At 30.6% G+C, this 1,153,433-nt stretch overlaps 10 protein-coding genes across 16 annotated transcripts; all 10 read right to left on the bottom strand.

The window, feature by feature from the left end:
• Nucleotides 1-700: 700 nt before the first annotated feature.
• Nucleotides 701-32,429, bottom strand: LOC129984172 (endoplasmic reticulum metallopeptidase 1-like). The gene is made up of 14 exons (XM_056093976.1): nt 31,740-32,429; nt 30,393-30,520; nt 28,960-29,065; nt 26,445-26,591; nt 23,638-23,730; nt 21,813-22,016; nt 20,167-20,393; nt 19,518-19,704; nt 17,019-17,209; nt 10,888-11,043; nt 8,846-9,045; nt 7,493-7,608; nt 4,715-4,890; nt 701-3,683 (listed from the first exon to the last, which is right to left on the bottom strand). The coding sequence occupies exons 1-14, from the start codon at nt 32,323-32,325 to the stop codon at nt 3,513-3,515; spliced, it is 2,688 nt and encodes an 895-aa protein (XP_055949951.1). The 5' UTR covers nt 32,326-32,429; the 3' UTR covers nt 701-3,512.
• A 189,335-nt stretch (nt 32,430-221,764) lies between these two features.
• On the bottom strand, nt 221,765-255,533 carry LOC129984343 (inhibitor of Bruton tyrosine kinase-like). Its single transcript, XM_056094206.1, has 25 exons — nt 255,265-255,533; nt 252,700-253,082; nt 249,480-249,690; nt 247,963-248,059; nt 246,079-246,203; nt 243,244-243,447; nt 241,212-241,407; nt 240,177-240,348; nt 239,360-239,483; nt 237,527-237,891; nt 236,470-236,575; nt 235,448-235,660; nt 234,389-234,495; nt 232,757-232,843; nt 232,551-232,671; nt 232,236-232,335; nt 231,965-232,066; nt 231,355-231,472; nt 230,511-230,571; nt 230,117-230,395; nt 228,534-228,724; nt 226,989-227,114; nt 225,742-225,828; nt 224,077-224,269; nt 221,765-221,968 (listed from the first exon to the last, which is right to left on the bottom strand). The coding sequence occupies exons 2-25, from the start codon at nt 252,813-252,815 to the stop codon at nt 221,837-221,839; spliced, it is 3,633 nt and encodes a 1,210-aa protein (XP_055950181.1). The 5' UTR covers nt 252,816-253,082; nt 255,265-255,533; the 3' UTR covers nt 221,765-221,836.
• A 16,981-nt stretch (nt 255,534-272,514) lies between these two features.
• On the bottom strand, nt 272,515-891,125 carry LOC129984733 (diacylglycerol kinase 1-like). Its single transcript, XM_056094680.1, has 29 exons — nt 890,818-891,125; nt 791,808-791,878; nt 731,581-731,649; nt 519,757-519,981; nt 497,146-497,222; nt 454,635-454,784; nt 430,925-431,135; nt 409,713-409,850; nt 407,541-407,666; nt 379,544-379,593; nt 356,765-356,839; nt 355,656-355,775; nt 343,131-343,248; nt 340,707-340,795; nt 334,993-335,109; nt 326,535-326,633; nt 320,626-320,739; nt 308,538-308,632; nt 304,483-304,557; nt 302,443-302,528; nt 299,215-299,304; nt 295,568-295,731; nt 295,262-295,326; nt 293,259-293,349; nt 290,878-291,076; nt 287,131-287,251; nt 283,856-283,916; nt 280,746-280,864; nt 272,515-273,379 (listed from the first exon to the last, which is right to left on the bottom strand). Exons 4-28 carry the CDS (start codon nt 519,857-519,859, stop codon nt 280,766-280,768), a joined length of 2,733 nt encoding a protein of 910 aa, XP_055950655.1. The 5' UTR covers nt 519,860-519,981; nt 731,581-731,649; nt 791,808-791,878; nt 890,818-891,125; the 3' UTR covers nt 272,515-273,379; nt 280,746-280,765.
• A 57,965-nt stretch (nt 891,126-949,090) lies between these two features.
• Nucleotides 949,091-974,973, bottom strand: LOC129984805 (uncharacterized). Of its 3 annotated transcripts, XM_056094762.1 has the most exons (6): nt 974,907-974,966; nt 970,672-970,833; nt 961,312-961,450; nt 956,245-956,381; nt 953,593-953,740; nt 949,091-949,348 (listed from the first exon to the last, which is right to left on the bottom strand). In XM_056094762.1, exons 2-6 carry the CDS (start codon nt 970,751-970,753, stop codon nt 949,105-949,107), a joined length of 750 nt encoding a protein of 249 aa, XP_055950737.1. In that variant the 5' UTR covers nt 970,754-970,833; nt 974,907-974,966; the 3' UTR covers nt 949,091-949,104. The 3 variants fall into 3 exon arrangements, with proteins under 3 accessions (XP_055950737.1, XP_055950739.1, XP_055950738.1); XM_056094764.1 differs by lacking the exon at nt 970,672-970,833 and having other exon boundaries at nt 974,907-974,973; XM_056094763.1 differs by lacking the exons at nt 970,672-970,833; nt 974,907-974,966 and adding an exon at nt 965,248-965,319.
• Nucleotides 974,974-979,997: 5,024 nt separating this feature from the next.
• On the bottom strand, nt 979,998-1,003,344 carry LOC129984471 (uncharacterized). The gene is made up of 5 exons (XM_056094357.1): nt 1,003,214-1,003,344; nt 999,569-999,695; nt 990,429-990,568; nt 981,503-981,650; nt 979,998-980,360 (listed from the first exon to the last, which is right to left on the bottom strand). The coding sequence occupies exons 1-5, from the start codon at nt 1,003,251-1,003,253 to the stop codon at nt 980,111-980,113; spliced, it is 705 nt and encodes a 234-aa protein (XP_055950332.1). The 5' UTR covers nt 1,003,254-1,003,344; the 3' UTR covers nt 979,998-980,110.
• Nucleotides 1,003,345-1,005,988: 2,644 nt separating this feature from the next.
• Nucleotides 1,005,989-1,023,570, bottom strand: LOC129984520 (uncharacterized). Of its 2 annotated transcripts, none has more exons than XM_056094414.1 (5): nt 1,023,439-1,023,570; nt 1,020,989-1,021,115; nt 1,012,000-1,012,142; nt 1,010,189-1,010,336; nt 1,005,989-1,006,356 (listed from the first exon to the last, which is right to left on the bottom strand). In XM_056094414.1, exons 1-5 carry the CDS (start codon nt 1,023,476-1,023,478, stop codon nt 1,006,095-1,006,097), a joined length of 720 nt encoding a protein of 239 aa, XP_055950389.1. In that variant the 5' UTR covers nt 1,023,479-1,023,570; the 3' UTR covers nt 1,005,989-1,006,094. The 2 variants fall into 2 exon arrangements, with proteins under 2 accessions (XP_055950389.1, XP_055950388.1); XM_056094413.1 differs by having other exon boundaries at nt 1,010,189-1,010,429.
• A 10,150-nt stretch (nt 1,023,571-1,033,720) lies between these two features.
• Nucleotides 1,033,721-1,054,753, bottom strand: LOC129984791 (uncharacterized). Its single transcript, XM_056094747.1, has 5 exons — nt 1,054,626-1,054,753; nt 1,051,164-1,051,290; nt 1,043,600-1,043,742; nt 1,040,708-1,040,867; nt 1,033,721-1,033,972 (listed from the first exon to the last, which is right to left on the bottom strand). Exons 1-5 carry the CDS (start codon nt 1,054,672-1,054,674, stop codon nt 1,033,756-1,033,758), a joined length of 696 nt encoding a protein of 231 aa, XP_055950722.1. The 5' UTR covers nt 1,054,675-1,054,753; the 3' UTR covers nt 1,033,721-1,033,755.
• A 2,723-nt stretch (nt 1,054,754-1,057,476) lies between these two features.
• On the bottom strand, nt 1,057,477-1,068,720 carry LOC129984849 (uncharacterized). The gene is made up of 4 exons (XM_056094813.1): nt 1,068,596-1,068,720; nt 1,063,830-1,063,972; nt 1,060,778-1,060,916; nt 1,057,477-1,057,695 (listed from the first exon to the last, which is right to left on the bottom strand). The coding sequence occupies exons 1-4, from the start codon at nt 1,068,718-1,068,720 to the stop codon at nt 1,057,554-1,057,556; spliced, it is 549 nt and encodes a 182-aa protein (XP_055950788.1). The 3' UTR covers nt 1,057,477-1,057,553.
• Nucleotides 1,068,721-1,081,116: 12,396 nt separating this feature from the next.
• On the bottom strand, nt 1,081,117-1,091,198 carry LOC129984687 (uncharacterized). Of its 2 annotated transcripts, none has more exons than XM_056094624.1 (6): nt 1,091,174-1,091,198; nt 1,091,001-1,091,055; nt 1,089,727-1,089,880; nt 1,085,345-1,085,487; nt 1,084,111-1,084,255; nt 1,081,117-1,081,369 (listed from the first exon to the last, which is right to left on the bottom strand). In XM_056094624.1, exons 2-6 carry the CDS (start codon nt 1,091,038-1,091,040, stop codon nt 1,081,237-1,081,239), a joined length of 615 nt encoding a protein of 204 aa, XP_055950599.1. In that variant the 5' UTR covers nt 1,091,041-1,091,055; nt 1,091,174-1,091,198; the 3' UTR covers nt 1,081,117-1,081,236. The 2 variants fall into 2 exon arrangements, with proteins under 2 accessions (XP_055950599.1, XP_055950600.1); XM_056094625.1 differs by having other exon boundaries at nt 1,089,727-1,089,841; nt 1,091,174-1,091,188.
• Nucleotides 1,091,199-1,101,732: 10,534 nt separating this feature from the next.
• LOC129984694 (uncharacterized) lies at nt 1,101,733-1,118,544 on the bottom strand. Of its 3 annotated transcripts, none has more exons than XM_056094632.1 (5): nt 1,118,417-1,118,544; nt 1,113,109-1,113,235; nt 1,110,783-1,110,925; nt 1,107,332-1,107,473; nt 1,101,733-1,102,333 (listed from the first exon to the last, which is right to left on the bottom strand). In XM_056094632.1, exons 1-5 carry the CDS (start codon nt 1,118,454-1,118,456, stop codon nt 1,102,126-1,102,128), a joined length of 660 nt encoding a protein of 219 aa, XP_055950607.1. In that variant the 5' UTR covers nt 1,118,457-1,118,544; the 3' UTR covers nt 1,101,733-1,102,125. The 3 variants fall into 3 exon arrangements, with proteins under 3 accessions (XP_055950607.1, XP_055950608.1, XP_055950609.1); XM_056094633.1 differs by lacking the exon at nt 1,118,417-1,118,544 and adding an exon at nt 1,115,514-1,115,622; XM_056094634.1 differs by lacking the exon at nt 1,107,332-1,107,473.
• Nucleotides 1,118,545-1,153,433: the final 34,889 nt, after the last annotated feature.

The following is a 1,153,433-nucleotide window of genomic DNA, read 5'->3' on the forward strand; positions in this document are numbered from 1 at the left end:
TAAAAGTGAATGTATACCTTATTCTATGATGCTTAATAGCACAGAGTGTTGCACTTAGAACTATTCAACTTAGTACAAAGATAAAAATATGTAAATCAGAATGTTTTTAAATTTTTAATTAATTAAAATCAATCAAAATTATATTGTAACTTGGAGATAAATTCCGAAAATGTTATCAAACAAATATACTTTTAAATTTATTTTGAAATTCAAAAATTATATTTCTTATGTTAACAATTCAATCATCATTCATCCCTCCTCTTCTTAATTAGAAGAAATTTTTTATGCACACTTTGCAATAATAATTTCTATTGTTGTATTGAATAAAAACTTAAGAATGAACTAAAAAACTACTATTTAGAGGGGTTTTTTTTTTATATATGCCACAAAAAGGAAAATTCATTATGATATTACCAAATATGAAAAATTACGTCTAAGATATAGGCAAAATAGGAAATATATCCATAAATTGAAAAATTATGATTGATATTCTTTAACTCTTTTTATCAATATCTTTTAATCCAGTATCATGTTGTTGGTTGTAAACTATTTTACTATTGGAATCCATTGCATGAGAAATAAGAAAATGAAGTTGGGATTAACGATATAAAATTAGATGGCATTGGACAATTGTAGCATGTGACCTGATCTACTAGAGATGTTCATGTACAATGTAAGAACATTTATTAACATTACAATATTAACAATTAACATAAACAATTTATTAACAATGCAAAATTATTACAGTAACATATATAAGCATTTCGAGAATCTGAAATTTTAAAATACCTTATTAATAGAGCTGATAATATCAAACAATAACAAGACTTAAATTGCACATGTGCAACTCTGCTCATTTTCCTTTCATAGTATTTTACTTACATGAAAAGAACTGTTGAAGATCATCCTATATTTCATTAAACAAACCAATGATTATATGTCAATATATGGTCTTTTCTTTTTATAAACTATGGATAAAATACTAAAACTACATTCTGCATGAGATTAATCTTAGGATTGGCATACATTTCTGCCTTTCACTTTTATGACAGTTAATGAGTGCTGTGGCAATCATGATAAATCAGGGCTTCTTTAAATGCAAGTCCTGTTTTCCATAGAAATAAAGCCAAGAAATAGATCATGAAATTTGTTCAGGCTTTTCAATACTTGTAATCAAAGGTAGTCAAAATATTCAAAATTAAGACTTTCATTAAATATTGTCTAAATTATTTAAAATTTAATTATAATTTCATAAAACTAATTAATATTTCCTTTTCTTATTTATTTTCTAATTTTAAGAAGGCACCACCTGTTGGATTAATTTCTCTAAGAAGGTAACCTTCTCATCACTTATTAAAGCTCAGTCAGATTTCTACGCTAGGAGATCCAAGGCCAGTTCAACTAACAGAAGATGCCGTACTATTCCTTTATGAGCAATTGACTCGTGGTCTAGAACCATTCAGAATAATGAGTTGAAAAAAGAATTCTTAGCAAAAATTTACCATTGTAGGATAAGCAGATAAGATTATTTTTTGATGATTATTAATCAAAATAATCATTAATTAAAAAAAGATAGTCACATTTGTAACACATCAGAATTTCCTTTTTAATATGAATACTCAAAATCCCTAAAAAAAAAACAAATATACTGCTATGTTAATTTCAAGTTACAAAGATGACTATTTTAAGTTGAAATATCAACATACTGGTGGATAATATAAGTATTTCTAAGCTAGAAGATCAATGCTCTACTGTACTAACTACATTTATTTATACTGGAACAGATATTCATTTGTAGTTTACATGCATGAATGAAGTTATGATATTGAGTTTTCTTGCATCGCAATGCAGAGATTCTGTTACAAATTTGAGCTTTCAAGGCAATATACAGGCAAACATTGCTTTAAGAATTAAAAATTAAAGAAAATGGAATAATCACAAAGCACAACAATGATATGCCATCAATGACAGATGATTATAACAAATTTAAATGACAAGAATAATAAAGCATTACACAAACAAATCTGCTCTTTCAGCAAATATAAATATGAAGAAAAAAAAAGATAGTTATTTTACAATATTTTAATCATCATGTTTTTTTTAAAAGAAATATACTACGTAAATAAACATAGCGATATGAGACAGAAGTTCATGTAAATCCTCAGAAATCTAACAAGTTGACTAGTTAAAATTATAACATTAAAATTTAGATAAGATAAGAGTTATAAACTTTCAAACATAATTGGGTATTTAAAATAAAACCAAAAATAATACAATATTTGCACTAGACAGAATTTAAAATTCTTATTCAAATATTTTTGGAATTCTATCACATTTTGATGCTATATCATGCAACATTTAATTCTGCGATAACAAAAATGTGTAATATTTTCCACATTTTGCTTCAATACTTCCATTCTATAATTTCAGATACACACAATGAAAACAATAACAAAAAAGAAAGTTCATCGATATAAATTAAATACTAAAATAAATAAACCTGATAGATAAAAATTAGTACTTACAGAAAAAAAAAAATACTTTGATTTTATACACACAAATCTTCTAACATGGTATTTCTATACCTATACAATAACGCAGCACACTATCAGAACAGTATTTAATAAATAAAATACTTTTAAAAATCATAACAATTGGTTCCTAATTGAGACCTGAAACAATCCTGAAATTAGAATGCATTTACTTCAATAGTAAAGCATAGATAACAGCTGCCATTATCACCAAAATAATGTCTTAATCAGTATCTAACAGTTGTAACAAATTTTCTTTGAAATAAACCAATAAGGGCAGTGACATATTATTCAAAACATTGATTTTGTTTATAAGTGTAAAAAATTTCAAATCTGAAGGAGATAGGCAATATTTTTACATAGAACTCTAAGAAAGTAAGATATATTAAATCACAGTGTCAGTGAAAGGATATATTTAACAAGAGTTAGAAATGGTTTTATAATGGAAGTGAAAACATTTGTTTATATTCATTCTCTTGTTGTATACAGTGAATTTCAACAGTATTTAATATTTTAAGGGTCTTAATAATAGATTTAAGTATATATTTAAAACAATGCACACATTTATTCAGTCACAATCAGAATGATATACTCATTTCTCTGTAGATGAAACCTGAAAGCTCTGACAAAGAAATTCTATATATTCTCTAATTTCAACAGTCTTCAAATAAATAAAAAATAAGATTGTTCCATTAGTTGAAAAATATGTATATTATTTTTTAAACAGTGAACAGTGTAATAGTTAATTACATAAATAAGAAGAGTATTAAAATATTTTTCCCTTGAAAATTAGGTACAATAAACAATTAGAGGATTTAATAAAAATAACATGTATATAATATTTTTCTAAACAAAAATTTACATAAAATAGTAAAAAATAATGCCACTTCATTTTCATCATGAGCTGAACATTTTTAATAATTTAAATAATTTAGGATAAAAATCGAATCTACAAGCAATTTAAGTACAAAGAGATAACCGTTAAAATTCGAGCATGTCTAATGTGCATGTCCATGGTGTTGCATGCACCCAATCGGGTACCTGTTTCAATAAAGATGGAAAATCTCCAGTGATTAAGTCATGGCCATGAAGATAATGGGTGATAAAGCTTATATCAATAAGAGGAGAGCCTTGCACATGTTCTTTGGATATCTGTAAAAGAGGAAAAATATCTTTACAAATCTAATATTATAGATTGATATAAGTGCAATAATCTCCAATTAAAGAATTATTAAACACAATTTTCTACAAAATGTTACATTCAATGATCTTTGCATGTTATTTAATCTCCATATCATGAAAATTTCAATGTAACAAACTAGTCATCTTTTGGTGAATGTAAAACCTATTTTATTAATTTTCCCCGTGTTCATGAAATTATTGTGATAGTTGAATATACTATAAAACATGTAATATTGCAAAGTGTTATGATATATAATTAAGATACTACGGTGAATGATGATGCTAGTGAACAGAGTATTAAAAATTTCTTAAGAAAAAAGCCTTATGGCATATGATACATCATGGAAAGAATTAAAGCTTTAAGAAAATATTCTCAATTACTTGTTCCATTTTTACAGAAGTAAGAAAATTTCTTGTAAAAAATGTGTTATAAATCTTTTTATATATTGGGAAAAGTATTGGAATTTATTTAATTATTAAGTAGTCATTTCATAAACTAATTAATTGGAGAAAAAAGGTGTCAGAAAATTCTCAAAATTGTTATGCATGATATACATGTAAAATAGCTAATTCTATATTAATTATTCTATTTTATTTGATATGCATATAAGTAACAATATCTGTTCAAATTCATGTAGAATGATGGAAAAAAAATACCAGATAGCAATCCAAGCCTGTCTGTTAATTCAAGGGTTTATTGAAAGATTTTCTTCAGCATCAATCTCTATCTCAATATCTGATTAAAATTGTAACTATTTCATTTATATTTAATTTTTAATTTGAAGCATAAAATGAAAGCAAAACTACCAATTATTTACAATATATTGTAAAAACTTCTAATAAATTTACAATTTTTTTATAATTTTTGAAAGATAAGTTAATTTATTCATATGAATTTTTCAAAAATTACTGGTCGCTTAAAGGTTAGTAAAAATCTATGAATAAAATAACCTAGGCATTAAGCTCATAACTTATAAAAAATAAAAACAAGATTTTCTTACAACTAAATCTATGGAAAATGTCCAGGGTTCAGTATACTCTGCATATGAATAATATAGGAAGTAAGTTGGTCTGCCAACCCAATCTAAACTTCTAAGTGGCTGCTTATCAGTCAAAGACCAGTTAATTAGATAAACACCTCTACGAGGTGATAATATAGCAGTCATATGATCTGGACCTATAATAAAGATAAATTTATTAGATATAAGATAGCATTATTTCATATTAATTAAAATAATTGAATTCATTAATTACAAAATTGGTATAAAATGTTGATGTCATCTTTGCATCTCTAGAATCTGTTAACAGAATGTTAATATTGGGTGGGAACTGATGAAAATGGAATGGGAGTCATAGATTGAACTATCATAGTTAATTAAAAAAAATAATCATCCAAACTACATAAGCATTTTCTCCACTTGTTTGTGCAAGTTATTTGAAACTGAACCCAATTCCAAGTAATATCTGTGACTTTGCTGCCCAAATTTTAAAAAAAAAAAAAAAAAAAAAAAATGGATTTTTAAGCAGAACAAACATTGAAAGATTTTTGGAATACCCATTATAGAATTTCAACTTTAATGTCCACTAAAACTACACCAACTTATTTAAGTGTGTGACTGGCTATGCACATATCATGGAACAAAAGCCCTCCAGAAAATACAAAGAGGCTTGTACTGTTTTGCACTTGAGTCAATGACAATGAGTGTTCTCTGTGGAGAGGTGAGGGACGCGGTAGGATAGAACCTGGGACCTTTGGGTTAGCAGTCCAGTAACTTAACAATTATACCAAAACGATCGTTCGGGTAGAAGAGTTGTTACTGGCTTATATGCGATTCACCACATCTGTACACTTCTTATTTCACTGGTGTATTCTCAAAATTCAACATCTTCTGCCGCTAAAAACAAATAGCATCACATTTCTCTTCTTTAGTTGTGCACTTGATGCAGATATGGATGAAACAGTAATCAACTGACCAATGATACTTTTAACTGACCGTGAATGCGGATATGATTAAATGGTAACCAATTGTCATTGATATGATACTGTTGGCTGATCACAAGTGAATACCGCATGGTTTCATGCAATTACCCAGAACAAGTCTATTCTTTACCACTACACACTTTTTTGTTACATAAAAATACACCAAATTATATCCCATTTTCATTTGCACCACCCTTATATATTAGTCTCCACTTAATGAAATATTCTACAGAGCTTTGACTCTGAATGATATTTATTATTATTATTCAATAAATGTTCATAGCACAGAATGTAGTTTCAATTTTATGAAACTTTAGTAACCTCTCATCTGCTGAAATTCTAACTAAATCAGCTGCCATGAAAAATGTCAGCATATGAAGGACATGGGAATTACTGAAGAAGGCAAGAGATATCTCATTTCTTGCAGGTTAATGAAAACATTGTGATAACTATATATCCTATGCAGTGAGATACATTGCAAGATGTAATGAAGGGATTATAAAAAAAAAAAAAAAACTTTACAGTAACTTAACTAAATACAGATGATTACAATTTTAAGAAAATGTTACAGGCAATATGTTTCAATCTTACTTTACCAAAGTATTGAAATTGTTATGAGAAACTGTCTTCATCTGTTTTTTCTCATTCTTATAATTTGATTTACAAATATTTTTATAGCAAAGTCTTTAAGTGAAATGAAGAAACTATCATTATATACATAGAGCCTTGGCTGTAATAGTTTTCTTGCCTAAAAGTTTTGAACAGTAATAAACTGAAAATTTATCAATAACGATTTAGCTTTGAATATCCATAGTAAGTGCCTATGTTTGTTTGTTTTTTTCCTTTGACAAACATGCAGTAATTATATTAATTTAGAATGAGTAGATATTTTGTCCAAAAATCTGAATTACACAGATTTTTTGAGAACATGTTCATGCACTACATCAAAAAACTTGATAATTTATCAATTCATTATTAAAATCCAGATATAATTTATTTTTCAAACAAAAAAATTAAAATTAAAATTCTACCATTTCTGTATTTAAAGTAGCTAATTGAATAAAAAATGCTGATAAATAATTCAAACCAGAGTAAAAAAGCAAAAATATTAAAATTAAAAATGCAATAGTCCTCTGTATTAAAGTAGATGTTTTCTCGGTATATGTATAGATTCACAAGTAAACATATTTTGACATTTCATTCATAATTAAGTTATGGGAATGCTATAGTTATAGATTATTCCAAATAATGGATTCTAATAATTTCATTAATTAACAGATCAATACTTATTTAGATGGTTACATGCTGCAATATCCCATAACAGTACAAGGCATTATGAAATAACCTGTTGTTCATAAGCTGAGCAGTTCCTAAAGTTTGGTTAGAATAGAGCTGTTTATCTGTCCGATTTACACATAGCAAGAAACAATATTTATATTTGGCACAAATTGACACTTTTATATTAAAAGTGCAATTATTAATTTTTTGTCAGATATGATTCTGATTAAACAGTTGAGGATCAGATATCAAGTGATATGATTAATTTAGAAGAAAATTAATATTCTCTTTTTCAACTTCTACATCAAAAAAAAAAAAAAAATCATATTTTACAATAAGTGAAGAAATCACAAGCATGAATTTAGAAATGAAATTAAGTTATTTCAAACTGATTAGAAAATATTACACTTCTCAAGTCTTACGCAAAACTGTAAACTTAACAGATTATAGATAAATTAGTTTTAATAAACTCATTATTACAAGGAATGAAATACTAAGGGCAGGAAAAAAAAACGCTTACCAAGAGCAAGAAATGACAATCTGTAAGTAAATCTGTTAAGAGGTACTTTTGAAACCAGTTCAAATTTATGACTTCCATGAATTTTTGGCTTTGGAGCTCGCAAGTAATAACTGGTCCTATAACAGAATAAAAAACGATTTTATATGTATGTTTTATGGTTAAAAAGAACATAGTAAAAATTTCAGATTCCACAGATTTATTGGGTTTTACAGGCAGAAATAATAATTACAGAAAACGACTTTATAATATAATTACATTAATAGTAACTTTGTTCATATTTAATTTCTCTAGAAAACTTAAAAGAAAGCAAGTTTTTTTTTTTTTGTTTGTCACTATGGATGAAACCTTTCCCCATCCATTAGGTGAATAAGCAGTATGACGTGGGTTAAAGAAATGTGGCAGAATGCACTTCATATTGAATAGTTCAACACTTTAGTATTTTTGGTTTTCCACATGATAACCAGTAAAAAAATGTGTGTAAAGATCATACTGCTACTTTGTTATTTTATCATTAATTTCATTAAGTTTGCATTTATCATGTATTTGAAGCTAGTGTAAGTAAGTGTATTTGTGTGCAGTTTAGTTTTTTTAGTTTAGTTATATTAACGTCTTTTTTTTTTTTAAAGCAACACTAGGGTTATTTTGGGACAGATCTTGTAATTTTGAACCAGATGACAAGGATGACACCTGAGCTAGTCTCTCCTTCTCCAAACTTCCACACTTAACCAGCGGGAGGATGTTTTGCCCGACGAATTCAATGTGCCCCAGACCCATTTACATGACGGTTCTTCGATGGAATCGAGTTTTGAACCTGAAATCTTCCAGTTTCAAAGCCGAGACCTTACTACCAGGCCACCACAGCCATATTTTTGTTCAGAAAAAACAGAAAAGTAAAATTTTCTGTAACCAATTATATATTTATAAATTCAAATATTATATATTTATATTTGTGATGCCATGTACGGTAATGTGCTTATTATGCGCATTTTAAAATTTGACTAGTTTAGTAATCTATTTATAAAAATCTAAATTTTACTAAATTTAGATTTGTTTTAAAATCTATTAATCTTATAACCAATTAGATTCAATATATTTGATTAACTGAAAATTGGTATTAACTGCTTTCACAATATATATATATTAATTTTAAGAAGCTGAAAAAGTTTTTCAAGGAGAGGGCAGGAGTAACTACAAAGAGTTATTCTTAATGCTGATGTAAGAACTGGGGTGTATTGCATGATTGAGTCATAACAAATAGCATTGAAACTGTATGGTTGGTGTAAAATAGCCCCCCTTGCAAGCTATCAAATTAATTATACAAAAATATCTTTAAAAATAATAAATGCATAATACCTGAGTAAAGAAATCACAGGCATGTAGAAAGGCATTCCACATGCTAATTCAGCATCACAGTTAACAGGTTTAAGCCCATGCATTTGTTCAAAAAATGTTCCAAGTAGCTTTGGTCCGTTGTAATCTAGAGGTACAATCCAGTAACCAGAATCTTTAGATTTCACATTCCCAGTTCTGTCGTAAAATGTGCGTTCAGTATGCTGCAATGTAAACAAGATGTCTATTAAATAAAACAAAAAACTTATTATCCAACAAACAAAGTTTTATAGATTTTTTTAATTTAATTACTCTGGAATCTTATATATGGTGGGATAAAGTAAGATGAAATTTGAATAGTAAAAAATGATACACGGATGAACTACCAAATATCTAAAATATCTTTTCTATAAAAAATTATATCTAGTTCTATAAAAAAAACTATGCATTTTTATTCCGTCAAAAAAAATGCCCATGGATTTTGTTCATAACAAAGTATATGACATGAAAAAGAAAAATTATTTCAATTATTTTTATTGCAATAAAAATTTAAAAATGGAAGTATATTACAAAGTAATAAACATTAGCTTGCGAGTCAATCCTACCTTCTGCACAATTCCTTTTTCGTTATCTAATTTTTTATTTTGTATTCAATTTTAACTTTAGATTTTTTTTTATGGTGGACATAATCTCCAAATGGAAAAAATATTTTATTAAAAAGTGAAAGGAAAATTCAGCTTAATGAAATTAATGTGATAAAAAATTTAACAGAATATACCATTTTCACAAATCATGATTTAATTATTTGCTATCTTTTAATGATTTTTTACATTGCAAACATAGTTTTAGTACTTTGTAGATAAATCAGTAAGTGACATAAATATTTACATATTTTTAAAAATAATTTCTTAACTATTAAAAAACTAAACACTTGGGGGGGGGGAGGATAAAGGAGACTTAAAACTGTGGAAACCCTTTTGCTTCACTTAATGACACTTCTCAATTTGCCCTAAAGTGACAAATAATCTGCAATAGCACCTTTCACTTTGCCAGGAGCCGGGTGGAAAATACCAATCTTTATGATTTCTTTAAATAAACCAAGCATCTGCAAACATCTTCACAGTGCATTGAGCATTGGTAGACGCTTGAATATCCTGGTGTATACGAATACAAGCACCAAGTAAGATCCTTAACACACTAGAGAAATTTAGAAAGCAATCTCTAAATTTCCTCGCAAAAAACTGATCATCAACAGGTAAATTTAGAGATTGCTTTTTGCTTGCTCTTCGTAATTTTCTCAATGTTCTAAAGCCCTAATGCTGCCTCAGAAAGCTGTGTATGTTCCCATCTGGAATCCCATGGTGGATCAGCAATTCCGGTTCATCATCCAGTGCCAATCATATGCGTACATCTCCTTTACCAACTAACAGTTGCCAGGATGCCTAATTAATTAACCCTTAATAAACCTCCTAGAATTGTATGGTAATTACGATGCAGGGTGTATCACTATAGATAACAATATCAGCAGATGTACGTTTTTTGTTAAACTGTTGATTTTTTTTAAAACATGAAATAAGTATCTGTGCAGAAAAAAACCTTATAAAAATATTTATTATTCCAATGCTTATCTGCCAGGAATTATTTGCTATCAACTATTGACTGAATCAAAAATGTGAGTTAGGCCTTAACATATAAACTCAAAAAATTAACTTAGAAAAATTGTATTTACTCAGATTTGAATATATATTTTTGTGCACTGAAATTTCTATGCTCGCAGCAATTGAACACAATAATGTCTGACTATCATTCTTACTTATTTCACAAACAAGACAAATTAATTGAAATTTTAAAAAAATGTGCAAAATTGTAATACAAGAAATTTATTATACGATTTGAATGAAAATATATTACCATATACAATGGTGAGCTTTTAATAAATATTACTTATTGTTATTTCAGTCAAGTCGGATCATTCTTAACCATTCAATTTTGGCTCATTTCAGCAATAGCTTAATGTACGTACATGTTAAACATTTTTTTAAAAAATTAAAATGTTATTTGCTTACTAATATGTATAACCGCATAGGAGCAGGAGATTCCTTGTCACCAGAATAGGGAAAACCGATAGGTGTCAGACAAACTAGAGTTACAGTTGTAGCCACAATACACAGCAAAATCATTATCACTTCCTTTGGAGGTGACATCACCTGAATCAGGGAAAACTGTAACAGAATAAAAGAATTGTTAATATTTATGGATCTTTAAAAAAAATTCAATTAATAATGATAAAAAAAATCATAAAACAATGCAATGGAAATTTATCTCAAAGGAATCTATCAAATAAAATTCATATTCATAGTTTTCTTTTAATACTTTTCATATAAGTAAAATAATTTAAAATTTCTTTTAATCTGTAATTAAAGCTGTGAAGCCTGCTACTGTAATTTAGATGTCAAATTCATAATATTTGAAGCTCACTCTTGCATAATATGTAATTCCTTCACCTCCAAAACAACTAAATGAATGGCTTATATTTAACAGACAATAATGAAAATATAGATTAGGTTAGTTAAAAACATTATTGCCCCCTTATTTTAAAGCAACACTAGGGCTATTTTGGGATGGACCTCGTAATCTTGAATGAAAGTCAGATGATTAAATGACACCTGAGCTGGCATCCCCCTCTCCAAACTTCCACACCAGACCACATCAGTGGGAGGACGTTTGGCCCTGATGGATTTAACATGCACCAGACCCACTTACACAATGGTTCCTTGGTGGAGTTGGGTCTCGAACCTGAAACCCTCTGGTTCCAAAGCCGAGACTTTACCACCAGACCACCGCGGAAATGAATGAAAATACAGAATTAATACCAAAATATAGAAAGACTTCTTACTTTTGCGGTATATAAAAGTGTTAAGAAAAAGATAATTTAATCGTAATTATTATTACCTTTTTCGGTTAGTTTTCCTAGCCAAAGTTCGAAATGTACGCGAAAATGCCTACATAAACAAAAGCATAGTTTGCTTCTGTTCTTTCTTGAGAAATTGTTTCTTTTAATCTCGTAAATAATAAATTATCATAATCTCGTGCTAATTTAATATTGTCTAAGATTAAACTATTTAGATGCAATCATCTGACTAATTAGCATAAGATTTCGGTATTTCTGATTCGAGTCGTAACTACTGTGCAATATGCAAATGTAAATCTGTATGTACATGTAAATCAATCACGTGATCGCCATGAGATCGTATAAAAGCGGATGCCAGCTTTTGTAAGGATATATCCGAATCCATTCTCCCGCTCTCTGGTTTGCTTTTCGCTCTAGCGACGTTTGTTTACTACGAGTTTCAGAAATGTCTGAGAATAGACAATATAATACTTTCTGTGCTTTTAAAATTTTGTTAAAGTAACTTCTTGATTTTATATTTTCTGTTGAACCTTAATGAATAAATCCCGTTGATGTTTTTAAAAGGATGTTGATCTCCAGTCAATAAACTTTTGAATCCTTTGCATCGTAAGTAGTATTAGTATGCGATTAGATGAACTTTTAGACCACTGCGTGATATTAGAGTTTCTTCATAATTAGATGCAGCCAATGCTACTCGTCATTTCATAAGAAGAAATTTTAACAAAAAGTTATTGGTTTGTTCAGAAAAAAATTATATATTTTTAAAATATAATGAAACAATATTACTTAAAATACAGAATGTCCATAAATTAAACTGAAACACAGTTTTATAAAATAAGAGAAAATTATCTGTTTAATCTTTAGTTCAGAGAATTTCATTTTTATTAACTACAACAGGAGAGCTTGATTGTTTACAGACAAAATAAGGTCATAGAATGAAAAAAAATGATGTATCTCTGCTCATGGGAAACAAAATTCTCAAAAATGATTTAGAGTTGTTTCAGATGTGAATTTAATAAACCTAGACCAGAAGAACAATCGATTAAAATATGATTGAAACAATTTCGAGAGACCAAATATGCTTAGTAGCAAGAAGGTGCAATTTCCTGGATTAAACACTTCTAGATAAATGGAAGTGTAAATATGTATCACTTTTATAACCTAGATATTCTTCTAATATTGTACCACTTGGCTTCTTTTTCTAAGAAAATGTGAAAAACCAAGTTTATGTTATACAGGTTTGCAACATCAAAGTACTGAGAAATTGAATCCTCACAGAATTAGATACCATGACTCTGCAAATGGTCAACAAAATCTTGAAGAAAATTAAAAACAGTTCCCCAAGCAATTAACGGTGGTCATGTTGAGATATGTTAATATACAGGGTTAGCAAGAAATAAGTTACCCACTTCAGAGGGCTCTAAACTGCATTCTATTGATCCAAATGACATAAAATTTGAATTACAGATTATTGAGATAATGTGTTTTACATTTATTAAATAAAAAAAAATTAGTACAAATATTCACTGTTGGGTGGCATTGTAATACACATAAGACCATTTAATATAGTTTATAATTGTTAAATAAAGTAAAATTAAAATTGCTCAATATGTCCTCCTTCATTTTCAACAACATGCTCCAATCGGAGAACCATATTCTCTATAGATGACCGGAGTGAGTCTGTCGGAATATTAAGAATATGGTGCCGAATGTTGTCCATCAGATCTGGTAGAGACAATGGTCTTTCACAGTAGATATTGTCCTTCAAATAACCCCACAATCAAAAGTCGCAAGGGGGTAATGTCTGGCGAGCAAGAAGACCATGCTATTGCGTGAAATGCTGTATTAACAATTGCTTTACACGATGCTCAATATGAGGTGGAGCACCATCCTGCATGAAAATGATGTCCTAAAGGCATCCACGCTGTAGAAGAGTTGGCATTACAAAATCCTTCAGCATATCATAATACTGTTGTCCTGTGACAGAATAGAAGTTATCTCTTCAAAGAAATACGGTCCAATGATAAAGGTAGCTGTAAAACCACACCATACTGTCACTTTTCCAGGATGCAAGGGTTGTTCCTGGATAACGTGAGACTTTTCCTCTGCCAAATTCGACATTTGTGGGTGTTAACTTGCCCACTTAGGCAAAAATGGGCCTAATCACTCCATAGAATGTTCCATGGCCAAGTTGTGCCAACCACCATTCGAGCAAGAAACTGAAGTGCAAAAGTTTTACGGACCTCTAAGTCTCCGTCCTGCAGCAGCTGCACAGACTTGATTTTGTATGGATAAAAATGCAAAATATGCCATATGATTTTTCATACATATACAGTTAAATTATGGCATATCCAGAACACGGGAAACAACTGGCAAACTCACACTGTTATGCGGCGACTAACTGCTGGCTTCAACAAGCGCTGTCGCAACATTTTCGATGCTGGAAGACCGGATTTTTTTTTCCATTCTCTACAGGAAAGAATGCCAAATTGCCCAGTTTTTTCAAATTTCTGCATCATCTTGCGTAGGGCACCTGGAGACATTGGACCTCTTCGTACCTGCTTCATGTGATGAAATTCCTTTAGAGCTGCAACTGAGTTTTGTTGGTTCTGGTAGAACAATATCACCAGTAGCGCTTTGTCTTGCAACATAGGCATGATGAACAGAGAAGAAACTAATGTTCATGCAGAATCAGCCTTCTTTTTATCCAAAGAAAAATGGTAATAGACATGTGCTGTAGCGCAAATTATGTTTCATATTTTCAATATATGCAAATAAAGGCCAGTTTTGTTACAGCACCATTTATTGGTGAATTTTTGTACTAAATTTTTATAATTAATAAATGTAAAGTGCATTATTTGAATAATCTGTAGTTCAAATTTTATCTTATTTAGACCAATAGAATGCATTTTAGAGCTCTCTGAAGTGGGTAACTTATTTTTTGCTAACCCTGTATGTAAAAAAAATTCTTAATTTCTTAAAAAATTCAGTAAATCTATTTTTACCATCCATTATTCTGTATATTAATTATTACAAATCTTTATAAAGAGAATAATTTATGGATATTCTGTAGCATGTGTAATATAAGAAGGTTTATATTTAGTTTGCTTTGATATAATGAATTCATAAAATATGCAAAATATTTATCACAGTATTAGCCTTATTAATCCGTTCAGGGCCATGATCATGCGATTCTCTCTTCATGGTTCACAGTATTATACATGAGACGAACCTTTTCCACTCCAGGAGCCCATTATCACTAATATGTGATTTCAATTTGGAACGTTTTATTTAACTTTTTATATAGCACTAGATGGCGGTTGGAAATCCGTTATATTTTCAAATAATGTTCAATATGCTCATTTGGTTCCAAATTTTTTTATTTGATCCAGGTATTTAAACATATAAACAACTGCACTTTTTCGGCTCTCTCTCAAGAGGATTGGGCTTTTAAAGAACCTTGACTGACGGTGCTCTGGATTTACTTTTATATTTTGACCAAGTTGAATAGAAGATTGATCATTTATTGATTTATATGGGTGTAGATTTATCGCTTTCATTTGGGGTCTACTAGATAAATAAATAAATAAAATCTATTTATTTATTTATTTGTATATTTGGGCCAGTTTTATTTTAGTCGTTATGGCAAAAAGAACCAAATATTTAAGTGAAAGTGTGATTTCTAAATTGATAAATAAATCAGATAGTAAAATAGAGGAAAGTGATTTTTCGAATATAAGCGGTAGTGAATCTGACTATTAAGATGAAATTGAAATAAATGATTATGGGGATAATAGTGTGGATAATTTAAATACATAAGATTGGCAAAAAGACATCAAAGAAATGCCATCCATGGAGTTTTCTGGAAATAGTGGTATATACTTAAATAGTAAAGAGCCAGTTGAAGAATAGAAAGTATATATTATACATAACTTTTTTTTATTACAATGTTAGTTTAATAAAAACTTTAATTTGTTTCATTTTTTTAAATTGTGCAATTGCTTTTTAAATATCGTAACAATTTTATTGCAATATATTCAGACACTATCAATGATAATAAGATGTAAATTTCAGCGTATTTAATTGCAGCAATGATTTTATATGAATTTTTAATTAAAATTAGGCTTAGCAGGAAAAATTGCCCCAGTCTGGGGGAATGCTTCCTTTCTCCTTTCGGCGGTCCTGAATCGGTTGAGACACAGCAGTACATTTCACAATCATTAACCACTTTTTCTCTTAACATAAAAGAAAAAATGATTATATCAGCCAACATTAGTCATTCAACCATAAGATATCTTAGATCCTGGAGCGAGAATGAAAAAAATATGAAGAAACAATACATAAAAATGGCTTATATGCTAGCAAACGATCCTGAAATGCTAAATTGTAATTTAAATATTAAAATATTCGGCGGTCCTGAATGGGTTGAGACACAGCAGTACATTTCACAATCATTAACCACTTTTTCTCTTAACATAAAAGAAAAAATGATTATATCAGCCAACATTAGTCATTCAACCATAAGATATCTTAGATCCTGGAGCGAGAATGAAAAAAATATGAAGAAACAATACATAAAAATGGCTTATATGCTAGCAAACGATCCTGAAATGCTAAATTGTAATTTAAATATTAAAATATTCGGCGGTCCTGAATGGGTTGAGACACAGCAGTACATTTCACAATCATTAACCACTTTTTCTCTTAACATAAAAGAAAAAATGATTATATCAGCCAACATTAGTCATTCAACCATAAGATATCTTAGATCCTGGAGCGAGAATGAAAAAAATATGAAGAAACAATACATAAAAATGGCTTATATGCTAGCAAACGATCCTGAAATGCTAAATTGTAATTTAAATATTAAAATATTCGGCGGTCCTGAATGGGTTGAGACACAGCAGTACATTTCACAATCATTAACCACTTTTTCTCTTAACATAAAAGAAAAGGTGATTATATCAGCCAACATTAGTCATTCAACCATAAGATATCTTAGATCCTGGAGCGAGAATGAAAAAAATATGAAGAAACAATATATAAAAATGGCTTATATGCTAGCAAACGATCCTGAAATGCTAAAATGTAATTTAAATATTAAAACACATTTTCCTATAAACGATTAATTATGATGCCATCCTGAACCTACCCTATAATCAATTTTCCATTTTTATCTCTCACTCCAAATGTGATTATAAATAAAAAAACGGTTGTTAATTTAAAACTAAGAAGCATATTTCATAATTTCTAATAATGCCATTTGCTCTAAATAAAATATCTTACCATATAAGAAGTGCAGAGGAAAACCAGGAGTGTTGTAAATAAACAAACCAAGATATCTGGATTAATCATTGCTCCAATCCGGCCCATTATTGGAATGAAGACGGTATACATGGACCAAACACAGTACAGCAACAAAGACAAAGGAATAATATGCATGGCAATGTGTACAGCTAGGTGAGATGCATGCGTGCCTGAAAATAAAATGTAAAATGAGGGAAAAAGAGATATACTATGAACATAAAAAATGATTGTTGTTGTTGCTTATGGCACTAGGCATAGACAAGCCCGCTGATGAAGTCAATGATTTTTACGCCGAATTTTAGCATATCTTGTTTCAGTAGCACCATTTAGGGCCAAGAATACGTCTTAGCTACTCATGGGTTACAGCTCTATTCACGGGGTGGACTTCATTCATACATTTCAATCACTTATTCACAGATTGTAATTTAGACCTGCATCAGAGAACGATCACCTGTGATCTAGTATCCCCAGTGGTACTGTCTCAACATGAAGGACTTTGTAACTTTGACAGATTTAAACGTGCACCAGCCACCATGTACATGGGGAATCCACCATGTACAGCGAGCTTCAAACTCACAAACCAAGGCATGCGAATCCAACACCCAACCAACCAGGCTATCTAGACTTTAAAATACAACTGTCTTGTAATAAATGAATGGTATTTATATAGAAGAAATTAATCCTTACAATGTATAAAATAATCTTTGAAAGGTGCATTATAAGATTTAATTCAAATTATAGTTTGGTTTACTTAAAAAAATATAATTAAATTACACTAATCTAAAAACAGCAAAAGTTATTAATTTCCTCACTTGAATATTGAAAAACAAACTAGATATTAAAAATTAAATATAATGAATTCTGAAATTAGATTTAGATAAATTTTTACATAAAGAGGTATACAATTATTTTAAGTAATCAGGATAAAAAAAAAATTATTTGAATTTCAACTGCAGGAAATAAAATAAGTATCCCCTTATTAAGTTAAAAATAGTGGTCACTAAAGCCTCCAGTAATCTGGAGTTCTCAAAAGGTTAAGTGGGTAATATCACAAGAAAAATAAGTCACTATGTGTGACCTAAGTAGTAATTTTGGTGTCATGTAAACAATAGATGGCTTCTCACAAAATATTTAATTAATAGTTTAACTTATAAAGATTATTAAACAAAGCTCAAAAGAAATAAACAACTATGTTGTTTAGATTACACTGTTGTTGTACTCCCCAGGGGGGACACCTCGAAATGAGGATGAGATGCTTCTGGCATTATGGTTGGATCTCACCACTCTGGAGGGTACATGAAAAGGTGGGGTTCCAGTTCCTCCCATCAATGATGGGACATATTTCCTTACGGAAGGGTTGTACCATGGCCGGTGATGGCCCTTAGGACTCTATCACAATTCCCACCAGTGTTGCTTTTGCAGCAGTTCGGTCATTCGTTATTATTTATTCATGTGCCTTCCAGTAGATTGGAAAGTCAGTGATATGACTTACACTATTGTTGTTGTGTAGAAGTGAAAGCTTTTTTTCAAGTAGAGGATGATTTTTTTCTAGTAAACAGAAGATGCATTAGAATAAAAAAAGATGTAAACTTTAAAATTGGTCAGGTTTACAAATCAGTTTCACATTAGAAAATATAAGTGGAAATGCTATTTATGCCTGGTAGACGGCACTTTTCAGCCCAAAGGTAAATGGGTAGTTCCACTTTTTTCTAGTCAAAGTTTAAACAGCACAAAAGTATTTAACATAACTAATGAAACAAGGCAAGAGTAATGAGTGCATAACTTTGAAAGTATTCAAAGCATGCATGTTGCAACTATAAACTGTTACTCTCTTCCAAAACCCATAACAGCTTTTAAGTAAGTATATTTTAACTTTATTGATAAATTACGAAATTAAAGCAAATCATAGGTAGTGTTAATTTTTAAAAACAAAATCCTCAGCATGTTTGCCCCTCCATTAATCAACTACTGATTTATCAAAAATAGAGGGAAGATACAAGTTGTGATGTTTACTTTTAGTAAAATTCATTATATAAAAACCATTTACTGGTTGTTGGTATTTTAAATTTGAAGAATTATTTAAAGTAATCATCCTCCAGAAGAATAAAATTTTCAAAAAGCAATAGGTATGACTTTCAGAAATGAGAACATATAACAAAAGTATTCCATTAAAAACTACATTATCAAACATAAATCTTGAAATTAACAGGTAATGAAATACAATTTAATGTATAGTGAGCTAGAATGTGATTAATATATATGAAAAATTTACATGTAACTTAACAGATAAAACAATTTTCCACTACTGCTAAAATAGAAATTTGCTTAATAACTACTTCATGAAGGTCTATTTTTTTTTATTCTATATTTTAAATTATCCAAAATTACGAAAAGTTTTTTTAAACAAATTTCACCAAATGTTTCTTGTACTTTATTTGATACATCTAAATTTTAAAATTATATTTCATAATCTATTACCTTTTGGGCCAACAAGATTAAACATATGTCCAATAACACCACGAATAAGAGTAGGAAATAAAACCCAAGCGCAGAAAATGAATGACGAGTTGATTTCTGCCATCTCAAGGATAATAAGACAGATAATCCAAACAAGGCGAGCAGCATCAAAATAGATATCCTCTTTGATCCATTTTTCACGTAAACTCTGGAAAAATAATAGTTAATTGTTTAAAAAAAATAACTATCTAATTATTATATTCTATTTAATTATGGTTACTGCCATGGAATTCTATTTCAATAACAAATTATACTAAATTATATTTAAGTTGATTTCGAATTTTTGCCCCCCCTCCCAAAAAAAGCAACTTATAGGAAATGAGCAAGCAATTACTAGTAACATTAAAGTAAAATTTGTTCATTAAAATAGAATTAAAACATAACTGTTTTAAAATATAGAAAAGGACAATTCACTTGAAAAATATTTCAAATAGCGCAATACTTACCTATTATCATAAAATAAAGCCTTAACTACCCGTTTAACCCATTACTATACAAAGTCTATTTATAGCATTGTCATATTCCACTTGCAGCTCTGCAGCCTTAATGCACGAGTTGCAACAGATGTTAATAAAAAGAAAAAAGTTTTTAAGAACTGATTTTAACTAACCTCTTCTCTCTTAGTTGTTAAACAGTGGATGAAAATCATTCCAGCCAATGTGGAACACCCATATAAGCCAGCAATAAGAAAAGGTGAGCGATACCATGACATAGTTACATCAAAGACATCAAGTTTCATAGCAATTGATGCGCCAAATCCATATGATCCTACTAAGCTAAGTAACATAACCCCAAATGCTTTGGCAATTGAATACATTCTCCTTGTGAAAGACATACCTAAAAAAATAAATAAGAGTTTTAAAACTATTACTTAATATATATTTCTTTAATAAATAGATTTAAAAATTTTCAAATTGTTTAGAAGTAAATTTTGAAAGAACAAAAATTATTCACAAAAATCGTACAGGCAATTTTCTTAAATAAAATATTTATGCTGATAATCTATTATTTTGAAATGAAAATATCAAGTTAATCACTTGATGAATAGTTGATTTAAGGAATACAATTCAAAAATCCATTCTAAAGAATAACTGAACAAATTTGCTGAAAAAGAAAACATTAAAATGTTCATTAATTTTATACTTTTATTACAGAAGCAGGAATCATTGTTTGGCTTCTGATGTTGATGTGAAAGTAATATCATATCAACAGTTTACTTTTAAAAAAAATGGGATGCATATAAAAACTGAACATTATTCAGATTTTTTAAAGATTTTTATAATTATTTTTTATTGTAATTTAAATAGCTATGAAATTTTTTTTACAGAAAACTAAAAAAAAAAAGTTTTTGCATGCATTATAACATCTAAGCTACAAATTTAAAAAAGAATCAGAATAAAATTTTCTCGAACCATAGTTATTTCTTGATTTTTCTAGGATTTAAATAATGCATGTATTTATAAAATGAATCAAATATTGACCACCAAACATAAAAAAGATTTTAAACAAATAGAAAAATATTTCTACTTTCACTTTGATTTATTTCCTGATCTAAAAAAAAAAAAAAATGATAAAAGAGTAGTATAAAAAATATAAAGGGTAAATGCATTAAATTTTCAACAAAATAATTTTCTCCACTTCCACTTTTATTACAAGGAATAATAAAATATTTTTTCAAGCAATCTCTCTAAAAAATATTATTGTTGAACTAAAGCAATCTTTATGATGTACTGCTAAATATGCATATGAATTGAAAAAGTGAAATATTAATTATTCATAATTTAATCCTTAAATTGCAACAATTTTATACATTTAAATATAAAACATCATTCATGAATTCATAACATAAGTTCTCAGGTCATTAAGGGGGGGGGGGGGATTGGAAAACTGCCATACAGGAGCATCAAGCAATTTGGCTCCTAGCCAAAAAAGAACTTGGCACTCATTTCGAACACATAATGCTTTTAATTCTTGTCATTAACCAGGCAGGATACAAGATACAAAGAAGAGGAACAAAAAATAGAAGAACATTTTTTTAATCAGTGTTTGTTACACAAAAACAATATTTTCTATTTTTAGTTTAATCACAATTTATTTATTTAATTAAAAAAATTTAAGAAAAATTATTAAAATTGAATCAATTGAAAACTGGGCAAAATAAATAAAGACATTTGTCTATGTAGAGAGAAATTGAAAAAAAAGAAAAGAAGAATGCTATAACCAGATAATTATACATAATTAAAAATTAATAATAACCTGACTTCTTGCATTTCAGAAACATATCCACAAAAGAGATTACTACAACAAGGGCATTAATTGCAGTTGCCACACTTATACGATAGACAACCATAAAGATGCCCATGAAATCAAAAAATACTAGATGTAGTTTCTTCTGTTTTTCCACATTCTTCATGTCAGAAGATATCATGGCATTATTTATGAGATTGAGGAGATTCAAACCTGAAAAATAAGATTTAAAAAATTTATTCACAAGATAATTTAATATTCAGACAATAAAAAACATGAATAATTTCATTTGATTCACATCTTGTCACTCATAAACAAGATTATGCATATAATATAGACAACTAGGCTCAAAATTTATCAAATAAAAAAACTTCATCAGACATTTAAAGTAACTTATTGATAACTTCCATGAACTTAATTACGAAAAAAATATGATTAATGATTTGATATTAAATAAGAAGTATACAAGTAACTGAAAATGAATAACTTAAGAAAAGAAAGTGCAAAATAATTAATAGCTAGTGAGAAGAAACAAAATCACATCAGAAAAGATTGAGACAGAATTTGTATACAGAACACTTTGCTTATCAAAAATTTTATTGTTACAGAAATTAACTCATTAAAATTACAGAATGATAAAGCTCATTTCTGAGTTGTTAAAATTCATACTGCAATGAAGGAATTTAAAATCACTCAGTTATACATTGAGGAAAATAATGATAAAAAAATATTAAGTAAAAATATGTTTTCAGTCAATTTAATAATTGGCTCATTTGCTTCAGCAACAAAGTCAAATTTACACTGTCTTGGTAAGAAATTTGCAGTATCACATCAGAATTGTTCGAATTTAAATACAGCACATATTTTTATGGAGAAAAATATTTTTACAGAAACAAAAAGATTCCATTTTCATTCTGCAGGGCAGTTTCTTATAATCAAGATTTTATTCGAAGAGGAAAACTTTTCTATAAATTTTAAAAGCAAAAGTTTTGATCAGTGAAAGAAAAAGGGATCAATGTCATGTTGCCATAAAGACAACATTCTTTATATTGAGGAATGTAAATGGACAATTGATAATAATTAGCTTTTTACATAAATTATTGCGACACATTATCTGAATAATTTTGATGAATTATAAAAATGTCTCACAAATTTGCAATATAGTTAAAATTCAATACATTTTCTCTAATCTGATAGATGTTTGTGAGAGCCAGAAATAGTAAGATCCCAAGCTCACAAATATTGAAGAATATAGTGAATCTGAAGCAGATATTTTTTAACAATTTCCAAAATATCTTTACTTATTAAAAAAAATGTTAAATAGAAGTAGAAAAATATGTACTAAATAAACGTAAAATTGTTTGATCAGCTATTCTTCCAAATTAACAATCTACATGGTTAAACAATTTTTCTGCTCCCTATATCCCGTTTTGAAATAGGTCTTTCCATATTTATATATTCATTTATTTTCATAAAACAACACATGCAAAAAAAAAAAAGATATATTTATATATTAAAAGATAATTCCATTTATATATTATAAGCAGTTCAAAAACACATTCTCAAGAATTGCAAATAATTAAATCAAAATAACTGGTCACTTGAAGTTTGATCAGACATACAAAATTAGTTTTATGTGAAATGGTGAGATAGGGTAAATATCTTTCTTCAATAATATTCCCAAATAAAATGCATATAAAAGAATAAAAAATTTTGATACTATGAACTTCTTACTGATTATTAGGATAAAAAAAAATTTAATATTGATATTGACATTTCAATATTTTCATAACTAACTTCTATGATATGGAATTTAGAAAAAATAAGAAATTACCAGCTTGTTGTATGGCACCTTCCGTTATCGCTTCAGGAACATCATATTTTGTATGATATACATATCCATTCTTTACATAAGCAAAATCCAATCCTAGATATTATGGAAGAACATTTATAAAACAATATCCAAAAAGCAGTAATATCTTTATGAAGTCTCAATATAGGTATTATAAAAAGCAATTATAGTAAACTAAAAAAAGATTTAAGAACATTTTACAACAAAGGAACACAACAATTTAATATGCAATTTTATATGAAAAAAAATATTTCTTTTCCCAATAATAAATAAATAAAAGTTAAATTTTCTGAATGCAAATACATAAAGATATATGTAAAGTCTAAACAGAGCTTCTTTCAGCACAAATATTGGTCATTTTGTATAGGAAGCCATCAACAATTTCATTCTTGATTATGCATGAAAATTAAGTCGCATAAAGTAAAAATAATTCATAAAATTAAAAGAACTAAAAAAATTTCTTAGTTAATTGGAAGACAAAAGAAGATAGATTCCTTTACATCTGAGTTACTATCTGGTAACATAAATTGTTGATGTTAGAAACAATCAAAATCAGAGCGTAAAAATCACTTTTCAGCTTCTAATTTCTTAAAATTGCAGTTATTAAAAAACTTTAAATACAAAAATTGTTTGTCTTAATGAGACACTAATGTAGCAAATTGGATTGGTTTGTATATCTTCAATATTAAGAAAGTTATAGCATAATGAAAATTTCAAACCCCCACCATTTCCACCCTTTTTGAGCTAAATGGGCTATTTACAAACTTGTCCAAGATTTTTACATTTCTAACAACATATTCAATCGAGTTAAAATTGAAACAAAACTACTCTAGTTCACATGATATCATGGGAAAACTGTTAAATTCATATTATATATAGTATCAGGGAGACCAAACTTAGCTAGACAGGTTTTTGTGTGTGTGTGTGTGTGTGTGTGTGTGTAAAGTATATTTACATACGAATTACATCCTGATCACATACTAATATTTTTCAATCATATCTACATCTGAACATGTCCGTTAAATAAAAAAAATCATGCATGCACTTAGTTTAACATGTTATTCTGAAAATATACTATATTACAGTATTCATTTCATAGTTTACACACATTTGTATTTTTGAACTTATACATTCACTTTTACCATAGTGAAATTGCGTCCGGGGGTACTATATGGCATTGTCAGTATCAGAGCAGATAGAAAAAGACTATAAGTTAGTTATAAAAAATGGTTTTTGTTTGCGTAAAACCACATTTTTCCCAGGAAAGACACCTATGTAGATAAACTTAAAAAGCAAAAATATTAAATAGAAATACATAAATTTTACTTATGTATTTATTTTTTAAACAGAGCAAAAAGACGACTCGAACCCGAAGATCTTCAACACCCCACAGCCATGTTATTCTGACTTCATATCAAAAGTTGAATAAACTTATTCTAATCGTTATAAAAAAAAATTGTGTGTAAAATCGATTTTTTTTTCAAGAAAGACAACTATATAAACAAACTTTAAAAGTTAAACCTTATTTAAATATAAAATTTGTTCCAAATCACTACAGCCATACAAGAATTGCTTGATTAAAGTTATAAGATTTTTACTGAAGCTCGGATGTTTACTTCGGTTTGTTTATATTCTGCTTAGACTGAATGTGCCATCTCCTGGACTCTAATACTTAGATATGAATATTTTTTTTCTGTCTGTGTGTGTGTGTGTGTGTGTATATATATATATAAATAAGGTTTTTCAAGGAAGGCACCTATGTAGATAAACTTAAAAAGCAAAACCTTATCTAAATATAAAATTTGATCCAAATCATTAGAACCATTTCTGAGATACACAATATTAATATATATACAAGAATTGCTCATTTAAGTATATATATTCATATATAAACTTTTGAATGAAGGATAGTTTTTGGTTCTATCGAACAAGATCGGTGAAGAACTGAAGAAATTTTCCCGAGGTCTTGTCACGAGAACTATTGCAATAGATAGTCTTCATATAGGAATCTGCTTAATAGCTCACTTGAATTGAATTAGAAAACTGATTAATTTAATATTAAAAATTGATTTTAATAATTTTTCAAATATTGTAAATAAAGACAGTTATAATTGTGGCTTCCACATTTTTATTTATTTATTTATTATTATTATTATTTCAGAAAATGAAGTAAGTATATGAAAATTTTGGTTACATTATCAACTCTCAAAAAATTTGTCATAATTTAACGATCAAGAAATTTCACACAGGAATTAAAAAAATTTGGATTAAAACCACGTTTTTATTCAGTGGTTTGAGGTAATGAAAAATATTTAGATGAATTTTATTTAATCATTTAGAAAGATAATATTTTGAATGAGTCAAGTTGACAGTAGAGAAGTTTTCCAAAATATGTAATAGTATTGTTTATCTAATTCTTAAAAATTAAGTTATATATATGGCATGCAAATTGTTCCCTAAACAGCTAGTGTTAAAGGCAATATTCATATCATATCCACATACTAAAAAATTTACTTTGGAAATAAATAAAACTTAGAACATGAAAACTATATTATGTTTTAAAGTTTGTTAAAAAATGTTTTAATGGTTTAGACTTTAAAAAAATTATAATTCACTACTTTAAAAATTAAAATATGATGCCCAAAAAAGACATGCATCAATATTTCAAAAATAATTACATTTTAAATGATAAATTCTTGCTTAAAAATATATTCAATTTCAAACAACTGCCAGAATTGAAGTGTAGGATAAAATCAATACACTAACTAAACATATTTTTAAATACTTACCAGGAATATCACCAAAATGATCAAATATTCTATAATCAGTATCTGATGGAACAAGCCCATTCTGAAAAATATCTTGAGCCACAACAGAACCTTGAGGAAATGGTGTACCATTGGCATATGCTAAAAGAAGCCAAGTTCTTTCTCGATCTAAAATATTATTAAATAATATATAAGCCATATTTATACCAAAAAATTCAAAAATTAAACAATTTCTTATCTAAATTTCTAAAGTAATAACTGTTTCCAAAATGAAGCAAACCAGAATTAGGACAATATGCACAATTTTATACATAATTAAAATACGGAACAAACTTTGTAACCAAGAGAAAAGATTCTAAAAGAAATTAAAAACTACACATTATTTTCAAATAATAACCACATTAAAGTCTATATAAATTGCAAAAGCTAAACTTCTTAAATTTGAGTCTTACACTGTTATTTTAAATGAACAGCATATTGAAATGAAAATTAAGATCCAAAATTAACACATAATTAAAAATAGTTTGAATAATGTCAGAGATTAATTAATGCTATATATAAATAGAAATAATAATTTTACAGAGATATTAACGTATACACTTTTATCTAAAATAAAAATATTTCATAATATAATTTTCACAAAATTCTTTTTTAATACTTAAAAAATGAAATTAACTTTTAAAAGACCTCAGATTACAAGAATAATAAAAACTTATATTTTAAGTGTTATATATACTAAGCATATTTTAATTCTGAAAACAAATATCACAATGTCAGTTCCTGTTGGCACTGACATATAAGTCCACTTAGTATCAAATAAGTAAATTGTCTATCTATCATAAAACAAGATCAAAATTTTGTTGATTGGTTAAATGAATCAATATTTATTTCCACAGATCTGTCAATGGTAAGAAAAAATATTCAATATCTACAGAAAGGATAACAGATTATCCTTCATCAGAAATATTTTATTAGAATCGATTGTTATTTAGATTGATTATAAGAATTGATTTGTAATTGGAGCAATTTAACTTCAAGGAACAAAAACTAATTAAAAACTAGCATTTATTTTAAATACTTGATTAGGCAAAGTTCCAGTTAATTAAGTCATAACAAATGCATTCCCAAATAATGTTTAGTAACCAAAAATTTTTTAAAAACATTTTTACTCCACAATTTCATTTACAGAAAAAGTGAATGTAGCCATCAAATGCTACTAAAACATCAAAATGTTATACTTACTAGTAAAATAATGTTGATGAGAAAATTAAAAATTAGCTATCTAATATAAATAGAGTATAAAGCATGAATATCAACATAATTTGTCCGTAACTTTTATTTTTGCTTCAGAAGTTATTGATAAATTCATGGGAAACTGTTTATTATTCAACTTCATGTGGCATTCACCAGGTTGGGATAAAATGGATAAAATATTCAAATCCCAATGAAAAAAAAAATAGACAGCAGTTTCAAATTTTGTTGAACTTTTATATATTGGAAATAAATTATTTTTATTTAAAAAGTTATTGTTTCTAAATCATTTCATTCTCTTACTACATCAATTCTTAAAATATTCAATACATCTTTACAGAAGTTAAATGTGTTTTTTTTTTGTCAGTCATTGATAAAATTGAATTATTTTGGATAAAATATATATACTAAAATACTCTTATATGCAGATATTTTAATTCATAAAATATCTGCATAGGAATAATCTATGAATATTTCAGTTTTTTTAACACATTTATTTGAAAATAACTTAAGATATTTAAAAAACAGCATGCATTATTTAATTGATAATATAAAAATAATTGAATTATTAAGCATTTGCCAACAATGATTTACTTTTGATGAATAACTGTATTTTTAACATATCAGGAGACAAAATTTTGTCTTTCCGCTTTTATAAAAAAAATTAATTAAATTAAAAGCATTTTATCAACAAATTTTAAAACTTTTTTCACAAAGCAGCTTAAAAATTCAAAATTTTAATGCATATTAAAAAAAATCTTGAATTTAAAAAAAATATTAAATTTTGTATTAAAATCTTGAATTTTATTTATTTATTTTTATCTCATTTATTATTATGATATCTTATTGGTAAAAAAAAATATTGTATTGATTGTATTATTGTATATATTGTATTATATTATATTATATTGTATATATATTATTGTATTATATTGTATATATTGTATTATATTATATTATATTGTATATATTGTATTATATTGTATATATTGTATTATATTGTATATATTGTATTGTTATTGATTGTATTATTTTTAAAAAATAGTGCAACCAATAAGATATTTTTCTATTAAGTTTCTAATAGCTATATATGCTTGAGAATTATATTTGGAAATAGGAGAGAGATTTCATTTCTAAAAATAAAGTAAGATGTGAAAACTCAAATTAAAATTGCAAACTTTTTCTTTGTCTTATTTTAGAAACCTTCTCCTTTAGTTAAATTAGAAATTAAATATTAAATTAGTTGTATCATAATATAGATTATATTCCAATGAAAGGTGTTTACCTGCTTGAAAGAGCATTTGTTTTCCACCAGCTCCACATGCTTCCATATTAACGAATCCAACAGCTGTTTTAGCCCAAGGATGTTGTGTAATGAAACCATGAGCAGCCTTTACAAAAATATTAAAAATTTTGATACAAAATAGAATACATTACCAACATCAATAAAAAATTGTTTTCTTTGTTTTAAATTTGAAATTAAAATTTTTAATTAAGATAAAATATTTTAAATTATTGGCCAAATATTTAAATGAAAACAATAACTATGCTGAATGTAAATATATGCAAAATGAAAATAAAGTAACAACAAAATGTATGAAATATATCAAGCATAACAATTTTATATAAAGAAGTTAATACAAAATTTATTTCACTATTCATTTATTTTATTATCATTTAAAAATAGAAAATCGACTCAAAAATTTCTTACTGTAGGATTCGATGGGAAAAAAAGGAACATATATTTAACTCTTTTTAAGCAAAAATGTAGGATCTAAAACTTCTTTGACTGCCTGTGAACTATGCTTGTTTTCCTCATTAGCTATTATACTATTATTATTATTACACATTCTCATAATTTTTTCATTGCTAATGATTAATTACACAAAAAGTGACAAAGTAATTAAATATACTATAATAATAAAGTAAATGATTTAAGAAGAGACAGATCAGTTTAAAAAAAGGAGAATGAAATCCTAATCATTTATTAGTACTGCAATTAGATCAGGCCAAAAGAGGAACGCTAAAAATTTTTATAAGTATCAGTATTTTTTGCAACCAAAAAGAATTGCCTTTACTATGCTACAGAACCCTGAATGAAGAAATGATAGAGTTGTACTGAATATTATTTTAAGCTCTGGTCATTTCATAACAGCTCCAATAATAAGCAGTATTTCTATTGACTTCTCACACAAAGATATAAAGGAAAGAAAAATACCACTATCAATATTATAATTGCAATTATCCATCTTCACAACTTTGGTGTTCCCCTCCCATGGTGGAATTATACAGCAAAAAAAAAAAAAAAAAAAAAAAAACAGAATTTATTATTATTATTTTTTTTTTATTTTTCAAAAAAAAATTATTATGAAAATCTATTCAGCAGAAATCCTAATACCAAATTCTTAGAAAATATATGGTGAAATCAAATATTCAAGAACAGCAAATAGGGAACACAGAAAAAATATTCCAAGCATGATTATAAAAAGCAAGTCATAACAGATGACTTATCTTCCTGGTAGGTTTTCTAATAAATATGCATATTTCATTTAATAGTCAGTACTTTCACTAAAAGAAAAAAATCTTATCAAAGATTCCATTATGATAAAATAAGCTTTACAATACCTAAAGACAAATCTTTAAAAAAATTAAACAAATATATTAATATATATATATTTTTTAAAATATACAAATGAACTAGGAAGGAAATCAAATAACCTGCAGAATATTTTCTTCAGCTCCATTAAAAAGGAATATCACTTCATGTGGAAGAGCCTGATCATATTGAGATAACGTAATAAGGATTTCAAGCATCACAGCACAGCTAACGAGATCATCACTTGCACCTGAAACATCAGAATATTTTTTATTTTTCTCCAAAACATATACATCACTTTTAAGAAATGCAATGTTAACATTCCATAATTTTAAGTTAGATAATTGAATAAAATATAAGTTTAACATTTTAAAGAAAATTATATATAATGTTTTAAAAACTATAGAAAAAAGTGAGGGAAAAAAACATTCGAGAGAATAAAATCATTATAAGTAGAATACCATTATCAATTTTAATATCTTAATTAATATTAATAAAATAATCTGTTTTTAAAGTAAAATACTTTACTTTTAAAGTTAATAAAAAAAATATATTTCTAAACAACGGGAAAAAAAAATTTGAAAACTCAAGTAAAAAATCAAACAAAAAACACATTACAAAAAAAAAAAAATTCTATCTTTTAAATACTCCTTTTCTTAAATACTTCTTACAAAAATCAATAACTTTTATTTTATTTCATCTTTATAATTTGGAACAGGATAAGGCTTTAAAACAACAAACTTCAAAAGGATATCGTGAATTTATAATTATGAAAACAAATACAAGTTAAATTATCTATGTCTATACACCAAATCCAAAACTTACTTATAGATAAAATGTTTTTGATTAAAGCAATATAATATTCTCTATGGCTAGAAAATAGTTTTATGTAAATTCAATTCAAATTTCAGAATATATGGATGGAATTTCATGCAGATTAAGTACTCAATTCTAAAAAGTAACAAAGTGAGGAACAAAATAAATTATAAAATAATGAACAGATAATTCTCCATTATTTAATGATAAGCTTCTTTAAGATATAATTCATTTAACTCTATTTAAAGAAAACTGATAAAATATATATTATATTGACTTTTATTAGTTTAAATTGTTATTCACACAAAAGGGAAATAATATTAAAACTATTTAGAAAAATAAAGCAATTAAATAAAATACCTTTAGAATTCCTTTAAAATTTTTATAAATATTTAAAGAAGTATTTAATAATTCTTTTAAATTAAAATTTAAATATAACTATGAAAAATATAATTATTTTTTGTATGTTACAATAATTCCTACAAAAAAGAAAAGAAGAAGAAGAGGATCAGTCAACAGTTCTAAGATTAATACAACTGAACTGTATTAAGATATTTGGTACAAGTCAATGCTTTATAATTTAATTCTTTAACAATACATTATATTTTAACACACATTATTCACAATAACTAAAGTAGATGTAAAATGCTTGCCTGGACTTGTAGGTACAGAGTCAAAGTGGCAATTAATTATAATGCTTCTGTTAGTAGATTGTTGGGGACCTATTCTGGCTATGATGTTTTTGACATTTTTATAGCAAGATGTCATGCCATCCTTAAAAGTTAAATCAAAACAACCACTGGTCTTCTGAAGATCAATATCAATTTTATTTACAGGCTTTGTATGACTCTTTATATATTCTAATTGTTTGGTGATATAAGCCACAGCAATCACTTCATTTTCATAACTTCCAGTTGGTTTTGGTCCAATGCTACTTAATTCAACAACGAAATTCCTGGCTCTTTCTTCGCTGAATCTCAGACCTTTTGCTCCCGGTGACTTTTTTAGGGAGTCAACAGATACCGGTGTAGGAAATCTTATGAGATCACAGTAGAGAACAAAAAGAAATATTATAAAATAAGTTGCAAATATTATAAACCAAATCTGGTGTTTATAGAGTGGAAGATATCTCTTTCTGCCATAATCTTCCTCAGGAAATTCAGAATTTTCAGAAGAAACATCAGCAGATAATACAGGTCTAGTTCTTTGTCTCAAGTTATTATTGTTGTTGTTGCTCATTTCTAAAATTTAGAAAAACAAAGAGTCGAGAGAAGAGTGAGAAGCGCAACTTCTCCGCAGCATCCGAACAGTAGAGCCAGCATCCAACAATATAATGAGGATAAATAAAGCGAAAAGCATTCAAGAAGCGGATATCAACGGTTACGAGTAAATGGCCTCTTTAAATCATAACATCTGGGAAACAGGTGTGAACAGAAGAATAAATAACTATTTACATGATCATAGAAAGGGAAAACAAAAGGATTTAAATATTATAAAAAAGCGAATATTAGGAAATAAATATTTTCGATTTCTATTTTCAACATCATCCAAAGTAAATTTCTGTACGCAGAGTTTGCATTTGCCAATAGAGTGCAGGAGGAATTCTAAACTTTTTTTTAGCTCATCTGATTTTTTAAACATAATGAAAAAAGAAATGAATAAAAGATTATTCTACATATGTTTTTATTAGAACTATAAAAATTTCTGTCTATGTTACTTCCAAATAACTCATTAAATTTTAAATTTATATCGTAAGAAAAATAAGGAAATTTATTTAGTTATTTAGTTTTACTCTGGGTTCGAAATAAGATTAATCAAAGAAACTGTTTTTATGGCGAAATAATAATTTAAATCGATCCTTACATTTTCTATATAGGAAGAGTAAAAAGCAGAAATGTTTTTCATTGGTCTTTGATGAATACGCCTACACAATATTCTATAAATATTAGCGATTACCCAAAAAATTGCCTGTTTAGAATCACTGTGACAAAGTAAAATTTTAAGAAAAATCCAAGTTCAGAAACCTAAATGCCATTTAAATCAATCTTATATAATAATATGCAAATTTCTTAAGGGGCTCACTTTTTTTCAGTAAGTACAGATGTCCCACTTCCTACATATCCAATGATATTTCATCCCTTCAAGTCTATTCTTCCCTGTTCCTCATCTTCCAAAAGATTCTGTTTTTTTTTTTGCTTTTTATTTTCATCCATTGACAGCAGGCGAAGGCACTCTCTTTTATTCTTGCTTCTCACAGACAATAAAATACACATATGCTGACCGAATTAGCCACTTGAGAGGTTAATCTGCTAGAGATCAAGAAAAAAATTCACTTTCTTGGATTTCTCGTAGGGATTAACGTCCTCAAGATAGATCCCAAGCATACGAGTTCCAATTAGCCTTATGGTAAATGCTGAGGTTAAAAATTCCCTTGCCTTTTTTTGCCTATTAGCAAACACATAAGAACCAATTATTAAGATGGGAATATTGTGGATTGATGGATGGAGGCATATGATTACAACCTTCGGCATATTGTGTACTTGGAAGAGAAAATCAGTGAAGGATTGAACTTACAGAACGGTAACTTTATGAACAGAAAAAAAAATCATTCCCTTTTCTATACCTTCTTAAATCATTTCATATGAACTAGGGAGAATTGAATAAGTAAAAGTAGCTCATTTTCAATAGATGATTTCTTGGCAATCAATGAATAGTTGGATTGTGAACAAATTCCGTCATGTAATGGACTCGAGATACGGCGAGCTTGAAACTCATGCACTATCGTCTGACCGTCAAAGAAAATTTTCCTTCAGAAAGCATCACTTTTTATCAGTCTTTCGAACTTTCACATTTTTTGTTATTAAACAAATATCAAATAAAAATTATTCTTTTCACACAATTCCACCTTTTCTCGCACAGAAACCCATCCCAAAGCCATCCATGTATATTTCATCCACCCGTGAAATTCTTTATACTGAGGTGATTCTGTGCTCTATATTTTTTTAATTTTCGAAATCTTGAATTTCGGGATTTACTTATTTTTACTGAGGTTCTCTAATTTTCTTGAGTAATGTCTGATTAAACTAATATTTAATTATGATCGCCAAATATGACAATTCAGACATTTTCAACTGCAACTCTAAAACATAATTATGGAATGATTCTTTAGAGAGATTTCACGTTTGTTTTTCACAAATCAAGATGACGATCATTTGGCGAACATTTCCTGAATTTGGATTATTAATAATCGCTTAATTCTATTTGGAACAAATATATCATTATAATGTTAATGATGCATGCAATAAAAAAGCTGATTACATGTGGCATTTAACGCATTTTGTAAATTTGTGTTTGGAATTTCGGGAATCAGCCACCTCATAATTTAATCTTTATTCAACTTATTTGAATAAATATATCTATGGTGAATATATTTATAAAATTTATTAGAAATTTTGGCTTCATTTTATCAGGAAAATTGCATCTTTATAGAGGTATGTAATAAATGAACTGAATATTTACTGAAAAACGTTACAGCTAAAAAATATCTTAATATATCAAGTTTAATAGCTCCATTTCTACTCTAAATGGTGAAGTTATAACTTTCATCGCTGTGATAAAATTGATAGATAATTTGTTAATTATAATTTCAACTGACAAAAAAATCAAGAAATCAAAAACTATTACATATTTGTTAAATTATCTTAAACAAGATTTGAAAATATTGACGTTAACTTTTAGGTTGAAGTACTCAGATTGAAAGAAGATTGAAAAGTCAATTACCTAGTCTTGACAAACAAGTTAAATCTGTTTTACTTTTTTTCATGAATTCATTTTTGCGTGGCAATTTAATTATTTGGGTAATATTATGATAAATGATGAAAACTTCTGGGATGGAAAATATGCTGCGCAGACTGTAAGCTATTATTTAGTGAAGTTTTGGGGTGAGACAATTCTAAAAAATTTCTTTGGTCAAAATCTTATGGAACATTTGTTGAAACGTTTATCCATGACTTTTTATCAAAATTTCTTTGCCCCCCCCTTGTACCTTTCTCTACATGTCAGTACCTGTCCAATGCCTGCTAATAGGAATAATTTAAGAATACAGTGTAATAGTGTCAAGTATAATAGTCCAAGACCTTTAAATTTTTAATAAAAATATCGGTATGTATAATCGTATATGAAGTAGGCCACGATTACATTACATTAGCCACGCTTTTAAGTGCTATATCATACCTTACATCACTGTTGCGTAAATGATTCTGTAGCAGTTGCATTATCTCTTATCTTATCTTTTGGATACTAGATGGTGATGCCTGATTAGGCTATCCCATATGCTATCCCATAGTGGATTGCGATTGTAATTAGAATGAGATGATGCCGTTCTGTTAAGGTGGGAGCGTGAATGTCTTGTCTTGTCCGTGTTTGTTAAGTGTGAATGGGATTATTAAAGAAATGTTCCGGAAAACATACGTTTTGTTATTCCCTACACAGATCATAATAATCTACATTTCACCACATTGGCGCCCAACGAAAAAGAATTTCTGATGAAAATTATGAAACGAAAGTGAAGCTGTCCCAATGATCACAAGAAAATCTTCCCGCCACCACAACTGACATGTCATCCTGACACAGAATGATTTTTCCCGGGAATGGTTCATCATTGTGCTCCAGTGAAATGATAAAACGGAAGTGAAATCGTCCCAATGACGGCAAGAATATTTTATCGTCCCGAGAACGTGTAGTCCTGACACATGTCACCATTTTTCTCATTCCGAGAACGGTCCATCATTGTGTTCCAGATATCAGTCCTCAAAAATGAATTAGCGTCTGCAATCTTCGCTTCCTTGATATCCTAAGAAGTATTACAGTATTCAATTTTAAATCCTAACTCGTACGAGACGTCGACCCCTGTACCGAGTATAATTTATTTGTGCATCTCCAGCAAAAATCTGCATTTCAATCCTGTGAAGAAAGTGTGTATGTGTGTTTCAAATTTACAGCACGGAAAAATTCATCAGTTTTGTTTTGGTGGTTCCAGTCCGTACCTGTTCTCAGACAAGTGCCATAACACTTGTGCATTTTTTTGGTTTTATTTTTTTGTAATTGTTTAACTTTAATGGCATCCAGAATTTGTTTTGTTAAAATACAACATTCATTTATGTTTGAATATATCAAGATTCTTCGTCTTCTGTGAATTGTTTTTGTATTATTTAATATTTAATAATTTACTAATTAATTTACTTCTGTTTTAATTAAGTTACTTCTGTTTTCATAGCATATTCATCGTTGCTAGTTTAGATATTGAAATATCTTTGTTTTGTCCCATAATGCATTGCGTTGTAATTAGAGTGAAATGATGCCGTTCTGTTAAGCTGAGCGTGTGAATGTCTTGTATTTGTTAAGTGTGAAATGTGATTACTAAAGAAATGTTCCCGAAAACATTCTTGTTGCTCCCTGCACAGATCATAATCTACATTTCACCACAATTTACATTTTTACACTTTGACATTTGGATTTCGTATACATTCCATGTTTTAATTTTATTGTAAATCAGTACAAGAATTTTAATATCATGACTGTTTTACAGCTTATCAAAGGTGGCTTTTGTGCCATAAAACACATGCAAACTCAAACTTTTAAAAGCTATTGGTGTAATCCATTGTACATCATGCCAATGCTAATAAATCCACGAATTTCGCAAATATATTTTGAAGTTTCGCAAATGTTTTAAACCTGTCATATGAAAAATCCAAATCCTCTAAAATCAGTTAAATCTTTTTGATAATCCATTTTTTTCCAATAGTTCAAAATGTATTAAAAAAAAAAAACTTTCGAAAATATTTGGATTATAATAGCACTCCGTGAGGACAAGGAAAACTGGTAAACTTGAACAAATTGATGAGCCTTACTCCGTTTGCAGTTGAGTAACCCGTATTAATCTTTTATTTCTAGAAAAGCTGGAAAATACTCTGTAAGAATATTAATATTGTCGCATTCCAGATGATCTGTGTTACCGAGGATAATAATTAAAAAGTCCATATCACTTGATTTAATTAGTACATTTGTAATAGACTCATTTTTTTTATTTGACACAAATGAATTATTCGCGAGATTACTAACTTGAGAGTAATTTTTTATTCTCAAATGCGAGTTTCACTACACGTGTTTTACCCAGCTCCTGCTGTTCTTATGATTTCAAATTACATTTTTATTGATCCATATATCTCACATGATTCGCTGACGTTTGACACCTAAGCGTACTAATGTTTGTTGTTTTCCTTGTTACTTATACCACATTTGAAGTGTCAGAAAAGCAAGACGCTTTGTATTCGTTCTCATGGGCAATACTTCCTCAGATCTGTCAATTATTTTAAACCATCGTTTTTGTTTGGCTCTTTGTCGATATTCTTAAATATATTCGATAAATACACCATTTAAATTCCGGTCTAAAATACTCTTTGGGACATTTTTGAAATAAAAATTCGGGGTCTTCTGACCTTAATTTTAGACCATTTTAAATGTCTCCGACTTTTATTTTCATGTTTTTCAACATATCTAGATTCAGATTATTCAAATCTCATAGAAACGAAAATGTTTTTTCTGGGCATAATTTTTTGCAATAGAGACGAGATTCGATACGACCAACCAGATTTTCCGTTTTTCACTTGAATGGCATGCAAGAACTTCGTACCCAAAATTTCGAATGGGATGCAGTATCTGCTCAAATTTCATTATGAGCTTTCATCCTGCAGGTAAAAGGTACAGAGTGGTTATAATTAAAGTGCAAGTGTTTGAAGTACTGTAAACGAAAAACTACTTGGAGTATTTGAAGAAATTCGGTATATGTATATTTACAACATGGTAAAATGAATTACACAATAAAAAAAATAGTTCACCTTTTTTTGTCATAGGTAGCTCTTTTTAATGACAATATTTTATACATAGTAATTATAACATTTTTCTTTTTTAAAATATGAAATTCGTAATTATTACAATATTTCTTCGATATGGGGACCTTCAAGTCGTATCAAATGCTATAGATGCAAGGCGTGATCCACAGTGGCACCTAATGTTTCCTGCGGAATTTCTAGGACATGTCTAGTAATGCTGTTTTTTAAAGCAACAACAGAGTTAGGTTGTCCTTGTAAACACGATTCTTTAAATATCCACACAACCAGAAATCGCAAGAATTCAAATCAGGTGAACAAGGTGGCCACGCATTTTTGAAACATCTGCTAACTATACGATCCTCACTAAAAGTTTGGTGAAGTAGTTGTGTTACACAATGGGCAATACGAGTTGGTGCTTCATCTAGCATGGTTATTTTTGAATCGAGGCCGTTTCTGTCTTGCAAAGAAGGGATCACATTACTTTCTTAAATTTGAGTGTAACTAGTGCCTGTTACGGTGCAGCAAACTAACCCTGTTTGTGTAAGATTTTCGAGAAAAAAAAAAGAACGACTTATAAAGTTAGCAGTTATACCACACCAAACTGTAACAAACGTTGAATGCAAGGGTTTCCCCAAAACAGTATGCGGGTTGGATGAGCCCCATATTCTACAGTTTTGGGTATTGACTTGTCCGGATAAATTAAATTGCGCTTCATCAGTCCACAAAATCTTTTGAATCCATAATTTATCTTCATCAATTTTGGCAAGAACGAAGTTGGCCAAATCAGTTCTTTGTTCTGGATCGCCTGGTTGCAAGTGCTGCAAAATTTTAATTTTGTACTTATAGCGTCTTAAAATGTAGCTCAAAACTTTGCGTACTGTCGCCCAGGGTTTTGATAAAGTCCTTGATAGACTTCTAGCGCTTACAGGTCGCTTATCTACTAACCCTGAATCAATTGCTTCCCTAATCTCTTTCACAGCTTCTTGATTCACAAATCTTCTTCCTCTATTTCTAGGGAGCACTCCGAATACTCCTGTAGCTTCAAATTTATTAATCATTTTCTTTAAGCCATTCACAGACATCCGTCCTTTTCTCAAATATTTAAGACGGCGATATTCTTTCAAAGCAGCACTATAATTGCAATTTTTTTTGTTACTAACATTTTACTAACAGAGCACGTTCTAGCTTTGACAAAGTCATGGCTATAGCTTAAAGATGAATGACTTTTATCATCATAATAATTTTAAAATTGAAGTGGTATTCATTTTGACATAGTACAGCAAAATCAACGTTTTAATAATCTATAGCAAAAAAATGAACAAATTTTTTCACTTGTTTAATTAATTTCGCCTTGTTGTAAATATAACATATAGCAAATTTCTTCAGTGTACCCCAAGTAGTTTTTCTTTTACGGTCCTTCAAACACTTGCACTTTAATTATAATCACCCTGTATATTCGAATAGCCGGACAGATAAACTTCCCCTGAACAGATTTTGCTCAAATTGACAGAAATCTGCAAATTTGGTATAAAGACCGTATACTAAATTTCATCCAACTGAAAACGTTTTTTAATTATCTTTGTCACAGACAGGCATTTTCCTAAAATGAGTTTTTGTAATTCAGAGAGGTCTAAAGTGTGGAGATTCGTCAAAATCCCGCGTTCGAATTTTTTTTGACGATTACGTATACGAGAATAAGACAAATTTCGGAAAAGTTTCTTTGGAAAATTTTGCATTTTGTATTTTATTTTTAGTCTAGGATCTTCAATTTTTTTCAACAATTAAAAGAAGATTGATTGCAATGTATCTTTAAACTGTAGTATTTTACAAACTTTGTTAATTTGAAGGTGCATGAAAACTTGCCAATTCGCAAACTCCTGCCATAAAATCCTGCCATCCTGCAGGTAAATAAGTAATCTTTGGATTCAAAATATATTCCAATTGATATTCTGCAAAATGTTTGCCATTTTATTGCATCAGTGAAATACCTACAACTTAAACATTAAGATAATTATATATATAACAATCTCAAAATAAACGCCGTCAAAAATATATGATTTTATTATGGTTCTTCAAATAGACATAAAAAATAAAAACTAATAAAATCTTTATTTATTTAAAATTCCAAAATTTAATTCTGTCGCCTTTTTCTATTTTAACGAAATTGGAACAATTGTTTTTTCCAAGGAACAACAATATCTTTCAGCAATGCCTTGATCAGACGCTGAATAATTTCGCCAGCAATAGTTTCCTCCAAACCTGTGTTTCGCAAACCAGAGAAGAAAACGTTTAGAATCCTGAGTTTACCAAGTCCAGAAAAACTTCTGGCGACACTGGAACTAACTCTGAAATCCTGATTATTTTGATTAGCTGGAGATTGGAAGTTAGAACCGCTTTGCCATTGGCCAGCATTCCATTGCGACATCATTGGATTCCCCCAAGATTGCGCTGCAGCTGGATTCATCCAAGCTTGTGCTGTAGCTGGATTCCATTGAGGAATCGTTGTTTGAGGCTGAAAACGGACGGGAATCCTGTTAGCTTGAAACTGGTTCCGAGCTTGTTCCCTTGCTATCGATTGCCTTGTTGAGATAAAAAGAATACAGATTTGCAGAAAGGTGATTACCCATGTGTTTGATGGCATCGTAATCAACATATTCAAACCAGATGCATTCAATCTAAAAGAAATATATAAATATTAATCAAAATACTTATACTAATCTTAATAGAATACTTTCAGAACTTAGCCTTATACGTTTTATAGGACATCAGTTTTAATGTTGATATCCGTTAATAAATTGATAATAGGAAGAAAAAAATATTATTTCTATATGAGCTTATACGAATTGACCTGGAACATTAAAAAAGAAAGTATTGTTTCAGAATCGAATTTAAGATCGGGTACTGAGGTGGAAACTTCTTAATGAAAATGAAAGACAACTAGCCAAGTTTTAAAGCTAAGATAATATAGAAAGAATAACTAGATAAGAAATGCCATTCTACTTTATGATGGCTTTAGACGTGATAAATCATTTGCGGTAGAAAAACGCGCCACGCATGTCGAGGTGATTTTGACACGGAATCACCAACGATGAGGTACACACGTCAGCAGCAAATACCACAGAAGTAAAAATGATGTTCGTGGTCCGTCGACTGAGATTGTTTGCCGGAACACACTTTGCAGGAGCATAATCTTAGGTCGAAATTTAATTCGTTTAGAAGGTATATTTTTCTGATTTCTATGAAGTATCGAAACTTTAAGTGGCCACGCTGCAAGTTACAATGGACCGTTTTGGCTCGTGCCACTCAAAACTGCTCCTGTTAGCCATTAGCACTGTCTTTGGCAGTGCTAATGGCTAACAGGAGCAGTTTTATATTATACTGGTGTCATACTGTCGACTAATTTTTTTCTCATTGTTCTTATGTTTTTCATTCAATAGTAGCGATACATAGAGCCACATCTCTATAGTAATAAAAAAAGAATATCTGTTGCGATCACCAGATTAGACCACTGAATTTAGAGTTACTGATAAACTCTTTCGTCAACAGAATGACTCTTGCATAAAAAGTAATAGCCTGACAACAGTCTGTTGAGTTTAACATTACCGAATTTGGCACAGGTATATTTTGAATGCTGCAAATGCTAACAACGCGATACTTGGTGCAATTTTTTTCCCAAAATGTTTCGCCAAATTTTGATTAATTAAAATCTAAGCTAAATTTCCTTGTTTTCAGCCATTAGCCCAGTCAATTTCTTCCGAAAAATTCTTACAATAATATTTTTATATCATTTTCAAAAGCAAATAGTTACTTTTCCAACGATATTAATATAAAATTTGTAAGATTTTTAGTCCTATTTCAATAATTTTTTTTCCTTGTATATGCGTTATTGAGATTCAAGCTCGAAAATTCAAGCTCAGATTTTGACAAATATCCACGTTATGGACTTCCACGAGTTCAAAAAACAAATTATCAGAAAATGTCCGTCTATCTGTGACAAAGATAATTCAAAAACGCTTGGAGCTTGATAGTCAAAAATCGGTGTACGATCTTTGCAACAAATTTGCAGATTTCTATCAAAGTTTGGGTAAAATATGTTCAAAGGAAGTCCGTATGTCCGGCTGTTCGAATATAAATTAACACAATAACAACAAAACGAAGAGAGCTAGATATCTAATATTCTGTACATAGATTTATCATCTATAATTTATTCACCTGTCAAAATTTGAGCCAACTCCAACAAAGGGTTGATTGTCTGTCTGTCTACTTTCAGAAACATGTAAACGCGATAACTCGAAAACACAATGACTTACATACTATATCGAATTTATCATGGGATTTTGTAACTGCAACTGCAGTTTTGTATCAAATCTTTGTATGAATTGGTTGAGAAAAAAGGCGTCTATAACATACGTTATAATAACATTATAACAACATACACATAAATAACATTGGAACAATTTTTTTCGTTAAATCATATGTTTATGGCCATGATCCTAACTTGACTCATGAAGGTGAAGCCAAATATCACTCGAGAAGCACTTACCAGGAAGATAAAAACTTTTCTGTCGCTCTCAAGGTATTCCTACAAATAAAATATTAAACTATGGTCTTTTTATATTAGAAATATGTCAGCAAATGATTCTGTACTTGAAGAGAAACTTTTGTAGTGAAACATTGATGGGGACGTAAACTCAGTTATACAGAAGACTAAAAAGACTGATAACAGCAGAGCCATTTTCCCTCATCATTAAAAATGTGAACTTTTTTTTTTTACTTAATCGTAAATGTAATATACAGAAAACAGAGTGAAAATTCGAACTTGAGGTTGATTTGATGAATCTCCAAGTTTTAGACTCCCCTGAGTCCGAAAAACACTTTTTGAACTCAAAAATGCTTAGAGCTAGATGGATGCAATTTGGTATACGGTCTTTACACCAAATTTGTAGATTTATATCAAATTTTGAGCAAATTCTGTTCAAACGGAGTCTGACTGTCCGGATATAAGTTAACATAACTACAAAACGAAAAGAGATAAAATTCTATACACAGAATTAACATGTGTAACCTAGAAACCCATCACATTTTCAGCCAAATCCAACAAGGGACTGACCGTCTGTTGGTCTGTCATTTTAGAAACATGTAAACACGATAACTCAAAGACGCAATGACTTAAATATATCAAATCTGGTATGAGATTTTGTGTCTACAGATATAGTTTTGTATCAAATTTTTGTTTCAGTCGATTGGGAAAAAATAGGGTTTATACAAAAACCGACTTTTTGAAAAACCAATTTTCGAATTTGTCAAAAAAAAAAAAAAAAAAAAAAAAAAAAAAAAATAGGGAAAAATATTTAATTTATATAAAATAAAAACAAAATCATTATCAAAGTCAAAATATATATAAAAAATAATTAAGGATTCATATACATATTACTTACATAAAATAACGAAAACTCAAACAAAAATTTCAAATAATATTTATATTATTTTCACTCATTTTAATTTCTCCTAAGAAAATAGGATTTTAATAAACATAAAATATCCACTGAACGGTGGGTAAGTCTTGTGCTTATTTTGGAGACAATATTGCCTGAAATTGAAAATACTCGTTCACTAGTTACTGAGCTTGATTTGATAGATTTGTTGTCTGATGCCATGAAAACTAAGTTTTTTTTTGTTCTTTTATTCCTTGCCTCAAATAATGAAATAAGAATCGTTTGCTTTCAGTGTCTCTGGATTTGTAAGTTTTCCTTCAGGATCTTGAAGAAACTTATGAATTGATTTTTCCATGGCTTCCTTTAGAAAAGCATCACTCGGATGATTAGTTTCTTCGATTTGCTCTTCATCACAATAGGTTTCCACGTAAGAATTCGGAAATATTCCAGACAATATCTTTCCAGATAACTTGATGATTTTGATTTTTGAAGCCAAAGAAAGTACACTAGATTTCTTCGCTGATCTAGAAATGTTTTGTGGATTTTGCAAATACAGCAAAAGAGTTGCTGATTCTACTTGTCTTCTTTTTTGAATTCGTTCTTCTAAAGCATATAATAATTTGAAACTTATTTCAGTGATTAAAATTTTTTAGTTCATTTAACAGAAATTTAAATATACTTTCACTTATCAATAAATTGGTATCTCGTCGCCCTAAGCCTTCAGCTGCTAGACGAATCGGTCCCAACCGATAAAATTCAAAATATTTTTTTATTTTTATTGAAGAAGAGGAATATCCAGGCGTTCCGGAAAACCGGTTTTCTTAATTTAAAAACCGGTTTTCAAACGTAACAAATTTACTTTAAAAAACCGGTTTTTAAAACCGGGTTTGAAAAATCGTTAAACCCTAGGAAAAACGCATCTTAAACAAAATCATGAAATCTTTTAAAGAAATTTATCACTGAGCTTAGTAAATCAAACCCAACACACTTCACAGAAATAAGAAATAATTATTTCACAAAAAGGTTTCAAAACTAGTTAATTTCATTACACTAAAAAGAGATCAAAGAGTTCAAAGATAATTGATCGAATAGAACCATCAAAGATTTCAGAATAAAACTTGACCAGGAAAAATGATTAAGTGATCGTTTGCACATCATATTTCGTGAGTTAAACTTTGGAAATAATGAAAAATTTCCTCTTTTTTTTTTTTTTCTTTCTTTTGGTTAAACGCCATTATATGCATTGTCCCATTTGTATTTAATGATACCGAATAAGTCACTGTATATTTAAACAGAAAAACAATAAGTTATGCGATATGCAAAAATGATATATGACATTTCCTCATTAATTTAAAATTCGTGTGCTCTTGTAACATCAGAATTAGTTCAAAAAGTAAGAGAGCTATCTAATCATTAATTCCTGTTCAGCGACCGGTTATAAACTCAAGAGGAAAAATTTTTAAAATTTATAAAAAATAAATAACGAATGGTGTATAAAAGTTGTGCTTATTCAATTTAAATACATGAACATTCAAATAAGAAAACATAAGGTCTTAAATATATATAAATATAAGTCTACTCTTCTGTTAATCGAATTTATTGATTAAAATCTCGCGTTATTGTAGAGGTCTTAAATCTGGAACTATAAGGAATAATATTTGCAACAAAATTAAACTTAAAAATCAACAAGTGAACTATTAATGCTTTTTCATAGTCAGCCATAACTTAATTTTTCTGAATAAATTTTTAATTTTACATAAACACAATAAATCTGAATTCTTAATGCATCATGAACAAGAACACAAATAAAGACATCTGAATTCTAGACGAACAAGCAAATGTATTGTTAGTTTTGCAGACGATTTTTTTTTTTTTGAAAATCGGCGGGATAAAAATAATATAAAAAAAAAAGAAGGAAATGGAAAAAATAGTAAAATTTAACTTCTGTCCTTAAATTAATTCCGATGACATAAGACAACGCAGAGTATTTAATTGCAAACTAATTGATCCGATGCTGGGATGTTAAGTCTTTATCTTCTGCAAGGGTTCAGTTGATAAAAAAATTTAACTGAGGTAATATATTTGATGCCACGAACTTTTATTTTTGAAACAGTTCATAGATTATTTTAAAAAGGGGGAAAAAAATTTTGCAACTTTTATGTCAAAATATAAATATGACAAAACCTTCTTGAGATATTAGCAGATGCAAATTTCTATTTTGTGCAATGATATTTCTTTCCAGGTATTTATGTTATGGATAAATTTTGATGCAAAGTAGGGTTTTTTTTTCTTAATACAAAAGAAAAAGCAATCAAATTTGTTATTACTTTGATGCCAATCGATATATTTTACGAATGTTTAATCATAATTTTTATAATAAGATATTCAAAAACATTTTGTTTTATTTTTGAAAATGAGTACTTATAAAACTTTGCCTCTATAATAATAATTTAAGAAAATTTTCTTTCTTTGCGAAAGCAACCTTTCCCATTTAAATCGTTACAAGAATCCCGAGGATCGAACCGAGGACCTGTGCGAGCGCTACCACTAAGCCACCGGGTTTCACCATGAGAACTACCTGCTGTCTTTCTCATCTATCACTGACAAAGACGTCGTAAGTGGTGGAGGACGACAATGGCGAAAAAACGCGTCTTTTCCGATTTCGAAGGCAAAATCCAAAGTAGGAATAAATCGTTTGCACCCGTCCTGAAGACAGCAGAAGAGGGCGAAATAAGACGTTTCCGCCCATTTGGAAGCGGATTTGATTTGCAGAAAAACACATCTCCGGCGCTTGGAGGGTTAAGGCGAGGCCGTGCGCGAAAAAGACAAGAGCGCTACCTTGCTACTTCTGTTTATCTTTTTCGCGCACGGCCTCGGTTAAGGGAAGAATAAGCAGTCTTTCGGCTAGGACAGTTGAGCTTAGAAAAGTTGCATTTAAGTTGATTTAAAAAAAATGCTTTTAGTCTAATTGCCAAATAAGTTATTTAAAAATACAAATTCTCCAAATTCTAGAATAATAGGAAATATTAAGACTTTTTCAAATATAAATGGTCATATTCGTACATGTTTCATTAATTTCAGTGCATATAAAATCATGTACCTATTTGAAATAATTGTATGCAAATGTGGAGGGCGCGTTATCATAATTTATATTATGAATCAGAAAATACATTTTCTATCTGTATGTAAATCTGACCTAGGTACTACTAAATTATGAACATAAATGTATGAAATATTCTTATACTATTCTGTAGTTCATTTGTAAATTAACTGTGATATTTTCACTTTTCAAAATTATTTATGTTGTTTAATACACTGTTGACAGTTCACTAACTAACCCCTTCGCATACAATGACGTGTCTGACGCACATCGAATTACTGAATTCTTGATTTGCAATTAAGTGAAAGTATCAAGTAATTTAAAATGCAAAAATCACTCAGAAACGCTTCAATATCTGAAAGGTACTTATATTTTTATAAGTAATTAGGAAGTTAATAAATTTGCATGTCAAAGGTTTTCATAAATGTCATTTTCATACTCAAATGAAAAAATAGCAGGGGATGCGAGGAAGCTTTTCACTTTGCCAATCAACAATATTTCAGTTACAATTTTTCAAATTTGTAAATTCTGTCTGATTGAACATCTGAGTTTGACAAAATATTAATAAAATTTGCAACATTTAACATCAGCAAATTTAAAGCCTATTGAAAAAATAATATTTAAACCAGTTTAATATTGTCACGAAGATGCAAAGAATAACAAGTCACAAAGTAACACTATATCAAGTTTATTAGCTTTAAGCAACTCGTAGCATGCAGGCGAAGAATTGATTCCACTGCTTGTGGAACTCAGAATTTATATCTTTATAGAATAAACTAGAATTACAAAGAAGGTTCTAGTAGCATCTAGAACATTAACAAATGAATAATAAGAAATTCAAATTTAAGTTCAACCTTTAAATGAATACGACTTGGCTGGGATTCGAACCCCCGACTTTGTGCTTTCCAAGCGCGTTCTTTACCTCTGAGTCACACCGACTAAGCGCAGATCTTCCTTTTGCAATTATTTATAAAATAGTTTATTTGTATGCACCAATCTCGGTTATAAGATTTTTTTCTCCATTTTCAATAAATTTTTTAAAAATTTCTAATTATGTTTTCAACAACACTTTTCACCGTTTTGATTATCAGATTTATATCCAGGCGAAATTGCGACCATATCAAATACATTTTCTTTGTGTGTGTCGTGTTATAATTAAGAGCAAATTTTAAGACTAAAATAATAGAGGAATCAAGTCTAAAACAATATCAAGACGCCAGATTTTGATCTAAAGATTCGCATATTTTAAAAAAATTTTAATAAATCACAAGATGTTTACTTTGTTTTCTTATATAGAAATTTGCAACTTAAGTGCAAAACCTCACAGCATTCTCAATACCTCATTTTCATTATCTCAATGAAAAAATACCTCAACATCTCAATAATCATTATTTTTGGCTATTTTATTATTTTTGTAATACTTAAGTTTGAAATAGTTTATATTATTTTGCAAAAGTTTATTATCACGTGAGAACATGATATTGTTTTGGTTTGAGGTTTTTGAAGCCTCAAAATGCGTAGGCAACAAATTGGCTATTTATCGTTTTAGAGGCATCCATTTTTCACTTTTAGGGTTATTAGAAAATAATGCAGAAGGTTATCACATTTGGCGATTTATCGCCAACTAAAGTTACGACTTGATTTCCAAATTATTAATTCTCTTAATTCTTACGAATTGTCTTAATTTAAATCCTTAACCAGTTTAAAACAATCACGAGACTATCAGATTACGCATGCGTCGATATTTAGAAAAACGATTTTTTTTTTTTTTTTTTTTTTCCATCTCAAAATCGGTCAAACTCCAAAACTTTGTTTGCCAGTTAGAAAAATTGAAAATAAAAGGTAAAAATTATATTATATAAGATAGATAGATAGAGAGAGAGAGACAGATAGAGAAGTCTCGTAATTGTTTATATAGAGAAGTCTCGTAATTGTTTATATAGAGAAGTCTCGTAATTGTTTATATAGAGAAGTCTCGTAATTGTTTATATAGAGAAGTCTCGTAATTGTTTATATAGAGAAGTCTCGTAATTGTTTATATAGAGAAGTCTCGTAATTGTTTATATAGAGAAGTCTCGTAATTGTTTATATAGAGAAGTCTCGTAATTGTTTCAAACCCGTTTAAACTGATTAATGATTTAAATTAAGACAAATAATGGCTTAAAAAATAATGTTCTCACATGATAATTCGTAGATTTCATGTTTTAACCTGATTTGATTAATATTTACAAGGATGGGATTTTATTATCGAGTTTCCAAGCATATCCTCGTGGATTAGAATTACAGTTGGTTTGATAAATATGGTTGCTTTTATGAAAGATATTGTATTAAAATATTTGCAGAGTTTTTGTACAATCAATTAAAATTTCGTTTCCCTTCTAAAGACGAGAACTTGAGAAAAAAAAGACTTTAATAATTCGTAATTTTTATTACTGTTGCAAATAATTGATTAAAAAATAAACATTAAAATAAGAATGCTTCCTAACTGTTCAGGAAGCTAATAAATATATTTAAAAAAAGCTTCTATTTGCTTAGATTAAAAGTGGTGTGTACTTAATTTTTTTTCGAATCACTGTATTTTTCTGCATTTTTACTTTGCGACTGAAACTGCATTCGAATTATTTCAGTCATTAAATCCAAACATTTAAGTATTTTTTTTTCTGAAAAAATTATTAACTTTATAAGTTTTACTAGTAACCTTGGGCAACCAGTTCGCTCGCAGGGAATATTGGTTATATATAATTCCATTTAAATCGTTTAGATATAGCTTTATATCTGTGACTCCATCAAATTATAAGTTGTTCAAGCCACGTTATTTTCATTGTGTTATATTTACATATATATATATATGTTCTCATCGCTTTTTACCTACCTCATAAAACTTTCAAACAGAGACCAATCCCATGACACCATCGCGCTATTAAAATATAAATGTGCGGTTTCATCTATCTTAATTTTCCAGCATTGTAATTTCTGTTTTTTAATCGTTTTCTAAACAACAGATTTTAAATATAATCCTTCTTTAGCTTTCAATGATGGAAAAAAGTCACGTGATTAAATATTTTACGAAACAATGAAAACTGTTTGAATTTCAAGGCAACAATATAATAAATTGTTAAAAATTGGGCCTCTTTTTTAAATTGCCAAAATCCAGGAAAAATTTGCATAACTGTTAAACTGGCATAGTTAAAAAGACAATTTAAAATTTTAAATAGCTGTAAAATTAATTTTTGCTCAATATTTTTTTGGAAGTTACTGCAAGAAAAAGCCGAAACTCAGTATAGTTATTAATTAGATAAATTCTAATTTGAAAAAATTTCTCTCACTAAGCTAGAAGACAAAGGCAGATTCCTTTATATCTAAATCACTATTTTTAAATCCCTTTCAATCTTTAGACAAAAACCAATGGGAATGGTCTGGAGTCCAAGACTTAAAATCCAAACAAATTTACTCTAGTCATCTTGTTCTTAAGATTACATGGGCAAATCATATTATATATAGAACATTTTTAAAACAGTTTCATGGCCGAAAAGAAGATTTTTTGAATTTTTAAACTCGATTTATTCCATCCCGGAAGGCAATTTATGTACAAAAAAGAAATAACGAGATATCTCAGTCCACGACGCAAGAGAAGAGCAAAAAGAGACCGAAATACTTTCCCCAATGATTTTATACTGTGCGATTCCGACAGGGATTTCTTTGATACGTATCGATTTCGGCAAGGGAATTTAGGCACCTCTAAAAGCATGATTAAGCATTTTTATCCCTTTACTCTGAGCTGATTCTGATTTTAGCATTTTTACAGAGCTCGGGTAGAATTAATTAAATAACAGTGGTGGAATTGTATCAGGAAATAAGAGACCATTTTAGAATGAAGTTAATATGGGTTAAATTAAGATAAAAATTAGGAATTTAAGATTTAAATTAGATTTTAAGGTATTTTTATACAGTTTTTTGAACGGAGGGTGGTTTTGGGCTTTAGGGACCACGATCGGCTAAGAACTGCTGCAATTTTCCCGAAGTCTTGTTACCATTCACGAGAACCATTGCAATAGATACTCTTCCTATAGGAAGCTACCTAAAACTCGCTCCGAGGTGAGCATTAACCCTTGAACTGTTATTTTCTTTACTATCTAATTAGATGACACCTATTTATATCATATTTTCTTATTTTGATTCAAATGGAAATCCATTGGATATTTGACTTATCTTTGTATTCGAAGTAATTTTAATATTGAATTATAATTGTCATGAATGGTTTATTTTTTGCTTACAACTATCAAAATTCGATAAATCGATGCATGTATGGCATACGGGCAAAACAGTTAAGCGGTTAATACCATCCAAGGCATATATGTGGCAGATGTGATAGCTGTAAATCAAACTGTCTGGTGTACACACGCACACGCACCTTTATTATTAGTTAGTAGTGATTGATAGCAACTAATAACTACCTTATAGAGCTACAATTACAAAACAATTTTTACATTTAGATATTTGTTACAAAAATCCTCGATAGTAACATTTGTTTCTTAGTTACCTTTTGATATGTAAATAGACTCGTTGTCAGATAAGAATACAAAGGAAAGATTGCAGTATATTAAAGATATTTTTAAAATGCATAAAGATCATAAAAAGCAGATAAAATACTACTTATGTAAAATATTTGCATATCAAAAAGATTTGAACATTAATCCCTTTTTTTCAGTTCTATTAATAACGTGGAGATAATTATTAAAAGTGGTTAGAGTTTGCAGTCCGCCCAATGACCCAAGAATAATGAAAAATAGATAAATCAGTTTGTCAGATGATTATTTAATCTTCTTAGAAGAAAAGAGATTGTTAAATGCTCTTAAAACGTGGGTTAAGTGATAACTACAAAAAATGATTTAAGAGAGCACTTCATATTAGATTGATTTTTTTTAACCACTCAATTGTTTTGTGTTTTATATAATCTATTAGATTACACCTTCCAAATCGGGATGGCACAGTCTTGCCAATACAGTTAACCTGTTAACTGGATATGACGAAGTATTTCAATGTAAAATGCGGAATAAAAGTTAATTACCAATTAACATGTTAAAAACCCATAAGATATGTAGTGCTTGTGGACACTGCAATTTTTGTATCGAATTATAGAATCTTTGAATGATTTGATTTCAGTTTGCAAGTTTTGAGAAGTGATAATTTTGATACACGTATGAATCGTGACGATTAAAGGGTTAATATACAAACAAAAATTATGCATATTTAATTTTTTTAGTAATGCATTATAAAAAAGAGCATAATTTTATATTCAAGACAGAACAAGTTTTGAAACTACACAACTGCAAGGAAATAGATGCAAGCTAATTTACAAGGCATTATAAAAAATATATGGATATTTGAGAGGAAAATATAAATAAATAGACAAGCTAATTTACAAGAAAATATAAAAAATATATGGATATTTGAGAGGAAAATATAAATAGACAAGCTAATTTACAAGAAAATATAGAAAATATATGGATATTTGAGAGGAAAATATAAATAGACAAGCTAATTTACAAGAAATTATTAAAAAATATATGGATATATGAGAGGAAAATATAAATAGACAAGCTAATTTACAAGAAATTATTAAAAAAATATGGATATTTGAGAGGAAAATACAAATAGACAAGCTAATTTACAAGAAATTATAAACAATATGGATATTTGTGATGAAATGTGTAAATCAGCAATACTGTATTATCCGACTTCTTGCAATATTTGTTTTAATCATCTAACAATAACACTTTAGTAGTCATAATGATCGATAACCGGGTCAAGTGGGTTAAAGTACGTATTTCAAAAAAAAAAATTGGACTCGAAAGTTTCAAGTTCTCTTAAAAATTTTTTCTCTAAATTCTAAAATTTTTTTTCTTTAAAATTTTTTCGGTTCCTTTCTTAGTTTGATTAATAAATTTTTAAAGCTATTTGAGAATGAATTCACTTTCCCATTATTGAAATAGAGCCAATTTAATACATTAAAGCCATGCTTTTAGAAGCAATATGAGCTATTTCTAATATAGGTCTTAAAATTTGAAGCCTGGTTAAACGTTGCGGGCGGATAAACATTGTTTCTGTTCGTTCTCGGGAAACTTTTTTTCCTTGCCAGTGTTTGCAAAGCATTCAGAGTCTTCTTCATTCAGAGACCCTATCTTTCAAGATGTTTCAACTGCAGATAAATTGTATAAACAAAAACACGAACACTCGTCATGTCCACAAGAGAGTCTCCGGAAATCTTTTTGAGCGATATTTTGATGTAACGATGCAATTCTTGTTGCGAAAATGCGATTATCTTCACCATTTATACTTATAATCAATAGGAGTAGTCACCCCAAACCTTTCTCGCATATTCTCTAATAAAGGGTGGTATTTCAGAGAATGGAGTACAATAGTTACGAAATATTAACCTTTGGCGGGAATTTATCAGTTCTTGGCCATTCTTGGCGAGTTTTTTGACGATTGATCCCTGGCTGGTTAATAATATCAGAAAATTGAATTTGTGCTTTAGATGCGTTTTCCCCAACCTACTGGAAAAAGATTTGATACAAAACACCTGTAATCACGAAATCCCATACCAAGTTTGATATATTTAAGTCAATGAGTCTTTGAATTATCGCGTTTGCATGTTTCTGAAAGTACAGAACGTGAGACGGTCAAACCCTTGTCGGATGTGGCTGCAAATTTTAAAAGGCGTCTAGACTATAGATGCTAAATCAGTGTACCAAATCTTATCTATCTAGCTTTCTTCGCTTTGTAGTAATCGTGTTACATCATATTCAAACAGTCGGGCTAACCGATTTTCTTCTGAACGGTTTTTGTTCAAAATTTGATAGAAATCTGCAATCTGAGTACCAAATTTCATCCGTCTAGCCCAAAGCGGTTTTGAGTTATCTTTGAGAAGGATAGCAAAGGGATTTTCCCCCAAAAATGTGTTTATCGAACTCAGCGTGGCATAAAATGTGGAGATTCGTCAAAGTCGCGAATTCGAATTTTGGGACGATTATAATACTTTCTCAATATTACGTATACGAGAGATTACAAACTGATGAATAAAATTCTGAAATATTTTTAAAAAAATAAAATCGATTTTATTACATTCATTAACAATATTAAATTTAAAAAAAATCCAGTTTTACCTTTTCTTTACTACTAAATCAAATCTGATTCGCCACTATGAAGGGAGCTTCATTTTGACATATTTGTTAGATAGTAATCATTATAAAAATCAAATAGTAAAAACACATTAATTTTTTGGAATTATAACAAACCTATATCTATTTTCGGTTTCCTGAGCTCTAAAAAAAAATTCTTACACTCATGTTTATATAATTAGGCATCTTATTACTTTTCGTAGTAAAAAGGGTTAAAGAGGCGGGATTTAGTTATTTAGTTTAAAATACAAAAGCTATATTTCTTTGCAATGCAACATGTATAAAAATGCATTGCCTTAACAGGCAATTTCTGAAACTACATTATATGCTTGTTAAATTATTATATTTTAAAGCAACTACCATTTATGACCCGCTGATTAATCATTGGTAAAATATTTCAAAAATTTTATTAAAAGCACACTTAAAGCAAAACCTACTCAGCATAGAAAAGCAAGCTCGTACCTTTATACCTTTATTAACAACAATAAATACTTATAGCAACAATAAAGGTGATTTTATGACAATTAAGCTTATTTTAAGGAAATTTCAAAATATTAAAAGAAAATAATTAAAAATAGATAACGATTGCAGATGGCAAAATTTATATCACTAAGAAGATTATATTTTGGATTTTAAGATGATAAAATTTATATTTGTGAAATAATTCGTAGTTATGGTGGAAAAATATGAACATTTATCTTAATTTTTAATTAAATTTTGAAAGAAAACGTTCTGAGCAGCACATTCTCACTCTCGAAAGTATATCTGTGCCAGATTGGTAGCTCCAGTCAAATGGTCTGTCTTGTAAAGCGACACACACCCACACTAATATTCGAAGAAATAGAGATATATCCAGAGACAGAAAGTTTCTTGTACCTTTAACATAAAAATACGAATTCTTCATGCCATTTTTATAATGAGAAGGTTTTATTTAAAAATGCTTGTACTAAAAATTGTTTGCGCGGAAAATTTTTAATTTAGTAAGTCTGAATTTCTATTTCGGAGCTATGTGAAAGCCATTGCAAAATAAAAATTTAAAAAAAATCTCGTAATTATGAACCATAGTCAGATGACAAGTCCTCGGCGACCTGTATTTATTGAAGGAAGTTTCTATTTATCCATACCATACAATAAAGTTCCTAACCATATACTAAACTTACCAATATTACAGGAAAATAAGAAAATATACGCTTCGGTAATTATGAATTCATAAATACAAAATAATAAAATGGGAATTGTAAGATGCCTATGATAAAAATTATTGCTTACACAATAAATATTATAAAGGATATTATTCAAATAGTTAAATAATTCAGAAAATAGTTATTGGATTTTAACATAAAAGACAAGATCTGACTAGTAAGTTATTTGACCAGGAAATAATAAGACCAATAATATTAATATCAGATTAATAAATCAGTTTCAATCGAGCCATGATTTGTTGGAAATAATTATTTCTTTTATTTAGTTAGCTAAGACAAATTCTTGCATATAATGCAAGATGAAGAGATATGCAAATAAGAAATATTTGAAATTGTATTTATTAATGGCTTCTGTTAAAAGTAATTTAATAATTTAATTCAGAAAATGAAAATTCTAGAAAAAACTCTCCGCATATTAATAAGACTTCCTTTCTAACAAAATACATATTTCAGACCTGTTTCTATTTGACCACAAAAATTGATAATAAATGCTCGTGCATTATTTGATATTGTAAAAAATAGAGTTTCGAAGCACTAATAAGCTAATGATATGGATACATTTAACATAGCAATCTAAACAAATAAAAATGAAATTACCTGTAAGCCTTCCTCGGATGCAAGACTGTAAAGAAAATCTGGCTTAAAATTGCATGAAAAGTTAAAGATTGCGCGCTTTACTAATGTCTTCTAAACTCAACCACGGTTCACGTCACGTGGCGAATTTAAAAAGCTCATAGATCAGAGAAAATTAGAAATAATTGATATCTTGTTTGTTTTTATGAACTCCCAGATGTCAAAGTAGTTACAGTAGCGTATTCATAAATATAGTAAATCTTGTTTAGAATTTAAAAAATATTACAGCTGTTTGTTCTTTTTCAGAGTTGATTCCATATGGTTTTTCAAACCACAATGATTTGTTGGAAAAGTGTTTCAGAATCGGAAGATGGTTCATTAGAGATTTGTTGTCATCAAAAATCTATTGTGTTTCACCCATTGGCTTGGTGTCAATGGGTGGAAATAATTTGGTATATAGACTGTATATCAAATTTGAAGATTTTGGTCCAATTTAAAAAAAAAAATTCTTTCCCTGGAAATTTGTCTGTCTGTCCGAATGAAATTGAATACAATAACATCAAAATGAAATAGCTAATTTGAGAACAGTTCTAGGTTCTAAAATATGTGCTGCTGCTGATGATGTCGTGTCCGCTTTACCACGGAAAGGGGGTGCAGTAGCTTCTAAGGGTAAAGACCTCTGAGCACCTGAGGACAGAAGTCTGACTTCTAGCTCATATGAAGATGACACACACACATTCGCTTGCACAACCCCTTTTTACGGGGGGCACATTCACACTCCTCAAAGATGGAACACAGATGAAGAACAACCATGCCCGTCCCGGGATTTGAACCCGGAAAGCCCAGATCACGGAGAAGATGCGCTACCCCTATGCAAGGACTCCGATTCTAAAATATATATTCGCATCAAATGAAATTGAACCAAATCTGTCAAGGGATTGATCGTTAGTATGGTCTGTATATTTGTATACATATAAATACTGTTACTCAAAAAAAAATCAGTTTAGATAAATTAAATTTGGTGTCTAATCGTGCAACTAAAATTCTATTTTTGTGCCGAATTCTGATTTCAATCCGTCGAAAAAAGAAAAAAAAGAAAAAAAAAAAAGGCAGCAAAACTGTAGTGTTTTCTACGAAGTACAAATTTTCATGTGCAGGATTCTGTAAATAAAAATCGGAGCACTCTTGACCAAGGTTCCTACAGGTGTCGTCCTCGTCATCTGACAGCGGTTCAAAACTATGTGGTCCGTCCCTAAATAGCCCTAGTGTTGCTTCAAAGTGAGACGTTAATATAATTAAACTAAAACAAGCTTCCTGATTTTTATGCTGGTGAGAGTAGTGATGACACCTCTATTAGGGACTATACGAGAAAGTTTCGAGGAGGCTAATTCCACTGGTTTCGTTTTCAAATAAGTAAAGTTACTTTGCACTATTCTAAAGTATTAAAAGCATTCTGAACGCATGATATTAGTAATCTTAGTGTGATTGAAGCAATTTTGTATTACATTTTTGTGTTCATCTAAAAAAGTTATACAAATTTACATATTGTTGAGACACATATTTTGAATGGGGATCGTTAATCCTAAGGATATTATGCAAATTGCTACCAATATTTGTTTTCAATAGTAGAAATGTATATGCTATATTTCTCCTTGCTAATTGCAGGGAATTCAATTTTTCAGCTCCAGAACAATTTATACATATTTCATTTTCATTATATATTATTTCTATTCTCCATTTCATATTTCAAAATTCCACATAAATTCATGAATATGATGCTGTAATCCATTTTTTCCAGATAATTGCTATTGCATTTAAGCTATTCGAATTCTCTTTAATCTCAGTTTCGAAACAATTATAAGAGACTCGTTTGGACACTATTTAGCAATTTCCAAATTCTCCTTTTCACTTTCTCGTATACGAAATACAGTGAAAAACATTGTTATCGTCAAAAAAAATTCGAAATCGACATTTTGATGTATCTCTACATTTCTGAGTACGAGATGTACAGTTTTGAAATTAATTTTGTCTGTCTGTATGCATGTGAATACTGTGGCTGTTTGGGATGAGCGGGGATAAAACCTGGGACCTTGTGGCTCGCAGCCCAGTAACATAACCACAATACAAAAGCAATTGCTCGGGTAGCGTAGCTGTTAACTGGCTTATAAGCTATTCACTACAGACTCTCTCTCCAGTGAGTCGGAGGTGATACGAACGATATGACTGTTGATGAAGCTGTTGATTTTAATGCGCCTGTACTCATTTGAATAGCGCCAAGCGTTATGGCGAGCGTGTGTGGTTGAGTGGTTACTGATGCTGTTGCTGCGTCAAATTGAGTCTGACGACTTTGGTTGCGGGTAGATAGTGCCCCAACAGCTGTACGAAGGTTGAAGGTTCATCGTCCGAGGTCATCAATGTGGCTGTTTGGGATGAATGAGGATAGAATCTGGGACCTTGTGGTTCGCAGCCCAGTAACACGACCACAATACAAAAGCAATTGCTCTGGTAGCGTAGCTGTTAACTGGCTTATAAACTATTCACTACAATACTATGACTGAAAAACGCCTTATGCTAGATGGATGAAATTTGATATATGAAATTATGATCAAATTTGTAGATTTCTGTCAAATTTTGAACGAAATCTGTTTGGCAGTTCGAGTATAAGTGAACTCGATGGCTACAAAATGCAAAGATCTCGGAAAGTAAAATTTAATACACAGATTTATCATCTAAAATGTATATTCTTATCAAATTGTGAGCTAAACCTGTTGACCACGGGTTGACCGTCAATGGCTTAAGTAAACGAAATTTGATATGTTATCTTGGGATTACAATTGTAGCTGATTTCCATTGGTCAGCAACAAGTTGCCCAAAGTACAGTTTCTCATGATAGATTCAGTAAAAATGCTCAATTTATGCCAAGCATCTATAATTATAGTTCCAATCTCTACAATAATACAGCATAATCGTATCTATTCGTACCAATGTCATGCAATGAATTCATGTCCTTACCCAAAGTCCACAATTTTAACCAGCAGGATTAGAGTGGTCTCTCCAACACTTTCTCGCATGCACTCTAATAAAGGTGTCAACCCAGAGAACATCTTGCACTGCATTGGTGTACAATAGTTACGAAATATTGACTTCTGGCTTGAATTTAGTATTTTCTCTGAATCCATCTTGTAATCCTTGGCGAGATTTTTGGCGATTAACTCCTGGCTTGCTGCTTGTAGTATCCGAAAATCGAATGTGTATTTAAGACGAGTTTATCTCAACCGCTTGAAACAAAATTTGATACAAAACTATATTTGTAATCACAAAATCACATTGTAAATTTGTCATATTTAAGTCATTCCGTTTTTGATTAATCGCGTTTACGTGTTTCTGAAAAACACACACCGACAGACGGTCAATTCCTTGTTGGATTTGACTCAAAATTTCATAGGTGTTTGCATTATATTTTCCAGATGTTAAATATGTATACAGAATGTTATCTATATAGCTCACTTCCTTTTGTATTTATTGTGTTAACTTATATTCGAACAGCTGGACTGATGAAATTCCTCTGAACAGATTTTACTCCAATTTTGATAGAAATATGCTAATGTCGTGTAAACACTGTATACCAAATTTCAACCGTCTAGCTCAAAGCGTTTTTGAGTTATCTTTGTCACAGACAGATGGACATTTTCCAAAAATGTGTTTTTCGAACACAGGGATGTCTAAAACGTGGAGATTCGTCAAAATCTCGAGTTGGAATTTTTTGAAGATTGTTATACTTTTTTCTCTATTACACATACCAGAAAGTAAAAATGTCGCAGAGGAAGGGAATGTGATTTTTTCGGGGGACATTACTTCCGGTGCTTTTTTTTTATTGCTAATATTGTTGTTATTTTATTGTTGTTAAAACTAAATAAAGTTTTTTATGCAGCACATAATATATATTTAAATCATCAGATTTTTCATACAATCTATGAATTTTTAACTGTACTCATTTTTTCGATTAAACTGCGCGTCCATAAACACCCAATTTATAATAGTAATTATAGTAGCATTTGATTGGTACTGTAGAATATTGAATGTAGATTACTAAATGGAATGTATGCATTACTTTTTCTATAAATTTTCGACGAGTGCTGGTTCGTTTTTTAAATGATGAAACTAATTTGTAATCAACAATATTTAATTAACAGTTCCATATTATTCATGACTGAACGCTCACCATAGAACGCCAACCACGAAACGAGGTCAACAATAATCATAAAGAACAAAAATCAGAATCTATAGAGAAGAATGGTTGCCACAATTGGCGCCCTATCATTTGACATGGTGATATTAACAATATTTTTGATTGATATTTAACAGGTACAATTGCACTTTTTTCAGTATATTCATAAGGAGTCCATCAGTACTTCTCGATTTTCTTTTTCTTCACATTTTTGGTGTTATGTTTGGTTTTCTGTGAATATTATAATAAAAAAATGCTTTGAACTACACAGATGAAAATTGGCGTATGAACTTTAGATCAAATGCTATTCTAAATAAGATTTCCATCAAATTTTGAACGACATTCATTCAGAGGAAGTCTGTCTGTCTTGTTGTTCGAGTACCAGTGAGTTTGATAATTTCAAAACACAGAGATAACAAGATAAAAATTTGATAAATAGGTTTAGCATATAAAGCGTAGATTCTTATCAAATTTTTGGAACAAATCTGACAAAATATTGACCTTTTATCCGTGTATATTTTCAAATATAAGTTAACGATGACTCATTAATGTTATTGTTTAAATCAATGACATTCGGTGTATCTTGTAACAGTTTCGTATCAATCGAGAGGATAAAAGGCATCCAAAATACACATTGATAGATGCAGTAAAAATATAAGAGTTCTATAATTCTATTAGATTCTGTTTAATTATTTATTTCATAATTATTATTCGCCAATGCTATGCAGATTACTTGCGGCCTTACACAAGATTCACAATTCTATATGGCAATAAGTGCCAGATGTACAGATTAACAAATAGCGCTTGGTTTTTGGAATCTACATCAAGTTATTACAATTCTACATCAATTTACTTTAAGATGAAAATTTTTATGGATATATCATTAAAAATAAAATAAATTATAACACTTTCTAAGTAATCTCAATATCATATTAATAACTCATATAATCTATTTAGTCAGGTGGTTAAACACCTTGACTACAAAAACTCTGTGATACATACCTCAAATCAGAAATTTAAATATGATAGCACAAATTTAATATACGATATTATTTCGTCATTCTGAATTCTACTTAGCATTATTGTTACCACAGATCGGTTGCTTCACAGATAAATGAAAACAAATACAATCACAGACGATATTAAAAGTGGCAGGAAGTTTATTCTGAAATGAATTCATTTCTATTGGTAGTAGACTTTTCAGAGAAAAAAGGAGCAAAAAGTAAAGAATTTATATTTTTTCTGTCTCTTTATATCTAAAAAATCACAATCGCTTTCAAATCAATAGTTACAAAAAATTGGAAGTGATAACATCTGTAACAAACAAATGAAAGAAAATCGTTTTCAGAAATTGGAAAAAAAATGGAAGTAATAACAGCTGTAACAAACAAATGAAAGAAAATCGTTTTCAGAAATTGCAAAAAAAAAAAAAAAAAAAAAAAAATGGAAGTGATAACAGCTGTAACAAACAAATGAAAGAAAATCGTTTTCAGAAATTGTAAAAAAAAAAAAAAAAATGGAAGTGATAACAGCTGTAACAAACAAATGAAAAAAAATCGTTTTCAGAAATTGTAAAAAAAAAAATGGAAGTGATAACAGCTGAAACAAAAAAATGAAAGAAAATCGTTTTCAGAAATTGCAAAAAAAAGAAAGAAAAAAAGAAAAAGGATAAAAAAATTAAGAAAAAAACAACTCTAATAATAACATACTATTTAACCCTTTAAAGACCATTTTTTCCTAATAATACAGTATTAAAATATTTTTGTGACAGTAATTGATTTTAGAAAAGTCAATTTAACTGATTAGAAAAAAAAGTAGCTTATTTCGCAAATCAATGAAAAAATCAAGATATTTCATTATGCATTGAGTTAAAAAACTGAAAAATTTATGTTTTTGCTTCATTGAAAAATTTGAGAATTTACAACAGTCTTCTTTTCAGTTTCAGGTGTTGATATATTTGCATCTCAAAATAATAATAATAATATTGAATTGATAATTAATTTAATTTGTTTTAAAAATTACATTATAGCAATAGATAGCAGGGTTAATTTATGGCAGTAAAATAGTTTACCATGGACAAATTTCAACCGTCTCACTCAAAACATTTGAGTTATCTTTGTCACAGAGAGATGGACATTTTTCAAAAAAGTGTTTTTCAAACTTAATGAGTCTAAAAAGTGGAGATTTGTCGAAGTTTCGAGTTCGAATTTTTTGAAGATTACTGTGCTTTCTCTTATACTACGTATACTAGAAAGTAAAAATAGACTTCTAACTCAATTTCTGCATTCTATTGTTGACATTAAAGTGTAGTCAGTTTTTTTTTTATTTGATTAACGCCACTCAAATTTTTTGTTTTTGTTGTTTTGTTAATGTTAAAGTTATGATAAAAATATTGCTTTCATCAGAAATTAACAGAAAAATGGAATTTTTACTTCCGCTTTTATTTCTTAACTTGCAGATTTTTTTAATCTAAACGCACAACAATCTAATCATATTTGATTAATTATTGTCTCTACGCAACATTTTGTTTAATTTTATGAACTTTTAAACATTCCTAATCAATGTGGAAAATCATTCAAGATGGTTGAGTCCCAAAAGAAGAGGACCAACAAAGGAAAAGAAGCAGTACTATACTATGCTAACCGATCAGGCAGGCACACAAACATCAAAATGAAGAGAATAGTATTTCAGGACATGGATGAACCATGATATGAAGAAACTTCTGCTCACCTAAGTGTGAGACGACACGGAAGTAAGAGAATGAAAATCGTTTAAAGACCCTGCAGTGAAAATTTATTTTATTAAGATTTAAGAGTTAAAATTGCTCAAGATTGGGAAATATTATCGCTTCGGTCGACGTATAGCATTTTGGTTAAGGATATTTGTAAATAAATTACATATTTAAATGCGTCGACAAACCATTTGCATCCCATTAGTTAAATTTATCCCAGGAAGTTTTATATAAATGTTCTTTCTCTGAAATAATCAAGTTTTGATCCATTGATTTCTATCATTTTAAATATTTCCTTTTAAATATAATATATGCAAGATAAAATAATTGATGATGAAAGTTTCTAATTTGGTAATTTTATTCTTTCTTAAGAGTAATGTGGTCACTCATTCAAAGTGGCTTTGATTTTTTTCTGGAAATATTAACAATTTTAGGCGACGGTGCAATCCTCTCTCAACATTAATTCTTTTATTTTGATTTCCTCACTCTCTAAGTTGTTCAGCTTTCTAATCTTAAAAGTTGTTCAGCTTTCTAATCATGTCTGGAATTCGTATAAGTGTATGCGCCAGCTGAAGAAGTAGGCGATGCAAAAAAGCTTAGCTGCGGATTATATCTCGAAGATATAATGAGGTTGAAATATTAAATGTCATTCGGCTCAGTTTTAATAAAATACCATTGAATACGATTGTATTGCAATCAATAATCAATACAATATCAAAACGAAATTTTATGGAATTTCAAACAAAAATGCAATTGGATAGAGAAAAAGGAATATTCATCCTGCTTCTCGAATTATCTACAGGCAGATATTTTGAAAAGGCAAATTTCAAACCTATTATTTTAATGTTCATCACCGGTTCAGATTTCATTTAAAATTATCAAATGAATAAGAATAAAATTATCAAGTGAGCAGTAATATATCCGAAATGTGTGTTAAAAAAATTACCAAATGTATATTAATAAATCCAAAAGGAGTGTTCATAAAATATTGGAATCAGTATAAATAAATCTCAAATGTGTGTTAGTAAAATTATCAAATACATGTTAACAATTCCAAATTAACATTAGTAAAATTATTAATTATGTGTTTATAAAATTATCAAATACATGTTAATAATTCCAAATTAGTATTAGTAAAATTATTAATTATATGCTTATAAAATTATCAAATGAGTGTTATTAAAATTATCAGATGAACATTAATAAAACTATCAAATAAATAATAATAAAATCTAAATAAGTGTTTATAAATATTAGAACCAGTATTGATAAGTCCAAAAAGTGTACTAGTGAAATTATCAAATGATAATAAATTCCAAATTAGTGTTAATAAAATTATTAAATATGCTTTTATATAATTATTAAATGAGTGTTAATAAGATAATTAAATATGTGTTTGTAAAATAATCAAATAAAAAAATTTCAGCTCAATGTTAATAAAATTATGTAAGATTATTAGATGTGTGTTTATAAAACGATCAATTGATCGTTAATAAATTTCAATTTAGTGTTAATAAAATGATTAAATGTGTATTTATAAAATAATCAAAGGATTATTAATTAATTCCAAATTAGTGTTAATTAAATTATTAAAAGTGTATTTATAAAACAATAAATGAAAGCAAAACTATCAAATGAGTGTTAATAAAATTGACAAATAAGCATCAATAAAATTATCAAATGGATACCATTAAATTCCAAATGTACTAAAACTAAATTTTCAAATTAGTATTAATAAATTCCTGATGAATATTAATAAAATTATCAAATGAGAATTAATGGAATATCAAAATAGAATAATCAAATGAGTGTCAGTATCTAAAGTATATACAAGGTAACACATAATAATTTGAGGGCTTTATATATATATATATATATATATATATATATATATATATATATATATATATATATATATATATATATATATATATATATATATATATATATCTAACAACGTTATCCTCCAAATTATTTTAAATTTTAAATACAACTTCCAAAAAGAAAAATGGAGTATGAAATATTTTATGAAATTTAAAGAAATTTTTATTTTATTCGTTAAATTAAATAATAATACAATAGCAATCCGTTAACCTATACTTATAATAAAGCTCAGTGTGTGTGTGTGTGTGTGTATGTGCGTGTGTGTTGGCGCTCTACAGGCCAGACCATTCAACCTACAGCTACCAAATTTGGCACGTGTATACCTTGGAGGCCGTGAATGTGCGCCTGGAGGTTATTTTTTCGAATTTTTACTTAGAATTTTATTTATATAAAAATTAAGCGAAATTTTGGCGTGTTTCTGCTATAACTTCCGAAAATATTACCGCACAAAAAAGATTTTTACATGAAGTTAAAGATCAAACATTTATCTTTTAAATGATACCAATGTTTTAGCCTTAAAATTAAATTTCTATTTTTAATGAATTTTTAAATAAATATTTTAACTATATTTTTCAACAATTTTTTACGTACAAAATAAAAATAAAATTTAAGCTGCACGAGCACGTTTCGCATTCATGGGGAAAAAATTAGCTTTTTTCAAAGTGTTGCGATCACATTTAATAAAGCTCCAATTAAAAATAAATTAAATCTTTTTGGAAATGAAATCTGCAAAAATATAATTTTCGACACGTGTCTGTAGGAAATAAAACAAATATGAAATATTATTTTTTCTAAAAAATAAATTCAAGAAAAATTATTTTATGATCTTTTACACTCTTTATATTATTAATCCAATAAATCAGTTTTATTTTAAGGCAAGTTTTGTTTAATATGAATAGTATATCCATTCAAATCAGGGCCACACAGCTAATTTGTAAACCTTTAGTAAGATACAGATCTGCTAAAATGATCTAAATGGAAAATGATAATATTTTATGTAACTTGATTCAATAAATGCTCTAATAAATAACGAATTTTTGATTTTACATAAAGCTTCTGCTGTGGAAATCACGATTAACAAAATGTTCTTGAAACACTAATATTTTAAATAAAAAGAGTTAATTTCCAATCAACTAAATCAATCACTTAAACTGAATGATTTATGAAAATTTGAATATCCCTATTCAATAAAAAAAGGATAATTTTAGATTTTCTATCGATCGTTTTAAAAAAAATACGCCAATCAGCGCGCAGGTTTCTCAAGATTAATTGGTCTAAGATTATGAAAATGTTGAGTTTTTCTAAATTTTTAACATTCAAAACTTCATAAATCAGTCTTAGTTAATCGGGGAAAATAAAAACATTCATTCATTTATTTAAAATTTGGTGTGTCCAGAATATTTCTCAGAATATGATACCTTACTGCATAAAATTTAGACTTCATAATTTTTGAAATATATCTATAGGCCGGAACAAAATATTATTATTGATTTCATTTCAATCCTTTTGAAAGCAAAACTAAAAACTGAATTTTATGCTGAATCTGAGAAATTTTTATTGAATTATTCTTTGAGATATTACATAAATTATGAAAAATATTTTGTAGTTCACATAAGACTTATATACCGAGCGATTCTGTTTGTAATACTCATATTCAATAATAATAATAATAAATAAATAACAATAAAGATGATAAATAAAATAAAACGCTTGGTTTTATTAAAAAATATCTTTATATTAATTGCAATTTCATCATTTCCACTTTAAATTAAAGTTGAAGTTTTACCGGGAATGACAACAAATTAGCAAAATATATATATAGTAAATTGAACGAAACGATCTAAACAACAGTATAAATTTGGTATGACTATCAAAATTTGAAGATTAAAATGTTTTATTTGAGAATCTATTAAGAGACCAGTTACTTAAAATATTTAATCGAAAATTGTAGCGAGCGGTAATACTGGTGAACCGGCTGGTCGCCAAAGGCGGCTAGTACAATAATAAAATATTTCTTTCAGACATCAGCAAACGATTCGCTAAAGAATGAAATGAGAACTACTTTTCATTTTAAATCGAAGCTTTCGAAGACATTTTCGAAAACGACATTCTATTTTTATCCAATTCAAACAGCATAAAAACCGCTGTCGTCATTTCCTTTAAAAAAATTTAACTTCCTTTAACAGGTTATTCTTTAAAATGGCCAGACTTGTTCAACTTTATTTTTCCTTCAAAGTTTCCTTCAGGAAATTTGTTCTTAAAAAGAAGAAAAAAATGTTTTCGTTTTTTGTTTTTTTGTAACTAATTTTCTGTTTTCAACTAACACGCTATGTCATTTTATAACATCTCAACTATAAAAATGATAGAATAATATAACAACTAAAAGTTGATAATTTTTTCCTCTTTATTCCTTTTTGATAATTCTTCCTTTTTATTTTTGCACTTGAAAAAATCATATTAAATCGAACAGAAATCGTCTGGTAGAAACAGGTTTATATAAGCAAGAAAAGAAAATATATATATATATAGATGGAATTTTCTTTTGTGAAAAGAATTTTTGTACAAGTTCTGCGAATTCGTAATACTTGTTCCTCGAAATTCTTTTTTTTCATTTGAAATTCGTTTGATTTTTGCTGTTTTCAAAGATTTATTACAGCAAAAAACAGCAATAAATGAAGTCTTTGAACTGATCTCAGAAGAAAAATAACCATAAAGCATCCATTATTTTACCATGCGATTATATTATTGATTTGAAATAGATAACATAAATTTTATTTATATCTTAAATGAAATCTCTATAAACTCTATAAATTCGTTCTAAAATTAGATCTTTCAGTTTAAAGAACGCAAATAAAAGCTGTTTCAAATACTGTTAGGAACAAAAATCTGAACTCACGATTTATGCTTCTCACATCACAAGAATTTTATTAAATATTTGTATATGGGTCAAAAGCACGGATAATGAAAGTAAATAAAGAAGTTCGGTCATCTTTACTCTTTAACTTTAAATCCAATTAGGGTAGTAAAATCGATGTTCCGTTAAAGCTTTACCATGGCATTCTGAGACAGACTTGCAAATTTGGGTACTTGTCAGTTTTAAAGATGACCAAAAAATGCCAAGATTTTTTTTTGTTGCCAAATTATAAAAATATACTAAAGTGCATAAATATATATATATATATATATAATAAATATATGCATATATATATATATATATATATATATATATATATATATTAAATATATGCATAAATAAATATATATATATAATAAATATATGCATAAATATATATATCTATACTTATAATAAAGCTCAATGTGTGTGTGTGTGTGTGTGTGTTGGCGCTCTACAGGTCAGGTCATTTGACATACAGCTATCAAATTTGGTACATATATACCTTAGAGGTCGGGAATGTGCACCTGGGGTCCCTTTTTTTGAAATTTTAATTATTAGTTAAAAACTAACTTTTCCGCCAAAAAAAATCTTCCATTTTCCCCACCGCCAACTTTCAGTTATTTTTTTCTCCTAACAGAATTGAGGCTAGGGTTAACATTTTTCGGCGGATTATTTCAAACGATTCTGTTTATTTTCTTAATGTTTTATGCATTTAAAATTAAACATTGTTAATTAATCCATGCTTCAGATTCATTCTGAAGTACTTTTGAATTAAAATAACACAGAATAAAGGAAATTAAAAATGTATAATCTGCATAGCGTTACCCCTACTGGCGTAGAAAAATTCACGCACTTGCGTTAACGTAACTGGCGAAGAAAATTCACGCATGCGCATTGTTTTCTGACTGTTGACATGGCAACCAACGGATGATTTAAATTATTTTTAGGTTAGTTGCGTGCTTTTGTAAGTAAATTGTATTTATGTTAGTTATATATTGTTTGTAAATGCTTATAGTTTTAAGTACATCGGTTTTTAAGAAGTTTTTTTTAACCTATTTTCAATGATTTAAATTATTTTTAGGTTAATTGGATGCTTTTGTAATTAAATTGTATTTATGTTAGTTATATACTTTTTTGTATATGCTTATAGTTTTAAGTACATCGTTTTTTAAGTATTTTTTTAAACCTGTTTTCGACTGATTATTTTAAACGATTCATTTTATTTTTTTAGTGTTTGATGCATTTAAAATTAAACATTGTTAATGAGTCGATCTGTTCATGATGAATGAGAAATTTTTGTTGACAAATTCTTGAGATATTACATAAATTAAAAAGATATTCTTTAGTGCCCATAAAGTCTAAACGCTCAGTGACTCTATTATCAGTAATCATAGTATTAAAAAAATGCTTTTCAGTAAAAAATATTATTATATTAATTGCAGATTAATCATTTACACTTTAATTTAAAGCATAATTTCTACGAGCGGTAACAGAAAATTAGAGAGATACATATCAGGCTATGACTGAAGGCCCTTATAATATTATGAGTGAATTATACGACTATCAAAATTTGAAGTTTTAAAATATTTTGCTGAAGAATCTATTAAAATTGGAATTGCGTAAAATATTTAATGGTACGACCGGAGTTTAACCTCCTGCTTGGAGCAATTTTTAAAAATCGCCAACAACGACCCTGCGAAATGTTCAAAAGCAAAGGAGCAGATGTTCAATTATAGTGCATAATAAAGATTGCCAGCTTTGGAGCGTTATCGCAACTTGGCGAAGAAGGGGGTTAAACTCAGGTACAACCTATTTAATTATTAAAATTTAAACGAACATTAAGATTGGTGAACCGGCTGGTCGCCAAAGGCGGCTAGTAATAAATATATGCATAAATATAGATCAAATCACTTACGAATCACATGCTATACAATTTGACATTTGAAATCGCCATATTGGCAAAATTTTTTCTTGGCGCTTTTTCGTCACCGTTATAACCGACAAGTTCCCAAATTTGAATAAATTATTTTTGATGGCACAAGGACCAATACTACAATTTTATACATGTTCAGATTCATTATTGCAAATTTACCGCATTTTTCATGCTACTGCTAATTTGATAAAATTTTCGAGTAAAACCACAGTAACTCCTTTTTTTCATTTTATCTAACTTATTTTAAGAAATACAGCATTCTCCTTTTAAGGTATCCGAACACGTTTGGAGCACTTTATTAAAAAAACATGGTGTAGACATACTTGAACCATATTCCTGGGTTTAATACTATTCAAAATTAGTAATTGGATGTCAATATTTTAAATAAACATTAAAACCTTTTGAAAGTTGGCATTTAATAGCATAAATTTAAGCAAATTCTTTAAAACTTCAAATTGGCTACACCAAAAATTACTCTCATCCTAACAAAACTTATACCAAAAAGAAGCTACATAGTTTTCTTTAGGGAATGAATTACAATCGTATGGTTATAATAATAAATAAAATTTTTAGAATTAGTTGAATATTTTATCATGGAATTTTTAGTAAATTTATGACTTTATTGTTCAAACAATAGGCTGTAAATTAAAAAGTATTTCCTCAATATAAATTCTTTTTGTTCATTCCCTAGAAAATAGTATAAAGACAAAGTCCACCAAATTTCATAGTAATATGATAATTATATTTTGAGTTATTTGATTTGAGTTGAGCAAAAAATAAGAAAAAATCAATTTTGAGAAAAATGCATTTAAAGTATACACTAACATGTTTTAATAATCAATTATGTGTGTACATATTTAAAATTCACCACCTTTATAAGTTATACCTTTTTCCACCTCAGCATTTAATAATTTTTTTTAATCATTTTATTTTTTTCTGGCAATTTTTTAGTTTGGCAATGAATGCCGCATAGATTCGTATATTCTGTTTTTGTCGAGCTCAGCAAATGCTCTAACTGCATTTGCACTATTATACACTCCAATAACCTTAAGAACATTCAGTATCCATCCTATAAAAGTTTCGTTAAAATGTATTACAGACATAAATGCCCCCAATCTGAGGGTTCGGAGCTCAACAAAGACATCTTTAGGTACAAATTTCCACAAAACACCGTTAAAACTCTCATTGGCATTTTTCATTTTGAAGCGCAAAAAATGTCCCGTATTTAAAACCAAATTTAAGTTTATACAAATTTTTAACATGTTTTTGGTCCTTTCAATCGGTTACTTCCGGTTATTTAAATATCCACTTCCGATTTGCCTATCATTACGAAAATGTTAATATCTTGTCTTCTAATTAACGTAGATATTAAAGTAAACCTGATTTGGATAGCTTAAAGACTGGTCTATCCAATAAAAGATTTTTTTAAATGCCATTTTTGGCGAAAATCGACCTATTCAACGCGTTCGGATACCTTCATTAACCGTTAAATACTGAGTGTTGCCTTTGCAACCTATTCAATTTTGTTTTCTAAATTTTTATAAGAATAATATTGAAGTTCTAATACCTGTCGTTAGTAGTAAGATACACTTTGGAAACGTTATTAAATCAATTTAAAACATGTATATGACATCACGAGTGCTGATGGGAAAACCATCGGGAAGGGTCTCTTCAAAATTTTCCCGCTTGCTCTGTAATAACTTTGTTATACCTTGCGTGACATTAGTGTGCAATAGTTAAAAACATTAACTTTTGGTGTGAATTAAGCATTTTTACTGAATCTGTTGCGTCCTTCTTGGCGACTTTTACGGCTATTAATTAATCGCATGTATGTGGTTAACAGTATCTGAAAATCGAATTTGACACGTTTTTCTCAATCGATTAAAAAAAATTGTCACAGAACTGTACTGTAGTCACAAAATCTCATATCTAATTTGATATTTTAAATTTGTGCTTTTTTGAATTATCGCTTTTACATACTACTGAAGACGGCGTCCTTGCATAGGGGTAGCGCATCTTCCTCGTGATCTGGACGTCCCGGGTTCGAATCCAGGTTCGGGCATGATTGTTCTTCATCTGTGTTCTATTTGTGAGGTGTGTGAATGTTCCCCCTGTAAAAAGGGGTTGTACAAGCGAATGTGTGAGTTTCATCTTCATATCAGCTAGAAGTCAGACTTCTGCCCTCGGGTGCTCAGGGGTCTTTACCCTCAGAAGGTACTGCACACCCCCTTTCCGTGGCAACGCGGACACGACATTATCATCATCACATGTTTCTGAAAGTACCGACCGTTAGACTGTAAACTCCTTGTTAATTTTGGCCCAAACTTTGACAGGTGTCTACACTATAGATGTTAAATGTGTGTGCCAAATTTTATCTATCTAGCTCCTTTCGTTTTGGAGCTACCATGTTAACTTATATACGAACAGCCGGATGGACTTCCTCAGAACCGAATTTCATCAAAATTTGCTAAAATTCTACAAATTTGGTATAAATACAGTATACCAAATTTCATCTGTATAGCTCAAAGTGGTTTTGAGTTATCTTGGTTAGACAGACAGACATTTCCAAAAATATGTTTTTCGAACTTGTGGGGGTCTAAAATGTGGAGATACGTCAAAATCTCGAGTTCGAATTCTTCGAAGATTGCTATACTTTCCTTATACTACGTATCTGAAAATGTAATAAATGATACGTTTCGCTTGTAATTCTTCGTTATTTTTGTTTATTTGTACGATTGAGAATATTTTATTTACATATTTTACATCATATTATCTTCCACGATGATGAATTAAAAATTCACTTCTTAGTAAATAAGATATTTAAGTCTAAATTTATTAATATTCAAGAATTCTTTTATTCGAACTGAAAGTTCAGCGTTGCCGACTGCCCAAAATCTATTTCTCATTTGTAAATCAAATTTAAAAGCTTCATCAAACATTTATTCACGTGATTTTCTTCTATTGTTGAAACCTAAAAAAGAAGAATTATGTTTAAAATCTATGCAATTTGCAATATAAATAAAAAAAAGTGAATTAATATACTACAAAGAAGATAGATTATCTGAATTAATACTTTTTTGATTGTGCTATAATGTCATAAAATACAGATATCCATTAGGAAGGTTTATGTACATAATGAATAGAATATGTGCAAGACTACTGAATGGACATGACTTTGATGTCTATGGCAATTTGATATTAAAAAATAGTTTGTTGGAGGAAAATTAATAAGGAAATTAAATAAACTGATACCAAGGACAGCTGGTTGACAAAGACGACTAGTTTAAAGAATGGAACAAATCTTATTTATACATAATGTGTACATTGATTAAACTACTGCAACTTTCAATCCGAGAAAAGATAGAGACATAAAAATAAATAATTAAACTCAGAAGAGAAAATACATCAGCTAGAAAAGAAGTCGAAGTACTTTTTGTTTGTTTTAAACTTTGTCTACTAGCAACAATTTTGATACGAGATATGATTTGACAGAAGTCAAAATAGTCTATTTTTGTAAGGAAGGAGATAGGTAGATAATTGTGAAAATTGATAATAAAATCTTAAACTATAGAAGAATGAATTATGATGAGAAACAATTCGATAAATATTAGATAATCTTATAATAAAAATGAAGGATAAATGTATCACATACAGTTTATTTCTTGCTTCCATAGGTTATTGTTCAGGTTATCTTTCAAGTTAAATGACTTTGTCATAGATAACAAATAATGCAGTTCCTTGAAAAAATGTTGAGGTTAACGAAATATTAGAATATGAATTTATTCATATTTGTAAACATTCTTTATTTAAAAATTTTGTTAACTTTTCACTGTGTTTAGAAATAACATCTTATTTAATTCTGATGTTAATTCATATGATTCTTAGGATGGCATTCTGTTTTTGTCTTACAGACGTTCACTTTGTTTGTTTTAATTCCATCAATTAGGTTTCTTTATATCCTTGAATTCACCCTCCTCTTTTACTTTCTGTCCAGCGAGTTACATGAAAAGAGAGTATTAAAATCATAAAATAATAATAATAAATAAATAAATAAAAATCGAACTCAAAATTTCGACAAATTTCTATGTTTCAGAGTTTGAGACCGTTTCTAATAAGTTTCGCTCACTCCGTGAAACAAAACCTCTTTTCTGGAATAAAAATTCTTTAAACTTTTGAATAAGAGATCTTTGAGAATAATGTTATATTTTTGAAAATCAAAAGTTCGAAATACACATTTTTTTAATTATATCTATTTGTCTAAGATTAGTTTATTTTATTTATACCTTGGTCAGATTACGAGGACGACACCTATTGCGGATTTGATGTTCTTTAATTACTACTGATCAACAAAAAAGAATCCACATACCTTTCTGCTGAACAAAGTTCGAACCAAAGTGTCGGGGATAGAGCTTGCCTACACTAAAAATATCCAATAACTTCTCTACTGACCACATGACAAAAGCACTGAGGACGTTTTCTTTAACATTTTTAATGCAGATTATTAAAATACAAGCACTCCTTTAAGGTGGGTTCACACGAGACTAACAGTTGCGCGCAGTTGTTGTCCCGAAGTAGGCGTGACCTTCTATTGCGCGCAATAGTTGGCTTTGTGTGAACCCACCTTTAGGAGTTCTAACCGACAACTCGTAAATTACAAAAAACCCAATATAAATAATAATCCCTTCTGGCGCCACCAGACCGGAAATGAACAGATGCATCACATATATATATATATATATATATATATATATATATATATATATATATATATATATATATATATATATATATATATATATATATATATAAAGCAAATAAAAAAAAGGAATTGCAGGAAACTACGAAAAAAAAATCAACTTTGTTCGTTTCCCGTTGCAACAACACCTGAGCCAGAACATCTCCTCTCCAAACTGCTGAGTTCTGGACACAGTTAAGAATAAATGCCTTTTTACAGTAGTCAACAAAAAATGGAACGCCTTTGTAACTTTTTTATTTATTACTGCATTTTCAGAAAACTGGTGTCGATAGAAATGGCTTAAAGAGACAGGTTTGTTGAGATAGACAAACTTATTAATCAAGTTAATTAGTTAATTAACTACTACCTAGAAAGTTTCCCATTACGGAAATCGAGAGTTTTAATAATTTTAATGACGCAGCAAACCTATTTATGTATATGTATCAATTTTCTTTCTGGAATTCTCAGTAGTTCTGGAGATATACTTAATTTTATTTGTTGAAAACTCTACGCCAAAAGTGCCAACACACTAGAGACATTATATTAAGTAATCGCAGCTTTTCCGTTTTTATTCACAGGAATTTAGTAAGAATTGTGGTGAATCGCATATAAGCCAGTAACAGCGCTTCTGCCCGAACAGCTGTTTTAGCAAAATCGGTATGTTACTGGACTGCCAACCTAAAGGTCCCAGGTTCTATCCTTGCGCGTTCCTTACCTCTTCAGAATAAACACGATTCAATTTTTTTCATAATATAGATAAGGATTTTCAAAACAAAAATATTTTTGTTTTGATTTAATTGTTGAAGCATTTCCATTACTTTTAAAATCAACTCATCATTCAGCTTTTTTACCAGATCCCGCCTTAAGAAACTGAAAGCTGTCTTTACTTTTATGGCGAATGAAAAACGTTACTTCACCAATTTATTTTAAACCAATGATTGGTGCGATACAAATACCATAAAGACATTTTGAGTGAATGAAATGATAGGTGTTTATTAAAAGTGGGAAATTTTATTTTCAAGTTGAAGCAATTGTCAATCGGATAGAATATTTATTAAGTTTCAGAGGAGTATTTTGTTATAATAAAAATATTCCGCGTATGATTTTTACATAAAGTTAAGCTATACTTTAATTATTTCATGATCTAAACAAATGTTAAATGTTTATCTGTTAATTATAATAGTTAATTTTTAAGTTACTAAAATATTACGGAAGTGGAAGTTAATTAGCGGGGTGAAATTCCAATATACCTGATTATGGAACTGCATGAGGTTAATAATAATTGGGATAAATAAACAATAATTGGGTAAACAATAAAATAAACAATAATGAAATAAAAAAATAATTGGGATAAATATTTTTCACTTGTCCATATACAAATTAAAGAGGACAAAGAATTTGCAGATTTCAAATAAATTTACCAATAGATTGCAGCTGAATCTTCGCATTTAAAGTAACTCCTGAGTTAAAAAAAAGAATTACAACCGTCTGTTTACAACCACTCTAACTCAAAAATGTAACATTTTAAGAGGATGACATTTGTTATATATTTTTATATCAAAATCAATAATTTGAATGAAATTTATAATGAATTCGTCAAAAAGAAGTTTATCTTGCCATCTAATGTGTGCGAACATCATTAGTCGCTTTGGACCAAGGAAGAGAATGCTTGTATACACAAACAGTTTATTTTTGACATTCAAGACGAGGACGGCACATAAATAGAATACAGAAAACTCTGCCTGCAACACAATGCGGCTATGGATCTCTAATTCATTTTAAACAACGTTGCCATTCACAAACAAACAAATTTGACGGCATGAAAAATAAAACTGGTTGCCACACAAAATATAATAAAAGTAAATATACACAAAAAATAAAAATATACACAAAATATAATGAAGTAAATATTATTAAAATAAAAAAATGTCAAAATAGAAACAAATCCAAACAATCTATACTTATATAAAGCTCAATGTGTGTGTGTTGGCTCTTTACAGGCCAGACCATTTGACATACAGCTACCAAATTTGGTACATGTATACCTTACAGGTCGGGAATGTGCACCTGGGGTCCCTTTTTTAAAATTTTTAATTATAATTTTAATTATTAATTAAAAACTAACTTTCTCGCCAAAAAATCTTCCATTTTCCCCACTGTCAAATGAGTAAGGTTTCAGTTTCCCCCCCCCCCCAACAGTAATGAGGCTAGGGTTAACATTTTTGGGCCGATTATTTCAAACGACTCTGTTTATTTTCTTAATGTTTCATGCATTTAAAATGAAACATTGTTAATGAATCGATCTTTCAGATTCATTTTGAAGTACTTTTGAATTAAAATAACACAGAATAAAGGAAATAAAAAATGTCTAATCTGCATAGCGTTACCCCAATTGGCGTAGAAAAATTCACGCATTTGCGTTACCGTAACCGGCGTTGAAAATTCACGCATGCGCATTGTGTTCTGATTGTTGACATTATTATCAACGGATGATTCTTGATTTAAATTATTTTTAGGTTAGTTGAATGCTTTTGTAATTAAATTGTATTTATGTTAGTTATATATTTTTTGTATATGCTTATAGTTTTAAGTACATCGCTTTTTAAGTAGTTTTTTTAAACCTGTTTCCGACCGATTATTTTAAACGATTCATTTTATTTTCTTAGTGATTGATGCATTTAAAATGAAACATTGTTAATTAACCGATCTGCTCATGATGAATCTGAGAAAATTTTGTTGACAAATTCTTGAGATATTACATAAATTAAGAAAGATATTCTTTAGCGGCCATAAAGTTTAAACGCTCAGTGACTCTGTTATCAGTAATCATATTATTAAAAAAATGCTTTGTTTCAGTAAAAAGTATTATTATATTAATTGCAGATTCATTCTTTCCACTTTAATTTAAAGCATAAATTCTACGAGGGGTAACAGAAAATTAGAGAGATACATATCACGTTATGACTGAAGGCTTTTATAATATTATGAGTGAATTATATGACTATCAAAATTTGAAGTTTTAAAATATTTCGATGAAGAATCTATTAAAGTAGGAATTGCGTAAAATGTTTAATTATTAAAATTTAAACGAACATTAAGATTGGCGAACCAGCTGGTCGCCAAAGGCGGTTAGTAATAAATAAATAAAAAGAAGAAATAGAAGAAATTTTGTGCAGACTTGTATATCTGTGTGAATTTTAAAATTTCAATTCTATTAAAGGATGATTAGATTAGTTATGTCACCCAAACTGCTTTTCATCGTACTTTCGATTCAATCAGTCGAAGAGATGAGATTTAAAAGGTATACTGAAAGCAATAAAACTTAGAAAGAAGCTTAACAGAAACATACAGAAAAATCGTGAGATCTCTGAAAATTCTTGATGAACTACATGATAATGTTGTCTATTTCAACATGTTATAATTCATAAATTAGTTTGTTGTCTATAAATTGCGTTATGAGGATTGGAAAAAAATACTCATTGAAACAAAAGGGGAAAAAATCACACTAAAAAAAGCTACTGTAAGAATGACAGAGTGTTAGACATTCTTCCTGTAATTCAACGTCTGATGCAATCAAGACAAATAAATATAAACGAATCGAGTCAAGATCATTATTATGTAAGGTGACCATTTTTTTAACCTGAAACCAGGACAACAGGAATTTTGACCAGCCACGCCCAAATTTTATAAATTTTTATCAAAAATTCACCCAACGGCCAATCTGTATACCTAAGTAAATAAAAAACTTTTAGATATCAAAAAATGTTGCGTTTATTTAAACACAAGAAATGTGAAAACTAAAATATGATTTTACAATACAAAAATAAAACATAATAAACATAACATAACATAACATGATAAGTCATACCTAATATAATAAAACATAAGGAGTTATTTAATTTAGTTTGTTTTTTTATATTTTTCTGAGGAATGAATTGCTTTTAACAAATTTTTGTTTTACTGTATATTTTCATAGAATTCCATACAGGTTGCATTTAAATTATTTTTGACAATCAACAAGGATTTCAAAGTTTCCACTTTCAATTGGGTTTTCTCGCTAGTCCAGATGTTGTTTAATAAAGAAAAATCCCGTTCGGTCGGTGCATTAGTTCCTGGCATACAGAGGCAATACTCTACCAATTTGCCAATATTATTGGACACATCATTTTCTTTAAAGGCTTTAAAAATTTCAATCCACCTATCTCGTGGTGGTCCTGCTCATGCGACACCTGACGATATCACATGGAATTATCAGGGTTGCCAGTTCTAATTTTATTATTTTTATTTTATGACTTTTTTTGTTTTAATGTTTTGTAATCTAAAACCAGCACTTTTCGTGTACTGGTTTTGTTTAATGACTAACCAGGACTTATGCCCTGAAAACCAGTACTGTACTGGTAAAATCAGTACGAATGGTCACCTTATTATTATGCTACCATTTCTCAAACGAGTGGTTCGAAACTATGCTTTTTTATAAACACAATCGCAAAGAGGAGAATATTTCGTAACTCTGAGAGAATTTCTTTAAGGATATTTCGAAAATGTCCTCCACCATCTAATTAAAAAAAAACTGATGAATGAGTGTTCAACATTAAGCTATTGAGTACACAAATTAAAGATGCTAATTAATTTCCTTAATTTAGCACTAATTTACTGAATGGTAATAAATGGCTGTGATTTCCTTGATCTCTATTTCATTTACTTGCAAACGATAACTGCTGGTAAAGGACAAAAATTAATTAAACACTCCTACTGTCAATCTGTCCTGCAATCAAATTTCATATCGTCTGAGTTACCCCCCCCCTCCTTATTATTATTATTATTATTATTTCAAAAAGGAAGCAAAATTCATGTTAAATCAAAATCGTCTGATCTGCATATAAGTTTTATATTTAATTGACTGATATATAAAAACCTATGAACGAATGCAAAATTGTTCTACATATTTGTAAATATTTAAATTAGGTTCTTTTCTCGCGTTTAAATACATTACATATACTCTAATATTTTTACATATAAAGCCCTTGTGATGTATGTAGTGAGAAAAGACGTAAACTGTTGTTTAAAATAAGGCTAAGATATTAATAGAACGCCTGTTACCGTCATTAATTTTAATCAATAACAATAATTTCATAGATTTATAATTTGACGGTCGAATCCTATACCTGTGCTTTAATTGAGCCCAAATAAAATTTAAATTAGCTTTAATTAGGGTAAATGAGTTACGTTATTTGAGATCAACTTTATCAGAGGTTGGGATCATTATTTTTCCTGAAGTGAGTACAAGCAGAATCATAAGCTCCAAAGAAAAAAAAATAATTTCTTTAGATTTTAACAATATTATAATATCCTACGGTTATTCAGGAAATAAATAAAGATCTAGCAGACATTTGAGATGGTAATCATTATAGCCATTCTCCCTGTTCCAGCAGCTCATGCGCCACCATCGAGCTAACCTTACCCTTCCCTTTTCCCATCTTAAAGACTCTAACGTCACTCCTGCCAAATAAGGAAAGTATTTCACATATTTATTTTTGAATATATATATATATATATATATATATATATATATATATATATATATATATATATATATATATATATATATATATATATATATACTAAGGGTTTATTAAAAATTAAATAACGGTGTTTCTTTACTTACAGCTATATTTGCTTTATCGTAAATATATTAATTATGGTTTTGGTATTCTTCTTCTACTACTTACATTCAATGAAATAAAATATTCTAAAAATAGTTCTGAAAGGCTACTTTTGTGCTCAGACTTCATAAAAGTTTTGAAAATAATCTATTCATTTCAACACGACTATTTGTGTAAGACGCTGTATTTTTCTGAGACGTAAATAGAATTTATTATGTGGAGCAAAAAAGAAATAAACAAACGGAATATATATATATATATATTGAAAGTAAAATAGATATTTTCATCGAAATTAAAATGTGAATTTCAGAATAACTATAGGAAAAAACTAAAATAAGTGAATAAATGTTTCAAAATACTTTTTTTTTTGTTCAAATTTCCTAAAAGTTTTCAATTTATTCTGTCCCATATAAAAGAAATAAACGAACATTTTTTTTAAAAAAATTCTAAACTTTAATTTCTATTTCAAAAACCTTATTCAAATATAAATATTAGAATAATGTGTTAATTTCAACACGACTATGTTCGTTTCAGTATTCTGAGACAACCACTTTTCGACGATTCTATCTCATTAAGGGGAGAGACGCGAAAAGATGAGCGCATTTCGAGAATTCTTCGTCATTCTTTGACCTTGATTTTCGCTCTATTAGATACTTTTTTGTTCAATTTTTTTTCCGTGCGTATGTGAGTATCTTGTCGTTTCTGACCGTATTATTTTAATTCTGTCCGCGAGTGATCCGAGTTTCTTTTATTGTTAAACTAGCCGCCTTTAGCGACCAGCCGGTTCCCCAATCTTAATGCTCGTTAAAATTTTAATAATTAAATATTTTATACAATTCCTACTTTAATAGCTTCTTCATCAAAATATTTTAAAACTTCAAATTTTGATTGTCATATAATTCACTCATAATATTATAAAGGCCTTCAGACATAACATAATATGTATCTCTCTCATTTTCTGTTAGCTCCCGTAGAATTTATATTTCAAATTAAACTGAAAAGGATTAATCTGCAATTAATATAATAATATTTTTTGCTGAACCAAAGCATTTTTTTTCTTCTGAAAATAAAGCCACTGAGCATTTAAACCTTATGGGCACTAAAGAATATCTTTCTTAATTTATGTAATATCTCAAGAATTTGTCAACAATTCTAATTTGTTTCTCAGATTCATCATGAGCAGATCGATTAAATAATAATGTTTAATTTTAAATGCATCAAACACTAAGAAAATAAAACGAATCGTTTAAATCGGTTGAAAAGGTTTAAAAAAACTACTTAAAAAACGATGTACTTAAAACTATAAGCATATACAAAAATATATAACCAACATAATTACATTTCAATTACAAAAGCATACAACTAACCTAAAAATAATTTAAATCAATTCCTTATCCGTTGATAATAATTGTCAGCAATCAGAGTACAATGTGCATGCGTGAATTTTCAACGCCAGTTACGGTAACACAAATGCACGAATTTTTCTACGCCAGTTGGGATAACGCAATGCGGATTAGAAACTTTTTAATTTCCTTTATTCTGTTTTATTTTAATTCAAAAGTACTTCAGAATGAATCTGAAAGATCGATTCATTAACAATGTTTCATTTTAAATGCATCAAACATTAAGAAAATAAACAGAATCGTTTGAAATAATCGGCCGAAAAATGTTAACCCTAGCCTCATTACTGTTGGGAGAAAAAAAAACTGAAGCCTTACTCAATTGGCGGTGGGGAAAAATGAAAGATTTTTTTTGGCGGCAAAGTTAGTTTTTAATTAATAATTAAAATTCTAATTAAAAAATCAAAAAAGGGACCCCCAGGTGTACATTCCTGATCTCTAAGGTATACATGCACCAAATTTGGTAGCTGTAAATCAAACGGTCTGGCCTGTAGAGCGCCAACGCACACACACACACACACACATTGAGCTTTATATAAGTATAGATGTAAACATCTCCTCTTTTCATCTTTCCTCACACCCTTATTTTACGAATTAAACCCATCCTAACACATGCGCAAAAGCGCTTACGGTTTTAGAATCCGTTGTCAAACAATATTTGTGTAAGACGCTACCTTTTCTGACTACGTAAATAGAATTTATTCTGTCATGCAAAAAAGAAATGAATAAACAGAATATATTTTGGAAGAATATATGAATTATTTTTATCAAAACTTAAACGTGAATTTCAGAATAATTTCAGAAAAACTAAAATAAGTGAAAAAAATTTCCAAAATATAATTTTTTCCCCCCAATTTCTTAAGTTTTCTATTTATTCTGTCCCACATAAGATAAATAAAAGAACATTTTTAAAGAAAATTCTAAACTTTAATTTGAATTTCAAAACCTTAATATAAATATTAGAACTTTAACAAAACAAACATGTGATTTTCATCTTTTAGCACACTAATAATGCGAACTTCAGAATTTTAACAAGAATTTAATGTGAATTTTTTAAATTAAAAAAAACAATATTTATTGTTATGGACGAACATTGTTAGGTATTTTTATTTCTTATTTTGTATAACATCATTGTATTTTAATCTGTTGTCTCATACATTACAAGTATTCTGATTTCACTATTTCCATTTTTTTTCTGATCCTCTTAAATTATCTATAAAGTTAAAATTTAAGTCCTTAAATATCTTTGCTTATCAATACTTTAGGTAAGAGACCGATGATATGTCGAAATTATCTTAGAATTTTAAAACTCAAAATAAAAACAATAGTACAACAATTTTCACTTGACAGATGAAAAGTAAAAGTAAGTTTCCAAACAATTGATTATGTGACCGATAAGACTTTGCTAAGTTTACCGAAACTGAAAAGAAGAGATAGCAGAAATTGGTTGGAGTATATTTATCTTTATTGTGTAGCAACATGAATTATGATGGATTAATACTTTGATTTGCAAGGTTATTTAGTACAATGGTAGTTCAAAAATACAACGAAACATGACATCTGCTGAAAGATAATCAACCAACCACCGAACTAAAATTTATCTCTACATGTTTACCTATCATTGAACCAGAGGCAGGAGTTAAACCAGAGGCCGAAACACTCGCACACTCTCTAATAAAGATGTTGTCTTCCTTTTCCCTGAATAAAATTGTTAATCTAGGCCATAGGTTCCCAAAGTGGTCCAGGTGGACCCCCAGGGGTCCATAGGAGACCACACGGGGGTCCACGTAGACGTGAAAAGAAAACAGGGGTCCATAGGAGACCACACGGGGTTCACGTAGACGTGAAAAGAAAACAGGGGTTCACACGTTGTAAGTGGGAGTCCACGAAAAATTTTCTGGTTTTCATAATAAAGAACAAAAATTTTGGCTTGGATTTACCTATCAACGTAGGCAGGTAGCATCATTCACTAGGTAGGTACTCAAAAATATTCGAGACTCAGTTCAAACACAGAATTGAATAAAACAATAGATAATAGTACAAGTGGGGAACAGTGGGAAATTGCGAGAAAATTTTTGATAGCGTTTCCCTCGTCATAACTTGTCAAAAGAAGTTTTAGTGCCGTTACCAACCTGTTAACAAAGAAAAGGAGCAGATTGAACATCACAGAATGGGGAGATTTGAGATTACTTCTTACAAAACTGAAGCCAAATATTGATAATTTGCTGTCAATTCATCAAGTACATCCGTCTCATTAAAAGTATGACTATTTTTTATTGTTGATTTACATTTCAGAGTTCATTGTTGATTTTTTTGTCTATTGTTGATTGTTTGAAATAATAAATGTTTATAATTTTGTATAACCACAAGTATTATTTTAATAAATAGGACACAAGAAAATGTGCTACTTTTTTTTTCTTTTTAACAGCCCCAATTTAGGGTGATATTTTTTAGGCGTTTTGGGAATACAGTAGAAATGTAGCAGCAGGGGGCCTACCGAAAATAGTAAAACTTTGACAGTGGTCCACGAGAAAAAAAAGTTTGGGAACCTCTGATCTAGGCATACCCATGAACGCCACAAGTACTTAGATTTTTATTTTCAGAGTGTAGTGAAGAGATTTAGTTTCGAAATCATTTTTCAGCCATTTGAAACTGAAATCTTATACAGAACTAAAATTTAAGCAATAAGATCACATAACAAATTATATTTATCTTATCATCTAATTATATAATACTATTGTGGATGTGTTTTTAGTTATCGCGTTCAATGCATGCAGATGTAAAGACCGACAGACAGTCAGCACTTAGGCGTTATTTGTTCAAAATTGGATAGGAATGTGTGCTTCAGTTGCTGAATCTGCGCACCAAATTTTAATTATCTAACTCTGTTTACGTTTTGTAATTGTCAGTTTTATAGTATTCAGACAGATTTCCTCTGAATGGATCCAATTCAAAACTTTATAGAAATCTATACGTTTGGAGTTAGAGACCATAAAGTATTTTTGAGTCATCATGTTCATACGGACAGACAAACATAATTCTAAAAATGTGTTTTTCGGGATCAGAAAGATCTGAAAAATGGAGATTCATCAAAAACTCATGTGCGGATTTCTTGTCGATTGCAATACTATCTCTTTGTACACTTTGCAGACCAGAAAGAGAAAAGTATCAAAGCTTTATAAAGAGCCTTTTTTTGAGAGATTCTATTGTGTTTAAATTGAAACTTTGTCTAAATCAAATGTATCCATTATGAAGAGAAATTGCATATTCATAAACGTCGAGTATGTAGTTGTTTTTTAAAAATGGACATTCACAATCATTGCACGGCACAAGAAAGGAATTGCGGTATTCTGAAAACAATCGTCAATAGGGAAACCTGTCAGAGATGGGATGGTGTGGAAAAGAAGGTTGGATAAGCAACTAGTCCGAAATTTCTTTAGCCCATGTTCATTACTCTGTTTCTAACCGGTATTCAGTGAATGCAGATTTGGAGTAAAAAGCTTGAGATGCATAAAGACGGAGGGGAAAGTGGGCTTGTGGTGGCAGACGCTATCAAGGTGTTTATCGGGGAAATTGGAATGACACAAGCATGAAGTGCACTTGAGTGACTTGTTCATCACTCTGTTTCTAACCGGTATTCAGTGAATGCAGATTTGGAGTAAAACGCTTGAGATGCATAAAGGCGGAGGGGAAAGTGGGCTTGTGATGGCAGACGCTATCAAGGTGTTTATCGGGGAAATTGGAATGACACAAGCATGAAGTGCACTTGAGTAACTTGTTCATCACTCTGTTTCTAACCGGTATTCAGTGAATGCAGATTTGGAGTAAAACGCTTGAGATGCATAAAGGCGGAGGGGAAAGTGGGCTTGTGATGGCAGACGCTATCAAGGTGTTTATCGGGGAAATTGGAATGACACAAGCATGAAGTGCACTTGAGTAACTTGTTCATCACTCTGTTTCTAACCGGTATTCAGTGAATGCAGATTTGGAGTAAAACGCTTGAGATGCATAAAGGCGGAGGGGAAAGTGGGCTTGTGATGGCAGACGCTATCAAGGTGTTTATCGGAGAAATTGGAATGACACAAGCATGAAGTGCACTTGAGTAACTTGTTCATCACTCTGTTTCTAACCGGTATTCAGTGAATGCAGATTTGGAGTAAAACGCTTGAGATGCATAAAGGCGGAGGGGAAAGTGGGCTTGTGATGGCAGACGCTATCAAGGTGTTTATCGGGGAAATTGGAATGACACAAGCATGAAGTGCACTTGAGTAACTTGTTCATCACTCTGTTTCTAACCGGTATTCAGTGAATGCAGATTTGGAGTAAAACGCTTGAGATGCATAAAGGCGGAGGGGAAAGTGGGCTTGTGATGGCAGACGCTATCAAGGTGTTTATCGGGGAAATTGGAATGACACAAGCATGAAGTGCACTTGAGTAACTTGTTCATCACTCTGTTTCTAACCGGTATTCAGTGAATGCAGATTTGGAGTAAAACGCTTGAGATGCATAAAGGCGGAGGGGAAAGTGGGCTTGTGATGGCAGACGCTATCAAGGTGTTTATCGGGGAAATTGGAATGACACAAGCATGAAGTGCACTTGAGTAACTTGTTCATCACTCTGTTTCTAACCGGTATTCAGTGAATGCAGATTTGGAGTAAAACGCTTGAGATGCATAAAGGCGGAGGGGAAAGTGGGCTTGTGATGGCAGACGCTATCAAGGTGTTTATCGGGGAAATTGGAATGACACAAGCATGAAGTGCACTTGAGTAACTTGTTCATCACTCTGTTTCTAACCGGTATTCAGTTAATGCAGATTTGGAGTAAAACGCTTGAGATGCATAAAGGCGGAGGGGAAAGTGGGCTTGTGATGGCAGACGCTATCAAGGTGTTTATCGGGGAAATTGGAATGACACAAGCATGAAGTGCACTTGAGTAACTTGTTCATCACTCTGTTTCTAACCGGTATTCAGTGAATGCAGATTTGGAGTAAAACGCTTGAGATGCATAAAGGCGGAGGGGAAAGTGGGCTTGTGATGGCAGACGCTATCAAGGTGTTTATCGGGGAAATTGGAATGACACAAGCATGAAGTGCACTTGAGTAACTTGTTCATCACTCTGTTTCTAACCGGTATTCAGTGAATGCAGATTTGGAGTAAAACGCTTGAGATGCATAAAGGCGGAGGGGAAAGTGGGCTTGTGGTGGCAGACGCTATCAAGGTGTTTATCGGGGAAATTGGAATGACACAAGCATGAAGAGCACTTGAGTAACTTGTTCATCACTCTGTTTCTAACCGGTATTCAGTGAATGCAGATTTGGAGTAAAACGCTTGAGATGCATAAAGGCGGAGGGGAAAGTGGGCTTGTGATGGCAGACGCTATCAAGGTGTTTATCGGGGAAATTGGAATGACACAAGCATGAAGTGCACTTGAGTGACTTGTTCATCACTCTGTTTCTAACCGGTATTCAGTGAATGCAGATTTGGAGTAAAACGCTTGAGATGCATAAAGGCGGAGGGGAAAGTGGGCTTGTGGTGGCAGACGCTATCAAGGTGTTTATCGGGGAAATTGGAATGACACAAGCATGAAGTGCACTTGAGTAACTTGTTCATCACTCTGTTTCTAACCGGTATTCAGTGAATGCAGATTTGGAGTAAAACGCTTGAGATGCATAAAGACGGAGGGGAAAGTGGGCTTGTGATGGCAGACGCTATCAAGGTGTTTATCGGGGAAATTGGAATGACACAAGCATGAAGTGCACTTGAGTGACTTGTTCATCACTCTGTTTCTAACCGGTATTCAGTGAATGCAGATTTGGAGTAAAACGCTTGAGATGCATAAAGGCGGAGGGGAAAGTGGGCTTGTGATGGCAGACGCTATCAAGGTGTTTATCGGGGAAATTGGAATGACACAAGCATGAAGTGCACTTGAGTGACTTGTTCATCACTCTGTTTCTAACCGGTATTCAGTGAATGCAGATTTGGAGTAAAACGCTTGAGATGCATAAAGACGGAGGGGAAAGTGGGCTTGTGATGGCAGACGCTATCAAGGTGTTTATCGGGGAAATTGGAATGACACAAGCATGAAGTGCACTTGAGTAACTTGTTCATCACTCTGTTTCTAACCGGTATTCAGTGAACGCAGATTTGGAGTAAAACGCTTGAGATGCATAAAGGCGGAGGGGAAAGTCGGCTTGTGATGGCAGACGCTATCAAGGTGTTTATCGGGGAAATTGGAATGACACAAGCATGAAGTGCACTTGAGTAACTTGTTCATCACTCTGTTTCTAACCTGTATTCAGTGAATGCAGATTTGGAGTAAAACGCTTGAGATGCATAAAGGCGGAGGGGAAAGTGGGCTTGTGATGGCAGACGCTATCAAGGTGTTTATCGGGGAAATTGGAATGACACAAGCATGAAGTGCACTTGAGTAACTTGTTCATCACTCTGTTTCTAACCGGTATTCAGTGAATGCAGATTTGGAGTAAAACGCTTGAGATGCATAAAGGCGGAGGGGAAAGTGGGCTTGTGATGGCAGACGCTATCAAGGTATTTATCGGGGAAATTGGAATGACACAAGCATGAAGTGCACTTGAGTAACTTGTTCATCACTCTGTTTCTAACCGGTATTCAGTGAATGCAGATTTGGAGTAAAACGCTTGAGATGCATAAAGGCGGAGGGGAAAGTGGGCTTGTGACGGCAGACGCTATCAAGGTGTTTATCGGGGAAATTGGAATGACACAAGCATGAAGTGCACTTGAGTGACTTGTTCATCACTCTGTTTCTAACCGGTATTCAGTGAATGCAGATTTGGAGTAAAACGCTTGAGATGCATAAAGACGGAGGGGAAAGTGGGCTTGTGGTGGCAGACGCTATCAAGGTGTTTATCGGGGAAATTGGAATGACACAAGCATGAAGTGCACTTGAGTGACTTGTTCATCACTCTGTTTCTAACCGGTATTCAGTGAATGCAGATTTGGAGTAAAACGCTTGAGATGCATAAAGGCGGAGGGGAAAGTGGGGGCTTGTGACGGCAGACGCTATCAAGGTGTTTATCGGGGAAATTGGAATGACACAAGCATGAAGTGCACTTGAGTGACTTGTTCATCACTCTGTTTCTAACCGGTATTCAGTGAATGCAGATTTGGAGTAAAACGCTTGAGATGCATAAAGGCGGAGGGGAAAGTGGGCTTGTGACGGCAGACGCTATCAAGGTGTTTATCGGGGAAATTGGAATGACACAAGCATGAAGTGCACTTGAGTGACTTGTTCATCACTCTGTTTCTAACCGGTATTCAGTGAATGCAGATTTGGAGTAAAACGCTTGAGATGCATAAAGGCGGAGGGGAAAGTGGGCTTGTGACGGCAGACGCTATCAAGGTGTTTATCGGGGAAATTGGAATGACACAAGCATGAAGTGCACTTGAGTGACTTGTTCATCACTCTGTTTCTAACCGGTATTCAGTGAATGCAGATTTGGAGTAAAACGCTTGAGATGCATAAAGGCGGAGGGGAAAGTGGGCTTGTGACGGCAGACGCTATCAAGGTGTTTATCGGGGAAATTGGAATGACACAAGCATGAAGTGCACTTGAGTGACTTGTTCATCACTCTGTTTCTAACCGGTATTCAGTGAATGCAGATTTGGAGTAAAACGCTTGAGATGCATAAAGGCGGAGGGGAAAGTGGGCTTGTGACGGCAGACGCTATCAAGGTGTTTATCGGGGAAATTGGAATGACACAAGCTTGAAGTGCACTTGAGTGACTTGTTCATCACTCTGTTTCTAACCGGTATTCAGTGAATGCAGATTTGGAGTAAAACGCTTGAGATGCATAAAGGCGGAGGGGAAAGTGGGCTTGTGACGGCAGACGCTATCAAGGTGTTTATCGGGGAAATTGGAATGACACAAGCATGAAGTGCACTTGAGTGACTTGTTCATCACTCTGTTTCTAACCGGTATTCAGTGAATGCAGATTTGGAGTAAAACGCTTGAGATGCATAAAGACGGAGGGGAAAGTGGGCTTGTGATGGCAGACGCTATCAAGGTGTTTATCGGGGAAATTGGAATGACACAAGCATGAAGTGCACTTGAGTGACTTGTTCATCACTCTGTTTCTAACCGGTATTCAGTGAATGCAGATTTGGAGTAAAACGCTTGAGATGCATAAAGACGGAGGGGAAAGTGGGCTTGTGATGGCAGACGCTATCAAGGTGTTTATCGGGGAAATTGGAATGACACAAGCATGAAGTGCACTTGAGTGACTTGTTCATCACTCTGTTTCTAACCGGTATTCAGTGAATGCAGATTTGGAGTAAAACGCTTGAGATGCATAAAGACGGAGGGGAAAGTGGGCTTGTGATGGCAGACGCTATCAAGGTGTTTATCGGGGAAATTGGAATGACACAAGCATGAAGTGCACTTGAGTAACTTGTTCATCACTCTGTTTCTAACCGGTATTCAGTGAACGCAGATTTGGAGTAAAACGCTTGAGATGCATAAAGGCGGAGGGGAAAGTCGGCTTGTGATGGCAGACGCTATCAAGGTGTTTATCGGGGAAATTGGAATGACACAAGCATGAAGTGCACTTGAGTAACTTGTTCATCACTCTGTTTCTAACCTGTATTCAGTGAATGCAGATTTGGAGTAAAACGCTTGAGATGCATAAAGGCGGAGGGGAAAGTGGGCTTGTGATGGCAGACGCTATCAAGGTGTTTATCGGGGAAATTGGAATGACACAAGCATGAAGTGCACTTGAGTAACTTGTTCATCACTCTGTTTCTAACCGGTATTCAGTGAATGCAGATTTGGAGTAAAACGCTTGAGATGCATAAAGGCGGAGGGGAAAGTGGGCTTGTGATGGCAGACGCTATCAAGGTATTTATCGGGGAAATTGGAATGACACAAGCATGAAGTGCACTTGAGTAACTTGTTCATCACTCTGTTTCTAACCGGTATTCAGTGAATGCAGATTTGGAGTAAAACGCTTGAGATGCATAAAGGCGGAGGGGAAAGTGGGCTTGTGACGGCAGACGCTATCAAGGTGTTTATCGGGGAAATTGGAATGACACAAGCATGAAGTGCACTTGAGTGACTTGTTCATCACTCTGTTTCTAACCGGTATTCAGTGAATGCAGATTTGGAGTAAAACGCTTGAGATGCATAAAGACGGAGGGGAAAGTGGGCTTGTGGTGGCAGACGCTATCAAGGTGTTTATCGGGGAAATTGGAATGACACAAGCATGAAGTGCACTTGAGTGACTTGTTCATCACTCTGTTTCTAACCGGTATTCAGTGAATGCAGATTTGGAGTAAAACGCTTGAGATGCATAAAGGCGGAGGGGAAAGTGGGGGCTTGTGACGGCAGACGCTATCAAGGTGTTTATCGGGGAAATTGGAATGACACAAGCATGAAGTGCACTTGAGTGACTTGTTCATCACTCTGTTTCTAACCGGTATTCAGTGAATGCAGATTTGGAGTAAAACGCTTGAGATGCATAAAGGCGGAGGGGAAAGTGGGCTTGTGACGGCAGACGCTATCAAGGTGTTTATCGGGGAAATTGGAATGACACAAGCATGAAGTGCACTTGAGTGACTTGTTCATCACTCTGTTTCTAACCGGTATTCAGTGAATGCAGATTTGGAGTAAAACGCTTGAGATGCATAAAGGCGGAGGGGAAAGTGGGCTTGTGACGGCAGACGCTATCAAGGTGTTTATCGGGGAAATTGGAATGACACAAGCATGAAGTGCACTTGAGTGACTTGTTCATCACTCTGTTTCTAACCGGTATTCAGTGAATGCAGATTTGGAGTAAAACGCTTGAGATGCATAAAGGCGGAGGGGAAAGTGGGCTTGTGACGGCAGACGCTATCAAGGTGTTTATCGGGGAAATTGGAATGACACAAGCATGAAGTGCACTTGAGTGACTTGTTCATCACTCTGTTTCTAACCGGTATTCAGTGAATGCAGATTTGGAGTAAAACGCTTGAGATGCATAAAGGCGGAGGGGAAAGTGGGCTTGTGACGGCAGACGCTATCAAGGTGTTTATCGGGGAAATTGGAATGACACAAGCTTGAAGTGCACTTGAGTGACTTGTTCATCACTCTGTTTCTAACCGGTATTCAGTGAATGCAGATTTGGAGTAAAACGCTTGAGATGCATAAAGGCGGAGGGGAAAGTGGGCTTGTGACGGCAGACGCTATCAAGGTGTTTATCGGGGAAATTGGAATGACACAAGCATGAAGTGCACTTGAGTGACTTGTTCATCACTCTGTTTCTAACCGGTATTCAGTGAATGCAGATTTGGAGTAAAACGCTTGAGATGCATAAAGGCGGAGGGGAAAGTGGGCTTGTGACGGCAGACGCTATCAAGGTGTTTATCGGGGAAATTGGAATGACACAAGCATGAAGTGCACTTGAGTGACTTGTTCATCACTCTGTTTCTAACCGGTATTCAGTGAATGCAGATTTGGAGTAAAACGCTTGAGATGCATAAAGGCGGAGGGGAAAGTGGGCTTGTGATGGCAGACGCTATCAAGGTGTTTATCGGGGAAATTGGAATGACACAAGCATGAAGTGCCCTTGAGTGACTTGTTCATCACTCTGTTTCTAACCGGTATTCAGTGAATGCAGATTTGGAGTAAAACGCTTGAGATGCATAAAGACGGAGGGGAAAGTGGGCTTGTGGTGGCAGACGCTATCAAGGTGTTTATCGGGGAAATTGGAATGACACAAGCATGAAGTGCACTTGAGTGACTTGTTCATCACTCTGTTTCTAACCGGTATTCAGTGAATGCAGATTTGGAGTAAAACGCTTGAGATGCATAAAGGCGGAGGGGAAAGTGGGCTTGTGACGGCAGACGCTATCAAGGTGTTTATCGGGGAAATTGGAATGACACAAGCATGAAGTGCACTTGAGTGACTTGTTCATCACTCTGTTTCTAACCGGTATTCAGTGAATGCAGATTTGGAGTAAAACGCTTGAGATGCATAAAGGCGGAGGGGAAAGTGGGCTTGTGATGGCAGACGCTATCAAGGTGTTTATCGGGGAAATTGGAATGACACAAGCATGAAGTGCACTTGAGTGACTTGTTCATCACTCTGTTTCTAACCGGTATTCAGTGAATGCAGATTTGGAGTAAAACGCTTGAGATGCATAAAGACGGAGGGGAAAGTGGGCTTGTGATGGCAGACGCTATCAAGGTGTTTATCGGGGAAATTGGAATGACACAAGCATGAAGTGCACTTGAGTGACTTGTTCATCACTCTGTTTCTAACCGGTATTCAGTGAATGCAGATTTGGAGTAAAACGCTTGAGATGCATAAAGACGGAGGGGAAAGTGGGCTTGTGATGGCAGACGCTATCAAGGTGTTTATCGGGGAAATTGGAATGACACAAGCATGAAGTGCACTTGAGTAACTTGTTCATCACTCTGTTTCTAACCGGTATTCAGTGAACGCAGATTTGGAGTAAAACGCTTGAGATGCATAAAGGCGGAGGGGAAAGTGGGCTTGTGATGGCAGACGCTATCAAGGTGTTTATCGGGGAAATTGGAATGACACAAGCATGAAGTGCACTTGAGTAACTTGTTCATCACTCTGTTTCTAACCGGTATTCAGTGAATGCAGATTTGGAGTAAAACGCTTGAGATGCATAAAGGCGGAGGGGAAAGTGGGCTTGTGATGGCAGACGCTATCAAGGTGTTTATCGGGGAAATTGGAATGACACAAGCATGAAGTGCACTTGAGTAACTTGTTCATCACTCTGTTTCTAACCGGTATTCAGTGAATGCAGATTTGGAGTAAAACGCTTGAGATGCATAAAGGCGGAGGGGAAAGTGGGCTTGTGATGGCAGACGCTATCAAGGTGTTTATCGGGGAAATTGGAATGACACAAGCATGAAGTGCACTTGAGTAACTTGTTCATCACTCTGTTTCTAACCGGTATTCAGTGAATGCAGATTTGGAGTAAAACGCTTGAGATGCATAAAGACGGAGGGGAAAGTGGGCTTGTGGTGGCAGACGCTATCAAGGTGTTTATCGGGGAAATTGGAATGACACAAGCATGAAGTGCACTTGAGTGACTTGTTCATCACTCTGTTTCTAACCGGTATTCAGTGAATGCAGATTTGGAGTAAAACGCTTGAGATGCATAAAGGCGGAGGGGAAAGTGGGCTTGTGACGGCAGACGCTATCAAGGTGTTTATCGGGGAAATTGGAATGACACAAGCATGAAGTGCACTTGAGTGACTTGTTCATCACTCTGTTTCTAACCGGTATTCAGTGAATGCAGATTTGGAGTAAAACGCTTGAGATGCATAAAGGCGGAGGGGAAAGTGGGCTTGTGATGGCAGACGCTATCAAGGTGTTTATCGGGGAAATTGGAATGACACAAGCATGAAGTGCACTTGAGTGACTTGTTCATCACTCTGTTTCTAACCGGTATTCAGTGAATGCAGATTTGGAGTAAAACGCTTGAGATGCATAAAGACGGAGGGGAAAGTGGGCTTGTGATGGCAGACGCTATCAAGGTGTTTATCGGGGAAATTGGAATGACACAAGCATGAAGTGCACTTGAGTGACTTGTTCATCACTCTGTTTCTAACCGGTATTCAGTGAATGCAGATTTGGAGTAAAACGCTTGAGATGCATAAAGACGGAGGGGAAAGTGGGCTTGTGATGGCAGACGCTATCAAGGTGTTTATCGGGGAAATTGGAATGACACAAGCATGAAGTGCACTTGAGTAACTTGTTCATCACTCTGTTTCTAACCGGTATTCAGTGAACGCAGATTTGGAGTAAAACGCTTGAGATGCATAAAGGCGGAGGGGAAAGTGGGCTTGTGATGGCAGACGCTATCAAGGTGTTTATCGGGGAAATTGGAATGACACAAGCATGAAGTGCACTTGAGTAACTTGTTCATCACTCTGTTTCTAACCGGTATTCAGTGAATGCAGATTTGGAGTAAAACGCTTGAGATGCATAAAGGCGGAGGGGAAAGTGGGCTTGTGATGGCAGACGCTATCAAGGTGTTTATCGGGGAAATTGGAATGACACAAGCATGAAGTGCACTTGAGTAACTTGTTCATCACTCTGTTTCTAACCGGTATTCAGTGAATGCAGATTTGGAGTAAAACGCTTGAGATGCATAAAGGCGGAGGGGAAAGTGGGCTTGTGATGGCAGACGCTATCAAGGTGTTTATCGGGGAAATTGGAATGACACAAGCATGAAGTGCACTTGAGTAACTTGTTCATCACTCTGTTTCTAACCGGTATTCAGTGAATGCAGATTTGGAGTAAAACGCTTGAGATGCATAAAGACGGAGGGGAAAGTGGGCTTGTGATGGCAGACGCTATCAAGGTGTTTATCGGGGAAATTGGAATGACACAAGCATGAAGTGCACTTGAGTGACTTGTTCATCACTCTGTTTCTAACCGGTATTCAGTGAATGCAGATTTGGAGTAAAACGCTTGAGATGCATAAAGACGGAGGGGAAAGTGGGCTTGTGGTGGCAGACGCTATCAAGGTGTTTATCGGGGAAATTGGAATGACACAAGCATGAAGTGCACTTGAGTGACTTGTTCATCACTCTGTTTCTAACCGGTATTCAGTGAATGCAGATTTGGAGTAAAACGCTTGAGATGCATAAAGGCGGAGGGGAAAGTGGGGGCTTGTGACGGCAGACGCTATCAAGGTGTTTATCGGGGAAATTGGAATGACACAAGCATGAAGTGCACTTGAGTGACTTGTTCATCACTCTGTTTCTAACCGGTATTCAGTGAATGCAGATTTGGAGTAAAACGCTTGAGATGCATAAAGGCGGAGGGGAAAGTGGGCTTGTGACGGCAGACGCTATCAAGGTGTTTATCGGGGAAATTGGAATGACACAAGCATGAAGTGCACTTGAGTGACTTGTTCATCACTCTGTTTCTAACCGGTATTCAGTGAATGCAGATTTGGAGTAAAACGCTTGAGATGCATAAAGGCGGAGGGGAAAGTGGGCTTGTGACGGCAGACGCTATCAAGGTGTTTATCGGGGAAATTGGAATGACACAAGCATGAAGTGCACTTGAGTGACTTGTTCATCACTCTGTTTCTAACCGGTATTCAGTGAATGCAGATTTGGAGTAAAACGCTTGAGATGCATAAAGGCGGAGGGGAAAGTGGGCTTGTGACGGCAGACGCTATCAAGGTGTTTATCGGGGAAATTGGAATGACACAAGCATGAAGTGCACTTGAGTGACTTGTTCATCACTCTGTTTCTAACCGGTATTCAGTGAATGCAGATTTGGAGTAAAACGCTTGAGATGCATAAAGGCGGAGGGGAAAGTGGGGGCTTGTGACGGCAGACGCTATCAAGGTGTTTATCGGGGAAATTGGAATGACACAAGCATGAAGTGCACTTGAGTGACTTGTTCATCACTCTGTTTCTAACCGGTATTCAGTGAATGCAGATTTGGAGTAAAACGCTTGAGATGCATAAAGGCGGAGGGGAAAGTGGGCTTGTGACGGCAGACGCTATCAAGGTGTTTATCGGGGAAATTGGAATGACACAAGCATGAAGTGCACTTGAGTGACTTGTTCATCACTCTGTTTCTAACCGGTATTCAGTGAATGCAGATTTGGAGTAAAACGCTTGAGATGCATAAAGGCGGAGGGGAAAGTGGGCTTGTGACGGCAGACGCTATCAAGGTGTTTATCGGGGAAATTGGAATGACACAAGCATGAAGTGCACTTGAGTGACTTGTTCATCACTCTGTTTCTAACCGGTATTCAGTGAATGCAGATTTGGAGTAAAACGCTTGAGATGCATAAAGGCGGAGGGGAAAGTGGGCTTGTGACGGCAGACGCTATCAAGGTGTTTATCGGGGAAATTGGAATGACACAAGCATGAAGTGCACTTGAGTGACTTGTTCATCACTCTGTTTCTAACCGGTATTCAGTGAATGCAGATTTGGAGTAAAACGCTTGAGATGCATAAAGGCGGAGGGGAAAGTGGGCTTGTGACGGCAGACGCTATCAAGGTGTTTATCGGGGAAATTGGAATGACACAAGCATGAAGTGCACTTGAGTGACTTGTTCATCACTCTGTTTCTAACCGGTATTCAGTGAATGCAGATTTGGAGTAAAACGCTTGAGATGCATAAAGGCGGAGGGGAAAGTGGGCTTGTGACGGCAGACGCTATCAAGGTGTTTATCGGGGAAATTGGAATGACACACGCTTGAAGTGCACTTGAGTGACTTGTTCATCACTCTGTTTCTAACCGGTATTCAGTGAATGCAGATTTGGAGTAAAACGCTTGAGATGCATAAAGGCGGAGGGGAAAGTGGGCTTGTGACGGCAGACGCTATCAAGGTGTTTATCGGGGAAATTGGAATGACACAAGCATGAAGTGCACTTGAGTGACTTGTTCATCACTCTGTTTCTAACCGGTATTCAGTGAATGCAGATTTGGAGTAAAACGCTTGAGATGCATAAAGGCGGAGGGGAAAGTGGGCTTGTGACGGCAGACGCTATCAAGGTGTTTATCGGGGAAATTGGAATGACACAAGCATGAAGTGCACTTGAGTGACTTGTTCATCACTCTGTTTCTAACCGGTATTCAGTGAATGCAGATTTGGAGTAAAACGCTTGAGATGCATAAAGGCGGAGGGGAAAGTGGGCTTGTGACGGCAGACGCTATCAAGGTGTTTATCGGGGAAATTGGAATGACACAAGCATGAAGTGCACTTGAGTGACTTGTTCATCACTCTGTTTCTAACCGGTATTCAGTGAATGCAGATTTGGAGTAAAACGCTTGAGATGCATAAAGGCGGAGGGGAAAGTGGGCTTGTGACGGCAGACGCTATCAAGGTGTTTATCGGGGAAATTGGAATGACACAAGCATGAAGTGCACTTGAGTGACTTGTTCATCACTCTGTTTCTAACCGGTATTCAGTGAATGCAGATTTGGAGTAAAACGCTTGAGATGCATAAAGGCGGAGGGGAAAGTGGGCTTGTGATGGCAGACGCTATCAAGGTGTTTATCGGGGAAATTGGAATGACACAAGCATGAAGTGCCCTTGAGTGACTTGTTCATCACTCTGTTTCTAACCGGTATTCAGTGAATGCAGATTTGGAGTAAAACGCTTGAGATGCATAAAGACGGAGGGGAAAGTGGGCTTGTGGTGGCAGACGGTATCAAGGTGTTTATCGGGGAAATTGGAATGACACAAGCATGAAGTGCACTTGAGTGACTTGTTCATCACTCTGTTTCTAACCGGTATTCAGTGAATGCAGATTTGGAGTAAAACGCTTGAGATGCATAAAGGCGGAGGGGAAAGTGGGCTTGTGATGGCAGACGCTATCAAGGTGTTTATCGGGGAAATTGGAATGACACAAGCATGAAGTGCACTTGAGTGACTTGTTCATCACTCTGTTTCTAACCGGTATTCAGTGAATGCAGATTTGGAGTAAAACGCTTGAGATGCATAAAGACGGAGGGGAAAGTGGGCTTGTGGTGGCAGACGCTATCAAGGTGTTTATCGGGGAAATTGGAATGACACAAGCATGAAGTGCCCTTGAGTGACTTGTTCATCACTCTGTTTCTAACCGGTATTCAGTGAATGCAGATTTGGAGTAAAACGCTTGAGATGCATAAAGGCGGAGGGGAAAGTGGGCTTGTGATGGCAGACGCTATCAAGGTGTTTATCGGGGAAATTGGAATGACACAAGCATGAAGTGCCCTTGAGTGACTTGTTCATCACTCTGTTTCTAACCGGTATTCAGTGAATGCAGATTTGGAGTAAAACGCTTGAGATGCATAAAGGCGGAGGGGAAAGTGGGCTTGTGATGGCAGACGCTATCAAGGTGTTTATCGGGGAAATTGGAATGACACAAGCTTGAAGTGCACTTGAGTGACTTGTTCATCACTCTGTTTCTAACCGGTATTCAGTGAATGCAGATATGGAGTAAAACGCTTGAGATGCATAAAGACGGAGGGGAAAGTGGGCTTGTGGTGGCAGACGCTATCAAGGTGTTTATCGGGGAAATTGGAATGACACAAGCATGAAGTGCACTTGAGTGACTTGTTCATCACTCTGTTTCTAACCGGTATTCAGTGAATGCAGATTTGGAGTAAAAAGCTTGAGATGCATAAAGGCGGAGGGGAAAGTGGGCTTGTGATGGCAGACGCTATCAAGGTGTTTATCGGGGAAATTGGAATGACACAAGCTTGAAGTGCACTTGAGTGACTTGTTCATCACTCTGTTTCTAACCGGTATTCAGTGAATGCAGATTTGGAGTAAAACGCTTGAGATGCATAAAGGCGGAGGGGAAAGTGGGCTTGTGATGGCAGACGCTATCAAGGTGTTTATCGGGGAAATTGGAATGACACAAGCTTGAAGTGCACTTGAGTGACTTGTTCATCACTCTGTTTCTAACCGGTATTCAGTGAATGCAGATTTGGAGTAAAAAGCTTGAGATGCATAAAGGCGGAGGGGAAAGTGGGCTTGTGATGGCAGACGCTATCAAGGTGTTTATCGGGGAAATTGGAATGACACAAGCTTGAAGTGCACTTGAGTGACTTGTTCATCACTCTGTTTCTAACCGGTATTCAGTGAATGCAGATTTGGAGTAAAACGCTTGAGATGCATAAAGGCGGAGGGGAAAGTGGGCTTGTGATGGCAGACGCTATCAAGGTGTTTATCGGGGAAATTGGAATGACACAAGCATGAAGTGCCCTTGAGTGACTTGTTCATCACTCTGTTTCTAACCGGTATTCAGTGAATGCAGATTTGGAGTAAAACGCTTGAGATGCATAAAGACGGAGGGGAAAGTGGGCTTGTGGTGGCAGACGCTATCAAGGTGTTTATCGGGGAAATTGGAATGACACAAGCATGAAGTGCACTTGAGTGACTTGTTCATCACTCTGTTTCTAACCGGTATTCAGTGAATGCAGATTTGGAGTAAAACGCTTGAGATGCATAAAGGCGGAGGGGAAAGTGGGCTTGTGGTGGCAGACGCTATCAAGGTGTTTATCGGGGAAATTGGAATGACACAAGCATGAAGTGCACTTGAGTGACTTGTTCATCACTCTGTTTCTAACCGGTATTCAGTGAATGCAGATTTGGAGTAAAACGCTTGAGATGCATAAAGACGGAGGGGAAAGTGGGCTTGTGGTGGCAGACGCTATCAAGGTGTTTATCGGGGAAATTGGAATGACACAAGCATGAAGTGCACTTGAGTGACTTGTTCATCACTCTGTTTCTAACCGGTATTCAGTGAATGCAGATTTGGAGTAAAACGCTTGAGATGCATAAAGACGGAGGGGAAAGTGGGCTTGTGGTGGCAGACGCTATCAAGGTGTTTATCGGGGAAATTGGAATGACACAAGCATGAAGTGCCCTTGAGTGACTTGTTCATCACTCTGTTTCTAACCGGTATTCAGTGAATGCAGATTTGGAGTAAAACGCTTGAGATGCATAAAGACGGAGGGGAAAGTGGGCTTGTGGTGGCAGACGCTATCAAGGTGTTTATCGGGGAAATTGGAATGACACAAGCATGAAGTGCACTTGAGTGACTTGTTCATCACTCTGTTTCTAACCGGTATTCAGTGAATGCAGATTTGGAGTAAAACGCTTGAGATGCATAAAGGCGGAGGGGAAAGTGGGCTTGTGATGGAAGACGCTATCAAGGTGTTTATCGGGGAAATTGGAATGACACAAGCATGAAGTGCACTTGAGTGACTTGTTCATCACTCTGTTTCTAACCGGTATTCAGTGAATGCAGATTTGGAGTAAAACGCTTGAGATGCATAAAGACGGAGGGGAAAGTGGGCTTGTGGTGGCAGACGCTATCAAGGTGTTTATCGGGGAAATTGGAATGACACAAGCATGAAGTGCACTTGAGTGACTTGTTCATCACTCTGTTTCTAACCGGTATTCAGTGAATGCAGATTTGGAGTAAAACGCTTGAGATGCATAAAGATGGAGGGGAAAGTGGGCTTGTGGTGGCAGACGCTATCAAGGTGTTTATCGGGGAAATTGGAATGACACAAGCATGAAGTGCACTTGAGTGACTTGTTCATCACTCTGTTTCTAACCGGTATTCAGTGAATGCAGATTTGGAGTAAAACGCTTGAGATGCATAAAGGCGGAGGGGAAAGTGGGCTTGTGCTGGCAGACGCTATCAAGGTGTTTATCGGGGAAATTGGAATGACACAAGCATGAAGTGCACTTGAGTGACTTGTTCATCACTCTGTTTCTAACCGGTATTCAGTGAATGCAGATTTGGAGTAAAACGCTTGAGATGCATAAAGACGGAGGGGAAAGTGGGCTTGTGGTGGCAGACGCTATCAAGGTGTTTATCGGGGAAATTGGAATGACACAAGCATGAAGTGCACTTGAGTGACTTGTTCATCACTCTGTTTCTAACCGGTATTCAGTGAATGCAGATTTGGAGTAAAACGCTTGAGATGCATAAAGACGGAGGGGAAAGTGGGCTTGTGGTGGCAGACGCTATCAAGGTGTTTATCGGGGAAATTGGAATGACACAAGCATGAAGTGCACTTGAGTGACTTGTTCATCACTCTGTTTCTAACCGGTATTCAGTGAATGCAGATTTGGAGTAAAACGCTTGAGATGCATAAAGATGGAGGGGAAAGTGGGCTTGTGGTGGCAGACGCTATCAAGGTGTTTATCGGGGAAATTGGAATGACACAAGCATGAAGTGCACTTGAGTGACTTGTTCATCACTCTGTTTCTAACCGGTATTCAGTGAATGCAGATTTGGAGTAAAACGCTTGAGATGCATAAAGGCGGAGGGGAAAGTGGGCTTGTGCTGGCAGACGCTATCAAGGTGTTTATCGGGGAAATTGGAATGACACAAGCATGAAGTGCACTTGAGTGACTTGTTCATCACTCTGTTTCTAACCGGTATTCAGTGAATGCAGATTTGGAGTAAAACGCTTGAGATGCATAAAGGCGGAGGGGAAAGTGGGCTTGTGATGGCAGACGCTATCAAGGTGTTTATCGGGGAAATTGGAATGACACAAGCATGAAGTGCACTTGAGTGACTTGTTCATCACTCTGTTTCTAACCGGTATTCAGTGAATGCAGATTTGGAGTAAAACGCTTGAGATGCATAAAGACGGAGGGGAAAGTGGGCTTGTGGTGGCAGACGCTATCAAGGTGTTTATCGGGGAAATTGGAATGACACAAGCATGAAGTGCCCTTGAGTGACTTGTTCATCACTCTGTTTCTAACCGGTATTCAGTGAATGCAGATTTGGAGTAAAACGCTTGAGATGCATAAAGACGGAGGGGAAAGTGGGCTTGTGGTGGCAGACGCTATCAAGGTGTTTATCGGGGAAATTGGAATGACACAAGCATGAAGTGCACTTGAGTGACTTGTTCATCACTCTGTTTCTAACCGGTATTCAGTGAATGCAGATTTGGAGTAAAACGCTTGAGATGCATAAAGACGGAGGGGAAAGTGGGCTTGTGGTGGCAGACGCTATCAAGGTGTTTATCGGGGAAATTGGAATGACACAAGCATGAAGTGCACTTGAGTGACTTGTTCATCACTCTGTTTCTAACCGGTATTCAGTGAATGCAGATTTGGAGTAAAACGCTTGAGATGCATAAAGACGGAGGGGAAAGTGGGCTTGTGGTGGCAGACGCTATCAAGGTGTTTATCGGGGAAATTGGAATGACACAAGCATGAAGTGCACTTGAGTGACTTGTTCATCACTCTTTTTCTAACCGGTATTCAGTGAATGCAGATTTGGAGTAAAACGCTTGAGATGCATAAAGACGGAGGGGAAAGTGGGCTTGTGGTGGCAGACGCTATCAAGGTGTTTATCGGGGAAATTGGAATGACACAAGCATGAAGTGCACTTGAGTGACTTGTTCATCACTCTGTTTCTAACCGGTATTCAGTGAATGCAGATTTGGAGTAAAACGCTTGAGATGCATAAAGACGGAGGGGAAAGTGGGCTTGTGGTGGCAGACGCTATCAAGGTGTTTATCGGGGAAATTGGAATGACACAAGCATGAAGTGCCCTTGAGTGACTTGTTCATCACTCTGTTTCTAACCGGTATTCAGTGAATGCAGATTTGGAGTAAAACGCTTGAGATGCATAAAGGCGGAGGGGAAAGTGGGCTTGTGATGGCAGACGCTATCAAGGTGTTTATCGGGGAAATTGGAATGACACAAGCATGAAGTGCACTTGAGTGACTTGTTCATCACTCTGTTTCTAACCGGTATTCAGTGAATGCAGATTTGGAGTAAAACGCTTGAGATGCATAAAGACGGAGGGGAAAGTGGGCTTGTGGTGGCAGACGCTATCAAGGTGTTTATCGGGGAAATTGGAATGACACAAGCATGAAGTGCCCTTGAGTGACTTGTTCATCACTCTGTTTCTAACCGGTATTCAGTGAATGCAGATTTGGAGTAAAACGCTTGAGATGCATAAAGGCGGAGGGGAAAGTGGGCTTGTGATGGCAGACGCTATCAAGGTGTTTATCGGGGAAATTGGAATGACACAAGCATGAAGTGCCCTTGAGTGACTTGTTCATTACTCTGTTTCTAACCGGTATTCAGTGAATGCAGATTTGGAGTAAAACGCTTGAGATGCATAAAGGCGGAGGGGAAAGTGGGCTTGTGATGGCAGACGCTATCCAGGTGTTTATCGGGGAAATTGGAATGACACAAGCTTGAAGTGCACTTGAGTGACTTGTTCATCACTCTGTTTCTAACCGGTATTCAGTGAATGCAGATTTGGAGTAAAACGCTTGAGATGCATAAAGGCGGAGGGGAAAGTGGGCTTGTGATGGCAGACGCTATCAAGGTGTTTATCGGGGAAATTGGAATGACACAAGCATGAAGTGCCCTTGAGTGACTTGTTCATCACTCTGTTTCTAACCGGTATTCAGTGAATGCAGATTTGGAGTAAAACGCTTGAGATGCATAAAGGCGGAGGGGAAAGTGGGCTTGTGGTGGCAGACGCTATCAAGGTGTTTATCGGGGAAATTGGAATGACACAAGCTTGAAGTGCACTTGAGTGACTTGTTCATCACTCTGTTTCTAACCGGTATTCAGTGAATGCAGATTTGGAGTAAAAAGCTTGAGATGCATAAAGGCGGAGGGGAAAGTGGGCTTGTGATGGCAGACGCTATCAAGGTGTTTATCGGGGAAATTGGAATGACACAAGCATGAAGTGCCCTTGAGTGACTTGTTCATCACTCTGTTTCTAACCGGTATTCAGTGAATGCAGATTTGGAGTAAAACGCTTGAGATGCATAAAGGCGAAGGGGAAAGTGGGCTTGTGGTGGCAGACGCTATCAAGGTGTTTATCGGGGAAATTGGAATGACACAAGCTTGAAGTGCACTTGAGTGACTTGTTCATCACTCTGTTTCTAACCGGTATTCAGTGAATGCAGATTTGGAGTAAAACGCTTGAGATGCATAAAGGCGGAGGGGAAAGTGGGCTTGTGATGGCAGACGCTATCAAGGTGTTTATCGGGGAAATTGGAATGACACAAGCTTGAAGTGCACTTGAGTGACTTGTTCATCACTCTGTTTCTAACCGGTGTTCAGTGAATGCAGATTTGGAGTAAAAAGCTTGAGATGCATAAAGGCGGAGGGGAAAGTGGGCTTGTGATGGCAGACGCTATCAAGGTGTTTATCGGGGAAATTGGAATGACACAAGCATGAAGTGCCCTTGAGTGACTTGTTCATCACTCTGTTTCTAACCGGTATTCAGTGAATGCAGATTTGGAGTAAAACGCTTGAGATGCATAAAGGCGGAGGGGAAAGTGGGCTTGTGGTGGCAGACGCTATCAAGGTGTTTATCGGGGAAATTGGAATGACACAAGCATGAAGTGCACTTGAGTGACTTGTTCATCACTCTGTTTCTAACCGGTATTCAGTGAATGCAGATTTGGAGTAAAACGCTTGAGATGCATAAAGGAGAAGGGGAAAGTGGGCTTGTGGTGGCAGACGCTATCAAGGTGTTTATCGATGAAATTGGAATGACACAAGCATGAAGTGCACTTGAGTGACTTGTTCATCACTCTGTTTCTAACCGGTATTCAGTGAATGCAGATTTGGAGCAAAAAGCTTAAGATGCATAAAGGCGAAGGGGAAAGTGGGCTTGTGGTGGCAGACGCTATCAAGGTGTTTATCGGGGAAATTGGAATGACACAAGCATGAAGTGCACTTGAGTGACTTGTTCATCACTCTGTTTCTAACCGGTATTCAGTGAATGCAGATTTGGAGTAAAACGCTTGAGATGCATAAAGGCGGAGGGGAAAGTGGGCTTGTGGTGGCAGACGCTATCAAGGTGTTTATCGGGGAAATTGGAATGACACAAGCTTGAAGTGCACTTGAGTGACTTGTTCATCACTCTGTTTCTAACCGGTATTCAGTGAATGCAGATTTGGAGTAAAAAGCTTGAGATGCATAAAGGCGGAGGGGAAAGTGGGCTTGTGATGGCAGACGCTATCAAGGTGTTTATCGGGGAAATTGGAATGACACAAGCATGAAGTGCCCTTGAGTGACTTGTTCATCACTCTGTTTCTAACCGGTATTCAGTGAATGCAGATTTGGAGTAAAACGCTTGAGATGCATAAAGGCGGAGGGGAAAGTGGGCTTGTGGTGGCAGACGCTATCAAGGTGTTTATCGGGGAAATTGGAATGACACAAGCTTGAAGTGCACTTGAGTGACTTGTTCATCACTCTGTTTCTAACCGGTATTCAGTGAATGCAGATTTGGAGTAAAACGCTTGAGATGCATAAAGGCGGAGGGGAAAGTGGGTTTGTGATGGCAGACGCTATCAAGGTGTTTATCGGGGAAATTGGAATGACACAAGCTTGAAGTGCACTTGAGTGACTTGTTCATCACTCTGTTTCTAACCGGTATTCAGTGAATGCAGATTTGGAGTAAAACGCTTGAGATGCATAAAGGCGGAGGGGAAAGTGGGCTTGTGATGGCAGACGCTATCAAGGTGTTTATCAGGGAAATTGGAATGACACAAGCTTGAAGTGCACTTGAGTGACTTGTTCATCACTCTGTTTCTAACCGGTATTCAGTGAATGCAGATTTGGAGTAAAAAGCTTGAGATGCATAAAGGCGGAGGGGAAAGTGGGCTTGTGATGGCAGACGCTATCAAAGGTGTTTATCGGGGAAATTGGAATGACACAAGCATGAAGTGCACTTGAGTGACTTGTTCATCACTCTGTTTCTAACCGATATTCAGTGAATGCAGATTTGGAGCAAAAAGCTTAAGATGCATAAAGGCGAAGGGGAAAGTGGGCTTGTGATGGCAGACGCTATCAAGGTGTTTATCGGGGAAATTGGAATGACACAAGCATGAAGTGCACTTGAGTGACTTGTTCATCACTCTGTTTCTAACCGGTATTCAGTGAATGCAGATTTAGAGCAAAAAGCTTAAGATGCATAAAGGCGAAGGGGAAAGTGGGCTTGTGGTGGCAGACGCTATCAAGGTGTTTATCGGGGAAATTGGAATGACACAAGCATGAAGTGCACTTGAGTGACTTGTTCATCACTCTGTTTCTAACCGGTATTCAGTGAATGCAGATTTGGAGCAAAAAGCTTAAGATGCATAAAGGCGAAGGGGAAAGTGGGCTTGTGATGGCAGACGCTATCAAGGTGTTTATCGGGGAAATTGGAATGACACAAGCATGAAGTGCACTTGAGTGACTTGTTCATCACTCTGTTTCTAACCGGTATTCAGTGAATGCAGATTTGGAGCAAAAAGCTTAAGATGCATAAAGGCGAAGGGGAAAGTGGGCTTGTGGTGGCAGACGCTATCAAGGTGTTTATCGGGGAAATTGGAATGATACAAGCATGAAGTGCACTTGAGTGACTTGTTCATCACTCTGTTTCTAACCGGTATTCAGTGAATGCAGATTTGGAGCAAAAAGCTTAAGATGCATAAAGGCGAAGGGGAAAGTGGGCTTGTGGTGGCAGACGCTATCAAGGTGTTTATCGGGGAAATTGGAATGACACAAGCATGAAGTGCACTTGAGTGACTTGTTCATCACTCTGTTTCTAACCGGTATTCAGTGAATGCAGATTTGGAGCAAAACGCTTAAGATGCATAAAGGCGAAGGGGAAAGTGGGCTTGTGGTGGCAGACGCTATCAAGGTGTTTATCGGGGAAATTGGAATGACACAAGCATGAAGTGCACTTGAGTGACTTGTTCATCACTCTGTTTCTAACCGGTATTCAGTGAATGCAGATTTGGAGCAAAAAGCTTAAGATGCATAAAGGCGAAGGGGAAAGTGGGCTTGTGATGGCAGACGCTATCAAGGTGTTTATCGGGGAAATTGGAATGACACAAGCATGAAGTGCACTTGAGTGACTTGTTCATCACTCTGTTTCTAACCGGTATTCAGTGAATGCAGATTTGGATTAAAAAGCTTAAGATGCATAAAGGCGAAGGGGAAAGTGGGCTTGTGATGGCAGACGCTATCAAGGTGTTTATCGGGGAAATTGGAATGACACAAGCATGAAGTGCACTTGAGTGACTTGTTCATCACTCTGTTTCTAACCGGTATTCAGTGAATGCAGATTTGGAGCAAAAAGCTTAAGATGCATAAAGGCGAAGGGGAAAGTGGGCTTGTGGTGGCAGACGCTATCAAGGTGTTTATCGGGGAAATTGGAATGACACAAGCATGAAGTGCACTTGAGTGACTTGTTCATCACTCTGTTTCTAACCGGTATTCAGTGAATGCAGATTTGGAGCAAAAAGCTTAAGATGCATAAAGGCGAAGGGGAAAGTGGGCTTGTGATGGCAGACGCTATCAAGGTGTTTATCGGGGAAATTGGAATGACACAAGCATGAAGTGCACTTGAGTGACTTGTTCATCACTCTGTTTCTAACCGGTATTCAGTGAATGCAGATTTGGAGCAAAAAGCTTAAGATGCATAAAGGCGAAGGGGAAAGTGGGCTTGTGATGGCAGACGCTATCAAGGTGTTTATCGGGGAAATTGGAATGACACAAGCATGAAGTGCACTTGAGTGACTCTTTCATCACTCTGTTTCTAACCGATATTCAGTGAATGCAGATTTGGAGCAAAAAGCCTAAGATGCATAAAGGCGAAGGGGAAAGTGGGCTTGTGATGGCAGACGCTATCAAGGTGTTTATCGGGGAAATTGGAATGACACAAGCATGAAGTGCACTTGAGTGACTCTTTCATCACTCTGTTTCTAACCGGTATTCAGTGAATGCAGATTTGGAGCAAAAAGCCTAAGATGCATAAAGGCGAAGGGGAAAGTGGGCTTGTGATGGCAGACGCTATCAAGGTGTTTATCGGGGAAATTGGAATGACACAAGCATGAAGTGCACTTGAGTGACTCTTTCATCACTCTGTTTCTAACCGGTATTCAGTGAATGCAGATTTGGAGCAAAAAGCTTAAGATGCATAAAGGCGAAGGGGAAAGTGGGCTTGTGATGGCAGACGCTATCAAGGTGTTTATCGGGGAAATTGGAATGACACAAGCATGAAGTGCACTTGAGTGACTCTTTCATCACTCTGTTTCTAACCGGTATTCAGTGAATGCAGATTTGGAGCAAAAAGCTTAAGATGCATAAAGGCGAAGGGGAAAGTGGGCTTGTGATGGCAGACGCTATCAAGGTGTTTATCGGGGAAATTGGAATGACACAAGCATGAAGTGCACTTGAGTGACTCTTTCATCACTCTGTTTCTAACCGATATTCAGTGAATGCAGATTTGGAGCAAAAAGCTTAAGATGCATAAAGGCGAAGGGGAAAGTGGGCTTGTGATGGCAGACGCTGTCAAGGTGTTTATCGGGGAAATTGGAATGACACAAGCATGAAGTGCACTTGAGTGACTCTTTCATCACTCTGTTTCTAACCGATATTCAGTGAATGCAGATTTGGAGCAAAAAGCTTAAGATGCATAAAGGCGAAGGGGAAAGTGGGCTTGTGGTGGCAGACGCTATCAAGGTGTTTATCGGGGAAATTGGAATGACACAAGCATGAAGTGCACTTGAGTGACTTGTTCATCACTCTGTTTCTAACCGATATTCAGTGAATGCAGATTTGGAGCAAAAAGCTTAAGATGCATAAAGGCGAAGGGGAAAGTGGGCTTGTGATGGCAGACGCTATCAAGGTGTTTATCGGGGAAATTGGAATGACACAAGCATGAAGTGCACTTGAGTGACTTGTTCATCACTCTGTTTCTAACCGGTATTCAGTGAATGCAGATTTGGAGCAAAAAGCTTAAGATGCATAAAGGCGAAGGGGAAAGTGGGCTTGTGATGGCAGACGCTATCAAGGTGTTTATCGGGGAAATTGGAATGACACAAGCATGAAGTGCACTTGAGTGACTTGTTCATCACTCTGTTTCTAACCGGTATTCAGTGAATGCAGATTTGGAGCAAAAAGCTTAAGATGCATAAAGGCGAAGGGGAAAGTGGGCTTGTGGTGGCAGACGCTATCAAGGTGTTTATCGGGGAAATTGGAATGACACAAGCATGAAGTGCACTTGAGTGACTTGTTCATCACTCTGTTTCTAACCGGTATTCAGTGAATGCAGATTTGGAGCAAAAAGCTTAAGATGCATAAAGGCGAAGGGGAAAGTGGGCTTGTGGTGGCAGACGCTATCAAGGTGTTTATCGGGGAAATTGGAATGACACAAGCATGAAGTGCACTTGAGTGACTTGTTCATCACTCTGTTTCTAACCGGTATTCAGTGAATGCAGATTTGGAGCAAAAAGCTTAAGATGCATAAAGGCGAAGGGGAAAGTGGGCTTGTGATGGCAGACGCTATCAAGGTGTTTATCGGGGAAATTGGAATGACACAAGCATGAAGTGCACTTGAGTGACTTGTTCATCACTCTGTTTCTAACCGGTATTCAGTGAATGCAGATTTGGAGCAAAAAGCTTAAGATGCATAAAGGCGAAGGGGAAAGTGGGCTTGTGATGGCAGACGCTATCAAGGTGTTTATCGGGGAAATTGGAATGACACAAGCATGAAGTGCACTTGAGTGACTTGTTCATCACTCTGTTTCTAACCGGTATTCAGTGAATGCAGATTTGGAGCAAAAAGCTTAAGATGCATAAAGGCGAAGGGGAAAGTGGGCTTGTGATGGCAGACGCTATCAAGGTGTTTATCGGGGAAATTGGAATGACACAAGCATGAAGTGCACTTGAGTGACTCTTTCATCACTCTGTTTCTAACCGATATTCAGTGAATGCAGATTTGGAGCAAAAAGCCTAAGATGCATAAAGGCGAAGGGGAAAGTGGGCTTGTGATGGCAGACGCTATCAAGGTGTTTATCGGGGAAATTGGAATGACACAAGCATGAAGTGCACTTGAGTGACTCTTTCATCACTCTGTTTCTAACCGGTATTCAGTGAATGCAGATTTGGAGCAAAAAGCCTAAGATGCATAAAGGCGAAGGGGAAAGTGGGCTTGTGATGGCAGACGCTATCAAGGTGTTTATCGGGGAAATTGGAATGACACAAGCATGAAGTGCACTTGAGTGACTCTTTCATCACTCTGTTTCTAACCGGTATTCAGTGAATGCAGATTTGGAGCAAAAAGCTTAAGATGCATAAAGGCGAAGGGGAAAGTGGGCTTGTGATGGCAGACGCTATCAAGGTGTTTATCGGGGAAATTGGAATGACACAAGCATGAAGTGCACTTGAGTGACTCTTTCATCACTCTGTTTCTAACCGGTATTCAGTGAATGCAGATTTGGAGCAAAAAGCTTAAGATGCATAAAGGCGAAGGGGAAAGTGGGCTTGTGATGGCAGACGCTATCAAGGTGTTTATCGGGGAAATTGGAATGACACAAGCATGAAGTGCACTTGAGTGACTCTTTCATCACTCTGTTTCTAACCGATATTCAGTGAATGCAGATTTGGAGCAAAAAGCTTAAGATGCATAAAGGCGAAGGGGAAAGTGGGCTTGTGATGGCAGACGCTGTCAAGGTGTTTATCGGGGAAATTGGAATGACACAAGCATGAAGTGCACTTGAGTGACTCTTTCATCACTCTGTTTCTAACCGATATTCAGTGAATGCAGATTTGGAGCAAAAAGCTTAAGATGCATAAAGGCGAAGGGGAAAGTGGGCTTGTGGTGGCAGACGCTATCAAGGTGTTTATCGGGGAAATTGGAATGACACAAGCATGAAGTGCACTTGAGTGACTTGTTCATCACTCTGTTTCTAACCGATATTCAGTGAATGCAGATTTGGAGCAAAAAGCTTAAGATGCATAAAGGCGAAGGGGAAAGTGGGCTTGTGATGGCAGACGCTATCAAGGTGTTTATCGGGGAAATTGGAATGACACAAGCATGAAGTGCACTTGAGTGACTTGTTCATCACTCTGTTTCTAACCGGTATTCAGTGAATGCAGATTTGGAGCAAAAAGCTTAAGATGCATAAAGGCGAAGGGGAAAGTGGGCTTGTGATGGCAGACGCTATCAAGGTGTTTATCGGGGAAATTGGAATGACACAAGCATGAAGTGCACTTGAGTGACTTGTTCATCACTCTGTTTCTAACCGGTATTCAGTGAATGCAGATTTGGAGCAAAAAGCTTAAGATGCATAAAGGCGAAGGGGAAAGTGGGCTTGTGGTGGCAGACGCTATCAAGGTGTTTATCGGGGAAATTGGAATGACACAAGCATGAAGTGCACTTGAGTGACTTGTTCATCACTCTGTTTCTAACCGGTATTCAGTGAATGCAGATTTGGAGCAAAAAGCTTAAGATGCATAAAGGCGAAGGGGAAAGTGGGCTTGTGGTGGCAGACGCTATCAAGGTGTTTATCGGGGAAATTGGAATGACACAAGCATGAAGTGCACTTGAGTGACTTGTTCATCACTCTGTTTCTAACCGGTATTCAGTGAATGCAGATTTGGAGCAAAAAGCTTAAGATGCATAAAGGCGAAGGGGAAAGTGGGCTTGTGATGGCAGACGCTATCAAGGTGTTTATCGGGGAAATTGGAATGACACAAGCATGAAGTGCACTTGAGTGACTTGTTCATCACTCTGTTTCTAACCGGTATTCAGTGAATGCAGATTTGGAGCAAAAAGCTTAAGATGCATAAAGGCGAAGGGGAAAGTGGGCTTGTGATGGCAGACGCTATCAAGGTGTTTATCGGGGAAATTGGAATGACACAAGCATGAAGTGCACTTGAGTGACTCTTTCATCACTCTGTTTCTAACCGATATTCAGTGAATGCAGATTTGGAGCAAAAAGCCTAAGATGCATAAAGGCGAAGGGGAAAGTGGGCTTGTGATGGCAGACGCTATCAAGGTGTTTATCGGGGAAATTGGAATGACACAAGCATGAAGTGCACTTGAGTGACTCTTTCATCACTCTGTTTCTAACCGGTATTCAGTGAATGCAGATTTGGAGCAAAAAGCCTAAGATGCATAAAGGCGAAGGGGAAAGTGGGCTTGTGATGGCAGACGCTATCAAGGTGTTTATCGGGGAAATTGGAATGACACAAGCATGAAGTGCACTTGAGTGACTCTTTCATCACTCTGTTTCTAACCGGTATTCAGTGAATGCAGATTTGGAGCAAAAAGCTTAAGATGCATAAAGGCGAAGGGGAAAGTGGGCTTGTGATGGCAGACGCTATCAAGGTGTTTATCGGGGAAATTGGAATGACACAAGCATGAAGTGCACTTGAGTGACTCTTTCATCACTCTGTTTCTAACCGGTATTCAGTGAATGCAGATTTGGAGCAAAAAGCTTAAGATGCATAAAGGCGAAGGGGAAAGTGGGCTTGTGATGGCAGACGCTATCAAGGTGTTTATCGGGGAAATTGGAATGACACAAGCATGAAGTGCACTTGAGTGACTCTTTCATCACTCTGTTTCTAACCGATATTCAGTGAATGCAGATTTGGAGCAAAAAGCTTAAGATGCATAAAGGCGAAGGGGAAAGTGGGCTTGTGATGGCAGACGCTGTCAAGGTGTTTATCGGGGAAATTGGAATGACACAAGCATGAAGTGCACTTGAGTGACTCTTTCATCACTCTGTTTCTAACCGATATTCAGTGAATGCAGATTTGGAGCAAAAAGCTTAAGATGCATAAAGGCGAAGGGGAAAGTGGGCTTGTGGTGGCAGACGCTATCAAGGTGTTTATCGGGGAAATTGGAATGACACAAGCATGAAGTGCACTTGAGTGACTTGTTCATCACTCTGTTTCTAACCGATATTCAGTGAATGCAGATTTGGAGCAAAAAGCTTAAGATGCATAAAGGCGAAGGGGAAAGTGGGCTTGTGATGGCAGACGCTATCAAGGTGTTTATCGGGGAAATTGGAATGACACAAGCATGAAGTGCACTTGAGTGACTTGTTCATCACTCTGTTTCTAACCGGTATTCAGTGAATGCAGATTTGGAGCAAAAAGCTTAAGATGCATAAAGGCGAAGGGGAAAGTGGGCTTGTGATGGCAGACGCTATCAAGGTGTTTATCGGGGAAATTGGAATGACACAAGCATGAAGTGCACTTGAGTGACTTGTTCATCACTCTGTTTCTAACCGGTATTCAGTGAATGCAGATTTGGAGCAAAAAGCTTAAGATGCATAAAGGCGAAGGGGAAAGTGGGCTTGTGGTGGCAGACGCTATCAAGGTGTTTATCGGGGAAATTGGAATGACACAAGCATGAAGTGCACTTGAGTGACTTGTTCATCACTCTGTTTCTAACCGGTATTCAGTGAATGCAGATTTGGAGCAAAAAGCTTAAGATGCATAAAGGCGAAGGGGAAAGTGGGCTTGTGATGGCAGACGCTATCAAGGTGTTTATCGGGGAAATTGGAATGACACAAGCATGAAGTGCACTTGAGTGACTTGTTCATCACTCTGTTTCTAACCGGTATTCAGTGAATGCAGATTTGGAGCAAAAAGCTTAAGATGCATAAAGGCGAAGGGGAAAGTGGGCTTGTGATGGCAGACGCTATCAAGGTGTTTATCGGGGAAATTGGAATGACACAAGCATGAAGTGCACTTGAGTGACTCTTTCATCACTCTGTTTCTAACCGATATTCAGTGAATGCAGATTTGGAGAAAAAGCCTAAGATGCATAAAGGCGAAGGGGAAAGTGGGCTTGTGATGGCAGACGCTATCAAGGTGTTTATCGGGGAAATTGGAATGACACAAGCATGAAGTGCACTTGAGTGACTCTTTCATCACTCTGTTTCTAACCGGTATTCAGTGAATGCAGATTTGGAGCAAAAAGCCTAAGATGCATAAAGGCGAAGGGGAAAGTGGGCTTGTGATGGCAGACGCTATCAAGGTGTTTATCGGGGAAATTGGAATGACACAAGCATGAAGTGCACTTGAGTGACTCTTTCATCACTCTGTTTCTAACCGGTATTCAGTGAATGCAGATTTGGAGCAAAAAGCTTAAGATGCATAAAGGCGAAGGGGAAAGTGGGCTTGTGATGGCAGACGCTATCAAGGTGTTTATCGGGGAAATTGGAATGACACAAGCATGAAGTGCACTTGAGTGACTCTTTCATCACTCTGTTTCTAACCGGTATTCAGTGAATGCAGATTTGGAGCAAAAAGCTTAAGATGCATAAAGGCGAAGGGGAAAGTGGGCTTGTGATGGCAGACGCTATCAAGGTGTTTATCGGGGAAATTGGAATGACACAAGCATGAAGTGCACTTGAGTGACTCTTTCATCACTCTGTTTCTAACCGATATTCAGTGAATGCAGATTTGGAGCAAAAAGCTTAAGATGCATAAAGGCGAAGGGGAAAGTGGGCTTGTGATGGCAGACGCTGTCAAGGTGTTTATCGGGGAAATTGGAATGACACAAGCATGAAGTGCACTTGAGTGACTCTTTCATCACTCTGTTTCTAACCGATATTCAGTGAATGCAGATTTGGAGCAAAACGCTTAAGATGCATAAAGGCGAAGGGGAAAGTGGGCTTGTGATGGCAGACGCTATCAAGGTGTTTATCGGGGAAATTGGAATGACACAAGCATGAAGTGCACTTGAGTGACTTGTTCATCACTCTGTTTCTAACCGGTATTCAGTGAATGCAGATTTGGAGCAAAAATCCTAAGATGCATAAAGGCGAAGGGGAAAGTGGGCTTGTGATGGCAGACGCTATCAAGGTGTTTATCGGGGAAATTGGAATGACACAAGCATGAAGTGCACTTGAGTGACTCTTTCATCACTCTGTTTCTAACCGGTATTCAGTGAATGCAGATTTGGAGCAAAAAGCTTAAGATGCATAAAGGCGAAGGGGAAAGTGGGCTTGTGATGGCAGACGCTATCAAGGTGTTTATCGGGGAAATTGGAATGACACAAGCATGAAGTGCACTTGAGTGACTCTTTCATCACTCTGTTTCTAACCGGTATTCAGTGAATGCAGATTTGGAGCAAAAAGCTTAAGATGCATAAAGGCGAAGGGGAAAGTGGGCTTGTGATGGCAGACGCTATCAAGGTGTTTATCGGGGAAATTGGAATGACACAAGCATGAAGTGCACTTGAGTGACTTGTTCATCACTCTGTTTCTAACCGGTATTCAGTGAATGCAGATTTGGAGCAAAAAGCTTAAGATGCATAAAGGCGAAGGGGAAAGTGGGCTTGTGGTGGCAGACGCTATCAAGGTGTTTATCGGGGAAATTGGAATGACACAAGCATGAAGTGCACTTGAGTGACTTGTTCATCACTCTGTTTCTAACCGATATTCAGTGAATGCAGATTTGGAGCAAAAAGCTTAAGATGCATAAAGGCGAAGGGGAAAGTGGGCTTGTGATGGCAGACGCTATCAAGGTGTTTATCGGGGAAATTGGAATGACACAAGCATGAAGTGCACTTGAGTGACTTGTTCATCACTCTGTTTCTAACCGGTATTCAGTGAATGCAGATTTAGAGCAAAAAGCTTAAGATGCATAAAGGCGAAGGGGAAAGTGGGCTTGTGGTGGCAGACGCTATCAAGGTGTTTATCGGGGAAATTGGAATGACACAAGCATGAAGTGCACTTGAGTGACTTGTTCATCACTCTGTTTCTAACCGGTATTCAGTGAATGCAGATTTGGAGCAAAAAGCTTAAGATGCATAAAGGCGAAGGGGAAAGTGGGCTTGTGATGGCAGACGCTATCAAGGTGTTTATCGGGGAAATTGGAATGACACAAGCATGAAGTGCACTTGAGTGACTTGTTCATCACTCTGTTTCTAACCGGTATTCAGTGAATGCAGATTTGGAGCAAAAAGCTTAAGATGCATAAAGGCGAAGGGGAAAGTGGGCTTGTGATGGCAGACGCTATCAAGGTGTTTATCGGGGAAATTGGAATGACACAAGCATGAAGTGCACTTGAGTGACTCTTTCATCACTCTGTTTCTAACCGATATTCAGTGAATGCAGATTTGGAGCAAAAAGCCTAAGATGCATAAAGGCGAAGGGGAAAGTGGGCTTGTGATGGCAGACGCTATCAAGGTGTTTATCGGGGAAATTGGAATGACACAAGCATGAAGTGCACTTGAGTGACTCTTTCATCACTCTGTTTCTAACCGGTATTCAGTGAATGCAGATTTGGAGCAAAAAGCCTAAGATGCATAAAGGCGAAGGGGAAAGTGGGCTTGTGATGGCAGACGCTATCAAGGTGTTTATCGGGGAAATTGGAATGACACAAGCATGAAGTGCACTTGAGTGACTCTTTCATCACTCTGTTTCTAACCGGTATTCAGTGAATGCAGATTTGGAGCAAAAAGCTTAAGATGCATAAAGGCGAAGGGGAAAGTGGGCTTGTGATGGCAGACGCTATCAAGGTGTTTATCGGGGAAATTGGAATGACACAAGCATGAAGTGCACTTGAGTGACTCTTTCATCACTCTGTTTCTAACCGGTATTCAGTGAATGCAGATTTGGAGCAAAAAGCTTAAGATGCATAAAGGCGAAGGGGAAAGTGGGCTTGTGATGGCAGACGCTATCAAGGTGTTTATCGGGGAAATTGGAATGACACAAGCATGAAGTGCACTTGAGTGACTCTTTCATCACTCTGTTTCTAACCGATATTCAGTGAATGCAGATTTGGAGCAAAAAGCTTAAGATGCATAAAGGCGAAGGGGAAAGTGGGCTTGTGATGGCAGACGCTGTCAAGGTGTTTATCGGGGAAATTGGAATGACACAAGCATGAAGTGCACTTGAGTGACTCTTTCATCACTCTGTTTCTAACCGATATTCAGTGAATGCAGATTTGGAGCAAAAAGCTTAAGATGCATAAAGGCAAAGGGGAAAGTGGGCTTGTGGTGGCAGACGCTATCAAGGTGTTTATCGGGGAAATTGAAATGACACAAGCATGAAGTGCACTTGAGTGACTTGTTCATCACTCTGTTTCTAACCGGTATTCAGTGAATGCAGATTTGGAGCAAAAAGCTTAAGATGCATAAAGGCGAAGGGGAAAGTGGGCTTGTGGTGGCAGACGCTATCAAGGTGTTTATCGGGGAAATTGGAATGACACAAGCATGAAGTGCACTTGAGTGACTTGTTCATCATTCTGTTTCTAACCGGTATTCAGTGAATGCAGATTTGGAGCAAAAAGCTTAAGATGCATAAAGGCGAAGGGGAAAGTGGGCTTGTGGTGGCAGACGCTATCAAGGTGTTTTTCGGGGAAATTGGAATGACACAAGCATGAAGTGCACTTGAGTGACTTGTTCATCATTCTGTTTCTAACCGGTATTCAGTGAATGCAGATTTGGAGCAAAAAGCTTAAGATGCATAAAGGCGAAGGGGAAAGTGGGCTTGTGGTGGCAGACGCTATCAAGGTGTTTATCGGGGAAATTGGAATGACACAAGCATGAAGTGTACTTGAGTGACTTGTTCATCATTCTGTTTCTAACCGGTATTCAGTGAATGCAGATTTGGAGCAAAAAGCTTAAGATGCATAAAGGCGAAGGGGAAAGTGGGCTTGTGATGGCAGACGCTATCAAGGTGTTTATCGGGGAAATTGGAATGACACAAGCATGAAGTGCACTTGAGTGACTTGTTCATCACTCTGTTTCTAACCGGTATTCAGTGAATGCAGATTTGGAGCAAAAAGCTTAAGATGCATAAAGGCGAAGGGGAAAGTGGGCTTGTGGTGGCAGACGCTATCAAGGTGTTTATCGGGGAAATTGGAATGACACAAGCATGAAGTGCACTTGAGTGACTTGTTCATCACTCTGTTTCTAATCGGTATTCAGTGAATGCAGATTTGGAGCAAAAAGCTTAAGATGCATAAAGGCGAAGGGGAAAGTGGGCTTGTGGTGGCAGACGCTATCAAGGTGTTTATCGGGGAAATTGGAATGACACAAGCATGAAGTGCACTTGAGTGACTTGTTCATCATTCTGTTTCTAACCGGTATTCAGTGAATGCAGATTTGGAGCAAAAAGCTTAAGATGCATAAAGGCGAAGGGGAAAGTGGGCTTGTGGTGGCAGACGCTATCAAGGTGTTTATCGGGGAAATTGGAATGACACAAGCATGAAGTGCACTTGAGTGACTTGTTCATCACTCTGTTTCTAACCGGTATTCAGTGAATGCAGATTTGGAGCAAAAAGCTTAAGATGCATAAAGGCGAAGGGGAAAGTGGGCTTGTGGTGGCAGACGCTATCAAGGTGTTTATCGGGGAAATTGGAATGACACAAGCATGAAGTGCACTTGAGTGACTTGTTCATCATTCTGTTTCTAACCGGTATTCAGTGAATGCAGATTTGGAGAAAAAGCTTAAGATGCATAAAGGCGAAGGGGAAAGTGGGATTGTGGTGGCAGACGCTATCAAGGTGTTTATCGGGGAAATTGGAATGACACAAGCATGAAGTGCACTTGAGTGACTTGTTCATCATTCTGTTTCTAACCGGTATTCAGTGAATGCAGATTTGGAGCAAAAAGCTTAAGATGCATAAAGGCGAAGGGGAAAGTGGGCTTGTGATGGCAGACGCTATCAAGGTGTTTATCGGGGAAATTGGAATGACACAAGCATGAAGTGCACTTGAGTGACTTGTTCATCACTCTGTTTCTAACCGGTATTCAGTGAATGCAGATTTGGAGCAAAAAGCTTAAGATGCATAAAGGCGAAGGGGAAAGTGGGCTTGTGGTGGCAGACGCTATCAAGGTGTTTATCGGAGAAATTGGAATGACACAAGCATGAAGTGCACTTGAGTGACTTGTTCATCACTCTGTTTCTAACCGGTATTCAGTGAATGCAGATTTGGAGCAAAAAGCTTAAGATGCATAAAGGCGAAGGGGAAAGTGGGCTTGTGGTGGCAGACGCTATCAAGGTGTTTATCGGGGAAATTGGAATGACACAAGCATGAAGTGCACTTGAGTGACTTGTTCATCACTCTGTTTCTAACCGGTATTCAGTGAATGCAGATTTGGAGCAAAAAGCTTAAGATGCATAAAGGCGAAGGGGAAAGTGGGCTTGTGGTGGCAGACGCTATCAAGGTGTTTATCGGGGAAATTGGAATGACACAAGCATGAAGTGCACTTGAGTGACGTTCATCACTCTGTTTCTAACCGGTATTCAGTGAATGCAGATTTGGAGCAAAAAGCTTAAGATGCATAAAGGCGAAGGGGAAAGTGGGCTTGTGGTGGCAGACGCTATCAAGGTGTTTATCGGGGAAATTGGAATGACACAAGCATGAAGTGCACTTGAGTGACTTGTTCATCACTCTGTTTCTAACCGATATTCAGTGAATGCAGATTTGGTGCAAAAAGCTTAAGATGCATAAAGGCAAAGGGGAAAGTGGGCTTGTGGTGGCAGACGCTATCAAGGTGTTTATCGGGGAAATTGGAATGACACAAGCATGAAGTGCACTTGAGTGACTTGTTCATCACTCTGTTTCTAACCGATATTCAGTGAATGCAGATTTGGAGCAAAAAGCTTAAGATGCATAAAGGCAAAGGGGAAAGTGGGCTTGTGATGGCAGACGCTATCAAGGTGTTTATCGGGGAAATTGGAATGATACAAGCATGAAGTGCACTTGAGTGACTTGTTCATCACTCTGTTTCTAACCGATATTCAGTGAATGCAGATTTGGAGCAAAAAGCTTAAGATGCATAAAGGCAAAGGGGAAAGTGGGCTTGTGATGGCAGACGCTATCAAGGTGTTTATCGGGGAAATTGGAATGACACAAGCATGAAGTGCACTTGAGTGACTTGTTCATCACTCTGTTTCTAACCGATATTCAGTGAATGCAGATTTGGAGCAAAACGCTTAAGATGCATAAAGGCAAAGGGGAAAGTGGGCTTGTGATGGCAGACTCTATCAATATGTTTATCGGGGAAATTGGAATGAAACAAGCATGAAGTGCACTTGAGTGACTTGTTCATCACTCTGTTTCTAACCGATATTCAGTGAATGCAGATTTGGAGCAAAAAGCTTAAGATGCATAAAGGCAAAGGGGAAAGTGGGCTTGTGATGGCAGACGCTATCAAGATGTTTATCGGGGAAATTGGAATGATACAAGCATGAAGTGCACTTGAGTGACTTGTTCATCACTCTGTTTCTAACCGATATTCAGTGAATGCAGATTTGGAGCAAAAAGCGTAAGATGCATAAAGGCGAAGGGGAAAGTGGGCTTGTGATGGCAGACGCTATCAAGATGTTTATCGGGGAAATTGGAATGACACAAGCATGAAGTGCACTTGAGTGACTTGTTCATCACTCTGTTTCTAACCGGTATTCAGTGAATGCAGATTTGGAGCAAAAAGCTTGAGATGCATAAAGGCGAAGGGGAAAGTGGGCTTGTGATGGCAGACGCTATCAAGGTGTTTATCGGGGAAATTGGAATGACACAAGCATGAAGTGCACTTGAGTGACTTGTTCATCACTCTGTTTCTAACCGGTATTCAGTGAATGCAGATTTGGAGCAAAAAGCTTGAGATGCATAAAGGCGGAGGGGAAAGTGGGCTTGTGATGGCAGACGCTATCAAGGTGTTTATCGGGGAAATTGGAATGACACAAGCATGAAGTGCACTTGAGTGACTTGTTCATCACTCTGTTTCTAACCGACATTCAGTGAATGCAGATTTGGAGTAAAACGCTTGAGATGCATAAAGGCGAAGGGGAAAGTGGGCTTGTGATGGCAGACGCTATCAAGATGTTTATCGGGGAAATTGGAATGACACAAGCATGAAGTGCACTTGAGTGACTTGTTCATCACTCTGTTTCTAACCGGTATTCAGTGAATGCAGATTTGGAGCAAAAAGCTTAAGATGCATAAAGGCGAAGGGGAAAGTGGGCTTGTGATTGAAGACGCTATCAAGGTGTTTATCGGGGAAATTGGAATGATACAAGCATGAAGTGCACTTGAGTGACTTGTTCATCACTCTGTTTCTAACCGGTATTCAGTGAATGCAGATTTGGAGCAAAAAGCTTAAGATGCATAAAGGCGAAGGGGAAAGTGGGCTTGTGATGGCAGACGCTATCAAGATGTTTATCGGGGAAATTGGAATGATACAAGCATGAAGTGCACTTGAGTGACTTGTTCATCACTCTGTTTCTAACCGGTATTCAGTGAATGCAGATTTGGAGCAAAAAGCTTAAGATGCATAAAGGCGAAGGGGAAAGTGGGCTTGTGATGGCAGACGCTATCAAGGTGTTTATCGGGGAAATTGGAATGATACGAGCATGAAGTGCACTTGAGTGACTTGTTCATCACTCTGTTTCTAACCGGTATTCAGTGAATGCAGATTTGGAGTAAAACGCTTAAGATGCATAAAGGCGAAGGGGAAAGTGGGCTTGTGATGGCAGACGCTATCAAGGTGTTTATCGGGGAAATTGGAATGACACAAGCATGAAGTGCACTTGAGTGACTTGTTCATCACTCTGTTTCTAACCGGTATTCAGTGAATGCAGATTTGGAGCAAAAAGCTTAAGATGCATAAAGGCGAAGGGGAAAGTGGGCTTGTGATGGCAGACGCTATCAAGGTGTTTATCGGGGAAATTGGAATGATACAAGCATGAAGTGCACTTGAGTGACTTGTTCATCACTCTGTTTCTAACCGGTATTCAGTGAATGCAGATTTGGAGCAAAAAGCTTAAGATGCATAAAGGCGAAGGGGAAAGTGGGCTTGTGGTGGCAGACGCTATCAAGGTGTTTATCGGGGAAATTGGAATGACACAAGCATGAAGTGCACTTGAGTGACTTGTTCATCACTCTGTTTCTAACCGATATTCAGTGAATGCAGATTTGGTGCAAAAGGCTTAAGATGCATAAAGGCAAAGGGGAAAGTGGGCTTGTGATGGCAGACGCTATCAAGATGTTTATCGGGGAAATTGGAATGACACAAGCATGAAGTGCACTTGAGTGACTTGTTCATCACTCTGTTTCTAACCGATATTCAGTGAATGCAGATTTGGAGCAAAAAGCTTAAGATGCATAAAGGCAAAGGGGAAAGTGGGCTTGTGATGGCAGACGCTATCAAGATGTTTATCGGGGAAATTGGAATGATACAAACATGAAGTGCACTTGAGTGACTTGTTCATCACTCTGTTTCTAACCGGTATTCAGTGAATGCAGATTTGGAGCAAAAAGCTTAAGATGCATAAAGGCGAAGGGGAAAGTGGGCTTGTGATGGCAGACGCTATCAAGGTGTTTATCGGGGAAATTGGAATGACACAAGCATGAAGTGCACTTGAGTGACTTGTTCATCACTCTGTTTCTAACCGGTATTCAGTGAATGCAGATTTGGAGCAAAAAGCTTAAGATGCATAAAGGCGAAGGGGAAAGTGGGCTTGTGATGGCAGACGCTATCAAGGTGTTTATCGGGGAAATTGGAATGACACAAGCATGAAGTGCACTTGAGTGACTTGTTCATCACTCTGTTTCTAACCGGTATTCAGTGAATGCAGATTTGGAGCAAAAAGCTTGAGATGCATAAAGGCGAAGGGGAAAGTGGGCTTGTGATGGCAGACGCTATCAAGGTGTTTATCGGGGAAATTGGAATGACACAAGCATGAAGTGCACTTGAGTGACTTGTTCATCACTCTGTTTCTAACCGGTATTCAGTGAATGCAGATTTGGAGCAAAAAGCTTAAGATGCATAAAGGCGAAGGGGAAAGTGGGCTTGTGATGGCAGACGCTATCAAGGTGTTTATCGGGGAAATTGGAATGACACAAGCATGAAGTGCACTTGAGTGACTTGTTCATCACTCTGTTTCTAACCGGTATTCAGTGAATGCAGATTTGGAGCAAAAAGCTTGAGATGCATAAAGGCGAAGGGGAAAGTGGGCTTGTGATGGCAGACGCTATCAAGGTGTTTATCGGGGAAATTGGAATGACACAAGCATGAAGTGCACTTGAGTGACTTGTTCATCACTCTGTTTCTAACCGGTATTCAGTGAATGCAGATTTGGAGCAAAAAGCTAGAGATGCATAAAGGCGAAGGGGAAAGTGGGCTTGTGATGGCAGACGCTATCAAGGTGTTTATCGGGGAAATTGGAATGACACAAGCATGAAGGGCACTTGAGTGACTTGTTCATCACTCTGTTTCTAACCGGTATTCAGTGAATGCAGATTTGGAGCAAAAAGCTTGAGATGCATAAAGGCGGAGGGGAAAGTGGGCTTGTGATGGCAGACGATATCAAGGTGTTTATCGGGGAAATTGGAATGACACAAGCATGAAGTGCACTTGAGTGACTTGTTCATCACTCTGTTTCTAACCGACATTCAGTGAATGCAGATTTGGAGTAAAACGCTTGAGATGCATAAAGGCGAAGGGGAAAGTGGGCTTGTGATGGCAGACGCTATCAAGATGTTTATCGGGGAAATTGGAATGACACAAGCATGAAGTGCACTTGAGTGACTTGTTCATCACTCTGTTTCTAACCGGTATTCAGTGAATGCAGATTTGGAGCAAAAAGCTTAAGATGCATAAAGGCGAAGGGGAAAGTGGGCTTGTGATGGAAGACGCTATCAAGGTGTTTATCGGGGAAATTGGAATGATACAAGCATGAAGTGCACTTGAGTGACTTGTTCATCACTCTGTTTCTAACCGGTATTCAGTGAATGCAGATTTGGAGCAAAAAGCTTAAGATGCATAAAGGCGAAGGGGAAAGTGGGCTTGTGATGGCAGACGCTATCAAGATGTTTATCGGGGAAATTGGAATGATACAAGCATGAAGTGCACTTGAGTGACTTGTTCATCACTCTGTTTCTAACCGGTATTCAGTGAATGCAGATTTGGAGCAAAAAGCTTAAGATGCATAAAGGCGAAGGGGAAAGTGGGCTTGTGATGGCAGACGCTATCAAGATGTTTATCGGGGAAATTGGAATGATACAAGCATGAAGTGCACTTGAGTGACTTGTTCATCACTCTGTTTCTAACCGGTATTCAGTGAATGCAGATTTGGAGCAAAAAGCTTAAGATGCATAAAGGCGAAGGGGAAAGTGGGCTTGTGATGGCAGACGCTATCAAGATGTTTATCGGGGAAATTGGAATGATACAAGCATGAAGTGCACTTGAGTGACTTGTTCATCACTCTGTTTCTAACCGGTATTCAGTGAATGCAGATTTGGAGCAAAAAGCTTAAGATGCATAAAGGCGAAGGGGAAAGTGGGCTTGTGATGGCAGACGCTATCAAGGTGTTTATCGGGGAAATTGGAATGATACAAGCATGAAGTGCACTTGAGTGACTTGTTCATCACTCTGTTTCTAACCGGTATTCAGTGAATGCAGATTTGGAGTAAAACGCTTAAGATGCATAAAGGCGAAGGGGAAAGTGGGCTTGTGGTGGCAGACGCTATCAAGGTGTTTATCGGGGAAATTGGAATGACACAAGCATGAAGTGCACTTGAGTGACTTGTTCATCACTCTGTTTCTAACCGGTATTCAGTGAATGCAGATTTGGAGTAAAACGCTTGAGATGCATAAAGGCGAAGGGGAAAGTGGGCTTGTGGTGGCAGACGCTATCAAGGTGTTTATCGGGGAAATTGGAATGATACAAGCATGAAGTGCCTTTGAGTGACTTGTTCATCACTCTGTTTCTAACCGGTATTCAGTGAATGCAGATTTGGAGTAAAACGCTTGAGATGCATAAAGGCGAAGGGGAAAGTGGGCTTGTGGTGGCAGACGCTATCAAGGTGTTTATCGGGGAAATTGGAATGACACAAGCATGAAGTGCACTTGAGTGACTTGTTCATCACTCTGTTTCTAAACGGTATTCAGTGAATGCAGATTTGGAGTAAAACGCTTGAGATGCATAAAGGCGAAGGGGAAAGTGGGCTTGTGGTGGCAGACGCTATCAAGGTGTTTATCGGGGAAATTGGAATGACACAAGCATGAAGTGCACTTGAGTGACTTGTTCATCACTCTGTTTCTAACCGGTATTCAGTGAATGCAGATTTGGAGTAAAACGCTTGAGATGCATAAAGGCGAAGGGGAAAGTGGGCTTGTGGTGGCAGACGCTATCAAGGTGTTTATCGGGGAAATTGGAATGATACAAGCATGAAGTGCCTTTGAGTGACTTGTTCATCACTCTGTTTCTAACCGGTATTCAGTGAATGCAGATTTGGAGTAAAACGCTTGAGATGCATAAAGGCGGAGGGGAAAGTGGGCTTGTGGTGGCAGACGCTATCAAGGTGTTTATCGGGGAAATTGGAATGACACAAGCATGAAGTGCACTTGAGTGACTTGTTCATCACTCTGTTTCTAACCGGTATTCAGTGAATGCAGATTTGGAGTAAAACGCTTGAGATGCATAAAGGCGAAGGGGAAAGTGGGCTTGTGGTGGCAGACGCTATCAAGGTGTTTATCGGGGAAATTGGAATGACACAAGCATGAAGTGCACTTGAGTGACTTGTTCATCACTCTGTTTCTTACCGGTATTCAGTGAATGCAGATTTGGAGTAAAACGCTTGAGATGCATAAAGGCGAAGGGGAAAGTGGGCTTGTGGTGGCAGACGCTATCAAGGTGTTTATCGGGGAAATTGGAATGACACAAGCATGAAGTGCCTTTGAGTGACTCTTTCATCACTCTGTTTCTAACCGGTATTCAGTGAATGCAGATTTGGAGTAAAACGCTTGAGATGCATAAAGGCGGAGGGGAAAGTGGGCTTGTGGTGGCAGACGCTATCAAGGTGTTTATCGGGGAAATTGGAATGATACAAGCATGAAGTGCACTTGAGTGACTTGTTCATCACTCTGTTTCTAACCGGTATTCAGTGAATGCAGATTTGGAGTAAAACGCTTGAGATGCATAAAGGCGAAGGGGATAGTGGGCTTGTGGTGGCAGACGCTATCAAGATGTTTATCGGGGAAATTGGAATGACACAAGCATGAAGTGCACTTGAGTGACTTGTTCATCACTCTGTTTCTAACCGGTATTCAGTGAATGCAGATTTGGAGTAAAACGCTTGAGATGCATAAAGGCGAAGGGGAAAGTGGGCTTGTGGTGGCAGACGCTATCAAGATGTTTATCGGGGAAATTGGAATGACACAAGCATGAAGTGCACTTGAGTGACTTGTTCATCACTCTGTTTCTAACCGGTATTCAGTGAATGCAGATTTGGAGTAAAACGCTTGAGATGCATAAAGGCGAAGGGGAAAGTGGGCTTGTGGTGGCAGACGCTATCAAGGTGTTTATCGGGGAAATTGGAATGACACAAGCATGAAGTGCACTTGAGTGACTTGTTCATCACTCTGTTTCTAACCGGTATTCAGTGAATGCAGATTTGGAGCAAAAAGCTTAAGATGCATAAAGGCGAAGGGGAAAGTGGGCTTGTGATGGCAGACGCTATCAAGGTGTTTATCGGGGAAATTGGAATGACACAAGCATGAAGTGCACTTGAGTGACTTGTTCATCACTCTGTTTCTAACCGGTATTCAGTGAATGCAGATTTGGAGCAAAAAGCTTAAGATGCATAAAGGCGAAGGGGAAAGTGGGCTTGTGGTGGCAGACGCTATCAAGGTGTTTATCGGGGAAATTGGAATGACACAAGCATGAAGTGCACTTGAGTGACTTGTTCATCACTCTGTTTCTAACCGGTATTCAGTGAATGCAGATTTGGAGCAAAAAGCTTAAGATGCATAAAGGCGAAGGGGAAAGTGGGCTTGTGGTGGCAGACGCTATGAAGGTGTTTATCGGGGAAATTGGAATGATACAAGCATGAAGTGCACTTGAGTGACTTGTTCATCACTCTGTTTCTAACCGGTATTCAGTGAATGCAGATTTGGAGCAAAAAGCTTAAGATGCATAAAGGCGAAGGGGAAAGTGGGCTTGTGATGGCAGACGCTATCAAGGTGTTTATCGGGGAAATTGGAATGATACAAGCATGAAGTGCACTTGAGTGACTTGTTCATCACTCTGTTTCTAACCGGTATTCAGTGAATGCAGATTTGGAGTAAAAAGCTTAAGATGCATAAAGGCGAAGGGGAAAGTGGGCTTGTGGTGGCAGACGCTATCAAGGTGTTTATCGGGGAAATTCGAATGATACAAGCATGAAGTGCCTTTGAGTGACTTGTTCATCACTCTGTTTCTAACCGACATTCAGTGAATGCAGATTTGGAGCAAAAAGCTTAAGATGCATAAAGGCGAAGGGGAAAGTGGGCTTGTGATGGCAGACGCTATCAAGGTGTTTATCGGGGAAATTGGAATGATACAAGCATGAAGTGCACTTGAGTGACTTGTTCATCACTCTGTTTCTAACCGACATTCAGTGAATGCAGATTTGGAGCAAAACGCTTAAGATGCATAAAGGCGAAGGGGAAAGTGGGCTTGTGGTGGCGGACGCTATCAAGGTGTTTATCGGGGAAATTGGAATGATACAAGCATGAAGTGCCTTTGAGAGACTTGTTCATCACTCTGTTTCTAACCGACATTCAGTGAATGCAGATTTGGAGCAAAAAGCTTAAGATGCATAAAGGCGAAGGGGAAAGTGGGCTTGTGGTGGCAGACGCTATCAAGGTGTTTATCGGGGAAATTGGAATGATACAAGCATGAAGTGCCTTTGAGTGACTTGTTCATCACTCTGTTTCTAACCGACATTCAGTGAATGCAGATTTGGAGCAAAAAGCTTAAGATGCATAAAGGCGAAGGGGAAAGTGGGCTTGTGGTGGCAGACGCTATCAAGGTGTTTATCGGGGAAATTGGAATGATACAAGCATGAAGTGCACTTGAGTGACTTGTTCATCACTCTGTTTCTAACCGACATTCAGTGAATGCAGATTTGGAGCAAAACGCTTAAGATGCATAAAGGCGAAGGGGAAAGTGGGCTTGTGATGGCAGACGCTATCAAGGTGTTTATCGGGGAAATTGGAATGATACAAGCATGAAGTGCACTTGAGTGACTTGTTCATCACTCTGTTTCTAACCGGTATTCAGTGAATGCAGATTTGGAGCAAAAAGCTTAAGATGCATAAAGGCGAAGGGGAAAGTGGGCTTGTGGTGGCAGACGCTATCAAGGTGTTTATCGGGGAAATTGGAATGATACAAGCATGAAGTGCCTTTGAGTGACTTGTTCATCACTCTGTTTCTAACCGACATTCAGTGAATGCAGATTTGGAGCAAAAAGCTTAAGATGCATAAAGGCGAAGGGGAAAGTGGGCTTGTGGTGGCAGACGCTATCAAGGTGTTTATCGGGGAAATTGGAATGATACAAGCATGAAGTGCCTTTGAGTGACTTGTTCATCACTCTGTTTCTAACCGACATTCAGTGAATGCAGATTTGGAGCAAAAAGCTTAAGATGCATAAAGGCGAAGGGGAAAGTGGGCTTGTGATGGCAGACGCTATCAAGGTGTTTATCGGGGAAATTGGAATGACACAAGCATGAAGTGCACTTGAGTGACTTGTTCATCACTCTGTTTCTAACCGGTATTCAGTGAATGCAGATTTGGAGCAAAAAGCTTAAGATGCATAAAGGCGAAGGGGAAAGTGGGCTTGTGATGGCAGACGCTATCAAGGTGTTTATCGGGGAAATTGGAATGACACAAGCATGAAGTGCACTTGAGTGACTTGTTCATCACTCTGTTTCTAACCGGTATTCAGTGAATGCAGATTTGGAGCAAAAAGCTTAAGATGCATAAAGGCGAAGGGGAAAGTGGGCTTGTGGTGGCAGACGCTATCAAGGTGTTTATCGTGTAAATTGGAATGACACAAGCATGAAGTGCACTTGAGTGACTTGTTCATCACTCTCTTTCTAACCGGTATTCAGTGAATGCAGATTTGGAGCAAAAAGCTTAAGATGCATAAAGGCGAAGGGGAAAGTGGGCTTGTGATGGCAGACGCTATCAAGGTGTTTATCGAGGAAATTGGAATGACACAAGCATGAAGTGCACTTGAGTGACTTGTTCATCACTCTGTTTCTAACCGGTATTCAGTGAATGCAGATTTGGAGCAAAAAGCTTAAGATGCATAAAGGCGAAGGGGAAAGTGGGCTTGTGGTGGCAGACGCTATGAAGGTGTTTATCGGGGAAATTGGAATGATACAAGCATGAAGTGCACTTGAGTGACTTGTTCATCACTCTGTTTCTAACCGGTATTCAGTGAATGCAGATTTGGAGCAAAAAGCTTAAGATGCATAAAGGCGAAGGGGAAAGTGGGCTTGTGATGGCAGACGCTATCAAGGTGTTTATCGGGGAAATTGGAATGATACAAGCATGAAGTGCACTTGAGTGACTTGTTCATCACTCTGTTTCTAACCGGTATTCAGTGAATGCAGATTTGGAGTAAAAAGCTTAAGATGCATAAAGGCGAAGGGGAAAGTGGGCTTGTGGTGGCAGACGCTATCAAGGTGTTTATCGGGGAAATTGGAATGATACAAGCATGAAGTGCCTTTGAGTGACTTGTTCATCACTCTGTTTCTAACCGACATTCAGTGAATGCAGATTTGGAGCAAAAAGCTTAAGATGCATAAAGGCGAAGGGGAAAGTGGGCTTGTGATGGCAGACGCTATCAAGGTGTTTATCGGGGAAATTGGAATGATACAAGCATGAAGTGCACTTGAGTGACTTGTTCATCACTCTGTTTCTAACTGACATTCAGTGAATGCAGATTTGGAGCAAAACGCTTAAGATGCATAAAGGCGAAGGGGAAAGTGGGCTTGTGGTGGCGGACGCTATCAAGGTGTTTATCGGGGAAATTGGAATGATACAAGCATGAAGTGCCTTTGAGAGACTTGTTCATCACTCTGTTTCTAACCGACATTCAGTGAATGCAGATTTGGAGCAAAAAGCTTAAGATGCATAAAGGCGAAGGGGAAAGTGGGCTTGTGGTGGCAGACGCTATCAAGGTGTTTATCGGGGAAATTGGAATGATACAAGCATGAAGTGCCTTTGAGTGACTTGTTCATCACTCTGTTTCTAACCGACATTCAGTGAATGCAGATTTGGAGCAAAAAGCTTAAGATGCATAAAGGCGAAGGGGAAAGTGGGCTTGTGGTGGCAGACGCTATCAAGGTGTTTATCGGGGAAATTGGAATGATACAAGCATGAAGTGCACTTGAGTGACTTGTTCATCACTCTGTTTCTAACCGACATTCAGTGAATGCAGATTTGGAGCAAAACGCTTAAGATGCATAAAGGCGAAGGGGAAAGTGGGCTTGTGATGGCAGACGCTATCAAGGTGTTTATCGGGGAAATTGGAATGATACAAGCATGAAGTGCACTTGAGTGACTTGTTCATCACTCTGTTTCTAACCGGTATTCAGTGAATGCAGATTTGGAGCAAAAAGCTTAAGATGCATAAAGGCGAAGGGGAAAGTGGGCTTGTGGTGGCAGACGCTATCAAGGTGTTTATCGGGGAAATTGGAATGATACAAGCATGAAGTGCCTTTGAGTGACTTGTTCATCACTCTGTTTCTAACCGACATTCAGTGAATGCAGATTTGGAGCAAAAAGCTTAAGATGCATAAAGGCGAAGGGGAAAGTGGGCTTGTGGTGGCAGACGCTATCAAGGTGTTTATCGGGGAAATTGGAATGATACAAGCATGAAGTGCCTTTGAGTGACTTGTTCATCACTCTGTTTCTAACCGACATTCAGTGAATGCAGATTTGGAGCAAAAAGCTTAAGATGCATAAAGGCGAAGGGGAAAGTGGGCTTGTGATGGCAGACGCTATCAAGGTGTTTATCGGGGAAATTGGAATGACACAAGCATGAAGTGCACTTGAGTGACTTGTTCATCACTCTGTTTCTAACCGGTATTCAGTGAATGCAGATTTGGAGCAAAAAGCTTAAGATGCATAAAGGCGAAGGGGAAAGTGGGCTTGTGATGGCAGACGCTATCAAGGTGTTTATCGGGGAAATTGGAATGACACAAGCATGAAGTGCACTTGAGTGACTTGTTCATCACTCTGTTTCTAACCGGTATTCAGTGAATGCAGATTTGGAGCAAAAAGCTTAAGATGCATAAAGGCGAAGGGGAAAGTGGGCTTGTGGTGGCAGACGCTATCAAGGTGTTTATCGTGTAAATTGGAATGACACAAGCATGAAGTGCACTTGAGTGACTTGTTCATCACTCTCTTTCTAACCGGTATTCAGTGAATGCAGATTTGGAGCAAAAAGCTTAAGATGCATAAAGGCGAAGGGGAAAGTGGGCTTGTGATGGCAGACGCTATCAAGGTGTTTATCGAGGAAATTGGAATGACACAAGCATGAAGTGCACTTGAGTGACTTGTTCATCACTCTGTTTCTAACCGGTATTCAGTGAATGCAGATTTGGAGCAAAAAGCTTAAGATGCATAAAGGCGAAGGGGAAAGTGGGCTTGTGATGGCAGACGCTATCAAGGTGTTTATCGGGGAAATTGGAATGACACAAGCATGAAGTGCAATTGAGTGACTTGTTCATCACTCTGTTTCTAACCGGTATTCAGTGAATGCAGATTTGGAGCAAAAAGCTTAAGATGCATAAAGGCGAAGGGGAAAGTGGGCTTGTGATGGCAGACGCTATCAAGGTGTTTATCGGGGAAATTGGAATGACACAAGCATGAAGTGCACTTGAGTGACTTGTTCATCACTCTGTTTCTAACCGGTATTCAGTGAATGCAGATTTGGAGCAAAAAGCTTAAGATGCATAAAGGCGAAGGGGAAAGTGGGCTTGTGATGGCAGACGCTATCAAGGTGTTTATCGGGGAAATTGGAATGACACAAGCATGAAGTGCACTTGAGTGACTTGTTCATCACTCTGTTTCTAACCGGTATTCAGTGAATGCAGATTTGGAGTAAAACGCTTGAGATGCATAAAGGCGGAGGGGAAAGTGGGCTTGTGATGGCAGACGCTATCAAGGTGTTTATCGGGGAAATTGGAATGACACAAGCATGAAGTGCACTTGAGTGACTTGTTCATCACTCTGTTTCTAACCGGTATTCAGTGAATGCAGATTTGGAGCAAAAAGCTTAAGATGCATAAAGGCGAAGGGGAAAGTGGGCTTGTGATGGCAGACGCTATCAAGGTGTTTATCGGCTAAATTGGAATGACACAAGCATGAAGTGCACTTGAGTGACTTGTTCATCACTCTGTTTCTAACCGGTATTCAGTGAATGCAGATTTGGAGCAAAAAGCTTGAGATGCATAAAGGCGAAGGGGAAAGTGGGCTTGTGATGGCAGACGCTATCAAGGTGTTTATCGGGGAAATTGGAATGACACAAGCATGAAGTGCACTTGAGTGACTTGTTCATCACTCTGTTTCTAACCGGTATTCAGTGAATGCAGATTTGGAGCAAAAAGCTTAAGATGCATAAAGGCGAAGGGGAAAGTGGGCTTGTGGTGGCAGACGCTATCAAGGTGTTTATCGGGGAAATTGGAATGATACAAGCATGAAGTGCACTTGAGTGACTTGTTCATCACTCTGTTTCTAACCGGTATTCAGTGAATGCAGATTTGGAGCAAAAAGCTTGAGATGCATAAAGGCGAAGGGGAAAGTGGGCTTGTGATGGCAGACGCTATCAAGGTGTTTATCGGGGAAATTGGAATGACACAAGCATGAAGTGCACTTGAGTGACTTGTTCATCACTCTGTTTCTAACCGGTATTCAGTGAATGCAGATTTGGAGCAAAAAGCTTAAGATGCATAAAGGCGAAGGGGAAAGTGGGCTTGTGATGGCAGACGCTATCAAGGTGTTTATCGGGGAAATTGGAATGACACAAGCATGAAGTGCACTTGAGTGACTTGTTCATCACTCTGTTTCTAACCGGTATTCAGTGAATGCAGATTTGGAGCAAAAAGCTTGAGATGCATAAAGGCGAAGGGGAAAGTGGGCTTGTGATGGCAGACGTTATCAAGGTGTTTATCGGGGAAATTGGAATGACACAAGCATGAAGTGCACTTGAGTGACTTGTTCATCACTCTATTTCTAACCGGTATTCAGTAAATGCAGATTTGGAGCAAAACGCTTGAGATGCATAAAGGCGGAGGGGAAAGTGGGCTTGTGATGGCAGACGCTATCAAGGTGTTTATCGGGGAAATTGGAATGACACAAGCATGAAGTGCACTTGAGTGACTTGTTCATCACTCTGTTTCTAACCGGTATTCAGTGAATGCAGATTTGGAGCAAAAAGCTTAAGATGCATAAAGGCGGAGGGGAAAGTGGGCTTGTGATGGCAGACGCTATCAAGGTGTTTATCGGCTAAATTGGAATGACACAAGCATGAAGTGCACTTGAGTGACTTGTTCATCACTCTGTTTCTAACCGGTATTCAGTGAATGCAGATTTGGAGCAAAAAGCTTGAGATGCATAAAGGCGAAGGGGAAAGTGGGCTTGTGATGGCAGACGCTATCAAGGTGTTTATCGGGGAAATTGGAATGACACAAGCATGAAGTGCACTTGAGTGACTTGTTCATCACTCTGTTTCTAACCGGTATTCAGTGAATGCAGATTTGGAGTAAAACGCTTGAGATGCATAAAGGCGAAGGGGAAAGTGGGCTTGTGATGGCAGACGCTATCAAGGTGTTTATCGGGGAAATTGGAATGACACAAGCATGAAGTGCACTTGAGTGACTTGTTCATCACTCTGTTTCTAACCGGTATTCAGTGAATGCAGATTTGGAGCAAAAAGCTTGAGATGCATAAAGGCGAACGGGAAAGTGGGCTTGTGATGGCAGACGCTATCAAGGTGTTTATCGGGGAAATTGGAATGACACAAGCATGAAGTGCACTTGAGTGACTTGTTCATCACTCTGTTTCTAACCGGTATTCAGTGAATGCAGATTTGGAGCAAAAAGCGTGAGATGCATAAAGGCGAAGGGGAAAGTGGGCTTGTGATGGCAGACGCTATCAAGGTGTTTATCGGGGAAATTGGAATGACACAAGCATGAAGTGCACTTGAGTGACTTGTTCATCACTCTGTTTCTAACCGGTATTCAGTGAATGCAGATTTGGAGTAAAACGCTTGAGATGCATAAAGGCGGAGGGGAAAGTGGGCTTGTGATGGCAGACGCTATCAAGGTGTTTATCGGGGAAATTGGAATGACACAAGCATGAAGTGCACTTGAGTGACTTGTTCATCACTCTGTTTCTAACCGGTATTCAGTGAATGCAGATTTGGAGCAAAAAGCTTAAGATGCATAAAGGCGAAGGGGAAAGTGGGCTTGTGGTGGCAGACGTTATCAAGGTGTTTATCGGGGAAATTGGAATGACACAAGCATGAAGTGCACTTGAGTGACTTGTTCATCACTCTGTTTCTAACCGATATTCAGTGAATGCAGATTTGGAGCAAAAAGCTTAAGATGCATAAAGGCGAAGGGGAAAGTGGGCTTGTGGTGGCACACGTTATCAAGGTGTTTATCGGGGAAATTGGAATGACACAAGCATGAAGTGCACTTGAGTGAATTGTTCATCACTCTGTTTCTAACCGGTATTCAGTGAATGCAGATTTGGAGCAAAAAGCTTAAGATGCATAAAGGCGAAGGGGAAAGTGGGCTTGTGGTGGCAGACGTTATCAAGGTGTTTATCGGGGAAATTGGAATGATACAAGCATGAAGTGCACTTGAGTGACTTGTTCATCACTCTGTTTCTAACCGGTATTCAGTGAATGCAGATTTGGAGCAAAAAGCTTAAGATGCATAAAGGCGAAGGGGAAAGTGGGCTTGTGGTGGCAGACGTTATCAAGGTGTTTATCGGGGAAATTGGAATGACACAAGCATGAAGTGCACTTGAGTGACTTGTTCATCACTCTGTTTCTAACCGGTATTCAGTGAATGCAGATTTGGAGCAAAAAGCTTAAGATGCATAAAGGCGAAGGGGAAAGTGGGCTTGTGGTGGCAGACGTTATCAAGGTGTTTATCGGGGAAATTGGAATGATACAAGCATGAAGTGCACTTGAGTGACTTGTTCATCACTCTGTTTCTAACCGGTATTCAGTGAATGCAGATTTGGAGCAAAAAGCTTAAGATGCATAAAGGCGAAGGGGAAAGTGGGCTTGTGGTGGCAGACGTTATCAAGGTGTTTATCGGGGAAATTGGAATGACACAAGCATGAAGTGCACTTGAGTGACATGTTCATCACTCTGTTTCTAACCGGTATTCAGTGAATGCAGATTTGGAGCAATAAGCTTAAGATGCATAAAGGCGAAGGGGAAAGTGGGCTTGTGATGGCAGACGCTATCAAGGTGTTTATCGGGGAAATTGGAATGACACAAGCATGAAGTGCACTTGAGTGACTTGTTCATCACTCTGTTTCTAACCGGTATTCAGTGAATGCAGATTTGGAGCAAAAAGCTTAAGATGCATAAAGGCGAAGGGGAAAGTGGGCTTGTGATGGCAGACGCTATCAAGGTGTTTATCGGGGAAATTGGAATGACACAAGCATGAAGTGCACTTGAGTGACTTGTTCATCACTCTGTTTCTAACCGGTATTCAGTGAATGCAGATTTGGAGCAAAAAGCTTAAGATGCATAAAGGCGAAGGGGAAAGTGGGCTTGTGATGGCAGACGCTATCAAGGTGTTTATCGGGGAAATTGGAATGACACAAGCATGAAGTGCACTTGAGTGACTTGTTCATCACTCTGTTTCTAGCCGGTATTCAGTGAATGCAGATTTGGAGCAAAAAGCTTAAGATGCATAAAGGCGAAGGGGAAAGTGGGCTTGTGATGGCAGACGCTATCAAGGTGTTTATCGGGGAAATTGGAATGACACAAGCATGAAGTGCACTTGAGTGACTTGTTCATCACTCTGTTTCTAACCGGTATTCAGTGAATGCAGATTTGGAGAAAAAAGCTTAAGATGCATAAAGGCGAAGGGGAAAGTGGGCTTGTGATGGCAGACGCTATCAAGGTGTTTATCGGGGAAATTGGAATGACACAAGCATGAAGTGCACTTGAGTGACTTGTTCATCACTCTGTTTCTAACCGGTATTCAGTGAATGCAGATTTGGAGTAAAACGCTTGAGATGCATAAAGGCGAAGGGGAAAGTGGGCTTGTGGTGGCAGACGCTATCAAGGTGTTTATCGGGGAAATTGGAATGACACAAGCATGAAGTGCACTTGAGTGACTTGTTCATCACTCTGTTTCTAACCGGTATTCAGTGAATGCAGATTTGGAGCAAAAAGCTTAAGATGCATAAAGGCGAAGGGGAAAGTGGGCTTGTGGTGGCAGACGTTATCAAGGTGTTTATCGGGGAAATTGGAATGATACAAGCATGAAGTGCACTTGAGTGACTTGTTCATCACTCTGTTTCTAACCGGTATTCAGTGAATGCAGATTTGGAGCAAAAAGCTTAAGATGCATAAAGGCGAAGGGGAAAGTGGGCTTGTGGTGGCAGACGTTATCAAGGTGTTTATCGGGGAAATTGGAATGATACAAGCATGAAGTGCACTTGAGTGACTTGTTCATCACTCTGTTTCTTACCGGTATTCAGTGAATGCAGATTTGGAGCAAAAAGCTTAAGATGCATAAAGGCGAAGGGGAAAGTGGGATTGTGATGGCAGACGCTATCAAGGTGTTTATCGGGGAAATTGGAATGACACAAGCATGAAGTGCACTTGAGTGACTTGTTCATCACTCTGTTTCTAACCGGTATTCAGTGAATGCAGATTTGGAGCAAAAAGCTTAAGATGCATAAAGGCGAAGGGGAAAGTGGGCTTGTGATGGCAGACGCTATCAAGGTGTTTATCGGGGAAATTGGAATGACACAAGCATGAAGTGCACTTGAGTGACTTGTTCATCACTCTGTTTCTAACCGGTATTCAGTGAATGCAGATTTGGAGCAAAAAGCTTAAGATGCATAAAGGCGAAGGGGAAAGTGGGCTTGTGATGGCAGACGCTATCAAGGTGTTTATCGGGGAAATTGGAATGACACAAGCATGAAGTGCACTTGAGTGACTTGTTCATCACTCTGTTTCTAACCGGTATTCAGTGAATGCAGATTTGGAGCAAAAAGCTTAAGATGCATAAAGGCGAAGGGGAAAGTGGGCTTGTGATGGCAGACGCTATCAAGGTGTTTATCGGGGAAATTGGAATGACACAAGCATGAAGTGCACTTGAGTGACTTGTTCATCACTCTGTTTCTAGCCGGTATTCAGTGAATGCAGATTTGGAGCAAAAAGCTTAAGATGCATAAAGGCGAAGGGGAAAGTGGGCTTGTGATGGCAGACGCTATCAAGGTGTTTATCGGGGAAATTGGAATGACACAAGCATGAAGTGCACTTGAGTGACTTGTTCATCACTCTGTTTCTAACCGGTATTCAGTGAATGCAGATTTGGAGAAAAAAGCTTAAGATGCATAAAGGCGAAGGGGAAAGTGGGCTTGTGATGGCAGACGCTATCAAGGTGTTTATCGGGGAAATTGGAATGACACAAGCATGAAGTGCACTTGAGTGACTTGTTCATCACTCTGTTTCTAACCGGTATTCAGTGAATGCAGATTTGGAGTAAAACGCTTGAGATGCATAAAGGCGAAGGGGAAAGTGGGCTTGTGGTGGCAGACGCTATCAAGGTGTTTATCGGGGAAATTGGAATGACACAAGCATGAAGTGCACTTGAGTGACTTGTTCATCACTCTGTTTCTAACCGGTATTCAGTGAATGCAGATTTGGAGCAAAAAGCTTAAGATGCATAAAGGCGAAGGGGAAAGTGGGCTTGTGGTGGCAGACGTTATCAAGGTGTTTATCGGGGAAATTGGAATGATACAAGCATGAAGTGCACTTGAGTGACTTGTTCATCACTCTGTTTCTAACCGGTATTCAGTGAATGCAGATTTGGAGCAAAAAGCTTAAGATGCATAAAGGCGAAGGGGAAAGTGGGCTTGTGGTGGCAGACGTTATCAAGGTGTTTATCGGGGAAATTGGAATGATACAAGCATGAAGTGCACTTGAGTGACTTGTTCATCACTCTGTTTCTTACCGGTATTCAGTGAATGCAGATTTGGAGCAAAAAGCTTAAGATGCATAAAGGCGAAGGGGAAAGTGGGATTGTGATGGCAGACGCTATCAAGGTGTTTATCGGGGAAATTGGAATGACACAAGCATGAAGTGCACTTGAGTGACTTGTTCATCACTCTGTTTCTAACCGGTATTCAGTGAATGCAGATTTGGAGCAAAAAGCTTAAGATGCATAAAGGCGAAGGGGAAAGTGGGCTTGTGATGGCAGACGCTATCAAGGTGTTTATCGGGGAAATTGGAATGACACAAGCATGAAGTGCACTTGAGTGACTTGTTCATCACTCTGTTTCTAACCGGTATTCAGTGAATGCAGATTTGGAGCAAAAAGCTTAAGATGCATAAAGGCGAAGGGGAAAGTGGGCTTGTGATGGCAGACGCTATCAAGGTGTTTATCGGGGAAATTGGAATGACACAAGCATGAAGTGCACTTGAGTGACTTGTTCATCACTCTGTTTCTAACCGGTATTCAGTGAATGCAGATTTGGAGCAAAAAGCTTAAGATGCATAAAGGCGAAGGGGAAAGTGGGCTTGTGATGGCAGACGCTATCAAGGTGTTTATCGGGGAAATTGGAATGACACAAGCATGAAGTGCACTTGAGTGACTTGTTCATCACTCTGTTTCTAACCGGTATTCAGTGAATGCAGATTTGGAGCAAAAAGCTTAAGATGCATAAAGGCGAAGGGGAAAGTGGGCTTGTGATGGCAGACGCTATCAAGGTGTTTATCGGGGAAATTGGAATGACACAAGCATGAAGTGCACTTGAGTGACTTGTTCATCACTCTGTTTCTAACCGGTATTCAGTGAATGCAGATTTGGAGCAAAAAGCTTAAGATGCATAAAGGCGAAGGGGAAAGTGGGCTTGTGGTGGCAGACGCTATCAAGGTGTTTATCGGGGAAATTGGAATGACACAAGCATGAAGTGCACTTGAGTGACTTGATCATCACTCTGTTTCTAACCGGTATTCAGTGAATGCAGATTTGGAGCAAAAAGCTTAAGATGCATAAAGGCGAAGGGGAAAGTGGGCTTGTGGTGGCAGACGCTATCAAGGTGTTTATCGGGGAAATTGGAATGACACAAGCATGAAGTGCACTTGAGTGACTTGTTCATCACTCTGTTTCTAACCGGTATTCAGTGAATGCAGATTTGGAGCAAAAAGCTTAAGATGCATAAAGGCGAAGGGGAAAGTGGGCTTGTGGTGGCAGACGTTATCAAGGTGTTTATCGGGGAAATTGGAATGACACAAGCATGAAGTGCACTTGAGTGACTTGTTCATCACTCTGTTTCTAACCGGTATTCAGTGAATGCAGATTTGGAGCAAAAAGCTTAAGATGCATAAAGGCGAAGGGGAAAGTGGGCTTGTGGTGGCAGACGTTATCAAGGTGTTTATCGGGGAAATTGGAATGATACAAGCATGAAGTGCACTTGAGTGACTTGTTCATCACTCTGTTTCTAACCGGTATTCAGTGAATGCAGATTTGGAGCAAAAAGCTTAAGATGCATAAAGGCGAAGGGGAAAGTGGGCTTGTGGTGGCAGACGTTATCAAGGTGTTTATCGGGGAAATTGGAATGACACAAGCATGAAGTGCACTTGAGTGACTTGTTCATCACTCTGTTTCTAACCGGTATTCAGTGAATGCAGATTTGGAGCAAAAAGCTTAAGATGCATAAAGGCGAAGGGGAAAGTGGGCTTGTGGTGGCAGACGCTATCAAGGTGTTTATCGGGGAAATTGGAATGACACAAGCATGAAGTGCACTTGAGTGACTTGTTCATCACTCTGTTTCTAACCGGTATTCAGTGAATGCAGATTTGGAGCAAAAAGCTTAAGATGCATAAAGGCGAAGGGGAAAGTGGGCTTGTGGTGGCAGACGTTATCAAGGTGTTTATCGGGGAAATTGGAATGACACAAGCATGAAGTGCACTTGAGTGACTTGTTCATCACTCTGTTTCTAACCGGTATTCAGTGAATGCAGATTTCGAGCAAAAAGCTTAAGATGCATAAAGGCGAAGGGGAAAGTGGGCTTGTGGTGGCAGACGTTATCAAGGTGTTTATCGGGGAAATTGGAATGACACAAGCATGAAGTGCACTTGAGTGACTTGTTCATCACTCTGTTTCTAACCGGTATTCAGTGAATGCAGATTTGGAGCAAAAAGCTTAAGATGCATAAAGGCGAAGGGGAAAGTGGGCTTGTGGTGGCAGACGTTATCAAGGTGTTTATCGGGGAAATTGGAATGATACAAGCATGAAGTGCACTTGAGTGACTTGTTCATCACTCTGTTTCTAACCGGTATTCAGTGAATGCAGATTTGGAGCAAAAAGCTTAAGATGCATAAAGGCGAAGGGGAAAGTGGGCTTGTGGTGGCAGACGCTATCAAGGTGTTTATCGGGGAAATTGGAATGATACAAGCATGAAGTGCACTTGAGTGACTTGTTCATCACTCTGTTTCTAACCGGTATTCAGTGAATGCAGATTTGGAGCAAAAAGCTTAAGATGCATAAAGGCGAAGGGGAAAGTGGGCTTGTGGTGGCAGACGCTATCAAGGTGTTTATCGGGGAAATTGGAATGAAACAAGCATGAAGTGCACTTGAGTGACTTGTTCATCACTCTGTTTCTAACCGGTATTCAGTGAATGCAGATTTGGAGCAAAAAGCTTAAGATGCATAAAGGCGAAGGGGAAAGTGGGCTTGTGGTGGCAGACGCTATCAAGGTGTTTATCGGGGAAATTGGAATGATACAAGCATGAAGTGCACTTGAGTGACTTGTTCATCACTCTGTTTCTAACCGGTATTCAGTGAATGCAGATTTGGAGCAAAAAGCTTAAGATGCATAAAGGCGAAGGGGAAAGTGGGCTTGTGGTGGCAGACGCTATCAAGGTGTTTATCGGGGAAATTGGAATGATACAAGCATGAAGTGCACTTGAGTGACTTGTTCATCACTCTGTTTCTAACCGGTATTCAGTGAATGCAGATTTGGAGCAAAAAGCTTAAGATGCATAAAGGCGAAGGGGAAAGTGGGCTTGTGGTGGCAGACGCTATCAAGGTGTTTATCGGGGAAATTGGAATGATACAAGCATGAAGTGCACTTGAGTGACTTGTTCATCACTCTGTTTCTAACCGGTATTCAGTGAATGCAGATTTTGAGCAAAAAGCTTAAGATGCATAAAGGCGAAGGGGAAAGTGGGCTTGTGGTGGCAGACGCTATCAAGGTGTTTATCGGGGAAATTGGAATGATACAAGCATGAAGTGCACTTGAGTGACTTGTTCATCACTCTGTTTCTAACCGGTATTCAGTGAATGCAGATTTGGAGCAAAAAGCTTAAGATGCATAAAGGCGAAGGGGAAAGTGGGCTTGTGGTGGCAGACGCTATCAAGGTGTTTATCGGGGAAATTGGAATGATACAAGCATGAAGTGCACTTGAGTGACTTGTTCATCACTCTGTTTCTAACCGGTATTCAGTGAATGCAGATTTGGAGCAAAAAGCTTAAGATGCATAAAGGCGAAGGGGAAAGTGGGCTTGTGGTGGCAGACGCTATCAAGGTGTTTATCGGGGAAATTGGAATGATACAAGCATGAAGTGCACTTGAGTGACTTGTTCATCACTCTGTTTCTAACCGGTATTCAGTGAATGCAGATTTTGAGCAAAAAGCTTAAGATGCATAAAGGCGAAGGGGAAAGTGGGCTTGTGGTGGCAGACGTTATCAAGGTGTTTATCGGGGAAATTGGAATGACACAAGCATGAAGTGCACTTGAGTGACTTGTTCATCACTCTGTTTCTAACCGACATTCAGTGAATGCAGATTTGGAGCAAAAAGCTTAAGATGCATAAAGGCGAAGGGGAAAGTGGGCTTGTGGTGGCAGACGTTATCAAGGTGTTTATCGGGGAAATTGGAATGATACAAGCATGAAGTGCACTTGAGTGACTTGTTCATCACTCTGTTTCTAACCGGTATTCAGTGAATGCAGATTTGGAGCAAAAAGCTTAAGATGCATAAAGGCGAAGGGGAAAGTGGGCTTGTGGTGGCAGACGCTATCAAGGTGTTTATCGGGGAAATTGGAATGATACAAGCATGAAGTGCACTTGAGTGACTTGTTCATCACTCTGTTTCTAACCGGTATTCAGTGAATGCAGATTTGGAGCAAAAAGCTTAAGATGCATAAAGGCGAAGGGGAAAGTGGGCTTGTGGTGGCAGACGTTATCAAGGTGTTTATCGGGGAAATTGGAATGATAAAAGCATGAAGTGCACTTGAGTGACTTGTTCATCACTCTGTTTCTAACCGGTATTCAGTGAATGCAGATTTGGAGCAAAAAGCTTAAGATGCATAAAGGCGAAGGGGAAAGTGGGCTTGTGGTGGCAGACGCTATCAAGGTGTTTATCGGGGAAATTGGAATGATACAAGCATGAAGTGCACTTGAGTGACTTGTTCATCACTCTGTTTCTAACCGGTATTCAGTGAATGCAGATTTGGAGCAAAAAGCTTAAGATGCATAAAGGCGAAGGGGAAAGTGGGCTTGTGGTGGAAGACGTTATCAAGGTGTTTATCGGGGAAATTGGAATGACACAAGCATGAAGTGCACTTGAGTGACTTGTTCATCACTCTGTTTCTAACCGGTATTCAGTGAATGCAGATTTGGAGCAAAAAGCTTAAGATGCATAAAGGCGAAGGGGAAAGTGGGCTTGTGGTGGCAGACGCTATCAAGGTGTTTATCGGGGAAATTGGAATGACACAAGCATGAAGTGCACTTGAGTGACTTGTTCATCACTCTGTTTCTAACCGGTATTCAGTGAATGCAGATTTGGAGCAAAAAGCTTAAGATGCATAAAGGCGAAGGGGAAAGTGGGCTTGTGGTGGCAGACGTTATCAAGGTGTTTATCGGGGAAATTGGAATGACACAAGCATGAAGTGCACTTGAGTGACTTGTTCATCACTCTGTTTCTAACCAGTATTCAGTGAATGCAGATTTGGAGCAAAAAGCTTAAGATGCATAAAGGCGAAGGGGAAAGTGGGCTTGTGGTGGCAGACGTTATCAAGGTGTTTATCGGGGAAATTGGAATGACACAAGCATGAAGTGCACTTGAGTGACTTGTTCATCACTCTGTTTCTAACCGGTATTCAGTGAATGCAGATTTGGAGCAAAAAGCTTAAGATGCATAAAGGCGAAGGGGAAAGTGGGCTTGTGGTGGCAGACGTTATCAAGGTGTTTATCGGGGAAATTGGAATGATACAAGCATGAAGTGCACTTGAGTGACTTGTTCATCACTCTGTTTCTAACCGGTATTCAGTGAATGCAGATTTGGAGCAAAAAGCTTAAGATGCATAAAGGCGAAGGGGAAAGTGGGCTTGTGGTGGCAGACGCTATCAAGGTGTTTATCGGGGAAATTGGAATGATACAAGCATGAAGTGCACTTGAGTGACTTGTTCATCACTCTGTTTCTAACCGGTATTCAGTGAATGCAGATTTGGAGCAAAAAGCTTAAGATGCATAAAGGCGAAGGGGAAAGTGGGCTTGTGGTGGCAGACGCTATCAAGGTGTTTATCGGGGAAATTGGAATGATACAAGCATGAAGTGCACTTGAGTGACTTGTTCATCACTCTGTTTCTAACCGGTATTCAGTGAATGCAGATTTGGAGCAAAAAGCTTAAGATGCATAAAGGCGAAGGGGAAAGTGGGCTTGTGGTGGCAGACGCTATCAAGGTGTTTATCGGGGAAATTGGAATGATACAAGCATGAAGTGCACTTGAGTGACTTGTTCATCACTCTGTTTCTAACCGGTATTCAGTGAATGCAGATTTGGAGCAAAAAGCTTAAGATGCATAAAGGCGAAGGGGAAAGTGGGCTTGTGGTGGCAGACGCTATCAAGGTGTTTCTCGGGGAAATTGGAATGATACAAGCATGAAGTGCACTTGAGTGACTTGTTCATCACTCTGTTTCTAACCGGTATTCAGTGAATGCAGATTTGGAGCAAAAAGCTTAAGATGCATAAAGGCGAAGGGGAAAGTGGGCTTGTGGTGGCAGACGCTATCAAGGTGTTTATCGGGGAAATTGGAATGATACAAGCATGAAGTGCACTTGAGTGACTTGTTCATCACTCTGTTTCTACCGGTAGTGAATGCAGATTTGGAGCAAAAAGCTTAAGATGCATAAAGGCGAAGGGGAAAGTGGGCTTGTGGTGGCAGACGCTATCAAGGTGTTTATCGGGGAAATTGGAATGATACAAGCATGAAGTGCACTTGAGTGACTTGTTCATCACTCTGTTTATAACCGATATTCAGTGAAATCAGATTTGGAGTAAAAAGCTTAAGATGCATAAAGGCGAAGGGGAAAGTGGGCTTGTGGTGGCAGACGCTATCAAGGTGTTTATCGGGGAAATTGGAATGATACAAGCATGAAGTGCACTTGAGTGACTTGTTCATCACTCTGTTTCTAACCGGTATTCAGTGAATGCAGATTTGGAGCAAAAAGCTTAAGATGCATAAAGGCGAAGGGGAAAGTGGGCTTGTGATGGCAGACGCTATCAAGGTGTTTATCGGGGAAATTGGAATGACACAAGCATGAAGTGCACTTGAGTGACTTGTTCATCACTCTGTTTCTAACCGGTATTCAGTGAATGCAGATTTGGAGCAAAAAGCTTAAGATGCATAAAGGCGAAGGGGAAAGTGGGCTTGTGGTGGCAGACGTTATCAAGGTGTTTATCGGGGAAATTGGAATGATACAAGCATGAAGTGCACTTGAGTGACTTGTTCATCACTCTGTTTCTAACCGGTATTCAGTGAATGCAGATTTGGAGCAAAAAGCTTAAGATGCATAAAGGCGAAGGGGAAAGTGGGCTTGTGGTGGCAGACGTTATCAAGGTGTTTATCGGGGAAATTGGAATGATACAAGCATGAAGTGCACTTGAGTGACTTGTTCATCACTCTGTTTCTTACCGGTATTCAGTGAATGCAGATTTGGAGCAAAAAGCTTAAGATGCATAAAGGCGAAGGGGAAAGTGGGCTTGTGATGGCAGACGCTATCAAGGTGTTTATCGGGGAAATTGGAATGACACAAGCATGAAGTGCACTTGAGTGACTTGTTCATCACTCTGTTTCTAACCGGTATTCAGTGAATGCAGATTTGGAGCAAAAAGCTTAAGATGCATAAAGGCGAAGGGGAAAGTGGGCTTGTGATGGCAGACGCTATCAAGGTGTTTATCGGGGAAATTGGAATGACACAAGCATGAAGTGCACTTGAGTGACTTGTTCATCACTCTGTTTCTTACCGGTATTCAGTGAATGCAGATTTGGAGCAAAAAGCTTAAGATGCATAAAGGCGAAGGGGAAAGTGGGCTTGTGATGGCAGACGCTATCAAGGTGTTTATCGGGGAAATTGGAATGATACAAGCATGAAGTGCACTTGAGTGACTTGTTCATCACTCTGTTTCTAACCGGTATTCAGTGAATGCAGATTTGGAGCAAAAAGCTTAAGATGCATAAAGGCGAAGGGGAAAGTGGGCTTGTGGTGGCAGACGCTATCAAGGTGTTTATCGGGGAAATTGGAATGATACAAGCATGAAGTGCACTTGAGTGACTTGTTCATCACTCTGTTTCTAACCGGTATTCAGTGAATGCAGATTTGGAGCAAAAAGCTTAAGATGCATAAAGGCGAAGGGGAAAGTGGGCTTGTGGTGGAAGACGTTATCAAGGTGTTTATCGGGGAAATTGGAATGACACAAGCATGAAGTGCACTTGAGTGACTTGTTCATCACTCTGTTTCTAACCGGTATTCAGTGAATGCAGATTTGGAGCAAAAAGCTTAAGATGCATAAAGGCGAAGGGGAAAGTGGGCTTGTGGTGGCAGACGTTATCAAGGTTTTTATCGGGGAAATTGGAATGACACAAGCATGAAGTGCACTTGAGTGACTTGTTCATCACTCTGTTTCTAACCGACATTCAGTGAATGCAGATTTGGAGCAAAAAGCTTAAGATGCATAAAGGCGAAGGGGAAAGTGGGCTTGTGGTGGCAGACGCTATCAAGGTGTTTATCGTGGAAATTGGAATGATACATGCATGAAGTGCACTTGAGTGACTTGTTCATCACTCTGTTTCTAACCGGTATTCAGTGAATGCAGATTTGGAGCAAAAAGCTTAAGATGCATAAAGGCGAAGGGGAAAGTGGGCTTGTGGTGGCAGACGCTATCAAGGTGTTTATCGGGGAAATTGGAATGATACAAGCATGAAGTGCACTTGAGTGACTTGTTCATCACTCTGTTTCTAACCGGTATTCAGTGAATGCAGATTTGGAGCAAAAAGCTTAAGATGCATAAAGGCGAAGGGGAAAGTGGGCTTGTGATGGCAGACGCTATCAAGGTGTTTATCGGGGAAATTGGAATGACACAAGCATGAAGTGCACTTGAGTGACTTGTTCATCACTCTGTTTCTAACCGGTATTCAGTGAATGCAGATTTGGAGCAAAAAGCTTAAGATGCATAAAGGCGAAGGGGAAAGTGGGCTTGTGGTGGCAGACGTTATCAAGGTGTTTATCGGGGAAATTGGAATGATACAAGCATGAAGTGCACTTGAGTGACTTGTTCATCACTCTGTTTCTAACCGGTATTCAGTGAATGCAGATTTGGAGCAAAAAGCTTAAGATGCATAAAGGCGAAGGGGAAAGTGGGCTTGTGGTGGCAGACGTTATCAAGGTGTTTATCGGGGAAATTGGAATGATACAAGCATGAAGTGCACTTGAGTGACTTGTTCATCACTCTGTTTCTTACCGGTATTCAGTGAATGCAGATTTGGAGCAAAAAGCTTAAGATGCATAAAGGCGAAGGGGAAAGTGGGCTTGTGATGGCAGACGCTATCAAGGTGTTTATCGGGGAAATTGGAATGACACAAGCATGAAGTGCACTTGAGTGACTTGTTCATCACTCTGTTTCTAACCGGTATTCAGTGAATGCAGATTTGGAGCAAAAAGCTTAAGATGCATAAAGGCGAAGGGGAAAGTGGGCTTGTGATGGCAGACGCTATCAAGGTGTTTATCGGGGAAATTGGAATGACACAAGCATGAAGTGCACTTGAGTGACTTGTTCATCACTCTGTTTCTTACCGGTATTCAGTGAATGCAGATTTGGAGCAAAAAGCTTAAGATGCATAAAGGCGAAGGGGAAAGTGGGCTTGTGATGGCAGACGCTATCAAGGTGTTTATCGGGGAAATTGGAATGATACAAGCATGAAGTGCACTTGAGTGACTTGTTCATCACTCTGTTTCTAACCGGTATTCAGTGAATGCAGATTTGGAGCAAAAAGCTTAAGATGCATAAAGGCGAAGGGGAAAGTGGGCTTGTGGTGGCAGACGCTATCAAGGTGTTTATCGGGGAAATTGGAATGATACAAGCATGAAGTGCACTTGAGTGACTTGTTCATCACTCTGTTTCTAACCGGTATTCAGTGAATGCAGATTTGGAGCAAAAAGCTTAAGATGCATAAAGGCGAAGGGGAAAGTGGGCTTGTGGTGGAAGACGTTATCAAGGTGTTTATCGGGGAAATTGGAATGACACAAGCATGAAGTGCACTTGAGTGACTTGTTCATCACTCTGTTTCTAACCGGTATTCAGTGAATGCAGATTTGGAGCAAAAAGCTTAAGATGCATAAAGGCGAAGGGGAAAGTGGGCTTGTGGTGGCAGACGTTATCAAGGTGTTTATCGGGGAAATTGGAATGACACAAGCATGAAGTGCACTTGAGTGACTTGTTCATCACTCTGTTTCTAACCGACATTCAGTGAATGCAGATTTGGAGCAAAAAGCTTAAGATGCATAAAGGCGAAGGGGAAAGTGGGCTTGTGGTGGCAGACGCTATCAAGGTGTTTATCGTGGAAATTGGAATGATACATGCATGAAGTGCACTTGAGTGACTTGTTCATCACTCTGTTTCTAACCGGTATTCAGTGAATGCAGATTTGGAGCAAAAAGCTTAAGATGCATAAAGGCGAAGGGGAAAGTGGGCTTGTGGTGGCAGACGCTATCAAGGTGTTTATCGGGGAAATTGGAATGATACAAGCATGAAGTGCACTTGAGTGACTTGTTCATCACTCTGTTTCTAACCGGTATTCAGTGAATGCAGATTTGGAGCAAAAAGCTTAAGATGCATAAAGGCGGAGGGGAAAGTGGGCTTGTGGTGGCAGACGCTATCAAGGTGTTTATCGGGGAAATTTTAATGATAAAAGCATGAAGTGCACTTGAGTGACTTGTTCATCACTCTGTTTCTAACCGGTATTCAGTGAATGCAGATTTGGAGCAAAAAGCTTAAGATGCATAAAGGCGAAGGGGAAAGTGGGCTTGTGGTGGCAGACGCTATCAAGGTGTTTATCGGGGAAATTGGAATGATACAAGCATGAAGTGCACTTGAGTGACTTGTTCATCACTCTGTTTCTAACCGGTATTCAGTGAATGCAGATTTGGAGCAAAAAGCTTAAGATGCATAAAGGCGAAGGGGAAAGTGGGCTTGTGGTGGCAGACGCTATCAAGGTGTTTATCGGGGAAATTTTAATGATAAAAGCATGAAGTGCACTTGAGTGACTTGTTCATCACTCTGTTTCTAACCGGTATTCAGTGAATGCAGATTTGGAGCAAAAAGCTTAAGATGCATAAAGGCGAAGGGGAAAGTGGGCTTGTGGTGGCAGACGCTATCAAGGTGTTTATCGGGGAAATTGGAATGATACAAGCATGAAGTGCACTTGAGTGACTTGTTCATCACTCTGTTTCTAACCGGTATTCAGTGAATGCAGATTTGGAGCAAAATGCTTAAGATGCATAAAGGCGAAGGGGAAAGTGGGCTTGTGGTGGCAGACGCTATCAAGGTGTTTATCGGGGAAATTGGAATGATACAAGCATGAAGTGCACTTGAGTGACTTGTTCATCACTCTGTTTCTAACCGATATTCAGTGAATGCAGATTTGGAGCAAAAAGCTTAAGATGCATAAAGGCGAAGGGGAAAGTGGGCTTGTGGTGGCAGACGCTATCAAGGTGTTTATCGGGGAAATTGGAATGATACAAGCATGAAGTGCACTTGAGTGACTTGTTCATCACTCTGTTTCTAACCGGTATTCAGTGAATGCAGATTTGGAGCAAAAAGCTTAAGATGCATAAAGGCGAAGGGGAAAGTGGGCTTGTGGTGGCAGACGCTATCAAGGTGTTTATCGGGGAAATTGGAATGATACAAGCATGAAGTGCACTTGAGTGACTTGTTCATCACTCTGTTTCTAACCGGTATTCAGTGAATGCAGATTTGGAGCAAAAAGCTTAAGATGCATAAAGGCGAAGGGGAAAGTGGGCTTGTGGTGGCAGACGCTATCAAGGTGTTTATCGGGGAAATTGGAATGATACAAGCATGAAGTGCACTTGAGTGACTTGTTCATCACTCTGTTTCTAACCGGTATTCAGTGAATGCAGATTTTGAGCAAAAAGCTTAAGATGCATAAAGGCGAAGGGGAAAGTGGGCTTGTGGTGGCAGACGTTATCAAGGTGTTTATCGGGGAAATTGGAATGATACAAGCATGAAGTGCACTTGAGTGACTTGTTCATCACTCTGTTTCTAACCGGTATTCAGTGAATGCAGATTTGGAGCAAAAAGCTTAAGATGCATAAAGGCGAAGGGGAAAGTGGGCTTGTGGTGGCAGACGTTATCAAGGTGTTTATCGGGGAAATTGGAATGACACAAGCATGAAGTGCACTTGAGTGACTTGTTCATCACTCTGTTTCTAACCGGTATTCAGTGAATGCAGATTTGGAGCAAAAAGCTTAAGATGCATAAAGGCGAAGGGGAAAGTGGACTTGTGGTGGCAGACGTTATCAAGGTGTTTATCGGGGAAATTGGAATGATACAAGCATGAAGTGCACTTGAGTGACTTGTTCATCACTCTGTTTCTAACCGGTATTCAGTGAATGCAGATTTGGAGCAAAAAGCTTAAGATGCATAAAGGCGAAGGGGAAAGTGGGCTTGTGATGGCAGACGCTATCAAGGTGTTTATCGGGGAAATTGGAATGACACAAGCATGAAGTGCACTTGATTGACTTGTTCATCACTCTGTTTCTAACCGGTATTCAGTGAATGCAGATTTGGAGCAAAAAGCTTAAGATGCATAAAGGCGAAGGGGAAAGTGGGCTTGTGGTGGCAGACGCTATCAAGGTGTATCGGGGAAATTGGAATGACACAAGCATGAAGTGCACTTGAGTGACTTGTTCATCACTCTGTTTCTAACCGGTATTCAGTGAATGCAGATTTGGAGCAAAAAGCTTAAGATGCATAAAGGCGAAGGGGAAAGTGGGCTTGTGGTGGCAGACGCTATCAAGGTGTTTATTGGGGAAATTGGAATGATACAAGCATGAAGTGCACTTGAGTGACTTGTTCATCACTCTGTTTCTAACCGGTATTCAGTGAATGCAGATTTTGAGCAAAAAGCTTAAGATGCATAAAGGCGAAGGGGAAAGTGGGCTTGTGGTGGCAGACGTTATCAAGGTGTTTATCGGGGAAATTGGAATGATACAAGCATGAAGTGCACTTGAGTGACTTGTTCATCACTCTGTTTCTAACCGGTATTCAGTGAATGCAGATTTGGAGTAAAACGCTTAAGATGCATAAAGGCGAAGGGGAAAGTGGGCTTGTGATGGCAGACGCTATCAAGGTGTTTATCGGGGAAATTGGAATGACACAAGCATGAAGTGCACTTGAGTGACTTGTTCATCACTCTGTTTCTAACCGGTATTCAGTGAATGCAGATTTGGAGCAAAAAGCTTAAGATGCATAAAGCGAAGGGGAAAGTGGGCTTGTGATGGCAGACGCTATCAAGGTGTTTATCGGGGAAATTGGAATGACACAAGCATGAAGTGCACTTGAGTGACTTGTTCATCACTCTGTTTCTAACCGGTATTCAGTGAATGCAGATTTGGAGCAAAAAGCTTAAGATGCATAAAGGCGAAGGGGAAAGTGGGCTTGTGGTGGCAGACGCTATCAAGGTGTATCGGGGAAATTGGAATGACACAAGCATGAAGTGCACTTGAGTGACTTGTTCATCACTCTGTTTCTAACCGGTATTCAGTGAATGCAGATTTGGAGCAAAAAGCTTAAGATGCATAAAGGCGAAGGGGAAAGTGGGCTTGTGGTGGCAGACGCTATCAAGGTGTTTATTGGGGAAATTGGAATGATACAAGCATGAAGTGCACTTGAGTGACTTGTTCATCACTCTGTTTCTAACCGGTATTCAGTGAATGCAGATTTTGAGCAAAAAGCTTAAGATGCATAAAGGCGAAGGGGAAAGTGGGCTTGTGGTGGCAGACGTTATCAAGGTGTTTATCGGGGAAATTGGAATGATACAAGCATGAAGTGCACTTGAGTGACTTGTTCATCACTCTGTTTCTAACCGGTATTCAGTGAATGCAGATTTGGAGCAAAAAGCTTAAGATGCATAAAGGCGAAGGGGAAAGTGGGCTTGTGGTGGCAGACGTTATCAAGGTGTTTATCGGGGAAATTGGAATGACACAAGCATGAAGTGCACTTGAGTGACTTGTTCATCACTCTGTTTCTAACCGGTATTCAGTGAATGCAGATTTGGAGCAAAAAGCTTAAGATGCATAAAGGCGAAGGGGAAAGTGGGCTTGTGGTGGCAGACGTTATCAAGGTGTTTATCGGGGAAATTGGAATGATACAAGCATGAAGTGCACTTGAGTGACTTGTTCATCACTCTGTTTCTAACCGGTATTCAGTGAATGCAGATTTGGAGCAAAAAGCTTAAGATGCATAAAGGCGAAGGGGAAAGTGGGCTTGTGATGGCAGACGCTATCAAGGTGTTTATCGGGGAAATTGGAATGACACAAGCATGAAGTGCACTTGATTGACTTGTTCATCACTCTGTTTCTAACCGGTATTCAGTGAATGCAGATATGGAGCAAAAAGCTTAAGATGCATAAAGGCGAAGGGGAAAGTGGGCTTGTGATGGCAGACGCTATCAAGGTGTTTATCGGGGAAATTGGAATGACACAAGCATGAAGTGCACTTGAGTGACTTGTTCATCACTCTGTTTCTAACCGGTATTCAGTGAATGCAGATTTGGAGCAAAAAGCTTAAGATGCATAAAGGCGAAGGGGAAAGTGGGCTTGTGATGGCAGACGCTATCAAGGTGTTTATCGGGGAAATTGAAATGACACAAGCATGAAGTGCACTTGAGTGACTTGTTCATCACTCTGTTTCTAACCGGTATTCAGTGAATGCAGATTTGGAGCAAAAAGCTTAAGATGCATAAAGGCGAAGGGGAAAGTGGGCTTGTGATGGCAGACGCTATCAAGGTGTTTATCGGGGAAATTGGAATGACACAAGCATGAAGTGCACTTGAGTGACTTGTTCATCACTCTGTTTCTAACCGGTATTCAGTGAATGCAGATTTGGAGCAAAAAGCTTAAGATGCATAAAGGCGAAGGGGAAAGTGGGCTTGTGATGGCAGACGCTATCAAGGTGTTTATCGGGGAAATTGGAATGACACAAGCATGAAGTGCACTTGAGTGACTTGTTCATCACTCTGTTTCTAACCGGTATTCAGTGAATGCAGATTTGGAGCAAAAAGCTTAAGATGCATAAAGGCGAAGGGGAAAGTGGGCTTGTGGTGGCAGACGCTATCAAGGTGTTTATCGGGGAAATTGGAATGACACAAGCATGAAGTGCACTTGAGTGACTTGTTCATCACTCTGTTTCTAACCGGTATTCAGTGAATGCAGATTTGGAGCAAAAAGCTTAAGATGCATAAAGCGAAGGGGAAAGTGGGCTTGTGATGGCAGACGCTATCAAGGTGTTTATCGGGGAAATTGGAATGACACAAGCATGAAGTGCACTTGAGTGACTTGTTCATCACTCTGTTTCTAACCGGTATTCAGTGAATGCAGATTTGGAGCAAAAAGCTTAAGATGCATAAAGGCGAAGGGGAAAGTGGGCTTGTGGTGGCAGACGCTATCAAGGTGTTTATCGGGGAAATTGGAATGACACAAGCATGAAGTGCACTTGAGTGACTTGTTCATCACTCTGTTTCTAACCGGTATTCAGTGAATGCAGATTTGGAGCAAAAAGCTTAAGATGCATAAAGGCGAAGGGGAAAGTGGGCTTGTGATGGCAGACGCTATCAAGGTGTTTATCGGGGAAATTGGAATGACACAAGCATGAAGTGCACTTGAGTGACTTGTTCATCACTCTGTTTCTAACCGGTATTCAGTGAATGCAGATTTGGAGCAAAAAGCTTAAGATGCATAAAGGCGAAGGGGAAAGTGGGCTTGTGATGGCAGACGCTATCAAGGTGTTTATCGGGGAAATTGGAATGACACAAGCATGAAGTGCACTTGAGTGACTTGTTCATCACTCTGTTTCTAACCGGTATTCAGTGAATGCAGATTTGGAGCAAAAAGCTTAAGATGCATAAAGGCGAAGGGGAAAGTGGGCTTGTGATGGGAGACGCTATCAAGGTGTTTATCGGGGAAATTGGAATGACACAAGCATGAAGTGCACTTGAGTGACTTGTTCATCACTCTGTTTCTAACCGGTATTCAGTGAATGCAGATTTGGAGCAAAAAGCTTAAGATGCATAAAGGCGAAGGGGAAAGTGGGCTTGTGATGGCAGACGCTATCAAGGTGTTTATCGGGGAAATTGGAATGACACAAGCATGAAGTGCACTTGAGTGACTTGTTCATCACTCTGTTTCTAACCGGTATTCAGTGAATGCAGATTTGGAGCAAAAAGCTTAAGATGCATAAAGGCGAAGGGGAAAGTGGGCTTGTGATGGCAGACGCTATCAAGGTGTTTATCGGGGAAATTGGAATGACACAAGCATGAAGTGCACTTGAGTGACTTGTTCATCACTCTGTTTCTAACCGGTATTCAGTGAATGCAGATTTGGAGCAAAAAGCTTAAGATGCATAAAGGCGAAGGGGAAAGTGGGCTTGTGATGGCAGACGCTATCAAGGTGTTTATCGGGGAAATTGGAATGATACAAGCATGAAGTGCACTTGAGTGACTTGTTCATCACTCTGTTTCTAACCGGTATTCAGTGAATGCAGATTTGGAGCAAAAAGCTTAAGATGCATAAAGGCGAAGGGGAAAGTGGGCTTGTGATGGCAGACGCTATCAAGGTGTTTATCGGGGAAATTGGAATGACACAAGCATGAAGTGCACTTGAGTGACTTGTTCATCACTCTGTTTCTAACCGGTATTCAGTGAATGCAGATTTGGAGCAAAAAGCTTAAGATGCATAAAGGCGAAGGGGAAAGTGGGCTTGTGATGGCAGACGCTATCAAGGTGTTTATCGGGGAAATTGGAATGATACAAGCATGAAGTGCACTTGAGTGACTTGTTCATCACTCTGTTTCTAACCGGTATTCAGTGAATGCAGATTTGGAGCAAAAAGCTTAAGATGCATAAAGGCGAAGGGGAAAGTGGGCTTGTGATGGCAGACGCTATCAAGGTGTTTATCGGGGAAATTGGAATGACACAAGCATGAAGTGCACTTGAGTGACTTGTTCATCACTCTGTTTCTAACCGGTATTCAGTGAATGCAGATTTGGAGCAAAAAGCTTAAGATGCATAAAGGCGAAGGGGAAAGTGGGCTTGTGATGGCAGACGCTATCAAGGTGTTTATCGGGGAAATTGGAATGACACAAGCATGAAGTGCACTTGAGTGACTTGTTCATCACTCTGTTTCTAACCGGTATTCAGTGAATGCAGATTTGGAGCAAAAAGCTTAAGATGCATAAAGGCGAAGGGGAAAGTGGGCTTGTGATGGCAGACGCTATCAAGGTGTTTATCGGGGAAATTGTAATGACACAAGCATGAAGTGCACTTGAGTGACTTGTTCATCACTCTGTTTCTAACCGGTATTCAGTGAATGCAGATTTGGAGTAAAACGCTTAAGATGCATAAAGGCGAAGGGGAAAGTGGGCTTGTGATGGCAGACGCTATCAAGGTGTTTATCGGGGAAATTGGAATGACACAAGCATGAAGTGCACTTGAGTGACTTGTTCATCACTCTGTTTCTAACCGGTATTCAGTGAATGCAGATTTGGAGCAAAAAGCTTAAGATGCATAAAGGCGAAGGGGAAAGTGGGCTTGTGGTGGCAGACGTTATCAAGGTGTTTATCGGGGAAATTGGAATGATACAAGCATGAAGTGCACAAGTCCAAAAGGTCGAACTAAATATTGAAATGAGACGAAGCGTCGTCACTCTTTTGGCGCTACATGAAGTATTCGTGAATGGTTGGTTAAGAATTGGATAATAGACATTTCAGATCAGGCATTCGAGAGTTATTATTTTTTTAATTGGCTCAGTAAAACATCGATGTAAAACCTCTGAAAATACAATTTTTTCAGAAAGGTAAATTCTGTCTCTGTGCGTGCTATGAATCGCTGGGTAAAAAAGAATCTTCTCTTCGTTGAATAAGTTTTTTCCTGGAGGAAAAAGCTACATTAGAAGTCATAAAAAAGCGTTTTGCCTCTCTAAGATTCAAATCATTTTTCAAAATTGGCATAAGACATGTTCTCAGAGTCTCTGTAGAATAATAAATATAAGATTATAACTTGCTTTATACTTCATAAACATACATGCAGCAAATATAAATATGAGAAAGTAAAAAAAAATTAAATAGGTTTCTGTTTATAGAAAAATGTAGTTTCTGAATAATTTTGTTCCATTACTATTATTTTGCTCAATATCTAGTAACATTAATATGAAGAATGTGGGAGACTTAACCCGAAAAGAAAATTTGTAAAAGAGGTGTTATTAAAATTTATATTTTCTCTTCTAGCTTTTTTGAGTTTTTTTAAAATTAATAATTATTTCTGTTTCTGATTACCTTGAAGTTATTTATTTGCATATTAGCATGGCAACGTTTATAAACCATGATAATGTTTATGAAAATATTTATTTGCTTATTAGATATGTCAATGTTTATAAACCATGATAAAGCTTATTTAAAGCTTATGATTGGTTTAAGCCTTGGCATCTTTTTGGCAATGTTTTGCCAAAAAGATGCCATACCGAAATATATTTTTATAAAAATAAATAAAATTTGTGAAGTTATAGGGTTTACATATTTTTACGGTTTACATGTAATATTAATCTGGAACAAATATACAGCAGAAAAGATGAAATCCTGAAACCTAAATTCAAGAAATATAAAAATTACAATTTATTAAAAATATTTTTTTGTGTGTGTTTCTTCTTAATATTATTTTGAGAAAACTAAAAAAAAAAGCTACAAAATCACATATTCCATTAAATCTTACATATTTATACGTTTTGGGCAGTAAGTAATCATCTCCCCATATGTAGTTGATAGGAAAGTAGCAAACGTTCAGCAATAAGTTTCAATGACTGCATAAATTATCTAATAAAGGCACGAAAATCATCGAAAAATAAGAATGCTGCATCATATGTTGAGTAATTACTTTCATTTAATTTTTATACTTATGTGCATAAACAATATTAGTTACTTGTATTATTAGTAATATTTATTATTATTATTAATAATTAGTATTAGTAGTATTACTAGTAATATTTAGAGGAAACAATTATATTAATAAAAATTAGATCGTGTTGATATTCACTCGTATCTTCCATAAAACTAATGAAAGGTACAAGGTTTGAGCCAAATAAGCGAAAACTACACTATTATGAGTGAAAAACATTGCCAAAAAAATTCCAAGGCTTAAACCAATCAAAGCACGTCGGTATCCTTTGCCATAGACTTAGTCTGTACAATTTGCGAACTCGCTTATGAAAATATTTATTAGTTTATTAACATGGCAATGTTTATAAACTATGATAATGTTCATAAAAATATCTATTTGCTTATTAGATGTGGCAATGTTTATAAACCATGATAATGTTTATAAAAATATTTGTTTGCTTATTAGCATGGCAATATTTTTAAACCATGATAATGTTTATAAAATTTTATTTGCTTATTAACGTGATAATATAATAAAGTTTGACATATTATTTATAAATTGCATCATTATGACTCGCTTTCAAGAAATTTAACCAATCGCTTGGGCTTCGAAATATTTTAGTTCAGATCAGATTTAAAAAGGACATCAGATCAAAGTTGTTTTTTTTCTTCAAATCAACTGAATTTTTATTCTACAAAAATTATTCATTCACAAAAGTCGTTGCCAAAAACAACGAGGTAAATAAATGAAAAAAAATTTAAAAGCTCTATTACGTCTGCTTTATTTCTTTTTCCTTTTAATACAATTGTTTTATTGTACGCGCATGATCAAAAATTATGCAAATCGATCTTTAGAACAGATTGTCGAATCTAGAGCTATCAAAATAGGTTGATAATTATTTTTTGGTTTTTGTGTACTTACTATACTCTGTTTCACCCTAACTTGGCAGTATTGTAAAAGGTAGAAAATGTGACGCTCCGCGTTGGGAAAGAGTTCCCCATCAATTCCGACTTTAAAATAGTTAAAATGCGCAGAAATTTATCAAATAATATCATAAATTACAGAAATCCTTTTTTTATCAATATGTATTTAAAATTATTCTCAAGTTAGAAGTGCTTATATGTTAAGTATTTTGTAAATAAAGCGAACGAATAAAACTAAAAAATTGACATAATGAATTCCACTTTGGCTAGAACCGGTCTTCAAGGTCAAATATTTGGCGCACTTTTCTTTTACATCTCCGCCAAACATTCAGGTCTTGTAAAATATGATGATTTTACATTATTCGGTATTTGACGAAAAATCCATGCATATTTTCGTAGAAATGAAATCCCAACATTAGATAAAGTTTTAAAAGATGTGAATGATTATACAGATATCTTTTCGAAAAACATTAGCCGAACTACGCTTTACCGAATATTGAAAGATTTAGGGTTTTCTTTTGAGAAACGATGAAACGAAATGAAATAACATTAATGATTTATTAAAATAATGTATCAATAATATTAAAAAAATAATGAAAATAAGGAAACAATTAATTCTCCGATAAAGTGATAATATAATAAAGTAAATAAATATTTACTATTTGGCGAAAAATTTGCGAGATAAAGTTTCGCCAGTGATTTGCATTTCTAGTAACTTTGTACTTTAAAGTAACCCAGTTCCCCTGATAACGACTGCGATTCGGCATCCCTAGAATATACACTACTGCCAAGTTAGGGTGAAACAGAGTATAATAAAAGTTTTTTTTTTTTTTTTTTTTGACAATTCTAATGAGATTTTGTTCAAAAATTAATTTAATCTTTTTTTTAATATTATCGGGGAATATTATTTCATAGAATTAATTTTGCACTATTTCAAAATTTAAAAAATAAATTTTTTATTGACGAAAATTTTATTTCTGTATAGTTTTTTTTCTTTTTTTTTCTAATTTAAATACATTTTTAGAAATAGTTTTTAGAGTATTTTACATTAATAATTTATATTTTTAGTTACTGGATTTATATTCAAGACTATAAATATATTTTTATTGTATGAATGCTTTTACTGCTCTATAATTAACCAAAAATTTAAATCCTTTGCATTTGGATGGCTTTTCTCAGACACCATTCCAGACGGTGAGACATTGCTTTATTTATTTATTTTTTTAAATTTTGGTTGTTAAAAATATCTACAGAGTGGTAAGAAGATTATTTTGGGGGGAAGTTAATTAATTAATTTTCATATTTCATTTTAAAATTAATTATTTAATTAATTTTTCGGGGAAATTTAATTTAAACAATTTAAATATATATTTATTTTGGGGGTAAAAAGTGTAAAGGGTTAAAACTAAAATAGGGTATTAAAGTAGGTATTTATTGACTTTAAAACATTATCATATTACGATATTTCGCATTAAAAATTTGATTCTTCTTTAATTTTATTAATTTATTTTTTGTATCTTGCTCAATATCATATTCTCTACTCCAAGACTTAAATTCCGAAAATCCCATTCTTTTAAATAAATCAAATTCGAAACTGATAACAATCAGATCTTTTTTAAAAGAAAAAGCACTGACATGAAACGGAATCTACACTCATGTTTCCTTCATATTTTGCATTTTTATTGACTTCCAGGGATGCAACATTTATGGAACTTGTTCTTCTTCCTGCACGTCATTTCAACCCTTAATAAATAATGTTTTCGGGCATTCTTCCGACATCCTGATTGTATGAAAAGCTACCTGTACGCATGAGCACTTTTAATGTTTCTCACAAAAATACGGACGAAACTGCGGAACAATGAGAACAATGCTGGCGGGTGTTTGGTCCACAATACCAGCATTTGCAGAAATGCATAAATAAACTCATAAAATATTTCATATTCGCTGTTTCATATCATTAGGTGCAGATGGCTCTTTCTAATTTTAGTTTATTGCTTACTAGCCGCCTTTGGCGATCAGCTGGCAGCTTCAGATTACTTGTTGCGGAAAATTTCAGATGTATTTTTTTAAAGTAATTTATTCTTAATTTATAATCATGTAATTCGCATAAGTTCGGGAGCCTAACACAGTTTTGCATTTTTTATATATGCCTCTCTAGTTGTCTGATATTTCATCTAGAATTTAAAGTTCAATTTTAAATGAGAAGAGATTAAATTTCAACTCACCTAATAATATGTTTGCTGGACCAAATCACATTCGTAAAGATTATGAGTCTAGAAAGAAGAATCATTTCAACATGGAAGTTTTGAACTTAGCACCCAATATATTTTAGGATATACATAATGAGTGTATTAGAAAATAATTCAATAAAAATATCACGGATTCAGTAAAAGAATTCTTGTATAACAATAAGAAAGCAAAACATTAAGCTAGAAGAATGAAAAAACATTTTTAAACATCTGTTTAAGAAAATCTAGTGTTTAAAAAATTCTTGTATAACAATAAGAAAGCAAAACATTAAGCTAGAAGAATGAGAAAACATTTTTAAACATCTGTTTAAGAAAATCAAGTGCTTAAAAAATTCTTGTATAACAATAAGAAAGCAAAACATTAAGCTAGAATAATGAAAAAACATTTTTAAACATTTGTTTAAGAAAATCAAGTGCTTAAAAAATTCTTGTATAACAATAAGAAAGCAAAACATTAAGCTAGAAGAATGAAAAAACATTTTTAAACATCTGTTTAAGAAAATCATGTGCTTAAAAAATTCTTGTATAACAATAAGAAAGCAAAACATTAAGCTAGAAGAATGAAAAAACATTTTTAAACATCCATTTAAGAAAATCAAGTGCTTAAAAAGTGCGAAATTAAATATTTTTCGTCATTATTTAATTCTGAAATCAAACGTTTGCATTAATTACCTTAGTAATTAAAAATGTTCTTAAAAACGTTCTTTAAACAAGCAAAAAAAAACCCTATTCAATATGGAAAAATAAATAGAATCTTTTGGCCAAAATTGAAAGAAAAAAAATAGCGATAAAATACTATTAGTAAAAATGAAATCAATTTTAGTTTCATTACAATAATAAAAATATTATGGTAAAATATTAGGTAAATATAAGGTAAAATAAACCACAAAACCTTTTTAAAAAATAATTAAAATTAGACAATAAATTTATGGAATTTAAACTGATATTAAAAAGCTATTCTTTTTAATTTTAGGACACTGCATAAAAAATGGTAACATTGGTAACCTGTAGAGCCACACACGCACGTACACGCACATATAAGCGCTGACATGCACACACATCTTTATTGTTATTAGAGATAAGAGATTCTTGATTGCATAGTTGGAAATAAAATTGGCCAAATATTATCCAAGAAAATTGGATAATATTTGCCTAAAAGCAATTACGCTAAAATATATGTGCAATAAAAAATTATTATTATGCAAAGAAGAAAACTATCTTCAACATATCTTTTCATAGTTGTTTTCCAACAGTCTCATTATAATCCAGAGAGTGAGAGATATTCATACAAATTCTTCTCTTTAATTAATACAAATAAAATATTACCTTTAAAATTAAAGTTAAGATGGATGATGCATTAAGTTTTAGTTTGAATGTATATTTTTTGATGCATTAAGTTTTTTTATCGATGCATTAAGTTTTTTTATCGATGCATTAAATTTTTTTATTGATGCATTAAGTTTTAGTTTGAATATATATTTTTCTAAAAAGAATTAATTAGATCTCATTTCACATTTCTTTTCCTGCCTCCAGAAATATCAATTTCTATTCTTCTTTTAAATATCTTTGTTTTTTAATTCAATAACCTTTTTGTCTAGGTTGAAGTCAATCAGTTGTTTACATTTCTTAAACAAGAATAATTGAATAGTTTAATATCTATCTATCTATACTAATATAAAGCTCAATGTGTGTGTGTGTGTGTGTGTTGGCGCTCTACAGGCCAGACCGTTTGATCTACAGCTACCGAATTTGGTACATGTATATTTTGGAGGTCGGGAATGTGCACCTGGGATCCCTTTTTTGAATTTTTAATTAGAATTTTAATTATTAATTAAAAACTAAATTTCCCGCCAAAAAAATCTTTTAATTTCACTACTGCCAAATGAGTACGGATTCAGTTTTTTGTCCCAAGCTAAAGAGGATAGGCTTAACAAATTTTCGGCTGCTTATTTCAAAAGATTCTGTTTATTTTCTTAATGTTTTATGCACTTAAATTTAAACATTGTTAATGAATCGATCTTTCAGATTCATTCTGAAGTACTTTTGAATTAAAATAAAACAGAATAAAGGAAATTAAAATTTTCAAATCTGCATAGTGTTACCCCAACTGGAGTAGAAAATTTACGCATTTGTGTTACCACAATTGGCGTTGAAAATTCGCGCATGCACATTGTGTTCTGATTGTTGACAATTATTTTTAACGGATGCGGACTTGGTTTTGGAGGCTTATGTTTTCGACAGATTATTTCAAACGATTCTGTTTATTTTTTTAGTGTTTGATGCATTTAAAACTAAACATTGTTAATTAATCGATCTGTTCATGATGAATGTGAGAAAATCTTGTTGAAAATTTCTTGAGATATTATATCAATTAAGAAAAATATTCTTTAATGCCCATAAGGTTTAAATACTCAGCGACTCTGTTTTCAGTACTCATATTTAAAAAAAAAAAAAAAAAAAAAACTTCGTTTCAGTAAAAAAAAAAAAAAAAAAATATTTTATTGACTGCAGATTCATCCTTTCCACTTTAATTTAAAGCATAAATTCTACGGGAGCTAAGAAAATGAGAGAGATACATATTACGTTATGGCTGAAGGCCTTCATAATATTATGAGTGAATTATATGACTATTAAAATTTGAAATTTTAAAATATTTTAATGAAGAAGCAATTAAAATAGGAATTACATAAAATATTTAATTATTAAAATTTTAACGAGCATTCAGATTGGCGAACCGGCTGGTCGCCAAAGGTGGCTAGTAATAAATATAAGCATGTATTTTAAAAGAATATATGTTTTTCTTTTTATTAATATGTATGTGCTAATCAATCAGATTCATTTGCTAAATTAATTGTAGAAAGATGCACCTTTGAGTTGCCGTTCATTTTTCCTTAGTGCAACCTTTCATGCCATGTGCTACTTAAAATAATCAATATTGGTAATGTATTTTTTATTTATACGAATAAAATGTGAATGCAGATATGATTTCATAAATATCATGTCCTGTTCAGAATATCCAGTTTCATTTTCACATAACAAATTCTTATTTATTTAAAATATCGCTCACATTTTTGTTTAATTAGTAAATGGAAGTCATAAGCTAGCTTACGAAACAACTATGATAATACTAAAAGAAGAAATAAAACTTAACTTATTATTTGAGGTTCAAACGTCTTTTATAATGATTCATTACTTTTTTTTAGATTTCGAAAAGTGAAATTGCTGAATGAAATATAAAACAATTTTTAAAAGGTTTCATTTTATCCCTTTCTTCCAGAAACCTAAAATTCCTTTACGTAGGAAAGGATCTCAAATTCGCAGTCATAGAAATTTTCACTCATCAGATTAGATATTTAAAAAAAAGTAGTGGAAATTATTTTAAGCATAATTGAATGCGTGCGGAGTTCTAATTATTTTTTATCAAAAAACGAACTAATTATCTAGATGAGAGATGGAGCTCTGTTCTCCCCTGAAATTGATATTCTGGAACCTTCTTTTGTTATTCCCTGCTGCTTTTAATTTTCTGTAGATATATGTTTATCGCTGTTTAAGATTAGTATTACATCTCACTTAAAAAAATTATTATAATATTGTCACGAATCTGTGATGCGGCTTCCCAGCATAGTTGGTTCCATAGAGGTCCCAGAGCTTGGCGACCATTTGGCGACTTGATGATGAATTTGGCGACTTTGGTGCCAAAATAGATTATACCCAAAACATCGAGAATTTTCCCGATCCGTCCATTAGGAATCGAGATACGCCTCGAACGTTCCTGATTAGTTGAGAGGTTTCTAGCCCCGCCTCCTGAGACATATAAAAGTAACTGCAGCTGCCGGAGAGTAGTCGTGAACCAGAGAGTAGTCGAAGGTAGTCGGAAGCGACAGATGAGAGTAGTCGGAATCGACGGTAAAGAACTGGCCTTCCAGAAATAAGCGGAGCAGCGATGGAGTGAAGCTAGTGCTGAACTAAGCTGTGCGCTACTGTCTGCAGTAGAGTCTTGTTATATGCTGCTGTGTATGCTGTGTATGCTGCACGTCTCGGCTGAAGATAATCGTCTTCTGTGCTGTATATAGTTGTCGTCTTTGTGCTGTCCTGTGTGTCTTCGTGTAAATAAACGTCGTTGTTTTATTTTCTACTGCCGCCTGGTGATTGAGCGTTCTTCACACCATATAACTTCCACTATCCAAACGAACCCCGGAAATATCGTAACAATATCAAAACAGAGTCATTCTTGTTCTAGATTACTTTCAACAATGATAAAACTTTAAAGGATAGAAAACAAATAATAAAATGTGTAGGTTGTTTGACATACAAACGGATCAGATATCGTTATGCATTATTAATAAAAGCACGAATTTATAAAAAATGATTTAGAGGATGATAGCAATTTTTAGTAAGTAAGCTTGTTTATCTACTTCTTAGATAAACTATCACTTTCAAAAATGACACTCATTTCGAAAAGAGTCGTATCATTTTAAAATCGATCCATATTTGATCTGCATGCAGAAAATAGAGCGACAACAAAATGTTGTAGGAAAATATGTTTTCCTTTAACATCAACATCCATTATCCTATCTTTGGTTTGGTTTGGTTTGGTTATATTAACGTCCCGTTTGAAGCAACACTAGGGCTATTTCGGGACTGACTTCGTAATTTTGAACCGCTGTCAGATGACGAGGACGACACCTGAGCTAGCGCCCCCTCTCCACACCACACCACACCAGCAGGAGGACGTTTGGTCATGACGGATTTAACGTGCAACAGACCCCCTTACACGACGGTTCTTCGGTGGAATTGGGTCACGAACCTGGATCCCTCCGGTTCCGAAGCCGAGACCTTACCACCAGGTCACCGCAGCCCGCCATTATTTTATCATTTGTTATAGTTGTAAGATAAATAAACATTTTTACTAATATTTTGCTGAGAAATTTTGAAGTGATTGTAACGGAATCGATTCCTTCAGATATTACCTCTTTTTCCGTAAAAAATTCTAAAAATATAGCAGTTGCATTACTCTTATCTTCTCTTTTGGATACTAGATGGCGATGCCTGATTAGATATGCATCCCATATGTCATCCCATAGTGCATTGCGATTCTAATTAAAATGAGATGTGATGATGAAGCCGCGCTCGTGAATGTCTTGTCTTTGTGTTTGTGCGTGTTTAGTGTGTGAATGTGATTATTAAAAGAAATGTTACTAAAAACATTCATCCTGTTGCTTCCTGCATGTATCATAATAATCTACATACCACCACAAAAATGATTTTTTTTAAGAAACAGAAAGCAAGATTGAGGTTGCCTCAAGGTTACCACATGTTGCCTGCAATACTGTTTCAAAAATATTTCTTGAATGAATACTCCACATATGGAAATAGCGATACATTTCCGAATTATTATAAAAGCTTACCCTTGTATTATAAACCCCTTGTATTCTCCACATTTTTTCACTTTCTCGAGTACAAAGTATAGAGAAAGTATTGTAATCGTCCAAAAATACGAATTCAAGATTTTAACAAATATCCATGTTTCAGATATCCCTGAATTCGAAAAACACATTTTTGGCAATGCGTCTGTCTGTCTTTGAACACGATAACTTAAAAATGCTTTGATGTAGATTTGGTACATGAACTTTACACCAAATTTATAGATTTATATCAATTTTTTTTAAATCCATTCAGAGGAAATCTATCTCTCAGGTTGTTGTTGTATTAAAAGTGAATTCGATAATTACCCAGGAGCCGCGGTGGCCTGGTGGCAAGGTCTCGGCTTCGGAACTGGAGGGTTTCAGTTTCGAGACCCATTTCCACCGAAGAACCGCCGTGTAAGGGGGTCTGTTGCACGTTAAATCCGTCCGGACCAAACGTCCTCCCGCTGGGGTGGGGTGGTGTGGAGAGGGGGATGCCAGCTCAAGTGTCGTTTTCTTATGTAAATTTTTTTATGTAAAAATAAGAGATAGATACCACCAAAATTCGCTGGGAACTTATTTCTGCACTTACAGACATTTCATACTCCAGCTGGTGTGGTGTGGAGAGGGGCGGGAGGGGAGTGCCAGCTCGGATGTCGTCCTCGTCATCTGACCACGGTTCAAAATGACGAGGTCCGTCCCAAAATAGCCTTAGTGTTGCTTCAAACGGGATGTTAATATATCTAAACTAAACTCGATAATTACCAAATCTAAGAGCTACATAGATAAGATTTGGTACACATCTAAAATGTAGATCCTTATTAAATTTTGAATCAAAACTGTCAAAGAGTCCGGTGGTCTATACTGGTGGCATACTTATAAATGCAAAAATGCATAAACGCAATGATTTAAATTAATTAAATTATAAATATAATCTAGTGACTACAACTGTAGTTCAGTGTGAAATTTTGGTTTTGATTGATCATAAAAAGGAAGTGAAAAATATATATTCGCTCTGTAGATTCAGTAAAAATGCTTGATTCTCGCCAAAGATTGATATTTTATTATCAGAAAAAAGGCGTCCAAAATATATACTATTACTACAGATTCAGTAAAAATACTTGATTTTCGCCAAATTTTTCATTACTATTATTTGCTAACATCATGTAAGGCATTTGCGGTCCATTTGCCATTTACGCTGGTTAAAATCTATGCTTATTTGCGCGATATATTCATCAGTTTTTTTCCCCTTGTATGTACTTGAATAACTGTTTTTGGTTCATTGCTCGTCATATAATACGTCTGTGTTTTATTTTCACTCTTATTCAGATTCTATTCATTTTCACCCTTATTCATTTTCTTTTGATTTATAGTTTCGTTTTTGCCCTGATAATCACTTCATGCATAAACTGAACACTTTTAAATAAGCTTATGCTCTTTCTTAAGGTTAAAAAATATACTTTATAGTGAAACATTATTTTAAATTTTTTGAAAACTTATCCGTTAAGAAGAGTTAAATTTTGTTTTTAGAATAGGCGGGAACCTTTTTAGGGCAGAATATAGGAAGTACAACTGCATTTCATAACGTTAAATATATGATACATCTTGTTTTCCGAATGGAAAATGACACTCAAATTATTGCACTGAAATCTCCAGAGCTTATGATTATGGTAAACCAATTAGGCAACTGTTATATTAAGGAAAATTATATTATAGAATAACTGATATTAAAGAAAATTTGTTTAAAAAAATAACATTATCTGTTTTTTTTAGGTCTGGCATTTTAGTACATCAATATATTTTTATTAAATGACTTAGAAGTTTCAAGTATTCAGGTTTTTCATACATATAATACTTTCCTGATGTAAAAACATGCTGTCTTCTATAATTATTTTCATTGTGACACACAAACCAAATTCAGGAGTTTAAGAAATGAAGCAGTCTTTTTTGCATCTCTTAATAAAGGTTAAGAGAAGAACTTTCATTGTTCTACTCCCTACAGGGCCTTTCGAAATCGTCTGAAGAATTTTAATACCATTGGATTCGCAGACATTGAGGTACGGAGTTACCACCCCAACACCGAGCGCGAAGCACATCGTTGGTGTGAATGGTGGAACCCGAATAATTATCTACATGAAGCTACCACGAAGGTTTTCACCAAGGGACACACCCAACCCACCCGTTTGGCAGAGAAAACAGCGGCGGCTAATTAGAGCCTAGGAATGTAGTCGTTAACCCACGCGATGATTTGGTGGATTATGTGTAAGTTAGAAGGATCATGGATCAGTTGATCTCTTTCTTCAGCATTTTTTAGTTTAATTCTTAGAGATTGAGTGTGGGTACACTCAAAAACGTAGTGATCAGGAGTACCGACTTCACCACAGTCGCAGAGTGAGTTGTTGGTGATGCCGAATTTGTTAAAGTAGTGCGGAAATCTACCATGACCTGAGAGGAATTGAATTATGAAGGGATGATAAGATTTCCTTTTGGTGGAGACATTTGGTAAATATTTGTGGGTCTGAGGACCTTTGGTGCTAGACGCCCATTCATTTTGCCATTCAGCTAAAATATTTTGGCGAATGTCAGCTTTCATGGTGTTATGTGAGTCGATTGTATTTTTCTCTGTGCCATGTTTGGCTTGTTTATCGGCTTCTTCATTGCCTACCACACCGAGAAAAGAAGGGATTTAACATTACAGCCAGATAGCTTTAAATATTTCTTGTTTTCAATATGAAGCTCAAAAACGTCAAATAAAAACAGCAGTTTTCTCCTTTCAAAATCGTTGCATGCACCTACCCATCCAATAAAAAGAATTCAATAAAGTTACAAATCTCATTTATAATGTCTAAAAATGGGCAAGCTCATTAGGAGTTAATGAATAAATTTATATTTCCCTTAAATGCAGTCAAAATCAGGTATTTTAATTCCTCAAATTTATTAAGGAAACATAATTTTAAAATATTTAAAAAGTATATATATTTATAATCAAAGCAAAATGGAGCCTATATTTTATTATCAAATTATTCATTGACATTTTCCAGTCAAGAAAAACATATTTCCACATTTAAAAAAAAATAAAATTCCTCTCCTTACTTATAAAATTAAATGCACGTGCACCAGAAATTACTGTACTTTTAATAATTAGTTTTTTTTTTAATCTGTGAAAGATTTATTGGCAACTTTCTGTAAAATGATTTGTTTTAGAAATTTTAGAAGCTTCTGCGTTATATATAAATAATTTAAAACAGTGCGTTTGTTCCTTTGGATATATTTTATTATGTATGTTCTTTGAAACGAGAGTGCGGGTTTTTGATTTTCTCTTAACATTGCAGTTTCAAAATAATAATAATAATAATTTCTAAAACTATCTTTTTTCCGAGATAATATTTTTAAGAAACAAAGAATTTTTGCTAAATTTTCTGTAGAACATACCATGCTGGATATAAATTTAAACAATATAATTGAACAAAGGAAAGAATTTTTTTAGACTTAAGGCGAGAGATAAAAATTATAACGATGATGTTACAACTATATGATATTGGATTCCTGAAAACAGAAACTGTACATTATTTTTGTTCAAAAATGATTAAGAAAATTTCAATTAAATATCTACCATCAAGTAAACTGCAGCCTGTTCTCCTCCATCCAGGTGTTGGATAAAAATCCAAGTGTCTAGCTGGTTGCAACATTCCTGCGACTAAACAAAGGAACAAAAAATTATACCTTGGAGGTCGGGAATGTGCATCTGGGGTCCTTTTTTTGAAATTTAAACTAGGATTTTAATTATTAATTAAAAACTAACATTTCCGCCAAAAGATCATTTCATTTCCCCACTGCCAAATGAGTAAGGCTTCAGTTTTTTTTTTCCCACGGTAAAGAGGTTAAGCTTAAAAATTTTTCGGCCGATTATTTCAATCGATTCTGTTTATTTTCTTAATATTTGATGCATTTAAAATTAAACATTGTTAATGAATCGATCTTTCAGATTCATTCTGAAGTACTTTTGAATTAAAATAAAACAGAATAAAGACAATTAAAAAATTCTAATCTGCATTGCGTTACCCCAACTAGCGTAGAAAATTCACGCATTTGTGTTACCATAATTGGCGTAGAAAATTCACGCATGCGCATTGTATTCTGATTGTTGACAACTATTTTCAACAGATACGGACTTGGTTTTGAAGGCTTAACAAGTTTTCGACAGATTATTTCAAACGATTCTAGTTATTTTCTTAGTGTTTGTTGCATTTAAAATAAACATTGTTATTTAATAGATCTGTTCACGATGAATATCAGAAAATTTTGTTGAAAACTTATTATATAAATTAAGAAAGATATTCTTTAGTGTCCATAAGGTTTAAATACTCAGCGACTCTGTTTTCAGTACTCATATTTAAAAAAAATGCTTCGTTTTAGTAAAAAGTATGTTCTTATATCAATTGCAGTTTAATCATTTCCACTTTACCTTAAAACATAAATTCTACGGGAACTAACAGAAAATTAGAGAGATACATATTACGTTACGGCTAAAGGTCTTTATAATATTATGAGTGAATTATATGACAATGAAAATTTGTAGTTTTAAAATATTTTGATGCAGAATCTATTAAAATAGGAGTTACATAAAATATTTAATTATTAAAATTTTAACGAGCATTAAGATTGGCAAACCGGCTGGTCGCCAAAGGCTTCTAGTTATTAATAAATATACCCTTAGACACGCGTTCATGAACTTTAAATTTATAATTTAGTATTAATTGAAAGTTAGATATAAACTTAAATATTATTTTAAAGTATAAGGAATTTATATGTTCCGACAAACAAATTACGTTTATAGGATGTCATTAAATTTTCCATCATACTTGTATAATCATTTTTTTTTTTTATTTTACTTGCATAAAGGAAATGACAAATTTTTCGAACCCCCCCCCCGAACATTATGGATGTGATAATTTTTTTTTTATGTCTCAAGTGAATAAATATAAAAAAAATACTTTGGAGGAAAAACGAATAGTTATTTTAAATAATTGCTGAAGGCGCACATCCTCGCGATTCTAAAAGTTGAGGCGCCGATGGATGGCTGTTAATTATAATTCAGTATGGCAGATAACAAGTCATTGTGAAGAAGCAGCGTTATCACCAACTCTTATTTGTTTAAGCTTGACTGCTGTTCTGATTAATTTCATCACGGCAGCTGATTCTACAATCTCAGTACATTTGTAGAACGTAAAACGTATAAAGTGGATATGATGATCGCTATTAACGACATAAATTTCTTATGTGTGTGTCGACATTATTTCTTTTGTTATAAATCTATTCTCTTACACTACTGTAATAAAATGCATTAAAAATTCTATTCATTACTGCAGATAATTCTGATTTTATTGATATTGCGTGATCATTATAATTTTTTTTACGGAAAAGACTGGATTTTAGTGCCCATTGTATCTTGTATCGTATAATTTTAAACGAGCAATTCTTGTATGTATTAAAATTTATTTCGTATATCTCGGAAACGGCTCTAACGATTTGAATCAAATTTTATATTTAGATAAAGTTTTACTTTTTAAGTTTATCTCTATAGGTTCTTTCTTGGAAAAACTCTATTTTACACTAAAAAAAACTTAATAATTAATAATTTAATAATTAACTGTTAGAATAAGTGCATTCAACTTCTCCTTTGAAGTGTGGATAGTGCAGTATGGTGGTCAGATAAAATGCGATTTTACACACAAAAAACACACACGCCATTTTTTATAACTATTACTAGCCGCCTTTGGCGACCAGCCGGTTCGCCAATCTTAATGTTCATTAAAATTTTAATAATTAAATATTTTATGCAATTATAACTTTAATAGATTCTTCAGCAAAATATTTTAAAACTACAAATTTTGATAGTCATATAATTCACTCATAATATTATAAAGGCCTTCAGTCATAACATGATATGTATCTCTCTCATTTTCTGTTACCCCTCGTAGAATTTATGCTTTAAATTAAAGTGTAAAGGATTAATCTGAAAATAATATAATATTATTTTTTACTGAAACAAAGCATTTTTTTTAACAATATGATTACTGATAACAGAGTCACTGAGCGTTTAAACTTTATGGGCACTAAAGAATATCTTTCTTAAGTTATGTAATATCTCAAGAATTTGTCAACAAAATTTTCTCAGGTTCATCATGAACAGATCGATTAATTAACAAAGTTTAATTTTAAATGCATCAAACTTTAAGAAAATAAAATGAATCGTTTAAAATAATTGGTCGAAAACAGATTTAAAAAAATACTTAAAAAACGATGTACTTAAAACTATAAGCATATACAAAAAAATATATAACTAACATAAATACAATTTAATTGCAAAAGCATGCAACGAAAATAAAAATAATTGAAATAATTGAAAACAGGTTAAAAAAATCTACTTTAAAAACGATGTACTTAAAACTATAAGCATATACAAAAAATATATAACTAACATAAATACAATTTCCTTACAAAAGCATGCAAATAACCTAAAAACAATTTAAATCATCCGTTCATAACGGTTGTCATGGCAACAATCAGAATGCGCATGCGTGAAATTTCTTCGCCAGCTCCGGTAACGCAAGTGCAGGAATTTTTCTACGCCAGTTGGGGTAACGCTATGCAGATTATACATTTTTAATTTACTTTATTCTGTGTTATTTTAATTCAAAAGTACTTCAGAATGAATCTGAAACATGGATTAATTAACAACGTTTAATTTTAAATGCATAAAACCTTAAGAAAATGAACAGAATCGTTTGAAATAATCCGCCGAAAAATGTTAACCCTAGCCTCATTGCTGTTGGGAGAAAAAAAAATTTAAGCCTTACTCATTTGGCGGTGTGAAAAATGGAAGATTTTTTTGGCGGAAAAGTTGGCTGTGGAGAAAATGGAAGATTTTTTTGGCGGGAAAGTTAGTTTTTAATTAATAATTAAAATTCTAATTAAAATTTCAAAAAAAGTGACCCCAGGTGCACATTCCCGACCTCTAAGGTATACATGTACCAAATTTGATAGCTGTATGTCAAATGACCTGGCCTGTAGAGCACCAACACACACACACACACACACACACACACACACACACACACACACACACACACACACACACACACACACATTGAGCTTTATTATAAGTACTAGCCGCCTTTGGCGACCAGCCGGTTCGCCAATCTTAATGTTCGTTTAAATTTTAATAATTAAATAGGTTGAACCGGAGTTTAACTACCTTCTTCGCCAAGTTGCGATAACGACCCAAAGCTGGCAATCTTTATTATGCACTATAATTGAACATCTGCTCCTTTGCTTTTGAACATTTCGCAAGGCCGTTTTCGGCGATTTTTAAAAATTGCGCAAGCAGGAGGTTAAACTCCGGTCGTACCATTAAATATTTTACGCAATTCCAACTTTAATAGATTCTTCAGCAAAATATTTTAAAACTTCAAATTTTGATAGTCATATAATTCACTCATAATATTATAAAGGCCTTCAGTTATAGCGTGATATGTATCTCTCTAATGTTCTGTTACCCCTCGTAGAAATTATGCTTTAAATTAAAGTGTAAATGATTAATGTGCAATTAACATAATAATATTTTTTACTGAAACAAAGCATTTTTTTAATAATATGATTACTGATAATAGAGTCACTGAGCGTTTAAACTTTATGGTCACTAAAGAATATCTTTCTTAACTTATGTAATATCTCAAGAATTTGTCAACAAAAATTTCTCAGATTCATCATGAACAGATCGATTCATTAACAATGTTTCATTTTAAATGCATCAAACACTAAGAAAATAAAATGAATCGTTTAAAATAATCGGTCGAAAACAGGTTTAAAAAAAAACTACTTAAAAAACGATGTACTTAAAACTATAAGCATATACAAAAAATATATAACTAACATAAATACACTTTACTTACAAAAGCATGCAACTAACCTAAAAATAATTTAAATCGTCCGTTGGTTGTCATGCCAACAATCAGAACAATGCGCATGCGTGGATTTTCTTCGCCAGTTACGTTAACGCAAATGCGTAAATTTTTCTACGCCAGTTGGGGTAACGCTATGCAGATTAGACATTTTTAATTTCCTTTATTCTGTGTTATTTTAATTCAAAAGTACTTCAGAATGAATCTGAAACATGGATTAATTAACAATGTTTCATTTTAAATGCATAAAACATTAAGAAAATAAACAGAATCGTTTGAAATAATCCGTCGAAAAATTTTAACCCTAGCCTCACTGTTGGGAGAAAAAAACACTGATGCCTTACTTATTTGGCGGTGGGGAAAATGGAAGATTTTTTTTGGCGGAAAAGTTGGCGGTGGGGAAAATGGAAGATTTTTTTGGCGGGAAAGTTTGTTTTTAATTAATAATTAAAATTCTAATGAAAATTTCAAAAAAAGGGACCCCAGGTGCACATTCCCGACCTCTTAGGTATACATGTACCAAATTTGATAGCTGTATGTCAAATGACCTGGCCTGTAGAGCGCCAACACACACACACACACACACACATTGAGCTTTATTATAAGTATAGATAGATTAACGCTACATTTTAAACCGCTGTATATTGTCAAAAATTTTGCCAAGAAAAGAAAGAAAGAAAGAAAGAAAAAAAAAAAAACCCCGAAGAATTTAAAAATAAAAAATTGCATATTTAGTGTTTTGGATGAATATTAAATATTTTGCATAATATACAAAACATCATTAAAAAAATGAAATAAATATTTTGAGAGCACAAGATTAAAATGCAGAAGAAATTCTAATGATGAAATTATAACTACATTCTATACCAATAGCAACAGACAATCTATAATCTAATTTCTGAATCAATCTTCTGGCATTGGCAAAATATTATTCGAAGAATTAATAATTGAGATATTAAGAACAAAAGAATAAGATTTTCATTTTCATTATCCAGAATTTAAGTAAAAAAATTTTTTTGTTCTTATTACAACCAAAATACGAATCTAAAATAATCATTGAAAAATATTTTTATATTCTACAATTTCTGATTACAAAAGTTTTCCTGGGAATGATTTTTCTTTTGAAGCATTTTTTTTTATGATGCAAAGATTTAAATGTAATTACTTTACATTTATTGTGATGTGAACCATTGCTGTGCAAATTTTACTAAAACAAAATTTATAACGAACATCTACATTTGTGAATAATCAAATCAAAATTTTACAATCAGTGAGAAAGAAATGGCAACACTTGTTTAAATTCGTTCTTTTTATAATTTGTTTACATTGGGATAAAGAACGTCCGTTTTTTCATCTGAGTGGGATGAGTAATCTAAACCAGACTGGGAAAGGGGGTGAAGGGAGGGTTCTTACCAGACAGCGAAAAGTTTCAGTTCGTAAAACCATTTCGTCAGATGATCTTTCCCAAATGTTAAGTTACTAGTGTGCATGCATTGCATTGGATAATAATTTGGACCCTAAATTTTGGTAATTATGATTTTAATCTTTTTTAATTAGTGTTTATGATCTTGTTTAGTAAATGTGTCATTGTCAGTGCTTCACGTGTTTTTTATGTTTAGTAATGATTTCATTTTCAAAGGCTGTCAGATGAGTATTTCTAATCGGATATAAAAAGGCTTGAGTGGTAGAATATAATTAAAATTATTTTTAGGGTTAACATGTTACATTAATAAAATTTGAATTATAAGTATCGCGTAAATTAGGAGAGACCTTCTTTCAGATTTAAATCACTTCTTTAATCCTTTTTTCGATAAACATCTTGTTAAAAACGCAGAGATTAAAATAAACGTAAAGTCAAATTAAATTTCGAAAAATATTCTTTTGAATTTATTTCTTTATTATTTTCTCAACGAATTATGAACCAGAAAGCAGTATAAAACATCAAAAAAATAAATATTACTTTCAAATTTCCTTCATTATCTCGAATAATAATTTAATCAAGTCGAAAACTTTGGAGTTGATGTCATTTAAATTTCAAATTCAAATGCTTCTTATAAACCTAATTATCAAAATTTAGATCGTTTAGGATTTTAGGAATGTTTATTAACTTGTTAGACAAAGCAAAACAGAAGCTATAAAATGCTTTCGTTTTAGCTAATAAAGTAAAATGCAACTTTTTTTATTTGATTTTTTTTTCCATTGAAATACTACTTATCTAAACCTGTTTCGTTGATAAAAAGTTTTATTTACTTAGATTCACTATCACTTCCGATATTTCATTAAAATCGGAGAAAAAATTTAATATGCAAAATCGCGGGAAAAAAGAGGAGGGAGACATAAGACATGTGAAAAGTCACAACGTCAGGAATCATAACAATAAGAAAAGATAGTTTATTGATGTTGAACAGATACGTTGAGATTTCCTGCGCTTGGATAGTAAACATCATCTCTTATTAGGATGGTTGCTTGTAATAAATAAAATGTAATAAATAAAATGCTTGTAATAATGATGTAAAATAAAAACCCATCTATGTTGAAACAGTTCAGCAGAACGATTTTTATATAGTATTTATAAATCATCTTTATTCTCTGATGTCAGCTAAAATTCAAGCTGATAGGAAACGATAGGCGACAGTATCAAATACCAATGGCATAATAAATTATCTTACTTTTTTTTAGAAGTAAGACCTACAAGCAGTTCAGTCTTTTTCGTTCAGTTAACTCAGTTTACAGTTTCACTAATGGTTTTCTAAGAAATTTGATTTTGAAATCACTATACCTATTGGAAACGTGTTCCATCGAAGTATGGCTTGGAAGCAAATAAGCATTTTCAATGCTGTCAGGGGTAGAGCTGTGCTTATATTCGATTTATCGAAAAAAAAAAGATATTTTTGAAAAATTGTTTTTATGATGCCAGTTTTCGAAAAATATCGATCTATCAATATCATGAACTTGAATAATAACAATAAATCGACATCCACAATTAATTTGCATTTTCAATTTCGTTTTAGTTGTCGGTTAGTGTTTATTTTTGTTGCTCTTCGTTCTTTTTCACCTTCATGCATAATTTGTGTTAACATCCTTACAAATACTGTCATATTCTAATATATAAAAGTAATTGTTTTAAGCATGTTATTTTGGAATAAACTGTTTTCTGTTCCTTAACTGAATGATACCATTATGGAAAAATAATTGCGGTTATCAGATGGTTGTAAGCTGCTCTTTGTTTAATCACTAAATTTTCATCTTCAGAAATAAATCAAAAAGAAAAAATTCATATTAAATTTACAATTTTATTCGCATCTTCTCACTTAGGCGTACTCGCATAAAAAAAAATCGTTATACTTGCGCTTTCGCTTAGCGGCTCACGATAAATCGCCATACAATAAATTGATATTGACAATTAATTTACGTTTTTGATTTCCTTTTGGTTACCGGTTAGTGTTTATTTTTGTTGCTCTTCATTCTTACTGTCCTTCTTACAGAATTTTTGTTTATATTTCTATATATAGTGTCATATTCTAATATATAAAAATATTGGTTTTAAACGCAATGTTATAAATTGTAACGTGTACATTGATTTGGCATTGACACACTTTTTTAAAGGTGTTTTAACAAAATTATTTTCTATTTTTATTTAAAAGGAAACAAATATTTTCATTATATAAATTGAAATTTCCTTTTATTTGGAGTCATTCTGATCCGCCAATATGTTAAGAGATGCTACTTATAATTTATAATAGCTATAAATAAATTATGATGTCACTATATATCGAAAAATATCGATATGTGTGGACGATATATCGCGATGAAGAAGTTCCATAATAGCCCAGCCCTAAAAGCCAGTAATACGAAAAGGATCACGGACAGATGAACTCGCACTTTTTTGAGAAATAGACGAAAGAAAAATTGATCCCTAATTTGCCAGTAAATGCTGTGATTGTAATTGACAACACGCCATTGTCATACTGTACAGATTAATAAAGTTCCATATTCGAACGAAAAAAGAGAAATTTTAGATTGGCTGGCAGCGCATTCTATCATTCATTCACCTGATTCCTTAAAAACAGAATTATTACAATTTACAAAATTAAATGCTCCCAAATTTAAGACTTATGAATTTATTGTTATATTACAAGAACATGATTTTCAGTTACTTCACCTGCCACCATACCATTGCGACATCAATGCAGTCGAATACAATTGGGTATATATATATATAAAGACAAATTAGAGATAGCAACCCCACAGCCGACATGGAAATAAATAAATTACTCCGAGAGATGGAAGAGGCCATACAAAAACATCCAACGATAGACGGCAGAAATGTAATATTGGGAACACGACACTATTGTTGAAGAAATGTGCGAAACCCATCAAATTTCTTTAAAGAAGAAAGTGATAGCGAGTATGATAGTGAAGCCATCCTTTCAGCAGCAAGTGAGGAAAACGATATTTAAAAGTAAAATTTTGCTGTTTCATGTAATATATTAAAAATAATAATATTCTTAAGTAGAAAAATCATTAATGTTTTTTTTATAAATATCGAAATAGATAAAATATCGTATGTTTTATAAATAAAATTTATATTTTTAATAAATTCCATATTTACAGCAATTTCTTAAATGAAAATAAAATGTTTTAATTAGAATAAACTTTCGATTATCCATTGTTCTTCTTAAAATATTGTCAAAAAATTCAATCATATAAAAGAAAAGCATTTTAATGTAAAAAATATCATTATTATTTTATAAAAAAGTAATTACCAAATTTTAAGAACAGAAAATTTTTATTTACTCTTCATAATTTACTGTTAATGTCCCTTTGCATTAAATAAAAATTGCTCTGAAATATTTTACTGTGCATTAATTTCTTTTTCCGCCAGTATTATTAATTATCTGCAATGTTTACGTCTCATAAATCCGCGAGTAATCCGAGTTTATTATTAAACCTGCCGATTTTAGCGACCAACCGGCTCTCCAGTATTAATTCTCTCTAAAATAATCAATTAATATTTTATGTAACTGAGTCTCGTAATAGTATTTTCAGCAAAATATTTTTAAGCTTCAAATTTTGATAGTCATATAATTAATTCACTTATACTATTATGTACGCCTTAAGCCTTTCTGTTCATTGTACTGCTTAACTCCCATTTCTTATCAGCTTCCGTAAAATTCAATTTCAAATTAAAGTAGAAATGATGAAACGGCAATTAATATAAAGACGTTTATTACTGAATCCAAACATGTCTTTAAAAAAAAGTATGAAATCAAAGTCGCTCGGCATTGAAGGCTTATGTATATTACAGAATAATTTTCATAATTTATAAAATCTCAAAGAATTATTCAACAAAGTTTTCACAAATCCATTGTTTTTAGTTTTGTTTTTAAAAGGATATAAATGACGCCAATAATAATATTTTATTCTTATTCGGTTTGATGAAGTTAAAAATTATGGATAAAATTTAGACAGTCCTTAAGTTCTAAAGAATCATATTCTGCAAAATATTCTTGAATCTCCAGCTTTCAAATAAATAAACGTTTCTATCTTCTGCCATAAAATCTGACTGATTTATTAAGTTTTGAATATTACAATATTAGAACAATCAACATTATCATTATCTTACACCAGTCAGTTTTGAGAAACCCTGAGAGATAATTGGGGTATTATCTTTGAGAAGGCCGATAAAATGGTCGAAAATCGTTGTTTTTTAATTGAATGATGATATTCAAATATTCATAAATCGGCACTGTTAGTGATATATTTCTGAATATTACATAAATTATGAGAGAGATAAGATTCTCAGAACAGGCCATCTGGATAAACGCTAAATAATCGTAATTTATTTGAGTATTTATTGACTTGCGTTACAAAAAATATAATTATTTACTTCATTTAACTACTATTAAAGGTTTAGAAATTAGCCATTGGACCATAAATTGAAAAGATATATATTAAACCATATTTGTCTTAAATAAAGCTGATTTATTGAATTAATAATGTAGATATTGTAAAAGATCATAAAAAAACTTTGTCTTGCATTTATTTTTTAGAAAGTATTATATTTTTTTTATTTATTTCATTACATACAGACACATGCTGAAAATTACACTTTTCTACACGTTTGCCGTAATATTTAACTTATTTTATAATTTGAGCTTTTGTCAATATGATGGCAACTCGTTGATAAAAATTTTTTATTGTGCATGTACAAGTTAAATTTAATTTTTATTTTGAGCGAAATGAATTGTTGAAAAATATGATTAAATTATTTTTTAAAAAAATTCGTTATAAATGGAAATTAAACCTTTTGGCTAAAAGATTAGTATCACTGGAAAGATTATTTTTAGAACTTCAATATGATGTAAAATTAAATTTTATGTTGTAATATTTTCAGCAGTTATAGCAGAAAAACACTAAAATTTCATTTAATTTTTAATTAATTAAAATTATAATTAAAAATTCCACAAAATTGCCACGAGGTGCACATACCCAACGCCCAAAGTATGCATATGCCATATCTGGTAGCTGTATGTCAAACAGTCCGTCCTGTAGAGCGCCAACACACACACACACACACATTGAGCTTTATATTTTATGTAAAGCTATAGATAGATAAATTATCACTGCTGCGTTATATTTGTATACAATATTATTTACGCAGACTTTCGGTTTATATAAATATGGAAATAAGATGTAATTAATGAAACAAAGAGAAACTTGAGATCAGTGATACTTAACAAAGCGTTAATATTATCCTTATATTATTTTATAATTCATAGAATTAGTATGATTATTGTAATTTGTAACAGAGCTAGATGGATTAAATTTGGAATAAAATTAAAGTGTTAATATTATCCTAATATATTTTTGTAATTCAGAGAATTACCATCATTATTATTGTTGTAATTTGTAACAGGACTAACTGGATAAAATTTGGTGTAAAATTTAAGTGTTAATATTATCCTAATATTTCTTAGAATTTATATGATTACTGTAATTTACAACAGAGATACATGGATAAAATTGAGTGCATATTTGGCAACTAATGTATCGATCCGCATCGAATTTTGAACTAAATCCGTCTAGGGGTTGACCATCTGTTGATCTATACAATCGCATACATGTGGACGTGCTAATTCAGAAATATAGCGATTTCAATAAATGAGATTTTGTATGTGTTTACAGTTGTAATTCTGTTAAGAAGAAGTGTTTAACGTGCATATTCGTTTCCTTCATTATGATTTCGAAGCACAAAAAGCTCATGCTCCAAAACGCTGAAAACAAAAAACTGAGCACTCGGGGCGTTCGCAGCTTGCCCAAGCTCCTCAATATTTATGTAGAGAGGGTTGATAACATATTATTACAGATTATGCCAGAAAGTTGCATAAATTACTCCCAAAGTTTATTTATTTTTTTATTTATTTTTTTTGTTTTCGTTTTTTAACTTTTTTTGCAGATTAACCTCATCGGTTAATAATGACGATGACCATATTGAGTACAAGTAAGGGCAAATAATCTTACTCTTTTTAATACTCCTTTTAATCTTTAAAAGATTAAAATGAGCACTTATTTTATCTCATATTAAAAAAAATTATTATAAATTATTTACTTATGAATAAAAACTGAAACATTTTATTTAAAATTGAGGGAAATGCGAATATTTTTTTTTTCAGTTAGCCAAATATTTGGAAAATGGAAATTTTCCGAGGCGTCTTGTTACCTTAATTTAAGCCATTTTGAAAGTGCCCTTTCTTAACTTTCTCATATCAGAAGTACAGAAAGAGAAAGTATTGTGATAATCTAAAAATTCGACATTGAAATTTTGATGTTTCCATATTATGAACCATCTTGAATTCAAAGCAAATAATTTTATTATTTCTTACGTATATTGTGCTATCTGTATCAGAATTCTTTAACATAGAAATGAAACGAGCCAGAGAGACGCAAGTGGGTAAGTGGTCTTAGATCAAAATGTTGAAAAATAACCAAAAAATTTTTTAAGAATTTTATTTGGATCAAATTCTTCTAAATATTTTATTTGTCTATCCTTGTAAAACATTCGAAAATCGTTTTGGAATAAGGGCTCTAAACCTGAAACGCATAAGAATCAGATAATGGATAAAATCAATCAACAGAAAGAGGTATTGTATAGAAATGTATACCATTTTTTATAGTTTTATTCAGTTTGAGGTGCTAGACCGTGAACTTCATGAGGGTACCTCTTTTAATGACTTATTTAGTTTCATATTTCAATACATATTTGACATAATCAAAGCTTATGATTTATTGGAAGGTGTTTTTTTTATTAACTTCGTTTGTAACGTCGAGAAATATGTACGCTTTTCTTTTTTAATATGTCAGGGAAAAAATGAATATTATAATAAAATACTGGAATTGTAGTTATTTGTTTCATATAATTATTAGTTTTGTGGCATAATTATTAGCTGCTGGTTTTCTTATTTACAAAATAGAGCTTTTATTGTGATAAATCATTAAGAAATAATAAATTTTAAGCAAATATAATGTAAAAAATTATTTTACTGTACTTATCCAAGTGGAATAAACATATCAGTTTTAATAAATGAATTTCTACTACTAATAAAGATTAATGGGTATGTATGAATGTATGCGCCATACACGCCAAATCGCTTGATCTAGAGTGAACAAAATAATTGCTTTGGAGAATGGGAATAAAGGATTCGGAGCATTTTTTTTGTTGAGATTTTTTTAATTAGAATTTTAATTTTTTTGGTACTTTTCAACGATAACTTATAGAAAATATTAGAGAATTAAAACTGGTTTTACATTATCTTAAAGTTAACAAAAAAAACATTTTTTAACGATGCCAATATTTTGCTGTGTAAGTTTTTAAATCTGTTTTTTATCTGCATTTTATGTCAGGAGCATCATCGCCTTACAGGCAGTGACTGTGCGCGCTACAAAATCATTTAATTATAAACCTATACCTAATTATCCCTAAATTTTGAAGCGTAGCGAGAGACAAATGTTTTCAAACATTTTTTTTGTATAGAAAATTATGCATTATAAATAATTTATTACATTATTATAAATTTGTTGCTATTTTTTTTACGGAAAAGAATGAATGCCCCTATTTTCTATGGATTCCTATGGAAAAAAATTATTTACTGTTTGAAAATCGTTTCTCTTATTGTTGAAAAAAATTGTGTCGCATTGCGAGTGAGATTTGGGAGCAAATTATAGTCGTTAAGTGAGGTTTCACTGTATCTCATAAATCGAGGTCTCCAAAATGTCCGCTACTTCTTTTAGACATTTCTCCTACCGTGTACTCCACACAATCTCTAGGGTACTCCATCAGTAATCAGAAAGTGACAAATGGATTGTTGGACATTTTCGAATTGGTTGGCGACAGAAAATGACTCTGACCTTTATAGTATGTAGTATGTGGGATCTTATATCACTCAGCTAAATTTATTTCTACTATTGCATTTAATTTGCTTTAAAATGAATATCGTTTGTTTTACCAATACTTCGTTCACTTTTTTTTTTTTTTTTTGCTTTTTGTAATCCAGACGATGAAAAAAAAAGAGTTAGGTCTCAAAATGTAGTTACCATTACTAAGTTGTGTTTATGTAATTGATGCTTATTCACTTTTTCTTTAAGAGAATATAAATTTTTAACGTGCAGGGCAAATATTAGTCAAACTTTGTTGATTCGTTAGAGTTTAATTTCCGGTGCCAACAGTATGTATTTGTACAACACAGTTGGCATAGCAGTGTACAATATGCATTTAATAATAATTTCGCAACTGAAGCTTAATTTAATAACAATTCTGATAATATATTCTGATTATAAGTCGCATTTAAGCTTTTATTTGACCCAAACGCTGAACTCTGACTAAGCCCTGTTACAACTAAGAAAATAACAGAAAAGAAAATGGCAATTAAAGACAAAAGAGAAAAGAAAGTAACAATATATAAGAAAATAACAACATATAACAAATAATAAATACCAAAAAACAAAAAATATAGCAACAGAATAACACATAACAAAAAATATAGCAACAAAAATAACAAAGTAAAAACCAATAAAATAATGAAAACGTAAAAAATAAAAGCGCATAAAACGTATGAAAAAAAGAGGAGGGGGGGGATATAAAACATATACGAAGCGAATTCGCAAAATATTGCAATTCAAGGAACGCCATGGAAATAAATTCCCTTTCGCAATCTACATTTATTGCATCTCCTGAAGAGCAAATGAATGCGTCATCCACCAGATTTCATAATACATATAAAGCAGTTCTTAAGTAACAGATTTAAGATAAACTGAATTAAACGAGCAAACTAGATAATTTTAGTATATCGTCTGCAAAAAAAAAAAAAGATAAAATGCTGAAAAAATAATGCAATCTTAATACTCTTATAAAAAATGTAGAAATATTGATTTGTGAGTCATTGAGCTAATTACTTAAAACACTAAATTGATCCGCAAAAATTGGCGGCATGAGAAATTCCTAAAAATAATGTTTTGAAATTAACCGGTTTAAGATATGTTTTTACTTATTATGTTGGGACACTCCTAAGTAGTTTTCGACTTTCTTGTATGATAAACCAGCCTTGATGACAGTTTTTGAATGATTTTGTCATGAACGATTTGCCTGAATCCCTGCTACAAAGAAAGAATCGATAATTTCTCAGAAAACATGGCCATCTTGACCATTTCATTGACTATTAAAGCAAAATGATCGAAGAAAATTAAAATCTTTATAATATTTTGAACTTTGACACCAAATTAGCTATTATAAAAATCTTTCAAGTTTATTATGTCGCAAAATACAGATGTATACATTTGTATTAATTTTTTACGTTGATTTTTAACTATTAACAAGTTTTTTTTTAGTGGATGCACTCCCTTCTTTACGTCATCGCTTGGACTGAATTTTCCAGTTTGAAACTTCCATCCAAAGGTGATGCTATTCTTAGTAGGCACGTGCAGTTGACGCAGTGCTTGGGGAAGGAAGAAGGGTATTATTTAGAATTGTTTTCAGGCGATAATTCACCAAATATGAGGTTTTACGCAATTGCAGTTACAACACTAAAATATAAAAATTGAATGTTTTTTAGTGAAACTTAACTTTTTTTTTTCTCATTATCCAAGATGATGGCCGGTTGGCGATAAAGACAATTCTATCTGGAAAAAATATATAATTGACATTTAACTTAAGTTGAAAGATTTATGATCGGAAATTCTTGAATAATTTTTTTGATAATTTCATTTAAAAAAATGTATTCGGGTAAGTTTATTTATGTTTATTAAACTTATTGATAATCTTGACTAGATCAGTTTATTATGAAAAGAAATCAAATGAATTCTCAAACAGACGCGCATTAAATGAATCGATTTCATGCCAAAAAAATGACCTCTAAAACATTTTTTTTTTATAAAAGTTTATCAGTTTGAATCATGGTCTACAGTGTGTAGCAAAAACTTTCATTGCTTTGATGAATTTGATAATAATTTGTTATATATGATTTTAATTGATGAAAAATTGTTAGACTAAGAGTTAAAAAATAAACCAATAGTTGTTCCAATAAATAATCCAATACTAGTATTTTTATTTCTTTAAACTGGAAATGAAAATGCTTATGCTGTGAACTTCTGGGTTGAAGTATTCAAATTCAAAGAAAGTACAGAAATAAATTACCTAATCTCAGCAAAACGGATTGAATCTGTTTTACTTCATTTCATGAAAACATTTTAGAAAGTTCATATAAAGGATGCCTTAAAATTAATGTAAGATTTGAATTTATCGCCATACGTGAAATAAAGTGCTGGCAACCCTATTAAAAACCATTTGACAGTTAATAGTTAAAATAGAGCGTTGCACGATAGAACAACTTGTTTATACAAGATTTAAATTAAATAGTTATAAAAAAACCCCATAGTTTTTTTTCTGTAAATTTTCATATTATCATCGAATCGTAAAGGGTACAGGATAGGGTTATGTATGGAATAACACATAAGACAAATGACCTCCACTGCTTTGCAGGCACTTACACACTCTTTAGTCGAAATTTTCAATGACCATTTGGCATAAATGTGGCTGAATTTCGCCGATGCAGCGTTCAATGTCTTCCTTTAATGCAGGCGTTCTTGTGGGATTGTTGGCGTAGACCACTGACTTCAAACAACCCCATAAAAAGAAATCCAGTGGTGTTAAATCATGCGATCTAAGGGGCCCTGTGGCCGCCAGACTTTCATTGTTTTTTTAAATATTTTTCAACAATGAAAACACGTTGTTCTATCGTGTAACGTTCCATTTTTACTAACTGTAAACTATCGGCTGTCAAATGGTTTTTTAATAGGGCTGCCAACCCTTAACTGCACGAATAGTGGCAAATTCAAATGTTACGTTCATTTTCGGACACCCTTTATATGTCTAATAACGATGAATATCTTTGAGAAAGGATAGCCTTATATTATACATACTATAAAATATTATTTATTTTCTTTGAAATAAATTTGTATGTGAAGTTTTGGGTTCACAAAATTCTTCAAAGCTCTTTAGTCCAAGGTTTTATTGAAATTTTATTAAATCTTTCATCCATAATATGTTACTAAAATTTCCTACTTTCCATTAACTTTCCTGTTTTTGTTTTCAGTTTTCCTGTAATGCTTGTTAATATGGATACTTAATTTGACATTTTAGATTTTAATTATGTTTAGGAGGGGTTATGCGAAAAGCCTTGGCTTTATCAAACTGAATTTTCATATGTTAGACAAGGAAAATATAAACGTAGTAATTCTTAGAATGGACTGCCTTGCCGAAAAGTAATTAGCAATTACTTAAGAAATGTCGGGAAAACAAAATATTGAGTAATAATTTGAAATGTTGTTGTGCATAGTTATTTTTAAAATTATCTTTTTTTTGCCGAATGAAATTATTTCAAAATATGAACATTACAAAGTTATTTACCATTTTGCTCATTTAACCGGTTTGAAGCAATCACGTGACCATCAGATTATGCACGCGTCGATAATTAGAACAAAGATGGTTTTTTTTAAAAAAACAAATAGTATGTATTTGTTACTTGTCTATTTAATTTTAATTTTAAACCGGTTTGCTAGTAAAACCATTATGGCCAATTTCGATTAAATATTTAACTATACGAAATTTTAAATATATTACGAAAATTTTAGCAATGAACCAACTAGGCACGAAAGGCGGCTGCGAAGTGATTATGTGTCTGTGTGTGATGGTGGTCTATAGGAGAGACCATTTGACTTTAATTTCCAAATTTAGCACATTATATTTACAGAGGAAGAATTCGTGCTTAGGAGCGATGTTTAATAAAAATTTTAATTTAAAAATTAAGCTTTTGACCCTTTTTTTACGATAGCCTCCGAAAATATTAATGTACAAATGGATTATTTACACCATTTTAATATTCAAAAAATTGTTTTCTTTTTTAAATTATACCGGATTAGTTGTTCTGCAATTTCCCCCTGGATTTTGTTAAATTGTAACCCCTTTTTTTGTATTATTATCAACTATAAATTTCACTGTTGCCATAAAATTGATACCGTTTTTGTTTGTTTCCTTAAATATTTAATCGCGTGATTTTCTACTACCGCCTTAAAGCTGAGGAAAAAAATATTCTGCTAATTATCTGCACAGTTTACATAAGGAATCGCGAAAGTAAAAGCGTAATTGTAGAAGATTCAATTCGAAATAGATTATCGAGGCAGTTACGTTTTTAATGAACGCTATGATATCATAGAAGCAGGGGTGTTTGTGCTCCGGGGAAACCCCGGAATTCCGGGGATTTTGAACTTCGATACCCGGAAATTCCGGGGATCGTCCTTCAAAAGGAAGTAGGAATAATAATGAATTATGTATTTTGATCTGGGTAATTTTGTTTGCTTTGAAAGCAGAAAACGCAAGGTCAGCGTGTGTGGTGAAAACTTTTCCTTTCTTTCTCCAAAGGCAGTGATAATGCGTGAAAAGGGGGAAAAAACTTCTTTTTTGTTCTTTCCTTATTGCGAGTTATGACTCATTCCCCCGGTTCTCGGACATTCTCTTCTGGATTCTTTTCGGCAAGTAGGCGCGGCAGAAAAAAAAGGGAGAGACTTCGTTCGACCAGATGTGCGATCACGTGACCTGGGTTCAAAGGTCTTAATTTTGCAAAATTAATGGTTATTAATTTTGCAAAAAAAGTAATTAATTGAACTTTTATAATTAGGTCATTCAATACTTCATAATCGTAATTTTTCATTTCTCCCCCCCCCCCTTCTCGAAACTCCAAAATGTCGGTAGTAAGTCCGTAAAAGTTTCAGGGGATTTTTTGGGGTCCCACAAACACCCCTGTAGAAGTTGACTTCAATAGGGAAGTGCCTGAATACAGTAATGCAAAACTATTAAAGTAACGCAGGCTTTAATATTTGTCAGTCCCAAAGTAATTTTAAAAACTTAAAATTACTTTTTTGAAAGAATTACAAAATGAATATCAGTTTTGCATAAGAGTTTTAATTGATGTTAAACATAATCAATATTACTGCCTATTAATTAAACAATTTTAAACTTAATTAAATCATTTTTAATTAGCGTGCAAAAATTATTTAACTCAAAATTGTATTATAAGTTATAACATTAGTTATGTTAAATGGACATTTTTAAATGAAAAACTATTATTACAAAATTTAATACAACAAATTCACTCTTATGCAAAGAAAAATGTCCCTTTAAACGGTTTTTTTAAAAAAAATGATAGATATTTACAAATTTAGCGTAAAGGTCACATACAAATATTCAAGCTTCTATTTCTATATATAATTCATGTGGATGCAAAATCTGGGTGAATTTGTTAATCCTCAGTAGGCAGCATTTTGCACAATCGGTTTGTTTATATGTTTACCTTGGCAGAAAAATGCGAGACATTTTTTGGGGGAGAGGGCGGACGGGAATTGGATAGTACGAAAAAATCAGTGTAGTCGATGCTAAATAACAAATAGAAATAGTCGAAAATGAGAAGTTAAAGTAAATAAAAAGTATTGAAAAATGACCCATATGAAGATCCAATCGGAACGAACGGAATGCAATTTTACAAAATACATTTTGGGAATCATGTCTGTGTGCCCCTTCCATCTGTCATCACGATAACATACAAAAGTACATTCTTGACAGATGAAATTTGGTATGTGGTCTTTATACCGAATTTGTAGATTTCTGTCAAATTTTGAACTAAATCCATTCACAGAAAATCAGAAGAAACTGCGCAAATATTCTATAACTACTATTGAATTGATGTTGTGTGTCAAATTATGCGTTTAATCGATCGAAAAAAGGCTCCTAAAATGGGTACTCAATTTTATTATATTACGAAGTACAAAACTCTCGGAATAAAAATACGAATACGTATGATGTTGAAGGTCTTGCCCAAATTTTTCTTGCTACAATTTTATACTGGTGAGTAATACATTATTAGAGAATATATGAGAAAGTTTCAAAGAAAAACATTATCGTTGATTTTTACTTTCTGGTATACGTAAAGTATAGGTAAAGTATTTGAATCGTCAAAAACTAGAACTAGAAATTTTGACGAAATTTCAAGTTTTAGACCTTCCCAAATTCGAAAAACACGCTATTGGAAATGTTTGTCTGTGACAAAGATAATTCATTTTTTTTAACTAGAATTTGGTATGTAGTCTTTACACCATATTTGTAGGTTTCTATCTGATATTGAGCAAAATCCGTTAACAAGAAGTCTGTCTGGTTGTTCGAATATAAGTTAATATGATGTCTCCAAAACGTAGAGAGCTACATGGATAAAATTCGGCACACACGTTTAATGGCTATATTGTAGGTATCTAACACGTTTTGAGTAAACTCCAAGAAGGGGTTGACCGTCAGAAGCATATAAACACGATGCGCAGGAACATACTGAGTTAAATATATTAAATTTGTTGCGGGTTTTTATGACAAACAAGTATCACTAAGAAAATTTTGTTTCAGTCGAGTGGGAAAAATGCATTTAAAATACAGGTTTGATTTCCGGATTTTATTTCCCAAATGTCACGGCTTAATCGCCGAGGATGACACGATAGATTCAGTAAAAATGCTAAATTCGCGCCAAAGGTTAATATTTTGTAATTAATGTGCATTAATTCTGGGTTTACACTCGACCAGTAGGCCATGCATCTTCAGAAAGGAGCTGATTTATGTTTGCCACAATTTCATAAGATAGATATAGGCATTCTATTCTTGACTATAAATTGCCGTTTTGGCGTCGCTGAATTTTTCTTTTTCGCTGCATGTCATATTAAAATTATGGATATTTACACAAAGAAATGGTAAAATAAAAAAAAAAGTCAATATACCAGAGAAGAACTAAGAGCCATCAGAAAGAACTAAGAGCAAAAAATTTCGGAATTAATCTAAAGTGATCAATTTTTTATTCTCGCCAAAAAAAAAAAAAAAAAAAAAAAACCCGCCTAATTTTACAAACGTATGCGCAGTAAGAAAAAAAAATACAATACGGCGACATATTATCCTGCCGTCACAATACTTGCCATCGACCGAACAGCATTTTTCAGCCTTTCTACGCATGCGCTGCCTACTGGCCGAATGTAAACCCAGCGTAATGCTACGTGAGGTGTACTTTGTTGTAACACCTACAATAGAGAGTAGGCGAGAAAGTTTTTTGGAGACCACTCCCACTGGTTGCTCCTTACTCGTCTTTCTGAAAATATCAAACTATAATAATCGGCCAGATGCCGTCTATTGCCGAATTCCTGAAAATCTACGGTGTTTATTAAGTTTAGTTGCCCTTTATTCTGTAATTATTTATTTTTCTTCATTGCAGGTTGTTTTAATACTGGATAAAAACTATTGCTGATATCTGCCAGTGACGCATTACAGCTACTGCACTAAGTTGTAATAATGCCCTTACGCGAGCATGATCAGAATCCATCCTACTTTCTGAGAAGAAAATCATTTGTGCATCTCAAAATTGGCGTAACCGTGTCATTCTTCCTGTGCTTGATGCGAGCGATGTCTAAGGAATGTGGGTATCCTTACAATAAAGATGCCCTCATACTATCACTGGTATATTACATTGCTAGTCTGATCGCTGCCGATAGAGATCTGATAACATATATTTTATTCCATTTGGGAATCAGACTAAGAAATAATCATTCTAGAATTACATTTAGTTTCACTATTTACTGTTGTGCTGTATGTTTTCAATATGTTCTGTGGAGTTATTTGAAAAAAATGACCTTCAGAAAATATTTTGCTGTGTAAGCTTATATATTTTGATGGATTTTGAAATATTTTTGTAATTTATTTCTAATAAAGAAAATATAGCCAATTAAATGACTTCTCCTTTTTTTACACTTATTATCTTTTGAGAACATGATGTTGTTTTGATTTGGATTTTTTTGAAGCCTCAAAATAAATATACGCGTGCAGAAAATAAAGGGCAAGCTCGTAAGAAGTTATCGTCCGAATAAGCATTAAGAAAAAAACGGGAATCGGCACGAAACAGCGAGGAGAAATATCGAAATGTAAATCTATATATATTATATGTACATTATTTTGGCTGAAGCAGAATGCAGGTTCGAAGACAGACGACGAGACGTTGTATTTTTAATTTCGTTTTACTCTCTTCCAGGTGGCAGGCATGATTATTTTACAAGAAGGCGCAGTACGGCACAAAAGCAGAAGTAAGAAAGGGACGAAACAAATTATCACTTGCCTTATATAACATGGGATTTCCGGCCACGCGCGATTTCAACACACGTGGTGACCTTTGACACCTTGGAAAGGGCACCGAAGGTATCACTTTCAATTGATACGTAGATTGATTGCGCAGTAATTTTTATGCAGCTTCATACATGGAATGAGATCAAGAAATAAAATTACTATGGACTAAATTAAGATAAAAGTTTTGGAAATTAATTTGGTTAAATTGAGAGTTTAAGATATCGTTATCATTACACACACACACACACACACACACACACACATATATATATATATATATATATATATATATATATATATATATATATATATACATAGAACTAATTTTCAATTTTTCTAGCTTGCAAAAAAAAGTTTTGGAGCTCGGACGATTTTGAGATTGGGTGGGTGGGGAGGGAGAGAGATTATTGTCTAAATATCAACGCATGCTTAATCTGATACTCACATGATTATTTAAAGCCGTTTTAAACTGGTTTTTCACGAAAAATAATTTTGACCTTGAGAAAATTATTTTAGAACTCGATTGATTTTGAGATTGTAAAAAAATCATCGTTTTTCAAAATGTTGGTGATTAAGAAATATGAGTCATGTGACAACATGATGTTTTCTATCGGATTGATACCACGTGACTTAAAGAAATAATTTTCTCATGTGATTTTTGCGACAGCAAGATATCAATTTTTTTATTTTATTCAATATGATTTGTTTCATGTTTTTGAAGAGGGATTCATATAATGAATTTTTTACTCGTTTCATGAGCTGTAGTTTAAAAATATCATATCTCGGTGTCAGTACTCTAATTTAATAATTCCAGAACATAATTATCAGTGTTATTAAATATTATCAGTGATTGATTAAAATATATTCTGGTTTCATCTGTGTATTCTTGTGAAATTTGTAGAAAATGGGTTTCAAAATTCCATAACATACAGAAGAATGAATTATAAATTAAAAACTAAAATGTAGAAAATGATTAAAATAAAAATTTTCTTTTTTAATAAAGTTGTTTTTTTTAAAAAACTATCGTAATTCAATTTATTGTGCGAATAAATTTCAGTCATTCTCAAGCAATAACAAAAATTAAAGATAGAGAAAAATAAAAAGATATTTTGCTTTACGTCTGTTCAAAGCACCATTTTTCTTTCTATGATATATTTTTTCATCTTTAATGGAAACCACTATTTTTATTCAATTTAAAGCAATGTCATGGAACAATTGATGCTTATTGAAGAATGTCGATGTCAGTAATCCTCGCTTTATGAAAAAATTTTTGTAATGATACTTGGAAGACATTTGCAATTCTTGCATAATACTACATTATTTTACAGCTGCGTTTTTGAAAAGAAATTGCAATTTTTATACCTGTTTATATCAAAATTATATTTTCAAAATGTCTTGCTATGTTTTATATGAAATTATCAACCGTGATCAGAGGATAAGAGAGACACAGAGGCTGGATGAACTCACGTATATTTTAACTGAATTTAAAATCAAGAAACAGTTTTTGTTGTCCATATGCAGGGATTTTCAAAATTTAATCGTTTATACATTAAGAGAAGTGTTGGAATACACCTAGACAAGCTCAAAACACACTGCAGTATATAATCGAAACTTAATTTATGAAGCGTTTTTAACAGGCCTGTTCCTTTTATCTAATTAACAAGTTAATTAAAATCATTTTAATTGGATATGTTTGAGAGGTTGAAAAATTCGGTCGAATTCTTTGCTGGAATTAACCTGGAAGATAAAAAGATGTGAAAATAATAATAATAATAAAAAAAAAAAAACTGAAATTTTTATTTCAAACTCCCTTACGATTAAAAATATAATTCAGATTAGGCGTAATATTGCTTCTTGTATTGAAAGTGTTTCGTTAGCTGCAATTGTTTATAACATTGTTTCTGACCTTTATTTTCCTACCTATCATCACTACTCCACGTGTCCCAATCCCATTCCATTATTATACACTGGTGGACAATTGCTAAAGACGGACAACAACCGGCTATATAGTGCATGAAAAAATAAGCACTGTTGGATGCAAAGTAAAATAAAATAATGCCAGAATGTTAGGATAGGACATTACAGTAACGATCATTTATTGTCCTCTGAAATCCAGGAACAAAGTGGTCATGAATATGTAAAAGTGAGAAACAAAATGCAATTACCGTCTGCAAGTATTCTGGCTGAAGATATCAATACAGGATGTAGCCGCTATGAAAGGCAGTGCAAGATTCCACACGTTGCGGCATGCGTTCCATAATGTTATCCAACAGCTGTTGGGGTAATGTGTAGGGATTGCAATACCGGACCAAAATTTCAATACCGGTATTCGGTATTTTTTAAATCTCAATACCGGTTTTAATACCGGTATTAGAAATTTAAGAAAAAGAAAGAAAACACAGGTGTTTCTTTGTTTTATTTGCCAGTTTTGTTAGAGAGTGTAAATATCACAAAAAATAATTTGTAACTTACAAATTATAACCATATATAATCACAAAAATATAAAGGAACATCTTATTTATTTAAATCACAAAAAAAGTGTAAATATCACTATTCACTCTGTGATACTATTACAAATTTTTGAAATGTGATCTTAAAAAACATAATGCATCAATTGTACTGTCAATAAGCCTGAAAAGTAATTTTGTGAAAAAAATTACCAGCTGTCGAAAACGCTTTTTCGGCATCTACGCTAATTGGTGGTACTGTTAGCAATCCGCGATATACTTTTTCCAAGTATTTACCTCTAATTCCCTCATCTTCAAATAAATCGATTTCTGAATGTGGATAGGTTTGTGGGTAAAATTTTTTAGAAAATTTACTCGAAACTTAATCAGATTTGAATCGGTTATTTTCTTTTTTTCATTTTCATTTTTAAAATCCTTATAATTATGTAAATACCATTAGACACTTTCTATTTCGGTATGCCTTTCTTTTGTGCGAGTTTTCAATGTAATATACAATTCTTCAGATATTGATGTCTGCTGTTCTTTCAGTGACTGCAACATGAAATTTATTATTGCATTAGCTGTTAATAAATGAGAATCTCCCCGACATAATGCCTCAATAGTCAGTTTTATTGGAAGTAGATTTGATATAGTTCTGGATATTAAGTCGAATTCACTATCTGAAAAATTAATTTACAGTTTTGAGTCGATTATTGCTTTTTGGATTGGATTTTTCAGTTTCAAAAATCGTTCCATCATTAGGAGTAAACTGTTCCAACGTGTTTTAGAATCTAATATTAACATATATTGTTTTATTTTCAGATATTATATATTTTAGTAATATATCCTTTTTTTTATAGGGGAGCGTTTAAATATCTTAACAATTTTTCGAACTTTATAAATTATAGGAAGCAATTCTTGATAGGTTAATATTTCATCCTCATTAGCAATATCTTCAACAATTACATTGTCATTATCTTCATTGTCAATATATCTCTCTCTCTCTTACTCTCTTCAAAATTGGAATCCGAAGTTTCTATATCCACAGTATTTGGATTCTTCTGTTCTTTATTTTTTTGGTATAATACATCTATCAATCTTAATTGAATTCCATGTGCACAGCACAACTGCTGATTAGCACCCATCAACTTTCCAACTTTTTTTATAATTGTTGCTACATCAGTCGTTATGGATACAATATTTTCTTTCACGGATAATCCATGCTTTGCTCATTTAGATTTAAGCAATTAATTAAGCCATTAATTTGCTAATTAATTTCGTCAGTTAGGGAGACATGAAAACAAAAACGTATTACTATTTTGCTATGTTCGCGATCCCTGAACATATAGTGGAGGCAATTTTAAAAAATTCTAGTAAATACCGAAAAACCGGTATTTAAACTTGTGAATACCGGTATTACAAAATTGTACAAATGGCTCAAAATACCGGTATTCGGTATCCCGGTATACCGGTATTGCAATCCCTAGTAATGTGAACCATTCCTTTTTCAGTACACAGATAAGGGTGCCTTTGTTCATATAAGGGCATTGTCAACCAGCAAGATTCCACCTCAAAGTATCCCAAACATTTTCAGTGGGATTCAGTTCAGGAAAACATGCTAGCTATTTGAGACGCTGAATATCTTCATTCTTCATACACTCCTGGACAGTGACTGTTCGATGACATGCTGCATTGTCGTCCATGAAAACAAATTTATCACCGAAAGCACTATGGAACATGCTAACACGAGATGCCAAGATATCATTAATGTATCGTTTGCCTGTCATAAGATTATTTAGAAGAATATATAAGCTCTTACGGAAATTAAGCATGGTGCTGATATGTCATGACATTGCATGTAGAAAATCTTAGCCTTTTCTGTTCATTTCCCGTACTATATGCTGTAGCGCTCTCACGTTAGATCAGTTGTCGACAGTCAGACGAGAGATTGAACCCACTTCCATCTGAGAATACTATGAATAAAATAAGATAACCCAACCCCGACCAAGCCAAAGGCCAAACACGGGTACTAGATGACATTACCACAAAGCAACTGCAACTAGCAGAAAAATAAAAACGACACTTGTCGATTCCAAAAATTGGAAACCGAGATAAAATTCTAAAGCCTTCTTGGAGAACGTACCAAATGTCTCAAGTAGAGTAACAACCACCCTCTTTTTTGTTTAATAGTTAGACAAACTCAACAATAGTAACAGTGGCTCAACAATAGTAACAGTGCCTTAATAATACAACAATAATAGCTATACAATAAAGATTACATTACAATAATGGTTATACAGCACACTAAAAAGTTTCACAAAAATAAAGTAATGCAATAAAGTCATTAAATTTCAGTTGATAAATGTTCAGCAATAATATCGATGCATGGTTTTTTTGCAAGATGCCGAATAAGATTTTTCAAATTTTGCTGTTGTCAGCCAAGAATAATTTGTGAGCTCAAGTCTTCTTCCCTCTAATTGCGATGCTGACATTATTGTAAACGGAAGGTAAAGTGACATCTGCACAATGGGATACGCAGAATAGAACATCTGCGGTATTGTCCTTTTTGTTGCAAATGTCTGCCCCACCGGGAGACAAATCATAATTGAGGATGAGAAGCTTCCAGTATGGTGATTGATTCTCTCCATCCTAATGGGTACTTGAAAAGGTGGGGGTCTGGCTCAAATTAGCTCATGTTAACTACATTCTATTATGTTCTCTTATTTCCGGATCCAATTTTGACTTTTCTATTTAACTATTTTTAATACACGCTTAACAAAATTGCTATCTTCGACGTTCCCTCGCCATGAACAAAGAGATAAAAATCTGTAACACCTGTATATTTTTTTTAAAAAGTATTTAAGATTCTCTTAAGTCGACATCCCCTCCCCGGGGGGCACCTCGAAAAGAGGATGAGATGCATGCTTCTGGTATGGTGGTCGAATCTCGCCATCCTGGAGGGTACATAAAAAGTTGGAGGAGGGGGGGGGGGTCTGGCTCCTCCCATCGATGGCGGGACGTACTTCCCAAGGAAAGGGTTGTACCCTGGCCAGTGATGGCCCTTAGGACTCAACCATAGTTCCCACCAATGTTGTTGCGGCGGTCCGGTAATTCAGTTTTTATTATCCGCGGGCCTTCAGGCGGCTCGGAGAATGAGTGATATGACTTACCTAAGTCGACCTCCTCCCCGGTTGCATCTCGTAATTGAGGATGAGAAGCTTCCGGCATGTGGTTGGTTCTCACCATCCTGATGGGTACAAAAAAAATGTGCGGAGCTAGCTCCTCCATGACGAGACGTACTTCCCAAGGGACGGGTTGTACCGTGGCCGGCGATGGCTCTTTGGACTCAACCCTCAGTTCCCGCGTGTTGTTGTCGCAGCTGTCCGATCGTTCAGTTTTTTTCCGTGAGCCTTCTGGTGAGTTGGCACACGGAAGTAATTGTAGTAGCCAGTTTGTGGTTGTGGTTTGGTTGTTGCAAATGTCTGGCCTTAGTTTTTCGAGAGATTCGCTTGCCTCTTGCAGCAAGAAGTTGATTCGATACTTGACTAGCTGTTCAGCGCCTGTTCATTTTTGTCGATAGCGCTATGTGTCTTATCTTCTACTAGCGCCGTACTGCGAACACGATGTGTCGTTTGTTTGAAATGGTTTGCTAAGCTTTGAAACAACACTGTGGCCTGATATCGAACTCCTTGGTAACATCTGTTACTTTTCACCCTTCTTCAATCTCGCCTTTAATACAATTACACGTAAAATCATCTGAGTGAAGATATACGGAAAATTGCAATTTTGTCAATTGATTCTTTCCTGTTAAACTTTGCGTTTGAAGAAAGGTCGATATACGCCAATTCCTTTGTATTTCTTATCAGCGCTATCGTATGGTAAATACATTCGGCAATCTAAAATGTGCATAAGCGCATCATGTCTTACTATACCCCACACTTATGTTAATATCCACATTTGTCTTGTCTTCCATTTTGTGGTTGCTATCATTGCTATTATCATCCGTCCTTTGCTGTTGTCCACAAGTGTATAATTACTAAGATCTGCGTACAAAGATAGTAATAACATCATAATACAGATACACTTTTAGTTTATCCGGTTAGACAAATATGGTTATATTGGTAAGCATACACATTTAATTGAACAAAAAATGCATTGATATATATTAGCACATCTAAGGATCTTGAAGCTGTTGGATGGTATTCTAATTTCAAGTCCCGATCGGTAGATGAAATGAAATATAATTTGGATTAGACCTGTCAGTTACTGTATCTGCTTTTTTTCTTCTTTTCTCTTATGCTTAATCTATGAACGATCGCTACGTCATCTTTTCCGCTTACCCACTCAGACCAGTTCGCGTTTACCTGAGAGTATACGTACCGCAGAGTGAGAAATGCAAACTTGGAGATTAGCTGATGAGAAATGAGGAAATCTGACTGCGTATGTGCGTCGTAGCTGAAAAAGAATGAATTTAATGATAAAAAAAAGGATATTTTGCATATATATAAAGTAGTTTTGCATCTATATAAAAGTTACATTTTTATATATATCTATTGGGTATCCGAAAAAAAAAGGACACACGTGTATTTCCCTAACTATTGCGAATGGACATGTGCTTTTAATTGCAAAGTTTCATCAAATGAGATATTAAAAATCTGTGAAAACACTTTGATTTCTGTAAAGGTTGAAAATAAAAAAGAGTAACGAAAAAATTTCAGATGACCCCCTCCTCTAAAGCGGAAAAGTGGCAATGATCGAAACAATGCTGTTGTTTTTTTTAATTGACGTGTACTTGGACACAGTGTTTCAGGCTTCGCTGAGATATTAAGAGGTAAATTTACTAACGTAAACCCTTTTTTTCTTACCGGTGTTAGAGCGAGTTTTTCGTTGTAACTTTCAAGAATGATATACGTATCACGCAAACTTATTAAAAGGACAGAATCATAAAACAATAACAAATTTATTAACTAGCATTACATTTTTGTTTTTAAATTGTCTCAGATAATAAGTTTATCGAAGTGCTTAAAAGTTTGTTCAAAATGAGCACCTTCGCTGTCTGTACAATTCCATACTTTTAGGAATGCTTGCGATTCATTATCTGATCGAGTTCATCACTTGTGACATAAAGACAGGCTTTTTGAATTCGTCGTCTTAAGGTCTACAAAGCGTGGACGCGCTTCAGCCCTCAGTTCTAATATAATGGCAATCAAAACGCTTAAATATATTGATCTCCATTGAACATAATGTTGCACAAAACTTGATCAACCAGCGATTTTCTAGAAATGTCAATCTACTCATTTATAGAAAATTATCACTGATGATACGCCTCTTGGATGAAGAATGGATTTCCACCTTTTAAAACGGGATTCCTTTGAAGATGAATGTGTCTATCTTTATAAAAGCGACACTCATCTGTCTAAATAACTTTTGACAGAAAAGTAGCCTTTGATTTTATTTAAAGCAGAGCGCATTTATAAAATGATAGGTTTCGGATCATGGTTGTCTCTATAACTATTGTAAGAATCCACGAATGCTAGATAGACGCCAGTTATTGCATTGAAATAATCTCTACACTGTTTAGGAATGTTGAGTTCTGAATTGGCTATCCGTATACAAACTGAAGGACAATTTGAAAAATAAAAAAAATGTCAATTTCTGTATTGCCTGTATAATGCTACTCCTGGAAAGTAAAGATCCTGTGATTTGTAATCGCTAAATCGTTCAGTTAACATACTTCTTTGAAAGATGCCGGTATTCGGAAAACGGTGATTTCTTCAAATAGGTCAGCATCACGATTATATGCAGCATAAATCGCAAGCATTCCCAAACGTCCCCCCTACTGAAATATCTCATTATTTTAGAAAACATATCATTGCTAATTTTATTTTCTTCCCTGTCATTCCAGCGCATCTCAGAGATATCTTAATTGTTTAGTTTTACAACTTTCTCTTCTCTTCTTCATAAAGTTGATGTTGCAACTGTCGACAACTTTTTTTTTTTTTCAAGTTATGAAGATTGAATTATCTACTAGTTGATATACTTTTACATAAATAAACTTCTACATATTTTTCTGTATTGAATATGTTTACTTTCTCGTATGCGTAATACAGAGAAAGTAATATAGTGATCATCAAAAATATTCATATTCGAGATTTTGACGATTCTCCATGTTTTAGACATCACAGAATTCGAAAAAAAAACACACACACATTTTTGGAAAATCCCGTCTATCTGTGACAAAGATAACTTTGAGCTAGACGGTTGAAATTTGGTATACTGCTTTTACACCAAATTTGTAGATTTCTGCCGAATTATGAATAAAATCTATTCAATGTAAGTTCTTTTGTCTGGTTGTTCAAATATAACTTAACTCGATAATTACAAAACAAAGAGAGCTAGAGATATAAAGTTCATTACACGGATTTAGCACCTACAGTATAGATATGTATCAAATTTTGAGCGAAATCCAACAAGGAGTTGACTGTCTGTTTGTACTTTGAGAAACATGTAAATGCGGTAATTCAAAAACGCAATTACTTAAATACATCAAATTTGGTATGGGATTTTGTGGCTAGTAGTGCAGTTTTTGTGTCAAATTTTTGTTTCAATCGGTCGAGAGAAACAGTGTCTAAAACACAAATTCGATTTTTGGATACTATTCACCCCATGCTAGGGATTCATCGCCAAATAACTCGCCAAACATGACACGATAGATTCCGTCAAAATACGTAATTCCTGCCAAATGTTAATAATTTGTAACTCCTGTACGCCAACGCCATATAAGGCGTTCTCTGGCATGACACGTTTATTAGAAAGTATGCGAGAAAATGTTGAGGTGGCCCTCTCATCTTTTTTTTAATAACTCGGGATGTATAAAAACATGCAGATTCATCAAAATCTTGAGATAAAAAAAAAATTGTGTCCATTACAGCACTTTCCCTTTGTGTTACGCCGTTCAAAAGATAACAAAACAAAAGCATTTATCTTAAATTTCTGAATTCAATTTTTTACCTCTGATAATTGTGTCCAGTCCACGTGCTTTCTTTTTGCACTGTAGATACGCTGCTAAACGAAGCATTTGGGCGCGGGGCCTTATTTGGAGCAAATGACTTAGAATGCTAAAGGTCAGCCTCGCATGCAAATCACTCATTCATGTACGGTATTGTGACATTTTTTTTATTTATATTTTAATAAATTTAATACAAATAGTTTTTAAAGCATTTATTAATATGGTAAGATTTTCTTTTCTTTTAATTATTATTTTTTTACTTTTTAGTTTTTAATTATTAATTCTTTACTATCCCTATTACTACAGTATTTCCACGATGATGTTCGATATTCCGAATGCCTCTCGTGAAAATATGGCAATGGCATCTTGTGCTAATTGAGATAATATTGTAGAATAATGAAGTAAATATTTCTCATATTTACTTCCAGATAGCATCAATGGTATGGAATTGAAATTTAATAAAAAAGAAATCAACAAACTTAATGATTAGTTTCGAAAAAGCCAAAATAATATACTTTTCACTGATAATATATAAAAGAATGCATTTGCATATTTCATATTATGCATATGCATTATATTTCACATAAATATGCAAAGAACGCATTCTTTGCATATTTCACTGATAATATGCAAAGAATGCATTGTCAAAAATCTTGACAAATCAGGTAGCGAATGTAAAATCGTATAACAGAGTTTCATCTTTATTATCATGAAATAAATCAAGTTAAATAAAGGTATTATAAAATAGGAGCATTCTATATCGGTTTTCTTGCGCTTATTACCTACTTAGTAGAAAGTATGATAAAGAGTATAAGGTTGCAAAAATTGGAAAAAGCTTTTATTAGTGTACTAAAGAATTTTTTTTTGTCAAAATGCAATCCTGAATTCGAGAGGCTCTGAAAAGACTCTTAAGCTAATGGGAATTGGAATCACATTTATTTTATATTCTAATTTATAATGAATATTTAGGAAATTTTCTTATTCTTTTTCTGATATTCATTGTCACTTAATTTCTCTATAGTTCCTGACGATTTTGCTTTTTTGTTTTTATTATTTGGTATTTGGACCTCCATAATTTATATATATTTTTTATTACTATTGTATTATTGTTTATTACTATTGTAATAAACGCGTGTTTTTAAAGAATTTTATATTGTTCATACTTTTTTTTTAAATTTTCGATATTATTACAATCACATCTTAATTGAATTTGAGTGAAAATTAGACTAAAATCAATTTTTCACTCAAATTCAAAAGATGGCGTCATATATATATACAATAAAATTAAGCTATTAACTAATAATTTATTTCTGAAAATATTAAAGTGTGGTATTGTCAATCAGGAACACACAAATATTTAAAAGTTCAAAGATCTAGTACATCAAGAAGTGATTGAAAAATCTTATAAAAAGTTACAGCTTCATAAACATGAAACTCCATTTTAACAAGATGTTACTTTATATCCTGAAATAGCCACCTTTAGCGACCAGCTTGCTTTCCCAGACTATTGATTTTTTTTAGACATGAAAGTGAATAATATGGAATGTATTTTTTTAAAGTTTTGCTTTGTTATTTGAATCGACTGAAAGACATGAATTTAACTGAATCAATTTACTAAAAATTAATGTTCAAATTTTTCAAAAATGTATATACTACAAAATAAAAGCGAGAATGAAAATCCCACTTCAGAGGAATATCAAAAGAAGATCATTGTTTTATTCTTAATTTTATTTTCTGGCAAAAGCATGCGATTGAGTATTTCGATAGATGAGCTTTTATTTCATTATAGGATTCATTATGTTTCAGACTGAAGCCAAACAAATTAAAAGATTTATATGTGTTAAAAGATGTATGGAAATCAAATTGATATCATTAAAAAGATATATTTTTTAAATTTTAAAATAATGCGAAAATTACTTTGTGAGATAATGTGGAAAGATGTGACAACAGTTTTCCTAGGCAAGTCATACCGATTATCCATCTACGACTGTTAAGCCTACTTTCGCGCTCGATTAAACTTTTTTGATATCTGTTTCTGTCATTTTGAATTCTTTTACATTTTCTTTCCTCTGACTGAATGGAGTTTTTAGTGAGATGACAAACCTACATTCCAGAAATTTTAATAATATTTTGCAACTCCATTAATTATTATGCGAAGCGTTGAATCCCATTCCACTGTAAAAACATTCAGTGAATCAATCTGTGTTTACATTTGACTGTTGCCATTCGGCAATAAGTAATAAGAGTGATTTCTGTGCCACGAACGTTAGCGTTATATATATATATATATATATATATATATAGGATAGATATTTTACAATATCCTGAACATATCGGCATTTTGAGTTCATAGTAAAATAAATCAAATTAAACAAAAAAAATGTAATACACAGAGCAATAACGAACTCAGATTTGTGTGTGTAATTATATATTATAATTAAAAAAAAAATACTTTTCCATGTTTTTTTGCAGGTTAGTTCAAGATCCATGGAATCCTAGAAACAGTAAGCTTCAATATTCTCTGCACATCAATAATCTATAGGAAAATCTCCAAGCAGAGCTTATCATGGCAAAAGATACTCTATTTTTGAAACTAAGATTTTTTGCTACTATTACATTTGTGATATCATTGTCCATAGGACTAATTGAATACCTCAGTTCTCGTGACTTCAGAGACGATTTAATTCGGATATTAATACTATATTTACTGAGTATATTCTTCGCGGACAAAGACTTTATGCTGTACTTGCAGAAGGAGAAACCCACGAACTGCTTCGCAAAATTCATGTTTGATTTGGGAAACTTCTCTTCTTGCTGCACTGCAATATTGTTGCAATGGATTTTTAACATTGTTTACCTGTATCAAGTGTCATCAAAAATGAATCCTGATCTGTTCTGATAATACCTAATGGTTCATATTTTATCGTCGGCTTATTTTTAATTAATGTTTAGAATCTAAATTTGCAAAACGATCCCAATATTTTTTTCAGTGAATTGTTTTTAACCTTTCTTTGTATGATTTTTTTCTTTTTTTTTATGAAATAAATCAGGGCGATATAATTCATGCTCTAGATTAAAGGAAAAATGTTTTAAAAAATTCTTGTATAAATATGTAATATCAAATAATTAAAAAAAACATTATGGTGGAAATATCCATCATCATGCAAATTTGCATGATAAGCTCAGTACAAAATCTTCAATGTCCCTTTCTTCTAAATTTCTCTAGAAAAATAACAAAATAAACATATAGAAAGAAAATATTTTCGTCATACATTAGAAGTGAAACAAGTCACAAGTGCATAGTGATGTAAATTTCTATCACAAGGTGTTGGGAAGATTAGTTGGAGTATGCACTGAAAATAAAAGAAAACATGCAAAAAACAAACCTTTTTTCCACTCATTATCGCTTTTAGCAATATGATTGAACTAATTTTTATTTATATTCATTATAAAATTTCAAAAATTGGTAAAAAATACTTTTGCATAAAATATATATTAAAAATAGGAAAACAAAACTAATTGTTGTTCATATGAAATGCTATAATTGTATTATATAAATTCAAAAATTGATTTAAAACACCTTTGCATAAAATGAATATTTGTAACTAAGGAACAAATTACTATTTATATGCGATGCTATAATTGTATTACACATTTCCAAAAACTGGTTAAAATACATTTGCATCAAATTGATATTCATAACGAATGAACTAATTGCTATTTATATGTAATGTTATTATTACATTATATAATTCCAAAAACTGATTAAAATCTTTTTGTTCTAAATGAATATTAATATTTAATGAAGAATCGTTATTTATATGCAATGCTGTAATATATTATATAATTCCATAAATTAGTTAAAAATATTTTTACACCAAGTGGATATTAATAATGAATATTAATTACTTCTTTGAGTAAAAATAATTGCTGTTTATTTACAAAATTATATTTTTATAATATAATTCCACTATTGGTTTTTAAAAAGTTGCAGGAAAAACGAATATTAATTACTAACTTCTACGAACGAAATAAATTGCTTTTTATCTGCTAGAATTTTAAATTAGTTCTCTTTGTTTTTAAAGGAAGTGTTTATTTTTATTTTATTCTACGAATTCTGATACAAGTAATTTTCTTAGTTTATTCAAACTTGCATAAAAAATGTTTGATTCATTCTTATATTATTCTACTAGCCGATTTTGGCGACCAGCCGGTTTACCAATCTTAATGTTCGTTAAAATTTTAATAATTAAATATTTTATTTAATTCCTACTTTCATAGCTTCTGCATCAAAATATTTTAAAACTTCAAATTTTGATAGTCATATAATTCACTCATAATATTATAAAGGCCTACAGTCATAACGTAATATGTATCTCTCTCATTTTTTGTTAGCTCCCGTAGAAATTATGCTTTAAATTAAAGTTGAAAGGATTAATCTGCAATTAATATAATAATATTTTTTACTGAAATAAAGCATTTTTTTATAATATGATTACTAAAAACAGAGTTACTGAGCGTTTAAACTTTATGGGCACTAAAGAATATCTTTTTTAATTTATGTAATATCTCAAGAATTTGTGAACCACATTTTCTCAGATTCATCATGAGCAGATCGATTAATTAACAATATTTAATTTTAAATGTATCAAACACTAAGAAAACAAACAGAATCGTTTAAAATAATCGGTAGAAAACAGGTTAAACAAAACTACTTAAGAAACGATGTAAAAATTATAAGCATATACAAGAAATATATAACTAACATAAATACAATTTAATTACAAAAGCATACAACTCACTTAAAAATAATTTAAATCAAGTCCGCATCCGTTGAAAATAGTTTTCAACAATCAGAACACAATGCGCATGCGTGAATTTTTCTACGCCAGTTGTGGTAACGCTGTGCAGATTAGAAATTTTTAATTTCCTTTATTCTGTTTTATTTTAATTCAAAAGTTCTTCAGAATGAATCTGAAAGATCGATTCATTAACGATGTTTAATTTTAAATGCATCAAACATTAAGAAAATAAACAGAATCGTTTGAAATAATCGGCCGAAAAATGTTAACCCTAGCCTCATGACTGTTGGGAGAAAAAAAAAACTGAAGCTCTAGTCATTTGGCAGTGGGGAAAAAAGGAAGATTTTTTTTTGCGGGAAAGTTAGTTTTTAATTAATAATTAAAATTCTAATTAAAAATTCAAAAAACGGACCCCAGGTACACATTCTCGACCTCCAAGGTATACGTGTACCAAATTTGGTAGCTGTAGTTCAAACACTCTGGCCTGTAGAGCGCCAACAGACACACATTGAGCTTTACATAAGTATAGGTGAAAGAAAAAAAATGCAGAAATCTGATTGTTGCTCAGAAAATTTTATCTGTATGTAGTTGTAAAATAAAAACTCGATAAAACTGAAATTGATTTAAATAAATGAGTTCATTTACATTCAGTAAGCATTTCTTAATTATTATTTTCAGCAGATTGTAACTACAGTCGTATTTCACTATTTCTCTTCTATTCTTTGACATAAAAAGATTCGTTAAAGAGACATTTTTTTAATTACAAAGTCAACAAAACAAAGGCTGAATCTTATATATCCACTTTTTTTTTTACTTTAATAGAAGTTTTAAACTACTATGATACTATAATCTCGTTGTGTATAGGTTTATTATATAGAACACATTTTTCATGAAAATGTCTACTCGTTTGTATGTATTGAAACAGACCATCTATAATATTTTAAAAAAATTTATCTCTTTTGTAGTATATCAAATGCTTTTAGGATTTCTTGTGAAGAATTAAAAAAAAAAAACTTTTCATTATTATAGTCTTTACTTACTGTATTGACTTCATCGCATTTTGCAATCTGTCATGTTAAGTAGAATATTCAGCAACCACAATGTCTTTAACAACGTGGAGAAAATTACCTCTTGCCTTCTTCAACAACTTATGTCTTTCGGATGCTGCTATTTGTCATGGTACCCGATTTTGTTGAATTTGTGTATGAAACTTCGGCAAATATATTTATATGTATAAATAAATTGGTAATTTGCAAAATATAAAAAAATCGGAAAAACTATATCACCATTCGTAATATGTAAGAAAATAACATGTTGATGTTCAATATCAAGATTACGTCGGAAATTTCATATGGAACTTTCTTCACTAAGTTTGTAAAGTCAACGGGTTCGCTTGTAGTGGTGTATCACAATCAACAGGCCTCAGCAACACAAGACGATATTTATTAACTCGAATACACAGACGACAAAACACAACTGATGACGTGCATAAGCAACACACAGCAGTACACTTAGAACAAACAGCAGTCCACAAGTAATTATCGGTAGCTAACAACAATCACTGCACACAAAGCGGCCAGATAGAATTCAGCAAAAGGAGGGAATCTACGCATTTTCACTTTACGGCCTCTCTATAAGCCTACAATTCTCCACTGTCTTCTCGCTTTAGCTGTATCCAACTGCCAACTCACTATTAAACTACTGGCTACTCCACATACGACTCGATGCTGCTTCTACAATAAACTCCAAGTTTCGGCATAGAGCTCAATTCACCAATCTCTTGAGCTCCACTCAACGCGTACGCTTCGCTAGACTAATTCAACTAATTCGTCATTGACTCACTATACGACTGTAAATTTCTCAACAACTGTCTTCGGCTTGGACTGCCGGCCATTTATAGTTTCCGGAGCAGGGCAGAGAAGGTTCGCGAATAAGCAAGCATATTTCAGCTCATATTGCTTCTATCACCAAAATATTCGAAAATTCTAGTATAATCCATTTTTTAAAAACTAATCGTGATGGGAAGAAACATTACAGATTCGTAACACAGCTTCACAATGTAAAATAGACTTGCATTATGGTGTATCCCCTGCAAAGGGCCCCATGTATCAACGAATCTTATGATCCCAAAAAGGAATCATTAATCTGTTACTCCTATTTAATATCTTGCCTAGATGCCAGCAATTCATACAACTATGTCTTAAAAACGAGATGGTTCATAATGATGTATGTCACATTCAATCTAGTTTCCAAAGCTGATGTCGAGGATTCACGGAGTACTTGAACTCGATGTTTCTTAATCTCCAGCCATTGCTATTGTTTGGAGAAAGTGGAATTGCCAATTAAAAATATAAATGGGTACATAAAAAGGAGATAGTCACATATTGAGTACTCCGACCCGCCCTGACGCACACGGATAAACCTAAATGACCGGATTGCTGCGACGGCATTGGCAGGAATTGAGGTTGAGTCCTAAGGGCCGTCACTGGTCACGGTATAACCCTTACCATGGGAAGCACGTCCCGTCATCAATAGGGGGTAATGGATCCCTCACATTTCGGTACCATACAGCAAGAACCAACCACCATGCGAAGAGCTTCTCATCCTCATATACGAAGTGTCCCTCCCCCGGTGGGAAATCAAAAAAAGATAAGAAAAGTCTGACTCCTATATCAAATTATTGAATACTTAAATTTAAATATGCAATAAAGCAAATGTATTAAGTAATTTAAAATATAGAAATCACTTAAATTATCTCAGTTTCTGCCTATTATTGTAGGAATTGAAATATGATGAATGTACCAAATAGGATATCTCATCTAATTTGGAAGTTAAGTAAATTCATAGATCAAGGAGTTAAACTACAATTTAGCAATTCTTTCTAATCACTTTCAAAAGGAAGGAATCCTCGACTTATCTGATGCAAGCATAAACTGACACATTTATTTCTTTATTTTTTTAAAACTTCATCTGCGAATTTTGCACGCTGCATTTCAAAATAATTGGTCATAGATTGGTTCTTATAATTGGTTATAGATTGGTTCTAAATCGTAATAAAAGAACAACATTAATTTGTGTCCTCTATCATGTAACATATCTAGTCTTATAATAAAGTTCTTTCTAGATTTAAATGACTGTCAATTCTTTTTTTGATAAATGTTGTACTCAGTATAATCATATTATTGTATTTCAAATATTAACTACATTGAATTAAAAAAAAAGTAGATAAAGAAGTCAATTTTATTTTCTAAACATATAAATTCTTCTGTCTTTGTCCTCCCGCTGGTGTGGTGTGGAGAGGGGGGTGCCAGCTCAGGTGTCGTCCTCGTCATTTGACTGCGGTTCCAAATGACGAGGAACGGGACGTTAATATAACTAAACTAAACTAAACTAAACTCTTCTGTTTTTGAAAGCAAAGCAACTGTCGTCTTTGTTTTTACATGTAAAGCTATCAGATGCCCTGGATTATCAAATACAACTACTCATGAATAAACCAGCACGAATGGTCTCTCCGTAACTTTCTCGCATATTCTCTAGTTAAAGTTTAATCCCTTCCCTTAGCACAAATTGATGGGCTTTGGGTAAAACCGAAAATGCCTTGCGTAGCATTACCAAACAATAGTTAAGGAATATAGATCTTCAGCTTGAATGTAACATTTTTACTGAATCTGTCATGCTCATTGAACACTTCATTTTGAACATCTTCTTGTCAACCAAACGAATTTCAAATGTTACAGACGGACGGATGATCAATCTCATGAAGAATATGGTTCTAAATTCGTTATAGATTTAGAATTTGGAAGCTAAATTGGCGCACGAAATTTTACTCATTTAGCTCTTGCACTCAGACAGACAGACTTCTTGAGAATAGGATTGGATTTCGTTCAAAATTTGATGGAAATATGAAAATTCATCTTAACCCTTTAAAGGGCCATTTTTTTTCTAGTCATATTATGTTAAAATATTTTTAGACGAAATTAGAATGAGAAAAGGGATTCATTTAGCTTATTAGATAAATTTAATTTGATTAATTAATAATTAAGTAACAAATCAAGACACATCATTTTGTGTAAGATAAAGAACTGAAGCATCTAAGTTTCTGTCTTTCTAAAAAAATGTGTCAGAACTGATGCCAACCTACATAAATTCATACAAAGATTGATAAATTTGGTGGGAAGCATACTTCACACGGCCCTAGAAAGCGTCAAAGAGCCGCACACCACATTTCAACCATCTAGTTCAATGTGTTTTTGAGTTTATCATATTTGCAGACAGGCCGACAGAGGAAGAGACAAATATAATACCATAAATGTGTTTTTGGACTCCATAAATCGGGAGATTCGTCAAAATCCCGAGTCTTGAGTTGGAAAATTTTTTTGTCGACTACAGAGGCACTTATTCTTTGTATACTTCATATACGAGAAAATAAAAACCAAATAGTTTAAGGGTTCCTTTTAAAGTTTTAAAACTGAGAAAATCAATCTAATTTTAGCTTTTTCTATTATTTTTGCGAACGATGCGAGGAAATTCAAACCTCAAATTCGGAACATCACATCATGATAATATTTTCGTCTGTCTTGCCATCACCTGACAAAATGCAAAAGACATGACATTCTGTGTTTCGCATATCAAACAATTTATAGAATTACTTTATGCTATACTTGAAAAAAAAAATACAGAAAGAACGGTCTCCTGAAAACTTTCTCGCATTCTCTCTTATAAAAAGTGTCATCCTGAAAACATCTTGCATTGCATTGGCGTACAATAGTTACGAAACATTAACATTTGGCTAGAATTTAGCATTTTTACAGAATCTGTCGTGTCGAATTATATGGCGATTCATCCTTGGCTTGCGATTAATGGTATTCGAAAATCAAATTTGTGTTTTAGATGCGTTATTTTCTCACCTGAATGAAACAAAAATGTGACACAAAACGACACTTTTAGTCACAAATCTGTATTTAGTTAATTCCGTTTTGGAGTTATCGTGTTTACATTTTTCTAAAGGTATAGACAGACAGACAATCAACCTCTTGTTGGATTTGGAGCAAAATTCAACAGGTGTCTAGACTATAGATGTTAATTCTGTTTCCAAATTTTATCTATCTAGCTCTCTTCGTTTTGTTGTTATTGTGTTAACTTATATTCGATCATATTAATAGATAGACTCCCTCTTAACAAATCTGCAAGTTTGGTTTAAAGACCGTATACCAAATTTCATCCGTCTAGCTCAGAGCGTTTTTTAGTTATCTTTGTCACAGATATTCAGACGAACATTTTCCAAAAATATGTTTTTCGAATTCAGATAGCTCTACATTATTTTATCTATACTACTTATACGAGAAAGTCAAAAACATTCAGTATCTTAAAATATATGTAAAAATTTTGTTTGTAATGAATCGAAAAAATATGACATGTTTATCGTTGCTGTTAATATGTTATATTTATATCACTCGCATGAGTTATTAAAATATTCGTGTTGATTATTTATAGTCTTGATATTTTATTGCACGTGGTTATAAAAATGAAAAACATTGCTTAAAAAATAATAACTTTTCAGCAGGTGCGCCCTCTATACTAGCATGAAAGGTCACGCGTGTTTTAGATACACTGTAATAAAATTTAAAAAAAATTAAAAGTGATTATTAAAATTAGATTGTGATTGGTTTTTTTTTTAAAGATGACATTTTGTTCGCTTTTTCAAAACCTATTTCTGCTTTTCTTATCAGCAATTGTTTTTCCTCCTTTGTAAAAAAGTAAGTTGTTATTCGCTCAGCGTATTCTTTCTTAAAAGCATTTGTCAGCTTTCGTAGGTATTTTCTTTTAAATAATTTTTCTTTATTGTTTTTCGAAGGATTAACTGTAATTGTTGATTTCAGCTATAACACTTTTAAAGAAACAAAGAAAAGAAGATACAACAAAGACTTAAGTCAGCGGTCGCGCGCATTTCTTAAATACAAATAGCAAATTCGCAGAGTTCTATTAACAAAAACACAAATTCTAATATTTAACTAAAAGTTTGTTGAAAGGAATTGCAAGAATAGTTATGCTTTCGTGGCATCCTGTGGCAAAAAGATATAAAACGAAATTATTCTTAATATTCGGACAGACAGACATCCCTGAACGGATTTTGCTCGAAATTTGATAGAAATCTGAAAGAGAAAGAGAAAGAAAAAAACATTTCATGTCTTGAAATAAAAATTAAAAAAAATTATGTTTTAAGATGTCTTGAAATATGTAAAAAATATCTATGTATGTAATTAAATGTATCTGTCACATACACTCGCTAGCTAGGGAGGTAAAACTACTTATCATTCATTAAATTTTTTAAAAAAAATGTATAGAAATTAAATTGGCATAACTGGAAAGTTAATTTTTTTTTAATTTTAAAATGGTGTAAAAATGATTTTTACGCTAAAATTTGCAGCAAAAATTAAAAATTTCGATTCATTGAAAATCTTATTAAAATGATGAAAAACCCTGTTATACTGAACACCTCTTACCCAAGTATTATGTAACTACGTCCAAAATTTCATAATTCTAGATCCACACATAGAGTAGAAACGTCCCTAGTAGAGTGCCATGAAAGAGTTTTTGTTATAAAACAGTTCATAATATGCCAGCCTATAAATATTATCAAAAAGATTTGCGGTTAAGGAAAATTTTGGATTGGACTCGCACGCACAAAAACAAAACACGAGAGAATTAAAAAAAACTTTGTTTCATTTCAGCTGACAGCTGCGTTACTCGATTTCAAGGTCACTTACTCAGTTCTAACAAGGAAGTTTTGACTTGAAACGATGTTACATAATGAGCGAAATTACGCATAGGAGTAATAATAAAAGGGGTTATTTTGAGGCGAATGACAAAAGTTAAGGTTTATTAAAGGAGCAAAAGAGAGTCCATCCAGATCAATTTAAGATTTTAAGTACAGGTTTTCAATCTGTGTCGGTTAATACGTCACGGCAAATGCGGTTTGACGTGACAGGATTCGCATAAGGCATATAATCTGTTGAAAATGAAGTGACTAGCCATTACGGTTCAGCATGGATGTCCAAAATCTCGGATTTCAATACTTTTGTCTTTATTTCTGTTTTATGACCTCTTCTGGATATAGGCGAGCGGATAGAAGCGTACACATAAGACGGAACCAAGCAAACGCTGACTTGTCCATACAAGTAGAGCATTTATTCTCTCTAAACATGATGGACATTATATTTTTAAAAACGAACATAATGATTCATTAAAAGTACTTTTTGCATAGAAATGAAACAATTTTTAAGTATATGACAATAAATATAATATTTTCAAACATGATTAAAAAAATTAATTAAAAGTACTTGATAATTATTAGCAAAAAAGTAAATATATATATATATATATAGTGCATTTTATTATGATCGCTACTATTTAAAGTAACACCAGATTATTGATGCAAAATATAAGAAAAATAAATATTTACAATTAATTTTTTAAGGGGCTATAGTACCTTTAAACTTTTAGATTTTTGAAATCTTTTTATTTCATTTGATAGCCCAAACCCTTCTGAACTTTTTTTGATATTGCATTGCAAATGTGTGTACGTTAATTAGTTTTAAAAATATAGTCAAAAACGTAAAGCTCACTGTTGACTTTACGCTTTAGAAACATGAAGATCAGTGGTATCTTATTATGGCATTTGTGAATAGAGAAGTTTAATAAAGAATTTTTTTTTATTTTAAAATCTTTTATCTAAATACTACATTTTTAGAGATTACACGCAGGATTAAACAAAAATGGTTCATCGTATCAATATGAAATTTTTCAGGTACACTTATACACACGTAATAAAGAAAATCATGCAAAATCAAAGCATTATTATGTATACATTTTTTTCAGTGCTGCATTGCTAATATGCCAAAATTGTGTTTTTTTTAAAAATCGTTTTCATGTTTTAACGACATAAAAAGTGAAATAACTCCAGCGAATCTATTAAAATATTTATCTCTTTGGATGATTATCAGGTTATGTTCTTTGAGAGTAAATCGATGTAACATTTGTTAATATCAGTCGCTTGGTTTCTGAAAAACTCTACAGGCAAGAAAATTCTGTCTTCGACAACTTGCACGAACATGTTTTTTTTGGACATATATTTTAATTAATGAAAATTATTTCACTGACTTAAAAATTCATAACTATAAGGTTAAATGTCTTATAAAACTGTGGGAAAATATCTGTTAAAGATTTTTTCTTACTTTAGGAAAAGTCGCATCTGATCAACTTTCGAGGTCTGTTTTAGCTCTCCCTTAAATTATATAATAAAATTTTTTATAACAGTATGAAAGATCTCAAAACACAAATCAAATCAAAGTAGAGACCTGCATTACACACAATTATATATATTCATAGGCAGTGTCTCGTTTTATATTTTGTTTTGAGCAAACTATGCATCTTCTGTGTTTTTAATCATCTATTATACGATAAATAATTTAATATTTTATTACTGTCATCATAAAAATCCATAGATTGATTATTCATAAGTTTACATGATATTCAGGTAAATTTAAGAATGATCGTAAGTTTACACTCTCTCCTTCAACAGACAGATAAGTAGTCTTGAAGGCCATGAGTACATAAATGAAACACAGAGGAATTATAACCCTTGTTAGAATAATATCCCATCCCAAATAAGAATATAAATTATAATAGCCACTTCAGAATGAGCGTGTGTTTTCTTTCACATCAGCAAACTCGTATTTCTGTTTATATTTGTAAAAATCTAATGATTCACAGACACTTACTCAACCCCTATTCTGACCTTGGAGAGAGAAATACTCATATATCGAACTAACTGTTTGATAAAACCATGGATTAGTAGCGCCATCTGAGAGGAGGGATGTAATTAAAATGGCCATTCATCATCTTCTAATGCGCGCCAGGTTCAATATCGGAGAATACGTCCGATTAAACTAAGTCAATTAATTTGACTACCTCAGTAACAAACCGTAAGTACTGTAGACTTTTCTACAATTCGTATTTCAAGTGGTTAAGAAGAATTAAATGCTCTCAAGACGTATTCTGTAAAAATAAATGAAAGTTTTAGAAGTTGAAGAAGGAAAAAATGTGTATTGAAACACTGTTTAGTTTTGGTTTCAAAAATTTTTAAATCTCTATTGCTTTGATTTTTTAATGCTGAAGTGTGGATTCATTCTGCCTTGAGCTGCATTTTTTTTTGGTGATTAATTGCTGCATGCACTTTTTCTGTCGATTGTTTTCTTGATATATTTATTGCAAGTTACAGATGTTATGAAATGGTAATTTTGAATGCATCAGCGTAGTTCTATTTCATTACTAGTGTTATATTTAAAGGTTTAATTATTGTTACTTGTTCTTTATGAGGTTAAGAATGCGTTATTTTATTTTTGGATATATCATTGAAAACTCTTGCGGTTAGACGTAATAAATCTTTTTTTAGGTATAATATTGTTACGAATCTGTGATGCGGCTTCCCAGCATAGTCGGTTCCATAGGATGTCCCAGAGCTTGGCGACAAACTTGGCGACTTTGGCGCCAAAATAGATTATACCCGAAACATCGAGAATTTTCCCGATCTGTTCATTAGGAACCGAGATAAGCCTCGAACGTTCCTGATTAGTTTAGAAGTTTCTATCTCCGCCTCCTGAGACCTATAAAAGGAGCGGCCTGCAGCTGCCGAGGAGTGGTGGTGAATTGAGTAGTCGAAGAGTAATCGGAAGCGACAGAGGGGTCGTAGTCGGAACCGACGGTAAAGAACTGGCCTTCCAGAGGGAAGCGGAGCAGCGACGGAGTGAAGCTAGTGCTGAACTAAGCTGTGTGCTACTGTATGCAGTAGAGTCTGTTGTATGCTGCTGTTTTGTATGCTGCACGTCTCGGTTGAAGATAATCGTTTTCTGTGCTGTATATAGTTGTCGTCTTTGTGCTGTCCTGTGTGTCTTCGTGTAAATAAACGTCGTTGTTTTATTTTCTACTGCCGCCTGGTGATTGAGCGTTCTTCACACCATATAAGCCCCACTATCCTAACTAACCCCGGAAATTTCGTAACAATATACTTATGTTGGTATTAAAAATAAAGTGTATGATACGAACCTTCTTTTTTTTATTTTGTTAAAAAAACGCCTCGTTATACGTAATTTACATGTATTTTTCCCCTTTTGAACTCTTATATATATATATTTTTGCAAACTTATTATTTCTTACAAGTATTATATCTAATTTTGATTTGAATTATTGCAAGGCAATTCGACATTAATTTAGTAAGGAAAATGTCTTCCTTAAATAAAAGTAAAAAGGCAGACTTAAATCTGTCTAGCATAAGATTTTGGTGAGTCACCAGACGAAACCATGTCTAAAATAAATCTGAAAGAATTAATTTTAGCTAGTAAGAATTATGAAGAGGAAGAGGCAAAAGAACATTTAGAGGTTATAGTAGCTGAAAGGTCAGCTCGGGAACAAAAACTGGAAAACGAAAATAAACTAAGACAAGAAAGTGAATTTTAGCTACAGGCAGAAAGGGGAAAAGGAAGAATTTGCGCTCGAAAAACTTCGACTAGAAGTAGAATTATCCAAAAGCAATTAGAATTTGGTTCAAAATAATGATCAGGTCGTGAGTGTAAAATCATTAGATGAAATAGTTAGGACAGTTAGGCTCTTAACAGTTAAGGATGGTTAGGCTATTAACAGTAGGTCAGACGGATGGGACTATTTTTTTTTCAAGTTTAGAAAAGGCATTTGTAAATGAAAATGTTAGTGATGAATTTAAACCAAAAGTGTTGCTTTGTTTATTAGGGGATAAAGTATCTACTTTGCTAGTTAACATAGAAAAAGGCGAATTAAAAAATTATTAGTCTTTGAAGAAAATAATATTACAGGAGTATGAGCCTTTTCTAAAATTGTGTTTAGAAAATTTTCGCAAAGCGAAACCTTACCACGATAAAACATTTTCTCAATTTGCTTCTCGGTTAACATCAATGTGGATGTATTATTGCAAATCAGAGGGGGTGCAAGTGATTTTGAGTCGGTGAATCAACTCTTTGTGGGGGATAAAATGTTCCAAATATTGGATTCCGAAACGGCAACCCATATAAGTGTGCTTCAGGGGGAAAATTGATTTAAGACAAAAGAAATGGGCAAGCATTGAGAAAGAGGCTTGGGCAGTAGGGATGACGAATATTTTCAGAGCGGTTATTACGTAACCAATATCAAAAAGTCACAAATACAAGTGATCACTACTTTTCAAAGAGGGGTGTGATTCAAATCCTTCATACGATCTTACTGATGATATTTCGATTACAGGTTTTGGATCCCGATAGAAACTAACAATCGATACGATATCACTGAAATTTGCTGGAGCGGTGACGATACGATCTGTCCAATGGAAGCTCTCGACAGAAATCTGTGATTGGATGAAAAGTGAACGGACCGGTTATTGGAATTATCGTATCGTATCATTGAATTGCATATCACTGAAATTTATCGCAGCGGTGATTTCACCGGAAAGTGCGAGGCTTCACTGGAAAGTGCGAAGTCACCGATATTCCTATTTGATGATGCACTATTCCATACAGATCATTTTTTATTGCTCGTGACATGATTGACTTTGATTACATGTACTCTGTTTACTGCTGGCGCCATCTGTTGGTAGAATATAGGACTAAAGTAAACATTTTAAAGAAGTGACATATATTTTTAACTCATCTTTTCCAGAAAATGGTTCACTCTAATAAATAAATTAAATAAATAGTTTTGAGAAAAAAATAAAATTTAAGAAGTAAGCTGAAACAGATAAATTAATTCAATCACACGTTACTTAAATTAGTAAATTAAGTATTAATTACAATTCATAAATTTTATATTTAATATTAAGTAATAATTTTTAATTAATAATATGGTTGAAATAACAGATATTTGGAACGCATATTTAAAAATAACAATAGCAATATTATTTGTTATTCAAAAAATCGTGGATTATGCATCTCTATTGGGCAGTGTAATATGGATTGAATAAATTTGATCGGTGGATTTATGGTGCTAAGGTGGAGATCGTATCTGATCATAATCCCCTTAAATATCTGAACCAAAGCACTCCTAAAAGTCCAAAGCTAACCGTTGGGCTCTAGCGTTACAAAGGTGGAATCACTCCGTTACACATAGACCAGGTGTACAGCATCGAGGTGCGGTCGCTATCGCCATTGGAATTCTATCACGATTGGAATAATGCATCACCAAAGCCGGCCTTCTATAAAGAGGCCCGGGTGCAAGAAGCCATTTGGGGCCCAAATTTTTTTATGAAGTTAAAAAAAAAATAGAAATACCAATCCGAACATATATTATTAATGCATGTTTATTTAATGCGTGATTTTGTTTTTGCTAATACATTAAATATTTCAGAAAAATTACAATTTTTTGCAATTTCTTTTTCGATGCTTAATACAGCAAGTGCATGTAAGCGTTCTGAACACATGCCTGACCGAAGATAATTATTAATTTTAATTTGCTGAAAGAGCGGTCAGCACTTGCTGTAGTAACTGGCAACGTAAAGAAAATTTTTATCACAGTTAATATATTTAGAAGTAACTCCTTATAATGATTATTTAGTATGTATTGCAATATGTCTTGTGCGTTATTTACATCTCTTTCATTCAAAATCAATTACCGTAGCAAACAAACTTCCTGGATTATATTTTCATCTATATCTTTGTTATAAAACTTTACAAAGTTTTTGGAGCATTTCTCTGGAGCAAATCTGAAATCATAAATAAAATTTGGTATACTTTTAAATTTATCTTCTATTTGTACAATAACAGTATCAATTACAGTGTTAAAAAAAATCCACTTTTTGGTTTGTCATAACTTCGTCTTCTGCTAATTCGGAGTATAATCTTTTCCATTTTCAAATTTGTTTTTCAGGAAAATGTTCTGAAAGGTTCAAATACGTGCTAGCACTTTTGCTTCACCTAAAAATGTGTTGAATTTAGTTCTTAAAATTTTGGATTACAGTTTTAATTTTATTGATTAAGTTAAAAGCCGAATAAGGAACAGTTGTTTTTGCTTGAAATAGTTTATTGATAGTGTTTATTTCGGACAATATTGTAAACCATACTATTAAACATAAAATAAATGGCATTTCTTGTATTGCATCCAATAAACTTATACACTGCTTTAACCTAATCTATTTTGGCTTCCCAACCAGTGTCACATAATAGTTTAAGAGTAATGTTTAAATGCTTTGCAGAATTTCCCATTGCAGAAAATAAGTGATATAAATGTTGTAATATACCTAAACATTTTTTTACTATATATACTGCTGGAAGCGGCATCACAAATTAATAAATAAAAGGAGTGTGATAGGCAAGGCACATAAATTGCAAGAAGGTTTAGAGAAAATATTCTAGATTGTACACCTTTATATTTCCCTTTCATGTTAAAACGGTTGTCATATGCTTGCCCTCTACAATTCATAATATCTAAATCAATCTCAGTAAATCTTTTCAATAGAGTTTTTGTTAGTCCTTCTCCAATGACATCAGTTACTTAAATAAACCCTAAAAATGGCTCGTTTATAGTTAACCTTTTCTCTTCAAATTTTACAAACTTAATAATGATTGAAGTTTGTTCCTTATGGAATTATCAGGAGTACAATCCCTTTGAATACTATAGTACATGGCTGCTTTTATATCATATTTAATTTTGTTAAAGACTTCATTTCCTAATGCAGAGATAATTTGTTCTTTTGAATTATGTGCTAAATGATGCACAGTTCTATTTTTCGAATTTATTATTTTGTTATATGATCCGTTAGCACAGGGTCGTACTTACTTAATAATTCGATCAAACATAAAAAATTTCCATTATTAGGCTATCCTTTAATTTCGCGATTTCCTCAAAGTGAAAGATAAGAAAATCGAGTCATTTAACTTGATTTGTTTTACCAATTGTTGAACGTAAATTTAGCCATTTTAGTAATTCCTCCTAAGCAATAAACGAATTAAAATGACAACTAGAACGCTCATGATCTTCGATTACAGTTGACAGCTTCCTCCAGTTATTATAGCCACCTATAAATCGTGTAGTTGGTCATATCTTCTTTTGAAAACAGTATACAACAAAAACAAAACACGGAGTCTTGCGTTTTTTGAATAAATTAACCATCTACGAAGTTGGGTTTCACCTTATGACATTTTTTTAAAGTAGTACGCAGTGGAAAATGATCTACCTTCAGCAATTTTAGCAAAAAATCCCTTGTGTTGTACAGGTATGCTTTAACACAAAACATTCTAAGTTTATCAGTTACTTGGCCATAAATCAGGATCATTTATACTCTCTTGATCGTATTTGTTGTCATTTCCATCATTATTTTCTTATTCGGCCATATTTGAATAAACACACGGTTCTTCAACAAATTTAACCATTTTCATTGCAAGACTGCGTAGTTGGAGCAGAAATTTCTCCTCCAGTTGAAGTTTGAATTGCAATTTCTGAATTTGAAGAAATTTCTTTTCCAAAATTACTTCAAAGCCAAGAAAAGTGATCTACTTGTGGCTTCTTCTGAAGTTTAGCTTTTCTACTTTTTTTCTTTTCTGATAATTTTCTTTTTTTGACACCCAGAGCGATATTTAATTGGCATGAACGTGGTTATATATAACAGTATTAAGCAGTTTACAGAATGAATTATCAAATTAATATATGTTATTACCTTGTAAGTGAGATAAGTGGGTGTAAATCCGCTTACCTTATATTAATAATATTTTGCACACTTGCGCTAGACTAATATATATACCGTAAACATCGTATATTTACAAATCCGTCGACTGCTCCATTTAAACTTCTTCCTTAATTCTTCTTATTGCGGTTGTATCCGGTGAAAAAGTAATGCAGTGTTCATTGCTAGGAGTTGATCGTTTCATTTATCTTCGTTTTACTTTTTGTTTCAACAAATTAATAGAAACAAATATGCACAGATGCAAACATAAAATATATTACATTAGAAGTAGAAAAAAAGTAGATAGTTGATGATTTACAAGTCCATTTGAACTCAGCCTCATCCTCGGATTCTGGGAGCCGCATGCGCCCAGAAGTCGCGCCGCTCTGTCTTAACATGTCTGAAAGGGATCTCCTTATTCATAAATGAACAGCCCTCTCCCCTTTTATAGGTATCACTGCGATCGTTGCCCAATAACAGCTTAAGTCGAAGCTCAGCCAGCCACGTGGAAACAAACTTATATACTTTCAGTACGTGTAAACGCTATTATTGTTCAGAACACTATATTAATTCTTAATCACGGTGGGACCCCCCCCCTAGTCACGGGGGCGGGGTGCATGGCATCCGCCAGATGGCCGGCCCTGAGCATTTCAGTGAAGAGCGAAAATGAGTAAAATCTCCAGAATTTGAATTAAAGAAACACTACAATATACCTATGTTGCAGATTTAGCATGATCCATGGTGCATCATGAGGAGGCATGCTCAGATTCGCTATTGGAGGGTCATTTTTGAAGCCTTTTTAGTGTTTTAAAAAGATCAGTTGATATCTTTGCACCATTTTCAATGCAATTCAATTTACAAAAAACAAATACAGCTATATATCTAAATTAATTTCCTAATTTTTATCTTAATTTAGCCCATATTAACTTCATTCTAAAGTGGTCTTTAATTTCCTGATCCAATTCCAATTTTTTTTGCTTAATTAATGCTACAGAAGCTCTATAAAAGTGCTTAAATCAGCGGTTCCCACATTCCGAGTGAATTATTAAAATCTGTCAAGCTAAGCGAATTCTTTTAAAAGATCACTATATTCCCCTTACCTAAAACGACACGTGTCAAAGAATCCCTATCAGAATTCTACAGTATATAATCATCTGGAAAAATATTTCAGTCGCTCTTTTTTCGCTTTTGTGTCGTGCTGTTGATTGACGTACCTCGTCGCTTCTTGGTTGTACATTAACAATGCCTCCAGGGATGGAATAAAAGCGAAGTTTAAAAATTCAAAGTGTCTTCTCTCTCTTCGGCCACGAAACTGCTTCAAAAAATACACCGTGTTTACATTATGTATATTAAAAATATTTACATTATTATATAAAACGAACGTTAGTAATACTCAAAATAAAGAGTAAAACACTTCGTGCAGTTGTAAACAAAGAAGATCAAAGCTACCGATTAAAAAAAGAAAGTAAAACTAAAACACTAAACTTCAGGCCATTACCAAGAATTCAAACCCTCCCAAACACTATTCCTTGAATTCAGTTCATTTTTCACGAAAAAGAGAGATGAGCCGGAAATAAAGACACAGGTGTTCTCTTTTCTGCATAGCATTTAGCCGAGTAACATGACCTGCGAAGTGTTCCAGCTGATGGAACACCGAATTTTATCCAACGATTATACGTACTCTTTCTCTATAAAAATTTAAAAATATATAGAATAAATAGTTTAACATGCAACCAACAAAATAATATTGAAGTTATTTTACTAACAATTATTTTTAACCAGAAAAAAATGTAACAAAATTCCTTAAAAAATAGGCTTATACATATCGCGCTATAGCTGAAAATTTGGAATCAATTTGATTTTAATTGCCATCTATAATTATTAGAAGGTTAAAAGTGAATCTTAAACATATATATATATAAATATTCATTTATAGTTGAATTTAACGTTCTAGAAGCGAAAGAAATTAGATATTCCATGTAGTGGTACACTGCACCGCAAAGGGTTAATTGAATACAAAAACTGAATTTGTGTTTTAGACGCATTTTCACCAACTAAATGAAACAAAAATTGTGGCTCAAAGCTACATTTGTAATCGCAAGATCCCATATTAAATTGAATACATTTAAGTTTTTGAGTTGCATTTATGTTTCTGAAAGTATAGATCAACCAGTTAGCCAACCCCTTGCTGAATTTGGCTTAAAATTTGATAGGTGCCTACACTACAGATGATAAATATGTGTACCGAATATAATTTATCTGGCTCTATTCGTTTTATAGTTATCGTGTTAACTACATTTAAACAGACGGACAGACAGATTTCCTTTTAACAGATTTTGCCTATAATTTGATAGAAATCTAAATATTTGGTTTAAAGACCGTATACCAAATTTCATCCGTCCAGCTCAAAGCGTCTTTGTCACAGACAGATGTACATTTTTCAAAAATGTTTTTGTTCGAACTTGGGAGGTTTAAAACGTGGAGATTAGTGAAAAGCTCAGGTTCAAATTTTTGACGATTATAATAATTCTTCTATACTATGTATACCAAAAAGTAAAAAAACAAATTCATTTTTGAAAATTTGTTTGTCTGTAAGAATTTTTTGACAATAATATTTTCGTATATGAGAAAAAAAAAACAAAACCAAAAGCAGCAAATAACAGCAATAAATTGAATAAAAATTACCATTTACATTATCTTTAAACAGTGACCCAGTTTAATTCCCACATATCTCCTAACTATAATGATATAAAACAAATATTTGTACTTCACTTAATTCCCCTGAATAATAAAGCTAGTAATTACAACTTCTAGAGGACAGTATGCAAGTTTTATTTGGACTAAAACAATAAATAAAACTATAAACAAAACATAACTACATTAATGGCCTTTCCGCTTCCAAACTGGGCTGACAATCTCTTCAGGTAGCACTCTTGAAACTATTATTTTTTCCTTAGGATTATCTTCAGCATTGTACAAAGCGAGCAGTTCTTCAATAGCTTGGTCTTCAATCTGTAAAAATCAATTGAAGAAGATAATTTTTATCAAATATATTTTTTCTCCAAAGTATTTTATCTTGCACTTGTTTAATAATTTAACTTTCAAATTTTTACTTTTTTTTTTCAAAGTTTTACTTGCTAATTTAAAAATCAATACCTGCAAATAAAATAAGAAAACTATTCATACTTGTCTTAAGATTGCTCTTTAAAAAGGTTTTTCATTTTTTAAAAATAAGTGTAAATTTTTATAACATTTTTATATTATATATTTTCTAATTTTTTTGTAACTTTTATAAATAATTGCCAATACACATGGCCAAACAATGCTAAATAAATACAGATGGCTGTATGCTAAGCTACACACATAGCCGGACGATGCTACACACGTGGCCATACAATGTTATACGCTATACACATGTCCAAACAAAGCTATATACTACACACATGGCCGGACAATGTTATACACATTTTTATATAGACTTGAAATGAATTATTAGTGTTAGTAATTTTAGTAATTTACCGTGAACTCTATCTTAAAAGAAAAAAAAAAAAAAAAAAGACAGTGATCAATTAGAAAATTTGTTAAAATTCATTAAGAAATATTCTTTGTGAAATCACACTAGATACTTTCTAGTGAACTGAAATATGCTATATACATACATTATTCGATTATTAAAACTTCATATTTCAGTGATTTTAGGTATAGAAAATTGATGGCCATAATGATGCATTTGTAGAATGAATGGGGATTTCCTCCAAACAGAACATGCAGAATTATTGATGGCAAATAATATAAATAATATGCTGACTTCCCAATTACTTCTTTGCTTACAATTGTGATATTTTGTTTAAAATGACTTGAAATCTATATATTATTAATCAAGAATTTACTGTTCATCTAATTATGCATCTTTATGATTTACATGACATAAATAAGTAATCAAGTAAGTAATAAGATCAAGTAATAAATCTTTAGCTTAAAACCAAAGAATATATTTAAGTAGTATTTTTTAGTGTATCAAAATTCATTAGTAAGCATTTGATAAATAAATAATCATCTTAAAATCTTAAAAAGTAATATATATATGTAAGGATATTTTTAAATCTAATTTAAATACTAATTAATTTTGAATTTTTATCTTAAATTAGTCCATGTTAATTTCATTCTAAAATGTTCCCTTATTTCCTGCTCCAATTCTCATTTTTTTTATTTCATTATTTCATTCACACACTTAATAAAATTGCAGACTCCATGGTTCCAACGCTGGGAACCAAGAGATAAAAATCCTTAACACCTGCACATCTTTTTAAAAGATACTTAAAATTCCTTTGCTTAAAGTTGACATGAGTCAAAGAAACCCCTATCAGAATCTCACAGTAAAATCACTGAAGGGAAAAATTTCTGTCGCTTTTACTCTCATATTGCAACATAAACATATGTCTTTTTTATCATTGCCTCTTCCCTGTATAAATTATGACTCAGTGTAAAATAAATTAATAGGGAATTCAAATGTTTCTTCTTTTTGCCCAAGCACCGGCAGAGTCATATTTATTTATATATATAACATAGATTTGCAGATGAATGGCTGAAGAGAAAAAAAATTGGGAATTCAATTCAATTCAATTTATTTTTCCATGGAAGGGCATGATTTATACATGGCAACAAATGTGAGATATATATGTTCACACCAAAATATAAGAGTCAAAGTATGAGAAATTCTTCTGTCAGTGCTTTTTACTGACAGATTTATATTGAGATTTTTTTTATATATGTGTCGATCGGAGAAAGGGACTCTTATGTAGCTTTGAAAAAAATACGGAGAGCCTTGGAGATTTTTATCTCTACTTGCAGCATGAGAATTACAAATTTAGACATTCTTTAGAGTACATGTTAGAAATACTTAAATGAAAAGGTGGAATTTGAATCAGAAAATAAGAGGAAATTTTAGAATAAAGTAATATGAGCTAAGATAAAAAATAGGAATTTAATTAAAGATTTAAATTTAATTCTAATTGAAAAGATTTAAATTAGATTATGAGATATCGCTACACACACACAATTTTTTTTAATGGAAAGTTCAACAATATCTTTAATTGAATGAAAGATTAAAATTTCCTTACATTCAAAATATGGAGTGGCTTAATCTTGGGGTTAGCAGCTCTGCGTAGCTTCTGTTCTTCAGCAAGTTGAATATCATGCAAACTTATCACAATATCTTTCGAACTTTCTACAGATGAGCTAAGAATATCAGTTGAAGGTTTAGGTTTCTTTTCTTCTGTTACGGAGAAACTTCTCAGTGGAGTGGAAAACTCTCTGAAAATTAAAAATAATATATTTGTGTACCAATTTTATATCAATGTGACTAATTAGTTAGATCTACATCTAATGATTGTATTTTAATTTTAATGTATCAATGAATAATATTAATGAAATAGAATATTTAACTGAAATATAAAAAAATGATATTTAAACTTCATTAGCTGTTTGATATAGATTTATTACCAATCAGGAATCAAACCTGGTGACAGGTAAAATTAATTAGACAAATTAATTTTCTTTGATTAATTCCTGATTAGACACACAGGTAGTTTATCAGTGACTTAATCCACTTTGATGCCCAAATTTTGAAATTTAGAGTAGAAAATCTTATATTTAGTATTTTATGCTTTTGTTAATGATTTTTTTTGTATTAATTTCTTGGAACTATGACTTCTGTGGATCCCAGGAAAAATATCTTTGCACAGATTTTAAAAAAAACAACAATTGTTGTTCTAAAGAAATTTGTTTTGGACCTCTGACATAATTTACTGTATTTAAAAATTAGTTCACTTTCCCAAAGAATTTTAAAAACTAAAACTAAAATTTCTGCACCTGACATTCTATTTCCATTAATTTTTAAAAAAATATTTTTCAGGTAATTATAAAAACATTTTTCTCTTATGTAGAACAAGAACAATTAAAATACTGTCATTTATTGATTATTAATTAACTGTTTTACAGATGAGTTCAAATTTTTTTTTAGCCACTCCACTCCAATCAGTGAAAAATTAACCCTCCCCATAGAAATTTGGCATGTTGCAAATTAATCGTGAAAATTTATGTGTGAAAAACGTTTTTGTGGACGAAAAATCTTACTGAATTTGTGAATGGCCGTTTGGCAATAGCTCACAACTTTGGATACTATATATGTTTCAATTCACAGAAAATTTAGAACAACATTTTTTTGGGCATAGTTTGAAAAAAATGAGTTTAATTAATGCAGTTTTAATTACAAATTGGATTTAAAGTCGGGATGCATCAATATATTATTTGTGAAATTCAATTCCAACAAATGGTCTGTGCAAAAGAATTTACTTAACTGTAGCCAAATTGCAATGACAATACAGAATCGAAAAACATGGTTCTACAAATCATGAGAGATCTTTTATGCAATGCATCTCTCTCCTGAGGAAAATAGTAGAAATAAGGTAGTTGAGGATCATAAACGTTGATAAGAAACAAAGAATTTTCGAATCAGTAGGATGACTATTAAGAACTCAATAGTAGACTATTAAGAAAGTCGATATTTTTTCCACCCAGAAAATGTAAAAGGAAGAATAGTTTTCTCAATTTCTCAATCGGGAATCAGAAATCAGGAATGTAATCTAATTAAACAGTAGGAAAAACAATGTTGTATGATTAAAGAGCACAATTAAATAGAAGAATATGATGAAATAATATAAAAATCATATATATGCTAATATACTGAGATTATAAAAAAGTATATATATATATATATGCCTTACCTTGTTAAGGATGAAGGCTGAAAATCCTTCTTAGCAACAGCTTCCCAAAATGAAGGGGATGGTGGTGACTGCTCGGGCAATTTGGCCCTAAAATTTTTTGCATAGATTAAGCATTCAAGTAATCATAAAAAATTTCATATAATAATCAAATTAATCATATAATAATAAATTGAGTTTGTGGTTTTTAAAATACTTCAGCTCAATAAAATAGTTATTTTTCAAACAAATGGTGAGTTCAAACAGGAATTAGTTATATTTGAATAATATATACAACTGCATATGTTGGTCTGTTACAGCACACACACAAAAAAATCTTTGCCTGAGAAGTTTGACCAGAAATGCAACCAAATGGCACTACAGTCACATGTGTGTGTGTGGGGGGGACTTGCAAAGAAACAGAGCAGATAGCTGTGTGGAACATGTGCTTTATTGATAGCCCATTACAGAAATTGCACAACTGGAAACTTACTTTATATGTTCAAAAACCTTTTATTTTCTACAATAAAGGCATCACAAACCGAACAGTTGGATTTATTCAGATTTAAATAGATATATTGCAAATTCATGTTGCTGTTTCAGAAATCCTGGGGTTGAGATCAAAGATTAATAATTCTTTGTATACCAGGGACTTGATGTATTTTAACAGGAAAAAATCCCAAAAAATGTGAAAATTGACAAATATTTTTACACAAAAGTTTGCATATGCATACCGTGCCTCATTCATTACCAGATGCTTAATAAGTAATCACATATTACTATATTATGCATTTTTCGCTTGCAATAGCTTTGTCTGAACCAATTCAATTCTGTTCTTTCTAATATCTACTAAAAATAATCATCCTGTAGAATTCGCTAATTATGCTTCCAGGCATAACATTTTACGAGGAAATTATTTACTAAGGCCTAATGGACACTTGAAGTTCATACACAACATTTTAATACAGCCTGTATACTATAATACATATGAGCATTTTACACATTGATAATAAATTTATAAATAAGGAACATTTTGTAAATCTATTCTTTACTCTTTTGGATTATTTTTTTAAACACTTTGATTTGGCAAATACTATCTGTTCTTTCACTTTTTTATTCAAAAAACACAGCCGAAAAATAATTTGAGTGATAATTTCTAATAAAAATAAAAGAAAGTTAAAATAAGAAAAATTAATGCTGCAATAAAAAAATTCTGCAAATAGTACCATAAAAAATCTAATCTGGGCAATATAAAGAACATTATTACATACCAAGGACATGCACTCTGACTAGGTGAGTTATTTGGGATTGGTATTTCAGGACTCTGAATTTTGTTGGCTTTCATCATTTTCTTCTGCTTTTGTGACAAGTGGGGTAAGGGTTTCTTATCTGGAAAGCTGAAATAAATTTAAAATTAAAACACTACAAAAATATCAAACAAAATCATAAGCAAGTTAGTTTGTAATTTAAAATTAAATACATCTTGGAGGAATAAATTTAAGGTATCTGTCTACCTTCGGAGACAAATTTTTGAAAAATCCCTCTGATAAGCTATTTCAGTTCATTTTCTGGATCAGTGTGATTTCAAATAATGAAAAATATTGATCAGGAAATTCTATGTCAATTGAGATTCTGTAAAATATGTCAATTTGGGTAAAAAAAATAGTGAAAATTGCAACAAAAAGCAAAACACTCCACAAAACAATTCTATTGTACATATTCCAATTATTTTTATACACTACATATTTACAGCTATAGTGATGGGAATGAAATAGAATGTGAGAAATATGCGCACTTACAAAAAAAGTTATAGGTAATTGAATATTTCTGTATTTAAAAGTTTTCAAAATTCATTGTTGAAAATTATATTAAGTAGCTCTAAACCAAAAACTATTGAATTCAAAGTTATATCCCTAGTTCATTGCCTTTGGAACACTTAAGGTAACATGAATGCAAAATTTTAAAGTAATATATTAAAAAGATTTTAAGATATTATGTTTTGCATCTGAACATTTTTATGAAATCCAAGTTTTTCAAAAGAAAATCATTTAAAATTTTCATTTGTCTTGTACTAAAAATGCTTTGTAAACATAAACAATGTTCAAAAGCATATATAATTGCCAATCTTTTTGGCATAAAAACTATTCAAAACATTTTCTAATACACATGGCTTGCTGATAAAAAATATCATAAAATAAATTATAATTCAGAGAGGTGTGTATTTGATAAAATATTGGAAAATATTCAATTTCCGGTTTAATTTCCAAACTTCTGGTTTCGTTTTCAGCTACAATTGTTTCTAAAAAAATTACATATCTCAGTTTCTACAGATTTAGAAACCCAAATAAATAAGTTTAAGTTAAAACAATAAATAAAAAAAAATTGTGAATTTTGACCAAAAACTGCCTTTTAAATGTGCACAGACACTTTAAATTAAGCCATTTAGAGAATTTAAAAAGAGAAGTGATTACAAATGCTTCTTATTTCATAGCTGCATAAGCAAGCCACCCCAGCCCTGTTATAATATCCAGGGTCTAAAAATGATCAAACTGACACAACATTTAATTTGGGTATCGAGATAGAAGCAAAATAGTTCCCATTATGGTACAACCCATTCACACACCTCTGCCATTTAAGTAAGAAACATGACCTACCATAGGAATGGAATTGATTTAACCCCATAGAATAATTATATACAAACAAAAAACGAGAATCTCCTTTCTTATATGCAATTTCTCTTCTCCCATATCTGTGAGTATGTCTAAAGGTGCCAATTGGTGGGATTTTATTTTATGGTAAAGGAGAAAAATATTTACTTTGCTTTTTTTTGCAGAGGTGTATAGTTTAATTCTTCTGTTAGCATTATCTGGTCTAAAGTTAACAATTGATCTTTATTTGGACACTTCATAGTCCATTGTCCTTGTTTTTTCACTTCTGATTTATCAGGCACTTCATTTGTTTCTGGAATAGACGATTTCTTCTCTTTAGGTGGAGCATTAATAACATTCTGAAACAAACAAAAAAATTACTAAACTATTTTAAAATAATGAACCTCTAATCAAACAATATCGAAGACAATAGGAAGGTAATAAATTGACAAAGATTTGAAGTCCAAAATAGCGATTTTAATAGAAAAAGATTTATACATATCAACCATGAATATCATAAGAAGTCATTTTTAATATTATGTATTAAAATAAGAGAAAAATCTGTTATTTGCACCAGAGTAAGACTGATTATGTATGATTTATTTATTTTTATATTTAAAATAAGTACATGACCTAGCGTGACTCTTAATCTTCCAATTAATCAGTAGTGTAATAAAGGTACATGGTGCTTGAGACATGATTTTTTTTTTTTTTTTTTGCCATAATTATATTTGCCTTTGAAAGGAATGTCATGAAAAATATTTATATCTAATTTCTTTATTTTGTGAAGTCAGAGATAAAAAATGCAAGAACTTCATAGGCAGAAGTGAGAATTTTTCTTCTAGGAGGCAATACATCTGTCTCGAATTAAATGACTAAATTAGGGTTGCTCCTTGGTCCTATCGGAGAAGTGGTATATTTTGGCAAGAAAGCGAAGAGGAAAATGATTGCACAGGGAAGTGAGAGGAGTTTTTCTGACAAGTGAGTAGGCAGAACATCTGGCAAAGATGGAGCAAATGGGAAATGGGTATCTGAAGACGTTTAGAGCACAGTGATCTTGTTGAGTATATATTTTTAACTGGAAGAAACTAGAAGGAATTTTGTGTAATTTCCTATGACTTAGCTGAACCATAGATAAATTTAAATTCCTTTTATTTTGTAACCTGGGTAATCAAGGCATAAATCAGAGGCAGAGACTTTAAATCTTTGTTAATAATTAATGTTAGGTTGTAATTTTTATCATCAAGAACATTACTTTACCTTCAATAATATTAACTGACAATTGTGTATACTTTGTAAATACAAATTTTATTTTTTTGGAATCAGATTACATAGTTTTAATTACATAGTTTTAATACTTTCAGTAAAGAGTTATTATCATCACAATTTCAGTCTAACCTTAATGGAAATTCTAGATCTAAAAGTATTGAATTAATAACAAGTCATATAAATTCTTTAACGCTTTGTTCTCAAAAACCTTTAAGCATTTACTTCTCTTTTTGAGCTACCCTTTCTTTCAACTGGCTATACCATTACAGAAAGTGCAAAATAAATTCTAAAAAAAGGTTTGTATTTGTTAAAAAAAACAAAAAAACAAAAAACAATAAAAGAATCACTATTCATTCCTTTGGATTATAATGTTAAAATCTTCAAAATGATATTCTGAATTCAAAATAAATTATAAAGTCATTAGCAAATACCAAAGAATTTATCTTAATTTAAAAAGAATAAAAATGTTTTCATGAACTAACCTTCTCATTAACATCAGGTATTACAATATCAATAACAATATCTTTTTCAGGAGTTTTAATGTCACTTTCTATCTTTTCTGTTACTAATGATGTATCTTTAGACTCAGAACGCCAGGAAGTACATCGACGTCTGCTTTTACTTTTACTATCGTGAGAATCCATTTTATTTTTTTCAAATGTACTTGTATCACTGATGGGAAATTCTTTTTCAAGTAATTCAAGATCTTTTTCAAAATCACTTCTATTAAGAGAGATTCTTCTACTGTACATCCAAGGAACCTACAAGGATAAACAGATGATATAATATAATTATTGAAATTTGAAGATGGACAATTATAGATAAATGTGAAGATAAGTACAAATTTAAAAAATACAAAAAATCCATATCACTTACTAAATTTCTATAATATGTGCTCAATTCTTCCATTGCTTCTTTATTAACAATCTCAAGAACTCTAAAAATTTAAAATATATTAATTAGTTTCGTATGATCTTCAATAATAATTTTTTATTTAAATGTGTTTATAGTTACAAAATTCACATTTTTTATGATTCTAAAGATGACACTTAACAAAAATATTAATAAAAAAACAACCCTAAAATGTTTTTGAAATATTTTTAAAAGATGTATGGTATGCATATTCAAATTACTATTAATAAATAATGATTATTTATAAATAACTAATAATATTTTCTTTTCTATGAGAAATGTGTGTATATCAAAATTATTATTTATAAATAGAATGAAAAAGACTGGCAAAATTAAAATAAAGCCTGGCAATTGTTTGCTATTAACATTTAGAATAAATAGAATATTGTACCTTTTCTCCCACTCAAATGGGAGTTAAAGAACTAATAAAAAAACAGCATATCAAATTTTATGGTCTAAAACTGTGATCTGAATTCATAAAGGAAATAATAATAATAATAAAAAAAGCTTTTAAACCGTACAATTTAGCCAGCCATATTCAACTAAAAATAAATAATAAAGCCACAAATAAAAAAATAGACTTGAACATCCAATAATATGTGGCATTCAAACAATCCTCTTTTTTTATGTGGTTGTATTTAATGCTTTATTTATTTTATTGTAAAGAAATTCTGAAGAGCAATAACGTGAAAACTAAAGATATAATGCAACAATACAAATTAAATATAAAACTTGAATGAAATATCTTAAATTTTCTTTCCCACTATATTACTATGAGATATATATTATATAAAAAAAGATTGCTTACTTTAATTCAACAACTGCAGGCAAATTGATGCATATGAAATGCATGCAGGATCTTTTTAGCTGCTCAGAATTATAAAAAGAAGCAAACTCCAAAAGATCACCTGCATTTTTCAAGGTAACTAAGGAAAGAAAGGATAAGAAAAACAATCAATACTTAATAATTACTTTTGTTCTTTCATAAAAATTAATTTAATTAAGAATTATATTTTTAATTGGGGAAGTCTTATCATTTTATCATTATCTATCTCCTTATTTATTATAGTCTTTACTACATACATACATATATACTACAAGAATTCTAAATTAAATTACTGAAAATAAACATATAAAATAGAATTGCTTAAATAAAATTAGCAATTATTAAAAAAGTATATAGAATTCATCAATTTGCTGCTATACTGTAATATATATTTATATGTATATAAATACACATTTAGGGATAAAAGATTTATTAATACTCATAAGAAAGCACAAAAATATTAAAGGCTAATAATACTAATAAAGTGATTAATGAATTTTTTCTGAACACTGAAATGTGCAATCTAATGCAATATAAAAAAGGATACCTGTATTTATTCTTAGAATTAAAATAATTGAATTTATAAACTTACGCAGTCTAATTAAGGCAAATTCACAAGTTTCTTTCAAACGTGGAACCAAAAATTTATCAGCAGTTGCCAGAACACTGCACAAGAAATCAACATCATCAGAATCTAAAGAAAGAAAAAACTAGAAATTTATTTATTCCAAAAAAAAAAAAAAAATCCACATCACAAAACAATTTATTATATTAAATGGAACACAAATAAACATTAAAGGAAGAATTTAACCCATCATAAAGTATCAAGAATGTAAATAAGATTTTATAAAATATAAGCTCACCTGTTAACTTTCCAGCATCATCAGTATACAAGTATTCAATCAAAATTTCCATGACTTTAGATGATGTGTCTTCTAGTGTCAAACTATCTAGTTGAAAATTCTGAAGAAAAAAAAAAAAAAAAAAAACAGTTTTTAATTAAAACATGATACCGACATCATTTCATCAATAACTGCCAGCAATTACTAAAACAAATGTGATTAATTTCAGTTTATTACACTTTTATTAATAAAAGACCAAATTATGAAAAGTCAAAGTCTTAATTCAGCTACATTTCACTTAGAATATTAATATTTTTAATCATAAATAATATTTACCTCTGCCCAACAAGTTCCTAACATGCAATGAAAATAATCAAGTCTAGCAGCTAGAATGCATTTATGGCATCCAAAAGCAATTCCACCAGATGATATCAAATTAACATCATATAGATTAGGCCTGGAAAAAAATGGGGGAAAAGATCAATAAAGGAAATATTATGTTATAAGAACATGCAACTGAAAAATAATTGCCATATACTTACAAGGATCGTCGATTAAAAGTCAGGCGAGGCATCTTATCCAACTCATTAGCAGATATTTTGCCATTAATAATCTTCACACTTTCCAATCTGGAAAGTCAAAAATAGACAGTTAAAACAGAAAATTTCATTTCATTTTCGTATAAATTGCAGCAATGACATGGCTATTTTGCTATTTTGGATACCACACTACATTAAGAGATGAACAAAAACATTGGAATGACCTCATTAAAACAAAATAATTGCCATTCACTCTGATAATCTATTCAGTAGTAATAAATTTCAAATCATAGACATGTCCAAATTTTTTATTTGGATCGTCTATTTATATAAACATATTTAGACACATTTCTTTTCTATTTAGCATCCAAAGTGCTGGAAAATAACTTTGAGAAAGCAAATAATGCAATAAAGAAGAGAGGAAAACTGAAAAAGAAGAGTGCATTTGCAAAAGAAAATAGCATGATTTTATAATTCAATCCTTGTAATATTTCCAAATTTAAAGTAATTGCATATTTCTCTTGCATGAACATCATGTTATGCAGTTTATGAGCATACTATTTCTCTTTTGTTACAAACTAGGCACCTTCAGTGGTTGGTTTGATAAGAATAGTTAAATTTCTTATGCTCAATTTGATAGTCATCATTTTCTCAACAAAATATTTTTAAACATCAAACTATGGTAAACATCAAAACCCCATCTTCTAACTGGACATTGTCTTTTACAGTGCTGAAAGTTAATTTCTTATTTCTGAAATGTGATATTTAGATAATTAATGGAATCTTTTTTCTTTAGTTTTAATTATGAGCTATTAAAATATTTGATGAAACGACAATTACAGTCTGAATTTCTTTGCAACAATAAAAAAAGGGTATTAATGAAAATTATATAAAAAAAATCAAAATGTATAACATTTAAATTACTATCATTAAAAAAACTATATTTTTTAGCAACAATATTTTGGAAGTTACAGCAGAAAAATTCCAAAACCACAATTTCATTTTTAATTAATTAAAATTTTAAAAAATCTTTTTGAGCTACACATTTTTACTCTAAGAAGTATAATATCTCATTTGTTCCGGTCAAATGATTTTATTTGTGGATAGCCAATTCCATATCAATTCTTTATTATCAGTAGAGGCAGCAAATACCGTTTGACGTTGTTGTGAATTAAGCTATTTTGAAATTTGTTTTGATACCACAATCATTATAAACTAAAAGTTGGGCTTGAATAAAACAATTTCATACCAATATTAATTATTGCAATAATTTGAAATCCTTTTTTATACTTTATTTTTTTGAAGAATTACCAATTATGAAGAAGCTATAATATTGGAAATTGATGAATGAGACTGATTTTTAATATGATTAATTAAATACATATTAAAGAAATTTTTAAAAATCAAGCAAAACAAGTTAAAGTAGCAATAAAAAGATAAAAGCCATATCTTATTTAAAAAACAATAAGAAATTAAAATTCATATTATACACACATACATCAGGCACAAGGCATCTGGTTTAAAATCATTAATGTAGCAAAACACTTTTAGCCCATATCAGACATAAAATTTTTCAGTAATATAATGTCCTCAAACACAATGAATAATTTAAAAAAATAAATACAAGATGAGTACCTTTTTGAAAGACGAGTGAGACCAAATCTTTTGCTAGCTTCTTGTACAAGCTGCACTGGATTAGGAGATTTAGCATTTTTGGCACCTGATTTACTTTTCTTCCCATCCTTTAAATGAGTTAATAAATATGAAAATTATGATAAAAAAATCATACATTTTCAAAAATGATCAAATTAATTTTCACAATGACAGAATGCATTGTGGATGGTTTTTAGAACAAATAACACTAATGAAGTTTCACAACTTTACAAACTTATTTTCTCTTACACAATGACATAAAACATAAAAAATGAACATTGATATAAAACACGAAAACAGACTATAGAATAAACTTTTTTATATTCAATAAATGAACCGTTTATTTTGAAAATGGGCAAGTCCATCTTAGATTGAAATTATTTTTGACCGAATATAATACAGCAAAATTTATGGTGAAGCAAAGGTGGCCGTTTGATATCATGTCTGAAATCTAGGGTGTTTCTATCTATTTATCTTTGATAATGAAAATCGATGGTTGTACAGTGTTTCATAAATAATAAAAAGTATATCTTAATCTTGTGTTTCAATAATAATAATATTATTAATAATATTATAACTATATTATAGTTAATCAACCGGTTTCTCCATCAGTATTTTTATTTCTTTTTAAAACTGCTTTCTCCAGAGGTTCGGTTGAAAATAAATATCCACGTTTCATTTCATGTATTAAACATTTATTATGTTTTCTTTTAAAGTAGCTTAGTTGAATGTCTAGAACAGCAAAAAAAGATAATTTTATTAAAATAACTACTAAGCTCAAAATAATGGATTATTCAGTAGAAATGCAGTTATATTCCGAATATGACGAGACTATTGTAATCAAAAAAATTGTTTGATATTAAAATTTTTTTCATGGTTTAAAAGTATAGAATGATTTAAAAAAAATCTCCATATAAAGAAAATCTGATGAAATGAAATGCTATGTATCAAATCACACTTAAGACACAGCAAATCATTGTTTATAAAAATTATTTTAAAAACATGTTTAAAAATAAAGTATTAAACAAAGAAATAACATACCTCTTTTGTCACTGACCATTTGACTTCATATCCATTAGTTAAAAAATCACAATGATTAGTATACATAAATTTGAGAACTTGCTCGAAAGCTTCAGATTTCATGTTGTCTATTGTCATTGCATTATTGGAATTTTCTTTACTAAACTGCTTTTTAAAATATTCACTGCGAGATGCCAGAATATATTTATGTGCAGCAAATTCTCTTTTTTCTACCTAAGGAATACATAAACACAAATTGGTATAAATTATTTAATTAACTTATTTTAATAAACAGGTAAATAAAAATAATAAAAAATAAAAATAACAAGAATTAAGTTTTTAAAAACATTTTTTCATTAGAGTTATTAAAAAGTACCAAATAATTCTTGGATAAATAAACTGTAAGTCAACACATGCACACATAAATAAAATAAACATCAAATTGTGCTGAAATGTTTTTAGCATAATTTTAATTTACATTACATATTTAAAAGTTAAAAAATGCATTTGAACTTTTAAACTTTAATAAATTCTTAATAATTTTCCTTCTTATGATATCCAATTTGGCTTAATTTCTACATGATACCTTCATGTTTCCTTCTGCAACTCATGCTTTTATGACTGTTTTCAATTCCATATTAGTGACAAAAATATTTCTGTAGTTTATAATAAATTAATAAAAGCATTTTAAAAGCTTTAATTTATTGTTACTTTTTAGTTTTATTATATATATATATATATATATATATATATATATATATATATATAATTTTTTATTAATAAGAGAATGACTAATATTTTTTCATATTTATTACAAGATGGCCCCATTTATATTGATTATTTAAGTACTGATCATATTAATAGATTATATTTGTTATTAGGAAAATTCAGTAAAATTTATGAAATGTTATGTACATTCAGTAAATTATATAAAATTTTAGAATTCCAGTAATTTAATAAGTAGTTGAAAAACCAATTATATAATTCCACCTTATGGACATAAAACATTAAATAAAAAGTGCACAAAAAAGTTAGATACATACTTTAATAATTACATCATGAAAGTCATCATGTTTGTGCGTTTCTAAATACATTCTTGTTAGATCTTGTTGAATTTTTGATTCTCCAATCATGGGCAATTCCACAAGACTGAAAGTTATGATTTAGATGAAAGTTACAATAAAGAAGAAAAACTATTTCTTTTTCTAGATAAAATTTTTTAAAGATGATGGGATTGAATTTTTACAAATTCAACTAAAAACTGTAGGATAAAAAAAAGCAAGTGACAGGGAAATTATATAATAATATAGTTATTGTTACAATTTTTAAGCACAACAGAGATAATTTATTTAAATATTTTATTAGGCAGTTCTCAGAAGCTAAAATTTTTGCTGAAATTTACTGATTAAGGGAAAAAAAATTAATACACAAGAAACACTTACTTATGTATATGACACAGACATATACATAATAAACATTTATCTCTAAAATACTTATAATATACAATATTGAACTAACAATGATTTACAATAAAAATTATGAAATAATTTATAAATTTCACCAATTTTTTAAAAATCTGTCTGATTCATCATTTAAAAGATTTGGAAATAATTTTATGCAATAAATAATTTATAATGCACAAGGTTTGCTGGTGTTATTCTTAAATCCCAATTTCCATAGATTTTTACATCCAGGCACTCTCTTAAATTTAATTATAAACTGATTCTATGATTATCTTATCTAAATGGTAGAATAAGAATTCTTAATAATGATGCCTTTAACAATATATGTTGTCTTGGCAAGAACATGTTAGCAAATTTCATATGCTGTAATAGCTTATATATTAACCATTGCTTGAGATGGATGTTATTTTATTTCTTTTATTAATAATTAGTTAACTACTGAATGAATTCCCACAAAATCTTTGAAAAAACTATACACATAAAAAAATAAAATATTTTACAAATCATTTTCAATAAAATTAATTAAAAATGAATGTTTAAATTAATAGATTAATTTTTTTTAAAAAATTGACACATTAAATGCATTTTTATTTGATTTCTTTTACAACAAACTTACGAAAATGTGTAAAAATCTTACCCCATTTTTGGATTAGATTGCAACACAGCAAAATTTCTCCCTTTAGAGTCACTTGTTATAGAAGTTCCTCTATAAATGTTTGGCAATTTTTTGGCTTTAATAAAATGACAATCATCAGGATCAAGAAGAACAGTTAAACCTATTGAAGCTTGTTTATTAAAAAGAGATGGAGTATGTAGAGTTGATGAGGGTGGTGCTGAACGTTTGCCTTTGAAATTTACAATGGTACCAATATAACCTTCATTATTACTAGTTATCAGTCCAATCGAATAATGATTAATGTGAATATCAGAAATAATTAATTCCTTTGGTGAAGTAAAAAGACACCTTCTCAAATATGGATCAGTCTGTCTCCAAAGATAAACCTGAAAAATAAATGGGTTTGCACATTTACAAATTATAATACAAATTTTAAGGGAAAAAAATTCACTTCGATTTCTTTTTAATGCAATAAAATGATGTTAATAACTTTTATTATTACAAAAAGGTATACACAAGGTTATAACTAAAATTTACCTATTTAGAGTATCCTGCAATAAAAACAGACCAATAAACTGACATTAAAATATGGACTATACACTACAAAAGCTAAATGAATTTCTTTTGGAACCACATTTTTCAAAATATTGTAAAGAAACATGATGCCATGGTAAATTATAATTGCTAAATGTAGCTACAAGTGTGTCTCCAAAAAAGAAAATTTTTGGAAAAAAGTTATTTTCAAGTAAAGATCGAAGCAAAATAAGAATTAAAAAAAAAAAAGAAAAAGAAAATGTATGGCACCTGAAGCACTTTGGCACCCTCCCCCCACCGAAAAAAACACACTTCAAATCAGCTGAAAACCCCAGACATAGTCATAAAATAAATATAAAATTTGTAAAATAAATTAATAAAAAATGATTAAAAATAGATGTCCATTTTTGAAACTACATGGCAAACTAAAATTCCACAACTGCAAAAATGCTATCGATATGTTTTGAACCTTCCACTTTATTACTCATGAGATTAAATTAGTTAAAATCAACACAAATAAAGAAATCCTTCTTGAAAAGCTATACTTCTTCTAGAAAACCTTCTTGACTAGCATATTTTACAAACATTTAATTGATGAATTAAGAGCACTAACAGATCTCTTTACCTCTCAATCTCAGATCTTTCTTACATTTATCAGTTTGTTTTCTTTCTAAATCATGAAGTCATATTCAACAAGAAGTTCCAAGAGCCATATTTAATGATCAAGTAGAAATACAAACAGCAAAAGCTTATTCAATTCTACTCGATCATAATTTACAATAAGGATACACTTTTCATATTCTTATAAAGACTAAAAAACATCTTTTATAAAGCTTCCATAAAACAGTAGTCTTTTTTTGTTTTTGTTTGGTACTAGCTCAAATGCTGCTGGTGTTGAACCCCATGCTGCTTTTTATTTTTTAAAATAATCTCTAATAAAAATAATAATTCTTTAGTTATAATGACTTTGTTACCTTCAGAAAATGCTATAGAATCATCAAATATTTCCATCAATGCCGAGAAAATTAGAATGCTTTTACATATAAATTTCAATAGGTCTTTTGATAATTAAAGAATGAAAAAATTTAGTCAAAAAAAGTTTAGAAGTTATCTTTCACAATGTAAAAAAGAAAATCAAAATCAAAATTCTGCAAAAAAAAAAAAAAAAAAAAAAAATCCAAATCAAATAAGAATGGAAACGAAGAATGAATGCAATGATGAGTTTTCTAAATAAACAAAAACTTTATTTAATGCGGATTCTACAGTTATACTTTTATATGAAATTTCAAGTATTCATTTATTTAAGTAATCAAGTGATACCTTTCCAGATTTAGTTAGAAGAGCAACTCTTAATTCCAAGCCCCCACCTTCACGAACGCCAGCCACATCACATCGAGAATCTAAGTGACCTCCAACTACTGACAGTTTCATTATTTCCAATTGCCTGAAAAAAATATGTTACATGCTTAAAGTAAATTAATATTTCAAGTATATTTTTTTCACAAAGCGATACTTTTAAGAAGATAAGGTAATGTAAATAATTACATGCAGAAAAGTTCCCCTCAAAATGTTTTCCCATACAGAAAAATTGTATTTATCTAAAATTGCCCTGCCTAGGATTTTGACATTATGAAATAAATGTGAAAGTTTTAACAAATTTTTAAAACAGAAACCAATATTTTAATCCCTCCCATAATCAAGAGAACGATTACTTAAAAACAATATTCCCAGGGTATATTGAGAAACTGATGCTAAAATTAAGCACATTTTAAGCATCTTAATGAAAGAAAATTAAGCACATAGGTACATACATGGATATGTGAACCTGCTTATTTTTTAAACATAGGAATTTTTAATCTGAATTCAGAAGAATAAAAGTTTTATAAAACTGGATTTTTTTAAATTTCTTTCACATTATAAATATTATATCTAGTGGAATTTTTTTTAAACATAAAATCTAACATTTATCACAATTAGTTAATAAATAATAATTTTCAAAAGAATAAAGACATTTAAATTGTGTGTTACAAAAGAAATCCCCATTATCAAAAACTTATGGCTTTCAAATAAAAATTTACATGAGTATATAAATGCATGACATTTTAGGTTTTATTAATAAGGTATTTAAGCAAGTTACCTGGAAGCAATTTTACGAATTTGATACTCATGAAGAACGTAAACATCGCCTCGATTTGTAGCACAAACTATTGCCCCATCACTAGAAGCAACATGTGTTAAACTGCATTCTTCTGTATACAAGCCTGACACCTGCCTGGGATGAATTTGAGTACGATCTCCTTTTGGATGTCCTAATTTATCGAACACAAAGATAAATCAGAAACATAAAATTTTATTCATGAATAGAATAATTACATTAAAAATATTTGTATGCTACAAAAATTTCACATAGAACTAAAATTTTAATTGCAGCACTTTGTTTATCATTAGTTCCAACAAAATCAATTATTCAGTTCATCAGAATTATTTTTCTTATATGAAACATTTCAAATTTCTAATATACTATCAACATATCTATAATTTTCATTAATTTATGCAGTAGTTGTAAGAAAATTTCAAATCACACAATTTTACAAATTTCTTCATATTATATATATAGGCTTGGCAGCAGCTTCATATTAATAAATTAACCCTTTTCGCCTGATATATTATAAGCATTTAGTTTTGGTTACACTATCAGTTAATACATTTCATTGATGGAGTTATGCCATTTATAATGCACCAATTTCAAGGTCAAAGTATGCTTATCTAAAAGTGAGTTACAACATCTTTTAACATCTCAATCCAATACCTTTTTAACTACATTTTAAAAAACAATTTTATAATTATTTCCTTGAGTCTTTCCTGAATTCATATTGCCATTTTCATTTCTTTTGCCAGCAAAATTTTTGGAATGAAAATGTTTGACATAAAAACTTATATCCATCTTAAATTGCAATTAAAAATTGTAATTTGTCAGGATGAGAGATATTTTCATAAGTAAAAAGTTTCCATTTATAAAATATATTAACAAAATATCAAAATGTAAATCTTAAATGTGGTAAAAAACAGTTTACATAATTTAAAAACTAAATATAAGATATGGTTTAAAACACACATAGATGACAAACAAAACAGAAACAGAACATTTAGAACAAACAAAATAATGCTATACCGAGTTGCCCAGCATTGAGTCCAAAAGTATAAACACTATCTTTAGTATATATAACAGAATGGAAACGAGCTGCACAGATTCCAAGAATAGCTTTTCCTTTCAAAAATTTCAGAGTCAAAGGTTTTGGTGTCAGAAGTCTTTCAGGAGGGGGAATATGGCCAAGTTGGTGGTAAGTATTTAAACCACAACTCCATACCTGAAATATGAGAATGTCTCTTCATTATGAAAACAGACAACTAACTTTCACTTTTCATGTATTAAAAAAAAATTTCATGTGAATAAATTTATGATGCAGTTTATATATTTTATCGACACCCTAACCTGTTTAAGGACTGATGTAAAATTTAAAGCATAAAATTTAGTAAATTTCTTTGTGTTCAGAACATAAAAGTTAATAAAACTGTTAAGTGAAATTAAAATATTAAAAATTATACAAAAAAATTTTTAAGAGAAAAATTATTAAAAAGCCAATTAAAAAATTTATATACATATATACAGATGAAAAGTGAAATATAATTATCAATAAATAGGATGCCAGCATGGGTTAGAAGTAAAATGAATACTTTTTGTCAATGATTCATATTTTCACAAATAAAGAGATTTATAATAAAAAGTTAAAAGTGACTTTAAAATTAAAATTACTTTTTCATAAAGGAAATATTCTATAAAATATTAATTTACTTAAGTACAAATTAGAAACATAAGCAATTTTCAAATTAGTAACATTTAGTTAACAATTTTAGAATGTGAACTGCAGCTTATTGCCGAATCTAACAAATAACAATACAAATGATTGATCATGGAGCATATGTTTGTTGTAAATTTGTTTGGAGCATATGCTTGTTTTGAATTTTATATATTTATTTAGACAAGAGGAAAAAATTAATTTTGGAGTCTTTTGGAATCATGGAACACTGTAAAAGTGGCATTATTCATGAATTTTTCAGAAAAATTCATAACTTTTAACCCATTTGAAATATTCAGATCTTTCTCAGAAAATCCTAGTAACATTTCTGACTTATTTTCATCCTCTCAGACAATTGTTCTTACTGAATGAGAAGAGAGAGGTTAATGAGGGGAAAAAAGAGCTATTTATATTTACTAAAGAATTATCTACTTCAAATAGCTGGGCATCAATACATCTTGTGCATTAAATATATTTAATGTGAATTAATTAGATAAATAACTTATTTGCAGTGTACCAAACAAATTGTTTTAATTTGATGCAGTGTACCAAACAAATTGTTTTAATTTGATGAGAAAAAAACATCTTTTTTGAATATGCATTCAAAGAAGAATTTTCTGCACACTAACAATCAACAGTAAGTTTTGAACGGAAAAATTAATTTAAAATTTTTAATTTTATAATCACTTTTATTTAATCTCTTTTTTTATAAACAAAAGTAGTTGTAGGTTTGTATATTATAAATAACTTCATATTATATATAATTTATATATGCTATATAACATATATTATATATAAATGATTATTTTAATTCACCTTAAAAATAAATTCAAAACTGTATAAAGACAGTAATTCCGTCACTCACATTTTTTATATTCTTTCAGTTAATTCTGAATAATCTATTAAGAAACTATTTATTACATTCTAAACTAGAAACAATAACAGAAAAAATTAAAGTATGAAATATTTTAATAAAGAAATGTCTTTTTAAATATTAATCTTGTTTTAGTTCATTTAAAAAAAATTACTATTCCATAATTCTAGCAAGCACTTGTATAGACTTATATATTTGCATTTTTTTAAAAAAAGCATGGTTATATGCTTATAATGTGTTTTATTGACTATATGCAATATTTAACATTTCATCCATATTACAGATTGAAATAAATTTTAAGGTTAATGCTGGAATATACAAATATATTAAATAAATCATCAATATGATTTAAGCATAATTTTACTGACGGAAATCAAAGATTAAGATTATGAATTCTATTTCTTCTATCATGAATAATTGAAACAAATATAGACATAATTTTTTTTTATTAAAATTCAACTGTCATATCATACTTGTCTGTTTTCAAGCAGGAGTAACAAATGATCTTGCCCTGCAGCAACTTGCAGACAAATTTGAGAGCCTAATCCTTTCACAGGAGAGGGAGCCAATGATATATCTTCAGTATCCTGACCCAAACGACCACCATGCCCATATCCACAAGTATACACTTGTCCAGTACTTGATAAGAAAGCACTATGAAATTTACATATAACTACCTGAAATTTAACATTTTATTTATTAGAGAAATAAATAAAACTGAGCACACAGGAAAACTATGCAGATAATATATATTATACATAGTAATAATTAATGAAAGAAGTATTTTCATTCATTAAAAATATCAATTTGAATTGTATTTTAAATGAAAATTTGTATACATTTACATAATTACACATAAAAGTAATTTGTCTCATCTCATATAAATAATACTTATAATTAAAGTATAACTTTTATTCAACTGAGTTGTAGCAATACAGAAAGAATGGAGGACTATATTATTATTAATAATAAATTCTTCTCCTATAGTTCATTTTTTGTTTATGATAAATGGTATCCTCATTCTTGATTGTTGAATTTGACAAATGTGACAAAATACACTCATGTCCAAAATTAAGGTCACAAAAAGGTTTTTCAAAGTAATTCTAAATGACGACCAGCAAAATTTAAACAAATTATATTTTCTATATTGTGAAGGACCAGAAACACGATATAAACCTTTGTTGTGGGAAATTTTTTTATTTAGCATTAGTTTTTGAGGAACTACTGAAAGTAGACCGTTTAGAAATCTGGGACTTTTGTCTGAAATTTTGTGAATATTGAATTAAAACAAAAAAATTAACATGTTTCCAGTGAGAATGAGTTCTCATAATCTTTTAGACGATTCATTGAGATGGAGAACCGTCGGCAGGCTTGAAGTTGGGCAATCTCAAGCAGAGGTGGCTCGGTGATTACAAGTGGTACCGAAAGTGGTATCCAGGTTATAGAATCAATTCCAAACAAGTGGTACTATAACCAGGAAGGCTGGCCAAGGCCATCACAGAACAAAGATGCCTGCACAGGATCGCTATTTGGTATTAAGCGCACGACGGCATAGGCTGACAACAGCTCTTCAACTTGCTGCTGCATTTGGAATAAGAATTTCCAGACAAACAGTATACAGACGTCTAGCAGAGAGGGCCCTTTATGCCCAGTGACCAGTTGAATGCATCCCTTTGACTGCATCCAACAGAAAAACCCGGTTCTTGCGGGGCCTAACACAGCAGTCTTGAGCACAGCAAGAATGGGGGCGTGTTCTTTTCAGTGATGAGTCGAGATTTACCACACAGAGTTACATTCGTCGAATCTTCATCTGGAGAGAGCGAGGAGTTCACCATCATCCCTCCTACGTAAAAGAAATTGACAGATTTGATGGCAGAGAAATCCTTGTCTGGGATGGCATAATGTTGCGCAGTCGTACACCACTGCATGTCTTTGATGCAGGTACTGTCAATGCACATCTCTATAGAGATGAGATCCTTGAAATCTATGTGAGGTTGTTTCGGGGTGCTTTTGGATGAGACTTCATATTTATGGAAGATAATGCACGTCCACACAGAGCCCAGATCGTTGATGTTTTTCCTGAGGAAGAGGATATTCGATGAATGGACTGGTCCTCGAAGTCTCTGGATCATACTCCTATTGAACATGTTCGGGATGGTCTCGGAAGAGCCATTGCACAGCGTAACCCCCCTCCTAATACCCTCCAAAAGTTAAAAGCCGCACTTTTGGAAGAATGGGCTTTGTTGCCCCAAGCATTTATTCACACCCTCATAAACAGTATGAAAGCTCGTTGTGAAGCCTGTATAGCAGTGCACGTTGGTCACACTCCATATTAGACAGGCTTTTCCCCAGATAAATGCTTTATCTCTGATTCATAATGTAACACTTTTTGATATACCCTGTTTCTAAATTCCCAATTAAAATCGTTTCCATGTTGTTATGTGTCTATGTTCTTTCTTCTATTGTAGTGTACCTCTGTGCCAAATTTCGTGGCAACAGAGTGAATAGTTTTCCATTTTTCTCAGATTTTATGTTTGTGACCTTAATTTTGGACATGAGTGTATATATAAAATTGTTGGTTAGATAAACTAAAGGGTATTAATAAAGCAAGTTTAAAAGTTTAATTACTTTTCAATTTGCTAAAGAAAAAAAATATTTATAAATAAAGTACATTATTTGAAGAAACATAATTAAACAAACATGCTTAAAGGAATATGTTACATTTTATGCCTTTCACAGTTCTTACTTTGCAGTTTTAATTTCCCTCCAAACAAATTATTTCAAAATTTTAATACACACTCGATGATAGCATTAAATGAATTATTGCTTAACCCAAAATTAAGGCATTTGAATAAATTTAAAAAAAATATGGAAGGTTTTTAATGTAAAACAGCATATATCCATAAAAATAATAACATGCTTATCATAAATACCCCTTCCACCTATTATGTAAGAAACGTGGATTAGTATTTCTTTTATAACAGAATAAAAAAAAAGAAATTTCTTTGGCATGAAAGTTCTAAAAGTTCCAAAGCAGTAATCATATCAAAGTCTATCAAAGTTAGGGTTAGTATAACGATTATAGTATGCAGGGTGTCTTGAAAGTCTTCCTTTAATTTCGAAATTCTGTATTTATTTTTTAAAAAATTAACACGCAGAAATAGACAAAATTGCAAAAGGCTAAAAATATTCTCAAGTTTACTTGGTGATTGATATTTCAAAAAGATATTTATATTTTGTCTCAACATTTATACTTGATGCTAACTTCTAATGGATTAAAGAATAAATATCTAATTTTTCTTCTTTACCTGTTTTATATCAATGAAATCTTTTCGAAAAACTTCTAATACATCAGGTGCAACCTTGCTTTGAGAGTTACCTACTCCAAGATTGTAATTGAAATTTGAGCCCCACACATATACATCAGATGGATCTAAAAATTTTTAGCAAATTATTTTAAACTAGAATTAAAATAAACATTAAAAATTTTAGCAGCAAATTTACAGCAAAAATAATGCCAAAGATCTTTTTCAGAATCAGACTTAACTCCTTATATGGCTACCAACTTTGAAAAAATAATTTTCAACTCATTGAAATGATTTTTTAAAATAGATGCATAGATATATATTTTTGATATGCAAAAGAAATTATGAAGTTTTAAGCTTATTTAAACCATGGAATTTAAAGAAAATAATTAGAGTTAAATTTGAAAAATGAAACATCCAGTAAAGTAAAGTTTACAGATTTAGAGTTAATCTTTAAAAAAATTAATTAAAATTTTTAATTTAATGTTAAGAGATTTGCAATTTAAAGCAAAATTAAAATACAATACAAAATAATTGATACAATACAAAATAATTGTTATCAATTATTAATAACACATAACTTAATATATTTTTTTCCCTTCAAATTTTATTTTAAACTAAAGGGGGAACCTATAAATGTTGTTAAGAAATTAGTCTCAAAATCAAATTAGAGCCCATTTTAAAAAATATGTTATCATATTTGTAATTTAAATGTAAAAGGAAGAATTTAAAAAACCATTTTTTTCTAATGGCTCTTTTTATCTATATAATTTATCATATATTAATAAAAATTACAGATTAAATAAATCAAAATCCAAAAAAACATACTTTTGTATTATGATAATTGTAACAAAAATTTAAAAAAAGTTATTAATAACTTTCACCAGTAATAAGTACCACCTTTCATAGCATTAAAGAATAATCAATTTGAAAGCAAATTTTAAATAACCTAAAACTGCAAAATATCGATAAATTCCTTTAGATTTCTATATTTTCTAGGTTTTCTTGCAAAAACATTTCTAAAAACATAAGCATATTTGGAAACAATAATTAAGGATTTCTCAAAATAATTTTTTTTGATATATTCCCAAATTTTGAGTTTTAAAACAGGACACCAATAAGACAAAATAAATAAATAAAAAAATAAAAATATAAATAAATTTCATTCAGTCATGGCATTTTAATAGTTTATGGTAATTTCCTTATTTACATGAATAATATATATATTAAAAAAATGCTATTTTAAAACATTGAAAACAATCTTTTTCATACTATCAACACAGATTGAACAAGATTAGATACTGCTGACAAGTTAACCCTCTTGATGTGTAATTTTTTAAAATCACTACTTAGATGCAATGTTTGAAAATAAGTTCAATTACTTTTCAAAGAAAGTGAACTGATACTATATGTCACACAATAATAATATAATATAATAAAAATCTGTAATCATAAAAATAAACACTCTAAACTGCGAAAAACGCGGGATGCAACAGAAAATACACTAAATGACAACCTGCGGAAATCGCAGGATAGGTAGTTGGAGGGTTAACACAATTTCACTGCAAGACAACTATCTTCGAAAGGAAACAGCATGTACAGAATTGATGCATATACACCTTAGTTATGAAACCAACCATTAACATCTATGAGAATAAAGAGTTGGCTCTATCTACTTTTGAAAAGTTTTTCAAAAACTTTTAACATTATTAAAAATCTATTGTTTTTGAAAGAATTTTTCATTCATTTTCGAAAGCATGTGATTACTTAATTAGTACCCTGAAATTACTCAGCATAATTATAATATAAATAAAACTGCAGTAATATTTCAAAGAATAAGAAACACAAGAAGATTAATATCAATTGCATAAGTAAAGTTTCAATTACCAGAAGGCTGGTACTCAATATATGGAAGCCGGTCCTTTACTATTATATCTAAAGGAGTAAAACCTTCATGATCAGTAAGTTTCAAACTAGCACCATTCTGAAAGGAAACAAAGAGTGAAAATCATGATAAGTATCATAAATATTTTATATATGAAAAATCTCAGTGAAAAATGTATAATGTAATGTAAGATTTGCATATTTTGAAATGTCATTTAATAAAATATTGTTAGGTGTTAAATATTGTTAGGTAACTAAGTTTTATGTTACAAAACATTTCTATTCATGTCAAGCCATATTTGAAAAATAAAAGTTAGTGAATTATAGTTTTAGGATAAATAATACTTAATAAAAAATTAAAACTGAATTTAGAAGATTTTCATCTAGAAAGACACAGGGCTAATAGATATTAAAAAAATTCAAATAAAAATATAAATTATGAAACGGGTAAACATTTAAATAAATTATGTGATCAACACAGAAGTTTCAAAATATCCATTAGAAATAAAATATTATACATAGTATGCATCGATTTGTAGTGAAAAAAACGGTCAATCTTAGATATTAGATATAATAATTTTAATAGTTATAATATTTTAACAAGTGCTTGGTATACTGGTCTATTTTTCATTATCTCTATTATACTGAAATTTTCTAAGTTTTATAGATATATAGCATTTCTCAAATTACTGATAATAATTTAAAATATTTTTACTAGCCCTGTTTGGTAACCAACTGATTCACTAGGATTAATGATTACTAGGATTTTTGATTAAATATTTTAAGTAACTATGGCTGAATGGCTTCTACAGCAAAACATTTTTAAATTTCAAATTTTGATTGACAAATAATCCATAGTATTTTAGAAGTCTTATGCCAATGTTCTGGTCATTATGCTGTGCACTTCCCTAATTTTCTGTTATATCTTTATACATCCAATTATAACACAGAAAAAAGCAGCAATATTTAAAAATGAATACACTTCAAAAAATTTTCATATTGCTTTGAACATCTGAGTTTATGATATATCTGAATTTAAACTATAATTGCAAGTAGAAAAAAATTTCAAAAATGTTATTGATAGTTTATCCTATATTAATATTTTCTCACACATAGAAAAATAGCAGCATGCCCATATTTTAACCATTGACAATGGGAGGAAAAGAATTTGGATTTCATCTCAACAATCAAATATTTGTGATAAAATATGCTGAAAAAAGTTTTTTTTAAAAAGAATAGATTTAAAAAATATTTAGCAAAAAGATTGGCATCATTGAAACAACATTTCATCATTTAGAATTTTAAAAAGGCGTAAAAATTTTTAAGTTATAATACTTTCAGAAAGTATTGCTAATGTCTTTTAAAATGTTGCTTGATTTTTTATTAATTAATTTTTTTAAATCATTTCAAGGTGCATATTTCTATCCTTCAAAGTATAAATGTGCCAAGTTCGATCATTCTAATTTCAGTGCTAACACGCACATGCACTTCACCTTTATTAGTAAAAACGAGAAACATACCATACACAATACTCTAGCTGAAGCCAATTGACCATAAAAGAAGCTCCGATGTAGTGCTGTCCAACCAGATTCTCCATCTTTAACATCAATATCAGCATTGCACTGCTTCAGTAACCATTCAACAATTTCCCACTTCCCACAAGCTACAGCAACATGCAAAAGATGCCTTCCAAATTCATCAGAAATAGCAGCAAAGTTATGGCACAACCAGCTGGCAAAAAAAAAAAAAAAAAAGATATAATGCTTTAAAAGAATAAATAGTTTTCACTAACTTTTTAAATGAAAACTAAATATAAAGCATAACCAATCATTTGATTTGAAACACTTTTTCTTATTTATAGTCAGTAGTTAATATTTTTTTATTAAATCAATTACAAACTAAAATAGTAAATATGCATTTTACACTGAGAATTATATACCTCTACAGTGAAAATAAAACATTACAAATGAATTGCTTCAGTAATTATGATGAGTACAATATTAATCTCAAACTACCATCTTGAGAATAAATATCAGTTTTTATAAAGTGAAATGAATGCTTATTAAATAACAATCTTTAAGAAAATAAAACATAAAGTAATTCATACTCCTTAATATATAAATGCAGTTAATATCAATTCAGTGCTAACAACTGAATATAAATACAAAATATGTACAGATATCATAGGAATATATACATACTGTTCCTTTTCTAAGAGAGAATTTCAATATTCCAGAATCAATAACCATTAATGAATGAGATCATTTGTATGACAAAAAGAAAATAATAAAATTTCTAATAGTGTCCAAGGTTAAACCTAATCGTGATCCTATAACTAAATTTTTAAATTGCTAGAGATAAGAATATATTTCCATTAGAATAAAAAAGCTTTAAATAATGTACGGAATTAAATTTTATGAGGTTTCAGTCACTAAATTAGTACTGAGAAAATTACTCTCAAAAATTTTTATACAGTCTGCCTGGTCACAATAGCAAAATACTTTTAAACACCATAATTTTAAACAACAACAACAACAAAAAGTTCTACATTTTTGGGACAAAAATTGACAGCGTTACATCTTTAAATATTATTGTTTTAAATGACTTTAAGTAATTTCAATCTCCACTTTGAAAAGATCCACCAATCAAAGCACTGCATTCCCTTGGGTGCCTTTGGAGGTCTAAAATAATGAAATAAAAAGCTTCATAAGCAATTTTGGTTGCAGGAGAATGGATTTTTTTCAAATAAATTAAGGTGTCAAGAATATTTTACTAACACAAGTGTATGCCCAATAGAAGCATAGAACTTTATAAATAATTGGGATATAATTTTTTTCAGCAACACTTTATTGACTCAACATAAAATATTATTTTACTTTAAACACACTCTATGGCTATCTATAACAGTTCAGAAATCAACTATTTGGCCATAACTAGAATAAACACATTGTACATACAATTATAAATGTCTTTAAGGATTGTATATATTATCCTTAGGTTCAAGCATATTCTCAAGCATATTTATGTATATCCTTATTATTTATCACTTTTTATTCTCTTTCATTTATATCCCAATAATAGCATCCAGAACATACAGTTTTTTTTTCCATTACTATTGATATTTAAAGTGATTAATTTAAAACTAACTAAGAATAATTTTATCTAAATTAACTAACGATGCTTAAATGTAAACTTTCTGGTTGAAATTTATAACAGTAAATCTAAAACACATATTAGAATTTGATTAGAAATATGAAATAAAATGTAATTTAAACACTTTCATGTTAAAGTGGCTTTCAAGTAATTTCAACATGACAATTAAAATAATAAACATTCATTCAAAATATTTTAATTTTTTAAAAAATATTGACAAAGTAGGAGATGAAAAATTATTTACACATTGTATTACTGTGAAAAATTATTTACATAATTTTGTTAATGTGAGAAATATCAAATGTATAAATATATCATTTATTTTCCAATATTTTAAATGATGATTAAATATAAAAACTAAAGTAATTTACCTTAATATTTATTCAGTCTTTTGTAGCTATTAGGGTCTTTACTTTTATTGACACATTGTTAATATAAAATTTTATTTTAATCATAATCCATATCAAAAATACAACAAGAAAATATTTTAAAATGTTAATGTATCTTATGCAGCTTGATTAATGTCATATGACTAGCAAGCATTGCTAAAACATTATATTAATGTTTTCACAAAACAAAGAATTGAAGTAGTCATTAAAAATACTGTTCTAAATAAACAAATTAAAGACATATTATATATATTTTCATTTAACAGTATATCACACACATACATACACACACACAAAAAAAAAAAAAAAAAAGCAAGAAAACTGAGAATCTAATAATTTAACCATGAACCATATATTTAACCTCTTATGACTCTTTTACCTCTTAAATGAACTAAATTCGAATTGCGAGAAAGGAAAGAATTGCAGAGGAGAAAGGAAAGTAAATTCCTTTTTTTTTTCTTAATTAGTGACATTTGCTTGCATCAATAAAAGAGAATCACATTAAAAACATGCATTAATATCATGATTCTTGTTATAGTGAAAGGTTGGTAATTTTTATAAAATGCTAATCTTTATCAATTATTATATTATACTCAATTATTATATAAGCCTTAGTTATAACCTAAATCTACTTATAACCTTATACATAAATCAAAATTACACAAGTTTTATTTGACTACTCAAACTCATTGGTGGCACAGATACAGAACAATAACTCTACTGACATCAGCAAAACCCACTTTTAATTCCTTTTATTTGTACACATGCATACATTTCATTGTTTAGTTCATACTTTTTACTTGTCCATAATTATTGCTCTTTAATACTATTTTTATTTTAACTTTACGAGCAAAAATCATCTACCAGTAACTGCCTTATCAACTAGCATCTATCAATTCAATCAATTGCCTCTATGCATTTGCATTATTGCAATAGAAGTAATTTGTATATGTCAAACACCATAAATCTCATCTCTAACAATTATTATGTATTATATATAAATGTTGAAATAAGCTGCTAATGTAAATTTAATATTTTTATAAAATAATCTATATGATTATTTATTGAATATCTAAGTTTATTGAATATTTCACTTAGTTCACATATATTGTAAAGAAATTTGAATCAGCTCAAGTGTTGTTACGATCCATGCTTAAGTCAATTTTATACAATAGAAATGAACTAAAAATACACTTACACAGCATATGTCCTAAGTTGAGAAGTGGTAGCGAATGGTACACAGCTGAAAATTTGTTTAGCATGAAATGAAGACCTGCATTTTGAAGTACAATCTCGATCTATTGTATGCTCCATTACTTTCGTAACACTTTGTATCTTGCTTTTCCTCTCTTTGATATTTAAACTGCCCTATATCACTCATTCATCCAAAACTAAAACTAGAACTAGTACTAATTTAAACCAAAAGAAAATTACAACAGAGTCAGAAATAATAATTGCTCAACAAAAATAAGAGTACTAAAAGGAAGAAAAGAAAATCATTTACAAATTTGTTTCAGCACCCCATAATGGGGATGCTGTGCCTAACTGCAGCTTTAGAAAGCCATAATGGTATTGTGGAACCTGTAATGAAAGAAAACAGAATTTTAGTTTTAACAAAGGGTATTTTTTCTTTATGAAAACCACAATTAATACCTTTTTTCCCCCCCCTACTTGGACAAGCTTTCTTAGACATAATATCAGCTTTTGTTTGGTTTCTCTCGCAATTATAGATGTATTTTTACACATCTCTAATGTAATATGAATTGTTTTGCAATACTTTCCATTATGTTAACTTTCAATACACTGGTAAAGTTATAAAATGTATTTTTCACTACTAGAAAAAATATAGAATATCTTTTAAGCTAAAAAAAATTGCAGTTGATGATTTCAGATGTTCCAGGAACAGAGGTGAAGCAAAGATAAATGTCACCTGGGTTATAATAATTATTATTTCATCCCATGTCATCATCATCGGTTTAATATGGCATCCAGGGTATTTTGCAACATTTACCCAGGTAATGAATAAATGGCACAGATTTTTTTTTCTCCTCTCATCTTTGAAACTAGAACAATAACTGAGGCATGCACATTTTCTTGTCTCCCAGTCACTATGCCATTTTGAAGGCATCACATTTTCTTGTCTCCCAGTCACTATGCCATTTTGAAGGCATCACATTCACAATTTATTAAAATTTATTTGTATACAAAAACAAGCAAAAAAAATCATTTCCTCCTGTTTAACATTCTTTATGTAATTATTTTATATGGGCACAGAACATTTTTTTTTACTTTAAAAAACACTTGATAGTTTTATTAACAATATGGCATAAAAGCTTATTAGTATTGCTAGCACATTGGAATTATTTTATATACAACTCAAATACTTTGATAAAGGCTTGCGTAATGAAAAAACGATTTGATTAAAAAAAACAACTTTAAAAAGATATTTGAACTTTCTTATTCTATTGGTATTTCTTATTCAGTTATTTTAGGATCATGACAAAATTTCAGTTATGATTAAGTCACAAAAGAACTGCAAACATTTTTACAAGATTTCATGGCTATTTTGATGATATATAATGACTGCTTGGAGATTGAATTTCAGATATTGCTACAATATGGTAGCACCATAATTTTTTGAGTTAATTTATTATTTAGAAAGTTTTTGTCTAAGAATGTCAGAAATGATTTTACATGTTAATATGTTTAATGCCATGCTGAAGTACAGATTATTAATGATTATATTTTATCTTTTATTGTAGTCATAACTGTTGTTTGCATTGAAAAATGAATGAAGAGTAATATGATAATAGTAAATATAATAATTACATCTTAACAAGAATATTTTTTTTAAAATTCAAAATAATTTTTTAATACATGCAGAAAACACTATCTTATACATCACATCTTATTTTCAATGTGGTCTTTAAGTAATTGGCCACCAAAATATTCAACATTACACATATCCGTATTTTATTATACACTAAAATAATAATAGGAAATATCAATTCCAGTTTGCATACTGAAAAATAAATTATGATGTTTTGTAATTTATTTAATGTGCACTAAAGTTTAAATACTTTACAAGATGAAATGTAACAAAACCTTAGACAGAATTAAGTAAAAATGATTAAAAATGTATATGATTAATAGCAAACAACTTTTAAAAGTAATATAATAAAAAAATTAGTATGTGAAAAAAAAAAAAAAGATCAATTCCAAATAAATGAAAATGATTGAAAAATTTTGAAATAATTTCATCAGTATTTCCAGAATTCATTCATATTTCACCTAAAAATTATTGATAATATTATTAAAGCATTAATATTTAGATATGTTAGATCTATCAATGTTGTCAACTATTTTTTAATCTACAAAGATTACACAAGTTGAACTTAGGCAGTACTAAATGATTGATTAAAAATATTTTATTCAAATTATAATGTGCATATGATAAAACCAAGACAGATGTGAAATTTAAATTAATCTTTTTTATCGATACATTAAATTTAATATATGAATAGTAAGGATGGTCAGTCAATTTCGGTATTTTTCCATATCGAAGTGTTGAAGATGCTGTAGGAAAAATATTAAATTTGTATTTTATTCCATTAATTAGTGGAATTTCATTCATTACTGTTAAGAAAACATGATGAAAAAAATGCAAACCACATATTTATAAATAGAACACAGACTTGTATAAGTATTCAAGGTAAAAGGCATTAATCTCATTTAAATATAAAACAAAAAAGAATGTACGTACGAGTCAACAGAAACTGGACACGCTGTCAAACATGCAATATGACGTGAAAGATCTTTCAAAAATCATAACTATCTCCAATATTGATACAGCTTTTTCTAAATTAATAATTTTTACTAAGAGAACCACGAAATGATTAAAATGCTTTAATGGGAAGCAAGGTCATTCAAAGAAATAAAATAGGAAATAACGAAAATGTGTATAAAAATAAATATTATTTTCGAACTTCTAATATTAATGTTTTTCTAAAATCGAATACAAATATTGCGTAATTGTGGCCAATAGAAGTTGAAGTGTTGGAAAAATCTGTCATTAGGTATCGTATTATAATTTTGACACTTTCATCATGTGACAAATGTCTATTTCACATCTCTGACAACTTTTTAAACATTTCAATGAATAAAATTTTAATTTTTCATCGTAATAATTAATAATCTAATCTTAATATATATAAATTACGTGTCACGTTGTTTATCCGCGATGGACTCCTAAACTACTTAACCGATTTTAATCAAATTTGCACACCGTGTGCAGTTTGATCTAACTTAAAAGATAGGATAGCAATTTTTTTGAATTTTTAATTAGAATTTTAATTATTAATTACAAACTAACTTTCCCGCCAAAAAAATCTTTTCATTTTTTCCATCGCCAAATGAGTACGGCTTCAGTTTTTTTTCCCAACAGTCATGAAGCTAGGCTTAAGATTTTTCGGCTGATTATTTCAAACGATTCTATTTATTTTCTTAATGTTTGATGCATTTAAAATTAAACATTGTTAATTAATAGATCTTTCAGATTCATTCTTAAGTACTTTTGAATTAAAATAAAACAGAATAAAGGAAATTAAAAATTTCTAATCTGCATAGCGTTACCCAAACTGGAGTAGAAAATTCGCGCATTTCCTTTAGCATAATTGGCGTTGAAAATTCACCCATGCGCATTGTTTTCTTATTGTTGACAAATATTTTCAATGGATGCGGATTTGGTTTTGATGGTTTAATATGTTTCCGACTGATTATTTCAAACGATTCTGTTTATTTTTTTAGTGTTTGATGCATTTGAAACTAAACATTGTTAATTAAACGACCTGTTTATGATGAATCTGAGAAAATTTTGTTGGAAACTTCTTGAGATATTATATAAATTAAGAAAAATATTCTTTAGTGCCATAAGGTTTAAATACTCAGCGACTCTGTTTTCAGTACTCATATTTAAAAAAAATGCTTTGTTTCAGTAAAAAAAAATATTATTATATTTATTGCAGTTTAATCATTTCCACTTTAATTTAAAGCATAAATTCTACGGGAGCTAACAGAAAATTAGAGAGATACATATTACGTTATGGCTGAAGGCCTTTATAATAATATGAGTGAATTATATGACTATTAAAATTTGAAGTTTTAAAATATTTTAATGAAGAAGCAATTAAAATGGGAGTTCCATAAAATATTTAATTATTAAAATTTTAACGTGCATTAAGATTGGTGAACCAGCTGGTCGCCAAAGGCGGCTAGTAAATATATAAATTTAAGTGAAATCAACGCATTCCCATTTTTAGAAATGATAAGGAATCTTTTTTTCAAAGCCCAGTACTTTGCGATTCGAGGTTCTTTTTAACGCTAAACATTCGAATCCCCTAATATAATATAATTTCACTTTAAGTGTTCTTAAATGTTAACCTGCACTTTTTATTTTTAAAATTTTTCAAATGAGATATAAGTTAATGAAATGTCTGGTATGTCCCTGATGTGAAACGGCATCTCTACTCTGTACAACAGGCTACCAAGCATGGAGTTGAAGTAAAAATGACCAAAATGTATGCTGATTTTTTTCGTAATGAAGAACTTGTTGCAGTTGGATCCTGGAGAGATGGCACATGCATTATGTCTATGAGGGTTGTTATCCCAGCAAGTCCAGCTGAGATAAGTATTGCTACAGAGACTGAATCTTTGCAGCTATGGCATGAACGCCTTGGTCACCAAAATAAGCGGTATGTTCGAAAGCTGCTAACTGATATGGGGATATCTGTAAGTCATGCAGCGACAAGTGAATTTTGTGATGGATGTGCTCTTGGAAAAGCTCATCGAAAACCCTTCAAGTCACGTCCCTATAGAGCGATGTCAATTGGTGAAATCATTAATGCTGATGTTAATGGCCCTATGTCTGTGGACTCCTTTAGTGGTGCAAGATATTATGTTTGCTTTAAAGATGACTATAGCAAATATCGTAGAATCTTCTTTTTGAAAAAGAAAAGTGATGTTAGTTGTTGTCTACGTACGTTTCTCAATGAAGCGACTAATCTTGGCCATGTTGTGAAAAGTTTCCGTTGTGATGGAGGAGGAGAATTTGACTGTGGTGAAGTTCAAAAGATACTTGCTGAAAAAGGTATAGCACTAATTTTTAGTGTACCATACACGCCAGAGCAAAATGGTGCAGCAGAGAGGGAAAACCGAACAATTGTTGAACTGGCTCGTTCTATGCTTGCAACAAGTGCATTGCCTCGGTAACTTTGGGCTAACGCATGTGACACCGCAGTGTATCTATTAAATCACACTGGTTTATCCCCAGATGAAAGCAAAAGTCCTCATGAGCTTTGGACTGGTGAGCCAAAAACTAAACTTGACCACCTTAAATTATTTGGAACCGAATGCTATGCACATATACCAAAGATCTTCAGAAGTAAGTTTGAAGACAAAAATGTTCATGGTCATTTTGTGGGGTATGTAAACAAGAAAGATGGTTATAAGATCTATCTGCCTTCTCGGAAGAAAATCATAAAATCTCGAGATGTTGACTTCAAACCAGAACGTTTGTGCACCACTCCTGTGACAGTGGAGGTGGAGGAAGACTTAAATGAAAGGTATGAAGAAACCCGGAGTGAAGAACGTAATCTATCCGAAGAACAAGAGCCTGTTAGAAAATCTGGAAGAATCCGAAGCTCTCCTGCATGGATGAAATCCGGAGAATATCTGATGGCAAACATAGCTGCAGTAGAAGAATTTGAAAACAGTGAAAATCCATCCACATATTCTAAAGCTCTTTCGTCAAGTGAAAGTGACCTGTGGCTAGAAGAATGAAAGAAGAAATAAAAGCCCTTCATGAAAATGAAACATGGGAACTTGTTGAGAGACCCAAAGGTTCCAAAGTTATCAACTGTCGATGGGTGCTGAGGAAGAAATATAATTCAGATGGTACTGTGGAACGACACAAAGCTCGTCTTGTAGCCAAGGGTTATGCCCAAAAAGCAGGCTTTGATTACGACGAGACATTCAGCCCTGTTGCAAGATATGACACTGTGAGAGCTGTTCTTGCTGTGGCGGCAAAAGAAAATTTGTACTTGCAGCAGTTTGATGTAAAGACTGCCTTCTTGTATGGAACCCTTAAGGAGGAAATGTTCATGACACAACCAGAAGGCTTCAATGATAATAATGGGAGAGTCTGTAAATTGCATAAAAGTTTATATGGACTCAAACAAGCACCACGTTGCTGGAATCAGTGTTTTGTGAATTTTATGAAAGATCAGGAACTTAAAGTCAGTACAGCTGATCCCTGCTTGTTTATCAGACACAAAAATGACAAGAAACTCCTTGTTGTTATCTATGTAGATGATGGCCTTGCTGCTGGGACAGACAGAGTTGAAGTGGAGGAGCTCATGAGTCAACTTGGTCATTCCTTTCAGATCACAAGGGGTTCATTGAACCAGTTTCTGGGTATGAACATAACAAGATTGAATGATGGTTCAATTTTTGTGAATCAGTGTGCCTATCTGAAAAAAGTTCTCTCAAAATTTCATATGGACTCCGCCAATTCAGTGTCAACTCCAAGTGACAAAAGCTTTGTTTTTGATGACACAGAAAACAAACTGATAGGGAAAGAAGTCCCTTATCGCCAGGTGGTTGGCAGTCTCATGTACCTTGCAACTGCTACAAGACCTGATTTAGCTTATGCTATAAGCATTGTTTCTGAAAATCTTGAAAATCCCAGGACCTCAGATTGGTGTGCTGTAAAGCGAATTTTTAAATATCTAAGAGGAACTGTAGATTTTGGCTTGTTATATCAAGCAAAGTGTCATCCCAATAAGCTTGAAGTGTACAGCGATGCTGATTATGCAGGTGATTTAAAAACAAGACGCTCAAGAACTGGAATGGTCTCTAAATTTTCATGTGGAGCCCTCTCGTGGATGAGCCAAAAGCAGAAGAGTATGGTGTTATCTACTACAGAGGCCGAATATGTTGCTGCGAGTGAGAGTGCTAAAGAACTAATCTGGTTGAAACATCTGCTCAGTGACATAACAAATCTCGAAACTCCCTCTCTTCTGGTAGATAATGCTAATGCTGTGAAACTCGCCAAGAATCCCGAAAACCATAAACGGTCCAAGCACATAGATGTCCGTTATCACTTTGTGCGAGAAAAATTCATTGATGGTGAACTGTTCATCAAGCATGTTCCTGGTGAAATGCAATTAGCAGACATCATGACTAAACCATTGCCTAGTGTTAGGTTCAAAGAATTGCGTACCTTGTTAGGACTGTTTTCATTTAATAGTCTTCTGAATGAATGTTAATTTAATCTTAAATAAGTTATGGCTTGTGGAGGAAGTATTGTAACAACTCAACTTTAGCTCTGACAAGCAACAACTCAACTCATGTTTACCCAAGAATCTTTACTTTGTAGAATTCAGTAATAAAAAAAAAACGGTTGCGTTGCTAGCTCCCAATATGCATTTTGTTTCTTTTATTTGTACTTAATTAATTGCTTTTTGTTTTTACCAGAATTTATCGATAACCTTAACAACGTCTGATTTTTCAACATCGATTCAAATCTCATTATGCCCAAAAGAAGGAAATTCAACCACAAAATCTCGAGAAATAATTAACTGATACTGGAGATATTTTTAGTACATTAAAGTCATATCAAAATAAAAAAAGGAGTTTTATAATTAAGATTTTAATTATTCCGCGCATGTGTGAAAGCCTCAAACTGCGCATGTGCAAATAGCAAGAGCTGTGGTATGCGTAGGCGATACATTTCTTTGTTTACCTTTGTTTGTCAATCACGTCAGAACGGCTGAACGAAATTCGATGAAATTTAGCACTGAAATAGATTATAGTCTGGAATAGGACATTGGCTACTATTTCTTCCAGTTAATTTTTTATTAATTAAAAACTAACTTTTCCGCCAAAAATCTTTTAATTTCCCCACTGCCAAATGAGTAAGGCTTCAGTCTTTTTTTCCCCACGCTAATGAGATTAGGTTTAACAATTTTTTGACCAATTATTTCAAGCGATTCTGTTTATTTTCTTAGTGTCTGATGCATTTAAAATTAAACATTGTTAATTAATCGATCTTTCGGATTCATTCATAAGTACTTTTAAATTAAAATGAAACAGAATAAAGGAAATTAAAAATTTCTAATCTGCATTGCGTTACCCCAACTGACGTAGAAAATTCACACATTTGCGTTACTAAAATTGGCGTTGAAAATTCACGCATGCGTAGTTCGTTCTTATTGTTGACAACTGTATTTTAATTTTAATTAAAAGTTTAAAAATCATGTGTATTATACTCTTGTAGCTATCTCAATCGATAAATAAAATAGACTTGATTTTAAAAATATACGGACTTGGTTTGAATCTTCTGCTAGCCCAACTCCGCAAGGACCGCAGTATAGTTCTGGCTGTAGCTTCCTCGGGCATTGCTGTAATTTTGCTTACGGTGGCCGGACGGGACATTCCGTTTTCAAACTGCCGCTTAATCTTGCAAGCAAAGATACCCCAACATGCAACATCACCAAAAACAGCGGCCAAGGAGTCCTTTTTCAGCAGTGCAAGTTAATATTATGGGACGAGTGCACAATGTCGCACAAGCATGCATTAGAGACGTTAAACCGCAGCCTGCAGGACATCCGCGGCAACCAGGCGGTGATGGACGGCGTTGTCGTTTTTCTCACAATGACTTGTTTGCAATTTTAGCGAGCACTTGCGGTCTTTCAAACCCCCTTCAGCTGTGGGATAAATACAAGGACGCTTTCTCAGAAGATATCGTGCATAGGTTGGATGGCACTCACAATGACCTAATCATTAACCAAGCTTAGGTATTGATTGAGGTGCAAGATGCCTAGGTCAGTTCTACATATGCTTCAAAATTTCCACGCGAACAAGGTCGCGGGTAATAACTAGTTTAGATATAAATATAAAAATTTATTTAAAAATAATTAGTAATTAGATATTAATTCCTACCCCACCCCCCAAACAACCAACTTCCAAAGCTTATTGTTGGCGTTCAATTGTTAAGAGGGTAATAACTATTCGCCATATTTCAAATGTTAATAAACTCAAAATATTTCAACAGTCCTCTGCTGTCATTGTTATAAACAGCAATATAACTGTTTAAATGCTCAACAAAGATACAAATGCAAAAAATCTAACAGAACAATGTAAAATTTAACTTAATCTTTCAATTTGAGTTTTTGTCAACGTTGTGGCAACAGGCTGCTAAAAGCTAATTTTTCTCACGCACTCATAAAGTGCTCGAGCAGCTTAAATTTTATTTTCATTTTGTGCGAAATAAATTATTAGAATATATGATTAAATATTTTGAAAAATTAAAAACAGAAACTTAATTTATTGGTTAAAACATTGGTATGACTGAAAAGATTACTCTTTGAACTTTAAGATGATGTTATAATCAATGTATAATATTTAAGATGATGTGCTGTAATATTTTCGAAAGTTATCCCGGAAATACACAAAATTTATTTTAATTTTTAGTTAATTAAAATTTCAAAAAAAAAAAAAAAAAAAAATCCCTTCGGGTTATTTATTTTTATCCTCCAAAGTTCTATAAATCTTTTTATTTTTTTTTTTAAAAATTAGTGCCTCAAGAATATTTTGTTAAATACGAGTTATACGACTGAGAATCTATGAAAAAATTTAAAATTCATCAGAGAATTTATTGAGTCATATTAAATAAAATTATTTACTTCATTTAAACAATTTTGTAAGCAAATGTATATCTATCATTAAACGTTTACATATTAGTGTCGGAATCTGATTAGAGTGAATATCCTGTTTATATTAAACTATGTATGTCTTAATTAAAATTGATTTATTGAATTAATAATATAGATACTGTAAAGATCATAGAAAACTTCTACTTGTATTGTAGAAAATATCATATTTTATATTCATTTCATACAGGTTTATAGATTAAATTTCAAGTAAGAATTAAATTACCTTTTAATTTCAGCTTTTCACAACATGATGGCAACATGTTGATAAAAGCTAAATTTTCCTATGTACGCTTAACATGCTCGCGCATGTTAAATTTTATTTTTATTTTGTGAGATAATGAAATATGGTTAAAATATTTTCTAAAAATTCATTAAAAATAGAAACTTCAATTATAGGTTAAAACATTGATACCATTAAAAATATAAGTTTTTGAACTTTAATTTGCTATAGATTTCATGTTTTGATGATAATATTTTCGGAAGTTATTGTGAAAAAGCGATGAAATTTCGCTAAATATTTAATTAATTAAAATTCTAATTAAAAATCCGAATAAAATCCGTTGAGTAATACTGCACATGAAAGTGAGCACACAGAGGCCTAAGATAGAGGCAAGCGAATTTTTCTTTCGTTCATACGCCCCGATGAAGATAATAATTTGTCTCTAACTCACTTTGTTTCGATTAATTGAAAATATTTTGATTTTTAAAATAATTTTAAAAAAGATTCGAAGATCCACTCTAAAATATTATAACATGATAATATTTTAACCTTGATTCGTTTTATCTTTAATTTATATTTAAACTTTGGTATTAATAGCAGGAATAAATTGTTAACAAAAATGTATTTACTATCGATGCAACGTACATGCGTAAAAATGTAGGAACTAAAACAATAAAAAGCACTACTGCAAAATAAGCATAAAATATTTTTAAAATTTCAATAAAATCAGAAAATAAAAATTGATATCACTGAAAAGTTTATTTTTTTTTAAATTTCAAACTGAAAAAATTAAGTTTTAAAAATTTCAACTGAAATTGGTCTTTATTCAATAATATGCTTCGAAATGACTGGAAATATATCAATATTTTGATTATTTCTAATTAAAAATAAAATGTTAAAATTATAAGAACTATTAGTAAAGAAGTACTTATTGCTGAAGAAGGTACTGTGTGCCAAAATTGATAATTTTATGCCCAATGATAATGTTCTAGAAAATTCTTCGAACCATTTTTTTTTTATTATTCATGTTTCAGTTTATGAATAGTTAGCACGCCTTATCATAATAAAATTATAAGAAGAAATAAATCACTTTTATGTTATAATGATGAAATTTTTGTTAAAAGGTGTAAACTGCTGTAGAAAAAGAAATTGTGTACTTTTATGGAGAAAAGAATGCTTTTATTTAAATTACTTTCGAATAAAAGGTAATTGGTTGTATTTTTGAAATATTGAACTTATAAATTCCTTTGCTGATTTTTTATTGTTCAGAGTAAAGCTTTGTTTCGGTTTAATATTTCATCTGCTTGTCTGTAAAGCAGATTTTACATTCAGTCAGCTACAATCCATCCAGTAAGACCACGCATGCACAGAAACTGCACAGTAGCAAGTACTTGTTCTGACGAGGCAAGAGCTTGCTATTGTCCGTTCTCTCAGCGCATGCGTAATTTTCTTCCTGCGCATGTGTGGTCTTACTGGAATCTTAACCAATCACGGCTTGACTCGATTGAAGCCATTAAAAATAAGGTATATGTAAGGATTTTTTTATTTTTTTTATTTTATTTATTCCATCTGAAAATGGTGGCCGTCTTGAAGTTTTAATGTTTCAATAGTCAACAGAAATCGCTACAATTAAAAAATATATAAAAAAACATTCTGGAAATAGCCAGATGTTTATTTGGAATTTTATTAATACTGATAAATAATATTGTTATTAATACTGATGAAAGCAACAATTTATACAGATAATTCGCTTCCGAAAATATTACTAAGACATTAGGTTTCAAATAATAATAATAAACAAGAAATATAAATTTTTTTAAAAAAGTCAATTCCTACTTTTGTAAGAATTGAACTCGTGTGAAAAATAATAAAAATCCTTGCATTTTACCGATTGAGCTACTGCCTGTTGATTTCAATTTTCATTAAAAACTGCTAAAACTCTCTTTAGAGTATTAAAAATTTATTAAATTTAATAATTAATGAATTAATATTTGAAAAAAAAAGTATTAACATCAAGTGTCACCCACTAAAAGTTTAAAAAAATGTATTTGAATTTGAGTGGATGAATAAAAAGTATTTTATTAACGATTGAAAATTTAACAAGATATATAAATATATATAGGGAGAGTGTGAACTAATAGTAGGAATTGAATGAAAAAAAGATTAGATGGAACTAATCTGATAAAAGAAACCTTAACATGGAACTGCAAGTTTATTCCTTTGAAGTTGTTGAAGTTGAAGAATATTTTTACTGGATAGAATTTTCAAAACATCCTTGAATTTCAAAGTGTTAAGATTCATAGTTCCATGTTAAAAGTTGTTTTTGCCAGTTTAATTTTATCATTTTAAAATTCATTACGTGTTTTTTTTTGTTCGAAGTCTGCCATTCACAGAGCTATAAGAATAAATATAATGCCTATTAGTACAATCAAAACGTGTTTTTGTGTAAAAAGAATAAGAACTAAAGTTCTGATTGATGGACGCATTTTTTCAATATTTTAAATAAACGAAGATTTTATTACACTAAAAACTGCAAACTGCAACAATACACACACGATAATACAAAAGCAAGAATAATTTATACACATATTAAACCAATCAGCATGCTTTTACATCGATTATTTACTGAAATTTGTTGTTAAATAACATAAGGAAATATTCCATACGATCATAAATCCATCGATTTTACATTCAGTTGAAAACAAAATATCAGTTGAATGAATGAGGTGATTTTATTCCTAAAAGAATGAAAAAAAGTCCATACATATTTTATGTACATAAAGCAAACATATATGAACAATAAATTGTATCAGTTGATGACATATGTAGCATCAAAAATGAATAAAAAGCTTTAGAAAATCTGATTTGTAATTTTAAGTATATTTTATAACTTTTTTAATAAACAACATATATCAACAAAGTTCAGTTATTTATTCCAGGTTTAAAATGAGTTTTAAAAAAATTAATATTTTGTGACAAAAAATTCGGATTGAATTGTCGCATTTCATTACTTTTTCTGAAACAAAAATTTCTCTAGGATTAAACATTATATTCTTTTTAAATATGTATTCTGTAAAAGTTTATAATTTTCGTAAATAATTATTAATATGATCATTTGATCATTTAAAAAATTGTGGTTAAGAAAAATATTTGATCCTCTTAAACTTTTTTCGCATTAATTGTTTCGAAAAAATTGGTGAAATTCTTTTATAATAATAGTAAAAATGTTCCATTAGACAAAACTAATGGATGATCATCAGTATTTTGTAAAGAAAAAATCGTTTTACTTTAGAAATATAATGCAAGCGATTTATGGATATAAAATATAACTTTTAAAAATTTATATATTAAAATACATTTAATTAGAATTTTAAATGGAATTAATAGTTATTCCTTCTTTATTGATTTTAAAAGTAATGAAGGCGACAAAAATCTGTAAACAAGGTCAATTCATTCTAAAAATTTTGCGAACTGTTTGATAAATACAACGAAAATATTAGCAGGAAATAAAAAAATATACCCAAAAATGGCAATTTTCGTAATTTTATTTATGGAACTTATTAATACAAAGATCAGTATGACGATATTTAATTCATAAACTTCATGATAAAAATAACTCATGATTTCTACAATTACAGATTGCAAACATCAGTTCTTCAAAATGATGCCATTTAAAAGCACACAAATTTCATGGAATATTCATAGCGAACACAATCGCAGACGAACATGAAAAGATACATACAGTACATGTAAGAAAAATGATTAAAAGCCTCGCTTGGAGTATGTATTTTCACGCAATTGTAGACTTGTTTTACTTACAATATTTTAGATCTACAATTACATATTTCCTTTGCTAAATTATGCCACATTCACTCGCTTTTAAGAGTGAAGGTCGACCATACATTAATCTACAGGATTACGAAGCGTTAACCAAAAGCCAATAGAATTATAGCCTTTGAAGCACTGCATTCGCATGCAATTAGCTAATAGTATTTGGACACGTTTGATATCTTGTTTTGAAATGTATTTTAACTTTTCTAATTAAGATATGAGTTCCAAGATAAAGGTCATGAAGAATTGAACGAATGGTGAAAAAAAAGTAGACATGCAACTGCTTCCATGCTACTGATACAGTGAAGAAAATTGCAAAAATGATTCGGAAAGAACAATGCAATAAAAAAGTTATTTACATTAATTTAAAATAGCATTGCCACATCAAATAAAATTTGATTAATTTGTACTAGTTATTTTTCATGCTCAAAAGAATAAATAATCCTCTGTTTATTTATTGAAAAGCATCTGAAAAGTATGCATTTTAAAGTGGTTAAATTATAGGTTTAGGTTAATAAAATCATGATTTGCATCAACAAGTAGGTTTAGAAAAAAAAGTGTAAAGTTTGTGACACATAAAACAGAAGAAATCAGAAATTAGATGTGTGCGAGCACTGAAGTTTTGTTTCATTATTATATCCTACAATTTTGCGAGTTAGAGTTTATTTTAGAAAGGACATAGAATATGTCCAAACAAAGATACCGCAATACAGATCTTAAATTTCGTATTTATTTACTCGCATTTTGAGCCACTAAATGAAAGTTCAGTGCTCAAATTTCAGCTCAGTCAATGCCTCTTAAATATAGTACAGCATTTAGAAGTTTTTGGTTCATCGTACTTAACATGGAAAGTGTATCGAAATTCCAAATCTTGCGACTTCTCAGGTCACACACTTTAATTTGATTTAATTCTATTGATGAAAAATTAATAGCAAACTCTAGAAAATTAAAAAAAAAACGTTTATAAGTAATTGCAATAAAGTATTTAATTTAGTTGTAAAATATATGGAAAAGTTTATTGAAAGAACTTAACCCTGTTTTACAAGATCTTAACTATGCATACGCAATATGCCAATTCTTTCTCTAGGAAATCTAATCTAAAATATAATATTTTATTTTCTTCCTGGCTGTTTAAGATAAATTTAATCCACCCATCTAAAGCTGCCATCGTTTCAAAATATAAGGCTTTTAAAATGTTATCCTGATATAAAATAATTATCATACATCAGAACTATTTTAGGAAGATAGCTGGGGATACCGAATTTACTTTATGAAATTGTTTGATGATATGATGGCGCTCCAAAATCTTTTATATTATGCAAGGATTCCTTTTGAAGTTTTTAATATTTAATAATAACTAGCATAAAATTTGAATTCCCACTTTTTTTGAAATTTAACATAGGAAACAATGTAATATTGCTTGAGTACTATTTTGACTGCATTCTTGTTTAAATCCTGAAAGTGCTAAGTCGTTCATTCCACAGAATCAAGTGTTCGCTCGGATTTTGCTAATTCGCATTTTCATTGAAATAATCGCAATAAACTGGAAATTTTCCTGTTAAAAAACAAAATTCTGTTTTTAACCATTCAGAAAAAACCTACTTCTCAAGGTCTACCAGTAAAAGCATAACAGAACTGATTATGAAGATATTCTTCACAGGTTAAATATCAGAACAGAAGAAAAACTCCTGTCAAATCAGGAAAAATGCTTTCAAAGCATTTAATGAAATAACCTACATTTTCAATTGATTTTTAAAAATGTTAATCGATTAGTTTTATTAGTCATTTTTATAAGACAGAATTAAAATTAACCGTTTGAGTGTCATGAAACTTTACAAAATTCTCGCTGACATCGCATCTTACATCAGGAAAAGTTCCAGTTTATTATGACTAGAGTACATTAAGTAATAAAGAAAACACGCACCAAAAAATTCGAGCAAACTTATCATTCGATTCTGTGGATTGAGTGAGTTAGCACTTATTATGTCTTATGACACTCAAACGATTAATATATAAAATAAATGCTGTTAAAATTTTATCATGGGACATCGTAATTAAATTGGTAGCAGATTATTCTTATTTTGGAAATATTGATTTATTAAATAGTTGTGTAAAAAGGAAGAAAGCTATTTTAAAATCCTGTTTCGTTAGAAGTAGTTGTTTATGATAATAAACTATACATAACTAACAAACACAATATAAATCAAACTTAGCATAAAAAGTTTAGAAATTTTGAAGTAGAATACTTTTCATGATAACAAATGGGAGATTAAAAATAGCAAATAAACAATTAAGTACATCAAACTCGATTTGTTTTACATCAAGTACATCAAATCCAAGAACATCTGCGTTTGGGAACAATAACAAAAACTTTTGCGATATGGAAGCAGTTGCCAGATGTCTACTGAAAATTACGATGCTTGACAAACATCAAAGAAATATGCACACTATTTATTTATGTACAGCAGTATATGTATATATAGTTATGTATATAAGTTATGACATCCATGCGACGTTTGTAAATGTACTTAAAGAAGTCGTATGCAGTCTATGCACTATCACATGGGACAGCAAAATGCGTAGGATCAAAATGTTTATTGTACATATAATGGCAATAGATAAATCCCTGTTTTCTTCATACAAATAAATAAAGTTATGTTAGAAAAAGTTCAGTAAGGCTTCAAGAATCTACAGAATTCTAACGAACTTAAACAAAAAGAGAAAATTTACGATTGCGATTTCAGTCATCTGAATTACTTAAAAAAATAGTTTTATGGAATTGTAGCCAAATTATCGTTTGGGAAATACTAATATTTTTGTTTCTTGTTATTTCATTTTTGAATTACGTCATATTCAAGTAGCCAATGAACTAAAACTTCAATATAGAATATTAAATAATCGTTTGCTTTTGTTTATTTTATCTCATGATTTGGGATTAGAATAATAAGTTTCTTCTTTTATTTTTAGTAACACTTAAGTGTAAAATTAAGATAGAATTTTAGCTGATTAGATTATATAATTTATGGAATATTGGAATGAGAAATTTCAGAAGTTAAGGAAGAAATTTTAATCGGCGAAAATAAATAGCAAACTTCTTTCAAAATTATTTGGATCGCAGATAAAAGAATCTTATATAATTTATGCTTAAAGAAATTTAAGTAGTTATTAAAAACTTCAAAATCTTTGTAATAGATCTTTTTTTCTTTTAATATTTTCAAGTTTATGTCTTTTGATCAATTTGCTATTTTCAAATGTACAAAATATAGTTCACATGTTAATAAAATTAAAAAACAAACTTATTGAATTTCACCCGAAAATTTTAATATTTTGATAATAATAAAAATTAATGATCCCTCTGAATTCTTGTAAATGAAAAGATATAGAATAAAATCAAGTTTTAATACTAACTGAAAAAATCAATTTACATTTTGATGTTGACAGTTTGGTCTATATGGATTCAAAAATTGTATTTTAAGATCATAATAAAAAGACCAATTTTAAATAAAAAAAAGAAATTAATATTTTAAAAACCAATTTTACTGTATTTTATTCAAAAATTTTGATAATAGTAAAAAGTAATGATCGAAGAGAATTTTATTAAAAGAAAAAGTATCAATAAAATTAAATTTTAATATTAAATAGAAAATTAAATAAAATTGATTATTTATTTTTTGGATAAAAAAAAAGAATTGAACAGAATCGTAAACTTTCCCTTGAATAAAATGAAACTATCAGAATCTAAGATCTACGCGATATATTTTAAGATTTGGGCTTGCATTTTTATGCCAAAAAGCACGACTTTTCGCTAAATGCGGAAAATCTAGTATATTTGGCTTATAGGTTCTAGACCTTTAATTGACGGTTTACTAGTAGGACGGTATTTTTTGTAAATATATTTTAATATGAATGCCTAAGAACAACTTTTCTATTGGCGGTACTGAAGGCTTATCAAAAAGGGTTTTGCCTGACCAATTCTCTATACCAGATATAGGATATGTATGAACCTTAATAAGTATAAATTCTATTTAAAATAAATTAATAAACATAAATGACATAATAATAATAATAAATAAATTAATAAATATAAATTCTATTAAGACAAAAACAAATTGATAAAAACTATTGAAATTATAAAAAAAAATGATTTAGGTATGCTTTAATTATCAATGAAAATTAAATTAACATTTTGATACTGAAAATTCAGTTTAGTAGACTTAAGAATTATATTTTAAAATATTAAAAAATCCCAATTTTGAAATTAAAAAAAGATTTTAAAAAATAATTTAACAGACAACTATTGTTGAGCAACGTCTGAGTTGTACATTATTCTTTAAAGATTGGTAAATAATGTAAAATGTAAAACAATCAATAAATAATGCATACATAAAAATATCAAACTTTATATACTATAAATTTTTTTCTGAAGTATGCGCTAAAATTAGTTCTTCGATGTTTAAATTTATGTTTTTAAGAAAAAGTATCAGTTGTACATGATTTAAAATGATTAGTTAATTAAATCATTTTCAAAGTAAATGACTTGAAGCTTCATTTAATTATTTTAATGATGTAATACGGAATTTTTTTTAAAAAGAAAAAGGTTTATATTATTGTTTTAAGCTATGAAAACATAACACGCTAAAACTGTTAGAAAGCTTATGAATTTTTAGCTTTTTTTTCACCTTGAAACAATGTTCTTTTACTGTTATTATAATTAGTGTAATTATAACTATCACTATTTCGGAGAATTATTAAAAAAAATCATATATTTAATTTAAAATCTCCCGAGATAAAGCAAGATGATACATTTCAATAAAAGCATTATATTTTATTATAAGTTTAATCGTTCATTAAATTTATATTTTTTTATTGTCTCTTTTAAGAATGAGAATAATTATAATCTATCAGTATTTTGGAAAATTTTAAAAACGAACTGAACATCAAAAATAATAAGCTCTTTTCGAATATGTTTTTATACTTTAATTAAGCTGAATTATTTTACCATAAAAAATATCTAAAGTGACACTATGTTATTTATAAGTAAATACCTTAATTGATTGTTTCATTTGAAAGTACTTTATAAATACTTTTAAATGGAACATTTTATTCTAAATATCATATTTTGAGAAAATTATAAAGAATCGAATTGTTTGCTTCTTTTGATTTTGATAAAATAATTTTATTCATATTTACAAGAGTCCAAACTCTGAGTTGGTGCTTGCAAAAAATATATTTAATGTCAAATTAAAATTATTGAACACTTGGAAGATCAACACACTTTTTTTGCAAAGTTTTAAAAGCTTTCGATTATATCTACAGGATTATTTAAAGGAATAATATATTTATCCATATTTCTAAAGGCTTACTCGGGGAATGTATTTTTTTTCTTTAAAGAAAATAAGTGCATTTCTAGATGAAGAAAAAGAAAGTAAAAGCGTTAACCCTTTTTGATAATAAACACTTCAGCATTTATTTTATTTCTCCTAAATTGTGAGAAGTGCTAAGCCTTGAGTGCATTGTGAAAATTTAAACTTATTTACAGAATAAAATCGCAGAAATGAAAATACTTAAAATTACCTCATAAATATGAAATATTTTTATATAATAGTCTAAGTGAACTTGTTCTAAATTTATTATGTGAAATCTAACCTAGGTAGTTTTCGAATTCTAAGACTAAAATTTTCACCTTACATCCTACGTTTTGTTCAATTTGTTCCCATGCGATTTCGTACAGAAATCGACGTCACACAATAAATATGCAACAGTCACAGTTAATATAATCATATAAGTCGTTTGCTCATCTATGAGCAAATACATTATTCAAATGTAGTTAAAGTGTATAGGAAGCATTAAAATTTTATCATTGAAAGTTCTTTTTAAGAAATTACTTAGATAAATAGTCTCAAAGATTTTATTATTGAGAAGCTCAGATACGGTCACTCCAAAAATTCCACTAGAAATATCCAATAAAAGAAAAGAAAACGATAATAAATATAATAAGTTTATTCTTGTTTTTTTTTTTGTGGAACTGATTTTTTTTTCTGGATTGCTAAAATAATAAGTTTGAAATAAAAAAAATGATTTACAACATGAAGATAAAAGAAATAATTTAAATAGATATTTATTTTATAATCTTTTTCAACTATTAAGTGCATATGTCAAAATTTTAGTTGTAAAATGTATGGGAAATAAAAGACAAGAATCTAAAGAAAAACTAGTTTTAGATGAAAAAATATTAGGAATTTCTATAAATGCAAATTTCAGTGAAATTTTTGGAGTTGAATGAAAATTTAAAATCTTTAATTTATCGTTATCATAAATAAATATGTTTCATAATATCTAAATTTGTGCTGAAATCAGGTAATAACATGTGTGATCGTATCGTAAAAGTGCGGTCTATTAATTACAGTGAAGAATCAAGGGTGTTCTGAAAATGTAGAGAAAATATATCAATAGTTCCTTTTTTTACAATATCACACAGTATGATTACATTGTTATGACATAGCCATATTCATTATGTTAAACAACCTGTAAATTTCATTAATGTATCTGATATGAATTTTTCATCGTAAATTTTAATGGCATGTTTAAAAAAAAAGCAAGCTAGTATTTTTCTTCCCTCAAGTTTTCCATAGCATCTGTGACAACCGAAACTTCGTGATAATCATAAAATCTATGTATGTGTATAATATTAATAGGAAATGTGATAAAATGAAAATACTTTATACTATACTCCGAATTTAACCACATATGTATAGATATTTACACCATTCTCAGGTATCTTAAAGTTCAGCGGAAAGACAGAAAAACCAATTACGTTATATTTTGTACATCGGACAAGAAAAAGAGAAAAAAAAAAATATCGACGAAGGTAACTATGTTCACTGTACACGACTATTCATACATCGACTGTGAAACCTCGAATAGAAATATGATGATAAAAAGAGGGAAAAAAGGAAATGAGAGTTCAGCTTCTGAGATTCACGTAAAACTTGTGAAGATAACATATTTGATGCAGCAGCAGCGAATCCTTTTGTTGAAGACAATTCTTTGGCCATCTGAAAGAAAAAAAAAATATTTATTAAATTCAACTTTTTAAATTTTTTTTAGAAATTTCACGCTTATAACGACAAAATTTTGTAATCGATATTTCAGCCGTTTTTTACTCTTTACCTTCTAGATGGTCCTGAAATATTTACAGCTGTGTCACATTCGAATGAAAATAAATTGTAAAATTTTAAAGACTTAATTAATAGTTATTTGATTGCATTTTATATACACTATCTACCAATAAGTATTTGGACACTCATGCAAATGAGGATATCTGCTGTCCTGCTCTGCGTCACGTCTTCTTTACTTAAATGTCGTGTAGGAAATAGCATTGGCATTAATCGCATGCAAAAGGCCACAAAATTCAGAGCTGTCTGACTTCGAGACAGGCGTAATTGTCAAATATCATAAGAATGGCCGATCCTTTAAGGGGCATATAGAATGATTTAAACATAAAATGCGTTATGCCGATTTTAAATTGTTAAATCGCTAGTTTTATATCAAATTCAGTCAATTAATTTGATAAAAATCATTAATTCATTAATATTTTTTTATAATTTTACCAATTCAGAAATTCAGTCAATTCATGCTCATATTATATTCATAAAATGTATTCAGTGGTGTAGCAAGAGTAACAGGCGCAAGAGGCTTAATTTCGTTATCTGTGATTAGGGATTGCAATACCGGACCAAAATTTCAATACCGGTATTTTTTAGATCTTGATACCGGTTTTAATACCGGTATTAGAAATTTTAGAAAAAGAAAGAAAACACAGGTGTTTCTTTGTTTTGTTTGCCAGTTTTATTAGAGAGAGTAAATATCACAAAAAATAATTTGTAACCTATAAATTATGACAGTATATAAAGAATCACAAAAATGTAAAGGAACGTCTTATTTATTTAAATCACAAAAATTAAAGGAACATCTTATTTATTTAAATCACAAAAAAGTAAAGGAACATCTTAATTATTTAAATCACAAAAAAGTAAAGGAACATCTTATTTATTTAAATCACAAAAAAGTAAAGGAACATCTTATTTATTTAAATCACAAAAAAGTAAAGGAACATCTTATTTATTTAAATCACAAAAATTAAAGGAACATCTTATTTATTTAAATCACAAAAAAGTAAAGGAACATCTTAATTATTTAAATCACAAAAAAGTAAAGGAACATCTTATTTATTTAAATCACAAAAAAGTAAAGGAACATCTTATTTATTTAAATCACAAAAAAGTAAAGGAACATCTTATTTATTTAAATCACAAAAAAGTAAAGGAACATCTTATTTATTTAAATCACAAAAAAGTGTAAATATCACTATTCAGTCTGTGGTACCATTACAAATTTTTGAAATGTGATCTTAAAAAAACATAATGCATCCATTGTACTGTCATTAAGCAAGAAAAGTTATTTTGTGCAAAAATTACCAGTTGTCGAAAACACTCTTTCGGCATCTACGCTAGTTGGTAGTACTGTTAGTAATGCGCGATATACTTTTTCCAAGTATTTACCTCTAAAAGCCTCATCTTCAAATAAATCAATTTCTCGTCGGATGGTTTTGGATATAGCTGATTTCTGTATTGTATTTTGATTCGTTGAATTTTTTTATTTATCGCTAATTCTAACTTTTGTTCAAGAGACGATTCCTTTCACTATCGACATGAGTGTCATCATAATCTTCGATAACTGAACCGAATTCTTCTGAAAGTGGATAGGTTTGTGGGTAAAAATTTTTTAAGAAAATTTACTCTAAACTTAATCAGATTTGAATTGATTATTTTCTTTTCTTCTTTTTCATTTTCATTTTTAAAATCATTATAATTATGTAAATACCATAAGACATTTTCTATTTTGATATGCCTTTCTTCTGTGCGATTTTTCAATGTAATATATAATTCTTCAGATAGTTTCGTGTGCTGTTCTTTCAGTGACTACAACACGAAATTTATTGTTGCATTAGCTGTTATTATAATTTCTCCGACATAATACCTCAATAGTCAATTTTATTGGAAGTAGAGCTGATACAGTTCTGGATATTAAATCAAATTCACTATCTGAAAAATTAATTTACAGGTTTAAGTCGATTATTGCTTTTTGGATTGTATTTCTCAGTTTCAAAAATCGTTCCATCATTAGGAGTAAACTGCTCCAACGTGTTTTAGAATCTAATATTAACATATATTCTGTTTCATTTTCAATTAGTATATATTTTAATGATATGTCATTTTTTATAGGGGAACGTTTAAATATCTTAACAATTTTTCGAACTTTATAAATTATAGGAAGCAATTCTTGATGAGTTAATATTTCAAGCTCGTTACCGATATCTTCTTCAACAATTACATTGTCATTATCTTCATTGTCAATATCACTCTCACTCTTACTCTCTTCAAAATTGGAATCCGAAGTTTCTATATTCACAGTATTTGGATTCTTCTGTTCTTTATTTTTTTGATATAATACATCTATTACTCTTAATTAAATTCCATGAGCATAGCACAATTGCTGATTTGCACCAATCAACTTTCCAACTTTTTTCATAACTGTTGCTCCATCAGTCGTTATGGATACAATATCTTCTTTCAGGGAAAATCCATGTTTCGGCAATTTAAATTTAAGCAATTAATTAAGCCATTCATTAGCTAATTAATTTCACCCGTTAGGGACACATAAAAACAAAAACGTATACTATTTTGCTATGTTGGAGATCCCTGAACATATAGTGGAGACAATTTTAAAAATTTCTAGTAAATACCGAAAAACCGGTATTTAAACTTGTGAATACCGGTATTACAAAATTGCACAAATGGCTCAAAATACCGGTATTGCAATCCCTATCTGTGATTCAGTAAATATGGATTACTTTCGGGCCATTTTATTACTTTTCGCCCCTTTATGATATTTTAAATGTAAAAAAAATGATATGAACGCTTTAATACTTTGTCTTGATAGCGGCCCACAAGATTGGTTTTCAGGGCAACAATATCTCCCTCCCCTTTTCCCCTGTCGCTACGCCACTAAATGCACCATGGTGATTTAAACTTGCTGTTCACTGTCAGAGCCGAGTTAATTAGTTAGTTATATATTAAGATCCCGTTTTGAAGCAACATTAGGGCTATTTTGGAACGGAACTCTTGATTTTGAACCGCGGTTGGATGAGGCGGACGACACCTGAACTGGTAACCCACTCTCCAAACTTCCACACCACACCAGCGGCAGGACGTCTGGCCCCCGACTGATTTAACGTGCACCAGACCCGCTTACATGTCGGTTCTTCGGTGGAATCGGATCTCGAACCTGAAGCCCTCCGGTTCCGAAGCCAAGACCTTACCCCAATCCATCACGGTCCGCGCTATCAGAGCCGAAGCGACGTAAGGGTAAAGAAAGTATAAATCTTTCAAGTGCAACTTTTATTGGCTGTCATGGCGTCAAAATTGTTATGTATTATATCAAATGTAAACATAGGGCCACAAAATATGCTCTGACTTGGGTGCTATTAACATTTGTTAAGGGCGGAAAAAAAACAAACTACACCCTGGTATACATTACTTTTTGAACACAAACTGCCCATTGAGTATATAGAAAGACGGAGGAAGACGTGGTCACAGTTAAGCGTAAAGCCAAAATGCAATTAAATGATTTTCAAAATCACGTTTACCATTCACAAAAGGTAATAAATGAATAGATTCTTTGAGAAGACATTTTTTTTTATAAAAATCTTTCTATTTCTGTCGTTGAGTTAGTTCGCTGAAAGCGAAATTAATGTACCTTATATTAATATTTAATCTTCCAAGATAAAACAATATCTAATAAAAAGAAAGAAAGAATTATATTTAAAGAATAAAATATGATTTACAATAATTTAATTATAATAAAAACGAACGCAAAGAAATAAATCTTCCTTTTCTTTAGAAAGAAAAGAGTCCCTTTTAAGCGGAAATGAAAACGATAGTTTAAAAGTTTTTGCAATCAGTGAAACGAAATCAGTTGCAGTAATTGCAATCAGAACAATGTATATGGAAATTCACAGAATCAATTCAAATTTAACATTTAATTTTTTGTTAAGTAACCAATGAATGCGGAACAAAAAGTATTTCGTACCAAAAAAAGTTCAAAAATTCTTTTGCAAAACTAAGAGATAAGAGCAAATAAGAAGTGCCATACAAGAAAAGACGTTTTTTAATTAAGCTGCTTAATTGAGACCACTTGAAAAGAAAAAGAAAAGACTGAAGATAATTAAAGTTTTTTGAATCGATAATAAGCGATAAAATTTTTGGCGAAGTTGATCGCAAAAAAGAAACTGAGAGATTTAAAAAGTTTACGTTGTGGAATATTTTATGCTTTTTAAATTTTTTTTTCTTAACCAGCGCTCTTTTATAATGCATGTGGTAAAAATTGTGGAAAGTTTTTTCGAAAACACCAACAACAACGCATTTTTGAGATTTGATGGATTATAACATCGATTTTCTTAAATGAATTGGGTTAGAGTTGTATATCATTTTCAAGATAATATAGGTAAGAATTTAATAAAATTATTATTACGAATAATTTTTATAATGGATATTTATATTGGAAAAGCTGTAATAAAAATTCAAAGGAAATATAGAAATAATGACATATATAAAAATTCTCATTTATGGTAGTTAATACTTAATTGGATAACCGTTAGCAACATCACCCCATAAAAGATCACCAATGCTTTTAATTTCTTAGCTGTTATAATGTTATACCATGATTAAATTATCGCTACATTTAATTTTTTTTTCCAATTTGTTTCTGTATAAATTTTCGATTAGGTTAAAGCCTAGGATCTTCCTAGGTAATTCCAATACAATTATTTTGAAGCCGGTTTTTACATTCAGTGGATATATGATATATAACTGAATCCTAATGAATTAGAAATTTTTCAACATCTAGGAAAAGATCACATGTGGATGACAGCAGTTTAGAAAGGAGTATTGTGCTGTAATACAATCCCAAATCATAACGTTAATTGGTTGTTTAATAATAGGTATTATGCAATTAGAATAGAAATATTCCATTATTCTCTTTATATATTTTATACTATCGTTACTAAATAGTAACTTTGGTATCATCACTCAAAATCTCATTGCGCCATTTGTTCTGCTCTCCACTTAATACAGGGTGTTGCTCATTATAATCTTTGCAACTTTTTCCAGGATTTAAAAATGACTTTATTTTTCGTGGAATTTCGCATTTAGATCAGAATTTTGCAATCTGAGTCGAATGATCCTCACACTGAACATCACATTACATTGTGCCATTTCTTTTTATATACTCCCAAATGAACTTTTCTGTCAAGCAGACACACACTTTTAATTAATCTATCATCCGTCGGCGTCGTGCATCTGTTTCTGTCTTTACCATTTTGGTTTTCTAGTGACTCTGTCTTCGTAGATTTCTTCAAAAATTTAGAAATACAGCTTTTAGTTATATTTCTATCATTTTTCTGTTTTACGTCAATATAATTAATGTCTTGTTTATACTATAGTAAATTTTTACACTATTTTTGGGGTCACCAGCCAACTTATAATGCAATAATTCCTTTAATTTTTTTTTTTTTTTTTTTTTTGCGATTTCACAAATCACAAGAAAAAAAGACCAACTTTATAACAATTACAAAAAGAAATAAAACCTCTTCTCATCTCCAAAGAATGGAGCGAGTTCCAGAATTCTCTTGATAACAAGATGTCATTTTATTGGCTTTTTAAAAATTCTTGCTCGATGGCTTATTACAATGAAATGAAGAAAAGCTATGCTTTATCAACTTGACAACTATGTGCTTTCTTTATTTTAGTTATTCCACCATAACTTAAAGAAATTAAGACAATTGAACATAATTAAATGCATGTCATTCTTGATAAAATTGTCTTAAAGATGATACATAACTTTAAGGTAATTCTGTTATTACAAGAAATCATATCACCAAAATGAACTTCTCTCAAAAGGTTTTCCACAATTTCGACCACAAATATGTATATATAGTTTGAGTTTTATTATATATAAGTATTGAAGTTAAAAAAAATAAATGTTTTCTAATCTTACAATACTTTTTAATTTCACAAAAATTTAAGTTCTATTTGCAATTTGAAAATGATTTATTCAGGATATTTTTCACATTTAAGTAATGGAATTTACGCATTGATTTGCAAGAACAAAAACGTTTCTACTTTGCAAAAAAAAAAAAAAAAAACAGTCGCTTATTTGAGGTTAATTAATATAGTAAAATGTGGTTAAGTATTGATTTAATGCAAGATACAAATCACAAATTCTTTTCAAGACAGCTATAATTTTTTTTTACTGTTTTCATTCCACTGGGTTTATTTTCAAGATGTATACTCAAACCTAATAGACACTTTTAATGACCAAAAAAAAGCAAAAGCAGAACTGTGTGCTTAAAGTATACTCGAGTCTTGTGACTTCATATCACTTGATAAGCGTAATTGCTAATATCTTCAAAATTATAACTGCATTCGTCTTAATGTATTCGAAATCCGCACTACACAAAGCATACTCTGAAATATGTCTGTGTTGTCTGAAATATTTCTCGACCATCATATCAAATCTTCTAAATGCTGTCCATCAGATACAAATTCTAACACTCCATATTGAGTTCATTCTCAATGGATTTTTAATTACCAGGAGAAAAAATTAATTCTATCAGCAGGAAATCTTATATTTTTTTGTAATATGAAAATATAGTATTTTGTAATTATTTGTCTAGTTGATTATTTAAATAGTTCTAGTTCTATTATTATTTGAATTCTTGATCTTATTATTGTAAATGTCACACTAAATGCACATTAATAAAAAATATTTTTTTGGTTTTTGTCTAGGATAATTACTTGATCAATTGTACCATCTAACAAATAGAATATCTTCGCTATTTGTAACATTTCTGTTATTTTTATTTCAAAATCAAAATTCCATCGCCCCAACGGGGAAAAATAAGGAAAAAAAAATAATTCAACCTGCAGGCAAACAGAACAGAAACGAGTTGAAAATGAATAGAGTCAAGTTCCAAGATGCCATAGTGATTTATAAATGTCACTGCACGTATTTAAAATTATCCCTAAAACACAATATTTTATGATATTATATTTTTCAATATTTCAATAATTACCAATATTTTTAAAATATTATACAATTTTGTACAATATATGTACGCTATTATAGATCTGACTGCATATTATTGACTGTCACGATGGTGTGTCACAATATCACAAGCAGCAGGAACAATGTGCACAATGGATTCCACATTAAAGTAGAAAGTTCAATTGTCATTACTTCAGAATAATTATCTCTTTTTTTTAGTATTTATGAAAAAGAAAAGGAGCAAACATCACTTACGAGACAGATGAGTTGGCACGTTATTTCTTCTTCTTGAAGAAGAAGAATGGAAACTTTGATTTTCGAGTTGGTTGTGGGGCCATTAGCATCGGCATCTGATTCTTTTGGCTGATGTGAATCTGCAGCGAGAGAGAAAAATAATCACATTTAAGTAAAAATTAAAGTAAAGAAATTTTTAAAAGAACCCTCGTCAATATTAAATTATAAATAGAATTTTACCAAAAGTAAATATTATACACTTTATTCCTTTCCGCTCAAAAACAATTTATCAAAAACTATTTGATGAATATAACTTATAATATAGATATGATCTTTCATAAGTAGAAGAAAGTAAGGAGTATCTCAATAGTAACATATCGAATGTATAATTAACACCACTGTCTATAGTTATTTAGTTGTTAGTTCAAAGTGCAAACTAACCGTTAGGATTAATTATGGCAATTAGGAACAAATTTTGCAGATTTTGTCATTTTATTCGATTTGAAATGATCATATACAAAGGAAACTATACTATAATTTATGTGAGTGCATAATCGTATTCTGCAGTGCAGAATGGGCAATGTTTTTTCCGAAATTTATAAATAACCAATTTCTTACAGAGGCATTAATAAGGACTCTAATATGTTCCCAGTTACCCCAAAGATTATAAGGTAGTTGGGAAGTTTGGCCTCTGATCACAGTAACAAATTTTGAAAAGAAATTATTGGAAATCATAGGAAACTACTGCTTGTTGGCTCGAAATGTTTCTTTTACTCTCCATTCCAAAATATTGCAATTTTTATTGTATCCCCAAATATTGCAATTTTTGCGCTTTTTCAATAAAGATTTATTATATTTTGTAAAGTATAATATATAAATTATCCTAACTAATTTAAATCTACAATTTGGAATGATTTATAACCATTGTATTGTCAATTTTATTGGGAAATGACTCTTTTTAATAACAAAAAAGGCTGGGTTTTATGAGACACTTGAAGGAAATGTCTAAAAAAATGCGTTTGTAAAAGAATAAGAACTAGTGGTCCTGTTTAAAAGTAGAAAATAAAACTTCCATTTTAAGTAAAAAGTCCCATCTCCTATTAAACTCATTTCCCTCTGACGTAAAATTACCGGAAAGTGAGATTACTTAAGCAGGAGGATCATGTAGAATAACTTTTATCTGGAAATCGCAAATTATCATTAATCTCCACAACAAATTTTAAGTTAGTCAAATTAGTGTTCATGAATCCTATGATATTTAGTTGATCGCCTTCAACTCCTCCAATCCTTCCGACATATGAACAACAGGTTTTTATTCTGGTACCTTCAGCGTAATCGATCAAAATACAAATATTTGTTGAAAAATCAAACATGGATGATTCGAGATAAGTTACTTCCTCCATCTCCACAAGCTCCATTTTTTATTGAAAATTATCAAAACCGTCGTTTTTAGATTCCTTCTTCAACATCAATTTTTTTTTATTCTTTAATGTCACTTTTTTCTGTAGTTGATGTCAAACAACTATAGAAAATATTCTTCAATAACCAACTTTCATTCTTGAAAGACAACATGCATGCAGATCACACGAGTAAAAACTTTAAAAATGCCTAACTATTAATTTAAAATAATGAATATCATTGGCTAAACGGTATATTACCGCGCTTTTAGATTTAATATCACATCTTAATATATAAAAATATTTCAACTGTATAAAAAATTCAGGTATTTTTTACTATTATGAAAGCATATTTCTAATTACTCTATGATGAAAATTACCATGGTTAATTGTGAATATTATTCTATTTCTCAAGGCAAAATCCAGAAAGGAAAATTGAATCTTACTCGTTCTATCCCTCAGATTGAAGAAATATATAACTTTTAATCTTACTACACAAATAACAGATTCTGAGAATAAATAATTACATTTAGAAAAGTTTTGGTTCCACTTTTTTGAACAAGGCTGCAAAAAGCGGAAGTGTTTATCGTATTTCTCCAGAGTGCCTTAAAGATGGCATATGTTTCCCAGAGCGCTATATGAATTCTGTAATCATTTTCCCCCATTACAGCTTGTTTTAATTACCTTTAATTCCTTTACTGACCCTATGTACAAAATGTACGTTAAAAATCCTTATTCCTTACTTACATACCTTGAAAATGGTCGATTTTGAGCATTCACATGAGTAATGAATGAAAATGGAAAGGGCTTTGTTATGTTATATAAATAACTGAAGTAGAAAATAGAAAATAATGAAGTGAATAATGAGGCTTAGAAAAGTTTTAGTTTCACTTTTTTGAACACGGTTGTAACTAAGTACACAAATGCAAAAAAAGTTAAGCTGATGAAATGCGGGAAAGTTTGATTATTTTCTTCTGAAGTAACTTAAAGAATTTCATGCTTTCCAACTCACTAAAGGTTCACTGACGTGTACTGTAGCGATCAGGTATCTTTCTTCTTGTTGTTGTTTCTTATGGCACTTGCCATGGACAAGCCCGCTGTTCAAAGTCAGCCGATTTAAGCCTGAGGGGGGAGCGCCTCTTGTTTCTATAGTAGCGCCATCTAGGGCCAAGAGAACGACTTAGCTACACACACGTCACAACCCTTTTTACGGGGTGGACTTCATTCATGCATTTCATTCACTTAACCACAGATCGTAATTTAGACCTGAATCAGAGAACGATCCCCCCTGATCCAGTACCCCCAGTGGTATTACTCTCGACATGGAGGACTTTGTGACCACGACAAATTTAACGCGCGTCAGCCACCAAGCACGCGGGAAATCTTCGGCCGGTGGGGTTCGAACTCGCAACCTAAGGGACGCGAATCCGACGCTCTACCAACCAGGCTATCTTAATCCAACTTAATCGCACATTTATAAATACTATGATTTACATAACAATAGTGTTCCTTCTGTATATATATAGTTTGTTTGACGATCTTTTAACTATATAAATTTATTTAGTAAGCTCTTCAATTATGGACTGTTTGTGGTTTTGAAGATCAGATAAAGTATAAAGGACTTTGTACAAGGAAAATGGACAGACTTTTGCAACTGAATATTGTAGAATCAATGAAAACACAATATCTCAGGAAAGGTATTATTTATATTATTGTACAAGCTGAATAACTTACTGTGCAGGGAGGCTGTATCCAAGGTTCGCCATCTATCTGCATAGGAAAGCGCTTCTTAGTCCTGAAATATTGAAACAGCATTTTATGTATATTGCGACTGAAATGAATTAAAAGTGTTAAATTTAATCATTTGGATTTGAGAAATCTATTATAAGAAGTAGAAAATCATAAGCAGATAATAAATATTGAAATTACCACAAGGATTTCAATCTAGTGTGCCAAGATATGCCATTTTACATTTTGTAGCTATTTTTTACTCATAATGAAACTTAGTCGTTTAAAAATTGAACATTATATCTACGTCAATAAACTATCACTTAATGATAGTTTAAGGCAGCAAGGGATATCCTGATCAATTTTCATTATAATGAAACGCTAATAAACAAATGAAAGCAATTGAAGGAATCATTATCAGAATTAAAGTAGGAGATTTGTGAGTTTATTAAAGTCCTTCTTCTTCTTTACTGTTGTAACAGCTGGACCTTGGCTTTCCACAGAATTTCATTTCCTGCCGTCCTATTCTTGATTACGGTTGTCACCTTAATATTTTTCAGTTTTTTTCCAGACAATCAATTTACCTAAATTTTGATCTTCCTCTTTTTTTTTTAGTATCAAATGGTTGAGCTAAAAAGATTATTTTAGTGGCTTGATTGCCATCCAATCTTATTAAATGGCCTGCCCATTTAATCCTATGTATTGATATAAAATTAATAATATTCGTTTCTTTATTAGTTTGGCAAATTTTCGAACTGGCTCTTCTTCGTTTTCAGTAATTACCACATTTATTTACAAAAAGTAATACTAAGAGTTGCTTCTTCAAATTCTTCTTTCAAAATAGACAAGAGTCTTTTTACCTTTCTGTCATTTTTCATGATTCGGCAGTATTTAAGTCCTGTTGTACATAATTAAAGGTAAAAGGGGTTGAAAAGGGGTAGATATCCGCTAATAATAATCTGTGTGACTCTTGGTACTCTATAGGATAGAAAACTAGATCAAATTTAACCCTTAACTGGGGAGGGGAAATTTTAGGACTTAAGTGGGGAGGTGCGGTCTAAGAGACCGCATTTCATTTAGACTCAAATTAAATTTTCTAATGAGCGTATTAGTATGAAAAGCTGCCAATATATTTTGCAAATATTTTTCTTGATATATAGATATGTTTTAGAATTTTTTCAAAATACATTGTCATTTAAAAAAGTAAATGTGTTGGAACATACGTTTTCTTCTGAAATTACATGTTACAATAAATAATATTCTTGAAAAAGCATATTACTTTTTACTTTTTAAATCATATTTATTTTTACATTATATGAAGGTATATAGAAGACAATATAATGTAAAATTCAACAATTATATGAAAAAAAAAAAATGACAATGGGTAAAATTGGCCCTTTTTTAATCGGTTTATGCGACTTTCATAGCACGGTTTTCTAGGGCTTTTTAAACATACAGGTTAAGAACTAGTATAAAAATCAACCTATAAATTCTATATATATATATATATATATATATATATATTGGTATATTAACATATTTTATAAACTTTTGAAAATACATTATGACTTAAAAAATTGATTATGTATGAAAATGCATATCAAAATAAGTTCAATGCGAACTTTCATCGAAAAACTCTTTTGTACAATTATCCTTATCACTAAAATCACTTTCTGCTTCATTTAAGTGTCTGGAGCACTGCTTCATAATGGGATCAGTAAACTGGATGATATTTCGGGCTCCAAATTTTAGTGCCATCTGTTAAGCCTTATTTATCACTGGGATACTAACAGGGAGATGCGGTCGTAGAGACCGCGCTCAAAAAAATAACTGAATTATTTTTAAAAACATCTGCTGAAATCGGTTGAAAAAGTGCAAGTGTATTGAAGGTCACAAAACAGGAAGCTACAGGCTCAATCCATTCAATTGAGCTAAAAATAGAATAGGGGCGATAAAAAGTCCATCGCTAGCGGTCGCACAGATCTCACGCCCCCAGTTAAGGGTTAACATGAACATACTTTGAAAGGTGGATAAAGAATTTTTTTTGAACTTTTAATCAGAATTTTAATTAACAAAAAATGAAGCATGTTTTAAAATTAATTTGTGCCTTTCTTTGATTACTCACGAAAATAGAAATGCATAGAAATTACTTCCATATCATCTCACAGTTTTAAATTTTCTTTCCTACTGATAAAAATTTAATTGTTGATTAAATTTTTCCAGAATTTCGATAATGCATTACATTATATGATTTCTCTGGTAGGGGTAGCCTAGACGTCATGAAAATTTCATATGAAATAAAAATTTCGAAATTGGTTCAGTAGTTGGTGTTTGCGAACTTGCGGATTTCTCCGATAGACGATGTACAGTAAAGCAGTATTTTTTTTTTTTAATTTCTCAAAATTGGAAATAACGAAAAGATAACCATTGATGACATATTTAGAGGTCATGACCTTTCATCAGAAAAAAAATACTGTGGAATGGGGCAACTCTTTGAGGCTACGTGACTAGTTCAATGATTTTCTTAATTATTTTAAATACGGTGGTATTATCGTTTGCAACAAAATCTTCTCGTTTGCTTTATTTTTACAGCCATCATTTTCAGTTATTTATTTTAATTTTTAATGTCTGCAATTTAACAAGTTATTCCATTATCACAAAAGACTTTAAAACCGCATAGTTATATTTTACTTCGTTTCGATAACCTTAAGTATTTTTTAGTTATGACTGTGCAAACATTCATCGTATCGCGGACAGCGTACTATTAGTTATGCAAATATTGTTAGTTACAGATAAAATATCATGCATTATTTTTTTACTTTGCCTTTTCCATGGGGAAAATAAAGTTTAGTTAAAGCACCAAATACGATAGAATGGAGTTAGATGTTAGTTTACGCCGATAACTATATTTTCAACTATTTGACCTACGAATTTAATCAACTTCCTAATTAGGTGACACACATTACATGTGACATTTATTATTCAATTCCTATAATTCCATCTGGAAGATGCGGAAACATTTGTTATATTGTAGTGTTTTGAAGTTAATTTTTCCATTTTAAAGTGTTTAATAATTTTACTTAAATACACATTAAAAATTAAAAATTCATAATTCGATGCGTGAGTCAGACGCGTCATTGTATACGATGATTTGATTCCCTATTACAATATAAAGAATGAGTGCAAAACAATTAAAATACAGTTATTTAAATATCTAAAATTGAGATTAAGCACATCAAGATATAATATATAAATGAAGCGAAGAATAGCTGGTGTATTACCGGACGACAACGGAGGAACACTGGGCCAGCCGGCGTCCCGAAGCTCGCAATCCTGCTTTGACTTGACCGACGTGCATGCAGTTTTCCAGCCCAATCACTTCAATCATGCGATCGCCTATGTCTGAAATGAAAACGCACACAGAAAGACGTTATAAACACATATATACAGTGGCTCAAAAAATTGAGAGTACACCTTACTTTTACTTCATAAATCCGACTTTCAATATAAATAACACATTACCGGGAAGTGCAAACATGATTTTAATTTTACACATAACAAATGGTTTAATTTAGAGTAAAAATAAAAAAAAAATCAACGAAAAATTTCTAAATTGAAAATTTTTAGAAGCATTTTAAATAAACATACGCAGAATTTTGCCTCAAAAAATTGAGAATACACCAATGAAATTTTTGCAATATCACGCATAGAAATAAAGTGTCACTATTAAATTGCATGTCTTTTGGCTCTTATAATGGCCTCTAAACGTCATGGTACCGATTCAACCAATTTTTGGTGGTATTTGAAGATATTTTACCTCATTCTTCTTGCACCACTTGTTTTAAATGGGTTTTGTTTCTAATTTTGTGTTTTTGAACCCCTTTTTTGGGTGTGGCCCACGAATATTCAATGGCATTGATGTCGGGGTACTGTGGTGGTGTGTGTAACTGCTATTTACAATGAAAAAGACACCATATTTTGAAGTTACGTGTATTCTGTTTGGGGTCGTTGTCTCACTGCAAAATGAAATTTCCATCTAAACCCAAATTTTTAGCCCTTTCCTTTAGATTTCTCCGAAGTATATCCAAGTAAACCGTATCATTTATAATGCCCTCTATAAAAATTAAATTTCCTACCCCGAATGAAGCCATGTAACCTCAAATCATCACGGAGTCACCTTTTATGTTTAACTGTAGGAGTAAATTTTTTGGATACAAAGCAGTATTAGGCTTTCTCCATACAGTAAGATGGTTGTCACTGCCAAAAATGTTGAGGTTTCTTTCATTACTACAGATTTCTTCCAAAGGTTATTGGTCTTCAATTGATGAGTTTTTGCAAACAACAAATGCTTTTTCTGAATTTGCAAGCTGGTGAAAGGTTTCTCTCTAACAATGCGACTTTTATATCCAGCTTGTTTAATGGCATTTAGCACAGTTTCAGCACTTACACTTCTGCCTATGATTTGAAAAGTTTCTGCAACAAGTTGGATGAACCATATGGTAGCAGCAATCTAAAGGAAAGTGTTAAAAATTTGGGTTTAGATGGAAATTCCATTTTTTAGCAGGACAACAACCCCAAACAGAATGCACGTAACGTCAAAATATGATGTCTTTTTCATTGTAAGCAACAGTTATACACACCAGCACAGTACCCTGACATCAATGTCATTGAATATTAGTGGGAGATACTCGAAAAAGTGGTTCAAAAATACAAAATTAGAAATAAAACCCATTTAAAACAAGTGGTGCAAGAAGAATGGGGTAAAATATCTTCAGATACCACCACAAATGGGTCGAATCGGTACCATGACGTTTAGAGACCATTATAAGAGCCAAAAGACATGCAATTTAATAGTGACACTTTGTTTCTATGCGTGATATTGCAAAAATTTCATTGGTGTATTCTCAATTTTTTGAGGCAAAATTCTGCGTATGTTTATTTAAAATGCTTCTGAAAATTTTAAATTTAGAAATTTTTTGTTGATTTTTCTTTATTTTTACTCCAAATTAAACCATTTGTTATGTGTAAAAATAAAAACAAGTTTACACTTCCCGTTAATGTGTTATTTATATTGAAAGTTGCATTTATCAAGTAAACGTAAGGTGTACTCTCAATTTTTTGAGCCACTGTAGCTATAGGCTTTCCCCAACAAAACTGTTACTCCGTAGAAAAATGAATGTATTTTTGAATGTATACTCAATTGAATGTATTTTTTTCTAAAAATATGATAAAATATATAATATTAAATCGAACTAGAAATTTTCTGCTATCAGCTGTTTGCTTACCATTTATGCGTTTCAAATAACTGATAAAATCAAAGACCCAAGACCCGATCTACCTATCCAAAACTATTGCACCAGTTTTGCTGATTTTTAAGACGTATAAATGTTTATGACCTCCAGATACACCATCGATTATTCAATACCTCTATTTTCAAAACAGTGAAATAAATGCTATACATAACCTTCAATCTCAACAAGCAGAATGATCTTACCAATTTTCATAACCAAGTAATTTCGCAATTTTGAAAACCCAGTTAACCAACAAAATGATCCTCCTTTATTATGCTTTTGTGATTTTAAATGATCTCTTTTGTTTTGATATGACGCACATCCTCAAAATCGAAAGGCTTGAATTATATTAAACTATTAATACAATCGCGTAAAGTGGCTAGTATTAATAACCACAGAAGGCAACGCCGCCCTACCTTAAGGCATTCGGATTAATCTGAATGACCGGAACGCCATGATAGCATTCGGTAGAACTACTGATGAACCCTAAGGACCATTAGCAGCCACGGTACAACCTCTCCTATAGGAGATACGTCCAGTCATCGGTAGGGGGAATCCACCCGCATACAATTTCTGTACCCATTCGGGGGCCAAAACCAATCACCATGTCGATAGCTTTTCATCCCCCAATTTTGAGGTGACCTCTCCCAGGAGGGACTAGTATTAAAGTATATTAATTTAATTCTGACAATCTACTTTGATGAATGCATTTCAAAACAACAAAGTGTAACAAAATTATAATTGCAATAATATAAGCAAATGTAAACAAGAATATTGTTTTAAACTGTTCTCATGCAATAATGACAGGACATTCTAATAAGTTAGTTGTACTTCAAAATAGTAAACTACATTAAGTTGCAATGAAAATTGGCACAATCGATATCTTTATTGAGAATCAGAGATTTGTCTAGGTTTTATTTTGTAATATCTCTCAAAATTAGACGAAGGAAGGGATTAGAAGACCTTTGATAATGTATCTAAAAGATCATGAACATTCGTAAGAAACAAATTTGTAGAATCGAAATTGTAGTTGAGGCTGGGTGCAAAATTATTTAGTTTTCCTTATTATTTTTAATTTATAAATTATATTATCAACACAATTGATTCAATATTCTGATGTAAAAGATATATAAAATGAGATTTGAGAGGATTTAATTAATATCCAACGATGACTATTTATGTGCTCTTCGCATCTCAAAATGACTCTACTTAAACAAGATTTTCTCTAAATTGTAAACCAATATTTAGAAAGACAGATCTATTCTTTAATTTAAATTTTAAATTTAATTGATCTAAGGGCGGGGGTAGAAAGACAGACATAATGCTAAAAAATGTGTTTTTCGAACTCGAAGAGGTCTGAAAAGTGGAGATTCGTCAAAATCTTGTATTCTAATGCTTTGACGATCACAATATTTTCTCTATTCTTCGTCAAGAGAAAATAAAAAGAAATTACTGACTTTCCCTAGACAATCTAAACCCACTATTCTTTCGCATAGATTAGAGTTTTTCCCCAACAGCAGATAAATCAAATGCTTTTCTCTTTCAAATCCCCTACCGTCGATCCTTCTGCCGACAAAAGCAAAATAAAACTCCCTCTCGTAAAACCTTTTCGAAGCAAGCTGATTCTTCAAAGTGCAGTCAACGGCCCAGAAAAAAATCAGTGGAGAGAGAGAGAGAGAAAGGGGAAAGTATTTTTTCTTTTATCTTTATTCAAAAACATTTCACTTCACTTCTTACCTTGAATGGCCGAGCTGAGATCGACAGAGTTGAAGCTGCTGGATGAGTTCTCTCTGTCTTTCTTCCGTTTCGACTTGGTTCGCTTTTTCTGGGCGCTGTCTCCCCAGAGGTTGGACCCGCCGTAAATGCTCGGGATATTGAGGACGGCGATGCCTTGCAGTGACGGACCGTTCGCCAAATCAAGGGACACACCGTCGCACTGTAAAAGAAAGCAAAAAGCCGTGATTTAATTGTTTTCCACTCTGGAGGAACAATGTTCTCATTTCATTTAGAGCAAAAAGTAGGTGGTTCATTCTGTATAAGAAAGATATATCTTATTGTACATGAACTAAAGACATTATTACGAATTTTAATCTTACATTCTTGTGTAGTTAGTTTTCATGATAAGGGATAGAATCTTATAGATATTTTAATGGCTGTTCAATATTTGCTAGGTCAACGACTACCGGGCTTGGTGATTATTCGGTGACAAAAATGAAAGTTCCTTAATAAAGGCGAATCTTGGTGATATCTTCATTAAGACTTGAGTTTAGCGTTTGTTCTAGAACATTCGATGCTCTATCATGGAAGACATAGAAACAGATGTGCACAGAAGAGAGGAGTTGACTGGAGAGAGAGAGAGAGAAGAGAGAGAGAGAGAGAGAGAGAGAGAGAGAGAGAGAGAGAGAGAGAGAGAATCGAATGAATTCTCAATTCGGTGTGTCGATATCTTTCGAGGCCTTTTTATAGGCTTAATGCTATGGCGATTGTTTAATAACAATTATTACATTACAATTTGTGTTCTGTTGATTCCTGTAAGTACTATTTTGAATACACTTTGTGAAAAAACCCCGATTTATACGAATATTCAGCGACAAAAATAAAGATTCCCAAATATTGTCGAATCTTGGTGATATCTCCATTAAGGTTAGAGTTCCGTTTAAGAAAATTCAATGCTCTACCACGGAAATTGTAAAAACATTGATGCACAGATGAAAAGAGTTGATTTCTGTCTATTTTTGGTTTGTGGATCTTCTTCGAGTTTTCTCTGCAGGCTCTGTATGTGTTGTTGATTTCTGTAAGAGTTGATTTGTGTACGCTCTGTTTGCATTCTGTTGCGTCTCGTATTTACGAGAAGATTAAGGCGATATTATCCTCTGCAAAGTCTGTTGAAATTTTTACCGTACACACACCGGACAAATTTTTTTCGTAACAATATTGAACTTCTTGCTGTTTATCCCATGATTCAAAAGTCAGTCTATTTTCTACTACATCTCGTGATTTTCGCGGGCTAGTATGCTTATTTTATTTATTTATTTAATTTCCCCATTTCGGAAAATATTTACATCATGTTACAAATGCATATGGTATAATAATGACTGATTAAAAAATTAAGCTTACTTTCAAATGTTGCGCCTAAATAGTGATTCAAAAAAGGCGGAAACCAGAGGCGGTAAAACATACTATAATTCAATTTTTTTTAACGGAAATTCATGGTTAACAATATTAATCGACTCTCTTCGGATAAAATTTGCTCACACCAATATTATATATGGTAAATTAATATTGTAAATTTAAAGAAATTGCCAATGAATGGCGAACAATCGAAATGTGGACCTTTTAATAATAAACGGCACTTTTATTTAAATATCTCATCAGATAAGATTAGTCAGTAACAATAGTTTTTGTTTCAAATTGAATTGCTATTTAACAAAATTTTAAATAAGCCATTTTTCCAGATTTAAAGTAATATTTTATATTTCTAATTAACTGATATATTTATATCTTTAAAATAAGTGCCTCGGTGAACTGGTGGTAAGGTCTTGGCTTCAATCTTGGAAGTATCTAGATCCAAACCTGATTTCATAAAAGAATTGTTGCATACATGCACCGTTGTATACATATACCACTTGGATGTCATATCCGTTATGTAAGTATGATTCGACCTTTTTAAGTTTCTCAAAATAGTAATTATGAAACTAAACCTTTAAAATTTGTGAATAAAGATCAATAAAATTTTGATACCAATTAATTATGAAAATTAAATAGAACTGTATAAAATTACAGCCATTTCAGTTCATTTGTTTTTAAGATATACAAAAGAATTCAAAATAAAGTAATTTTTACTATTTTGGAGATTTTTTTAACACATTATTAAAATGATTTGAAAGAAAAACATGAAGAAGTGAAACAGAAAAATAATTCATATCCTTGAATTTTATTTTATATAAATAATTTAGATAATTAGGAATTATTATAAAAGTTTTTTTTCACTCCGAATAGTTCTAATGAAAAAGCATAGACCGATTCCGGTAGCAAATTTTTTAATTCTAAATTTTATGGTTCTGTTTAGACAAATTAGACATCACAAAATTTATATTTTAAAAAAAGAGCATACAAACCATTATGTCGACATCTTCATGAAGGTTTTTGCAAGTAGCGAAAAATGTTTCCGATGTTGCAAATTCGAAGTACCACATTTTATTCTTCATTCTGAAAATGGAACATGACATACATAAATGAGAATAGAATTACTGAATTGATTTTAAATCATTTCGATATCGCAACACAAATGCATTCACGAAAATATCTCTGTTTCTAAAGTAAAAATATATATTTCTCATCAAAGTATATCAGTAAATTTCTTTGCCCTTCAATATGTCACAGTCCTAAACCGTGAATTCTGCAAGATTTAATAAAACTTTTAACATTTGGTAAGAATCCTTATGAAAGAGAAATTATTTATAACTAAATATATATATATAATATTCACTAACTTTATATGAGATTAATAATTCTACTAATAATAAAAATAAATGAATGTGTGTGTATATTGTTTGGCACTTTACAGCCACACCATTTGACCAACAGTTACCGAATTTAGTACTCATACATCTTGTGCATTTTGTGGAAGGGAGGGGTATGTGCATCTCAGATTGATTTTCCTAAAATTTTAATTAACTAAAAATGAAATTGATTTTGGGGAGGGTTCTCCACAATAATGTCTCAAAATATTATCACACAAAAATAATTTTTATAATGCTTCACAATTTAATAATAAGCAATTTATTTAAATGTTGGTAATTACTTAAAAACTTTTTTTGTCTTTCAACGATAGATTACATTGTTGTATTGAAATTCGAACTGTTTACATTGTTTCATCAAACATTTAACAGCGTAATTTTCTTCCAAGGTTGAAAGCTAAGGATGCTGGATTCTCTTTAATATTTATATTGTTTACAGGGCAAAAAGTGAATCTACAATGTTACGAAAGTCAGAAGGCAATCTATTAGCGCTATGATATTATGAGACCGGTCTCTATTAGGCATTTCTTGTGTACAATGAACAGAGCATATGCAAGACTATTACAATAACATGGCTTTACGCCTGACAATTTGATGTTTAAAAATAATCAGAGAGAATAATGGTCATGAAGTAATGTCTAAGATCTTTTATACGTCAAGTTTAAAATCGCGAATTTAGATGAAAGTTTACATTTTTATTATTTTGCAGTTTCAAAAAATAAGTATAGTACAGTCTGTTTTCAGTGATATCGTTAGTTTGTTTCTATGTCAATTAAAAGCCAAATTATAGCAAACTATTGACATGCAAATGAGGCTTATTTATAAGCATTTAAAAACTTTAAAAACCTTTTCTGAAGAGCCTGTTTTTTTCATAATTCTACTGAATTAGTAACGCCATATCTCAAAAAATAAAGACATCATAATGAAATTTATAATTATTTCTATGTTATAGAGAATATAATGAACTACGGATTTGATGTTGAATGCTTTAGAAGTGGATTTATGATTGTTTAATGTAAAAATTGCAGAAAAAAATTCCAAAATTTCATAGATAATCTCATATATTATACGCAAAACTTTTATTTTTGAATATCATTTTTAGATAATAGTTAGTTATAATTTAAGATAAATTACACATGTAATGTTATAAAGATAAAATGAAAAAAAAAATGTAAAATTTTTTTTTCTCTAAAACAATTCTAGTTTTTGTAAACAAATGCGAAAATTTACATCAAAATATGCTTTTTCTTCAAAAGATATATATATATATATATATATATATATATATATATATATATATATATATATATATATATATATATATAAATAATTTCCCTTTCATTCTTCATTTTATCCTTATATTAATAAAGAAACCTGATATAAATATTAAATTTTTCTTGAAAAAAACAAACACACCTTCTAAATTTAGTCGGATACCTCAATAAAAATTAAATTCAAGCAATTTCCTTGGAGAACAAGCTGGTTGCTCAAAGCAGCTAGTTTATTAATTTTGTAAAGCGACTCTTCTATTTAAAATTTTTTTCACAACATATTATATTTATAGTACATTTATTTTAGATAGATAAACAAATTATTCTTACCGACTGTTGAACTTTTCCGGATGTTTCTCTCTCTCTAGATGAAATTTTATAGCTATAGAGGCATCCTAAAAAAATACAAATAAAATTACTATAACATGAAAAGGAACATAAATATATTGAGTAATTAAACATAATTTTATGAATAATTTCTTCTAATAAAAAGGCACAATTAAAAATGTATCTTTAAAAATTGAAGTAATATTATTTTTAAGTGTATAACGATAGGAATGCTCACAAAAAAGGAAATTGCCAGAAGTGAAATTCAAGTAAAAAAAATGTTGTGTATATTTTATATCGTTTACTCACTACTCCGATAGAAAAGTAATTGTTGAAGATGGTACAAGGGATGGGGTCGCCTTTTTCATCGCTGTTACCCGAGGTGCTGATCTCTATTTTCCACCTGTCCATGGGGCACACAGTCGATTTCTCAAGTTTTTTGAGGATTTTGGGAAGACTTTCATTCTCATAGCCTGTAAAAAAATAATAACAAATATATATATTTTTGGGCACATAAGGATTGCAAATGACATATTACACAGATGCTCAAAAACAATTTGATCCTAATTCCAGCCTTTTATTTTACAGTTTATTAGGAAATAAAAATTGTTAATAAATTAGGTTTTATATCAATATTTTTTAACAAACAATTCTCTCTTCATTATTTTTTTTTCATATTGCAGACGATATTGATGAACATAATTTTAATAGAAATAAGAGAGAGAGAGAAAGAGATATTTAAACTGATTAAAATTTATTATAAATTAAACGTGACTTATCCCAATCAATGCAGCAAGATTGAATAAATTTTAAAAATCCAACAAATGCTAAAAAACAACTCAAAGATTAACCGATTAGATCTAGAATGTTTCTGGTTGATGATTGATATCATACAATAGTGGGCGCAGGTGAAATCATTTTATGATCGAATCCTTGACTAGTCAAATAATAAACAAATATACAGGGTTAGCAAGAAATAAGTTACCCACTTCAGAGGGCTATAAAATGCGTTCTACTGATCCAAATGAGATAAAATTTGAACTACATATTATTGAGATGATACGCTTTCCATTTATTAAATAAAAAATTGTACAAAAATTCACCGTTAGGTGGCATTTTAATACACATAAAACCATTTAATATGGTTTACAATTGTTAAATAAAGTAAAATTAAAATTGCTCAATATGTCCTCCTTCATCTTCAACAATATGCTCTAATCGGAGAACCATATTTTCTATAGATGACCGGAGTGACTCTGCCGGAATATTAAGAATATGGTGACGAATGTTGTCCATCAGATTTGGTAGAGATGATGGGCTTTGATGGTAGATATTGTCCTTCAAATAATCCCACAACCAAAAGACGCAAGGGGTTATGTACGGCGAATGAGGAGGCCATGCTATTGGAAAATGACGGCTGATAATTCGTGCTTTTGCGAAATGCTGTATTAAAAATCGCCTTACAAGACGAGCAATATGAGGTGGAGCACCATCCTGCATGAAAATGATGACTTGAAGGCATCCACGCTGTAGAAGAGTTGGGATTCAAAATCCTTCAGCATATCATGGTACCGTTGTTCTGCAACGGAACAGAAGTTATTTCTTCAAAGGAATACGGTCCAATGATTAAGGTAACTGTAAAACTACACCATACTGTCACTTTTTCAGGATGCAAGGGTTATTCCTGGATAACGCGAGGATTTTCCCTCTGCAAAAATTCGACAGTTATGGATGTTAACTTGCCCATTGAGGCCAAAGTGGGTCTCATCACTCCACAGAATGTTTGATTGCCAAGTTGTGTCAACAACCATTCGAGCAAGGAACTGAAGTGCAAAAGTTTTACGGACTTCTAAGTCCCCGTCCTGCAACAGGTGCACCGATGTGTTTTTGAATGGAATAATCTGCCGTACGAGTTTTCGTACAGTTGATACGGCATATCCAGAACAAGGGAAACAACAAGCAAACTCATACTATTATGCAGCGACTGACTGCTGGCTTCAACGAACGCAGTCGCAACATTTTCGAAGATGGCAGACGGGAATTTTTTTTCGTCCTCTACCTGGAAGAATGCAAAGTTGCCCAGTTTTTTCAAATTTCTGCATCATCTCGCGTAGGGCACCTGGAGACATTGGACCTCTTTGTATCTGCTTCATAGGACTAAATTCCTTTACAGCTGCAATGGAGTTTTGTTGGTTCTAGTAGAACAATTTCACCAGTAGCCCTTTTTCTTGCAACGTAGGCATGACGAACAGAGAAGAATCCGTCTTCTTTTTATACAAAGAAAAATGGTAAAAGACATGCGTTGTAACACAAATTGTGTTTCACATTTTCAATATTTATTACGGCAAAATAAAATGGCATTTATTTTACAAATAAATGCCATTTGTGTCACAACGCCATCTATTGGTGAATTTTTGTACTAAATTTTTTAAATTAATAAATGTAAAGCGCATCATATGAATAATTTGTAGTTCAAATTTTATCTTATTTGGACCAGTTGAATGCATTTTAGAGCCCTCTGAAGTGGGCAACTTATTTCTTGCTGACCCTGTACATTATAGAAAAGTGAGCGTTTATTTTGGTAATATTTCTGAACAAATTTTCCTTATCTACCTTGGCTGGATGATTTTAGTAAAATCTAGCTCTTAAATACCTATTTTTCAGAATAAGAAAAATATAAAAATAGAAAGATATCGATAACTAGATCAAAAGAAATGTTAAGTGAAATATAGTTAAATGATAGCAAGAAGTAGGTGTCATAAAAGTCAAGAAGTCTCAAGCATACCTTGAAATTTTATTTAGGATATTAAGTCATTTTTTTTTTTTATTTTCTGGTATATACAAAGTAAACAAGATATTGCAATCTTTAAAAAATTCAACTCTTATGCTATTTTTATGAAACTTTACGTTTCAGATTTCTCCATTTTGGAATTATTTCTGTCTGTTTATAATAGTTTCACAGAATAATTCAAATATACAATCAAACATGAGAAAAAATGTATTGACCAACCACGGCGGCAAATTATCTACCACTATCAAGCCAAAACAGCCATGTGTCTAAATGACCAAACAGTAACGAAATTTAAAACGAGAACTGTGATGAACGCAAAACATCGTCAACTACAGCAGGGCTCGTGCTTTCATCCCTAAAACAGAAGTACAATCCGTTATTGGGGTAAGAGTAACTCAAACCCATGTCATTATTGTGCCCACCTGGAAAGTCAGAACTACTTAATAAAGTGGCATCTTTTTATCCCTACATTTCAAGTGTAAAACATTCTTCCATCGTTTTCAACAATTAAATGAAATAATGCTATTAAACATTTGATGAAATTATAAAAATGGCTTGAAATGCATTGAAACAATGAAAAATATTATTGAAAATTATGCAAAAAAAAAACCTTACAAAATTTTAAAATCTTGGAAAAGGATACATTATAAATAAATTGATTTCATTAAAAATATATTTTTTAAATTTTAAAAAGATGGTAAAATAACATTTGCGAAATAATATTTACAGGCAATTGAGGAAAAGAACATTTGAATTTTAAGCAACTGAAACTTTAATTAAAATTAAAATCTAATTAAAAACCCTAATTAAAATTAAAATTCGCTAAAATTCTAATTAACTGAAATTCTAATTAAAATTAAACCCAATTGCTAAATGAATCAATTAGCAATTGAAATTCTAATTAAATTTAAATAGGGTGAGGTGCATGAAATTCCAAGTATGAAATCCATTATTATTTACCACATTTCAACTCAGTAATTTGATTGGTTTTAATTTTTAAAACAGGGGGTAGTAACAAGCATCATATTAAAAACCATCAATACTTGAAAATTGTTCTTGATAAATAACTTTAAAATTTATGAGCTAATTCTAATATAAAAATATATTAAATTTCTAAATATTTCCTCTTTTTTTTGAACAGAGCTTTGCATCAACATCTTCTTACCTGGCCCCCAGCCTATGCATCTTGCCAAATCATTACCAGTTCCCAAGGGTAGAATAGCTACCGGAGGGGGATTAGCAAAGTTCATTTTATCTGAAATGGAAAAGAAAGTTCGCATTAGCTGCGATGCCCTGGAACATTTTGATTTGCATCGGCTTAATTACTTTAGAGATTTAATTGGGCCTTAAATTTAATGAAGGGCATTATAAAAAGAGCATCCAAATATAGAATATTTTTATATTCAAGAAAGGATTAAATCGTCATCAAATGTGATTTGAATTTACAGTTAAAGTATTCGGATTTATAAAGCTGGAACAGCATAAAAGCTGCCATTTTCACGTTTATGGATGGGAAAATATGCGATGTTAAGACCTTTTAGCATTTATTTTATTGAAGAAAATGGTGATTCTTATAGAGAAAAAGAAATGCTGCTTACAATTAATAAAAAGTTCCTCTTTTTGTCAAAAGTCTCTTAAGAAATATAATTTCCACTTTAATTAAATGCAATTGTATTTATCAAAATAAAAAGAAGAATACTTTCGTGTAAAAATATCGAAGATTTCTTATATTATGCTGAAATGCGAAGGAAATTATGCGAAGATTCCTGATGCACTAAAGACAGTCGAATTTCGATGCATAAATGTACAGGATGGTGCAGAACTTCAATGACAAACTTCTTAAGAAAAACTTCCACATTAAGATAAACAACTTTTATTATTGAACTATGGGCCGAAATATGAATGATTAAACGGAAAAGATATTAGTAACGGGAGAAAAAGCAATATTAACCTTTGTGAATACATTTCAATATTACATCTTTTTGAACATATATCTATTGGATGATTACTCCTCTCGCCACAATGGGGTTTAGATATTAGTAAGGGGAGAAAAAGCAATATTAACCTTTGTGAATACATTTCAATATTACATCTTTTTGAACATATATCTATTGGATGATACTCCTCTCGCCACAATGGGGTATAGATATTAGTAACGGGAGAAAAAGCAATATTAACCTTTGTGAATACATTTCAATATTACATCTTTTTGAACATATATCTATTGGATGATACTCCTCTCGCCACAATGGGGTTTAGATATTAGTAACGGGAGAAAAAGCAATATTAACCTTTGTGAATACATTTCAATATTACATCTTTTTGAACATATATCTATTGGATGATTACTCCTCTCGCCACAATGGGGTTTAGATATTAGTAAGGGGAGAAAAAGCAATATTAACCTTTGTGAATACATTTCAATATTACATCTTTTTGAACATATATCTATTGGATGATACTCCTCTCGCCACAATGGGGTATAGATATTAGTAACGGGAGAAAAAGCAATATTAACCTTTGTGAATACATTTCAATATTACATCTTTTTGAACATATATCTATTGGATGATACTCCTCTCGCCACAATGGGGTTTAGATATTAGTAACGGGAGAAAAAGCAATATTAACCTTTGTGAATACATTTCAATATTACATCTTTTTGAACATATATCTATTGGATGATACTCCTCTCGCCACAATGGGGTTTAGATATTAGTAACGGGAGAAAAAGCAATATTAACCTTTGTGAATACATTTCAATATTACATCTTTTTGAACATATATCTATTGGATGATACTCCTCTAACCACAATGGGGTTTATACGAGGTAGAGGCCCCAGTGCACTTTTCTGTAAGGATTTAGCAATTTTCACGGTTAAAGTAAGCAATATAGCTGATTGGCTATTAGTTCCTGGGGTAGGGAATGCATACGCGCTAGACCTGAAAAGATTGAAAGTTTTTTTTGGAAGGAATGTTTGAAATCATTAGTCAACACAACTGGGGAGGCACTTGTGGACAAAATTCTTATTGCTACTGACAAAATCAACTTGACATTGATAACAGCCTCTACGAACGGATCATTCCTTGATTTGTTGATGTCAGTTGTGCAATAATGGCGTTGAACGCCACTCTGAGTAGCTAATGTGAATGTACGCAGATAGTTTTATACTGGTATGCTCCATTTTCTCTGATATTCGAGACTTACAGCTGTTTCTGTACTTTACTTTTCAAATGAATAACTGTATTCGACCCAAAAGCTTCGATGCAAAAGTTATTTGTTTTGCATTGTACCCATAGAAGTTTGTCAGTGGTTTTTTGGATTATACTGTATAAAAATTATCACGTGCTTAACCCTTATCGTGGCAAGATTGCTTTTTTGAAGAAAAAAAAATGTATATAGGTAGCTTTTTTACGCTATAAAAAAATATCAAAAATTAAATAAAAAAATCGTGATATGATATGATATAAAAGTTAAAAATTATTTTATAGTGGTAGTATATTTTTATAAAGTTGTATGTATGGCATACTATACAAAATGAACATAAGGGTTAGAAAAGAAACTTCTAATATTACTAGTAATAAAAACAAATGATCTTATGTTAATTACACTAGGTTACAAATGAGTTTTATTTATTTAGCAACAAGTCTAGCTTTTATATATCGTCGCATTCGGTGCTAATGATCGTATGTCAAAATTTAAATACGATAAAAATTATACTATTATTCAGTACACCTTCTAGTCTCCAATGGATGCCATTTTACCAATTCCTTTTTTCCTTATGGTATTGGAGGCTTCATATTCATTGACAATATGGAGGGGAACATACAAATAGGTTTTAACCAAATTCAGTTTCAATATACGACCTTTTGCGCTGCCAGCGATGATAAACGCAACATATTTTTCATATCTTTAACCCTCTAAGAAGTGTTTTCACCATTTAACAGTATCATAATGAAAAATAAAATAACGATACAAAACGCTGATATCATTAACATTTCTCTTCATGCTCCAATAAAAATGATTGTAGCATAATAAAATGAAAATATTTTTTTTTTTTATTTACACAATATTCAGAAAATAAGAACAATATAGATTTTTTCTATTAATTATTTAAAAAATCACTTATTTAATAAAAAAAATCACTTTAATACTGTTGGAGATTATACGTTCGACAGAGTAAAGATGTATTTCATTAAGAATCTAATGCACTTTTCAAGAAAAGTATGTGGTTTGCTTTTTTCTAAAAATTTATTTTTTATTTTTTATGAAATCTCTTAAATTTGAACAAAATATAAATTAAAACTTGAAATTCTTTTGTTGAGACGAAAAAAAAAAATTTCGCTTCAATAACAAAAGTGCCTCTATAAAAATTAAAGTAAAACTCTATACCTATTGTGTCCAAAACCCAACCAACTGTTCCATCTCCTCCACAACACAACACCCTGAAATTCGGTACATCTTTATACATTTGTAACCTAAAAGAAGAAACAAGGAACATTAGTGGATGAAATACAAATAGATTTTTAAATATTTCACAGAAAAGGTAAATTCACTTTTAGGTGATGACTAATGTAAAGAATTCGAAAATAAATTCAAAATTAAATGAATTACTGATAATTAAATTGGAAATATTAAAATATTGCATATATATTTGATTATCGCAGATGCACACATATTTAAAATTTCAGAATCCAACATGACAAGTGGTATATGAAATATTGTTTACAAAATTACATTTTCAAGCTTGGAACTTAAAAAAATAAAATAAACAAAATAAAATTCATTTAGCTGAACAAATTTAAAAGAAAAAATTTATGATCTTTTTCAATATCATTAAAATAAAGATTCCTCGAAACAATTCCAATGTATTCATTTTTCAGCTTTCTTTGTAAAATAATCTCACAGGACGAAAAATTATTTTCTATACCTTAAGGAAAAATATCATAAAGACGAAATGAATAGAATGTTATTCGAAAAATAATTAACGAACTCTTTCTAGAATAAGATGTTTACAGAAAAGATCCCGGCAACTCATTAGCTAGCCCCAAAAATGCAAATTTACATCCATACATCATTTTTAATAAGGATGAAAAAAAAAATATTATACGTATTTCTAAGAAGACCTACATTGCTATTTGGTATATGATTAAACACTTTAACCTTTAATCATATGCTGTTACTATTTGGAATAAATGAATAAAAAAAGATTATTCTGATATTCTTTTTGTATTTTATTCAGTGGAAACATTTAATGCATCCAACTTACATTTCTTGAATAACTCAGTAAAAGAATAAAATTACAAACTTGTTTGTCATTATAATTGAGACTTAATAATGAAACACAAAAGACTTTTAGAAACAAAACAGATCTTGTAAGTTTAGAATAAAATGTCCCTGAATTTGCAGGAAATGTTATTAAGAAGCACATGTCATCTGTACATTGTTTCATTGAAATATTTACTTATAATAATAGATAACAATAAAAGGAATGGTTCCGAATTAAAACGTATAATTCAATCCAATATTAAACATTTAGGTAAACAAAATTGTAGCACTTTTATACCAAACCAAAGGAAAACGAACTTTTTCTAATAACTATCAGAATTAACAATTGCTGCCAATTTCCATTTCAAAGATTTTTAATCTAATAAAACTTTCTTGCGTATTGCCATTCATGGATTTTAAAATTAATATATTTTTTGTAGTAAAATAATTTAAAAAAAATACAAACCAATTTGTTACCAAATGTCAAAAATGACAGATCTTTTAAAAATTTGAAACCATTGTTATTAAAACATACTTTTTATCAATTAAACTACAGTACATAAATATTAAAAATGCTTTTTTTTGTTTTCAAATTAGAAATTTGCATAAAGAAAGTGTAATTCCATTAACAAGCAATTTTCGCTGTGTTAACTAACGCATCTAAAGTACCTGAGTGTTTCTAAATTGATTTTATTTCTTTCAACAAAAACATAATTAATTTCTTACCTTTAAGTACTTTTAATATACGTGATAAATAAAAGCATATGCTTCTTAAGAATAAATAAAATAAAAAACGACGTAATCTTAAAGATATTTTTATTCCTTGCTCTATTTTCCCGCCATAATGTTTTTATTGTTTCTCTCCTGTCAAAAGCACTTTCAAACTGATAGAATTTAATTACTTCTCACGAGTTTAATAAATATCTTGCAAGACAGATTTTCTTGCATACAAGTATATTGTATTGAAAATTAAAAAAAAAAAGAATTTAAGAAGTTTTAATTCTTTGAAAATAAGGTTTTTTTTTGCAACAAAAAGTATTTTGAGACAAGTAACTAATCAGATTGAAGCAGACGATTTTTGCCCGGGGGTAAATACTTATAATATAAAAGGGGGAGGGGAGAGGTAGTAGCAAGGAAAAATACAGTGGGAAAAAACATACTCACCCAGCCATTGGGCCACCTTTTGCTAAGTTAAACACCTGCCGAGGGTTAAGTAAATACTGAAACTTTCGCAATATCCTGAAAAATCCAATTTTAAAGATTTAGAGTGACTTAATTAAAATTTATTTCGTAAGTGATGCAAATCAATAAACAGAACAAGATAAAAAAAATAAGCCCAGAGGTGATTATTTTTTCGAATATTATTTATTAAAAGGACTATTTTTATTGAGCAGGTGGAGGATTAAATTCGAAATTAGCTGGAGAAATGTCAGCAGCAGTTAACTTAAATCCTGACATGTAATTAAATGAAATAAATTATTTTGTACAGATCGAATGCTAATAGATTTTTTTTGCCGTGTTTGAAAAATAATCGCCTGACGTTAATAAATGATAAAAAGAAAATATCGTCTGATGTTTTATTAATTCACAGAAAATTGAAAAAAAAAAATCACAAAATCTTTTCAAACAGATCTCTGTATAAAATATTTTTTTTTCTAGTGGAAAGAAAATGTAATATTATAAATAAATAGTAATATCATATCTAGATAAGTGAAAAGTTAATTTTAAATTAAATTGATTTGTAGGATTTCATTTCTAATCCATTCTTTCTGGGCATTTAATCTTTTGATCTATATTTGTATGATGAAGAGGTGTTTCGTGATGTTTTATTTGTGAAATCGCGTTATCCATTAACTTTTTATCTGCCTCTTGTGTGATATTATAATCTGTTTGAGTGTGTTTTTCCAAGATAAGTTTATTTTTAATTTATAGCTAACTAGCCGCCTTTGGGAATCTACTGATTCGCCGGGATTAATTAATGCTGGCAACAATTAAATATTTTACGTAATTTAGTTTTAATGGCTTCTTAAATAAAATATTTTTAAGCTTAGAATTTTTGATAATCAAATAACTTATATTATTTTAGAAGCTTTACACCTTTCTATTAACTGTATTATTCCTTAATTTAATTATCTGTCATCTCTACTAAAATTTGAATTTGAATTCGAAACGGAAGTGGTTAAATTCCAACTAATATAAAAACATTTTTGATGAGCTCATATTTTAAAAATATGAGGATAGAATGATCCTCATAAAAATATGAGGATCATTCATATTTGAAATCTAAGTGTACTACCAAGCTTTTTTTTTTAATTATGGAATGTTTCAGAGATTTATTAAATAGAAAATTCTCTGATTCAGTTTCAGTTTCTAGTTTTAATTTCAAAAGGATTTAAATGGCATAAAAATAACTTTTTTCATTATAGAAGAAAAAAAATGCAAGTTTTCTTTCACTCTATATAAGCAAATTTTATCAAAATTGTATCTGCTTCTTTTCTAATAGGACCCTTTTCCATAATTGTCTAAAACTAGTGTCAAACTAGACAGTATATAATCTTCCTTTATCTCAAAACTTATATTTTTCTTTATAAAACCACTTAAGGTTTTTAATAGTTATTCACTAGTTTTGTCTAGTTTTACTTTCATGAAGTAGCTTGTAATGTTACATGCATTATAAGATACTTCATAAGCCTGTAGAGAAATAATCATTTAACTAATTGTAATATATGTATGGTGTTATTCCTTAAAAATTAAGAAAGATATTTCTGTTTAAATCCTTTTTCTGTTTTATAGTTTTTTTATGGTTTCTATATTTTGGATTGATTAAATTTTGAATAACATGTAAGAAAACTTGAGTTAATTTTTTAAAATTTGAATGACTTTAATTAGAAATAAACGTATTCTTCCCATAAAAATATTTTTTATAACTTTTTTCAACAATCGAAATAATGCTCAATAGAATCGATTTAATTGAAAAGAATAAGAAACTGGAAGAATAACTTTCACAAGGTCATAATATTTAAAAAACTGATGGCCGTGAAATTTTAAATTTGAGAGTAAAAATAATAAGTGAAAGTAAAAACTCATTTAAAACTCAAAGAGGGTAAACCACTATTTTTTTTTAAACTTTACTATTATCATCAAAATTTTAATTTGAAATGAAAACGATCGCGTTGTTTTCATGTACCTAATATCACTCTATTAACATATTGTTACGAATCTGTAATGCTGCTTCCCAGCATATTTGGTTCCACCATCGGAAAGAATGTTTTACAATCATCTGTATTGGACTGAGTCCGGTGTCGCGTCGGAGGTTCCAGAGCTTGGCGACAAACTTGGCGACAAACTTGGCGACTTTGGCGCCAAAATAGATTATACCCGAAACATCGAGAATTTTCCCGATCCGTCCAGTAGGAACTGAGATACGCCTCGAACGTTTCTGATTGGTTGAGAGGCTTCTAGCTCCGCCTCCTGAGACCTATAAAAGGAGGCAGTCTGTGCTGCCAGAGAGAGCAGTCGGAATCGACAGAGAAGAGTAGTCGGAATCGACGGTGAAGAACTGGTCTTCCAGGTATTAGCAGAGCAGCGACGGAGTCAAGCTAGTGCTGAACTAAGCTGTGCGCTACTGTCTGCAGTAGAGTTTGTTGTATGCTGCACGTCTCGGCTGAAGATAATCGTCTTCTTTGCTGTATATAGTTGTCGTCTTTGTGCTGTCCTGTGTGTCTTCGTGTAAATAAACGTCGTTGTTTTATTTTCTACTGTCGCCTGCTGATTGAGCGTTCTCCACGCCATATAACTTCCACTATCCAAACGAACGCCGGAAATTTCGTAACAATATTTATTTGTAACATTTTTGCATTCACCATTAATAAAAAAATTTCTAACGTGTAACTAAGCCGGTTTGATCTAAAATGTCTTGATCTAGCAACTAACAAAACGTGTCTAAAACACAAATTTGATTTTCGAATGGAATTAACTACACACTGGGGATAATTTTCCAAGGATAGCGCAATATATTTAGTAAAAATGCTATATGCATGCTAAAAGTTAATATTCCGTGACTATTGTACGCCAATGCCATGTAAGCCGTTCTCTAGAATGACAAATTTATTAGAGAGTATAAGAGAAATTTTTAAGGTGACCAACCCCCCTCGTTTAAAGCATCATTGCAATTATTTAATCGCTAGCCGCTTTTGCCTACCAGCTTTTCGCCGGGAATATTGATTGTGTTTAATTCCAATAATATTGTATATGAATAACTTGATCCTGGCGATTCTTTCAACAAAGGTTGAGTTTATCTACTGAAGCCGAGTCCCATGACATCACACTAATATTAAAAGCTTAAGTATCTGGGTAATCAGTTTAAAATTGTATGTTGTCTTTTATGGTAGCGTAACTTCATTTCCTTTTTATTTCTCCTTTAGGATGCGCATAATTAACCGAATCTCTGCCTCTCAGTTTTCAAAATGAAAGAGAAATTACAAACTAAATATTTGATGAATCTTCGAAAACGATTTGAATTTCACTTCAACAACGGAATATATTATTGAAATTGAAGTAAAAAAATAATAAAAAATTTCAAACATCAAAAAATAATTTGGCATAGTTAAAAATACAGTTTTTTTTAGATTTTAAAATTATGTAAAAATGAAATTTCTGTTATAAAGTTTATAAACGTTACGCGGAAAAATGTTAAAATTTCGCTTAAATTTTAATTTATTAAAATTCTATATATATATATATATATATATATATATATATATATATATATATATATATATATATTAAAACGATTTCTTCGAAAAACTTATTCTCACTTTCTACACTTTCTAACATATATCTATACATAAGTTTTTAGCCCCAGATCGAATGGTTTGTCCTGTTTAACTACAAGGCAAACCTACATAAAAAACTACTTTTTATAACATAGATTAAAATCTTATCTGATTCCAAATTTTTAATTTCCAAGTGTAAAATCATGATTTTTTTTCTGTGTTTATTGGAAATTATAATATATTCTTAATGCTTGACATAAAATCGAAATAACTTTTAGCTATTACATTGCAGCCCCTTAACTCGAGGCACTTAAATTGATTAAAAAAACTCACTCATTGATGAAGTAATCAATAAAAGCAAAGGAGTCGCAGGATTTTTATCAATGTGATTAATTGTCGTTTTAAAAATAATTGAATAAGCAATTAGGGGAGTGATTTAATTACCGTAGTCCCTGTCTTCCGCCACTTTTGGGGTTAATGAGAACAAGAAGAGGATGAGTGCTTGGAAGTGAAGTGATCTGGAATGACATGGCGGAACCCTGCAAAAAATTAGTGAGAAGAAAGCATTAATAAATCAGAATTAATTAGTCAGACACAACAAAATAAAATATATGCTGTCTGGTAAGGAATAATTTAATTTTTATTCCCTTCTTTAAAGAAAATGAAAACGATAAGATTTCAATGCATTCCGCTTTTGCTTCTCAATGCATAAATACCATTAACCCCTTCTTTATCATATCGGCCTAACTCGGCCATGAAAATTCATTACTAATAGGCTGGTTTTGAGCCTGTTGTAGGAGGGTTAACGGATATGCTACAAGCAGTGGATCGAATTCTGATTTATAAGAAATATGTTTACGAAACGTCTATACATAAAGTATTTAAATATATTACTTTCACATTTTAATATTGTACTACAATTATTTAGCTTGATGTGTAGCTGAAATATTTGCTAAATATCATTATTTCACACTAATATTGGCAAATGTCGACATAAGCATACATTAGTGGTGAATGTTTAATAAAAAGTTTTTGCCATGATAAGTCAAACTGCATTTCTTTAAATGACTTTTTAGTATTAAAACAAATTATAATATACTTCAAAACAGGAAAAAGTTTGAGTAAAAGCGAAGATAAATAAACTTTTGAGACTAAAACGAAATGGCGGTACCCTGCAATTTTAAATGATACTGTATTGTACTGTAAATGTACAGTACAATACAGTATCATTTAAAATCTCATTTAAATGTACATTTTAAATGAGAAAAGTGAAAAATATTGAAATAAACTTGCGCAAAAGTTATGTGTCTAAATTTATACAATTATATTTATTACAAATTAAACTGCTACATCCTTCCCTCAATCTTTATCTTCTCGGTTTCCCATTTCACCTCTCAATAAAACTCATCTGTGATTGTTTATATGCAGCGACGGTGGTTCGAATGTATAAGAATTTAATCAAGTATTCGGCCTTTCTTCGAACTATTTAGTACGTATCTTCATTCAGTGGAGAATATTGATATTTTTAAGTTTTGGTCTTTCTTCACATGTTAATAAGGATATGAAGCACGATTCAAAAAGTTTCTATTAGCAATTAATAATCAGGATAATAACAGTGTACTGACTAGCGCCCTCTATGAACGAACTCTAAAAAAAGTCCAGAACGAAAGACGGCATGATGGATGATGGAGTGATGTGAAAATGGTGTTGTGTGGTAAACGGTGTCTGTGATGTGTTTCGAGGAATATGGCCTCCTGTTAACAAATTTAAATGCTGAAACCACTTTATATCTTTATATATGTGTATGTGATGTGTGCAAGTAATTACCTATTAAAAATAAGGCACTAAAAGGTTGTTGACCATTATTGCTCTTAAGAGACGTCACAACAGTCTCTTTCGTAAAAGTAATTCGTATTGTTACGAATCTGTGATGCGGCTTCCCAGCATAGTTGGTTCCATAGGAGGTCCCAAAGCGTGGCGACTAACTTGGCGACAATTTGGCGACTTTGGAGCCAAAATAGATTATACTCGAAACATCAAGAATTTTCCCGCTCCGTCCAGTAGGAGCCCAGATATGCCTCGAACGTTCCTGATTGGTTGAGAGGCTTCTAGCCCCGCCTCCTGAGACCTATAAAAGGAAGCAGCCGCAGCTGCCGGGTCGTCGTGAACCAGATCGGAGAGTCGTGAATTGAAGAGTCGTAGTCGTGAACCAGTAGTGGGCGAGAGTAGTCGGAATCGACGATGAAGAACTGGCCTTCCAGAGATAAGCGGAGCAGCGACGGAGTCAAGCTAGTGCTGAACTAAGCTGTGCGCTACTGTCTGCAGTAGAGTCCTGTTGTATGTTGCACGTCTCGGCTGAAGATAATCGTCCTCTATGCTGTATATAGTTGTCATCTTTGTGCTGTCCTGTGTGTCTTCGTGTAAATAAACGTCGTTGTTTATTTTCTACTGTCGCCTGCTGATTGAGCGTTCTCCACACCATATAACTTCCACTATCCAAACGAACCCCCGGAAATTTCGTAACAGTATACTTCATCAAATGTTTCTTACATTTAAAACTACATCTGTGGTATTCACTTTACCACCATCACCGATTTCTTCTTTTTCTTTCCGATTAATTTCCTCTATTTGTTTTCATATTTTTCCTTCTAACTTTTACTCAATAATTAATAGGCAATGAATGTTAATAAGTTCAAACAATTTTGCAGTATAGCAATGTGCTGTTTATACAGGATGTTTCTAAAATTACGGGAAAAACTTTAAGAGTGAATCAGATATTCAGATATAAACCATCCCATTAATGTTGCACTTCACGCTTTGTCTGATAGACCCTTTTCTGTTCTACAATGCATTCGCAAATAACCTTCTTCCCTTTTGTGTTTGGACACAAATCTGTTATAAAAATGCCTAGCTTTTACATGCTTGACTTACCCTTAATGTTTCTTTCTTGTTTTTAGAAAGACTCTGTATATCCCTAATTATATCAAAATAATGAAAATTTTCATCTAAGTTTATAACGCGGATTTGTAATGCAAAATGTTTTTATCTATATAAAATCGGGGTAAACAGAAGATTTTTTTTCACACTTTGTATATCCAATTTACACTAAAATTATGAACATTTCCCTTAAAATTAACTATGCGAATTTGTCTATGTTAAATATTTTTTTAGTTTTTTTTCAAAGCTTTCCAAGAATATATGACAGAATTGATTAAAATTCTTTATAATTTGCGACATAGTTCTTTATTGATATTCTTTATAATTTGAAGCACATATGATTCTTTAAACTTAATTTTTTGTGATCAAAAGTTCCCTGTGAAAATCAACTTTTAAGGTGAAAATTGAAATATGCTTAATAATGAATTTTCTAATTAAATGTTATTTTAAAATACCTTTTATTTTTTTAACAACAAATAAAATAAATTTATTTTTAGTTTAGTTAAACACAAATAACATCGCATGCAACAAATAAACATTTTCATGCAAACACAAAAGACATGCCTTTCAGGAAACCAATTCATTACAACCAAAATTAAAAAAACTTTAATGTAATTAAAAATTTTTATCAAAATTTACAATTTTTTATATATATTCATGAAATTAATTCCATTTTTTCATTCATTCGCGAACATTAGCATTCAAAACATTATAAGGATATATTTTAAAGAGTTCAAAGGTTTTTATATCCAATAGATGGTAAATACATTTTTTTAAAAAAATTAAAATTTGAAAAAGCATTAAATTTAATCAAAGATTTTGAAACTGAAGTGAAATATTTTTGATACAGAAGCTTAATAAAATGAATGAACTCAAAATAAACTTTTAATTAAAGTTTTATTATTGAAAAAGAAAGAAATAGCAACCATCATTCAAGAGATAAAATCCGTAATTATTTTGTAAATTAACTTGCAAAATATATAAAAAAATCGATTTTAATTAAAGTAATATAAAATAAATATACATATTCGTTAGGAGTTTTCAATTTTAGTTTATGATTTAATTTTAAAGAGCAACGAATCAAACAAATGTTCTGGTGCTAAGTAATTGAAAATTGATGCACTTTGAAATGCTCAAAACATATGAAAGCGTTGCTAAAAATGTTATTTGAAGAGCAGAATTTTTTGAGATGTTGAAAGAATTTGAAAGATATTGGAAATGAAACGATAATGATGGTGAAAATGGTTTGAAGAACATTCCAATTGAAGTTCAAATTCCGAGAAAGTTTTGAACTATTTTATTTGCTGTTTTTCGTCCCCAGCTGAAAGTGAAATGGATTTTAGGAAGAAACGAATATACTTTAAGACGCATTAAACTCTCTTTCAATAAATATTTATTCATTTTTTTTTCATAGTATTCAAGTGAAATATTTCGGGAAAATAAATCTGTCGATGACAGAAACATTAAAGATATTTGTTGTAAAAAAAACTCATCCAAAATGAAAAAAGGTATTTATTCGTTGAAACTTTCTTTGGATTTAATGTTTCCAAATTGCAATAAGATACTGTTCTTATAAAGGAAAAATACAGCTATTTGATATCTAGATATGTTTTATTATTCTAACAAAGTCTTGAATTCTTCTTTGAAAAAACTATTTTTAACAATAAAGTGAAAAAAATAAATTACAGATCAAAATAAAAAATATTCTTTTCTTTCCAAAAAAAAAAAAAAGAATTCTTTTGAAATAAAATATAAAAAAAGGATAAATTGAAAGAAATATTTTTTATTCGATATTACTTTCTTTAATGTATAAAATTATGCGAAATTCAATTACAATCCAAATATGAAATATTTCGATAAAATACGAATAAATTAGATAGAACGAAATATTTTAGATTTTTCAAATAGAAAAAAAATATGTGATATTAAATTTGAGAATTTTTAAATCTCATTCCATAAAATTCTTTCAATAAATAAAAGGCGATTTTATCGAACAGTTTAAAGATTATGAAAAAGACGCCATCAAATCCAGATGGAAAAATAATATTGTTTAAAAGCTCTATAATGTATTACTAAACATTATTTTTGATATATTGTATTATAACATGTATATCAAGTCTTTATCTACTGAAATTTTATTAGGAAAAAAAAGATCATATTGCCTCAAGTAGTTTTTATAGCGTTAACAATAAAAAAAATCTATTTATAAATTAAAATATTCTTCAATGTAGTAAGAAAATTTTACACTATGGATTTTTCTATTTCAAAAGCAATAAAAGATAGAAAAGTTTTCAATTTTTAAGAAAAGTAATGAAAAATACACGAATTTCATAAAACATTTACTATTACAGATTATTTTTTTACTAACAAGAAAATATCACGGATCTTTTCAGAAATGATAAAATTTTTTGACATACTTGCTTGAGAATATGATAAAAATAGGAACGAAATAAACGTAATGACCATGAAAATATTCTTTCAACTGAAATTCAAATCCCCAAAAAGTTTTGAAAAGTGGAATAGTATTAGTTAGTATTAGTTATTTTGGAGGAATTTTCGCATGCATTTAATTGCAATATCACTTCAGTTGATCATACGAAAAACAAATCAGTGATCTGCCCCAGAAAGTACAATTGCCATTCTAAAGAAACTGGTTTTGCACCTTTGAAATAATTTACTAAAGTTTCAGGGCTTATTTAACAATATATCATTTTCCTGAGAAATTATAATTGGAAGTAAAATTCTTGCGTCCGGCATTCTAATCTTAGTCAATCTTCAATTAATCTTTTTATGCAATCGATTTAATCTTAATCAATTCTTTGAGGCATTACTCGAACGTTTATCTCTAATTTAAAATAAGAACCACCCTTATTCATTGATCTTAAATTAATTGCTTTCCTGATGAATTCAAAAATTTGTTTTGCCGATTTGCAACCAATCCAAAAGGGAATTTTTTTAATTCTTCAATGATTTGGAAATGTTGCTGAATTAAGAAACCAAAAATTGTTTGTTAGCGTGTCTTTTTTTAAGCGCGTTTCCATTTTCAATTATTTTCTTTATTCTTATCGTTTGTATTTTATCAATCCCAAATGAAGAAAGATAAGCATAAAATATTTAGTATAATTTTTTTTATATTTCGTTTTTAATGCTTTTAGTTTATTGTGGTTTTGATTTCGCTGATATTCATAATGCCAAGGCAAAACCTTGCGATTACTGTTAGTATACTGTATAATTCTGAATATTTTTGTAATAATTTTTTGCTATAAACACAGATTTTAATATTAAAATGTGTTTTTAGTGAATAAGGTGATTTCTTTAATTCAGCAGTCCTCGTATCTAATAGATTGTTTTACTAAAGTTAATGAGCTATGCTTGTCCGCATAAAATCGGGACCTAGTGTCATATTAACTTTTATAGCTTTGGAAAAAATTTAAAATACTATTGATTACAAAATACTATTGATTCCATATTAATATATATTAGTATATTGCACATATTGGTGTTGTAAAAATTTTAAGAAAATATTTAAATTACTTTTTAAAAATTAACATTTTAATTGCATAAAAAACGTTAATAAATCAAATAACAAAAATAATTTCTTCTGAAACTTATAAAATTCAATTTGGTATGTGAATTATTAGAATGATGCTACAATATGTGACTTTTTGTTCCATTTTCTTGCACGTTTTTAAAAAAAATCATTGATAATATCATAATTTAGTTTTTGTCTATTTTGAATACGCTTATTAAAATATTTATGAAGGCCAGTTTTTTTCGAATAATTCTACGTATGAAATAACTTGTTATTTCCAATATATAAATAGAAAAAATAAGAAATATATCTGAGAAAAATATTTCCTCAGATATGACGGTAATAAGGCCAATAGAATTTTCATTAATATAAGATTATGATTTTTTAATATAATTTAAATACATTTTTTTCAAACAAATATTATAGTGTCGTGATCTTAGAAGCTTTATTATTTTTCAGAATTTTTTATTAAAATTTAAATTGTAATCAAAGTTTGATTATTCGAATCTTTCCTACTTATAGTACAAATGCAATCTATCTCTCTTTAACACTACGATATGCTACCTTAGCGAAAAAGATTTGAAAATAAAACAAATTTTTAGAACAATAAATGAATTGGGAATTTAGTATAATTGAAAAGTGATTGTCGTTGAAATGTGTTATAGCCGAATATCATGAAATATCTAGGACGAGAAGAATTTCTTGCGGAATTGAAAAAAATTATAGAGAGAAAGCATCCAATGAAGACTTATAAAGATATTGGAAATGAAATAATGAATATATCAAAAATGATTCCAAGTTCCAAATCAAAGAAATCTTTTGAGATGGGTATATTTATTTACTGTTTTAACAATAGTTGAAAATGAAATGAATTTTAAAACGAAATCAATAAATTTTAGGATATATTAAATTTCATTTTTAAATGCTTACTCATTTTTTTTTCTTTGCTACTTAAGCGAAATAGGAGTTTTCGTTAGATTTTTCTTTAGTTTTATTATTTTCAAATTTCAATAAGAAATTTTACTCATGAAGAAAATATATTGATATCGTCTGACGAAATTTTCTGATATCGTCTGAATGATATCGTCTTTCTAATGCATTCTTTGAATTTGTTCTTCAAAATAGGATTTCCAGCAATAAAGTGCAAACGATAAATTGCAGATCAATGATTTGAAAGGAAAAAAAATAAGAAATTTCTTTTTCTCTCTTAGACGAAAGGAATCCTATTTCTGAAATGAAATTTTCACATGGAAAATGAATTGGTAAAAGACGGAAAAGAATTTAGTTTTTTTGCACTCGCTGCAGTTTTCTTTATTGCAGGATATTACATGGAATTCGAACACAATTCAAATGTCAGATATTTCGCAGAAATGCAATTCTGCAAAACTATTCAGGCAGCGTTAAATACTTCGAATTACAGAGAAATGATATAAAAAAAGGTGTTCGTATATGGAATTTAATAAAATTGTTTGGGAAATACAAATGTCTTTATTTTTTTTTATTGTCTGTATTATTGGAAAAAAATGATGATTGAGTTTTGATGTTTCTTGTTTATGGAAAAAATTGAATGGATAGAGGAAAAGAGGTATTGTGTTTGCTCGAAAGTAAATAATTTTTCAAAAATAATAATTTAAAATATGTTTGAAATCATTTTTGAATTACTAAATAAATCAGACAATTTTTTAATTAGCAGTACTGAGTTTAGTATCTTAATAATACTGAGTGTAGTTAATGTAGCAAACCAAATAAAAGTCAATAGACATAGGTTTATTAATCAAAGAATAAATGATTTATTTTGAATCGTCGATTGATATAAAACAGTTTAAAAATTTCATTATAAGTTTTATAAAATTTTTGAGTATGGAATATATATATATATCGATTATGGAAGTTTTATTATAAAACTTTTTGATTATGGAATTAGTTAAGGTCTTTTCAAACCCAACAGTCATCTACGGGTATGATAAGCCATCTAAATATATGTCAAAAGAAAAAGTTCGTGGGATCTATCCTCTAACCATCATTATTCAGGAACTGGCAAAACGATGTATGCATTCAATGCAACTTGATGTGGTCTGACTAGTAGCTAATACTGTTCCTGGTTCTTCTTTAAACGTAATACATATGTGGGACAATTACGCTTGAAAGTCCTACAATAAACTGTACTACTATCACTCCCCCTCAATTTATTAGAGCAGAGTCAGATTTCAGCCTCAAGTTTCTATTATCGTTTTGATCAACAAAACATGCTACATTTCCCTTTTATCAGGAGTTCATGGTAATGGTGGGTCAGACCAAATGCAATTAGAATCAACGCAAAAGACATTTTATTTTCTTAACTATAGTAGACAATTTTTTTTTCAGATATCCGATTTTAAATATAAATAATTTTTCAATAATATTGAAATAATTCATCATCACAAATGTAAGATTCGTTCGTTTGATTTTTGAAAATATAATATGAGAGTTGAATTTTTTTGTAAGTTACAAGTTTTAATAAATACATATTGACTGATGCATTCTTCCTTATTTTAAGTCAAAGTCAAAAATCAGAATAATTATTTTTGATTGAAAAAATGCAAATAACAAAATATTTCATTCAGCATAATTTTTTTCAATGTCATTTAAGTAAAACGTAATTTCATGAGCATTTTTTTCTTAATTTATGAGCAATTATTATCGAGTGTTTTAACAATAATTATAGAATATTTTCAAATATTATTAATTAATTTTTATTTAATGAGTAATTTATTCTTAACAAGTTAACTGATTTTGATGAGTATGGGAAAAATACAGCATTTTGTGTTATGACGAGTTTATTCAATGAAAATTATTATATTTTTATAATAATTAAACAATTTTTATATTTATAATGAATTATATATATATATATATGACAATTTAGATAGTATTTTCCGAAGAAATCCAAACAGTTAACTGGTAAAGACGAAAAAAAGTATAATGAATTCAAAATTGCAATTATTATCGAATATTTTTAAATACACTTTCTCCTAATTTCATTACTTAAAATTATTTTTGAAATTACATTCCTATTATTTTATACCAAAAGATATATTTTATTTATTTTTACTCATATATTTTCGTTTATTTATTGTTCTTTAACTTTACCATCTTGGAAAGAATAACAGCTTTAATAAAATGGAGTAAAATTTTTCTACTAAGGTATTTCATATAATAAATATGAAGAACTCTTTTCCAATGCATCCATTAAAGTAACAGAGAGCAACCAGACTTACAACTACAAATTTTACCTTTATTAATCTTAATAATTAAAAAATGAAAAACAATTTTACTAAAACTCACTCCCACCATCGTCGGTTTAAAAGGTCAGTTTTTTTTATACGCCATATTGCCCATTAAGTTAATTTAATTCGAAATCAAAAGAAGTCCCAGAGGATATAACTCTCCTTTTAAGCTTATTCATCCTTTTAAAAATGGCCTCTACCCCAATTTCTTGAGAAATGAAATAATTTAATTACAGGAAATGAATAAAATTCGTTCTCCATCCATTGAGAACAAAAGATAAAAAACTTAAAAAACATCATCAAATAAAAGATTAGGACAGGAGCATAAGTAATTAGATTTAATATCGAACAATCATCATAAAGGGCCAATAAAATAGCTCGATACCAGGAATAATGCAAATTTGCGCTAAGGTCACGCAAAGTGTAAAGTTCGTGATGCTATAAACGTGGCAAATGCTTTGTAATTCTTGGTGTGAAGTCAAATAATCTTGCATTAAGCAAGTTCGAAATCTTATTTAATCTTTTCATAAAATACAGCATAAACTAGGTTTATAGCTGGTGTCTTGTTTAAGCTTTTATCAAATAAAACAGTAATGGAAATTTGACTGTTTGCCGAGAGACTAACTGATTATAAACTGCCTGATAACGAATTTTATGATGGGTGAAATTTATTTACACTTAACGGTTTATTTTGATGAAGTTAAATTTACTTTCTTAAGATAATGTTAAAGCCTAATTATAGTGCCTCCAATACTATTAGAAATTGAATTTGACTAGCAGACTTTTTAAATAAAATGAAGAATTGAGATTTACATTTCATCAAAATACACAGCATTAGGATCTGAGAAAGAATAATAATAATCTAAGAAAAAATAATACACTCTAATAAATTAATGTTTTTTTTATTGTTTCAGTTACAAATTCGAATTCTAGATTTTAATAAATGATGGTAACTTTTTAATACCAAAAAAAGGAGATGTTTATTTTAAAATTCAATAATCCTAGAGTTGTAGAGGAACGGTACTCTTTATAACTTCATTATGAAATAGACAAAAATAATCGAAGAGTTTCAGGAACAGTTATTTAATTATTTTCTAAGTTCCACATTTCCCAAAATAAAACAAAGACGAGCCCGAAAATACACGACATTCAGAATAAAATCTAATAATGACCTCCAAAGAGGATCATGGAAAATATACCTTGATATTAATAAAGTAACGCCATCTGTTGTATCAAAAGAGAAGGTAGTAGAGTTATGTAACCGCTACAGAGCTTTAAAGAGTGAAATCTCTCCAGTGTGCAATAAGCTTGAAATTCATGTCTTATAACTTATTTTAACAGTTCATGGAAGAATTTCATCTTTATTTCAACAAATGTATAAACTATTTACTTATTAAATTGCACTAGGCTTCAATAAGCAATTAGATATTCTGCGAAAAACTAATTAGATAAAATAATTAAATTTTAGCAGCTTATAATGTTGCTAAAATTAATGTGAATTATTATTGAAAGGCAACCTATTGCTAAAAGCTTAATCAGCGAAGCTAATTTTTCAAATAAAGCTCTAACTAGTTTTTAAGATACTAAAATTAATAAGAAGCCCTTTGAAGCTTAAAGCCCCTTCTTACACTACAAAGCTTCTTTTGTTTAGATGAATGATAAATCAACTATAAGCGTTATAGATTATGTCCATTGTAGTTTCAAATGTCGCACAAAATGAACCAAGTTTTCCTTCGAAATGTTGCTTGAATCAGATTTTATTTAAAAAACCTGTTATTACTTAAAAAAAAAATCCAAAAATAAATTAATGCAAGAATTATTAAAAAAGACGGGAAAAAACCTGCTTAAAAACTTTTTTTTATCATGAAAATGTATTAGTAAATGGAATATCAGAGTAATAATCCTATCTTGTGCTATGATTTCATAAACGGAATAATTATTAAAAGCTGTTAAATATACATAAGTTGATACTGCATTTTAGTGCATGGTATATCCTTTTAGGAAAACAAAAAAAAATATTAAATATAATTTCATGACATAAATATCGAGAACTGCAGATGAAATTCTTTATTAAAAATATCACCTAATATTTCTCTCAAAGACTAGTTCAAACAGCACACTTAAAAAAAATTGTCAACTTTAAAAAAACCCAATTAACTTTCTAATATCCTGTACGTATATAGTTACTGAAAAATATATGGCTAGAGAAAAGAAGATTAGCTCTAGATTGACAAAATATGTTCAGTACATGTAAAGTTTCCTGAAGATTTAAATATTTCTGCCATATCTTCTATTAGGTCAGCAAAGGCTAAAATGGTTACAACTTATGTTGAAACATTTTTGAAAAGAAATATTCTTTAATGTAAGCTTTTTTTTCCATGGAAGGTTGGATATTGAAAACGAGAACTCTCTTCTTTTAGACATCTTTTGGCGGTTAGCTAGTAATACCATTAGATAAGTTGTACTTCTACATCGACTACATGTTAGTGAGCAGACGCTTTTGGCTAAGATTATATTGGTAAGCTGTATTAATATGCCACGAAAGGCTAGAGGTTAACAAATCGAATCCATATTCTTAAGACATTTTTTAGTGGCTACGATTCGATAAGTTGTGCTTCTACATCGACTACATGTTACAAGTTAGTGAGCAGACGTTTTCGGCTAAAGTTACATTGGCAAGCTGTGTTAGTAAGCAGTGCAGTTTTCTATGACGGTTAGCTGGATTTCCAGTGGGCGTTCATGCTGCAGATAGGCACATATCTACAGGCGAAAAGATACATAAGTTACACAATCTTACTTCTGGTGTTTCAGGTAGTAAACTTACAGCTCCCTGGTTGTTATCCCCCACCACATTCGAGTCCGTTCGGTTCAGGTTCTTCTTCTGACTTGCAGACACGCTCCTCTGCCGTTCCTGGAAAGCGCGAGGAAGGATTCAATTAGAACAAAGATATAATTACAAAATAGGGGTAAACTTTGAGAGTTGAATTAAGGGAATATATCAATAAGTGAAGCACATAATGTTGAACAAAATAATAAAAATGCAATGCATGGCATTATGAAAGTATTGCCCTTTTATTACTTTCGGACACACTACCATTCACGTTGAGGCATTTGTTCCTGCGCTGGTTCAGTTTGAAAATTCATGGCTCTTAGAGTTGAGACACCTTCGCATGGGCCATCTGAAGTCGTGTCGTCATATTCAGACTACTAATTTCCTATGAACCTATTTATGGGTCAAAAACCTGAGAATTATACTTCCGGGCTATATGGCGGGTTCACAGAAATTTAGAAGCCGAATCTTTGCAGTTTTATACGAAAAACTAATCCCGGAATTGCTAGAAAGCAGTCGGGATACGGAATCCTGAGATTTTCATTTGTTTATTTTTATGGAGAGCTTTTTCGACGTTGAAAGGCTTGACTCTGATGACCAACTCTAGCGGGTCATGAGACAGTGGCTTGACTCGCAAAAGACGGAGTTTTTTTACGAGACCTGGATTTTAAAACTGATCCAAAGCGTGGAAAAATGTCTCATGACGAATAAATGTTATGGCGAAAAGCAATAAAGTAATCCCTTCTACTTCTGTTTTATATTGCCATTTATTGAATTTTTTTTATTAAAGTGGGTAAAGCGGGTCATGAGACAGTGGCTTGACTCACAAAAGACGGAGTTTTTTTACGAGACCTGGATTTTCAAACTGATCCAAAGCGTGAAAAAATGTCTCATGACGAATAAATGTTATGGCGAAAAGCAATAAAGTAATCCCTTCTACTTCTGTTTTATATTGTCATTTATTGAATTTTTTTTATTAAAGTGGGTAAAGCGGATCATGAGACAGTGGCTTGACTCGCAAAAGACGGAGTTTTTTTACGAGACCTGGATTTTCAAACTGATCCAAAGCGTGGAAAAATGTCTCATGACGAATAAATGTTATGGCGAAAAGCAATAAAGTAATCCCTTCTACTTCTGTTTTATATTGTCATTTATTGAATTTTTTTTATTAAAGTGGGTAAAGCGGATCATGAGACAGTGGCTTGACTCGCAAAAGACGGAGTTTTTTTACGAGACCTGGATTTTCAAACTGATCCAAAGCGTGGAAAAATGTCTCATGACGAATAAATGTTATGGCGAAAAGCAATAAAGTAATCCCTTCTACTTCTGTTTTATATTGTCATTTATTGAATTTTTTTTTTTAAAGTGGGTAAAGCGGATCATGAGACAGTGGCTTGACCCGCAAAAGACGGAGTTTTTTTACGAGACCTGGATTTTCAAACTGATCCAAAGCGTGGAAAAATGTCTCATGAAGAATAAATGTTATGGCGAAAAGCAATAAAGCAATCCCTTCTACTTCTGTTTTATATTGTCATTTATTGATTTTTTTTTATTAAAGTGTTCCAAATTATGTATGTTAATTCGTGATAATTTCACTTAGTTATATGATTAGAAACCTTCTTTTTTTCTACATATGAAAAAAAATAAAGCAAACAATTATACTGAAATATTTAGCACTATTTATACTCACTTCAGTTTTCAAACGTTTAACGCGCTTCCAAGAGATTGTAATAATTTATCTTAACGCACCATATGGCATTGTCTTGTGTTTTTTCTTTACTTCCTTGTATAATATAATCACTCTTAATTTATAGTACAAAAAGTCGTATATCAAGAATTCTACTTTATTAAAACATATTAGTCGGCACTTCTTTATATTGCCAGCATCTGAAAGTTCGCAGCATGGAGGACTTGCCATACGTTGGCGATGTAAAAGGGTGCCGACTAGTGGATTTCAACCAGATGAAATTTCTCACATACAATTTTTCGACGATATGTAAGTTTCCCTTCTAAATTTCCTAGAACGTGAATGTGAATCGTATATACTTTATGTATTGTGATGACTTTTTGAAAACGAATTACAAAGACTTTCAAATGCATCAATATAATAAACTCTACCTTACATACAGCATAGCTTTAAAAAGACATTACCAATATGAATAGTATAGCTGCAGCTTATCTGCTTACATCAGACAAGAATTAAATCGACATGCTTTATTCAGACCAATTAAATAAATACGTAACAGAATCATAAAAAGTTTATAAACCCTCGAAATCTTTCGAAGTGTGAATAGCTTGCAAAATTAACTACGAATATTTTTGGCCAATATAATCAAGTAAATGCTCATCGAATTAAAGAAATAATAAATATCGATTATTAATATATATACATTGAATTAATTTATTAATGTTTATTTTCAGTACGAAAAAGGATTTTAAAGTGGATCTTTGATTGTTTATTGAAGATTTGTATTTTTCCCATCCACAAAAAAAAAAAACAAAAAAAAAAAAACAAAAAAAAAATGAAATTTATTTTCTTGTTGCAGATATGAAGTATGCTACCAAGCATTATTAGACGTATATATATGTCTTTAACAGTTTTATTAAGAAAGGGGGGAAGCAACATTGCGTCTAATACTTGTAACGGTAAAATATGAAAAATTTGTTGACTAAGTAAAACTGCACTCATTAATTTAAAAACTAACGCACTAGACCTTACACTTTGTAGTCTTCTAATAGATTTCTAGGGTTTATTGCACACGTCGAGACAAATAACCCTTGAATACAAAAGAAGAGATCGATAATTATAGGGGGTTCGAAGTTAGGGAATTACGTTAAAGAAAAGTATACACCAGATAAAGTACACATCTCAGGTTTAATGGAATTTAAATTATTAACAATACAATGTGACTACTTCATGAAAAATATTCATGCATTTTTTGGAATTATAAAATGTTTGCCATTGCCTGAGTATATGCAATTTTAAATATTCTGTTAAATATATGTTTACACTTTATCTGATGTATCTACATATTTTATTTAATTCTCTGGCAAGGAAGCGCCTTACAGTGGTCTATTTTCTTTTCGAAATCATCCTTTGTTCTATTGCTAGAATTGCTAATCATTATTTCTAGACGTTTGACGTGTAATTCCTGCCCATCCAGTATAATACAACAATTAACTCTTTGCACTAGGATGATGACTTTCACTCACAATTCAAGACGGTGCATCATTTTGACGTTTTATTTATTTATTTAATTTTGATTATTAAAAATATTTGCAGAGTGGTAAGAAGTAGCAAATCAATTAAATAGGAGAGTTCAACTCAAAACAATAATATATATATATTTTTCTTAGAAATAAAGAAGTCTTTATATTAGGTGAATAATTATGCATCGAATTACTTTTCCGTGTAAAGGGTTAATATCTAGAAAAGGCAGTGTTAATTTTTTTTAATTGAGAAAAACACTGATCTCAACATGCTCATTTTATATTTGCCAGTTCCACAATAATGCTGAACTAATATGCAGAGAATTTTTCTTGCATTTTGAATTGATTTTATGATTAAAATAATGGCATTAGAAAAGAGTTTCTTTACCAAATCTCAACTTTGGTACAAAAACTGGTTTTAGTATATAGAATTTATTGAGTAAAAAATGAATCGCAGTCATATAATAGTTTTAATATTATTATTTGAGGGAATGAATGTTGAATTCAGAAAATATTCGATTTCTCTAGAATGCCTCGGCTGAATTTCTTAAATTCTTCAATGTTTTTAATTAATATGTTACCGACAATTTTATGGAATATTTGAATTTTTTAAAACTGTTTCGGTGATAATATTTTTATTCCATTGTAATTTTAAGTGCTTTCTTTTTCATGAATTTTTTGGAATAAAGACTTTTAATAAATGCCATTTCCGCCAAACATTGTGAGCATCATTGAAAATTGCCTTATTGAATTTTGTAAAACTCCATTCCAACAGGATATCTTTAGTAAATAATTTAAAAAAAATCTCTATTGCCAAAAATGAACATATTCTAAAGTATAAGAAAACCCTATTGCCAAATAAAAGTCGTAGATAAATTTCAAAAGATTTCTACAAAATTACCTGTTAGATTTCTTACGGAAGATATATTTGGACAATTCTTTAAAAATTTGTATACTCAGTATTTAAAAGCGATTGCATGCAAAAAATGAAGTTCTAAAATTATTTTCCAACATAATCTATTTTTCTCATATCGAAAAATAGTCCATTTGTCGACAACAAATAATATCCGTATATTATATATATATATATATATATATATATATATATATATATATATATATATAAATTACGTGTCACGTTGTTTGTCCGCGATGGACTCCTAAACTACTTAACCGATTTTAATCAAATTTGCACACCGTGTGCAGTTTGATCTAACTTAAAAGATAGGATAGAACTTTTTTGAATTTTTAATTAGAATTTTAATTATTAATTAAAAACTAACTTTCCCGCCAAAACAATTTTTCATTTTCCCTATTGCCAAAAGAGTACGACTTCAGTTTTTTTCCCCAACAGTCATGAGGCTAGGTTTAAGATTTTTCGGCTGATTATTTGAAACGATTCTATTTATTTTCTTAATGTTTGATGCATTCAAAATTAAACATTCTTAATGAATCGATCTTTCAAATTCATTCTTAAGTACTTTTCAATTAAAATAAAACAGAATAAAGGAAATTAAAAATTTCTAATCTGCATAGCGTTACCCCAACTGGCGTAGAAAAAGTCACGCATTTGCGTTACCGTAACTGGCGTTGAAAATTCCCGCATGCGAATTGTGTTCTGATTGTTGACATGACAACCATTCTCAACGGATGATTTAAATTATTTTTAGGTTAGTTGCATGTTTTTGTAATTAAATTGTATTCATGTTAGTTATATATTTTTTTGTATATGCTTATAGTTTTAAGTACATCGTTTTTTTAGTTTTTTTTAACCTGTTTTCAACCAATTATTTTAAACGATTCGTTTTATTTTCTTAGTGTTTGATGCATTTAAAATTAAACATTGTTAATAAATCGTTCTGGTCACAATGAATCTGAGAATATTTTGTTGACAAATTCTTGAAATATTACATAAAATAGGAAAGATATTCTTTAGTGCCCATAAAGTTTAAACGCTCAGTGACTGTTTTCAGTAATCATATTACAAAAAAATACTTTGTTTCAGTAAAAAATATTATTATATTAATTGCAGATTAATCCTTTCCACTTTAATTTATTGTATAAATTCTACGGGAACTAACAGAAGATTAGAGAGATACATATTACGTTATGACTGAAGGCGTTTATAATATTATGAGAGAATTATATGACTATCAAAATTTGAAGTTTAAAAATATTTTGATGAAGAAGCTATTAAAGTAGGAATTGCATAAAATATTTAATTATTAAAATTTTAACGAACATTAAGATTGGAAAACCGGCTGGTCGCCAAAGGCGGCTAGTATATATATATATATATATATATATATATATATATATATATATATATATATATATATATATATATATTGTCTATTGTCTATACTATCAGTTCTATACTATCCTAACAGATCTCAAATATTAGTTTTGATACTGAATACACGTATACATTATAATTACTTTAATAGTATCAGTTTTGACCCATTCCTGCCAAATTTCAAGTCCCTTTCTCAAAACGCTATATTTTTATAATGTGAAGCTTAATGTGGTATACTTATGTATTTAAAAAAATAAGCACTATTTAACTAAAAACCACCAATCGATTTCATTATAAATTATACCGCCAAGCGTTTCTTAACATAAGGTTCTTATAAGAATTTCGATTAAAATTCATTAAAAAAACTTACTAAGACTATAGGACAGATGCTTGTGGGAGGTAAGATGTGATCCCTATGTTCTCCTAGTGTACATTCAGGTTTTACCTGAGAGGCACAATGGTTATGAAGCTGAAAGAGAAAAGCACCAAAGCTTGGATCCAAATCTTTTATAAAATTTAACAATCTACGCCTTTGTTTCGGATGAAAAGAGTTCAGTAAAACAACAAACACAATCGTTTTATAAGTAGCTAAATTTAAACTAAAATCATTGGAAACATTCACTATATCAGAAACATATTTCCTATGAACCCATCTGCACTAGCATTTACTTTTCTTTTCTGTGATACAGTTTGAATTATAAATATTTTATATAATTATTCGTGTTACAAATCATGCATAATTATTCTTTTCTGTACCACAGAAAAGTTTTCACATAATTTTTATGTCAAGAAAATCATTCCAATTCAAATTGTATAAATTAGCTTAAAAAATTTTCGTGATTTTCACAGCCACGATAATGTTTCAAAATTTGGCGATTTTCGTCGTTTTCGTCAGATAAGACGGATGCCACCGTCAACAATACCAAACATCACATATTATAAATTAAATGCAATTAAAATTCATTAAGTGGCACTCCTTTCAAATTGCCAAAAGGTACTGACACCAAAAACAAAACTGCATTAGCGACTTGGTATCGATAGACAATACGAAGAAATACCAGGTAGTAGATTTAAACAACTTTTAATTTTTGAGATATGGCATTTTGCTCTGTAAGCGACAATATAGTTCGCCAACTTGGTGCATTTCAAGCCAAAAGTTTTGCTTCGCGACAACTACCATAGATCTAACGGATCATTACATTTATGATACAAATGGGTTCATCTGGAAATATATTTCGGCATTTCAACATAATATATGCCAAAAAATTTATCAAGCATTTATAATCGAATAAACATCAATAACAATAAAGCTAAAGGAATTTTATGGTGAACAGTGAACAATTTCTAAAAACGAACATCAATACTTTCTTTAAAGATTCATTTTCAAATTAATTTAGTAGAACATAATAAATGCACCACCACATACACCATTCAACATAGAGAACACATTTAAAAAAAGCCACTGTGATTTTTACATTGATCGGTAGCACAGAAACAACTCAGCACATAACGAAAGCGGTTAAAACAAACTAATACAAAAAAGATCAGATCTGAGAAGTAGAATTGAATGCATTTGCACTTCAAAAAGCCATAAAAAATATAACACTGCGCTGAAACAAGAAAGGTACCGATTAACAAGTAAATTTGGAGGCAGTAACTCAATTAGTACATTCCATGCAACTGAAAAAGAAGATGCATGCGACACACTAGCAGATTTTGGAGGGGGGTAAACAATCATTCTTAAGACAAAACTCAGACAGAAAAATTCTTAACGCACGCCTACATTCGGATTATTCATTTTTTTTTTCAGCCGTGCGCTGTTCGTAAGGATTTTTCAAGCTTTTAATTCATAAGATGATTTCCTTCGGAAACTTTCCAAGGGAGAATTGCATTACCAGTTTGTCAAGCATTTACTACCAGAGAATCTGAATAATTGAAATACTCTGTCATTTGATTTGGAAACGTATTCTTTATTAATAATAGCCAAATTGAAGACGAATAGGGGGTCATCTTTACATTTATTTAAAAATATTTTTCAAATTTTTCAATGTCTGTCATGCTATTTATTTCCTTAAGTAATTTTATGTATTTTGGAAATTCCAGATAAAAAAAGCGATTCGAATAGCAATTCCCTTTGATATAGAATGAAAAATATTCGGAAAGGGAATAGTTGATTATCAGAACAAAGGACAAGAGGTGGATGCAGTTGATCTAGAACTTAGCCTTATAGGGGATTGTGAAGAAAATACTTATGCGCTTATATCACGTTGCAAGCCAAATAATAGAAAAAAAAAGGCAGCAAACTAAATACTGCTACTAAGATGGAAAAATACCTTTGGAAATCTAATATATAGTCTATTCAACATCATCCTTTGTAGGAAGCCACCTCAATTTGTTTATGATTAAATTCTTTCATTAATATATTCATATAGGCCTCAAGTTTTCTTTCATTAAAATGTTTCGTATAGGACTAAAGCTTTCTTTCATTAATATGCTTATATAGGTTATAAGGTTTCTTTCATCAATATGTTTCATATGAGTCTTAAGCTTTCTTTCTTTAATATGTTTCTTTCAAATCTTAGATTTTTCTTTCATAATATGTTTCATGTAGGTCTTCACTAAGAAAAAAGAATACCGTCGAAATAGAAGACGTGCTTATAAACTATTCTCACTTTGTTAGAGCAAGGTAGATGTTTCAGTTTGAATGGATTTTATAATAAATATCTTGCATTAATTAATTTTATTCACTGAAATGTTTCGCATAAGCTTTAGGCGTCTTGAATATATTTCAAATAGGGCTTTGGTGTTTTTGTTCGGTTATACGTTTCATGTATGCTTTTACCAAGAAAAAACAATATCTAGGAAATAAAAGATATGCTTCTCAGCTATACTCTCTTTGCTTTAGTTAGGCAGACCTTATAATTTGTATGGTTTTACAATATACATCTAGTGATGAATAATTTCTTTTAGTAATATGTTTCCTGCATGCTTTAACTGATTTTTTAAGCTTATTTTATCATGATCTTCTTATTTGTTTGAATCATTAATAATGATTCAAAATGTAGGAAAACAAATAGCAATTTTTTTGTTATCAAGTAAATCTTTTATTTTCAAAGTCTATCTTAAGAATTCAAATGTGTATTCAGAAGTGAATTATCACTAAGCTTACAATAATCGTTGCCTGTGTCTGTTTAAAAAACATGGTGGCAATAATCAACGACAGCAAATGAGGATTGCCAACACATCTGCTTTTGTAATAAAGGAAATAAGGTAAAAAGGATTATAGATATTGCCTGTTTAATCCTTGTTATATGAGATCCTTGGTCTGAAAATTTACATTTTAAAAAAATTAAGCGTATCAAAAAGTAAGAATTTTTAACAATTTTTGTAGTTTAGTTTTATACAGCAATTAAGCATCCATCCATTTTTTTGAATTTCTTAATTTTGAGTTGAGATTTATTAAACTTCGAATGCTTCTGATATATAAACTCGATTCCTTCTTTCATTTTCCATTAATACGTGGTTATGGTTAGAAGAAAGTTAACTGACTGAAATGAATCCAAAAAATTTTTTTTAACTCTAGAAATATTCTGGCAGAAGATTAATGTGAGATGAAGGCGAAATATGTGAATTGAGAAAAATACTTTAATGGATTATTTTTATTTTCAAAAGATATTTTCTTTTGGGAATTTTGGAATTTAATTGCAGAAAATAATTTTAGCCCGTTGAATGCCATGGGGATCACCAGTGACGAAACCAGAATAATTAGAAACATATACTTCGTGTACATTTTCAATGCTTTAAAATTTTTTAACATTATCATCGTTATTAAAATAGTGTGAAGAAATTAATGAAATATAGAATATGCATATATAACAAGCGACTACATTTCAGCGGAATGGGGTTCACCTGTGATTTCAATAAAATAAATGCATTGCAAATGATTATACAAATTAACTTGTCTGTATTAATAAGTGTTTCACCAAAATATTCAACGCATAATGAGAAATTTATGCTTATCAGGTGGGAAAATTATGTGAAATTAGATTAGCATGGCATTCAACTTGTAACAGGAAACACCTTTGACAATTACCATAAGGCAATTCGCATATGTACGCTTAATGAATAGAAATTTAATCCTTTCTTGATTCGAAGAAAATCTACCCAACAAACTGGTAATGCATCATTCCGCCAATATAATGCCAAAACGTGCAAACGCGTAAAACGGTAAATTGCAACAATAAGTTGCGCAAGTAACGGGCATAATGCAAAGTTATGAAACAAATGCTCCACAGTGCATGCAAAACATATACATATATGCATCAATACGGATCGGTAGTATATGGATGTATGCAGGCTACGATACCAAATGGAGTTTTCCCCTCTGATGGAAATCAATGGCCTGTCGTCTCGCGTCCATTCTTCCAGGGTAGAGTTTGGAGAACTCATAAACTATACGACTTGTTCGACAACTTTTGCGTCATCAACCAAGTTGTTGAAAAGTCGTATAGGCCATGGGCCCGCTACAAGGATCTCGCCTTGTAACTTCTTTCTTGTAGTCCCAAAGCCTTAAAAAACTAGGTAATAACGAGAGAGCCAAAAAGGCACTCTTTTGTGGCGATTGGGTATTGAACATTCAATAGCAAAATCTAAATTCCATCTTTACGGCACTAATACTGATTGATAAAAAAGTGGAAGGAAGCAGGCTACTACCCCCCATATACAGTTAGACGCGAACGTAGGTTTTAAATTCTCATAGCATGAAATAATCCAGAATGGCATTAAAATAATTTGATGTTAAAATCTGTAGCATAAAAAATGTTGTAGCTATACATGTTGCGGATATAGATAATTTTTCAAAACAAAGATTGCAAAACAATAGATAGATATGAAAATAAATCGAAGAAGATTGATTGATTAATCTAAACAGATTGGTAGATTCTAATTTCCTTTAGAAGCAAAATAATAAACAAAATCAATTTCATTTATATAAACAAAATAATAAACTATCTTAATGATAAACACAAAATAATTTCATTTAGAAATTCTTAATTATATATGGTAATGAAAGTTCTTCAATTTTCATTAATTATAATTTGTTCTTTTTAATCATAATTATTAACTGTACGCAATGATGTACGTATTATAACGCAATTATAATAAAATGGTTATTGAAAAGTATCTTTAAATCCAGTAATGGAGATCAGTGCCTATCATTCAATGGTACGGAATGCGACTTTTTTGTTAAAGTGGTATTTGAGTAACTTTGAGGAATTAATCGTCTAAAAAATATATGTTTGATATGCAAATGTATTTCTTTTCATATACCAGCCATTTCAAAATGTATAACAGGTTTTAAATGTATATTATACAACTTAGATGAAGTATACGGAAATGATTAAAATCTTGACTAAAAGAAAAAAAAGTACCAGTAAACTGTTACCGATGACTTTCACGCTAAATGTTTTGTAGCCAAATTGTGAATTTCCAAATATAAAATCATCAGTGCTTTACAATTTGTAAAAAACGAATTGGTAATTACATTGTTTTCTTGTTGAATTTAAGATTGATAATCTGATAATAAGCTGTAAGTAATATCATCAGTTTAAAAGTTCTATATATCTTTAAAGAGAACAATGTGGAATAATTAAGAATGTTTGAAGAAAATGATAAACATTCTTTCCTCTCGTAACCCTAAGAAACCAAGTTTTCTTTAACATGATTAACGTTTATAGGTTGGCATACTATTTGTAAAACAAATGGCTAAAAACTATTCCTAACACACTATAGAAGAAACTATAGGACATAACAACTACCGCATTTTCCAAATATTTAACTTACTGGACAGTAGATTTTCATTAAAAAAATGGCTATTTAAAATTTTAATTTAAAATCAATTGAAATGTCAAACTGTTTCATCAATAACTTCAGAGTATATCAGTTGAAAAACTATTTTTACACAAATTTAAGATTCAAAAAGAAGCTTTTAAGTGATAGCAATTTTATTTTGTATATTTATTCTTTAAGTATAAATTTGAATATACTTAAAAATAGAATATTTTTTATTGTTTGAATCATTAGTTAATGTGCATACGTGCCTTTCATTTATATTACATCTTTTTTATTATTTGTATTTCTGGCATATGTTTCTGAAATTTGTTATTCATTTAAGATATGTAGAAAACTTAAGGTGTTCTTATATTATGTGTAATTTTTATATCCAATTATAGTTTTTTAATGTTTCAGCTTATAAGTTCCAAAAGCAATAATTCCATACCATTATAATGCATGAATTAGGAGTCAAATACATTTTTTGACACCTGTTTCAGTGATTAAGGCGTCAAATATATTTTTATGTGCTCGTTATCGTTTCTATATAATTAAGAGCACATTTAAAAATAAAACAAAGACAAATAAATCAAGCCTAAAACGCGACTATGCCATGTTTTGGACTAGGACGTGGAATCTTTTTTTTTCTTTCAGTTTTTTTTTAGTAAAAATAAATGAGTCTTTGTGTATTTGATACCAGCTGATCAATCCGATTTGAGATTCAGGGTTGAAGCAGCTGTTGAGTTAATCATGACAGCTGTTAGCTTAGATGTCAGCTGGTATTTCAATCGTATTAGGCACTATTTGAGATGAACTCGATAAAAACCTTGACTTGTGCTGAGCGGCTCACATTAAAAGCTTCTTTTTGTAAGAGTTGTTGAGTTCTGTATGGTTTGTTGAGTTTTCAATATAAATCAAAATTAAGAAGTATTATATTCTTTTAAAACCTTGTTATTTGTTTTGAAACACCTGGCATTAATGTATTTTCGAAAACTACAATCAAATGTACTTATATAAACAAAATTTTATTGAAATATTCTTTTTAAAATGAAAATTATATTTTTAAAATGTTAAATTTTCTTTTAAAGGAAAAAAATGTTTTATTAAAAAAGTGAATTTATTACTTATCTATACGATTTTCAGAATTATAATTTCGAAACGAAATATATGCTTTCATGATTTAAAAAATAATTGGGAATGTATTTTATTTGGATAATTTATAGTAAGCTAAAAATACTCTATAAAAGCCTATTATTTACTCTATAAAAGCTTATTCCAGATATCATTAGTAATACTGGATAATATATCATAGAGATTTAAAAATACGCGAAAACAGGAAAAAGTGTGTTTAGAAAAAATGGGGCAGTTATTTTGAAAAATGGGGCAGAAATATAAATGATTTAACCCAACAGATTGTAATTTTATTTAAATAATTTAGCTCTATATTAACTCTTTACATATGTAATTTAACCTGAAAATTGAAAATAAAGGAAGTCGTAAATATTGTGATAAAATATGTTATCTACATTTTTAAAATGTTGCTAAGAATTTTTTTTCTTTTATAAATATAAAGGCAAAGTGTCGGATTGCTTTCTGTAGCATAAATTTTTATAGAATAAGTTTCATCTTTCTTTTATTTGGTTCTTTTATCGCTTAGTTATTAAAGAAGTAATTAATTAAAATATCGCTCTTTTAATCCATTGGTATTTCATATTACTAAACATTTTTTAGAAGGTTAAACCTTTTATCTTTGAGACATGCATTTCTGATTTTTAAAGTGCTTTGTAATTTTTTCTTAATTTGAGGTTAATTATTTTTTATTATGTAAGCGAGGCAATTATTATTTTATTTTCAAATTTTTGTCTTTTCTAATTGTTATTTTTAAAAGTATTTTTTATGAATCTTGAACATGTTTTAATTTATCACAAATATTTATTGTAAATAAAGGGAAAATAAGCTTATTTCAGTCATCAAATTAATTTATTTCCAAAAGATTCAATCATATATTACAATTAAATTTTAGGATAACGTGTACAGAATTTCACTATCAAATTCCTTGAAATATAGTTATTCTAATTAACAATATATTATTATAATATTAATTACTTGTCATTTTTTTCATTCTATCGTACAATTCGAAATAATAAGCAATATATTAATAAATGTTCATTTGTAGTAGTGTACTGTTTCTGACTATTAATATCTCAAATAAAAAAAGATTTCATAATAAATCCTACGGAATGCCTTTTTTAACCTTGTAAAAGCGTTTGTTTTTCTTGTAAATATGTATAAATCATATAAGAAATAATAAAAAAAATATTATCCGAGTTTTAAATCAATTTAGAATAATTTAATTAGAATTGTTTCATTAAACAATTCTTACTCTTAGACCGAAAAACAATTAATAGAAGTTCTTTTTGTTTGAATTTAAATTTAATTTAATTAATTGTTTGAATTAAATTTAATTTATTTAAAAAGGAAGAAATTTTAGTAATTCAGATATGCATTACTGCGTATAAAATTTAGGGGATCATTTTTCTTAAGGTATTAAATTTGATTTTATTAATGAATAACTTCATATCAAGTCTAATAAATTATTGAAGTTGCAAGTTCAAGAAAAAGAAAGAACGCATTTTGGCTTCAAGATAGACAACAAGTTTTGTTTCAATCAGTTAATATTTGATTATAACTTTTAAATTTTATATTTCATATTAAAATACATTTTTGATTCCAGTGAATTACGAGGTCTTATATTAGAAAATTATTTTTGAAATGCATTTTAAATTTAAAAACCATTAAGCGATGACGAAAATCTGTTATAAAATTTTCCAAAATCAATTAAAAATCATTATAAATCAATTTTTTCCCCGCATTAGTTCAGATATCATAAATACCAATAAAGTAACACAAATACATGACATTAAGCACAGCACAAAACATAAATAACATCGCAACATTTCACTTCATGGAGTGGCAACATATTAAAAAATAGCACCTACAGTCATGTGGCACCAGCGACAGTGAAGACCAGTTATGCCATTGTATGATTTTATGGGTTTCTTGCATTTGCTGCATTTTCCTGTACAGTTTCCTTCCGTCCAGTGATGACTTAAAGTCTGAAAAACAAATAAACATAGAAATAGACAGAATGAATGTGACCCTTTTAAAGTTATAAGATTTCTACAAGGATTAACTCTTTCCTGTATAATGACGAGTGTAGCTTATCACTGGTTTTTCACGAAATAGCACAATGACAAGTTCACCTCTTCAATGGTTTTTCATGACATACAGCACAAAGACGAGTACAGCTGGTCCCTGAGTTTTCGTGCCATACAGCACAATGTCAAGCTATACTCATTATGCGACTGAAGGATATGATAATAAATTTGGTTTAAAATTTCTGGTATAATAAATCCAACAGAACCTTTATCGCTTACGTTGTCATCTTAGAACGCTTTCACATAGTGTTTATCGTTATAATTTCTTGGAGCAAGTCACGGCCAAATTGTTTTTGTTGTTTCTAATAGCACTTGTCATTAGACAAGCCCACTGACTTTAGAAAGTTTTTCAGAAACGCCCTCTAGGGCAAAGAGTACGACTTAGCTACACACGTCATAACTCTTTTTACAGGGCGGACTTCATGCATTTCATTCACTCATCCACAGATCGTAATTTAAACCTGAATCAGAAAATGATCACCCCTGATCCAGTACCCCTAGTGGTATTACTCTCGACATGGAGGACTTTGGGACCACGACAAATTTATATGTGCGCCAGCCACCACAAACATGGAGAGTCTTTGGCCGGCGAGGCTCGAACTCGCAACCCAAGGGACGTGAATACAACGCCCTACCAAACAGGTTATCCTGCCCCCGCCAAATTGTTGTTAGTCAATAGACATTTAATGTAAACATCGGTCCGGTCAACATATATTTCTGCTTTCTAGTATACTTAATTAGTATAGAGAAAATACAGTAATCGTTAAAAAATTCGAACTCGAGATTTTGACGAATGTGCATGTTTTTAGACTTTCCTGAATGCAAAAAATACATATTTGGAAAGTTTCAGTCTTTTTGTCTGTCTTTGATATAGATAACTAAAAAACGTTTTGATCTTAACGATGAAATTTGGTGTAGAGTTTTTATTCCAAATCTATAGATTTCTATCAAGTTTTGTGCAAATTACACTTAGGGAAGCATGTAAATCCTGTTGTTCGAATATAATTTAACACAATAACGATAAACGAAGAGAGCTAGATAGATAAAATTCAATAAAAAGAATTAACATTTATAGCCTAGATATCTGTCAAATTGTAGCCAACAAGGGATGGAGGGACTGTCGGTCCGTACTTTTAGAGACATGTAAACGCGATAATTCAAAGTTGCAAGTTATTAAATATATCCAATTTGGTCTGCGATTCTGTGACTACTGTAATTTTGTGTCACATTTTTATTTAAATCGGCCAGGAAAAACTCGTTAAAAACATTAATTCGATTTTCGGAATCTATTAACCGCATACCAGAGATCAATTGTCAAGTAACTCGCCAAGATTACACGATAGACTTAGTAAAAATGCTAAATTCAAGCCAAAGGATAATATTTCATAGTTATTGTGTGCTAATACCATTCAAAGTGTTCTCTAGGATAACACCTTTATTAGAGGGCATGCGAGAAAATTTTGGGGAGACCTCTGTTCCTGGTTACTATAGAAAAATCGGGTAGTGAAATAAACATCATAATGGATAAGAGTAGTATAGACTATGAAGATCGAGCTGATTCTGAAGAAATAAGCATACATCTCATACATTATCTGACACTGATAATGAAATTAACTATAGTGAAATATTAACGAAGACGAAAATGTACTAGACTATTAATAAGTGAGTCTAGTAAATGCTCTAGAGTCGTAGACATACCATCAAAGGAATCAATTTGGAAAAAAACAGATAATGTATCTGAAATAAAGAAATTTGTTGAAGAGCCTGGCGTAAAAGCTGTGATTTTGTGAAAACCAGGTGTTAATCCAAAGCCATTAGAGGGTTTTGAAGAAGTGTTGAACATGAAGAAGTATATGAATTACAATTATATTCATATCAATAATATAACAATTAACAGTGTGCAAGATTTTAAGTAAAAATTAAATGGCTATTCCATGCACAATTTTTCCTCTTTAAACCTTTTTTGTTCATTTAAAGCGATGTGCTTCTTGATATTGACTCAAACTTTGATCCAAAAGGCAAATGACCCGCTAGTTGCAGGAAACGGGTGCTTTTTTCTACAAGTTTCGGTAAATGTTTGATTCAATTAAACGTGATCCAATATTTGATGCTCTTAATGGGCCAATTGATGATGGGAGAAGTTGCAATTGTTGCTACTGCTGCGGTAGTGATGTTGTCTTGTTCCAAATAATCAATTAAAATTGAGATGCAAAAGAAGATTAACAGAAGAAGAATGATTTATCTAATGAAATGAGATTAAAACGTCGAATACCATGCAGCCACCGGCAACTGGAAATGAAATTGTTCTTTTCTCCATGGAGGTCACTGGTGACCGACGAAGTAAAGATTACTAGAAACCCATAATTCGAGTCAATTTTCAATAAAATGGCGAGAAGCAATTAATGTAATATAAAACATGAAAAAATAAACATGCAAAAAGGTCACCGGTGACCTCAGTAAAAAAATGCTTTAGAAATGATTACATTAACTAACTTGTTTGTTGTAATTCATATTTCATTAAAATATTCAACACATAAAGAGAAATTCATGTTGGATTGACGGATAAGCCATGCGAAACTAGAGTGGCATTTAATGTGCTAATGCGTGCCTTGCGCACCCGTAAAAGAATAATCTGCTGCGAATGTTCGAGACTTTATTTATAAAAGACAGTCAATAACCGAACATCTCCCCATAGAAATGCCAGACTTTTGACATTCTAAACTCTAAAACCCAATTTCCAAAACACAATTCTACAAATATCCAGCGTCCAACGTAGGAAGGCGTTCAAAACAACCTGAAGAATAGCGCCATGTTGAACCATTGCAATCAATTCATATGATGTCATAGACTTGTGGCAAACATAACCAATCTACATCACAACTTTTCACCAGTTGCCTTTTCATTTCAGTATCACATGACGAGAACATAACATTTTACATTTCGATAGCATTAAAAATTTAGAAATATTACGATGGCTTAAAATAAAGCATAGAAATTTGGCATATTTAGTGAAAAATTGCAATGCTTTTCACGGTGTTGACTATTTAAAATGAAACAACCCTCAATTTAGTTAAAGTCCTAGCTCAATACAATCAATAAAGATGGCTTTTAGTGCCACAGTGGAAAAGATTTACCACACTGATTAAAATTCAACAATAGAAATAAAACCTGCTGACGTGGTCTCCTCTAAACTTTCTCGCATACTCTCTAATTATGGTTTTATCGGCCTCTTCCCCTCGCATAAAATTATGGACTTTAGATAAGGTCGTAAATATCTTGCATAGCATTAACGAACAGTAGTTACGAAATATAGACCTTCAATGAAAACATAACATTTTTATAGAATCTATTGTGCGAATATATATTTTGAGCATCTTTTTGCCAAGCGAATGAAACCAAAATTAGATAACGAACTACATTTGTAATCACAAGTTAATAAACCAAATTTTATTGATTTAAGTTATATCTATGAGTTATTGCGTTTGCATACTTGCGAAAGTGTAGATTGACAGACTTCTAATCGTTTTATAGATTTTATTTAGAATTTGACAATATCTATATTTTAAATGCTAAATATTTGTAGAAAATTTCATCTGCCCAGCTCTTTGTGTTTTGGAGTTATCGTGTTAATTTGTAATTGAACAGTCAGACATGCAAGTTTTCGCTGAATGGATTTGTTTTAAAATTTACTAGAAATCTGCAAATTGGTTAGAAATCGTAAATCCGTATACCAAATTTCATTCGCCAAATTCAAAATATTTTTCAATTCCTACCATTAGTTCACACTCTTCCTATATTATATATATATATATATATATAAAGCTCAATGTGTGTGTGTTGGCGCTCTACAGAAAAGACCATTTGATCTATAGCTACCAAATTGGTACGTGTATACCTTGGAGGTCGGGAATGTGCACCTGGGGTTCCTTTTTTTGAATTTTTAATTAGAATTTTAATTATTAATTAAAAACTAACTTTCCCGCCAAAAAAATTCTTTTCATTTTCCCCACCGCCAACTGAGTAAGACTTCACTTTTTTTTTCTCCCAACAGTAATGAGGCTTAGGCTTAACATTTTTCGGCCGATTATTTCAAACGATTCTGTATATTTTTTTAATGTTTGATGCATTTGAAATTAAACGTTCTTAATTAATCGATCTTTCAGATTCATTCTGAAGTACTTTTGAATTAAAATAAAACAGAATAAAGGAAATTAAACATGTCTAATCTGCATAGCGTTACCCCAACGGGCGTAGAAAAATTCACGCATTTGCGTTACCGTAACTGGCGTAGAAAAATTCACGCATGCGCATTGTATTGTGATTACTTACATCTATTTTCAATGGAAGCGGACTTGATTTAAATTATTTTTAGGTTAATTGTATGCTTTTGTAATTAAATTGTATTTATGTTAGTTTAAGTTCATCGTTTTTTAAGTAATTTTTTTTACCAGTTTTCGACCGATTATTTTAAACGATTCTGTTTATTTTTTTAGTGTTTGATGCATTTAAAATTAAACATTGTTAATTAATAGACTTGCTCATGATGAATCTGAAAAAAATTTGTTGACAAATTCTTGAGATATTACATAAATTAAGAAAGATATTCTTTAGTGCCCATAAGGTTTAAATGCTCAGTGACTCTGTTTTCAGTAATTATATTACAAAAAAAACTGCTTTGTTTCAGTAAAAATTATTATTATATTAATTGCAGATTAATCATTTACACTTTAATTTAAAGCATAAATTCTACGGGATGTAACAGAAAATTAGAGAGATACAGATTACGTTATGACTGAAGGCCTTTATAATATTATGAGTGAATTGAAATTTGAAGTTTTAAAATATTTTAATGAAGAAGCTATTAAAGTAGGAATTACATAAAATATTTAATTATTAAAATTTTAACGAGATTAAGATTGGCGAACCGGCTGGTCGCCAAAGGCGGCTAGTATATATATATTGTTCAAATTTTTAATCGTTAATAAAATACTTTTTTTCATCCACTCAAGTTGAAACATATTTTTTTAAATCTTGTTGTGGATGACACTTGATGTTAATGCAGTTTTTTCAAATATTAATTAATTAAATTTGTTCAGTAATTTTTATTTCGTCGCCAAATCCGTCGCCATGTCGCTAAATTGTCTCTAAATTTGTCAGCAAGCTCTGAGACTACTGATACGACTCCCGATAATAAATAATATATATATATTATAAATAATATAAGAAAATAAGTAGGAACTGACTTAAAATTTTTTTTATGTATTACTTGTTGAGTTATCCTGCTAGACAAAATTCCAAACAGACGGACACAATTCTAAAAATGTGTTTTTCGATTTCTGGGGAGGCCAGAAGCATGAAGATTCGTCAAAATCTCGAGTAGGAATTTTTTTGACGACTACAATAGTTTCTCTATACTAATAATACAAAAACAGCTAAAAGCATCGATTTTAACCTCTGCATAACAATATTTACAGAATTAAGTTTTAACTACTTACGTGGGATGTTTTCTTGGATTTGACGTAGGTACTTATACAGGATGCTGGAGCTCTCTGCACGCATCTCTCGTGAACGGTGTACTTGCAGACTAAATAAAAGAAAAAGCTAATTAAACAGCTATTCGAACCTCTAGTCTGAAGCATCATTGCATGACATTGTTTTCGACTTGTTTGAATCTATCTTTATATTATTTTTTTAATACTATGCCATCCCATGATACCACGTTGGTGTCATGCGAAAATTGTCGACTAAATGCCCATGCCATCACATTGGTGTCTCGCGAATTTTTATTTATTTTATGATTTTGTTAATTTATTTAAATTATTTATTATTAATTATTTATATTATAGAAATTATTATAATTTACATTAATCATTTAATTATATTATGGAAATGAAAATTATGATTATCAGAATAGCCACAAGCATGAAATCATCAAAAGCAAAATAAATTTATTGTGACCAAAATCTATATTTAAATCGGTTCTAAGTATAATAAAATGTAAAATGAGGCTTCCTTTAAGATTTTTCAGCTGCTGCTTAAATTGATTCCTCTGTAACAACTACATTGGTGATATGTTGTGCTATAAAATAATTCAGTTCAAGATATTAATAAACTTCAAAGTATTTTATGTGACAAAAATCTCATGAATGAGTTCAAAAAGGACTTTCATGGTCCATGAGTTCATAAAAGAAAATCTACTTTAATGTGTCCTTGAATTCGTCGCCAATATGGGAACCCAACAAAACAAGCGGAGTAGTTTTTCTAACAACTCTATTCAGTGTTTGTCGTATCAGCTATTAATAACTGGAATTTTTTCAAAAATATGAATTGGCAACTTGGCATTGTTGGCTTCATTGTTGATGTAAAGGGTACATTAAAATAAATTTCAAAAATAAAGATTAATCATGCAATGTTTGGACAAAAAAGTGATAATATATAAATATATTTTAGAAAACATGAAGAATTTTAATACTTTTCAACACATCATATGCCTTAACGAATTTTTAACTATACTATTAATTAAATCAAATGTAGAACAAAAATATCGCAACTTGATCTTGATTTATTCTTGAATTAAATATCAACGTGACATTTCGATATTATTTTTATGAACAATAACTTCATTTCAATTTCATTTTCAGTATTCTTCATCATTAATAATGAATTTTAATATTTACTATTATATAATATTAACTATCCCTTAACACAATACATAGTAAATTTATGTTTTATTATGTTGTAAAAGTTGTGTTTATGAATACATTTGAATAACATTTGAAAATGCTTTAATATTCTGATATTTATATATATGCTTTAATATTCTGATATTTATATAGAAAATGTTTTGGGTTAAGTGAAGATTAGTGTGCACCCGAGTTTGTCGCCAATATTCTAGCAACCCTAATGCTGTTTTGTTTACTACTTTTTGCAATGGTTGAGTTGTACATAAACTACAACTATATTATGAAAAATGTTAAATTAAAAATATTAAAAAAATATCGATTAAAGATTTTAATTTTGTTCTTTATTATAATTAAAATTTATTAAATAAAGAAAGTTAAGCTTATCATTAAAAGTTATTTTCTTCTTTCTTTTTTTAATGTGAATACGAACAGAAAATATTTATTCTTTTGCAATTTTTAATTGTCAGTATGCGCTTTAAAAAAATCGTCTGCATTCTCACTTTAAAAGACAGCTGCAATGGAATTCTTCGCAGTTCTCGTAATTCTTTTGGTGTTCTAACGGTTGTTTCCCTTCATAATTTGTTATGTCCGGATTATTTCGAACCTGTAGAATGGATGAAGGGTGAGTTAAATATGAGTTAATACCTCGTAATATTATATATAATATTACGAGTTGATGAAGTTAGGAAAGGATGCTTGTTTGAAATTTTGTATTGAGAATGGTTTTATATCGAACCATCAGAATGGATGAAGGGTGAGTGGAAGTTGGGAAAAGGATGTTTGTTTGAAATTTTGTATGAAGAATGTTCCGATTGCTTCTTTCTCCGTTCTTTCTTTTCTTTTGGTTATATACTGCTTCTGTTATACACACAGTCTTTATGTTCAATGTGCTAGCGAAGCTACTAGGTTCCCGCTCCCGCTGCTGGCGAAGCCGTAGGATGTTCTTTTAAGTTAAAAAATTCTGACCGGACAGTATGGAAAAAAAAATACTTAACAGTAAAAAGTCCTAATTAAATGGCGGGAAATGGTAACCATAACTGTTCCGTGGAAGTATTTGTTTATTTTGTCCGCCATCTTTATTGGCGACTTGGCATTGTTGGCGCAGCTGGGTGCACACTAAAATTCACTTTTACCAATGTTTTTACAATAATACATAGATTTTTTTATTTTTATATGTGTAGTGCAAATTTTAAAATGATGAAAATTCTTGAACACATAATTAAAAGAGCTACTTACAGATGCAGCAAAGACCTTTTTTCCCAAGCCCGACTAACATGTTGAGGCAAAGATTGCAGTACGCAGGTCTGTTGAAGTGTTTCAACCTCCAAACGTGATTACCGTCGTCTTTAACATTCTGTAAACAGAAAAAAAGAATAACAATCAAATATATTGCTACTCATCTTTAATCAATCAATTTTTATAAAACCATATACATATGGAATAACGAGAAATTGGATTTGTTTGGAAGTTGTAAATATTCGGTTTAATAAGTATTTGAGACAAGCACTAATTGGTACTGATTACCTCATTTAATGAATCGCCACAATGGAACATTTTAATTAATAATTTTGTTTTAAAATATCCTTGAGTTAAAATCCAATCGTACACTTAGTTGAACTTGAACGTAAACAGTATGACATCGTACACTTAATTGAGGAATGTGTTTACTGGCTTATGCCCTAAAATAAAGCGGGCTTTGCCAGTGATTCTTAGTCACACAATGGAGAAGGAATGAGGTTTGTTTTCCGGCGTATGCTCCTGAACGGATTCTTAGCTTGTGCCGGGTTCACAAAAATCAAAACTCGAATATCACAAAAACTCTTAGTCACACACTTAAATTTTTATTCAAAAAGTAAAACAAATTCTGGTCGCTATTATCTGAATCGGCTTTCACCAGTGGGAATATATATTTCTTAAGAATGTAATCTTTCAGAAGGTTTTAAATTTAAGATACTAATAAATGACTGATACCAAGTATAAATTCATTCAATTTGTTCTACAACCAAACGAAGGTGACTTTCAAATAACAAAAATTTTAATCGAATACTTAGTTGTTTTAATACGTTGGCTGCCACCATTGATGCTGTGATTCGAACCACTTATTTAAATAAGCACTTCCTTCTTGGCTACCTTTTATTACTGCAAAAGATATAGAGAAATCTAATTCGAAAGCAAGTAAATCACTGCCAATTCACGCTGTAGTCAACAATTTACTGTAGTATCAGGAAAACGGATAATGAATCGGTGATTTGAATCACGGTAGCATCTTAGATGCCTTTTACTTGGGATTCGAATAAATATTTCTTTTTTATTTTCTTACATATGAAAAAACAACAACAACAAAAAGAAACATTTTAATTGCAAAAAAAATTTCAAATCTTGACATTTTGAAATTTTTTTTTGCAATTAAAATGTTTCTTTTCTTCAAATCTTGACATTTTGACTAACTTTCATGTTTCACACTTCTACGAGTCCGATTTTTTTTTTTTTTTTTTTTTTACACAGAATGTATCTGTTAGTTAATGAAAACAAAAACTCGACAACGAAATAAAATGAACAAACGAAATTTTAATTGCCATCGTTAAGAAATCAAATTTTGGGCGAGACAAATCTATAGGAAGTCTGCCTGTCTGTTCATCTGACCATTTAGAGAGAAGAAACAACTGATAATAAAGATACTGAATGGAAAAAATAGATGTCTGACTTTCATATCAAAACTGTAATTAAATTTAAAAAATACATTATCTCTATATCTGCATAAATATAAATACTGTAACTGAAGATATATGAAATGGGCATGTGGCTTTATCTCTAGAATTGTAGACTTTTTTTCAAGTTTTGTAGCAACTTCATCAGTTGGTTAATTGTTTATAGTTCTTTCTATTCATATGCATGCTGAAACGAAATGAAGTAGACAAATAAAACATGGCGTGTGTTTATGAGTCGACCTTTTATTCCTGCATAACATTTTAGAAAGAGGGCTGAAGCTTGTTTCTCTTCTCTTTACGACAAAGCTAAATACAAAGCGCGCCGTATTTCATAATATATGAAAGAGTTGAGAGAAGGAAAACCTTGATTGCTTAACAAGTTGGTTAATGAGTAAATCTTCCGCGATTCATATCCATTATCTTATTAGATGACTTGTTTTCCTCCACGAATAACAAAGGGAATTATCTAATTAGACAGATGGTTCGATTCCAAAGTGCGTTAAATTTAAATAGGTATATTTGATAAGGTAATTTGCGAAGATTAAGGCGCATAAGTGTTTGTCCTTTTCGCCATCCAACTTTCCAATTCGAGGAATGTGTTGCTTTACAAATTAAGAATTCATCAAGACATAGTGCTTGATAAATTCTTAATGAATTCTTCATCAAGGTGCTCGTGGTTTATGTATAATGTTTGAATTGAATTATAGTGTCTTAGAATGATTTAATACAGTTTATAAATTTTAGAAGCGGTAATTCAACGCCTGTAAAGACGTATGGACATGTTGATTAAAATATTAAGGAATAAAATGTCAATGAAAAATAATAAAAATGCTGACACTATATATAATGAATAATGTTTTGCGATCGCTGTTGGCCAGGATTGATTAGTTCATATGGGATTCAGATACAAACTATTGATAAAGTATGTTCACCATTGTTAATACGAAGTTGAATATCAGGAAGAGAAAATTCGTCCTGTCATCTTATTTTCAGCTTAAAAAAGGATATACCGGCGTCCTGGCATAGGAGTAGCGCGTCTTTCCAATGATCTGGGCGTCCCGGGTCTGAGTCCCGGTTCGGGAATGGTTCTTCTTCTTTTGTGTTCTATCTGTGAGGTGTGTGAATGAGCCCACCTATAGAGAAGTTTAGTTTTTTTTTTAGTTTAGTTATATTAACGTCCCGTTTGAAGCAACACTAGGGCTATTTTGGGACGGACCTCGTCATTTTGAACCGCGGTCAGATGACGAGGACGACACCTGAGCTGGCACCCCCCTCTCCACACCACACCACACCAGCGGGAGGACGTTTGGTCAGGACGGATTTAACGTGCAACAGACCCCCTTACACGACGGTTCTTCGGTGGAATCGGGTCTCGAACCTGAAACCCTCCGGTTCCGAAGCTGAGACCTTACCACCAGGCCACCACCTATAGAGAAAGTGCCCCCATAAAGAGCGAATGTGATGCATGAAGCAGCTAAGTCGTATTCTTGGCTCTAGCTGGCGCTACTGAAAAAACAAGAGATGCTCACTCGGCTTACATCGCTGAAAGATAACTGTCGGCGGGCTTGTAAAATGCCGTAAGTCACAACAAAATGATATAAACGCATTAACATGCCTCTATGTTTTTTTTGCTGAGGCATTTATCAACATTTAACCCTCCGATACGCTGCTGAACGTCAGTGGTATTTTGAGAGTGATATCATATAGTTGTTGTTTATTATTTTTCTAGAAAAAAACCAGCATTTTTAGTGTATCAAACATTTTATAATAAACATATTAATTCGTTTTATAAATATTCGAATAGATTGAATAATAAAATTTCTGCATTTTTATGATATTTTGACAATTCTATGATGATAACAGCAATTTGAATTCAGAAACTCTTAGTTTATATTTCTGATCTAAAAATTGAAAAGGATTTTTCCAGTCAACTGATTAAGCAAACAGTAATGCTATTCAGTCATATGATTAAGACGTTACACAAAATGAGTGGCGGTGGTCTCCCCAAAATTTTCTCGCATACTCTCTTATAAACTTGTCATGCCAGAGAGTCTTTTACATGGCACTGGCGTACAATAGTTACGGAATATTAACTTTGGCATGGATATAGCAATTTTACTGAATCTATCGAGTGGTCTTTGGCGAGTTATCTGGCTATCAATTTCTTGCATAAGTTTAATAAAAACCGAAAATCGAATTCATGTTTTAGATGCATTTTTAGCAACCGATTAAAGCAAAAATTTGATACAGAATTACAATTGTAGTCACGAAATCCCGTACCAAATGTGATATATTTAAGTCATTGCTTTTTTTTGAATGATCGAGTTTATATATTTCTGAAAGTACAGACCGAGCGACGGTCAATCTCATATTAGATTTGGCTCAAAATTTGACACGTTTCTACATCATAGATATCAAATTATATTCGAACAGCCAGATAGACAGACTTCCTCTGAGCGGATTTTGCTCAAAATTAGACAGAAATCCTCAAATTTGTATAAATACTGCATGCCAAATTTCAACCGTCTAGTTCAAAGAGTTTTTATCTTTTCACAGACAGACATACAGACAGGCATTTTCCTAAAATATGTTTTTCGAACTAGGGGGAGTCTGAAACGTGAAGATTCATAAAAAACTTGTGTTCGAAATTTTTGATGATTACGGTGCTTTCTCTACATTACGTACACGAGAAAGTTAAAAAAAAAGATGGTGATTTGGTTCTCTTTTTTGAAATTTTTCAGTTACAATATGAATATTGATTCAAATAACATAGCAGCTTAATGATCGCTTATTAAGAGTTTAATTCATTCTAGAAACGAGTTTTCGAATAATCAATATATTTCTTTCCAATTAGTTGAACGGAATTCTATGTTTTAATTTATAGACCTTTTAAACTAAGAAATTGAACAAAGGGTTAAAAAATTATTAATTTTTACAACCAGAATACAGCAATGAATATCTTAAGTTTGCAGTATTTCTTTTTTTTTGATTTTTATTTTTGCAATGTTTCTTTCTTTGATTTTTGTTAATCTTATTAGCTTTTTTCAGTAACTATTCATAATTACTAAAACTATTCTAAAACTATTCGCAAACTATCCTCATTAACTAGATATTATACAGTTAATTTATTAACCAAACATTTATTTTCAGAAAAATAAAAATAAGAAAGAACTTATAACGGCACCCAAACTTTGGAGCTCTTATATGAAACTTAATATGAGAAAAGTGATAAAATTAGATTACGGAAAGTTTAAACAATGAGGAAATTGAAAAATATTGTAAAGGGTCTTCGATTTCATCATCATATTGTTTTTCAATTTTTTCGTACTTTATGCAAAATTATTGAAAAAAAAATTGCAGGAGTAGTTTACCTAAAACGTTCTCGCATTCTTTCTAATAAATTTGCCCTGCTTAGGGAAGGTTTTACATAACAATCTTACAATAGTTGTGAAATATTAAACTTTGGTGCGAATTTATTATTTTTACTGAATCTATGTGAAAATCCTTGGCGAGTCTTTTGGTGATGAATCCCATGCATACGGTTAACAGTATTCGAAAATCTAATTTGTATTTTTTGATGCGTTTTTCCCAATAGATTGAATAAAAATTTGACTTCACAAAACTGCATTTGTAATCGCAACATCACATATAAAATTTGATTATATAAGTCATAGCAACTTTGATTTATCATGTTAATATAGTTACGAAATTTCCGGGGTTTGTTTGGATAGTGGGGGTTATATGGTGTGAAGAACGCTCAATCACCAGGCGGCAGTAGAAAATAAAACAACGACGTTTATTTATACGAAGACACACAGGACAGCAGAAAGACGACAACTATATACAGCACAGAAGACGATTATCTTCAGCCGAGACGTGCAGCATACAACAGACTCTACTGCAGACAGTAGCACACAGCTTAGTTCAGCACTAGCTTCACTCCGTCGCTGCTCCGCTTACCTCTGGAAGGCCAGTTCTTTACCGTCGGTTCCGACTACAACTCTCCGATCTGGTTCACGACGAATCAATTCACCCCCTCTCCCCGTCAGCTGCAGCTCCTTTTATAGGTCTCAAGGGGCGGGGCTAGAAGCCTCTCAACCAATCAGGAACGTTCGAGGCGTAACTCGGTTCCTACTGGACGGCTCGGGAAAATTCTCGATGTTTCGGGTATAATCTATTTTGGCGCCAAAGTCGCCAAATGGTCTCCAAGCTCTGGGACCTCCTATGGAACCCACTATGCTGGGAAGCCGCATCACAGATTCGTAACAATATGTTTCTAAAAGTACAGATCGACAGATAATCCATCCACTGTTCAATCTGGTTGAAAAATAGTCAGATGTCTACACTGTAGATGTTAAATCTGTGTAAGGAATCTTATCTATGTAATTTTCTTTATTTGTAGCTATAGTGTTAACTAGTGTTAACGGACAGAAGGCTTCCTTTGAACACATTTTACTCAAAATTGGATTGGTACTCAATAGGAATTTGAAACATTGTAGTGCAAGAATTACAATGTGGACACATAGATATTTGTTCATCATGTAACTTATTTGTGAATATTTTATATGACCTGTTCGTAGGCAGGTTAAAATGGATTTGGATCAGTTAGCAAGATTTCTCAAATTCAGTGATACGTCATAAAGTATGAAAAAATTTCCGGAATTATATGAAATGCAGTGTAGCTTATCTAATCATAGCATAAAATTTAATTTCTAAACCGATAGATTATGCAAATTTATCCCCTTAGAAAAATATTTTAAATGACTTAAGTTAACCCTTTAAAGGGCTATTTTTTTCTAATCCTATTATGTTACAATATTTTTAGGCTTGAAATTAGAATAAGAAAAGCGATTCATTTAGCTAATTAGATAAATTTAATTTGATTAATTAATTAATTAGGTTAATTAATTATTAAGTAAAAATCAAGACACATCAATTTGTGTGAGATAAAGAACTGAAGCATCTACGTTTCTGTCTTTCTAAAAAAATTTGCCAGAACTGATGCCACCCTACACAAATTCATACAAAGATTGATAAATTTGGGGGGAAGCATACTTCCTACAGCCCTAGAAAGGGTTAATAAAGTTAAAAAGTCATGGAGTCTAAAATTTTAAGCAATTTCCAGGTCTTATTGATCACATTTAGAAAATATCTTTAGCGATGTAATATTATTGACAAAAATTTAATTCTTATGCGATCAAAATTTACTGAGTCATGAATCTTTGAATGTCATAACTTTAGAGGTTCTTCAATTGCCGTCTTGGGAAAAATCCCCCAATGTATGTCATTTTTCGACACTGTTCATTGATTAATTTAAAACAATTTTACGAGTTTAGAAAACAGCCTTTCGGCTACAATTATGAATTCCCTCATTTATTTCACAAATAAAAAAATAAAATAAAGCACGGTTCTTGGTGATTATCAAAAATTTTTTAGCAATAAATTTGCTTATTTTATACCTAAATGGAGTGTTAACCAACTGGAGTGGTCTCCGAAGAGTTTTCTCGCATACTTTCAAATAAAGGTGTTATTCCAGAGAATGCCTTACATAGCATTGGCGTACAATGGTTACGCGATATTAACTTTTGGCGGGAATTTATTATTTATATTAAATATATCGTATTATTCTTGGCGAATTATTTGGCGATTAATCTCCGGCATGTTGCTAATATTCGAAGATAGAATGAGTGTTTTTGACGCGTTTTTTTGAATCAATTGAAACAAAAAAAATGATATTAAATTACGCTTTTAATCACAAAATCGCATGCCAAATTTCATTTATTTAAGTAACCGTATTTTTGAGTTATTTGCATGCTTATAAAAGTTTAGACAGACAGACTGTCAATCTCTAGTTGGAGTTGACTCAAAATTTGATAGGTGTTTAGACTACAGATGGTATTTCTTTGTATGGAATGTTATCTATATTTTGGTTTTGTAATTATCGTGTTGACTTATATTAGAACGGTTGGTCAGACAGACATTCTCTGTGCAGAATTTGCCCAAAATTTGATAGGAGTATAGAAATTTGGTGTGAAGACTGTATACCAAATTTCATCCATTTAGATAACAGAGTTTTTGATCTAGAAGGACGAATCTAGCATTTTTGATCTAGACTATCTGTGTCACAGTAAAATCTGTGTCAAGACAAATCTGTGTCACATTCGAACATTTTTCAAAAATGTATTTTTAGAATCCATTTCATGATGGTATAAAACGTGGTGAAAATCTCATGTTCTAATTTTTTGACGCTTACTATACTTTCTCTCTATAGTACATATACGAGAAAGTAAAAAAAAAAAAGATATTTCTAGGAAATAATTTATTTTTATTTCTGAAGTTTTTAAGAATCTCTGATTTCTTTCATTAAGACCAGCAACGTAAGTAGAACATTACTTTTCTGTTACGACTCTAAACAATCTTCGGAGTTTCATGATGCGTCTATTCTAAATTTCATTCCTTTACAGATCTTGCTTTCATGATATTATTACAGCGTTAGTTATTTATCTATACTTATAAATAAAGCTCAATGTGTGTGTGTGTTGGCGCTCTACAGGCCAGGTCATTTGACCTACAGCTACCAAATTTGGTACATGTATACCTTAGAGGTCGGGAATGTGCACCTGGGGTCCCTTTTTTGAATTTTTAATTAGAATTTTAATTATTAATTAAAAACTAACTTTCCCGCCAAAAAAATCTTCCATTTTCCCCACCGCCAACTTCTTTTCCGCCAAAAAAAAATCGCAACTTGGCGAAGAAGGGGGTTAAACTCCGGTTCAACCTATTTAATTATTAAAATTTAAACGAACATTAAGATTGGCGAACCGGCTGGTCGCCAAAGGCGGCTAGTATTAAAATAGTTTAGTAACCGCTAAATTTATATATATTTCTGTGAACAATGAAAGATAATATTTTTATTAAACAATGAAATTTTCCTAGTAATTGAGTATACATAAATTATATCTTTCTGATTAATTTTAATATAGCATCGAAATAATTATTACTCCTTCATTTGTGCATTGGAATTCGTACGATTCTAAATTCATTTTTCAATGTTTCACAATAAATTTGATTTGACTCGAAAAAATCCGTCCAATAAAATGGTACTTTAAATTTAATTTATGAATTTTTCAATTTAGTTAGATTTAGATTTTTTTATGATACTCACATTTTTTTGTTGTTTATTGCAAAAATTTACAATACTTCGTTTCCAAATCGATAATATATTGTGATTCGTCATTGTAATAACGTGCCTCATCTGATACTGCTAGTATCCCATAAATTCAAATTATTACATTATTCAAATCATATAAAAGTTCACTCAATTCATAACGTTATGATTCTACAATACACTTTAAACATATTACAGTCATTTTCAGATTTCAAAATTATTTTCCAATAAATTAAGTTAGCAATCCAAAAGACAGGAAGACAAATGTCAAAACAATATCTTGGAGGCTTGAAGAACACTTAAAACAACACTCATTTGCATCCTTAAGGCTACCCAGAAACATTTAAGTTCAGAATGATTTCTGAAAGGTCAAAGTTGGATCTTAGAAAATCCAGCACGGGCAGTAGATTCTAAGCACGACATTATCCTGCAAATCATTAGATCCAAGACAGAGATTCTCATTCTTCTCGGAGCAATTTACATGAAACAGTAGATCTACCAAATTACCGATGGCATCATGCATTGCTTTATTGTAAGAGAATCCTCTAATTCGCTCGCCAAATTGGAAGACGAGGGTTCTGATTATTCCAAGAAACATTATTCACGGACGATTAGAGTCCGGTAGTCTGTCATCGTGCAAATGGAAGGAGTGCGATCATTTTCACGTATGCTGAAATTGCGGTGGAAATTACCATGATACCGCGTCATTCTAGCATGTTCACCAAGGACAGTGTTTAGCGCAGTTGAATAATATGATCACATAGTAGACATTGCTTGATCATTATTTGGCGCAAGATTTGGTTCCAAATTCATTAAATTTGGAACCAATTCATAAATTTACATGCTATTATAAGGAAATATAAATCTGATTTAAACTTTTTTAGTGTTACAAAGAAATGAAAAGATCAGAAATAACTAATTACATATTTCTTGTACATTGTATTCTTTAAATTTTAAATGTTACTTTCTCGTTTAATTTTGCTTTCAGTTAGTTAATTGCAAGTTATCTATATATTTAAAATAACTAGGTCCTCCCCCCCCCCCTTACTCGGAAAACATCTAATTTCAGAGCTCTAAATACAGGTGCGGTTTCTCAAATTTTTATTTCATAATGAAGTTTATAACTTCTAGATTGACCTCACCATGTTTCATTTTCTAAAGAAATGTCTAAAACCCTGCTTCATTATACTCATTTCAAAGTAAGGGGAAGAACCCAACGAACGAAACATTTCACTGATTTCGCCAATTTTCATTTCATATGAAAACTCCTGAACTTTATATACATCATCAATGGTCCCTGCTCACTTTTTGAGAAATATTGTAAAATATAGTAATTTTGAAAAGTCACTCATTTCAACAACTTGAACAGAACCAATCAGAATGCTCTATCATTACTACGTTTCTTTTGTTTTGATAAAATATAATTTATCAAAATTGGCCCACATGATCATATCAATATTATTAATGTGGTGGAACAATTGATCGCCGAAGGCTGCTAATGATTATATAAAAAGTAAAATACCAAAGTAAAATCTGGTTGTCTTGTTTATCTATACTTATAATAAAGCTCAATGTGTGTGTGTGTGTGTGTGTGTGTGTGTTGGCGCTCTACAGGCCAGACCATTCAACTTATATCTACCAAATTTGGTACATGTATACCTTAGAGGTCGGGAATGTGCACCTGGGGTCCCTTTTTTTGAAATTTTAATTAGAATTTTAATTATTAATTAAAAACTAACTTTCCCGCCAAAAAAATCTTCCATTTTCCCCACCGATAACTTTCCCGCCAAAATAATCTTCCATTTTTCCCACCGCCAAATGAGTAAGGCTTCAGTTTATTTTTCTCCCAACAGTAATGAGGCTAGGGTTAACATTTTTCGGCGGATTATTTCAAACGATTCTGTTTATTTTCTTAATGTTTTATGCATTTAAAATGAAACATTGTTAATTAATCCATGTTTCAGATTCATTCTGAAGTACTTTTGAATTAAAATAACACAGAATAAAGGAAATTAAAAATGTATAATCTGCACAGCGTTACCCCAACTGGCGTAGAAAAATTCACGCATTTGCGTTAGCATAACTGGCGAAGAAAATTCACGCATGCGCTTTGTGTTCTGATTGTTGTCATGACAACCATTATCAACAGATGATTTAAATTATTTTTATGTTAGTTGCATGCTTTTGTAAGTAAATTTTATTTATGTTAGTTATATATTTTTTTGTATATGCTTATAGTTTTAAGTACATCGTTTTTTAAGTAGTTTTTTAACGTGTTTTAGACCGATTATTTTAAACGATTCATTTTATTTTCTTAGTGTTTGATGCATTTAAAATTAAACATTGTTGATTAATCGATCTGTTCATGATGAATCTGAGAAAATTTTGTTGACAAATTCTTGAGATATTACATAAATTAAGAAAGATATTCTTTAGTGCCCATAACGTTTAAACGCTCAGTGACTCTATTATCAGTAATCATATTATTAAAAAAATGCTTTGTTTCAGTAAAAAATATTATTATATTAATCGCAGATTAATCATTTACACTTTAATTTAAAGCATAAATTCTACGAGGAGTAACAGAAAATTAGAGATATACATATCACGTTATGACTGAAGGCCTTTTTAATATTATGAGTGAATTATATGACTATCAAAATTTGAAGTTTTAAAATATTTTGCTGAAGAATCTATTAAAGTTGCAATTGCATAAAATATTTAATTATTAAAATTTTAACGAACATTAAGATTGGCGAACCGGCTGGTCGCCAAAGGCGGCTAGTAACAAATATTTTCAAAAATTATAAACAATCTCGATTTAAATATTTTAGATAATCTCTTCGGCTCTATTTTTAGATTAGTTGTATATTCTCAATTTTCAAAAGTAACTATTTCTAAACGTATTTAAAGTATGTGATTACTTTCGGGATGAATTTTTTTTGAAAACTTTCGAAAATAATTATAATTTTGAGTATTTTTTTTTTTAAAAAAAGGTTGAAAAAACATCTATGAAACCAAAATGTACCAATCAAGTAAACTTCTAGAGGCCAGTCCATGCGACCGATCGTAATGAGGTTTCAGTTAAAGATATTCAGAGGTATGAGCTCATACCTCTGAATATTTATTTCGGACATCTCATCTCGATCGGTTGAACGGCCACAAGATGTCCATATAGCGGCAAAGTTTTTTTATGACCTCCCTGTACTTCATAATGTAAAAAAAAAAATTTTAATTTCATGTTCCTTATCAGTTAATATCCAGTATTTAAAGATTCTACACAAATACAGCTTATTTCTTTGTTCAGAAACTATATAGTAAATTTCTTAAGTTATGTGCAAAATTTTAAACAAATCATTTCATAAAATTATAGACTAAAAGATTTTTATTTTATATCTTTTTTTAGCAATAATATATATATATATATATATATATATATATATATAATTTAAAAATTTTCTAATCTATTTCATGCAAAAAATTCAAAAGTGTCACATTTTCATTCAAAATGTCATCACATAACCTCAAACAACTTATAATTCTTTCGAAATTTTATGTAAATCTACACGATCGATTATTCTAGCAGATATATTTTTAAACGAAAACTTCCTAAATGTCATGGAAATGCGTTTTTATGCGACGGGTACATTCAAATCATTTTAAAGCGCAGACGAAACGTGATCGTAATTGTTTAAACAGGATTTAACCCTCCCCATCCTTGGAGATTCCAAACCAATTTCCATTATTCACTTTACATATAATTTAACCAAATTTATACTATTTACGACGCATTAAAACATCAGGGGGGGGGAGCAGAAAGATTTACTGGAATTGCTATGGATTTATAGATTTATTGGATAAGACATAAAATTTATCTCCACTTACAGCGTCCAATCCTAGGAGCACAAGAAGAGGTATGGTTGTAAGTCCTCCCCTTTTCCATTCCTCCAGGGAGACTGTACCATCTGAATCGTAATCGATTTCAACCATCATTTCTTGAAGAATCTGCAACAAAGCAACGGGAGACACGCATAAATTCGCTTTGACAAAAAATATATAAAGAGTTTTGAAATATCATAGCCATTAAAGACTCAGTTAAGCCTAATTTATGAATTGGTGAGGAAATATATGATATGATTGATTCTTGCAGTTTTTCAATATAAACGAACTCGAAGAAAATTCAATTTATGAGTAGATTTAGATGGATTTAAGGTTTTCGGTGAAACCAATTATTCTGATTAGAGGAGTTGTTTCGTAAAATATATCTTTAATATAAGCATTTTTGTGGCCTAAATTTACTATTAATTTTCTTTACGAAATTTGCAACGTAAATATTTTATCTCTAAACAGAGATCAATTTTCAAGTTCTATCTACCATCGATAATTTTATTCTGATCTTTATAATAGATCATAGTTATTTTAATAACCAATTGAATTAATTGAGATTGAGAGTAGATTAGTTGGATTGGAAGTTTTTGGTGAAAGTGATTATCTGGATTAAAGGAGTTGTTTCATAAAGCGATCTTTAGTAGGAGCATTTTAGTGTCTAAAATTACTTTTAATTTTCTTTTTCGGAATTTACAACGTAAATATTTTGTCACTCCTTATTTCATTATTGTATAATGTATAGTTGTGTTGTTATTTTTTTATATGTAAATTTAAACACTTTTTTTTTCTTGATAAATTTTTCCTCGTATACCCATTTAACCGACTGGGAATCCTAGAGATTCCAAGTTCGGGGATATTTTGTGGTGAAAAGAAAAGATGATTTGCCTGAGGGCGAGTTTTCTGAAATGGCGAAATGCAATTCTCCCATTTTTTTTTTCAAATGCAATTTTAACACTGTTTGTTACCAGTTTTTGTAGTTATCCAAGATGTTGGAACTTTTGTTGTGTGTTTGGGTGATAATGGCATATTTAAAAATGTAGGATACTTATTTGAAATCTTATCAAAGAATATAAGAGATGGAGAATGTCCATTCAGCAAAAACTTACCGGCTTTAGTTCGGATACGTCCCATCCGAGGTATTCTGCAACCGTCATCATCTGATTCACGATGCAGTCCATTTCCTACAAAGAAAGAAAAGGAAATATTAATAAACTAATAATTTTGTATGTAAAAAGATGAGTATTTGCTTCGGTGTCTTTTATGCAAATATTAAGTTTGGACCAACTTTGATGAAATTTGGCATATTTGTTCTTAAAGGCAAGGAAAAGGACACGGTTAACTTTCAAAAACCCGAAATTTATAAATGAGTTAATTGTAAATTAAATAAATTGTCCATGTTTTTCAGCTACATTTTTAGAAAAAAAATTTCTCTCAGAGATGAATTTTATACTATTTTAAAAACTAAAAATTATTTTTTAATGATTTAAATTTCATTTTTGTTTAATTTTAATAAATTTTCAAAACTGAATTTTGAGCATAATCTGTCATTTTTAATTTTATGATGAAATTCAAACTCATTTTAATATTCTATAAAACATTAATTGTTTGTTAATGCTCATCCTAAAATTAATATGAATAATTGCTTTCTTTTAGACATCAACTTTGAGATAGGTTTTTCACTGTTTCTGTTAGTTTGTAGTATAATAATATTACATTTACATCCGCAGTAATTTGTAATGCATTAATCATTTAAACAAAAATCCCTATCTTTCAGTCTCATCAAATTTTAATATTTTAAATATTATTGATAATTGTGATTAATTATTTTAATAAATATTTATAATTACGAATGTACAGACCGAAAGAGGACCAATCGCTGATTCATTTGCTTTATAATTTCATAATGGTCTAAATATTATATGCTTAAACAATGCACCAAATTTCTTCGAATTTGTTATTTATGTTCTGTTGTTTTTTTAATTATCTTGTTTACTTGGTCACAGACAAAAAACTTAAGGTGAATAAATTTTGTTCAAAATTTAAAAGAAATCTAAAATTACGGTATCAAAAACCCATACTAAATTTTACCCGTTCAACGAGATGATGAATTACTATTGGCAGAGGCAGGCAGACATTCAGTGTGGTTCTAGATGCAGAAATCCGTAAAAATCTAGAGTTCAAATTTTTTTGACGATTTTATACTTTCTATTATATAATTCGCACATGAGAAAGCAAAAAGTATTGAAATATAAATTATATATTTAATATCTTTTTGTGTCAAAAGACGCAACCATATATAATGAATTCATTTCTTTTATCAAGTTTGTTAGATAGTTTGAAGAGAAAAGCTTAAAAAGCTTTTGTAATTTCTTCATTTTTTCAAATGGTGAACCAAAATAATTAATAACAGAAAACATGTATTCAGTAAGCTCATTAATAAAGTGATTTTTATTACTATTTTTTCGTAAAAAGCGAATTAAAATATTTTTTCAGCATGTGACATTTTCTTTATTTTTTTTAATAGCTTTTATGATATTCCAAGTATTTCGGCTTAATTGATCGTATTAGAGTCTTAATTTTTTAAATGAATGAAAATAATTAATTTTTTTTGCAATGCAATGGAAAAAGGAAACATTATCAAAGAGCGCCTTAGATACAAGACGGAATTTTTTTATGTTACTTGGAAAAAAATTTATAAATTCTTTTATATCAAAGGTAAATAGACTAACAAAAAACCCCCATCCAGAACTTTCTTAGAAGATACATTTGTTTACACGTTTCTTCTTAAAAATGTTTAATTAAAAGAATATAAATTACTTTTAAAATTGGATTCGTTTATTTTTGAATACTGGTTTTCGCATTTTTTTTTTTTTTTTCGAATTTTAAGGCGATAATTTCAAATTATTGAAAGATCATACATTCTGTTAAAGGAAACATTTTATATTCACTCTATAAAATAAGATGTTCTGTTACTCATCATATTAGATAGATCTCAGTTCGCTATATTTATAAAAAATAGTGCTTTCTTATGTATTTGTTGCGTATGTTCAGATAAATTTATATTAATTTATAGCTAAGTCATGAAGTTTAGTTTAGTTATATTATCCCGTTGCAAAGACACACTAGGGCTATTTTGGGACGGACCTCGCGATTTTGAATCGCAGTCAGATGACGGAGACGACGTCTGAGCTAGCACCCCATCTCCGCAACACACCATACCACACCGGCAGGAGGGCGTTTGGCCCTGACGGATTTGGCGCGCAACAGATCTCTCTACATGACGTTTCTTCGGCGGAATCGGGTCTCGAGCTTGAAACCCTACGTCTCACAAGCCGAGACCATACCACCAGGCCACCGCGTCCCCATATAGACATCAAAGTTTCCTCATAGGTAGCTAGCTGTAACTTAATGCACGACCAAACGCAAAATTTTAAAATTTAAAGGAGATAATTTTTCATTTAAAATTTTGTTCTGTTTTGGAGGAAAAACTGCTTTGTAGAATCAGTAACTGGTATTCTACAGCAATCAATAGTTTTTATTAGTAAATTTACTCATAATTATATTGCAGTTATAATTTGTACAATTAATATCTTCGTAATTTAAAAGAGGTTAAATTCAGTTATCTAAAACAATGAAAATCATTGTTATAAATTGTACTTAAAGTATTTTTATACACATTAAAATTGGAAAAAAATGTAGGCAGTTAACTTCATTTGATTTGCTGAAATTTTTCATTTTTAAAATGATATGTAAAAATCGTTTATCCAATAATATACTATGATCATATTAAAGAAAGAATAAATTATTAAAATTAACTTTAAATTAAAAAAATAAAGCAAACTTTTCTTAGAGAACATCTAGTACCGAAAAAACAATTGTGTATCAAACGTAATGCTTTATAGCAAAAGGCTTTATTTCATGAGCGTTTTAAACGGTATTTCAAGCGAAATTCCGCTGTTTACAGAAAAGTTAGCAACATATAAAATTAATATGTTAGAAAAAGGTTTTAAATGCTAGCAGCAAATATGTCTTTACAATTTGGTCGAAAAATAAAACTAATTTTGAAATTGAAATAATAATTAAAAAAATAGTTACGAACAAATATATTTTGTGAAACCAATTCCTGATAAGCAATGAACGCATTTGTTTTATATTTTATAGAGAAAAAGACTTGCATCTTCCAACATCCACTATTGGAAACTAAGTTCATCCAACTTCTTTAATATGGCTCTTTTCAACCAACTTCCTCTGAAAGAGAATCTTTGCAGATCTTTTCGTGGAGTCTTCAGGGGATTTTAGTCCAAAGACGTGTTGCGAGGCAGCACCGGCAAGAACCCCGGCGGAAAAAAGAAGGCTGATGAAGATCAATGGCTCGCAATCTTGGCGAAACTATGAGGGGGACAGGTTTCAGAAAACCCAATCAAGAGAACTTGTAATCCTTCCACTTGAGCCCTCCCTCCCACACACAGCGGGGAGGGTAGCCTTGAAAGAGTGAACGCTCTCGACCACCCCTTCCTCCCCAACACGCAAATCTCTATCACTGATGTAGGCGAAAGCGAGTGTTATTAGTGGTGGCGATTAGTTGGAGGAACGATATGTGTTTCCAAGACTTTATTGATGGAGAGACAGAGTGTTGTCGTATCGACTTAGGGACTTGGGGGCGATAGGAAGAGTTTCAACTTGCCTCTCATTTTAAGATTTATTAAAAAGTCAATATTTTGAACATTGCATTTAAAATTTCAAAAGGGAAGCAAAAATACTTTTTCAGATGATATTTCTATCCAGTTTCATTGCAACAAGATTTAAAATTCTATTTTGCATCTAACAAGCGGATTTTTCGGATTCGTTTGAAATAAGTTCAAAGTCAGTAATAATATATTATTATTTATTTTATTAATCTTGTTATTATAAACTTATTTCAAGACGATGCATACTTCTCTCTTTATGTATAAGACAGTAAAAAAAAAAAGTGGAATTAATTTTTATAAATTCCTTCCCTTTAACTATTTAATTATCAAAATAGTAAAAGGGAAGGAAAATAAAACTTTTTTTTCTTACTGTTTGGCTTAAAAATAAAGCTATTTTTTAATAAAATAAAATAATGATGTCTAACCAGCGGGAATGCTCCCTCCAGAACTTTCTCGGGGACTCTCCAATAAAGGTTTTATCATCCCTTCCTCTGCACAAAGGGCAGAGGAAGGGTAAGGCAGTGAATTGACACCGGTGAAGGATAGTTACGAAATATAGATATTTGGAATGAATACAGCACTTTTGCTGAATCTATTGCGAGTATACATTTTGCAGCCAATTTACCAGCTGATTGACACTAGAACTGGCCATAAAAGCTACAGCTGTTGTCACAAGATAACATACCGATTCATTGATTGATTTAAGTCACTGTATTTATGCGTCCTTTATATGGATGCGAAATTACAGAGCGACACACGATGAACGTTTATACGAATTTGGCTCGAAATCTGATAAGTATCTATATTTTAGATGCTAAACCTGTGGATCCAATTTATAGTTCTTTGCGCTTTGTAGTTATCGACATCACTATGCTCGAACAACAAGACAGAAACATAACATAACGCCATCCTGTGCCCCCGGTGCCTATAACACTAAGTTATCTAACCAGTTGGATGAGCACAAGATGGAAGGGGAAAAAAAAATGAAAGAAAGAAGATAAAAAAGAAAGAGACGACAGACCATCCAGGGTTCTCCAGAGAGAATCACATTGGTGTCAAATCCTACATGACTATATTCAATTTTTTGGTGATGTAATAACTGGATAGAGGGGAAAAGAATACTTAAACAAATGGTGACTTTGAGTTGAACTTACAGGGAAATGAGATTACTAACTGAAAAATTGATAATTTACATTGAGAATATCTGTATGACACAAGACAGACACACTTGCTTTGAATGGACTTCGTTCAAAATTTGACAAAACATTAAATTTTGGTTGTGTAAGCTGAGTACCAGATTTTATCTATCTAGCTCTTTTTTATTAATCGATTTCATTTGTACTTGAACAGCCAGAAGGACACGGACTTCCACTGAAGGGATTTCGTTCAAAATTTTACAGAAATCTACATTTTTGGTCGTAATTGTATTGTGGCGAATTGGAATGCGCGAGGATAGAACCGGGGATCTTGTGGTTCGCAGGCCAGTAACATGACCATGATACAAAAGCAATTGCTCGTAGCTGTTAATTGGCTTATAAGCTATTCACTACAGACTCTCCCTCCAGTTAGTCGGAGGTGAGACAAATGATATGGCTGTTGAGTGATGATGTATTAGCTGTTGACTGTTGATGTATTAGCTGTTGATTCTCATGCCCCTGTACCCATTCGAGTAGCGCCAAGCGTTATGGCGAGCGTGTGTGGGTGAGTGGTTGCTGTTGCTGCGTCAAGTGAGTCTGACGACTTTGGGTTGCTGCGGCCTTTTTTTGTTGCTGCGTCAAGTGAATCTGACGAAGTTGGTTTGCTGTGGGTAGATGGCGCCACAACAGCTGTACGAAGGTTGAAGGATCACGTCCGGGTCACCAATGTGGCGGATTGTGATGAACGGGGATAGAACCTGGGACCTTGTGATTCGCAGTCCAGTAACATGACCATGATACAAAAGCAATTGCTCGGGTAGCGTAGCTGTTACTGGCTTATAAGCTATTCACTATAATATATACCAAATTTCAGCCGTCTGACTCAAAACATTTTTGTGTTATTGACAGAGAACCAGGAATAAAAAAGTGCTAATGCTAAAAATGTGCTTTTCGGACTCAGGGAAGTTTGAAACTCGGAGATTCGCCGAAAACATGAATTCTTTTTCCTATACGAGAAAATAAAAAAAAAAAAATATCTAATTTAAATGAATGCACATATAAGTGGATCGAAGTTGAAGTCTTACAGAATAATTGATCTCTGCTAATCCATTTTACAGATGGACAGACTGAGGAACTTTTATGACAGAATGAAGATCCGCACTTCAGAAAAGCTAGTTCATTCCCCTTATTTCATGAGTATCTTTTCGTTCAGTACCCCTGTTATAAAAAAAGCATTTGCAGATCCCTCAAAGGATTCAGTCAAGTTTCTATTCAGAAGACTTGGTTGGGAGGCAGTATTATCAAGAGACCTGGCGAAGATCAATGATCTTGCAAGAATGATTGCAGGGGAACTGGTTGGAGGAAATCCAACCAAGAGGAACTTGCAATCTTTCCGCTTGAGCCTTCATTCAAACACACATGGGGAGGTGGGCCTGAAAGAGTAATTGTTATTGTCCTTTTTCCAATCCATCCATCTCTTCCAAACACAAGACTCCCCTTTTTCATAAATCTCTGTTAGTGATACAGGTGGTACTGAATGTTATTCATGTTGGCAATTAGCTGGAGAATATATTCGAGTTTTCTTGATTTAGCCCATGTAAACAAAATAGAGTTACAAAAGTAAAGATTATTTACTTAAATGAGCAGGTTTTAAAGAGCTGTATATTTTTCGCAATGATATATTTAATTCACTTACGAAAATTAATTAAAATCAGCGATTTGATTTCAGTAACGATAGTAAATCCCAGCAAAAAGATTTTAAAAGTAGAAGAATTGTTTTTAGAATGGACTGTCTGGAATCAGAGACGGAGAACTGATTCTTAGACCTATGATCCCCAAAACAAGATAATTTTATAGTCACCTTTAAATGTACCATGGACTATCGTGGTTCACCACTTTTAGAAAAAAAATATTTTAAACTTATCTAAAAAGATCAATAATGTATTCTTACTCTTACTTTTATTAGAATTTAAAAAATAAAATTTCAAAATATAATAATTAGCATTTTAAATTCTCAGAAACAAAGCTGAAACCAGACATACTGATTGAACCTGGCCTACTGATAGACTAAATTTAAAATGACATTGCAATATAAAATTTTTTAAAAATCAATCACGAATTTATTACTTGCTTCGGATTTAATAAATATTCTTTGTTTTATTGAAATGCAATTTTTAAGGGTTTATTGTCATTTCAAATATTTTTTCACTTGGAAAGCTTTAAATACAATGGTGCAAGTCCCTATGCATAAAAGTACTTGCATTCAAACATCTCATCTAAATAAGTCATACAAATAATACATGCCATGAAGAAAGCCAGCATTTCATTCAACTGCCATCAAATGACAGATGAAAATGCTAGTATAAAGGAGAGAGTGACTTAGTTTAGCAACAAGAAGTGCGAGTTAGTAATGCGCCAGTGCGCTTGTTAATGCTTCCTGGATATATGCATAGGGTTTTTAAATAAAACTGTTGGAATAAGATTCGAACAAAGTATTCGGTACAAATTAGAAAATCTTGAGACCAGCGATGAATCGAAGTTTGAATTGGAGGAGAGTTCCACAGAAACAGAATGTAAAGCTCTTCATTATCAATGTTTCCGTTATTAAAGCACACATTATCATTTACATTGATGTATGTGCAAGAAAAATTTGTAAACAGAAATTGAAATTGCATTCACAAAGCAATAAATCATTCATCATTTAGATTAATTAGCCATTTGATATAAATCATTCATTAACTTTTGAAATTAGGTCATTTTTAAATAATAATAAACAGATTGATTGATATTCCTGATAACTTGTGCAATGCTGTTTTGAAAAGTAAGATACAGAAAAAGATCAACTCTGACTAAAGCGGTACGTCAAAAATTTGAATCTTTTGTTAATTTGCAACATTTTAACACTTACATGAAGAAAAAGAGAACAATAGTTTAGTTAACTGGTTGGAAAATGAAAGAATTGGGATTTTGTATCAACGTTCTTACACTCGAATGTATAAAGGAACACTAAATGATGACATCTTTTCTGGATTAATCCAAGACTAGTAAAGATTGGTATTCCCTCTGAATAGTTGTCAAGATTTTCTGTATCAACGAGGATTGTCCTGTTTTTCACTGGACACGACCCATTTACAACATACCTACACAGATTCCATCAGGCCAACTCTCCTTGTTGTAGCTGTGAGGAGACAGGATCCCTATTTCACTATGCCACAGATTACTTGCTAACTCTCTCATGGCGCATGAGGAATCTAGGAACAAATCTGGAGGAAGAATGGTATAGAGGAGTTACATCGAGTACCCTTTCTCGCAGCAAGATCCAAGCCATAGTAAATCATATTCACAAATACCAAGACCTCTTCACAACAACTCAATAGCTAAGACCAAAATATCACCCGTTAAAATTAGTCTATATTATTCCCTCATAATTGAAATACTCTACAAAATCAACTACCACGCTCTCACAAAGGAAATCAAAATCCTTTGATTTCTTTTTGACAAGGACCAAGACAGAAACTACATATTTCTGATTCTACAATGTTTATATGCTTATAAATATCATACAGATGTTTACAATGTTATTTATATAGTTTCTTCTTCTTTTTTTTCGATTCAATTTGCATAGTTTACCTTCAGCTAACGGCCTCAAAAATGTAAAGGGATTGCGTCTATAAACATAAACATTTCTCTGTAAATTCAACCCTTTGTCCCCACTTGTTTTTATGTATTCTTGTTCCCTTCATTTAATAATTACTTAGACAAAACATTAAATATAACCGTGCAGGATTTGACACTGATAGGATTCTCTGTGGAGATTCCTGGACTGTTTATTGTTTCTTTCTTTCTTTTTTCTTTCTTCTTTCTCATCTTGTGCTCATCCAGCTGCTTAGATAACTCAGTGTTATAGGCACCGGGGGGGGGGGGGTTCAGGATGACGTTATGCTATGTATCGCCGAGGAAGATCAGTTACAGAAATGAACAAGGATCCACTCCACTTGCAACTAATCCATTATAAAAAATGGATTAAATTGAAGACAAGGTTCAATTACATAGGTTTTCATCCAATATCAAAGCCGATTTTTCTACCTATAGGCTAAATCAGTTGTGAGTGAAATTTTTTTTCCGTTGATGCGATGTAGAAATTGTTTAGACTTTGGTATTAGAACAGTACGGTTAAGCGATTGAAATTTGTCAAAGATATTTTTTTATCCAATCCTGGCACATACTAAATCCCTAACAATCTAATACTCTTCCTTTAATAAAATGTACAAATTTTGAAATAGAGCATATGTGTGTGTGTGCAAGTGTGCACTGTAACCTTAAACTGGCTTCTCCGACCCACCCGAAGGCACGCGGAAAAATCTGAATGACCTGTCCGCCATAACAGCAACACTGGCGGGAACTATTGTTGAGTCCTTAGGGTCATCACCAGCCAAGGTATAACCCTTCCCTTGGGAAGTGTGTCTTGTCATCGGTGGGAGAAGCCGGTCCCGCACCTTTTTTGCACTCATTAGGATGACTAAAAACACACACCATGCCGGAAGCTTTTCGTTTTCAATTACGAGGCGCCTTCCAGGAGGATGCAGGGTACTGCGTTGTTTTCATTACATGGATCAAAATTACGAAGTCTAATTCCGAACAACAAACAGATCAAATTAATTTTTTTCTTTTAATATCAAAACAGAAACAATTAAGGATGTTTTCAATTAAGTTATCAATTTTAACGGAAATCTTGAGGAAGGACTATACGCATAAAAATATTCAACAGGTGTTGAATTAAAAATATAGTTTTATTTATCCTCAAACCCTTTGAAGTAATTTTCCGATGCTGAATTCTTAAACTAAAGGAACAAGTGGGAACAATTACGGTTGAAATTGTATGTAATTGTTGTTATTCTTTCTACTTCTAATTGCTTTAATCTAGTAATTAGTTTGCAATTCGAAACCTTAGAATCTGATACAATGAGGCTTTGAAGTCTTAGATTTTAAACTAATTACTAAGTGAACGCTTTTTAAGGGTAAAATAAATTATTGTACAGTTTATCCTGGAATTAAAAATCAACTTTAATTGCCCTGGCTTCTGCATTTTCTTTTGGGAATTTAATTTGCAAGATATCATTGGAATAAAAGACACCAAATTAGTTAAAAAAATTTAGAAGTTAATTTTGAATTAAAATTATTGATTAATAGCTTGTTTGCGTTATCAAATACATTCCTATTTCATGCAAAAAATGCAATTTTAAAATTAGTTTTTTAATTTCAGTTTTTTTTTATCAAATACTTTCCTATTTCATAAAAAAAATGTAATTTTAAAATTATTCATTTATTTTCAGTTACTTTTTCAGCTTTATTACCCTTTCCAATGATATCTCTGATATACTATATTGATATACCATACTAGTACTCAACATTAATCATCTATACTTATAATAAAGCTCAATGCGTGTGTGTGTGTGTGTGTTGGCGCTCTACAGGCCAGGTCATTTGACATGCAGCTATCAAATTTGGTACATGTATACCTTAGAGGTCGGGAATGTGCACCTGGGGTCCCTTTTTTTGAAATTTTAATTATTAATTAAAAACTAACTTTCCCGCCAAAAAAATCTTCCATTTTCCCCTCCGCCAAATGAGTAAGGCTTCAATTTTTTTTCTCCCAACAGTAATGAGGCTAGGGTTAAGATTTTTCGGCGGATTATTTCAAACTATTCTGTTTATTTTCTTAATGTTTTGTGCATTTAAAATTAAACATTGTTAATTAATCCATGTTTCAGATTCATTCTGAAGTACTTTTGAATTGAAATAAAACAGAATAAAGGAAATTAAAAATGTATAATCTGCATAGCGTTACCCCAACTGGTGTAGAAAAATTCACGCATTTGCGTTACCGGAGCTGGCGAAGAAAATTCACGCATGCGCATTCTGATTGTTGCCATGACAACCGTTATCAACGGATGATTTAAATTATTTTTAGGTTAGTTGTATGCTTTTGTAAGTAAATTGTATTTATGTTAGGTATATATCTTTTGTATATGCTTATAGTTTTAAGTACATCGTTTTTTAAGTAGATTTTTTTAACCTGTTTTCAATGATTTAAACTATTTTTAGGTTAGTTGCATGCTTTTGTAATTAAATTGTATTTATGTTAGTTATATATTTTTTGTATATGCTTATAGTTTTTACATCGTTTTTTAAGTAGTTTTTTAAACCTGTTTTCGACCGATTATTTTAAACGATTCATTTTATTTTCTTAAAGTTTGATGCATTTAAAATTAAACATTGTTAATTAATCGGTCTGTTCATGATGAATCTGAGAAATAGTTGTTGACAAATTCTTGAGATATTACATAACTTAAGAAAGATATTCTTTAGTGCCCATAAAGTTTAAACGCTCAGTGACTCTATTATCAGTAATCATATTATTAAAAAAATGCTTTGTTTCGGTAAAAAATATTATTATATTAATTGCAGTTCAGTCATTTCCATTTTAATTTTAAGCCTAAATTCTACCGGAACTAACAGAAAATGAGAGAGATACATATTATGTTATGGCTGAAGGACTTTATATTATTATGAGTGAATTACATGACTATCAAAATTTGAAGCTTTAAAATATTTGAAGAAGCTATTAAAGTAGGAATTACATAAAATATTTAATTATTAAAATTTTAACGAACATTAAGATTGGCGAACCGGCTGGTCGCCAAAGGCGGCGAGTTATTTTATAAAATGGATCTTCGAAATAATTAAACTTACTTTGCATGATCATGGAAATTTCCATCATAACATTTAGTGAATAAAAAATTCTACTCATAACATTTGCATTGTGAATTGTTTGTTGCTGGCAATTCTTTTTCACGACTATTGCATAATAAAAAACGAAGCTATAAAAAAAATGTCACAACTATTATATCGGGTTTGAATTTGTCATTTCGCTGTTTGTCGCGGTTTGGTAGAAACGAGCGATTTCTTTAATATTTTGTATAACTAATCCGAGATTCTTTTGCTAATAAAACTGATAATGAGTGGAGAAATTTAGAAGAGACACTGAAGATTTTGTACTGAGTTTAATATGTAAATTTGCATGATGATGGATATTTCCATCATACTGTTTTTTTAATTATTTTATATTATATATTTATACTAGAATTTTTTAAAAACGTTTTTCTTTTAATCTAGAGCATGAATTATATCATCCTGATTTATTTCCCCAAAAAAGTAAAAAAAAAAAAAAATGCAAAGAAGGTTTAATAATTATAAATGAAACCGGTATTCGTTTCATCTGTCGGCATTTCAATTGCACAAATTTTGTGTTCATATTTTCATTTACCTCAGCTCTAAAACTCCATTTCTTCTATTTTATATATTGCATCCTAGTGTCGTTCATATATATCATTTTTATATTAAAGTTATTCGAACGAAGTAGGAAATCAAAATTATGTTAAAAATAAACTACAAATAAGAAAAAAAACAAACAAACCAGAAACAATATTCCTTAATAATTTCCTTGCACAAATTTAATTTTATTATTTCTCATATTTCTAAATAATACTGAAACTCAAAAATACATGATCCCATCGGAAGTTTTTGCAATTCATTTCTAAGAATTAAACAAGAAATTAATATTAAATTAATATGGGAAAAGAAAGCAGAATTCAAAATTTTAATCAGAAACTAATAATCAAATTATGTTAATAATAAACTTTTAATCTGTTTAAAAATTAAGCCAGATATATTTATTCTTTAGCTCTTTTTTCCATTTGTACAAAAAATCTCAAAACTTATAATAAAATTTGAAATTCCAAAGCTCTAAAGGATAATTAAAAATCAAAGATAAATTTATACATTAATAATCCATCAACCACAAAATAGAAACTAGAAACATCATTCACTTGTTACTTCTTCATACAAATCTAGTATTATTGTTTTTCAAAATACAAAACAGATGAACATTCAAAACAAAATAACGATACAAAAATTTTAAACATTAAATGAGAAACAAATATGGAGAAGGTAGTGCATATTAGGAAATTTTATCGTAAGATAAACTGCATTCTTCTGTCATTTCATGAGAGAAAAATTCCAAGTGATATTTTGTAGTTATATTTTTAACCATCAGAATGCAGTTTTCAAATATTTTTTGTTGCTAATGAAATTGTAATGACATGTAATAAACTAATGATATACTGTATGATGATATTTTGTCATCCTGTTCTTTGTTTTTCCATTCTTTATGACGGTTGTTTGTGTTTAATGCAAAGATGCAAGTTATAACTTTGAAATATGCTTTATATAAAAGGAGGGTTAATTTTTCGCTGCATATAACATTAAAAAGTATTTCACTTTCCTTTTTTAATGAAGGTACATTATTGAGATTGAAGTAAATAGCTCATTGTATTTCAGAATATCAAAAAAAAAAGTCTTTCATAAAACGTTGATCTCGAAGTTAAAAGCACAAATAAATCCAGTGTATTAATATGAATATGAATTTTCACTCTAAAATATGAATTTGAATCCCTCCCCCCCCTTAATTTCTTAAATAATTTTGTATTGAAAAAAAAAACAACTAACATGTTCTGTGTTAAATGAGAGATTGTTTAAATGCCAAAATCTCTATTAATAATGATGGTAATAATTATTATTTCATTCAGTTATTAATAATGTTGTAAAATAAGTATTATCTTTATTTTTTGAAAGCCAGTATCCATATAAAGTGCTTATTTTACTTTTTGCCATTAGCCCCAATGTATAATAAAGTACTATACCTTGTGATGCCAGGAAGAGTGTAAAATAATATTACTATGCTATTTTTTAAACGAGATATTTTTATTTATTAAAAACTACAGTAAGGTTCTTAAATGATTGACTGTAATACAGTTTGAATGGTGTTATTTAGCCCAAATGTATGAAAAAAAATCTTTTAAAAACTGCCTTAAGATGTGGATTTCTCTTATGGATAATATAATGGGTTCCTAAAATATCTTTGCTTGGTTTAAAAAAAATTATGAAAAAACACTAAGAATATACTATTCAATAATCAAATTATGAAAGTATTTTTTTTCCAATAAAGCTGACATAGCACGGTGTCAGGGAGTTGTAGTTTCATTGTGGCTTCTTTCAAGTAATGGATTATATGATTTTATATAATGGACTTTATATATTATATGACTTTATATAATGGTACATCTAATTAAATTTATAATTCAGATACAATGTTGATTCGAATTGCATATAATTGAAATCCGTTTTCAAGACTTTCATTTATTAAAAGGACAACAAATTTTTGGTAATGCATAGATTTTCAAAATTATCTATAACCTGGTTTGATATCACTTAACAACATGTTGTGTAAGTGCTCATATTAACATATTTTAAATAATTTTATTGATTTATTCTAAACAATCAAAATATATCACTATTATCAATGTATATTCTAAACATTTCCATTCACATTGTAAACACTGTTAAAAAATGTTTAATATTTTCTTAAACACGAACAAGTATGAACTATTATTTAATTTAATAATTTAAAAAAACGTGAGGATTCTTTTCGGAAATTCTATAGGATGAATAAGAAATGAAAAATCATAAAATTATCTCGTCACACACATATAATTACCTTTACTTGCCTAGAAAATAAGTAGAAATTAGACTTAAATTAATCTACAGGATATCCACACTAAACAAGGCGCTATAGTTATTTTCTAAACCATTAAATGAGTATATATTTCCACTTTAAAAATATTTTGCATCACGTTAAGAGATGCTTATTATTGCTCGAATCAAGAAAGCGATTGCTAAAAAAAAAATGAATAATTTTTAATTTTTATGCTGCTATTCCTGTTTGATTATTCATATTCACTAAAACACTTTCAGCGCATTAATATTTTCAACATAAAAAAAAACACTCTTTTGAGACTAAAACTGATTGAATTAAGGAAATAAAAGCGAACTTTAGAAATAGTTTGTAAGCTCAGAAAGCAAAACTTTTGAATAGATTTTCTTCATGTTTTGTTAACAAATGTTTTGAAGAACAATTCAGTTTCATATAAAGTTTTATGATATTTAATTAAGGATAAAAAGTCTATTTTTAGCGAAAATATCTATTTTTTTGTTCAATATTCTTAATAATTACTGATCTTAAAATTTTCTCTATAAATCTAACTAAATTTCGCTTTAAATTCATTTTTCGGGAAGTTACATTGATTTTCATATTTACACAATTCCCATTTTAAGGCTATTTTATAAGTTTAAATTCCATTTCCGCAAATTCTAAATTTTGCAAAGATATTTTTACGAAAAGTCTCAGGAATTGCAATTTAATGGAATTTGTTGTTTCGATTTTGTATAACTATTTCTAAAAAAATTTTGAAATGTTTGAACTATAGAATAAGCAATCTGTTTATTAAGAAGTGTTCTACACCTGTTTAAATGCTTTACAATGCAAAAAAAATTGAAATTCAGATTTTTTATCGATGGATTCCTAGTGGATTTTAAAGTTTGAATAAAAATAGTGCCTTTTGATCAGTTCAAGGATTGGTAATATATATTTATTTTTAAGATTTTGGAACAAGTTATTTTATATATTCTAAACTAGAAGGACTAAATATCTGTATAAATAATACCTGTTTTTGACAGAAAAAAAAATGTTTTCCGATTTGCAAATATTTTTTGCTTTTAATTGGTATTCGTTTTTTGAACAGTGGTTTTCCAATCAATTTTAAGTAAAAATCTAAAATATATTTTATTGCCGTTTTCTAAAAAGCTTTTTCGATAATTATCTAAATTAATTTTTCAAATTATTATGATTTTTTTAAAATTAAAATTAATTTTTATTTTATTAATTAATTTTTTTAACATTTTAACATCTTTTCGTGAAGAATAAAATCATAAAAAATAATTCGAAAATGTTCTCGTTTTAAACAATATAAGACACTTTAACTAGCATAGAATAAACAGAAACAAAAATTGGAACCAGAAACTCGATTTATTTGCTAATTCTTCTCATGAATCTGGTGCCATTTTCCCCCCTGTGATGCCAAATGACAAAAACTGAAAAGAATGCACCAATTTCAAAAGAGTCTTCTTTTGTCCACCAGGACCTTTTCTTTGTTCCATCCTAAGCAGATATAATCAGACATCGGAATCGATTCCATAAAATGCGGATTAGGCTTGTGTCGATCCTGTCTTATTTATTGCTCGGACAGAAACCGAGATTTCGCGATGGGTGATTGGATACCGCATTGTTAGAGGTAATGACGTCATAGATCAAGAGAAAAAAAAAGAAAACAGTCATTGCACTACTCAGACGACAAAACCAGCTGTTCTTTTTCCTTGCCTAAAGCCAGCTGGATATTTAGTTACCTTATTCTGTAATAGGCTGAGTCTCTAGAATTCAGGATTGCTAACTATTATATTGATAGGATGTAGTTAAGATACGTGTGCCAGGATTCATAGAGTTAGGGAACCTAATACGTATTCTTGGAATGTGGGAACTTTTATTGTAGAGGGATTTTTGGCAATAGGCAACTGAGAATTACTAACCAATAAAGGAGCGTTTCTTTCTATTTTATACTTTAACTGCTTATAAGAATGTGAATTAAGTACAATCATCAAATAAAGAAAAGTTAGCAGTCCCACCTATTGAAAAATTTTGTGCACTTAGTGTCATGAGGTTGTAATCCATGAAAGTAAGGATGAGGGGGAGGAGAACTTAATTATATTTTTCCTCAAATTGTAAAATTTGTTAATTCTGAAATTAGAATATTTTAATTTTAAATACCATTTTTATTTAAATTAATTTGTTTCACGTTTAAGGATGGTAAATAATGCAACCAACGTTTCATTTTCTTCCTCCTGTGTTTTGAAGATTGAAGTTTGAATTCCTTATAGAATATTCAAAATTGAATTAAATTCTGGAAACACTAAGAAACTATTATTTATTAACTGATTACTTATACAATTAATTGTATTATACCACTATTAATGTTTGTATAACTTAATTATTAATTAATCATTAATTAAATTAAGTTTGATTTTTTTTACTGTGGCGCCATGTACTAAAAATTTTGAAAACCTTTGGATCTCAAGATTAAAATATTGAAAATATATTAAATAAAAATTCTGCTTTAAAAACACAATAATAAAAATGGGTTTTCAAAAATATTTAAAAATTATTTTTATTGATTAATGATTCGGATTCAAGTTTCAAGGCCAATTTATCTTTGAGAGAGATGTCTATTTAAATGAGCACAAATTAAAGGTTCAGCTATTACATTTATTTTAAAAAGACATTGTTATGATTTATAAATTGATCCAGAATAGAAGAGAACAAATGCCAAAAAGGTAGAATTCTTCTTTTTGCATCAAACATGTTTTATCATACCGGTGATGGTTGTATGGATGTAAGTTTCAAATTGGAAAGAAAACCATTCATTAAATCTCTAATTCATGGGGCTTCATAAAAAAACAATTCGTTGTGAAAAAATAAGAAATGAATGTAAAAAGTATTCGTTATTCTCTTTTTCTGCCTCAAAAGTTTGTGTATGATTCGTTTTCTTTTTCAAACTGCTGATTCAATAATAAATTGGAGAACATCTTTAAGATAACGATTTTATTTCTTTGCATTTAACTTGAAATAAATGAGTTATAGAGTCGAAGTTAACTGGAAATTAATGAATGGTATTAGATTCTGATTTTAAACAAATGAACAGGAATTTTTATAAATGGTTCAGTATAATTAAAAAAAATTAAAGCATGCATATCTGATAGATTGACACTCTATCATAAATGTCCAATGATTAACTTCAAAATGAGTAGCAGCATTTAAAATAAATTTGTTTTTTTTTGAAATTTTTTTTATTTTTTTCCCTTTTTTCAACTATTTCTGTTTTATTAAGAATTTAATTATAACTAAAAGAAACAAATTTCAAAAATTTACAATGATTTTTTTCAAGTAATCTCAATGGATCGTTATATTTCTTAAATTATATTTGTGTAATCTAAATAACAAAAATAGTTTTTTTTAAAAATGAATGAAAAATTGTTAGAAAATTGACAGGAAATAAAAATTATTTTTATTGAAATTTTTTAAAAATAATTATGCTGATTTTCAAACATTTCCTGTGTAGAATTAACTGATTTGTATATGAAAAATCTATATGAAATCTTCATTATTATTTACACCTATGTATATTAATATCTGAAGAGTTAGTAATTAAACTATTAAAATAACAAAAATGAAATTTTATATTTCTATTACTTTCAATGCTGCTATAAGTAGTTTCATTCTTTAGTGTAAAAGCGAAGGCGGCATTTAAGTTGCCATATTGAAAATGAAGACTTTTTTAAAAAAATTTTTGAATCTAAAATTTTTTGGAATATTCTTTGCATACATTCAATAAAGAGTTAAAATCTGATGTTTCTCAACAAAGTTAAATATGCGTGAACAACTGCACACTGTTGAAGGAAGGCAAAATATCATGTAAATGATTTAAACTTTAAATAAAAGATTGCACAGAATATTTGTTCGTGCATTCATAAATTAAAATTTCAACGACAATAATATATTTTTTTTCACAAAATCTGCACTATTTGTAGAAAAAAAGATATTAATTAAGAAATAGACAAGTAATTCAAATATTACCGATGTGAACAAATCTTTCACATTAAAAATAAATATTTTTTATATTTCTTTGCAAAGAATAAAACTTTAATATCCACATTCCCAGTCAAATTTTTGCTCTTTCTTGTCTATTATCAGCATTTTTCTACAATCTTGAAAGATTCTGCCCTTACTTTTTTTTAAAAATCCAATAATAATTAAGAAATAGACAAGTAATTCAAATGTTACCGATGTGAACAAATCTTTCACATTAAAAATAAATATTTTTTGTATTTCTTTGCAAAGAATAAAACCTTAATATCCACATTCCCAGACAAAGTTTTGCTCTTTCTTGTCTATTATCAGCATTTTTCTACAATCTTGAAAGATTCTGCCCTTACTTTTTTAAAAAAATCCAATAATAATTAAGAAATAGACAAGTAATTCAAATGTTACCGATGTGAACAAATCTTTCACATTAAAAATAAATATTTTTTGTATTTCTTTGCAAAGAATAAAACCTTAATATTCACATTCCCAGACAAAGTTTTGCTCTTTCTTGTCTATTATCAGCATTTTTCTACAATCTTGAAAGATTCTGCCCTTACTTTTAAAAAAAAATCCAATAATAATTAAGATATAGACAAGTAATTCAAATGTTACCGATGTGAACAAATCTTTCACATTAAAAATAAATATTTTTTGTATTTCTTTGCAAAGAATAAAACCTTAATATTCACATTCCCAGACTAAGTTTTGCTCTTTCTTGTCTATTATCAGCATTTTTCTACAATCTTGAAAGATTCTGCCCTTACTTTTTTAAAAAAAATCCAATAATAATTAAGATATAGACAAGTAATTCAAATGTTACCGATGTGAACAAATCTTTCACATTAAAAATAAATATTTTTTGTATTTCTTTGCAAAGAATAAAACCTTAATATTCACATTCCCAGACAAAGTTTTGCTCTTTCTTGTCTATTATCAGCATTTTTCCAAAAGTCTTGAAAGATTCTGGCCTTACTTTTTTTTAAAAAATCCACGATTTCCTTTTTTAACAGTCATTTTTCTTGAAAGCTTAACACAGAAACCTCCGACCTCCACAACCAGCATATTACTTTCACTTTACAAGAAAGATACTTAATACTTTCTTAACTATTCCTCCCATATATTCCGAAGATTCTCCCGATCCTTCACTACATAATGCCTCTAAAAACAAGAAAGCGGAAGTATTAGGCGGAGGATAAAAAACAAAATCGCCTCCAAATTGATGGATCGCTACAAGTATAATAAAATGTGAAGCCACCTCAGCTTGGCGGAAGCCTGGAGAATTAGTAGCCTTAGGCGAATCTTTGGCGAGGAAAGTGAAGAAAGCCTACTGAAGTCAATAAACTTCCTGGGATGGAATGATGGTTTGGCCTCTATTTCATCCTGGAGTAAATACCTAAAGGCCCCTTCCAGATCGAGGAAAATATTGCTTTTGGGGGGCTTCATTTCCTCTAAAGGAAAGAAGAATTTTATTTATTTGCTGATTTATTTTTTTGGTGGATCCGTGGACAGTTGAAGAAAAATTTTATGGGCAATTAATTTCTCGAAGAAGGATTCATTCAGGCAGGCAGTTTTGTGTTGGTCACGTTTTGGCGAAGATTAAATTTAAGGCACATCTAAGGCTGCCTGTCTCGCAAATAGAAATGTAGAGATAAGGCGGAATGTGTATAAATTTTATTACCAGCCACTAAAATGACTTTCTTTCCTTATTTTAACAATTGAAGGGTATCATGAAAGAACCAATTTCTGACTCATTGCAGTATTAGAGAATTTTATTTGAGGATTTCTTTGATTATATTTTAAGATTGCAGTTTTAAACGTTTTATGTTCTGTAGAGGAAGTAGGTCAGACAATCCATAAGAAATGTGAGGAATAAGAAATGGATGGTAAAATATTTCAAAGGATAGTCGTAATACAGATGATAATAGTTTTTTACTTCTAAACTTTAAGACTAATTATTAAATCAAAGTAATTTAATATTAAATTTTGAAGCAGCCATATAAATTTATAAACTCAGGTAGATATACCAATTCCAATTACTTATTGAGATGCAAATGCTTTTTGTAAACATTTCAAATCATAATTTTTCAAAATCTTATCATTGAACATAAAGATACCATACCATTGCTGTTTTATCAGAAATACTGAATCTTAAATAAGATGGGGGCACTTTTATACTCTTTATTTTTTTAAATAGGACAGCTGACAATCTGGCCCAAAGATAAAAAACACATATAAGAGAAATAAATATAAACTTTGAAAAGGATATTTAAAATACTCCCGGATAATATACAATGTTGAATATCTAATACGTTACTAAATACTGCAATTTGATGCGCAATTTAATGAAGCTGGTTCAACTTTGAACAGGGAATGACAAATAATAATCAGTGCAATTAGCAATGCCAAGCTCAAAATCTTTTTAAAAGATTGATGGTAATTTTTTTTATTGAATAACTTGTCCCAGTTACTCCCCTTATTGAAAACTATTTTCAATGAGTTCATTTAAAACTAGTCATTTATGTGTTTACAAAGAATTCTGTTTCATGAAATTTGGATTATTTTAATTTTATTTCAGTAATAATCAAAAAGCTAACCTAGAAATGCAAACGAAAGATCTATTGGTTTACACAATAATAATGAGTATTGTGTTTAGAGCAAACACTTCTCATGCACTGACCCATCCAAGGCGATCTGTCCATTAATCAGTGGGAGATCTTTTAACCAGAAAAAAAATCAAAGATGCTGCGTATGAGGGAAAACGAGAATGGGTATACTGAATCGGTTTCTTGTCCAAAAAATTTGAGGTACCCCCCTATCATCCATCCTAATATTAATGATAGATTAAAAGTAATCGTTTTGATAATATAAACGTGAAAAGATATAAAAAAATATTAACAATATGAAATGTATGGCTTTAATGAGAAATATGAATGACAAAGATTTATTCACATGAATTAGATATAATTATGCAATCGGATACGAACTCCAAAAGAGCATTTGGGAGCACAGTTATTTTCATAATGAAAACACACAGACTTCCTTTACTATATATTTCAAAACTAGTTTACGCATTATAATTTCGGTGATGCTTGACTAATTCGAGCATTTTTGATTCAAATATATCGATGAGGCGAACTTTTCTTTGATCACTTGAACTTTCTAGAGTAAATTCGACATCTCTGTAACAGGTGTTCTCAAATTTTTAAAATGTATTGAAATATAAGTAAGAATTTAAAAGAAATATATGTAACACCATAAGCATGTTTATTCGTTGAAAATAAATACATTCGAAATTATAATTTTATAATAAAAAATGAAATGTTTTAAATTTTTTTCATTCAATTATATTTATAAATGGGACTTGCACATTAATTTAAAAAATAAATACGCTGTGCATTGTAGGATACAGTAGATAATAATACATCATAGCAGATACTTAGATTTATTATTTATGACAATTATGCTTGAAAATATACTAAATTGTTATTAATTTCGATATATCGGACTTTATATTCATTAATTATTAAAATAAGTCAGTTTAAAGTTTCCAATTTCCCTTATATTCATTTTTTAAATAATAAAATTGCTGAAAATCCACTCAAAAAATTTAAGAATAGTTCAACATCATATTAATTCAAATCTTTGATGCAAAAATTGTACTACCAAAAAAAATAATACATTAATGGTACATGCAGCATAAATGTAGAATACTTGGTTTATAATATAATTTTTTTTTGGTAGATTCAAAGAGAAAATTCAATTTATTTCCGGATAGTTTTTGTTAGATAATTACATTCACGTCTTGTTCCTCGATATTAACAAGAGAATTATCTTTTCTAACTGTTAATTTACATGAGGATTCAACAGCTGTATAAAGAATTCCATCAAAAAGGCAGTGAAAAATTTATTTTACTCAAAAAATTTTTTGAACACGTTAGATGAGAAGTGTATGATTTAATTTTAGCTTTATTGTGCAAATATTGCACTGAAATTGCTGTGTATCTTTTCTTTATTAAATTTATTTATTGAACTTATTTATAGAATTATGAAAAATTTAATCACATTTTCATTACTTTATTAAAATTTAATTTTGAAAATTAACCATGCACAGTTGCTTTTAGTAACACAGTGATGAAAAATGTGCAAAATATATTTTTGTATATTCGAATTTTTATATATTGAAATTTCTCTTCATCGATTTTTTTACCTAGGAATGCTCAAAATTTCTTTTAGAGGTTCGATTATATCTTGAAAAGAGAATCAGAAATTCACAAATCCGTATAACCTTTAAAACTGTATATCTGAAACTCCTATAAAATGATAAATAAAAACGAATTCTGATTGCTTTGTATGTTTCTAGAAATGATTATGAGAAGTAAAATAAATATAATATAAAATGAATAAACTTACATTATTGTCCAAATATCCGTTTCCATCCGTATCGTATAAACGAAAAGTAACTGAAAAAAATATTATGCTTCGTTAATGACAAAAAATAAGATTATATGAAACAAATAGTACAAAAAAAAAACTTTTTAAGAATATGATAATAAGGAAAAATCATCATACTTCCGACAATTGATTTCAACAATTATTATATGTTCGAAATTTTTATCATCGTATCAAAAACTTAAAACATGAATCATTATAATTGATAAAAAATGAGTAAATATTATGAAAAAATTTGATAAAACCTTTATTGTAATATTACTATCATATGTTAAATAAATGAAGAAGAACATTATTCCTAGAAAAAGATATTAATCTAAGGCTTACAAAGTCCGAATTATTATAAAAATAATGAAAAATAATTTTGTTACTTCCAATTAACGAGGTATTTGATTTTGGAATATGATTAAATCCTTGTGGATTAAATTTATATTCTTATTTTTCCGTAGTATAAATATATGAAAATATTCTTCTAAACGTTTTAATGTAATCATAACAAATTTTATTCTTTATATTCTTATTAAATTCTTATTAAATTTATATTCTTATTTTTCCGTAGTATAAATATATGAAAATATTCTTCTAAACGTTTAAATGCAATCATAACAAATTTTATTCTTTATATTCTTATTAAACTCTTATTAAATTTATATTCTTATTTTTCCGTAATATAAATATACGAAAATATTCTTCTAAGCGTTTAAATGCAATCATAACAAATCGAATCATTTTCTTTAACAAAATATTCATATTATCGTTTGACTATAAAATTCTCTAAATAAAATGAAGTGCAAACAAAATAGGTGTTGCCATTTATTCTATATTAATTATAGAATTATTCATTAATGTTGCGGTTCGATATAAATATGATTTCACTAGAATTATTCTGTGATATTTCGTAATAAAAGATAAGTAATGATTCATAAAGCTTGGGAATAAAACTTGAGATGTGGTTCAAGATTTTTACTCTAGATGGCGCTTTTCGAAATTTTAGCTCGGTTGAAAGTAATGAAATAGAAACTGCAGATTTGTCAAATGAAAATATTCTGATGGTCAAGAGAGGGGAGGGGGGGATTGAAGGGCTCTCATTGTTGTCGATTAAAACTCAAAATGAAATTGTTTTTCTTTTAATTTTTTTACAGATTCGAGGAGTCAACTATTAAATTCAATATGTTGCTATTTTACATTAAAAATTTAGAAGAGATACATAACAATCCGAAACATTTTAGCATGATAGCATTTAAGAATTGATTCATCCATATTCATTTTATATTTAAAATTTACTCATAATTATATAGCAGAGATAAAATCCACACACAAAAAAAATCCATTGATAAAAAAAAAGTTTAGGATTTACATTTTTGACGATACATTTTTTTACTATATTTTATGCATCGATTTGTTTCATTTTGTAATTATTTTAATCATTTGTATATGAACAGCCTGATAGACAGACTTCTTCTGAACGGATTTATATTAAAATTTGATAGACATATACAAATTTGACGTAAAGATCATAGATTAAATTTAGCTTAGAGCAATTTTGAGTTATAGTATTCACAGATAGGCAGACAGTCAGATTTAATTTCAAAAATATATTTTTAAAATTCAGGGAAATTTGAAACGTGAAGATTCATGAAATTCTCGAGTTTGAACTTTTTGACGAATACAATACTTTCTCTTTGAATATATTTCGTAAAGTTCCCCTGTATATTTCGCATTAGAGAAAAAAAATTCCATAAATAAAATTAGTAGCTCTGAAAAGGTAAATTTCATAGAGTTTAAGACCTTATAAATATTCTGACAATTTGGTAACTTTTATTTTATGGACAATTTTGGCAATAGAGAGTTGAGATTTACAAATAAAAAGAACAAGTTCTTCAACAGACACATTCTTCAAAGTTGCTTTATATTTAAGCAGCTTTAAAGAATGTGTTATTAGCGTATATACAATATATAAAAAACAGTCTTACTACTATATTTTTTGGGGAATTTTCTTTCATTTGGCCTATGATAAGATTTTAATTAATAATCTAATTACAATTTTAAGCAACCTTTTTTTAAATTACATCCAAAAAAGTACCAAATCTGATTGTTTTGGATCTGATGATCCAAAACGATATTCTTTCATGATTTTTAAACCAGTTTGTCCGTTAAACTGTATTGAAAAAGTAGTGAAAATTAAGACAAATGTTGTGATTTATAGTTAGTATGCTAGCTAATAAATCTTATCATAAATACGGATTTTTCGATTCCTAAAGTTTAGCCTGATTATTTTTGCTATTATATGGTATTTATAGAAAATTTTATACTATCTAACTTGTGAAAACGAATTAATCTTAAACTATCTAATTAGAATGTGAAGACTAATTAATCTTTTACTATCTAAACAGACGAATTAATCTTTTACTATCTAACCAGACAAATTAATCTTTTACTATTTAACCAGAATATGAAGACGAATTAATCTTTAATTATCTAACAAGAATGTGAAAACGAATTAATCTTTTTCTATTTAAGCAGAATGTGAATTCCAATTAATCTTTCGCTATCCAACTAGAATAAAAATAAGAATTAATCTTTCACTCTCTAACCAGAATGTGAATACGAATTAATCTTTTTCTATTTAAGCAGAATGTGAATTCCAATTAATATTTCACCATTCAACGAGAATAAAAAGAAGAATTAATCTTTTACTATCTAACCAGAATGTGAAAACGATTTAACCTTTCACTATCTAACCAGAAGGTGAAAACGAAGTAATCTTTTATTATCTAACCAGAATGTGAAAACGAATTAATCTTTTACTATTTAAGCAGAATGTGAATTTCAATTAATTTTTCGCTATTCAACTAGAATAAAAAGAATAATTAATCTTTTACTATCTAACCATAATGTGAAAACGATTCAACTTTTTACTATCTAACCAGAATGTGAAAACGAAGTAATCTTTTATTATCTAACCAGAATGTGAAAACGAATTAATCTTTTACTATTTAAGAAGAATGTGAATTCCAATTAATCTTTCGCTATCCAAGTAGAATAAAAAGAAGAATTAATCTTTTACTATCTAACTACAATGTGAAAACGATTTAACCTTTTACTATCTAACCAGAATCTGAAAACGAAGTAATCTTTTACTATCTAACCAAAATGTGAAAACGAATTAATCTTTTACTATCTAAGCAGAAAGTGAATTCCAATTAATTTTTCACCATCCAACTAGAATAATAAGAAAAATTAATCTTTTATTATCTAACCAGAATGTGAATACGAATTAATCTCATACTATCTAACCAGAATGTGGATTCGAATTAATCTTTTATTACTGAACCAGATTGTGAAAACAAATTTATATCATAATTGTGAATAGAATATGAAAACGATGCAATATTCAGACTGTCGAATCAGGCTTGAGATACCAGTCAAAAAGCTTAAGGAAGAAAAATAAAATAATCGAATTCTATTGAGTTAAACAATTGAATCATGGTACAAGAACGACATCTTGAATATCCTTTGAATATTTCGAAATATATTCATGACATAACTAGAATTCAAAGACATTTTATAGAAATTAATATCATCTTAACTATTTTTTCTTATTCACTACAAACACAGAATAAATGTCTGCGAAATATAGAAACCAAATTGATAAAATTTGAACGATATCATGAAATAAGACTTCTCCGTAAGGAAAAGAAGAAAAGAACAATTTTTCCATTTCATTTCGGAATTTCATACGAACAGAGAGTTCATGTCCCGATGAAAATTCCACCGGTCTCCAGGTGTCCCTATGTCCTTTTGTATGAAATTGAAAGATATAGAAAGAAGTCTCAAGACGAAATATTATATGACTCAAAGAAGGAATGAATATCATCTCAGAGAACGGACGAAACTTTGCGAGGAGTCTGAAAAAGATAAATGAATAAAAGCAAAGGAGAGAAAGAGAGCTACGAGAATTCGTTCAATTCGTTCAATGAATGCAGGATATTCAAGAACTTCCGCATTCTCGTGAATAAGCATATGCAAAAGTATTTCTGAGGAAAACGTTTTGCAAGAAGAAGTTTAAAACAGGCCTTAATTCTATTCACTGAGAAGCTGGTTGCAGTTCATATGCATATATTTCCACATTTTTAAAGGGTTTTGTATGTATTTGTTTGTTTAACTTTCCAGAAAGTGTCTGTCTTAGTTTGAAAATGTGATCCCCTTCAATTTGCAACGTGAATACAGCTAACAGTTGTAAATGATAAATATTTTGATTTCTCAAACAGTTTTAAGTTGTTAGGGAACGTAAATATTATTTTAGTGGTAAACATGAATTTTATTATTTATTGTTTATTGCATGAGGCTACTTTAAAGACGGGATTCTTAAAAAAATGTTATAAACTAGGTATATTTTTTTTCGGTATTTGCTTAAAATAAACTGAAAAAAAAACCCACTTTTGATCCAAAAAATATATCAGTTAAAGGCCAAAAATAAAAGAAAAAGAGATTAGTTTTCAAAATTAAAAGAAATATTTGGATGGAAGATCTAAAAAAGTTATAATGCAAAAAACTTTCTCATTTTAAACTTTCTAATAACAAGATTTGTTCAAAAATTTTCTAAATAGCTTTAAAAATATATTTTCTAGTTCTAGAATTAAAAAATAAGTTTATTTTTAACCAATATATAAATGTTGGAGTTTGATTCATAAATAAAAAAAAAGATATTTTCGCATCATGAAATTTTAGCCATTTTTGGTCATCATTTGGTTCGCCAAGATAATGACTTCTATAAATTTTATAAGACGGAATAGCCAGGTAGTTAGGGCGTTCGATTCGCATCTCTTGGGTTGTGAGTTCGAATCCCGTCGGCTGAAGACTCTCCGTGTGTATGGCAGCAATAGCACGTATAAATCTGTAGAGTCCACAAAGTCCTCCAATACTACTGGAGGTACTGAATCAGAGGGGATAATTCTCTGATTCAGGTCTAAATTACGATCTGTGAAGGGAATATATGATTCAAGTTCGCACCGTGAAAAGGTTAGCTAAGAAGTGTTCTTGGCCCTAGATGGCGCTATTGAAGCAAGAGACGCTGAAACTCGGCTTAAAATCGCTGACTTTGTGAGTGGGCTTGTATATAACAAGTGTCAAAAGCAACAACACAAAAATTTCATTTAAATATTTTCTGAAAATTGATCTTAATGGTTTCCTGACAAAATTGTTTCAAATTCTAAATCTTGGTAGATAAACAACACATGAGAGTTAAGCATTCAACTCTCACGTGCGATAAAAAACGAGCACTCGTGGCATTCACTGCCTTGTCCAAGATTCCACAATTTCATAAAGCGGGGAGGGGAATAAAACTTTTAATAGAGAATATTCGAGAATGTTTCGGGAAAAACTACACCCTCCAGTAAACTAACAAATCGGTGGGATTGGTTCCCGGAGAAACTTTCCTTCATAGATTTCCTTTAATAAAATTATGGACAGGGTGAAGACCAGTTTGCGAACGTCTTGAGTGCTTACAGTTTTGTTCACAGAGTCCGGCAAATGAGAGATTTGCGCCTGTCATATAGAAGAGAAAATCGAATATGTTTTTTGGACGCTCTTTTTCAGAGGGATTAATTCAAAAATTTGACTACAATCTTATCAAAAGTCACATAATATATTAAGTTTATTTAACCCTTTAAAGGGCCATTTTTTTCTAGTCATATTATGTTAAAATATTTTTAGGTTTGAAATTAGAATAAGAAAAGGGATTCATTTAGCTTATGAGATAAATTTAATTTGATTAATTAATTAATATGATTAATTAATAATTAAATAAAAAATCAAGACACATCATTTTGTCTGAGATAAAGAACTGAAGCATCTAAGTTTCTGACTTACTAAAAAAATGTGTCAGAACTGATGCCAACCTGCATAATTTCATACAAAGATTGATAAATTTGGTGGGAAACATACTTCCCACGGCCCTAGAAAGGGTTAAGTTACTTTGTTTTTGAGTTATCGTGTATATACGAAATTGCATAGATACGAAAGTTCAGACCAACAGAAGATCAAACTTTTAATGGATTTGTTTCAAAATTTTTCATGGATCCATGCATAAGATTAAATAAATTATCTATTATATAAGATTTAACTATTTACACAATTCTTCAAGTCTAGTAATAATATTTTTTCCTTAGATGACCATGAAGAAGAATAAAGAAGACCAATGAAACTACAAATTTGGTGTCAAGATCACATACCAAATTTCACTTGTCTTGTTCATCGCGTTTTTTTTTTTTTTTTTTTTTTTTATCGCGTACACAAGCAAAAAATGTGTTTTTGGTACTCAGAGAAGTTTGAAACGGGATGATTCGTCAAATTCTCGAATTCAAACTTTTTGAAGATAACAATACTATCTCTTTGTAAAATTCGGATACGAAAAATTGAAACAAGAGAAATTTTGATTTTGTTTATCGATAACATTCTGAAGTATAGCATAATACTATAGAAACAAAAGGTATAAATACCACAATAATTTTAAAACATGCAGTAATGATTTTTGAAAAATCTAAAACTTCAAACTATTATCTTTTTAATGATATTAATTTAACTAAAGCGCAGTTTCCCGAATTTTGCTAATTTAGAAAGTTTTTTTTATATACTATATACAGCAATAGTTTTATCTGCGTGGTGGAATTTAAGCCACTTTCACCTTTTTTATAAATATTCAATTGTTTAGACTTTTTTATAGGTATTTGACACTTTGATTTCGTAATTATCAAGTACTGAAGTCCTGGACAACAAATGCTGTGTTCAGTGTTACATAATAAATGTTGAAGAAGCCATTATGAGAACTATTGTTGCTTCTTATGGGACTGGCCGTGGACAAGCCCGCTGTTCAAAGTCAGCCGATTTAAGCCTGAGGGGGAGCGCCTCTTGTTTCTAAAGCAGCGCCATCCAGGGCCAAGAGAACGACTTAGCTACACGCACGTCACAACCCGTTTTACGGGGCGGATTTCATTCACGCATTTCATTCACTCAACCACAGATCATAATTTAGACCCGAATCAGAGAACGATCACCCCTGATCCAGTACCTCCAGTGGTATTACTCTCGACATGTAGGACTTTGTGACCACGATAGACTTAACGCGCGTCAGCCACCCAGCACGCGGGGAATCTTCGACCGGCGGGGTTCGAACTCGCAACCTAAGTGACGCGAATCCGGCGCTCTACAAACCAGGATATCGCGGCCTATTATGAGAACTAGAATAGCATTTTGATATTTTTTTCTGTATAGAAATTTAAGTAAGAAATTTAGACTTTACAAAAATATACTTAAAGAAACAAGCGACTATTATAATGGTTTTTAAGAAATAAATTTTTATAAACAGGGCAAAATTCTATGCTGACCTTGTGTAAGGATAAAAAAATCTTTTACATGACATTTAATGCCACACGTTACACATCAAAGGATTCATGTATTTTTTAAATTTTTTTTACACTTACAATTATCTTAGAACGAGAGCAAAACATTCAAAACGACAAAGCGCTATAGAAAGATGGGTATTCACAAGAAAAATATTGAATTAAAAAGTCATTCTATAAATGACGGAAACGGAATTTGGCTTCCGTCAAATATTAATTTCAAAGTATGACAAATGAACTTAAATTTTCTGCAACTATTTTTTGCTGTATTTTTCGAACGCTGAAAATATCAAAATCCAATAACAAAAATCTAGGAATCTTTTGAATTCTATTTCTTTTGTGGAAAATATTTCAATTTTTCAGTTTCACAATTTTATGTGATAAAAATTCCATGTCAGAGGGATAAAAGAAGTTGCATCTTTCTCGAGGTGTTACTATGTTCTTATGTTTGAAATTGAAATATGCAGATAAAAGTCTCCAGAAGGAATATTACAGTGCGCAAAAGAAAGATACGGATATGATCTAAGAGAAGGAAAAGAAATTCTCAACAGATCTAGAAAGGGTAAATGAATAAAAGAGAATAAGAAAAGACGGTGCTTGAATTCATTCAAAGAATGCGAAAAATTCAGATTCGCGGAAATCCTCCATGGATAGAGTTGTGAAGAATGTTTTGGAATATGAAAAGGTAAAAAAGGACTTTAATTTATTTTTATAAAAGCGAATGTCATTTATAAACATACTTTTTAATGCTTTCAAAAGACTTAAGAAAAGGGAATATATGGTAATTTTATTTCAGAATCCAAATCTTTCTTCTAGGATTGCTCAATAGCTTAAAATCTTGTATAAATAAGAATCAAAACTATACACATCGTTATAAAATCATACCCCTATTAAGAATAAACATATTTGATATAATGAGTTTAGAGTCAAAGAATAAAATATTTTGAATTTATATCATTCAATTATATTGATGAATAAAAATTTAATTATCATTCAATTATATTCATGAAAGAAATAAAGTATTAAAAAACATTAAAAACTTTTAAATACAAATCTTGGAAATTCAAGCTAGTATTTGTCTGTCTAGATTTCAAAGAAATTCAGGGGAATGCTTTTGCTTGAGGGAATAGAAAAATATGAATAAAATTAAAATATGAGGGTTGCCCAAATGAAAAGTGGACACTTGCGATGGCGTCAGAATGACTGCAGCTGTAGCAGCTCCATCGAACAGAGTCCTGACATTCTCCATTTCACTTCCACCTGCATCTTGCCAATACTATATAAGCCACTCCATCAAAGCTCAGTTCAGACGCAGTGCCCGTAGGAGACGGCAACTTTAATATGATGACTGCCAAGAAACCTGCAGTTTGACATTACCGGGGGTAAGCCATGCCGGGGTTAGACTCCTCGTCAAATCAACTCACATACACTGCATACGGCGTTCAACTTTTTGGGTTTTTTTTTTTGTTTTTTGGTTATATTAACGTCCCGTTTGAAGCAACACTAGGGCTATTTTGGGACGGACCTCGTAATTTTGAACCACGGTCAGATGACGAGGACGACACCTGAGCTGGCACCCCCCTCTCCACACCACACCAGCTGGAGGTCGTTTGGTCATGACGGATTTAACGTGCAACTGACCCCCTTACACGACGGTTCTTCGGTGGAATCGGGTCACGAACCTGAAACCCTCCGGTTTCGAAGCCGAGACCTTACCACCAGGCCACCGCAGCCCACGGCGTTCAACTGTGAAACCTGTTCGTGTTAGAGAAAATTGATCGAAAGTAAAGGCGTGCTATACATGGATGGGCCCATATCGGAACAACGAGTGGGAGTACGGTTTCTCATTCTTCAGTTGATTCGGATCCCTATTGATTGATTTCTTCAAGGGAACACTATCAATCCAATATAATACTGCAATATTATCATGAAACTACGGAAAACAATCAAAAGCAAACGGTTAGGCTTTCTGACACAACAAATGATCCTTCTCCATGACATTATCCACCCACACGTCTCCCATAAAACCCAGACGACTTCAAAAAAATTCTGTTGGGAAGTGTTGTAACCCTCGCCATACAGTCCATATTTGTCACCCTGTGACTTCCTATTTTTTGGGCCACTTAAGTGAACATTATAGGGGATACGTTCCATTCAGGCGACAAAATGTAGGAAGCTGAGAAACACTTCCTCAAGAATCAACCACCATCTTTCTATAGCAAAGGTATAGACCTGCTACCTAAATATAGGACCTGTGTTGCTAAGCCCATGGCGATTTATTTTGATTTCCAATAAAGGTTTTCTTTTTATCCAATTTGTCCACCTTTCATTTGGGCAACCCTTATATGCTCTGAATTTTAGTATATGATTTATAATTATATATTAAGGAAAATATCTATATTTATTATAGATGAAGATTAATTTATCGATTGATCCTATTACATTGTAACCAATTTCGACATGTCTGACTTTATGTTGATTAATCTCAAGAGTAAGTCAATTTCAAGTTGCCACTGTGTAACATATTTTTTAAAAACTAATAATATTTCGGAAAATCCAAATTCGCAAAGAAATATAGTATTAAAAAACATTAAAAACTTTTAAATACAAATCTTGGAAATTCAAACTATTTGCTTTTCTAGATTTTAAAGAAGTTTAGGGAATGCTTTTGCTTGAGGGAATAGAAAAATATGAATAAATGCAAATATAGTTAAGATTTTTAATTGTAAAAAATATTAAGACGTTGCAGACAAAAATAAAAAAATAGCATGGAATGTTAGCATATAATAGACACGGCTTTTGAAGGGTTAAAAACCGTTTAATTGTTTTTTAAGATATATGCCCACAAACAAACGAACAAAAAATGTAAATAAAATACATTTAGCAATCGGATCATTGGAATTGACATTTACTAGCAGCACCTTTTGCACTTGTTAAAAATTATTTCAATAGAATGTCTTTTGAATGTTAGATAAAATCAGCAGGTACTGCGTTGGCCTAGTGGTAAGATTTTTTTGCCGGAAGGCTTTAAGTTCGAAAATCGATTCCACTAAAATTCCATCGTGTATTGGCACACGTTAAATCGGTCGTCGTGGGCCAAATGTCCTCCCCTAGGTGTGGCGTGGAAGTGTGGAAAGGAGGTTGCCAGCGCAGGTGTTGCTCTGGTGATATGACTGGAGTTTAAAATTGCAAGCCTTTCTCAAAACATCCATAGTGTTGCTTTCGAAGAGGACGTTAATGCAACTGTACTAAACTGTTAAAAAAGAACCGTTGTCACGTTAGACACGTGACTTACGACTGTTAAGGGTTAAAATTGTGGACTTTGAGGAAGGACATGAGTTTCATAGAAATTGTAGAAAAAGAGTTTTAGATGCTGCTTCATGATCGATTAAAAACGGAATTTGGAGCAGAACTACAATTTAAGTATCAAGATCACGTAACAAATGTCAAGAAATTAAATTGTCGAGTTTTGTATTTATAGCGCTTACATTCATGCAACATAAAGAAGGGCAGATTGTTTATTCCTTGATCTAAATTTGATCAAATTCTGTACTTAAGTTGCCTAACTGTGAGCGAAATTCCATTTATCAAAGCTGTTGCGTTTTTTGAGCTATTGCGCTAACATGCATATGCGCAAGTAAAGATTGTTAGACGATCAAATCCCCAAGTTTCGCCATTTCGCGAAGTGGCTGGGAATCCTTGGCCAAAGCCCGATGTGATAATGGTAGATTGACCAGTAGGCGGCACATCTGTCGCCTCCGCTGTGACCGCGTGCACGTGGTAGAAAGGAGAGTGCCACGTTCCTGAGAAGGTTCTGCCAATAGTTATTCGATGTATAAAATATAAATAAGGACATGTAGGTGAAATTCGACAGATGGTGCCAAAAAAATGTCTTTAATTAATTTTAATAATAAAACTATTTTTCCTTCATATTTGTTTTAATTAGCCCTTCTATTTGCTATTTGCCTTTGCAAAAAATTTCATATTTTTTGAAGCGATATTTCGGGAGACAATGTGAACTGGGATCTTTAACATTAGATCCGTGGAGCAGAAAAAGACTAAGGATCTGCCTTTGTATTACACGATACGCAATGCATTTGCTCAAGATATAATTCGTCATTTTTGAGGGCGTAAATCTAATCTTCTTCACGCTATCACGTTGTTACAGCATATACGTTCACTGAATAAATTCTATTATTGCTTTAATATGAGAACAGAATAACACGAGATCATATTTTTATATATTACAAGCTTATTTTTAACTCAGCGGTGTCGCAATATATTTGAACTCGATTCAGAAACAATTGTACTTAAAAAAAATCAGCACAAAGAAGTACTCATTTTTAAATACTTCATTTTTAACAGTTTGTAAAACAATCCGCTCTTGATTTCTTTCTTTCTACTTTGGCTGATCGTCCCTAGCCACTTCGCGAATCCCGAAATCAAGAAAAGATCGGACATTGGTACGTGAGATTACAGCAACTTTGGCCAATTCGTTAACTGGCCGATTTCGGGCTTTGGCCGTAACATATATATTACCAATTAAAACTCTTTAAAGTTTCCATTTTAGAATGCAATACAATAGAAAGCTCATGTTCAGAATAACCTTCAGTCTACCAACAAGTGTTCCCTTGTCCTTTTTGTCTAAAATTCAATGATATTTATAGAGATCTGTAGACGAAACCTTACAATGCACAACAAAAGGATGAATATCACCTTGGAGAATGGAACGAAAATTCTCAAGAAGTCTAAAAAAAGATAAATGAATAAAAAGACCGGCATGAAAGCCGTTGGGGCCCTTTCATTGAATAAGAGATCTTCAGACCCACTGCATTTCCTGAATATGCGTCCGAAAAGTGTTTCGTAAAGCCCAACTCGCATAAAAAAAGAAAACTCACCTTAATTTTATTCTGTAAGAAGAGACTCGAGAAAATATGCACATATTTCAAAATACTCTAAAGAATCTGTTGTTGCTTATTTAATTTTTTAGAATGTTTCCTATTTCGAATGTATGATACTTTCGTTTCTAATCTTGAATGTAATAATGTTTTGTGAAGAATTCATGACTCGATTCCTTAAGGATTTTGGTGTTTTTTTGAAATGTAGAACTTCTTCGCATGAATTGTTTACATTCAGTGCTCAAAAGCAGCATTCGTATGAGCCACTTTTTTTTAATTCATTTTGGTTAAATGAATACAACAGAAATATTTTAGAGTGAGTACTTCGCAGAACGACAAAATTTTTTTAAAAAATATTTTATATAAAAACTATAATTTAAAGCATAATGTTTCTGAAATTTTAATATTTTGTACACATATTTTTAAATTTAAAAACTAAAGAAATTTAAATATGTATTTTAAACCTTGCAATTATGGCAGAAAAAAACTGTTTAAAAGTAGTATTCATATGAGACACTTCTTTTATTCATTTTTGTGAAATGGAATAGAACAGAGATATTTTAGAGTGAGTTCTTCGCAGAGTGACTAAATAAAAAATAATATTTTATATAAAATTCGTAAATTTAAAGCATAATGTTTCTGAAATGATAGTATTTTGTACGTATATTTTTGAATTTAAAAACTAAAGAAATTTGAATATCAATTTTAAATCTTGAAATTATGTGAGAAAAAAAACTGTTTAAAAGCAATATTCATACGGACATTTCTTTTATTCATTTTGGTTAAATGGATACAACAGAGATATTTTAGAATGTTTTCTTCGCTGAGTGGCAAAATAAAAAATAATATTTTATATAAAATAGCAAAAAGGCATATGTTTCTGAAATTTTAATATTTTATTCACATATTATAAAACTAAAGAAATTTAAATATCTATTTTAAGCCTTGAAACTATGGGAGAAAAAAAAATTCCAATAACTTCATAAAATGAGAATTATAATAAAAGGACAGGCCTTTTTATTTTATTTTTTTAGCATATTCAAATAGAAGAATTGTGTGCTTTTATTTGCTCAAGGATTGCATGATTTTGACGACTCATGAATTTCCATGTTTCTTATTCCCATTATTTTCAGTAATTCTGCTATCTAACAATAACACATAAGAATAATCACCGTAACGAGTGACTAATAAAGTACTCGTCAGCGAAAATTTCGTCTGTGATAGATTCCCTAATAAAGCTATTGTATTACGTGAGACGGAATTCCGAATTCTATTGTGAGTTGGAATGTCAGAAGTCTGGTGATAAAATCTCGTCTGCGAAATGAAAGGCTCACAATCACGGAACTTAATTCCACTTAAGATCTTGAGACTAACGAAATATGATTCGAACCCTAAATATGCAAATTTGGCGAAAAGGCAAAACAGCTCAAGATCGTATACGTATACTGTTGCTAAAATAGCTCTTTCATTATTTCGAAACAGGATCTTAGTATAGCTAAACTCAGCAAACCATTATAGGCAATTTTATAAAAAATAAATAATATCACTCTTGTGCAAGAAAATGTAAATTGTCACGAATTTGTAACATTGCTTTCAGGAAATATAGGGCTTATCTCTGAAATGAGGAATTTTCAGATATTTTTAATGAAAGGAGGCCAAAAAGGGCAAGGATTCCGGACCTTGGTGACAATCTTGGTAAAGAATTTAGCGAAAAAATTATGAATCGAGAAAGTACAAGAATTACAGCAATATCCAAAATAGGAACCAAGATTCGTAGATTCTTCTAGAAAATTTTTTACCTCATCATGGGGACTATATAAGTGGAAGCGCATATACGAGTATTAATTCTCAATTTGGATTGAGAATTGCTGAGTGAATTCTCTAGTTGCACTTTGAGTGCCATTTATGCTGTTTGACATATTTGTATCGCATGGGCATCTCTAAGACATTCTCCAGGGAGCGTACGTAGTTGGGGAAATTGCACATAATTAAATTCATTATAACTACAAATCACGATGCATTTTAGGAAACAAAACTAAAACGAGAAAACTCATGAGCGGTCCTTAGCAGATAGCGTCTGAAATAAGAGAAAACTCGTCAACGGTACGCAATGCATTAATAAAGATTTATTGTTTCTGTGTGTATTATTGATTTTTCAAAACAAGATTTTTGAAGAGAAAACTTTGAATTTTCGCTTGGCTGTATTTTGCAACTAGTAAATTGTCTTTTCTAGTGAAATAAAGTATCATTATTTATTTTTGATTTACCATTATTTATCCATCGGACGATTTCTGTAACTACGCAATTCTGTTATGCTGATCGTCAATTTTTCTGCAGTCGTTATTAGGGCGCAAGACATAGATAAGCTAGATCAAATAGAAATCCATTTTTCTTGAATCTTTCAGATGACAAAAGACTAATACTAAGCTCACGTTGTACAACATACATATCTGCAAACGTTAAAATTAAGATTATAATTAATTCGCACCAACCCGAGTGATGTGGATTATTATTTCGAATGATCTTAGTTCTGTCTTCTGGTACAGTGGGACACTACTTGAAAGGTGTCAAATTCAATTATATTTACAGAAATTCTTCTTTCTTCAGATTATTTTATGTGATCATCTGTTCTATTGAGGTCTTATTAAAAGTAAAAACTCACTCCTTGGCCACAGAAAAGATGTGAAAAAAATATTGCAGATTGTTCAATGACAGTTTTACATTTCATCAGTTTTAAATTAAAATGTACTGTGGAAAAGAATATAAAAATAGAAACAGCTACATCGCATTTTGTAGCTAAAGCATGCCTTCTTGAATAACGACCGTCCTTCATAAATGCACATCCAGGTTTTACAGACTTTAAACTTGTTCTGCTGTTATACGCATGCTCTGCTTTTTCGTATACAGAGTATATTGTACTCGTCAACAAAACACGAAATGAAGATTTTTATGAATTTATGTTTCAAACTTTCCCGAGTGGGAAAAATACATTTTGAAATTATGTGGGAATACGATGGCTTAAAAACACTATAAGCTAATCGGATGAAATTAAATGTCATCTCCATCAAATTTTCAACGAAACCTATTTAGACGATTTCATTTATCAGGCTTCTCGAATGCAAATGAACATAATAACTATGAAACATAAAATATTGGATGGAAAAAAAATTGGTACATAGATGTGGCATCTGCAGTTAGATTCCTTTCAAACGTCGAGCCAAATGCTACACATGTTGACCGTCTGTCGGGCTGTACGTTTGCATGCATGAAACAAAGTGATAACTGAAAATCATAATGACTTAATAAGTAAAATTTTTATGTGATTTTGTGATTACGATTGCTGTAACAATGGGAATGAAGTTCACAATATTCTTTTGTATAAAGTTGTTTTCTTTTACAAGACACAAAATAATGCCTCTTTTTATTTTCAAAAATATTGTCTCGTAGATGAAGTTAGCATAGATAAACCGTGTGTTAACTAAAATCACAAATAACATTCGTTAATCTCAGCTCGAAATTTTATTCAAGGAACTAAACGTTACATCTACATTACATTTTACCCACAAGACTCGAATCTTCCCGATTTAGAAAGATGCAGAAGTTATAAGAACATTCTAGAACAAACGAGAAATAACAGAAAGTAAATCAGTAACAAAACAATTTTGAGGTAATTTACCTGCAGTGAGATACGAACTTACATTCTACCACTGAGCCATTCAGTCCGAGCCAAAACAGAACAAGTTTCGTTACAATATTATTATGGCAAATATACGTTGCGCATACAATGAAAGAAGTTCGACGTATTGAATAATGGATAACGATGCTTTATATTGCAAGTAATTACGAAGCACATATAAAGACTTTGCATAAAGATAGTACTTGTAGAAATTAGGATAACAAGGAAATAGCAAATCGCTCTTTCGAGAATATTTATAAAAGTCAGAGAGCACATGCTGCGATCTATACTCCAGTGAGAGAACGACTGAATCTGATTCCTCGAGTAATATAATTTTCTGACAATTATGGAGTTTTACAGAAGAATCTCCAGATTTTGTGTCTAAACAGTAATAGAGTCAAATTCCTTACATTTTCCAGAACCTTATTTTTTAACGTGAAATAGTACTAACTATGCTTAACGCTAAAGTCGGGGATCATTAATCGGGAATGCATTCAGAATCCCTAAGATTCACTGTAGATCTGTCTTTGCAGTGATGAGATTAGCACTGCAGGAAAACAATGTCACAGTCTTAAAAGTATTATAATTATTAAAATTACGCACTTGCATCATTTTCTTTTTACTTCCTTACAGCAATTTTATTTTTATGTATCAATATATGATACTACATTAAATTAACTGTATTATTCTAAATAACTTATGTGGAAGTGATAATAGAAATGCCACTGCTAGAAATGTCACTCTCTATAAAGCTCAATATTTTCTTTTCCTTTCTTAAATTAGAAAATGAATTAGGTTATTGGTAACTTTTGGTGTAAAAATCTCATGTTATTTTTCATTTCACATACATTGTATTCTTCTCAAGTCCAAGCAGAAACAGCCCACAAACGCATGGTAATTACAAAACTTCATCAATGACATCACAAAACCGTAAAACCCAATTTACAATCTAATAACATCCCATTTAATATTGAACCACGGCAGAAACCGAGAAAGTCCCATTTAATGGCTCAGTGTCCTGAGAAATTCCACCCTAAAAAGGATCACCCCAAAACACTGTCCAGGACATCACAGTTTCTCTAAAACAAACAAAAGCGTCGAATTAACGCCGGAACGGAATTAAACTTAACAAGGAGAAAACGCCGTCGTGTTTGAAACGGAACTTTAGGGTTTGGTTGGGAGGGGGGAGGTGATATCTAGCTCGAGCCAGGCTTTAATTAGTCCCTTGTTGTCACGTGGCAGATATCTTGCAGCTTCCAGGTCCAATCAGTGAAGCAGGAAGCAAGCTTTTCAGAGAGATCCAATCTGTCCGGAAGCGTTTCCATCTTCAGATTCCTGCCTCGCTTTCGCTCAATTGCGCTCTAATCAGGTTTTTATGAAAGGCAACTTCATTAGCGAAAATAATTTAACTGCGTGAACTGTTTAATGGAAAAAGAAATCCTAAAGCTCGGGAGGGCTCCGTTCATTTTCAGTGTTGACTTTGATGGTTTGGGAGTAATGGTTAGCTAAGAGCAATGAAATAAAAAAATGTATTTTTTTAAAATTGAAGATAATTTTAACTTTTTTTTAAAGCCAAGTTGCTTGTTCATATAAATTAAACTAAATATATTGTTTTTATTCTCTAGCTTGATATCTTAGAGAGATAAATTTAGCAAATTAAATAGAGCATGATTAACTGTTTTATGTTTATTCCTAAAATTAAAAAAAAGGGAAAAAGAAAGAAATGGGAATACGATAGCAAAGTAAAAAAAAGAAAAAAGAAGAAAAAAAAGAAACCTAATTGGAAGCAAAGACGCTTACATAAAACTCACTAGAGATTTTTCATTAGATTGTACTAAATATTGTTTAATTGTGATAATATGACGTTATAAGAAAAAAAGTATTTGGAATTCAACGATAGTATCTTTTTGATGTTTTGCTGATATTGAAAAAGGAATTATTATCTTGCTTTAGTTATATTTGAATTAAAAATGGATGTTGCGAAACAACATATTTAGAATATGGTAAAAATACAGTTAAAGAAAAGAAAACCTAATGGGAGTGGTTTCCTGGAAAGTGTCTTGCATACCCTCTTAGAAATATGTTATCTCTTTCTCTTTTCCCTCATAAAATTGTGAGCTTCGGTAATTGATATTGTTGAACAATAGTTACCAATTATAGATCACTGGCATGAATAGCATTATCATGCGAATATGTATTTTGGACGTTTTCTTCTTTTTTTCCCGACAGATTGAAATCAAAATTTGACGCGAAACTACAGTTGAAGTTACATGATAACGTACCGAATTTCATTGATTTAAGTCATTGCATTTATGAATTATTGTGTTTATATGAATGCTAAAATAGAACGACAGACTGTGAATCCTTTGAGAGATTTGTTTCAGAATGTGATAAATATTTAAATTTCAGTTTTTCCAACTGTTCACCGGATTTTATTTATCCAACTCTTTGTTGGTTTTATTTTACTTATTAAGTTCACTTGTACTTGAACATCCAGAAGAACACAGACTTCCTCTGAAGGGTTTCCGTTAAGAATTTGATAGGAATATACAAATTACAAATATCAAATATACAAATATCATATATCAAATTTCATATGTCTAGCTCAAAATGTTTTTGAATTATAGTGTTTGCAGACAGACAAACATAATGCCAAAAATGTGTTTTTCGAATCTAGAGAGGTTTGAATCTAGAGAGATTCTTCAAAACCTCGGGTTCGAATTTTTTCATGATTACAATAATTTTTTATACTTTATATTTCTTTATACTTACAATAATTTCTTTATACTTTATATATCTTTATACTTTATATTTCTTTATAATTACGATAATTTCTTTATAATTACGATAATTTCTTTATACTTACGATAATTTCTTTATAATTACGATAATTTCTTTATACTTACGATAATTTCTTTATACTTTATATATCTTTATACTTACGATAATTTCCTTATACTTTATATTTCTTTATATTTCCAATAATTTCTTTATACTTTATATTTCTTTATACTTACAATAATTTCTTTAGACTTTATATTTCTTTATAATTACGATAATTTCTTTATACTTTATATTTCTTTATACTTACAATAATTTCTTTATACTTTATATTTTTTTATACTTACAATAATTTTTTTAAACGTATACAAATATGTAAAAGATAGCGTACAAAATATATTTTGCAATTTGAAATGCAATAACTTAAGAAGAAATACGCATAATTTTATCAAAATATTTTATACATGTTTGAAATTTCATTAACAAATTTCAAAAACGAAATCAAATTAATTAAAAAACTTAACGAAAGGAATTTAACTTATTAAAATTTTAATTTAACATAAACAATGTTCTTCAAGATATGCGATATCTTTTAAGAAGATAAAACTTTGATCTAGATAAAAGAGTACCATTTTTTTCTTACGCTATAATGTTACATTTTAATTAAGTTGTTCGAATTCCGTGAAATTGCTTGACATGTCTTTATAAACAGACTCATAAAGCGTTTGCAAAGCATTTTTGAATTTTTTCGTAAATTTGAACTAATGAGAATTTCATGTATTTTTGCAATCTTTATCTATGGAACATCTTTGTAGATATCACGATCGCTTTCAAATTTTGTACCTTTTGATCTTTACAAATAAACTTTTAAATTTATCTCTAGAATATTCCGATGTAGCAATGTTATTTGAATCAAGCAATGTTATTTGAATTGTAGCAATGTTATTTGAATCAAGCAATGTTATTTGAATTGTAGCAATGTTATTTGAATCAAACAATGTTATTTGAATCAAGAAAGTGATTGCAGAAAAATAAAATAAGCCCAAACTTTCTTACTGTCCATTCTGTCCTATTAATATATTTAATAAAATATTCTTGCTGCTCTAACATTTTAAACAAACAAAAATTCTACTCTGCGACTAAAACTGATCGAATAATGAAAGAAAAGTAAACTTCAAAAATAACTTGTAAACTCAGAAAATTAAACTTTTGAATAGGTTTGCTTTCATTTTTGCTTTGAGGAGCTAAGGGATTTCAAATAACAGTTCTTGACATTTAATTAAATGAGTGAGTAAAATTAAAAAATATATTTTTAGCGAAAATATCAATTATTTTTTAAAATTCAATATTCTTAATTTATGAAGAGATTTCTTTGTAAAATACTTTGAATTTTACTTCTAAGTTCATTCTTCGGGAAATTGCACTGACTTATATATTTACATAATTCTCATTTTAATGCTTTTTTTACGTTTTAAAATACTATTTTATCCAATTCTAAACTTTTTAAAAGACTTTTATCCTCATAAATTAAACTTCAATGTATATAGCTTTATTCAAATTTAGAACAATAATTTCCTCAATATATTCATGCGTTCTAGGGTTAAAATAATTACAAATATGAAATTCTGAAGTATTTTAACGATCTTCTGCCGGTACTGAGCAACAGAATAAGAAATCTATCCATTTACGAATATTCTATATTCGTTAAAATACTTCAGAATTTCATATTTTTAATCATTTTAACCCTAGAACGCATGGCGGTTTTTTTAAAGGAGTATATGTCCTTTGAGTACCTAAATACAATAAGGGAAAAATATTTAACAATTTTTAAATATTTTTTTTAATTTTAATTGTTCCAAATGGCTACATTATGAATTAAACTATATCCCAGTGGTACAAATCACATTACAATAAATCTACAATAAAAATGGAAGTTCTTTTTCATCAATATATTTTTTACATTGCAAAAAGGAAAAAAAATGATAATAATTTGATTGTATTTTTAATGGCAGAACTATTCATACGACAGCCTTCTTCGTAGCTTTCCAATTTCCAATTTAAATCGGTCTTTTCTACAAATGTTTATTAAAAATAATTTTTAAAAGAATTTCAAAATATTCATTATTGCCATTTAGAACAGCTATGTGAAGCTTATAAATGGAAATAAAAATTTATAGCTAAATGGTTACACGATGCACTGTAGGGTTAATCCTAATAATTGAAGACCGCATAGAAATAAAATTTATTTCTTAGTTTAGGGACTAGGTAACATAAATTCTTAAGTAATCTGGAAAATCTTAAATAAATTATTTGATAAACTTGTAGACTAGATGATATTTGTTATATATATATATATATATATATATATATATATATATATATATATTATCCTAAAAATACAATAATACAATTACAAAACACCTTTGATAACTATAAGCTGATATATTTTACCAGATTAAACTGATATATTTTAAACTGAATAATAAGTAGTTTTTCCCCATTTACTTATTGTATGTTACAGAAAAATTCACAAATATAAGTATTTTATAACAGTTTTAAAAGCATTCAACCCGAACGAAGTCGTATATTTTAACTCAGCTGAAAGAGGTGTTGTTTGATATATTCCGAAAAGTTGTTTCAAACTACTACGAAAAATTTCGTGTATTAAATCCAAGAAATGTTTTCAGCCATCGAACGAACAGCAGTGAACGCAGGAAAAGAGTACTTTGAAAGAACTGTAACTTAAATGTGTATGGCTTCAATAAATATGCTCAGAAAAATAAAAATCCCTTCCAGAAACTGACTGACTCAAGTACTATTTTGATTTCCTTTTTATTTTCTCGAATTCGAAGTATACAAAGGGAAAATATTGTAATACTCAAAAGATTCGAACTCGATTTTTATGGATTTCCATGCTTCAGACTTTCCGGAGTCCGAAAAACAAAATATGGGTCCGAAGTTTGTCAGTTTGTGTTTGAACACGATGACTCAAAAACGCTTTGAACTAGATGAATGAAAGTTGGTATGTGGATTTTACACTAGCTTTATAGATCTTTGAACAAAAGGCATTTAAAAGAAATTTTCCTGTGTGTCAAAGAATAAAAGAGTAGAATAATTACAAAATGTAAAGAACTACATAGATAAAAATGTTCTGAATTTTGCTACAACTAAGACTAATTAATTAATTTGATAAAAAAAAGAATTGCTATGGGGAGATATGACTGTTGAGACTAATTAATTAATTAATTAATTTAGTAAAAAAGGCATTGTTTAATGTGTTTTCCATAACAATTCTCAATGTTGCAACAATTAAGACAAATTAATTAATAAACCGATTTGATGAAAAAGGCATTGTTTAATGAGCACTCCCATGACAATTCTGAATTTTGGAACAACTAAGATTAATTAATTAATTAATTAGTTCGGAAAAAGGCTTTTTTTAATGAATTACTCATAACATGATTATGTTCACATATAAACTATAAATTTTCTTCTCATGAGAACAATTTTAATCTAGGAAAATAAAAACTTCTACAGCATTTGCACTCAATAACCTTAATTAACCCTACACCAGTGATTATGATAATATTTACAGTCATAGGATAGTGTCAACATTTGATAGATATTCGTCCTTCACAGTAATATGTATAAAATGTGATAATCAATTGTCTTGGTAAATGGTACACACAAGTGAGAGTGACCTGCTCGAAAGTTTCTCGGAGGTATTTGCCGCAATAAAAGTGCCTGGTGGTAAGGTCTCGGCTTTGGAACCGGAGGGTTTCAGGTTCGTGACCCGATTCCACCGAAGAACCGTCGTGTAAGCTGGTCTGGTGCACGTTAAATTCGTCATGACCAAACGTCCTCCCGCTGGTGTGGTGTGGTGTGGAGAGGGGGGTGCCAGCTCAGGTGTCGTCCTCGTCATCTCACCGCGGTTCAAAATGACGAGGTCCGTCCCAAAATAGCCCTAGTGTGGCTTCAAACGGGACGTTAATATAACCAAACCAAGGCCGCAATAAAAGTCGTATCTCTCTAACCCTGCATAAAATTATGATCCTTGAACAAGGCCGAGAATACTTTGCATGGCATTGGTGAAAATAGTTAAGAAATATAGATCTTTGGCATGTATCTAGCATTTTTAATAAATCCATATGTATTTATGACGCGATTTTGGAAAAAGATTGAAATAAATATTTGATATTGAACTAGAGATGGAATCACAAAATAACATATCGAAATTCCTTGATTTAAATTATTGTATTTAAAAGTTATTGTATTTACACGTATACAAAAGTATGGGAATCTTTTACTACATTTATTTTATTCGAAACTGAATAAGTATCTATAATGTAGGCTCTAAACATATGTATGAATTTTTAGGTATCTAGATCTTTATATTTTGAAGCTATCAAGTTCACTTGCATTTGAACAGAAAGATTTTCTTTGAATTGGTTTAGTCTGAAATTTGAAAAGAATCTACAAGTATGGTCATATGGACATATGCCAAATTTCATTCACCTTGCACAAAGCATTTTTGAGTTATCGTGTTCATAAAGAAACAGGTAGACATAATGCTAAAAATGTGTTTATCGAATTCGGGGGATTCTGAAATTTGGAGATTCGTCAAAATCTCGAGTTCAAACTTTTTGTCGATTACAATAAATATATAGAAGAAAGTAAAAAAGGCGAAGCTTTAAAGATCTCCTTACAAGAACCATTAAAAATATTTCTCACTAAAAAGAAAGAGAAATTGTTTTAAATTTATTTTTTAAGTATTTACTTCTTAAATATCTATTTTCAATTTAAAAATAGACATGAATTTATTGCTAACACAATGTGGATAGTATGTCTCCAAACTGTATTGGGTAATAGAACACTTTGGAGGAGAATCCACAGCAATTTAAACTATAGCACTCAATCACTTGATTGCAAATAGCGTCATCCTGGGTCTACTGCAGTGTAACGTACAGACAATTATCCGACATCATCTATACATTGCAGCTAGTAATTAATTAAACTGAAACTCGCTAGCAGTGTATTAGAAAGTGGGTATATATATATATATATATATATATATATATATATATATATATATATATATATATATATATATATATATATATATATATATATATATATATATATATATATATATATATATATATATACGTTTATGATATATATACTGGGGCAGAAACTTATAGCTAAATGCTTAGTGAATTTCAAAAGCCAAAATATCTGCAGATTAAATTATTAAACTAATATTTAATTTTTCGTACACAAAGTTTAGAAAAAAATTGGTTTTTTAAAAAATAGACGTGATTACTCTATATGCATGTAATGATATCTCTTAATCTAATTTAAATCCTAATTAATTTCTTAATTTTATTTCAAATTAGCCTATGATAATTTCATTCTAAAATGGTCTAAAATTAATTCCTGATCCAATTCCAAATTTTTTTTATTTAATTAATTCTACATGAGCTATACACAAAATACTATTCTCATCATTTTCTTAAGCTCCGAGTGAAAAATTAAATATTCTTGATGCTTAGAACCTTCTTTTAAAGATATCTAAGTTCTCTTTCCTAAATCGATACGTGGCAAAAAAAATCCCTATCAAAATCTCATATTAAAATCAATGAAGGGAAAATTTTCTGCCTCTACTGCTCTTGTGTCGCGATGTAGACTTATGTCTTACCATTTTCTATTTTTACAAATTACGCCTTCTAGGATGAAATAAATCGAAGTTAAAATATCAAACGTTTCTTCTCTTTAGACAAACAATTGCTAAAATATGTTTACATTCATATATAACATTTAGGATATATGTTGGATTAGAAACTAATAGCTAAATACTTAGTGGATTCCAAAAGCTAAATTAACCCTTTCTAGGGGCGTGGGAAGTATACTTCTCACCAAATTTATCAATCTTTGTATGAAATTATGTAGGTTGGTATAAGTTCTGACACATTTTTTTAGAAAGACAGAAACTTAGATGCTTCAGTTCTTTATCTCACACAAAATGATGTGTCTTGGTTTGTTACAATTATTAATTAACCAAATTAATTAATTAATTAAATTAAATTTATCTAATAAGCTAAATGAATCTCTTTTCTTATTCTAATTTCAAGCCTAAAAATATTTTAACATATTATGACTAGAAAAAAATGGCCCTTTAAAGGGTTAACTAAACATTAAATTATTAGTAAAATTTTTCACGAGCGAAGTATGCAAAAGAAAAGAACACTAATTTTTGAAAAATTACAGTATTTATAACTACAATAATAGTTATATACTTAATGGATCCCAAATGCCAAAATATCTGCACATTAAATAAAGTATTTTTCATGCGCGAAGTATATAAGAAACGAGAATTGTAATTTTTGAAAAATTAAGTATTACACTATATACATATATAACGTTTAGTGCTTATACTAGTGTAGAAACTGCTAGCTAAATATTTAATGGATTCCAAAAACCAAAGTATCCTCACATTAATTATTAAATTGATATTTAATTTTTCATAAGCAAAGTATACGAAGAGAAGAATAATTGTAATTTTTAAAAAATTAGATATGAAATGGTTTTCTAAGAAACATGTACCTGATTTCTGTTTGATATAGCTATAGAGTGACATTTTAAATCAAGAAAGATAGTGAAATAATATATAAAAAATATTCAACATATGTAAGATAGTAACTTTTTGTTAGAATTTCCATGATTAATACATTTACTTTTTGCTATTATAAAGTCAAATTACATTATAAATAGCAATTTGCTTTCCACAAGGATTGGTTTATTAGCATACAACATTTCTAAATAATTATTTCTAAAATTTTTGCAGTTGCAGAGTTAAAGGATTGCTTTTATCACTCTTCTAAAGGGCTATTTTGGTACTAGAATAAACTAAATAAATTATTGATAAATTTTCTTACTGACTAACACTTTGTAAAAATTATTTTAAAATAAGATAAACGTTTCAATTTCACTCAAAAGTTATAAAAAAAACTTAAGAATAACGTTAAAGACCTAGAAATCCAGCAATGTTGTATCGAATAATAACCTTTAGAAGCCTCAACAATCCAATTCTATTCTATGACAGACCACACAAAAGCTCTCAAGGGTCTTGAAAATCAATTTCTACTTTCCTTTACACTTTCCATCAATTGCTCTGTCTAGAATTCAACAATTTTACGAACATTTAATCTGAAGCATCCCTTTGGGTACTTTTCGCCTCCACACCAAAGGACCAATCGAACACTCTACTAGAAACCTGTGGATGGCAACATCCTCCCCTTTTCCCCACGCCCATATGCCAGGATGAAGAGCTGTGATTATCACCATTTTTGTGATTCTTTTTATGATTCGTGTTTCTACAAATTAATCACGGACCAGAATGTTTCTGCAGCACTGGAGAGTTCTTGTCATTCAGCGGAAATTATTACTTGCTCGTCCTTTTCCTAGTTTTATGGATGAGATAATTAAAAGAGCAGTTGTAAAGAAGAATGGCGTGGAAAATTTTGTCAGAAGAAAAATATATTTTCATTATTTAGGGAATAGTTTGGAATAAATGTGGAACATATAATCGTTTTAGTAAATGTTATTTGTTATCGTTTATTACAATGAGATTATTATTGAATTCTTCTGTATCAATTTTATGCAGAAAAGTTCACATAAATTTCGTTTTAATACTGCAAACGATTTTTCTGATTTATCTGTTTCTTATTTGATTTAATAATGTGCGATGAAAAAATATATTAGAGTTAATGTTTAAAATCGTTTTCTTATTATATTTTGATTTAATTAATTTGGATGGAATAAACAAATGTATAATAGTAAAGAAATTAATAAATTCATGATAAAAACAATGATCATGAAAGCGTTATTTGTGTAATCATAAAAGAAATACATGATAAAATTCTTCAAGATTTTAAAAACTGATTAGATAAGCTGTTTGTCTCAATTGAAAGGATATTATTTACACTAAATCCATTTACTTTTTTTTGCAAAATAGGTCAAGTTTATAGTTGGCTATGAATACCTGGAAATACACAACTGTAATTTTCTCTGTGCAGACCATAATTTTGAAAAACAAATGTCTCTTTTGTGATGATGCTTTTTAAATGTATTTTTTAAGAAGTTTAATTACATTGATAATTTCTCTTAATACAAGAATTATGATCTTTTAAATGTATGTAATGATGATTTTGATGCTTACAATATGCCCTTATTATTTTTAAGACTAAATGTATCAAACTCTTAAATTTAAATAACTGATGTGTTTTTGCGTTATGAATATACTTTTTTATGATTCTGTAAACATTTATTTCTGTGTTTGTATTTAGCAATCACTGTTCTTCATTTTGGGCACTTTTTTTTATTTGTATTCACTTTTCTCATGCACCATTAAAATTAAATTTCCTGTAGAGGGCATTTTGATATAAATAAATAAATATCTGTTGAATTCTTTTCTAATTAGAAGTCTAACATAATCACATGGAATCAGTTGCAGACGATTCTGTATAAATTTTCCTTTAATGGGATTCGTATGTTTTTAACAATGGTAATTGTCGAAATAAAAATGAATTCTTTTTCGCAAGTGCAATTTAATATTTGATAGAAATTTAAAGCTCGCAGAACTTATGATTTATTTTAATTATGAAACCGTAGAAAAATATTTGTTTCTTAAAGTTTCTGTTTTTCAGAGGCAAATCGAATATGTGTTGTGATGCTATGGTTTTCAAGTTCCTGAATACAACTCGGTATGTTCAGAAAAAATGATTTTGAATCATATCATTGCAAAATTAGCATATGTTTAACACATACATAAAGTTTGAAAATACTGTTGTGTAAAATTTATATGATTAAAATGATTAGAATGCGTTCTATAAGTATTAAAAAACGAGTTTCGAGGAAAAGGTAAGCAACTATCTTTCTATCATAGAAGCTCCTGTTAGATTCGTTATTAAAGGATAATTATAAATTTTCGACTTTTCAAACCTACACAAAATGTACATTTCTATAATCAGAAAAATGCCTTGTTTTATTAAAGTAAAAAAGAAAAACATAATTTTGAAGTCACAGATGTTTCCAGTTCCCTTAAATAATGATAAAAATTCCATGGTTCAACTATTAATGCGCAGTTATGAAGGAGATAATCTCTTTTAGAATATTAAATACAAAGAGTAGTCCCGTATACTCACATTCTAACTTGTCTTCCGGCCTTCCTCCTTCTAGAAGGGACAAGTAGCAAACGATATCTTTCAACGGTACGCGAAGAGAATGCACGTCGACGTGACTGCTGGCTTTTCGGAGAGGTTTCAGGTCCACTAAAATAGAAAAGATAAAAACCAATATATAGTTGAATACCTTCATATCCAATAAATGTCAAGCTAAATACAAAATATAGTATATTCATTATGAATAACCTTACATTCAAGTGCACGAAATATTCTAGTTAAAATCTTGCAATGCGTGTTTCTAAAGAAAGAATCTATTGGAATAACAATCCTACATAGCACAGTGTATTGCAATAACAATAAATCTCATAATATTGTAAAATATTGTATAATAATAGTATATCTCATAATATTATATGCACAATAATGCATAATGATAGTATATCTCATAATATTGTATGTACAATATTGTATAATAATAATATATCTCACAATATTGCATAATAATACATCTCACAATATTGTATAATAATTTATCTTACAATATTGTATAATAATATATCTTACAATATTGTATAATAATACCTCCTACAATATCGAACAATATTGTCTTACAATATTGAACAATATTGTGGGATATTATATTATATTGTTCAATATTCAGGAACATTAGGGAATATTGAGAATAATGTCTATTATTATTGTGCAATATATGTGTCCTACCGGGGTAGGAGCAATTGAAAGTACTAATAAGCTGCTGGAATTTGCATTCACTTGATAGGATAAAATAATTTAGATTCACTAGAAAAACAAGGTAACTTGGCCATTCAGCTATCACCATCGTCATCACATATTTTTTATACGTCTGTGACAAGCCCAGAAGTAATTGAATGCTGTAAATTATAATTTTTGGGCGTTAGTTTATTAAATGTGATTTTATTTAAGAGATGGTGAAATTCAAATTTCATTTATTAAGAAGTCTTTAATCCATTATTCGGGAGTATTTTTGTTGTTTCATGTATTACGAATTGATATTATTGGAAAAAATGTATCTTTGAATATTATACCATTTTTTAAAAAATAACAAGTTTGCAAATTCCCTTTAATATTATGATAATTTTTCTATCTTTATATGTCTTCTTTCTCCTCCCCCCAAAGACTGCGATTCGGGACAGATGTTACATGGTCACGTACAATATTCCCATATATTATTGGCCATTATTTTTGGCTCTAGGTTGTTATTATCTCAATAAAAATTGTGTTTTAAGGCAAGTTTGAATAAGGTAAGTCACGAGGGATATTTTAAAATCATGTGATCTCATTCAGATAGAATTTAATGAATGCAATATTTCTAATGAAATAATGTAGTAATAACAGATTGAGAGTGAAATCGAAAGTCAGATGGGATCACGTGTTTTCCTCCTGTGCACAGAACTTTATAAAAGTGTGATATCTCTTTTCATTTTTTTTAATTTAAAGCGGAAAGAAGCAAATAAAATCTGAATTCAAATATAAAAAGCATACTATACAAATGACAATATATTAAACAGCTATTCAATTGGGCGTGGATTATCCTAAGCTTCAAACACAATGATTTGCTAGATAAAATCATTTGTCAAATGTTAGCCATACAACCAAATGAAGGATTTTTTCAGTATTTGGCATTAAGTCTTTCTAATCTTGTATAAAGTAGTCAAATGACAATTGACAGATGTCATGGAATGAAGAACAAGTCATAATATGTGTTAAAATTCTCTATAAAAAAGAAGTGGTTATAAATGCATGTGGAATAATTTAATTGGTATTCCAAATCAAATAACATGGTAAAGAAAATAGAATTTCTTTGAAAAGAAAGAATACTTCATTTTAAATGTTCCAAAAAGGAAAGAATATATATTGAACATTTTTTTCATATACTTGTGTATGCATCCATCATGGCCACTGAACAGTTGAATGAGTATGAATACCTAGCTTTTATTAAAGAACACAAACAATTACATTTTTGTTTATTATATTGTTTAGGAAATACAGTTATCTCATTTTAATCATATTTTGATAATACATCGTTTGAGCAGTATTTTGTAGGAAATATTAAACAAGTTTTATTGAACTTGGAGCAAACCAGCTTCAACAGTAAAAAAAGGTAGCAATAAAAGTTTACAGTAGCCATAAGAAATTGCTGCTTGTGGAACTTACCATTATGCACTAGGGTAGAGCTGTTGGACTTCCTGGAAGAGTTCCTAGAGACTTGGCTGTGATTGGGGGAGGAGTCAGAAGACTTTTGATCATTGTAATTGGCCGTCACCGTCACCATAGGATGAACAGAAGCACTCCCTGAAACAAAATCATAGATTCATTTATTTTGTTTATAAGGATTACGCAAGATTGAAAACGGCGTTTTTAGATGAGACATGACATTTGAAAGGCTCCTTCAAGCAATTAAAAGATTATCTTTGTTATTCATTCATCGAGAGGGATCTAACCTAATAAGGTTTATGGTTAAGGAAAGACTTTATTAGTTGGTTTATACTTAGAAACCAATTAATACACAAATAATGTTGGAAAAGAGCATAAGGGATATCTTAAAGACTAATAGAAGCGATTTTTCCTTAGAAACCAGCTAATAGAATAGAAGTTTACTTTAGAGAAGAAGCTTTAAACAAAATGTTCATATTTCATGACACAGATCCGATCCTTTTTTTTGAATAACATTTTACTCCACGTCGATACTTTTGACTGGTGATACCAGAGTGTTTTGTAAAACATACCCTTAAACATGAGACTTTGTCCAAGAGTTTTGGTATACATATCATCAGTTATAAAGGCTAATCAAAAGTTTTTGTCACACATAGCATGAGTCAGCCATAAGGGTTTTGTTAAAATTTCCTCAACCATAAGACTTTATCAAAGGTTTTGGTCACAATGCTTTCAGTTATGACGATTTACCCAATTTTTTAAACACTCATATCATCTGTCATAAGGTTTCGTCAATCATATAATCTTCCATATGGCTTTATGAAAACATTTTATTGCATTACATAGGGATCTGATTATCTTTGATCCCTCAGATGCAACAATCATGTGAACATAAACCGAATCTGGAATGAGAGGCTACAAAGAACCCATTCCACGTGTGTCCTTTTGAAATCTCTTTTTGAAATTAAAGTAAGTTAATGTTCACTTGATGTAAAAATAAGACATGTCGTCAACCCGTTATTGAAAAGAAATTTCCTCTATCTTTCTAATTTTCAAGGGAACAGTTTCAGCAGTTTTTATGCAAGATTTAGGAATAATGATTTTCATGTAACAATATTAGCATCAGTGGCGTGTCAGTGTAACTGTTTAGCAATATTATCACCAATATCTTGTCAGGGTGACTATTCAGTAATATTATCGCGAGTAGCCTGTCTGGGTAACTGTTCAGCCGTATTACCATCAATAGCCTGTCAGCGTAACTGTTTAACAATGTTACCATCAGTAAACTGTCAAGGTAGCTGTTTCATAATGTTATCATCAGTAGCCTACCAGTGTCACTGTTTAGCAATATTATTATCAGCAGCCTATTAGGGTAAATGGTTAGAAACTTGTTCCCTAATAACTTGAGTGTCAGCAACTGGACAATTAGGCCTGTTGTCTCTTTCAATCGCCTATGAGTTTGTCTATTATTTTCTTACCAGTTTACCAAAAAACATCATACATGAATCATTACATCAAACTATATAAAGATTATACCTAGATTTGAATTTTTTAGGGGAACAAAATTCTGATGTTTTTATATTGATGGGAACATGAAGAGAAAATTTCGACACAGTGCCTATCCTGCTGTTATTGAAAGGATAACCCGTCTAGACAAATCTATTGACGCTAACAAATAATGTAGAATACAATCAATATTTCGCTCATGTTTCAAAAGCATGACTTAAGTTAATCTGAATTTATCAATATAAATCACATATTTAATTTAGATTGAATTAAATTCAGTTCTCATAGTTACATGCCATTCAGAAGCTCCAAATATAAGAATATATCGAGACAAGGCTGAAAGATGGAAAAATAATTGCAGAAATAATCAGATAAATAATAAAAGAAGTAAATCTAACAAAGCTACTTTTTTCTCACGGTTTTAAAAGTCTGAAGAAAGAAAAAACTTCCCAACTTTCAAGATTACGAAGTTTTTTAATTGGACGGGGAACTATGTAGTCTTGTTTTTATCGATTTGATATATTTTTTCCCTCTTCTATGTTGTAATGCTGTCGGTGAAAAGAATATTGAGTACATGCCTTTTGTAAACTCAAAAAAAAAAATCATTAATCTTTTATGAAATGATTGAAAAGCCCATTTTATTACGTTTCTTAGAATAATTTTAAAAAGTGTTAAATTTTTTTTCTTTGGATTTTTTTATCATCAGTTTTATTCTATTTGCACTTTGAATCTCTTTTGATAAATTTAATTTATCTTTTTTTGTATTTGCACAGTCGAAATTTCCTAATACATAACTATGCTCTTTAGATAGATTGCCAGAAAGGCAATCTATGGTGTTTTAGACCGCTGTGACCTAGTGGTTTATGCTTCGTTTTTGTGACTAGAGAGGTTCAGATTCTAATAAATATCCGCCAAAAATGTGGTTCTGGTTTAGTAAAACCTAATGTGTGAGCAAACGTTGCCATGTTTGTGAAGTAAAGAAAATATATAACACTAGTTCGGATGTAGTTCTTGGCATCTGATCACTGTGTAAAATTACAAGGTTTCGCTCCGAAATAGCTGTCCTAGATCCGAATCGGTGTTGCTTTGTAATAGAGAATTAATATAATAATAATAATAATAAAAACACACAAAACAAAATGGAAGTGTCCCCTTATAAAAGTGAAACAGAGTCACTCATTGCTACCATTATTAGTGTTGAAAGACGAAAAATTGCCAACCATATCATTGCAGTTGATAAGACATAGTGGAAGCTTGGAAAATTATAGACTTGAAGCTGGAAAGTTTATAGACTTTTGATCTAGTAACATCTAGTAACTAGTTTTATATAGCGTCGTTTGCAGTGATATGAAAATCCTAGAATATTTGATGTAATAACAGTATTTTATTTCTTGAAAAATAAGGTCTATACGCTTAAAAATGAATACTTCCCCAATAATTTGTGACAGATTTATTCTTTGTTGGGATTGGGGGTTCAGAATTACGAAGTGGAACATAAAAGAATCCACATTGCTATAAAATGCGAACAGTATTATAATAAAATTAAATGAAGTATATTTTTAAATTGAAAACCAGTCTAGAAGATTTTATAAAAAAAATTATTACGAATTTCAAATGGGACTAAAAGTGCCAAAGATTTCAGCTGAAATAAAAATGATACATTTAAATATACACAATTTTTTAATTTTAAAAAATTAATATGATGATTAATATTTGTATTACCAATTAAAATCTTTAAAAGAAAGAATAGAAGAATTGAATTATAAGATCAAACATTTCATTGGAAGTATATGGTTTCAATAATATGCATTAAAATAGTAATTCCATCTTTTTTTTCTTTTGTAAAAATACCAAAAGTTTTCAGATCGATTCTTTTTTTTTCAAAATACCATTCCTGTACTTACAGAAACATGGGGACTCCGAAGACATAGAAAGAAATTAAAAGAGGAAGGCTTGTTTAATTACAATTAAATTTAATCTTTTCTATTAGCTAATTAAATAGAACAGATTGAAACACACTGATTAGTTAATTCATAAAGAAAAATAAACATTTCATTTACCAGCAGTGCTGGGTGTTAATGCAATTAACTGAAATTCATGATAATCGGGACCTAATTATGTGTTGAAGCAACTTTTAATTATATCGTTTGAGGAAGACAACCAAATTCCTAAAACTATGAGCGATGGAAAAATGACATGCATATTTCGAACGAGCACATTTGCTGCCAAAGGATAAACAAATTAATTGAAAGATAATGATGCTTATTTCAACACAGAGGTTAACATGTTCTTCGCTGTCCATATGAATGTGTTGTTTATATGAAATATTCCTTTGCAAGTTAAAAGATTAATAATTCATCAGCGTATTTAATTAAATAGAATCTATTCATGAGACACAAACACATGACTAACTTACTTGTGAATAATTTGTTTAAACGGCCTTCATCTGTTAAATTATTCAGTAAATATTGGTTGTATGTTTTATCAAATAAAGTCTTTGATTTGGCGTCAGAGTTATATAAGAATCTATTTAAAGGAAGTTATGCCTTAATAAGTAATCATTAAGTCAAAGTTATATGACAAACCTAACTGCTCATGTAGTTAATCTTTTCTAGTAGCTATAGTTATTTATTCTTGTTTATTATACTAGATATCCAGAAATTATGCTCTGTTTTCATTTTTTGACGCGATCGTGCTCTGAGTCCGAGATTTCGGTAAAAATTTGATCTGAGATTTCACGCATGCGCATTCACTTCGTTGAGTTATTGGCTAACAATAAAAGTCAGTTTTAGAGTCAATCAGATAATTTTTTATCTGTTGCATGTCGAATGTATAAAATGCAATTTAAAAAAATTGGATATCCTGCCGTATGCAATTAATGTTCAGCCAGCCTCATTATTAACACATGGAATACAAAACCAACTGAAATTCATAGACTCATTTGTAAAGTTTCCGGACAAAATGCGATGAGTGCGACTAGTTGCGAAATTTCAATGAAGGATGTGAAACTGTACAAGATGAAAAACAAAGTGGATGGCGGTCTGTCGTGAAATATGATTTATTCACTGAATTGAAAGAAAAGATGAAGGAGAAATGAAAATTAACCATTCTGATAATGTCAATGCATTTTCTTAAAATTTCTCCTTTATTTATTTATCATAGCAGGATGCATTTTTCTACTGCGAAGTCATATAAAAGTTCATACTTCCGGTAAGAAAAAAAAAATCCTTCAACAATATTTTAAAAAAAATAATCTAATGATGATCTGAAAACTAAATAAAGATGAAAAATAATCTAATAAATAATGATAATCTAAGCATTGCGATTGATTATGCAAAAAGTACTTTGTTATTAATCGTTTCCTTTTTTAATTGCTTAGAGAAACTTTATCCTCGTAAAATTTATCTTATTCTGTAATATGATTTAAACCCTTTTCCTCTTGTAAGATACCCCCCCCCCCGGGGGGGCACGTCGTAATGAGGAGGAGATGCTTCCGGCATGGTGGTTGAATCTCGCTACCCTGGTGGGTACACAAATAGATGGGGGATCTGACTCCTCCCATGGATGACGGAACGTACTTCCTTCTGGAAGGGTTGTACCGTGGCCGGTGATGACCCTTAGGACTAACCACAGTTCCCGCCAATGTTGCTGTTGCGGCGGTCCGGTATTTCAGTATTCTTTATCCGTGTGCCTTCGGGCGTGTCAGAGAGTCAGTGATATGACTTCCTCTTGTAAGATGCCCAAGAGTTTCAAAATGATGTTGGCGCATGTGAGCACAAATTGGAGCCATTTGAAATAACATTTAAATTTATTAATGCAATACACAGTTCATTTCTTAATTGTATAAATTTCAAAGAAAGTCACAGTGTCCCAACATAAATTACTAAAAAACAACAACAACAACAAAAAAAAACAAAAAACCGCGGGATTCTTAAATTTATGACACACTTAGACACTGTAGTATATTTTTTTCCCTTTTATCTTCCTCTTTTTTTCCAGGGTATATAGCTTCTTGAAAATTTCTTAGATCAATTTAATATATATAAAGAATTTCTTTCCATAGACAATGAGTTAATAGATTAGAATAATTATGAATTTATGTCTTTCTCCCACTCATTTACTTCTTTCAAATTTTATGTCTTTATTCGTGAGTTTCAGATCTAGCGTTGAAAATTCGGAAATAAAGTTAATGTAGAATAATTAATTATTCTTACCAATTTGCGATAATTAGTTGTCTTTGATTTGTGAATATTCAAGGATTCCAAAAGAATTGTTACTCTATAGATTCACCATAGAAATAACAAATATGAAACAATTCTATTCATTTCTAAGATTTTTAAATTAAACCATTTTCCTATTAAGAAATCAGATATTCCTTTTTTTTGTTCCTATTATATTCATTAAAAATGAATATTTAGGTTCAAGCCATCATTATAATTGTATTAAAGCTATCTATCATAAAAATAAAAAGGCATTTGACTATACAGATCTTACGAGACAATAGTGCTTCCAATAGTTATCACAAAATGGAAAGGTAATTTTTAAGAAACGATTCTTTGTCATAATTTATGTCGATATCTAACGATGAGAATGTTATTTCCAAGATTCAGAAATAATGTTGAGACGCCATAATTCAGAATGTTTATATTCACGAATTCAGTAGATACGTAGAACATATTTCTAATGTTTAATTGTTTTTAAAAATTCAGACTAATTAATTATCTTTACAAATTACGGTGAAATAATAATTCGCAAATAATAAATTGGTGTAAAATTAATTGCGGTTTCCAAAAGCAGGTCGTTGACCTTATTGTTATTATTTCTGCCAATCGTTGACCTTTTGTAATTATTTCTGCCAATTATATGACATATTTCTTGCTGAAGGTATTAGATTTGAAAAAGAAATATATAATATATGAGGTATAATATGAGCTTTCCATAATTATCAGCTAACCATAATAATGAGCTATCAGCTTTACCATAATTTTAACACAAATTGAGAGTAATATTATCTAAGTTTATTTTTATGATGTTAAATAAAAAATGATAAAGAGAGAAAGAGACAATTTTCAAAATATTTCTCTTTTTTATTTTCATAAAGGCTTTGTTAATGATTACAAATATATTGTTTTTGTTAAAGAAAACCTACCTTGGTCTTCTAGATTATTTTATTACGAAAAGGAGTGATAAACAGTGATTAAAAAGAGAACATTTCTGAAATTTTTTGTTAGGCATGTACTTGTTTAGATATTCCTTTAGACAATCCTTTTTATTTCTTTCAGTATCGTAGTATGTTTTAATTCGAAATTAATACAAAGCTGCCATTTATTACATTATAAAAAACAAGCATCGCTTCTACGATCTTTCATCTTTTATCTCAACAAGCATTTTGGTGAATTTAAATTGACAGACATTCCACAAAAGCGTGGAAGATTCCCATATTTGAAATCAGACAGTAGTGAATATTTTGATGATGATAATTAATTCCTAATTCATTTTTTAGAACTTCACTTGCTTTACCAAATTTGTCTATTAGTTTTACAATAAAAAGGAGCAATATTTTAGTCAAACAATTCAAGTTAATAAAAGTCATAACTATTTCGTTAACCATTCGAATGAATATACATCAGTTTAAAAGATAAGAGTTCGAAGTTCTTTTTTAATAATCAAAAAGTATTAACAAAAGCTGGATTGTTCTAAAATTACTATACCTAAATTCAAAATTGACTGGAAAAAAAATCAATAAACAGCGTAAATCAAATCTAAAATTTGCATTCCAAACATATTGAAAACGATGTATTTTTAAAACGAATGATCCATACTGATTGAAAATGGATGAAAGTCTTCAAAGATAGAACATGCAATCAGGTGGAATTTATATATTTTAAATGCTTCAAAGTCACCGAACGATTCTTTTAAATGTTGTAAATTAAAAGTCATGACAGAAAAATATTCTGAAAAAGTAAATTGTTCAAGAATTATGTTTGTCATTGTTAACGGAAGATCATTCAAATATAAATTGACTCATCAAAATATATTACAGTTTAGAAAAGATTTTATCTATAAAATTATAATATATAATAATTATTTTGTAAAAATCTTTCAGTAGTAAAAGAGGCCATGATAATGATACAGTTAAATAGAACAAGGGTCAATTCCTTTTATTGAAAAGGATCAGAAATTCTGTTAAAGAGGGAATTGAAGAAAGATAGCAAAATCATAAAAATTGCTTGTCAAAAAGATAGCAGATAGTAGACTCTTGAAAACTGATGACAAAAGCATCGGAAAGAATTGTAGCAAAACTTTGAAACAATGTTAATAGAAGTGTTGGTAGAAAAATTGCAAAATGTTGCAAATTAAAAAGCAAAATCATTGTCAGAGAGATGACAAACTTTCGCAAATTGGCAAATAAAACATTCCAAGAAAATTGGCAAAATATTATCGAATAAAAATAATTACTTTTCGTTTCAGGAACAAAGATTATAACTTTTGGACAATTGTTCCCTGCAAATTTACTATACCAAATATGAAAGATGAACGCCTTTCTGGAGATCTCTGTCATATTCTTAGCCTTCGCCCTGTTAGATTCGTTTCTTTTTGCAGTTATTCTTTCACGCACGAATTCACAAAGATCAACATCATATATTTTTGAACTTTACCATTTTGTTTCAATTCAAAACTCTCATGTTTAATGTTAGTAAGATGAATTCAATTTTTCGGAATATTTATTACTGCACCACCTTCTAATTATTTCCCTATATTGCTAAAAAATAAAAACACCTACTCCACCTCTCATCTCATCTTTATATTAGTGAAATCAACTTCTTCTAGTGTATACATAAAAACTTAGAATTTCACTGTACCTGAACAGAAAATACATCCTTGATAAAAACTCTTAAATCGCTTCCAAATAAATGTTTCGTTTTGTTGAATAAACAATCATTTTCACATCAACATAACAAACATTAGACAACAGCGAGCATGTTTTATAGATTCTGTTTCAGAATCTTAGGATGTGATGAAAAAACGGGACCACGATTACATCTCAATAACTTCTAAAATATTTTCAACGAGTTGTATCAAGTTTTATAGAAATAAAGTTTATAGAAATTTACAATAATTTACATTTTTATATTAAGTTTTATAGAAATTTATAAACTGGTGTCAAGACTCTTGCGACATTCCTTCCCACTTTTAGTGCTTTTGAGTTTATCTGCTTCGTTGATAGACAGACATAATTTTGAATACGCTTTTATTTTGAGTCTTAGATAGATCAAAATATGGAGATTAATTCAGTTTCGGTTATTTAAAGAGTATGTGTTTTTGCACTAACTAACTTAGACGACTAGCTGTTGGCAGGCAATATTGGTTATGTTTTATCTCTATTAAAATAAATTGATTATTTTGAAACCTTCAACAAAGTGTTTTGAAAAATCTCAGTGTGATGATATACTTAAAGCCGTGTTATTTAATTAGCCCTATTTATTTTGTACACGGACATTCCTAATGGTGTCGGGTCCCACGACTTAGCAATGTACTTTCAGTTATACTCAGCGATAATGTAATTTCAGCTTTAAATTACTCATCTAAACTGTCATATCAAACAACGATAATAATGAAAATCTTTCTTTTTTAGCTTTTAACAGTAGAAAAAAAATTAAAGTTTTATGGAGCAGTCAAAATAATTTTAATTTCACTGCAACTATAAAAAATTATAAAAAAAAAATTAAAAATTCAGGAAAAAGTTTACAGATTAATTAAACTATTGCCATTAAAAAGACAATTTTTAAAATTTTTAATGTAAAATTAGCTTTTACAATAATATTCGCGAGAGTTATAGTGGGAAAACGCCAATATCTCATTTTATTGTTAATAATCATAATTAATGAAATTTCGTCCAAAGGTTTACGTTTCCACTCTCCAAGAAATAGCTGTATCAAATTTAAAAGCTCTAGATCAAACAGTCTCTTTTGTTCAGTGCCAAACAATATACTACACATATATTTTCCTTAATTATTACCGAAAATAGTATATTATTACATCTATCGTAAAAATAAGGCGAAATTTAATTCCACTAATTGTAAGGAAGCAAAATTAATTTTTGAAATTCTATCAAAAATAAGGTACTTGGGCTAATAATCACCCACATTAGTGTATATATTACAAAATTTACGAGAAAGATCCTAAGCATTTTTACGCAGAAGTTTAAAACAATTTGTTGCCTCATTAAAATAAAACAACATCAGCTCTGAATCAGCTAGTTTCACTGGAAATAATAATGAATGCTTTATTCAAATATTCAATGCATCGTTAAATTCTTCTTTAATTAGACTAATTAAAGCGATGTAAACATCATTTAAAATGAAAAAATATATGTAATGCATTGAATCCTCATTACGTATTGGTTGAATGCAAATGAGGGCTGTGCCATTTATACCAAAGTTTTAAACATTCTTTTTTTTAAAATTTCAATCTCCAATTATATTCGAATCTTCTAATTATTTTGCAAATTAACATACGAATTTCCAATAAATCGAATTTTGTATCCAATACCTTATCCTTATAACATAAGTACACGTAATTTAAATAATTATTTTATGCATTGCATCACTTTTCGAAAAAAGGTTTCTAATCAATATTTGCTTTTTTTTTCATTAAATATATAGAAGACATATTGTAATTATAAATCTATTAGCTTTTGAGGAATCTTAGCGTTTCAGAATTGGGGTCCGAAAACAAATTTAAAAAACTATGTCTGTCTGTCCATGAGAAAGGCAATTACAAAATGCAACATACATGAAAGAAGAAAATAGGCATGTGATATTTATACAAAATTTTTAAGGTTTCTTTTAATTTTAAATGAAATGCATCACTGAAAAATGTGACAGTTTCGTTGTGTACATGTCAAAAAGATAATTCGGAAACAATGCGAGCTAGATACATGAAATTTCGCATATGATTTTATCAATAGAATTATAAATATGTAATGTATTTTGCCTCAAATTTTCCCATTATAAGAAAATGACTGACAGAAAATAGGTCACATTAGATATGAAATCGAAAGATTGTCTTTCAACTGTATTATTCTTTCCGTTTTAAAAATTAAATTTATTTCAAAATTGCTTTAAAATAAAAACCTTAACTTTATAAATATTCTTTTTTTAAAAAATGGAACATCGAATATGCACTTGAAAGTTTCTTTTTGTTTCCTTCCCAAATTATGCTAATGCATTCTAGTTACAGTTCATCGTTTGGATTCTTGTTGATGTTGTTTATCAGTGTTCGTAGATGTATGCAACCTAGATATTGAAATAAAAATTGTATCTTGAGAACAATCAAATGTTGTTATCTTACCTAGTTAAAATATAACGTCGAGAATTGCATATATTTTCGGAAATCTTTACCTTTCATTAATTACTTCGTAGACAACGGGGCTTCGTAGACTTTGTAGGCAGCCACGTTAACGTCATATTTGAAAATAAATATTAATTACAAATCTTAATGGATATTGAAAGGATGCCAAGAAATCTCTTGACTTTGCCGAAGAATATCAATGTTCTGGAAAATACAAGAATTTTGGCTCCATTTATAATAAAAATCTATGCCTACAAAAACTTTTAGAGAATTCCATGTGACGTCACAACCTATCGGGAGGTTATATAAACAGAAGTATTAACAAGAGGGCTAATTCTTTCTTGATAAACAATGATCGCATTACATGTTGATCTGCCGAACATTTTTGCTCTGCTAATATTTAAGTTTCCGTTTGGTGTTTGCTTTTGTGTTGTTTATTTCTACAATAGTTTTGGTACATCTCGGGGTTTCTTTTAATTACAAATGTTTCGTGGTTTCCTGCAGAATAAAATCCCGATTTTTATTATCCATACAGTTGGATTTTGTTTACCCTACACTCTATTTTATTTACCCTAAACACTATTTTCTACTTACATCGCTTTATTTATGACTAGCCGCCTTTGGCGACCAGCCGGTTCGCCAATCTTTATACTCGTTAAAATTTTAATAATTAAATATTTTATGTAATTCCTACTTTAATAGCTTCTTCATCCAATATTTTAAAGCTTCAAATTTTGATAGTCATGTAATTCACTCATAATAATATAAAGTCCTTCAGCCATAACATAATATGTATCTCTCTCATTTTCTGTTAGTTCCGGTAGAATTTATGCTTAAAATTAAAATGGAAATGACTAAACTGCAATTAATATAATAATATTTTTTACTGAAAACAAAGCATTTTTTTAATACTATGATTACTGATAATAGAGTCACTGAGCGTTTAAACTTTATGGGCACTAAAGAATATCTTTCTTAAGTTATGTAATATCTCAAGAATTTGTCAACAAAATTTTCTCAGATTCATCATGAACAGATCGATTCATTAACAATGTTTAATTTTAAATGCATCAAACTTTAAGAAAATAAAATGAATCGTTTAAAATAATCGGTCGAAAACAGGTTTAAAAAACTACTTAAAAAATGATGTACTTAAAACTATAAGTATATGCAAAAAAAATATATATAACTAACATAAATACAATTTAATTACAAAAGCATGCAACTAACCTAAAAATAATTTAAATAATTGAAAACAGGTTAAAAAAATCTACTTAAAACTATAAAGCATATACAAAAAATATATAACTAACATAAATACAATTTACTTACAAAAGCATACAACTAACCTAAAAATAATTTAAATCATTCGTTGATAGTGGTTGTCATGTCAACAATCAGAACATAATGCGCATGCGTGAATTTTCTTCGCCAGATCCGGTAACGCAAATGCGTGAATTTTTCTACGCCAGTTGGGGTAACTCTATGCAGATTAGAAATTTTTAATTTCTTTATTCTGTGTTATTTTAATTCAAAAGTACTTCAGAATGAATCTGAAACATGGATTGATTAACAATGTTTAATTTTAAATGCATAAAGCATTATGAAATTAAACAGAATCGTTTGAAATAATCCGCCGAAAAATGTTAACCTTAGCCTCATTACTGTTGGGAGAAAAAAAAAAAATTGAGGCCTTACTCATTTGGCGGTGGGGAGAATGGAAGATTTTTTTGGCGGGAAAGTTATTTTTTAATTAATAATTAAAATTCTAATTAAAATTTCAAAAAAAGGGACCCCAGGTGCACATTCCCGACCTCTAAGGTATACATGTACCAAATTTGGTAGCTGTATATCAAATGACCTGGCCTGTAGAGCGCCAACACACACACACACACATTGATCTTTATTATAAGTATAGATATAGATGATTGATTATTGATTAGGAAAATTAATTTTTTATTTATTTTTCATAATAAAAGTAATAATAAGAAAAATAGTAAAAATAGTTTTATTTAAATAAATTTGTAAATAAAAAAAAGAATTAGAATGCTTATTATTTTTTTACTAAGAAAATAAAAAAAAGTTAGAATAAATCTATGCATAATTATTATAGAGTAAGCATTCCTTTTATTGTCTTATGCTATCCGCTTATAAATTGCACTTTCCTATTAGATAAAGCTTGTCGTTTCAATGGCGTAAAATGGGCAAAGAAAAATCACTCGAAAATTCCGAGTGGAAAAAGGTACTCTGCGCATTATTTCCAAAACATTTTCCTACCTGATACAAAAGAGATAATTAGTCACATTTATTTCATACGTCTTCTATAAACAAAGGAACAATCATTATCTTTAAGAGTCAAATTCAAATTAGAGAATAGAACACAATAGAAATATCTCGCAGTTCATTAACATCCTAATGGCCCCATTGTGTTAGCAACTAAGCTGAAGCACCTATTCAATGCAATGGCTTTTGAATGTAAAAGTGTTTCTAAAAATATAGAATTTTGATGGAAATATTAGAGTTTATAATGACTGCATTTTCTCAAAATTCAAATCTAAAGTAATGAAAAGTTAGGTTTCCATAAAGACTGTCAGGGTTTAAACTGAGTTTATGACACTCGAGTTTATCATTGCATTGTTATGCTACTTATGACACCTGCTAAGCAATACCATGATTTATTTTCTATAATTGATTCTATTTTTGGATTTTAGTTACATTTTCAGCATTTAATGAATGTATTTCCGAATCTTCTATGTTTTGAGTCGCGTTTTATATACTTGACACAATCGCTAAGAATGGTAAAATGCGTTTCTGGTTTTGGTATTTCCTATGCTTCTAATTATATATTTTCTCTGAATGAATTTAAAATGATGAAAAAAATGGAATAAACCAATTCATAATTATTAATATCTTTATTCAGTTCATACGACCTTCAAATGAGTGTTGATTAAAAATATTATCTGAAAATACAAGCAAGATTCTTTTTTTTATGGAATTAAGTTTTTTGGAAGAAAATATTTAGATACGAATCATACATATACTGATTACATATGAATAACTTTCAATCTAACATACATTTGAACTGGCATTTAAATTTTAAAAAATCGAGATTGCACTTAGTTTAATATGTTGTTGATTTGATTGATTGTTATGTTTTGAACTTACACTCAGTTTTACCATGATGAAATAGGGTCGAACATTGCGCTGTATGACACTGTCAGCATGAGAGCAGATAGAAAAAGGCTCTAATAGTTATTTATAAAAAAATATTTTTTTTTGTGCAAAATCTCATTTTTTAAGGAAAGACACTTATATAATTAAACTTAAAAGGCAAGAACATTAAATATATATATATATATATATATAAGTATAAAAAAAGAAAGCAAAAAGCGCGACATAAACCGAGGATCCCCAATACTCGCATCATTCATGTTGTTCTGACCACTATACTGCACTGCCCACACTTCAAAGCGGAAGTTGAACATGCGTGTTCTAATAATTGATTATAAAAATGTGTGTGTTTTGTATGCGTAAAATCGCGTTTCTATCAGGATAGACACAAATATAGACAAACTTAAAAAGCAAAACCTTATCTAAATATAAAATTTGATCCAAAACGTTAGAGCCAAGATATAAAATAAATTTAGATATATACAAGAATTGCTGGTTTAAAGTTATAAGATATGAAAAGAAACAGCATTTGATAGCCGTGAAACTCCTTTAATGTAGTGAATTGACATTTACTCTTTCCAAAAAGCAATGCCTCCCAACATCTAATTGGCGATCTAGTTTGACGTCAGCATGCATATACTCCACCGAACACATTTTTGAAAAGCTGTATTGATTCCTTCAATAACGAATGAGAACGGAAAAAGAGAAACCTTCAGAATTTGTTGCTTATTCGAATATATTATTTATATTTCTCAGAAAAGATAAAGATCACTATTATTGCATGAAGAAATACGAAGATTCCAGTCATCATTTTTGAAAAAAAAATTAGAATGTGTAGCGGTTACATAACTCTACTACCTTCTGTTTTGATACAACAGATGGCGTTCCTTATTAACATCAAGGTATATTTCCCATGATCCTTCATGGGGATCATTATTAGATTGTATTCTAAGTGTGTATCGTATATTTTCGTGTTCATGTTTGTTTTGTCTTGTGAAATGTGGAACTTAGAAAATAATTAAATAACTGTTTTTGAAACCTGTCCATTATTTTCATATGCCTCATAATGAAATTATAAAGAGTCTCGTCTCTCTACAAATAGATGTTCTATATACTTGTACAAATTTATTGGAATGAGCCACTTAGACTTGCAAATGATTTTATTCAGTTTTATAAATGAAAGACTGCTTCAAGTACTTTAGAGATTTCAAAACTTTTTGCACTTGGAATAAAAAATATATATATATATATATATAAATTGTTTTTCTTGAAATCTCATATAGCATGTATACTTTTCGAAAGGCTGAAAAGGTTAATAAGTAGCTTGGCATTGAATCTATAAGATTTTTCCGTTGGATTTATTTCAATAAATTCAGAGGCAATCTTTCTCATTCGTTTTAAGCAGAGTCTTTTCAAATTATCAAATAAAGACCAGCAACAATCTGCTTTTTTAGATCATTGCTGCACATATGTGGAACAATAGAGTAAGGGTGAGTTTATACTCGTCTAATTATAAGACGGCCAGCAGACAGTGCATGTGTACAAAGACTGAAAAATGCTGTTTGGTCCAAGGCAATTAATTGTCCCGACGGGACAACAACATGCCACTATATGGTTTTTTTCTTACTGCGCACGCGTTTATAGAATTTGGAGATTTTTTGGCGTTGTTGTTGTGACTCATGGCACTTTACAAGCCCGCTGACAGTTATCTGTCAGCGATTTCAGCCGAGTGAACGTCTCTTGTTTTTTCAGTAGCGCCAACAAAGGTCAAGAGTACGACTTAGCTACTTCATGCGTCACATTCGCTTGCACAATCCCTTTAATTGGAGGGCACATTCACACACCTCACAGATAGAACACAGAAGAACAACCATGCTCGAACCGGTACTCCAACCCAGAACGCTCAGATCACGGGGAAGACACGCTACCTTTTTGCCAGGACGCCGGCTTTTTTTGGCGTTAAACAATTTATCACTTATCATAGATGAATTCCGATATTTTTTGCTCTTTGTTCTTTCTGATGCGAGGTTGTGTTTTTTTCCTATCTTATTTGCCATTTCCTTTCTATAGTTTCCCAAATTTAGGTATGTTGATTTTTTTATTTTTTATTTTACTATGTTTCTTTGTGTAAATATCTATCATTTTACGAAGCTGATATAGATCATTTCTGTGAAATTAAAAATTCAAGGACGCCAAAATGACAACTTATAGCTAAGCATAGAATGCCTGAATCTATCTTATGAAATTGTGGCAAACATAAATCAATCCCTTTCTGCACATGCGTTGTCTTATTGGCCCTCTTATAACTGGCAGAATGTAAACCCATCTTAAAGAATTGTTGGAAATTAAATAAACAAACATAGATAACTTTCTTCATGGAAATTCGACAAGAACAGGTCGAATGCAGTAGATAAAAAATCGACAATCATTTCACAGAGTAAAAACTGATCTCCAGAAGCAGATGTTTCTAGAGAGAACATTGACCTTGATAACGAATGAATTGATCTAAATAATTTTAGTGGTAAGACAAAGGGAGCAAGAAATAATAAAATTTATACGACTCCAGATCGCCAATATTGCCTTTTGACCACCACAATAGAAATAACAACCAGTTTGAAAGAACAAGCAACTAGCCACTATTTTTATTATATTGCTTGAGATTATTAGGCATAATTAGAAATTAAGAAATAATTAAGGTATGTGAAATTTCTGTTCTAACGCCAATTCTTCAATATTTAGGATTGTGGACAAATGCGGTCTAAGTGCGAGAAATTAAATTTTGACCAGTTTGTTTACAGATTTTGCAATTGCTTTTAGAAAAAGTGTTTTATGACACGTTTCTTTTATAGTTATAAATATAATATTTAATTGTATTGGTAATTATTCATAACATTACTCTGCTACCTGCTTTCGGGACAATAAAAGTTATAAAAAGCTATTAATGGTAGAGCCAACTACCTTTCAGAAAAAGTAATGTTTGGTGTTTTTTAACCTTTGAGCATGTTAGACTTCGTTTAATCGAATGCTATCATATAATAAACACGTGAATGAACTGAGTATGAGTTTCGACATATTAAAACCTATCGTTTGTATCGAAAGAATGAAGGCATATGAATTTCTTATCGAAACTTCTGTTATAAAGCTGAGGCTTCAATATTTAGTATCATGGACAAATATAATTGGAATATGAGAAATTTCTAATAACTTTTTTTTAGAATTGAGTGTGCATGACATGTTCTTTTCATAGTTATAAATAATTTAATATTTAAATTATATTGGTGATTATACACAACGTTGCTATGTTGCATGCTTCTGGAACAATTTAAGTTATAAAAAATTGTTAAATAAAAGTGTAGAGCCATTTACCTTTCAGCAAAAATAATGTGGCGACTTGGCGACGAATGTGGCGACTTTGGCGCCAAAATAGATTATAACCGAAACATCGAGAATTTTCCCGATCCGTCCATTAGGAACCGAGTTACGCCTCGAACGTTCCTGATTGGTTGAGAGGCTTCTAGCCCCGCCTCCTGAGACCTATAAAAGGAAGCACCCGCAGCTGCCGGGAGTGTGTGTGAACCAGTGGTGAATTGAGTAGTCGGAAGCGACAGACAGAAGAGTCGTCGTGAATTGGAGTCGTGGACCAGTGGAGTCGAAGAGTAGTCGGAAGCGACGGTTAAGAACAAGTCTTCCAGAGACTAGCGGAGCAGCGACGGAGTAGAGCTGCTGTGTATACTGTTGTATGCTGCTGTGTATGTTGCACGTCTCGGCTGAAGATAATCGTCTTCTGTGCTGTATATAGTTATCGTCCTTGTGCTGTTCTGTGTGTCTTCGTGAAAATAAACGTCGTTGTTTTATTTTCTACTGCCGCCTGGTGATTGAGCGTTCTTCACACTATATAACCCCCACTATCCAAACGAACCCGAGAAAATTCGTAACAATATAATAAATAAGTGAATGAAGTGAGTATGAGTTTTGACATATTAAATAGTTGAATTATGTCCAAACATTCAACTGTAAAATACAAAAAGATATTTCTGGTAAATAGTGCACCAAAAATTTACTTTTCCCCTTAAAATGCTGCTTATTAAGATATTAATCACTAAGAAAAACCATATGCGAGATACCGATAGCATTTTCTTGCAAATAACGATATTTCTCTCACTTCAAGATATCTAGAAATATAAAGAAATTCAGACACTGTCCATCTTCTGACGTCCGAAACCTACCCGAAATGATTACTTTTTTCCAGAAGTCACCCCCAAATTGTTTGCTCGGTCGAAAAGACATCATATCCCGTCTCTAACGGAATACTGAGACAGTCAGCAGTTCGGAAATTAGAATGCGAAACAGTAACTTTGGATCATATTTCAACTTTGGGGCATGAAAAACCGATATTCTCCCCTCTTTCTCTCGTATTTTGTTTGCGATTGCCAGTCGCTAGGATTTCACTCCCAAATCTAATACGCCAGGATGGTTGGTAGCCCAAACACGCACGTGAGAGGGGGGGAGGGAACGATGCAACTCAATTTTCTTTTCTGTTCTATGCCACCCCCGTTCAAAGATACAACAAGAAAAGTATCGATCAAACCAAGAAATCCCTGGCTGATCTGAAAGTCATTGTTTGAAGCTCTTCGGAGTGGAATTGCTGGCTGCTACGCATTGAATATGCATAGCGGTGCAGATCCCAAGAGAATGGTGAACGATCAGAAAATAACATCCTGTGCGCGGTGTAACTGAGATTATTAGGATATTTGATTGCTAGAAGACAAACACAAATCATAACAATGTATTTGATAGGGAAAGCCATGGAGGTAGATTATTGGACAGCAGAAAAAGAAAATCACAATCTTTTGAACAATTAATAAATAAGCAATCGAGCACCAACAAATATATATTCATATTTATAATAAGTAAAGTAGCTTTAATTACTAATTTGTATTATTCTAGACATTCTAAATCGATAATATTTGTAACAAAATTAAACTAAAAAATAAAGAACGAAATTAATAAGAATTAAGTAAAGTAAGTAAGTAAGAATTAATTAAAAACAAAATCAAAATAAGAATTAAGAATAAGAATTCTAAGAATAATATAAGTAGTAAGAATTCTAAGAATAATATAAACAGTAAGAATTTTAAGAATAATATAAATAGTAAGATTTTTAAGAATAATATTAATAATGTAAATTTTAAGAATAATATAAATAATAATTATTCTAAGAATTATATAAATAATGTAAATTTTAAGAATAATATAAATAATAATAATTCTAAGAATAATATAAATAATAATAATTCTAAGAATAATATAAATAATAAGAATTCTATAAGAATATAAAATTATAAAACACATCACGAACAAGAACATGAATAAAAACAAATAAGAGTTCTGCAAGATGACACAATTTTTTTTTTTATTAAAAGCCAATATATTTGCAAACGATTTTTTAACAATCCAAATTGATATCAGAATTAATATAAAAAATATGGAATGTACAAAATAGAAATTAAATTTTTCTCTGTTTATTTTTACATCACGAATAGGCTTATTAGCACAACATGAATATAGATTACAAACCAAGACAAAGAATTCTAGAAGAATACACAATTTTTTTAATAAAAGAATATTTGCTACAAAAATGATTTTTTATTACTATCTGGATTTACATTGATATTCATATAAAAATTAAGGTAAAATGCGTACTACAATGAAATTAAACTTTGTTATCTTAACACTATGATCCTTTATCTCTAAAAATTTCTGGAAGTAGGGCTATTCGCAGCATAATGACAATTCTTTTAAATTAATCAATATAGTGTCAGAAGGGGATTTAATAAAATTAATTTTTTACTGACATTACAATTATAATATAATAAAAACAAATTAATTCATGTTTATCGGTTTACAAACTCAATTTGCAAGGAAAACTTAAACCCTAATATCAACGGCTGCATTATTTTTCTCCTCATTTATGCAATATCAGGGAATACCCTCTCTTTTGTAATATTTCTATGAGCTGTAACGCGGATTATATTTTATAGATTGGTTTTCTATATGAAAATGAGATGAAAACTGAGGCATACAAACTATGACAAATATAATGATTCTGTTTGTGACTGCTTCTAAATGTTGCTACCTCTGCAATACAATGGAAGCGAACCCAAGCTTTATCTTAGATGTCGAATTGGCTCGGTATTAGAAAAGGCAAAAAGATATAGATACCTGACGTTACAATATGATATATATTGAGTCACATTTAAATGATTAATTTTAATTACATTTCAAATTGTTTTTTTAAACATACTTTTATTATAGAGCTAGATAGCAGAATTTTTATTTTAATTCATTTATTTTCTAATTTTTAATTTTGAGGCGTTTGTTTCCCAAATCCACTAATGGCATCAAAGAAATAAAATAAAAATATAGTTTGACTGATGATTAACTGATAATTAAACAATGAAAATATTAAAATAATATATGGTGATTGAAAATATACAAATGTAAAAAATTTCATTTCTCTAACCCGTTAGGAAGTAAGTAAAAAAATCGATAGCTAATTTTATTTTTACAAGCATGAAAGATGCCAAATTGAATAAAATGTTTGAAAAGACAAAAAAAAAAAAAGTTACTTGAGGGACATAATTTTCGAAGTACAAAAAATCAAATTCCCAATATCGAAAATTTTAATTGAGAATAGACAAATAAAAAATAAGAAAAACTCAAAAGTCATTCTTTATTTAAATGATAGCGCAATTAGGGTCCACCTTTTCAAACATTGTAGTCAATGAACAAATGAAGTCAGAAATATACCAGCTAAATTCCATAAATAACCATATATCATCAAATAATGTCACAATATTTGTTATTTAGATCAGAAGGCTATGAAAAAAACAACATGAAATGAAACTAATTTCATCTTCATTTAACAAAAAACGACAGTTGATTATTTACATTTAATTCTCTAAAAATGATACCAATTAAATTCAAATATATGGCAATCATATACAGAACGATTAAGTCTGGTGTAATTGTATGTAATGCGAATTTTCTTGCAAAGTATGCAGTGTAAGTGTTATCAATTTTACAGCATCGCAAATGTATGGTGAATCTGAGCATTTTTTGCATTTTTTTAACAGGATTTAATCATAATTAGTTTGGGTTAAATGATAAATTTTCCTTACCTGCTCTTCCCCTGGAGTTGGACTCGGAGTCGCACCTGTGCCCCAGGGAGGACGTAAGCTTCTCCGTGAAGCCGTGCAATTTCTCGGCCAGACTTTGGTGCTCTTTGGCGGGGGGCTCCTTTGCGAGTTCCGGGAGAGAGCCCCCACCTCCTCCCGCGGTCGTGTGGGACGTGATGGGGGCACACGCCGTCGTCGAAGTCACAGCGGCCATCTGCACAACACAAACACAACAGATTTTAATCGCTATATAATAAAAATTAAGATAACACAATACTATTATTTGTTAATATTTAGATTCTAAGAGGCAACTTTCTTTCATCGTCGTAATCTTTGTTCATCAATGGTATATGAGTTACGTTTATATAGCTGAGGGGAATGAATTGGAAGAAGGTAATATACCGGGTGGGCAAAAAGTCCGTAAAAACTTTACAAATTCATAAAACCCTTAAAATTAAGCAAAATAAAAATACGGTTTGCAGATTTAGCATCGATAAAGCACGGGATTTTTTTTTTTTAGGTAAGAAAAAAATATAATTCAAAAAACAGGCGATAGGTAGCGTTTCGTGCATAAGTGAAAGAATAGACATGCAAATAACAAAAATAATATTATCAAATCTTTTATTATTGCAATATGTGTTCAACATTTCCACCACCACAAGTGATTACCCATTGCAGGCGTATCACAAATTGACAACGGCAGAGTGCAGCATGTATACAGGACATATCTCGGCGGATTGAATCTTTCAAGTCCGACAGACTGGATGGACGGGATCGATACACACGGGATTTTAAATTGCCCAATAGCGAAAAGTCTACTGGTGTCATATCTGGTGACCGAGAAGGCCATGGAAACTTGCAACGTCTACTAATGATTCTCTCTCCCCGAACGTCTGTATCTGGAATTCCTTGACTGGAATAGCAGTGTGACTTGTTGCTCCATTTTGCATAAACGTATCAGCAAAAATCGCATCTTTTCACACAAACATGAAACAACCTTTTCGTGCAGAACCGTTATATGACCTGAGCATTTACTGTCACCCTCTTTCCACCCATTTGCCGGACATTGTGTTTTACAGAAGAAGGGTCCTATGATGAATGAACCTATGAACCCACATCACATTGTGACTTTGGGGGAATGCAGTGGTTTCTCAGAGTACACTTGTGGATTTGATGTTTCCCAGATGCGACAGTTATATGTTTTAACGTCGCCATGAAGCGGAAATGAGCTTCATCTGTCCACAAGATGTTAAACATCCAGAAGGGATATTGTTCAAATATTGGAGAGAGTCCACCTCGTAAATGATTTTCTCTCTACAGTATCCGATGCTAAAAATGCATGGCAAGACAGTAATTTGTATGGATACTGATTAAGAACTCAATGAAGGAGGTTGCGTATGGAAAATGATGGTAATCCCAAGCTTCTGCCAACTTCTCGGGCACTGCTAGTCCCTGTTTCGAAAGCTAATGTTTCCATTTCGACTGCAATGCGCTCCTAACGTGTTTTCCTTAGATTTGGTCATCCGGACCTTACACGATTCTATAGTGATTCAGTTTCCTCAAATCACTGAACTAGTTTTATGAGGTTGCCTCTCTTAAAAGTCCTTTGTCATTCTTCACATTTTTCTCAAGTCAGAATTTTCGCAGTGCGACAGTCGCTGATTCCTGGTTCAGGTAAAACAGCTTCACTAACAAAGCTTTATCTTTTCCACATAGCATTCCTGTTTACTTACGTAACATGCAACGAAGAACTGATCCTGGATCAACAGCGTAAGTATTTATAACGCCTGTCTCATTTGCATATTTCCAACTAAGTCGTCATATCGGCTTTTTAAAATTTTTTTTTCTTACCTAAAAAATTTGCGTGACTTATCGATGCTAAATATGCAAACCCTTTTTTATTTTGCATAATGTTACGGGTTTTACGATTTTTAAAGTTTTCATGGACTTTCTGCCCACTTACCATATAATATTAACCAGTACTATTCAAAATCTGGCAGAGCCAGTACCACACTCCTGGTTGCCAGGTTACTAACAGCTAGTTGCCAGCTCCACACTACTGGTTGCCTACTACCAGTTGTAAGCGATATATATAATATTAGCCAACACTATTTAACCCTTTAAAGGGCCATTTTTTTCTAGTCATATTATATTAAAATATTTTTAGGCTTGAAATTAGAATAAGAAAAGGAGCTCATTTAGCTTATTAGATAAATTTAATTTGATTCATTAATTAATTTGGTTAATTAATAATGAAGTAACAAATCAAGACACATCATTTTGTCTGAGATAAAGAACTGAAGTATCTTAGTTTCTGACTTACTAAAAAAATTTGTCAGAACTGATGCCAACCTACATAATTTCATACAAAGATAGATAAATTTGGTCGGAAGCATACTTCCCGCGGCCCTAGAAAGGGTTAAAATTTGGCAGATCGATGGGAACTTTATCAATGAATTGCTTCCTAAAATCCATTGCTAAGGCTGGTTGCAATTTTGAACAGGTTGTTGGCGGTTTTCCTGGTTTTCTTTCAAATGAAATACAATTGTTGACTGGCTTAATGTGAAAGTCATCCATGAAGACCGTTTGTCCCATATATTGGAACTAAGGGAGTTACATTGGAGAACACTCCGTAGTCAAGTCCTGTTTTTCCTGAAAATTATTCTAGAAGGCAGTCAACCTTTATTTATTATCTACACTTATTTTCGTTAAGATTGAAATATATTTCTACCTTAGGCGTTTCATGGTAAAATTCCAAGTGCCCAAAAAATTTTCTAGAAAGGCAACCAATTCCAATTTATTCAATCTAAATCAAACTTTTATTTCAGTTTAACTTGAAAATTTTCCAGGACTAAGGTTAAATAACCTCAAATGCTCCAGTTCACGTCTGGTTTTCTCTGAAAATCTTCTAGAAAGGATATCCAATAATGTCCCTTGCCTCCCCCTTAACTTCAGATCGTCTGCGGCTATATTTGTAGAAGTGGTCTAGGTATAGTAAACTAGCCATGTCTTATAGAATTAAACTGCCAATGGCGCCATCTGGTGGAAAACTACCGAGTTGGCCTTCCTCTCTCGAATACAGAACGAGATAGGGAAGAAAAGTCGTTCACAAAGATGTAGAGCATCATAGATAAAGTACAAAAAGATACCTTTTGAACATTAATGCGAAAAGTAGAATGGTTAAAATTCGCATTTTTTTTTCGTGATTTCTTACACTGTCTACTCAAGATACTTAAACGGAAGGAGAAATGAATAGTGTGACTTTTTTGTGGACGGCAGACATGGCATTTACAATAGGCAATGGCATGTACACGCAATGGATTATACAATTGGCAAAGCAGCCATTACTGGATACCAGGAAATCCTAGATGTTTTACCGACGTTTGACATAAAATGCGGTTTGCTATTAACTTTTTGTGTGCAATTTACAATGACATGATAATATTTTACGATGGCATGTTAACGATGCACGATATTTACTGCTGTAATACCCGATTGCAGTAGTAGGTAATTAATGGACTGCAGTAATAATTAATGGAGAGCCTGCCGTTGTTTAATCTTAGGAATCTATGGTATCAACATGACTACGTACCTGTTCAGAAGACATCAGTACATCGTTCAGGAACCAAATAATTGGGTATGGCGGTTTCAAATATTGGCCTCCACGTTCGCCTGATTTGACACCATTGGTTTTTTCCCTGTGGGAGTCCCAGAAACAACAGGTGTATGCAACCCCTCCAAAAACATTGCTGAACCTTAAACGATGCGTTATAGAAGGTTGTGACAACGTGTCACTTTGCTAGAACGTGTGCAATGTGAAACTCAAGTGCGCATTGTAGCTGGTGATGAGAAGTTTGAACATCTCAAATATGAGAGTATTATTATAACTAAATGTATTTTTCTTTCTCAGATCATTTTATAACTTCACAGTGTAGGAAATCCCGAAAAGCGTTTTAACCATTCTATGCTTCGCATTAAGGTCCACGATGAGACTTTTCGGATTAAATTGATGATGCTCCTTATCTTTGTAAGTCAGTTTTCTTCCCTACCTCGTTCTGTTTTCGAGATAGGAAAGCTATATCTGCAGTTTTTCCCTAGGTGGCGCCGTGGGTGGTTTTATTCAGTATCGCATGGCTACTTTATTATACCTAGCTGCTGCTATTTTCACTACTTTTATGAATATAGAAGCAACCGTACCAAACTTAAGAGGGTGGCAAGAGACTTTAGTGGGATACTGTATATATATTGGATTTAATTCAAACTTCTACTTTATAAGATTCAAGAGCAAATCCGTTTTTTTTTCTTGGAAAAATCTTTTGTGAAAGTAAGTTACCCCCCCCCCCGTATTTTGAAACTCAAACTTCCACTTCAGGTACTCAAAGGTCCAGCTCGGTTTATTCAAAAAAAAAAAAAAAAAAAAAAAAACCTTCAAGGAAGATTATCTATTTCCATTTATATTGCACTTGAGATTTCTGATTCAGTGTGTTCCAAGGTTACTTTCAGCAACAGAAAAACGCCAAGTTTTCCAATTATTAAGAGATCTTGATCCATGATATTGGATGGACAGAGTAAAGGAAGTAGGAATTAAACAATTGCCACAATTTTTGTAACCTTTTCCATATTATAAGCATTACAGATTATACTCCAGCGGAGCTAGAGTATAACCTATAGTGCTTGTAGGAAAAAGGTTACAGCATAATTATACACCAAGTATAATTACAGCAAGTATAATTATACGCAAGTATAATTAAGGTATAATATACTACAAGTTATATACTTGCATAATTATACTACAAGTATAATTAAAGTATTATATATTGCAAGTTATATACTTGTATAATTATACCACAAGTATAATTAAAATATAATACATTACAAATTGTATATTTGTATAATTATACCACAAGTAAAATTAAAGTATATTGAATTACAAGTTGTATACTTATATAATTATACTACAAGTATAACTATACTTCTTTCAAATATAAGTATAATTAAACAGATTATGCAACAAGTTATAATCTGTATGCTTTTGTGATCAAATACAATTATTGCACTTACAAACAATTAGCATTCATCCATACTTATTAACCAATATTTTATTACTCTAATCATAATGAGATTGTTTTATTCCTTTGTTCTAATCATCTCATATATGATTCATAAACATATCACTTATGAGAAAAATTATGAAGTATACTTTTATGATAGTCAAAGAAGACATATATCTTATCAAGCAGAAACGCTTTGTTAAAATCTCCACTATTGGAAGAATGAAAGCTTCATCTACATTTTTGTTTAAAACGCAATTTTGCAAAAGACACGGAAGGTCCTTTGACCCTATTTCAAGATATGCAAATGGGAAATTCGAAGTTTGAACTCGACCACCCACATTGTTACCCATTCATGTCTCTTCTCATTAGCGATAAAACTATCGACCCGGCACGACATGACAAGGTTGAACAATGCTATCGATTGGATAATTATCCCAGAATTTAGCTATAGAAGAATAATGGAACCTACAGTAATTTGTTTGTACAGCAAGAGGCGGTACTTAAAAAAACTTATATTGATATCAATATTTGAAAAGAATCTTGACATATTCTTTTGACATATTGAGATCAAATATATTAAAACATTATCATGAGAAATTCGTTTTTTTTTCAGAAAAAATTAAGTTATTTGTACTTAACTAGCGGAAGTGTCATTCCGAGACTTACTCGCATATAATCATCAATAAAATTCAATCAATAAAATCAATAAATCATAATGAAACAATAAATCATAATCAATAAATAAAATCAATAAATCATAATGAATCAATAAATCATAATCAATAAATAAAATCAATAAATCATAATGAATCAATAAATCATAATGAATCAATAAATCATAATCAATAAATAAAATCAATAAATCATAATGAATCAATAAATCATAATCAATCAATAAAAAAAATCAATAAATCATAATCAATCAATAAATCATAATCAATCAATAAAAAAAATCAATAAATCATAATCAATCAATAAAAAAATCAATAAATCAAAATCAATCAATAAAAAAAATCAATAAATTAAAATCAATAAAGCTTACTTATCAATAAAAATCTTATACCCCTTCTTCCATATAAAATTGTGAACCTTCAACAAGGCCACGAATTCTTGCATGGCATTGGTGAACGACACAAATAGTATTTGTGTGATTTTAGCATTTTGACTGAAGCCATTATGTTTTAGGCGCCTTAATATGAATGTTTGATATAAAACTACAATTATAATCACAAAATATGGAATTATATTCATTTAAATCATTGCGTTACTGGGTTAAAGCGTTTACATGTTTGAGAATGTACAGAATGAAAGGTTTGGTTCAAAATTTTCCATTTATATTTTAGATGCTAAACTTGTGAAATTTTATCTATTCGCATTTTATAGTTATAGAGTCCACATTTATTCAAACAGCCAAATAGATAGACCTCTTTTGAATGGATTTTTACGTATTTGTTTATAATTCCATATAGAAAATGTTAGTTGTTTAGCTAAAAGCACATTTCGGTTATTAGGTTCACAGACAGACAAACAGACATAATGTCAAAAATATATTTAGAGGATCAGGAAGGTTTAAAACGTAAAGATTCGACAAAATCTCTAGTTCGAATTTTTTGGCGATTACAATACTTCGTATTAAAGAGAGTAAAATAATAATAATAATAATAAATAAATAAATAAACGGAGGAAAATATATATATGTCAAACTATATCTTTATAGCTCTCCGTTTTTTCAATTTTATTTAGAATATTCATGAAAAATGAAGCGACATGTTAATATTTTTCCGTTATAACTTCCGAAAATATTTTAGTACAAATAAAACTTTTATACCATTTAAAAAACTTAAAATATTGGGTTTTTAATGACATAAATTTAATTGTAATACATATTTTTCTGACAGTTAGAAACTGCGTGATTTCAGCAATACATTTCATTTTTCAATGAAATTCAAATCATTTCCATTGTTTCCTCAAACATTCAATCGTATGATTTTCTTTCACTGTTGAAAACTAAGGAAGAAAGAGTCTGTTCAATATCTTAACCATTTTAAGATGAAATTAGAATGCGTCAAAAGGTAACGTCCTATTTGATACAGATTATCCAGACACTGTAGTTCTTTATGACATTATTATGCCATGGAGTTAAATAACTAAGGAAACATTCTTATGAAAGAAAAATTAACATCAAGTTGTACATAAAAGATATAAAATAAGTAAAACATGGCCAACATTCTTGGCAAAATATTTGGTCGTTTAAAACTGCTAGTTCACTTATATACAAACTCAAATTATCTATTAGTGCCCAATTATAAAAAAAATATTATTGAGTCATATGTAAAGGCAACTCGCACATTACTAGATATTATGTCATAGGATATTGGGTAAAAGTTAGCAACCGCAGTTTCGCTACCAGGACAAAAATTGTGCCACGGGCTGAATTTAAATAGTTCAAAATGTATAAAAATTAAATTATCGAAAAGTTTTATGTGATTGATTAAAATTTAATGACCATTTAAACATGAAAATAAATTTTGAATAGTTACAATAACGAAGACATATTAATATAAATAGAATAAACCAACAAGAGTGTTCACCCCAAACTTTCTCGCTTACTCTCTAATAAAGGTGTTACCCCCGTGAACGTCTTGCATGGTATTGACGTTCACTGGGATAACACGTCTTGCATGGTATTGACGTTCACTGGGATAACACGTCTTGCATGGTATTGACGTTCACTGGGATAACACGTCTTGCATGGTATTGACGTTCACTGGGATAACACGTCTTGCATGGTATTGACGTTCACTGGGATAACACGTCTTGCATGGTATTGACGTTCACTGGGATAACACGTCTTGCATGGTATTGACGTTCACTGGGATAACACGTCTTGCATGGTATTGACGTTCACTGGGATAACACGTCTTGCATGGTATTGACGTTCACTGGGATAACACGTCTTGCATGGTATTGACGTTCACTGGGATAACACGTCTTGCATGGTATTGACGTTCACTGGGATAACACGTCTTGCAAGGCATTGACGTACAATTATTACGAAAAATTAACCTATAGCTTGAATTTAGCATTTTTACTGAATCTATTGTATCATCCTTGAAGAGAGTTTTTGACTTGCGATTAATATATCCAAAAATTTGTGTTTTAGACTCGTTTTATCCAACCGATTGAAACAAAAATTTGACAGAAATCTACGCATGTAGTCAGGGCTGGCCATCTATGGGGTGCGACGGATGCAATGCACCTGGGGCCTGCGAGTGAAGGGCCCCCAACTTGATTAAGAACTAAAATAATATCCTGAACAATAATAGAGTAATGTTCTGGAAGTATACAAACTAATTATTTTCCATGTGGCTGGCTGAACGTCTTCTGACGCCTTTAGGAAATGACGTCCTTAACAAAATTAAAGACGATATAAAAACAACCACGTACTATAGTATCCAAATGGATTGTATTTCTGATATTTCCCAAACTAAACAAACGTCAATCATTATTAGGTGTGTAAAGAAAAGATTAAGTATAAATGAGTTATTTATAAAGTTTATTGAAGTAACTGAAGTGATTAAAGAAGGACTAGGAAAAACTATTCAAACTATTAAATGAGCTATCTTGATTTAGATATTATGAACTGTAGAGGGCAGATATACGACAACGGTAGCAACATGAAAAGGAAATATAAAGATGTAGAGTCTAGAATAATTGCTCGAAACCTTCATGCAAATTGTGTGCCTTGACTATCACACTCTTTTAATATACTAATTTGTGACACCGCTTCCAGTAATATATACTGCAAATTTTTTTTTTGAAATATTACAACATTTATATTACATATTTTCTATATCTTCAAAAAGATAGAAAATTCTACAAATGTATTTAAAAATTATTCTGAAATCATTATGTGACATTCGTTGGAAAGGCAAAATATATTATGTTAAAGCAGTGTGTACACAGTTTGAACAAACTTTTAATGCCCTAGGAAATTAATAAAGAGTTATCTTCTTTCAAGATATGTGTAGAATGCTTAATGTTCTTGCTATAATAAGTATCAAAAAAGAAAATGCAAAATAATGCATTTGTTCTAAAGCAATCAATGTATTGAGAAAAACATAATCCCGCATTAAGTAAACACAAATTAGTAATATAAGTTCGTGATTGTAATTTTTATTTTATTTTATTAAAAATTTAGGACTCCAAATAGTTTTTTGCACCCAAGCCCCTTTATACAAAAGGCCGGCGCTGCATGTAGTCATAAAATGCCGCGCCAAATTTTCTGTATTTAAATCCTTCCATTCTTGAGTTATTGCCTTTACATGTTTCTGAAAGTACAGACCGACAGACAATCAACCCTTTGTTGGAGTTGGCCCAAAATCTGACAGGTGTATATACTATAGACGTAAAATCTGTGAGCTCAATTTTATCTGTCTAGCTCTCTTCATTTTGTAGCTATCGTGTTAGCTTATATTTAAACAACCGAACAGGCAGACTTCCCTGGAACGGATTTTTCTGAAAATTTGATAAAAATCTACAAATTTGGTGTAATACCAAATTTCCTCTGTCTAGTTCAAAACGTTTTTGAATTATATTTGTCACAGACAGACAGATGGAAATTTTGCAAAAGTGTCTTTTTCGAACTTGAGGAGGTGTAAACCGTGGAGATTCGTCAAAATCTCGAATTCGAATATTTTGACGATTACAATATTTTCTTATGAGAAAGGTACTATTAAAAAAACTTATTTTTTCCACCGGGTTGAATATCAAGATAAAATACGTATGCTAAAGATAACGATTAAGATTAAAGATATTTAAATCTTATTTTATCGATCAAGACTATAGAAATGATTAGGGAATTTCAACATACTTAGTAAACGAGTTTTAATATTAATGTTTGAGTAAAGAGCTTGTTACAAAATAAAAATAACACTCACTTTCATAAAGAGATAATTACAAAAAAAAAAGTTTTTTTTCGTTCTAAAACGAAATTTTTTAGACTACAATGCCAAGAAAAATGCTCCTAAAGGATGGATTTTTCTTTTGAATTTTTCTTTTATTTTTGCAATTTTGTTAGAGAGTCTTGCAGCAACTTCGTTAAATTATAAAGAAACTAATCTCCCTTAAATATAGACAGCTACTTAAAGACTCATTAAAAGAGCTTAAACTCAATTTTAACTAGTTATTGATTTTGCCAAGACCGATAACCGTTTTTATGGACTTTCCATTCTACTTTGATGGGCGTTTTTCTTAATTATCTCATAATAAATTTTTGTTTTATAAGGCTTCTATCTGATGCAACGGGATTTTAAATTTAATCGGGGAATTTAATTTTTCCATCATCATATTAAATTATATGCTAATCTATAAAATGATATCTTTTAAATAAAATTAATTAATAGTGTCTATGGCGATCGATATTGCACATGAATGTTAAAGTTATGGTTATATTCAAATGTTAATACTTGATTTGTAGACAAATAAAAAAAACCCAGAAGGAATTTATCTCCCCAAAATTGTCTCGCAACTCTCTAATAGAGGTTTTATCACAGTAAGCGCCTTGAATGAAATTGGCATGTAATAGTTATGAAATATTAGACTTTGGCATAAATTTAGCATTTTTACTGAATCTGTTGAATGGTCCTTGGCGGGTTTTTTTGCAATTAATCCACATGATGCGATTAATAGTATCCTAAAATCGAATTTCTATTCTATTTCTTTCCTAACCGATTTAAACCAAAATTTGGCACAAAACGACATTTGCAGTACAAAATTTTATACCAAATATAATATATTAGGTTTTGAATTATTGCTTTTGCACCTTTCTGAAAGTACTGATCAACAAATCGCCAAGCTCTCATTGGATTTGGCTTATAATTTGATGAGTATCTACACTATAGATGCTGAGTATGTGATCCAAATTTTTTCAATCTAGCTCTTTTAGTTTCATAGTTATTGAGTTAACTTACATTTGAACAGTTGGACAGACAGACTTCCTCTGAACAGATTTTATTCAAAATTTGATTGAAATCTACAAATTTGGGTGTTTAGACCGTATACCAAATTTTATTCGTTTAACTAAAAGAGGTTTTGAGTAACTTTTGTTACAGATAGACAGACGGACATTTTCGGAAATTATTTTTTTTTTTACACTCAGGTAGGTCGAGAACGTAAAAATACGTCAAAATCTCGAGGTCGAATTTTTTTGACTATTGTTTACGTTCTCTATACTACGTATAGGGGAAAGTAAAATCTTAATTATGCCTCTTTAGTTTTGTTAGAGCAATTTTCCATAAAGAGAGAAAAAAAATGTATATTTTTAAATTAATCTCCAATGAAGCTTAAAGTTTACATTGAGTTATTTAGCTTCAAATTTTCAAGCTTAACAATCATTTTAGCATTGAAAAATATTTTGAAATTTCATAACAGTTACACGAGGACAACCTGATTAATTGCACTGAATATTTGAATAATAAATATGTAAATATATATGAAAGTTGTTTTTTTTCTTCATATAAACTGTTTCATTAAATGAATGAAGATATAAAGGGGGAAAAATGACTCCTGAAAAATATCAAATGGGCATTTTTAATTCCTTTGCAATGGGTATATAATAATTACCTTCCAATGTAGTAGAAAGTAAAGGGCGCCCCCAAATCAACGCAAGTTTTGAATTTGCCACCATTCGTGTGTTGGCAACATTATTAAAAATTCATTCGACAACTGATAGTTCAGGGTTAGTAAAAATGGAAAGTTACATGATAGAAAAAAGTGCTTACATTTTTTAACCATTTATCAAAAGTAATGACAGTATGGCGTCCACATTTCGAATATTTGAGAATTGGCCACCTATATCGTGTGATTTAACACCACTATATTTCATTTCATGGGGTTATTTGAATTCAAAGGCCACAAGAACACAAGCATACTTGCATTGAAGGAGGAAATTCAACATTGCATTAAAAAAATCTAGCCTTATTTATGCAAAATTGTGATGGAAAATTTCGACAAAAGAGTGCGTGTGTGCCAGCAAAGCGTGGAGACTATTTGCTCTATCTGTTATTCTATACATAATCCTATCTTGTGAACTTTATGATTCAATAAAAATATAACAACGCAAAGAAAAATACTGTGTTTTTTATTTAATTCAAATCTTGCGTACACGTTGCTCCTATTTTTACTAACCCTAGCTTTCAGCTGTAAAAGGGTTGCCAATACTTCATTGCACGAATAGCGACAAATTCAAATCTAGCATTCATTTTGGGACACTCTTCCTTTACAGGAGAATGACGTCATTTTAGAACGGGCGAACTTTTCAGATTCTGCAATTTATGGGCGGAATGATACATCAAACAACGTTAACATTAATTTTACTTTATCTGGTGCCGGTATATGGCTCTAGGGAAAGTTGTAATATATATATATATTCTGAGAAGATATTGTATTTCTGTTAACCCTATTCATCGAAAATCTGTTTTGAAGCCTAGTTTTCTTTGAGACCAAAGCCATTAACCATACCACTTTTAGTCTCGGAACAAAAGACCAGATCAAATAACCAAGAAAACAGGCCAAATAGAGCAGCAAAAATGCCGAAAGAGTCTCGATAATTTCCACTCAATCAGCCATGTTTTATTTATACCCACCAAATGCAGCAAGAAATAAATTAATGTCTGCTTCCATTGATGCCCAACCGACTCGGCCACAGATGAAGATAAACAGATGAAAAAGAAGGAATAAAAAAAGTGACCAAGAAACAACGTGTGTTACAAATCCAACCCTATATTCTTTCCCCAAAAGAACGATATGCTGGAAAGTGGGTTCCACGTCTTTGGTCATTTTCCTTTCAGTTCCTTAATGGAATCACGAACCGACACGTGCAGCTAAGAAATAAAAAGAGATAAAAACAGGGGAGAGTAGAAGAAGAACTATCAGATCCGAAGGTTTCTTCTTAGTTCTATTGGTCGTGGCTAAGAGCCTGGTGGCGTCTAATCGCAGATATAGAGACTTCTACCACTACATCTTGTGTCCGCAAGTTTAGTTACTTGGACTCGAAAGGGTAAAGAATACGTTTTTTTTCGGAGTCTTTTTATCCCATTAAGCTGTCTTTCTTTCAAAAGATTGCGCGGCGTAGATTGTTTTTCCTGTGAGTTAGGTGAACTTTTAAGGCACGATCCTGGCGAACTTTATTGGCGGAAAGAGCGGCATTAAATAAGACTTTGATGTTTATGATGCGTGTTTGGGTCTTTTATTGCTCAACTGGAAGTGGCAACGCACACTTGGCCTTTAATGGTTGGCGAGAGAAAAGAGAGAGATAATATTTTGGAGGTTTCCGAGCCTAAGTCCTTATATGGGTATTTTCCAGGGCTTATATTCATAGCTGAAAGTTATTTTATTGGGCCTATAATATCGGATATAATTCAGAAGTTACTTTTATTCTAATTCATTAGCAATACGCTAGTAAAAGTAATAAAATTGTCTCCTGAAACTAGCTGGAATGGTCTCCACAAAACTTTCTCGGATGCTTTTTAATAAACATGTCATGCCAGAGAGCGAATTGTATTTATTGCATTGGCGTGCAATAGGTACCAAATATTAACTTTTGGAGTGAATTTAGCATTTTTATTGAATTTTTTGTATGATCATTGACGTTTTTTGACGATTAATCTCTGGCATACAGTTAATAGTATCCAAAAATGGAATTTGTGATTTAGACACTTTTTTTCCAACTGATCGAAAGAAAATTTGGCACAGAAATACACTTGTAGTCACTAAATTCCATATAAAATTTGATATATTTAAGTCATGGCGTTTCTAAATCGATTATATGTTTCGCTTTACCTGTTTTTGAAAATACAGGTCGATAGAGAGTCAACCCATAACTAGATCTGGCCTATATTTTAACAAGTGTCTATACTATAGATATTAAATATGTGTACCGGATCTTATCAATCTAGCCCTTTTCGATGTTTAATTATCGTGTTAACTTATAGTCGAACTTTCTCTAAACATATTTTACTCAAAATATTATAGAAATCTTCAAATTTGGGGTAAAGATAGCATACCAAATTTCAACCCTCTACTCAAAAGCGTTTTTGCGTTATCTTTGTCACAGATAGACGGATATTTTCCAAAAAATGTGTTTTTCGAATTCAGAGAAGGTTTAAAACGTGGAGATTCGTCAAAATCTAGAGTTTTAAATTTTTTTTAACGATTACTATACTAAAACACACACACACACACACACACACACACACACACACACACACACACACACACACACACACACACACACACACAATCTAGTTATATCTGGTAGTGGGGCAAATGCGTACAACCATTTGCGTACGGATCATAAAAAGCCAATAAATCATGCGTAGCTCTTTGAAAGAAAGGGGTTAGGGAGTGATTAGTCTAGGTTTGCTAAAACATATGTTTTCTGTTGGCAAAAGTATTTGGCGAGAAAATGTATTGATATTTTAACTAAATTTTGATACTTAAACACAAGGAAAAAACTTTTGTCTCTATGTGTATATACTGGCTCTGTACACACCAGGTCGTCTGCCTATCAAATTTGGCAAATATATACTTTGGATGGTAGGAAAGTGATTTTTTTAATTTTTAATTAGAATTTTAATTAATCAAAAATTAAGGGAAATATTGACTTTTTTCCGTGATAACTTTCTAAAAATTTACAGTAAAAAATAGTTTTTACTTGTAAATCATATCAATTCTCTGCATTATTCATTCACAGTCAAATTATGCTAAATATAGTTCTCAAATGAAAATCAATAAAGTTTAAAAGAAAATCTGAAACATAAACACCTGAACTTAACTATTACCATCACAAGAGATTCCAATTGTTTTAAGATAAGTGGATTATTTAAATGTACATTTCAGCTAATTAATAACATACAAGTCAATAAGAGAATTTAACAGTTGATAAATTTGCTACTATTTGAAATTAAATCTGTTTAAAGCTTTTGATAAATCTGGTAAACAAATAAATAATTCATATACACATGAAATAAATAACTTAAAAAGCCTGATATAGTTATAAAAATACATTTTATCTTATATTTAAAAATCTAGTATTCTCGTTTATATGAAAACTTTATCTTTTCATACGTAAATATAAATGGAAGATCTTGACTATAAAACATACATGCTATCTAAGATCTGTATTCTTTTTACAGAATAAAAATACGCAAGGACTGATAAACCAATAAAATGAATGTTGTTTTAAAAATTTTAAGATAATTTACATTAGAGATAATATTATTTTTTGTATTAATATTTTTAAATGCACTGAATTGCATATTTCTTTCTCCCAAATATACGTGTGTTAAATTTAGTATCTCTACATTCAATGGTCGATATTTTAAATAGATTGATAGACGCATATATATATATACATTCACTTTTATTCTTGGAAGAAAATCTTATTTTGTTAATTAAAACTTCTAGATTAAAGTCTGAATATTCCACACTTTAATTTTTGAATAATTTTAAACGAAAAATTTGGAAATACCTGTGAAATTTAAAGTATATGCTTCCGTGTTTAAAGTCAATTTTTTCCATTAACTCCCCTTCTCCCTCCTTTGTGTGTGTCTGTGTGTGTCTGTGTGTGTGTGTGTGCGCGCGCGCGCGCGTATGTTATCAGGTATTTTGTTATTTAAGTTCCTAAATAAGTCCTTATTTTATTTTATGAATTAAAAATAAAATTCGGGATATTTTAATGGAACATTACAACTGAAAATGGAATAATAATACGTAAGAAAGCATTTTTTAAACTTTTCCCGAATTTACTATTTATTTGATTTTTATAATATCGCAATGTATTGAATATTATTTTAAAATATTCTTAGTGTGATTTCTTTTATCTTTTGTGACATTGTTACAAATTTAGATAGTTTTGAAACGCTGTATTCTCTTATTTTCCCATTGATGATGTAAATTTTGAAAGTAGAATGCATAAGAGGCTTATGAAGAATACTTATGATAAATATTCATCGCAAAATGCATATGCAGGTAAGTTAACATAATATTCTAATTGGATGAAGAAGTATTTAAAAATGACGAGTCTGATTAAATGACAAATCTTAACAAAGAGTGATTAGTTAAAAAAAAGCAACAAAGAAAACTACCCTCAGCTCTTGATAATTTTTAGTAGTTGTAGAAAGGTATTTAGTTTTATACTTTCATTTATGATAGACGGCCCAGCAGTCAATTTATTCAAGTCATAATCAAGTATTTATTATATAAATTTTGGAATTTTATTCTAGTAATATTCCTAATTACCATTTACAAGTTATTCGTTATGCTGTTTCATAATTCTAAAAAATTTGGAGCTTTACAGTTTAAAAAAATATATTTCCTTCTTTTACAATATTGTTTAGAGTGTTATAGAATGTTGTCTTTTGTTTTCAATATTTTGCTTAAAATTAATTTTACGTTTTGATTGTGCACTTTTTTTATTTGTACAATATTGAAATGGACTTTTTAGAAAGGGACATAATATTGCTACTTCAGTTTTCAAAATTTACTACTTAAAATTGCTGAATAAAAATTAAATTAAAAAATTTGGAGAGAAAAAGGGCTTTGAGATTAGGGCATTATCTCAGGGCTCCTGGAAGGTTTAAAACGGCCATGAATTCTTCTGAAATAAGAAATAATTACATTGATTAAAATATGGAAAAAACGCATAGCTAATCAGTAAACATTTCAATTAAGGTATAGATGTATATTGTTGAAGAGTGTATTACCAGAATTTCATTCAAAACTATTTTTAATGATTTATTGTAAATATAAGATCGATCTTCAATAAAATTAAAGTTACTGAAGAACATATACTACATATATTAATGTAAAAATCATTTTTCTTAATTCTATTTTATTTTTTAACAGTAGATTTGGATTATGGTTTAATAAATAGTGCAATTAGAAGAAAATTAAATTTGAATTCAGCTAATATCTCCTACAAATTTTCGTAGATACAAATGATCAGTTAGCAAAATATGAATATACTTCTGATTTAGTAAGGTGCTTATTTTATACATCCTATACTTATAATATTTCATATACAAAATGCAAAGTCATACAATGAACAAATAATTTATCTTTATCAGAGTACAGATTTAAAAAAAAATGTAACAATATTTAAATTATATCTACGATGACAAACAGAAAATTTTAAATTTGTAATGGCTTTCTACTCTGGAAACTGATTTTTTTAAAAATTGATATAGCATGGAAACTTAACATCCGTAATTGGAAGCTTTTCTTACTACTTACGGAATTTCAAGAATTGCTTTTGCAAGTTTTCCCTCCTTACAAATTATTCCAATACCACTAACCTCATTTAATTGTACTTTAAATTTAAGAAACAACTTTTTTAAGTGCCTATATTTAAATAACATATTTTAATGTTCGAAATTATTGAATTAAATAAACGAATGAAGAAGAAATAAATCAAAAATTAATGAAACGCGAACTCTTTCGTTTAATGCAAAACGTTATATTTATGTAAAGTAATGCATTTATATCTGAAATCAAGAAAAAATGATTATTATTTCGAAGTGGGTACACTATTTATATGAGCAGATATATCATTCCTCAATGTTTTTATCTTACATTTTTAAATAAATACATTGAAAAGCAATCCATCTTTCATAAAAAGCAAAGTGGAAATTACTCATGTAGTATTAAAACGCATGAAATTATATTAATGAACGTATCGTTAAGTATTCGAAATTGTGTCAAACATCAGGCTAACTCTCGCCAAATCTGACACTTTTAGATAACGTTTAAGATGTTGTAACCTCTTCTAGAACTGAACCTTCTCAGTAACACAACCGCAATGTAAACGAGACAACTGATTGACAGTTTTATGATTCGTACGCAAAGTGTATTGTACGCAAAAGTCATACAACCGTTATATCTGACCAAAAAAGTATCAAAATTGCTGTCATAAAATATAATGTATCCATATTTTAGATATTATATATATATCCCGTTAAAAGTAATTTCTTATTATTGCAATATATTTCAACCAATGTTTATTCTAATCCTTAAAATATACCTTAATTTCGTTTTTTGAAAATTCTTACACAACTCGTAGAGGATTTTCTTTTATACATCGTCTTAAAACAATTACCAGAAAAAGACAGTTTCAATCACGAAATTAAACCAACAAGAGTGGTTTCCTTGAAATTTTCTCGCCTATCTATTCTCTAATACTTGTATTTGTATGTTATGGAATTATTGTTGAACAATAAATACTAGTGATGAACAATAGTACAAAGGAACTTATTAAAGTGCGACCATTGGAGATTCATCACTGGTATTCGATAAATTCATTATTATTCTAAAAACGAATATGTGTTTTTGGCATTTATTTTTAAACTGACTAAAATCAAAATTTAACACAGAATTATAATTGCCAATTTTCATATATTTAAGTCATTGCTATCTTGAGCTATAGCGTTTATATGCTTATAAAAGTCTATTGGCTTCAGATCAACAGACGTTTAATCTTTTCGCTGATTTGGTTCCAAATATGACACAAATTTATATTTTAGATTTCAAATGTGCGTACCACGTTTATCTGTCTAGTTCTCTTCGCTTTGTAATTATCACGCTGACTTATATTCGGGTAGACGGAGAGAATATTGCCAAACACTTTTCTTTCAGAATTTCATAAAAATCTCCACATTTTGAGTAAAGACTGTGTAGTAAGTTTCATCCGCTAGCTCAAAGTGCTTTTGAGTTATAGCGTTCAAAAACAAAAAGCCAGATATATCTCTAAAAATTCTTTTCTAACTCAGGGATATCCGAAATCTGGGGATTCCACAAAATTTCCTCATTTCTTTAAAGTTCCAACTTTTTTTGAGGGTTACAATATTTTTCTTTGTGATTGCGTATACGAGAAAGTAATAAAATGTTCCTAGTTTCCATATGAGTTGAAGAAGAAGCTTATGCAGAAGTATTTTGTGCTTCTTAAGGGGGGAAAATCATTCCGAGGTTACGTTACTGAGGACTCGAAGATTGCCTGAAAATAGGTACTGAAGAAATGAAAAGAAGAGATTCTGTAATGATTCCAACAATGAAAAGTCTTTATCGATTCAAAAGTGGTGGCGCAAAAATCAGTTCTTAATGATCATGAACAATATTTATAAGCCCCTCTCACATTAAATGATATGTCATATATATATTAAATGATAGTATAATTGCAAGTCATATCACTCAATTACTAATAATACAATTTTAATACATATTCATCGGAGTTTTAGAACAAATCTGTCATTTCTTGAGAAGCGTTTATTTAAATTGTGAATATCGATGAGGAGATATATTTCTTAACAAAACGGGGAAATATATTTCTTGGGATTAAAGCAGGATAATACATTGGCTAATCCATTCATCCCTCATTCGTAAGTCGCTAAAAGTTCTAAACCCTTTCAGTGAAAGGTGCCATTGTGGAGTGAAATTTTTCTTTTTCCTGCAATTTTTTCTCGGTATGAATCCGATATAGCCTGGCATTATCATCCATAAAAGTCAAATTTGAAAACATTGGAACCTTGGAATAAACGCAGATGGGAAAAGGATTTGCTGGCCATAGCATTTGCCAATGGCTTCCATCAAAAATATAGAATTCAGTTCTATCTTTCAGCATAACATATTTCACCCTAGAATAGTTGAGCTACTTAAAAAAAAAAGAATTCTGTCGCTTTCCTTGATTTTGCGATGGAAACTAGCCATAGTCCTATACAAACCTTTCATATTTGAAATGTCTTTTCTTTTATTGTTGATAAATATTCGTTTAAGTTGTTGTATTGCCTCAGTGGATAAGGGCGGCAAAAATTTGTTTTAGGAAAATACCTTTTTTCTTTCAGTGTTCATCAATATCCATTCAATAAATTAAGTTGTTATGTTTCATCAGTGGAAAAAATGGCCAGCCTGAAATGCTTTTTAACAAAGCATCCCACACATGTTCCATGTGATTCAAAACCGGAGATCTCACCACCTAATACAATCAATCGATATTCTCACTTGTTGGTATATTGATAAAAGCTCCAAAAATTGATAGTCGCTCCATTTGAATGGGTTGTGAATTGATAATAACTAAAAAACATCATTTTCAAAAATTTCATCATTTTATCTATCGATAGCATGAATCCAATGTCGCCAAATTTGATTTTATCATCCATAAAAATCAAGTATGGAACTATAGAAATACGCAGACGGGTATGTTAATCACTTCTAAAGATCGATTTGGCATTTGCACCCCTTAAGAATGTGGAACTCTCGGATTAATAAATAGAATATTAGCACTAGAATAGCTACCTACAGAAAGGTGCATTTTCTTTCTTTGATTTTATTAAAGGGCCCTTAATAAAATCAAAGGATAAAATAAAGAATTAAAGGCACTTAATAAAATCAAACTTTTCATCTTACAAGAAGGTTAAGCTTCATTGTTGTTTTTTTGTAAAGTTCAGAGTAAATTGCTCACTCTACTTTTATGCTGATTTTGCATTTTAACGTCTGCAAAAATTTAAAGCTGTTAATAATTGTGTTTGTTTACTGAAAATTTCTTAAGATATGTTTTTTTATTCTTCTATCAAACAGTAATTTTTTTGTTTGTTAATAACTACAAACTCCTACGTAAATTTCGTCGTAGTATGTGCCTAAATTGCATTTTTATTTATATATATATTAGAATTTTTCAATTCTTTATTATTTGCTGATCCTTCTTTTATGAATGTCTTAATTCACTTTGTGGTTAGTGTTTCTTATGTATTTTAGATTAATATACTTTGAAAATGGAGTCAATTTCTGTAGAATGCGTATTTCAAATAAATAAATAAATATCGTCTGCCAGAGTTTCGTTTATTCCTGAAATCGTAACAAATAACAATGCATTTGGCATAGTTATTAAAAAAACCCATGAGATATTAATTAATGAATTCAAACTCGTATTTTTATACTAAAATAATTTCCCTTTTGCTTTTTTCGGCTGTTACATAAATCGTTTCTTTTTATTTATTTCTATATTTATTTGTTGATTCGAAAATGATAGCTAATGAAAAAATTTGATAAGAAACATAATTTTTCACAATACAAAAAAAAAAGAAGAAGAAGAAAAGTACGTTAAATAAGAAACAATAGAAAAACATTACTATTATTATACACCAAAATGAAATAAAATAAAGAAATTAATTATTTTCAAACAGTATTAATTTCTCCTTATTTTCTTCAGAAAAAAAACCCCGTGAAAAGTAATTAATATTGATTTGTATCTCACTGAGGTCACATGGGGAAAAAAATTGAATAAAATACACCGATGAAAAAAAAATTAATTTTTTACTAGTTGAATTTTCTAATTAAAAGAAAAATTTAATTGCAATATTTTTCTGTAAAGAAAGACAATAAAAGTTTAAAAATTGAAAATGTTGGATTTTAACATTATTACAATAGAAAGTTCATTATATAAAAATATAAAATTAAAGTCAAAATTAAATTATGTTGCTTTTTTTTAAAAGTGATTCATTTAATAATAAAAATATCACAGATTTTATGTCATATTTGCACAACAATGGCTAGCAGCAAGTTAAGAAAACATTGTAATTTTTTTTTTAAATCATAGTTTTGGCTAAATATTCATTGAATCGTCATTTTATAAAGAGAAGTAAAATATTTAAAATATTATTGTACTTCGCACCTACAAATTTCATATAGTTTAAAAGAGAATAAAATAATTTTGATATGGATGCATTATTTTCTCTAAGCACAGTTAAAGCTCCATGTATCAAATATTTATTTTTTTAAAAATTCGATACATGGAACAAAAATTTTCGTATAGAAAAATAAAAATATACTTATTACAATTAAAAGGGATCTATGGATTTCTTTCATAAAACCGAATATTAATTAAATGTAAAAAAAAAAAAAAACAGTTTCATAGATTCTTGCTAGAATAAAATTTCATGGAATTGCGGTCATTTAAAACATTTGTTGGTGAGTCATGTTATTCACAACATATGTTCTATTTATTATATTTTTAATTTGCAGCAAAACCTTTATTTTAATTCTTTCACTAAATGAAAATAAACATTATTTTAAAACTTTAGAATCAAAACATTTGGAAATGAAAGATTGTATTCATAAGAACATTAAGAACTGTTTTTTTAAAAAAGTAAAAAAGTATTTAGATTGTAATTTTGTATAAGAATATGTATTTTTGAAACATGCATTGCATGCAAATTTGTAAGTAACAAAAAAATTTGTGTAGTGCTTTAATAATTCTGAGCATGCGCATTGCGAACTGATATCAAACTTCTACAACAATATTCCTACATACAATATTATCACTTTTATTAAGATAGTAATATTTCATATAATCGGTGTGGACAGTTTAAGAGTTTTAATGAGCTTAAATAAAATTATACCTCAATATTCAATAACATTATTTCATTTCTGATTATTTTAATAATGATGCGTTTATCATGGATGTTTTTTTAAATCATTTTGTGAAATTACCATGCCATGTTTGGGTTATGAAAATCTTTTCTGCATTTGTTCTTATATCAAAAAATTACCGTAGTCAGAACTAACTATTGATCAGAATATACGAGAGATAATGGTAAGCTGAAGTTATTTGGTTAAATTATTTATTTAGCGAGTTATATAGAAAAGAAGAGAATAATTGATTTGATAGGAAAAACAAATAAACAGAATTTAGTGCAGAGCTGGCTTGTTAGTTTAGAAACAATGAAAGCTGCATAAATATTTCCCAAGGGAAGTTTATTAAAACGCAATTCTTAAAATCAGCCTTACCTTTAAACAGACTAATATCTTTATTTGTATTTGTAAAAACCAAGGCCACATCTTTTTTCGATTAATGACTTTTACTAATAAAAAACGAATACATATTGAATCAGATGGATTTCCGTTACAGTAACTTGAAAGCAAAAATAGAACCAAAAAACAATTAAAAGGAAAAATAAATTAAGACAGCAAAGGAAGAGATTTATGCAATAGGAGGAGGTTTGACAAAACGTCCAAGGTCTGTTACAACACTTCTTTAGTTAAAACTTGTCCTGAAGAAAGAGTGGCCATGAGAAGAAATTTGACAAGTAATTCGAGGCCTAATTTAGCCAAAACTTGCTCTGATGGAAGAATGGATACGACAATTACTAGTTAATAGAATAGATTTGGCAAATCAACCAATGCTTCTTACGACACTTCTTTAGCTGAAATTTGCTCTGATAATGGAATGGCCACTAGAGGAGGTCTGACAAACCAGTCAAGGCCGCTTACAACACTTCTTTATCTGAAATTTTCTATGAAGAAAGAATGGTTAAGGAAACTAGAAGAGGTTTGATAAATCATTGGATGCCTTTCACATCACTTCTTTTATTGAAACTTGCAATGAAAAAAGAGTGGCCTCTAGAATACTAGACAATCTGATTTGTACAGGTTTTATTACTGTCAGTGTGTTTTGGCAAATTACAACAACAACCATACTACATAGAGAACAATCCACTCTTGTCCAATTTACCAAGTCATCTCCACCAATATACGAGTAGTTTTCACTCATCATTTAAGGCATGCATTATAAACGACCGTCAAAGAGTGTTAAACCATAACATCTCACTGACCTTGAGAAGTCTTCCGTCGACGGACGGCGTCGCCTGCGTGGCGGTCGGCCTCTTGACGAAGGATAGGAACAATCGAGTGACCAGGTCTCTGGGCGTTGCGATTTCCAGGTACGAATCCATGAACAGCTGAAAGCCTTCATAATCAATGTCCTGAAAGTAAAGAAGAGACCATTAAACATCTGATAATGATTTTAAGTTACATGAATGTATTTCAGGACTTTATATGAAATAGTCTAGCTAGTCAAGAATGATTCAATTGCACCACATTACACCACACCTGTCTCATCCTACTAAATGCAAAGGTGTGGAAACACTATTTTTGAATCGTGTAAACGACGTACAATTAAGTCTTGAGTTAAGGCAAGATCTTACTTCTGATTGCAGAAAAAAATAATACTTGCCACGCATGCTGTTTATTTTGTTTGAAATTAGCACATAAACATAATATAAACAAACTCGAAATCGGTTCCACATGAAAGGTGTTTTTCTATCTACTGTCTTAGCAATCATTTACTACAATAATTGAGACAATGAACCAGCCCTTGCTTTCAGCGCCACAAAGCGAAAAAATTAAATTAATAATTATTAATCGGCCCAACTAGTAATCCGTTATCTTTTTTCTATGTAACTGAGAGCGGCAAAATATTTTTCTTCAATTTTTTTCCTCTAAATTCCATCGTGGTCAAATCTTTAAATTAAAATAAGAATTTATGTACATCAGGAGTGGGTATTAAGTCGATAGCGATTGACCTGTGAACCATCAAGACATTTTGAGGTGATTGCCTGTATTAAGGCCTAAAACGCGCATACTAAAAGAAACACATTGTTACATTCAATAAAGAAATAACTGAAAATATAAATTATATATTATCTCTATCTCTTAAGGAAGACGAAGTTTTCACCCTTCAAAATGACAATTTTAAAAGCATGTATTTCGGAACCTAAGAATAAATTTTTGAATCTAATGAACAAAGTCAAATATCCTAATTAAAAAAAAAAAAAGGTTACACATCATTTAATATCGGTCTTTGGCTCCACCTACCTATATGAATCTGCATTTTCAAAGATGAATAATAATTAAAACAAATACCGTTTCCATCTCACAGACTACCATCTAAAATCTAGTGCAAGATTAGCAGTTAATAATTACATACCGAGATATTCAAAATTGGCGGAGATATTCAAAGTCTTCTACTAACTATAGCTACGAGAAATAACTTTAGATAAAAAAATTTTTTTTTAATGTATTTTGAATTGCTTCATATTGAGTGTATCATTAGATATTATTATATTTGTGGCTATTTTTACAGCGAGTTCGCAAATTGTACAGACTAAGTCTATGGCAAAGGATACCGACGTGCTCTGATTAGTTTAAGCGTTGGCATCTTTTTGGCAATGTTTTGCATTCATAATAGTGTAGTTTTCGCTTATTTGGCTCAAACTTTGTACCTTTCATTAGTTTTATGGAAGATACGAGTGAATATCAACACGATCTAATTTTTATTAATATAATTGTTTTCTCTAAATATTACTAGTAATACTAATTATTAATAATAATAATAAATATTACTAATAATACCAGTAATACAAGTAACTAATGTTGTTTATTCACAGAAGTATAAAAACTAAATGAAAGTAATTACTCAACATATAATGCAGCAATTAAATAATTCTTATTTTTCTATGATTTTCGTGCCTTTATTAGATAATTTATGCAGTCATTGAAACTTGTTGCTGAAAGTTTGTTACTTTCCCATCAAATACATATGGGGAGATGATTACTTAATGTCCAAAACGTATAAATATGTAAGCTTTAACGGAATATGTGATTTCGTAGCTAATTTTTTTAGTTATATCAAAATAATGCTAAGAAGAAACACACACAAAAAATATTTTTAATCAATAGTAATTTAATATTTCCTGTATTTAGGTTTCAGGATTTGATCTTTTCTGCTGTATATGTGTTCCAGATTAATATTACATGTAAACCGTAAAAAATAGGGGGAGGGGGGATAAATTCACAAATTTTATTTATTTTTATAAAAATATATTTCGGTATGGCATCTTTTTGGCAAAACATTGCCAAAAAGATGCCAAGGCTTAAACCAATCAGAGCACGTCGGTATCCTTTGCCATAGACTTAGTCTGTACAATTTGCGAACTCGCATTATTACAATGTTTGTAGTTATGTAGGTAAATATATATTCCATGTGTATTATTAAGTTGTAACAAATATTGTAGACCATTTTTTAGTTCACCGCATTGGGTGGACTGCAATACCTTGAAAAAATTAGAAGTAGCCAGTACCTTGGAAAAGTCTGCCCAACCCTGATTTACATATATTTGAAGTTTTAAGATAGTTTATCCAGCATTTGTGGAGAAATTCAGAAAAATGCATAAATCAAAAGATGCTCGGATACTTAAGATTAAACAGCGATATATGAAAGAAATTTCATAGTACAAACACGTGTCTTTCCTTTTCGATGAATAAATTAACTGACAAATTTTCCTTCGCACATATCAGCGAAAGAAATCTTCACCTAATTTCCAAGTTACCATATTTTAAGTACCTTCTTGTATAAAAAGAAATCCCAGGTTATAAAATTCTTTCCGAAATTTAACCACCATAACTTTCTGCAGCCAAATTATTATTAAGTATTCACACATAACAACCCACGAGGAAGACCAAGAAAACAAAAGAAAGCGTCTTAATTTTCTCTGAGGGACAAAATTACTTGTCAGTGTTGCCATTCTTCATATATAAATGCCTCCCGAAAACCTTTCAATAGCTCGTTGAAACTCATTTTATGAGTTTTTGAGTAAAGACATTGAAGTTTCTTATTGCTCCAATCGCCTTCCCTAGTGGATATCTCTTTACACGTTTGATAGGAGATAATAAAACATCATTTCACGAGTAGGATGAAGTCTCCCATTTTAGGTATAAAAGGAAGATCTGTTTATGGTGGAATATTTTGGGTAAGCCAACCTATTTTCGGGATAAATTGCTTTTGTTTTTTTGCCAAAATAATGACAGGATATTTGGTTCCCTGTGTAGTTTTTATGAGCCAGACACTGGTTTTATTAGGAAGTTTAAAAATCTAGTATCGTAAAACTGTAAAGAATTGAAAGAGATATTTTTATAGTCTTTGAAGATTAGTCCTTTTCAGAACTTTATCACTTCCGTTTTCAAACGCGAGTAATGATGTAACAGAGGTAGTTCAAATTTTCGGGAATATTTTTAAAATAAATAAATAACTTTATTTAAGAATTGGCTAAAGGAAAAGGCATTTCGGCATTGTTTAAATATTATACAATATTTAAATATTCTACTCTTTTTTCAAAGTAATTAGGCGTCCATTATTGAAGTAGTCAACGAAATCAATAGTCAATTAATATTATATGATGAAAGATTTTGAAATCCACTGTGTACTTTGAAAATACTGTACAAGATCTTATGAACAATTATTTTTCTGTTGTGAATAATTCATTTATTTATTTTGCCTATCTTGTTATTGTTGTTACTTATGGCACTTGTCATAAACAAGCCCGCCGACGAAGTTAGCGATTTAAGCCGAGCTTTTGAAGTGGCTTATGAGGGTAAAGGCCCCTGAGCATTCGAGGGCAAAAGCCTGACTTCTAGCTCATGTAAAGAAGACATTCACACACTCGCTTGCACAATTCCTTTTTACAGGGGGGGGGGGGGCTCTTTCACACACCTTACAGACAGAACACGGGGCAAAGAACAACTATATTTCCGAACCAGGTCCCGAACCCGGAACGACTTGATCATGGGGAAGACGCTCTACCCCTATGCCAGGACGACGGCTTTTTCTGACCTAAAACAACTTATCGCTTATCACAGATTAATTCATATATTTTTAGCTCTTTGTTCTTTCTGATGCGAGGTTGTGTTTTTTTCCTATCTTATTTGCCATTTCCTTTCTATAGTTTTCCAAATTTAGGTATGTTGATTTTTTTTTTTTGTGTTACCATGTTTCTTTGTGTAAATATCCATCATTTTAAGAAGCTGATACCTGCCTTTAATAATATAATTTCATATCCCCCCAGGGGGCAATTCAAAAATGAGGATGAGAATGGTTAGTTACTTCTCCCTCCCTGGTGAACACAGAAATGGTGTGGGCTTCGCTACACCTACTGATGAGGAAATGTGTCTCCTACGGGAAGCGTTGTACCATGTCCGGTGACGGTTCTTAAGATTCAACCATATTTTCACCATTGTTACCGGTGTGTCGGACATTCAGATTTATCCAAATGCCTTATAGGTGGGCGTAACAATCTTTTCAGATAATACAAATTCCAATGCCTTCCATACAAAGTTAATTTTTTAAGTTTTTAAATAAATTTTATATATTTCTAAATAAAATTAAAAATTAAAAATTAAAATTAATAATTAAATACAAATTCATATGATAAAATTTTATAAACTTGTAAAATTTATAAAGTTTTTTTTAATTTTTTTTTTTTACTTTTCGTATACTAAGAGAAAGTCTTTTAAACTTTATAAAAAGCATATCTTTCAAACAAAGACCTTTCATACAAAGACAAAGAATACATCTCTTTCATCATATGACCTCAAAATTTTAACGAATCTTTTCATACCTTTCCATACCTTTTTGAGTTAGAGAAATGCATTTCAGAAATTATGTCTGTCTATCTAAGAACACGTTAAGTCAAAAATGCATTTAGTTAGAGCATTTACATTTTGTATATAGTTTTAAACATAAGATTCGGAAATTCCTACAAATTTGGCAAAATCCGTCGAAGGAATGTCTGTATATCCACCTACAAATGAACACGAAAACTGTAAAACGCAAGGAAGCTATATGGATGAATATCAGTACAATCTTTTATCCTCAGAATCGTAGACGTATATTAAATTTTAGACCACATTCATGAAAGAGTTGACCATCTGTCTGTGTGACTTATACATATGAATGTGATAGCTCAGAAACCAACTGAATTACATGAATGAATTTGGTAGGCCAATTTGTAACCGATAATGTCTATCTATATAAAATTTGGATTCTGTTGGTTGAAAGAAATACTCCAAAATTCTTGCTCATTTTTTCTTATTATATTGTAAAACACAAAACGTTATAACGTTGAGTCTTAGCAGTCACATATTGAAACGATTTATAATTACGTTTGCCATGTGACTATGTCGGTCATAAGAATTTTCATTCCGTCATAGACCGTTTAAGATCAAAATGATAAGATGAATATTTCCTCTTACCGTTTCCTTTACTGATGTAAGTGGCTACCCTAAAAAGCTCATTTTTAGCAAAAATATATAAATTCTTTTACTGTTTTCTTAATTTCTTGACAGTTTTCATTATAAATCATTCGAATTCCTTTGGGGGAAGTTAAATTCATTTTTATATTAGCAAAACTTATGTTTCAGTTTTATTATGTCTAATCTTTAACTGTTATTGTAATTTGGTAGAAAAAATATGAACAACAAATTCACAACAAACTGCATACCCTTAACGCTTCCATTGGATTATGGCTTATACTTCCTATACGAGAGTTGGATGTCAAATTGACTGGACTTCGTTTAGGGCACACAAATGTTGTACTTCTAAAGCGCCCCCTTTTAGGATCGAGGACGCCCAAGTAATCTACGAGTCGCACTGATTTTTCTGTAAATCATATTTTAATCGAATATCTTTTTTTTTAACTCCAATCGAGTGCAGCTTTTCAAATCATAGACCGTAATCAGGCAAGACATAGTGGATGAAAAATATTACTTATATCTTTTATTCAAAAGTTATTCATTTGTTGTCTTTGACAGTACGTTTTATTTTCTGTCAGCATTTCCTCTTTTTTCTACTCATTTGTACCAATTCATCAAATTTTACTCATACTGTTACTTACTTTTATAATTGTTGTAGAGTCTTTTTTAGTCATTTTGATTAACTTTTAACCATATGCATGTCACAGTTTACCCAAGAACGGTTCTAGCGCCAAAAAAAAAAAAAAAAAAAAAACATCGAAACCAAATCAAACCCATAAAAATGTCCTATCCAAATAAGGATAGCTAGCTTGTTACATGCTTGCACGCATCTTTTCGTGTTAGATTGGATAGTTCCACGTAGGATACCAGGGAATACTAGAAGAAATCATCAATAGGTAGCAAAAGCGGATCAAATAAAGGTTACCTAGTTTTTGGAACCCAAAGGTCCCTCCGATTCCAAATAAAGGCTCAAAGAACGGGAAAGCAGGAATTTAAACACATCCCGGATGGCCCCAAGTAATATCTTTCCTTATCGCAACAATGAATCTAAATACGGTTCAATTTTTATCAGCAATCTCAGATCTGATGGCTTTTTGTCTTTTTTTCTATTTTAAATTATTTATGCCAAATTATCAATCTTTTGTACACAATTTTAATTACTTTTAAAATTGTTTAAAAAATTTTTGGTAAGCCATTTGCTTAACGTTTAACCATATATATGGCCAAGAACGGTAATTGTACCAAAAAAATATCAAAACTATGTCAAATCAATAAAAATACCCAATTCAAATAGGGACAACTAGCTTGTTTCATGCTATTATCTTTTCGTGTTAGACTAGATAGTTCCATGTAGAACACTAAGGAATTTAGAAGGATACAATAGTAGATCGGAAAAAGGTTACCAAATAGTTTTTGGACTCCAAAGGTCCCTTTGATTCCAAATAAAGGCTCAAAGATGGGAAAACAGGAATTTAAACATATCCCCGATGGCCCTAAGTCCTGCGTTTTCTCCCGCAACAAGAAATCGAAGTCTAGTTCAATTTTTATCGGCAATCTCAGGTGCTAAATGTGTTTCCCTCTTCAGTTTCATCGCAATTTCCTCCCCCCCCGTCCCACTTAAATCTAGACACGTTTTGTTTATTTTTATTACCTTCCAGTTGGAATTTCTTACCAGTTTTATTGATAGGATTCTCAATCTCGGCGGAAGGGTTGCGCCCCCTTTCGTCTATATATTTCTATTTTCTCTAACTCTTGCTTTTTTATCTCTTTGCTGGGAGGGTTTTCCAGATCGCTTTATATTTTTTCTCTAGGTCAGACAATAAATGGTGAGATTTGTCGTTTCTGGCCATCTTAGAAGAGAGTAAATATCAAGAACGATGGGGACTTTTAACTTTTTGGATCGGAGTGACAACATGATTCGATTGACAGATGACAGAGCCTGGTGAGTGGGTGCCCGAAAGTCGGTTTTTTGCGAAATGCCCTCCGGAGAACCATGTTATTTAGAATATATCAAACCCTTTCGCGACGTTTTCCTGCTCATACAGTTGTCATACGTTTTTATTCACGTCAGCTTCTTTTATTTTGGTAAGGATCCAATTTTCTCATCTCTGATTAGCTATGATTCTGAAGCTATTGTGTAATCTGAATGACAATATTTAATATTTTCCGCTTTTGATGATCAGCTTGTCCGCGCAGATTATTAATTTTTTTAAGCTGTTAAACTATTAATATGAATACATTTTGAAAGAATTTCATCTTGTTACTTGATAGGAGTGAAAATCGAATTTAATCGAATTAGTACTACAAATTACTGCGTGTACAAATGTAAAGGTGTGTATACAAAATAAAAGCCGGAATGAAAGTCCTATATCGAAATTCATATCCAAATAAAGCATTTATTATAACAGCATTAAGCATTATTAAAGCATTTATTACTAAGCATTGTTATATATTTTAATACTGGCGCAGCATTTATTATAACAGCATTAAGCATTATTAAAGCATTTATTACTAAGCATTGGTATATATTTTAATACTGGCGCAGCATTTATTATAACAGCATTAAGCATTATTAAAGCATTTATTACTAAGCATTGGTATATATTTTAATACTGGCGCAGCATTTATTATAACAGCATTAAGCATTATTAAAGCATTTATTACTAAGCATTGTTATATATTTTAATACTGGCGCAGCATTTATTATAACAGCATTAAGCATTATTAAAGCATTTATTACTAAGCATTGGTATATATTTTAATACTGGCGCAGCATTTATTAAAACAGCATTAAGCATTATTAAAGCATTTATTACTAAGCATTGGTATATATTTTAATACTGGCGCAGCATTTATTATAACAGCATTAAGCATTATTAAAGCATTTATTACTAAGCATTGGTATATATTTTAATACTGGCGCAGCATTTATTATAACAGCATTAAGCATTATTAAAGCATTTATTACTAAGCATTGGTATATATTTTAATACTGGCGCAGCATTTATTATAACAGCATTAAGCATTATTAAAGCATTTATTACTAAGCATTGTTATATATTTTAATACTGGCGCAAACGCGAGTGGACTATTTTGATGAATGATTTCGAATATCGCCATGACATTAAGAGCATTGTTACAAATTGTTGTATCAAATTAAATTTTAAAAAAATGTTAAAAATATTAAAAAAATGTACGGAAGTGATATTTACATAATTAAAAATGCACTTTTTAAAGTTTTAAGATAGTTCAAAAATTATTTTTGTCTAATAATAACTTTGGACTTTATGTTCTTTTTCTTCTGTATTTCTCTTCCATCTTCTTTCCTCTGATTGAATAGAGGTTTGGTGGATTTTATCCGAGAATTTCTATATATATTTCGCAATTACATTAACTAGCTATGTGTTGCAACAAGGCGCCTGAAACGTCTTATAGCGATCTGTTTACATTTAAATGTTGCAATTCTATAATACGTTACAAAAACGATTTCCGCGCAACTCAGGTTAGCATTTCATATTGTACAGATTTCCAGAACTTTATATTCAATTTCAATTTAGGCAGTTGCTACGAGAGATGCTATGTAGAAATGAATATGAGATTAAATGGGTTATAAGTTTTCATAATAAATGTAATAATAAATTATGAAATGATTTAAAATAAAAAAATGGAAATAATATATGTTTTTTTGAAATTTTTTTATTAGTATACAAAAAAAAATTATTTTTGCTAAGAAAAAAAAAGACAAGAGAGTCTTAATCACAAAGTGATCAGACCCAAATCGCAAGAACGCTGAGTGCTGAATATAATTCAATGAAGAAATTAAACCTTAATTGAACTAATTAAGTTTATTGAATTAAAAGCGTAATTAAATTAAACCTAAACCGAATAAACAGAAACCTACTAGACATGGAAAAATATACCTCCATTAACAACAATAGAAAAAGAATCCAGGATGAAATATTTGTAGCAACCGTGAAAACGATTTCACTTTCATGATATGAATAAAATATAATGCTGTAAAACAATTAAAAATAAAAAAAAGAATTACAATGACAAAAAAACTGGAGAAAAATTAAGATGGAAATCTACGATCGCAAATTTCAAATTATCATGTGAAAACATTATTATTTTTTAAGTCATTAATTGTCTTAATTCATTTAAGTCATTAACCAGTTAATACCGGTTTGCAACAATCACGAGACTTCTCTATCGGTCTCTATCCCTCTCTCTATATATACATATATATATTATATATAATAATAATTCTTTTAAACCTTCATTTTCAATTTTTTTAGTGGCAAACAAAGCTTTAGAGCTCGAACGATTTTGAGATGAAAGAACAGCTATGATGTCATAATTCTACGTCAACCTTTTAAAAACGCATCTGCTGTCAAAAGAAGGATATGTAAAAATAAAGCAATACTGGTAAAAGCAGGTCAACCTTTTAAAACACGCATCTGCTTTCAGGGAAGCATACGTAATAATAATGCAATACTGGTAAAAGCAGGTAAAAAAATATATGCGATTAAAAGATGAAGATGAAAGTTGCCATTTATGCTTTATTCATTGCTTACGTGATTTCGAGCTTCAATATTCATTGCTCACGTGATTTCGAGCTTCAATATTCATTCCATACGTGATTTCGAGCTTCAAAATACCCTAACCAAAACAACATCATGTTCTCACATGATAAAATAGATAAAAATTGTATTGAACTAATTGTTACAATGAAAAAATATATATTTTTTAATTTTAATATGGTGTTTAATTTATTTTTGTACTATAATATTTTCGAAAGTTATGGCAGATAAAAGCAAAATTTTGCTGCATCCAGAATACTTCTGTGCCACATTTGATAGCTCTAGATCTAATGATGTGCCCTATGCAAACCTATGCAAACAGACGTTATTCTTACATTAAATGTGGCTAAGTTCCGTCAGAGTCAGACTGTGGTTCAGATAATTCATAAAGAATATGCATTTCATGTGAAAGTTTTTTCACAAAAGTAATAACAATTCTAAGGTATATGTATGTGTATTTCAAGTTCATTTTAATTTCGTAAGCTAGTTTACAAGTCATTCTGCTCATGTAATATATGTGTGAATTAATTAATGTTACCAGAAAGGATTTAACTCAAAAATAACATAAATATCCTTACTAAGTTTACATTTTTTTAAGATTACTGCCATTTTCCTTTTTCGTTATCGTATATCTACTCGGATTTGTAGGTTTTTTTATAAACACCCATCTTAATATTTCAAATGCTGTCTTTTTAAGTTGCATTTGTTTCATAATAACACAGCGAACAGAATTGTGTATCTTACTTCACTTTTTGTAAATTACCCACTTTGTTATCCTATTTTAAATTAGTTAGTTTAATTATATAAGCATTCCGTTTAAAAGCAACACTAAGTACATACATTCATCGTGGATATCATAAATTTGAACCCCGGTCAGATGATGAGGATAACACCTGATCTAGCACTTCCCTCTCCAGACTTCTTCACCACACCAGAGGAAGGACGTTTGACCTACGACATTAGATTTAACGTGCATTCGGCCTGCTTTCACAGCCTATATTTGATAGAATTGGGTTTCAAACATGAAACCTACCGCCCCCGAGGCCTGGACCTTACCACTAGGACAACGCGTCCCTTTTGGCCTTGAATAATGAATAATTACAGAATAATAATAAATAATCACAACGGCCAAGTGGTAATGAATAAATAATAACGATAAAAAATATCACGAAAACTCCAAAAATATAGCACCATTATATAGCATGCGCCATCAATTATCTACTCCTTAAAGACTTACTACTTTGAGACCAAATTAAAGTTTCAAAAATTTATAATGAAGGTCCCATGAACGACGTTCGATCCCAAATAATTACGGTTGATTAAGATGGTTAAACTAATAATGACCTGATCTAGCAAAATTAAGTTTGCGTTCACTTTAATTACTCTGAAGTACTAATTAGCGTTACACTTGGCGACGCGATTAAGAAGGAGAGAGCTCCAATTATGATCCAAAACTGGTAATGGAAACCGAAATTTTTGGTCATTATCGAGTTTGTAAAGTGAGGAAACTTCAGCGCGTTACAAACTTTATTTGAAGAATTTCTGAGGAAACGACAGCTTAAGTGTGCGATCGTAGAGATTATGAGCATCAAGGAATAGATGTATTCGACAGTGTATTCTATTTTCTAAGGTTCATTTTCGCTCTTTCTTATTTACTGACTGGCCATCTAATAGTACAGGGAGCTGGATAAATGAACTACCAGATATAAATGAACGGTTAAGAATTCTTAGTATCTAGCTGGTCATCAAAACGCAGCTAAAAGTGTAAGTTTAAAATGTTGCATAAATAAACAGTTGTAAATAGAAAGTTAATTAAATGGTAAACAAGATAAACGAGCAACAATTTTTGTATATATATATATATTTATATATATATATATATATATCAATCTCCCCCCCCCCCAAAAAAAAAAGCCAGAGATTTTACACACACACAAAAACAAACAAACACAGCAACTACCTTTTTTAAATATCCAACTTTTTTAATATCCGTATAATATTTAATAATAATAATAAATGCAAATATATGGCCTTTCATTATCTGCTCTTATTCTGGCAATGTCATATAGCGCCATCTCGTAAATGTTTGTTGAACTTAAATTGTTGCCATAGGATGATAACCTACAGGTACCTCAGAATTTTGTGAGATGGCGCTGTATTTAATAATAATAATAAATGCAAATATATAGCCTTTCATTATCTGCTCTTATTCTGGCAATTTCATATAGCGCCATTTCGTAAATGTTTGTTGAACTTAAATTGTTGCAATAGGATGATAACCTACAGGTACCTCAGAATTTTGTGAGATGGCGCTATAGGACACTATCCGAATACGTATACGTTCGGCTCACATCCAATAGCAATACAATGCAATAATTGTGTTAACTAATTCGAATAACATGTTAAACAAGATGCATTCATGGTTCTTTTTTATTTAAATGACCAGTTCATATGTAGGTAAAATTGAAAAACATTAATATGTATTCAGTATGTAATTCGTATCTAATATTTTCTAAAAAAAGATTAAAAAACAAAAACAAAAACACGAGCGAAGCTTCATTTTCTACGTATCTAAGTATTCAAGACTGGGCCTATGAATTGCATATTAATATATAGAAGTTTATCAAAACTTATTAACTAGCTGGTCATCAAAACATAACTAAAACACTACGTAGAGAATACTGCAGAAATGAATCAAATACAGATGGAAAGTTACCAATTATTCACTAGTAGTTCTTAAAGCACTGCTAAACTGTATGTTTAGAATGCTGCAAAAATGAATTCGCAAATCTGCGTGAAGTTTAAGTATTCTTATTAACTAGATGTTTATAAAACATTGCTAAAAGTGTAAGTTTAAAATCCTGCATAAATCAATTAAAATATGTGAATGAAAATTAAAAAAATATTAACAAAACACAGCTTAAATACTAAATATCGAAAGCGTGGATATATATAATATATAGTATATTTATGACTGGTAATTGCCTTACTCCAGATCCATAAATTTATACGGGAAAGGGGGAGGGGAGACATCTTTATTTTAGAGTATGCATGAAAGGGGAAAGGACTACCGCCATGGTTTTTTTAAAACTATTTCTAAGGCCGTGGGAAGTATGCTTTCCACCAAATTTATCAAGCTTTGTATGAAATTATGTAGGTAGGCATCAGTTCTGACAAATGTTTTTAGAAAGACAGAAACTTAGATGCTTCAGTTCTTTATCTCACACAAAAAGACTTGTCTTGATTTGTTACTTAATTATTAATTAACAAAATTAATTAATTAATCAAATTTATTAATTAATCAACTTAATCAATCAATCAAATTAATTAATTAATCACATTTATTAATGAATGAAGTTAAATCTATCTAATAAGCTAAATGAATCCCTTTTCATATTCTAATTTCAAGCCTAAAGATATTTTAACATAATATGACTAGAAAAAAATGGCCCTTTAAAGGGTTAAAATAAATTCTTGGTATCTAAAATATTATTAGAAATAGGAGATTAACGTATATTTTGAATTGAAAATTAATTTCATTCGATTCGAGTTATTAATAAATCTAAAATAATTTGATTATAGGTTTTTATTACTTTCCCCTTCTTCTAGGCATTTCATATTTAAAACTGAAGCATTGACTGTAAAGTTTTGGCTTATCGAACAACATTTTGGCCAAACAGTTGTTCGATTTTATCCTTATCACCTTCTATTCGTGGATAATAAATCATGTTTACCTGTCACTATATGCGCTAAAATGAGTTTAGAACCAGCTATTTGTCATTTTTCAGCCGCAAATATCTAGATTCGCAACCATTTCGAATCGATAGTTCGTTAAACAAGTTTATTTCAAAGGATAAACAAGGATAAGAACAAGTTTATCTCAAAATTTTTTCATCTTAGAAAACAAAACCTAATTGACATCTCTAATGATAACAAAAATGAATGTGTGAGTGTGTGTGTTTTGACTCTCTATATAACAGAGTGTTAGAACTATCAAATTTTGCACATATATACTTTCAATAGTGGGTAGAGTATGTACCACGGTACAGGTTACCACGGTGTAATTTTTGATATTTTAATAACAGTTTTAATTATTTAAAAATTAATCGCAATACTAGAGTTCTTTCGCAATAACACTTCAAAATATTACAGAAAAAAAGTAATTTTTATGAAAATTTAAAACTAAAAAAAATAACCATCTTTTGGATGATATAAAATTAATAGCTCTACACATTTTTTTTAACTTTGGCAATTTTTTAAAACTATATTTTGCTTAATTTCGAATAATCGATTATATTGTGCAATGAAACTCAAATCATTTTCATTGTTTAGTCAAATATTTAATCGCATTATTTTAATCCATTTTTTAAAGGTATGGAAGTAGGAATATGTTTAATATCTTTGTAGTTTACTTAACAAATGAGAAAGTGAAGTTACATTAAATCGAAAGTTAGGAGTTTGACGAATAGGATAATAACATTTTAAAGCTCTGTGATGTCATGGGACTTGATTCTATTAAGATGGTTTATTATACACAAAGAATAGAATAATCGTCAATACATTAAACAAATACAATTTTAGTTTCTGTCACAATTTGATGCTTAAAAATATTTTCTATAAAGTATAATGCACTTTAAATCATACATAAAAGAATTAACTACAAATACACAGAACCAAAATTCCTGGCGAACCAGATGGTCACTAAAGGCAGTTGGTTTAAGAATAATTAATTGCTATTGAATTATATTGATTTTATTCAGATTTAAAGTACAATTATGTTAAAAAAAACTTTATTAAACTTTTTATTTTATTAAACATTATCTGAACTTTATCGGAAAGCTATCTGAACTTATTACGGAAAAATAAACATTCGAAAGAATGCTTTTGTTTCGACATTCTTTTGTAGTTTTCTAATAATATTGGTATGATAAAACGTCATGCGAATGCATAGTGAAAGGAGTCTAGCAAGATCGATATTGGACAACGACGCTTTATTCAGCGAAATACACAAAACACAGGCAGCAAAAGCCGTCTAGATGCACCCGAATTTCAGCATTTGTAATCGCTAACAACACACACGCAACCGGCAAATTGATATTAAAAAATATCAGCGGCGTAATAGAGCTAAGAGCGCATTTAAAAAGCCCTCTCGAGAATCAAGAGTCCAAAGAGAGAATTCAGCATTAAGATGAACGCCATCGGATATATATTCTATCTGACAGGGTGTAGAATTTTCTAGAAACATTTCTCGGTTTCTAATAGAGATATTAAATGATTCATGTTAGTTCGAAAGCCTACATTTTTGTCGCCAAAGAGCCATTTGTTTGTCCTCAAGACGAGGGACAATGATTGGCATCAGTTACAAATATCTGTAAATCTCCCTTCTGTACTATAGGACCCACTGAGCAAAGAAACAATACAACAGATTCATAACTATTGTAAAAAATTCGACTGGAAAATTTCCAGAAGATAGATGGCAGCACCGTATTGATGTAAATGAAAAATGTGATGACATCACACCGGTAGTACGTTTGGCAGAAGGAGATTTTTTTCGGCGGGAGTCAGCGTGGTGTTGTGCTGTGTGATGTCGTGTTGTAATATGTGGTGTTGAAAGTAAAAGGCATTGATGCCTTGTGATGGTGTTTTATATTCTGGATTAAGAGAATGGTCGTGGAAATGGATTTATAAATATTGTCATGTATGAATTTCCTATTGTCTATATGTTGTGTATTTTGTCCGTCTGTGATGTTATAAATAAACAAATTTAAGAGACAAATTTGGCCTATTCACTCGGCTGTATTTTCACGACATCACATTATATTGAGAGGCTTGAATTTAGTTTGACAATTTTTGGAGTAAAGACTATACTTCCAGCCATTTACAAGAATATTTTCAATTTTTTTGATAAATCAAGGTTCAGATATTACCTATTAGCTCGCTATCTGTTTGATTCATCGTAACTCCCATGCAAATAGAAACTATACGCTATGACTCATTTGGTTTAAAAATTAATAATAATTTTTAATTTGGAAATTAAACTATGTTTCTTATTTTATCACTTAAATTGTATTTTTGAGTTACTGCGATCATATCCAAATGGCGGATAGACATAATAAAGACTTCCTTTCTATCGAATTTCATCCAAATTTGGGCACAAATATACTTAGGAAATGGATATGGAAATATTATACCAAATGTCCCATACCATGCATTTAAATTATTGTGTCCACTTAAATGTGGACAAACAGAGAGAGTAAAGAAGTTTTTCTAACGTGGAGATACATCAAAATATCGTCTTTTCATCAATTTATTTTCAATAATTATTTTTTATTTTCTGGTATATTTAGTATAGAAAAAAATTGTGTAATCATCAAAGAATTCAAACTCTAGACTTCGACGGATCTCTACGTTTTAGACTTCCATGGGTTCGAAAAACACATTTTTGGAAAATGCCCATCTGTCTGTGCAAATATAACTAAAAAAAGGCGTTGAGATTAGAAAGGGTGAAATTTGCTACAGGTCTCTAAACTAAATTTGTAGGTTTCTATTAAATTTTGAACAAACTCCATTCAAATGAACTCTGCCAGTCCGGCTGTTCGAATATGAGATAAAAGATAATTACAAAACGAAAAGAGCTTGATAAATAAGCTCTTCTATAGACTCTAAGACGATAACTCTATAGACGATAACCTGTACACAGACTTATCGTCTACAGAATAGACATTTCAAAATTTGAGTTAAATCTGACAAGGGGGTGTCCGTTTGTCGGTCTGTATTTTCTGAAACAAGTAAACGAATAACTCAGAAGCAGAAGGGCTTTAATATTTCAACTCTGGCATGTCATTTTGTAATTACAAGTGTAGATTCGGGCCAAATTTTTGTTTCAATCGATTGGATAAAACGCGTCTAAAACACAAATTCGATTTTTGGATGCTGTTAACCACATGCCAGGAATGAATCACCAAAAATTAGGCCAAGAATAGCATGATAGATTCAGTAAAAATGCTAAAATTAGGCCAAAGGTTAATATTTCATGGCTATTGTAAGTCAATATCATGCAATGCATTCTGTGGGATAACACCATTATTACAGAAGAAGAAACTATCAATCCATAAATAAACAATGTGCAAAAACACCTATATAATTTTTCTGAATCTATATAATGAAATATAAAATATACATTGTATTTAGAGAGCGCTAATGCTGCTACAACTAAAACACAAATGAACTTAATCAAAATTAGAAATAAATATTAAGTTAATAGCCAAAGAATCAAAAAGAAAGATTAACTGAATCCGGCCCGAAAACTTTCTCAAGGGTCACCCTCAGGCAAGGATTCAAACCAGGGATTTTTTCTGTGAGGGGTCTGACTTTCGTCCAACAAACTGACCCCTCGTGACCCGAAAATCCCAGAAAATTGAGGTTTTAGAGATAAATTAGTATCACAAGATTAAAACAAGTAAAAACACTAGCAAAAAACAATCCAAATAATACCACAGCAAATCAAACCACAAAATACATGAAAATAGAACCAAAAAAGTAATATAAACACAAGAAAATTTTTGGGAAACTACTCTCATTCATTTTAAATATATTTTGTACAAATGAAATTAAAAAGTAAATGAAATTTTACAGAGCATTCATTTCTGTTATGGGCTTTAATTTATCCGATTTAAGGCTATTATAATTTTACTGACTTACGATACATTTGGATGTTCTACGGGCCACGGTGGTAATGTCTCGGTTTCGGAACTGGAGGGTTTCAGGTTCGAGATCTGATTCCGCCGACGAATCGTCGTGTAAGTGAATATGTTGCACATTAAATCCGTCAGGGTCAAGCGTCGTCCCGGTGGTGTAGTTTCAAGTTTAGAGAAGAGGTGCCAACTCAAGTGTCCTCCTCGTCATCTGACTGTAGTTCAAAATTACGTGGTACACCCCGAATTAGCTGTAGTGTTGCTTTAAAACGGGGCGTTAATAAAAACTAAGCTTGGCTGTTCCGTATTTTATTTATATTAGAAATTAAGATAAACTTACTTTTAATAATCCAATAATAATATTATAAAAAAAATTTTGAGTTTGAAGAATTTAATTTTTATCAATTTTTATGACCTAAAAAATATCTGAATTCAGATAGTTGATTGTTGTTATAGTTCAGACAATTGTTGTAGATTCGTCAAAAAATAAAGTACCCTCTTTTTTTTTTAATACCTTTTGTAAAAAAGTAAGCTGCAAGATCTCTTTCAAAGACACTTTTGACAAGTTGAAATCTTATTTTATCCCCAAAACTTTCAGAAGTAATTCCAACTTTCTTTTTTCTTCTGTCTGAAGAACAATTTAAGTGCCGAGAGGTCTTTCCTAATTTTTCCAATAAATTTTTCTTATAACTAAAACAAAAATTCTTTCCTAAGGGGATGAGAAGAAGTTAAATAAAGAAAATCTTTTTCTTTGTTTCTTAAGACTTCAGATACGCCTTTCAGAGAATGATTTCAACCAGAAGTTCCCACTTTTTTTTAGAACACTTCCTCCTTTACAAAGGAAAAAAAATATTCCAGTGTTCTCTATTTTTCATAATAGTTAATAATATCACACATTAAAATTGCCACAGAACTCACTACAGCCCCTATGGAAGATTTCGAGCGCATGGAAGGGTGGTACCGCTCCCTCCCACTCGTTGGGATCCTGTGATTTAAGTCTTTACATTTCTTAAAGCATATTACGAATGTACTCAACTTCCATATTCCATCATAAGTTTACTATTTTAAAAGTGATCTGTACTGATTCCTTACATCAACAATTAGTTTATAATATTTAAGCATTAACACACTACAAAATTTACCAAAACGTATTTTGATCTTATCTTATAAAGAATATGATTTGAGAACCAGATGTGGTGTAATTTAGTAGAGTGAGACAGGAAAGCATTAGAATTTATATTTTATCATATAAATAATATCTTAAAAGTAATTTATATTGATCTCCGAATACTCTATCGCATACTTTCTAACAAAGGGGATATCATTTTTCTCTCTAGTATAAAAAGTATGTACAAATCTATTCGTAGCTTATCGAAAAAAATTTAAATACATATTTTGAAAGCTTTATACAATCTCGTATAAGTTGTACAGAAATATAGTAATTGTCAAATAAATTGTTTGAAAATGTCTGTCTCTTTGTCTGTGGCAAAGATAACTCAAAAGCGCTTTGATCTAGACAGCTGAAATTTGGTATGCCGTCGTTATACCAAATTCGTAGATTACTATCACATTTTGAGTAAATTCCGTTCAGAGTAAATCTGTTTGTCCAACTGTTATAATATAAGTTAAGAATATAACTACAAAACGAAGAAAGCTAGATAAATGGAATTCGATTCGCAAAATTAAAATTTAAATTCTACAGATCTAACAAATTTTAAGCCAAATCCAGTAAGGAATTATCCGTTTATAGTCCTGTACATTTAGTAGCATTCAAAAATGATAACTCGAAGACACAATGATACAAATATATGAAATTTGGTATGAGAATTTATGACTGCAAGTGTAGTTTTGTGTCAAATTTTTGTTTCAGTTAGTTGGGGAAAATGCATCTAAAGCACAAATTCGATTTTCGTATATTATTTACCGTATGCCAGGGATTAATCGTCAAAAAACTCGCCAAAGATGGCATGATATATTCAGTAAAAGTGTTAAATTCACGCCAAAGGTAAATATTTTACGCCAGGTATGCCATGTAAAGCGTTCTTTATTATTAACCGTATGCCAAGGATTAATCGTCAAAAAAACTCACCAAAGATGACATGATATATTCAGTAGAAGTGCTGAACTCACGCCAAAGGTAAATATTTTACGCCAAGTATGCCAAAAGTACGCCAGTGCCATGTAAGGCGTTCTTTATTATTAACCGCATGCCAGGGATTAATCGACAAAAATCTAGCCAAAGATGACATGATATATTCAGTAAAAGTGCTAAATTCACGCCAAATGTAAATAATTTCAGCCAAGTATGCCAAAAGTACGCCAGTGCCATGTAAGGCGTTCTTTATTATTAACCGTATGCCAAAGATGAATCGTCAAAAAACTCGCCAAAGATAACAAGATATATTCAGTAGAAGTACTGAACTCACGCCAAAGGTAAATATTTGACGCTAAGTGTGCAAAAAGTACGCCAGTGCCATGTAAGGCGTTCTTTATTAATAACCGTATGCCAGGGATTAATCGTCAAAAATCTAGCCAAAGATGACATGATATATTCAGTAAAAGTGCTAAATTCACACCGAAGGTTAATATTTTACGCCAAGCATGCCAAAAATACGCCAGCGCCATGTAAGGCTTTCTTTTGGATAACAATTTTATTAAAGAATACGTAAAACCTTTTGAGAAACCGCATCTGATGGTGTTCTGACCGATTGAAACCATAATTTGATGTAAAACTACAATTTTATTAATATGGTCAAATGCTAAATTTCATTAATCTGAATCATTACATATTGCATTGACATGCGTGAAAATTTACAGATTGATAGACGATCAATGCTTGAAGGATTTAATTCAACATACGAAACAAGTCCTTATATTATATTTTAAAATTGAAACCAAATTTTATCAATCCAACTCTTTTCTTTTTAATTTTAGCTGCCCCACTTGTATTTAGACTTACAGACGATTAAACCGTGGACAGATTTGATTCAAACTTTGATAAGAATCTAAAATTTAAATTCCATTTACAAAATTTTATCTATGTAGGTCTTCAAGTTTATCATATATCTTTGCACTCGAAAAAGTAACTAAAACATTTCTAAAAAATCGATTTTACACAAAATTGATAGAATTCAACAAGTAACATGTAAAGAGAAAATGCCAATTTTTAGTTGTTTAGCTTGATGCATTTTTTTAGTTAGTGTTCACAGAGTGAATGAAAGGAGTTGACCGTCTGTCGGTCTGTATTTTCAGAAACATGTAAACAGGATAGCTCAGAAACACAATGGATCAAACATATTGTTACGAAATTTCCCGGGGTTCGTTTGGATAGTGGGGGTTATATGGTGTGAAGAACGCTCAATCAGCAGGCGGCAGTAGAAAATAAAACAACGACGTTTATTCACACGGAGACATACAGGACAGCACTACTCTCATTGATTTTAAATATATTTTGTACAAATGAAATTAAAAAGTAAATGAAATTTTACAGAGCATTCATTTCTGTTATGGGCTTTAATTTATCCGATTTAAGACTATTATAATTTTACTGACTTACGATACATTTGGCTGTTCTACGGGCCACGGTGGTAATGTCTCGGTTTCGGAACTGGAGGGTTTCAGGTTCGAGATCTGATTCCTTACGGCGAATCGTCGTGTAAGTGAATATGGTGCACATTAAATTCGTCAGGGTCAAGCGTCGTCCCGGTGGTGTGGTTTCAAGTTTAGAGAAGAGGTGCCAGCTCAAGTGTCCTCCTCGTCATCTGACCGTAGTTCAAAATTACGTGTACACCTCGAATTAGCTGTAGTGTTGCTTTAAAACGGGGCGTTAATATAACTAAGCTTTGCTGTTCCGTATTTTATTTATATTAGAAATTAAGATAAACTTACTTTTAATAACCCAATAATAATATTATAAAAATGAATTTTTTTTGAGTTTGAAGATTATGTTATTTATATTATTTGCAGAATATAATTGATATGATTTTTATGTTTAGAATAAAGAATTTAATTTTTATAAATTTTGATGACCTAAAAAAATATCGGAATTCAAATAGTTGATTGTTGTTATAGTTCAGACAGTTATTGTAGTTTCGTCAAAAAATAAAATACCATCTTTTTTTTTAATACCTTTTGTAAAAAAGTAAGCTGCAAGATCTCTTTCAAAGACACTTTTGACAAGTTGAAATCTTATTTTATCCCCAAAACTTTCAGAAGTAATTCCAACTTTCTTTTTTCTTCTGTCTGAAGAACAATTTAAGTGCCGAGAGGTCTTTCCTAATTTTTCCAATAAATTTTTCTTATAACTAAAACAAAATTTCTTTCCTAAGGGGATGAGAAGAAGTTAAATAAAGAAAATCTTTTTCTTTTTTTCTTAAGACTTCAGATACGCCTTTCAGAGAATGATTTCAACCAGAAGTTCCCACTTTTTTTTAGAACACTACCTCCTTTACAAAGGAAAAAAAATATTCCAGTGTTCTCTATTTTTCATAATAGTTAATAATATCACACATTAAAATTGCCACAGAACTCACTACAGCCCCTATGGAAGATTTCGAGCGCATGGAAGGGTGGTACCGCTCCCTCCCACTCGTTGGGATCCTGTGATTTAAGTCTTTACATTTCTTAAAGCATATTACGAATGTACTCAACTTCCATATTCCATCATAAGTTTACTATTTTAAAAGTGATCTGTACTGATTCCTTACATCAACAATTAGTTTATAATATTTAAGCATTAACACACTACAAAATTTACCAAAACGTATTTTGATCTTATCTTATAAAGAATATGATTTGAGAACCAGATGTGGTGTAATTTAGTAGAGTGAGACAGGAAAGCATTAGAATTTATATTTTATCATATAAATAATATCTTAAAAGTAATTTATATTGATCTCCGAATACTCTATCGCATACTTTCTAACAAAGGGGATATCATTTTTCTCTCTAGTATAAAAAGTATGTACAAATCTATTCGTAGCTTATCGAAAAAAATTTAAATACATATTTTGAAAGCTTTATACAATCTCGTATAAGTTGTACACAAATATAGTAATTGTCAAACAAATTGTTTGAAAATGTCTGTCTCTTTGTCTGTGGCAAAGATAACTCAAAAGCGCTTTGATCTAGACAGCTGAAATTTGGTATGCCGTCGTTATACCAAATTCGTAGATTGCTATCACATTTTGAGTAAATTCCGTTCAGAGCAAATCTGTTTGTCCAACTGTTATAATATAAGTTAAGAATATAACTACAAAACGAAGAAAGCTAGATAAATGGAATTCGATTCGCAAAATTAAAATTTAAAGTCTAGAGATCTAGCAAATTTTAAGCCAAATACAATAAGGAATGATCCGTTTATAGGTCTGTACATTTAGTAACATTCAAAAATGATAACTCAAAGACACAATGATTCAAATATATGAAATTTGGTATGTGAATTTATGACTGCAAGTGTAGTTTTGTGTCAAATTTTTGTTACAGTTATTTGGGGAAAATGCATCTAAAGCACAAATTCGATTTTCGTATATTATTTACCGTATGCCAGGGATGAATCGTCAAAAAACTCGCCAAAGATGGCATGATATATTCAGTAAAAGTGTTAAATTCACGCCAAAGGTAAATATTTTACGCCAAGTATGCCAAAAGTACGCCAGTGCCGTGTAAGGCGTTCTTTATTATTAACCGTATGCCAGGGATTAATCGTCAAAAAACTAACTCGCCAAAAATGACATGATATATTCAGTAAAAGTGCTAAATTCACGCAAAAGGTTAATATTTTACGCCAAGCATGCTAAAAGTACGCCAGTGCCATGTAAGGCTTTCTTTTGGATAACAATTTTATTAAAGAATACGTAAAACCTTTTGAGAAACCGCATCTGATGGTGTTCTGACCGATTGAAACCATAATTTGATGTAAAACTACAATTTTATTAATATGGTCAAATGCTAAATTTCATTAATCTGAATCATTACATAATGCATTGACATGCGTGAAAATTTACAGATTGATAGACGATCAATGATTGAAGGATTTAATTCAACATACGAAACAAGTCCTTATATTATATTTTAAAATTGAAACCAAATTTTATCAATCCAACTCTTTTCTTTTTAATTTAGCTGCTACACTTGTATTTAGACTTACAGACGATTAATCTTTAGACAGATCTGATTCAAACTTTGATAAGAATCTAAAATTTAATTTCTATTTACCAAATTTTATCTATTTAGGTCTTTAAGTTTTAAAGTTTATCATGTTTCTTTGCACTCGAAAAAGTAACTAAAAACATTTCTAAAGAATCGATTTTACTCAAAATTGATAGAATTCAACAAGTAAAATGTAAAGACAATATGCCAATTTTTAGTTGTTCAGCTTGATGCATTTTTGTAGTTAGCGTTTACAGAGCGAATGGAAGGAGTTGACCGTCTGTCGGTCTGTACTTTCAGAAACATGTAAACAGGATAGATCAGAAACACAATGACTCAAACATATTGTTACGAAATTTCCCGGGGTTCGTTTGGATAGTGGGGGTTATATGGTGTGAAGAACGCTCAATCACGAGGCGGCAGTGGAAAATGAAACAACGACGTTTATTTACACGAAGACACACAGGACAGCACAAAGACGACAACTGTATACAGCACAGAGAAGACAATTATTTTCAGCCGAGACGTGCAGCATACAACAGCATACACAGCAGCATACAACAGTATACACAGCAGCTCTACTCCGTCAGTCCCTGGAAGACGAGTTCTTCACCGTCGCTTAAGACAACTCTTCGACTACTCGCTGGTTCACCACTGCTGGGTCACGACTACTCGGCAGCTGCGGGCCACTCAGGAGGCGGGGCTAGAAGCCTCTCAACCAATCAGGTACGTTCGAGGCGTATCTCCATTCCTACTGGACGGATCGGAAAAATTCTCGATGTTTTGGGTATAATCTATTTTGGCGCCAAAGTCGCCAAATGATGGCCAAGTTTTCCGTTAAGCTCTGGGACCTCTTATGGAACCAACTATGCTGGAAAGCCGCATCACAGGTTCGTAACAATATTAAATGTGGTATATGCTTTTGTGATTACAGGTATAGTTCAGTATGGAATATTGATTTCAATCGCTAAATGTAAACATATCAACATACATAAAAAGCGTCTAAAACAAAAATGCATTTTTGGATACTATTAACCACATATCACTGATTAATCACCAAAACACTCGTCAACTATCTTACGATTGATTTAGTAAAGATGTTAGTTCACACCAAAGGTCTTTATTTTGTAACTATTGTGCACCAACGCCATGCAAACCCTTAACTCGTTGGTTAACCCTTAACTGGGGACTTACGGTCTGTGAGATCGCTAGCGATGGATTTTCGTTCACCCCTATTCTATTTTTAGCTCATTTGAATAGATTGACCCTGTAGCTTCCTGTTTTGTGACCTTCAATACACGTACACTTTTTCAACCGATTTCAACGGATGCGTTTTTAAATAATTCAGTTATTTCTTTGAGTGCGGTCTCTAAGACCGCACCTCCCTCTTAGTGTCCCAGTGATTAACAAGGCTTAGAAGATGGCGCTAAAACTTGGGCCCCGAAATATTCAATTTACTGATCCTATTATGAAGCAGTCCTCCAGATACTTTTAAATGAAGCAGAAAGTGATTTTAGTGATAAGGATAAATGTACAGAAGAGTTTTTCAATGAAAGTTCGCATTCAGCTGATTCTGATATGTATGTTCAAACATAATTAATTTTTTTAGTGATAATGTATTATGAAATATTTATAAAATATATTAATATACCAAGAGATATGTATACAGAATTTATAGGTTTATTTTTATACTAGTTCTTAACCTGTATGTTTAAAATGCCCTAGAAAACCGTGCTATGAAAATTACACAAGCCAATAAAAAAATTCCCAATTTTAACTATTGCCATTTTTTTATTTTTCATATACTTGTTGAAGTTTACATTATATTGTCTTCTATATACCTTCAAATATGTTAAAATGAAATATGATTTAAAAAGTAAAAAGTAATATGTTTTTTCAAGAATATTATTTATTGTAACATGCAATTTGGGAAGAAAATGTATGTTCCAACGTATTTACTTTTTTCAATGATAATATATTTTGAAAAATTTCTAAAACATATCTGTATATCCAGAAAAATATTTGCAAAATACATTGGCAGTTTTTCATACTAATACATTCATTAGAGACTTTAATTTGGGTGCAAATGCGGTCTCGTAGACAGCATCTCCCCACTTAAGTCCTAAAATTGCACCTTCCCAGTTAAGGGTTAATAAATAAAATGAAACCGCATGAAATAAATCACGCAAATTCAAACACCAAATAAATCATAAATTCAAAACATCATGCAACATTTCTTACGATTCGCATCACAGCTGTCAAATCCAAAATGTTTGAAGAAGTAAGTAAGTCGCTAGTCGGAAATATTTCTGCAAATTCTCCTACCTTAGGCAAAGCAGAAGAGAAAATATTTGTCACATACATATATGCAGGGCGGGCTGCCCATTTTCCTTTTGAAGATTTACATTTCTTCTCCACCGCTGACAAGGAGTCGTAGTTTGCCGAATTACGACACCACTGACATATCATTTTGGCGTCGTATAAATCTATGGCGCGGAAGAATTCTCCTACGGTGGAGTGGGACGAATATTTCTACCTCTTTATTGAGCGGAAGAAACAGGTTGTTGTATATATTATGAGTTGTTAAAGCTGAAAGAGTTTGGTTTGCGTTCTCATGCATGTAAAAGAAAGCGTTGAAAGCACTGGAAAGTTAAAATTCGAATTTTTGATGAATTGCAATTCATTATCAAATTATGGGCTCAATCGTCCTTGATTAATTAATTAAAATTATTATATTTGAATTCTACATCTATTTACTACATACTACATCTATTTTTGTTACATAATACATGAAAGTTATCATTTAACAACTGTTTCAGATTTTGGGATTGCAGATTTTTAGATTATTAATTGATTCAGTAATATATTCGGATTTTTTTTTTTTGGTTTATCCCGAGTTTCCGATAAGATTTTTTAAATTTTATCATCTTTGTTCTGAGTTGTGATAGCCTGCTGCTGAAAATTTCGCTTACTGTTATTACTACAAAGTTTTGATTGATATTGTTACGAAAATTCCATTAACTCGAACGGGTTTGCTGTAGTGGGTTTATGGTAACACAATCAATGGGCTTCAATATCAAATAATGGCATTTATTAATGCGAAAACATTGACGACAGAGTACAGCTGAGATATAAACCAGCAATTCATAGCAGCACTTAGAAGAAACAGCAGCTTACAAGTATTTATCGGTAGTAAATAACCACAACAGCACACAAACTCAGACAAATCTCATCAGGAAGAGAGAAGCCATTCTAGCTATTGCTAACTAGAGAAACCTATTCATTAAGGTTTCTCTAAACTTCTGCTATTCTCCTCGCTTTAGCTGTACCCAACTACTGTCTCATTACTCTAAGACTTGCTACTGAAGAGGTATGAGACGCAGGAGGATAGAACCTGGGACCTTTTGGTTAGCAGTCCAGTAACGATCCGATTATGCCAAAACAGCTGTTCTGGTAGAAGCGCTGTTACTGGCTTATATGCAATTCACCACAGTACTCTCCCTCCAGTGAGTCTAAGGGGAGACAAACGATAAGGATGTTGAGTGGTGATGTATTGAGTTATTATTATTAGTAGCTGTTGTCTTAATGGGCCTGTACCCAGATTGAATAGCGCCAAGCGTTATGGCGAGCGTGTGTGGGTGCTGATGCGCCAAGTGTGTCTGGCGACTTTGGGTTGCTGCGTCACGTGAGTCTGACGACTTTAGTTGCGGGTAGATGGCGCCATAACAGCTGTATGAAGGTTGAAGGTTCCGCGTCCGAGGTCACCAATGAAGAGGTAAGGGACGCTTTAGGATAGAACCTGGGACCCTTTGGTTAGCAGTCCAGTAACGATCCGATTATGCCAAAACTTCTGTTCGGGTAGAAGCGCTGTTACTGGTTTATATGCAATTCACCACACTACTCTACACGCGATTTAATGCTACCTCAACAACTGTCTCCAAAATTTGCTGCACAGCTCCAGTCTCAATCAATTAATCGCTTGAGCTCCACTCAGTGCTTGCGCTTCGCTGAACAGATCCAACTAATCGCTGACTCAACCCTGCCTAACTATAGGGCTGACTTCAGATTTTTCTGCCAGCCTTTTATAGTTTCCGGAACATGACTCAGAAGGTTCTCGAACAGTTAACATAATTCGCCTCCTATTGGAATTATCGCTGAAATTCCTAAAAATTCCAGTATCATTCACTTTGTCGCCAAACTCGTCGCCAATATCGTCAAATGATCGCAAAGCCCAGGGGTCATTAATCCGGAATTCTTATGAATTCGTAATGAATTCTTTTTATATAATTAGTAGACTTAAACAGTGATCACTAAGAGGCAATTTCAACAGTAGAAATAAGTAAAAAATCCCACGGTTCCATATCAGGTAAATACAGAACTTCTGAAGTAATATTTGACGATTTTTTTAATGAAGAATTCACGAAAAATAATGACAGTGTGAAAAGAAACATTATCGTTTTACAAAACTCATGATCTATTTCTCCATTATTTTTGACATTTCCCAATTCGGAATTTGTTTAATAAAGTACCTAATTGTTAAATGAGGTAAAGCGTAATGTTTAGGCTCTTACGGACAGAGGAACTGCTTCCATTTCGCTATTACATCGGTGCAAGGCTTATATTTAAATGGTTTACAGCGGTTCATTAACTGCATAACTGGTTATGAATCAATATGAAGACGATAGTGCTTTCACTGCACATATCTAGTTGATATAAACATTCTTCACAACAGTCATATGTGTTGAGAGTGCTACACATATGATTTATGTAATCCGCCATCTGTGGTTTAGTTTAGTTACATTAAGTTCCCGTTTAAAGCAACAGTAGGGCTATTTTGGGACGGATCTCGTAATTTTGAACTGCGGTCAGATGACGAGGACGACACCTGAGATGGCACCCCCTTCTCCACGACACACCAACGGGAGGACGTTTGGCCTTGACGGATTTATCGTGCAACAGACCCCCTTACAAGGCGGTTTTTTGGTGGAATGGGGCCTCGAACCTGGAATCCTGCGGCTCACAAGCCGAGACCTTTCCACCAGACCACCACAGTCCGCGTTATGTGTGATATCAAGTCCTATGTAATTGTGTTGGTCGAAACGCTAAGCAATTGCATGATTGGACCACATCTAGTTCCTGCACGGCATACGTGATATTCTTACTTTGTGATGTATAAACTTAGCGTTTCGGCCTTGACAAACCTTAGCGATAGCCCATGGCCAATGGTTCCGAGATGATGGACCTCTGGCACTTTTTATCTTTTCTGTACTTAACTTGTATGGAATATCCGATAGTTTAGACGTGGGGATTCGGTTTTTTGGTGCCATGATTGCAAGATCTAACATCATTGGATTTCTTCTAATGGAGCCAATGCCAATGATATGGGGGGTTGTTGGGAAGCGCCTAGGCTCTGGGGCCTTTAATCTTCCGCTCGACTGAAATGATGAATGAGTGACAGACAACTTATGTTGAGCATAAATATTGGGCTTAAATAACAGTTTAAGGAATTATAGAAAGACTGAAATCAGTTTTTGAGTGTAACTGCAATTGTAAATTAACTTGACTGGAATGGAGAAAGAAAAAAAAAAGGGTAAAGGCAGTTTAAGGAATTAGGTTATTAAGATTTAGTTTCTACAGAAAACTATTCAGTAACTCGTCTTCATGCAGCGTGTACGTTTGTGATCACCACGCTGCTGCAATACGTGCATTTAATCATTCCGCTAACGTTCATGCTTGTCTCGACGTGATGGACATTTTGAACATATTAAAATTGAAACGATTGGAAATATGACAAATTCATCTTTCCAATAAAGGTTTTTTCGTGCAGCGGAATCATACCTTTATCTGGTATTTTCTTCTAAAGCTGTGAGTCAAGATGAACACTTTTTGACAATTGTTATGTACTACAAATGATAAGCGAGTATTACTACGGACTCCAAGCGAATCTGGTTATGAAGAGTTCTGTGAGTCTTTAAAAGTAAATTCTGTATATCACAATATCTTTTAATAATAAAGTAAAACATAAAACGTAGCAGTTTTGTCTTAACGACAAAGTTACTTTTATTCAATTTACGCTATAATTTCAAAGCTTTCATCTTAGCCTTATAAACTAGACGGATTTGAGCAATTTGCAGATATTAGTAAGAAGTAAGAAGCTCTTTGTTTAATAATGAAGTGAAGACTATTCTTCGTTGTGAAAAGATGTAGATAATGAAATTTTATTGACATGACAAGATTAATATTATTAATATGATTAGCGAGCACAGTTGCGAAAAGCGCTTATTTCTGTATTAACAATAGTCTAAAAATAAAAGTTACCAAGTTTGATTACGAAGAATAAGAAAAAAAATTACAGAACAGAATAAAGTTTTCTCTATATTTGCATGTTTTTGAACGAAGCAAACATGAAATAAAACTGAATAAATAGACTATAAAACTGGATAATGCAAACATAGCAGTGATGAAAGACATGGTCCCATGAAATAACATCTGTTTTTCAAACAGTCAAAACAAAAGAACTTCACAAAGTCTGGAAAAATTTCACAAGCCTACTGTGAAAAATCTTTTCCTACATCTATTTGGAAAAAAAATCATTCTTTGTCGTTCCTTTTTATGATTTCAAAATTCAAGACGATATTTTTACTTGTCGCCTTTTTATTTTGCAGGGAAAAAAACAGTTGGAAGGTTTTTTCCATAGATTGCTCTCAAGACAGACGTCGATATCAAAGGAAAGGATGTCAAACTTTATTCTTGGCGAAATTTCACATAAAAGTTTGAAATATTCCCTTGCAGTCTTTTTGCAAGACAGTGAGTTAAGACAAATGATATAAATTTTTTTAAATGTTTAAAAATATAATTAAGAAGTCTCTGATTTAAAATGAGTCAAGTGTTTACCTAATAAACTTTCTGAGTTTCTGATTTAATGAAAATAATTGATAAAAATAAATTAACTTCTCTGCACTAAGGTTATTTTTCGATTAATTAAGCATTATTAACTTTTTGCACTATAATGGGGTGTCTGACACAGGTCTCGAATTATCGAATTTTTAGTATTTAAATCTGAAACTAAAGGGAAATATTACATTATAAAAACACAAAATGTGCTTGATATACCCTTAATATCTTCAATGTCTTTTGAATTATTATAGGAAATGGAATAAAAATAAATGTTATAAATAGGATGAGGCATTATTAAGAAGTCAAATGAATTTCTAGATGAAAACTTAAAATTCATGTTTTGCAATAGACATGTTTTTGTGTTATAATTTTCGAACACTTAATTTCAATTCGAAGCAATACAGTCATGTACGTTCTATCAGCAAAAATATGAATATTTAAAAGAAACAATGGCTTAACGTAAAATTCCCCTTCGAGGTTGGAATTATTTTATACGCTTTTGAAATAGGTGTACGAAGTAAAAGCCTTGTCAACATTTGTATTCAGATTTGTTATCACAGATGTCCACAATTGTACAATAAGTTGTCAATAAATGTACGAAGCCAAAATCTTGTCAACAAGTGTACTCAAAGTTGTTTTCAAAGTTGAAAGGTGCAGGAATTTAAGGATGCTACACTAATGTGACACCATCAAAATAGTAAAAATTTGAATTATAAAAATTTTAAAATGCAGGCTTAGAATTTTCCTAGCTGAACTATTTATTTACCTCGTGCTAAACATTTGCATTGCCATTAGCTCCGATCTATGTAGACAAAATACAGACAGATCTTACAAAACAATATTTAGACACTAACGAAGATATAAAAATGGCTATAAAGATTAATCATTCTCCTAAAATAGAACTTTTCTTTAATTTGAAATCTTATTGTTTGGAAAGAAGATCAAAATTGTAATTTTTAAAAGGACAAACAAACTTAGATTTAAAAAATTTGTTTGAATCTATGAAAATAAAGGCATTTAGTTTATCGAAAAGCATCAAAGACTTTTGTATAACTTACTATTCAAATTTTTCTTGTATATTTCATGTATCGTGTTTTATCGAGATGCTTATTAACTATTCAATTAATATGATTATTTTAAAATCTTCATCTGATCTTTTGATTCTGATTTTTTTGTAGTAAATTAAAAAAAATATTAACAATCTACTGTTCAAAGATTCTCGCTTGTAATGTACCTTGTTGGTTACTAAGATCACGTTGTATCTTATTTCAGTAATATACTTTTTTAATCGTAAGGTATACAAATTGTTTTAAAATCTGTAGCTTTGTCTATTAATATACTTTAGCTTTTACTGGGAAAACTTTAGGTTTTGTCTTATCAAATGAAAGCGTTCTTAAGATAATATAATTTCTAAATAGATTTTTCTAATTAGTTTGAGAGTATTAAAAGTATTAAATGTATTATTAAAAGTAAAATTATTATACTGATTGAGTATTAAGAAAATCTTAAAACTGAATAACAAATAAAGGGAAAGAAGAAATGGGGAAATTATAAATTAAAATTTTGAAGTTAAAATAGCAGATGAGAAACTAAAATAGTTTTTAATTCTACAATATAAAAATAAGCAAAGAAAGCTGAAAACCCCTTTCCGTTCAGATGAATTCCTCAATATAAAAAATAATAAAGACTTTAATTTAATTTTTTTTTTATTTTTATTGCTATTACATAATCATAGCTTTGAAATTTTCAATACATATTAATAAAGTACCAATTATTTTCTCTGTATGAGATTTATAACTATTGAATCTCATATAGAGCGAATAGTTTTTGGAATAGTTCAGAGTAAAATGTTGTTTCCATCTAATCACTAAATCAAGCCACTTCTTCTCCGCCTCTTTCATTGGCATTCAGTTGAGGATGTTTCCGTCGAGTAATAAAATCTTGCAACGTTCGTTGCTTGCATTCTAACCGAAGCTTTGTTAAGTCAACTACCCCAGTACGCACTTTCACTTTTCTGGCTAAATGTAGTTAGTAGATTCGAGTTAGCTCATCTTATTACTTTGCAACTATTCGCTTTCTTACTTTTATGTACACGAAATATACAAAGAAAGATAATTATATAAATAATAAAGTTTTCGAAGATTATTTTAAAGAGTGTCCCAACATTAATGTAAGATTTGAATTTGGCACCATTCGTGCAGTAAAGTATTGGCAATCCTATTAAAAAAGCCATTTGACAGCTGATAGTTTAGGGTTAGTAAAAATGGAACGTTACACGATAGAGCAATGTGTTTTCAATGTTGAACAGTATTTCAAAAAGAATGAATGTCTGGCGGTCACAATTAAAAAAATTGAGAATTGGCCTCATAGATCGTGTGATTTAACATCATTGGATTTCATTTTAGGTTAGCTGTTAGTTAAGATTAGTAAAAACGGAGCGTTACACGATCGAATAATGTGTAAATGCAAGATTTGAATTAAATAAAAATCACAGTTTTTTTTCTTTAAATTTTCATATATTTATTGAATAGTAAAGTGTACAGAATAGGGTTATGTATGGAATAACACAAAGGGCAAACGGTCTCCACGACTTTTCTAGCATATACGCACTTTTTTGTCGGAATTTTCCAAGCCCATTTTGTATAAATGTGGTTGAATTTCGTTGATGCAGCGTTGAATTACCTCCTTCAATGAAAACATAGTTGTGGGCTTGTGGTCATAGACTTTTGACTTCAAATAAACCCATAAAAAGAAAATCCAAAGGGGTTTAAATCACACGATCTGGGGGGGGGGAACTTCTTAAATTTTTGAACTGTATCTGCCTGACTTTCATTCTTTTTGAAACATTGTTCAATATAAAAAAAACACATTGTTCTATCATGTAACGTTCCATTTTTACTAACCCTAAACTATTAGCGGTCCAATGGGTTTTTTTATAGGGTTGCCAATACTTTACTGTCCGAATGTAGGAAATTCAAACCTTGCGTTAATTTTGGGACACCCTTTATAAATCAGCGAAAAATATTCTCCCCGAAACGTTTTCGCATGTTCTCGAATAAAATTTTTTTATCTTGTTCCTAATCCTGGGCATAAAACTGTGAACTTCTGGCAAGGCCGTGAAAGCCATGCGTGCTCAGAATTTTATTTTCAGAGCTTTCTGTGCTCAGTACCAGAGTGAATTATTGAGTATGCATGCAAAAATTCGAATTAATCGACCGCGGAGAAATTATTACAAATTGTATTTGTTTTACTTCAATAAAGGCTAGAACATTAAACTCGTTACATTAGATAAGAGAATATAAGCATTAATACATTTCGTCTGGTTAAGGGGACAGTGAACTTTGAAATAAGCTAAAATTGACAAAAACATTAAATTTTATTTTTATCGTTTTCTCGCCAAAATATATGTTTGTATTCAACTGCTATAGTGTTATATGATATATCGCCATTATGATTTAGGAATATTTCGAAGGCCTAAAAAACACGCACATTTTAATTACTTTAAACAAAATGATGTTGTAATTAGATTTAAATATCTTTGAAATGTTCCAGGTGTCTTCATTTTTGAAGAAATTAAAATGATTGATTATAAATATTTCGGTTAAACATTAAAAGAAATTGGGATACTCATTTTATAATTCGAGTTTTCTTAGGCATTGAAAATTCAATTTTAATACCGAAAAACATAAAATTCGTATGAAAATTCAATAAGTGGGCACAAAAATAGTTCTAAAAAAATTAGCATTTAATTGGAATTGCAAAATCATAAACAGTTTCAATCCAAGTAAATTTATATTGGGTAATAAGGGAAAAAAATTAAGTCACCTGGAATATTTTGAAATTTTAAAATATCATATATTTTAATTTTTTAAAAATCATATTTCTTTATAAATATTTTTAAAGAAATTTAACGTATTTGTGTCTTAATACATATGCGTAAAAAATTTCATAACAGGCCGGGATAGTCTGGTTGGTAGGGAGTTGAACTCGCCTACATTGGGTCGTTGGAACCCCGCCGGTAGAAGACTCTAAGTGTATAGGGTGACTGGTGAGCGCACACAAAGTCCTCCAAGTCAAGATAACTGTCCTCCACACAAAGTCCTCCAATACCCCGGGGGGTACTGGTTCAAAGGTGACCGTTCTCTGATTCAGGCCTAAATTACGATCTGTGGATGAGTGAATGTATGAGTGTATGAATGAAGTCCGCCCCGTAAAAAGTCTTATGACGTATGAGTAACTGAAGTCGTACTCTTGACCCAGCAGGCGCTACTGAAACAAGAGACGCTAAAAATCTCATTTAAAAATCGCTTACCTTGTCAGCGGGCTTGTGTATGACAAGTGCCATAAGAAACAACAACAACAACAAATTTCATAACTCTAATTGAATAATTCGTAAAAATTCTTAGTGGAATCCACCGTCCCCTTAAACATAAAATCGATACGAGCACATACACAAGTTTTCTTGTTGCCATTGAGAGGAATAAAGGTTTATAGAGGAGAGGAAACTGCGAATATGGAACAATTTTCTTAACTTATTATACAATGTATTAGTGTTTCTAAAAGATATTGACACAAGAACAATTCAATCTTCAATAATTGCTAAAGTCACCAAGATAAAAAGTGAAATAATACGTTTTATTGCTATATAAACTAGCACTTGGGGGTGATAACGGTACTTATAGAACTAACATTAATCTAGTTAACTGCGGAAAATGTCCCTACACACGCGAATTTGATGATAGTTAAAACATCTCAATGGGGTCGTAAAGACCGGCTCTTGCAGTCAAAGTCTCTTGAAACATTAAAAATAACATGTCATAAATTAAAGATTCGAATCAATCTATCAGAGAGTTACTTGAGTGAATTGATTTGAGCTGTTTTGGAAGTCTTAAGTGTTATATCATGGATCTCTGTCCTTTTCTATCTGTATAAAATCAACCTTGACTCTAGAATAAATATTCCAAATTGGTTTATTCTCTTTTATATAAATTTCTTGAACACTTTTTTTTTCATTTCATTTATTGCAGCCAGTAGAGATAAAGGAATTAAAGTGAGAGGACGATGTTAACTATATTATATATTATATAGAATAACAATACTTGTATTTTGAATCGTATAAATATCGAAATATATTAAAAAATACAGAATTTTCTTATATTAAAAGATTTAAATTTATTAACAATTACCTCATTACTTTATGCATAATTCTGTAGTTAATTATATCCTCAGATGAATCTCATACTTCCACATTTACGCCGCGATGTCCTGTTGCTAAGGTCTCTACCGGAAGATTGTAAGTTCGAGATTCAGTTCTACAGAGGAATCTCCGTGTAAGCGGGTCTGGTACATGTTTAATCTGTTGGGTCCATATGTCCTTCCGCTATGTGAAGAGAGGGAGGGTGCCAGCTCAGGTATAGTTCTCGTTATTTGATCGCAGTTCAAGATCATGAGGTCCACCTCCAAAATAGCCCTAGTAATGTTTCACACGGAACATTGCTGTAACTAATCCAACCATGCTTTTGTTTTCGTACCATAAATGCCAACAATAAAATTTCTCTGTTGTGATCTTCTTTTTACATTGCCAAATGACTGGGAATCAGGAAGTTATTCCAATTGGACGCCGTACATACTAAGTGCCGGCCTGTGAGATGAAACTAAACATAATATTTATTTTATTTCTTATAGAATTTATTTTGTTTCTGAATCATCATATACCCATACATACAACAGACAATAAAACAAGGAAATAATTTGTTCGTTGAACGAATTGATTGTTAAATAAGACAAACACCTACAAAGTGGACGCGAAAGTCATTTTTCAAATAATTTCTTATTTGTTTTTGTGTTTTTAAATTATAGTTTTCACAATTAGTCAAACAGATATAATCCTTAAAAAAAAAGTTTTTTTTTAGGATCTTAAAATTTTCAAAAAAATTTTGCGGCAAATTTGATTTTAATTTGATTGAGGGAAAATTTGATTTTAATCAAAAATTAATTTTATTAAATTTTATAAAAGGTTAATTACTGCGACTACGTTAAATGCTGAATGAGATGAATTTTTTTTTTGAAAAATGCTAACAAATACCTATGCTCTTGAATTTAACATAAGATACCTATAAGATAAATATAAAAGGTACTGTTGTTGTGACTCATGACACTTTACAACCCCGCTGAACGATTTAAGCCAAGTGAGCGTCTCTTGTTTTTTCAATTGCGCCACCTAGGGCCAAGAGTACGACTTAGCTACCTCATGCGTCACATTCGCTTACACAACCCCTTTTTACAAGGGGGAACAATCACACACCCCACAGATGGAACACAGAAGAAGAACATTTACGCACGAACCGGGACTCGAACCCGGGAAGCCCAGATCACGGGGAAGACGCGCAACCCCTATGCTAGGAAGCCGGCATAAAAAAGACTATCTAAAACCGAAATTTTCGTAAATTGAAAAAAAAAAATATATAGCTTTAGCCTAAAAGAATTATGAAACAAAAAGTATATATTTCAGAAGTTTATCAAGTGATTTGTTCAAAATCTAGCTTATAATTTAAGAAATACATTTCCTCTTATATTAACAAAGAAATAAGTTATTTCTATTCATTCTTTAAATATTGAGGTTCGACTGACAAATAACATGAAACTTTTAATTTTTTTGCATAATGAAGTGTTAAAACAATTGTAAAATCTTTCTAAATGAATATTATTTTTTATTTTGTCGTTCACAAACTGCATAAAATATTAAGAAAATGACCATACTAAATTTAAATAAAGAAATAAGCATTAGATTTTAATTTATGAAGTATTTCGTATAGAGATTTCATAAAATATTTAGATTTTGAGAAAATGGCGTTAAAACGTGATTTATGAAAAACATAAAAATATATGCTACTTTCTAAATAATGAATTACAAACATAATTTTAACTGTTTTATAAATAGCATTTTTAAAGGAAAAAAAAAGAATATTTAATGAAAAAAATATGTAAAGCTTTCAGGGATAATAAATTTTTCAGCGTATTTATCTATCTGAAAAGTACCACATCTTTCAATGCGAAAAAAATGATAAAAGTTCTATAAATTAGTATGAAAAAAATGAATCATTGCCATAACATGAAAAATTCAAAATAATAAAACATCACAGACATATTATATTTTTTTACTTTTATTTTCACTGCAGCACATCATTTACCATTCCCCAATCCTATTTACTTTTGATATGACCCCATTCCCCCACACAAAGTACCAGACGTACATCCCATCAGCTTGAAGCTCCTACATCGCATTTAACTCCCAGTCTCGTTCCAGGTTAAGTCTATTTTAGATGAGATCTGCCATAAGAGTGACTGCGGTCAAGACGATATTGTACCAGGGAAGGTATAAAAGCATGGGATGTTTGCCCACTTCTTAGAATACAAACACACGGCTCGCTCCCATCTCGAAAGAAAGTGAGCGGATATAAAAGGTGGGATCAGAGAGGGTATTTAAATATTTTATGAGGGTGGAAGACGGATTTTGGAGGCACTTAGAGGTAGGATCCGAGGAGGATAAGAACTGTTTATTTCTACTTGGGATTGGGGGATTACATAGAAATGAAAGAGTATTTCTGTGTAAATGCATTAACCTAAATAGGAAAATCTAATATCTCTTTTCTGGGATATATTTATTTCGATTAATGTAAAGATATGTGTCAGTTTTAATTTTTTCGAATATATGAGAAAGAGAAAGTAATGTAATCTCCAAAATAATTCGAATTTTGAACGAAATAAGAATTCGTTTTTGAGGGAAATTTTGAAACGAAATATTCCTTTTCGAACGAATTATTTTGAACGAAATAAGAATTTTGAACGAAATAAATTCAGAAGATATCTGTTTGACTGAATACAGGTTGACATGCTAATTACAAAACGTAAAGAGCTAGATAAATAAGATTTGGAACATTGGTTTCGTATCTAAAATGGAACCAAATCTGTCTGTCTGTTTGACTGTCTGTCAGTCGGTATTTCAAGTGCATGGTAAAGCATTAATTACAAAAAATTATTTAAATAAATGAAATGTAGTGTGTTTTTATCACTCCACTTGTAGTTTTATGTCAAATTTTAGACAATCGAAAGAAAAATTCAATTGTGGGTAATCTAATAAAAAAGAAATTCGATTTTCGAATATTTGTGTATTACGCGCATGCAAAGGATTGATCGATAAAATAAATCGCTAAAGATTATAATTGTAATTTGATGTTAAATTTTAATTTTAGTTAATCTAAAGAAAAATACGATACGAGTCTAAAAAAGAAATTAGATTTTCGAATATTTATGTGTTAAACGCATGGCAAAAATTAATCTGCGAAAAAATCGTAAAACATCACAAGATAGTAAAAATCTTAAATTCACTTCTAAAGATCAATAATTTGTAACTATAGTTCTCTAGTGTCATTTAAAACATAGTGGTCTCATTCAGTATTTGGTAGATAAGAAATCGAAATCCATACTTTTTTTTCATTACATTATAAAGAGAAATTCAATACGTGCTGATATACGAGAAATTCTACCGAAGGATATTACTGTTGATTTCCCAATATTTTTTCTAGCCCATACTTGGAACCGTATGATTAATTCAAAATATATCTAACTAGCTGACTTCGGCGATCTTTTGATTCTCTATAATTAATGGTTGTTAAGAATTTCATTGATACATTTTGTACAATTTGATCAAAATGGCTTTTTCAAAAAAAAAAATGATAGATATATAACATACTATTTTAGATTACTTCTGTTGATTGGGCTATAAATTCTCTTAATTTTTCTGTTAATGACTTTATATATACAATTATATCAAGAAAAGATCAGATTAATTTAAAAAAAAAGGTATATTTAATTATTTTTACTGTTGTTTAGTTTTGAAATTAAGCCTTAAAATAAAATTCAACAAAACTCCAAAAATTTTATTTAATGCATATTTTAAATAGAAATTTAATAAAAATTCAACATGGAAAATACCGTGTATTCATCCATCCATCAATAAAATTGGGAGAAAAATCCAGAATTAATTATTTCTTCCAACAATGAAAACAATTTAAGTTTTGATGCAGCAAGGTATATTAGTGTAAAATATGTTTAATGAGAAATAGACATCAAACTTCAACGGCAACTACATTGTTATATTTGAAAAGATTTTTTTTATTAACTAAGTATTATAAGATAATTAATTAATGATATGATAAAATCATTTTTGTATTTTAATATTTTTTGGAAGATTTGGTGACAAAATCTGAAAATTTTGCTTGGAATTTAGTTCATTAATTTCGTAAGATTTATTTTAATTTGCCATTATTGAAATCATTTTATGATATATTTATTGTCAGTACATTTTAAAATTTATAAGGAACAAATTTTCAACTAAAAAAAAACCATTATTAAATCTCAGTTTAAAACTGGGTTTGGAATTTGAAACTACTTTAAATAACAAAATAATAATTCTAACAAATTTATTAACGTTACGCAACGAATATTTATACATTAAAATTTATTTTGAACAAAATATTATATAGGCCGGGATATTCTATGGAAATTGCATCATGTATCATGTATAAATACAATGCGGATGATGAAAAAATTCGTTAAAAATTATGTATAGCGAGACATGTAAACCTGAGGATATCGCATTTGATACTTAATTACTTTTAGGTAACATGTGCTCAATAAAACTGATCTTTCAAAATCTTGATATTGATTTTTTAACTAAAAATTAATAAAGTTTTAGCATCTTACTTCAATAAATTCGGTGCATATGACAGTACAAAACCCTTTTACCTAACTTTGAAATTTTTAAAAATCGTTTTACTGTGATGCTAATTTTATATTTGGTTAATCGTTTGTCTAAAGTGTGGAGATTTTTCAAAATCTTGAGTTCGAATTGTTTGACAATTACAATACTTTCTCTATATTTTGTATACGAGAAAATAAAAACACGAATCAAATCTGACTATATGTTCCGGAGTAGATTATTGAATCTCTTTTAGATTTTAAAATTTAACAATTTGAGAATGTATAGAGAAATATTTGTTTCAATACTTTCATTTGTTTTAATTAACAAAATACACGGTTCTATTATCTAAATGATTTACCCTCCAATCAAACAAACTTTCTTTAGATTTTAAAACAACGTGATAATTACATTATATAATTTATAAGAAATCATTCCAAAATTCATAAAAAATGATTCCAATACGTGATTGCTAGAAATTCAAAAATTAAATATTTATAAGGAAATGCAAAGAGCATAATGAGGAATGCACGTAAAAATTTCCTTTTCGCTTAGAAATATACCATAGAATTATTTTCGTTGATGAATTTCAATTATTTCTCGGAAAAAAAAAATCTAAAATTCGAAGGACTTAAAATCACCGTGACAGAAATTAAATTGGGGAAAAAAAATTTGATTAAGTTTATTTCTGAAAATGAGTTACTAATTACTTTTGTTAAGGAATCTGAAATCAAACATCTTTCGAAATAATGAATAAACACTTCATTCTCGAGTTTTTAAAATTCAGTTTATGCGATATCCATCGAATCATGTTTTGTTTTCTTTTTCTATAGCAATGTTTTTAAGAAAGAAATAATGAAATAATTAAAGTCTTTTATTAATATACCAGGCTTTACATAGCTTTGATTGTTTTTATTTTTAACATTTTTTTCCCAATTTTAATAAAGATGTTAACGAAATACATATTTGTGTATTTTCTAGCTGATGGAAAATTTAAACGTACAATCTTGAGTTTCAAGACGTAACTTTGGCAAATTGTTTTCAAGTAGGTTTTAAACAAAATATAACATTTTTTATATCTTATGGGAATTAAGATACAGTTTTTTTCCCTCACAACTTTTGTTAAAAATTCATTAAAACTATAGACTTAAAAAATGATTATTAAAGAGGAATTATCGAGAGACTTAATTAAAGTATTTTCATTAAAAAGGATTAGAACTCGAAACTTGCTTGTTTTGTTTCGAGTTTTACTTTAAGTTTCTGTTTTTCGGCGTCTGTTTTTCAATAAATTTTGACAGAAAAACATAGTGTAGTAAATTGTAGGATTGTATTTGTGCCTGCATCTGACAAGTTACATTAAATTTTTTAGCAAAATGAAAAGAATGTTGAAATATTCTTTCACAAAAACAATCCTTAATAAATTGTAAATACGGACTATTTATTAACTATTCCCTAATTATCCCGAGTTATCTCGGGCTCATATGTATTGCAATTAATTGCTATCACGAGAAAACTCGTGCGTAGCAGAATTTGTTACTACGATTTATTGTATTACATTGTTATTTGGCCTGAATCTTATAAAGAAAAAAAAATGCTGCTTTGATTAGAAGTTTTTTTAGTTTTGTTGGAAGTATATTTGTCCGGAGAACCGGGCAGATAGACTTCCTCTGAATAGATTTCGTTCAAACTCGGATAGAATTCTACACATTTGGAATAGAGATCAAACATCGAATTTCTTCGCTTTTGAATGACAGTTTAATAATGCAAGAATGTGTTTTTCGAACTCAGGAAGTTTGAATCGTGGAGACAGATCAAACCTTTGAGTTCTGACTGTTTGTTGATTGATCTGATTAGTTGATCTGATTAGTTGATTACATTACTTTCTCTATGTATTATTTCGTATATGCGAAAGTAGAAACCATCGTAAATGAAGCTTTCGAATTTCTTTTTCAGCTTCCCATGAAATTCTTATAAACTCTCCACATTCATTTTTGATTTGATGTAATAGAATGCGTCTAGATTTATTTCTCGATTTCAGATTCTGGAGAATCCTTGTTCATATCTTTCAAGGAAGAAGTAAGCAAAAATGTAATGGTGTACTTTACTGATGTAAAATACATTATTATGATTAATGTTGTATTTACTAATTGATTATTAATTATAATAACTAACTTACCCCTTCCGGGTTGTACTTCGAAAGAGGGCCTTCTTCCTTGAATTCCTCGAGGACATCGGATAATTTCTTCGAGGAATCTGAAAGAAAAAAGTGCAATAGCAAATTAATGAACTGAAATAGCTAGCGCCAATGCATTTTTAAAATATTCATTCGATACTTAACGCTTAAACGAAATATGTGTGGATATAAGAGAAATAAGTTAACCTTTTGCACTCGGATGGTGCCTCTCACTCACCATTCAAAACGGTGCACCATTTTGACATTTTTTTTTTTAATTTTGATTTTTAAAGAATGTTGAGAAGATGTAGATTAATTTTTTGGTAAAATTCAACTTTAAACTATAATAAATATTTTTTTCATAGCTATAAGCAATTCCTTGTGATAGCTGAATAATTTTGAATCTAATAACTTTTCCGGGTGCAAAGTGTTAATATCATGAATGAAATAAAAAAAAAGTCTGCTTATTTTTAAATTCAAACGATTATAAAAAGATTATCCGTGAAATCCAATTTTATTAACTATTATTTGAATTGTAGCTGATAAATATATATTTCATGTTCAAATGAATAGAACAGTATGTCTGGTATTTAAACGCAACCGTTTGTAGAAATATAAGAAAAAAAAATCCTTTATTAATTTACAAAAGATTTTGTTTTTACCTTTCTCAAAAGATTGTATCTACTTCTTATTGTATTTAAATGTTCATCTAAAACTATTCTTTAAATTAATTTGAAATTACAGATTTTCATATCAATTAATCTAATTAGGGTTAATAAGCGCTCATCATATTCATTTAATAAAATCCGTTTCTACTACTAATAAAACACGAGTCTCTGCATGTATTGAACTCTTCAGGTCTGATTGTTTGACGTAAAGTCATCTAATTCATCTAATTTTGGACTTGTACTTTTAGGAAAATGAAAATATGCATTTCACACCATTTTTTAAAAATTTGAATTAAATTGTACTTTAATTAAACATTTTAGCAAGATTTTAAATTTTTGAATAATAAATTCTTAAAATAATATGCCAAAAAAATATTTTTACTCACGTTAAAATTAAAAATTATATTTTTATTGATACTAATTAAATTGCAAGAAATGTTTTTCTAAGTTTTCATAATTTCTGAAAATTATGTTTATTTGTCCATATTACTTTTCACTATTACAATTCAATTGATACCGTTTTCATTGTTTCATCAAATTATTAATTGTATGATTATCTTCCATTTTTGAGAACTAAGAAAAAGTGGTGGTTGTTGTTTCTAATGGCACTTATCACAGACAAGCCTACTGACTTTAAAAATCATTAGTGCTTTTAAGCCAAGGGTATGTCTCTTGATTTTTCAGTAGCGCCATCTAGGGAAAAGAGTACGTTTAGCTACACTCACGTCACAACCCTTTTTACGGAACAGACTTCATTCATGCATTTCATTTACTCATCCACAGATAATAATTTAGGCCTGAATCAGAGAACGACCACCCCTGATCCAGTACCCTCAGTGGTATTACTCTCGACATGGAGGACTTTGTGACTACAACCGATTCATACGCGTGCCAGTCACCAAACTTGCGAGGAGTCGGGCGGCGGGTTTCGAATTCTCAACCTAAGGAACGCGAATCCAGTGCCTTACCGACCAGGCTATCCTGGCCTCACGAAGAATAAGTGATTCAGTTTGTTATCTGCTCAATTTTCATGAGGAATAAAATGAAGTTACTGTACCGGAAAAGTGTAATTAAAAAACAGATTACTTGCACAATTGTTCGTTTAATGATATTATGGTAACTTTTGATGTTCGATTCCGTTCGGAAGGTCCAAATATACAATAAGCAGAAAAGATGTAATGTTGTTAAAGTAACTCGTTTTTATGTCTATTGAAATTTGATTCTTAAAATTGTTTTATTGATCAAAAGATAAAATAATGATTCAGGAATGAGTTACTAGCAATAAATCGCTAAAAATATTTCGACCAAAGTAACTGATTTTAGAAGCGATTTGTACTGAATAAAATAAACTGAAGAAATAAAGAGCATTATAATTTTACACATTAAAACACATATATAATTGAAACATATAAAATTTTACTGTAGGAAACCTGCCTTAAATTTAGTATGGCAAAGCCTACAATATAGATTTACATTAGTATAAGGCAGGAAATTAAGATTAAAGCCGAAACGAACAGGTTTAAACTTTAATTACAAAATATAAATTAAAAAAATTTAATTATAGCAAAAAAAGATGGTGCTACAAATTTTGTTAAAAATTATACTAAGTTTATTAAAGGTTGTTGCAATTAGAGACAAAATATTCCGTTCTTCAAAATTTTTCACTGGTCTGATTTGTAGTGTCAAAAGAGTAGTGACTAGAACGTACAGGTTGAGTCTAAAATCATGGGACAAACTTTGAGAAGTGATAGAGGTCACTATAACAAACAATACAAACAATTATTGTATAGGAATATAGGACCGGAAGTGACGCATTGAGGCACAAACAATAACACATGAAATGAAAAACTTTGTTTATTTACAACGTCGTCGCTAAATGATTTTTTTAACAATGTCTACAAATAATGCTCAATATTGCGGCCATCGACAGTAATGCAAGCTTGATAGTGTCGGCGAATTGATTGGCCCACTCCAGGTATTTCACGTACGCACGAAGCCGCACAGGATAGTCGAGCAACGAGTTCTTCAATGGAATCAACTAGAGTCTCGTAAATGAGGGCTTTTAAATGCCCCCATAAGAAAAAATCGAGACTCGATAAATCTGGTGATCGTGGTGGCCATCGGACTAGTCCACCACCCTAAAAATAGCATCCAGGTAATTGCGGACTTCCATACTGAAATGTGCTGGCTCACCATCATGCTGAAACCACAATTGATTGCGAACGCCAGTAGGAACTTCTTGCAGCAATTCTGGTAAATCCTCTTCCAGAAAAATCCCATCACAGCGGCAATTGATTCGGGTTGGTGGGATATATGGGCCTATGAGGGAATCGTTCACAATACCCGATTAAATGTTCACAGAGAAGCGGATTTCCTGTTGCCCACGTATGAGAATTGTGAACATTGAAAGCGCCTTCGTTTGTAAAAATCACCTCATCTGTGAATAGTACATGAGCTGGAAAAGCGGCAGCGATGCACTCTGCTTCAAGACCCATTGGAAAAAGCCACGCAAAGAGGGTAATCACATGTCTGCAAAGCTTGAACTCTTTGAATGCGGAATGGGTAAAAACCTTCTGCGTGTAAAACTCTCCAAGCGGTTTATTGACTGGAATGTAGACGACATGCTACAGCCTTTGTACTTGTGCCGGATATTTCGTCCATACTGTCCAAGATAGCTTCTTCCATATGTAGTTGTTGTACAGTTCTTGATCGACCCCTTCCACCAGTACTGGCGTTTAATGAACCATTTTCCCAAAGTTGCCGATGTAATCGATCAAACATTTTGTAGTTTGGCATGCGTATACTTGGAAATCGTTCTTAATACCACCGTAGCACTGCTCTACCGTTATCATTAGCAACACCATACATCAGATGCATGTCTGCCTTTTCTATATTAGTAAAATAACGCATCATGGCCAAAATCTTAAGCGCAAATGCCGTTTCTTGCTGATGCAGCAGATTACTGGCGCACCGCTTTACTGCACTCAACTATCGCCAACTATGTAAGCCAATCACGCCATACAGGTTGCCAAGCATGTGTGATTGCTGTTGGATGCAATTTCCTGCAATAGTTTTAACGTCTTCTGTACAGAATCATTGGCTAAGTTTCCTGCTAATGAACATTTTATGACTCTGTTAATGTGTTTTTTTTTCTGTCTGTGCCTCAACGCGTCACTTCCGGTCATATATTCCTGTACAATAATTGTTTGTTATAGTGAGCTCTACCACCACTCAAAGTATGTCCCATGATTTTAGATTCATCCTGTATATTGTTATTAGTTGAAATAATAATATCTTTCACTTCACTATAATTTTTATAAATTTATTTAAATTATAAAAAATTACATAGAATCGCACGTTTTTAATATTTAAAATTAAATAAAAAATAAAGGCTAATTATACATTAAAATATGTAATTTTTTAACTTTCTTCACTTTTTGCAATAATTTTAACAACATTGAAGATTTTGCAACATCAACGCATCTTTCAATCAAAATTCTTGCAACATCTGCAACATTTTTGATTGAAAGATGCGTTGTAACATTAATTGTACATGTTTCAACAAAATTTTAAAACAAATGATATTATTTTTTGAATTATAGTAAAGCAAACTGAAAAAAAAATCTCCTTTGAAAAAAACGATTGAAATCTTTCACGAATATGTGATCGTACAGTAAACCTAATCCCAAAATGAAAGAAACCAGAAAACTCCAAAATTAAAATCGAACATTAAAAACTACTATTATGAGCAAACTTTGTCGATTTTCTTGGAAAATCTATTATAAAAATGGGTGAATAAGTATTTTAGGCTATCAGCATGTTTGGATGAAAAAAAAAAGGAAAATATAATTGGAATCTAATAAAAACGGACACTTCTTGTTATAAAAAAAATAGAACAATGTTAAGATACTGAAAAAAATTTTAAGTAAAAAAAGGAAAAGCTTTTTAGAATCAATTATAAATTGCGTCTGTTTTTTCTTGGAAAAAGTTTCGACTGACATTAATGAATTCTAGTTTAGCGCGTTGCATTGGGATTTGCTTTGTAAAAATAACTCTCATTAATAAAATACACAGGTGGTGTTGGTTATGACAAACGCGTTATTGACAGAACACAATTTTCCACATCATTAACAATGTATAAATAGGCAATTAGAGAATAAAACTGCTTTTTAAATCATTTCTTTAAAGTAAAATGCTAAAGTAAAAATTAACAATGAACTTCCATATTCAAACCTTGTAATCTAATATCTAAAAATGATTTTTGTTTGTTCGTATTTTATGCGTTGACTTACTGTTCAACCAATGGCGATAAAACTTTGTCAACTTATTACTTGCGCTTGCTCGAAGGTTATAGACATAGAACAATTATTATATTTTATATCTAATATATAAAAATGAATTTTTGTTTGTTTGTATTTTATACGCTGCTGTAACATCCATCCAATTGCGATGAGACTTTGCCAACTTATTGGTTTGAACCTAGACAATCCATGTTTTTCCCGTGTCCAGTTGTACGTTGAATGCTGAAGTGTCGGACAGCCATGAAATTTATTTGTTTTTAAAAATATTGTCTATCTTAAAGTATACTTAAATAATAAAGTATATATATATATATATATATATATATATATATATATATATATATATATATATATATATATATATATATATATATATATATATATATATATATATATATATATATATATATATATATTATTTATGCTTCTCCTTTATATATCATTCAGTTTGAATGAATGCATTGATTGTCGACAAGAAAATAAATATCATTCTTTCTATCATTCTTAATTAAACAAGATGGCCATTTCAAATTCCAAACCATATTTCCAAAATTATTTCTTCTGTGGCAGCTAGTTATTTATAAATCATCATTTTTCAGAGCATTATCCGTATTTCGTTATTGGCGAGAGAGGACCTATCAAAAAATTGTCTGCGTCTCGATTGAGGAAATATCTCAATAAAGGCCCATTTCCTATAGAATGCCGAGCCGGATCGAAAAATGCTCGGAAATCGAACGCGGAACCGGAAGAGAAAATGATGATTTTCTACATCAAACAACAGCGGCAGAGAGGAAGTTCGCTGTAAATGGAATTCGCCTGTTTATCAACAAGTCGCATTTACACCCCCCCCCAGGGGGGATGGACGCTGATAGATGTGCCAGGAAGAATTCTTAGTGACATCCACGCGACTCAAAAAATTAATGAGCTCATCTTTTTTTCTTTTTCTGATGCGTTTGATGTCTGTGGGTGTGTCAATCGGAAATTGCATTCGGAATTCTTATATAATATTTAGCTCCGAAGGTAATGTTAGTTGGCTGAAATCAACATTTTGATCAGTGGTCATTTAATATTTATAAGGAACACTGGTAATTGTACAAGCCCCTATCCTTGAATATTTATACATTGTATTTGTATAAATATTCAATAGGCGGGGGAGTGTTTCATGTTAGCTAATTTTTGCAGCCAGATGGTTCACCAAGAATCTCGAATCTTATAACTTTAAATGAAAATTTTTTGTATGTATATAAATTTATTTCGTGTATCTCCGAAACAGCTCTTACGATTTGAATCAAATTTTATATTTAGACTAGCCGCCTTTGGCGACCAGTTGCTTCGCCAATCTTAATGTTCGTTTAAATTTTAATAATTAAATATTTTACGCAATTCCTACTTTAATAGATTCTTTATCAAAATATTTTAAAACTTCAAATTTTGATAGTCATATAATTCACTCATAATATTATAAAGGTCTTCAGTCATCACTCATAATAATATAAAGGCCTTCAGTCATAACGTAATATGTATCTCTCTAATTTTCTGTTAGCTCTCTTAGAATTTATGCTTTAAATTAAAGTGGAAAGAATTAATCTGCAATTAATATAATAATATTTTTTGCTGAAACAAAGCATTTTTTTATAATATGATTACTGATAACAGAGTCACTGAGCGTTTAAACTTTATGGGCACTAAAGAATATCTTTCTTAATTTATGTAATATCTCAAGAATTTGTCAACAAAATATTCTCAGATTCATCATGACCAGAAAGATTAATGAACAATGTTTCATTTTAAATGCATCAAACATTAAGAAAATAAATAGAATCGTTTCAAATAATCAGCCGAAAAATCGTAAGCCTAGCCTCATGACTGTTGGGGAAAAAACTGAAGCCGTACTTATTTGGCGGCGTTCCACCCCTACACCGTGCACGGAGCACATCGTTGGTGATACTTATTTGGCGGTGGGGAAAATGAAAAGATTTTTTTTGGCGGTAAAGTTAGTTTTTAATTAATAATTAAAATTCTAATTAAAAATTCAAAAAAAGGGCTATCCTATCTTTTAAGTTAGATCAAACTGCACACGGTGTGCAAATTTGATTAAAATCGGTTAAGTAGTTTAGGAGTCCATCGCGGACAAACAACGTGACACGTAATTTATATATATTAAGATAAGGTTTTGCTTTTTAAGTTTATTTATATAGGTGCCTTTCCTGAAAACACTCGATTTTACAATTTTTTTTTATAACTAAATATCGACTTGTGTCTACAGATGAGCTGCATTAAGCGTATCAGAGATGAATTAGAATTAGGGTGTCGGACTGTTATGCACTTTTCTCAGGTTCAATCCCTTGTCCGCGAGTCAAACAGATTTCGCTGATAAATTTAAATATGGGGTAGGCTTTTATTTACGATTTTTCAAAAAACACACACGTACAGGTTCGTTCGGTCTCCCAAGTACTGTTTATAATTTCAATTAAATGTTACATGCTTACTGTTCGCTTCAGTAGCTCCAGACTACTCCTTTTCGACGATTCTACCTAGCTAAGGGGTGAGATGCGGAAGAATGAGCATATTTCCGGAATTCTTAGAACTTGATATCCTATTTGTTAGATACTTTTTCATTCAGTATTTTTTGTTCCATGAGTATGTGAGTATTATCATGTCATTTGTGACTGTACTATTTTATTTTAATTCAAACTTTTTTATTAATTGCTGACATGGCTAATTTATACTGTAAAAAAAACTTTTAAGTGTGGCACGAAGAATCTTTTACTTTGTTAATCAAACAATGTTATCAAAAAAATTGAATAACAAATTAAAAAAAAAATATTATCATTTTGTAAAAGATGAGTTAGCAAATTTTAAGATTAAATCTTCCATTTTTCCATCATAATTTAATATGCAAGTATCTTACAGCAAATTAGAAATTATTCAAAACTATTTTAATCCGAGTTACATTCTTTTATTGACTTTATTATGAGATATCCTCAATTTTTAAGCCTCATAAGTTTGTGTATAATCCCAGTTCACCTAATTGCTAATGGTTGTGGTGAAAGCTTATAAGCCAGATAACAACATCGAAACACGGGCAATTGCTTTTGTATTGTGGTCATGTTACTCGGCTGCGAACCACAAGACCCCAGGTTCTAACCTCGCTCATCACAATCTTTCACATTGGTGACCTCGGATGATGAACCTTCAAACTTCGTACAACTGTTGTGGCGCCATCTACCCACAGCAACCCAAAGTCGTCAGACTCACTTGACGCAGCAACAAAAAGTCGTCTGATTCACTTGGCACAACAGCAACCTGTTACTCAGCTGCGAACCACAAGGTCCCAGGTTCTATCCTCGCTCATTCCAATCCGCTACAAGGTGAACATCTCCTCCTATCATCTTTCCATTTAGCTCTGTTTTGACTAAATAAACACATTCTGACATGCACAAAAGCGCGGAGGTTTTCGAATCCGAGATCGAATAGTAATTAGATATTCATGATTACCCCAACAAAATATTTTTTTTCACACTCTAACAAATATTGAAGCAATGTTATGTTATTAGGTTTACACTTGATCTGTTTATTGTGAACATGGACCTATGGTGGTAACATCATAAGCCAGATAACAACTTCCGGACAGGATTGTACAATTTTGTCTAGTGGCTATATTACTCGGCTATGAACCCTAACGTTGCGAGTTCGAATCTCAAACATGCACATTGGTGACCCTGGTTCTGAATAACCGCATCCTTCATTCAGCTGTCGTGGCTCCATCTACCGGCAGCAACCACTCACACACGCTCGCCGTCGCCCGCCATAACACTTGGCGCGATAACAACGTTCGTCGCTCGCCATAACGCTTGGCGCGATAAACTCTACCGATTCACTGGTGGGGGACTATTGTGGTGGTAACATCATAAGCCAGATAACAACTTCCGCACAGGAGTGTACACTTTTGTCTAGTGGCTATGTTACTCGGCTATGAACCCTAAGATTGCGAGTTCGAATCTCAAACATGCACAGACCTTTCTAATGAATCCTAGTCTCATGACATCACAATGCCATTAAAAAGGTAAGTGTCTGGATATTGTATGTATTTCAAATTGTATGTTATCTTTTGCGGTTATGTAATTTAATTCTAATTTCGCCGTGGCATCATCTCGAGTAGGATTTGAATGCTTGTTGTTTTTCCCTTTTAGCTGATGTTATTTATTAATCAATGGCGAACAAGCATTGTAGAATTTAAAGGCGATGTTCCATATGTACCCACTTTTGCTATAGTTTAGGATTGGGCACTTGGTTACATTTTTAGTAGGATTTCTATTTTAATTAATTTTTGTGCCATAAAATATGTTATTGTTTCAATCTTATGTCTTCATTGTTGTATTATTTAGCTCTTCATCCTATCACCATATTAATATTCTTCTGAGAAAATGAAGTTTAGTGGTTGGATATTATTTGAAAGATGATGTTGGACTGCAGTTAGTATCTCCTATTACCGCTATAAATATATGCCCATCACTCACATTTCAAACCTTACATAAATGATCAATTAATAAAATCCTTCTTTAGTTTTCAACAATAAACGAGAATCGAGTGATTAAATATTTATTGAAATAATGAAAATGGTTTGACTATAGCTAAAATTATTGATAATAATTATTCAAAACAAATTTTAGAAAGTTGTCCATATTCAAGGAAAATTTTATAGCACAACTAAATTAGTACCATTAAAAAATAAGTTTCAAAAGTTTAAGAACCGAAATTCTTTGTGCAATATTTTTTTGGATGTTATTGCGGAAACACTTCAAATGATCGCCAAATTTAAAAAAAAAAATTAAATTCAAATTAACATGTCACAAAGTCGTCGCTAAGTGCCCACCGTCTAAAGTATACGTATTCAAAATTCGGTAGCTCTAAGTTAAGCAATCTGTCTTGAAAAACATCAAAACACGCGCACTCCTTTTTGTTATTAGAAGAGATTATGATTTTTAACTAGGAATTATCTTGTTTTATTTCAATGCATTCATTCTTTGAATTGCTCTTAGGACAAAGGGGAGAGAAGACGCTTGATATGTACACTAGACACATAAAGAAGACACTGTATATATCGAAGGATGTTTCATTTTCCTGAGAACTAAGGAAATAATGGTAGAATCCTCTCAGATGACTCGCCTTGCTTCTTAGAGGATAATATGATTACATGATTAATTTAGTTTAATTTAATAAATGTATCATTTAACATTTCTATTTTTAAGCAGGCTACCTAAAACAGACATTCATATCATACCTAAAACAGACATTCGAACCGTGGTCAGATGGTTAGGACAATAATTGAATAAGCACTTAGCACTTTAAACCAAGTCTCATGACCTAAAAGACATTGCTTTTTAACATTGCATCAGATATACAATGGATTATTTGATGGAATCAAACCTCAAACTTTGTTAAAGGACTGAATGTTTATTTTCTCTTTCAAAATACGTTTTCAATAATCTACATATGAAATTTGATTTCAGTTATTTTGTTAATTTTAGCTGCAATTGCTTTAAAACAAGAAAAATTATTTGAATCATCACTCTTTATTATAAAATGAAAATTGAATTAAATTATTCGATAAACGTGTAGTTTATTTTCACTGAGCACACTAGTATACGAAATTTAGAAAGTCTCCCAAATTTGAACATAATGAATTGATTAAATCTCCGTTTTAATAAATACGAAACAATTGAAGTGAAGTAAAGCAACTGCAGTGTAGTAAAACAACTGAAATGAAGTAAATTCACGAAATTTCATAGAACAAGCATTTAATGAAACCTCTGTGAATTAAGTTCTTCGAATAAAGCATCTCTTGTGGAATTTATAAATGTTAGAATATATTTTATAATTAATTTATCTCTTTTCTATTCTAGCGCGAAACGACATTAATTTATAAATGTTTGTAAAACTCTAAACAGCGGAAAGGGAACCTAATAGTAAACATTTCCGAACATTTAATGGTTAAAGAGGAATACTAAAACACTTCAGAATCGTTTGCCAAATAAATATTATCTTTGATTCCGCTTCACTAAAGAACGTCATTGCAAACGATAAATAGATAAATAAACTATTCCATAAAACGGTTGAGATTTATTAAATGCATTAAAGTTTTCAGCAAGAATGAAAGAGAGGCGGTGGCAACGTCAGCGCCTCATTTAGTTGAACATTCTATGTTTATTTAAATATACCCAGCATAGAAATGCATCCGGGTATTGAAAATAAGCTGTTTAGAAAAGCAATCATCCATTTATTTCAAGAAATTTATTTAAAAAATAAATGTACGTAAGTTATTAGATAAGTTTCTATGCAAGACAATTTCCAGCATTAAAGTGGTATTTTTTATCTTTTATATGATGAGACGATACGAAACTGCAATTTACAGTATTTGTATAGTTCAAAATTTATTCCACGTTAAATATGGGAACTTGAAATGAGTATCTTCAAAACAATCATTAATTTTTTTACATAGACGCAAACAAGTTATTATTTGTGTTCTCACAACACCATGTTTACAATTAAAATATTTGAGTTTGTTTCCTTTTTTTTTTTTTTTTTTTTTAAAGATTTCAACATCTGATTGCCTTCAATAAATTTTCTTTAAGGACATGAATTATTTATACTGTTTATATGTATAATTTTCCAATTTCAATGAACAAGACTTTTTTGTCAGTTATTTATCCAGTGATAAGGTACTTATAGCATATGATACATAAAATGCCATCAATCATATGCTATATAGAATTCATCAATTTCAAGTCTTATTCAACTGATCATCGATTCTAATTATAAATTAAAGAATCTTTCTATTTTCAAAGCATTTTTAACACCTTATAATTTTTAAAAGATGATTTTGATGTATTAGAGCATTTTTTTGCAACATAAGACATTCAAGCAATCTACAAAAAGGTTAATTTCTTCTGCGTTGATTGAAGGCATACTAAGACAAACCAACAGCTTAGCATACTTAGCTTTTAGCATTTCAAAGAATTACGGTGGGAATAGGGATTGCAATACCGGTATACCGGGATACCGAATACCGGTATTTTAAGCCATTTGTACAATTTTGTAATACCGGTATTCACAAGTTTAAAAACCGGTTTTTTGGTATTTACTAGAAATTTTTAAAATTTCTACACTATATGTTCAGGTAATCGCGAACATAGCAAAATAATATGCGTTTTTGTTTTTATGTCTCCATAACGGGCGCAATTAATTAGCTAATTAACAGCTTAATTAATTGCTTAAATATAAATTAGCTAAACATGGAATATCCCTGAAAGAAAATATTGTATCCTTAAAGACTGATGGAGTAACAATTATGAAAAAAGTTGGAAAGTTGATTGGTGCAAATAAGCAGTTGTGCTATGCGCATGGAATTCAATTAGGAGTAATAGATGTATTATACCAAAAAAATAAAGAACAGAAGAATCCAAAAACTGTGGATATAGAAATTCCGGATTCCAACTTTAAAAAGAGTAAGAGTGAGAGTGATATTGACAATGAATATAATGACAATGTAATTGTTCAAGAAGATATTGCTAATGAGGATGAAATATTAACCTATCAAGAATTGCTTCCTATAATTTATAAAGTTCGAAAAATTGTTAAGATATTTAAACGTTCCCCTACAAAAAGGATATTTTACTAAAATATATACTAACTGAAAATAAAACAGAATATATGTTAATATTAGATTCTAAAACACGTTGGAATAGTTTACTCCTAATGATGGAATGATTTTTGAAACTGAGAAGTCCAATCCAAAAAGCAATAATTGACTTAAACCTGGAAATTAATTTTTCAGACAGTGAATTCGACTTAATATCCAGAACTGTATCAGCTCTACTTCCAATAAAACTGACTATTGAGGCATTGTATCGAAGAGATTCTAATTTATTAACAGCTAATGCAACAATAAATTTCATGTTGCAGTCACTGAAAGAACAGCACACATCATTATCTGAAGAATTATATATTACATTGAAAATTCGCACAAAAGAAAGGCATACCGAAATAGAAAATGTCTTACGGTATTTACATAATTATAAGGATTTTAAAAATGAATATGAAAAAGAAGAAAAGAAAATAACCAATTCAAATCTGATTAAGTTTAGAGTAAATTTTCTTAAAATTTTTTAATCACAACCATATCTATTTTCAGAAGAATTCGGTTCAATTATCGAAGATTATGATGTCACTACTGTCGATAGTAAAAAGGGATGTCTCTTGAACAGAAATTAAAATTAGCGATAAATACAAAAAATTCAACGAACCAAAATACAATACAGAAATCAGCTATATCCAAAACCATCCGACGAGAAATCGATTTATTTGAAGATGAGGAATTTAGAGGTAAATGCTTGGAAAAAATATATTGCTCATTGCTAACAGTATCACCAACTAGCGTAGATGCCGAAAGAGCGTTTTCGACAGCTGGTAATTTTTACACAAAATTACTTTTCAGGGTTAATGATAGTACAATGGATGCATTATGTTTTTTATGATCACATTTCAAAAAGTTGTAATAGTACCACAGACTGAATAGTGATATTTGCACTTTTTTGTGATTTAAATAAATAAGATGTTTCTTTACTTTTTTGTGATTATATACTGTTATAATTTATAAGTTACAAATTATTTTTTGTGATATTTACACTCTCTAACAAAACTGGCAAAAAAACCCAAAGAAACACCCGTGTTTTCTTTCTTTTTCTAAAATTTCTAATACCGGTATTAAAACCGGTATCCCGGTATTAAGATTTAAAAAATACCGAGTATCGGTATTGAACTTTTGGTCCGGTATTGCAATCCCTAGGTGGGAATATTTATGCAGGATAGAGAACGTGCAAACATTTCATCCGCATACTTTGAAAATCGCGCAATATGATGAAACTCGCGCAAAATTGTTTACGGCGTTGCAAAAGAATGTGAAATTATAAACAGATTCTTCGTACGTAGCTTTTAACAATGGAAGAGAAAAACAAATCTGATTAGATACATGATGAGAGAACAAAAACAGTTTGATTTTAACAGCAACAAGGGAAAGATTTGCAGTAAATATTATGGATAAAAATATTTTTTTATTTATTACCTTTTTCCTTTTCTTTTTTTGGTTACATATTATTTTGTCTCTCTCCGTATATGAGTATGCATGTAAAACATGCTTTGAAGAAATAATTGTGAAGTTTTCAAGTCTTTTTTTCATCATAATTGAAAGAAAATTGTCTAATTTTGAACTCCTATCGGACACTTTCTATATATATATATATATATATGTAATATTTTTCAAATCCTGCCGACTAATAATATGTAACATATTTTTGGTTTAAGTAGAATGCAAGTTCGAGGCAGTGAAGAGACTTGGTATTTTTAATGTCGTTTTAATATCCATTTCGGGAAAGCATAATTATTAACAAGAAGACGCAGCGCGGCACAAAAGGAAAAGGCAAAAAGGGACGAACAAATGATCACTAGTCTTATATAACATAGGATTTCTGGCTAGGCGCCAATTCAATACACGTAGTAACATTTGACACCTTTTCAAGGTCAACCGAAGATATCACTTTCTCTTGATACGTAGCACTGATGCCGCATTATTTTTACAGATGAATTAATTAAACCGCAAGTGGAATTGGACCACGAAATAAGAGAATATTTTAGAATGAAGTTACGATGGTCTAAATTAAGCTAAAATTTTGGAAATTAATTTCGATTGAATTATGAGTTTAATATATATATATAAAGTAGGAAAGAGTGATTTTGAGAAAGCATTCAGAGCTTATATAGTTGTAGAAAAGAATTTGCGGATTCTGCTCTTTAATTCACTGAGAAAAATAACATCCGGTGCCACTCAAAAGTTAAAAAGACAGTGTACACCACAGTTTGAATGATTGGGAAATTATTCTTAGATAATAGATTAATTTGAAATTATATACATTTATAATCAACAAAAAATACAATCCATAAATAATGGGAATGAATTTAAAAACTACATTACTGAATTCTAATTAAAATTTCGTAGAAATCTCTCCGAGGTACTTTTTCTACCGTTCGAAGTATAATTCAAATAGACACACATACATAGAGAAAAACGGACACGCGCCCCTTCATTAAAAAAGATTGTTAGATGTTTTTTTTTAAAAAATATTTCCATTATTGAATGTGCACAGATTAAGTAAACTAATATAAAACTGCAAAATTTATTTCCAGTTAATACTAATTTCAAATATACATTGTTTATGTTTGATATCTGCATCTACAATTTCCTCCAAATATTGCAGTCGAAAATGTATTAATCTGAAATCCACGATATTGAATCAATATCATTAATAACAACAAGTCATTGTAATTTGAATAAAAGACCGAGTAAAGTAAATCTACCATTACAAATTGATGAATTGGGAAAATATATTCATCCGTAAAGCTTAAATATCAGATTACCTTCTGGTATTTTGTAAGCAACGAAGTTGCAATCGTCGAATGGCTAATTAACACTTTGAAATGGATTTGTTTTTCACTTGCTCGTATATGGAACATATAAAGAGAAAACATTGTGATCGTTACAAAATTCGAACTCTGACTGTAGATTTACATATAATTTAAAATAAAATCCGTTGAATGAATGTATATCAGATTGTTTGTTTTTTCGTATCCACGTGAGTACAATTGTTTAACCAGAAGAAGTGGTCTCCTCAAAGTTTTCTCGCATACTCTCTAATACACTTGTCATGCCAGAGAACGCCTTTCATGATACTAGCTTGCAATAGTTAGGAAATATTAATTGCTGTTGTGCATTTAGCATTTTTACAGAATCTATCGTGCGATTCTTGGCGTGTTTTATTTGGTGATGAATCCCTGGTATGCGGAAAATAATATACGAAAATCGAATTTGTGATTTAGGCACGATTTTTCTCAATCGATTGAAACATAGATTTGACAAAAAACTGCGCCTGTAGTCAGAAAATCCCATACCAAATTATAAGGCAGAACATGGGACATATTATAAAGGATAAGTGTATCAAAATACTGGACGGAAGACACTTCTATTGATTCTATTTATTAATAACCATTATTATTCATTTCTAATGTATACGGAAATTAAATGAAAACTTAACTTCACTGAGATAAAAAAATTAGAAAAGAAATACTTTATACTTAAGACAAATATATTCGAATTACCAACTAAACTTCGTTCTTATTTAAACTTTTTATCAAAATTTTTTAGTACAGGCAGAATTTCTTTAAACTATAAATCTATAAAAAAAAGAGAACATTTTACCTTCGTTGAATTTGTAGAAAGCTTTAGAAAATACTCTAGAATAAAGACTGACAAAAAAAGTGAATCAGTATATAAAATGCTGTCTTAAATTTTGAACTTAACATTCTTTATTATCCGCATTTCATTCGAACAGTTAGTTTTAGATTGTCTCATATTATTATGAAAATTTATATTTAGTCCTTTTACCGCCAAGCAAGTTATTTACAACTCTTGACACATTTCTTGAACCAATTTGTCTTATGCCCGGTATTACTTTAACAGGAAAAGACATGTACATTTTCACCTGAAAATTTTAAATATTTATAAGACTGCCTTTAAGCATTATTTAAGATGCAAATACATTTCTTTCGTGCGGTTTTTATTCTACGGAAAGCAAGTTTCAAATAAGTATGTACACATTGTAAGAAACTAATGAATGTGGAAGCTTTCTTCTAAAATCCATCGAAGTAGTGATTTTATCATTTTAATGTTCGTTATTTTTTTTTTGTGTTTTTTTTTTGTACTTTCTCATATACAATGAGTAATATTGTAATTATCAAAAAACATTCAAATGTGAGATTTTAACGGATCTCCATGTCTGATATCTTCATTAGTCTGTAAAACATGTTTTTAAAATTATGTATGATTGTCTCTCCATAAACATGACAGCTGATAAACGCGTTGAGATAGACAAATGAAAGTTGGTAGGTAGTTTTTATACCACATTTGATATTTTGCAGGAAATCCATTTGTGTGAAGTCTGTCTGTCTGACTGTCCGAGTACAGATCAATACGATAATTAAAAAGTGGAAAAATAGATAAAATTTGTTACACAGATTTGGTATCTAAAGTGGAGATCTATTTTAAATTTTGAACTAATTCCGATGAATTGTTGAAAGTCTGTCAGTCTGTATTTTCACACGTATGTAAATGCGGTAGCTCAAAAATGCATCAACATATATAAATTAAATCTGACAGTCTATACTTTCTGTTAATTTAATTTGTCAATTAAAATTGTTAAATTAAATATGTCAGTCTATACTTTTGCATGCATTAAACATGGTAACTTTTAAATACAGCTTCTTGCGCAACCGAAATTTATTACTAAGTCTTAGTATCTAGTAAAACATTTCGAACCTGTTCGACTCTCTCTTGGTCTATACATTCTCATGTATCTAAACACAATGAATCAAAAGTGTGGTAGATTAGATGAAAGGGAATTCATATGTGACTTGCTACTACAGTTTTGTGTCAAATTTTGGTTTCAATGGGTAGAAAAAAAGACGTTCTAAGCGCATCAGCGGTTTTCACCACTGTACTATGTAGCACAAAGTCATATACAGGACAGAAAATAAAAATCTTTGCATACGTGGCGTTCTTAGCTTTTTCCACGTCCACAATTTTCTGTGTCTGGAGAATATAGCAGTGTTACTGGAGAATATTGCGAGATACAGTTTGACGATGTCGTGTCCCCGTTACCACGGAAAGAGGGTGCAGTAGCTTCTGAGGGTAAAGACCTCTGAGCACCCGAGGGCAGAAGTCTGACTTCTAGCTCATATGAAGATGAAACTCACACCTTCGCTTGCACAACCCCTTTTAACAGGGGAGCACATTCACACATCTCACAGATAGAACACAGATGAAGATCAACCATGCCCGAACCGGGATTCGAACACGGGACGCCAAAATCACGGGGGAGATGCGCTACCCCAATGCATGGACGCCGGCAGGAAAATATATCCCGTTCGTATAAAGTGTAACTAAAATTTCGGTCATGTGAACTTTAAATTACATTATAACAAGCCTGAAATGCATATGTGTATGCATTATATAACCTCCCCCTCCCCCAATAAGAACAGAAAATTCCTAAAATCGGTAGAAATAGAGCTTTTGCCAATTTACTTTATTGTTATCTGCTTTCTCTCTCTTTTTTTTCGGGGGGGGGGGAATGGCGTGGTTATGCTATAATGAACATTCCAAGCTTTAAAAACTAATTAACTATGAATCATTTTGTCAACATTTTAAGGAGAAAATCTGAGTTTCAGCTGTTTTATACTAAAAAACAAAAGCTATCGTTTGTGTTTATAAATTTTTTTTAAAGTAACATGAGAATTTCTTTTAAAGAATTTGTTGTTTTGTTACCATGATAATGTTTACATGCTAGCAGACTATGCAAAAACTGAAACATACATGATGAGATTTTAGCGATAGTTGAATTCTGAGTTACCAAATTCGATAGATAATTACTTATTGGATGCGTTGAATACGAAATCTTTCTAAAATTGTGATTAGATTTTTAATTAAAATTATTACAAAAATTTTCTCAATAACTTCGCGGCATTCGGGCTGCGAACAAAAATTATTTTCACAAAACTTTAGACATTTGAACAAAATAAAACTCCAGATGCATGATTTTAATTCTGTACATTTTTCAATTCTGTACAATGATATATTCTATAGAGTAACTTCAAACTGTTGATAAAATGAAATTTTAAAAAAATACAGAATAAAAATTCCATTATTATTTCTCATATACATGTCATAGAGAAAGTATAATAACAAAGAACTTGAACTCCAGTTTTTGACCAATCTCTGCATTTCAAATCTCCTGGACTTAGAAAAACATATTTTTAGAAAATGTCCGTCTGTCTGTCAGTGAGAAACATAATTAAAAAATGCTTTGATCCAAACGGATTAAATTTGATATACCCTCCTTATATTGAATTTGTAGATATCTGTCATATTTTGAGTAAAATCTGTTCAAAAGAAGTCCGTCTATCCGGCTGTCCGTATTTAAGTTAACACGATAACTACAAAACAAAAAAGAAAGCTAGATAGATAAGATTCGGTACTCACATTTAACATTTATATTATAGACACTTGTTAAATGTTGAGGCATGCCCAACTACGGGTTAACTGTCTGTCGGTCTGAACTTTTAGAAACATGTAAGTGGAATAACTCAAAGTCGCAATGACTTCACGATATGAAATTTGATATGGCAGTTTCTGACAAGTGTAGTTCTGTATCAACTTTTCATTTTTAATCAGTTGGGAAAAGCGCGTCTAAAACACAAATTCGATTTTCGGATACTGTAGAATACTAAATGTAGATTACTAAATGGACTGTATGCATTACTCTTTCTATAAAGTTTCGATGAATGCTGGTTCGTTTCTTAAATGATGAAACTCATTTGTAATCAGCAAAATTTAATTAACAGTTTCATACTATTCATGACTGAACGCTCACCATAGAACGCCAACCTCGAAATAAAACGAACAAGCATAATAAAGTACAAAATCAGAATCTATACAGAAGAATGGTTGCCACAATTGGCGCACTATCATCTGATATGGCGGTATTAAAATTATTTTTTCTTGATATTGACACATTGAAAAGAGTCAGGCACTCTCCATGACCACTGATAGGTCATAGCACTGATCTCATAATCAAGGGATTGTGAGTTCGAATCCCGCGATTCACAGTTTGTGTAAATATTTAATTAATTGATTTCATGTTCCAGAAGATTCTGGACCTTTCTTTAGTTTACCAGACAAGTGTTCTGGACTTTTCTGACTGTCTCCAGAAAAATATTCTGAAACTTTCCCTGCTAGTATAAAGGCAGAAGATTTGTCAGTCACTGTGTTCAGAGTTCAGTCAATAAATTGGTTTAGCTCTATTTCTTGTGTGTGTCATTGAGTTCCATACTAAAGTATCTACGTGACAATATTTAACATATACTATTAACAGCATGCCAGAGATAAATTACCAAATGACTTTCCAGGGATGACACAAAAGATTCAGTAAAAGTGCTAAATTCGCGACAAAGGCTAATATTTCTCAACTATTGTACACCAATGCTATATAATGCATTCTCAGGAATAACAACTTTATTACAGAGTATGCGAAGGGTTTCTAGGAATCCACTCTTGCTGGTTCAGTAAAAACCCTTAAATGCGATTTAGAAAGATATAACCTGAAAAAAAAATCACTAAGTCGAAATGAAATTTGCTTACTGAATTTTTTTCCCTTGACATTCGGAATATTAGGCTTAATTGTGTTAACAATTTCTTTATGGATACTTAACTATTAGAATTTTAGTCCCCTCTCAGAGTTATCTGTGTAATCTTAAATCACCATACACATAATCTAATTTAGTTTCATTTTATTACCACGATATATATCAAACATTGAAGTTCATTGAAGGGGAAAAAAAAAGAAAAGAATTTGAACATATACCTTATCTTTGAAATACTATTTAAAAGCATAGGGAGCATTTCCTTTTTTTCATCAATATTTTCGTTGGACAAAAAAATATTTGTAATTTTTATAACTCGAGTTTTGTAACAATGAACGCTAACAAAAATCATTACTCCTTGTTTCCGGTAATAATCCCTCGAAATATTCCCTGAACAAATTTATATGCATTAAAATTTATCAAGCATCCATAATTAAGTATAGTAAATGGGATACTGTGAGTAGTTTGTACAGTGAAAAGCCGATATTCCGGACTAATTAGGTTTACATGCCGTTAAAATAATCGATTTATCTACTTAAAGTCTCTCAGTAAAACCGATTTTTGTATATAATAATTACAATGTAAATGTTAGAATTGAGTAATAGCAATTTTTATTGGATATTTAAAAATAAAGGGAAAAATATCGTAATAATAAACGAAAAGCTTCAACTATCGGATAAAATTTTCTATTTTAATAAACATGGCATCGGAATACAGGGGATCAAGAAATAACAGGAGGTGTTTGGAGCTCTGTAGAGTGTTATGTACTGGGCGAAATGTAATAAAATTTGGCCATCATACACATTAAAATATGCGGTTTCAATTTATCAACAAAAAAAAATTCAAAAAACGTCCATAGGGGAAATTCTGTAGAAATTCTAATTTGTGGAAAAAGAATACATAACTGCCAATGGAGACAGTAAATAGCAACACATCAAATACCAATGAAAAACATTTATTATAGCAACTTCAAATTTAGCTCAAGGTGACCACCAACTTGATGTTCCAATAATTGCATGTGGTACAAGAGGTTTCCGACGGTGGCTCGAAGCATATTGGCATTTATTCGTCTGACATATAAAATTATTTTATCTTTTAAAGTAGGAATGTCAGGAACATATTCTCGATACACAACGCCTTTCAAGTGAACCAGAACCGCCTCACGACCAGAAATTGCCAAGATCAGTGTCATCAGTTAATAGGTATCTTATACGGTTAAAATTTCAGGATTTTTCGCAATATCTTCTGCATCGCCGAGAACGGGGTATCTGTTTGTCGTGATGTTGAATGTGCACTACTGACAAACTGCTTATATGCTATCGCCTGGTTCATAACGACAGTTGCTACTTCTTCAACTTGTTCGTACTTGGTAACTTTACGTCCTCCCACACAAAGAATTCCTGTTGTTTCAAATCTTTCAACCATTCTTCGTAAGTTAGTTATGGTCATCGGTCCTCTACGTAACTGTTTTTACCGCCGGTATTCATGAAGAGCAGCACTGGCATTTTCGTCCCGCTGATAAAACAGCTTGACTAATAAGGTGCGTTCACGTAGTGACAACGCAATGGACGGGCGAATTCTTGCAGAATGATATAAATTCTCGCAACTCCTCCTTTTATCTTCAATGCCATGTCACAAGGTACCCGTATAAGCAAATTACATAATGAAGTTTTCGATCACAGCTCCAGGATTTCCCCTATCGGCGTTTTTTGGTACTAATTTTTTTTTCTTGGCAAATCAAAACCGCATACTTTAATGTGTATAGTGGCCAAATTTTGTTATATTTTGTCCAGTACGTAACGCGCTACAAGGCTCCGAACACTTCCTGTTATTTCTTGATCAACCTGTATATGTACACATTCTTTTATGTAGTCTTATGATTCATTATCAGTTAGCGAAAAGTTTGAAAATCAAATAACGTTTTAATAAACTTTTGAATTTTGAAAACTAATTTTAAAAAAAGACAGAATACGATAAAAATGTATCATTTGCCGCCTTACGCTTAGGAAATCAGGGAATTTTAATCTAATAAATTGCAAATTTAGTTAACATTGTCACCGACAGATGACGCTACAGCCGATCTACAATAGACTTAGTTAAAACGTACTTGAAATCTAGAAATAGCCTTAGACTGCGCCACATGTTTGCAGCAAATGACAGTTACATTGAAACTATATAACTATTTAATTTTTTGTAATAATCTTTGTATTATTTTCATACCATACCATTGTAATATTTTCGCATACTTATTTTTCTTATATTGCAGCGCCATCTGTCGATAGTAATGTTAACTGAATTTGTAAGCTTTTTCAAACAATCTTAGGACACAGTTCACTCACATTGTATGTAATCTTGGAGTTGCTGAAACTCGGCAGGCGAAAGTTTTTCCCACTTGAGGCTCATGGTCTCCGGTTGCTGCTGCTGCTGTTGCTGAGCGGGCATTTTCCCTCCCTCCTCTAATGTCGCTCTCACCACAGCACGGGCGTGGAGGGGCAGCCCTGTCGCAGGGTCACTGCGCGGTCCTCAAGGGTATCTGCGGAGGACTCGGCGAAGGGCAGCATTTCCTAAAGGAAAAAAGAGAAGGTAAAAGTTTAAGTTCTGTGACCAAACAACATCTAAAGCAACATAAAATAAGATTAAAAGCTCTGTTCCCATGTCCCGAGCGTGCCTTGCGTCTGGCGCATTTTGCCCTCTTTCCTCACTTTTGTGATTATCCGAGGCTTATTGAGGTCTGTTCATTTTATCGACAGTTTGTCAGAAGCTCCCGACAGAAGTCCATAGACAAGAGTGGTAGTGGTCTTACAATGGGTCAGATGGCAGATTTACAACCATATCCGTAAAGGCAACGGGCCATGGGAACAGGGGTTAAGAGGAATGGTACTTATTCTTGAGAACATCTCTTTTTCCGCCTGATTTTAGGTGAGTTCAGAAAAAAGTCGTATTTCGAAAATGTTATGATTAGGGAGGATAAAACCTCCAGTATTCTGAAATTTATATGCTTAAAATAATATGAAAAGGAAAAGTATCTCTCCTGACAGTCAATGTACTTTTGATAAGTCATCAATAATTTTTGAGACAGCCCCTCTTTAGTCCCAAGCAATGTGTTGATTTTAAAAATTTTATTACGCATGAAAACTCTTGATCCTAGAAAAATCACCAAGGCACCTGTCCACACCAATTTATTTCGTATATTTTGAAAGAAAACATATAATAAAACTCTTGCAGACCCCCCCCCCCCGGTCGAGAGGTCCGTCGTTTGCTTGTCTGTACTACTCTTGCATGCATAAAAATGTGATAATTCAGAAACTTAACAACAAAGATAAATACAATTTAGTTCACATTTGCAGCACTTAAAATATAAATTCCTTTCAAATTTTGAACTAAATCTGTTAAAGGGTTGATTGTTCGTCTGTCTGCACTTTCGCATGCATGTAAACGTGTTAATTCAAAAACACAAATATTTAAAATTTAATGAATGCAACTGCAGTTCTTTTTCCAAAATTGGTTTCAAATCGGTGGAAAAAAGGGAATTCAAAGTACACATTTATTTTTCTGGTACTTGTGCATAACAGTGACTGCATATCAGCGATTAATCGCCGAAAAAAATGTCGAAGATCGCTTGTTCCCTAATATAGTCAATGGCAAACTATTAAATCGTTTGTCAATGGCAAACTATTAAGTCGTTTGTCAATGGCAAACTATTAAGTCGTTTGTCAATGGTAAATTGTTAATAAGCAATTATTGGTTTTCTTATCTATCATATTATGAAGCATATAACTCTCATGTGTATAACATTGAAAATAAAAATCTGAGCATTTGTTGAGTCTAAAGCCTTGTACAATTGTTACAATTTATGCGGACAAAGAAGATGATAACTTTATTGATGAATGGTACACAAAAAAGTTTTGGGTAGACCACTTTGGCTAATTTTAATCTCTTCTTAGTATGCAAGATTTTTCAAAAGTTTACATAGTACACAGTTTTTGAATTTTTATTGTATATTACTGAATTTTACTTTCTCCAATACAAAGTATTCAAACAGAAAGCCTTGCAATCGTGAAAGAATTCGATGCATTGATGAATCTTCCAGCTTTCACCTTCTCTGAGCTCGAAAAATGCATTTTTAGAATTATGTCTGTCTGTCTGCGAACATGATAATTCAAGGCATCATTAAGCAACGGGGATGAATATTAGTTCATGATTGAATGTGTGAACGCGACATTTTACAAACTCAACGACATAAACAAATGAAATTTGGTACACCCTTTTGCTTTCAAAATTATAGACCTGCATTGAAAATTAGTCCCAGTCAATAGAAAATAAGATCCTAAAATTCATTCTTACTTCTCCTCGCGAAAATAAGTGTCATAAAACGATATATGTTGCTAAAAACTCATGAAAATTGGGTCGGAGGAAGATTAACTCGCTTTTGCGGAATTATCATGACCTTGGAAGGTTTGATTCCACTCTTCCCCGCTCCTATCCTCCTACAAGCTCAGTGGATACAGATTTTTATAAGGAGAAAGAAAATGATTATGATTTATTGTCTAAGTATACGATAAAAAAGGCGATGAAAAAGAATCCTCTTTCAAATAAATTGGCCAATATTTGTCACAATCCCATCCAGACAGTGATTCAGACAATTCGTCTCTAAACCGATTCAGATTAATTTACATTTCGCAATATGTCAAACTTTTCTTGGAAACGACTGTTCACTTACAAAAAATCAAGTCTGTTCTAAGTAGATATTAAAACAATTTTTTAGATAAAAAAAATTATATTATAATTAAAATGATTGCTTCTCAAACATACCGTCTTGCACCAAGATTAATGCCTTTTTAACAGTGGCATCTGTTTTCTTTTTCAACACCTTTCAGAAAAGACATTAATCACAATTAAGGTGTTTTACGACACCCATTTTTTTCTCTCCTAAATGCAACACGAATGCAAAAAGAATTCTCGGAACGAAGGCCAATTAAAATTCATTTCTGGAACTTTAAGACATAATCGTCGCTTCAAGGTCAAACAATGCACAGCTTGTAAAAAACACGCAGGTAAACAAATATCCACTCTTTTTCATCACTGGTTGCGCCAATTCCTAAAATAATTGGCACTAACGTCGCCAACAGCCAGCCTAATTAGCACTCTTTGGGGACTGGCAGAGTGTTTTTAATGTAGTCGTAACTCTTTTTTTAGTATTTAACTTTAACTGTGCGGTCTAATAAACTTTCTTTAACGAAGGGATTATTTCTTTACCCCATCAACGGAAGATTTAAAACCGGCTAAGCTATTTTTAAGCTCCTAATGTAAAGTCATTACAAAAATAAAAGTTATATTTCAATGCGATAAAAACGGTTTTTGTTTTTTGTTAATACTCGCATTTAATTGGGACGTATTTTCCAAAACATTTATTTTATAATTTATCATATAAACATCAAGTCCTTCTTTAGAAACGAAAGCAAGTTTTTTTTTTCATTTGAAAAATGAATTTAAAGCTGCTCATTTCATAAAATTGATGAAATATTATTTCAAATACGGTACACTCCCGAGTATCCGGCCTAATGTGGTTGAAGAATAGGCCGGATGACAAAAAATCAGATAAGTCGGAATTCTATAAGCCTATTTCTTTGTCCACCAATATCCAAAGACAAAGTTTTTTTTTTTTTTAAATGCAACATACACCTTTTAATTTCTGCTCGATTTTTCCGCAGTCCTCTACTGTACTTTTCCCAATTCCTACCTTCGAAGTTATATTTTTTGCTCTTACATTAGAGTTCTAATCGCAGTATAGCTCGTAATTTCTCCTCCATAGTCACTACAGCTTTGTTTTGTTTTTCACCCATTTTGAAATCTTCACTTTGGTACATTTAAAAAAAAAAACATTAAGCATACTCAAAGAACAAATTACAAATCCTGTACGTACTGTGCAGTTATAATCCAGAACAGCGGCAACAATTTCGATCCGTTATACACTGGCGAAACAATGAACAACGAGCAAAACACTGCTCTTTTTCTGTCACAACTTGTATTTTACAGAAGGCACGTAGGAGGATTGTAGCAGATGCCCGCTTCCAATGTCTTGGCAATATTGTCAATGCAACGCCTTACCTTCTTCATTTAATTACGTTAAAAGAAAACTAGGCCGGTAAGTTCCGAAGCCAGATACTCAAGAGCGTACTATATTTCAAATCTTGTAAACTTCTATATGAGTGCTGTTCTTAGGTTCTGTGTCTTCTTCTACTAATAATAAAAAAAGAATGTATGAGTCTGTATTGACACTCTCTACAGACCAAACTGTTTCACTTAGAAGCAACCAAATTTTGCTACATACCGAGCGAGTTTGACCAAGAATGAATGTGTGGATATGTATTGACACTCTCTACATATCAAACTGTTTCACTTAGAGGCAACCAAATTTTGCTACATACCGAGCGAGTTTGACCAAAACTGAATGTGTGGATGTATATTGACACTCTCTACATATCAAACTGTTTCACTTAGAGGCAACCAAATTTTGCTACATACCGAGAGAGTTTGACCAAGAATGAATGTGTGGATATGTATTGACACTCTCTACATATCAAACTGTTTCACTAAGAGGCAACCAAATTTTGCTACATACCGAGCGAGTTTGACCAAGAATGAATGTGTGGATATGTATTGACACTCTCTACAGACCAAACTGTTTCACTTAGAGGCAACCAAATTTTGCTACATACCGAGCGAGTTTGACCAAAACTGAATGTGTGGATGTATATTGACACTCTCTACATATCAAACTGTTTCACTTAGAGGCAACCAAATTTTGCTACATACCGAGAGAGTTTGACCAAGAATGAATGTGTGGATATGTATTGACACTCTCTACATATCAAACTGTTTCACTTAGAGGCAACCAAATTTTGCTACATACCGAGCGAGTTTGACCAAAACTGAATGTGTGGATGTATATTGACACTCTCTACATATCAAACTGTTTCACTTAGAGGCAACCAAATTTTGCTACATACCGAGAGAGTTTGACCAAGAATGAATGTGTGGATATGTATTGACACTCTCTACATATCAAAATGTTTCACTTAGAGGCAACCAAATTTTGCTACATACCGAGCGAGTTTGACCAAAACTGAATGTGTGGATATGTATTGACACTCTCTACATATCAAACTGTTTCACTTAGAGGCAACCAAATTTTGCTACATACCGAGAGAGTTTGACCAAGAATGAATGTGTGGATATGTATTGACACTCTCTACATATCAAACTGTTTCACTTAGAGGCAACCAAATTTTGCTACATACCGAGCGAGTTTGACTAAGAATGAATGTGTGGATATGTATTGACACTCTCTACAGACCAAACTGTTTCACTTAGAGGCAACCAAATTTTGCTACATACCGAGAGAGTTTGACCAAGAATGAATGTGTGGATATGTATTGACACTCTCTACATATCAAACTGTTTCACTTAGAGGCAACCAAATTTTGCTACATACCGAGCGAGTTTGACCAAGAATGAATGTGTGGATATGTATTGACACTCTCTACATATCAAACTGTTTCACTTAGAGGCAACCAAATTTTGCTACAAACGTGGTCAGTTTGACCTGATATGCCAAACAAACGAGTGTGATAGAAAACTCACGTGGATCATAAAATACTATGGCAATCCTCTCCTATCTTCTTTCATTTTCAAATTATATTGGATAGTAATTATGCTATCAAACGTTAAAAAAACATAATTTAAAAAGTTTTGACAACGCTACATGTAACATATAAGCCCATATTTTGAAAGAAAAGTATAATCCCTTTTAGATGGCATTATTTTTATCAGAGTATCTCGATTTAAAGATGAGCTTCATGCACCGAAACCTTGGTGAAATGTATAACTGAATTGTCTACAAAATCTTTAATATCTATTTATCATCTTAGCTACAATATGTAAAATTTACCAAACCATTCTCCATTCAGCTTTTGAATGAACCAGTAATAAACCATATCAATATTCTAGTTCAGAAATAAAAAGTCATTCGCAATACATTACTGAAGTCGGTAGTCTTGGAAATAGGCATTCGCTTGAAATTTCACAAATGAAAGGACGGATGGTAAATGCAATATTGCAAATCCGAATATATGAATTCTTTCGAATAAGAAGACGTTTGTTAGCTTGTATTCGTTATGTTCACAACACAATAAAAACGCTGTTTTTTCTTATTTATCTTTAAGATTTATTTTCTTGAATATAACAATAAGTAAAACATTAGGCGTAAGGTGGGAGAAGCAACAATGGCTTTTTGCGAGTTTTCTTTTCTGATGAGTGCGGATTTCTGTGATGTATCGCAGTCAAAAAGACTAAATTTTTCTTGAAATAAAACATTGATCTGGTTTATTGTAAGCTCATTCAAAAATGGATGGAATGGAAAGATTTCTGGAAATTTGACTTATTGCTGCTGAAACGGTATTTGCAGGATTTAGCATTAAAGATTTGGGCAATAGCTGGATTTCGCATTATGCCAAGGTTTCGGGACACGTAGCTTGATTTTGAATTCAGATACTGTCATCTTATAGGGAGTTACCTGCTCTTTCAAAACTTGGGCAAATTTTAAGTGTAGAAGTTAAGTGCAACAATATAAAATGCTTTAAATGTTTTTAAAAATTCCTTTCCTCGTTTGGTTGTATTTTCAACTTATCGGCATAACGTGAAAACGGTAAAAGATGCAATAGGGTTATCGTAGCGTTTTATGATCCACTTGAGCTCTTCTATCACCCAGGTTCTAATGTTTGACAGATTAGGTCAAACCCTCTTTTTAAATTTTTAAAGGTGAAAAGACAAATTTTGGAGTGGATATTTTTGAACTTTTAATTTCTTAAAAATCAAACAAAAATTTCGCGTATTATCATAACTTTCGAAAATATTACAGAACAAAAGTGATTATATCATCTTATGATTCAAAACCTTCTTAATGGTAAAAACATTTTACCGTACAGTTTTTTCTCTTTTTAATTAATTTTTAATAAGAATGCTGGAGATAATTTAAAAATGTTGTTTCATTGTTGAAAAGAAACTGAAATCATTTTTTTATTGTTGCTACAATAATTCATCACATCTTTTATTTCTATTGTGAAGAGTTGAATTAGTTTTCCCATGCAGAATAGGTTTCAAGATAAAACATCTATCATTCATTTTTTTTCTTCAGAAAGCTAGCGAAAAGCTCTCAGTTAATGTTTCAGAGCATTTTTGTTGGAAATTTATGATCGGTATATCTTTTCAGCCATACTCGTATATGACGTACACAACGAAAAAAAAATTATAGCCGTCTGTAGCGGATTGATATGAGCGAGGATAGAACCTTGTGGTTCCAGCCCAGTAACATGACCATGACACAAAAGCAATTGCTCTGGTAGTATAGCAGTTAACTGGCTTATAAGCTATTCACTACACGTCAAACATTCAAACTTGAGTTTTTGACCCTGATGCCAAAAAGCATAATTTTCCATCTATTTCTGTCTTTTGGGGAATACAAAAATAAACTAAAACACTTTTGAGTTAGATAGATGAAATTTAGTACGCGGCCATTACAATAGATTTGTATATATCTATCAAATTTTGAACCAAATTCCTTTGTATGTTTCCTTGTACGAAATAAAATGAGCAGGGGAACATTAACATGAACATCTGATTAATATAAACACAAGTTGACTATTCAGACATCGGTGAGGCAAACGTAAAAGTTTGAATGACTGGAACGCCGAGACATCATTGTTGGGAACTCAGATTGAGTGGTAGGGGCCATAACTGACTACGGTACAACACCCCCACCCGTGATAGGTACATCTCGTCATCGGTAAGGGGTAGCCAACTTTTCACCATTTCTGCTCTCATATAGGTGACGGGAACCAACCACCATACCGGCTTGGCGAATTTGTCGTGAGCGAGGATAGAACCTGGGACCTTGTGGCTCGCAGTCCAGTAACATAACCATGATACAAAAGCAATTGCTCGGGTAGCGTAGTTGTTAACTGGCTTATTCGCTTTGGTGACCTCGGACGATGAACCTTCAATCTTCTAACAGCTGTTGTGGCGCCATCTACCCACAGCAAACCAAAGTCGTCAGACTCACTTGACGCAGCAGCAACCACCCACACACGCTCGCCATAACGCTTGGCGCTACTCAAATGGGTACAGGTGCATTAGAATCAACAGTTAATACATCATCACTCAACAGTCACATCGTCCGTCTCACCTCCAACTCACTGGAGGGAGAGTCTGTAGTGAATAGCTTATAAGCCAGTTAAAAACTACGCTGCATGAGCAATTTCTTTTCCATAATGGTTATGTTACTGGACTGCAAACCACAAAGTTCCAGGTTCTAACACCGGAAACTTCTCATCCTCGTGTATGAGGTGCTCATCCTGATGGGAGACCTGATTAATATAATTTGGAGCACATATTTACTGTTTTATATCCTGTATCAAACGTTAAACTAAATCCGTCAAATGAATGATTATTCGTCAGTGCATTCGAATCCTTATAAACATGGTAACTTATAAACGCCGCAATTTAGATAAATGAAATTTGCCATGCGATTCTCTTCTAAAACTGCAATTCCTTGCCAAATTTTGGTTTAAGTCAGGGCAGGGATCAAAAATGCACACTCGGATTTCTTAAGTACACACTGAAGAACAAAACGCTCATGCGCGAATCTCTGAAAATTAAAATATCGGCACATCTTAGAATTAAGACATTGCGTAATTTCGCATATCAAGTTATTAGCTAAAGTATGGTTAAAACAGAAATAATTTCATTCATTATTTCTTCAAAAGATAAATTTCTAATCCTCAAAGGAATGAAAAAGGAAAATGTAAGGCTCCCAAAACATATTTACATACCCATCATTATAATGGTTTTTCAGATTGGAATGGGCCATATGACCAAAGGTCATTTAGATATTCTACACAAATGTCCAGTTATTCACAGCTTGAGAAAATTGAAATGGATAAAATATCCCTAGTTTTCTCTAAACGAGAAGTATTATATCTTTGACCCGATTAAAAAAACACATCACGGTAGTCATAGATATAGCATAGTATAGTTTCACACATAGTATAGTTTTTATGACACATTTTTGATGAAAAATAGAATATCAGAGTTTGCTCAAAATGACGTTATTATAATATGCAAGTACTAGTAAGTATATACTAATAACTATTTATAGTAAGCATATACTAATAACTATTCTTAATAGTACCAAAAAAACTTCAGAAGCATAAAGAACTTTTCGTAACACTTAATTTTCATTAGAGAAATCAGAAAAATATTTTTTTCCTCACAATAAGAGTTCTTTCAAACAGAAACAGAATAAACTAAGCTGTTAGTGGACTAATACCACAAAGCTATTAGTTAGCTAAACTAATTTATTAACTTTGTACTAAACACGCACATTTCAAAATTTTGTCATCAGTTAACCTGCAAAAATTGAAGTGACCGAAGGTTCTATAGCTCAAATAAGCAACAGCATAGTTATAAAAACTTTAAAAAATATAAATAATACGATTAATTCCATATTTCTCTACACAGTTTTATGAGAGCTTTCAAAAACTGCATTTATCAAAATTTAATTAGTTGCATTTTACTAAAATGCAATAATAGAATGGGTATAGTTAGAAAATGATTTAAATCTTCATAATAAAAGTGAATCGATTTCAAATGTCCATAAAAATACCTATTTATATTTCTTATGCTCTCTTCTATATATCTATATACTTATAATAAAGCTCAATGTGTGTGTGTGTGTGTGTGTTGGCGCTCTACTGGCCAGACCGTTTCACATACAGCTACCAAATTTGATACATGTATACCTTGGAGGTTGGGAATGTGCACTGGGGTCTCTTTTTTCGAATTTTTAATTAGAATTTTAATTATTAATTAAAAACTAACTTTCCCGCCAAAAAAATCTTCCATTTTCCCCACCGATAATTTTCCCGCCAAAATAATCTTCCATTTTTCCCACCGCCAAATGAGTAAGGCTTCAGTTTATTTTTCTCCCAACAGTAATGAGGCTAGGGTTAAAATTTTTCGGCGGATTATTTCAATCGGTTCTGTTTATTTTCTTAATGTTTGGTGCATTTAAAATTAAACATTGTTAATGAATCAATCTTTCAGATTCATTCTGAAGTACTTTTGAATTAAAATAAAACAGAATAAAGGAAATTAAAAATTTCTAATCCGCATAGCGTTACCCCAACTGGCGTAGAAAAAATCACGTATTTGCGTTACGTAACCGGCGAAGAAAATTCACGCATGCGCATTCTGTTCTGATTGTTGCCATGACAACGTTATCAATGAATGATTTAAATTATTTTTGGGTTAGTTGCATGCTTTTGTAAGTAAATTGTATTTATGTTAGTTATATATTTTTTGTATATGCTTATAGTTTTAAGTACATCGTTTTTTAAGTAGTTTTTTTAAAACCTGTTTTCAACCGTTTATTTTAAACGATTCGTTTTATTTTCTTAGTATTTGATGCATTTAAATTTAAACATTGTTAATGAATCGATCTGCTCATAATGAATCTAAGAAAATTTTGTTGACCAACTTTTGAGATATTACATAAATTAAAAAAGATATTCTTTAGTGCCCATAAAGTTTAAACGCTGAGTGACTCTATTTTCAGTAATCAGATTATAAAAAAATGCTTTGTTTCAGTAAAAAATATTATTATATTAATTGAAGATAAATTCTTTCCACTTTAATTTAAAGCATAAATTCCACGGGTGCTAACAGAAAATGAGAGAGATACATATTACGTTATGACTGAAGGCCTTTATAATATTATGAATGAATTATATGATAATCAAAATTTGAAGTTTTAAAATATTTGATGAAGAAGCTATTAAAGTAGAAATTGCATAAAATATTTAATTATTAAAATTTTAACGAAAATTAAGATTGGCGAACCGGCTGGTTGCCAAAGGCGGCTAGTTACTAAATACGGATACCAGTTCTTAGTACATTTAAATCATTGACTATATGATTTGAATTTGATATAATTTCCATACAATTCATAAAAAGAATTCACTTTTGATTCATTTCTAAAGCAAATATCTAGAAGAAATAATTGTGCAAATGCGATGTTAAGTGAAACAATTACATAATTGAAAATATGAGACACGGAGCAAATTCACAGGTAAAATTGCACTCTTTTCAAAGCGAATTTATATGCCAGCATTTTTAGAATAATTTATATACACGTATACATACTTTCATATTCTTGAACATATCAGTAATATAGAAGGAATTCCATTGAAAACTCATTAAAAACTCATTTCTAAGACCAACATCTAATTGAAAGAATTATGCAATTGCAAAATTAGGCGAAACAAATTTACATTTGAAAAGATAGAATTAAAAGCAAATTCACAGAGAAAATTCCTCTCTTTTCAAAGAAAATTTAGATGCCAGAACTCCTTCCATATTCTTGCACATATTCATTCGATTCATTGCATTGACCAATCCGAATTACAACTATTCAAATCCCCTTCATTACTAAAACAGAGAGAGCGGCTGATTAAAACCAACTACAAACGATAAGACGAGACGAGCGCAAAGATAAATTGACTTACAGATCTGTCGTCTTCCAAATAGTTTACCGTCATCAGCTCCAGAATATAAGACGATTACAAGTGCAAAAGGAATATCGATCCGTTTCCCGCCCTTTTCCGTTCCATTCTCTGGAGATAAGTCAATGAGATCTCCCGGCGTGCATTGCGATTCAGCGTCATAAGTGAATAGAACCAATAGAAAACGACTTCGGCTGAGCCCGGTTTAAAATGCACCCGAGACTATTTATTTATTGAGATAGCTTTTCAAAACAACACAGCTGTGTTATTGGAAGGTGGTTAGCTAATAGATAGCAGCGGAAGACTTCCGTTCTGTGGAAACAGGAGCTCCTTGTTTGAATGTCATTGAGTTATTCCAAATAATTCGGTCGGGTTGCTTGCAAAAGTTTCATTCTCGTTTCAAAATAAATGGTGGAATGTGGAAGTTGCTTCAATATTGATATGGAATTTCTCATAATTTTATGCTTTGCTGGAGATATATTTACTAAGGTGAAGGAAATGAAATATAGAAATTATGCTTCGAACTAAATTTAACGGTGGATTCATTTCATAGATCTATCGAACAAGTTCTATCTATACTTATTCTTGTATTTCTGGGAAGATAAGTATATGATGTTAAGATTGAGGCAATTGAAATTTATCTAGAAATTTGGAATCTATATTGCTTGAATTATTTTATATGTATCTTTACCAATAAATGGGATTATTAGGAAAATGAGACTGCCGTTCAATCTGTTTGGTACTAAAGGGCTGAATTGTACCATTGAATCCAGTTAACTATCCTAATACAAGAACTGTTGAAAAAGCAGCTATTAAAATGCAGATGTGATAGAATTTCAATTATTAAAATGTAGATAGAATAAAATTAATTACAAAAATAGACAAATTAAATTAATTTTTAAGGGATAATTTTGTGTGTGTTTTCAAGTCTTCAGAATCGTTGTATTTTAAATATTGATGATGATGATGTCGTATCCGCGTTACCACGGAAAGGGGGTGCAGTAGTTTCTGAGGGTAAAGACCCCTGAGCACCCGAGGGTAGAAGTCTGACATCTAGCTCATATGAAGATGACACACACATTCGCTTGCACAACCGCCTTTTACAGGGGGGGGGGACACACTCACACACACCTCACAGATAGAACACAGATGAAGAACAGCCATGTCCGAACCGGGATTCGACCCTATGCCTGGACGACGGCTTTAAATATTGCTTTATTTCATTATAAAAATAATTTAATTTTTCCCATCATTTTTTTAATCGAAAATTAATTTTTAATTTCTGCTATTATTTACGTAGAGATTGAATAAATATTTTATAGTTTTCTATGGAATATATGAAACAATACACGAATTATGAAGGCATTTTTAATTTCATTTTAACTTCTTATTTTTTAAATTGTTTTCTTGAATTAAATTCGTATACAATCCCCATTTTGATTAAATGGTTATAATTCTGGCCAGTTTTAGTCGTAAAACAAAGGGTTAATCGTTAATGTTTTTATTGCGTGTGATTAAAACACACATCAATATTTCTTCATCAAGTATGATAGACAAGGCTGGGAAACTGCATCATAAATAAGAGTCCCGAACTTCTTAGTAGGCCCCGGAGGCCTGGGGGTAAGGTCTCGACTGCCGAACCTGAAGGCTTCAGGTTCGGGACCCGATTTCACCTAAGAACTGTCGCGTAAGCGGGTCGGGTGCACGCTAAATCCTCCGAAGCCATACGTCCTCCGGCTGATATAGTGTAGAAATTCGGAGAGGGGGCGCCAGATCAGGTGTCGTCCTCGTCATCTGACTGCTGTTCAAAATTACGAGGTCCCTTCTAAAATAGCTCTCGTGTTGCTTTAGAACGGGAGGTGAATATACCTAAACTAAACACTAACTTTCTAATAAGCATGCGTATTGACTTTAAATGGCAGGAAGAATTATATAAAATATAATTCTTCCTACCGTTTAAAGCATTTTTCCATTTGGAATTATTTGTATTTTTCTGTTTAGAAGTTAGTTATTTGGGCACCTTGTATATTATGTTATATTGATCAATACCTTGTTTATAAAACAAATATTAATGGATTTTTATTTTTATCTATGGAGTAATTTTGATATCTTTTTTGTCGTATTACGTGTAAAGGAATGAGAGAATTTTTATGTGTAAAACGCCAACGTACGTGGTACAGAAATCACTCTTATTACTCATTGTTGAATGGCAATGGTCAAATATAAACAAGACACCATAAAATCGCTTGATTGCTTCATTAAAACATTCGATATATATCATAGACATGCTACCGATCCAAAACATACAGAAAAAACTTGAATGAATGGACCGCCGTAACAGTAACACTGGCGGGAACTGTGATTAAATTTCTAAGGGATATCACCGGCCACGGTTCAATCCTTCCCTTAGTAAGTACGGCCCATCATGGATGGGAGAGCCAGAGTCACCCCACCCCCTTTTCATATATCCAAAGGTGGCGAGAACAAACCACCATACCGGAATCTTCTCATCCTCAATTACGAGGTGTCTCCCATCATCGATATATATATATAAAGCACTGACGTACGTGACACAGAATTCTCTTTTATTACTTATTATTGAATGGCAACGTTCAAATTATAAATAAGACATCATACAATCGACTGGCTGCTTCATTTAACGTTTCAAAGTTGAAATCAACGCTTTTCTTAAACTGTCAACACAAGTATGGGTTCTTTTAAAACCCATCATTTCTCTTTTATTTAAAAATTTTAAAAATTTATAAAAGTTTACATGTTTTACTTCTAGCACCTTCATGGCGGAACTAAAAGAAGATTTGGACAGCAGAAATTAGTGAAACAGTGTTGGGGTCAAACTGAATCTTGCGTGCGCTACTGTTCTTTAATTTACCTAGAAAACCTTAAGTAGGAAAAATATCAAAACCTTTTCTTATTATGTATAAATACAATTTTATATTGAGAATAAAAACGGTGAGATAAGTTGAAATAAAAGATATCCACTGCTGCCATTATTACCATAAAAGATTTTTATGGTCATTTATTAATTACTAGCCGTCTTTGGCTACCATTTGATTCAAAGGGACTTTTAGATGTATTTATAATTAAATCATGTTTTAATTGTATAACTTAGGGTTTATGATTAACCCAAAAATATTTTTAAGCATTAAAATATTACACACATCGAAGCCGTTTTAATTTTATAACCATGCACCTGTTCTCTGAATTATATTTATGAACCATACTAAATCAAGTTTCATAACAACATATCGCTATTAAAATCACTTATTTTCAAATACTGAAATTTCCTTTTTCTATTCGATACGGATATTAAACAAAATTATTCTCCCTTAGCTTTCAACTTTAGGAAGAAAATTACATGATCAAGTATTAGATGAATCATTGAAGGTTATTGGAATTCTAATCGAACAATTTAAAAATTATGCAAAATATATATTAAGCTAGGGGCTGTGGTTTCTACAAACCTTTCTCGCATACTCTCTAATAAAATTTTAGATATCAAGTTGTAACTTTTGTTGGTGATAAATCGCCAAACGTAACAACCTTCTGCATTATTTTGTAATAACCCTAAACCAGCATAAAATTTTGGACCTTGAGTACGGCTATGAATGCCTTACATGGTATTAGCAAACAGTAGATCAAAATTGAAACGGTGATCACTGGCGGGAATTCAGCATTTTTAACAGAATCCATCTTGTGATCCTTGGCGTAAGCTTAATAATATTCGAAAAGTGAGCTTGTTCATTAGGCGCTTTTGTTTCCAATCGTATAAAACCAAAATAATTCGTAGAACTGTGACTGTGGTCATAAAATTTAAGGCATTGTATTTTTGAGTTATATTTACATGTTTGTGAAAATACAGATCGTCAGACAGTCAATGGTTCACAAATTTGGTACCAAAGTTGACAGGATCTACATTATAAGTAATAAACTAGTGTACGAACTTTTTTCTATCTAGCTCTTTGCTTTTTGTAAATATTTTGCCCAAAATTTGATAGAAATCTACAAATTTGATGTAAGGAACCATATACTAAATTCCATTCATCTAGATCAAAGCGTTCTTTAGTTTACCTTATTATAGACAGACGGTATACATAATATCAAAAATGAGTTTTTTGAACTCCGGGGAACTTAAAACATGGATAGCATGGATAGAATGAGCATCTTAAAGAAAGTTAAAACTTCTATAAAGTCGAAATCTATTACTTAAGTCTGCAACGCCGCATTCCAAAACTCTTATATGAATTCTCAAAGAGAAAGACATTCTGCCACACACGCAGATGACAGAGATTGGTTCATAACAATCGATTAATCTGCCCGATGAAAGCTGATATAATCGATTTCCTGCCAAACAACATGGCTCTTTTAATCACTAGAAGTATCCCGCCGGAAATCCTTGACGTCATGCCGAAGAAAAAGAAAAAAAAAAAAGAACTTTATACCAAAGCCGCTCCTATTTTTCTGCTGTAATGCGAAGCTTTTACAAGTTCTTTAAGGGCAACGGGAGATTAATCATTCATTTCTTGTTTTTATTTTTATTTTTTTTATCATAGATCAGCTTACTTTTCTCTCTTAGTACATAGAAATGTTATATAAACAAACTGAATGAGTCTCTGCAGTGAACTAGGTTTTGAATTATTAAGTTTCTGGTGGCATTTTAGTCGTTTGCTAATGAAATATTGCCACAACTTTGGCATGTTATAAACAAATTATGCGCATAATTAGATTAGTGGATTCTGTCGTGTTTGGAAATCGTTTGCTTTTTATTTTATTTTTCCTAGAATAAATTATTAATTCGTGAATGGCATTGTTGAGCAATTCTTAAGAGAATTCGCATTAAAATTTGTTTGGTACTTTTATTACAGTGGGCGCATATTTTATTATTTAAGGTAGGTAAATCTCCGTTGAAAATTCGATTTTTGGCGAATATAACGAATATTTTTTGATTTAATTTTCTGAATTAATAAACAATTTTCTTTATTTAAAAAAATGGTTCGAATTTTGTTTGAATGTTTATTTTTTAGAAAGTATCATTCGTTTTAATACTTGCATTTTGTAAAGCTGTTTAACATTTCAAGGTACTATTTGTTAAAATTCAAAATTTTGTTAAAATTAAAATAAAAAAAACCTATAAATTGAAATCTAATGGAAATTTTCTGCTCAATGCTAGTATCTTAATCGATGAATATGCTCTGTAATTTTTAAATTAAAGAATAAGTAATTGACTCATTAATAGAATGTTTAAAGTCGTTTCATTGTTTCATTATGTGAAAAACAATTAGGAACTTCATCCCATTTCTCAGTTCAGGAACAAGATTATAAGTTTCATAAGTAATATGCAAAAGGTTGGATAAATTCATTTTATAAACAGTTAAATTATAATATTTTTGCTTTGTAACCATATATCTTACAACTTTCACAATACTTTTCATTTATGATTGATATATTTTATAAGTATTTTTTCAATCTACTTTTATCTACTTATAGCAAAAATTCAAAGATATAAGCATTTTGTAACAATTTTTTTCAATAAATAAATAAAAAAAAAAAAAAGAATTTAATTCCGAGAGCAGTAATACCTAAACAGAAAATATTGTATAAAATAATTTTGAAGTGCCTATTATGTTTGAAAAATCTGGTTTTCATTCTTAATATTTAAGCATTAAATTAAGACGCTATATCAGGTTCCACATTTTTGTGAAGAATTGATAAAAAGACATCTCATTAAATATAACACTCAAGTACCTATTTAATGCAGAGATACTTGTATTGTTCAAAATAAAAAAAAGAATGTTTTATTAGAAAATACTTAAATCCCCATCTAGTTATTTCCCCCCTATTTCATTGTGTGTGATTATGAATATTATCTTTTATAACTCATTTATTTTGAATAACCGTTTTACTTTTATTTTCTTTGTTTCTTATGAAGTAACTTATCGCAACTATATATTAAATTAAGACATCTGAACAAGCAGAAGTGCTTTTGCTGTTTATATTTTGAAGCATATACAGTGAGAAATTTTAATTTTTAGTTCTTCGTGCTGTTTAGAAAAGTCTTTATTTTTATTAGCACATTTCGCCAATGACCGAAATTTTTTTGATTATATGGTCATTGCCTGCTTTTCCATTTACCCAATTGGAATGCGAGTTTTTTCCATATTAATGTCTTTACCAGCAAAATTAATTGTAGTTATTTTCAAATAAATATCTCGTCCCTGACTTAGTATTAATGATACATCGCTTAAAGTATGTTTAAACTTTATATTGTAATAGAAATTTAATCTTTACTCTTTTAGAATACTTTCCCATGTTTTGTTCATTGTGCTCATACTGGTTGCTGCTTAATTATTGGTTCGTGATTTCATCTAACACTGAATTCATAGATAAGGAAAATTCCTTTAATTCAGCAATGTGTTTCTGAAATAAAATATATTTATAAAATATTGGGATTGTAATTGGAATAATCCAACCTTGGAGTTTAATGAGTATTATGAATATATTTCGTGATTTACTTTATGCATTATAACATTTATTTTCCCTGATTCAATTCTTATTGAATTAAAAAAAATGGAATCCATAAAAACTGAATTGAATTGCAATGGAAAACTAAACATGAAGCTAACACAGTGATAATAATCATTAAAGATAAGCAATGAATACGAAATTAAAAGCCATACGAAATTAAACTTTAAATGGGTGCATTTTTTTTTAAAAAAAACTTTAAATATTCATCAAATTTATGCTTTATAAAGAAACCTTCTCCTCATACAAAAGCTAAGGAGCATTTTCATACATTTATTTTAAAATAAGAGAGATGTGCAATTAAATTTTCAAACAAAGAGTGAAAATAAATAACGCTTCATTGCGATAAAAAATATTCATATAAAACTTCATTCAGAAATATTCTTTTGTGACTTGGGCGTAGTATTCATGACGCTATGAATCAGTAGATTATTTAATTTTTAGATTAACATTCAGTTAAACATCAGTGAGTGTAGTTTGTATGTTACCATACATATCAAATGTGTGGCGATTTTTGCTTATTATACCATCTGAACAGCCAGCATCTAAAATTTTTTCATTTCGAGCCAGTAATTTCGATTTATTCAATTTTATCTTTTCTTGCTTTATTTTTGTAAATAAATTGCTGTTTTGATGTTGTTAGAACGCCAAAGTTCTTTGAGCTTTTGTACATTAAATAGAAACCTCCTTGTCTCCCACTAGTGGTAATTCGGACGTGATTATTGTTGTGATCCTTTAGAATGCTACAATACTTTAAGCGTTTGAACATTTAAACTGAAGCCTCTGTGGTGGTAACATTATAAGCCAGTTAACAACTTCCGGAGAAGAGTGTACACTTTTGTCTAGTGGTTATGTTACTCGGCTACGAACCCTAACGTTGCGAGTTCGAACCTCAACCCGCACACCTCCCTACTTCCTATTTGTGGTAAGTTGGACGTGATTATTGTTTTGATGTTGATACTTCCCACTAATGGTAACTCGGACGTGATTTTTTCATGTCGTTAGAATACCAAAGTAATTTACGCTTTTGAACATTTGAACAGAAACTCCCCATTTCCCACTTATGGTAACCTGGATGTAATATGAACACACAACTTTCTAACACTTTTTTGAAATGCAAATCTTCAAACAAAAATAAATAAATTAATATATAAAATATTTATTTATTTGGATATTCCAAAAATTGATTTACAAATTAACAAATTCGGCAATTAAATTGTGATAAAAATATTAAATAAAATTTAAGGTTGATTAGAAGTTAAGTTGATTAGAAATGCAAATTATTCCTCAGATTTATACACATCATTGACAAGAAATTAATTAAGCAGTCATTTACTTGCTCAAATGGACGATCAGCTAGTCGAAAAATGTTCTTCTTGTTCATTCCTACCAGAGCTCATGTTTGATCACTAAGCAATTGCTGGCAGAGAAATAACCTGTATCTCCCGTTCTAGTAATCGATGCCACGAACACTCCCGGGGGATTGGAACCCCCTTCCCATTCCATTTGGGCAGTGGGAAAGAACATGGAGGTATCGCGCAAAAGCTGATTGAGGACATTCATTTTACCTGACAGGCCGCGGCTGTGCTGGAAGTGTCATGCTCCGGGGCGATTGAGTGCGAAGTCCCAAACGCACTTGCAAGCCTGACAGGAAACTTTTCACTTAAAAAAGTTTGTTCAATCACCTGTCAGGAAAAGTTTTCCGTTTTTCCTGTCTATCGAAAAAGTGGATGGAACGAGCTGATGAACTGGGGGGCGGATGCGTTGGCTCATTTTGTGAAATTCAATTTGAATGTAGGGAAAGTTGTCAATTTGGTGGATTTCATTTGGATTTGATATACTTTTGGGACAATTTTTTAGATATTTTTTGAAAATGTTGAAGGATATGTAGAAAAAAAAAGGGAATCAGTTTAGATGATGTTTAATAAATTGAAGGAGATATCCTTATTTTATCCACTATGTGTATGGGTATCTATGGTTTTTGATATATATATATATATATATATATATATATATATATATATATATGAATAATTTTTATTCAAGATTAAGTTAATAGGTCCAAATTAAAAGCTTATAATTATTTCATAGAAAAGCGTTTTCATAGAATGCAACTGATTAGAAATTGTGTTACATTTTAACTACGCTTATGCTTCAAGGGGAGACGCATCATATGATTAGTCAAATATTCAAAATGAAAGTAACCAAGTGAATATTTATGATAAACGAATTTAAATCAAGGATAGCTAATAATTATGAAGATGACATTGAAAATGAGAAAAAAAAGGAAATTTTACATATTTGATTTGATTTTTTTTAAGACTGTAAAAATATCAACAGTCAATTTACTTATTTAAAATTTCTACAGAATGCCAAGACAATGCATCTGATATCTGTTTTAAACTATTTCTAATATTTACTTAATTATTTCACGTATTTTTTAGCATAAAGTTATGCTATTCCCTATAACGGGGTATGAAGAATAACAAGCGCTTATTTCCTGCAGTAGAAAATATATTGAAATAAAAATATTATATTATAAATGCTGCTCGCCGTGTCAAACACTCCATTCACTCAGAAGATGCCAAAGAAATTAGGAAATAAATATAAAATGAAATCCATGATCCCAAATTTCAAGTTATCGTGTGAGAACATTATTATTTTTAAGTCATTTTTTTTGTCTTAATTAATTTAAGCCATTAACCAGTTTAAACCGGTTTGAAACAATCAAGAGACTTCTCTATCGTTTTTCTCTATCCCTCTATCTATCTATATCTATATCTATCTATCTATCTATCTCTCTCTATATAAAACCCATCGTTTTTCTAAATATCGACGCATGCGTAATCTGATAGTCTCGTGATTGTTTCAAACCGGTTTAAACTAGTTAATGACTTAAACTAATTAAGAAAATTCGTAAGAATTCAAAGAATGAAAAATTTATAAATCAAGTTGTAACTTTTGTTGGTGATAAATCGCCAAATGTTACAACCTTCTGCATTATTTTCTAATAACCCTAAAAGCGAAAAATTTATACCTGATACCTAAAAAACAATAAATCGCCAATTTGTTGCATGCGCATTTTGAGGCTTCAAAAACCTCAAACCAAAACAACATCATGTTCTCACATGATAAAAGTGCCCAACTAAAAAAAAACATAAAATACAAAAAAAAAAAAAAAAAAATCAATAGCTGTATAAAAAAAATAAATATAATTAAATATAATTAAAAATAAAAATAATTAGCTTTTTGCCAAATGACAAATTAGTGTTATATTTTGAATTGCACTCAATTACTTTGTCATTATAAACTTTTAGCTTTAGAAGCTCGTCTCAGTAACTTCATCAATATCTAGAGAATTTATGTGTAATACTAAAATTAGCTCCTTATTTCACCTTATTATTAATTATATTTAACAATCTTAAAATACTGAAATCATTCGCATCTAAAACAAGAGTAAGCGTCAAGAATAAGTATGGGTATGGAAATCATGGAGGAGTTATATATATTATAAACCGGTGAGATTCCAGTCTAACAATCTGCGATGTCTTTCTTAAGGACTCTACTTCCGTTTTGTGACATTAAGATGTCATTCTCCCGTCATATAATTTCTTCCTGGCAGTTTGCATGGGATCGGCAGACGCATAATAAGCTACACTCTATAAAACCTACAATTGGTTTTTGGCCTGTTTACTATATACCAATACGATATACCCATACACTCACGATATACCCATAGGCATCTTATTTTTGGTGAGAGGATACTAGTGTGTCCTGCATACCATGTTGATTTTAGCATCAAACATATTTTAATTGAATGCCCTGTTTTTAACCCTGAACGTATTTACCATTTTCTACGTCTTCAACAAATTTACAGGACTTGGTGGGTGAAACATTTCACCCAAATATTTTTAAATTTTTAAAAGTCATTCGTTTTTATACTTGCATTTAGTACTTTTTACCGTTTGTTTGTGTTTGTATGCTCTCTTTGTTTCTCTTTAAGTTTTCATATTATTATGTTAACACCCATGTTAATATTGTACTATCACACATTTAATTTTTGCAGTACTATATTTTATACAGTTTTATGTTGATATCATATATTTTATATTCAATTGACTTTTATAATCTTCTCTGATTTTACCGTTTGCTTAGTGCAGTATAACCAAATTTGGTTATAATGCACCAAACGCACCTGCATTTTGCGCCATTAAACAAACAAACAAATCCAATCTAACAAATACCATTGTCATATACTATACAGGATTTCTCATGAAGAACGCCATTCGCTATGAGTTTATTAATTTCTTCGCATTCATGGGGACATTCACCACATATTCAATGACAAGAATGCTTACAAATAAAAACAGACGCAAGTGTAGACTAAAATAATAATTTACAAATTATTCCTAGCTAAAAATGATTCTGGATAACATCACGGCCTTCATCCAGCAATTGTCTGAAGCCAACAAGGCTTGGTGTATTGTTTTTCAACTTCTTTACACCCCATATCTTATTGACAAATACTGCCAGTATAATTTGATCGCCAAATTGCGTATTTAATACTGTAAATTGAATAGACATAATAAGCGACTACTTAATTACTGCACCTTATCGCCAACAGGATAACCTTAACTATTATCATTTTTCAACTTTTTTATACATAGTCTCGCTTATTGGCGAATGCTACCAGTATAATTTGACTGCCAAATGGTGCATTTTATACTGTATATTGAATATACCTAATGATTGATTACTTAATTACTGCACCTTATCATCAATAGGACAACCTTAACTAAGTTATGAACAATGAAATTCTCAGTTCGTCAAAAGCATCCTCAGATTTATTAATTAGTGAGGAGAAAAGAAAAGAATACTGGTAGAATTAACCATTTGCTTGAATTAAAGTCAGTGTCATTCATATTTCTTCTTATTCAACATTTTCTCCTGAAAATTATGCAAAGAAACCTGTTCTTATCTATAAATCGGTCACTTATCCTGAGGTAAACATTGATAACCGATTTCTTCCCTAGGAGGACGCATTTATTGTACACTTTTGTATGATAATAAACAATATTGTATAATATAACATGATATCACAAAGTATTCAACAATGTTGTATGATAATAAACAATATTGTATAATATAACATGATATCACAAAGTATTCAACAATGTTGTATGATAATAAACAATATTGTGTAATATAACATGATATCACAAAGTATTCAACAATGTTGTATGATAATAAACAATATTGTATAATATAACATGATATCACAAAGTATTCAACAATGTTGTATGATAATAAACAATATTGTGTAATATAACATGATATCACAAAGTATTCAACAATGTTGTATGATAATAAACAATATTGTATAATATAACATGATATCACAAAGTATTCAACAATGTTGTATGATAATAAACAATATTGTATAATAAACATGATATCACAAAGTATTCAACAATGTTGTATGATAATAAACAATATTGTATAATATAACATGATATCACAAAGTATTCAACAATGTTGTATGATAATAAACAATATTGTATAATATAATATGGTATCACAAAATATTCAACAATATTGTATGATAATAAACAATATTGTATACTATTGTAAAACGTTGAATAATATAATGTCACAAAATATTGTATAATATTGGACCACAACTTTTGCTACTCTAGTTAAATTCGCTTTCCGCTACGAAGTTATACTACCGTTATTTGAAGACGAGAAATCTATCAGCTCATCTTACTTCATTTGCTCGCATAATATACAAAACCATGCAAATTTATGAAGAAGGCAGGTTACTAATAATTATTATTGCTTTCGTAGTCATTCCTCTAAGGTATTATTACGCAATGATTTAAACAATCCGATTTATGTTAATATTTATAGCCCAATGCAAGCAACTTTTGAACAACAGCGGAAAAATTTACATAATCTTATCTTTAAGATAGTTTAGTAAAATTATTAATGGAAACTGTAGCCAAACAAATTGTCTTTCTCAAAATGTAATAATATATTTTGTTATTTACTTTCAAAGGTAATATCTTCAATACTGAACTTCACTTGGTAGATTTAATTTTTAATTTTTTAATTTTTTGTAAAATAGATTTTTGAGAAAATATTTAGATAGGAAACACATATTCATTACATATGAATATTTTTCTTACCTACATATGAACTGGTCATTTAAATAAAAAAATCATGAATGCACTTAGTTTAATATGTTACTCGAAACAATCTGATATATTACTGTATTCATTTTACAATTTATCTATCATTACTCATACTTTTGAATTTGCACTCAGTTTAGCCATGCTGAAATCAAGTCCGGGATGGCGCTATATGACGTTGTCAGCATGAGAGGAGATAGAAAAAGGCTCTAATAGTTAGTTATAAAATAATGTATGTATGTAAAATCGCGTTTTCTCAGGAAAGACATCTGTATAAAAACAAAATTATTAAATATAAATACATAAGTAAAAAAAAAAAGTAATAATAAAGCATGAAATCCGGCTCGCAGCAAAGACCCGCAACACATGAGTCAGTGAAGTTGTTCTGACCACTATACTACACATCCCACAGTTCGAAGAAGAAGATGAATATACTTATTGTAATAGTTATAAAAAATGTGAATGTAAAATCTCCTTTTTCCAGGAAGGACACCTATATAGATAAACTTAAAAAGCGAAACCTTATCTAAATATAAAATTTCATCCAAATCGTTAGAGACGTTTCCGAGATACACGAAATAAATTTTAATATATAAAAGAATTGTTCGTTTAAAGATATAAAATCAGCGTTAGATATGTGTTTAAATATTTAATTGATGGCAACATTTAACTGCAAATACATTGGCCTATCGCTAAAAATTGCTACATAACTTACATTTATACAAGTTACTTATTTAAAGGCTTAAATATTTAATAGAATCAAAATTACAATATTGATGATGGTTCAAATTCGACAAATTTCTCCTGTTTTGAAATTTAACTATTATATTATTCTTTAACAGTTCTAAAAGGTAAATGCATAAATGCGAAATAAAGCACAATTGATACTAACACATTCTTTAGTACGACAAAATTTTTAGAACTATTTTTACTCGAAATCTGTGCCCGCAAATATTCTGAAAGACAGTGACAAAGTTGAAAAATAATCCCTACAGCTTTGTAGAACGTCCATATCCAAAAACGTCTTCATATGCTCATATTGAATTTCAGCCTTCCTTATCGTTTTTAAGGATGGTCGCCCATCATGTTGGTAGCCCATGTTCTCCGGCACTCTTGTCCCATTTTCAGGAATTTCCTGGTAGATCTTTCCACTTATGGTCTCTGAAGACTCCAACAATTTTCAGGAAAATTCTCCTGTGTAAGATAAAGGTCCACGACATCTGATATTCCTGCCTCTCAAGAAATAGACGAGCCATTTTTTAAAGTGTTCCATATTTGACAAAGCCTTATCGCAAAGAAAGCCTTAAAACTGATGGTGCAAAGGCTATCCTGGAAGTAAATGTAGAACTATTTCTTTCTATAAATCTTTTGGTAGGATGATATAAAATTCTTCCACACATGGAGATGTCATGATTGAAAAATAAGAAAATTTATCCTCTTCGGCAGATATTTGAGAATCGGAAAATCTGTTGTAGAATAAGGCGAATTATTTTGCTCATTAAAATTATAACTTAAAAGAAATCTCAAACCAAACTTAGTTAAAGTTTCAAACAGCAGATTTTCACAAAATAATGTAGATCATTATGGTTTTGCAATTATGTATAAGAAGTTAATCTTAGTCGCTTGTTAACCAGTTGTCAAACTATCGCTTAGAATTATCATTCCTTTAGCTTATCATTTTGAATTTGAGTAGCTATACAATTGTTAATAATTAGTTCTTTTTTTCTTTGAATAGAATTTTTAGAAACACTGATTAGAGAATAGAAAGTTTGAATGAGAATGAAACCATAACAGTTTAATCTCGGATATGAAAATTCCTTTTTGTGATGCCATTTTTAAATATAAGGGTGCAAGTTAAATGGAATTCACTTCTGTGTCTGATGTACAAATCATAAAATCAATTTGAGGAAGAATGATTCCAAGCTAATTCAACTGCATTCATTAAATGCAGATTGTCTGATAATGTTATATCAAAAATCCACAATCGGATTATTGGATTGATCTAAATTGAAGAAAGGAAACTTCTTTATTTGTTACATAGGTAATAAAATTCACTCTAAAACTCTTATTTAAAGTTTGAGGTAAAAAACTGAGGTGTTTAACATTTTGTTCGTTGACAAATTTCGTGAGATTTTTACATCATATTTCGTTTTAGTACTGTTAATATATTATTATCACAAAATAATAATTAAAATTATAATTATTTGATAATTAATTGAACAGTCAATACACATGACGTACGTATTACGTATTTTTAATTTCTGTTGTACGAAATATAGAGAAAATATTGTAAACATTAAAAAATTCAAATTCCGGATTATGACAAATGACGTTTTAGACTTCCCTAAGTTCCAAAAACACATTTTTATAATATATCTGTCTGTGACAAAGATTACTCAAAAATGCTTTGGGATAAATTTAACAGTTAACATTATTGATACAAAACGAAGAGCGAAAGATGGATAAAATTTGGTACACAAAATTTAACATCATTTTTTAATTGCATATCAAATTTTGAAACATTCCCAAAGAAGAGATTTAACGCCGGTCGTTCTGTACTTTCAGGCGCATGAAAAGACAATATCTCAACCCAGATTTGGAATGCGATTTTCCGACTATAGTGGTTGTTTTGAGTCAAATTTTGGTTGCAATTTATTGAGAAAAAATACGTCTAAATCACAAATGAATCCGATGTTCGGATATTTTCAACAGTTTCAACAGCAGACTAGAGATGAATCGCTAGGGATCACATGATAGCTTGAGTAAAAACGCTAAATCCACACAAAAGTTTAATATTTCATAATTATTGTACACTAATGTCATGTAAGGTATTCTCTCCTTTACACAAGTTTCATATTTTTGGGCAGGGTGGTGTTGTACCTTTATTAGAAATTATAGGAGAACGTTTAAGGGAGAATACTACCGCCGATTATTAATATCCTTAATTTTGGTTTTGTGTGTTTATAAAGCTCTAGCAGCTCTCGTCAGAAAAGGTAAGAAGGTTTACCACTTCTGAATTAGATGGCAAATAGACTTCTTACATCCATCGAAAGGATTCGTAGATAAAAATCGTAATCATTCTCTTTCATACGGTGAGAAAAAAAAGAGGAATATTTATGATATATGACTAACTAACAATTATTTTCTGTTTTATATGAGCAATACAGAGAAACATTTACTAAGGAATGTATAGGACCTTTTCGTGTTTATTTCTATATGAAGATATGCCGAGAAACCCCTTTTATGCGAGTCTCACATTCATTCAGAAGCAACTCTTCCTGGTATGTTATTTAACACGTTTATTTTTGTTATTCCTATATTTTTGATGCGACCTGCATGTAAACACCCAGATTCATGTTGCATCTTCTACCAATGTCATTAAGTAAAAATAGAATCGCATTAACCTAGAGTAAACACAAATAAACATCTGCAATATTTTTCAAAGAAACAGAGCATCGGAAGGCTCACTACCCCAGTAGAATACATACATATATTGTACAATATTGTATGATATTAATCAATATTCGAAATAATGTATAATATTATTAAATTTGAATAATAAAATATTGTATAATATTATATAGTATTATTGAATGTTGAATAATATAATATCATAAAATATTGTATAATATTATTGAATATTGAATTATATAATATCGTAAATTATTGTACAATATTATGGAATTTTGTAGAACTTGAATATAAACTTTTATTCTTATTTGGTTTAGTATGATATTTTATTTGTATTGCGATAATATATTTATGCGATATGCTATATTTAAATTTAAAATATTAGCTATTTTATTTCCTAAATAAAAATAATTTATCCAATTTTCATAAATAAGCTGTTTTTCTAAAATCTATCCATTTAGAAATATTTTATAATTGTTTTAATGCTTCACAAAGTGAAATTTTTTTTAAAATATTTATCGACTGTTATTCATTGGTCGAACCCCAGTATTTAAAAATTGAATAGATATACAACTTATATTTTTAATTCAGGAATTAAGATATATTTCCTAAGCAATTTGCTTCATTTTAAACTAAGCATTTGATAAAATTTTGAACAAAAACGTTTTCCTTTATATCTCTTTTTAGCTAATATTTTCTCTTAGGTAATCTCTTTTTTAGCCTTTCTTCTTTACCAATAAATTTATCCCATCGGGGGTCACCTCGGAATGAGGATGAGAGGCTTCCGGCATGGTGGTTGGATCTCACCACCCTGGAGGGTACAAGAAAAAGTGGGGTCTGGCTCCTCCCATCGATGACGGGGCGTACTTCCTTAGGGAAATTTTGTACCGTGGCGAGTGATGGTCCTTAGGACTCAACCACAGTTCCCACCAGTGTAGCTGTTGCGGTGGTCCGGTCATTTAGTATTATTTATATTTATGCCTTTGGGCGGGTCGGAGAGTCAGTGATATGACTTACTAATAAACTAACAGCACAGGGAGACTTTATTTCAAATAATCATATACAAATTTGTAGAAATAAAATTTCTCAAATGATTTATGGCATAACTGTGTGATTGAGTCGGCAACTTGGCTTAGGGGTTAGCTCGTATTCCCCATGATTTGATCGCCGCGTGTTCGAGTCCTAGTTCGGGCATGGTTGTTCTTTACCCTTCGTTCACATCCCGGGAGGCACCTCGAAATGAGGATGAGATGCTTCCAGCATGGTGGTTGGATCTCGCCACCCTGTAGGGTACACAAATAGGTGGGAGATCTGGCTCCTCCCATCGATGACGGGACGTGCTTCCTTCGGGGAGGGTTGTACCGTGGCCGGTGATGGTCCTTAGGACTCAACCACAATTCCCGCCTGTGTTGCTGTTGCGGCGGTCCGGTCATTCAGCCTTACGGTTTAAATCCGTGTGCCTTTGTGGCTTGTCGGAGAGTCAGTTGGTTGACTTTACCCTGCATTCTATGTGTGAGATGTGTGAAAGAGCCCCCCTGTAAAAAAAGGGTTGTGCAAGTGAGTGTCATCTTCATATGAGGTAAAGTCAGACTTCTACCTTGGGGTACTCAGGGGTCCTTACTCTCCGAAGCTACTGCACCCCTCCTTCCTCGATCTCTTGGACTTGGTTTGAATTGGAGTTCTTTCCAGGGGGGATAAGCAACAACAACATCTGTTTGGTTGAAATTTTCTTTAAACTACCCCTCGTGTCTGCTGCCAAAATGGAAAATCAAACTAGCAAGCGGTTTCTAGTTTCTCTAGCAAATCTATTCGTCTTAACATTCGTTTTGATTTTGGTGACATGACACTATTGATATCCCTAGCTATGTTAAAAGGCATATGAAAATAAATAAACTAAAGGAATATATATTGCGGTAGTAATAAACATTTTTTTGTGAATAAAACTATATAATAACTAGGTAAAGCAAAAGAACATCGGATTTGTTTTTCGTTTGAAATAGAAAATTAATTCTCAAGGTTTATTTTTTCTTCCAAAAACTCTTTTTTTTATAGGAAACTATCTGGCCTTCTCTTAGAAACACTGCACCAACGACAGACATACATGGTCGATCTGAAATCTGCATTCCATTTCCCTTAAGAAATCAAACATTTTCCCATTCTAAGATCTGCTAAAGTGGGATTACACGAACCATTTCTTAACAAAATCCTACGCAGTGATTTTGCAATTCGTTCAATCAGTGCATTAGTAAAATCCTTTGATGAATTGGGAATTAATAAAATGTCAAACATAAGTAGTTCGAAAGGGAATGCACATTTATAATCTTAATGAATAGGATGTGCCGACAAATGATGGCAGGGGGGGGGCACTGAAATACGTCATAAAGTAATGAGATTACCTTTAGGAATTTTCCTGGAAATGGTATTTCATCAGCGGCAGACATATGCTGAGGATTACTAGTAAGTGGATTACTTCTTCAAAATGCTTTAATGAACGATGTTTCAACGAATGACTTAAGAATAATTTGGAAATTTATTTAAGGGATTTAAATACTTAACGTGATTTATTGGAAATTTGATATATTACATGTGTTGCTTTTATCTGTGTTTCCGCGCCAAGACCTTTCGAAATCTAAAGAAGTACCAGCGAATGAGCTTCTCGTATTTATTCAAGACAAAGTAAAGAAAAAGCAAAATGTTGATATTGAAAGCATTTGCTATACTTCATTTTGTAAAGACAACATCTGTTATATTATATACAGGGTGTTGCCGAATTCGACCGACAAATTCAGAGGGGTGATAGTAGGCATCAAGGGGGTAAAGAATCACCATACAACATAGGGTTCCAAACGACGTTTAGTAGTTGAAAATAGTAAAAATATAGAGTCCGAAAATTGTTGGAAACTGTAAAAAATTAATAAAAAAAAATAACAAATGGTGTTTTAACTATGAATTTTTTTTGAATGAAAGTAAATCCTTAAAAGCTTTTTTTCATGTATAACGTTATGTAACGTTCCCTAAAAAACATTAACTTCGATCTCATGTTTTATGGTAATTTTTCATCTCCTTGACGCCTACTATCTCTGCTCTGAATTCATCTTTCGAATTTAACAACACCCTCTGCAAGCATCAGTACCGATGTTGCAGCAATGTTTTCCGGTGCTCGTTTTAGTTTTTTTTTTTTTTTTTAATATCTTAAAAATTCCTCAGTTTTCACACTAAATGTTTATATCAAATTAAAGAATATAAAATTCCTTATATTTGAAAGCTTTTTATTTTTCTTCAAGTTTTAATATTTTTGTAAATAAGGGTTTAAAACTACTTTTTCGTTTTCCAGTAATTTACGGCCCTCTGGATCATCAAATTAGCATGTTACCTGCATGAAAAAAAAACTTTTAAGAATGTACTTTCATTTAAAGAAAATTCATAGTTGTAACGTCATTTCTTACTTTTTCATTAATTTTTTTAAAGTTTCCAACAATTCTCCTTATATTTTTGCGATTTTTCACCTATTAAACGTCGTTTGGGACCCTATGTTGTAAGGTGATTCTTTATTCCCTTCATGCCTACTATCACCCCTCTGAATTTGTCGGTCGAATTCGGCAACACCCTGTATATTAATTATAATAGAGAATATTTATTTAACTTCGGGGAGATGTGTACTTTAAAAATAGTATATATAAATATTTTAAATAAACATAAAGCCATATTTAAAGCAAACGCTACGTTTTAAAATAATCAGTGAAAGTAGTCCCTCCAAAAACATTTTCACGTACTCTCTAATATAGATGCTATTCCAGAGAACGCCTTGCATGGAATTGGCGTACAAATAGTTACGAAATATTAATCTTTGGCGTGAATTTAACATTCTTACTGAATTTATCATGTCATTCTTGGTAATTGATCTCTGGATTGCAGTTACTAACATCCGAACATCGGTTATGTTTTTCCGCATCGATAAAAAGAAAAATTTGTTAAAAAACTACATTCGTAGTCACAAAACCCCATACCAAATCTAATACACTTAGGTCATTGTGTTTTTATGCTTTTGGAGGCATAGACCGACAGAACGTCTACCCCTTATTGGATTTGGCACAAAATTTTATAGATGGCTGTGCTATAAATGTTAAATGTGTGTGCCTCATTTTATCCATCTAGCTGTCTTTGTTTTCTAGTTATCATGTCATTTTATATTCGAATAACCAGACAGACAGAATTCCTCTGATCGGAATTTCTTCAAAGTTTGACAGAAATCTACAAATTAGGTATAAAGACCACATACCAAATTTCATCCGTCTTGCTCAAATCATGATTGAGTTATTTTCGTCACAGACAGACATACAGAGATATGGACACTTCCAAAAATGTGTTTTTCGAACTCATAGAGGTCTAAAATGAGTAGTTTTCATCAAAATCGCAAATTTTTTGACGATTACTATACTTTCTCTATACTAGGTATAGAAGAAAATAAAAGAGCAGTTCTTTCCGCAGCAGATTTCAATCAGTAGAACTAAAGCTGTAATTGAATTTACCAAGCATTTTATTTTTATCATTCACTTATTTTGTACAAACTTTGTGGCGATTTTAATTCTAGGAACATTAAGCATATATTATATGCTAGATGCCTTTAGTGGCCGGCGTCCTGCCCTTGGGGTAGCGCGTCTTCCCCGTGCTCTAAGCGTTCCGGGTTCAGCCATGGTTGTTCTCTTCCTTGTGTTTTCTCCGTGAGGTGTGTGACTGTGCTCCTCTGTAAAAAGGGGTTGTGCAAGCGAGTATGCGTGTGCTATCTTCATTTGAGCTAGAAGTTAGACTTCTGCCCTCGGGTATGCTCAGGGGTCTTTACCCTCAGAAGCTACTGCGCAAAAATTTAACTTAAAATAGTCACACGACAAAAAAAAAAAAAAGCCTTTAGTGTATAGTTTATTAGACATGGGTATCGGCTGTGACAATTTTAATTCAAATCTCTTTTGTAAATCAGCGGGTGTGGTCTGCCCCAAAACTTCCCTCATACTCTTTAATCAAAGTGCTATCACAGAGAATGCCTTACATGACACTGGTGTACAATAATTACGAAATATTACGTTTTCGCACGAATTTAACATTTTTACTGCATCTATCGCGGTTGGCGGGTTACTTGGCGATTAACACCTGACACATACTGCCGCATTGAAAAGAGGCAGTAGGCTCTCTATGGCCGAATGGTCATAGCACTGATCTCACATTCACGACATCGTAAATTCGAATCCCGCTGGAGACAATGCAATTCATCGTATGTGTAAATATTTAATTCCTTGATTCTATGTTTTCCTTCATTTCATGTTCCAGAAGATTCTGGACATTTCTTTAGTTTACCAGACCAGTGTTCTGGACTTTTCTGACTGTCTCCAGAAAAGTATTCTGGAACTTTCCCTGCTAGTATAAAAGCAGAAGATCTGCCAGTCTCTGTGTTCTGAGTTGAGTTAATAAATGGGTTTAGCTCTACTTCTTGTGTGTGTCATTGCGTTCCACACTAAAATACCTACGTGACAATATTAATAGTATCCAAAAATCGAATTCGTGTTTTAGACACGTTTTTCTTAACCGATTGAATTAAAAATTCGACGCCAAAACTGCACTTATAGTCACAAAATCTCGTCCCAAATTTGATATATTTTAGTCTTTGCGTGTTTCAATTATAGCGTTTATATGTTTTTGCAAGTACAGTTCGTTAAACACTCAACCCGCGGTTGGATTTGTCTTAAACCTTGACAGTGTCTGCACTATAGATGTTTAATCTATGTATTGAATTTTATTTTTCTAGTTCTCTTCGTATTGTAGTTATCGTATTGTCACGTAGAACTATAGTATAGAACTCAATGACACACACAAAAGGTAGAGCTAAACCAATGTATTAACTGAACTCTGAACACAGTAACTGACAATTCTGCTTTTATACAAGCAGAGAAAGTTCCAGAATACTCTTCTGGAGACCGTAAGAAAAGTCCAGAACACTTGTCTGGTAAGCTAAAGAAATGTCCAGTAACTTCTGAAACATGAAATAAAGGGAAACATAAAATCAAACAATTAAGTATTTACAAATACTATTAATCGCTTTGTCTCCAGCGGGATTCGAACGCGGGTCTTTTGATCATGAGACCAGTGCCATGACCATTCGGCTATGGAGATTCGACTGTCTTCCTTCAATGCGGCAGTATTAACTTATGTACGAACAACTGGACACACGGACTTCCTCTGAACAGATTTTCAATAAATTTAATAGAAATTTACAAATACGGAGTAAAGACCAAATTTCAACCGTCTAGCTTAAAGTGTTTTTAGGTCCTCTTTGTCACACAGAGGCAGTTGTTTTCCAAAAATGTGTTTTTCGAATGAATGAAGGTCTGAAATGGGGAGATTCTTCGAACTCTCAAAGTCTAATGATTTTCATAGTACACTTATAAACATAAGAGCTCGAGTAATCTATCTTCAAACTGCACATTGATTAATGAGGTAATAAAATTACATTTTTTTCCGATTTCTCATACAAACTATGCAAATAATTAGTAAGCCCATTCTGCCGTAAATTTCAATATTGGAAGAAAAGTCACACTATTAAATATTTGATGAAATGGTTTTTTATTTTTTTGTCGTGTGTCTGTCTCAAGCCAAATTTTTGCGCAGTAGCTTCTGAGGGTAAAGAGCCCTGAGGGCAGAAGTCTGACTTTTAGCTCAAATAAAGGTAGCACACACACACACTCGCTTGCGCAACCCCTTTTTACAGGGGGGCCTAATTCACGCACCTCACAGACAGAACACAAGGAAGAGAACAACCATGCCCGAACCAGGACTCGAACCCTGAACGCCTCGATCACGGGGAAGACGCGCTACCCCTGGGTCAGGACACCGACTGATGAAATGATGACAGCGATTTAAGTTTTATTGCAACGTTGAAATATATTGTTTAAAATTTCACAAAAAAGTGTTATTAAGAAATTTTTAAAATTTGTGAAAGAATGTGTATGAGAATTAAATTAGAAATATTGAAAATACACGTTTTGAAATTTTAAAATTTTGAGAGACCCATTTTATACAATAATATTTTCTGGGAGTTATCGCAGGAAAAAGTCCAAATTTCATTTAACTTTTAAATTAAATTCCCAACTAAAATTTTATAAAATAACTTTTAAGTACACATTTGTGGATACTGCTGTATCATTACCCACTATGTAATCTGGCCGGCAGGAATTTAATATCTGTGCCACAACTCGAAAGAGCCGTTACGTGCCTTGAAGCCACGGACATTAAAGTAGAGGAACAATCCTTAGTGCCACATATTCCCACATTCCCTAATTTTATAAGTCAAACAGACAGACTGTCCCTTACAGCAACAATACACACACGTATATGCAATCTCTTTGTTATTAGTAGAAATTTGAGCGATTACATATTTAATTTTTTTTCATCTTCATCAAAAACATATACCTACAATTTTTTCTATAAATCCGTCATGTAATTTGAGTAAAGATCTTTCTCTTTCCAGTATTGATATAACGGAAGCAAATTATATAATTATTAAAGTAAAAATTTCTACCAGGGTATCGTGTTTTTGAGCGTGATGTGCCAATTTTATCATTATCTTTTCTAAAAATATTTTTGAAAAAATAAATAGAGGAAACGAAGAAAGCAGTGATAACTATAATCAATAAAAAAGGGAATATTTGAAGAAGGGTGCATTATAATTATAGAATACTTATCATTACAGGAAAAAAAAGAAAAAAGAAAGGACCAAATTGCCTTTGTTATGCAAGCTCTCTACTGCAATATTTTGGTTATTCTTTGAAGTGGCGCAATTTTTTGACAATTGCTCATTTTCCCTTATAGGTATTCTTTTTTTTCCATTTCTTTTTGTTTTTGGCGTAAAAAAGGGGTGGAGGAAATCGAAACAACCACCAAAACTTCCAAAATAATATTCTGCATGATTTTTTAAAAGCTTAGTCCTTTAACAACTAGTTCTTTGTAAGCGAATACCAAAGGGAAAGATAAGATAAAAAAAAAACAAAGTAAAATCAAATTAATTTTTTTTATGTAGCATGAAACAGAGTTAAAAAAATTTAAATCTCAATCTCCTTCCTTTTCCGAATCTTAAATAAATAGCAATTTGTAATTACGATAATTGAGTTTTTGAAAGAAAAATGTCTTGTTATTTTCGTTAATTTGCTTATATTATTTGCTAAATAACTGATAATATCACACTTAGAAAGGAGAAATCCAAAGTAATTTTATCTGTACAGTATTAAAAAATTACTCTCGGTAAGCTGAAAGGCGAAAGTAGATTCATTTACATTTTAGTTACTATTTTCAAATTCCTTTCGATCCTTAGACAAAACCATACGGGAGTATTCTTCCTGAAACATTCTTGCCTACCCTCCAATTAATCTCCCCCCTCTATCTCTGGATAAAATTATGGACCTTGATAAGGCCTCGAATATATTAAATGGCGTTCACTAGTGTCATGCTAAGTAGTTACAAATTACAGATCTAGTGATAGTTACAAAGTACAGATATTTGGCATGTATGTACCATTTTTACTGAATCTATTTTGTGACTACGAATTTTTGACACCTTTTTACAGACAAATTTTCATCAAAATTTGACAGGGAACTACAATTGTAGTCACACGGTAATACAGTACATTCCCGAGTATCCGCTGATGTGGTGTGATGTGGAGGGGGGGGTGTCAGCTCATGTGTTGTCTTTGTCATCCGACTGCCGTTCAAAATTATGAGGTCCGTCCCAATATAGCCCTAGTGTTGCTTTAAAACGGGACGTTAATATAACTAAACTTAACTAAATCGAGTATCCGGCCTAATGTGGTGGAAAGGTTGGCCGAATAACAAAAAAGCCGGAGAGGACGGAGTTCCGCCAACATCTTTCTTTTCCCAACAATATCAGAATGTCTCTTCATTAAAAAAGCCCTCAGGGGAGCCTGTAACCCCTAGAGGGCGCGTCCCCAGGTGGCGGATTGGGGAATGCCTCCATTGGCTTTTCCTTTGGGTGGTAGAAGGGAAGTAAAATACCTTCCGCGGACCAACAGGTAAAAGTCCAACCTCCCCGGAGGCTTTGGCAACCTCCCTCTTCCATTAGTAGTGCAGTATTATTGTCTAGTCTTAATGCTACTGCGTACGGGCAGCCGACGCATCGTGTTCTGTAGTCCGGGGACACGTCGAGAAATCAGCTACGCGGGCAGTGAATATTCTTCAACTCAATATTAATGGTACACAGAAAAAGTTGGCCAAATTGGCCTCCATTCTTTATTCTCAGAATGTTCATGTTGCCTGCTTACAGGAAACTAAACTGAACCCAAGGTTAAACTTAAAAATCAAAGGGTATACGGTCATCAGGAAAGATAGACTCACTAGTTCTGGAGGAGGTATTGCCTTCTTGGTAAAAAACGCCGTTTTAGATACTTTTGGACAGATCTAATTCTATTGCGCTACTGGACAAGATAACAACAACAACAACATCAGAATGTCTGAAGTTTTTACACGAAAACTCCCTTCTATAATAACGTATTTTCTCATTCTTTATTGAGTACTAAGCCCTCTATTTATCTCAAGCCACGTAGAATCTGAACGTGATCGCAGGCCAGTGAGTCATAGAAGCTGTTGCCGGTAACATGTCGAGTTGAAGGCTCTATGCTGGTAATTTATATATGTTTACACACTGCACAGCACGTTTCAAGAATTTATTAGAGAAAAAATAAGTCAAAGGATATAAACTGTTCACATTTTAATATAAATTCTGTAATGCTTAACCTAAATGCAGGAAACATGAACAAAACATTAACGTAAATCATAGACCTAATTCTAGAAGAACGCTGCTCTTTTCCTGCCACAACTTGTGTTTTGCACACGATATGTAGGATGATCGCTTCCAATGTCTTGGCAATGTTGCTAACGCCTTGCCTTCCTCATTTTATTAAAATAAAAGAAAACAAGGCCGGGTAGTACGGAAGCCGGATACTCATGAGTGTACTGTATAACGTATTTCATTGATTTAAGTCATTGAGTTTGTGAATTATTGCATTGACGTGCATGAAAAAGTATGGACCGACAGATGGTCAACTTCTTGGCAGATTTGGTTCAAAATTGGATACGAATATTTATTTGAGATGCTAAATGTGTGTGCCAAATTTTACTTACACAGCTCTTTGCATTTTATAATTAATGTTGACGTATGTATCACGTTATTTGGTTATTTTGCTATTTTTTTAATGCTTTTATTATCACTGATTTCTTTTATTCGATTCATTTAATTCATTGCAATGTTTGTTTGGTAATGTCCTTTATTTTAATTTTTTAAAGGAATAAAACACAGTGCAGTTCAACAATTCTAAAGAATGACCCATTCAAAATTTTTGATTAAGTATTTTACATTAAATAACAACAAAGATTAGAATAATATCAAATTGCTTGCTTTTATGTTGTGAGAAACGTAGAGAATGAATAACAGATTTTACCGACTCTTCCCGTTTTTCTTCACTCAGTGGTTAAACAATAACAATATTTCAAAGCTCGCGAGACGATTGTGTTTTTCACTGTAAAATTACCTCATTCTTTTCAGTTAGTTTCCTTGAAATATAAGCAACATAACTCAGCCGAGATTACCTAGAAAAAGGGAAATTGTAATAGATCTTTCTACTGAAAAAGTAATTTTCAAATAACCGTTTACTCAGTAGCAAAGAATGGAAATATAATATTTTTAAAAAAATATTCCAGCATCTATTCTGAAACGGGCTGAGACATGATTCATGTGTGTTTGCATTATTTTCATAATTCAACTCTTAATTTTATCAAAGATGAATGTATATAAGAAAGGGGTTTTCTTATAAATACAAATGCATTTGTATAATATATACAAATAATAATAATACAATAAATACAAATTTGTATAATAAATATAAATGCAAATGCATTTGTATTTAAATGAAGTATTTTTTTTTTGTATTTATAAAAATACAAATAAAAGTATTGCTTATGCTTAAACTTTATTGAAATTAAAAAAGAATTATGTGGAAAAAATAATGTATCGATAAAGTTAAAATTTTCCGAATATATAATTTGTTCCAAAGTTACGAAAATAAAGCTAATATACCTATTGATTTCAAATTGAAAATCTAATTGAAAATTTTAGGAAACTCTTTCTTAGGGAGCATTTAGTACTAAAAAAAATAATTTCACGGCAAATTTTCATTTTCAATGTTTTTTATTCTGCATTATGACTGTCTAAATTTATAGACAACATTCACTAATAATAAGCATTATCCCCCTAATGCAATTTTTTAAAATTTCAGTTTTCAATTTTTTAAAGATTGAATTTTCTAAAAGAATTTTTACTCATTTTGTCATCTTCTAGAAGTTTCAAATTTTGTATCTAGATGTTCTCAAAGTAAATGACCGTATCTTATAACAATTGCTATATCATTTCGCTAATGAACGAATTAATATATATATTTACAATAGAATATACAATATTTTTCAATTAAGATGCAAGCAATTATCTCTAGTAATGATAAAGTAAATCTCTCTGCGCGTGCGTGTGTCTTAGTGCTCTACAAACCAGGCCATTTGATTTACAGACATCAAATTCGTCACAAATATACTTTGAAAAATGGGAATGTGCAACCCGGAGCGGTGTATTTGAAATTTTAACTAAGTGTTCAAATAATTAAAATTAAATTGAATTTTAGTATCTGAAAATATTATTTTACAAAAATAAATTTTACATCGTTTCATATTTTTTTAAATGTCTTTTAATGATACTAATTTAATAGTTGTGAAAATGTTTTCTGAATTTTGTCAATTTTTTTAAAAAATATTCCAACAATAGATTACTTTGTTGACCTGAATTTGAAATCGATTTCATTACTAAATCAAATACAGTGCGAGTCAAAAAAAAGTAAACACTAATTTTTCATGTGTGAAACAATATATAGCAAATATATTATTGACTTGTAACATAAATTAATATTGCATAGTTAAATAATTAATATTAAAATATTTAAATCGTTATAAATATTAAACAAATTGTAATTACAAGAAGAAATAAGCCGCTTAATCAAAAAATACACCCATTTTTGAGCGTCAAAAAAAAGTAAACACTGGCAAGTCTTTCAGTATAACGTTATCAATTTTGTAAGTGCCACCACTTTTTTTTCACAGAATCTTAAACAAAAGTGAATTCTTGATGTACATTTCGCTCTTCTGTTAATTTCTGAAATTTTCTGGAACATTTTTAGAAAACTGGATATGGGGAAACAAACATCACTAGAAACGAGAAAAATAATAATAAATTTGAAGAAAAACGGAAAATCATTACGTGAAATAGGACAAATTGTCCAAAAGAATCATTGCACGGTCAAAAAAATCATTGACAAATATACGAAGTATAAGCAGATTAAGGATTTTGAAAGAACAGGAAGACCAAGAAGACTTACTGATGCAGAAGTTAGAACTGTAGTACGAGAGATAAAACAAAATCCAGCTGAAAGTGCTGTAAAGATAGCGCAAAATGTATCTCAGACATCAGGAAAATCAGTAAGCGCAAGTACTATAAGAAGAACTCTTAATGATCATGGGTTACATGGTAGGATACCGCGTAAAAAGCCATTCATATCGAAAACAAATCAAAATAAGCGCCTGAATTTTGCTAGGAAGTACGAAAAAAATGATTTAAATTTTTGGAATAATATTTTATTTAGTGATGAAAAAAAATTTGAAATTTTGGCCCCTAAAAAGCAGTCGAAAATATGGCGATCGAAGAACGAAGAATTTGATGATAAATGTACAGTTAAAACAATTAAACATGGGGGTGGCTCTATTATGGTCTGGGGATGTATGGCGGCAGCAGGGGTCGGAAATTTGATATTTATCGAATCTACGATGGATAAAATAGGCTACTTAAATATTTTAAAAGAAAATGTTGGCCCCAGTGTTGAGAAATTAGGACTGTCACGAACTTGGATCTTCCAGCATGACAACGATCCAAAACACACATCTAAAATTGTAAAAGAATGGTTACTATATCGGACACCCAAGACTTTAGACCATCCTCCGCAGTCTCCAGACCTCAACCCCATTGAACATTTATGGGCATATTTAGATAAAAAAGTACGCCAAAGAACGGTTTCAAATAAAGAAGAATTGAAAAAAACTATCTTGGAAGAATGGCAGAAAATCCCGATCGAACTGACGAAAAAATTGGTAGCATCTATGCCTAGAAGGTTAAAAGCTGTAATAAAATCTAAAGGAAAGCAAACAAAGTATTAATTGCTAATTTTTTTCATTCTATTTTGCTATCAGAGTTATCTGTTTACTTTTTTTTGACTCAGAAAGTTGGCTAGACATTTGTTTAAATTGAGCTATTTCTTTTTGTATTTTGTTTTAGCTTAACATTTATAAGCTGTTAAATTCTAATTAAATGAACATTTAATTTTAAGTATTTGTTTTACATTATAAGTCAATAATGCATTTGAAATAAAGCATTTTATACATGAAAAGTTGGTGTTTACTTTCTTTTGACTTTCACTGTATTTAATGACATGTTTTTCTTCTATATTTGAAATTTAAAGGAAAATAATTCTATTTAATTTGCTACTTAATAAAAAATGTACCATAGCGTCAAATTTAGAAGAACCCTTGACTTTTTAATCAGTATTATGGCTCATGGGATTGGAGCCCAATTGAATGATTTTGTACACAATAAGCAGAACATATGTATGATAATTAAATTAATACAGCTTTAATATCTGCCAATTTGGGAGAATCCTGGGCATGGATTCTTTTTATTGTCTATAATTAATTGAAATTAAGTATAAACAATACCCTCTCACTGAACCAGTTAGTCACTAAAGTATTTATATAAAAAAAGAAAGAAAATACTAATGAAATATTCATTTAAATTTTAATAAATAAATAATACATTTAATTTTCTGCTTTTATCAGTTTATTCCTTGACACTGAAAAATATTTATTCTTACAGTATTTAAGCAAAATTTAATTTTATTGAGAACATATGTTAAATTAATTATACTTGTTGAGGGAAAAATGTAAATCATTTTATTTATTCTTTATTTAAATGAGATTTTCTTTACTGGAACACAATAGAAAAACACGATAAAACTAGTAAGAAAAAAACAAACAATAAACTAAGAGCTAGTTATTGAAAGAAAACTAATTACATTTTGATAAACATGAAAAAGAATATATTCTTCAGAAATTCCTATTTTATGAAAATGTAAACAACAATCTCTCATACTTCGATATTGCATTTTATCCCTTTAATATATTTATTTTTTATTTAAATAAAAAATATAATTTAATATCCTTTATCTCTATCAGTTCGTTTCGCTTTCTCACAAATAAAACTCAGAACAAAAGCTCAAGAATTCTTCGTCATTAGCTATTTGATTCATTTACCGCTAAATCCTTTAATGGACTCTTTTGTTGTAAACAAATCGCAGAATAACATGACGCAAAACAAACTAAAAATCAAACGATTTTTCTTTATGTCAGATAAAAGGGAAGAACGAATAAATGTTTAGAATCCGCCATCTTTAATTTTCTGAAATGTTTAGAAGCGTACAAGCCATTTTTGGTTTTCATCATTTCTTCATTATCCTGGCTTTCTTCAATTTAAAAATTCAGTTGAAATATTTGTTTGATATGAATCAATAAAAGAACACGATAGTTCTCTTTTTTAAACTGGATAAACTTACGTGAGAAATTACTTTCTGCTCAAAAATTGCGAAGAATATTTTTTAAAATAAGAATAATAAATAAAGAATGTATTTTTTCGACATCTTACTGTAATGGAATAAAATGAGATATTTTCAGAGGATGGTATTTTTAATAACATTTTTGGCGCCTGCGAAAATTCCATTAATTCAAAGTGTAAAAATATGTACCGAGATATATATCTTTTATTTTATTAAAAAACTGATTTAGCATTGAATTAATTATTTTATAGTTCACATAAATCTTTATATATTATATTAAAGAACAAACTCTGAATTGTTCAGAAGTTAAATTTAACAAAAGTATTAATTAAAGTATATTTCTTTTAAAATTTATATATATAATTAAATACATAATTAAACTCTGTTCTTATAACAAAAGAGAAGATGTAGGTGTGCGTGTTGTGGCACTATAGAGCTCAGACAGTTTGACCTAGATTTAAACTTTGAAGTTTGAAAATGCTCATATTCGAACACATTTTTGAGAAGTTAATTTGAATTTTAAATAATTGAAAACTAAGCTATTCCCATGATAATTTAGGAAAATATTATTATATAAAAAGGATTTTTAATTATTTTTAAAATAACTTAAAGAATGAATAGCAGAATGTGTAGGTGTGTGTATATTGCGACGCTATATAGGCCAGACCGTTGACCTAAGTATACATTTAAAGGGTGAAAATGGTTGGAGTATGTTTTTGAGAATTTAATTAGAATTTCAAATAATTGAAAATACGAAGCAATATTTCGGCATTTTTCCGTGATAATTTATGAAAATATTATTATTTAAAAATGATTTTTACTTCTTTTTAAAATAATTTAAAACAGATTAAATTGTCTTAAATTATTTTTATAGAGATTCAGTTAGATTTTCAAAATTTTTAAGTACATTTAAAGAAACTATTTTCATTGTTTTAAAATATACTTAAAAACCGACAATATTTATCAGAGTGTTTTCATTGTTGTAAATGAAACCAAAATCATTTTCATTGTTGCTATTAATATTTTTTCCTAGGCTTTTTCTTCCATTGTTGATGACTAGTATAATATGATTAGATTTATATTTTTCATTAAGTTAGGTTTCTGTTTAAAGGATGTTTTAAATAAAATTTTTGTTTATTGAATTAATTACAGCTAATGATTTTCTTTAGAAGTAATCAATAATGAATTTTTTTTAAAAGCTCACCTTTTAAAAATATTTTCATTCTATCGCTGTCTTAGTTTTACTTCTTACTTTTTTTGTTGTAAGATGCTGAGTTTTTTTTTTTTTTTATTTTTATTGAATCAGAGAAATTTTTGTTATTGAATAATCCATTGATATGTTACGTAAATTATGAATTATATTCCTCAGTATATATAAAACTTTAAAGCTGAATACTTCTTCTTTCAATACTTAAAACTTCAATACTAAATGCTTCAAATTAAATTTAAACTTTAAATTTTAAATTTTATGTGAAATGATAGAAAATTAGAGTGATAACTTATAGTGAACATAACTTATACCTCCGAACGGTCCGAAGGATACGAAAAAAATCTGAATGACCGGAACGCCGCAACAGCAACTCTGGCGGGAATTGTGGTGAAATCCTAAGGGCCATCACCGGCCACGGTACAAGCCTTCCCTAAGAAAGTACGTTTCTTCATCAATGGGAGATAGCCGACCCCCACTTTTTTGGTATTCACCAGGATCAGGGTGGCGAGAACCAACCACCATACCGGAAGCTTCTCATTTTCGAGTTGCCACCCAGGAGGAGGCAGGGTAATGAGTTGTTGTCATTACATGGATCAAAATTACGAAGTCTAATTCCGAGCAACAAATTAATTTTTTTTTCTTATCATACCCGCTTACATTTCTGCTCTTCAGTGGAATCGGGTATCGAATTTTTATCCCTCCCATCCTGAAACCGAGATCAAGCCACTGCAGCTTTGCCGTTGACAATAAATTGCCACAAAAGTTAGAGCCAAAATTTTACTCAATCAATAATACCGAAGAATCTGCTTGTTGCAGAAGGTGGAATAATTTTAAACAAAATTTGACTCACAGAATCTTTTAATTGCATGTAAAGGGGGACGATTAAAATTACTCATCATTTATTTCATTTTGCCATATTTACTTTAATGGAACCTTTTTCTTGAATAGCATTTCCATCTATTGGAATAACGCACCACTGCTTTCTTACAAAGAAATAAAGGTTTCACATAATCAGATTCTCGACGTTTAAAAGCTGAATTTTACAATAGAGCCCTTTTGTTGTAAATAAATCGCAGAACAATGGAGACCCAGAACAAACTGAACTCAAATCACTTGCCTTTGTGTCGAACATGACGGGAACCCCTAACAAAGTCTTCGAACTTCATTCAATCCATTCATCTTTAATCAGAATGAATGTTTAAGCGCGTTCCAGGGTGTTTCGTTTTCCAACGTTTATTCTTTATAGTCGATTTCTTGATGCGAGAAGTCGAGTGGATTATTCGGTTGATATGATCAAACGTGCACACAATGTTCTTTCAGATAAAAGAACAATTTATTTCGAAATCGACAGAGAAGAAAATTGCATTTTTTTGAGGCAATGTTTAGAAGATGTACCCATTGTCAGTTTTAAATCTCATTATGGAACCGAATAGAACGTTTTAAAAATGGAATAATAGTTATTGCCTAGATGGGTTTTCGTATTTTCGATTTATTGAAAGGTAACTAGGTTGTTCAAAGAAAGGTGATTAAATTGTTGAATTTTCAATAGGTCTTGGGATTGTGTGCTTTGTAAAATTAATTTTAATATTCTTATAGCAAATTACTTCATTATTTATTATGAATAAAGGATAAATAATAAATGAATAAAGAAAGGCATTTCAAATAAAGGATTTAGAGAAATTTAGCGCAGTGAAGATATAGCCCTGAATGTACAATTTTTATGAAAACTAGCAGTCATTGAAGACCAGCTAGTTTGATGGATACTGTATTTAATTGCATTGAAAACTCTTATCCATAGTTTGGGGCTCATGACCTGAGTTCAGTTTCCGTAATAGTTTTTAAATATCATATTGAAAAAGTTATTGAATCTATTTTATGAGTCATTAATGTAGAAACTAGCTGCCATTGGCGACCAGCTAGTTCTATGGAGCTGAATATAACTTCAGTGTGTTTAATTCCTTTATTCATAATTTGATGTTCATCACCTGAGTTCAATTTCTACAACAGTTTTTAAATATCATATTGCGAAACATATTAAAGCCTGTTATGAACCTAATGAACCATTCTTGTGGAAACTAGCTGACATTGGCGACCAGCTAGTTTGATGGGAGTTTCTTTTAATTGCAATTAAAACTTTTACATATAATTGAAGGTTCATGACCCGAATTCAGCTTCCATAACAAAGTATTTTTCTTTCTCATTTTCTGAAAGATATTAATGTCGTATTATTTTTTTTCCAATTAAACTATGCAGATTTTTTTTTCTTAGTTTACAACAATGGAATAAAACCACGACATTAAATATCAGACGAGATATTGAAAATGGTTTGAATTTAATATCGACAATGAAAACTATTGTTTAAATTTGTGCATTTTGTTTAAAAAAAGAATATATGTTCAGAAAATAAATCATGTGACGGAAGAGTTAACTCTTCTGTCAGCAGGTACTCAAATTACTATTTTAAAGAAATTGCCAAGTTTAAAAACCTGGTTTACTCTTAAAAGAGTCACGTTTTGGAAAACGGGATTGCTTTCCCCTCCTGCGGTTTGAGCTCTTAAAATCAGCTACCCGAAAGCAGTGAAAAGACATCTGTTGCCAATCGCGTCGATTTTCCGATTTGTGTCAGGACCCTTCTAGTAGTTCGTGGAAGAGATTGGAAATGTCGTGCAGTGTTAAAATGTAACAGGCCGTAGTGAAAATCGGTGAATGCTGTTCGATTGTTTTATAAACGCTGTTTGATTGCTTTCCTTACAATATATTGGGTCGTTCGGAAAATAATTTCGTTTTTTCTCGCCGGCAGAGGATTTAATTGTATTTTTTTCACATCCAACTTCACAATTAAGCCTCATAACCATTATATGTTTTGAGAGCTGATATAGTAAGACCTGCTTGTGAAAAAGTCCAATTGATTCTAAGCAATAGTTTTGGTTTAGTGCCGTTTCAAATATGAAGAATAAAAAGCAGCATTTTCGGCATGTTTTACTTTTTTACAATGGAAAAGGTAAAAATTACTGTTCAAGCAAGAAAAAATTTAGCCGATGAGCATGGAGAAGATGTATTGACAGTACGGCAGTGCAAAAACTGGATGGCAAAATTTTGATCCGGATGGTGAAGATGCAAAATTCTGGAAGGCCAGTTGAAGCTGTTTAAGACACAATAAAAGACATTAATTGATGTAAACCGGCGAATAACAACTCGAGAGATCGCTGAGAAGTTAAATGTATCGAATTCAACTCTTCATGACTACTTGAAAGGTTTAGGTTTAACCACAAAGTTCGACATATAGGTTCCTGATGTTCTTACGGAAAGAAATTTGCGTCGTCGCGTTGACGCCTGTGATTTGCTTCTGAAACATCAAGGAAAGGATCCATTTTGAAGCGCATCATCACTGGGGACGACAAATGAGTTGCCTATAACAATGTCAAACGCAAGAGTTCATGGAGTAAAAAAGATGAATCGGCTCAAAACATTTTGAAAGCCAATATTCATCAAAAAAAGGTGATGCTGTTTGTTTGATGGGATTTCAAAGGAATAGTTTTTTTTTTTTTTTTTTGGCTTTTACTGGACAACACAACGATTAATTCTGAAGTGTACTATCACCAGCTGGACAAACTGAATGGGTCACTTAAACAGAAAAGGCCAAAATTGATCAAGAGAAAATATGTAGTGTTTCACTAAGATAATGCGATACTTCATACAAGTTTGGTAAATATCCAAGAGTTTGAATGGGATATACTGTCACATCCACCATATTCTCCAGATCTGGCACCTTGGCACCTCTATTTCTTCCGGTCTCTACAAAGACAGTAAAACCTTTACTTCAAATGAGGAGGTCAAAAATCACCTGGATCAGTTTTCTGCCAGCAAAGAACAAAACTTTTATGAGCGTGGAATTATGCTATTGCAGAAAGATCGGAAAAGTATTGGATCAGAATGGACAATCTATAATTTAATAAAATATTTATTCACTATATGAATTTTTTTTTTCATTTTCAAAAAAAAAAAAAAAATCTACTTTTTGAACACCCAATACTTATAGAAACATTTTTATTATAGAGAAATGCAAACTTTTCTTGGAATTAGGTACGGAGATTTAATTACTAAGTCATCTATACTTATAATAAAGTTCAATGTGTGTGTGTGTGTGTTGGCGCTCTACAGGCCAGACCGTTTGACCTACAGCTACCAAATTTGGTACATGTATACCTTGGAGGTTGGGAATGTGCACGTGGGGTTCCTTTTTTCGAATTTTTATTTAGAATTTTAATTATTAATTAAAAACTAACTTTCCCGCCAAAAAAATCTTCCATTTTCCCCACCGCCAACTTTTCCGCCAAAAAAATCTTTCATTTTCCCCACCGCCAAATGAGTAAGGCTTCAGTTTTTTTTTCTCCCAACAGTAATGAGGCTAGGGTTAATATTTTTCGGCGGATTATTTCAAACGATTCTGTTTATTTTCTTAATGTTTGATGCATTTAAAATTAAACATTGTTAATGAATCGATCTTTCAGATTCATTCTGAAGTACTTTTGAATTAAAATAAAACAGAATAACGGAAATTAAAAATTTCTAATCCGCATAGCGTTACCCCAACTGGCGTAGAAAAAATCACGTATTTGCGTTACATAACTGGCTTTGAAAATTCACGCATGCGCATTGTGTTCTGAATTCCGCATTGTGTTGACAATTATCAACAGATGTGGACTGGATTTAAATTATTTTTAGGTTCGTTGTATGCTTTTGTAATTAAAATGTATTTATATTAGTTATATATTTTTTGTATATGCTTATAGTTTTAAGTACATCGTTTTTTAAGTAGTTTTTTTAAACTACCTTCAACCGTTTATTTTAAACGATTCGTTTTATTTTCTTAGTGTTTGATGCATTTAAAATTAAACATTGTTAATTAATCGATCTGTTCATGATGAATCTAAGAAAATTTTGTTGACAAATTCTTGAGATATTACATAAATTAAAAAAGATATTCTTTAGTGCCCATAAAGTTTAAACGCTGAGTGACTCTATTTTCAGTAATCAGATTATAAAAAAAAAAAAATACTTTGTTTCAGTAAAAAATATTATTATATTAATTGAAGATTAATTCTTTCCACTTTAATTTAAAGCATAAATTCTACGGGTGCTAACAGAAAATTAGAGAGATACATATTATGTTATAACTGAAGGCCTTTATAATATTATGAATGAATTATATGACAATCAAAATTTAAAGTTTTAAAATATTTTGATGAAGAAGCTATTAAAGTAGGAATTGCATAAAATATTTAATTATTAAAATTTTAACGAACATTAAGATTGGCCAACCGGCTGGTCGCCAAAGGCGGCTAGTAAACAAATATATTTTAAAATTTTATACGGAAATTAAATTTATTAGCTGTTCTGTTATTAAAAAATATATTTTTTTGAATGCTTTTAAAATAAGTTGACCTCACATCATTGAAAAAAAATAGTCATGTTAGAATCTTTTATGATCACTAACTATTTTAAAATAATTAGATCTTAATTATATCTTCTGAGTTTTGTGCTTATTTTTATTATAACAACATTGCTTCATATGCATTTATAGAAATGTCATACTTCTTGTAACTTTTAGAAAAAAGTAATGTTTTTATTGTTTTCAAAACTTTTAAAATTTTTTTTAACTCGTCTTGTTAAAATGCCAATCTGTAGATTTACCATCGAAGCCCTCAAGTCATGTACATGGGTTTAAATTTACTTGCTGTTGTCGTTCAATTCATTGTATTATTTTTCGCGTTTTTGTGAAAATAAAAAAGAAACCAGTTTCACGTAACAGTTCTGAAAAATAGAAGGCCCAGGTAAGAATCTTATTTAATGCTAAATTTCATTGAAATTCATAATTATTGTAAAATTTTAGCTGTGTCCTTGACTTAGACTACGTTTACTGTTCTAAATGTTGTAAGAAAAGACTAATCACAAATTTACATCGTGCAATCTTTAAACCTTATCCCGTTTTTATGTTATGGTCTTTAACGGCTTATATAAGTCCACAAGATTTAGGAATTCTTCTACGTATAAACTAGAGGGATTCGTAAAGCCAGTGAAATGTAAATCAGCAGAGTAATCTTGTACGTTTAGAAGTTTCGTGTCATCACATATACAATTTCCTCATTTGATTCTTATGCATTTGGATTATCAAGGTCAGAAGATTTGAAGTGTATAATTCAAAATGAGACACTTTGCAATTTCGAAGCAAATATCATAAACTAAAAAAAAATAATAAAAAAATGAGCAGTTATATTGTAGTTAGATTTGGCCCAACATTTCATACTATGTTACAATTCTGACAAGAAAAACATATACCAAATTTCATACATCAATTCTGCGGCTTGTTTAAGGTATCCGACTAAGTTCGAAAACGAATTTTTTAAAAAGATGACACATAAACATTTTTTATTGTACGAAATATCTAAAACAGATTTGAAAGGTCACTATTAGAAGAAAAAAATATACTCATTGTCTTTAGTTTTTGAAAAAAATTGCTTATTTAATGAAAATTTAGCAATTTATTTTGCTCATAAATTTAGCAAAATTTTCAATGTTAGGGAAAACAGAGTAAGTTTAAAAATAATGGAAATATTTAATTTTTATTTCACTTATATATAGCTCAAACTACATAAAATATAACAGATTACAAGATAAAAATTGTTTTAATAAATAAAAATTTTATGAGCATTTGAATTATGAGCATTTTCTCTAAATTTATGTTTTGAGCTTAAAGTGTCTGTAAAACATGTCTAAATGAAATTACCTTAAAATCCGCCTCTGTCACATCTTCAAAGGTTTTGGATACAAGTATACCAAATTTCATGAAATTTGATTGAATGGATTTTGAGATATCATGTTTTCTGTGAATCGATCACAGTGAAATATTCATTCTTCAGAAAATGCGTTTAGATATTCTTGTTCTAAATGAGTTCATCCAAATGCGCTGGAAACAAATGCAGTTTTCACGCTTTTTAAAAAGAAATACCAAAAATAAGCAAACTGCAGATGAGCTGAGTAGATTGAGAGTTAATATAAACATATCAAATATTATTTTGGAATTTTACAGTAAAAATTAAATGAATCACTCATTTTCGGTTAAAAATATCACTTTTTTTTATTTCGTTTTTATTTATGGTGCATTATTGAAACTACTATATCTATAGTTCTATCTTACATATATTAAAAACAAAGCCTGTTTTAGAATCTACGAATTTTGGACTATATTTTTAAATCATAAAAAAAGTTTCAAATTTTTCTGGAAAAAGTATCTTTACAATCTAGTCGGATACCTTAATTTATTGTTAGAGCATGCAAAACTGAACACTATTTTGCGAAGCATATTTTTTCCCAAATTTCGATAAATACTAACATTATTATTGTAAAAGATGTATATTAAATTTCATCCATTTGAATCATTGTGTGTTTAAATGATTGTGTACACAGACAGATATTATTCAAGGACTCAGGGCAGTCTAAAATGTGGCAATTCATCAAAATTTATTGGTTTAATTTTTTAAAAAAATTACATTTTTTTCCATGTTTTGTAATACAGTTTTTAAATTTTTTTTCTTTTATTCTTTTGATAATCCTTTTAAAAATGAGTAATAATTTTATCAAAAGTTTAACCATCTATTTTTAATCAGAGAAAAGCATGTATTCACTTCAATAACATTGTTCTATAAAATACATTCAATATCCAGGTCCATTCATTTACATTCTATAACCACCACTAAAACCTTTCACCTACGCAAAAAGCCTTCCTATTAGCTGTTAGGTCGCAGGAGAAAAAAACCTCTCTCATCTCTATCGAACGAACATAGCGTTCCAATGCTCTTGATACAAGATTATCGTGGGTGACAGTGTTATTTATTTGCGCCGCATCCCCATCTATGATCGATTATAACGCCTCCCCCCAAGGGATGTTATCATCCTGCCCTCCACCCCTCTTCCCCCCAAAAAGAGAGGGTGGAAAGTATTTCTCAGGCACTACTCAGTGGAAGATTAATTCTAGGTATTAAGCTTTGGTGTAAACAAACTGTATCTATATATTCTTCTGCGGATTCGTACATCTTTACTGAGCGTCTATTTTTGCCTTAATATGGAGCGAACTCAGCAGGGAGGATTAAGCCTGGTATCTTTTTTTGTGTCAGAGGGCTGTAGTATTTTATTAATATCTAAAGAGATTAACTGTGAAAGATTTATTGGAAAATAATTAGAGGAAACTTTCGGAATATGATAATTCTGAAATAGGGGGGATGCACATAATTGTTTCAGGGTGGTTATAAAAAAAACTTTTCTTGTTGGGAGGCATCTGATAAAAATAACTAACAGAATGAAAATAACTCTCATGCGCAAACTGCCTAACATAGATAAATTCCGTGAATAAATAAATAAAATAAAATAAAATTTAAGAAAATAAAAAAAAAATCGTACAAGGAATTGTCGATACAATATACACTAAGTAAATCAATGCAGTGAAAATGTTTTGCTGCACATGAGAAAGAAGATTCTTCTATTTATTAATAAGATACAATAATAAAATTGATTAATAAAATATATTAATCAGAAAAATCGGAGAAAGGAATATATCGGAATATAAAAATATTATTAAGGAATTCGAAATAATCCAATTAGACTGATAAAGGGTATTGAAAGGACTGAAAAAAAGTCAATGATTTTATCTGTTAGATTCACACTGATTGTCATTCATTTCTATCTGGGCATTTTTTTTGTCACTCGAATATTTCTGAAATTTTGCATAACCCATTTGTCATGCAATTATTATTACCTTTTTGTGCTTTTGTAAATAAGTTATTGTTTTGCGGCATTCATATATATGGAGTGTGTAATAATTTATGTAACTAGAGACTATTTATAAACTATATAGAAAGAGATATAAAAATACAAAATACCATTGCTCTTGTTCAACGTGTTTTTGACTTATTTACTTACAGACTGAACAGCAAACTGACAGACAGGTGCAATTACAGAAATGTGTATTCTGTATAAATCTGAAGTTCGGACCTTGGTAAGATTACTATATTTTCCTTTTGTATACTCCTTATACGAGAAAGTAAAAATACCTTTTATTAAAAAAAAGTAATATCTATTTTAGGATATGTGGAATAAAAACTGAAAAGTAAAAGTCCGAAAATGAACTTTAAGATAATATAATTAGATGTATATTCTATTGGAAATATAATGTCGAATTGTTGTACAATAGATTGCCAAACGTTCAATACATATTAATTACGAATTACAAGACTATAATAAACACAAAAAGAATTTAGCGAAAAAAAATATTGATAGAATTAATACATATTGTTACTGAAATCGTTCAGTGAGACATTCAACAATTTCAATAAATTATAACTTTACTCAATACTACAAGAAAGCACGAAAAAGGCAACCAAAACACACATGCAAAGATGGAATTTATAGAAACTAAGGACACATTAGTAGACATCGAATGATTACTAAAGAAGCGCAGTAGCATGAAATCTTAAGATTAAAATAACTGGGGAACTTGCTCTGCAATCAGGATTAGATTGATTCATTTTTACTCTCTCGCTCGTTTTTATAGTACTCGTGGCAAGATATGGAATGTTCGAAAAGAAATGACTGATTTTGGGTCTTTATTGTATTGGCAAAATTCTTGCAGATCCGTATTTATTTATGGTGCCAAATATTTTCCAAGTTTCTCTTCAGGCTTGGGGGGATCAATGGCCTAGTATTTATTCAGTGTACATTTAAATACCTGCAAAGTTTTCTTTCTTACTATAAGACTAACTGCGCAGGAAAGCTATATTAAAGATTCGTGCCAATACAAATTAACAAATGATCTTTTTCCCCAGAATATCTTCGATTAATTAAATTCATCATTTCATAATTTAAATTTAGTTAAATTCATCATTCCTTAAATGGTATTTAATTAAATTCATCATTTCATAATTTAAATTTAGTTAAATTCATCATTCCTTAAATGGTATTTAATTAAATTCATCATTCCTTAAATGGTATTTAATTAAATTCATCATTTCATAATTTAAATTTAGTTAAATTCATCATTCCTTAAATGGTATTTAATTAAATTCATCATTCCTTAAATGGTATTTAATTAAATTCATCATTCCTTAAATGGTATTTAATTAAATTCATTATTCCCAAATTCATATTTAATTAAATTCATTATTCCCAAATTCATATTTAACTAAATTCAGCATTTCATACTGAATATTTAATTAAAATTCTTCATTTCATAATTTATATTTAATTAAATTCATAAGTTCATAATTCATATTTAATTAAATTCATCAGTTCATAATTCATATTTAATTAAATTCAGCATTTCAGAATTCATCATTATTCAAAATTTCCTCCAGAACTCTAAAATGTATACCATTAAGATTTGACATTATTATAATCGCTGGTTCTATGATTCTGTCTGAACATGGACATTTTAATTCCAACCTTCTATAAGTAAATCAGCGGAGCATCAAAAATTCATATATTCCAAATGTCTTCAAAGTTTTCTTTGAGTGTCTTGAAAGTCTTAACAAGATGTCCAATTCAACTTTGCTCCCATCATTAAAATGCTACCTGCGATACTTGAATTTCCAATCAAAGTCTTTTTAGGAGATCTTTATCGTTCGAGAAATATTCTATATATTTAAATTTTAGCTGGATGCTAGTTCGATATTGCATCTTTAATCTATAAAAGGCCTTTCTCCTAATATAAAATTCTTAAATTGCATCTGAAATTCTCAGACCAAAGAGCAGTAATTTAGCGTTTTGAAGTTTTGTAATTTGCAATATCGTTGGACGGAAATGCATCTGAAAAATAGACTGGCTTACAGTAGAGTTTTGGTTACTGATACAGGAAAAAAAAAGATTCGGTTATTAATGCAGGAAGATGATTCTTGAAGTAACATGTTTTCTAATACATGGACACCTTGTGAAATCACTTCTTAGCATTCAGTATTCATTTCAATCTGAATGTATTTAAACTCTATTATGCAATTAAAACATTAAAATGTCACAGCGATGTTAAGTCAGTCGAAGCCTTCGGTACTAAAAATCAGTTTGATGCAAAAACATTTTGATTGAAAATGAATGATTGAATGTATATTACAAATAATCTGTATTAACTTAATTATTTTTCCAAAATATTTCTTACTTTTAATTGGGCCGAAAGATATATTTTCTCCAAAAATGGAATTAAATACGAAAACTAATATGTAAATCAGATAAAGTAATAAAAAAAATGAAGGAAAAAACCCCTCAAGAAAATATGAAATAATGGAAACTACTTAATTGCATAATAAAGAGATAATTTACATAAATGAAGAATATCTGCTTGAATTTCTTTGGAAATTCGATGATTTATTCTTGGTTGAAAGATATAGTAGAAAATATATCTATCAAGTTGAGTAAAAATATGCAGATGTTAAAATAAATTTATAAATAATTATTAATAATTGTATCATATGCTTTTGCTATCCAAAAAAACTGGGCAAGATAGCAAAACGATTTCTTTTGAAATAATTATCGGTAGATTTATTAAGATGAAAGTTTGGATATGAAGACATTTAAACAAATAATAATTTGTTTAGTTTCCGAACGTTGTGACCATACTTAGAAAAGAAAATTACACCCGATTTAATTATTCAATTATATATTTACTTATAAATTTTAATTATATTTTTATGACAAATATATTATTATTTTTTTTGCTTTTCTCTAGAGATTCACGGAAAGGTAAACTGAATGCTAGTGAAATATATGAGCAAAACTATTTTCATAAAAAGAAAAATATGACAGTGTTGTAATTAATTATTGTCTCCATTTGAAATTAAATTAGACCTAATAGACCATCTTATGTAGTGGTCTATTCTAAAATGATGAGATTGATATTTTTGCCCTTACATCTCAGCTCTCCAAATTTTCATACTAAGTTTGTTTCGTGTTGAACCATCAACTTCAAAGAGCATAATTTAATTTCAATTACATTTTTATTTAAATTAGTTTAATTAAAAAATTCAGATTAAACTTAATTAAATTTTACTATTAAGTAAAATTATTTTCAAAATATTTTAGAACATGCAACTGAAACAGATCAGAAACCTGCATTATTTTAATTAACGTATTTTATTAAGATCTTAATTAAAAATGTTACATTCACTTTTGGATTTTGAAAAGTCCACAATGACTTTTTTTTGTCTTGGTGAGTATGATTGCGAAATTTCACCAAGATGGAACAAAAACTGGAGAATTGAACAAAAAACATACAAGCAAACATTCATCTTTATGTCATTATATCGATCATTTTTCTATTATAAACAAATATCGATTAAATAATTATCGATCCACATATCTTATTTTGCTTTTAGACGTATTTCTTAACTAAATTTATGATGACATTATCGAATGATTTACCAGAACCAAATAGCAGCTATAGATTATATAATGTATAAACATGAAATTTGACGGAAAAGAAATATTACAACCATTTGAAGCAAACGATCAAATGGTTGCAATGTTTTCAGAAATGAATGATATATATTTTTATGGCACAAAATGGATGAAAATCCTTTAAAAAACAGAAATTAATATTCTTTTAAATATTGTTTTATTCATGGAATAGATATACCCTTTATTTCATCAAGAAAACAATTATGTAAAAACAAAGTATATAAATAGAAAGGGAGCTTTTTGTGTGTGAAAGAAATTCTAACATCCTCGAAAATCAAGACAGCTCCACTTATTTTATATTTTACTACCTCTTGTTTCGCTGCGCTATAAAGTCTCAATTGAAAAAGAAGAAACACCCATGACAAATAAACAAAAGAAAATTTATGACACAGAAAGGGCGGAATACGCCACTGAATTAAATTTCAAAATGTTTGGGATTTAAAATTTTATCGCTCAAACATGCGACAAGCAATAAAGTTTAGTCTCTTAGGAATATGTTATGTGCAGCCTTACATTTTATGGGAATGTACACCATACGAATGCAGAGTGCAGTGAAAAGAAAAGCTGGGGCTGGAATGGCTTTATAGAGATAGACTGAAAAAATATTTGCACTGAAAAAAATTGTTAAAGTATACAACTGTATTTTGAATTTTTATGGCATTTTATTCAAACTAAAATAAACTTAAATGGGTATCATGATTTAAATTTTCGTAGATGGCGGCGCAACTGAATTACATCTTTTTTTGCAGTATTTGTAAATTATGATGTAAACCCTTGTAATTATTTAATGTCTTTGTAATTATAACACAAAACCAGCAGATAATTTTTTTTAGGTAGCTGTCTGCCTAGTGTCGTTAGGCTGAAAGAAGTCGCAACGTTGCGATTTCTGTAAACACTTTCTCATGGATTGAGGGGTTTTTAAAGTTTTTCATAATTTTAAAAAAGCATATTTGGATATATATCTTAACAATTTTTTTAATAAAAATTTCATTCTGTTTTATTTATAATGAAGAAATCATTCAAATGTATTAAGAGTTTAATGGGTCGTTTAGAAAAGAGTCATCTATGTTTTTACAAAGTTTAAATGAGGCTTATGGTATTTTCTGGACATTAAGAATGATAATTTTAATCCCGATATTTTTATTTTACACAACACATAAACAAAACAATACGATGTATAAAAACACACACAATACCATCGTCATTTCACCTTTTTTGTCATATAACCATCGTTTTCGCCCTCAGCACAACTGTCCTTGCCCCCTCTTTATCACTCCCTCTCCTTGTTTGACGACTAATTTTCTTTCCTTGTTCTCAGGAGTGTGATAAAAACATAGCAATGATTTTACATTTTCTTAAGTTTTTTTTTCCTTGCAAAAAAAAAAAACAACCTTTAAAAAAATCTCAGGTATTAAATAAAAAGCATCATAATTTGCGAAATCGCACAGGAAATAAAAAAAAATACGAATTTTTATTAGAGATATGCTATAATGGATCTTACTCAAATATTTTTTGATATAATACAAAACTACTTAATACATCAAAATTTGATAATTACTTTGTCATAGAATTTTATTGTGTTAAAGTATTACCGATACAGTTTTTCACTAGATAAATAATGATATTAAGTAGGGTAATTGTTCTCGAACATATTCTCATTCTTCGTAACAAATGTGTTTAGTCCGTCTCTTGGCAAAAATTATAGACTTTCATCAAAGTCATGAATGAGACAAGTGCTCAGATTTTTATTTTGAGAGTCTCGCTCATAAGAGTTTTATGTTTCATATTATAGAAAAGATAACTCAATATGAATTTTAGGCAGCTTTTCGTCGACTGATTGAACCCACAATAGAGCTACAATTTTAGTTAAGAAATCATGAGTTAAATATCATTTATTTAGTTTCTTGCGTTTTTGAGGTATCATACGTATACGAATGTAAGACCAACAGACGGTCAACCTGTAAACTGATTTCATTTAAAATTTGATAAGCATTTATCTAACGATCAATCTTTTGATGGATTTGATTCAAAATTTGTACAGATCTACGCTTTAAATGTTTAATCTGCATATCATTATTCATATAGCTCTTTACGTTTTGTAATAATAGTGTTACGAATATGTAATGTTACTTCCCAGAATAATTAGTTCCTTCGTAGGAAAGATAGTTTTACAGACAACTCAATTACATACTGATCGGATGCCGGATCAATGCGCCCTCGGTCTTGGCGACTTAAGCGACAAAATGGATAATATTGGAATCTTCAAGAATTTTGGAAATAGGACCAATAGGAAGCGAATTATGTTGTTTACTCGAGAACCTTCTGTGCTCTGCTGCGGAAGCTATAAAAGACCAGTAGACCGAGCCAAAGTCTATCGTAAAGATAAATTAAGTTGAATCAGTTAAGCAATGCGCATGCGTGCAATGGAATGAATTGAGACTTAAGACGTAATGTTAATTAATGAATTGAGAATTGAGCCATGCGCTGAGTCTTGAAGTCTAGTATCGATGCAGTATCGAGTTGTGTGTTAAATAGCTAATTGTATAATAGTGAGTCGACAGTTGGATAGAGTTAAAGCGTGGAGACAGTGCAAGTATTTGGAGAGAACTTAATGAATAGCTACGTGGATTCTCTCTTTCTGCTGAGCTCTGCCTGGCCGCTTTGTGTGCTGTGATAGGTGTTTAATACCGATTGCTGGTTTGGGCTGCTGTTTATTGTAAGTACTTCTGTGTATTTCTAGTGTACATTTCGGTTGTCTGTTGTCGTCTGTATATTCCGTGTCGTCGTGTTAATAAACGCCGTTATTTGTTATTGAGGCGTGTTTATATGTCACCATACACCAACTACAGCGAATTTCCGAAAAATAACTTCACTTTTAGTCTGGCACCTAGATATACAGATTTCCCGTTAATGGATTTCGTTCAAAATTTGATAAATTTGGTGGTAAGACCATATATCAAATTTCAACCATATAGTGCAAATTTCAGTATCAAATTTCAACCATTTAGTCTAAAATATACTCATTAACCAATGAGTATGTTTTAGATTGTCCTATTAATGATTATGATGATGTCGTGTCCGCGTTACCACGGAAAGGGGGCGCAGTAGCTTCTGAGGGTGAAGACCCCTGAGCACCCGAGGGCAGAAGTCTGACTTCTAGCTCATATGAAGATGAAACTCGCTCATTCGCTTGCACAACTCCTTTTTACAGGGGGGCACATTCACTCATCTCACAGATAGAACACAGATGAAGAACAACCATTCCCGAACAGGGATTCGAACAACGGGACGCCCAGATCACGGGGAAGATGCGCTACCCCTAGAGATTGTCCTATTGACAGACAGAATGATAGACATATATCATTTTAAAAATGTGTTTGATGAATTCAGAGAAATCTGAAACACTGATCTCGAGTTCACGTTTTTGTTTTCCTTTTTTTAATGATTAGAATACTTATTTTTTCTGTGATTTCTATGCGAAAAAGAAAAATGTTGTAACATCATTAGTAAAAGAAATAAATAGAATTCCAAAGAAAATTCATTTGAGTAATAATTTTTTTTGATTAATGATGAATGTATCTGAAAGTCAGCCTTGTAATTATATTTATTTTTCTAACAAGAAGACAAAATGTTTTGCTGCAAATTCCTGAAACTTTATGTTGCTTTGATTTTTTTTCTCTTTCTCTGACTGACTATTTGCTCTGGAAAAAACAAAATTTTCATTCTGATTACTTTCTAGGATGTTCGCTAAATTTTTTCTTTGAAGTAACAAATGTTTTCTTTGAGATTTAATTCATTCGGTTCAATCTAGAAATAAATATTGACTTTTCCTTGTATTTCTTCATTTGATATTGATTTGTTTCATTTCTAGCTCTTGGATACACATTTTTAACCTTTTGGGAAACGATACAGTAGTAGACAAAACATCTTGTGAAATGGGGCAGATTTAGTTCGATAAAAAGTTTTGCATACAAAACTAAATTGTATGAAAAGTTGTTGTATACAAAAGGAAAAAAAAATACAGAAATAAAATGTATTAAAGAAAATACGATAAACTTTACGTGGGATTTCAAATTTAGCTAAACTCATTAAAAACAGTGGAAAGATAATGAAAATGTTCATTTTAAAATAAAAAAGAAAAACCAAAACTAATCATTTTCCTAGAAAGTTCATATCTTTAGATATCAAATCAGCATTTAAACTATAAAAAATAAACCATTACTAAACATAAAATAGAATAACAACTTCAGGTTAATAATAGATGGCACTCCTTCGAGAAATTAATTTTTGGCTTAATTAATAAAATAAACTTTTAATTATTAAGATATTAGTGTATTAGATAACTGTACAAAATTTCAGAAATCTAGCATATCTTTATAACTTTATTATGAGGTAGATGAAAATAATAGACGAGTTTCAGGAACAGTTAGTCAATTATTTTCTAAGTTAGACATTTCACAAGACAAAACAAACATGAATACAAAAAATGCACGATACTCACTTAGAATACAATCTAATAATGACCCCAAAGAAGGATCATGGGAATTATACCTTGATTTAATAAGGTGTCGCCATCTATTATATCAAAGGAGAAGGTAGTAGAGTTATGTAACCGCCACACTTCCTAATTTCATGAGTAGGTGAAATATACATCCTGTTGTAGTATTTATGGTAGAGAAAGACAATTGGATTTATACAATAAAGAAATTAAAGAACAAAAGAACAATGTAAAATAATGCATGAAACTATTTCTACTTTTTCCACAATTTAAATTTTGCTTTTCAAGTACTCCGTTTTACTACGACATGAAATTTCATGTATTTTGTGTTAAATGAAATATAAATTTTGAATTTCGAAAAAAAAAAAATTAAAATTGGAAGGTTTAAATAATACCTTACCATGCCTATTCTGTACATTTCATTTACAATATTTACCAAATAAGATATTGTAATACACAAAAATGATTTTTTTATATTTAATTTTTGGTTTTGAAATTTGAATTTTAGAAGTTTGATGACATTAAACAAAAATAAATAACGACATATACTAATAATTTTTATACACAAGAGTTGGAAAATTAATTTTGATAAATAATTATGGTATTATGAAAATCTCTCTTTAGAACAAATATAATAAAAAAAGATATTAAAAATGATCGAATTTTTATAAAATCACTCATACTTTAATATTCATAATTTAAACAAAATTTATGCAATTAAAAAACTATCGTAGCATTTCAAATAATATATTTTAATCTTGATTTTTTCTTGTAGAACCTCGACATCATTGTAGCAAGAACATTCTTTTCTAAATCCGAAATTATATTTGTGGAAGAGATTTTTTTTTCAGAGTGGGCATTAGGTCGTTGGAAAAGAAATTTGCCACTGGTACGTAATGATACCTCTTAATCTAATTTAAATCCTAATTTATTTCCTAATTTTTATCTTAATTTAGCCCATATTAACTTCATTCTAAATTATTCTCTTGTTTCCTGATCCGTTTCCCACTTTCTTATTTAGCTAATTCTATATGCGCTAGAAAATTGTTGATTTCATCATTTTCACACGCTCAGAGTCAAGGGTTAAAAATCCCTAATGCTTAAAACATTTTTTAAAGATATCGAAGACTCCCTTGCCTAAGTCGATGCGTGTCACAAAAATTCCCTATCGAAATCTCACAGTAAAACTACGGAAGGGAAAAATTTCTGTCTCTTTTGATCTTGTGTCGCGATGTAGACAGACGCATCTTTCTTCATCGTTTATTCTTTATATGAAAATTAGGCCTTCCTTAATGAAATAAAATCGATGTTAAAATTTCAAACATTTTTTCTGCCATATACGGCTACGCAACTGTCAAAATTATGTTTACATACACTTCTATTCTAAAACTTTTATGGATTCATATAGCTCAGGTGTCGTCCTCGTTATCTAGCCGCCGTTCAAAATTACGAGGTTCGTCCCAAAATAGCCTTAGTGGTGCTTTAAAACGGGATGTTAATATAACTAAGCTAAGTTAAACTTTCCAGATTCATAAAACGTTCACCAATGAATTTGAAGAAGTTTCAAAAAGTGAGTAACGTAGATAAAGAAAGTCGAATATTTTCCACTTTTCAATGAATATCATTCCTTCCTCAATAATCTAATTTTCAAACTTTTCTTCCCAAAATATTTCTATATTACTTCTTTGCACAATATTGTTCTCCACTATTCATAAACTAAATTCTCTAGAACACTTCCACTGCCGTCTATGACTTAAGCCTATTAGGCTGCATAATCCCATTTAATGAGGAGAAAATATCCCGGCCCAATAACAACAGCCGTTTGGAGGGGTATTAAAAGCTCAGGGCTTGCCCACTGCCGAACGCTTGTTTTGTTTCCCCAACGAACTTATCTCTGCAACAAAGCGTGTGAAATTTAATTAAAATTTAGTGTATGCCTAATTTACTGAAAGGATGATGGTTCCTCTCTTCCTTTCGTTGTAGAGAATATTTTATTATCAGAACTCAACCAATGGATACTTAAAGGCAACGAAGTGAACAGAAACAATCAATCTTGTTTGTGTTCATCCTCAGATAGATCTGCCATGAATTCTGTATTTTTTCCCCTCGAAATTTTCAGAATCTGTTTTGATAGTAGAAGAAACGTGTTTTTTGGAAGAGAATTATGTAATATAATAGATAAATGAATTGAAAGAAATTGTTTTGAAATCCATTGTGATACTGAGATTAAGCTTTTATATTTGTACACACAACAATAGATGGATGAATGATCTGTATGATGATGCATTTTTTTGGTACTTAACGGAAATTAATCCACTAGGTACGGAAATCTGAAACCTTTCTTGTATTTAAACTCCATTTTAGTGGAAATGGAATCACTGAAGTAGTAATGTATTTGGTGCCTGGATAAGCAAATAAAATTTCACTAGAATCTTCCATGAGTGACTTTAATGATGAAAATAGCAGATTTTAAATAGATTCTTCTAATCATTATCTCTAGTACATAAAACTATATTCATATAATTTTATTAACTATGAATATATCTCAATATTACAAATAAATAGCATATTATAATTTTAAACGAACAATTCCTGTATATATATATATATATATATATATATATATATATATATATATATATATATATATATATATATATAAATCTATTTCGTGTATCTCGGAAACGGTTTTAATGATTTGGATGAAATTTTATATTTAGATAAGGTTTTACTTTTTAAATTTATTTATACAGGCGCCTTTCCTGAAAAAAAACACCTTTCGATTTTATACACAAAAAAGCCTTTTTATAACTCTTTATTATAGACTTTTTCTATCTGCTCCCAAGGTTATAATTTCATATAGCGCCATCTCGTAAATGTTTGTGGTACTTGCATTGTTGCCATAGGATGCATAACCTACTTGTACATCAAAATTTTGTGAAATGGCGCTATCCGAATACAAATACGTTCGGTTCACATCCAATAGCAACAATGCAATTATTGTGTTAACCAATTCGAATAACAAGTTAAACTAAGTGCATTCATGCTTTTTTTGTATTTCAATGACCAGTCGATACGTAGGTAAGATTGAAAGAATATTCATATGTAACTAGTATGTAATTTGTATCGAAATATTTTCTTCGAAAAACATGATTTTACCCCCCCCCCCCAAAAAAAAAAAAAACCTGCCGAGTAAAGCTTTGTCTTCTAGGTATTAACTTTTGAAAACGATAAGTAAATTTTACCCAATCCACCGAATAAAAGGAATTTTTTAAAATACAACTTATGGTTTCATTGACCTATGTTATATTTAGAAAAATATAGTATAGGTTTTAATATTTTCATAAGAATCAAGTAGAAAAAATTCATTACTCGATTGTTTTAAGATAATTTTCTTTTACAATGCAGAATAAATATGCCTGTTTTAAGAACATTTTATCGCTCATGATTCCTTTTTTAAATCTCTCCTTAAGAATAATGAAATGTATATATTCTTACATAGTAATTTCTGCTACTCTCACAACTTGAACACTGCACAAATTCAGCATCATTTACAATTTAAGTCTATTAGCTTTCATAATCCCTTCTAATGAAGAGGAAATATCCTGTCCTATAAGGACAGAAGTTTGCATAGTATTAAAAGAGAGGGTCTTGCTCACGTTGAACGCCAGCTTCACTTCCCCGATATACTAATCACTGCTGTAGCCAGTTTGAAATTTAATTAAAATTCGGTGTGTGCCTAATCTACTGAAAGGATGATTTTCCACTTCGTTGTGAAGGGGGCTCTATTTTAATACTTAGACATCAACTAAAGGATACGCCGCGCCAACCAAGTGACCAGGACTAGTCAATCTTATTCAAATATCACCTTCAATATTTTTGTAGAATCTTTTCTCTACAATTTCGTAGTTGTTTTGTAGATAGAAAGATATTTAATCATTTTTTTCTCTGTACATTGCTTCTGTAGCATTCTCATTAAAAAATGAAATATGCTGAATCAATGATATGTATAAATTGATCGACGGATGATAAAAAATATCGGTTCTCTGAAAAAGAAAATAAAGGTGAGATACTTGTACTGTCGATCAAAAATTCATTCGGACGTTTTAAATTGTTCGTAATCTATAAAAATCAAATTAGAAACCAGCCGAAGTTCTCTCTCTAAGAATTTTTCCATACTCTCTACGCATTGGCGTATGATAGTTACGAACCATTATCATTTGGCGTGAATTTAGCATTTTTACTAAATCTGTCGTGTCATACTTGGCGAGTTATTTGCCGTTTAATCCCTAGCACGCTTTAATAGTATTCGAAAATCGATTTTTTTTTATTTAGATGCATTGTTGCCAACCGATTGAAACGAAAATTTGAAACAAAATTGCACTTGTAGTGTCAAAATCCCATACTAAATTTGATATATTTAAGTCATTGCGTTTCAAAATTATCGCGTTTACCTTTTTCTGAAAAACTACAGACCGACAGACAGACACCCCGCAGTTGCATTTGGCTCAAATTTCGACATGTGCCTACACTATACATGTTAATTCTATATACCGAATTTTATCTTTCCAGCTCTGTCAGTTTGGAATTATCGAGTTAATTTATAATCGGACAGACAAACAACCTCTGAACAGATTTTACTCAAAATTTCATAGAAATTTGCAGATTTGTGCGTATACCAAATTTCAACAGTCTAGCTAAAGGTTTTAAGTTATCTTGGTCACAGACAGACGTACATTTTACAAAAATTCGTTTTCGAATTCATGGAGGGTTAAAACGTGAAGATCCTTCAAATTCTAGACTTGATTTTTTTTTAATGATTACTATACTTTCTCTATACTACATATACGAGAAAGTAAAAATGTATCAATCAACTTGGAATTATGTATTCTTCTTTTTTATGTCTTCTATGCATATTGCATTCACATAAGGGATCATCTACATATTTATATGGGCACAATCTTCAAATTTCTCAATCGCAACCCTCTATTTCCCATCTTTTAAATGATTCTGAATAATGAGAAATAGTCGGTTATAAAATTTTAGACAAATCGCTTCAAAATAACCAGATGTAAGCAAGGAAGAATACTTAGAGTCTGTATCAATACAGGCAAATGTCCTTAATAGCTCACTCTATAAATATTTCCCTCTAAGTTTCCATTCCAATTGTTAATACGATACCTGTCCTCGAAGATCGATGAATGCATGTTTTTAATTTACTGATAGTAACGATGAAACATGGTTAAATAAGAATTTGAGATGCATGATTTTATTTTCAAATTTGATTACAAATATATTTTTGTTAAATAATATTCTCAAATCATATCGCTTATGATAATTAAACATTTTAAACAAGTTTAATTATTAATATTAACCAGGCAATTAGAAATTTAAAATTTTTTTGAAATAACTTAAAAAGTAAAATACAGATGATTATTTTCTCAAACAGTCCTTTATAATTGAAATATAAATAGAATAATACATTTTTCTAGTTTCTGCCTAACTATAATTTAAATTATTTTCAATATTCTTTATATTTAATCGCTTATTACTAATTAATTACTTATTACATAATTAATTCACCAAAATATTTTGAAACTTTTGTTTCATTTTCTTTAAAATCTCCCTTTTTTTTCAAAGACTAATAACATTGCATTATTCAAAAACAAATAGTTACTTTTTATTCAAAAATGTTTAATCTCTTTATGCATTGTATAAATTCGTATTTGGTATAGAATTTTGCTTTTGTGCTGTTATCCATTGATTAAAAATCTATCAAATGATTTCTGGAATGTAAAACGCTTCTATTTGTTCCAAATAAAACTTTTCCTGAAATGTATGGAGTCTGTTATATTCGTTGATTTTTTTCTTTTCTTTTATATTTATTTTTAAAAATGTATCTTAATTAATTTAAACTGCTTTGAAAAACGTATTTTGTTTTCCATCAAACTTTAGCGATTTTTTTGTTTATGCCAGAGAATTATAAAGTAAATGTGATCCCTAGAGAAATTGAAAATAATCTACTGAAAACTTTTGGTTTTTGCTATATATTTTAAAACCTATTTGATAGAAAAAAAATACAAACGGGAATAATGATACTAAGGCTTCTTCATTTGGTATCAAACTTTCTGTATATTTCTATTCAAACATTTGTTTTTACTTATGAATTTAAAAAATTATTAAGAAAGCAAAATATGCTTTTATATTTTAAAAAATGCAATTTTTGTTAATTTAATGTAAAATAAGATTTAGTTTTCTATAATTTAATGCAAAATAAGATTGATTTAAAGTGAAATGTGATTAGGACAATAGAAGAGTTTAGATTCTTTGTATCTAGAAATCTATTGAGAAAAACGAGAACTCTCATTTAGCTTTAGAAATTGAAAATTTCAATTGTTAGTAATCTCATAACAGATTATAAAACTGCAAAATGTTATATATATTAGCATTTTCTTATTCAAAAGAATTTTAATATTTATTCGAAGTTTCGATGTTTGAAAAAATTAAATTTCCTCAAATCTAAGTATGATTAGCAACGCTTGCAGGGAAAAAAATCATATACTTATAGAGAACATATTTCTATTGTGAAGGATATTTACAAATGCCGGATTCTAAGGAATTGGGGTGTTTTTTTTTGACAATCTGTACTATAAATCATAACCATAAACTAACTACTCCGACTGGCCGGAAAGCAAACAGAAAAATCTGAATGACCGGACTGCCGCAACAGCAACACTGTCGGGAACTGTGGTTGAGTCCTAAGAGCCCTCACCAGCCACGGTACAACCCTTCCCTATGAAAGTATGTCCCGTCATCCATGGGAGGAGCGAGACCTCCACTTTTTCGTGTACCCACGGGGGCCGGTGAGAATGAACCACAATGACGTAAGCTTCACATCCTCAATTACGAGATGCCCACCCCCCCGTGGGACCGGATTGCACAATAAGAATAACTATAAGACCGACAGGCGTAAATTTGTCGGTAAATTGTGTGATGCAAAAGTCCTTAAGCTCAGAAAGTAACGCCTATTGCAATTAATTCAGGCTAAAACAGGACAAAAGAATCAAATCTAATGTAACATTACCATGTTACGGACTAGGGATTTGAAACTGTTCATACATATTTCATGAAATTAAACGAACATACTTTAGACTCTTTCCCTGATATTTGTTTTGACACAACGACTTGGCATGTAGAAAATGAAATAAAAGAGCTTTCTTATTCTAAGACTTGTTTATTCCGTTTTCTTTACTCTTATGCGGAAGCTTTTGACATAACATACATCACTGGAGTACAGACAGTTAAAAATAACAAAATTACATACTAAACAATCGTCCATCATTGTCAATGAAAGATGTTTTTTCTCAGATAAATTTGAAATGCAAGCAATATTGTATATGCACGTATGATTTTGGCACTTCTAAGGTAAATGGATTTATTTATTTTTTCTTTTATAGTTGGCGCAATAACATAGAAAGTAAAAGGGAAAATTTTCTGTAATATTTCTCGTAAATTGTCACAACATGGCATGGTTGTGCTTCTTACTGTGGTAAATTTTGGTGTTGATTTTTGATCGTCTCACTTTTGACCGATTGTACCCAAAAACTGATACAGATTTGCAATTTTCATGACAAGACAACACACTAAATTTCGTTTATCTGAGCATGTGTTTTTAGTTAATTGCATTGTTATATATATCCATGTTAGACGGATGATGACGACACAATCAGTGTCAACTCGTTGGCACAAAGAATGGTTGGCTGCAAAAGCTATTTATCGCCAAATTGCAATTTAAAAAAAGCCAATTTATCCATAAATAACCAGATACATACGAAGTTTACTCAAATGATATTTTGATATTTGATCACTATAAATTTGATCAGTGTATGATATAAATACTTTATAGTGTTGCCAATAGAAAAATAAATTACTATTGATATCATAATTCAGTAGTTTAGTTTAGTTTAGTTTAGTTATATTAACGTCCTGTTGTAAAGCAACACTAGGACTATTTTGGGACGGACCTCGTCATTTTGAACCGTGGTCAGATGACTAGGACAACACCTGAGCTGCCATAATTCAGTAGATAAACGTTTTGAAGCTTTTATGTCCATATACATAACTTTGTCCAGACAGTTCAATAATGTTAGTTTATAAATGAATATGAGATGAAAAATAGTGTATGCAATAAATGATCTACGAAGTTCATCATTTTTTGCATCTAATAATTAATAATAATTGAGCCTTCATAAAAGATTGCAACTATATATATATTCATTAAAATTTCTGGATCGAATCTTCAATTGAATACCATATCACTTTGCATACTTCCTGTGCGAGAAAGTAAAAATATATCAAATAAGCTTTTAGTTATTGAATTTTGTTACGGAAAGTTTTCCTTATTTTCACAATATTCTAACCTAGAAGAACAATAAACGTTTTCTTCTGAATAAAGTTTTCTGAAATAATCTATAGAATGTTTTAGAAAGTTCCGATGCTTATTTTGTTTTAGAAGATAAAATACAGATCGAATATGTTTATTTGTTGTCTACTTTGGACTAATTAAGTACCTTGTGCCATTATACATTTTTGTCGTAGTTAATACAAAGATGTAATTGCAGATTACAAGCCAAATGTTTCAGTCCTCTATAGTTTCTTTATCGTTGCACTTCTTCGTAATTTGAGAATCGTTGTCTCTTATGAAAATTGTCTTTAGAGGAAAAGCTCATATATATTTTAATGCGGGGAAGAAACAAATAGTAGTAGAAATATGATGTTTTGCCATATACTTCGACATTAGGGATGCAAAGTCTTGACATAATAAAATACTTAAGACAAAATATTTTCTGCTACAAAATATTTTAAATGCCTATAATCAAGTGCTATATGCATACACTATACGATTTTTAAATGAAATTTACTCTACTTATATGGTCACATGGTATTCGCTGTTTTTTTTTTCTGCAGGAAATGCCATACATAATTTACATTCAGACATTTTACAGTATAATTATTTGACAGAATTTATTTTTAAATAAAACAAATCAGATTTTTAACAAATTTTCAACATAATATTGAAATTTAAATTATACTTCATACTGACTATTATTTTTATAAAAGTATCCGCATAATTTAGCTAGTATAATAACCATACATTTTATAAATGAAATAGAACGATTCTTAACGGTCATTTGTTACATTTGACGTAACTTTGTAAAATACCTGTAATTACCAAATCGCAATTCGAAAAGAACTTAAATTACCCTCTTGTAGTTAACATTCAAAGCGCATCGAAAATGATTATTTATAGCGTTAGATAAGCTTCTAATGAGGATTTCAATGCCTACTTTAATCTAAACGATCATTAAAATTAATGATCGCAATCTTGACATCAGAAAAACAATTAGGTTAATGAGTAAGAGGCATAATGATGTAATCTGAAAATATATTTTAAATTAAAAATTGGCCGATTTCAACTCTCCGCAATGGGAATCGTCGAATTCTGAAAATAAATGGAAGAATTTATTAGTTTCGTATTTTATTCGTGTCAATAATGATGTAACATAAAATAGATTTAAAAATTTTCGATTTAGAACGTTCTGTGCTTAATTGAGCTAATTAGTCATTCATTTCTGTTCATTAAGCTTCATGGATACATGAGTTAGAATTGTTTAAAAATTTATTTATTTCAAGTTTATACTTTAAAAATACATTCCTGTATCAGAAATTATGTATTAATGTAAAAAAAAAGAAATGTTTGCCATGCGATTGACATTTAATTCTAAATTCACATGTTCGTCAAGAATTCTTATGTGTATTCCTTTTCATAGGGGTTTTCAATGTTCGTGTTTTCGTCGATTAAAGATAAAAATAAATGCATTCGTCATGAATACAGAATAAGAAAATTCGGAGCAACAAAAAATCGTCTGCTATGCCATTGACATTTAACTGTAACTTCGATAAATTCATTCTCATTATTTTTCATAAAAATAATATTCGTCTAGAATTCTCATGTGTCTTCTGCATTCTTGTACATAGTACACTTTACTGTTCCTAATTATATGTTGATTAATTTTAGAAAAAAGTATGTGTGTTGTGAATATAAAAGGCTCTTATTTTTCAATTAAACTTAAATATGAGAATACGTTTCATTTATCGGCTGCAATCGGATTGCATTCATTAATGCAATCCGAATTAAAATTAATATAGAAGAAATGCCAGCAGCTTTGAAATTAATACATTTTTTTATTCTGTATCTATTTAACTGAAACTGAAATAAATGAACCACATCAGATGAAAGGTGTTTAAGCTTTAATAAAATATATTAAATATGAATCTTAAATATTGCTATACACATACTAAATATGAATTTTAAGATTATTTAACAATTTTAATGAATATTTAAGAATCCTTTTTTTCTTCAAGATATGTGTTGTAATTTTTTTTCTCATAGAATTCCTTACAATGTTCAATGAGGGTTCCATTTTAACTTATTTCTAGTTTTTTTATCCAATTTTTTCAACTTTTTTTAAATTTATAAATGAAATAATTTTAAAACATATTTATTTTTATAACATTTCTTTCTTTTAGTAATTTTCAATTTTATCATTTAGTATTTTTAATAATTTAATAATTTTTTTAATGATATTTCGTTTAGTACTTAAAATAGGGCAAAGAATCGAATTTGGACCATCGTCAAGATTGCAACAATTTCGTAACTTCAATGTTTTTTTTTCTTCTTAATTTAAAAATCTGAGCGTCGTTTATTAAAACTGTTACAAAATACAGGTGGTCTTTGCACTATTTTAAAGAAAGAAAATATGTTATGAAATCTGTATAGTGGAAACCTGTTAGATTACACTTTACTGTGCTTCGCTAAAATAGTTAAAAACATTGATGAATGTTTCTTTTTTTTTATGTCCAAAAAGTGCTTAGATTTCTAAAATGCCCACACTCGATTTTTTAATGAATGAATATCGTGAATTTTATGTTCTCATATTTCTATTTCGTAAGTCCGTTTTATGAACGGTTATTTGATTTTTTTTATTTGGAACACAATGAATAAAAGAGCTATACATTTTAGTCAATGGTTTATTGAAGAATCAAAATCAAAATTCCATTAAAATTAAAATCATGAAATCGAAATATACACAAGTAATTATAATTACTGGAATTGTATGGGATCATGGTAAAAAAAGACTAATAATAGAGATAAAGAAATTAAACGCCCACAAAAACCCTCCCTTAAATTACATTATTTTACTTTGTATGTGAGGAAATAAATAAGAAGAGATTATAAAGTGTTTTAAATATCAAACAATATCTACAAGTGTGAGTTTGAGAGGAAAGACATGTTTTGACCTCAGTTGCACTTAAAATTAGTGGTCCAAACCTGGAAACTAGTTTCTTTGGTTGGACCAATTGAGTTTATTTGCTGCTTTATTTTATTTCGAAGCATGGTATCTTACATAGATTAATCATATTATTTTAAAAATAAATAAACTATAAAACATTATATATTTTCTTTTTCTTAAAAATTATTTTTTTCATTTGTGTACATTAAATCGGGGGAGGAGGGGGATCTACCACAAGCATTCTATCATAAAAGATGTTATCCCTTTTTTCATAAGCCTAAATATTATAGATATTGAATTAAACCGTGTTCTCAGATTTTTATTTTCCAAATCATGAACGTTTGTTTTTTATTTAGAGCTTAATGAATAAAGAAATATGTATTTTTGTAGAAGAATTAAAATCAAAATTTAACAGGAGGTTGCAGTTTTAGTAACAAGATTTCATGCCAAATTTCATTTATTTATATCATTGCAATCTATCACGTGCGTGTATATGCATAGATCGACAGATGCTCAACTTATTGACAATTTTGATTCAAAATTAGATATGGGTATACATTTTAGACGTTGAAACTTCATCCACAATTTCAACTCTCTAGGCGTTTTCGTTTTATATTTGTTGGGTTAATTTGAACTCGGGCAGACAGACCAATTTCCTGCGAAAGAATTTTGTCCAAAATGTGATAGAAATTTACATGTTTGGGGGTAAAATCATGTACAAAACTTCATCTGCGAAGTTCAAAATGATTTTGAGCTATCGAGGTTATCAGCAGACAGACAAACGAACATAATTCCAAAAAATTTTTTTCCAGATTCATTAAAATCTGAAGCAAACTAATTTATCAGTCTTGATTTCGAATTATTAATGATTAAAATTCTTTTCCTTTGTATATTTCTTGTACAAGAAAAACAAAAAAGCTCCAAAAATGATCAATATGGATTGCTCTATTAGAAATATTTGGTCTAAATAAAGAAATAACCAATTATACTGGAAATATATAACTTATATAAAAAGGTCCAAATTCGGCAGCCTTTCCGTAATCCATCATTCAGTTTTATAAATAATGTGGTATGTTGTTATCAATTTTTCCTCCGATTTATCACCAGATGGCGTCTAATATATGGGAAAAATAATTAAGTGAAATTAACCAATTAATGGGTAACTACGATTAGAAAATATTAAAATATTTGATTGCCATTGAACAAAATCTATTAACTCTAATTTATCTGTAAGTAAATGAAAAATCTATTCCAAAAATGAAAGCTTCTTTGAAAAAAATCTTTGAAAAAAATTAAAATAAATCTTGTAAATACTATTAACTTCGAGTGTAAATAATACATCGTCATCACAAAATATAAGCAACCTCAATCGTCTGAATTGACAATAATTCACTTTATTAGCGAAAAAGTTACCGTTAATCTTTAGATCATGCGAGAACAAATTTCATTAACAGCATCGAACAGCTTTTTTTCAAAGATACTAGTTATCAATGAACATTGGCTTCTAAGATTTTTTTATTTGTATACGAATTCTACAATTATTTCCCCTTTCATTCTAGCAAACGAACATGAAAAACAAACCGTTTGCTTCAAAAAGAAAAAAACAAAAAAGAAGAAGGGAAAAAAAATAAACATTTTGATAAACTTTGGAAACAAGTACTTGTTTTGGATCACTAACCACAGAAACTTTCATCTCGCTTTGGCAAATTTAATTTCTGTTTTTGGTTTCGCAGGAGGATTGCGATTAATTACGGAAATTAGATTGCAACCGTAACTAATTTGTGAATTGAGTTTTCGAATTATAACGGAAGAAATCGGAGGAAATTCAATTTCAGTTACAAATATCTCGAACGTTTGCTTATTTATAACTTTGGATTCCTAAAAAAAACTATTGCATGAAGATTGACATTCATTTTGTTTTGTGAAAATTAATTCTAAGTAGCTTTTATTTGTGACTGCTTCGTTTCTATCAGATACAGAAAGAAAAAAAAGAATATGCAAATTAGGGTGAAAAATTATATTAAAAAACATTTCTAAAAGTAAGCATGTTTTAATGAGAATTTAGCTGTCAGTTAAAGGCATGCAATTAATAAACAATATCTGTTAATTTAACAGGTAAGATGAATTAAATCTACATTAATATTAATTTCTATAAAAAAATGCTTACTTTTACATAAATAAATGTAACAAAAGTAAAATAACTGAAAAATTAAAACTGAACTTCCTTTTACTTAAAAATTTACTGAAATGAATTTAGAAGAATATATTATTTCATTGAAATTTCTTTATTAAAAAACATTCTTTTGTAATTATTTCATGGAGCTGATTATTTTTTTTAAATATGCAATTTTTATTAATAAATGCATGCTATTAACGTAAAAATAACTGAAAAATTAAAATTGAACTTCATTTTACTAAAAATTATTGAATTCGAAAGCATTTACAATTTTATTGAAGTTTCTTTATTAAAAACATTCTTTTATAAATCTAGTAATACATGAAGTTTCATATTTAATGCAATTCCATTTCTAACATCCTTATTTCACAGTGATTAAATAATCCAATATTAAATGCTAAGACTAAAAAATGTTAGGTCAGTATTAATATTCAATTTCTGTGATTCAATAAAATTCAAAATTCTTTATTTAATCAATTTTATAACCGAAGTGATATTAAAATGAATATATCAACCACAACTTCTTAAAAACGAGCAGCATACAAACCACTTTGATTGCATTTCTATCTACGTATGTGTGAGAAATAGAAATTTTTTTTTCTAATTAAATCCCAAGCTTTTGAATTTAAAGAATGAAATAGATTTTTGAATTACCATTGATAATTATATTTCGAAAAGAATGATGTTACTTGAAAAACCGGACCATACAATTTAGTTCAGTTATATGGTGAAAGCTTATAAGCCAGTTAACAGCTACGCTACCCGAGAAATGGCTTTTGCATTGTGGTCGTGTTACTGGGCGACAAACCACAAGCACCCAGGTTCTATCCTCGTTCATCACAATCCGTCACAGTTACATTAATGTTCTGGTTTAAAGCAACACTAGGGCTATTTCGGAACAGAATTTTGATCCGCGGCCAGATGACGAGGACGACACCTGAGTTAGCACCCTTCTTTCCATGCTTCCGCACCACACCAGAGGTAGGATGCTTGGATACGTCAAATTTAACGTGCATCAGACCTGCTTACACAAAGGATTTCAGGTTCGAGACTCGATCTTCAGTAGAATCGGTTCTCGAACCTGGAACCCCTAGATCCATACAAAGGTATATAATTAAACTAAATGAATGGAGCGCCGACACAGAAAAGGCAGGAGCTATGGTTGAGTTCTAATGGTTATCAACAACCCGTTATCATCTCTTCTTTAGGAGACCCGTTCCGTCATCGGCAAAAGGTGACTTGAGCTCAGAGTTACTATATTCCATCACCCCGCCCCTCACCCCAGGAAGATAACACATCCTTCCGGAAGTGTATCATTCTCATTTGGAGGTACCACTATCCCCAGAGAGTCACTATATGAGTAAGGTTTTAAAGAAATAACTTACGTAATACTTTTCACAACTAGAGAGAGTGGTCTTTTCAAAACTTTCTCGCATACTGTCTAATAAATTTGTAATGCCAAAGAATGCCTTATTGGCGTAAAACGGTTACGAAATTTTAACCTTTGATATAAATTTAGCATTTTTACTGAAACTATAGTGTCATCCCTGGCGAGTTTTTTGGCGATTAAACCCTGGCATGCCGTTAATAGTATCCGAAAATTGAATTTTTGTTTTAGATGCGTTTTTCTAAACCGATTGAAACAAAAATTGAACACAAAACTGCTCTTGTAGTCACAAAATCCCACACCGAATTTGATACATTTCATTGTCATTGCATTTTTGAATTATCGCATTAAGATATTTCTAATAGCGCTTGTCACAGACAAGCCCACTGTCTTTAGAAGTCAGTGAATTTAAGCCAAGGGTGCGTCTCTTGTTTCTCAGTAGCACCATCTAGGGCCAAGAGTACGACTTAGCTACACACACGTCACAACCCTTTTTACGGAGAGGACTTCAGTCATGCATTCCTTTCACTCATCGACAGATCGTCATTTAGACCTGAATCAGAGAACTATAACTCCTGATCCAGTACCCCCAGTGATATTAATCTCGACATGGAGGACTTTGTGACTACGACAGATTTACACGTGCACCAGCTACTACACACACGGAGAGTCTTCGGCCGGTGGGGTTCGAACTCACAACCCAAGGGATGCGAATTCAACGCCCTACCAACCAGGCTATCCCGACAACGTGTTTCTAAAAATGCATACTGACAGATGGTCAATCCATTGTTGGATTTGACTCGCATTTTGATAGGTGTCTACACTAAAGATGTTATATCTGTGTACCAAATCTTATCTATCTAGCTCTCTTCGTTTTGTAATTATCATGTTAACTTATATTCGGACAGACAAACTTCCTTTCTGAACAGATTTTACTAAAAATTTGATAGAAATCTGCAAATATGGTGCAAACACCACATAACAAATTTTAACCATCTAGCTCAAAGCGTTTCTTTGTCAGAGATTTATCTTTGTCAGAGACAAAGAGACAAACGGATATTTTCTAAAAATATCTTTTTCGAACTCAAGGAGATCTTAGACGTGGATATTCGTGAAAATTTCGAGTTCGAATGTGACGAGAAAGTAAAAAAAGAATAGATTTGGCTCATTTACTTAAAAGAAAGTAAACTTTCTCAATAATATAAAAATATCTGAATAAATAATGAATATAATGTTACTGACAATATATTGATGTTATTATTACACACATTATTTTTAAGTTACATTAAAATTTAAAAACATTTCACAAAACCCGATAATCAGCGTGAGGCCTAATAACAAACAAGATTCAAATAAGGTCTTTCCTTCTAAAATACTATTAATTAAATTACATCGAAAAGGTGAATTTTTAATGCTAAACACAATTTGTAACTTCTCTTATTTAATTAGCAACGAAACAAAGAAAATCGAATGCTATGCAAATTCTTCAGAAATTCATTAAAACTCCATTATGGTGAGATTTTGAGCGACACGGCAAGGGGTTTTATCAGAAATAATCCTATTACAGATGGTATCTATTAATATTTAAACACTTCACTAAAGCATTAACAAAAGCGATGGAGCATTTTCCTTCCAGTTATCGGAAAGTACTATTATCTATATTAATATTCTTCAAAATTTCCTTCTATTGTTGATAGAATGAAAATAGGCTTGCTGAAATGTGTCTTATTGTTTCGGTAGAGCTAGTGTAACGAAAATAATACATTTGGGAGTTTTAGACTGAGAGAATGTCATTATATTCATTCGTAATTCGTGTCAATGTATTGTGCTTAGGTAATCCCTTATTCAAATTCAATTTATTTTATGCTGGCTGAAAAGCCTACTGTTTCTGGGGATATTATTTTCATGGTTTTAATTCATAAAAATTAACTACCTAATTAATTGTAACCGAAATTTTATTAAAACTAGCCTCCCTTGGCAACCAGCTTGCTCGCTAAGATTTAGGTCATTAAATGATTATACTGGAATACATTTTGTTAAAATTTCAGTTTATTTGATACGATTTAAAAATAGGACTTGAACTGAATCATTTTGCAACAAATTATTATAAATGTATATTTTATGATATATAAGTGAAAATCCCGTTTTGGAATTAATGACAAAAAAAGGTTATTTTCTGTCTTAATTTTACCATTAAAAAAAAAAACACGCGATTGAATATTTTGAGGGATGTGTTTGGATTTCATAACATTAAAAAAAGCAACTGAAGTGAGCATTACACTTGGAACTTTTTTCAAACAAAACCCAACATTAAAAGCATCGTACCAATGTAAATTAAACTTGACAAATTTATTAAAAGTACAGAAAAAAAACTGTATAGAAATGAAATCGATATCATTAAAGATATAATCTTTTGATATTTAAGATTATGCAAAATCTTTTTGGAAAATTAATAGTTTTGGAAATTATCTATCTCTTGTAGGTAGGTCAAAGCGAGTATCCATAGTGCTGGTTAAGCCTATTTTCACTCTCGATTATTTAACTTCCAGATTAAAGTTTATTTCTTAATTTCTTTTACATCTTTTGAGAAGGAAATGTTTGACACGGCGAGCAGCATTTAAAATATAATAATTTTATTTAATTTGCGAACCTTTGAATGAAGTGCAGGTGTAAAAACTCTGAATAAAGCGGTCTGCTGAAACTTTCGTATCGAGATGTTTACATTTCATTGCTGCCATTCCGTAATAAATAAATAATAGCGATTTCTGTGCTTCGTACGTTAATGTTTTATATATATAAATTCTACTTATAATTCAGTAGTTATGAGCAAAAATCTATAAATATGAAAAAATAATATTTTTGGAAGAGAAATTGTTTTTATTTCATATAATCAAAAGGCAATAGTTAAATGTAAACAAATCACCATACGAAAGTTCTATATTGCTTCATTCAATGTTTTTACATGTACTTAATTTAACATTCCGCTAATTAATGAAGCTATGAATAATGATAAAATATTATTTGAAATGCTCTGTATAGGGCCCACCAAAAAATCATTTAAAAGACTGTTTAGAGAAAATAAAATAGAAATTTATTCAAAAAATAAGTGCCAAACAAAATTGAATTGAACACGAAAATAAGTGTATTTATTGCCAGGTGGATAACCGCTATGAGTTACTAACAGAAATGGATAATCATATTTTCCAAAACTATTACCTCACAAAAATGGTTTTTGCATCATTCTTAAAGCTAAAAAAATTTTCTTTTTACTTAAAGTTGTAATATCATTTCTTCTCATTGTTTTTAATAATTTTTAAATATAACAAACAATTGGTAACAATTGGTTTTGAAATTCGAAGCCATCTGTCGAAACTTTCAATCGCGGGCTTTTGCCAATGTTAAAATTAATATTAAAAAACTGCTGTCTATGAACATTAATTATGAAGTAGAATTTTTTCTTTCACTTTTAATTCATAGTATATACGATTTTTAATTTCTACACGTCGTAATTTATTTTGACATATTCAATTAAATTCTTGATTTTCGGTCTTATCAAATTCCACATTAATATTTATCAATCTAAAAAGCCAATAATCTGAACGAATTAACTCGTTACCCAAGGCGGCTAATATATATATATATATATATATATATATATATATATATATATATATATATATATATATATATATATTGATAGCAAATTCTAAGGTTGCGCACACATATCAAATTATTTGTCATTATTAGTCCAATTATATGATATTATCACGTTATAAATTTATTAATTGTTATCATAAAAATTATTATTAGCTATTACCACATTTCTAGTAACGAAAAGCTGTTTGGTGTAGTCACAATACGTAAGGAAAAAAAATTTATTTAATTTTAGCAATCATCGGAATCCCGAAACAGAATATTTTTGTAATTATCTGCAACTTTATTTTTCATTAAAATGGTCCATCTGCTGCATCAAGGAATTTTAAATCTTGTAGTTTTCTAAAAATTATGGATTGCTTCAAACGATTTTTTAAATAAACAGACAAATTTATTTTATTTATAAAGTATTAATAATATTTTAAGAATAATGCAAAATTTAATCCAGCATTATAAATGAAGACTGAAATGCAAAAAATGTAGAAAATGGAATAGAAAGAAAGCTATTTTGAATTTAAATTTAATTCAGTTATTAAAGGCAAATATTCAAATTTGAACAAATTTTTTTAATGTAACAGTGAATCTCAAAACAATTTTTAAGTTGAAGAAACGATTTTTAGTAACAATAACATGGCAAAATAAGTTTTATCTACTTTTATCTCATATTTTGGCTATTTTGAGTTCTATTTACTGAATAAATCTTGGACGTTGCCATGTTGTTTATATCGGTAATGCTGCGCACGTGTAATGGAAACATAGCTTTAAATTAATAAAAAATAACTGTTTGATTAATTATCAAGAATCTTTTATAAAATCTTTCATATACTTCACAATATTTGTCAGAAAAATGTAAAAAAAATATTTTCAAAAGCTTTAATTTCTGTAGGATAGAAAAAATAAATAAATGCCAGGAAATAAGCATTTTTTGTTTATTGCTAAATACTCACAGTTTTGTAAAAATATTTCATGGCATGCATTTTTTTTAATGAACAACATAGATAGTGAATCTATGCTGAACTATCTATGACTATCACTATCTATGTTGTTTCCCTTGACAAAGAAACTATTTGCAAAATATCAGTTCTATTGTTCACACAGAAATAAAGAATTTATTAGCGTTGCATGCACACCAGAATGTAAGATGAGTTGTAGCATAGCATATGCACCTCCTTTCTAGTGAAATGCAGAATTTACTGGAATAATATTTGTACCGACAGTATATAAAAAAGATCTACTGGCGTACTTAACCTTTGTGCACATATGGATTAATATGTTCACAAAAGTAAATAATCTTCCGGTGCAGCATAAATAGTAATCTGCGCACATATAAAAGAATTTAGCAGTACAGCGTTTAATATAGGAGTAAGAAAAAATGACCGAGAAATACTTGCTATAGTTTTACATTTAGTAGTTCGAGGTGCTGGATTACTTATGCATTTTCTTATTGACTTAGACTCTGTAAGCATGATGGGGACAACCGCTTTAATTAGTTTTTTTTTAAAGAAAATAATTCAATTACATCAAATAAGATACAACATATTTTTTTCATTATCAGAAGAACATTCTTTTCATCAACAGAAATTCAACAGCATCATCGAAACCTTTCAATGTTCGTCCGCGAAAATAAATAAATAAATACAATTAAACAATTTCTATCAAGAAATCATTTCTCAAACGAACCAGTCACTCCTAAAGCTTCTTACGGCTCATTCTTCGCTTCACGGAAACGGGAAACCTTCTCCCTTTATTTAACAGAATCGTATTTCTTTTCTTCGCTCCAAAAAAATAACCGAGCGGAGGCCGCCCAGATAACAAAGTGATTCCGGATGAATGTTATTGAAACTGTTGTCCGCCCTCTTGTCTAGGAAATCGAGACAACAATAGGGGAGCAAATATACAATGGCGGTGTTTTGTTTGGCGAGAATTTTGGTTTCTGCTAGTATAAGGGTGGGAGAAAATGACCTAATTTATCAGATGCCTTTCCCGATATTGTTTTTTCGTTTTTTCTTGAGGAAGGCCATCGATATACTGTTTAATATGAATAATTATGTATTTTACATTTCCAAGAAATATTCCGAGCAAAACTATATTATTCTAAACATGTGATAATTTTTTATGCTATTATTGACACAATATAGTAAGTTCAAGTGACGTCAATATCACATGTCGAATATAATTGCACATGTGCTTTTAATGCCGGGTTTACATTCAGCCAGTTATGGGCAGCGCATGCGCAGAAAGGGACTGATTTATGTTTACCAGAATTTCATAAGATTCAGGCATTCCATGTTTGGCTGTAAATTGCCATTTTGGCGTCCCCGAATTTTTCTTTTTCACTGAGTATCGTATTAAAATGATGGATATTTACACTAAGCAGCATAGTAGGCAACATACCTAAATTTGGGGAACTATAGAAAAGAAATGGCAATAATATGTAAAAAAAAAGCCCAACCTTGCATCAGAATGAACAAAGAGCAACAAAATGTCGGAATTAATCTATGATAAGTAATCAATGTTTTCACGCCAAAAGAAACCACGAAACTCTACAAACGCATGCGCAGAAAGAAAAAAATACACTACAGTGGCATGCTGTTGTCTCGTTAGGACAATGACTTGCCATCGACCGAACAGTATTTTTCAGCCTTTCTATGCATGCCCTGTTTTCTGGCGTCTTATAACTGACCGAGTGTAAAACCGGCATAAATCTGATTCCATGTTAATTTATTCTGTGACGCGAAACTGCATACTTTTTCAAGACCTAAGTTACATACATAAATTACAAGATGAAAAGTAGAAAGAATTCTTAAAATAATTTCCCAATTACACTCAATGACACCGGCGAATTTTCAACAAGGCAACTAGCCGCCACACAGTTAGACAGAGATGGGACTGCTTGTAAGTTGAAAAAAAAATTATTTTCCTAATTGTCAAATAAATTTATAAAAATTACAAACTCCATGATAACTCAGATTAAATATTAGAATAATTAGACATAACTAATCACATTTCTATACGTTTCTGATGATTCAGTTAGTTATCACATTATTTATAAAATCGAATATATTGTGTACAAATGTAGATGTTGGATAGTCTAGTGACAAAGTAGATAAATAAAGACAGCTAAATATTCACAGATTTAATAAAATAAAAAAATGCGCGCTTAAATCATCAATAAAAATCGTTAACATGTTAAAAAAGTGGTGAAATCTGAAGCTAAATTGATCCGTCTTATTAAAAAAAAATCTTATTTTGTGCACTGTTTGTGGCCGCTAAATCTAGTTCTGGTCAAGGGTATAATTATTCGGTGATAAGATTATTAAAATGATAATTGACCAACTGAAAGATTACTGAAGAGCTGAAACAGGTAAAGGTATCAAGCTTTTCATTTGAAACCAGACACTCCATTTTAAGCCTCCTCTACCTCAGTTGCTATAATTATGTAAGTAATCAGTCACTCTATAATCCTGATTTCCAAACCTTAAATAAGAATAATACTGCCAAATAATATAAGGATGGAGGATATTTGATAGTAATTATTTAAAAAAAAACACTTAAAATTCTGTTTAAAATTGTTAGGAAAATATCCATTAAGACAACAGTTGCTAAATGCCATGTTAGTTAAATCTCTTGATTGCTATTTGAACCAATTAAGCAAGTATGCTTGATTTCACCGTACGAATAATCCATCGACTGCAATGTTTTTTAAGTTCACCGATGATGTGAAAATCTCATGGATTTCAAGAATGAAAATATCTGGACTATAGGTATGGGTTCTTCAAAATCTGTTGTTGTTTCTTATGGCACTTGCCATGGACAAGCCCACTGTTACGAGGACAGCGATTTTACGGCGGTGGGAGAGCGGCACTTGTTTTTATAGTAGAGCCATCTAGGGTCAAGAGCTAGCTACACACACCCACAACCCTTTTTACAGGGCGGATTTCATTCACTCATCCACAGATCGTAATTTAGACCTGAATCAGAGAACGATCACCCCTGATCCAGTACCCCCCAGTGGTATTACTCTCGACAGGCACGCGGTTAGGTTACTCTCGACATGCTCGACAAGCACGCCGGTAATCTTTGGCCGGCGGGGTCCAAACTCGCAACCTAAGGGACCCGAATCCAACGCTCTATCAACCAGGCTATCCCATCCCTAGCCAAGCAATTGAGGATTTATCACTCGAATTTCTGTAGTTCCTTTTTCCGTTCCTTTTTTCCGTTCACTATATGCAACATAATATCGCCGTGCAACCTGATGAAAAGTTGAGATAGCATAATGGGACATTTTGATTTATTGCTTGGTTTTTGCTGAGCATTGATCATAATTCCATGCTCTAGAAATTTGAAGAGAAGCAGCCCTTTGCTAAGAGAGTTAAAATATTGCATAGCCAAAACTAGTTGCAGCTTGAATTTTTATTTCATGGAGGAGGATCTTTGTGTTTATTTCCTCTGAATATGTAACTATTTCGATTCGGACTCAAACAAATGGCGCTGTTACTTATCACTTGTAAAAAATCATCTGCAAGTTTAGAGACTTTAATACTTCTATCTCTTTATTTATTGATAACAAATAATACACAATTAAAAATATGGCGATAGTTATACCATGATATTTTTTCTAAAATTTCCATCCCCACTTTCATTAATCTGAACTCGATAAAACATAAATCTGAACAAATAAAAAAAGTGAAAGATAAAAGAAAAAATCGACTGATTTTGAAATTTGAATGAATGAAAATTTGTCGACTGAAAAAACATTTATAAATAAATCGTCAGTGTTCTGTTATATGCACAAAATACAGGGTGTTTATAAAGTCCTGGGCCCATTTTGATGTTTAATAATTCATAAAATAATGAAGATATAAACAAACTTATAGCATTTATTGATGGAATAACTCATATATTTTCCTTTTCAGGTTTGAATATTTTTACTTTTGTAAATATCGTCTGCGCGTGTGGTTCATTTCAGATAATTTCATTTTCCAATCTAAATATCTGTACTTTTCTAAATATCGTCTGCTTATTAATTGCATTTTTCTCTCTTTTGTTTTTGGCAACTATTGCAAAGTTCTGTTTACTTTTGATGTGTTTGTTCTATGTAGTACTTTTGTATGTGATGTTTTATTCGAGCGGATATTAAGGAGAATGCATACACCACAAGAGAAAGCACAGATTTTATGGTGGTTCATAGAAACGAAATTGATAGTGCAAGCACAGAGAAATTTCAGAAGAATTTACTAAAAAGATCCTCCATCCAAAAACAGCATCTTGCGGTGGAAAAATTTTTTTCTAGAAATTGGAAGTATCGCAGATAAGAAATGTTCCGGACTTCCTTGCACAAGTGATTTTGATGTTGAGCGTGCCAGAGAGACATTTTTACACAATCCTAGAATATATGCGAGATCAGCGGCAACAGAATTGGATATGCCAATTTCGACGGTCTGCAAGGTTATTAAGAAAAAATTAAGACTGCATGCATACAAAGTTCAAATTGTTCAAGTTTTGGAACCGAGCGATAGGCCTAGGAGGATGACCTTTGCAACAGATATGCTAAGGAGGATAGAAGATGCTGCTGATTTTCTGAAGCGCATAATGTTCTCCGATTAAGAATCCTTTCATGTTTCTGGCATTGTTAATCGCCATTATGTGCGCATATGGGGATCTGAAAAACCCCATGAATACCATGAGTCACAAATGGATTCCCCAAAGGTTAATGTGTGGTGCGGACTAATGTCATTGGGCCTTTCTTTTTTACAGAAAAGACGGTCTCATCAGTCGTATACTTAGACATGTTGGAAAACTTCGTATTTCCACAACTAGAAGAGCTTCAGTCACATGTCTTTTTGCAACAAGATGGTGCGCCACCTCATTGGGGTAACATCGTTCGTACTTCTTTGAATGATCATTTTCCAGGAAGATGGATTGGGCGAGGAGGTCCAATTCCTTGGCCACCCAGATCACCTGACATAACGCCGCTGGACATTTTCCTTTGGGGGGGGGGGTTGTAAAAGACAACGTTTTCAGGAGAAGAGTGTCGAACATTTATGACCAAAAATCCAGAATTACAACCGCAATAGGCTCTGTGGATGGCGACATGCTTGCCGCTACCTGGCGTGAAATTGACTATCGACTTGATATTCTCCGGGCGACGAAGGGGGCACACGTGGAAGCTCATTGACAAGGGTCATGAAACTTTTTGAGTCTATTTAACCATTTATGCTATTAATTTTAATCTGTCTTTATTATTTTATGAGTTATTAAACACCAAAATGGGCCCAGGACTAAATAAATACTCTGTATATTAATAAATAAATTCCCAAAACTCTATTAGTAATATTTCTAAAGTGCAAAAATAGATAAAATTATCACCTTTCAAGTTCGAGTTAAATCGCATGTTTTCAGTATCAGTTTTTATGGCAAATTTATATTTCTAGATTTTTTTTTATTCGATGCCACATTGTTTTGAAACAGGAAACTTCATAACAAAAATTGCAATTGAAAGCATTTTTTGAACTCTTAATATTTCACCATTGTAACCATGTAATGAATGTATTTCCGCTCATTTATGCATCCAATTTTAATATTTTATTCTTAACTTTTCTATGAATCCCAAAAATTATATCACCCAAATTAAATTTCATTATTAGGAAAACATATACTACAATACAAAAGATTAAATTTATATTGTTATACATGATAGTTTAAATTAGAAATGCAATTTTTAATTAATGATCATTAATACAAAACGATGCTTTTAACTAAGGTGTTATATATACTTGATAAACAGAGCAAGAATTTAAGGGACTTTAAGATAAATTGTATCAATAACACACTTTTGACATGTTTTCAAGGATTTGATACTTAATATTAAACTCAGTTTATCTGAAATATGGTGAGGAAAGAGGTTCTCAAAGTGAATTAGGCTTCGTTTAATTTACAGAACAAGCAATTTATTAAGCATTGCAAAATTCCGGACACATTTTTAATCCCTTAACTGCGTACTCCTAATTGGACAATTTATCATTACGAAATGCTGCATGTACCTAAAGCATTTGTAATCCATCGGCATTAGATTGTGCAAAATCAAATTTTTACAATTTTTCGAACATCGAGAAGAAATGGAACAAAATAAAACTTCCGCGATTCATTTTTTATTTTTAATTAAATAATCTCATTAACTGTTTTATATCGCAAGAGAAAATTAATGTCTTTTAAGGGTACATATTAATCCTGGGGTTTTAAATTCCTCTATGTAATCATTCAGAACAAATACATGTTATACATCGTAACGATAAATAATTTTGTTTGTTAATTGTAAAGGTTGTTGCCCTTATCTTTAGTAAGCAAAAAATATTTTATCACGCTGATTAGAGTGTTTATCTATGTTAAAATTTATCCAGCTTTCTTTTTCTGCGGCAGATAATGAAAACTAAAACAGCGCAGACGATTTGCGAAATGATTAATTATTCCATTTTCAATTTGGTTAAGACCTCCCGTTATATTTTTGTTCCGTCGTTTAATTAGTATTTCTTCTATATATCTGTGATATTTCTTATCAAAAAGATTACATTAAAAGGTTAATGATATAGATTATAATGATTTCCATTTAAAGTAAAAAAGAGATTTCGCACAAAAGTTTTAAATGCTAATTGATGCGTAATTTGCTATTTTTATTTTAGAGATCACATTGAAAACGTTTCAATAAGATTAATCCAAATGACAAACTTAATTTAAAATGACAGACATTAAAAGAAATGTCGTATTTTTATTTCTTTGCATATTTATATTGTGAAATGGCATGTAATCTAATGTTATTTTGAAGCAAAAGTTTCTTGAACTTTAAAAGAGGCTTTAAAAGTTGGAATATGTGCTTAGGGGATATATTTATTGCGTTTCAAAAATAAAAAGTAAAGTAGATTTTAAAAGTTAATCAATAAGTAGATCAAGGATAAATTATGTTTCTAATATATCATTAAAATGAGACAAAATTTCACTCGTATGAAGCATGTTAAATTTAATTTGAGTATAATTGCGCGTTCTAGTAAAATCTTCAAAGATATGTTGTTAGTGCAAAGATTAAGATAATATTTTTAAGTAATATGTGAAATGTCTGTATTCAAATGTGATGTCACAAGGTCATTTATTTTCCAAAATTATTAGATGTAAATGTTAGAAATAAACTCTTATTGAAGATAAGCAGATTAGAAAATAGCAATAATTTGGTTTGAGCTAAGAAATTGAACTATATTTTGTATTATATTAAAAAAAACTACTTTCACATTATTTCCTATTATAAGAAATTTCCAATGTAATCTTAATACGAAATACCTAATTCTCATAATGATAATAATAGAAAGAAAATCAACAGTCATTTCTATATAAATTTTAAAAAAAAATCTAGAATTATAAAATACGAATGATCAAATATACAAATGAATTAAGGACTTCAAAATACAAACATTAGGCTTATAAATTTTTATTCATTTATAGGTGTTTTGGTATATGTGTTCGCTATAATTGCTTAGTTTGAAATAGAATAATCCAAATTTACTAACCTGATTAAGATCAACTGTCAATACTCGCTATCTAATTATTTATATAAGAACAAATAAAAAAAATTCGACTGAAACGTTAAACACTTTTTAATAGCAGATTTTCAGAAATATAGTGCCTTTTCTTTTACAACAGAAAATTTAACGACCGCATTCAGAAACATTATATATTATTTTCTTGACATTCTAATATTATATTTCATTTGTTGAAGAATAAATATTAATGAATAAACAAAATAATTAATTTTTCCTGATTTTCGTCTTTTAAAGCAATAATGAAAAGTTATTGTTATTTATGAAAACATTGCTTAGTTACTATAAGGTTTCCTATTTTCGTTGACAAAAATTCGAACAGAGTGAAGAAATTCCAAATTATTTTAAAAATAGAAAATTTAAAGAGCTTATCCAGAAATATGATTTATTTTTGTTCACATTCTAATATTATATGTCAATTGTTGTCATTCTAATATTATATCCCATTTGTTGAAGAATAAATTATAATGAATAACCGCAATAATTAATTTTTAACTTTTAACTTTTTAAATTAATAAAAAATTATTATTATTTATGAAAATATCGCCTATTATATATATATAATTGCCTATTTTCTATCTCAAAATTAGAGCAGTCTGAAAAACAAAACAAATTATTTTTGCAAATAATTTTCGAAAAATGAAAAATAGAAAATTTAAAGATCTTGTTTTGAAATATTATGCATCATTTGTTGACATTATATTATAAATCATTCGTTGGCTTTCTAATATTATATTTCATTTTTTGGAGGATAAATATTAATGAATAAACAAAATAATTAATTTTTTTAATATTTTCATTTTTTTTGAGCAATTAATGAAAACTGATAGTTATTGATGAAAAGATCGCCTAGTTACTAATCGTCTATATTCAAACATCAAAATAAGAACAATGTGAAAAAAATTCCAAATTATATTTGCAAATAAGTTTCAGTATTCAAGAAATTTCTCTCCATTCTTTTCGAGAGTGGCAACATCAAGAAAAACACCATTTAAAAGTTTTCATCCTTTCCTCGATTCCAAAGAAACTCGTCATTCCATTGTGCCTTTTAAATATTAATCGTCTGACGTGAGTCAAAAACGCCGCGCTGCCAAACGGAAAATTAAAATCCGTCCATTTATTACGGGATGAAAAGAATAGAATTTACCGAAAAATGATTATATGCAGATGATGTTTTGAAGAACTGAATACTTATTGAATATTGCTTCGAGTGAAATTTAGTCTGGGAGATAAGGACGGTATTAAAAAACTGTCATTCTTCTTTTAAGTGAAATAAACTGCTATTATTTTCAATATGAAAGTGGCAACGAAATTTTCCATTGAAAATTCCAATGAATATTAATTGAGGTTCATGCATTTTAATGAAAAAGGTGCGTTGCGTTCTTTCATTTCTTATTTATATTAAACTTTAGAAACGAGGCGTTTTTATGTGTTACGGAATATTAAAAATTGCATATTTTATGCTGCTTTGACGGATGGAATCTTTCTGTTTTGAAGACCTTAATAAGATTTTTCTGGGAAAATTTAATTCATTTGTGAATATATGAAATAGTTTTTAATTTATAAGACAGAAGAATGGATTTTTTTAATAGTTAAGAAACTGGAAATTATAATTTTCGATTTTATTTTATATACGTATTAAATGGAATATATTAGGAAATTTTATGGGATATATATTATATCGAATGCATTATTAATTTAAGCAAGTAAGTATATATTTTATAAAAATGATCTGCGAAATCAAATATAAGTCTTCCTTTCTAGCTTTTAATATAAGCAATAAAAAACTTATGTCCCAGTCATTCATTATAATAATAAAAGAGAAATATAATTTTATTTAATTGTACATGGATGTTTGTTTAATGATAGACGCTAGTTAGAAATGTCATCATAAGCAAGAAATAAATATGTGTTTTAGACGCAGTCATTCAGTATTTAAATTACGATTTAATATAGTCATTTATAATTCAATTTATTATAAATTTTATTTTTTATTTTCCTGAGAATGGTAATTTTTTTTCTCATTAAAATCATCTTTACTTTATCCACCCGTTTTTTAACCTTGATTTTATTGAGATCTGAACTTATGTTATCAGAGCATGGAATTTCATTTACAAATGGATATAGATGACCATTTTTTTTGGTAAAAAATAATGCATGCAGTTTATTGAAGAGACTATATTATTATTATTGAAATCCTGACATTTTTATTTATTTATCTTATATCAATATACTTAAAATAAAAAAAAATATTCTATTATAATACATATAATCATATTACAAAATTATTTTATCATAATTCATACAATAAATATAAACATAAATAAAATTATTTATCATAATTCATAGAATAAATATAAACATAAATAAAATTATTTATCATAATTCATAGAATAAATATAACCATAAATAAAAGTAATTTATTATATTTCATGTAATAAATATAATCATATAATAAAATTATTTAATAATAAATCATTCGTATAATAAATATAATGAATTTATCATGAGAATATAGTGCGGAAACTACCTTTATATGCACAAAATTATTCGAATAATATTAAATAAAACGACATTTTCTGTAATCCCAAGAGGAAAATGCCTACTTCCAGAAGTCTCGATATCTAACGAGAAATAAATAACGGATCGAGATTTACCTTAATATTAGTCCCTTTAGAGAATAATATCTACTTTTATATCATAGCATAACCTATTTTTTAAAGATACCTTTTTGATCAAGACAAAAAAAAATGAGAAGGTATTTTTTCCAGAAACATGTCATCAAATAAATTCAAATGACATCTTTTCCCATTTCATAGAAAACTATATCATAGATTTGCTTGTTATGATATATAGATAATTATACATATAAAAATGATCTAAGAAGTTTATTTTCTGATCTTTCACATTCAGTAATCGTTAAATACTATTAAATACTATTTAAAGTAATTAAAAATACTATTAATATTTTTAGTTATTATCCTATCAAAACTGACTTCACAATTTTCTGCGCTTCATTTTGACGCAGATCAATGAATTTCAATCTAAGAATCATAGGAACATACGTCTCTTTCCACTATAAAACTCTTTATATAGCATCACATTCAACCCTATTTTCAATTACGCATTAAAGATTATCTATTTCTGTATCATAAAATATCTACCCATTTTCTACTCTGTATTTTGATCCAGACCAATTCCAATCTAAGTCAGCGAGGAAACTCATTTTATCCTTTCATATCCAAAGATCTTCGAATAGCCTCAAATTAAACGTTATCTCTAGTTACTTTAAGGGAAGAATGCCTATTTCCAGAAGTCCTGAGGTCTAAGATGCAATAAAAGACTGGCCGCGACGGGCATCTCCGCTCTCAAAGGAACAATCCACGTAGCCTTAAATTTCCAAAGGGAACACGTTCCTTTGAATGACATTTTGCAGAAACCCGAACTCTACCATTCGGAAAAATCTCGTTAGAGCCGGATTTTATTTCCTTTCTTCTTCCTTTTAGCATTTCGGATCTCTTCCCTGCTCTTCCTGTTTATTCTGTCTTACCATCTCGAAGGTATTCGAAGTTCTTACCCAGTTTTTTTTTATTGCCTTTACTTGTAAGTCTTCACAGAGGAAAAGATTACCGAAGATCGGAAGATTCCAGAGTTCTTCTTCCATGGCCGTTCGTCACGGATTCATTGTTATTAGGAGCTACGCTTTCTGTTGAAATTTGGCTCGTCTGCAGGAACAAAAAGATAACATTTGATGTTGTTTGCGAAGCAGTAAAGTTTTCGGAGAGTGGAATGGAAACAACAGAAAGTTAACAGAAGAAAAAAAAAAAGTTGCTGTTATTCGCTGGAATTTTTATTTCGATGGAAGAAGTGAAATTCGAAAGATCAAAGCAGTTCCAGAATCAAAATCACTTCGTGAAATTTTGATGGTTTCGTGGGAGCTCCGGAAAATATTTCTTGTATCTCTTTCCTCGTCAGATTCTTTATTCCGTATTTTTCCTTACAGACAATTACACTTTCTTTCCCATTGATAATTTCGGTAATTAACTTTTTTTCTCCTGGCAAAATACATTTTATTTCGGGAAGCTTTTATTTTATTGGGTTTCTCAAGTGGTTATAGGATTTCATCTTTTTCATACAATGAAAAAGTTTATTTTCTAGAAAACGGAAGCAAATAATGATAGGTTTTATGAAACTAAGTCAAATCTGTATTTATCGCTCATTTTACGTACTAGTTTTTTATGCAATATGCAAAATAGTCAATAAAAAGTCATAATATAAATAAAAAATAATGAACGCAGTAATTTAAAAAGAAAGTAACAAATGTCCTTACGGATATTACATCATTTTGTTAAACCAGTGAGAGTGATTTCCCAGAAACATTCTCGTAATAAAGGTGTTACCCCGAGAAAGTCTTGCATGGCAGTGGCGTACAATAGTGGCGCCTTTATTAACCTTTGAAGTGAATTTAGCATTTTTACTGAATCTATAGTGTCATCCTTAATATAATATTTGGAAATTAATTCTTGGTATCGATAATCGTACAAGTAATCGATAAGTAATCGTACAAGCAATCGATTAATCGTATCCGAAAATCGAATTTGTGTTTCAGATGCGTTTTTCCCAACCAGTTGAAACAAAAATTTTAAGCGGAACTACACTTTTTACCAAAATTACATACCAAATTTCATGCATTAAAGTAACTGCATTTATCACTTACATGTCTCTGAAAGTAGAGACCGACAAATGATCAATCCTTTGTTGGATTTGGCGCGAAATTTGATAGATGTCCACACTAAAGATGATAAATCTATGTACCAAATTTTATCCAACTCTTTTCGTTTTTATAAATGATTGTGCTAAATTATATTCGAAAAGCAGGACAGACAGCTACACTCTGAACAGATTTCGCTCAAAATTTGATATTAATCTGTAAATTCACTATAAAACCATATACCAAATTTCATTGGTCAAGCTGAAAGTGTATTTGAGTTATCTTTGTCACAGACAGATAGACGGATATTTTATAAGAAAGTGTTCTTTGAACTAGGGGGGTCTAAAACGCGAAGATTCGTCAAAATCTCGAGTTCTAATTTTTGACGATTACTATACTTTCTCGTACACTATGCATATACGAGAAAGTGTAATACGTACACGGATAATATTCTATCACCATTTTTATTACTTTCACCTTTGCAAAGTATAATAATCACCAAGAAATTCAAATTCGATGTTTTATCGAAGCTTTACATTTTAGACCGCACTGAGTCTGATAAATACTATTTTGATAATGTCTCTATTTGTCTTTGTGAACACAATAATTGAGCTAGACGAATGAAATTTTGTACATGGAATTTTGATTAAATTTATAGACTTCTATTTTCTATCAATTTTTGAACGAAATATGTTCTGAGGAAATCAGTCTGCCTGGTTTTATGAATACAAAAGAAGGAGATAACTACAAAATGTAAAAAGCTAGAAAAATAAAATTTGGTACATTGGTTAAGCACCTAAAATATATATATATATCAAATTCGCCCATCGGTTAGTTATCTGTCGTTTCGTGTATTCGCATAATGACTTAGATCAGTGAAATTATGTATGTTGTCTTGCGATTATAACTGTAGAATTGTGTCAAATTTTGGTAAGAATCAGCCAGCAAAAAGGCACCAAAAATATATATTTTTGCAATAGAATCAGTAAAAATGATTTATAATATTTAACTTTTATATATCAGTTTTATAATATTTATTTAGATTAACATGCTTTTTTCGAAACAAAAGATTTTTATTTTAAGGTATAATATCATTTTGAGCTTTGGTCATGTGACTAGTACATCTCTGTTTGCACCGAAATCTCTGAACTTCCAAGGCATATTGACGTAAGGATAACTCAGACGTAGCGTATTATAAAATTAAATATATATATGGTGATACATCGATAAAATGCGGCTTGGAAACTGAAATCCAGCAATAGAAATTCCTTTAAGAACCCAATGTATCACATACTTTATTTAGAAAATGATTTAAAATTAACGATGGTATATATATTACTGAAAATATTTCTTTTAAAATTACGTATTTATTTAAAAAAAACTCGAATATTTGAAAAGAAGCATCATTCATAAAAAAAACTACCATAATATTTTTTGAAGCCAAAGAATTTTTGCTTCGATTTTCTTTCATTAATTATAAAATCATTTAATTGAATTATTAATTAATGAAAATTTTTTTTACTAATATAACATTCTAATTGCCTATTATATTCCAACGACAATCTTTATTGGAAATTGTACTATACAAAATAAATTCTTTTAATATGAATATCCTTTATCATGCACATAATTAAAATTTTTAAAAAAAGCATTCGGAGAAATTCAAAGAATACAATCATTGGTGGAAAACAGACATAAATAAAAAGAATAAAGCTAGCTTATTTTCCATTCTTTAAAATGTATCTTATTTCAATCATTATTTATTTTGATTTAAATGTTCTGCTTCAGGGGATGAAAAACGACATTAAACATTCTCTCATAAAATTTCAATAACAATCTCCAATTTATTTCACCTCGTTTAACAACCATTTTCATACTATAGAATTAACTAGTATTATATATGGGCCATAAAAATTGTTTTCAAATATATCAAGAATTACAATCACAATTCTATTTATCAAAAAAGTTATTAATTTCCAAATAGAAAGAAAAGTATTCAGTGGAAAACTCTATCAAAAAACCGAGCATAAAGACAAATTAATTTGCAAGTATGTTACATTAATAAAAGAACATTTCAGTCTGAATTCTTTAAAAAATGGTTATTACAAAACAAGTTAAATTAAGAATGATTGCACTTTATTCGTTTTTATTTTCTTAGAGGTAAATGAATGCGACACCTAGTGAAGACGCACATTTTTTTCCGATTTAAAAAATGCAAGAAGAAATTTTCCTTGTCTTGTTAAATTGCTTTATCAAGTAACTATTTTTTTTTTCTGCTTAGAAGTTTTCATTGCCAAAAAAATTCGCTTAACTGAAATTGATATTTTTTTTAAAGTAAACAATTTAATCGTTTGGTATTCCATAAAGTTAAAAATAATGTTTAGATTAAAATATAAACAAAGTAAAAGTTTTTTAGAAAAGTTCAAATAGGATTAAAAAACCCAACAATAAACGTAAAAGAATAATCTGTTAAAAGGTATTGATTTCTTTCTTTCTTTTTTTTATTTTGTAGCTCAATTTTTATTTTACGTTTTTTGGTTGTAAAGTTTTGTTATGTCTAAAACATGAATAAAAATGTTTTACGGCAGTTAATTTAATAAAGAATTCACGTATTAAGTAGTTCATAAAACATAAAAAAAAATTTCTTTCAGACAAATTTTAACTTTAGCAATTTTCTTTCTAAAAACCTTTATGGTTATCAATTTGAATCAAATGAAAATTAAATCTTAAAGTGAAAATCCATTTATGAGGAATAATTAACTTATTGAAAATTTGAATGCATAATGGTTCCAAAATATATGCAGTTGTACACATTTAAAAAGATTGCACTAAACAAATTTTTATATAAAAAGAAGTATTTATTTAAAAAGCTTATCAAATATCATGTATTTCCATATTTTCTTTCAATAAAAGAGAATTCAATGTAATTTTTAAATAAATAAACATTGTTTGATAACAGGCCATTGACATTGTTATTCTCATTTCAGTATAGCTTCACTATAAGTAATGGAAACAGATATTGCAAGATTTTAAGGATTTTAAATCTCTAACGCAGATATACAGAAGGAATTTAGGACCATAGTGAATCTTAAAGATGATTGTGCAGTTTTAAAATCTGAAGAAAAAGCACATAATCTGGAATTAATTGAAGTCATATATGAAATCTAGTATTTTTTATATAATCATTTGAATTTTTCATATTTCTTTGGAAAAACTCGATTCTATTTTATTTCTTAGTAAAAATTAAAATACAAGAAGGTAGCAACAAAATCTTTCATACATCGAAAAATTTAACTAAAATTATTATTGCCATTTTTTTATATTTTGGCTTGTAAAAATCGTTTGGCGTTAAGCTTTCCTTGCTTACTTCACTACGTTGTATTTATTTTTTAAAAATGGCTGATAATTATCTAGAAACAATAAATAAAATTTGACAAGTAATTAATTTTCATCATAATAATAATAAATTTACGCCATACGGCTAAATTAGTTAATTTATCCCATTCTACTGAGTTATATTTCATCAAATACTTTAAAGAAGAAACTCCAATCTAAACAAGAAAATGTCGTTTTGCTAAGTTGTTCAGCATAAATCTTATTAATAAATACATAAGAGAATTTTAGTTAAAAAAAATTGTAAAAAATCCAAGTTGAAATGCTACAAAGATTTCTGCAGGGTATGCTAAAATGATGTCTGCTTCAATTTCATCTAAAATTGTCTGACGAGTAGTAGGTCAGCTGAATTAAATGGATGCTCAGTTCGAAAAAAAAATTGTCATTAGTGCAAGAAACAGAAAGATTAGGCTTTCTGTAATAAATTTGTAATAAATAATCACGAAATGTATTGGAATCATCTCTTATTTGCGGATGAAAACAGATTCAACACTTTTGATTCTAATGGACGTAAAATAGTATGGAAAAGAATATACAAGGAACTTAATCTAAAGATTAGTTGGAACAGTAACGTATGCAAGTGGATGTGTTTTTTAATGTGAGGCTGCTTGTCATTGGCAGAATTATGTAATTTGGTATTTGTTGATGGAATAATGAATCATACTTTTTATTTAAATATTTTAAAATGCAATTTAAAATTATCAGCTCAAAATTGGATTTGGAAACAATTCTTTTTTTTTATCAGAATGATCGTGTCTTTAGAATTTGCTCACAAATTCTGAAAAGTCTTCGATTTAAACTTAGTCGAATGATTTAAACGTATTGGCACTTTTTAAAATGCGATTGAAGCATGTCTTTTACATTTTGTATTCTCTGACTGAATGAAGTTTTTGTGGCGCATCAAGCCCTCTCCAGAGCATTTTTAATAATATTTCGAAGCTTCATTCATTAGCGAAGCATGGTATTAAGCATACTCATGAAAAGTTCTATGAATCAGTCTGAAACGCTCATATAACGATTTGTTTACATTTGACTGTTGATATTCCACTACAAGAGCAATATCTGCACCACGTATGTTAGCGTTTTATGCACGTAGATTCGTAGGACCATCAGACAATCAGTATACTCCTTTTCTGAAGTTTGAAAAAAGTAATTTATTTTACAATATTTAAGATCGTCGAAAATAAACTCAAATAAAAAGATAATTTTAGTCTCAAGTTTCAAAAAGACATGTTTTAAAAATAATGTTTTCGATTTGCCTTTCCTTGAATATTAGCTTGTTGAATATAATTCTAAAAATGATTCCTTTGAAAAACTATTTGCAGATCCTGTGCTGATTCGAATCTCCTTACAATTTTTTAACTAAGCCTATGATATAGTTCCTGTTTCTCATTAAATAACAGTATTCTACTTCGTTCCATTTCTACTTCACTTCCATGCAAAAAACTTAGTTCTATAATTAAATAGTATAATCCTATTACATGGAAATTCTCTGTACTACCAGACAATCAATAGTCTTACTTTCCGAGAACCATCCGCTTGAGGATAGTGATCTTTAAAATGCAAATAATAAGCTGATTACTTCCAAGACATACATTTCTTTTCCAACATTATCAAAACGTAATACACATGCGCACATTTTCTTGGACTCATATTAGATGCACGGAATAACAATGAATGATAATGTTTCTTAGCGAGTCCTTATGATTCTTTGCTTTTTTATCTTTCGAACTGGATCCCAATTCTGGCCGAATGCTTCCCGTTTTTACTAGCATCTCATGCATTATTCAGCCCGTGTGGTAACATGTTAGAAAGGCAAAGTTGCATTATAACGCAAATGGCGGAACTTTTTATTCGTTTTTGCCAGTAATGACCGATTGGTACGAAAATTTCCAACGTTTTTGTGGTCTCTTTCCTTATTGAAGACGATATAAATGCATTGCAACGACAGTTGAGACTCTTAAAATAGCTGGCAGTCCATAGCGCCATTTTGTAATGGCATCTGGTATATGCCTGCAATAATCAGGGAGCATTTTTGGGGATTCAACTGAAATTTAGGGTTAATTTGTTTAATAAGTTTTAAATGACTCAAAAAACACCACGTTTGAGTTCTATTTATATAACATTCTTAATCATATCTTTATAGGTTCTTCAAAACAATTTCTCTTTAAATAAGTATAGATTTTTGTCGAATTAGGAAGGATGAAAAATGAATTGTAATATGTAAATACGTTAAGCAAAGGTGCCCATAATTAACGCAAGATTTGAATTTGACATCATTCGTGCCGTAAAGTATTGACAACCCTATTAAAAAACCATTTAACAGTTGATAGTTTAGGGTTAGTAAAAACACGGAGCGTTGCACGATAGAACAACATATTAACGCAAGATTTGAATGAAATAAATGTCATGAAGAAATAACACGGTTTGTTTCTTTAAATTTTTATATTTTTATTGCATTGTAAAGTACACAGGATAGGGTTATGCATGGAATAACACATAGAGCAAATGGCCACCTCGGCTTTGTTGACCAATACGCACTCTTTTGTCGAAATTTTCCATGATAATTTTGCGTAAGTGTGACTGAATTTCGTTGATGCAGCTTTGAATTTCGTCCTTTAATGCATGCGTGTTTGTGGGCTTGTTGGCATAAACCTTTTATTCCAAATATTAAATCATACGATCTAGGAAGCCAAATCTCATATTTTTGAACGGTTAGCCATTAGATTTTCGTTGTTTTTGAAACATTGTTCAATAATGAAAACGCGTTGTTCTGTCGTTTAATACTCCAATTTTACTAAATTTAAACTGTCAGCTGTCAAATGGTTTTCTAAATAGAGTTGCTAACTGCACGAATGGTGGCAAATCTTGCAAGGACTTTTTAGCAATTTTGGGGCACCCTTTATATATATTTATTTGAACTAAACTAAAAAAAAAATATGTATTTCATCATTTTTAAAATGTTTATAACTTACTTTTTTGTCTTAATAAATTTTATTTACTTTTTTTCTTACTCGCAAAATGCAACGTGATAGCATTATTTCGCCGATAATTTCAATCTTAGGATTTCAACGGATTTTTATTTTAAGATTTATTTTTTGAAACATGCATTTCTGATGGCTTATCTATCAATTTTTTATAATGTATTGTTTTTATGATATTGTCAAGTGCATTTTCCGTTTCTTTGTAATACTCAACATTACCCTTAGGAAATTCTGAAGGACTTCTCTAGTATCACCTGTACTCATCCGAGCAACACGCATGCAGATGTGCGCAATTGTCTACCAACATCTTGTAATGTGGCATCGGATTGGTCCATAACTCTCGAAAATGTACCTCCGAGCAATTTGTAACCATTCTGAGTTTTTATTATTCGTTATCATAGCAAATTTTCACCAAATTTACTGGGGGGGGGGTGAACGGTTACGGGGTAGCAAAGACATCTGAGAGGTCAGTTATGCCTACCTCCGGTTGCATGTTCCTCTCATTACCAAAGCAATTGTTCACAACTATTCAACATTGAATTCTTCGCTTTCATTGCAATTGTTCTCATAACATGCGGTAGCTCGGGTGACTACAGGTTAGTAAAGGCATGTAATGGGCTAGTTGTGCATACTTCTGGCTACAGATCTACTTATTACCATAGCAATTATTTTCAACCATTTTACATTGAACTGCCCATTCCCATTGCATTAGTTCACACAACTTTTTGTGTGATGGCTCGGGAGACCACAGGATAAAAAAGATATTCGATGGGTCATACTACAACCACAAATAGGCTACTCCAACCTCCGGAAGGCACGCAAAAAAATCTGAATGACCGGACCGCGGCAACAGCAACACTGGCGGGAACTGTGGCTAAGTCCTAAGGGCTCTCATCAGCCACGGTTCAACTTTTTCCTAAGGAAGTACTTCCCGTTGTCGATGGGAGGAGCCAGACCCCCACCTTCTTGTGTATCCTCAAGGGTGGCGAGAATCAACCACCATGCCGGAAGCTTCTCATCTTCAATTATGGGGTGTCCTCCCCTATGAGATACATTTGATGGATCAGTTGTGTGTACATCTGGCTGCATGATCTGTTCATTTCCATAGCAGTTGTTCACAACCATCCTACACTTAACTGTTTGTTTATATTACAATTGTTCAAGCAACTTTCTGTCTCAGCAAAGGCATATGATGGGCCAGTTATGTTACCTTTACCTTTGTTATTATGTTATCCATACCTTTGGCAGCATAGTCGGCTCTTCTTAAAAACAGGAACTCTGCGTTTCCTGTTCGGGGGTAAACAGTGATATTAATGTGGAATCGGAATGAGCTGTACGTATCGAGTTTGGTATATGCTTTCGTTAATAAGTTTGTGCAACTTTTTGGAATTTTGGATGACATTTACCAAAACTAAATCAACCTTTGTTCATTCTTTTGGTGTGGAACTCAGAAATTAAAAACACTTTGAACACATGGTTTAATTGTTGCAGAGTTGCAGATCTATATACATTGATCTACTACATTACAGATCTATTTACATTGTGTCTACAGTATTCTATTAGAAAGTGCAGAGATGACATAAAGCATTGGCATTGGTAACGAGAGACGGATTCTCCCAACAAGGAATGCCTGTATATCAGTCTAGTATGGCCGATTTTTAACTCGATAATAACTGTGTCCAATAGTTCAGTTAATCCAGTAGTTATTGTTAATTAATCACTGTGTCCAGTAGTTATTGTTAATTAATCACTGTGTCCAGTAGTTATTGTTAATTAATCACTGTGTCCAGTAGTTATTGTTAATTAATCACTGTGTCCAGTAGTTATTGTTAATTAATCACCGTGTCCAGTAGTTATTGTTAATTAATCACCGTGTCCAGTAGTTATTGTTAATTAATCACCGTGTCCAGTAGTTATTGTTAATTAATCACCGTGTCCAGTAGTTATTGTTAATTAATCACCGTGTCCAGTAGTTATTGTTAATTAATCACCGTGTCCAGTAGTTATTGTTAATTAATCACTGTGTCCAGTAGTTATTGTTAATTAATCACTGTGTCCAGTAGTTATTGTTAATTAATCACCGTGTCCAGTAGTTATTGTTAATTAATCACCGTGTCCAGTAGTTATTGTTAATTAATCACCGTGTCCAGTAGTTATTGTTAATTAATCACCGTGTCCAGTAGTTATTGTTAATTAATCACCGTGTCCAGTAGTTATTGTTAATTAATCACCGTGTCCAGTAGTTATTGTTAATTAATCACCGTGTCCAGTAGTTATTGTTAATTAATCACCGTGTCCAGTAGTTATTGTTAATTAATCACTGTGTCCAGTAGTTATTGTTAATTAATCACCGTGTCCAGTAGTTATTGTTAATTAATCACCGTGTCCAGTAGTTATTGTTAATTAATCACTGTGTCCAGTAGTTATTGTTAATTAATCACCGTGTCCAGTAGTTATTGTTAATTAATCACCGTGTCCAGTAGTTATTGTTAATTAATCACTGTGTCCAGTAGTTATTGTTAATTAATCACCGTGTCCAGTAGTTATTGTTAATTAATCACCGTGTCCAGTAGTTATTGTTAATTAATCACTGTGTCCAGTAGTTATTGTTAATTAATCACTGTGTCCAGTAGTTATTGTTAATTAATCACCGTGTCCAGTAGTTATTGTTAATTAATCACCGTGTCCAGTAGTTATTGTTAATTAATCACCGTGTCCAGTAGTTATTGTTAATTAATCACCGTGTCCAGTAGTTATTGTTAATTAATCACCGTGTCCAGTAGTTATTGTTAATTAATCACCGTGTCCAGTAGTTATTGTTAATTAATCACCGTGTCCAGTAGTTATTGTTAATTAATCACTGTGTCCAGTAGTTATTGTTAATTAATCACCGTGTCCAGTAGTTATTGTTAATTAATCACTGTGTCCAGTAGTTATTGTTAATTAATCACCGTGTCCAGTAGTTATTGTTAATTAATCACTGTGTCCAGTAGTTATTGTTAATTAATCACTGTGTCCAGTAGTTATTGTTAATTAAAGTAGGCCAATAGTCTAGGAATATTTGGTAGGGTGAAGTTTATTTATCTCTTTAAAGTGCTAAAATGTTTGTCATTACGAATAAGGAATATACTTCATAGGATTTTTTTCCATTAGAGTGATTCATATACACAATCAATAAAACATGTCATATTTACAACGTGGCTACAGTATTCTAACAGAATGTGCCAAGATTATATTGGGCATTAACTTTGGCTTGGAGAGACGGTTCCCCCAACAACAAATGACGGAGTATGAATCAAGTGTGGCCGATTCTTAATCGGTAATAACTGTGTCTAGTAGTTATTGCTAATTAAACTAGATCAAAAGTCTGTTAATATTTGGTAGAGCGAAAGTTTGTTCGTCATTCAGAATAAGGAATACATCTTAGGAATTTTTCTTCATTAGAGTAATACATATGCAAGATCCATTGGACAAGCATCAGGCAGTCAGTGTAACATGGATTTAAATGGCTGTATTAATTCGATGGTTACAAATACTCTTTTGAAATGAATCTTATAATCATCAAGACAAAAGTAAAATATTTAATTGAAATTAAAGCGATTTTCCCAGCGAACCAAAAAATTGCTAAAAATGCTTAGTATGTACTATTAAGGATCCAAACCTTAAAAAAAAACAGAATAATATTTCCAAAAACCTTCCATTTTATTTTGTATTGTGAAATTTCAATAGCATTTCATAAAAACAATGAAATTTCCTAATCGTTCTGAAAAGTATTACACTTTCTAACAAATTGTATCAAATCTTCTCCTAGTTCAGCTTCTTTTACTTGGATTAAACTTTTCTTCTCGGAAACTCCGGTTTTCAAGAGAAAGTAATTAACCTGAGTCAATTTGCTGATATTCTAGCAGCTCATAAAACTCATTAAAGACTTACTGAAGTTCTAAAAACAAATATCAGGCAGAAAAGTCGTCTGACAAATACGTTCTAAAAGAAGAAGTGCTTGTCTTTATTTAAGTTCGTTTTACAGAGAAAGTAAATTTACTTTGGGTAACAATAAGAACTTTTTGCGAAAATTCGCCCAGGTAAAAAGCATTTGTTTCATCTTTTGAAATGTCGTTTCCACGAATGTACGACATTAAAATAACTTAGTCGGTGAAAAAAAATACAGAAAATATCAGGGTATAAGATTTTAGTTGAGATAAATGGAAAAAGTATCAGGGGGCAGCTAAAATTTTTATTTTGGATATTAAATCTTTAGATTTTTTTTGGATATTAAATCATTTTATTTGTTTAAATCTTTCAGCAGAAATATTTTGCTTAAAGTAATGTTAGATTTAAAAATAGTGTTATGTCTTATTTTTTTTAAAGATAAATTGACACTATTAGATAATGCAATAGATTTTTTTTTTGCTTAATATTTTATTTATATGTGTTTATCTCAGTATTCTATCCATTTATAAAGAATTATTTACATATATCAATTAATTACATTTTTTTATTTTCATTTAAATTTAAAAAAAATCGATTGGAATTTTTTATATTGTCACGTAGATACTATGATGTAGAACTCAATGACACACACAAGGGATAGAGCTAAACCAATTTATTAACTGAACTCTGAACTGAGAATACAATGACTGACAAATCTTCTGCTTTTATACAAGCAGAGAAAGTTCCAGAATACTCTTCTGGAGACAGTAAGAAAAGTACAGAACACTTGTCTGGTAAACTAAAGAAATGTCCAGTATCTTCTGGAACATGAAATAAAGGAAAACATAAAGTCGAAGAATTTACATATACTATTAATAGCATTATCTCTAGCGGGATTCGAACCCATGTCTCTTGATCATGAGACCAGTGCCATGACCATTCGGCCATGTAGATTCGACTGTCTCTTTTTCAATGCGACAATATTGACAGTTGTATTTTGATTTGGAAAGATTGACTATCGGAATAATTATTAGAGATTAATTATTTTAGGATATTAGTGATAAACTGCTTTCATTAGTTATAAGAGTACTTAATTATTTTTATATAATTAAACTATTCATCTCATTACAAGTTTAACCAGAGGGTTTAATCTCCTATCGACTTTCTCTCCTGCAGATATAAGCTGGTATTGATTCGGTTTATTTTCAGTGAATATGTTATACATAGTTTGATGTTCACAATTCCCCCAAGAAAATGTTTTAAGAATTAAATTATGACAACTGAGCCGTGATATTTTAATGGTTTAGGACTGTTCTATTCATTGAATACAAGAAAAATTCTAATACAGTCAACATCCTTGACATTTTAAAGCTATTAAGGCATAAACATCCTATTTATCTGCCTTCTATGTTTTGTGGTATTTAATTTCATTTTATTGTACGTCATATAAATAACGTATGTATTAAACAGAATCCTAGCAGATCATAAAAGAGCAGAAACTATCTTCTTCAAATTTTATCATTTGAAATCTCTCTATTAAATATTTGTTGAAACGATGAACACAGTTTGATTTTAAATAAATAAAGAAATATGTTGTTGAGAATAAAATAAACTAACTAACTAACTAACTAAATAAATAAAATTACTAAAATTTGAAAACTTTGAGCAGGAATTAAATTGCTGTCATGAAAAAGGCTATTCTTGAAATTTTAAAAGGATTTAAGATTAGCTTGGTCGAATATTATTTTCGATAATTATAACAAAATAATTAACTAAAAATTTTAACCATAAAATCTAAACTCAAAGACATCACTTCTATGTTCGTTTTTCCACTATCCAAAATATATTCGTGCTAAATTTGGGTTATTAATTTAAAGTGCTCTGTTCTTTAGAGCGCCAGCACACATATGCACACACCAGTGTCGCCAATGTCGTCACAAAATGATCGCCAAGCTCCAGAATCATTGGTCTAATGTTCAATCAGCTGATTAAAATATCTGTAAAACTTTCTTCCTTGGATTGAGGCTAAACCCGCCGGAAAGCACTATTACACAATCGTAACAATAATAAAGGAATCTGTTATAGATATAAATTCAATTAGATATTTATAAAAATTTCAAATAAAATAACAGAACCAATAAAATGATTCTGAATTTCAAAGACTGTTACAGGAATTCCACATAAAGGCTGTCTTTCCCTTTTATGATTTCCAGAATGGCAGCCTTAAAGGGCTTTAGAAAACTTCTGAAAGAAGTATAATCAGAGAGGAGATCTTTTTTGGGGGGACAAAACTTAAGTTGACAACAGAGTGGTCTTCAGTATTTTTCCCCAAAAGAAGAGTCTTTTCATGTTGGTGAGGAAAATTCTTGTTTCTCAATAGAAGAATACAATTAAGTTCTTCCATCGACATTTTTTGCTGTTCGAAAAAATCAAGAACAAAAGATAGAGGGCGCTCTTAGAAAGCGAAATAATTCTCTTTAATTATGGTGATCAAGGAGATAATTAAATTTGGAAAATTACTGACATCTAGCACTCTGTTTCTTAAGATAAAGAATTGCTGGATGCCACAAATGTCTTAATGCATACATATTTCTTTAACGAAGATTCTTCTTGGTATACATAATTAATAAAATTATTCATAGTTATTAATGGTTATAATAGATTGAAAAATAGGTCAGAATTTGAAAGTCTCGTCTTAGGATTAATTCGGTTACAGATAATTTTATTTTAATTTACTTCTTTTTTGTGTAATGTTTATTTTTGCTCTTTAATTTGTTAATGGAATTTTTCATTTTTTTTCCTTACTTAATGATATTTAGAATATTCGAAATTTATGTTAATAATTAATTATTTAATTAAATAATAAATAATTAATAAATAATAATTAAATAATCAATCTCAACTATATTGGCCTTAATAATTTTTTATTTATTAGTTGCAGTTATGTCTACTAAATGGCAATATATTATTGTAACATTTTCAAAATTAATTATTAAACAATAAAATAAGTTATCGTTAATAAATGAAATAAATCAAATATTGATTTCATACTTTGTGAAAAAATTAATTTAGGATTCCATAATATTTAAAAAGATGTCAGTTATAAATTAAAAACTAAAACATAAAAAAAGTATTATAATAAAAAATATCCTTTTTAGCATACTAAGTAAAGTGTATTTTTTAAGAGAATTCATGTATTTTTATGTTTACTGAATGACAATATATTATTGTCACACTTTAAAAATTAAGATTCAATTAATAAAATGCGTTAATCATTAATAAAGAAAATAAATCAAGTCATACTTTGTGAAAAAAATAATTTAGCGTTCCATAATATTTAAAATAATTTCAATTATAATAGAATATTTAAAAAAATGGCTATTTTAGCATACAAAGTAAAGTGTAAATTTTTAAAAACTATTTTTATTAAATTTATTATACAGGGTGTTTACAAAGTCCCGGACCCATTTTGATGTTTAATAACTCATAAAATAATAAAGATAGATTTAAATTAATAACATAAATGGTTAAATAGACTCAAAAAGTTTCATGACCCTTGTCAATGAACTTCCACGTGTGCCCACTTCGTCGCACGGAGAATATCAAGTCGATAGTCAATTTCACGCCAGGTAGCGACAAGCATGTCGGCATCCACAGAGCCATTTGCGCACATTATGGCGATTAACAATGCCAGAAACATGAAAGGATGCTTCATCGGAGAACATTATGCTCTTCAGAAAATCAGCAGCATCTTCTATCATTCTTAGCATATCTGTTGCAAAGGCCATCCTCCTAGGCCTATCGTTCGGTTCCAAAACTTGAACAATTTGAACTTTGTATGCATGCAGTCTTAATTTTTTCTCAATAACCTTGTACACCGTCGAAATTGGCATATCCGATTCTGTTGCCGCTGATCTCACAGATATTCTAGGATTGTGTAAAAATGTCTCTCTGACACGCTCAACATCAAAATCACTTGTGCAAGGACGTCTGGAACGTTTCTTATCTTCGATACTTCCAATTTCTAGAAAATTCTTTTTCCACCGCAAGATGCTGTTTTTGGATGGAGGACCTTTTTGGTAAATTCTTCTGAAATTTCTCTGTGCTTGTACTATCGATTTCATTTCTATGAACCACCATAAAATCTGTGCTTTCTCTTGTGGTGTATGCATTCTCCTTAATATCCGCTCGAATAAAACATCACATACAAAAGTACTACATAGAACAAATACATCAAAAGTAAACATAACAATGCAATAGTTGCCAAAAACAAAAGAGAGAAAAATGCAATTTATAAGCAGACAATATTTAGAAAAGTACAGATATTTAGACTGGAAAATGAAATTATCTGAAATTAACCACAAGCGCAGACGATATTTACAAAAGTAAAAATATTCAAACCTGAAAAGGAAAATATTTGAGTTATTCCATCAATAAATGCCATAAGTTTGTTTATATCTTTATTATTTTATGAGTTATTAAACATCAAAATGGGTCCGGGACTTTATAAACACCCTGTAATTTAGCGTTCCATAATATTTAAAATAATTTCAATTATAATAGAATATTTAAAAAAAATGGCTATTTTAGCATACAAAGTAAAGTGTAAATTTTTAAAAACTATTTTTATTAAATTTATTATATATTCTTATTTAATTTACATTACTTCAGTTTTGAAAAGATGGAAATTTTTAATTTTATTTTGTTTGTTTATTATATTCTAGAAATCTCAACGTTTATATCATTTTAAAGTTTTCAGTACTTAAGCTTTAGTTAAAAGAAGATTCAATTAATTTTTTTCCCATTCCACTTGTTCTTCCTTATGATGAATTCTAGTATAAACTGATTTCCTGATTACATAATTTATAATGATGAGTTATATATTAAATGATGAACAATATAATTAATTTTTAAATATATTGTTAGTGTATTAAAATATCTGTTCCAAAATGCTATTTTAATCTTGATTAAATTAAATTAAAATATGAAGTTAAGAAATTTATTAATTCTTATTTATATTTATTTAAAGGTTATGTAGATAATTATAATGAATAAAGTATTTGAATTCATTAAAATCTTTTTTAATCTTAATTCAATGCAGAATTTTAAATTGAATTTATTCTATTTTAGTGATGTCTTAAGAAAAACATCTCCTTTGAAATTTTGAAAATCTCTATTTGACGCACTGCATTCTAATAAACACAAAAATTTATTTTTGCTCCAGCCAAGCCGAAACTAAATATATATATATATATATATATATATATATATATATATATATATATATATATATATATATATATATATATATATATATATATATATATATATATATATATATATATATATATATATATATATATATATATATATATATATATATATATATATATATATATATATATATATATATATATATAAAGAGATAATTAAATTTATCTTTCGACGCAATTATCTTGTTTTTCTCGAAGATGTAAGAGATGTGTTCCTGCTGTGAATTTATTCAAATTGGCTGTCGTCTCTAGCTTAAGGAAAAACGAAATTAAATATTTAATTTCAAAATTTTAATTAGATAAAATATGATATCTTCTGAAGTCATTTTATTTTTGTTTGTTGATGTCGTGTCATATTTGTTGATGCATTTTACTATGAAAAATAAATTTAAAAAAAAACCTCGCAAAACAAGAAAAATAATAAAAAACATGTTTAAAATTAGGTTTCATTTAAAATGAGGAGGCTGTTGTTAATCGATTTTCCCCTTTCAATATATTTTTATTTTTCCTTTATTTTCCAACAATAAAGCATGTTTTGTGCTTTATTTCGTAGCATAATAGAGCGAACCAAGAATGCATTTTTGAAAATAACTTATTCTTGATTTTAAAATTTGATTGGTTCAATATTTGATACAGATATAAAACTCCAATGCTAAATTCGATAGCATTTTTCAAGCTCTTCGATTTTTTGATATCACGGTTTAGAATGCAAAGATAGCCCAAAAGATAAATTGTCTATTCCTGTTAGAATTTTTTCCAAAATTTTATTTTGATTTGCATTCGTGGTGCAAAAAATAAATATTAAACCAGCTAAAATAACTAACCAGCTTCTTGAATTTTTAAGTTACCGTGTTGATTTATCTGTGTATAAACATACTGATAGATAGTCAGTTGGGTGATTAAACCGATACAATGATATACAATTTTAGTAGAATTTTTTGGTGAATTCATTCATTAGACGTATTATTTTTGATCTATAGGTTTCAAATGCCCCCGAATTGAGGGACCACCAGATAATCAATAAAATTACATATTTGAACCAAAAATATTTAAATATATATAATTCCGTTGATGGTAATACAGGCTACATTTCATTCTTAAAGCTCGTAATTCTTTTCACATTTTTAAAATTCTGACAGACAGTCTTTTTGTTGATATAATTCTTTCATACAGATAAATAATATAATTCTTTCATACAGACAAACAGCTTTATTGTAATGGCTGCATTAACAAAATTCATAAGTATAATTCTTTCATTCTTTGAACAATCGTTCTCAAAGACAGAATGAAAAAATGTTGAAATATCACAAAGAAATGTTACAGCATATATAAATATTCGTTTTATGTAAATTCTTGCGTGATAGATAGATTAATTGAAAAAATATTTTTATATTGTTTCTCACAAAAATACTAATAAACAAAATTATATAAAAGATTTGGCTTTATATTCAGATATGATATTTTTTCCAACAAATTCAGAAATGGAGAAAAGGAGTTAAACCGTAATGCAGTGTTTTTTCCCCTCACAGTTAGAGTTAATAAATTTATTAAAAACTTTTTCACTTCCGTACAAAATAAGAAGTTTCAATTGATTGTCTTCTTATTTTTAACTTTTCATTTCTAATGCACGGTCTAAAGTAATTTTCATTTTCATTTAATTATGCTCTGAGTAATTTTTCCAATGAAATTAAATTTCAATTTTATTATAAACTTAATTCATTTTTTCAAACAAAATTCTAATTTTTTTCTATTTTTTTTTCCTTTAAACTTTTTGACCTATTTTTGCCACTAACTGATTATTAGGTGAAACCACTAGTATGGAATCAAAATTTAATTAAATTAACTGAGGTTAATTAGGGTTTTGAAATATTAAAAAAAAATATATTATTAACATAAACATACAAATGCATTTTGTACATACATTTACAGCACACTTTGAATAGAGAAAAATTGTGATTATAAAATTCCATTTTTAAGAACATGAAACTAATCAAGTTAAATAAAAATTCCCCAACACTAGCATTAATAACACATCAGAAACTCTGTAAGAATGAAAAATATTAGTTCAATTGTAGTGTTTAATTTACAAATGATTTATTGATAATTAAAGATATTTTTACTCACCGAATATCTATAGATCTTAAAAAGCTAAAAGGTAAAACTTTTATCTAAATCATTTTATGTACGTTGTGTTTCTCCATACAGTTCCCAAGCACTAAATGGCAGATAAGGAACTTTGAAAGAATCAGTTTGACAAGCTTACTTAAGCGTCAAATACCTGGATTGACAGGTGATGACATCAGCATCCATTTTTCGACCCTAAACTTCTTGGGATCCATGACAACGAAAGTTTAGCGTCTTGTCATCGCTGAATAATTCATGACATAATTAATCAAGCCTTTGAATAAATTAAATTTATCAGACAGAATTACAAAATATTTATTCCGTGAATTAATAAAATATGAAGGTAACTTTGTAAAACATAATTCATTCAGGTATTTGAATATATTAAATCAAAAGCTTTGTTTATAAAGTTTTAAAATTTATTCTTGTAAAGTTTCTCAAAACTGTGATGATTCTTTTTATAGAGAAAATTATAAAAAAAGCGTAGGCAGTAAGAAAAAAGGCAGTATTTATAATTTTTATTCTATAAAAAATATTATTTTATTTTATTAAAAAACTATATTGTTAGTAAAGATAAAATAATATGTTTTGTTGAATATATTCATATTCAATCAAGCGAAATGGCACTGATAGTTTTAATAAAAAGATATTTTCTAAGAGATGTGTTGTTCCAATCGTTGTTATTATATCTTAACTCATTTTCGGTGAAATTATAACAGTATTATTATGAAAATTAATTAATACTTTTATTTTTTATACTTTTGTCCTTATACGAAATATATTTGTGTAACTACAAAATTGAAGAATATATAACTGGAATCAATAAATACAAAAATCACGTTTTTTAATCGTAAAAATGCGAGTTATTTACATGCTATACCATTCTTCTCCAAAAATGTTTTAAAGAATGTAATTCATGCATTTTTGACATGCAACTAATCATCTCATTACAGAATTTTACAACACGGATTCTTAGTAATATTAACGAACAGATATTAGTTTCTTTTGAATTAAACGAATAATTTAAACAAAAAAGTTTTAAGAACACACTTTTATTAGTGTAGAACAGATTACTTTATTTTAATCATTTCCTAAAATGTGTATGTATAATTTATAGACAATGTTTCGAAATATTGTAATCGAATCGATTTATTCTCAATTTTGCTACCAAGTGCAGCTACAGTTACGGACTCAAAAATGAATCAATTAGTCTAAAACTGAATTCTAAAATTACTTAAATAGTGTAATTTTATCAGGAATACACATGGGTTAAAAATTTAAATATTCTAGAAAATCAGGAAATATATGAGATAACAATTTTAAATTTTATTTTAACATACATGACACATGTCAAATTTAATAAAAGAATGTATGTGTTTCGAATTACAGTGTCTGAGGAGAAAGTGACACTGTGTCCATTTACTTTCATTTGTATATATTATATATTTCTTATATATTGCTCACTTATGTAAATATATCGTGAAATAAACATATGTGTTTGAGAACTCTGGATTTTTTCTTAACAAAGATTAACATTATATGCTGGCCAGCTGCAGAGAATGAGAGCCCTATAGTGTAGATAAAATTTTCTAACATGTACGTGTATATAGTTAAACAAAAATGTATACAAAATTGTTATCCAGTAGAGAATTTCTAAACTATTAAACGCAGGCATATACCTTCGCTTGAAAAATGCTTTAAATGATTTACAGAGTTACATTTAAATTGTTGAGTCAATAAATACAATGCTGAAAAAAGATGAAATGTAAATTTTGATACGTTTCCTCAATCCTGTAATCATATTCAGTAAAATATTTTTCAGATATTGACATATTAAACAAACAACAATATTGAAAAAAAAAGAAATCCACTCATTCGCTACTAAAACCGACACCATTTGAAGTTTCAAATTTCATTATTTTAGAACAATCAACAATGCCTCAAGCAAACGATATCCGTTGATTAGCTGATCATTCTCGACCAGCTATTGAAATTATCTAAATTCTTCTAAAGTTTCATAAACCAGTATTACCATAGAGGAATGGAAGGTTTTCGTTAATGGGATTGTGGCGAATTGTTATGAGTGAGGATAGAACCTGGGGCCTTGAGGTTTGCAGCCGAGTAACAGGACCACAATACAAAAGTAATTGCCCGTGTAGCATAGTAGCCCATGTAGCATATCTGTTAACTGGCGTATAAGCTTTCACTACAGACTTTCCCTCCAGTGAGTCGAACGATATGACTGTTGAGTGGTGATGTATTAGCTGTTGAGTCTAATGCACCTGTACCCATTTGAGTAGCTCCAAGCGTTAAGGCGAGCGTGTGTGGATGAGTGGTTGCTGTTGCTGCGTCAAGTGATTCTGACGACTTTGGGTTGCTGTGGGTAGATGGTGCCACAACAGCTGTACGAAGGTTGAAGGTTCATCGTCCGAGGTCACCAATGTAGCGGATTGGTGTGAGCGAGGATAGAACCTGAGACCTCGTGGTTCTCAGCCGAGTAACATGACCACAATACAAAAGCAATTGCCCGTGTAGTGTAGTTGTTAACTGGCTTATAAACTTTCACTACAGGATGTTACAGTTTCAAGAATATTTTTCTAGAAATGGCTAATGGTACGGAAAATTCTATAAGAATTAAGATATTTATTTTTTAATTGATTTTTTTCTTTCATTTTCTGACCTAAGCAACATAAAATAAAACTCATTACGTTATTTTTCCAATTAGGAATATATGTTTATCACTAATGATTTAGAAATTAGCTTTTATGTCCCGATTTAAGAGAGCATTCTATATAATTACGCGAAATTTTGCAGTTGAATGCATTTTCAAAACTTGTAGAGAGACGAGGATATTTATAGCTTAATTATAAAATAATAAACGAAGTTATTTAATTATTTTCCTAGTTCCACATTTCACAAGACCAAAAAAAAAAAAAAAAAAAAAAAAAAAAACATGAGTACGAAAATACACGACACTCATTTAGAATGCTATCTAATAATGAACTCCAAGAAGGATCATGGGAAATATACCTTGATGTTAATAAGGTAACGCCATCTGTTGAATCAAAAGAGAAGGTTATAGAGTTATGTAATCGTTACAAACTGAAATTTTAAGATCTAGTTAGTTATCTTCACACGAACATTATAGAAAATTTCTATAACCAGGAATTTTTATAAGTAATTTTTGAGTAATAAATAATCATGTAGGGAACCCAAAATCCATAAAATATATGTCAATTCTCGATTGCAATATTATTATTGTTATATCTTCGATATATTACAATTTTAACAGACATTTTTTCGGTGCAAAAGAATCTAAACTTTATTCAATGTTTCGAAACAATCATGTTCGATTTAGTAGAAAGCTCATTTAGTCGGTGAGTTGAGAACTCAAAATCCATAAAATAGTCAATTCTCGATTGCAATATTGTTATATGTATAGCTTTCTATATTAAGAGTTTTGAAACAACTTTTCAGTGCAAAACAATCTAAATTTTATAAATTGCTTAGAAACAATCATATTCAATTTAGTTGAGAAATCAAAATCCCTAAGTCAACCTTCTAACTCTCCGACCCGCCCTAAGGCACACGGATTTAAACCATAGAACTGAATGACCGGACCGCCGCAACAGCAATTGGCGGGAACTGTGGTTGAGTCCTAAGGGCCGTCACCGGCCACGGTACAACCCTCCCCGAAGGAAGTACGTCCCGTCATCGATGGGGGGAGTCAGATCCCTCACCTATCAGTGTACCCTCCAGGGTGGCGAGATCCAACCACCATGCCGGAAGCATCTCATCCTCATTTTGAGGTGCCCCCCCGAGGGTCACTCAAAATCCCTAAAATAGATGTCAGTTCCCGATTGCAATATTATTATTATTATGCTAATATCTTCATTGGATTACGATTTTAAAAATCAGTTTTTAGAGCAAAAAAATCTAAACTTTATAAAATGATTCGAAACAATCATATCCGATTTAATAGAGAACTCATGTAGTCGGTTAGTACAGAGCTCAAAATCCATAAAATACATGTCAGCTCTCGATTTCAATATTATTATTGTTATATATATATATATATATATATATATATATATATATATATATCACTGCATTACAATTTTAACAAACATTTTTCAGTGGAAGACAATTTAAATTTTATAAAACGCTTCGAAACAATCATATTCGATTTAAATATAGACTCCTTTAATTAGTTAGCAGAGAACTTAAAATCCGTAAAATAGATGTCGGTTTTCGATGCAATATTGCTATATGTATAGCTTTGCTACATTACGAATTTTACAAATATTTTTCAGCACAAAACAATCCAAACTTTATAAAATCCTTCTAAACAATCATATCCGCAATAAATAAATATATATATATAAAGCTTATAAATATGAGATGAGACGTACATTTTTGGGAGCTCCAATAAGATCCAAAAATTTCTGAAGCAATATAAAACGTCCAAAAAAAATAGTAAACTTCACTTTCATGGAACTTATAAAACTTATTCCAATAAAGGCCCCAGCCGCCATTAGATGTAGGCTTTCCACCCCACTTTCAACGAAAAACCTCGCGGAATTCCATTACAGACGGCAACCTGCTATGAGATCCAATTTCTTGATGTGGACTTCATAACAAGCCCATGAAATGAGCCCGTGTCTTCCTGCTTGGAAAGTCAGAACATTGACAGGGACATTTTCTGGATGGTTTCGAATATCTGCCGTTGCCATGGCTACCGGATGACAGTGATGAAATGGAAACAACTGCTGTCCACTTTGCGGTTTGACATCGTCTCCATTTCCCTATTCTTTTGGTGTCGTTTGATCAACTGGAAGGGGATGTGACATTTGAATTTTTATGAAATATCAAAACTGTGTTACGCGATAGAAGAAAATGGCGAAAGTGGAGGGATGACAGCTGAGCGTTGAAAGAAATTTTATGTAATGGTTGCTGAATTTTATGTAATAGTTTGACTTTGAAGATACTTACTTCGAGATTAAAGAAACTGAAATGGTATTAAAGTTCCGTGACGATAAACACTTTAGACATTTGTTATAAAGCCGAATATTTGTATTGAATCGTTAATTTTTAATATATAATTATTAAAGGATTTAGAATATTCATTTTTTTCCCGAAACAACGTGAACACTTCATTAATAACCTGAAACTGGCTACTCCGACCGGCCGGAAAGCAAACAGAAAAATCTGAATCACCGGGCCACCGCAACAGCAACACTGGCGGGAACTGTGGTTGAGTCTTAAGGATCATCACATGTCACGGTACAACTCTTCACTTGGGAAGTACATCCCGTAATCGATGGGAGGAGTCAGACCCCACCTTTTTCTGTACCCACTAGGGTGGCGAGAACCAACCACCATGCCGGAAGCTTCCCATTCTCGTTTCTGAGGTGCCCCTCGGGGATTCACTTCATTATTAAAGCAGAAATTTTAAATTCTATTTCTCAGAATTAATTTTTGGTATTTAAAATTTAAAAGAAGAATAATAATTTTTAAAAAATATCATTAAAGAGTTATTCTTTCAAGGTTCATTGGTGACCATGATGGCCTAATTTTAAAGCATGCGAAAGCCAGAAAGACATAAGATCTTTTGTATATATGAATACAAACAAAGTGGTGATATCATAAAAGATTTCCCTGATTGGCGTAGTGCTTAGCTTTCGTGAGACGATGCCAGCTCAGGAATCATCCCTGTCATCTGATTGGAGCTCCAAATTACGAGTTCCATTTCAAAATGATCATGATGATATTTCCAAATGGTATGTTTATGTAACTAACCTTCAAGGTTATTAAGAATAAAACTTGGAATAATTACAAAGGCTTTCTTTTTGAGAAAAACCAGTAGCTGACATTTCTGAATTGTAAAGGATTAAAATAGTTTAAAGTAGTTGAGAAAATATACGTTTTTCGGAACTTAATCGACTGTCATATACAGTGTAAAATAAATGGTTCAGAAGATATTCATCAAGACTAACCGAATTAAAAATATAATAATGAAATTTTAAATTCAGGAATGGGGAGAATTGAAACATTTTGCAGTGGATAGACTTTCAAAGTAAATAATGAAAATAATTATGACTGAAACAATTATAGCAAAACCATTCGTTCACAGATAGAAATAACAGATATTGCTATTATTAACAGATATTGATGTTAAGCTAACCAACGGAATTACAAACGTCGTCTCTTTTCCTAACAAATGATGTTCGAACAAGGGTAATAATGGGTAATTACAAAAAAATTATTGTATTTAAATGAGATAAATCGTATAAAAATCGTTAAACTATATCATAATAAATAAAATGCAACAATAAATTTATTGGAATAAATTGTAATAATAATATATCGTAAATAATATAATTGTAATATATAATAATCGCAATGTATAATAATATCGTAATAAATCATAATATCATATAAAAATAATGTAATTGTAATATATAATAATACAGTAATATATCATATAATAATAATATAATCTTAATGTATCTCAATAAATAATCGTAAAATATATCGCAATAAAACTTATCCTATCGCCATTGCATTTTAAATAAGATAAATTTAAAGAAAAAAAAGCATTCATTCAATTCTTTAATGCTAATCTGAGGAGAGAAAGCACACATTAACCTTTTTGTTTTAATGCTTTCAATCTCCCAGAAAAATAACCAGATGCAGAACAAATGCATTCTCGCATCAAGCAATAAAAGAAAACTAAATATTTATTGTTTCGTAAGACGCTGAACTGGCTTTTCTGGTGTTGACATTTTAACACTTTGTTGAAAGATTCGAAGATCTACGACTTCTTTTTTTGTAATTACCACTCATCAACAAGCATTTGTAACGAACTGTATAACTGTATTTATTACCAATGATCCTTTCGAAACACAGACGATAATATACGAGTTGCCACGATTTTGACTTAACTTCTGTATTTGGCGCTACATACTTGTTTGTTAAGTGGGAAATCTTGAGAACTTAGCGTAGTTTTGCTCTCGAGATGTGAAGAAGTTTCAAAAAGTTCGATTTCTGATCTTGCCAGAGTTTAAAAGGCGGAAAACTGCTTCAGATTTTAGATTCAGCATTAAATGTGCTATTGGAGTGGTCAAGTCGGTGAGAACTGTGATATCTTGATTTGTGCTATTATATACCTATAGTTCGTATTCTGTTGCGATTGGGTTGATGAATTATATGAGCATATTTCTTTTCGCAATTAACTTTGAGATTATTTACTGCAAAAAACTGTCTATAAATGAAATAATTTTAATTCAAAGATACGTCATCATCATTTATGCCTCCCTTTCCAAGTAAAAGGAGATACGGAGATATTTACTCTGACATAAAAATCTGCTGCAAAAAGTAAAGGAAAACGGAAAAGAAAATGAAGACAAAAATCAATTTTATACTTACTGGGGAAAAAAAAATGTTTTTTTTCGCTTTTTATGATATTGTTCAGTTTTTTACTTGCAATACTTTTTTGAAATATAGGGATTCAAAACCCTGTACAGTAAAACCCCGGTTAATCGAAATGCCTCTGAAATTCCAAATCCAAAACACACATATTGCACAGCAAAAATAATAGATATTTTGGGAGGCTATCAAATTTGTTGAACACATCAGGAAATAAACACCTGTTGTTGATCCTTTTACCTAAAACATTGATTGATATTCGAAAATAGCACGTACCCCCCCCCCCCAAAGAAACCAGCGGGTGAAGTCTCCCTAAAACTTTCTTACACGCTTCCTAATAAACATTTCAAGCCAGAGAACGTCTTGCGTGGCAATGGCTTAAAGAATTACGAAATATTAACATTTGAAGTGAATTTAGCAATTTTACTGAATCTATTGTGTTATATTTAAAAAGTTATTTGACAATTAATATCTAGCATGCGTTAATAGTAACCAAAAATCGAATTTCTGCTTTAGATTTGTTTTTCCAACCGATTGGAACAAACATTGCTTGTAGTGACAAAATCCCATACCAAATTTGATATATTTAAATCATTGCGTTTTTGAACTATCGCATTCACATGTGTCTGAAAGTAAAGACCGACAGACAGTCAAACGTAGTTGGATTTGGCACGAAATTGGACAGATATCTACACTATAGATGTTAAATGTGTGTACAGAATTTTATCTATCTAATCTATGTTATATTATTCGTTTTGTAATTATTGCGTTAAATTATAATCGAACAGCCATACAAACAGATTTCCTTTGAACAGATTTTGCACAAAATATGATAGAATGCAAATTCGATGCAAAGACCATATACAACGTTTGAACCGTGCAACTCAAAGCGTTTTTGAGTTGTGTATGTCACAAACAGAGAGACAGATAGATGGACATTTTGTAAAAATGTATTTTACGAACTGAGGGAGGTCTAAAACGTAAAGATTCGTCAAAATCTCAGTTCGAATTTTTTGACGATGACTATACTTTTTCTATACTATATGGGAAAATAACTGTAAGAAATTAATGAATATGAGAAAGTAAAAATGAACAAAAACAACTGAGATTTTGAATTATTATTTCATATTCTATAAAATATTACTAAGTGTAAACTGATGTATGTGTGGTGAAAGCTTATAAGCCAGTTAACAGCTACGCTACACGGGTAATTGCTTTTGTATTGTGGTCATGTTACTGGACTGCGAACCACAAGGTGCCGCGTTCTATCGTCGCGCATAACAATCTGCTATATATCAACTGCAATAACCAAAATGCATTTTTAACCTTTACATAAATGTAGCTTATAATGACAATTTTAAATCCGATTTACATTCAGAACAATTCATAATTACATACTTTAATTAGGCACAAAACAATAACTGAATTTATAGCTTTGCCCCCTCCTCAAAAATCATTATTTTGAAACAGATTTCTTCCCCTTTATTTCAGTTAGCTGCGGTTATGGTGTATATAATTATCCAGTATATTACAGCATTGGGAAGGAAAACGTTAAACAAGATTCAAAATGAGCACAACCCTATTAAATCTGAAACCATTTAAAATCTTAGTTAAATACATTATATAAAATCAACAACCTGAAAAGCCACTCTACTCATACAAACTTAAATCTTTCAAAGTTACAAAATTTCTAAGCTATGCAATTCTATATTTGTGTTAACTGACTTACGCTATTCTTTTTACTTTTCTTAAATGAAGACGAATTCCGTTTATGGACCTTAAGTGTCAAGACACCCTCTAAGCCTTCGGAAAGTTACCCACTGTGGTTGCCACCGATGTATGGCTAGATAGATGGTGTCGAATCAGGACTAAGACTTTGAGGATTGAGAAAGCTGTTTCCAGCAGGCAGTTACTCTCCATAAGAAGGAAATGAGGCGTTCACTTTTACTTAAAGGGAGCGCCAAAGCTTAGCTTAACTTCCAGCCGTAATGATGCCAAAATAGTTTCACGCACTTAGTTGTTACGCTGTTGGCGAGGTTTTTTTTTCCATATTGTTGTTGTATTAAATCGCCTGCAATTTGCCTTTTTTTTTCGTTATTTTTTTTCTGTTGGGTTAATGCATAATTTCTAGAAAATCAAGTCTTTGCATTATGTAAAATAGGGAAATTTGTGGAAATAAAATTGAACATTATATAGACTGAGTTAGGAATACAGTGCATCTAAAAGAAAAAAAAAGATTCAAATGAAATCTACGATTGCAAATTTCAAGTTACCATGCAAGAATATTATTATTTTTAAGTCATTATTTGTCTTAATTAATTTAAGTCATTAACCAGTTTAAACCTGTTTGATACAATCACGAGAATTCTCTCTCGGTCTCAATCCCTATATATATATAATTCTATTTTACTTGGATTCTTATTTTATTTGGTTTAATTTTGATACCTTTTCCCTATTTACTTGGTTTTTATTACTAACTGTCTCAATTCCTCTGTGCATTTGCGCTCTCTAAATACAATGGTGCTTTTTCTGTTCTTTTTTTAGTTTGATTTCGAAATAATTTTTTAATTCGAACAACGAAATAATTTTAATTTTAGATTGTTTCAATAATAGGTTTTAATCACATAATGCTGATATTTTTGGTTACTTATATATATATATATATATATATATATATATATATATATATATATATATATATATATATATATATATATATATATATATATATATATATATATATATATATATATATATATACATAATGACAATTTTTTTAGACTTTCATTTTTAATTTTTCCAGCTGGCAAACAAAGTTTTGGAGCTCGACCGATTTTGAGAAGAAACAACAGCTATGATGTCATAGTTCTACGTCAACCTTTTAAAAACGCATCTGCTGTCAAAGAAGCATACGTAATAATAAGGCAATACTGATGAAAGCAGGTCAACCTTTTAAAAACGCACCTGCTTTCAAAAAAGTATACATAATAATAATGCAATACTGGTAAAAGCAGGTAAAAAATATATACGATTAAAAGAGGATGATGAAAATTGCCATTTATGCTTTATTCAATGCCTACGCGATTTCGAGCTTTAATATTCATTGCCTAAGCGATTGATAACAAAATTGAATAACATTATGAATTTTTTTCAAATGAAAATGTTTCTGATTTAATTTTTTTTTAAAGTTTGTCTAATCTCTTACATAGTTTTTTCGTTTTATTTTTAAATGAAAAAGACCGAAATAATGCAAAACTTTGTGATTTCCGTTTTGACTAATAATGTAAGTTTATATATTGACTATGGTGATTAAATATTATCAGTGGTTTTTTTTTATTTTAAGGTTTGTGACTATATTTGGGATGAATATTTTGAAAAATGTTGTACAATAATCACATTTTTGGATTTTGCAAAAAATATGTATGAAAAAATAAATTCTATTCATTCAAAACCAAAAATTGTTTGAAAATCAGCAGAAATACAGTTTTAAAGTTAAAAAGAAGTGTAAATCAAAAGTTTTCTAGTTCAAAAGTGTATCAAAAGAATTATAAAAAATTTTGAACAAAAAATATATTATTTATTTCCTAAATTAAATATTGATCTTTTTTCTTATCCATCTGTTGAATTGGAATACTCAATTGACAAATAATACAATTTTTTAAAAAATTTCGCTTTATAAAAAAATTAAATTTTTAAAATCTTTTTATAAGAGTAGAGTGCTTATTCAGGAATTGCATAACGTACTGAGAAATTATTTCATAAAAAATATCAATTATATTTTGATTTATGAGTTTTTTGGCAAGATTTTCCAAACTTTTGATTTTGAGAAAAAAAAGATGCAAATAGCATTAAAATTTATATTATGTAAATATAAAAATGAGAGTAACTTCCCAAAAAATGAACACAGTACAAAATTAAAATGATTTTATATATGAAAGAATTATTCACAAATTTCGAAAAAAAATTGGTATTTAAGCCAAAATTATTTTGTAATTAGAAATTGATCACTCTTTCTATATATTACGTCAGATGAAATTTACTTGTAAAAAAGTTCTTTTAATTTGCGATTGAAATGGCGAAGATATTTGTTGCCGGAATGATCCAATCCCTTTAGCATAGAAGTTATTATAGAAGTATTAATGCTATTGCAGATGCACAAATGGTTTAAATCATTTACAGTTCAGTAGCACTGGATTGTAAAACCACGTTTACAGCCTGGCCTCCAAGATCTCCTGACTTTACACCGGTTGACTCATTTGCTTCGAACTTTATAAAAATGTTTAGATTATTTAGAAACGAAATCCGTTAATTTGATGAAATATTTTATGCTACTAAATCATAGTGAGAGTCATCAAATCATAGAGAAATTTGAATAGCAATGCATCCAAAATTCATCGTGCTGAGTCAAAGTTAGAAAGGATATTCGAATACTTCAGCGTATAATAACGCCATCAAGTCATATAAATTCACGGATTTACCATAAATATGCAATTCAGGAATAGTTCAATAAGTCCTTTCTGAAAATCTCTTTATGTAGTTTCTAGAATTCAAAAGTAATCTTGAATATTAGAAAAAAAAAGTTAGTTCGATTCGGATTTCAAATGAACTAATGCAGATTCCTGCAGAGAACTGCTCAAATATTTAATCAGACCTTTTCTCTAAAACAAATCCCAAGCCACAGCGAAACGAAAGCATTCGCATTTGTATTCAACAGAGGTCTTGGAAAATTTTAGAGAATCCGGGTTTTCAGACTGATTAGAAATTCAAATACGAAGTGCTAAATATGATAATACAATCAAGGTATTGAATTCTCTTTAAAATATCTCTCACTCGCCGTTTAATCACTTTTATTCTGTGAAAGGGAGTTCATATTCGACTCTCTTCTTTTTTAAATCTCATATAAGTTCCTTAATGTTGGAAAGTTGTTTATGAATTGAAATGTTCCAATAATGCCAAGGGTTTTTAGCCGTATATGGTAATTTTTTATCAGTCATTCCAGGAAATTTCTCGAATATTCTTTCATTAGTTTAAAATCATTAATTTTAATTAATTTTTTTGAAAAAACAAATATATTTTTATGCATTGCGTTGTATGATTGCTGTTTTTTTTTGTATTGTAATTTTGATAAAAAAAAGTATTTTATGAATAAAAATCGCGATTAAATATAATTAAATTATTCGAATCTCATTTCAGTATTTGGTTTGTTTACGAATAGAAATATTTCGAAATTTTGAGTGCAAGGGTTTTCACCGTATTTAACTAAAACTAAATTTTAATAGTGATTGGAATGTTAATTGATTATGACAGCACTCTAATTCATCCCTTGGTCTCCTATTGCAGATTACTACAAATTTTTTAATGGGATTCTCTTAGCTTTTCCATCCACCTAAATAAGAAATTCTGGTGCTCTGCTCTTTTTTTTCCTTTTCATGCTCTCCGGAAATTTCTTGAATATCAGATTTTAGCACAACTTTCCAAGGTATATAATTTTTTTTCTCTTCTTATGAAACAGTATATCAGTAGATAAAATGAATTTTAATCTAGATAAAAAAATCTCAATATATTCTATTTTATAATCTGTTTATAAATTCTTTTTACCTAGTAATAGATTTTGAATTATATTTTTAGACATGTATTATATTCTAGCTGATATATCCAACAATATTCGATATGAAATTCTCAAGTTTTATACTCGATGAAAAATTAACAGTCAAATTAATTAACATTGTTTATAATTTAAGTTAAGCATAAATTTTGAATCTGTTTTTAGATAAAAGAAAATTTCAAAATATTTTTAAATTAGCCTCAAACCCCTATTTATTTAGAATCAATAAGTTAAAAGGTCTCATGTTTTAGCTTCTTTAAATCTGATATAATAAACAGATCTTGAATTATTCCATTGTGTTTGCTGACATAAATCTCAGCATTATGTTTATAGGTCATATTATGAGCAAAGTAGTTTTTAGTTAATAAAAAGCTAACTATTTAATTAATTGTAACTTTTAAACCCTTTTTATGCTTCCCATCATCTATAAAATATAGTTCAAAGATTAGATTTCTATAAAGCTATATTTCTGTATTTCTATATCTATTTTTTCTCTAAGGATATATTTATATATCACTTTATGTCTATTCCAAGGATATTTCTATATCTCTATTATATAAAAAATGACTTTCTGTTTTATTTACATAGGCAGGATAATTTTCTGTGTAATTTGACTCATTGTGTTATATTTTTTTCCTTATTCATAATGTTTGCTATTAAAATATGCTTTTAAAGGAAATTCCAGTAATTAGGCGCTTTCATTAATCCAACGCTATTCCTTTCCTAACAGTATTACTACCAGAAAAATAGACACTTATTAATGTATAAAATTTTTTAGACTCTCCTCTCTTGTATAATAGAATCTGCTTCAATACAGAAATAAACAATTTCTTGTTTTGCTTTTACAAACTTGAGGTATTCCAAAGCGTTTCCAGCTTCAAATTCAGAGGATTCAAATTCTCGGAGAAATACCTCCGAGCGATTCTTAATGCGATATTGTAAATGCTTCGCATATACTGATTGTTCTCGGGAAATTCTTGCAACATACTTATAATTATTGCAGCATATTCACATACTTGATGCTTTAGCAGAAATGGACCAATTAGACACTCCATACAAGGCAACCTAATGGGAAAGCTTAAAGGAGATGAGTATACTAGTTAGTTTTAGGGTAGAATTGCTCTCATATTCTGCTGTTATAATGAAAGGACATTATGGTAATCACGAGTGGATGCTTGTGGAATGTCTAATGTGTACATAGCTAGAAAAATATTACGAAGATTGTTGCAACATGAAAATAATTCTCAGTTATTTGGTGAACTGCTTACAGATTTGATGCATAAGCCATTCTTGCAATACAAAGGAAACGATTATTTACTTTGTTATATACAAAGTATAAAAGTATTGAAATCGTACAAAAAATTCGAATTCGAGACCACGGAATTACATAAAAGTTAGGTTTTTATAATTTTTTCGGTCGTGTAATTATTAATTTAAATAACATAAATAAGAATATGTTACTATTACGCTGGAATAATTCTAATTATTCTAGCGTATAGAACCTTTCTCATACAAGAAACACAAAAAAAGAATTGCAATCAAAAAAAAAAAATCGGACTTGAGATTTTGACGAATCTCTACGTTCAGATTTCCCTGATTCTTGAAAAGATATTTTTAGCGTTATGTCTGATTATATGTCAGTTAGGTGGTTTGAGCCTAAATCGCTGATATTCAGGATATGAAATTACGACTCAATTTGTAGATATTTTTCAAATTTTGAGCGAAATCCATTTACAAGAATTTTATCTGTTTGGCTGTTCAAATACAAGTAAACTACACAAAGCATAAAGTTAAGTAAATAAAACATGATAAACAGGTTTAGCATATAAGATATCGATACTTATCAAATTTTGAAACAAATTCATCAAAGGTTGAACGACTCTCACAAACGACCCAAGTGATCCAAATCATTGAAATTTGGTGCATTATCTTGTGACTACAACTGCAGTTCCGGGTCAAATTTTAGTGTTATTCGGCTAGAAAAAAGGTGTCCAAAAGAATATTCACATGATAAAGTCAATAAAATTATCACGCCAAAGCACTGTACTTCGTAACTTCATACACCAATTCTATACGAAGTATTCGTGGCCTTATCCGAAGGTTTGCAAATTTATGCGGATGAAAGAGGAAGAGACCTTTATTGGAGAATGTGTGAGAAAGTTTCGGGAAGACCACTGCCGCGTGTTTCCAAACTAATTCAATGATTCTTAGCGAAGGGACAAACATTACATCTAGAAATATTTGTGATTCATTTCCAAGTAGCGACACACTCTTGAACAATTTAATATCAATGAAAATATACACAAGAATGTCTGCTATTATGCGTTTATATGTACATAAAGAGAGTGGAGATTTTATTCTGGAATGATCAATACTTAATTCCTGAATCGGCCAAATAATGTAAATAGCAAACTTTGAGTTTATAAAGTGAACATTTAAAGAAATATAAAACATATTTTATAAAGTACCAGAAACTATACCAAATTATAATGTGAATAGCAAACTTTGAGCTTTCAAGGTGAACATTTAATGAAATATAAAACATATTTTGTAAAGAATCAGAAACTATACCAAAAAATTATAAACTAATGATTTTTAAAAAGGCCAACAAATTATGAATTAACCGATTTTAAATTCGATCTGATAGATAAAAACATCCATTCTGGACTATTGAAAAATCATCGGTAACAAATATGATTTTCGACGTTGTTTTCATTATAGCAATCATGCTAAATTTGAGGCATTGAATAATGATCGACTTCATGTCGTGAATATGAATATTAAAACAGAACTGATCAACAATACTGTTTTGATATCTTCTAGATATTATATGGCATTCAGAATACAAAAATACATCGTGGAGATATAGTGTAGTATCTTGTGACAATGGAGTAGAATTCAAAATTATTGTCATATAGAGCGACTAATAGCCATTTTTATAAATGGAATTTCAGAATAGGAAGAATGGAATGGAATCAGAATGGAATACTTATGCTAATAAACTCAATGGTAAAAAAGTTATGAAAAAAACTGCTGACTAAATAAATAGCCAATATTTATTTCCATATATATATAATGAAATAGAGAATGTTGCTAATTTTTAAACTCATGAAGATCATGGGCGAAGAGTCATTCGGGAATCATTCCAATATTAAGAATGAGAAATGGATTGAAAATATTATTTATTCAGTGCCACCTACGAAATATCTTGGGATAAGCATGCGAATAAAAATTGCCTACAATGAGATCATCTGCTTTGCGTTACAATATGCTCCCACCGGAGGGGGCACTTCAGATATGAAGACGAGAAGCTTTCGGTATAATTGTTGATTCGCAACCCAGTTTCATTTAGAGATAACAAATATATAAATTGCGGCAGAAAAAAAGAATGTAAACGAAACTTATTCAAACTATTAAAGAAAATAGTCTGAAAATTGAAATATCTACCAAATTTTGAAATTCTCGGAATGTTAGTAAAAGGGAGAAAAAAGTTCTGAAAAGAATAATACCTAGCATATTTTTGTAGGCCTTAAGAATTCCCTTATAATGAATCTTATTCAAATGCACTTATCTCTTTTTTTTATATAGACAGTAGATTATTTACATATTTCCAGTAACATCTTCAAATTATTTAAGCATTCCTCGTGATATCGCTTTGCGGAAACGATGATTTAACTCTGAGTTATTTTTCAATTTATAAACCGAATTATTTTTAAGGATATCATTTCTCTGAATGCTGCAGTGTATATCCAATTTAATCTAAATTTTCCCACCAATGGATCGTTTCGATTCATACCATTATGAGAAACCACCGAACGAACATAAAACGACTCGTATCATCATAACCGTCACCAACTTACAGAAATGAGCCATTTCTGCATTAAATGCATTAATTCTCAACCCCCCACCCTCTACATTAGAAAGCCTTTTAATGGCCGATGCTCTTCCTAGCCTATTAATGGAAGCGAATCAGTTTCTTTGAGGCGCATCCGGCGCTTTCACTAAAAGCTTTTCGAAGCCTCTCTCGCTTGGTTCTCGGATGACATTTAATCGGCTCATCTTGTTGTAGTTGTCTGCGGCATTGATCTAGGGCTGATAATGATTTAGAGTAGCTTATAATTCTTTGACTATGCTAAAATTGCAGAGATTCTAACTTTATTTCCCAGAAATCTTAAAAAAATATCTTTGAGTAAGATTCTAATCTAATTTCAAATAATACAGACTACAGTACACTTCCGAGTATCCGGCCTAATGTGGCGGAAGGACAAACCGGATAAAAAAAAAGCCGGATAGCAAGGAATTCTCATTTATTTGCCCACCAATACCAGAAAACAAACTTATGCCAAAAGTCTCTGTTATAATTCGTATATTTTCACTTCTTATAGAGTTCAAAGCCTTCATTTATCTTAAGCCACGTAAAATGTGAACATGGCAGCGACCCGGTGAATCATAGAGCTCGGTAATGTGTCGAATTAACCCTTTTTAGGGCCGTGGGAAGTATGCTTCCCACCAAATTTATCAATCTTTGTATGAATTTATGAAGGTTGGCATCAATTCTGACAATTTTTTTTAGAAAGACAGAAACTTAGAGGCTTCAGTTCTTTTTTTTTTTACACAAAATGATGTGTCTTGATTTGTTACTTAATTATTAATTAACCTAATTAATTAATGAATCAAATTAAATTTAGCTGATAAACTAAATGAATCCATTTTCTTATACTAATTTCAAGCCTAAAAATATTTTTACATAATATGACTAGAAAAAAAGGGCAATTTAAAAGATTAAAATAGAAGGTTCTATACTGGTAGTTTATATACTGCACTGCAAAAATTTAGTAGAGAAAAAGCAAGTTAAAGGATATAAACTATCTTCATTTTAACATGAATTCTATATACTTCACTGTGCTATACTTAAAAAAAAACATTAATCTTACCCCCCCCCCAAGAACAATTTACGAACATTTTACGTACTTTGCAGTTATAATCAAGAGCAGCGGCAACAATGGAGGCCCGATGCACACTGAAGAAACAATGAGCTTATATAAAAACGCTGCTCTTTTCCTGTCACAATTTGTATTTTGCACACGATACATAGAAAGATCGTAGCAGACGCCCGATTCCAATGCCTTGGCAATGTTGCTAATGAAACACCTTGCCTTCTTCATTTAATTACGATAAAAATACTAGGCCGGATAGTACGGAAGGCACATTATCGTGAACTGGATACCCTGGAGTGCACTGTATTAAAATGAAATCCTTATTTCTGTGCATATTTATGTACCTGAAGCAATTAAATAATAGAAGGTAAAAAAAAACCAATATGATAAGTTTTCCCGAAACTTTACCGCATACACTCTAGTAAAACTATCATCCCCTTTCTCATCTCATAATATTATAGTGTCACGTAGGTATTCTAGTGTGGAACTCAAAGGCACACACAAGAAGTAGAGCTAAACCCATTTATTAACTCAACTGAGAACACAGTGATTGACAAATCTTCTGCTTTTATACTAGCAGGGTAAGTTCCAGAATACTTTTCTGGAGACAGTAAGAAAAGTCCAGAACACTTGTCTGGTAAACTAAAGAAATTTCCAGAATCTTCTAGAACAGGAAATAAAGGGAAACATAAAATCAAGAAATGAAATATTTACACAAACTGTGAATTGCATTGTCTGTAGCGGGATTCGAACCCAGAATCTCTTGACCATGAGATCAGTGCTATCACCATTCGGCCATGGAGAGTCGATTGCCTCTTTTCAACGCGGCAATAGTAATTGAACAGAGAAAAACCCCTACGCGAGTGGTCTCACTGGAAGTTTCTTGCATAAAAATGTTATACTTCATTCCCCGGCATAAAATTGGGGACTTTTAACAAGATACTAACTAACAAGATGAACGATACGAATGCTAAGAATTTTATTTTCTGAGTCCCACACATAAGAGGTTTATAATTTATAGTATGGAGAAGGGAAAATATGAATTTTGAAGGCCTTTTTTGGACCGATTGAAATCAAAATTTGACGGAAAATTACGATTTTATTTAGAAGTTTGCATATATTAAATTTATTTGAGTCGCTGTATTTGAGATAAATGGTGTTTACGTGCATATGAATACAAGATTGTAAGACTGTCATATCAGCTGACCGATTTGGTTCAAAATTTGGTTGGAATATATATTTTTGGTGCTTAAACTGTGATAAACTTTTATCCATCTGGCTCTTTATATTTTGTAGTTTTTGTTGTCACTCGCACTCAAATGACTAGCCAGACAAACCTCCTATGAATGTATTTCGTAAAACACCTTGTAGAAATCTAAAAATTTGGTCCATATTTCATATATTAAATTTTATCCCTCCAGCTGAAACCGCTTTTGAGTTGTGATGTTCACAGATAGACAGATAGTCAGACAACTTTCTAAAAATAGCTCAAGGAGGTCTGAAATGTGGAAATTCGTCAAGACGCCAAATTTGAATTTTTTTTGATGATTACTATATTTTTACTTTGTATAAGAGAAACTAGTTGCCATATGTTGAAACACCGTTTGTATGTTTTTCATTTATATGTCGTGTTATCACTATCCCGATTCTTTCGTAATGATGAGGCCGCGGTGGCCTGGTGGTAAGGTCTCGGCTTGTGAGCCGTAGGTTTTCAGGTTAGAGACCGGATTCCACCGAAGAACCGTCGTGTAAGGGGGTCTGTTGCACGTTAAATCCGTCATGCCAAACGTCCTCCCACTGGTGTGGTGTTGATAGGGGGGTGCCAGCTCAGTTGTCGGCCTCGTCATCTGACTGCGGTTCAAAATGACGATGTCTGTCCCAAAATAGCCCTAGTGTTGCTTTACAACGGGACGTTAATATATAACTAAACTAACTAAACTCTTTCGTAATGATTGTATTGATAATGACATTTACGAAGCTTTAGACATAAGCCATTTTAGGTGGATGAAAGAAAGTAAATCTCCTGAGATCACAGTTCGAGTATTTGAAGTATGAGAGCTTTAAATGAGTATGTGAACTGTGAATTTAAGATGTATGTAAATTGTGAGAACTTCAGAGGAGTGTGTGAACTGTAAGTGTTTTAGAAACAGTATATTAAATGTAGGAACTTTAGAGAAGTTTATGAACTGTGAGAACATTCAAGTAGTTTGTGAACTGTGAAAGCTTTAAAAGAGTGTGTGAACTTTGAAAGCTTTCGCGTAGTTTAAGAACTGTGGAAACTTTAGAGGAGTATATGAACTATATGAGTTTTAGAGCAGTGTATTAATTATGGAAACTTTAGAGGAGTATGTAAACTATGAAAGCTTAAATATATGAACTATAAGTGTTTTAGAGCAGTATATTAACTATGAAAATTTTAGAGGAGTATGTGAACTGTAAGAACTTTAGAGATGTGAATTGTGAAAGTTTTCGAGTAGTTTGCGAATTGTGGGTACTTTAAAGCAATAAATGAACTTTAAGAGTTTTAGAGCTGTATATTAAATTTGGGAAATTTAGAGGAGCATGTGAATTATGAGAGCTTTCTAAAAATATGTGAACGATTGGACCTTTACAGGAGTTTGTGAATTGTGAGAACTTTAGAGTTCTAAGTGAATTGTGAAAGTTTCGAGCAGTTTATGAACTGTAGGAATATTAGAAGAGTATGTGAACCATAACAGTTTTAAAGGAGTATGTTAACTAGGGAAATTTAGAGGAGTATGTGAACTGTGAGAACTTTAGAGGAGAATGTGAGCTGTCGAAACTTTACAGGAGTATGAACTGTGCAAGCTTTTCGAGGAATTTGTGAATTGTGGAAACTTAAAAGGAATATATGAAATGTGAGAGCTTTCGAGGTATTTACGAACTGTGATTCCAATATTCTGACTTCGAAATGAGTCCTGATTCATGAATTAATGAAGCGCAAATATTTTCTAAATTAATCAACGATGAAAAAGAGTCTGAAGAAGTTATTCCAACTATCTTTAAAAACACACACAATAAGCTCCACTTAAAAAAAAATTGGACTTATTTTGTTTGTTAACATTCAATGATCTTAACCCTTTAAAGGGCCATTTTTTTTTCTAGTCATATTATGTTAAAATATTTTTAGGCTTAAAATTAGAATAAGAAAAGGGATTCATTTAGCTTATTAGCTAAATTTAATTTGATTAGTTAATTAATTTGGTTAATTAATAATTAAGTAACAAATCAAGACACATAATTTTGTGTGAGATAAAGAACTGAAGCATCTAAGTTTCTGTCTTTCTAAAAAAATTTGTCAGAACTTATGCCAACCTACATAATTTCATATAAAGATTGATAAATTTGGTGGGAAGCATACTTCCCACGGCCCTAGAAAGGGTTAATTTGATTCATAATGCTGTGTTTATTACTTTCAGATAATGAATATATCAACGATGATTTTGTTTTTCTTTTTCAATTTATCTCTTTCTTGCACGGATGCATTATAAAAAATATATGATTGGTGTTGAAAATGTGTAATAAAAGTTTAATTCTTCATCTTTATTTATAATTTCTTATTTTAAAAATAGTTAATGTTTACAAATATATGCATTGGTACAATAATGCTATTTTTAAAACTTTAAAATTAATACTTTATAATGAATTTGTATTAATAATATTAAATTTTTAATAATCAAAGTTGTTTAATAAAATTTGGACTCTGAATCTTTTAACTTGTGCGATGATCTATTAGAAGACGTGTAATGGAAGAGCATTGCTTTTTAAAATTTAATTAATGAACATCAGCATCATTTCACAAAGTTAATTTGTCATTTTATTTTATTGATGTTTAAGATATAACCCTATGTTAAAAATCCGATGACTGAATATCCCAGTTTTTTTAATGTTTTATCTGGACGCCACTTCCTTTACTTTCTCAAAACTGTTTTTATTTTACGTCTACGATAATTTGGGAAGGGAACGGTAAATAATATTGCAGAAAGCTTTTTTCCACTATTTTTTTAGTTTATACTAAAAAAATATTTTTTTTTATTTCTTTCCTTTTAAAATATCCAAAATATTATTTAAAAATATTTTCAGAATGAATTTCTTTTTTTTTTTTTTGATAGCATTGTTGGGAATTCGAATATTTCTTGATCATTAAAATATTTTTCCCTGATGCTGTAGTTTCGGACAATAAAATGAATGGAAAGCATTTAAATCGTATTTAAGAGAAATATTAATTGATAACAGGATCTCCAACTTATTTAACATATATTTTTCAAATATAAAAACTGGAGACATATCAAAATCCATTGACACTAGCAGTATAGCAGTTCACAAAATATGCTCATTAGAGTAGAAAAAATATAAAAAAATGTTTTTTTCGAAAGTTGAACATTTTAATGAATGAATTGCGTTCAAGAAAAAGAAGGTATCATTTATCATTCTCGGAGGTTTAGCATAATTTTTTTTTCTTCTTCTCAAGGGTATTAAAGACAAGAAATTTAACCACATTTTTCTTAAAATGTAGTTTTTCAGAAAATTTTCATTTTCCAAACACGATTAATTAATTTTTTTAATTTTTAAAAATAATTCAATCAAAAATTTGGGATATAATTTTCATCTAGGGAATGAAAAAAATTATTAGTGCTATAAAAACCATTATAAAAGTATGTGTCTTTGGAAAAAAGATTAAAATGAAAAAAAAAAACCAATGATCTTAATCAATCTAATACTTTTGTAATTTGCAAAAATTTTAAATTGTTCTTAATCTTTACTCCAGTTTACAGCTAATACATGAATGATTACAAATACCAAAGGATATAAAAATCAGGTCATTAGCTTTTTGATCGAGATTGTTTGAAAAACGGACACATTTGAGGCAAAAAAATCGAAATATTCTCAAATGATTAGACAAAAAATAATTAAATTTTAAAATACTATTGCACGATAGATTAAATTTTTGGACAAACGTCATTTGAATATAGAAAAATATTATATCAAATGTCATTATTTAAAAAAAGCTTTCAAACGTAGTCAGATGCCTTAAAAATCTTTAACAATTTCATGTTTGATTTGGTATTTTAATTTTGACATTTCAGAATTTTTTTCGTAGTAATTTATAGCTCAATAAAAATTTTTGATGCAGAAAATGTCTTTTCAGTTATTAGATTAGAAGCTGACGATGTTTCAGATCAGAAATTACTTTTAAAAATGGTTCGTAAAAAAATGTGAACCTATTCAATATTTTAATTAATACAATAAATTATTCTTAACTAATAAAGTTTTAAATTGAGATTTAATGTCCTTAAATATTAAGGGTATTTTTTGTCATTATTTCAGATAAATTATGGCCTTTACATTTATTTATACTATCAGTGGTTAACACTAAATGAATAACTATTTCTTAATGTTTAAAATTACCTTTTTAAACTAATATTTATAAATTACCATCATTTTAAAGGAGATTATTTTGCTCTCTAAGCTATAAACATCACCTTGTTTAGTGCCATTAGTGTAATACAATAATTTAAACATTTGCTCCTCCAAGCAAATAATTCATGTGAAATAAATACTGAATTCATGTGTTTCCACTGACAATGTTGTGAAAGGACATATTATACCTAATGCTTTCAACGAAAAATCTTTGTCTTTATACTTTTTTTACACATTGAGGTATACATTTTAAATAAACCACGATTTAGTAAAAAAATTTAAGGAATGTGATTACGTTTAGAACTATCATTATGTTATTATAATTTCGAATGAAATATCATATTTTCTATAAAAATAGTATATAATATTTTTTTCGAATATTGAACTATTCGAATTATTGTATTTTCGAATAAAAGAGATTGGAGAAAAACAATAGGAAACAAAAATGTAATAATTAAAATCTAAAAGTGTTTTCAAAATTGGTAGAAATACGTATCTTTGCTTTAAAAGAAGTGCAAAAAAAAAATCTTCTAGATCCGAATTTATCAAATGATTTGTTCGAAAGTTTGCAGATAAATTTGTGAAATATATTAATAGAAAAAAGCCATATTTCTATCCAACTTATAAATGGTGGATTTCAGTTGATAAAAAGCCTGACATGTTCATTTTTTTACATTGTGAATTATTAAAGCAACTGCAAAGTCTTTTTAAATGAACAAATTTCTTTTCTTATTTTATAATTCAAGAATTGCAAAAAATATTGAGAAATTATTGAACCATATTTAAACGAAAAAGTGTATTAAAGTTTAATTCATGAGGTGTTTCGTAATAAAGTTTAGAATTTGAAAAATTAGAATTATGAAAATATAAAACAGCATTAAAGCTTAAGTTATAGAAAGATACATGAATGAATCGTTGCAATGAATGAATGCAGAAACAAAATTGAAACTGTTTAATTAAGATTCATATTCAGAAACGAAGAATATTAAAAAAGAGAAATCGATATTCTTGTCAAAAATATTTTCAACATAGTCACTTATCTTAAAATGATTATTTATATGTTTCTATATACTTGATTTTATCTTTTGATATAGCAATTTACTTTATTTTCAAACTAAATATCTTTTGACACATATTTTTATGCATGATTATGACTTTCTCTTTTTTATCTCTCCAATCAGGAGTGCGAGATGTCTCCTTAAAACTTTCTCGCACGCAGGTGTAATTTTAGAGAATACCTTGCATGACATTGGGGTACAATAATTAAGAAATATCAGTCTTTGACGTGAATTTAGCATTTTTACCTAATCTATCATGCGATCCTCGGCGAAATTTTATTTTACGATTAATCCCTGACTTTTGGTTAAAGGTATCGGAAAATCGAATTTGTATTCTAGACCAGTTTTCCCAATCGATCAAAAGAAAAATTTGACACAAACCTACACTTTTAGTCACAAAATCAGTACTAAATCTGATAGATCAAAATTATTGCATTTCTAAGTTATCGCGTTCACATGTTTTTGAAAATACTGACCCACAGACAATCAACCCTTTGTTGAATTTGGCTTAAAATGTGGTATGTGTCCACATTGTATACATTAAATTGTGCACAGAATTTTATCTATCTAGAACTCTTCGTTTTGCAGTTATCGTCTTATATTCGGACATCCTGACAGACAGATTTCTCCTGAACAGATTATACTCATATTTTGAAAGAAATATACAAATTCGGCATAAAACCCTTACACCAAATTTCACCCGCCTAGTTAAAAGCCTTTTTATCTTTTTCACAGACGGACATAATAATGCTAAAAATTTGTTTTTTGTACTCTGAGAAGTCTAAAACGTGCAGATCAAAATGGCGAGTTCGAATTCTTTGACAATTACAATATTTATTCTATACATCGTATACGAAAAAGTAAAAATAATAAAATTAACTGAGTAGAAGGAAATTTTCAAAAGCTTTAAGTTTCAAATATATTTAAAATTCACAGAGGAAGAAACGGGGACAAATTTAACATCGCATTAATTCTTCCAATTTCCATTTCTCCCCGGACAAAGCTATTTTGATATTTACTGAAAGTCATACCATCCATTATCCAAGACAATTATCAATGCCCTAAACAAAGAAGACCAATTAAGAAATAAAACAATTTTGCCAGAAGCTCTCTTTTCATGGCCAAGACAGATATTTCGCCAAATTATTCCCGTTTTAAGTGGCATTAAAACATAGGATGAGCATGCCCAATAATTACTAATTACTTCTCTCGGCTGGCAGATTGTTGCTAATACCGGCTTCATCGCCTTCGGAAATGTTCGTTCCCTAATTCACTTCTATTTACCCTCGAGGGGACAGTTTCTACTTATTATCAGAATAACGTAAGCAGAGTTGGTCTTCTGCTGGTACAACGGGAAGACCGATTTATACATTGGCAAGAATTTACTCCATTTCCCCAGCGCAGGCGGAAGTAACGCGTGCAAGCTTCAAAGGCGTCAATTTATTACGAAATTCTCCAATTACTTCGCCGTTGCGGTGGAGCAAAGGAATGTAGCAAGGTGTGGAAAAGGTCTTAGGTGTTATATTGATGAGGGATAAATAATTAATTACTTCTGTGGCAACAGAATATTCGTTGCGCGATAATTAATGGGAATCTGGTATAGTAAGAAATATGTATCCCACTTAAAAAGTATATCGAATATCCTCCACAAAATGTGGCATTGAAGGGATGTTTAATATTATAAACATATCTGGAAAATTCAAATTCATAAATGGTCTAAATCATAAAAAAATTACAAAATATTGTTTGATATTAAATGTAGAGTATCGTTCAATGTTATGGAATCAGTTATAATATTAAAACATAACTTCGTAATAGAAAAAATTAAAGTAATATTAACGCTTCGATATTCTTGACAATTTTATGTAGAGTAGATGTAGAGTAAATGTAGAGTATCGTTCAATGTTATGGAATCAGTTATAATATTAAAACATAACTTCGTAATAGAAAAAATTAAAGTAATATTAACGCTTCGATATTCTTGACAATTTTATGTAGAGTAGATGTAGAGTAAATGTAGAGTATCGTTAAATGTTATGGAATCAGTTATAATATTAAAACATAACTTCGTAATAGAAAAAATTAAAGTAATATTAACGCTTCGATATTCTTGACAATTTTATGTAGAGTAGATGTAGAGTAAATGTAGAGTATCGTTCAATGTTATGGAATCAGTTATAATATTAAAACATAACTTCGTAATAGAAAAAATTAAAGTAATATTAACGCTTCGATATTCTTGACAATTTTATGTAGAGTAGATGTAGAGTAAATGTAGAGTATCGTTCAATGTTATGGAATCAGTTATAATATTAAAACATAACTTCGTAATAGAAAAAATTAAAGTAATATTAACGCTTCGATATTCTTGACAATTTTATGTAGAGTAGATGTAGAGTAAATGTAGAGTATCGTTCAATGTTATGGAATCAGTTATAATATTAAAACATAACTTCGTAATAGAAAAAATTAAAGTAATATTAACGCTTCGATATTCTTGACAATTTTATGTAGAGTAGATGTAGAGTAAATGTAGAGTATCGTTCAATGTTATGGAATCAGTTATAATATTAAAACATAACTTCGTAATAGAAAAAATTAAAGTAATATTAACGCTTCGATATTCTTGACAATTTTATGTAGAGTAGATGTAGAGTAAATGTAGAGTATCGTTCAATGTTATGGAATCAGTTATAATATTAAAACATAACTTCGTAATAGAAAAAATTAAAGTAATATTAACGCTTCGATATTCTTGACAATTTTATGTAGAGTAGATGTAGAGTAAATGTAGAGTATCGTTCAATGTTATGGAATCAGTTATAATATTAAAACATAACTTCGTAATAGAAAAAATTAAAGTAATATTAACGCTTCGATATTCTTGACAATTTTATGTAGAGTAGATGTAGAGTAGATGTAGAGTAAATGTAGAGTATCGTTCAATGTTATGGAATCAGTTATAATATTAAAACATAACTTCGTAATAGAAAAAATTAAAGTAATATTAACGCTTCGATATTCTTGACAATTTTATGTAGAGTAGATGTAGAGTAAATGTAGAGTATCGTTCAATGTTATGGAATCAGTTATAATATTAAAACATAACTTCGTAATAGAAAAAATTAAAGTAATATTAACGCTTCGATATTCTTGACAATTTTATGTAGAGTAGATGTAGAGTAGATGTAGAGTAAATGTAGAGTATCGTTCAATGTTATGGAATCAGTTATAATATTAAAACATAACTTCGTAATAGAAAAAATTAAAGTAATATTAACGCTTCGATATTCTTGACAATTTTATGTAGAGTAGATGTAGAGTAAATGTAGAGTATCGTTCAATGTTATGGAATCAGTTATAATATTAAAACATAACTTCGTAATAGAAAAAATTAAAGTAATATTAACGCTTCGATATTCTTGACAATTTTATGTAGAGTAGATGTAGAGTAAATGTAGAGTATCGTTCAATGTTATGGAATCAGTTATAATATTAAAACATAACTTCGTAATAGAAAAAATTAAAGTAATATTAACGCTTCGATATTCTTGACAATTTTATGTAGAGTAGATGTAGAGTAAATGTAGAGTATCGTTCAATGTTATGGAATCAGTTATAATATTAAAACATAACTTCGTAATAGAAAAAATTAAAGTAATATTAACGCTTCGATATTCTTGACAATTTTATGTAGAGTAGATGTAGAGTAAATGTAGAGTATCGTTCAATGTTATGGAATCAGTTATAATATTAAAACATAACTTCGTAATAGAAAAAATTAAAGTAATATTAACGCTTCGATATTCTTGACAATTTTATGTAGAGTAGATGTAGAGTAAATGTAGAGTATCGTTCAATGTTATGGAATCAGTTATAATATTAAAACATAACTTCGTAATAGAAAAAATTAAAGTAATTTAACGCTTCGTTATTCTTGACAATTTTATGTAGAGTAGATGTAGAGTAAATGTAGAGTATCGTTCAATGTTATGGAATCAGTTATAATATTAAAACATAACTTCGTAATAGAAAAAATTAAAGTAATATTAACGCTTCGATATTCTTGACAATTTTATGTAGAGTAGATGTAGAGTAGATGTAGAGTAAATGTAGAGTATCGTTCAATGTTATGGAATCAGTTATAATATTAAAACATAACTTCGTAATAGAAAAAATTAAAGTAATATTAACGCTTCGATATTCTTGACAATTTTATGTAGAGTAGATGTAGAGTAAATGTAGAGTATCGTTCAATGTTATGGAATCAGTTATAATATTAAAACATAACTTCGTAATAGAAAAAATTAAAGTAATATTAACGCTTCGATATTCTTGACAATTTTATGTAGAGTAGATGTAGAGTAGATGTAGAGTAAATGTAGAGTATCGTTCAATGTTATGGAATCAGTTATAATATTAAAACATAACTTCGTAATAGAAAAAATTAAAGTAATATTAACGCTTCGATATTCTTGACAATTTTATGTAGAGTAGATGTAGAGTAAATGTAGAGTATCGTTCAATGTTATGGAATCAGTTATAATATTAAAACATAACTTCGTAATAGAAAAAATTAAAGTAATATTAACGCTTCGATATTCTTGACAATTTTATGTAGAGTAGATGTAGAGTAAATGTAGAGTATCGTTCAATGTTATGGAATCAGTTATAATATTAAAACATAACTTCGTAATAGAAAAAATTAAAGTAATATTAACGCTTCGATATTCTTGACAATTTTATGTAGAGTAGATGTAGAGTAAATGTAGAGTATCGTTCAATGTTATGGAATCAGTTATAATATTAAAACATAACTTCGTAATAGAAAAAATTAAAGTAATATTAACGCTTCGATATTCTTGACAATTTTATGTAGAGTAGATGTAGAGTAAATGTAGAGTATCGTTCAATGTTATGGAATCAGTTATAATATTAAAACATAACTTCGTAATAGAAAAAATTAAAGTAATATTAACGCTTCGATATTCTTGACAATTTTATGTAGAGTAGATGTAGAGTAAATGTAGAGTATCGTTCAATGTTATGGAATCAGTTATAATATTAAAACATAACTTCGTAATAGAAAAAATTAAAGTAATATTAACGCTTCGATATTCTTGACAATTTTATGTAGAGTAAATGTAGAGTATCGTTCAATGTTATGGAATCAGTTATAATATTAAAACATAACTTCGTAATAGAAAAAATTAAAGTAATATTAACGCTTCGATATTCTTGACAATTTCATCTCTAGTTTCTATTAATATAGGATATACATTAAGAATATAATAAACACACCAGTTCATAAAATTGTATTAATAATAAGGATGAACTGGTATATGTCTGTATGTTGTCGTTGTACACTATAAACACAATCATTAGTAAAGCATAAGTGTACTTTGGAGGGTGTGTCTATTGAATCAATTTTTGAAACTTTAATTAATTAAAAATTAAGCTAAATTTTGATGTTTTTCTATCATAACATATCACAATTTTGCAGCACAAAATTTTTTTTACGTCATCTTGAAATTAGAAAAAATTTATTTTCAACGATACAAATTTTTGGTGTATATTTTTATTCATAATAAATTTTTGCAAAAATATTTTAATTGTATTTTACAGCAGTACATTTCATTGTTGAAGTGAAATTTATTGTTATTATTAATATTTCAATTTATTTTTTTTCTTTTACTGATGAACAAGATATGACGACTTGATTTAGTCTTTTACATTGAATAGATTCAAGCTTAAGGCATGCTTTTAGTATTTTTTTTTAAATTTTACTATGCTTCCAATTAAGGATTCACTTCAGAATCAAGCAATGGTAAAGAATTTTTGATGTGCTTCCATTTTTTAAACTTTGCTGTTATTAGATGCTTGCGTGTATTTTAATCAGCGACATCTATTGGCAAACAGGCGAAGTTTCTATAAGGAGAATGGTTTTGGGTTTTTACCAATTTACTATTACTTTATTGTAATCATTTTGAAAGTTTTCCATTTAATATTATTGAGTTATTCAGTGTATAAAGACCCCAATCATGGAACGCTCCAAATTGCATTTTCGACATTCATTGCTTTTTTTTTTGTTTGATTTGAAGAAATCAGCTTTCAAAGCCCATCAGACACTTTTAGAAACTTATGGTGATGCTTCTCCGTCAATCTCAATTGTAGGTTTTGGTTTTATTCATTTAAGAGTAGTGATTTCTATATCAAGGACATAGAACGACCTGGAGGACCGAAAAAATTCAACAACATTCAGATGTAAAACTTATTGGACGAAAAATGGGAAACATTTGTAGAAAATGATAGAAAATATTTTGATGGATATGTATTGTAGCAATATTTCTTAATAAATGTCTTTTTAAAGTGAAAAAAAATTATCAAAATAAATGCAAGCACCTAATATTTCATGTATTATAAATGGATCTAAAAAGAAATTAGGGAAATACAGACTAGGATAAACAAAATGAGTCAGAATTCTAAAATTATGATTTATGTATCTATCAAATTTGAATTTTAAACATATTTCGCTGAGGAAAACATTGAGACTAAGTTATGCAAATTTTTTTTTTATTGAAATATTTAGGAAGCATTAGTCCTAAAGGAAACTGTCCTCTAGAGGTACAAGAAAGAATAAACGGTTTCATGCTACCTGAACAGATAGAATAAAGAATAATAAATAGCATAATGCAGCGTTTCACAACCTTTTAGTATTCGCCGCCCAGTTTTCAATCATAATATTCATCGCGCCCCCCCCACTTACAATAAAATGTATACAACAATAATTTATATTGAATATTTTGGATTCTGTTTTCAAATTATTTTTAACTAAATGCCAAAACAAGAGTAAAAGCGAGCCATCGTTGGCGAGAAACCATATCTTGCATTTTGGCCAAGAGAGCGGTGAACCGATGAAGCGAATGAAAGCGGTGAAAATTTTAATATTATATTTGAAATGAAAGCCATATAGGGAGATAACGTTAAAAGAATATGAAAGTAGAAAAAATCGTTAATGAAAGTTAACCTAGATGGGGTGAGTTAAATTTAGAAACTGGGAATACATTTTTTCGAATAATAAAAGAAATAAAACAGAAGCATGACTAAACAAAAGTGAAAAAAATAAGCAATGTTTGTGGAAGGGAATCCCCACGACCGATGCATGCGCGGCTCAAGTGTTTTCTCATAAGAAGAAGGAAAATGTTCGATAACGACTGTTTCAATTCCAGCTTGTCTCATTCGAGTCGATCCTTTTATCGCTATCGAATCTATTGTGAATGTATGTTATATATGTTTTCGTGTTAATTGCAATTCACCATATTAAATATTCACGGCAGCAGATATGGATAAATGTTTAAGCGGAAGTAAGCAAGCATCAGACGATAGTCAAGCATCAACAAGTACACAAACAAGCGTGGTTCCGAAAATAAAATGAAGAAAATATTCTCAAGAATACTTAAATTTTGGGTTTACCAGTACTGAAGTAAATGAAGAAGGCCCCTGTGTATCAAAAATGTGTGCTCAAAAATGTTGGCCGCAGACAGCATGAAACCTAATAAACTTGAACGACATTTGGAAACGCTTCATAGTGAGTACGTCAACAAACCCAGAAGATTCTTCGAATTAAAATTAAAATCATATAAAAAGCAAAAATCATTTTTAAAGAAACTTTGCGAATAAAAAAACTTTAATTGCATCTTACAAAGTTCATATAAAATAGCCAGATATAAAAATCCTCACACCATTGGTGAAGAGCTTATTTTGCCAGCAGCAATTGAGATTGTAGAAACTATGTTTGGAGATAATTTTTCAAAACAATTGCAGTCCGTAACCTCTTTCAAATGATACTGTCGCTCGTCGAATTGGCGATATAGCTGAAGATGTACAGTGTCAGCTTTTCTCGAAGTTGCGTCACAAATAGTTTTAAAGACGAAGCAACAGATAGTAATGAAGAAGCTCATTTAATTGCCTATGTTCGAATTTGTGATAATTTGTCAGTAATAGAAGAACTACTTTTCTGCAAACCAGTAGAACTCAAAACAACACCGCTCGCATTATTTGCTATTTTAAATGATTTTATGAACGAGGCAAACATAGAATGGAAAAATTGCGTCTGAATATGCACCGATGGTGCTCGTTCAATGTACCGAAGATTCCAAGATATACAAGCACTTGTAAAACAAAAATCACCTCATTGCACACATTGCATGATCCACAGAGAAGCTTTGGCTTCGAAAGAAACGAGTCCTGGTCTGAATATTGTCTTAACTACGGTTGTAACCGTAGTAAATTATATATAAATGAGACCCATGAAATCGAGTATCTTTTCCGCACTTTGTAAAGACATGGGTTCAGTACATTCAGCGTTACTATGTTATTGCGAGGCAAGATGGTCATCACGTGGGAAATTTTTGCTACGTGTTTATGAATTAAGAGAAGAAATCGTCATTTTCCTAGAAGAAGAAAACAGACCGGAGGCCGAGAATTTTGGCGATGGTTTAATTGTGATAAAATTGAGATAGATATATTCGAGAAATTAAATAACTTGAATCTTCAACTCCAAGGAGCAAATACACATATATTGGATACGAGTGATAAAGTTAATGCTTTTTGTAGAAAATTGGAATTGTGGAGCAGAAATTTAAAGCAAAAAACCTAACAATGTTTGCAAATGTGGATGATTGTACTAAAACTTACAAGGCTGAAGAAGAACGTCTAAAAGTTATTTTTGTAACCATTGAAAATCTTTTAGCCATGCTGGCAAAGAATTTTAAACGTATTTTCATGGTGACGACAAACTGATAGCAAGTTACGAGTGGGTTAGGGGTCCATTTCATGACTCCCGAAAGACTCTCAATTGAGGAGGAAGAAAAATTCATAGACTTCACCACAAGTGGCGAAACTAAAAGACAATTCAGTAATAAATCACTATTTGAATTTTGGGCAGGAGTAAGGATGATTTTTCAGCACTAAAAACAAGGACATTTCACATTCTATTACCATTCAACATCCTACCTTTGTGAAACTGGATTTTCTGCTGTGGATTCTTTGAAGACAAAATATAGAAACAGAACAGAGAGTGGCTATTTCTAATATTAAGCCTTCCTTCGAAAAACTTTGCTTTGCAAGAGGCCCAAGAAAATCACTAATAATTATTAAATTTGTTTTTAATTTAGCATGCTTTGATGAAGTAAGTTTTGATTTAGTAAGTTGTTTTACTTTAGTAAGTTATTAAATATGTCGAAATGTATTTTGTTTTCTATGTGTATGTGTGCTTTCTTATCAGTCAGTTAATCAATTTTTTAAAATCATATTTTCTCTTGGATATTCTTGCGCCCCCCCATCTAATGTGCTCGCGCCCCCCTAGGGGGCGCGCCCCATAGGGGGGCGCGCCCCATAGGGGGGCACGCCCCATAGGTTGAGAATCGCTGGCATAATGGAATAAAAAACTTCATTAATCATTAAAAGTTTTTGCATGAAACGTTAAAACTTTTTGCATGAAACATTAAAACTTTTTGCATGAAACATTAAAACTTTTTGCATGAAACGTTAAAACTTTTTGCATGAAACATTAAAACTTTTTGCATGAAACGTTAAAACTTTTTGCATGAAACATTAAAACTTTTTGCATGAAACGTTAAAACTTTTTACATGAAACATTAAAACTTTTTGCATGAAACGTTAAAACTTTTTGCATGAAACATTAAAACTTTTTGCATGAAACGTTAAAACTTTTTGCATGAAACATTAAAACTTTTTGCATGAAATATTAAAACTTTTTGCATGAAACATTAAAACTTTTTGCATGAAACGTTAAAACTTTTTGCATGAAACGTTAAAACTTTTTGCATGAAACGTTAAAACTTTTTGCATGAAACGTTAAAACTTTTTGCATGAAACGTTAAAACTTTTTGCATGAAACATTAAAACTTTTTGCATGAAACGTTAAAACTTTTTACATGAAACATTAAAACTTTTTGCATGAAACGTTAAAACTTTTTGCATGAAACATTAAAACTTTTTGCATGAAATATTAAAACTTTTTGCATGAAACATTAAAACTTTTTGCATGAAACGTTAAAACTTTTTGCATGAAACGTTAAAACTTTTTGCATGAAACATTAAAACCTTTTGCATGAAACGTTAAAACTTTTTGCATGAAACATTAAAACTTTTTGCATGAAATATTAAAACTTTTTGCATGAATAATTAAAACTTTTTGATAAAATATTTCAGTTGTCACACCACCTGAACAAACAGTTCGGTATGTGGTTAAAGAATATTAAAAGATTCAATTTGTATTTATCTAAAAAAGGCGGGAATTTTCCTACTTCCATTCACATTGCAATATAAGATGCTAACGATTTTCAAAAACTGATAAAATATTTCTCGTTTACCTAACACATTTTTACCCCTATAATAAAAATAACGATGATTTTCACAACACCAAAATAATTAGAAATTACAAGGCACAGTATAATTCATTCAAATGAGATTACCATTTCCATTATAAACCTCCCCTCCCCATTTTTACAAAGCTCTCGTTCAATTCGTTAATACCAAATATGCCTTTATTCATACAAAGTTTTATTAATACTAAAACAATTGAAACCAATTAATAAATAAATTAAATTCACCGAAACTTCCTGCAGTACGAGTAATGCCACCAAAGACAGATCGTCCAGCAAATTATTAAAGTGGCATTAGAATATAAGATAAACTCGTCCAATAATTACTAATTACTTCACTCGACTTCCAAATTGCTGTTAATATCGGCTTCATCGACTTTGGGAATGTTCGTTTCCTAATTCACTGCCATTTACCCTCGAGGCAACGGTTTCTGCTTATTACTGGAGTGACGTAAGCACAGTGAGTCCTTTGCCGTTGAATTTGATTGCAAGCCTTCTGGTACTAAGAATTTGCTAGGATCTCACCAGTAAAGGCTGGAATACATGAGCTACTCTCAAAGGCGCCAATTTATTGCGGAAATTCCCAATTACTCCACAGTTACAGTAGCGTCAAGGAATGTTGCAAGGATTTGATGAATCTTACCAAAGGTTCTGGCTTGATTTGGCGATCTATAGTAAAGAATTGCATCTTCGGTAGGCGAATAGTTGTTGGGAATAGTTAAATGAGATTTTAATTATTTGAAAAAAAATTTCCGACATAAAAATATATGAATAATTAGGCAAAAATTTAGAAATATAAATGCTTATTAAAAAGATAATAGTAATTGCTCCCCAGATAGGAGCAATTACTATATAATAATACTGTAAAATTATATTCGCAATCATTCATACTTCGAAATTTCGAATGCATGCAAATTCTGAGTTATATACGGAAGATAATTAGTAACAAACGCTTCTTATAAATGATATCCAGAATAGAAACAGGTACTGTATAATACTATAAAATTATATTCGATATCATTCATGTCTCAAAATTCTAGATGCATGTAAATTTCCAATTCTATACAAAAGATAGAGTCATAATCGTTTCTTATAAACGATATTCCATAGTAACAAGTACCTATAGATACCGTATAACATTCGATATCATAAAAAATTCAAAATTTCTAATGTATACAAATATTTGTAGAATTTCAATTGTATATGAAATATAAGTATCACTTCTTATAAATTATATCCACCCCTAAAAATAGCAATGAAATACTAATATAAAATTATGTTCCATATCATTCATATTTCAAAATTGAGAATGTATGCAAATATATACAAATTTTCAGTTATAAAAAAATATAATTAGACACATAATGATTTCTTATAAATGATATTCCGCAGTATTAGGTAGTACTGCATCTAAAATACCTAAAGTAACGTTCGATATTATAAATATTTTAAAAGTTCGAATGTATACAAATATATTCAGATTTTCAGCGATACGTGAAAGATAATTAGATGCAAAATAAGTTTTTTAAAATGATATGTCCCCATTGGGACATCTATATAATATAGCGATTAACGGCCGACATAATTCATATTTCAAATGCTGAGGCGAAACATTTGTATTCATTAAATATTTATCTTATAATAAAAACATTTTTTCTTCCAACACATGTAAAACTTCTTCAAAATAATTATCTGGTGGCTTTTAGCCGTATAATTGGTTAGACACACACACACACACATACACACAGACGCGCGCGCGCGTGTGTAATGATATTTTAATTCTAATTAATTTCCAAGATTTTATCTTAATTTAGTAGCTTCATTCTAAAAATATTCTCTTATTTCGTGATCCAATTCCACTTTCGGTTTAATTAATTACTTTGCAAAAATAATGCGCCATCAGTACTACGTATCAAATGAAAGTGATACTTCCGTTGCCCTTGTCAAAGATCAACACATGTATTCCATCGGCACGTGGCCGGAAATCCCATGTTATATAAGACTGGTGATCATTGGTTTCCTTCCTTTGCTTCTTCTTTCTTCTGCTTTTGTGCCACCTGCGCCTTCTTGAAAATAAATCATACTTGTCTCCCGAAAGGGACTAAAACGAAATTAAAAATACAACGTCTCATTATGTCTTCAAACCTGCCTTCTTCTACAAACAAAATAATGTTTTATATATATATTTTAATATAATATATTTAATATATAAAAATAAGATTTTATGTTGAAATATATATATATATATATATATATATATATATATATATATATATATATATATACAAAAGTATTAGAATCAAGTTAATAGGAAAAAAATCAAATAAAAATTAAACCAAAAAAATTATAAAAAATATAAAAAAAGAATCCGGCCTGAAGACTTTTTCAAGGGTCACCCTCAGGCAGGGATTCAAAGAAAGGGATTTTTTCTGTGAGGAAATACAGACATTGTCTAATAATGATTTCTCGTGACCCGAAAATCCCCTGAAATTATGCTCAAGAGACCATTTTAACAGAAAGGAAATATAAAGCAACAAATTAGAAGAAATTAACCACAACAAAGTAAAAATACAATAACAAAATAACAATAAAAACAAAAAATAGCATTAAAATTAAAAATTAAAAACGAAAAGGCCAGTACATACCATCAACAGTCAAGGAAACTTTAAACCATCGATTGTGATTCCCTGTTTTTAAAAAACTAACGGTAAATTATGTAAACAGATGTAGGCTCCCAGCGCCATCTATTGAGTGATATATATATATATATATATATATATATATATATATATATATATATATATATATATATATATATATATATATATATTTCAACATAAAATCTTATTTTTTAAACCTTAAAGCAACTAGATCAAAATAATAAGAATTTAGAGAGTTGATCTGGATTTTCATTTAAAAATGAAATGAACATTATTCAATCAAATATCATTTTTTAGCCTAATGTTTTATGCATGTGATCGTGATATTTTAAAATTAAATTCGGATTGTAATATAAAAGTCAATAATATGTAAACCATAAACATAATTTATTTATTGATTGATTATTTTGCATTTATGTAATGAATACAGTATCAAAAATCAATACTCATAAAATTTTTAACACACAACTGATTAATATTTACTCAACTTTCTTATAGTTTCTTTTTGCCTAAAAGCCCAGGTATCTTCAAAATAATTTAATCTTTTATTGTGCAAATAGTTATTTATACATCCAATGAAGTGTTAACACTAAAATAAATCAACGGAAGTGACCTTCATCACACTTTCAAGTACAATCTCTAATAAAAGTCTCTCCTCTGTCATAATAAAATTATATAATATTAGAATAAACCATGAAAGTAACGAGTGCTTAAATTTTTATTTTCAAGAGTTCCGCACAACAGAATTTTATGCTTCTTAATAAAGGAAATAAATATGCGATTTTGACATCTTTATTCCTCATATTAAAATTGAAATATGATGCAATATTAATGCAATTTTGGTAACAATATTGCACACAAAATTTTATTTATTCACGCCGTTGCGTTTTAGTGTAATCCCATTTACATGCGTACAAAATTGTACGCCAACAGATGGTCGATCCCTAGATGTATTTGTTCAAAACTAGATAAGGATCTCCACTTCAGATGCTTACCCTGCGCTCGTAACTTTATACTTCTAGGTCTTTATTTTTTCCCATTATCGTGTTCACTTGTACTCGGACACTCGGACTGACAAATTGAATGTGAATGATTTTTTTTAAAGTAGGGGATTACGTTGAAAAGTCAACTTTCTTTTTTCTCGAAATTATGAATTTTTTTTACTTACAATTATTAATGTTCGAACAGATTTCTTTTAAGAACCTTTAGAATTTTTCTAAGTCGGTTTTTTCAGAAGTTACGCTGAATTTTATATTTCATTAACATACGTTTTAATGCTGTACGTTATTTTCCCCAATTCTAATCTTTGATAGAATTGTTTTACTAAACACCTCAGAAATTAAAAACTAATGCATATATATATGTAGAGTTTTAATTAGTGGCCATTACCATTCCACTGTTATACTGAATGCCTCCAATTCAATTTAGTTTTATTGTATTGTAATAGATGGGACCATGGGTTCTACTAATCGAAAGTGCTAGGTCACGTGACCATACATTTTAATAAAGCGAGCTGTTGGCATTCGCAGAGAAAGAGAAAGGTGTTACATAGTTTAGCTATGAGCAGACATCTTGTTAGGCTTTGCCCTTCGTGCCATCTAAATATTTTACTTCTAACTTTAATGTAAATAATCTTTCCCGTCCTAATTGTTAATGTCCTTTTAATTTTGTTTACTGTAAATAAAGTATTTGTTTTTCTTTAAAAGTTTCTTAATCAGTACCCTAGACACTGATCCAAATGGGATTGAATGGGCATTTTGTTCCACCCAGTCTTACACACACACACACACACACACACACACACACACACACACACACACACACACACACACACACACACACACACACACATATATATATATATATATATATATATATATATTAGTTTCGTTTTCTAAATATTTCTTACTTTAGATTGGTTATATATATATATATATATATTACAGTGTGAAATTTTTTTTTTGAATTGAGTGCTATTTGTTAGTTGAACCTCAATACCTGAATAACGGATAGAAGTACAGCTTATTTTTTTTCAGTTCATGAACTAGATGATATATTTCTTAATCTATCTTTGATATCATTGAAAACTCTAATTAGAAATTTTTGACAATCATTTCATAAACTATAATAACTCTAAACAAATCATTTGATGAACTTGAAGTTAGAATATGTTTGCTTTATACTTCTTTTCTGCCAAAAAAAAAAAAAAGCAATTTTACTAAATTTTCAAATACGTTTTGCCACTTAACGAGTATATTTTGGTTTTATAGATATTTTCCAAATTCTTTAATGCAAATATTCAAAATTATAATGATTTTCGTATGGGTTTCAAAAAAAAATTCATCTCAAATATAGTCACACCACTAAAACTTTGATGGATATATTTTTGGTGTAAACACCACATACATAATTTCACCAATCTAGCTCAAAATGGTTTTGAGCATTGAATTTCACAGACTTAAATTCAATAGTATCTTTTATTGGTCTCGGCAGGTCTAGAATATGGAGATTTGTGATGATAACTAGGCATTAATGATTGCAATATTTTCTCTTTATAAGTATATATAAATATCTCAAAAGAGAAAGTACAAAGAAATAATTTAAAAATAAACTGCAAGTTTATCAAAAGCAACGACTCAATGGATAATATTCTCAAAGTCAGAACTTTTCGCAAATTATTGGAATTTTAAATGGCATTAATAAATCGGATAAACTTGCTCAATAATTACTAACCATTTCTCAGAACTGCCCGTTTCATCGCCATAGAAAATGCATGTTCCTTGTTTCACATCTGCTTCGCCCCAGGGAATGGTTTCAACTTGTTATCCAAATTATGTCAGCGCAGTTGGATTCTCGCTATGGAAGTCTGATTGGATTCTACGGTACGAAAGATTTTCCTGGGTTGCCACAGCATAAGATCTGAATGGCGCGATTGACCTACATTTTACCAATTTATAATTGAAATTTACCAATTACTTTACTGTTACGGTGGCATTGGGAATGTTGCAAGGCTTAAAGAAGCCTTACCTGAGTCGTTGGGAGCATTTAATGGTGATAACTGATTAATGGGATATGTTGTAGCCATATTCCCTATTGGCACATTAAATGAGATTTTGAAGTAATGGAGGAAATTTATATGGCCATAAATATGTATCATAGAATATTAAATCTACTATTGCTATAATCCATAATTTCAAATTCTATCTTTAATATGCTAAAGAGCTGAACAATATCGTAAAATGTTGCGCGATATCATTAAGCTATTAACTATTGTGCTCGCGTGTTATGGGATCGAATTGCAGTAATTCTTTTCAACTTAAATGACTAAACGGAATCATTGGTGGCCATAATTCGAAATTATGTAGAATCCTTTAAAATCATATGTATACCATGGATTTTTAGTTGAATAAATATAGTAATTTATTCGCAAAATCGAAAGAATAATCTAAAGTTAAAGAGTGAACAAAAAATCGACCTAAGAATGAATACTTAGAAGAATAATATAGCGTAAATATGTTCCTCACTTCATTTCTATTAGGAAAAAAAAAGTAATCATATTTGTGATGCAAGTAAATTTCTTGAAATTTTATCTCTAATACCAATTATTTTAGGATATTCTTAAGGACAATAAGGATTTTAATTTTAAATCCTTTAAAATCATGTGTATACCATGGATTTTTAGTTGAATAAATATAGTAATATATTCGCAAAATCAAAAGAATGATCTAAAATAAAATAGTGAACAAGAAAAGACCTAAGAATGAATACTTAGAAGAATAATATAGCGTAAATATGTTCCTCACTTCATTTCTATTAGAAAAAAAAAAAAAAAAACGTAATCATATTTGTGATACATGCAAATTTCTTCCAAATGTATCTCTAATACCAATTATCTTCGGATATTCTTAAGGACAATAAAGATATAAATATTATAATAAAATTGGATAATTTCTTGAAATCTCTATGCGTCTATGATTTAGGGAAGTGATTTCTGTTCAAAGACGAATAAGGATATAAAAGTATAGTAATATTTGTTGATTTTCTGAAATTGCTATTTACCCATGATTTAGGAAAGTTATTATTTGTGTTCAAAGCAGAAAAAGGTTATGGAAAATTTTAATAATACTGAGTAACTTCTAGATATCACTGGGTATCCCTTGATTTAGGAAAGTGATCTCCTTTGTTTAGAGGATAAAGAAGTTACACAACAAAACATCTTATGAGAAAAATAAAATAAGATTAGTTAGTGTAGATAATTCATAGAACATGATAATTTTTAACAATACAAATAATGAGGATATGAAGAGATTATACCGATATTGGATGACTTTTTTAAAAATTACTGTGTGCCCATTATTTAGTAAAGGTATTATCTGTGTTCAGAGAGGATGAGGGGATTCAGGAGAAGGATATAAAAATATAGTAATATTGGGTAGTTTCTTGAAATTACTGGATATCTCATGATTTAGGAGACTGATTTCCTGTGTTTAGAGGGCAAAGAAGTTATACAACAAAACACTTTATGAGAGGAATAGAACAAGATTAATTTGTATATATGATTACTAATAATGGGCAGTTTTAACAATAAAAAACAATGAGACTATAATGAAATGATATTAATATTGAGTGATTTCTTGAAATTATTATATGCCCGTCATTTAGGAAAGTGCTTGTCTATGTTCAGAGAGAAATAAGGATATAAAATATAGTAATATTGGCTGGTTTCTTGAAATGACTACGCGCCCATGATTTCGGAAAGTGATTTCTGTGTCTAGAGGTCAAATAAGTTATGCAGCATAAGGCCTAATGAGAGAAGTACGATACGATTATTTTGTGTAAATGATTATCAGTGCTAGACAATTGTGCTTAATATCCATTATTGTTTCCAAATGTATAATGATATGTGTTAACGACAAAATATAGAATACCAAAACACAGATATATAAAAAATATCAAGATTGGGAATGAGGTGAATTAAGCCTTTCTGGGGCCGTGGGAAGTATGCTTCCCACCAAATTTATCAATCTTTGTATGAAATTATGTAGGTTGGCATAAGTTCTGACAAATTCTTTTAGTAAGTCAGGAACTTAGATGCTTCAGTTCTTTATCTCAGACATGTGTCTTGATTTGTTACTTAATTATTAATTAACCAAATTAATGAATAAATCAAATTAAATTTATCTCATAAGCTAAATGAATTCCTTTTCTTATTCTAATTTCAAGCCTAAAAATATTTTAACATAATATGACTAGAAAAAAATGGCCCTTTAAAGTGTTAAGGAAAACAGACTCTATTCAAACTAATGTGAGCGTTCGTGTAAAAAAAAATGTGTTGTGAGTGATATGGGTTTTAACAAGATTTCAAAGGCGATGGAAGAAAGTTCCTAAAGCATTGCGAAAATTGGAAAGTCGTTAGCATTCATTTCATTGTATAATCCCTATTAGAAGAAGATATTATACGATATTTCCAGATGCTATTCGATAGTCTGAATGCCTGCCAATATTGTTTAGATATCGTAACAGTGTTTTGGGCCATTTTGAGCTAATAGGGATTGTTGTGAGCAAATAAGAGTTAAACAAAAAAAAATGAGTGAATTTAATTCATATAAAAGCTCTGTAAAAAAAGAATTTAAAGCCATTTCTGTGATGTGATTTCTATTTTATCTACTCTTAAATCAAATCGGGAAACCGAGTTCCGGATGTACCAGGACACATATGTTACAATATGAAGAACTTTGTTTTGAATTACTTGTATCTAGTTACGGTTAGTAACCTTAACTTCTAATTCTGAGACGGAAAATGTTTGTACTATTCGTTTCAGAATCCTGAGACTGGTACTTTTCGACGCTTGCACTTCACTAAGTGATGGTTCGTAGAAAGGTGAGAGGTTATTACTCCTCCTAATTTCATGAATAATCTGAATTCACCTGATTCTTAAATATAAACATCTCCTCCTTTCATCTTTCTCCTAACCCCTTTTTTTGACGAAATAAACACCTTCTGACGCATGCGCAATGTCGCGGAGGACTTCCGAATCCGAGAATGAATAGTATAAGAATTAATCTAACAATCTGTTTTTATACGGCACTTTGTTCTAGGGTGACAATTTCGAATATCAACCATTAAAAATAAGTTTAAAGAGTTTTCTCTGAAATTTGATATATATATTTAGAAGTGTGTGCTGAAGGTGATAAAGGCCATTTTTTGAGAAATATTCATAAAAAGTTTTGAAAGGTAATGAGGTATATAAACATAAATTTTAAAATAACAAGTATGGAAACTATATATATGATTTTATTCATTGATTTGATGGAAATCTCAATTTAAATATCTTAGGTATTTATCATTCATTTAGCATGATATTTCTTTTTGTACTTTTCCCTGTTCCTTCTGCTCTGACAGTAAAAATACTTTCAGTACAGGACTACAATATTTGAAATGCGAGTATTTAAGTTTTAATCTACCCAACCAAGTTTATCCATTTCAATTCTCCGTAAATCAGCCATCTTTGCATTCAATTAATACCAAATAAGCATTCATCCATTCAGATAATTATTAATACACGAACAATGGATACCAGTTAACAAATAAACTGCATTTGCCCAATCGTCCCTATTTCATGGCTAACACTCCCTAAGTCTGCAAATTAATATAGTTTTAAGTGGTATTAGGACATAGGATAAGCACAGTCAGTAATTACTAATTACCTCCCTTGACTGCCAAGTTCCTCTGTCAAATGGATGCTAATATCGGCTTCATAGCTATTGGAAATATTCATTTCTAAATTCACTGCTATTTAGCCGCAAGGGAAGAGTTTCAGTTTAATTTCTGAGTGACGTAAGCAGAGTTAGTCATTTGTCGCTGCAGTAGGAACTCTGAGAGCACGTGAGAAAAAATTTCCTTGCATCATTCCTGCATAAAGTAGATTACGTGAGTGATTTTTAAAAGTGTTAACTTATTAGTGAAATTCTTAATCATTTAGCAGTTACGGTGATATATAAAAATGGTGCAAGATTTGGTAAAATATTCTTTAAGACGAAAAGCCTGGTTTCATATCCGCTTCACTCATAAACATCTTTTGTTCGATAAAAGGTGTATTTATGCATATTATGCAACATTGACTTTACTGTCATCCATATTTTAACTGTTGTAATTGTTATTTTTTTAATCATCATCGTTTTCGCTTTTTCGGAATATCAGTTCCAAACATTTGTGAAAGTGTAGGAGAAATGTCCCCGTAATAACCTTTTTAATTACTTGAAGATAACTGTTTTTTTTATACTTACATTTAAATTTCTCTGGAATTTTAATTTTATACACAGTGCCAACTTTATATAAAGTTTATTATTCTTTTAAATACATGATTTATTTTTATTATTTTAAAGTTTACCATTGATCATATTTTTAACCCTATGATGGGAGCATCATGGACAGATCTGATCCTTGTGCCAAAAAACCCCCCAAAACAACAACTGTTTGGCATTAGAAAATTCTAATCTGAAGTAAGCGAATTTTTCCGGTAAATATTAAGTAATTAATGCATGATAATTTTGAACTATTCATTAACTATTGGACTACAAGTTCAATGAAAAAGGTTTTAATTAGAACGGAATATCTAAGAAGCTATTTATATGATATCGCAGCTTTATACCTAACAATAACTAGATTTGTCTTGATTAAATCTGCTGTGATTTTAGAATTTTTCACCCTAGCTTTCAACATTAACAAATTAAGATGAAAAATAATTCATCAAGATAATGTAGCGAATAAGATTAATAAATACCACAAAATAATAAATATCAATTTGAAAGTTAATATTTTTTCGTACAAAATTCTCATTTAATGTCTATATATGTATTTAGATTTTAATTTATCAATAAAATGATTTAACAAGAAAGGGGGAATTTTTTTCCATAATTTTAACGAACCATTATCTTGTAAAAATGATAGATAAATAGCTTTTATGTATATAAAGAATAACATTTTGAGCATCGCAGTATAAAACTTGCGAACAACACAAAAATACTTACCAAATTTCAACTCAAAATTATATTTGTTTGCTGCATTTATGTTATATTTTTCGTATCTGGACACAAATTAATTAAAGAGGAGACCCAGTAAAAATTCTATGAAGCGAAGAAATTTAATTTATTTGACATTGATAAAGGCATAAGCAGGCGGTTATCTATTTCAAAAATCAAGAAACATGAACACATTGAAACAAATTCCACAGGGATAAGATGAGATTAAAAGGAAAATTCTATTATCAAAATTGTTTCTGGAGAAATAATTTAGAAACAATAACCACCGAGTTTCAGCCCTTTTCAACGTCCCGAATCCAAACGGGAGGCATTTTGTCAGTCTTAGATTCTTATCTGGTAAATAATTCATGATTTTTTAAAAACATGATGCCATTTTCAAAATTTAGCACCACTTGAACGAGCAGCTTTCAAATTTACTTTCATTCACGTTCCAAAAGCTGGAACTTCAGATAAGAGAAGGAACTGATAACAGTCATAAATTTTATATGAGTTATAACACTTTTCTTTCTTGATAGGTGTTCCATTATGGAAATGAGATCGTATTTCATCGCGGGCGAGAAAGAAAACAACCGCAGTTTCCTGTATTTTCTTGTTGAAAAATCTTTAAATGTTAACATTTATTTCGGATCTGATATAAATTATTTTCACAATTTGTTTTATACCTTACCAAGGAGATAATGGGGAATTATTGGAATAGAAGATTATCGGTGGAGCTGATGGAAAGAATCGAGATTGTAACTAGCACCATTTAGAAAATTAGAAGATAGAATGTGCGTTTAAAAATGAATTATAATGGATAAAAACATATTTCAATGCAAAAGGAATGAAGTATTCTGTATTTTCTTTTTTTTATTGAGAAATCCTTAAATGTTAACATTTATTTCTGATAAGTCTGGCATAAATTATTTTCGCAATTGGTTTTTTCCCATACCAGGAAGATAAAAAGGTGTTATTGAGCTAGAAGATTATCGGTAGAGCTGATGGAAGGAGCCGGATTTGTAAATAGCACTATTTAGAAAATTGAAAGATAGAATGTCCATTTAAAAGTGAAATATAATGAAGAAAATTTATATTTTAAGGAAACAGGAATGAAGTTTAATCGATTTTTTTTTTGAAAAATCTGTAAATGTTTTAACATTTATTTCGGATAGGTCCGATATAAATTATTTTCAAAATTTTTTATCCCACACCAAAAAAATAATGGGATGTTATTGGGCTAGAATATTATTTGGGGAGATGATGGAAGAATCTAGATTGTAACTAGCACCATTTAGAAAATTAGTAGGTAGAATGTGCGTTTAAAAATGAATTATAATGGATAAAAACTTATATCTCAATGCAGCAGGAATGAAGTTTAATCGATTTTCTTATTGAAAAATCCTTATATATTAACATTTATTTCGGATAGATCTGATATATATTATTTTCACAATTTGTTTCATGCCATACCAAAGAGATAATGGGGTATTATTGGGATTGAAGATTATCGGTGGAGCTGACGGAAGGAATTGAAATTGTAACTAGCACCATTTATGAAATTAGAAGATAGAATATGCGTTTCAAAGTCAATTATAAAGAATGAATATTTATATTTCAATACAGCGGGAAAGAAGATTCATTTATTTTCTTATTGATTTTTATGTAATTATTTGATTATTGTTGGTATAAAACGGTCTTGAAAGTATGACTTTAATTGTGCCTAATAAATGAAGTTAGAATTTCATCTTATGGCTGAGGACAAAGTTTGACTAATACTTCAAATCGTATTACAGAAAAGACATAATAGAGTTACTGCTATGCAAGATTCGCGACCGTTAATAAGATTAAGGAATTTGTAGGTTCTTTTTTCTAGAGAATAGAATGACTTCCATTAGTGAATAGAATGAATGGTTTGTAAATATTTCATTAGGAAAAGAAAATAATACTTCACTGCAGCATAAAAGAAAATGGATATACTTACCTCCACTTTCTTGTTGGAGCATCATTCACTCTCAACAGTAATCCCGGACATGTTTACTATGAAATGACTTTATAAGTCTTTCTTGTTTCATTAATGATGTTATGATGTAAAAGAATAGAACTAAAAGCACGCCTCAACAGAAACATAATGGGATAAAGAGTAGGATGAATGCGCTTTTATAAGTATTTTATTATAAAAAGAATATCGTATTTCATCTCAGTATGAAAGTACCATTTCCTGTTGAAAAATCCATAATGTCAACAAGGAAGTTGATTTTGTTTGGTACTAAATGACTTTACAAGACATAGATAATTGATGAAATTGCATTAGTAAGAGGATTCAGAGAACATCTAGGCGCTCAACGCAGGAGGTTTATATAGTATCATTAATTTGAGTAAAACTGCTTTTGTTTTGACGAAGAAAGTTGTAATCATATTCCATTTTGTTCGGTTTATAACTTCTACGGTTTTAGAAAATGCGCATCCGTTTCAAAATGATTAACCACGAAGAAAATCTCTTTTTTATTCATTATTTATCAAATGTTAAATGAAAAGGAAATGAATATTTAATTTTTATATAATGAATGCCTTGCTTCTTCTTCTTTTTTTTGTTCATTATAAATACGTTGTTGATCATCCCATGAATCCAAAATTAAGTAGAATTAAGTACAATTAATTAATTATTTCTTAAAATTAAGAACATTGCCAGCTTGCCTAAAATTTCTTTAAAAACGCAAAAAAAGGATGTAAAACTTAAAGGTCATTTCTTAAGGTATGCTACTAAATTTGGGAAGAGTTTTTGAAAATATTATAAAACGCTTATATTCTTTAACGCGTGCATAAAATAAAAGCATTTCTTATGCAGAAATAAATCAATTAAAGGCCAAAAGCGTTTTAAATTTTAGAAGAAATATGTATTTTATGGATAAAATTAATTCGATTAAAAAACTTTCTACTTAAATAATTTACCAAATTATATGTTTAAAATTTAGCAAAAATTAATATACTATCCAGTTCCTGAACATAGAAATGAACTGTTTTTCTATCCAATTATTAAACACTGGGATTTGATTGAAAAATAACAAGAAACTTTCAATTTTTATTAAATAATAATTGAATATTAAATATTAAAACTGTCAAATCTTATTTAATGAACATAATATTTATTCTAGAATTCAGAAATTTTATAAAATGTTGAAAAATTATTATGCAATATTTGAAAATACAATTGTGCACTATATTTTCATCAATGAGGTTTTTAATAAAAAGATTTCAATAAAATTTACAATTTGAAAAAATAGTATTTTTGGATGTAAAATAGCGATAAAATATAAATTATGCAAATTTAAAAAGGAACATAGCTTCGTAAACAATGAACGTCGAAACAAAATTCAAAGATCTTATAAACAAAACTATTTCTACATTAAGAAGATTGAATAAAACAATATTCGATATTTCAACCTATTGAAATCCAATTTTCAATGTAGTTAACTAGCTTTAATCGAATATTTTCCACATCTGAATTACAGTTCAGGAAAATAGGAAAACATAAAACATCTAAATTACTATACAGACGCCAGAACATCGATTATAGAGAATTAACCCATATTCTATCTACTGAATTAACAAATGATTCTAAAAAGAAATGATAGATTTGAATCTTCCTATAACTTCCTAAAAGCACATAATACTTTGCACTCAGAAAAGTAATGATATGTATTATCATACGTATGTGAGTATAAAGATTCTTTTTAGTGTTCAGTGTAGTTATATTTACGTCCCATTTTCAAGCAACACTGGGGCTATTTTGGGACAGTCCTCGAATTTTTGAGCTCTGGTCAGATGACGAGGACGACACCTCAGCTGGCACCTGCCTCTCTATTCTTCCGCACTCTCATCAGCGGGAGGACGTTTGGCCCCCATGGATTTAACGTGCACCACACTCGCTTACACGGCGGTTCTTCTGTGGAGTTGGGTCTCGTACATGACCCCCCCCCCCCGGTGCCGAAACCGAGAACTTACCACCAAGCCAACGCGGCCTTCTTAATGCTCAGAAATAGTTGTAGATTTGATATAATTCTTAAAAAATTAATAGGGAAGTTTTTGTTATTATACGGCTTTTATAATAACCATTATTCAACAAGAGTGTGAAAATCATACATTCTGTACAATGATTAATCAGACTGGACGCAGGAGTGCAAAGAATTATATATCGGCTTTTAGATGACATAAAATTGTAAGAAAAACAGTTTTGGAAAGAAAAATGTCCGAATTAAAGATTTTTACAAAAAACATTTTCGACACCATATCGAAAAATGTTACTGTCAACTTAGTCAGTCAGCTTAGAGCGCTGCAATGGAGTCGTAGCTTGAGAAAAATGAGTCGAGACATTGCGATAGGCTGGTGGATGTGAATAAAAACGTTCTTCTACAGAAAAGCCTATTCAAGGCACATTGAAAATTTTGGTTAAATTTGATTAAGTAATATATTTGATTTTATATATTGAACACTTCCCTACCGGGAAGCACCTCAAAGACGAGGATGAGAAGTTTTTGGTATGGTGGTTGACTCTCAACTATCGAGTGGGTACATAAATAGTGGGGTCAATTACCTCCTATCAATGCCAAAGCATACTTCCCACGGGAAGGGTTGTACCCTAGCCAGTGAGGGCTATTAGGTCTCGACCATAGTTCCCGCCACTGTTGCTGTAGCGGCGGTCCAGTCAATCAGATTTATCCGTAGCCTTAGTAGCGGGTTGGAGTAGCCGGTTAAGGTTATGTATCAAATCATATGTTTATTATTCTTATTATTGTGGTGGGCCATTTTGTAGAGACATATGCTGTGCAATTGAACTTTTATTATTTAATTGTAGTCTTAATTAATTTAGGTCCGTCCCAAATTGATCTTCGTATAGCTTCATAATCAAAAGTGTATCTAATACAAAAAAATAGAAAAAAAACCCCAAGGAACTCGAAGGATCTTTTGCCGCATTCTGTTATATCAAGTTATTATAAGCGCAATTTTAAAATTTTGAAGATCGAAAATATACCAAAGATATGCTTAAGAAAACTAATCAAAATTTAAAAAAAAAACATTCAAAGACTCTCAAACAACACGTGAATTGTTTTTCGATATTTAATGAACACATCTTCTATTTTTAATTGTATTAAAAACGAAGCTTTAAAGTATTTTAATGATTATACGTTAAAGTATGGGCTTTTAAGGGTTTATAGACACACGTAATGGATTCTTTGACTAATGATTCAAACCGTTATTAAAACGCAATTCTCGAAGTCTATTTTTATTACGATTTTTTACAACAATTCTTACAATTTATAGCCTTAAAAAGATAAAGGAAAAATGGAAACCAAAAATGAGACATGGACGTTATTTTTATATTTCATTCAGACGAAAAATTTTAATGAATAGATATTTTGGCGAGTCTTTTCGATAAATATTCAGCTGCGAATTAATAAAGAATGAGTTACATTCTAGATTGCGAATACTCATTAAATGCATTTTCATGAATAATTTGAATAAGATTCTTTTTTTGTACACTCATTTTTATTTTATTCATTTATTAATGATTGAAAACGATTTAAAAATGCTCACTTTTACAGATCTGTTTATTTTGAAATTTTTTTTATTGTTTTTATATAAATGCTGACCTCATTTTTATAATAAGTTATTTTATTGAATAGCGAACTCCTGCTTTATTTGAGAAGAGTAACGATTAATGAGATATTAAAATTTGCTTATTTTATTCTTTTCAACTCTACAAATTTCAAAAGTTTTGTACCAAATGTAAATATTTTTTATATTAAATGTTTCCGAAATCTGATAATAAATGCAAAAATTAAAAGAATGCATTAAAATATGTTTATTTCGTACTAATAAAGTAAGGACATTTCTAAACTCTGATAAAGAAAATTTTAAAAAATTTTGATTTGATAGGATGTAAAATGAAAAGAAAAATATACATATAAATAAATTTTGCGACAATGAACGTTTGCGAATTGATCAGTTCCCATTGCTTCCATATATTTTATATAACGCTCTTCATTCGTATAAATGTATATATACACCGACAATGTGATTAACTGATAACTATTCATTCTAATCGATCAATGTGTTAACCCTTTCTAGGGCCGTGGGAAGTGTGCTTCCCACCAAATTTTTCAATCTTTCTATGAAATTATGTAGGTTGGTATAAGTTCTGACACATTTTTTTAGTAAGTCAGGAACTTAGATGCTTGAGTTCTTTATCTCACACAAAATGATGTGTCTTGATTTGTTACTTAATTATTAATTAATCAAATTAAATTTATCTAATAATCTAAATGAATCCCTTTTCATATTCCAATTTCAAGCCTAAAAATATTTTAACATAATATGACTAGAAAAAAATGGCCCTTTAAAGGGTTAAATCGATACTTATTCAAATAGTCGCACAATGCAATTAATCGATAATTATTTATACTAACCGACCGATGCGACTAACGGAAAAGTATTCATACTAACCGGCAAATGTGATTAGCCGATAAATATTCATACTATCCAATCAATAAGATGAACCTAAAATTATTCATACTAATCGACAAATTTCCTAAAATTAAAATTATTCATATTAACAGAACACTGTGATTAACCTATGATTATTCTTACTGAATTCACAATGTGATTAATCAATCATTATTCATACTAATCTATCAATGTGATAAATCGATTCATTATATAAATCAGAATGACCGTTAATCGAATTGACTATTATATATATCTTAAAATAATCAGAGGAAATATCTCTGAAATATTCTCAGACTCTCCTAGATAAAAATGTCATCTTCTCCCCTTTTTCAGCATAAAAATTTGGTTTAAGCTACGAATTAAGCTGAAATTTGAAAATTTTGATTCCATTTTGGACAGGCTCTTTTCAGAGGATGTCCGGCTGTTCGAATATAAGTTAAAACGATAACTACAAAACGAATTTAGTAATTAGGTTTAATATCTGAAGTGTAGACTCTTAACGAATTTGGAAACAAATCTTTCAAGCGGTTGATTCTCTGTTAGCCTGTACTTTCAGAAGCATGTGGCGCATTGGAGCGAGAATAGAACCAGCGACCTTGTGGTTCGCAGCCGAGTAACATGACCACAATACAAAAGCAAGTGTTCGTGTAGTGTAGCTGTTAACTGGCTTATAAGCTTTCACCACAATGTAAACGCGATAATTCAAAATCGCAGGTGACCTAAATATAACAAATTTGGTTTGTAACTTTGCGACTACAATTATAATTCTGTGGCAAATTTTGGTTTTAATTGGTTGGGAAAAACTCTTCTAAAAAATTTCATTTTCGGATTACTATTAACCGCTTGTCAGGGATTCCCTCCAAGGAAACATGTTAAGTATCATATGATAGATTCAGTAAAAGTGCTAACTTCACACGAACGGTTAGTATTTCGTAAGTATTTTATGCCAGTTCCATGCAAGATGTCCTCTGGTTCCCCGAGGCTCCACAATTTTTTAAGGAGAATTAAATTTATTTCTTTCTCTAGATGAAAAATAGATGCCAAATGACTGATATATATATTTTCATTTCAGTAATCATATTTTGGAAAGCGAACATTTTGGGAATAGCCACATTTTAAGAAAAATAGATTTAAATTTCTGGTTTTTAATGTCCCTGAGGAGAAAAAAAGGACTCTTCTTCGAAACCTCCAAAACTGATGGATCATTCCTTCTTTTTCTTGAACGCATTTCATTCATTAAATGTTCAATTTTCGAAAAAAGTTTTCTTATTCACATTTTTTTTTCATTTTAATTAGCCTATTTTGTGATCTACCATGCTGTTATTATCAAGAGGTTTTGATATCTCTTTGTTTTTCCTACTTGAAAAATGTACCTTAACTATTCTTAGATTCGAAGACTTCTTTTTTCGAAGGCTTTCTTTCTTAAAGAGTATTCGAGAAAGTTTTGAGGAAACAATTTCCACTGGTTTATCGATCGATTAAAACCAACATTAGACAAAGAATCACAATTTTAGTTTCAATATCACATGCAAAATTTCATTTATCTAATTAATTGAATTTTTGTAAATGGAATCTACACCAAATTTCACAAAAATCTACAAATAGGGTGTTAAGATAGAATATGTGTTGTGAGAATACTAAATTTCATATATCTAGCTGAAAGAGTTTTTAAATTAATGTATTCACAGACAAACTAACACTAAAAATCTGTTTTTTCGGATTTACAGAAATCTTAAATGACAGCGAATGAAAATCTTGGATTCTATTTTTTTTTGACAGTTAATAATACCTTTATTATATTTCGAAAAAGTAAAAATAACTACTCAAATTCAAAAGAAAACACAAATAATACTTCCAAAAAATTTCATCTCGATTTCTTGGAATAAAAGCAAAGAATTCAAGTTCCAAGAATTAGTTTTTGATCCAGTCGGGAAGTGAGAGTGTATGATAACCTTTAAAAAACAAATAAAACTGTTTTCGCCAGTTCTGGCTGGAAGGATTCCAAATGTATCCTCTAGACTTTTAGACCTCTAAACATCTCTAAAAATGACGAGGCGAAAAAAATCCCCAAACATTTCCGGCTAAAATTACTTCCCCTCAGACAGTTCGCACAACTGAATGACTTTTTAAATATTAGATTAAATGGAGGGGAATATAAGCAGTTTGATGGAGATGGAAATTCGTGAGTAAATCAAAATTTATTTCCAGCTGAAAATTTTATATGCAGTTACTTTTGGAAGAATTCTGTTTGGAAAAAATTTCTAAATTTTTGTTTTCATCTCACAAAAAAATTTTGTTGCTCGCAATTTCGAAAAATTTATTTCGGAAATAACATTAAAGTACCGTTTATACATTTCTCAGTTATACGTCTCTTGCATTGATATGTGGTTTCATCTCAAATTCTGTTCATTCATTACCATTGTAGTGATGAAGTACTTTGTTTGTGCACCATAAAATTTCAAATATTCGTTCGTTTGGGAATCTCATGTACAGTACAGTGCAGTTTATATATCTCTCAGTTATACGTTGCTTATATTTATATGTCCTTTTTAGCAAAAACCAGATTCATTCCTATTCCTTGTAATGATAAATTATTTCGTTAATAGGTTGAAAAACTTATGTTGTTGGACTAAATTGGAATCTCATGCACTGTACAGTTTATACATCTCTCAGTTATATGTCGCTTACATTTATATGTCCTTTTCAGCAGAAATCACGTTCATTCGTATCCGTTGTAATGATAAATTATTTCGTTAATGTATTAAAAAGTTTCTGTTGTTGGATTAAATTGGAATCTCATGTACAGTACAGTACAGTTTATACATCTCTCAGTTATACGTCGCTTACATTTATATGTCCTTTTTAGCAGAAACCACATTCGTTCGTATCCATTGTAATGATAAATTATTTTGTTAATACGTTGAAAAGCTTCTGTTGTTGGACTAAATTGGAATCTCATGTACTGTACAGTTTATACATCTCTCAGTTATACGTCGCTCACATTTAAATGTTCTTTTTAGCAGAAATCACATTCATTTGTATCCGTTGTAATGATAAATTATTTTGTTAATACGTTGAAAAGCTTCTGTTGGACTAAATTGGAATCTCATGCTCATTACAGCACAGTTTATACATCTCTCAGTTATACGTCGCTGACATTTACATGTCCTTTTTAGTAGAAACCACATTCATTCGTATCCGTTGTAATGATAAATTATTTTGTTAATACGTTGAAAAGCTTCTGTTGGACTAAATTGGAATCTCATGCTCATTACAGCACAGTTTATACATCTCTCAGTTATACGTCGCTGACATTTACATGTCCTTTTTAGTAGAAACCATATTCATTCGTATCCGTTGTAATGATAAATTATTTCGTTAATACGTTGAAAAGCTTCTGTCGTTTGACTAAATTGGAATTCATGAGAGTAGAAATAACTTTCTATGAGTAAATAAACAATGATACACTGTTCCTATATTATAACATCTACATTATTAACAATAGATGATTTAATAGACAATAAATTGTCTGGAGCTAATTTAACAACTTGCGCTGGCAAAACGTTTACAGATGCGAGTGCCAAAACAGTCCATTGTCATTCGGAGTGAGGCCACACTAAGTATCCGATATTTTATTGAAATAGGAAAAATATTTATTTCTTCTTGAAGAATTAATTTTCAACCTAAGACTATGCTCCGGAAAATATTCTTATTCGAGGGATTGCCAACATCATTTTTATTTATGTAATAATTGCCTGCTGACGTGTACAACACGTCGTTGGCGTGCTTCGTTCGACTTCGTTCAACGACTTCACGTCGTTGGCGTCGTTCGACGTGCTTCACACGTTTTACCAACGCAAGTGGTTAAGTGATAGTGATGAATAAAAAGATGTCATTCTGCATTACTCTAAAAACTTACCAGATTCTTCTAAAAAACTTCGAACTTCTTTTGTTTGGCAAAACACAAATACATATACCTTGAATTCAATAAACCTGGATTCATAATATTGCTTTTAATAGAGTCAAACAGTACTTCAGGCGATGATTATTTTTCAATTAAACGTCATATGTAATTAAAAAACATAAATTGGATGATATAAGAAATGCATGATATGTATTCAAGTTATTTAATATAAGAATAACACATCTTATCTGTTATACTTCAAAAAACTTTATCACTATGAATAGGTTGTCGAACGTGAAATTTCTGTTCGAGTTCAAATCTCAGAAACAGTTGCTAAGTCTCTGGGAATTAAACTTTCTCCTATGAATCAATTTATTATATACGTAAGATAGCGTAGATAAGATACGTAAGATAAGGACTAGAATTTAAAGGATATCTGAACTTCTTTTCGTTTAAAGTTTTAGTAATCTAAAGCATAGTTCTCTGCCATTAAAATATAGTTTGAAGCGAATTGAAACTTGCGAAGATTTTATGTTTCCGTTCCAGAATTAATATCATAAATAATTTTTCGAAGATATATTTAAAAAATATAACGTAATTTTTAAATAAAAAAATTATTATCTCCTAACAAATAAGTTTAAAAACAAATACTTACAACATCGGACAATGTAATTTAGTATCAAGAAAACATGTTACAACAACGTACCTGAAATAAAAAAAGAGTAAAATTACTTCTATACAAAATTTGCATGCAAAAATGATTTATATATTCATAAATGCATTCCACGTTTTATCGTTGAAGATATTTAAGACTTTATTTCGAAATTGATTTTTGTCAAATATTTTGTAATTTATATGCTTTTTTTTGCTTTTATATCAGTTTTGATATATTGTAAACATAGAACCAACAAGAATGACCTACTATTGAATCTTATTTCAAAATACGATGAGCTTTTATTTGTTATCAATTTATTTAGATATTTCTACGTTCTGTATGAAAATTCTTTCTTTTTCACAATTTTATCAAATAATCCTTTTTTAAATTTTTATCCATAACCAGGTAATTCATTATTCTAGCTGAAAAAATTTATTATCAAGAAACTTGTTTACAAATGAATTTTTAAAAATTCTCGTAATAAAAACAAATATTTCTCACTTTATGTAATTTTAAGTACCTGCTATAAATCGTTGTTACTTTTTCCTATTCGAAATTAAATGCATCCATTTTACAAAACTTTTTGCATTTGAAACTTAATACATGCATTCAACGTAATAAAACTGCAACTCTTTTTACAAAAATAAACATAAAAAATATATATCCTAATATTTTAACTCGATTTTGCAATCAAAATAACAATTCGATCTACTAAAAACTGTACTGGAAGGAAATTTCTGATTCACGTATGAATCAAATGTATGCGATCATTTTTATAAAAACAAACAAAACTGTTTATGTCACTTGTGGTTGGACGGTTTCCAAACGTATTTCTGCAGACCTTTATTCTAAACATTTTTAAAACTGAAAGGGGGTAAAATTTTCCGAGCACTGCTTTCAGAGATGTTTATTCCCTATACAATCCTTACCCGCTGAATTATTTTTTAAACATTGTTCCTTTCAAAAAGTCACACCTTTGACTTTTGACTGAATTCTCTTTATAAATCTAAACATGAAAATTACTTTTCAATATCGTTAAGTTTTATATGCATTCTACTCTTATAGGTCAAGAGCTTCGTACAATATAATGATGATATTTTTGGTGAATATTATTTAATTTCTAACTTTATATATAAAAAAATTTAAAAAAGCAAACGAATAAATAATTTAGTGATAGATACTTAAATTTGTAAAATGAACAAGAATAATTATTTGTATGTTTCTCATATATATATCTATATTTATTTCTTTGATCTTAATGAATATCTAACATCTGGCACTTCAAACAAAAGAGAAAGTCAACTTTTCAAAGTTACACCGAATATGAATTAATTAATTAAATTAAATTTTAATTAATTAACTTATATTCGGTTTTAAGCTAAGTTATTAAATTAAGTTTTAATACTCTTCAGATTTATCTACCTGAAATACTATTATATAAATACAAAAACATCAAACAAAAATTATTGTAAAATTATCTTGTCTTTATTTCTGTACTCTGATTGTACTCTAATTAAAAAAATACAATTTAATTTGATTGACTCTTTTCCCAATGATTTTATCGTAATGGGGAAATTCATACTATTTTTATTGTTCCATTTAACGATTCCAATTTTATTTTTGTCTGTAAAGAAAAAAATTGGTTCTTTAAAATTATTTTCCGAATAGATTTTTTATCTATTCCGTTGCAGTAAATGTGATTTAATCCGGTGATTAATCACAAAATGTAGAAGTGATTATGAATATTTACCGATAATTATACAAAATCACCAATTTATCACATTTACACATTAATATGTAAATTTTTGAGTTGTAATCACAGTAATTTGCCAAAGACTGATAACATTATATCTTTCCGGGCTTATGAAATAAATAAATGAAATTATTTATAAATGTATATTAAAATTATATGCATATATGTAAAAATAATTTTTGAAGCAGAAGGCAATTTCGAAGACAGTGAAGAGACTTTCGATTTTTTAACTTCGTTTTACTTCCGTCCCGGGAGACATGATTTTTTGCACAAGCAGAAGCGATGAGCACAACACAGAACGACAGAGAGCGAAATGAGGAAACGCTGAAGAAAATTCTATCCCTCTGATTATAATACTGTGAGATTTGAATAGGGATACGTGATTCCATCACGTATCAATCACAAGCAAGGGAAATACAGGGATATTTTAAAAGAATGTTCTTAGCTTAACAGTATTTCATCCCTTTACTCGGAGTGTAGAAACCGCTGACTAAAGCATTTTTCACTGAGCTTTAGTTGCATTAATTAAATAGAAAAAAGTGGAAATAAGAGAATATTTTAGAATGAAATTAATATGGGCTGAATTGAGCTAAAAAATTAATAAATTAATTACGTTTAAATTAGATTTTTTAAAATATCATTACATATATATATTATAAATTTATATTAATAACCAGGAAAGCCAATATTTCAGACTAACGAACTAACTATCAAAGGCAGTTAGTACACTATAAATGCAAAACAACAACAACAACAATACATTTGATATTCTATTATTAATAATCAATGTGAAAGATTTAAGATAGATATAAAATAATCAAGCAAAGAGTAAAAAAAGTGATAAATCATTGAAATAGCTTTATTAAATATATAATTTAAGAAAATGAATTATATTACCTAAGAAATTTCAATAAAAAATTATTATATACACGGAGGTTTTAATTTCATCAACTGCAATGCAACAATCCGCAATGTATTAAGAATCTGAAAAAGACTCCTTAAACTTATTATGGAATTATAAATTAATTCCCTAAACACGCAACGTTGAACATCCATTCAGCTTCATGATATTTACATTTTTCAGAAAGAAAGAACACTTTTTATTTTCTAGTAGACGAAAGAAAAGAACAGAATTGCAATTGTCAGAAAAAATCGAACTCGAGATTTTTTAAGAATCTTTTAAAACTTTCTCGAATTCGAAAAACGCACTTTTGTAAAATGTCTGTTTGTCTGTCTGTAACAAATGTGGCTCAAAAACTCTTAGAATTAGATGGATGATCTTAACGCCACATTTGTCGATTTGTATCAAATTTTAAACAAAATCTATTCGAAGGAAGTCTGTCCGAGCAGCTGTTCGAATCTAATTTAACACAATAATTACAAAACGAAGAGAGCTAGTTGCGTAAAAGTCACTTCGGCATCTATAATGTAGACTCTATCAAATTTTGAGCCAAATTGATTAGGAACTGAACATATCTCAGTCTGTATTATTAAAAGCATGTAAAAGCGCTAACTCAAAAATGAGGTGACAAATATATTATTTTTAGTATGATACATTTAAATCAGTCACCGCAAGTAAGTTTGGTGATATATTAAAGTCAAATGTCAACTCTTGGCTTCAATTGGTTGGGAAAAAACCAGTCTAAAATACTTATTAACCTTAATTAGAGAATATGCGAGGAAGTTTTAAGGAGACTAATCCTGCTGGTTCAATTACAGAGCTACAATTCATCGTTCTCACATTACTTCACAAAAATAGACATTCTATAAATAGACCATGTTGAATTACATCAAACTCTAGGTACCGGAAATATATCTATATATACACATGTATAAAATAAGTGTTATTTTTACAGTCCCCCGAATGACGAGCATTCTGGTCATCGAATTGACGTCAACGTGAACTTGTGATGAATGCCATATGCTCCCTACGGGTTATCGCTAAGATGTAATTTACGACGACTGGCCACGACATTTATTAGCAGTGACCGCCTTTTCCTAAGTCCTATGTCCTAGGTCCTATAAAAAACCTGCTCTTCTTTAATAAAAGAAAGGCAAGAATGTGAGTATGAAGCAAAGTTAAGGTTATTGAATTAGCGAGGCCGCGGCGTAGCCACCTGCTAAATTGGAAGATGCGACGAAAATATATAGATAGGGAATTTTTTCCTCCCTCATTTTTATATTTTTTACTTGCACCTCATAAAATAGTGGAGTTATAAAAGGATATGATGTGGTTCATTTATCCCTATTTGAGGGAGAAAATTCGGTAAAAGAACTGGAGTGTTTTCTTGGGACTCTGTGCTGTCGTAAATTTAATTTTCTAGAGTGTATTAAATGGAATTTTTAGGATCGCGCTGGAATAAGAATATTTTGTAGTGAAAATGGGTGCGGAAATTCCATAAACATTTCTTTTGAAAGTCTTGTATGTTTTGAGTAAAGGGAATAAACGCAATAAATTCTCGATTAACCACTGTTTGCTGAGGTCAAAATCTTGTTAAAAAGCATCAATCTATACTTATAAAAGGAAGGGTGCCGGCGTCCTGGCATAGGGGTAGCGCGTCTTCCTCGTGACTTGGGCGTCCTGGTTCGGGCGTGGTTGTTCTTCCTGTTCTATCTGTGAGAGGTGTGAATGTGCCCGCCTGTAAATAGGGGTTGAGCAAGCGAATGTGATGCGTGAGTAGCTAAGACGTACTCTTGGCTCTAATTGGCGCTACTAAAACAAGAGACGCTCCCTTGGCTTAAAATCACTGACTTCGTCAGCGAGCTTGTCCATGGCAAGTGCCATTATAAACAAAAACAACAATAAAAGGAAGTGTGCTATGTTCAGATGAATGTATCGTGTTTACTGTCAAGAAAATAGCACAGAAATGGTCATATCAAGGCAGTGATTTGATGCATTTCGAAGCCCATATTTTAAAATTTAATGTAGAAAATTTTTATTTAATATTGTGTGTTATTTTAGATGATTTTTTTGTATACGTTTATTAAAGGAATAATTTCTAATGATAGTTGAAAAAAATTATACTTTTTTTGTCAAGAACAGATGATTGCCGTTTTATGAGAAATTTACTTTACATTTCTCATATAATTTATTAAAATTTGTCAAAATAATTATTTTACTAGAAAAATATTAAGAATTAGAATTAAAATTTTTGCATCCCACATTCTAATTTTTTTGAAGTTTTTCGAAGTAATTATTCAAGCATTTCTCTCTAATTTAAAAAAAAGAACGATTAAAAAATACTTTTATTCATTTCTAATTCATTTTTTTGTTAATTCATTGTTAAATTCGAATATATTTTTCGCATATCTCCAGCAAAATGCGCCGTGTTTGTGAAAGATTGCAGATTTCGCAAGAACACATAGCTAGATCATGAAGAATGATGAAAACTGAGTTTTGTATAAATTGAATTCTAATTACAGAATCAACAAAATAAAATGTTTTTCTTTCATTCTCTCTCTACTTTTTTTAAGTCATAATTTTCAGTTCTTTGTTTAATTTTTGTCGTGAGTTGATCACAAAGCCAAATCTTTAAGAAAATAAATAAATGACTGTACAAAATGAAATGAATACTATTTTTCCTTGTTTTCATAGTTTATTTTATGAAATTGTGGTTCTAATTTCTTTGATATTCATCAAGTTACGATTAACACTATGAAATCTTTAACACAAGTTCTAACCCAAGTTTTAATGTATTTTAATGGAAAACATCAAATATTATTCATTGGAATGTTCGTGGAGTGTAGAATTATGCTATTTATTAAATCATACTTGCATGTATAGGAGCTTTCTGGTAAATAAAAATTTTTCAATTGCCTTTTCACATTGATTTCTGCTCTTTTTGTCCTTTTTTTTATCATCTGCGATTGCCACACTAACCACTATTAAGTTTCAACTCTCCAAAATTCTTACAAATGTAAAAATAACTTTCTCTAAGTAAAAATGATTACAGGTATAAGAATATCCAAGAAAGAGTAAAAATCAACTATTTGATCTGGATTTAAGAGGCATTATTGGATTTGACCTGAATTTCAAATAAATCACTTGGATTTTTTAAATAATTCCCTTATCTTTACTGATAATAGGAGTGAATGTGTGTGTTAGCGCTCAACAGACAAGACTGTGTTTGACTTACATCTATCAAATTTGGCACATATATACGTTCAAAGACGAGAATGTGCATCTGGAAGCGATTTTATTGGAGTTTTAATTTAGTATTTTAATTAATAAAAAATTAAATTGGATTTTATAGTTTTTCGTAATAACTTCTAAAATTATTATTACATGAAAATAGTTTTTACAGCATTTCAAAATTAAATATATATATATATATTTTTAAAGATATCAATTTAATAATTGTACAAATGTTTCCTGATTTTTACCATTTTTTTTTGTTTTGTTTTTTGTTTAATTTGTAAAAATGGATAACGTGGTTAATCTAAAATTCAAAACCATTTTTATTGCCTCATCAAATGTTTAATCGTGGGATTTTTTCCATTGTTCAAAGCTAAATAAGAAAGATTTTGTTTATTATCTGTGTAGTTTATAATGGGAAGAAAAAGCGAATTTGTCATCCTACGATATTCAGAAGAGGAATAAGCCAGACAATAGCGTTTTTAACAGCAATACATAATGTCATGGGACTGATCTTCATTAGAGCAATTCATGCATACATTAAATAATACTTATGTAAGGTTATTAAAATAACATTGTTTGAATCTTAACTATTGGTTGAAATCACGGACACGAATTTAGCCTTAGATTTTTAGTTGAAATTAAATATATTTAATATTTTAACCAACATTTAGACCATCTTGTTGCCAAAGACATATTATCTAGAGAAAAAACGGCAAGCAAGGTAAGCAAGGCAAGAATCGTTATCAGTGTACGATATTTGTGCCAGTTGTAACTACATATTGGTAGCAATACAGTTTATAGTTGTCTATCGAGTAGTAGTCATAGTAATATCGAGTAGTAGTCATAATAATAGTAGTAATATAGTATGAAAAATATATTTTAGGGATTTTTTTTTTAATCTCTGGGAACAAGACCGCTTATAAACGCTTGAGATATATGGATGAAATTTGGTATATCATCTCTAATCCAGATTTTTAGATTTCTGTCCAATCTTATACGAAATTCATTCAGAGGAAGTCTGTCTATCTGGCAGTGCAGATAGCACCATAATTGGAAAATGAAGAGAACTGTATGAATAGAATTTGATGCATAGATTTAATACATGAAATGGAGATATGTGCCTAATATGAGTTCAAAGTCAGAAAGTTGATCAGTTATCGGTCTGCATTTAACAAGCATGTAAACAACGAAACTTAAAACTCGTAATGATTTAAATGCATTAAATTTTGTATGTGGTTGCGTGACTATAAATATAAATCTGTATCTAATTTTGGTTTTAATGGTAGAAAAAAAAGGCGCCTAAAATTCACATACGCTTTTCTGGTATTTGCTTATTAGCTTCATCCCAACGATTAATCGCCAAAAATTTCACTTTAATAGGCTGTTGTGTAACTATTGTTCGGCAATGCCATATGGTTAATAATACACAAGTGCATTTATTAGAGAGTAAAAGTGAAAGTTTCGATGGAACCACTCCGGCTTGTTAAGGTTTGCTCTGACATGAATAAGGTTATGGGTAACACCGTATGTGTTCTTCAAGTACTGAAAAATAATGGCATCAAAAAGGCATTAAACTATTAAAGGCAAAATATATATTGTTACACTATATTCAGATTTTTATCTGCCTAAAAACACTTCATTTGGATTAGTTTAGTTATATTAAGGCCCCGTTTTAAAGCAACACTAAGGCTATTTTAGGACAGAACTCGTACTTTTAAGCCGCGGTCGGATGACGAGGACTGCACCCGAGCTGACATCCCCTCTTCAAAGTTCCACACCCCGCCGAAGAGGGTAAGGTTGGCACCGACGGATGTAAGGTACATTAGAACCATTTACAAGACGGGTTTTCGGTGGAAGCGGGTCTCGAACCTGAAACTCACCAGTTCCGAAGCTGAGACCTTACAGGCAGGCCAACGTGGCATTCTCTTTACTTGGAAATTCTTTAATAATATTTTTCAGTAGAATATTCATCCTTTAGAAGAAATAATGAGCTATTTGATTTACAAGGCTTAAGACTGGATTCATTTTAATATGTGGCTATCAAAGAAGGCTTTATTTGTTTTTTATTTATTTATTATTTATTATAGTGTGATTCGATCGAATTTTTTCTTAGGACAAAAAATTTGAAGTAGAATTCAATAAATAAATAAGTTCTCAAATTTAAGATACAATAGATAAATAAATAGCCAGAAGCATTCCGTCCCCCCCCCCCGGCAAAAACATCATCACAGTTTTCACTTACTACTTCAATGTTGTTTTATATAATTCAATTAATATTTATGATTAACAGAGCTTTAATGGATAAAATTTATTTCTTCCTCGAAATAAAGGAAATTCTTTGAATGTTTATCACTTGCAGGCTTTTGCATTGTCCTTGTTTTCCTTCACTTGTAACGAAAAAGGTTCGCGCATATTTATAAATTAATTACATTTCTAATAACGTAAACAAACATAATTGGATTTGACATCGTAATCAAATTGTTTGTTTATAATAAAGAAGTCGGGTAATCAGATTTATTCAAAACTGAAAGATTTTTCTCGAGAACAAATATGATTTATTATTTATTTTTAGCTTTAAATGAGTTTTTGAATATTTTCAACATTATTTTGTTAGAATCCTAAAGTATTTTTTTTTTACATTGGATATTTGTTTATTAAATACAGTGAAGCTACTTTTCACTCAAAATTATTTTTATTTAATTTTTATGAAATCCATATTTTTAAAAATATTCGAATAATTAATTTTGATTTTCTTAAAATAAAAAAAAAAATCCTTTAGAATAGCAGAAAGCATATTCTTCGTCTGTTTTTAAGAGACTTGCATACATTCATTATTTAAAGAGAGATACATTCATTATTCGAGAGCAATTAAGTATTAATTTCAATAAGTAAGTATTAATTAAGTATAAGCAAGTAATAATTCAATAAGACTACCTTCCAACAAATTTGTAGACTTCTATCATATTTTAAACAAAATCTATTCACAGGAGGTCTGTTTGTTTTTCTACAATATGATAACTACAAAATGTGAAAAATTAAATGGATAAGATACGGCATAAAGATTTAGCATTTAAAATATAGATTCGATCAAATTTCGAACAAATCTAATGAAAATTTGTCTGCCTATTAGTCTATATTTATGTATTAAGTGCTATAATTCAAAAACACGTTAAATTATTAAATGTAATTGTATCATTAATTTTAATTAAAGTCAATATTCTTATCCGATTTTAAATCAAACTCATCGAGGGATTGACTTTTTGTTGGTTTGCATATGCGCATGCGTATAAAACTCAAAATTGCAGCAATTGAAATAAACGAAATTTGATGTTATCTAGTTAAAAGAATTCAAATATCTGTGAAATGTTAGTTTCAATTGGTCCTTTACAATATTCTGAAGGACAAAATGTTCTGTGCTTTGGCTCTGAAAATAAAAATCTGAGTACTTGTGACATTCATGTTCATACTAAAAGTGTATAGTTTTACTTGGTAAGAGGCAGACTTATATTTTTATAAGTGAGTATGAGAGCACATTTGGGAGAGACTCTTCTATTTATTTTCTTTGGGTAAAAAAATAAGCCAGCAGAAACATTGTTTTGTTTTCTTATCGAAGTGATGAATTATATCAAAAAGATCATTCATAATTTTTTTGATTTTTTTTAAATCTTAGAACGGTGACGTAATATTTCATTTTATTAATATAGAAGTACATAATAGAATGTTCTGTGTAGGGCTTTGAAAATAAAAATCTGAAGACATGTGACGATAATGGTCTTGCCCAAAGTGTATAGTATTACATGGAAGGAAGGGCAACCATACTTTTATAAGTAAATATGCGAGAAAGTTTCTGATCTCATAAAACAACCAGAAAAATTATTTGGTCTGCTTATCAAAACGCTGAATTATATCAAAAATACAACTGAAGACAATGCTGAATTATATCAAAAATACAACTGAAGACAATGCTGAATTATATCAAAAAGAAACTGAAAACAATGCTGAATTATATCAAAAGCATCACACGGTTATATAATACTTCATTTTATTGTTCTAATACATTATTATATTTATGCTATTAAAAATTATTTATCATGCAAATTTTCGATTAAAAATACAAAATATAATTACCAGAAACATTACATAATCCCCGCATAGACGGTGAAAAAAACAGAATTATCTTAAATTGAGAAATAACTATTGAAATACAAGCCAGACAACCACACCACTAAACCATTGAAAAAGAAGACAGAAATATATCTATTAATACCTTACATTACAGACATCTCTTCATCACAGTTCTTTCTTAATGTGCAGACACTGATATCTTAATCTCTCAGACATATTTTTTTCAGAAGGATATCTTCACGACAAATTTTTTTAATGAAATCCCAACAGAGCATCGGCCACCGTAAAAGACAGATTTGAGAAAAAGTGAAGAATTAAAAAGGCTCGAGACCAGATACGATAGGGGGTGGGGTGGAGAGTAAGAGGAAGCTGCACCTCGGTGGTTGCTTCCTGCCCTCGTGCCCGTTTGAGCTTGATGGATGAGTTGGGCCTTGTAACTGGATGATGCCCGATCCCCCCCCCCCCCCCAGTCAGTGAGAGAGAGGAAAATAGCTCGAAAACTGGATTCTTTGTTTTGCCATGAAGGTGGGTTGGGGGTATGGGTAAAAAGGAAGGGTTATTGATAAGAAATTGGGGCAGGAGGAGAAATTGGCTGTGCACAGAAGAATAAAAAAAGTAAGGAAATGCTTCTCCATAAAAGACTACATTATGCAATACTTTCAAGGTTTTGTATGAATAAATACCTCATTTTGTTTATATTAAAACTATATTTATAAATCGCACTTTAAAAAACTATTTTCTGACAAATTGACAAAAGCCGACAATTTTTAACGAGGAATTATGTTTATTCCAAATGAGTACGACATTGTGCAATATTGTTCTATATTATACGATATTGTATATTACATAATAGGTCTGCATGTGTTGTAAAATTATTAAATGCATTCTATGGTAACTGCCAATGTTTATTCCAAATTAGTACGGCATTGTGCAATATTGTTCGATATCATACGATATTGTATATTACATAATAGGTCTGCATGTGTTGTAAAATTATTAAATGCATTCTATGGTAACTGTGAATGTTTATTCCAAATGAGTACGGCATTGTGCAATATTGTTCGATATTATACGATATTGTATATTACATAATAGGTCTGCATGTGTTGTAAAATTATTAAATGCATTCTATGGTAACTGCCAATGTTTATTCCAAATTAGTACGGCATTGTGCAATATTGTTCGATATCATACGATATTGTATATTACATAATAGGTCTGTATGTGTTGTAAAATTATTAAATGCATTCTATGGTAACTGCATGTTGTTAGGGCTACTTTCAATATTAGAGATTTATAATTCCAAACCAAATACATTTAATCAAAAAATCTCGGTATATTTTTAATTGCAATTTTAAACTAAATACATTTAATGCAGAAAATGTCGGTATATTTTTAATTGCAATTGGAAACTAAATACATTTAATACAGAAAATGTCTCTATATTTTTAAATTTGAGTCATTTAATTAATGGTAACATCAGCTGTTATTTAAATTATATTTTAAAAAGTATTTAAAAATCTTTTTATGATGCCAGCTGGCAGTCTTCTCTAGAATACTTTTGTGTATTCCGAAATAACACGAAATGATGAGCGAAACTGTTCAATATTATACAGTATTGTACATTATATAATGTCATATTGTACAGTTTTTAGTTGCATGGTATGGTATTTACGGGTATGTAGAGTTTCATTTATTACTAGACATCAATCTTCTTTGGCGACCAGCTCATTCACCGATGATATTGGTTGTATTTAATTTCAGTTAAATATCGTTTAGATATAATTTGATATCCAAAGTCGTGTTATTTAAATTGTCTTACATATTCTCTCTTCTTTCTGTATGAACCTTTTTAATGGAGACTAGCTCCATGATATCGTATCAAAACCATCACATCTAAATTTTGCGATATTGAAACTTTACTTTTTTATTCGTTTCTAAATTACACATTGATTAAACAAAATAGATATTTCTTAGTTTTAAAAAAATGGAAAGAAGTCACGTATTATAAGGTTTGATGAAATAATGAGAAAGGTTTAAATTTGAGGGCAAGGATGAAAATTATTGTTGGAAATTAGATACATTTTTAAGAATTCACGTCACTATTAAATTGGTATCATTAAAAAACGCAAATTTCAGAAGCTACAAAATTCTTTTTTATGCAGAAATATTTTAAGAAGTTACCGCGGAAAAACTCCAAAATTATGCCTAATTTCTAATTTAATTAAAATTCCAATCAAAGTTTTAAAAAAATGCGATCCAAGGTGTACGTTCCCATCCTTCAAAGTAGATATGTGCTTAATTTGATAGCTGTAGGTCAAATGGTCTGGACTGTATTGCGCCAACAGACACACACACACATTCTCTCTCCCTCCCACAATTTCTTTTTTATTCTCTCTTCTTTTCATACACACTTTCTTTCACATTCACACACACGATCTTTCTCAACACCTTCTCTCTCTCTTTCTTTTACACACGCACACGTTTGTCATTATTATTAGTAAAAATTCACAGTTCCAAATCAAAAACACTTGAGGAAGATTGAGTGATTGATTGATTAGCTTTTGCCAAAGGGCCAATATTGGCCAAGCGATGCCAAACTCATGTCAATTTAAATTGGAAATCTTAAATCAACATTGTTATGAAAGAGCAGTAGAAAAAGTAGAAAATATAAAAATGACTGAGTAAAATGTAGAAGTACTATGCATAAATGAATGTCAAGAAAAAAATAAGAAAGCGAAGATATGGTTAGGCTTGTGTAACATTTCTTTCAAATTAGTGTAGGAATTCCCAAAATATTTTATTCATCAGAACTGACATTTAGAGCAATAATATAAAATATGTTGGACAGAGAAGATTGTATCACATCTTGGAGATGGATCCAAATGATATTATGAGATGTTTATGAGAGAGATATGTGCAATCTAGAAAATATGGAAGACAACATACCAAATTTCATTCGTCAATCTCCACATTAATTTTTTGTTAATTATAGTGTTTACAAGCATATATAATTCGAAAAATATAGTTTTCGAAGTCTTAAAAGTGAAAATTCATCAAAATCCGGAGTCGGAATTTTTTTTTCTCTGACAATTAGATTTCAGAGTAGTAAAACACATTCCAAAATTTAATAAATAATAAAAAAATGATAAAGTTTCCAGTTTTCTTTAATCAATACGAAGAAGTATTTAATAAATCAGAAATATCATTTTAATAAATGTAAAAGGATAATGCCAATCCATTATTTATGTCACAGTACAACACCTTACCATACTAAGCCCAAAATATCACTATAAGATTACCAGAAGTCAATGTAGACTACCTTTGTTTTCGAGATATAATCAAGTTCATATTTTTACTGACATAGGCTAATGTATAACTTTCATGATTCGCATTTTTAACTATACTATGTGCATCAAAGAGTAAGTCATATTATATCCGAATTGTGGGAGTCTTAACGTATCCCCATCATATTTTGATATGATAAAATAGATCAAACAATTGTGATATGTCTAGAGTGAATTAGATCTAGAGAACTAGATGGCCATTGTGTTGGACCATCTAGCTAAATCGGTAAGCCAGAGAGTTCTTCATTTCGAAAGTCTCACTCAATTTTATCCCAGTGTAGCCTATTAGAGCATTTGCCGACAAAAAAACATTAGGATACAGATCTAAGAATTGTAGAAAAGCAAAACTGTGCAACTTAAATAATTGACTTTATGTTAAAGCATTGATTGATGCAGTTTGTTATTTCCGTTGGCACCAACATATTAACAATGATGGATTAGCAGCAAACTTTAAAACGCTAATGTTATATATTTTAGCGTCATCTATTAGCAAACAGTTGAACCATTCTTTATGGCAAAAAGAAATAATACATTGTGCCAGTTAATGCAGTTAAGTGAAAACCACACACTGGCATCAAAACTTGTTGACTATTCATTAAATTTTGAAATATGTCAAGGACTTTTGGCATAACTTATACTTCCTTTTTGTATACTCTTGCAAATGAAGAAGAAAAAAATAAGCACTATGTGTGAATTTATAACTTATTCGTTTCGCGAAAATTATATGAAAATGCAACAGAATCCTATTGCCGAAAATAATAAGATTTAATTGCTTCATTCAAAAAGATTCCTTCAACCACGAGTTATCTCTTTTGATTAGTTGCACATTATTCAAAACACATAAAACAAGTCAATAAAAATTCATCTCTTACATTGTAATGCTTCAATTGGCCTTCTAAACATAACTGCACTTCCGTATGCAATACAATTAGAGCGAAACCTATATTACCTATAGGAATATTTAATGATGTAAACCTAGATGGACATACAATCAACACTTGGGCATCTTCCAGAACATCATTTCAGACAGGCCCCTTAACGAATGAAGGATGTTACATTCATTTGATCACATCTAATTATGCAAACAAAGGAACTCGATCCACGTGGAGGGATGGTATCTCCGCAAGAGATAATTTGTAATTGAAAGCCACTGAATGGCTCCCATGATTGAATTCGATATTTCAAAGGGAGTGACGTCAAAGCAGGTGAGCAATCACGTGATCAGGAATACTTAGTGAGGAAAACAAGATATCGAATGCCATCTCCAAGTGGGTGAATGCTGATTGACTCAATTTTTCTCCATATTATTAAGTTAATTTCTTCTAGTAATAAATATGAATTTGTGTGTGGGTGTATTGGCTATAGGCCAGACTGTTTGAACTACAGCTACTAAACTTCAAATAAATATACTTTGGGTAGAAAATGTACATATCTTATAAAATTTTAATTTAAAAAATTAATTAATTAAACATTAAATAAAATTTCTCATATTTAACATGCAAAATATTTCAATAATAACATGCAAAAATATTTCAGCACAAAAATATTTTTAGAATAAATTCCTTTTGTAAACTTGTAAATATGTTGCGTATTAAATTTAAAAAAAAATGTCAGATCCTTTAATTAAATTGTATTTTAATTATGTGAAAAAGTTATTTTTTAAATTTTATTAAAATTAATATTTGACATAAAGTTATTTTTAAATTTGATATTTTTTACATGAGATTTTAATATTTTTAAAGTGAACAGTAATCAAATGCTTAAATATATCACATTGCCAATATTTATTTAAAACTGCTTATATGAAGAATTAAACGAATTAAAATATCTGGTTTTGGAAGCTGGAGAAATTAAATATCTTAGAAATTAATTAAGACTTTTAATTCTAACATTTTTAAAACATGCAATTCTGGAATAAATCACACCCAAAATAAATTCGTAATGATGTTTTTTATCAATAAAAAACTGCATAAAAATAATGCTATTTCCAAAAGCAGTTAGTTAATCAAAAATGAAAAGAAAAATATGAATAAACTGCATATAAAATAATATAAGTTGGTAATTTGTGACAAAATGACGCTTCTACAAAAAGAAAAGGCAATATGTACTGTTTCTTTTTATAATAGAGATTCAATAACGAAATTTGATTGTAGAGATTTGAGCTTTAAAAGTATGATTTTTTTTTAACGTTACATATTCAGGATAAATCTGAATTTCTTATGTAAAATTATACAAATAATTTTCGATAAAAATATTGAAAGTGCAGTTAGTTATATATTAGTAATCATAAATATTAAACCCAAACTATCAATAATAGTAAACAATCATTTAGATGTATTATACTTTAAAATAAACTATAATCTTTTTATTTAATTATAATAAAGTTAAATGTGAGTGTTGGTGCTCCACGGCCTAGATTTTTTTGATCTAGAGTTATCAAACTTGAAATATGTGTTTTGAAAGGTGTAAATATGCTTCTCTGGCGATTAAAAAAAATTAATTAATTATAAAAATCAATAAAATTTCGACATTTTTCAAAGTCTGAAAATATTACAGAATAAAAATTACTCTTGCATCTTTTAAAATTAATAACAAATTATTTTGTTCTATGATACTATTTTTGCTGTATAGTTTTCTTTCTAAATTTAATAAAGTTTTAAAAAATATTTTAGGTATGACTGCCAACAATAGTATAAATGTATGCAAGAATTCTGAAAGAATATTAAACATATCACAAATGATAATAATAATTAAATAAAAACATAATCATTCGGGAAAAACATTAAGTTTATGGATAAAAATTAACAGTTTTTCTATTTTTTTTTAAAATACGAATTATCATCAATATTAATACAAAAAAAAACCTTTTAAAACTTCCATCCATTTTAAACTTCCATATTTAACACAAATAATTATTAACAAAAAGGATTTCAGAAAAGCAAACGATAAATGTGCTCAATTTTAAGAAGAATCTGTAAAGGATTTAAATATGTATTTAAAACATGCTATTTACATGAAAAATATCAGATTTTACATTGTTTTAGATTAGAAATTGGGTTGCATTGTTAAAAATGCGAGAAATACCCGAGTGCATCCATTTTTTTTTTTTTTTCGAATTCTCGGTAAGTGACAGAAAATAAATGAAAGACATAGAAAACTTTAAAAAATAGTGTTAAGTTTCTGAATAGTATCAATTACATATCTGTCAAATTTTGAAGCTTAAAAATATTTTGCAGAAGAAGTTATTAAGGGTAACTTACATAAAATATATAATTGAAAATTTTAGGAACTATTAATTTTGGTGAACAAGATGATCGCCAAAGATGGCCAATATGAAATAATAATTTTATGGAATCATTCAAATGACAGCTTGTATTTTTATATATAACTAACATAACAACACTATAATATGTAATAATAATTTAAAGGTATAAATTTTCCCTAGATCATTAAAAAATTCAAATAATAATTCCAATTTGAATGTCGGATAAATTGAAATACATTCTAGCTCACATTAAGAAATAAGGATTCTTTCTAAAAACAGAAGAAAATTTCTTTTACTTGAAGCAACACTTCTTCTTTTTTAAGTTATTCTATTAGGTATTCATAATATAGTTTAAATTGAATAAAATTGTTTTTTTTTTGGTCTTATAAAACAAAATGAAGTAAGGAGGCATTTAATTTCATTACAATACAGTATTAAATTGAAAAATGTTTCTCAAAGAATTACCAGCTAAATTATAAAATTTAATAACTAACCTTAATTCCTTCATAAAAAATATACAGAGGATCAACTCAGGTGAATATTTTCTCACGTTTTTGCTTCAAAAGGTGCCAAAAGCTATTCATTTTTCACGCTTAAACACACGCAAATGACAAAAAAATATTTTCCCGGGAGCTTGAAGACGAAAAAAAAATGCGATTCAAAACACTCCAAAAATCATTGTGTTAATATTTATCGGTTGCTATGGAAACGCATCATGAAGTCATGTCCCTGTAGAACCGTTTCTGAAGATTAACGATTATGGAAGGGTCAGAAAAAAAGAAAAAATATTTTTTTTTCCAAAAGTTCTTTTGGAACAAAGCAGATAGGATTTTGTTCCTTGAAAAATGAATATTATAAAAATGAATATTTTGTTTCCATGTTGCTTATATGATTTACGGTTATTGAGTTTCCAGACTCATGATTTGATAAATTCCATTTCCATATGCTAGCTACAAAAGGAGTAACATTTGCTTTTTTGTAGATATCTAGACAAGAAATGTGATTTGAATTATGGCTTCGTTGTATTTTATAATAAATTGTGAAAAAAACTAAATTCATAAATTATATGCGTTTTTACTGCCATGCTCTATCTAAATTTTAATGTTATTGCTAAATCTAGTATTCATATTATTACCATTGAGTAATAACTCTTTATTCTTAATATTAATATGTATATTTATATTTGAAGAACAAAACAAAATATATTTATATTTGAAGCTAGTTCACAGGGAGTATTGGTTGCATTTGGTTTCAAATAAGTCATTAAATATAACTTCTTGTCCATAAATCCACCAAATAATTTGATATTAAAAATGTTAATTGCCTTATTTAAGTTATTTTTATTATGTTTATGATTTTTTTTCTAATGGGAACCAGATATATGATATTATGGCTATATTAAAAACTTAAATACATGGTTCATCTACTAAATTTCGCGATATTACATCTGCACATAATTTATTTTAGAAACCCGCAGATATCAAACAGAACAGTCCTTTTTTAGATTTCAACTATAGAAAAAAAATCCCAAGATTAAATATTTGATGAAACAATGAAAACGGTTTTAATTTCAAGGCAACAATATACTAGATTGTTGGAAATTACACAAAAATATCTTTTTTAAAATAATTGCCAAAATTCAGATGAAAAGACTTGTATGGTTATTAAATTTATTTTATTGAAAAGACAAGTTTTTGTATTTCAATATGATGTAAAAATCATTTTTAAGCTGAAATATTACCGCAGGTTATCGCAGAAAAAGGCTAAAATTCAGTTTAATTTTTATTTAATTAAATTTCAAAGATTTCATTTCAAAGGGCATATCTCTATACGCCAAATTTGGTAGCTCAAGGTCAAACGGTCTGGTTTGTCGAGTGCCACTGCACACGCAGGCACATCTTTATTATTAGAAGAGATTACTGATAACTTCAGATCAAATTTAATAACTTTACAGTGGTAATCGTCTGGATAACCTTTAGATTAATTCCTTAGCCAGTGACATGTTATATAATTTTAATAATTTTAGATATTTTAACTCGATCTATTCAAATCTGGTGACTATTTTGCAAAAACACTATTTCTTGGAATTGTTTGTCACCATGGAAAAATGCAGTTACTGCACCTCTTACCAAATAATTATTTCTGTAAAACGTGTTGAGTTTCTTGTGTAGAATTTTTGTTTCCACGATTACAAAATATTTTTTTCTCGCTATTTATCAAAAATTTGCATAAGACATTTCAGAGAAGAAACGTTTCTAGCTTGTATTAATTTTATGCTCTGCACAAATGGAAACAATTTCGTAAAGTAACGGAAAATCTTGATAAGAGCAACAACTGCATGCAAATATTTTGCTTAACAAAGTTTCATTTATTTTTTTTAGTTTCTTTCTTTTACTTGTTCTATAAACTTCGTCGTTTTTTCTAAAAGTAATCTCTTCTTTTTGATTAATGAGATTTTCTTTGCTTGTTTAAAGTTTTTGGTTTTTATAGAAAAGGTTTTAGAGCTAGCTGCTGGAATTTAAAAACTACACAAATCATATTCTTACTTTTTTTCTTGCATAACGGAATAAATGAAGGGCGAAATAGAAAGAACATTATTAAGTAATGCGTATTTTGTTTGTTTTATTTTCTAAACAATCTTGCTTTTACGTTTAATTTTAAAAAAGTGGTTCAAAGAAATAATTTCGCTTGTTTCTCTCAGCAATATTTGAGGATATGCTACCTAGCTTACCCAGAAAAATTGAGTTTAGTGGCTATTAAACTACTAATATGAAATGGATTTATATAAAATTCCGCCTTGTTAGTTGATGAAACTGAAAGATTACAACCAATGGAATTATTCTACTAAAAATTACTGTATGTGGAATTAAAAAAGCGTAAATACTACGAAATAAGACCAGAAGTGAAAAAAATAAATACATTTTGGGCTTTAAAACAATTCGTTCATCTTGTCTTAAAGCGGAAGACGCATGCCATATTTCACCAAGATAGGAGAAAGTCATTAAATTTATAAAGAAAGCATATAAACAAACATTCATTTTTGTATATTTATGTAAGAATTGTTATATTCCCTTTTTATTATACGAAATATAGAGGAAATATTGTAATCGTCAAACAATTTGAACTCCAGATTTTGACGAATCTCCACGTTTGAAGCTTTCCTAAATCCTCTGAAACTTTCTAAGTCCTAAAACTTTTTGTATTATATCTGTCTCTTTGCCTGTGAAAACACGATAACTCCTGAAAATCCCTTTGAGTTTGATGGTTATAATTTGATATACCGAATCACGACCATGTTGCAGATTTTTATAAAAACTGGGAATGAAATCCGTTCACAGGAAGTCTGTCTGACTGTTCAAGTTCAAGTGAATTCGATAATTAGAAAATTCAAAAATCTAGGCAAATAAAATTTGGTACACACATTTATTATTTAAGATATATATCTTATTAAAGTTTTGAATCAAATTCAAAAACGGTTGTCCGATTGTATGTAAGCTCGATGACTTTAAATAATGAAATATTCGATACCCTATGTTACGATTATAAAACTGGAATAATTAACTTATAATTCTGTGACAAATTTAGGTGTTAATCGGCTGGCAAAATGCATCGAAAATACATATTCCTGCGATAGATTCAGTGAAAATGCTAGAATCCTCTTCAACATCTATATTTCTTAAACAAATCTAAATAATTTCTAAATAATATTTTAAAACACCTAAATAATTTCATAAATTTCATCTATATTCAGTAAAAATGCTGGAGTCACCCTATACATCTATATCGTTAACCAGTACCATGCAAGGTATTCGTGACCTTATCCAAGATCCACAATTTTTTACGGAGGACATGAGATAAGATCTTTATTTGTGAGTATACAAAATGGTTTTTCAGGTGACCACTTCTGATGTTTTAATTTTATGTAAACATGTAAAACAGAGCTCTTATTATTATATCTTTCAGCCAGTTTGATTGTAGAAATTAAGCATCCAAACGTAACTCCAGTTTTTGATTTTTTTTCCCAAGTTGAAAAATAACCTGCGTAGTAGTGATGATAGTTTAATAATTTAATGTTCTGTACATCTTAATTAGAGTAAATAAAAGCTGATGAGCCGGCATCCTGGCTAAGGGGCAGAGCGTTTTTCAGGCGTCCCGGGTTCGAGTCCTGGTTTGGGCATGGTTGTTCTCTACCCTGTGTTCTATCTGTGAGATGAGTGAATAAGTCCCCCCCCCCCTGTAAAAGGGGGTTGTGCAAGCGAGTATGTGTGTGCCCTCTTCATATGAGCTAGAAGTCAGACTTATGCCCTCGGGTGCCCAAAGGTCTTTACCCTCAGAAACTACTGCGCAAAAAATTAGCCTAAAATAGTTACACGACATCAACAACAACCAAAGTTGATGACACTGATGGTTTTATCTATAGAAACTCTGTTTAGGTTTCTACTCTACGCGTAGAGTAAAATAGTATTTTTGAAATTTTTTTCGAAAAAGGAAGATTTCAGGGAAAAGTAACAGAGCACATTTTAAATGGAACAGAACTGGTCAGTTTAGAGCTGCAGTTGGGGTGGTTCTCAGATTGGTTTGTTGGATTTGTTAACTATTTTAATTATACAAAATAATAAAAAAATGGAACTTTTATGTTCGGTAAATTATTTATAACTTCTTTGATTAAAATATCGTCCGTCGTATATTCATTTTACTTCTATGCTTTACTATTCGGATTCTAACAAAATAATAGGATCTCTGAGTGCATATCATAAATGTGCATGCATTTTATTTCATGACTTAATGAGTTTTTTTCATTTTTCTTTTGCACTTACAATAAAGCCAAGACATTTGCATTGAAATGGAAAAAACCATTTTTAAGGCACTAATCTAAATTCATGAAGATTTTTATGGCAAAAGTTTTTGCAGATTGAAGAATTTATATGTTTTTTCCCCCCAGGAAGAAGTTTGAATGTGAGTTCTGCAGATTTAGCTTATTTCAGCAATATTTTTCTTCGACAAATACTTTTTTTCGCGCCGCTTTCTGAATTATATATTATTGCCTTTTCAACAGTCCACGAAAAGAAAGGAAGTATTGAATATCCATCAATAATGGTTTTTTCATTGATATTTACACGTGCTTCTCTGAAACTTTAAAAGAACCTGAAAAAAAAAAGGGGAGAAAAGTGTTTTTTTATATATATATATATATATATATATATATATATATATATATATATATATATATATATATATATATATATATATATATATATATATATATATATATATATATATATATAATTTTATTCTAAAAGAGGAAAAAATAGAACACCGAAGAATGGAAATAAATGGCGGTGAAAAATGATCAGAATTTTTCTTTTTGTCCTGTATGCCTTTCAGTCTTACAGTAAGCTTCTTTTGTTATCCAATTCTAATATTTTAGCAGGACTGACCAGAAAGAGTTGCAAAAAGTTCGACGTTCTAAACTCGCATTCCTGACCGAGCCGCATAACTGACTGATTTTGCATATAGGAAATAGCTCTTTTGATTTATTTTAATTTTTGCTTCGTTTTTACTTGAATTTGAAAATATCCTTATTTTCAAGCACTTTTTCAACTTGCATTTCGCTAAGGGGTGGTACGCAGAAAGATGAGATGTTATTACATCTCTTACTCCCGCGAATAATCTTCCACCTTTTTGCAAAATGTAAACGGAACAAGTGATTCTGTAACAATATATCATAACTCTTGTCTGCCAGTACCATGCAAATCATTCATGACCCAAAATCTATAATTTTATGCTGGGATGAGGGGATAGTATTTTTATTACAGAATATGCGAGAAAGTTTTGGCGAGACCACTCTATCTGGTCTTACCTCTTTATTTTAAATATATAGCTTCCAATCTCGTTGTTTTTAATGATTAATTCCAAAAATTTTAAGCGTTATAAAAGTGAATGGTATTTCAATTTAATTAATATGTTCCAGGATTCATTACTTTTTTACTAATTAAAAATCACGAATAAATACATTTTTATTTATCTTTTTTTTAACTAAATTTGATTTCTAATTACTTTACAACATTTCCTACTCTTAAACAAACATAATCCTCTTACCATTTTTAATAATTGCGTAGATATTTCGAATAAAACATTTATTATTTTTTTTGTAATAACTGAAACTATTCGAGTATCTTCAACGGCAAAGAAATTATTAAAGCATCATTAATGAATAAGTCAAAATTAATTCGCTTTCGGCAATTCTTGCAGATGACGCTGCAGGAAAAAGTCGTATCTTCTTCCATTTAATTAATTCGTATATTGTAGTCGCTCCAGTAGAAGAAAATGTGAGTTCTTTCGCCTTATTAAATCCAGTTTAATTGCCTGTATCTTATTATCTTCAGAATGGAAAAGACCGTATTTAGTTAAATTACGTTGACAAAATTTGAAGAAACTTACTATGAATTCCTTCGCCAATATTTTCATTTTTTTTTCTTTTCATTTAATAATTTTCGTTCTGCATAGAAGATATTTAATTATATCGCCATCCGTAAGATTAGACAGAATTTCAATGCGAATTCATTCGAAATTTTTCTATTCTACCATAGAAAATCAACTTACCAATAATAAAAGATTCTCTTTAATTAGTATCTTAAATTAATACGAAATAATAATTGTGAAATGAATATTAAATTTTATATGCGAGATGTAGATGGTATGTAGATGTTGTACTATTATTATTTTAATTTCAAACAGTTAATTTGAAAAGGTTATTATTCGAAAGATAATGAGATGACATGTAATTTTTAAATGAACTAATTTTTTTTCAATTTAAAATTAATTAATATTTTAAATTTAATCTTACCACTTTTAGTAAAAAGAAAAAAAAACATTTAATTAACATTAATTTCTTTCATAACTGTTTTAAAAAGGATACATTGAACTTGGGTGGGTGTAAATGTTGCCTGCTAAACCACAAAATAAAAATTTCATGCCATACGAACAATCTAATATTACAGTCCACTGACAGTTAAAGTTACAGTTACGGAATCTAACAAGAAAATAAAAAATAAGCTTGATTTCTGAACAACATGAACAATAACAACTGGATTAAAAATTGAGCATAGGAGGGAAAAATCTTCATTTGTATATCATCATCATTTTATCACAAAAATTATTTTCTATTTAAACAAAAACAGCAAAAATATATAGCGTCATCAGCTTATTTTAGAATTATCTTAGTTAAAAGTAAAAATTCCTGGAACTGTTTCGTTTTTCTTGAAACTATCTTCTTTACAAAATTATCTTCACATCCTTTCCCTTTCCAGAGGATTTTTTCTTCCTCTTTAGAAATAAAGTCTGGGAAACTTATAAAAGCACTGTATTTAGATTTGGATTTACCCAGAAAGTTAGTTCATAAGTTTCGTCTGTGAAAATCGTTTGGTTTTTGAATTAAAACGAAACCAATTTTTTAGGATTTTTTACCACTTTTTGCTATTACCAATATACCGTTATATATTTTATACATCAAATAAATTACTGGAACTTGAGATGAACAGTATATTTTTATTCATAATGTCCATTTATTTCGCAATATACTTTTTATTGCAGTTTAGATCTAATAAATCGTTTCATATATTTTTTAACGTAAAAGATCAAAATTAGGAAATGTTGAAATAAGTCAGTGAAAAACAGATCATTTGTCAGAATATCATTGATTCGAACCATTCTTGATGTATGTCGACAAGCTTATGTATGTTCTGGTGAGATGTGAAACGAGAAACAGAGAGGACACAACTAGAGAAGTGGGCATTACAGTTTACATTTTGGCAAGAAATAAGATTGTTGCGTTATCACAAAATTTTTGTGCGAGTTTATTACTACTGTTACTTCATTTTCTTATTTGATATTATTTTTTTTAGATTCAAAAATTTATTTACATAAGTTGTTACGAAAGGGCTAAAGGACCTTTAGACCTTTAAATTTTCGAATTTGTTATGGATTTATTTGATAGCCCAAACTCTTCTTAATATTTTAAGACAGCGTTTCTAAACCTTTACGTATCCGTGGCCCAGTCTTCAATCCTAATTTTTATCGCGCCCCCCACTTACAATAAAATTTATGGAACAATAATGTATATTGAGTATTTTGGATTCTGTTTTTAAATTATTTTTAACTAACTGCCAAAACAAGAGTAAAAGCGAACAGAAGGTGAACGGATGAATGAAAGTGGAGAAAATTTAAATATTTTATTTGAAATAAAAGCCAAACAGGGAGATAACGTTAAAAGAATATGAAAGTAGAAAAATTCGTTAATGAAAGTTAACCTAGACGGGGTGAGCTAAATTTAGAAACTGTAAATACATTCTTTCGAATAATAAAGGAAATAAAACAGGAGCATGACTAAAGAAAAGTGAAAAAAAATAACAATGTTTGTGGAAGGGAATCTACACGACCGATGCCGTCTGCAGCATGCGCGGAGCAAATGCTTTCTCATAGGAAGAAGGAAAATGTTCGATAACGCAAGTTTCAATTCCAGCCAGTCTCATTCGAGTCAATCCTTTTATCACTATCGAATCTATAGTGAATGTGTATGTTATATATGTTTTCGTGTTAATAGCAATTCGCCATATTAAATATTAACGGCAGGAGATTCATGCAGACTCATGAATAAATTTTTAAGAGGAGGTAAGCAAACATTAGACGATAGTAAAGCATCAACAAGTACACAGACGAGCGTGGTTCCGAAAATAAAATCAAGGAAATATTCTCAAGAATACTGAAATTTTGGGTTTATCAGTACTGAAGTAAATGAAGAAGAAAGGCCCCTGTGTATCATTTGCTCAAAAATGTTGGCCGCAGACAGCAAGAAACCTAATAAACTTAAACGACATTCGGGAGCGCTTCATAGTGAGTACGTCAACAAACCCAGAGAATTCTTCGAATTAAAATTAAAATCATATAAAAAGCAAATATCATTTTTTAAAGAAACTTTGTCTGTGAATAAAAAGCTTTAATTGCATCGTACAAAGTTCATATAAAATAGCCAGATTTGAAAACTTTCACACCATTGGGGAAGAGCTTATTTTGCCAGTAGCAATTGAGATTGTAGAAACTATGTTTGTAGATAATTTTTCAAAACAATTGCAGTCCATACCTCTTTCAAATGATACTGTTGCTCCTCGAATTGGTGATATAGCTGAAGATGTACAGTGCCAGATTCCAAGGTATACATTCACTTGTAAAACAAAAATCGCCTCAGTGCACACATTGCATGATTTACAGAGAAACTTTGGCTTCGAAAGAAATGAGTCCTGGTTTGGATATTGTGTTAACTGCGGTTGTAACCGTAGTAAATTATATAAAAATGAGACCCCTGAATACGAGAATCTTTTCCGCACTTTTTAAAGACATGGGTTCAGTACATTCAGCATTACTATTTCATTGCGAGGCAAGGTGGTCATCACGTGGGAAATTTTTGCAACGTGTTTATGAATTAAGAGAGGAAATCGCCATTTTCGTAAAAGAAGACAACAAATAGGAGGCCGAGAATTTTGGCGATGGTTTATTTGTGATGAAATTGAGGTACTTGGTAGACATATTCGAGAAATTAAATAACTTGAATCTTCAACTCCAAGGAACAGATACACATATGTTGAATACGAGTGATAAAGTTAATGCTTTTTGTGGAAAATTGGAATTGTGGAGCAGAAATTTAAATCAAAAAGCCTAACAATATTTGCAAATGTGGATGATTGTACTAAAACGTATAAGGCTGAAGACGAACATGTTGTATTTGTAACCCCTGAAAATCATTTAACCATGCTGGCAAAGAATTTTAAAAATATTTTCATGCTGACGACAAACTGATAGCAAATTAAGAGTGGATTGGGGATCCTTTTCATAAGACTCCCGAAGGACTCTCAATGGATGAGGAGGAAAAATTCATAGACTTCACGACGTGACGGAACTAAAAGACAATTTAGTAATAAATCACGATTTGAATTTTGGGCAAGAGTAAGGATGATTTTTCTGCACTAAAAGCAAGGGCATTTCACATTCTATTACCATTCAACATCCTACCTTTGTGAAACTGGATTTTCTGCTGTGGCTTCTTTGAAGATAAAATATAGAAACAGAACTGAGAGTGGCTATTTCTAATAAATACTAAGCCTTCCTTCGAAAAATTTTGCTCTGCAAGACAAGTTCAAGGAAGTCACTAATAATTTTTAAATTTGTTTTTAATTTAGAATGTTCTGATTAAGTTTTCATTTAGAAAGTTGTTTTACTTTAATAAGTTAAAAAAGAAAATACATTTAGACATATTTAATATGTGTATATGTGCTTTCCTTTCAGTCAGTTAATCATTTTTTTAAATAATATTTTCTCTAGGATATTATCGCCCCCCCTCTAGTGTGCTCGCGCCCCCCTAGGGGGGCACGCCCCACGGGTTGAGAATCGCTGTTTTAAGACATTGCATATTTGTATATGTTTATAATTTATAAGATATAGTCAAAAATGTGATAATAACTGTTGGCTTTTCATTCAGAAACGTGAAGGTTAGTGATATTTGATTGTGGAATTCATGAATGAAGAAGTTTAGTAAGAGATTTTTTTTCTTTTAAGTCATTTTTCTCAATACAACATTTTCAGAATTTGTGCGTTGAATTAAATGGTTCATGGTATCAATGTGAAATTTTCCAGGTATGCTTATATACACATAATAAATTATGTAAAATCAAAGCATATTATGTATGAGTTTTTCAGTGCTTGCTAATATGCTAAAAATATTTTTCAAAAAAGCATTATCATGTTTTAACAACATGAAAAGTAAGATAACTCCAATAAATATATTAAAATATTTATAACTTTGCATGATTATCAATGTTCTTTGATGAGTAAATTGGTGTAACATTTGTTAATATAAGTTGCTTATTTTCTAAAACACTTTGCGTGCAAGTAAATTCTGTCTTCGATAATTTTTATGAACATATTTTTTGTACATATTTAATTAATAAAAATTATTTCACTGATTTAAAAATTCATAATTATAAGGTTCAATGCCTTATAAAACTACGGTAAAAAAATCTATTAAGTTTAAGAATTTTTCTTACGTTAGGCAGAATCGCATTTTACCAACTTTAGGTCTGTTTAAGCTGTTAAAGGTCCTATAGCTCCTTAAGCATTCTCCTATTATGATATGCAATATAAGTGCACTCAGTGAATAATTGTTATGTAATTTGCTGTCATTTCAGATTTATTGTGAGTGGATATTAATAAAAAAATATATGGAATATAAATAATCTCTACAACTAGGTCCATACAAAGAATCATAATCTTTATATATCTTTGATAGCGAAATTTCCCCTACGTTTAGGGAACTATACATATTTAATAATCCAATATCTGAAATTAAACGATGTAACCGCCTTCATAAACATTCTAATTTAAGCCAATCCATTTATTTTATCCCCAAGTCGTAGATTAATCCAACTCGTCCTTAAATAAAGTTGTTCCGAGGGATCTTCTAACATCATTCCGATTTATTATAAAAGATAATTCCATAATGGACATAATTCAACTTATTTAGGTACAATATATAATCCCCTGTACGCCTTGTTTCTCTTAGGGACATACGTCAAGATTTACGCTAAATAGCTCTTTTCCTCGAAAACATAGTGATTAAAAACAACTGTCCGAAGGCGGCTATATTAATGAAATGGGCTCTAAACCATAATTGATGTCTTTGGGTGATAGGAAATTCGACCCTATTTGGCATTATAGTAATAAGGTGAGGTTATTTTGATGCTGAAACACGTCCGGAAACCTAATTCGGCTTCATTTAAAATCCCCCTAGTGTTCCATTACAAGGAGAAAAATCTCTGCCATTACTCATCGTTGAGAACGCTAACGGCAAAGCCTCCAGTTCGCTTCTATCGTATATTATTATTTTGTAGAATGGCAACGGTTGAAGTTCGTCTGCTCTCTTTCCTTCGTGGTTTCATTTTTCGCAAGGAAAAGTTTCTGTGAATGAATTGGAGGCGTTGTTTAGGTCGACAGCATATTCGAAACCTGCCAAGGCGGTATGGTTTTGTATAGATTGGCGTGTTTTTTTAAAGCCAATTTTAAGGTTTGTGTGATGATGGAGAGTTTAATCTTTTTAAATATTAAGATGATCGGATGACTGAAATATTTCGCTGCACATTTGTCATACTTGTCTATAGTATTATATGTTTAGGCTGTAATTGTCATCTTATTTCAATAAAATATGAATTGCTACTTAGAGTAAATTTAACTCTCTTAAAAGAGGAGTTATTTAATGCTTTTTATATGATCGGCAATCTATCAGTTTTTATAATCTAATGTCCCTGTCAGATTAAGTTTCTAAAGTTTAATTTCTTTATAAAGTTCAAATTTTTACTATTTTTATTTATCTAATGTCTCTGTCAGATTAAGTTTCTATCTCTTTATAAAGTGCAAAGTTTTACTGTTCTAAAACTTTGATCTAAAATAACTTTTGAGTGTGATGGATTGCACAACATTTCTTTCTTATGGAAGAGTATGTCGAAAAGGAATTTAGTGGATTGTTTTTTCGAAGATAAAAGATTTTATGAATTAATTGGAAGCTTTGTGTTGGTGACATCATATTCGAAACCTTTTAAGGATCTTTAGAGATAATGTTATAAAGAAAATAAAGCAAACAAAATTCTCTTAAAATTATTTTGAAAATATCCAGCATATTATTAACAGATCTTTTACTACTTCTCTAAAACAGGAATTTCCAAAATGTGGGTCCAGCTGATGCTGTTTGTTGAAGTTTGGAGGGAGGAAGGGAGTGCCAGCTCAGTTGTCGTTCTCTTCAAATGACAGCAGTACAAAATTATAAGGTCCATCCCAAAATAGCTATAGTCTTGTATTAAACCGAGACGTTAATGTAACTGAACTGAACTTAAATTTTTTTTGATCGCCACAATCTTTATTCTAAATGTATTTTTCCATAGTTTTGAAAACTGTGTTGTGGACTCAAAGTTTTCCTCAAGCCACATCGCAGCAGTATGGAAAAAAAAGCCCTGATATTTATTTCAATATACAACCTCATACATTTGTGAAGTTGGAATTTCAGCAATAGTAGGAATTAAAATACAAAATCTAAATAAAAATATTGAATTAATTTAGTCTGAAAATAACGCGAATTGACTTGGATTTCTTATCGCCTGCAGCAGCAAACGAAAAAAAAAGTATATCTTTCACACATGCATTATGAAAGATTTTTTTTTTTTTGGGGGGGGGGCAAAGTTATTTTTATTAACAAATATCTGTTTTTCTTCTTAAAATATTCTTTAAAACTTTGAAAGAACCTGTCCTGTTTATTTCTGAGAAAAAAATTCAGCTTGTTAAGGATGAAGAGTATCTTTAAATATTCGGTAAGAGGTTTCAGATATTTGGAAATTCCTTTTCCAGAATATTCATGTGGGATTTTGAATGTCAGAAAAATCACTTTCTTAGAATCAGAGACTCATTTCCGCTAAAAAAATACTTACTTTCAACAATAAAAAAAATATGTCTTCTGTTGAAGGTAAATGTTTGGAAGACATCCTGAAATTGAGTGGAAATGATGTTAAACATTCTCTTCTAGTTAAGTGCAATAAAAGAAACATTAGTTTCTTTTATTGCACTTATTCTTAGAACATCTAGTGAGGACTGAGGAATTATTTCAATTCAAAGCTGTGCATTAATGAAAACTTACACTGTGATTTATAAATTAATGGTCTTTCCTCAATTCATAACTATATAAATATAAAATTTCGTAATTCTCTATTGAAAAGCGAATGAAATAAAAATGATTTCAGATTCTCTGTATTCAGAAATCAATAAAAAATAGGCTTCATAGAATTTTAAATTTTTTCTCCTCTTCATTTGGATTAAAGTAATAATTTATATTTCTATAGTTTAGAGCATTAAACAATACAGCTGCTTTTAGCGACCAATTTGTAAGCCTAGATGATGAAATTTTAAGGTTGTTAAACGATTAATATAGAAAGTATCTTTTTAAAATTTATCTTATTATTTGATACGTAACTTTAATTGAATCTGTGCAATTAAAAAGTGTATATGCAACGAAGTAAAAGCGCAAGCGAAATCTAATTCGAAATGAACGTGTCAAATAATCTAAATATTAATCTTAACATTCGCACGCAGTTGATTTGATGAATGGACTTGAATTTCATCATAACAATGAAAGTAAACTATGTTCCAAATTATATTTAAAAAATTTGTACAGAAATGAAATTGATATCACTAAAAAGGTAATTCTTTGAATTTAAGATAATGCGAAAACCATTTTTGTAAAATAATAGCTTTGAATGATATGAACAATATCCTTAGCAAGTCATCGCATTTATTCATCTAGCAAAAGTTATTTCCTCAAACTTTTAAATTTTGTTTGTGGCTAATTTGTATCTTCTTGATTTCTATTACACATTCCTTCATCTGACTGAATAGAGTCAATGATGATGATGATATCGTGTCCGCGTTACCACGGAAAGGGGGTGTAGTAGCTTCTGTGGATATGGACCCCTGGGCAGAAGCCTGACTTCTAGCGCATATGAAGATCATACAGTCACTGAAACAACCCCTTTTCACAGGGGGGCACATTTACACACCCCACAGATAGAACACATATGAAGAACAACCATGCTTGAACCGGTATTCGAACCCGGAACGCCCAGTTCACGGGGAAGATGCGCTACCCCTGCGCAAGAACACCGGCAATAGAGTCAATGATGACACTGTATATCTACAACAGAGAAATCATAATAATGTTTAGCAGTTTCATTTATTATTTAAACGAAATGATGCAAGCTTAAGTGCAGCTACAAAAACTTTCATTGAAGTAATTTGAAACATTTGTCTGAATTTTTTTTAAATTTGATTTTTGTCATACTATAGTAAATAATAAAAAGAACTGTTTATGCGCCATATACGTCAGCATTGTGCATAGAAAGATGTAAAAAAGATTCTTAAAAAAAAAAACAGATTGGTCACTCAAAATATTTTTCGCATACTCTCTCCTAAAAGTGTCATTCCTGAGAAAGCCTTAGACGGCATTAGCGTGCAATAGTTAAGAAATATTAAACTTTTACGAAAATGTAACATTTTAATTGAATATTTCGTGTCATCTTTGGCGAGTTATTTGGCGATTAATAGCTGATAGGCGGTAAAGACTAAATTTGTGTTTTCGGCACGGTTTCCTCAAGCGATTGAAACCGAAATTTGAGACAAAGCTGCACTTATAGTAACAAATTCGGTATCAAATTTGATATATTTAAATCATTGCATTTTGGAGTTATCGCGTTTGCATGTTTCTGAAAATACAGACGGACAGATGGTCAATCCCTTGTTTGATTTGACTAAAAATTTGATAAGTGTCTACATTATGGATGTTACATTTGTGTACTAAATTTTATCTATCTAGCTCACTACGTTTTGTTATTATGGTGTCAACTTATAATCGAACAGACAGACAGATGGACTTTCTCTCATCAGATTTTTCTCAAAATTTGATAGAAATTTGGTGTAAAGACTGTACATCGAATTTCAACAGTCCAGCTCAAAGCGTTTTTAAGTTATCTTTGTCACAGACAGACAGATGGACATTTTCTAAAAATGTGTTTTCGAACTCAAGGAGGTTTGAAATGTGGAGATTCGCCAAAGTTTCGAGTTCGAATTTTTTGACGATTACTATCTTTTTTCTATAATACGTATATAAAGTGAAAATGTATTTCTTTGTTCTAAGTTCGCATTAGAAAGCAAGGCATTTGAAATATTATATAAGAAGAAATATGTTTTGAAAATTATTTCAGCAAAACTTTTTTTTTTTATTTTTCACCCGAACTCAGAAAAAACTTTTTTCAACTTTGAACTGCTTTTTTCCCGATAACAATAAACAAGTTGTTTACTTCTCACAACAAGAATTCTGTAATTCAAATAACAATCAACAATATAGTATTGAACACAACATTAATTATTCTCAAAAGTTTCGTCATTTAAGGTCTTATACATATTATTTGCAGTTGATTATCTACTTTGAGAAACAGGATCTTGTAAATAATCCTATTAAGTGGAATTAAAGCCTTTCAAAAAACAATTTCATTATCCGGATAAAAACTTGTTTATCGATTTCCTATTTTCCACTTCTCATACCCTTTCTTTTACAGAACGCTTTTAATTAATTTTTTTAAACGAAAGAACTCAAATTTGTAAGAAGAAAAAAATTCCTTCGAAAAAAAAGAACGGAAGCCATTCGAAATTAAATCCTAAAACCATAAATTAAATGCCTAAAGACCAAAACTCTTAAAACGAGACCATTCATTTTCTTGAAAAATGTAAATAAAGGGACAATGAGCGATAAAGACTAGCCGTTGCCAAAAATTTGCATATAAATTAAATTATCATAGAAGTTCACAAAGAACGAAAAAGTGCGTAACCAAATTGCATGATAAATTGTGCGTGAATCTTTATTGTGGGCTAAAATGAGTGAGCAACTTTTGGGAATAATAAAGAACTACAATTTCGAAATTGAAGTTGGAGAGAAACCCTTTGACATTTAAATCTTAAAGGATGAATGAACTGAAATGCCAAATGAAACTTCTCCATTCTAAAATGTTATTCCTTTTATAACAAATTCAATGAATTGTCTCTTGAGCTAAGTCTAAAATATAAAATTGAATCCATTATCAATGATATTCAGACAGAAAAGAAAGACAGAGCCAGCATGGTTTTACAATGTGAGAAATACTCCAGATGGTGCTTTCTAGAAGTGCTGCTTTTAATATTATTGTTCTTCAACTTTTGTTTTAGCTTCGATGTTTTGGAAACTTTTATTAAGTTCAATATTTGTTTTTGCTTCAGGAATTTGGTAATAAGTATGTAAGGCAATTTCGCAGACGGATAATGTTGAAACATCCATTTTTAATGTTTTACCACTTAGTTTTATGGCAATCCATAAAAATCCAAAGCCCTTTCTCTTATAGAAGGGTTTAAAAGATGTAAAATGATGAGACACGTTCCAAGATTTGTTTAATTTATTGAGAGAAATTTCTATTAATACATTTTTCTGTCAATAAGATAAAAAAAAAGCCTAGCCCATAAATTTCTATCTTTTTTTTTTAATTCAAGCATTCTCTTTCAATTGTCATATTTTTAGTATTTACCTATATTGATAATAAATATGAAAGCGTACTTGCCTTTATTTATTTTGATTTCAGTAGATCAGGTAGGCCGTTTAACGTAGAGCTACTAAGTTCGGCATATGTAATTTGCAGCGTTAAAATATATAATTTGGAGAGACTTTTTACAATTTTACTTAGAATATTAATTATTTAAAACTTTAATAAATATATATATCTAATATATTTATTATAAATAATATTTAATTAATTATTATTTATAATAATCAATATAAATATTTAAATATTATTTATATTCTAAATAATATTTAATTATTTAGAATACTGACGTTTTTGAGTGACGATTTCCGAAAATATTATATTATTAAGATAATGATATTTACATCCCTTTAAAATTCAAATAAATTCAGGGATAAAATTCAAGGATATGTATATCATCTTTTTAATGATATCCAATTTTACTGAATAATTTTTATCCATTTTTAATTAAATTTAAAAGAATACTTCTGGCAATGTATTCTTTTCTGGCAATGTATTTCATTTTTAAAATGACATTTAAATCGTTTTTATTGTTGCTACTAATACTGATTTAGTTGATTGAAGTGCTACTCTTTTATATTTAAAATAGTAGCATCTGAAGAATATTTTGTTAAATATAACTCACAGAGAAAAGGATCTATATAAAGTAAAACTTTCGTCATTTATTAAAGCATTTATAGACTGTACATATAATATAATTATTTATTTCATTTAGACCATTTTAAAACATGTATTTCTATTATTAAAGGTTTATAAATTAGCCGTTGGGCCTTGAGATGCAAGGATATGTATTAAATCATGTTTACCCTAAATAAAGCTGACTTATCGAATTAATAAAAATAGATATTGCAAAAGATCGTAAAAATCTTTCGTTTGCAGTTACTTTTTATAAAATATCATAATCATATTTGATATCATACAGACACGTGCTGAAAATTACATCTTTATATGTTTAATTTGCAATAATAGTCAATTTATTTTTTTAATTTGAGCTTTTGTCATTATGATGGCAATACATTGATAAAAGCTAATTTTCCCCATTGAAGAGTAACGTGCTCGTGCAAATCAAATTTTATTTTTATTTTGTGCGAGATAATTTGGTAAAAAATGCGATTAAATTATTTTTCTAAAAAGTCATTAAAAATAAAAATTAAATATTTTGGTTAAAACATCAGTATCATTAAACAGCTAACTTTTTTAATGTTCAATATGATGAAAATCAATTTTGTTCTGTAATATTTTCGAAAGTTATAGCGGAAAAACGCCAAAATTTCGCTTAATTTTTAATAAATTAAAATTCGAAAAAATCGCTCCGAGGTGCCCATTCCCAACCTCCAAGGTACACAATGCCAAATTTGGTAGCTGTAAGTCAAAACACACACACACACACACACACACACACACACACACACACACACACACACACACACACACACACACACACACACACACACACACACACACACACACACACACAGAATGAGCTTTATTATAAGTATAGATTACGAAGAGATAAGATGCGAAGATTTAATTTATTTTTCTATGTTGAGCATGCTTTATTATCAGTCACTTTTTAACATTTTGTTCTTACTATTAAAGTTTCACTTCAGAATCAAGCAATGGTGAAAAATTGTGTATTTTATATGCTACAGGAAAGTATCTGAAATACTGGCATTCTGATCTTAATTTTGCTTAGTTTATCGTTTATTACATGTTAGTCAACTTAGGGAGTCAGTTAAGTCGCCTGAAATATCGGTTTTATTTGATTTAATATAAATCATTTAGATATACCTTCGTCTGACATTATCGAATGGCCGTTTTAATCGCCTTACTTTTGTTGATTGTATAAATGAATCTTTCTAATGATGATAATTCCGTAATATCGCAGGTTTAAAAAGAACCGTAAATAACTGGTTGATTTATTTTCTAAATTTCGAGATACTCTAACTTCACTTTTGCATATTACATTGACATTAAACAGAATCCTTTTTCTTTAGTTTCAACACTGGAAGAAAATCATGCAATTAAATATTTGATGAATTCGATTGGAATTTCAAGGCAACAATATGTAATCTATTGTCGTAAATTTGATAAAAAAATATTTAAAAAAAAACTACCAAAATTCAAGAAAAATTCACTTTTCTAGTAATTTAGTATCTCTAAAGAGACAATCAAATTTTGAAACGGTGTAAAATTCATTTATGTATGAAAATATTTTCGGAAGTTATAGCAGGAAAAAGGCTGAAATTCATATTATTCTTTAAGTAGTAAAAATTCTATTTAAAATTTCAAACAAATTTCTTCAGTGTACGTATTTAGACCCTTCTAGGGTTATACGTATGATTGATCAAACGGCTTAGACTGAAAAAAAAAGAAAAAGAAAAAAAAAAAAAAAAAAAACCAACACACTAGTACATTCATTTTATTAGTAGAGATTTTAAAAGATAAAAATTTTTAATTTTAACATTTTATTTTCTTTTTAAAAGAATATCTCAGGATGATCAATTAATTATACAGCATAGTGTTGTATTTTTAACCCGCATATATTATAAACGATGATGACGTCGTGTCCACGTTACTACGGAAAGTGGGTGCAGAGCTTCTGAGGGTAAAGACCCCTGAGTACCCGAGGGCAGAAGTCTGACTTCTAGCTCATATGAACACACCTCACAGATAGAACACAGATGAAGAACAGCCATGCCCGAACCGGGATTCGAACCCGGGACGTCCAGATCACGGAGAAGATACGCTACCCCTATGCCAGGACGCCGGCATGCGTTATTAATAGAAACATAAATGAGAAAAATAATTGTATTCACATAAAATGATAAGACTGTTGTTTTTAATTAAATTTCAAGTTTTTATAGTTAAAAATAAGTTCTTTGCAAGAGTTCGAGTAAAACATAAATTTTAAAACTTTCGTTCCTTTTAAAATATATTTTGTATACCTGCTATTTAACAAATAAAAATAGAAATCTTTACTAAACTTTATAATTTAAAAAATATTTATCCGTATTTTCCAAATTTCTCTTTTGTTTACCCCTTTTTTTCTGTGTGTGTGTGTATGTGTGTATACAGCAGCAAAGTGATGCTTGAATCCCTTTCTAAATCTTTTTTTGTCTTATGATTTTATTTCAGTGCTCGTAAGGCTAGTTTTTCAAGATTGTCTATGTTGCACTCTGATTTAACATTTAGTTTGATTTTATTTAACTTTTTTTTTCTTTACTTGTTCTTATTCTTCGCCTAGTCATAGGGAAATATCTCACACTTTCAAGTGATATAATTGAGGAAGTTAATGTATTTTTAGAATGACGGGTTTAGTTTAGTTTAGTTATATTAATGCCCCGTTGTAAAGCAACACTAGGGCTATTTTGGGACGGACCTCGTCATTTTGAACCGCGGTCAGATGACGAGGACCTGAGTTGGCACCCCCTCTCCACACCGCACCACACCAGCGGGGGGACGTTTGGTCTGACGGATTTAACTTGCAACAGACCCCCTTACACGACGATTCTTCGGCGGAATCGGGTCACGAACCTGAAACTCTATGGCTCACAAGCCGAGAACTTACCACCAGGGCTCCGCGGTCTTTTAGAATGACGAGACTTTGAGTCAAAATCCATATTGACGAACTTGCAATGGCTGAATCATGCATAAGGCCTGGACCATGTATAAAGTTACAGAAGAAGACAGAAACTCATCATCAGCAAAAGAATTCTTGTAAAAAAAAAAGAACTTATAGCATTGAATCCTTCCATGATATTATTTAGTAAGTCAATTTAGCCACTTCATATATGTTAATAAGTTAATCACAATTACTTGTTGTAAACATACAGTTGTTTATTCTTTTCGGGGTTATAATAAAATTTAAATAGGTCGATTACATCCCTATCGATTGGATGATTGTTGTGAGGATGAAAAATTTTGATTATCATGCCATTTTTGTTTTGTCATCTCAATAATGAGAATAATTGTGCGGATTTCATGATTTTTCAAGGATGGTAGGTAGGTATGGTGCGGTTTATTGGCACAAGGTCCAATTTAGTACAAGCTGCACCATTCATAGGGATTTTTAAATAGTTCCAGTGTAAAACAAAACAAGAATTCATTGTAAAATGTCAAAAGTTAAGATTCATGATTTATCATGATTTGGCACAAGGTTTAACATAACTGAAATTCTAAATACTATGAAGAAATCCAATTGCTTTTAAAAAGTCAAAACGTTTTGAGTGAGGTTTCTCACCCACCATGTTCTGTATATTTAAAATAGACGAATGAAAGTGAGTTAAGTGATTAAGAGTAAAATCGGGACATTGAGTAAGAATATGAGCAATAGAATTGATCACACAACAATTCGCACAATGAGAGGGTCCATTCAGCAAACAGCAAATGTCGTAATTTTCAAGGAATAGTAGCACAAGTGTTTCAGGACTTTATCGGAAATGATCGATAAAGTGTTGAAGTAATTGAAGAAAAATAGTCTTGTAAAATAACTTAAAAATCGAAAAGTGACATCGCAGGAAAAAAATCCGTAGGCTAAAATAATCTAAAGATTAAATTATTTAGAATAAAAACGTTCAGCATTTTCGTATATCAATATTACTTACTTCCATATTTTATATTACAGATAAAAGTATACTTAGAATTCAGATATATTTTGTAAATTTTTCTTTCTAGATTAAACTTTCAAACTAAAGAGGATTGAAAAGCTAAAATTTACTTTCACTTAATAAAACGAATTTAATTCCCACCAATCCGATAATTTTGCAGCTTTAGAGAGCGCTGTGCAGATTATGGATCAGGCTGAGGGTACTGCCATGCGCGGTCAATTAATAGCAGAAGCTAATATCAACTCTCCTCCTAAATGATGTCTGTGGGTTTTGAACTGGAAGAAGGTTGAGTTGTTGAATTGCTGGTAGGTATGGTAGATAGGTATGGTGTGGTTTATTAGCACATGGTCCAATTTAGGACAAGCTGCGCCATCCAGAGGGATTTTTAAACAGTTCCAGTATAAAAAAAAGTGTAAAATAAAACAAGAATTCACTGTAAAACGTCAAAAGTTAAGATCCATGAATTATCACGATTTGGAACAAGGTTAAAAAAACTCGAATTTTAAATGCTATGAAGAAAACCAATCTCTTTTCAAAACTCGAAAAAGTTTTGAGTGAGATTTCTCACCCAAAACATTTTGAACTCAACCTGGTGGTTGAGGTTCCTGAAGATTTAAAATAGGTGAATGAAATAGAAGTTAAACGATCATAAGTAAAATTGAGAAATTGAGTAAAAAATATGAGCAATGGAATAGAATTGCTAGTGTTACAAGAATAATTATATAGTTTAGGTTAGTGTATGCATTTGTTTTTAATTATTTCGAGTAGAATATAGCTTCTTATACAAATAATGTAAACTAATAAAAAGTATTCAGAAATATGTTTATAATATGCAAAAAAATGTAAACAATTATAAAATTTTCTTTTTCAGAGTGCTTCTAATTAATACTATTTTAAAGAAACAGAGGGAAAGTGCAGCAATTTTTTATTTATCAATAAAAAAAGATTTATCATTTATATGTCATTATTACTTATATTTCATCACTTTTATCTATCGATAAAAAAAAAGATGAAAGATTTTATTTATCAATAAAAAATAGATCGTTTGGCGTTTAATTTGAAAACTATATCAAATTGAATACCAAACGATTAAATGAAACGGAATAATTTATTTCCTCCAAAAATAAAAACAACTGAAAAAATATTTTTCAATTTATATGAAGAAGCTAATTATACTTCTTACTATAAATTTGCATAAAATTTTACTGCATAAAAGCTGTAATTACTATGAAAAATTGCAAAACATGCATTCAAAATAAATTGCGAGTGAATATTTAATGCAAATCGAAATCAATGAGCTACTCTTAGAGACATTAAAGAACTAAAATTAAAATTGGCAAAAGCTCGTAACATTTAAATCATAACGGATGAGTGAATTGCTATACTAAATGATTCTTCTCTGTTCGAAAAAGGTATTACTTTTTATGACCAACTTAATGAATCAACTCTTCAGCTCTACTTCAAAGAGAAAAGAATAGTGGGCGATGTAGAAAAGAAAGCAGGCAGAATAGGTTTTAGAATGTGAGAAATGCAGCAGATGGAATTTTCTAAAAGCGCTGCTTTTAGTATTATTGTACTTTTAACTTTATTCAAACTGTAAGGCACTGGAAACTTTTATTAAGTTAAATATTTGTTCTTGTTTTCCGAGAAATAGGTTAGAAGTATGTGAGGCTGTTTTGCAAGTGTTTAAATGTGGGGATATCAAATTTTATTGTTTCAGCACTTAGTTTTATGGTGGAATACACATTCGCATTTCTGTTAAAGGAACATCTAAAAGTGTAAAAGAATTTATATATTCTAAGGAATTTTAAGTCTCGGAAAGAAATTTATACTGAACTTGCATCGTTCGCGTTAACAAAATACTTCTTGTTATCTTTTTTAAAAAAGAGAATTTTATTCATTTAACCGTTTAAATCATTGGAAGTTCGAAAAATTGATTTTCTAATTAGATCTATGTTTTTTTCAAATAACTCCAATCTTTATTTTTAAGGGCGAACTGCCATTTAAAAGAAAAATGAAATCTATTAAAAATTTCCGCAAATTATTTTCTTTGAGTTATAGATTTTTAATATAGTCATATTAGATTTTAAAGAAATCAAATACTTTTTCAAACTTTTTTTCTATACATAAACTAATTGTAATTCTCAAAAATTTAAAAATATTCTGATGAAATAATTTCTAATTTGTTCTTTTTTCCTTTATATTACATAAAAATACATGAGGAAAAAAATAGAATCTTATTTTGTAATTCCATTTAACAGTTAATTTTTCAGAAGTATTTTCATGCACGCTCTGAAATTTTATATAAATTCTATACGTTTCTACACTACAGTTAACTTTTAATCAGCTAAAATATTTTGAAACAAAGGATGCATCCCAAATTCATTTACTGCTTAACAAGAATCTTTACTTGTATTATAGTAATTTCCTCAAAAATTCAAATATGTTTAAATCTAATAAAAATAATTTTGTGTAAAAATCACTCGAATTATACTGAATTCTAAGAAATCATATATTCATTTTATTTAATTATTACAATTACTGATATAAGCAAATTAAAGCTATTTTAACATATAATTTGGAGATAAAATATACAAAAGAAAATTTCGTGATTGGTCGTTTCTGTACTTACTTCAAAGTCCGTCATTACCTTAAAAAAATTTCTAGGAGTAAATTGTGAGTATAACATATGATAGTAATTCAAATTATCTGGTTTCATACAAATTATTATCCATAATATCCAACTGAGAACTTTGATGATTTATACAGACGACTGATATAATCAAATTTGTTAATTTTTGCAAAAACAATCAATGGTCATTTCCTTAATTAACCCTAATTTTTCCGTCTAGACTGTAATTTGATCTAAATAACATTAGATTTTGAAAAAAAGGAAATTAAATTGCTAGAATAAAAAAAAAATCAATTAAATAAAATCTTAGTAAGTTTTATTTAACAAAAGAAAAGTTTTCTTTCGTTTCACATTCATCGTATGAGTAAGACAGATTCAATAGGCATTCGCGTGCTAAATTTATTTTTAAATAATCACCTAAAACGACCATCTGATTCGCCAGTAATATTAATAATTCAGATAAAGTTTTTAGATAGAACATCACGTCTATGATACCACCAAATTATTTGTCATTAAAGTCGTGTTATTTTAATACTTACTCTGTGTATTGTGTACACGAATCTTTCTAATGTAAACAGTCCCATAATGTCAAAAATATAAATATCTGATTCATCTATTTCCTAAATTTCGCAGTATTGTAACTTCAGTTCTTTATTTGTCTTGTAAAGTACACAGAAATGAAAAAGAATCACTCTTCGCTTGCTTTCAACAAGAGATGAAAATCACAAATATTTGATGATTGATCTTTAATTGCAGAACAACACTATAATCTACTGTTGAACAGTAGGAGAAAAATAATTAAAAAGAAATTGCAAAAATTCGTGCTATTATTAAATTGATGTCATTAAAAATTTTAATATTAGAATCGATGTAGAATTTACTTTGTGCAATGATATTTTTCACAGAGTTTTCTCAAAATAGAGCTTAGTTTCTAATTTATCAAAATTCTAATTAAAACTTTGAAACAAAATTACACCGAGGTGCACATTCGCACCCTCCAAATTAAAATCATGCCATTGTTAACAATTTTAATCAAGTGGTCAAGTCTGTGGAGAGCTGCCCCCCTCCCTCCCAAACACACTATTAGTTCAGATTAATAGCATGGGTGAAAATACATTTTTCAAAAATATAATTTGTTGAAAGTCATTAAATACTTTCTTGCTTTCTCGGAAATAAGCTAACATTCAAACTTTTTAAAACTGAAAATTGCCAATCTGTCTTAAAACTCTTTCATTAAATATCAAAAAACCTAATATATTTCTAGAGCTCAAATATTATACACTACATTATCATAGTGTAAAACCAATGAGGCCACCATCAAAAATGCAGTTTTAAGTGAGAAAGGCTGTTCCAATAAAGTGATGAAAAAAAAAGATATGTACCTGAAAAATAAACATTAAAATTAAAATCTTTTGAGATTTTAATTTTATTATTTATTTTTATAGAATCGTATATTATATATTTTTACCAAATAATATAATATATGATTAGATGGCAATTATTGCTTTAAAATGTGTAAGTATTGAATTCAGTAATAATATGACTTTTCTTTCCAGATAAAATTAAATAGAAATGTCGCTTTTTGATGAAAATATCTAATAATTTTATGTTTTTTAGTTAAATTATTATATTTAATAATTTTATTTTTTAAATAATATTATTACATTCAATAATTTTATTTTTTAAATAAAATTGTTATATTCAATAATTTTATTTTCTTAAATAAAATTGTTAGATTCAATAATTTTATTTGTTAAATAAAATTGTTATATTCAATAATTTTATTTTTTAAATAAAATTGTTATATTTAATAATATTATTTTTTAAATAAAATTGTTATATTCAATAATTTTATTTTCTTAAATAAAATTGTTGTATTCAATAATTTTATTTTTTAAATAAAATTGTTATATTCAATAATTTTATTTTCTTAAATAAAATTGTTATATTCAATAATTTTATTTTTTAAATAAAATTGTTATATTACATAATTTTATTTTTTGAATAAAATTGTTATATTCAATAATAAAATTGTTATATTCAATAATTTTATTTTTTAAATAAAATTGTTATATTCAATAATTTTATTTTTTAAATAAAATTGTTATATTCAATAATTTTATTTTTTAAATAAAATTGTTAGATTCAATAATTTTATTTTATATTCAGTTGTTACATTTAAGTTTTTATAATCAATATTTATTTTTTATTTTAATATAAAATTGTTTGAATTTTGTTCTAAATTCATTATTTGGGAAATCACATTGATTTTTATATTGGCATAATTTATGTTTTAATGCTGTTTTATATCTTTAAATACCACTTTCACAAAATATACTTTGTTACAATATTCTTTATAAATCTCATAAATTTAAATCTAATGCCTATCTTTTAAATACAAACTTAGTTCTATAATTTTTCAACATGTTGCAATCCAGAATAAGCAATCAGTTCATTTCAGTAGATTTTACAATGATTTTAATGCTTAACAAAGGGGAAGAAATTTAAATTTTCGTATGCTTCAACAGTTTAAAAACAAAATTTAAAAAAATGAATAAATATATGCTTATTTCAGGAATTGGTAATATATCTATAATGTTGAATGCAAGATTTTGAATAAATTATTTTACAAATGTCTGAGAAGATTTCTGCTTTACATCTCCTTTTAGCTAAACATATTTCATTTTATTTTTAAAAAATAGCTTTTAACTACTTTTTTGTTCTACATGTGTTTTTTTTAATCCTTTTTAGACGAAATTTCAAAATTCTATGCAAAAATAATGCGGTCATATACCTTAAGTTTAAAAACATAGACTTGCATTCATTATTTTTAGAAATAGTTAAATATAGCTTTTATAGTATTCATTATTATTATTTTCTGCTACTAATATAAAATGTTTAGCTAAAAATTAGAGACAATGAAACAGTATTTTTGAACTTTCGTTTTGTCAGAATATTTTGCTTTAGAACAAGCGACTAAAAAGAATCAGCAAACATCAAAGGTAATTGCTGCGAAAGAAATATATAAAAAAAATTAAAATGTCAGAATAAACAGATAAACAAATTAAATTTTTACTACAAATACAAAGTACTCTGAGTCATGTTTTTGCAGGTTTTTTTAAAAAAAATTCAAAAATGAATAAAAAAAAATAGAACTTAAATATAATTAAATTTGCCCTCATATAAAGAAACTCCTTTTGTTATGAAAACGGAAAGGATTGTGAATATTTTAAAATGTTTATGATTTAAATTACAAGCATTGTGCACTATCACATTAATAGATTAAAAACAATTTTAATGAATTCAGTTGTTTTAGAAATTGATTTCATGAAATGAATTCATACCACTATGAAAATCAACATTTTGTTACAACTATTTAAATTGATATTATGAAAAGAAAATTATTTTAAACAACATAAATAATTAATCGCAAAAGCTCAAAAAAACTAACAGTTAAAAAACTTTAAAATATATACTCTATATTTTTACTTCGAATTCGAGATTTTGACACATCTTCACGTTTTAAAGTCCGAAAAACACATTTTTGGCTGTATGTCTGTCTGCCTGTATACACAATAACTGAAAAACACTTTGAGCTAGACAAGTGAAATTTGATATATGGAATTATAATAGCATTTATAGGTTTCTATCAAATTCCTTCACATAAAGTATTTCTGTCTAGCTGTTCAAGTACAGTGAACTCGACATAACAACAAAATACAAAGTATTAGGTAGACAAAATTTGATACACCAGTTTATCATAGTAATATAGATACATATGAAATTTTGAGCCAAATACGTCAAACGGGTAGCTGTCTATCGGTCTGTACTTTCGCATGTATGTAAACGCAATGATTTAAAACAATGGAATTTTGCATAATATCTTGTGACTTTAACTGTAGTTTTGTACAAAATTTGGCTCCAATAAGTTGGCGAAAAAGATGTCAAAATACCTCCTCTCGCAATATATTCAGCAAAAATATTAAATTCACGCCAAAGATCTATATTTTGTAATTATTGTTCACCAATAAGTTGCTGAATAAGTATTCGCGGCCTTAATCAAGGTCTTCAACTTTATGCGGAGGAAGGATGATAAGTACTTTATTGGAGAGTGTGTTAGAAAGCTTCAGGAAAGCCACTTTCTTTGGTTTTTAAGAATGACTGTAAAATTCTTACCTGACTTTGACAGGTTAAAATCAGAGCAGATGTGCAAGGTCGTTAAGGTTCTGGATACAAGGTCATTTCCTGTAATATCAATGAAAAAAAAACATTATTTACAAAGGAAAACAAACATTGCACATATGTTACAATTTATTTGCATCTTGAATCTTTGATTAATGTGTGTGGGAAGGGGGGGGGAAGAGCCGCAATGCTATGGCTTTTTCAAGAGAGTGTGACCTTTGTCTCAATGTAGACCAATACAGGAAACGGAGATAAAGTACATCGTAAAGATAAAAGCAGATTTATAATAAAGAAAATTTCAGGAAGAAATATAGGGAATATTATAGGGAAAATGTGAAAAAAAAACTGTATAAAAATAAAAATGAAATCTGCAATCACATATTTCAAGTTATCATGTGAAAACATTATTATTTTTTCAGTCATTATTCGTCTTAATTAATTTAAGTCATTAACGAGTTTACCCTGTTTGAAACAATCACGAGATTTCTCGATCGGTCTCTCTCCCCTCTCTCTCTCTATATATATATGTATATGTATAATTTTTTTAAACTTTCATTTTCAATTTTTCTAGTTGGCAAACAAAGTTTTGGAGCTCGACCGATTTTGAGATGAAATGACAGCTTTGATGTCATAGTTCTACGCCAGCCTTTTTAAAAACGCATCTGCTGTCAAAGAAGCGTACGTAATAATAAAGCAATACTGATAAAAGCAGGTCAACCTTTTAAAAACGCATCTGCTTTCAAAGAAGCATACATAATAATAATGCAATACTGGTAAAAGCAGGTAAAAAAATATATGCGATTAAAAGATGATGATGAAAAGTGCCATTTACTTTTTTTTCATTGCCTACGCGATTTCGAGCTTCCAAATCCCCTAACCATATGTTCTCACGTGATAATAATAAATGCGAATCTGTTGGCAAATCTCCTAACTTATTAAAGTTTGATATCTCATGATGCTTTATACCATCATCTTCTGAGGGGCCGCGATATAATTATTCAAATGTTAAATTGTATAAAAATTGCAAATTAACATTTTAAACTCCATAGATGTAAGCTTTTATACAATAAAAAAAAAGATTTTGTGGAAAGATGTCTTTAGAATTATAGTAAAATCATATCATAATCTATTTGTATACTAGATATTTGTTTGCGTTTAATATAAATCAACGATTTTTGTCCGATCTTGATGTAATTTCGCACATGCATTATTCAAGACAAGAAACATGTCACTGCCAACTTTTGAAAGTCCAAAAATGAATTAAAAGGTAAATAAGGTTTGAGGTTTTAACGCCGCATCTCCTGAAAATATTATCTTTCAAAAAAATGATATTTATACAATCTAAAAACTCGCGTTTTTAAACAATCCTAAAATCTGAAATCTAAAAAGATTAATCTTAGAAATTCTTAAAATCTTAAATGTAATTACTACAAATTAAACAATCTTACAAAAACACACAAACTTGAACTTTTCAACGATAGTAACTTTATTTCCCTACATTTTTTTCTTCGATTTTAATATTTTTTTTAAAAATGAATTTATTATATGAACCATAACAAAGTTTTTATGACAGATTGTGCTGATTACAGATTAATACTTACAAAGTATTTAATCGTATACTTTTCTCACTTTAAAATTACTATAAAAACAAATTGCTCCCTTTCATTATAACTATGAAGTATTATTTATTAATCAGTTTTTATTTCGCAGGATCTGTCAGCGATTTAAGCCGAGTGAGTGTCTCTTATTTTATCGGTAGCGCCAACTATGGTCAAGAGTATGACTTAGCTACTCACGCGTCACAACCCTTTTTATGGGGCGGACTTCATTCATACATTTCATTCGCTCATCCACAGATCGTAATTTAGACCTGAATCAGAGAACGATCACCTCTGAACCAGTCAAAACTCAAATATATATATATATATATATATATATATATATATATATATATATATATATATATATATATATATATATATATATATATATATGTTACCGTTAAAGTATGAAATCCGTTATTTTATAGAATACCTAGTTATTCCATGAAATAACTGATCGTGTCCGTTAAAGTGTAAAACTCTCTTGTATTTCATGGTTTAACTAGTTATTTCATAGAATAACGATCTGCAGCCCGTTAAAGTGTAAAATAATCTATACCATATATCTCGCACGACAAATACATTTACCTTCCACCACTATTGCATTTATGTTTTTGTTTATTTGTTTTAGAAATAAAAAATGTTTTTGTTATAGAAATAATGTTCTTTGTAATTCCAAGTGTCATTTTAGTAATCCTTGTTGTAACAAATGATTTTATGGTACGTTTCCATTAATACCATTTATAAGCTGCATAAATTAGATAAATTGCTTCTTTTTCATTTTAATTGTCTATCATTAGTTTAATTTCATTTTCGATAAATTGTTTATTTTACACTTTAACTGTCTCTCATTAGTTAATTTATAGAATACCTAGTTATTTCATAGAATAACTAGTTAAAGTGTCAAATTAATAACATATTACACACTTTAACGGACACGATCAGTTATTTCATGGAATAACTAGGTATTCTATGAAATAACTGCATTATATACTTTAACGGTAACATATATATATATATATATATATATATATATATATATATATATATATATATATATATATATATATATATATATATATATATATATATATATATATATATATATATATATATATATATATATATATATATATATATTAATGGTGGTGATTTTATTTCTCTGCAGTTTTTTCTTTATTTTTAATAAATTATTCAAGTTTAATTCGTAGTGTTACGATGCTTTTAATGTTTTGTTTGGTTTGATAAAAGCTTTTTTAGGGTATTGCTCACTTCATTTGCTTTTTTAATGTTATGAAATTCAAACTCATCCATCAAAATATTCATTCGCGTTCTTTTATTAATGTTAAAATTATAAAAAAATATTATCATTAATTCTGAAATACGATTTTTACTTCCACTTTTATTTCATAATATATACACTTTTTAATAATTTGTTGCAGAATGATTCATTTTAACTCCTAATTTTAAATCTTATCAAATAAACTGAAATATTAAAAAATGCAATCCATATTTATCGTTTAATTACCTAAAAAAATCAACAGAGCAAGCTGGTCGCCAAGGGTGGATAGTATGTAGAAAACTGTGAAAAACCGCATCACAGCTGAATGACAGTTATTCTATGCGTAGGAGAACTATAGAAATTTGTGAAAGAAATAAAAGCACTTTTAATCTAAGTATAGATTGTTTTTAATTAGCTTTTGATGACGGTGGAGCAAAATATAGTCATGTAATAAAATATGAACCTTTTAAAATAAGGTTCAGGGGTATTTAAATTGGGTGTAAGGATGCAAGCGTATTTTTCCCAGCATTGATCCTTAAAATAAATTTAAAATACATATAGGCTAACTGTCTGATGGTAAAAATAACTATTTCACCACTGTATATTTCTTTAATTTTATCGTAGTTTCTATAACGAATAAAATTTCTATTAATAAGTACATGTTAATCTAGATAATTTTATTACATAAGATAGAAACCGAAAAGATAAACTATTTTTTTTTTTTTCATTTTAAGGATTTTTTTAAAAAAAAATATCAATAATCTGTTTTTGAAAACTATTTTGTTAGTCTCGAATGCCATGACGTTTGATTTTGGGTGTTAATTTAATCATTGTAAATTTAATTATATTATTAAAATGTTATTTTCGGAAATATGTTTAAGCGTCGCACTCCCAATGGACCTCGACTTTCTTTAAAAATCTTTTTCTTTTTAAAAATCAAGTATTTAAAAATATTTGAGGGAAAAAAATGGCGACTAAAAGACATTCCAAAAACTTTAATTGCATTTTTTTTATAATGATGTTTTTCGAAAAATTATTTGCAGATCTTTCTTAAATTTTATTGCAGTTGACTTACCACATATAATTTATTGCATACATAGATGTGTTTTAGATAATTTTATTACCACAAATAGAAAACAAACAGATATAAAATTTACCTTTTATTTTAAGTATATGTTACTGGAAATTGTCTTTACATTTTTCAGTTTTTCTTTCGACTTTTTTAGCATTATCTTCAAAATTATAATATTTAAAAAATTAAAGTGGTATTGATTGAAACAGTTTTAAAGTAAAACGATATCTTAATGAAAACAATATAAGAACGAATGACATATCAAAGAATTAAACTGTAATAGTAATTGCAACAGCTTTAAAATGTCTTTTATATGAAGATTTCATTGTGTTATTATCACGTGGGAAGGGGATTCGAAACCTTGACGCCTCGTGACGCATCTCGTTGCCTAGCAACCGTATGTAACGGATCGACGCAAGTCGAATAAGTAGAAGGGGGGGATAAAAATGAAAACTATACTAAAAACCTCGTCGAAGGATGGGAAGTGGGGACAGCATATGATAGAACGGCTAGAAAGATAGCGTAAGCAATCCTGTCAACTTGTATCCCTCTAAAAATAATAATAAATAAAAAGAGAAAGTCTTTAGTCTAAATATAGGTCACTTCGTCACTGAAGAGGGTTGTGTTCATTTTTTTATTCCATTTTTTTTGTTATTTTTTTTCTTTGCTTTCGGTTTCTACAGTACGCGGCAGATGTGGAAACTGTTATCTTCTGGTGCTTAGCGAGGAACAGCTGCAACATCGCTAGGTGAGACGGGTTTATAAACCTGCGAATTTTGAAGGGCAAATTCAGAAGGGTTAAAGAAGTCAGTGTGGCAGATCGCGTAATGTCGGTTTTATGTAAATTTTTATGGATTTCGATTTGATTATTTTCAAATATATATATTGAATAAGCTCTCGTTTCTTGCACTTGTTACGATCCAACTGGCGGAGCATTATTTTTACTGATCCTTTTTTCCCCCATAAAATGCGACTTTCATTTTTAAAATTATTTACACATTATTATTTTTTTTAAATATCATGGCGACACTTTGTTTTGAACTCATCTTTTTGTTCCAATTCCAATTTATTTCTTTTTAATTATTCTTATTGAATAATATTTGCTATGTTGACAATTTCATATTGATCGGAAGATTGAGAAAAATCTCTGCTACAGAAGGTTGGAATGTGTATATTTTTATTTCTTTAAACAGAAAGAAATTTAATTAATTAAGAATAAGATGAATTATTTCTGTTTTCCAACGATAACTTCCGGAAATATCACTCCTAAAAGATCTTTTAAGCGAAACAAAGGATTACAAAAGGAATTTTATTCGATTTAATGTCCAAAAAATATTCTTTACCATCGTATCAATTTTATCTCCGTACAATGAAACAGATGGAAAAAAAAGACTGAAGAATCAAGCTTAAATATATGATTCTATGATGTTTTAAAGTTCGGTTATTTCAAAGCTCCTTTAAATTTTGTTTGTGACTTTTTTTTAATTTATTCCAAAGAAAATAATAGAATAAATTTTATAGTGCAGGCTGCTAATTTTTCTTTAACTTTGTATTTGAATGTATTATTATACATGTAAAAATAATTAATAGTTATAAATATTATTTTGCTTCATATATTCACAATTCTATTTCTTTTTCAATTTTTTCGATTTTTAGATCTATTTTATTATTTTACCAAGCAATAATTAAAGAAATGTCGTCTGCTCATTTTTCTTACGAAGTAGTAGATTCACTCAATATCTGAATTTTAAAAGCATGCTTTAGCAAAGTTATATTTTCTCTGTTGAACGGAAATCTGTCTTTAATACCATATATCTTGATCTAAATCTTATACTTTTATTAACATTTTTTTTTTGCCTTTGGCAACAGATATATAACAGTAGTTACCGATTGCGATAAATTTCCAATAAATCTTGGTTGGGAGTTTATTTTTATTTTTTTTGTTTACAGAAAGTCAGTGTAATACAAATGAAATTAAAACAACAACTGAAAGAACAAATACATCCAATTATTTCACAGAATAGAGCAGTAGTGTTTAAAAATGGACGAACTGAAAAAATATTTTATCACTGCTTGCTTCGGAAATTAAGCAATTCTCAACAATCCAACTTTATATTTAGTTTATTAATAACGGAAAATCCTGGAATCTTCACAATATAAAATATATGTAGCAACATTGAAAGCGACTTGATTTTTATTACAGAATTGAAACTAACTGTTACAAAGTATTTCTCAATGCATATTTAGAATTTACTAAAATTATAAAGAAAATTGAAAAAGTAACTATATTGATATGAATGAAAGATTGTCTTTTTGGATTTCAAGTTGGAGTGAAAGTAATTTCTGTGCGACAATAGTTTTAGAGTTTAAAGCTGAAAATCTTAAAATTTTGCATAATTTTTTTCAAAATTTATATAAAAAATACTTGTTTTAAGGTACATATTTCCACTCTACAATTTATATTTGTATGAAATTTTGTGCTCCTAGTGTAACGTAGTTCTGCAGAGCGCCAAATTTTTCTCTTTTTTACACGTACACATTCTCTTTTATATGTAGTACAGATGCACCATATCAATTAATGCATTTATCTTTAACCAAGTGTTTCTCCTTCGTTTCAATAGACCATACAAATCGACCCCCAAAACTATGGATGAAACAACTTCTTTGCAACCAACTCCATCTTCAATAAAATGAAAGAAACCGGCCACTAAATCACAAACATCACCGATTTTCCAGCTAAATGTATGCGAAATTGCCATTAACGAAGTAAATCCCCTGAAAGAATGAGCCGCTAATTAATCCTTCAGCGCTTTGCTATCTCGCGTTTTCTGGCTTAAAAAGCAATCCATTCCATTTCAAAACTTTAAATCTTTCCAGATAAATAATTTGGGCAGAAAAAGAATTTGTTAATGTTAATTTATAACCAGAAAATCTAAAATGGAAATGCATTTTGAAAGAATATTTCATTGGGAAATGGAATAAGTCGGATTTAAACAAAATCGAAAATATTATTAAATGATAAACTTTTTTTTAAAAAAGTTTTCAATAAAGTACAGGAAACTAGAAAATATATTTAATTTATTTAAAAGTTATGTAAAAGTTAGTTAAAATGTATTTAATTCATTTAAAAGTTCATAGCAAAATAGTAAAACCCTGAATCGCCTGTAAAAATTTTGGAATTCCGAGATAAAGAATTTGGAATACTAAACATATTTATAGTATACTTTTAACATTTGATGAATGTCAGAAGTTTTTATATGATACGCATTGTGTTTTATTCTAATATAAACAAAAGACATTATTGCTATGTGTGCATGTATATGCTTCTTCAACATCTTTCCAAACATCCCTAGGTTTCAGTCAAGTTTTGTACACTTATTGTTTAAGACATGATTAGGAATACTGTTATTCTTTCAAAGCTCAAAAATTAATTACATAATCAAATAAGTATAATTTTTTTAAAAAAATTCTATCATTTTTTTTTCTGCAGTAACAACGGAACAAATACTCTTAATGAAATATAAAAAATATAGTAATATAAGAAATAGATCACGGAGAAAAACAGCTAATGGCAATTTTCTAAAGTCGTCTGCTTCAATTGATATTTGAATTTTACTTGAGAAAGCAATGGACATTGAAAGGATTTTTCTATTTTACTATTTGCAAATAGGCAAATATAATACTGCAAAAAGGCAGGATTGCATAATATTTTTTAGATATAATTAGATATAATATTTTTTCATAGAATAGTAATTTTGACATTAAAAATATCACACATAAAAAATCACACCAGATGGACAGACAGATTTCATTTGAAGGCATTTCATTCAAAATTTAAAATAAAACTAAAAACTTGGTCTAAATTCCATACGACCATGGAATAAAGACCAATTTCAGCAATTTAGTTCAAAATGTTTTTGAGCTATCTGGTACTGGTTCACATATCGACAAAGAGACAGGATATAAAACAGAGAGAAAAAGCATGCTTTTCGGAATCAGGTTTGAACCTTGAACATTCGCCGAAATCCCGATTACAATACTTCCTTACTTGGCATACGAGAAAGTATGGATGTTTATTCATTATTTAAATTCAAAGTGTTTAGAAAAGAAATTACAGTGTTCAGAAATTATTTTAGTATCAACTGATTAGTTAAGTATAAAAAAGAATAACAATAAAGGCTAGTATATAAACTTAAAAAATACCTAATATATATGTCCCAGTAACTATTATTAATAATGAATTATCTTCACATGAAACTTAAACAGTGGCTGAAAACTGGGCATGGGGAAAGGAATAGAATTTTACAGCCCGAAAACGTAAACAAATTTCGAGTTGCATTGCTGCGCTTTTCTGGTTGCCTAAAGCAACAAATCGTGAACTAAACAAACTATAGATTAAAGGCTGCGTTTAACAATAGACAGCTGACTGTACAAGCTTCATACGCGCATAATCCAAAGTAAAGGATTCCAAATAAATGTTTATCCTCAACTATACACTATATCCCACCTCAAAGTCAGAACTTTTTCGCTTGGCTGACCACAGACATTGCAGAAAATCACCTCTGGCGTCCGAAGGCTCAGATTCGTTCACCTTAACTGACCACCGCGAAGCCATAGCAATAGCGGAGGCGAGATTATTTCATCACTGGAGGTTGCTACAAGATCGTTTTCAAGGCTGACTGAACATTCCGCCACCCCCCGTTCGTCCATTCCATAAGACTGGTGTGACCAATAGAGCGAAAATCGTCCCGAAACTCCGCAATTCGGGGCATTAGGCAAACATTTATTCTGGAAGGGGGGATCTGGCAGACGATATCTGTGTAAGGGGGTGGCAGTGCAGCGATTGAGGATTGACGAATGGAAAAGTTGACCTTTGGTTACTTAATCTCCCATTTATCTGGATATCCCCTGGGGTAATTTGGGCATCTCACGTATCTATGAATCTAGTAACGCACATCCGAGCTTATTGTGTGAACAGAAACGCATAATTTATCCATTTCTTTACGAGTAATGATTCCGAGATAATGATGCTCATTACTCGCTGTAGCAAAGAAATGTCCCATAAAATGCGAGGGAGTTTTAGAATGAAATAGAATAGCATCTCGGGTCTTGCGATTTGAATGCAAATGATAACATTTTTACAGAATGACATTTAGACGTTTGGTTCCCCAATTGCTTTTTATTTGCAGCTAAACAAATCAGTTTTGTTTTATAGCGTCTTCTAGGCGGCACACTTTTCTTTTGGGAAAGGGTTTAAATGTGAGAAATAAGGAAAATTATACAACCGGAATCATGAAAGCATTGTTCACCCTAAAGCATTGTTTTTGCGACACTGCCATTTATGGTGTGAAAAGTTATAAAAAACGTGCTTGCGAAAGTCAGAATAATTATGATCGGAAACGCCCTCCTCCCTCCTTTTTTTTTTCTCTTTCACTCCTACGATCCCCCAACGGGGACATCTCAGATAGGAGGAGAGAAGCTTCCAGTATGGTAACTAATTCTCTCCACCCGGATGCGTACAGAAATGGTGGGGTCTGTTACCTCTAATCGATGTGGGGACATGCACCCCTCAGGAAGGATTGTACTGTGTCCAGTAATGGCCCTTAGTATTCAACCTTAGTTCCCTCTATACTCTGTTTCACCCTAGCTTGGCAGTATTGTAAAAGGCAGAAAATGTGACGCTCCGCGTTGGGAAAGAGTTCCCTTTCAATTCCGACTTTAAAATAGTTAAAATGAGCAGAAATTTATCAAAAAATATCATAAATTACAGAAATTTAAATTAAATTTTGTATTTAAAATTATTCTCAAGTTATAAGTGCTTGTCTGTTAGTATTTTGTAAATAAAGCGAACGAATAAAACTAAAAGATTGACATAATGAATTCCACTTTGGCTAGAACCGGTCTTCAAGGTCAAATATTTGGCGCGCTTTTCTTTTACGTCTCCGCCAACTCAGCTTCATTCAGTTCGCAACCATTATCATCTTTCGTACTTTTTTATTTTCTCTTTTTTTACCAGCTGATATTTTTGATACTATTAATCACATTAGTAGTTACTAGTTTTGATTGTTGAATATTTATTCGATTCGTTATTTCTATTCACTTCTAAAATGTCTGAAAAATAAAAAGTGTTATCACCGACTACACTGTGCACACCTTCAAGACGAGTGAAACCAACGAAAAGTGCAGCATGCAGAAACATATTAAAGGTTTATTCTCGTTTCCGAGAAAACCCTCAAGATTCCATCAATCAAATCGTCGATAAAGTTTCGCATCTTACAGGTGTTTCGCAATGAACAGTTTTCCTTTTGAAAAAAGAAATAAAGCATTCAGTCCTTTAAGTACCCCAGGAAAGAAGCGACCAGGCTCATTAGGTAAACATTCAGGTCTTGTAAAATATGATGATTTTACACTATCCTGTATTTGGCGAAAAATCCATGCATTTTTTTCGTAAAAATGAGATCTCAACATTAGATAAAGTTTTAAAAGATGTGAACGATGCTACAGATATCTTTTCTAAAAACAATAGCCGAACTACGCTTCAGAGAATATTGAAAGATTTAGGGTTTTCTTTTGAGAAACGATGAAACGAAATGAAATAATTTTAATGATTTATTAAAATAATGTATCAATATTATTGAAAAAATAATGAAAATAAGGAAAAAATTAGTTTTCCGATAAAATAATAATATAATAAAGTAAATAAATATTTACTATTTGGCGAAAAATTTGCGAGATGAAGTTTCGCCAGCGATCAGCATTTCTAGTAACTTTGTACTTTAAAGTAACCCAGTTCCCCTGACAACGACTGCGATTCGGCATGCCTAGAATATACACTACTGCCAAGTTAGGGGGAAATAGAGCATAGAGTTGCTGTCGTGACGGTCTGGTCAAACAAATGTAATCCTAAAGCCTTAACCAGTCGGGGTAGTGCAGTGTGGTTACAAAGTACAGGTAGTGTCAAAGTAGCCAGTGTGGTTACACTCACGCGGTATGGCGAGTTCTGTATTTAAAGCATCCCTTGGTATGGAATAGAAATAACAACAAAATATAAAATGACTATCCAAAGCATTCGCTCCACAACTTTTTTACATACTTACATAGTATAGTATGTTCTGTCTTTAGCTTCGCAGCTTCATACATCAACAAAATTGTTTATCTGTAGAAAAATGACTAACGGAAATATTATCTTTGATTTTTTTTCTTATATTTCCGCAATATGACATTACATGTTCAATAATTTTGCATTATTTAGTAACAGAAATGACGGTTTGAGAAGAAAATGATGGTCTCATATTTACGTTCTTCGACTTACCACATTATGTCTCATTATGTAAGTTTAGCCAGAGTGCACCGGCTGTTCTAATATAAGTTAACACCATAACTACAAAACGAAGAAAGCTGGAGAAATAAAATTTGGTATACCGATTTAGCATCTATAGTGCAGACACTTGTAGAATCTTGAGCCGAATACATCTAAGGGCTGACTGTCTATCGATCTTTACATTCAGAAACATTTAAATGCGAGCATTCAGAAACGCAATGATTTAAATACATAAAATTTGGTACGTTATTTTGTGACTACAAGTGCAATTCTGTGTCAGATCTTTGTTTCGATTGGTTGAGAAAAATGTGTCTAAAGCACACATTCGATTTTTGGATGCTATTGTTACGAATCTGCGATGCGGCTTCCCAGCACAGTGGGTTCCATAGGAAGTCCCAAAGCTTGGCGACAAACTTGGCGACCATTTGGCGACAAAATAGATTATACCCGAAACATCGAGAATTTTCCCGATCCGTCCAGTAGGAACGGAGATACGCCTCGAACGGTCCTGATTGGTTGAGAGGCTTCTAGCCCCGCCTCCTGAGACCTAAAAAAGGAGCTGCAGCTGCCGGGGAGTGACGGTGAGTCGAGTGGTGAATTGAGTAGTCGGAAGCGACAGAGAAGAGTGGTCGTGGACCAGTCGAGTCGAAGAGTAGTCGGAACTGACGGTAAAGAGCTGGCCTTCCAGAGGCGGAGCAGCGACGGAGTGAAGCTAGTGCTGAACTAAGCTGTGTTCTACTGTCTGCAGTAGAGTCTGTTGTATGCTGCTGTTTTGTATGCTGTTGTATGCTGCACGTCTCGGCTGAAGATAATCGTCTTCTGTGCCGTTTATAGTTGTCGTCTTTGTGCTGTCCTGTGTGTCTTCGTGTAAATAAACGTCGTTATTTTATTTTCTACTGCTGCCTGGTGATTGAGTGTTCTCGACACCATATAACTCCCACTATCCAAACGAACCCCGGGAAATTTCGTAACACTATTAACGCATGTCAGGGATTCATCGCCAAAACACTCGCCAAGCATGACACGATAGATTCAGTAAAAATGCTAAATTCACGTCAAAGGTTAAAATTTCGTAAATATTATACACCAATGCCATGTAAGGTGACATGGCAAGTTTATTAGAGAGTATGCAAGAAAATTTCGATATGACCACTGCTACTGGTTTTAATATTCTTTTGCGTTGAACATTGTATGTAAATTTCCCTTCTCCTCAGTTGTAAAACATATGATTCGAAAAAGGTTCTTTATTTTAACGTGCGAATAGAGTAATGGATAACGTGGAGAGAGAGAGATGCGCTATTCAGGTATTGAGGCTGGGAACCTATCAAAACAATTTTACATGGCAAAACGCTGTCCAATTCTCAGCTGTTTTAGGGTTCTCTTCCTCTTAGAGAATCCATAATACTGTGGCTGATTGTTATGAGCGAGAATAGAACCTGGTACCTTATGGTTCGCAGCCCAGTAACATGCCTACGATACAAAAGCAACTGCTCAGCTAGCGTAGCTGTTAACTGGCTTATAAGCTTTCATCACAATACCAATGTCAGAAGGCTTCCCGATTTTGGTGGATTTTCCGCTGTATAATCATCATTCCGTAATCTATAGAACCATTTTTCGACAGTCCCCGAAACAGAAACTTGGTCTAAACAAACAGCCAAAGTGGTTTAGTGCAGTTCCAACGCTCATGCCGTTTCGAAATTCATAACACATCACATGCCAAAAAATAACCTTTTCATTACCTCTAAAGTTTTAACATTAATCGTTCATTTTTAAATATTTCTTGTTCTTAAAATTCGAGCTACCTAACTAGTATCCAATTTTGTAGAAGAAACAATACTTTAATCATTCATGTGCTAGAAACACAGCCAAACTAAACATCAGTATTGCCTTATAATTTGTGCACTGTTACGGACGAACGTTTGCAACAGCCTGATAATTTTCACAATATAATAGTATGAAAATTTGAAATGTGATAACCTTCAAAAGCAAATTTAAATATGCATTTCAAAGGCATCTGTCTATTGAACAGTAACAATATATTTGTCTTTGGCCTTTGGAAAATTTGTCTTTTTACTTCTCAAAAAAATTAAAAAAATGAATCAACTTAAAATGAAAGTTTTCGAACCTATTTAAAACCCTCCTCAATGAAACAGTTTTGCTAAATTTCAGTTCCATCTAACTGAAAAAGTTACAATTTAACAGTCTAGATGAATTTTTAATATCTATAAAACCTTTGTACATCTTTTGTCTTTTAGATAACTCATTTTTTCACTTAAAAAATTTAAAAAATAAATCAGATTAAAATATAAGTTTATGAATCCATTTAACCCCTCTTCAAAGAAAAGATTTATTATTAATGTATTAAAAAAACTGAAATATATTTAAATAATTGCCATTTTGAAATTAAAACCTGTGAAAGCTTGTATTTCATGCTTTACTAATGAATTATTTTGCTGATATCATTGAATAAATAAATTGTTAGAAAATATTGTGTCAAAGAAATTCTTTTTAAAAAATTATGTTGTTTTTAAAGCCAAAGAACATATTTGTTTTATGAATTTCAATCATGATTTCATTTTATTCTCTTGTGTATTGCAGGTCACATTTGACTTCCAAAACAATACAAAATTACGGGTTTTTTTAAAATTTAAAAGAACTTAGACGCGTTTTAATAAAATCATTTAATATTATTAAACATCTACTATTATTTAAACATTTTAATAATATTAACAAAAATAAAAATATTATTGAAATAGCTTGATTAGTCATTTTTTTAAACTTTTTTAATGAATATATATATATATATATATATATATATATATATATAATAACGTTTAAACGAAGATATTTTAACTTATCTTCTTTTAATAAAATAACTGAAAATAATTTTTTATTCATATAAAAGTTTCTATGTTCTTTAAATGCTTGTTTTAAATAAATTTTCTGCTTATTTAAATGTTGTTGCTTCATTTTATTTCTTTATTTGACTATGTAGCATGAATTAAGGAATAAATTATGATTACAAAATCTGCTTTTCAAGGATTTTTAATATTTTAGAACGTATATCTCAAAATTTCCTGGACAATATTTAATATTTTTAATATAATACACAAAATTTCATGGATTTTTTATATTTTTGAATATATGTTAGAAAATGTCATGGACATTTTTTAAATAATTTTAATAATATTCATTTGATGTATCTGCCGATAAAAAAATGGTGAAAAACGTTTACATACGATTGTCTGCTATCATTCAAATTGAATAAATTAAACATATATTGACATTTTAAACAACAATATGGATAAAATTCACTTTCAAGCATTTCATCATATCTAAATATCAGCGCATTTTTTATTTTTGTTGTAAAATGTCGAGTATTTACAATACCAATATATTATGCCACCCGACATAGTATCTATGTGAATTTTTTATTTTTGTTCTAAACTGTCGAGTATTTACAATACCAATATATTATTCCACCCGACATAGTATCTATGTGAATTTATTATTTTTGTTCTAAACTGTCGAGTATTTACAATACCAATATATTATGCCACCCGACATAGTATCTATGTGAATTCTTTATTTTTGTTCTAAACTGTCGAGTATTTACAATACCAATATATTATGCCACCCGCGATAGTATCTATGTGAATTTTTTATTTTTGTTCTAAACTGTCGAGTATATACAATACTAATATATTATGCCACCCGAGATAGTATCTATGTGAATTTTTTATGTTTCTTCTAAACTGTTCCTTTTACAATACCAATATATTATGCCACCCGAGATAGTATCTATGTGAATTTTTTCAGTAAAATATTTTTCGAGTTACTCTATAAAAGTTTGCGCTATATATAGAGATAACGCCTGTATTTAATACTTTAAGAATTTATTCACAGAAGATCAATATGAGCATCGCTTCAATTCCAGACTTCTAGATAAATATTAGTCTAGACTTCTTAGAAACATGATACGGCAAATGGATGTATAATATATGTATTCTTATTTATGTATCAAGAAGTATCTATCTTATAGAACAAAGTAAAACTTATTCTGAGCCATTCTTTTCCCAACATGTTATCTCTACTAATAATAAAGGAGAGTGTGGGTGTTGGCTCTTTATGGTCAGGCTGTTTGATCTAGAGATCTGAAATTTGAAATTAAGCACATATATATTTTGGATGGTAAAATTGTGCAGCTCTGATTGATTTTAAAAAAAATTATTTAGAGATTAAATGATTTTAAAATATAAAGTAGATTTTAACATTCTTCAGAAATAACTTTCAAAATTATTATCGGAGAAAAATATTTCTGGCCTATCTGAATATTAATAAAATTATCATTTTAAGTCATGCCAAAAAGTGCCATCTCTTTCAAAATTTCATCAACTTAAAATTTGTTTTGCATTATTTTCAGCAATTGTTTTCATTGTTGCTATGAAGTTCAAACAGCATTCCTTGTTTCAGCAAATTTTTAACCACATGATTTTCTTCCACTGTTTAAAGATCATGTTTTTAATTTGCATGAGGAATCAGAAAGAGCGAATTATCAGAAGTTCGAGTAGAGCAAATAAAGAAATAAATGTAATTAAAGGCAGGAGTATCTTTACCTTTTAAATGGCACTAGGATATAATGGGATTTGACTCGTTAGGAAAGTTTATGTGCACATAATAAACAGGACAGTTGAATGATGTTAAATTTATATGACTTTATTCCTATCAAGTTAAATCAATGACTGACAAGTGAAATTTCTTACAATGTAATTTATATGGGCCAGCCGGTCACTGGTGAACATCCACCGTAGTTAAGGTGTTTATTGCTTGAAAATACTTTATTGAAAGACCCTTGAACAAGTTATTCAGGGGATATATAATTGAAATTGAACCTTACCAATTTTTCCTACTAGCACCTGGTCATCAAAATCGCATAGTAACAAATGTGTTAGATATTTTTCTTTTCAAACATTTCGGTCAATTTTCTATGTTTCTGTTACTTTCTTTACAGGTCGTCAAGTTTTACCTCAAACATACCTCGTATTAAAAACAACCTCAAAATATTCTAGCGTACTTTCAAATATAGATGTTATCTTGGACTCGTCTGCAAAAAATTGTGGATTTTGAGTAAGACAGATAACAACTTGTATGGCATTGGCTTACAGTAGTTAAAAAATATCAACTTTTGTCGTCAATATAGTATTTTTACTAAATCTATCACTTGATTTTTGTAATGAATGGCCATTAATCTCTTCAATACGATTAAAAGTATCCGAAAATCAAATTTGTATTTTAGACACGTTTTCCTCTACTGATTGAAGCCAAAACCTGGCACAAAATTACAACTGTAGTTATAAAATCCCGCACCAAATTTGATAGATTTAAATCATTGTGTTTCTTGAGTTATCGCGTTTACATGCTTCTATAAGTACAGACTAATAGATCGCCAATCCAGTCGCCAATTTGGCTCAAAATTTGATAGATGTTTATACTAATCTGTGTACCGAAATTTCTGCATTTATTAGAAAATATATGAGAAAGTTTCGGTGAGACATTCCAGGTTCCCACGAGGTTCTGAAATCAAATGAAGCATAGCCACTGAATAACGCTTCATGTCAAAGTAAGACATCACATAGATTTTCTTTAGACCTAATTATAAATTAGCAGTAGCCAACCAATTCATCAAATAAGAATCCATTGTAATAATAATTCATTCATTACATTTCTCTTTTTACAGAGAGTCTCCACAATCTGCTGACGCGAAAATAATGAATCATATTTTGTGCCAAATAAAGGCAACACTATTATTTTTCTTAGAGTGTTTACAATCTAGCCGTATCATCTCAAATATAAACTGTGGCCACATCATCAAACAAAGATTCGTTATAATAATTATTCATTACTCTGTCATTCCATCGCCGAAATCTAGTAGAACAAAAATTCTGAAATCTGTTTTGGGTCAAATGAAGTCATCACTAACAAAGCGTGTTTGATTGATGATATCATTACATTTCCATTACAAACCCCCACCCCTCTCAGATACTATTACAGAGGCATTTTTCTTTTACAGATGAAATATAGAGTTAATAAAAATCATGATGAATGGTAGAATTGTTAACGGAAGCAATGGCAGTGTTTAGGCTGGTGTCCAAATCTGAGAAGTACTACTGTGATCAACCCATTACGGTTTGAGAGGCAGACAGAAAAAAAAAGAACAGACGCGAAATCCCTTCCACGCTTTGTTCTTTGAAGAAACTGAAACGAAAAAGAAACAAACACAAACTCAGCAAGAAAAATTCAGCAACATTTTCATTATGAAGAAAGAATTAAAAAGTGTTCTAAGTGGCATCTGGCCAAATAATACGTCTTCCAAAGTCTCTATCGCAGCAGCGAATCGTGTCACTCTCATGGACATGGAGTATTTTTTAAATGTCAGCAATGTGTTGATTATTTTTGTATCATCATCCTTAGTGTTGTCTGACATTTCAACATGATAATGTCTGCAGAAAGGCATACTATCAGTAACATGCGGCAAGTAAGATGGGAAGATTGGGATGAATAAAAAAAAAAGCGAAATTTTTATAAAAATTTATTTTTTTTATTCGCTTTTTATTTTTTTATAAAAAGCGAATAAAAAAATCAAATTTATAAACAAGTTATTATTGGCGTTAGATTTTTATTAAGGGAAGGCATTCAAAATTTTAATTAAATCAATACCAATAATAAAGAACTTGGTTGCCTATCTGAATTTGTTAGCGCTATACAAAACAAATCGTTTGATTTAAAGGTAATAAATTTGATACAGATTTAATTTTAAATGCAGAAAAGTTCACTTCAAAGCTATTTTTCTCATAATTTTTATTGATTAAAAATTAAATGAACTGTCAACATTTTTTCCCTATAATTTCCAAAAATATTATTGCACAGAACTAATATTTTATTTTTAAAATTTTTAAAAGTGTTTCTTTTTAATGATAGCAATTTAACTATGCAACATCTCTTTGATAAAAAATAATGTCAAATCATTTTAGAATCAAAAAAGAATGCAAATGTCTATCTAAGTTTGTTAGCGCTCTACAAGGCGACTTACAGCTATTAAATATGATGCAGATAGAATTTTAAAAACGTGCATATTCACCTCAGAGATATTTCCTCAATTTTTTTATTAATTAAAAATGAAATGCTGCTTTCGACATTTTTTTACTATAATTTCCAAAGTATTACTGTACAGAATTAATATCTCGATCATTTTCAAAATTTGTAAAATTGTCTTTAATGATAGCAATTAAACAACGCAAATTATCTTTGGTAAATATAATGTCAAATAATTGTTAATAATAAAGAATTTAGATGTCTCTCTGAGTTTGTAAGCGCTGTACAAGACGACTTGCAGCTAATAAATTTGATACACATATAATTTCAATAGCGGAAATGTTCGTTTAAAAGCTATTTTTCTCGCAATTTTTATTAATTAAAAATTAAGTAAACTTTCGACTTTTTTTACTGTAATTTATGAAAAGATTATTGACCAGAAGCGCAATTTAAGTCATTTTCAAAATTTAAAAAATTGTCTTTTTATTGATAGCAATTTAAGAGTGAACATTTTTCCTGAATTTTGACAATATTTTAGTATGTTGATGGTAGAAATATTTTAGGTTAAAGCATAACTTTGTTAGGATATTGATTCGTTTCTTTAAAAAAAATGTTGCAAATGTTTAACTATTTAACAGTTAAATGATTTATTATATTTTTGTCCAACTGACTGTAATAGTTTTAATAAAAGTATTTGATTTAAATTATTGACTGTTCCCTAAAATGGCAAATGTTTGGAGGTTTTAAGATTAGAATCTTGATTATAATATCAAATGAAAATTCTTGAGAAAAGCTTTACTTAGTATATAGAATACAATATTGCATTCCCCCCCCAGGAAATAATGAAGGTTACTCTAGTGAGGAAATGATTTTTTTTTCCTATTCTTACTTTCTCATATAGAAATTGAAACAACAGTAATTGTCAAAGGATTCGACCCTGATATTTTGAAGAATCTTTACATTTCATAACTCATTGAGCTCGAAAATTAAATTTTGCAACTATATTAAATTTGCATGTAACTCTATATACCTATGAACATGATAAATAAAAAACGCTTTGAGCCAAAGGAATAAAATTTAATATGTTGCCTTTATACTGAATTTATGGATTTATTTCAAATTTTGAATGAAATAAATTCGCAGGAAATTGTTCAGCGTGTTTGCCCATGCGCAAGGGAAGACAAGAATCACAAACAGGAAAGGGCAAAATGGATGAAATTCAGCACACATTTGTAGAATTTGAAGTGAAGATCCTTATAAATATTTTAAACTAATTCCACCAATGGATTGACCATCTGTTGGCATTAGCATGAACGCAAAGGCGGCAAAATACTTACGACTTACATAAATGAAATTTGGCACCATTAGTTTGTTTATAAAAATAAGTTCTGTGTCAAATTTTCGCTACAATGGGTCGAAAATTGGTTATCTAAAATGTATATTCAACTTTTTTTTCCAATACTTCGAAGCATAAAAAGCTAATATCTGGGGAATAAAAATTTGAGAAATCCTACTGATCAGAACCTCCCCCTGAACTCTAAATTTTTAAACAAGGGATATGGGTAATACTTTTAGCCCTAGGGTAGGTTGGCCGTGGTAGACTGGTGTTAAGGTCCAGGTTCGGAACCAGAGGGTTTCAGGTTTGACACTAGATTCTGCGGAAGAACCGTCGTGTAAACGGGTCTGGTGCACTTTAAATCCGTCGGGACCAATAGTCCTCGTGGTGGTCTGGTGTGTTATTTTGGAGAGTATTGTGCCAGCTCAGGTGTCATTCCCGTAATCTGACCGCTGTTCAAAATTACGAAGTTCATCTCAAAATAGCCCTAGCGTTGCTTAAAAAACGGGACGTTAATATAACTAAACTAAACTTAGGTTAGAAACATGCGTGAAATATTTGGAGAGATCACTGCCTCTGGTTTTGCATACTACGTTTTTTTACAACCTATATTTGAATCTTTATTGTCTCTGCATTAAAATAGCGCTTATAATCGTAAATTGATTTTTCAATGAGTCATAGATATTTAGTACAGTCTCCATTCCAAGTATGATGCCATCAAAACTTTTTCATGCACATGGAGATTGTGAAACATCACAATCCAAGATTATGCTGCGTGAGGGTTATGTAAGTTACGAGTAGGAGATATGTATAACATTATCTCACAGAGGTTTAAAATTGCAAGATCCTACCATACATCTTTTAATTTACTTTCAAAGCGAGAATCTATTCCAATCTAATTAGTCATTTTCCGTAAAGGTTTCTTTGAGACTTTATATTTCGTTTGCTTGTAAATTTTTAACACGACCTTCATGTGAGAGCTGATTTTAAAATTTCTAACGGCCATCGGGGTAAAATATTTGAGCTGGAATAACATTTATCGTCTAATAAAATGGCTAAAAATTGCGAACATAACCCCCTTTAAATCTTACAGAATAACCCAATGTAATACAATCGAACAATCAAATATCCTTTGAGTGGTCCAACAAGATGATTCTTGTAACATGTTAAAATGATACTTTCTGTTCCTTGAAAATAGATTTGAAGTTTAAAATCCTCTTAAGTTAGAAAACAATAGCGACGTTGTAGGAAGGCTAACTAAGGCGACTGAGTTTCCGACACTGAAGTAATGTCGTTGAGTAATTCCAAAAGTCTGCGAAATCGACAATTCTAATTAAGTTGGAGAAGTACAGGAGTATTAAAGCTGTAACTTTTTAAATTCAGTTATACGGAGCTCTCAACTTTAACAAATAGAATGATTTTAATTCGCGTCTTCGTTGCGTGAATTAGCGGAGAAAGGTTAGGATGTCTATTTGAGAACTGTAAGAAGCAAGAGTATTTTAATTTAAGCTCCGAGCCCTATTCGAGTATGTTCGAATTGAGTGTCGTGACAAGTTACTTTAACAATGAAGGTACCATAGGAATGGAAATATTTATCTTGTCTAGAAATACGTTTTAAAGTTAGTAGTAATACTGAAAATGTTTGAAATATAATCAAGCAGTAAAGTTAGTAAACTTTAGTAACTTTATAACGTGACGTATATCTTTAGTAAAGTTAGTGTGCTGAATTTATTATGACCAGTTACAGTGACCCTAGTGTTGAAATAAGGTTACAAAAAATCCTTGAAAAATAATAAAGATCGGCCAATTAGAAAAATGCTCACTATAAACTTAAAAAAGTGTCATGTCTACTTACATGTAGGCATAATAAAAACACAGGAAAAAGTGTCATGAAGTAAAATTGGCGGACATATTTCTGATTAAAATTACAAACTTTCTGTGACTCGAAAATGGATCTTTTTTAAATTGATAAATTTACACTCCGATATTATCATACAACAGCAAAGTGAAATTTAAGCACCGGAGAAAGTAAATAAAAATAATAATAAAAATATCTGAAGAAAGCAGTGGGACAGGAGAGGGATCTGAGGACACATTTTCCAATTTCAAACGAATCTTTTCATAAGTCACTTCAATCTCAAATATTTCTCCAGATCTTACAGAAAACTTAATTTTATGCTTTTTAGGCCATAGAGTGCATTTTCCTAATCCAGTTTTTGGAAAATCTCCTTTATTGTTTGAGTTATTTTTAAATTTAGTTTGTTTTAATTTCATCGCTAGGAACGCTATAAAATATCTAAGCAAACTCAGCGTAGCCACTTTACTATATACATGTTCCCTGGCTATACGAAATGTCGTTTCGAATTTAAAAACCTTAAAAAGCACTTCACCGATCTTATTGCAAATATTTATCAGCTACAAAAAGTTTCCTTTAATGTCACGGAAATGTATTATAAAATAATATAAAAAGAATGTTTAATTATCTCTTAGCATTTGATAGGTTTACACTAATAGTACAGAAAAACATTTATTATATTTCAGTAGTAAAAGTGGAACTGCCCGTCCACGGCATGAATGTTTCAGTAACGACTTTAAGTTGCAAAGTTTATCATTGACTTTCATTTCACAAAAAATTGATTAGTAAAATTATAACTGGTTGCAATAGTTTATATTCATACAATCTAGCAATTCCTCTAGCAATCCCATGAGATGCAAAATAAACTTCGCTTAATTAAACAGTTTAGTAAGTATTTATTTTCAGTTAAATGAAGTTCCATGGATATGTTCTTAAAAAAATTCAGTGAAATTGTTTTAATCTAATACCAATGCTAATCACTTACTAATCATAATTGAATACTAGTCAAGAAAATTAAAAATTAGAATTCTAAAATAAATTTACTATCAGCCCTCATTGGTAGGTATGATTATCACATTTAATTATAGAAAAATTAAAAGTGATTCCCCTTAAATGTTTTCTGGTAAATGTATTTGACATCCTTTACATAATAATTAATTGGTGTACTAGCAAATAAAATTATAAAACCGGTTTATAAAAATACTAACACATCACAAAATATTTTATTTGTCTTATAAAGCTATTATTTTTGAAAATGAGAAGAAACAAGTGATTTTACACTTACATTTGCTATCCTGAATTCCTGTTGATTCCTGTCAATTATATAAACGACGTCGCATAATCTCGGGGCAGTTCTGAACTATTACTATTTGTCTTGGATTAGAAAAATACTGCTTAACTCAAATTACAAAATTTGAATGAATTGTTTAGGATTGTCTCGAATTTTCATAAAATGTTTGATTTAGCTTGAAATTTACGTAAATACTTCTTATTGAAAAGTATTAACTAGATTTAGTTTTAACAAACGTTAACTAATACAAAGTGCTAAACTGAATTTAAAATTTTCAAACAGTCCTACAACCTTTAAACTACGCCATCATTTCGGCTAATTAATAATATGGGCATCCCAAAAGTTTAGATAATTGCAATCACAAAGATTTATTTATAGGTAAATATCTCTTATTATCCGACTAATTTAAAATTCTATTAAATATTCTGTAGTCAAAATATTTTTTCATTTGGGTTAAGTAGAGTTGTACGCGCACCGAAAAGCTCAGGCAATTATGCAAACCAATCATAATAATTGTCTTGAGGTTTAGGTAATTTTTATAGGTAAATATATCTTATTATTCAACGAATTTAAAATTCTATTAAATATTCTGTAATCAAAATATATTTAACATTTAGGATAAGTAGAGTAACACGCGCACGCAAAAGCTCATTTAATCGCACAAAACCAATCAGAAAAACTGCCTTGAGGTTTAATTATGTGTAAATATAACTTATTATCCTACTAGTTTAAAATTTTATTAAATACCCTAAAGTCCTCATAATATTTAATAATTTAAGTTAAGGAATAGAAGTAGTTGCATCCAAAGGCTCAGGTAATTGCACCAATCAGTCACAAAAACTTCTTAAGTTTAGTTATAGGCAAATATATCTTATTATCCTACTAGTTTAAAATGCTATTAAGTATCCAACAGTCATTAACATATTCAATCATTTAGGCTAAGTAATAGAAGTATGCGCATTCAAAATCTCAGGTAATTGCACAAAAATTGTCTTGAGATTTATTTATATTTTATTATCGTATACTAATTTAAAATTTTATTAAATACCCTACGGTTCTTAAAATATTCAATCATTTAGGTTCAGTAATAGTAATATCGCATCCAAAAGCTCAGGTAATTACACAAAAAAGTCACAAAAACTGTCTTGAAATTTAGTTATAAGAAAATATGTCTTATTATACTACTAGTTTAAAATTCTATTAAATACCCTATAGTCCTTAAAATATTAAATGTTCAATGTTAATAAAATAGTAATGTTGAAGACAACAGTCAGCCACAACAAATCATGTCCATACTACTTCCGGGGTGATGGGATGGTCGACTGTACACAATAAGAAGTCCTTAAAATATTCAAACATTTAGGCTAAGTAATAGTAATATCCGTATCCAAAAGCTCAGGTAATTACACAAAACAGTCACAAAAACTGCCTTGAAGTTTAGTTATAAGAAAATATGTCTTATTATACTACTAGTTTAAAATTCTATTAAATACCCTATAGTCCTTAAAATATTAAATATTCAATGTTAATAAAATATTAATGTTGAAGACAACAGTCAGCCACAACAAATCATGTCCATACTACTTCCGGGGTGATGGGATGGTCGACTGTACACAATAAGAAGTCCTTAAAATATTCAAACATTTAGGTTAAGTAATAGTAATATCCGTATCCAAAAGCTCAGGCAATTACACAAAACAGTCACAAAAACTGCCTTGAAGTTTAGTTATAAGAAAATATGTCTTATTATACTACTAGTTTAAAATTCTATTAATTACCCTATAGTCCTTAAAATATTAAATATTCAATGTTAATAAAATAGTAATGTTGAAGACAACAGTCAGCCACAACAAATCCTCTCCATACTACTTCCGGGGTGATGGGATGGTCGACTGTACACAATAAGAAGTCCTTAAAATATTCAAACATTTAGGTTAAGTAATAGTAATATCCGTATCCAAAAGCTCAGGCAATTACACAAAACAGTCACAAAAACTGCCTTGAAGTTTAGTTATAAGAAAATATGTCTTATTATACTACTAGTTTAAAATTCTATTAAATACCCTATAGTCCTTAAAATATTAAATATTCAATGTTAATAAAATATTAATGTTGAAGACAACAGTCAGCCACAACAAATCATGTCCATATTACTTCCGGGGTGATGGGATGGTCGACTGTACACAATAAGAAGTCCTTAAAATATTCAAACATTTAGGTTCAGTAATAGTAATATCGCATCCAAAAGCTCAGGTAATTACACAAAACAGTCATAAAAACTCTCTTGAAGTTTAGTTATAAGAAAATATGTCTTATTATACTACTAGTTTAAAATTCTATTAAATACCCTATACTCCTTAAAATATTAAATATTCAATGTTAATAAAATATTAATGTTGAAGACAACAGTCAGCCACAACAAATCATGTCCATACTACTTCCGGGGTGATGGGATGGTCGACTGTACACAATAAGAAGTCCTTAAAATATTCAAACATTTAGGTTAAGTAATAGTAATATCCGTATCCAAAAGCTCAGGCAATTACACAAAACAGTCACAAAAACTGCCTTGAAGTTTAGTTATAAGAAAATATGTCTTATTATACTACTAGTTTAAAATTCTATTAAATACCCTATAGTCCTTAAAATATTAAATATTCAATGTTAATAAAATATTAATGTTGAAGACAACAGTCAGCCACAACAAATCATGTCCATATTACTTCCGGGGTGATGGGATGGTCGACTGTACACAATAAGAAGTCCTTAAAATATTCAAACATTTAGGTTCAGTAATAGTAATATCGCATCCAAAAGCTCAGGTAATTACACAAAACAGTCATAAAAACTCTCTTGAAGTTTAGTTATAAGAAAATATGTCTTATTATACTACTAGTTTAAAATTCTATTAAATACCCTATAGTCCTTAAAATATTAAATATTCAATGTTAATAAAATATTAATGTTGAAGACAACAGTCAGCCACAACAAATCCTCTCCATTCTACTTCCGGGGTGATGGGATGGTCGACTGTACACAATAAGAAGTCCTTAAAATATTCAAACATTTAGGTTAAGTAATAGTAATATCCGTATCCAAAAGCTCAGGCAATTACACAAAACAGTCACAAAAACTGCCTTGAAGTTTAGTTATAAGAAAATATGTCTTATTATACTACTAGTTTAAAATTCTATTAAATACCCTATAGTCCTTAAAATATTAAATATTCAATGTTAATAAAATATTAATGTTGAAGACAACAGTCAGCCACAACAAATCATGTCCATATTACTTCCGGGGTGATGGGATGGTCGACTGTACACAATAAGAAGTCCTTAAAATATTCAAACATTTAGGTTCAGTAATAGTAATATCGCATCCAAAAGCTCAGGTAATTACACAAAACAGTCATAAAAACTCTCTTGAAGTTTAGTTATAAGAAAATATGTCTTATTATACTACTAGTTTAAAATTCTATTAAATACCCTATACTCCTTAAAATATTAAATATTCAATGTTAATAAAATATTAATGTTGAAGACAACAGTCAGCCACAACAAATCCTCTCCATACTACTTCCGGGGTGATGGGATGGTCGACTGTACACAATAAGAAGTCCTTAAAATATTCAAACATTTAGGTTAAGTAATAGTAATATCCGTATCCAAAAGCTCAGGCAATTACACAAAACAGTCACAAAAACTGCCTTGAAGTTTAGTTATAAGAAAATATGTCTTATTATACTACTAGTTTAAAATTCTATTAAATACCCTATAGTCCTTAAAATATTAAATATTCAATGTTAATAAAATATTAATGTTGAAGACAACAGTCAGCCACAACAAATCATGTCCATATTACTTCCGGGGTGATGGGATGGTCGACTGTACACAATAAGAAGTCCTTAAAATATTCAAACATTTAGGTTCAGTAATAGTAATATCGCATCCAAAAGCTCAGGTAATTACACAAAACAGTCATAAAAACTCTCTTGAAGTTTAGTTATAAGAAAATATGTCTTATTATACTACTAGTTTAAAATTCTATTAAATACCCTATAGTCCTTAAAATATTAAATATTCAATGTTAATAAAATATTAATGTTGAAGACAACAGTCAGCCACAACAAATCCTCTCCATACTACTTCCGGGGTGATGGGATGGTCGACTGTACACAATAAGAAGTCCTTAAAATATTCAAACATTTAGGTTAAGTAATAGTAATATCCGTATCCAAAAGCTCAGGCAATTACACAAAACAGTCACAAAAACTGCCTTAAAGTTTAGTTATAAGAAAATATGTCTTATTATACTACTAGTTTAAAATTCTATTAAATACCCTATAGTCCTTAAAATATTAAATATTCAATGTTAATAAAATATTAATGTTGAAGACAACAGTCAGCCACAACAAATCATGTCCATATTACTTCCGGGGTGATGGGATGGTCGACTGTACACAATAAGAAGTCCTTAAAATATTCAAACATTTAGGTTAAGTAATAGTAATATCCGTATCCAAAAGCTCAGGCAATTACACAAAACAGTCACAAAAACTGCCTTGAAGTTTAGTTATAAGAAAATATGTCTTATTATACTACTAGTTTAAAATTCTATTAAATACCCTATAGTCCTTAAAATATTAAATATTCAATGTTAATAAAATATTAATGTTGAAGACAACAGTCAGCCACAACAAATCATGTCCATACTACTTCCGGGGTGATGGGATGGTCGACTGTACACAATAAGAAGTCCTTAAAATATTCAAACATTTAGGTTAAGTAATAGTAATATCCGTATCCAAAAGCTCAGGCAATTACACAAAAAAGTCACAAAAACTGCCTTGAAGTTTAGTTATAAGAAAATATGTCTTATTATACTACTAGTTTAAAATTCTATTAAATACACTATAGTCCTTAAAATATTAAATATTCAATGTTAATAAAATATTAATGTTGAAGACAACAGTCAGCCACAACAAATCATGTCCATACTACTTCCGGGGTGATGGGATGGTCGACTGTACACAATAAGAAGTCCTTAAAATATTCAAACATTTAGGTTAAGTAATAGTAATATCCGTATCCAAAAGCTCAGGCAATTACACAAAACAGTCACAAAAACTGCCTTGAAGTTTAGTTATAAGAAAATATGTCTTATTATACTACTAGTTTAAAATTCTATTAATTACCCTATAGTCCTTAAAATATTAAATATTCAATGTTAATAAAATAGTAATGTTGAAGACAACAGTCAGCCACAACAAATCGTCTACATACTACTTCCGGGGTGATGGGATGGTCGACTGTACACAATAAGAAGTCCTTAAAATATTCAAACATTTAGGTTAAGTAATAGTAATATCCGTATCCAAAAGCTCAGGCAATTACACAAAACAGTCACAAAAACTGCCTTGAAGTTTAGTTATAAGAAAATATGTCTTATTATACTACTAGTTTAAAATTCTATTAAATACCCTATAGTCCTTAAAATATTAAATATTCAATGTTAATAAAATATTAATGTTGAAGACAACAGTCAGCCACAACAAATCATGTCCATATTACTTCCGGGGTGATGGGATGGTCGACTGTACACAATAAGAAGTCCTTAAAATATTCAAACATTTATGTTCAGTAATAGTAATATCGCATCCAAAAGCTCAGGTAATTACACAAAACAGTCATAAAAACTCTCTTGAAGTTTAGTTATAAGAAAATATGTCTTATTATACTACTAGTTTAAAATTCTATTAAATACCCTATAGTCCTTAAAATATTAAATATTCAATGTTAATAAAATATTAATGTTGAAGACAACAGTCAGCCACAACAAATCCTCTCCATACTACTTCCGGGGTGATGGGATGGTCGACTGTACATAATAAGAAGTCCTTAAAATATTCAAACATTTAGGTTAAGTAATAGTAATATCCGTATCCAAAAGCTCAGGCAATTACACAAAACAGTCACAAAAACTGCCTTGAAGTTTAGTTATAAGAAAATATGTCTTATTATACTACTAGTTTAAAATTCTATTAAATACCCTATAGTCCTTAAAATATTAAATATTCAATGTTAATAAAATATTAATGTTGAAGACAACAGTCAGCCACAACAAATCATGTCCATATTACTTCCGGGGTGATGGGATGGTCGACTGTACACAATAAGAAGTCCTTAAAATATTCAAACATTTAGGTTCAGTAATAGTAATATCGCATCCAAAAGCTCAGGTAATTACACAAAACAGTCATAAAAACTCTCTTGAAGTTTAGTTATAAGAAAATATGTCTTATTATACTACTAGTTTAAAATTCTATTAAATACCCTATAGTCCTTAAAATATTAAATATTCAATGTTAATAAAATATTAATGTTGAAGACAACAGTCAGCCACAACAAATCCTCTCCATACTACTTCCGGGGTGATGGGATGGTCGACTGTACACAATAAGAAGTCCTTAAAATATTCAAACATTTAGGTTAAGTAATAGTAATATCCGTATCCAAAAGCTCAGGCAATTACACAAAACAGTCACAAAAACTGCCTTGAAGTTTAGTTATAAGAAAATATGTCTTATTATACTACTAGTTTAAAATTCTATTAAATACCCTATAGTCCTTAAAATATTAAATATTCAATGTTAATAAAATATTAATGTTGAAGACAACAGTCAGCCACAACAAATCATGTCCATATTACTTCCGGGGTGATGGGATGGTCGACTGTACACAATAAGAAGTCCTTAAAATATTCAAACATTTAGGTTCAGTAATAGTAATATCGCATCCAAAAGCTCAGGTAATTACACAAAACAGTCATAAAAACTCTCTTGAAGTTTAGTTATAAGAAAATATGTCTTATTATACTACTAGTTTAAAATTCTATTAAATACCCTATAGTCCTTAAAATATTAAATATTCAATGTTAATAAAATATTAATGTTGAAGACAACAGTCAGCCACAACAAATCCTCTCCATACTACTTCCGGGGTGATGGGATGGTCGACTGTACACAATAAGAACTCCTTAAAATATTCAAACATTTAGGTTAAGTAATAGTAATATCCGTATCCAAAAGCTCAGGCAATTACACAAAACAGTCACAAAAACTGCCTTGAAGTTTAGTTATAAGAAAATATGTCTTATTATACTACTAGTTTAAAATTCTATTAAATACCCTATAGTCCTTAAAATATTAAATATTCAATGTTAATAAAATATTAATGTTGAAGACAACAGTCAGCCACAACAAATCATGTCCATATTACTTCCGGGGTGATGGGATGGTCGACTGTACACAATAAGAAGTCCTTAAAATATTCAAACATTTAGGTTCAGTAATAGTAATATCGCATCCAAAAGCTCAGGTAATTACACAAAACAGTCATAAAAACTCTCTTGAAGTTTAGTTATAAGAAAATATGTCTTATTATACTACTAGTTTAAAATTCTATTAAATACCCTATAGTCCTTAAAATATTAAATGTTCAATGTTAATAAAATATTAATGTTGAAGACAACAGTCAGCCACAACAAATCCTCTCCATACTACTTCCGGGGTGATGGGATGGTCGACTGTACACAATAAGAAGTCCTTAAAATATTCAAACATTTAGGTTAAGTAATAGTAATATCCGTATCCAAAAGCTCAGGCAATTACACAAAACAGTCACAAAAACTGCCTTGAAGTTTAGTTATAAGAAAATATGTCTTATTATACTACTAGTTTAAAATTCTATTAAATACCCTATAGTCCTTAAAATATTAAATATTCAATGTTAATAAAATATTAATGTTGAAGACAACAGTCAGCCACAACAAATCATGTCCATATTACTTCCGGGGTGATGGGATGGTCGACTGTACACAATAAGAAGTCCTTAAAATATTCAAACATTTAGGTTCAGTAATAGTAATATCGCATCCAAAAGCTCAGGTAATTACACAAAACAGTCATAAAAACTCTCTTGAAGTTTAGTTATAAGAAAATATGTCTTATTATACTACTAGTTTAAAATTCTATTAAATACCCTATAGTCCTTAAAATATTAAATATTCAATGTTAATAAAATATTAATGTTGAAGACAACAGTCAGCCACAACAAATCCTCTCCATACTACTTCCGGGGTGATGGGATGGTCGACTGTACACAATAAGAAGTCCTTAAAATATTCAAACATTTAGGTTAAGTAATAGTAATATCCGTATCCAAAAGCTCAGGCAATTACACAAAACAGTCACAAAAACTGTCTTGAAGTTTAGTTATAAGAAAATATGTCTTATAATACTACTAGTTTAAAATTCTATTAAATACCCTATAGTCCTTAAAATATTAAATATTCAATGTTAATAAAATATTAATGTTGAAGACAACAGTCAGCCACAACAAATCATGTCCATATTACTTCCGGGGTGATGGGATGGTCAACTGTACACAATAAAAAGTCCTTAAAATATTCAAACATTTAGGTTCAGTAATAGTAATATCGCATCCAAAAGCTCAGGTAATTACACAAAACAGTCATAAAAACTCTCTTGAAGTTTAGTTATAAGAAAATATGTCTTATTATACTACTAGTTTAAAATTCTATTAAATACCCTATAGTCCTTAAAATATTAAATATTCAATGTTAATAAAATATTAATGTTGAAGACAACAGTCAGCCACAACAAATCCTCTCCATACTACTTCCGGGGTGATGGGATGGTCGACTGTACACAATAAGAAGTCCTTAAAATATTCAAACATTTAGGTTAAGTAATAGTAATATCCGTATCCAAAAGCTCAGGCAATTACACAAAACAGTCACAAAAACTGCCTTGAAGTTTAGTTATAAGAAAATATGTCTTATTATACTACTAGTTTAAAATTCTATTAAATACCCTATAGTCCTTAAAATATTAAATATTCAATGTTAATAAAATATTAATGTTGAAGACAACAGTCAGCCACAACAAATCATGTCCATATTACTTCCGGGGTGATGGGATGGTCGACTGTACACAATAAGAAGTCCTTAAAATATTCAAACATTTAGGTTCAGTAATAGTAATATCGCATCCAAAAGCTCAGGTAATTACACAAAACAGTCATAAAAACTCTCTTGAAGTTTAGTTATAAGAAAATATGTCTTATTATACTACTAGTTTAAAATTCTATTAAATACCCTATAGTCCTTAAAATATTAAATGTTCAATGTTAATAAAATATTAATGTTGAAGACAACAGTCAGCCACAACAAATCATGTCCATATTACTTCCGGGGTGATGGGATGGTCGACTGTACACAATAAGAAGTCCTTAAAATATTCAAACATTTAGGTTCAGTAATAGTAATATCGCATCCAAAAGCTCAGGTAATTACACAAAACAGTCATAAAAACTCTCTTGAAGTTTAGTTATAAGAAAATATGTCTTATTATACTACTAGTTTAAAATTCTATTAAATACCCTATATTCCTTAAAATATTAAATATTCAATGTTAATAAAATATTAATGTTGAAGACAACAGTCAGCCACAACAAATCATGTCCATATTACTTCCGGGGTGATGGGATGGTCGACTGTACACAATAAGAAGTCCTTAAAATATTCAAACATTTAGGTTCAGTAATAGTAATATCGCATCCAAAAGCTCAGGTAATTACACAAAACAGTCATAAAAACTCTCTTGAAGTTTAGTTATAAGAAAATATGTCTTATTATACTACTAGTTTAAAATTCTATTAAATACCCTATAGTCCTTAAAATATTAAATATTCAATGTTAATAAAATATTAATGTTGAAGACAACAGTCAGCCACAACAAATCCTCTCCATACTACTTCCGGGGTGATGGGATGGTCGACTGTACACAATAAGAAGTCCTTAAAATATTCAAACATTTAGGTTAAGTAATAGTAATATCCGTATCCAAAAGCTCAGGCAATTACACAAAACAGTCACAAAAACTGCCTTGAAGTTTAGTTATAAGAAAATATGTCTTATTATACTACTAGTTTAAAATTCTATTAAATACCCTATAGTCCTTAAAATATTAAATATTCAATGTTAATAAAATATTAATGTTGAAGACAACAGTCAGCCACAACAAATCATGTCCATATTACTTCCGGGGTGATGGGATGGTCGACTGTACACAATAAAAAGTCCTTAAAATATTCAAACATTTAGGTTCAGTAATAGTAATATCGCATCCAAAAGCTCAGGTAATTACACAAAACAGTCATAAAAACTCTCTTGAAGTTTAGTTATAAGAAAATATGTCTTATTATACTACTAGTTTAAAATTCTATTAAATACCCTATAGTCCTTAAAATATTAAATATTCAATGTTAATAAAATATTAATGTTGAAGACAACAGTCAGCCACAACAAATCCTCTCCATACTACTTCCGGGGTGATGGGATGGTCGACTGTACACAATAAGAAGTCCTTAAAATATTCAAACATTTAGGTTAAGTAATAGTAATATCCGTATCCAAAAGCTCAGGCAATTACACAAAACAGTCACAAAAACTGCCTTGAAGTTTAGTTATAAGAAAATATGTCTTATTATACTACTAGTTTAAAATTCTATTAAATACCCTATAGTCCTTAAAATATTAAATATTCAATGTTAATAAAATATTAATGTTGAAGACAACAGTCAGCCACAACAAATCATGTCCATATTACTTCCGGGGTGATGGGATGGTCGACTGTACACAATAAGAAGTCCTTAAAATATTCAAACATTTAGGTTCAGTAATAGTAATATCGCATCCAAAAGCTCAGGTAATTACACAAAACAGTCATAAAAACTCTCTTGAAGTTTAGTTATAAGAAAATATGTCTTATTATACTACTAGTTTAAAATTCTATTAAATACCCTATAGTCCTTAAAATATTAAATATTCAATGTTAATAAAATATTAATGTTGAAGACAACAGTCAGCCACAACAAATCCTCTCCATACTACTTCCGGAGTGATGGGATGGTCGACTGTACACAATAAGAAGTCCTTAAAATATTCAAACATTTAGGTTAAGTAATAGTAATATCCGTATCCAAAAGCTCAGGCAATTACACAAAACAGTCACAAAAACTGCCTTGAAGTTTAGTTATAAGAAAATATGTCTTATTATACTACTAGTTTAAAATTCTATTAAATACCCTATAGTCCTTAAAATATTAAATATTCAATGTTAATAAAATATTAATGTTGAAGACAACAGTCAGCCACAACAAATCATGTCCATATTACTTCCGGGGTGATGGGATGGTCGACTGTACACAATAAGAAGTCCTTAAAATATTCAAACATTTAGGTTCAGTAATAGTAATATCGCATCCAAAAGCTCAGGTAATTACACAAAACAGTCATAAAAACTCTCTTGAAGTTTAGTTATAAGAAAATATGTCTTATTATACTACTAGTTTAAAATTCTATTAAATACCCTATAGTCCTTAAAATATTAAATATTCAATGTTAATAAAATATTAATGTTGAAGACAACAGTCAGCCACAACAAATCATGTCCATATTACTTCCGGGGTGATGGGATGGTCGACTGTACACAATAAGAAGTCCTTAAAATATTCAAACATTTAGGTTCAGTAATAGTAATATCGCATCCAAAAGCTCAGGTAATTACACAAAACAGTCATAAAAACTCTCTTGAAGTTTAGTTATAAGAAAATATGTCTTATTATACTACTAGTTTAAAATTCTATTAAATACCCTATAGTCCTTAAAATATTAAATATTCAATGTTAATAAAATATTAATGTTGAAGACAACAGTCAGCAACAACAAATCCTCTCCATACTACTTCCGGGGTGATGGGATGGTCGACTGTACACAATAAGAAGTCCTTAAAATATTCAAACATTTAGGTTAAGTAATAGTAATATCCGTATCCAAAAGCTCAGGCAATTACACAAAACAGTCACAAAAACTGCCTTGAAGTTTAGTTATAAGAAAATATGTCTTATTATACTACTAGTTTAAAATTCTATTAAATACCCTATAGTCCTTAAAATATTAAATATTCAATGTTAATAAAATATTAATGTTGAAGACAACAGTCAGCCACAACAAATCCTCTCCATACTACTTCCGGGGTGATGGGATGGTCGACTGTACACAATAAGAAGTCCTTAAAATATTCAAACATTTAGGTTAAGTAATAGTAATATCCGTATCCAAAAGCTCAGGCAATTACACAAAACAGTCACAAAAACTGCCTTGAAGTTTAGTTATAAGAAAATATGTCTTATTATACTACTAGTTTAAAATTCTATTAAATACCCTATAGTCCTTAAAATATTAAATATTCAATGTTAATAAAATATTAATGTTGAAGACAACAGTCAGCCACAACAAATCATGTCCATATTACTTCCGGGGTGATGGGATGGTCGACTGTACACAATAAGAAGTCCTTAAAATATTCAAACATTTAGGTTCAGTAATAGTAATATCGCATCCAAAAGCTCAGGTAATTACACAAAACAGTCATAAAAACTCTCTTGAAGTTTAGTTATAAGAAAATATGTCTTATTATACTACTAGTTTAAAATTCTATTAAATACCCTATAGTCCTTAAAATATTAAATATTCAATGTTAATAAAATATTAATGTTGAAGACAACAGTCAGCCACAACAAATCATGTCCATATTACTTCCGGGGTGATGGGATGGCCGACTGTACACAATAAGAAGTCCTTAAAATATTCAAACATTTAGGTTCAGTAATAGTAATATCGCATCCAAAAGCTCAGATAATTACACAAAACAGTCATAAAAACTCTCTTGAAGTTTAGTTATAAGAAAATATGTCTTATTATACTACTAGTTTAAAATTCTATTAAATACCCTATAGTCCTTAAAATATTAAATATTCAATGTTAATAAAATATTAATGTTGAAGACAACAGTCAGCCACAACAAATCATGTCCATACTACTTCCGGGGTGATGGGATGGTCGACTGTACACAATAAGAAGTCCTTAAAATATTCAAACATTTAGGTTAAGTAATAGTAATATCCGTATCCAAAAGCTCAGGCAATTACACAAAACAGTCACAAAAACTGTCTTGAAGTTTAGTTATAAGAAAATATGTCTTATTATACTACTAGTTTAAAATTCTATTAAATACCCTATAGTCCTTAAAATATTAAATATTCAATGTTCATAAAATATTAATGTTGAAGACAACAGTCAGCCACAACAAATCATGTCCATACTACTTCCGGGGTGATGGGATGGTCGACTGTACACAATAAGAAGTCCTTAAAATATTCAATCATTTAGGTTAAGTAATAGTAATATCCGTATCCAAAAGCTCAGGCAATTACACAAAACAGTCACAAAAACTGTCTTGAAGTTTAGTTATAAGAAAATATATCTTATTATACTACTAGTTTAAAATCCTATTAAATACCCTATAGTCCTTAAAATATTAAATATTCAATGTTCATAAAATATTAATGTTGAAGACAACAGTCAGCCACAACAAATCCTCTCCATACTACTTCCGGGGTGATGGGATGGTCGACTGTACACAATAAGAAGTCCTTAAAATATTCAAACATTTAGGTTAAGTAATAGTAATATCCGTATCCAAAAGCTCAGGCAATTACACAAAACAGTCACAAAAACTGCCTTGAAGTTTAGTTATAAGAAAATATGTCTTATTATACTACTAGTTTAAAATTCTATTAAATACCCTATAGTCCTTAAAATATTAAATATTCAATGTTAATAAAATATTAATGTTGAAGACAACAGTCAGCCACAACAAATCATGTCCATATTACTTCCGGGGTGATGGGATGGTCGACTGTACACAATAAGAAGTCCTTAAAATATTCAAACATTTAGGTTCAGTAATAGTAATATCGCATCCAAAAGCTCAGGTAATTACACAAAACAGTCATAAAAACTCTCTTGAAGTTTAGTTATAAGAAAATATGTCTTATTATACTACTAGTTTAAAATTCTATTAAATACCCTATAGTCCTTAAAATATTAAATATTCAATGTTAATAAAATATTAATGTTGAAGACAACAGTCAGCCACAACAAATCCTCTCCATACTACTTCCGGGGTGATGGGATGGTCGACTGTACACAATAAGAAGTCCTTAAAATATTCAAACATTTAGGTTAAGTAATAGTAATATCCGTATCCAAAAGCTCAGGCAATTACACAAAACAGTCACAAAAACTGCCTTGAAGTTTAGTTATAAGAAAATATGTCTTATTATACTACTAGTTTAAAATTCTATTAAATACCCTATAGTCCTTAAAATATTAAATATTCAATGTTAATAAAATATTAATGTTGAAGACAACAGTCAGCCACAACAAATCATGTCCATATTACTTCCGGGGTGATGGGATGGTCGACTGTACACAATAAGAAGTCCTTAAAATATTCAAACATTTAGGTTCAGTAATAGTAATATCGCATCCAAAAGCTCAGGTAATTACACAAAACAGTCATAAAAACTCTCTTGAAGTTTAGTTATAAGAAAATATGTCTTATTATACTACTAGTTTAAAATTCTATTAAATACCCTATAGTCCTTAAAATATTAAATATTCAATGTTAATAAAATATTAATGTTGAAGACAACAGTCAGCCACAACAAATCATGTCCATACTACTTCCGGGGTGATGGGATGGTCGACTGTACACAATAAGAAGTCCTTAAAATATTCAAACATTTAGGTTAAGTAATAGTAATATCCGTATCCAAAAGCTCAGGCAATTACACAAAACAGTCACAAAAACTGTCTTGAAGTTTAGTTATAAGAAAATATGTCTTATTATACTACTAGTTTAAAATTCTATTAAATACCCTATAGTCCTTAAAATATTAAATATTCAATGTTCATAAAATATTAATGTTGAAGACAACAGTCAGCCACAACAAATCATGTCCATACTACTTCCGGGGTGATGGGATGGTCGACTGTACACAATAAGAAGTCCTTAAAATATTCAATCATTTAGGTTAAGTAATAGTAATATCCGTATCCAAAAGCTCAGGCAATTACACAAAACAGTCACAAAAACTGTCTTGAAGTTTAGTTATAAGAAAATATATCTTATTATACTACTAGTTTAAAATCCTATTAAATACCCTATAGTCCTTAAAATATTAAATATTCAATGTTCATAAAATATTAATGTTGAAGACAACAGTCAGCCACAGCAAATCCTGTCCATACTACTTCCGGGGTGATGGGATGGTCGACTGTACACAATAAGAAGTCCTTAAAATATTCAATCATTTAGGTTAAGTAATAGTAATATCCGTATCCAAAAGCTCATGTAATTACACAAACTAGTCACAAAAAATATAGCATCGATCTAAGCGAAACGACAGTGACGAAAAGTTAAAATGACGCAGATAGGTTAATCATAAAACATCTCTGCAGTAAAAAGCTCCAAAAGAAGTCATTATATATATTTTTTTCCAACTGGGTGATAAAATAGATTGGTGTTGAGGCGTTACATCCCTCAGTATATAAATGTAATATAATCTTGTAGCAGGACGGGGCTGTTTTAAAGCGAGAACTTTGACTTTTCAAGTCTCTTTTTAAAGCGCCGAGGTTATATTTTTCGATAGGCTCATTAAAAATGAAAGATCTATTCTACGAAAGAGTCTCCTTTCGGGTTTTTTTAAGAGAGCAGTAAAAATGGAAGAGAAGAGAAAGGGGGGGGGGGGTAGTTTTCAAAGAGTTCAGATTTGAGAAATGGAGGTTTGGTGGAAGAATGGCATGTTGGTCAAGAAATTTATGTCTGGAAGGATTGGAGATGAGATGTGTCGTACTTTCTTTCAGATAGATAGATTGTTTGCGAATGCAACCATTTTTTAAAGGAATATATTTATGATGTAAGTATTTTGAGACATTTATCACAGCAGAGAGAAAGAACTGGAATTTTATATACATACATATATATATATATATATATACACTAAGTTATGAATGGTGGCATTTACTTTGAAATTTCTGGCATTTACAAAGCATCAGTATAGATGATTATATTGACGATCTCACAATTTAATTGTTACTTTTAATTGTAATTTATAAGCATTTTTCCTTTTTTTGAGTTTTCTCGCGATTTTTTTTACCAAACCCTATCATACAACAAAACTCAGTTGAGGAGCTTATTTTATTACGACAACACGAATAATGATAAGCCAGTTACTTTAAGGTATCTATAAACAAGCGATTTTCTCTTTGTTCCTGCCTAGATTCAAATTTGAACGGTAAAACTCTTTCTTGCTCCATCAGTCCTTACGTCGCTGCTCAGTACAGAAACTAAAAACTATTGATGAAACTAACTAATGATGAAAGCACGTTCTTCATCAGAAGGAGAAATCAGGAGAATAAGATGGCTGTGAAATTGCTGGAATCTTATGTTGAAGCAAATAATTTGTCACCTAAAAAATGCAGTCCTGCTTATGCCATCTGTACCAGTCCCTTCATTGCTGCTTAATGTACTTCTTCAGAACTTCAAAACAGTTCTCCTTTAAGCAAACTCTACAATTGAGCAACCGCTATGTCAAGTAGAATTAGATAAACAAAGAATTGTGTCGTAGTCTGTTGTTTTAATGATAATTTGGCCACCAGGAATGTTTGTGAGCCAGACATTATGGTGATGGTGCATCTACAGCTTGAATCGAATTAGATAAGCAATTACTTTAAATTGTTCTTTTCTGTTGATGCTGTCAATCGTGCTGAAAGTTCAAACATACATATGGATGACAAATAATATAAAGCACTTGCGAAATAAAAGTAACGCTTTATTAATAGAGAAATAGATACCATTTGATTTACAGATTCCATGTGACATACTATGGATGCATAGAGGTTTTAAATAAAATGTAATGGAATATGAGATGGATATTTCCTGGAGAGTAGTCTAATTCTATAAGTGTAAATTGTAAGAGAAATCGAGTATGGAGTTTGGACACCAAATATTCCCACAAATGTTCAATAATATTGAAATCAAGAGACTTAGGGGCCAAGCAAGATGTCTTACTTCTCACGCTCTTCAAATCATTTTTGGGCAGTATTAGCAGGATGGATAGGAGCATTATCATCTTGTTAAAATGGACATCCTCCGGGAAATAAAATGTGGGGAAAAAGATGCACCTGATCCCTCAGAATATCGACATATCGGCTACTGCAAATTTCCTATGCAGAGTAACAAGCGGCCCAAGACTACGCCAAGATATCGCACCTCATACCATAAGGGAACCACCTTCCTCAATTCGCATTCGGCAAGAAGCAGTCAGGAGAAAATGTTTCTATGGGCATTATCCACACAGAAAGCGCCCCCAGTTTTTTTTAAATATGTGAAAGTTGATTCCTCAGATCAGATGACCTGTTGTCACTGTTGTTCAGTCTAGTGTCTGTGTATTTTACACCATTGGCGTTGCTGAAAAACATGAAGGGAAGCTACCAATGATTTACGAACTACGACTCTTCCATTAATGTTCTAAGCACGAAGTTTCGATTGGAAGGTTTTTGATGAAATGGGGTCGGGGAATAATTTTTTTTTATCTTAGACTTTATCTGAGATAAAGACTGTTTGCACTCTCGGGCTACTGTGAGTGTTAATACTCTTTTTTCCCTCTCAGTAAGCTTTCTTTTCCGTTCATTGTTGTGATTCGCAGATGCGCCATTACCGCATTTCGTGCACGCTGTCATAATGACTGATACAGCACTTCAAAAAGCTGGCTGTTTACGTCAGCGAACAATCAACACACCGATTCCGATACTCATGACTTTTTCCAATTCTGACAGATCAGACATTTTTTTCAGAGAATATGGTAGTCACGTGATTGTTGTTGAGTAACTGTTACCTTACTTTTCATAACCATTAGGTGGCAGGCTTGAGTGTAAAGCGGCATGCTTGTTCTTTGAAATGATCAATGCCTTTTACATATTATTATGTCACTCATCTGTAAAATTTATTTAAACATTATAAAAAGCTGGAATGTTCTATGTACATTGTGAATAAGTACAAATTATTTTGAACCTTTTAATGAACAGTTAATAATTTACGATTTACGGTTGCCGAATTTCATATCATTGAAATTTCGACTTTCACTTGTAATGCAAAATTATCTCAAATATATTCTTTTAAAACTGGTAAATGTCGCAAAAATAAACAAATTAAACCGCATCAATTAAAGATATATATTTATTTAAAACTCCATTATTTAAAGTAAATCAAATAAATAGTAAAATTTGCTTTGGAAAAAAATGCTTCTTAAAATATTACCCTTTGTAAGAAATTTAATTTCTAAGAAAATTAATTAATTTCTAAGACAATTTACGTGGTGTAATAGTTACATGACAAACATAATTTCTCATGTCTCAAAGGATCGAACTGCATGCTGGTTCAACATCCGCCATGAAAATGAAAAAAGAATTCGAAAATTAAACTGATGCAAAGCACTGGACGTATAGAAATGACGAATTAATGAATGAAATGCGCGTACAGTGTGACGCATAAATCAGTCGTTTAATCTTTGAGCATGAACTGTCTCCAATCCCTAAATGCAAGGAAATAAATGCTTTTGTACAATGTGAGTATGATTTTTTTTTTTTTTTTTTTTTTTTTTTTTTTTTACAAAATTTGAATTTAAAAGAAATATTTTTTTCAGAGATTGTTATCAATATTTTCTTTATAAATGATGCATTAAAAATAATTTCTGTCTTATTCTTTCAAATTCTTTAAATACCATAGATATATATTTATGAAAGATTATACTTTTTCAAAATTATTAAGAGTTAAATGGTCATCCAAATATAATTCACTATTTAGCCTCTTAGTAGAAGAATCTTTACTTTTTTCAGTTATTGTGTCGATATAACATGAATGAATGTATAGAACTACAGACTGTAAACTCTTTGATGCATTTGGTTCAAAATTCCATACGAATCAACACATCAGATATTTCAAAATGTTTGATAAAAATTTTGCTAAGTTTGACCAATTTAGCACTTTGTATTTTGTTATAACCATGTTTACTTTCTTTCATACATACAGATAACTTCTCAATAGATTTCATTCAAATTTTGAAAATGTTCCACAAATTTATTATAAAGACCAAGTACCGAATTTCATACATCTAGCTTAAAGCGTTTTTAAATTGTTGTGTTTTCAGATTGGCAGAGCGAATGATAGATATACATATAATTCCAAAAATGTGTTTTTTCGAATTCATTGAAGTTTAAAACAGAAATTAATCAAAATCCGGAGATCAATTTATTTAAAAATTACAATATATTTTCTTTACACTACTCCTATACAAGAAAGTAGAAACGTTCATTTCATATCAGTTCTTTATAACTCGTAACTTATAAAACAAAAAAATTAAAAATACTATATTGTTAACAGAGTTAGAGAATTTTATAAATTAAGTAAATTTTGACAGCGTATTATAAGTTCTATTTAGCCTATTTATGATCAACACTTTAATATGTCTTTTATAAGCATCCCTCCATCCCACCACCCCCGTAAATTCCATCCATATATTGAATAAAAAAAAAGACCTTAAAATAATATAGAAAAAAGGAAGTGCATCGCTTCTTGAAAACTAAGAATATTTTAAGAAATAGCCTTCCCAATTCACTTCTCTTCTTCGAGATTTTTTTTAGAAGTATTATCCGTGAAGTTATTTATCAAAGCTGACAAACTTCATTTCGAGATGCTGTGAGGATTAAATTTTCTGAAAGAGGATAAGGAAAAAAATTAGAGATTCATTTTCAGTCGGTGCGTCAATCAAACTTTGTTTTCCATCATGTTGAGCAATCTAATTAGGATTTTTCAGATTTAATGAATTATACTAAGCTTATCTTTCCCGTCGATTCCTGCTCTTTTTTTTTAATAACTAGCTGTCATATAGCTTATTTTTTCACATTTTATTTTTAGCTGATGGATTACTGTATTTCGTTAAATATTGAATTTCGAACTATATTCATATGATCCAATATTTTTAGAGAATATATTTGAATTATTACTAAACAATAGATTTTTTATAGATATTTTAGCAAATATAGAGGTGTTTGATTTATTTCAGCATTCGAGATTATTACGAATGGAACTTGATGTTGTCAATAGTAAGCAAAATATACTTTTGACTTGTCGCCTTTGGCGACCAGATTTTTGATGAGAGTATATTAAATGTATTTACTTTCAATTAAATCACCTATATATAATTTACTTTCTGGATTCCCCCACGAAAGTATTCTTAAGCATCAAATTCTCCCATTGGCGGCAACTCAGATTTGTGGATGAGAATCCTTCGATATGGTGGTTGGGTCTTGCCACCCAGGTGAGTACAGAAATGGTGTGGAGTTGGTTACCCCCTGCCAATGTTGGGACGCACCACCCATGGGAGGGGTTGTACTGTGGTCTTATTTAGGAATCAACCTCAGCTTCTGCCAATGCTTCTTCTTGTTCTTGCGTACAGCCGACCACCCCGCCACCACTGAACGTAGCAATATCGACAGGATTCTGCCAATGCTGCCGCGAGGGTCAGGTCATTTATCCGTGTGCATTAGGGTGGGTTGAAGTAGTTAACTTGTGATTGTGAATTATACTAATTTAACAGATTAAACTTATTCTATTTAACTATAAATCTATTAATAGATATAAACCCCTTATTATATAAGGTTATGAAAAAAGTAATTGACCAAATTATCTACTTTTCAATTTTTCAGGTACTGTAACTTCAGTTCACTAACTTTATTCGTCTTGTAAATTGACCAGATATTAAACAGATTTATTTTTCTTTAGCATTCAGAAGCGGAAGAAATTCACATGTATAAATATTTAATGATAAAATGGAAGCTGCTTATAAAAAGGAAACGTACTGTTCTAAAGTGAGTCATTGCTTCAAAATAAATTTATCGAAATTGAAGAAAACATTCTGCGACAACTATATAAGCATCAAACGCAATTTATTTAAATTTTAAAATGGTGTAAAAATAAGTTTTATAACCACAATATTTTCGGAAATTATCTCTTCGAAATAAATCTCTACGAATTGCACATTTCCATCTACAAATGTATATCTATGTCCAATTTGGTGCTTCTTTATCAAATGGTCTGTTCTGTGGAGCACCAGACCGTTTGACCGTCAGACCAAAGAAACATTCTTTATTATTTGTAGAGATAGAAGCATTATTTATATGACTATTACTGGGATTATTTTTAATAAATAATTCTACAGATACATACGGTGTTTGATTTTTTTTAGTATTCAAATATTATTTATAATTTGATGGTATCTAGAGTAGAAAATAATATATTTTAGATTACAGTGAAATGTTCATGTTGTATATTGTCTCAAAATTTGAGATTCATAGCTATTTCAAGCATACAAAACTGGATTGATATATTAACTGCTAATAACATTATAATTATGAGGTAAGCATTGGCTTGCTAAAATCAATTTTCAAAGTATTTGATGAATATTTTAAAGTCAGTAGACAGTTATGCCATTTATAACAAAATAATAGCAAAAAATAATAATAGATTTAACCAAACTACCACTAGATTTAGGAATTGTTTTACTATTAAAACACATGTTCAGCTGCAAGTATATAATTTAATCCTCTTTTTTCTTATTTTCTCGCACATAAAGAATGGAAACAGAAAGTGTTGTGATAATCAAGGTATCGAATCTTGAAATTTTAATAATTCTCTATATCTTGGGCTACAAGAGTATAAACGAGATTTTTCTGGTATTATCTCTTTTGTATAAGAGCAGGATAACGTAAAAACCAAGTAATTGAGACAAACAGATTTCGGCATTTGGATTTTATTCTAAAATTACAAAAATTAATCAAATATTTGATAAAATCCAACAAAGAGAAGATGGTCTGTCTACCATTTTTTGTATATCAGCAAAAAAAAAAAAAAAAAAAAAACCACTTATCAACAAATTTATTGCTCTAGTTTTACAAGAGATTTGAAGACGTTTTTCATATTTTGAAATATATCTATTCAGGGAGAGATTGTCTTTCCTGCTAACAGTATTACAAAACTGCAAAATATCAAATATGAGCCTCTGCTTGCAAAATAAATTCAAGAATTTCTTTTAGTTTCCAGGATAACAAGAATTTTCCAAAAACGTAGAGCTTCAAGAGCCTCATAAATTTAAAGTTAAGATGTTTCGACAATATGCTCAATCTCATAAACTCATATAACTTGTTTCAAATGTCCTTACTTTCACTAATTTCTCCCAAATATCAAATATTTGTTCTTATTTAATGATATGAAAAAGTCTGAAAATCCTATCAAAATTTATTAAACTATTGCCTCTTCTACCATGCATCCTTAGATTTAAGCTCACACCTAAGAAAAAAAAATCAATTGATTTGGAATTCCATCCTTTTGACTGCTGTCTCTATGACGACCGATTCAGGAATTTCCCTCCTCTTTTTTTCCCTTAAAAAACCTATTTTTTGCCTTAATCAACAAATCTATCATACGCCCACGCCGTAACTTAATCATAGAAAACGATTTCCGCTAGCAGCGTAGGAACAAAAGACTTTTCAATCAAGTTTGGTGGGTCCTGGTCTTTTGGAGATATTTACCTTTATTCTTTCTTGTCTTTGGAAAAAAAGGATGAATTATGGGACTTATAATATAAAAACCCTCAGTCCGCCTCTTTCTTGTTTTTTTCTTTTTTATTTCATTATTTTCGAAGGAATTTGTCTTTCGTTTGTCTCTTTCTTCTATTTTATATTTGATGGCCATTTTTTCCAACATGTAATGGATCATAAAAAATAAAACAGAAAAAAAAATGAATTTATTGCCAATATTTTATATAAATATTGTTACTATTTGTCCTGATTGTCGCAAAGATTCAGGCATTGTTGTATTGATTGACCCGTTTTCCAATCCTATGTTCGGAGAAAGTTGCCACCAATGGCGTGAAGAAAGCTTTAACGTTCATTTGAAGCCTCACAAGTCAAGAAGCTTTGACCTACAAAACAGCTCTTCAAATAATTAAAAAAATGTTAATCATTCGGCCCTAAGTCGCCTTCTCGGTGAAAAGGAACAAGAAAGCAAGTCTCATAGAAAAGAAGATTTTGTTCAAGGAGTTGATCAAGTGCCACAAAAAAAAAACATAGTATACTATAATCACAAGCAATGAGCTGCAAGATAGCAGGTCAAAATTACAATTTTGGAAGGTGAATGCTTAAAGTAGTACAAAATTCAAATAATCTTTTAGACATATGACAGGCTTCACAAAAAAGTTAAGGCACATGTAACATCAATGGCGGTCCGTTCTTCGAAGAAGGGATAAAAAGTTTCATCCACCCACATGACAAAATGCCTGAATCTTCTCGTTACTTTTCAACGAAATTTCCCAGAAGATTCAAGCATTTGTCTTATAGACTGATGAGGAGCTACAAAGGACCGTTAAGACACATGTCACTTCATCGACGGTGCCGTTCTTCTAAAAGGGGATCAGAAGTTTGATCCACCCACATGACAGATGCCTGAATCTTCTTGTTCTTTCATGCTTATTTTACATCGTAACTACCAAACAGATTCTGGCATTTGTCATATAGACTGATGAGCAGCTTCAAAGGAAGGTTAAAGCTAATATCACTTCACTGGTGGCAACGTTCTTTGAGGTCGAGATCAGAAAACTTGTTCTACCAGTATGAAAATTGTCTGAAAATGCATAGCAATTAAGTTAAACATTAATTAAGTTTTTGTATGTAATATTTGTTGATAAATTTATTTTATTCTCTGCTCTAATCTTTTTATGGTCTATCTGTGGCTGAAAAAAGACGACTCTCATATATTTTAATTAATTTTTTTTATATTAGATCTTTTATTAAGTTTTTATTAAACATAATAATGATATTTTATTAATTTTAATTATTGTTTTTACTAAAACTTGATATCTATTTCGCCAGTGTCTTGACTTCCCAATTATGAAGAATTAATTAATTACACTCGATTGTATATTTATGATTGAATAATGAGTAAATTTGGTTATAAAATCGTCTCTGAACGAACCGAAGTAATATTTTGTGGTGAATTGCATATAAGCCAGTAACAGCGCTTCTGCCCGAACAGCTGTTTTGGCAAAATCGGTTAGTTACTGGACTGCTAACCAAAAGGTCCCAGGTTCTATCCTCACGCGTCTTATACCTCTAAATTGGTGACCTCGGACGCTGAACCTTCAACCTTCGTACAGCTGTTGTGGCGCCATCTACCCGCAACTAAAGTCGCCAGACTCACTTGGCGCAACAAAGTCGTCAGACTCACGTGACGCAGCAACCCCAAAAGTCGCCAGACACACTTGGCGCATCAGCACCCACAAACGCTCGCCATAACGCTTGGCGCTATTCAAACTGCGTACGGCCCATTAAGACAACAACTACTAATAACTTAATATATCACCACTCAACATCCAAATCGTTCGTCTCCCCTTCGACTCACTGGAGGGAGAGTACTGTGGTGAATTGCATATAAGCCAGTAACAGAGCTTCTGCCCGAACAGCTGTTTTGGCAAAATCGGTTAGTTACTGGACTGCTACCCAAAATGTCCCAGGTTCTATCCTCACGCGTCTTATACCTCTAAAATTTGAATGTGAACTGAAATAAGATTAAAATAATAAACATATTGTCACCTCTTCAACTTTGAAATATATACTACATCGGATTATTATTTTCTGTAAATTTACGAGTAATAATTTTTTTGCATAATGTAACTATTTATTAAGAATTTGTTTAAAATGACGTATCTGACAAAGGAATTGAACTAATAAATGTTTAGTATTTAAATAGGCAGTTAATTGAAAGTATTAAGTAATTAAAAGTGCAAAAATGACTTGGAAAACCCCTTCAATATTTCAGGTGCCCTGAATATTATTATAGGGAATGAAATAATATGAAATGTCCGGAATATAAAGAGAAATTTTTTTAGGAGCTCAGGTCAATTCTTGAGGTCAATGAATCAACAATTTCTTTGATAATGTAACTCTTAAATGCATATTAGAAATTTAATTATTTCAGTAAGTATTGAATAATTCGATAAATGAAAACTCTTTACGAATCTTTCTCTCTGAATGGATATTCTGATGGATATTAAGTAGATGTTTATTATTTTAAGCGCAATTTTTCTTTTAAAAAAGTGGAAGGAAAAAGGATTGAAGTTGAAATGTTTAAAAGATATTTTAGCATTCTACAAAAATAACTTTCTGTTGTTTTTTTTTTTGTGTGCCATATTTCTTTTTGATGGAATAAAAAAAAATTAAAAATCGAAAAATATTTTTATTTAATTACTTATTTTTAAAAATAAGGTATTAATAATAAATCATAGAGAAATTATTTCGAAATATTTGCTTCGCAAAAATAAACAAATTTCGAAAAATATATGTGCATATTAATTTAGTTCGTGCAAAGTGTTTTCAAACATATGAGGGTATTTTTTTTTTAAAAAAAAGATTTGTATATTAAAAAGGTGAATGTTATTCATTCAATCAACACATTTTATATTTTAAAAAAGTATTGCAAACTAGAAAATAAAATTTTAAACGTTATGGCAGAAAAAAAAAATACAGCCTTATACGAACAATGATTTTCCAGTTATCAAAATTTAATTTATATTAAAAGATGTAACAGTAGTAGAAACAATTGGACTTTAATAACAAGCCTTAGGACTCCGTTCGTAATTTTTACAATATATACGGCCATTAAAACTGTCTGCTTTTTTCTTATTTATTTAAACTGTATCTACATAATTCTAATTTCAATGCGTTTATTATAAAAAACTTTTTATGAAACATTCAGTAATTTGAGAAAATTACTAAATATACCACATAAAACAAATTTAAAAATTGATATAGCTTTCTGTAGCTTTAACAGAAGAACTTTAAAACAGCAGCTAGAAATAGCAGAACAAAAAAAAAAAAAAAAAAAAAAAAGCCCGTTTATATGTCTATTAAAATACCGACAGAAGATAACGTATAAATACAAGTCGCATATAATTTTAAAAACTGTATTAATTACAATATATTTAATGCTTTTTATGTAAATTCATTTAAAATTAATAATTTTTAAGTTTTTAAAGATATATTACCATATTTCTATATACTTAATATAAATAATTGAATTTTAGAATTAAATGAATTAAAATTTAGAATTTTTTCACACTTTTATATAAACGTGTGAAAAATGCATAGGATATATAGAGTCATGCTAATGATGTATAGTATTGCTATAGATGCTATGCTGTTTGATGTATAGTATTTACTTATTTTGAGAGGTAATTAATTATTTTTATTTCATATTATTTATATGTATGCTGGTGGTGTTTAATTGAAAAATATTTAAATACCGTTTTATATACTAATTTTCTTAGAAGGTCTGAGAAATAACAATATGTATTGAATTAAGTTAAATAAATGTTTTTACTCTGGTACTTAGTCAAACAAAATATGTGAAACGTTTCAGTGAGTTTCATAATTTTTTTAATAAATTGAATAATTTGTTGATATGTCTCAAACGATTCATCATCGTTTAAATTATCCGCAAACAGTTTGCCATCCTATAATTAATTCCATGAGTCGGATTGACCACAAATATTCTCGCTAAACTTTGGTGTTTTCGGGCGCATAGCTGAAATGAGGGGTGTGAAAGGTAATTTGTGACCAGCCCCTCATATAGAAAGGGAGATTCCATTCTGTTTTCGTGCAGAAAAAAATTACCCCGTGTTTTGAGGCAATGGAATTCTCATACAGACCAGACTCATACAGTTAAATCATTATTTGAATAATTAAGCAGTCATAACGATGACATAGTTTATCTAGTCTCGAATGTTATTTCGGAATAACCAGAAGAAACAAAGTATAACCTCACTTTCTCGCCCTTTTCGTCGCATAAGTCAAGTATTTGATCATTAAATAAGATAAATAACCTAAACATGTACTTAATCAATAAAAATAAATAGCATAAATACGAACGCATAAACGAGGCTTTATTATATTTGCGTATCTGTATTAATCTAGCGGTTTACCTCCTGACAGAATAATGCATTTAATAAAGAAAGTGAAAATGAGAAAGCGGTAAATAATGATGCATATTAAAGAAAATGATGTTGACAAAGCAATATATAATAATGCACTATAAAGAAATGATAATGATTAATCAATAAATAATAATACGTAATAAAGTAAATGATAACGATAAATCAATAAATAATGATATAATAACTAAGGTAATGATATTCATCAATCGATAAATAATAACACACATAAAGGAAATGATAATGATAAATCAATAAATAACAATACGTAATAAAGAAAATGATAATGATTAATCAATAAATAATGATGTATAATAATAATAATAATATGATATGTAATATAGCAAATAATAATCATAAAACAATGGTTACTATGGTAATAATATAATGGATAAATATATGCAATAAAGAAAACCTCTTTATTCTCTTAATATATCTCTTAATATTGTTCATCATCACCGATGAGTAACAAGGGTTGAAAACATTGTAAATGGCAGGGTCTTGAAATATATTTGAAATGACAAGATTAATAAAATGAATTAGAATCTATAATGAATAATGATTTCAAGAGAAACTGGTGGAAGCTAGAAAAGGCTGCAAAATATAATTTTTGTTATTTTAATCAAATATGGAGTTTAAATATCTTTTTTAATAATTTCTGACAATCATATGATTTATTTCGTTTGATAGCAGTTATATAGTACTCTAATCTTATTTTTGGTGCAAATTGTACATAATTTTATTTAAAGCTGTTTGCATGAAGTTCATTTTAACATGAAGTTTCAAAAAAAAAAAAAAAAAAAAGGAATAATCGCCATATTTTCCTCTTTGATTTTCACAATTGTAAGAAATCTGCTGACGGTAATGGTGAGAAACATAATGTTGTTGATTAGTAATATAATTTACTTTCCGGAACTAATTTATGATGATTAATATTTCCATCAATCATCTTAAGTTAATAACCATTAAGAGTAAATTATTTTTCATGACATTATCATCAAGTTATCATCTATTTATGTTTCCACAACACTCTTTGAAAGGAAAATATTATAATGCTAATGATATAGTGATATCGGGCTGGGTTTAATTTTTTTGTTGGCAAGAACCAGAAGTTTCATAAGTATAGGATAATCAAGATGTGAAAAATAAAAGATCTCAAACTTGTCAAATAAAATTAAAGATAAGTATCATTGTTAAATATTTTCATTGTTTCAAGATTTTGTTTCATTTCGTAAAAAAATAAATCGTAATAATTTCTGCTTCGATCTTATAATAATGCTGGTAATAAAACTAGTATAATTATAATAGGTAAAATTTAGTCTTAACTAATATACTCCGAGAAAAATCAATAATTTATTTTTACCGATTTATAAAATGGATTAAACTATTTGTTTCCGTATTTTCGAAATAACCCTAACTACTTCCTAATTTCACAAAAGACGATATAGTAACATTGCATTTTGATATCAGTTTACTTTACAGCTAAAGTGAAGTGAAAGTGCTGCATAAGCTTTCAATAAAAAAACAATCAGTAATTTCAAACAAATCAGAATTAATTAATCATGATTTTAGGGTTAAATTTTTGAAATGCAAAGCATTTCATAATTTTTCCGTTTGTTTCAAGTTTCTAACATAATTATCGTGCTTCATTTAGCATTAATAAATAAATCTAAAAATAAAAAAAAAAATTAATAAAATAAAATTTCAATTCCAATGTTTAATAAATATTGCTCTTTATTACAAAATTAATTATTAAAATTAGTATATAATTTTCTTTTATTATGAAGAAATAGGAAGAGTTTTTGAAAATGCAATAAAAGGCCGATTTCATTCCAAGTTATTCCTTGTTGGTAAAAATATTAGTCTTATCTCCTTCAGAAGATCGATGCTCAGTCATTTTATTTCATAACTATTATTTATTATCTTAATTATACATACTTACTGCTTTTGAATAATGCAGACGATATTACATGGAGAGTAAAGATATGATGCCAAAAATAGATCTTGAAATTCTTGGAAATAAATATACATTATATTATTAGCCGCATTTTGTTTCTGACAAATGGTTAGAATAAAAAAAATACCAAATGGAGAAAAGATTTTGTTTCTAAAATTAAAATATATTTCGGAATGACTTAAAGCATTAACTTTCATAATCTTCCAGAATTTACATAAATTATGCAAAGAACCATATTCATTAAGAGAATGAAAAATATTCTGGGAAATGTGGGAGTTTGTCATGTCTACTTGTGGAGATAAGACTTAAAAGGATTTAGTCTAAGAAAAAAATTATAAAAGACGGTGGTATAATTCATTTATCTAAAAAGAATTCTCTTATTTTCTAACTTTTTGAGATAAATTTGGCGGTAAAATTTAATACTTTTAGCATAAATAAGAAAGTATTTTTCGAGTAATAATAGTGTAATACTATGCATAGGAAAAGATGAAAGTTAATGTATTTTTACAAAATATATTTATCCGCATCTTTGAAAATATTTATTTTCCTATTAATAGATTATTATTAAATTCTCATTCCTAAAAATATATCTCGGGAAAATATGTTCTCATGTTTTCATTCCCCAAATTTTAATTTCAGTAGATTTCTTCCTTTTTATCCTTTATGAAAATTTTGAAATTTCAATTTATTCTTGTATTTGCAACTGCAATTTCGAAATTTTTATTTTCAATAGATTTCTTCTTTAATCCTTTATGAAGTTTTTAAAATTTCAATTGATCTTTTTATATGCAACAGCAATTTTGAAATGTTTATTTCCAGTTGATTTCTTCTTTTTCAATTCTTTATGAAGATTTTGAAATTTCAGTCCATTTTTTTTACATATACAGCTACAAAGATTTTTTCTTCGTACTGATTGAACCATGCTTTCTTCAGATGTTTTTGCATGAACTTTAAATTCCTAAATTCTTTAAAAAAACAACATTTTCTTTTACATATGTATAAAGTTTTTGACGAGAAATATAGACAGGCTGCCCACTAATGGATTTCTTGCTGGAAAGATTAGGAAGCTCCCAATGGTCCAGGGCTAACGGAGGCGGCCGCACTTTGGACGATTATAAGAATATTATTAATATGTTATCAATTTATAAGAAATATAAATTCTATTTATTATTAAATATTAGAATAATAATAACATTTTGTCTAATGTTATATCACAGATACCTAAATATTTTACCAAATCTACTTCATTATTACATCAATTATAAACACAAACTTCTGTTTTAATAATATTTGATTACGGAAAGTGGAAGCCGCACAGTCAATAAAATGCTCATATTTTTATTATGAATAGTAACAGATGTAACACTGAGTAGAATAATAGTAATTATTGAAAATTTATACGTTGTTTACTTTTTCTGCAAGATATTGTATAATATCTTCACGTTATTATATAATATTGTTTAATATTCTAAATATTACATAATATCAAGAAAATATCTTCCCAATATTTTTGGAAATTTGGTGTTAATAGATTTCGTTTCAGAATCCCATACCTATCATTTTTGTATTTTTCTACTTTGTGAAGGCATGATTCATATTAAGCGAGAATAGACCTAGAATTCTTATCTCGGTACGTTTCTTTTTATCTCTACTTTTCTTTATCAATATTGATTTTCATTTTTGTTCCTGAATTTATTTTTGATAAAATTTGGAACTATTATTGCTTCTATAAGTCTCTCAGTAAGAAATAAACATCTCCTCTGCTATATGTGATCTCCCCGCTATTTAGATGAAATTAAAACTGATTGGTGAATACGCAAGTGCATAGAGATGTTCTGTATCTGAAAACATACAATATATGTATTTAAAAAAAATAATCTTTCATTACCTGTGATTTCGTAAATCATAAAGAAAAAATTTCAATAAACGAACTGGAAATATTTTTACCATGGCGTTATAATTATTATATAATAAGAAATGTCACATCAGGATGATGCATCGTTTACCAGAGAAATTAAAGCACATATTTAAAATAACAAGGAAAATCAATTAACCATTCATCAACTCCAGTCACTCTTCCGATTTCACCAATTTCTATTTTAAATGAAAGCTCATGATATTTTTAGATTAATCATCAATATTCGACCAACCAGCATTTTTGACAGCAATAAAAAAATCCTTACTTCGCAATAAAGTCTTTACGAAGAAAAGAAAATCTCCAACGAAATTCTGTAGTATCAACTACTGAACCAATTTCGTTCGTACTTTCTTCATATGAAAACTTCCATCCCGGCACCTAAATACGCCATCTATCTACTACCTCTTGACGTAGCCCTCAATCTGAAAGGTTTCAGAGTTTCAGACAAAGTTTAGAGAATTGAATTTCACTCGTCATCTTGGTAATTTTGCCACACTGAAGTATAGCTAACGAATCGGAATTATCTATCATTATTGCGTAAGCCTAACTTAAGTATAAATATCACTTTTTTGTTTACATTTACTTATATAATTGTAATTACTGTTTTATTATATTTTTATTACGACAAATGGTAATTAATCAAATTAATATAATTAATATAACTAAATCATTTGACAAATATTAGCCGTTATTTTATGAACATAATCTTGCCGACCAGTTTTGATGAAATACATCTTATTAAAACAAATGAATTATTTAAAAATATGATTGCATAATAATGATAGAGTATTCTGATTCGTTGGCTTTGCTTGCAAATTAGTGATATAAATTGGCGAAATTTGTCCAGTTATTGATTTTGATGGTATTCTATATAAAAATATGTCCAATATTTTACTTGGGGGACATCCATTTAAGTTCTGTCAATTATTTTAAATATAAAGATAATGGGTGGACAGCTGGACTCCACTCGCAATATTTTTTCAAATATAAATATTTAATACATAAATGTGAAAGTCAATCTATTTGAAATATATTTCCATTAACTCGGCGTATTGGATTCAAACTATGTAAATATATCCTAATCTATAGGAATTAGACAACATTTATCATAATCACTCTGCTGGAAACAAAATTTACTTGTTCACGCATTACGAAACTGGAATTGGAATGCGTTTTGCATGAAAAATAACGTTTTTTTACGATTCAGAAGTGCAAATAAATGTTTGCATTTTCTTACAAAACATCACATCAAAGAGAAAACTGAAATATTTTTTCTCCCTGAAAAACGTTAACTTCAAAAGACAGAATAAATAAAATGAACAAATCCAAGGATCTAAAATAAATGCATTCAAATTCATTTTATAAATGGCAAAATGGTAAAATATTGGTAAATTATGATAAAAACTGTTTAATACATTTATTACGATGTAAACAAATTGATGAATAGCATATTCTGCTTCAAATAACTCAGAAAATACGTTTGGACTTTTTGAAATAGCGAAATAAAATATTTTATATATGACTTATTTGCTTTTAATAAAAACATTTAAGAATACTTTATGTGTTAATATAAAGACATCAAAGAGACACACTTGAAAAGGAGAAATATTTTTCTTTAAAGTTTTTTAGGAAAAGAGAGCAGTTTAAAGATTATGAATCAAAATGTAAACATTGCGATTAAACAGGGCTGAATATTTTTTTAATTTTATTTTACTGACTTACTAGATACTTTTTTCACTGCAACCATCCAAACTGCTTTAAATATTCTAGTCCAAATTCAGTCAAAATGATGAAAACAAATCGCAGAAAGATCATAGCAATTTTTTAAAGCTTTAGTGGACATTTAAACAGACAGTCCACATTGAAATAATGTGAAAGAATATAGAATTTCTTCAAAAATTCTCTAACTTCAAAGCCTGAAAAATTTAGTTTATTTTTTTTTAAACAAAACCCACTGGAAAAGAGAAATAGTTCGCGTAGCTCCGCGTTTTGATTTGCAAATCCTATTTTGTTCTCTTTCTGAAGTGCTTTGTTCTGAATAAATATTCGAATCCTTGCTTTATAATAAATACAGCTTCGTTTTTTAAAGAAAATATTTTTTTTATTCAACGTAAACAGAGTAAGATGAAAGGCCATTTTATTCTTAAGAAAATAAAGTGATGACTTTTTTTCTTAAGTGGCTGATTGAAAGAAAACCCCTCTAACTACTTCCCATCATTTATGAATTTGAAAATGTTTGATCTAAAACCTCTGTTTAAAGAAGAATCGTGACTTTTAGCAGATAAATGAAAGAACTATTTCGTTTGAAGTAAACAGAGTCAACAATTCCACCGCTATCCAGATTTTTTTTTTTTTCATGAAGACTTCGAAAACTATTTAATATATTTGAACTAATCAAATCTCTTTGATGAAAAGGAATAAATAACTCCAATATTAGTCTGATATCTCTTAATAATACCCCCCCCCCCAAAAAAAAGAATCCGCATTGGATAGCAATAGGACTTAATAATTTTAACCAATATATAAGATATCTCGTCATTTCATATAGCAATATTTTAATATAAAATTTAGCAATATTTCACTATTATAGAATATTTCAAGTTTGAAACAACATAATATAATAACAATGTTTAACGTTCGATTCGTCGGTCTTTATTTTGTTTTTAAAATTTACTAATAATTATATAGTTGCAGGAATGTGGACTCAAAAATTATTTAATATTGTCACAACACTTGGGTGTATAAATACATTAATTGAAACAATAACAAATATTTTTATAAAATATATTTTAAAAATTTTAATGAGAAAAATTTTTCTTGTAGAAACGATATAGCTATCAATCGGCATCAATCGAAATTGATATCAATAAAAATCACTTTTTTTCAATTTTAAAACTGATTAAAAGTTTTTAGGCGGTGCAATAATATTTTTGTGTGGTGATATGCCCAGCGTATTGAGGGAAAATATTAAAACTTTAATTAATTTTCACTAAAATTTAGCTAAAATTTTGAAAACTTTTATAATGAGTACTTAAAGAAAAAAAGGAATTAGGTGGCAAATTTAGTAGCTTTAAGTAGATTTGAATTCTAGAACCCTGGCGAACGATATTTTTATTCATATATTACATCATGCAATACATATTTCTAAATCACATTTGTATTGCCAGATTTAAATAAAGTTTCGAAATATCGTGGATGAAAGATTAATGATTTATTAAAAATAATTTGCTTTGAAATACAATTTTGAATGAATTCTAATCGAAGGGAAATTTTTTAAACTCAAAGAAGAAAGATAAAAGATATTTTTGAAAAAGATTTTAGAATTCTGAATTTAAATATGCCATGTTTTAAATATTGACTTTAATCTGACATTGTAATTGCGTTTGCATATTTACTTCTAGGGATTAAAACGATTTTTCTAAATTTTAATTGCGAAACTTTAATCTTGCAAATTTGATGAAATTTTCATAGGAATAAATGCATTTTTATTAATCTCACGGAACTATATAATATATTAATGTGTAATTACGATTATTATAATTGTCTAGAAAGTAATATTCTTTTTTCGTTTTTATATAATTTTTTTAAACAATTGCATTTAATTTCGATAAGGGTGTTTTAATTGTGTAATAATTTATTTCACTAAAAGAACGGCACTTAGAATAATCGATATAAGGCTTTAATGTGTTATTTTAATATATTGATGTTTATAGCGTTGTAATATATGTAATTTTGTAGTGCAACATACCTGATGCAATATTCGTTCAAGACACTTTACAAGCTAGATCGTTAAACTAGAGCAAATAAATTAGCTGCAGAATTACTTTATGGTAGTAAGCGCTCACTTTAAAAGTATGTTTCAAGATTTTAGTTTCATTTTTAAATAAAAAATAATGTTTTGAAACTTTTCATCTATAACTTCTTTCTATATCATTACACAAAATCTATTCTTATAACACTATGCTAAAATTTTGGGGAAAATATCAGCTTTTCAGTCAAATCAACTTTATTTTCTTGCAGCTAGTTTTAATAAATTTTCAAAATATTTTAAAGTATAATACAAACCAATACTTTTCATTACTTTAATAAAAATGTTGTATGCAACATAAATATATGTTTGTGTGAATACCCTCTTTTTTATTGTTAATAGTAAAAATAAAAATTAAAAAAATAAAAAATAGAATAGAAGCTCAATTGCTATGATACAATAGTAAGGCCTAAATGTTTGAATACCTTTTTTTCCTATAACACATTCCCACTACAACAATCATGTTTAATTTTAAATTCGTTCAGATAAATGTTTTGAAATCCTGCAGCTTAAATTTAAATAGCAAAATATAATATATTGTTTCAGCAATTCCTTCAATTAAACAGAAAGGAATAAAAGCAAGTCTGAAACCACTTTTCAATTCCTTTATCTATCTTATTCCATTAAAATTTTTATGTGCTCAACATATTTGCAACTGAAAACATCTGTATTTGAAATGTGAATGATCATTTAAACAAATATATATAATTCATATCTGCTTTTACATTTTCGTCGAAAAAAACTGAAGCAAGGAAAAGGAAAATATATACTTTTTATTCCGGGTAAAATTTTATTCTACGGGCAGAAGAAATAAGTTAAAGTGAAATATTTTAAGCTAAAATGTATGGTGATAAATAGGTTTACAGAAAATTTGCTCTAAAAAAGAAAATAAAAAAAAGATTTTGTCCGTTTTCAAACCCAGGGGCATAGGTCTTATAAAAAAAATCTGTCTCTGCTCTTTCCCTATAAATGCAATGTTTGTTTATGAATAATATGAAAAAACGAAATTTTATTGGTTATTTTATTAAATATATATATATATATATATTCCTTTTAGTTCCAGGAATTTGTCAAACAAATGTTCTAAGACGTATACGGAATGCTGCTTTCATATTTTATGGGGTTTTTTAGATTCTAAGGGATTTAAAGTTTCAAGATTTGTACATTCTGGTACACGGAATTCAGGATTACAGACCCCCCTACCCGAAAACAAAATGTAGAAATATTGGACTATGATGTAGCTTTCACTTAAAATCGCCGTACTATAGATTCTTAAAATGGAATGGGCAAATAATATTTTCAAAATTTTTGATCATGAAGCTATAAGATATAATAACATTTATGTTGTTCGAAACGTACATGTAACTGCTGGTATTATATCCATTCATTATGTAATTGTAAGTGAACATATTATTATTATATTTTTAGATGTTATTTACATATTACGTAAAAAATATTAATTAATGTTATTATTAGATAATACTTAACTAATGGATAGTTCTGGCACTTCTTCCAAGTGTATGTAAGAAAAGAATCATAAGTAAGATCTAATCACTAACCCGAGAAGTCATTAAGGTATCCGACTAGGTTCAGAGACGTATTTTTTTTAAAAAAATGATACATAAATATTTTTATTGTACCAAATAGTTGAAACAGACTTTAAAGGTCACTATTAGAAGAAAAAAAAATTCATTCGTTGCCTTTAGTTTTTGAAAAAATAAACTGCTTATGAAAAGTTAGCAAAAGTTTCAATGCTGGAAAAAACATAGTAAATTAAAAATTAATGGAAATATTTAATTTTTAGTTCACCTACATACAGCGCAAACTACATAAAATATAACAAACCACAAGAAAAAATTATTTTGATAAATAAACATTTTATGACCATTTGAAGTTGCCATTAAGGATTATTTTTGTCAAAATGTATCTGTGTTTTGAACTTAAAGTGTCTGTAAAACATGTCTAAATGAAGCTACCATAAAATCCGAGATCTTTCACACCCTCAAAGGTTTTGGATACATGAATGCCAAATTACAGGAAATACTATTATTTATTATTTTATTTCTGATTTTGTGATATGTTTTCCGGGAATCAATCACAGTAAAATATTCATTCTTTAGAAAATGCGCTCATATATTGTACTTGTTAATTAGTTCATCTAAATGCGCTGGAAATAAATCTAATTTCACGCTTTTTCTTAACAAAAATGTCAAAAATAAACAAACAACGGCTGAGTAGGTAGAAAGTTTATATAAACATATCAAATATTCACCATCAAAATAAAATAAATCTCTTATTTTCGGTCTAAAATGCCATTGTTTCCGATTTAATTTTTATTTGTTGCGTGTTATTCAAACTACTGTATCTATAGTTCTATCTCATGTATATTAAGGACAAAGCCTCTTTTAGAATGTACGAAGGTTGGACTTTATTTTCAGATCATAAAATAATTTCAAAAGTTTCTGAAAAAATCATCTTTGTAACCTAGTCGGATACATTAAGACCTAAAATTATTGATATTGATTTAGATGGGCGTGGGCATTTATTTGTATTTCTAAAATAAACTATTTTTAGATTTATAAATATTGATATTTACCTTATGTCAGTTTTCAAAATAATTGCCAGGAGCAAGTCTTCCCACACAGAAAAGACGACAGCATGCAAAATCTGTAAAGAAAACATTCATTTTATTATTATACTTGCGCCATACTTACAAGATTTTATTAAAAATAAATAAATATCTACAGAAGTTAAAAAAAAGTGAAAATTCATTGTAAGTTTCACGGTAGCTTTAGAATTTCATATGCTTATACTTTCAAGAATATTAGGGTCCACAATGGATTGCGACGAGATATAAAAATTTCACAGTTTTTACCTTCTTTCATACGTAGTATAGAGAAAGTATAATAATCGTTAATAAAGTTTGAATTCCAGATTTTGACGAATCTCCTCGTTTTAGACCTACCTGAGTTCGGAAAACACATTTTTTGCAAAATGTCCATCCTTCTGTCTGTGACAAAAATAACTCAAAAACCCTTTGATCTAGACGGTTGACATTTGGTATACTCTCTTCAAAGCAAATTTGCAAATTTCTATCAAATTTTGAATAAAATCTGTGCAAAGGAAATTCGTCTGTCCTTCAGTTCGTATATAAATTAACGCGGTGATTACAAAATAAAGAGAGTCAAGTAGATAAAATTCTGTACGTACATAGATTTAACACCTATAGAATAGACACCTTTGAAACTTTGAGCCAATCCAACTACGGGTTGACTGTCTGTCGGACTGTACTTTCAAAAACATCTAAACGTGATAATTTAAAAATGCAATAATTTAAATATATCAAAATTGGTATGAGATTTTGTAACTACAAGTGCAGTTTTGTGTCAGATTTTTGTTTCAATCGATTGAGAAAAACATGCCTAAAATATAAATTCGATTTTCCGATATTCTTAACTCATACCAGGGATTAATCTCCAAATAATTCACCAAGCAGAACAAGAAAGATTCAGAATAATGCTAATTTTACTCCAAACGTTAATATTTCGTAACTATTGTACGCCAATGCCATACAAGGCTTTCTCTGGCATCACAAATGTATAAGTGTATGTGTTTATGCGAAAAAGATTTGGGGATGTCACTCCCACTGGTTTTAATGTTAAAATTAAATGTTAATATATAATGTTAAATACGTTAATATAATAATATAATGTTAATATAATATTTTAATGTTAAATATATTCTTTTCATTACTGCATGCTTTTAGACTATTACAATTCCTAGAAACTATGAAAATTGGATATCTCTTGTCGCCGTTAAGACATAAAACATATGCTCCAAATTCTGCCAAATGGGAAGTTGCCAGCATCTGGGCTGTCACAAACACATTAGTAATCCAGTAATAAACGGATACAATATGACTTGCAGAAGACTGAACAGTTGGTTGCAATTGTATTCTTGGAATTAAATTTATTTTCTTTTTAAAAATGTAGGATTATCAACATGTTAAGTAAAACATCACAACGATGTTTTGAACTCATAACTTAGCAATAAAAAGCATTTCTGCAATTAGATATTGGAAATTCAAGTAGGTTATGATTTTTAAGAAGAAGACATTGCCAGTTTGATCACTTATTTCAAAAGATAGCTTCATTTTAAGAACAAACTCAAAGAACTTACACGCATGTTAATGATTTCAAAAGCATTATTTTTTGTTCCTTATCTTAAAAAATAAATAAATAAAAATAAAAAAATAAATCAAAGAGAAAAAAATTGTTTTATTTAAATCATTTTTTATAACTAATTTTTTATCTGCGTTTTGATTCTCTTATTCAAGAAATATAAAACGAGTGTTTCTATTAAAAACATGAAAATATTTACAGATTACATTTGCAATTTGCGCCTTCAAAATTTTCTACAAAACAGAATATTGAACCTATATCTTCCACATTCATCACATCAAAGATAAGATATGTTCCCTAAGAAAGGATATTTCAAAATTTTTATCAAATTTTTTGATAAAAATTTTATTTTTAAATCAAAATTCAATCAATTCGAATCAAATTATTGCACAGAAACCATTTTTGTATTATTTCAATATTTAAATGAAGATCTGACTAAACACAATTCGTATAAAGGAAATATTTATAAATTGAACAAACAAATAAATAAAAAGGCCCAAATTTTTTTTTCCTAACGATCTTTTTTTTTTTCAATAATATATCTGGGTTTCAATTTTTTTGTGTTCTATATTTGGTAATGAATGTAGCTAAATACACTTGATTTTTTTCTGAAATCATTTGGTTTTATTTATTTTTTTCTTTCTTACAGAAATTAAAAGTCTAAATTCTGTTGCAATACTCAATATGTAGAAAGCCAGTAACAAAAAAAATTATAAAAATAGAACTATTTACTTTTATAAGCGATTTTTTTCGTTATCTGTAAAATATGTATCATTTATATAATAACAATGTTTTCTCGGCACCGGTAATTATATTGGTAGATTATATTGCACTAATTTTGTTTCGTATGTGACAAAAATTGTGTTTATTTTTCGAGATTTTCATATTCTTTCGGAATACAAGCTTTAAATTTAAGACTAAAAATTAATAAATAGTGATTAATTCGTTTCATATTTTTTCTCAGTAACATAAGTTACAGCTCTAAATTCTGTAGAAAGGTTCAATTTGCAGAAAGCATATATGTATAAATTTAGTAAAATGGGAGAGTTACGTTTTCAAGCAATTTTATCATTATCCGTAAAATTAGTCTCTTGTTGGCTATAGCAATTATGTAGTTAATATATATTATATCAATCTCGTGTCGGTTCTTGGAATGCTCATATTTATTTTTGATAATTTTTGGAATATGTTTTGCTTTATCTTTTATGTTTTATATTGCTAGTTTCAATCAAAACTAGGGGTTGATTAATTGAAAAAATAATACATACAACAATTTTACTTTCTCGTATACATAGAGTAGAGAAAGCATAAATATCGCCAACAAAATTCATACCCGAATTTTAGAAGAAACTTATGAAAAGTTTTGACTCAAAATCCAACTACGAGTTGATTGTCTCGCGGTTTGAACTTTTAGAAACATGTAAACACCATAATTAAAAAATGAAATGAATTAAATATATCAAATTTGGTATTTTGTGATTACAAACGCAGTTTTGTATTAGATTTTTGTGTCAATCGATTGCAAAAAACGCGTCTAAATTTCAAATTCGATTTTTCCGACTTTATTAACCTCATTCCAGGGTTAATCGCCAAATAACTAGCCAAATTTGGTACGATAGATTCAATAAAAAATTCTAAATTCACGCCAAAGGTTAATATTTCGTAACTATTGTGCGCCAGTGCCAGGCAGGGCTTTCTCTGGTATAACACATATATTAGAGAGTGTGCGAGTACGTTTTAGGGAGACCATCGCCACTGGTGAAATTTTTTTTTTTTCTATCTCTATGGCCATTCTACTTAATATTTTATCCAAATATAAAATTATTAAGTTTTCATTAGTCTTTGAATTTAGAATTACAAGCTAAATTTTTTTCATCATGCTAAAGTCTTATATATTCTCATTAATACACATTTCTTCATAATTTGATCATTAATTTTCGGAATAAAATCCATAAAATTACCTTTCCCCTCATATCTATATGGCGCAAAAAAATTAACGAGAAATTGAAGAACGTACTTTATTGGATCTATTAGATATAGATTGCTAAAAGTATACTTAGACTTAATCACTATAATTATCGCGCGACCCTGACAGATTTATCGCTCCTCCGAGAAAGGAAAGCATACGCGATAAAAAATAGTTCTCCTTCTAAAAGACTTTCATACTCTTTTTGCTGGAGAAAATGTAACATTCAATTTCGTCCAACATCTTCTTGTCATTAATCGAGTGCGATGAAGAAAAATAAAATAAAAAAGGGGAACTTATTATCGATTTCAGCTTAAGAAAAAAAAGAGGGAAAGTTAGGACTGCTGCATCAGTGTGATGATAGGACAGATGATTGAGTGCTCTGGAATTCGCGCGCATTGATCCAAAAATGTTTCGGCGTTTACAATCGCTTACCGGGAGATGTCTTTATTTCGAAAAGAATGTTAAGCCAATTGTAAACCTCATTTTTCTTCCTAACTGAGTTTGTTTTCTGCATTTTTTTTTTATTTATTCTCTTGCACATTAATATATGGGGAATCTATCTGTGAGTAATATTGGAAATCATGTTTCAGAGACTGAGTAATTGGAAACTTATCAGTAATTTTTATGTTGTAGAATTTTAACTGTAAAATATACAGATTCATGAAAAGTTAAAAGTTGGAAAATTGGCCTTATGAGTTGTCCCCAAATAACTGCATAAGTTTAATTTTCAATATTAGTAACCTGCAACCATCATAAATTAATACAGCAAATGAGCATGTCATTTTCATCATAGAGTATTGTTACAGCGAAGTGTTTGTGACTGTTTATATAACCAACGTTCTCGTAAACTTTGATCTCTACCATGAACTAATAATCATTGAATTGGAGATAATCATGCATTGGTAATTTCCATTGTTAATCATTAAAAAATGATACTAACAAATTGACAATCAGTCAACTAATTATCATCAGGAAACATTAACCAAGAAATCATGGTCATCGTCATCGGCAGTAGTTATATATATATATATATATATATATATATATATATATATATATATATATAATTATATGCCGAATAGAGAGAAGACACTATGAATTTTTAAACTTCGCTTTTATTCCATCCCGGAAGGCATAATTTATGCAAAAGAAGCGCGGACAAAACACGTTCGTTCACAGAGCGACACAAGGGCGAAAGAGCGTAAAAAAGGGTAGAAATATTTATCCCTGGCCATTTTATATCATGAGATTCTGATAGGGATTTCTTTACACATGTCGATTTAGGTAAGGGAATTATAGAGATCTTTTAAAAGAATGTGTTAGATCGACATATTTCACTTGGAGTGTCAATGTCAACAATTTTACAGAGCTTCTGTTGCATTGATTAAATAAAAAAAGCCGGAATTGGATCAGAAAATAAGAAAAAAATTTAGAATGAAGTTAATATGAGCTCAATTAAGATAAAACTTTGGAAATTGATTAGAATCAAATTTAATTTAATTTTTCAGTTTGCAATAAATGCAACCAATGATAAATGCATGAATAAGAGAAAAATACGTACATAAATCAAAGCACTTGAATAAGTTGCGTATATTGTTTGGCTCACTGTGTAATGCAGTGAATTTTTCTCTTTTATAACGGTGTGTGTTGTTTTATTATGAATGAATAAATTGTTTTATAATAAAAAAATATGGTATTTGATAGTTCATTTTGAAGCTGGTGGGATTATATATGACCCATACTATAAAAAAGGACATATTGAAATTGAAATGACATTATTTATTTTCTTATTCTGAATAATGCCTTATGTTAAATAATCGAAATGAATGCTTTTCTTTTTATTTTTTATAATAAAATAATTCTTTACAGTTAAGATTTTTATTTTCTTTAAAATCATATGCCTAAATAAAGAAAAAATTACATGAATCAAAACACATGAATAAGTTGTGTGCATTGTTTGGCTCACTGTGAAATGTAGTCAATTTTTGTCTTTTATAACGGTTAATGTTGTTTTATTCTGAATGAATAAATTGTTTTATAATAAATAAAACATGGTATTTGATATTTTATGCTAATTTTAAAAGGATTATATATCATCCATCCTGCAAAAAAAAAGGAACTTATTGAAATGTTATTTTTTTTTTCTTATTTTGAAAAATGTTTTATGTTAAATAATAGAAGTGAATGATTTTGATCATTTTTTATAACAAAAAAATTCTTTACTAACAGCGTTTTTATTTTTTTCAAAATCATATGCCTCGAAGAGTTGATTGAAATGATATTTAAAATGAATATTTATTAAAAGATATTTAAATAACTCATAGCAACTTGCTCCGTTAAATGTTTAGATCACACTTCTGTCACGGACTTAGTTACAAGACAATCTAAGGTTTCAAAATAATAATAATAATATCCATAAACTAAAAAAAGCATGTTAGGTATATTGAGTACCATAATAAGTTGAATTTTTCATCCAAAACTACTCTAAGTATTTATTCCATGCATCGTTAGCATCCCCGTTTCAAAAAAATGTACTTACTCTCGTAGTTCTCGAAGAAAAATGAAGCATCTCCCAGAGATAAAAATGCGACCACCTTCCTCTGGGCACCCGCAGAACTGTTCGCGTTTACGGTCTCAGTATCCCCAAACAGTGGATATTTACTGCAATCCTCCAGTCGTTTTTTCACATAAACGTCCCGGGCATTTCTATTTCCATTTAGCCTCCCATTATTCTTTGCGCTTTCATTACCTCTCAGTTGCCTCCTGATCCGGCCGATATTTGTCTTAGCTCCCACGTGCCTGTTCCGGGGATGGTTGTTTGTTTGTTTGCAAACCTTATGGTTTGTTGCCCCTTCGAGAAAACGTTATTTGTTTCAATTAGGGACAGGGTTTGTTGATTGGGAAAATGAAGGACGAAGAAAAAAATGAGAGTAATTGATGCTTTTGGTAAAAGAGATTTGGTAAATGTTTGCACGATTGGTATTTCTTAATTGTTTTTCTGGATTCATTATATCCAGTAAATATAGTTTTAAAACTCGAAAATTGTGTTTTTAATGATATCGATTCAACTGCGTAGCAGAATTTTTCTCAAATTTGCCATTTTTTTTAAATATTTTCTTCTGTAATTTTTTAATACACTAAAATTTAAACTGCTTTCCTGGTTCTATACAATATCGAGGGTTTTTCTTCCATTTTTGAAGCCAAGAAAGAACGAATCTGATTAATATCTGTGCATGAAGGGAGTGAAGAGATATAAGAGAGTGAAGCCACAGTGCCATGAAAGTAAGAAGACAGATTATCATGAGTTACATTTTTAGCCTCTTGCGCTATAATAGCTTGTTTAATGCATACTTAAAATTATTGAATTTTTTGTATTTAAATCTGAAATGAAGTGAAAGAGTTATGCCATTTAAAATGAAACCAGAGGATTTAGATTTAATAGCTTTCATTCGATTTAATAGATATTAGAAAATAATTTATCAGGCCAATTATGCTTTTTGATAGCTCTAAATTCTTGTGGGACTTTACTCCACATAGAGGATTAAAATGCAGAATGAACTTACCAGGTTATTAAAATAACGTGTGTTTTTTTCTATTGCAATTTGAGGATTAAGAGTTCTCTGTAGAATGAATCATGAATTACAATTAACAATACTAACATTTGCAGCAATCCATCGCCAACTATATATAGTTTTATACATATAAGTATTACATGGTCAGGACCTGAATCTACCCTTAAAAACTTGAAGGATTGCTGTTTGCAGCAAAATGCTGGATTAAAGGGTGTTCAATGGTTGCAGAAATTTCAATACAATTCAGTTGTTTGCTCTTTCTATTTATTGTATTGAGATTATTGAATACATTTCAAATTTTTGCCCACACCAATACGTTTTGTACAAAAATAATATGCTAAAATCATCAATCTAATTAATCTATTTTATAATTATCTATGGTCATTAGAGAGACTCAAATGTCAAGCTGTTAAGTTTCATGCAGTTTAGTGATGGAAAGAAAGGGATGTATTCCTTTGGCGTAACTCATCCAACATTTCGGACAGGTATGATATTTTTATATCAAGAACTATAACAAATATATATATATATATATATATATATATATATAACCAATCTAAAGTAAGAAAAAGTTTGAAAACGAAACTAAAATGAAAACGAAACTAAAATGAAAACGAAACTAAAATGAAAACGAAACAAAACAGTTTCGAAATCGCAACTAAAATTTATTACCTATTTAAACTAAAACCAAAAAAGAACTTCATAGTATTTAGAGAGCGCAATTGCAGCTACTTCTAAAACACAGATGAACTGATACAAAAGTATTAGAATCAAGTTAATAGGAAAAACAAAAATCAAATAAAAATTAAACCAAAAAAATTATTAAAAAAAATATTTAAAAAAAAAAGGAATCCGGCCTGAAGACTTTTTCAAGGGTCACCCTCAGGCAGGGATTCAAAGAAAGGGATTTTTTCTGTGAGGACATACAGACATTGTCTAATAATGATTCCTCGTGACCCGAAAATCCCCTGAAATTATGCTCAAGAGATATACCATTTTAACAGAAAGGAAATACAAAATAACAAATTAGAAAAAAAATAACCGCAACAAGTTTTTACTTTGTTGTGGTTATTTTTTTTCTAATTTGTTATTTTGTATTTCCTTTCTGTTAAAATGGTATATCTCTTGAGCATAATTTCAGGGGATTTTCGGGTCACGAGGAATCATTATTAGACAATGTCTGTATGTCCTCACAGAAAAAAATCCCTTTCTTTGAATCCCTGCCTGAGGGTGACCCTTGAAAAAGTCTTCGAATATATGTATATATATATATATATTCGTTTAACAAATTTCTTTTCGAAAATTTCAGACAGATATATTATTTTGATGTCAAAACTACACATCAAAGGCATACATTCGTTCAGCAATTTTCTTTTTGAAAATTTCAGTTAAACGTGATATTTTTTTTATGTCTTAACCACATACTAAAGACTTTCGTTCATACAGAAAATTTTAGACCTGTCATATTTTTGAGTCAAAAGGCATTTTATTTTTTCAACATTTAACATTTTAAATTTGAGACATCGTGTTCACAGACAGCTTTAAAAAAACTTTCAGGATTCAAAGAGGTCTGAATCGTAAGAAAATAATTTAAATAAATATGAAGAAAACAATTATAATTAAAATGTTTTTCACACTTCAAATAGGTCGAAGACTTAAGAATTTATATAAATTACAAATTATTAAGAAAATATATAATTTTTTATATTTTTTCATAGTAATATTAACTAATTTTATTTATCAACAAAACTGCGTTTGAAATCAGTAAAGTATACAGCTGAAACTCTGAACATATTTTTAAATAGAAATGATATGGTAAATCAAGTTTTCAAGAAAAGAAATTTTGAACTCTATTTGAACTAATATAGTTTTTCTTTATTATGTGTATTTAAACTATATGTAGTTTTATTATAAGTAACAAACATCGTCTTACAGAATTTGTATTTTTTTTTATGAATTTTTTTCTAAAATAGAGGTTTGGTATTCAAATAGAATAGATTATTTTGTATGCAAATGTTAATTTTTGAAAAAAAAAAAAAAAAAAAACAACTGAAATTTCTTTTCTTGAGTTTAAAGAAACACTAATATCCCAAAATGTGTATATTGAAGATGATTTCTTAACAGTTTAATTACATCAAAGTTCATGAAAAAATAGAATTAAATTCCAAAAATTTCGTTTTTTTTTTTACTCTTTGAAAAATGTTATTGGTAAATGCGCCAGACTATGCAAATAAAAAATTGTAAAAAGTTTGTAATTTTCTCTTTTTTTTTTTTTGCTCCAGTATCTCGTATTTTTTTTTCCAAACATCGCCATGAAAGTAAACGATGAAAACTATTTGATATAAAAAAGACATCTTATTCCCCAAATGAAGAAAGATGAAGCTATTAAGAAAAAACAAAACTAAAACAAAGCAAATAAAAAAAAAAAGAACCAAAGAAGAACTTTTTAATTTCGGAAGTTTTTCTGAATGTTCTTTATTTTTTTTTTCGAAGATCCTCAATATACTAGAAGAATTCTGACTGGGGAATGAAAAGTTCCACCACATCAAATCGCCCGAGAGTCAGAATCGATTTTCCTAATCGATAGATTACATCGATAGGTACCGAAATCTTTCCTGGATCAGTCAGATTAAATCGACAAACGACTCAAGCTAAAACGGAATAAAACGTTTGAATTCAAAGTTCCGATTGAAGAACAGAATATTTTATGGTTTCAACAAATAAAAGCAAGCTTCTGCATTCTTTAACGAATCAAATGGTTCAATAAACAAAAGGAATCGTTTGAGTTATCTATCGTATCAGGTTAAACAAAGGGTACTGAATTGTTGGATGACTAATCCTGAATACAAAGTCGTTTGAAAATGTTTCGAATTTTCTCTAAAAAGAAGTACTTAATTGCATTCAATTTGAAACTGTTCTATGGGAATACTTTACTTTTAATCGCGTTGTTATTTCAACGGTATAATTTTGTTCGGGTCTTCTGATGTTAAATGATAAATTCACAACATCATATAAATTAAAGTAAATATGAGTGTATGTGTTTCTATGTCTTTTTTTATATTGATAGATCAGACCTTTTTGATTTAGAGCTATCAAACTTGGCACATATTTATTTTAGAAAAATCGAATGCACATTCCAAAATAATTTTTTTGAAATTTTAATCACTTAAAATATAATCAATTTAGGTCTTTTTTCCTGTTAACTTTCTAAAATAATAAAGCACAGATATGACTTTTACATCTTTTTAAAAATTAAAGATGTATCTTTTCAATGATTACATTTTTTGGAGTATCGTTTTTTTTTTTATTTCTAACTGATTTAAAAAAAAAAAAAATTTTAAGCTTATTTTAAGGCAAAGTGCATTGTTGAAGCTAAGATCAAATCGTTTTCATTATAGCTATTTTAATCCTGCCAATCTTTTTGTATACTAACTGCCATTGTTTCTATATGTGACTTTTTTTTTTCTACTGCATTCTTTTTTTATTTACTTTTTCTCTCTTTTCTTTTTTAAAAGTATTATTATCATTTTTTTAACGCTAATTAACTATTATACAACAATTCTGCTTAAAATAGTGAATATTGATTGCTAAATTTAGAACATTCATATCTATAAATATTTAATTTTAGCATTTGTTTAAATAATGTAGCTTGTATAGAATTATTATATGTCAATTATTGAACTATGATGATATACTTTGAAACTAATGGTGGACTAAATTATGTCCGTAATGTTAGGTCAAATAATCCATTATTTACAAGAAAATAACTGAAAAAAAAACATTTTAAAATTAAATATTTCAATGTAGAATTCCTCGTAAATGAAATTTTAAGAGATATTCTTTAGAATTTATCTCCCCAAAATGTCCAAAATCCAAAAATCTTGTAATTTCTCTCCATCACAAGAAATATAAGAAAATTCATTTGATAACTTGTGAAAAAGTAATTGTAACTTTAACTTTGTAGTATATAGTTAAATTTTCTCAACCATTATCTATGAAAATCAGCTTAAAGCCTCCAACAATTTTCTTCCTACCAAGTGTGGAACTGAAATGCACGCGTTTTGATAAAGCATGTACTTTTATTTCTGGAAGTAATAAAAGGCATTATATGTAAGCAATAATTTAAAATGCTTTCAAATTCATTTAAAATGGATGAACACTCGATAGTTTATGATTTTTTCTTACATATGCTTTTTCATATTTGTCGTAGAATGCAAGAAGGGAACAAAAAGTCGAATTCGAGATTTTGACGAAATTTTCCCTTTTTAGACATCCCTGATTTTGAAAAACTTATTTTTGGAATTATGCTTCTCTTTTATGTAGGAACACAATAATTCAAGAAACGATTTGAACTAGATATATAAAATTTGGCTCACTTTTTTTTTCACGTTTCTTAATTTTTTTCCAAAACTTCGAAAGAAATTCATTCCCTGGAAGTCTGTCAGCCTGAGTACAAGTGAAATGATAACTATAAAAAGTAAAGAGTTGGATTGATAAAATTTGATAAACATATTCAGAATCTAAATCTTCGATTCAAATTTTGCAGAAAACCTTCCAAGGTATTCGCCGCCGGTCTATTTGTTCTTTCGCATGAGTGAAAACTGATATATTCCGAATCGCAACGACTACAGCAAATGAAATTAGATCATGTAATTAAAACTTGTTCATTATCAAATTTTCCTTTCAATAATTCGGGAAAATACATCCAAACTTCATATTCAATTTCCTTTATTGGAATACTGAGCATAAATTTCTCATAAGCATGACTCTGAACATAAAAATCTGAGTACTCGTGGCGTTCATGGCCTTACCTAAGGTCTCTAATTTCATGTGGGAGATGGAGGAATAACACCTTTATGAAGTAATATGTGAGAAAGGTTCGGGTGTTCGTAAAGAATACAATTATACCCTATTAAAGAGTGTCCCAAAATTAAAGCAAGGTTTGAATTAACCACCATTTGTGAAGTAAAGTGTTGGCAACCCTATTAAAAAAGCATTTGACAGCTGATAGTTTAGGGTTAGTAAAAACGGAGCGTTGCACTATAGTGTTAAATCAAAATTTGAATTAAATAAAAATATACAGTATTTTTTAAACTATTCTATTTTTATTGAATCGTAAAGTACACAGGATAAGGTTATGTATGGAATGACACGTAAGGCACTCCACGGCTTTGCTGGCACATACGCACAATTTTATCGAAATTTTTCTATAACCCTTTTGCATAAACGTGGCTGAATTTCGTTGACTCAGCCTCCTTCAATGCACGCATACATTTGGGCTTGTTGGCATAGACCTTTGAATAACCCCATAAAAAGAAATCCATTGATGCTAAATCATACGATTTAGGGGGACAATTTTCAAATCTTAGGGTCAACTATGGCCGCCAGATCTTCATTAATTTTGAAATGTTGATCATCAATGAAAACACGTCATCTATATGACGTTTTCTAACACCTAAACTATCAGCTGTCAAATGATTTTTAAATAGGGTTGTCAGTACTTTATTGCACGAATGGTGGCAAATGCAAATCCTGCGTTAAATTTGAGACACCTTTTATAAATCTGAAATTGTTAACGTCCGAAATATAGAAAATGAATTTAAAATTGGTTATAGTAAAATTCTGAAAACCTCACGTCAGAAATTATTGAATTAAGAAATAAAATAAAAGGAAAAGTATACTCCGTAGTTGACATTCCAGGTCATGCTATCAGTTTTGGACTATAGAACACAGGCAGGTATTTACTATGGTTTTTTTCATAATTTTTTTAAACCGCATGTATAAATATTTTACTAATCATACCCTCATCGAATGAAAAAAAAAGAAAAAGAAAATTTTAAAATTATTTTTAGCAATCTTAGCAAAAATATTTTTATCATAGCCTTTTTCAAAACTAGAATATAATTCAACTAAGCTTTTATGAATCCCAAGTTTGTGCGATAATCATAAACATAAAAAAAGAAATCCTACGTTGTTTATTTTTTAAATATGCTTGAACGTTAATAAAAATAAATTTTGCTGAGTCTGAAAACAACGTAAAAGAAATAAAATGGCGCAAAGGAATAAAAAACATTAAAATAGTGTTATGAAATCAACAGACAAACAGATGCTATTCTACAAGGAATTGTTTATATTTTGTTAGCGTCTTGAATGTTCTTACAGGCTTTATGATTGTGGATTGATTTACGGATTTGTAAATGTCAAAGTATGTCCCAAGACATTAACTTTTCATTTAGGCTTGCTGAAAAATATCTGGAACACATTTATCTGTGCTTAAAAGAAGAGTTTCGTAAAACGACTCGATTCTTTTGTCATTAGCAACACATGCTTTGGAACAAAAAGAGATTTTTCTTTCTCGCATTCGTTTCACCGCAATTATTTTTAGAGTTTTCCAAGGAAAAGATAGAATTTCTTTTATATCGGAAAATGTGATAAAGATTAGGCATTTTTTTTCGTATCACAGAAAGGATTTTCCTTGTATCTAATTATATTCGAGTTTAAATTTATCTCTTCAGAACTATGACAACTGTTAAAAAAAATGCTGGATAAGAAAGAAAAATAATTTACAAACACTGGTAGAATCTTGGCCATAAAAACTGTGAAAAATAGTAGATACCGATATGTGCCTAAAAGAAATAAAATTACTACATAAATCAAGCTCATTTTTTTAAAAAAGCACTTTTTCTCAACTATTTTATTTAAAATATTCCATTTTATTTTTTAAAAGTAAATAAATGTCATTAAAATGGGATATTCTATTGCATCCCTATAACAATGCTTATAGCTATTTATTTCATAAATAATGTCTACAATATGATCAAAATCTGCGGAAATTTTATGCATAATAATCATGTACACATGTAATTGTAAGATATAATTTAATATAAAAAAAACTTTAAATAAGTGTGAAAGAATTTTTTAAATTTTTTTTTCATACTTTCAGTTTAAAATTATATAAATGTGCCTTTAAAACATAAGTGAGGGTAATTTAATGCAAGATTTATTTTAAACAATAAAACATAATATTTTTGAATAACAGAGATTTTTGAATATTATGAAAATATGAGACAGGTTAAAGATTTTTTTAACTTTACCATTACTATTTTAGAATGAAATTGCCATATTATCATAGAAACATTGCTGTATTTAAAATCTAATTCAAATAGTTCCTAATATTTCATAAGTTCTATAAAGAAAAAAAAAGTGTTAAAATTATATAGAATCTATTTTTTACCTTTGTTTTGTTTAAATATGTATTCCTATTCGAACAATTTAAATAATGCTTTACTTTGAATAATTTATTTTTAACTGGCTTGTTTTTCAAATAAAAATCAATCACACATGATAAAAATACTAATTGTAAAGAGGTTACAAATTGAAAACGTATTCATTCTTCCATAAAAATCAATTCTATTCATTTCCATGACTTCCATATTCGCTTATAAACATTTTGAAAAGACTCTTTAACTTGTTTCACAAGACATACGAAAATTGAAATACAGGGCAAACAAATGTTAATATTACAGATAATAACCTTTAGTAAATTGAAAATGTATTTCAAAGGAATTGAATAGAGATATTCAAAACGATGTATGGCAAAGCATTCAAATATTCTACGATTTCAATTTTTGCAACAACTAATATTTACTTTTAACTTCTATTCCAAACTACCACTTATTGAAATCTAACATTCTCCGCAGGCAAACATCATTCTTCGTACTTGTTGCTCGAACTCAAACACAAGACGAGAAACTTATAACACCAAAGTTCCAAGATCTTTCAAACAGAATTCCATTTCCACTCCATCAATAATTCTTACAAGAACCTATACTCTCGAACCAGTGAGTTGTTCTTAGGAAAAAAAGCCAGAATGATTTCAAGTTCTATTAGAAGAATTCTTAATAGCCGGAAGGAAAGCCTTACGGGTAAAAGGTTGGAACTCGGAATAAATTATTCGTCATACATTAAAGATTACGTTCCGAAAAAGTTTTCAACTCATCATAGTTTCATTCTGCCTTTCTTTGTTGAGCTCGTTAGTTTAGAAGTGATAGTGCAGTTCCTTCAGAGTGGTTGGTGTTCGAGAGTACTTTTAGAACATCTGCTACTTATTTTATTATTATTATTATTTTTTTTTTTTTTTAGTTTTGTTTGAAAAAAAGAAAGGATTATGTAACATGTAATAAATACAAATGGGTGAGTCGTACTACTTAGCGAGCGAATATCTTAGGAGGAAATGGTTGAATTCTTGATTTCAAGATAGGCATTCGTAACAGCTGGTGGTATAAGGGAATTTTCAGCTTTTAGTTGCAGTGAAAAGATGGAAATCATGCATTTTAGAATACTTAAACGTGTTTACTAAGCTGTAAAGTATAAAGAGAAAAAAATATTTGAAGAATTTTATATTCTTTTAAAGCTCTTTTTATTCTCCTAAAAGGCTTATTAGATTTTAAAAGTAGTTTTAGTAAATGTCTTACTCAAAAATTCCATGATTTGAATTTTATCAGAGAGTCTGCAAATGCAAATTTTGCATTTATTCTATGAAATAGAAAAGAATGCATTATCATAAAACAGAATTTTAGAGTGTAAAGTAGAAACAAGATCATGCAAATTTAAATGCATATACTTTAAGGAAAGGAGTAATAGAGGGTTTTCAATAGAGATAAAAGAAATTTTGCATTAATTTTAGCTAAAAATATTTTTGAAATACAGAAATTTAATCACCAATTTTTTATTTACTTATTTTTAACATTGAACTTTATATTTTCTAGAGGATTTCTTATCAATATTTATAATATACGAATTACTTCTTAAAAAACTTATAAAAAAGTTCTTTTTAGAAAAAATGAGAAATTATTAATTGAGTTTTTACTTGATGTCTAATTGAAATAAAACCTCTAATACTCTTTTTTACACAATCTCGAACAATATGTATTAAAAGTACTGTTTTCCGCAGAAAATGTGTGTTCCAAAATTTGATATTTTTTCAACCTTTCATATCTCTCTATACTGAAAGGATGCAATATGGGAATTTTTCTGTCTTTTAAATTAAGAAACGATGCGGTTTCAAAAACGCATCAATGTAATGTAACTTGGAATCTAATTTTTCTATTAAAATTGTCCCTTGATATAAAATTCTAGTCTAAATCCATCAAGAGAAAGAAGTATTTTAAAATTCAAAACCTATTTCTTTTGCATGCTGAGATTTCGCTGAATGAAAATATATGCATTTTCACGAATATAATTTTTTTGTTCATGTGTTGCAGTTCATAGCTATGCATAAAGTGAGCTCGTTTGTTATTGAATTTATTCATATACGTGCTGCCAACCAATCTAGTTAAACTTTTTAAAAACATTTGTTTGCTTTCAAATTATTTTACCCATAAATGGACATTAAAAACTTATTAAAATCGTAGACTGACTATTAAAATGACATTATCAAATCAATACACTTTTTATTTATTTAAAATAATATTTATTTTAATATCATTTTACGAATTTAAAGAGGAAAAGTCTTTGACTTACAAAAGATTGTGTTTGATAATGCATCATTGAATAAAATGAACGCTGATATGACTTTTTATTTCAAATTTTATTTTCTAGTCTAAAGTACTTTTAGCAATTTAATAAACAATGTTATTGACCCAGGAAATAAAATTTTTTTTAAAATTTAAAGTATGAAACTTGTAATAATTTATAGTTATTATTTCCTTTGAACTTAATTATTTAGATTCATTCCTTAAGAAATTTACTTATTAAAAGTATACTAATAGAAAACAAATAAAATAAAGCGTCACATTTTTGTGACATTCTTCGCTTCTTGAAAACTTTTAAACATTTATCGAACACATAGATGTTCTGATCTCGGAACTTTGGGAATTTAATTCCCAAAAGCAACATTTCCTCGAAACACCTGCCACGGAATCGGTAAATCACAGTAGCAGGCGACATTCTGGCTATTAGTTGCAGTTGTTCTGGTGTGAGAGTATGAACTGAAGCACAAACTTTCCCCTTATTCTGTATCAACAAGAGAAGTTCTATTTATTCGGCGCTTGTTAGAACAAGCTGCTCATAAATATAGGTTTGCTCGGCGAGCGTCTGCTCTGAAGCAGCAGCAAAAAATTTGATAAAGCACGCAGAATGTCAACGTTCGCAATAAATTTTTGCTCTCGGGGACCTCGAACAACAATCTGACAGCACAAAAGCGTTTAAGAATAATGATAGCTCCTTATGCTCTTGGTATTTTTTTTTAAATGTTACGGATATTTTAAAATTATGAATAAAGATCACCGTTAATTTTGCAGCATGTAAAAAAAAATGAAAAATATGTTTTATTATTAATAATAATAATAAAGTCTTAGAGAAATTATTATCGAGAGGGCATTTGGAAAACAAATACGACACTCCAATGTAATAGAAAGTAAAGTTTTGCCTATTAGGAGAAATCCGAAGATTTCTAACAGGTTTTTATAATTCCGTTTGTAAATTTTAATTAAACACAGAACAGTTTTACATGGAGAAATCAAATTCAGTCTTATAATTCACGAAATGCTTGATATTATCAGATATTGTTATATTATTACTAGGTTATTTGTTATATTTTATGATCTAGAAAGAATGAAAAATTTCTTTAACACAACTAAGGTTAATTATCATATTAAATTAAAGTTTGAGTTACCAGAATGTAGCTATTTTTATAATTCATCTTTATATAACAATTTTTTTTAATATTTATTCTAGTTAGTGTAGCATAGTTTTTTTATAAGAATTTAAATGTTACATTTTCTGTCTAATAACAAGAATATATATTCTTATTTCCTGATCCCATTCGACTTTTTATTTAATTACTTTTAACGAAAACTTTAAATTCAACAGGTTCTCAAGCTCAGAGGGAAGATAATTCCTAATGCTTACCGCATTTTTTTAAGATATCTAAACTACCCTTTCCTAAATTGCTACGTGTCAAAGGAATAGCTATCAAAATCTCATTGTAAAAACCACTGAAGGGGAAAATTTCGGTCTCTTTTGCTCTTGTGTCGTTATGTAGACTGACATATCTCGTCGCTTCTTCTTTATACATAATAGACCTCCCGTATTGAAATAAATCGAAGTTAAAATTTCAAAAGTTTCTTCTGCAACTGCTAAAATATGTTTACATATATGTACTCTAATAATTGTAAAACTTTTAACCTTTCTCAAAGAAAAAGTCTTTAGAGCATTTTGATTACATTAATCACTTTTAATTTTGTAAAATAAAATCCTTTAGCATCTGTGTATTTTAATCACGCTTTGTCTATTCACGTTTAAATTTTATTAACAGTACAGTTCTATTTCAATAATATAAACATATCTCACAAAGATATTTTCACATTCAAATATTAAATGAATATATCATAAAATATCAATATTATTTTCCATTTCATCACTGGAATCACTCAAGTCATTTTATGAGAAATGTTTTTTGATGTTTGTTCATTAGAATTTATTAGTTTTCGTGAGCTATGTAATTCAGATAAAAACTTCGAAGATAATTAGAAATAGTTGGTATGATGTGAAAATATGCTTGTTCTTTAAGTTTTTCATTTTAGTCTTTAAATTTTCAGCTCATAAGTTTAATAAACGCAGTTTCTTATAAGGCGGAAGTAAATGGAAGGAATCAAAATGTCAAGATGTTGTTGCCAAAGCATCCCTTTATACCTTTCATATAAAAGGAGACTTTCATCCAAAATTATTAAAATTTTATGCGGCTGAATTTAAAACATTTTCCTCCTCCAGTTGCAAAGGATCATTATACAAAATCCTATATAAATGCTAATATATGTTGTACTTCCACAAAATTCATATTGAGATACTGATTTTTTTTCCTAACGGATGTTTGGCAAATGAGTATTATTATATTCTAAATCTCAGAATTCATTAGAATATGTGACAAATTGTTGGTATGGAGAAAGCATCACGATATATGTATTTTCATTGCTAGTCTAGAATATAATATTAATGTATTTAAATGTAATTGCCATATTTGCAAATGGTTTATCTTTAGCTTAAGAGATACTTCTTCTATTAGTAACATTTATATATAATATAAATGTTACACATATAATATAAATGTTACACATATAATATAAATGTTACACACACACACACACACATCAAGCTCGTTTAAATTCAAGAGTATTTTCTTTAACCTTTAGTTAGACACATTAAAAAAAGTCGAATTTTGGACAAAATGTCGAATATTTTTTATTTAATTTTCTTAATACCAAAATTTTGTTTCTACATTCAGTCATTGGAAAAAGAAAAAACGTTCATCTTTATATTTGTTTCATTTATGGTTTTATGTTACATTTTTAAATCCTATTATCGGGGATATTAAACCCTGGCCAAATTTTTTTAAGAGAAAACTCATAAATTATAATCTTACATATTTTCTGTTTAAATTTTGTATAATGAGTTTTTAAAATGTTCTGTATATCATGTACAAAGGAATAATCAATTTGTAAATTTAAAATGGTTTTATATTTGTTTCAAGCCTCATAATGTGAAAAAAATTGAAAGTTTTATACTATTTATCAATTGAAAATTAGTATTGAAAAATTCGGTAACAATGCTACTTGTTTTATAGTTCAGGAACAACGTAATATATTTCTTAAGTCCTTTATAAAATTTTGAACAAATCATTTTCAAAATTTCTGAACTAAAATATTTTTGCTTTATAACTGATTTTTGACCAAAAATAAATCTTTCAGTTTTATGTTAACATTTTTGACTTTTAACTGATATATTTTTGTTACACTGGAGCTTTTTAAATCTATTTTATACAAATATTCAAAATGTTAAATTTTTAATAACCTTTTTGAAAAATTTCTTCCGGAAAATATTCTCAGCAAGTTACCCGAAAAATATATTTATAAAATAAAACATTAAACACGCGGATTTAATACCGAAACAATTTGAGAGCCAAAACATTGCATCGCAATGAAATCTAACTTTTGATTGAAGATTTTTTTTATTTTATCTTCTTTAGTTAACTTTAAAAAAATTATTTCATTTATTGCTGTTTTTGCCCAAATTATTCTAAAAAAATTAACAATTTTTTTAAATCATGTTTTTACGATTGGTACTGATGTGAAACTAGCAGATCCTTTTCCTCCATTTTGGAAATAATACAACAATCACATCATTAAGACATAAGGCTACATTTTCCTGGCATAGCTAATCTGATGGGTCATTCATTCCTCTTTTTTTATTTTCTCGAAATTGTATTAATTCATGAAGCTACGACTCATTGTTTTATAGGAATACAAAAATCTGTATACGTTAAGAATGATCAATACAAATTTTATTCTCAAATAGCATGGAGTAAGGGGCTGAAACTATCTATCTGTTGCGAGAACCTGCAGATCATATAAATGTAGGTTTTTCTGAAAAATGATATTTCTGTATAAATTAACGTAAATATCGTCTTAACATTTGATAACTATATTTTAACTCTAAATAGTCTCATATTTTAAAGTTTGGAGCAGTCTGACAATTTTTAAGAGTTAAAAAAAAACTGCAATATCTTTAATTATTAATTCATTATTAGTTCATTTTTTTCTATTTTATTTAATTCTTTGTTGTATTATTTCTTTTTTATTATTTTACTTTGATTACTAAAGATTTCATTTTATTTACTTATTCCATTATTTTATTATATTTATTCTTTTATTTATTTTATTCTTAAATTTAAACTGGCCAATATAATTTCATATTTCTCTGTTCAAAGAAAATATGATAAATTTTCAATTATAAAGTCGCCTTTGAATCTAGCCCGCTCCTCCCCCCTCCATTCAGAAAAGTAGAAGTAACAGTCGCAAAACATAAAATTTCATACGTTTTCGCTCCTTGTTACTCTATAGATGTGAACTTTGCCAGAGATATGGTATTATTTTTTCAATCTTCCATTATATTTTCATTTGTCATAATAATCATTTATGTCTACAGGTTGTTATGTCTATGCTATTCTACTATTCATAGAATTATTACAATTCATATAATTTCTATATAGAACTAAATACATACAAATCATCCTGCGTCCATGCAATTTAAAGCGGTAATGTCCTTTAAATAGGTTCTGACAGATAACATATTTCATTGAACAAGCGTTTTGTTTAAATCTCCTTTTCAGCTCATAAGAGCATTATAAGGAAGTTTAAGGGCAGTTGTCACTGAATGAGTACCGCTGCTTTCTGCTGTTCCGTGCCTCATTTGTATCATCCTTTTCTTTTATCAAGTCGAATCATTCATCTTTGTTTTATATTCTTTTCTTTTTTCAACCATCTCTAAGCAAATAGAACGGCGTGACATCACGAAAACGCGAAAAACACGATTTGTTTTCCCTGTCGCCATTTGCGCCCTCTATCAGCCGGCATCGAGAACTTGGCAGCTGTTTTACTTAGAAAATGACTCAAAAATTTTCGTTTCATCTTCCTGTGGCTGTGTTTACCGACAATTGTGTATACACGGCCAACTGGCGTAAAGACAGCCAACTGCTTAGTTGAGGAATTCCTCAAGGAGAATTCAAGGTCAAGCGTTGTGACACTTGAGAGGGGAAAAAAAGAGGGGGTGGGGATTGATAATTGTCAAAGATTGGCGGCAATTTTTAAAAGGGGTTTTCATAACATATTTTGTAAGAGTGGCTATCTCAAAGGTAAAAAAAAAAAGGTATAACGTTCTTGTAAAATAGTTAATGATACTTCGTTTAAAGGTTTAGAAAAAATAAATTAAATTTCAATTACTTGAACAGTTTAATCTAAACAATTTTTTTAAAATTATATATACTCTAATCCCACGTTTTATGCAAATACCACTTATTAAAAAAAATTCTTGAGTTTCTAGCACATTTTTCAAAACTATAGCGGATGTTACCAATGAATAGTTTATATAATGATGCTTTTTATTTAATTCTCACTAAAGCATTTGTATGTATCTGTCTCAAAAAGGAATAATTTTTGGTAAGAATCAAGATAAATAAATATTTAAAAAAATGAAATTTGTTAATGAAAAATTTAACAAATATTGAAATATTTTTTCTTAACATAGTACTATGAAAATGTTTCTTGATTTTACTATTTTTTTTTTCATTAAAAAAAATTCCTTTATTTTATAAAGAGCACGCAGAAAGTATATTTACTATCGTTTCTTCGCATGTAATAAGAAGTCCAATAATTCAAACAATGAATTTATTATTGTAAAATATGCTTAACATATTTTTGAAATTTATTAAAATCAAAGAGATAAATTGTTTATAAATAAATTTTTTGTAATTGTAAAGTTCACTTTTTTTAATTTTAAAATAATCTAAAAAGGACGTTTACTTGATAATATGCTTCATCCTTATTGAGGAAAAGCATTCTTATTATAATTAATTTTTTTTATTTAAAAATTTATATTTCATTTTCAAAATATCTTTTTAATTGGATATTAACCTAACAATGACCCGACTTTAGAATCTCTCAATTGAACGCCTGCCCTGTATTTTTTTTTTTTTTTTTTTTTTTGTAAATTTCTCAACTTTTATTTTGGAATACTAAATTTACAAATAATGTAATAATTGTAATAATTTAATTATTCTCATAATAATATCATGCATGTTAGAAAATTTTAATTATTCGCTTTTGTCAAAGAATTAAATCAGATTAATTATTAAAAAAATTCAGAATCGTTTATTATTCTTTTTAATCTTTTACGTCATTTTCTATATTTATCGCTTAAAAATAAAATTTTTAGGCCTTTTATCAATTTATGATCTTAACATCTGCCTTAACATTTCTCAAATTTCTTATAAAATTCGATTCTGTTGGCATGCAGAGATATAAAGCTTAGTATAGCATATAGAAACAGCAAATATTAAATTATTCCATAATCAAATATGAATTATTTGTTACAACTACGTAATTTGTAATTATTCAAATTTTTACATAACGAAATGTCAAAAATCAAAGCTAAGCAGTAACTTTAATAAATAAATGCAAAAAAGAAATCTATAATATTATTTAATAAATAAACACAAAATACAAATAATAAATAGAAAATTCCTTCAATTTCAAGCATCAAAGAAAGTTATTTTTCTAATCTTAGTGAAATCAAAGTCAATTGTTCGTAAAAGAGTAGACATCTTCATATCTCTGTTGTTACTGTGAAGGTAAATTTATCTAAAAAATACCCATTTTTTTTTTGAAAAATTAATGGTTCTAAGAAAAGGAAAATAAAATTCAAGGTTATCGAAGTAAAACATTTTCTGTAGCATTTTGAGACGTTTCAAGTTAAAGCACATTTTTTTATAGTAAGAAAATGTCAATATTATAAAATAAAATCGAATTTTAAAATGGTCTCTCGAGTTCATATACAAGCTATAAAGAAATGACAATCGGTATTTCTCCTCAAAGATTAATGTTTAAAACATTAGTTCATTCAAGGTTTTATTTCTGCTTAAAAACAATAGAAAATACGGCCTTATAAAACAAACCGTCTCTTAGACAATAAATTATTTTTTAAACTTTAGTGAAAAGATAAATGTTTCGAAGTTGATCTTAAAGATGAAGAATTTTACTGACCTGTATATATTAGATAAATTTGTTGAAATTATGTCATTTATTAGTAATCACATTTCTTTTATAATTATCTTGGAATTTATACATATAATTCGTCCGAAGTTGATACTGAAAAGTATTTTTATTATTCTCCGAACATTCATTGATTTTATCTCTTTCAGAAACGAATTGTTTCTTTTCAATTTTATGAGCTAAAAGATTCTCGGAAACGTATTTTAAATGCATAAAGGGAAGAAGATATTTTTTATAAAATTGCTATATAGACTTTAATGTATAAAAATCTATATGTTTCTTCAACTCTAAGTAGATAAATATTTAATCACTTAACTATAAACAATTAAATATGTTGTAAATGTTTAGTTCCGTCGAAGGTTATTATAAAAAAAATATTTCATATTATTAAAAAATAATTGTTGAAATAGTTAAGCTTTTATATAGAAGTCTACTTTAAAACACTACCGTTATAAGCCGTTAATATGTAGAGGAAAATATATCTAGTTGAAAAAACGCCTAAATGACGAGAATAATTATATGTTATATTCTTCGAGTCAATAAAAATGTAGATTAAAAATTATGAAGTCTAAATTTTTATGTAATATTTCTGTTTTATAAGTCATTTTTAATAAAATTTTGTTATACTAACATTTTAAACAAAAAAGTTAACACTTCTGTGACCAAAATCGTCTGAGCACTGCAGCTTGGAATTTTCCTATTTTTGATCAATCAACGGCCGTCTAAAAGAAATTATGGGTTTTGATTTGATGTTCTAATAATCTAAAATAGTGATATTCAAAGCTTCATAATTAAATTAATTTTATTATGACTATTTTTTGTTTAAAATTTTAATGTGCCAAGAATATTTCGCTAAATATAATGAATAAGACAGGAAGAATTATATAAGAATTTACATCCACATTTACTATAATTATTACTTTTTATTTTGTTATATTCTGAATAAAATTCTATATAGCATGTATTATTACATGGCATTCTTTAATAAAAGGAAAGAATATTTCATTTCTAAAGAAATTATATTCATAGCCCTTTTTGGTCACTATTAGAATGGAAAACATATTAAAAGGTTAGAACGCTTTTAATCACTTACGGACATAATCGAATTCAGTCATTTTATGTTTCTATGTATTCCTATGTCTATAAAAAATAATTGGGTCAGTAACAGTTAATTTGTGGCCCCTTGTAAAACAATATTCAAATACATTATTTTTAAAATTAAATTAAAGTACTTTAAATAATTCATAATTATTTATTGCAAGCAATTAGAGTAATGGATCAGTATAATAAGCATTTTATTTTAAAGAGATGGAACTCCGAATAATATAAAAAGTTTGTCATTTCTTACAAGCACTGTAATTTATAATTTCAAGAAAGTACTAAAATTCTTTTGAACTTACAGGAATACATTGCCATTTTCTTTCTAAAAACGTTTTTGAATTTCTTTTATGAGGAGATGGCAAACTGTCACATATTGACATTATACAAATTTAAACGTGTTGATATTTATTCTGTTTTTATTATAATTATTATAAGGCGAAACAAGAAAGAATATTTCACTTCCAAAGAAACTATATTTATAGCCTTCTATCAATTATTTATTTACAATTATTATTTTCTTATGAAAAGATTTTATAATCTCAGACGATAATTGAAACTCTGGATAAATAATTTCTGAAAAAATAAAACTGTTTTAAACCAAACGATTTGTTAAATAATTTATTAAATATTTTCAAATAATATGTGAATTATTCTTTGTATGGCGTTACTTATGAGAAATGTGTAAGATATTAATAAAGTTTTATTCTTTCAATAAAAGATTAGATACAACATCCTTATGAATATAAAAAAGGAACGTGCTAAAAAAATAGCAAGACGTGATAAAAGGGATTATATTTCCAGTAACTAACATTAAATCTAAATGCAAGAATATGTCAGAAACAAACAGAACTTGCGTTAACTGTAACTGTAATTCGTATTACATTTCCGTGATTGTTACTGAATTAGGAAATGAAATTGTAGCGACACGGGACCCATCCTAGTTTTAATTCAATTAGAACTACTACGATAACAATTACATGACTGCATTCAATCTGTTTAGTACCTACCGCTCCTCCTACGAATAGATAGATATTCGCTACTATTTCTAACATTTTCTGTCTTTCATTAAACAGAAAAGACATCCTCATCTTGTTATTATAATTATAATTCAACAATGTTTTTCTTTTGTGGAATAAATGGCTTTGTATTATATTTTCATTAGTGTTTTTTTTTTCTATCAGCATAAAATCAGATCGATTAAATAAACGATGCATTATCGATTTTGTCCTCCTTTTGCGGTTGTAAATAGTCATTGACTTTAAAAGAGTTTTCCTTGCCTTTTTTCGTATATTAAATATTGAAGAAAATAGTAAATCAGCTTAATAAAAATTTTAAAAAATGTAATTACGAAATAAAAGCTGAAGTTAAAATTCTTCTACGGAGCTAACCCTTTCTAGGGCCATGGGATGTATGCTTACCTCCAAATTCATCAATCTTAATAAGTTATATAAGCTGACTTAAGTTCGACAAATTTTTCAATAAGACAAATTCGTAGATTTCTTACTTAGTTATTGGCTAACCAAATTAATGATAAATCAAATTAAAGTTATCCATCTAATAATAATGAATCCTTTTTCTTAACTCAATCTTAAAAATATTTCAATATATCTTGATTAGAAAAAAAGGACAATTTAAAAAGTTAATAATTAAGGAAAATGTTAGGATAGAATGTTTTGATGGTTAAGTTTGAATTCCATCATAGCGTTTAAAAAAAGTATCACAGATAGAGTATCAAATTGAATTAAAAATGTTATAAAATTAAGTGAAACATTATAAAGAAATAAAATTAATGTCATTAAAAAGGTAATTTTTTTCTCTCAATATAACCAAAGACAATTTTGGTAAGATAATTGTTTTAGAAGATATAGACATCAATTTTTGCAGGCAAATCATAACGATTATTTATCTCGCAAATGTTAACCCTCTCTTAGAGTTCGATTAAAGTTTCTTTTAAAGCCTACTTTTTAATTTCTATTATATCTACCTTCCTCTGATTGAATGTCCTCTTTGGGGACATAGCAAACTATCTTCAGAACATTTCTAAGAAAATTTTGTAGTTGCATAAATTAACTATTCGAAGCTTTACATTCAATGCAGTTGTGAAACGTTCAACGAAGCTTTCCGAAATTCGCACGATCGTTTCTTTACTTTTGACTGTTGATATTCAACATTAAGTAAAAAGCGCTCTTCCTGTGTCACGTATATTAGTGCTACATTTATAAATATGTATATATAGACGATTATTATATAATCCTTTAGTACTAAATTATTTATACTATTATTATAGATAAGATAGTACTAAATCTATAGTCTATATTATCTATACTAGTGCTATACTATCATTAGCATTATATTAGCATATGAAGCCGGCGTTCTGACCTAGAAGTAGCGCGTCTTCCCCAGGATCTCGGCGTCCTTGTTCGGGCATGATTGTTCTCCCCCCCCCCCGGTATTCGTTTGTGAAGTGTGTGTGAAAGAGCCCCCCCCCCTTGTAAAAAGGGATTGTACAAGTAAGTGTGTGCGTGTCATCTTCAAGCCGTGTTCCTACGACCCGTGAAACTTAAGATGGGGTACGCTTTCCTCCATTAACCTTCTTTTGTGGTTTTCTTGGGCGCTTTGATGTCTGTCTAGTTTACCGACAAATTGTCGGTAAAATAGACAACATCAAAGCACCCCAGAAAACCGCAAGAGAGGGAAAACAGGGGAAAGTATGTTTCGTCGACAGACGGACAAGTCGTAGAAACACAGATTCATATGAGCTAGACTTCAGAATTCTGCCCTCGGGTGCTCAGGGGTCTTTACTCTCTGATGCTACTGCACCCCCGTTCCGTTGTAACGCGGACACAACATCATCATCATCAATCACTTAGTACCCTAAAAAGTCAATAACCTGGATGAAAAATTGGTACACAAAGATGTCTAGTATTGTTTATGTACAGTACCCTCCCGATTATCCACGGAATTGGGTGACGCGGCTGCCGCGGATAACAAAAATCGCGGATAATCCGAAAAAAGCTGAAAACGGGTGTAGCAAAAAGAGAAGTCATTCCAACTTTGAAAAATCGTTTTATGTACAATAAAACGTAAAAGAAACAGCAGGAAATGTTTAACGAACGTTTATTATTTTAGTATATCACTCAAAACTAACTTAAAATGCATTTTGTTAATGAAAACAGAAAAGTGCTTTGCACTTACGAGAGGCATCAAAGATGCACAGAAAAATTAATACATATGTACTGTTTTAATACTGTAATGTATTATGTAATTACAAAGGCATAATTGTAAAACTACACCTTTTCAATCAATCATTCAATCAAGAAATCAATCATTTGTGTTTGCTTCTTGCTTTGGAAGCATTTTTTCTTTGCTTGGAAGCAGAGAGAAAATGCGGCAGGCGCGGATAATCGGGAGTCTACTGTATCATGCTAAAAATCACACATGTATCTCAATGCTATATCACTTATAGCTTTCACTAACAGATAATTAACTGCGTTTTATAACACAAGAGAAACATTTATTGGAATTTCATCTATTTGAGGGGAGGTGCCTTTTTGAACTATCGTTTCCATGAACATAGAATCATAACAGTGGAAAAGTGTACAGTTTTTGGTACGTGGATGTTTAAAATGTGAAGTTTCCCCCAAATGTCGAGTTGTTTGACGATTACTATACTTTCTCTTTCAATATTTTGTGTGTGAAAAACTATTTATGCAAATTATTGCGCTTCCAACAGACAAAACAACTCATTAAAGCAATAAAATAAATTTTCATAAATAATTACACACAAAATAGGGCTTATGAATTCAATTTTTTCTATTACGCATACTCTTCAACTACATTTACTTTCTTTCTCACAGAATTCTCAACACCAACCACAGCAGAAACAACGCCTTGTCAAAACCTTTTATCGTTTGCCGCATTACCCCTTTCCTCTCGGCCTACTTTCTTGTTTGACCATCCTTTCCTGCCCCCACCCTCCCACGCACAAAACCAACTGGAAAGAAAAATAAAAGTTCTCTCAGGCCCAGATGACAAAGAGAGATTAAGTGATCCGTGTACTCACTGCCTTGTTCTCTGCAATAGAACGACCGTCATTCGCCTTTTACGAGAGTGCGCCACGTTCCCCCTCGCTTAATAGTGCGTGATATGGTATCCGCTGTAAAAGGTGCAGGTACCTGTGGGATCATCCGGGAATTTGGTCGAACAGAATCGGTCTTTATCGAATTTTCTGGATAAGGAGGGGGGAATAAGGCCATGGTAAATGATCGTGAGTAGTGATATGCTTATTCTGTCATTTTAAGATCAGAAATCGTTGGTCATGGTTACAAGGGAAGGAAATGAGTTAGACAAATAAGTTCGGAATGGAATTCAGTAAAAGGAAGGTACACCTTTAAGTTGTTCGTTCATTAAAAATCAACCAATCATCCATCAACATTAAAGCGCAAAACACAGCCAATTACGAGAAAATGGCCTTCGAATAATATAATTGATTTGTCGTCATTCCAGAATGTCCAGCCAGCGTTCCCTGGAAGGTATTGGTTTTGCAATTACGAGGTCAGAGTTCGTAGACCGACTAGTTCTTTTTTAAGATTTTCCGACAAAATTATTTCAAATTCAAATAATCAAAAATGTACAAATAATTTATATGAATATGCTATTACTTTTTATCTAAGAATAAAAGTTCGTTCATATATTATTTGAATTGTAATAAAATTCAATAATGATTATTAAACTTATAATAAATATTAAGAATTATTATTTTTTATTATTAAAAAGTATTATTTCAATTTCAAATCCCCACCCATCAACATTTTTTCATGAAAGACTGAGCTTGAGGATTTCAACAGAATCCAATTTTTTTCACTTTTATTTCAATACTTGTAATTTTATCAACATTTGTTAGGCAACATGCTATTTATGATTGCCGTGTAAAAAGGTTGGACTATTTTAATTTGTTTTCCTTAAGCGCATCTAATCTAATGAGTTGTTCACAAATTATCTGACGTCGTCTCTTCACAATGTTGGAGTAGCTTGAAATGATTAAGTCCGATGATGTCCCAAGAAGCACATGACAATAGTTTTAAAGGTTGCAGTTCAGGCTTTGCGACAGGTTCTACAATTACCTCTGTTTTTATCAATGTTCTTTTTTTCTCTACATTGTTAGATAAAATTAACGTCTCATCACCTGTAGCCATACAATGCACACACACACACACACAAATTTTTCATTGTACCATGCAATAACAGAAATGTATGATGCAGAGAGAGAGAAAGAGATGTTGTACCGAGCAAGGAAATGTAATCAAGATTTATTAACGTAGCGAAACTCAACTTAGACGTTCAGCTTTTTTATAGTACTGTCAGTTGTTATTTTACTTCAAAGATTTGTCAGTTTACTTCCATTTACAATACATCTGAAGACTATTCCAATCTTAGTTGATTTTCGAGTAAAAAATCACCATTCCGAAATCTACCAAACCAGAAGAATCAAACCAGGTCGTCAGAAGAATGACCTAAATAAACAATTCATTTTTAATGGTTTCAACACTGTCGCCTTTCCAAAATTCATAAAAAAATTATAATCGGAAATGAACTTTTTCAATGCGCAAATTTTAAAATTATGCCGTATTAAAAAATCAATCTTTTTTTTTTCAATATTCAATTGTATAGGAATAAAACGACGCAGAAACAGAAAGAACAAACTGAAACAAAACATTGGTATTCCCCTATAAAGTACACTCTGTCGCTATCTGAAAATAAGGTAAGGACTTTTGCAATAACCTGATATAATCCCATTAAAAATGCATAAATGCCCCAAATTCTCTGGAGAACATATGAGTGGAAAAAAAGAAGACGCATGGTTGATGACTATAAGTGGTGACATATTTTTTCGCCATATAAGTAGCAGAAATCTTTTGCTACGTTTATTTCACTTGTAAGATAAAATCAAGCCATTAAGCTGAGATGGCAGTGAGACATTAAGTGATCTTTGATTTTTTTTTCTTTAGCGAGTCATTTATGTCAGCATCTGCTTTTACTGTGTTTAGAATAATTTCATTGGAAATATATACGCATTTAAGATATTTTACTAAAAATGAATATAATGTAAATGTAGCATATTTTCTGAAGGAAATGGGTAGAGAAAAAAAAATGGTGACATTTATCTAGTATTTTAGTACCATAAATCTTTTGTTAAGTTTAATTTCAAAATTTAATTGTATTTATTTAAAACTTTCGTTTCTGAGAAACATGAAACGAAAAGATTGAAAACAGAGGCATTAAATGATCCTTGAATTTCTTACGATTTAGGGAAATTTATTAATATAAACATCTATGTTTATTACATTATTAGTTAATGATAGTTAATTGAAACTTAGGGAAAAAAGCAACTCGAATAAGTTTTTTTTCCCTACAAATGAAAATAAATTCTTTGAGTTGAAAAAAATATCGTTTGGATTTTTTTTTAAAGTTTCATTAAGGAACAGGCTATCTCTAAAATTCCTTAGATTCGTGTTGGATTTAATTATTAAGTGTAAAATTAAATTAAATAGTAATTACATTTGAGCACTGAGAGAAGTTGTCAGTACTTCAGTATCGCGATTTAATTCACGACTTCACTCTTTTTTTTACTTAATAATTAAAATAAAGTTCCTATTTTGTATGCAATTTTAATTAAAAAAAATCCAAACGTATTATTCTTAAACCGCTACGCTTTCATCGTAAGAAATACTAAAGGTACTTTACAAGAAACTAACCATGAAAGAATATATTTCTCCATATGTAAGAACAAGCCTAAAACTTTTAATTCAGAGCTTTCCCATTAAGTTTCTGAAAAAACATTCTGAAACTAACTTGTTAGGTTAATATTATTTTTTAACATATGTTTCAGTCAACTTAAATTTAAATATCCGAAATAATGAGATCCGGTCCTAGTCCAAATAAGAAAGTGCAAGTAAGGTTTAAGATCTGGTACTTTTGTTTAATTATACTACTTGAGTTAACATATTGACTTAATTAAAACACTGCGATATTTTGCTTGAAGAGGAGCACTCGCTGTAAGTGTTTTGCTTTTTAATTTAATATTTAAGCAGTAAAAAAAAATATTAGTGGATACTTATTCCGCGCCCATAATTCACTGACAGAGGAACCAATTTTCAGAGAATCTCCATGAAACTGAAAAACTTACTCGCATGATTCTTAATCAGGAGAAGTGCTCTTTCTGGAAAAATCAACTAAGCTCCGACTTTATAATTCTGTTTATTTTCAGTCTTGAATACATTATGTTTCTTTGTTTTTTTTTTCATGTGAGAAAGTCTTTCTTAAATATATAAAGGATTTTCATTAGTGTACATTTTAAAGTTGATGAAATAATTTCAAAAATTCATTAAAATTTTTCTTCCATTGTATTAATTTAGCAGAATAAAATAGAGTGGCGTTACTTTAGAAAGTATTTTTTTAAATGTTTGGTTTCATTACTGCACTATTTCTTAATCATTCGTGCAATAATTCTTATTCTTAAAATTGTTAACAAAATAATATTTTATATGACTATTTCTATTATATAGTGGCCATTTACACCACCAAGCACCTTTTGTGTTCGGATTAAAAATGGTATAGTTTTCTTTTAAATATAAAAGCATTTTTAATTTATTTTACTTAATGCCTATGTAGTTCAAAGAAAAAGTTGTTAAGAGTTTAATATATTCGATGCCTTAGCTTAGTAAAAAACAAAATATGAGAAACATGTTAGATAGATGCTCTTAATTAACTGATACCTTGTTGAATTGTAGAGAGTTTAATAAAATATCAACATTACAGTACCAAAAGTTGATTAGCAGCCCATGGTCTTTATTTATTAATTGCAGGTTAATTGTAAGCCAAGTTAAATATAACCCCAGGTTTCCATTAGAGTTCCACAAGTTCATTAGATCATTTCATTAGGGTTCAATTAGAATAAAAAGTTAGTATGATTTTCATTATGGTTCACAACTTCATTAGATCATTTCATTAGGGTTCAATTAGAATAACGAGTTAGTATGATTTTCATTAGGGTTCACAAGTTCATTAGATCATTTCATTAGGGTTCAATTAGAATAAGGAGTTAGTATGATTTTCATTAGGTTTCCACAAGTTCATTAGATCATTTCATTAGGGTTCAATTAGAATATGGAGTTAGAGTATAAGAGTTAGAATTTTAGTTAAGAATATAATTTTGAATAATATTACTGCGTTCGGAAAGAATTTTTTTTTAATAAATACTTATTTTTCGAATTTTTGTATGCATTAGATAGATTAAACATCTATGAGACAAAAATATATGAATTAAATGCCAAAAATGCTTTGAAAATAAGAAAAAAAATATGTTTTTGGTTAAAAAAAAGATGTAAAGCAAAAACTTTCTGAAATAATTTGTTAAATGTTTCACAGGTAACATACGAAACATTTTCCTGACTCCTAAACTAAATAATAAATTATATTTCTATCTAGTTTCTTATTACTGGAATTCTATTGATAAGTAACAAGATTTTTTTTTCTATTTGCTTTATGAAGCGTTGATACAATAATAAAATTTCTTTAAATGAGCTAGTTGTTTGTTCTGCAATTCTCGAGCACAAAGAACATATTAAGGAATTATTGTTTTCTTGTTCCAAATTTGAGCAACAAATATGAGATTTTAATATGTAGAGTTTGAAATTGTATTTGTGTATATGACGTTAAAATAGCAGATTAGAATTTCAGAAAAAAGCATTTAAAGATGCAAAATTTCATTAAAATGTAAATTATGGGAAAACAAAATTGGCCACAAATTTCCAATGAATAACTGTAGAAAAACATTTACTATTCCAAATACGATTACAACAGATTTTACATCATAAAATGAATAATAAAATATTCGATATGTTTGGAAAAAATCGAATTTTTAATGTAGTATTCTGCTTTAAAAATTCAAAAAGGTTTTAATGGGGAACAGATGCCTAACAAGAGATGCTGCAGTGATTGAGGTAACTTTTCTATCTAATTCCATTTCAAGGTTCATTTTCTAAGTTCTTCTCTAAGTTTTTGATTTTGTTATCACTGGGCTTTTGCCTTCAATATAAGTTAATTTCTGGCTTATTCCAGCATATATGCTATATCTTTCGTAACATGCAGTGGCATAAATTTAATTTTAAACAAGATAGATAAATGATTAATCAATAAATTTTCAGAAGAAAAGATGGATTTTTTTAATTATAAATCTCCTCTGAATTGTATAGAACTTATATTCCATAACACGGTTAAAAACACCTGTCAGGACCACGTGATTCTATAAATTTTAATTCAGATGGTCAGTGTAAATATATTTATTTTTAAATTACCTTACTAGTCTACAACTTAACAATTTCAACTTACGAAACTCGCAGCATACGCTTACAACACAAAGTTTGAATTTAATAAAGACGTGAGATGAGATATCTAAAGATTTTAGATTCCAGTATATATTACAAACGAAAATCCGACTCTACAAGAATTAATACAATTAAAAAATTGCAAAATGTAAGAAATAATACTTCATAAATGTACATTCATTTTATTAGAACCGTTTATTGTACATAATTCTCAAAAGAGTAGTATTAAATGAATCGTATACGATATTTAATTTCTTTAGAAAGAAAAATGGCATCATAAACAATGAAAGAAATAATTTATTAAAGATTGAAAAAAAACCCAGACTTAATTTACCGGAGTTGCAATCCATTAATAAGCCGCAGCAAACGATAATTCTCAAAACAAACTGAAGTGTAACCACTCGTAACTGAAAGTTAAAAAGTCCCAACTTGGGATAGTCAAACATCTAGTAATGACTTCTCCGTCTCGCTCCAAGAATCTTGCCGTAATAAAAATGAATAATGAAGACTTATTTTCCTCAAGTTTTTCCGGAGTATACATTACGGGGAATGAGCTGTTTGGTTAGCCCTTTAACGAGATCCAGTCACGCATCCGTAAGGTTTCCAGAATTGGGGAGGCGTGACCGGGTTACAACTTGTGACTGGCTGTTGCAGAGCTAATGGGTTTATGCTATTGGAGAAATTAAAGGAATTGTTTGCCTGGACCTGGTCCTATAATAGTTGCTTCACACAGTGCTACGGGACAGTGGAGAGTGCTTTGTGGTAAATGAGGTCTCAGACGTGCAGTAAAAGGTGGTTGGTTAAGTTTTGGAGTAAATTGTTGGGGCAATTTAACAGATGTTCGGTTGGTGGTATTTGTGTGGTGAGTTTTTGGTGTGGAAGAAAAAATCTGGTTTATGCATGGTTGAGTCTCAAATTGGGTGGCAAATTCAATTCGAGTTTAATAAGAGAATGATTAAGTAAGTTTATAAGAATAGAATCTTTGAGAACGAAGTTTCCGGAAGATAATGATAACATTTGGAGTTCCATTCACTAATTATTATTGGTAATAAAGAATTACTTTTATTTACTTATACTTCACAGTAAAATTTCCGCCTCCCAAGGGAGATTTCTTATGAAAGTTTAGTCATAAAATGCAGGTTCTTAAAATTCTTTTTATCCACGTTTTTTACAATAATAAATACCTGTTGACTGTACACTAGTTTATAAACTTCAGAAACTTTAAATGCTAAGCTATCCAATAAAATTTCATTTTAAAATACCTTCAAACAGTAGAATAAAAACTGAGTTGAAGTCCAAATTCAAAAATAATCTAATCCGTTAATAATAAATATTAACGCTACCAAATATATAATAGATAATTCGTGAGTAAATACATTTAGACAAATAATGATACATTTGTTTGTACAATGGCACATTTTAAGCGTATTTAAGAGGTTTCATTAATTAGAAGGCGCCTCACATCTTTTTCTTCAGGATGGCAATTCAATGTTCAAATGTAGTTAGCTTACTTCCAAATCTGTCTTCTTTTTCATATTTTGACTATTTGCTGACTAAGAAAGTAGAGCAAGTCCAATTTTGAGAATATAGCGATTTATCAGATTCAAACTAATAATCCATTTTATTTCAATTTTATATATATATATATATATATATATATATATATATATATATATATATATATATTCGAGCGACATTCTGTAATTTTTCATTTTAATTTACAAAACAAAACTCCAAAAAGTTTATTTGTTATTCCTTGTTCAGTGACTTTTAAGATTAGTTTTCCTTCATGAAATGACTATAAATGAAATATTAGTAACTAGTCACTTTTGACGACCAGTTGGCTTGTAGTTTGTATTGGTTATAGTTAATTTCAGTTAAATCGGTTAGATATAACTTCATGCCTATGATTATATTGAACTGATAAACAATTTACTCGTCTTATATATGTTCTGTTTATTGTATACACGGATTTTTCTTATAGAAATTAGTCCCATGAGATCACAGCGATATAAAAAACGTAAATATCCTGTTGATACTGTAACTACATCTTTTAATTAGTAATTATTATTAATTTCAACTAAATTTTAATCTAAAATGAACACATGTTAACCAGAAACCTTCTCCTTCAGCTCTCAACAATGGGAGAAAAACGAGCGATTAAATATTTGATATAATGAAAACGATCGGAATTTCAGAGATATAAATTAAATCGTTGTTGGAAATAAGGCAAATGACATTTTTAAAAAATTACTAAAATTCAAAAAAAAAAAAATCACCACGGTTATTCCATTGGTTTCATTAATAAGAACATTTTTTTTTAATTTTGAAACTGTATGAAATTTACTTTTGTGCAGTAATATTCTCGGAAATACTGAGGAGAAACACCAAATTTTCTTTGATTTTTAATTGATTAAAATTTTAATTACCATTTGAAAATTTATTTCGATGCACATATTAGCCTTCACCAAGGTATATATGTGCCAATCTGATAGATGTATATCAAACAATCTGCCCTGTAGAATGCCAAAACACATACCATTATTATTATTAGACTAAAGAACTCCCCGATTATATAATTGGATATAAAGCAAGTACAATCTAAAAACTGGATACTATTTGCTTAGAAGCAATACTCTAAAACATATGTGCAATAAAATATCATTATTATGCAAGGACGCATGCTTGCTTTAATTTTATGAATATAAATTATTTTTCTATTTCGAACACCTATTTTTCAACAGTCTTTTCGATGTTTATCCACAATCAATAAAGTGAAAAGCTAGGATAACTAAATATATCACTCAAATATCTAATTAACTGGATTATTTATATCATCCGCAGGATCATTACAAAAAAATTTGAATTTTTTTTAACAAGTCAAATGTTTAACACAATTATCACCAATATTATATTAATTATCAACTTTTTTTTCCACTTTGTAGTTGAATAATTTAGGTGTTAACTCATGGTCATTAACAAATGATTGATGGCACAACCGAAATAACTTCGAAAATCTCGCTTTCTCTCTGATATTATTATGTTACTCTATCGGTAAAAGACCGACCACAATCCTCCTACCCTTAAGTTTGATGGATTTTCCACCGTCCTTGAAACCATCTCTTTTGAAATTAAAGAGTTATTTTTATTGAGTGGGTATTAAAGTATTCGTTAAATATTACACGAATGTCAAAGGTTTACCAGGAATAACTTATCGGGTTATTTTTGACATCAATATCTATCATTAGAAAGATATTTTCTGAATGATCAATAATAAGAGTGTTCGGCAAAAATTATAGAAGTATCTATTTTGGGAAGATTTATCTCTCATCTTTTGTTTTTTTTTTCCTTGCGTTTACCGATAAGAGACACTCTATTTTCGTATTCGAAGCCGATAATACTTTATGGACTGTTTTAATGCTTTAGAATTCGAGAGGATTATTTGGTAGCCGCTTTTAGCTTCAGACGAACTATGGCGTAATTACGTAAGATAGATTTTTCCGTCAGACGATAATCTGTTACTCACCTTATTTTTTTTTTTTTTTTTTTTTTTTTTTTTTTTAGAATCGTTTTACTAAAATCGTTAGAAAATAGTTGTGTCTAAAAATATCAGAAAAGTTTCAAGCACTAAAGCATTTGTTCAATATTTTTTCGAGAGATAAAATATTAAACAAATGCTTTAATAAAATGATTATTTTCATAAAGGAAAGATTTTTAAATAAACTGCGAAATTACATATTGTAATAACCGCTTTTTCCAATCAAGTGGCTCACTCATATTAATAGATTTATTTTTTTGATTCAATTGATTGAATTATTTTCAGTTATTAGTTCAATTTCCTGTTTAATTTAATTTAAAATAAAGGCGAGCAATTAAATATAACAGTAGAAAAAAAGATTTATAAGACCTTATCAATTCAAAGCAAAGTAAAATAAAATAAATTTAAGAAAATGAATCCGAAAGTTTCATGCTTTAATTTCGAATAATGAACAAAAATGTACAAAAAGGCTTTACTTTGCACAAGTCACTTTTGGCGATCAACTAATTCATCTATTATATTCATAATTTTATTTCTGATCCAATATCACTTATTAATTTAAGCATTAAATCAATTAGCAAAACTTATTTTTCTTTATGCTTTTTTGATTCAAAGAAAGGTAGAAATAACCTGAAATAGTAAATGTTTCAATCTTTAATTAAAAATAATAAACAAAGACAAGAAAAGCTGATTAAGAAATGCAAATGAACCACAAGGAGATTATGTTATAATTATATTTAAGAATTAATGAAAAAATTTGAAATTAGAAACAAAATGACTTAATAACTGCTATCTTTAAAATATTTTTAAGCTGAAGAATATATTAATTGAGCCAAAAATAAATTTCATATCATTTTGAAATCGAATGAAAAGAATATGATTTAAATATTTGATGAAATAAAGCAAACGATTTAATTTTTATTATAATAATAAAAAATGCTGTTGCAAATCATCTAAAATATTTTTAAAAATTTATTTGAAATTTAAAAAAATATAATTAAATTTAAAATAGAATGAAATTCCTTTTTAGATAATATTTTTGACATTCAAAGCAGAAAAATTCCGAAATTTGGCTTAATTTTAAACGAATAAAACTATAGTTAAAATAAAAACAAATCACTCTAAGTTTGCAATTGTATTCTCCAGAGTATTTTTTTTTTCCAGTTTGGTAACTTTACCCTCAATGATTCTGTAGAGCGCCAAAGTACACACAAACATTCCGTTTTATTATTAGCAGAGAAAACATTTTTTGTGAGAACTGTCAAAATGTCTTGTATTTTGTTCTATCTGAGGTATTATGATACTGTTTAAAACAGAAGAAAGAAAGAAAGAAAGTTGTTTTATAAACAATTTTTTTAAGTTGTTAGACAAACAATCATTTCCAAAAGGACTGCGACAACAGCGGATAAAACGACATCATTCCGATGTTTTCGTTCAAGGCAGGAATTTTGACCCGCTTTATGTAAGGAAAGTTGTATTTTTTTTAAAAAAAATCCAATGTAAACTTAGAATAAAAACATGGCAGATTCAATAGACGCATTTTGATTATCTGTTGACCAAAAAGGTTTGAAAATTATGAAAAAACGAAAGTTTTTATTTAAAAAAATCTAGTTTGTGGCTTATTTAAATATGATATCATTAAATAAATATTATATAACAATTCCGGATACTTTAAAGCTTGAAAATTTCAGAAAACATTAGCTGTAATAATTCTATTATTATACAGGATGCACTCTAATTGAGACTCAGTAATTAATTTTTGAATCATTAGAGATAGGCATTAATTTAGCATTAAATTCTGTTTGTAAAATGTTCTTAATGACGTAAAAAATACAAATAAAGAATATAATAATACAAATAAAGACTATGAAATAGAAATAAAAAGTATAACACAAAAATGAAGAGCTATTGTTCAAAATCCTGAATATTTAAATTGATCTCCAAAGAACCGAAGAACTAAAGCCTGCATTCATAAAAAATGATTTTTCGTATCCAATCAAAATTGCTGTTTCGTGAGAAATGATCGGAATGAACAGATAAACTAACTTTCACTGACTACTAACAAGCTATCACTTATTTCAAACATAATAAATTGTACGAAATTTTATCATTTTTTCATAAGATAGTAGAATTCTCCTGAGACAAATTTTTCGGGCGTAATGGCAAAAGCGCTGATTGTCAACATATCTCACGAATACAATGCGAGTTGTATTTGTTGAAACTATATTATGCCACACCCACTCATTTTCTTGCCAAAAGGAAACTTATTTTTGATATACGCAGCAGTTTCTGAAAACATCATTAATTTTTTTTTATCTGTTGTACATGTAGCTATACATTAACATGAAGTATAAAAATTCCTGTTTGAAATACAATATGGATTGCGAAGGTAAGATTGGATTGGTAGGATCGAATAATATATTAACATCTTTTACTATGAAATAACATTTTTCGTTTCGATGTATACTTCTCATTTTTATATATTGTGACCTAATAATTTATTCCAAAACCAGTAGAGAGTGTGCTTCTAAATGGAAAAATATTCCAAATGAGGTAAATAATTATATAGATGCTATATAGTTTTTAGATAATCTTTCCCTCCCTCCTTGTCATATTAGCCGTATTTAGTAAAATATGCTTTACACACTAAAACTTTAAACAAAAATATTACAGTTTTCTGCGAATAATGCTGACTGAATTATGAAACTTTGAAATCCAATAATTTAAAAGATTTTAGTTCATTTCAGTGATCATGTCAATGATATTCACAAATCAAACCATGCCTTTTCATCGATGCGGTCATTGATTTATCTGTATTAATAATAAAAATGAATGTGTGTGTGTGTTTGAGAGAGAGAGGGAGAGAGCGTTGCCGTTGTACAGGCCAAACTGTTTAACTTACAGCCACCACATTTGGCACATGTATATTTGGGATGGGGAGAATATACACCTTCCAGTAATTTTTGAAATAGAAATTTAATTAACTAAAAATTAAACTGAATTTTGGTATTTTTCCATGCTAACTTCCAAAAAAACAATGCAGCCCTAAAATGATTTTCACATCATCTTAAAATTCAAACTACTATTATCTCTTCAATGATACTAATTTAATATTAGCGCGAATTTTTTCTGTATTTTGGCAATGTTTAGAAAATACTTTTTGCCTCATTTCTAACACTAGATTATATTGCTGATTCAAAGCGTTTTCAGTGTTTCATCTAATTGAGTAATTTTCTACTATTGATGAAAGTTAAAGATGAAGAATTCTATTTAAAATCTACGTAATTTTACATGACGAACAAAAAGGTGAATGAGAAATTTAGAAGATAGTTGAATTGGCTATTTACATATTTAATAGTTCTATGATGTTATGGGTTTGGTCTCCATTAGATAGATTTGCATACACAATGAGCATGAACCTATGTAAATCAATTAAAATAAAAGTGCTTCAATAACTGGTAGTTTGGTAGAATCATGGACATGAAGTTATATCTAAATGATTTAACTAAGTTTAAATATAGCTAATATCCACGGTGAAACAACTGGTCACCAAAGGCTACTAGTAATTAATATTCTCTGCTAACTACTGCTCACATGGGCGGCTAGTATAAAATAACGGTAAAGTATCAAAAATTGTTTTTCCTTCGAAATGATTGTTGCTGTCTTTAAATTCTCTTGTACAAAATATGCAAAAGTAAATTTGCATTATCAGAAAATTTATTTTCAAATTCAAAACGCTTCTAAATGAATTGTACAGATAGAGAAAAAATCATTTTTGAAATGATGATTCCGTGAAACATAATAAGCACGATTTTGTGAATTCGGCAATTCAAAAAAGAATCAGACAGGCTAGATGGATGCTACCCAGTATGTAATGCATATATTACATTTTGTTGGAATATTTCAAAGTCGTTATATTAACATGAACGTGATTGCTGAGAAACGAAACAGGCTAAATTGATGAAACTCGGAATATATTTATATTTCCGAAAGTATAGACCTGTATGAAATTTTGCGTCGAAAGAATTCCTTCTGTTTGTTTATATGCATATATGGGATAAGAATAAGACATAAAGTCAGATAAATGAATTTTGGTTCGTGATTTTTAATAAAATGTAGATCAAAGTTTACCATTGAGATGATTTATGTTTCTAAAAATCTATATATATATAAAATGGTTACGTACGTGGCACAGAAATAGAGCTTATTACTAATTGTTAAATGGCAACAGTCAAATATAAACAAAACATTTCAGACTACTTAATAATGATTTTAACTTAATATTAACTTTAATAATATTTTGAATTCAGTTTGATATACTACATGAAACAAAGTTTTGATGGGATTCAAACTCTCTGTCAATACATTCATACATGTACTCTTGCCAATTATTGAATCCATAGTAGAATTTTCACTCCTGCTTTTATTAAATATTACACTTTGTTATTTGCAGTAAACTATTTTAATCAAATTCATGTGTTTTAGTAGAATCAAATTAAAAGGTGAAATGTTGTTATTAATTCAACACCCTAAAGAGCCGATAACATAAGCGGAAAATCTAATATAATTATATATATATATATATATATATATATATATATATATATATATATATATATATATATATATATATATATATATATAGGAACACTAAAAGAATTCATCTGAATTAACAGATTGGGAATCTAGAACTCTTTAGAATTTTTTAATAAACGTTCTTTTAATTTACCTAAATAAAGCAACTATTCATAACACAAAATAAATATTCATATCCCCCATTTCACAAAGACAAAAGAATTCCAACAATTTTTTTGTCATTATTTGTGCCCACCGGCTTTTCCATTTCGAACGCATTTGGATCCATTTTGAATTTTTATTTCTCAGAATTCTTCGAGTGTGTTAAGAGTAAAAATATGCGACAAATTCCTTTCTCACAGCTCTTTTTTTTTTTTTCTTTTCTTTTTCTTCTTTCTTCTTCTTCTTCCCAAAAACGCACTTCCAATAAAAGTAAATTAAAATAATGCTCTTTGAAATCGGTGGATGTTTTCTAAGCTAAGAAAAAAAGGATAAAAAAAAAGTCTCTCCAGGATCAAAATGGCTTCCAGCGGAATGCCCAACTCCCACGTCTATGTTTATAATGAGCTGAGACGGCGGCGTTCCTCGTAAGGCTTAGGGAAGAAAATTCTAAAGGGAATTTTCCTGTGGCGTTGCCACTGGACTTTTGAAATACTGGGACATTTTCTACAGACGTTAAGGAAATCTACTGCCTCTGATCCCTGAAACGGGAGATGTTAACGACGAGAAAGTTCCGCTGAAATGCTCGAATAAATCATGACAAGAACTCTTAGTTCCCTGCAGTTTTATTTTTATTCTAAATTTTCGAATAAATAAGTGTTTCTGAAATATATATACTTTCCAGTAAAGCAATCTTATCAAAGGCTTTAGTGGAAGAAAATTTAAAATATCTTGGAAAATATAAGTTAGGGTTTGCTATTTCTGTTAAGGTACACTTTTTTCGTGTTATTTGCTGCCAATAATATGAAATGGTGAAGTAAAAATCAAATAACTAAGTTTCTTTTTATTTGCAATTGGATTTTGAGATTACGAAACACAAGAGACAGCAAATGAAAATTAAATTTTTGAAAGAATTGAAAGAAAGAAAACCTGATAATAAATTTCAAGATTGATTTCCTTGAAACTTTCTCGCATATTTTCTAAAAACTTGTTTGTGTATTATTAACCGCATTCCATTAGCGAATAATAGTTACGAAACGGCTTATTAGTATGCAATCATTGGCGAGCAATTGTTACGATAGAGCTTATTAGTATGCAATATTTGGTAAGCAATAGTTACTTTAGAGTTTATTTGTATGCAATCTTTGGCGAGTAATAATTAAACAATTGCTTATTAGTATGAAATATTTGGCAATTCATCAATACGATGTGCTTAGTACTCAAATACATACATTGGACGACTTTTTTCCAACAGGCTGAATTCGTCTTTTTTTCCAAATCAAAATTTGTCATAGAACTACAATAGTAATAAAAAAATCGCATACAAAATTCCGTATATTTAAGTCATAGAGTTGACGAGTTCACATGCTTATGAAACTATAGACCGAATAGATGGTCAACGCTTTGACGGATTTGGTTCCAAACTTGATACATATCTACTCCTTAAATATTAAATCTGTGCATTTAATTTTGGCCATCTGGATCTCTTCGTTTTGTAGTTATTTTGTTAAATTATATTTAGACAGCCAAACTTCCTCTGAATGAATTTCGTTCACATTTGACTAGAAATCTACACATTTGGAAACAACCAGATTCCATCTGCTTATGTGGAAACAAAATCATATACCAGATTTCATCTGCTTATTTAGCAACAAAACCATATACCAAATTTAATCTGCTTATTTGGCAACAAAACCGTACACCAGATTCCATCTGCTTATTTGGCAACATAATCATATACCAAATTTAATCTGCTTATTTGGCAACAAAACCGTACACCAGATTTCATCTGCTTATTTGACAACAAAACCGTACACCAGATTTCATCTTCTAATTTGGCAATAAAACCATATACCAGATTTCATCTGCTTATTTGGCAGCAAAACCGTACACTAGATTTCATCTGCTTATTTGGCAACAAAACCATATACCAGATTTCATCAGCTTATTTGGCAACAAAACCGTATTCCAGATTTCATCTGCTTATTTGGCAAAAAAACCATATACCAGATTTCATCTTCAAACTATTTGTGAGTTCTCTGGACTCACAGACAAACAGAAATAATTTTTTAAAAAAAAATGTGTTTTTAAATTCACAGAGAAGTGAAACTTTGAGATTCTTCAAAATTCGGAGCAGGAATTTTTAAACAAATGCAGTACTTTCTCTTCGTTTACGAGATTGTAATTACAAGATGGATGAAATTTGGTACTCAAATTTAACATCTATTTTTAATCCCGTTATCAAATTTTGAATCAAAATCATCAAGTTTGGGGTGGGGGAAGTCATCGTCTCCCTATTTTGGTAAGTATTTCCGCATACATATAAACGCGATAACTCAAAAGTGTAAAAAATTAAGTAAAATGTGTGCTTCATTTTATCTTCTAATGTGTAAATTCTTATCAAATTTTGAATAAAATCCGTCACGAGATTGATCAACTTTTGGGTTAAAACGGCTTAAATAAATCATCCTGTTATTAAAATTGTACATCTATATGAAATTCTGATTTCAACCAATCTATAAAAAGGCGATCAAAATACATACTCAGTACTCTTAATATTACAAATAATTTATAATATATAATTTGCATATTGAGGTATTTTTCATAAACTTGTTCATATACCCGCTATTAGGAATTTAAATACTTTAAAGCATAATATTGTTAATGTAAAATCTACTTTTTATAGATTTTTAGAATACGCACAATTCTTTTACATTATGCTACATAACTTGGTTGATTTGTAACCGCTTGTAAATGAAGGGTACATCAGTTATTTCTTTCAGTTCCTTTTGTCATTGTAAATAAGTACTTTTAAGTAATAAAATTTTTTAAAAAATGAAATAAAAATTTCAAAAAATAATGGTTGAATTGATCAGATTCAGATATTCCTGCATTTCAAAATCGTCTGCGTTAAATTCTTTCTTCCACCTTTTATTTTCAAAATAAGAAATATCCAAATGATTTCAATATGCATCAAAAAGTTTTGTATTTTTTTTTGTTTCTATTTTGCAATTAATCTATATCTATATCTATACTTATAATAAAGCTCAATGTGTGTGTGTGTGTGTTGGCGCTCTACAGGCCAGGTCATTTGACATACAGCTACCAAATTTGGTATATGTATACCTTAGAGGTCGGAAATGTGCACCTGGGGTCCCTTTTTTTGAAATTTTAATTAGAATTTTAATTATTAATTAAAAACTAACTTTCCCGCCAAAAAAAAAATCTTCCATTTTCCCCACCGCCAACTTTTCTACCAAAATAATCTTCCATTTTCCCCACCGCCAACTTTCAGTTATTTTTTTCTCCCAACAGAATTGAGGCTAGGGTTAACATTTTTCGGCGGATTATTTCAAACGATTCTGTTTATTTTCTTAATGTTTGATGCATTTAAAAAAAACATTGTTAATTAATCCATGTTTCAGATTCTGAAGTACTTTTGAATTAAAATATCACAGAATAAAGGAAATTAAAAATATATAATCTGCATAGCGTTACCCCAACTGGCGTAGAAAAATTCACGCATTTGCGTTAACGTAACTGGCGAAGAAAATTCACGCATGCACATTGTTTCTGACTGTTGACTATACAACCAACGGATGATTTAAATTATTTTTAGGTTAGTTGCATGCTTTTGTAAGTAAATTGTATTTATGTTAGTTATATATTTTTTTGTATATGCTTATAGTTTTAAGTACATCGTTTTTAAGTAGTTTTTTTTAAACCTGTTTTCGATCGATTATTTTAAACTATTCTTTTTATTTTCTTAGTGTTTGATGCATTTAAAATTAAAGATTGTTAATGAATCGATCTGTTCATGATGAATATGAGAAAATTCTGTTGACAAATTCTTGAGATATTACATAAATTAAGAAAGATATTCTTTAGTGCCCATAAAGTTTAAACGCTCAGTGACTCTATTATCAGTAATCATATTATTTAAAAAAAATGCTTTGTTTCAGTAAAAAATATTATTATATTAATTGCAGATTAATCATTTACACTTTAATTTAAAGCATAAATTCTACGAGGGGTAACAGAAAATTAGAGAGATACATATGACGTTATGACTGAAGGCCTTTATAATATTATGAGTGAATTATATGACTATCAAAATTTGAAGTTTTAAAATATTTTGCTGAAGTATCTATTAAAGTTGGAATTGCATAAAATATTTAATTATTAAAATTTTAACGAACATTAAGATTGGCGAACCGGCTGGTCGCCAAAGGCGGCTAGTTAAAAATAAAACTTCTTTTGAAAAACATTTTAAAGGAAATATACTTTTAAAAGTATATCCTTACCAGTTATATGCCTTTAAATCTAAATTACAGCAATACATTCGTTTTATCAAACTGGAAAACATATTTTAGATGGTTACTATACATCAATAGGCGACTGTGAAAGTATTTTTCCATTAGTTATAAAATTTTGCATATTTTTTATGACAATTTGCCTGTTTAAATTTCAAATAAGATTCAAAAAGAAATGGAACAAAATGAGATGAAAACATGTCTAGACACAATAAATACAATTAAAATTGTTTAAAGCAAAAATTTATTCAAAATGTGTTAACTGAATAAATATATTCAAAGTGAGTTAAAATAACTAACTTAAAATTGTTCGAAGTAAAAATATATTTAAAATGAATTAAGACCAAAATAACTTTGTTGCATTTTAAATTATTTATTTAGATATTATATGAAAAGTTAACTTTAAATATGCAAATTCCATTAAATTTAAGCAAGAAGACTATTGAAACTTTTTAAAAAGTAACTACTTAATATAATATTACTATACATCATCCTTTGTGTCTTAATATGTACATTAAAAAAATGATAGTTATTCATGTCATTAAGCCAAAACCTTAGTTTTGATTCTTTAATTTTTCTAATAATTTCTTTTGATACATGAACGTTGATATTCAACATGCGTTTTCTAAGATATATTTTTATATGTTTAAATATCTAATTTTGCACAATTTTCTTAGAAACTTATGGTGCAAACCATATAAACTCTTAATATCTATTTCAATTCCGAAGGAGAAATATTTTTTTAAAAAAAATTACAATCTACTTTGAAGATTTAAAAACAGTCATATATATATATATATATATTTGTAAATCTTCTATAGAACTAAAGGAAGAAAAAAAACCCTTTGATCGGGCTGAATTGAAAATCGAAAAAATAGCCGATAATAAATAGTTTTTCATATTTTGTGAGTAAAACATATTTAACATTGGAAAAAAGCACATTTTTTCCCCCTTTCTCTCATACGAAATATATGGGAAATATTGAAATTGCCAAAAAATTCGAACTCGAGTTTTTGACGATTCTCCACATCTCGTACCTTCTCAAGTTCGAAAAACACATTTTTGGCGTTATGTCTGTGAACACGAAAACTCAAAAATACTTTGAGCTGGAATTTGATATATGGAATTACGAATTTATAGATCTCTATCAGATTTTGAACAAAATCCATTCACAGAAAGTTTACCTCTCTGTCTAGTGGTTCCAGTACAAACGAACTCGATACCAACAAATCGCAAAGAACTAGATATATGAAATTTCATATGCAAGTCTGGCATCTCAGAAATAGATATTTATGAAATTTTGAAGCATATCCGCCTAAGCCTGAAGTATGACCGTTTAATGGTTTGTATTTTCGCATAAATAGCAATGGCAAATAATTGTCCCCTCGGAACAATTATTAGCCATTGTCACATTGGGGTCACGTGATGCTCCTGAGATAGGCGCGACCTTCTATTGTGCGTTAGTCTCGTTTGAACGGACCTTAATTCCGTAAATCTACAAAACGAGAAAGTGAAAGCAATTATCTGTTACTCGATAATTTAGTGGATTTCACCGTAATTAAATTAAAGAAATAATGGAATCAAATCGTTTGGTGTCACATCGACGTGACACGCATTTACGAATGCCGTTTAAATTAAATACATATTAACTTCCGCAGAGATATGGTCATATTTTATTGCTAGCCAGCAAATGCGTAAAGAAGAGCAAAATTAATGTAGAGCTCATTAAGTAACTATTAAATAAGCCATTCAATTTCTTTATAAATTATAATAATAAGCTGTTTCAATTGAGAAAGTGACAATGGCAAAGTTTCAGTATTTTGTACGGCATAAAAATCAATAACAACTGCAAACGACATTTCTGTTGACCAATACGGAGCAATAAAAAAAAATTGACAACCATTCCTATTTTTGGTTCTTTTGAGATACACTTCGCACTGATGAATGTCACAGAGGGAAACGTTGCAAAAAAGCAAGTCAGAAAATACCATTTTCTATGTAATGGAAAATTTATGTGGTTTATTTTTCATTTTGTCCTGTTGCTATACATGAATGGAGTAACAAATGGGCATTGTTCTTTTGAATTCGTCCGTCATGTTTATCGTGCGTTGTCATTCTTTTATAAAGTCGGAAAAATGTCGGAAATCATTCTGTGCCATAAGTATTTATTTGATACATCTTCTGTCTTTTTCTCATTCATGAGAAAATAACCGATTTTAATCTACAAATGACGTTAAAAATTAAATAAGTAAAAGGGAAAAAATGGGTTTAATCTAAATATACATAATAAAATATATTTTTATTACAATCAACTTATTAATGCATTAATATATATATATATATATATTATTTCAGGTGAAGATGGTTATTTCTAGAGAAACAATTTTCCCGCATAGGAATAGAAGTTCTTCGTCTGCTAATTTTTTTGCAATGAGTGTCAAATATTTCTTTAACGCGCTTACTGTCAAATGCGTTTAGTGTCTTGTATTATACTTGTAACTTGGTTGCTTCTAAATCAATTTTGAAAGAAAAAAATTGTATTTTTTTCTGATTTTTGCAATTGATTTTCCACTTTTTTTTCAACTTTGATTTTTTTTTTTTTTCATTTCTCGTATATGTAACATAGAAAAAGTGTAGTAATCGTCAAAAAAAAAAAAAAAAAAAAAAAAAAAATCGAACCCGATATTTTGTTGAATCTACATGGATGAAATTTTTTATACGGTCTTTATATCAAATTTGTAGACTTTTTTCAAATTTTGAACAAAATCCGCTGAGAAGGAGTCTGTCTGTCCGACTGCTCGAATATAATTTTACCCAATAACTACAAAACGAAGAGAGCTGGATGGATACAATTTGGTTCAAAGCTTAAATATCTATAGTATAGACACCTGAAGGAATACATGATAAATTAAGTAGAAATGCTAAATTCAAGTAACTATGTAATGCGTTCCCCGGTATAAAATCTTCATTAAAATATACGCGAAAAAATTTTGGGATAATCACTCTTGCTAGTTTAGAGAAGAAAAAAAAATTGCAAGTGGCACAAGAGCATTACAAGTCACTGTTTTGCAATTCATATAAACCAAAGCATTTTAGAGTATGTTTTTATAGAACTTGCTTAGTCTTATGTTGTTGTTGTTGTTTCTGATGGCACTTATCATAGACAAGCCTGCTGACTAAGGTAATTTAAGCCGACATTTTTGCGTCTCTTGTTTTTCGGTAGCTCCATCTAGAGCCAAGAGTGCAACTTAGATACTCACGCGTCACAACACTTTTTACGGGCTGACTTCATTCAGTCATTTCATTCCTTCAGCCACAGATCGTAATTTAGATCTGAGACAGAGAACAATCACCTCTGATCCAGTGCCCCAAGTGATATTACTCTCGACATGGAGGACTTTGTAACCACGACCGATTTATACGTGCGCCAGCCACCACCACACACGGAGAGTCTTCGGCTGGTGGGTTCGAACTCACAACCCAAGGGAAGCGAATCCAATGCCCTACCAACTGGATATCCCGGCCCTCGTTTAGTCTTACAGAAGAACGTACCGCCAAGCGCATAAACCATTTCAATAATTCTCTTCTTTGCAGAAAATATTATAAACTGTGTTGTTTCAGATATGATAAATGCCAACGAGATCAAAATATTAATAATATGAAATAAAATTATGAAAACAAAGTAGTAAATAATAAAAATGGTTTTACACTTTTTTTGGTCAATATTTTCGAATACATATAAACGCGATAAATCAAAAGTGTAACAAATTAAGTAAAATGTGTGCTTTATTTTATCTTCTAATGTGTAAATTCTTATCAAATCTCGAATAAAAACCTCACAAGGTTGATCACCTGTTGGGTTAAAACAGCCTAAATAAATCATCCTGTTATAAAAATTGTACATCTATATCAAATTCTGATTTCAACCCATCTATAAAAAAGGCGATCAAAATACATACTCAGTTTTAATACTAATTAATATACTAATAATTTATAATATATAATTTGCTTATTGAGGTATTTTTCATAAATTTGCTCATATACCCGATATTAAGAATTTAAATACTTTAAAGTATAATATTTTTAAATGTAAAAAGTACTTTTTATAGATTTTTGGAATAAACACAATTCTTTTACTATAACTACATCATTTGATTGATTTGTAACCGCCTGTATATTAAGGGTACATCAGTTAATTATTTCAGCTCCTTTTGACATTGTAAATAAGTAATATCAACCAATAAAATTTTTAAAGAATGAAATATAAATTTCAAAAAATAATGGTTGAATAGATCAGATTCGTAATATTCCTGCATTTCAAAATCGTCTGTGTTAATTTCTTTCTTTCATTTTTAAAATAAAAGATATCCAAATAGTTTTTAATATGCATCAAAATGTTTTGCATTTTTTTATTTATATTTTGGAATTAATTAAAACTGAACGTTCTTCTGAAAAAGTTTCAAAGATAACATCATTATAAGTGTAATTAATAAGATATATCCTTAACAGTTCTATTCCTTTAAATATAAATTAGAGCTATATACCTTCGTGTTTGTCAAATTGGAAAACATATTTCAGATAATTTTATATATTAATGAATGTGAAAGTGTTTTTCCATAAGTTATAAAATTTTGAATATTTTTATGACTATTTGCCTGTTTAAATTTCAAATAAGGATAAAAAAATTGAGGGCAAGTTGTGATGAAACAATGTCTAGACGCAATGAAAACGACTTAACTTAAAATCGTTTGAAACACCAATATTTTCAAAATGAGTTAAGACCGAAATAACTTTGCTAGATTTGAAATTATTTATTTGGATATTGTATGAAAAGTTAACTTTAAATATGCAAATTCCATTCAATTTAAGAAAAAGATTATTAAGACTTTTAAACAGTAACAACTTTATATATTATTACTATATATATCATCTTTTTTCATCTTTATATATACATTTAATAAAATTGATAATTGTTTATGTTATAAAGCCAAAACATAAATTTTGATTTTATTTTTAATTTTTCAGATATTTTTTATGATTTTCGAATGTTTATACTTGACCTACGTTTTCTAATATGTATTTAATTTGAATTTTTGTGCTTTATGTGCATGAAGAGAAATAAGATCTTCATTGAAAAGTGGGCAAGAATGTTTCGAAGATTGGTTTAAAGCAGCGTTCACACGAGGTCGGCTATTGCGCGCTGTAGAAAGCCACGCCTACCATAGGAAGATCACGTGACCCAAATGGGATAATGGCTAATAGTTGCTCCGATGAAACAACTAGTTGCCGTTCTCCTATTAGAGTCATGTGAGGTTCCTGAGGTATGCGGGATCTTCTATTGCGCTCAATAGTTGGTCTCTTGGGAACTTACCTTACTTCTGTAACTCTTGAAAATGAGAAAGTGGAGGCAATTATCTTTTAACCAATAATTTAGTAGATTTTTTTCGTAATTAAGTTAATGTAAAAAAATCGTTTGGTATCACATCCACATGACACGCATTGACGAATGCCATTTAAATTAAAAAATTATTAACTTCCGCAGTTATTATGACGTCACATTTTATTTCCAGACTGCAGATGCGTACAGAAATTCAAAATTAAATAAAAGTAGATTTCATCAAGTAACTATTCAATGCCACCATTGAATTTCTTTATTATATTATGATAATAAGTTATTTTAATTGGGAAAATGAAATATGACTACGCAATGCAAGGTATCAGTAATTTATATATCATAAGCATCGATAAAAAATCGAAACGATATTTCTATTGACAATTACATAACAATAAAAATATTGACAACCATTTCCATTTTCGGTTCTTCTGAGATACATTTTACACTGATGAATGTCACAGACGGAAACTTTGCCCAAAAGCAATCCAGAAAATACCATTTTCTATGTTACGGAAAATTTATGTGGTTTATTTTTCATTTTGTCCTGTTGCTATACATGAATGGAGTAACGATAAAACAAATGGGCATTGTTCTTTTGAATTCGTCCGTCATATTTATCGTGCGCTATTTGTCATTCTTTTACAAAGTCGGAAATCATACTGTGCCATAAATATTTTATTAGGCTCGATTTTGATCGATCTTCTGTCTTTTTCTCATTCATGAGAAAATAACCGATTTTAACCTTCAAATGACCTCAAATAAGTGAAAAGGAAAAAAATGGGTTTAACCTAAATATACATAATAAAATATATTTTTCTTACAATCAACTTATTAATGCACTGATATATATCTATACATAGTATAAAATGAAGTCTCTTGGAAACATTTGTATGTTTAAACCAGAAAAACTCGAGAAATACTTAACTGATATTAGAGATATTTGTACCTTTTTATAGGGCATTTATTGGGGAGGGTTTTAGTATATTGAAGTCATATCAAGATAGAAAAAGCAGTTTTATAATTGCTATTTTGTTTATTTTCCTACTACTATTCTGACATGCGGTAAACAGAAGTATTTATGCTTTATACTTATACTTTGTCGTGATTTTAAACAGCGATTCAAAACTCATTATGCCCAATTAAAGGAAATCCAACCTTGGCCGGAGCACATTAGGATGTTTTTCTCACAACTTTATGTGGCACTTTCTAGAGTTTCATCCAAAACGAAATCTTTTTATCTTGGCACCAAGAGGAAAAAAAGCCAGTATAGTTTACAAAGAAATATTATGAAGCAAGCTGAACTTTATTTCCATATCAGGTTATACAGTGTTGACAAACAAGTGTGGATCAGTTGGTACAATGACTTAATTGTTTATTTTTTAATTTTAAAACCACTTTTTTACTGTATATTTTTAGTGAATTGTTTTGTCTATGAAAATATCATAATTTTACCTTTTTAACAATCAAATAATTTTTGAATGTCGGCTATAAAAATTGTTTTGTAGTTATTTTTATGATTTCTAAATTTATTTTTCTGCTTGTTTGATGTTGCTTGACATGCCTATGTCATATCGGGTGGAGGCTAGATTTAAGTTTAAAGCTAATTTTTCCTCTTGAATGTTATGCCACGGGCAATGCTGTGCGGGTACTGCTAGTATATTTATATTATTATTATTTCAGGTGAAAATGGTTATTTCTAAAGAAGAAATTTGCCCAGATAGGAATATAAGTTCTTCGTCAGCCAAATTTTTGTAATGAGTGTCACATATTTCTTTAACGCGCTTACTGTCAAATTTGTAATTTAAAATAATGGCAACTTTTTGTATTACACTTTTGTATTAACTTGGTTTATTTCTAGCGTTGCTTCTAAATCTATTTTGAAAGAAAAAACTTTCTGCCTCTGAATTTTGCAATTGATTTTCCATTTTTTTTTTTCCCAATTTTTTTTTTTTTTTTTTTTTTTTTTTTTTTTTTTTTTACTTTCCCGTATACGTAACATAGAAAAAGTACAGTAATCGTCAAAAAAAAAAAAAAAAAATCGAACTCGAGATTTTGTCGAATCCTCTTGTTTTAGTCCTCCTTGTGTTTGAAAAACGCACTTTTGGAAAATGTCAGTCTAAACTTCACGGATGAAATTTGTTATACGGTCTTTATATAAAATTTGAAGACTTCTATAAACTTTTGAGCAAAATCCGCTAAGCAATAGTCTGTCTGTCTGACTGCTCGAATATAATTTAACCCAATAACTACAATACGAACAGAGCTGGATGGATACAATTTGGTGGAAAGCTTTAATGTCTATAGCTTAGACATCTGTGAAATTTTGAACCAAATACAAGAAAGGGTTGATCGTCTGTTGGCCAGTACATTTCTAAACATGTAAACAAGGCTATCTCAAAGAAGCAATGATATAAATATATCAAAATGAATATGAGATTTTGTGACTACAATGGTGGTTCGGTATCAAATCAGTTGGAAAAAAATGTGCCTAAATCCCAGATTGGATTCTCGTATGCTATTAACTGCATACCAGGGATTAATCTCCAAATAATTCTTGAAGGATGACATAACAAATTGAGTACAAATGCTAAATTCATGCCGAAATTTAATGTTTCGTAACAGTGTGAGGCGTTCTTTATTAGAATATATTCGAAAAAGTTTTGGGATGATCCCTCCTACTGGTTCAGATATAAAAACCATTGCAAGTGGCACAAGAGCATTAGAAGTCACTATTTTGTAATTCACATAAACCAAAGCATTTTAGAGTATGTTTTTGTAGAACTTGTTTAGACTTATAAAAGAATGTAACGCGCAAGCGCATAAACCATTTGAAGGCTTCTTTTTTTGCAGAAAATATCATAAATTACATTGTTTCAGATTTGATAAATGCCAACGCAATCAAAATATTAACAATATGAATTAAAATTATGAAAGCAAAGTACAAAATAATAAAGTTGGTTTTACACGTTTTTTTTTCTTATATTACTTGTACAATTACGATAAGAATCGGAATCGAACACAGATGATAATAATCGAAATAAGTGATTGTACGTATAAAAATTCCAAAAATGGGAGAGAAAGAGAGAATGAAATCAGAAAGTTGGTTGCAGACGATAATATTAGAATGCAAGTTTTATAAAAATAATTTTCATTATTTTTGATTTTTCAATTTGATTCCAACAAATTAACGAAGAAAGAAAACTTTAAGATTCCGGGTTTCAGCAAATGAAAAATGTGAACTTACCAGGAAAGCAATTAATTAAAAATGAACGAAACAAGGAATTTTGATAGTTTTTATTTTAAATGAAAGAAGAAATGTTTGAATACTCACCTCACAAAATTAAAAAAAATAATAATAATGATAGAGCGATGCTGGGTGCAAGCACTTTATTTTCAATTCTTATAATTTTTCGGGAAATAAGAACTAAATTATAAAAAAATTCTCAAAATTCTAAAAAAATATGTATTAATTCCAAAACAGACTTCCGACACAACAGCAATTATTTGTTCTCTTTTATAGTGCGCACATGATTTCCACAATCTACATTCTAGGTCATCTCTTTAATTATCAGAGAAATGGACGAATTCAAGAGAAAACTACATAATACTATTATATAATTATACTAAATATAAAATTATATACTAATATAAATTTTATTATATAATTATATTAAATAAAATTATTCTACATTAGATTTTGAAGTTTGCATTGAGTGACCATTCACGGCAAAATGCACTGTTCTGTCTGTGAGGTGTGTGAATGTCCCTTTTTAAAGCAAAACTAAAAGTTCGAAAACACACACATACAAAAAAACTAAGTATAGATATCTTCTCTTCTATTTTTGTAGAAACAGTTTCCATATTGCAACCAAATAATGATTCATCCAAGATCAAAATATGAATTTAATGAATCACCAACTATCAATCAACGATTTGAGCATTAAACAACAATATTCAATTGATAATTCCTTATAAAGCGATGCCTAATTCATTGAGAGCATTTGCCGACCACTCATTTAGGCTGACAAGGAAATGAAGTTTCATAACCCTAATGGCGGATGATAAAAGGCTTATAATTTCGATTATTGTTCATTAAGGTTTAAAAGAAGAGAGAGGGGGGGGGGAGCACAAATGGACCGCTTTAAGTAGAGACAATCAGTCAATTACGAAAGAAGAAAAGATAATTTGATTCACAATAAAGGACATACCAAGTTATTTTTTTATCCATCTTAATTAATTTCGAAGCAGGGGTCTTTCTCTTCAGAGATTGGGACTTTGCCACCAGACCACCAGAGCCTCAAATTTATATATCTATTTTTTTCTTAATTTTTGGTGAGAGATGAGTTCAAATTTGTAGAGCTCATGTATTATACAAATAATTAACAGATAAGAATTAAAACATAATTATAGTTCCGACTTTTTTTATTGCATCCAGTCATCCCGTTACCTTAACACTTAAGTATTTTTTTATATAGGTATCTATAGGTTAAGTATTGTATATAGGCTTTTATATAGGTATATCGTATTTTTTTTTTTTTTCATAATTTTTGATGAGAGACGAGCTTAAATTTGTAGAGCTCATGTATTATACAAATAATTAACAGACAAGAATTAAAACATAATTATAGTTCCGACTTTTTTTATTAAAGCCAGTCATCCCATTACCACAGAACTAAGCCGTATAAACAGGGATTAATGTGACTGACTGTTATGCTCATTAACTATCAACATTTTTGCATAAGAAAACAACGGCCAGCAAAAGTTCAAAAAGTTCAAAGAATCTTCAAACTGTTAGTAAAAGGCTAGAAATCGTTTCCGTCGTTTCTTTTAATATTTTTACATTTCCAGGGTAATGTAATATTGTGTTAAAATTATAATCCATAATGAGCCTTCCTCTAATTTCTTTGAGTTCGACACATTCTGTTATGTATCGATGAACCGAGTTTATTTCCTCACATACACATGTGTTGTCTTGCATCTTTCTGAATCTGTAGTATTCAGAAAACTCTTCCATGTCCCAATAGAATTTGTACAATCATTGGGTGAAATATTCTTTCTATCATTTTTGGTTCCGTTATGAATTTCTATGCAATGCGTCCTTTGCACGACATGATCCATCTATCCTGCCATTGGATAGTCGCATCTCTTTTAATAATCGCGGTGATCTAGTGGTAAGCTCTTTTTTGTACAGGACTGGAATCCGCTAGTTGAAAAATTCGATTAAACTCAAGATACATAGTGGATACGGACTTGTAAGCGTAGATCTTAACATCGTGGTTGATTATTACTTCAGTCAAATTATGAAAATTTGTCATTCTCATGACTTGACAAGAGATTAAAATTGCAAACTCCTTTCCAAATTAATTGCTTTGCTACATGAAAATAGAACTTTAGCATAATTAAATTAAACCAGAGGTTTGGATTTATGTATTAGCTAAAGTCTTTTACTTATAATTGATACTTTCCACATTGAGAAAAAAAACTTTCTAATTCTGATTCTCTGTATTTTTGCTTCTTCGTATACTTGTAAATAATGTAATCGTTGAAAAACTTAAGTTGAGGTTTTGGTGCATCTCCACATTTCAAACTTCCCGGATTACGAAAAACACAGCTTCGGAATCATCTGCCTCTGAAGTCCATAATACAAAATTCCTCTGAGCTAAAAGCATGAAATTCTGTTTGTGATATTTACACCGAATTTATAGATTTCAAATTTTGAAAGAAATTCGTACAGAGAATATCTGTCTGTTGGACTTTTCTAATAATTTAATTTCTAATGTAACAACACAGCTTCAGAGACAGATGATTCCGAAGCTGTGAACTACAAAATGAAGCAAGTTAGATGAAATTACTGTCTGTTGGACTTTTCTAATAATTTAATTTCTAATGTAAAAACACAGCTTCAGAGACAGATGATTCCGAAGCTGTGAACTACAAAATGAAGCAAGTTAGATGAAATTACTGTCTGTTGGACTTTTCTAATAATTTAATTTCTAATGTAACAACACAGCTTCAGAGACAGATGATTCCGAAGCTGTGAACTACAAAATGAAGCAAGTTAAATGAAATTACTGTCTGTTGGACTTTTCTAATAATTTAATTTCTAATGTAACAACACAGCTTCAGAGACAGATGATTCCGAAGCTGTGAACTACAAAATGAAGCAAGTTAGATGAAATTAAATTTGGTGCACAGATTTGAAATCTTAAGCGTAGATATGTATTTAATACATAAATATGATAAGAAATTGACCAGATGCCAGTCTGCATTTTCAGAGGCATGTAAACTCGATGAATCAAAAATATTGTTTTGATACATATATGAAAAGTATGAAATATATGAAAAATAAATGTACGATATTGTGGCTACAATTGTAAATTTGCCACCACAATTATAATTGTGTGTAGTTTTACTTAGTTTCATTTAGAAAAACACGGATTCGATTTTTTTATACTCGTGTATTTGTCATATCTCAGCGATTAAGAGTCAAAAAATATACCACCAAAGCCTATTAACTACAATTGTAGTTAATAGGCTCTTCTGCAAATATTTTCTACCTATGGCGTGCGGCTAATAATAAACAAATACATTTATTAGATAATATGCAACATTTTTTTTTTGTGGAAACCCTTCCAGCTGGGGGTTACTATGTCTATCAAATCTGCAGAATAAAATCTTGTACGTAGAGGCAAGTGGAGCTAATTCACGTGACTTCAACACAAGTGATAGGCATGCATATATCGTATAATTTCATATCATTTTGCATCAAATCCTTTGAATTCTTTCAGTATGTTTAACGGGTTAATTTCGCAGTTGATGAACGAGGTGATGCATGAGGTGAAGACATTGGAATTCATAAGAGAAATTAAAAGAAATTAAATAATTTTTTCGAATTTCATAAATAAATTAATTATATATATATATATATAATGTGCTGTCAATTACAGCAAGTACGCCGTGTGCATGAAAAAAATCTACTTAATATCGTTTGAACGCGCATGCATTTAGACAGTTACTAAAACACTAAAAAGTATTATTGTGAAATAGACTTAAAATATTATAAAACTTATATTCAAATAACCGAAAAGCATCAATTAAGAATAATTGGTAATATTGGCAATCTAATTTTATGAATTTCAAAGTGGTGCAAAATTGACTTTCAGTGCAATAATGAATCATGCATGGCACAAATTACAGATATTATATATCGAACCTATAAACATTATCATGCTAAAAATAAACGCAAATACAATTTAAAAACGAGATAAATTCGAAAAGTAAATTGTTTGATTTTGAAATGCAATTAACAATAGAATATTCCTTATATTATTTATATTTATATCGAGCAATAAATTAAAAAAAATTTCCTGTGCAAAATTAAACTGAATTCAAAAATGATATTTTTTTTTATTATCATGTAATGTATTTTTATTACGTATAGCGGTAAGATCAATAAAAGTTTACAAAGAAAAATTCATTTGTAATGACTATGTTTATTTTTTCTTGTTTAATAAATATGGGATTCCAAAACTAAAAATTCCCCATGAAAGGAAAAGGGCGGAATTTATTAATTTGCGATGTTTATTTTCCTGACATTTAATTTCAATATTTTAGATATTCAAAATTTGGAATATAAACTTTGATGAAATGCCGCATTTCCATAAATATATTTCTTTAAAATGTTTTTTATAAATACATTTTGTTTCTTGCTTCAATATTTTAATGAAAATATTTAATAATGTTTTCTCTAATAAGCCACTATTACGAATGCTTAACTTATTCTAGAATACTTTAGAATGAGATAATGTAATTATTTGTTTATTTCTGAATAGTTTATAATTTTTTAATCACCTGAATCAACATGAAACTGAACATGATATAAGTTAGTTACGGAACTGATATTGCTTCGCTTGTTTTATTATCGTGTATTTCACAAAGTCAAAATTCGCTTGTTTTTGTTTTATCAAGCATGTATTTGTTTTTTGCCTAAAGTTTGCAAAAATAATACAAATTAAATTTAGATACATTTAATAGCTGAAGAAATCTGCATTAATCAGCAAGAAGAGTTTGCTATTTACTTTTCTGCAAATAATATCCTTAATAATAATTTAAAAAATGTATCTTGGGCAAAGACGTGAATACTATGAACGATAGATTTCTATGGAATTTAGAACCTGATATGTGAATGAATTTTACTCAAATTTTAATAGAAATCTACAAATCAAGTGTAAAGTCCACATATAAAATTTAACCGTTTAGTTCAAAGAAGTTTTGAATTATCGTGACGGGCAGAAATAACCCCAAACATCTAGTTTACGGATTCTAGAATGTCTAAAACGTGAAGAATTTATCAAAATCTTAAAATAAAAAGGTTTAGCTTCTTCAATAATTTCGCATTGAATACTTTTTATATGAGAAAGTATAAAAAAAAATTTATTAATCCAATTTCACCATGTTGCTAACAAAGTGATTTAAAAACATTCTTCGGACATATAAAAAAAATTCTCTAATTTTTAAAATTTATTATCATATTTGGAATAAAAGTCTGTGAAATATACAGAATAAAAACATAAGAATAAATTTATTTTTAAAGTATTTCTAATGCATTTAATATCGTTTGGAAAAGGACGAAAAAAGTTACATATTTAAATATTCTTTCAAAATAAATTTTGTTTTAGCTGTCATTCAAGAACTTTCAAATGCAGACGATTCGAAATAACGCGATGAAAAATAACGCATTTAATACACAACATTCATTCATTTCGATTTTTAAATCGAAATGACACACATCTTTATGATAAAAACAATTCTCAACCACTCCCCTACAAATGGTAGTAGCATTTGTTCTTTCATACCTTCAACAATACATTCATTGAGTGGAGGATCCTGGTAATATTTTTCGTGGCGCTATTTATAGCTGCTAAATATTTTAAGCCACACTAGGAAAAGAAAAAAAAAAATGTCTTTTCTTTTTCTTGATTGAGTGTTTCTATTCTTTCATCGGAGCTTTGAAGTAATTATATGTGACGAAATACGGAATAGAGGAGGGATAAGTTTATTTTATTTTTATTTTTTTTTTACGTTTCACATCAGGGATATGTGTTGAAAGGTCAAGTTTCTCGAGACCTTGGAAATACGGTAGGGTTGAAATAAAATAAATAAATAATTTTCAATTTTAAAACTGGACTATTTTTGAATATAAAATAATTATTATAAATGATTATTATGTTTAATACCTTGCCTGATTATTTGCCGGGTGTGAAAAATATAATCGGACTTGTCCCAGGCTTGATTTGACTTCCCAAAATCGCTCTGAATTTTTATAGAAATTATACAGTTTTCTTCTTGACAATAAAGATAGCTGCATGATAATATTTAGGACATTTTTATCTACATTTATTTTATTTTTAAAATTATCTTTTAGTTAAATAGAAAAGAATTTAATCAAGTTGTAACACTCGTGCGCATAAAAACAGTAATTGAAAAAAATGGAAAATATAGTTTGTTGTAAAATAATTATTAATAAAATAATAATAAATATAAATGAAATAATAATGAAATATAATTAATTTTTTAATTATTAAATTTAAAGAAAAGATTGTACCAAAATAATATGTTCACCATAAAAAACCTTTTTTGAGCATTTATTAATATTCAAAATATGTGTTTTTCTACTAAAGGAGATTTAGAGCGTGTAAGTGTATTAAAGTCTCAAAATTAAATTATTAGAAGATAACAATTTTCCCTTAGAGTATTTTTCATGCTAGTAACAAACCAGAGGGTAGAGTTCCCTAAAGTTTGTCACATTATTAATATTAAGGTGTTGTCACCCCTCTTTTTCTGTATAAAAGTTAGGAACTAAGGGTAAGGCTAGGAATACTGCACGTTCTAAGATTTTTATGTTCTGAATCCCCCAAATGAACGTTTTATATTCGGTAATATAACGAAGAACAAAGAAAACAGAGAATACATTTTAATCATCTTTTTTTTTGTCGATTAAAAAAATTGTTAAAATACTAAACTTTTAGTACCAAAATCATAAACCCAATTTCATGAATCTAAATAGATGCGTTTTTGTTTGATCTCATTTACATAAATTCAAATGTAAAGACGGACAGACGATCTGCCCCTGAAAGATTGGATTAAAAATATAATATGGATCTACAATTTTAGTTGTGTAAAGTATGTTACTGATCGGTCACTTGCTTTGGGACAAGAGCAGAAAAATTTCATTTGAACGAATTTCATCTAAAATTTTTTTAGAAATTTAAAAAACGATTGGAACAAAGATTTGTCACAGAGTTACACTTGTTTACTCAAATCCTATACCAAATGTGATATTTTTAATTTGTTGCATTTTGCGTGAATTAGTATTTTTACTGAATCTATCATGCAATCCTTGGCGAGTAATCCCTGACATGTCGTTAATAGTAATCGAATTTGTGCTTAAGGCACGTTTTTCTCAAATGATTGGAGCAAAGGTAAGACACAGAACTACACTTGTAGATACGAAATCCTATACCAAATTTAATATTTTGAAATCGCTGTGTTTTTGAATTATTGGATTTACATATTTCTGAAAGTACAGACCGAAAGATAATCAACCTGCTGCTGGATTTAGGTCAACATTTGATAAGTCTCTACTCTATAGATATTAAATCTGTGTGCCCAATGTTATATATCTAGTTCACTTGGTTTTAAAGTTTAACACTATAACTTAGGTTCGAACAGCAAAACGGACGAAATTCCTCTTGTAACATTCCCCTTTCCAATTACTGATCAGACATTTACAACCAGTTGTGTCGTCGCTGTTATTTACTAAACTTCTCGAGATAGCCAGATGGGGGATCTTTTCACCCGGGTGGTCTCGCATCTGTTCATTAGCGACTACAGTGAAAGACCACATGTGGAATTCCTCGCCCAAGAGGTATTGATAGTACCTTCAAAGAGAAAGGGGTGTCCAAACATCTGGATGCTAGATGTTTCTCTTTGTGAAAGGACCTTCCCACGACCCACTGGCGCTGCTGAGAGAGCATATTGCTGAACCCCGATTGGCCGAAAGAGAGCTCAAATGACCAATGTAAATTAAGAGGCGGAGATTGTCACCGAAATAAAGTGTGGAGTTTATTATTATTATTATTATTAAGAGGAGAGCAGAAACGAATTGCAGGTGAAATGTTGGACTACGCCCACGAGTTCGGAGTCCGTTCAGAAGATAAACCTTCAACTTCGACTGTTATGTCTCCTACTACAGGTGTAAATAACTATTTATTTAACCAAGATTAAAACAAGTTGTTCTTTTGTTTATCAGTCTAGATCAAGACATTACACTCTGAACAGATTTTATTCAAAATTTGATTCAAACAGGCAAATTTGATTTGAAGACCGTATACCAAATTTCATCCATCTTTCTCGAAGCGCTTTTGAGATATCTTACTCTTAGACGGACACAATTCCAAAAATATGTTTTTCAGATTTATGGAGGTCTACAACGTGGAGATTTGCGAACACCTCATCGCCGAATTTTTTGGCGATAACAAGAATGTGTATTTCGAATTCAAGAAAGTAGAAAGAATTGATTAAAAATTATTGAAACTTTTTTTAAAAGCCTAATACAGCAATTTCAATAAAATAAGACTAGCACAGAAGAATAAAAGAAAAGCTTCAAGTTAAAATTTAATAAATAAATTAAAGAAACTATTCATATTTTGAAAGTTTTCTGTTTAGATTAGAAATAATGGTAGTTAAAACAGTGAAATGCAATTAAACAAGTAGAGTTCAGTAGTGGATCAACGTATATTTATTTATGTGAATTCCACTTTCAAATAAATCGTCTGCCACTATAAATTCAAGGGAATTCATCGTCAATGTGACTTCTAACCTTTACCTGTCAGACATAAATTATAACTTCCTGCAAATCGCTCAAGTTGGAGATTTATTTGAAATTTGATGGATCATTAAATTCATAATAAATTACGGAACTGTCCGATGAAAATTAAATTTAATCTATCCTGTCTATATAGGTTATTGGACATTTCGCGTAGGCAACATTTTAGTGAGTAAAGTTCTATGTAGATAAATAAGAAAAAGTTTAAATTAAACTAAGAAAATAAGTTTATAACTGTGAATTAAACTATATTATAAAATGAAAGAAAATTCGAACTCTAAGTTCGCAACAATAAGTTTCGAACTTAATGTTTAAATCGAAACATTAGCATGAAGTAATTAATGCTCAAACATTTTCTTCATAAACATTAACATGATAATTTTTTTAAATTAATTCTATTCATTTTTTAAATAATTTGTTTTTATTTCTATAACAGTGATAAAATCCATACAAACCAACAGAAGTGATTTCTTCAAAATTTTCTAATATATTTTCTCATAAAAATATTATTTCCCTCCCTTTTGAATAAAATTGAATTGCTTGGTTAAGGCCATAAACGCCCCGAGTGTTCAGGTTTTTATTTTCAAAGTCACACATAAGAGAATTACTTTAGAATTGTAAAAGAAGCGTGTTGGACGTCTTTTTATAAAATAATTTGACACAGACCTACAATTTCAATTTGTAAAAGAAGCGTTTTGGACGTCTTTTTGTCAAATATTTTGACACACCTAAAATTTCATAAAAAGCAACGCTTATAAAAGTTTATTTAGTTAAATTATTACATTTTTTATTTACCATGTTAACATAAAAGCCAAAGCACAGACCAACAGATTGTCAACTTGTTGATGGTTTTGAAAAAATATTTTTGTATGGTTATAAAAATTAGAGAAAAAGATATGTGGAAATAAATTGATCGATTGATAATTGTTTCTTAGCATATAGAACAAATAACTGCACTGTAAAGCAGGGTTTTTTTTCGATTCTCTTAAGGGGGTAAAATGGAAATTAAATATTATAAATTTTCAGCTATAACTTCTAAATAAATTTTACAAAAAAGTAACTACACTGTTAAAAAGTATTTTTAGATTCTTTTAAGGGGGTAAAATGGAAATTGAAAGATTATACTCTATAACTTCTAAATAAATCACCGAACAAAAACTTTTTTACAATATGTTAAAATAAAATAATAATAAATTTATATTGTTTATCTCTGTGGGATTTAACCATTATTTCACTGTTAATAAAAATATAATTTTTAACAATTCAATTTTTTGTGGATATATTAAATCCATTCACTGTTAATTCACGCTTTTTTGCCAATTTTGATGTTAAATTACTTTCTACAGATAGTTTTCTTTTTACTTTTAATTCATAGAGTAAAAGCAAAAATAACATTATGCAGGTGCAATAATTAAGCAATGCATTTTAAAACTGTAGTAATTTATTTTATTGTTTGGCCTAATTTTGCCTCATATTTTAGCAAATTTTTAATGCATCCAGTAAACATTTCAATAGTCATATTTTACTGTTTTTTTTTTTTTTTACCTTTAAAGAATACGTTTTTATTTTATGCGAAATGTGTGTTTATCGCATTATTATGTGCTAAATGACAAAACTAAAATTGCCATTTTCCCTAAATATTTAGGGTGGTAATTAATTATTATTTATTAAAGTTAAGAACTCTAAAAATTTAAGACATTTAATGTAAAAATTCGAAAACTATTGGACATAAAAGAATAGTATTTTTTATATATAATTTTCTTTCAAACAAATAAAACGCAAGTATTATTTTAACGCAGTATAATTTAGATGAAATGATTTAAATATTTTTCACTGTGCAGAACATTTACAAAAAGAACAATAGATGCCGACGATTTTTGCATTTATAGTATTAAGCATTTACTAAGCCGTTGAAATAATTCTTTGTGGTGGAATATTTGAATGAAGTGTCATGAGAATAGGAAACGGAACAAAGGAATCATAAAAATTTTCTTTTATTGATGGTTTCGTTCGCACACGCATACGAAATATTTCACAGCAAAACACGTCTCTGTAAAAGCGTGAAAGGAAATTCATGTACTGTGATTCCCGGTAAAATAACTTGCAAAATGTCACAACCGAAGCTCGCAGAGGTGCGGAAAGTGGTAGGGGGATCTATCTGGCAGACGATACTTTTTTATGAATAGAAGAATATATCACAAGCAGATGTGTTTTGATTTCCTTGCATGTGAAATATAAAATTAGAATTGATTGTAATTGTCAAAAAATTCGACACCAAGATTTTGATGAATTTTGATGTTCAGATTTTCGTGAGCAGACGATTTTTTTATAAATTGAAGAATACATCATAGGCAGATGTATTTTTATTTTCTAGTTTGTGAAATGTAAAATGATGATTGATCATCACTATAGAAAAACTCGACATCGAGAATTTGAAGAATTTTGATATTCAGATATCCTTGAGCAGATGGGTTTTTTTATAGATAGAAGAATATATCATAGGCAGATGTGTTTTTATTTTCTCGCATGTGAAATATAAAAAAAAAAAATGATTGATTGTCGAAAAATTCGACATCGAGATTTTAATGAATTTTGATGTTCAGATATCTTTTAACAGACGATGTTTTATAAACAGATACACTATATCATAAGCAGATGTGTTTCTATTTTATTGCATGTGAAATATTAAAAGAGAAATGAACGTAATTATCGAAAATTTAGACAACTGGATTTTAATGAATTTTGATGCACAAATTTCTAAGCCTAGATGATTTTTTTTAACAGAACAATATATCATACGCAGAAGTTTTTATTTGGTCGCATGTGAAATATAAAAAAAAGAACTGATTTTAATTGTCGAAAAATTCAACATCAAGATTTTGATAAATAGATCTCTTTGAATTAAAAAAAATATTGTCAGAATTACATATGTCTTTGGATTAACAAATTCAAATGCAGGACAAGCTGGACAAATGACATTTGACATGAGACTTAATATCAAGATCTTAAATTTAAATTGTTGATTGTACTGTTATATTATGGTAGCAACTTTTGCCCCCGATGTATGAAATGAATACATGAATTCGGAATACATGTTAATTACTAAATTTGTAAATGTGCATCAATTTGTAGGAAAAAAAGTCATTTATCACTAATCAGTCTGTCTGTCCGTCTATTTATAAACACAACACGATGGCTGAAAAACTCACCTTTTTACTTAAATGAAATTTCTGCAAGTAGTGGAAATTAAGCGAACGAAATTATGCAATAGTTGAAGTAAATAGTAAAATGTAGAGAATGAAATGAAGCAAGTAGTGAAATGAATATTGAACTGTAGTAAATGAAATAAATAGTAAGTAATAATTGAAGTAGTGAAAATATGTGAATGATTGTAAGGAAGTAGTATAAGTAAAAATTTGGGACCGTAATAAATGAAATAAATTTGGTTTTTTTTTTTTTTTTTTTTTTTTTTTTTTACCAAAAATACAAATTTATGAAATTTTGGCTTTATTTGGTGAAAGAAAAAGCGTCTGGGCTATGTAATTTCTTTTATTTATTATGCAATGGAACACAGAACGTGAAAAATAAAGTAAAATAATACTCGAATTCTTTATGATTTTTGACATTTTTTTATAGAAATAAGGAGAAATATTCACCAATTTCAATCCGTACATAACTAGAGAGAAGCCATATTTTAATTTATAGGCATAATTTGTGGGTGAAATAGTATTATAAATAATTAGTATTTTGTAAGTAGGAAACTATTTTGTAAGATTTATAGTTCAACAATGGCCTCTCGCCTAAATTATAATCTCAGAAAAAAAAAGAAAGAAAAAGAAAAAAAAAAACTGTTCAGAAATAATTCATAGTCTATGTCATATGAATTAATGGATGCGATAGATTATTCCTTAGCCTTTGATAGGAATGAAGGAAGACCATCTTGAGGACACCTTCTTTCGTGCTGAATCCTTATAATGCTAATTATGTTCTTTTTAAAATTATATTTAATAATTTCAATTATAATGATATATAATATAGCATATATAATTTTAACCGAAATATGCACTTTCACAGACAATAATTGCAAATCCAAACTTAGAGGATTAAAATTAAATTACGATAACAAAGAAAATAAAGAGAGAAGCTCTTTTTCCATGCAGATCCAAACATTCAAATAATAAGAAAGATTATTTCAAAAAGAAATCTAAAATCCATGATAATCTTATTCGCGATATTTTTTGGATTAACACTAAAATATCACCATGTTTCAAAATTGTAGATCTTTGGATTCTGCATTTCATAAGAATCTGTAATATTCAGAAAATATAAAATAAACTTAATTTAAGCCAATTTTCGTCGATTTTGCAATAAAATTAAGAACAATATTAAAATACGTTCGTTTTATTAATTGCATATCTGCATTTTAGAAATATTTGAATATTCAGATAATAAGAAAATTCCTTTCAAACTGAAATTTAAAAACAATAATTTCTAATATGACTACAAGTTTTGGTTTAACATCAAAATATTTCCATGTTTATAAACTGGACCTGCATGGACTCTACATATTTCACATCATATTTATTCATCTGAGAACATCAAAACGTAAACAGATACATTTACCAAGCTCCGAATCACAAATGAAGCAATAAAAATGTCCCTCTTTCCAACGCTATTGACCACTCTCGAATACAACAATAAATCTTCTCTTTTCCAGAAAGATAATGCAAGAATCGAACGGTCCACCGCATAAATCAATCAATACCTTTCTCCTCGCCTCGCTGAACAATACAAGTGTAACCAAATTCAAGAAATGTCATGGGCATCTTCCCTTTTCTTAAAATATGCGGCATCTTGCCCAAACAATGGAAAACAGAAGCACGCGACAGCAGGTTTTAAAAAGATGCGTTCGTCACGTAATTTGCGCATTATTTCGAGGTCTATTATCTTTTTTCCCGAAGAAGATACTACACCAGGATGCGCGTAGAGACTCTGCTTGTGTCTCGAGATATCTTTTGAGATAAAAGATTTTATCTGGAGTAAACGGTGCCGGGCAAATAGAAATGACACGCAGAAAAAGAAGAGAAGAATTGCAAGTGTATATAGATTGGGTTAAAAGCACTGTATTGGTCGGTCTTTCGCATTTTGAAGGTCAAAGAATATATATAGTATATATTTAACAAACGGTAGGTGGTTCATGTTTTCGAGGTTCTTATGGAGAATATTTTTTATTGTTTAGCAAGGGTAGCGATAAAGAATTTCAAATTGTATTCTAAAAAAAAGAGAGAGTGAATACATAGAATTATCTCTCGAATTTACTTTTCCCTAGGGACCAAGGAAATAGTAATGTAAATCATCGTGAAATATCTATAAAATAGATTTATTTTTGTTTCAATATAATTCGTACCCTTGAAATTAAACAGTCAATAATATTACTAAGCATGGATTTAAGGGGTGATGAAATAAATTAACGCGTGTGGTATAAATGTATCAAAAACGGTTTATTAAATAACTAATAAGAAAGTTTCAAAAACTGTGATAAGAAATTTCGTAATTCCTTTGAGAAGAATTATAAATATACAACATGTACAATAAAGTATCATTCATACAACCTTCAAATGACGTCATTTATAGGTATAACTATATATAATTTCTTTTCATTTATAAGTAGTTATTCATATACATGAAATGAAGCGTAATCGAAATTTTAATTTTTAAGGAATGAGATTATCTTTTTTTTTAGAAAGTATACGATAAAGATTGTAAGAGACCTCTCTTCCTGGTTAATTAGAAAGCATCAATTTATGTAATGCGTTTTCATTTTGAATTCCTAATAAAATTATTAAATATTCGAAATATTTCTGAAATAGAACGACCATGTTGCATTTTAAAGTCCATACTAAACCGCCAATAATTTTGCCGCTAATGATTTATTTTTAATTAATCTATTTAAAAATATGGCAATAATTCGTCATTTTGCTGGGCGTGCAAATACATAAAGCAATTATTTGTGCAAATGAAATTCTTAAAATTTATAAATAAATTATCTGTCATAATTTAGTTAAAAAAATCACAGCTGAATATACATAGTTGTGTTAAAATGCAGACAATGTGATGCTGTTTTCTGTTTAAGAGTAGATTTTTTTTATTATTTTGAAATTCACTCTTAAAAAGATTAAACGATCTATTAAAAATGCTTACATTTAACCACTTACCATTATTACGTCATTCGAGCGGAGGTGTTTCGTAAAGTAAATCCTCCAAATTTAGTTATATAATCCTGTCCTTCAAAGCTTACTCTTCTACTCTTATTTCCTCTAGCTCAATTATTTATTCATTTTTGGCGATATTAAATGTCACAGAACACTTCCGGTTTCGCTTTTTGCTTTATTTATTGTCCAAACGACTTTTTTTAAACAGACTGTTTTTTACTGAATAACAGTTATGCATTATTTCAGTGACATTGTTAATCAAATTAAATGACATTTGCAAATGATGTTTTATTATTTAGTGTAAACAAGTGCTCTATATTAGTTCAGCGCGAATTTATATTCAATTTTTGAACTTTATATGCAATGCTAAATTATGTGTAATATCGTTTGTCAAATTAAGTATCAATTCAATAGCAAATTTTAGCGTTTCAGAGTTCTTTGAATTGGAAAAAAATGGAATTACGCATATTTGTTAGTGAAAGTGATAATTCAAAAATATTTTGAGTTTGACCGATTCACTAAGAGGAAATCTGTCTGTCTCTTTATGCGTGTAACAAATGAATAGGAATGACTACAAGATATAAATTGCTAGACAGATAAAATATGGCACGAAGATTTAACTTTAAAAACATACGACATTACAAATTTTGAACGAAATCCGCTAAAGAATTGACCGTTTGTTAGTTCATGAATTTGAATGCAATCAAGCATGAAATTTTATCCGCAGTTTTAAAATCTTAAGTGTTGAATGTTATAAATTAAATCCGTTAAACTGTTGACTGTCTGTCAGTCTGTGCTTTCGCATCCTTGCAAATACGATAATAAATACATGGAATTTGGTATACGATTTTATTACTAAAGGTGAAGTTCTGTATGGTTGATTGAAAAACATAAAGGAACCCGAAGTTCATACTCCTTTTTTTACTGTTATATGAAACATAATACTTTCATATCTAGAAAAACCTCATAAAAAATCACATTTATATTGATTTCCTTACAAAGATTATTTTTTTATCAATATTTATTAAACTAGTTTAAAAACTGAAAAATTAATTGCTTAAGACTTTGCTCAGAACTTAGAGTATTCAACAAGCGATGTTGCTGAACATGTTAAACATGCTGGAAAACTCACATCATATGTTGAAGATAATGTTAAAATTTCGAATTCATCTTATCATTATCATATACATAGAAAATTTTCAATTTTCCTTGTAAAAAGCTGTTTTTCAGTATCATTTGACATCCAAATTAAAAGGACAAAAAATTTTGGTTCAGGTTTTAAATTGACGTTGTTGAGAATGCCTTGAAAGCTATTATAAACTTACAAAATTGACGATAAGAAAGATATGGAATATTTTCTCCTCAAAATGAAAGCCCGACAAAGATAAATGCTATTATAACTAATTAAATAAATGTAGATTAATATTAAAATGGAAATTTATCTCTTCCTAGAAATATCACTTTCTAGAAAAACCGCTTATTCGTTTGATTAGATTTGCATTAACCCTTTCTAGAGCCGTGGGAAGTATGCTTTACTCCCAATTTATCAATCTTTGTATGAAATTATGTAAGTTGGCATAAGTTCTGATAATTTTTTTTAGAAAGACAGAAACTTAGATGCTTCAGTTCTTTATCTCACACAAAATGATGTGTCTTGATTTGTTACTTAAATATTAATTAACCAAATTAATTAATTAATCAAATTAAATTTATCTAATAAGCTAAATGAATCCCTTTTCTTATTCTAATTTTAAGCCTAAAAATATTTTAACATAATATAACTAGAAAAAAATGGCCCTCTAAAGAGTTAATATACAATTTTTGGTAAATGTCATGGAGCAAACAAGGGAAAATTCGGACTTTCTCGAAGAAAATTTCTGTTTCTTATGATTCTTCATATATGTGCTTATAAATAAAGATTTTTGCGAAATGATTCAAACAATAAATTTTCTTTAAATAACACCTTTATTTTTATTCTTCGTCATTAAGTAAAGGTTTATATTTTTATTGTACTTATTACGCATACATAGATTAACGAATATTTTTTCTATTTATATTATTTATCTCAGCTTTTTCTTTATAAAATAATATTATGTGTTCTAAAGTATCAAAAAGCCCACACGTCACTTTAAATTGGTATAAATCTTGTCGATAACTACTCTTCCTTCAGTGGTGGTGGAGTGGTCAACTGTACACAAGAAGAAAAAGTCACTTTAAGATATGTGACTACGTTTGGGATAAATGTTTTGCAAACCCTCTAAAATAGCCTATTTTTGAATATTTGCATAAAAAAATGAAAGGACACCTGTGAAATCAAAATATACCAGTTAAGTGATAAAAGTTATTTTAATCGAATAAAGAATCTTTTTTTAAGCTAAAAAGAGGTATAAAGTAAAAATCTTCTAGTTTAGAGAATTATCAAATTATTTGTTTAAAAATTTCCAAGTGGCTTAAGAAATATACTATCCAACCCCTGAACTAAAAAAACAAGCCTATTTTTATCCATTCTTTAAATATTAGGTTTCCAATGATAAATGACATGAAATTTCTGTTTTGTTCACATTGCGAAACAGTAAAATAATTATAAAATATATCTAAAATGAATACTTTAGTTCAAGAATTGCAAAGCACATTGTGAAATTACTTCAATGTATGAAGTATTCGTAAAAAATGCAACCAAAGATAGGAATTAAAAAAAAACATATAAAGATATAAAATAGCATTAAAACATATGTAAACGCAAATATAAAATTCAGTTGTAACCTCCTAAAAGATAAATTTAGAAACCAAATTCAAAATGGTTTTTGCAAAGAAACCTGTTCAAATATTAAGATTATTAAATCAAAAAATGCCATAATTTCGAAAAAAAATTCACTTTTTAACGTAGTCAATTGATATACATAGTGGTCTTGGTTACTTTTATATGGTAAAAAAACTAGTGGTCTTGGTTACTTTTATAAGTATGGTAAAAAAACTAGTGGTCTTGGTTACTTTTATAAGTATGGTAAAAAAACTAGTGGTCTTGGTTACTTTTATAAGTATGGTAAAAAAACTAGTGGTCTTGGTTACTTTTATAAGTATGGTAAAAAAAACTAGTGGTCTTGGTTACTTTTATAAGTATGGTAAAAAAAACTAGTGGTCTTGGTTACTTTTATAAGTATGGTAAAAAAACTAGTGGTCTTGGTTACTTTTATAAGTATGGTAAAAAGAATCTACAATTAGGTATTCTATTAACTCTAGGACTTTGCATCAATGCCACAGATCTAAAACATAAGTATTATGTTTTGATTACATTGAATATGTTTTTAGTATTTTATAAATTTATTTGCATATTTGCATTAGATTTCTGATTGGACATATTTATATATATAGTTTTTTATTTTGGAGAATTGAAAACATCGACTAAATAGAGTTGATAGATAATTCCGACTTTTACAAATATACTTCCTGCTTTATCAGAGTTTTTTTTTTTATCTAAAAATAATCAAACAAGCAGAAATTTCATACCGCAATATTCAATGCCAAACAAATATCCCCTTTGATTTCGTCATTGTGCAGCTGACTTCGAATCCAATTCATGACAAAAAAATATATTCCAACGTTTTAAAAGTAAAATCGAATAATTGAATTTAAAAACTCCCAAAGTAGATTTGAGATGCACAGTAATCCATTTGTTTCAACATCCAAAACTAAATACAAAATATCCAGTCTGTTTTGATAAAATATCAGGGAGTCGTACCCATCTGTACAATTCCGAAAGAAAAACATTAAAGTTTTGCTTTTGAAGTACGAGAAAGTATTTTGTTTTTGAAACGAGTGAAATGGGATTCGCTCTAATAAGATTTTTTGGGAACTGTCTTATATAAATTAAATCTTCGCTTTCCGATGTATAACTAAAAATAAAAATTCTAAAATAAGAGCGGCTTTCGCGTCTTTAAAAACATCTTGGTCAGAAAAGATAGAAATTCCATTTAAAATAAGTCTGCCTGGAATGGTGATAAAGTTTTTTAATTTGATGATTCTAGAATACATTAAAAGAAAATGAATTAACGCATTGTATTGCCTTTTGTGTAAAACAGACATTGTTGGAAATTTTGAAAATAAAGAATAAATTTGTCAGAAATGGAAAAATGTGTTTTGCGTTTTGTTTTGATAAAAACGTATTGATAATGAATCAGAAATCTATTTCATTTTTTCCTTTTCACCGACAACACAGCTATAATATTATCTAAAATATTGAATTAGAAGTCAATTTCTATCCTTATCTTAATAAACATAAAGATATGTTTGTATTTTTGTATGTTTGCATGTTGGCGCTTTATAATCCAAATTGTTTGAAATATTGCTGTCGAATATGGCACATATATACTTTGGCGAGGAGTTGTGAATCTTTTTAAGATCTTTTTTTAAAAATTAAATGAATTAAAAATTAACCAAAATGTCTTTGTTTTTCCATAATAATACCAGAAAATATCATAGCACAAAAATTATTTTTAAATCATCTCAATTTTTCTGATATACAATTTTTTTATTCGCGATTTTTAAAATTTACAATTAATTTTTTAGAAAAACTTTTAAGCGCATTTTTCCACAATATATTTCATTATTGAAATGAAAGTTAAATATTTTTATACATCTAATATTTCATCCTGGCTTCTTTTCAATTACTGATGATCGATATATAAAGTTTTTATGTATTTTTACACATTATTTAAGTTTCTTTACAATGTCATACTTTTAATAAAATATTTGAAATTTCATTGTATTTATAATTAAGTTTTAACTTCAGAACCAAGCAATAAAAAAAAAATCTTTAAAGAGAAAGCTTTTTTTTTTTTTTTTTTTTTTTTACGAAGTTAATGCTCTGTTTCTTAATATATTTGAATTTATAAAGATACTAACAGAGAAGTAGGGAAATAATGCAAGCATATCCCTACATCATCATAAAATGATATAATACATTATTATAATATGATCATAATGATGTAAAACTTTATAAATAGTATTCGTTATATGTCGATCAAAAATGGAAATTTTCAAATATTTTAAGAATCTATTAAAACCATTTTGCTCAAGATATTACATCGACATTTTTATTAATCACTATCCCGTCAAACTAAATGGTTACCAAAGGTAGCAAATGATATATACAGTGGCTCAAATAATTAAGATTACACCTTACTTTCACTTGATAAATTCGACTTTCAATATAAATAACACATTACCGATAAGTGCAAACATGTTTTTATTTTTTCTGATTACAAATGGTTTAATTTAAAGAAAAAACAAAGAACAATCAACGAAAAATTTCTGAATTGAAAAGTTTCAGAAGCATTTTACATGAAAATACGCAGAATTCTGTCTCTAAAAATTGAGAATACACCAATGAAATTTTTGTAATATGTCGCATAGAAAGGAAATATCAGTGTTTAGTTTCGTATCTTTTGACTTTTATAATGGCTTCTAAACGTCCTGGTACCGATTCGATCAATATTTGGTAGTATTTGAAGATATTTTACTCCATTCTTCTTGCAAAACTTGTTTTTAATTTTGTGTTTTTGGACCACTGTTTCAATGATACAGTGATACCCACAGATATTCAATGACATTGATGTCAGCAGACTGTGGTAATATGCGTACATGCTGTTTACAATGAAAAAGACACCTTATTTTGACGTTAGGTGCAGTGTGTTTGGGGTCGTTGTTCTACAGGAAAATGAAATTTCCATCTAAACCCAAATTTTTAGCACTTTCTTTAGATTGCTGTTGGATGAACCATTTAGTCGCATCAATCTAAAGAAAAGTGCTAAAAATTTGGGCTTAGATGAAAATTTCATTTTTCAACAGGATAAAGACCCCAAACAGAATGCATATAATATCAAAATGTGGTGCCTTTTTCATTGTAAACAGTAGTTAACACACACCACCACAGTACACTAACATCAATGCTATTGAATATCTGTGGGCACATTCGAAATAGTGTTTCTAAAACACAAAATTAGAAACAAAACCTATTTAAAACAAGAGATGCAGGAGAATGGGGTAAAATATCTTCAGATACTACCAAAAATGGGTCGAATCGGTAACGCAACTTTTAGAGGCCATTATAAAAAAGACAAAAGACATGAAACTAAACACTAGTGCTTTCTTTCTATGCGAGACATTACAAAAATTTCATTGGTGTATTCTCAATTTTTTGAGACAGCAATCTGCATATGTTAATTTAAAATGCTTCTGGAACTTTTTAGTTTAGAAGTTTTTCGTTGATTGTTCTTTGTTTTTACTTTTAATTAAACCTTTTTTTTATGTGCAGAAATAAAAACATGTTTGCGTTTATCGGCAATGTGTTATTTATATTGAAAACCGGATTTATCAAGTAAAAGTAAGGTGTACTCTGAATTGTTTGAGCCACTGTATATATATATAAACTTAGGATTTATATATTTCAAGAAATCCATGTTTAACATATCAAATCTTCAATTAAATAATTCAATGTTTTGTAATTATGAAAGCAATTTTTTTTAATATATTCCCGACTCTCTTTTTAAAGAAGACGTAAAGAATAGCACTTTCTGGTCTATGTCATTTATATTTATATATGCGGTAGTTCAATGTCATTAATAATAGTCAAAATATTAGTAGTAGTCAATTCATATATCATTAGTGTCAAAATAGTCAAAAACACGTCAGTAAATAATATAGAGAAGGATTGACAATTTAGATATTTTTGATAATAATTTGTTTGCAATAGAAGATTTACAGATATGATTCTATGTTATGTAATTTTTCATACAATTGGTTTGTTTAGAACTTAGATAAAATCGCCTTGAAATGAAAATTAATTATTTATTATTTTGAATTTCTTCCTAATCTTAATATCAATTACCGGGGATCTTTTACACTAGCACAATAGTTTGAAATAAATTGAGATATTTAATTCTTTTCGTATTGATAAGATGGTTAAAATACAATTCAAAATTATGTGTAAATGTTGTTGTTTTTCAAAAAACATACAGGTACTTTTGGTTGTAAGGGCGACCAAAAAGCGCCAAGAAAAAATTTCGCCAGTTTGGCAATTTCAATCGTTAAACTATATAGTATATGTTTTGTGATTTGAGCATATTTTTATAATTTGACGACATTTTTTCTTGGCATTCATTGGTCGTCCTTACAACCAAATTATACTAACAGACATTTAAAAACATTTTAAATATGCTAATATAACATAAACCGTAAAATTTCAAAATATATTGAAAACTAAAGTCATCTAAAAACATATTTGAGTGATTTTCTTGGATTCGGTGAATAATATATTTTTAGATTTGTTGAAAAATTACGCCTATTTTTCATGTATTCTCAACATAAATTTTTCATAACATCTTAATTTCTTTTTTATTACCATCTATCGATTGGATGCTTATCTCATTTCTAGTTGTAATAGAAGCAGCGTGGTTTTAACGAGATCAAATAATGATCACATGACACCTATAAAGTTCACAAAACCCACATAAAACTAATTTTACATGAAGGAAAATGACCAGATGTCAGCGCAGGCAATGTGCAGTAATTTATTAGATGGCTTTTGCGATTTAGTCAAGTGACCATTACTTACTGCTGGTTCTATTGACTTTTGTTGTATGAAAGCGATTTTTATTCCGTAATTTTTTTTCGTATTTTTAACTGTCTACTATTTTATGTAAGAATTAAATTTATAGTCCACTTATCATGTGGTTAGCTTATAGTTTTAGTCATGCCATTTTGAAGCAAATTCAAATTCATACAAAAAAAATTATTCCATTAGCTTTCGTTCTATTAAAAGAATTTTTGCATCGGTGTATTTTAAATTCGTATTATTCGTTATGAAATTCGAAGCTGCTTACACGCATTTATTATCACTTTTTCGTAGAAGCAAATTCAAATTCATACAAAAAAATTATTCCATTGACTTTCCATTAAAAAAAATCCTTCCATTGGCTTTCGTTCTATTAAAAGAATTTTTGCATCGATGTACTTTAAATTCGTATTATTCGTTATGAAATTCGAAGCTGCTTACACGCATTTATTATCACTTTTTCGTAGAAGCAAATTCAAATTCATACAAAAAAAATTATTCCATTGGCTTTTCATTAAAAAAAATCCTTCCATTGGCTTTCGTTCTATTAAAAGAATTTTTGCATCGATGTATTTTAAATTCGTATTATTCGTCATGAAATTCGAAGCTGAGTACACCCATTTATTATCACTTTTTCGTAGAAGCAAATTCAAATTCATACAAAAAAAATTATTCCATTGGCTTTTCATTTAAAAAAAATCCTTCCATTGGCTTTCGTTCTATTAAAAGAATTTTTGCATCGATGTACTTTAAATTCGTATTATTCGTTACGAAATTCGAAGCTGCTTACACGCATTTATTATCACTTTTTCGTAGAAGCAAATTCAAATTCATACAAAAAAATTATTCCATTGGCTTTTCATTAAAAAAAAATCCTTCCATTGGCTTTCGTTCTATTAAAAGAATTTTTGCATCGATGTATTTTAAATTCGTATTATTCGTCATGAAATTCGAAGCTGCTTACACCCATTTATTATCACTTTTTCGAAGAAGCAAATTCAAATTCATACAAAAAAAAATTATTCCATTGGCTTTTCATTAAAAAAAAATCCTTCCATTGGCTTTCGTTCTATTAAAAGAATTTTTGCATCGATGTATTTTAAATTCGTATTATTCGTCATGAAATTCGAAGCTGCTTACACCCATTTATTATCACTTTTTCGTAGAAGCAAATTCAAATTCATACAAAAAAATTATTCCATTGGCTTTTCATTAAAAAAAATCCTTCCATTGGCTTTCGTTCTATTAAAAGAATTTTTGCATCGATGTACTTTAAATTCGTATTATTCGTCATGAAATTCGAAGCTGCTTACACCCATTTATTATCACTTTTTCGTAGAAGCAAATTCAAATTCATACAAAAAAAAATTATTCCATTGGCTTTTCATTAACAAAAAATCCTTCCATTGGCTTGCGTTCTATGAAAAGAATTTTTGCATCGATGTATTTTAAATTCGTATTATTCGTTATGAAATTTAAAGCTGCTTACACGCATTTATTATGACTTTTTCGTAGAATAATCTTTATTTTCTTTTATGCCAAAAACAGATTCAAAGCAATTATAAATTTACATTTCATTTCCTCCCATCCTAATAATACATTTTCACATCTAAATTATTTAAATTCATGTTATTCAGTGTGATAATTAAATTTCTCGAATGCCCATCCTGAATTGGGCGCAAGTGGTCATAATTTGCTTTTGTATCAATTGCAGCAAAATCAAAGAAACAGAAAATTCAATTCCATTGCCAAGACGATCTTTTATATCAACAACGTTTAAATTTATATTATTCAGTAAGAAAATCATAATTCTTATACATTATACTTAAATAAATAAATCATATAAATTTAAAATAAACAAGTAATTAAACTGCTCCAGTATTTTGCTCCATCTAAAAAGTTTTACATCGTTATATTTGAAATTAATATTATTCGGTATGAAAATTTATAAACATTTACCATACATTTGTTACAGCATAATCATTATTTCCGTTTGTCCATAATACTCTAAAACATATTCAAATTTGAAGAAATAAAAAAATCAACTCTATTGGATTTCGTTTCCTCAAAAGAACTTCCATAACGAAGTATTTTAAATTCATATTATTCTGTCTGACATTTAAAATTCTTTACATGCACGACAAGCCTTTGGATAGGTATAATTTTAATATCTTCTTATGCCATAATAATGTAAAGCAAATTTGAAGCAAAGCAGAAATTCAACTCGATTAGCTTCTGTTTCTTAAAAAAAAATGTTTTCACATCCACGTCATTTAAATTTATATTATCCAATATGAGAAGTAAACATCCTGCTTGGCTATTTGGCGCAGCATAATCATGACTTTCTTTTGTGCCATAACGATTCAAAGCAGATTTAAATTCAAAACGAACAAGAAATCCAAACCCATTAAATTTCGCTCCATCAATGACGTACATTGCCGTATTTTATTTCTTCGGCTTCCAGATCCATATTATTTGCCACACGTATTAAACTTGCATGTATATAACGCATTTGGCGCAACATAATCATAATTTGCATTTGCACCATAACAATTTAAAGCAAATTTCGCCAACTCGGTGGATGGCGGGATCGCTTAACGCATTACGCCTAATCAGTGCGTGGGATCAGGCTGTTACGGCATTTGGCCTATCGATCCGCTTATGCTCCAAGTTGCTTGTGAATCGATAGATTGCATAAAACCAAGGAGGGGAAGGTTTAACAAAAGACAGGGTCCTTAGTTAACTCCCACCAGGAGCCAGAAATAGGTTGGAAAGCACGAAAAGATACGAAAGAATGAGTAATCAAAAAAGAAACCAACCACGAATCGATGCAGAAATTATCGATAAATCGATATGGAAAGGCGGTCAGTCAGTGCTTAAAATTCTTTGGAATAAGCAGTGGAAAAAAAATAATCGATTTCATAAACTTATTAATGGACAAAATGGAAAATGGAGGTATGAAATGAAGGTACATTTGTGAATGGGATAGAAAACAATGGTTTCGTGAGAAGAAGAAAATGAATTTATGAATGGGAGTATTGTTATAAGTTTGAATGATGCCTTGGGAATTCACGAAAAGAAAAGAAAGAGAGATTCTGAGGGATTTTCGATTATGTATCCTTATTCAGTGTGAATAAGATTTATATGAACGTATTTTGTTTTAAAGTTTTGATCACAGAATCTTTACGCTTTTTTTGTTTTAAAGAGATCGGAATTCTACTGTTTTCTTATTATTTCATTTCTGTGTTTTTATAATTGGCGTTGTGAAGTTATACAAGTCGTTATATTCCTGCCATTAAAATAACCTTCCAAGCTTAGTTTCTGTAAACAAGATTACAGATAGATTATAATCACTATTAATAGGCAGGGTTTCGAATTAAAGTTCAAACATATTGCAATTGAAATATTGTTAAGTACATTCGTAATATATTATCTTATAACCTTAAACTAGCAATTCTTGTATATATATAAATTCATTTCATGTGTTTCTGAAACGGCTCTAATGATTTGGATGAAACTGTATATTTAGATAAGGTTTTGGTTATTATCTATATAGGTGTCTTTTAAAAAAAAACGCGATTTCTCACACACAGAAACTAAAAAGGAAAAAAAACCAAAAATTTTTTATAACTAACTACTAGAACCTCATTTTATCTGCTCTCATGTTGACAATGTCATATATCGCCATATCGTAAATTCTTGTGGCACTTGCATTGTTGCCATAAGATGCATAACCTACTGGTACATCAAAAATTTTTGAGATGGCGCTGTATGACATTATCGGAACACGAATACCTCAGCTCACATACAGTAGTAACAATGCAGTTATTATGTGAATTCGAATAACATGTTAAACTAAATGCATTCACGATTTTTTTAATGACTTTTTCATATGTAGGTGAGAAAATTGTAAGTAGGTTGAAAAATATTTTTATGTAATTAATATGTGATTCTTATCTAAATATTTTCACCGAAAAAAAAAACACGATTTTGCGATGTGTGTACCGAATTTTGTCTATATAATTCTCTTCGTTTCGTAATTATCGTTAACTTTTAATCGATTTCCTTTGAATAGATTTTACACAAATTTTGATAGAAAGCTGCAATTTTGTAGAAAAGACCGTGTACCGAATTTCAACCATCTAGATCAAACCGTTTTTGAAATATCACAGACATACAGACAGATGGACATTTTTTTAAAAATGTGCTTTTCTAACTCAGAAGGTTCTAAAACGTGGACATTAGACAAAATCTCGAGCTCGAATTTTTGGACGATTATTATATTTTTCTAAACTCTATGCAAGGGTATACGAATACGAGAAAGTAAAGACGGATGGAGTAGAACGTATTTTTTACGAAATAATTGGATAAAAGAAACAATCGCGGTTATCTAGTTCTTCATATTTAGTGGATTTTTAAAATTGCCATAAAAGTATAAATCTTAACTTTTCAGTTTACGTTAAAATAAACAGTTTGCAGCGGGAAAGAAATGGATTTCGTTTTATTCCATTTTGAATAGATTTACATTTAAGACAAGTTTATTCCCTCCTTAGTTGAGATGTATTTATTGCGTCTAGACATTGTTTTTCCGATAGTATTTAATATTTTTTTACTCCTTTTTTCGAAATTTTAACTTAGCAAATTGAAGAAATATTACAAAGAAAGTCTTACAAAATTGTCAGAAATATTTTCCAGTCTTTAAAATGTAATAAAGTACTTTTTGGTTAACAAGGGTTCAAGAGGAAAGTCGCCAAATAATTTAAATCTGCACTAATTTAAAAAAAAACCATCGCCAAGAACTGCGCATACAAATCTGATACTACAGCTTTTTGTGGCGACATTTGTTTAGGCGCAGGTCTAAATTATTTGATGATTTTATCTTGCGCCCGGCTAACTGAGACGTACCTTTAATAGCTGCCAGAAATGAAAATACAGCATAAAAGGGAATATATATTTTTATATTATAATGAAGTATTTATAACATTATTTTAGCTATAATTGCAAACTTTTCTAAATTAAACAAGAACTAAAAATTTAATGTCATCATCTTTTTTATAAAATTTGCTCTAGCTGATAAGACTCTACATTTGTATTCATTAATATTTGTATTTATTAATTTATGGCATGTAATTTTGATTAATGTTTTTATTTGTTTATATCAATTTCATTCATCAGGCTTGGTCCCTTTTCATTTCACCCATTTAGAGATCCAAATTTTAATGGATGACTCTGCCGTCTTCACACAAAATGCCTGATCTTATTTCATGTAATTCAGAAAAATAAAAATGGTGGAGTTTGTGTAATATCATTAATTAGACTCAAAAATTAATTCGAAAACTCCTTTATAGGAAACGTTTAATAAACACGAAAATGACAAGCACAAAGCAGATATTCTACAGATTTCATAAATGTACTCAACAGATACATTACAAGAACCGAAGATATACTGAAATTTCTCGCAAAGTGTGAAACAATTAATATCATATGGATGTTTGAGACTCAAGTAAAACTGCAGTTTTACATGAGAATGAAAGCTAAAATCAGCAGAATCAAAGCTAAAATCTCTATTATAAATGTCGGAACTTTGGTTCAAAATTTGGAAAAAGAAATCCCCATATTTCATATTAATAGGATAGTAATTTTTTAAGCTCTTTTGTGCCATAAAATAAAGTTAAGTGTAGAGAATATATTAACAAAAGTTATATACAAAAATGGTTACTTGCCGACAAAACAGCACTAAAGATTCATACATTTTTCATAACAGTGAATCTGACTTTCGATCTTCTCTTTGAATAATGTTGCCGTCACTCAATGTTCGTTTGGATCTTCTTATTGAAAGAATATGAAACTCTTCCGAAAATTGAAATTTCGGCAGGCTGGTCAACTACTTCGGTGGACCAGGCTTTCGATCTCTTTTTTGAATAACATTGCTACCATTAATGTGAGATGGAATTTAACGTTCTTTTAAAACACCTCTTTAGATGAGAAATATCTTGAGTTTTAAGGAAAGAATATGAAGCACTTTCGAAAATCGCAATTTCAGCAGGATGGTAGTTTACCAATTTATCTTGGATTGCAGTAACTTTCTTTCAACCACTTCATAAACTCGCTGAATGGGATCTTCTGATACAGCAGACTTACGGCCTTGCTCTCTGTCATCGAGAACGTGGTTTAGAGTCTGGTGATATTCATTTCTTCTCTAAAATGAAGAATAGCCTAGTAGATTGTAGCATCCTCTGTTTTTCTCATACCATTTGATCAACCAGTTAAAAAAATCTTCTTTTTCACGACACTTGTTTCCTCGTCCCCCTTCATCAATAACGCGACTTAGAGCTAAATGATTTTCCTCTTTTTTCTCACATGTCTGTTGGCAACATCCTTAGAAGAGGAGATGGAAAAAATGGTTCATTAATATGACAAATGTCGGAAACTTCATGACGATTATGTCAAAAAAATAACCATTTTTGCATAATACTTATTAGCAGTAAGTTCATTTTCTTCTCGAATCTGATTTTCTAATAGCCCATCTGGGCTTGTAAACCAAAAGGTCATCATGTCGCTATAGACAGCTCTCGTATTTCTTATAAATAAATATATCGTGCACTCTGGTATCACTCCTACTTAATTTTATTATGTTCTCTATCATCCTTTGAAAAAAAGCCAGTGACGAAAATCTTCTTTTTGACGATGCTAACTTCCTCGCACCCCTTCAACGAGAATGTGACTTAGAATCGAATGATTTTCATCTTCTTGAAAAACTAGTTTGGATACGAAGCTTAAAGACTAATCATTAGATTCAAAGGAAAGTTAAGTCACATTTTATATGATTGATGGCAACGTTCGTCGAAGGAAAGATTGAAAAATTCCTTCATTAATATGACAAATGCCAGAAACTTCATGGCGATTATGTCAAAAATAACCATTTTTGTACATTATTTTTGTCGCGATAAAATAAAACCATTTTTTACATTATTTTTGTCGCGATAAAATAAAACAATTTTTTTGCATTACTTTTGGTTATAAACTCAATTTGTACTCGAAGCTTTTTTTAATGGCCCATCAGGGCTTGTATACCTATAGAAGGTCCTCATACTTCTTATAAATAAATATAGCATATACTTTGGCATCACTCTAGTTAATTTTCTGATGTCCTCTATTATCCCTTGAAAAAAACATTCAACACAATCTTCTTTTGACGAGACTTGCTTCCTTGTCCTCCTATAACGAGAAAGCGAATTAGAGCCATGATTTTCATCTTTTTTTTTCTGATTTAAGAAATACTTCCAAAACCTCTATACCAATTATTAACTTCAAAGGAACGTTAAGGCTCATTTCATATGACTGGTAGTAATGTTCTTCGAAGGACGGATCGAAAATCTGGTTCATTAATATGATAAATGCCAGAAACTTCATAACGATTATGTCAAAAAATAACCATTTTTGTACTTTACTTTTGGTAATATTTTGTTCTTGAATCTTGGTTTCTGTAATGGCCTAAACAATATTTGTGGACCATACAACCATCGTATAACTATAACCATTAGCTTCAGAGAAATGTCAATCTCATCTTATATGACTGGCGACAAAGTTCTTCGAAAAAGGGATCGAAAATCTGATGTATTAATAGGATAAAGGAAAAACTTCATAGGAATTATGTCAAAAATAACAATAATTACTTTTGGTAATACACCAGTTTTTGTTTTCGAATCCGTTAGAGCCTATCCAAGCTCGAAAACAAAACGGGCATCGTATAACTATAGCCGGCCCACTTATTTCTTATAAATAAATATATCACAAACTGGTATCCCTCTTCGTACTTAATTTTCTTATGTTCTCTATTATCACTTGAAATTGAAATCGTTTGAAATCTGATGGAAGAACTAGTTTGGAAACTAAAGCTTCCAGGCTAATGATTAGCTTCAAAGGAACATTAAAACATATCTCATATGACTGGTGGCAACAATCTTCCATGAAAAGATCGGAAATGTGGCTCAGTAATATCACAAATTCCAGAAACTTCATGGCAAGTTTAAAGACTAATCATTAGCTTCGAAGGAACGCTAAGACACATCTCATATGATTGATGGCAATGTTCTTCGAAGAAAGGATCGAAAATCTAGTAAATTAATTTGACAAAGGCTTAAAACTTCATTATGATTAGGTCAAAAAATAATCATTATCGATAATAAATTGTTCTCGAACTGTTTTTAATGGCCCATCGGGACTTCTAAACTAAAGGTGATCGTATAACTAAAGGCAGTCCTCGTATTTCTGATAAATAAATACATCGCACATCCTAATATAATTATCCTTACTTAATTTTCTTACGTTCTCTATTAACCGTTGAAAAAACCCACGTGACGTGCAGAGAAAAAAACAAAAATATTTCCACATCTCTCCAAATAAGCTCTGGTACACAGGCCCAGTTGTTTGGTCTTCCTCCTTTTTTCCACGAGAAGAAATACTTCGTTACAATTTCGAAGGGTCCTGAAAGAGCGTTTTGTAAAGCGTTTATTACGGCCCAAAATAAAACTTTTGACGTTTGTTCGTTGCGCACAGAAAAAGTGACGTTTCGGCTACCGAAAACGAATATTTTGATTGAAACCAGCTCTTCTAGCCTGCTTCTTCTTCCTGGATATTATCTTCGCTGACAGAGTTATTCAGCGGTAGGAGACGTGGACCTCAAGTAGAGTCCGTTTTAGAATGCTATCGAGTTCAATGACTGTTTGGTGTAATTTCTTAAAACACATTCGTGTTAGTCTAACGATTACAAAAGTGTTACGTGGTGATGACGTAGACATCAAACAACTGCGCTTTCTAAGTTCTCGCTGTTAACTATAATAAGTTCTGTGGAGATTTTTTTTTCTTTTTTTTTTAGAAACAGCAGTTAATTAGCTTTTTGAATCATATTTGGGATATTTTTTGTAACGGAAATCTAAGTGTAGTGAAAAAATAATAATAAAAAAAATGTCCAACATTGTTATACGTTATTCAGAATAGTGGACAATATACAAACCACAAGTAACCCAATCTTTGTATCATATTTGGATACTTTTTATATTTTAATCTAATAATTATGTTTTTCTATTAGCAAAAAAATCGACCAAGGATGATGATCAAAGTTTATGACTCCATAGATTTTCCGTCTTTGTTGCGATATCTTAGCTATAGTGTACGGCATTCAAAATATCGAAGGATCTGTCATCGGCAGTCAAATGTTGGAGATATCAAGTACATTGATATAAGACATAAAATGATAGGCATTGATATAAGATAATAAAACGATAGAATGCGTTGTATAAGCAGAGGATTATAAAAATGGGGCCTTTTTAGTAGAAAATTCCTGAATATTGTTGCGAAATCTTCATGATATTCTACGGCATTGAAAGTATTGAAGAACATATTGAAATATTGTATGATATCTTGCACAAATAAAGAAAGGGCAATACTACAATGAAACGTGATAGCGTACATTTTTAGCAGATCAGATAAGTAAAATTTTATTCTTTTAGTAGAAAATGCCAGATATTGCTTCGATATCTTTACGATATTGTATAGCATTTAAAATATCGAATAATACCGTGGAGATATTATACTACTAAATACGGACTAAATATACGGACTAAAATAAAAACGGCACTTTAAAAAAATGTGCGTGTTTCCAATTAATTACTATTTTCATTAATTTACAGATTTTAATTTAGAGCCTTCTATAATTTGAAGAACAAATCAAACACGTGAATATAGGTGAAAGGGTTAATAACGCATATTTAAAAAAATAAATATATGTTTTGTATCATGTAAGCAACATATAAAAATAATTTTGAAAATAATATTTGAATGTCTTGTCGGAAACATCCAACGTGATAATGTTTTAGATTTAATTCATAATCTTGTCTTCTTTTGGATGAATTGCATCAGGTGTAGTTTTTATATCATGGAATTTAATTAAAGAAACTCATTCTAAAAATTATCAAGTTGAAATCGGGGAAAGAACTTAGAAGTATGCAAAGGCATTAGTTAATAATAAACTAAAAATAAAAAAATAATACTTGTTTCTACAGAATGAAATAAAAACTATATTCGATATATATATTAAAATATTCGCATTAATTATCCAGAAAGAATTTCTTTTTCGATTATATGTTGTGACTTATGGCATTTTATAAGCCCGTTGATCAGCGATTTAAGCCGAGTGAGCGTATCTTGTTTTTTCAGTAGCACCGACTAGGGCTAGAGCCACCTAGGGCCTAGCTACTTCATGCGCCACATTTGCTTGCACAAGCCCTTTTCACAGAGAGGGCACATTCACACACCTCACAGATAGGATGCGCAAGAAGAACAACCATGCCCGAACCCGGACTCGAACCCAGGACGCCCAGATAACGGGGAAGATGCGCTATCCCTATGCCAGGACGCCGGTACAGATTATGTACAGGAAAGCATTGCTACAAGATTCAATTTCAAACTAATCATAATTTATAACAATACCATCAATTATATTGACGTACATTATTTTCTCTAGTTTAAGTAAATTTTTCACAATTTTTCATCAGATTAATAAATGAGTTTGTAGACACATGCTTTGAGAGGTTATTCAATATATATATATATATATATATATATATCTTAGGTATCTTTGATATAACTAAAAGAAAATTATTAACATAAAAGAAAATGAATCAATACTGAAACAATATCATATTATTAATTTCTAGCCAATTCGTAATTACCAGCCATATTAAAATTTCTAAATTCAAATTTTATTTTATTTTTCTTATACGACAATAAAAAATTCCACATAGATTTTTCATTCTTTCATATATATTTTAGTAACGGAAGTTTGTTGTTCAAAGTGCTGCATTAAGTCCATCTTTTAAACTTTTGGATCGTGATCATATTTTAAAGTAATGGCGCGACTCGAATTGTATCAGTTTTCAACTACTCACTGATATACGAAAAAAATAATAACTGTATACTTTCAAAAACGGTTATGTCATGAAAAATCAAAATATAATACTACTTTTTAGAACTATTTTTTTATAAAAATAAAAAAATACAACTCATATTTTCTAGAAGAGATGTTTCTTATTTTTAAAGAAAGTGAAATATGATTTATTACTCATTGACTCGAGTGACATTGCAAAAGGCCAATTTTTCAAGCAGTGAGCTTAGTATTTTCGATTGAAAGTGAAGTGAAGAGTTTCTAAAAGATTTAACAATAAATATGAAAGAAATATGGTAACATTCCACGTTTTTTTATGTTATAAAAAGTCTTTGAAATACAGGATACGCGCCTGTTTGAAATGTTGCTGCTTTATTCGAATTGTAAATATTTTTAAACATTGTTCATTGTTTCTTAACAAATGAGCAAGGCTTTTCTTTTATAGAAAATCTTTACTTAGTTCATTATAACGAAAGGCAAAAACAACAATAAAAATAACAACAAAAATAGTGCAACAAGCTGCAATACAAACAAACGCTGAAGATTATCAGCAATAAATAATTAATTTTTGATGCCAAAATTCTAAATAAATATCTTGATTTATTTCTTATGTTCTATATCTCATTGCTAAAAAATGGGTCGTAAATACAATGATGAAGAGGCTCATCGAAATAAAATTAAGAATTATTTTAAAGTCAAAAGAAAAATGTGCAAGAATCTGCTTTACGAACAAACGCTCTAGATTATCATTAATAATATAAACTATTTTTATTGCCAAAATCTTTCAATAAATATCTTTATTTTATTTCTAATCTCTAAATATTATTGTTTCCAAATGGGTCATAAATGCAGTAATAAAAGCGCCAATCGAAGTAAAATTAAGAATTATTTTAAAGACAAAAAAAAAAAAGCAACAAGCTGCAATACAAACAAACGCTCTATATTATCGTCAATAAATAACTAATTTTTATTGACGAAATCTCTAAATAAATATTTTGATTTTATTTATGATCTTTCAATCTTATTGTTTAAAAATGGGTCGTAAATACAATAATGAAAATACTAACCGGAGTAACATTTAGAATTACTTTAAGAACTATCTTAAAGACAGAAAAAAAGTGCAACAATCTGTACTACAAACAAACGTTCAAGATTATCATCAATAAATAACTAATTTTTGTTGCCCAAATCTCTAAATAAATATTTTGATTTTATTTCTGATCTTTCAATCTTATTGTTTCCAAATGGGTCATAAATACAATAATAAAAACTCTAACAGGAGTAACAATAAGAATTATTTTAAGATCTATCTTAAAGACAGAAAAGAAAAGTGCAATAAGCTGTAATACAAACAAACGTTCAAGGTTATCATCAACAAATAACTAACTTTTGTTGCCCAAATCTCTAAATAAGTATTTTGATTTTATCTCTAAATCTTATTGTTTTCAAAGGTGTCGTAAATACAATATTAAAAATGGCAACCGAAATAAAATTAATAATAAAATATAGAATTAAAACAAATCAGTGAGAAAGTTTTCTCATAAATTTTCTTGTACGTTCCCATAACAAAGTGCGATTTGTCAACATGTAATTTTATCATCATAAATGCCATTCTATAATGAGAAGAATAACACTCAAAATGTACATTGCTCTTTTGTATATAGGATACAAAAGTTGACATACATCTAATATTTTAGTTAAAAAAAAGTATGTCATATTTCAACTACATTGTTTATTGCAATTAGAATCATGATGTTAAAATACTCGTTATAAGTAAATTAAAATACAGTCATTCAATTAATGAATATGTTCTAAATTTTGATATAGATATAAAATATTGGTATTAAAACTATATTTTATTGGTATTAAAACTATATAAATTTCATTAAGTAAACTTATTGCTTTTGGCTGATGTACAAAAGATTTTGATTTGTAGCTGTGCATAAATAAGCTCTACTGTGACAAGGAAAAATAAAGCTTTGAAGTTCTTTCTGAAGTTTTTTCTCCTCCACATCAAAGTAAAATTTCCGTGAATTCGAGCTTTTGAGGAATTTAATACTTTAATGAAAGATCAAAGCTAAATTTCGAAGTACAATAAACTAAAGAAAGTGTAACTGTTTACTCATTTGTTTCGAGTTTTCCTTTACCGCCAAAAGAAAAGTGGAAGAATTTTTGCCTGTTCATTATTCAGGGACCTTACTTAAGATTATTTAATTAATTAACTAATTTTTAGCAGAATTTAAATTATCAATTATTATTCCTACGAGGAAAATATAAATGTTAAGATATTAGTAATTAATTTATCGTGTTAAAGTAATTAATTTATGTTATAAAAGAATAATGGAAAAGTATTGTAATCATCCAAAATTTGAAATCGAAATTTCGATGAATCTCCATGTTCTCATGTCTCTTCCTCCTTGAGTTCAAAGAACATACTTTTCCATTATTTTAATTCTAATCACTAAAAGTGCCTCTCTGTCACTATTAGTGATCAAAATAATTCAAAATCACAGTTAGATATACGAATGAAACACGGAATGTGAGTTTGATAATGATTTACTAAATATCTGTTAAATTTTGAATAAAACCCATTCAAAGAAAATTTGCTTCGGTGTCTGTTCGGGTTCAAATGAAAACGATAGCTGAAAAACGCAATGAATTACTTATCTAAATGAAATTTGATACATTGCTGTGAGTTTGTTATTAAAATAGTAGTTCTTTATCTTAATTTAATTTCAGTATCATTAAAGAAAAGCATTTAAAGAAAATATTGGGTTGCTTTTTTTCACTCTATTACGACGCATAGAACATTCACGTCCGAGGATGAAAATAAAAATCTGAGTTCTCTTGCGTTCACTGCATACCTCAAGGTTCTCAATTTTTGTGTGAAAGACAAGGGAGGATAATATCTTTGTTAGGGAAAATATGTGAGAATATTTGTGGGAAAATATTCCCTTTGGTTTAATTAAATGTTTGAGCAATAATCACAAAATTAGGTGAAAATCATCTTTATTGTTATTCAGCTATATTTGAATGGATTACTTATTTCTCCGTTATAAACTTAATATCGTTTATGTTAGAAAAGAGGTCGCATAAAATTTTGAAAAACAAATTATAAGATTAGAAAGTGAAATCATTATTTTTCCCCGCTTTCTTATGAATGTAATCAATTTATATTTGGAAACTTTCGCATAAGGATATTGGAAAACAAATTACTGAAGTACAAATTGAAATTATTACTTGTTTCTGTCTTATGATTGCAATATTAGGAAAATTCTGCATAAAAGTGCTGAAAAACAAATTACCCGAATACAGTTTTAATGTCAAAATTGAATATCACATCTTATTTATCTAGCTTGCAACGTTCTTTAGTTCTTCAGTCACATTATACATAAATAGTAATATTTAATTACATGATATACTAATGTTTAATTACATGATACATTACATTTATACTAATTATTACATTAAAATTACATTGCCTTATTATTATATTACAATTTATACTAATATTTCATTACATGATACATTACATTGCCTTATTATTACATTACAATTTATACTAATATTTCATTACATGATACATTACATTTATACTAATTATTACATTACAATTACATTACATTATTATTACATTACAATTACATTACATTACATTATTATTACATTACAATTACATTACATTAATATTACATTACAATTACATTACATTATTATTACATTACTATTTAAACTAATATTTAATTACATGATAAACTTCATTTAATATTTTGCTTTTGCTCCATAGTTCTTTGCATGAAACTATAGACTAAATTTGTTCCATTTAGCTCATTCTATTTTTTAAGTTATTCATATGCATAAGGAAAAACAGACAAACAGACTTTTATTAGATGGAAAATTTGAGTGTTATCTACAATAAAAATGCATAAAATCTAGATATAAATTTTTTTCTTTATAAAGTTGTGAATTCGTGAATTATCACATTTAGGGTAATAGATAGACATATTTCTAAAATCTTTTCTTTAATGTAGAGATTAAACAGTATCTCGAAACCAAATTTTTTGTCAGTTAAAGCTCATGAATGATTAAAAAGGTTGAGTTTCTATCCTATTTCGAATGCGTGCAGGTGAAAATAAAATAATCAACAATTATGTCAAAAAATTAGTAGAAAAGATAATGCGTGTTACTTTTGAGGCGATTGTCTTCTTCAGTAATTAATTATAGTTTTAATATTAAACTTTTAGTAATAATGAAATTTATAAGATACCAAGTTATTTTAAAATTGCTTACGGTATATTTGTGAATTTTCAAATTTATAATTTCCGTTAACAAAATCATTTTCAGATTTACTTGGATTCAGAATTCTAATTAAATTCTTCATGAGAAAGAGTGCGAATGCGTCGAAATGGATCGATTTAAAAATTTAGTTCCAATTCGAGTGACCAGAAATATTATTACAGCAAATTTACTTTAAAATTGTTTTATCCAGAAATATGAATGATTTCTACTCTTATATAAAAAACTATTAAAAGAATTTTTTTTTCAAAAAAAAAAAAAAAAAATTAAAGAAAAACTAAAATGAAATTTCTTTCGCAACGAGAAAAATAAACATTTGGACTATTACTACATTTTGGACTTGAAATCAACAGCATTTCTTTATTAATGAATATCACCTAAATTCAAAATAAATCTTTCGATATTTTTTGTAGAAATATTTAAAAAATACAATAGAAAATACAATATTGATTTATAGAAAAGGAAACTGAAAAAACCAAAGTAACTGCAAAAAGCATTGAATTATCAAAGAATTTCATTGCCTTTTAAGTATGTTTTTTCAATAAACGTTTTAAGACGTTGTAAATATTTTTAAACGCTATAAGTTATTAACATATTTAATAATTGAAATTTCGATAAATTAGATCTTCATGGCTGTGCTACATTGTTTATTACGGGTATCAATTATTTCTTGTGTAACATATATATCTAAATAAAGTTATTAAAGAAAGCAATACATTTGATAGATGAAGTTTGAAAAATTGCATTTATGCCAAAAATGCATATTAATTTGAAATGGCTGTCACAATTTCAATAAAAGGGAGAGAGAAATTCTTTTCCAAACAAATACTCAATTTTTCTTAACCATTGAGTAACTTTGTTAGGTGCTATACGTTGAGTGTAATTTTTAATCTGAGTCTAATTACTCAGTCTAATCTCTCGATTACTTTGTGACGTCATTAGAGTAGTATTTATAACTTAAACTAACATAGAATTTACATTCACATTAAAGAGAAATTATAGAATATTTAGAATTATTTTGGAACTCTTTTTCGGTACTACTTTCTGAAATTGTTAATATCATTCTCTTATATACTTGTATCTGTAACTGTAGATAAAAAAAAATATTTAAACGGGCTGAAATGTTCTCTAAATTTTTTCGCAAAATCCCTAAGATAGGTATTATCTCTTCTTAACTCCATGTGAAATTGTGAATCTTGAGCAAGGTCGTGAACAGAGAAGTACTCAGATTTTTAATTTCAAAGTACAGCCCATGAAAGTTTTGTGTTTCGTAGAATAGTAAAGAAAGTTTAATTTGATTTTTGGAAGCATATTTTCGATTGATGAAACAGAAATTTCGGACAAAACAACAATTCTAGCAATAAAATAATCTGAATTTCAATTTTAATTTAATAATTTTTAATAAATTTTTTAATTCACAATCTGAATTTCAATTATAGAATTCGTAGAGTTTTTGAATTATTAATTTACATGCATGCAAAAGTATAAACTGATAAATGGTCCTAATAATAATCTTTTGACAGCTTTGATTGAAAATTAGATAGAGATTTACAATTTAAATCCTAAAATTTTACCAAATTTTATTTAATCCTTTCTAAGGCCGTGGGAAGTATGCTTCCCACCAAATTTATCCATCTTTGTATGAATTTATGTAGGTTGGCATAAGTTCTGACAATTTTTTTTAGAAAGACAGAAACTTAGATGCTTCAGTTCTTTATCTCACACAAAATGGTGTGTTTTGGTTTGTCACTTAATTATTAATTAACCAAATTAATTAATGAATCAAATTAAATTTATCGAATAAGCTAAATGAATCCCTTTTCTTATTCTAATTTCAAACCTAAGATTTAAGTAAGGGTTGAGTAAGTCGTTGCGTTTTCAAATTATACATTTACATTTAAACGAATGTACAGATAGATAGACGGTCTGCTCAATGACTGAATTTCGTTCAAAATCCATTCAAATCTACTCTTTAAATACAAAAACTGTATATTTAATTTTCTCCATCTAGCTCTATGCAATTTTAGTTATCAAACTGTTGTGTACATCTAAAAAAGTATTTATGTTTTCTACTTATCACGTTCATATATCTCTATATATAAATGTACAGATTGGCTGACGGTCACTGCTTTGAAAGATTTGGTTTAAAATTTTATACAAATAAAAGCATAAAATGTTTGAATTGTGTACTAAATTTTATCACTCTTACTTCTTTGCGTGTTTTACCTAATTTTCTTACTTATTTTTTGACAGACTGATAGACTTCCTGTGAATGGATTTCATTCAAAATGTAATAGATATCTATAAATTTAATGAAAACGCTACAGGTTAATAAACATCTTTCTAGTTTACAGCGTTTTTGAAGTGCCGTGTTCGAAGATAGAGAGGGAAATATAATTCCAAAATAAAAAATGTGTTTCTTGAATACAGGAAGTCTAAGATTCGGAAATTATTAAAATTTCGAAGTCAAATTCTTTAGAGATTATAGTGTATACAAGGAACCAATACAATTTACACCTTGTGTATTTTGTTTTCAAGAAAATGATTACAACCACAATTCGTTTGACTGATAGACAGCTTTTCTTAATTTTATAGATTTTTTTTATGGATGAATATTAGTTGAACAATTCACTCATTCATTTCTAGTGAATTGTTTTGAAAGTAACATTTTTTAACACCAAAGACAACGTTTGAAAATGCAAATGGGGGCATTTTATTCTTTCCTTTATAAACATTTCTATAATAAAATCTATGCAAATGTTGAATGTTTTTGAAAAATAAGAAAATTAAACTAGGTTTACTGAAATATAATTTCGCCTAAATCATTCCTTTCTGAGAATTAAACCTTGTCCCTATGTCATTTTACACGAGAAAACATTTTCCAGCATATCATTTCCTCTGATTAATTTTTAAATTTATTTGCTTATGCAGTAAACGGGAGCCTTCAACTTTTAAAAACTGATTCCTTTTTTCATACTTTTAACTTCTTAACTGTCTTCTTTTCTCCAATATCAAATTGTGGAAATGTTTAATTGAATTGATTTAACTACGATTACAGCACAATTTCGGTTAACGGAACAAAAGGAATGGTTGTAGGAGCTGGGCGTTTCGGATAATAATTTTTTTTGTTAAGTTATAAATATTTCTTATTATTTTGTATCTAAATTACACAAAATTAAAAAAAAAATGTTTTAATTGTGAAATGAATTCAAAACTCTCTTTGTAAGTTACACTCATATTGTTTCTTAAGTAATTGGAAATTCAAGTAATTAGTAATTGTAGTAAGTAATTCGTAATTAATAATTTTTTATATTTTTTTACAGTACCATATGTACATTTTCATTTCAGATTTCAGTGGTATTACGGATAACCAAAACATTTAACTCCAGTTTGGTTAACTGGGTTTTTTCTGTTCTTCAAAGAAATGGGGTGTTTACGAGTTAGACTTTATTATTATATCTAAATGATATATCCTGCAATTCTTGGGATTAAAATCTTTTCATGCGTAATAGCATGAAAAAAAAATATTTTGCATAAAATAATTTGCAAAATCCTTTTATCGGTTGAAATCTTAATCATTTGCTTTTAATTAAAAACAGAATATGAATTGAGTCAGGCGTTTTTTAAAAACTACCAATTTCCTCATATTTTCGCAAAAATTAGTAATAATTGAGTTATCAGAGCTACAAATTTTTTTTCACAAACGTTGAAGTATAAAAAAAGTTGTCTCCATTGGAACAACTGATTTTACTTTTAAGCATGGTTAAATCACTTAATTAAAGTTTAAAAAAAATATAACTAAAAGATATAAAAATAAAAGATAAATTTTTGGAAAATGTTGATAGAAAAGTTCAAAGTGTAAAAAAGATAAAATTTTTTATTAATGCCGGTCTAATTAAGTGAATATTTAATGAATTTTTGTATTTTTAAAAATTTGACAGCATTATTTCGCATCTCTTTTATAAGTGTGAAAAACTTAGTTGAAATGGGCCATTTTGAACTAGAAAAAGTAACTCTTATATACATTCATAAAGGAGACATGGAACATATATACATTCATATAAACACATATATATAAATAGCTACGGAGACTTTCATTTTTAATATGATAATTTTAATTAATTATTTAATTTTAGAATTTAAACTGAAAAAAAAATAATAATTCGATGCAATGACGGGTATTTACAGTTAAGGTGTTAGGCATTGAACTACTTCATAATTTCGGCATCATGAGGCAATATTTAGGTAATTATCATTAATAAAGAAACATTTAAAATAATCCTTATCGGCATCTATATTCTAGTATGATACTCCTAATTCAAAAATGTATAATGCTCTTTTCTGAACATGCCCAGAAAAATATTTAAAATGAAACGAATATCATAAAGTTAAGAAACCTATAATATAAGGCTATGACTTACACTACCAGATTCAATATGTCATGAAATACTAAAACGAGGCCAACCTTCGTTTGAAATATTTATGCTTGGATAAAAGCAACAAGTCAGATTTGACTGATCCTGACATTCCTCCTAATCAACAACCTGCAAGATTCCAAATTCTCCATTTCCTGATGGCAACTGAACAATATGACTTGCCAACTAAATAACACCTACGAAATTGCTGGGTGTGGCGATATGATTGGTTGGGCACAAGCCTATGAATGATTGAAAGGGTGGAGCTTCTATCCAACCGTTGGGAAGCCTCTAATGGTTCCATCAAGAATCCAGAACACATTTATCTTTAGCATTCTTCAACAGGCTTGTCAATCTTTTTCATTCAACAAACTGCTGAATGACGAGAGAGTAACATCGTATACATTTCGACTATTCTTAATATGACATATGCTCTTAAATTAAAAATGTAATATAGAACTTAATTGTGACAGTTACTACAGAAAACATACAGCTTTATGGAGAGCCGCTTGATAACTGCTTCGATATTAACGAATTAAAAGTTTGAGGTTTTGATATATTTGATAATTTATTGAATTGGTTTCGTCTAATCACCGAGCTTGTCCTATTTATTAAGGAATTATCAATATTTATTAAAGGTCTATATTATTTGCAGTTTGACATATGTTTTAAAATATATAATATGAAAAATGTAGTTAATAGCTTAAATTTAACCATATTAAATGGTATAAGTCTCTAAAAATATGATGAGTTATTGATTTATTTAATATGTAATAAATAAGTTTTTTTTATATATATTATTGTATTTTAGACTACTGGTTAAGAAATCATAAGCATTTTTTTAATAATGAATATCACAAAAGTTCAAAAAGAAAAAATCTTTCGATAATTGTTGTAGAAATATTTAAAAATTACAATACGATATAGAATAGAATGTTCATTTATAAAATAGAGAATTAATAAAATAAAGTACCTGCAAAAATATTGAATTAACAAAGACCTTTTCAGAATGTTTTTCAGTATTTAGAAAGATGTAGACATAGATGCTTTATCTATTTTTAAATTCACTAATAAATTATTAACATACTGAATAACTGAATTTATCCATTAAGGGCTTTAAAGATGTTGAAGTACTTTTTAGAAAGGCAAAACATAGATTTTCAATGTATCTCATCAATATCGTTAATATGATATTGATTTTATACAATATTTTTCTTTCAGCAAGAAAATAAATTAGAATTTGTGCTTCTTCTTATGTTTAGAAATTTCAAGATATCTATTTTCGCGCCAAGGCCGAATCATACCATATTTTTCCCATTGATAAATCGTCTCCATTTTTATGAATGATTATTATGAAAAACTTGGTTTATATTCCTAAATATTTCCTGGAAATATTTATATCTAAAACTAGTTACAACATAATAATAATAATTTTTAAAAACCTACCTTTTTTTTCAATTCAAATTCGGTCTCACAGAATCAGCAAATGCGTTGAAGATATGACTAAAGTCCCAAAGAACCAAAAGGGCCGAGGAAAAGTCTCAAAAAAATTCACTGAAAAACTTAAAGCTTCGACAACAGCAATTCTTCAATCACTCTCATCAGTACCAATTTATCATCAGAGCATAAATTGGCGACAAGCTGTCGAGAAGACACAACAGACAGATCCGTTCCGATTTTGTGGGACGGTCAAGGGTGGCTATGAGCGCGTGCCGTTCTGAGGAGATGATCTCTGCCGCGTTTACTGCGTGCAAGAACCGCGGCTGCTATGGACTCGGATTACGCAAGACAGAAAACCTCCACAGGCATCATTTCAACCTCGCCAAGGAAAATCGCCAAACTCTTATCTTTTCTGTACGGATGGCGGGATTCGGATGCTGTGAAGAAGGATCAAGGACTTGCTCTTTATCTTCAGTGGGTATTTTTTTTTTTTAACTTGAAGACTTGCCTTCAAGACAGTTGATACCAGGGCGTGTCTCAAGCAAATGTTCGCCAAGATGTAGGGATGCATATCAGATCTTCTACGATGGGATGAGAGTTTTGAATAGCCTTTTAGAGGAAGGGTTGTTGGCTGGAGCATAAAAAAGAGGATATTGCTATAGGATATTGGTCGATTCTAGAATAAAGGAAGATGTATAAGTTTATGATGATTTAATGCAAGAGAATCGGAGCAATAAAATAAGAAATGAGTATCGGAGGGTTAATGACCTTTCAACAGAAGATGAAAGGTCAAAAGAGATACATTTTCGTTAAGAATATTGTGCAAAGAGACTGTTTATTTCAATCAGGCGAAATCATAAAAATGATGACTTTACTTTTCTGAATCTCTCGCAAAATTATAACTTCTGTATACAGAGTTATAATATTTTATTTTATTGGCTTAGTATTAAAAAAGTGAAGAAGATTTTGAGTTTCATGTAATTCATATAGATTAATGAGGAGTAAAGCAATAAAATTGTATTTACAGTATTCAGCACATTTTGATTCATATATATTGATAATATTCGAGAAATATTTAAAAACTGAAATTTGTATTTGCAGTATTCAACGTATTTTGATTAATCCAAATTAATAATATTTGTGAAATATTTAAAACTGAAATTTGTATTTGCAGTATACCGCTTATTTTGGTATCCACATTGATAATAATAGAGAAATATTTACAACTCAAATTTGTATGTGCAGCATGCAGCATATTTTGATTTCTTCCACGCTGATAACATTCGAAAAATATTTAAAACGCAAATTTGTACTTGCAGTATTCAACTTATTTTGATTCATCCACATTGATAATATTCGAGAAATATTTAAAACACAAATTTGTATGTGCAGCATTCAGGATATTTAGATTCATCCACATTGATAATATTCGAGAACTATTTAAAACTCAAATTTGTATTTGCAGTATTCAATATATTTCCTTTTATCCGAATTCATGATATTCGACAAATGCATAAAGCGTGAAGCTTGCAGTTATAATATGAAGAATATTTGTTTTTACTTAAATTGATGTTATTCGGCCCAAACAAAATTTCATTTACATCGTCAATACATATTCATTTTTTTTTTAAAAATTGATTATATTGGAGAGAACCACAGATTTAAATTCATCTTGAGAGATTTTGATTCATCCAGACTGATAACATTCTGGAAATATTTTTAACTCAAATTTGTATTTGCAGTATTCAGCATATTTCGATTCATACATATTGATAATATTTGAGAAATATTTAAAACTACAATTTGTATTTGCAGCATTTGTATTTAGCATATTTCGATTCATGCATATTGATATTAGAGAAATATTTAAAACTCAAATTTGTATTTGCAGTATTCAGCATATTTCGATTCATACATATTGATAATATTAGAGAAATATTTAAAACTCAAATTTGTATTTGCAGTATTCAGCATATTTCGATTCATCCATATTGATAATATTAGAGAAATGTTTCAAAGGCAAATTTGTATTTGCAGTATTCAAAGTATTTACTTTTATCCGAATCCATAATATTCGACAAATGCATAAAGCATATACATTAAATCAAATTGTGGATATTTGGCCAAAAGAAATTTTCATCTATAATTTCAACACATTTCCATTTTTAGAAAATTGATGATCTTCGAGAGATAAGCAAAGTAATAAGTTTGCATTGATAATATTCAGTACATTCTTATTTATGAATATAAGTAATGTTCAAACGATGCATTTATATCTTGTTGAAAATATATACTCTTCTTAGATACGTACATGAAAGATTGTTATACCAAAATGTAATCATTTCCTTTGGAATGTTTCAGTAACATGAATATCAATTTTATTTTCTGATTCTCTTAAAATGAAAAAAATATTTTCGAATAAGCAAAGAGCTACAAAAGAACTCAGAATCCGTTCACCAAAGATTGCAATTACCAAATTATAATCATATTTTTAATTATTATATTAAACTCACAAACTGAAGTGATGATTATTATTTCCTTCTCTATCATTTTTGACATTTTGATTTAATTTTGATGAATTTTGTGAGTTTAGATTATTATTTCACAATTTTGTGAGTTTAGATTAGATTATTTTCTCACAAACTTTTTGTAGTAACTAAAGAAAGTTTTTAAAAAAGAGTTATAGTTATAAATATATGTTTGAACTATTAAATTAGATCAAAAATTGATTTATGGACATTATAGTTACAGTTTTTACATAACTTTGCTCAATTGCATATAAAACCCAAATTTTACTGAAACTTTAGAAGAAAATACAAATTAGAGTTATTCGTTAACATTTAAAATAAAAACAAAATGCATTTTAATTATTCATAAAAATGCCAGATGATATTTAATATTTAAGAAGAATTTTAATTAAAATTAATGATAGTTTTCTTATATCGTAATTAATTATTTCTAACCTTCGCTCTTCATATATTTTCATAACATTTCATAAGAAACTCACATATTTTCGTTTCCATTCTATATAAGAATGTAGTTAAATTTTCAATAATTGTAGCATAAAATGTTTGGAGATGTGTTGAACTGTAAAAAAAACACTCTTGGTCTTCACTGCCTTGCCCAAATTCTATAACTATAGAAGGGGGAGGGGAGAATACAAATTTTAATAGAGAATACGCGAGAAAGTTTCGAGGAGACCAGTTCTGGTGATTACTTCATAACAATATATATTAAAATTCAATAAAACCACCCATAAAATTTCTTCCTACTAAAAATTCCAATATTTGTTTTATAGCCGAATTCAATTCTTTTGAAGCAAAAATTTGATGCAAAACTAGAGATTATTAAAAGATTAAATCTAAAAACAAATTACTAAATTTTCTCTTTTCTTTAAAACTCTTTTGTTTGCATTTTATTATTTTCCTGTTTATTTTTCTGTTTTATAAATTTAAATAGCAAATCTTTAAGCATTTTTATTGTTTACTAATTACGTTTGAATAATATTATTATACTGGATGTAATATTATGTAGGCTCTACTGCTTGAATCGTATAGACTTCCTTCATGATTTCTTATACTTGTTCCTTTATTTTTTATTTTGGCTTTTTATTTTATTTTTCTTTTATTATCATCTCTTGCACGCAACACAAATACACATAAAAGTTATTTTTTGAATGATTAGCCTGTGACAGCTATTTAAATTTTATTTTTTAAAAATATTAATTCTGAGCGTAATTCCACTTTTTACACACGACTAATCATCATCAGAATACCAAATGTCATTTAGTTTCACGTTCATAGATATCTCCTTGTCGGTTTCAAACTTTTGAGCATTCACGTACACATATATTATCTTGTCTCTGAGCCTTCACGTTCACAGCTATCTAGACATAATTACAGAGATATGTCCATGGGGGGTTGAAACATAGAGATATGTCAAAATCTGTTAGTTCAAATCTTAAATCAAGTTCAGTTCAAGTCACGATTAAAATACTTTCTCTTTGTATATTTCGTTTAATATAAAATGGAAAATAGTTACGGATTTGACAGTTTTTTTCTGCATGTAATTAGTTTCGTTTATACACTGTCCCGCTTTTACAATGTATAGATATATAATTTTTAATGTACATGGTGACTATTTTATGATGGATTTCGCAGTTTCGGAGCATGCTATTGCAGTTCGAACAACCTCTTCAAATTTTTACGTTATACTAACACTCTTGCGCGTTTATTCTATCTTTATATGTAATTGCATTTTAAAATCTTATTTAAAATTTAATTAGCTCATATACCTTTATCTTAATTTAGCCCACGTTAACCTCATTCTAGAGCATTCTCTTACTTCCTGATCCACTTACTTTTTAATTTATTTAATTCTAAGTCGTTCTTTGACGATGTTGTGTCGGTGTTACCATGGAACGGGGGGTGTTGTAGTTTCTGAGGGTAAAGACCCTTTAGCACTCGAGGGCAGAAGTCTGTCTTCTGGCTCGCATGAAGATGACACTCACTTGCACAACCCCTTTTTACAGGGGGGTTCTTCACACACCTCACAGATGGAACATCCATGCCCGAATCAGGATTCGAATCCACTACGCTCAGGTCAAGGGAAAGACGCGTGATCCCTAAGCTAGGATGCTGGTCAACTCTTTATTTCTTCATTCATTTTTCTTTAATTTTAATAAAATTTTTAAATCTAAAATTAAAAAGTTACCTTTCTAATGGTTTTTTTTCCATTTTTGTAAAATAAGTCATGTTTTCAGAAATATTTTGGAAGATATGGCCATTAATTTCCATAGCTTAGTTACCCATCTAATGACGGTCAAGCCTGTATTCTTTCTGAATTAAATTTTCTGTTGGTGCCTTTTTCTTTATTTCTTTCGCATTTTCCATCTAACTCAATGGAGTATTTGGTCGCGTAGATTTGGAGAACATCTGTAATAATATTTTGCAACTCTATTAATTACCGAAGCTTTGAATCAGTACAGCTGTAAAAAAATATTTGTTTAGAGTTAACTGTTAAAATTCAACATCAAGTTGTCTATATCACTATATTAGCATTATATATATATATATATTAATTTAGCCACTGAAACTCGATTCTCTTGAAAGAGAAACCTAATAAAACAATCATGCGGAACCCTAACTGAAGTGATTGAATAATAAAATCTTTACAATGAATTGTTTTCGAATGCAATTTCTTATTATCTAGACTATAGTCCAAAATCAAAGTGCTAATTTAAATATTCTTTTAATCTTCATGAAAAATTCCGCAACGACTTACTAAAGAATATACTTTGAAAAAGTAGAATTTTATAGTAAGAAGTATACAGAAAAATTTCTATGATAAAAAATCCTACGTATGGCAATGTTCCAAGAAAATGGTAAGCTTTCCCGTCTGCAAAATTTTTCTTTAATGTACACATCAAACATTTCTGATTTAACCAAGATCTGACTGACTTTATGTATATTCTTAATAAAGCTTAATACACTCCGCGGCATTCATCCGTCTTCACGCTTTGAAGATGCCCCGAAAATTGCTTCGTGAGATTTATCAAATTCTAATTTATCATTCCTTAGCATTCATTTGTAAGAAGCAGTGACGTCATTTGCGTGAGGTATCACATCATTTGGATGAATAATGATGCTGATGAAATAATGAATAATGATGAATGATTTTCGTTGTTTAGTTCATATATTTTCGGAAAAATGAATATCAGCAAAATTTCAGCCTCTGATTCGTTTGATTTGCAAATTTTAATATTATAAGATATTTTTGGCTGCAATATTATTTTTGAATTGCTTCATGAGGCATTCTTGATGAAAGAAACGTCCGAAATGTCCTACCAAGCAGTCTTCTGTATTTGACGCTACTGCACCATATTTACTCGCGTAGTAGATGTTGAACAAGAAAGATTTAATTAATTTTAAATTTATCCGAATTTCGCTGCACTTCCTTTATAAAATCGGAGAATGCTATAGCATTAGCACAGCTACTTTATAATTAAAAAAACTTAAACTTTTCAGTAATATGAGGGTTTTTTTATTTGCGATTCTGTTTTTTTTTCTATAAGTTTATCACAGAAAAATATTTTTTTAACCCTTTAGCTACTTATCTGCGATTTCCGCGAGTTGGCGATCAATCTATTTCCTATTGCATCCGCATTTTTCGCAGTTTAGAAGGTTTATTTTTACGACTACAGATTTTTATTAATCATATTATTATTGTGTAACATATAGTATCAGTTCACTTTGTTTGAAAAATATTTGAACTTTTTTGCAAACAACGCATCTAAATAACGATTTCAAAAAATTATGCAGTCAGAGAGCTAAAAAATATCTTTCAAGTGTATTTTGTAACTTTTTATTGAACTTTAATTTCATTGTTATTTTACCTTATTTTTACTTCACACTATGAGGGGATTTTAAATACATTTATTTTTGGGCAACTCATTAAATTTGCTATTGTCACTATTATATTATTAACAGAAAATTTTAAGATTAGATTAAAGGCAGATACATTAGTAGTAAAACAGTACCATGCTACGATGCTTAAAATAAATAAATTAAAATGCCTTTACATTTCTATGAAGTTAAATGTGAAAAATCTTTTTTACATAGTATGGTATTTTTATTGAACATTTTTGTTGATGTGACATATTTTCTCGAAACTGACTTTGAAAATTTATGAAGCGATGCTCTCCTAATGTTGATGATGTTTCCCATTTAAATCAGATGAGTTTCTATGTCTTATTTCTGCCATAGTTTAGAATTTTAAGCCAAATATTATATATATATATATATATATATATATATATATATATATATATATATTATTGTTCTTATATATGTTCCATAACTTATTGCAGATTTTTTTCAAATTCAGTTAAGTTTAGTTATAATTATAGAACGTTTTGATACTACACTTCGTAAATTTTCGGAAAGGAGTTCATGACTTTGAGCCATGGACAGATAACGAAGATGACCTTTGAGTTGGACGACCTTCTTAAAACATCCTCACTACATCAACAGGAAGTTATTTTGTACCGATGTATTTAACGGGTACCATACTCGTTATCATGGACATTTCCACTGGAATCGGGTCTCAAACTCACAGCTTTTCAGTCCCTGAAGTGATATTTTAACACCTGGTTCCAGCTAGCCTAATTAATTGAAATTTCCTCCCTTATTATTTTTCAGTTTGAATCTTTATGCATGCGATCGATAACTATACCCTATTTTTTTGTTTATCTATATTTCTTTATGCTTCTCAAACATTTTGTACTCACTTTAATCGTTCCTTTTAAAATGTTCATCAAATTTTACTTGACACTAATTTGCATCTGAAAATCGTGTGTTATTTCCATTACCTCACAAAAAGTCTTTTCTTGGATACCTAAAAAACGCATTTTTTTTTTTCTTTTCGGATGAAATTTTGTCTCACAAAGAACGATATTGTTATCGAAACAGTATTTTCATTTACATAATTTCTTACCTTTGTGAATATGAACTTTTTGGAATTTTACAGTATGATAGAAATGAAAGAAAAAAAAATGATTCGGACGTAAGTGGAAAACACATCAAAACGATGAGCATCGCTCCATGAATTTCAAAAGTAAATTTCCAGAAAGTTCCATAAAAACAAAATATCAAATAAATAAAATAAAATAAAATAAATAATAAATGAAATAAAATAAAATAAATAATAAATAAAATAAAATAAAATAAATAATACATAAAATTAAATAAAATAAATAATACATAAAATAAAATAAAATAAATAATACATAAAATTAAATAAAATAAATAATACATAAAATTAAATAAAATAAATAATAAATGAAATAAAATAAAATAAATAATAAATAAAATTAAATTAAATAAATAGTACATAAAATTAAATAAAATAAATAATACATAAAATTAAATAAAATAAAATAAAATCCATAATAAATAAAATAAACAAATATTTCGTAAATTCTTTTGATTGTTTACTTGTACAAAAGTTAAAATACACCTTCCACAATCCTATCAGAAGAATGTGATCGGAATGTGTGCCTAATACAGTGAAAACACGAAAATGAAACGCCACGAATGTTCACAATAAAACTTCAATTGTTCAATAGCTTGAGAGGAAAAAAAAAAAAAAAAAAAAAAAAAAGAGCGAGAGACATTTTCTTTTTTATTGCTACATCCCTGCTAACAAAGGATACCAGTTTTGAAATTTCAACTTTTTGTTTCTATGGACAAAATGTAAATGTGTAATACATAAATGAACATTTTATTTATTTTTCAAAGGCAAATCTTAATTTCCTATGCAAATAAAAAATAGTTAAGTTCCCAACTAAGCCATTATTTATAAAAACATAGTTGCACAGTTAGAAATTTAGAATAATTTTTCCTAAGGATCTAAATAGGCCCTTAATTCTTTTCTATAAGCGTTGAGATCGAGAGACACTTGATTAAAAGTAGTTTGTCTCTGCTGTTATATTTTATCAAAATTTAATAAACGTCACCAAAACTTGCCAAATGAGTGACGCCAGATGGTTCTTCTTGTTTTTAGAGAATTCCTTTTATAGAAACATGTTGAAATATCACAGAAATCTTGCGACTTATGCATATTCCAGACTACATAAAGTGACATCAACAGTCATTCATGGTTCAGTTTATAGTTCATTGATTATACTGTTCTTCAGCTTTTAACTCGCTCATATTTTATTTTTGACGAAAAAAAAAACTTGATAGTTTTAATAAGGAAATAAATTTATCAAAAAGTTTTTAAAAACATGCTTTTACGAGATTGCTAAAAGAATAGTTTATTTTAAATTTATATTCTGTATCCGAGTATTTAATTTACAATTTATTATTATAAATATTTAAATAATATTTATAAAACTCACTACCAGATGGCGCCATGTAAATAGAAGCAAATTTTAGTTAATTAGATTCACTTTATTACATTGTTAACTCAAAAAACAGTTAAATCACAAATTTTCATCAAGAACACATCAATCCAGTCTTTACTAACATGAATCTTGTTAAATGAACTGAAACTTCATAAAAAATGAATTTTTCTTGCATTAAAGCAGTTATTGTATCAGAAGGACGTTGCTACCAGCATACGATGGTAAAATTGTGGTACCACTATTTTATTAGGACATCAGTCTCTCTCCGAATTAATTACCCTCTCCTCTAGCCACCCAGTAGATTCGTTTATATCCAACTCTCATTTTCATCCGTTCATTCCATCCATCTTATTTTGTTGGGTTTCTTGATTGCTAATGATGGAAAATAAATACAAGGTTATTAGGAATGATTCACACTTTTTCAAAGCTTTTAATATACATGTATAATTACATATGAGTGATGGATAAAAATAATCTCAAATTCGCCGATTTTTTGCAATTCTACAAATATCTAAGTGCTGCCACTGGCTCACACGACACAAGGTAATAGGTAACTGAACTCGTTTTATATATTATGTAGCGTGATCTTGTCAAAATTGAAGTATAATTAGGTAACTAGGATTAGTTAATCTGCTCACAAAAGAAAAAGCTTTGATTAAAAAACTGCACACAAAAAAAAAAGTCACCCTTGACGAATATCTTTCAACCGCCAAAATTGCGCGTGGAATTTCTGTGCCCCAGAATCTCACTTTTTGACTATTCATGCTTTGAGGACACATTTAGGACTTTGTTATGCTTCTGCCACTGTCAAAAATCTTAGAAATATCGGGCAACTATACAATGTTGCGGATATAACCGTGGACTAGATGATTATACGAAATGTATGGAGCTAGTTCAACGGCTGCTTTTTGTCATGTGTCTTCGGGAACGCTCATGGAACATATGTACAGAATGGAAGAACTCGGTGAAATTGCAGCTATTTTGATGTATCACTTATATTTGTACTTTGGAATATATAGGGTTTTGAAAATGAATAAATTTTTTATAGTAGTTCTTTATTACAACTTCATAGGTAGTACAGACATTTTCCGATACAGACGTAGTACATACTCGCCGATTTTCAGCTGTTTAACATATTTCTTCGTGTTTGTAGATATTGCGTCACATTATATGCTTGCTGACTGCATCAGGCGCGTTCTTCTGCTCTAAATAACAAGTTCGTCTCCTTTAGCTCCAATTGTTTATTGGATTTTGCCATAGACAGTAATGTTGTGTCATTATTTCAATGGGTAAAATGGCTTCACTAACTGCTGCAAAAGTGTAAAATAATTTAATTGTGACCCTAATGTTTACTTTTCTGAACGTAAAATAAGTCTAAGAATAAATGTGGCTCATGTATATAAATGTTCTATTTATATTTAAACAAAAATTTTAAATTTTTTTTTACATTAAACATTATTTTCTACGATTTGTTGGGGTTTTTTTTCGCAACTGTCACCTGAAAATGATAAAAAAAAAATCCTTCAGATATTATTATTTTAAATAAGACCAGCGAAGGTTAAAGTTTATTATATACCTTAACTTCACTAGCAATGGTGACAGACTTTTAAGGTGCACCCATTTTGAAATAGTTGCAGCTAGAAAGTTATAATATTAATTCAACCCTTTATAAATCAAACAGGTTCTCTTGTCATTAAGTGACAAGTATTTGATCGTTCGAAACTGCCTCATTATTAGGTTAACTTATTCTGTTCCGAATTAAAGTAGAAATTATAGATTAGATGATAGAAAAGTAAGGAAATGTATAAAATTATGAACAGAACAGTATAAAGTTAACTATATATAACTGTACTTGTTATATGTGTATCAAAATTTTAAATTAAAAAATACTTTGCTATAATAATTATTAATTGCTAACTATATAAAAGTTTTAGCAATCATCAATCAAATTTAGCCTGTTGTTTACCAGAAAATGCATTTCCAGTAAAATTAAATTAAGAAAGTATAACAATTTTTTTCTTCAAAAAATAGATATTTTCCGACAACAATTTTTGAAAACAACAAGAAAAAGAGCTTATCATCTTACATTAAAGATAAAGACTTCAAAACCAGACGCATTTCGAGGAATGTTGTTTATACACATTTCATTTTCCATGTAACTGCTGGCAGCTGAAGAGCTCCTACCATAACAAATGAATAATGCATGATCTCTTCTTTCATCTGCTTCATTTTTAGTTGCTTATCTGCTTTGTAAGCGAGTAATCTGAAAATATATCCATTATGCAAATACAATGGATTTTGTTTATGACTGCAACAAACACATTTCATGAAAGAAGAAAAACTAATTTCAAAATGGTTTGAATTTGTTTTGGTTCTTTATATAAGCAAAGCTCGAAAGCCATTTTCTCTGTAAATGAAGAAGTATTTAATAAATAAGGTTAAAATTTTCTAAAACAAAATTAGATAAATGATTAAAATAAGCAATGGAATGTCAAAGAAAAAAGCATTTATCAAGTTTCTATGATTGGTTTATCCTTTTATGTTGCTGTTGAAAGGCACTTGTTTTCGTTTCTTAAACTATCTGCAGATATTTAATAATCAGCAGCGTTTGGCGTCAAGTTGGTTCATCTGGACTATTAATTGATAAAAAGCATCAATTATTTTATAGGACAAAGTATAAATAGTTTATTCATCAAAATATTTTCAAATTTTGAAGTTCAGAAATTTATTATAAGCATATCTTACTCTGAAATCTACTCTACGTGGTGGTAAACGAAATTATATTTTCATCGCCAACAATGGAAAAAAAATTGCTAAGTTGAAGTATTAGTAGTAACAATGAATATAATGATTATGATTTGAGTTTCACTACAATAATGAAGTGTATTGTTGTAACATATGCTTAAAAATTATATAATTGTAAAGATAATTTTTTAAATTTTGAAATGAGGTAAAATCAATTTTGTAAGGGAACTTACTGTTAAGAATAAGAACATTTTTTTAAATTTAAATTTAAATTTCAATGAACTCATTCCGATCCCACCATCCAAAGTATATATTTTCCATATTTGATACTTCTATGTCAAATGGTTTGGTATGCTGATTGCCATCACTTACATAGTCATACATTTTTATTATAAGTAGAGATTTAGAATTTTATTGCACAACTACAGATTTGAATCTAACCTTTGACGGAAACCAACATTAAAGTGAAAATTTTATTAACTGCATGTGGAAATTCAATTTCTTAAAAGACATATTTAGTACAACATTCTCAAATATGTTATTTAATATTTTGAATTTCATTACTTAAATTCAAATTTGGGACTAACAATGTTTCAGACTGAATACAGTGCCGGAACTATAATATAGCATAATTGGTAAAGGAGTACTGTACCAGTACGGAACAGAGTAGCAGTACTGGAAGTCCAAAGTTTGGAAAAAAGAGGGGGGGGGGAGGACCCAGCTCGAAATGTTAAATTACTTAAGCATAATACAACAATTACTATCCTAATTTTCTAAATTAAAAGATAAATTATAGTAAGTAAAGGAATACCAGAATGAAGTTCAGAAATTTATTATAAGCATATCTTATTCTGAAACCTACTCTACGTGGTGGTAAACGAGTACTGAATACCATGTCAAATAGCACAAAACCACCCTCCCCTAGTTTTTCGACAATCAGTTTTGTCAAATAAAAATGTACAGAAATACTTCATTATTTCCTTCAGAAATTATAAAATCTCTTAAAATAAAATGATTAAAAAAAGGTCTAAATTATCTAAAATTAACTATTTGAATGAGTTTTTACGTGAATATCAACATTAAAAGACAATCCTAGAAACAAACTTAAACATTGGTGCCATGCGCCATGCCGTGAATTATTTATTTTCCAAAATTTTATCTTTCATTCTGAGCGCCAGTTAAAAAAATGACTACAGTACTGAGTCCACTTATTTTTAAAATTTGATACCGTATTTCTAAAATTAAGGATTTTCTGATGATTCACAAAATTCATAAATAATCTTCTATTTGAATGATATATCTCTTGAAGCGAGTTCACGTTTTTTCGGATGCTGACGATTTTTTTCTTTTTTTTAAAAAAAAAAATATTACATATAACATATTATCAATAAATATAAAAGACATCAAATAAATTTGAAAGCTGTTATTTGAGATTTCTAGAGAAGAATTACAAAGCCTGTAAAATTGAAAAATTCGTTGAATTTTGTTCAAAGTGCCTTTCAGAATCTTTTTATTAAAGTGTTTTTCATTGCTTTATCTTTGCTTATTCAATGTTCAGAACTCGGATTTAAGTAAAAAAGATCATCTTTACAAGAGGTTAAATGATGTGACACGTCAATTGGTTTGCCGCGGAACCGAAAAAAATTTCAGGTCTGGACGAAAGTGATGCTATCTAATCGCAGACGATGTCATTCTTATTAGTACCTATCTGTCAAATGCGTTTGAACTATCGATATCTCAATATTGTTAATTGTTCAGATGTGAAGATATTTCCAGTATGACCTAAACATGACGAATGCGCCTTCATTCAGTTTGAATATGCAAAATTTTACTTTGCAAAAAATATTTTTCAACGACCCCAGATTTTGTATTGATGCATGCATGGATGTTTATCAATTTGAAATTCACATTTGCTTGGTAATATCAATTGAAAATTATGTAAACAAGGCTTTGGTTGAAATCTTTTGCCACCTACAGCTTGTTATTTGACTTTTTAAAACATAATAAAATTTTTTGATGATAACTAAAGTTTAAAACCCATTTGAAGAAATGTTTTCATTATATTCGTATCATTTTGATAGGAAAATTGCTTAATTTGATACTTGATTAAACTTAGTTGCGCTATTAGTTTGATATACTTGCGCTTAGAAATGAGTTACCATTTTTAGCGGTGATTCTGGCTTGATGTGATCATTATTTAGTGATATTTTTCCCTTTATAATTAACTTTATTTGAAAAAGCTTCTATCAATGGAATAAACTTATAAATTTGATTTATTTTGTTATTAGACAATTTATTAGAAATTTTATTTCGTTTTGTTGATTATATGGTGTGTTCCAACAGCGGCTTAAAACCGGAAAAAAACTCCTTCAACGATAATTACAAGTTTAGAATACAAAAGTAAAGGATTTTTCCTTCCCTAAAAGACGGAAAGACATGTGCGGATATAATAGATAAAAAGATAGAGAAGAGAAAGCAAAGAAAAGAAAAACAGTGAAAGAACAGTAGCAGCATAAAATTTGATACAGAAATTAGAAATTTCTGATATTTGATATTTCCTTCTATTGTATTAAAAATTCCCAGTGATAGTGACTGTTAAATGAATTTAAAGAAATCACAACCGTACACTAAAAATCTAGCAAAACGATCAAAGGAAAGTTTAGCTAACTTAATATTCAGCAACAAACTTGAAATACTTTTTATATTCCTTTACAGTTACAAATGCAATATTCAGACAAAGAGCATTTTGGTGCATAACATTTGACATGCAAATTTATCAGTTAATTATAGTTTTTTTTAATTTAATTTTAGACCAAATCTGTCAAAGAATCATTTGTTAGCTATCATAATCCTATGTTTTCAACATGATATGTAAAAGATGCAATGACTTCAATAAATATACATTTCGTCTTCTGTATCAGTCTTAAAGTATGATCTAATTAATAGAAAATAAGGAATCCAAGTTACATACGGGAAATGCAAAACGCTTTCTTCATTAAACAAGAAATGTGTCATATCGAGTCACCACAACTCGGAGAAGGGGACCTACTCTTGCGGACTATCGTTACCTTAGGGGGATTTGCCATCTTTCCTACTCGTGTTATATGTTCAGGAAATGCTAAAAGAAAGTGCTAAATTGTCTAAGTAAATCAGAAAAGAGATGGAAAATATCATTTCTGGTTTCTAACGAGTTAATGATTATTTGTTCCAGATACTAAATTTTTCAAATAATTCAACTCTTCCTCCATGTTTTTATTTTCTTGTATACGAAGTACAGAAAAAGTATTGTAATCGTCAAACATATTTTAACTCTACATTTTGACGAATTTCTACATTTTAGTTTTCCCTGAGTTCTGTAAACATATTTTTGGCATTATGTTTATCTGTCTGTGAAAACGATAACTCACACTTGTCTTGAGCTAGACGGCAGGAATTCGATATAAAATTACGAATAAATTTGTAAATTGCTATCAAATTTTGAACGAAATCCATTCACAGAAAATCTGTCTGACTAACTGTTCGAGTACAAGTGAACCCAATAACTACAAAATGTAAAGATCTAGGTAAACAAAATTTGGTACATAAGTTTATCATCTTGAATATAAATGCGTGTCAAATTTTGAATCAATTCCATCAAACGGTTGACTGTCAATCCTGTACTTCTGTTGCATGTAAAAATGCATTGATTTCAATGAGTAAAATTCAGTATGATGTCTTCCGATTACAAATGCAGTTTCGTGTCAAAATTTGTTATCAATAGACTGGAAAAAAGGCGTCCAAGGTATGTATTCTCGTGCTTATATTCGATAAAAACACTAAATTCGCACCAAGGATTTATATTTCGTGACTATTGTTCGTTAATTCCATGCAAATTTTTCTCGACTTTTCCGAAGATACCAATTTTATACGGAAGAAGGAAGGATAAGTATGCAAGAAAGATTCTCGGAAACCACTCCCGCTGGTTAAATATTGAATTTCAATGATGTTTCCTGCATTTAAGTGTACAGCTTACTTCAGTTCTGTCCTGCTCCCTCTTGATATTTGCGGTTAATTTTTGTGAATAGAGAAACAAACGGAATAAGAAAAACAATAAATATTTTCTGCTTTAACTGTAATCGCATCATTTACTCAAGTTCTAATGGTGCGAGAAAAATGAATGGGTTTGAAACATCCATCTGCGCCACGAAACTTCTTTAGATAAGGCCGATTTAACTTTCGAGTAAACGGAATTTTTAACTTTCGGAATAATTCTACCAACGTATAAGCCACTTTTTACAATCGTGACCAAATTTCTCTAAATAGATTGTTTTAGAAAGTATTTGCTTTCTTTCTTTTTTTTTACAAGTGCAGTCCTAATTTCTTTCATCGGTTGAAATCATTTCTAGTATTAGAAATTCTTTAGGTGAAATTTCACTAATATCTTATTTGTCTGTTTAAAGTGTACGTACACACTTGAAGACTTTTTTTTTAAATTTTAATTTTAAAAATCCAGTTTTTTCACAGTAGGTTATTAACATATGTTTAAACTCATTTCAGTGAGAAAAAGCAATATTACACCAATTATTAATTAATTAAATAATATTTAATAAGCTAATTAGCCTATTTTTTTTTGAAACATTATATCTTAAATTCTAATTTGTACAGACACAATTCTAGTTGGAAATGATGCCTAATATTAGTCTTCATGTTGTCTGCCTCAAACAAGTTATAAAAATTTACAGTTTTTTTAAAACAATTTTTTTCATCAACGATGAATAGAAAAAGCGAGATTTTTTTTTCTGTAATTTTAACTTTTAAACAGCTATTAAAATTTATTTCTATAAATATAACTTTGATTGAGGCACAAAACATCCGCTATTTCATACAGATTATTTTGATATATAAATAACTGTATTTGGTTCATTTCTTGTTGAGTTATGATTGTTCGAATGAAGCAACATAGTGGAAAAATATCATTCTTCATAAAATGAGTTTTAAAAACACCGCAACTAGAGTTTTTAATGAAAGCACCTCAAGAAAAATAATTATAACTCGAGAAATATTTCGAATATTGATAACATCTTGGCATCGTTTGAAAGCTAAAGAATCAGAGAACATTATTAAGCAATAAAAAAATATTCGATATTTTGAACGATTTTCGAAGTTTTAAGAGTGTACATACACCTTAAGTCGTCTAGCAATTATCAAGTCATTTTAAAAGCTGAAATTTTGATAACTTAGCAATGGAATGTAACATCGCTCATTTTTATATCTTTTAATTTAAAAAAAACAGCAAGAGTAGCAACCTCAAACTTTCTTGCGTACTCTCTATTAAATGCGTCATGCCAGAGAACGCCTTATATGGCATTGGCATATAACAGTTACGAAATCTTTACTTTGGATCTTGAATTTAGCATTTTTATTGAATCTGCCATGTCATCAGATTGCATTGATAATATCCAAAAATCGAATTTGTGTTTTAGACACATTTTTCTCAACCGAATGAAATAAAGATTTGATACGTACCTGCAATTGTAGTAAAAAAATCTCATACCGAATTTGATATACTTAAATCACTGCGGTTTGGAATTTTCACGTTTACACTTGCAGTGAATAGCTTATAAGCCAGTTAACAGCTACGTTACACGAGCAATTGCTTTTGTATCATGGCCATGTTACTGGGCCAACCCAGGTTCACCAACCACAAGGTCCCAGGTTCTATTCTCACTCATATCAATCCGCCACATTGATGACCTGGACGTGATCCTTCAACCCTCGTACAGCTGTTGTGGCTCCATCTACCCGCAACCAAAGTCATCAAACTCACTTGACACAGCAACCCAAAGTCGTCAGACTCACTTGACGCAGCATCAGCAACCACTCACCCACACACTCTCACCATAACGCTTGGCGCTACTCAAATGGCTGCAGGCGCATTAGAATCAACAGCTAATACATCTCCACTCAACAGCCATATCGTTCGTCTCACCTCCGACTCACTGGAGGGAGAGTCTGTGGTGAAAGCTTATAAGCCAGTTAACAGCTACGCTACTCGAGCAATTGCTTTTGTATCATGGTCATGTTACTGGGTTGCGAACCATAAGGTCCCAGGCTCTTTTCTCACTCATATCGATCCGCCACAGACTTTCTGAAAGTACAGACCGACAAACAGATATCACTTATTTGGATCTGGCTAAAAATTTGGCTAATGCCTATAACATATATGCTGCATCTGTGCACCGAATCTAATATATTTCTTTTCGTTTTGTATTTATCGTGTTAGCTTTTAATCGAATAGCAGGACAGATGGATTTCCGCTGAATAGATTTTACTCAAAATTTGACAGAAACCTGAAAATTTAATGTAAAGTCCGTATACCAGATTTCATACGTATAGCTCAAAACATTCTTGAGTTATCTTTGTCACAGGTAGGCAGACGGGCATTTTCCAAGAATGTGTTTTTCGGACTTAGGGAGGCCTGAAATGTAGAGATTCGTCAAAATCTCGAGTTAGAATTTCTCTGGCGATTACAATGCTTTCTCTATATTGCGTATTCGGGAGATCAAACTCTCCGACCTGCCACGAAGGTACACGGATTTAAACCATAAAAAATGAATGACCAGACCGCCGCAACAGCAACATTGGCGGGAACTGTGGTTGAGTCCTAAGGGCCTTCACCAGCCACGGTACAACCCTCCCCGAAGGAAGTACGTCTCGTCATCGATGGGAGGAGTCAGATCCCCCACCTATTAGTGTACCCTCCAGGGTGGCGAGATCCAACCACCATGCCGGAAGCATCTCATCCTCAATTCGAGGTGACCCCCGGGGTAATATTCTAGAGAGTAAAAAAAAACTGTCCACTTCGTCTTTAAGATAAGGTATTTTAAGTTATATCTCTTCTATTAATAAAGATGAATGTCTACAAGATATATCGTTGATTGACCCGCCAAACTTAAAATATTCGTGTTTTTCTTAGTAGAAATATGCATTTGGATGCGTTTTTTTTTTTACATTGTAATTAGAAATTTATGAAATAAAAATTAGTGAAAATTCTGAAGTTTTCTCTTCTAAATATCCAAAAATATCACACCACAAAAATGATTTTATGCTATGTTAAAATTTATAAAAATACTTAACTTCACATTTTTTTACCCTATAATCTTTTCCATTTTTAATCAATGTAAAAGGTTAGTGTCGTACTTTACATTATTTCATTGTTGTAGTAAAACTGAAATTTCCCCTGCTGCTAATACTTAGTTTTGTCTTTTTCCATTGTTGATATGAAGATTCGGCTTATTTTTACATACTGAATAGATTTAGTATAAAGCATGCATTTAGCAAATTTAATGAAATTTTATTGTTCAATCATTGTTCATTTTATTGCCGATGATTCAATAAACGATGGTGATACTGCTTTTCTTTTTTGTTGCATAAATGTATGCATAAAACACTTAAAGAAAATTAAGAAAAAGATTACACACTGAACATAATGATGTATGATTTATAAAAGAGTATGAGTTATATTATTGAAATTTGAAGTTTAAAATATTTTACCAAGGCAGAATTTTAAACAAAGGTAAACAAGATATTTGATAAAATTTTATTGTTCTAGCATTAATGATGTCATTGCAATAGCAATGAATCATTAAACTAATAGAAAATTTTTTGTTAAATGTGTCCATTTTTAATTACTACTTCTCTTTCCTGTGACATAAATGAGTGTATAAAAACACTGATAAAAATTTATGAAAAGGCATATACATTGAGCAGAATGTCGTAAAACTTTTTGAAAAAATATGAGTTATATTATTAAAATGTGAAGTTTAAATTTTTTTTACCAAGGCAACCATTAAAACAAAGTCAATAACTGATGACATATGTATATGAGTTTTCAGGTCAATTAGGCCATGACTTTTCATCTGTCGGCACAAATAATGAAAATAAATGTATGTTGGCTTTTTATAGACCGTTTGACGCACAGCTACCGCATTTCACACATGAATACTTTCGAGGGTAACAATATGTACTTCTCAGCTATTTTTTCAAATTTTAAGTAAAATATTGAAATTTCAAAACATTTTAATATTTAACTATATTTTTTTATTTATTCAAAAAGTTTTAAAATTAAGCTGAACTTTGGAAGTTTTTCTGCAAAAACTTTCAAACATATTACTTCACAAATACAAATTTTACATAGTCTCAAAATTCTTAAAAATAATTAAATGTTTAAACTAATAGCAAAATTTCAAACTTTAAATAGTCAATTCAATTTATGTTAAATTCGCATTTTTTAAAAAAATATTTTTTGCCTACTTTTACTAAACAGATTACTTAGTTGCTCTGAAACTCAAACTGTTTTCCTTATTTCATCCAATACTTAATCTTGTGACTTCTTTTCACTATTGAAAAAAAAATATATTTTGTATCTGCGCTGCTTTAATAGAATAGAAGTTACAGTATCATGAAAATTAAAAGTTACATGAACCGGATACTTACGTTTTTAATAGCGTTTTGATGTTGTGGGATTGTATTTATCAGAAAATTCCACGAATATGATAAATAAAACTTTACTCAGACAAGTAACATAATATGCCTTTAATGTTAGACAATTTGATGAAATCATGAACACGGAGTTATAAAAAAAAATATTTTTTTAATTCAAATAAACCAATACTCCAGGCTAACCATCTGGTCATCGGGGGCGACCAAAAATAAATGAAAATGTCTGTATTTAGTACAATATTTGGAATTGGGAAACCGTCTTGTAATTTTCCCTTCATAGGGAATGCACATTGACTTTCTAAAGCTGCTCTTGAAAATGAAAACAGGTGAAGAAAAAGCTATCATTGATAAGCTTCCACGAGAAATGAAAATTGATTAAATTAGGACATTGAGGACTGGTACTTTAGTTTTCTAAATTAATTTAACTATATAGATCCTACAACTAATGGTAAGTTCAAACAAAAAAAAATGTTTAGTCTCAATATACACATTTTTCCCATTTTCATTTAAATCGCAATTTTCTTTGAAATTTAACATGTACGTGGAGATTTGCTGAATTTTTTTTTGGTTATTCCAATTTAGTTCTCTGAAACAGTGATAAATTAAAGCAGAGACGCCCTAATCACTGCTTATCACTGGAAGTGCTCTTACTACTGGGGGCGCATACCACTGAGAGCACAAAAATATAATGTTGTTAATGGTTGGAAGTACACAAAGTAAGGAGTTAAAATGAATATGTTTTAGAATTTGATTTAAAATTAAAAGAACAAGTGAAGCTATATAGAAGTGAAAATATAATACAGAAATCTCCTTTGACTCTATGGTGAGAAGTCCAGTGAGCTCAATTAATGATGATGATGTTTCATCTTACAAGGAAAACACTAAAAGGTAGAAAACTATAACCGTAGCATATGCATAAACAGCCCTTGCAGAAATTGAAAAAAACACCCACAGACTCTAATAGTTCAACGCAAAAGTATTATCCCAGTTAACTTCAAAGATCATTCTGCGATCAAAAATACAATGGAAGAATTCACTCATTTGTCATGCTTTAACTCATTCGCATTTATATAGATTTTCTGAAAGGACATGGAATTTTCAAGAAGAATCTACGAATCTTTGTTTTAATAGATATATCATCATAATTCTTTAAATTTTGAGAATCTTAATCTCAGCATTCTTCCAGTTGTGTCATTAACATTGTAGGTGATTTAACTGGCATCCTTTACACATCTATTAAATCTCTCCTTTTCTATAAGAATAACTGTATTGGGAAGCAATATTGCAGATTCCTGACAATATGAAATAATTCCAGAAGTTCAGAACTTTCTAGAAGGCGAAAATCATTCTTATTCTTTATGAACAATAATCATGCCAGTCAGCTGAAAGCACTTCTAGATATGAAGAGGTTGTAGCGAATTGAATTGAGTGAGGATAGAACCTGGGACCTTGTGGTTCGCAGTCCAGTAACATGACCATGATACAAAAGCAATTGCTCGTGTAGCGTAGTTGTTAACTGGCTTATATGCTTTCCCCACAAGGTAAACAATGATTCCTTATTTACAAAATAAAATCATGGATCATACTGAAATTGCCTTCACTTAAATTGTTGATTGTTATGATTATATTCATGATTATGAATTTTAATCTTTGGAGTTTTGAAGACCACCACAAACGTTATGGCTCTCATGATCACTATTTTTTATAGCACTATAAACATGAATATTTTGAATTATATCTCTGTCTGACCAGTTAAGCTGAATGGATATGGTTCTGATGATCGCTTTGAATGATTTGGTACTTAAAGTACACGAATATCTCTTTTAATTAAACTGAAAATGAATGATGCTTGATGTCATGAGCTTCCCACCAATGGAATAGAAGAAATAAATTAGCTGAATAGAGGGTTTTTAAATAACATATTCTAACAGAATATGCAGCTCCTGTTTTATATAAAGATAACAAAAAATATTAAAATTATCTAAAGAGATCGAAAGTTTTAAAATCATATAAAAGTATATTAGTTCCTCCTGAAAGAAAAATAAATCATTCTACGTCAGGATAATTAGAAAAAAAAAAGTTCTGAATTTATTCAATGGAAAGAAATTTATTGTGAAATCGGGAATGATCTAGCATTTCTCTTCATTACCGGGATAAGGAAGTTATTAGACTGCAGTAAGGAGCATAGTGATCATTATCATTTCCTACGACATTGGTGATCTGAACCTGACATCATTACCTTACCATGTAAGAAGTTTTGTTAACAACTAGATTGAATTTGGATTCATCATTCGAATGTGTCTATTTTTTATTACTGAACAAGAAATTATTGCTAACACACACACACACACACACACACACACACACACACACACACACACACACACACACACACACACACACACACACACACACACACACACACACACACACACACACGCACGCACACACACACACACACACACACACACACACACACACATTTTGCTTTATTGATATTAATTAAGTTGATACCAGTCAGATTTATTTAGTCGGATTTATTTAATTTGACTTGTTTCATGTTTGCAAAAATTGATCTTTGTGATTGATTTTTTTATTGTCTTTTTAATGTACTAGAGTGTGAAATATATCTGTGTGTTCTCAGTGATAATATGATAGTTCAATGTTTTCAGAATTTAATTATCAATTATTTTAATTAAATTTTCAGATTATATCAGTGACGCCATCTAGTAATTAATGTGAGAATAAATTGTTAAGAATTCATAATATTTATTATGATTAATTTTTGATGATTAAAAACTGAAATGCACGAAATAATTAATTTAAAAACATTTAAACTTTTGGGTAGACATATAAAAGTACATTTATTTCGTTTACTTCACTTATTATTCTTTTACTGGGTCGTGTAATTATTTATCTGAATTTCTATTATGCAAAACCAATTTTGACTTTTAGTTCGGATAATCATAACTTAATAATTCGATTTCATTCAAGAAATTCGAGTAAATGCTCCTAGTGTGTTACTTCTGCTGTTAAGAGTCCAATTTACGCCGTCACCGTAGAATAGTGCAAAAAATCAAGACATCCATCCATAGGTACTGGATTTTAAGCATCAAATAATATATAACAGTGTGGGAACCCTAGGTTTATAAGTAAGACCGTCAAATGTATTACAAACCTGAATATCCTGGATTTCCAAGAATGGCGAGGTCTGATATACTAAGAGAACATTGATTTCTAAGCCTGAATGCAAATCGAATGCCATTTTTGTTGAAATAGAGTGAACTCAAGGATTTCTTAGGGTTACATTATATTGTGTAAGTTACAAAATTTCTTGTATTAATTCCTAAAATATACTGATGGTTGCAGGGAACTTATAAACCCATGAAATGACCTAGAAAAAAATACTAAAATTATTTTAAAAGTTCAGTATGTATATTTATTGTTTCACTGTGTTTCGTCCGATTTTTTCGCAAACTGTTTTCAGATATATCAGATACAGATGATTTGACATCATTTAATTTTTATTTTTATTTATTCAAAATTATTTTTACTATTATATTCAATAATTAGTTAACCATGCATGTGCAAATAGCTGAAAATCTTACCAATGCTGAAAAATAGTACTAACAAGAATACAAACGACGACAGACAAACAGTATTAACAAATAACAAACAAAGAACTCTTGCGAAAGCTCACGCTCTGTAAGAGCATTAAAAACAAAGTTTGAAAATTGCACAATAAAGATGAAAATAAAAGAAAATTGCCCAATATTTTGAAAATTCTTTTATAGGAAAATTTTCTATAGCTATTAAATAAATCTATTCTAAAATTACTGTTCTAGAAACTCTGAAAAAACGTTTGAAGTCTTCTAGAATTTTGCTGCGATTGGAGAGTCTTATATCGTTCTTTATTTAATAATACTTTAACCAAGTAACGTAATTATGTAACCGAAAATACCTTATAAAATTAATAGATAATTCTATCATTAATATTGTAACATAACTATAAAAGCACGGGAAAAGTAACAACAGCAATATATAAAACTACTTAACTCTTTAATCGAAGATACCTTATAAAATTAGGGACGTGGTGGCCTGGTGGTAAGGCCTCGGCTTGTGAGCCGTAAGGTTTCAGGTTCGAGACTCCCTTCCACCGAAGAACCGCCGTGTAAGGGGGTATGTTGCACGATAAATCCGTCATGGCCAACTCCCACTTGTGTGGTGTGGATAGGGAGTGCCAGCTCCGGTGACGTCCTCGTCATCTGACCATGGTTCAAAATGACAAGGTCCGTCCCAAAATAGTCCTAGTCTTTCTTTAAACGGGAAGTTAATATAACTAAACTAAAACTAAAAAGCTTTAAAATTAATAACTTCGTCTATTATGTTACTAGAATGTAACCATATAAGGATGCGAAAAGTAACAACGGCAGTGTATAAAACTAAAATACTCAAGGCGTTGATTTTAGGTGATGATGCATTAATTGAATATTGATAAAAATGTAATTAATGATATTTGATAACCTAGTTTTGACAAGTACTGGGTAACATCATTAATCTTAGTTTGAAAATTGCCATTTTTGAATTAAAAAACGCTGTATTAAATTTTTAATGCTGTATTAAAAAATCGAGTTAGAATACAGACAAATGATGCTGGTTTAAATTTCAGGAATGGTGTTATTAATAGGGATGCAGAGTTAATGTGTTAAAATTGTACTTCGTCTCTATACTATCTTTGTTCTTGAAAGGCTACAATTTATGATTCATAATATTTAAAATAGTGTGAATTAAGTTAAAAATATTTTTTTACGTATATTACAAATTTTTGCTCCATTTTGTAATTACTGACAACTAGCCATCACTGGCTATTTACTGATTCGTCAAGACTATCGATTGTATGTGTTTTTTTTTTTCCCAATTATATGTCTTAAACATATCATGTTGTTTATCACGCGAAATTTGCCGGAACATACGACATCGATTTGTCATTAAAAGTTTAAGTGCCTTTGCATTCTATTTCGAAATAAAATTTGAGTTTTGAGGTAATTTAATTTCCAGATATTTTGTTTAAATTCTTCATATAATAAGTAAATTTTTGATGAAACAGTGAAAGAAATTTAAAATTCATTCGAACAGGAAAATCTAGAGTTAGAAATCATGATAAAGTTGATTTAAAAAAACTTGCGTGGCCAGTGCAGCATATTGGTGAGAACAAAATGAATGGCGAGCGTGCTGCGGGTCCTCGGTTCGAGTTGAGCTTTCTCCTTTATTTATTTTTTTTACTTATGTATTTATGTTCATTATTTTTGATTTTAAATTTATCTTTATAGGTATTGCAATGCCTTGATCTAGACTGACCATATAACGAAGCAGAATCACCAGACAATTCTTTATTTTACAGCCCTATATATACAAAAGAACAACTTGTTAAAATCTTGGTTAAATAAAGTTATTTACACCTGTAGTAGGAGACACAACAGTGGAAGTCGAAGGGTTTTCTTGAAACTCAGTTGGTTCTCGGACTCCGAACTCGTGGGCGTAGTCCAACAGTCTGCCTGCAATTCGTTTCTTCTCTTCTCCGCACTTCCGCACTTTATTTTGGCATTTGAGCTCACTTTCGGCCAATGGGGGGGCAGCAATATGCTCTCTCAGCGGCTGCAGTCGGTCGAGGGAAGGTCCTTTGTGTGATGCACCTTTCATAACTGACTATTCTGGAATACGGAGTTATCATAGTCCTTTCACAATGAGTAACATTTAGCATCCAGATGTTTGTGAACCCCTTTCTCTTTGAAGGTACTCTCAATATATCTTGGACGAGGAATTCCCACATATGGTCTTTCACTGTAGTCGCTTATGAACAGATGCGAGACCACCCAGGTGAAAAGATCCATCATCTGGCTATCTCGAGGAGTTTAATAAGTAACAGCGACGACGCAGCTGGCTGTAAATGTCTTATCAGTACTGGGAAATGGGGAATGTTACAGTGTCTTTCCTGAAAAAAAAAACGCAATTTTACAAAAAAACATTTATATATATATAACTTACTAGAGCATTTTCTATCTGCGTTCATGCTAATCATGGTAAATCTGAGTGCAAGTTCAAAAATATAAGCAATGATAGATAAACTGTAAGATGAATACCGGAATATAAGAGATTGTTTCGAATAACATATTAAACTAAGTGCATTCATGATTTTTTTTATTTAAATAATGTTTATATGTAAGTAAGATTGAAATATATTCATATGTAATCAGTATAAGATTCGCATTTAAATATTTTCTAAAAAAACAACAACATAATTTTACAAAAGAAAAAAAAAATGCCGAATAAAATTCAATCTTAACTAAAGTCTTAACTAAATAATATTGTCATACTATGGGAGGAACTTTAATTATGGAATTCAATTTAATTTAGACTTATCCATGGAACTTGATTAATATAAACTGATATTTAATTCCCGCGATATCTGCTTTGCCGAATTATATGATATCATCGCATAATCATTAATTATTACAATGAAAGGCAATACCTTTCTCATCTTTAATACAAAAGCTTATTGTAATGCTTGCCCCTATGCCAGCAATTGTTTTCAAACAATGACATCACTTACCGAGTTTGCCAAAATTATCATACCATTGCATATTCAAAAATATTCCACAATTTAGGCATATATTAAATACAGGCTTTGAATCACAATAGCAGTTGATTATCATACGTTGAATGTTACATTTTCACTATCGATGAAATCCATAAAGCTTGAATGCCTTGTTTTTAAAAAGAAGTAATTGAATAACATGCTCTAGTTTATTATTTTTGAAGATAGTAAATTGGGTTCAACTTTATATGTATTAAGCAGTAAATCTTTGTCTGGTTATTAAATATGTGAATATATTAATTGGTTTACAGGCAACTTAAATTTTCGGCTCGACTATGAATAAATAAGAGAAATCTGCTTGCCCAACTTTTAAAAGTATTAAAAATCAATTATATGCATAATAGAGAAGTAACTTTTCGAATTTTAAACGATTACTTTCTGAACAAATGAATCGAATATTAGCATAAAAGGTGTTGCTGTTATTTCGTCATGCATTCTGTCTAATGAAATTTTTACTTAGATATAAATTTATATACAAAGTATTCAGTAAGGTCTTTCTATCTCACATTAATTTAGAAACAACGACAGCTATTGCCACAAACTTGGTGTCTTGATGTAGTCAAGTGATCATGTCTTGTACAGTGAGATCAGTTACATCGCCACCTGGTGGTAAACAATGAAACTAGACTTTCAATCTTAAAAATGGTAAAATATACGGAAAAAAAGTCAAATACAAATGTATAGAATATCTTCGATTTAGTAGGAAAATGCATATTTAGCATATTTCAAAACAGAATGCGTAAAGCACGTGTTTTTGAGATTTTCAGAGCTTTTACGTCAGAAAAGTGTCAGGAAAAACAACCGAACAATTCGTTATCAACATATATTTCGTTTCGGTATTCGAAATGCTTTTATTATCCAAAAAACGATCTTTTTTTTTAATTGTCGCAAGGTATTCCGTTACAAGTTTAGAAACTCGCGATAAAGGCAAATGCTCATTTTACGCTTCTTCTTATTAGCATTATCGCTCTCAAGATGCTACTCAAGATTTTGTACTAAATCGAAGAATTTCTACAGTTTTATAATTGACTTTTCTGCGTATCCTGTACCGCTTTTTCAAATAGGAGTATCAACTCCGTTGCCTGTCGCCAAGTGGCGCTGTTACCGATTTCATCACGTGGCGCATAGTTTCTTTATTACGGTTAGACGCCAAGTTTCTGATAACAGTTATCGCTGTACGCAAATTAATACAGGTCAGGAATAATTTATGGATACACTGTGTGCCTGGGCCACTGGGTCTTTTAATTTCATATTTAAAATTGGCACCCAAGTATTGAATAACGAAACGATTTAAACGATTTCTATATTTACGTTTAATATTTACTCTGGCTTTATATTATCATCTGTTACTATAGTTTTTTCCTGTAGCAATCATGCGGAAGTGAATACCGAAAACGAGAAAATGAGATAAGAAGTACATTTTTCTTTTCGAAGGAAAACATTCTTTTTCTGCTACGCATTAATATTCGAATTCAAAATAATTATGACTGTTAATATCAGCTAAAAATCTAATTTATAAATTTGCATTATAGCAAAGACACTTATTACAACTCTTAAGTCGATTAATTAATTATAAAACTTTTGCAAATATCTAACATATGGCAACATGTATCAATGTTTTTAAGCACATGCGTGAAACATCTGAAAAATAAAATAAAGAAAATAAAAGTACATTCGAAACTCTCGACCAAAACAACCTAAAAAAATTAAGCACAATTTATAAAGCACTAAAATTGATAAAACTGGCTTAAAATATTTTAGGGGGTTAATAAATTCTGAAAATACTTACAAAAGAAATAAAAAAAATTGGCCAGTCTATAAGCATTATGTTTTTAAAAAATTAGTTTTTTATGAGGAAAAGTTTCAAAAGTAATTGAATATATTACACAATTATACAGCTCAAGAATAATTACAATTTTGCAGATTTTGAGCTCACATTTGAAACATAATTGAGTGTAATTTGCTGAAAATTGAATCAACTACAATCTCCACAACAAACCACTTAATTTTGACAAAAGGCCAAACATTTCCCAACATATTTTGCAAAAAAGTACTACATCCCAACATACGCATTGTATTACTGATCCTCTATTTCATAGTTTTTTCTTTTGCAAGTGCTATTATCTTTCAAAGCAAGTCGAAAATATTCATTTTAGATCCAATTCAAAATCAAAGAAAACATTTCGTTTTCAAATCTACCAACTCTACAATCTATCAGGCGGTTTGAATTTGAAATCTTTGAACGAATCTAAAGTCATACGTTTTAGATTTAGAGTTTCTAGTTTCGACGCCTGGAACATTCATCTTACATTGAATGTGTGACTATACACGTTTGAGACTTAAACTGTCGCCTTTTATATACACTGTGAAGAGAACAAAGTCTTCCAGAGTTTCTCTAGCTTTTCAAAAGAAATACAATTCTTTGAGGGATATAAAGCGATATCAATCTATTGCATGGAGTTTGCTCTTTTCGTTGCAAGTAAAATACTTTTTATCCTTTTCTGGATTCAAAAAAGATATTTGAGAATTCACTCCAATCTATATATAAAAACGGAAAAGTTTACCATATATGGTAATCAAAGTTATAGAACATTTTAATAAAATGAAAATATTGTATATGATATTGCATTTCGTAAAGTATAGTAGAATTGTTTTAAACGCCATAAAAACATTTATGGTATTTAAATATAATTTCCTGAATTGAACCATTAGTTTGAAGTTGGTAAGCCAAGCAGGAACATGGGATTTGTTTTTGTGCTAAGCATCTGCAATTATATAGATTCACATAGTTTTCTAATTGTAAAAAAGGAACTGAAACTTCTATGTTAACCACTAATATAAAGAATATCTTAGGAATATTTGGATAAAAAGAATAATATAATAGTAATAAAAGAAATGTATAGCTTATTTTCCTGGAAAACACATTTTTCGTTTCCCATTTTTGATTCTTCAGATTTCTGATTAGGTATTAAACATAAGTAATCTTTTATGCAATAATAAGGTTGATATATATATACCATACGTATAAAGTATAAAATTATTAATAACTAGCCGCCTTTGGCGACCAGTCGGTTCGCCAATCTTAATGTTCGTTTAAATTTTAATAATTAAATATTTTACGCAATTCCTACTTTAATAGATTCTTCATCAAAATATTTTAAAACTTCACATTTTGATAGTCATATAATTCACTCATAATATTATAAAGGCCTTCAGTCATAACGTAATATGTATCTCTCTAAGTTTTTGTTAGCTCCCGTAGAATTTATGCTTTAAATTAAAGTGGAAAGGATTAATCTGCAATTAATATAATAATATTTTTTACTGAAATAAAGCAATTTTTTTAATAATATGATTACTGATAACAGAGTCACTGAGCGTTTAAACTTTATGGGCACTAAAGAATATCTTTCTTAATTTATGTAATATCTCAAGAATTTGTCAACAAACTTTTCTCAGATTCATCATGAACAGATCGATTCATTAACAATGTTTAAGTTTGAATGCATCAAACAGTACGAAAATAAAATGAATCGTTTAAAATAATCGGTCGAAAACAGGTTATAAAAAACTACTTAAAAAACGATGCACTTAAAACTATAAGAATATACAAAAAATATATAACTAACATAAACCGATGTTAACTAATAACTAATATAAACTTACCAACAACTAAAATGTACCAATTTGGTAGCTGCAGGCAAATGGTCTTTTCTGGAGAGCACCAACACACACACACATTGAGCTTTATATAAGTATAGATTTAGAAAAGACGTCAGTTTAGAAAATCACAGAGCTTTAATTAAATAATATCTTCACCCCTTTCAATTATTTTATAAAGTAAATATTTCCATTGGTTCCCCAATTCCTAATTATGATTCTGATTGAGTTCCCAGAATATTCAAACTTGTAAATCAGCATTATTTTTTCAAATGATAGTGACAATTGGTTTTCTAGGTAAAAAAAAAAGTGAAAAAATGTCGAAGCCTACATGACAAGGACTAAATGCGGTAATGTTTATTGAATAGGTTGTGCATGAAGGCCAACATCATCAAAAGGATTTGTAGCCATGCAACTTTGGAAAGGCTCTGAACTTTTTTTTTGGGGGGGGGGGAAGGGAGGTTAAGACAATTTTATTTTGGACTTTCATTTTATTTATAAAGGCTATGTACTCGAACTTACACAAATTGAGATAAAATTTCTTTTAAATATAAGGACATTATTCTTGCGATTTATTTTTTCATGTTTTCAAATTTCAACTATGATGTGGTCAAAATTTCTTTTGTTTATAGTCGATTAATTCATGACTTAATAGCTCTGACGAACCATGTATTAAAGATACAGATAGGGGAGGGATTTTTTTTTTTTTTGAGAAATACTTTTAAATAGGAATTCTTTTCATACGAGTGACACAGAAGCTATTCCTTTCAAAGATGATTCTCTTCTTTCGGTTATTTTTCTTATAACATTTGATATTTGTAAACAACTTACATAGAGACCAAATTAAACTAAATATCAGTAAGAAATTTTAAACATCGAAAAGAGGAAAGGAAAGAATTGAGCTTGCATTGCCTGAGGATTCCACAATGCAAGCTCAGTTCCTTCCTTTCAGTGCTTCGGTCGTGGTGGCCCGGTAGTAACGTTTCGGCTTCGGAACCTGACAGTTTCAGGCTCGAGATCCGCATCTGCCGAAGAACTCTCATGGAAGAGGGGCTGGTGCACGTTAAATCCGTCGGGGCCAAACGCCCCTTCCACTGGTGTAGTGTGAAAGTTAGGTGCCAACAAAGGTGTCGTCCTCGTCATCTGACAGCGTTCAAAATGACGAGGTCCGTCTTTACGAGATCCGATGCTTTGAAAAGAAGCGTTAATGTAACTGAACTAAACCGATCCTGGCTACAAGAAGTAATAGTGGGTGTATCTTGATAAAGCATTCACTTAATTCAAATAAAAATTAAAATCTTGTATGAATATGGGACTATCTTTAAAATTTTAATCTCAACAATCTAGTTTAAACGAAATTATATGAAGCATCATTAAAATGACGAATTTCCACTTTCCTGTTGGAAGGTTTTTATACCGACTGAATGGACAATCTCATCGCCAAGAATATAAAGTACTATCACATTGCCAGTTATTAGTTCGATTTCATCCTAAAAAAGCTTTCAAAGAATATAAAGAGTACCGAAGTAAACATCACGGCACTTGTGGTATTGGAATATCTAAGTTGTTTTGTTTCCATTGTTGCAGTTTCCAAATGAAACTATAATCTCTATTAATAATAAAGATGAATGTGTGTATGTTGACTTTTTTCATGCCAAATTGGCTAAATTAGTTAGTCTAAATTTAGCACACATATACTTTGGAAAGTGGAAATATGCAGCTATGAGTTATTTTTTTTCTATAATTTTATTTAGAAGGCTAACTAACTGCTAAGCAAAATACTGATGATTCTCCCGTAATTTCTAAAGTTATTAAACCTCAAAAATTATTTTTATATCAAATTAAAATTTAAAAATTATTTTTTTAAACAATGCTAAATTTATGGAGCGTACCGTTTTACTTTCAATTAATTAAAAAAATATTTGAAATTAAACACTTTTTGCAATGAAATTCAGAACTTCTTAATGTGTAAATTCGCAATAATTATAAAAAGCGTCCGTGAGATTTATAAATGACTAAGATTTTTTATGATTTTTTTAGTTAATATTCGTACTTCTAGAAGATTTATGATATCTAATTTTTTATATTGTTCTATGATATTACTACTCATTTTAATCAATATATTCACGACATATTGCCATTTTAAACAAACAAAAAATAAACTTAAACTACCCGAGTTGGGAAAGTTTAAATTTCGTTATTTTAAGCCAATGAAAAATAGCCTAGGGCAACAAGATGTTTCTTTTTTTTTTTTTTTTTTTAGAATCTTTTTTTGAAGCTTTTATTGACATGGTGCTAAATAATTTAAAGCTAAATAATTTTTTTAGTTTAGCCATTGAAGGTAGAATACTTTTTTTTTCAATTTAAATTATTATAGAAACTATAATATGACAAGACTATTTTGCAAAACACAACTTATGAAATAGAAATTTTAAAAATTTGGATATGTTAGTTTTTTTCTTTAAAATATTTATAGGCCATAAACACCAAAAAGTACGTTTCTTTACTTCATTTAAAACATTTTTCCAATCAGAAATTATGTGTAAATTAGTTTGAAAATTAGCTGCTGTGCTACATTTAGAATATACATCCTGTATATTATTTCAGTCACATATTGTTACATTTTCATTATTTTAAAAATGAGAGGAAATCTTATATGCCCAGAAAATTATGTTACACTCAGAAGTTCGCCAAGATGGCGATAAAGATGCTGACTTGGCGAGCACTTCTCCGAAGTGAGCTGGCGGAGCACCGTTGAGAGCGAGTGGGTGCTGATGTTGTGCGTGATAGTTATGCGCCGACTGAGAGCTCTAGGGATTTCACTCCCTAAGACTTTTCTTCCAGGGGTTGGCATTTATTGCAACACACTTTAGTGCATTAATGTCAGGGACGCAGCATTCTTGCCTTTTTTTCTTTTTTTAAGTATACCAGCTTTGAATTTCAAATAAGTTCTATCAAGTTTTGTTTGTTCGTTTCTCAAGTTGTGGCAGTTGAAACAGGGGGTTAGAAATGTTTTCATCACTTAAAGTTTATGTTTTGGGGTAATAAAAAAGTAATTTAGTTTCTTGAATCGAAAAGAATATGGAATGCATATTGGTCTTGGGGAGTTATTGCAAACTTTGGAGTACTTTATTCTATGTTATAGATGTGCTGTTTATGAAGTTACTCATAGTTAGTTTGACTCATAGTAAGATGATATATGGAAACAAGACAATTAATACGAATAAGACAGCACTTTATTATTTTAAACAATTTTATCAAATGTCATAAATTCCGTTTTGTTATTTTCTTGTATGTGATTTGGCAAAAAATATTGGAAACTTTCCAAAAATATTCAGATTCGAGAGGTGACTGTTGAATTTGTACAACATCATTAGAACTAATCCTATTTATAAGTTGGGGAAAATTAGTTCTGTAATCATGCCTGTCCGTCTGTGCATGCAAACACTATACCTCAATGATGGAATAAGATGAAAGACATTTCTTGTATGATCTTTTCCTTATAGACACTTAAAATTTTCTGTTCAGTCCCCAAGCGAACTTCCTGCTTGAAGATTGAGCAGAATGGACTCTGGGCAAATGGGCACTGCCTGTTTGTCAGTGTCCGTTTGTCTTTATGTCGGCACGATACCTGGAATAAATGATCTAAAAGATGGATTTTTCTTTTTAAAATTTAAACAAAGCTGTAGATATGTATTGGGCCATATTCTTCTATATCAAGACTGTCTATTTGTCTGTATGTACGTGAACATGCTAATGCTGAAAAGCAAAGGAACTGGATAACAGAAATTTTTTCATATTTTTGTTATAACTCCTTTATAAAATTGTATGCAGTTCAGAATTTTATTCATCAATTATATTTCTTCAAATCGATTTTTTTTCACCAGAATTTAATAAAGAATATTTTTCAATTAGAATAATATTTTTTTAAAAATTACAATGTCAGAATTATCTCACAATCTTTTTAGTTGTGTTTGCGAACATATTTTTGACAAATTAACATTTTCATTAAAAAGACTTACGTTGGTCTGTAACTAAAACTGGCAGAGTGAAGCTTTCAGTACCTCTATTTTAGAAGATTTTAAAAGTTGAATTTCACGGTTTCAAGAGCTATCTTAAAGGATGCATACATTTTAAAACTATTCATTAACATGTTATGAGAAATAAGGATCTTTCGATTGCTTGACATGGTCAGTTATTGCTACTCTTCTAGGAAGACTCAAAATATTTAATTTGTTTATTTGGAACAGATATAATATGTCATGCATTTTTAAGCATTTTATTTTACTCTTTCAAATATACTTAATATTCATTTCAATATATAACTTTTCAAATATTCTGATTTTCAAATATACTTATCAGTCATCATTCAGATCAAACTGGAGTTAGTAAACATACTTGAGATTGAACATTAATTCTTTGAATACCTAAGAGCCCGAAAAGTCCCTACGTACAAGGTATGGCGACAAGCGGAATTTTTATGGGAGAATTCCTTTTGTCTAAGATCTTGAATTACGTTCAGTATTATAAGTCCTACAGAGTATTCAGTATTATAAGTCCTTCAGTATTATAAGACTACAGAGTATCTATGTTTTTAATAGTCAGAATTAAGTTTCAAAAATACTTTAGTGTTTATTGATAAGTACATTTTTCATTTAATTTTAAACAAATTTTTAAAAAAGCCTTTGCTTGTATTTAGGCATAAAATATTAGAATTTCTAAGAAATGAACTGATAAAATGAATGAATAAAATAGATTAAATTAAATATTAAACTTCATTTTACATTTAATGGGATGACAACATGATGGATTTCATTGCAAAAAAATGGTGTAAGATAATATAGCATTCTATACCTGCATTTTGCCAAGAAACACACCAGGAAATAAAAAGCTATAATCTTAAAGTATTCAATAAACATCAAATGAAATAAAAATAAAATTTTCTTGTTTTTTAAGCATAAAATATTAATTTATAAGAAATTTATTGATAAAATGAATAAATAGAATAAATCCTTAAGTCAAATTTTAAACTCCATTTTGCATTTAATGGAATGGCAACCCGATGAATGACATTTCAAAAGGCAAATCTAGCGTAAGATAACCTAACGTTTTATACAAGCACTTTTCTCGGAAACAAACTAGAAAATAAAAAGCTACAATCGTAAAGTATTCAATATACATAAAATCAAAATATTCGTAAAAATTATTGGTAGAAAAATCTCAAATCGGAAAAAAAATCTGTCTTATCCGAAAATTAAAAGTGAATTTAAAATACTTAAAATTAAGTAAATAATATTTCGGAAATAAGGAATACCAATCCAACTGTGTTATTTTTACTGAAATAAGAGCTTCTCGAGTTAGAATTTAAATACGAGCAATAACCAATTTCTTCTTAAAAATGAACTCGTGACATATAACCATATATGTACCAAATGCATTGGTTTATGAATATTTGGTACAGAATGTGGAAAAGTACTTTAATTGGCCCATTATTTTTCGATGATGCATTAATGTCCGCTAAATATTCTGCTATTTTATTTAGATCATTATCTGATTATTTGGAGGAATTTCTTTCTCCATGGGATTCGTCAAGAATGGGATTTCAGCATGATGGTACTTGAACTCGCAAATCTTTTCCCCAATGTATATCTTGAGAAAACATAATTGGACACGCATGCCCTTGAAAATGGTTGCCATGATTGCTAGATTATTTAATAAATAAGTTAACGAAAGAGAAATCATGGGAAGAACAAATATGATAAACTTACTATTATGGCAAGTAGATTTGCTAGCTAACAGCATTCTATGATATGCCAAAAGAAGTGTTTTATGGGTATTTTCTGTATTCAGCAAAATGAACTTATTTATCTCTATATCTATGAATATGATAACTCAAAAATAATTTCATCTGTTTAGATGAAAATTGGCTTGGAGTTTAACCAAAATTTTTAGATTTCTGTCTAATTTTGAACAAAATCCATTCAGGAGTAATTCATCTTTGTCCCAATACAAGTGAACACATCACAACGAAAAACGCTAGATAAATAAAAATCCTGCCGTATATTTAGCATCTGAAATACAGATCTTTATAAGTTGTTGCAGCATATCTATCAAAAGTTTAACCGTTTGTTTGTCTATATTTTTGCAAGCCTGATTAAAAACATGATGATTATATAAAACCTTTTAGTATGCTATTTTGTTACAAAAGTTGTATTAAATTTTGGATTTTAGTTGGTTGATTAACCACCGGGTGTAGTCTCTCCGAAACTTTCTCGCATACTCTCTAATAAAAGTGTATTCTAGAGAATGGAACCACGGTGGCCTGGTTGTAAGGTCTCCGCTTTGAAACGGGAGGGTTTTAGATTCGAGGCCCTATTCCCCCAGAAAACTGTTATGTAAGCGGGTTTGGTAAATGAGGCCAAACACCCTCCCGCTGGTATGGTGTGGAAGTTTGAAGATGGGGTGTCATCTCAGGTGTTGACGCCGCCATAGGACATAGATTCGAAAATACGAGTTCCTTCCCAAAATATCTCCAGTGTTGCTTTAAAATGGGACATTATATAACTAAACTAAAACCCAGAGAACGCCTTGAATGGTATTGGCGTGTACAGTAGTTACGAAGTATTCACCTTTGGTGTGAATTTAGCATTTTTGCTGAATTTATCGTGAGATCCATAGTGAGAATTTTTGACGATAAATTCCTGGTATGCGGTTAATAATATCCATAATAATAAAATTGTATTTTGTGCTTATTTTTTTTCCAACCGACCGAAACTAAAATTTCACTCAAAACTGCATTTGTAGTAAAAAAAAATCACATAACAAATTTGACGCATTTAAGTAATGGTATTTTTTTGTGTTTTCGAGTTTACATGTTTCTGAAAGTACAAAGCGATAGATGATCACCCCCTTGTTAGAATTAGCTCATTTGACAGTTGTCCATACTATAGAAATTAAATATGTGAGCCAAATTTTATCCATCTAGCTCTCTCCGTTTTGCACTTATAGTGCTAACTTATATTCGACCAACCGTATTGACAGACTTCCTCTGAACAGATTTTGTTCAAAATTGGGTAGAAATCTGCAAATATGGTATAAAGACCGTATACCAAATTTCAACCATATATCTGAAATCATAGTTTAGCTATTTTTGTCACAGGCAAACAGACATTCTCCGAAATTGGGTTACTCGAACTCAGGGAAGTCTAAAACGTGGAGACTCTCGAGTTTGAATATTTTTGAAGATTACAATACTTTCTCTATACTTCTTATACCAGAGAGTCAAAAAGAACAACAACAACATCCAAGCATTTTCTTCAATATTTTGCGAAACACTAAGTACTCCTATATAGGATTCTGAAAATAAAAAATTGTGTTATCATGACCTTCAGGGCTTCATTCAAGGTCAGTTCATAACTGAAATTGGGGGAGTTAATAGTTTATTCGTAAATAATTGAAACTATTTCCAAGGGATTTATCTGCTGGTTTATAAAATAATTAGCAGTGTCGTCCTTCAAAAAGTTAATATAGACTATCTCTATTCTTCACGTTTTAAGACAATTCGTTAAATTATGACGCTTGCCTAATTTGTGTAACGTTGATCTGGTTAGTTGGTATGTAGTATTAAATAGAGTAAAGGCTGGATTTGATTATTCTAGGCCAAATAATAGCGTCACGTTTACGAATCATATCTGCATGCTTTAATTAGCTGGAAACATTGAGTAAAATTGACTTCCATCCAGAAAGCGGTAGTTTCCATTAATGGGTAATTTGCAAATGGAAATTAATTTGAATAAATAGATGTTTCCTAACTGAAGATAGCTTTAAGTGGCCTTAATCAGTTAGGAATTTTTAATATTAATGCCATTGTACGCAAGAGAATTCTGCCATTTAGAGAGAATGCCACGTTTCAGTAAATACTGAAAGGAATTAGTTGATTGAAAAGTTAAATTACACAGGGGAGTAAAGGAATTCATTTTGAATATTAATAAGTTTAACGTTCTAGCGCGAATTGTTGTTGCCAATGCATGATTCGTTTTAAGCAAAATACATAAGATAATTCATTTGACTGTTAGCTGTAACAAAGTTATCTCGGCATATAGTTTTAACAAAATGTTGGGTTTTCATAAATTGAATGAATTTTGGCTTCTTGAAGAGGGTTTTGGTGCTCCGTTTGGCGACTCAAATTTCATTCTTAAACCAAATATAAACAGCAACAGTGGTTTCAAAAACTCTCTAATAAGGTGTTATACCAGAGAACGCCTTAAATGGCACTGACGTACATAGTTACGAAATATTTACCTTTGGCGCGAATTTAGCAACTTTACTGAATCTGCCGTGTCATCCTTGGCGAGTTATTTGGTGATTAATCCCTAGCAATAGCATCCGAAAATCGAGTTTGTGTTTTAGACGCGTTTTTCCCAATTGATTGAAACAAAAATCTGATATAAAGATACACTTGTAATGACAAAATCCCATACTGAATGTGAGATGTTTAACTCATCGCGATTTAGAGTGATCAAGTTTATATATTTCTGCAAGTACAGACCGACAGACGATAAACCACTCAATTGATTTGGCTCAAAATTTGACAGATGTCTACACTACAAATGTTAAATATGTGAACGGAATTTCATCCATCCAGCTCTCTTAGTTTTATATTTATCATGTTAACTTATATTCGAACAGTGACAGACTTCCTTTGTACAGATTTTGCTCAAAATCTGATACAAATATACATGTTTAGTTTAGTTATATTAACGTCCCGTTTGAAGCAACACTAGGGCTATTCTGGGACGGACCTCGTCATTTTGAACCACGGTCAGATGACGAGGACAACACCTGAGCTGACAACCCCTCTCCACACCACACCAGCGGGAGGACGTTTTGTCATGACGGATTTAACGTGCAACAGACGCCCGTACACGACGGTTCTTCGGTGGAATCGGGTTTCGAACCTGAAACCCTCCGGTGCCGAAGTCTAGACCTTACCATCAGGCCACCGCGGCTTAGATACAAATGTACAATTTGGTGTAAAGACCAATTATCGTCGTTTTTGACGAATTACCGTCGTCGTACCAGCGTTGTTTGCGCTGTCTTTGTCACAAGCAGACAGACGAACATTTTCAAAAATGTGTTTTTTGATCTTAAGGAGGTATAAAACATAAAGATTCGTCAAAATCTCGAGTTCGAATTTTTTGACGATTGCTATACTTTTCTATAATACATGTACGAGAAAATAAGAAAAGCTAATGCAGATGTGTTTGACAGATTGTTCAGTTGAACTGATGTCGAAGACGAAAAAATTATTTAGCTTTAAATTATTTAGCACCATGTCAATAAACTCTTCAAAAAAGATTCTTAAAAAAAATATCCTCTTGCTCGAGGCTGTTTTTCATTGGCTTAAAATAACGGAATTTAAACTTTCCAAACTCGGCTAGTTTAAGTTTATTTTTTGTTTGTTTAAAATGGCAATATGTCATGAATATATTGATTAAAATGAGTAGTAATATCATAGAACAATATAAATAATTAGATATCCTAAATCTTCTAGAAGTACGAATATTAACTCAAAAATCATAAAAAGTTTCAGTCATTTATAAATTTCACGGATACTTTTTATAATTATTGTGAATTTATACATTAAGAAGTTCTGAACTTCATTGCAAAGGGTTTAATTTGAAATATATATTTTTTAAAAATTAATTGAAAGTAAAAAGGTACACTCCATACATTTAGCATTATTGGAAAAAATAATTTTTGAATTTTAATTTGATATAAAAATCAATTTTGATAGTAGTTATTTATAGATATTTTGCAGCTGATAAAAAAAATCCAGACGAATGACTTACAATTCAAATAAGCTCACTCACAATGCACCAGAAAAATTCTAAAAGCTTCAAATCGATTCAGATTAATCTCTAGTTCAGCAGATTAATCCCGGTTAAAATACTGATGATTACATGTAGGACTTATTCAACGAAACCGCAAGACAATTGACCGATCATACACACATATCTCATGGATGTTAGAGTACTAGCACAACAATGCTCTTCTTCTTTGAAAGAGTGCTCAAAAAAGTTTGAGGTGGAACATCGATAACTTACTTGAAAGCTTTTGATGCCGTTTAGAGACGACGCAGTTTCTATAATGGCTAGAAGTTTTTCAAAAATAAAAGTTGGAATCAAAATGGAACATGACCAATAGTAGTGGAATATGGGTATGGATATCTTCCATTCTTACGTGAAATTTGACTGCTGATTTCAGAGTTGTCATGGGTGAAGATTTGATGAAAGAATTTTCTTCAGAGATATATGACGTTTTCTTCAATCGAGTCCCCTTTGTGGATGACTGAATTCCGGATAAACCAAAGGGCACTCGTCATTATTCTAATAATTTTGTTTTATCGAGTTGGAATCATTTTGCGTTGAGGTTTAGCTGCAAGATTTGAGTTAGACTCAATATTTTCCATGCGTAAGTAAGGATAGGTCTATTAAACAGCTTGTAAAGTAAGACTTTGTTACTGAGTGAAAGCGGGAATATCTGCCAATAAGTGGGATGAAAAGATATATTTTATTCCAGAATTTGCCACTATAGTACTTAGCATGGAATGTGAAAGTTAGTTTGTGGTAACTGATCGGTAATTGCAGCAAGGCTTATATGCACTTTGGAAAAATCTTGTGTTTTACAGAAAGGCCAAAATTTTTGCGAAGCCTTGTTTCTGGATTAATTAAAAATTATAAATTTACAAGTTTACTTATTAGATTCATTTTCATTGAAAGATGTTTTTTTTTTTTTTTTTTTTTTTTTTTTTTTTTTTAGCTATTGGTAAACCTTGAAAGCAAGGATAACAGATAATGTCAGAATAAATATTGTTGAAGACCTCAAGTTGATCACATGATTGTGGAAATGCATATTGCTGCAAATCGTTCCTAAATATGCGATTAGATGAAAGCAGATAATAACAATGTAAACTTAAAAAAAACAATTATTAAATCAGAATGCAAACAAAGATAATTATGTGTTTGATTTGGCGAGATAATTGAATTTCATGATTCAAGGGCTACGAAACCCAAACACTGTTTTCCGTGCTACGACGAATGATTTGTTTATAGAATAGCTTAATGGAACAGGGGATAAGTGGTCTGTATAATAATTTTAAAGCCTCAGCTTTCGAAGTGCGTTTTTCATATTTTTGTTTATTTTCTTAGTTGCGTAAATTTCACCTCGTCGTTCTTAACTCTGAAAAAGCGTATGATAATATCAGGAAATGCATTTTTCAATTTTAGCTTGAGCCCTTTTCCAATCAGGGAAAGTTTATAATTTTAAATGTTTTTACTTGTTGAGTTATTTTTGTAACTTCTTTATTAAGCCGTTAGGGGCACTCTAACTCAGTTCATTCAGCATAGTCTATATAATATATTAAATCGCTTTTATTTGTCTCAGTAAAAACACTAAAATTTTGAAATTTTATTTTTTATCTTTATCGAATTTCCAAAATTATTCGAAATTATAAATTGGTTTACTTAAAATTTTAACTGTTCTTTTCTTTAAATATTCAATAAATTAATTTAGAGAATTAAATATCTAATTTAAAATATTGTGTTAAAAACCTTTTAAACATATGTCACATAAAGAAAAGCTGAATATTGCTGGATATGTTACAAAATGCTAATTGCGATATATTTCGCATTCAAATTTGGTATTGGACCATTTAGCACAATACAGAGGGTAGAATTAATACTTAGAAGAGAAATTATAATTTATTTAATATATTTTTAGCCAACATAAATTGCTTCTATTAGCTAAGTGTTCACATAAAGTTGCGCTTAGAGTGTTAAATTTCAACTAAGCACTTAAAGTGTCACATTACCTCTTTTATTAAATTGAATTATTTTATAGTTAGGAATTAGTTGATTGAAAATTGAGAACTCTGAATACATCTAAAAGATAGTTAGCTCCTCCTTTAACATTAATTGAGTTACCAGAATTAATTAAATAAATTTTGACTTAAAAGATTTTCTTACCATTATAATAAGCAGTAATGTGTTTTTCTACTAATTTTATCTTTTTCGCATACTTTCCCATTATGGCGTGTTTTATGCTTTGATTCAATATTTAGTGAATGATGAATACGTACGATTCATTACGCCTTAACAAATGTGCTTTTTGAACATCTCTCCATTTACACACGTTTTGTGTTTTGATTTATCACATAGTTAATGCTGAATATTTTTTATTCATCATGTAGCAACTAAATTTGTATTTTGAACATCTTTCCTTCATTTCCACATCATGGAGCGTTATGTATTTTGATTCACCACATACTGAATGATGAATACGTTTGATTCATCACATAGTATTTGAGTATGGGTTTTGAACATCTTCTCTTCATTTCCACATCATAGCAACCCCCGGAGGGCACATCGAATTGAGGATGAGATGCTTCCGGCAGGGTGGTCTTAAGGACACCTTAAATGGTGCCTGAGAGAATTTATCTGAGTGCGAAAGGTTATTAAAAAACTTGAAGTATATGATGTGATATACGAATGCTAGAATCTCTGAATTATTTAATTTTGTTTATATGTTTGTGAAATGACTATTCTATAGCCATATGACTTAACCCCCGGGGGAGGCACCTCGAAATGAGGATGACATGCTTTCGGTATTGTGGTTGGATCTCGCCACCCTGGAGGGTACACTAATAGGTGGGGGATCTGACTCCTCCCATCGATGACGGGACGTACTTCCTTCGGGGTGGGTTGTACCGTGGCCGGTGATGGCCCTTAGGACTCAACCAGAGTTCCCGCCAATGTTGCTGTTGCTGAGGTCCGGTCATTCAGTTTTATGGTTTAAATCCGTGTACCTTAGTGGCGGGTAGGAGAGTTAGATGGTTTGATTTTCCCCATCATAGCGTGTTTTGTGTTTTGATTTATCACATATTGAATGATGAATACGTTTGATTCATCACGTCGCAATTGGTATGCATTTTGAGCATCTCTTTATTACTACATCATGGCTTTATTTTGATTCATCAAATACTGAGTGAAGGTTACTTTTGATTCGTTATGTAGAAGCTGTGTATGCATGTTGAACATCTTTTTAATATGTCTGCTTCTAAGACTCACGCCTATCTGTCTAATTAGATTATCCTTCTTTGTTATATCTTAACTATAGTAGGAGGGATTCATTTAACAAGATGATAAGTATTAATCTCAGGGGATTCAAAGGCAGCCAACTTTTTAACCACAAAAAAACTTTGCAACATCAGAATACTTCGGGCATTTAGATCACATACTGAAATTCACTTCTTGTTTTCATCTATCGTGTGTTTGAGATATAACGTTCATAAAATATTGAATAGACAGACATACAGATAGTTCATCAGTTGACGATTAAATCTCAGATTGCATTGATGTTTATAATTCTACAATAAAGCTGTAATAAATGTCTACTTCCGTAATAAATGCCCAATGTTTTGTTTATATTTTTCATTATGTTATTTTGTTATGAAGATCCAAGAATATGAGGAACGTTTCCGATATAATTTGAATGATCATTTTATTGCATCATGTGATCAAAGTAGACGCAATTACCGTTGGTGAATGTGCTGTAAATATCCCGGATTTGACGCTTTATTCTTTGCTGTAGCTCCAAGAATTGAAGAATATTTCTTTTTTATATAGAGACATGGTTCTAAGCGGATAATTGCTAGCGCTTAGACTTCATCATGCATAATTTTTAAAAGTAAATATGGAATAGATTTGTGCATTCTTGTGAGAAATTTGTTTGAATACCTGTCAGATATGAGGATATATTTTGTAAAAATAATACCATACAATCTTCATGTTTTTGCAAAAAAAAGTGTGAGAAAAACCGTTATGAATCACTACTTACTCACATACTTTCTAATAAATTTTTTATCACCGTCTTCCCGTATAAAACTGTGGGTCTTGGATAAAGCTGCGAATACTTTACACGATATTGATGAAAGAGAGTTAAGAAATATAGATCTTTGGCTTGGATCTAGCATTTTTAATGAATCTATAGTGAGAACACGTATTTTGGATGTCTTTTTGACTACAAAATTTGACATGGAATTACAATTGTTGTTCAAAGATAACATATCGAATTTCGTTGATATAAGAAACAACGCAATATGAATTTACCTATATATATAATAATAATACAAATCAACATATGGCAAACCTTTTGATAGAATTGTTCAACATTTCATAAGGATCTACTTCTTAGGTACTACTAAATGTTGGTTACATAACTCTTTGCGTTTTGTAGTAATCGAATTCAGTTGCTTTTGAACATCCAGGCAGCTAGACTTATTGAAAATGCATATCATTCAAAAGTTGATAGAAATCTACAAATCTTATCATAACTTCATGTACCAAATTTCACCCATCTAGCTCAAATTATTTTTGAGTTGTGTTTGCAGAAGACATATTACTAAAAATACGTTTTTCGGATTCAGAATAGGTTGGAAATGTAGTAATTCCCTGACATTTCGAGTTCGAATTTTTTCGCAATTACAATATTTCCACCGTTTCTCATATATTATTTGTAGATGAGAAAATAGAAAGAGTCAAAAGTCGATTGGTTTTGGAATTGTGAAGAAATATGACATATTCTTGCCTGATAAGCGGTATAAAGGAAAATTCTTATAGTTTAGTAGTTTATCAAATTATTTATTCAAAATGTTATCGATAACTTAAAATATATATTACCTATATTAGGGAAAAGTAACAAACTGCATTTTTATCGATTCTGAATTTTAGGATTAGGCAGAGAAATGACAAGAAATTTAATTTTTTTTCGCTTTATAAGGTATTTAAATATTTACAAAATCTTTCTAAAGGAACAGATAACATATTCTGAGTTTTGAAAGCTGAAACACACTGAAAAAGTTATTGTACCAATTCTGAACTGAAGACATATATTAGATACTAATTTATGAGTTGTTTCGTCAGAAGATTTTATACAATTTAAAATTTAATAAAGATAGCATTCAAAGCTGTATAATAGTATTGCAACGCGCATCAAGTAACGATAGCCAATGGGAGTTGTCTCTCCAAACTTTCTCGCATACTCTCTAACAAACCTGACATGCCAGAGAACGCCTTGCATGGCATTGGCGTACAATAGTTAATAAAATTCACATTTTGACTGAATTCATTATATCATCCTTGGCGAATTTTTGGCGATTTATCCTTGGCATGCCGTTATTAATATGGAATTTGTGCTTTAGATACATTTTTCTCAAGCATTTGAAATAAAGATTTGACACAAAATTGCACTTGTAGTTGCAAAATCTTAAACCAAATTTCATATATTTAAGATGTGTTTTTGAATTATCACGTTTGCATGATTCTGAAATTACAGATCGACAGATGATCAACCCGTTGTTGAATTTGGCTTAAAAATTAACATTTGTCTACACTATGGATGTTAAATCTGTATGTCCAATTTCATCTATCTAGATCTCTACATTTGGTAGTTATCGCATTATCTTATGTTCGATCAGTCAGACAGGTGGATTTCATTTGAACAGATTTTACACAAAATTTGATAGATATCTTCAAATTTTATGTAAACATCGTATACCATATTTCAAGCATCTACCTCAAAGAAATTTTGAGGTCTCTTAGTCACAAACAGACGGACATTTCCCCAATAATGTGTTTGCCGATGTCAGGAACGTCTTAAACGTAGAAATTCGTCAAAATCTCGAGTTCGAAGTTTTGGACAATTACAATATTTTCTCTATATTTCGTATACTAGAAAGTTAAAATGATTGCAACTTCATAAAATTGAATCTAAAAGCAAAAACTGTCCAGAAAGGAAGAATACTGAATATAAAAGTAATATTTGATATTTTCATTAAAATTCGATTTCTAATTGTTGACATTTACTTTAACAATAATTTTGAAACATAAATGAGAAAATTAAGGGCAATTCCAAGAAACAAATATGTAAATATGTATCGAAACAAATATCACAAACTGCTCGAAATAATCGTTTCGCGAACTCATTAAAACAGAACACACATAATTACATCATAATAAATTTCTTAAATTTACTTATTAAAATATTCCCATTTTGCGAAAAAAAATTATTTTTCTTAATGTTCGATTAGGAACTGTCACCAAAGCTGATTTGTTCCTAACGAAATGGACCCGACGAACGTGACATCTAATTAAAGTACGATTTAACTGCTACTTAAATTTGACAACACAAATTCCTTCTTCTCTCATCTGGAAATATTTTCCGTTATTCTAGAAAAAAAAAAAAAAAAGCTATTTCTAGAAAATGGCGCCATTTTCTTTCCCTACTCATTTCCTTTCATAAACTACCTTTTAACCTAAATTACCGTTTTGTTCCGAGAAATGCTCTTTTCAGGAAGAGAAAATTAAATTTTGAATTTCAATCTGCAAGGGACATTTTATTTAATTAGAATTTTCATTTATTTTTAACTGTGACTGCTGCATTTAGTCTTCTCCATTACACAGGCATTGATTAAATTTTTACCTGGAGAATACAGTTGTTCGGAAGACAATAGAATTAAAAAAATATCGATATCTGTTTACTTAGAAATTTTCATTCAGATAGGATTTCGTTCCCGGATATGAGCTTAAATTTAATTAGAATATGAGCTTTTATTTGAAAGAATTTCATTTATTTTTATTTTCAAACATTGCAACGTTTTGTTTATTGTTATTTTATTTTTATAACAACTAATGTTTTAAGAAAATTTAAATTCATTGGATCAAATTCTAAAATGAGTACACAAAAAGAAATGACGAAATAAAGCTAATGATATTTTTGCTTTTAATTGCTTTTCTTGAGAAGTTCGAAGAGAATCATTAACGATCACAAAAGATAGATTGAAGAAAATAATAAAGACGATAAAATTAATTTGCGAAATTCCTCTGAATCCTTTTATGAAACAGGATATTTTGCTGGTAAATTATCAAAATTGAAATGTCAGAAATTATTAGAAATTTCTTTCCTTTTAATAACAACGTAAGAAAATATAACGGCAAAAAGTGATTTTTATTTTGGAATTGCTTTCTATTTTGAATCAATTAAAAAATATATATTTAGAATGCATTTTACAACAAACGGCAATATATTTTATTATTGAAATGAAACTCAAACCGTTTTTGTGTTACTATTAATATTTTATGTTTGCTTCTTTTTCCTTATTGATTGTCAAGATTTGAAATTCCGTCTATTGTTTTCTACGTTGAGTAGACTTCAGTATAAGGTATGGTTTTCATGAATTTAAAATTTTGTCTTGTTTACAATAAAAATTTAACTTCAAAATTCAACAGTTATTGAAACTGAATGGAAAGTTCACCAATTTTAAACACTGTTGCCTCTTTCTGCTCTATATATGATTGTTTAGAAATGTTGACCGAAAATTAGGAGAATCCATAGAGTAATGAACAGAGTGATGTAATATTTCTAAAATATTATCGAGTTATACGTTTTGCAAAACTAGAAGTTAATAAATATTTGTTAAGGAAGCCATTAATATGAAATGGTACAAAGCTTCTAATTGAAAGTTTTAGCTACCTTAATTTTCGGTGAAACAACTAAACGCCAAAGCTGGCTAATGCACAAATAAAAACGGAAAGGCAACAAATTTATTTACATTTGTAATAAAAAACATTTAATACTGACATATTGCAATACTTTATTAATATTTTTAGTCATCCCTTAATAGTAAATTTAAGAGGAAAAGAAACTACGTTTAAGAATTAAACGTAGTTTAACTTAAAAATTCAGTAGTAAACTTAAAAATTCAAATATTTGAAATCTATTTTTTACAGATCGAAGTATGATAAAAAGAAAAACTATTTCTTGCTATTTACTTTCTTACTAATTATTTGTAAATATTTATCGAAACATATTTTATTTACTATTTTTTTAGCTGCAGCAAAACTATTTCTTAACTTTTAACTTTCTTACTAACGATTTCTTAACGATAAAAAGAAAAACAATTTTTTTCTTAGTACTTAAAAGAAAGTGATTACTAAATTTCTAAACATAATCATTACGTCTAAAGTAATGATCATGTTTTAAATTTGATGATGATTTATTACATGTTATGTTTGACTATTTAGATAATTACTTTTTCTTTGAAAATTGCTAATTTTGAATCTTTTTTAATCGAGGATAGACAGTGAAAATCAGAAAAAAATATTTTATTTATTAACTTCGGAATATTTTATTCTTTTTTAGAAACTTTTACACGATGTAGGGAAAATATTGTGTTAATGAATGAATTTTATTCTTAAAATCAAATTGAAATATTCACTTTTTTTATTGAATCCAATTTATTTTCTATCTTTTATTTTGCAAAGATCCTGTCAATTTTGTTAATACATTTATTGTAAATATTCCGAATCTCCAATATTTTTTTTCTCAAAAATAATAATACAAAATGTAACTGTAATTGTTAATTAACCCGATAAGGCACAATTTTCTTTGCTTATCAGAACTGTCAGGCTTTTAGAAGACGATTTAAGGGACAATCGATTAAGTACTAATCAATAATCGTTAAAGTGGCTCTTATCAGTTCTCCATAAATGAGTTCAAAATGATACTCAGCATTCATTATCTAAGTATCAAATACTTTTCACTCCAATAATAATTATCGATGTTTATCTATCGATTATTAGTTAGCTCGATGACAATTCCTAAAGATAACAAGTTGTTGCTCCATTTATCATTGTTATGGTTAATGATTTACTATGATTGCTGTTAGTCAAATGTTTTGTTCTGTGTATGCTGTGAAGCACTAGGTTGTCGAACAAAAAGGGCAAAGACATTTGTTGATTTAGGGTATTGAATTGTTCTTAGGAAGTAGGTCTGTATAGGTGCAATATATAAGTATCAATATATCTTACTTTAGCCCATTATAATTCTCTGGTATATATTCTTACCACCGGCCATTTTTGATGTATTGATTATTTGAATACTGTAGTTTATGAGATTTTAATTTATTTCTTAAAGCAAAAGGTGGCTTAATTACATAAAATTGCATCATATTGCAACAGTTTTCTTTTTATGCAATGTAGCAATCCGACCAGACAGCCTAATAAATGCTAAATGAGTTTCAAACTTTAATGTAAGACATTATTGAATTTGAATTCCATGATTTAAAATTTAAAAAAAAAACTGTAAAATGGTGTTTTAAATTATTTAAAATGGATTGATAAATATACTTACCGATAAACACTCGATGATATTTTTAGCCTTAACGCCAGTGGTAAATATGTTTACAACTTTCAGTTTTCTCTGAACGATCTCTGGTAAGTAATTTACCACCTCTTATTTCATAAATTAAATGGCAAATCAACTAACTTTTGATATTTTAGTATTTGTTAATGCCCCGAATTATACACTATAAAGGGAGAAAAGACCGAGTCTAAAGAATGCTAGTATCTCCGAAGAAAGCTCGATATATACTAAATAAATGGCTGCTTTGGTTATATTTTAAAACATTCTCCTCGTCGCCGTTGCATGTCAACAAGCTCAATTAAGTTCTGGTGAGAGGTGAATCTAGAAGGTGAGAAGTCGGAGCCAAAGAGGCGAACATAACTGTTTAAGTTACAGCAAGATTGATTATTATTATCTTAACGTTATTTAAATAGTATAACGTTAACTAAACCTTTTCTACGAAAGTTTATTTTTGGAATTTTTTTATCCTCTGATTTAGAAGGTAAAATTCGTTTCAGTTATAACAAATCATTTACATATGTCATTATACTTAATCTTTCCGCTGTTTTGAAGTATCCATTATGTTTATAAATACTAAAGTATAATTTAAAGAATTGCAGTTTTATCATAATGTTTAGAAAAAAAAACATTTTTATTCAAAACTCTCGCTATATGCTTCTGGTGAAAGTGGGAATTAAAGATATTTAGTAAATGTTTCGGATACACAACAATCGATTGTAAGAAGGTTGACGTTCGCCGGAGAATGTCGACATTTGCTAAAATTCGGACACTCACAGTAACATACATATAGTTATTCAGAACATTTAAACTGTGTACAATTTGCTAGGTTAACCTCTCAAATAAAGGCAGGCATAAAAACAACTCGATAAGAAGGCTAAAATTTAGAGTTTATATATAATAATTGCTCATTTTGATTATTTATATTGTTACAAAAATTTTCTTCTGCTACAAATACCGCCACTCAATTGTAATGAGGCAGCGCATTTAATCTCTAATAGTTCAGCAGCTTGCTTGCTGTCTGATCCTCTCAAATCTGTTTACTCGTCGGCGACTCCGACCACTCTCACACACACAACTTCTGACGATACACACGACATCTTCCGATACACACGACATCTTCCGATACACACGACTTCAGCTTCTTCAGAGTTCCCGTCTTTTATAGTTCCGGGAGGCGGGGCTGGAATCTTCGGACCAATCAGGGCGTACATGGCTGTATCTTGGGTCTTAGTGAATGGATCGCGAAAGTTCTCGAACTTTCCAGTAGTATCCATTTAGACGCCAAACTCGCCAAATTCATCGCCAAACCGCCAAATGCTCGCCAAATTTGCCGCCAAGCTCCGAGGTTATTGACGCGGCATCCACTCAACATGCACAGGACAGATCGTACAATTGTCTTTCTTACGATGACACTATTCGGGCCGGGTAGAAAAATTACAGATTTGTAACATTATTCACTCAGACAATAACCATTTGACTATCCTGTGTACTGTTATCTCTGTCTTCAATTCGTTCGCTGTTGTATACAAAAGATGCGTTAAGACATCCTACAGCATATGTCAAAGAAATTAAAATGGAAGATGTAATTTCAGAAGATTCAAAAGACCCCATTTAAAATATACAATATGTATGCTTAGAACATTACAGTATACAGTATGTGTACAGTAATACAGTATATATAAGTATCTGCAATAGCATGTAGTTTGAAATGGATAACAGTAAGAATATTAGCTATTTGGGCAAGTAGTCACAGACGGAAATAATTACGAAATAATTACGAACGTAATAAAATTTTGAGTTTCTTTCTATTATACATTCAAATATTTACCAAATCCGCACTTTCGGCCAACCCTCTACTAAGTAAATAAATATAAATATGTAGGATTGTTTCTAAATAAAAGTTAATCTTTAATAAATAAATTAATGATATCCTCAAATATAGGGGTGTTAAACTCAACAGCTTAATTCATCGATGCAGTAAGCTACGGATGAACCCTTTGCAATCGGATATCTCCTAACAGGGACCATTCAAGACGGTGAACTGTGCCGGAAAACATTAATTTTAAAGTTTTACCTATTTATTTTTTAATTTTGATTGTTATAATGATTAGAAGATGTAGGTTTATTTTTCGGGTAAATTCAAATTAAAACATTTATATATATATCTATTTTTCGGAACTATGAACAAGTCCGTGGTTCAGGTGAATAATTATGCATCGAATTACTTTTCCAATGGCAATTCTCTATAAATCCATCTTAATACCAACTATCATACATGACACCCAAATCCATTTCTACATATAATATTGTTGTTGTTGTTATAATGGTACTTACCATGGACAAGCTCGCCGACAAAGTCAGCGAATTTTAAGCCAAGGGAGCATCTCTTGTTTTAGTAGCGCCAACTAGGCCAAGAGTACGTCTTAGCTACTTACGGATCACATTCGCTTGCACAACCCCTTTTTACAGGGAGGCACATTCATACATTTCATAGATAGAACAAATGAAGAACTATCATGCCCGAACCGGGACTCGAACCCAGGACGCCCAGGTCACGGGGAAGACGTACTACTCCTATGCCAGGACGCCGGCAACATGTAGCATTAAGTATAAGTTTTATTAAACAAACGACGGATGCAATAATGTATGCTTAGTGGTACATAAGAAGAAAAATCATACTTGAAAACTACTAAATTACACGTTAATCGGAAACTGTTTCTGAAAACTGTCCCAGAATTGGAACAAACTCTTGCATTGACTGACATATGATTAAATCTATTTCCAGCTCCAAATAAAGGTGAAGAGCTCTATTAAATAATTTTTATGCTCATTTCATCGTCCGTAAGAAGGCGGAGCTTTAATCAAATTGTTGCCAATTCGGAAGATTATTTTTTTTTCCTTTTGACTTACATAAGTATTATGTGTTATATACTTTAATTTTCTGAAATGATTCGAATTTTTTATACAAGGTGAAAACCAAACTTTTAGAATTTAAATTACCAGCAACAAACTTCCCTTAAATAATTCACCCCTTTCTCCAAATAGTTTTATTTAATAAAAATTACCAGCAAAAGAAATCCAATTGCTTTGCATCAAATTCGAAAAGTGGTTAACCATCTGTCTGATTCTGTTTGTATTTCTGCATTTATATAAATGCAAAAATTCAAAACCGCAGCAACTTAAATAAAGAAAATTTACTAAGCAGTTTTAACATCTTAAGTATAGATGTTTTCTAAATTTTCAACCAATTCTGTCATAGGCGTGACTATCTTTCAGTATTTTTGCTTGCATATTAACATGAGAACTGAAAATCACAACGATTTTGTTAAATTAAAACTATTATGTGATCCTTTTATTAAAATTGATGTCAATAGGAAGAAAAAAAGCTGTCCAAACTGCATATTCGGTAAATTTTATTTTAGAACGAATCGTGAAATTGTTATGAACGGAACTGTAAAAATAAAAATATGAGCACTCATGATTCTGAATGCCTTGTTCAATATCCAAAATTTTAAAGCAGAAAAAAAGGAATGATTTTATTAGGAAATGCTGAAAAATTTTGGAAATACCACCCCTGCTTGTTTAGAGTCTTCTTAGCTGAGATTAATGCGAGAAAAAAATATTTGTGTTTGGAAATTATAAAATGTGAGGGAGGAAAAATCTGCTGAGTTTACTCTAGTCCTGGAGATAAATTTGAATTTAAATGAAACATATTTTCCTCTTTCCAAAGTTCAGCTTAAATAGGGAAAAATATTGTAATATTTTCAAAATTAATTCATTAATTAAAAGAAGGCATATACACACTTTATTCTGAGAAATTCATATTATTGTTTTTTTATACTTAAGAAAGAATTTAAAAATTTAAAAACAATCAAAAACTTAAAAAAGGAACAAAAAGAGGAAAGTATTAATATACTTCCAAAACGAATGTAATATATTTAAAAATAATTTCGCCATAAAATTTTTGTTGTATTCCGGGAATATATTTATTTATTTTTCTTGTCTTGGCATTTATTTCAGAGGAAAATGTTCCTTGTTACATGCTGAATGGATTTCAGTAAACTTTTGTGGCGCCATCTATTGGTAACTGACATATAGATGAATTATCTGCAATAACTAAGATAATAAATATGAAAACGTTTGAATTCATTTACAAAAAGTATTTGAGAGAAAAAAAAGTTTGAAACTAATATTTAAATAAATATATATATATATATTCACTAAATTGAAATCAGTTATTTATATTTTGGAATGAATTGATTTGTTATTTTCTTAGAAAATCCTATAGCTTTAATTTCCAACGTCCCTCTTAATTTCTAAAATTGCATCTTATCACATATTTTTCTAATAATGTTATTTATATTAGAATTTATATTAGAATGTTAATTAAGTAGAATTATTCATTTCTACGCTATGCACAATTAACCTATTTCTATGCCCCTTTCTTTCTTAAGAATCCGATTTACAAGATTCAATTCAAAATATAATATTTTATTTTTAAAATATCCCTCCTAGCTGTTTATTCTATAAACTGAAATAATATTTTGGCTGTTAAAAATAATTTCAAAGTAGGTAATTGCGGTTTGAGAGCGAAATACTTCTTCGAAATTCCATTCTCGACCGTGAAATATATTAGCATTTAGTAAGATTTATATATTTTTTGAGCTTGACTATGGTATAGATTCAAAGCTAAATTTTAAAAGTGCTTAACATCATTATTATAAACAAACTTTGCATCGAATTCCTTTAAAACCTCTTAACCTCCCTTATTTCATCTCAACCTTTCTATAATTTCAGAGCTTAGTCTACGGAGAGAGATTTGACATTCTATAATCTTAGCTTTAATGTTTTTTTTGTCATATTTAAAAATAATCTTTAAAAAATAATCGACCAGGCTCTTCCTTTTTAGCGAACAAAAGGCAAACCCTATCTTTTCTCTTCTATGAAAATTCATCTACTGTTTCATTAAAGGAAACTAATGTCGTAAAATTTGTTCTCATAGTAAAAATAGAATGACATTATGTGAACTTTTTACATCATAATTTTTAAAGGGTTTTCGACTCCTTTAAGAGAATAAAATACAAGTTTTATTTAAAATTTTAGTTACATTAACGCCCCTTTTAAAGCAACACAAGGGCTATTTTTGGACGGATCTCGTTATTTTGAATCACGGTCAGATGATGAGGACCACACCTGATCTGGCACCACCTCTCCATACCACATCAGTGGGATGACGAATAAAATACTAAGTTTTCTGTTAAGGAATATATACATCTAAAAAGAGGGCAAGAACTCTTAGTAAAATGCTAATGGCTGAGTAAACGTTTTATAATAATTTTCCTCAAAACTATAATTAACTAGTACATATTTGATTACATTTTTTTGATTACTATCAAATTCCTCCTCACCGGTGTGATCTAGAATATACCTTAGGTGAACGTTTTGAAAATCTGACCCTACTCATAATCCCGTCCTTTAATCGTTACTGGAATTTAAAATAATCATGCCCCCTGCAAAGATTTCTAACATCTCTGGAAAATTAAAAATTCATGTCTTCCGTACCAATATGTACAACTATATTCAATGTTAACCAATGTAACATAATATGTAATACAACAATCTATGTTAGCTTATTAGCATACATGTTATGATATTACATAGACAGTGCAGTATAACATGTTAACATTTGAATAGAAATAAATAATTTATTTAAAAGACGAAATATTAATTAAAAGTAATTTTCTGTAATATTCAGTTTATGGTTCTGTAATTCATTGCCATACTTAGCATACTGTGAAAATTATCGTTCCTCCTTTGTGTTGCTCTAATCATGATTAAATAGCTGATGTCCCAATCGCCTGGGATATGCATATAGTTCCCTCCCACCTTGGAACACCTCAGAAATGAAGATGATAAACTTCCGGTATGGTGGTTCATTCTCGCTAGCCGGGCGAGTACAGAAATGGTAGGGGCCGACTACCTCCTATCATTGACGGGACGTAACTCCCACGGGAAAGGTTGTATGATGGCCGGTGATGGCCCTTAAGACTTAATCATATTTCCTACCAGTGTTGTTGTCGCAGCAGTCAGGTCAATCAGATTTATCCGTGCATCTTCCGGCGGGTCGGAGTATTCGGTTAAAGTCAAGGTCATACTTACAATTCTAGTTGGAAAAATGCTTTAAATGATGAAAAAAATTATATTTTATGTTGTTGATGTCAATAAATAAAATTCTGAAAAAAGGGTACTAAATCTAACTTTTTATACAATCCCCCGGTTTATCAAACACATTTAATAAAATATCTGTGATACTGAAGTATTTTTTTTAAAAAAAATCTATTCTTATGCGCCTAAAACCAGCCGACTTACGAAACATTGAAAATCAGTTTCAAATGAATTTTGGGCCTCCAAATATATCATAAGGGATCGTTTTTGCAGATTGAAATTATGGAGAATTATTTCACTTCTTCAGATTATTCCTTAAAATAAATATATTTATTATTCCTTAAAATATTTTCTTAAAATAGATTCCAATTTAGACTTAAAAACTGTAACTCGGTTAATTTTAATCGTTAAACGATGCAATTTTTCTTATAGTATTGTTTAGTATCAGTGAATTTTTACTATGACCGATATGACCCAAGCAACATATAAAATATTAAAAATCAGGTCTTTTTCACACACACACACACACACACACACACGTACGCACGCACGCACACACACATATATATATATATATATATAGATAGATAGATAGATATAAATATATATATTGATTAAAATAACATAAAATATAATTTATCCCGTAATTTAAAGCATGTTTGTAAAAGGAACTATTAGTCTATCTCAGACCATTTAGAAATTAGTTATTAAGCCACAATAAGACCAGACAATCTATATATTGTTAAGAATACATATGAAAACACATAGAAAGTTAAGAGTAGACAGTCTATAAATATCAGTATACAATCTGTATAAGACAAAAAAAGAAAGCAACGTTACAATATCATAAAATTGTGAAAATAATTAAATCGCACAGTTTTTAATAGCCCTATGATATGAATGCCTAATCAAGTATATGTAATTTCCAAGAAAACGTATTATGTATTCAATGATCAAAACATATGTAAGGTAATTAAAACAGTTTTAATGACTGACGATTTGACTGAATTATGAACATGAAGTTATATTAAAACGATTTAGCTGAAATTAAATATAACCAATATCCACGGTAAATCACCTGGTCACCAAAGACAACCTGTGAGAAATACAATCCTTTTGTGTTAAGATGAATGATTGAATGATTAATTTTTTTTGACATCAATAATTTTAATAATTTTGTTTTTTTTCTCGAGTCAATTACATTGTTTAAATGCCGTAAGAGCCCATATTTTCTGTCACCTCGTGCAAAAAATGGATACAATAGAAATATTTATCGAATATTCCAATATAACACTTTTAATAAGTCTCTATTTACTAGAATTGTTCTTGCAGAATACCGTTATGATAAGGACCAGAAAGTGTCAAAAAAATTTTTATATTCCGATATGAAACTCAAGTGAATATTTGCATACATATTTCAATAAATCATTTTCGATAGCCACTCTTATACGTTTAATTTGTTTTGAGCAATTAAATTTCATTAAAGATTGAATTTCATTAATCTGCAATATATTGAAACTCAAAACCAACTACTTCTCCCCTACTATAGTATTTATGTTACTGTTATTATTATATCTTCGATAGAAATAAAAAAAATATATCAGATCTGTCCTTTTGTTTTTACTGCAATGATCTACTGCACCAACTGGTGCTCTTATACTTTTCGCAACTTAGCGATCGTTAATCACTTGCGCTGGCCAAAGATTCACAGATGAGCTTGTCAAAACAATCCAGTAGCAGTAACTAACTCATTGCGAGACTATAGAAAGTATCCAACACCTTATAGAAATCGGAAAAGATATAGATCTTCTTAATGGATTAATTTCAATCTAAGATTGCATTTTTATAAACTCTGCTCCTGCAAGTAATCTTAGTTAATGGGTCGAAAACGTCATTTTTATTTCTGCGATAATTGCCTGCCAACATATATAACCCTTCGTTAGCAATTTTGTGACAAAAGAATCTCGACATGTATGGCTCATCTTTTTAACACAAATGGTTAAATACTAAATAGGGCACTTATTCGATATCCTACTTTACTATCTTGGCTTGAGCTGTAGTCGCATTTGTCGTAATAATTAATGACGTAATAAAGCCATTCAGATTAAATCTAATGGACCGATCCGGTACGTGACAGCAATACTGGCTTGATGTATGGTTGTGTCCTAAGGGTCAATACCGGCCATGGTACAACCCTTCCCGTAGGGAACACATCCCGTCATTGTAGGAGGTAGCCGACCTCCACCATTTTTGTACACACCAGGGTATCAAGAAGGAATCACCAAACCGAAAGTTTCTCATCCTCATTTCTGAGGTGTCCCTTTAGGGGTTATTAATGACATAAATTCGATTGCATTCGTATCATAACTCTTAACAAAGAATACAGGAAGAAACGACAAATAGCAATTTTTATTCAAGGTTGTTACACAGTTTGATAGTCAGCATCATTTGAACGTATCATTTGTAACATATCATTCTTTGCGTTTTCTACAGATGGGAAAAAACCAGACAGGAACTCTAGTTCGAAATTTATCTGAGAACAATACAGTCTTAATACATCGGAAAGAGGCCTCATGTTTTCAATTTTGAGGAATGTTCTGTATGCTTCTTCGCCGCATTCTTTCATTACTTCAATGCCAGCACACCAGTATGTGTAGGCCAGTTCCCTTCAGAAAAAATTGTGAAAAAGTTAATAAAATTTTGAGTTTATATTGCTAATAGTTTTTAGCATTATTTAAGGCGAATTCAATGACAATAGCTTAAAAGAGCATTAACACTGGGAATCTGTGTTGTATTGCGAACAAATATTGATATAAAGAGTGTCCTAAAATTAAAGCAAGATGTGAAGTTGCCGCCGTTCGTGCAGTAGAGTGTTGGCAACCTTATTAAAAAAACCAATGGACAGCTGATAGTTTAGGATTAGTAAAAATGGAACTTACACGATAGAAAAACGTGTTTTCATTGTTGAACAATATTTCAAAAATAATGAAAATCTGGTGGCCACAGCTGAAAAATTTTAGAATTGGCCTCCTAGATCGTGTGATTTATCTCCATTGGATTTCTTATTATAGAGTTGTTTGAAGGCATAGGTCTGTGCCAGCAAGTCTACAAGCACGCTTCCATTGAAGGAGAAAATTCAACGCTGTGTCAACAAGATGTAGCCACATTTATACAAAATGGTCATGGAAAATTTCGACAAAAGAGTGCGCATGTGCCAGCAAAGCCGTGGAGGCCATTTCACTTATGTGTTTTCCATATATAAGCCTATCTTGTGTACTTAACGGTTCAATAAAAACATAGCTATTTAAAGAAAAAAGGCTGTGTTTTTTATTTAATTCAAATCTCGCGTTAACACATTATTGTATCATGTAACGCTCGATTGTTGCAATCAGCTGTTGAATGGTGTTTTTAATAGGGTTGCCAACACTTTATTGCCTGAATGGCGGCAATTCAGATCTTGCATTGATTTTTTTCTTTTGGAGCTCCAATTTTAAAGGAAAGATCGAGCGAACTACAAATACTTTATGTGAAAGAAATTATTTCTATCGGCAAACCATAAACAAAGGAAAAGTTTTTTTTTTTTATTTAAAAAAAAAGGAATTTTGGGATAATGGTAGGCAAATTTCACCTCTTCAACCACTTTTATCACTAAATTCAGTATGATTGTTGTCGCGATGATAAAAAAAGAATTACAAATCACGAAATATTTCCAAAAGGAAACATAAAAAAACACTATTATGTTAAAAAAAATGTACAGTACATGGTCAAAAATCATTCATCAACTTCATCAACATCTAAAGCAAATTACGTGTTGATGATTGATTAGATGTTGATGAATTCTTAGGGAATAACTAATGATATTTTTATCCACTTCTTTTCAGTTACCAAGAAATCGATTGGAGATTTTCTTTATCAGCAAAAAAAAAAAAAAAAAAAAAAAAAAAAGCACAAGACTACAAAAAATTTTTTCCTCCCAAGCAGCTGAAAGATCCAAGGAAATACAAACTGTATTTTTTTTTTTTTCTCAAAAAAAAATTTAAATCTTTCGAATGAAGTAGTTTTTTTTTTCTTCAGGTAAGTCTCAAAATTCACTGTACCAGAAATAATGAGCAAAGGCTTGTTTTAATAAGTATTTCGCCCTCCACAAATAAGAACTTTTCGGAGCGGATAGTTTTGTTTGAAACTGTTGGTGGCCGTTGAGAGGTTCCGCAGTGTATCTTCATTTGCAATTAAATTTTTTTTTGGACGGTCTCCGCAAATAGAATGTCGGAAAACAAAGTTCATATAATACCCATGTTTTATTGGTATAATTAAAGTATGAATAACTTCTTTTTGAAATCACTGGCAATGATAATGTAACACAAAATACAATTTTGTTACATTGGTAATGTAGCAAAAACTTTGGATTAAGTCTCTTTATTTATTAGAAAATTATATATTTATACAAAATATTGCTTTAAAAAACATTTAAAAAATTTCTTACAAAATTTTAAAAAAGTTCCTTCTAAATTGTACTTTTATAATTTAAATTATATTTTACAACTGTTGTATTAATTTTGTTATATATTGTTTGTTTATCAAAACTAATTTAAAAAATATTTCATTTTAGTTACAATATTTATAACTTTATTTATGGAAATTCCCGTAGTTTATTTATTAATTATCACAGATAAGATATTCACTGTTAATGTTTACCGACAACTTTAGTTAAAAAATTGTGATTTTTCTCTTGCTTCTCTTTACTTATTTCCGTTCTTAATAAATTCAATTTTCAGATTAATCAGGTTTAATCAAGCTTTTTTTTTTCAAGCGTCAGTTTTGAACAAATCAAACTCAACTTAATATTAAGAAATATTTTCTTCCGTAATATTTATTTCCAAAAGCATCACAAAAAATTTCATACTTTAATTGTTTTTCATGATAAGTAACTCATTTTCAAGCTCAATTTAGTCACACTATTGTAAAGCTAATCTCAAACATTCAGAAATTGTCAAACATGTCCTTAAGAGCGAGAAACAGCAATGGGAAAAATAAATTATTGTTGTTTTCATCTATAAAATTCAAAGCATGGGGGAAAAAACTGATTGTACTCCCTTCAAAGCGAACTCTTGAAACAGGATAAAATACGAATGTTTTTGTTTTGAAGTGGATTCGGTTGCCAATAAGGAAAGTTAAAATTTATTTTTTTATTTGTCGCTAAGAGGGTCAAAAATTTCTGTTCAAAAGTCTAGTCATTTTGTAAACTGAGACGATTCATGGTTATTGCTGTTGATAGATTAACAGAATTTATGCTGCAATTACTCAGCAGGTTGCTGGTAGACTAATTGCATTTTTTGCTGGAATTCGTGCATAATAATGCTTAGAGATAAAAGGAATTTATGCTGGAACTTGTAGATAATATTGCCTGTAGCTTAACGGAATTTATAATGGAATTTGTGTTTAATGTTGTTGGTAGATAACATAATTTATGCTGGAATTTGTCGACAAAGTTGCTAATAGATTAACAGAATTTATGCTGCAATTACTCAGCAGGTTGCTGGTAGACTAATTGCATTTTTTGCTGGAATTCGTGCATAATAATGCTTAGAGATAAAAGGAATTTATGCTGGAACTTGTAGATAATATTGCCTGTAGCTTAACGGAATTTATAATGGAATTTGTGTTTAATGTTGTTGGTAGATAACATAATTTATGCTGGAATTTGTCGACAAAGTTGCTAATAGATTAACAGAATTTATGCTGCAATTACTCAGCAGGTTGCTGGTAGACTAATTGCATTTTTTGCTGGAATTCGTGCATAATAATGCTTAGAGATAAAAGGAATTTATGCTGGAACTTGTAGATAATATTGCCTGTAGCTTAACGGAATTTATAAGGGAATTTGTGTTTAATGTTGTTGGTAGATAACATAATTTATGCTGGAATTTGTCGACAAAGTTGCTAATAGATTAACAGAATTTATGCTGCAATTACTCAGCAGGTTGCTGGTAGACTAATTGCATTTTTTGCTGGAATTCGTGCATAATAATGCTTAGAGATAAAAGGAATTTATGCTGGAACTTGTAGATAATATTGCCTGTAGCTTAACGGAATTTATAATGGAATTTGTGTTTAATGTTGTTGGTAGATAACATAATTTATGCTGGAATTTGTCGACAAAGTTGCTAATAGATTAACATAATTTTTGCTTTAATTCAGGCATAATATTATTGGTAGATTAATAGAATTCTTCCTGGAATTTGTGGATAATGTTATTGGTTGAGTAATAGAATTTATGCTGGAATTCGTGTGTAATGTTATTGGAAGATTAACAGAATTTATGCTGGAATTCGTGGATAATGTTGCTGAGAGATTAACATAAGGTATGTTAAAGAATGTTTCAGTATTTGAGAAGAATGTTAAAGAATGTTCAGTATTTGAGAAAAATGTTAAAGAATGTTTCAGTATTTGAAAAGAATATTAAAAAATGTTTTAGTATTTGAGAAAAATGTTAAAGAAAATTTCAGTATTTGAGAAGAATGTTAAAGAATGTTTCAGTATTTGAGAAGAATGTTAAAAAATGTTTCAGTATTTGAGAAGAATGTTAAAGAATGTTTCAGTATTTGAGAAGAATGTTAAAAAAATTTCAGTATTTGAGAAGAATGTTAAAGAATGTTTCAGTTTTCGAGAAGAATGTTAAAAAAATTTCAGTATTTGAGAAGAATGTTAAAGAATGTTTCAGTTTTTGAGAAGAATGTTAAAAAAATTTCAGTGTTTGAGAAGAATGTTAAAGAATGTTTCAGTATTTGAGAAGAATGTTAATGAATGTTTCAGTATTTGAACAAAAAAAATCAAAATATGAATTTCTATATTCAATACTCTTAAACTAACTCTATGTATTTTTGCAGCTACTGTTTTACTTTATACTTACAGACAAGCTTCATGATTGGAATGAGGTTTAATGGATGTGTTTTGCTCACTAATGTGATTCTTGTAGGCTTTTTGAGCAGCTTTGTAGCATTCCAACTCGTATCCATCAGTATCTAAGTACTTGAAACAGGACTGATGTTCCAAATACTCTACAATAAAAGTTACCATATATCAGCACAGCAGGCAGTGATAATATGAACAGTTTACTAATCAACTGTTGTTAGAAATGATTATAATATCTAATAGAAGAATATATAACCAATTAGAATAATTGGGAACGAATTTTGCAGATGCCATGTTTTTTTTTTCCAATTTAAAATGATCATATGAGACATGTCAATAAGTTATATGAGTATATAATCATAATATGCAGAACTCATTAAACATTTATTTTTGAATTTAACTTATTAATTAATCAGTTTCCGTTACAGAGTCATTTATATTTACCCTAAATGTTCGAGAGGCTGTAGAATAACAGAGAATACGTGCTTTCGTTTCTGATCACAGTGAAGAACTTATTTGAAGAGAATATATTTCAAATGCTCAGATCTATATCGAAATATGTCAAAATCCGTTTCACTGTTCTAAAATATTATACACATTACCCTAAATTGTTTTAAAGTAATATTACATTCTATTTCATTGAGTATCACATATAAGCTATCATATCTATTCAATGTTTTTAATTTAAAGTAATTTAAACCATTTTTTCCTCCAATTTTGCTGCTATAAGTCTGAAACTGAATTTTTAGAAAGACAGAAATAACTGAATATTTTGACACATGAGAAGAAGATATTTTAAATCTTGAAATGTGCTTTAAAAGGATTAGGTTTAAGTTTGGAAAGTAGATATCCCACTTCATTTTAACATTTGCACAATCTGAAAAAATATTTTAACTACAAAAAAAAATCTGTCTCAACGATAGGATATAGTATTATATAGTTTATCTGTCGGTAATTATAACTAATTGGAAATTATCATTAGTAGACAAAAAAAATTTCTCATTTGTCGCATTCATTTGGCCAATTTGAACTCAATCAATCCTGCCGACGAATGAATGCAGGATTTTCATTTTGGGATTTTTCAATGCTATATGTCGAAATATACATTTTTATTTCAGCCACGTATGTTCCGAGCAAAGCTCCTTTCCTCATATTTATGACCACCGTTTCTGGTTGATAAAAGTCAAAATAATTGTTGATAATGATTTTGAATTTTTTAATTTCTTTATCAGTATCATGGTTTCTTCTTTCCAAACATTTTACATCTGCTACCTCCCCACATTTAAGCGACTTGAAATGATTTCTCATTATTAATAATAGACTTTCAAATTTGAAAAATCATATATATAGTAGATATATTATAGTTCTTATAGATAAATTAATGCTTATATGGTAGATTCATTAAAAATGTCAGTCGCTGATTTGACTTAAAATAATAATTAGTAGTGACTAGATAGAACGCTCCCACTTACGAATCATTAGTGTCAATTCATATTATATAATTAGTTATACCAAATATATGAAGAATGTAGGCTTTATACATTACACATTAGGTCACAGGTTAGGTTAGGTTACATTAAAAGCTTCTTCTCAATTATCCTCGCAATAAAAATGTCAATGGTAATCGAGAGCATTAAACTGTTTGTAAGAAGAAAATACAAATACAAAAATTGAATTTTATTTTTAACTCTTACATATCGTACATACCGTGGAAATATGTATTTCGGCAAGTATCTAATCGATATAAGGAAAAAATACTGATATTTAGAAAAATTTTAGTTCTAATTTTTTAAAACTAGTTGCGACTAAAGTAAACAAGTGTTAAAAAATAACACTGAAAAAAAGTATGAAAAATATTTTCCGTCTTCTAAAAACGACCCGTATTTCGCAGCTCACTAAGGTCTCTTTGATGTCTGCTATAGTCACCGTTTCCAATTACCTTTTCTGACGCTATACAAGGTGTTCAAATATAGAACTATAATCTTACTGACTTACTAGCAGCCATCAAGAAAAATTAAAATTACCTCTGAGCAAGAAGCTACAGTTGATGTTTTATCACTGAAAATACGCATCCGATACTTTCGAATTAAGGAAATAATTGCTTTTCTAATCGTTAAAAGGTTATTTATGAATACAGTGAAGTATTTATACTTTCTGTAGCACATTCATTTTAAGTAATTTATCTACCATATAATTAACAAATATTCAATTCCTATAAAAGACACAAGCCAGGATTCAAAACCCAAGTTTATACTATCCAACTCTTCGGGTTGTAAAAGTCATTATGACTCTCCCATAATAATTTTAAAGCACATTTTCAAATTTTTTTTTTTTTGAACTAGCTGTGGAATTTTCTTTTATCTTTACTATTCCTAAGCATCGCATGCTTACGTAGGTGGGGAGCAAAACTTAGGAAAATCTAATTCGTTTCTCGCATCAAACCCGCGCCTCAAAACTACGTGATCTGGCTCAGAATAGCTATCATGTAGGCTCAAAAATCTAAAATAAATCTAAGAAATCAAATAAAATCGGTGAAATATGAATCTTTTCCTGCTCGTGTGGGAGATTACGGAATACAAATATCTAGGAAGAACAATGCGTCAAATACAGTTAAATAAAATAAAATCAACTCATGTCATTCTTTTCTTACTTGTACGTATAGCAGAATTCGGGTTACAGATTTCTATATAAAGTTGTAATTCTTTGATTTCGAATTGATGTACTACACTCGGATGGGCACAATTCTGGACGTAGGTATCACGGCATAAGGTGAAAATGAGCAAGTGCCTGTAAAAAAGAAATAAAATTTGTCATTTAAAATATATTCCAATATTAATAGCCTCTGTCGATCCGATGGTTCGCTTTGGAAACTTAATATATTTATTTTAAATTAAATTGCTTAGGTGTCCTTTTATGATAATAATTCCATAAAATCATCAGGGATTAAAGATGAATTATATTAATTTCCTTTATGTCCCTTTCCTTGTGAACACGAAATAGTTTAATGGATATTAGTTCCGTGATGTCATAGAGCTATTAAAAGTACAAATATAGATTTATCTATCTTTTAAATTTCCCGGTATAGTCACTTCACTTCTATAATTATTTTGTTAACTATATAGATATTAAACAGAATCCGTCTTAGTTTTCAGCAATGGAAGAAAAGCATTGTTAACCCTTTAAAGGGCCATTTTTTTCTAGTCATATTATGTTAAAATATTTTTAGGCTTGAAATTAAAATAAGAAAATTGATTAATTTAGCTTATTAGATTAATTTAATTTGATTCATTAATTAATTGGTTAATTAATAATTAAGTAACAAATCAAGGCACATCATTTTGTCTGAGATAAAGAAATAAAGCATGTAAGTTTCTGACTTACTAAAAAAAATTGTCAGAACTTATGCCAACCTACATAATTTCAAAGATTGATAAATTTGGTGGGAAGCATACTTCCCACGGCCCTAGAAAGGGTTAAACACGATTAAAGTTTTTAATAAACAATGAAAACAGTTTGAATTTCACGAAAGCAATGTAATCTATTCTTTGAGATTAGGAAAAAAGTAATAATTAAAAATATGATAAAATAAATGAAGTATTAGCACAATAATTAAATTAGTATAAATAAAAAAGACTTTTTTTATTTTTTGAAATAGTGTAAAATTTATCTTTGTGCAATAAAATTAGTTAAATAATAATCGTAAGTTGTTTCGAATAATCGACAAAATTCTATTTATTTTTTAATTAATTAAAATGTTTAAAAAAAACTGCTGCAAAGTGTGCATTTGTGTTCTCCAAATTCTAGATGTGCCAAATTTCAAAACGAATCTTTTTAATGGAGATTATGTTCATGGCATCACAGCGTTATTAAAGGGTCAAAAATTAATTAATTAATTAATCCTTTAATTGATTAATTAATTAATTAATTAATTAAAGGATTAATTTATCTTTAAATTTCCTCGTATAGTAACCACACTTTTGTATTTATCTTGTAAAATACAGGACATTAAACAGAATCCTTCTTCTTTAACTTTCAACAAAGAATGAAAAGCATGCGATAACATATTTGATAAAACGATGAAAAACTGATTGAGCTTTAAGGCAATAATGTAATTTATTGTTGATTAAGCAAAAAGAAAGTTAATTCAAGAAATATCTGCGCGACTATTAAAATAACGTCATTAAAAATATATTAATTTTTTTTGAAGCAATGTCGGAATTTATCACGAAAAAATACCAACATTTAGATTAATTTTTAATTCATTAAAACTCTAATTGCAATTTAGCATACATTTCTCTCAGCTGCGTATTCTCACCCTCCAAGGAATGTATGAGCCAAATATGGTAGCTGTAAGTCCAAACACACACACACACACACGCACGCACGCACACACACACACACACACACACACACACACACAACACACACACAACACACAATACACAGACACACAATACACAGACACACAACACACAACACACACACACACACACGCACGCACTCATCATTGTTATTAGTAAAGATTATTAACTCTTCTGAGGCTTAAGGATACTTATCTTTCCAAGACGAAGGCAATTAGTATTTTCGAAGCTTCAAATAAAATTAGCAAATTTATATCCAATGATGCTTTTAATAACATTCGTTTGGAATAAATTCTTACTACTAACCAAATATTTATTGAAAAGAAAAAAAAAAGGTTTTTTAATAGCTTAAATAACTATGAATGAAAGGAAATAATTTCTGCAGATGGATGGAATATGTTTCTAAGAATTTTTTAAAATTATTTTTATCATTATTAAAGACAATGAAAAGCAGATAAGTAACGTTCAAGGTGAGTAAATAATAAAGTGGACTGCAGACCTCTTACAACAATTGATATCACTCAGGAAACTGTCACTTCATCGTAGCTTCACAAGGTGAATTTGTAAATGAATTGCGAAAATACACTAGGGACAGTAACCGCTATGAATTAAATATTCTGTTTTTGCTGCATTGGAGCATTTTCTGTGATGGTGTTTTTGTTATATATATATATATATATATATATATATATATATATATATATATATATATATATATATATATATATATATATATATATATATATATATATATATGCATGGATGAAGATCCTTAAAAGTTGAAGATTCTGAGGAAGAAATGATAATCAAAAGGAACGAAACTAAAAGAAATGAATCTTGAAAGTTTAGGACAGGTTTTTAAAATTATGTATGATATGTATGAATAATAATTTTTTTTAAAGAGAGGAATGTTCAACCCTTTAATCCGAAAACATTGAAGCACGATAAAGTCTTAAGTTTGATTCCAGTGTCTTGCCTTCGTTTGACTAGAATACATCACCTGTATTCTATCCATATTGATTATTAGAATCCTCAATGAACAGAAATAGTGACAATATAAGAATAGTTTCATGAAAATAAAAGTTGAAGTCAAATTTCGTCAGTAGAATTAATGCCATGAAAAGGTTTTTTTTTTTTTTTTTTTTTTGTTATCATTGTACTAACAATGGGGAAAGCGTGTGAATGTAATTTTTGAGAAACAAACAGCTATAGATACTAAAGCCGGTTAGAATTTTATGTATCTACATCTCTTCGTTTTATAATTATCGTGTTAACCCATATTTTGAACTACCAGGCAGATGAACTTCTTTCGAACAAAATTTATCCAAAATTTTATAGAAATCTGAAAACTTAGTGTAAAGTTCGTGTACCAAATTTCAGCCGCCAACCTCAAAGTGATTTTGAGTTATTTCTGTCACAGACAGATGGAAATTTCTAAAAATGTGTTTTTCGAACTAAGTAACGTCTGAAACGTAGAGATTTGTCAAAATATCGTTGTCTCGAGATTGAATGTTTTGAAGATTACTATTCTTTTCTTATAGAACAGGAGAAAATAAAAATTAGTTTATATTTCATTACAGCTTTGAAATTCATAGCTACAATTGCGTTTGAATTTAATTTGTGAAATTTATTAAAACAAAATAAAAGAATTGAACAGAAATGAAGAACGGTAACAATGAAATGAATTTTAGTTTTTGAATTTTAAAATAAAATAAAAATAAAGATTGTATCAACCTGAAGAAAATCAACCTTTCGTCTTTAAAAAACAATTAGATGAAAACTAAATCAATTTTTTTTTTGAAAATTCCTTTCTTAGTAAGCATCTACTGATCAAAATGTAATTATATGCTAAATGTGGTGCGTTCGGATAAAAAGATCTATCTTGTCGAATGTATTGAATTTTTACATCACTCACTTTCTAGAAAATTTGCCAACCTAAACATGCTGTTGTTGTTTCTTATGGCACTTGCCATGGACAAGCCCTCTGTTCGAAGACAACCGATTTAAGCCTGAGGGGGGGATGCCTCTTGTTTCTACAGTAGCGCCATCTAGAGACAAGAGAACGACTTAGCTACACACACGTCACAATCCATTTTACGGGGGCGGACTTCATTCACGCAGCTCATTCACTCATCCACAGAACGTAATTAAGACCTGAATGAGAGAACGATCACCCCTGATCCAGCACCCCAGTGGTATTACTCTCGACAAGGAGGACTTTGTGACCACGACAGATTTATACGCGTGTCAGCCACCAAGCATGCGGGGAAAATTCGGCCGGCGGGGCTCGAACTCGCAACCTAAGGGACGCTCTACCAACCAGGCTATCTCGGCCTCACTTAAACATGTTACCATGCTGAACGAAAAATCTTGAACACCCTTCAGTAGATTCAACTCCACTTTTATTTAAATTTTGTATTATTTTTTGATCCTGTTGTGCTCATAGAACATTCAGTTATTTTATTTTCTTTTCTCTGAGTTGTATTGAAAGTACGTTTTTCATCACACAACTGTTGATACAGTTTTGTGATGAAGAAACTTAGCTTATTTATTACTATACCTAAGAATTTCATGAAGCAATGTGATGTTCATGTAGAAATGAAACATATGTGTAGATTGTCCTTCCTTGAAAAAGAAACAAACTTTTAAATACATGAATGAAAGAACATGCTATTTGAGATGATTTTCAAGGTTATAGAGCAATAAACATGCCAATGAAACTCTAATAATTTCAGTGATACAATCGCTATTTTTCTGGAATTAAAGTGATGAAATATAGCTTTTTACAGCTGTTTCAGAAGAACAATGATTGAAGGAAATAATAAAAAGCAGTAAATTTTAAATTTAAGAATTTCTTATATTCATTAACATATTCTTGCATTCAGTTCTTCAATTCCTTTATTACTATTTCAGTTCAACCTTTTTGCTAATATGGCCTTCAAAATTTGAATTTCTATTTGAAATTGTGTCTTCCAATTTAACAAAAAAAAATCCTAGTTATTGGTAAACATAGATAAGAGTAATTTCATCTTGAAAGTATTCCTTGTAAAAACAAAAAGTTCAAAAGTCTGTAGAAAATTTATACTATCAATTGATATTCTTGATTTTGATATACGATTAATTGTTTCTAAATCTCCAGCAGTATTTGGACATTTTCTACTGCTTTTACAATAACATTTATATTTCAATTCCATTAAAAAATCCTTATTTATTAAAAGAAAAATGCATTTTATTTAACGCTTTATAAAACGTTATTTTATTATTTTTTAAGCATTTTATTAAACGTCATTAAAACTCATTGCATAAATGTCATAGGTTTTCTCAAATTAAAAAAAAAAAATTCTGAAACTTCTTACGGACAAATCACTTCGAGATCTTCTTTGGTAGGATTATTTCCGGCTTTTTCTATTAACTTTGCAGGATAAAGGTGTGAGCAGTCATATATGTTGGTTGCTCCACAATCATTAAAATCAGGAATATGGTCTGATGTAGCATCTAAATAAAGAAAAAATATATAATTTCAAATTTGAATAGCTTTAAATATTGGTTGTTGCAACATGTATGCTGGAATTTTAAAGATATACAGTACCTTTCAGCTTTGATCGTACATTGAAATGAAATAAAGGACCAGCTCTGACTTTTATTGGAATGATGTATAAAATAAGGAATTTGCTTTGGCCTATATTTAAATGGTACTTGAAATAAAGGAACAGCTTTGGACTGTACTGAAATGGTACATGAAATAAAGCACCAACTTTGGTCTACACTGAATTGTTACATGAATAAAGAACCAGTTTTGATGTATATTGAAATGGTGTATGAAATAAAGGACCAACTTGGATGTTTATTGAAATGGTGTATGAAATAAAGGAACAACTTGGATGTTTATTGAAATGGTGCATTAAATAAAGGACTAGATTTGGTTTATATTGAAATGGCACTTGAAATAAAGGATCATCTTTGGCCTATATTGAAATGGTACATGAAATGAAGGGCAAGCTTTTTCCTATATTGAAAAGGTACATGAAATGAAGGACAGGATTTGGCCTATATTGAAATGGTGCATGAAATAAGGGATCAGATTTGGTCTATATTGGAATGATACATGCAATAAAAGATCAGAATTGACCTATACTGAAATGGTACAAGAAATCATTTTTTTATTTGTAAAAATTTGAACTTAAATTTTTTTTATCGATAAATGTCTAAGTACCATTCATTGTATGTCTCATATGAAGACGAGGGCAAATATTTCCATTGATTATCTGGCTGAGCATCATGTATTAATTCAATGTAGGCAAAAGTGGATCCTTTATTTCATGTACCATTTCTGGCTCAGCATTTGCAGTAATTGATACAGCAAATGCTTAGTAAAAATTGATGCAAATGATTTAAACCTTATTATAATGTGATATTAAATAAATACCGTTTTTAGTAATAAGATGATCGATTAGAAACTTCTGAATTTTGTTCTGCCCTTTGTATATTTTTAAATTTTCTTAATTTGCCTTTTGATATTTTTTTAATATTTTTATTAAAAATTAACATTAAATGCATGTTGAATCAAGTAATGAAATTTTACTTCTAAAATATCTGAATTTGTGATTTTAGTTATTAATATAAATTGATTCTTTTATTTGAATCATTACTAGTTTGCCTCATAAGTACTTTGCATTCAATAATAAAAATTAATTTATATTGCATAGAAAAAAAAAGCATTATCTTCGAATATAGGTCACAACTTTTTTTTACACACACGGATACAAATTGCTGAATACCATAGCATAATTTTCTGAACCTCATCTTTTTATCATAGTTCTAAGTAATTATTTAAGAGTGTTCATAACTTTTTCGTTTTGCATTAGTTAATGTAGGAAAATTCTACTGTACTCATAATTTATTTTTCAAAATTTGGAGATCTTTTGGACTAAATTATAATCTGCTAAGGATATTTATAGTAGAAATACTCTAAAGCTACTGGATATGACTGTTTTTAACAAATGACATTTGAGTTAAAAAAAACAAACAATTAATTTTAAATACTTAAACATAGTATACTTTACATCGGATATTCCTGAATAGGCATGTTTTAGACGACATAAGCATGAAATAAGTAATTTATATTTTTTTAATATTATTGGAATTACTTTCATTTATATAAATTGAACAGAATAATAAATATAAATAAATTTATTTGAAAGAAAACACATTTCAGTACACTAAACCACGATATATATTTATGTGTAAAGGCAAAAACCTGTGAAAACATTGGGACATTAATATAAATTCTGCAAATAGGTTGTATTTTAATAACCTTCCTAATAATTTATAATTTTTAATAAATATTAAATAATTTCTTTATTATGATATTCATCGTGATCTAATTCTCTACTCGTATTATTATCTATACTCATGCTTTGAAGATTTCATTTGATATATATATATATATATATATATATATATATATATATATATATATATATATATATATATATATATATATATATATATATATATATATTACTCTTTTGTACGGCAATAAAAACATATTTTTGTTAACTTTATTCTACCTTTTTAGTTTTATATACATTAGTATTTCAATCATTTTTATCGTTGGTTATGATTTTTATTGGATCTTGTAATTATTTTTTTCCCTGAAATTCAGTTCCAATTTTTCTATATTTTAATTTAGATTCAAGAATAAATTATACATTAAGAGGCTTAGCTGGAAAATTTTTTGATATAATTAAAATATTTTATTTGGGTTTATATGTCACAAACATAAAAATGTCAGAATTCTGCTACACGAAAATAGGAGAGAATATTGCAATATTCCATTTTTACAAACATTATAGAAATACAGTTAAATAACACTTTGTAATACGTTAACGTTTATATTAATGAATAAAATTATAATCCATTTTTTTAAAACATGCGCCTTGGCAGAGAGAAAGAAAGTGCTTTCCGTTCATTTTAAATAAAAGAAAAATGTGTACAAATAAACATGAGTCTCATCGATATTTTTTTTATCTTTCCATATTAGTAATAAATTTGCCCGTGTCATATAAAGGAGGATAAAAGTATCTTCAAGGTGATTATAGAAATGCAAGATTCAATCTTAAAGGGATCTGTTTCTCTATCGGTCATTGAAGCGAATATTTTTCGAAAACATTATTTATTCTAACTTCTACAATGATGACGTATAACTATTAAGCTCTTTTCTACAAATTTAGGATTGAATTGACATCTTTATATTTTTTTAAGATGTAATTTTATAGTTGAATATTCATTTATTTTCTAAACGACTACAGGTTTGAAATTTTGTGCAGGCAATTATTCCTTATGATAATACAATGTCTTAGTAATTTCGAAACTTATACCACAAATGATTGAATAATTTTTAATTAAATTTTGATACCTTATTAAAGGCTCCCAAATAATTACGAATTTGAGGGAAAAACTAAGATTTTATAATTATTTTCACATAAAGTTGGAATACATATAGTCAATTAAAAATTTAAAGATACAAAGAAAATTAAAAATAATTTTTAAAAATTTACTTTTAGTTTGGGAAAGATTATTTAATAACAAAAATCTGGTGGCCGAAACAAAATTCTTATTACACATGACAGTCTGGATGTAGTAATAATGAAATAAAACCATAATGAATATCACCAGAAAAAAATCCTTAATGTCCATTTACAATAAAAATATTTTATGAATGCAATAAAAATCCTAATTTGCTTACAATCATTTTATAAGTTTCTACATTAATTTTGTTTAATAACATTAAAATAACATTTTTTTTTTACTTTTGAGCACACTAATGAAAGATTATTTATATTAAATTCCTTTATTTACTAGATTATTTTTTAATTAAAAGTAATAAATGATTTTCTTAATTTGCATCTGAAATAGAAGGAAATGAAGCCATAAAATCACAACCATAATAAATAAAGAAATGTAGATAAATTTACAATCTCAAAATGGAGTTTGAAATTACTTTTTTGTATATGAAAAGTCTAAAGGCTAAATAATTGTATGATATCGAGAAATGGTTGATTGCCTTATTGCAGACGAACATTTATTGCATGTTACAGCAAATTTATAGGCGCTGCATTTTATAAGAAATTCAGAAAAAATATTCTGATATGAAATATATGGTTTTCGGAAGTAGAATTCTAAATAAACCAAAAAAATATTTTAAAGCAATTAACCAATTAAAAGTTAATTACAAAAATTAACTTGCTAATTCATCATCTAATGGGAATACAATAAGAAAAAAATCTTACCTTTTAGGAAAATGAAAATCATTAAGAAAAAGAAATATGAATTAAATATTTCTGAAAGCATTCTAAGTAGAATAACAGAATAATCTTGGAGTAAAGGATTAAACTGGTAGAAAAACGGAAAGTGTGCGATGGCGTATTTTTGAAAGAATATAAATGACTTCAGAATGTACCAAGCGACCAGTTATATTTGTGTTAGGAGGAAAATGATTATGAAATTTCTTGATAAATTTTGACTTTTCTACCAGGTAAATCTTGAGAAATTCTCCTTTTGTTTTAACGAAAACAATATAGCTGCAATTCATTTCTTCTAAAATGTCAAAAAATATTTTTGTTTAAAAATCAATCAATCTAAGAATAAAAATCGCTTGAAATTCGATTAGAAAGATGAATTCCGTTTATTTAATAAATCTTCGTGTCATGAATGGATCATAAAATAGCATTTTCACGAGTTTTATTTTCATTTTACAAGTTTAAATTTTGATATTAATTGATATAGCAAAATTCTTAATTCATAGTATAGTTATTGAAGAAAATTTTATATGGTGTGACTTTTATTTGATTTTTTAGTATGGTCAATAAATTGATTGCAAAAATATTATGAATTTGATAACTAATACTAAGATGTACCTACACACTTGAAACTTCGAAAATCGTTCAAAATATCGAATATGTTTTTTTATGGCTTCAAAATATGTTCTCTGATTCCTTAGCTTTCAAACGATACTAAGATTTTGTCAATATTCGGAATATTTCTCGAGTTATAACTATTTTTCTTGAGGTACTTTACTAAAAACTCTAGTTTCGGTGTTTTTTATATTCATTTTATGAAGAATTATATTTTTCCACTATGTTGCTTACTTCAAACAATCATAACTCAACAAGAAATGAACCAAATACAATTATTTAAATATCAAAAGAATCTGTATGAAACAGTGGATGTTTTGTGCCTCAATCAAAGTTATATTTATAGAAATAAATTTTTAATAGCTATTTAAAAGCTAAAATTACATAAAAAATCTCGCTTTTTCTATTCATCGTTGATAGAAAAAATCTATATATTTTTATAACTTGATTGAGACATACAACATAAAGACTAATATTAGGCATAATTTCCAACTAGAATTGCGTGTCTGTACGAATTAGTATTTAAGATATGCTTCAAAAAATAAGCTAATTAGCTCATTAAATATTATTTAATTAATTAATAATAAGTGTAGTATGGTTTTTTTCTCACTGAAATGAGTTTAAGCATATATTAATAACCTACTGTGAAAAAACTGGATTTTTAAAGTCAAATTTTTTTAAAAAATTTTCTAGTGTGTATATACACCTTAATAAAAAATAAAATCAATTCAATTCGTTCATTAATAATTTTTAGATATACTATTTATTATTCCTCATGTACGTTTTAAAAATTTTGATTTTTACAATAAAGTAAAAACATTAAAAATTCAAAATATCATATAAATAATAGAGAATGTTCATAATAATATCTGTAACATACGATAAACGATAAAGATAAAAATATTCATAAAAAATTGAATCTATATATTAATCAATATTGGTAAATACTTCCAGGTTAAAATAGACTAAATAATTTTAAATCATTAGTAATATTTAATTATCCGACTTCAGCGAACTGTAGTTACCAATCATAAAATCAACATTAGCAGCATCAACCAACCTTGATGGCTTACATCTTATTAAACCAATTCCACAGTAAACATAGACGGCGAATAAACAAGGAATGGCTTGTCGAGACCGACATGTTAGCCACTGGGCTCACGAATTATACTAAATAGTGTTATTTTCTTAAAATATGTTCTATATTATAATGCCCCAAAGTGAAGTACTTAAACTTATTTGAAAAAATCATAATAAGTAAAAATCAATCATAAAAAAATTTGTTTCTCCACATTTTTCTCACTTTTTAAGGTCTTTGTGCGAATAGAAGAATCAATGCATAATTTTCCTTTGCTAAACACAGGCACACGCAAATTGTGGGGTATATTAGAATTCTTTACTCGAAAGATCAATCTTTTTTTTAAAATTTTATTTCCGATACTAATATATGCCTCTACAAATTTTATTTGAAATACTGGGTGGCTTGAAAGTCAATTAAAATGTTTTTCTGAAATAGTTAGTCTCAAATAAAATAGCCCCATCCATACAAATTTACGCTAAAAAAACTTATACTAACCAAAAGCAGTCTCATCAAAAATGTTTTGGCCTGCTCTCTAATACAGCTGATAGTACCTGTTCCCTCGCATAAAATAGATGACTTTGGCCAGGCGAAAACGCAACGAGTGTTCCAAATTTTATTTTCTGAGTCATGTACAAGACAGTTTTATGTTCCGTATTATATTGAGGAAAATCAAAAATATATTTTGTAAGTCTTTTTTTCCTACCGATTTAAACCAAACTTTGAGGCAGGACTACAATTAGTAATAAGATGACGTGTTCAAATTCCATTATTTTAAGTTGCTACAGTTATAAGTAATCACTTTTAAATGCATGCGAAGATGCAGATAGGTGGTCCATTCTTTTACAGATATTTGGTTTAAAACTTCATTGGAATCGAAACTTTTGATGCTAAAACTATAAAACAAATTTTGCCCATTTAGATCTTTATGTTTTATGATTTTCTTATTCACTTTTATTCCTTTAAGGATTCTATGAAAGAATTTCTTTCAAAATTTAATAGAAATTCGCAAATGTGGTGGAAGATATACGTGCCTTGAAACGTTTTATCGTATTCACAAACTGACAGTCATAATTCCAAGAATGTGTTGTTTTTTTAATTTAGGGAGGTATAAAAAATCGAAATTCGAATTTTTCTAATTCCAATTTTTTTATTCCAATATTTCCAATATTTTGAAAGATTGACTCCTTGAATGCCTCCTATTGTAGAAAGTAAAAATCAGTATTTTTATAAATTTTATTGAACATTATCTCTGTATTATAACATTTTGTAACTATTTTCATCTCTTTTTTTCATGCTGGAAACTTCTAAGGCACATATTACATTTGAAAATTACCCCTGAACATAATAGCTAGAGTAATATTGATGGAACTGTTGTGACGTTTTAATGGGAAGTTGTTGAAAGGTTAAAAATCTTCTCCAAGTTGGTATATTGTCTTCTCAGTTAAAATTGTCGGTAGCAGTGGAACAATATAATTTTCATTTTTTCAGAACTTCTTTGCTATAGAAGACAGAAAGATAATTTGATCATTATAAATAACAAATTTTGAACCAAATTTCGATAAATAAAATCCTTTAAAATTCAGATTTGATTAGTGACTTTAGACTACGAAATTATATTATTTTTTACTTTCTCGTAAAAGCAGTGTAATAAAAGTATTGTAATCGTGAAAAGATTCGAACTGGAGATTTTAACGAACCTCCACGTTTTAGACTTCCATGAATTAATGGTGAATTTGGTATGAGCGGGGATAGAACCTGGGACCTTGTGGTTCGCAGTCCAGTAACATGACCATGATACAAAAGCAATAAGCTATTCATCACAAATTCAAAAAACACATCTTTTGAAAATGTTCGTCTGTCTGTCTGTGACAAAGAAAATTCAAAAATGCTTTTGATAGACGGATGAAATAAGGTATATGATATTTATACCGAATTTGCAGATTGCTATAAAATTTTGAGTAAAATCTATTCAAAGATACCTCGTCTGTCCGTATGTTTGAATATAAGCTAACATGATAGCCACAAAATATGGAGAATAGTTAGAAAAAATTCGGTGAACAGGCTTAGCATCTATAGCGTAGACACTTGTCAAATTCTGAGCCAAATTCAACAATGGGTTGATTGTCTGTCGGTCTGTACTTCCAGAAACATGTAAACATGATAATTCAAAACCGCGTGACTTCAATAAATCAAATCTGGTACGGAAATTTGTGACTACATATGCCGTTTTGTATCAAATTTTTATTTCAATCTGCTGAGAAAATGTGTTTAAAGCAGTAAATCGATTTTCGGATACTATTAACCGCATGCCAGAAATTAACCGCCAAATAATTTGCCAAAGATGACACGATAAATTCAGTAAAAATACTAAATTCACGCCAAAAAGTATTTCGTAGCTATTGTATGTAAATGTTATGCACGGCGTTCTGTGATATGGTAAGTTTATCAGAGAATATTCGAGAAAGTTTGGGGCACTCCAGCTGCTTAACCTAAGCATGTGATATCTTATTGGGAATCTTCCATCAGTATGTAATTTTTAATTGTCTTTTATCCTTTTAGATTTAGATCTAACATCTATGAAATCTTAGGATTAAATGGTAAAGGTGAGGCATGGTATTTTCCTTCATTTTCAACTCCGAAAAACGAAATTTATATTCTCCCTTCTATGAAGCGGCATGTTTTGTATGATATTGCAGAGTATTTGTATTTGTGTATACTTATAATTAGCCCTTAACTGGGGAGGTGAAACTTTAGGACTTAACTGGGGAGGTTCGGTCTACGAGACCGCATTTCATTTACACTGAAATTAAATTTTCTAATGAATGTATTAGTATGAAAAACTACCAATATATCTTGCAGATATTTTTCTTGATATATAGATATGTCTTAGAAATTTTTCAAAATATATTATGATTGAAAAACGTAAATGCGTTGGAACATACATTTTATTCTCAAATGACATGTTACAATAAATAATATTCTTGAAAAGGCATATTACTTTTTAAGTCATATTTCATTTTACCATATTTGAAGGTATATAGAAGACAATATAATGTAAAATTCCACATTTATATGAAAAATAAAAAAAATTGACAATGGGTAAAATTGGCCCTTTTTTTATCGGCTTGTGTGACTTTTATAGCATGGTTTTCTAGGGCATTTTAAACATTCAGGTAAAGAACTAGTATAAAAATCACCTTATAAATTCTGTATATATATCTCTTCGTATATTAATATATTTTATAAATTTTTCAAAATACATTATCACTAGAAAAATTAATTATGTTTGAACATACATATCAGAATCAGTTAAATGCGAACTTTTATCGAAAAACACTTTTGTATAATTATCCTTATCACTAAAATCACTTTATGCTTCATTTAAAAGTGTCTGGAGCACTTCTTCATAATAGGATCAGTAAACTGGATGATATTTCGGGCACAAATTTTAGCGTCATCTGCTAAGCCTTGTTTATCACTGGACGCTAACAGGTCTTAGAGACCGCGCTCGAAGAAATAACTGAAATATTTTTAAAAACCTCTGCTGAAATCAGTTGAAAAATTGCACGTGTATTGAAGGTCACAAAACAGGAAGCTACAAGGTCAATCCATTTAATTGAGCTAAAAATAGAATAGGCGTGACAGAAAATCCATCGCTAGCGGTCTCACAGACTGCACGTCCCCAGTTAAGGGTTAAAAAAATAAGCGTGTTCTCTTACCTTTGAAGTACATTGAACTATGATGAAGTAGATAAATTGCCACTTTGATTTCTCCTTCAGTTTTGATATATTCCTTTACCATAACAAAAAGTTATAATTAGACTGGGTTTGAAGAAAACCGACCATCAGCGCATCGATTTATTATATACCAAGTCATTCCACCTGGAAAGAAAAAAAAATACTAAGCTACAGAAATAGAAATTTTCTGATAAACGTATTGAACAAAAATTTATTCAATAGGATGCTTACATATATATAACGTTATTGTTTAAAATATGTATTGTTATTTTCCTGCGCAGCTTGTCTTACAGTATGGAAAATTGATTTTTTTAAAATTTTAACGGGTACTGGATGGCTTCTAGATCAGTGACTGGCAATTTTGACAAAAAAATTGGCAATAAAAATAAAAGTTCCAGAAAATTCAAGAATTTTGGCAGTATATCTATTACGGTTCGAAATTCTTAAAACATTTACTGAATATTCGGTATCTTTTAACGGAGACTACAGAAAAGGGAGACAATTAAGGTGATTTAGTCCGATGAATTTTCTTTTTGGAATCCCGATTGCTAAGTTTGTTGCTCTCTGGTCATATGCACTGATTGTTGCTTTTTCATTATTTATTTAAAGAACCGGTTTGAATGTGTGTTGTTAATATTAGCAACTGTTATTTTGTGAATGCTATTTCTACAATTTCTACAAGAGCTTTTCGTGCTTTTATTTTGACATAAAATGTTGCTACCCATTCATGGATTGTTGGATATCTTATCACACACTAACTGAATGGATTTCCGTTAATAAATAATACTAGGTGGAACAAAATGCCATGTCACTCTTAACCCTTAACTGGGGAGGTGAAATTTTAGGACTTAACTGGGGAGGTGCGGTCTACGAGACCGCATTTCATTTGCACTCAAATCAAATTTTCTAATAATTGTATTAGTATGAAAAACTGCCAATATATTTTTCAGATATTTTTCTTGATATATAGATATGTTTTAGAAATTTTCCAAAATATATTATCATTGAAAAAAGCAAATGCGTTGGAACATACATTTTCTTCTCAAATGACATGTCACAATAAATAATATTCTTGAAAAAGCATATTACTTTTTACTTTTTAAATCATATTAATTTTTACAGTATATGAAGGTATATAGAAGACATTATAATGTAAAATTCAACAATTATATGAAAAATTAAAAAAATGACAATGGGTAAAATTGGTCCTTTTTTGATCGGTTTGCGTGACTTTCATAGCACGGTTTTCTAGGGCATTTTAAATATACCTGTTAAGAACTAGTATAAAAATCAACCTATAAATTCTGTATATATATCTCTTGGTGTATTAATATATTTTATAAATTTTTCAAAATACATTATCACTTGAAAAAATTAATTGTTTGAACATACATATCAAAATCAGTTGAATACGAACTTTCGTCGAAAAACTCTTCTGTACAATTATCCTTATCACTAAAATCCCTTTCTGCTTCATTTAAAAGTGTCTGGAGCACTGCTTCATAACAGGATTAGTAAACATTATGATATTTCGGGACCCAAATTTTAGTGCCATCTGCTAAGTCTTGTTTATCACTGCAACACTAACAGGGAGATGCGATCTTAGAGACCGCGCTCGAAGAAATAACTGAATTATTTTAAAAAGCATCTGCTGAAATCGGTTGAAAAAGTGCACGTGTATTCAAGGTCATAAAACAAGAAGCTACAGGGTCAATCCATTCAATTGAGGTAAAATAGAATAGGATTGACAGAAAATCCATCGCTAGAGGTCTCACAGACCACACGTCCCCAGTTAAGGGTTAAGAAAACAAGTAATTTCTTGACACGGATCATAGGATCCTAATTATATTTTAAAAAATACGACTGCGACAATTGATTCTTCCTCTCAGTTATTTAAAAAAAATTCATATTCCAAGAAAGATCTTATTTATACCACTAATATAATAGAATACAGATTAAAAATAGCGTGATTTGTATGAATAACAGTACAAAATATAAAGCATTAAATCATTTGAGTATTCTTCGTCTACATGTATATATCTGTCTTTCAAGGTTTAAATGCTAAATAGTGAGAATTAAAATTAGAATTGAATTTATATATAAATTATCCTGGAGTCTTAAAATTAAATTAATGAAACATTTTTCCTAAGTCGAAATTGTACTCTAAACAGATGACAAAATTGTAAAGTCTTCGTTAAATGTGACCATTATATAATATTATTAGGCATATATTCGACATGACTATCTCTCAGATTGCATGCTTTTTCCTATATAAAAATTTTTAATTTCTGATTTTTATAGCTCAATTAATAAAACATATTTATTTTCGCATTAGCCATTTCTAAAACATTGTAACAAAACTCTCACAGATTTATTTTAAACTAGCCGCCTTTGGCGACCAGCCGGTTTGCCAATCTTAATGTTCGTTAAAATTTTAATAATTAAATATTTTATGCAATTCCTACTTTAATAGCTTCTTCATCAAAATATTTTAAAACTTCAAATTTTGATTGTCATATAATTCATTCATAATATTATAAAGGTCTTCAGTCATAACGTAATATGTATCTCTCTAATTTTCTGTTATCTCTCGTAGAATTTATGCTTTAAAAAATTAAAGTGGAAAAAATTAATCTTCAATTAATATAATAATATTTTTTACTGAAACAAAGCATTTTTTTTATAATCTGATTACTGAAAATAGAGTCACTCAGCGTTTAAACTTTATGGACACAAAGAATTCTTTTTTAATTTATGTAATATCTCAAGAATTTGTCAACAAAATTTTCTTAGATTCATTATGTGCAGATCGATTAATTAACAATGTTTAATTTTAAATGCATCAAACACTAAGAAAATAAAACGAATCGTTTAAAATAATCGGTCGAAAACAGGTTTAATAAAACTACTTAAAAAAAGATGTACTTAAAACTATAAGCATATACAAAAATATATATATAACTAACATAAATACATTTAATTACAAAAGCATACAACGAACCTAAAAATAATTTAAATCCAGTGCGCATCCGTTGATAATAATTGTCAACACAATGCGGAATTCAGAACACAATGCGCATGCGAGAATTTTCAACGCCAGTTACGTATTGCAAATACGTGATTTTTTCTACGCCAGTTGGGGTAACGCTAAGCGGATTAGAAATTTTTAATTTCCTTTATTCTGTTTTATTTTAATTCAAAAGTACTTCAGAATGAATCTGAAAGATCGATTCATTAACAATGTTTAATTTTAAATGAATCAAACATTAAGAAAATAAACAGAATCGTTTGAAATAATCCGCCGAAAAATGTTAACCCTAGCCTCATTACTGTTGGGAGAAAAAAAAATGCAGCCTTACTCATTTGGCGGTGGGGAAAATGGAAGATTTTTTTGGCGGAAAAGTTGGCGGTGGGGAAAATAGAAGATTTTTTTGGCGAGAAAGTTAGTTTTTAATTAATAATTAAAATTGTAATTAAAAATTCGAAAAAAGGAACCCCAGTTGCACATTCCCAACCTCCAAGGTATACATGTACCAAATTTGGTAGCTGTAGGTCAAACGGTCTGGCCTGTAGAGCGCCAACACACACACACACACATTGAGCTTTATTATAAGTATATAGATAATTTTTGCAAAGAACTTCAAAGCTACGTGAAACTAAAAAATATATTCGGATTAGTAACTCCGTATTTTGACTATTTGTTAATATCATATCAATATCAATACCAAATCAATTTAACAAAGGTAAATTAAATTAAAGAAAGTCAAATAAAGGAGATTTATTCTTCAAAGGAAATAAATCCATTTTATATTAAATGATAACAAATGAATTCAATTTAAAACATATAAAAAAAATTAAAAATAATTAATTAACAAAATTAAACATTCCACTAGGATTGCAATGGTCTAATCGATCGAAAATAAGAATTCCCTATTTTTGAAGACAGATAATTTAAGCTTACACCAAAGAGCCCTAACTCGCCCGTAAAGCCCCGTTTCTACAGAAACCCGACTCAGGCGCTTTGGGATGTTTAGATGAAATTAAGGGGTAAAAGGTAAATCGCGACGAGCGCACCACATATTCGCTGGGCTTATTTTTGATCACGACTTTTCGCTAGCTAAAAAGATATCTGAAAGCATTCCAAGTTATTATCAACAGATTTCAAAGATAATCACAAAATATGCTCAATCTATTTAAAATATATTTCAGTTCCTTACCTAAAAGAATAAACAAAACTAGCGCCAGAACCCACACATTGAAAGCCATATCAATTTAACAATAAACATAAATGGAAATATAGAGAAACTGTTTAGATGAAATCAACGGAACTGATGTTATCTTGTTTAGAATCAAGATAAACGAAACAGGAACTTATGGTGGAAATCGAAGAGTACTTTCACTCAATGAATTTTAAATACGAACATTTTCTTCTGAGTAGATAGATTCTTATAGGGATAATTCTATCATCTTAGATACATTCTTATAGGAAGAATACCTACTGCGCGTTTCTTATTACATGATTTCTAGAAAAAATTTTTTTATTTCTTTACCGATCATGATCCTTAGAATCCAAAGCCACTCTTCGTCCAATCGTTTGCTTCTCCGTTACACACATTATCTTGTGAACAGGATATAGGGTAGCTGGAGTAATTTTGTTTGGACTTTAATTAGCTTGGAATAAGTTGTTAGAAACTGAAAAATCTCGAAAGAGTTCGTAAATGACCCATCTAGCTCAAAGGGGAGTGGAAATGGTGGTGAAATTTTCATTTCGCTTTAACTTTCTTAATATTGAAGATAGAAAAATAAATCTAATAAGCCAAATTAGGACTTCATTAAAACAGACGTCTTTTGCATTTATAGTTTTATGATGACTACAATATCTTAGACGTTAGGGTTTAAAAAGTGATTTTAAAGCCCTAATTTTTAGTGTTTCTGACATCAATTATCTATGCTGCCCGATAGTTATTATAGATGTAAAGGAAAGATCTACCTTTGCCTTCCAGCTTGCCGAGAGGATATTTTTTTGTACATAGAATTATAACAAATTAAAACGAAAAAGCAAAATATTCTAAATAAAAACATTTCATTAAAACTTTTTCATACCTGATTTATATTTGCACTCAAATCATAATATCACGAAGAATATAAACTTCAAACTCTTTATCTAAATTTTGAAACATTCTATTTTTTTAATTTTTATTTTGATTATTTGAAATAATAACGCATTTTAAAATGGTAGCTAACGACTGCATGTAAAAAATCTTTTTCCTTTGATTTTACATTGTGCCTTTAAATTTTATCATTAGATGATATATTACATTAATCATATATTAGATGATATATTACAAGAAATGCAACACTTTTATTTCCTTCAAGCACAATAGACTTGATCATGATTGATTAAAATATTTACTTTTAGCAAACTTGTCAAATTTCAAGAATTTCGCATTTACCCGGTCTGTTAAAAATCGTTGTTTAAAAATGAAAATCATAGATTTCATTTTTATTGTATTGTTTTAATATAAGTCTATTAATTAATTTCATTATATTAACATTTATTTATTCAGACCAATTTGAAAAAAATATTTGACAGACAATTTAATATTAATTTGGTCAATTTATGAAATTTTTGAAATGAAGTGAAATAAATGCTTGCGTGTGCATTCTGCCTTCGCACATTCTAGTTCGCCTACTTTCTAGGACACGTAATTAATACCAAACTTTTTGAATTTAATTTCGTCGAATATAGAAAAGAATTAAACATTCCCCCCTATATCACTAAACCGACATTCGATAATCTATATTTTTGATGAAAAGATCACATAATAAATTAATACATCTAACATTATATGGTTTTCAGGTTCCATGTTTAAATGTACAAGAATTAACTGATAGACAAACAGGAAACTTTTGGATGGATTTGTTTCCCAGAATTTACTGAATTTTTACAAACTTATCAACTGAACGCAATAAATTTAAATTTCATTGTGTTTTTTATTTTTTCACGCGCTCACTGAAAGTAGAGAGATACTCTTTCCCTCGATAGTTGCCATCTAAAATTTGTTTGAAATTAGCAGTTGTGATGTAAAGATACCAAATTTCATCTTGCTAGATTTTTTTAAAATTTTTCCGAGTCTCCTCACTGATAAACTTTTTTGTTTAGAATCAAAGACATCTAAAATGTGAGGATTCGTTACAATCTAAAAGCTACATTTTTTTGATGATTTTAAATACTTATTTTCCTATTCTTTGTGCCTGAGATAATGAAAAGTATCAGCATGGTTAGGCCCTTAAATCTCTGTAACTTCTTCCTATATATAAATTGCATCTAAGAAATTGCTTCAATTTACATTTTAAGTGCAAATAATAAATAATTATTTCCTACCCAAATGACACACCAATGGTACATTACTTCTGTTTATCCTTTTGCTACTAGCTACCTCTAAGTGCTCAAGCACTGAGATTGTTCACTCATTTAATTCAAACATGGTTTCCTCTACTTTGAATTGAATCCAGCAATGTGTGCAAATATTTTTCATCTCAAAGGTAAAAGATTTGCTATTAAAAATTATTTTAATTCAACATTAAACCTTAATGTTCAAACCAGTCAGAATTAAAGAGGAGTGGAACTTTGGGTATCTAGTCCTTTCCGATTAATACCATTCGGATTATGTATTTAGTACCTATTTTTCTTGACTGCCTGGGTCCAATCTATGCTATAGAATTAGAATTCTTTTTTCAAAATTATAAATCATTTTCCTTTTCTATTACATTTAATTTTGAATTCTTATCAGTTCCTATACATGAATTGACATACATCTCATCTACAAATTTCTTCCAAAAAATCACATAGATCTACAATGCAAATGATAACACTATGACAGAATTTTAATATGTTGATGGACAGTATGCCCTCAGGCTTCTTCATGGAAATGATATGATAGAACGCCTTAAGACGTAAATGACTTATTCCGTTTTGTCATAACACATAATTTTATAATTATGCGTTGTGACGCTACGCCTATAGACAATGTATTGATTTTAGTAGTGTCTCAGCAAGGTTGTACTGCCATCAACGTGTTAACTTGCATGGTTATTGTGTAATTCCTTTCGCCATTGCCTGACAGGATGTAATACTGATGGGCAATGGGCTACTTTGAACATACCATCATCCTGGAGTCGTGGGAGATGCCCGATGTCTTCAAGAAACAGTCGAGTATGAAGAGTTAACAGACGATAATCAAGTGTAATATATACAGCGACCGTCTATATCATTCTTACTGATACTGAGCCACTCCGTGGTGACTGAGTGGACGACTTTGAGAATTATTGCTTTTATTTTTAACACAATAATTTATTTGATAGTGAAGATTGTTGCATGGGTGAAATGACTTGAAGACACAGGTTGTCTTTTATGGGGCTTATTGGTAACATCAACAACAGAAGGGATCATACACCATAGTGTAGCAGACCTAGACAACTACACATAAAATTTCTCGGGAGAGAGCCGAGATCACAGACCCCTAGTACACGAATCAAGTTCGCTTCTACTGGCAAAAAAAGTATACTAACATCAACAATGAGACTACGTGGTATTTACATGATTTACATCTAGCTCCGCCCAAGAAGACCACGTGGTTAACTGAATTCTTAACAGACTATGCATTCTACGAACTGCTGATCACCGTCATGTTGGAATGTTCTACAGCAGGATTAATCTATGTTTTAAATTCAAAGGACTGAATTGATTTTCCTGAGTGGAGAATGAACGAAAAAGTATACATCTATAATTCATCAGACAATGTATTATAATTCCTACTTAAATATTATGTAGTATTTACTGCAAGTATAGTATATATTTATTTCATTTGATGCTTGCATTTCAAATGAAACTAAGTGGTGGTTTACGAAATTTATGACCTTTGCTAATTTTTGTCACTTGTTCCCTTATTTTAAACTTGTGACCAGCTATCTATCTACTTCCTATATTCTATTTCATTGGTTACTAAGGTATAATGCGGGCTCATCGCAGGCAATATCCATTCCTATGTATGATTAATGAGAAATGAAATCAAGTATACACAATCTAACTCCACTTCATGTCTTTGATACTATAACCTTTACGATTATTAAAAGATGTAGGAGAAGAAATGCCGAAAGACACCGGTATTGTGAACATGTAGTGGAAGAGACACCGAAAAATGAAACCTGTTATAGTCTTCTGATCTGCTGTTTAATGCGAAAAGGGGGGACATAGTGAATTTGTATCGAGTTTCCAAAAGCAATGGGTAATAAGCAGTACCAGTTAAAAAGTTACTGTAGTATTGATCTTAGGTAATGACTTAAATTCTCAACACATCTCTAATGAAAAACAGCATATAAAGCCATACCAATAATAGTTCACGACATTATATATATATATATATATATATATATATATATATATATATATATATATATATATATGCAAATGAGATATATTAAAAAGAAGAAAGATACACAATTTCTAGATTATGAACAAATATTGCCAAACACAAATGCACTTGAAAACTCAAACATATTGTCACGTAGGTACTTTGAGTATGGAACTCAATGACAGACACAAGAAGTAGAGCTAAACCAATTTATTAACTCAACTCAGAACACAGTGACTGACAGATCTTCTGCTTTTATACTAGCAGGGAAAGTTCCAGAATACTTTTCTGGAGACAGTAAGAAAAGTCCAGAACACTTATCTGGTAAACTAAAGAAAGGTCCAGAATCTTATGGAACATGAAATAAAGGAAAACATAAAATAAAGGAGTTAGATATTTACACCGACTGTAAATCGTATTTTCTCTAGCGGGATTCGAACTTGCGATATCTTGATTAAGAGACCAGTGCTATGACCATTCGGCCATGGAGAGTCGACTACCTATTTTCAATGCGGCAATATGTTCAGCAAAAAGAGTGATTTGGAAGCAAAAAATACTAACAGAAAACGTTAAAAATATTTGTAATGAGAATTTTAAAAAATTGGTTTGAATCTCTTTACATAATTACAAGCCTTTTTGGCGTTCGGAAACCCAATAGTATTTGTAGCTTACCCTCATAACTCTGGATTGTTGAAGCAGTAAATTTTTTTGAATTGTTCGAAATCTAAAAATAACTTTTGCATGTTCTAGATAATTTATTTCTCATGGATATATTGAAGAAGAAATTTGGTGATTAAACTATACAAATCTTTGATTTATATAGATAAGTTATTAACGAAGCAGTAAATCAATGATATTAAAGGAAAGAATACAATTAATGATTTGCTAATCAAGTATATGTAAAAAAATTACGTCACATGAAGTTTTATTTATCAAAGAATAGAATTTATGAAATAGATAATTAAAATACAATGCGATTTCATTTATCAAGTAATCTTTGAGTCCTCTCATTCAGTGATTTCTTCTTTGAGGACATCGAGGACTTTATTAATCTGTCTTCTGAGATTCTCAGCAATTTGTATTGAAGGCAAGAAATCGGTGTAAATTTCGTTTTTGTATTCCAAATTGTGAAGACAGTATTTGATCCAGTCTGTAGAATCCTTGAGTTTCTCTACTTGGACGAAGGTTTCAGCGGCTTCGTCACCACAGGATGCTTGAACTTCTGCTGCTACACAACCCAGAACGTAAGGCATTTGCCTATAATACAATAAATATAATATTAGTTTTAATTCATATAAATTCCCTTTACAATAAATCTTTACTGAATGGAGTAGATGGTTTAGATCTTTAATACATTTGGTGCTGTAATAAATCGTGTTTAGCAAAATTAACATATAATGGAAACTATTGGGAATAGTATACATTCTGAGAAAGGTATTATTTTCCTCATAAAATTGTGAATTTATCCACCCCCTCGTAAAATTGTGAATTTAGAATAATGCATGAATGTTACAAGTGCTCAAATATTCATTTTAACACAAGAGTTATTTGCTGCGTAGTATAATAAAGAACTCCGACACATTGCATAAGACATTGTAATATTGCCGCATTGTAATATTGCCGCATTGTAAAAAGGCAGCCGACTCTGCATGGCCGAATGGTCATAGCACTGATCCTTAGTTCGAATCCCGCTAGAGAAAATGCGATTCACAGTCAGGGTAAATATTTAGTTCCTTGATTTTATGTTTTCCTTTATTTCATGTTCCAGAAGATTCTGGACATTTCTTTAGTTTACCAGACAAGTGTTCTGGACTTTTCTGACTGTCTCCAGAAAAGTATTCTGGAACTTTCCCTGCTAGTGTAAAAAGCAGAAGATCTGTCAGTCACTGTGTTCTCAGTTCAGAGTTGAGTTAATAAATTGGTTTAGCTCTACTTCTTGTGTGTGTCATTGAGTTCCACACTAAAGAACCTATTAGATATATGCCATTATATAAACAAACTGTATGTCATTGATGAAATACTGATCTCTGGCTACATCTAGCATTTTTATTGAATTATGTAATTTTATTGAATCATGATTTCTGACGATTAATTGCGATTGATGTTATGAGTGAATCGTTACAAAGAGTTGAAATCTTGATAAAAACGTGACTCTCGTATGTATTACATATTTTTTTCTACGATAATAAATTCTTTGTGTTGTGTCGTATTATTTTTTATGTCTTTATTCTTATTTATGACTGCACTTACCTGGGTAATTATGATTTTTAAATATATTTCCCTTATCTCTGCACTGAGTCTATATGTAAAATTCCAAGACGTTTTGTAGGAAATTACTAGTATATAGACTAAGAGGCAAACTCAATGGTGCTTTATTAAGTAAGCATAATATCACTTACATGCATGGCCTTCGGAACATAACTTCAGGGTCGCTGGTCTCTTTAGATAGAACATACTGTTCATAAACGCTAATAGCTTCATTGTAGCACAACATGTAAATGCTCGCATTTTCTATTCGCTTGTAGCAATCAACATTTGTCAGGTACTCTAAAAGAAAGAAAAAAAGAGACAATGACATAAATATTTATCGTTTATTAAAATCCTAGATGTTTCCAATACCAATTTTAATTGATATATTATTTTTTCAATACCTCGATATAATTGCAAATCAATCATTGTTTGTTTGTTTCTTATGGCACTTGCCACTGATAAGCCCGCTGTTACGAAGACAGCGATTTAAGCCTGAGGGGGAACGTCTCTTATTTTTTATAGCAGCGCCAACTAGGGCCAAGAGTACGACTTTGCTACTCACGCATCACTCATTCGCTTGCACATCAACTTTTTACAGGAGGGCACATTCACACATCTCACAGATAGAACAACAGAGGAACAACCATGCCCAAACCGGGACTCGAACCCGGGACGCCCAGATCACGGGGAAGACGCGCTACCCCTATGCCAGGACGCCGGCTAAATCAATCATTAAATTGGTAATGCAAGGTTAAATATTTAATATGTAATCAGATCTTATCTTAAGAAAAGCACGTCATAATAAACTACATGATTTTATAAGTTAATTATGTCTGATATTGGAAATTGTGAGTTTGAGTTTGATGGAGTTTACTGGTGTTAAACCAATTTCTGATTACGCAGCGACAATTATTAGGTATATGCAAACATATGGTCCAAAAATGGCATATGGTCATATTTTAAAAGATTAATTGAAACTTCTATTCAATGTTGCAAATATTCTATTCTAGAATAAAAAACCATGTTGAATAAGTTTTCGAACATTAAAAAAAGAATGAACAATATTCATATGAGATAGAAAAAAACTGTCATTTTTAGAAAGGTAAAAATATGTGGATAAGGTACTTAATGAAGAATATCTTTTAAAATAATGTGAAAAGAATTAAAACATTGAAATCGTTGAAAATTAAAATGTGGGTATTCTATAAGAATGGGCAGAACTGTCATTAAGCACTAGCATATTGTGCATTGAGAACCAGGATCAATAGGGACAGAATTTGTGATTTTATAAAATTTATGGGTTCGGAAAATCGTTTAGTATTTTTGAAATTCACAAATTTTCTTGTACTTAATTTAAACCCACTAGAAAAATATCGATAGTCTTATAGTTTTATAGGAAACTTCAAAAAGATGGCTATTGGTTTTGCGTGTATTAGAGATGTAATATAGGATAAGAATTCAATACAAAATCTATACTTATAATAAAGCTCAATGTGTGTGTGTGTGTATTGGCGCTCTACAGGCCAGGTCATTTGACATACAGCTATCAAATTTGGTACATGTATACCTTAGAGGTCGGGAATGTGCACCTGGGGTCCCTTTTTTTGAAATTTTAATTAGAATTTTAAATATTAATTAAAAACTAACTTTCCCGCCAAAAAATCTCCCATTTTCCCCACCGCCAACTTTTCCGCCAAAATAATCTTCCATTTTCCCCACCGCCAAATGAGTAAGGCTTTTTCTCCCAACAGTAATGAGGCTAGGGTTAATATTTTTCGGCGGATTATTTTAAACGATTCTGTTTATTTTCTTAATGTTTTATGCATTTAAAATTAAACATTGTTAATTAATCCATGTTTCAGATTCATTCTGAAGTACTTTTGAATTAAAATAACACAGAATAAAGAAAATTAAAAATGTATAATCTGCATAGCGTTACCCCAACTGGCGTAGAAAAATTCACGCATTTCCGTTACCTAACAGGCGAAGAAAATTCACGCATGCGCATTGTTCTGATTGTTGTCATGACAACCACTTTCAACGGATGATTTAAATTATTTTTAGGTTAGTTGCATGCTTTTGTAAGTAAATTGTATTTATGTTAGTTATATATTTTTTGTATATGCTTATAGTTTTAAGTACTTCGTTTTTTAAGTAGTTTTTTTAAACCTGTATTAGACCGATTATTTTAAACGATTCATTTTATTTTCTTAGTGTTTAATGCATTTAAAATGAAACATTGTTCATGAATCGATCTGTTCATGATGAATCTGAGAAAATTTTGTTGACAAATTCTTGAGATATTACATAAATTAAGAAAGATATTCTTTAGTGCCCATAAAGTTTAAACGCTCAGTGACTCTATTATCAGTAATCATATTATTGAAAAAATGCTTTGTTTCAGTAAAAAATATTATTATATTAATTGTAGATTAATCATTTACACTTTAATTTAAAGCATAAATTCTACGAGGGGTAACAGAAAATTAGAGAGATACATATCACGTTATGACTGAAGGCCTTTATAATATTATGAATGAATTATATGATAATCAAAATTTGAAGTTTTAAAATATTTTGATGAAGGAGCTATTAAAGTAGAAATTGCATAAAATATTTAATTATTAAAATTTTAACGAACATTAAGATTGGCGAACCGGCTGGTCGCCAAAGGCGGCTAGTAATAAATGAAAGCAAATAGGAAGTCATTTTTGGTATTTTTACTTGTTCAGTTAAATATATAAGGTAGGGGATACAAATATACTTTACGTTCTTAACTCAATGCAGAGTGGATGCACACCATGTTTACTAAGAATATGATTGCATATCAATATATTCGGAGCATGTGAAGTTTCAAATGGGTTAATATTGCATTATCGTGGTTGCTACTTAATTATTGCTTGCAATTTATACCCAAAAATGGAGATATGAATATTAATTTATTATTAATTTGTAAAAGTCAGATGCATTTTTTCCAGGGGGAGAGATAGACCTTTTCCGCTACTTAGAATTTCTAATGAAAAGAATGCTAATGATATTTCATCTATTTTACAAAAATCATTATGAAGCCGTAATGTATTGCTTTCAATTTTGTTGTGTCTTAATTTTCGTAATTAGTAAAGAAAATGTGATCATAACATTAATTAAACTTGACTTTCAACCTATTTTAAACATAACCGATACTGGAAGCATCTAGCAGACGATATTATTTCATTCTTTTTTTAATAAGAAATATGGTAAGGCCTTAAAATACATTTTGAAATAATATGTTAGAATTATAATTTTTCTATCTAATTATAATTAGATAGAATCATATAATATATCAGAATTCCCTCCTAATCTTACTTGTAAAGACAAATTGTATTACAAATTTTCTAAAACATGTTGAAAATTTTCTTTTAACACTTCATTTAAAACCATGCATTATTTTCATTTCTAATATATATATATATATTATTGATTTTAGATTCCATTTCTTCAACTTTGAAATTAAAACAAAAATTACATAAAGAAATTAATATTATTTTTATTACTGAGTAATCTTATTTTATTTACTTATTTTTTGAATCCTTGTGAATAAATTAAATCAATTAATTTTGGATTGTCATTTGAAAATAACATTTAATTTAAAACTATTCTCGATTTTTATTCTTAATATATATTTGATTGATTTAGATCCCATTTCTTCAATTTTGAATTTAAAAAAATCTGCATAAAGAAATATGTTATATTGGCATTGAGTAATCACAACTAATTTATCAGTATTTTTTAATTCTTGTGAATAGGATCAATCAATTAATTTTTGATCGCCATTTGAAAAAAATACAGCGATTTTTTTATGGAAAAGAATCCATTGAAAAAATATTACCTTGATAGAAACTACTTTATAGAGAATACAAATAATTTTTTTTCCATTTGAAAAAATGAGTTCTTCGGTAATGAGCCGCGTTAGGATACTTTTCTGCGAAATTAATCACTTTCAGCACCTGTCGAAGTGGTAAATATAAAAAACACACACATTTTTTTTCTATTTTGCAGCAACGATTTTTTTCTTATCTTTTTCGTGCAAATATTCATGGCTAATTGCTTTGGAGAACACAGAGAGAGCCGCTTGTATGTGTAATTTTAAGTGTCTTGTAAAATAAGTGTGACACAATCATAAGCTTAAATCTAACTTAAATTTATGAAAAAATGTAATGAATATTATCGATTCTGTTTGCAATATAATTTTAAACAGAAAAAGACTTTTGAATGTATGCCATTCTTTAAGATAAAAAACTTGTTCCTATGATATTGTTACGGAATTTCTCGGGGTTCGTTTGGATAGTGGGAGTTATATGGTGTGGAGAACGCTCAATCAGCAGGCGGCAGTAGAAAATAAAACAACGACGTTTATTTACACGAAGACACACAGGACAGCACAAAGACGACAACTATATACAGCACAAAAGACGATTATCTTCAGCCGAGACGTGCAGCATACCACAGCATACACAGCAGCGTACAACAGATTCTACTGCAGACAGTAGCACACAGCTTAGTTCAGGACTAGCTTCACTCCATCGCTGCTCCGCTTATCTCTAGAAGGTTCTTTACCGTCGGTTCCGACTACTCTACCCTAGCAGCTGCGGCCTCCTCCTTTTATAGGTCCTAGGAGGCGGGGCTTAGAAGCCTCTCAATCAGGAACGTTCGAGGCGTAACTCGGTTCCTACTGGACGGATCGGGAAAATTCTCGATGTATCGGGTATAATCTATTTTGGCGCCAAAGTCGCCGAATTCGTCGCCAAAGGATCGCCAAGTTTATCGCCAAGCTCCGGGGTCTCCTATGAAACCAACTATGCTGGGAAGCCGCACCACAGATTCGTAACAATATTTAGAAAATTGTATTATGTGATAAACCTGCCATACAATTTTCTACAAAGTATCAACGTAAGTTGGAATCATAATATATCTACTAAAAAATTCAACTTTTAAGTTCAATTCTTCATACTTCTTATTGCGATATTTCAGGTTATTTATGCGAGCCACATAAAAAATACTTAAAAACCTTTTCTAGTTACATAATTTTAGTTAAATAATTTATATATTTTAAGTCATTGGAAAAGCCAATGTACTTTTTTCCGAGTCCCAATTGGATTTATCTCAGTAGCTTTTATTTTATACGACTGTTCATGTCTTTCAGGTACGTCATCAATGACCATCTATAGCAGGACAATTGACTATTTATGACAGACTTCTCCATGTGACTACTTCACAATATATATTTTAAGGACGTTAAATTTCACAATCTATTCTGGGCCGGAATAGCCTGGTTGGTAGAGCGTTGGTTTGCCCTTAGGTTGAGAGTTCGAACCCCGCCGTCCGAAAATTCCCCGCGTGCTTAATGGCTGATGTGCGTATAAATCTGTCTTGGTCACAAAGTCCTGCATGCCGAGAGTAATACCACTGGGGGTACCAGATCAGGGGTGATCGTTCTCTGATTCAGGTCTAAATTACGGTCTGTGGATACGTGAATGAAGTCCGCCCTATAAAAAGGGTTGTGATGCGTGTGTAGCTAAGTCGTTCTCTTGGTCCTAGATGTCGCTACTATAAAAACAAGAGACGCTCCCCCACCGGCTTAAAATCGCTGTCTTCGTAACCGCGGGCTTGTCCATGGAAAGAAACAACAACAACACAATCTATCCTACCCCCCAAAATGACAATACTGATTTTACCAAATTTTAATTTGAATAGAAACTCACACGTATCCATGCCAACAATAGCCATTTGTCTTTCTTGATCTTTCATGTATGAAAAATATTGCAGTACTAGGAAAATTTCACCATTTTTGAAAATGAAAATAACCAGCCAGGATGTCCTTGGTTTATTGGGAAAAATTTAAAATAAATTTAGATTTGTATGTACTTCATTTACAGTAGCTTTTAAGGAACACTAATAAGCTTTTGAAATATGTAATATATTTAATTTAGAGTGTTAGAAGCCTATATAAATATTTTTCTTATGTGGCTTGCGTTATTTAGCTATAGGTTTCGAAAACACTGCAAGCGTGAACGCGTGATTTTTTTTAAATGCAAACAAATGCGTTCTTTACTTGATTGTTTACTGTTATGACTTAAATCAACTTCATCAATGTTGTTAAATATTATCGAAAAAATAAAAGAAGTCGAAAGGTGTAACAGATAAACAAATGTGTTGAGGAATCATTCATATTGCTGCGTTTAGTTTACAGAACAAATTTCCAAATGACAGAAACATTGCCAATTTTTGAAGCTAATCAATTCCGCCATTTTGAAGTGTAGCTAACCATTCTTTATTGCTCAAATATATGGAATCTTTTCGGGAAAAGTGTATTCATGGATTATTTATATTTTAAAAACAGCGATTATTTATATTTTATTAACAAAATGTCGACTCACTTTTGTGAATTATATCTTGTTAAAACAGAAAAGCAAATCCAATTTAATTTTCATTTTTAAACGTCTTTGAATTATATATTTTAGCTTTCTAACAATTTCATATATAACTTTTTTTGTTAGCAAAAAATTTTAATTTTAGATATTATATTATTTAGTTTTTAATAATTGATGTGAAATGAAGGTCATCCATTCAAGCAATTTGAAATATTTTAAATTTATTTTTGTAAGGAATGTATTTAATTCAAAAAATTGCTTTCCTATAATTGTGCTGAGATGTTGCACAATAAGTGCTTTATCATTCGGAATCTAAATAATTATTACCAGGGTTTTTTCTAGACAATCTTAAAATTTTTATCTTCAGTATTTTGCAATCATTTTCATTGCTTTTTTATTACGTTTACTAAATGCTTACAAAAATAATTAAAAAAAAACAGACAGTTTTTTTGGCCAATACATTTAATTCAATGCTGATTTCAATTAAGACATAATAAGCGCATGGCTTAAGCTCGATCGTTTTTTGGAACAGCCTTGTTTTTTTAAAACTAAGACGCAGGGTCTTAATTGTTGCAAGTAACTCGAATAAGATTTGCATAGTAAACCTGGGAGGATTATATTGCTCCTAGTAGACAAATAATACATTAATTGAATTGCTTACAAAATTTCTTCAACAGGATAACTATTGATATCTCTATTGAATGTCGAATTATTCTAATAATATCTGGACACCGTTTCTTCCTCTCTAACACAATTTTAAATCAGTCGGAAAAGATTTTCTTCATCTACACGAGGAGTGTTATGCATACAAGCACGTAAAAGACCCTTGGATAAAAGTTCTATGAAAAAAACTTTGAACTTCCTTGTAGGCTATCTGTCAGAGAATTCCGTATTCAACCTATGTCTTATAGCTAACGTGAGGAGACACCGAGCATAATAGAAGAAATGGAAAATAAAGAAGAATAGAAGAACAACAGATAATAGAAGAATAGAAAATAAAGAAGAATAGAATAATAATAGATAATAGAAGAATAGAAAATAAAGAAGAATAGAATAATAATAGATAATAGAAGAATAGAATAATAATAGATAATAGAAGAATAGAAAATAAAGAAGAATAGAATAATAATAGATAATAGAAGAATAGAAAAAATATTGAAGAATAGAATCGCATAATTGCAATCACATAAAGATTGGATGTAAATGCCATGTCAGAAATTTTATATATAAACCAGCCGGTGTGGTCCTCCCAAAACTTTTTCGCATATTCTCTAATATAGGTGTTGTCCCACAAAACGCCTTTTATGGAATACGCGTGCAATAACTACGAAATGTTAACTTTTGGGGTGAATTTAGCTTTTTTTATTGAATCTATTGTATGATCCTTGGCGAGTTTTAGACACATTTTTTCCAACTGAATGAAACAGAAATATGACACAAAACTACTCAAATCCCATATTAAATTCGACATATTTAAGTCACTGCATATTTGAGTTATCACATTTGCATGTATTTGAAAGTAATATCGATAAACATTGCACAACTTGTTGGATTTGGCTTTGATAGGTGTTTACGCTATAGATATTAAAGATGTGCCGAATTTCATCAATGGTGTTCTCTTCGTTATGTAGTTAGATTCGAGCAGCCGGTGAGACACACTTTCTCTGAAAGAATTTATGTTAAAATTTGATAGAAATTTGATGTAAAGACCGTATAACACATTTCATCCATCTAGCTCAAAAAGTTTTTCATTTAACTTTGTCAAAAACCGACCGACAGACGGAAATTTTTTCAAACTATGTTTTACGAACTCAGGGAGGTCTGAAACGAGGAGATTTGCCACAAAATCGAATTCGAATTTTTCACTATTTCAATACTTTCTCTGTACTTCCCGATACGAGAAAGTAAAAGATTGCTACTTGCTTTAAACTTCTCGTACGAAGAATGAATATTTATTCTTTCAAAAAAAGCGATATTGGAAAAAATTTTTGAAGTAATAACGTTGGATGATGTTTATCTGGACAAAAATTTGCAAATATCAAGTTTTCTAAATTAAATAAATTTTCTCTTCATAATATATCTCTCTTATAATAAATCCTTCAAAACGTTTTAAGCACCCCCCTAAATTTAAAAATAAACTTTATTCAGCTAATTTTGTTTACAGAAGCATTGGCCAATTTTCTTTGTGCATAAACTAATGTAAAAGGAACAATTTACTGATATATATTTTTTAACTATTAAGGTGTAGTATAAAATTTTTGGACACTTTTCTTTTCTCCAATTTAATTTCAGCTTTCGTTTTTCAATTTTATTATTAGATTTTTAAGTTGTTTATATTTTACTTTGTATATATATATATATAAATTAAGTTAGAAGTGATTGATGTAGTGATTATGTATAATTACATGTAAATATACATAATCACCCCTGGTGATTTTGAATAATAGTCGGTAATTATACATAATTATACATGCCGGTAATTATACATTAATCGCCGGAGATTATGTACAATTATACATTAATACATAATACCTGGTAATTATACATAATCGCAGGTTATTCTACTTAATGGGCAATTATACATGCAGTTTATTACATTTATCTGATACATATATGTAGCTAGTCACGTATATCGTAGAGATTTTCTAAAAAATGTAAAACTTACTAGAGCGTAATACGGAAGTTTTATTGCAAATTTCTTTATACAGTGTTCCGTCTCGATCGTAGAAAGGAAAAAGTCCTTCAAAAAGTTCCTTGCATTCTTCTCTGTATTCTGCGAAACAATCTGCCATCTTCACTAGATCCCTGAAAGGTTATGGATTTTTTTTGAAATTATTTTAACACAGAATAATGCCTAATTATTTTGAGAGAGATTCTCAATAAGTAAAATAGTCGCTCTGTTAAGTGTTGAATAAGATATCAAAAAAAAAAAAAAACTTATCACATAAAATGAAATGAGAAGTATCAGGAAAACTGCTCCGCTCGGCCGTTTTTTTTAAAGAGAATATTTAAATACAACTCACATACTGATTATATATGAATATTTTCAATCTTACCTACGTATGAACTGGTCATTTAAATAAAAAGAAAAAAAAAGCATGAATGCACTTAGCTTAACACACATGTTATTCTATTTGGTTAGCACAATAATTACATTGTTGCTATTAGATATGAACGGAACGTCTTCGTATTTGGATAATGTCATATTGTACCATCTTGCAAAATTTTGAGGCACCAGTAGTTATCATCCTATACAATGAAAGTATCAAAAAATTGACGATATGGCACTATAAGACACTGTCAGTATTAGAGCAGATTGGAAAAGGCTGTAATAGGTTAGACATAAAAAATGGGTGTGTTTTTGTGTAAAATTTCGCCTTTTCAGGAAAGACACATATATAGATACACTCAAAAAGCAAAACTTATCTAAATATAAAATTCGATTCAGATCATTAGAGCCGTTTCCGAAATGCACGAAATAAATTTATACATATGAGAGAATTGTTCATTTAAATTTATAAGATAAATACTGTTTGTTCATATAAAAGGTATTCCGATAATATCATATTAACTGATAATAGACAACTATAGACAACAACAGTTATTTAAAGGGAAAATGTTTCAATCGAACTTGGAAAATAAGATCAAATTGCTATGTGGTTGGAAAATCTTCAGATGGTTACAACACAAAACACCACTGCCGTATCAATTTCATCGCTTGGTTTTTTTTCTCACATAGAATGGAATCTAGAAAAATATAACTTCTTTGAAAAGAGTCTATTGTAATAAAAGCTAAAGTTTTAAATTTCATTCGAGAATCGAGTGTTCGTGAAGGCTCTGCACATCGCATATGGAAAGATAAGCCTAAAATACATAAAAACATGTCGAAGAGTTAATTTAGTACTTGTAATTAGATTCTTTTTAAATGAAACACTCCAATAAAATATGTTTAAAGTCCAGTTGAGAGAGCTGAATTTAATGGAAAAATTTCCTTATAGACTATGGAATCAGTCTTCATACAGTGAAGTTTCCATTAATCAAGGTCTCGCACAAAGGTATATTAAGTTACTTAAACTCATTTCAGTCTCCGATATAAAAAATGGACATTCTGATAGAATAGATTGAGCGGAGCAATTCATGCATTATTGCTAAAATACAACTCGCCATGTTTATCTTTCTTTTGATTACATTTTATGGGGTCAACTGGCAACTTTGGTAAGACACTCTCGCTGGCAGTGTTGAACATTTTCTGATGAATATTTGGGGGTTTGCGATGCGCGAGGATAGAACCTGGGACCTTGTGGTTCGCAGCGCAGTAACATAACCAGGATACAAAAGCATATGCTCGTGTAGCGTAGTTGTTAACTGGCTTATATACTATTCACTACAGACTCTTCCTCCAGTGAGTCGGAGGTGAGACGAACGATATGATTGGTTGAGTGGTGATGTATTTATTGGCTGTTGAGTATAATGCGCCTGTACCCATTGGAGTAGTGCCAAGCGTTATGGCGAGCGTGTGTGGGTGAGTGATTGCTGATGCTGCGTCATGTGAGCGTGACGACTTGGGTTGCTGCATCAAGTGAATCTGACGACTTTGGTTTGCTGTGGGTAGATGGCGCCACAACAGCTGTTCGAAGGTTGAAGGTTCATCGTCCGAGGTCACCAATTTGGGGGTTTGCGATGCGCGAGGATAGAACCTGGGACCTTGTGGTTCGCAGCCCAGTAACATAACCAGGATACAAAAGCATATGCTCGTGTAGCGTAGTTGTTAACTGGCTTATATGCTATTCACTACATATATCTTTCCGTAACTGCTTTCTTCAACCAGATATACTGGTGATCAGTGATTTTCATGAATATTTGGGATGATAAGGCGTATGCTACTGCTGTAGGAATTCGATATGTATCTTCATTTGAACTTCTACAAAAATCACATTTAAGAAATGAATGTTGTTGTCAATCAAATGAACCAACTTTGCCTAAACGTTCTGGGAAACTCACTTCCTTCAGCTGGTCTGTATATCATGTTTCTCCTTGTTAAGAGAAAACTCCAAAACTTTCAAACACACATGTTTATTGCACGAGGTATTTACAGAAGACAGCAATGTACAAAAAAGAGTATGTAATATATACAAATGAATGTGAATACAATATCACCACTTACTCTTTAGACACTGTAATTCGTAATAATCGGTATTATTTCATTCGAGTTATTTGGATGATAACAAGTTAACATGTCATTTCGTATCATGCATTATTATTTAATTTTTTTCCGTCAGTATTAGAACAATCTTTTCCTCTAAGAATTTTATACCATTCTACTGAATTATACTATAGAAATATTTAACCACATGTTTAAATGGCATTCTGAACCAGGAATGTGAGATTACGTATTTTATGAACTCACTCTAATTTTTGTCGTCTTATTTTTTATAAAATGTTTTAATATTCATCCCTTACAAATAATATATATTATTCATACACAGGATGATCAGTCGTTTTTAAACCCTTTGAATTCAAAATGGCTTTTCGTATAGCCATAGGAGTGACTAGTACCTATAGTAAAGTGACTATGCTGAATTTATTGAGACAGAATACAGTGTCCCTAGCGGCGTAATAAGGAAATACAAGAAATAACTAAAAACAAATGAAGGAGATCGGTCCAAAAAAATTAATAGAAAAATGAACGCCGTTCCAAAGTAAAAACAGAAGAAAATGTTTCATGGAGCTATTTGTAAAATTGGCAGAGATATTTCGATTGAAGTTATGAACTTTCCGTGACAAAAAAAGTGTCCTAATAATGAAAAATGCATCCTCAGATCTTACCACCACCACCACTGAATGCATTTAAGTGTTTTTTAATTATTATTTTTGTTTACTTTTTTCATTACTTAAATCTCACTTCGTCGTTACAATTACTTCGAAAAAACTATATGATAATATTGAAGGACATTTTTCATTTTTAAGTAAACCATTTTTTAATTCTTGGGAAATTCATAATTTTAACCTCAAACATTTCCGCTAATTTTACAGATATCTACAAGAAACGTTTTTTTGTGTTTTTACTTTGGAATAGTGTATATATTTTTCTAACTAGAAGGTTTTGCCGATATTCTTTATCTATATTCTTATTTATATTTTGTAAGAACTTTGTTTCGAAACTAAAGGCGCTTTATGCTGTTAATAAATTTAGCATAGTTACTTTACTTAATAGATACACGTTACTTTCATGACTTTACGAGACGCCGTTTTGAATTTCAAGGGCTTAAAAGGACTTTACCGATTGCCCTGTATATTAGAGTGTTAAGGTACTTTCTCTACCGAGCCATATTACTGCCTTTCATGGATTTTACTTCTGCAAATTCCTTACACTTAAAACGTTTATATTAACACGATTGTAATTAACATTTCCTTTTAGAAGCGGTAGTCACACAAAAATATTTTACTGTCGAAATTTAAAGGCCGTCAGCGTCAGCTAAGGGTTATCAAAAAGGAATTCCACATTTTTCGCTATCCATGGATTGATGAAATCATCTGTAATTACGATACGAAGATGCAGGATAGGTGAAAAAGTACATGCAACCTTTTTTTGAAATCTTTTTTTCTAATACTTATGAATAATATCTATTAGAAAACAATTCAATGCAACAATTCAACAAACAATCATACAATTCAATGCAATATCAATTTTCACAAACATTTATTTACATGTCGCAACTCGCAAACATCTCGCAACTCAATGCTTTAATTAAGTAAAAACCGATCAGTATTACTGATTTAAAAATTGCTAACATCGACCCTAATTTCCTCCATATTCCTTGCTTTTAGGCTTTGTAGATTCGATTTATTTTTCCTGTGGGAATTCTTGAACTAAATGAGTTTGGCTCCAGATTCCTTTTGTACCAATTTTGGTTTAATAATTGCTTTACTGTAAAAATGATAATCACTTAATAACGGCTTCATATCCTACGTTTTTCAATTATCCCAATAAAATCAAACTATAATTTGTGTCCTCCTTCGTTTTGTCAACAGATATGCCTATTACTATTCTATTGATTGAAAGCCATTTAAGCAGAATCCTTTAGGAGGTACCCTTACCAAAGGAAGTCCATCCATCACCGGTTTAAACCTAGTTTAGTGTGCCCCCGAGTTCGTCGCCAATGTGGTAATCCGAAAAATCAAGAGGAATCATTTTACTTGTAACCCTAATACTGATTAGTTTACAATGTTCTTCCCTTTATGAGTTGTATATCTACAGCAACTATTTTGTAAGAAATGAAAATTAAAAATATTCGACGAATAAACATCTAATAAAGAAATTAGAATTTTATAAATTACATTTTATAATCGAAAGTATTATAATTGCTAATAAAATATTCAATGTTATTTTTAAAACGGGCTATGAACACACAATATTTAACTTTTACTATTCTTACCAAATTATTTATATCTAATTAAAATCGTCTGTTTACGAATTTTGTCAGAACAGAAACTAAAAACATCTGCTCGAACTTTTTGAATTATATGTCTTCATTTCGCTGTTTTTCATCATAATATTGTTATAGAATTTTTTGAGATTTGTTGTTTTTTTCTTGGATTTCTAGTGATTATTTAATAAGTCATATGTGTTATATATATATTCAGAGAAGCAATCGTAACCAAAAAAAAGCTCAAAAAGAAGTGTTCTTAGATAAAACAATTGTGATCAATAAATCTCATAATTTTAATGCAAACGATGGGTAACTGAAACTGTTTCACAGTGTTATTTATATAGTCAGTCATCTTGATTGGCGATTTTTTACTTTTGGCATTCTTGAGAGCAAGGGGAACACTAAACTAGGATTTTAATCTATCACCTCTTTAGTTGGTTACCATGTAGTATTATGAATACTTTATAAATGACTTATTTGTCAAATTCCTTAATAACAATTTCTTGAAACAAAATAACTGAGAAAGTATCCAGACGTTTCATTGCAATTTAATGTAAACATTATTCATATTAATAACATCGACTTATAAATAAGTATATTCATAGAAAAGGCTTGTTTTTCAAGGCACTCGTTCAAAAACGAATTGTTTCTCTAAACATAACCAAATTTCGTTAACTGTTTCTTGTTACAATTGTTGTTGAAGTTTCTTATGGCACTTGCCAAGGAGAAACCCACTATTACTAAGACAACGATTTTAAGCCGGTAGGTGGGGGGCGTCTCATGTTTTTTTTGTTTTTGTTTTTAGTAGCGTCAACTAGGGCCAAGAGTACGATTTTGCTACTCACGCATCACTCATTCGCTTGCACAACCTCTTTTTACAGGAGCGCACATTCACACATCTCACAGATAGAACAAAGGAAGACAACCATGCCCATGCCGGGACTCGAACTCAGGACCCCCAGATCACGGGGAAGACGTGCTACCCCTTTGCCAGTACGCCGGCGTTGTTATAATTAATTTTGATATAGAACTTTTTTAGCATTGCATATGAAAGAAAAATTGATTCAACTAGAAAATGTCTTTGATATATTACGATTATTAAAAATTATTATTAATGTCATTCCAAAATAATTTTTATTTACTATGATGTTTATTTAAAATGATTAAGATAATTAAGATATTTACTTAAAACAATTAAATAAGGATAACGACAACTTTCTGAATCTGTGTATGATTATGGAATCGTATCAACAAGAAATAATTCTGATATATTTCAAAGGGAACTTCGAGCTAAAAACCTAAAAATAAATTTATTAAATTGCTTCTTCGATTGGCTCGATTCTGGAAGATTATTAAAAGTAGGTTTTAAATTTTAATTATTTTCTTCGTTTCAATTTTTAACTGATAATTCAATAACAATTGTTTTAAAACTTCGTGAAAACTTGAAATCATTTTTTCCAACTTCAATACAACGTCGTTACCACATTTTTAATTAAAACAATTAATTATATTATAAACTAATAAAAATGTTACAAATATATAAAATTTTTCAACGAAATACAGAAAGATGCAAAATTTCAAAATTCCAGCGCGTTTGGAAATGAGGACAAAATTGCTCTATATTAGGAACACTAAACAAGTAAAAGGAAATAAAAATGAATAAAATAATGCATTTCTATGTATTCATAAATATACGGAAAATTTTTGTGTTTAGACATTTTTCCAATTATATCAAAAAGACTGGCCGAAATGTCTCTAAACTTCAACCATATAAAAAACTGAATTCACATTTTATTCAGAAAATTCGGTCAAGAGGCAACTTAGATAACTGACCGAAAATAGAAGAAGACTATTTTGGCTTGCCTCTTTGCAAGGAAGGCAGTTTTTAATTCGAAACTTCCAATAATCGTTTTATTAACTTCTGGCAATATTTTTAAGCATTTTTTGTAAATATAGCTTATATATTAGAAAAAACATATAAGATTTCTTTTAAATTATAATTTTTTCAATATTTTTTTTTTTATTTAGTGTGCGAATTTTTCAACTAAATAGCAAGGCATTTCCTTGATATATGACGAAATACTATTGAAATATATATATATAGAGAATAAACTTTCATATAAATCTTACATCAAAATATGTTCTATAAATATTGGAGGTGAAACTTTCTCGCAAATTCTATAAATACAGTAGCCTTTATCGTCCAGGTTGTTCTCCAAAAACTGACCATTGAGGCTTTTAAACAATATATATGCAACAAAATGTATTTTTTTTTTTTTTCAAATTCAACTTACTAGTTGAAAAATATGAATTTATTTGAATCAATCTGCTATGAATTGTTGTGAATACAAATTAAAAAGAGCATAAACAACGAAATAAAAGCGGAAAAGCGGTAAAAGCTGTTTATCGTGCATTCTTCATACGCATACTGTATCATCGGATTGTCGGATACCGGATTCGGGATATCGGGTTCATAAGTTCATAGCACTTATGTTAAGTTATTTCTATGTTAAGTTAAGTTATTAAGTTAAGTTATTTTACATTAAGTTAAGTTATTTCTATAGACCCCATACAGCATTGTTTCATTATAAGCGATGCTTTGACATTCGCCGCTCCAAAGACAGATTTTTAATAGGCTGTTATGTCATGAAAAATGATAATTTGCATTTTCCTGCGAAAAATAATTGCATTGATGATAGACACAGGTGGGTCATAGAATTCATTGCGAATTCTTTCGGTCAATTCCATGCAGTTCTGCACTACAGCTTTTATTTTTAGGCAAATAATGACGAATAACATACAAACCGTTTGTTATTTATGATGCATAATTAGTACAATTTATATTATGTATTTCATTTATAAGTATAAAGTGAGTAGTATATGCCAAATTCACTATAAATATTACTTTTCATATCACTATATGATGATTAATGTTTAAAAGATATCAACGTGATGAAATACTTTGCAATATTGCTTCTCTGCAAGGACAGCAGAAATTGAGCTGATAGCAATGTTGACATTGTTACAAAATTTTTCTTCTACAAATACCGCCACTCAATTGTAATAACTCAGCGCATTTAATTGCCAGTGCAGCAGCTTTCTTGCTGTCTCATCCTCTAATTTCTCTTATTTGTCGGCGACTCCGACTCCTCTCACACACACACACACAACTTTTGACGATCCACACAACTTCTTCCGATACACACGACTCGACTTCCTCGTAACTTCTGAGTGCCCGTCTTTTATAGTTCTGGGAGGCGGGGCTAGAGTCTTCCAGACCAATCAGGGCGTACCTGGCTGTACCTCGGGTCTTACTAGATGGATCGTGAAACTTCTAGAACTTTCCGGTATTATCCATTTAGTCGTCAAACTCGCCAAATTCGTCGCCAAGTCGCCAAATGGTCGCCAAGCTCTCAGGTCATTTACGCTGCAGCTGCTCAGCACAGATCTTACAACGGTGTTTCTCACGATGACACTATTCATGGCCGAGTAGCAAAATTACAGATTTGTAACAATATCTATTTAAATCTTAAACAGCATTCTAAAGGAAATTTTATATTAAATTTACTTATATGTCGGGCTGGCACAGCTAAAATTTATTTGATAAAACTATTAATATTCCTACGAATAATTTTCGAATTCATTTCAGATTTTCATATTATGCTTTCATAACACGTCTACATATATTCTGTAAATTTCTTATTATTTAGTTCAAAACTTTGCATTTTATAAGCAAAAAAGTAGTAATTACTTGGACTATATATCTTTCCAAATATATTTGTTTTATTTACGGAAGTGAATGAATGTTTTACCCAGTACAAATAAAACCTTTATTGAAAGCTTCAAATTAATATCTGATGTATTTAATGGTTCAAATTAATATCTGATGTATTTAATGGTTCAAATTAATATCTGATGTATTTAATGGTTCAAATTAATATCTGATGTATTTAATGGTTCAAATTAATATCTGATGTATTTAATGGTTCAAATTAATATCTGATGTATTTAATGGTTCAAATTAATATCTGATGTATTTAATGGTTCAAATTAATATCTGATGTATTTAATGGTTCAAATTAATATCTGATGTATTTTATGCTAGACCAAAATCATGTATTTCGTCATCAATATCTGATTGGTATCCTAAATGACATATAATCAAATCTTTACAGTAAAATGCGAATTAAATTGCTTTTTTTATACTGCCGAAATATGAAGACATTTTGGGCTGCCATTTTGGAAATATTTGGAAAAATGAATAAAATCGAAAGTGCCGGATGCTTTTGATCACATAGTAGTATTAAAAGACTGAAAATACTAAAGTATTAATTATTTATATTTTATTCAATTTATAGTTAAGTATACTTCTTACGGACAAACAGTCTCGAGCTCCTCTTCATCCGGGACTTCCCCGGCAGCCTTCATCGGTGCCTCGGGATACATGTTATGGCAGTCATAAAGTTTTGTGTCACATACTTGAGACGTAGATTCCACTTTACCTAATCAAAATAAAAATTAATTCTACATTTTGTCACTATTTTGGTGCTTGCTTGTTTCATTGTTTGTTTTTTCATACCTATTTAAAAACATTTGCTTGAAATTTGGTTTTCAAAAATCTTAAGATCTCAGAAATTGTTTCTGTTCCCTCTATAGACATTGACATCTGGAAGAACATTACTGTGTAAGGTTTTTTTTTTTTTTGCATGTCATTTATTATTTTTTTGTTTGTATATACATCAGTAATTGTATATATATATCTTAACAGTTTGAAGGAATATTAAGGCTTACTGATCGTATTACGGAATTTTATCACACTTTTTATTTTTTTATTTATCGCACTGGCAACAACAGATATCTAAATTTTCCGAATTTCATAAAATGAAGAACACTAAGAAAATTCAGCATGGATGATCTCTCTAAATTTTTCCAGTAATTCTCTGATAAATGTATTTGTATACTATTAACTGCATCCATTAGCGAACAATAATCACAAAACAGCCCTATACGTGTGAGAGTTTTGGAGAATAATTACTGGTATTAGGCTAATAAATAAACACCTGAAAACCGAATGTGTAGTTTAGAAGCCTTCTTTTACAACCGACTGAAAAGAAAAGTTGAATCAGTACTACAACTGTAGTCTCAGAATAGTATAACAAATTTCATATATTTACTTCAATACGTTTCTGAATTTTCACTTTTATTTGCTTGTGAAATTAAATACGAAAAATAGTCAAGCACTAAAGATATTTGATTCACCACATTTTCAGATGCTAAACATATGTACCGAATTTTAAGTATCTATTCTTTTTGAATTTCAATTATCGTGCTCGTCTGTAATCTGATAACTAACTGCACAGACGGATTTCAGATGAATGGATTTCGTTCAAAATTTGGTATATGACTAGAATTTTGGCGTTAAGACCATACAACAAATTTCACCCATCTAGATCAAGACGTTTCTGAATTATTGTGTTTATAGATGAAAGTTGAAACGACATGCAGAGAAAAAGATAAAATTCCAAATATGTGTGTTTCAGATTCAGGCAAACTGTAAACTTATAAGTCTTGACTTTTGTACCAATTTCAATATTTTATTTTTCTATACTTCTTATATGAAAAAGTAAAAAGATTAAATGCCAGACATCTGCATAAACGCACACTGGATCTTTATGTTTGTATCCGTTCACTAAAACTACCAATCTCGAAAGAAATAGGAGGCAGTATATAATCAGCAAAATTGTATCATTTCCTATTATAGCTATTTTCTACTCATAAAAAACAAAATTATACTTCAAATTAATTCACTCCATCTTAAATTACAGACAACATTATGTGTCGTGTATCTCTTTGGTCAGTTATTAAGATAGGCACATTCTTATAAGTATGGCCTTACACTTATTAAGTAGACCGGGGAGGGGGGAGAATCCATTCATTCTTACAAGTATAGACCAAAAGTCATGAATTTATTTAGTGATAAAAATATTTATTTTTACTTATATTAATCATATTAAAATTATGAGTTAATACCCTAATCCTTTTATGATATCAAATAGTACACAATGATAATATATTTCCCCCATCCTGCCTTGGGGTACAGGGTCAATTGAATGATATTTGCTTACTTCAGCACTGACGAAAACTGAGGGTAAAGACTTAATGGCCATATTAAAAACTATAATTTTATTCATTTGTCCTTCTCATAGTCCAAGCTGTCCCTAGTAGGTACATGCTGTCACCGAAATGGCTTTAATTCGATCCCATACCATTGCAATATCCAAAATATAAACGAAACTCCGCCTCTAAGTCGGTGACATTTCAATCCTATATCCGCGATAGGACTGTAATAAGATATAGCATTATGTTTATTATATAATGTTGAAATACCTTATCTTTAACGAAAGGCAATAAATGCCTTGAGATATAAGTACAATAGACTGGAAATTATGCCTACAGTATGCATTCATCCCATTAAAATATAATTACATTTAAACATAATGAAATATTTAAAATAAATATGTTTTTATTTGTTGTGCAATAATTTTAAATATTTTCATTAAATCCAAATAAAAATAGAACAGTTACTATAACTTGATGCAATATTATCATAAAATCAATAATAACTTGATTTGTTAAAAATGATACTATTTTTGTAATGATACAATACTTCGATGGTCATTTTCATTTATCTGTGGTCAACTATTAAAAATTTATAATGATGATTCAAACGGTTTCAGACGTAAGATGCTTATTATTTAGTGGCGAAGAAGTCAAAATTTTCAAACTCTTCTTCAAGTGGAAATAATATTCATAAAATAAGTATATTTTTCTAATAACTAGACAAATTAACTCTATTCCTGCACGAATCGAAAGTGTCAACTATAACAGACATTTCGAATACGGAAAAACCACTTCTGGAACTGTGTCGGCAAATTTATACTTGTAAACCATATTTTTAAGTTGAAAAGTTATTGATATATGAAATTTTGTATGCAGTTTTTCATACTTATAATTTAGATCAAACTTTTAATCAATTCCATCAGAAAGCATATTGCACGTCCATCCTTTCACATATGAACTGGATAATTAAAACAAGGGTGACATGAACAGTTAAAATTTAAAGTTTGAGTTCAGCACTATAATACAAAATTTCAAACAGAAAGCTTAAACATTACGGAAAAGCGAAAGCATATTTTTAAAAAAATTATAATCAAAGTTGTTTTTTACAACGAAGCTGAAAAAAATTATTATTATAATAGGTGAAATTCAAAGAAATTAACAATGTTTGAATAAAGTATCCATTCATAATACTTCAGTTTAAAATAGTATAAAACTCTATAAATGTAGACACGAGAAACTTATAAATGAAGCCAACACGATAGTATCTATTGCCTTGAGTACTATATTGTTAAAGTACTGCCTATAATATGCATTAGAAAAATACTTTTTTAATATCTTAATAAGGCCTTTTATCAAAATGAATCAAAATTTTGACATTTCTTCTCAATAACTCCAGAGCCTATTATTATTGAATATTCACTTTTTCACAATATTAAAATTTAAAAATATAAATTTTAGTTATATGAATTTAATTCTTTTATTTCTCTTAAAGGTATTTATTTTTCAAATTTCCATATTTTCCCTAAATATTTTATTTGTATTTTTTGAAACTAATTTCTTTAGTCTTAGTGGCATTATCTTATTATACACTCATATAACTATAATATTAAAACGCTCACTACCTCTATTCAAATTGTAATTTGAAACATCTATCTAATTAGATGATCATTTTATTGTTTTCTCTTAATGTAATAGAAAAGGACTCATCTAATTACAAATTATGTTCATAGACGATTCATGCTACTGTAAATGAGTTAAATACATTTTTTTTTCAGTGTATTCGTGTACTCAATACGTTTTTGTTTCAGTGTACACTAATTTCTTTTAACAACTTTTCTTACCTTTCGCATAAATTTGTCATAATTATTAATTTAAAAATTCAAATATTCAATTTTCTTACCTCCTGTGAGTGCAGAAGCAATCAGCAATGTAATCCACATTTTGGAACTCAAAGCAATTTCGTAAAAATCATAAATAAACACTCCCCAAAATTTTTAGCAAACCCAGTTATCAGCGGAAATTATGTCTACCAGCTACGTCAGACGATAAGACCACAGGAAACGTGTGAGGAAATTGAGATTGCGTTTACTTAATTAATATTCAAAAATTCATCTGAGGATATATTTTAATACAAAATGTAACATATTTGAAATGCAGACCGCAAAGCTGTATTCATAATAGTAACAAATTAAATATTTTCATTAATTAGTTAAAATTTATAGTTAGTCATTTCGATGAAAGTTTTCTAGGGGAAAACTATATGATTTGTCAAACTTTTTTATATTTTTAGAGATATATAACAAACATTGAATCATATATCATATTTTAAATAAACAAAATCTTGGGTAATTATCTAAATATTTAGTTAGTTGAAAAGTTTATTTCTCTAAACTATTTTAACCAGAGCTTTTAAACTCATTAGTTGTGAACAAATTTTATGAAATTTTCTATCAATTTCATAACTATTTGCAATGGAATCGCTTTTAAATCTTTTTTAACACTTTTATTTAACTTTATTTATTGTATGCCTGTAAAAGGGGAATTTACAATATTTTATTATATTTTCTCGTAGAAAAAATGTGCAAAGAGAAAGTATTGCAATTATCAAAAAATGTAACAATAATATTTTGATATTTATATATCCATGTCTCATACCTCTTTGAAGCCGAAAAATATATTTTGGAACATAAATATCTCCGTATGTTGGTCTATCTTTGAACTCAATAACTTAAAAAAGCTAGAAGGATGAAATTTGGTTTGAGATCATTAGAGCATAGGTGTTAATTTCAATCAAATTTTAAACTAGATGCAAGTATGTTGCTTACTATTTATACGAGGACAAGAGAACATAATGGATACAAAACACTTAGATGATTCAAATTGGAGCCCAGTTTTTACATTTAAAATGTACATAGGTATCAAATTCTAAACCAAATCTGCCAACTGGCTGGTCTTTTGTTGGATTTCAGTTTATCAATCATAAATGCATTAAATCAAAAGCGATACATAAAATTACATGTGCGATTACATGTGCGAGTTCGATATGCGAATAAGATGATAGGTCTGTATTGAAATTTGATGTCAATTCGCCGGAAAAAAATGTCCAAAACGTATGTTGCAATTGGCGATAGGCGAGGATCGAACTCGCACCCTTATGGTTCGTAGCCGCGTAACATGGCCACAAGACAAAAGAAATTTCTCATATCTCGTAGCTGTTATCTGGCTTATAAAGCGTCACCACCTATTTTAAAAGGTTTAGAATTCTATTAACAATTAATCAACATATTTTAACAAAATTTTTATTCCACATGAATTAAAAGGAAATAAACATTAACTCGCCACATAATGGAAAAGTCTTATTTTTGAATTCGTGATTTATTTTACATACCTAGGCCAACTTTGAAAAAAATTGGCACACATAATTACAATTGACAGACTGTAAATACTGTAGAAACAAATAAGATCTTACATAATTCCCCGAAGAAGGATTAGGAAATGTCATGAAATTTAGAACAAAGCACCTTTTATCGTGTAATTTAAATTCGTCGTTAACAACTAACGAATTCTATGATATTAAACAAACACTAAAAATTTTAATTACAATTATTCTAATTATATTTTATACAATTATTCTAATTAATACAATTATTCTAATTAATACAATTATTCTTATTAATTTATTACAATTATTCTAATTATATTTGTTTATGTTTTATTCTTTTTTTTTATTTTTACTATGTATATAAGGTATCCAGGATATAACAAGGAAAATGATCAGAATAAGGAGAAGTGATGAAATGGCGGAATAGTTATGTTTTAAATAAGATAATATGTGAGTCGAAGGCATATAATTTTTTGCGAAAGGACACAAAACGCTTGTATTTTCTCAATTTTCAAACCCATAAATTAAAAAAACTAAAGCATATTTTTACTGCTTAGAAAATCAGATTTTGGATAGTTTGAAAGACATTTGCTTAAGAAAGTTTATTGAAGTTTCTGAAGATCTTCTAAGAAGAATCATATTTAATAAGAGGAGTATTTTTCATTCATTCCACACCAAGTTTTCATATATTGCTGCTGTTTATTTATATGAAAACATTTCCTTAATGTCAAAAAAATTACTAGTACAAATTTGTGATTAACACCGCCATTTATTGCATATTCTGTGAACTTATTAACACGTTTTTATTTACTCACTTTCTCCTCTATCTATGTGTTTGATGCATATTGTACAATGGATTTTAAACTAACTTCCCGATAAGCTTGAAATGTAAAGCTTTAAACATTGTTCAGGACTCTGTTTCTTGTTTGTCCGTTTCTGTGCAGATTTTGCCATCGATTAAGAGCTTTCATCACTCACAGATGGCGCTGTGCTAAGTCGTAAGTTGATCAGAAATTATTAAAATTCACAATCACACAGATCAATCAATCTGTAGGGGATACAAATCTGCATGTGATTAGGAAATTCTTATTTTATACCTTTTAGTCCGTTTTAAAAAGATAATAAAATATTTTTTTTTATTTCAATATTATTAAATTTTCGAATTTGCATTTCACTATGCATTGTAAAGTGAAAATTATTGCCTTGCTTTATATTATAAAGCTTTAATATTAAAATCGTGTTTCCTTTAAAATTCTCTGAGTAGGAAAAATGAATCAAATATTCATAGAACAGTTTCAATAAATAAACATCATGTTTTATTTGACCTTATTATTAGAATATAATAAAAAGAAGAAACAAAAAGAAATAAAAAAATCAACTTTTAAAACAATCTCAGAATTTAATAATCAGGATATGCTGCAACTTCTACTTCCATGGCATCGAGGACTTTATTGATTTTTCCTCTGAGATTTTCCGAGATCTTTAAGGAAGGTAGGAAATCGTTGTAAATTTCATTTTTCTGCTCCGAATTCCGAAGGCAGAATTTGATTTCATTCGTAGAATCCTTGAGTTTCTCCATTTCGAGGAAAGTTTCCAATGCTGTGTCACCACATGAATTTTGAACATCCAGTGCTTCGCATCCCAAAACGTACGGCATTCGTCTAAAATATGACAAATAGAATAATTTACTTTAATTCAAATAAATGCAAGAGATAGTAATGATGGTGGATAAAAAATGTGCAAATAGCTTTCCAAATAACATTGCTACTGGAAGCCAGCGGGAGTAGTCTCTCCAAAACTTTCTTGCATACTCTCTAATAAACTTGTCATGCCAGAGAACGCCTTGCATGGCATTGGCGTACTATAATTACGACATTTTAATTTTGACCTGAATATGGTAATTTTACTGAATCTGCTGTCTTATTATAGCAGTTTTAAAACGATCGTGTGATACAAAATGTTTTGGAGCTTAATAATAAACGAAAATCGAATTTGTGTCTTATGCGAGTTTTTCTCAGTCGATTGAAACAAATATTTGACCAGAGACTGCGCTTGTAGTTACAAAATATCATACCTAATATGACATATTTAAGTCACTGAGTATTTGAATTATAGCGGTTACAGGTTTCTGAAAGTAAAGACCGACAGACAATCAACCCTTGGATGGATTTGGATCAAAATTTGTCATATGTCTATACTAAAGATGTTAAATATGCATACCGAATGTTATCTATCTAGCTCTTTTCGTTTTGCCACTATCGTGTTAATTTATTTCCTTGGGATAGATTTTATTCAAAATTTGATTAAAATCTGTAAATCTGGCGCGAAGACCTATGCCAAATTTCAACCATCTAGCTCAAACGTTTTTGAGTTATCTTTGTCACAGATTGACTTATATTTTCCAAAAATGTGTTTTTCGAACCCAGGAAGGTCTTTAACGTGGAGATTCGCCAAAATATCGAGTTCAAATTTTTTGATGATCATTTTTTTTCCATACCGAAAACAAAAGCATTTTCATACAACTTTTCTTTCCAAAAAGAAGAGCAGATTTTAAAAGAAGATAAGAGCGGATTTTTCATTAAAAATATTATCTAATGTATTTCGAAAATTTTATTTTGACGTAAAATAAATGTATATTGATGCTTGACAATAACGTTACAATCTTTAGAGGAAACCACTAAATGATACAAATCGTAAGTGTTAGATCTTAAATATAAAAGATGTTCCACAACAACTGTTACTAATGCTTGTATTTCTGAGTAAATTTACCTTGTGGCCCTTGTCATTGTACATATTTAATTCATCTTATTAATCAAAGAAAAAGCTAGAATTTAAGTATTAAAATTAAAGAAAGAAGTAAAACAATACTAAAAAAGAAGTAAGTATGATATGATAAAGTTACGTTAAGATGAACATAGCAATCACTTCAAAATTACCTTCGCTTAGATTAGACATTACACCAGCGAAGGAATGGGAGTGAAGTTACAAACTTAATGATCATCCCCAGTAGAGGTAGAATGGGCTTACTTCCCGCCTTGAAGCTGGATGCATTTCTACAGCACAGCTTTAATATAAGCATTAGAGAAGCGAGAACCAACCACCATACCAAAGTTTCTTATTCATATGCCTATGATGACTTCCAGAAGGAAGTTACAGTCTTACATGGCACATCAGAGTTACCTTCGCCCTGCCTGGGTATTCGGGACGGACTGAAAAGCCGGCGGGCCGACAGTACTGAAGATACAACTAAGCTTCAGTTTTAAAGGTTATCAATGCAATAAAATAGCTTTTCTCAGAAAAGGTAATATGTTCCTCCATGGAATGCGATGTCACTCGATTCCGTAGCCTTTATAGACCATTAGGGAAACGAGAACCAACCACTATACCATTAATTTCTTATTTCCTTAACTAGATTGCCATCAGTCTTGTATATTAAAACCATGTCAAAGCCCCCTCACTCTGTCTAGACATTCGGTGTGAACTAAATGACTATCGTAGGGACTGAAAAAGTTGAGACATATTGTGACAGATTTTATTACGTACAATTACTCTACCGATTTTGCAAATTTTTGTTTCATATGACCTCTAAATACGACGCCTTTGTTCATCCTTCCCGCTCACCATTGTAATAAAATTTCGAGAAGAAATCGATAAAAAATTATATAACTGGATATACGTTGGAACATATTGTTTGTATTTTGTTCACTTTATTCATAAATCTATAAATTAAAAATAATTAGAATATCTAAGTATCAGTCCCACAGACATTTATTTAGTTTTAAAGTCAGAAAGTGTTTTCAGTGATTATTATTATTGTCGTGCGTTATACTAATAATTTAAAATTAAAGATATCCGATAAAGTGAATTATATAATATTTATACAATAATTTTGTATATTATAATATTTTATACACTATAATTTTTATCTAAAAGATTTTAATCCCGAACAACGCCGTACATATTAACTATCAAAGAACCCAAACTGCTTCGTTGACGTTATCTTCAATTTATTCATTCATTTTATCTTACCGTTACATCAGAATATATTCAGCAATATTATGCCATAATACAAGTCAAACATTACATAACATATAGTGAGTATGTAGATTCCCCCCCCCTTTTTTTCTGTTTTTATCTTCAAACTCGTATGCCCTCTTACAATAAAATTAGCTATTTTAATATATTGTAACTATTAACAGGAAAGCTGGCAAATGAAAATTATATGTGTATGCAAACTAATTTAAGATTATTTTTGTTTGAATATATAGGGTGATCAAGAAATAACAGGAGGTGTTCGGAGCCATATGGCGTGTTATGTATATGACGAAGTATAACAAAATTTGGTCACCATACACATTAAAAAAAAATAGAAAAAAAAAGAATCAAGAAAAAAATTAGTACGAAAAAACGTCAATAGGGGAAATCCTGGCCCTACAAGCTCATAATATGTGGAAAAAAATACATAATCGATAATGGAAACAGTAAATAGAAACACACCAATTACCAGTGAAAAACGTTTATTATAGCAACTTACAAATCCGGCTCAAGGTGACCATCAATTTGATGTTCCAATAACTGCATACAGTATACGAGGTTTTCGATGGTGACTCGCAGCATATCGACATTTATTCGTCTGACATGTAACGTTATGTGATCTTTTAAAGTAGGAATGTCAGGATCCTTTATACACAAAGCCTTTCAAGTGAACCAGAACTGCCTCACAACCAGAAATTGCCAAGATTCAGATCAGTGTCATCAGTTAAGGAATTTTATCTTATAGCAATAAAATTTCAGGATCTTACGCAACATTTTCTGCACCGTCGAGATGGGGATATCTGTTTGTCGTGATATTGAACGTGCACTGCTAGTACCCTGCTTATTAGCAATCACCTGATCCATAACGGTAGTTGAAACTTCAATTTGTTCCTGCTTGATAACTTTAGGTCCTCGGCCTGGTTTCACATCAAAAATTCCTGTTGTTTTCAAATCTTTCAACCATTCTTAAGTTAGTTATGGTCATAGGTCCTCTACGTAATTATTTTAACCGCCAGTATTCATGAAGAGCAGCACTGGCATTTTCATACCTCTGATAAAACAGCTTGAGTAATAAGGCGCGTTCACATAGTGACAACGCAATCGACGACGAATTCTTGCAGAATGACATAAATTCCCACAAGCATTCCTTTTATCTTCTATGTCATTGTCACAAAGTACCCATATAAGCAAATTACATAATACAGTTTTCGATTTCAGCGCCAGGATTTCCCTATCGGCGTTTATTGGTACTAATTTTTTTCTTGATAGATCGAAACCGCATACTTTAATGTATATGGTGGCCAAATTTTGTTATATTTCGTCCAGTACATAACACGCTACAGGGCCCCGACCTCCTCCTGTGATTTCTTGATCACCCTGCATACAACTGAAGACATAGAAAACATCTTATAAAAATATAATGACAGAAAACACGAAGATGATTTTAATTCCACTTACTTGCAATGTCCAAACAAGACTCGTTCAGGTTCACTGACGCTTTTATTATGAACGTACTGGTTGTAAAATTCCGAAGCTTCTTTATAACATTGCGTGTATAAATTCTTCTTCTCTATTCGCTTATAACAATTGACATTCGTCAGGTACTCTGAAAGAAAAAGGGAATGTTCAAGAAGATTTGAACCTATTGCTAAATTCTTCTTCTCTATTCGCTTATAACAATTGACATTCGTCAGGTACTCTGAAAGAAAAAGGGAATGTTCAAGAAGATTTGAACCTATTGCTAAATTCTTCTTCTCTATTCGCTTATAACAATTGACATTCGTGAGGTGCTCTGAAAGGAAAAGGGAATGTTCAAGAAGATTTGAACCTATTGCTTGGAAATTGTACGATAATAATGTTTTAAGATTGATTCATTTATCGTAAATTTATTTTGAAATTTTACTCTTAAGGCATGACCAGGCAACTTTTAAAATTCTATGATTAAATTTTTTATATATCGTTTTGTAATTCTGAAGACATTGTAAGAAACACAATAACAGATAAAATATAAAAATGCATTGTATTCTGTCTGCCTTTTGTTATAAGTTATATATATATATATATATATATATATATATATATATATATATATATATATATATATATATATATATATATATATATTACATTTACTTATGTTTAATTTTTATGGTTGATCCTCCATTCCTTCTAAAATTAGTTGAAACATATCTTTTTTATTACTACTCTATTTTTAAACTTAACCTGGGATTAAAGTTTGTGTTTAAGAAAGTAATTTCAAATTAACACCATGTATTAACCCTGAATGAATGATTTTGAACTAAGTATGCCTAATATTTCATATGATAGGAAATCAACTTTATATCAACCCTTAAAATAAAAATGGCTTCTATATGTATTTCGAAATCTTTTATAAATAAGTTTATATAAAATGATAAAAATTTTATGTAGTTCAGAAGAAAAAAAATAAAGTCCAAAGAGTGTTTCGAAATTTAGAAAATTTTCATTTTTCTTGGTTAAGGAAATAAATAAATATTTATAAATTTGTAATAAGTAAATTTGCACCGATTATCTATTTGTCTTCTTCCAAAATTTATTAATGATTTTTTTTAATAGTTATTGATTGACGCCCTATAACTTTTCAGGAATAATTCTTTTTTAAATCAAAATAGTTTGGGTAAAGGTCCTGGTCATATTGTGGTGTAGATGAAGTTAGCGTAGATAAAGAGTGTGTTAACTAAAGTCAAAGAAAGCATTCACTAATCTCAATTCGATACTTTATTCAAGGAACTAAATCTTAATTCTGTTTTTATCCCCAAGACAAAATGACTTGAATCTTCCAAATTTAGAAAGATACAGAAATTGTAAGAACAATTCTAGAACAAACAAGAAATAACAGAAAGTGAATCAATAACAAAACAATTTTGAGGCAACTTGCCAGCAGTCAGATTAACTTGCGAACTGTCGCTTTCAGTTCATAGAATTCTACCATTGAGCAATTTAGTCCGTACCAAGTTAGTACAAGTTTCGTTATAATAAATATTAACTACAGAAATGATATATCGTTCATACAAAATTGAATTTAATATTAATGCGTGATACTAAAGCAATGAAAAGCATAGGCGTAAAAACAATTTCAAATAATAAAATAAGAGAAAAATTATATGGCGTTAAAATTGGTACAACTAAAAGAATATTTTATGGATTTTTAATGTGGTATAAAATAATAGTAATATGGTAATGTTGTATATAAATAGTGGCAATTTTAGTGATCGAAATGGTTTACTTACTTGGTCGTAGTACAGAGTTTTTGTCACAAATTTCTTTGTAGAACCTTCCATCTTGTCGGTAAAAAGGAAAAAGAGGATATCGGTCAAATTCAGTGCATTCTTTTACGTAATCTTCAAAGCAACCAGACATCTTCACTAGAACTCTAAAAGATTACAAAGTTTGTTAAGGAATCGATATGCAATTATCTCAAAATTTGTTCTTTCGATATTTTCAGTTTTAGACCCTTTACACCCCTGAATGCATGAGGAAATGGAAATGACAGAAAGAAATTATCTTTCTATTCGGAAACATTCCGAAATATATCTCTGTTGCTTGCATCAGGTGTAATATTATTATAGCTAATTATTTTTACATCATGCATACACATTTTACACAACAATACCAATTCAAAAACGTTATTACGATGTAATCTAAAAACGTTATTAAAAGAGAAACACGAACGTTTTTTTGAAACAATAACCAATGAAAAAAGAAATATTAACTTCAATATCACTGGCAAAAGCCCGCAAGTGAATGTTCAAAGAAAAAATATTTTTTAATTCTTATTAGCAATAAAATGTATTAATATAAATTATATTTAAAATTAATTTAATAAAATTTTATTAATAGAAATATTGTATGCAAACCAAATTAGCATCTGAAAAGTGAATTTGTTTTAAATTTTGAGGTCGTTTAAATAAAGTCTGTTTTGAATATGTTATGAGGTTATTATAGAAAAAAAATCAAAGGTTTTTGATTAATCTATAATTTCTTAAAAATCTGTTTATCATTATATTTGAGGGAGCACCTATTATATAAAAAAGTATTACATGGGAATTTTGATATCAATTTATATATCAGCCTGACGTTTGAGAGCAGCATTTAATGAAAAACGCGTTACTTAATTTACAGCATATTTACCAACCTAAAAATAGAACACTGTTAAAAAATAAATAATGATGATAAGATAAGGTCACATTACCTCTTAAAATATAATTATAATGACATCTTATAAATTAGAAGAAAATACAAAAAAAAAAAAGATATTTTGAAACTGATTTTTGTACATCTAAAATCATGAAAGGTGCCGAAAACAGCAAAAGAATATTAACAGTACAGCGATAAAATTCATACAGAAAAGTGCATGTCAAACATTAAAAAGTTGAGAAAAATAATCTTTTCGTTTAACCTTGATCATCATTTTAACATAAATGAATTTGCAAGCCATAAAATAAATAATAGTGCAATGTTAGCTACGAACTTTCCTAATAAAGAAACGTAATAATAAAAATAAATATAAACTTTTCGACGAATAAATTTATTCTTGATTCAGAATAATGCCTAAAATCTAATAAAACATATTTAAAAATCAATAAGAATGATGTAGCTATGCATAAAAAAAGTAATTCTTTTTACTTGATCAAATTTTACAATTATTGGATTGCACAATGACGTCGAAAATAATAGCAATTCATTCATCCCTCACAGAGGTTGGAGAATTACTTTGAGTTGATCACACATATCAAAAGATGGCCAACATTGCGCCATTGTACGATTGCGACATATGATTGCGGAAAGCACAAAAGCCCTTCAAAATAGATGCTATATGACCACGTGCATCACAAGACGATTTTCTGGAAATAGTTACTGAAGAATGGATAACAAAAACAAAGCTAAAGCTGATTCGTTTAGACTGACAAAAAAAAAATACAAAAAATGAAATCTACGATTGCAAATTTCAAGTTATCAAGTGAGAACATTATTTTTATGACATTACTTGTCTTAATTAATTTAAATCATTAACCAGTTTAAACCTGTTTGAAACAATCACGATACTTTTCTATAGGTCTCTATCCCTCCCCTCTCTCTGTATATATATATATATAATTTTTTTAAACTTTCATTTTCAATTTTTCCAACTTTTAAACAACATTTCGGAGTTCGACCGATTTTGAGATGAAATAACAGCTATGATGTCATAGTTCTACGTCCACCTTTTAAAAAAGCATCTGCTGTTAAAGAAACATACATAATAATAATACAATACTGGTAAAAGCAGGTAAAAAATATATGCGATTAAAAGATGATGATGAAAATGGCCATTTATGCTTTATTCCCATTATGCCTATACGATTTCGAGCTTCAAAAACCCATAACCAAAACAACACCATATCCTCACATGTTAAAAGAGAGAGAGAGAGAAGTTCTGGACGAACTTTGGCGAAACATGTTCTTTAAAAGATCCAATAATCACTAAACATTATGACTATGGTGGGACATTAGGGCTTTTCAGCCAAGATATTTGTAGAAAATTAACTGAGGAATGTGTAGAAAATACTTCAATTATATATAGTAGAAGGCATAATCGAGGAGTTTAAACTTTCATCCTGAAATCAACTGATTGATTTAATGTACGATGTTCTAGTGTACATTTAGGTTAGATTTGCTGCTTAGTTCTTCGTAGTAGGAAAATGGACTTGCGAGATAAATTAAAAGTTGATTTCTCTGTGAGCCAATTTCAAACGCATATTACAATGACGCAGCTCAAATGTGATTAACTATTCTTACGTCTACATATTTCCCAGATATATTTCTTTCTCACTTCGTTGTATACTAAGTCTGCTAAACGAAACTATTGCAACTGTCGAAAAATTCGAAACCTTTTGATCTTCTTGAGTCTAAAAAATACCCGTCTGGTATTATGTCTACCTATTGCAATGGCTATTTGAGAACCCAACAACTCTTTTTATGTCCAGCCGGCCGAAGACTCTCCGTGTGGGGGTGGCTGACACATACATAAATATGTCTTGGTCTCAAAGTCCCCCATGTCGAGAGTAATACTACTGGGGGTGGGGGTACTAGATCAGGGGTGATCTTTCTCTGATTCAGGTCTAAATTACGAACTGTGGATGAGTGAATGAAATGCATAAATGAAGTCCGCCTCGGAAAAGGGTTGTGACGTGTGTGTACATAAGTCATGCACTTGACCCTAGATGGCGCTACTTAAAAAACAGGAGACGCACCCTTGGCTTAAAATCACTGACTTCTGAAGTCAGTGGGCTTGTCTCTGGCAAGTGCCATTAGAAACAACAACACAACTCTTTCAAACGATAGATATGAAATATGGTATATGCTCTTTACATCAAATTTGTATTTCTATTAAAATTTGAATCAAATCCATTCAGAGTCTGTCTATCTGGCTGTCTGAATACGAGTTAACACGATAACTACAAAATCAAAAGAACTAGATGAATGCAGTTTGGAACTCAGGTTAAGAATGAAAGTGCAGATCCCTTTGAAATTTGAAGCTAAATACATGAAGGGATTGACAATCTGTCTGTACCTTTATATTCATGCCGATGTGATAATTCAAATATAAGATGACTTAAATCAATGAAATTTGGCGTATTGTTTTGTGACTGCAAATAAATTCTTGGCCAAAGTTTGGCTTCAGCCTGCTTGAAAAAAGGCACCCATAATACGCATTTTTTTTTTTTTTTTGTCGATTGCATATTAATTGCATGTCAGTAATTAATCGCCAAAACAAGAAAAATCCATCAGGTATGGTCAACCCAAAACTTTCTCGCCTATTCTCTGGTATCCCATAGAAAATAGTGCATGGTATTCACGGAAATTTTTCAAAAATGTGTTTCCCCTACTAATGGGGAAACGGGAATCGTCTAAATGCAGAGAATCGTCAAAATTTGTTCGAATTTTTTGACGATTATGAGATCTCTATATTACGTGTACGAGAAAGTAAAAAGAATATTTTCACACGCTAGAAACAGCAAATAACTAGGATCGCACCAAAGATAGATATTTTTTAAATTATTCTTTGCATATTCCTTACAACTTATACAGAAGCATCAGTTTTCTTCACTATACCAAAATGCACATAACTCTCATGCAGGGTTATCTGAAAATAAAAATATGGGCACTAATGACATGCGTGGCCTTGCCTAGTGCCCATAATTTTATGCGAGAGGAAAAAGAATAAAATTTTATTAAAGAGTGAATATGCGAGAAAATTTTGGAGAGACCACACATTTTGAATATTTTTTTAATGAAACGCCTATTTTTCATTTACTTGTTGACTTCAAAACATAATATTTTGGGTTTCATGAAACTATATTTTCCAAACATGTTTGTTATTATTGATTTGTTACTATTAGAATTTGGCATTGAAACATTTTCTTATGTGTAACCCATAAAGAACTGAAGAAAAAAAATTAAATGTATGATTATGGAAAGTGTGTATTATGATGCACTTTAATTTCTTTTTGTTATAAAATATTTTTTTACAATTATCTTCAAAACAGTGATAAATTCCTCATAAATATACAATGCTGTCATTAATCCTCTTTAAAAATATGCAACTATTATAAATATACTTAGATATTATACAGCTATCATTAATACACTAAATTTAAGAACCATATCTATTTTAATCATCAGTTTCACTTCCACAACAACAGGAATCACAAAATGACCTATTTATGACTAACGTTTCCTTACTAAAATGACATCAACGCGGAAACATTTTTTTGCATCCTGAAGTCCCTTAATCCGGTACTATTTGCTTAATAAAACCATCTATCAACATTTTACATTCATTTGATACTCAAGGACAGATAGTATTATCTGTCCTTGAAGTAGTAACTCACTGATATCGATAAGAATTAACATTAAGATTATATGTCCTTGTCATAAGTAGTAACTTACTGATACTGATAAGAATTAACATGAATAAGATGAAAAATGCATTTAAATTTTTGAAAAAGAATTTTATTACTTACCATTGAAAACCCTTTAGTTAATAATATTTCACTTCATAGCAATTTTGAATAATTTCTCACATAAAATTCTAAATTTATTTTATTTTACTGTATATTGTATTTTATTTTATCGTATATAATTATCGTATAAATGTCTACTTATCATTTACGTTATGATACGTATGTCACATAACTTAATCGCAATGAAATAATGTTTCATGAAATTTAACAAAAATAATATTTAATGAATATTATAATATTAAATTAAATTTTCATCAATAAATTATTTAATGAATAAAAAATATTTAATGGAATTTAACATAAATAATACTTAATGAATAAAGCAATATTCAGTGAAATTTAACATAAATAATACTTAATGAATACAATAATATTTAATGAACTTCATCATAAATAATTATTTAATGAATAAAATAATATTTAATGAAATTTAGCATAAATGATATTTGATGAATAAAATAATATTTAATGAACTCTTAAATAATATTTAATTAAATTTAACATAAATAATATTTAAAGAATAAAATAATATTTAATGAAATTTAACATAAATAATTATTTAATAAATAATATAATATTTAAGAAATTTAACATAATTAGTATTTAACGAAGTTTAACATAAATAATATTTAATGAAGAAAATTATATTTAATGAAATTTAACCTAAATAATATTTAACGAAGTTTAGCATAAGTAATATTTAATTGAAAAAGAGTAAAATTTAATGAAATTTAACATAAATAATATTTAATGAATAAATGCATTTGATGAAATTTAACATGATCGCAATGAAATAATATTTTGATGATGTACAAGTAAATTGCTTTTACAGCTAGTATTTAAGAACTGGGGTTATTTATTTTGTCAGTTTCACCTTGCAATAATCGAAACCCTAAATTAACCCATTTATGACTAACATTTCCTTTTTGGAAGGTAAAAACACGGAAGTATTTTTACTTCCTAAAATTGAAAGTCCTTGATCCAGTTTGATTTGTTTGGTAAGCTCATCCGTCATCTATAGCATCCGATTAATATCCAAGGTCATATCCAAGGTCAGGTAGAGTCATTGAGAACTAATAGTGACTCACCGATGCTCATGAGAAGATGATTTAAATGATTGAAAAAGATTTAAATGCATTTTTATTTGCGTAATTATTAATCAATTCATCATTCATAATTATTAATTCATTATAAATCAATGGCTTTTTGCTCAGTTAGGTAAACGCAACAAATATATTAAATTATTTTTAAATAAAAATTTGAATTTAATTCCTTATGTCCAATACCTTAATGAGTTTCACTAGTTATTTAGTTTTTAATATTTCACATAGCATCAAATTGCAACGGAATAAAAATTTGATGGTAGTACAGAACCAGAAGTTGATAATTTTTGCGATCTCTCCTTTGATTTTTCTCAAATTGGAGCACAGCTATACGATGACTGGATTGGTACTTGATTCTCAATCAAATTTCATTGTTCAGTCCCTATGATATCAATATTCGACTGTGTCGGGAGATGCCTACTCTTTACTCCGATTATGAGTTCGAACTTTTTTTCATACATCTGGTCAAATCCAGTAGTGACAAATGTTCTTTCCTATAGTAATAAATTCTTGACTTTTGATTACAAGTCAAACAATCCGTGTCCAGACATATCAAATCCTAGTGCATATTTTAATAGAAGCAATTAGAAAAATGAATCTGTTAACTTTTTAAACTATTGTAATTAATAAGTTGAATTGTTAAACATAACACAGTTTGCTTGAATTTCGTGATATTAGATATGTAAAAGTTGAATTAAATAATTCCGAAGCAATTTAACTTTGTGAAGAAAAAGAGAATTCCTCCTTTTTAAATGTTCAGTATTTGAAGTAACCATATTCAAAGCAAATTTCGCATTCAGAATATTCGCTATAATTTCTAGAACATTTAAGTTTCTAGTATTGCAATCAATAAATAATTCGAATTCGGGACTTTGCCAAATTTCCAAGTTTCAGATCTCCTTGAGTTAAAAAAATGTTTTGGCATTACGTCTGTCTGTCTGTGGATCTAATAACTCAACTACACTTTGAGCTAGAATTTGAATTATAGACTCGCAACTAAATTTGTAGATCTCTGTACAATTTTAAAAGGAATCCATTCTGGGAAGTCTGTCGGTCTAGTTGTTCAAGCACTAGTGAACTCGATAACTATAAAATATAAAGAGCTAGATAGATAAAATTTGGTACTAAAACTCAGATTCTGATCAGATTATTAATTAAATATGTTAAAGAGTTGACCTTCTGTCGATCTGTTCTTGCACATATATTTAAAGCATAAATCATATATACGTACTGGCGTAAATAACAAAAATTCGCTCTGCGATTTTGTGATTACAACTGTAGTTTTGTGTCTGACTTCACTCAGTCTAAGAAAGTAGCCCAAAGTACATATTCATTCATTAGATTCAGTGAAAATGCTAGATTCATTTTAAAAATATAGATTTCATGGCTTAAGCCCGCCATTGCCATGCAAGGCATTCCCGTTTTCCCCAAGGTACACAATTTTATGGAGGAGAATTAGAATGAAACCTTTATTAGCGAATGCTTGTGAAAGTTGCGGGAAGAATACTCCCTCTGGTTTGAAATTATGCTTACATATTTGGGAATAATAATTCAAAAATGGTAACAAACAAAAGAATGAATAAAATTTGGTAATTAATTTTTATTTCAAAACTGTAGATTTACATAAATATTTTTACCAAATAATTTTATGGGAAAATGTCTTGATACACAGTCTCAAAACGTTTGATTGCAATGGCAAAAATGATACGCTGGTACGTTGATATGGGTTGACATTGGATAAATTAAAGATGATTGCCGATCATTTTAAAGCTTCTCATCATTGAGATGCTTTTGAATCACAGATTATCCCTCTGAAGCTTTGCACTTTCGGTAATTTGACAAAAAAACCATTTTTATCAAAAATTTACTTTCGATAGCATCAAACATCATCGATTCTCACTGACATTATTTTATAGACTTGATGTCCAGTGTTAATTCTGAAATTTTAAAAAAATCATTCGATTTTATGTATTGAGAATACTGGGATACACAAGAATTGTTCAAAGATAAGGAGAATTCTGTGCTCTTTTAAAAATCATAATGATAACTTATGCTCTTAAAAAGTTGATAAACAAAAGACGATTCTACTTAACTAGTGGCTTTAAATAAAAAAAAATTATGCTGGATTATTTTTTGAGAATTCTAAGGAAATCCCTCTTTCTCCCAAACGTATCAAGGCGGGAATATCTAATTAACTAAGTATACACCACTGGTAACAATCATTCACACTTAACGAAAGGAGGAAAAGTTTTGAAGTAACAACATGTCATCATGGGCGTACACTGTGTAGTTGTGTAGTTGAACGGGTGTTTTGGGCTTTTCATTAATGATAGAGTTTAAAAAGGGAAAAAAATGTTGATACTTATCTCTACTGAATGAAAAAACAACGACAACAAAAAAAAAACATTGTAAAGTGTTTTTCACAGTGTAAAGGCTATTTTGGACATTTTGTTTATTAAACCATTTATGTATTTAAAAAATTAATTAACCCAATTTTTTATATTTTTCTCCGTGAATTTTTCTTTTAATAAGAATTTTCTCACCTTAGAAAAATGTATTCATCAAAGATAAAAAGTATGAAGAGATTATTAACACTCTCATGTTTGCATGATTCAGAAAAATTTTCTTTTCAGTTGCCGAAATTTTTTGCAATGTAATTCAATAAATTATACAAATATAACGCACACAATTTATTGCAACACAATATACTTGCTTTTTATGAAATGATACACGTAAATAAATGCGATTTATTGTGGTTATTGAAAGAAAGTAATAAAGATATTCTTGCTTTATCGTATTCTTTATTTGATTTCTCTTAAAAATAAAATAATTCCTTTTTAACAAAATTCTACCCTTATTTAATATTTCACATTTAATGATATGTACAACAGTCCCCTGAATATAATGAGACGTTACTCATCAATTTGTGTTTTTTCCCTAATATTATATAAATAATCTACTGGACATCTGATGATAACATATGAATGGCACTAAACTGGTGTCACCGAACGGAAATTTTGATGAAAAATATTTAATTCTTAGTGAATAAAATAATTAATAGTTATTATTGAATATATTTCATATTTAATATCTTAAAAAAGAGTTCTTACGGGCAGAGTGTTTCCAACTCCGCTTCGTCTGGAGCTTTATCAACAGCTGTGAGCCGTGTTTCTGGATACATATCATGGCAGGCAACAAGCATTGCATCGCACTCCTGTGAAGTAGACTCTACTTTACCTAAGGAAAACAAAGAGTAATTCTATATATTTTAAGTATAAATATTGTTCCTGACAAGCAGATTACAGTTACACTATTTATTAAGAACATTTTGCAAAGCATCAGTAAATTAGAGGTGTTAGAAATTATAACTTTTTGCATTCTTCTGTATGAAATATATAAGAAAATACTGTAACCGTCAAATAATTCGACTTCCGGATTTTGATAAATCACATTCTAAAAAACAGGCGTTTGGAATTAATCTGTAAACACAAAAATGCTGTGAACTGAGTGAATGAAATTTGGCATATAGCTTTACACCACTGTATATTTCTTTCATGTTCTGATCGAAATCAATACAGAGGAAATTTGTCTACCTGTCAGAGAACAAGTGAACACGACAATTGTAAGCATTGTAGATAGAAATTGATGTATAATTTTCAGATATGTACTTCATATCTATATTAAAGTTTGAAACAAATATGTTAAGAGGTTAACCATGTGTCGGTCTGTGCATTTACACGCTTGTAAACGGATAATTAAAAAAAATAATGCGATGCCTTAGAAAATTTACTTTCGGTTCCGTCGTTCTGAAACAATCATAAAAATCGTACACGTGGTTTTATTCACTTTACTTCAAAGTCCTATTTAGGATTCTCAAAATCCCGACTTTCGTGACATTCATGGGTCAAATGTCCACAAATTTTATTTTGTAGAAGATGATTGACACCTTTATTAAAGAGTCTGCGTAAAGTTCAATTTTATGCAGTTTATTAAAGTTTCGGCTTATGCATGCTCGTAAGTTTGAGACTGACAACTAGAAAAAAAGATATACTAGGAGATTGGTACAAAGCAAAATATAGAATTTTAAATTTTCAAATCACAAAATCAAGTGAAATAAACGGAATTTTAAGATATTTCATGAATTTAGCACAACAGAAAGAGACATTCCTTGTTTATTAAGTTTTTGACTGTATTATGGACAAAGTTTTGTCAAATACATTATCATTTATTTGGTTTTTTTAGAGTTCATGCATCAAATGGAAGATATCTCATCAGTAAAATAAGATCGAACTTGATTAATTACAACAACAACAAGGCAGTTGTCAGTTTCCTTAGTTTTACTAAAACTATCACGAATGTTGTTGAAAGTTGTTATGAAATAACCTTTCAATATAAAAGTTATTCTTATTAGACTTGAATATAAAATTGAAAAATCCCTATTCTCCCAGGTGCCTTGCCGCAGAATTGAAATAATATTTCACGGCACAGTTTGTGAAAGAAATAAGCAAAATGAGAAAGAATTAGTCATATCATTGAATATCCAGCGGCATTATAACAATTAAGAGAAAATTGGCGAAATACCTACATTGGCCTTATTTCCATAAAAATGATATTCCGTGAAATTTTAAACCTTTAATTAAAAATCAAAAATGAAACCAAATATTCTCTTATGTACTTAAAAAGAAGAAACGGCAATAAAAGCCGTGTGTTTTTCCTTTTTTCGATTTTTTTTATCAATCACAGATTTTATTTCTAATAAGAGTGACCATATTACTCTCAGATACATTATACAATAAGACAATATGCAATAAATAGTTTAAATTTTGATGAAATTCCATGCTTGAAATGGAACGTTCATTAACAGAATAATGATTTGGTTTATGAGCTTTGTTGAAAACCATTTGTTTTAAGAGCTTTGAGGAGAGCCACTGGTAGGATAAATATTCCTCTTTTCCTGCTAAATTTTTAATTTTATATATTTTTATTGATTTTAAACATAAAATTTGTGCAAGAATTTTTAAGAAATAAATTTTAACAAACTGAAATTACGAAATATTTAATTTTGAATCACTTTTAAGAAAGTTAGTTTCAATATCTTGTCCCATTAAAAGTACAAAATTCAAATTTAAAAGTAATTTTGAACAAAATAAACAAAATTACAGTTCTTTTAATACAATATAAATGCTATTTAATTATAGGTTCAGTCTTCCTAAAAAGAATTATAAAGCAACTTATTTTGCTAGAAATATAAAATAAGATAATATAAAATTTGCTGAAGGTAATTAATTAGGAATATTTCAGATAAAGTTACATGTTTAACGAAACATAATTTTATTTGAGGAACTGCAAAACCATTATGTTTTTAAATCACATTTCTTTGAACAAAGCATGGAAAAAATATCTCGAAGCCTCGCAACCTTTTATTGCTGCCTATTTTACTTATCTGTTTATTCGACCACGTGGAAAAGCTTAAAAAATGAACATTTAAGTTCGCAACATCTCTTCCTTTTCATTCTTATAAGTTTAAAATATTATTTCGAATTTATAATAAAAAACCTACCTCCCGTAAAAGCAAAAGCAATCAGCAGTACAGTCCACATTTTGCAGTTTTATAAATCTCAGAAATGAAAGTGTTTGAAATTTATAGCCATCCAGGTTATCAACGGAAATCGTGCCATCCTGCTACGTAACGGAATAAAGCGCACAAAAGAGGACACGACTCAGTCTTCCCCCCGTGCACTGAATCCCTGTTCATCTGAATAGGTATGGAGAGGAAGAAGCGAATGGAATAAAAGTCTCTAATAAGAAAGACAATAGATGTAAAATATTACGCGTGCAGTTGAAAAAATGTCAATAAGAATAAATAATACAGATATGAAATTACAAAATGAAGGATAGTAACAGGAAAATTAAGTGGTGTTACAGTTGCATCTTGCTTTCAAACAGTGTGAGTCTATCTTGGCATGAATTAAATAATTAAATAATAATCAAGTCAGAAGAAAACTGAAATTTTGTTTACATGAACATTCATTACAATATTATAAGACATACTGGGAAGAGAAATTTCTAGAATAGTAGTGGTTCTCGTTTTCCGTGCCGTTATATTCCAAGGTCGAATTACTTCCACTCCACAAATGGCAGGCGCCTCTTCAAGAGAGGTTGTACCGTGATCGGTGTTGTTTTTAAAACAAATTCTGAGAAAGAAAATTTTTGAATATAAGTTATGGAATTTGTTCTCTTGCTCTGCTTTTAACTACCATTCTAAAGTGAGTTTTAGAACTTTTATTAGTCGTTGAAAGTGATTCCGGTTTCTTTCTTAATGTCTACTATTAATAAATATGAATATATGTGTATGTTTGTTGGAATTATACAGGTAAGACTGTTTGAACTGTTAATTTCTGAAAATTCTGCACAAGAATAAATAGGACACATTTTCAAAATTTGAAAAGATACGTTTCTAATGAGGCCAATTTATAATCGCGTAATTTTTTTTCTGAATTTTTGAAATTTTACAAAAATATTTTTTCCCTAATTTCCAAAACAGATGACATTTTTACCAAGAAATTCATTGTCCTGTCAAATGTTAATCATGTAATTTTTTTCCATTGTTGAAAGTTAAATGATGTCAGATTATTTACAAAGTGACTAAAAATTGTGATTACTCTGTCTAGTTACTCTGTCACGAAATTTAGAATAACTGAATCGCGCATATACGTTTCTAACAGCTGTATGTCGTCATGGGACTAGCCTCTATAGGAGATTTTTATGTATACAGTAAAGAGAAATATGCAAAACAATTATAATAAACAGCTTTAATAACAGAATTTAATGGAATCATGGACATGTAATTATCTTTAATCTATTTAATTAAAATTAAATATAACCATCATCTTCGAAGAATCAATTCGTTCCCAAAGACGAGAAGTGAAAATAAAGAAATATAAGCCAGTTTCCTCTGAAAGTCTCCCTGGAAGAAATTCAGCAAAGTTCTGGTTGTCATATACCAACTAGAAGCTGAATGTCTTATTAACTAAAAGAAGATTGGACATTTCTTTTTCATCATTAATGTAGATTTCGATAATGTAGATTTCAGCATTGTCACCAAACATAACAAATGAAATCTCCTCGGTTTCAAAAAAGGGATGAGCTGGAGAGATCTCGTAGAAGCTTTCTTTTATACTGCTGAGACTAAAATAGTATTCCTCTCTTTCTATATTAAAATTATGCACTTTGGGCTAGACCATGAAGTCTCCGAAAGTTTAGATACTTATTTTCAAAATTCCATACATAAAAGTTATATACTTCGTAATATAGTAAAGACAACCCATACCTGTGTATTAAGCGCAGGCCATTATCGAGCAGTTATTACGAAAAGGTTTATTAGAGTGTGATCTTGGTCGATTGCATTTGCCGATTAATCGCTAGAAAGAGATTAATATACTGGATACGCATTTTGGACGTCTTGTTTCTACTAATAGAACCAAAAATTTTGCTTGAACTGCGCTTGTAATCTCAAGGTTCAACTTTCATTTATTTGTGTCATTAAATTTTTGAGCTATTGTTTCTGCATGAATTTTAAAATGCAACACTGGTCAGTGCTCAGACAGATATAGTTCAAAATGTGATAAAGATCTGCGCATTAGGTGATAAAATTGTGGACTCAGTTTCATTTACAAAATTGTTAAGTTTTTCAATTATCTGGCTTTCATGCGTGGGAAAGCATAATCCGACTGACGGGGAACATCTTAATTGATTTGATTGACGATTTGACGCAAATCATATTAAGTCTGTGTTTCTAATTATATCTATGTAGTTCTTTACGTCTTGCAGTTAACGTATATGCCTAGTCTCGAACAATCAGCAAAAGAGTCTTCCTCTGAATAGATTTCATTGAAAATTTCAGGTGCCTTAAAATTTTGATTAAAGACCAAATGTTTTCCATCTTTATAAAATCGTTTTTGACTTTTAATTTTCAAAGACAGAAAAACATAGTCCAAAATATATTTTTCGGATTCAGAAGGATATTGAAATACGTCAAAATCAAAATTTCTAATTTTTTTTTTTAAGTTTTACTTTCTATTTGTATATATTTCGTATGCGAGAAAAAAAAAGGATATTAAATTTTTCCTGATGTATTATAGTATAATATGTTTATTATGTTTTAAGTCTTATATATTATATTAAAATATGTTTATTTTGTTTTATGTCTTATATATTATAGTATAATATGTTTTATGTCATTGCTATTTTATTTCTAAAATTATCTCTTAATTATATAGCAGTGATAAAATGTACTCATGACAAACTCATTGAATATTGTCATAAAACCATAAATCCAGTAACTAAAGCAAAGGTAACTATCATAAAAATTGATTTAAACCTTTCTAAGGCCGTGGGAAGTATGCTTCCCACCAAATTTATCAATCTTTGTATGAATTTATGTAGGTTGGCATAAGTTTTGACACATTTTTTTAGAAAGACAGAAACTTCAGTTCTTTATCTCGCACAAAATGATGTGTCTTGTCTGTTACTTAATTATTAATTAACCAAATTAATTAATTTATCAAATTAAATTTATCTAATAAGCTAAATGAATCCTTTTTCTTATTCTAATTTTAAGCCTAAAAATATTTTAACATAATATGACTAGAAAAAAAATGGCCCTTTAAAGAGTTAAAATAACTAAAAAATTGAATATATTTTCACGTGATGCATAAAGGGATTTAAGCAGCAAAATAAGTATTTAAGACCACTTAAACTCCCCATTGAGCGTGATTAACTGCTATAAGCCAAACTGTTTACCACATAGGGCATTTTTAATAAATTTTAACTTATCGTAAACGAAATAGCAACAAAAAAGTAATGTTATAAAATTTGAACTTCAAATTATGTTTCGTTCGCTTCTTTCTTACTTCTGCTTTGTTGCTGCACCTTCTTGCATATAATCATGCTTGCCACTCGGAAGAGAATAAAACGAAATTAAAAATACAACGTCTCGTTTATGTCTTCCAACCTGTGCTCTGCTTCAACCAAAATTATGTTACACACGCAAGCACACACACACACACACAAATATATATATATATATATATATATATATATATATATATATATATATATATATATATATATGCAATTACATTTATCTGTCTACAAACATGATAGTTAGTCAAAAACGGTTGTATGACAGATGCGTACAACCATTTCCGTACAGCTCATAAAAAAGCCAATAAATCACGCTTAGCTCTTTGAAAAAAGGGGGTAGGGAGTAATTAGTCTAGGTTTGCTAAAACATATGTTATCTGTTGGCAAGAGTATTTGGCGAGAAAATGTATTGGTATTTTAACTAAATTTTGATGCTTAAACACAGGGAAAAAACTTTTGTCTCTATGTGTATATGCTGGCTCCAAATCATATAAATTCTCTGCATTATTCATTCAAAATCAAAGTATGCTAAATATAGTTCTCATGAAATGAAAATCAATAAACTTTAAAAAAATCCGAAATAGAAATTCCATTCTAAAAAAAAAAAATACACCTGAACTTAACTATTACCATCACAAACGATTCCCATTGTTTTAAAATAAGTGGATCATTTAAATGTGCATTTCAGCTAATTAATAGCACATAAACAATAAGAGAATTTAACAGTGATAAATTTACTACTATTTGAAATTAAATCTGTTCAAAGCTTTTGAATTTCTGGAACTCAAATAAATAATTCAAATACACATGAAATAAATAATTTAAGAAGCCTGATATAATAAAAATACATCTTATCTTATATTTAAAAATCTAGTATTCTCTTTTATGTGAAAACTTTATCTTTTCGTACGTAAATATAAACGGAAGATCTTGACTATAAAACATACATGCTATCTAAGATCTGTATTCTTTTTACAGAATAAAAGTAAGCAAAGACTGATAAACCAATAAAATTAATGAATTTTTTTAAAATTTTAAGATAATTTACGTAAGACATAATATTTTTTGTATTAATATTTTTAAATGCACTGAATTGCATAATTTTTTCTTCCAAATATACGTGTGTTAAATTTAGTATCTCTACGTCCAATGGTCGATATTTTAAATAGAATGATAGACGCATATATATACATTCACTTTCATTCTTGGAAGAAAATCTTATTTTGTTAATTAAAACTTTTAGATTAAAGTCTGAATATTCCACACTTTAATTTTTGAATAATTTTAAGCGAAAAATTTGGAGATATCTGTGAAATTTAAAATATATGCTTCCGTGTTAAAAGCCAATTTTTTCCAACCCCCCCCCCCATCCTTTGTGTGTGTGTGCGTATGTTATTAGGTAATTTTTTATTTAAGTTCCTAAAACAGTCCTTATTTTATTTTATGAATTAAAAATAAAACTCAGGATATTTTAATGGAACATTACAAATGGAAATGGAATAATAATACTTAAGAAAGCATTTTTCACAATTTTTAAACTTATCCCGCATTTACTATTTGTTTGATTTTTATAATATTGCAGTGTATTGAATACTATGATCTAAGAAATCATTTAAATTATTTTTTTGTACATAGTAGTATTAAAGAATTAATGCTCTGTGAAATATTCCTTCAAATCCAATACAAACTCACCAAACTTTTAGCCTATATTGAGAAAAAAAATTATAACTGTTACATAAGTATTATAATGCAGTTTTTTTTTATTTAGCAATATACTAATAGGAAATTATTCATTTTATTTTAATTACAAGATTGCAAATTTCTATAATGGAAATACTATAATGGAATACTGAAGATTTAATCAAAGTTTCATGAATTATGAATGAAAGTAAATTACAGAAATAGAATTGAATGTTCACTTATATAGTTATGAAGAAATAAAACATCTCTTTAAAAACTTCTTTAATGTTACAGCAAGAGTTTCTTCTGCAATGCAGTAAAAGAAGTCTGACTTTATTTTTTTAAATAAAGAAACTAATGTTCTAAATTCATTTGCTCTTAAAATCTTATATGGATCTCGACTGGACTTCTGAAAACTATGGGCTCATTGTGAGATAACCAGACTTTTTCCATAGCAAAATATCTGCAAATTGTGCATTGTTTTCACGAAAAAAATCGCTTAAGAACGTCCGAAACAATGGTAAAATCGAAAGATGCCCTTGAAGCCATTTCTATTAAATATAATTAAATTCCCAAGAGATTTGAATCTACTATACAGGAGCTGTTATGTCAACAGTCCAAAAAAATTATTTAAATAATTCTAATCTGGGGGGGAGGGGACAAGATTTTTAAATAGGTAAAGTTGGCAATTGTCAAGGAACCCCTCAGCTCTAGATAATTTTTAATAATTGTAGAAAGGTAAATAGTTTTATACTTTCATTTAATGACAGTGGGCCGTGCAGTCAAATTTATTCAAGTTATAATCAAAATTATAAATTAATTTTGAGACTTTACTCTAGTAATATTTCTAATTACCATTTACTCGTTATGCTATTTTATAATTCTAAAAAATTTGAAGCTTTACAGTTTAAAGAAATATATTCCCTCCTTTTACAATATTGTTTAGAGTGTTATAGAAAGTTTTCTTTTGTTTTCGATATTTTGCTTAAAATTAATTTTACGTCTTGACAGTGCACTTTTTTTATTTGTACAATATTGAAATGGACTTTTTAGAAAGGGACTTGCGACTTCAGTTTTCAAAATTTACTACTTAAAATTGGTGAATAAAAATTAAATTAAAATCAATAAAAAATTTGGAGGGAAAGGGGGGCTTTGAGATTTGCATTATCTCAAGGCCCCAGGAAGGTTTAAAACGGCCATGAATTCTTTTGAAATTAGAAATAATTATATTGTTTAAAATATGGAAAAAAACGCATAGCTAATAAGTAAACATTTCAATAAAGGGGTAGATGTATATTGTTGAAGAGTGTATCACCAGAACTTCATTCAACACTATTTTTAATGACTTTTTGTACATATAAGAACGATCTTTAATGAAATTAAAGTTTCTGAAGAACATATACTACATATATTAATGTAAAAATCCTTTTTCTTAATTTTGTTTTATATTTAACAGTAGATTTCGATTATAGTTTAATGAATAGTGCAACTAGAAGAAAATTAAATTTGAATTCAGCTAATATTTCCTACAAATTTTCGCAGGTACAAATGATCAGTTAGCAAAATATTAATATACTTCTGATTTAGTAAGCTGCTTATTTTACGCACCTTATACTTAAAATATTTCATACATAAAGTGCAAAGTCGTATAATGAACAAATAATTTATCTTTATCAGAGTACAGATTTTTGAAAAAAATGTAACAACATTTAAATTAAATCTACGATGATAAACAGAAAAGTTTAAATTTGAATGGCGTTCTACTCTGGAAACTGATTTTTTAAAAACAAATACAAATCCCTCCTTACAAATCCTTCCAATTCCACTAACCTCATTTAATTGTACTTTAAATTTAAGAAATAATTTTTAATTGCCTATATTTAAATAACGAACTTATTGAATTAAATAAACTTATCAAGAAGAAATAAATCAAAAATTAATGAAACGCAAACTCTTTCGTTTAATGCAAAACGTTATATTTATATAAAGTAATGCATTTATATCTGAAATCTAGAAAAAATGATTATTACTTCGAAGTGGGTACATTATTTATATGAGCAGAAATATCTTTCCCCAATGTTTTTATCTTACATTTTTAAATATATACATTGAAAAGCAATCCATCTTTCATAAAAAGCAAGTAGAAATTACTCCTATAGTATTAAAACGCATGAAATTATATTAATGAACGTATCGTTAAGTATTCGAAATTGTGTCAAACATCAGGCTAACTCTCGCCAAATCTGACACTTTTAGATAACGTTTAAGATGTTGTAACCTCTTCTAGAACTGAACCTTCTCAGTAACACAACCGCATTGTAAACGAGACAACTGATTGACAGCTTTATGATTCGTACGCAAATGGTTGTACGCATCTGTCCCACTACCGTCAAAAACAGCTTAGAACTAGAGGACGAAATTTGTTATATGTTCTATAAACACAATTTATAAGCTTCTTCCAATTTTAAACAAAATTGTTTAACAGGAAGGAAGCTTGCCTGTCTATTTATATGAGTGTAAGTAAACATGATGAGTGCAAAACATAAAAATGTAGATGAATCAAATGTGATGCACACTTATATCATTTAAATTGTAACATTATACTAAAATGTCCATCAAATTTCTGACAGTCTGTCGGTCTCTACATTCATATGCTTGTAAACGCTATTTATAAAAAAAAACAGGACGTAAAGAAATGAAATTTGATTTAAAATCAAGATAATGAAATAAAAATGTATGTAACAAATTCGACTTCAATAGGACAAGTAGAAGACCTCAAAAGCGTAAATTTGAAAGCGTATTTTCCTCACTATGCTACGACATACTCACGGGCGGGACACTGAAAATAAAAATATGAGCACACAGAGAATTCACAGCCTTATCCTAGGACCACAATTATGTGCGGAAGAAGAGAATTAAAAGCTACCTTTAATGGAGACGGTGAATGAAAGTTCCAGGGAGGCCAACAATACTGTTTTATTTCCCATTTCTTATGATGCTATTTACAGATAGTATACAAGTTTATAAACACAACCTCCTTAATGCAATTAATTATTGCTTTAAATGAAGAGAAATCATTATTTAGATTATGCAAATTCAAGGGAACTCATTTCGCACATATCATAAAAATATGAATGGCGTTAATTATGACAACCTATTTGTTAATGAATCTAAACACGTAAATGTTTACGGCACGTCACGCAAGGCAAATGCTCAGAAAACGGAAATTCTTTTCGGAATCACAATCATTAGTTATGTAAGATATTCAAACTGCATTTTAATTATTTCTTTTTTATTCAAAGGAGATTTAATCTTTTAATTATAAGTACTTCAAGCTTAAAGACATCCGTTTGAAATGGGGAATATGGTTTAGAAAAAGGAAAGAACGCTGTAGAAAATAACATAGAATACACCCCTCTCCTCCATAAATAGATCATCATTATTAATTAATAAACGTGTATTAACTTTAATTATTGACTGCACGCGAAAGAAATAAAATGTTAATGGCATAGTTGTAACAACAGCTACCATTCATTTAAGAAATTAGCGGGAGTGGTCTCCTTAAAACTGTCTCGTATACACTCTAATAAAGGTGTCCCAGAGATAATAAAGGTGATAAAGGATGATAAGAGATAATAAATGTGAGATAATAAAGGTGATAAAGAGATAATAAAGGTGATAAAGGATGATAAGAGATAATAAATGTGATAAAGAGATAATAAAGGTGATAAAGAGCTAATAAAGGTATACCAGAAATAATAAAGGTGATAAAGGATGATAAGAAATAATAAAGGTGAGATAATAAAAAGATAATAAAGGTGATAAAGAGATAATAAAGGTGATACAGGATGATAAGAGATAATAAAGGTGATAAAGAGATAATAAAGGTGATAAAGAGCTAATAAAGGTGTCCCAGAGATAATAAAGGTGTCCCAGAGATAATAAAGGTGTCCCAGAGATAATAAATGTGAGATAATAAAGGTGTCCCAAAGGTGCCTTGCATGGTATTGGCTTACAATAATTACACAATATTAATCTTTGAAGTGAATGTAGCGTTTTTACTGAATCGAACGCGTCATCGTACGTGAGTGTTTTCGAGATTCGACCCTAGAATGCGGTTAATAGCATCCGAAAATCGAATGTGTGCTTTAGACACGTTTTTCTCAATCGATTGAAACAAAGTTTCGACACAAAACTTCACTTGTAATAATAAACTTCCATACCAGATTTAATATGTTTAAGTCACTGCGTTTTTAAGTTATCGCATTAACATGATTCGGAAAGACAGTCCACCGTTGTTGATTTTAAACTCGGACAGGTGTCTAATCCATAGATGTGAAATAGGTGTACCAAATAATATCCATCTAGCGCTGCTCGTTATATAGTTTTCTTGTTAATATATATTTCACAGATGGACAGACAGACTTCCCTTCCAAATGGATTCTGCTCAAAATTTAGTAGAAATTTACAAATGTAGTAGAAAGTCCGTATACAAATTTCATCTATCTAGTTCAAATATTTTTTTAGTTATTCTTGTCAGAGACAGACAGACAAATATTTTACGAAAATGTGCTCTTTAAAAGCAGGGAAGTCTTGTCATGGTGGAAATGCGAGGACAGAACTCGCAACGTTAGGGTTCGTAGCCGCGTAACATAACCACTCGACAAAAGTGATCACTCGTGTGCGGAGGTTGTTAACTGGCTTATTAACCCTTTCTTGAGCCGTGGAAAGTATGCTTCCTACCGAATTTATCAATCTTTGTATGAATATATGTAGGTTGGCATCAGTTCTGACACATTTTTTTAGAAAGACAGAAACTTAGATGCTTTAGTTCTTTATCTCACACAAAATGATGTGTCTTGATTTGTTACTTAATTATTAATTAACCATATTAATTAATTAATCAAATTAAATTTATCTAATAAGCTAAATGAATCCCTTTTCTTATTCTAATTTCAAGCCTAAAAATATTTTAACATAATATGACTAGAAAAAAATGGCCCTTTAAAGGGTTAAGCCACCTTTACCACCACAGTCTAAAACATGGAGATTTGTCGCAATTCTCCAGCTCCAATTTTTCGATGATTATTATACTTCCTCTATACTACGCATACGAGAAAGTTAAAGAAAAAAAGTATGTTATTGTAAGATCTATAAATTTAATAAAAGTGCTTAAATTCTTTCACATATCCATAGTTGAATAAACAGGTCCAATATCTAATTACAATGGAATTTATTTTTTTAATACATTCGTGTTTATGACGATTTTTTTTCACGCATTGAATGCCCGATTAAAAATCTGCTGTTGCTCCTCATCTTCGTACACAAATTCAATAAACTCATGATTCAGTTCCTCTTTCGTAGATCCATAGCAGATAGGCTGCAGGAACTTCGACCGGTGGACTAACTCGAGGAATGTGTTGTAGGCTTGGATGCCGCAGGTTTCGACCATCTCCATCGACACGCAGGCCAGTTTGTAAGCTTCTTCCCTGGGAACACAGAAATGATTATTATTTTTTGTACATTAATATTTATTGGTAGACATGTAAAAATTATATCTGAAAGATTCTCCATTCAGTTATACAGAAAAATAAGCCACATTTGATGTATTTCAGTCCTTGCGAATTTGAGTTATATCCCGTTTCTAAATGCATAGACCGACAAACGGTCAGTTCCGAATTTGATTCGGATCAAAATGTGATAGATATCTATACTATAGATATTAAAAACTGTTCTGAATTTTATTTATCTATCTCTCTTCGCTTTGTAATTATCATGTTAACGTATATTGAACAGCAGATTTGATTTTAAGACCGTATACAGAATTTCAACCATCTAGCTCACACCGCTTTTGAATTATCTTTGTCACAGATAACGGCCACAGACGGTCATTTTCTAAAAATGTGTCTATCGAAATCAGGCAGGTCTAAAATGTGAAGATTCGTCAAAATCTCGAGTTCGAATTTTTTGACGATTACTACACTTTCTCCATATTATATGTGTGTGTGTAATGATATTTTAAACTCTTAATTTAATCCAAATTAATTTCCAAAACTCTATCTTAATTTAGCCCATAGTAATTTCATTCTCTTATTTCTTGATGAAATTCCACTTTTGGTTTAATTAATTCCTTTGTAAAAATAATGCGCCATCAGTACTACGTATCAAATGAAAGTGATACTTTTGCCTTTATCAGAGGTCAAAATATGTATTTCATCTGCACGTGGCCGGAAATCCTATGTTATATAAGAGTAGTGATCGTTTGTTTCGTCCCTTTTCGCTTTTCATACTTCTGCTATTCTGCCGCGCTGCGTCTGCTTGTAAATAAATTGCTTTCCAGAGATGGATATTAAAGATAGAATAAAACGAAATTAAAAATACCAAGTCTCTTCACTGCTTCGAACCTGCATTCTACTTAAACCAAAATATGTTACATCATATATGAGAAAATAAAAATAGCTGCATCAAACAGATTAGGTTTATATAAAACTTGTTAATATACCCAGCGTTGGTCGAAATTCAAATATTTTCATGTATAAAGTTTTAATTTATAAATTTAATAAATTTTAAATTAATAATTTAATAAATTTTAAATTTAAAAAAAACTCATTTTGTATTAATTATTATAACACACGTAATCCCTTTATTATATCAAAAGGCTGAAGGCTTCTGAGGCTTGGCCTCTTACAGTCACTAGAAAAATGATGGGTATATCATTTTGATTTTTTTCAATTCTTTTAGTCACCGTTAAATATATATTATTTAAGCCAATAATTCCACAAAACATGGAATAGAAATTTCAGAAATTATGGTAGAGTATATTAGATCTTAATGTTACTGTAATTCACAATCGTCTATGTTTATTTTTGAAAGAATTAATAAAAATTGAAAAAATAATGGCCCAGAGAGGAATTTCATTTCTCCAAAACGATAAAAATTTTAATTTTTTGGAGGTGTTAAATATTTCTGCAAAGCAATTTTCTTAAACAATTCAAATAAATGAGGTAAAATAGTTAAAATAAAAGCTCTAAAATTACAAAAGAAAATGGAAAAATTTTAGGGATTTTTCTAATCAATTGAATATTTAATCAACTTTTGCTATTGCTGTACTGAAAAATAGATAGCATTCTTTCTCTTGACAGCTGCACGGTGATAAGTTGATTTGCATATTTTAAAAGTTCAGTTTACCATCAATGTTTTCCCTTTGACAGTATTATTTCTTTTATTGTAGAGAATAAATATGCGATGTTTGGTGAAAATCAGCCCGGTCGTTTAAAAGGAGATTTGAAACAAACTTACATATACACCCCCAATAACTTTTGTTTATATTAATATTAGCATTGTCGAAGACACACTAGGTAGATATCCTCTCACCCACGGGCAACTACTTAGTATATCTTTGCCAAAAATCTAACTTTTCAGAATAATTTATTTTCGGTATTTTAAGGAGATATCTTTTAAAAATAAGAAAAGTTTACTTTACTTTGATGGTGCTGAAGTTTTGATAGGTAAAGACGGAATTTAAAGATGAGTATTTTAATAAGTGTCAGAAAGGGGGAGTGGTTGATCATAAAAGTTGGTGGATATCGTTGTTGCATTTCTTGAAGCTGAGTGGAACTCTGTCATCGACAAAAACAAAAGCCCTATCCTCAATAGCTCAAGGCAATAAATCAGAGCGCTCCTCTGTCAGTTTGATCAGATTAGATAATGGGAAGCACGCATATGTATAAAGGAATTCCATATTTATATCTCGTGATTCTCACCAACGTCTATTTTTTCTATATACGAAATTTAGAGTATATTATAATTTGTTTATGATATACTAGCCGCCTTTGGCGACCAGCCGGTTTGCCAATCTTAATGTTCATTAAAATTTTAATAATTAAATAGGTTGAACCGGAGTTTAACCCCCTTTTCGCCAAGTTGCGATAACGCGCCAAAGCTGGCAATCTTTATTATGTACTATAATTGAACATCTGCTCCTTTGCTTTTGAACATTTCGCAAGGCCATTTTTGGCGATTTTTAAAAATTGCGTAAACAGGGGGTTAAACTCCGATCGTACCATTAAATATTTTACGCAATTCCAACTTAAATTCTTCAAATTTTGATTCTTCAACTTTATTCAACTTTAATTCTTCAAATCAAAATTCTTCAGCAAAATATTTTAAAACTTCAAATTTTGATAGTCATAATATTATAAAGGCCTTCAGTCATAACGTGATATGTATCTCTCTCATTTTCTGTTACCCCTCGTAGAATTTATGCTTTAAATTAAAGTGTAAATGATAAATCTGCAATTAATATAATAATATTTTTTACTGAAACAAAACATTTTTTTTAATAATATGATTACTGATAATAGAGTCACTGAGCGTTTACACTTTATGGGCACTAAAGAATATCTTTCTTAATTTATGTAATATCTCAAGAATTTGTCAACAAAATTTTCTCAGATTCATCATGAAGAGATCGATTCATTAACAATGTTTAATTTTAAATGCATCAAACACTAAGAAAATAAAATGAATCGTTTAAAATAATCGGTTGAAAACAGGTTTAAAAAATCTACTTAAAAAACTATGTACTTAAAACTATAAGCATATACAAAAAATATATAACTAACATAAATACAATTTACTTACAAAAGCATACAACTAACCTAAAACTAATTTAAATCGTCCGTTGATAATGGTTGCCATTCCAACATTCAGAACACAATGCGCATGCGTGAATTTTCTTCGTCTTTTACGGTAACGCAAATGCGTGAATTTTTCTACGCCAGTTGGGGTAACGTTATGCAGATTATACATTTTTAATTTCCTTTATTCTGTGTTATTTTAATTCAAAAGTACTTCAGAATGAATCTGAAACATGGATTAATTAACAATGTTTCATTTTAAATGCATAAAACATTAAGAAAATAAACAGAATCGTTTGAAATATTCCGCCGAAAAATGTTAACCCTAGCCTCATTACTGTTGGGAGAAAAAAAAATTGAAACCTTACTCATTTGGCGGTGGGGAAAATGGAAGATTTTTTTGGCGGGAAAGTTAGTTTTTAATTAATAATTAAAATTCTAATTAAAATTTCAAAACACACACACACACACATTGAGCTTTATTATAACTATAGATAAATTTTAGAGTATATTATAATTGTTTTTAAAAATCATATGTTATTCTTAATTCCAGAGATTATATGCGTTAAAATGAAGCAAAGACTTATTTTCACAGTTAACAAAAAGTAGTATTATTGTTATTATTAAAAATTATACTTTGTTTCGTTTTCACTTTCTCTTATACGAAGTACGAGAAAGAATTGATGTCTTCAAAAATTCGAACTCGAGATTTGACGAATTTTCAAGTTTCAAATCTCTTTGAATTCGAAAAACACAACTGTCTGACTGTGACAAAGATAACTCAAACGGACGAAATTTTTATATGATCTTTGCACCAAATTTATAGATTTCGGTTCGCTTTTCGTATATAATTTAAAACGATAACTATAAAACGAAGAAGGATAAATGAATAATAAACCTGTACATTGTTGGTTTGTACTTTCGGAAGTGTGAAAATGTGATAACTGAAAAACGCAATGGCTTCAATACATTAAATTTGGTGTGTGATTTTTATGACTACAATTGTAGTATTGTGACAAATTTTGGTCTCAGTCGACTGAGAACAATGCACCCAAACAAAAAATTCGATTTTCGAATGCTATTAACCACATGCCAGGGAAAATTCTCCAAATAACTCTCCAAGGAGCACATGATAGAATCAGTAAAAATGCTAAATTCATGACGAAGTATGTATATTTATTATATAACCATTTCACACAAATGCCCAGCAATTCGTTCCCTATCCTACCGGACTTCCTTAATTCACTGTGAGATTTGGGAATAACATCTTTATTAACAAGTACGCGAGAAAGATTTGGAGAGACATTCTCGATGATTTGAAGAACATTTTATTTATTTAATATCTAGTGTTCATGTTTCCGATAGGGACTGCCATCATTTTAGAATCTTTATCACCAAGTTATCGATTATTGGGCGATATTAGCAATTTCATATCTCTAGTATAATCTCAATTCTATCATAAGAAGTAATAGTAACCTTCGTGAAACTGAAAGTTTTATAGCAGAACTTATAGTACTGCGATATACTTATCGTATATAGAGTATACTTATAGTATCGTATATTTTTAGTACTCAATATACTTATCGTATCTGAACGTCGTTATACTCATTCTTTTACAGTATTTGATGGGAATTTTCCCTCTAAAAGGATAATTTTATGAAATATGTTCATTTTAGAAATTCGTCGAATCTCTTTTCCACACAGAACAAGCATCAGGTATGAAACAAAATTGAATAATAAGTTTTTAGATTGAATCTGTTCTATACATATGTGGTAACATTTTATTTTTAATTAATAAAAAAAGAATAAGTTTATAATTATTGTTAATAAAGATAGAATATATACATAATTAGGCATTGCAATACCGGACCAAAATTTCAATACCGGTATTCGGTATTTTTTAAATTTTAATACCGGGATACCTGTTTTAATACCGGTATTAGAAATTTTGGAAAAAGAAAAAAAACACAGTGTTTCTTTTTTTTATTTGCCAGTTTTGTTAGAGAGTGTAAGTATCACAAAAAATAATTTGTAACTTATAAATTATAACAGTATATAATCACAAAAAAAGTAAAGAAACATCTTATTTATTTAAATCACAAAAAAAGTGTAAATATCACTATTCAGTTTGTGGTACTATTACAAATTTTTGAAATGTGATCTAAAAAAACATAATGCATCCATTGTACTGTCATTAAGCCTGAAAAGAAATTTTGTGTAAAAATTACGAGCTGTCGAAAACGCTCTTTTGGCATCTACGCTAGTTGCTGGTACTGTTAGCAATGCACGATATACTTTTTCCAAGTATTTACCTCTAAATCCCTCATCTTCAAATAAATCGATTTCTCATCGGATGGTTTTGGATATTGCTGATTTCTGTATTGTATTTTGGTTCGTTGAAATTTTTTTATTTATTGCTAATTCTATATTTTGTTCAAGAGACAATTCATTTTCACTATCGACAGTAGTGACATCATGATTTTCGATAATTGAACCGAATTCTGAATGTGGATAGGTTTGTGGGAAAAAAATTTTTATAAACTTTACTCTAACTTATTCAGATTTGAATTGGTTATTTCCTTTTCTTCTTTTCATTTTCATTTTTAAAATCATTAGAATTATGAAAATACCATAAGACATTTTTCTATTTCGGTATGCATTTCTTCTGTGCGATTTTTCAATGTAATATAGTTGGAATCCGAAGTTTCTATATACACAGTATTTGGATTCTTCTGTTCTTTATATTTTTGGTATAATGCATCTATTACTCCTAATTGAATTCCATGTTCATAGCACAACTGCTGATTTGCACCAATCAACTTTCCAATTTTTTTCATAATTGTTGCTCCATCAGTCGTTATGGATACAATATTTTCTTTCAGGGATAATCCATGTTTCGCTAATTTAGATTTAAGCAATTAATTAAGCCATTAATTAGCTAATTAATTTCGCCCGTTAGGGAGACATAAAAACCAAAACGTATACTATATTGCTATGTTCGCGATACCTGAACATATAGTGGAGACAATTTTAAAAATTTCTAGTAAATACCGAGAAACCGGTATTTTAAACTTGTGAATACTGGTATTACAAAATTGTACAAATGGCTCAAAATACCGGTATTCGGTATCCCGGTATACCGGTATTGCAATCCCTATACATAATTGAATGGCAGCAGCCGAATGTTTTTGAACCAAAGAAAAATTATTATACGGTAGAAATTTAAGTTAGGATGCATACATTAATTTAAAAGCACGTTTTTTTAATATCTAATAAATGTTTAGTTCTGTCATACTTTTCTTTTTTAAAAAAGCTTAATAAATAATTTAATTAAATAGTTGGACAAATGGACAGTTAGACAGATATATTCATAAATCACCACACCATATTTTCTAATCAACATTTAATTACTTGTAAATTACAATCCTTTAAGTAAAATAGTTTTATCTATGTCATTTGGAATTATTTTACGAAGTAAATTTTGACTGAATGTTGATTCTTTGATATATATATCCGTACATTTACCCTGTTTCAAGCGACAAAAAAAATTTAAAGCACAAGTAATTTAGTGCTGAAAATACTCACATGCAATATCTGTGACGAGTTCTGTCAGCGTCATAAATGCTGTCATATTCAATCCGGTGAAGAACGTAAGCGTTGTACATAATTTCCGCCTTGCTCTCGCACTCGGGTCCGACATCTGAAGCTGCTATGCTTTTATAACACTCTGAATTTCTCACATAATCTAGGACGAAAATAATAATTATAATGCATGAAAAGCAATGATAGAACATTTATTTAATATTCCTTAAAGAGAATAAGGTATTTAGTAATTCACTTTTTTACTATCATCAATTACAGACCTGATGCTACTTTCAGAGGTAACCAGCACGGAAGACAACAGCGGAAATTGTAATATTCCCAAATAGTTTAGCTGTATTAACATCCCATTTCGAAAAAATACATGAAGTGATTTTTTGGACTGCATACAGCTAATTTGAAAAAAGGCTCGAATGGCAATTATAAACTAGCCCTAAACACTCATATTTAAGCATTAATCTGTATAGTGCCAGCATTTCAATTTAACAAACGTAGAAGATAAACAAAAAATATATTACACATACATCAGCAAAGAAGAAAAGGAAAAAGAATAAATGCTTCATGGCACCATTTAGCATAGCACGATGAAGTCGAAATATAAATTTATTTATTTTAAATCATTAGTATGATATGAAAAGATGTGTAAAAGTAATTTTTTGATGAATTGTTAATTATTACTATTTCTATCTATGTTATGATATTTCTGTGTCAGCTTTGTTATCGTGAGAGAACATGATGATGTTTTAGTTAGGGGTTTTGAAGCTCAAAATCACGTAGGCAATGAATATTGAAACCCGAAATCGCATAGGCAATGAATAAAGCATAAATGTCAAATGTTCATCTTCATCTTTTAATCGCATATATTTTTTTACTTGCTTTTACCAGTACTGCATTATTATTACGCATGCTTCTTTGAAAGAAGATGCGTTTTTAAAAGGTTGACCAGCTTTTACCAGTATTGCTTTATTATTACGTATGTTTCTTTGACAGCAGATGCGTTTTTAAAAGGTCGACGACGAACTATGACATCATAGCTGTTGTTTCATCTCAAAATCGGTCAAGCTCCAAAACTTTGTTTGCCAGCTAGAAAAACTGAAAAAGAAAGTGTTTTAAAAAATTATATATATATAAAGTGAGAGAGAGAGGGGGATAGAGACCGATATGAAGAAATCTCGTGATTGTTTCGAATCGGTTTAAACTGGTTAATGACTTAATTTAATTAAGACAAGTAATGACTTAAAAAATAATAATGTTCTCAGATGATAACTTGAAATTTGCGATTGTAGATTTCATTTTAATTTTATCTGTTAAAATAAATCTCAATCTGCTTTTCTATATTTAATCCTCTTTAAGCACATGCCTTGTCGAACTTCGTTGAATTTCATGTCTGCGTTAGGCACGCCACAGTTGTTTTCTCTTTTCTTCTTAGATTGTCTGGCGCTGGTATTTTTGGTGCTATAGATACAGTCCCAATTCTTTTTTTTTTTGTTTGTTTGTTAGTTATGAAGAACACATTCCAATAAAAAAAGGAATTCCTATAAATGCACCTTTGAAAAATGTGAAACTTTCTCACAATAAACGTAAATATTAAGATTTGCCTGTTATGCCTCAAAATACTTGAACCAAAATTTTATTTCGTTCCTGTGAAAGGTATGATAGTTATGGTCACATATATCGGGATAGTGTTTTTTGTAACCGCAGTGTTTTAATAGAAGCATAGAAGTCCAATTTAATCCAATATTCATAAATAATAAAATATTAATCACTATTAGTAAATATATAAATGAATTAGAAATTAAAGTGTATATAATATATTTTCTCTGAGAGGATTACGAAAAAAATATGAATCTAAAATTCAATCTGAAATCTAAAATTCAATTGTAAAATAATAGTGTTACGAATCTGCGATGCGGCTTTCCAGCATAGTGGGTTCAATAGGAGGTCCCAGAGCTTGGCGACCATTTGGCAACTTGGCGACGACTTTGGCGCCAAAATAGATTATACCCGAAACATCGAGAATTTTCCCGATCCGTCCGGTAGGAACGGAGATACGCTTCGAACGTTCCTGATTGGTTGAGAGGCTTCTAGCCCCGCCTCCTGAGATCTATAAAAGGAAGCACCCGCAGCTGCCGGGCAGTGGTAAGTCGAGTGGTGAACCAGTGGTGAATTGAATAGTCGGAAGAGACAGAGAAGAGTGGTCGTGGAGCAGTGGAGTCGTCGTAGTTGTGAATCGACGGTGAATTGAGTCGTGGACCAGTGGTGTCGAAGAGTAGTCGGAAGCGACGGTGAAGAACTCGTCTTTCAGGGACTAGCGGAGTAGAGCTACTGATGTATGCTGCTGTGTATATTGTTGTATGCTGCACGTCTCGGCTGAAGATAATCGTCTTCTGTTCTGTATATAGTCGTCGTCTTTGTGCTGTCCTGTGTGTCTTCGTGTAAATAAACGTCGTTGTTTCATTTTCTACTGCCGCCTACTGATTGAGCGTTCTTCACACCATATCACTTCCACTATCCAAACGAACCCCGGAAATTTCGTAACAATAGAAATTACTAAGACATGGTGATAATTTCGTTATTACTGTTCATTGCGAAAAATGGATTATTTTTTGAAGATTTTATACCTCTAGTAGCACACATGTATAAATTCATATGATGTTAAAAACCTTCCCAAGATTGTATAATATTGTTAAATATTTAATAATATAAAATCGCACAATATTCTGCAACAGGCTACGCTACATGTGTACAGTATTGTGCAACATACTATGGGACGGGATGGTACAAAATTTCTGTTACTTAACTTTATTACTAACCATTGGAGATATTTAATAAGATAAAAATACGCATGTTATTTTTATGTGCGATGAATTTTTATACCTCTATGCATCGCTGAAGTTTCATTGCAGATCTCTCTGATTATCTGAAGAGTTGCAACAACTGTTTCATCCGTGGGGTCGAACAATGGATCAGGGCATATCTTTTTATAATCTGCAAGACATTCAAAGTAGCCTTGGGCAGTCCTAAAATGCATAAAACATTAAATTATTGGCAATAAAGTTTCCATTATATTTATCACATTAAATGAATATATATGTTTTTTTTAAGCTAAGAGCAATGCTAATTCTTTATTATTATTATAATATTTAAAAAAAGGGTAATTAGAAATTCAAGAAGTATTGATTTTGTTATTGATTGTAATAAAAAGTCACATTTTGAAATTTCAAAACGACCATTTCGGATGCATCTTGCAATTTTGAGCTGTTATAAGATGAGATTCATATTTGGAGAATGGCTCTCTCTCCCTTACTTTCCACATAAGTCGAATGATGTTTGAACAGAAGGAATTAAAACATTTTCAGTTGAAATGCTCCTTTTTAAAGATCCTTATAGTATACTCAGTCGATAGTCTTTTGAAAACTTATTCCGGAATCAAATATTTATAATATTTAAAGATGGACAACAGATAACAATAAAACTAGATACAAAATAAATTTATAGGCCTATTAACGTCGTTTCAGGGAATATCTAGCAAATTCTTGTACCGTACAACAGTTGATTTCCTACAAATAGCCCTCTTGTGCGAAGCGTGTTTGATGGAAGGAATCTCAAACCGGCTATATTCTAACAAGGACATAACCTCTACATTACCACAATTTCTTTACAGTGTGTTATAGTACTATTGATAAAGAAATTTCTGTTGTTTTTCATGTATCAAAGTTTTAAAATTAATTCCTGAATTTTGTATCTATCTTGCTGTAGGCAGCTGCTATAATATTATGGGGTTATAAACAGAATTTCTGTTATAAAAAAATAAATTTTAAATTGATCATAGATTCTTACCATTAGAAAAAAACACCTTAACTTTAACTTTCAAAGATATCGCTTTTAATAATTATTGTTGAATGTTTAGCAACTTTTAGTAATTCAAATCAAAATAATTTATATATTTTTTCCATAAATTTTTATTTCATATATCTTTTCTTTTTCTTTTTTGTATTGTATTTTCTTTTTTGTCATTTTCTTTTCGCATTTCTGTTTGGTTGTGATAATCGTTTTCTTAATCAATTTTCCTGTCATTGTTCCCATTTTCTCCATTTTGAGCTCCCTTAACCACGTAGTTCCATATTTGCTTTATCTAGGAAAAACGAATTTGATTTCAGTTTCAAAAATTATAAATTAATCTTTAAATTTCATCTGATATTAGTCGATAACGATTTTTTTATATGAAATAAATCGTGTGACAAAAGGAGATCTGCACATAGTCAGTGTGGTTCAGAAGTAAAGTACGCGCTTGCAAAGCGGTTCGGGTGTTTGAATCCCAGTAGAATCGTATTACATTAAAGGCTGCACTTTAAATTTCTTTTTATTCATTTGCTAATGTTCTAGAAGCTTCTAGAACTTTCTATAACCTTCTTTATAACTCTAGATTATTTTGCAAAGGTATAAATTCTGAGTTCCGGAAGCAGTTACGAGTTGTTTAGAGTTAAAAAACTTGATATAGTGTTACTTTGTGAAATGTTATTCTTTGGATCTTCCTGACAATATGAAAGATTAAAATGGAATAATGCCTGAAATACAGTTTCTCTGTCTCATTGCGATAGAAGGGTTTGATTTTCGTGGTATACAAGAAACATCCATGCGCCATTGAATGATGCCAATTATCTTTGAAAACGTTTATTGTGTTTATCTAAATAAACGTAAAATATTAAAGAAAGTATGGATATTATTCTGAGAATTTCACCACAACTTACAAATAGAAGTTCTGTCTATATGATTATGAAATAGTTACAGAATCTTATAATTTTAATCGAGCAATTTTTGTATATATATAAATTTATTTATTTCGTGTATCTCGGAAATTCGGATTTGAAAATTGGATTGAATTTTAGATTTAGATAAGGTTTTTAAGATTATCTATACAGGTGTCTTTCCTGACAAAAGAAATCGATTTCACACACACAAAAAAATCATTTTTTTAAATAATTAACTATTAGCGCCTTTTTCTATTTACTTTCATGCTGGCAATACCATATGGCGACATCCCGGAATCAAGTTCACCATGGTAAAACTGAGTGTAAGTTCAAAAATTATAAACAATGGCTGATAAGCTGTAAAATGAATAATATAATGTAACAGATTGTTTTGAATAACATGATAAACTAAGTACATTCATGATTTTTTTTTTAATTTACCAGTTCACATGTAGGTAAGATTTAAAAATATTCATATGTAATGTGATTCGTATCTAAATACTTTCTCCAAAAAAAAAAAAACAATTTTTAAAAAATGAAAGCTCGATTTTTTTAGATATTATAATGCTTATCAATGCATTTCAAATCGCTGATAGGTTCAACACAAAGAACTAAAGCTCGTAACATTTTTATAGTGAAATACTAAAGGAAGACATGAGCAAATGTGTAAAACAAAGAAAAAATATTATTAAACAAAAAGAAATATAGACTCGCTTTGAGATGGATGACTTAAGCTAATGTGATGTCTTAGGTCATACAAAGATACGAAAAATCTGACTCGAGAAATGAATGATTCAATCCTCTCCCTTTGCTATTAAAAAGGAGGTAAATCTTACTTCTGCGAGATATAAAAAGAAACACTCTCTGACTAACATATATCAATATCCATATTTCCATATGTCAAAATATTTTGTACTCGATTCTTCTTCAAACGAAGAAGTATCCTGGGGAAATAAACAAGCAGATAAACTAATCTATCAATGTCAAGATGTTTTTCAATTTCATTAAAAATGTTATATTACTAGATGAATAGTTTTTATATTTAATTCAATAATTGAATCTTATGTTTTATGATTGTTAGCTTTTCATTTAAAATATAATATCATACAATACTCTGAATCAAATAAATAAATAATCCCATTAATAAAAACATACGAATAATAATAATTAGCTGGTAATTTATACTAAGGTGATTAATAAGTATCTCAGAGTATCATCTATTAATCGACCGCTACTGTACAAATTTGATTGATGTGCAATTCAGACGTATTAATCAATTTGGTATAAAATGATTAATACGTCTGACGTGAGGGAAACACGGGTTCGATATGAGATTCAGTATGATGGTAGTATGCCTTTAGGACGTTCATTCATTCATAAAAATATTAAAGCTCAATAGCCAGCCAATCACGAGGGATGACTTTCAAACTTTCGACATAACTCATGTATTAGTCATAAGTGAGCCGTCAGTGTAGTTGAGAAAGCCGATCAGTAAGATAAGCAGCGTTCGCGCTTTGTATTTGCAAGTGCAGAGTTCTATCATAGATTTCTTTTTTTCAATTTCATTTTTTTCATAATTATTTAAATTAAATTAATATTTACAAATAGTTTTAATTAATGTGTTACTCGTTTTTTATTCGAAAATTTCCTATAACGCTTGAGTTATAATGAATATTTAATTTTTAAACAGTAAAATTATAATGTAATTTGATTTTAATTTCAGTAACTATATCTCTCATGTTTTTCCTGCACGGGCATCATTTTTTTGCGTGATTGTGTGATTTTCAGATAATTCTCGTTTTGATCTCAACAACATAAACTGCATTTTTTTACGTCTCGTTATACTTTGGAATAAAATTTACTATATTTTTAAAAATTGGGTTACAATAAAGTATAATTTTAAAGTTAATGAATAATAATTATTAAAATCCTCTTAAGTATTTAATTATTGGATTTTAACCCTTTTTAACCCTTTACCATTTTTTTTTCTAGTCATATTATGTTAAAATATTTTTAGGCTTGAAATTAGAATAAGGAAAGAGATTCATTTAGCTTATTAGATAAATTTTATTTGATTGATTAATTAATTTGGTTAATTAATAATTAAATAACAAATCAAGACATATCATTTTGTGTAAGATAAAGAACTGAAGCATCTAAGTTTCTGACTTACTAAAAAAATTTGTCAGAACTTATGCCAACCTACATAATTTCATACAAAGATTGATACATTTGGTGGGAAGCATACTTCCCACGGCCCTAGAAAGGGTTAAGATAAACATATTATTTGTTCTGGTTTGTAAACTGTATTTGTCTCTAAAATTAAAGAGAGCAGCTGATAAATTATTAAATACATAATCAAACATTTTTCACTAAATATAGAAATGCAGTAGAAATAAAGGAAGAAAACAATAGAAAGTAGGCAATAAACTGTTGAATTCGGTGGCAGATGATCCAATATTTTAATTGTTCAAATTCGATCAAAAGCTGAGGATATACACTTTTTTTTTCAAACACAGAAACATTTATTTCATCATCTAGATGCCAAATACGTATTGTTACGAAAATAAATAATTCTGCTAAAATATGACAGGGGTGTCGCTTATTGCTGGTATATGGTAGTATAATCCGCAGGCCTTAATAACAAATGTTGACATTCATTAACACGAAGACACTACAGACAAATCACAGCCGAGACAAACGTAAGCAATATACATCAGTACACTTAAAACCAACAATAGCCCACAAGTAGTAAACAACAAACACAAAGAGGCCAGACAGAACTCAACAGGAGGAAGGAATCTTCATAGCTATTCACTAAGATTTCTCCAAACGCCTGCTTTCTCCACTGTCTCTTCGCTTTAACAGTGCCCTACTAAACGGCTGGCTACTAAACACAAGTCTTGATATTGCTTCAACACTTGTGTCCAAGATTCGGAGCAGGGCTCAATTCTCAATGAGCTAATTGCTTTAGCGCCACTTAATGCTTGCGCTTTCCTGGACTGATCCAACTAGTTCGTTGCTGACTAACTTGAAGATTCTCTATGACTTACTTCGACTCGGATCTGCAGCCTTTTATAGCTTCCAGAGCAGGACAGAGAAAGTTTTCAAACAACCAAGCATAACTCGTCTTTCATAGGTCCTATTACTAAATTCTAAAAAAAATCTAGTATTCGAAATTTTATCTCCAAAATCATCACATCCGTCGACAAATATTTAAATGGTCCCCATGTTTGTCGCCAAGCCCGGGGATCCTTGATTCGGCATCCGATCAGCATCCAACAGAACTGGCTATGAAACTATCTTTCCTATGATGGAACTAACTGTACTGGGAAGCAAAATTATACATTCTAACAAGACACTGCATTTCAAAAACACAAATATTTATTTCATCAACTAGATGCCATAACACTAAAAAGCAATACTAAAAAGAATCCAAAAGAAGAACTGTTACCAAATCGTTCTAGCAGAAAATTGTAAGAATAAAATCTGAAGTTGAAGCAAACATGACATCTGAACAATATTTTGAAATTATTTATTTCTACAACTCCTCTTCCTGTGAAAATAAGCCAATTCTTCTGGGTTTTGTAATGACTGAAGTGTTGTATATTTCTAATTAATTCAACGTATTGTAGCGAGGCCTTTAAGCAATACTAGTCTTGGAAGCCCTTTTTCGAATGTCTGTTTTCCTATACCAGACATTTTTTTTTTACTTTAATTATTTTCGTAAGCCTTTTCCTATAGCAAATTCTAATAACCTTCAGTATGGGCTCTCTCGAGAATTCTCGAATAAAAAAATGAATATAATAATCAAATTTAAAACAAAATAATAATAATAAAGCTCTAAATACTATTAATTCTAATGCTCTAAATACAGTATAACTACAGAGTGAAAAGTGAAATATATATATATAAAGCAATATATTTGCTTAAAGTTTTTAAGCAACATGATATAAAATTTTTGAAAGACAATCAATTAGGAGAATTTGAATAATATTTTAGCATTTTATCAAGACTCGAACTGAATTTGAGTCAGTTTGATTGTATGGTTAGCCTTTGTAAATTACCAAGAGCATAAAACGTAGTAATAATCAGAAAGTATATCATATCGAAATTTCGTGACCTAACGATGCGGTATCCCTTGGCAGTTGCCTAATTTGCCTATGTCATTATCCGACACTGTCATCTTATAGTTTATAAAGTTAAATATTCAAATAGCTAAAATATTCTGAAGTTCAAATGCCTAAACGTAGCAATTAAAACCATCAGTAAATTGTTAAACTAAATTAAATAATTTTGAAAAATGTAAAAACGCATCCAAATTTATAATTATTTTTCTGCTAAAATATTATAATTCCGTTATTATGAGGATAAATATTTATTTTTTCATACAAAAAGAAGAAATAATTAATTAAAACCATTTGCAAACTGTCAATTTAATTTAAATAAATATATGAGGGAAACAAGAAAACAACCACAACAAAATCCGCTGTTGGGGTTCGAAACCTGACCTCATGGATGCATAGCACTCTGGCTGACGACCTTGCTCACAGAGGGTCACGACTTACCGATATATGATATATGCCAAAAGTTTAAAGGCTCTCATGGCCGCAGTGGCCTGGTGGTAAGGTCTCCCGATTCCACCAAAGAACCGTCGTGTAAAGGGGTCTGTTGCACGTTAAATCCGTCATGCCAAACGTCCTCCCACTGGTGTAGTGTGGAGAGGGGGGTGCCAGCTCAGCTGTCATCCTCATCATCTGACCGCGGTTCAAAATTAAGAGGTCCGTCCCAAAATAGCCCTAGTGTTGTTTTACAACGGGACTTTAATATAACTAAACTAAACTTAAGGGCTCTCATTTTTCGAAATTGACTGTTAATTGTGCATTAATATTTTTATGAATGAATATCTTAAATCATACAAACATCATAATTAATTTCATCCCAAACTAAATTTTCCATTTTGTGTCTTTCTCTTGTAACTGACTTGCTAATCGAATTGTATCAAATTAATTAACAGCTTGTACCTGGTGTCTCAAAAATGACTGATAAATTTTTAAAATCAATAAAATAAAAAAAAAACAATACAAAACTCAGCAGCAATTTTTTGATTATATTTCGAATCCTCCTTTGGAGTATTCAAATTGTTCTGAATTCATCCGCATTTAAAATTCTTTAGAATTGGTATCATTTTAAAAGCATCATTGGTATTGCAATCAGATTAATTATTCACTTCTAGACAAAAATATTTTGCATCTGTCTCCACCATGTCGACAGCTTTAGAAATCGAAATATAAAAATATCACGGTGCAGTTTAACAACAATTTATTTTCAACTTTAACACACATCAAAATGAAATAATAATATTTTTCTTAAAAAGTTTTGATATTTTATTTTCTACCAGTTTCCTTCGCCATTTTATGCTTTTCCTCGAATTTATAAATGCTGAAATATTAAACTTACCTTTCGTAATCAATCATTCACACCAATGATTTTGTTTACAATTTTTCAATATGTAATATTTCAATTTTCAAAACATAAATGCTATTATATTTTAAGTATAAAATGCCTATGTCCAAAACAACCCGACAAAAAAAATCAATTCAATTGTGGATTTTATTCATAAATCCTGCTTTTATAACGAATGATTAATATTTTACTAATGAAAACAGAAACAACAACACAGTACTTACGGACATAATTCTTTCATTTCATCTTCGTTTGGCGGAAATTTGGTGCCCCATTCAGTTCTTGGTGCAAGTGGGAGACAATAGGAATGTTTATCTCTTCCGCATTTTATGTGAGCTTGGCAGAACAATCCTTGAAAGTGTAAATAATTTTAAAAAATAAAATAATCACTCTATCCAGTCGAAATCGCAATCAATACACAAAGGAAAAAATCGACAATTGAGAAATCGAAATGATATGCTGTTGAAAGGGAAATTTTAAAAATAAAAACCATAAACAATGAAAACTTAAAATTTACAGCCGAATTTTACCTTCTTTTATATGAAATGTACCAAGAATAAAATATTTCAATTACTGAAATTTCGACCTTGATATTCTTAAGTATTTTCTTCTTTTACAACTTCCCGAGTTCTAAAAATTAGATTTTTGCTTACACATATTAGACATTATGTCTGTCCATAAATACGGTATGTCCAAAATCCTTTGAGCAAGATAGCGGAAATTATTATATAAAGTAACCGTCAAATGAGTGGATTTCTATCAAATTTTGAATGAAATCCATTCTCATCAAGGTCTCTCAGTCTGTTCGAATTGAATTCGATAACCACAAAATGCAAAGAACTAGGTTAATAATTATTGATACATTTGCTTAGAATTCAAAACATACTAGATATGAAATTTTTATCCAAATCCAGTTTTATCTGTTTCTATAAGCAATTAATTGTAATTAATTAATGTTAAAATTTGAAACTATCGCATATAAAAGTCTAAAAGTAGATTAAAATTTCATTGTCTGCTCTAATGTCTGTTATTTTAAGTATAAAACTTATTGTAATTTTCCTGTAAATCGATCAAATAATTTTATAAAGAGAACTGTAAAAAAATCAGGAATATTTAGTGAAATTATATTCGATATTTTTGATAAAATTGATTCTCCAGCATAGCTACCTATCTCACCAGTGAAAAGCGGAAAAACATGTAAGAATGAGAATTTTAGTTTTTAGCTGCTCATATAAAATATTAATATTTGTCTCACCCTAGTATTTCAGTTTTATATTCTTTCAATACGTTTTCAGTCTCTTTATACCCGAACGAATCGCCCATTGTATTATTCAGTATTTAAATTTTTTTTCTCTAATCTGTTCTCTAATAACTTTCTAAATACTTTTTTCCCATCATCTCGTTTTATTTACATTTCATATCTCATGAGCTGATTTGTTATTGCAGTGAAAAAATAATAGAAAACTCCAATGCGATGATATCTTCGTTCAGTTTTGAAAAAGGAGGAAAAGTACTCATCTTTCTTCATTTTTTTATTTCATGAAATGCATGTTTTAATAGGATTTTCGATGTTTCGATAAGTCCTTAATAAAACAGTTAAACAATAAAATGCATACGAAGTTTGCCTAATTTCATTGATGTATAAATATTAAAATAAACATGAACGCTAATGCACTACATAGTTCAAATTTTCAGTGAATTTTTGCAATAATCCAAGAAAACAGACTTTTATGTATGTATCATATTGTGACTCCCTCCTCTGAAACGCATTTTATTTGGATTTCAATCCCAGAGTTTTGACATCACAATTTTTTTTGTTTGATTAATTTCCTAATCTAAAAGTATATGAAGGCATTTTGCCTTTCTTGCAGATCTCATTTTATTTTATTTATTTACAGTTGCGTTTCGATCAAATGCAAGTACGTCAAGTTGTTAGTTACGAATCTGAATATTAAATGCAAGTTACATATCGACAGTTTTCTTTATCCAATCTTGAAATAATTACGACATCGAAATTTTTATGAAATCCCCGTCCTATTAGTCTTATGAAACAATCTTATAAGTTCCCTTCTTGGACGCCGAAAACAAATGAAGTTAGAACTTCTTTACTTTAGTTCAATAAATGGCTGCTTCGTTGAAACGTCGAATACTTATGGGCCGATTTTCCTCTGGCCATAAATTCTCTAAAATTGAGGAAAAAAAAACTTCTTTATGTCTGATAGAAGACAGTTCATATTCAAAATTGTGAATTCTTCATAGTATCATGTTTATAGAGTGTTTGATTTTGTTGCGTTCTTTAAAAAAAACGAAAGAAGATAACAAGGCTCATAGATTGTTAATACAAGATTTATTTGGTGAATTAAGCGTTTTCAATGTAACGATAGTAATTGTTGATGTTATAATTTCGACTTTTAGAGTGGGTCATTTTAATATCGGAACCCCATTCCACAATCGATCCTGGCAAATTTTAATCACTTAATCATTTTCCCCATACATCATATAGGTAGCTAACCAACGCTTCTCAAAAAAATAAAAGCTGTATTCAAATCATTCTAAGACACAATAATTTTATTTTAAAATTATGTATAATTCATAAACACTTCAAGTATTTTATGGATTCTTAGTTGAATTAATAAAACAGCACACATTTCGAAGCAGACGATGTCATCTAATTATATATCGAAACAAACAAAATAGTCAAGGAGTTAATTCCAATCTAGTTAAAAGAAGTTTCGTTGGTGTGGTGAGCATTTGAATGGTGGATGCTTAATGGAATATATCCTTAACGTTATCACAATTTAAAAAAATGATAATGTCATCTCAATACAGTTAAAACATATCTTCTAATTAAAATATTATCTCTACTATAGTTCTTAGTTAAATTAATAAAACAGCAGAAATTTTGAAGCAGACGGTGTCTTCCAATTAGATATTAAAACAAGAAAGTAGTTAAGGAGTTAATTACAATCTGTTAAAAGATATTTTGTTGGTGTAATGAGAAATTTAAATGGTAGATGCTTATTGAAATATTATCTTCAACATTATTAAACATAAACGAGTTATCTTAACAAATCCAAAGCGTATCTTATAAGTGAAACATCAATAAAAACTTCAATTATTAAGTGAAAACGTAGATAAAATACATATAAGGGGCACTTAATTTTTGCTGAAATATAATGAATTCTAGCATGATATGACAGTATTCTATCATGGTAGACATTATATTTGAGTTTGGAAAATGTAATGGTGCCACATCAATCTTAGGCAAAGATTTAAAAGCATAAATGCTAACAACAATTTGCGTCAAAATTTCACATATGATCATTAACTATTAGTCACTTTCACCCTTTCAGAAAAGTTCTTGCATAATTTGGGTATCTAATGGTCTTTCAGGGTTCGTTTACTTTCTCCTCGCTTAGGTTCCTTGACACAGGAAGATCTGACAACTCATGGTTAATTATTGCATGCATAAATTTTCAAGACAATTAGTTAAAGTAACTTTGTCTCCTAATATTTCATCAGAGAAGATTACCTTTAAAAACAGTTGCAGGCTTGAGAAAATCCACGCAATAGGTTGATTAAAATTGCCTTGAAATTGTGACTCAACAATCAGCGATATTATGCAAAATAAATAAAAGAAAATAGATTTAATTTCTCTTATAAAAAGAAGAAATAATCATACTGACCTTGGAAAGATATAAAAGCAACTAAGGAAATGAGCAACGGTTTGTACATTATGTCAGCTTCTTTAAAAGTTAAGAAACAAATTGCAGAAACATTTGAAGATTAACTTTACTGAACAGGGTATTAGACGGCGGAAGTAGGCCTAATAACTCTTTTCTTTGCCTAATTAAAAGCAATTCTACAGGAAATGTTTCGCGATAAAAGCAAACGATATCTAAGAAGGTATTGCCCTTTACAGGAAGGTTTTTTTTTTAAATGAATCTTTTTTTTTTTTTTTTTTTTGATTCAAAGATTGTGTAAGTGAAGTGAACCCAGATACACGGTTGCCATGGCAACTCATCATTTAAATACACACATAAAGAACCAGTTCAGTTATGAAAAGTATCAAAATGTGTGAAACCCAATTTTATTGGTTTAAATTGTTGAGTTAGTTATTCAAAGCAGGCCAATAAGCTTCCTCCAGTATATGTTGCTTGTTAAGTGGGTATGGGATTCCAAATAATGTTTTTTTACCATTTAAATAAAAATATATTAATCTGAGAAGGAAAATTTTAATTAAAAATTGTGGGTATTTAAAAGGTCTGTAAAATGAAGTTCAGCGTTATAATAGATTATCTATGCCCGGAGTAAATTAAAAGAAAGAATATATTTGAATTATTTTTTTAAAAAAATAGAATTATAGACATTTCCCTCAATTAAATGCATATGGTATAGAAATAAATTTATAAAAATTTCAATTTCATGTGTACATTTTTTATAAATAGATTTATCGGGAAAAAAGTCAGGATCATTGAAAAATGATTAGAACAATCATTTTACAAATATTAGGATTGTATAGATAATGATATGATTTATACAGTACTAATATAATACAATACAGTAATAACGTAATATACGAATATAACATAATACAATAATAATGTAATATACGAATACTATACAATAATAATACAACATACTAATAATTGGGTTTTTCTCTATCCATCAAAACTTGCAGAGCGAAAAATAATCTACTGTATAAAAAGATTGTACTTTGATTTCAGAAGGTATCATAATGGTCTAATTTCTGAAAAAAATATTTCATATTCTATTTTTACCCAACATTCTTTTCTCGATTATTAAATTGGAATATATTTTTCAATGACTTTACGCTTGAGCGCATCATTATTTAATATTTTCCCTAGTTGCTACAGTGTAAGGTCTTTTTCCCTTTATCAAATTTAAAATCTAACGCTGTGGGTTGTTTTTTTTAAAATTAAAACGAAAATTTTCAACTGTAATAAACTTATTATCTATTTTATATTTATTGTATATCTTGTCAAAACTTTAAAATCATATTTCAAAATAACGCATGTATCATCACAACCGTTACAATCTTTCAAAAAAGAGAGTGCACCTAGATGATGGGAAATCGCATAATGCATGATCGGAAACACTTTCCTGGAGTGGTAGAGACGACATAAGACCCAAGAACGGAAGAACACGAACAAAGTGAGAAAGCATGTTTATTATTCTCATTGTAGCAAAAATGCTAGGAAGTCTTTGAATGGTGTACGAAACTCCCATTAACAGAACTGAGAATTTTGTTGCACGCATCGTAGCAACTGCTGAGGAAGTTCGGGACACGCCTGGTATTTCTGCTAATGTTAGATCTTCAATGTGCCGGAGATGAGAGAACAGCATTACGACCCGGGGTCGTAATTTCGAAAACCTTCTTCGAGGAAGATCGAGTCTCTTTATGCTCTTTTTTCTTAGTTTACTAAGTTTAGCGCTACTAAGAATAATAAACAAGTTTTCTTATCGTGTTCGTGTCCTCTCCTTCTTGTATTTTGTGCCAACACTATCACGCCAGGAAAGCTTTTCCGACCATGCATTGATATGTGATTTCCCATCGTCTAGGTGTATTCTATCTCATCTGAAAGTTTGTAACCGCTGTACTGATGTACACCCAATATTAGAATTCTATATCTGAAAGTTTGTAACCACTGTACTGATGCACACCCAATATTAGAATTCTATATCTGAAAATTTATAACCGCTGCACTGATGTACATCCAATATTAGAATTCTGTATCTGAAAGTTTGTAACCTCTGTACTTATATACATCCAATATTAGAATTCTATATCTGAAAGTGTGTAACCACTGTACTGATGTACATCCAATATTAGAATTCTATATCTGAAAGTGTGTAACCACTGTACTGATGTACACCCAATATTAGAATTCTATATCTGAAAGTGTGTAAGCACTGTACTGATGTACACCCAATATTAGAATTCTATATCTGAAAGTTTGTAACCTCTGTACTTATATACATCCAATATTAGAATTCTGTATCTGAAAGTTTGTAACTACTGTACTGATGTACACCCAATATTAGAATTCTATATCTGAAAGTTTTTAACCGCTGTACTGATGTACACCCAATATTAGAATTCTATATCTGAAAATTTATAACCGCTGCACTGATGTACATCCAATATTAGAATTCTGTATCTGAAAGTTTGTAACTACTGTACTGATGTACACCCAATATTAGAATTCTATATCTGAAAGTTTTTAACCGCTGTACTGATGTACACCCAATATTAGAATTCTATATCTGAAAATTTATAACCGTTGCACTGATGTACATCCAATATTAGAATTCTGTATCTGAAAGTTTGTAACCGCTGTACTGATGTACACCCAATATTAGAATTCTATATCTGAAAGTTTGTAACCGCTGTACTGATGTATACCCAATTTTAGAATTATATCGGACTAACGAATCACTTTAAGAAAACAATTCACTATAAAAATATAATTTATTATACGATTCAAGTCTAATATATTTTGTTGCGTATTACGCTATACGTCTGTCATTATGTAAAGAAACGAAATGTCCTTTATGATAATTATTTCTTATTAAAAGAGCCGATTTTCGCTTTAGTTATCATTGTCGTATTTAGGACATGTCATTTGCAGATACTTCGAATGATGAACTATTCGCAGGAACACATGTTTTGCTTCAGGGCCACATTTCTTTCGAATCTCTTCACTGATACAATCCACATTTTGCTGGTGTTTACTAAAACAGAAATAAATTTCAAATGAATAGGAATTTTTTAAAAGAAAATTTATAGTTCATACACTATTTATTCTATGTCTCATCATTTATATTTGACTATTATAAAATTGTTAAATCATAAAATTCTATCTTTTTGCCTTAAAGTATAATATTAAAATGATTTATTATCCTTAAATTTCGACTAATTTTCTTTATTGACATTAAATCCAATTAAATCACGTTTTTTATTTTACCAACACTAAAAGAAGTTGAGTTTAGTTATATTAACGTCCCGTTATAAAGCAACGCAAGGGCTATTTTGGGACGGACTCGTGATTTTGAATCGTGATCAGATGAGGAGGACGGCACCTGAACTGGCACCCTTCTCTCCAAACTTTCACACTACACCAGAGGGAGAACTTTTGGTCTGACGGATTTAACGTGCACCAGACCCGATTACACGACGGTTCTTCTGCGGAATCGGGTCTCGAACCTGAAGCCATCCGGTTCCAAAAGCCGAGGCCTGACCACCAGGTCACCGCGGCCCTAACACTAAAAGAAGAAATATCTGCCAATTATTTTGAGCAAAAACATAGCTCTTACATTTAGTACAGAAATGGTTTTGATCTTGCTAATATACCATTTAGGGAGTTTGCTTTTTCAAATTTCAATTCCAATTGTATTAAGGGTAACCCATGGATTTTTTTACTGCCTTTTCCAAACTATCTCTTGCGCAAAAATGGTTTTGACGCTATTTTTTAAACTCGAAATTGTATCTTGCCGATTACGTTTTTTTTATTATTTTTTTTTTTATTGCTGAATTTGCTTGAAGATTAGCTAAGGCTGAAAAATGTCCTTTATCAAGTATGCACATTCCTTGGCCTTATAGTGTCTTCTTTCACTACACAGTCGCAAAGTACTGTACTTTCCTTATCATGAAGTTGGGGGGGGGCAGCTGCTTTATCCCCCATATTTCATTTCTGAATTTGAATGTTACTTGAGAGACGAAGCTCATGACCGTTAAAGGATTTGTTTACCCCAAAAATTTGATTTTTTACGCAAATTTGATTTTTTTTCGCGTAAAACATCTAAAATATTTTAAAGTTTGGAATTGAAATTGAATTTAATACTACTCAAGTTTCAAGGGACTTTATATAATTTCAAGACTTTTTTCAAATTAAAAAAGTCGAAATAATTATCTAAAAAGTTTGTTTATTTATGACATAACACCACGAATTGAATGTAGCAATGAAACATTAAATTACAAAAGCTTTTAAGCTTATTTTATCTAGATAAATATTTTCTTTCTCAAATATATAAATTTAAAAATATTTCTTGGTTACACATGATTATCGTATAAATGCTCTCTGGCATTAGTTCGAGTTAAAAGGTTGATTTCATTTTCTTAATTTTAATTAATATCTTTCAAATTTTAATGCTCTTCTTTTTTTTCAAATAAAAATGCATTTTAAAGAGTTTTTATAGCGCAGCACGAAAATTAAATCAAAATCAGGAAAATTCCAACGAATAACTGCATCAATTCAAAATTTATGCATTGTCATACAAGATGCAACGGCACTTCTTTTTTGATGTTGAAACCAAATGATTCACCAATTCAAATGATTATCGACAGAAAATATTTTTTTTTAATATTTCGCTTAATTTGTGACATTTATTTCTTTATCCATCTCTTCTGTTTCATCTAAAACCCATCGAAATAAAAGTTCAATATTTTCAAATATTCTTTTGTCTATACTCAACATTCTAAATTATTAATGTAAAATATAACCATAAATAACCTAAGCAGTTTGTGTATTTTAAATTTTATGAATATAAAAGAATGAGTGACTAATAATATGAAGATTAGTTTAGTTAAATTAACGGCCCGTTTATGAAACAACACACTAGGACTAATTTAGAACAAATCTCAATTTTCGACAGTGGTCAAATGACGAGAATGATACCCGATCTAGCACTTTTCTTCTCCAAAACTTCCTTAACACAGAAACAAGAGGACATTTGCTCCAGAAAACTAAATTACACGTTCACTAGTTCCATATACAAGGTGAATCTTTTAGTATAATTAAGTTTTTAAGATGGTACCCGAGATCGATATTACCCTTAAGGTGCATGTACACACTTGAAACTTCGAAAATTGTTCAAAATATCGAACATTTTTTATTACTTAATAATGTTCTCTAATCCTTTGGCTTTCAAACGATACCAAGATGTTGTCAATATTCGAAATATTTCTCGAGTTATAATTATTTTTCTTGAGGTTTTTACATTAAAAACTCTAGTTACGGTGTTTTTTATATTCATTTTATGAAGAATGATATTTTCCCACTATGTTGCTTCATTCAAACAATCATAACTCAAGAAGAAATGAACCAAATACAGTTATTTATATATCAAAATAATCTGCATGAAATAGCGGATGTTTTGTGCCTCAATCAAAGTTATATTTATAGAAATAAATTTTTAATAGCTATTTAAAAGTTAAAATGACAGAAAAAATCTTACTTTTTCAATTCATGGTTGATGAAAAAATTGTTAAAAAAAATATATATTTTTATAACTTGATTGAGTCAGACAACGTGAAGACAAATATTAAGCATAATTTTCAACTAGAATTGTGTGTCTGTACAAATTAGAATTTAAGATATCAGGTTTCAAAAAATAGGCTAATTAGCTCATTAAATATTAATAAATTAATAATTAGTGCAATATGGTTTTTCCTCACTGAAATGAATTTAAACATATTTTAATGACCTACTGTGAAAAAACTGGATTTTTAAAGTTAAAATTGCAGAAAAAAACTTCTAGTGTGTACGTACACCTTAAATATAGGAATCAATTAGTACTCAAAATCGGAGAAATAAAAAAAAAAAAAAATGCTACAGTCAAACATTTTTTTCCTTATTTTCTTTAAAATGCAGTTATAATTTTAATGCTTTCCTAGACCCTATATTTTGATCACGCTGAAGCTCAAAAATGACGCATTTTCTATTAATATACATCCAACTTACAGCAAATAATACGAAAAGTTGAAATCGTGCATTAAATATGAAAAAAGTCATCAAATTTAAATGGTCCGACTTACTCGCAAATTTCCTCTATCAACTCAGGATCTTTAATCTCATAAGGCGAGAAGTAGGAGTCATAAGCTGTGTCAAATGTTTTCCGACAAACCGTAATTTCCTGTATTGCACTTTTGTAGCATTTTGCAAATCTAAGGTAATCTGAAAGAAACAAGGAAAAATGTCATCGAATCGTTTATAAGCTGCATTTGAATATTTTGTCATAATTTGATTGAGAAGAAATAAATTTCATTTCCACAAATTTTTATTTAACTTTTATTGCTATGAATTTGCAAATTTATGGTTTGTAAAGTTGGATATATTAACTGTTTTTTAAATCAAATACTAGAGTTTTGAAATATTGTTCAATTTTTACTATTATTATTATTATTATGAGCGAAAATAAGATACTTCAATTTCTTCAGAATTTTAAAATCAGCTTTTGGGATTAGTTTAGTTTAGTTTTAGTTAGGATAACGTCCCGTTGTAAAGCAATCCTAGGTCTATTTTGGGACGGACCTCGTCATTTTGAACCGCAGTCAGATGACGAGGACGACATCTGAGTTGGCACCCCCCTTTCCACGCCACACCACACCAGCGGGAGGACGTTTAGCATGACGGATTTAACGTGGAACACACCCCCTTACATGACGATTCTTCGGTGGAATCGGATCTCGAACCTGAAACCCTACGGCTCACAAGCCGAGACTTTACCACGAGGCCACCAGGGCCCTCAGCTTTTGGGATAGTTTTAATTTAATACGAGAGGCACAGTTTGACAACGAATAAAATACAAAATTGATTACAAGATTTTTTTTTATATCCATAATAACAAATTAAAACATGAACTAAAAAGTAAAACGGAAGAAAAAAAAGTAAACAATAGCCAACAAAACTGTTTTTAATCAAAAATATAGAAATCAATAATTGCATCAGAAACGATTGAATTTCTAAAAATGACATTTCTAAGAATATTTCTGATAAAAATAATCTTCTAAGAAATTAAGTAACACTGAATTTCACAAGATGTCATAAAAGCATTTAATTTGATAAAACAAAAAACTTTTGTAATTATTAAAATGTTGGATCATCAGATTCTTAGTTCGTAAAAAGCGAGAACTTTTCTTGTATAAAAAAAAAGCTGTTCACACATGTTAGAAAAGTATTTTAACTAAAAGTAATATTGTCAAGAGTTCACATACATTTTATAATTTGTATCGTCTCACAGTAATCGTTTAGTTGTACATCGTTTGCGACACAAGACAAATTTTTTAATGTATTAAAAGTTGAAAATATATCGTTTACACCATTCAAGTTCCAATTTATTTAAAAAAATTCTATGAATACTTATAAATATCTTTTTTCTTTTCTTTTCTTTTTTTTAAAGAATATTTTTAGAGCGCTAGTTTTTAACATTTAATATTTTTTTTTCAAATACGCCAGGTTCTTTTTCAGAAGGGTTTCACTTGCGAAATAAATATTAGACATAGAATTTAATAATCAAAAAGCATTTTTTAGAATGTTGCTTGAATGATATACTAATTAGATCGATTTAAGTAACTATACTGTAGCTAACTGGTTCATATCTTTAAAAGGAATTCAATAGTTAACAGTTTCCTATACAATTGACGAAATTAAATGATTGTCATGAAACAGAATATATTATATGCAATAATTTTTTCTGAAAATTCCAAACTTTTAGTTATCTTTTATGAAGGAATAATAATTATGTTATTCCAAATTTAAGTTGTAGATTTTATTGAAAAACTTCATATTATTTAGGAAAAAACCAATGTGTAATTCTTTGCCTCCTTTTGATCCAATTTCTAAGCTAATAATAATGTTTTAAATTTTTAAAAAATTGGCACTGAAATAAAAACATTAGATAAAGATTTATTTTTAGTTAATACAGAAGTTTTTTTTTCCATTTTAATCATGAGATAGCGTGCAAAATTATTTAAATAATTTCTTATGGCCATATAAAGACATAATACTACTACATTATTTTCATACTCTATATTCACTGTTCAAGTCACATTATTGACGACTTCATAAGAATAAAGTATTAACATTGAAGCATATCAAATTGAATTTCTAGGAATGCTTATTATTGATTGCATAAAGCACTCGTATATTTTTTTACGAAATAATTCAATAATCCATAGCACTATTCCATCCGAAAGCATTCTCTATCCTCTATAATCCATGGCACTATTCCATCCGAAACCATTCTCTACCCTCTATAATCCATGGCACTATTCCATCCGAAACCATTCTCTACCCTCTTTAATCCATGGCACTATTCCATCCGAAACCATTCTCTACCCTCTTTAATCCATGACACTATTCCATCCGAAACCATTCTCTATCCTCTATAATCCATGGCATTATTCCATCCGAAACCATTCTCTACCCTCTATAATCGTATTATTCCACCGAAATCATTATCTACCCTCTATAATCTAGTGTATTATTCCATCTGAAATCATTCAAGTCATTTTTAATGAAGTAATTTCTACTTGTTAGTTTACAATGACGATAAATCACTAAACTATAAAATATCATTTTTTAATTAATGCTCAGTTTTGTTTATCGTTTGTTGATCGTTAAATAATTAATTCTAGGAGTGTTATTGTTTTACAATGATGATACAGGTTTTAACTAATACCATCAAAAGTCAAGTTAACCATTTAACTCTCCGGCACACGTATTTAAACCATAAAACTGAATGACCGGACCGCCGCAACTGCAACATTGGCGGGAACTGTGGTTGAGTCCGAAGGGCCGTCACCGGCCACGATACAACCCTCCCCGAAGGAAATAAGTTCCGTCATCGATGGCAGGAGTTAGATCCCTCACCTATTAGTGTACCCTGCAGGGTGGCGAGATCAAACCACCATGCCGGAAGCATCTCATCCTCAATTCGAGGTGCCCCCCCCGGGGGTAACTAATACCATCAAGATATTTACTGCATTTTATAACAATAAATGATTGAGTATGATAAAGAATTCAACAAATCAATGTTTCATTCTTTAAAAATGTTTTATAGAATGAAAAAAATAAAGAGTACCTTACCTTGATTCAAATAGCTACCTTGTAAGCATATATCCCAGACAAATATCACTGAATTTGGTAAATACTTATAGGGTCTGAAATCGTAGGATATTTCACATTTGGTTTCAAACTTTCTCATGCATCTAAAATAATTCATAAGCATCCTACAAAACAATGATTATGGTTAGCATATTTTAGCCTAATTGATTTTAGATATTTTCCTTATAGGAAAGATTATATATTATACTGACTTTTATGTTAAGACTAGGAGAAAAATTCTAACTTTTCTGACCATAGTTTCTAGAACAAAAAGCCACAATTTGTACAACAACATGTAATATTTTATTTGTAACTGACAAAAGCAGGATTATTTTATCCTTATTGTTATTGGAGGGAGAATGCCCATAAAGGAATGGCAACTGCTCGATGTTCTGGAATTAAGAAATACTGTAGAACGCATTTACAATGCACGCGTTAAGTTACGATTGGCGTATTTATAACTGATAAAAGTTTTGTTTTGTGCATTTTATTTTTTCGCATACAAAGTTTAGAGAAAATACTATACTGTAAAGGTTTAAAGAAAGTGTAGTAATTGTCAAGAAATTCGAACTCGAGATTTTGACGGATCTACACATTTTAGATTTCCATGAGTTCCGAAAACACATTTTTTTGAAAAATCCAACCATCCTTTGGTCTCACTGTGACAAAGATAAATAAAAAAAAAAAAATCTTGGAACTAGACGAATGAAATTTACCGTATGATCTTTATATTAAATGTGTAGATATCTATACAATTTTGAGCAACATTTGGTCAACAGAAGTGTGTCCAGCAGTTGGAATTAAGTTGGCATAATAACAAAATGAAGAGAGCTAGATATATAAAATTTTGTGCATGGACTATATTGTTGACTCCTATTTCATTTTGAGCCATGTCTATCAAGGGGTTAGCTATATGTCTATCTGTACTTGCAGAGTCACGGAAACACAGTAACTCAAATGCGCAGTGACATAAATATATCAAATGTAGTGCGTAATTTTATGTCTAGAATTTTAAATCTGCATAAGATTTTAGTTTCAATAGGTTGCGAAAAACGTTTTTAAAACAAAAATTATATTTACGGATACTAATAACAGTATGCCAGGGATTCATCGACAAGGATCACACGAAAGATTGAATAAAATGCTGAATTCACGCCAACGGGTAATATTTCGTAACAATTGTACGTCAAGATATTGTAAAACATGCTCTCCTTTACTGACAGTTCACAATTTTTTGAGCGGTGTCGGGAATATCGACTTTATTAAAAATTATGCGAGAATGTTTTGGGGAGACGATTCCAGCTGGTTCAGAAAGAAATAATCAGAAATACCTTTTTACCTTTATGAAATACCGCCAATGTTTTGTAAAACATTCTCTCCTTTACTGATAGTCCACAATTTTTTGCGCGGAGTGGGGAATAACGACTTTATTAAAAATTATGCGAGAATGTTTTGGGGAGACGATTCCAGCTGGTTCAGAAAGAAATAATCAGAAATACCTTTTTACCTTTATGAAATACCGCCAATGTTTTGTAAAACATTCTCTCCTTTACTGATAGTCCACAATTTTTTGCGCGGAGTGGGGAATAACGACTTTATTAAAAAATACGCGAGACGATTCCAGCTTATTCAGACAGAATTAATTCGAAATACCTTTGTAAAAAAATTGTTTTTTAAATGAATGACTGGCTCAAATAGTTAAATGTACAAGAAATCAACAAATCATTACAAATTATATTAAAAAGTAGCATAAATGAAGGGTAGGTGGAAAAGATAAATCCTTAGATCTACTTCAATAAATAAAATAGGTTTCAATGAAGAGGTAAATTATCCATAAATAATTAGAATTAATTATTTAATGACAAGAATTTGTAATTAAATTTATACTTATTAGAGAATATATCGTGTATAGGGCTTATACAACTAGAACATACCTGAAATGTCCAATGAGAATTAAATGCTGATATTAGGCAACTATTGTATTTAAACTCACCTATTGGCTTATAAGTGACAGTTATTCACAATTTTAATGATCTTTCGTGTTCGGTATATGGAACAGTACAATATATACAATAATTGCTCTGAAAAGACTATCTATGAAAAATAATTGCTGAAATCATTAATAAAGGGAAGTTTACAGTGGAATATTTTATTGAAAGACCCTGTAAGGCGCAAACGTTTGAGAATGAACATCGACCAGAAAGATATTTGAAGTTAAAACTACTTTCATACAAGAAATATCGTGCATGAGGTTTAAGATAATATAGAAAAAGCGCAATTCAAGACGCTTCTGAATTAAAACATTATTAATAGGCAATTTGATACAGAAAATAGCGATGAGCGATTAAAAATGAGTATAGCGTTGACGCGACATCTTGTACGATTAGTAACTTGATTACGAAAGCAAGGAGACTTTTATAATTCAGCGTATTTTTTTAAAAAAAATTATCTTCACTAGCTGGAAAATGAAAGATTACTTTTAATTACAATTAGTGTCTTCAAATTGCTTTCAATATACGATTAAAAATACGAGTTGAGAAGTTATAATAATATAGCATTGATGCGTTCTGCCGAATATTTTTTTTATTATGTATGCAAAATCTTAGAAGAATATTCAATACAATTTTCTCTAATTCTACAAAAATTTATGTATTTTACATTAAAAATAATTTATAAAATACACATTATATCAAGCTATATTTTGAAAAAAAATTGAAATTTTTATACCGAGGTACTGTATAAAAATATGAAATTCATAATTCAGCAGAACATGAGAATTCAAACTGCATAAAGTATAGTTCTTTTTTTCATTTTGATCATTTTCTCTATTAAATATGCCTTACTTTTACTAATAATTTGGAAATTAGTTGTTGGTCCCCGATTCAAATGGATATCTTATCTATGCTTGTTTTTCCAATGCATCATGCAGCCATTTGGTTACATTTTTTTTTTATTTCCATTTATAAGTTTCACATGACTGTTTCAAAGAGAATCGATGAGTGATTAGAAATCCCTTTTTAAATGAGTTTTGATAAATATTTGCAGGAAACAACGATATATGAGAAAAAACGTAACTGAAATTAGATCCCAAGATGACTATTGAATGAATGATTTTACCATTGAAAATATTATCAAAATATTTTATTTGCATTGAAAACAATATATTGGTAAAAAGGGACTTTCATTTTTCTTGCAGAATTGTTATAACGTGATTTATGTTCTTGCGATATTGTTTAATTCACAATGTAGCCAGTGGCACATTTCAATTGTTTTGTTAAAATTTCACCAGAAAAAATAAACTAATTTTTTAAAAAATAATTTTCCTAAATTATATGCATTTATTCAAAACGCTTGTATTTTTTAGTAAAAAAATGAAAAGTCATGCATTTTAGGATTAAATATTGCCTATTTATTTACGGTAAAAAATATTTTTATGGCAATTTGTAATTATTTGCTCTGCAATAATTAATCTGACAAAATGTTTGAACTATAATCATGCATTCTAGGGTTAAATATTGATAACTTTTTTTTACGGTAAAAATATATTTTTATGATATTTTTAGTTATTTGCTGTATAATAATTTGTAACAAAATTTTTGAGCTATAATAGTTTCGAGATTTTTCGCATAAAAACGTCACGATTTCGCTTAATTTTCAGTTACAATTCTAATAAAAAAATTTAAACAAATCGTTCAGAGATCTGTCTTTCCACCTTCAGAAATACCGGTTGTCCCAAATAAGTGGAAAAGAGTTTATTCCTTTAACAATTGCAATCAGACATACTTCCAATTGTGAAGTCTCATCAAATAAGGTATATAAATCTAAAAAAAATATTTGAACTGCTGAAGAGAGATAATAAACATTTTTAATGACCTCTATTACAAAAAATTGTCAACGAGTAAAATGTTTTTCTCAATCTTATCCAGAAAGACAAAATTTCGTACTGATATCGATAAACTTTTCCGAGGTATTAAAAAGGTTTTGTACCTGGGCCATTTTTCGATATCTGTCCCATATTTGAGTGAGCCTTTCGTTGTAATCTTAGGAGATCATATACATATCACAAAATATTATTAAAAAATCAAAATCAGAAACAGAAAATAACGCATTCTTTAACTTTTATACAAATGTGCATTCCTATATTAGATCATAATGTTCATATGAGCAGCCCCTTCTGAAGTAGCGTGCGTATATACTTGATTCTCCAGATGATTGGCCCTGGTACAGTTTAATACATAACATACATAATAGGTACATAAAGGCATTTTCCGATTAAAAATCAAATCATCCTGTGTGTAATGCTTATAATACAAGAACAAAACGCACTGAAATTATATTATTCAATTATATTCGTTAAAAAAATTTTCATATAAACAAAATGTACTGCGTATTATATAAAGTAGTCCGTAGTGGTACGTATAAATTAATCATTTTCGGGAAAATATTCATGATGCTCAAATTTTTAATTCTCGCACATATACACGCGTGCAAGCGCACCTTTATGATTGATATAAATTAGAGAGATCTGGCCTTTTCTTATTTTAGAAGATGGAGTAAAACATTTTGCCAACAGTTAGGAAAATAATGGCACGTACATATTAATTTCTAAAAATAAACGTGACTGCTTATTAAAGAAGCTTGGATAAATTGCAAAGATATCATTATTTTCCTAACACGGCTAACTTACAAGGGCAACTAATTGATGAAATCTAACTCATTATAGCATATTTTCTGAAAAGTTCACTCACCCGCATAATCGAACAAGAGATTCCTTGTCATCTGGTGGAGATTGCAGAGATTCTTCTATTCCGAAACTGCAGAAAAAGGCAGGATTCAGTTCACACAGTTTCGAATGCGTGAACGCTCCTAACATTAAAATAACTTCATTGATTGATTAATTTATCTAATTAACCAATGTATAAAATTAAAAAAATAACAAAATAATTATAGAGCCATTACCTCTGCCCCAATCACTTATTCAATTTACTCAAATCTAATTTGATATATAAATTCAGGACATTATCACATGCCACTTTTCTATCTATTTTACAGATATCACACATTAAAATTTTGACAGAATCGCCAGCCATAACAATTGCATCGATTTTGTAAATTTTATTCGACAATTAATTTAGCCATCTTGGGTGCCCATTTGATATAATTAATTAATGAAAACGTACTATATTTACTGTATAAAAGTAATTTAAAATAGGTTTCAATCTAGAGTGATAAAATGCAGTTGCTAGAAATTGGTTGCCATGGTTGATTGAACACGTTCGCTGCAATGAAATTCACTTGTGATTCATATATATCTAATTAGTTTTCACTAGCTATCTAATTAAATCAAATAAGCCCTTCCCTTCTAGAGATAAGGCGGTAAAGTGATAATCTAATTAGACAATGATTCTAATTACATGCTTTAGTCCTGACATGCTTTAGTAGGTGTTAATACTATTTAATACTGATGGTGAAAAGCAGTATGATCTAGGTGGTAGCTAGTATAAAATTTAAAGTATTAAGAAATTTATTTATCTCAAATCATAATTAATTAACAGGCAATATACTAATAGATTAAGAAATAATAGTCACTTATATTCAAGTAAAATGGCGCATTTTTTTAAAAAACTAGCTTTATAGCATAGGGGCGGAATTCAACCTACAAATTGACCTTTTTCATTTTGACCAACAGATGCAAAACTTATATTCATATTTACAAGTTAAATGTAAAATCTACAAATAAGTCATTTATATAACTGATTTTTTGAGTAAAACTTTATAATACTGAAAATTACTCCTTAGATGAATTCTCCCGAAGATGTGTACAGGTCTAGGGTGAAGTGAAGAATAGTGTGCCCCCGAGTTTGTCGCCAATATGGCAACCCTAATGCCGTTTTGTTTACTAATTTTTAATGGTTGAGTTGTACATGAACTATAACTATTTTATGAAAATGTTAAATTAAAAATAATATAGAGTAAAGGTTCTAATTTTGTTCTTTATTATAATTAAAAGTTTTATTACAACTAATAAGGCACTGCAATTTTATTTTTAATGTGAAGACGAACAGAAAAATATGTATTCTTTTGCAATTTTTAACTATGAGAATGTGCTTTAAAAAATCGACTGAATTCATACTTTACGGAATCGTCTGCATTCTTTATTTAAAAATCATCTGCAATGGAATTCTTCGCAGTTCTCGTAATTTTTTTGGTGCTCTAACAGTTTGTTCTCTTGATCATTTGTTGTATCGGCAATTGTGCAAGAATGGATGTCTGGTGAATGGGATAGTATTAAGTATATATATATATATATATATATATATATATATATATATATATATATATATATATATATATATATATATATATATATATTTACGAATTGATGAAGTTAGGAGAGGATGTTTGTTTATTTGTACTGTTTATGTTATTCACTCCGTCCTTATGTTCAATGTGCTAGAGAAGCTACTAGGTTCCCGCTCCCGCCGCTAGCGAAGCCGTAGAATGTTTTTTAAGTTAAAAATATTAAGTTAATAATCTAAATATTGTTCTTTACACAACAGGTTTACCGGTTTACAAGTTTACCACAACAAGTACACCGGTTTGAAAAACTTCAAAATTTTGTAAGATAAGCAGCGATGGTGATCCCAAAGGTTAAAAAAAAATTCATAAAAATCTCAGATAAAGATTAAATTAATCTCAGATTAAAATTTAAAATTACAATACTTATCACTAAAGATAATAATTTTAATGGATAAAGTGGTAACCATAACTGTTTCACAGAAGCGTTCGTTTATTTTGTCCGCCATGTCTATTGGCGACTTGGCATCCTTGGCGCAGCAAGGGGCACACTAAACTACACTCTTACGCAGGTCTACAATTTTGATAATAAAAACACATGCAAAATTTTTTCCAGACACCTCTCTGCATTTTTTTAGTCATCCTGTGCGCATATGCATAAATAGCCAAACAAAATTCTAAAAGACAAGTAATACAAAAAATAATACAATCCTACAAATGTTGTGTCAAACTCTATACAGAATTTTGTACAATTCGGTATGTTTTTGGTTTGTGTGTACCAGCATACATATTATAAAAAGGGATTTACCTGACTTAAGAAATATGAATCGTAAAAATTCAACTAAATCTGAAATTCTCAAAATTCTAATTATTTTTCTTCAGTAGTTGATACACGAGATATTACATGTACAATAAACTAATTCCTAGGTGTATGAAAATGAAATGAATACACTATTGTTGAATCTTAGGTTGTTCTATACTCACTTAAAACTGTTTATAGAAGGATAATCTTGCAATTTTGAGGAAGAAATTTAACAAACCAGATGAAGTGATTCCTTCGAAACTTTATCATTTACTTTCCAGTAAAGATATAATACACTTCCTAATTTAAGCATCTTAGGGAAAGCGTGAATACTTTGCATGGTATTGGGGAAAAATAGTTGCGAAATATTGAATCTTAGCTTGAATCTACTTTTTCTACTTTCTCGTATACGTAGTAGAGAGTAAGTATAGAATCCTCAAAAATTTCGAACTCGAGATTTTGATGAATTCCCATGTTTTAGACCTCTCTGAATGGGAAAAACATTTTTTGAAAATGTCCGTCCGTCTGCCTGTGACAAAGAAACTCTTTGAGCAAGATGTATGAAATTTTGTATACAGTCTTAACTCCGAATTTGCAGATTTTTATAGAATTTTGAGTAAAATCTGTCCTGAGGTAGTCTGTCTGTCGAGCTATGCAAATATAATTTAACACGACAACTAAAGAGCGAAAATAAATTGACAAATAAGATTCGGTATACATATTTAAAATCGATAATATAAGACAGCTGTTAAGTTTTGTGCCGAATCCATCTACAGGACAATTGTCTGTTTGTCTGTCTGTACTTTCAGAAATGTGAACGCAATGAATCAAATATGCAATGAGTATCAAAACGCGATGAATCAAAAACGCAATATATCGAATTTTGGAATTGGAATTGGTGACTAAAGGTACATTCTGTATCAGATTTTAGTTTCAATTGGTTAAGAAAAATCTAAAACAGAAATTCGATTTTGGGATACTCTTAACCTCATTCCAGGGTGTAATCGCTTAATAGCTTGTCAGGTATCACACGTCAGATTCAGTAAAATGGTAAATTCAAAGCCAGAATTTAATATTTTCGTAACTATTACACGTTCCCGCTGGTTACTGAATATTTCTTACGAATGTATACTTTGAACCGCTTTTTTTTATTGAAATTTGACACGAAACTACTGTAAATGAAAAAGGGATTATTTGGTGAAATTTGATACTACTTTGGTACTAATCTTAAATGATATAAACTGTTATGAAATACGATTGATAATGCCATAAAAGCAAATACAAAGAATAATATTGCTGAAAATGCTACCAGTTCACAACATATACTGCTTTCAATAACCAAGGTATAGAAATGCTGGCCGCAATAATTGAAAAGTAGTCATAAAAAATAGTTACAAAATATAAGGAAAATAAGTACAAGACCTTTGAATGAGCGGAAAATCACAAAATTTAATACCATATAAGAAAATCCTTCAGATAACAAAGAGAAATGACACGCGATTTTTTCTCAATAACATTACAAATGTGAAAAATATTTTAGTGCTTGAAATAACATAACGATTTTTCTTTACTGTTAAATGATCAGCATCCGATTACTCGAAACTGCCCAAACCGTTGTTATTGGGTTAAACGAAATCAAATAAGAATTATATTCATTAAAATACATCTACAAATTATTCTATTGCCATAATGGTTGGAAAAAAATAGAGAAATAATTTGATTCTAATTGAAAAAAAAAACTAATATCCATAATATTGACTTCTAGTGCAAATATAATTTGAAGTCTTAATCTTCTTGTATTAACTTATTTGAGCACAAAATTCATTATTAATTATAATCAACAACATAATGAAGTATAAACATTCACAAAAATTAATAATTCACTCTGAAAAACCAAAAAAGGATTCACTTACCTCTAAATGATAAAATAATTGTCAAAATCAAAAGCTTCATTTTTAGAACAAATATTTTTGTAAAACCAGATTCAGTTATAAAATTATTATTATTATTTGGATTTGCACTAAAATATCAGCTTGTATAAAATCGTGATTTCCCGCATATGCAAGATATCTGTGCAAAGTTGCCGATGCGGTTGTACTAATCACAGATACCGTTAAACATATATTACCAGAAATGCCTTCGAACAGAGCATTTCTGGAAATATTATCATTAATCATTTTAATTAATCCTGATTTAGTTTTATTAAATTAAAGTATACTTTAGAAGTAAAATCGTCTATTTAGGACTAACTTAGTGAGTTTGAACTGTGTTAAAATGAAGGTGAATCCTGAACCGAAACTCCTGAATCACTGATCATCCATTTTACCCTGTTAACTTCGTGTTCGCATATCATGCGTGCATCTGATTAACACTTCTTAAATATAGGAGCAAAAATTAAAGTATATTACAATTTGGTTTAAAAATTAATCAATATTAAAATAATCTAAATTCTTTTTCCAATTCTTAAAGAGTCAGTAGCAAACTTTCAAATCTGAGATTGTCTTTGAATTAATTTAGTTGTATTAACACGCATATTTAAAGTAACACTAGGACTTTTTTGAGTGGGCCTTGTAATTTTGAACAGTGGTCACCTGTCCCTCCAAAATTTCGCACTACATAGGCAGAAGAAAAAATGTACTCCGGTGGATTTAATGTTCACCAAATTTGTTTACATGCTAATTCCTTGGTGGAATTGGGCTTCGAACTTCAGACATCAAAGCCGAGAGTTGACCACCAGGCCAATGCATCCAACATCGGAAGATTAAACAGTTGCAAAAATAACATTTGAGAGGTTATCTTTCCTTTTTAAAACAACGCTATGACTATCAGGATCGATCTTAAGACTTTCAACTGCTCTCAGATAAGGAGGACGAGACCTCAGAGATTAACACTGTCTTCAAAGCTCTTCGTTTCACAAGCGAAAACGCGTTACATCTTCGTCATCAGATTTAACTTATACTAGACCCATACACACGATAATCCACTGATGAGCTAAAAATACGAAATATGAACCCTCAGATTCTGAATATGAGGCTTTATTTCAAAACCACCACTGTCTTAGTAAGTCAACCATCTAACTCTCCGACCCGCCACGAAGGTACACGGATTTAAACCATAAAAATTGAATAAGCGGACCGCCGCAACAGCAACATTGGCGGGAACTGAAGTTGAGTCCTAAGGGCCGTCACCGGCCAAGGTACAACCTTCCCCGAAGGAAGTACGTCTCGTCATCGATGGGAGGAGTCAGATCCTCCACCTATTAGTGTATCCTCCAGGGTGACGAGATCCAACCACCATGCCGGAAGCATCTCATCCTCATTTCTTGGTGCCCCCCGGGGGTTCACTGTCTTAGTAATAATACCTATGTGATTTTTTTTTTAGATGGGTATATGTGTTTCCTTTTTATACTAGTAAGCTCTTTGTCTATCAAGTCTTCATTGATGACAGAGGACATTTTCGGTCAGATGATGTTTGAGCAAGTTAAGGATATATTCAAATGTTGCTCTTAATATTAGGAATGAAATATAAAAACAAAATAAATATATGTAACAAAATGCTCGGAATGATTTGTTTAAATCTTAAGAGAGTATAATGCAAAATATTTCGATATGTCTCTTGATGATAACACTTTGAATCACCCATATTTGAGAGATAGCAACATTTCTTAGTGTAGATTTTGAACACTTCTATTTTTAATTTGTATCTACTTGTTTTATCCCATTGTTCACCGTGTGAATCACTTGTGATTCACCCTTGTTATCCATTAAGATATTCTCTTATCTATTACAATTAAAGAATAGTAAAGAAGCCAGCCTTTTATTAGATAGTGTTTCCGATCAAGATTCAAGACAACGAACGGGTTAAAAACTTGTGTTCCCGATTATATTTAATTATTGCTTTGAACAAAATACTGTAATCATTAATTGAAAAATATTTTTATAACTATTTTATCCTTGACCTAGAAATTTATTTAATCTGAAAATTGGATGGCATATCTTTTCTTATTTTGATCGATTACTATTATTTCCATTCGTATAAAACTTTAAAGTATAACAAGATATTCCAGCCCTTCCAAGTAATTTTTTAATTAAATATTTCTTTAACTTAATTACATGTTTGAAAATCGAATTTTTTAAAAAAAATCGTATGAGAAGAAAACGCATTTGTATGGAAAAGAAAAAATAATCAGATTGTTAAATGCAACTGATATTTAACCCCTTGCCAGCATTTAGCTCGTGAAATCTGGCCTTTTGAAGAGCTACACGAAAGTAGTGGCCGATTGGAACGTGCATTTATTAAATAATACATAAAGTTAGGAAGACATTAACCAAGTCTATACAGTATGTATGACCTAACTTCATTTCATGAGTCTAACTCATGAATTTCACGTTTAGCTCGAGTATCATTACACGGATATGACACATGGCGACCCGCTTTGGTCAGGTCATCACTCCATAAGTGTGACTAATCGCGATAACATTTGGCTCGACAATCATGTTACGAATGTGACATACGGCGATCATGCTTGGCATATATTTGTACGCACAGTGCGACGTGTTGTATTCGTGTTTTTTCAAAAAATGTTATCACGAGTCAAGTTCTGCAAAGTATGGCAAGCAGTTGACGACAGAGGGATTCATAAATCATCGAGCAAAATTTAAGTCCTGTAATACGGATATATTTATGAATGTCAGATACAGTCAATCATAAAACTGAGATACACCTGAACATATAAATAATATTTTTACTCAAAACGCTAAATTTTTGCTTTGAGAAAATTGTGTTTTTTACTAATGATACTCGCAATAATTCCCTATCAATATGTGAAGAAACAATTATGCAACATAATTTATTTTTATATTAAAATAAATAAATACAGCAATTAGATAAAAACGAATTTCAAAAAAATGAGTATACAGTTGTATTAATTCTGTTAAAAATAAGCAAATTAATATTTAATTGTAAAACATTTCTCCTGAACCAGAGTTTCTAATCGCTTAGGCATGAATATAACCAGTTTTTTTGGGGGGGTTGTTTCAACTAACATTGGCCCATTCTTCTCTTAAGTTTTTCTTTAATTGTCACGTCACGCTTATGTACAGATTTCTCTAACTTTCTATAATATTTAAATCTGAAGATTAGAGTGGCGTGTGTAGCTGTTTCTTCCAAGATACAAGAAGTATAACTTGGTAATCTCGGAGTATGCTTCGGATCGTTGTCTTCCTGAAAGTTGAAATTTGATCCTAATCTTATTTACTGACACTTTGCAAATTATTCTTTAAATTTACAAGATATGTCAGTCTATCCTTAATACCGTCAATGAAAACAAGTTCTACTCCATTTGCTACCATACAATCCCAAATGAAGACGGTTCCATTCCCATAGTTTACAGTCTTTACTGTATTCTCAGTATCCAGTTATTTTCCAACTTCACTCTAAACTTTATATCTTCCATCACTTTCATTTCAATTAAATTTGATTTCATCAGAAAAAATAACATTGTTTCCATAATTATTCCAGCTTTTAAATATATTCCTTTTAAAAAGAGTCATTTTTTTTTCTGTTGAAGCAGATAATGAGTGGCTTCCATATTAGAGTGCGACTATGAAATCCTGCAGTATGAAGAAACCGTCTTGCAGTTTCAACAGAATGCTTTTACCCAATCACTGAGGATGTAAATTTTAAAAGCCCATAACTTTCGATTTTTCTTTATTGAATGTACAATCTTCTTCTTTGCAGTAGCGCTTAAAATTTCTTTAGGTCTTCTTATTAGAATGTTGGCCATTCATCCAGTTCTATAATACTTCTGTAAAATTTTTTGGACGCAACAATGCTTTTTTTCTCCAAGATTCACCATCTTTCAACGACTTGATGGCTAAATATCGTAATTCTCAGAAGTTTCCCTCCTAGAATTCATTGCATGGGGGTTTTATGGTAAAAAAAATTAATTGCATTTGTAAAAAATTATTTTTTGTTTATAAGCTTCGAGAAGAACTGTCAAATGCTTTAAAGTAAAGTAAAAAGTGGCAATCAACAAATAAATTCTTTAGATGTATACTAAATATCGTGACTTCAAATTTTGTGTTGTACTGCAAAAAGATTATATAATTTAAATATTCTGAAGAACTTCGTATTTGTTTCTTAGCACAACAATTAATATTCAAAGTAAGTAGTAAGTTTGTATCACATTTTAAAACTTTTAGAAACATTTTATCTCAATCTTGAGAACCACCTTATATTTCATTTTAAAATTTTGAAACTTTTTTTCCTGTATTTTTCCCTGTTTTATATGTTCTTGTGTTCATACATTAATTGCTTTCACATATTTACTTTAGTATTTTTTTTTCATTTGTCGTTGCCATTGCCATTTTTGTCTATCTTTTAAGCTCATGCAGGCTGAATTAGTATTCCAATGCAGTTTTTCATCTCCATTGCTTACTGCACTTTATGGCCCTTTATCCGATGAGACATCTGAATCTATTTAGGTGCAGAAATATAGTGTTCTATTCTAATAATAAATTCAGTAAAAAGTCATTATATATATCGACATTTCCAATTTCTAGCATATTGCATGGGGTTTTCCACAAGAAAAAAGTATTTTCCAGTCAATTCCTATAAGCATGAATTTTCGCCTTCCCCGTGATCTGAGTGTCCTGGGTTCGAATCCCGGTTCGGGCATGGTTGTTTTTCATCTGTTCTATCTGTGAGATGTGTGAATGTGCCCCCTGTAAAAAGGGGCTGTGCAAGCGAATGTGATGCGTGAGTAGCTAAGACGTACTCTTGGCCCTAGTTGGCGCTACTAAAAAACAAGAGACGCCCCATGGCTTAAAATCGCCGACTTCGTCAGCGAGCTTGTCCATGGCGAAGTGCCATTAGAAACAACAACATGAATTTTCGTGTCCTACTGCAAAATAGAAGCTTTATATCCATATCTTGAATGCATTTGGAATGCATTCTTTCACAATTTGGAAAAATGTAACTAGGCTTAAAATCTTTAAGTCATACATTATTATATATATTTTTACAAAATCTCTTTTTTTTTTACAAAAGTTCTTTTCCTTTTTAGTCCATAAAACTTTTTTCGGGAAAAGTGTACTTAGACTCGAGAAAATTTCAGTCCCACTAGGATGAAGTGTGTCATTACGGATCCAAGTTCTAAAAAGTGAAAATCAGTGTTTACTAGTTTGGGAAACCTTGCTTTATTAAAATTGAAAGCCAATCGTCTATATATAGCATTTTGAAATATTTCATATACGTTTGAGTGAAACATTCAGTGTTAAAAATCATCTAATATAAAATCATATGTTATCTCTTTATTCATTAATCTGATTTATGATATTATAAATATAACGACTATTCTTAAACCTTTAAGAAATTCATTTAAAAAAAAATTTATGACCTTTAAAATGGAAATAAGTTTTTATGTAGAAAAATATTCAGTTCGTTTGATTGAAACATATTGTGTTAAAAATTATCTTATATAAAATCATATGTTATCTCTATATTCATTAAGTTGATTCATGATATTATAAATATAATGACTATTCTTAAACCTTTAAGAAATTCACTTAAAAAAAATTATGCACTTTAAAATAATAACACATTTTCATGTAGAAAAATTACTTTATTAAATCGTTCTTACAATTTTAAAAGTCACGAATTATCCGTTTTCATCGGATAATACGAATTTAAAATAATACGGATGACTATTTGTTAAAAAGAATATATTAACAATCATCTCTTTCATGTTCTAAAATCTAAAACGTTTCTTTCATTTAAAAGATAAAGCTATAGAATCGATTTATAATCTAAATACAATAAAAGTAATCTGTGTCATTTAATGTAGAATTCTTGAGAAGATTTTAGGTCAAAAACATTCCTGTAAAATGTGTTATCTAAGCTTGTCTATACATTGGCTTATTAAACGGACTACATATGCAGTTTTTATACTAATGCATTATGATGAATATTTTCCCACTTATGTAACTATTACTATTTAAAGTGAAGTCGAAAATTTCCGACCTAATTATTAATTTTCAAATAAGAATTTATAAACTTTTCAATTTCTCCAAATTGCTAATATTTGCAGACAAAATTGGGAACGTCTACTTCATCGGCATTCCTAGACACACCCGCATGTTTGTCTGTATAGAAACTCACACATTTATTGAAGCTTTTACTACTTCAAACATTACTGTTGGTTGTTTTTTCACTGATGAAAGCCTTTCTGATTCAGGTCCATATAAGTTGTAGGTTATTGCTGTAAAATGTTTCCCGCATAATTAAGAAAACAAATAAGAAATAATATAAGTTTAAGAAGCTTGGAAGCCATTTAAATGATGCTGCATGCAGTAACATTCTATTTAAAAAAATGATTTCATGATGATTAAATGATTTCAAAGTGTGCATGTCCAGAATTCATTGCAATATATATTTCTTCCATAACGAGCTTCATCGTTCATTACTTACAACTGCATATTATCAAAATACAATGTTAGCATAAAATCTATTTCGCGACAAAACGCTTTTATTTTGAACCATATTCAGATGATGAAGAAGTCACCCGAATTCGTACTCCCCTTCTAGACTGCTACATCACATCAATGAAAAAAACAATTACTTTCCTCAGAGTATATTGATTTGATTTGTTTGATAAACATCAATTTAAAACCATACAAAGATGTTTATCGTTAAACTCATCGAAATAAACCGTTGTCAGATGAAGGGTACAACACCTGATCTGGCATTTGTTTTTTTAAATATCCACAATATATGAGCCGCTGGACATTTGAGTTTTGAAATCATATTCATCTTACATATGTGGTAGATGAACGAGACGTTTTGACAGAATCTGCTTTTTGAATCTAGGAGTCTTAAACTAAGAATCCATCCCTAAACCACGTAAATTTTCAAAAATAACGATAGCTTTTGAGGAATAAGAATTTGTAAAACGTTTCATGGCTTAACCCTTAACTGGGCAGGTGAAATTTTAGGACTTAACTGGGGAGGTGCGGTCTACGTGACCGCATTTCATTTCGACTCAAATTTTCTAATGAATGTATTGGTATGAAAAACTGCCAATATATTTTGCAGATATTTTTCTTGATATATAGATATATTTTAGAAATTTTTCAAAATATATTGTCAGTGAAAAAAGTAAATGCATTGGAACATACATTTTCTTCTCAAATGACATGTTACAATAAATAATATTCTTGAAAAAGCATATTACTTTTTACTTTTAAAATCATTTATTTTTACAGTATATGAAGGTATAGAGAAGACAATATAATGCAAACTTCAACAATTATATGAAAAATAAAAAAAAAATGACAATAGGTAAAATTGGCCCTTTTTTTAACGGCTTGTGCGACTTTCATATCACGGTGTTCTAGGACATTTTAAACATACAGGTTAAGAACTAGTATAAAAATCAACCTATAAATTTTGTATATATCTCTTAGTATATTAATATATTTTATAAATTTTTCAAAATACATTATCACTAGAAAAATTGATTATGTTTGAACATACACATCAAAATCAGTTCAATGCAAACTTTCATCGAAAAACTCTTCTGTACTTAAACTCTTCTGTAAAAACTCTTCTGTACAATTATCCTTATCACTAAAATCATTTCTGCTTCATTTAAAAGTGTCTGGAACACTGCTTCATAATGGGATCAGTAAACTGGGTGATATTTCTGGCCATCTGCTGAGCCTTGTTTATCACTGGGACACTAACAGGGAGATGCAGCCTTAGAGACCGCGCCCGAAGAAATAACTGAATTATTTTAAAAAGCATCTGCTGAAATCGGTTGAAAAAGTGCACGTGTATTGAAGGTCACAAAACAGGAAGCTACAGTGTCAATCCATTCAATTGAGCTAAAAATAGAATAGGGGTGATAGAAAATCCATCGCTAGCGGTCTCACAGACTGCACGTCCCCAGTTAAGGGTTAATGCATTGATACTGGTAAAGATTTCATGTTTTCCTTCATGATTCAGTTCTGTAAATGCACTATGTAATTATGAGGCACAGTATGTGTTGTTGGTTGGGATACACAAGCCACTTTACTAGCCACATCAAGTACATACAGAAGCCAATTCTTTAAATAAATGAATCCACTACGGAAAAATTCAATAACATTTTATTTCCAATAGATACTGATATATACAATAGCTAAATATTCAACACACATTATTGAATATCAAGTCTTATAAAATATTCCCTGCTGTTATATTGTATACTTTTCATAAAAGTACAAAGTCGATGTTAAAATTTCAGATGTGTTATTCGTTCAGAGGACACGTGATTTGCAAATATTTGGAACGACGAACTACCACTTGGAAAATACTCTTGGCGTCAGAACCACATTTTTTGCGAATCTCTTCTGCAATGCATAATACATTTCCCAGATGCTTGCTGTAATGCATGAATATTTAGATATTAAAAAATTGGACATTAACTTACATTTTCTGAATTGTAACAGTAAAGGGGTCATCAATTACATAACTTTTAATAACTAGCGGAATTTATAACTTTGACCAGCTATTAGTTACCATATCTAACATATATGATTAACGGTGTGATCACTAAATTAGTCTTAATTAATCGACAAATGAAGGTACTCAAAATTTCAGTTGCAACCTTTCGAAACTAAAATTTTATGTTTCTCAATTGCATTTCGATTTTTGCCTTTATCCAAGATAGCGGCCGTTTGATGAGAATTTTAACGCTCCTCGAGTTTCATGACGAGGCCATACATATAACCATAATTCTAAGCCATTTTTGTGACTAGCCTTGAATTTAAAATTCATAAAAGAATCGTCAAAAATTGAATTCATTTTGTCAAACATTTTCTAATTTATTTTTGTAATTTAATTTTATAAAATTGTTATTTTTCTCAATACTTTCGGGACTAGGAACGTTTTTTTTTTTTTTTAATATATTGATGTGATATGTAGTTTAGTAAGAAATATTGCTCATTTTTTTGAAGTGAAGTAAGGGTTATTTAAGGATAAACCTCAAATTTGAACCTTAATGATATGATGAGGACAAATCCTGTGCTGGTTCCTCTTCTTCAGACGTCTACGGCAATAGGCAAATGCTTGATCCTTGAGGGAATTAATTGTGCCCCAAATCATTATATTTTAAGAATGGGTTTCTCAAATAGAAAATATAACCTTAACTACCAGTTTTTCTTAGTATAAAAAGTAACAATCTTGGTATTATGAGGTAGCATTACTGAATTCGCAATGTCTTGGAGTTTTGTTAAAAACGTAAAATGTTCGATTTCATAGATTTTGAAAGAGGCAAAAGTGTATAAGTCAAAGTATCTGGATGATGATGTCGTGTCCGCATTACCACGGAAAGGGGGTGCAGTAGCTTCTGATGGTAAAGGCCCCTGAACACCCGAGGGCAGAAGTCTGACTTCTAGCTCGTATGAAGATGAAACTCGCACATTCGCTTGCACAACCCCTTTTTACAAGGGGGGGGGCATTCATACATCTCCCAGATAGAACATAGATTGAGAACCTCCATGCCCGAACCGGGATTCGAACCCGGGACGCCCAGATCACGGGGAAGATGCGCTACCCCTGTGCCAGGATTCCGGCCATTATCTGGAGTAACTATGAATTAAGCATTCTAGCTTTTAAGGCATTTCCAGAAGTGTAGTGTCTAAAATTATGGTATACTCCCGATGCGGCAAGACAAACTCGGTAATGCAAAAAAGAGCACGGAAGTAAAAGCAGAGCTAAAGAAACCGAGTATTGAAACGTATTTTAATATCGAAAAAGAAAACAGTGGCAGCTAAATAGACCTCAGAACTCAATCAGCATCTGGATTCTTCACAGTCAATAATTACAATTAGGAGACACCTTCATTAACAGCATATTTGAGGCAGAGTAGCCCAAGCCACTTGTCACAGGTGTTAATCCCAAACATCGCCTACAGTGATGCAATAAATAAAACACCTGGACGATGTATTAATGGAAAATAGTCATATGGTCAGACGAGTCATTTTCTCACTTTTATCCACAACAAGATCTGGTATACGTTTGAAGGGCACCTGCACAAGCGTACGATTGTTATTATCACCTTTCATCTGTCAGGCATGGTGGTGGATCTATCATGGTATGAGCAGTCATGGCATGGATTATTGCTGCCCAATTGTAATCCTGATGCAATAAAGTATAGGTGCAACAGGTGTTTTTGATGATTAGGTTCATCCTTACAATTTTTGTTTTCTGAAGAAGAAAGAATTTTCCACAATGAAAATGGTACTAGTCATACAGCTTTATGGCATTGTGATGGTTAAGATATCCAAATAACATTTTATGCATCGCCCTTTTATATTAGACCTTCTATTCGCCACAGAGCATGGCTACAATCCCATTCACCGAGTAAAATACATACTCTAATTAGACTATGTTCCAATTAGAACTAATTAGAATACTTATACAATACTAATTAGAATTCTATTCTTTTAGCCCCAATATTTCAGCCATGAATTTCGGAATATCCTGTATAAGATAATTATATCAATCAACAGTATTAGTAATACACTCTAATTATATTATGTTCTAATTAGAATATACAATACTAATTAGAATTCCATTCTTTTAGCCATAAAATTTCAGCCATAAATTTCGGAATATCCTGTATAAGATATTTATATTAATCAACAGTATTAGTAAAAAGCAAAATAGGGTTTTTTAAACTTTATCTTTCTATTTTCCACCATCTTTCTACGAAATTGCGTTTTTTAAATAGAATGATCATTTCGAAATACATTGGTAAATACAATGAACACAAACGTTGGAAATAGAATAAGTGAATGTTTCAGAATATCAAAATAAACAGTATTTAACTTTTTATTTAGTTCTGACAAATGTTTGTGGCCAGAGAAAAATTTTAACAATTGTTTCGAAATAGATAACTAGAATAAAATTTCCGACACGACGAATTCTGATTTGTTAGTAGGCTTTATTAACAATTTATTTTCATCATATAACCAAAAGTATATTTTACTTCTGAATAAGTACGATTCAATTAGTTTTCTACAACATATTAATGTGAAACATTTTCTGTATTGTGTATGGGAGCATTCCGTACACAACTTTACAAACTTACTATAAGAGTTATTCAAAAACATAACTTACTTGCAAACAGTTTCTGTCACATTAGCATCATCCAATTTTATATCCTCACCCGAGAAGAATGAGTCATATTCTGTATCAAATTTTTCCTGGCAATATCGAACTCCAGGCATTGCCATCTTATAGCAAATCGCATAATTAAGGTACGCTGCATAAAAACATAAGTAAAACACATATGATAAATTGCGTATGATTAAAAAATTAACTTTGTAAAATTTTTAAAAATAATATCTTTATTATTATTTCGGTTGTAACAAAAAAACGTTAAGTAGACTTTACAGAATGTTACAGCTGAAACTATCGAAATTTTAATGATCCGTCCATTAGGAACCGAGATACGCCTGATTGGCCTAGAAGATTCTCGGCAGTTCAAGCTGCAGTGAACAAAAATCGGAATCGTAGACAGGTAACGGGTCTTCGAGAGAATAGCGGAGCAACGGAGGAGTGCCAGCGTTGTGTGGAGCGCAAGCTAGTGCTGAACCGAGCTGTGTACCGAGTTCTGGTGTCTATTGTGGAAGCAGCATCGAGTCCTGTGAGGATTAGCCAGTCATGTAGTAGTGAATTGGTAGCTGGATACAGCTAAAGCGAGGTCACAGTGGAGAATTTCAACCGTCTGGAGAGACCATAGAGTGAAGTTCCGAGGATTTTCCCTCTTCTTCTGAATTCTGTCTGGCCGCTTTGTGTACTGTGGTCAAATACTACCTGTGGGCTGCTGTGTGTTAGTCTCGTCTATATAGTTGTCGTCTATGTCTCGTTTGTGTACTCGTGTTCTTCGTGTAAATAAACGTCGTTGTTTTCTACTGAGGCATGTTGATGTGTTTTTACACCATACACCCACTACAGTTGAACCCAGTGAAATCCGTAACAATATAATGAAGTTGAGAAAATAGCATTTCAGATCAGTTTATGCAGTTAAAAAATTACTTTGCATCCATTCCGAAGAAGTTTAAAACAATGTCTTACCAACATTTTTAAAAATCATTAAATTACTCATTTTAAATAAACTATTTGTAGACTTTGGCTTTTGGAGGTAAAATCATCTTTTTGCGCAAGAAAATCTGAACAAATATTAAAAAAAAAAAAAGACATATCGAATATATGTGAAAGAAGCAATTTTAATTTTATGATACAGTCATCAAAACTAGTTGAAGTACATTACAATTTTTCAGAATTACAAAAGAAATTTTATAAAAACTGAACAACAGATCTTAGTATTTATAGAAATGTAAATACTTACTTTGCTTCATATAGTGATCTTTATAACACATATCTTCAATCAAACTGTAGAGATTTTGTAAGTATTTCAATGTTTTTCGGCTCCCTGATATTTCGCATTCTTTGGAAAAAGATTTCATGCATCTATAGTATTCAGTAAAGAATCTAAGAAAAAAAACATTTTCGAATTTAGGCAATTTTTGGTATCAATTGAACAAATTGAAAATATTCGAATAAAAGAAAAACTTTGGAAAGAATTTTCACAATTTAACCTTTTTAAATTTTCAGTTTTTTCTATGAAACTATTTCAAGTTCTTATCGGAAAAGAGAATTTAAAAATTATTAAACATAATAAGTATAATTTTCTAAGTTTTCAACAATTTTCAGTTTATCCTGAATTGCATCTATTGGAGTTCTCGTATATAATTTTGAATTATTTTATTTATTAATTTTGAAGATAAATTATTTCAAAATTTTCTCAATGCTTTCTATTTTCCCAAGCCCTTATTTACAAGGATTTTTTGACAATAAAAAAAATCATGATGGAGTTATTCTAAATATATTTAATGACAATTTATTATCATACCTATTAGCGGTATTATATGGCATATTTGAAATAAATTTACTATGATATATTGCTTTTTAATTCGTTTTAATCATTCAAAATAATATACACGCTTGCAAATTTTCCAAGTGAAAGATTGAAATCTTACCTTGTTGTTAAAGCGAGTGTTGGGAAAAAGTTATTTAAGCCATTGCAAATTTATTCACTCGTGTTCCAATTTCTACGATTTCTCAGAAAATAATTTAATGCTTGAATGCAGAATTCAAACTATGAAGTAAAAATGATAAGGAATTGTAAGGTTGTTTTATATTAATGCATAAATTAATAAATGCGCTGTGATGCTTTCAAGTATCAATGCAATTACTATCCATCTTTAAGCTGCCCTTCAAAGTCTGCATCCAAAAATTTTCCCCTCTTTAATAAAATGTTTATTTAATACAACTTATGTGTTCAATGCTTTACTGTTGTGTTCAAACTATCTTTAAATATTATGTTCAAAAAATTAAATGGTAAAAGAGTAGTTTAATGTGCTCCTTGCTGCGCCAACGATGCCAAGTCGCAAAAAATAAACTAACTTCTACGAAAAAATTGCGGATACCACTTTCTGCCTTAAAATTATGATCTTTTCTGATAAGTATTATAATTTTTATTTTAATCTGAGATTTATTTAATCTGTATTTGAGATTTTAATTTTTTTTTAACCATTAGGATCACTATCGCTGCTTATCTTAACAATTTTGAAATAAAGAAGTTTTTCAAACCGGCTGCTCCGGTCTGTTGTGCAAAAAGCAAAATTTAGAACATATAATGCCTTTCGGCATCTGAAGAAGGCACCGGGCAGATTTTTTTTGTAACTTATAAAAAGATCCCACCGCTTCGCTAGCCGCGGGAGCGAGAACTTAATAGCCTCGGTAGCACATTGAACATAAAGACTGAGTGCATAATAGAAACAGTAAATACAAACAAACATCCTTTCCTAACTTCATCACTCGTCAAAAAATATATGTATTCCATTCACCCTTCATCCATTCTGCAGGTTCAAAATACTTCCTGCCAACCCATTCACCAAACTACCATTCTTGCGCGATTACCGATATAACAAATTAGCAAGGGAACCATCAGAGCACAAGAAGAATTACAAGAACTGCGAAGAATTCCATTGCAGAACATTTTTAAAGTAAGAATTCAGACGATTTTTTTAAAGCGCATACTGACAGTTAAAAATTACAAAAGAATAAATATTTTCTGTTCGTATTCACATTAAAAATAAAATTGCAGTGTCTTATTAGTAGTAAAATATTTTTTAATTATAATATAGAACCAAATTAAAATCTTTAATAGATATTTTTTTATTATTTTTAATTTAAAATTTTTCTTAAAATTGTAGTTCATGTACAACTCAACCATTGCAAAAGTAGTAAACAAAGCAGCATTAGGATTGCTAAAAGATCATTTCGTTGGGTTTCGATATTGGCGAGAAACTCGGGGGACACACTAAACTACACTTCAACCAATTAAATTTCTTTCTGGAAAAAAATGTATCGTTTTATGATTCCGTTTGCCTACATGTGCACTATCCATGATCTTGGTGATGAAAAGGCCATCATGCTTTACAGCGGTGTTCGAGTTTCAGTCGTCAAACACCCGATATATATCACCGAAATATTAACGTAATCTCGCCAAAACATCTGCAATCCCATGAAAATTTTAAATATGAGGAAGAGGGTCTAGCTTTCCTGTAAGATACAGCAATGGTAGTATTTTTTTTGTTTGTTTTTGCCTAACATATTTTTAATTGGAGGCGTTAAAGAATGAGCTGGTTATGGATATTTCGTAATTTACTTTAATATTCCTGTTACTATTCAAGTCATTCTGATGTACTGGATGGTTAAATGACAGAAAGGTATTTATGTTTTGAATTAACTTATTTAAATAAACTTATTTAAATAAACAAAAATCTTAATTTCAATTAAGATTAAGTGAGTCAGATACTCCACTTTAAATCATTGAGTTAATTTCATATTAATCGATCGTCACTAGATTATCTTTCTGTTTTGAGCTCGAAAAAATGTATATTTTTTGAATAATTTTGAATAGTAAGAAGATAAAAAGGATTTCTGATCTCATAATCTGCTCTTCATGCTAATAAACATCATCATAGGAAGATGACAAATAGTGTTTAAACTCCGATCCCCATACGCAATGGGCATCAGACATACTACCTTCAGGAGGGACGATTCCACTCCAGATAGTGTGCATGATGGATACTTGGTAGAAATCAATCTTGAAATGACAATGATCTCAATGCAGCGACAATACCTCCAGATCACCGCAACCGCATCAAATATTGAGGAATAGATTTAAATAAGTACCACTGATTTCCAAAAAATCTAACAACACATTTCGAATACCAATATCGAGATCCTGATACTGACATCTTTATCTGCCAAACGTATATTTTATACACACAGCGACAAAAATCAAATTAGTTCTTTTCTAATTACTGAGGGTTATAACTGAAATAAGATTAAAACATTCAAAATTAAACGTAAAGCTATAATTATTAACTGATTGATCTATGATTAATTATATATTAAATTAAGAATATACCAATAACAAAGTTTGATTCTCAAGCATTCGAATTCGATCAAATTAATAAACTAAGGAGCTAAATTTGATTAACGTTCTATTTCGAATCTATGAGAGATCTATTTAGGGTAAAATCCTCAATTTGTGAACAACAATGAGATATGAAGGTTTTTTGAGCTCATAATCCGTAATTCAGATAAACATTACAAATAAGAGGAGTACTCAAACCTATTACGCAACACATGTCAGATCCTCATACAAAATAAACAATTGGTTAAAACTTTATCTGAGCAACAGTCTTGTGACAGCGATTTAAAATTATTATTCAAGTCAATTATGATTCGATCAAGTACCGAGGCATTATAAAAAATAATGACAATGCCACTAAGTAGTTTCAAAAGAATCTAACATATTTTAGATTCGAAGGTCAAGAACTTAAGTCTAAATTCCTCTATTTATTTAGTTCGTGTTCTGAACACTTTGGTAATTGGAAATACGAAAACTTCCTGAAATACCAATCATATTAGATTCAAGAATTTGGCTTACATTATTTGTGGATGTCCATAGAATTTTCCTACTTTCTTATATATAAAATATCTAGAGCCAGCACAGTTACTATCTTTAGCTAGAGTTACAATTAATTCATAATTTATTTATATTTTTTAACTATTTTGACGAATCTTTGTTGAATTTTATACTCTAAGCCAATTTACCTTCGTATGAAGATCATACAATTAGAACAAAATGGCCTAACAGTAAAAACTAAACATGAAATCTTGATACATGACTAATCATTAAGCTTGTGCATCGAGTCTTTGCTACATTGTGTGCATCAAATTATTGCTCCTCAAAGCTTTAAGCTACAATCAAATTCTAAAATGAATCACATGACATGATTTAAACTATAGAAAATGTAATTCAACGAATGAGTTATATTTTCTGTAATTCAATGCAGAAATAACCCCCAAAAACCTTTAATTCATCAATATATTCTTAAATTAATCGTTAAAAATTTTTTTAAAAAAAAGAAGAATGGGGATGCCATGTAACTAGAATTTATAGAAAAATCACATAAGCTTTCAGTTTTGACAAGACCGCGTACCATATTGAAGAAAAATCGCTACAATTGTTCTGCATGCCTCTTTGTTTATTAAGTAGAAAATTGAGTTATGATTAGCTAAAACTTATATTTATGAACAAGTATATCATCTTAATACTGACTGTATAATTAGTTAATAAAGGCAACTAACCGACATGCTTCATTCAGAGATTCATCATCGTCGGGCAGATTGTTGAAAAATTGCTCATACCCATTGCTGCAGAAAGGAACAGGATTCCTTTTGCATGGCGATTCCACAAGTGGTCCTGAAATTTTATAATGCTTTGATGTAATTATTTGTCCAACTAAAAGAGAAAGGATATGAGATGTCTTATTCGTCTTGAACTGAATATTAAAATCGATAAAAAATGCGAGTATCGTTCATGCTTACTGTTAAAATATCGAATGAGTTTGTCAGGAAGTAATAAATTTGAAGTCTCTTGTAAATACACCTTCGGCTGGTGCGAGCAGTTTCATATTTCTCATTTTTTTTTTTTTTTTTTTGGCTCTTAACAATATGTACCGCTTTTATTTCTCAATTGCTTTTAGGTAAAAAGATTTCTTCTGATATAAAATTTGAAAAAAAAAAAATCAATAATTCACAAGATATTCCATCCTATCTTGAAATAAACTATATTCAAAACGAAACAACACAAATAATATCATTCTGTGCCCTCGGTGATTAAAACAGGTTTCTAATAGTTGTATGGGTACAAAACGAAAAAAAAAAAAATGATACACGGCAAATCTCAAATTCATACCCAGAAAACTATAATTTAAGCATTAAACAAAGTAGATAATTTTAAATTAGTTAAAAGCAAAAGGTGAGCACAGATTGAATTTAAAGAGAAACAGCGACGTTTTCAAAGACATTTATAAACGTCAACATTTGTTTTCTTTATTTGAGGGCATTAGTTATGTTTAAAGAAATTTCACAAATTAAAAGTAAAGTTAAAGTAAAATTCACAAATTAAAGAAAAAACAGAAGAGAAATAAAAATTATACATTAAAAATGCTTAACACTGATAAAAGCAGAAGGTGCATTCGCAATAAGAATTGAGGCTTTCAGCTGTTTTTATTTAAAACACTTATGAGGAGTTAAAAATATAAAGACAATAATTTGAACGAAAAAATACGAAACTGTATACTCTTTATAAATGTGGGATGCAAGTCTCGTCATAGAAAAAAAAACAGTCTTGACTATATAGTAATGAAAAAAGATATTACTGTTTCATATTATATTTGAAAAGTGGCGATTTTTCCATTCGTTTATATGATACTCTTCAAGTGTAATAACAAACAGAGATTATTATTTATAATAAAAAATATAAACTATGAAGCTTTGAACATTTCATTCCAAAATTCAAGTTATTGTATTGAAAATAATCTTTTCGATTTTTTAATGAAAAAAAAAAAAGAACTTGCCTCCAAATAACAGCAAGATGAACCAAATTAGAGGAATCATTTTTAGTGTAGTCGACTGGAAAGAAAAATCCTTTTACAGAAAAAGATTGGCAGATAAAATCGTTACAAGATTCACATAAAACTCGTTCAAAATTGAAATTTTGCTCTTTTTTAATACGCGTATGGCGTATTACCTTCTATTAGCGAGGGAAAAACCTCAGAATAAAGCAGCAGTCGACCTAGGCCAATTATTGAACGCAATAGAAGGTCATGTCTGCTTCATACGTAATGCTTGTCATTGGTCCGTTGTGGTCACGTGACCTTCTATTGCGCGCAATAGTTGGCCTCATGAGAACGCTGCTTTAAATAAAATTTTGTGACCAATCGTTATTGCTTATTTTAGTAAAATTAGAGCCGTATTGTTAATTTCAAATAAATTTTATCCCTGTATCTTGTGGTATTTTAAAAAGACTTGAGTTCTTTAAAGCTCTCGCTAGTAATCTCCTTTTACATTTTTATCACGTTAATTTTGAATTTTTGAAAAATATTTTACGATTATTCCTAAGTAAAATAACAAATTTACATTAGGACTTATTTAACCAAATCCTAATTATGTAACTTTGTCAATAGGCCAATATTCGAATTTGAAATAATGGAACCAAAATTGTGAAATTGGAAAAATAACAGTCGGAATGCGTTGGTAGCTTTGATGTGTCCTCTGCCAACCGAAGAAAGTTATTTTTATCGGCTAAGATAAGAGGACAGATATTGAAATGTATAATCCTAAAACAAATATATTTATATTATTAATATCCATGCATAATTTAATTTGTGGATTTTTTTATGTAACTCGTATGGCATCTCCAGTTTTTTTCTTGTTGTTGTTATCTCTATTATTATCAAACTGACTTCCATGAATCTTTCTGTTGTCTTAATTGCTCAGATTCATCCAATAATCCAAATTTTCATTTATTCGAATCTGTACTATGTCTTTTTAATTCGAAAAATTGAAGTTTTTTTTTTATGTTTGCACTTTATTTTAATTCATTATATCAAGATGATATATCATTTTAACCTTTGATTTTTAAAAATTTTGATTGCTAAAAATACCTCCGGAAAAGTAAGATGTGGATTAATTTTTTGGAAAATTTAGAAAGTTCGTTGTTTAAAAATTAATTATCAACTGATTTTTGGAATTACTTGTATCTTTCTGCGAGTCCAATGACTCAAAAAAACATTATAAGTTAGATGGGAGGAGGGCATTCTGGTAGTAGTGTAGTCTCTACAGCAAATTTGTAGGTTTCTTTCTGAATTCGAGCAAAATCCATTACAGTTACTTAGCCAGTCTGTCACAATAAAAGTGAATATTATAATTTCAAGACATATGGATATAGATGGATTTTTTTTTTTAAATTGAATGCACAGTTAAGCTTTAAAGTGTAGATCTAAAGCACTTTTTAAAGCAAATGATCTTATGTTAATCTGTATATTCGAATGTGTGAGAAAACAATGCAATGAAGGATGTGGAATTTGAATTTTATCTAGTTATTAAAATTATAGATAAGTATCAAATTTTGTTTTCGAGTTGTAGATAAACAGCTATTCAAAGTGTGTATCTAGTTTTCATCACAACACTACGAAACACAAAGCGCTCATGTGTAGGACTTTGAAAATAAAAATCTGAGTACATGGCATTCACGACCTTGCCTAAGATCTACATTTTTATATACAGAGGGAAAGATAACATTTTTTTAAGGAACATTCCGGTAGTTTCCGGGATATTTCTCATGCTGAAGGAGATAGCATGTTCACATGCGCCAAAATTGCAAGAAATATTACCTATCGATTCCAAAAATTTTGATCGATAGATAGTTAGTCTGATGGTACATTTGGTCTCAAATTTCATGCATGCCTAAAATCTCTATTTTAGTATTTAAATCATCATTAATAGTCTTCATGGAGCAATTTTTTAGCCTTTTTAAGTATATTACAGAATTTCTAAAATTGTATATGAAGACTTGCTTATAATTACAGAAATGGAAACAAGAGCAAGTTTAACCCTCTAACTGTTTTTTTTCTTCTGTTATCTAATTAGATGGCATACACTCGGAAATATTCTGACATACGGATTCAAATTGGAAATGACTCTTTGTACTCGGAGAAGAAATTTGATGCATAATTATTCCTTCAATAGAATAACTTGTTCATTGCTCCGAAAAAAATATGTATAATTGTTTTAAGTTGAATTTCCACGAAAAATTAATATCCTTACCTCCCTAAAGATATTTTTAAACTAGCAAATTCAAATTTGTATCAAAATTAAAAAATAAATAAATAAAACCTTAAAATGATGCGCCCTCTCAAATGGTGCCTGAGAGAATCTATATGAGTGCTAAAGGTTAGTAAAAAACTTGATATATATGATGTGATATACGAATGCTAGAATCTTTGAATGTTTTAATTTTGTTTATATGTTTGTGAAAGGACTATTCTATAGCCATATGACTTAACCTCCGAGGGAGGCACCTCGAAATGAGGATGACAGGCTTTCGGTATTGTGGTTGAATCTCGCCACCCTGGTGGGTACTCAAATAGGTGGGTTATCTGGCTCCTCCCATCGATGACGGGACGTACTTCCGTCGAGAAGGGTTGTACCGTGGCCGGTGATGGCTTTCAGGACTCAACCACAGTTCCCGTTCAATGTTCCTGTTGCGGCGGTCCGGTCATTCAGCATTCTTTATCCATGTGCCTTCGGGCGGTTGGAGAGCCGCCATACCCATATGACTTAAGGTATGCACACAGTGTTTTTAAACTAAGATAAAGCTTAGCAAAATACAAAATCATAAAATGACGAAGAATTGAATAAGCAGACGCGATTTGTTTCCAATTTAGAGAGAATAGAAGGATTAAAAGTATGCATTGCTTATTCTTGATATAAAAATAGCCGATTGGATTATGTGTCAATCTATAAAAAAATAAAAGACGAGAAAAAAAATTGAAATCTATCTGGCAAACCTTTGACGCATTTTTTTTTTTTTTTTGAAAGAATAGGAAATGATTAGGATTTAAGTGGGTCACCAGGAAAAACAATATATTCAGGAAGGAAAAATGCTTGATGAAAATGACTAAATGCTTGAAAAAATTCAGATTGCATGAAAGGAAGCTGAATAATAGATGACGAACAGGGACCAGATGTTCCTGGATGCGGAAGTCAGTTTGCAGGTAAACGCGATGCGGAATGTATTAAAATAACTTTCACAGAAGGTCAAAAATTAAAAAAACACACACACAAGAAAGCAACTAAATGTGTTTCAGAATTGAATAATTTTATTTTACAGATATAAAATATGATGCAATAAATATATCAATATGATGGACATCATAAATGATCACACAAGATCACCGTCCTCTCCATATGTGAGGCAAAATGGGTGATCACTATATCCACTTTATTTGAGAAAGTGGATGAAAATGATTAAAACGATATCTGTTGAATTTTCGATTCAAAAGGGATCAGAGGATGCCGCAAAAATGAAGGCTGCCGTACCTAGATGCATCGAACGATACTAAGATCATATTCGCAGCAAAAGAGGTCCGTCGACTTTAGTTAGAAAACGAATCCTCTGTGAATAGGGTTCTAATATTTTGTGTGGAAATTGTGAGAAGGAATTGTTAATCTCTGTTTGATTGATTAGTTTAGTTATATTAACGTCCCGCTATAAAGCAACACTAGGTCTATTTTAGGACGGACTTCGCAATTTTGAACACTACTGTCCGGTCAGATGATGAGGACGACACCTGAGCTGGCATCTCCTCTCCACACCACACAAGCGGGAGGACATTTGGCCCTGACGGATTTAATGGGCAACAGATCCACTTACACGAGGGTTCTTCTGTGAAATCGGGTCTCGAACCTGATTCCTACGGCTCACGAGCCAAGACCTTACTACCAGGCCAACGTGGCTCTGTGAAGTTCCGATTGAGATAATTATTTTCATTGATAGTATCAAATATCCACACTCATTCAAGTCTGTAATTTGTATTAAAAAATCATCTCGGCAAGCTGGAAGGCAAAGGTAGATTTCTTTACATTTAAGTTATTATCTGGCAACATGAATTGTTGATGTTAGAAGCGGTTAATGTTAGGGCTTGAAAATCTCTTTTCAACCACTAACTTTTAAGATATTGCAGTTATCGAAAAAATTTAAAAACAAAAGTTGTTCACCCGTGAGGAGCTAATTTGCCTAATTGGATTTATTTTTCTATTCTCAATATTCAGAAAGTTATAGCGAAATGAAAAATTCAACCCACCACCACCATTTCCATCCCCTTTTAGCTAGAATGGGCCATTTATGAACTCGCTCAAGATTTTTACATTCCTTCCTTCAAAGCCAGTTAAAACCCAAACAAAATTACTCTAGTTATCCTGCTCAGAATATATGGGTTTGGTTTGGTTATATTAACGTCCCGTTTGAAGCAACACTTGGGCTATTTTGGGACGGACCTCGTAATTTTGAACCGCGGTCAGATGACGAGGACGACACCTGAGCTGGCACCCCCCTCACCACACCACACCACACCACACCACACCAACGGGAGGACGTTTGGTCATGACGGATTTAACGTGCAACAGACCCCCTTACACGACGGTTCTTCGGTGGAATCGGGTCTCGAACCTGAAACCTTCAGGTTCCGAAGCCGAGACTTTACCACCAGGCCACCGCGGCCCCCCAATATATGGGAAAAACGTTATGTGTGTGTGTGTGTGTGTGTGTGTGTGTGTGTGTTTTGTTATGAGAATCATTGCAATCTTCTTATAGGAATCTGCCTAAAACCATTCTTATGTCTATATTTTAGAAGAATGAACAATCAAGAATACGAAATTATTTATCATAAACTTTCACAAATCAGAGCCGGATTAAGTCTTCTAGGTGGCTCTAGGCATTGACACTTTCGAGACATCTTTTACCTTCTAAATTTCAAGAGCAAATATTTTCTAATAATTTCAATTTGAACTATATATAAGAAGTTTTAAATAGCAAATTTCAAGAACATGAAATAGCAAAGTACTTAATTGCTGATCATTAGAAAAGAAAAGGTTTATCTCATACGCACTTTTTCGTGTATTTAAAAGTAGAAATGTTTGCAAAAATCTGGAGAGCAATCTAAAGTCATAAAAGCCTTAAGAACCGATAGTAAAAATAAAGGAGTTAAATCACTATGGTTATTGTTAAAACGAAAATTTCTTAAAAACCATGAATGATTAGAGCACATCATGAAAGTTATTAAAATAACGATAATTTTGAAAAAAAAAAACATTTTAATAATTCTTGCTTTTACAGGTGTTTTTTTTTAAACAGTCCAATTTTTTTACAGATTTTTCTACGTTTTTATAGCATTTTTACATAAATCATTAAGTGTGTGTATAGTGAAAAATATCTAACGCGTTGCAGAATGCGAAATGTCATTTTATTCCAGAGGAAAATATGAAGCTCAAATATCAAAAACACAGCCAGGTGCAATGAAATTTTGAGAAGCAACAAATCACTAATTGGAAAACAATAATATCGCCCAGAATGCACAGCTTGGACACAACTTCCAAGAGAGACTATGACATGATAGCCTCCATTTATAAAATTGCCTAAGAGATCGCGGAATTTTCTAGAAGAGTTTTCAGATTTCAATTGTCATGAAGATTGCGTTACAATTCCCGCATTTTCCAGAAACTACAATTTGGTTGCCGAATTCCCACTAAGATTTGAGGAGAGGGAATAATTGTTCTATCCTTCATTCAGAATATTTAGCCCTCTATCCAATAATGAAAATAACACTGCTAGAAAGCAATGTAAATATTTATAACAATGCACTGACAAAAAATGTTATTTTAATATTTATAAATCAAAAAATAAATCGCAGTTTTTCTTCTTCTTAAAGATTAACTTCAAATGGAAACGTAAAACTTTCTCCGTCATAAATATCCTTTCCCCCTTTTTCTTATATATTTCTCAAACTATAATATTTTGTTTCAATTGTATTTTGATTTAATCGAATATCAATTGCAATTTGAAAAAAAAAAAGCATTCAGTTTTAATAACCAATGTTTTCATATACCATCTAGATATGCTATCGTAGAAGTGCAAATTCCTGTTATTGTAGTAAAATATATTCATCATCATCATGTCACATCATCATCACTCGGGAATTCCACGTTAATTGGAATTAATGACCAGATCGGCATTTCTTTTCGAAAACTAATTTACTCTTCCGAAGTTATTGTTTGTTTAAAAGAATCGAATTTGAAAATCGATCATTCGCTCTTCTTTCAAAGCAACTGTTTTCAGAATTAAGCACAATCCATTAGCAAACTCCAAAGCTTGGCGGAATATAAAAACAAAAGTATTTAATGAACTTATACTTCGCGGGATTTAAAACTGGTGTATATATCCAGAGTATTCTCCTGTACGTTGTCATTTATCAAATTGGGAATTTGTTAGAAGTAACTGATGCGCAAATTATTTTTTCAATGAAATTCCTATAAAGTTCGATAAATAATGGAATTCTCGTGGTTTTAGTTTAATCGTGTCTTTCATTGTATTTTTTTTCATTTATACGAGTTTAGTTACTGTAATGTCCCGATTTAAAACAACATTAGGGTTATTTTAGGAAGGGCATCGTAATTTTGAACCACTGTCAAATGACGAGGATGGCACCTAAGCTGGCACTCTCTCTCCAAATTTTCACACCACACTAGCGAATGGACGTTTGGCCCCAATGGATTTAAGATGCACCGGGTCCGCTTATATGACGATTCTTCGGTGGAATCGGGTGTCGAACTTCAAACGCTTCGGTTCCAAAGCCCAGACCTTACCACCAAACCCCCGTGGCTTATATGAAAGTATATAAGAAGTATTGTAATCGTTAAAAAATTCGAATATAAGATTTTGATAAATCTTCCTTTTTTAAAATCTTTCTTAGTTTGAAAATTGGATGCATGTTATTATAACTATCTATGAAAAATATAACTCATAAACGTTTTGCATTAGATGATTGAAATTAGGCATATTAATTCTAAGCTAAATTCGCATATTTCAATAAAATTTTGAATGAATTCGGTTATTTACAGAAAGGTTATGTAAAGGTTCGGTTATTTACATAGGTTTATTTACAGAAAGATTTTTCGAGGCCAAGTTAATAGTATAAATATAAACAAAGCATTAAGTGAATAAAATTGGTTCACAGTTTTAATATTAAACTGTAGATTTGAGAAGACCGCGGTGGCCTGGTGATAAGGTCTTGTCTTGTGAGCCGTAAGGTTTCAGGTTCGAGACCCAATTCCACCAAAGAACCGTCGTATAATGGGGTCTGTTGCATGTTAAATCCGTCATGCCAAACGTCTTCCCGCTGGTGTGGTGTGGAGAGAGGGTGGCAGCTCAAGTGCCATCCTCGTCATCTGACCGCGGTTCAAAATGACGAGGTCCGTCCCAAAATAGCCCTAGTGTTGCTTTACAACGGACGTTAATATAACTAAACGAAACTGTAGATTTGATTCAAATTTTTGACCAAATACATAAAATGCTTGATCACCTGTCTGCTTGCATATTCACTCTCTTACAAACGTGATAACTGAAAAAACGCGACTGCGTAGTTAAATAAAATTTAGTATATGATCATTTTTTTTACTGGAAATGCTATTTTGAAGTATATTTTGGTCTAATAATAATGATGACATCTTAACATCTACTCACTTTTCTTGATTACACCATGTAGAAGCATATAGCATATTAGGTTGGCCTAACAAAATTTGGACAAGTTGAATGGAAAGAATACCTTTATGGTAATCAAAAGGAATCGCCACGGATATTGTAACATAGGTCCCATCGCTTAGACTGCAGGTCTATGCCTTGCTGTAGAAAGATCGTGGCTGATTCTTGAGGAAGTGCAGCACAGCTTCCATCACTTTGCCGTCCGAATGGAAACGTGTCTCCTGTAATGCTCTCTTAAATGACTCAAAGATGTGGAAGTCGCAGGGTGATAAATTCGTACTGTATGGTGGGTGTTCTAATACTTTCCAATGGAAATTTTTAAAAAGTCGTATGGGACATGTGAGCGGGCATTGTCATGGGGAAGGATCACTTGTTGTGTGAAAAGACCTGGTCGTTTGCTTTTGATTGCTTTCCGCAGTTTTGTCAGAGTAATGCAGTATTGTGCTGAATTGATAGTGTTCTCTTGGGGCAGGGAATAAATGAAGAGTGGTTCATGGCAATCCATGAATTAAAAACCGTACTACCGCATGCTGTTCCCATATTGACGCATCCATGTATAGCAAGACTTCACTTCCGACCATTTTTCTCTACTATAAACAGCTTTCACTGTTGAACACCGTATGTATTCCTACCTCCTACGGCCCCTTATATGCCTGTTTGGAAACGCTGCCATACCTGCAACCATTCTGACGCAATCGTCAGTGTCCACTTTTCATTTGGGCAACCCTAATAATTATGCTAGAATAAAATTAAAAGCTTTTGTGAGTACAGCCTTGTCCAAAGTTCAAACCCTTTATGGAAGGGGGGGGGGGTACTTACTTTAAAGGGCATGCGTGAAATTTTCGGAGGGGCCAACTTTTATTTATAATATTAACTTTCCCCCTACCCCCACCAGCAACTTATATCTTCAAATACAGAAGCGAAATGTGTTTTCAACAGAACATTGAACAGATTCTAAGAAAGCAGCTTTACAGTAATGAAAATTAATAATGAACATCCAATTAATAAAGCAATTTTAATACTTCAGAACGAGAAAAAAATGCTCATAATATTTTCAGAGAAGTTGTTTTTACCTTGTAGGAAATAGTATAACAATCATAAATATTGTTCTACTTCGTTTCATTAAGATGATAAATGGAGATTAGAGACAAAAGACGTAGAGAATGTTATACCGGAATTTAATTATCGTATCTCTTCATAGACACTAAGCTAAAATTAATTCCCAAAAGAAGGTTATGTACATTAGAGATTGTAATTTTGTCATAATCTAATAGCAGAAGAATTCCACGACGAAGCTTTTCAATCCTTATAACGCTTTACGCTGAGCTATTCTTTTAATGAAAATTGAATTTTACTATTGTTAAACATTTAATGAAAATAAATTGGAAAAATTATACTATCCTAATCTGGAAAAAGATTGTCATATAATTTTTAGTTTTTCACTATATAACTAAGATTGCAATGAATCAATATTTACCGAACTGAATAGCTTTTGTTAGCTTCTCTTCAGTAAAATTCATAAGAATTCATTTTTCATATATATAGGCATATATTAATTTTCATCAACTTGAACTTTGGTAAGATGTAAATTGCAATATTTTGCGATTACCTTTCTGAAGCATATTACTGTAACAACTTTTAACCAGTTAATTATTTCTGACACGTATACTTCTCAATGAAAAAGAGCATTTTGAGTTACGATGAGTTCATTCAATGGCAGGTATTATATTTCTATAATAATAGTTTAATTATTATATTTATATAATATATATAATTATATATTATGACAATTTAGGTACTCATTTTTCGAAGTCGAAACAGTTAACTGGTTTAGCTGTAGCTTATAGTACAGATAAAAGAAAGGAGATTAATCAGTTTTGTATTCGTCAGTTTTGATTACGTCAGTCATTCCATTTAAAGCTTAACACCAAGTTAGAGGGGCTGGCATGCAGAACACATCAATAAGTTCTTCTTGGCTGCATATTTTAGACGACTGCCCCCTAGATATCAGTTTCCTATCTATCCTAAAAGGAGCCTCCTCTGAGAACAGTAAATTTAATTCCACTTCCAAAGTTCGTTTTTCCAAGATAAATGTACATTTTCATAATATGCTGACAAAAAAAATCTGAAGAACATAGCTTCAGAAATTCTTATTTTATCATATACAAAATATACAAAAGGAGTATTATAGTTATCAAAAATTCGACAGATTTAGATGAATCTCCACGAGTTTGAGAAACTCGTATTTGGTATAAAAAATTCTTTCTGCCTCTGCTTGAGAACACATTAACTCAAAAACGCTGGATATTGAAGCTTAGCTGGATATTGAAATTTTGCATGCAGCAGATGAACGCTCTTTATTCCAGATTTGTAGATTTATATCAAATGATGGACGGTGTCTATAAAGTTTGTTTATTTTCAAAGGAAAATAATAATTATAAAACTTAAAATGATTGATGATTTAGCACAGATTTAGCATTTGAAGTACAAAATTCGTGTAAAACTTTGAACAAAGTTTATCCAATAGCAATCACTCACTATATGTCTGTCGGTGTTTAAATGAATAAAGGTGTCCTAACTCATGAACTCAATACTGTGGATAAATTTGGTTTGATTTACGACCTTGTAACAAAGATAGTTCGGTCCCAAATATTTACTCAAGATTAATTCATGCTCAAGTATAATTTGTTTATTACCCTCCCCCCCAAAAAAAGATAAGAAGATCCAATTGTTTTAAGTTGTATTCCCCCGAAAAATTAATTTACATATTCTTACCATTCTGCAGATATTTAAAATTAAAAATTAAAATGTAAAATAATGCGCCGTTTCGAATGATGCCCTAGAAATACCATCCAAGTGCAAAGGGTTAACAAATAAATCATTCTTTCCCACTGGCCACAAACATTACAAAAATAAATTTCAAGACAGATTTCTTTTTTTAAAAAAAAAATCAAATTTATTGAAGACAGTTAAAATTAAAAAATCTCAACCATTTGTACTTGCAATCCATGGATAAATAACAATTTCGTCCAAAACAATTTTAAATTATGATGCTATTCCAATTCAGTGAAGGTGATATCGGTGGAAAAAGAACATTCCTTTGTCACCATCTTTAACCGTGAAATATATCACAAATGTCCTTTCCAGTTGCCATCCAAATCAACTGCATTCTTTTACACTCTTCATCATCATTTGAACTTAAAACTTACGAATAACTAACGATTTCGTCCAAAATATTTTTTAATTTAGTATGCTATTCCAATTTAGTAAGATCAAACAAATCGATGCCCATAACACAACTGTTTTTCTTCTGTTAGAGATAAATATTAGTCGCTTCTCAGTTCAGTGAAGGCGCTATCGGTGGTAAAATAACACTCCTTTGTTTAACCGTGAAATATATCACAGATATCCTTTCCTGTTGCTAGCCAAATCAACTGCGCTCTTCTTTCAGCATATTCAAATTCAAACTCAGGACACACGTTGGAATAAAATTTCGTTCCTTCGAATACCTGGATGTATAACTTCTTTGCATCTGGTCCGCAAGATTTCGAAACGGATATCCCTAAGCAAGTTAAACTGACTGAGGCAGACCTGTGAAAAAATGATATGTATTTAAGTAGAACACTTTGTTAATTATCTTGAAATTGATGTCACATTTCTAAAATGTAAGATCGGAATTCAATGTTGAAACGATAACAGAATGAAAATGACTTTTACCAGAGTTGGTATTCAATATTCATCTGCAGAACACGAATGCATTTTACAATAAATTGACTCAAGTCAGCCCTACCTATGGAGATTCTAATGAAACTGAATTGCCCAAAGGAATCGGAAATTTAGTAATCTCAATTAAAGGGATGGTGTTCTGTGACTATTATGGTTTAGTAAGATTAACATTTCCACTTTTAAAGTAACCCAAGGGTTTTCTTCGAGCTTATTTAGAAATATTGAACTACGACCAAGTCTCAGAGGCAATGACTCATTCAAAAATCCATCTAAAAATTTCTATCTCAAGTTAATTAGAGACATTTATCTGGTGGATAGGTTTCAAAAGCATCAGACCCACATGTAGAAATTTTTTCTTACAATCGATTTTCGAAAGCTGAATTCCTATGTTTTCAAGTAACCTAACCGTAAAATCGTTTTGTCGAATGAAATATGTTTTGCAGATAATATTGTCAGCCCACAAGAGCATATACATTGCAATTTATCTATTATATATATTAAATAATGCATCTTAATTTAATTTAAATACTAATTAATTTTCTATTATAAGAAAATAGTTCATGTTATTTTATTCTAAAATTCTCTTATTTCTTGATCCAAAGCCTACTTTTTTAATTATTTCTAACATACACTCTAAAAAGTGACTGATACTAATTTCTCATACTCCGAGCAAAGAGATAAGACTCTAGAATCTACGGCATAACATCCAAAGATACCCAAGGTCCCCTTTCTTAAATGGACACGTATAAAAAAATCGCTGAAAGATTCTTTCAGTAAAAAGCACTGACGGAAAACTTCTCGCAATTTCCGCTTGTGTCTCGGTATGAAAGGACGTAGGGCTGATCATTCCATTGTACAAATCATGCCCTTCCAAGGAAAAATAAATCGGTTAAATTCTAAATTTATTTTATTTTCTGTTTGTTACATTATATATATATATATAAGAAATGATAAAAAAAGAAATATAAGCATTATGAAATTCCAAATTACAACCTAATTTTCGAAACAATCTAAAATTAAAATTATTTTTGAATTAAACTAAAAGAACACCATTGTATTTAAAGAGCGCTAATGCAGCTGCTACTAAAACACAGAAAAAAACCTAACCTAATTAGTAATAAATATCAAGTTAATAAAGTAAAAAAGGAGAAATAGAAACAAAATTAAACCAAAAAAAAAGTATCCGGCTTGAAGACTTTCTCAAAGGTCACCCTCAGGCTAGGATTCAAAACCAGGGATTTTTAGGATCTTTTCCAGGTTTTAATAATCCCGATATTAAAACCTGGAAAAGATCCTGAAAACCCATAAAATTACTGTCTAATTGCTTTAACATGTTGTATATGCAAGCTCTTAGAAAAAATGATTAATCGAAAACTCGTTTACCATTTAGAGACTAATCATTTCCTTCATCCTCATCAAAGTGATTTTAGGAAAGCTCGGTGTACACATGATAACCTACTCGCATTAGAAACTGATGTTCGTCTGGCTTTTTTTACAAAGGAAACATCTGGTTGCGATATTTGACATTGAAAAAGCGTATGATCGGACCTGGAGATTCGGCATCTTAAAGGATTTACATGACCTCGGATTAAGGGGCAACCAACCCATTTTTATTCATTTTTTTTAAAATTGAGGAAGTTCCGTGTCAAAGTAAAATCTGAATACTCTGACTATTTTATTCTGGAAGAGGGAGTTCCTCAAGGTAGTATTTTAAGTGCTACTCTTTATGTTTTAAAAATTAATAATATTTTAAAACAACTTCCCCCTTCTGTTAAAGGTTACTTATATGTTGACGACCCGTACATCTCCTGTACAGGGACGCACATGAATTTTATAGAGAGGCAAATTGCTAACTGCTGTAAATAATATAACACAATGGTGCAATGCCAATATTTTTACCATTTCGGCTTTAAAAACTACTGGTATCCACTTTTGTCGAAAAAGAAATCTACACCTTGATCCTGAAATAAAACTAAATAAACTAATTATACCATTCAAAAATGAAGTTAAATTTCTAGGCATTACCTTTGATAAGAAGCTTACTTTTCTCCCTCACGTAAAAATAGTGTTTAAAAAATGTGAAAAAGCATTAAACGTAATAAAAGTTTTGTCAACCACGGCTTGGGGAGAAAGATCGACCATCCATGCTTAAAATATACAAAGCTCTCGTTCTACCCAAGCTCGATTATGGTGGTGTTATTTACGGGTCAGTCAGAAAAACAGTTTTACAGAGATTAGACCCTGTTCACCATAATGTTTTCAGACTATGTTCAGGAGCCTTTAGGACCTCTCCAGTTCAGAGCCTATATGTTGATTGCTTTGAGACTTCCCTTCAATTTAGGCGATAAAGAATATCTCTGCACTATTATTTTAGAACTAAATAAAATGCACAACATCCTTTTCATAATTTTAAACTCCGCTCATTCTTAACTCGAATACAAGAAGCACGAAAAATTTTTTATACCTGTATATTTTATTAGGATTCATAACATTCTCGAGGATCTAAATCTACTTCACCTGCATGCAACACCCTAACTGGACAATATTTTTCCTCCATGGACAATTCCTAATATACAATACTTAAATACATTTGAATTGCTTACGAAATCTGGCACTTCAGATTCTATTTATAGACAAATTTTTAATGAACATAGGCATCACTATACTGATTATATTGCAATATACACAGATGGATCAAAAACATCTGATAGTATCTCATTTACTGTGGTTTTCCAAAACACAGTCTTTTCGACTAAAAATCAATCCTTCATGTTCAGTTTTCACAGCGGAGATAACTGCTGTACTATTTGCACTAGAAAAAAATATCCGACAGTCTACAAGATAAATATATAATTTACAGCGATTCATTAAGTGTTTTACTGTCTGTAAAATCATCCCATATTCATTCTAAAAATCCATCCTTTGGTCTTAAAGATTTTAAACATATTTAATAGACTTTCCTCTCGTGGATTGACTATTTTATTATGTTGGATGCCTTCTCATGTAGGTATTGGGGGCAACGAGAAGGCGGACAGTGCCGCCAAATCGACTACTTCTACAGCAAATATTAGTATCCCTGTGAGGGATTTAAAAAAACACATAACTTTGCTCTGCCTCTCGAAATGGCAGACTCAATGGGATCTGTTAATAGAAAACAAACTTCATAGTGTTAAACCTCGTGTTGAACTTTGGCAATGTCTTCCAAATAGAAAAACAGACACTATCTTAACCCGTTTGCGGATAGGTCATACTAGATTCACCCATCACCATCTACTTTTTGGAGAAGAGGCACCAATGTGCTCTCAATCCAATTGCATCATGTCTGTTTACCATATTCTCAATGAATGTCCAAATTTTAGTACTCAACTTTTATATCATTTTAAAAACTTCACATTTTCTCATATGCTTGATAGAATACCACATATTAATCTTTTTGATTTTTTGAAATCAGTAGGTTTTTATCCCCATATTTAAGTAATCATCTTTTTCATATTTTTTACATTGTTTTTTTATAGCTGAAATTATATTTTTTAATCCTAAAATAAATACAGTTTGGCGCAGCATAGTCAATACCATGGCTCTTGTTCCAATAAAATCCAAATAATCGAAATCAAATTCACAACCAGGGATCTTTATTTCTGTGAGGGGTCAGACTTCTAGTCCAACAATATTGACCTATTGAATACAATCTCCCCTTTTAAGCGAAAAATACAATAACATAGTATTCTTTTGTGACTTATTGTGTTATTTTTGTATAAAATTGTACATCTCTTAGGCCTTAATTTCAGGGGATTTTCGGGTCAAATGGGGTCCATATTGTAGGACTAGAAGTCTGACCCCTCACAGAAATAAAGATCCCTAGTTTTGAACCCTAGCCTGAGGGTGACCTTTGAGAAAGTCTGCAGGCCGGATTCTTTTTATTTTTATTTTGGTTTAATTTTGTTTATACTTCTCTTTTTTTACTTTATTAACTTGATATTTATTTATATTATATATATATGCCGGGTGATTACAAGGAAGCTATTCCGATATACGATATCGTAACTATCTTACCGTTCTCAGGAACGGAATAAAATTTTGGTTCAAGAAATTTTGGGGTATGCGAACAAAAATCGAATGAAAAACATTTCAGCTCTAATAGTTACGTTTACAGTGAAAAAAATTTCAAAATTTTCATAGATAGCATCAACTTTTCTTCATTGGAACGTGTTCCCCATAGCAAAAAAATATAAATAGCTTTGGATCTATAAATACCTGGTAACATAAAAATCACCAACGATACACTGGCAAAAAAAAAAAATGTCTGCTTTTAGTCTAATTACAATTCCAGTTGATTTTTTGGCTGCTTAAACGCTACTGATATACCAGAATGCAAGACAAATGTAAAATGTAGTGTTAATATTTTGTAAATATTACATATAATAATGCATCTTATTCAATAACTAAAATAATAATTCATAAAAATTTATATGACAGGCGATTGTTGTAACAAACGTTTTTTATATTGTTCTCTAAAATGGTTTCAATTTTAATAAGATAACATGAAATGTCATGTAGAGTCATTGAACTCTCATTGATACGTTAAGTTTCTTCATCTAGGCATACAATAAATTAAAACAGAAAATGTGGCGCCACTTTTAAAATATTGTCATTTTGTTTTATCAGAATGTATTTAAGTAAAATATTTTATTCGATCCATGTAGTCATAATTCGATGCTTACAGAGTATAAAATATAACAAGTAAGAAATGGTAACTTTGTTTCTGCTTGGTTTTAGAAATTTTAAATGAAACCTATGATTTAAAATGAAAATAAAGAAGATCCTAATGAGTTTTCCACAAATATTTGATTGAAACAGACTTACAGACAATAGTAGGAAACTGCCATGAATTTATTTGGTAGTGGTTCCTGTGCGTTATATTTCTTAATAAGAGAATCAGCAAAATCGAAATAGTCATAGAATTGGTGGGAAACGGCTTCAAGGCAAGGTGCATGCATTATATAACCTGAAACGATTGTTTTGAATTAGAAGAAAAATGTCATAATTGTATGAAAGGGTTTCAAAACATTATTAGTGTTAATAAAAGCAATTTCAAATATTTGCTTAATATATTAATATATTATTAATTATTTCATTTTTTCATATTATTGTAAATATTAAAGCATCTTGAAAATATTTTTGAAAATTTACTATCAGATGGCACCACTTGTGCAGTTTGAAAATTTAATTGAATCAACCGATTACTTGATGAAATTCTGAAAATATTACAGGATATTATCACCAAGTATATACAAGAGAATAAAATTTAAAATTGTAAGAAAAATTCTATTTTTAAAGAGACATAATTCAAATAAAAGTGCGTAAAAAGTATTTTAAATGTTAACAAGCAATTTAAATAATCAAAATAGGAGGATTGAACTTGTCACTTTTTACCCGGTAAACGTAAATTCCTTATTTAAACCTTAGTTCAGTTATTTCTTAAGTTTTTGATAAATTGCTACTAAATTCATTGTGATAAATTGCTACTAAAATGTGCCACGAGAATAAAATAAGCGAGACACCGTGGCACTGAATGCAACCCAGGATTCCTACGTACCTACAAAAAGGTTTTAGGAAATATCAAGTTTGAAGGTTTAAGTTTTACAGCAATTTTTAAAAAATATTTTATTTTATTCTTTTTTTAATTTTTTTAAGGATATTGTTAAATGAATTATAATACCATACAAATGAATATTTTAATTAAAGACTTGGTTGAAACTTAAATAAAAATTTATTTTTATTTAAGTCATGATTAAAACGCACTGAAAGATATTAACACTTCGCCATCAGCATGTGTAATCGATTTTTTTTTTGATGCCGGCAGAACTTCAGTCGCTGGTGGTTTTTCCAGGTTCTTTGGAGATCATAATTTTCATTTTCTTAAAATAAATGTATTAGTTAAAATAATAATTTCTATAACTAAAATAATATAAATTCCATAAAATAATAATTTCCATAAATAAAAATTAATAATAAATAATTAAATTAAAAAAATTATAAAATATAAATTCGCATGGTATTAATATTGCGTTATCACACATTTGTTCGATAATTATCGCCTGTCACGACATGGTGCCATCGGACGGTCATAGTGCTAATAGTTTTTCCTCTTAGAAATATTCGAATATATTTATATTAAGATCCTATAATCCAATTCACGCTAATTCATGTTGATATATTAAAATGGATTTGCTTGAAATAAGGCATCTGCTAATCTGGAATCGGAATCAACACTTTATAAACTAAGCGTGGCTCATCTGCTAAAGTAACTCCAAGTTATTAAAGGATAATCACTTCTACTAATAAGTAAATAGCAATCAATAAATCAATCCATAAATAAATAAGTTTAAATATAAATAAGAAATAACATCAAATAAGTAACAACATTATTCCGAAATTAAAAGATCTTGCTTATCAATGTTACTTATTTGATTATTAACATCAAAGAAGTAACAATATTAAGAAATTATTTAATTCCCAAATTATAAGGTCGCATTACTGCCTGGCAAAAAAGCCAACAGCCCTCTGTAGAGACATGAATAATATTTCTTCAGAATATATACATTATGAATCCGCACGACTTAATTACAGAAGATATTCGCTTGAAGAAACTACGTAGGGTCATCGCTAAAAAGAATCCTCGGATACTAGAGTTCAAATGAATGGATTTGAAACTTGACTTTAGTAGCAAATCTGCTACATGAAGTTACTTTTAATATTGAATATTTCATTTGTAAGGAATTTTTATATGTTTTAATATAGATATTGCATGCGAATGTGACAATTTCAAGTTTAAAGCACCTCGGAGCTCTTAAATTTAAAAAATGAAATCTGTGATCGCAAATTTCAAATTGTCATGCGAGAACATTATTATTTTAAGTCATTATTTATCTTAATTCCGTCATTAACCAGTTTAAAACCGGTTCGAAACAATCACGAGACTTCTCTATCCCCCTTCCCCTCTGTCTAATATATATTTTAATTTCATCTTTTCTAGCTGACAAAGTTTAGGAGCTCGACCAATTTTGAGATAAAATAACGGCTATGATGTCATAGTTCTACTTCAACCTTTTAAAAACGCATTCTGCTTTCAAAGAAACATACATAGTAATAATGTAAAACTGGTAAAAGCAGGTAAAAAAAAATACGATTTAAAGATGACGAAAATTGCCATTTATGCTTTATTCATTGCCTACGCGACTTCGAACTTCAATATTCATTGCCTATGCGCTTATTAGCTTCAAAACCCGCTAAACAAAATAATATGCTCTCACATGATAATATTTCTATTTATTGCGGAAAAAAATTATGTTAGAATCTCATCTTTTATGAACAATTTGGTGCCAAAATTTCAACAATACTATCAAAACTTCCAGAGTTAGAGGGAAAAAGCTAAAACAGCGATTAAATATAAGAAGAAACTTCTGTCAGAATGTCAAAAGACAATGTTTTTGATGCCCATAAAGGCCAGAAAACTTAACATTTCAAAAGAAATAGAACCATTTCAGCTAACTAAATAATGCAGTGCCTATTCTTTCGGTGGGCTTTCATTTGAACTATTTTTTTTTTTTTTACTTTAATGTCATTTTTTTAAAAACAAAATATAAAGTTTGTACGCAGTATTTCTCAAAAATATTTTATGAATCTAAAATTTCATGCGCATGACGAAAATAAGTTCTATGACATACTTCAATGCATGTATTTTAGTTAGATTTTTTCTTAAAATTTCAATTTTTCAAATAATTATTTTCTTAAAAATTCCGAAAACTTTCATAAAAAGTACGTATAACTTCAAAACTGTACATTTTTCTGCAAGTTAATATTAGTTTCTAAATTTTGACTAATTTTTAAATTCAAAATCTTGTGCGCAGTATAATATTTTTAAAATTTTGAAAAATATCCAATTTCTAAATAATTATTTAATTTTTCCTTCAAATTATATGAAAAAATATTGCATTTGTATATGAATATCGATTGGTTAAATTTCCAAATTTCCACAATCATTATATTTGTAAATTAGTTGCTTTGGAAAAAAAGTTTTATTCTTCTGTAGATAATAATTAAGAGTTCTAAGACCTCTTAATGAAAATGAATCGAAAATTCTAAAAAATGTGTAAGCTTATTTTCTGCTCTGATCAAAAAATTTATTTCACTAGTATTTTGCCCTGCATATTCAGTTACAGAAATGAAACGCTTATTCTTAACATTTGTGAGGAAAATTGCAACAAGGAAATTATAAACAGTCAAAAACATTGTATCATTTAGATAAACTTACGCTGATTTATTGACGTTTGTTTGCAGAGTTTCTTTCTCATAAATGGTTCTGCCTTTATCAGTGAAAGCGTTAAATACTCCACTTTGTCCTCTGCAAATTCCTCCCGGTACTTGTCGACGCATTTGTAATAATTCAAGAAATGTCTAAAATTGAAAAAAAAAAACTATTACGCAAAATGTACATGAAATATCAGATTTACAATCTGTTGGCGATACAAATATCCATTTACAGATAGAACCAAATGTAAGAGACTAAAATTTAGTTATGGACTTTCTAATTGTTGCATGATTTCCACGCGCAATCTCCAGAGGTTTTAAATGACGAAACAGAGAAGAGTTTCGACTTTTTCCTTGAGTTAATTTGTTCTACCTAATTTTTACAGAGAGACGCAGTGGGACTGTAATGTAACTTGCAAGTATTTTCATCAAGTTACTCCTGCTCCTCATCAAATGAAGTCAACATCAGACCTTAAAATTACCTGGTAAAAAGCTTTTTTTTTTTTTTTTTTTTTTTTTTTTTTTTGTCGACCTGTTTTAATTGAACATCCGACTACTTAGAAGATTCTTAAAGAATTCTTCTGTATCTTGTGAAATTCTTCTGTCATACCTTAGGCTCAATTGATCATTCCGCAATTAAATGGCTATATTTTCAATGATGAATACGAAAAGACAGGCGATTTCTTTATTAGAGACACAGACTTCCCAGAATGCCCCTTCCACGGATTATTTCGCCCAGGCGAGCGATATTCTTTTTTAAGACTGTTTGTTTTAATACGGAATGGATTTATTTTTTAAAATATCAACTTGTTATAACAGAAAATTATGAATTCAATTGAATCAATCTGCTGAAATTTACTATAGAATCAATTTAAAATGTGTATAAGCCAAGAAATAAAAGCGGAAGTGAAATTCCTATTTCGGAATTAATGTCCAAAGGATATATTTTATGTTTCTCTTAATTTTCTGATAAATTTCATTTACAGAAAATTTAATGATTCACTTTCTTAAACTCCATCCATTGGAAAATCAAGAAAACAGCAGAAAAATTGCATGACATGCTCCTATAAGTGTTTGGAAAAGAAAAGGCTAAAACTATGCTGCATACAACCAACAAGAAGTGTTGAAAATGCTAAGAAAGAAATCTTCATAGTTGGAACAACAAATCTTTTTTTTTTTTTTACTAGGTACTTTTATTAAAAAGCGCTGCCCGTGCATATACTTGTCATGAATATTTAAGATGCTTTTAAAAAGAAGAGATTATAATGATTTTTTGCACACCTAAAGATTTTCGACAGACAGAAAGACATTTCGGGAAATGTATTTGCTTCTAGAACCGAGTTGAATTTTGAAACGACTCAATCAGATTTTCATCTGTTGGCGCCCACATGCTTGTAAATGTCAACGCGATAACTCGGGAAAGCAGCCAAATAAAAATTAGTTGCAGTAAAATTTTCATTGATTTTACATTTAATAGGAGGCCTAAAATATAAATACGAGATTTTTTTCACTTTATTACATAAATAAACCAGAAATATGACATTGTACACCCTAGTGGAAGGTTCAAATCGGAATCCCAAAAATAAATATTAGAAGAGATAAAATTCTAACAACTCTCCAAATGTTGAAACATAAAAAATCTTGATTGTAAACATACAAAAAATAAATTGAAGTTCCATTCAACAATCATCTTTTTCCTCCTGCTTTCCAAAGATGAGTCAGTATTGGGAGTAATTTAATTGGCGAGAATATTTTGCCATCTTGGCGATGACGACGCTCGTCATCTGAAGCCAAGCCAATTATTTAATTCCAACTGCATTACCAGTCTCTTCTACATTTCAGAAATAAAGCCAAGATCAGATTACTCTTACTCGCTTTCTCAGTGGGCACCTTATAACTATGAAATATTCTGAGGGTTTTAAGCACTTTGAAGTCCACCCCAAGTGTTTTACGGAAGGGATTTCACCTAATCATATCCTTATTTGGCTAGGCGTCTCCAGGCAGTATCCTATCGACAATCCAATGTTAGTATTGGACATCTTCAGGGTGCACATTTCATAAACTCGATATATCTCTGCTGTTCTTGAGGATGTACAACAACAACAAATGACATCTTCAGGGTGCACAATTTCATAAACTCGATACATCTCTGCTGTTCTTGAGGATGTACAACAACAACAAATGACATCAGGGTGCACAATTTCATAAACTCGATATATCTCTGCTATTCTTGAGGATGTACAACAACAACAGATGAGATATTGTAAAGAGTTAACTACCATACAAAATCTTTTCATCACTCACTTGGGAAATGACAGGGTTTCACTTACTCGCAATAATCTTCAAGTGCCCTGCTGTTAAAAGGCAAGTTCAGTAGAATTTCAGGTTCCAGCATACATTTGGGCGGAACTAGAGATTCGCTTGTCTCGAATTTTACTTCATTTGATCCTGAGACACCTGTGAAGAAATATATTCGTTTTAATAAATTAACTTGATATTTTGATTTTTACTTTCTCGTATGTGGAATATAGAGAAGGTTTGCAATCATAAAAAAAATCGAATTCGATATTTTGATGAATCTCCACGTTTCAGACCTTTAAGTTCGAGATTGATATTTTTGATATGTTTGTCCGTCCGATTTGTCCCATTAAGTAAACTTTGAGAAAGACAGATTAAATTTGGTATATGATGCTTGCACCAAATATGTAGATTTTTATCAAATTTTGAACGAAAACCATTCAAAGGAAATTGCCTGACTGTTCAAATATAAGGAAAACCATGGAATGTAAAGAGCGAGATAAATAAAATTTTGCAATATGTTTAGCAACTGAAATATATATTATTTTTAAATTTTGAACCAAATCTGTCAAAGAGTTGATCATTCGACGGGGTGCAATTTCACATGCATTTAACGAAATGATGTAAATAAAATGAGATTGGAGAAGTGATCTTCTGACTACAATTTTAGTTTCATGTCGAATTTTGATTTCATTCAGCCGGAAAAAGGCATCCGAAATGCACTCTGTTTCCGGGTACTTTGTGTATTAAACGCATAACAAGAATTAATCGCCAAAGAACGCCACCCAAATTCTATAAAAGTATTAGCTTGACAGCAAAAATCATTATTTCGCAACTATTTCTCACCAATAGCATGAAATTCATTCATGAAAATTCACACATTTATGCAGCTGAATGGGAATAATGTTTTTATTAGAAAGTGCCGCGAGAAGGTTTTGAGGAGACTACTCATATTGTCTTATCTACTGCTACCTCTAAATAACAAGGCTGACATTGCACATTTTTATTTGTAATAACTTTTTTTTTATGCACACGTTAGCTATGGGATTATTGGCAGTTTCCAGTTTCAATATATACGGTTTACAAAACAGAAGTGTTAACAGCTATGCTGCACTAGAAAATCGCCAACTTGAATAATAACATCTGGTTATAATTTCGGTTTTACGAACATCAACACTATCCTATTATGGCAGAAAATGCTATTACAATGCGCCCTTCAAATGATTAAGCGAAATATCCTCGTGACATTTATAATGTTGTTTAACACCGTAGAGATATAGCACAATTAGCTTTTGATAACAAAGCATCTTGCTAAAGACCCGTTCTCATGGCCCGTTCCTTAAGGATATGGTCGTAAATCTGCCCTCTCACCCATTGTAGGACATTGAAGCCTATTACTACGCCTGTAGACATCTGTCAGTGAAATGAACAGACATTAAAGATCCCCAGATAACCACAAATGACGGAAAAGACAAAATGCACCAGACGCAAGGTGCACACTGGTCATAGGATAAGGCTTTGCGTTTCACCACATTGGTAAACACGGTTCGATTGTTCTTGAATCACAAAATGAACTGATATGAATAGATTTTAATTTGGAAACCTCTCAGTACCAAGTGTCTAAATCTCAAATTTCTATATCAAAATCTGCAGGCTATTTAAAATAAAACAAAACCTGCTGAATTTTTATTTATACTACACTGTGGTCCAAAACGCGTTTCTTCTGCTAATTAATGCAACTCATTGAGGAAAAAGTTTCATTTAATTCTTTTAATTCACGTAAGGGATTCTTTTAAATCAAAGTTTTAATTCCTTATTAAAAGGTTTGAAATTTACTCGTTAGAGGCTAAGAAATAAAATATGTGCAGATTGAATTCTATAAAGGAATCAATCTTTAAGAGTAGAATAGAGATTCCAACTGAAAATATTGACTGATAGCTCTCGGTACCAAAATGCTGTCGTAAAAGTCTTGTTACCGTGCAATGAATATGTGGCTGTGTACCAGTTTGCAGAAAAAATATTGAATTCAAGTACTGTCTTTGCTGTAATTGCGGAACAACAAAAATGTGCAGCATTTGCCCATATTTTCCGCCATTAATGGTGCAGACACCTGTTTAGTACGGCCTGATACGGACCAAAAAGTACGGTCTGATTTTGAAATTGGCTATGACACAGTCACATTCAATGGCCTTTTTTGGATTCATGTAGGACGTTTACGTGCCCAAATGCTGTAATTTTGAGTATTGTCAGACCCATTAAAATAAAAATGAACCTCATCTCCTCTGAATATTTTCTAAGGCCAGTCAATGTCAATTTCTATTCGGGCATAAAACATTACAGTCAAACTGGGACGCTATTTGCGATCTGTAATGCTTGCACATACTGATCTTATATGAATAGAAATACAGTGGTTTGGGTAAGATTTTCCATACAGTACCTTAGGGCAAATCAGTTTGGTGAACAATTACATGAGCGATTGAACTACTACTAGTCCTTGTACCTTAGAACACAGCTACATCAACATCTGCTACTGCTTTTCGCCCTCTGCCAGATCTAAATCCTAGCGGATCAGTATTTTCGAATTATAAAGCGTTGTTCTCAGTACTACAGCAGATATTTGACCTTTATGCAGGTTATGGAGGGTTCGAAAATGCTTAAGAGCACCTACGGCATTACACTGTCTAATGTAGACCAGTTTTACCAGTAACACAAGTTGAGGTAAGGTAGGGCCCATATTAATGATACATCAACAGTCAAGAATGAACTCATAACAGGTCATTTGTTCTTCCGTTTTTGCAAGGAATGCATGGAGCTGCTGTCATGCACGCACTAGGAATTTTACGTAATCCATCTCGATATACAAATTTAGCACGTGACAGCAGCTCCAATATTTTTCCTATCAGCAACTGTTGCTACTAATTTTTTTTTCCATGCGGAATTTATCTTCCCATGCCTTCCACAATCTGTGTATGAAATGTGGATCCATTTTGTTCATTCGTTTTAGCCGTAGTACCTCCCCAAGGAGGGAAAGTTATTTTATGACCACCTTGTATATTTTAAATTTCTCATTTCGTATGTTCAAATTTTGTATTCTTTAAAATTTTATTCCTAATATTTTAGATTATCACGTAAATCTTTAGCTGCACGTGAAGCCATGGATTTGTTGTGAATCTCAGACAACCATGATTGATTGACAATGCATTATTGATTTCATTTTAATATTTCGATGCGCTAAGTGATTAATATGATTGACCATCGAAGAAAATGGGAATAGGACGATGCATGATAATATGTGTTCTAAAGAGACGTGCTGGCACGAATAAGATTTTGATTTGTAATAGCAATGAAGAACATGATGTAAATCGGAAATGGCAAGAGCTGCGAACTCAAATATGAACTTGTTCCTCACGAAACTGTTGAAAATATTAAAGTGAAGATCTTCAATGATAAAGAGTTTCGAAGAAATAATCGGCTGGAGTGGTCTCGCAAAACTTTTTTGCGTACTCTCCAATAACTACTGTCTTTGGGTAAGGCCTCGAATACCTTGCGAAGTGATGATGAAAGATAATTAGGAAATATAAATTTTGGGTCTGAATCTAACATAGCAATAGTATAGCGAATTTCATTGACTTGAAGTCATTGCGTGCAAAACTACTTTTGACGGATTTGGTTCAAAATTCTGGTATCTAAATTTCAGAGGTCAACAAGTTCGCTTGCATTTGAGCAGCCAGGTACATTTCTTTCGAATAGATTTCATTCAAAGTTTCGCAGAAATCTGCATAATTGGTCTTATCTCCATATGCTAAATTTCCACAATCTAACTCAAAGATTTTTGTGTTATTACAAAAACACGCATAATGCAAAACACGTTTCCGGGGGGATTCAGGAAGGTCTAAAACAAAGATTCATCAAAATCTAGAGTTCAAATTTTTGACGGTTACAATACATAGAGAAAAAAATGTATTGGACAAAGAAAAAAAAAGAAGTAAAAATAACAATATACATTGCATTTTACAATTAATACATAAACGGAGCTCACATGTTTGATAATCATACGATGACTTATTTTACTTCACTTCTAAGAGAAATTAATATAGGTCCTTATTATAAAACGAACTTGATTGTGAATGATTTTTGCCTATTTATGACCTTTATTTCAAGGACATTATTTTGAAGAAATCTGAATGCATAACAGGCTTATACAGGTTATCCAAATTTTATGAACTTGTTATCGTAAAAGACAGAAAACCTGGAAACAAAGAAAGTTCTGCTAAAGTACTATGAATATGAGCAATGTTTTAAAATATATATGTTACACCAGATCATTAATGTCTTTGACCCATAAAATGGTGCATTTACCACCTTCTACTGTACTAAATGTTATCAACAAAGCCTGTTTCTTTCCTCTTATTGCTCGCCTGTCAATCTCTGTCAAGACTAAATCACCTGCACTCTCTTATGCAGGGACTAACATTTTCATTACCGCTGTTTAAACCTATAATGCCCATTTTATGAAATATTAAGTAAAGTACAATCTATATACGATAGCAGTACAAATTTACTTATAAATTTTAAAAGAATTTTAAACCCGCTAAAAATTTTACACATATTTTCAAATATTTATGCTTGATATTTTTTAAATCGTTGTGTAGAGTAAATAAATATTCATTATTTTAATATAAAAAATATACTTATCAAGAAATTTTTTTTAATTAGGTAGAGATATTGAAAACATTCAATATATGAAAGCTAAAAATAATGGCTAGCTAAATGCAATATACATCGTAGAGATAATTTTAATTTATGCGAATTGATTTGTTACAAAAATATGACAATCAAATGAATTGTTTTCTATTTTTCAAATTTATTTATTATGTATCAGTAAAGTGCCTCTAGAAGCTAAACAATGAGATTAAAGCTTTAGGAAAGTTTTATTCTATGCAAAAGTATTAACAATATTTTATTATATGCAGTCATTAGAAACAAGTCTCCAATAAATAATTCCAGTTAAAATAAAGAATTAATCGAAATTTAAGCATATACTTGTGCATAAACATGGTAAAAATTTATCTACTGAAATCATTTAATATTTAAAACCTTTTTAAAAACCATTCATTTTGGGATTCATTTTTTAGAAAGATTAAACTAAATCTTATTAGAAAGAAGAAAGATGCAAAAGCTTAAATTTTTCAAAAACTCATATTAATAGTGATATGAAATTTATTTTTTAATCTCAAATTTATAATTTTAAGACATTTTTTTTCACTTATACAGCTAAAATATTTCAAAATACCAGTATAATTTTATGAAAACCAAGCATTCAAAAATATATCATCTTACCTTTCAAAAGTACATATAAAACAATAATATATAAAAACATTTTTCAATGCACAAAAACAGGATTAAAAGCAGTACAGAAAATGTCAGTATTCAACAAGAATTCAAATAGTACATTCCATTATCCCGATACCGATAGTTTTTACCGAGTTATCGATATTTTTTTTAATATAAACACTTCATGATAGATATAATACAAAAGAAATCTATTAACCGATTGTTTCAGAATAACATTTTAGTATTAGTTATAAGCTGTGGGTTATGCTATGAAGTTTTCAAGGCTTTAAGGTTTTAAAGGAATCCTTCAAGATTCGATTACAGGAATTGCAGGACTTTGAGTGCAGAAACCAATTTCACCGCGATAGGTTAGATAAATGGAAATTCTTGAAATTGTTGAAAGAAAATTGCTTGTTATTGAATCGGAATTCTCTCATTTTTATTCATAAAATAGATGCTTGGTTTGTAAAGTAGAAAAAAAAATATCCCATTTATTGCTAGTTTCGAGTCACAGATTATGAAATAAAGTTTTCAGATCTTTCTAGAAAATTTTCGTTTGCCCTGTCAAGTGTATATTTCAAAACCATGAATGGAATAACCAGTTTTGTCAACAATAGGACAGAAAAGTAAATTTTATTTGAAAACGAGGCTTGTCTTTAATCCTTTATTTACCGAATTATGCTGCATCAATTTTTCAACTTCATTTTTGCACTAGTAATTAAGTTTTCTTGCAGAATAATCCCAGGGAACCCAAGAAAAATATTTTAATTAATAGAAATATCTTAATTAATTTAATTATTAATTAAATATTTTTAATTCCTACTTTTAGCTTATATTAACTTCTTGCTTTTGGGCTACATTCTCCATGTTCTTTAGAATACCGTCAGCAAAAATTGTCATATTACGAAGGTATAAGCCAGATTTAAATGGTACTATTAAGTACAGTCAGTAAATAAAGGGTTAAAGCTAAAGTAGAAATCATTTTATTTAGGCTGAAAAAATCTGTCAAAATAAAAGGATTCAAACTACTCTCTTTTATCCTTCTATGAAATAATAAAATAAAAAAAATAAAATAAAGATGATACTTTGATTTGAATTACATTGCATTCTCAAAGTTTCAAGCCTGTTCAAATGAAAAAAAAAATATCTTGTATATTCAGGTCCTTTGAACATTGGAGTTAAGCCAAATATCCTGGAAAATTCCTCATTTCTACAATATTGTTATTGCAATCGTTCAATGAGGTTAATGTGAAAGAAGTATGACGCTACTTGGAAGACGACTTTCTATTCCCGGAATATTCTGGAATACACGTATTATAGATAACTAAAACGCAGCTAAGATATGTGCAAAAAAAAAGCATTTGTTGATACTATAGCATATAAATTGAAACAGAAAAAATAGCTAATTAAATCACAAGACATTCAATATATCTCGGTGTCACCACGAATGTGATCAACACTCAGAAAAGGGAATGCCTTCTTGGGCTTATATAAAATTCTAACAGGATGTTAGGTCATACGGAATTTTCTGGAAGATTCTTCAGATCTCAGTTCCTGACAGAGATAACAGCATAATTCCTTTATTTTCCAAAATCTTCATTTTTTATCGCCAAATGGTCGCCATGTTTGTCGTGGCCGTCATCATAAATATTTATAAATCTGTCTTTCCACTGATAAATACAACACTGAGAGAAAAGCAATAATAGAGATTAGTAACAATATATTTTTATTCATATTTAGTTGTATTGAAGTTTCAAATCAAAGTGGGTATACTTGCTCCAGTATTTCAATTTTGCGATAATTAGCATTTGGATAATTATCGTTTATGCTAATGATCGCCTTATTATATATGACCGGTAAATGCTAAATGCATTTAGCTGTCAGGAAAGATTTAAATTAATCATCTTCTAATTATTGAATATTATTTCTTTCTTTTAATTTGGGTGCACATTTATTCAGCAAGGATTTGATATATTGTTAAATATTTATCAAATTTTTTCTTGTTAATTTCATGAATTGTAAATTGTAGATAATAAAAATCTTTGCGTTTGTCGGAGATTGTATAGAATTTGTAAGCTCAAAAGTATGAAATACAAAATGATGTATTATGGATGACCTACGATTCGATTTTAAAATACGGCATGAATTTCATGAATCCTGATGATTTCGTGACTTCAATTTTTATCCTTATTATGAATAAATGAAAACATTATATGCGTTTTAAGATGAATTTTATAACGCCAAACCTAACTGCAAGAAATATAAATTATAAAATTATATATAAGAAACATAAAATTATATATAATTATTTCTTTCTCTTAACACTCGAACAAAATTCTTCCTCTGGTTAACCCCCCTCCTCCTTTACGTTTTCCACCCTCTGCTTTATTGAAAAATATCACTTATTTCTCAATTACTAAATTGCTCTTAAAGTTTGTGAACAACTCTTTGAGACGCCCTCTTTAGGCTGGATAGTCGAAACTTTGTTGAAATTGTTTTCTTTTTCTTTTTCACACTTTCTCTATTGTTTGAGAGAACCCATATAACCTCATTTAATCTCTTCTATTCGGTTCTTAAATAAACACATTTATATGCTTCTCCCCTTCTGCTGCAACTTAATCAAACAAGAAAACAATTCACGATAACAATACAAGTTCATTCTCATGCGCATAATCAATCAATCATTATTTCATTATGTGTAGAAAATAACTTGTTGGCGCAACATAATCAATCATAGGCATTTCTTCAGTTGTCTGATATGTTAATACATGCTTCTAGTAATTACAAAGGCAAGACAAAAATAATAAAGGTCACAGTTGCTTTTTTTTTTATCGTAAAATTAATTTAAAGAAAGCTGGGTGGCGGTATTTTCGGAATGGAATATATAATCAATGAATACTTAATTAGTTTTGTGATAAGTTATATTCTATTCTAGCTAATTAATTATATGTAATTAATGTAAAGGACGCAAACGTGTGAAAAATTCGGATGAAATAAATAATGATCTGCAACTTGTGAATGCGTTGCTGAAACAACTATTCCATTGTTAAAAGGATATTATTCTTATGCTAGATTATTTGCTATAGATAAGATCATATGTACGAAAAAAAGTTCAAAATTTTGTATAGGAGAAATCGTTGTTTCCTAGAGCTAACAATTTTGGTTCAAAGTTATTTCTTGGGAATTAGGTACTCAATAATAAAGTTTTTTTTTACAAAATTTTAATTAGATTTTAAATTAAATATTAATCTGATGTTTAGTATTTTTCATCAACAATTTCAAAATATATGAATTATTACCCCAAAATCCTTTTGACATTTCTTTAAATTTCAAATAAACAAGAACTTAAACAATACCAGTTTTATTTCCAAACATTTTTTCCTCTAATTTTAATAAATTTAATCTTTTGCATTTCGGAAGAGTAAATATATCTATAAAAGAACTAGTTTATTGCTCTGAAAAATAAATTTATATATATAATTGCTTTAACTTGATTTTCTCGAAAAATTGATCTACATTTTCTTAGCTCGCTGTAAGTATTTTTAGCAATCAAAAATCTGAAAAAAGGGCAATGAAATGTCAAAATGATGTACCGTCTTAAATGGTGTTTGAGAAGGGCCATCGTAGGTTAAATAAGTACAACAAACGATTAAAATAACATATTTTAAGGAGGTTTTAAACAAGTACTTACTGGTAATTTAGTGACAAGAGTTTACACTCATGTGTTGGCAACAATTTTAAGTATATTTCCGCTTATTCAAATAGCCACTATTATATAATTAAGAATAAGTTTTAACTATAAGATAAATCAGAACTAACATATTATCATTCTATGATATTTTGAAGAAGTTTGAATCACTTTTAAATTCCATTTTTAGAATTAAAATTTTTTTTCTAGATAAAAATGCTTTAAAATTTTGTAAAAGATACATCAAATAGTATTGATATATTTATTAATTTTCAATCCAAATCCTTTATGGAGAAATTTGTTGACAAAGTTCTCGAGACCTTAATTGTAAATCTATAATTCTCTGATATATTTATATTGCCACGGAACTCTAAAGTGTCAATAGAGCTGAGGTAAAACATTTGACATCAGAAGTTCCTGGCCTTAATTCTTGCAGACGACAATAACAAAAATTTCTATTGCTTGTTTTTTAATTAAAACTTCTAAGACAATCCATGATGCTACTTACAAATATTTATTGACTTACTTCAGAGAATTTGGAATTTTTTTAAAAGACGAACAACTATCTTTCAGAAAAAACTTTATGACTCAAAAGAAGAGCTTTTTTTTTAGATTTCACTTCTTTCTCCTGTTTTTTAATTGCTTCAGGAAATTTATTATTGAAAAATAAAATTTCTGATATGAGCTAGCCTGGTAAATGTTCATTTTATACGATTTTGTCTTATTATAAAATCAGATGGAATTCAATTTGCTTTCAGTTTGAATTCCACTTGTCCGAATCTGAAGAGCTCACAATTATCCTGCTGTTAAACTGCAGGACAACTGATGTCCCTTCGCGATGTAATCATAAATAGTTAAGAAACTCTTGGCCAGCTGCTTTCGTGTGGATTGTCTCATTATAATCTTGGAACAAGGTCAATTCAAACTCTGCACTCCTCTTGTATGATTCTAAATTGCTTCAGCTTAACACTTGTCCTGATGTGGAACTGTGAAGCATCTAGCCTCCCTTAGACATTTAATCGTGTTATAGGCCACTTCACCAGCAACTCTCTTGAGGATTGTCTTATTAGATCGGAGTAAGGTTAACTCAGTCCCTATTTGATAATTATGATACATGCTACATGTATTTTAACCAAGGCATGAAGCCATCGCCAAATGAGTTACATTAGAATTTTATTGAATGTATGTTGAATTTAACAAGTGTCAGATTATAGGACCCCCGCATCTATCTTATCCCAAAATCTTTATTGAAAAATCTAAATTCAATTTTGAATACGATACGTCTAAAAATTAAATCAGAGGCCATAAACATAAAAACAAGTGGTATATCACGCTATCCATAGCAAGAGTACTCTATAGCATTATTTATAAAATATTTCGTGAAAAAGATATACCCCGATACAAGCGCGGCATATAAAAAATGCTTAACGTCTAGGTTTCAAAAGAAATAATTTCATTCAAATTATAGCCCTATTACTTGCATTAAACATATTGGAAACTTAAAAGCCAAAATAGAGGTAAAAAATTGTAAGAAATATAACAAAATAATAAATAATATTGAAATATATTATTTGCATATGTCAACTAATTTCATATTTTATTGCAAATATTATTGTAAATTTACTGTTGTTAAAGTTTTGTTTCGGTAAGGACTGCCAGTAGTAAACAAATGTCCTGTGCAGGGAATGATTAAAGCTCTTTCTGCACTTATTTTAAGGCAAGGTGATTCATATTGAATAGGGCAAAAATAAAGTATATCTATAAAATAAAGTATATCAGGAACATTTAATTAATTTTATAAATCAAATTTACTCAGAAATCTCTAATTTCTATAGAATAACTCTACATGGCAAGTGCCATTGCAATTCTTGCCATATTCATGATAGAATATCTCTGCTAATTAGTCTAGCACGTTATTATTCCCTGCTTTAGTTGCATCAAATCATAGGGAAGCAGAGGCATGAAGACTGTGTCTTTAACAAAACTCGCAAAAAATCGCAAGGAGCTAGATAGAGGTAATATAGCTCGACCTATCGATCAAAACAGCAATGACCTCTCTTTTAACTTGGAAGCAAAATTCGAAAGGTTTTTTTTTTTTTTTTTTTTTTTTTTTTTTTTTTTTTAATGAAACCTGTTCAAAAATTAAGAATTTTAAATAAAAATAATAATAATTTCGCAAAAAAGAAAAAAAAATCAACGACGTCACCTACCTAAGTAATTACCTTCTTCACTAAGGAGAAGCTGTTGTAGATATGCTGTAGTGTGAAATAATATTTATCGTGTTGTTATATTTAATTGTGATTTTCTTTCTGATTGTACGTTGTTAATTTTACTTATTATACTCTTTGTGAGCATCTCGGATGTGTTTTTGGTTTCCATACTTTGTGTTTTTGGTAGAATAAAGCGCCGTTTGCCATTGAGCAGCAGATTATATCATATTCACCATAATAGTAGAACATCAATGCTAAAATCATTGTTAAGGCCTAATAAATGTGCAAAATTGATCATGGAATCAGTGGTTTTAGTTTTTTGTGCTTTCTAATAAACAAAACCGTGAGAGTAGATTTACAACCAGAGGGAATGATTTCCCCAAAACTTTCCCGCATACTCTCTGTGTTATTTCGGAGAACGCCCTGAATGGTATTGGCATGCAGTTGTTACGGAATATAAGCTTTTGGCTTGAACTTAGCATTTTTACTGAATCTGTGGTGTCATTCTTGACGACTTTTACGGTGATTAATCTCTCAATGAAGTAAAAATATCCCAAAACCGAATTTGTGTTTTAGCACTTTTCAGAACTGATTGAAACAAAAAAAAAAATGAACACAGTTGTACTTGTAGTAACAAAAACACATACTAAATTTGAGATACTTAACATCAATGCATTTTTAAGTTATCGAATTTACATGTTTCTGATAGTACATTTGTTTAGTTTAGTTATATTAACATCCCGTTGTACAGCAACACTAGGACTATTTTGGAACGGGCCTCGTCGTTTTGAACCGCGGTCAGATGACGAGGACGACACCTGAGCTGGCACCCCCTCTCCACACCACACCACACCACACTAGCAGGAGAACGTTTGGTCTGACAGATTTAACGGGCAATAGACCCACTTACACGACGGTTCTTCGGTGGAATCGGGTCACGAACCTGAAACCCAACGGCTCACAAGCCGAGACCTTACCACCAGGCCACCGCACTTCGTATACGCGAAAGAAAAAGCGAGTATAAAATTCTTCATTGCATCATCTGGCAATGCAGTAATATTAGTATAAAAGTAAAGCAACTTTTTTTATTAATATTTTCAAGGCAAAAGAAGGGAATTGGAAATAGTGCTTTTCTTTCACATTTTGCTATATTTACAAAAAAGTTTTTAACATGAATTATTTCTGATTTTTCAGTATTTTTTTAGGCAAATGAGAAAAGAAATTAAGACCAAAGATTGTTCATTGGAATTTTATTTTACTTCCAGATATTTTTTTAATGCTCTCAGCAGAATATATAAGAAATGTCCATCGTTTGTACTTGTAAGAAATATTCGTAGCAATCACTGATTTGTATTCATTTATAATAATTTGATTTAAAAGGAAAGACGAAATGCAACACAAAAATAAAGAATATATCTCAAAACCTGTTCTAATGAAAAATTCCATATTCCCTTCCATCAAGTAAACATTTTTCTCCAGAGGAAGAAGTTTCAAAATGCATGGAAATTTTCATGAAAGTACAGAATTAGAACAGAAGTCATTATTCTAAACATAATGCATTATATATGTTAAAATATTTAATGCATTATGTTCTAATGCTATGTTATGTTGTAACTAATCTAAATATTAGGAATGAAATATTTCAGAAGAATTTATCCTTAAGATCCTTGTTATTTAATCAAATCATATTTTAACCTGCAATTCAAATATGAGAGCAACAGGAGCATTAATTGAAAAAAAATTAGCTTCCACCGACGACCTACTGTTAGGCTCTATGTATTTACATTTTCTTCGTTCGTCTTGAAACACTTATTTTCACCTCAGACAATCGGTCCAACATTGATAATTAAGCAACAAAAAATCCCCTATTAAAACTGTTTTCTCACCAAACGATATTTAATATACCGACATTTAGAAAGATATTCTCTGTATCAATTTTTTACAAATATTTAAATGCAAGCTCTTCAAATGTCTCATCCGATATGTTAAAATAAAATTCTGTCTAGAATTTCTCAGTATTTTATTACATCCATGCATTTGCGACTGACTTTCATTTAGTACAGTGACGCGGAATTCGAAACGACTTACTGTATCTGCAGCAAACATTTACTTATTACCCTTTTGTGCTTCGCTGAATGTAATAAAATTCTAGAAAGTTCGAAATCTGGCATCTTTCTTTTTATTGTTTTTTATTTATTAGGTTAGCCTTATTCTATTTACAGAAAAAGGTAATTTTCAGCTTTATTTAAAGGAATGACGAAATTTGAGCTTGTTTACAAGTTTTATTCCTTTCATAAAATAAATTTCCTATTATGAAATACTATTTACATCCCAGGCTTCTTTAAGTTTATTATGATGCCAAACTGAAATAAAAACTACCGTTCGTTTTTTTTTTTTTTCTAAAAACATGTGGGCGAATCAAAGATATTTGATTCTGTTTTCCTCGTTTGCCTACCGAAATTCATCAGGTGGGTGTAAAAGAAATTTAATACAAGTTAGTAACGGCGAACAACATTTTATTCCTGAAAAAATATAAAGGCAGCAAAACACAGCTGAAGCGTACAGAAAATAACTCTGATAAAAATCTGCAACTCCCACGAAAATATCCTTCACTAAATAACAAACAACAAAGCACTGCAGTAGTCCGCAAAAGCTTGTAAATCAATATTATCCTAAGTGCGATTTCCGGTCTCCTATGAGCGCTTCGCTTCTTACAATCAACAAGTGATGGAATTTTTTAGAACATTTTATTCTCTTTTAATTCCTCGTAAACGTAGCATAAAGAAAGTATAGTTATTTGAAACGACTTATTGCATCTGCAACAAACATTTACTTATTACCCTTTTTTGCTTCGCTGAATGTAATAAAATTCTAGAAAGTTCGAAATCTAGCATCTTTCTTTTTATCGTCAATAAAATTAGAATTCTAGATTTTGACGAATCTACATGTTTTAGATCTCCCTCAGTTCGAAAAACACATTTCTGAAAAATGTTAGACTTTCTATCTGTCTGTGTCAAAGGTATCTCAACAATGCTTTGATCTATACGCATCAAATTTGGTATAGTGGTTTCATATCAAATTTGTACTTACTATCAAATTTGGTGCAAAATCCGCTCAAAGGAAGCCTGTAAAGTCCAACTATTCAAATGTAATTTAACGCGATAATAGTGAAACGAAGAGAGTAGATAGTTAGAGAAATTTAGAAAATTTTGGCGATATTTCATTTATTTATATTATAAACATAAAATTTTATTTTGTATATCTTTTAATACTTTTTTTCCATTGACTAGTATCTGCTTGTCTCTAATCATATTGAAAAATGACTATTGGACCACAATTATGTTGGACATTCTGTATATTTATGCTTACAAAAATGTATGATGAAAATAATTATAAAATTTGATAAATTATTAGTATTTAAAGAGCAAACATTTTTCATGATTGCAATTTTTTTTTGTATACTTTGTATATAAACAAAGTAAAAAGAATAGACTAAACATCAAATGAAATATCCAGATTTTATAAAATAGACTAAACATCAAATGAAATATCCAGATTTTATAAAATAGACTAAACATCAAATGAAATATCCAGATTTTATAGAATAGACTAAACATCAAATGAAATATCCAGATTTTATAAAATAGATTAAACATCAAATGAAATATCCAGATTTTATAGAATAGACTAAACATCAAATGAAATATCCAGATTTTATAAAATAGACTAAACATCAAATGAAATATCCAGATTTTATAGAATAGACTAAACATCAAATGAAATATCCAGATTTCATAGAATAGAGTAAACGCCAAATGAAATATCCAGATTTTATAGAATAGACTAAACATCAAATGAAATATCCAGATTTTGCATCTATACTTAAGAAGGAAGAAAGGTATAACGGAAAAGAGTCTATGCTTATAAAAGGAAAAATAAAAGGGAACATTTTGGTAAGTGTAAAACCTGTGTCTAGATAAATCTATTCCACTTTCAGTCGCCCTAAAACTTTATAAAGAGTCACTCAAGGCATCTTGAAACTCGAATTTTAAAATTCAGTGTAGAAATATTTTTACTTGAATGTCTTATCTTCTTCTAGTTTATTTTTTCCCACGCATTTGCGGATATTTATATTTTTAAAGGTTATAGGGAAACAAAATCCATGTATAATCAAAGAAAGAAAGTAGTTTAAAGAAATTTATTTTTCTCCTGTAACTTAATAAATTTTGAGAAATTTTAATCAAATTTTCGGTAAAAGTTTAATAATTGAAACTAAAATTCTTGAAATCGGCAATCTAATTCCACTCTTTCTTATTATAATATTGTTAGGTGATTGTTCTGACATTACTCTCTAATTTAATTCAAGGAAAATCCAAATCTCTATGTTAATTTACTTTTAATTAATTGATTTTTTGATAATTTCTACTCCAAAATTTAAAAAAAAATGGAGAGAATTTTACAACCTCACTGATTGATAGGACCAAGATTTTTTTTCCATTGGCTTGCAGATGCTGGGAGAAATTTGGTTTCTGACTTCGCAATTAGATAAAAATTATTTTTATATAATTTAAATCTTATGTATATTGTTTACAAAACTGTTACTAATTCAAATTACAACATATCTTCATTTTCAGTGATTTTCTTTGAATTTTATCGTCTAAAAAAAAAGCATAAAAGCATAAAATCCATATTATATGTTTTGCTTATCTTATAAGCTCCATTAGGATTTTTATTTTATATTTATTATATCACGGAAAATATAAGAGAAATAAAATGCTTTCCAAGTTTTAAATAGAGAGCTTTTGAGTTTAAGCTTCATTTCATTTATTTTTTAATAAAATTCAAGGAATTATATTATAATTCAAACGATTGTAACATGTTCATTTCAAATAAACACATTTCGTTACTATAAAAACAAATTTAGTCAAAAATATAATTGTTTAGAGACCGCATATAGAATTATTTATTATGCTTATCATAGTTTCAATTAATAATTCACCCTACTCAGCTAATATGAATGGCGAAGCGTTCGATAACCAATTTTAAATCCCGATACATAATTCATATTTCTATTCAAAAGTCTTTGGTTAATTCTCTTACAGCGAGGAAATTGATAATAGAATCAAAGCAATTGTTTTCGGAAGCTCAGTTTAATTTTTGAATAGAGCTTTTCATTGAAAAATGACTTCTATAATTCAATTGAATATAAATATTATTTGGAATAATTTCAGACGGGGCAGGTTTTGGTTTATCAAATGAATTAAATCTTTCTTATGATTTTCTTTTCTGTGTTTAGAATTATACTGACATAATCAACTTTGTTTATCAGTTCAAATTATGTCTTTGATTTATCTCTTATTTAATGTTTTTAAACTGAATTTAATATTCTCAGTAAGATGAAATTTTTATTTAAGCTTATGTTTAAATTAAAAATCCATTAAGTTTAGAAAATAACAATTGTAGAAAAAAATTGTTTAATTTGGATCAGATTAATTGATTTAAAACTAGCATTATTCTAACCACGACTAGAATTTTCTCTCATTTAGTGCCAATATATCAATTTAAAATCAGCATAAGTATTTTAACTTGAACTAGAATTTTGTTTAAATTGGTACAGCTAAGTCGATTTACTATCGACCAACAGGAGTATTCTCTCCTCCACTAGAATTTTATTTAATTTCATACATATAAGTTCAAAAAAATCAGCACAAATGGTCTTCCTACAACTAGACTTTTCTTTACTTGGTACAGATGATTCGATTTAAAACCAACAGGGATTTCACCTTTCGACTAGAATTTTATTTAAGTTGTTGTAAATAAATTGATTCGAACCAACAGGGATTATCTGCTGTTGGTTTGAATAGATTAGAATTTAATAATAATTGATTCTCTTCAACAAATATTTAATTTAATTTGATATAATTAAGTCGATTTGAAGGTAACACGAAAGCTGGGCTCTCAATTAGAATTCAGCTAATTTGATGCAGATAAGTCGATTTAATATCAGCACTTCCTTTAGCTAAAATTTTGTTTAATTTTGTAAAGATAATTCGATTTAAAGGCATGAAGTTTCTCCTTTAAACTAGAATATGTTTAATTTGGTGCAATTAAATCGATTCAACCAAAAAGGATGATCCCCTGCTGTTTGGAATCGACTAAAATTTTATTTAATTCTCCCTCGTCTCTCCTTGACTAGGATTTTATTTAATTTGATGCAGCCAAGTCTATATGAAACAGCAGGCTAGCTTTGCTCTCGATTGCAATTTATCCACTTTGATACAGATAATTCGATTTAAAAACAACATAAGTTTCTCGCAACTAACGGTGATGAAGACCAGTAAAAGGATTCCTCTACAAATATATATAGACAACAGAGCACGTTGTACCTTGTTCTTCTTCTATCTTCCTCCGCTCCTATTGAATGTATAGTAGTAGAATTGGAGTGATGTATAGATGGGTGTAAGCACCAGTACGAGTTCTTAACTTTTGCGCTTAGCGAGACAGTATAGATAATTGTGTGTTCCATAATAACTGAAGAAACCTGAATATTTATTGGATGCTTTTCTTTTTAGTTGATATAAAATTTGATGAAGAGTTACAATTTTTCTTCAAAACTGCAAATCAAATTTAATTTTTAAGTTTTTGAATTTTTATGTTCAGAAGCACTCGAATTACAATCAACAAATGATTATCTTTGAGGTACGCGATTCAAAATTCATGATAAATTATTAATGTTTCTGATGACAATAGTGTACGCTAAATTTCATCTATATAGCTCTTTAAGTCTTTAATTTTTTATGTTCTTATGCGCTCGGACAGACAAAAATATTTCCATTCTAGGATTTCATCCTAAAATACTAATATAAAAGTGAGATGCTAATATACCGAATTTCAAGTTCTATCTAATTGATTTATCTTAATTCTAAAAAAAAAGTGTTTTTCGAAACCCAGAAATCATGAAACGAGGAAATTCATAAGAATATCAATACTTTTTTTACGATTACGATTTGTCTTTTCCTTGTATAAGGCGTTCCCAAGAATGTAAAAAGCGATAAATCAGAAAATATCTCTAAAAAAATCCCCAGCGGGAGTGGTCTTTTGAAAACTTTCTCGCACACTTTCTAATAAATCTCCGTGTTATCTTCGCATAAAATTGTGGGTATTGGATAGAGAACAATAGTTACGAAATATTCATCTTTGGTGTGCATTGAACAATCTTACTGAATCTAAGATGCAATCATTAACAATTACTTTGGCGATTAATTCCTGACATGTGGTTAGGAGTGCCCCAAATTTCGGTTTCAGATCCGTATATTTTCCAACCGAGGAAAACTAAAATTTGACATAGAACAATAATTGTTGCTACAAAATCACATATCAAATTTCATATACAGGGTGTTGCCGAATTCGACCAAAAAATTCCGAGGGGTGATAGTAGGAATCAAGAGGATAAAGAATCACCATACACCATGGGGTCCCAAACCACGTTAAGGGGGTGAAAATCGCAAAAATATAGGGAGTCGGAGAACTTTGGGAAACTGTAAAAAATTAATAAAAAATAACAAATAATGTTTTAACTATGATTTTTTGAAGTGAAAGCACATTCTTCGATTTTTTTTTCATGTAAGTAGCATGCCGATTTGATGAACCAGGAGGTCGTAAATTATTGAAAACGAAAAGGTAGTTTGGAACCCTTATCTGCAAAAATATTAGAACTTTAAGAAAAATTAAAGCTTGAAAATATAAATAATTTTATACTCTTTAATTTGATATAAATCTGTAGTGTGAAAACTGAGGCGGATTTAAGATATTCAAGAAAAACTAAAATGTTTGCCAGGAAACATCGCTGCAAAATCGGTACCGATGTTTACAGAGGGTGTTGCCAAATTCGAAAGGTAAGTTTAGAGAAGTGATAGTAGGCATTAAGGAGATGAAAAATTATCATAAAACATAGGGTCGAATGAGACGTTTGTTCTCTGAAAATCACTAAAACAGACATCGAAGGGACAATTAGCCTGGCAAAGAGAATGGCCCTATGAATGTGAGGATTTGGAAAAAGGTAGTCGAGTAGAAGAAGCTTTCTCGTATGTAAATTTTCCATGTGTGCGAGGAATATAAAAGCAGCGAGCATTGCAGAATTGATGGTTCAAGGAATATATAAGGGTTCTAAACTGCTTTTTCGTTTTCTATAATTTACGACCCCCCCCCCCTCCCCCGGTTCATTAAATCAGCATGTTACTTACACGAAAAATAGACTTTAAGAATGTGCTTTCACTTAAAAAAACATCATAGTTGAAACACCATTTGTTAATTTTTTATTAACTTTTTAGTTTCCAACTATTCCCCGACTCCCTCTATTTTTGCGATTTTCACCCCTTAAACGTGGTTTGAGACCCCATGTTGTATGATGATTCTTTATCCTTTTGATTCCTACTATCACCCCTCTAAATTTGTTGGTCGAATTCGGCAACAACCTGTATAATTTATTGTATTCCTGAGTTATCGCATTTCATGCTTGTGTAAGTAATGATAGAGAGAGAATCAAGCCTCTCACAAAATTGGTTGAACCTTTGATAAGAATCCACTACATATCAAAAGTTAAGACTGTGTACCAAATTTTATATACCTAACTCTTTCAGTTTTGTAGTTATCGTGTTATTTTAAATTTGGACAGCTTGAATGAAAGATTTCCTCTGAATGGATGTCGCTTAAAATTTGATAAAATATCTGCGAAACTCTTGTAAAGACCATATACCAAATTTCATCCATTTAGTTCAAGATGTTTTTTTTTGCAAGAAACAGATAGACATAATGCCAAAAATAAGTTTTTCGAACACAAAAGGGTTTGAACACATGTCACGTAGATACTTTAGTATGAAACGCAATGACACACATAAGAAGTAGAGCTAAACCAAATTATTAACTCAACTCTGAACTGAGAACACAGTGAATGACAGATCTTCTGCTTTTATACTAGCTGTGAAAGTTCCAGAATACTTTTCTGGAGACAGTAAGAAAAGTCCAGAACACTTGTATGGTAAACTAAAGAAAGTAAAAGAATCTTCTGGAACATGAAATAAAGGGAAACATAAAACCAAGGAATTAAATATTTACACAGACTGTGAATTGTGGGACTCGAACGCACAATCCCTTAATTATGAGATCAGTTCTATGACCATTAGGCCATGGAGATTAGACTGTCTTTCTTCAATGTGGCAATATGTAGATTCATCAAATTCACAAGTATGAAATTTCTGAAGATTATTTTTGCTATATTTCATATACGAGAAAGAAAATATATATATATATATAATTTAAATTTAATTAATCTAAATTATTTCACATTTCTGCAGTTGGAAAAAATCTCATAGCTAGTGAGGCCATTCATGCAACTTAAATTTATAGTAATTCGCCAAATAAATAATATCCAAGCTATATTTTTGATTTCACAATAATCAAGTTTAAATAATGCGAAATGTTTCTACTTTCAAAACAAATGCCTTATAAATATAAAGCAGAATAAATCTAATGTAATTTTGAATTTAAAAGCAGAAAGTATAGTTCGTCGATATATTAATTAGTTCAAATCCAAGAATTCAGAGTTTATTAATTTTAATTTTTGACGTATCCTTTCATTCATCTTAGTGAGACGGAAATTCATCTTTAAACTCATTCGGTTGCTATATCTAAATACTTCTTACTTTCCGTTACCAACAGCAAAAGATAAATTTCACTCTTCGAAAATATACTCTAATATTAATTCCAGATACAAGGAAATTCATATCACTTCGTTAGATGCTGATTTTACGAAAGTTTCATCTCTCTCCGGACAAAGTTGACATTTATAGTGAAATGCAGTTGATATTAGTATTTTTTATTTCGAAAAATCTGAGCATCATTTCCTGTCAGGTTAAAATGTGTCTGGGGCTGCTTTAAGTTTTACTACACTGAGGAAATTTTAAAATCAAAATAAACGGTGAAGATTTCACTTATTTTCAAACCAAAAGTCAAATCTAATATTTTTGTTTCATTAAATATTTTTTTTCACTTGATGAAGAGGTTCTAATCGTCTTCATCAGAAATATTTCACTATTGTCGTTTGGCGTCTTTAAATGTCATTTTAGAAGTAGACGATTTAATTGACTTTTTCCATTTTCATGATTAAAAATAAAAGTGATTTAGTTAGTTCTTCTCCTGAAGAAATTATAATAATTATACTTTGAAGGAGTCTCAATTGAACTAAAAATTTTCCATACTATGCAATATATAATATTCTTAAATATATACTTTAATATAAGCATTCTATGAAATTTTCGTTTGCATCAGTTCTGATAATTAATGAATTTTCAAAATTATAAAAGAGTAACCGAATATGAGATTATTTATATCTTTGTTTCACTTCTAAGTGCATTGACATGTATAAATGCTGATATTTTTGAAACGTTATACGAATAAAATGTCTTTAAATTAGGTTTTTTGTTATATTTTAAATTCCCGAATAATTTCGACAATTACGTTATTGTTTGTAATTTATTAAAAGACTTTAAAAAGATACACATTATTTTAATATTAAAATAAATTTTACAAAAAAAAATTACCTTTTTTTTCTTTTAATGATTAAAGTATGCTTCTTTTTCGACAAAAAACAGAATTAGATTTCATTTTTCCTTTAGAACATTCTTTCAATTAAATCATAAAGATATCCACATACTTTTCTATTTTTTTTTTTGAAATAATGTGAAACTGCACTGCTATCGAATGTGTCTAAAATTTTTTAATGCACGAATATTGTACCTGAGAATAAGAATTATTCTTTTGATGTTGTAATTGGTTTTCTCAGCTATAAATGCAAAAAAAAAAAAAGGAAAAACGAATTTTGCTACATTTTATCTGAGTTAGAAAAGAATATGGAATTTGTTATTTGGCAAGTGATCGTAACAAAATAGTCTCATATATATAATCTTCCTGAAATTGTCTTGTAGAATGTTTACGTTTGGAAATTGAAATTCGGAGAGAATCGTTAATTTATTTTTCAAACATATCTTTTAACAGTGCAAAATCATTTTATTTTATTTTTGCTTTACAATTTTAATAATAGAAAATAATAATTGAATTTTCAAATTATTCTATATCGCCATTTAAAAAATATCACTCTCATCGGAAATCTTTCGAAAAACGATTTTTATTTCTAATCCTTTGTTTTAAAACTATTTTTTCCAAAGATAACAATAAATTCACATGTTCAAACTTTAAAAAAAAAACATTATCATTCTTAATAACATTTGCAATGCAATGTGAAATAATTTTAAATTTATTGTTTAGATCAATTATTCTATAAATTTCATCAAAATTCAATTATTTCAAAATTTTCTACTTTATGTAAAGAATAATAATTTATCATTGTTATTGTAATTTTTAATGTAAATCATTCTATTCATGATGGAGCGTCAATTTTCAAACTATATCATTTCCAAAATACAGATTGTTTACAAATCTGAAATTTAAAACCTTTTATTATCTTTATGTCTTATTAATGTTTCATAATTCGAAAAATAAAAATAAAACTTTTAAAAGATTTTTTATCAATTTTCATATTAATTCAAAAACTATACTACTTATCAATGCATATTAAGAACAAACATAACCTGTGGAAAAGTTCTCTTTTATCGCCATGTAATCATATTAAATTCAAAAAAAGTAAAAAAAAAAAAAAATCCAAATATTTATTTTTACTCCATTTCTGTTTCAAAGAAACTCAAAGATAAATTCGGATTTTCTTTCAGCACATTCTTTGAGTCAACGAAAAAGAGAGGTCTACATCTTCTTGCATCAAATATCAGGATACTATGCTACTTCCGTAAATATTTGACATTTCTTCTGCACATGTGTTGTTAATTTATGCCCAGAAGAGTTTGTTTAACTTGAAACTAGAAAAACGAATTTTAATTTTTTTTTCTCTTTTTATGTCGATATATCTAATAAATTAACGTACAAGCTCTCTTATTTTAGATTAAAATTTTTCATGTTTAATATTTTAAATCTAAAACACTTCTGTATAAAATATTATAATATACAAAATTATTTTTCTGTCTAATATATTTCTAAAAAAAATTTGTCTGATTTAATAAAAATTAGAATATTAATTGAAACAGGCGCATTTTTTTAAAAAATATAAATTTCCTTTACAAATTATTAATACTTTTTTTAGCAGGACTGGACATTTTCTTCATTAATGCTTGGTAAAATATTGATCGAGTAGTTTAAAATTTAAAAAAGAAATTGTTTATTAATTTCTGATTAATTAAATGTTAATTCCTTTTTGAACTTTGAAAAGATGAAAGTATTATTCTTCATGTCTTATGTAATAAATGTGCAAAATTTGGCTGAATTTGTTCTTTAGTAGATGCGGAACATATGTGCATATATATAACCATAATGACTTTTAATTATAGCAATGGTAAATAGAATCCTAAAATATTAAAAAAAAGGAATTGAGGATTTTGAGTTTTTAAATTCTATAAATTTTCCACTTCATAAAAATATCTTAATTTTTTATTTATTTATTTTTTTTATCATTTTTACATAAACTGTCAACTGATGAAAACAGTCCGCAAGTATTTGTCCATCTAATGCTGAACAAAGTGCAAGTTTAAGAAAGCAGAAAGGGAGAGACTTTTCATCTCAAAACAATTATTTACTACTGTTGTAAAAGATATGAGATCCATTTTTAGGGATTTATCAGATCCAGAGTTGTTAAACAAATGTCTGCATGGCAGTATACAAAATCTAAACAAGAACCTAAATGATGTCATTTCTCGGGTTTCCAAGAAAATATTTGTTCATACAGAATCTCTTTCTTTAAAACATATAATGCTATATATACTTTTAGTATAGGAAATGATACAAAACGTCAACTTTTTCAAAAAATTGAAGCTTGGGTCTGAAGATATCATTATAAAAGCAAAGAAATGCCTCAATAACGAGCGTCTTTTCAAGCAATATTTGCCAATCTGGTAGAAAACAAAAGAAGTTAGAAAAGAAAAGACATAAAAGAAAGAGAGAGAGACTGATAACATTAAATATAATGAGGATAAAATAAACTAAAAAGCTGGGATTTTCTGATGGACAAGTAATTTTACATTAAAATGCACTTTTTTTAAAGTTTTAGCTTTTAATATTCGATATGCCTTTTTTTAAAAACTACTACACATAAATTATAATTTTTATGACATATTTATTATATATCCTAATATATAGAAAGAATTTATCCAAAAAGTTATATTTTATAATTTTTTGTATAAAAAAATAGTATAAAAACTCACTCTGTCTAATAAAATATTTTGTAATCTTACAAACAATTAAAAATTACCAAAATCTCATTTCAGTATAACGAGAAATCCAGTTCAATATATTATCTGTATAAAAAATTCACCTATTAAAAATGTGAACTTGTAGCTATAACAGAGTTTGAGAAAAGGTACATCTGAAAGGAAAGATAAGTTTAACACACGCATAGGGGGCATTTATTCCTTTAAGATTCTATCGAAGTAGCTTAAAAATTATCTTTATTTAATTATTAGGGAATCTAATTTTGAAAATTTCAAATGATACTTGATGTAAATAGAGAAAATAAATATTATTTCGATATAGATTCTATATATTAATATATTAAAATTTCAGGTAATCGTTATGTAAAACAACTTGCTGCATCCGAGTTTCTTATATTTTATTTTAAGTTTTCTTTTTTCTTTTTTTATTTCAAAGTTCTCATTCCATTAAAAATTGACTCAAGATTTTTCTATTAAATTTACTTATAATCTATTAGAAAAATAAAAGATTTTACTTTTTAATGGGATTGATAACAGTGATTTTATTTGCCTAGAAGTTCTTTTAGTTTGAGATTTCATAAAACAACATTTTCACACAGAAGCTTCAGAAACTAAATTTTCTTTCATACAGGGTTATAATATATTGAAAAGTATAAATATTAACTCCCTTTCATGTTCGTAATACTTGTTACTCATGTATATGACGTGTAATTCAAAAGTTAATAATAATAAAAAAAACTAAAAAGTTAAGTCAGCAATGCAGATAATGATTGTTTTACAATACAAAACGTGAGAGCAAATTCAAAGAAGGCTGTATAAAAAAAATTGAAATCTCTATCGCAAATTTCAAGTTATCATGTGAGAACCTTTTTTCGATGAATTACTTCGAGCTAAAAAGCGATATTTGAAACTCAGAATCTAATCGGGGACGTTTTGCGTTGAACGTTGACGGTTGTGATTCAGAATCCAAATAGACACGTTCTTTGTTTGAAGTTGAGTGTTGCGATTGAGAATCTGCAACGCACTGCGTACGTTTACGCTTTCGTCGTACCCGTTGTAAAACTATGTTACGTTCATGTTTAATTCGATCAGCTTCTAATTTTAAATTTTCATCATTAATTTTTGTCGATTGAAGGTTTTGTCTTTGAAGGTTTGATTGAAGGATTTGTTCTGGCCTCTATTTGCTCTTTCATTCCCTTTCTTTTTTTCTTTGCAAGACTTCATCAGGACAAAGCTTAGGACGCCCCATTTATGATTTATTCATTGCCTACGTGATTTAGAGCTTCAACCCCCACCCCCAACCAAAACAACATCATGTTCTTTTTCAGGTCTCGTTTCTGTTTCTCGGTTCCTAATAACGTAAGCGACGTAAATGTGGTATCGTTCGATACAGGACATCGAGTAGAGTGTATCGATGCCAGTCGTACAGAGAATTTTTGCAAAAACGAGATCGAAAACCTCGCTCGAACATTCAAATTTTTACAACCTTGAGAGCCCGTAACTTGCGAATTACTCGTAGTAGCAACGTGAAATTTGTATTGTTACTTGCATTTCGGCGAGCACTATCCAACGATATGAGCAAATGCAATTTAATTCGAATTTGTAAATTTCGAGGCCCGATCTTTGACCCTATCGAGACCAGAGTTTCAGTAAAAATGTCATTCGACTCTATTCATCGAGACGAGTGTTTACACTGGTAGCTCGTCCCTACGTAGCATAGAGTCCGAGATATAACAACTTCCGGTCTGACCGTTAGTTCGCGTCATCGACATCCCGAGACCCATAGAACTCCATGGTATCGATCCAACATTGACCAATATTAAGCAAAATCCGTGCTGCGCATGCGCAATGGATTTTAAAAAAATTGGGGGGGGGGGGGGGTAGAGGACCCTAGGGGTACCTCTAAGTGAAAACCTCATGTCTTTAACATATGTAGTTTATGAGATATAACGAAAACCATCTGAGCATGCGCAGTAGATGACTCCCTGGGGGTCTTCTATAGCCCCGTAAGATTACTATGATGAAAACCCCATGTCTCTAACATATGTAGTTTTCGAAATACAACGAAAACCATCTGCGCATACGCAGTAGATGACTCCAGGGGGGTCCTTTTATAGTCTTGTAGGATTGCTATGGTGAAAACCCCATGTTTCTAACAGCAGGTCAACCTTTTAAAAACGTATCTGCTTTCAAGGAAGCTTATATAATAATAATCCAATACTGCTAAAAGCAGGTGAAGCAAATGAAGATGAAAATTGCTATTTATGCTTTAATCATTGCCTACGTGATTTCGAGCTTCAATTATTCATTGCCTTCAATTATTCAAAACCCCGTAACAAAAACAACATCACGTTCTCACATGATAACAAGTGGTTCTATGCCATTGAATTTAAATACAAGAAACCAACATTTCAGATAGTGTATGGTGAGAATGTCGAACCAGTGGCACGAGTGCCATTGATGACACACGACACAATATTTTGGGCACGTCACCGATCAAAACAATTTGCCTTTTAGTTCAAAATAACAAAGTTCACTATGAAGTAATTCAAATAAACGCGAGTGATCGGTCGCGGTGCGAGGAGTGCATATTCCCATTCCCTGCAAATGCAATAAAGGACAGAAATAAACAATCGACGTCTATGATTAAATGTGTTAACAAAAATTGTCATATGAGCGCGGCAAGTTACTTGGCTGCAAATGTCATTGATCGGCCTAGTAAGCCTTTTCAAGAGGTCGAGTTTTTGAAGGAAACCTGGCTAGCATGCGCGTCCTTACTTTTTGAGGATTTTGATAATAAAGGTAAGGCAATTCAGCGCATCAAAGTTATTTCTCTTTCAAGAAACACAATAAAAGAAAGAATCTTAAAACTGGCCGGAAATATAATAGATGTCATTAACTCCGCTCCTTTTATATCGTTATGTCTTGACGAAAGTACTGACGTCATTAAATCTGCACGTTCAGCTACTTTTTCTCGACATTTTGTAGGAAACGTCATTAAGGAAGAATTAATGGCAATAACAATCGTTGCTAACACTACAAAGGGCACAGATATTTGTAAGGATGTTAAAAAATCGCGTGCTGAAAAAGAAATTGATTTGAAAAGAATTGTTTCAGTAACAACTGATGGTGCTCCAAATACGGTGGGAAAAACAATGGTTTCATTTGTTTATTTCTAACAGACGTATGACATTCAATTCTGGAATTTCACTGCATTATTCACTAACAAGCCTTGTTTGCTAAGGTTTGTTTAAAATCTTTTGATGGCGTTAGTCACAAAAATAGTCAACCTCATATCGTAGCTGGCTTTAAATAATCGAAAGTTTGATGCTTTGTTGGATGAAGTCAACTTGGCGTATAATGGCTTACTAATTTATAATAATGTTCGCTGGTTGAGCCTTGGGAACGTACTTCAAAGGTTTGTTGATTGCTTGAAAGAAATCAGACTGTATCTGAAAAATGAGGGGGAAATTGAACAATACCTACAGTTGTTGGATAGTACCTACAGTTGTTCAAAATTGAAGTTTTTTTACATTAATGAATTGAATGTAAAAATTCAAGCCACAAATAAAACAGATTTCACCGTGATGGACCTCATTCGCACTTTTGTCGCTAAACTTCGTGTTTTCCGATTCGATATTATTAAAAAAACTACAAACTTGAAAAAAATATATCAAAAATACCACTTTCCAAACTTGAAAAAAAATATCAATATTATATATCAAATTTAGATGTATATGTGAAACTAGACGAAGAAATAGTTATTGAAGAATTTATTTCTGTAATTGATTTTTCAATCAAGGAATTTTCTGCGAGATTTTCTCAGTTCAAAGAATTATCGGAAGTTTATCATGTGCCCATATGTGATGTGATTTCATTTGATAAACTGAATTTGCCCCCATTCGATTGGTTGGAAATTGAAGAATTTAAAATGCAACTGATTGATTTCCAATCTAGTTCAATATGGATTTAAACCTTTACTGAAAGAGGAGAAAAGTTGGAATAGATTGAAACAGAAAGATTAGCAAGCAATATAAGTAAAAATGACAGTAACGAAATTTTGGAAACATGGAATTCGATTCCAGACACATTTAACTGCTTGACGAAACTGACGCATGCTATTTTAACCGTATTTTCATCGACTTATGCCTGAGAATCATTATTTACTGAGACGAATAACATTAAAGACTCACTTAGAAACCGTTTGGCAGATAATTCTCAATTCAGCATGCTTTCTGCTATAAGTAAACCTTCTTCTTCTTGCGTACTTCCGACCACCCCACCACCATGACTATAAGTAACACCTTACAATCCTATTATAAGATATTTGTCATCTAATCTGCAACAACAGAAGTCACACTAATATTATTTTAATTTGAATTATACATAACTAAAACATTTACTACTATACAGTGCAAAATGTATTTTTTCTTAGTAAAGAAAAATATTTGAGTTGTTAGTTTTTAATTTTATTATTTTCCCAATAATCACAAGTCAAAATAATTTGACTATATCTCAATGAACATTTCTTTAGAATAAATGGCACGTTGATCCATAAGGGTTCGTCACTCCTAATGTACGGCATGATAACGTTATTGCAAAAATAGCAACCAACGTAGCGTGCATTGCTTGGAATAGGAAATCCTTCGAATACTTACTTTAATTTTTTTTCTCCAAATATTAGTTTTGACTAATATTAGTTTGATAAATGTTCTTAATGTCCATTTTATCTGTTATATTGAGTATATTTTATAGTGTTAATATTTATCTTAATATATGTAATAAATTTGTAATAGTTATCAAATATATTTCAAGACTATATATTCTAAATATATCTTAAGATTATATATTCTATGAAATACCTTAAAGAATGAGTTGAAAATCCATAAAATTCGTGATGAAATAAATGTTTCCATTCTATTATACTACATGTCGACGAATAAATTAGTTTTAATTCTCTCACCCATAAGACTCTTCTTAGACTCACGATCCAATTATAAACGATAAATAGACTATTCTACTTTGGTCTATAAACATTTCTAGCTAACAAAAACAGTGTCAAAGGATAAATTATTCGCTTCGAAAACCTAACCATTAGATGAATTCTATTTGCCGAGAAATTAATTTCTCAGCTCGGAATTCTCAAAACCAAGCATTATTAAGTGAGAATTCTTTCATATTTCATTTCCCGCTGAAAGGATTTGGGAATAGCAATGATTTACAGTTTATGAGGTCCTTGAGGAAAATGCGCCAAAGGTTCCGAATATATTTAGTAAGAGTAATAATTTCAGCAAGCCTAAACTAATGCTGCACCAGTTAAGCTTCAGCCTAATCAAATCGCCTGGAGTGATCAACTCGAAACTTTCTTGTATACTCTATAATAAAGATGTTATCCCCCTTTTTCCTGCAAAAAAAAATCGAGAAATTTACCTACGGCCGTGACTTATGTGTACTCAGTTTATTTTATCTTATTTTCAGAGTCCAGCACATGATTGCATTGTATTTTGCATTATAGTAAAGAAAATTGAAAATGCATGTTCATAACTTTTTTCTCAGTTGATTAACATCGAACTTTGACACAAAATTACAGCAAGAGCAGGTAGTAGCAAGATTGCATACTAAATTTTATTCTTAAAAATCATTGCACTTCTGAGTTGCCGAGTTTACATGAAAGCGAAAATATTGGTCAACAGAGGCCATTTCTTTGTAGGATGTAGAGCTCAAATGTGGATATTGTTATGAATTTGTAATGTTGCTTCCCAATACACTGAGTCTTCTGATAAGAGAGTCAATTTTATAAACACCTCTAATATATACTTAATGAATGTCGAATCAATAATCCATGCCTTGATGACGATTTTGGTAACAAAATCAGAAATTCCAGAATCTACAGGAATCTTGGTGATAGTTCCATTGGAACCCATATAATGCTGATCTTACTAGGAACTTCTTTGCTCTGTAGCAAAGCGTATAAAAAGCCGGGTGACTGTAATCTGTCAGTTGAGTTGGGCTCAGGTGAGTAGTTATTGCCTCTGAGTACTTTGCTCTATTACGGTTGTTTACTGTTGCTGCTTGTCTGCTGTTGTTTACTATAAATGCCGTTCTTGAGTACCCTTCAAGTGTGTTTTGTTGTGTGCGTGTTCATGTCTTTGTGAAGAATAAAGCATCATTATCTGTTATTGAGCCTTTTGTAGTGTATAACCGTACACCCACTGCTATGGACATTGATTTTCTAATAATGGACTGAAAATTTCTTCTAACAATCTCAATCTACATTTTAGATGCTCATACCGTGTAATCAGTTTCATATATCTCAATCATTGCGGTTTTGAATTATCGAGTACACATGAATATGAAAGTACAGACCGACAGACGGTCAATCTGTCGGAGTATTTGAGAAAATTTAATACAGCCATGAACTTTAAATGATAATAATTTTATTTATATAGCTCTTGCGCCCAAAAAACTAGATGTACAGACTTTCTATAAATAGATTTTGTCCAGAATATGATAAAAATCTATAAATTTGCTGTTAAGACAACATAACTAATTGCATCCTTTTAGCTCAAAGTTTTTTTGAAGTATTGTATGCATAGATATACAGATAGAGAGAAGTATAGGCCTTATTATTAAAATATAGTTTATATCTCAGAAGCATAAAAGAAGAAAGAAGCATAAAAGTTCATGAAAATCGAAGTTAGAAGCATAAAAGATCATCAAAATCGAAATTCGAATTTTTAAGCCATCAATATTTTTTCTGCATTTACTTCATATGTAACAAAGTAAAAAAAAAAAAATAGACCCAATAGGAATTTTATTGCTCTTCAATAATATTTGAAGAATGTTCTCAAAATATTTGTGATTCTTACGTGTGCCACATTATATTTCATTTTTTTCTGTATAGAAATGGAGCTATTAGTGGTAACAGGTATTAATGATGGTGCATCTTGTTCATGTTTCAAAATTCAAGAGCATTCTTGATTAAATCCTTATTGCGGTCTATATCATATCATATTTGGCAGCGGGTACAAGCATGTTGGTTATTTGAGTACTTGAAAGCATTCTGGAGTATTTTTGTTTTGGGGGAATTTTTTTACTCGTTTTATTTTAAACTAATATATATAAGCTATCTTGATAAGAAAAATTATAAAATTTTATATTCTTATCAATATAACTTTATAAATTCATTTTTATCTTTATTGCTTTTTTTTGCTCAAATGAAATAGGCTTAGTAGAAATGAATTCACCCGAAAGGAGAAGATGGCCTTATTTTCATTACCTTCACGGAAGGATGTTCTACTAAATTTTAGGAAGTGAAATTCTACGGAAAAGCTTTACGGAAGCTTTTTGAAAAGGATTTATAGTACAAATAAAAAGTTTCATTTTTTTAAAAAATGTCAGTGTTTTTACCATATTTATCTCGTCTTGAGTTGGAAATCTAAATGTTTACCTTAGAGCAATAGTGGTGAATGTACTACTATGAGGTGCATTAATATATTTCTCTCTTTTAAGGGTTGTAGTGAATTTTCCCATTTAGTTGAGATGTGTCGAAAGATTCCTGTATTTCGTTTTAAAACTCTCCCGGAATGATATCAGAGTACAAAATATATCGATCTAATTTAATGTTTAAATCTATTTAAATTAATGTTAAATCTAATTTAAGGTTTTTGTTTCAAAGTAACCTCTTTCGATTGCAATGCACTTCTGCCAACTTTTTTTCTAATCTTCAAAACAGGCATTAAAATCGTCTTTATGAAGCCCTTGCAAAATCCATAAAGCATTTTCTTTTATCTATTAAGATTCAAAATGGTGAACATTTAGAAACAATTTCATATATACAGTATCGGAGGAATATGGTTCTTGTGATGCTGTATTTGATGATTTTTAATCAAAAATTCCATGTGAAAAGGCACATTATAATAATGCAAAATCCATGGATTACTCTCAAATATTTTTTTTGTTTCCATAAACGTATATACCAACAAGAATTCGACATTGCCCCTTGTTACAAAAACTATAATCTCTAAGCTGTAATTCTCTAATTTCATCAACATGTTGATGATGAGACGAAGTAGGCGGTTTTCCTGATTCATCCATAACGGATTCTTTACCTAATCCATTCAATGCGTATTTTGATCCCCTTAAATATTTTTGTTTTTGATAAGTAGTTGTCTTTAAATGCTTTCTAGAACATTTAAAATATTTTGTCACAAGTCTTACTAAGGGCAAACCAATTACAATGCCTCTTTTTCATTTAATTGCATTCGTCTTTTTAAAAATTCGACAAAGTTAAAATCCATATTTCATTAAAAACAATTTTATTTTCAAACGATAAAGATAAATTAATTCTTGGCTGCTGCCAAATGTTTATAATAATCTTAAGAATGCTTGAAAACATTTTCAGACGATATCTACTGTATACATGTATTTTAGATGTTGCATTCCGGATATCTTTCGATCTCAATATAATAATTTGTAGAGACTGCTTTTAAAATGAAAATGCAAAACAAATTTGTTTTATACATGATTAATTTTTTGTGTGGTTTCTTGCTCTTTGGGGGGATTTTTTTATATGGAATATCAGAAAGCGCTATCAAATTTAATAATATAAATTAAAAAATTATTTAATTTCAAAATTAAATAATTAAAGAGAACAACTTAAAATGCATCAGATAAATATTAAATTACAAAAAAAAACAACCTAACTAAGGTTCACTTTCATTGTCAATTTCATTATGCATGATAGGGGAATGAATTTTATAAATTCATTTGGAAATTGATTTATACTTAATATTTAATGTATCAATAAATAAAACATTTTAAAACTGTTCCTGCATGTAAATAATCCTTGCATTGTTTGGAATACCAATTTCTAGCTATATCGTGATATTTTATTTCATGTAAGGGACTTCTGTATACGGTTTTTATTTATTTCATAAAAAAAATTAAAATTCATTACAACAGTATATTTTACAACTACAATTGAAGTTTTAAAACGTATTTATATATTTTTAAACTTAAAACATATATTGATCCACTTGAAAGAAAGAAATCAAGTATAAAATGCAAAAACAAATAAATGTTACATTTACAAGCTTTTGTCTAATATTGTTGTTTGAGCCAACAGTAAAATATGGCTATTTTATTTGTTAGATGAGATAAAAATAAGATTCGGGTAATTATGATGTTATGCACTGAAATCTACAACGATTTCTTTCAAAATTTAAACATTTTTAATGCCATCTTCTAAACTAACACGCAGATCAAACTATCAATCTATCAATATGTTTGGTAGAATCGATCTAAATCAAACAAAGGATTAAAAAATTATCTTAGATAATAAGTGATTGTTAACGAACTGATAACTTTCGCTAACTTTATCGGTTTAGAAATATTCGAACTATGTAGATAATTGCCACAAATTAGTAGACTAGTAAAAGATTTCAAAACCTAACAGCGACATTATTACTTACATTAATTTAACTCTACATTTTTGTGTTTTCTTAGATGGAAGTTGTTTATTTTGCACTCATTTCCTTATGCACTAAAGATTTAAAAATTTAAGACAATCGAAAATGCCAGATGAGATGGATGGTTTCAGAATTTTCAGGTTTTGTTATTTAAATATTTCTATAAAAATATTGATTTTACATAACTCAGAAAATGACCATCTTTAGAAAAATTGATAAGGGCTCATTATTAGGAATAATGAAATAATTATATATCAGATAAAATAGAGAAAAAATAAAAATAAAAATGTTTTCGACGCCATATCACACATAATGTTGTTAGCCCAAATATCTATTTGTACTCAGCATAATTTATATAAATGCATTAAATTATTTTGTACATGCTTTTCACTGCATTCTTATGAGTTTATTATACAGCATTTCTGTCATGTTAGCCTTAAAGTAATAATGCGAGATCTGCTAGAATTCCTGTGATTGCTAAATGAATGTCATGACAATAGTCCTTGACATAGGTTCCAAACTTGGTTACTTGGCGATAAAAAAGGAGGTTATGGGAAATGTAAAAAACTTGGTTCTATATATTAGTAAACAAGTTGCGATTTTTTTCTATATGAATAACATAACAAGAAAACCATATTAGATATTAGTAACAGTATTTTTAATCCAAATATTTTAATTTGCTCTATAACTGACCTCTAAATCCTCGGCAATGTGATCACGTCCTAAGTTATGTTAGGTAGGGTAAGTCGACTAGTCCCCATAAATTCTACTAAGACAACGTTCTTTTGTTAGTGTGACACAAAATATGAAGAGGAGGCCTTTGATTCAAATTTTTAATTCGAGCATGTGAGCAAATTGAGCCATTTGTTTTCTTGCTTGAACGATTTTTTTTTTTGACATAAAAACATGTTTCAGGCATAAAATGTGATAGCGTTAGCAGAAGCCTCTAACACTCTTGGACAACTATGTCTGAATTTTAGAAAAAAAATTATATTTTCTACAATTTAAGCATGAATTTTCACTTTTTTGAAATTTGAGAGACCTCTGAATTTATCCAAGCCCTATCTAACATTAAAAAAAAAGTATTTAAATTTCAAAATTTGTATCAAACAATAATTTAGAATGCCATTATTGAAAATTGTTAAACATAATTAAAGGATTTAAAACGTAACTTAAAAGTTAAAATAGAAATTATCATTAAATATATTACTTATACATTTTTATTAGATATGTTATTTATGTCAAATAGGATTTTAAAAAATCTGGCATAAGCATTAATAGCAAGAAGTGAGATACATATTACTTGATTTAATTTTAACTTTACTGCTGACAATCTTATTGCTGTTTAATTTGACTATCTGTTACTAATTTGAATTAATTATTGAAAAATGTATCGTAAAACTGAGCTTCTCTAAAAATATCTTTAAAAATGTTGATACCGATAAAAATCATGATGTAATAAATATTCCCAAGTGATTTTTAATAGTTTAGTTTGTGCCAACGTACAAAGTAATTCAAATTCTTGACACAAATTAATTTTGGCTAAAAGCTACTCCTGAAAATTTCACTCAAGTTTACTCTCCAACCTGACAAGACGAGTAGATGATTCCGTCGTTCTATAAACACTTCATCGTTAGTGATGCCAACGGCGAAATATAAAATGTTTCCTCCGATAACATGCCATGAGATTAATTCCAGCTGCAAAGGAAATTAATTTCTGTGCTTGCTGATTTACCTCATTAGATAAATATTCTGTAAGATTTCCTATTTTGCCGAAGTGATTTGCTGCTGATATTAATATACATTTACATTAAGAAATAATTATTTTCTAACAGCTTTTCTTCAGTTTTTCCTAGAGGTTTCTCTAACATCATTTTGCGTTCTATTCGATCTTTAAACGCGAGATAAACAAAATTATTTTTTTCATTCTTTGACATTTTATATTTTCGTTAGAGTAAATAAATATATATTTTCACCAATAAAATTGAGAGTAAAAAAAAAATTATCAACCGATTTCTTTGTATATTCTGAAAAATATAGTAGTTCTCAAAAGCGTTCGTATACATTTCGAATTCTAATAAAATACTATTCCATTTACTATATATTCTTTCATTGTTGTTTTACCATTACTAAAATTTAATATTTTAAAATGAAATTTTTCTTAAAGTATGATCTAGAACTATTTTCTTACAAACTTAATAATTAAATATCTTAAGAACATACAAAAACTTCTTTTTGAAAAATCTATAATGAAAAGTAAACAAGTTATTTTGCGAAAGTCTTCGTGTACTTTCAAGAAATCTTACATTTTTTTTTTTTACATGTTACAATATTTTCAACATTTAGTATCTAGTAAAATACCCCGCAACATCCATAATAAGTTTTACATTTCTGGACAAAGAGTGCAACAATTAGTTTTGTCAATTTTACATCATTGTTCCTCATATTCTCATCATTATAGTTTTTTGTTCAGTTTTCATATTAATATTTAATGAATATCATCAATTTATAAAAAGATAAAAAAATATTTACATATATTAACAAATAATATATACATATATTCTTAAGTCTGTCAGCTTCAACTTGGTATTTTTTCCCGCATTGTTTAATATTTAATACATTCGATGGCACTGCGTTCATTTTAACAATGTAATACAGAAAAAATTCATTTTATGACGTTATCTTATTCGAATGTGACTATGATGTACAACTGATATTCGAGCTTTGAATCCGGAATTATTGCAATAAATACAAACTTAATAACAATGCTATGTATTTTCCATTTTGTGAGCAAAAATTCGCAGCATAATCGAATCAAAAATAAACAACTAGAAACAATAATTCCTAAACCTTTAGGAACAAAGAACATTGTATAAGCTTTAATCATTCACAAATATCTTGTAAATAGAAACCAATTTTAACACGAAATACTTCCCGATCCATTGATCAATAAGTCCACAAGCGCAAACCGTTTTGCAATCGATTCTGATTGTTTGAAGTTCAATTATACACTCGAAATTCACATTCGCTTCATGGCTTTGCAACTAACCATTATCTTCAATGACCCATGGACAGAAGAGCATCATTCCGAACTGAATATCATTGAATTTTCGCTCGCGAGAAAGGACATTTATTTCGCTTTCAACAGTTTATGGCAGTAAACACGAGAGTTTAAGAGGCTTTACTGTATTTGCGACAAACATGGTTGGCGAAAAGGAATGTATGTAATATTTGATTCAAAATAAATGTGTAAATTGAATTTCGCAATTAATCAGCTTCCGATTTTGCATTAAATCCCACAAAAGATTTAATGGAAAATGTAACTAAAATGACTTTCACAGATGTTATGATAAGTTTAAAATTTGTATATGGCGCATAGTCTGACTATGCCATTTTATATTTTATATCACAAAATAATATATCACAATTTCTATTTGATATATCACAGTACTTTAGCGGGATGAATTACTTTAAACCTCAGATTAATGTATTGAAGTTCGGAATGAATGTTTTGGAAAATGTTCGAATCAAGTAATTTTACATATGAATATTTGCTTAAAAAGGTGGAAAAAGAAAAACACCTATGAATATAAACCAGTTAAGCTGAAATTTAAAAAAATGTAGGCAAAAGGACATTTTTGGCTAAAAAGAGATACGAAGATGAAATTTGTTATTTAGTTGTTTATCAAATTGTTTGCTTAAAATTTTGCACGTAGATTAAAAAATATATTATTTAGTTTAGTTAATATATTATTTAGTTTCATTTTTCTCAATTCTTTATATATTAGGGTTCCACTGATAAATTACAAAATTCAGTTTTTTACCGCATTGTGCAGTACTTAAACAATTATAAAATGTTTCTTAAATGAATATATTGTTTATTCGGTAGTTCAGGAATTGTATAACCTGTTGAGAAATTTTTATACCAAATTTTAACAAAAAAATATTTATTAAACTTTAATTTATGAGGTTTTTCTCATAAATTCTCTGAAGATTAGAATTTGAGAAAATAGCATTTGAAGGTGTAAAATAGCCTTAAATCTTATGTGAATACAAATATAAAAATCAATGTAATTTTTCGAAAAATAGACTTAGAAACAAAAAAATTCTAACATTTTTTTTTACAAAGAAACCTTTACAAACATTAGGAATATTAAATAAAGAAATAGACATTGCAATGTAGTCACCAACATTTAAAGGACAAAAAAAATACAAGAATCACTTTATCCAAAGTTAATTTTATTTCCAAACTAATTTTAATATATTTCTAACAATACTTTATCTGAGTTTTGTTTTTCAACAGCTTCTTCATTGTTTGATTTAGTATACTCACTCTTGAGTTGTACTAAATACAGTTCTTTGTATGTGCGTAATTGTAGCTATATTATTTAGGAAAAAAGCAAAACAAAAAAATACAGCAAGACATCTAAGCACACAACATTGCCATATTATCATAATTTGGTCTAGAATTATGAATTGTTTCTTTATTTATTTCTTAAAAAATTAAATATATAGATTTTTAAATATTTATCGATTAATAATTTTAGTAATAATTTTAGTCATAAATAAAACGCTTGTGTGGATGCGAAATCAGATTGAATAAGTTAATCGTCATTTTGCAACAACACATGCATTCAAACTGTTTACATTTTTACCTCGACAGAAAAATCTTGACAATGCTTTTTGCAGTTGGAGGGGATGAAAAAGGAGTTTAAGTCGAGAAGTATTGATTATAAATCAAAATTGCTGTAAACAAGCAATAGTCAGGACATTTGATAGCTTTAAAAAATCATTCATCAAAATAACCAGTTGGAATGAGCAAAATAGAGCAAAATTTATCATACGTTTAAGTTTAAAAAACTGTTTCCAAACTACATTGGAATCCTCAATTTTTTGTCGCCAATTAATTTCTCCACTTTCAAATATAGTTAACTCCTCAGAATGTTGTATTATTATTTCTCAATTATAACTTAAAATCAATTGATAAAAACAATATGTTAAATTGTATTTATCAAAGTTGGTTGGTATCACTAAATTGATTGACAGCTTTTGGACATACTGGGAAACTTACTTGTTATCTTCGGTGATAATTGCAATTTTATTTATATTATGATTACCAATTTTTATGAAATATATCTTATCAAATCAAGGGAGAAAGTAAATTCAGTTTTTATTTTTAAACGTCTTAGGATTATAGATTTTTGCTTTCTATCATTTATATATCTTTCTGCTATCAGAAAATTTTAATATTAGAAATTTATGATTTAATATTTAGTAACTGATGAAAAATAATGTTATCTAATTTTATAACATAAGCAGCCCGTGCCCTGAAATTGCTTCACCCATCAAAGGATGGTGTGATTGTGCGGAAGCTTTTAACCTTTTACGGTTCTCTTTTTCTCCGGAGATTCATCGGAATCTCCTTTTGGAATAATTTGACAGTTAAAATAATTTTTAATTCTCTGTATAGTAGAAAATAAAAAGCGTGAATAAAAGTTTTTATTGCATCTTTTGGAAATACAGTAATATTAATGAATTAATAATGCAATATTTTTATATTTTCTTGGTAGAAGAAAAGAACTGAAAATAATGTTTGCTTTTCTTTCCATATTTTGCTATTTTTAAAAATAATAAAATTCATCTACAAAAATGTTTTTAACATGACTTTTTACCGATCTTCTGTATTTCACTAAAAAATCTAAAAATTTGGAATGAAAAAGTGTTATTCGAATTTTATTTAAATTACAGCCAAATTACAGCCATATCAACGATATTTAAAAAAATGCATGCTATCATAGAAGCTGAAAATACAATTTAAATTTTTAAGTTCACATTAAAGTATTTTGATAGTTTAATTGTGCTTGTTGAAAGGTGATTTTAATTGGAGAATTTGGTTTAGGTTTCAGACTGGATATTTCATTTTTTGTGGTATTTCTTGAAATGAGATGGTTGAATGGGGGGGGGGTGAGGATAGATGTCTATTTATAACGTATCCTTAAATCAAAAATATAAAAGAAAATGGCAAATTATTTTAATAATTTAGGTGGCGGGAACTTTCTCCATTTTTTTCTATAGAGAATTTACAATGGAGTATTGATTTTTGGAAATTCTTTACGAAATGCGGTTAGTTTAGGACTGTCAATCATAGAATTTTCATATAAAATAAAAATTGTTGAAATTGCACAAGTAATTGGAATGGAACAGTACTTCTTTAGTTTTAATAATTATTTTAAATATATAAATAATAAGAATAAGTAGAATATGCATGCATTTTCACTTCCTTCATTCATCTTGAAAAACTGCCTATTCTCAGTTCAAACAATCAGA

This window comes from Argiope bruennichi, chromosome 9 (assembly GCF_947563725.1).
Source record: "Argiope bruennichi chromosome 9, qqArgBrue1.1, whole genome shotgun sequence".
NCBI classification, from domain to species: Eukaryota; Metazoa; Arthropoda; class Arachnida; order Araneae; family Araneidae; genus Argiope; species Argiope bruennichi.

Bases quoted from the DNA above. Each gene is read 5' to 3' on its own strand.
- LOC129984172 (XM_056093976.1), bottom strand. From the start codon at position 32,325: ATGAGCAACAACAACAATAATAACTTGAGACAAAGAACTAGACCTGTA. The intron at 26,592-28,959 runs GTAAACACCTTT...ATAATATTTTAG, and splicing joins ACAAATGCTCTTTCAAGCAG to ATCGAGAAAGAACTTGGCTT. The intron at 23,731-26,444 runs GTAAGTATTTAA...CATAATATCTAG, and splicing joins TCATTTTGGTGATATTCCTG to GATTGGATTTTGCTTATGTA.
- LOC129984343 (XM_056094206.1), bottom strand. From the start codon at position 252,815: ATGGAGCATACAATAGATCGAGATTGTACTTCAAAATGCAGGTCTTCA. The intron at 235,661-236,469 runs GTATGTATCTAA...TGTATTCCTTAG, and splicing joins TTCATGATGTAATTATTAAA to GTAGAAAAAAGAGAATTTGC. The intron at 232,844-234,388 runs GTACTCATCTTG...TTGACTTTCCAG, and splicing joins CTCACTCGTCTTTCAAAAAG to ATTGGAAAGTGTGAAGATTA.
- LOC129984733 (XM_056094680.1), bottom strand. From the start codon at position 519,859: ATGCCCGCTCAGCAACAGCAGCAGCAGCAACCGGAGACCATGAGCCTC. The intron at 497,223-519,756 runs GTGAGTGAACTG...TTTTTCTTTCAG, and splicing joins ACTCCAAGATTACATACAAT to ATTCCTCGAAGAAATTATCC. The intron at 340,796-343,130 runs GTAAGTAGCTCT...TCTTTTATTTAG, and splicing joins AAAAGGTCTTTGCTGCATCT to TCTGCAAGTACACCGTTCAC.
- LOC129984805 (XM_056094762.1), bottom strand. From the start codon at position 970,753: ATGGTAAAGGAATATATCAAAACTGAAGGAGAAATCAAAGTGGCAATT. The intron at 953,741-956,244 runs GTAAGAAAAGAA...CTTTTATTGTAG, and splicing joins GAATTCTGCTATACGTACAA to AGTATTTGGAACATCAGTCC. The intron at 949,349-953,592 runs GTAAGTATAAAG...TTTTTTCTGAAG, and splicing joins TCCAATCATGAAGCTTGTCT to GGAACTGGCCTACACATACT.
- LOC129984471 (XM_056094357.1), bottom strand. From the start codon at position 1,003,253: ATGTGGATTACATTGCTGATTGCTTCTGCACTCACAGGAG. The intron at 981,651-990,428 runs GTAAGTTTTACA...TCTTTCTTTTAG, and splicing joins AACTTCCGTATTACGCTCTA to AGTACCTGACAAATGTTGAT. The intron at 980,361-981,502 runs GTAAGTGATATT...ATTGTATTATAG, and splicing joins ATGTTCCGAAGGCCATGCAT to GCAAATGCCTTACGTTCTGG.
- LOC129984520 (XM_056094413.1), bottom strand. From the start codon at position 1,023,478: ATGTGGACTGTACTGCTGATTGCTTTTGCTTTTACGGGAG. The intron at 1,021,116-1,023,438 runs GTAGGTTTTTTA...TGTTTTCCTTAG, and splicing joins TGCTTTTGCTTTTACGGGAG to GTAAAGTAGAGTCTACTTCA. The intron at 1,010,430-1,011,999 runs GTAAGTAAACCA...TTTTTCTTTCAG, and splicing joins AAACTCTGTACTACGACCAA to AGTACCTGACGAATGTCAAT.
- LOC129984791 (XM_056094747.1), bottom strand. From the start codon at position 1,054,674: ATGTACAAACCGTTGCTCATTTCCTTAGTTGCTTTTATATCTTTCCAA. The intron at 1,051,291-1,054,625 runs GTCAGTATGATT...TACACTTTCAAG, and splicing joins TGCTTTTATATCTTTCCAAG to GATTGTTCTGCCAAGCTCAC. The intron at 1,043,743-1,051,163 runs GTAAGTACTGTG...TATGCATTTTAG, and splicing joins GAAATGAAAGAATTATGTCC to GACTGCCCAAGGCTACTTTG.
- LOC129984849 (XM_056094813.1), bottom strand. From the start codon at position 1,068,720: ATGTTAGGAGCGTTCACGCATTCGAAACTGTGTGAACTGAATCCTGCC. The intron at 1,063,973-1,068,595 runs GTGAGTGAACTT...ATTGTTTTGTAG, and splicing joins TCTCTTGTTCGATTATGCGG to GATGCTTATGAATTATTTTA. The intron at 1,057,696-1,060,777 runs GTAAGTCGGACC...TTTCTGTTTTAG, and splicing joins TTGATAGAGGAAATTTGCGA to TAAACACCAGCAAAATGTGG.
- LOC129984687 (XM_056094624.1), bottom strand. From the start codon at position 1,091,040: ATGATTCCTCTAATTTGGTTCATCTTGCTGTTATTTGGAG. The intron at 1,089,881-1,091,000 runs GCAAGTTCTTTT...TTTCTCTTTTAG, and splicing joins CATCTTGCTGTTATTTGGAG to TTGGACAAATAATTACATCA. The intron at 1,084,256-1,085,344 runs GTAAGTATTTAC...GTTTTTATGCAG, and splicing joins AGATCACTATATGAAGCAAA to CGTACCTTAATTATGCGATT.
- LOC129984694 (XM_056094632.1), bottom strand. From the start codon at position 1,118,456: ATGTTTTTATATATTATTGTTTTATATGTACTTTTGAAAG. The intron at 1,113,236-1,118,416 runs GTAAGATGATAT...ATTTCTTCACAG, and splicing joins TTTATATGTACTTTTGAAAG to GTGTCTCAGGATCAAATGAA. The intron at 1,102,334-1,107,331 runs GTAAGTCTGTTT...ATTTTTTCACAG, and splicing joins GCAGTTTCCTACTATTGTCT to GTCTGCCTCAGTCAGTTTAA.